The sequence below is a fragment of the Nipponia nippon genome, unplaced genomic scaffold (assembly GCF_047370975.1).
Source record: "Nipponia nippon isolate SJK-2023a ecotype South Korea unplaced genomic scaffold, ASM4737097v1 scaffold_1, whole genome shotgun sequence".
Lineage (NCBI taxonomy): Eukaryota > Metazoa > Chordata > Aves > Pelecaniformes > Threskiornithidae > Nipponia > Nipponia nippon.
The window spans coordinates 122,564,353-123,717,785 of record NW_028262290.1 but is presented as its reverse complement, the minus strand read 5'-3'; the positions used below and the strand labels follow the sequence as shown (position 1 = coordinate 123,717,785).

General features: G+C 40.1%; 3 protein-coding genes and 2 long non-coding RNA genes across 14 annotated transcripts; 4 read left to right on the top strand and 1 right to left on the bottom strand.

The window, feature by feature from the left end:
- The first annotated feature begins 171,187 nt into the window (after positions 1 to 171,187).
- Positions 171,188 to 231,870, top strand: CMC1 (C-X9-C motif containing 1). 3 transcript variants are annotated; one of them, XM_087770898.1, is made up of 6 exons: positions 171,188 to 171,320; positions 183,179 to 183,271; positions 215,408 to 215,498; positions 216,911 to 217,845; positions 230,979 to 231,085; positions 231,828 to 231,870. In XM_087770898.1, exons 1-4 carry the CDS (start codon positions 171,293 to 171,295, stop codon positions 217,023 to 217,025), a joined length of 327 nt encoding a protein of 108 aa, XP_087627024.1. In that variant the 5' UTR covers positions 171,188 to 171,292; the 3' UTR covers positions 217,026 to 217,845; positions 230,979 to 231,085; positions 231,828 to 231,870. The 3 variants fall into 3 exon arrangements, with proteins under 3 accessions (XP_087627024.1, XP_087627015.1, XP_087627026.1); XM_087770889.1 differs by lacking the exons at positions 230,979 to 231,085; positions 231,828 to 231,870 and adding an exon at positions 219,485 to 222,936; XM_087770900.1 differs by lacking the exons at positions 171,188 to 171,320; positions 230,979 to 231,085; positions 231,828 to 231,870 and adding exons at positions 171,737 to 171,882; positions 219,485 to 222,936.
- AZI2 (5-azacytidine induced 2) lies at positions 223,848 to 247,792 on the bottom strand. Of its 2 annotated transcripts, XR_015707656.1 has the most exons (9): positions 247,599 to 247,792; positions 239,435 to 239,664; positions 236,814 to 236,939; positions 236,381 to 236,480; positions 234,487 to 234,635; positions 231,869 to 231,930; positions 228,360 to 228,475; positions 224,755 to 225,329; positions 223,848 to 224,518 (listed from the first exon to the last, which is right to left on the bottom strand). XR_015707656.1 is itself a non-coding variant. In XM_087770883.1 (8 exons), the coding sequence occupies exons 2-8, from the start codon at positions 239,657 to 239,659 to the stop codon at positions 224,941 to 224,943; spliced, it is 1,167 nt and encodes a 388-aa protein (XP_087627009.1). In that variant the 5' UTR covers positions 239,660 to 239,664; positions 247,599 to 247,792; the 3' UTR covers positions 223,848 to 224,940. The 2 variants fall into 2 exon arrangements, 1 of the variants encoding a protein (XP_087627009.1); XM_087770883.1 differs by having other exon boundaries at positions 223,848 to 225,329.
- Positions 247,793 to 247,952: 160 nt separating this feature from the next.
- Positions 247,953 to 249,400, top strand: LOC148057600 (uncharacterized). Its single transcript, XR_015700981.1, has 3 exons — positions 247,953 to 248,122; positions 248,385 to 248,498; positions 248,613 to 249,400. It is a non-coding gene; the product is annotated as an uncharacterized LOC148057600 (long non-coding RNA).
- Positions 249,401 to 313,012: 63,612 nt separating this feature from the next.
- RBMS3 (RNA binding motif single stranded interacting protein 3) lies at positions 313,013 to 1,033,337 on the top strand. 7 transcript variants are annotated; one of them, XM_087770865.1, is made up of 17 exons: positions 313,013 to 313,136; positions 313,796 to 313,986; positions 419,481 to 419,549; positions 529,395 to 529,568; positions 675,003 to 675,172; positions 701,963 to 702,021; positions 765,449 to 765,540; positions 875,324 to 875,481; positions 886,348 to 886,427; positions 940,229 to 940,335; positions 952,482 to 952,528; positions 960,011 to 960,107; positions 964,679 to 964,729; positions 995,722 to 995,832; positions 1,022,412 to 1,022,492; positions 1,025,016 to 1,025,143; positions 1,029,015 to 1,033,337. In XM_087770865.1, exons 2-17 carry the CDS (start codon positions 313,807 to 313,809, stop codon positions 1,029,019 to 1,029,021), a joined length of 1,611 nt encoding a protein of 536 aa, XP_087626991.1. In that variant the 5' UTR covers positions 313,013 to 313,136; positions 313,796 to 313,806; the 3' UTR covers positions 1,029,022 to 1,033,337. The 7 variants fall into 7 exon arrangements, with proteins under 7 accessions (XP_087626991.1, XP_087626980.1, XP_087626971.1 ...); XM_087770854.1 differs by lacking the exon at positions 313,013 to 313,136 and adding an exon at positions 313,250 to 313,387 and having other exon boundaries at positions 675,006 to 675,172; XM_087770845.1 differs by lacking the exon at positions 313,013 to 313,136 and adding an exon at positions 313,250 to 313,387.
- Positions 1,033,338 to 1,055,219: 21,882 nt separating this feature from the next.
- LOC148057599 (uncharacterized) lies at positions 1,055,220 to 1,085,777 on the top strand. The gene is made up of 3 exons (XR_015707634.1): positions 1,055,220 to 1,055,293; positions 1,056,227 to 1,056,312; positions 1,085,691 to 1,085,777. It is a non-coding gene; the product is annotated as an uncharacterized LOC148057599 (long non-coding RNA).
- The last annotated feature ends 67,656 nt before the right edge of the window (positions 1,085,778 to 1,153,433 follow it).

Here is a 1,153,433-nt window from a genome sequence, read left to right as displayed (position 1 = left end):
TCAGTCTGGGGCAGTGATGAAACCTGCCGTTTCTTTGCCAATGGACAACTAAGACCAGATCCTGCTTGCAGCAAAACCAGATTAAACTACTGTTAATGAAAACGTATCCTGACACCACTTCTAAACAAATAATAATAATCTAGCTTTTTTCATACCTGGCATAATTTTATTGATCACAACATCACCCCATTGGGATTTGCTCATTACTACCACATATTTTGAAGTACATGGCGCAGGCACACCATGCTCAAGTAAATCAGGACAATTAGAATTTAATTAAACAGGGTGATTTAAAGCAGAATTAAAATGAAATGACACAAATTGTGACGGGTTTATGCCCAGACCTACTGCCAATGGAGCCACCAGGATTATTACGCCTCAATTTATTTGCAGAACAAATAATTAAAAGAAAAGCAGGTTCTGACTTGCTTAGACATGTCTGGAAATAATGAAACATTGTTAATCACGCAGGAAACTTGTTATATTTTGGTGTATTTGATTTTTGAATACCAGGCTTGGTTTCTTGCTTCCCAGAGTCTCCATAGCCCTGCCATCACCACTAGTTGCAAGGGAGGCAGCTTCGCAGGCAGTGGCACTCCCCTGCAGAGGCTGTAACACCACACTGCCCAGAGGCATGGCGTGTTGATTGAAGCATGGTCTCTATGTGTCATGTGTCAAGGATGATATGTCACCAAATCATCCTTGCGTCTCTACGCAAGGTGCAGGAGATAACACTATCAAATCATAGTCTCATGATGGTTTTTTAGTATCTAATATAACAAATCACTATAAGCTCACTCAGTATTAATGTCGGTGGCATAGATGTTTACTAATGCATATCAAAGCTGGGATCAATGCAAGGAAAGGATGTCAAGTATAGGTTTACAATGAAGTAGAGACACAGAGCTGACTTCCCCCCTCCAGCACAAATTACAAGTGAGTTTACACTACATTGTGCAAAGGCAGAGTGCAATATTTGTGATATATTATTAAGAAAACAAAGCTTCCCTTCTTTCTTTCTATGAAGGAACAACTTAATTTTGACTATACTGGTTTGCTACTTGCAACTGTTGGATAAATCATGTTGTGAGCAAAATGTGAGCTCTGGCTTGTCAGTTGACTGGTTACCACGTGTACTTACAACTCACTCTGGCTGACCTGACATAATCCAACTGGACATCATGTTTTTTCACTCCTCTTTTTTTCATGTTCCACAATTGGACCTGTCTTCCCAGACCCTTCAAGATGGTCCATGACCACGTCCAGTGCTAGTGCAGCAGACGTGACAGCGTGGCACTGTCCATGCTCGCAGAAACTCCTACCCTTTCCCACCTGGTTCCCCCCATGCAGCTGATGTTTCACAGGGGACAATGGTTCAGAAGTGAACAGCAAACAATGCCGATTTGAAGGCAGCATGCTGTTACTTTCAGTTTTAATGTTTTGCCATTGCTGCTTTGAATAGCTTTGTAAGCTTGCCTTAATAGAGTGTTTTTCTTTGTCAAATGGCAATATTTATTTTAACAAAGGTGTTTGGGGCAGATAGGTTAAAGGGTGATTCCCCCACTTTTAATTCCTGTTTCCTGGAGGGATGGAGGAGATGCCTGCTTCTGCGTTGGTGCCTAACCTCCGCACAGGTCATTCCTGACCTGCTGGACACCACAACCTGCTGTGCTGGGTCGCCAGCCCACTCCTCGCTAGGCAGCAGCACTGTGGAGTGTTTCATGGGGCCAAGGCATACGAGAGAAAAAGGACAGAGGCAATCCTCTTCCTTCTTCATGCACCCTCTCTGCAGCTGGGCAGTACGTGCCTCTGCACTGCCATGTGCTGGAGGTGACCCCGGGATCCCCTGGCCCAGCAGCGCTGGGCGGCAGTTCTGATGTACGCCATGCCAGGCTGCACACCGGTGAGCTGCTGTCTAAGTCTCACACGTGTTTGTAGGAAGGTGAGCATTAGCGTGTCACTTCAGCCTCATCCCAGATATGTGTTTGTGCACGTGTGTATTTTCACAGCCTTACAAACAACAAAAAAATATGGTTCTTTCAAGCAGTGATAGTCTCACAAGGAAGTGGCAGACTTAGGACGTCAACACTACAGCTCCAGTCTGAATATCAGCCTGGGAAACCCCTGCCCCTTTGCATCACTACATCCAGCTATCCCTGCAGGCACATTCCACTCCCCACTTCGGTGCTGCCAGTTGCAGCAAGGCCAGGAAAATCTGTGCAAGCTGGACTGCTGGGAGTTCTGGACACCTGAGGCACGCTGGCGGTTGTAGGTGTTACTGCCCCTGCCTTTCTGCCCTCACCCCAAAAAGCGTGCAGCAGGATGCTGGCTTGCACCTTGCTGGTTCCCAGGTTACAGCCACTGAGGACAGAGAAAACCAGCTTGCAGAAAGGGGCCGGACTGTGAACTGTGGCTGTAGATGCTGGTCTCTCACAGTGCTGCTGTGGCCGAGGAGCCACCCTGAGCAGCAGAGCAGGGCAGCAGCAGCCTGTGCGACATTGCACGCAGCTGTGGGCAGCGTTCTGAGTGCCTGTCTCTCAACCCAGTGTCAGAGCTGCGTTTGAAGCAAGCTTCAGGCAGGTTTAAAGTAAGATAGTGTAGCAAAGACTGAAGGTCCTGGCTAGCGGTGCAACCACACGCTGCTCTGAGCCATCACCTGGCCTGGTCAGGCTTCCTTGCCTGTTGCTGAATAATGCAGGGTTACTCCTGCCACAGCCCCACACCTTGGTGTCCCCACCTGCAACCCAGAGCCCACAAACTTCCCTTCCTTTGCAAGGCATTGCAAAACATTTTGACCCAAAGCTCTAGCTAAGAGCCAGTATTACTTCTGTTGGGCTGACGATGCTGAAGGCAAAACGGCAACAGCCCTGGGCTTAGGGGAAGGAGAAGGGAAAGAAAACCTCTTGTGTGGACCTGTGAAGCAGCACTACAGATGAATTCATAAATGAAAGAGATCTTAATTTTGGAAAGGATGGGTGCATTGAGGGCACCATAAGGTAAAGCAAAATAATGGAGCTGTGACTGGTACTCTGGCAGCCATGAATTCCCCACCCGCAGCAAAGCGCCGCTCACCGAGAGGCACCAGTTGCTAAACGGCCTTGAAAGAATCCAAGAAACAATTTTCAAGCTGATACCCAGGCACCTTTGCTGCCAGTCAACGAGTGACACAGGAGGAGCTGATGTCCGACGGGTGCAGCCGCTGGGTGCCTCCGCGCTGCAGCAAGGGGAGGGCAGCGCAAGAGTCCTGGTCTGTGGGAATCTCCACAATTAGAAATGACTGCTTGTCCAAAGTATTAAGATTACCACTTTAGCTGCTCCTCTCTGATATATCGTGGTTTCCTTTTCCAGCACCTAAGCAAACCAAGCAGAGAGAGCACCAGAGGCTACGTGATGTTTTTATCTATTAATCTGTCTTTGCAGCACTCCTGGGTAAGTCAGAGAAAGCAACTAACCTTTCGATTTCCAACACAACCAGCAGCTTGTAATCCAAGACTGCCCAAATCAGAAGAGTACAAAACTTTAGCTTCAACCCCCCACTTTAATTTCCTTCAGCAATTTATCACCTCTTTGCAGCTCACACATACAGAGCAACCAGGAAAATTTCTTAACACCCCTTTGGCAAGCCACATGGAAGCAACTGCCACAGTATTTTTTTTTATTATTGTTTTCAGGGCCTATGGCAAAGCAGACCTAAAAAAAAAGAGCACCCAAAATCAAACTAAACTAGGGAAAAAAAAAAATTAAGTACCTACCTTCCACAGGCAAGACACATGCAAAGAGCATGAGAATCCACTTGAGAGGGCAAAAGAATTTTTCTTTCAAACAGAATTACCCTGGAAAACTTATTGAGAACAGTGTAATCTCCAAATATATATTTACACTACCTACACACACACATGTCTTTGTATGTGCATATGTTATATATTTATACAAATCATTTTAAACACATTAGAGTGTTGCTCGAAGTTTCACATAGGAGCAGGAAAATTGGAAGTAAAATTCACTCCCTGCTCCAAGTCCATTGGCACTGCACATTCATTTAATGATTTTCCTATTCTGTTGCTCTCCTTTTCCATTAAACCATCTAGCCCAAGCTCAGGCATCCCCTTGTTATTTCCCATTCATACGGCAACTGATTCTCTAATGAAGTGAATACTCGGGGCTGCTCAGTTCTTTGCTGCTCCATAGCCTACATTCTCATTTTATAGCAGCGTGAAGTGACAGTAAAGCGATGCCTTACTAATTGGTAGTATTTTACACCCACTAACCAAACTCTTGGAAGTGGCGTTAATGATTATGCAGAGTATAAAGCCAGAAGAATCAGATCTTAGGGGTTTACGACTAGGAGAGGTGACAGCTCACTGGACTTGCAGCGCTGCAGCCTTGCCGTGCAGGTGCTTGTGCAGCTCGTTTAGTGCTCTACCTGACCTGCTTGTAGCCATGCAGACATGCAGCCTTCTTCAGACTAGGGCTGTAGCTATGCTTTCTCTAATTTGCAGTGTCATTGACAGGTTTCGTGGCCAGGTTTTTATGTCAAAGGCGATGGCTCTTATTCCAGAGTCATCTTCCCTCCCCATGCCCAGCACAAGGGCACATTTAAGCCACGTTAAATGCCAGAAACACGTCCAGCCCAGATTTGAGACTGCCACATGACAGACATGTCACCTCCTGCCCTGGGGCTCATAACCCAGTCACCACTGAGATTCGTGCCTTTTGTCCCGCATGAGTGTGACCAGCTTAATTAATTCCCCAGCACTCACCCTTAACATTCTTAACTCTGTGCTTTGAGGAGATGCATTTCCACAAAGCTACAGCAAAGAGCAACAATTTAATTTGCAACCCACATTTCTTCATTAGATGGGTAGGCAGCCAAAGCGCTGAACAGAAATGCCCCACCGTTTCTGTCCGGTTGGCATACCTGGGTCTCTGTTCAGAGCTTCTTGTCCAGCTGTCAGACGGTGAGCTCACTGAAATGAGGAGTGTCTTTCTGCTGGGCATCTATCAGTCTGCTGGTATAGTGGAGTCCTGACCTGTGAGCAGGACAGACCCATCTTTCATCTCTCATACAGAGAATATGTAGAAAAAGAGAATTCTGCCCAAATCCTTTCAACTAGTCTTCTCTGAAGTGTTTTGTTATGCTACAGGGCAAACATTTCACATGGGGCAGGTAACTGTTCCCATTATCCTTTGCTCTTGAGACTCTTTTTTCATGCAACATGTCTACTGCAGAGGAGAAAAGTATTCGTGTAGCTGCATTTTGCTCTCACAGCCTCTCAGTAGGACGCAAAATCCTCTCTCTTCTATCTCTGTCCTTGATGGGCTTGCAAAGCCCACTGAGAAGAGCCTGACATGCAATCTGCTAAGTGCCAGCATTGCGGTTCCCTGCTGTGCCCTATCTCCTGCATGCGCAGTAGACGTTTGCCTGCTCAGGGGCACTGGTGCATTGGCACAGGGGTATCAATTTGCCCTTTCAGAAATGGGAAATATAACAGTCATGGTTTTTTTCTTCCTGGGACCACCTACCTATTGGTAGTCCTACAACGTTGTTAATGCAGGATCCAAACACTGACAAATTTGCTTACAGAAGAGTTTTCCTTTTATGCCCTGTGCGCTTCATACAAGATATATATAAGTGTGTGAGTTTCTGTTGCTCATACCAGAGGCACAAGTGAGTGTGCGTGTGTACAGATTCATGGTGCTTGCATAGTAAACCCTATACAATCCATAGCAGATTATGGTATCAGTTATCGTGTTTCTCTTGATTTGTCCTTTTTTTTCTTGTACTACATACAGTGCACTTCCAGGAGTTCTTCCATTGCACACAGGATTTCCTTGGAGAAGGAAGAGGATGCATCTACTTGATGTCAGGCATCTTATTGAGACTTCTAAGCTGCCTGCCTGAAGCCCTCTTCACAGCCATGGGAGAGAGGCGAGGTTTCACCCCATCACAAGAGGCATTATTTTGCTCCACTGAGGGCAGTGGCTTTCAATTGTCTCTAAATGTCTAAGATGCAGCTTGATGCTACAGCTAAGCTGATCCAAGAGCTGCCAAAACTCCTGCCCACGCACCCTCTCCTTCCCCGTGCAGGGGATCTAGCAGTCCCACGGTCGCTGTGGACCCCGTTCAGTGCACTCATCCGGGCCAGGGTGGGGGAAAGGAGGCTTCCCTTTCAGCAGCACCACACAGGTAGAATTAAGGACAAACTGCGCACCAGCACTTAGGTGAAAGGAATTTTACCTTTACTCCTACTTTCCTACTCTATTTAGTTATTTTTAAGTATCCCCAAGATCTGCCTCTTCTCTCTGTTTTCTTCTCCTCTCTCTATCACATTCCTCCCTCCCCGCCCCACCACCCCAATCCCTTACTGCAGTTTTTCTTCCCTCTACTTCATGTAGAGTAATGTATTAGGAAGACAGACAGACAAAACATTTCTAAATGTGGGACAGGGCACAGCCATTAACACAACCATGCATCTCTCTGGAAATGGGTTCGCAGCAGAACTCTAACCTTTATTTAAACTCTAGATGGACTTAGAGTTCAGTCTAGGTAAATCAGAAGACAGTTTGCTACACTATGGCTGAAAGCAGCAAACTATCTTATTTTTTTATTTTTTAAACTGTTAAAATTTCTGATTTGAAGATTATAAAAGGAGACTTGGATCCAATTTTTGAACCGTTTCTGAGCAACACTATACCTGTCCAAAACCAAAGATCAAGGCTGTCTGAGGCTTAGGGATGGGGCTGAACTATAATTTGTTAAGACTAAGGAAGTCCTCTGGGAAAGGATCAATACAGACTTTCCCCAGTCTCATGTTCTTCTCTGGGCATCTTCTGCTGGGTAGATGGGAAACTGGCCTGGATGGAGCCTTAAGCTGACCTAGAACACATAGTTTGTTATCGGCACTTCCCAGAAACACCTATACAGGGTTCTCCATCGGCATCTATTATCACTGAAAAAGTAATTCTTTGGTAAGGGAAAAGAACTGAAAATTCAGCATAATGAGAGTTTTGCCAGCTGTAGATCCAGCCTTTGCAGCTGAGGCTGCATGGGCACACACTAAATGAAATGACGCAATGAAGTCAGGTATTCGCACCATTCTTTTAATTCAAGTACTCACGTAGCTCAGAAATCATGCAGCCTACCCCTTATTTATTCAATAAATTACTCCTAACTTCTCTGTTTACTTTTGTCTTACTTTTGACTCCGGTCTGATCTCAGAGTAACTATTATACCTGAGTTTAGCCAAGTTACCAACAGAGTGGAAAACCAAGCAATACAATTTTGCTGCAAGGCCAGCTCAGACTAACTGACCCCCTGGGGCAGGCTTAGTGAGGGATTTGATCCTGTCCACCCAGGGAAGAGGGATGCTGCCATGTGGTCGAGCAGCAGTAGTCGCGAGCTGAGGCATGGAGAGGCAAGCGGCCATCCTCACCACCTCCCTGCGCTCGGACCATACCAGAGCACTGCTGTTGGCAGGGAGGGTCACAGGAATTAACAGTGGTTTGGGAAGAGACAAGTCCTTACAGCCACCCATGGAAATTCATGCAAAAATAGCTTATAATGGAAAATTCAGCTGGAAAGAGTGGATAAATCTGTGCTGAAAGAACTCCAGGCAACGTTGACTGGTGTACCTATGCCCTCCACATGAAGAGCTGCTTCTGCCTACAGCACCAGGCTTTTGACAACACAGCTTACACAGATACCCCAAACTAAATAACCTATACTGGCCAAAGCTTTTACTTTTCCCTTAGCGTAACCATACCCACACAGGGCTTTTGGTAGTACAGAAATGCTGTTAAAAAAGTCACACTTCTAATCAAGAGTATTTTTCTGGTAAAAGTTGCTAGAGTGTGATCTTAAAGCACTTTACACTTGTGATTCTTCTCTGTCGTGCTTATACCACACCACGGCACTGCAGGAATCAGGAGCACTCAACACAACATCAGTAGGCGATCTTCCCTGGTCACAGCATGTGCCCAAACTGTATATTAAATACCCATCAATATTTGGCATGAAAAACTATTCGCCATCACACAAAGACATTTCAGCCTTAAAGCTGTACCTGTACAGCTTTAAATGAAACCTGCCGGGGACTGCTCTGGGCCACTGAGGCCAGCCAGCACAGGGTGGCCTGTGTCTATGCTACCAGCTGCTCTGCTCTTCCAAAACCATGTGGCTGCCTGCGATCTGGTCACTGGGAACGGCCCACGCTGGCGCCCAAGCACTGCCTGCAACCTGCTGGGAGGGCTGCTGCCTGCTTGGACTGGGTACCAGCACAGATGACCGAGTTCCCGTCCCAGGGATTTTCCCTGCCACTGTTTTTTGACTCAGATGGACGCAGACAAGGTGTCTGCACAGGCTGCAACATGCATTGAAGATCTTTGCTTAGGTTATTGCACAGAAGGATTAGGTCTCTATAGGCTCAGGTCAGCAAACAGTCATCACAAAGAACAGTTCAGCAAAGCATTTACACATACACTTAGCTATAAATCAGCTGAAATCTGTGATAAATAAGCCTTGTTTCTGTGCTTTGCCATAGCAAAGTGGAAGACTAGTAGGAAATGCAGGTCCCCTGGATGCCTCCAGCAGCCTTGCAGCATACGCACAGTACATGTCATGGTGGCTGCACAGCATATAACCAGAACCTGCTCCACTTTGACCATGAAGGTCATGCAGGTCTGTCATATCCCCACAGTGGCTTGACATATCTCCCAGTGACTTGACAACTCTTCAGAGCCGAGGAAATGGAGAAACCACAAAAGAATGCAACAGCCACAGCTACTGTAAGCAAGGAAAGCTCTGCAGGGACAAGTCATGATTTTTACTAGACGAATTAAGACAGCTGGCAATAACGGACTTAAAAAAAAATTGATACACCCAAAAGCTTATCCCTTTTTTTCTGACTATCATTTGAGCTAGTAACAGGTATTGCCTCCCCCTTGTTATTTTCCTTAGACCAGCCCAGCTCTTACTGTTAAAATTACTCTTGCATCAGCTCTCTGCAGAGGAGTGGATCACCTAAAAGAACCAAACATGCTGCTTCTAGACAAGACGCAACTTCTTCATACCAGTGTCAGAACAATCTGCCTCCTTTTCCATGGCATAATCCCTGAAGCCAGAAAGCAAGGACTAACCAACAGAGCTATCAAAAGACACATGGCTAAAGCAGGGAGTAACTTCCCAAGCCATTGTGTGAGCATCATGTTTGCAGATAGCATAATGAAGTGCTACTGGCTGGACAGACATTAGATTAGATTAGATCAGATCAAATCAGATTTGATTAGATCAGAATTAATTCAAGATGGGTGCCTTATTATCTCTTGACAGGGCTTTTGCTCTCACACTGGGAATTTAGGAAGCCCTGAAACATCTTGAATGGTTAGAAAACATACATATATTTGTATCCTGCCCACAATTTGTGATTTTGTTATTGTTAAAGATTTAAGAAGTGACTGAGGTGTGAAACCAAATTGTAATCCTGTTCATGACAGATGTACTGTATTACCAACACTGTTGGAAGTGCTAAATGACAATGTCACATGGACAATTTTTAGCTGGGAAGGAGAGATGCACTCACAGTTTAAAGGATAAATAAACACTGCATGTTTAAAGATTCTCACAGTAAAAAATAAATACCTTCTGAACACAATGATTCCTCTCTCAGAATACGGTTACCTGTTTGCACCATACAAAACCAACAGCAGCATAATGTTCCCAACCCAAAATAGCTGCTACACTTCTGTTCTGAAGGTTGTGAGACACGATTTTTGCATATCCTGAAAGTCTGAATGCACCAGTGAACAACAGCTAGCATCTCTTATATTTAGCGTTGCGCAGGCAAAGTGCTGAGTTCTTACTTATTCGATAACAGGATTCCTCAGCCTCCTCTTACCCTAATTTTTTCTGCTGAAATAAGGGCTCAAGTCCAGACACCTTAGGTTCTCACTCCCCTCTGTGCATGCGAGGGGAAATGCCACACTCCTCTTCTGGTTTATGCATGGAAACATTCAAGGAAGAGTTCAGGGAAATGGCAAACTGGACACATTTCTTCTTATTAGGGGAAGCAGGAACACTGAGCTTTCCCAAGGAAATATACTTTATACACTTACACAGCTGGAAAGATTCAGTTGCCATATATACATGTGTAATAGCTTCATTCTTGTGTTCCCCCTGTCTCCTCATCCCTCTGAAGTTTCTCCAGAGTTAAATAGAGAATGGCTCCAGTGTTCATCCACAAACAATTGCTTGTACCAGAGGAGGTGGCCATTAGATGCATGTGCAGAAAAGCAGAACGAAGGACTGGGTTGGAAGGTCTCCCAAAATTTCTTAGGCTCCCCACTGTCTACCTTGTGAGAGGGTATTACAAAATCAACTTAGGCATGACTTAAAAGGTAAAAGCAAAATAAATTGTCCAAACATCACTGATGTACAGTGACGGAGCCATTCAATCAAGTCATCAGTGGCCACAGGTTTATCCCGAAGGCAGATCAGTTCCAATCAGCTTCCTAACTACTATTTCTTTTTCCAGATTTCTTACAGGAACCAGAAGAATTAGGCCATGTTGATGCTGAGGCTTCTCTTCTTTTGGGGGGTGCCTCTCTCTTCTGTTGTTTGGAAAGTTAACTGCATGGTACAAGAGGTTTCTCTGTGTTCTTGGAAACCTATGGTCTCAATCACATATTTAACTGAGTTTTAAATGCAAGGGCACATCCACATTTTTGTGCTAAGAATAATCAGTTAGACTTAACAACAACAAAAAAAATTGAGTCCAATTTAAGGTATTCCTTGGTTTTTAGCTGCCTCTACACTTTAATTGTTTTACTGTTTGCAGTGCTCCTTCACTGTTTATTGATATTGGAGTGGATGAGACAGATCGCATCATCACTCAACCACATTTGAGAGGAGAAGTCACCACAGGGGTGGCACACCTGAAAACATCCCTCCTTGGGCTGCCTCTTCAAATCTACTGCAGAACCACACGTGTGGCTTTTATGCCATTCTAGACAATTTATCCTCTCATGAAAAAGAGATGGAAGAGGGATACAAAAGCTGACACCATTCAGGACACTATGTACCAGGCTTGTGAGCGATGTCAAGAAACTTCCTTTGGATTCTGTCCCCATAACCTCCTACTCTGCACAGCTTGGTTCACATCCGTCAAACACAACCCACATACAGCTATGTCATCTATGTCTCATTTTTACTGAGGCTAGTCATATTTTTTAGGAATTGGGTATTAACCACCATTTCTATGGGTTTAACCTTTGTCTGCAACTCTCACATTGTCTTGGATAAAAGGAGAAATATCTCCTGAGCTGTATTTAACTGTTTTCACATGTCCTGGTGAAATACTGCTGTCAGATGCTCCCCTCCGTCTCTTCTGTATACAGGCCCAGAGGCACTGAAGAACAGCAGCAACGACAGAAGTGCAGATACAGAGATAAAATATGGTCATCTTGAAATTTGGCATAACTATTGTCTATCAAAACCACAGAGGTTCCTTCCGGTGAGTGTGCTTCTGGCAGAGGATTTCAGATATGACATTTAAAAAGCACAAGCGAGAAGCTTTAAACTATAACGTGTTACTAACACTGCTAAAGCAGTCCGACAGCCCCTAGCAGACATGAGGCAGCCTAGGTGCTCTGTCTCAGCCACTTTCCTTGGTCTCTGCCTGACAGCAGCAGCCTCTGAGCCTCGGTAGGCACAGACACATCTTCTCCCAGGAGATGTTATTGAGAACAGTTTTTGCTTCTATCATAGAATCGTTAAGGTTGGAAAAGACCTCCAAGATCATCCAGTCCAACCATTAACCTAACTGCCAGGTCCACCACTAAACCATGTCCCTAAGCACCACATCCACACGTTTTTTGAACACTTTCTGGGACTGTGATTGCACCACTTCCCTGGGCAGTCTGTTCCAATGCCTCACCACTCTCTCCATGAAGAAATTTTTCCTAATATTTAATCTAAATCTCCCCTGGCACAACTTGAGGCCATTTCCTCTCATCCTATCACTTGTTACTTGGGAGAAGAAACTGACCCCCGCCTCACTACAACCTCCTTTCAGGTAGTTGTAGAGAGCAATAAGGTCTCCCCTCAGCCTCCTCTTCTCCAGGCTAAACAACCCCAGCTCCCTCAGCTGCTCCTCATAAGACTTGTGCTCTAGACCCTTCACCAGCTTCATTGCACTCCTCTGGACACGCTCCAGCACCTCAATGTCCTTCTTGTAGTGAGGGGCCCAAAACTGAACACGGTATTTGAGGTGCAGCCTCACCAGTGCCGAGTACAGGGGCACTATCACCTCCCTGGTCCTGCTGGCCACACTATTCCTGATACAAGCCAGGATGCCATTGGCCCTCTTGGCCACCTGAGCACACTGCTGGCTCATGTTCAGGTGGCTGTCAACCAACACCCCCAGGTCCTTTTCCACCAGGCAGCTCTCCAGCTGCTCTTCCCCAAGCCTGTAGCGTTGCCTGGGGTTGTTGTGACTGAAGTGCAGGACCCAGCACTTAGCCTTGTTGAACCTCATACAGTTGGCCCTGGCCCAACAATCCAGCCTGTCCAGGTCCCTCTGTAGGGCCTTCCTACCTTCAGGCAGATCAACAATTCCACCCAACTTGGTGTCATCTGCAGACTTACTGAGGGTGCACTCAATCCCCTCATCCAGATCATCAATGAAGATATTGAACAGGACTGGCCCCAACGTTGAGCCCTGGGGAACACCACTTGTGACAGGCTGCCAACTGGATTCAACTCCATTCACCACCACTCTCTGGGCTTGGCCATTCAGATAGGTTTTTACCCAGTGGCAAGTGCACTTATCCAAGCCGTGAGCGGCCAGCTTCTCCAGGAGAATGCTGTGGGAGACAGTGTCAAAGGCTTTACTAAAGTCCAGGTAGACAACATTCACAGCCTTCCCCTCATCCACCAAGTGGGTCACCTTGTCATAGAAGGAGATCAGGTTGGTCAAGCAGGACCTGCCCTTCATGAACCCATGCTGGCTGAGCCTGATCCCCCGATTGTCCCGCACATGCCGTGTGATGGCACTCAAGATGATCTGCTCCATGACCTTCCCTGGCACCAAGGTCAGGCTGACAGGCCTGTAGTTCCCTGGATCCTCCTTCCGACCCTTCTTGTAGATGGGTGTCACATTTGCTAACTTCCAGCCATCAGGGACCTCCCCGGTTGACCAGGACTGCTGGTAAATGATGCAAAGTGACTTGGCAAGCTCCTCTGCCAGCTCCCTCGGTATCCTCAGGTGGATCCGATCTGGCCCCATAGACTTGTGGGCATCTAGGTGGAGTAGCACGTTGCTAACTGTTACCTCTTGGATTATTGGGGCTTTATTCTGCTTCCCATCTCCATCTCCCAGCTCAGGGGGCTGAATACCCTGAGAATAACTAGTCTGACTATTAAACACTAAGGCAAAGAAGGCATTAAGTACCTCAGCCTTCTCCTCATCCTTTGTGGCAATGTTTCGCTCTGCATCCAATAAAGGATGGAGATTGTCCTTGGCCCTTCTTTTGTTGCTGGTATATTTGTAAAAACATTTTTTGTTATCTTTAACTGCACTGGCCAGTTTAAATTCTAGCTGGGCTTTTGCCTTTCTAATTTTCTCTCTGCATAACCTATCAATATCCTTGTAGTCTTCCTGAGTTGCCTGCCCCTTCTTCCAAAGATAGTAAACTTTTTTTTTCCCAAGTTCCAGCCAAAGCTCTCTGTTCAGCCAGGCCAATCTTCTTCCCCACCTGGTCATCTTTCAGCACATGGGAACAGCCTGCTCCTGAGCCTTTAAGACTTCCTTCTTGAAAAATGTCCAGCCTTCCTAGACTCCTTTGCCCTTCAGGACTGCCTCCCAAGGGACTCTCTCAACCAGACTCCTAAACAATCCAAAGCCTGCCTTTCTGAAGTCCAGAGTAGTGGTTTTGCTGACCCTCCTCCTTACTTCTCCAAGAATTGAAAACTCTATCATGTCATGGTCACTGTGCCCAAGACAGCCTCTGACCACCACATCACCCACCAGGCCCTCTCTGTTCATAAACAGCAAGTCCAGCGGGGCACCTCCCCTGGTTGGCTCCCTCACCAGCTGCATCAGGAAGTTATCTTCCACACACTCCAGGAACCTCCTGGACTGTTTCCTCTCTGCTGTGTTGTATTCCCAGCAGATGTCTGGTAAGTTGAAGTCTCCCAGGAGAACAAGGGCTAGAGATTGTGAGACTTCAGCCAGCCGCTTGTAGAATGCTTCATCTGTTTCTTCATCTTGGTTGGGTGGTCTATGACAGACTCGCAGCAGGATATCTGCCTTGTTGGCCTTCCCCCTGATCTTTACCCATAAGCACTCAACCTTCTCATTACCATCATTGAGCTCTATACAGTGAGAACACTCTCTAACACATAGAGCTACCCCACCACCTCTCCTTCCCTGCCTTATCCCTGCTTCAAGATAAATGTTTTGCCTTAAGCATCCATGGTGGCAGGAGGCAGGTTTCCCTTTATTTTGCCTCAGGTGAGGATACCAACTACTAGGTTTCAGAGGCAGCGGATCAGTGATGTGAGTCACCACAACAGCACTTGTTTAGGCTATTTTGTCACGACTGTGCTTTTGAACTCTGGTGGCATAGCTAAAGCACAAGAGCCACAGCAGCCTGGCCCTAAGTAAATGAAGTGACTACGAAAGGCAAATTCATTGCCCTTCGGCACTGGCAAGCTGGAATAGGACCATAGCAGAGCTAAACTCTAAACTGATGGTGCTACCTTAGGGAGTTTGCATTTAAGAAAATACATCCTGAAACTGACCCTGTGCTATGCTCTCACATAGTTTTAATAGAAGTTATTTCATGTTTTTTTGAAGCCATTTTGTTACAAGGATGCACAATCTAGGGAAAAAGAAAGTAAAACCCGACAGAAAAATGACCAGGGTCTAGAGACCGATGGCAACATGTAGATCAGCAGCTGGTTCCCACTCAGCTGTCCATGTGGCCAGGTCTTATCCCAGTTCCTCTGAAGCCTGGTCTAAACCTGGAAGCGGTAACAATGCTGGAGAGGAGTCTGGTTTTTCACAGACAGATATATCGGGAAGATTGCATATGCAAATGCAGCTACAGTGATATAAACACACCTTGCACTGTAAATGTTATTTCCCCTCCTCAACCGGAGTCACTACAAAATTTCTGCAACCTTTGTTCTGACCTGAGTCTCGGCAGGGGGGCATATTACTTTAGCTAGACAAACTGACCTTATTATACTCAATAGACTTCAGCAGCTTAAGCACCTTGTCAACTAGATTTTTAGCAGCAGAGGGCTCTTTAATTTAGTTTGCAAAGGCACAACACCATGCTACAGCTAAGAGCTGAGGGAAGGTGCTCTTGGCTAATACCACTGAGCAAGACTGGATTACCAATGTCTGCTTTCACAGTATGCTTTGTTGCTAATTTATCATAGTTTTAAGAGCCCTCTGGCCACATGCTCCCCTCTGTCCCCTGGCTAGAGTTGTGGGTGGAGTGTAGGGTCTAAATCAGATCTGCCCATGGAGGAACTTTCTACTTCAACCCCAGCTGGTCTGGTAGAGGCAGATCCCACTGCAACACTGAGAATATGTTTGTTGAAGAAGCCTTAAGAAAAACAATTGCCAATTTGCAGGTAATGACTGAGGAGGTTCATCCTCCTCATCGACAGCGAATGTGAAGTGCCATGAGCCTAACACTGCTCTAACTTGCTCCTTCAGAAGGAGCTAGACAGCTGAAGTGCAACTTTCCCTGCTTTAGATCCCTCTCAGCCTCTCCGGACTAATTTCTGAACATGACTTCTAACCCAGAGCTCAGCACAAAGCTGAAGCGTGTTTGAAGACTGGACAAAATTACCTGCAGAGAGCTCAGAAACTGAACTACCGCAGCAATGTGTGTGGGGTGGCACGGAGGGATTTTCATACAGCAGGATTTTTCAGAGGTTAAGTTATTGGTTTCAGTCAAAAGGTTACAAGTGGGTGTAGACGTTAGATTTAAGAAAGTCTGTCTTTTTCCTTGTCTTGCATTATTCAGACTAGTAATAACCAGTAGGAATATATTGCTTTATAGAAGATTCTGAAACTTGTAAGAACTTTACATCTATAAAAGAGTAGTAATGGAAAAAGACCAGCAATGAAGTGGAGGCGAAACACAAGGACAGTTTTCAGCCCTCCTTTCTCTTTGAGATATCTTGCCGTGGGCTCTGCTCTGGCTCATTTCTCTGCATAGGTCCCAGCCATTCTCCTTTGCTCCTCCCCACCTTCCCATTGCAACCTCTGAACTCCCTTACAAAATAAAGCACTTTCTGATGGCATCAAGCACAGTGATAGGTTTCTACAATAGAAAGCATTTAGTTATTTCAAAAGCCATCTTCCCAGGTCCCATGACTTCTCGTTGAGCTGCTTTGTACAAGTTTCCTCAGTTATGTCCCAAAAGTGAACTTCTCATCAAAAGAAAACAAAGCTTTTATGGCATTGCAAAAGCTCTTCAGAGCTATGGGTATCTTCAATCACCAGTCCCTCCTCAGAGATACAAGGTTGCACAGAAAACACATCCAGGCAAAATGAAACATGATGACAGACTGAAAGGATAGCAGGACTAGCATTAAATTAGAATCTGGATTCAAAAATAAGGGCTAGGAATTAGCTGTTCCCACAAGCTTTCAGGCTCAAAAGGCAGTAAAACCAGTGAAGCAGTTGCCTTGGAAAACAGAAACGTAACATCAAAATAATTTCAGTCAAGATGAAGCCTGTATCTCGAGGAAAATTTGCAAAATTATTGTTTGGTTTTTGTTTTTTTTTTTGATCTGCATTTAAACCAGAATCAAAACCACAGTAAAAAAAAATTAGTTTTCAGCTCCCAGAAGCTTCAAAACATGACCCAAACAGATGTGGAAACAGAATTAAACCAGCAAAAAACCCATTGTCAGTCTTTTTAATTTAAACTGATCCCTTGCCTAAAGGATTCTAAACCAAAGTAGATTCTTAGTATTCCTAAAGTGTTTGAAGGTTTCCAAACCAGTTTTCCACTTTCTCATAGAGACAATGCTTAGAAATACGAAGAAGTTCAGAGCACTGGTTCTCATTTTGTCTCTTTGTCCAGTTAAAATACAGACCATGACAAAAGTCTGACTTTTTCCACAACAAAATTAGAAACAAAAAACCCCACAGATTTTTAAAGTAACTTTAAAGTAATTAGATTCTGTTGTATAAGTTAGAATATAAGATTATCAGTAATAGTATCACAGATTTTTTCCCCAGATCCATTCTGCTTTATCACCACTTATACATCTTTTGGCTTTTTGTCTGTAGAGAAAGGGAAAAAAAAAAAAACAAAAAAAAAGAAAAAAAAAGACTGTATTGGACTTCACATCTCTTTGATGCTTGCAAACTACAGGATCACTGGGAAATGAACGGAACCAGACACACGCATGAGGCAAAGGACTTAATGATTGTTTTCTGAATAAGAAATGTCATAAGAACATTATAAAGCCTGTCCCGGGTTAGACTGCATTTAGACAATATCATGTAGACAGTTAGGAAAGTGCAGAAGAAGAGGAAAAAGCAGGTATTGATATTTCCTGAGACTATTCTCCCAATGATTTGAAGTTCAGGGAATTTTAAGCCAGAAGATGGGACTTTATGTTTAACAGCCCCATTTGGGTTTATATGCTATGAATTTGCCTACTCCCCTTTCAAACCCATGTGAAAAAGAACATCTCCTCAGGTTTGCACACAATAAACTCTATCAGTAATATAAACAGACGCTTACTGTGTTCGCACAATAGTCTCATCACTGAGTTACAACAAAATAGCACTCGATACCGTAGTGCAGGTTAACAGCTTCAAAATAATTTATAGTGAGTGCAAAATGGTGTGTGAAAAATATCTCTGAATATGGTTTGATCTGATAGTTAATACTGCACATATATTCTAACAGTGTTTTGAAACCACAGCATTCCATGTATTCCAACAGTTGCTATTATTATTCTTTTATCTTTTAATTTTATTTGAGTCTGTTAAAAATAAACAGAGTTAAATTACAAACCTAGTGTTACTTGAGATCAGTTAATTCATTAACATACTCTATGAAATGTATAGCTTTTTTCTGTATCTATAGAGAATGCCTGGAGGGTTTTTAAATTTAAAAAAAAATATGTAAAGGAAGGCAATAAGGCTTCTTATTGTTTTTTGCATTAAAAACACACTTTTTCTAGTCCTAGAGGCTAAAAAATCACTAACATTCATCACAAGAGGCACAGGAGAAGGGAGACACCTGACTCATGTGGACAAGACCTTAATTAGAAAGTCTACAATCTAGCATGTTTTTATTTTTAATACTTATATAGCTTTAATGCTAGATTTGCACTTCAGAGAAGAGATATCTTTCTTAGAAATGCATCAATCTTAACACTTTAATTATGGTGAGAAAGATCACAGTACAACATGCTTTTAAGTAACAACAGAGCACCCTCAGTGTTTCTAAGGAGAAAAAGGCAATGGGAAAATAGGGAAAACTGCAAGTCATCTTAATGTATCACAGAACAGTGACACAAAGACCACATAGCTCAAATCTTCACAGTTAATTTTTAAGGGCTGGAGATCAGCACAAAAAGAAAAACAAAACAAAACAAACAAAAAAAAAAAAAAAAAAAAAAGAAGTGAGTTCTAGGGCAGGAAAATTAAGTTCAAAAGGGATTTCCAAGTGCTGCAGATGATGGGCATCAAACCTGTTACTTCCCGATACCTCTGAATTAGATTTGGTCTTTGTGACCAGGTGATGTGAACAGGACCAGGCACCCACATTCCCTGAATTAACAGAGCGGTACCCGAGACCCTGTTCAATTGGCAAGTCAGCAATGCTCCTCGTGCCTTTAATACAGACTAAAAGCCACAGGGGCTGGGTGCTGGCTGAGGGCTGTACCATTCTGTACCAAACAGGCAAAGCAAAACCAAGGGCAGGGGGGAAGAAAAAAATCATTAAATCAAAACACAAACCATTTATACATCAATATGCTAAAAATCCCAGCATTAAAAGGAGCAGACGGCTGACGGAAACCACATCTCTCTAAATTGGCAGCGTATCAAAATGTTTTTAAAAATAATCAGAGGTGCAAACCACCTCGGGACCCTGCTGCTTGCAAACTGGAAAGCGGCTTGTACTTCTCAAGATGTGACTGATTTCGACCCTCTCACGTGTCAGCACGCTTCCCGTGCAAGCCCAAGATAGCAGCCTCTGCCAATTGATACAGCCAGGACCAGCGACCAGCCCCTACAGCCGCCCGATTGCAACAGGGTCCGCAGTGACAAGTGCAGCGATCCAGCGTGAGCTTTCAACCACGTGGTGCCCGGCAGCTCTCCTCCTTGTCAGGGATGACGTGATGTTCAGGAGATGGCTTTTTTGGGCTGTGGATGGTGACCTCAGCACCCCTCACGTTTCAGGCAGGGCTGGCACCCTGTGGACATGCAGCAGGACAGCACGGTCCCACAGCAGGCCGACGGCATCGGTGCATGCTGTTTGGGCCATATGGAAGTGTTGGCTTTTCCCATGGTAGCCCTTTTCTTCCCCAAAAGTTGTTCCCAGCAGCAATGTGTCCTTTTTCTGGGCATAAAGCCAGGGAGGGGCAAAGCCACTGTAAAGGCTCAGCCCTGACAGGTGACCCCGAGCTGGGTCTCAGCTTCACCTCCCGCAGCTGCGATTTCATAGTATGAAGTATGTGGTGGTAACGCTGGGGTGGAGAGGCTGCTGCTCCTCTGCCACCCTCGCAGCTCCAGGGGCAGCTCGGGCTCATCTGCACCCAGCTGGCATGGTCCTCCCCTGCCCTTCCCCAGCAACCTCCCAGCAAGACAGTTTGGAGGGAAGAAGCCAGCCCCGGCTGCAGAGCAGTGTTTTGGCAGATGGCGCGGCCATCGCCCCAACTCCCCTTGGTCCAGGCACACCCCTGGGCTTCGGATGCGCGGGGAAAAGGGACCCGTGACTGGCTTGGCCTCCTTCCGCAGGTTCCCACGCACACTAGCGAGGCCTGACGAACAACAGAGGATGCTCTGCTAGGGCTGTCAGAAACAAACAGCACAATTACCCTCTGCAGGATTGCTTCAAGTTGCAAACAAAAGATGACAAACAAAACACACAACAGATCCCCGCTCCAGGCCCGCAGGGCAATCAAGAGGAGGCTGACAATGGCAGGGCCCCTCCAGCCCCGTGCCAAGGACACTCACCCCCAAGGACAAGCACACGCTGCTGCCTTGCAGAGCCCCTGGCCACCCGCCAGCCCTTTTGTCTAGCACGTATGGAGCCCATCCTTGCTTGCAGACCGCTCTAGCTATGCCAAAGCTGCATCTACTACCGGCCTCCTTGCCAAGACTTCAGCGCCTCTCCCTGCTGCAATCTCAGACCTCTGGTGCCAGCTCCTGCCTGTGCACCTCCACCTCCTCCTCCTCCTTCTTCCCGGGGAGCGGCAACGTCTGCCTGAACTGGATGCGACCTGGGGGTTAACACCCGGTACCCAGAAATGAGTCAGCTAGTCCCTTGCCCCCGCAGTCGCTGCCTGGTTTCCAGAAACGCTGACCGTTTCCAGATCACCCCAGCGTCTGATGAATACATCAAAAACACAACTCCGAGCCTCAAAAGCGGAAGACCACACAGCTAAAAGCCTGCACTGCGCTCCCCAGGCCAACACCTCAGAGAGGTATGGTGGAACCCGAAATCACTTTCTGTCCAACGCTAATTTGAAAACCGAAGGTCTTTGGTTGGACACTGTTACATCCATGCAATTAGTGACGCTCATTCACTGTAAACCGCTGCCATAAACATACTGAAAAGTGCAATGCAAACCTCACTGTTTGCATTTGTTTCTGAGGCTTGCAGTCCCCATCCTATCTCCCTTCCCTGCCAGCACCTCTTTTAAAAAAAAAAAAAAAAAAAAAAAAGAAGCACAAGGACACCAAGTTTTTTACTACATAGCAAAAACATTTGCTTTTCTCTCACCTAACTACGAAGATGTGACAGCCAGGGCTGACAGGATTAGGAGGTTAAGGTTGGTCTGGCTGAGTGCTGGGGTACTTGGGCACTTGTCCAAAGGGCTGCCCCAATCTCTCACAGCTTCTAAGCAACACATGAAGACCAAAGAGAACACGATTTCTGTGAGCTGTTGCTGTGATAGAGGCAGGAAACACCACGAGAACAGGTTTTCTCTGCATACATCAATGTTTCCACTTCCAGGCCAGGAGGAAGTCCTCCACACAAAGGCTTTAAATCTAAATGCTCAGTCAGTACACAAGTTCATCAACATTTTTAGGACTTCAAGGAACACAGCTAACAGCCCCTGCAGTATGGGCTTCAGATAAGGGATAGTGTGTTTTTCACTTGATTATGAACTGTTAGAAATAAACGTGTACACTACTGTGATTTCCAAGAAATCTAAGCACTGTTTTAGAGACAAATGTAAATATGAGTACTCTGATAAAGAACCTAAACTTGGAAATCAGCATTCTGGTTCATTAGGATCTACATATCACAATCAACGCTTGCTGACTTTTGGCATTGATTGTCAGCCTGTACAGATTATCATGTCTCATGAATGCAGCACCTCTCCTGAAGTCCTACATCATAAAATCATGTTGCTTGAGAACAAACTCAGTTTTTGTGCGTTTTTTTGTTGTTTTTGGTTTTGTTTGGGTTGGGGGGGGGGAAGAAAAGCAAATCAAGCAAATCCACATTCACTCATGCTAATCAAACAGTCCACCCACAACTTTTATAACACAGTCAATGTAGTGCTTGAACCTTGGCTTCCGAGACTTTCATTTTACAAAATATTATCAAGAGCAAAAAGCCAAAACTGATTGGAAAAATAATTGAGATTCAAGGGGGAATAAAAAAAAAAAATCTGAAGTTGTTTTGTTTCAAAGATCTTTAACAGTCTTTCTCTTCATCATGTATGTATTTTAACTTTTTATTCAAAGGAATATTGATTATTATTACAATCTTTATTCATGTAAATATGTACAAAGAAAAGACATGGTGCCTTTTACATGAACATAAAGGAATAATTCCTCAAAAAGCACTGTATGTTTCTGTGCAAGTTTTTTACTGATTTTTTTTAATGCATTCTTTTTGCTGTTGAATTCTTTTTTTCCTCAGTTTGTCCAGTTCTCCTTGTCAACTCTCATTCCGAGAACTAGTCACCCACATTACATCTGATCATTTAACATAACCTGGCTTACAGCCATTCAGATTTAAATTTTGCTTATTAAAACTGATTCCAAATGACCATTTTCACTTTGGCTCACCCATTCACATAAATTTCATTTCTGCAATATTAAGTTCAAACAGTCCCCATTTGCAACTCGTGAGTAATTCTTAATTTACTTTTACCACCAATAAAAAAAAAAAAGCCCACTAGTTTATTCAACCAAGTCTCCATTAGTCATCATGAACCACGTAACTAACAAACACGGTTTTCATTTCATATACTCATTGGCTGTTCAGGGTGAGGGTGGAGGTATGTGGGCTACGAGTGGAAGAAAAGAGGTTACTGAGGTTAAAAAGAGGAACATATGACTGTGTACGCCCCTGGTACCTCCACTGCTTATTCCCTCTTTGCTTTTCGTCTTGCAGTGGTAGGCACACAGCCTGCACTCTCGCCCAAAGATCAGTTACTTCAGTAGCAATTTCTTCTGCACATTTTAGCTAGTGGATGTGGTTGTGCACGTGGTTTTGTTTCAGCATGTGCAAGTCCAATACAACATAAAGTTTGGCACATGCCTGTATTTTCCCCACAATATTTAGCTAACATGCTTAGTTATATAATGGGACATGCGTTATTAGAGGTTCCCTTAAATTTGTGTTGAATTCATTGATGCCTAATACACATGCACAAAGGCAAACACACCCAAATACATGTATATACCTGTATTAAAGAGATGGATCTTCCCCTGCATGTTCTCTCCTGAACATCATCAGTATGGAGAGCTCTGCACAGCTGAGAAGTCACACTGGCACCAGAGACTTAACACTCCAGAAAAAAAAAAAAGCAAGGCAATTCAGGGCATGCTCAAAGTCATCCTCCCAGTTCTGTCATCTTCCTACAATAAAGTGGTCACAGTTTTCAATCCGCTGCGTGCCTCCGCCACTACCCCAAAGCCCTGGTCTCACTTTTGTGGAAATTCCCTGGGCAAGATACTCATTGCCCTCCTGCAACCCAGCCTCAGTGTCACTCACTGAAGATATTCCAGCTGTCAATGGGGACACTATGATCTGCATTAGGTGCCTTCTTCAGAGCCTTTGCATGAAGGGGCTCCATATAATGGTGAGCTGCTCCTCTCTTCCAGGCAGATCAGATGGTGGCTGCAGCTGCATAAGCCAAGGGAGATGCAGGTCAAGGCTGTCTCTCACAGCAGGGTCAACCAACTTGTGTAGGCTGGAGGGATGATTTTATTCCAAGATCATCCGACATATTCACCCAGCACTATCTCTGACCAGCACTGGCAGGTGTCTCCGGGCACCATCCCACCCTAAAACACACAAACAGCAATGCCTACACAGGATCAGCCCAGGGACTGGTTAGCACTCCCAGAGAAACCTGTGGGAGGCACCGAGCTGGAAGGGCTGCCCCCATGGAAGTCTCCACCTCTGCTGGAAAGAAGGGGCAGCGGCTGTTGTTTCCTCTTCTCCCCTTCCTGCTAGTGAATTTTGTTCATTCCCTATTTATAATTAGAAAGTGGAAAGCACTTACTGCCTTCCTGGTTGTTCATACTCTAAAGCAACATTTAAAAAAAGGAGAAACAGCTGAAACCTAGGCCATTTCAAAAACAAATTAAACATCAGCCCTAGTTACTACACCTGTCCCTGAATCCCCCCTAATAATGTTTGTGGTTTTGTATCACATTTTCCTACGTTAAAAAAATATATTAAAATTATCTCTTTTGTTGCCAGTTGAAGAACCTGCAAACAAATGGGCAAATCTGACTAACTGGTTAAGCAGAGAAAACAATGGAAATGTGTATGCACCAAAGGCTGTCAACAGACCCACAGAAAGAATTAGAAAGACAGAAAAAAATTCTTTAAGCTCTTGTAACAACAAAATGTCAAAAACAAACAAATAACAGACAGAAGTGGGAGCTAAGTGTTGACTGTGCCTGGTTTAGCAAACAAAGCAGTCCCAGCCTTCCCCAGTCCAGCCCTGGGACTATCCTGCTGCTTTCAGGGAGTTTGCTCCGGCAATCCACCCGCCAGCAAAACTGTGACTGATTTCAGAGATCTCCCGAGTAAGGTACCAGATGCTGCATGGTGTTTTAGGATGGCTACTGGGAATCCTTCCTCCTGCCCCGCCCCCCCCCCCCCTTCAATTATTGTTAATACAATTTGACTAAAATTCTGTCCTGACGTTCAGATACTGGTATTTGTAGTGCCTCTTTATTTTTCTTCCTTTTTTAATTCCCTTTTTATGCTGTAACCTAGAATAGGTTATGAATTTCCTGGCTTCTGTGGGTTAGGTAGGAAACTCAATGTTACTATTTTGATACAGAATGCGGACATTTTTGTGGTCATACTTATCATAGCTGAGCTAAACTCAACAGGAAATGGCATTTATATTTGCCTGGTGGCTCAGGGCACACATCCCACAACTACAGGGTAGAAATAACTGATAGGAAACCGATGGAGGCCAATTTAGACAGAAGGAACTGGCAGGTGATATCCCAGTGGTGCAGGTGTAAACCATACCAAGAAAATACACTGCTGCTTTGTGTTCAGACGTTTGTATGAAATCAGGACCAGCTACAAAGTCTTTGTTACCAAACTGGGGTTGTTTTTATGCTCAAGGAGGGAGGGAGGCTTCAGAAGGGAGACCTCCACAAGGAAGCTTAGAGCTTGCCCTCTCTTTCACTTTTTTCTTCTCAAGTAACTGTCACAGCTAACAGTTTTTTTGTCATAGTCATTCTAAGATTAAGACATAGTTGCTGGAGATCCATGGGGAGAAGAATTTGACCTAGGGAGTCAGAAAATACCCATTTACACATTTGTTTTCTGGCAAAACTCACACGTCCATGCGCAGCAAGGTTTAGTACAAGATACCTGTGGGACTGCTGCAGCTCGGAAGTTGGAAAGGACAGAAGACTTCAGGTAGCACCACAGGTTCCTTCTGTCCCTCAGATCAGGAGACTGTGGCAAGGATACTAAAAAATAGCTATGGTTTGGGTGGGTATGGAGCTGGGTCTCAAGCTGCAACACTTTGAGGAGAATCTGTGGGAAATGGTGCTTCCCACCTTGCACTGAGCTCTGACCCCAGTGAGGTACCAGCCTCTTAAAAAGGGAATGTTTCTCTGAGTTTGTCCTCTATGGCCTCTAGCATCATGATTAAACTCAAAGATGCATATAACCTGACACAACACCCTTGGGGGTTTATCTCTTACTCTGTTCAGCCACAATTCACTCATTCTTCCTCTGATATACTATGGTTCTGGGACCTCAGGGACTGCCTGTCCCACCTACCCGAGCAAGGAAAGGGGTGCAAGGGGCACCTGGGGCTGTGATGGAGTAATGCTCCTCATTCATGCCTTTCTGAGCTAAAACTCCCTTTTCTGAATTTGGAAGTCTTGTTCAGTATGAGGCTCTTGGGAGGCTCTGTGCAGCCCTTTTTAGGTTTTATCTGGGTTGATATCTTGTGTTGACAAGGTCAAAGGACTTGCCAGGGCCACATACTTCCTCTGTGATCTCAACCTAACCTGCTTGAAAAAAAAGTGCCGTGAAACTCAAAGCTCATTTCCTATAAGGAAAGTCTATTTCTAGCAATAGAAGGTAATACCGAATATTAGCCTCAGCAGGGGGGACTGTTAGAAGCGAGGTTTCCATTTGTGCGTGCCATGCATCTGGCAGCACTTTGTGTACCATCAATTTCAGTTCCCCCACCCCAGCAGCTCCGTCAGCTTTGCCCACCATTCGTGTGGCTTCACACAGCAATAGGGGAGAAAAAAATATATTAAAAATAGGAAAATGTGACTGTCAAACTCCCAACCTTGACAGGTGAAACTCAGAAGGTAAAAGCAATCTCCAAGACCACATAAAACTCAATTTTGCAATGACTGTCTTCTAAATCTTCCTTTTCCCCATACAATCCCTCTGTTAAAGGAAACCTGGGATATCCCAGGAGTGTTTCATGTCCTAACCAATTAGTGCTATTTGATAGCCACATCATGACCACAGTTAAAAGGACCCCCAGGGAACAGATTCCTCCCTGAGAACGATGACAGACATTAGGCAGCAAATTTAACTTGAATAGCCAGGGCTGGTTTTGCTCGCAGTAGTCCACTCTACATCAGCATTTGCTGATCTCCTCAAAATACAGCCATCTGATCCACTTGTGAGCTAGCTCCTGAAGCGCCATTTTGGCCTATTAAAGTAGCTGCACATCAGCTTTGGTTGGCCTGAATATACTGGGTGGCACTGCTGCTAGATGAGGGGGAAAAAAAATAAATCAGATATTCCCAGGTAGATGCAGAAACATCCACTAGAAACACGAGGTACGTGGCTGGGAGAAGTAATTACTTTAGGCAAAGGCTAGAAACTCAGAAATACTGCTCCATGGCTCTCCTCAGCCACTTGAACTGACATACTCTTTGCGCAAACTGATCCCACAGAAAAAAAACATGCTGTATCATCTGTATTGGGACCTTATCCACGTAACTGAGTTCCTGCACACAAAACCGTACCAGCACAATCCCAAGCATGGCGCAGGAGTGGCAATGAGGTGTTGGAGGTGGGGACAGCTTCGATGTCCCTGTTGCTAAAGGTGCAGGCTGCCCTTGGCAACACCGCTAGACACTGCAGCAGCTTCACTGTGCCCTGAAGCAGTGCAAACGGATCAGAAAATGCAACAAACATTTTAAAACCCAGAAAAGAGAGCCAGTCAGGAATTTTTTTTAGAAAACACCTCTTACCACAGGATGCCAGTTCAGGGACACTAAACTTTTTGTGGAGATCTGCTGGGTTGGTGAAACTTTCTACGCTATCGTTGCTCAAAAGTCTTCGGCAATTTCTATTACAAGCAGGTGTATATCCATTAGCTGTAAATTAATTTAAGTTAAGCAGATTCTGCTTGCCTTATTGCAAAGATCAATCTTATTATTATTCTAACTTATCTTTTCCATTTCACCCTAGTGGTGGCTACTGTGGAAAAGTCATTAACTTCTGTGTTGGCGATTTTAAGTCTTTGATGCCATTTTGTGTCTGAAGAAAGAAATCCATCTGCTCGTTTTGATCCTGAGCTTACCTTTGTTTCTCACATTTCCTGTCTTTGTAAATCTGCTTATTAACACTTTCACTATATTGCCCTATATTCAACACTCAGTCACACTTCTGCTGAAAGTCTTATTCACACTTTTGTCTTCTCCAGGCTTGATTATTGTAATTTTCCATCTCCATGGCCTTTGCCAGGAGTTTGCTTTCTTTAGAAGGCACAAGAATGGTCATAAAATAAGAACAACTCACACTTCGTGTTGTACAGAACAGGAAGAATAAGACGATTAAGAAGTTACAAACACAAGTCCTCAGCTTGCACTAAGGGCCCGTACCGTCAGCTCCTCAAGGCACAGCAGTAGGTAGTGCCGCAGCCAAGATAAGCAGCGTACTCTCACTTCTATTTTGAGCTACTCCCTGGAAACAAAGTTTGTCCATTTCTCACTGCCTAGCTCAAACACCTGACCCTTATTCATCATGACATGCCTTTTGTGTTGATTGATACACCAGTAGCAGTGGGTAAGACCATGGTGCAGATGAAGCTGAAGTATTTCGATCGCTAACATTTCTGAGACGGAGTATATTTCCTAATCTGCCTAAAATGATGGTGGAGGCCAGACACTTGATACACAGTTAGCATCCTGAGCAATACCGTGCCTATGGGGATGCGGGTCCACATACAGCTATGTGCACTGTGATGCCCCAGGTTATAATGACACATTCCTGTCAGAGCAGAAGGCAATCCCCAGGTGTCACTGTGAGCACAGTGACCAGGAATAGGTCTGTACACTGGCATAGCAAATTGTAATACAGCTGTCAATCAAACAGATTAAATGTCAATTCCCACATCTACCCTAATACTCATAGGGTCTTCAGTCACAGCTACACGAACAGAACCATGCTAAATCTCTGTCTTTTGCCAGAGTTGATCCAGCAGTTTCCACGCAGTAGGTAAGAACTTAGACTCAGTTGTGGCAGAACTGCAGAGGGACATGGGCCAAATCCCACTCTGAAGTAAACGTACTCATGAGGCTTTTTCACACAGATATAATCAAACTGGCTTATGCCTGTCTGCACACAGTCCCGCACTGTGCAAAAGTTAGTATGAGGCTATTCATCCAGCTGACAAGTATTCGCTATAGATTATTTATAGATTTTAAGGCTATCGTATCACACAAACTGATTTTCTGTATAACATTACTCAGACTTACAGTGTTACACCTAAATTGACCCCAGGAACATGCATTTGACTAAACAAGTCTTCTAAAGAGACATTTGGCCTTGGCATGAAGACACCTAGAAACTTCAAGTCCACAACCGCTGCTGGTGGTTTCCACCAATCGTTTATCCTCTTCACAATTCAACCAACCAACCAACGCATCTTATTTCTAGAGCGAAGATACTTCGCTTTCCTTTTCAGTCACCGAATCTTTTATTTGTTTGATTGTTAAAGACTTCTATATATACACACTATAACAAAGTGGCTCTTGATTTTTCTTTTGTTAAAATATTGATTTAAAAGTGTTTCACTGGAAGATGCCTTCTCCAGCCTCCTTTGTATTCTCCCCACGTAGGCAGTGGAATGATGCACAGTATTCTAGTGGTGTATTTGGAGGTAAAGTTGCTTCTCACCAACTTCCACCAAAATAAAATAGCCCTTCCTGAAGGTAGGGTCTGTACAGCTTTTCACATCTTTTTAACTACATCTGTTAAAATTTATATCTTGATTTAAAACAGAATAATTCCCACTGAATACAAACCTTTGACATATAGACACATAAATAACACATCGTGATATACAGGACATGGACATATGAAATAGTGAGCCCATACTACAGTGTGGACTTAAAGTTCATCAGCTAGTCCACACCAGCTGTATATGTCCATGCCCTTACCCCGCAGGGTAAATTCAAAGGATGCTGGGGTACGTGGTACACTGGTGCAAGTGGTGGCTGTGATTCCACACCAGCCACGACATGACAGACAACACCAGATCTGGCATAAAGCCTGCCAGGATGAAGTTACCATCGCCACTTTTTTTGATTAAATTAAACCTTGCAGAGTGCGCACAACACATGGATCTCATACTAGGAGCCCTATGACTGGATTTATTGTCCTTTGGAATCAAAGTCCAATAAAGGCAGACTCATTAACAGGCTTTGATTAACACAGTTCTCAAGAAAAAGCCCAAAAATCCAGTTCACACCTGTCAGAGAAACCATATCAGAAGAATGTTTAGACATAATACGAACCAAGATAAATCAGCTTTACCGACAGAGGACCACAAGGAGTTAGATTACACCATTCAGAGTCCCTGGGGACTCCAGAGGTTTTCCTCTTGGTCTTTTGTATCTTAAATTAATCAAAGCACTGACATGACACTCTTTTCACTAGATGAATCATGTGGCAATGTTTGCAGAGTAATTTTTTTTTCCTTTGTATGTTTCTCATGTCTTTAGTATAACCATTTGGATTTACCCTTTTTGTTGTTGTACTGTCCTGGGGGGCAGAAGATGCTTTAGGTCATTAAGGACACAATTCAGGGTTTTCATTGGGTGTTATTCATGTATTTTGGTTGCAGAACTAAATAAGTTTAGTGCTCCATTGTTGACCCTCACACAACCCCATCAACACATAGAAACCTCTGACCTGAGCTTAGCTGTATTTTTGATGTTTCCACCTAGCAGTGACACTCAAGAACTTAAAGCTTGCTTTTATTTTCCCCACTCAAGCTAGCAACCTGCTCACTTTGCAGTAAAGCTGCCCGCTAACCCACTGGAATGCTAACAGTCCTCCAGCGCCTTCCCACAACTTTCCCCACGCGTCAACACCGGCATGTTTTACGGCAGTTTGTTAGCAAAGTCTCCCAGAGCAGACCAGGTTCCTGCAGGGCCACAAAGCACAGGATGAGCCCTGCAGGGCCAAACAGGTCCCTTGCAACACCAGAGAGGAGAGAATTGTTTGTCTGGGTTTTCAAGTGTGATTGCTCATGTATGAGGATTGTTCAGCCCAGTGGCCAGATTAAGGCCTCAGCTGCCCATGGTTAGCTCCACTATGAAGCTACACTTGGGACAATGGGGAGACTGTTCATAGATAAATAAAAACCATACTGTTTAGAAATATTATCTAGGATCTGGAAAAGGGGTTTCAGTTAATATTACCAGTAAATTACTCCTGATAAGGATGCACTTAAAGACGCATTTGAAGGGCTATTTCTTTTCAGCCTGGGCTGAAACAAAAATATAGGCTGCATGAAGTGCTACTGCCTAGAGGGATTAGGAGTAGAGAAAAGTCATTGGAGCCAAGATGTTTTAGCCTGCCTCTTATTTCGTAGTATCAATACAGAGATGAGCTTGCTGTCTTTATTTGCTGTTGTTCTGATCATCAGCATTTGTTAGAAAAATCTCTGTTTAATAAGAGAGAAGCTTCTGTGTATTAAACATAAAATGGAATTGTGTTGGAATTGTGCTATTTTACTAACTCTTGTCATAGCTAACATGTAAAGCTACTGTCATTGGAAATATATTATACATGTAAGTATATTGAGTACTGCTCAGTTTTCACTCTCCTTCCCCCCCCGCCCCCCCCCCCCCCCCCATTTATTTGCTTTCTGCTTTTCCTTACATTTTTTTGTGTGATCAGTTCACCTTTCTGAGAAACAATCTTAAAATATTTTAGGTCTCCCTCATCATGACTTTTCTCCATTTACAAGGAGCTTTCATAATTAATATCGTTATTTCCATAGCAAGCTAATTTCTTCTTTTGTTTTGCATAGGGATCTCACACAGCAATGAGACCAATCTAATGGAAGATGAAAATCACATCAAGGGCTACACCAAGATGTAATACTGTAATACCATTATTTTTTCTTTTGATGGAATGGCTACGCACTACTGAAAGCAATCCACGTGTACCCACAGTGATTCAGAGCCATTTTTAACGCCTATTTCAAAATGCCACAAAGTGAAAATGAAATTAAATGCTTTTGATAGCAGATAGACTGTAGTTTAGCTAAAACCATTATAAGAAAAACAAACAAACAAGAAGTGGGAATTATTGACACTAGACTACCTTGAAACCAAGACAGTTCTACAGAACACAGTAGAGGCGTGAGACAGTGCATAGCATACAGCTCCATTTCTTTTTTCCCTTCTCATATTGGTAACATCAGGTCAAATCCTCTCTCTCACTGTTATGTTTTTCCTGCCACCCTATTTTTGTTAGCAATTAATGAATTTTAAAGCAGCTTCACACAAACAACAATTCCCAACTTGTAATAGAATATTTTAGGATTGGGGGGGGGGGGGGGCGAGAATCAAATATTTCAAGGTCTTTTCCTTCACTTGCCTAGAATCCTGAGTTCAGAATATTTCTTGGCTGGGATTTGACAAAAAAATCCAAGTATAACAGTGATTTAAACTATCAAAAAGGAAATAATACCATTGACGTCTAAGCCAAGATTATGGCATTTAACACCACTACTCTGTGGCAAAGAATGTTTCTGAGGAAAAAAAAGAATTACGCGATGAAAAATTAAATGGTATAGCAAAGTACTTACGTAACTTCAAGCACCTCATTGAAGCTCTATGTATATTTAACAGAGAGATACATGCTCCTGCAGTGCTAGTGATTTAGATGTTAGGGGAAATGATTCCTTCCATCATTCACAGAGCGTCCCTACTGCAACTAAGTTCTTTAGTCTTCTCTCTAAAGTCAGGTGAGCTGAAGCCTACCCTTAGTGAACAAAAAATAATGCACACACTGAATTGAGTTAGGCTCTGTTCCTGGTTTTATCCCAAGTTGCCAGGTGATTTGAGTTTGAATGTAGCCTGTGCTTCAGTTCCACCTGTTCATTAAGTGAGGATGTTGCTTTCCCTTTCTACACCTTGACAGGTATTGTAAGGCTAAGCTACAGCTATTACAATGATAAGGCTTGTATTAGTACCTAGAAAAAACTGTTCCAGGGACTGCAGGAGAAGCATAAATGAGCCAGCCTTTGCAAAAACTGGATATATTTGCTGATCAGTTTGGAATTACTCTGCCTCCTGTGTTTCCTCATCTGTTTCAGGATGGATTCCTTTCTGTGGAAGTTCTCCTTTTTCTTGAGAGACTTTGTACTGAGGGCTTGGGACAAATTACACCATTAGGCTGTCACCAGCTGATCGAAAGCAGATCTATAGCCAGAATTCTACAAAAGCACATACAAGTTTATCAAATCTCTCTAAGGATATTAGGATGTATTATTTGTAAAATAACTGTGCCACGTGTAACAGGTACACATAGGTTAAGAGGCAAGTCCAGCCCAGAAGATATTTTAGTCCAAATGAAGTGTTCCACTCTTTTGCATAAAGAGAAAACTGAAGTACAAAGATGTAAGTGACTTGCCCAAAGACAAGAAACCTCTGGGAGATCAAGAAAGTGAACTCAGATCTTCTGAGCTGGTCCTTGTTGAGTGTTATAACCACAAAGCTCTCCTTCCTCCCCATTTTGTTGCTCAGTCTAGTTTCTCTTTTGTTTCTTTGCAGATTTAGTCCTTCCCTCTCTTACAAGAAGTCACTATTTAAAAAATGGCGAAGTGTAAAGATGATTGTACCCCTGTTCTCAACAAACCATATCTACACGATTACCTACTTCTTAATTACATTCTATACCATAAAAGATGTATCTTAAATCCCTTTTCTCTGCTTTATACGTCCCTGCTCTTCCTGGTTTGTTATTGGGTTATAAACTAATGTGATTGATAGTCTGAATGCTCCTGGAACAGCTTTTCTTCTCAGATTATTCTAAGAAACCCATACGTTAGTGCAAGGGAAATGGCAATTCTCCATGAGAGAAGCAATTCCTTAGAGGTCACCCTACACAGTGGAAACTGTTCTCGTTGCAGGACTAGCAATTGGTCATCTTTAATTCAATGAAGGTTGTGCACACAACTGAAATATAAAGAATACTAGATTTTTTCCTCGGTGTTTGGGGACCTGACTGTAACTCTTAGTCACACTGATGAATACTGAGTCACCCAAGGACCCCTTCTAGTCAGACAAGGTATTACTCACACAGATGTTCCCCAACATGAGTAAGGACTGGAAATTTGTACCTTAAGTGTTAATTACTAGGAACTAGCCTAACCATGGTTCTACCATACTTTGGATCAGTCCTAAAAAACCTTATGCATGAAACTCTTCTTTCAAAGTGCTTATTCTTTTTAACTTTATTTCTTTTGAGGTCTGTGTGGGTTAAGTGAAAACATATACAGTAATAAGAAAAATCCTCCTAGGTTATTCCTCAACAAATGCTGTCATAGGTGAACTCCAACCTATGTGACAGCAGCTGACTGAAGAAACCAAGTTTCTTGGCTTGTCTGGGCCTTTTTTCCATTTGCTTTATTAAGTTGCTCTCACTGAACTGCTTTACTTCTTAAGTCTCATACGTAAAAATACATCTTACAGTGCAGAGAAAACTGCACTGTAGATGGGAGTGAGCTTGAAGGAACATTTTCAAGTAGGAGAAGAAAAGAGTTCACTTCAGCAGAGCTCATTTCAGCAGTGGAGCTACCACATTACTCAGTTCAAAGGAGAGTCACGTCAGTGGCACATGCTACAAGCTTTCACAGCCATGCCTGTGTGCTTAATTGTGCATATGTGCTTAATTGCTTAAACTCCAGCCCATAGCCAGTCACTGTGAGCTGGAAAAATGGAAAATATGATTATAAGACCATGACAACAGCTAGCATGTTGGCAGGTTTTCTTTTGGATTTGGTTGAGATTGTCCCTATGGGAAGAGGAAGATGGGAAGCAATCTTCCACTGTAAGAAACCAGCTACATACAAGATCATTTGTTTTTGAAGCGTGGTTTGTGTACAGTATCAGAGGGATTAGTGGTCCCTGTACAGAACCTCGTGTATCTGCTTCATTCCTCCCCCTTCCACTTATCTCCCCTAAAAATACTCTTGGTAACTGACACTATTTGGTTTCTCTGTTAGCAAAGTCAACAGACAAGCTGACAATTAGATTGAATAGAATTACTTTCTGTTTACGCTAGATAAACTAGCCAGTGCTAACAACAGGTGGCCGCAGTACCTGTAGATGGGGAAAAGCTTGTGCTGGAGCACAACCCCAAGAAGCTGTGCTAAACCCCATTGTTTCCAACGTGCAGCCTAGGCAGGAGCTGGCATGGTCAAACTGGCGTTAGCCGAACGTGACTAACCTCAGGAGCAGCAGGACAAGACTGTTCACTTGTGCTAGTCACCCTGAGACAAAATGTAAGAAAGGTCTTATCAGCTCTACCTGAGTCCACTGAGTCCAGTGTCCCACCCTCCGACGGTGGCGGTGGTTACCTAAGGCAGTGTATAAGCATCACAAAACAGCCATCCTTTCTCCAGCAATGCACGGTGCAGGTACTCTCTGAGCCAGAGGGGGTGTCTTTGAATTTAAGTAAAGTGCCATTTGCAGGTAGAGGTAATGCACTACATGTATTTGAATGCAAACTAGACAATTTGGGGATGCAAGCAGAGAAAAGGGCAAGCTATTGTGGTAAAAATCTAGTATTATCATATATAGTTTCTCTCAGACAGCATCCAGATGCTAGCTTAGATGTGCTGTTTTGTAGAAATGCAGATGGACAGGCTGACCAGAAAGAGAGCACTTATGGGACAGGCAAAGTAAGTGGGGTAGAGATCTTATCTGTCCATCTGGTTATTTAAAGACAACTAATGAATTTCAGTCTCCTAAACTGTCTACCTAGGCATTTGTAACACACTGACACTGATGGTATCTGACTGCAATTCAGGGAATTCACAAGCTACAGTGCAGGTGTTATGGGCCGGCATTTTCCTTGCTCAACACATCTTTTCCCCTCTCCACCTTAGATCCCAGTACTGCTGGGCTCAGTTCAGCACTCACAAGGAGCTGCCTCAGTTTGGTCCCCAGCAAGTCCACAGAGCTGGGGACTGACTAGGGCCCAGCTCCCTGACCTTGTGCCACTTGCTATCAGTTCATGCTCAGAGTAGCATGATTCTTTTCTCCCTAACACTTCGGTGACGCTTGCGTAGCTTGCCGTGCCAATAAAGCCTCGTTTTAACTGAGCTGCAATCTCACTAACAAGACGCGGAGGAAGAAGTTAGCAGTACCTATAGCAATGAGTCTTCGGAAGGAAAGACAGAGAGAGGAAGAAATTCACTCTTCAGAATTATACATTACACCTAATTGCATGAAAATGTTAACTACCACTTCTTGCAGGGGTACAGCTGTGAGCCTAATGACAAGCGTTATGCGGGTACAAATTCAACATGGGATAAAATAAAACTAGGTCTATAAGAATGAAAAAAAAAAAAAAGGTAGAAACGAGAGCAAGAGTACAAGCATTGACAAAGCCAGCGGTGGACCACCAGCCTTAAGGAGCACTTGACTTGTGATTCCAGTATTTAGATAGCTTAAATCTGAAACCTCCTCCTCCACGAAGACATGCCAGGGCTTGTAGCTGTACCAATTAAATATGGTAGGTGAAGGTTTCTGATATGATAATCAACAACGAAACGGCAGCTTTAGCATTTAAACCATCTTAATGAGGTGTTAGAACCGAAGCCCTTTGAGGTGAATGGGGAAAGTTTATACACACTGCTATTGTTCCAGCCCGTCTGGCTCTCCTCTCGAAACAACACTGCATTTTACCCGTGATTACCTTAACAGCCAGGTGGATAAGAAGTTGAATTCCTGGGCTGTTTTTTTTCTTTACACCTTCTTAATTTTCAAATGCTAGGACATGTAAAGACAATGAGAAAAATAGTCCGACGTTGGAGGTACTGGGAGAGGGAAAAGCACTCCTTAAGTCACCAATTTATGCACCTTTGGTTTTGCCCAGAAGTTATTTGAAGCTTCAGTCTATTTAGGCACTGGGGGAGTAAACGGATAGTGTGTTTTTAATAGCTCCTCATTACCGTTTCTTTTGTACAGAACAAAACGCTTTCTTTTCAAAACGACGGCCTATCAGGCGCTCATCAGTGTGATTAATCAGCCCGTATTTGCACGGGACTTTGAAGACGGAGGAGGCTGTAGAAGTGCTGCGGGTTATTACCGCCAATGTAAAACTCCCCGAATTCCACTTCCCCGCGAAGCCAGCCTTGCAAACAGCCGCCACTAAACAAACAATGGAAGACACAAGTACATCACTTCATTCCCCTCAAAGAAATATGAACTTCAAAGCCAAGTTAGGACCATTTAAATGCAAGTGACTCTCAAAGGAGCAGGAGGCTGAGCAGGAAGCCATGGGACAGTCACACACGAAGGCACTGCGGTGTGCAAGCGCCGGCCACGGCACCATGCCCAAGTTGTTCTTCCATCAGCAGCACCGAGAGCAGACTTCTCTTCCCGTGCAGTTCCGCAGCGCTAAACACGGGGAGAGTTTCAGGGGAATAAAGACTTTTTTCCATGAGATCCCCTCATCCTGCTCTGAAAGGCAAACGCCCGACCCCGTTTAAGGCAAAGCTGCTGCCCCTGTTCTCCAGGTGTTCTCCTGCACCACTTTTGATTGTAGCCAAAGGCCAACATCCCCACCCAAAGACTTTTAACTGTCTAGCAAATTTGGGGCCCCACCTGAAGTCCGCGGGAGATTCTGAATAACTTCATTTGCAACCGAGATAGAACCGATATTTGGCCTTCTTTTAGTTGTGCAATCGATTTGGTTGTGCTATTAATCTATTTGTTGTACAATTTGCCATCAATCAAAACACAAAGGACAATTCTGCCGTATGGCTAGCCCTCACAGAGAAATAAATGCTTTGATGTTAGACATAAATTTTGTTCGGCATTAGTAAAAGATATTTACTGGTGTCCTTTGCCCAGCCAATGTGTGGGTGTCAGACCATGGAAAATGTTAAGGGTACCTCCCAGAATAATTGTTCCCTTTACGTGTGCTGTTGTTTGAGGTTTTTTTGTTTTGTTTTTGTTTTTAAAATGAATTGACTGGCTTAAAGCAAGCAGTTGAGTACCAAAAAAGGGTTTAAGTGCTGTCCTTAGAAAGGAAGAAAAGGAGCTCATACTGATTTATTTAGACCACTGAAGGCCTCGGTAAAGGACCTCTTGCTTGTTTTGTGCAAGCAAGAGACCAGCCCATTCACAGGCTTACCTGTATCCTTTAGAAATTTCTCCCGGGGGGAAGCTTTGTTGAACCCTTTGGTCCTTATCTTATGTTTAATATTATGAAACCAGATCTCTGTACCCATACATGGTCTAACTGAAGTCATCAAGGCTGTACATAATTCTCTGTCAGATACAGAGGACTCTGGGATCTGTTTTCAGTGTGAAGAATCTCCTCTCTCATCTGACCCTAACTTTAGATTTCTCTCTACAGTCACCCATTCTGCAAGACTCAAACGAAAACAATAGTACTGGGGCTAAATCCCTCAGAAAGGCCTCCAGCAGAGTTGAAGTATTGCTTAAGTCCTGAAAACAGCACACTTAATTTCCAGGCTCTGGTGAAAATACTAATACTAATAACCAGAACCGCACAATTACTTGCATAGGTTTGGTACTAATATAATTGTACTATGTCTGACTTGCCGGACAGAGTGGGAGAGATTAGGCTCATTATCTTTTTGTAAGTAGATATATTTAATATGACAAATGTGAAAAAAATGGAAGAAATAAGAATAACTGACGTGATGTAGACAGTGAATAGTTTTATTTCAAAAGCATTTTCCTCCCTAATTTTCCTACCTGATAGGAATGTCAATTTGCCAGGCTGCAGACACAGCCCTGCCAAGAAACAGAGGCTGAAGGCAAGAATGCCAGTTAGAGAGTGAACGCTTCACGTCTGCCTTCCCAAAGGAAAACTTCCAGTGAGAGCTGGTGAAGGCATCTGGGTGAGTACTTCTCAAGCAACTTGTCGTGATTGACTGGAAGGAGAGGGGAAATGGGGTGCTGTTGTCTACCCTTGCTCGTGCCTCCAGGGGGAGAGGTGCTGTGCCTCCATGGCAGTTCTGCACCACAGTTTGCTCTGCTACCAGGGCTCCAGCCCCAGTTGCTGTTAACCGCACTTGTTCCAGAAGAAGGGTTTGCTGGAGAAAGCGTGCACAGCTAAGGATGTGCTTCATCCCAACCATGAGGTCTGATGGGCCCTTGGGAGGACAACATCCACCTCCTTGCACTTCCTATCTCCTTCCTCCTTGTGGTTTTCCAGACCTCTAAGGCAAAGAAAAACCTATCACAGAGTCAACTAGACAGCCATCTATCTAGCCCAGGCAATCCTAGAAGGCTCCAGAAGCTGAGTTGAGAAAAACAAAACAAAAGAAAGGAAAGCTTTTTCCTTCAACTTTACAAATTATTTTTTTCTTTTTGGCTAAATTTGAAGAGCATGGAAGAAAGATGAAGGATGTTTCGCTTGTTTTTTTTCAATGTGACAAAATATCCCCTCATTTTTCTCCCTATTACTGGGAGAAAATGAGTGGTTAGCTCATTACACTGACATCAAAGACAATATTTTTGGTCTACTGATTTATAGCTTCCATCTTTTCTTATTTACAGACCCTTGCTTCTAAAAAGGTCTAGCTGAGGAGGTAGCTATGGCCCTTTACATCACACATCTAGCCAGGGGAGTGTGAGACACAAGGTGTTCACAGCCAGCAGGCCCAAGACCTGAAGCAAAACTGTACCTGCTCCTATTCCCACTCACCTGTACATCCATCAGTTGAGGATGTTCAGTGAAGAGGAATATGCTTATCTAAGGAAAACATGTATTTTAACGCCTTTATGGAAGCCAGTGCTGATGCTGTCAGAAGAGGCAGGAGCAGTGAGTAATTTTCAGGCTGACAAAAAGCCCCGAACCGAGGCATCAACCATCCAGCTACAACCAAAGGGAGTTGCCGGGGGCTGCTGGTGAGGTGAAGAGGGGGAACGTGGGAGTTTGTTCAGTTTTGACAAAGGTGGGCTTGAATTACCCTGGAAATCATGACTCAGATGTTTTCGTGACCCCAGCTTGCATTACTCCCAGGAAACTCTCTGATGCCAACATCACCGTTTAGTTACATCGATGAGTCAGAAGTGTGAAGATTCATATTTTAGCACTTGGCGATCAGAGGCAGCATTAAACCATTTAAAAATGAATGCTGATGAAAATGAGGAACTTACAAGTGCTGCTGACCATGGGTGTGCATTAGGATCCTAAATTGAGATGAATGGTTTAATTCTCTGTCATTTATTTTGGTTAATAGTTCAGGGATAAAATGGGCCTACTGCTATATGAAAGATATTTGTTTAATCCTGTCAGGAGAACCTACATTAATTTTCACTTTGCCTTATGTGCCAGTACATAACTGAAAGAGAAATCTTACCTGTGAACACGCCTGTACCCTGGACTGCCTTTCTTGAGCTAATAGAGAGCTCAATGATGAGCTTAAATGATGCCATAGATAACATTTTCTACCTTTTTTAGGAGAATCTTTTTAAGCAGCAACAACCCTCTTCTATATTTCTATAGCATCCAACACAAATGAGGTCTGCCCTGACTGCCTTTCAAAATGAAAACGTAAACATTATTTGTATTATCAGCGTTGCCAAACCTTTCAATTTTATCATAGCTGTCGTATTACTGGCTGATTTTAAAAGTTATTTGTTAAGTACTGATTTGTCAAGTCTTGTGATTAAATGGAGATTTTGTCCTCTTGTGCTCTTTTCAATGAAATAACTTTTCTAGCTTTTGTAAGGATAGCTTGAAAAGGTGAATGTGAAAGGCTTAAAAAAACCCAAGGAAAACACTCTTTCTAGGTTTGTAAATATGTGTCTGTGTTTGTGTGTGTGTGTGTGTGTGGAATACATCTGCCTGTACATTTGCAAAATGTCATGATTTTTAACTGAATATCCACCTTTGTTGATTATTTTTGAGCAAGTGGCTGAAAGCATTGAATAACAACAAAAAATATTTAAACTGTTTTTTCAGTGGCTCCTTAGTGTGAACTAAGTTAAAGCAATCAGCATTTATGCAGAACTATCCATTTACCTGGTGTCTTGAAATAGATAAAGCATGACCCATAAGACTCATCTTCTTGCTCTGAGGCATTAAGACCTAACGCATTTTATTAACCGAGAGAATGTAGCACAAAGTGGCGTATGGCCTTTTAGCTGGGATGATTTATGGTGACACACTCCAAAGGAGCAAAGAGAGCTTCAGGTTTCCCTATGACTATCATAGCTTTTCTGAATTGGGCATAGGAAGCTGAATGGAATAAACCCGTCTCTAATTTGCAGTGACAGAAGTGAGATGAATTCTCAATAAAGGTGGTGATGCTGAACGAGAGCAGTGGACCCACTTGTTCTGCTGGTGGCTGTGCCGGAGTGAGAGATGAAAAAAGAACCAAAAATGCCTTTCTTTAAAATGGGGGCCATTTCCATCACCCCCTCCTAATGCTGCATGTCCCATTAGAGATTAAAATCTCTGTACAAGAAAAACACTGGCAGCTTTTTCAGAGCCACTGTGTTTTGCTTTAGTTTCGGCAAGACAAGATACACTAAGATCAATGAGGAAGTAAGTGCAATGTGCAAGATCCTGCTTTACTGCCTTTAGTTACCGCACTCAGCCTGCTCTCTAGTTTTCACTGTGCTGTGCTCGGCACCACAAGTGCCGAGACAAACCAGCAGCGTAAAATAAGCTGCAGTCTCACTGGCAAGGATGTATTTTGTCTTTTCCTCACAGAGCTGCCTGCCTGATGCATGGGGAGGTCCGGGTGGCCCTTGCCTGGGGAGCAAGCCTGAGGGGCCATACCTGCTGCCAGGTACTTGGGTACCAGGGCAGTGAAGCCACTGAGTGAGCATTCAAGTGTCGGGGAGGGTGAGTAAACAAAGCTCCCCTCATCAAATGGGGGCTGTGGGGGGAAGCACGGGCTGAGGCCTGGTGAGGCCATAGCCTGTGTGGCTGCATGCCCAGTGGTGCTGGTGGAACAGTCTGACCCTGCTGCTGCCTCCCTGCTCCCCTGTGCTGGCTGGGGCGTGTGGGGAGCTGTGTGGGGTGAGTGACCTGGGCTAGGATGACCCCTCCTCTCCAGAAGTGTCCCTGCCTCTGGTGTTGCACCGTGCCAGAGAGATACCCCTCTGCCTCCTATACAAACCTCCCTGGAGCACGGGAAGATGCTGAGCCACATGCATCAGTGGCCAGGGCAGAGATGCTTGCTCTGGTGCTTGCTCTCCATGGGTCACTACCGGAGACAGGAGTCTTGGCCATGGGCCTATCTGCTCCTACATGCGTGAGCCTCTGTTTCAGATCCCACACAGGTCCCCTGTTTTTCACAGCACGAGGCTTTGCATAGTAACTTCAAAGTAGGCAATGCCCAAACCTGAGCTGCAACCCTACGAGGCAGTGACGACCCTGCAGTGGCCATAGCAGTAACACCGTTGCTCACGATGGAGGTGATGCTGTAAGCCTGACAGAAGCAGGAGCTATACCAGAAAGGGTCTGGCAGCCCATGGGTCCTTGTATTCACAGAAAGAGAGCAAAGGAGCAACGGATCCAAGGTCCACTTTCTCAGATTGGGTAAGATGGGCTTGCTGTTGGGGATGGCCGAGCAAAACACTCCTATGCAATAATTTCCAGGGCTAGGGTTGCAAGCCCCAGAGTCAAGGAGATCACAGTGGCACTTGCAATGACAGGCTTTCCCCGATACCGTGCATTCTCACAAGACCATGCCTGCAGCATGAAGCTGGCGGAAGATGATCCCACCCACATCCAACCCCACTCCTAATGACGTATTGCCACCTTCATGCCGCAGTTCACCACCTATCACACACGCTTTATCACTGTTTAGGGGGCTGCGTTGCAAAGTAGATCAGTACAATCATCCCGACTAAAAATAAAAGTGTGTGTTTTTTTTCCACCCGGATCTTAAAGGAGTGTTGCAGCACAGGAGAGGGATAACTGAAGTACAAAGACAGGAATAGGCTCTGGGAACCAGAAGGAGTTGGAACTTTTAAAGCTGGTTATGCCACCAAAAATAGCATCTTGTGAAACCACAGCCAGGATCTACACAAAGGGTCTGTATTTGCATCTTTACAAATTTCCATAACATAGGAAAGCCCTTGATGTCAGCTCTGTTATCGGCAATAATGAGTGCTTTGTGCCAGACCTGCACGTGCCACTTCAGAAATGTATGCCTAAGAAGGGAAGTTCTTAATTTGATTATTCAAGCAGGCTTGAGACTGGTTTGCAGTCTCTTGCATCAAGATCCCAAACATCTCCTGTCAGAACAGATATCCTCACTTATGCCCCATAGCTACTGCCAACAGGATCAGAAATGCTGTTTTTAATTAAAAATGTTATTTCTAAATACAGTTTGCAGTGTATATTCTTGGTGAGAAGTGCTTCTCACCTTGTGAACTTTCAGACTGCTGTACTGTTAATCAAAAGATTGCAACCCTTTCTCTCTCTTGTCTCTTTCCTTGTCTACATGGGCTAAGGGAATGTGTTTTGGTTTCCACTGAAAGGTTTTGCTGGTGTAGCTGTGCTGGCTCCGCGTTGAAAAACCCATGCTGGCAAAAAGCTAGAAAACAAAAGGGCAGACTCCCAACCTTTTGCCATCATAGCTTATTTAATTTAATGTGGGCACCTACAATCACAGAGGTACTCTCTTGCAAATATTACTACACTTTATCTATAATCTTCTGTATTAGAAAACTGCCAGTCACACCCCGCACTCCCAACCCCTACTGTGCTTATAGGAGAAACCTAGTAGCAGATTCTTTCACGGCCTCACAGCAAATGATTTTAATTGACCAGGATGGGTCATTACTCAGGTCCCCAGACCAAACTCATTCTTACTGTTGTATGTGTAAGACTGAACTCTCACAAAAAGGCTGTTTTGTAAAGGAGCTCTTTTGCTGAGTTTCCACTGCGGGCTTATTGTACACTTCTAGCAATTAATGTTTTCAAGGGTAGACTAGCTCAGAGTCTTGACAGATGTCATGGCTTGGACCTAATAACAACCAGGCTGGTTTTCCCTTGTCCTGCATCTTGTACAGTCACTTACACCTGTTACACCTGTGGGTGTGAAATGCTACCACATGACAGCAGTCCTGGCTTACACCCTCCTTCACTTACTTGTCATAGGTGTAAATAACCGTATTTGTTTCAGGATGATAGAGGTTCAGACCCAATGTGCTCTGGACCAAAACAAACAGATGAAGGTACTTCCTTGTACAGCTAGGTTCAAAGTACTCTTTCAAGTCCAATCAACCAAGGTTTTTCTCTGTAAATTTCCCACCATTCTGCTACTTATACAGTAATCCCCCAACAGAGATGATGCATAAATGAAGTGTAAAATATGGTCACCAGCATTTCTTCCGAAGCACGTATCTCAGCTGCGGAATTAACTCATGCTCTCTGATTTGGTGTGTGTCCCCGCAAGACAGCTCCTACCGTGTTACACTTGGGGTAGTTCAGTCCAGCCTCCCTGGCCTGCCTTAGGGTGTGAACTCCCGAGTGAAACCTTTAGTGAGGGGGCTCTTAACCCCCTCGCTCTGCAGTGGTTGTGAACACAAAGCTGTTCAATGTGGCCAGTAGCCCTCCAACATCTTCCACAACTCTCTCTGGTGAGATAGGAAGGAAAGAGAAATCCTTTCACAACAGACTAGGAAAGGATCACAGAGCACTTCAGTTTACCACACTCATAAATTTCAGGGGACAAGTCCTCAGAAGCCCTCACAGTGCACACAGTGCCTGTGCCTGGTTTTGCACTGTGACTGCTCATCCCCTACGACAGCTTAAGCTCAGATGTTCATCCACATTAATGCTGCAGCGAATCCATTCCCATATTGACAGGCAGTAAGGCAACAGAGGCAACACTAGCTACACCATGCCTGGCTAGTCTAGCTGTCCTCTCTGGGGTCAGAGCAGAGATGATATGACAGAGGAATGAAAGGTTTAGATATGCAAGGCCTTAGAGAGCAAGCAAAACACAAGTGTAACAGAGTCTTCTTATCCATAAGAAGCCAAGTCATCATAATAAAAATGGTTTCAGTGTTTGTGACTTTACTGCAACACTTCTCACATTTGATCATTTTGTAAAAGGCCACACTCTCAATTTTCTTCTTGAAAAAGCTGAAGGAACAGCTTTCATGTAAGAAATACAAAAAGTATCCCTGTGGTTGCAGGGCAAACCGTGAGAACACAACCCACAGCAGTTAAAAAAACAGAAAGCAAATCACAACAGCATATCGTTGCCTGAAAAAGCCACACAGTATTATAATAGTCTCATGACTCTGGGAGGCAAAACTTAGTGTCTTTTGAGTGCTTGGCACTGGCACTACACTGGTTCCACTGCAACTTTGCTTCACAGTGTGAACTTGCCTGTGGTCCTTACTTCTGAGCATGTGTGTCACTAGCAACATATAATTCCTGACATTGCCAAACACCTTTTCCCTTTTCCACAATGCTGCTTTTCTTAGCATTTCCAGTCAGCTTGCAACTTCGAGCAGACAATAAGATGCTGATAAGCACTGTAGACCTTTCCCAAGAGCAGGCTATCAATTTGCATGAAAGCAAAAAAAGCAGAAGGACTCATCAAATTGTCATCGCATCTGTACAAAGCTTTAAAAAAAATACTGGTTGTTTTTTTTTTCCTTTTCTTTCCCTTCCTTCTATTTTTCATGGAGGTTTTCCCTGAAGCCTCAGCTCTCATGCACTGTTCAGCTGCTGCTGTGTTTCTGACAGAGGCCCTGTGGATTACAGGGGTCCCTTTCTTGCTGAGCCTCTCTGATACTGCTAAAAAGAGAGAAAGCTTCCAAATGTTACTGCATGCTGCATTATTTTTCTTTTCTCATCTCTCATGTGTTTTCAGTTATGTGTGCATGTTGCTGTTTTTTTGAGACTCTTCTAAAAGCTTTTAACTTCTCAAGCTTTCAGTCAAGCGCAGAGCTGAACATTGTACAGACTCCCATTCTGACAGATCCCGAAGAAAAGGGACAGAGCCATTTGTAGCAACCAGGAGCCCACGTGCGTGGGCATGCACACAGACACACACACAGGGCTATGGGGAGCTTTGCAGGAGGAAAGACTGCAGGATGGACCCACACAGTCTTAAAATTTTTGCAAACATACTATGCCTTTCCTGCAACGTTTGTTTCACAGTTTGTCACTCCTAATACTAGTAAGTGACCAGAAGAAAACAGAATGGCAACCAACATGTTTGAGAAGAGAATATTTGGATTTCTGTGCACATATCATAAGAAACTAATCCACATGAATCCCAGCCCTTTTCTATGGGAGTAGGCACTGCTGTCCGTCAAATGAACTGTGGTGTATGCTTATTGTAGTATCATCGTATTTTTCTGCCAGCAGCCTGTCATTTCTTTTTCTTCCGACTTTGCAGACAGCTAGTACAGAAATCTGCAATTCAGAGTCTGTCCTAGATCCATCCACTGCTGCACTGTTAAATCACACGTTTGATGGAAAAAGACAGTCTAAACGTTCAGTTCAGTTATGAAGACTCAAACATGAGGTCCAGCTGTTTTCATGCAGCACGTTTTGATAGATGATACAGGCTTCAGACAAAGAAATACTCCAGCTCCCAGTGCTGCAGTGCATTTGACTAGAAACCTTTTTAAAAGCATAACTTTTTAATTAAAGAAGTTACCCAGAATTTTAAAATATGAAACTTGCCTTACAAGATATGGGAAGTGTCTCCCCTCTTCTGCAGACCAGGGATGAACCATATGTGCCCATCTTCTTTTGTTGCTAGCAGTAGTTTAAGGTCTCATCCAAACAGCAGCTTTCATGGAGCAGCTCACACTCCTCACTGTTGCGAGGAGATTGGGGCTACACTGTGTATCTCTTAGAACTATTCTGAAATAAACACCGTGAAAATTAACACCTCTGTAACCTTTTCTAAAGCTTATTTTCCCAAGTTATAAATGCCTCTATCTTTTCCTTCTATCGCAATCAGCCACTGTTCCTCCCAAGCTACAGAAACACTGCAGGTGCAGGGAAAACAAAGTGTCTGCGCAGGCCTTGCCACTACAACTCTTGTTTCACTGGGGCAAGAGATGGTACAACAAATTTCCAAATTAGAGCCTTAGTTAACCACATACGTGTTTGATCTGGAATGACTTGGAGAGGGCGTCCAATTAGCAGTTTAGAAATGGCAACAAATCTTTTGTAGTAAATAGCATTTTTTTCTCCCTCTGAGCCAGTTTGGGAAGTGCCTCAAGTGAAAAGTTGCTGAAACCCTTTTACGAGCAGCGTTCCCAACCTGGCAAGAAAGGCCCAAATGGATGATGCTGATTTGATCAACTCAGTCATTAAGGGTGTTACTGCCAGCAGGGATATTGCACCCTCGCCTGCCCTGAAAGAATCGATAGCCAAAACAGCTCTAAGGGAGACGCCAATTAAACTCCCTCTTATCTTCCTGAGGAGTCAGAAGCTCCAGGTCCTCACTGCTGCTTTGACTCCCAGTTTCCTCTGAGTTTCTCCCCTGAGTGGATTTTAAATTCCCATTTGCAGCACCAGCTGCAGGACCGGCCTGCTCAATAAACTGGCTGGTGCAGCAGCCTTCAAACACTGCCGCGGCAGAGGTGAGTCCAGAGGAGCCTGACCCTGCCTGACAGCGAACCCCAGGAGCACTCAGTGCCATAATAAATAATGCAGGACAAGTATAGAGAAGGCATGAGACGTGGGAAATGTGATATCTCAGTTCTGAAACCCAGGTGGACCAAGTTGGCAGTCTTGGATAGAAACAGAATAAGTGTGAGAAATCACTCATCCTTAATAAATACTAGTTTCATAGGCCTTGCTGGTTGTGAGAAGCATTCAGCTTCAGCAAGTCATTGAAAACAAAATGTGCATTTTTTCACTTCAGAGGATTTAGGATTTGATTAAGTACAAAAAGAGGGAGCTCAGTGAGTAAAAGGACTAAACTCTCACTTCAGGGAATTCAGGTCGAGCCCTCTGTGAAATGAGTTCACGTCTCAGCTCGGCATCTCCAGCAGATACTAGCTCACATCACAAAACCACTGTAAAGGATTTGGCACAGTATGGCATGTCTGAGGATCCCTGCTCAGAAAGGGAGAAGGGAGGGGGGAGGCTTAGCCTGCATTAGTGCAGGACTGTATCCTCCCTTAGCTGCAGAAAGCAAGCCTGGGGACATCTGGACAGGAAGGGCTGGATCATCTTTAACCTGGAATCATATCTGCCAAGTGGAGACCATTGGAGTTTTATTTCACACTTGAAATCAAATCCTTTCCCTCCTCTCTGGAGATGGCAGCATTGAAGAAGAGGACTGAGGTGCCCTGCGCAGGGCCCTCTCTCAGAGAAGAGGAAAGGAGGTATACACACAAGGGAAAGCAAAATGTGGGTGAATCTGTAGGCACATTGACGTGTTGTGGGCTGTGTCCAACTAACCTCCAGCCAGTTGTGTCCAGGTCCTCCTGCTGCGGTGTGGCTCAGAGACCACTCTGCATCTCCCAGATGAGCTCCCCAGGGTTCATAATACCTAGCACACCGTGGTGAAGCCACAGCTACATGCAGTACTTGGAAAAGCAAAGGCAAATCAACAAAACCTGTGAAGTGAGAGCACCTAAATTAAAATATGTAAATGATGTAACTCTTTAGTTCTCGGGAAGAGTTAAAGCATAGCAAAAAAGGCCACTGTATTAGAGAGTGAGAATGCTCTCCTGACTTCCTTTAGCATCTCTATATAGATGAATTCCAGGCATATTCATGGGGGACCTGGACAAGCCCAGTTCCTCCCTCTCTTTCTCAAAGGCCATTTTCTCTCCCTCAACCCATTTGCTCCACGGTGAAAATAAGCAAACATCCATTTTTTTAAATGAAATATTAATTTTCTCAAACCTTATACCTTGGTCACCTTCAGGGCTTAATACACCATCTTAAGCTTTGCTGATTAATGCATCTCAGTGTGTTCTTCTTTTGAGGACACAAAGCAGAGCGATGTCTTCAGTAAACAAAGTTCATATGCATCAGGCTCTGAGCTCCAGTACCTTATAACTTTAGCTGTAAATTCCTCACTGATTTTTTGCAATTATGAACAGGTTTACATTACAGTTGTGAGAACGTGTAGATGCCCTCTAGTGGTATATCTCTCTTAAATTTCTGCTACTGTGTCCTAAAGGTGCTCCCAAGCGGAAGACCATGTGCCCTCCTCTGCAGTGCTCTGCATAAGGGAGCCAAACCACAGTGCAGCTGGAAGAGAGAGAGAATAGGACATATAACTTCAGCTCTGTGTAAAGCCAGGCTGAGGCATGACACTGAATAAGACAGCCCTGTTCCAGACTTGCTGACCTTTCAAACCAGTAGGCCTCATGATATAAAAAGCACCTCCAACTTGACCAAATCTGACATCATCTCCAGATCTCAGAAAAGGATGCATTTTCCTGTCAGTCTCAGTCTTCCTTGACAAACATTTGCCCTCTTCACCTACGCGTTCCCTTACAACATTGACCTCTTTCCCCAAACAGGTTCTCCATAAGAAGCAATCTCCAACAATTAGCTGTCAGAGCGTGTTGACTTTGCCAAGAATTGGGAACAAGCCATTCTGTGAAAAAGACAAGTCTCAAGAGATCTTCAACAATACCAACCAGCCAAAACACCATCAATGAAAAAGATGGGATCTTGATGGAAAATTTTCAACAGGTCCTTGTTACAGCTCTGCTCCTGGGTGGGATAACCGTCTGGCCCTGTTTTCCTTAGAGCAGCTGGAAAATGGTATAACCAAAGCTAAGAACAGGGAATGTATTTATCTGCTCCAAGCAGTATAGAGCAGACTGTAGTTTACTGTATCTACAATTCTAGCCACAGAGGCATATATAGACCAATCTGATGCGTTCATCCAGTGTTTCGCTTGTTACCACTCCATGATAGTGGATAGAAAGCCAAAAATCCCACCCGCCTCACTTCACCTACTGCAGGCAGGTGCCACTGACCAGGGCACGTTCAGGAAGCAGCTTTTCCTCCCCTTACAGGGGAACTACTTTAGACTCTTGGAAGACATTAATTACTAGTTTTAGCAACCGCAGCCAAAAACCAAGGACAAAACCACCAGTCTTTCTGTGGCTGTTTCTGATCCTGTCTTGTCTATCTCAACCGTAGTGAGATGTTCTCTTGCAAGTATAGCTGCAGCAGTTTAAGAAGTTACTGGGGATGGAGGCTCTTCAAATGAACCTGACTCAGCTGACACTGTGAAACAGAAGAGGAATGTTAGTGCAGTTGCTTATTCAAACTGCGCACAGGGTTTTAATGAAAAGATGGGGTGGTGATGCCTTATACTACATTAGGTAGCCTTGCAATAGGACCCTTAACTAGAACTTTTTTAGTCTTAGACTAAAAACTTTATCAAATCTTGGAAGATATAGCTAGATTGGCAGTTTAGATTACATTTTTAGCTGAGGCTGGTTGTTCCCAATATATTTGAAAGAGTTAGACACTGCACTTTTTTTCTCCCAGAACACAATAATTTCTGGAGCACTTACAGTAAATGTAAAGAGAGCCAGTAACACTCAAATCCTGGAATGACGATCAATGGTCTGTCCAGCCTAGCACATTGTTACATTATCAGTTAATCAGCCAAGCCATTTAAATTAGGAATGTAAAATCTTTTCTAGATAAACCCTAAAGGTTTGTGCAGCACCTAGCAAAATGATTGGGGCCACCAGAGTTATCAAACTATGAATAAGAATTATAGCAGAAGGGAGCAGTCACAAGACTCTGTGTGAGGTAGTATCAATGCCCAAAGTCCACCTCTGAGGAGCTTTTTGGCAGGGTGGGGCTGTAGAATCAAAATTAACAATACAATTACATTGCAAATGATGTTTCCATTGAAAACACCATCTGAGTCCTAATGAGACCTGAAGAAATGCTGTGTTCCTGATATCCTCAAGTCTTAAATTCCACGTCCTTGGCAATTTGTTGCAGCATACCAAAAGGATATGGATAACATGGGGAGGGAGAGGAACCTACATGGATTTAAGAGTTGCTCCATGTCTTTCAAGGAATGAATCATTACTGATGACCAACACATGGAGGGGGGTGGCCAAGGGCCCCCGAGGTCGTCTGACACTCAAGGAACAGCATTATGAAAGCAGACATCTTATAAATAATGATAAAAAAAATCTGTTCCATTCTTTTGCACGGACCCCAGATGGGCAAGCCAGCCCCTTAAAGATGGTCTTTCTCTGCTCAGTCAAAAACGGTACGAAAATGAAGCATTTGACAAAGAATCTGTGTGCATGTGCAAAATACATTTTTCAAGCCCATCCCAAAGTAGCTGCTTGATAAAATCTTTGTGTATCTAAGCTTCAAGCGACTTGCTAGCAATTACCATTACACAGAAAGGTCATTAGTTCTTCTTTTATATTTTGCCTTTTACAACTATTTCTGAAGTAACTGATTTTTGAGAAAGGAGCAAAAGAGAAAACCACACAGTGCTAATTACAGCAGGGCAAGAAGCTTTGCTATTAACAGACTCTTAACAGTAGTTGTGACTTCTACCAAACAGCCTGTGCTTGTGTACGTCACATTGGAAGATCCAACTTTCAGTGTTTAAGGTATAATTTCAAAAAAATGTTCAGTACGTCTCTGTCTCACTGCCAAAGAGAGACATCAAGGCTACGTATTACGCAAAAGGATGAGCATTCTCTTGGGGAAAATGGGTATCCCGATCATGTACCTACTTGGTGTTAAAAGTACCTACTCCAATGCTTTATTTTGGTATTTTGCTTAGCTTTATAAAGGTGTTTTTGCCTGTACACCCTTTTTCTCTTCTGCATCCCTAAGCAGACTTTCTCCAGCTGCCTCTCACACATGTCTTATGCCCTTTCTGCACGTACCAGCCTCACTGAATGGAATTGAATCCAGGCCAAGAAATTCTTGCCTCTTCCTGGGTCCCATGCCACTACCCATGGGGCAGTGCTGCATACCCTCTAAGAAATAAAAATACGGGATTTGCAACCACGGTGTGCCCTGTCTTGAAGCATAAATGCAGCACTGTTTGGCTCTAGCTGCATGGGAGCAGTCTGCAGAACAGTGGCCTTGGGGACACAAGTCAGGGCTGGTTAATAGCAAATAGGATTTTTATCTGCTTCAGAATAGGCTCTTGGGCTCTGAGACGAGAGAAGACACTGAACTTGCAGAAACGCAGACAAGTTATTTTAAGCAGTTCCTATTCTTTGGTCTCCCACTGGATATAGCTACAAGCAAAATGCAGAGTTATGTAGAGATAGCTGTGCTGCATTTAAACATGTTAAGTCAGGCACCAGTAGCTGTGTAAGCACAGCAGCATGCAGCTCAGTGCAGGGCTAATTTGCCCTGCTGCTTGTTTAACACCAGCTTGTATAATTCCACCGTGATTTGCAGTAGCCATACCCAATTTCCACATCAGTCGCAGCTGGGTATAGCCTTCTCTCCTGTAATTGAGTTACATACCTTCCTTGTGCACTTGCAGCTTTAATGGCTCTGATCTATGGCAATGGCTCATGCTGGATGGGGAAGGGGATTAAAATTTGTGTTCTTGGGGCAGTCTAGGAACTGCCAATAAGGGAGAGATAAATCATCAACATTAATCTAATTAGCAAGTAAAGCTGTTGTGTCAGTTACTAAAGCGCAGGCCTGTGTTTAATTCTGTGCCAGTGTGGATCTATCTGCAGTATTCAGTCCTGAGACCAGAGAGTTTAGTCCTGCAAAGTGCTGTGTACCATTCCCCTCCCACGCCGGAGCAGCAGAAGTAAGGGCACACAGCACCCACCGAGCATTTCCTTCCTCTGGCCTTGCTAGCAAGTAAAGCCTCTTCAGGAGTCAAATCCTTAAATCTTTCTTGCTTTACTTCCACAAAAAAACCCCCCCCCCAACTTCAACATCCATATCCTTACTCCCGTGTGTAGTTTCTTCAAGTTCCTCAGACAAGAAAGAGCTGTAAGAACTGTGCTTTAAGTTACAAAGTGAAGGAAAAAACCACAGTAATTCTGTCTATCAATCAGACAAGCTCAGGAACACAACACTGGGAAAGACTGTGCCCCTCAGTAGGCTGAGTCTGCTGTTTACAGTATTGCTCCTAACCGCACCCAGCCGTAGGAATAGAAAAGGCTGGGAGGGAAGGACAATATCTCCTAAAGGGAACGGTCACTACAAAAATAATTAAGAAGTGCAAACTGACTTAAATTGAAAAGTCAAAACGAGGCAGCATTCAGAAGGGCAGAGCCACCGCAGAGCCCCATCAAGCGACTAATGCAACCACATGTCAGAGCCAGAGGCAACTCCATGGCCACCAACACAACCGACCGCCTCAGGACTCACAGAAGGAGCCAGATGCTCTGTCTGGGAACCATTCTTCCACAGGTCGGCATCAAGATCCCAGGACTGTCATCTTGAGAAGAGGAAGAGCAAGTACAACATGGTGACATAAAACAAAGGTTGAACTGGACTATATTTGGTTTTGTTTGGTTGTCTTTTAATGATGCACTGAGTTATAAATTTCTGACATACTTCTACTTTGCTGCATGACTGGCTTTGCTTATAAAAAGAAAAAGAAAAGCCGATATCCTCTTTATGAATATTAAGAATGGGCCCCAGTTACACGTTTCCCAGCACTATTGCCTCAGGCTTGGGAACCCAAGGAAACCAGCCCCACATGCTGCTTTGCAAAACAAACCCTCAGATCATGGGCTGATTAGGCAAACAAACCCCTCCCTGTCCTGCTGTGGAGATAGGCCAAGAGAAGAAACATTTACCTAGGTCTCCGCCCTGCGCTTTTTAGATAAGAGTCTGAGCCATTCTTGATTTCAGTAATCAAGAACTCAGCCAATGACAATTGCAAAATCTAACTCAAAGGCAATATCCATCCTTGGCAATATCCATCTGGGAAAAAGAAACTTTGAACAGTCAAGTTCAAAATGCCAGCTTGTTTGCCACCAAACAAAAACATAACAGAATGACCCACTCCAATTCTCTTGCCCTGGTATTTTCACAGGATCACAACTGAAAGGAGAGAGCTTGAAAGTTTGACCTTACCAATTACTCATTTTCAAACAGGCATGTCCCCACAATCTTTTCTGTCTGCCATTGTAAAGTGCACAACACTTGATGCACTCCCAGGGATGAAGTCTGCACCAAAAATTAGGAAATTTAGGCCACTGACAATTTAGTCTATAAATATCTAAGATTCAATATTGGGAAGCAGCTGCGGTGTGTTGGCTTCAGCTCTGTTGGTCATTTTTGCCTTAGTAGCGTTGTGCTGCTGCTGCTGTGGCTCAGCATTCCAGCACAGTGGGAAGAAATGCAGGATATCTTGCAAGAATGCAGGAGACATCATGTGTCTGGCATTTGGGCAAAATTTATTCATGTGCTACACCTGGGTTAAAAAGAGTGCTTCCTCAATAATGGAGCGACCTGGCCAGCTTTCTTTGCATGAAGTAAAATGTTGCTTTCCCATAATTTCACCTAGTATTTTGTTGTTTTGTGGGACACATCTGGTGCATATATTTTATACCAGACTGTAAGCAGAACTGCGCAAAAGGGGATTTGGGGAGATTATACCCTCCAGCAGCTCCATCCAGCAGGTGGTACAACTGGCAGTCTTTGCTCCGAATCCCACAAGAGGAAAGGAGAGATCCCTGTGTCCAAAATAGAAATATTCATCCTAGAAGCAAAAAGTGCTTTTGCTTTGGTATCCCCACAAGGATCCTCTCAAGTGACTCTGTAGCAGCAGGCTGAATCAGACTAGATCAGAGCTGATGTGGCAGCAGCGACAGCGCTGCCTGCTCAGTGACTCCCGGAGCTGACTTCCCAGGGCCAGCCGCAGCGGGATGGAAGCTGCCGAGCTGGACTATGTGGCTGCATATTGAAACGGGGGCTGGCATGGTTGAATGTTTTGCACCCGAGCAGACAGACAGAGGGGAAACCTCCTTGACCACCGCTGAATTTAACTGGATCTATGGGTGTGCTTGAAGGGAGTGGGGACTGTCAGCTTTTCTAGACCATAACAATGACTGGACACACAGACCGGCGTCTATGGGAGAGCTCATATTCCTAACAGACTGACTGGGTTTTGCTCATCTTGCTTTTTGGAAACATTTATCATGTTGGTTTTAATTTTTTTCCCCCATTTCCCTGAGACTCCTGGGGTTCCATATTCTGAAGGCCTCTGTTGTGTAGGGGGATGCAATTCTCCTGGAAAAGAGGCTAAAAAGCTTAGTGTTGAGTTTCCCTGAGCCAGAGCTGGAGTGTAGCTTTACACGTAAGCTCAAGCCATTGTGCCACTTCGTGTCATGAGAACTTAGGGAAGGTTACACCCACACCCCCACCCCCCTCCGTGTACGTCTGTCTGCGCACAGGGAATTTCTCTATGAAGGCTGTCATGTAGAAAAGCCCATGACCATTTGGCCCTCTGCCCAGACAAAGAAATGGAGACCTTCTCCCACATTTCTAATGACAACAATTAATGGTACAACTTAGTGGCGTACCTGTCATTTTAAACATTAGGCAAAACTGACAGTGTCTTTGTCCCCACTGTTATAATCTAAGTTACTGAAGACAAGGCAAATAGCATATGAACCTGGGATCAGCAAAAAGATAGGGAAGCTGCATGAGGAGAAAAATCCCAGTGAAAGTTTAGAATAGAAAATGAAGAGGGAATTCACTGATAGATCAAATTTTTTGTTGTCATTACATGGAGTGTACATTGATATAAATACTGTGAGTTCAGGCAGGCCGTGTGATTCATATATCTTGTTGTTGCACTGTACTATTTAGAGTAACTGTTAGTGGAGTTAATTGTTAAGACTATTATGCTGTATGTATGTAGCTACTTTTTACTATTCAGACATAATTACGAAATAATTCTGTTTTCTATAGATTCAAAAATATTCAGCAAATTGTTTACCTAAAGAATTAGGAAACTAAGAGATGACAGAACTGCCCTCCTGCCTACAGAAAAAAGAAAATCATTTGATGTAAAATAATGAGAGCTTTAAAAAGCAAAATCAAGAAAACTCAAAGCAACTACAACAGTCAAGTTGAAAAATGGTGGAAGAGAAGAAATGACTGGCAAATACTATGTGTCAATTCATCTTAACATGGAATCATTTTTATGACTATAATCACAATGACAGAGGTAATGATCATCTTTTCTGTTGATATGCCTTGTAATGTCCTTCAAACCAATAGATTCTCCAGAACTCTTGGAATTGCAAAACCACACAATTTACATCTCCACACAAAGATGAAGCAGGACCGTTGTGAGGTTGATCTTAACGTGAACCTGCAATGAACCACCTACACAAACTCCTTCTAACATGCTGTGTCCTGGTTCTTAAAAACGAAACTCGATCACCAATTCTGGTTTAAATGTCAAATACAGCTTCAAAAACTCCAGACAGGTGCTCTGACATTTAGGGGTTTTTTTCTTTCACTCATCACTTTACCTACAGTAAATCTCCATGAAAACTGCATCTTTCATTGCATTCACATCCCCCTCATTTAAGTGATGCCTTCAGAATATTCATACATGCCATCAAATGCGTAGGAAACATCATAGGACCTAGATCCATGTTCTATACATACTTTTTACATGTGCACTTAAAGATATTTTAAGAAGGCCTCTCTCTCATGCTGAGTTTACCTATCATATACATATAAGAATAAATGTGTGTGTATTTTGAACCCATGACCCTTTCAATACTGTTTTATGCAGAACCAATCAGGTTTAAAAGGGTCATTTCAGAACAGCAAGACTGAGAAGAAATCACAGTAATAAAACATCAGTCCTAGAGTGTGGGAAGTGTCAACACACCGACAGTAGAGGGTTGATACTAGCAAAGAAGCTGCTTTATCTGTTCTAAGTTCGCTATGTTAAATAGTCATATCTAATGACTCAAATCAGCTTGAACCTGTTTGTGTGGGTGTCACAGAGGACTATTTGAATACACCAATCCATAGATGCAGAGAGTTTGCCTGCAACAGCATCATTTTTCCCCATTACGGATGTGTGGAATGATCTGTGTTTGCAGAGTGTCGGGGGAGAGAGAGTGCTCCATCTAAAGGGCAGAGGCCCAAAGGGTTTTGTCTCCATCTCCGGTGGATCAGCTACCACAGTTATTGCACCCCATTGCCCACGTGCCTCTCCTGTCAGAGGTCATAGCCCCCCTCGCATGGGTGCCAGCCATTTGCACTGCCACTTAAGAACAAGTGCTGTAATATTTATGTAATCCACCCTTGGTTTTGCTTTAGGTTAACACACCAGGCTGTGAATTCGCCTGAGGAGCAAGTCCTGTTGCGCTATTCCTGCTTTGAGCCATGATCTCCAGCAGATGGATAGGAAGGCAAAGGTAACAACACTTTCACCCATGACAACTGACTCACCTTGGGGGTGTCAAGCTGGGTCTTTAGCACTATATGAGGGGGCCATTTACACCACAGGAGTTTTACTGATAATGACGGTCTATTCAGGTAAGTATCTTACCTGGGGTAGCAGTTTATAAACTGCTTATCCTGGCCTCAGTTGTATTGCTATATACAAAGATCAGCTAACCAGTGGAGTTCCTCTAGCCTCAACACAGTCCAAATGAGTGGCCACAAAGCAATACATGGGGTCCCAGGGCATCCAGTATTAACTAAGTCCTGCATGTCCATGAATAGCATAAAGATAAAGTCCACATCTTGCACTCCAGTTAATTCAACCCAAGAGTGAGAGTGCCTGATCCAGCACTGTCAGGTGATTGCTCAGCATTAATGAACAGAGAAATACATGCTTTGCACCAAGGCTGTTAAAACATGGTTATGTATTTCTGCTGGAAGTAACTGCACCACAAGCAGACACAGCTATGCTAAACAGCAGCAGTGAAGCTGACAATCTGCCCTGAAACAGACACGTGTCGTCTTTGCGCTTTCCTAGCATGATGTATATGCTAACTCATTCTACAGTCACGTCTCTATTATTTGCTTTGTGGACATTTTGCTCAGTGAGCAGGAAGAACCTAAATCATTCCTTCAGGATTTAAACACAGAACTCTCCACTTTCAAGAGATAAATGTTTCTAAGATGTCCTGGAAGTTGGGCACCTTTCATTAAGACATTTAAAGACCACAACTTGCAATTGTGAACCCTTCCTTTAATGATCAAGACTCTCAGAGTCCCACTTTCACACTGAATCAGCCACAAGATATATTTGAAATGTCAAGGTGGAGTTTGGTTTAAGATTCCATCATCAGAAGGAATGTGCTTAGCTGGACAGCACAGCAAATACTTATTAAAAATAAACAGAACTGGGAAAATCAAATTTGCTGTCAATTCATAAATGGTAAAAGGGCTAAATTTATGACGGTAAATTATTAGGAGTAAGTTGAGCATGATCTTCAGAAAGCCAATTCTATGAAGTACAAATCATTCAATAATTTTAAGTTGAGCACCATTGTCAATTCAAAGAAATATTTGATTCTTTTCTTTACTCCCCACTTCGTGTTCCCTTGGCACTTTGCCAAAGTCAATTCTACTATTTTAATGATGTTCATTTGTGCTACTTGTTATGGATTTAACACAAAGCTCACTCTGCCTGGTGTTCTGTCTATATATTGAATTCCCAGTGTCAAGTGATCATCTGGGAACCTCAATATTCTTTTATCTGGAAAAAAAATAAAACGAGAACACTTCCACCCTTCAACACTGTGATAAAAAAGTCTGAAACAGAAACCAAGTCTTGTCATTGCCCTAAAAAGTACTCAAGATTTACTGTTACTTAAAATCTAATGATTTGGGGACCCTCACTCATGCCTTTTGAATGCTGGGAACCATAAAAATGTACTTTGCTGTTTTAAACATTTTAGATAGATAGCCCAGAATAACTGCTCCATCTCTGAGCGATGTGGATTCTCTTCTGCCTCTAGCATCATTCATGGAAGATCCATAACTTCCTCCTTGTGTTTTCTATACAGTTATTGTGTCTCTATTCTTGTTTCCTAGGTCAAGGATATTACTTGTCTAGGGCTCCCAGTTCAACCTAATGAAGGTGATGAAGGCCTTTGGAGGAAGGAGAAGTCTTTAGAGAGAATTTTTTTATACTGATGGTTAATTTTAAGAAAAAAATACTTGTTAAAGTCTTTTAGAGATATTGAAAGCTAAATTAGATCCAAAGCAAACGAAGCCATGTAAGTGAAGTGGATAAAGGTGGGCTACATTTTGGTTTTTGTTTGTTTTTTTTTTTTTTCTTTTTCTTTCAAATTTATCCCAACCACTGATGTAGTTTGTACCTAGAGTTATACAGGGCATGAAACCAGCCTCATTAAAATCAGTAGGAGCTTTTAGACTTCAATGGAACCAGGATTTAATCCAGAAAGTTTTACTTCTCCAACTTTACAGCATTAGAGCATTCAGTTAGAACACATCCTATATGCAGTAGGACATGACGTAAGTCTCACAAAATCAGGGGAGGTAATCCTATAGGATTGCAATGGGCCATGTTTAATACCCACTATATTTGCTCTAGCCCCCAATGACTGCATTAGCTTTCATTGACTTCTCTGGATCAGAATCACACTAAAACATGCCCGATTAATTTCTTTAAAGACTCAGCAGTCAATGAGTAAGTGACATAAAACTATTCATTATCTGAGCTATTGTTTAATTAGCTCACATTCCCATCCATCATTTTAAAAGGATGATACAGCCACATCACTTGCATTTTTCACATCTTGAATATTCTTAACTTTTAATGATGAAAGCTGGAAAATTTCCCTGTAATCACCGGGCTTAATTATGTCACTGATGGGCTGCATCCCTGACTTGTGCCAAAATATAACATAGCTCTCAAATCCAGGCAAAGGTATTCAGTTACATGTTGGAGGTGGGCAGAGGAGAGTTTAGAAAACAAGCTGCGGAGAGCAGAAAATATAATAAAGGACAAAAAGGAGACAAGTATTTTGTGCAGGAGACAAACTGCCTGCAAACCATGGATGGGTGTTAAATCCTGAACTTTAGTGAGCAGGCGATGAGCTGGGTTCATCTAACACCAACAAACATGATATAGCTACAGGGCATTTCACCCTGGTTAAATACCAGATGAATTAAAGGCTGTTGCCAGCAGCTGTGATGAATGTCACGGGGATGCCATCTGATTGCTCTCTGAGTTTTATGAGTGAAGTATGTCGCCTCCTTCTTTGTTAAGGTCAACATGTATTTCTAATGGTTCATCTGCAGGGCTTTGCTGAAGGCACCAGTGAGAACACAGGTGCTGGAAAATGTCTCTTTCATGCAGCATGGACTGGAACAAGCACGACTGAATAGTGTCAGGAGGAACTTTTGCATCAACATGTTTGCAATGTGGAAACTGGACTCACAGCTCGGGACATAAACTGACAGGCATTTGTGGATAGGACAGACTTACTGCCAAACAATAGGCATTTTTATTTAACTTGCATAAACAAATAATTTTCCTTGAGTTATCTGCTTCTGAAATTCAGAGAGACTTGCACAACTTTTATATAAAAGATGTTTAAAAAAAATCTCAGACTTAGAAAGGACCAAGGTTTGCCTGTTTTCAAGGCTTGCAAGGTTGGGGTTTGAGCCAGTGATTCAGAGAAGGGGTTATGAGCTTTTTAACCCTCCTCATCCATTCTGGATGATTACCTAAATTAATCTCGGTGCTCCTATTCCTCTGTTCTTCTTTTGTACAGGATAAAGTGAAGCTTGGCTTTCACAGCAATGTGAAATTCCAGGTCACTCACTTTCCCACTCATTCGCAGCTCTTCCTCCTTCAGTCTGTCTCTACAGGCTACTGGCAGAGGAATAATTCCTAAATTTTTGTTGTGGTCAGCAGTTGTATAACAAAATAGGCACCCTACTGCATCTTATTGTTCCTCCATGAATAAATAGCTAGATGTGTTCCTCCCCTTGGAATTTTCATTCACTTTTTAAAAAATTATTTTTTAAGGAACATTTGATCATTATTACCAACAAGCCAAATCATCTAGCTGTCCCAATGCCAGAAAAACATGTTCCATCTAATTCCCCCAACTTGCTAACCAACTGCATCCTAACCATCTCTTGAGGTAAGAGGATAACTAAGACTTTGTCTATACCCAAGAGTAACCCTAACTGTGGATGTTGATAACAGGTACAGATAAATATAGTCAAACTGAAGCTTGCATTGACTAAATGAACTCACTTATACCTGCCAACATCTATCACGAACAAAGCGATGGGAATCTGACTACATCCAGCAGAGACCTACTAGGCAAGCTCTGTTGATTAGCTCGTTAAGACTAACACTTTTCTGGATTCACTTGGCTTTCCATGAATCAGCCTTGCTGCATGCATGCATGGACTCTGACACTCTCACACATGGTCTTCATGCTCAGATCACTCTACTCCACGTGTGCTGTGAATCCCCAGTCTCTGGGACATGTTGAAAAGCCACGGATGCTTTTCTGCATGTATGCAGTGATCACTTGTCTGGCCAGCTGGCAATTGATTACTGCCAAAAGTGTGCCCTGACCTCTCTACAAGATGGTTAATGTTGCCATTTGGACATTAGAAACATCAGTGTAAGTACCTTTGTCTTCCTTTTGTCCTAGCACTAAGTCTCTCTAATGCCAGAAGATCTAAGGAGGACAGAATGGATGTTTATTTGGAGCTTCTTGAGGCATAGGTAGCTAAGTTGACACAATATCATTAACTCTCTCTTCCTGAGATAAAAGGAAGGTTGACTCAGACACTTGGGAAAAAAAACCCACCATTTAAAATAATCCACATAATTTCAATGATATCTATAGGAGGACACACTCTCACAGCTTGGTTTTACAAGACAGGTATGACTTTGTACCTGCTATTCTGCACATCAGATCCAGTTTGATGTGAGCCAGTCTAATTCACTAAAATGGGAAAAAAAAAAATCAGGAAAAAAACCGCAGGACAGTTTTCCGTTGTTTCAGTGAATTAAATTGGCTCATGGGAGAGCACAATGACTGCTAGAGCTGGAATAAGGGAAGGTGCATGGACCAAGAGAAGTAGTGAGGGAAGATCAGGGAAGGTCTAGGTACTCTATCATGGCAGTTGTCGGTGGCTTCAGCATCATACTGAAAAGTACCATACTGAATATGTGGCAGGAGGTGACCAGTTCAAACCAAATCAACACAGTTTGAAGTAACAATATAGAAGGTTGTTGCAAAACCTGTCTTGTCATCTTTCTACCAAACATTTACTCACTTAAAAAAAAAAAGCTCCAATTATGAACACGTTTTGTAAGCTTAAACAAATGAGAAAAATGCGTAATGGAAGATATTCCACCCTGAGCAAATACATAACTAGGGAAACCTCACTTAGCACGAGTACTCTCTCCCACACAATGTCTCCTGCTGCAGGTGCCCTCTTCGTCCCCTTCTCTGTTCTTCCTTCCCACCATGAAATAAAGGTGAAAGCTTCACAGCCCTGCCACTTCACCATGGCTGGCATTGCAGTAAAAACAGAACTCAAGGTAAAGACAGACAAGTCTTAATAAAAAAATTACTGTCCTTAATTCTGCAAGATTCCCATGTGACCAATATCACTAGGGTCAATCAAAGCATATTGGGATTTTTACAATGGTGTGAAGTTAGATATGTTACCCAAACCAGGACTGGGCTCAAGAAGCCAGTTCCCACCTTCCTAACTCCAGTAAAACTTCCACCAAAACTCAGTGAACAGATAGTGAACCGTCTGGTTCAGGAGGGTATAAAGCTCATGCCACTGGACTCGGTTTCAGGTGCTTCTCTTGCAGAACCATTTCCGTGACAGTTTACAGTCCTTGTGAGACTCTTGCCATGCTTCTACAGCCATAAGGGCCAGAACTGGGGCTGACAGTCACTGCAGCAACTGTCCTGCTTCCCAGGCACACCAGTTTTCCCTTGCTGTAAGGTTGGCACTTACTCAACGCAATAGAAACCACCACCAAGTTGTTTCCTTACCAGCAGAGGTTGATAACAATCCAGGAGATCTGTGTGGGACTGACTCAGCTACCTTTAAAACCAGATTGTGCTGAAGTGAAAGAATAATGCTGTGTTACAGGACTTGGCCTTTCATTTAATACTCTCTGTTAAACTGCTCATTTACACTTTGAAGAATATTAACCCTGAATGCTGAAAGAAAATTACTAAGCACACATTTTTCTTCATTTTCACAGCACAAAATTGTTCTATTTCATTTCTGACAGATGTAAGACAGTACTGATTTAAATTACTTTCCTTCATACCTCTCACCTCTCTCTCAATCTTCCCCTATTCTTTCCCATTTGCTCTCTTACCAGAAGAGGTGGGCTGGCAGTCATACGCTGAAATGACGCCCAGGAGAGCTGACATACAAGCAAGAGCTCCTTTCTGGCACCTACAAATGGAGATACAAACACCAGCCAAAGAGCAGAATAGGTGTTTGGGTCAATAGTGTCTTAAATCACCTTAAACAAATCCCTCAGAGCCCACCTCTCAAAAGGTCTCAAGCTTTCCCCATATCCTCTCTTTTCTTAACCGCTTCACTGGCTTCAAGTTATGCTACTTTCAATTTTTGTTTCTTAGCAAAGGCCATCACTGACAGTAAATGCAACCAAATTTTATTTTAAATGCTTGTCTGGTTATGATAAGCAAATCCCTTTAATAGTTTCTGTGACATTGTAAACATTTGATTTCTTTCTCAGCATGTAAAATGTGTTTTTCCAGTTGGGTCTGATAGCACCCTGAAAAACACGGCACAGTCAAGGTTCACATTTTCACAAGTGATTTCTAATTTTCAATGCCTAAATTTTTGCACGCCCAGGTGTGGAAACTGAGACTGGTTTCTCAAAGCTGCTCATGCACTGTAGCTCTGAGAAGAACCACAAGCTACACAAATCCTGTAGCCCGGCATGTCCCACTTTTAGTCCAGACATTCACCCAGAATGAAGCCCTCAGCCTACACATATATAACAAGTATGTTATTAACACACATGATTAAGGACAGGGCTTCTTGGATCAGAAGCAGCGTTCATTGATTTGCAGAATGAAACTCTCACTGTGCCAAGCACATGCATGCATATTTTGCAGTATAGCGCTTTCTCAAAGCAGCAATTAAGTGTCTGCTTTTTGCGTGCCTAAGCTGAGGGGACCCTCTAACTGTGAGTCACACAAACAGAAGGACAGCTCATGGGGCTAACTACAGGGGTACTATGAAGTACCTGAAATGATTTGGGAAGAGGGTATATGGGGTTTGTGAGCTACCAGAGATTTCTTTTTAAATGATCCAATATAAGAAGCTCCAGGCTTGTCTTCCTCCTGCGAGCTCTCTTTTGTACAAAAGTATTCTTGCATTAAAAGCAAACCAATGTTGCAGTGTAAAACTTGCAATCGATTTCCATCATGCTAGTGTTTCATTTATCTTCGTTCCTTTGCCTTCAATGTGCAAAAAAGATGAAAAGGAATTACTGAAGGAAAAAAAAAGGGAAAGGAGAGAAACAATGAACTCCTGTACTATGCAAATATCTACAAGTACCAAAGTTTTGAATTGGGTGACACCACAGTAGAATCTAAAGTTAAAAAATTCCAAAAACTCCTGAGAAGGCAACAGAGCTGTTTTGCTTTCCCATGAGATGCCTCACAGGACTCTGGAATCAAACGGTGGAAGATATTGAGCTTCTCTGAGTCAGGAACCTACACGAGTTATTTTACCATGCGTTATGCCATGCCATAGACAGAGGCTAAAGCACAAACATGGAAGAGTAATGCAAATGCACTGGCACTGCAAAGCAGTACAATGCTGGTGCAAGAGAGGCTGGAAAACCAAAATGTATTTGAACTGGTGAAAGCAAAGAGAGGGAAATTTCTTTCTGAGCTGAACACTCCCCTCACACTGTAACACGACTTCACTGTCTGATGGTTGTCTCTTCCTGGAAGCCGTCCGCAGAAATGGGGGTGGGAGGAGAGGCACAGAAAAACGACAGTGAAAATACAAAAGATACAGGATTGGATTTTGCAGCGTACCCATTGTTGGTGTGATTTTGTCCCACTAAAACTAATTATAAAATCTTCATTAATTCAGCAGAGCAAAGCTGTAACAGAACTTCGTACTTCTGAAAATGTGATTCTTAAAAGAAATTCCACTTAGAGACTGCCAGGTCAGTAGGAATCCCCAACCAAACAGCAAGGAAAAACACCCTCTTTTCTTATTGACAGTAAAGAACTGAACTTTTCTTACTTCTGAAGAAGAACTAATGCTCTGAAGTAAGTAATGGCAGTGAATCAGCACATTTGCTAGACAAGGCAAAAAAAGAGGACCTTCGCCTTTGCTGTCTGACTCTCTAAATTCTTGAGACAATTACTGCAGTTTGCTGTTTGTATAGAGAAAGTGTGGCTAGGAAGAAAAAGACTTCCTTTCCTGAGGACACCTGTTCTGAGAAGCTCTGATAAATTGAATATGCATAGCACAGGAGAGGCACTTGCAAAGTGTTAAGTAAATCACCTAACAAGTAACAAGGGAGGTGGGAAGAGGGAGAACGGAAGGATACAAGTCAGACAGACTATAGGATAGATTAAAGCATACACAGAATGCCATAATGAATATGTACATCAATATTAAGCTATTTGAATTTTTTTTCCATTAGAAGTATGTATTTCTTTCACAGTTTCCACATGCAAATGGTGATTTTGATTAATTTTCCCACCTTTCCAACTCGATTGATTGAAATGAGAAAATGCTGTCAGCCTTAAATTTAATTTCTATTTTAAGATCAGATCACTTCATTTCAAATCCAAAATGTTTACATTCCCCACTTTTTCACATTTGTGACTTTTCAGAATTTATTCCTTAAATTTCAGTATCTCATTCTGATTATCTTACATCCATGCAGGAGTCATTCAAAAATGGCAAGCTTTTCAGTTAAATAAAAATTCAACTTGTTGAACAACTCAAATATCTTTCCACTGGCAGCTGCATTTGGTGCCCAAGACCTATGAAAAAGTAAGAACACCCATAATATAGCCTAGGTTTATTGTATTATCATAAAATTTTATGCGTACCTCCCTGATTTTGTGACTGACAAAATTGCACGTTGAAATAAGATTTGAACAGAATTACATACAAGATTGCTGAAAATGTGGGCAAAACTTACGTCTGAGATGCTGTAATAACTTGCCATCACCCGAAAGGAGAGATCTGCTTCCCCCTTGCTCCACCACTACTGGTGTGTCCCACCCCCATATCACCTCTTCCAGCCTTACACTCCCACTCTGTGGCAGCAGGTCTGGAGCTAATTTGATTCACAAATTCAGCAATAAACTATTGATACTTTTGCTGCATAATGTTTTGTTGGTTCAGTGAGTTCAGCCACTGCAGTATGGGATCAGAAGCCCACCAGAGCTAGTGCAGGGTGGAAAGGGTGCCAATAGGTCAGCTTCAGTGGTATTAGATAACTTAAAATTAGGTGCCCTTTTCAAGCTCTTTCTTACTATCTTTAACATACGTCTTTAATATATATTTTTATTGTCTTTAATTGTTAAGAGAGAACTCGGCCCTAGAGCTGTTTTTCTTTTGTTCAATGTACTCAACACCTTCTTCTCCTGCTAGTCTCAGTGGGAGCAGAGGGAAGTCAGTCCTAGTAAGGCTGGGCTCTCCGCGATCACATATACAAAATGTCTGTCCTGACAGCTAACAGGGAAGCCACTACTCAGTGCCTTCTAAGCCCATCTAAGTGTTATTTGTCCCACACTTGTATATGCGTCACATTTCCTTGTTGTTTAAAAAAATAATATCCGCGCTCATCTCAAGCGTAGATATGATTTGTTTTTGTTGGTAACATGTTTGTGCTTTGCTAGACGAACCTTAGCCCAACTGAGGCTTATCGTTGACTTCTCTTAAGCCCAGCAGGTAGGCCAAAATTTTCACACATAACACCTATATTTAGCACCAAATTGACATGGAGGACTACATGACAGCAGGACTGCAGTAGAAACTTTTGCTGGTAAAGCAGCGTGTAGCACAGAGTTGGTTAGAGGTGTGATTTTAGTGCAGCACTGCTAATGTCAGCAAGAGTGCTAGCACAGACACAGTTAAAAAACTACTTCTTGCCTGTAAAATGTTATTTCATTCTGGGAACTGATACAAAATGTAGCAAAAAAAAGGTGTTTTGCTGATAGAAGTTAGGGTAGACATCAATAGTGATCTAAACCAAGTGGATGCACAGCTGTGATCACATCGTGTCACGCAGGCGCACGTCTTGGACTGGTTCATAGCACAGGGGAAGGGACTGGAGGGACAAAGCGTCGTTAGTCCTGCTGGCAAAGCTACTCCTGCTAAAAGCTGCATCTCCTAGGGAGGAAGGCAGCAGTAGGACTACACCAGAACCAGGTTTACGCAGGAAGGTGGGCCTCAGGTTGATGTCTTGCTATCACCAGAACTCCACAGAGCTCAGGTAGTGGAGCATTTGTGAAAATTTTAGATGCTAAAACGTGAATATTTTGTGGCAAGTTTTAGGCACCCAAGCTTGATAAATATGTTCCAAATAGCTGGAGTCCTAAGTTTGTCCACAGAGATAGTTTGAGACACTTAAAGTATCTTCATGACATCTCAAGAAATAAATAGGATGAAGGCTGAACCCTACTCTGTGTGTGTGAGAGAGAGAGCGAAAAAAAGATGCTTTTCCTCGTAAGTGTGAAGGAAAGCTACCAACATACCACTTCACATAAACATCACGTTAAACCCTACTTCTGTCAGGGCTAATTGAAATTTACAGGATCGGTACTTGCAGTATTAACCCAGGAACTGTCAAGCTTCATTATTTACAGTGAAGTCTGACAGTCTTGTCTTAACATTATGAAGTGTCAGTCTCTTTTCCCTTGATGACAAAGAAATAACATCTGCATTTCCCCACCCTGTAAGGCTAAAAGGGTATGAAAACTACTGTTATGGTCAGTATTTCAGTGTTCTCAGGATCATGATGGTCCAGTCACTGCTGTTGTCACAAATACAAAAGAAAAAAAAAAGTAATTCTCTTTATTATTGCTATCTTTCCCTGTTAGGCCAAATGAATACTAGAATTTCCCCTTAGAAACGGTGCTACAGTTAACACTTTTGTTGAAAAGAGTATCTAGAAAAGTCCATTCTTCCTTTGTTTACAACTGCCTGAAAGGACTGAGGTTAGCAAAAGGCAGACAGAGCACAGCAGCATTTCATCTTCAGAGATCCGTGTTCAACTAAAAGCTTGGGCATGCAAGGCCAGGCTGGATGGGCCTTTGAGCAACCTGGTCTAGAGGAAGGTGTCCCTGCCCATGGCACAGGGGTTGGAACTAGATGATCTTTAAGGTCCCTTCCAACCCAAACCATTCTGTGATTCTATGATTCGATGAAGTGGAGGTTGTCTCCAGTACAAGCCTTCTCTATTATATCAGGTTCTGAAGTGTTGTCCACAGGGATGAATTTAATGTCTTACAAAAAAGAAAAAAAACACTATATTAACATGAGCTGAAGCCTACTACAAACTCCCCCCCATGGATCTTTAACCAAACTCTATTAAACCCACTACTGGTCTTTCCATCGGCATCAGTCATACCCCTAGCTTGCTGAGATGTTTATAGGGGCAGATGTTCCTTGGTAAAAAGGGGTGAAGATATATCTATGTAAGAAAAAAAAAAAAAAAAAAAAGAAAACCTAGGACTATTTAAATTTAAGCACTTGCGGACTAACTTTCTGACATTTCACTCAAAATTACACTGGCAGTTAGCAGCTCCAGATGGGCTGAGGAGGGACTCTGGGGCCAGCATGGATGGACAAATCCATCTTCCCCAGAAGGAAATAATTGGAGGTAGCATTATACATGCAAACTAACTTTATAACAGTTACCACAAAATCTTGTTACAGGAGTCATGGAAATTTATCTAAAATTAAAGAAGTAGCAGCCCTATTTTCTCCGTTCAAATCCAAGTGCTAAACTTTTGCTCCTAAAAGCCTGTGCACAGATCTGACCCGTAGGACAGCCACTTGAAAAAACAAAATTCCACTTCTCACTAGTGATGCATGCAACATAGGAAGCCAGAGAGTGCAGCAGTATACATAGTAACAGTGCAAACCAGTTAAGCCAAAATAAAGTAAAACCTACCAAATCTGAACAAGTTGCCCTCTGCAAACAGTCTGAGCCTGGCTGTTTCATCACAGCTGTTCCCTTCTCTCATTTTTCCTCCTGCTGTTACTTGTCTCAGCTCCTTTTTCCCCTAATGTCAAATTGTAGTTGAGTGGGTCAACATAAAAACAGTGCAGGACTTAGATTCAGCCTAATAGTCAGCTGGCAAGTAATGCTTATCTGTTACCTAGGCCATGACAAGGCAGTGCCAGATCCTCACAAGACAAGAGGGGACCAAGAGACTTGGGCCTATTGCACTGCTTTGCATAATATCTGTTACAGAATGAACGTTACCACCCAGAGATTTACGAAACACAGAAATCTCCAATGTACCTGTCTATACATGTGTGGAAAACATTATAAACCAGTGGATCAATTTACCATCACTCCATCAGATTACCTGAGATAATTGTTAGCTGCGAGCTATTCATTTTTATTGTTACTACGCTCAATGCTCCAGAGCCTAATTAAGGAATTAATTGGAACATACATAGGCTAGCATCTATTCATCACATTCAATAGGTAAGTGGCTAAAAGAATTAAAATCACTTATGTGATCATAAGTACAACAGACCTTACATCTCTCTTCATAAACATTCAGAACTTGCATGTTCTCAAACGCTCAAAACTTTCTGAACAAAAAATGGATAGAGGTTCAATGAGGACAAAAGATCATAAATAGGTGAATGAAGCTGAGAGGAAGAACATATTTCTTGGTCCTCTCCCATTTCAGTTCTTTCAACTCAAATAAAAGCACAAAAGCAAAGGTCAATGATCACCATTCTAGGTCCTGTTGACATAAACTCTTTGTTGTAGTTACAGAGTAATTGATAAAAAAAGGCTAATTGATAAAATCTTAAGTAAATTCTCTGATTAGAATCACAGAAACAACCACGACACACTCAGCCTAATCCATTCATCCTCCTTACCTGCAGAGACACAATATTCTGAAGTACAAGGAACTATCTATTTGACATTCGGGTCCTTGTGACTGGAGAAAACAGGAAAAGACAAAAATAAAAGTGGAAGTATATTAAAAAAAAGCATAGTACAGGAAAGTTCCACTTTACAAGGAAAAGATGAACATTCATTTACATAGGAAGATATTAAAAGTTAAAAAAATTCAAGGGAATTTTTTTTCCACACAAGGTCTGGCTGGACTGTAGAACTGTCGCGGGAAGCCAAGGAAGCAAGAACACAAGAAGATGCAATAGGGGTTTTGACTTTATTACACAGATATCAAAAGAATCTAGATAAATCATAACTAATTATAAAAATCTTGAAGGGATGCTAAACATGGTCCACCAGAACTTAATGATAAGAGGGTAAGTCATACCTTAGTGTCATTCACTGTCAGATACTGGATGTTGTGCTCTAATTGTAGGTCTGATCTAGGAAAGCAATTTCTGTATTTCTTATTTGGCTGAAAGATTCAACCTCATTCACGCATTTTCTCATATGCCTATCCTTTTGATAATAATAATTTACAGCATTTGAAAACCATCCATAAGTCAGGCTTTACTGGCACATACCTAATACCACGTTTGGCATCTGTTGCAAATATTTTTCAGGATATGAATGATTAACAGTACAATTACAGATTTCATATTGGCTAATAGCTTTAATTCTGGGCAGATATTAATATTGTAGATTTCACAGCATTTAGCAGTATTTAGCTTTGAAACAGATTGCAGTGTTATGAGTATTAGCTAATAATTAATAGCTGTTATGTTCATTGTAAACTACAGTGTTTAATAAACAAACAAAAAAAAAAAGAAGCAAAATACATGATTAAACAGTATTTCCTGAGTATCTTTGAGCATCTCTGTAATGCTTACCTATCATTTTTTTCTCCTATTTATATAACTTATATAAAGTTATATACCATGGTAAATGCTGATATATCAGGAGGTTATAGGGGAAAAAACCCCACATGTTTAGGCTGGCAATTTCATTTTGTGAAAAATAAGAAGTCCAGGCAGAGGATGAAGACTATTTGCACTTGAAATAACAGAACAATTGGTTTGGAAAACAGAGCTTAATGTGTGAGCTGGCAGCTGTCCAAGTATCCCAGAAAGATGTTCATTTTCTTTGCTCAAAGGCTTCCCAGTCTCTTCCTGAACTCCTGGTTTATTGAGACAGCAGAAAGCTGCACAATCTAACCTCTCACCAGATTTGGTGATCCTTTGTAGGAAACAATTCCCACCTGAAGGGCCAGAAATAAGGGAATGTTGTTTTGATTCCATAAAACATAATTCTTAATTGTGGGAATAAATTGGCTGTGAGATATATCTTCACAGACTGTTTTTTTTTGTGTACTTTCTTTCAGCTACCATTCTCCATTTTGCTTTCATCCTCTTTCTTTCTTCGCCCACATTCAAATGCTGACACTCCAATGCATCCCTGTTTTCTGACACTTGATAAGAATTTAGGCCAAACACTGTTTATAGTTTTCCTCAGCAGTGAATCTGATGGATTTCCTAATGGCTATTCCTATGATTTATACTTTATTCTATCTGCATATTATTGACATTCTGAAATATTACTATTTGTCATACACAAACTCACACATTTTCTGTTCACACATCGATCTCCAATACCACACCGATTTTTGCCCTCTCCTGAAAGCCATGTATTAAGCTGAAAAATGAACAGACATCTTCATTCTTGTGCAGCTCAACTCACAGGGAATCAGTTGCCAATAAAAGTAGAGAAAAAAACTGCTTAAAAGTGTTAAAGATGCTAATTGAGTTCCAGTTAACTTGGCCTGGCTGGAAGCCAGCATATCTAGTATGGCACTGACAGGGAGCAAAGATCTATGTGCTGCTTATATACTGCATATGTTTTTCCTAATTACAAAGAATGGTTTGGAAGAGGAGCAGTAGCAACATGTGCTAAGCATTTTTTTCTCCTATTATATCACTTTGCCTAATGCTTTATTGTCTTCTTATGATTAAATCATTATTATCATTCAATGACCATGATTTAAAAGGGAAGAATGAGTAGAAAAGGATACACATGATAGGCAAGACTTTGCTCTAGCTGTGGAACTTCTTTAAGTACTATTTGCATTTCCATACCTAAAAAAGACAGAGCAAAGTTAGAGAAAGTACAGAGAATAGCAAATAAAATAACTAAGTAGAGGGAGCTACTCCTTTGTGAGAGACTGAATGGGCTTAGAAGCTGATGATGGCAGTGGACAAGGTAAGTGGTTATTCAACAAGTCCCACACTATTTGAACGAGGGGGCACGCAACAAATAGGAGACCCGCCTAAAAAGGATTTTTTAAGTACTACTTTTGTTTTTAAACAACAGGAATTAACTTCTGGGATCCATTGCCACAGGAGGTTGCGGAGGCAGAAGGTATCAACAGGTTCAAAGAGGACTGGATAAATTAATGGACAACAGGTCCATAAGCAGACATTAAAATAAATAGGCAGGGATGCACTCTCTAACATCCCTTATCCAGCAGTTGTGAATGGTAGGAAAATACAAGGGGGAAGGACCACAGAGAGTAGCTAGGGTTGCATGCTGTTCCCAAATAGCATCTGCTATTGTCACTGTGGGGGACAATACATCGGATAGGAAAACGAGATCAAAAAATTGCCATGTTGGGTTAGACCATCACTAACACCATCACCGCATCCTATATGCTCATCCTATATCCTGATTTCTATATGCTTGTGGCATTCCCAGCACAACAGGGACCTCTCTGTGCCAAAGACTCAAAAAATCAAAATAAACATTAAGAAGGTACACACAGGTCTACAGAAACTACATAACATGCTTGCTGAAAGCATGATGTAGTTCCTAATTATTTGACAACATAATTTCTTCCAATTTTCCCCCCTCTTTAAAAAAAACCAACATTGCATCTAAAACTTATAATAATGCATGTATTCTACCAATGAGGCATGTCTAGTTAGATGTGATTAGAGGTGATAATGCCCTATTAACCTCAGGTTAGACTTAAAAAGGTAAAGCAAATACATCCCAACAGAAAACCAGTGTTCGTTTAATAACTTACCTTTATTTTTCTCTGCTGGAAATCAATACATTGCTATGGTAATTCACCTATTTTATCCTCAAACCATAATAACATACAGATCCAAGGAAAGAAAATTACCCTCTATATAAAAGTATAAAATTAGCAGCACGTGTCCTTACTATGATAATCAGAAGTACTTAAAGTTGACCTCAAAGCAAAAGTAATTGGGTCTCCGCTCTTTTGTGTCTCTTAATTATCTCTGGAGGGGATACAAAAAATTGTCTTTTGTTTTTTTTCCACATTAGAAATGCAGATGTTTTCTGCCTTGGAAGACTTGAGACCTGAGACTTCACAAGAGTCAAAAACCTGGAACTGACTTGCAGAAAAGGGAAGGATTCTTATGTTTCTTTGGCCTTGAATCTCACGTACAACCAAATATACAGAGTACTAGAATAAATGGTCACACAAAAAAGCAGTATGCATGTTTGTCACTATATACAAGGCAGATAAATTCACTTGCTTGATATATATGAGAAACAGATGCATTTTGGATTGTTCAACTGAGAAATGGGTGAGTTAGTTACATTTATATGCATTTATCCTCATGTAAGTCATGGATTTACCACTCACCTATGCACTCTACAGAGTCCATACAATTCTTCCAAATTATTTTGGTAGATCTGGCTCCTCAATTAATTCTGCTAATAATGCAAGTATTTTTATTGGCCCTTGTCACCAGATTATGGCACGTGCCACTGGAAGGCTTGCTGCTTGATGTACGTTCATGAGCATGTGTTTTTCTAATGAACACACAGCATTCCTCAAGAAAAGGAGGAAATGAAAGAAAACTTTCCCACCCTTTTGAGCAGAATTGTGCTATAGGAGCATTACGTGTTTAAAAAAAAACCAACAACAACAAAAAAGAAGTGGTTTGTTTTCTGAAAGAATTTGCATTTAATCCAGGAAAAAATGGATGTTCCCTATCTGGTTTTTGTCTCTCTAGCATAGTCTGCAGTAGAAAACTACAAGCTTGTTGCATTTTTGATTTGTTGTTAGCTAGAAATTTTTATTATTTTCTACTTTTTCCAATAGAAAAAAAATATGCTATTTTCTATTATTTTCAATTCTCTTGCAAATAATTGTAACATGGCCTTCAGATTCTTACACCAGGGCACCATAATAGTACCTTAATGCCATTCTTTCATCAGTGACCATTTCTTGATAAAGACCTGCAGTTTGTAACAAAATCTATTGAGAAACCTAAACCTAGACTTACCAAATGAAATATTAGCCAGTATTCGCAAACCAGCTAATTTCTGGAGATAGTTCTTCCCCAGGAATAGCAAAAATCCTTTCTTCTCATTCCAAAAATAAGGGAAGAATTAGATCTTTACCCAGCTAAGCATTTTCAGCACAAGTTTAACCATAAGCCTGAATAGCACCTTTTAAAAAAAACTCCTGAAATTTAATCAGGAACTTAGTGAGAAACATAGTTTTATTGCCATTGTACAATTCACATTTTCAAAAAATCATGTTTCTCTCCCCCCCTGCTTACGTGTCATTTTTCAGTTCTTATACTAACCCCCAATGAAATACCAGATTACACAAAGACCAGTAACACCTCTATGCCCAGTCCTTCTCCAGCAGGAGATTGTTAAAACATTCCCTGAAAGATCTACTGACACGATGTTCCCCAACTATCCAAACATAACACCATGCCAGCACTGCAGCCTTGTGCTAGCGAACGCTCCCACCAACCCACCTCCGAACAATACCTCCATCCTATCAGGCAGGAGGCTCTGGGGTGACCGTTGAGTGCACTCTGATTTTACAAACTGTCATATGGCGAGATAGTGGTGAGTTTCAATGCCGTCACCTATTCAGTCAGCCCAGATGAACTAGAATCACCATTTCAGTTATATCATAGCTCGGGGCGAGAACATGTCACCCTCTTTATTTCCAGCTCGGAACAAGCTGCTTAGGCAGATGCTAACTGTGGTCCTCCCTGCCATGTTCTGTAGAGTGGCCTTTGTCTGGGTTAATTGAGCCCCCACTCCATTTAATAGGCTGTTGAAGTCTTATTGAAACAGAGCTAGTGCCGCAGGTTAAATACATTGCAGTGCTCTTGTTAATCCCCTCATTAACGGAGCTGTAAAGCTTGTTGAGAGCTGTGAGTTTGCATATATTATCAGAGAGTTCTTCACTCAAGTGCTATCAATAAAATGACAAAGCCAGTTTGCAAATACTGAAATCAACAGTGACACAAAGCTAGATACCTTAAAAAAATAAACAAGTTAATAACTGATAAATCTAATTTTCACACTTGGAGGATAAAAAAAAACAGGTTGAAGAATCTCCTTTTTTATTGGAAGAACTTAAAACATGAATTATACAAACACAATTACTTTCCTTGAGCAGAGAGAGCAAGCAAGAAAAATACCACTTCTTCAACAGCAGCTTCTGGCTGAGGTTTGGCTGTAGTTGTTTAGAAGTAACTTAATGAGCCATGCACAGACTAGCTGCACTTAGCAAACCCAAAGAAAACAAATGAATTAATAATACAAAATAAGAAGTGAACTTAGATATAAAATACAATGGAGCATATTAAGAAAGCCTCGTATGGTCTCCAAAGGAAAAGAAAGCAGAGTAGGCCCTGGAAAAAAGAAGTGGGTGGTTAAGAGGAGCATTTAGCAAATCAAGGCGCTCTCACACTGCCAGGAGGGGGAGCAGGAGAAAGTCCTCCCCCAACACATGCACAGTGGGAGATGGCTGACTGTCAAACAGCAAAGAAATAGGAAGACAGGACTGTGTGGATGATGTTCACCAGGACACAAGAGAAGGAGTCTGAGCGGGAGAGGCAGCCACTAAAAGCAGGATGCGAGCAGAGCTGTCTGGAGGCCAAACTATGTGGTGCTGATGTCCAAGGGCACTTTGCAATGACCTGCTGGGGCCATCCAGCAGCCTCTTGAGTTCATGTTTTTCCTAATGCTGATCTGAAGCAATAATCTTCCTTGTAATAAGGAAGACAGAACTATCTGAAAATATCTTTCTGTGCGTATTCATCTTTATCTTTTATCTGCATTGTAGGCATGATCCTTGGCAGATCAGAATGCCATAGAGAAGCACATGAGTGAAAACAATGACTAACACCATCAAAACTGAACTGTTGGAGCTACGATGTTGATGTAGTGCTGATTTCAAATTCCCCCTCTCTATCTCTGACCAATGAATGCATATGATTTAGAAAAGCCCAGTGCGGTAATTTCAGAAACATGACAGGCACAGCTGAGTCCTTTACAGATACTCTCAGAAGTTCTTATCTAAAACATAACATGAATGCCTCTGGTTGCCCCTTATTTTCCACCTCTTGCTCTGACTTGCTGGCCTATAAGAAAATCTGATTCGCGTTCTTTTCTTAACAGCTTCACCTGCATAAATAGTTAGTTATAATTCTGATCGGGGCCTTTTTTTAAACCCTGGAATAAGCCTGGGCAAAGTTTGCCCATCTATGCTAAAAGCCTACACTACTGCATGTGCACCAGTGACTGGACAGGACAGTGACTTTAGTACAGGCAACTCTTCACAGTATAATAAGAACCATGTCTTCTTGGGCACTTTCAAAACTCGACTCAATGCTTTCTTCAGAGAATGAATCCTATGCCCATCCTGAACACTTTTTTTAGCTAAATGAGGGCTATATACTACCATTTTTTTCTACTGTGGTTTGATGTTCTTCTTTTTTAAATTTGTAAACAACCAGATAGTGGGGTTTTTGACTCTTTGTTTGGGGGTTTGGGGTTTTTTGACTCTTTCTTTACCTGCAAGTACTATCTCTATAAACTATATATAGCTTGAGGTAGATGCAAACTCTTTCTTTTCCAAATTCCCAGAATGCTACATTTGCACAAAAAAAAATCTGAGAAAAATCGGACAAGAGTTGGCAATATGCGTTTGCAGCCCAGAAAGCCAACCATATCCTGGACTGCATCAAAAGAAGCATGGCCAGCAGGTTAGAGGGAGGTGATTCTCCTCCTCTACCCTCCTCTCGTGAGACCCCACCTGGAGTACTGCCTCCAGCTCCGGGGTCCACAGCACAAGACAGACATGGACCTGTTGGAGCAGGTCCAGAGAAGGGCCACAAAAATGATGAGAGGGCTGGAACACCTCTCTTCTGAAGAATGGCTGAGGGAGTTGGGGTTGTTCCACCTGGGGAAGAGAAGGCTCTGGGGAGACCTTATTGTGGCCTTTCAAGGGGGCTTATAAGAAAGATGAAGAGAGAATTTTTACCAAGGCCTGTAGTGATAGGACAAGTGGCCACAGTTTTAAACTTAAAGATGGTAGATTTAGATCAGATATAAAGAAGAAATGTTTTATGGTGAGGATGGTAAGACACTGGAACAGGCTGCCCAGAGAAGTTGTGGATGCCCTATCATTGGATGTGTTCAAGGTCAGGTTGAACAGTGCTTTGAGCAACTCGATCTAGTGAAAGATGTTCCTGCCCATGGCAGGGGGTTGGACTAGATGATCTTTAAAGGTCCCTTCCAACCCAAACCATTCTATGATTTTATGATTCTAGAGAAATAATATAAAATTGGCAAAGGTTGGTCACTTTGTTTTACCCCAGAGCTTAAAAAAAATTCATTTTCTTTGGTAATATTTTTACTTTAATCATAGCAGTAATAGAAATGGTAATTTTGTCCACCACAATTGGCTTTTTGTTAAAAGTTTAATCGCTGTCATCATGGGTTTTTTGCCGCATCTTAAAATTTAGACTGTAAGTTTTGAGGGACAACCTGCAGCAATTATGACTCTTTTGAGAGCAACAATAGATAACACAAATATGTTGTTATGTGTCCCCTGTTCAGCAAGGCCTGGCACCTGACCAAGGTCTCATAAGCCAATTTTTAACATCAAACATACAGTGCTTATATCTTGCACTCCTTTTTTTAGTTAGAAGTGGTGGTGGGAGAAAAGGTAGCAGCCATGGTCAGGAAGCCTAACATAGTCCTTGAGAGTTGGCAGGTCTGCAAGTGTATCTTGCAACAAATTATGTTAGGTTTTGTGAGTCTATATGCTATTTAACATCAAGGGTGCTATATTTAACATCAAAACCACAATGACTGTTTCTTACTGGTTGAATTACTATTCACCTAACTGCAGGTAGTGATAACCACAGCTTCAGGTTCAGCACTTCAGCTATGGCTTGCCTTGCCATACTGGAGACTTACTGTCATTTACATGGAGATGCCTTTACTAAGCTTAAGCAGCATAAAATGTATGTATGCCCATGCTCCTGCATAGACTACGGAAAAATAAGCAGCCTGCTATTGCAAACTACATTAGTCACTTGATCATTTCTGTGAGTCTGCAGACAAGAGGATCACTTCAGTACATGCACAGTATACTCACAGTAACTCACAGAATTTCTGCAGCATTTTTCCACAGCAAAAGGCATTCCTCTTCACTGCCAAGTCAGCCTGGTTGACTGTTTTTCACTAGACCTAGCAAAGTACACTTTGAAATGCTGGCATCTTTCACATAAATTTTCATTATTTATATAAATGAAAACTTTCATATACCCTCCTCTCCATTCTCTAGGTCATCTGTAAAATATAAAAAAGGAAGTGAAGACCTAAGTGGAGAAAAGGGTCCCTCACTACTTCACATATTGGATAGGAGTTGCCAGTTTCCATTCCAATTTATACAACTGCTGTCAGCAGAAGGAACTCCCCTCTTTTCCATGAGAAGTATACAGTTTAATAGTATTTCTATTAATAATTAAAGCCTTTGGGTAGCATCAAGTGACTCCCCAGAACACTTGCCAGAACTTGCAGTTCTTGATCAAAATGGGACTGTTAGTGAATGCAAGCCAACAATTTTAAATGGAATTTCCTCTGCTTCCTCCTCCTATTTGCCTCTCATGAAAATATTCCACCAGAAACATTTTTCACTGGCTCTTTCAAATATTGAGCCTGTAGGCAGGCAGTGGCTGAATAAATATTCTACTGCTAGCAAGGGTCCAATGAATGACTGTCCATCTGTACAAAGCTTGCTTTGCTCCCCATGGATCTAAAATGGCACCTGTTAAGCAACACACAGATGGGTTTTATGTTTGCCAGTTGATCTAAATAGGGACAGTCGTCTTATTGATGGTGATCCTTGGCTGGCCATAATGCTCAAAAAAAAAGGGAAAATCTTGGCATAGGAACACTATTAATTTAGTTTTAAAAATATTTATTTAGCTAGATTTGAGTAAAATGGCTTTTTATTTAAATTTTGCTTACTACCAGGCAAAGCAAACTGGGATTTTATCTGAGGTGAATATCTAGCATTAATCAATAACTCAGCTTGTGAGTATTTCAGTAAAATCTCTTCTACCAGTGACTTCCCTCTGAGGCTACAACAAGGAAAGAGCATTGTTTGACTTTATCTAACCTACATTGCCTTTCCAGTCTAGGGAAGCCCATGTGATATGATACCTCTTCAGTGTTGTGTTCTACTGTCATACACCAATGCTTTATTGTTCAGAATCTACTCACTCAACCAGTTAACATCCAGTCTTCCATTGCACAGTTTCCGTAATCTTACAACATGCAAACGTTGTCCTCCCAATTCAGTGCTATGCTTTAGCTAAGCAACAGGGATTTGAAGGCAATGGCAACGTGATCCCTTTTCCTTTCAGTCAGTAAAAAGGAGCCTTTACTAGGAAGAATTTGACTGATGGAAGAATAAATAATGTCTTTATTCCACAGCTTTTTAGTGTAAACTTTTCTAAGTCTTTATTTCATTTCTTGTGTAGCTCCCCAGTTGCTGGCAGTAAATTTTCATGGTAATAATGCAGGACATCAGTTTCATGTAGTATCCCTGCTTCACAGTAGCGACCCTTATCTCTCGCTATCAAAATCTCTAGTAAATACTAATTTCCTCACTTGCTTACAACTGGAGAAGGCAAATGTTTTTCCACACTTGGCCTAAGAAGCATATGCTGAAGTGTGCTAATTGGAAATAATCTTTGCAAAAGATGGGTATTTTTTGGTAAGGTTTTTTTTTGTTTTGAGATCCCTGTAGCTAAAACTCTTTTTATTTCTACACACAGTTGAAGAAAGAGACTTCTTCAGACCACATTCAACCATATAATCCAGAGAATTAGGATTACCTTTCTGTGTAGCCTGGAGTTTCATTTGTGGATGAGCAGTTCACCTTCTATAGCTTGGCGGGGCGGGTTGTCATTTTTTAAGATCATGTGGTCAGAAGAGTGCTCCAAATACTTCTTGTATGTTCTTCAGGAACACTACAAAACCCAAGGCCATGTAATAATGAGCTTCAAACAGCTGCTTTTGCATATTAGAAACAGAAGAATTCCTGGGTTGTACTGAACTTACATCTACCACGCATTAAAAAAAAAAGAAAGAACAGGCAAACAGCAATATTTACAGAAAATCGCCATGGAATAATGTTCAAATGAACTAGGAAATACTGATGTTAAAGTTATTTCAGCACCTTTGTCCCTACAGAGGGAAAATAACTCAGTGAACTTTTCAGAACACTGGAACACCACAGTCTCTCTGCTAAGCTCTTTCCCTCAAGGAAAAAATGTTCTGATGACATTGGCTGCATGTAGACTGCAGTTTTTAAGAAAGCCTTAAGAGTGATTTAAACATTTACTTCCATGTACTTGGGTGTTGAATACCCTATGGGCACTTTGAAATTCCCATGCATGATGATGGATGAATTTGCCTAGATAGTCCTCAGGATTAAGTGTTTTGTTTCCAAAAGCATTCGAGTTATCTCAGATAACTCAACTGAGAAATCAAACACTGCCTCCTGTATGATACGAAAAGAACATGTTTCTAAAAATGTGATTTTCTTTTTAAGTCTTCTCCCTCAACAGCTTTAAAGAAGGAAACCCACAAGTTAGGTTAGGACAGCCTTTTTTTGGCATAAACTCCTCAAGATCTTTCAAAAATGCAGAGGGGAAGTTCACGAGGAGAGTCATCCACTAACACTTGGACCCACTGTACACTTAGAGCAAGGATGAGCCGTCTAGTAACATACTGTGCACTCAGACCAAGAATCCCTTGCTAGTCATCTCTCCATAAAGTCAGCAAAGAGATTTCTTTGACTAAATACTTGACTAAATATTGAAAAAAGAACAGCTGGAAAAAACATGAAGGAAAGTGAATTAATGAAGTACCAGGTCTTCACTTTTGATATGCTAGTTCCTGACTCTGTAATGAAATGTGTGTTGACCACTTGTACAGGAGGAGCTCACTGCAAATAATTTGTCTTGTCATATACTGTGGAAGCCACAAAATTATCCGTATTAGCTGCAGTGCACAAAAATAGGGACAACAAAGTTTTAATTGTTCCTAGCCAGGTACTGCCCAGACCTCAGGGCCCCAGCAGAGCCTGTTGCATCCACTCAGCACAGAAAATGACAAGGCCTTGACTCTTCATCTCTCTGTTTCACTTGAGCAAATGTGTTAATAGATCTAATGCCATCTTATTTTCTCACTTTGGTTCGACAGAAGGTGACCAGACAACAAGTGTGAGGTCATTTTGGAAAAAGGAGGACTGATGAGGTAAGGGTCATTGAAGAGGCAAGGTGCAAGAGTTCAGGATCTTGCCTCCTGGGAAAACTAAAGTTTGCACTCTGATTTCTACATTTTTACAAATTCCTTGCCATGGCTTATATCTCCACCTTTTTAGCCCATTTACCTTCCTTGCTAGAGATCATCTCTGCTAGTTTGGTGGATAGGGAGAAACATCCAAAATTTGCAAAAAGACATGCAGTTGTGCTTAGAGAGATGTAGGTGGAACACATCACCATTACTGCCCATAATTGTCATATATAATTGCAGCGCCTTCTTCAGAGCCTAGTTCACTTTCTTCTGCGGAATAGAGAGGCTCAAAGTTGCTGTAACCTGTGCTAACTGCTTACAGCTGCAAATCAAAGAGCTGCTGCTGCAGCTGGACGGTCATAGGGGACAATGTAAAGAGCTATGTTTCTATGCTCCTAGACAGAGGTTGCAATTAGAGTTGCATGGGAGCTGTCACAGCAGTTGCCTCTCTGACAGGATCCTCCAGGAGGATGAATCTGCTTATTCTAGAGTCACTTTTCAACAGCAGATTTGGGTCAGCTAGTAATTTACCATCAGATCAAAACATGCAAAGCTGAGCAATCCCCAGCTGTCTGCAACAAATTCTTCTTAGTTTTACTCCTTGTTTTGCTTACTGCACACTCCCAACATCTTTGCTCATTCTGAGCTCCAGTATATCTAGGTGTGTGCCCAGAAGAGAAAGCTCGACAGCTTCATTTCCAGATGCAGTGGAAAAGTCAAGTTAGATTCTTTCACTGAAAGGGGCAGACTGGGTCAGTGTGTGCTACCTGAGCATCTGAGACTCTCTGTTCTAAATCCAAAACAACCTTGCAGAAAAGGAAAGATTTCTGAGTGCAGCCGTCATCCTCCATGTGCAAATACTCACCATCCCATGAGCAGCAGAGTAAGACTGGCCATTTTGTGAGAGTGCCAAAAAGACAGAAGGCCATCTGGTGCTATAGACTAATCTAACAGCACTGAAGTCAATACAGCCTGGTTAGTATACAGTACATAAGGCTCTCTTACAGACAGATTAGTCCCCGTAGTCAGGAGAGACTGGACATTACATTATCTGTGCTAGAGAAGCAAACACTGACAAGCTGTAAGAGACAAGCTGGCACAGTGGCCCTCAGAAAGAGCAGAGAGTAGGAAGCTGATCATCGATAGATTTGTTCAGGATTACAAATTTTGGAAAAGAAAGTGGCTGAATGTATTGGACTCAGCTGCAAATTAGTGTGTGTAAATTCCTGCCTGGCATAACGTAAGATGTGTTATCATTTGTACAGGTAGTTTGCAAGAGCGTAAGGTTGTTATGAAGATAATATGGAAAGAAAGGGAGGAAACTGTGAGATTCAAATGGAAAGAGTAAAAGGTTAGTGCCAACACATGCAATCACACTGGCATAACCCAACGTCTCAGTGGTCTGCAGTGTTCGTTGCATTAAATGCGGTAGTACCATATGCTTATACAAACATACAGTATTGAAAGATAATACCATTTATACACAAAATATGTTGCTTTCCTGAGGGGGAGAGCAGGACCAACTACCATACTTGAGGGCTGAAGGACAGTCAGTGTTGGACATGCAGTTAGGTAGAAGTATACGCAGTCATCCAGTGAATTGTAGGCCAATAGTTTACTTTCAAGAGCTGGTAAATTATTTGCATTGGTGAATATAAAATACTTAAAATATAATGGGATCTATACACTATGAGCTCTGCAAAGGAGATGATCTGTTAAAATTCTTTGAGTGAGTCAGTAGTATAGTAGGTAAAAGAGAAGGTTGACATAATTTATAAAGGTCTCAGAATACTTTTGTCCAAACTCTGCATAAAGAGCAACTAAAGAAGCTAAGTAGGCAAAGAGGAGAAGGAGGAGGAAGAGGAGACAAAGTAGTTGCACAGATCAAAAATGGTGAAGTAATAAGAAACAAAAAGAAAGAAAAAGGGTTGCTATGGCATGAGGTTATCCGTGATGTGCCACAAGGTTTCATCGTCGGGCATCTGTTGTTTATCAACTATCTGGAAAGTGTTTTGCTGACATTCCAAAATTATTTAAGTTGATCAAGACCAGAGAAACTGTGAAAAACTTTGGAGGCCTTAAGCAAGTTGAGTGAATAGAAAATATGATGGCAGATGAAACCAAATGCTGGCAACTGTCTTTAGCACACTTTAAAGGAAATCACTGGAACTGCTCACTTTCCTGGGTTCTAAGCTGACTGTATCTCAGAAAAAGACTCAACAAACACTGTACATAGATCAAAAAAGACCATTACTCATGAAGAAATGGTGGTGGAAAAAGTAAGCAGTTACTGGGCTATGCACAAAATAGAATGGTAATAGAACAGAAATATAATAATATATGTCTATGTATTGTAATTTAGTTAACTAAATAAATCACTTGTCAGCTGGAACACTGTGCACAATTTTTATTACCCCTATCAAAAAGGGGACAGAAGAATTAACTGAGATAAAAATTAGTAGAAACACACTGAAAGACTCTCCTGTATTTGTCTTAAACAGAAGGCAAGTAAGTGGGGACACAAGAAAAGAATCACAATAATAAATAACATGCTCTCAGTACAAGAACAAGGGAGCATTCGCTGAAACCGAAATTCAGTGGCAATTTCAAAGTGACAATAGGAAACTTTTTTTCACACAAAGCAAAATTATATATAATTATAATGTTAAATATTAAACAACAGATAGTTATTTCAGGGACATATATCAGCCAGCAATTAGACCTTTTGGAAGCACACCCTTCTATACAGACAACTAACTCCCTAGCAATATACTGCCAGGCTTCTTGCATTTTCTTTGATGTATCTAGTACTAGCTACTGTTCAAGGTAGGACAATATGCCTTGGATCTGATTTACTCTGGACACTTCTATGGATAATTATGGGAATAAAAATTATTACTACTGTATAGAGTACATATTGTCATTGAAGCTATATCTGTTGAATGGTTTTATTTTAAAACATTGCTGCTTGATCTGTTTCCACCTATTTTTAACTGGCAATAAAAAGCAAGGAAACCAGCAGCATAGAACCCTTTTCTGCCTCATTGTATTTCTAATTTGTTGTAGAAGTAGTGTTGTAAATTCCCTTTTCCCTGACAAGGGTTTGAGTGGGGGAGATGCAGATCATAATGAATATTTCTTTGACCATTAAGTCATTATTATTGATAGCTGGTAGCTATTCATGTAACACATTCACTTACTTACTCACTCACACACGCACTCATAGTTACCAGTCAGAGCAATAGTTGGGAGACCAGCTTCACTGTGTACTCGGAAGCAGAGGATCATGCTGAAGCAGCAAGGGCTTCTAGGTAGTTGTTCATAAAGTCCTTCAGGGAGTCCTTTGTTTCACAAGGTGTGCATATAATCCTGTAGTCTGTTCACACAGCAGCCACTGCCTCCCAGGATGTGGTCCAAGTTACACAACCCACTGTTGATGCCAGTGTGTGCTAGTAGCCTTGTATCAATTCCGCAGACTCTAGGTGCCCTGAGTTTATTAGTTCTTGCAAATTCAACATGACTACTTATCTCCAGATCTTATCCTAAGGAAACTTTAACAAACTACCTTCTCAGCACTTACTTTTCCCCTCCTTGGTTTGTAGATGGTTAGTATCTAGAGTTAACACAGGTTTATGAGAAGGTATTGATTCAATCAATCCTGCCTTGAATTTTGTGCCAAGGCTTATGAGCAGAGGCAGTGCAAAGACACCTCTGTTTATCAACTTCTTGTTCCTGTGCAGGGGAACTTGCTCTCCCCATATGCGTTACTGAAGTGTGGATATAAGCTAGAGTAGAAAAGGATCAGCTGAAATGGCAGGACGGGATGGATCTATTGTAAGCTTTTTTTGCAGGAGAAGCGTCCAAGTTTTCTCTGGGAAGTTGTGTTCATGTCATGTCTTTAAAGTCTGTGGTATTAACACTTAACCAAAACAGCCTGTTGTACAGCATATCCTATGCCCCAACTTCTTGTAGTCACATCTTCAGGGCACTCTTCTGTGAAATAGCGTATAAATGGATATTGGTCATACCACATAGGCCCGTGTAGCACATTCAGCAGTTCTGGTCCTTGCTCCACAAATGCAGTGCAAAATAATAACAGATATACCAAAATATATTCACACTACTAATCTTTGGCAACAGCTTGGGTTTTATGTTGTGCCCTGCTTTAAATATCACTGCATTCATTGAGACCTGCAAATAGGGGAAAGTCTTGGTTAAATTTTACATAAAATCATGGAATACTTTAGGTTGCCTAAGGACCAACCTAAAGGTTGCCTAAAGGATCAACACTTAAATCAGACTTGACTTGTAAGTTAGACCAGGTTGCTCAGCGCTTTGATCAGTCATGTTCTGAATATCACCAAGGATGGAGATTCCATGATCAGTCTGAGCCCCTGTTCCAGTGTTTGCCCACCCTCACTATGATCTTCCCAATAGCGTTCTACAACATATGCTTCTCTAATCATCTTTCTGACCCTCCACTGGATTTGCTCCTGCATGTCACAGAATCACAGCATGGCTGAGGTTGGAAGTGACCTCTGAAGGTCATCTGGTCCAACGCTCCTCCTCAAGCAGGGCCACCTAGAGCTGGTTGCCTAGGACTATGTCCAGATGGCTTTTGAATATCTCCGAGGATGGAGACACCACAGTCTCTCTGGGCAACCCGTGTTAGTGCTCAGTCACCCTTACAGCAAAAAAATGATTCCTTATGTTCAGAGGGACCCTCCTGTGTTTCAGTAGGTGCCCACTGCCTCTTTTCCTGTCACTGGATATCACTGGAAAGAGCCTGGCTTTGTCCTTGTGCACCTTCCCTTCCGGTATTTGTATACATTGGTAAGATCCCCCATATACATTGGTAAAATGCATATCTTACCAAAGTAGAGACCCCCATATGTCAATATTTTTCTTGTACCACAGTGCCTCAAACTGGACATAGAGTTCCAGAAGTGATATCACAGGTAACAAATAGTGGGGAATGGTCATTTTCCTCAACCTGCTGCCCACCATTTTACTAATGTATGTGGTTAGCCTTCATCAGCACACTGTTGACTCATGGCTAAGGACCAGAATGTCATATGAACACTTATATATATGACCACTTAGACACTCATAACATGGTGAGAACACCCAAATCTTCCCATTAGCCCACATCCATCTACTGAGAAATTCCCTGGAGTTGTCTCAAAGAACTATAGCACATATGCAAAATATGTAACCATCACACATGCAGATGAATATCAAACATAATACTTGCAGTTTTTCTCTTCTTTGGATTGCAGTGGATGACCTGCAAAAATGGCGATCATGACTCATGACAAATTCTGAAAAAAAAAAAAGCCTGAAAACAGTAATGCTTTACAATGTACTAGGAGGTATTTAAAAAAAAAACAAACGCAAAGTTGGCTGTGGATTAACAGACTAACCACTGGTACCTTCTTTCAGCACTGTGTGATGTTACATGTGCTTCCATCTGAAGTTTCCTCTTCAGAATGAGATCTGGGCAGTATCTGTCCTTGAGTGACATGCAGGGATTTAGTGAAGCATCTGCCTTGGTGGATAAAGAAGGAAGAAGCTAGCTCTGCTGATGGTGCCTTTTAGGAAATCATCTACAGGTAGAGTCGAGAATCAGGCCTGTAAATTTGCAAGCTGAAGAAGGATATACTTGCCGAAGTTGCAGAAGCAGAGAGACTGGAGCTAAGCCCGCAGGGGAGACAGATGGTTCCTGTATGGTCCTGCAGAAGGAGAAGGTAGCAAGACTTGTCGATGCTGCAGGAGGAGAAGATGTAAAGAGAGGAACTGTATCTGACATCTGTATATATCCCCAATGTTTGGGTTCCAGAGCAGAGATCGCCAAAAACCTGATGTTCTTTCTGTGATGTATTTATTAATTGGCTTTATATGCAAATCTACTCCACAGCAGGAAGGAGGAAGGTACAAGACAAAAATGTGGTCAGGATTCTGACAGGAGGGAAGGGGGAATGGTGTGACGAAAAAGAAGACACTATTAAAACAAATATATACTCAACAAATATATCCTATGCTATGTGCAAGTTTGAAGAGGTATGCAAATCAGGCAAGAAGACAAAACTTTTTTTAAGGTATTCCAAATGGTGGTGTTTTGTGTAAACATGACCCCATAGATGTACACAAAAGAAGAGGGCATTTCATCTCTCTGATCTTTTCTGTATTCTTTTAGTTATTAAGTCAATAGATACATAACATTTTCTTCCAGCATGCGTAATAAATCCTGGTTCCCAGTTCTTTAATTTTTACCAAGAAACTGAAGTGCATACTTCATCATACCATCATACCAGTGGCGATGTTAATCAGTCATAATCAGTAATAGAAAGAGATAAAAAAGAACAGCAACCTAGTCAAAAATATGGATAAATATTTTTAAGAGTAAAACTTTTTCTGTAACTGCTATCAAATACAATGGTCAGCAAGATGACATCCCTGAGTGACGCTCATTTTAACTGAAATTAATCTCATTATATTTATTTTCATTTCTATTTTCTATGTTTGAAATTGGACTTCCAGAACATAAAAATACAGGCATCCGTGTGTTTTTTGCTTCACAGATTTAATACACTCCCTGTGCAGGTCACTTCAAATATGGGCAAAATTCAAGGAGTGAAAAAATGTCACATTTAATTAGGACTACCAAGATAGCAGTGGTGAGGTACACTCCTCCGAAGTTGTTGAGACAAAATTATATGCATTTCATATTGCTTAAAAAAGGCTATATTCTGAGCTAGACTGGTATGAATCCAGAGCATTCCACTGCAGTTATGCTGGTGTAAACCTGGAGAGACTGAAATCCAGGTCTGTCCCAAAGCATGCCTTTCATTCTGTAATTTTCTGGAGAGTAGGTTCTCAAAGTTCTCAAACAATATACACTGGAATAAACAAGAAAATAACTCCAGCACCATCAGTAGAGTTATTTGTGATATATAACTACAGGAATGAAACCAGAATCCTGTCCTCAGAATTACAAATATTCCTGCTGAGTCTCTTTTCTTGGGATGGAAACAGATGGTTGATGCATCAAGGCCAGATTTTAATCTCAGCTGCAATCATGTAAGTCTGAAGCTGTTTTGCTGAAGTCTTTGCAGGGGCTTGTTTTCACAATAGAAAGTGGTCAGTGGCTTAAGGTATTCCCAGTCTCTGGCTTGTTTTCATTGGCATGCTGTCCCCTTGGGGATTCGGGTTAAAATAAAACAATTAATAAAACATGACTTTTTCAACTTGGATCAATTCCCTGATTTAATCCACAAAACTGACTCCCAACCACTTGCACCAGAAAAACTTGGAGGGTGATGTCCCATGACAAACACCAGAGCAACTGGGACAGGAACACTGGGACAGTCAACAAACATGAAACTGCAGCCTCGGGAAGTTACTCATGATCTGAGAATTAACACAGTGATGTAAAGCAAGAACTCAGGCTAGGAAAGGGAGAGAACAAGTTAGAGGTTACTTTGATAAGTTAGAGGTTTCTAAATGGTATACACCTGATGAAATTTGCTATGGCCTAGAGCTCATAGGGAACTGGAGAAAGTAATTTAAAGCTATTAGCAATTATTTTTTATAAGCTCAAGGATGCAAGAGGTTCTAAAAGGTTGGAAATAGGTAACCACTATGCTGGTTTGCACAGGGAGAAAGAGGAGCTGATAATAATTTTAACCCAACATGTGTGTAGGTAGTCAATGGGCAGGGCAGTCACACTGTCCCACACATCTGGCCATCTCCCTAGTGTTAGCACTGGCATTTTTGCAGCTGTGTGGTAAGCCAGGTCAAGGAACCAATTTGTCTGGAAACTCTTCCCACCTCCCTCTCTACCCCTCTCCTCCCAGCTGGGTTAGCCCTGCTGGATCAAATCCTTAATTTTACTTGGTGTGTGGCTGTGTGGACACCAATGCCACACAAGGAAAAAGGAACAAGCAAATGACGTGAAGGAGGAAAACAGCCGACCCCAAGCTTATTTTGGTGACATAACCACATGATCATACCCAGCAGCTGGTCAGCCTAACTCAGCTCAAGAAATAATCACATAAGATATTTATAAGCCCAGGGTCTAATAAAGAGAAAAGCAACAGCTAGGATACATTTGTTAAGATTAAATCAGGTCAGGCCAACCTAATTTCCATCTATGGCAAGTAACAGGCCTCTTAGCAAGGAATGAAGTAGCATCCGTGCTATAATTAAACGTCACTTACATTCTGCCACTATTTTCTGTGACAATCATCTTGTAAGTCAGGTAGGGTAACATAGCCTGGACAGCTAACTGCTAGACAGGCATGCTTAGATGTTAGCTCTCTGTGATCAAAGCTGGAACATAAAACAATGAATTTACATGTGAAATATGAACAAAGTCAAATGAAAATACCACCATCAACACAGCAGAGATAACCATTTCAACATTATCATATGGGAGCGATATTTCAATATAGTCAGGAGCTAGAAACAACAGACTTTCTTTATACTACTTTCATTTGTGACAGAGACATAATGACTAACAAACTGACAGAGTTATACTTCCTCTGCTTGGCCAACTGGCATCTCTTTTTTCTTGGCTTATAATTCAACTGTCTTAGAACTGTGCCCTTTCTGGTACTGCTTCCTTGTCACTGGAATTGTATCAATCACATCCCAAGGGAATCCAGTAGGAAAGAACCAGAAAGAGCCAACATAGAAGTAGGACTTCTGTTTCTTCCACAATAAGTTAAACTTCGTGTTTTAAGCAATAACTGAACTGACATACCCACTGGAGTCTACTTCTCTTAAAAGCAGCTATATACTCGCTTATATAGAAAAGTACTTATATTTTATGGTTTAAATAAGACTTTTTAACTATTCTGCTATTTTTAAGTATTTTAACACATTTTGCCTTTCATACAAATAGGCAGTTTTTTCCTATTTTAATTTAAAAGAGCCATTGTGATTGGTATATATGTATGGCTGGTGTATTTCTCCATACAGAGATTTAGTTCTTTTCATCACATTTCTAAAATTTCTGAAGAAATTTTATATAAATGTTAAGTAATACCATCCATTTAAGCCTAGAGTGAACTTAAAGTTTATTTTTCTGATTGCTACATTAAAACCCCTTGTCTCTGGAAATGCAGAATATCTTCCGGAGTTGGCATGTATGTTCCAAATCTGTGATACGAGTTTGATTATCTCTCCTTTTTATATTTCTCAAAGGAATGTCAAAGAATGTCTGTTCTTGTAGCACGTTTCTTTCTCTCAAATAATTCTCCATAGCCTTTCTGTATCAGCATAATTAAAGCTCAGGTTATTTTTGTTTGTTTCCTTGTTAAATCATCCCTTAAATTCCAATTTCTTTAACATGGGATTGGTCAGTCAGTCATTTTTGTTCCGTGTCTTCTGATCAGTCTTGACTATTAGGTAGCATATAGGTCATATTTGACTTCAGCACTATTTAAAGCTGTGCAGCTATTTGATCTGAATCATTTGTGAGCCCACCTACATTTAAGCATTTTGCATATTAAATACAGCTACATTTAAGGGTTTTTTTAACATAAATATCCCTACAGTAACAGTTGAATATTCTAAGCCCCACTGTACATTAAAAACCAGAAAAGATGATCTAAGCCCCCCTGAATATCACACTTTGTTAAACCCATCAGAAATTCAGTGTTCTAGCTACTTTCCCCTTTGGTTCCTCCGATAAATGCAGTAATCTGCCAGGGTATTACCATGACACAAACCAGTTGGGAGCTATAATTACTGTGGTTAAGAAAAAGATCCCCACAAAGCTTCCAGAAATGGTAGAAGGACAAGCAGATCTAATGTAAACTTACATATTAACAGCTGAATACATGTATTCTTGTACTGTTGTGTTAATCTTCAAGTGGGACAAGCTACGAGATAACAAAGGTAACTTAGCTGAAGAGATTTCCACCAGCTTTGTAAATGTGCTGCTAAATATCTCCCAGATACATAAAAACTTTGCAAAATAATATGTTTTTATATTGTACACATGCTATACTCAGTAGAGAGACTGAGTGACAGCATATCCCATTAGTCACATGAGATGTATTCAAACTGCTTTCTCTATAAAATCAGTATGTCCCTGCCAGCTCATCATTTACCAAGCAGCCTGCTCACTGGGGTTGCTTTCTTAGGTCTGAGTCATTTATTGTGGGTGAAGTTTTGCATATGAAAGTACCTCCAATATCAGAAAAAATGTCTCCAACATGAAACCCACAAATAAGTAATATGTACCATTCCTTTCAAAATACCCATTTGTTAACTTTTTACTGGTGCACACTACTCTGTGTGATATAAACCAAATTAATACAAGGCCTGGCAATTCCATAGTGATTTTGTACTGTGAAATGATACTCACTTTCAGTTATACCGGCTATATGAAAATAGCTTTTCTTTACTGTTCGATTTCACACTGGTGTGTGTGGATGAGGAACCAAGTCTTTTTCGAGTATCATTTCATATCACCTCTTTCTGCCCTGCACATCCTCATGAGCTGAAACCTAAAAAAAGCTTTGGAGAACAGAGCAACTATGGTAATAAAACTCCATGTCTGTCTGTCTCCACAATGCACAGAGCCTGCAACTCCTTCCCGTGGCACAGCAGTGAGTATCGTCTGCAAACCCCTTCCATTTCCACGGATCAGAATCCACGCAGGAGACCCACGGGAGAGCAAGCTCTGACTTTCTCACAGCACATGAGCTCTGTCACAGCTGCATAGCAGGGAAACGGAGAGATGACACATGGAGCTGATACAAGATGGGTGTTGATTCCAGGTAAAAAGCACAGTTCCGTGTTGTTTAAATGTTCCCCAGCCACAGCCACAACAAAGCACGATTCTCACAAAGATGCCTAACTGCGTTCATGGTGTCTACTTTTCCAAGGGCAAAAAACCCAGGGTGAAACCCAGCTCCTGCTGAAGTCAGCTGGAGCTTTGGCACTGACTTAACAGAGTCAGCATTTCACCCTAGGACATCTTCTCTGTTGCAGGTTAGCAAGGAGGACTGGGAGCTTTAAGCCTCTGTCATCTCTCCAGACTTCATTCGGCAAGAAGTTAGACTCAGCCTCATGAAGAACTGCAGCTGCAGCATGCAGCTGCCACTCACACACTGCAATTTCTCACTCCGTTCCACTGACAATCTAAAGGGATCAATTCAGTAAAACATTACTCACCAATTACACTGGTTTCTAAGGAATTTACTTGGAAAATGCACGAACTGTACCACCACTCCATCAAGCCACTGGCTCTTCTGCTCACAAAGCTCTCTCTTTCCCTGTACCAGTGTTGCCTCATTCTGTGTTGCATTAGTAAAAGAAAAACAATCTTCTGAACAGTTTTCTAACCATGAACCTGCCTTGCATCCTTTCACTTTAACTGATGCCAGCAGAACTGGTAGTTCCCATTTGCAAGGTAATATGAAGTTTACTGATAAACATTTTACCTTAAAATATTACACAAATCTCCCATGAAATACTGTGTTTTAGTAGAGTCGTGTTTCAGAATGTCAGGATTTCTCTCCCACACCTTTTTTTCCCTGTTAACTGGCCTATACAATACAGTATTTTTTTTTAATCCTGTGATTTCTGGTGTCTCCTGCAGATGAAGAGTGTGAGCACACTGCTGTTTTTATGTTGCCTGAAGCCACATCAAAATAATTAACAATTATGTTGCACTCAGCAATTATACTGCACCGTATACTTTTCAAGGGCTGTGCAAATATTAATTCAGGCTTCATGAATCTCAGTTTTTACAACTTAAATCAGGTCATGCCTGGTTAGTACTCTGAATGTAGACCTTCCCTCCTGCCCCCCGCAAATCCCAGGAGTTCGGAACAGAATTATTTGAGAGATCCAATGGGTGGTGCTATCCAGAAAAAGAGGAAACAGTTTCAGAATGCAAACTTTCAGAAGATTAAAAAGGCTCTCATTTTCACAGAGTTACACTGAGCTAGTTTTGTCAATGCCATTTTTAAAAGCTTCTTGAAACAGTAAGAAAACCATGTTTTCATATGGGAAACCAACAACAAACATTAACAAACATAATACAAGCAATTTTGGGGTGAGGGGGAGGGAAGGCAATTTATTTCACGGACTATTTTGTTTTTCAGTCTACAGTTATTCTTGTAACAATTCATGATGGCGTCACTTCCTGAGCACCATTGACAAGTTGGAGATGCTGATACCAGCACCACCAGGTGGCCTCTTTCACGTGACGTAAAAAACCAACATCTGAACCACTACTGAGTTCCCTCAACATTTTGGATAGTGGTATCGATGGAAGTAGTAACATTAATTACTAATAAGTTTTGTTTTCCACCTGAGTTCTACCATTCAAAATGATACAAACAGAAGGACGGGAAAAATGCAGTGCTGTTCCTAAAAACCTAAAAACCTACAAAACCAACCCAATGGATTTAAAAGAAACATACTTTTAAAGTTATCACAGGAAATGTCAGGTTTTGTTTTAATTAGCAATTCAGACTGCTGGTAATTTATCTCTCCAGGTACTCATGTTTACTGCATAGAGCAACCTGTGCCAATCTCCATACACCTAATGTCATACACTTTGATCAAAAATGAACTGGCTAATAAAGTGGGCAGTTAAGTTACTGTCATTAGATCTCCAAGTTGATACTCCATTGAGATTAATGGGATATTTCTGACCTCTCAGAGATGCAATTGCAAGCTTGCAGAAGGGTAAAGGAGCTTCATTACCACACTTGGTATTTGGTTTCTGTTTGTGCCTCCAGATGACTCCATACAGCTCTAGAACTACAGATTTTAAACTGATGAGGATCACATACAAACTGGAAAAGAAGAGGATGGAATTTCAGAGTTTTTCTTTGTAACTATACGATCAGGTTCTCAGTTATTCTATGGGGTTTTAATGTGAATGAGATTGAAATCCTTACAGCTGATTTTTGCTTTAATGAAAACCTAAATTCTGGAGCACAGATGGCAGTTGAAAAAAAAGGAGAAAAAGAAACAGCATGACAACCTACTGTAAGGCAACTCACTCCAGTCCTTGGATACAGTCATTTTAAAGTGTTTTCCAACACTGCTATATATTACTAACAGTTCCACTGTACCAGCAAATGTGATGAGACTAATAAACAGCTTTTATGTGAAGTGAGTACTTTTCAAACTGCCCCTTAGAATGAAGATTTCTATGCAGATGCAATTTGTTATGGTTTCTGGGGTATATTGTATGGCTCATTTAATTCCATCCATATAGTTTTATACTGTCATATATTTTATTTTATTAAAAACAAAGCTGAGTTAAAACACCAGGCACATTATTTTGCCTCTTTTGAAAATCTGAAATAAGAGGTGTGAAATTCTGCCATTCTTACTCAGTTGTTACACTTTCAAACTTTCAGAATCCAGTTTTTGCTTTGCTGCAAAAGCCAGACTTGTCCAAATCACTTGCAATCACGAAGTTTTCCAGACACACAGGTTGGAAAACTAAAGTGCTTTTAACAGCTGTGTCCCAAGTTCAGAATGTAGGTCTCTGCATGCTTTGTTAGCCCTGAGGAGGGAAGCAGGGACTTCAACATTTTGGCTATGTCTTCCACTGTTTGCCTTTCACTGTCACAGCGGCTGCTGCTGCTGCTGCTAAGGATGACATCTGATGTTGACATCAGACATTGGGGAGATAGAACAGACTTTCAATATCTGTGCTCAGTCACTGGGAGAAAAAGCCTTGACAAGAGCCATCGCAAAAGGAGATAATCTCCTCCTCCTCCTCCTCCACCTTCCATCGCCCCCTCTTCCAAACACCGGAAAGCTTCAGAGGAAGGCAGGCTAATGCGTCACCCCTGAGCCCCACTTTTAATTCATTTATGCTCTACCTTAGGGGAGTCTCTCCACAAGCACAACTGATAGTGTAAATAAATAATTTCTGTTTTGCAAAAAAGTCATACTTATTGGAGTCATTCTAAATATTGTAAGCAAGCAACCACATACTGACATTTCTCATTCTTTCCGACCGAAAAGCTGCCTACATCAAAGGAAGAAAACATTAACAGAAAGAGATAGTGGTAGCCCTGTAACCCACTTTAGTTTTAACAAGTTAAAGCGAAAACTACCACATGATTATCTTTACTGCTCTACACTTATTATGTGAAAATGCATTGAATACACGACTTCCTGAGGCATAGAAGTTTTCAGAGCGCTTGATGCTGCAATCCTTATGTCTGTTATACAGAATCTACCTACACGAGTCACCTACCTGCAATGAATCAAGTAATTTGTACCAATGAGTGTTGTTCAACATAGGTGCTGCTGGAGTCTGATCAAGTTTTAATTTCTTCATTACTAAACTTAATTAAAAACTAAAAAAGCAACCACTGTAAAATGGTTGAATTTGCTAATGTTAACTCTTGTTTAACCACATTCAATGTTAATATGATACAAAGTCTATCTCAGTTGGAAGGCTTCCTAGCATTTCTGTAAAATATAAAACACTAAACGCTTCAGCAACATAACAATGCTCGTTCTAATAAGAATTAACTGACTTAGGCACATGAAGGAGTAAAAAAAGGACTTTCTGCAGCAGTATGGTAAGCATCTGCTCCATCCTCTCCAAAAAGTCATTGTGCAAGCTATTTGGTGGGGCAGGCTGCTGGATTTGGTGTTGATGGATGCAACAGATTTATTGTCTTTCAAATTTATGTCAGCTGCAGCAAAACAAAGAAATATGTCAGTATTTTAAATTATCCATCTTTTTCCATTCTCAAAAAGTGTTTCAGCACTAGTCAAAGTTTCAAGTCCTCTGAGATTTTTTATACCTCTCAATTCATCTATCCCTGTTCAGTACTCACACATGTATTTCCAGCCGGGACAGGTACACAGTTCTGCTGCACATCATTCAGTCTAAAAATTCAACATTTGGTGATAAGACAAAGAGATTTTTTTTTTTTTTTCAGAGGGAACTCTGTAGTTTTCTTTTCAGAGAGAATAGGAATGAAAGGGGAATCCCAGAAATTCCCCTCCCATTAGCTCTGTGCTTGAAGTATTATTAACACTTTCACTTTCTCACTCCTACTCTCACCATTTGAATCTGGGTCATAACAGCATGCCTACCCTTCAGTACCCTGAGTGGGTGGTTGTTTTGGCTGGCGCTAAGGCATATTTGCTTTGTGACACAGAGTGCCCTTATGGTGACACATACCTGTCCTTTTCAGTTGCATTTTATACTTTTTTTTATCAACTCGCTTATTATAAAAGACAGACTAGAGAGTGGAATTTGTGTTATTCAGTATTCATATTGTTTTAACAATGTGTGACAGGAAAACCCACAAAATATTTTAGTCTATTCTTTTCACAACACTGGATTATTCCCTATAGCATCTTTTTTTTCCCTTTCCAAATACCTTTTCTTTACTAAAATACTGTAATACATGCCCTACCCTCAAATACTACAATGTATGCCTGAAGTCTCAGGTTGAGCCTCTAGTACTAGAATCTTCAAATTCCAAATGAAGAATTTTAAGAGCTAGAATTAAATTACAGTAGAAAATAAATTCAGTTAGTGCCAGGCTGCCTATCTAAAGAAAGTGTCAGACCTATAAGAACTCCTGTATGAAAAGAAAAAAGGGACCAAACAAATATGTGAAAGAAGCCCGATCCTCAAAGTTCCCTGTTAGCAGAACAACAAAATCAAGAGTCCAATGCAGGAAAGGTTCCAGTGATGTGCAGCAGAATGGGAATGAATGACACCTGTAGATTTATGCTTTTCCCAACAAGTGAAGTCTCTTATTGACTCTTTGTGTATGCAGTCATGATGCTTCTTTCAGTCCTCTTTGAGGGGTGGAAAGAGTCCGTAAGCAAATAATTCGTGACTTTTAGAAAAGGAGCAGAAAGATGAGATGCTATTTTCCCAAACTAAAACACCTACCTTTCTGAGTACGATTCTAACAAAGATAAAGAAGAGAGATTATTCTACATGGTTCTGTTCTACCTTCCCAGTTATTTGAAACGGTCATTAACTAATTGGCAAATCTTCTAAACAGCTGTTATTTTAAAATTTCTCTAAAATCAGTACCAACAACCTGTTCAAAGTAGTTCGCACCTGAACATAGCTGACATACCAAGTAGAGGCAAATTATTGCTCGTGTAGTTATTATATACAATATTAAAACATAATTGTAAAATTATATAAATATATGCATACTGTTTGCTTTTACTACTATTGTCACAAAGCAAATGCAACATTTGTAACCTGGGTAATTAGCACCAGCGCTGTTCTTTCTAAATTGCAAGTGAGTATCTCTGTGCCATCCTTTTTCTTTGCATCCAATTAAGGCTAATGCATACTGCCCTACAAGAATTTGCAAGCTGTACCGAGAAATAATGCAGTGTTAGTTTTGTAATTTAGTGCACAGGGCACATTTGTGCTAAATCTCTGTAAACTGGGCCCATGGTCAAAAGGAGCAATTAGCACTTTGTTAGTATGCAATGATGTACTAATCTACACAGTCCCCAAAAGCAATTGTCTGTTCCTTTTGCCCTCATGTACAAATTTCCTACAGTATGCACCACTTTGCCCCTAAAATAGCCCATCACAGCACCATTGCTGTAAAACAGGTTTCCTGTGATTAGAATCTATGTATCAATTAGAATTTATTTACTGGAAAAAGATCATGTTGCACCATTAATCCCTTTTAATGTATTGAGACAGTTGCATAGTTCTCTGAAAGCGTTAAACAACTGTAACTGTTCTATTAAAGAGTAAAAGGGGGTCAAATTTAGGTGACAGAATATTTCCATCTGAACCCCCTCCAAAGGTTGCTCTTAACTAAAAATAGATTGTTGCAAGTTGTGATCTCCAGGAAAATAAGCCTGGTGCTAAAAGTGGCCGGATGGTAAAAATCACAGAAGCTATCAATAACACCGACAACTGTCAGAAACAGTGGACTAAAACCACTGTTCAGTGAGTATTCCACATCCCCCTCTTGTGGCTGATATGTAAAGGATGTGAATCTATCACAGGTACCAGCTAAATTATCTTTTAATATAGATGAGCTTTGTGATAGTCACCAGAGATGCTCCACAGTGAGGGCTGCAAAAATCAAGGAGGAATACAAGGCAGCATATTGCCAAGCATCTGAGAGTGACTAGTGCTTCTTGTTAAAGGACTGGTTTCAAAGGCTATTTTCCAAAAATCAGGCTCATTATAAGGTATCTCAGCTGGGGCACCCACCAGCCAAAACACCTTCAGCCACTAACCATTTTGGAAAATCTTGGCAGTGCAATATGTACCTACCCGTTAAGGGGGTACACGCTAAGCATCCTCTCCTCCCTGTATCGGTTGCCTAGAAGCAAGCTAAGACTACAGTGTCATATTTACCCAGCAAAACCTTCAAGGCTGACAGCATCTACCACAGGGTTACAGTTTCCAAAAGGAGTATGGAAAACCAGGATGTTAGCTCCCTCAGAAGAAAGGTGAGGCATATTAAGGAGGCATAGCACCTCCATAATAGCAGAATGCTACACAATTAGGATGAGTTGAACATCACTATCCAGCTAGGTGATGTGGAAGTTCAATCCTCAGGTTAAAGGAGAAAATAAAAAAGAAAGCTCTATAAATTGACAGCACAGCCACTAACTTTGACAGAATGATCCTTCATGGGGACCTCTAAAAAAAAGATACCCTTCATAGTCACTGCCCACATACCTGTCTCTGATCTTATGCAAAAGAGCTCTTTGGCTCTTCAGACTAGGAGAACAGGAGGCACACTCTGGGCTTTGAAGGAAGAAAGGGCAGAAGAATGAAAAGGAGGTTTATGTAGTTGTAGGAAGCTGACAGAGCTTTTCTCCTTTCTCATTTCTTTCCTATTGCATCTGTCATTGGTATGAATTCAGTTCAAAGAGCTTCTGGTTTCCATTTTCCCTTTATTTCTTCCTTCTCTTTGTTTCCAGTGGGAAAGAAAGGAAGAAAAGAGGAATATTAATGAGGAAATGATAAAGTGAAAATCTCACTGCAAAAGATTTTTCTATATTCAATTTTTTGGGGGTAAAAATTAATTAACATTTGTGTCAGAAATGTCTAATAATTCCCTCTCCCCTCCCCCCCCAACCCCTTTGAACAGTTTAGATTGGCTGTTCTCTTGATAAATATTATATTCACTTAATGGGGACATAGTCAACCATTCCATTGCTTCTGACAAGAAAACTTCACCTCCACAGAACTGGCTCCATGATATTCCTGATAAACCTGTCAATACCCACCAAGCAGCCACGGTCATCTTTAGAATGGGAGGGCAATAAGACAGTAACAGACCTGAAAGTGTGCTTGTTTCTCCAAATTTGAAGGAAACTACTGAACACAAGAACAAGGCCTGTGAGAGCGGTATTTTTCTCTTAATTAGGGGACTTAAATGTTAGCTTCTCAGTATTTGTCATTTTGGTATCATCAAAAGCAAAAGTAATTTGAAGAAGTATTATAAATATCATTACGTTCGTTACTTGCAACACTGTATAAACTAACATATTCCTTCTAATCTTCTTTCCCTTTAACAAGTTAGGAGTCATAGTATCCCTCAGGGAGATGAAAGAAAGAAATTAGAGATGATGGTTAAGGAGATGGAATCTCTTGTGACTTGGGATGAGACTATTTAGATCAACTGTTAACGTATAGAATACTCTATCATATCATGTAATTTATTAATGGGTGTGTTACATAGCAATATGGATCTAGTAAGGTCATATCAACTACTTGTCCTCCTCATTCACTTCCATGTGCAAGCAGCAGTACCTGATTCATTTGATTTCCTCCATCTGTCTTTCTGTTTTCCCAGTTCACCTCTCCAGGACACCGCCTTTTGCAAAGAATGCTTTAAATTTGCTCTGGAAAGAAAATATAGTTGCTTGGATGTTATCCAACGTGGCCAGGCATAAAGAAGATTTCAGAGGTTCTTTGCTTGGTTTGCATTTAAGCTGCAGAAAGGTTTATGCAGCTGTCTGAAATATTTGTTACAGTACTGAATTAGTTTTCGGTTAGTTCATTTAACTTTCATTGTCAATGAGTTTTGTAACAGAGCAGTGGTAGGTGAGGAGTAGATAATATGTTAACAAGAAGGCTGTTCCTGTCTCTACTTAGTGTCAGCACCTGCCATTTGGGATTCTCTCCAAAATTTGTGTTCTGTTTGTGAGAATACTGAAAAACAATGAAGACAGTTACTGAGAATTCTAGTTCTGCTTGTCTACACTTACATTTCTGGACTTAGCAAATTAATAAAGAAAAAGAAATGAGCATATGCTACTGTAAGTTTTCAGATATGTTATCCAGAGTAGAGAGAAATAAGATCCTGCCAAATTTTTAGCATTTGAACAGATTGTTTAATATTCATGCAGGAAAATTTAAACTGATTATGTTCCAAAAATATTTTTTTAAAATATGACTTTGTTGAAAATTGTGAATCGCTCATCTGCTTAAACTTTTTTTTTTAGAATAAAATAACATATTTTAATATATGTTGCTATCATGCTGTTATAAATATCAGAAATGATTAACACGGGAAGAGTATTAAAAATTTAAACTGTTTCACCATCTGTGCTGTTTGTTTATTTTTCACATTCCATTCAACTTGGACAGTGAAAATAGATTCATTTGTTTTTCTCTTTCACTCTCGTGCACTAGCATAATGATTCAGTGTTTCTGCTACAAATACTGCAAGAGTATATTTATCTCCAAACTACCATATCCAAAAATGCTGTTTTCATATAGTTAGAAAAGGATATACGTATATATAAACGCAAACACAAATAACTTGACTTTATTAAAATGACTACATGATTGGTCCATTGTTTCAGTTTTTTATGTTGATTACTTTTCCCAACATACTACAGGCATACCTGGGCTTACATAGCTAGTGTATATCTATCTGTTATACTAGATAAAATTCTTTTGCAAAAAGAGGTTGTCAGCTAACCAGGACAAAGGATGCCTGAAGTGTGATGGTAAGGTGCACTTGTCTTTGGTAATGCACTCTATGTTATTTTTACGTGATGAATGGAAGACAAGTGTGAATATTTTATAGGCCCACCTTCATTCAGAATGTCTTGCCCACCTGATTGTCACAATTTAAAAGCACTAGACTCTTCAGCTGCAAAATAACTGAAGATGGAATCAACTTTCAAGATCCAGATTTACCACAGAAAAGAGTGCATCCAGCTCTGCTATCCTGCTACAATTTTGTTGCTGAGTTGGAATATCTCAGGGTCATTCTTCTTCCATATTAAAATGAAGAAATATCTGAAACAACTGAATCCTGAGCTGATGTTCCCCCTCACAAAGAGAGGTCACATCCCAAGGCCATTTAATCCCTCAAAATCTGACAGAGGAGCAACTCCCTGTTGAATCACTTAAATTACAGCATGAAAACCAAAGATAAATCTGTTTGATTAGCAGTAACAGACATCTTCTTTGTTCCATGTTCACAGGCACAATGGCTAAAGATCAGTGTCATCTCTAAGTTGGAGTAGATTCCATGCATTCCTCATAAAATATTTTCTGAATCATGCCACAATCGCCCCACATTTGTTGATTCCAAGCCTGGATTCAGTGGCAAAGATCTAAGCCTGAGATCTTTGTGTTTTCTCAAAGTAAAACAAAATAAAACCAATTTCATATAATGCAAAAACTTCACTTAAGATTGTTAGCTTTCTCTACTTACCTCTTGGTTACACTTCTGGACAATTTCCAGCAATCATTCCACTGTAATCCACTCATTAGCTGCAATGTTCTGAATTTTCAGTAAACTTTTTAAGTCTACGGTGAAAGAGGTGGATAAAAAGAGAAAAGTTAAGGTTAAAACCTCTTCTAAATTAATCTTGTTTTCTTGGCAATTTGCTCTGTGTGGACCACACAGTGACCAGAGGAAACACTCCCCCCCCAATACCATCACAGTGAATCAGGATAACAACAAAGGCTTGAGAAATTAAAAAAAAAAAACCAAAAAAAACCACACACAAAAAAAAGAGAAGTGTGACATAGAAGGAACATTTAAAAACCTTTACAAATGACAAGTTTATGAATGCGATATAGAAATGAAGAACAGGTATAAACAAATTGGACTTGTCTAACAAATTAACTTGACCAGATATATTTGTTTTATCCTTTCATTTGCCCTTGAATTTTGACAAGAATTCCCTTGCATGCCAATTGCTTGGGATTTGAAAGGTCTAACACACAATGTTCATAGTAGTCAGCTTCACTAATAGTTCTCCACTCTTGTTTTTCAAGAAAAAAAAAATCACACTTTTTTGAGACATAATTTCCTTATTCATTTTCTCAGGGGGGATTAAAATGTTAAGTCCTTTATTCCTTACCTTTGATGAGTCTGGAATGGATTGTGAATGTGATACTGCAAATTGGCAGAAAGATCTTATTTCGTCTGAATTTTTGAATCAGCCTCTCTCAAAGAGTCTAATCAAACCTGTCACCCTTATAAAGACTGACGTGGCCAACAAGTGTGCTGCTGAACTGCAACCTGCCAGACTTAGCAACTCCTGCCATAAACGCATTTGAAAATCTGGATTTTCTATTGATCCCAACTTGGTTTTGCTATACAGTGACTTCTGTGGCTGGACCACATCGATATTTCTGTCAGAAGGGTTACAGTGCATGTGTTGATCATGTCCAATTTACAAAATGTTGAAGCGACAATAATGGGGTTATTTGAACATTTATTGTTCAATAGTGAGAAACAATGTATTTGCTGATGTCAAGGAAGACTCTATATGTGCTCAGACACCAGCAAGCACAGAAGTAATTTATCTATCCTTCCACAAGCCTTTGGGAAGGGCTTTTTCATTCTTAGCTCAAAAGAGCCTTAGGCTCAAAAAAAAGGGTACATACTCTTTTGGAAACTGATATTCAGAACTAAACCACGCTTTACTACTGTGGAAATTCGTACTACAAAATGAGTGATTTTTATTTTCTTCCTCTCCATAGGGATGGCTCACAAACACATATTCCCCTGTTCTCTCTCCTCTCTCTATGAATGTTGCACATTTCCTGCTGCATTCAGCAGCATAGCTTGCACTCGGATCACAGCTGGTCATTTTAGGGCTCTGAGAAGATTCTCAGTCCTCCACCCAAAACTAAAGGTTAGATTTTTAAAAGAAATATGAGAATTAGGTAAGCAGGTGTCACTGAGTTCAGGGGGGCTTGAACAGCTAACTCGCTTCACCTCCAGTAGAAACCAAAGACTGGAATTCAGGAAATTTTCCTCAGGCAACACCCAGTAGGGAGTTTTGCCTGAATATGGATGTCAGGACTGCATCTTTACAATACCATCCTTTACCAAATCTGAATGGTATCAGACCTGGTCCAAGGGTTTGTTTGCTACATTATATTTCCTGAATGTAAGTAAACAAGAACAAAGGAGGCTGTATAAAGTGGACAGAATAAACATGTTCAAAAAGAACAGTGGCTTAGGAAGTATCTGTGGGTATGAGGGCTATAATAATATTAAAAAGCTAAATGTTTTCAAATCGATCCAGTCAAGTGCCTATAAAAAAAAAGGAAAAAAAGAAAAAAAGAAAAAGCTCTCTTTTTTCCCTCAGCTGTGGTGGTGCAGCACCTGCCATTAGCTGTGGTGGTTCCTATTTTCATATTGTCTGACAGTAGCAGTTGGACTGAGCCAGAGCCAGTGAGGCCGAGAGGCAGACTCCCTGCTTCCACAAAGCTGAATTTAATAAGATGAGAACAGTATGCCAAGATGGTGAACTCCCTCCCTAGCACTTATCATGACACTAGTCACTCAGCAGGGCCCTTATTGCAGCAGTAATCTGGGTGAGCCTGGCAGAGCGTCCTGCTTACAAGTTCAATATAATAGAACAGCAGGGCACTGGAGGCCTGGCAGAAAAGCTTAGCAAAGTTAAAGCCTATTACGCTATGCTTGAAAAAAATGGCTCTCAAAATATTATATGCCGAGCAAAAACCTGGACATGCCAAGTGCAGTGACATACTAAGCCTCTTCCATAATGGTGCACTCATTAGTCTATAGACACAAGCAACATGGATTTAAAAGTCCATAACTTGAATGGAAATGGATATGCAAATTCGTCCTTTTCTTCTGCTCGGCTTGAATTTAATAGGCAACACTACAGCATAATATATAGATAGTGAAAACAATACTTGAATCTGCTCTGAGCTGCATTAAGTTGTTGAAGTTAGAAAATCCCCGCTCTGCATTTTATTTCCCTCATATTTTCATAAATAACAAAAATCAGTTGGAAGTAATAACCCACCTCACTGGTATACACTGGTATGTGAACATGAAATCAACCTTGACAAGACCTGTGGCAGGGAAGCTCTATCAGACACATCCTTAATATAGCGACATACAACGCAAGTGCATCAGCATTTAAATTAAAGCAGAATAAAGATTTTGTTGCGAGCTGTCCACAACAATATCATAAGTCAGACTGTTTTTCATTGGATTATTACTTATTTGATTGAACATTTTAAAGTCTATTTTACTCCTGTCCCTATTTTTAGCTTCAGTGGTGTCTATTATAGTATGCACTTGAAATTCATCAAGAATATGCTGATCCAATCTTGAAACATGGTCCCTAGTTTGAATGGCATTTTGGAAAGAGAATTTTCCTTGTTAGGAATTGCCAGAAAAGTCTTTCCATCTGGTCAAAACACCGTAATGATAAACTCTCCTGAAACGAATTCTAAAACAATAAAGCAGCTAAAAAGAGATGGAAAAAGAAGAGGCGGGCCTATACTCCTCTGCATATACTTCACTGGTGATGGGAAGATCTGTGTGTCACCTGGCCACTTTGCGAAGTCAAGCAGGCTTTTGTTTGTCTAAACATAACCCCTTAAAGCCATCTGATATGCCCTTAGGTTTTCCATAGAGCCCATATTGATCATTCCAGAAGAGCTAGAGTCTCTTGTGGTTTCTGCACCATGTATGTCCCACATACAATAGAATTGCATATCCTTCCAGCTGGAAAAAACCTCAAGAGGTCTCCAGTCCAACACCCTGCACAAAGGAGGATCGACACTGCATTCAGATGAGGTTGCTCTGGGCTTTGTCCACTTGAGACTTGAAAACCTCCAAGGATGGAGATTCCATAATTTCTTTAGGTCCCTGCTCCAATGTTTAATTATCCTCACAGTGGAACATTTTTTTCCTTATTTCCAGCTATAACTTTCCCTGTTTCAATTTATGGCTCTCATTCTCCCACTGTGCTCCTTAATAAAGAAACTGTCTCTGTCTTCCTAGAAACCTCCTCTTAGGTATCAGAAAGCTGCTATTAGGTGCCCCATACCTTCACTAAACAATATTGCTCTCTAAAGAAGCACAGTTCCTTCAGATTCTCCTGACAGGGCATGTGCTCGAGCCTCCTGACCATCTTGGTAGCTCTCTGCTAGACTTGCTTGAGTTTACCAGCATCTTCCTTGTACTGGGGAGCCCAAAACTGAAGGCAGTATTCCAGATGCAGTCTTACAAGTGGCAAACAGGGGAATAATCACTCTTTGATCTATTGGCTACACTCCTGTTGGTATCTCCAGTATGCTTAGTCTACTGCCCACCAGGACCCCCAGGTCCTTTTCAGCAGAATCTTCTAATGCTAGGGTGGCAATCCATAAGAACCAGGGTCAGTGATCTGGTGACTTCCTTGAGCTGCTTAAAGAAAACCTCATCCATTTCCTAATATTGACCACATCATTTGTAACAGATTCCCACTACAATGTTGCTCTTACCAGCCTCTCCTCTGATCATGACCCACAAGCCCTCAGTCACTCTACCTTGTGTTCCACAAGAGCTCCATCCATCCCGGCTGCTCCCTCGCATAGATAGCGCCCTCCTTCCTTGTCTTCCCTGCCTGTCATTCCTAAAGAGCCTGTATGCTTTTTACAGTGCAGAGCTCCTGCCGCATCTCACTTATTCTCATGATGTCTTACATCTGCGCCCACACACAGAGCTCTAGCTCCTCCTGTTTGCTTCCCAGACTGTGTGCGTTTGTGCACAAACACTTGAGGCAAACCTTCTTTTAACCTGTCTTATCCTTCCTGAGGGCTCTCTTTCTCCTGTCACCCTGTCCCATGTATTTACTGCCCCGACTTCTGTTCCCTCACTTATCTGCAAGCTGTCATCACCATTCCCTGACGTACCTGGTTTAAAGCCTGTTGGCAAAGATCATATGTGTGGATATCTTGGATACTCTAGGGCACCTCAAATGGAAAGTACTTGTGTTTAGACAGTTAAATCCCGCCTTTAGTGTCTGAGTCCAAGACTTACAACTGCTTCTGTCTGGTCTTGTCTATTTCTTATCCCATCTTTCCAGTCTGTACCATTTTATTGATCATTCAAACAGAGGAATAGACCATTATATTCTTAGGTGTTCTTTATAAATGCACAGAAAGAGTATTCGGGATGTAGATTTTAGAGGTTTTTTGAGGAAAAGCCTTCCAGTGTGAAAGAAATTAGCTTCTTTTAATATCATCCAACAGAATGTAGCTAAGAAGTGCTTGAGCTACAGCAGAAATGTAGTAAAACCAGCTAAAATATTCCTACCCTAGCACAAGGATCAACAGTATTTGGCAGATGTGATAAACACAGCAGGTAGCGAAATTTTAGGTAGCGCATAGCACTTAGTCAGGGCCTTAATGGCCCTGACCTGCCTCAGCTGGGGCCTCCACCCACGCCCTTAAGCTTAAGGTCAGCCCTGTACCTTCATTTGTTTCCTAAACTACTCTGGAGGAACACTGGTTTTCAGGTCAGCTATGCCCTGCCTGGCAATGTGTCCAGTTGACCCTGGCCCCTGTGGACTGACTTCCCAGCTTGACCTGAGGTCTGCCTGGCAATTGCTGGACCCGACTCTGACCTGCAGACTGGCTTCCTGGCTTGACCTCAGACCTGCTTCATCACCATGAACTTGCTTGGTGATTTCAGCTCTTGGTGGGACCTGGCTACCATCTCTGGGCCTGCCCTGCTCAGGTGCTGTGGGGTGGTCCCTGGCCAATGAGACCCCTGCCCTGCTGGCCAGGTCATTACCCTTGGCTCCATACCCCTTAGGGACACTCTGGCCCTTGCTGCTCCCTGATGAAAACTGTAAAAATGGTTAACGCATGGTACTGAGGGCTAAGCATGTAGTTAAAGCATTATTGTGAATACAGCAGAGGCGGCACTTTGAATTTTACTGCAAAAGAGAAGCTTTTGAAAACATCACCTGTTTCCGTTTCAAGTTTTTTCCTACTGTTCTAGACTGCTGACTAACCTTAATATGTACTGATCTATTACCTTTGAAACCCTCTATTTAAGTACTACTTTTCTTCCTTCATACCCTCTCTGCAGCGCCTGGTTATTCTGCCACATTGTTGTGATAAGTGATAGTCCCCTAACTGAAGAACTTTAATTTAGTATTGGCAGACTAGATGGTTTCCCCCTTGGAAAGGGACACCTTGTGGCTTTTGTGGAAAATGTTAATAGTTCACTTAACCCAGAGAAGAAACTTTGTATAGTAAATTACAACCCATCAGCACTCCTCAGTTTCGTGGAACTTCTGTGTCCACAACAGAACTGAAAGTAATATTTGATTTGCTCTGCATCCTGTCTCCCCCGTGAGCACAATGGGGAGCTGAGAACATGCATGGTGCCTTATAACACCTGAACACTGAAGACCAAACATGGTGCATACACCTTCCATACTTGCAGTTCATCTGAAAGGATTCCAGGTTTAATATAAGGTAAAAAAAACCCAAACAACAAAACCAAAGAAAACAGCTTATGAAACCAACAACCTTAACTCTGCCCTGCAGCATGTTTCAGGATAACCATTAAATTAAGTTCTTTGGATATCTGTAGTTGTAAATTACATGGAATTTATTTGTAAAGATGCTGGAGTTGGGATTACTTATTATTGATTGATAAGCCACACCAGCAGAAAAATTCCTGGCTAGGATTGGATGACTTCATGTAAATAAGCCGAAGAGCCTTAGAGAACAGCCGTGTCCCAGAATACTTTCCAGGGCCTGTGAACATAACTTGCATGAACCTGAGCAGCTAAGCCTTTAATTTCAACAGAATCTGAGTGAAAAGGCACTGTAAGAAGCCCTTGCTTTGCTTTGTGGTAAAGCCTCTGGTGTTAGAAAGCAAGGATACTACTGATGTCCTCCTGTGCGTATCCTAAACCCTGAGCAAGATGAACAGAAACAGAGCACTGCTGAATCTTACCAAAGAAGACTTTGCTGCTATTTTAGGTCTCACTTTGGGTGACTAGTTTTAGTTTTATCACCTGTCATCTAGTGGTGAAATATTTCCAGGCAAATGGTGTGTTCAGGACAGAGCAATATTAAATGCTCTTCATAGATTTCAGATATCTTGTCAATATTAGGTTGGTATTCAGCCATTTCAGTGTCATATAAAGGACAGATACAGCAGTAGTATCTTCAAATTATTTTGTTGCTGAAGCCAAAATTAGTAACAGTAAGCTTTTCAAATAATCTTTTAATATTATGAGACATGAGGAGTACTGCAGAAACCATTAGCAATACAGTTTCATGAAAAAAGAAATTCCTTTGAATATTCTAACTGATGGGACCAGTGTACTTGTTGTAGAGAAGGGAATGAGTGAAAGGAACCCTGTAACAGGAAGTACAATGTAGGTAGTGTTATATAAAGCTGAGTGTGCCACTTGGCTTGTGCTATAGCAGCTGTTATTCAAAACCATATGGGAATTTCTGAAGACAACTTCTATTCTGAACTTCCTCATCTGACTTAGCAGAGACAAATACATAGTAATGAGTATGTATACTCTTGATGAAATTCCAAGGAAAAGGTGTTCCAACATTCTGAAAGCAAAATCTTAGTGCCTTTGCATCTTGGTAATCTCTTAACTTAGATACTTAAGACAAATCAAATAAATGTTTTATTTTGTGGGACCAGATGGCTAACACCTCACAGGCTAAAATGCCAGCTGCCAATTTGTTTGTTGGTGTTTGGCTTTAAGTTACTGCACGCACTGGGAGGTAAAGAATAAACTTCTAAGTTCTGTCACATTTATTATTTCATAGTTTGAATTCTAGTTAAGTTCACATTGAGTGAAGCAACAAGCTAAGGCAAATCCTTGCCCTTTTCTCTTAGGAGATATTTTCCTACACGTACTTATGCTACCATTTTGATGTGAAAGATGGGCAGTTATGCTCAAAAGATCCAGTTCTCCTTGAGTTCCAAAGATCAATGTTAGATGAGTAGCTGATTGTAATTTACTTTGGTGATGGATTCTGCTTTTCTTCTGTTGATATGTATTTCCAGCAACTACTCCAGTTATGCATGCAATACATTGTACCTGATCTTCCATATTCCATCAGATATGTCCGATGACATAAAAGGCCAAGATTCATTATTATTTATTTGTATTGCAATAGTCCAAAGATACTATAGTATAGCTTATGCTAATATCATGCTTGAAGAAATCTCAAAATTATTTTCTTGTCCAAGAGAAAATATATATATTCTGCTTGAACAGAATTTTGAAATATCATAGAATCATAGAATAGTTTGGGTTGGAAGGGACCTCTAAAGGCCATCTAGTCCAACCCCCCTGCAATGAGCAGGGACATCTTCAACTAGATCAGGTTGCTCAGAGCCCCATCCAACCTGACCTTGAGTGTTTCCAGGGATGGGGCATCTACCACCTCTCTGGGCAACCTGTTCCAGTGCTTCACCACCCTCATTGTAAAAAATTTCTTCATTATATCTAGTCTAAATCTACCCTCTTTTAGTTTAAAACCATTACCCCTTGTCCTATACCTACTGGCCCTGCTAAAAAGTTTGTCCCCATCTTTCTTATAAGCCCCCTTTAAGTATTGAAAGGCGGCAATAAGGTCTCCCCGCAGCCTTCTCTTCTCCAGGCTGAATAACCCCAACTCTCTCAGCCTTTCTTCATAGTAGAGGCGTTCCAACCCTCTCATCATTTTTGTGGCCCTCCTCTGGACCTGCTCCAGCGGGTCCATGTCTTTCCTGTGCTGAGGGCTCCAGAGCTGGACAGAGTACTCCAGGTGGGGTCTCACCAGAGCAGAGTAAAGGGGGGCAGAATCACCTCCCTTGACCTGCTAGCCACAGTTCTTTTGATGCAGCCCAGGATATGGTTGGCCTTCTGGGCTGCAAGAGCACATTGTTTGCTCATGTCCAGCTTTTCATACACCAGTACCCCCCCAAGTCCTTCTCCACAGGACTGCTCTCAACCCCTTCATCCTCCAGCCTGTATTGATACCAGGGGTTGCGCCGACCCAGGTGCAGCACCCTGCACTTGGCCTTGTTGAACCTCATGAAGTTCACACAGGCCTACTTCTTCAGCTTGCCCAGCTCCCTCTGGATGGCATGCCATCCCTCAGGTGTGTCAACCACACCACTCAGCTTGGTGTCGTCTGCAAACTTGCTGAGCGTGCACTTGATCCCACTGTCTATGTCATTGATGAAGGTACTAAACAGTACTGGTCCCAATCTGGACCCCTGAGGGACACCACTTGTCACTGATCTCCATCTGGACATTGAACTGTTGACGACTACCCTTGGGATGTGACCATCCAACCAGTTCCTCATCCACTGAACAGTCCGCCCATCAAATTCATATCCTTCCAATTTAGAGAGAAGGATGCTGAGGGTGACTGTGTCAAAGACCTTACAGAAATCCAGACAGATGACATCTGTAGCTCTTCCCTTGTCCACTGATGCAGTCACTCCATCGTAGAAGGCTTCGTCAGGCAGGACTTGCCCTTGGTGAAGCCATGCTGGCTGTCTCGAATCACCTCCCTGTCCTCCATGTGTCTTAGCATAGCTTCTAGGAGGATCTGTTCCATGATTTTCCCAGGCACAGAGGTGAGGCTAACAGGTTGGTAGTTCCCAGATTCCTCATTTCTACCCTTTTAAAAAATGAGTGAAATGTTTCCCTTTTTCCAGTCACCAGGGACTTCACCTGACTGCCATGACTTTAATTATGCATTGGACAGACTGGATGTGGTGCATACTAAGCCAATAATTCCAACTGACTCTAAACCCCTTTTTTATCAGACCTTAGCATTGAAAGCTTAAGGTATCATTGTTATCCGTACTCAGAGCTAGTTTGGATATGGGGGACTAATTCATCCTGATTTAACAAATAATTGAAGTGCTTTTTGCATGGCTTATGTAAAAATTAGCTTCTTGGTATATCATATGATTAAAAGCTATTTCAAAGAAATTTTCATATATTTTATAGTGTCTGATAATAACTACAGAACTGCTAGCACAAAAGAGTAATCTATGCTAGTATAATAGTATATAATACAATTCTAGTAGGCCACTAATAGTGAAAACAGGGTAGTCAAAGTCAGATATTTTATAACCACAAAACAGATTCTGTTAATCAGGAATAAACTGATGTGCTGAACTGCACTGTTGGGTAAACAATGTGAGGAAGAAAACTAGTTGTTTGCCTTGAGTGTTAAATTTAGAAAACAAACCAAAGTGTGGGTATACCCAAAAAGGAATTTTTATTTTTTTATTATTCTGTGATCATCATATATTTAAATTCCTCTTAAAACATGACAATTAATTCAGAAAAGAAATTACTTCAAAATTGAAACATTAATAACCCCAGTTCTAAAGATTAAAAAAAAAAGAGATCAATGGGATTTTTTTGCAGGAAAAAGGGATCTTCAATTCTTCTTGGCCAAGACTGGTTGTGAATCTGCAACTGAGGCCTTTGTAGGACAAAACCAAATTGTAAAGTAGCTACACATCAAAAGTTATATATTTAAATTTTTTTTAGGTTCAGTCACTGGTTTTATTTTATTCAGGAATGAAAGCCAAGTCATCAATGTTAAGTTTACTTTTCTCCCTATCTGGGAGACATCCATAACTTAGTCCTGTGACTCATGAACATTAAAATAATCACCAGTAGTCCTATACTGTTAGATTCCTGTAAACAAAAATATATAAATCCAGTGTTGCCAGCTGTAATGGGGCCTGGTAATATGATTCAAGGGAATTCAATTAGCATTTTTCAGGTTTTCTTTATCCTATATTTTAGTATTCAAACAAACACTGAATATCATTTCTCATCATAGAATAGAAGCAATGACTATTTTTCAGATTTTAGAATGTACTGAATATGTCATTACATGTTTTCCCTCTAGTAGCATTCTCCATAAGATATTAGACCACCTCTAGTTCCATCTCCTGTTTTTCCTTTGGTTAGCTGGCTATTTTAAAGTCTTACTTTTGTCTTAGGAGCTAAACTGGTCCCTCCCAATATGGAAAGGCTTTTCATTGAAAGAGCTACTTAATGTTTGTTTATTCTGAAAGCAAAAGGATGGCACTAAATGCAAATGTGCATGTATATTTGATTCCAATGTTGCACAGAGCAGATGAGAAGTGAGACAAGTGAGCAATGTTCAAACATACATATTCTGCTGTCTGGGGGTAGTGGGATGGATCTGTATGGACTTATATAGTTAGTATAAATTACAGCTGATCTGACCTGCAGTCACTTCCATGCCTGTCTGTGCTTTGTGGTACTGATAAGGAGCTGCTCAACTGTTGTAAGCCCTTGACCTTTCACTTGTCTAAAGTGGTAAGTGTGAAATTTGCGACCAGCTATACTTTGGTGTAATTTCAGAGCACATCAAGATCATGGCAGGACATGGATAAATTGAACTGGATAGCGTAAGAGCCAACACTGCAAACTGAAATTCTGATATAAGATCCTTGGAGAGAGGTTCATCTTTATTTTATACAGCATTGATATTGTTCAATGCTTGCTACTATAAGAAAATTATACCCATAAAGAGGATTCCACTTCCAAATGTTGCTATTTTATTCTAAAAGGAGAATTTAACAAAAAGACATTCACCAAATAAAAACAACGTACCAATTTATCCTCTCTACAACTTCCTTTGTGGTCAGGAAGTTAAAATTGGTATGAACTTGTGAATGACAGCTCAGCTTTATATATTTACAAAGCTGTTATTGTCTCTGTTTATCTTAATGATTTTACATTATGAGAACAAAGTGATCATAATCTCAAAGTATGCCAATACGAAGAAAGATTCAAATCTCCATATTAATTTTCTAGTGGGATGACACTTACTATTTTCCACTCCTTGCTGCAGATGGATAGAAGGCTACAGGTCAACAATCCATTGAGGATGGTACACCAGAGTCTTTTGGTTTTTGAAAAAAAAATGTGTACTACTCAACAGCATTCAAAATGTATTTTACAAGCCAATCAATAGTTATATATGAAAATATATCAATATAGTTATATATGAAAGTATATCAATTCTGTACTCAGCAGCCAGAAGAGTGTGAGGTGATTATCATTGCAAGTTATTAATACCTCAGCTATTAAAACATCATGCAGGGTTACATCTGTGTGCCAGTGTTTTAGTAAGCAGCACTGGTTTCTCATTTCTTGTTATGATCTGTAGGTGATTCCCTTGCCTTTAGTCTACTTCAGTCCCTTGCAGCAGCTATTAATTTCCTTCTCAAGGCTGATGTTTGATCAGAAACCTCTATTCCTTTACTGTATCCTGAATCTTCTCCATTCACTGTGCATCATGCCTGTCTGTTACAGATTCCAGACTTCTGCAATGCATCACACTACCCTTGAGCATTACAGGCCTCCAGTGTTGCTCTCCCGCTATCTTTCACTGTTGCCTGATAAATCTCCAGCTCTGTAAGTAATAGCAACAGCAAATGAGAAAGGTCAAGTACCCCTCTACCCTGATGGAGTAATCCTCAGGGTAGATGCACTAAGATAAACAGGTGAGAGGCCTGAGAAGCAAATGCAGCCTTGCTCAAGAGGAAGATATGGCTGACCAGGGGCTTAGGGGAACCTGCCTCCTGTATCTAGCTAGATTTCAGCTCATCTGAAACTAGGAGCTTCATAGTTAACTTCTGTATAGGTGCGCTTCAACATGTTAGGGCCCTCAGAGCACTAGTAGGACTTAATGGCCCTGACCTCCCTCAGCTGATGCCTCCACCTTAACCCATAGCCCAGGAGCTCTATTTAAGCTCAGCTTGGGGCCTTCACTCATTGCTTGAGCTTGACCTCAGACCTGTCTTCTCAGCATGAACTTGTCTGGCAATCTCAACTCTTGGATGGACCTGACCATCATCTCTGGGTCTGCCCTGCTCCATCGCTGGGAGCAGTGGGATAGGCCCTGGCTGACGAGGCCCTTGCTTTGCTGGCCTGCAGTGCCCTGGCCACTGATGTACCCTGACAGCTGGAACTTGGTATCATTGAAGTTTTAAAACCCCAATCAAATTAGTGAATAATTAGTTAATGAGAAAATTTAATTTCTGATTCAGTGGACCAGTGGCAGGATTTCTTAATAAATTCTAAGAGGGGAAAAATGTAGCCACACTAGTGTTAAAAAAGCTTTATTGAAGACTTCTTCTGTTCATATACTTTGAATTTGGAAAATGAAATTTGGCAATGAGGTAATTTGGAAGTTCACCAGCTACTTTATGCTGTACTATTAAACTACTCTGATATACATTAAGGCTTCAAAATTCATTACTCATATCCTTGCAAAAGATAGTAGCGTTGCTAATTCTAACTGGACAGCGTACATGAGTTCTGCAATAAACGTAGGTGGAATTATAACCAAGTCACATCCTTGTTTAGCAGTCTTTTGTTTCAAAGATGATAATTAGCACACTACTGACTGCTCCTAAAAGTCGCACTAGTATGATATCTGAGAGATAACTAGAGGAAATCAGAAGGCAAATTTTCAAATTGATGTGTAATATCCTCACCAAAATTAGCCACTGTGCACTTAAATAAAGGTCAAGTATGACTCAAACTTAGGAATCAATATTATGTTGCCACTGTAGTGTCTTAATGTTATGACTGAGTTTTTCTACACTTCTAAATGTCTATGTTGGATTCCAATATGAATACTGGAGTGGCTGTCATTCAACAGAATATATGAAATGTATAGATCCGACTGACCCAGACAGCCAATGGCTTTGAATCACGAATGTTCATGAGTAGATTGGACTAATGCAACTGCTTGGACTAATGTACCCATTTATTCACTCTTCTACATTATGTAAAAAGAACACTTGCATGTAAGCTCAAATTAGAAAGAAAATGCTACTTAAAAATTTCCTTCCATATCGACTCAGTTTTTTATATATCAGAAAGACTGATGAGTATGAAAAGCTTAGTTTTGACAATCTGGAAAAAAACAAGGTTAAATGCAAACCCGAATATGATTTAGCACAGAAGTTTATTACAATTGTAAAAAATATGCTTTTAAAAGAAAAATACTGAATATTTAATACTGCAAATAAGTAGTATGTAGAATTATGCCTGAGGGGTCTTTTGCTATGTTCAGTGGATTTAATTTAATTTAGAAGGGTTGAAAAAATAGTATACAGTACACACTTTTCCAATCTACCAACTTTTTGTTATTGTTGTAGGAAGGCAGAAAGGAAGCTCCATAACTAATATAAAAAAATCTCTAAATAGGAGCAGAGTTATACAATGTCCACCTTGCAAATAGCATAGCAGAGAAAACTGCTACACTGGCAGTAGAAGGGAATTCACTCACACAATTTTTTTACTGACACAAGAGAGAAGATATCATTATCATCAAGCCTGCTTTTACTGAGGTACCTGTGAAACAAATAATATTAAAATAACTTTTCATTTAACTTGTAAACAAATTCAAAATACTTCGCTATACTGGAAATGAACACTCAGAATGTAGAACTGTAGACTTACAACAAACAAGCAAAAAACCCCAAACCCCAAAACAAACAAACAAAAAACCCAAACCAAAACCCCTTAATGAAGAAGCTTTGTAGAAGTCATGTGTTTTGGTCAAGGTTTGTCATTTTTAGTGGTCTGATGCTTCAACTTGGTACCGATGTTGTAATGTTATCTCCATGTCAGTGGAGTATTTAAAAAAACCTCATAAGCTATAGAAAGCTGGAAACAATTTAGCAAATAGTTTCTGCAACAATTGGCACCAAACAAAAAACCCACCTTATTTATACTCTGTAGATTATTGCTTATACAATCACATCTTCCACAAATCTAAAATGTTATGCTTGTACAAACAGAGGAGGCAGATCAAGTCATTTGTTGGGAATATTGAAAAAGTACAACTCTGAGAAGAGGTATACCGCTTTGCATTCTGCTATGCATGTCTACAGCCAATCTGAATAGCTGAACTGCATCACCACTACTTATTGGTTTCACCCAGGCTTACTCTATGTAATGTATATGTTGTTAAATACATTCAATAAATAATGGCTGGTCACCCACTTAACCTGTATTTGCTTTACTCATGCAACAGAACTGGAAGGACTGGACATACCCAAAATGATATTGTGCAACATAACATCTACAGCACTTTGGAAATACACAAAACTATGTACATCCTTTTAATAAAATTTGAAGGACTTCACAGAATACACAGATGTACCGGTGTATCCAGTCAATCCTTTGGAATGTATATTAATAGTTATGTCTTATATTTCTTTTGCCACCATAACCAGATAAAGGTTATTGATTACTCTCTATTTTTATCCTAGCATTCTTAACAAGGTAATACTAGCATTTTTCTTCAGCATGCTTTGAAAGTCAAATATTCTGACACTTCAGAAGTTCTAAAATACCTTTTATTACTAAGGTATTAATTAGTTCATTGCTTCATCACATATAACTAGCTATTTGCACAATTATAGACAAACATCTAAGTCTTGATTCATAAATAAAAGGATTATATGCCCACCAGTGAAATGCTGTATGTATCCTGCTATTGTGTAGTGTAACCCCTTGGGCATTTTCCTTTATATTCACAGTCAGATTTTGTTGTAGAAGTGAACTGCATATATGATTCAAATGGGCTCCAGGCAGATGCTCAGATTTTTCCTGAAAACATATAAAGGCTTCAGGGAAACATCTTCCCTTGGTGATCATAAAAGCACCACTTGCATGTTTCCATATGGAATATCCTTAGAACCTTGTTCACAAATACAGAGAGAACTGAGAAGCAAAGCTGAGTGGTTCTGGCACCCTAAGGATTTCTGAGATAATAACCATGAGGAGAAGGTTCTTGTGTACATAGCAATGTGTTACAAATAATGGAAGATAACTTACTATTCTTAAATGCTTGGCAGTGCTCTGCTCTGGGGCTTCACTCCGGTCCGTTATAAAGCCAGATATTAATTTCAGACTTGATTGATGTTTCCATAATTCAGAATCACCTGTAATTACAAGTTAGAAATGCTTTGGACTAAAAGCATCTATTTAGAAACAAACAAAATACTGCATATTTATTCATAAAGTAATAGTAGTAGTATTAGGTGTAATGGATGGTAGCACTTCTTAATTAGAAACAGCTTGTGATTTCATAGCTGCTTTATGGGAGAAATGCTGCACTTCGTGACATTATACTAACAAGTTAATCTTAACATCACATCATAAACCACTACTAAATAAAAGTGGGTTATGTTTATTTAAATTGTCATTTAGATAATAGTGATGGTAAGCTAAGGATGGGAGAAAGTCCTTTTTAAACCAGTATTTAAAACCATTGGTAAATGGAGCTGCATTCAAGTATCATTTTCCATCTAGATCCAAGGTCAATGTAACTGGAAGACAAACTTTTATTTATTTGTATTGCTGAAGTTTTTTTTTTTTTGTTTTTTTTTTTGTAACTTTGCAGGGTGTCTCTCCTATATAATTTGGTTATACTCGGCCATCTCTTTCTGTCCATCCCCTGGCTTGTTACTTCCAGGGTGGTCTGCATTTCAGATTTTCTGATGGGATTTTATTTTGGTTTCCTTCTTTTCCCTTTTTCTCCCTCACTACTTCTATTCTCTTCAGAAGCAGAGAATCCATCATACTTTCATGTATTCATGTACAAGGTGCTTCACCTGTCAGTAAATTCTAGTTTAGAGGCCTAATTCAGGTCTTCATTGAGCTTTCTATCACGTTGCCCCCTATGCAGCAAAGCAATTTCAACGCCTGTAAATACACTCTAGTACCTGCATCCACCACGTGACACTCAGGACAACCCTTCTCTCGGAATATTATTACTTTTAAAAAAGGACTTTCTTTGTCAGACCTCTTATGTGTGTCATTTAATCATACCTTTTCTATGACTCCTAACTACTGCGACAGAAGTTCTCTCTTCTGATTTTCTCTCTTAACCTTTTCTGTAGGTGTGTTACATATTTCAGTCCTTAATATTATTTCCCCTTGTCTACCCATCTGCTTATTTTAGCTGCTTCTTCCTCTCTGCTGGATTCTGTACAGACTTCCCATCCCCCTGTCCACTCCTTTAAACTCTCCCCCATAGCTCTGTCTATCCTCTCAGTCGGTGCATTTGTGACCCTTCTGTTCAGATGGAACCTGTCCCACCTATATAGGCTCCATCTGTTCGAAAATGTCCCACAAACCTAAAAGGGGACGGAGGAAGTTCTCCTCTACAGAATTGACGTCACTAGGTGGAATTCTCCTGGGGTTCTGGCCCCGGAGCATCAGTAGCATTTACAAACAATAAAAAGGCTTCTTGCTGAAAGGAATTCCTGCAAACAATGTTACCACAATACCTACCTATTTGCACGTATACTTCTCAGGACTTGATCCAAAGCCTAAGTCACTGGGGATTTTCCACTGATCTCAGTGGACTTTGGATCAAGCCTTCATTTCGCAAATACATGTGTTCAAAGAACAGGTTTAAAAAATAGCAACTTCTGCCAAGACAAGGGTGTTTAATAACTCCAAAGCAATTCTCTTTACTCAAAAAAATACGGCAACTAAGAAAATAAAACATTACAGAGACACTTCTTTGGGAAACCATTATTAACCATGTCTCTATGTATACTGGGACCTAGTGAAATTAAATCTTGTAGGTATGATGCAACCTTTTGTCAGGGAAGTGATTTTTTTGGTCATTCTCCAAATGTTGCTCAATATCTGCAGTATGTAAAGTATTAAAATCTCCTTGTGATCTGCTTCAAGGGGCAAGAAAAGCTGGAAGCAGATAAAAGCAAAAAACTTCCTAAAATGGAACCTGCTTTCAGCAGTAGTAAAATCTCTAGTGATTTTTTTCTTTATAGCCTAAGGAGAAAAGCTGTATTAGTCTATTGCATGAAGCAATTCTTTTGCTGTTCAAAATAAATAAGGACTGAAATCTGAAATTTACATTTATACATCCCACTGAACAAATGTAAAGATGGGGAGGAAAGGCTGAAATTAATTCTTGGCAATTATTACTCTACTCAGTTGCTGAGATGCACTTTAAAATTGCCAAAAGACAAGAACCAGAACTGCTCTATATTTTTGAATAACGTTCCTTGCAATGATGGTCTCTCCCAGCTTTTTGCAAGGTACAGTAGCTGCAGCTTTGTTTATCTGGCCCCTACACAATATTGTCAGGATGCATTTCCATTTTCCAAGTGACTGCTGCCACTGTGCCACAATCTGTGCTCATTTCTCGAGCAGCTAAACCCTTTGACACTGTGGTTTTTAATTAAAATTACATTAAACTTAATCAGCCAGAAAGAGGCTGCTGTAGAAGGCAGGTTTGATTGCAACCTGCAAAGGGCGCTGGGGCTGCCAACTCGCTAAAGATGTGCCGGCAGATGCCAAGCTGCTTGTGTGAGCCCCATGGTCACAAAAATGCTATGAGAGGTCAGTTCTGTCTTCACTTTTTTCTAGCACTGTCATCAAACTATAATGCGTGACAACTCTTGATAAAGCTCAAGGAAGAGAAAGAAATACATTGCTAATACAGCCGATGTACTTTTATTCATTTCTCAAATAATTGAGAGTCACAGAAAAGATGTATTTGACAAATGCTGTTATTTGGTGAATCCTGCAAATGATAGCCCTGTAGGTCTACCTGCATATTTAAGAACCAAAACACGTGCAAGGGGTTACGAGATTGAGCCCTGTGATATAAATAGTCCCTCATCTCCTCAAGATTTTCCCTGGAGTTTCTTTATTTTTTGTTCTTGTTTGGCTTTGAATGGAGTAATGAATGAATGAGCAGGCCTAAGAGTGTTAGATTGTCAGTACTTCTTTGTAGAGCTAAGACTGATTTCACTGCACAAATTAATAGTTTTTAGCTGAAAATGAAAGTAAAGGTTAAAGTAGAGGTTTGGAATAGCATTCATAATCTTTTAAAATATTCTTCAGTAGCAGCCCAAAACAGCTGTAGGGTTCCTCGAGCTTGGTAGGATATTGGTATCTTCTAATCACTTCCCCACATGTTGGCCATTGGACGGGAATTATATATATGAGTATTAGCATTTATATTTATATTCATACTGAAGAAACTTAAACCAGCTCTCTCTGTGATCCCCTCCCTACCCTCCGCTCCCCCGCGCCTTTATGTCTATTGTTTAGATGTGAAGAAACTCGCAATGAACTGGAAAGGTACCAGTTTACAATATCTACCCCAGATTTGCTAGGACTAAGATGTCTCTCTGAAATCTATTCCCATCTTCTTGAGTTCTGGATTTTAGACTCATAATCTAGAGGGGCATGGTGGTTATAACAACCATGTTTCATGCTTGAAACTGTTAAATCTTAAGAGAACTCATTGCTTTGAGATCCCTTTTGCATTCTGTACAGGAAGAGGAAAAAAAAAGCACAGGAGCCTTTTGGCTTCTATTATATGTTATGAAAACCACTAACGAGGCTTCTGAAAGCTTCTGGGCAAGATTTTGATGTTTAACTCCATTTTATATTTCCTCACGTGGGCTGTTTCATCCTTCTACCTACAATAGTGATACTGGAATCACTTGATTTTTGCTGTGAGAATTTGATTTATTTTATGTGTTCAAGGGAACAGATAACTACTGTGACTATACAAGCTAACCAGAATATAATGCTTCACATAGTTTGCAGTTGTGTATGCCTGGAAATGTGTTTACAGAAACCTGGAAAATCAGGAACAAATTGGGCAAAGTAATGAGAGAAATGCAGAACAGTTGGATGGGAGAGGTAATGAAATCTAAGAGTCTAGTAGGTTTATAATTAGCGAGGGGAGGCATCTGAAAAGGAAACCGAAAGAGAACAGTAAGAAATGTTTCTCAGTGACTGAAGTGGTAGGATAGCAAAGTTATCTTCTTACTACATAATCAGACATATTAATTACAGCAGATGGCAATTACTGTGTTAAGATCTATTATAAACTCTATCAGAAGATAAATACATTAACACTCTCATAAATTAGGAATAACACTAATTAAGTCAATGGAATCAGACTGTTCTAGGAGAAAAAGGAATGTTGTTTTCTTCAACTGTTCACTCGCTGAGAAAAGAAAACAAAAGAACAAAGCACTTCATGCTTGCTAATTACATTTGGTGTAGGAAGCAATACAATATATCAGAAAAATTAAACTTGCATGACACAAAAGCATAAAATAGTGGTGATGGAAGTAAGAAGTAGTTTTTAAAAGTTTGGACTTCTTTTTTCTGGATATAGGTATTTAGGAAAAAGTAGAGAATTAATCAATGACAGTTTCATCCTCTTATGTCTTAAATTACTCCGAATCCTTTTCTTCCTTGTTCTTGCAATCTCCACTGCATTTTCAATTTTTTCCACATTATCTTTATGTATACAGTTCTTACTTTTTGAGTGTTTGTTTTGTGACTTGGAAGTATTCCTGCAACTCCAGCTTTGCTAACCATTCCTGTGACTGAGCTTTAGCCCTGAAATGAAGAGATGAAATGTGGAAAGCATTACACAGCAAACTTCCCTCTTAATTGTTTGGGTAAAATAGGCATTAGCAGTAAATATGAACCAAACAGTTTTAAGCCTTACTACATGGAGTTTTTTTACTGTATCAACTAGACCTTGTAATGCATCAAGTGTGCCCAGCGTAGAGCAAGATGCATGGCAAGAAACACTGTTATTCTGTATGTGGAGCTTGGCCAGTTACTTAAAAGGATTACACAGTGTGATCTCCACGGTTAGCAGGGGATGGACCCAGTAGTCAAATATTTCTTTCTAGTACAATGTCCTTAACAAGGAAGGATAAAAAAGCAGATGAAATATTCTTTCACATTTTAGGCTTCATCTTTTAAGCTACTTTCTATGTAATGAAGTCTACAGTAAAGCTAGGGATAATACTCTTTACTGATCACCCACACAGCTTTATTTGGAATAGTAAGATATGTTACTTATACAAAAAATAATGGGTAATTCCATGAAAAGTAGAACTGATGTCTCCTGGTTTGTCTTGGTTTTGTGTTTTATCAGTAATTAAAGCTTCTTCTGTGATAGGCCTTTCTAAATATCTTCCCCTGTGTGGATTGTCTGGGATCTAATCTTCGTTGAATCTACACTGCAATCATTCTCTTGTGGATCATGGTCTATCACACCGCTCAGATGCCTTGTTTCAGGCAACTTGATGAACTTTACAGTTTGAGACCTCTCTGTCAGATTTGGTTGAAGCTGGTTAGTAGGTTCAGGGAAAGGAGGCAAACATATACACATATTCCCTGGGAAATTGCCCAAGTCTTGTTTCCTCAGAAAATGAGGCTAAAAGAGATATGTAAAAGCCAAATCCGAATATTTATAGATTGTCTATTTACCTCATTTCTTGATGTACAGTTGTGAGTTTGTGTTAATAAATTTCAAAGGAGGGATGGACAGAGAGCTCTATAGTTAGAGCAACGTACAGTGCATGCGCACAAATTCTGCTGGCCCGTGGAATGGCACAAGCCTCACTACCCCCAGGAGAAACGAGGGAGTTCAGAATGATGTGTGCTACGTGATGGGATAAAGATGGCATACATGGCAAAGGGCAAGTTGATACGGGGAATTTCTACCTCTTGTATAATTGAGAAACCTTAGAGGTGTGACTGAATGAAGGCAAGGGTGATGGATACAAAAATGATGGCTTCTTAAACTAATGTGTAGGGAACCCTGCCAGGAATGGTTCATGTCTAGATCTGGTTAACCAATGATCAGGCAGTAGGAGCAAATTAGAGTTGAGCCCCTGGGGGTCAAGTGACCATAATCTGATTAAATTTATTATAATGCAGAAACCAAAACCAATTAAAACAAATATAAAAAGTATGACTTCCGACTGGCCACTCTGATGCCTCATGGAAGAAAGGGACCTTGGTAGTGCATGTACACTGGGGAGGGCAGGACGCAGCTCTTGGGCAGCTCTCGTGTTCAGAGTATGCAAGACAAACCTAGGATTAGTTCTGTTTAAAGCTTGACATTTCAAAAGGAGAATAATTCTATTCCTCCTAGAAAATACCCACTCTACCAGTTGTACCAGTTACATTTAAAGTGGTGATTTCTTCTGAATCAGAAAAAACACAATTTAAACTCAGGATTAATATGCATATTTTTAGCACTCTAAAGACAAGATGCACCTTTTTAAGAGGCTACAGTTAACATGGATATTAATATTATGATATCACTTATTTGCATCATTAGTATGTCTCCAAGCCAACCACTGCAAACAGCCATATGGCAAGGAACCATGTATCTCATCGACCTGCACCTGTAAAGCAGGGTCTTTTAAGCAAAACAGACAGTGAAACACAAGAACAATTACTCCCTTGTAGGTGGGATACCCAGTTTTTATTTGGTACCTGCGCTGCATTTTGTAGGGGATGAGCACACACCTACACAATGTGGCAACTGACCTGCAGCCGGTGAGTACTCAAGTGTGTATTCCCAGCTGCCATGCTCCTCAGCTGTTTCTAGGCAGGCTAAAACTTCTTATGCATGTGTATATGGAGCTATAAGATACCAAAAAGATCACAGGCAGGAAACTGGGTAGTATAGCTCCTCCAGGGTTTGGGTAAGCACTCAAAGTCCAAACTGATCAACTGTCCACACAGGAGAAAACTTCAGATTCATGATGCCTTTTAGTTTGGGTCCAAGCACACGTAAGCCTGAAGTGTAGGCAGGTGGCACACGACATATCACCTACCAGACTGGCAACTAGTATTTGTAGGAAGCCTCAGCTCAGGTTGCAGTCATACAGTGAGAATGCTAGAAACAATGTGGGTGCATAGAATGAGGTTGAGAAACAGCCTGTTCCAGCCTCAGTTAATACAGTGCCATGTGATCAAAGGAGGACTGATTGGTGCTTTGAAAGAAGGATTTTTTAAATTAAAAGTTAAAAAGCCTCCCACGCTACAGAACGGATGTGCACTGCTGTGTAATGCACAGCTCGAGTCTCTCTCTCTGTCCTCCCTACGATTTTCAGCATTCCTCTTTCAAAGACAATGCCATATCCACTACTGTATCGGCTCATGTTCAAAGGCAACACACAAAGCCTACAATGTCTCATGACTGCATATCTCAGGAGAACTCTTGCCTTCTAGCTCTGCTCTCTGCCCTGGCCTGAAGAATCAGCACTTGGCTCTCTTAATAGTTCTGATGGGGAGTGTTGATTTTGATTAAGCCTGTGTAACACATCTAACATCCAAGAGTCAACAACATAGCTTATGAGTTACTGCTTTCTAAGTTTATCGGACTTGGTGCTAAACCATGAAAAAAACTGAAACAAATTATGAAATGGCAAATGTAATTTTTTATCCATTAATGCAACAGTGTGAGGTGCCTCAAGGCAATTGAGATGCTTTCTGGTAGCCAAATATACATTATTTGTAGGACACCCATCATAAACAACAGAATTAGTCATCACGCTGTAAAATATAGATAAATACCTCTATGTCAGTGAAGACAAAACCTTTGTTAAATAACTATACCATCTATATATCTTCTGACTGGTACCATATTTTATGAGTAACCCCAGTAATTTCAGTAAAATTAGACAAGAGGTAAAGTCCTACGTAATGTAAGTACAAAGGAGATTCTAGTCTTTACTAAACTGGGAGGGCAGTACTAACCTCCCAGAATGGACAATTTTCACTTTAAACATCCTCTAAGACAACAAAAGTAAAGTCTTGAATGTCTTTTTCTGCACACATAAATTGATACAGATCTTTACATCTTTTTACCACAGGAAAAACACTGATTTAGAAGACAACCTCTTGACAACTGAAATATTCTACCTGGAAATTAGAAGAAAGATGCCACAGAAAAAGAAAGTAGAGAAAATACATCTTATAGGACTGGAAATTTTTTACAAAGTGTAACTTATTATTCATAAGTTTATTCCCACTTGACATAATAGCTTTGATATTTTTCAGTGAAATTTAGTAATGTCCATGATGTGAAAATAAGTACAGGAAAGAACTAAGCTGGAGATAACTCAGCACATTCACTCTTCAGGAAACTATCTGGAGAAAACAGTAAAAGTCCAATAAAATCAATGAAAAAAAAAAGCATCAACTCAGTTCCAAGCAAAATTCCTGAGGTTTTTTTTCACTTTACATTGTTCTAATTTCTTTCCTGACGGCTCTTTTGCTTTATATTTTTCATGCGTTTTTAAGCCACTGTAGCTGTACACTTAAAATTTTGTGTTTAACCTTTTAAATGCCCAGAGTCATCTTTCCATCCAACAAAGGAACAGAAACAGACCTATGACTCGTCTGGACCTATGACTGTACTTTATACATCACTGCTGATTAGGAAGCGTGAGGGTCTATCATACCAGGCATGTCCCTGGCAGCACTGGGTCATTGGACTCAAGGAGTTAACTGATGGCATTTAATATACTTATCTGGGGGTAAAGAGGTTCAAGGCTGGAAAATACTTCCCCTCGTATTACCACTTGGTCAGTTAGCAACCTTTAGGCCAGAGCTATGCGTTCATACCCTCTTGTTAACCTGTCAGGACTCCTTACTCATTCACCAGTAATAGAGTCCTGTGACTAAAACCTTTTTTGGCCAGGGTAGCTGAAAGACCAGCTTCTGATTCCTCACAGAAACTCTCCTATAGGCAATAAAACAGCAGTTATATCACAACTGCTCAAATGGCAAATGTGAAGTGACTGTTCAAGTATAAGATGCTGCCTGAAAAAAAGGAGATGGGGGTAGCTCATTTGACAGAGCTGTTCACACTTTTTCTGCACAGCTGAGAGACATTAGCTTGATTTCCCAAGATTGGTGTGTTTTCCAGCACAGCGAGTTAGAAAACCCAGCAGCCTCAGAGAGAAGCTGAGTCTGATCATACATGTTTCAAAGCTCAGGCACCAAAAGCCACTCCAAAAAAAAAGCCTCATAGAAAGCTGAATATTTTTGCAAGGTCAATAGTTCAAATAAAGTAAACAGAAGAAGAAAAAAACCTATAGTGAACTGTCTCTAGATGATCTTTCCCACAATGGTACCCTATCTAGCTCAGAATTCTGTACTTTCTTTTGTAGATACTTGGGCAAAATTCACCTCTTCTTGTCAAAAAAGAACAAATTGTCTATGTTCACAGGGACTGGAGACGACTGGTAACAACTCTCCATTATTTTAGTCTGAACTTTGAAAACCTGACACTTTAGTTCAATTAAAATACATTACCCTGGTGTTCTACATTAATTTAAAAACAAGACATATTTTTGAGGCAGACTTGCCACAGAAGCCCTCACCAACAAGTCCTCCAAACTTTTTCAGAAGAAAACAGAAGCTGATGAGATGTAAAAACTGGATGCCTTACTGGAATGTTCTAAAAGACGGGTATGCAAGATGTGCAACAAAAACCTATGCAGAGTCAATATGAGACCCATACTTTGATAGATTTCAGGTGCTTGTTTAAAACCAGTGTTTGTCACGGTGAGAAATTCTGTGGTGAATGTCGAGACAAAAATCAGAATAACAGCGGTGATTACAGCTGGAAGTAAGTTTGAAAAAGAAACAACAATAAAAAATCCACTCTCTAAATCGATACAACTAATAATGTAGACCTATACCTTTTTCATATTGACTGAAAGCTGACCTAGGTCTGAACCCACTGCCATGCCATCTATATGTATCATGTGCTCTGAAAACTAATTGGTTGATGGACTTACGCATGGAGGCGTGAAAAACTTTGTAATGCTCAGTCACAGCAGGATAAGACCAGAAGAAGACATTAACAGGGACTGAAGAGGAAGATGACACGGTAACAAGAGTGAAGTAAAGCATGTCCTTGTAGACATAAAGGACTAGGAAGATTAAGTAAGCTAGAGACATTTTTCCTTTTTCACTGTCAAGAAACAATCCTCACAGATATTTTCCTAGCTTTTGCCAAAACCAGGCTCCATTTTTTTATTTATTACATGTAACAGAGAACACAGTAATAGACAGATGAATGCAATATAAATGCCTAAAGTGTAGTCACTTTTCCTTCCATATTTTATTCAAATTTTCTTTTGTTTTACACTGACTAAAGACGGAAGAGCGATTTTTGCTCTTGTTTTAAAGAACCAACAACATGGTTTACCATGATTTTCACTTTAAACAGTAATAACTTTACTAAATTACATTTGCTGTCGGTTAATTTCAGCATGTGCCCAAATTCTTTCTAAAAATATCCTTTTGTTAAGATTTTGTAGCTATTGCACAGATTGCTGCTCTTACTACTACTTCCTTCATTACCACAGTTCCTCTCATTCAGCTGGGGCATTCAGTTAAGGACGAAGTGGAATATTTCTGTAGTTACTCCATTTTTTTTAGAAACATCTTATAAACATTACTGTCATAAAGAAACCACTATCCGTACAACCACACAATTCCTGACTTGCATTCTACAATTGACAAGCTTGGTATGTATGTAGTTTAGCAAGCTAACACTAACTTTTTGCATAGCAGTTTTTTGAACAATAACTTCAGTCGGCTCGGTGACTTCTCCATCCTGATAAACCATGATCTGCTCTCCAAAATTACGTCTGTCATGTGGTTGTTAGACTGCTAGAGCAATACTATAAACCATGCATAACATAACCAATACAAAACACTGCAGTGTGTCTTCTCAGCAACCGTCTATCAATCAGGTGCATCAAACCTATCCTCCACACCTTGTTCTGGTTTGCCACTGAATTTCAAAAGTTAGGGCAGAGCACCGGGCTTCTTGTGCACCGGGCAGAGCATGGGAAGCTGAAAAGTCCTTGATTGGTGTAAACACTATTCTGCAACAACCAAAACATCAGTGTGTTCTCAACATTATTCTCATCCTGAATCCGAAACACAGCACTCTACCAGCTACTAAGAAGAAAATTAACTCTCCCAGCTGAAACCAGGACAGCTTCCTAATATAACCTTTTCAAAATAAAGCCACTTTATTGAACACACTGCTGCCTCTCTGGAGTCCAAGAACAAACACGACAGACATTAGTCATCTGTATACTGCTTAACACACTGATGGAAGACACATGGATACAATGGTAAAAACTATGAAGAAGAGAACAGAATACTTCAGTACGGATATAATTGACTGGAAGTGCATTAGCATTGTAGAATGTAACAACAGAGAAACCTCTGTAAAGATTAGCTGTCTGTAAAGTACTATCAGTCATTGAAATTAAAAGCACTCATAGTTCCCGTAAAGCACGTGGTCTCAGTACTGAATCATTATAAATACCACAGTACAATATATGCTACTTTTGCAAAACAAATGTGAATTATTTTGGAAACTGTTAAAATAGTTAAAATCTGCAGCAAACACATTTTTTTTTTTAAGTTTACATTTAAAAGCAAATGAGAACTATGAGCTAGAAGATGCTAAAAAATCTAAAAAATAAGTCAATAAAAATGAAGATTATTAGTGTTTTCCTACAGATTTCAAAGCCTCCTGGAAGAACAGTGAATATTGAAGCTCTGGCAGTACTGAAGATGGACAGCACAAACCAGAGAACTCCAAGCAGGGGCAGCAGTGAAAACAAAACACTGCAAGGCATGCAGATGGACATTGATGTTCCAGCTGATAGCCACAGTTTGCACGTATTGTAGGAACTGCTATTCCCACCTTAAAATTTTGCTTCCTAAGACAAAGGCTGTTTCTTTTACATTTTGATAAACTGGAATGTTAAGTCCATTGAGCATCATATGTACCTAACTGATTTAACCTTGAGATGGGCTGCAGGACTGCAAAATCCTTAACAACCATGCGTATCAGCACAGATGAGGAGGTTTACACAGGCTTGGGATGGATCATCTTGCACTGTGCAGCAATGAATCCTGAGACTTTGAGGAATTCCCATCCAAATTCCCCTCCACTAAAGAAAATGGAGATTGTAGCAACATAAAAGAGGAGGAGAAATAAAATATCAGAGGTGCTAGAAGGAAATCTTCAGATACTGTTGGTAAAGTGGCTGTTTTAATACTCACAAAGCTCACACTTCAGGAGGAGAGAGACAGGCACCCAAGTGCGTAGGGTAGGAGGAATGTTAAAAGACTTCCCACTGGCTCAACCATTTCCAGTTTGCAAGATGGTTTTTGTTTTGTTTTAACACCACAGTTCTGCTGGCAGCCATTTCGACAGCTTGTCTTTGGCTGTGAGATAGACAGCTTCTCTTTCCGTAGCATCAAAAGATATAAAAAGAACAACCAAGCATACTGTAAAGTACAGCTGATACAGTATGTAACAACCAACATACTGTAAAATACAGCATTATTAAATTAAAACAATAACTGATCCCCAGAAAGCTGGGGATCCTTCCTTCCCCTATGTGAAGGAAGAAATTCCTTTTGAATTTTGTAGCTAAGTGCACTACTAGAGAAAGATATTCTTCCAAAGAAGGGGAAAAACCAATAAAATATTTACACACAGCATATAAATCCTCAATAAGCTTTGTCCTTATTTTGTTGAATGAGAAGGAGGTTGCTATGCTTTTTTTTCATTTTGAAATGCCTTTTAGTAGTTCTATCATCATTTTTATTAGCTGCAGAATAGGTTAAGAGAAGATATTTTATTTATTGTTTCTCTTTGCAGTAATGCTGCAAGAGGAGAATTCCATTTCTTTTCACCCAACTACTTCAGTATTGTTATTTTTAAAGAAATGTGGTACTGCTATCCAAAACCAGTGTGCAGAGCTTTAATTTCACAATATCAAACATAGCTTTCCAAACTAGCAAATACACCTAGGCTACCAATGTCTCTGTAATTTGATATGCTGACACATTTTTATTTTCTGTCTCAGTAATGTTTCATTTCAGTAACTCATTGCCATAGGCTACAAACAACTCTCACTCCCTGAAATGTCATACATAATTAATATATGGTAAATTTTAAAAGAGAAAGTTCTTCAGACCCATTCAGCAGGGCATCTCTTTCACTTTCTGTCCTACAGTATTGTGTAATGTTGATGCAAATCATTCTGTTTTCAAAGTAGCCATATTTGGATGGTCAGTGAAAACCTCCTATGCCAAAATGATGATATTCTCAAATCTGTGGTTGTATAAACATAAGCATAAAAGTTCAGCTAAATATGTTGGCCTAATTTACATGGTGATTCACTGACTGCAAGTGCAACTTACATAGTATATAAATGTATGTATACTTTTGGCCCTATAATGTTTGTAAGTTCGTGCACTAAACAATTAAAAAAAATCTAGCCCATACATTTTGTAAATATTTTTAGTATCTGTAGACAAATGCAGCACTATATACTCGGAAGATACATTATGTAGTGCTATACCTAGGAGCTATGCCTCCTGGAGACTTCAAGCCAAATGCCATTCAAAAAAAAGTTTATGTTCCCCTTGGTTTTGCTTCACTTACTACAAATGCTGTGCAGCTATTCATATGATACCTCTGGTCCAACAGCATGTGTATATGGATACACTTTGTTTCCACCAATTACATTTACTCACACAATTATTTGCAGATTTAGCAGCACAGTCTGTTAAAAGAAAAGCAGTCCTAGCTCTGAATACCTCTTCCCATCCAACTTTTTTCAGAAGCAGAGACTCAACCAAAATGATGAATAAAACCTTGCAGTACCGGTGGAAAGAGAGCTGCAAAGTCTTTGTTTTCATTTTGCTTTGCCACCCTCAGTTTTAGCTTTGATCTTTCATTTTTGCTTTCCTATTATTTCCTACTATTTATTGTAGTCCTTTAACACCAACTAAAATGTGAAACTTAGGTCTAAAAATTCTGCTTACATTAGATAAGGATAGTTATCAAACCTGCATGTGTCTTGCCAGATAGATGCTAATGATATTATACAGGCTATACCATTTAGATCATTTTAGTACAAAAAAATGGAATGAAGCAGACTCATCTCCGAATACAATTTTGTAATTGTTAACACACAATATATTTAGATTTTCTTTATGGCTGGACACAACGAATCTGTTCCAGCGTACCATTGTAAACATGTTGCACCACCAAGAAAAAGGTGGCTAGTAATCCCCCATCTTTTTGGTGCATTTTATAGACATGCTCTTGGTTGCCAGGTTCAAGCTCCCAAAGCCAAATGGCTAAAGCCCATTGTCTCCACATTGTCATCCCATGTTCATTCACAACTGATGCCTGTTGCATTCAACTCACTTTAACAGGTTTGTTGGGCTCATCTGTTTTTGCACTGGCCTTTCCAGGATTAAACATAAGTGATTCTTGTGCATTTCACACATCTTACAATCTCACAGCACACTCTGTGAGAGTCTCCCTGGCACGTCAGTTCTTGATTGGCTCAGTCAGGACTGAATTCCCTGCACAAGCATAGTGCATGACAGAGCTGATGAAGTCTGGGATGTGAATAAGCAGCTTCAGGGTGATTTGGCTCCCCTGCCTTGAAGCCTACATCCCTGGAGTTACAGGACCTAGCATTTCTTTGCTCTTTACTCTAATTGTGCTAGCTCTAGGTACAGGCCCAGCAAAGAGGACACTTCCACATTTGTCTAGATCTAGATAGACTCCTGAGACTTGCACGATAGACCTCAGAGGGCCTATGACAGATTTTCTGAACTGCCTCTTCAAGTTTTAAGTGAACCACAAAGGTCTGAGCAACTATTACATACGCTCTGCATCTCCAGTTGAAGCTTTCTTGTCTGGAAGCCGGTTGTTTTGCACCGAAGGAGAGACTTAATGTGAGCCAACAGTGGGTACTTATGGGATCTGGAATCAAATATGTGAGCTTGCAATCTGAGTTACCATGAGACCGCCGAGTGCAGTGCTAAGCATAGTCTAGTTCTTACTCTCAGAGAACTTCTGGTTTTTTCCATGACTGGGTTTCATTAACTGGGTTACAGCCAAGAATCAAACCAAGCCTCCAGCAAGGCCACTTTCGTCTCTCATCCTTTCAACTGTATATCATCATTTTTCCTTGTGAACATATTAAAGAAATAGTTAGGCAGCCTGCTTTAAACATCATCTTCAGCATACATTTTAATATCATATATCCTGCACATTTTCCACAACAAGAATCACCACTAAAAATGCATTATAGTCCATGTAATTTTTCTACAGATCATACATGAATTGTAAAAGCCAAGACTCAGCTAGTGGCTAACTGGGGGAGAGAGGCAGGGGGCAGAAGCAGCAATTTCAAGTAGCAACTAAAAGAGTTTTAACTCATTTTATCTGTCATCAAACTTGCACTTAAGGAGACTATGTTAATCCAATTAATACAAATTCATAATATTAGATAATTTTAGACCTACCACAAACTGGCATTTATCTTCTTACATGAATACTGTTTTACCCAAATGACTGCCCTATTAAAATACTGTATCTTAATGCTTTACAGTAATTCATAAATCATTTAATTGACAATACTCTAAACATCCAATGATAACGTATCATAATGCCTAATGTTTTGAGTCTCAGTGTTTCACTGTTGACTATCTGTGTGTTACTTATTGAATGGAATAAGTCAAAGTGTTTCTTTTTCACATTGTTTTTGAGACTGGCATTTAAGAATCTCAGATAGCATCATCGGTTAGATGCTTAAAGCCTCCTGATAGACCAAGCCCAGCACATATTCTTCTCCAGGAGAAGGTTTTTAACAGAATTAACATAATATGGTTTTTACAACTGCACTTCAAAAAAACTTTTTATTTTTCTAGGGTGAAACAGGAGAGAATTGCACCATTCTACTAATGTTTGATGATACATTTGTTGCTGGAAACGAACTATTTTGGGAAATTATTCATTTTCTGTGACCAATTTTTTCACCACAGACACACATCTGACAAGTTTTACCATGTTTTTAGAGGTCCATTTCTAATTACAGAGCCACTTGGCATCGTAATTAGAAGAGACATTTTTCTGCTTTGAACTAGATAAATTTGCTCTGGTTTTGACCTGGGTAAAAAGATGATCATTTATAGTCCAGCTTGTTTATATGAATGGTAAATAAAATGAAAGTTGTCCCTCTCCTTCTTATAATAAAATGTTTACTCTCATAATAATTTATTTTCTGTCTGGATTGTCTAATCACAGAAGGCCACTTTGTGTCACATAATCACTATATAGTAGGAAATTCCCTCTGTGGTAGAGCACATCCCCTGGTGCCTCCTGAACCAGCTGCCCTGTATTTACCCCAAGTAGAAAGATGTCAGAGAAGTTCCAGCACTGGTGACGTGGTCAGGTGTGATAACAAGGCAGCACAGTAACCGGGCTCCTTTACAGAGCAGGAGCTCTTACAGACCTCGCTTTACCTCCTGGTAGAAACTAGAACAAAAGGCTGCTTATGCTCGGACCTACCATTCTACACCAACTCCAGCTGACATTTAGATATAGGGGAGAATGAAGGTCTGTATCACAAGTTTTCAAATTCCTCTGTGTGACAAGCATCCAAATACCCTGACTGCTGCCACCATGTTCCATATATATATATTATTGCATCTAGCCAAATATTTCTTTAAAGCCAATTCAGTGTATCTTTTTATTAGTTTTTCTGTTTTTCACCTTTTCAGTATTAAATGGTGTGAAAACAAGAGTCAACGGAAAGCTTTCCAACCATCACAGAAGTGTTTGTGTTCAGCAAGCAGTAAAGATAAAGCAAAGCGCATATTATGGCAAAATAATGGATCTCGGGCACACTAAGAAGCACAAATTGGTTTTCTAAAAGTCACATGCAATGGGTAGGATCACGCTGTCACTAAGATGTATTCATAATTCAACTGGAAACACAAGCAGATCTTTTCGCTTCCAAAAAGTTCAGAGCTGAGAATAATTCATTTAATATTTGTATGTTGTTTATTGAAAGTAATTTGTCAGTGTTTCTTTTTCTCAGATATCCCCAAAGCACCCTTCAGCTCACTAAATCATGATATCTAGTGCATTCACTGTGTTCATATCTGCCATATACAGTTTCCAATTAAGTAATGTACTTTACTGAACTGGGCCTTTATCTAAGAAAACATAGTCAAATGTGCATAAGCTTGTCAGTATTTCTGAGGAAATTGTTCCTACTAATCTTAGAGTCTTAAAGTCTGAGATGATTTAGCATTGTTTTTCCTCAACTAGAGACTGAAAGATTGTTTCACCTGAGCATACAAAAAAAATTGTGGAGGTGAAGAAAATTACTCAGAGTGCCAAAGATTTGAAATATAATGAAAGCAACATAGCTGAGATGAGGAAGTGTCAGCTTCCCAGAATGCCAAAGTAAAAGTTTAGTCTTCCAACATATATTCAGGGAAAGGGAAAGCCTAATATAGAATACAGAACAGCTTCACTATTTTGCACAAAATCACACCAACAGACCCTAAACAGAGCTATTTCAAGCGGCCAAAATAAGATGGCATTATCAAAATCACAAAGATTAATAAACAGAAAAATACGAAATGCAATGCCATCTCCTCCTACATTTTCTTCTGTACAGAGAAACAGAAATCACAATCCCAAAGGTCCTTTTTTTTTTCCTTGTTTGGGTGAAATTCCAAATGAGCACACCATGGAAACCCAAGGGAGAAGTCCTTTCAAAAGAATGTAGGCACTGAGTTGTAGTAATTCAAACATGGATGACACTGCTTTACTGAGGTAGGAGGGCAGCTGAGAGTACAGTCTTTTAAGGTGAACTTGGGACGGGTTTTGCTGAGGTGAGGTAGAGATGACTAGCTATGATTGGCGCTTTTAAGAAAATAAATATGAGGAAGAAGCCCCACATTTCAAAATCAGAGAGTAGTAATTCATTATATGCAGTTTTTCCAGCCAAAGTTTATATAATGCCTAAATAAAAAATAAAACTACTATTGCCATCACAATGACTCATTTTTGTTTATTTTTAGACAACTGAGTGATCACGGCTAGGAAAATAAGATTAAAAAATTAACAGATTATTTTCTTCCTTTTTAACTTACATTGGAAGCCATCGGAAAGTAAGTTGAGTAGTTTTCCATATAAACTGAATAGTTTTGAATATTAAGGTGATAATACAATTCCAGTTGTTGCCTCTCCTTTAATGACAGCAGCCATCTAAGCAAAAATGCTATGTGCTTTTATCTATTTATTTGACATGTGCTGTTATCCTGATCTATACTAGGTATTAGTAATTTGTTCGCACGAAGGAAGTGAACAAAACATGCTATGATGCAATACGTGTAAACATGTAAGATGACATAAACCACAGTGGATAGATCACAGTTGTCAGCAGGCGCAATGTCTGAAAAAGCCCATTTAAAGTTCACTGAGAAATGCTCAAGTAATTGACTACATATGTATTTCAGAATGTCTTTGTTGCACAACTCACAGCTCCATTTCCACACTTCAGAAAAGTCACATTACTAATATTCTAAAATAAAGTCTTATTGATGAAAAACAATATGCACTGGCAGAAAGATAGGAATAAAAATTTTTTGTATTCCATTACCTTAGAAAGAAAGGCTCCAAAATAATAACTGATCTCAGTCCAGCCTTCTGTAATCCCTTTAGTCAAGAAATACACCAACAAACACAGTATTTCAACCAAAGAGGAATTTAACACAATTTGCACAAAAAAACAAATTTGGCCCACACAAATTATAAAAGGAAAAGAAATGAGCAACTAAATTACTTAGTTTATTATCAACACGCCTTTTTGTCCCTTTCTTAATTCAATTACATTTAACAGAGGTACAACATTTAACAGTCTCCCCATTTAATTATTCCTCAAGATCAATCAGCATCATCCACTCAATCCACATTTTTCCCTTTTGTCTCAGAGAACCAGCATTCACCTAGGGCTTCTCCTGTCTACAACACAACATGCATATAGATTGTTGAGGTGGGATTCAATCTCACTACATAACTTCTGTAACACGTTGACGAAAAAAAGCCAAGAGAGAGGTGTTTTATCCCACCATTGAAAACATAAATCTTACTTCTCAGTAGCTCCACTGACTAGCTTTGATCAAACTTATGTAGGTTACAAGGAATAAGAGAATTAGCTCTGCATATACAATTTTCACAGTTCAAAAGCATCTTATGTTTAAGACACTATTTGAGTCTATGAAGTCTGCAGTTTGTGGGAATTGTGGTTATTTAGCTAATTGAACTCAAAGATATGTGAGAAAAATGTGCAAAATGTCAGTAAGAGACCATTTATACATATTTCCTCTGCTACAGTCAGTAAATATTTTTCTTAATATGTGATAAACAAAATTCAAGTGTGCTCTAAAGAGTTACTGTGTTATTCAGAGACTGAACTCAATCTTTAATGTGTGAAACAGAAGGCTTATAATTTTTCTTTAAAAGCAAGTATCAACAGAATTTAATTATGGAATTACTTCTGATGCTTCACTGATACTGAGTGTGCCATATAAATCAAAATAAAAGACTGTCTCACAAGTAAAGAACATTATTAATCTCTCTAGCTTGAATCTAGCACAAAAATACTTTCACCATCTCTTACGCAGCTGTTGCTGTTTATTACTCTTTATGCAGAAGATATCATCTATCATAATATCTGTGCTCTCAAAAACTCATAAAACATAAGTTTTATGAGTGATGGTTCAGGAAAACCCCTGATACAAGGAAAATCATTGACACAAAGAAAACAACCCAACATTCATATTAATTCATCTTTGCTATTTAGTAAATCAAATTGTAAAGTATAATAAATAAACCTGAATTATTGTATGAGATATATCAAACCATTTGGTATTATCCCTGTTATATTTGTTCATTGTTGACCCAGAATTTGGGAAATGCTGCGGCAAGTCACATAAAAGGGCCAATGGCTATCAGCCACACAGGTAGCCTGCTGTGAAAAGTTACTGCCAAAAGATTACTCTCCTGTGTGTAGGACACCTGTGGGTGAATCCTCTATCACACCAAAAGCTGCTAGCTGGCAATCAAGTTCAAACACCTGATCACTAGATACATGTGTATTTTGCTGGTCCATCTGCGGCACAGAACATGTGCCAGAAGTTTCACTAAAGGTGAATATGAAAGGAGCGGTGTAAAGTGTATCCTATGTTTAGGAAACACTTTGTTCATAAATCTGCACTAAGTAAGGCAGTGACAACATCAGATTTTCAGTTATGGCCAGAGGGATTTACAAGCTGCTATTATTATTATTATTATTATTATTATTATTATTATTATTATTATTATTATTATTATTATTATTATATTTTGGGGACTACTGTTGTTGTACTGTAATCTTTTCTCAAAGCCCTTAAAATTTCACATTAAGAGAAACTTCTGAAAAAACAAAGTTATAGTAAATAATTCCCTGACTGATTCATAAATACCAAATCTGTCAGAACATGTTCAAAAATCATATCACTGGTACTAAATGCAAACTTCCTGGTACACATGGGTGAAAGGAGATCTAATGCATGATGGGATAAAGAACTGCCAGTCTTGTTAAAAACGGGGATTAATCTAAACCTCCCTGAAGCTAATGGTACTTTCCATTAACTTCTACAGTCTTTGGATCAGGTCCTATAGTTTATTTTTCTCTGTCCTTTTATCTTCTCTCCCTTTCAGATTTGTTTTTCTCCTTTATGTGTAAGAGCAGTACTGAGAGCTGAAATGGACAATGCTTAGCTGGCAGTCTTTCTCTGGTAATTAGACTGAGTCTCAAACACCTGACCTGCACATCTATGGATATCAAGCACGTCTGAGTGCCCAATTACCCAGGAGTATTAAGAAATAGGTTTGGAGGATGGGCAAATGATTTGATTCTTAAACTCTTCTCTAGTTGATGCTGTACATGCTTCTTCTTTAGCACAGCCTAGAAGACCCAAAGTGAGACTGGAGGCCAAATCCTGTCTGAACCATCATATACTGTGAACAATTTCTTCATACTGTTTAGGATCTTTGACCTTTAGAAAGTCTACAGCATTCATAATTATATCTAAAGCAGCTTTGATGGTGTCTTCCTCTATAATGGATTCACAGACATGAATAATACTCCTTAATTTTCAAGTATTTCTTTTTCAAATTAATATTTCAAAGAGAAAAACCCTTATCTTGTTAAGAAGATGAGTTTTTAGGGTTGTAGCTCTTGCATAGGATGATACAGTTTGGTGGCCTCTCTTGTTAAAAATGTTCTAGTGCCCATCTAATGCCCACTTATTTATGGATTTTAGACTAAAAGCCCTTTTTTGCCAGTTTTCTTCACAAGCACTTATCTCAACATCCTCATTAGACGGTTTTTCTCTTTTCTTTTTTTCAAGGCCTATCCATGCCCTTGATACTTTCTTTTGTTCCATTCTGCAAAAGGAATGGCTTTAAAGGATCTCTCTCCACCAGTTTCAACTTTTTTCCTTTGTAATTAGCCTTATTTGAGGAGCAGAAAAGTAGAAGACCAGAGAGAAATAATAATAATAAAAAACCCTGGTGAACAAAGCAGATGATGTTCTTTACTTCAATCATATGCTGTATAGCCTGAGTCAAAGAACTTGCACATATTTCTTTTTCTTTTTTTTTTTTTTACGTCTGACTCATATGGTACACGTGAACCAACTGAGAGAAAATTTCAAAGCTAAAGAAGAGGAATGTTTTATTCAGCTGGTTATTGTTATTACCAAGAGCTTATTTAAAAGTTATAATTAAAGAAACCCTTTGTCGATAGTAATTTGGAAAGGAAAGATATATTTGCCATCATCTGCTGAGAAGGAATATATTGATAGTATTAATACACAAGTGTGTGAATAAGAAAGAATATATTTATGATGTTAATGGGCAAATATGCATATTTGAAAAATAAGCAGTGAAAGAATACATCTGAACTAAAATGGAACTTGAATATGAATTACTGTAGAATAAAGTCTAGAACTACTCGTATCATAGCTAAATCTGGTGTTAGCCTTTATTCAAGAAGTCGGGGAGAAGAATTTCTTTGGTATTGTCTTTCAAACTGAAAGGAATACCCAATACATACTGGCAGTCCTGATAAATCTCAAAACTCTAGAAAGTATTTCAGCATACAAAACATCAGTGGAAATATAGAAATCTGAATTTGTAGTGTTTCTGAAACTCCCTTGTGAATGGTTCAGAAGAGCTATGAACAAGAAAAAAAAGGGTGCCTTTACTTATAAAGACAGTGAATAGATTTGTATTCTAAGTTTTTTTCAAACTCTTCTTTAAAAAATAAAGAACATTTGTATCTTGAATATCAGGTCTTGACTTCCGAGGTTTTGTTTGCTCTTTTTGTCTTTTTCCCTTCTTGGTATACAGTTCTTGCAAGACTAGATATGTAAATGAAGGAACATTTACCACCTGGAACAAAAGGATATTTGAAACTTTAAAAGACAGAACTCTCCTCCAAAAAATCTTCCAAGCATTTCAATTAAGAAGATGTATAGAACATCTTTTACTATCAGAAGTCTACAGCTGTGAAACTCTTACTATTTTTTTTTATATTTGTGAATTACATAGGTATTTTTATTATTAATATCACTCTGAATACATACATACATGAAATTTACTTTGACTGCCACCAAAAAGTAATTTTTATCTACTTGAAGATGACTAAATTTGTCTTGTGTTGACTGTCTTGATTTTATGTTCACTCTGAAATAAGTTCAGCTAAAGCTAGTAGTAATTTCCACAGATGCTATAAGATCATCTGATATTTACTATAAAAGAAGCAACATACATGTAAAGCCTTGATTATCTAATTTTTGTTTATATGTCTAACTTTTAATAATTTTAGAGTTATCCAAGTTAAACTAATTTTGATGGGTACACAGTTCAGTTAAACTTTTATACAACTGGGATACTTCTGTGAATTTTACTAATGCTACAAGATCTTTTGGAATCTGCAAAACTGAACAGAAAGAGACATTCCAGCAAGATGATAGGTCATTTGTTCTGCTGCTTACGTCAGAACCACCCCCTTTTTTGCCACTTATTCTTTTTAGTTCTAGACAGATGTCTAGTGAAAATAAAACAGTATGTATCATTTGAGAATGATGACTATTTGCTTTTGAACCTCAAAAATTATTTAAGTTTAGTTTGAATTTTGGACAAAGAGTTCAGGCATTTGTTATCTAAATAGGATCACTCTTCCTCATTTTGCATATCAGGAACCCAGTCAATCTACTGCCATTCTATATATCAAGATGCGTAGGTTCACACTTGCAAAATGGGGGACAATTCATCAGTTTGCATACTGCTACAACCTGAAAGTCTGAAGTGGTTAAATCTCTCATTATTTTATCTCTGTACCTAAGCAGGTATCTTCCTGTGGTCTCTGCTCATTTACAGAATTGTCTCAGCTAATGCAAATGCATTATGTAATCCATGCTCATGATGGAACTATCAGATTTAGCGTTTGTGGCCTGCATTGTTTAAAGAATTATGTCTGTTTCTGTTAGTAATTTACCATACTGCATGCTTAAGACATCTACATGCACTATATTTTATCAAGAAAAGCACTTTCTTTTTTGTAAAGGGAAGTGTACTTCTACTTTTTATTTCATATTCTGTATGTTGCCGTTTATATTTCCAGTTACAAGTTGACATTTTTAATCGATCCTCTAGTTGAACCCAGCTATAGCCTAGATATGCACAGGAAAGGCAGACAAGGATCACAGACTTTCCAAAATCTATAAATGTGCAAATACCTGTGGTGCTTCACCTGCATGAAGTTTGGCACAGAAAACATCTGTGCTCAGGCTAAGGGCAAGTGAAGAGATTTAGAGAAGGGATTTAGATCTCCTTTCCTTAATAAGCTCAACCTAATGTGCTGAGAAGAACATCCCATGAATGAAGTCATTTTAACTACATCCTGATAGTATAAGCATAATTAGATGCAACTGATTTTTTCAAAATCTATTTGGTTACATTGCACAATTAAATTTCATTTAGCAGTATGTTGCATAGATTAAATATGTTGAATACAAAGTATTTTTAATATTTTCCTTTTCATTGGTAGGGAACTTACCTACCTATGAGTGGTAACTTTGTCTGGCAGTAGGCATTTTAAGGGCAAGAGATCACTTTCACACAGGAAATGACTCCTTCCTACTTTTTAAAGTAATCAGACAGAAACAAAAAGCCTGAGAGGCAGTTTTCTCAATCTTAACTTATACCCATGCATGCAGTATTTAGAATGCTAATGACAGACATTAGGAAAGACTTCTTTAGCAGCAGGGCACTGTAGCTCTGCAACAAGTTACTCAGAGAAGCTATGTATCTCCATCCTTGGATATTTTCAAGGCTTAACTTGACAACACCACAGCTGACCTGCTCTAGCATTGACAATCATCCCACTTTGAGCAGGATGCTGGAGTAGGTGACCTCCACAGGTTCCTTCCAAACAACATTTCTAGCACCCTGTGATTAAACTGAACGAATCCATACTTTCATAAGGTACAATCAACTTCTGACTTCATTATTCATTTATAAAAGAGAGATCAATATTAAGCTGTTACTTAAACCCCATATTTTTCATAAAATCTTTCTTCAAATACCAGAAGCAAAGGCATGTCTGAGGGTTCTGAATGCCATTTAAACAGAATGACTATGTTTTTGTTGCCTGACCAAATATTCTTAATCAGCAGCCTATCCCCTTGATTATGGGTTTTCATATTAACCAGAGAAAAAAACCTGCTCTGTGCTGACAGACCTAAGGACAGTAGAATTGCTCCATTCCTGCTGTGCAGAACTTGTTCCTTTGTGAAAATGTATTTATATAGGGATCACAAATGTTGTGGGTCTACCATTTAGTTAGCTCAGCTGAAATGGGTTCCCCAAAACAGAAGATTTGGAAGAAACTGGTAACATAGATCTCAGAAGTGTCTTCCTATGTTACTCATGACTCATGTCCGACTCCTTCTGTTGAAGGCAGCTGGGCCCTGTAATCCTGTTCATGAACTGATGAAATGTCATCTTTAAATCAACCCAGTTTGTGTTCTCCATTAATATTTTAAAGAGGTTGTTCTAGAGCTCAGTCCTCTTAAAAACCTTTTAATTTCCAGTGGTGTGCATGCCCAGATTGAATCCCATTTATTGTGCCAACTCAGATAGCTCTTTTGCCACACTCTTCCTCACAGAGATCTTCTACCTGCTACCAAGGGTTGGACACTGGTAAGACAATTTGCTTCTTGATATAAAATGAAAGCAAGTTTACTTTTATTTGCAAATAAACAATAAACAAGAAATGCTTTGCCACAAGTTCTGTCTGTCCCGTCAAATACCGAAAAGACAAAAGCAAACTATATGCGTGGTACCTCTTCAAACCAGTAGCACCACAGCAAGGCTTTGCACAGCACCTCTTTCTTTGGATTTAGTATGTCAAACAAGATTGTTGTGAACCACAGAGCAGCAGGAAAGAAAGAAGCCTACTTCTGAGTTGTGGGTGGATCAGCATCTACAGGACTCGGCCTCAGCCATGCATACTAGCTTCCATGTCATCAACACTAATGTTACAAAGGCACTCTTAATGCTCATAGTATTGCCAGTACCCTGAAACCACACACACAGTAAACCTGAAGCAGTAAGGCCTGAGATGAAGGCATCCACTGCGATTCTGTTCTCACCATACTTTACAAATCTTGCAGACACCTAAAAGGGTTATCTCAAGTCCTCCTCACAGTAAATAAAATATTCTTTAAAAGGCTTTTGGGGATCCTCAGGGCATTCCAGTATTGCCAGGAAGATGCTTTACCCTACCTAGTAGAGAAATACATAACAATGTGCTTTAAAAATTAAAAATTTAGAAGAATCTGAATAATTACTTCCTGTCAATTTTCTAGGTTGGCATCATGTAATTCAAGAGTGAACCATCTCAACAAATTAATTTGGAAATGTCTGTCTAGCCTGTGGAAAAGCTATGTAAAACTGTGTACAGAGCACAATACATAATGAAGTTTACACTTGCTTTGGGTTTGTCCTGAGGAACATAGAGCAATTCTGACATGGTATCTGTCAGTGTTACTAGTTACAAGATGCAGCCTAGTAGCAGAGGAGTCTATTTCCTGTTCAAAGGCAAAACCAAAAACTTAAATAAATATTTACAAGTCAATTGCCTCAAAATATTAGCATTTGGTTCTCCTTAAAAATAAATAAGTAACTGCATTATCAGAATAAATGAAAAACAAAGTTATTATGTAGATATTCAAACAACAGGTCAGGACAAAAAATCCATAATGAAATCAGTGTTTTCCAATCTGCTTTTTTAGGTATGCGCATGCTATAGTCTCAGAGCACTCCCTTTTGACCTGATTATAAGAATCAATCAAAGCTAAATTGGTCAGGGTCTTGTACTCCGATTTGCTCAAATAATTGCATTGTGTTTTCTGCATCAAAGAGATGTGTGCATAACCAGGGGTGAATATATCCCACAGGCAGAAAGCCTCCAGTTTATTTCAGTACCTTTGTGGTTCTTGAAAATAGAACATGCAGGAAAAAGTAAAATGGTAAGACATATTTGTTTAAAGTATACATTCCCTAGACGCATGCACCAACTGAAATGCCATCAGTCTTGAACAGATTTGCACATAGTAAAATCTCTAAAAATAGCAAAGTGCTGTTGGAAAACATTAAGGCAGCAGAATTTCTCAGCAAAGCAGCAGTTAAGCAAACAAATACACAGTGAAAACAACATATTTCCCCCCAGTTTTTCTCCAGAAAACAGATGGATTTTATTTGTTTTGCTGCTTTTTTAAAAAAGTTAGCCTCAAAGCAAACTCCAACCAGGAAGAATTTCAAACTGCATGGCTTCCTGTATCTCAAACCTAGAGGCATATCAGGCCATCCTAACTGTAAGCATATTACACTGTGACAAGAACAGTGCGCACAACACAAGGGAACTTCTCCTATAACTGTAATATAAATAACTTTTGTATTAACCTGGGTAAATGTTAAAGACTAAAGAAAGAATATTTTGCCTAAATACCATGTAGAAAAGTGAAAAATTACATATTTGAGATAGGAGTACAATTAGATATTCTCAAGAGTTAGGCATTCTAGGTTAATAGTTGGACGTGATGATCTTAAAGGTCTTTTCCAACCTAAACGATTCTATCATTCTTGCAGATCCACTGCTGCTTCCAACAGTGTTGTCAAGGTCTCTCGATTTAGATGGGTAATGAATCTTTTACAGATTATACACACATTCCACTAGTTTCACGCATTTATATGCATATTTTGAAGGAATCATTTTGACTACTGTGGCTAACTTCCTGAGCAAAGAAGACTACAGTTCCTGTTTGAGCTACAGGATATGCAGCAAGAAAATAAACATTTTGATTGGAATAGTGACTGATACTGAATCCATTACTTACCTTGTTAAAAACTGAACCATACTGCTCGTTTTCATTTGTCTTGCTTTCGTTTCTAGCCTCTGAATCTTGTAATGTATCTCTCTAATGGCTGCATACAGCATGAATCATCATATATTTTCTCCCAATATTCTACTGCATGCTGGTGAGGACCAATCCTCACCTTAGTCTTCTTTTTCTGATAAGCTAAATATATCAAGGTATTTATAACTATCACTATAAACCAGGCATTGTTAATATCAAATATGCATATAACTTTTAAAATTCCTTTCCAATTCTGAACAATAAAAAATCCTGACAACTAAAATGGACACAAACTATTTTGATTCTCCATCACATTTTCTCTTTGCTCCCTCCCTATCTTCAACCTAGCTTCCTGTTTTTTTTTTTTGCAGCAATACCACAAGCAATGCCATGAACAAAAATGATGCTACCCCTGCAATAATTCAGTATTTCTCTGTGTATGTACATTATCCAGCTACTAGAATGGCCAACAGTGTTGCACTGAATAGCTATATTCAAGAATTGTGGTAGATATCCAGCTAATATATTTTAAAATTCATAATTAGGACTAGAGGATTTAACCAAATGCACTTAAAAATACTTGGCAGATCTTGGCCTTAGCTGTTAATCCTATTTTCAGTGAAACCAGGGAAATACAACTAAAGAAAATCCTTCCATCCTAGATCCTGATAATATGTTAATATATGAAATCTATTGATTTCAAACTTTTATTTTATTTCATTTCTGCCTGGCAATACTTTTACCAGACAATGAGCAGGAGGAGATTTCCCAGAAGTCAGCTGAAGTCTGACTAGAGGTCAAAATTTCCCCACAGATATTCATGCACAATCTGGCTGTACAATGTATGCCTCATTCAGAAACAAAACTTTTTAGAAGCTATTCTACCTCTTAATATGCTTTGACCTAAAAAATTAGAAACAACACTTGTGAATCAATATGAATATTATGAAGAGTTTAAAAATAGGATATAAAAATTCTTGAAATTGTAAGGGTAAAAGGTTTTGAATAAGCCATATTTTTAAAGCAATATTCAACTCTCAACTTTGGTATCTTGGATACCACTATTTACATGACACAGATCAGTTTCAGGTAAAGAGAAGTTCAAATGAAAAGAAAGAAAACAAAGAGGAAGAGAGAACTGCTCTTCACTGACGAAACCACTTTCTCTTCATTTGCAGGAAGAGCGTAGTGAAAGTTCGAGAGCGCTGCCTTTAGGGGATCAGAGAGGCAAAATGCTGTTTTCATCTTTTCCCATTGCTCTCCCAGGGCATACTGCTCCTGGCTTCAAGGTAACATCAGCAGCATTCAATTACAAGCCTAGCAAGAACACCTGTTAGCTATACTCAAGACAGTATTATTGAGACCTTTCTCTAAGTTCTATGTACTATCTCAGTTTAAAATTATAGTTCTGATTATTGATCAAACAAAAAATTTCCACTAGAGCAGTCCTGCCAGAAAGCCAGGAGATTTCCTGCACAGAAGCACAGTCCTCCCATACGGGTAGCCCATATACTAAGGCTCCCTCTTCAGTTTTGTATCTTGACAGCTATGCCCCTGGGTGCCTTGTGATTTGCCTGAAGTACTTCTCTACCATCTATCTACTCTTTATTGGCTCTTCATCCCAACACTAAACAACAGCCTCACACTGATCCTCTTCAGCTTGCCACAGAGCATTCCCCAGCTGCAAGGTGCCATCAGCAGGTCTTGGGATAATGGTCCATCTTTACACATTTGCAGAAAATGCTTCTGAGAAATCATGAACCCTGAATTTATGATTTTCCCCTGATCCACCTGAACCCCAACTTTAGTCAAGTTTAATGACAAAAGAATTACTAAGCAAGTATTAAATTTAGACTTTTAGTTCAAGAATGGAAACCCTGAACTCCTACTTATATCCTAAGCCTGGTTGCTCAGCCAAAAAGACTCTAATCTTTCTATCTGTAACCTCTACCTTTTTTATATTTTGCTGTTAGTTTTGGGACACAAAAGCAAATACTCTAAGTGCTCCAGCATAGTATGGATAATTATACTGTTCTCGCTGATGCGGGAACTATGGTCATATAGTGAAAACCATCTCTTACAAGGGATGCTTTTTAAACTGCAGACTACATCCACCACCAGCAAGGCCAGAAATTGATGAACTGAAATAAAGTAACAAGTAAATTTATATAAGATTTGCTTTTATGGAATACAATATGAAACATAGGCTTAAGTATACTCTTTGAATAACCTGAAACCCGTTACTTTAATTTATTAGGCATTTGGAATTGCACACAGAAAAAAAAAGGAAGAAAAAAAAAAAGAAAAAAAAAGAAAAAAAAAGAAAAAAAGGTGATACTTCTTCCTGAACTAACATAAAGTAAAGTTGTTAATGTCTAATTTTGAACTCCACCTTTGTGCTTTAGCAGATCTGAAGACAGAGCTTGACAAACTGGAGTATTTATCCAGACAAAAATAGCCACTCAGCTGTGCTTTAGTGCCATTTTCTGTCACACCAGCATGACAGCACTAAGTGTTTAGTTCAAATAAGTGGTTCCACGTCCTCTGATAATACAACATGGTTCCAGCATTCTGTTCACTACAATTTCAGCTCCATCAGGGGTGGCACAAGACAGCTCAGTATTCCCAGAGATTTTCAAACTGTGGTGCATGTGTTCTATTATGCACTCAACCCGTCTGGTCCATTTGGACTGGATTCATCAGGGAATACAATTAGCTGGCCATTTTATTTACACCACCCAGCCTGCTGATTTGTCTGGAGCTTCAGTTATTTTAATTTTTCTCTTCCTTGCAGTTTTGAATTATTTCTGATGTGGTAACTATCTGTAGCACAGATTCTTCTTCCACTGGGCATTAGTATGTAAGGCAACCAACTGTTGGGGACTCATCTTGGGACAGTTAGGATCTTCTTAGGATTAGAAGAAGTAGTTATTTCCTCAACAAACAAGTACATTGTTCTTTTAAATGAACCACTAGATAAGACTTCTTTCTAACCTGCTGCCAAACACATCATGGAGAATATAAAGGAACAGCAACAGAAAAGCAAACACACAGCAGCAAATTCTGCTCCCTGCTGCATGACTGACCGGTGGTCCCAAAGCAGGGCGCTATTGTTGCATGGAAGACCAGAATTCGACACAGGCTATTCAGTATTTTAGGAAAACAGGCAAATATTCAAAAAATGAGATGAGAAATTATCTTACCCAAAGGGCACAGAGCTTATGTAATTTCAGCAAGCCTCACAGAACCACCATTGTCACTGGATTTTGGGTACACTTTCTGAAGTTCAGATAGCACATATACAACACAAATATGTCATGCCAGAAAATAAGACCAGACATAACCAGATAAATATAAAAAGTCACTGCCATTCAAATGCAAACATTTGAATTGGTAAACCTATGAAAACACTGTGTGCTTATTCAAACTAGGAGGTTCATCTATTACTGATTTTATGATGCCAAATATTATTTTCTGCCAATGTCTTCACTATTCTTTCCTTCCTGTTTCTCTGCCTCTCTCCTCCTGTACCAAAGAAAAATCTCTCAGCATCCTACATTTTTATCTTGAGGCAACACAAACCCAAAATGTTTCATACAATTAAAAGGAAACTTAGTAAGAAGAAAAACTGTGCCACCTTTCATCAGACACTGTTTTTTCATGTGCTGCTACTCAACACAAATAGCCTGTCTTACTTACAATTTTCCTAATTACCCTAATTATCTTTTTTCCAAAAACATGCTACCTCTGGACAAACCCATAAAATATGTCCTAAGCTACCCTCTTGCCAAAAGCTTTTCCCACAAGCTTTGCTAATCAGCTTCATGTAACTTATTCATTTTTGTAACAATTTATAATTAAACTTTGTTAGGAAGCCCAGATACTTTGGCCATTTAACTATAAAGAATTAAAATTGCTAAAAATTAAAGTTATAGTATACATTGCAAACACAAAATGACTGATGCGATTACATAACATCTCTCATGACTCTGAAAGTTTCCATCACTTTAAGTCTTTCAGTGAGTAATACTGAGTCAAACTGAAACTACCACCAAAATCCAGTTAAACTAGAAAAAAATATCAGTGCATGCATGCTGACAGATAGCCACGGTCTAAACTCACCAGAGTGCATGAAATGTTCACTCTCTTTACCAATACAGCTTGTTCTTACGTTAAGAGGCTTGAGAGTAAAAACCAGAACCTTTATCTGAGTACTTATCTCAAGTGTCCCTTATTCCTCAGGCCAGTCCACTGTCTCCTGGAATGTCTTCCCAAAGCACTGCGGGTTACTAGCCCTCCTCTCAGGGAAGTAGAAAGTCCACTTCTCTCCATTCTGTAACTTCATATTGCATATTTGTTTGGTGGACTGACATAGCAGATAGAACAAATACTCCTGTTGTTCTTGATGCATGCTGGGTTTAGAGCATCTGTGAAGCAACAGGAGGACAGGGGGACACATTGTCAGAGCAAACTGAGTCCAAACTGAGTGGTTGCCTGGTCATTCTGGCAGAGCACACTGAGGTGCTGAACTGTGAGAGGGAGGTCTTAAAAGCATTGACAACATGCCATAGTCAAGCAATACATCACTTCATATTAGTTTTTGCAGCTTCATCAATACACTGGCCTTAGCATGTTCTAGAGCCTTGATTAATTGCTGGTAAATTTTACAAATCTAGCGGGGGATACTAGATTTTGGGTTTCAGAGGGGTTTTTTGCAAAACAAACTGAACATATCATTGCTTTCACAAAATAAGACACTTCAGCAATAAACAGGAACACTTCCAGGAGACATTTAACAGCCTACAAGAACAACCGAATGCTAATGCTTGGATCAGGACAGCAATTGTCTTTGTTCTCCCCTCCAGCTGAGTAGAAGGCCTAATACACTGCCTTGCTGGAGTGGGATGGGTGGAAAAACCTGTGCTCCTACACCAAAAACCACAGCTGTCTGGCCACTGTAATTACTGCTGGATTATAGATTCCACATGATTTCTTCAAAGTGATTGGTAGTAGCCCTTTTAGTTATCTCAAGAGCTGTGTGATATCCTGGTGATCTTATAAGTCATTTATTGCTCTTCTTCGTTCCTTGCTGAACATGCTTCCTCTGTTCTTCTTTCTTGTGCTCTAGACTCACAATTTTAAGAAGATTACAGAACCCATCTTCATAGGGCCATTTTTATCTCCTGCTGAAGAAGGACAATTCCTTGGCAAATATGGAACAGGGGCATTAGAAAGATGACATTAAAAAACGGGCAGCTATTGTTAAAAGATAGTATAGCATAAAAGGAAACTATGTCAAAAAACTGCCCAGAATGTTCCAATTTAGATTTTTAGAAAACTCTGAAATAATCGTATCTGCTCTTAAGCCACTTGCCTCAGGACAGCTGCACAGATCAAGCACAGTGAGTACTCAGGGACACTTTTCAAAGCCTGTGACTGTGAAGAGTAGACCACTGGGTACTACAGGTCACAGGCATGAGGCAAATGTCTGTCCCTGCTTAAGAGGAAATGAAAGAATCTAAGGAAGACAGCTGCTAAAGGTAGGCAGAGTTTACCCTGCTGTTGGACTTTTTAAAGCAATGATGTTGTCAGAGCTCCTTCCCAAGCAATCCAGAAAGGTGCCTTAACATGACAACAGAATCAATTCAACCACATAAAGATGGCTTACAGAGTATCTGATTGGTAACTTTATCCCATTTCTATGGGACAAAGGGAACACTGGGCCAAGGTAAACCGATATGGCACAAGTGGAGAAAGTTTGCTCCTGTAGTCCAGAACCAGCCAATTCAAAGCCAAGCTCAGGAAGTCAGTAAGAATGTGTCCATTTCTCTCTCCATACCTGAATGTAATTGTTGAAGTATTTTCTCTTCTTCCTGAACTTCAGACTGGAAATTCAACTGCACCTCATATGCAGACTTCAGACAAAAACCTAGTTCCTAGATTGCTTACAAGGATTTCTTTTTTAATTTATACATACAAGTATTGGGTTTACTTTTTCCTTTTGCAATACACTAATTTATGCTTAGAAGAAATAGTACGTGCCTGTCCCACCAAATGCATGTGCACATTTGGAAATGTTTGGGGTTGCTTAAGGTATTCTTAGTTTTGCTTGCATTTGCAAGGACAGAAGGTTAATTTAAGAACTTGTTTGAAAGGCAGTTATCTGGTCACACACTTTCTGCTGCAGTCTCCAGACAGTGGAAGTGAAGAGAGGGGGGAAAAAAGTGTCATTAATAAACATACCCACTTTATTCTGTGGTTTGTATTCTTAAGTTTCACGGGAAGGGTTGAGCAGTTTCAAGGGATCTGAATCTTCTGAGATCCTCTCCTCAAAGAGACTGCTGTTGGTCTGCACTTCTGGATGTTGCAAAATATGCAGTGCTACTTGACAGGGAGAAGATAGTTTTCCCAGTCAAAATGGTATTCAGTTTTATAAGTTCTATCAATAAATTTTCCTGGTAATATTAAAATATCAACAATTTTAATATGAAAAATATAAGATCTTTCCTTTCAAATGTGGGTCAGAATTAATTTTAACTTTTACAATAAGATCTGGACAGAAATTCATACATTTCTAGCTAAAAGTCTGGCAACATTCTTAAAAGTTTTTATATTTCAGACAGATTATACAAATCTTAAATAAAACACCATTTAATTCCTACACACCTTAATAGTTTTACATATCTCCCCATGGACATTTTGTCATCATTCATCATCATTTTTGCAAGAAAATAACTCACTCTCTCTTAATCTCAATTTTTTTCTCTGAGATGGGTAACACTAATATTAACATTCCAGGAATGAGCCTAATTCTTATAAAATAGAAAAGAAGAAGTCCTTTGTTGAGTTTTTTCTGGAAATGCCAAAAGCAAAGAAAAATACCCACACCAACAAAACAATTATACAAATGGACTTTCTAAACATATTTGAACAACGTTGAGATTTGTTGGTTGAAAACACGAGAGCGTTTCTGGTTCTCTGGTAATTTTAATGGTAAAATGACCTAGGCGTGCCCCCATACAACCCAAATACTGGATTCTTCATCACCAATACCAACACAAGAGGAGACCTAAAACGTGACATTGACACATACAATATCTGGTAGTCCAGAAATCAATAAGAGCGGTGACCTGCTTTCAAATTAAAAGCAGCAATAATCTCTCCCAAAGGCCCAAATGTCTATATGGCCTTGTAACTAACCACCAAAATACAACAAAAATGTAGAAGCTTCATACACGACTACGGAATGGACAGAAGTAAAAAAACCACTTGTTTTACGCAAGTATCATTCATGTTTATACACACTACAAGTTGGGTTTTTTTACTGCAGAAGTCAGAAATGGTCTGAAGTAAATGACAGAGGAGAGAGAAACTGAACGAAGAAGTGCTAAGAAGAGTTTATGGCAAAACCACTTTGCTGGAACAGCACGGCACTTACAGAACTACAGTAGTCTTCTGACTGATAGTGTGTGAAAAGCTAGGAGGGTATTTCTGATGTACATCAAACACAGTAAAAGCTGAAGTGAGACCACAAAGCTCTTTCTTTTTTCTGAAACAGGATATGAATTTAAGTCTGCAGAAATGGAACTGATGTGTGCATATCTTCTTCTGAGGAGGGTCTTGCAGATGCTTCCTAGAAAAACTGTTGTTTTACTGTAGCGCAGTTTCTAATTCCAATCAGTTAGAAGTATGTTAGTGCTTGCTACTCTCCCTTCACTGCAGACTCCAGCTCCTCCCTGAGTCAGACTGAACACACCTCTTTAAAAAAACAACTATTCTGACAATATGTTCATCCTTTCTCAGGGTTTATTGCCAATTTCCAGAGCCTAATTGCTGTTGTGAACTGTAAGGAATATACTTTATCCAAACTGTATCTGGAATGAAAAACTATCTTTTCCCCCACTCTGTTCTCTCCCAATTTCAGCAGCAGATTTTCTCCCTTGTTAATGCAAGTATCTGTTGTGGAGGATTTTTCCTTCACAATAAAACCAGAAGTGTCTCTTGGTTTCCAGCGTGATTGTTACAAATCAGCACCGATTCTGACTTCATATTTGACATTAACATTGTGCTTTAAAGCAAATTTGATTGTTTCTCAGCAGTAGCATCACTTTTCTTTAATGCTTATTGACGGGTAGGTCAGTAGCCAGTGACTTTCTTTTTAATGACTGTATTCTTTTGTTCTCTTTGCAGTACCCACAAGGACTTGAATGACAGAAAGTTCATTTTTCTCCGAATGAACATCTGATTAGAGTAGCCCATGCTTTACCCCCCTTTGGGAGACATGCTGTCAGCCAGCAAAGCCATGGTGGTCGTGGTAACTGTCACTGCATATCCAACAGCTGCTCCGTTACACATTCCCGAACCTGGCAAGAACAGCGCTGCTGAGATTCTGCCGCTTTCCCCCACCCTGGCTCTGTGCTGCCATAGCCCCGTACCTCCAGCAGGCAGGCTGGCGAGCAGCTCTCACCGCAGCTGCTTCTCACCCTCCTGGTGTTGGTTCACCACTACCAGGAGGTCTCCCTAAGGTGCCTTCTGTGGCCTCGACCCTGGAGACTGAGTGTCACCGCTGTCAAGGAACCAGAGCTCCTCCGCTGCAAGCCTGCAGGGGCCTAATCTGGTTGGTACTCAGAATTTGCAGATGGTGGTAGACTGTGGGGTTTTTGCTATACCAACGGAATGAAATTATGAGGAAAAAACTATGTTGAAGTGGACATTTTGAATTCTTTAGTTTCAAAGCAGAACATGGCTTGCTGAATAGAAAGTCAATAAAATAGCTAACATATGTTCCCCCAATATCAAAAGAATTATGTCTGTGCAGTTGTTGTGTTCTAGCTGAGCTTTAGCTCAGGCAGAACTTGGACTACGTAAGACAGAATTCAATACAAATTGTGTTCAATAGATGGATGTCCTAATCATCATCTGGACAGTCATTTTAGTTTAATGCTAAATTGTTCAAAACGATCTTTTAATTATATAAAGCTAGGTACTGTAATATTTCCTTTGGAAGAATCCTTTATTTTTGTTGAAGACGCGATAAGAACACGAATGGAGCTTAAGCTGCCACCACAACTGGTTACACCTTCCTAGAGGTCCTTTGCTTGCACTTATGCCAGATGGTGCTAGTCTCGTACATGTGAGTAGCTCTGTCTTCCACAATGAAATCTACAACTGCAATCAATGTGAGACATTCTTAAACATCATACTATTCTAGAAGGTTAAAGATACAGCAAACTGCTTCATTTTTTTTTTAATTAACAAATATTCCTGCTTGTGTAAACCATACATGAGCTTAAAAAAATTAAATTAAAAATTTCCCCTATTTTTTTTACTAACAAGACTTAATTTCAAGTCAATTCAAAGAATATGAGAGCTGAACTACAAAGGTATTTATTTGCTTTCAGTTACAGCATTAATAGCTACCATCACTATTGTAAAAGTGCAAATGCATGTCAAAACTTCAAAATGGTAGCATCTGTGCATATGCAGTATTTTTAATTACTTGACGTTCCCGGTTAGGGATTGCTTTTTATGGTAAAAAGCAAGTTAACGTGTAAATGGCTCAGCAAGAAGCAGATGAATATGAAGGGACTGTAAAAGTGCATCTGCAGAAACTCCCGTTCAGCCACACACCTGATTTGCATTAGTACATCTGTCAATACTGGTACGGATCAGGTGCCACTCACCAACGAAACCTTTATATTTAAAAAAGTAAACAAAAACTTTAATGGACAACAAAGAATGGCAAGAAAGAATTCATATGACAAATTTGGAGATGAACTGTGGTAAAAACTGAATTATATTAATGAACTGGAGGATACTGGATGACAGCATAACTGGCATACCAAGGCTTTGAAACTGGAACCATAACAAGAATACCATTTGCCAGAGATGGTAGATAAAGTTTTGGAACATACTGCTGCTTCTCCTGCTAAAACTGACAAAAAGGGATCCTTATGCAAGGCCACGCTGTCACACTTGTAATAGAAAGTGAAAGAATTACAAATATTTTTCTATGCATGAAACAGCAATGGAAGAAAAGATATAATATTAAGATGTGATACTTACAATATATATTTCCGGAATGAAAAAAATCAAGAAGCATAACAAGAAGGTGTAAGAAGCACTTGTTAAGAACCCAATAAAAACACACTAAAAAAAATTATAAAATTGTGATTCTCTAAAGGTGCTATGACTTCTCCAGCTAACTTGGCTGTCTCCATTTTGCTAAGATTTCTTAGCTGAGGAAATAAATACCAAACTATGCAAATTTCCTCATCTTAAAAACCTTCTTTTCTAAAGAGGGAGAAAGGACCCTCAGAACAAACAGAACTTTTATTTCTATAAATGCTAGCAACAGTATATAGCATAGCCAAGTGAAAAGGAGTTATTCTGAAATTCCAAATGCAATGTTTTAGGAGACGGGTTAAAATCTTGCTGTTACTCATAATCTGCTGTTCCATATCAGACAATGATGAAATTCAAACTTCAGCTTCCCCTTTCTACGGCTTATCCCAGCATGGGAACTGATTCATCACACTCTGCAATCAACTTTTTGGTACTTAACTGAATACAAATTATGATACTGAAGGAGATTTACATGTTTGTGTCATAGAACACAATGCTCAGGAAAAAAAAAGTTGATTTAGTTACATTTCCAAATTCCCATTCAAAGTAAAACACAGAAAGACTGGGAGGATGGGTGTTTTAATTGTTTTCTATACTTTTCTACTTCTGTATGCTAATTTATGTAATTGCTAATTTTTAAAAGAATAATTTTCTGTTTGTTTCAAGCTTGGACTTACCACAAGTATCAAATTTGCTCTCCCATAATTTTGTTGTAGAAGTTCTGGGAAATCTCAGAGATGTTATGAACCTTACTGAAAGTTTAGAGCACTGACTATCCTTTTCTCTAAAATGTGAATTAGTCACTGAAATTAAATAAAAGGTGCTATAAAAAGTGAGGTACAAAAAACTCCAAGAAACAATGAATTCAAAATAGCCTGACCAAAAATCCCTGCTTTTCCGAGTTGGTTAACACTTAGCCCTAGTTATGTAAAAACATGATGGCAAGTTAAACCTTAGTTACACTTTCTTTTACACATCACTGTTCAATCATGTCTTCTTTGGTGCTATGCTCTGTCCTAATTCTATAGGAAGGCAGGAAAGAGAATTAAATACCTATACCTATATAATACATATACTACATTCCACATATATCACATATATATAATGATAACAGATACGCAGCAGATGTGTTCATACCAAATACGACATTTGTAATGTCTTCTTGCTCTCTTTGCCCTTATTAAATTCTGCCTGTTATGTCATTTCAATTGTTTATATTATGAGATTTTTGGAACAGATATGCAGATGCCTGCAAGAAACAGACCCCAATCCCTGATGCTGATGTTAATAATGCACGATGATCAGAATAATGCAGGAGATGATAGGCAAATAATAGAAATATTTATGTAAAATCTATAATCCCAAATTGCAGCTTGTTAGGAAAAGTCAAGAAATATAGGCCACACCTTAAACACATTTAATTGAAGAGCAAAGAGATTGACTGTGAAATCCTGCATCATAGTATCTGTATTCAACTGCCAGCTTCAACTGCCTAACTTAAAATTGTTACCATTGTCACTGAAATTTCAGAACTGTCTAGCACTTCCAAGATCTTGTAGGATTTGTTTTACTAACTTTGGTAAGGTGTTGTGGTTTAACCCAGCAGGCAGCTAAACACCACACAGTCGTTTGCTCATTCCCCCGCAGTAGGATGGGGGAGAGAATCGGAAAAAAGAGGTAAAATGCATGGGTTGAGATAAAGACAATTTAATAGGACAGAAGAGAAAGGGAAACTAACAATAATGATAAAAGAATATACAAAACAAGTGATGCACAATGCAATTGCTCACCACCCGCTGACTGATGCCCAGCCAGTTCTCGAGCAGCAGCCACACCTCTCCAGCCAACTCCCCCCAGTTTTTTGCTCAGCATGATGTCATATGGTATGGAATATGCCTTTGGCCAGTTTGGGTCAGCTGTCCTGGCTGTGTCCCCTCCCAGCTTCTTGTGCACCTCCAGCTTCCTCGCTGGCAGGGCAGTATGAGAAGCTGAAAAGCCCTTGACTAGCGTAAGCACTGCTCAGCAACAACTAGAACACCACTGTGTTATCAACATTATTCTCATGCCAAATCCAAAACACAGGACTGTACCAGCTATTAGGAAGAAAATTAACTCTATCACAGCCAAAACCAGGACAGTATGCACCCTTTATTCTATACCATCTATGGCATGCCCAGGTCCCACACTTTCCAATACATTCCATTTAATCACTACCACTTTTCCTGTCCTTTGATATATATACACAGATATCATTCCATTAGTCAATGGGCCATCCCTCTAAAGAGTCTGTTGAGTTCATTTAGTCCATGACTTTGGGCTCCATCTGTCATAACAGTTTTTCAGGGCAGGAGAGATGGTGTGTGGTGTTGGATTGGTGCATGCTGAAGTCAGTTCTGGTTCCATCACTGCTGCACTTTGCTCGGTTTCATCAAAGTTCATTCTTCACTAATCTGGGTGATTCTTACTGTAATACCATTGATATCGTATGTAGCAACTATAGTAGTGATAACATACAGTATTACGTAGCAATTAACATCATACAATTCAAATCATTGGCTATTCTCTCCCAAAATCAAATCCCATTGAGGAACACATCAGAATTCCCCACCCTTCCACATTACCCACCGAGTACACCCAGGTCCTTGAGCAAAAGCGATCCCAGGAATGGGTTTGCCTTTGCCTGAGGCGGGAGTAACCCAGACTGCCTTCCCCAGCACATTTTTTATGTGCACTACAGGGATTTTATCCGCTTCTACAGTACGTAAAAGTTTTGATTGGGCAGGGCCAGCTCAATTGGCAGATCCCCTACTGTTGACTAACTAGGTGGCCTTTGCTAAATGTGTATCCCAATGTGTGAATGTCCCAACACCCATTGCTCTCAGTGTAGTCTTTAACAGTCCATTGTATCGTTCAGTTTTCCCAGAGGCTGGTGCATGATGGGGGATGTGGTACCCATTCAATGCCATGCTCTTTGGCCCAGGTGTCTATGAGGTTGTTTCAGAAATGAGTCCTGTTATCTGACTCAGTTCTTTCTGGGGTGCCATGTGGCCATAGGACTTGCTTTTCAAGACCCAGGATAGTGTTCTGGGTGGTGGCATGGGGCACGGGATATGTTTCCAGCCATCCGGTGGTTGCTTCCACCATTGTAAGCACTTGGCGCTTGCCCCAGCAGGTTTATGGGAGTGTGATATAACCAATCTGCCAGGCCTCCCCACATTTATATTTCAGCCATGGTCCTCCATACCAGAGAGGCTTTAACTGCTTGGCTTGCTTGATTGCAGCACGTTTCGCATTCATGGATAACCTGTGCAATAGTGTCCATGGTCAAGTCCACCCCTCAATCACAAGCCCATCTGTATGTTGCATCTCTTCCTTGATGGCCTGAGGTGTCATGGGCCCACCGAGCTAGAAATAATTCACCCTTATGTTGCCAGTCCAGATCCACCTGAGCCACTTCAATCTTAGCAGCCTGATCCACCTGCTGATTGTTTTGATGTTCTTTAGTGGCCTGACTCTTGGGTCCGTGAGCATCTACGTGACATACTTTTACAACCAGGTTCTCTACCGGGGCAGCAATATCTTGCTGCAATGCGGCAGCCCAGATGGGTTTGCCTCTGCACTGCCAGTTGCTCTGCTTCTGTTGTTGTAACCACCCCCATAGGGCATTTGCCATCATCCATGAGTCAGTATGGAAACAGAGCACTGGCCGCTTTTCTTGGTCAGCCATGTCTGAAGCTAGCTGGATGGCCTTCACTGCTGCAAATTGGCTAAATTCACCTTCTCCTTCAGCAGTTTCTGCGACTTATCGTATAGGACTCCATACAGCAGCTTTCCACCTCCAACGTTTTCCTACAATACGACAGGATCCATCAGTGAACAGGGTATATTGTTTCTCATTTTCTGGTAGTTTGTTATACAGTGGGGCCTCTTCAGCCTGTGTCACCTCCTCCTCTGGTGATATTCTGAAATCTTTGCCTTCTGGCCTGTCTATGATCACTTCCAAGATTCCTGGGCAACTGGGGTTTCCTATTTGCGCCCGTTGTGCGATCAGTGTGACCCACTTACTCCACATAGCACCAGTTGCACGTTGCGTAGAGGGGATCCTCTGAACATCCAGCCCAGCACTGGCAGTTGGGTTGCCAGGAGGAGCTGCGCTTCGGTACCAACCACTTCCAAAGCAGCTCAAACCCCTTCATATGCTGCCCATATCTCTTTTCTTCAGTTGGAGTACAGCGAGCCTTAGGTCCTCTGTATCCTCTGTATCCCTGACTCCAAAACCCTAAGCGTCGACCTCGAGTCTCCCCTGGTGCTTTCTGCCAGAGGCTCCAGGTAGGGCCATTCTCCCCAGCTGCGGTGTATAGCACATTTTTTACATCTTGTCCTGCCTGTTCTGGCCCAAGGGCTGCTGCATGAACTATCTCCTGTTTAATTTGTTCAAAGGCTTGTTGTTGCTCAGGGTCCCATTTGAAACTGTTCTTCTTCTGGGTCACTTGATATAGAAGGCTTACAATCAGACTGTAATTTGGAATATGCATTCTCCAAAAACCCACAATGCCTAAGAAAGCTTGTGCTTCCTTTTTGCTAGTTGGTGGGGACATAGCTGTTATTTTGTTGATCGCATCCATTGGGATCTGACGACATCTGTCTTGCCATTTTATTCCTAAAAACTGGATCTCCTATGCAGGTCCCTTGACCTTACTTTGTTGTATGGCAAAACCGGCCTCCAGAAGGATTTGGACTATTTTCTTCCCTTTCTCAAAAACCTCTTCTGCTGTGTTGCCCCACACAATGATGTCATCAATGTATTGCAGATGTTCCGGAGCTTCACCCTGTTCCAGTGCAGCCTGGATCAGTCCATGGCAAATGGTGGGGCTGTGTTTCCACCCCTGGGGCAGTCATTTCCAAGTATACTGGACATCTCTCCAAGTGAAAGCAAATTGTGGCCTGCACGCTGCCGCCAAAGGGATTGAGAAGAACACATTAGTGATATCAGTTGCGGCATACCACTTGGCTGCCTTTGACTCCAGTTGATGTTGAAGTCCTAGCATGTGCGGCACGGCAGCATTCAGCGGCGCTATGACTTCATTCAGGCCGCGATAGTCTGCTGTTAATCTCCACTCTCCATTAGACTTTTGCACTGGCCATATGGGACTGTTAAAGGGCGAGTAAGTCTTGCTGATCACTCCTTGGCTCTCCAGTCAACAAATCAGCTTACGGATGGGAATCAGGGAGTCTCGGTTGGTGTGATATTGCCGCTGGTGCACCATTGTGGTAGCGATCGGCACCCCTTGTTCTTCGACCCTCAGCAACCCCACAACAGAAGGGTCCTCTGAGAGACCAGGCAGGGTAGAGGGCTGTTTAATTTCCTCCGTCTCCAAGGCAGCTATACCAAAAGCCCACCGGTACCTTTTTGGGTCCTTGAAATACCCTCTTCCTGAGGTAGTCTATGCCAAGGATGCATGGGGCCTCTGGGCCAGTCACAATGGGGTGCTTTTGCCCGTCATTCCCAATTAGCATCACTTTGGCCTCCAATACAGTTAGCTGTTGGGGTCTGCCTGTCACTCCAGAAATACAGATGGGTTCTGCCCCTTTGTAGCTTGATGGCATTCGGGTACACTGTGCACTGGTGTCCACTAGAGCCTTATACTCCTGTGGGTCTGATGTGCCAGGCCATCGAATCCGCACAGTCCAGTAAACCCGGTTGTCCCCTTCCTCCACTTAGCTGTAGGCAGGGCCCCTCTAGTCCTGGTCATAGTACTTGTTACTCACTTCTTGTAAATACAAATCAGAAGTCCCTTTATTAAGATCGGAAGTAGGGTCAGCCCTTCTGCTCCATCTGGGGGACTGCCCACTGAAAACTGGAGCAGCAGTTTTCCTGGAAGAACACCCTTTTGTGATTGTTTTTCCTTGCAACTCACGTACCCATGCCTCTAGGGTCAAGGTGGATTTTCCATCCCACTTCCTCATGTTCTCTCCACGGTCACGCAGGTAAAACCATAGGGTGCCCATGGTGTGTACCCTGTATATCCTCCCTCTTGAGCAGAGGAACACTTACTCCTAATAGCTGAGATACTGGTCTGTACAGGTGGGGAGTAGGACCTATCCTCATTGAGCTGCTGGACCTCCCAGGATGGTTTCTCCACAGCTGACACGCAGGCCCACAGGAAGGAAGAGAGACTTTCTTTGTATTGCCAGAGTTGGCCAGCCAATTCACCCACCATTTGTCCCTCTCTGTCTCTCCAGGTCATTACGGCCAATGAACTGGCACATGATGATGGTGCGCTCCATACAAACTTCCACCACATGGGTCGTGTGCACTGGACTTCATCTGGATCTTTGGATAACTGCTTGTTGTCCAGGTCACCATAAATCACCTCCAGCACAGCTAATTCCCTCAGGTACTGGATACCTGTCTCCGTGGTGGTCCACTCGCCTGGTGACATATAACATCTTCCTTGAAGGGATATCTTTCTTCATACTTGACAGGAGTCGACTCCAGAGGCTGAGGGTTTGTGCCTGTTTTCCAAACGCTTTGTCACTGCCCTCTTCCCTAGAAAGGGATCCCAGCTGCTTGGCTTCCCTGCTCTCTAATTCCAGGTTACTGGCCCCATTATCCCAGCATTGGAGCAACCAGGTGACAAGGTGCTCTCCTGGACAATGGCTGAAACCTTTTCGCATATCTTGCAGCTCACTCAGGGATAGGGATTGGGTGGCTACCACCTAATTTACGAGTTCTGCCTCTTCCTCCTCCTCTCATTATGGCCCTCCTTCAGAGTAGCCTGCCTTGTCCACTTCTTCCTCCTTCCCCTTCTTATTAGGAGTTTCTTCCCTTACTAAATGAGCTGACTTTTGCATCCACTGTTTCTTCTTGTCTATAGGGGCAACTGATATGGGCACGGGTTGGTTCTCTGGTTCAGCTGCAGTGCCTGTCGCGAGGGTTGGAGTAGCCACAGTGCCTGTTGCGGGGGTTGGAGTAGCCGCAGTGCCTGTCATTTTTTCGTCAGACCCAGAGACCTTCTCTTCCCCTTGAGGGTACTAAATAATGTTGAATAAGGCTCAGTAGGCATGGGCCAGGCCCCAGCACATTGCAGTGATTTGTGTCTCTCTGGAATTGCCAGAGTGACAGCATACTTCTTCCAAATATTTTACTAGTTTTTCAGGATTCTGCACTTCTTCAGGGGTGAAGTTCCAAAACACTGGATGTGCCCACTGTCCTTGGTACTTGCCCATACTATCCCACACACCCTGCCACTCATAACTGTCCAGCCTCGGGACAGATCTCCAGGTGGTATTCTTAAATAGCTGTTTAACCTTAAACAAGACCTGAAACACATTCAGAAGACACAGCAATAGGAACATGTTGGTTTGAACATCCCAAGGATATTCACAATTCTCAAGAGCTATTGTAACTAGCCTGGAGGAGAAGGGAAAGGGGAAGGAGCAGAGGAAAGTGTCCCCCCTTGTCTCCCCCATAGACTGGCTCTCCAAGGAGAAAATGTGAAGAGTGTAATTATTAATAGTTTCTGAGAGGCGGTTCCCAAAGTACGGAGATGACAGCAATGCTGAGTACAAATACCAAAAAAAACCCCTCAGTAATTTTATCATATCATAAGCCAGTGTTACACAGTACAGCAAAATTATAACTTTAATCCAGCCCCCAGAGGTGATAAACAGCACAACAGGGAACATATACAGCAAGTAAGGTGTTACATAACTCTGAAAACAAGCACAACAACTCTGAGAGCAAATAAATCGGCATTGTGACCAGTGACTATTAACCTAATATAATGAATGATTATAACAAATTTGTTATAACACGCTCTGGTCAGATCTGTTATTATCTCAAGCCTTCGAGCCCGACGATGGGCACCAAAAGGACTGTTGTGGTTTAACCCGGCAGGCAGCTAAACACCACACAGTCGTTTGCTCATTCCCCCGCAGTAGGATGGGGGAGAGAATCGGAAAAAAGAGGTAAAATGCATGGGTTGAGATAAAGACAATTTAATAGGACAGAAGAGAAAGGGAAACTAACAATAATGATAAAAGAATATACAAAACAAGTGATGCACAATGCAATTGCTCACCACCCGCTGACTGATGCCCAGCCAGTTCTCGAGCAGCAGCCACACCTCTCCAGCCAACTCCCCCCAGTTTTTTGCTCAGCATGATGTCATATGGTATGGAATATGCCTTTGGCCAGTTTGGGTCAGCTGTCCTGGCTGTGTCCCCTCCCAGCTTCTTGTGCACCTCCAGCTTCCTCGCTGGCAGGGCAGTATGAGAAGCTGAAAAGCCCTTGACTAGCATAAGCACTGCTCAGCAACAACTAGAACACCACTGTGTTATCAACATTATTCTCATGCCAAATCCAAAACACAGGACTGTACCAGCTATTAGGAAGAAAATTAACTCTATCACAGCCAAAACCAGGACACAAGGGTTTCCATTAAATATCCATTTTTTGTATCCAGCTTCATTACATTACATATCCTCAAATACTTTTCAGTTTTGAATCAAGGTTGAACATTGGTTGTAAAGCAAAGCAGATGGTTAATTACATGCTTTGCAGCAAAAAATTTGCATGTAGAAGTCGTCAGGCTCCTACGACCTTCTAAACACAACTGGAATCAACGGGATAAATCTTTTGAGTTTTCATTTGGATTCTATGTGTTATAACATGTCACATTAATCAGTCTGAAAAATATCTCAGGATTCTACAGACAATACTATGGTTTGCCACATCAACAGCAACTAATCCTTGCCATACCCCCACCAACCAGCCACCAGAACTGGAGTTGCACAAAACCTGTGTTACTTAAGGATGTAAATATCCCAGTAAGGTAGATAATTAGGAACATACAGGAATAATATTGCTGGGAAATACATGTCGTGAGCTGAGTTTTCAAAGCAGATCTCCCTTCCCTGCATTCAGTGCTCCCTTAACACTGAAATGAATGTCAGCAGATGAAAGTACAGCAGCTATAAAACCATACTCAGCAACATCAAAAAGATGTGAAAGGGAGACAGGTATAGAAATCACATTTGTTTGCAGCTACAATGAGAATTTATGTCTCAGCTCAAAAATATGTGACATGATAATTTCACTGCCTTCAACAATAAGACTACAAACAGGCAAGTGCTTAACTGCACAACATAGATAAGATACTAGGATCTAAGAAGTTGATTTCCAAAGCAATGGATGAACACAAAGAAGCATGTAAGACTTCCCCTTACTGAACTTCAGGTTATGGTGTTTTGTGACTGCCAATACTACCTCTTGATAACATCCGTATCTCAGTAAGTATAACCACAGAATCAGTGCTGGTCAGTTGAGGCTCCACAGCAGAGTAGTGTTAAATTTAAAGTCAGATTGAATTTTCCAGACTGGTGAATACGGAGAAGCTAAGTGTTCAGCATTATTATTGTTGCATCTCTCTTATATACCTAAAAACTAAAAGGGCAGGGGGAAGCTTTGAAAAAAACCCCATGTTTTGATCATATCTGTCATGGCAGGAAAAACATGTTCCTCTAGTCACATCCTGTTTATCAGTCTTTAAGTGTCAAGTTTGAATTTGAAACAAGTGACAGTGTAGTGAATATATTTAATTATTGTAAGTTTGAAGGAATATAAATCCCAGTATCTCAGATTGCTTTTTATATTTTATGGAGAAGGAGACAACCAACTACAGGCTTCTCAACAATGTAAACTAAGCAGGTATGCAAACATAACATTGTAGATAATTATAATAATAACACTATCCTACTGTACATTTGGGTACAGATAGGTATGAAGATTTACTATAAGCTAAATATTGAGAGTTTGATGCATGAAAAAAGAAGCTATCTGCTGACAGAAAGATTTTTTAGACAGTATCAGGATCACATTCAGCAATGAAATTTTTTTCTCATTCATTTCTGCATCCTTCTTTACATACGTTAATAAGTAGCTTTTGTTTCATTGCCTTTGCCTTCTGCCCCGATGACTCAGGTCTTACTATTTCCAATGACACCAATCCAAATGCAGAAGTATGGATTGTACTTAGGCCTAACTTCCTGAACTATGAGTAGTGTTACAATCTTATGTCATCTCAATGGACTATAAATTGAGGAGCTTAATCTTCAGATCTCTACTCTACAACTGGAATTCTTCCACGAAGTCAGGGAAACTGCTTGAGCTCTTTGTACTGTTGTTTCCCTATCTATAAGGCTTTTTCAGGTTTAGAGATGAAAAAAGCAACTACTACAGTTGAACTTCAAGGCGGAATGGTGATCCTACATTACAGTCCTATAAGAAGCAAACATTTCCAGAACTGAAGAAACAGACAATGATTCTTAAGAGAATCAACCAGCAGTTAAGAGGATTTGTGTCTCTAAGCAGAGATTTATTACATAAAAAGAGTATGTACAAACAAGATTAGTGCTCAAACAGGACTGACCACATAGTGTGTTTCAGTTATTAATGGCCTAACTCTCTTTCTTTTCCTATACTTGTAATAACTCCTGACACCAAGGATGGAGCTGTAACACCTATCTACATTAAGGAATGGATTGGAAAGTATCTTAGAACTTCAGAGCTTGCCTCCATAGAGACGTTTCTACTGTGGCACAAAAAACCCAAAAAATTAAAACCAGACCAAAGAGTGATTAGTAAATGTCCAGGCCAGTACTAATGGAAAGACAGCGGGATGGCTCTACTGTCAGCTCACATGCCCAGAGGACTGAACCACACAGTGGTGACTGTAGCCTAGAAGCCACACTGAACATCGAACCATTTCCTTTTAAACATTTATGATCAGGGACTAGCCCTTCTCTGTATGGCATTTAAAAAAAATGGGAAAGGATAAAGCAGGAGCATGGCTAAGTACCTGTTGAAAGAAAATCAGAAACAGAAAGAAAACTTGTGACTGCATGCAGAACCAGAAGGAGGGAAAACGAAAATCCAAAGCTTTGGTAATGGCTGAAATAAGTTTCCAAATAAAACCTCCAATGCAAATGAGAGTCACCCTACAATTGTTGTGAATGTATTCAGACTAGAAAACATTCTGACCGTAGCCTGAGAAGTAATTGTTCTTGTAAGCAGGGTAAGTCAAACAATGAAAGTTTATAGATTGGTTTGCTTTGGTGGTGGACCTTCCCTTCCTTTTACATCGCTGAACTACTATTACTTGAAAATCTTGATGCTGGTCAAGTCATCTACATCTGATTTATAGTTTCTAACTTTGGGGTAAATCTGAATCCATTGAGATAAAAGAAATTTTAAGGAAACAAAAGCCAGTGAAAGATTGTGCTGCTGTGTGTGAACTTTGGAAAAGGAAGGGAACTGAAGTGTTTTTTACTCTGCCAATCAGATCTAGTAGTGAGTGGCAAATATAATTATTATTTGATGCAATTTTTCTAGTTGAGCAGATGGCCAGCTCCCTAGGTACTACTTCAGTGACTTCTTGCTAGAAAGACAACAAAAAAATTACAGTAGTCACCATGATCAGATACTTCCAACTCTCCTGAAACATGAGTGGAAAGGCCTGGCCCATGAAGGGAAAGGTTTTGTTCTTGGTGAAGTGGTAAGAGACAGCCCACAGGACTCGACATAGGCACTGCCACCACAGAGCGTGCCACGTAGCGACATGCCAGTTGCGGTTCTTCTAGAGGAAGAGAGTAGCCAAGGCATCACAGCTCTAGTGCTTCCACTGTGAAGGTACTGCAAAAGTCTCAACGTTAGCTCTGTGAGACTTGACAGGCTGCAGGTTCAGAGGTCTGCAAGCTACTAGTATCCACTTGTTGGAACAAGCAGAACTATAGATTAATAAGACAGGACAGAAATAGTTCAACATGCCTAGTGCTTTCTCTTCCTACAATAGCAGATTCTGCTGTAAAAACCTCTGATCCTTAAATGTTTAGAAAACAGACATATGGATGGGTTTAATTTTATATGGGGGAATAACTACAAAATGTTGCAACTTTCACCACAAAAAGACACTACAAACTCCTCTTTCATCTTTTTTTTCCCCTCTTCTGGAAGACATGGCTCCAGTCAGTGAAAATCTCAGATGCCAATTGCAAATAAGGCCCTGAACAACTTTATAGTGGCTTCAGTAAAAGTATGCTCCCTTAAGAAGAGAAGAAAATGTTTCTTTGAGTCTAAATGTTAATTCTCATTTAAAGCTCCCCCACATCTCTCACCTATGAGTGAATGTATTTCACACGGGTAAGCTCAACAAAGAATCACAGCCTTTTACTGGAAGTTATATTTCATGAAACAAGATCAAAAACATCAACAGCAAACATGCTGAAGAAGTGCCATTTGAAAATACTCCTTTGAACTCATTTGACCAAGGCTATTGTTTGGAGTTTAAAAAAAAATCACACCTGTGTGCAGACAGATAGGCTGTCTTTATCTGGTAAGAACAAGGTGCGGAGACTTGTGCGATACATAATTAATCTCTATTGCTATCTATAGTTTCATTGTTAACACTGTCTTGGTTGAAGTGTGAAAATATGTTCACACTTTTGAAAATGGGCGATTAACTAATCAAATGACAATATGAATCTTAGGAACACAGAAATGACTGCAACCCAGCACTACTTATGACTGTATTTTTAGGTTTGATTTCATAAGAAAAACATTGACTCAAGCATCCTTCAAGACTATAAGGGAAGTTACCGGATTTTCCCCACTGTAATAATCAGTGCAGAAAATTGTGACCACCATCACCAGTCTATTTTCACTACAGCACCCAACATTTTACCCTCAGGGAATTAATTGCAGGGAAAATTTTCCTTGTATAGACAAGTTCCAGAACACTGTAACAGACAGATGACATAAGCAGCACTGAATAACCAGTGGCAGATACTGTTGAGCAGTAGCCACTGTCCCGTTAATGCGCTGTTAAGTAACAGTTGTGTGTATTAAGTACTACTAGTCTTACATCAATGCCCTGGGAGATGTCCCAGTTAAGCAAGTTTTCTGGATAAGTATGCCAGTTAAAAAAAGCATATGGTACTAACTTGTATTGAAGCCCTACACTGCAAAAGCCCCACACATCTCAGCATAACTTCACAGGGCTGCTGAACTTGTGCAAGATTCATATTAAAAAAGATTTGACTAAACACAAATTACATACTCCAGATGTCATTTCAAAACTCTCTCTTGGGATAAGATGCAAGTTAGACCTCATGTTTAAGGGAGACCCACTGAGCACTTTTTTTCTTTCTTTTTTTCCTTTTTTTTTAATGAAACCATCCCTTTATACCCTTGGATGCTCCTACAGGTGCAGTTCACTTAACAGGCACTTCCATGTGAATGAAGGAAGTAAATCTATCTTTTCTCTCTCTATAGGCTGATGATCTAATTGACATCTAGACTGCATATAAAAGCATGCAGAACATGTATTTACAAAGTGTTTAGCTTTTTTATCTATGCTACTAAAATTCTTGATACACCTCTTAACACTTCACATCTCTAACACAGTAACCTCCTCCTTTCTGGTTGTGAAAATTGTTCTGCTTACATTCATTCAAACTGCTATAAGAAAATAATTTTCTTGCGTCACTGTACCGCCTCCTGGAATCACTGCACTGACTCTCAAGTCAGACACAAGCTATTTATCTTAATTTAAAGCCCTTTGTGGACAGCTGCTGTCTTACTGTCTTACTTGTGCCATTCCTGCTCCACATAATGCCAGTCTCATTTACTTATCTGTCAAGACAACACTTTCTCTGATACTTTCTCATTTCCAATACTTTCTAATAGACCCAATTAGCATAAGACTATTATCAGACCCACATCTGCATATTCTCTCACTCAAAAACTATTTCTGCCCCTCAAATCTCCAGAACAAAGTTGTTCTATCCATTTTTTCCTTTGCTTTTTTTTATTTCCCCAAGACGTTTCTTACTCCCTTGCAGTTCTTAGCATTCTTCATTCTTGTCTGTTACACATGAAAATAAGACCTGCAGAAAAATCCTGTTTCTGCTTTCCAGGCCTGTTACTAGAAGAAGAAGCAGGAGAGGACAACTTCCCTGAGTTACAAAGTTGTAGGACTTTTCCTTTTGTATTTACTGTCTTCATCAAAGAACAGAAATACTACTTCAAAGCAAAGTTCTGTTTAGCCTAGTATCCTGTCCCTGAAAACGATCTAATTAACTCAATACACAGAGTTGCCATTGAAGTTCAAAGACCTTCATCTTAAGTAAAAGAAATCTTCACAGTTCTGATTCTGCAAGGCATATATAAATATCAGTAGCCAAGAGTTTAAGAGCAGCAGCAAAAAATACTAACTTCAATTATTTTTTTTTAACTCAACTTACTGTTGTAAGTGTACATTCTCCTTTTTGGTTCTCATGCTGAAAGCTCCTTTTTGTATCACGTGTTTTCTTGTATTTTCTCATTGCACATATATAATAAACTCTTCACAGATTGGCTGGTATCTTTTTTTTTTAACAACATTCATTGCAGAAGTGGCATAGTCCAAAACCCCTTAATAAAACAAATACAAAAAAATTGGTATGTTGCATTTTCACAGCCCTGTTCAATTAAAATTCTCAGCCAGTGTATAAACATTTACTGAAGTGGTATAGTTTAAAATTACAGAAACCAACTCTAATACCCACATTGTACTCTAAGGAATGAGATCAAACTTGTGGATTAAGAAAAAAAAAAGCATAAAGACACTAAATGCTCTGTAACAGAAATGCTCTAGATCAGTAAGGCCAAAAGCATTCATGTGGAAGATTTTGCCTACATCATGCTCTACTAATTTCTGTGAACGTATCAGCACGAAGAACTTGCCTCTTAGTGTGGCCTCAAGTTGAAACAATCCATTTTCAAATAAAGGGACTGAATTTTCATATGGGGAAAATAATGTAAATCTGGAAAAAAACTGTGGACTTGAAACTCATACCTTTAATGAAAATTCATTTTAAGGATAAATAACACAGTAATTGTGATCAAAATTCTTCCTAGTGATTTTTTTCTAGACTGTTTATTGTTATCTTCCAGAGGCATACAAGGTCTGTATGGTGTTTGGGATAGACTTCTGGACTTCTTACTTCCCTGAGAATGTAATATTTAAAGCTCAGTTCCTTTCCATTGAACAGGACGTAACAATGCAGGATTATAGAGGAAATGCTATATTTGGAAGGATTTTTGCAGCCTCGTGTAAGAGGCTATTACATAAACCGACTGATTTTCCATACCACCTGTCAGTCTAAAATGTTGAAGAGGCTGGTAGGAAGAGAGAGTGAGCTCTTTGAAAACTCTGGATTGTAGTTGTTAAAACAAATCCTGACTTTCAGCTCTTACTACGTGTCCTTGTTTTTAATTTCTCTTAATTTCTGGGGAATCATGTTCTCAGGTTTTTGAATGCATGGTACTTTCTCACAGGTTTTTTTTTTTATTTTATGTTTTATTTCTGGAAGTGGCCAGCCTTGCCTTATGCTGCTAATAACTAAAGAAAGACTGGTCAGTTAAATATACTACAGACTCATAAATAAAAGATATCAGAATTACTCCTCTGTCATTGAAGTATACTTCACATGTCTCAATGCTGACTTACACAGGCAGACCAAACGGACACACAGATAAATCAGTCATTTTTAACAGTATCAAACTTTTAGTGACACTATCCAAAAAAAGCATTTTGTATTCTTTCTACAGACCTCCTCATTTGTGTAGAAGTTTTTCATGCGCAACCGCCCTGTTCTTCAAATTTCGTCTTAAAACCTGCATCTTTTTAATAACCAGGCAGCTGGTAGGCCATATTCATTCCTCTACAGCGTATCAAAAGCATCTGTTTGAGCTTTTGATTGCTAGCATTTATTATGCAATGTTTTACATGGCAAGGTCCTTTTCTTACTTATAACATGCGTGAAAAAAATGACAGGATGCTGACACAACACAAAATGGAGATACTTGAAATCCTTGATGCTGAACTGCACAAACAGAAATGTAAGCTCTAAGTAACTGAGGTGTGGAGTAACCCAGCTGCCGCATTTTGCTAGGCTGAACGTGATGCCAACAGGAATTTCAAAGATCGTATTTTGCCCGAGTTTCTGGCGGGACACTAAATTCCCCAATTCCTCCATCACCTGAACACCCGTGGCAGGAACGTGGTCCCGGAGCCTGTTTACACAGACAGGAGAGTCTCTTGCCCATACACCACGAAGCCCTTTTTAAAGGCCACAAACAAACTGATCGATAAAAGTGGCCACCATCGTCATTCTCATCTTCCACTTCAAGCCCTTGTTGCGGAAGCCTCAGGCCTGTCAGGGGCTGCACCCACACACAAGTCTGCGTGGGGCTGCAGGAGAAGATGGCGGTCTCCGCAGCCGGACCTGCGGGGACCCCTCAGTGACCCCCAGAGACCGAGCCCGCCTGCCCACGCTCCCTCAGCCGCGGTCACCGCACCGTGCCCCGCCGGCGGGAGCAGGGCGCGCAAGGGCGGGAGGGCGGCGGCTGCCGCCCCTGTCACGGCGCCTCACCGCCCCCCGCCCGCCTGCCCTGCCCTGCCCTGCCCTGCCCTGCCCTGCCCTGCCCTGCCCTGCCCTGCCCTGCCCTGCCCACCACAGGGCGCATGCGCCCGCGCCTGCTGGTACCGCCGGTGCCCGCCCGATGCGGGGAAGAGGGGGTGGGGCTCGGCTGCGCCGCGCCTGCGCGGTGGGGCCAGGGCCTGGCTGCGCGCTGTGCGCAGCTGCCGCCGTAGCGCGGAGCCGCAGATGGAGCCTCCCCCCGCCGCCGCCGCAGGTAGGGGCGGCCGCCGCGTGCGGCGGTTCGTACGTGCAGCGAGGGGGAGGGCGGCGGCGCGCTCCCTCTCCTCCCCCCGTGTCTCCCCCGCCGCCGCCTCGGCCCGCCGCCGCCCGCCTCGCCAGGGCTTCCTGTGGGAAATCCCCGCCGCTTTCCGCTGCCCGCTCACACACGCCGGCGAGGAGAGCGGAGCGGGCCCGCCCCGGGCAGCACCGCTGGCGGGTTCTGGGAAGGGCCACCCTGAGGGGCGCGGCCCGCAGCCGGCTCCTGGCGCCCTCCGGGCAGCGCTTTCCCCGCCGCGTCCTCCCTCCCGCCCTCCGGCCGCGGCCGTGACCTCCAACGGCAAGACGCGGGGCGCGGCGCACGCCGCGCCGAGGTGTCGAGGTGCCCGCCGGGCCTTGCCGCCAGCCGGCCTGCTGTACTCTCCCTGCCTGGGGAACAAATGTAAAGGCAAAATACCAAGGTTACGTCGTCCTCGGCTTCGTGTTACCAAGGTCTCGTCCGAACAGTTTACAGCCACGTCTCCCCAGAAGTGAATTTAGGCCCCTGTCCTTACACCCAGGTACTGTCCACTCATCTGCCCTGTTCCTGAGGCAGGTGCCTGCGGCTGGGTACGCCGGTGTTAAAGGACCGATCCCCTGGCAGAACGAACCCAGCGAGGCGGTGGTATGCTTCAGCTAGCGCAAGGTGTTGAGACACCTGTAGTTGGCGGTGAACTGCAGCGGTTGTGACTGTGCGCCTCAGTCTGTGCGGCCTGTGGCCGCCGCCTTAAAGAGCTGAAGGCTGCCAGCCAAGGCCAAGCTCTTGATTTCTGATGGAAACCTGTCCTGGGCCTGGCTCTCCAGACCCTCCGAACAAGGCATTGGTAGGGTCATCAAGTTCTGTTTTGTTGATCGTATCGTTTAGGCATTGATGTGTAATTAAATTAAGAAAATGTTATAAAACTTACTGCTGCATTTCAGGTGGTAGTTGTTCATCTACAGTGTAATTTTGTTCCCAGTTGTCCTTTGGAAAAAGTCTAGCTATTGCACTAGCTCAATTCAAGCTGTCGCGCGTTAGTGTATAGCAAAAAGGATGTCTCCAAACGCTGAAGTTCCATCAGTGTTCTGCTTCCCTAATTATGTCTATAATGACATTAGATGTTCCTCCTAATCCATGTGGTAGTTGTATATTAGCTGTGGTAGGACTACTGAGGATGTACTTTGGGTACATGCTACGTGACACCAGTACTGAGATTCATCTGCTGAGCAGTAGCATTGCTTACTGACACCTCTCGAAATCTGCTACCTTGTTATCCAGTATCTTTTGCTTGCCTCCCTGCCACTATCAGTCCCTGGCTGTTACGGCTCTGTTGAAAACCTCAGAATGTGAGCAGAGATGTCTAAGTGAGGCTGTAGAGAAACTGGAACAATAGCTGCAAGAGGTGTGAGCTGCCCTGTTCATATCAGTAAGGTGTTAACTCGGATACCTCGGTGCGGTAGTTTTTAATGTCATCACTGTTAACTGCTTCTTGGCTCACATACGAGAGAAAAAAGAGGGAGAATCACAGTTTAGTAAATTGTTAACTGTGACTGATGCTTCGTTTTTGTGGTCACAAAAGACACAAATATTCTCATGGCTTTGCCAGGAAGTAGGGAGCGACTCTCAAGGAGTCCTCTGAAGCTTAGAATGTAGAACCTGTGAATTAGGTCGTGATTTGTCTGGGAGGAGTTTTTTGAGAGCCACAGTTTGGGAAGGAATTGTGGCTGTGTCATTAGGTGATTGCATCCAGTAAATAAATTGGTAGATAAATCTGTTGACAAGATTTTATGTTATGCTATTTTGTTTTATCCTTCTTTGGAATGAATGTGCTGCAGTTCAGCATTGAAGTTGATTTTTGTATGCAGCACTTCCAAAACTCTGTAGGCTGCCATTTTCAGTAGTAGAGGTCATAGGTTATTAGAAAGCTCATTTTCTTTTTAATGTGCACTAGCTGTCATTTTCAGATGGTGATGTCTGGCTCCCTAGTTGAAGATTGACAAATGTGTAAAGAGAAAGGTAGCGTTATTGACAGTAGCTTAGATACACAATACAGGTTTTGGTACCTATCCTGGGCTTTTTTGGGGTCTTTAAAACAGAAGAGTTGAAGACTGATTTAATAATTTTTCTAAGCTACTTAAAATGTCTGTTTCTTACTGTCGTGTGGAAATCTAAGTTGTTAAATACAGCAGCAGTATATCAGTGGAAGGAGAGAATTGGGCTTGCAGAATGGTTGTGACTTGTTTCAAAGTGGCATGGGCAGTAAGAAAGAGCTAGAAGAATATACTGAAAAGAGTGAAATTGTAGCTTCAAAAGATAGAAAGGAAAAAATAATCGAAGATAAAGCAATGTTGAATTTGAAGGGCAAATATATATCAGTAGAAGTAAGAACAGTTTCAGCTTTTAATTAAACTTCTTTTAGATAATACTTGTGATTAAGACCATAAGTTGCCACCATCAAGAAGGGATTGAATGAGAATGATCTTTTTAATATTTCTTGTGTCTTTGACCTGTGTTGGGAACATGAAGGAAAAAGAAAACTGTGATTTCCTGAAGTCGTTTGACACCACATTTTAGAGAACTGTTCTGGGAAAAAAACTAAAAAATGAAAGATGTATTGGGACGCTCCAATGAGTTTTATAGTACTGAGTGGTTCGAAAGGATTCTTTAGAGTTTAAAATCGAGAATAACATCTGCAGTCCTTGTGTTAACGTAACTAAAAGGCTTTTGGCCTTCTCTTCGTGTCAAAACACCTCATGCTCTGCAACTTTTCAAAAAAACACTGGTGTGTTTTGATCATAGCCATGATGTTAGTTTCTAAGGTCTTCCTTCATTGGTATTATACACACTGATTGTTCATTAAACACATAGATATAGAAATCAAAGGTAGGCATTGTTTTTTCTTGTCTCTTAATCCTTACTTCCAGTTAAAAAAAAATATGAGGAAGAATGGTATTTGGTCCTGTTATTCAAAAGCCTTGCTCTTAATTTGTGTGTGGTGTTCGTTATTTGGAATGAAAGGTGTAAATTGCATCTTGAAAGGAGCGGTTAAAGAGCTAAATATTCAAGTCCTCAAGGAGTTTGGGCAGATTTTTTTAAACGAAACTTTTATTTGTAATTTACACTGTGTTTCTTTATGCCTCATCACACAATTCTGAAAATTGGCAAAGAGGAATATATGTAGGGCTGGAGCCACCAGCGTTACTGGGCACGGTGGGAAATCTTAGGTGGTTAGCATCTCCTCTTGTAATAATTGGGGGCTTTTGTTGGTTGTTAGATTTTCCTGCATCCCTTCATCCAGATGCTGGGTACTTCACTCTTTCTATGTAGGGTTTTACCTGTTACTCATCTCTTGTTTCTGATGCAAATTATTGCACAGCTCTTGAGGTCACTGCTTCGCTCTATTTTATGTGGTCTGTTTGGTTTATATACTTAAGATAGTTTGTGATTTCTGTGGGACCTTTCTCTGTTTCTTGCTCCAGGTGGAAGTAAGCAGTAAATTCATGGACAACATCCACTGTTAGTTAGAAATGGCATAGAAGAAATAGGGATTGTACACTTCGGACCGGTTTCAGACAAGAGGTGCTTGAAAGTTTGGGTTTCACTTAAAAAGTGTGAAACCCTGCACGTAGGAATTCAGTTGTATCTGTGCTGTTACTATATTTTTGCTGTCCCAGAAAAAAACCAAAATGTGTATTTCATTGCTGAAATATTGCTGCATGGTGTCTTTGTTTAAGTGACAGAAAGTTGTGCTGAGGATTTTAAATCAGTTACTAAGTGAAGCATTCAGAAGCTTTACAATGGCGGAATTAAGGCTGTCTGTGCTACTTTAGTCATTGGCCAGTCCATGGCCCTAGTTGTTCCTGACTTTGTGTTTTGTATGCATTGCTGGAATCCTCATCTACAGTTGTCAGAAGGGATTTGAGGTGGAGTGGGATGTTGCTCTTATAGGTAGCTCACACCCTAAGTTTTCCTAACTGGCAGGTCTGTCATACTCGAACAATAGTTCAGGCTAGGTGTTAATGAACCTGCATTATTTTCAGTAGTAAATATTAAGCCCTGATTTGTAATTAATTCTTTGGGCCCTGTAACTGGCTTTGCTGTGTGATCAAGAGTGCAAAAAAAATCTCCTTGTGTCAAAAATCTTCACAAGCAACTTCAGGCTTGGCTTTACTTATTACTCACTAGATGTATGAGCATTTGCAATCCGCATGTAATTAACAAATAAGTGTGCTTTGTCAGGTCTGCTTTTCCTTTTCTTTCTAGATATTACAGACTTGCTGTAATATAACCATTGTTCATTTTTAGCAAACAGGCTTGTCAGTATTCTCATAATCCCGTACTGCCATATTGCAAGAATACGAGCCCCAGAGCAAAATGTAAGATAACAAATTCAGCCAGTGAAAAAGGTGAAAATTGACTTTGAGGTGATGATAGAATGGTGAGAAGTTAAAGCTTTGGAAATTTTCCCTGGTGTTGTCATCCCTGTACTCCATCTTAATTTAAAATGATGTCAGTATTAGATAGATCTCAAAATCTGTAACTTTTTAAATACAAAGAAATCTATTCATATACATTTAAAGAAAAGAAAAGTTGCTGCATAGAGAAGCTGCGCTGATCAGCCTCTTTTACTTTTAAATCAGGGTTTCAGGATATCACGTATGTTATTTCACTTGGATTATAACACTTCTGTCACTTCATGTTGTCTTTCTATACTTTAAAACCTTAGTAGAGAGCGAAGTACTTAAGACTCTAGTTCCTATGCAAACACCTATGTGCAAATGAAATTGCCAAACTCAGTAGCATTTCACCTATGCATAAAGATGTTTGGTCCTAGTCCATCATTAGTCGGTTCACACGGGATGTTTTTGACTGATAAAATCCCTTACCTTTAACAGGATCCTGAATGTGTTTGTGAGACCGAGGTTACAAAGCAGTATGCTGAAAGTATTTGTCACTTTGGCCCCATGGACCTCTTGGCCGTAAGGGCACAGGAGCCCTCTCACAGGCTACAGGATTGGGTACTTAAAGTATTAATTAGATTGATATGTAAAATTACAATTGTAGGAAAAAAACCTTGGATTTTAGAAACATGTTTTTTTCCTCCTATGACTTTAATGGCTCCATCTCTAAATTAATTTGTTCCAATGTGTGACTTAGTGCTTTAGGATAGAGGTTTTAAGTAGTTGATAATATATTCAATTATACAGACTTTTTTGATAACTGTTTTTATGACACACATGCGCAAATGAGTTCGCATGAATTAACGTAAAGTTGGCAACTTTTATTTAATACAAAATGGATAAGCTAGGCAGAATAAAGGCGATGAAAATTTTGAGTTGAATGCATTCTTCTCCTGGAGGAGGAGTAAGCTATAATTATCTTTTCCCATTCAAAACACTGTTACAAGTACACTAAAATAAATCTGAAAAGGTTTTTGAAAAAATTGAGCCTGTAGAGCCAAAATTCTGATTGATGAAAGGAACGTTTGCCAATAAGCATGCAATTCACGCTGTGCTGCTACTTCTCTTATTAATAGAAGTGTACTTTTTCAGTGTAGTTTTATAATTAGCTCATAGGCAAGTGTTTTAAAACTTCGGATGAAACAGAGTATTTACAGCATAGAAATAATTTTTACCAAGTGATAAGAAAAAGAACTGAATCCCCCAAATTAAGGCACTTAGGTAACTTAGCCATAAACTTGTTGTTCATTCTCCAGCCCATCTTAACTTTAAGTGTTGTTTATACTATAGATCTGCATATGGAGAAAATGAGAGAATGTCTGGTAAACTCAGGTTTAATAGGCTCATCACAGATGATGACAAGACCTTCCCTTCCAGGAAAGGAGCTGTGTTACATTTCTTTAGAGTGAAGATTTTCTTTAAATGTGGTGTAAGTTAAAGAATGGGAATTCTGCATGCATGTTCTCTTTTTCTTCACTGTAATAACTCTATTATTTCTGCTGCTGAATTTTTCGTTAATACTTTTCAAGTTCTATTTCTTAGCTTAAAAAAGAAAGGCATTTTTGAAATCTATCCACTGACAACTGCTTATCTTTGATGGCAGCTGGTAGGAAAAAAATAGGAAGGTGTAGTTAAAAAAAAAGTCCCTTTTGTGGCGCCACATTTCTGAACCAAGCCCCCAAAGTAATGAAAGCGATTGTTTGAAAATGTTTATATTTTGAAGAGTGTTATATTTTTTAACTTGGGTTCTTGAATCTTGACTGAACTTTCTACAGCATTTTTGCTAGTAAATAACATAATTGATGTCTAAAAGTTAACTGGGACTTCAAGGAAAAAATCAGGTATAACAGTTGCTATTGAAAATGTAAAAAAACTTACTAAAACTTTCTCTGTTCATATATACTGTGGTTCTTACTGAAATAGCTGTAATATTTAAGGTACTACTTTGAGCTGTTTTTTTTAAATGTGCATAGATACACTGAACCAAGAAAATCCAAATTACAGGTTGTATAATGAGAAATGCATGTTTCAAAAACTGTTACTGGAATCGCTTGACTCGCTTCCTCTTGGATGCAGCAGGTGTGAGGCTTCTGTAAATATCTGGGTAGAAGAGTTTTCAACTTTTTCTCAACTTTTCTGAGTAATCTGTGTCCCTGCTACCTGAAGTCATGAGAGAGATGAAAGCAGAGCTGTAAAATAGCAGCAGGACATCGTGACAAAAGGCTGAATTAGTCAGTTACCGACTGTGCTGAATGAAGAGGGGAGATGGTACGACTTTTCTCAGGAAAACTTTTTTTCTAGGAAAACTTTTTTTCTAGGAAAACTTTTGTCTTTGTATCCCCTTTTTGTAAGTCTTCTAATTAATATGACAAGCCGCTACTGTCCCTTTCGCTATTAGGGCTGTAAAGCAGCTTTGTATTTCATTCTCCTCTTGTCCTCTTAAAGGTCTGCACAGGTCGACACCCTGGTCCTCTTTTTCTCAAGGCCTTCCTGGATCCTGTGGTCAGAGGCTAGGAAGCCAGGAGAGTATTCATCATCTGTTTTCCCAGCTACCGTATGGAGTGAATTTGATGCGTATTCTGTGCTGGCCTAGTGGTTGTGACACTCTTGTTCCTTTTGTTGCATTTATTTCCTGATTTTTTTTTTTGTCATTTTTACAAAAATAATGAAAACCGTTAAACCAAATGGCTGTGGTCCTTGGCCTTCCATGGTATTAAATAGCTTTTGCAGCTGAGGGTCTTGATCAACCACAGAAAACTACTACAATTGTAGTCTTGTGCCCTGCATATAGTATGTAACCAGGGAACCGTTTCAAGCATTGAGATTTGCCAAAACCCACAGATTTTATTCGTTAAAAAAAAAAAAAAAAAGTCTTAAGTGTGTTCTTAGTGTTTTGCTGAATAGGGATATCTCCCAGTTTAGTAATCTCTTTCTCCTTCGTTTAGTTCTTTACACTGGGTTGAGGTGGTAGAGAAAACAATTTCACGGAGATATCCCCTTTTCCGTAGTTTTCTCCCCTTCTGTCTTTTTTTTTCTGTCAACTGCAAGCTTATATACCTGTTCTTTATCCTTTCCTCTGTTCCTTGTCCCCACCAGGAGCGGCAGCATTCTGGAATGTGCTGATCTCTATCTTTAGGAAACATTCAGTAATTTCACCACACAGGTTCCTTGGCTGTAGCCTTATTCACCTTTTCAAGGAGCTAGTGACTTAGATGCTGTAACACCTGCAAGCCTGCATTTGGTTTTAATTCTGGCTTAACTTCTGTGTATATTTCTACAAAATACTTAGTTTTTACTGTTAATTGCATTTAGCCTGCTTTTTGTAACCTTTACTTAATTAGCTCGTGTTCATCCATCTCTCCCTTGTAATGTTTGATGGTATTGGCAAATTTCAACAGAATGTAAGGTTAAGGTAAAGGTAGAATCTCAGAGTATGAAGTTGCTCTAACAAATGTGCCCGAGTTTTGGCTGGCAGGAGGAGAAGGAAAAGCCACTGCTAACATTTGTCTGGCCCTCTGAAAGCTGAGAGGTAGCGTGTTCTTGTTGGTTCTCTTTGCAGCCAAAGGCCATGATCATCTCAAACAGCCTACCCAGAAGACCAGGCAAAGTGTGTGGAGGATGTGGGTGGGAACCAAAGGTATCAGCTTGCAAATGCAGAAGGCAAACTGTAGGAAAACATATTTCTTGCTTGTCTGGGGATAATTTTATTGATGTTTTGAAGATAAAGCTGTAGTAGGTCTGTTATAATGCAGATTCTTCTGTAGGGACTAGGCTGCAGCAAATCTGGTATTAGAATAAGCATTATCTTTCTTAGTGCAGGATAGTGAACTTTCAAAAGGGAAAAAAAGTACTTATTATTCTAGAAACCGTAATACAGTTGAAAAAAGGCAAAAGGAATTGATGGTTTCACATCATGGCTGTCTCATGTTTTTTGATGAAGTCAGCTTCTGAGGTGTTGTTTCTTTGAAAGTTCTTGCCATGTATGTTACTGCAGAGCTGATTAGGTTGGATTGATGATGATCTCCTTGCAAGTGCTTATACACTGGTATCAGGAATGCAGTTACTCTGCACGTAAACATATTTTTCTAGCTGGTATCCGGTATCGTTAATATTTGTGCCTTACTTTTCTTCAATATTTTATATAAATGCTAGGGGTACCAACTTCGGTAAAGTGTTTTAAGATCCTTGAAGAAAAATCGCTGTAATTGTAATGCAGTGGATAGTTTCAAATTAAGGAGGAATATTAAAATACTTTAAGATGTTACAATTGAAACTCATGAGTAGATACACTATTGCCCAAACTGAACTGCATTTGAGCTGTTCCGAGAGATGGTTGCACCCAGATGCATAAAACTACCTCCTAGACATTATAAGATGATTTGAATTGCTTGTGCTTTTCTTTTCACGGTTGAAAAATTGATACCTACCAACAAACTTCCTTTTAAAAACTGTAGATGAGATAATAAGTAGTCTTTATTCCTGTTTCCTTTATACCGTTGAATAATAACCTTTGAATTACTGTTGTAGCTCTTTTCTGATTCTTTGTACTGGACGCTGCCCTGTGTCCTGATGTGCCCTCTCCTTCCTGCGCTTTCAGCCTCTGCAGGTTTGACGACGTGGGACAAAAATAAGGGAATTTGCCTGGAGCACAGCTCTGTTGTGATTCTGGTTGAGCTGGTGTTAACACCAGTACAGCTACTTCTTGCTATCAGTCTTATGCCTCTTTCCTTTCAAATAGTCAAACAGAAAATGGGGTGCTTAAGCTAAGATAAAACCCGAAAATCCTTTTTGACTGTTCCGGGCTAACAGGGAGGCCTCCTTTTCTTTTTTTTTTTTTTTTTTTTTGAGGATGTCCTTGTCCTGTTCCCCTTCGAGCCTTTGGTTGCGTTCCTGTCCGCGTCTCCTCTTTGTCAGTAGCGCGTGTCTGATCCTGCTGTTGGAGCCCTGTGCTTTGTTGTTGTGGGAACCGAGGATGCTTCTAGGCACCTCTGCCAGCTGGGGAAGCCCAGCCGTCCTTCCCAGGCCCTAAGGACTTCTGTGCTATCTGCTACATTTCCATGTGTGCTGGGGTAGATACTGATGTGTAAAAAATTAAATAAAGTAATTATTAGAACTCTGATAAGTAGAACTAGTTACTCCAAAGCGTAAACCAGCTGAGAAGCACTTTTTTGCATGTATTTGAGTTAGTTTTCTGTATTGAACTGGTCACTCACTGTGTGGTTAGGTGTGTAATATTGCTCATGTGATGGGGGTGTATGTGGGCAATGGGCAACTATTAAAACTTCCTTTGTGGTGGCAGCTAGCAACCCACTTGCTTATCTGTATTCACATTCATAAATCAGCTTAGTTTCTGCCTATTCTAAGCACTGGTATAACCAATTTAAAAAAAAAGGGGGGGGGGGGGAAGCTTAGGCCATCATTTGAGCCAGTGGTGCTCATGACAGTTCAGTCTTAACTTCTTGTCCTAGTCTTATGCAGTTCCTCTCATGGGCCGTTTATGCAGTTACACGGTGAACTGGATCAGAGAATTTATCTAGCTGAAAAATTACCTGACAAGAAATTTATTTACCTTTAAACCAAATTAACTTCCCCTTTCCGTTCACCACAGGGCTGCAGAGCACATCTGTGTGGGCAGAGGGGAAAGAGCGTCATAGGGATTGGGAGAGGCAGGACTGCAGTAATGCCAGCTTGCTTTGACTGAAGTTGTTCAAAATAGAGCTGAGGCATGTAGCTTGGTGGTGCTGTTTCCTGCCGTATCGTTCAGCTGAACTGATTTGTCCTGCTTTTTAAAAAACATGAGTAAAATTTTATGACAGCTTTGTACTGTCTGTCTGTGACATAATAAATGCTCGGTATAGTAATTGTACTGATATTCTGCAGAAAGTTAAAATGAAGGATATTTAATTGTAATTATTTTATCTCAGGCATGAAAATCAGAGCATAGAAGCAAATCTAAGTCGTGAGCTATTTGTTTGGCATTTTTGTTTTATTTACAGAAGACGCTTTGTTTTCTTTCTTTTGCTGTAGGAATTTAAGCAAGAAATTTTTGAGGAGAAAGATAAGTCTATAGTTCAGATTCTGTATATTGCTCATTGTAATGCTCTGTTTTGTTACCTGATTCCCCTAGTAATATCACAGATTCAATACTGTGGAACCTCATAATGTAACCTCATAGCATTAGTAAACTTTAAAACATGATGAGTTAGAAATGACTAGAGAAATGTTAGTCTCTGTTGCCTTTTGATCTAGAAGTAACTGCAGATGCTCTGAAAAATAGATAGTGTTTGAAAGAGGTAGGTGACTTAAATTCTGCTTCTTTCCTTAATTTCAATACATCACACTTTTAATTTATTTAATCTAAATTTTTTTATAAACAATTTTTAAATGAAATGATTGTCACTCAAAATAACAGTGTATCGGACAGTAGAGTTTTCATAATGTGAGCATCACAGCTGGTGCTATTCTGAAGCATAATATCAACATCAAAGGGTGAATAAATAGTGTGTTCAAGGAGGAAAACCAGGTGCTTGATGTAACTGTGTTGGACTATACAATGTTCTGAACAAATATCCTTTAAAGGGTTTTTAACTCAGAAGCTAAGAAGTTAAAAGCTGTGCTTGATAAATTCTCATCCCTTTGTTTTGAAGAAAGCGAATTTGGAAATGCAGTATTTTTTTTCTAAATGGTCTGTGTTGTTTAACTATTCAAAATCACTAGCTGTACTCAGAGGACTGAATGCTGTTTTGAGACAACTGAAAGCAAACTGCAACTGTACGCTTAAGCACGGAATTCAGACAGCCGCATTTGTTCTTGTTAAGTTGAATTTCTCAATGAAAAAACTCCTAGATCCTCCATTTAAGAGGCTGTTCAGGTTTTTTTTAAGAACTGAAGTCTTCATGTAGCACTACAAATTTCAGGTTGTGCTCTAATATGTGCTGTATTTCTCAGCTTTATGCCAGTGAGTAAAAAAGCCGGTTTGTGCAGATAATGTACATAGAAAAATACTGGTATCCTGAAATAAAAGTAATTCTCAACCTTTGTGCAGTCTGTATGCAGACCTTCTATTTAGTAACGCAGAAGTTAGAATGTGCTGCCAGAATTTTCTCCGTTATTTTTGGTTCATTGTGCACATTGAGCAGAACAGAAATATTCAGGATAGTGCTCATATTTGTATCTGAGCAGTTTTAAATCTTGGATTTTCCTGCCTTTTGGTCTGTGTGGTCCTTCCATGGTACTTTCTGCTGCTAGTTCGTGACAGTTTTGGTATACTAGTGTGTTATATAAACAATGCTGTGTTATTTCTGTAGATTGACTTTCTCTGATGTATAGATAAAAAAAATCTTTTTTTTTTCCTTTTTTTTTCTTCCTCTCTTGCAGAAAATTCTAAGCTGAGACATGTAGAAAAAGATGTTTTGATTCCACAAATAATGAGAGACCGAGCCAAGGAGCTGTGTTCAGATAAAGTGCAAGGTAAGAGTCAAATATTCATTGGGAGATCGGATGTATTCACTTTTGTGCCCTGAATATAAAACTTGTTTTTGAAGTCAAGTAGTCAGAGAATTAATATGTATGATCTGCATCTTATCTGTTCTCTGTGAAACCAGTAGTAAAGCATATAAATTTGCTGCGTTGGCTTTGGTTGCTTGGTGATGTGGACTATTTTCCAAAATGACTTGTTCTCAAGGGCTGTGGAATTCAGTGTGATTGATACAGAACTTTCCACGTCTCGGTCTAGACTATGTGATGACAGAGCAACACAAGAGTTACTATATTCCTGTACATAATATTTGGTACTTATATAAATGGAATTGCCTCATGTGAGCTTTCAGTTAGGGCCTCCTTCATTATGATAAATATATTTAAATATTTCCAACTAACTGCATCCCTTCCCTGCCTCAATAGTTTAATGATACATGCGCGGAAACACACACGTGTTATTAGACAGATGTTGAAATAGGATGATGCAGTCCACTTCTGCATGTTTTCATTTTCTTTTGAAGAGTACTGGACAGTAACTCTTTAACGTTGGGTATCACCACTTCTTCTGACACCCAACTGTTTATATATTCCTGGAAGAAATCTGGAACTTTTTGAAGTACCAGAAAGATAGAGCTACTTATGCACAGGTTAGCTGAGAATGTTGCTGTAAGAGGGATGTAAGAATGGGAAAAAAAAAAGTTAGTCCACAGAATTATTCTATACAAGTGGGATGCTTTCAATAGAGGGCACTTGCCTTCTGTCATCTAGAGCTGTGCTCTCTAAACTTTTTTGATTGCTCACCTCATCAGTAAAAAATTTCTGAGCGCAGAATCCCAATATATGTGTATTTATAAATTATATACATGTACCACTACTGGTATATTATGTACATTGTAAAATACAAAACCAGAAATGAAAAAAGGATGAGATAAAGATGAAATAAACAGTACTTTAAAATAATTTTTATGTTATTTATCAATAGTACAAAACCATTTTTTCTCTAAAAATATTACTATTAATAACAACATTTTTATAGAGAGCTAAATGATTGAATATGCTTCATTATTTTTTAAAATCTTTGTTTAACACTTTGTGATTGTTACGGTTTAACCCCAGCCAGCAACTAAGCACCACACAGCCACTCGTTCACTCCCCCCACCCCAGTGGGATGGGGGAGAGAATTGGAAGGATGAACATCAGAAAACTCGTGGGTTGAGATAAGAACAGTTTAATAGTTGAAGTAAAATGAAATAGGATAGTAGTAATAGTAGTAGTAGTAGTAGTAGTAGTAGTAATAATAATAATAAATAGTACAATAATAATATACAAAGCAAGTGATACACTATTCAATTGCACACCACCCACTGACCGATGCCCAGCATGTCCCCAAGCAGCGATTGCTGCCCCCCAGCCAACTCCCCCCAGTTTATATACTGAGCATGACGCCATACGATATGGAATAGCCCTTTGGCCAGTTTGGGTCAGCTGTCCTGGCTGTGCCTCCTCCCAGCTTCTTGTGCACCGGGCAGAGCATGGGAAGCTGAAAAGTCTTTGTCTGGTGTAAGCACTGCTTAGCAACAGCTACAGCGTCAGTCTGTTATCAACATTATTCTCATCCTAAATCCAAAACACAGCACTATACCAGCTACTAGGAAGAAAAATCAACTCTATCCCAGCTGAAACCAGGACAGTGATATAGCAATTTGAAGGTCTGGTTTATTTCACTATTTCGTTTTAATGAGTGTTATAGCTGAAAAAAATACCTCACAAAGATGCATAGATCGCAGTGGGAAAAGTGCATCGTTGCCTGCACTTATTAAATCATGATGCTTATTTTTCAATCCTATCCACAAGTTTTGTGAACGTTTTTCTTAAAATTGGGCTAGTAAATGACCATCTTCCCTGATGTCAATCATTTATTCTTCCAAACTAATTGGAAGGTGTTGCATGTTTATATTTTTAACAAATAGGCTCAAAACCCACTGAAATCCTCATTTGGAAGATTTTTAAATAGGTTAGAAAATTCTGTTTCTATCCTTTTAAAGTGCACAGATACGAGAGGTTTTTATAAGTGACACACTCACATTGTGTTCAGCAACAAAACCGAAACAAAAATCACATAATGATGGAAACATTTCCAAACATCCATTTTCAAAATGCACTCTCCATAGCACGAGTTTCTTTTGAAAAGCAGTTCCTTTCTCGCTCTTTGTTAAAACGTCACCTTCACCTTGAAGGGAGACACTAAGTGTGTTTATTTTTTGGAAATATCTGCTAGGTAGCAAACTACTCACAGCCACCTGTCATCGCTGAAAAGGTCAGCACATTTGGAACGCTTGTCTTTTTGTAAAAGAAAAATGAGTAAAGTTTGACAACTCTTTCAAGCACTGTGCCACAAGGTAGCCAGCGAACCTCTGTGTGGTGCAAGAGATTTTCATGGTCCCTCCCCATTTCATCACAAAGTCTGGTAAAGATGCTACTGTTTGAAGGGCGCTTGTTTTTATGAAGTTAACCACATCGATGTCATCCTGTATCACTTTGTGCGCTCCTGGCTCCAACTTCTTTGCTGCAAGAGCTCGCCTATGAGTGATGCAGTGAAGGAGTCCCATGTGCGGTGCTATCTCTGTAACCTTACCCTGGAATCCCTTTTTTATTCCAGTCAAAGCAGCTACTCCATCAGTGGTTACACTTGCACAGTTTTTCCGTAAAACATTGGTTTTTATTAAAGAAGCCATTTCCTGTTGAGAATAAGTTTTCTCCAGTACATCTCTCCTTTAGCGGCTCACAAGGAAAAAAAAAAAAAAAGTTCTTCATGCATTTTGTTATTGAAATGCAAATACCATAAGCTGAGAGAAGTTAGAAACATCTGTACTTTCATCTGGCTGCACAGCAAACCTCCCACACTGTGTAACTTGTTCTAATACTTGTTTCTTCAAATCTTCAGCAGTGTCTTCTATGCATCTTCCAACTGTATTTGCTGACAAAGGAGTGCATTTTACTTTGTTGACATATTGTTTTGCGCATATTATTTCAGTAATTTTTTACCATGGCAAGAAGAACAGTTGTTTCCCCAATGGTATGTGGCTTTTTGTCTTTCACTATTACCTAAGAAACTAAAAACAGGCTTCTAGACATTTATCACTAGCTTTAGAGTCAAGTCTAGTTAAAGTGGACCAGTGTGTTTTCAAGCAGCTGCGTTTAGGGGTTCCCTAAAAGACATAAAGGAGTAGTGTTACAACAATTTTGAAAGGAGTAAGTGGGAAAAGTGTTGGGAATATCTGCCAAAGGGAAGTGTCATCACATGACAGGTAACTTCCAGTGCTGCCAGAAGGACATAATACACCTTTTTTCATTTAAATGATAGTTGAGTCATTTTTACTTTAAACTCTATACCTGTTGGGGAAAAAAATGAAGAGGAAAAGCAATTACAGTAATGTGGGTCATTGAAAGAGGATGTCAGTTAAAAATATTCTGAGGGCATGCTATTTGTATAATTTTCTTTGGGGGCAGATCACACACTGTGTGTGTTTTTCTCTTCTGAAATTACTCTGTGTAAGATGAGGACTTTGGTTTCAGCACCTTAGTTTTCTGTGACAGCAACCAATATTGGAGATTCTTGAGCTGTGAGTTGTGGACCATTACCTTGCAGCTTCTCTATGTTTTTGCCTCCACAGATTTTAAAGCAAAATGGTATCTTTTTTTTTTCTATGTTAGGCAAAGGGATAATTTTTTTCTTCTTTCTCCTGAATAGCATTCAGTTGTGTATCTGTCTTTAGGAAAATGAGGTTTATGGATGCATCTGTCTCCCCCTCACTCCTCTGTCACCTGTAAGCCAGCTTTGATCAGGTTATGTGGCAGTTAGAGGTGGAAACTGAATATTTCTGATGCAATTTTTATGATCAAATAGACAAGCAAACCCTACATTCATATACCGATTAAAAAAAGGTGGTAGCATCACTTCAGCTATTTTGTTGTACCCCTTTTAATCTGGATGGAGGGATAGAGACCAAACCACGGGAAATGAAGCTTAAGCAGTTTTGTGAACAGGAGAATTTATCATCTCTTAAATTCATTGTGAAATTATTCCTGGAATAAACTTGTCTTGTTAGTACACAGGGATAGGTGTTAATCAGAGTAAATAGGCTATGGTTTTTATGCTGTAAACAATTATAAGCTATGAACATAAGCTGTATAATTAAGTAATCAAAACTCCTGTGATCCAGTTTGTGTGCTACAGAGTGCACACATGTGCATGAAATTGTGCTGTTCTCATTAAGTGGCATAGCTACTCATTTAACTTGCTCTCAGTGTAGGATTTTTCTGCTGTATGTTAATTTTGTTTGAACAACTCCTATTAATATACCTTTGTTTCATTTTGTCCTTAGGAAATTGTGGTAAGTGCATCGGTAGTATAGGAAACAAAGCTATTGTACAAGTACGGGCTTTTTACAATTTACTTGATCACTCTAGATTCATATCTGTCCCTATGGGGAGCCCCTATACATTCAATAGTGCTCTGCATGAGCATGGGGGTCCATCTGTATACAGTCCGTTACCTTAGCCTGCAGCTATACCACCTAGAGCTGTGTGCTTATCAGAGCTAATAATGCAAGCAGTGACAGCCTGTCCAGCACGTGTTCAGGAGCCATCCAGGGAAAAGAAACCCTAAGGGTTAAAAATATAAATAAAAAATAAAGGTTTTGTTAACTTAAGAGGCGATCCTGCTACCCTAGCGTGGTTAAATGAGTGACCCATTGCTGTGCTTCGGTGTTAGCGTACCAGAGTAGCTTAGGGATCAAATAACCACGAAAATGTGTCCATCTGATAATTTTTAAGAACAATTAAGTATTGTGTCTGGTCATGTTTCATTTGACTTAGATTACTTAAATTTAGTTTGAACTTTTTTCAGATTGTTCCAGTATAGTTCTTGTGTGTGCTGTATGTTTCTCAAGAATTTAGTACATCTTAGTTGCAGAATAATTTCTGAGTGTTTAAGATTTTCAAGCACTTTCTCAGTGAAAATGGATAGATTTGTAATTTTGTTAAGAGGGTAAACATGCTTTCTGCAAAACACTAGTTAATTTTACATGACCATTATGTAAATATGCTTTACTGTGTTAATATCTGTGCACTGTATGTATGTGAAGTTGTGGGCTATTATAAGGAGTATCAAAAGTGTTGTATACCCCAAGCAAAAAAAAAAACCCAAAACAACAACATTATCATACAGGAACCTTTCACTGTATTTGTACAAACTGTGGCATGAGTTTGTCCAAAATAATATTAAATCTATGCATTTCTGTATCAGTGTGTCCTTGGCGTATAAAAATACGTGCTTCCAAACTGAAGTAGCTAAAAGGAGTGTTTATTTGCCATTGCCTCATCCATTGCTTTTATGAAATAATTTCTTAAGTGAACTCTTTCTCTTTCAAATTGTCAAGTTTTTGGCTTTAATTTCCAGTTACAAAATTTGCACTTGAGTAAACTTCTTTAAAGCAAAATCATAGCAAATTTCAGGACCCTGAAGTTAGCATTTTTCATCAGACAGGTTATCTTTAGCTTATCAAAACTTCTGTAGTTTCATCTGGTCATGCTGTACTTTCCATGACTCCTCTGTGCTCTTAAACAAGGGACATGCACCAAAAAACCTGCAAGAGCTTTTGTTGATCTTGATCGTGTCTACAGAAATGTCTGTTCCATTTCTTGACAGCACTTATTCTGCTGTTCAGAGTTACCGATTCTGAAATTTTTAACTTGATGGGTTTAGGTAGAGAAGAACCATTGAGGACAGAAATACGCAAACAGTAGTACTTTGAGGCTTGTACACTCAGTTCAGTTTGATTTGGGTTACTTGGCTTGGAAAATAAAAGCAGAAACAGTTGGCTACTTTGACAGGTTGTGGGTTTGGCCTCTGAAGAACTTGAGATCCCAAAAAGAAAGTACTGGATCATTGAGTCAGTCATGAGACCATAATTTTGTGTTATATTTGTTGTATATGTTTTGTCTGTCTGTTGTATTATAAAGCAATTCTCCCCACTTTCCAAAAACCTACAATCTTTTTTTCTGAGAGAAAAGCAATCTTGCTCCACAAACAAGGGGTTTTAGTTCTAAACTTTTTTCTTCTAAATCTTGGTGTCTACTACTGATATGTGGTTTGGGTTTGGGCCTTTGAAGGTCACCAAGAGTGACTTGCAGATGTCTTCTGTAATTGTAACTCATTTGTAAGGCTCCTGAGATCGTATAGGAAACTGAGGTACACACTTTTCAGGGTGAATACAGGGATGGATAGTTCAGATCAACCTGGTTCTGCCACTAGGAAGGCGGTGAAGTAAAGGGAACAATTTGGATGATAGCAGACCTGATCCTGCCTGTGACTCTGCCAATAAGAATGTGCCCATTTTTCATTTGAAGCTTGTTGTGAGAGATTTGGCCAAGACGACAAGTTGTTCTGTTGCTTTTTTTTAATGGGAGGGAAACAAAAGGGAGATGTTTCCTCCTGTGCCGAGTTGAGGACCTTCTCTGGAGCAAACTGTTGTGTTGGTTCTTTTGTCTGTATGAAGTGTGTAATTAGGGCAACTGGATTTACATTGCTGAAAAAACTCTTAAGATACTTGGCAAGGCTTTAAAAAATGGTTTGGAAAGTGTGGCTGGAAAAGGACATTTCCAAGCAGCCACCCTCCTCCCATTCTCCAGTTTCCCCATTAGCCCTCTCCTCCTCAGGGCTTGTGTTGATACTTAGTGAAAATGATGGGATGCAACACTACTGCAGGCTTCTCTACAGTAGAGCATGACCAGTGTCAACCAGAGTTTCGTTAATGTGCAGTTACTCAACAGTCCTGTCACTGACGACATCTCTGTCCCCGTAGGGGCCACCTGCTCTAGACCATGACCCTTACACCTGACATATCAAGGCCCATAAAACCAAAGAAATTTCTGATTGAACTACATGTGATGCTGTACATTTAAATGCCCAAGCACACCTTTAGATATTCCTTCTTCAAAAAAAAGTCTTGTTATATATACTGTCTTATCAGAAATGCAGATAATGAAATGTGGGATATACTTAGCAAATTTCAGCTTGATGCTACTCAATGGTATTGCTCACTTTCCTTTGTATTGCAGGCCAAGTTCTGTTAATTGATGCAAACCCTTGCTGAATAGTGGGGGAGGATTAACCTGTTAGTACCTACAGTCATGGGTCTGAGGTTGACACTGGCAGATGCTAAGACTGATAGTAGTGGGAAATTACATGGCAGCTCACATTTAAAAATTTTGGTGAGTCTTATTTTCTTGAAGCAAATTAAAACTAAAATCACCATTTATGACTGAACTTTGCTCATCTGCTTTGCCTCATTGTGAAAATATAGTCCTTAAAATATTTTTTCTAAATTCATGTATTTTAGGAGTATCTGGGAATGCAGTGATCTTCTAATTGACCAAAGCAAAAAGATCAAGTAACTGATAAAAATCAATGAGTTAACATGGCAACTCCTGGTAACTCTTCCTTAATGGAGCTGCTATGACCAGAAATTGCTTAAATGTGCTTGTGTACATATTGTTCAGAGTTTGATGGAAAGCCTGAGAGGTTACGTGGAAGGAATCATAGGTTTTATGGCTGGAATAATCCTCTTTTATGAGAGTTAAAGGAGAACGCTGCCTTATTACCTGCAACTTCATTTTTGTGAGGGGAAGGTTAATATAGTTTGAGAACATAGATTCAGACAGAACTGCAGGTGGAGAAAGGGAGAAGAATGTTATCCTCTGTTGCTGTATTTATTAGCTAAATATTAAAGTACATTACATTAATACTGTGTGTGACCCCATGACCGTATATGAAGCTATTGAGATTACTGTTGTACATGTTGTGCAGTTGTCAGTTACTTAAATTATTTTAGATGTTTTAATACTGTACAGCTATATTCAGTACTGGTAATAAGTTACTAGGTGTTTTTCCCTGCTTAGGGTTTCTCAAGAGTAAGGTGCTGAATTTTTATATGATGTTCTTGTTTGTGCACAATAGCTTTTATTTTGGAAAAATGATTCAGCTTTATATATTTCCAAAGAAAACTTGCTCTTATCACATTTAACTATGTGAATTAATACAATCTCTAGAGGGATTATGGTATATTGAGCTTTGCTCCAACAAACTGGACAGAGAAAACAGCTATATGTAAATTACAGTTTGAAGAAATGAGATCCTAGATCTCATGGTCTTTTTTTTAATGATACTTACAGCATTAACTACTCTTCAGCTAATTTAGGGGATTTTATAGAAAAGAAATATGAAAGCATATTGTGATGCTTGGTGATGGAAATTTAAGTATTCTAACTAGTTTTAGGGCTTTGAGGAAAATGTTCAGGGAGGGAACTTACCCTATTTGACTTTTAATTTTTTTCTTCCCCCCTCCATGTCATTTCAACCCAGCTGATGACAAGAAATGGGTCAGACTGCTAGCTTTACCGCTGCAACTTAGTTGTGTGTTTTTTTTTTTTTTTTTTTTTTATTAGGGAATGGAACAGCTTTTACAGGGACAAAGAGAAATGAAATCACTTTCAATGAAAGAAAGAGGCCTCATTATAGCCACCAACAGCAGTTATTGACAGCTACACTTCCTATTAACAAGGAGCATTTAAGAGTTTGGCTGTTGGATCTTTGGACTTGATCTAATTTGCTAGCATTAATTAGTTTCTTTTGAGCACAGACACTTGGTGCTCACAGCTATAGATTTGGAGGACTAATTAGGACAGAAAATTGAACAGAATGGGGTAAGGCATTAACCTTCAACCATTACCAGCTGGGGCTCTGATAAAGACCACAGAGTCCAAATGCTCCTATTCATGCAAAGAGTACTCTAATGAATATCAATTTCAGCCAGGTTGCCATATCCTACAAGCACTGTCTTAATTTTGATTCTCTTACCTGGTAGAGATTTTTATGTATAGATATTAAAGTGATACTGGTAGTTCAGAGCTCATAGATGACAACCTTCATAGGTTACCTATGTTTTGTCCAGTCTTTCAATTTGGTTTTCTGAAGTTATGAGATTTATCGGGTTTTGGTTAGGATCCTGAATTTCCAATTGTTTTCCTTGTCCGGCATAAATATATTAAGATAGCATAAATTAATTACATGATGTTAACAAATGCTGGTTTAAATACAAGAGACCTGCACGGTTTTGGATTATTGTAGTACATGGCAGTAATATCCGTGACAGGAGCACTGATCAAGCTAACTGCTGAAGATTGAACAATATTATTGCTTCTTTTGCAGCTGTTATGATGAGATACAAGTATTATATTGTGGTGTTAAGTTGGTGATCCAGTTTTAGGAGGAAAACTGTTCTTTCAGACTGTGGATTGATAGCATTTTAATGTCTGCAGAATGGAAGGACTTTTAACTGTGTATAAAGAAAGAAGAAAAAGGATTGTCTTTGTCTTTTTGTACCATTTCCTGGATCACTGGAAGTGTTGGACTTGGAATTAAAGTCCAAATCCTCTTCATCAGTTGTTTCTCCCCTTTAGTCATATCACGTCCCTGACAAACTCCCCATCAAATCTGGATTATTGCTTCTCTTTCCATGTGACTTCTGTACCTGGAAATTCCTTGCCCAGTAATGAGAACGTGTCAAGTCTCTTCTTTGATATCCTTTCTTAAAACTTGTTTCTTTCAGGAAGGACACTAGCATTAATGTATATCCTGTGACTTTTGAAGAACTGAATATGTCTGGATTATGTCTGGTGATGAGCTTTGTTGAAGCTAAGATTGCCTTTTATGTGCTCTAATTTTTTTCCAGTTCTCCACTGGTAAACTCTATACTGTTAGGTCGAATAGCTGGTTCCATGTCTTAGGATCCTGGTGAGGTCGGTTTGGTGCAAGCTGTAAAAACAGAGGAATACAAACTTGCATGTAGCTACTGATCTTGAGGTATTTCATGGTATTTAGGTAAGTCTGTAGAGAACAGCTTTTGCTGGCTGACTGTGAGGTGAGCGTCCATAGGGCAGCAGCCAGTGGATAGGGGAGACATAGTCAAGTTCTCCTCCCCACCAAAGGGGCAGCCTAGAATAGTTACTGTTGCAGCCTCTTACCAAGACCAGGTTTGTGTCTTTTCCTAGATGCGATATACAGTATTTGCTGATTCTCATAGTTTTCTTTCCCAGTTGACATGCTTTGATTCTTCTGTGTCAGTCGTTCTTATTGCCAGCAAGTAAGGGCATACTTGGGATTCTGTAGGGTTTTTTGTTCTCCATTCGTTGATGGTGGTGATAACCTACAGATACCATAGCTTATGTATTAGAGTATTGCAGTATTACATGACACACATTATAGTTGCACATAGCAATGCATTGTTAATGGCAGCGCACGTGACTTATGGTAACTGTTACTTTAACTGCGTGTCCTTAAAGATGTATTAAGTACTTGCTTTGCAGTTCTGGATTATAAACCCCTCTTAGATACGACATTCAACAGTAACACAGTTAGCACTTTGTGTAAATAAATCTAATACTTCTAAGAGGTCATGCTATATTCCCTTTGCATGTGTATAAATATTTATATTGTATATGAATTATGAATACTACCCTGGGGTTACTTTCACACAGAAAATAGGTTATTTTTCAGCTGTTGAAGTCAGAATGTGTTGTGTAGATACCATTAGGTTCAGTAGCGGAAAACAGAACTTAGTTTCATTAAAAAGTAGCTACTGTGTATTCAGAAATACGGTAAAAAGTGAGCTTTCAGATAGCCTACAAGCAGTGTATTGACCTTGTAAAGAACGTATGATATTCAGGGTAAGGTAATAGGGGAAAAATTCTGTCTACCATTCTTCTGTAGAAAGTGCATGAAGTTGGCACGTGTATTTGCCAAAGAAAATTGCTCATCCAAATCACAAAAATTGAAATGAAGTATTAATTCCAGTTGAGCTAAACAGGAATCAGAATAATAGTTGCAGGTTCATCTAATAGGCTTTGATTTTATGAGGCAGTGCATTATGAGAGCTGTAGTTTTGATCTCCATTATTTCCTGTAGACTGGAGAGCTATACCTGTTGTACATATCTTTGCGTGGAATATTACGAGTCAGCAGAGCCAGTCAAAAGAAAGGGCTGGAAACACAGGCCTTATCAGGCAATGCAAGTTAAAGTTGAAATACAGTTTGGCAAATAAACACACTTTCAACAAGATGTGGTGGTCTAAGTGTTCTTCATGCTTTTTGGTGTTCTGGAAACATCAGTGTGTGTTTAATGAAATCTCAGATTTTCATCCTGTTTTGGGATGAAAACATTTTAAACTTGTTTTTCCATGTGGAACAGTATTTCTAAAGATTGCTTAGCTTAAATTGAGTGAGTTGTCCCTCCGGCACTTATTCTTTGATACAGAAGTTAATGGATCCTGTGGTAACAACACTGGCAACGCACAACTCTTTTAAAGTAGAAACAATGTTGTCTGTTGCTGAGTAAAACCACATTCACGTATACTATTGTTCAGGTCCTTTTAATAACAGCAACAAAAAATAATCCCCCTCTTTCCCACTCCCAAATTTAGTTTTGTTGCTATTGTAATTGTTTTCCAATAGTTGTCTCTGTGGTGCTGGATAGAAGAAGAGTAGGAAGATCTATGCTGTGAAGTGTTCTACTTATGGGTCTGATGCTTGAGAAGGGAGTGAAGGCTGCAGTAATAAAAGGTCATAAAACACTTCTGCTCTGTTGTCATCCCTCTGAATTTTATTTTTACCAGTTTATCACCCACAAAAATAAGAAGAAAGGAACCTTGCAGAAAAGAGTGCCTGGAATGTGTGCTGCCTAAGATGAGGATAAATACCTGTACATGAAGTGTAAGCATATGACAGAAGGCGAGAAGTATTTTGCATGGGGAATCAAGAGCTGCAGAGCTGGTCAGAGGATGTGAAAGGGGATGGGCAAGGAATACTAGAGCTGTACAGAGCATCGGAGGTATGGATGAGGCTTTAAATTTATGATCAGGGAGCAAGAAAAACAATTTAGCTGCTGTATTCTAGATTTGAGAGGGATACTAGTAAAGGATTTGAAGGGAATCATGTAAGAGATGGAAGGTAATCATTCTGATGGGATAATGAGTAGGAAAGGAACTTAAATTAGGGATTTTGAAGAAGATAATGTAGAAGAGCAGTGCATGAAAATTTCCCTTGGATGAACAGATTCTTCTCTTGATATCCACTGTATTGGGAAGGAGTTGAAATAGTTGTAGGAAACTTTGGACTTTAATTATTGTATTAAGGGATCTGTCGTCTTACCTTTTTCCTAAAATGAGTTCAAAGAAAGGTTTCTTGAAGTCTGAAATGCCTTTTTTCACTTCTAATAGTCAAGTTCAGGATTTCCTTGCATGCATTTTATCACATATAATATCTTACACTTATAGCCTTCTTTCGTGCTGTCTATGATCCACAATCTCTCAAGGAAGTATCTAGTCATTCTTCTTTCCCCCCCCTCTTCAATATAAACTAAATATGCCCTCCAAGCCTCCAGATCAACAACATATTTTAAAGATATTTAAATAGTCCTTTTTAGAACACTTAATCATACAGTCTCCTTATGTGTATAAATTCATCGTTGCACTTGCATACCAGGCTTGATAAAGGTCTTGCTTTATTTCTTGGTGACAGAAGTATCCTATATGCTTTGCTGTAATGGTAATTAGTAATGTAAATGGTAATTTGCTCATGGAGTTGGTGAAAAAGCACTGCAAAGGTGTGGCTTGAGATATGATCTCACCTGTGGCTGTAGACTGTCAATCTAATCTTTTAAAAATTACTTTATGGAGACACAGTTTATTTTGGCAAAAAGGACTTCTGAATGCTATTGTAATATGTGGGAAGTGTATGGGAAGTGTATAATGTGGAAGCACATAGGAGACAGCTGAAAGCAGGACTTCTTGATGCAATCTAGACTGGTCTAACTGTGCTTTAATAGCATTAGCTTCAATTCTATAAAGAGATTGTCAAGCCTGAGTGCTCTAGAAAATTACCTCCGCATTGGAGGGCACATTTATCAAGCATAAGAGGAATGGAGGGGAGGAAAGGACTTTTAGGAGACACTTTGGGCTATCATCTTCCCTCGTGGCTATATCTAGTATGCCTGTGTTTGTCCTGTAATCTGGTTAATGTTGCAGCTTCTATAGACAGGCTGTTCCAATGCTTAGTTATTTTTAACTGTTCAAAGAATGTATTTTGATGTTCTAAGTTTTGGGGTTTTTTTAATGTCTAAACTAACTTTTCTTTGCGTATCAAGCCATTTATATTCTCAGACATTGGGCAGATTCCTGGTAGCGGTCTGAATAAAAGCAGCACTTTGAACGAAAGAAACAGGACAATCTGTTTTATCTAAAAAAGGCAAAAAGGGGAAAAAGAAAAGGGAAAATAAAAGGCTTGTTCAGTAACCATCCTGGAAAACTCTTTCTACTTCTGAGTCCCTGAGATTGCTTAGGGAAGGTGTTGGACCCTGAGATTCCAGAGTTGTTCTCAGAAGCATGGTGAATTTAAAACAAAAAACCCAAAAAACCTTAATGTCATGATGTAAAAACTGTCTTTTAAATTTACAGGGAGAACTAGTGCTTTCAGGTAGAAGAAAATGATATCTAGTAAACAAGAGTGACCACAGTCTGCAACTTCTAATGTTATACTTCATTGCCCGTTACTTTTTTTTCTGCCTTTGGGGTGGCAATTTTCTACAGTGAATCTGACAGCCTAGTCAAAATAATTCATAAGGCCAGTGATGAAAAGTACTCTTTATTTTTTTCTGGTGTAAATAATCTTTGTCATTCCTCATCTGTCCTGATTTCCTCCTCTTATGTCTTTGCTTTGTGTTTTCTGAGTGTTTTTTAGTGTTCCTTCTTAATGTATATAAACTCTCCAACTTACAGTGTGCTTTCTGTTCATTGTTTAAGAAGCATAACAAAAGTATAGTCTAAACATTGCTGTAGAAATCGAGCTCCTAAATATGGAAGACCCGTGTGTTACAGGTTTTGCACAAGCATTAATTTGGCCACGATACCCATCCTAGATATGGCTATAGAATAGTAACCTGGAGAAGATGGTGCCTGTCTTGTGTGCCGTCCCATCTCCTACCCCAGCAATGCAGCTTGCACACAGCTCGGGTGTGCAGGAAACCTCCTTTCCATTTCTTTCCAGGTTGCGGAGCACCTCAGTGAGGGAGATATTTGAAAGCAAGTCAACACGGTTGAAGAAGCATGGCATGCTGAGTGAGACCCAGTACAGCAGGGCAAGCACATAGGCTGTCAGGGATTCAAATGGGCATATTCCTTCTGCCTGCCGGGAAGTTCAGGATAAAATTCTGCCAGGCCATAATGTTTACATTCTTATATTACTTTAAGGCACTGTTCTGCATCATTACCTTAATGTAGACTTTGACATGTATCTAGTTAATGAACAGAAACCTACCATTGCTTTCCATATAATATGGACGAGAAGAATATAAAAGAATATACACTGTTTGGGGCTTTATAACCAAAGATTTAATTACTAATTAATTAATTAGTAATTAACTAATTAATCTTTAACAGGGTACTGACAGAGCTCAGAGCTTCTGTGGTGTCTTCAATGACTTCTATCCGATGGTCCTATGTTTAAAATATTTTATATTATCTACATCTAATGATGCTTCATTACCGTTGAGCAATAGTACTAATGGTTCTCCAGCTTTCTCTTTGTAATAGAGGTGTTCTTATCTTGTACTTTTGAAAACTATTCCTGATTTAACTAGTTGGAAAATAAAAAGCATATACATGTATATGTGATGGAATTTTTTTATTTTATACATTTAAAACAGCTTGAGAAAGTTTTAAGTCCTTTGTGGGCAATGAGAATAGTGTGGAAAAGAATCCTCTTGCTTCAGCAAGGCTGTTGCATAAGTTCACGTTCATATGCTTCATCTGTTGAGTAACTATGAAGCTTCAGCAGTTTTAAAACAGAATATTGTTTGGGGAATCTGTCCTTTTCACTCTGCCATGAAATTCATGTAAATACTAGTTACTGACTGTACATAAACTTTTGAGAAACGTTCATTGTTGGGCAGAGAATACTTATGTAAATTATCAGCCCCAAAAAATAACTTTTGCACTCTGTGAAGGAAGATACTGAACAGTGTTGGCAACTTTTGCTTTAGCTGCATTCTCCCAACAGACTAGTCATTCAGATCAATAGTTCTGGTCTCATCTTTTTTCTCTTTTGGTCTTGCCATTTAAATATCAATTCAGGAAAACATGGCATGTGATTAATTTTTTTTTTTTTTTGCCTAAGTTAAATATGCTAGTTCCATTCTCTTCTAGATAACTACTTACGTATTCAAATATGCATTTATGTACCTGAATTTAATTAGTTCTCATTACCGCTATTGTTAATGAACAGTAGGATTCCATGTTGGATTTTTATATGCAAAAATGTATTATCGTCTCTGGCATGATTACAGAATGAAGTTCTCTTCTAAATGATAACTAGTTTCGCTTAGGAAACCGATGCAGCATTTCACAGGCAGTTCCATTAGTGCAGCCTAATTCTGATCTCATGGTCTTACCCAAGGCTTGGAGTTCACAAAGGTATTTTCGCTCTGAGGCATAAGCAGTGCTCTCAGTGCAGTGCTGTTTGTTCCAGACCTGATGTTACTTATCTCCATTGCCCTAGTGTTCGAGTTGCAGTGACCTGACTTGCCTGAAAGCTAATTCAGCCACTCTAATAAGGAGGAGAAAAAGTCACCTCTGTGAGTGCGTTAAAAGTACTTAAAGGTAATTTAGTGTTTGAATTACTGTATTTCAGGTCCACCTAGATGCATTTCACATAAAGGGTAAATTGTAAGTGACTATAATTGCTTTCTGTGAAGCAGGTGGAATTCCTTAGTTTCTAATGCAATATAGTCAATGTCTGAAGTTTGATTACAAGGTTGGTATACTGAAGTTTAGGTTCCCATGTGGTATGGGCATCCGTATAAAGAGAGGCAGTAGTAACCAGTGTTTTGTGTGTCCAAACCCTAACTGATTGCACAGTAACTTCTTACATGGGCAGGTTTTGTACTAACAGTTCTCCAGTGCTCAAGTCTCTAAGCCCTGGCTGAACTTGGGGCAAAAAGTCGGAATGATCACTTAAAGCTTGTTCTATTTCAAGCAATCAGAGGGAATGAATCTGAATAAGAAACAGTGTCTAGCCCTCCTCCTTTCTGCAGTCTGTCAAAGCTCCAGTGGGCCAGCAGTTACTTCATACTGTTCTGCAGTGTTCAGAGAGGAGACCCTTGTGAGTGGAGCACTAGCCTTGGAGACTTACGCCAGACATTTCATCCCAGTTCTAGTAATCTGAAAGTTAGGTCTAGTCTAAATCAGTCATCCTGTTTAAATCTCTTAGGTGGGACCTAACTGCATTCTGGAAGTACCTTGCACTCGCTCTCTGTTTTGTGTCAAGGCAACAATAAGGAGAGCAAGGTACTTCCAGAACCAGCTTTAGGTGAGACATGTACATTTTAGGTGGCTAAAATTAGGTAAAGTGAATTCCACTGGTAGTCATTTTTAGTTCGCACATGTAAATGAGGATAAGACCATATATGAAGGAGAACTGTCATGGTCAATGCATATGTGGTGTTGCATTGGTATGCATAAAGCAAGGATGGCTATGCTATGAATTTTTGTTAAGGTATGTGGTCTCCTGCAAAAGCCATGTAGAAACCATTGGGCTTTGTGAGCGTTTACTAAGGATTCCTTTGAGCTGGTTTTTTCCTCCCTATCTCAGGTTGCTTCCACATTGCTTGGAAGTCCCATTGATTTGTTTGTGCCTCCTTTAACATTAAACATCAGTGTGTCTGCAGGTTCTGTGCAGTTGTGGACTGGCAGTATAGTACATGCCTTTCAGCTCCCATCAAGATCTGGTGCAAAGTAAGGGAAAGACAGTTGATGCCTGCTACTTCATTACAAACAAATCTCAGCTGGACACTGGAGTTACTAATTTTAAAATTTGGGGAGAACACTTGGAATCGAATAAAGGTTTTTTTACTTTTATGGCCCCAATTACTTCCAGTTTTTTTTTCTTTCACCACTAGCAGCAGGCCTGGGCTCTAGTTGAAGACTGAAGAATAAATGAAACTATTTTCCGTAACTAATTTGACATCTTATTTCCTGTTTTGTCACTTTTTTTTTGTCCCCAGATACTTATGATATGTAAGGCTGAAATCATAGTATGTAGGGAAGAACAGGCAAATAATCCCAACAGTATAAACTTAAATTCATAAATCTGAGACTTGCAACCAGCCTGCTGTACAAGAAAACAGATGCCATGCAATAAATTAATACTAAGCTGAATAATAAACAAGATGTATTGTTAAAGGTCTTTAATGCAAAGAAAGTGATTTCAGACTTTCATATGCTTGTTTCTGTCTTTGTTTAAATGAGGCCCTTGCATGTGTTTCCTTTATTGTTCTCTTTTGCACACATTTGAGCTTTGTTGGGTTGAGAACTCAATCTCTGGTTGGGCACTGGTGATTAACTTACACTAAATAGGCAGCAGTAATGTGATTTGAGAATGAAAAGGATTCATTTCTTTTAAATGAGGGGAAAAAAAACAAGGTTGAAGGAAATAGTTTACATAATCTGTAAACTAGTTAAGGAGCTGAATATTTATGCAGGTTGAAATTGAAGCTTAGTTGCCCTCTAGGGGTTTTACATTAATACAGCATATGCTAGCTTTTGGGCAGGTTTTTTTTCTTTCAGAATAAAGGTGAGAGAAGTCTTTGGAAAAACTTACTTGCTGACAAATCTGTGGTGGTGGAGGCATGTGTACATCTGCATTCAGTGAGTAAAGCTCATTTAGTTCAGAACCCAGAAAACGGAGGAAAGGTTTTTAGCCAGATGATGTTCCTGTAATTTCAGTCTGCCAGTGGAAAAGGTACTCAGGGTCATGCAGTCATGGTGCTGAGAGGTTCCAACCAGGAATGGTCCTTATATAGAAGCTGGGATGCACCCCAAAGAGCTTTCAGTCCTGAGTAGACATGGAAAACAAAAGGTTACACAGGGAGGTAGTGGTGCTGCTGAGAAGGCCACGGTAATGGCAGCATTAAGACCCTCAGTCAGTTTCTGCTTGTGCCCTAGCACTGAATGCTGCTATGAATTCTTAGTGTCCTCAGCCGCCACTGGCTAGCGTGCAGGGGTCTTGTGTCACACCTTCCCTTGAGGAGCTTGAGCCCTGTTTATGGATCCTGTGACTGAACTTGTTAGAAACGGACTTTGTCTCCTTGTTTGGAAAGCAGTTAAAAACTGAGTAGTTCTTGTTTGTTTGGGTGGCATGTGGTATTTCATAAGAAGTATCCGCATGCCATGGGAAAAAAGTGTGACTAAAATGGCTTCTAAACTAAAGCCACATACATATATCTCCTGGTCTAAACTTTTAATGTTTCCTTTGCCAATGATTTTGTAGCAGATGCATTGCTAATATTTGTTTGAAGAATTGCCACATAAATCTTTTAAAGTGCAGTTGTTTTTTCTAAATATGGAAACCACATTTACATGATCATTTTTGCTGTTTCATTCATAAGTGTTGAGACTGTATCAGTCAAATCTTTTTGCATGAGAAACAAGATACTTGGAGCAGGCGGAATAGACGCAGTTAAACAAGCACCTCCTGCCAAACTTCAGTACAGGCGTGCGTACAGCTTGAGGAACACAGTGCGGTCGACTGTCAGAAGTTAGAGCAGTGTCCCCGAGGCTTCATTATACCAAACTAACTCTGGATTAGTGCCAGTAAAGTCTATGGTGTTATACAGATTTTTATGCCATTTGCCCATTAAGCCTTACGCTGAAGAACAGTTCCTCTTTTTTGAGGGACTTTCATAGCTGACAAAGAGTTCCTGGTGCATTTTGGTTTGCTTTGTGGATTTGTCAAAGGCTTGTTTGTAAATCCTCTGTCTACAAGTATTTCATTTTACTGTCTTCAAAATTATAACCTTTGCTATGGAGAAATGGCCACATATCTTATTTTCTCTATATAATCAGGTTTATTAATAGAACCCCTTCTACACGTAGAGTTCTTTGGCCTGGTTCTGTTTGGTTCCGACTGTCAGTAGCATCACAGAAGCACCTGCTTGGTTGTATCTGCTGTATGCGTGGCCATGACGTCACGGCTTCAGCCTTGTGCTTCCTTGTCAGAACCAATGACTACCAGCAGAGCTGTTGTGTCATCAGTTCTGCCTTCTCCTGCTCTCTGATGCTTGATGTCCACGCCCAGTCTGCCTGGGCAGTAAATGATTTCTGGAAGCTGTGCATCAGCCCAGAGGACATGGTAGGTTAGAGGGGAGGGTGGGCTGCTGGTTTTTAGGATTTTTTTTCCTGCCTGCCATGATCAGTTTCCCTCTGTGAGTAGAAGCACCTGAGCTGCGTGCCATCTTCATGCAAGCTTTTAGTTCAGAACGATACTGCTCTGTTAAGTATGGTTGTAGTAAGCTGTCGGTCTTGGGTTGTTCTGAATAGCCCTGGCCTCGTCTGTTCAGTTTAATGTCTCTGAAGAGTTTGAAGAAAGCATGTATTGCTAGCTTGGGGAGGGTGTGGGGTTCCTGGCCAAGGGGAGAGCCGTAATCGCCCTGTTCCTGCAGGGCAGCATGCAGTGCTCACAGCTCATGGAGAGTTTTCCAGGATCTGAACAAAATACTGAGTTGTAGTGCTGTCTCATTTGAAAAAGCTTTTGTGCAACAGTTTCAAAGATACAGGAAGAGTATGGTGGCTAGATTATTTGCTGTCTGCTATTGAGGCCTTTTTAGTTATCTGGTTATCACAGTCATTTATTTAAAACAAGTACTGATTTACAGAAGACGGAAGATAAATGTTACACTGTTACTACCAAATTTCAAGACCTTGCAAAGGTTTGGTAGCGTGCTTTCTTGTCACGTCGTTAAAATTAATCTCTTCAAAAGCATGAAATGAACAGGGTGGTCTGAAATTCTGACTGCCTACGTAGTCAGTGACGCACTTTCTTTTGAAAAAGTAATTATACATATTTTATCACACTGTGGCCACTATTGCAAAGTGTCAAGCTACTCTTCAGTATACAGTTCAGAGTGTAGACACAGCACTTTTTTTTTTCTCTCCTGAAAAATTGCACTTCTGGTTCTGTCATGTGTACAGCCACTGAGTGGTACCTCATGCAGCAGCAATTCTTACCACACCTCCACACCAGCATATGATGAAGGCTAGTAATTTTTGAAAAGAGAGGCTAAACGTATTCTGCAAAGCAAGGTAAGTACATGGTAGCCTGTTTTGGAAATGTTGGAATGATGGTTGGGAAGGAATATAGGATGAATTGTGACCTGTAAGGGAAAGTCACTTCCACTTTTAAAAGAGAGCAGGTGTGTTAATCTTTAATATTGTATCCTTGTTGGAGTGCGCAGAAGGCCTGAAATTTTGACCCTATTCTGTACGCCCCATCCCAGCCCCACCCTCCAGCTGGAACCCTGAAATCAGTTTCATTTTGCTTAGAGGATATTTTGTTTCATTCAGAGGAGGGAGAAATAATAATAATAGTAATAGTAATAATAACAACAACAACAACTACCTTCGGTATTGGAACTTCGAGTTAAAATTATACTTTTGGAAATACAGTAAATGGAACTGGGGGATGGGTGGGTGGGAATATCCCCAAAGCAACATGCTATAAATTAGAGCTAGTGTCATGGTGGAATAGCTGTGTAATTGCTTCTTCAGGAGTTAGATAAATGACCTGCTCTATCTCCACCGTGTGGTACAAGGACATTACTGCTATTTCTGCCACTCCGTGAATCTCTGTCTTACATAAATAGATTTATTTTTTTAACTTTGGAGTTCATGTAAGGAGTCAGTCACTATGGGACAGGGGGAGGGGGATGTTGTTTCTTTTAATCATCTGTTATGCTAACTTCTCAGCTGTCCCTGGGTGGCTCAGCAGCTCCCGAAGGAGGTGGGAGGATAAGCAGCAGCGAGGCTACTCTGCGCAGCTCAAGTTGGATACGCTTGTTTATATAGAAGGAGGCAGTGACAGACAGTAGCCATGGGGGAACTTGCATTTGTTCCAGTTCTGCCTCTTCCAGCGCCTGGTATGGTAATGCTTGATGTCAGGGATACTTACTGCAGGGTGGGAGGAAAATTAGATCAAGTCAGTCTTAAAGGAAGCAGTTGTTTAAAAACAGTGCAGTTTAACTAGGCGGCTGTGCTGGTTGGGTGTGCTTTACCTGGAACCTTGTATAGAAGGCAGTGCCTGTACTTGACAAGAACATTCCTAAAGCAAATGTCTTTAGTAGACAAATCATGATTTACCCAAGTAAACTGTTTAACGGCAATGTGTTTACTTTGCTTAAAAGGATTTTTTTTTTTTTTGTAATTTCAATGGGCAGCAAAGGAGGTCTGCTTTTCTTGACAAATCTGCCTGAATAGCCCAGCAGATTGTCATCTTTGAGCACTTAAATCCGCCTTGCCTGACAAAGTACAGTCACTGCAAAGCCTTATACATAATAGTTGTGCCCTTACTGTTTCCCCTCTGTTTTCTGATGACACAGCCCTCTTTTTGTGCTGCTGTGCTCCGGGTGTCTTGCTTAGTCAGGGGCAGGAGGACTTGTCTCTTGGCTCTTAAAGAGCTGGGTTGCTGGAACTTCGTAAATGTGACAATGTACTATATTTCTGTGTGTTTGGGGTAAAACACACACATGTGTGTATACACATGCATACAAAAAATGCTGACAAATCTGGAAATCCAGGATGGGAGATCAGATCAGGTCAAGCTTGTGCCCCCTAGACTAAAGCTAACTAAATCTAACAAGTATATATTTCTCTGCATCATCTGTGCCAAAGCTCCATTTGCTGTTGAAGTCCAAGTTCTGTTGAAATTCCAGTGACTAAAAGCATATTACTAATAAATTGTGTCTACGACAGCGTTTCATCAGCATTCAGCAATAGTTAGGAAAATACTATCTGACATTTCAAGGTGTATGTTTTTTAAAAATCATCTTTTCTGGCTCTGTGATTACTTAGGAAAACATTTTCCCTAGTCAAGTTTAATGTGTGCATTCAGAATTCTTATCAAACTGAAAACTAACTTTAGTCTTTCTGCCCCTCGTACCCCAGAAGTAATTTTGATCAGATCTCATGTGTGTGGTACTGATACAGAAAGGTAGAATGAGGAGAGCTTGACCTATCCTCGTCCAAGTGGCAGAACTATGAGCTGACCATGAAATTGCATGTGTGTATTTTTTTTCAGAATTCCATTTTTTAACTCTAATTACTTCAATCTGGTCCATTTTTGTTACCTGTTTGAAGTATTTGTCTATTTTTTGCTAGTTGTAGTGATTGGGTTGGCTTGAATTACTGTGTTTGGCTGTTTTCCTCAGTCTTTTTTTTTTTTTTTTAAATGAAACAATTTTTCTCTTTCTTAAACTTGCTGCTTTTCAGTTTCATTCACTGTCTCTTAGTGCTTCTTATGAAATTAGGGAGAAAAGGTCCAACAATGTGCTGTGGACAAGTGTGGGTTAATTGGGACAGACAGAAGTACTTCCCTGCTGTTGCCTGGGGCTGTGCCTTGCTTCGGGGTTTCTGGATGTATCTCCGACAAACACCCACAATTCTCAGTCCGAATGGGAGCGAATTTTAGACTGCAGAGCATGTACAGTGAGTCCGGTGAGAGAGGTTCCCCTGGTGTGACCCTCTGCATCCTACAGGAATGGGACTGTGTCTCCATCGTTCATGGCTTTCTTGGATTTATTTGTCATTCTTTGGTGCCAGTTTCTTAAAATCCTCTTCTTTTTCCCCAGAAATTCAGTCTTTAATGATTGTTGGGTTTGAAAGCAACAGAAACCCTGTGAATGTTTCTGTAATAAAAAGTAGATCAACAGCTGAGCAATGACTTCTGTTTTGAATTAAGTGATGTTGGAGAAGGCCTACATGCCTTACATGTGTTTTCAGAAATGGTGTGGTATTGTGGTTTCTAAAAAAACCCAACAAACAACACAAACAAAAAAACCAATAATTTTTTGGTAACTTCTGAAATAGAAAGTTTAAATAAACCATTAATTTCCTATATTCATTTGAAAAGCCTCTTCTAAGCCTTAATTTCAGAAAAGAAATGCTCTTGCCAGGTGTGAGCAGTTGACGAAAACCAGAAACTTGTAATACATATGCATTTAAGAGATGAAAACTTTGAAGACTGTTGCTTCTAAGTGAAGGTAGATGGCATTTACAGGGCAAGTAACTGGATTGTTCTGAAAAAAAGAAACAAACCAAAATCCAACAAATGCAACAAAAAACAACCCCTAAACATTTTTGATCTGTGCAGAATGCCTTTCCTCCCTACTGCTTTGGCCTATTCTGCATCCAGCTGAGGGATACTTTGAGACCAATTAATTTTTGCAGCAGGATTTTGAAAACTTGCTAATGAAAAAGGCATCCATGGTATGACACAAGTAACCACAATTGCAATAGTTGGGACTTCAGCGGGACTTAAGCAAGGCGGGGCAGATAGAGGTTGAAGGAATTCAGGCTAGCATATGCCTTTCTGGTATTGGGGTGGGTGTTTCCCTCTTTCTTCCTCCTCTTCTCTCGGAGGCTTGTCAGTTTAGACCCACCGTGCAAGTGATAGTAGGTGTTTAGAAAGGCATGCGAGAACTTTTTGCTTCAAGGTATAAGCCAAGCTTACAGTTGATAAGGGTCAGGGAGAAACTTCACTTGAGAAAATGTTTTTCCATAGTGTAGACTTTCTGGTACCTTTTTCTGCGGCAACTATTACTGGCTTCTGAGAAAGATGGTATATGGGACAAATGGGCCCTTTGTCTGATTTAGTATGTTATTGTCTCATCTCTAATTGTAAATGTCCCATAAAGCAAAAATCTTCAGATTTGTTTCTAGGGTATTGATAACACATATTCTTTACCCCAAGGCAATGTGTTTAGAGAAACAGTTTCTGGTTTTTTTTGGAAATACTCTTCCTCAGCAGATCACAGTTGTGCTATCTGCCTTCCTGACGATTCTCTCCTGCTGTGCATTCACCTCTCAATCACGAGACAAGTGACTTCTCAGCATTTCATACTGGAGTGCAGGAGACGCTGTACTCTACTGGAGGATCCTGTGTTTGCATTGTATACTTTAAGACCAAGCTGGTTTTCTCTACTGAGAGCACCCTGGAAAAGATTGGGCAGGGGGAGAGATCTTGAACACGGTGAATATCCCTTCCTTAAAATTCCTGGAATCATCTCTCCTCCCCAGTCCTGCGTTGTGTGCTACTACGTATTGATCATCTGCCGCAGGACAGATGCCCCCAGCAGTATGTTGGAGCTACAAAAGCTGAAATGGAGCAGCTTTTTGGGGGATGGTGATGGGCAGGGGAATGGAAAGTATATGATTATTTTTATGTTATAGCAAATGAATATTAGTGGAGACAAAGTATTTGATCTGATAACAGAGGTTCACTTGAAAGAATCAAGGTTATTTTATGTCAATTTTCTCTTTGCCCTATATAAGATGCATTTAATTATTTCGTGCTATCTCCCTCTATTCAAATTAATCTGTCTTATATATATTGTTGCTCAAATTAGAATAATTCTTTAATCAGCTGTGTTATGCATGCCATAGTAGACTAGAATAGGAAAGCTACTTCTGGCATACTGACGATGCATGTATTTTATTTGTTATTGTAATTTAAAAGTAAAATCAGAAATATTGATTTCTACTTGACTGGAGAGATGATTTAGTTTGAATATCAGACTGATCTTAATCAGGTGAGAATTAATTGAGTTGGAGGTATTAGATATTCAGTGATGTTAACTGAACCATGATCAATCTACAGAGAAGCTTTCTTTTGTACTGTGTTGGAAATATCAAATAGCTTGTACTCTACAATGTAAAACAATCTTCTCATGTTCATCCTACTACTTCCTCTGGCTCATTAAATGCACCAGTAATCTGTTCTGTGCATACTGAGTAATCTTCAAAGTAACAAACTAATAAATCACGATTTAATACAAAATTAAAAGCATAATAACTTTGCCATAAAGGTTGCTGATAATGTTTTTGTGCACATTTTACAAACATAGATTGTAAAATCTTGTCCTTGGTTACATTTTAAAGGGAACAGTTTCCTCCTCCTTCCACCATCGCCCCCCAAATCCACATTGTTACTTGGGCATCTTTTCTCCACCCAGTGGTAGACCTCAAGGAATGACCCCAATGTTGAACAAAACTATTTCCGTTTTTGTGCAAAGAGGAAAACCTACCCCAGGAATAGAACATGAGCCTGGTCTGGATCATGATACAAGCTTTTTTTTTTATTTTAAGAGTGTGATAGCAGTATCATAAGTGTTGAGAAAATATAAATGGTGAGATAACACCTCTGTAGGACTTTCTTTTAAGTAGTAAAATTGTAAAGTCTTTAAATAAACTGGAGCCAGACCTGAGAGGATCAATTTATCTTGATAATGGGGAATATTTCATTTGTTTTGTGTACAAGAACATCTGCAAAATAGATGCATAATTACGATTGATAGAACTACAGTTCTAATATTACATGAATTGCATGACACTTTGCAATATGAGTCAATAGGAAAGTACCAAGTATTGTTATAATCTGAATCTGCAAAAAATGAACTTTCAGAAATAGCCTTCCTGCTACATCCAGTTCGTGCACTGAAAATAATAATGATGATCCCTTGGCACGGTGATATCCACACAGCTTGCACCTGGTTATCTGGAGATAAGTCCCAAACACTTTTTGTTCTTCTCTTGCTTTGCACATGGAAAGACTTTCATATTTGCTGAAAGAAATAATTATATAATATTTTTAAATATTTAAAGTAAAAAAATTACCTTTAAAAATCCCCTACAAATATAATCTGTTTGCTGGTTGTTGCCCTTTATTAAATAACAAAAAAATAAAAACTTTCTGATTATTTTTAATGCTTGGGGCAGAGCGTTACAGTTTTTAGCATGAAGTCTTTCCTTTATATAGAGGTAACTGAAACTTTTGCAGTCCGACACACAGATTCTGCCATTTCATTTTGAATGCAGCCCAGTGAAGAGACCAGCCTACCTCTACTTGGGGGAGGAGGGGTGTTGCAGGCTACATAAAGAACAATTGCATCTTAAATATTGTGTATTGTTTTTCTTGTCCACTGTTTGTAGGTCTGCAGACACTGAGATTAAGAATGTTAAATTTAACCTTGTCTGGTTTAATGGTGTGGAAGAAAATCACGATCTTTATGCAACAGAGCTGTGGCTCTGTGTTATGCCAGATCTTGGTTTGTCCCTTTGAGTCAAAAACCTACAAGTTTTTAGTTTCATCACAGAGGAGCAAATACTTCTTTAAACTATGAATATGATCTAAGATAAAAATGGGCAGTACCCTGGCTTTTTATTCCCCCCCCCCCCCTTTTTTTTTTTAATTAAGAAGTATATGTACCAGGACATCTGTTAATAAGCCCCCACCAGCTTTGCTGTAACTAACATTCTGGTAATGTAACTGATCTTTTAAAGTTTGAAAATCAGCACTTTAATGTGGTGATTGTTGCACAGGCCTCTCTGACTGCTTGGATAGACGGGACAATCATATATCCAGTCTTTATTCTAAGTGAACAGTTACCCAGTTTCTCTCCAGTTTCTATCTGCTTCCCGTATTATCTTGTAGTAAAGTTATAAAACGGAGTTGGGGGAAAAAGCTATTAAGAATACTGAAGAAAAACATTCTTCTTAGATACTGACTATTTTTCAGCAAAGAAAGATTTATGTGGACTGTCAAGATCTTTGTAAAAAAAGTTCTTTACAGTGTCAACCTTCTACTTCATTATCAAAGAAATGTTAATAAAAAGAGTGCTCTGTGACTTAAAGCAGTTCTTAATCAACCATCAAATACACTAAATAACAGTCAGACATTAAAAAATAATTCTTGATACTTCCAACATTATTTGTGTAATTCTGTATCTTGAACAGAATTATGCAAAGACTCGGAATAGAATTTTTATAAAAAATAAAACCATGCATGTCCAGACAGCTTTAGAAATAATTTTAGAAGGCTTTAAAAGCTCTTTCTTTTGTTGTTCTGTGATCTTACATGTGCCAGGATCTACAAAAGCAGCTGGTTTTCCCCTTGTTCTCCGTGTCCTGCTTTCTCAAGTAGATAAGTTGAGATAGGGAGACCCAGTGAAATACTGATCTTGGATCCTGGGCAGCTGGAGATCTGGAGGTGCCGGGGACCAAACTCAGCAGCTTCCCCAAGGTACCGAGGGCCCAAGATGGTCCCTGCTGAAGAGTCAGCCCGTGGAAGGGCTCATCGCTGGCCTCGGCCACAAAGCCCTCACGTCTGTCCCTGAAAATCGTAGGAGCTACGTGGTCTTCCCATCGTAGGCAGATCACCTCTCTGTTCCTGCATGCCGTACGTAGTTAGCAGGTGAGAACTGGCAAAACTGAGTTGCTCTGTATTCAAATATGCTTGTTCAGCTTTTGTTCAGTTGGAAGCAGACCTTCGTCTTGGCAAAGATACCATTTGGTCTTACATACTTGGTTGATTTAGAGAAGGTACTAAATTGTAATCTTGCTTTAGCAGTTAAAATTTCTGTATGTGGCTGTGATGGCCAAAAAGTAATGAGACTTAAAATTCTCAGAACTGTGCCCAAAACGTATGTTGGATTTGCCTTACAAGAGAAGCACAAAGCTTTCTCGTGAGAGGGAGGAAGAAGACAAAATCTGGCCTTGCATCAGTGATGAACTGTGCAGTGAACTGTATCCTCGAGCGGAGTTCTTTGCTCAGTGTGCGTTCCCTTAGACACAGCCTATGGCACGGAGAAGAGCCTGTGGGGCTAACCTATGTCAGATATGACGTCATGAACCGTAACTGCTGCAGGTGAAAGAGGGGTCCATAGCCAGTTTCCATGGTAACTGGTAGGCACCTGCAGCTCTTTGACGCAGTACTGGATCTGTCCTTAGCTGTGCATGGAGCATTCAGTGATGGACATATGTAGCTGTCCTGGCAAAGCCTCATCGGGGCTCATTTTGTGGAGGGCAAGCTTTTTTTCCCTTTCTAATAACAACAACTCCTGTTGTGTGCAGCTCCATCCCTCATTTTATTTATAAATATTGGGGTTAACCTTTATTGTTTGTTTGAAACATTTCTTTCTGTTTTGTTACAATCGGCACTGAATTTGCAGACTCACCCAAATTTGCATCTAGTTTTGCTGCTGCCGGAGGTTCTGTTTTGGTAGTGTGCTGCTTGCAAGGAGAGAGGATATGAATCATAGAATCATAGAATCATTAAGAGAAAACATTATATGAGCTTGTAAAGTCACGGAAAGCCATTTGCTGAAGTCATAAAGGTTGGATGATGCACAAGATTTTTCTAAAAGATCGATTCTGCTCTGAAAGAGCAATTGTTCTTTGTATCACGTGCAGTATCAGGAAGCAGGTTCCTCTGAGTGTGAGACCGGGTTCCCTAGCGTTCTCATTACCACTCGTAGCTGTTAAAGTGTTAAACTACAATGGCTTTGTAATCAGATCCTGCGTATCCGCTCCTTTTGTGGTATTTTGCTATGCACCCTGAAGCTTTGTGCTACAATGCAGATATTGCTTGAGTGAGGAATGAGTGGCGATTGTCAAGATTACGGAGATAGAGATTAATTCTTGGTGTGAGATTATATCTGGAACTATTGTGCGCTATTTGTGAGATTATTCTCCAAACCAGTAGTTTTAACACTCTTTGTGCTGCTGAACCTTGAGATGTTTTGTTTCACAAAAGGGTTGTGAGCAAGACAGAGCATAATTAAAAATAAAACAATATTCTCCAGGCTCCTGTGAGGTTTTTGGTGAATGTTTATAACTAAACCTATCTTGCACCACACTCCTTGGGTGACTGCCAAAGGGATTTTAAAGTGCTGGAAGTAAGAGGAGAGAGGGATAATCAAATTTTGTGTGCTCATATGAGGATGCCTGATACGCTTTAACCTGCTCCTTTTTTTCCCCTCTGCTGTTAAGCATCAGCAACGTTAAAGCTCGATAGCTGGAAGCAGTTTTATCACTTTGCAACAGTGCCTGGCCGTGTACCGCAAGCAGGGCCTTCTGAAGCCAGGGAATGCTTGCAATTGCAGTTCAGGTTGTGTTCACTGGGACATCACGCCTTGATCCAATCAAGACTGGTGAGTTAACAAGTGAGAGGGACCTCCTGTTGGCTTCAGCAGTTTTTTTACTTCACAGTTTCCAGAAGGAATGATTGCTATGAAAAAACCCAGCACATCACTTAAGGAAGTGCCTGTAGAGAGTAGAAATCAAAGTGGTCACTAGACAAACCATAAGCTTTCACAGGCTTCTGATGTTTTTCCCAGAAAAAACAAAGGACATTTTTAGAAATGCGATAATAGGTATGATTTTTCTGAGATGCTCATGTAGGGACATTCAATGTAAACAGTCCAGGAAACAGGAGAAGAAACATCAGATTCACCTTTAAAAGCCAAAGAAACATTTTGATCATCTAATAGCACACTTCTGCTGTTCTTCTGAGCTTACACTGCTTCGTAAACTTCAGCTATTCAGAAGTATCCTCAGAGTTGCATTTGTGTATCTGGATTGTATGTGGATTGTATGTGTTCTAGGTCTAAACTAAAAAACATACCAAACAAGATCTTAGAAATTGAGCATGCTTGCTAAAAGATACCTTTGAGCACAGGTTACAATGTCTTCCAAACTAGTAATTAACTCGTTCATTTAAAGCCATTTTTTGCATACTTTCATCTGGTACATTTTCAAGCGGCGTATGGGGATGTTACCAGTGTATGCTGTGAGGTGCTGGGCTGAAGCACGGTTTAAGTGGTGTTCAATAATATGTTCAAAGTAGGTAAGACATCAGTTCTTTGCAACGTTTTGCAAAGACATACGTAAGTTTGGCAGTGTGAGGACACTTAAGACTGTCATCAACACTTTGAGCAATCAATAATTTTTTTGTAAGTTATTTTATCAAAAGTTAAATTAATAGAGCCATAGGCAAGCAGATTAGCCTCACCTAGGGGTTGCTCACAGCTGTTGGATCACTGTCTCCTTAAAGTCTTGCTAGTAGTGTCCAGGATACTAGAAGGTGGATTTTGTCCCACTGTGGTCCGCGATTGCTTAATGCCCATTTCAGTGGGCATCTGCTGTGAGCAAAGGATAGGTTTCCATCTTGCTGCTTTTATAGGCACAAATCTCTGTTTTCTTATTTAAATTTAGATGGAATGGAAGTTACATCATTGTACGGGATCAACAGTGACTTAGTAGGCAGATCTGAAACTTCAGCTAAATGTCTTGAAAACATACAAGGACAGGTACAGGACTACGCTGCAATGGGTATGGTTAACAGTCGTGCCCATATTTTCACATGGTCAATAACTTGCAGGTGTTCGAGGTGCCTTTCTGATTCCCAGCATGACTTCAGAAGGTATATCTGTACAGTCAGCTTAAGGAATGGAAGTGATACAAAAATTGCCGCTTCCGTAAATATTACGTATCTGATCACTGTGTATAAAGCGTGGAAGATTCTGGTGTGAGTACATGAAGTACAAGTTTTTGGACAAAACAGAATAAGAGCAATGCATTGAGCATATATATATGTATAGACATATGATATTCAATGTGCATATACTGAATGTACGTAAACATACTCAATGTACGTATGCGTTGAGTATAGATATCGTGATTTACCCTTTGTATGATGTAGTGTCATCAAGTTTTGATGTTTCTGGATTAGCTGTAGGTTTTGCTAAAGATGTTCAAGAATATAACGATTTCTGTATGCCCTAAATTTGCTGGATATTAAATCACTTCCAGGACAAGCTCAGAAGAGGAGAAATGGGTGGAACTCTGGAAGGGGACACAGTAGATTTGACTTGGTACTTGACCTGGCTACTGGGTTGATCTTGGACATTTGGCTTTCTCTCCCCCCCGCCCCGTTAAATGCAGATGATTACTAACTCAGACCCCTTACAACAAAGCAGTCTGAAATCTCCTTATAGGAATAACAGCTAATTCTTAACCTACTTTATTATTTAGTGAAACACCTGTACAGGGTGCTGGTAACAATGAGACATAATTTTCGTTACTCCCAGATAAAAACCACACCCTTAACGATTATTTTGCTTCCCCTCCAGCCCCCAAAGCTATTCCTTTTTCAGCATCTCACTGACTTGTTTTTAAGTCTCGAGACCCTTAAGACTGACCGGGTACTCTCACTTCATTGAGCAAATGGATGCAAGATTGTTTCTCTTGGGAAGAGACAGATCATTGTCTCTCCTTCCTTTGACATTCCCTTGCTCTTAAATGCCAGAGATCATGATCCCAGAAATGTTGATGATCATCAGTATTTTTGGGGGCGATGCTCTTCACCAGCCGTTTGGACTTCAGAGAAACTCCATATTGAAGAACAGCTACAGGCCACTACACAAGGCAGAGAAGGTAGAGAGAAGATAGCAGTCCCTCTCGGAGTGCTGTAGTGCCATGGAGTACCACCTGGCACTCCCAGCTGATAAACTGCTGGCTTTCTCCTTGCACTCTGAGAAGGGATTTTTGGAAATGCCAGGAAAGAACCATGACCTCACAGGTTTCTTATCTCCTGCCCGAGGGAACCTTCACAGGAGGCGATTGCCAGTGGCATTTCTTTGAGATCGTAGTTGATGTCAACATTACTGCCCTCTTCATTTGTAGATACAAACATACTTCAGTAATTTCAAAAGCTCTCGTTGTAGAGGAAACGCTACCAACCCTGGCTTACCTAGTTTTTCGTGCTTCCTTTTGTTCTGCTGTGATAGTCCTGGGTAGTCAGTATGAAAAGCAGGCGCAAGAATCATGGATTTGCTGCAAGAATAACTTCAGAAATTTGTTGGTATTAGCAACAGCGGTATGTGTGTGAATGTGTTACATGATATGAGAGGAGAATCCCAATTAAAATCTTGTTGCTAAACAAGTGACAAAGACCTTACAAACAGTATGAGACTCCGGGCCAGCTATGGTTATATTAATAATAATAAAATATCAGATCTGCTCTGTGAGGGTTTTTGTATATGGAATATTATACACATAGGAGCATTTTTTTACCAATTGTCATTCTTTTAACTTTAATTTAGTTTGTGGGGTTTTTTTCTTTTTTTCCCAGCGTTTACTAAATGCTGTCAAGAAACTGGTCTTCTCATGGTGGTGAAGTGTCGGCAGGAGAACACAGCACTGAAAGATTGTCTCGTTGGCTAGTAAGTCCCTTGTGAGGTTTTGTTGTTTTTTTGTTGTATGGCCTATACTAACCTAGAAATGAGTAGAAATCTTAAATCTTCCCAAAAGGATTTTGCAAGGTTGGTGACTTTGATTATGTTCTGAAAATTGCATCTTCATTTGGGGAAAAAACGTGCTGGTCAGGGTCCTACCTGACAAGATTTTATTTCCTTAATAAAGCTGTCCTGTGGCTATCAAGATTCTCGTCTTCATTTAAATAGTGACGGATCTAGATTTTCAGCCCAGAACAACATGTAGCCCTGTATTCGCTACGCTGAATTACATATGTGGGGAATGGGGGTGAGCGCAGAAGCACCTTCACGCTCTGTTAGTGACACAGGATAAGTTTGTTTTGCTTTTGCATCTTGAACTGTTTTTTAAGATTTAGTCTTTGTCCTGAAACTGTCCTGCTGTTGTGAACAGCAGCCGCAATGGGAAATTGTTAGATACTAAAGAGGTCAACTTCATGCCATGGTGGACTGAAACGTCTCTTTTGGAAGCCCTAATTTGTCCCCGGTGCCATCAGGCTGAGGTGTTAGATTTTTGAATTTCCCAGCGTGAGGGTTGGGGATTTTTTGAATTTGACTGGGAGGAGAAGGGGATTGTTTTGGTTTTTGGTGGAATGTGTGTCCTGCCCTGTTAAACCAGAGATTAAAATTAAATGCCTTTAAAATAGTGACGGTTATTCTCAGGTATTTGGGAATTGATGAAAACACGTGTGCAGCCAGGCAAGCGTTCAAGCCTAACTGCAGTGAGAACTTGCTGGAGCTATTCGGTTTTATTTGTCTATACCTCCATGCATTAAGTTTTGCCTTTAAAAAAAAAAGGTTAAAAAAAAAAAAAAAGGCAACATCCGAGCCAAATGCACACTGCTGAAAAAAATGTTTAGTGCTTGAATAATTATACTTAAAATCAAAATTATGAGAAAAATGAATTTAATGATCAAGGATGTACATGTTTACCATTCAAGACATACAGTTGAACCTGTTCCCAGTAGTTGCTTGAGTGCATAAATACAAGTGTACTCCGGCAGATTCCCATGCTGAGGACGCTAACTGCGAATAATAACAAATTATTTCGCTGAACTGAAATACCAAATGTCTTTCCCGTTTTCTACCTTTCCTCTTCATGGCTTCACTGTAGAGGCTTGAAAAGGACTACGCCTCCAGAGAGAGCACGATCATGAGAGAATGCAGACCAACTCAGTATTTAAGAGTTTATGAAGATAACTCTTAACTGCTTATGTACTTTATTAAAAAAAGGTATTTTATTATTGTATGCAGGCAAATGTTCTTTGGGTGTGAAAGGAAGATCAGTTATGAGTGTTATTCATGCAATATCTGTTCCATGTTCCAAGATGAAAACCCGTATTATGTATTTGTCTGTCTTGTAGCTATTCCGATCCATTATTCTATGAGGAATGCAAAACAGAATATTTGAAGCAAAGAGAAGAATACAGAGCAACTGGAATTAAGAAAAAAAGACAGAAGCTTACTTCAAATGTGTAGTTAAAACTTAAAATGAACTTTTCAAAATTTATATCCAACTTTGATTTGACTTGATTTAAACAGACTTAAGTCATCTGTACCCCTCTGTGGAATTTAACTGAAATAATACACAAAATGAGATGAATGGAGAATAAAATAATCTCTGAACTTAGAATTCATTTTTTTTTTATTTTCTGTGATTAAAGATACAAAGCATGCTGTCACAGTTTGCAAGAGAAGTTGCAAAGGTTTGTTCCTCTGTCTGGACCCGAGGTCCTGAAACCAATTTACAAATGGTCTTTTGGAATTTAAGGCTTGTCTAGTTATGTGTGGCAGGCTACATAAAAACTTAAGGGTGAATAATTTAAGTTGTATTAACTGATCACAAATTGGGTATACATTAAAATTGGTCTATTTGTCATCTGAAGCTGAGGGTGTATGGAGATGCTCTTGATGCTCTTACTAGAAGAGAAGGGTGGCAAACGCAGAAGAGAAGAGCTTCTTGGACCGATTTGATTTCTCTTTTTCTTGAAAATGTTGAGTCATATGAGAACCTGACAGTACTTTTTGCCTACGCTGTGACTCATTTTTAAGTCTACGTTGTCAGAAGAGGTGGACGCCCCCTGCCCATGCGTGGCCCAGGCTGACTGTTTTGACTCTAGAGGAAAAAGTCATCTGATCGAGACCTTCCCTGAGAAGGGGACAAGGCACGCTGAAGGCAGCATCGAGAGCAGTATCCTCCCCTGCTTTCCTCTTTCAGAATGAAGATGATTGCTTGTATAAGCTTCCACGCTTCAGGAGTGAGCAAGTGACCACACTTGCAAAATTACTACGGGTAGAGGTGAGTAAGAACAACTTCACTAGGTATGTAAGATGCAGGTCACTTCTTGCAGAAACTAAGTGTAAGCAAGTCCCTGTTTAAAAAGGGGCACACAAAGGATCTTTTGTAGGCTGATACTTGAAGCTGCTTAATTGTAGAACTCTCAGATGCATAAATGGCTTCACTAGAGATAGTGAGTAAAACCTTGTATTACTCTCTTGGGGTATCTTTTGAAGCATTTTGAAAAAAAAAATTCTTTACAAGTGAGGGAAGGCTGCACTTAGAAAACTTACATGGTAATTTTAATGCCTTGATTTTACAAAAAAAGATTTTTGCCTGAATAAGTAAGTAGTAAGATTTGTTCGTTTTCCATCAGAACGTGCAAAATGTGACTTATTTTACTACTGTTTCACCACAAAGCCAGTACTGTTCTAAAGCTATTCAAGTAGGAAAATCACATCAGACTTTGAGACACATTGTATGTGAAGTACCTAATGTTGCAGGTTAGTCCTTGCTCTTTATTCTGTGCCTTTTACTGGAATAATCAATAATAATGTTGCTTCTGCTGTTACACAGCAAGATTGGCTGGAGGATTAGGGAACGCTTGTGAGTGAGAAGCTGAAAAGATGTGTAGCATTCAGCCTTGTTGGGCAAACTTAAGTGGCCCTCAGCTCTAAAACGAACCACCTTAAAATAGCTTCTGTGGAATAACGTGTCCTACACCTGTACTTGCTCTTGACTCCTCAGATCAAGTGTTTTGGAAAACAAAACTATGCCACATTAGTTAGTGGAAAATCAGTTGTTTCCCTGTATGTATTTAAAAAAGAGGAAACTTAAGGTAGATGGTGAAATGTTTTTTAAGGACAGCGACTGTTCTGTTGTCCCACTGTGAAAATCTGCTACATTTTCAACTTCTGGAAAGCGAGCCTGGCTGGTTTTAATTTTTGTCAAAAGCACTTCCCAAGGGGATTTGGGCTGAGGTGCGCATTCTCTTAGAGGGAAGTGCTGTGTGCTGCCAGCGGTACGTGCCTGCACCGAGGGCTCACCTGGGTCTTACTGAGGTTCACACTACAGCCGGTGAATACAGACAGCGGCACCAGCAATGGGTTTCTTCTTTTCTGGCTTAGCAGAAAGTACGTTCAGCAGGTGAGGGGGAACCCCAGGGCACTGACTGGTGCTGCTGGGAAGGAACTAATGCCTGTAGTGGAACACGGCCCAGTTTAACCTGCAGGTATTACTCCCCCCCCATCTTATACATGCTTCACGTGAAGGACCGATAACCAGGCTCTACTGTCAAGGCTGAAATTGCATGTACTGAATTATGCTGTCAGCCCTTCATTTCTGTTGACCTACACTATTCTGTGCGTAAGGAAGGAGTGGGTTATTGCAGCTCCTCCCTTGTTTACCGTGGCACTTAGAGCTGGGCTTTGCCCTTGGCTCTGGCATCAGCTTCCTCTGCAACACACCCATGGCCTTAATGTGATGTTTCCTAGTTTTAAATTCTTGATTTCATACCTTTTCCTTTCTTAATGTCTTGTGCAGTATCCTGTATTTTAATTGCATTTACATCTTTTATTTAAAGTTTAAATGAAAGAATGAGTTCTATGAAGAAGTGACAAACTCATACTAGTAAATGGCTTTGGTTTTGGTTTTGTCTCAGCCGCAACCTGTCCTTCCTGCTCAGGTTAATGGGAAACGGCCCTAGATGCTAACCAATGCAAGAAGACAGCAACAATATGGACAAGGCCTTCAGCAGTGAACCGGAAGCATTTTTGCTATGTGTTGAGTATTTTTAAAAAAGCACTTCTGTTTGGTCAGAAGTTATTAATGAATGATGAGAGGGTATAGCTCTGGAAGCCTGGCTGTCTTCCCCCCTCAGCCCCTCCGCCTCCCAGCAAAACATGTAGCTGCCGGTACTCACCGAGAGTAGCCAGCTACAGGTGATGAGGAAGGCAGCTGACATCAGTGCAGACACGCAGTACTTCACCTGGCCATCTTCATCTAAACCAGGGATTGCAACTCTAATTAATGGTCCCTAGATGTTTCTTCATATGTCTTTTCATTTTGAAATCAAATCTGCAGGGTTCTTACACATTATTATTCTGCATAGGAGTAGACAATTGGTGGAATTAGTCTAGGTGTATCTCCCGTGTTTTCAAGTTAGCCTATTAAGATAAAAAGATTACTAAAGTGCAGAGGCAGGGACTAACTCGAGTAGGTCAGCCAAAGTCTGAAGTGCCGCTAGCCCATCGTAGCTAGTATTTGCGTAAGTGCCTGATGTTTTCTAACACATGACCTCCTTAAAAATTAAGGTGGCATTACCGAGTGTTTGCAGTTCCAATTTTAAGACTGCCCGTTCCAATTTTTGCCTGTTCCAATTTTAAGACTAACAAGAAGCTTTCACAAAGTTGTGCGGCTTTCACCGTAGCCGTGCCGCTAGCCCGCACCCGGTGCTTACCCCCTTGAACGGGAACCGTGTGCTCAGCCAGTTTAAAACCATCCACTGTGTGGCACTATTGATTGACATTGGTGGAATTGGGTCTTAAAGCCAGGAGACGGACTTGTCACCTAGCACCCTCGCGCAGTGCAGCGAGGCGTCTGTCACAGCTTCTGCAGCGTAGGGGCCCATCTTTTCCTCTTCATACCACTTGGGAGAAGTTGACAAGCAGCCAGGATGCCCCCATTTTTCAGTTCAGTGTACCAAAGCTCTCTTCAAACTCCTGAGAGAAGCCCCCTACAAATGTGAAATCTAAAAGGAAGGAGGAAAAGGGCGTCATAGACTTACTTAAAAAGTTTGCCTTCATAGAGTAAAATGAAAACTCTGAGGAAAGAGGAGTTGCATTCTGTAAGGCACAGGGTTTTCAAAGAGGAGTGGAACTACCTACCGGTGCAGTCTCCGAGTCCTCACCCAGCAATTAATCTGTAAGCCAGAAACCCATTCTGCCTCATATTTAGTACAGCCATGCTCCTCCTCAAGTAATTCCTGCAAGCTTGTGTTCTCTCGTTACTCTGCTGGTCCAAAAATGGTCAAATACAGTTGAAACATTAAGTGTTCCATCTAGTTAAAAATCAGTTCGGTAACAATAAGCAGCACCTGGTTCTTTCTTTCATGCTTTTCCCCTACATCAACCATCCGTACTCAAACACTATCATCTTACCACTTAATTACTGTATCTTGATGTTTGAACCACTTTCTCTCTTCCATCTTAAAATAGGATGAAATGAATTCTGCTGGACACTGATCTCGGTTCACATCACAGCGCATTTACTACAGAGAACAGATTTTTTTTTGTTAAAAACCAGTTCAACTGCTTATCAGGCTTGGGATTTTCCAACTCGATTAAAATTAGGGTTTACCTTTAGTGCTGATAATAAAAAAAAAAAGAAATACTTTGTCCACTGTCCTATGTTCGTACAATTGCAAGTAGCACACCACCCCTCCCACCCAGAAAGGGGCAAAAGGCTGGCCCTTATAAAACAAAGCAATACAAACACCCCCCCAAAACCCACCTGCCTTTTTGTATTCATCTGCACAGAGCAACAGGGAGACACCTTACTGCTCTGCGAGCACTTGTCTTCACAGGGCCTGTCTGAGCACCAGAAGGAAGCGCAGGCGAGTCCGTCAGGTACCGGAGCTTTTCACTCTTCCTTTACCAGGCCACAGCGTCATTAAAAATACAGGTGCCTGAGCGTAGGCGTCTCAAAGTCTACTGCAAGTAGTTTTTGAAATAAAATGAGATCTGTTTTACATCACCAGTGTAGTTCATATTATACTTGCATGGGCCTGTGTTACATTATTTGGACTGGGTGTTGTCTTACTGCAACTCCCCCATATGTCCAGTACTGCTCTCGTCTTTTTCCAGCTGTAAAAATTTGACACTGCATCACAGCTAATTTGGGAGTTTGCTTTCTTCAATATGGCTAGTTCACATAAGAGGAAAACTAATCAGCTGTAAAGCCACAAAACCGGCAGGGAGACTCAAAATGGTCAGATTTTAAAAATACTTAAAATGAACCAAACAGTGGAAGTTTACATATGAGTTATTAGAATTTAGTCCAGCTCTTCAAATATCCAAATACATATTCATCAGCCTGCCATATGCTCACTTAAATGTGCAAAGCAACAACCTTCTCCTGCCCCAAAAGCTGTCTTCCATTTCTGTTAAAAGGAATTAGTGCTTTCTTAAATTCAAAATTGTCCAGTCAGTGGTTGGGTAAAGTTTTGAAATGTTCCAAGTTTGCATTCAAGTGAATTTTCTTTCGGCATCATTTGAAAACTTTGGTCCTTACTTTATGCAATTTTATGGTTTTCTGTAACAAACGCACGTGCGCACACAAAACAGCAGAACCTCCTCGCTACAGCTACTTCTGCATGTAATTTGCTGTCACTGCGATGAAAAGCTTTCACTTCTGAAAATGGAAAAAGCACTGTAAGCCACTAGCGGCATGGATTTAAATGACTTTTCCATCCTGAGTCAAAATTTGATTGTATGCTTCAGACCAACAGATGCTTCACGAGCCAGCAAGCTCCCAAGTGACTTCAAGTCTGGGGACTTTTTTCAAATGTCACGGTGCGGCCACAGCAACGAGCGAGCGGATGGGAAATGCTGCCTACAGCAAGCTCGCCGTCAGCCTGCCCTCCTCTCTCGGGTAGCAGCAGTTCTTCTGAAGTCCCTCTCGGCAAGCATCGCTGCTCCCTTCTCCGGCCCGGGAAGCAGCACAGAGATAAACCAAGAGTCAAAGGCAAAGCCCAGAAAGTCTCAGGCGCCGCACAGAGCAGCTTCATTTTCAGTTTCCCTGTCACACGGGACAGGCCGAGCAGGAACCTTTTGCCACAAGTCGTCTAACCCCAGGAACGCGCCGTAGCTTAAGGCGTAACTAAGCTCTTCAGGTTTCAACATCTAAGAGAATACGTCGAAACAGTCTGCAGCGGATGTTTGGTTTTTTCCTGGATGGAGGAGGATGAGCTGAGGCTCAATTGTTTGTGTTTGGAATGACCTCCCTCCACAATCAAGAAATTAAAACTTGGTAAAAAAATTTTGTGCCAAATACCGAAAGGAGATTTGTAAGTGAAACCAATTTCAAACAAAAATAAATTTATTTAAAATCTTACACAGTAGAATTCCTTCATTGCACAAACCAAAGTCTTAATCATGTTGATGTCTGTTGGATAATACATTACTTAATAAAAATCCTCTGTACTGTGGAAGTGGGGAACCCCCAAAAGTAAGCTACATTAGAACTAGATACCACATAGCTTATGCAGCCACATGAGAAATGGTTTCTGCTGCTTTGTTATTACACAGGTAGTTGGTTCTATCAGCTAAAGCCTAGTGACTTGGATTTGTTTTATGCATATTGGGTTTTGTTCTATTACTTTCCCAGAGATTGTACTCCCCTGAGTCAGCTGTGTTCATTGGTCAGAATAAATTCCAGCATCTGACACCATTTCCATTAATCACAGACAAGCCAGTATACGTGAGCAAGATAATAGAAAGATAAAAACAATATCTGGTGAATGGGAAACATTATTTATGTATGCTGTTCACTAATACAGTAGAAGGTAGCCGGAAGGCATTTTTTCACCTCTGATAGAGAGCCTGAAAGAGGAGAAGACAACAGGCATCATAGGAAGTACATCCTCCACAGGGGAGGAAGTATCTGGAACCACACAGGTCATGGAGCACCTTGGTAGCACTTTTACAGCCCATCACTGTGCTACAGTCATCGCTTCCTCATGGATTTGCAAGCAATTTTAAGATCATTTGCTGCTAAAAAGCTGAGAAATTGATTTTTATTACGCTGATCTTAAGTTGGACCTGTGAAGTTGAATACTTCACCCACCCGCCCACTCATGTGTAAGTAACATATTTAGTATTAAGTGTCTTCCCACCCATTACAAGTTAGATATCGTGATTCTAAAATACAAAGCATTTTTCTTCAACGCATCGAGCAGTCAAAGGCATTTCACTTAACCCGGTTGTATTAAGCCAGACATGAAGCAGAGCAGTTTTTTTTAAAAAAAAAAAAAAAAAAAAAAAAAAAAGGCATAAATTGTATTTGTCTAAAAACAGTTCTTGGCCTTAAGAGAAAAAAAAAAATAGTACTTAGACACCCATAATGGATAAAGCAGGCAGCTGCAATTCAAATAACTCTAGTTCTTAGTGGCATACTAAAGATACCACAACAATACTTATGTATATCAACAATGCTACAACACATAGTCTGATTAAATTAAGGCTTTGTTTCTTTAATAAAAGAAAAGTTAGTAGCCTTCACCACCACACAAATACAAAGTCACGGTTCTGGTGCTGTGCAAAGGAGGCACGACGAGGATCGCTGCACCGCGAAGGGGATGGTTCTGTGGCAGGCAGCGCTGTGCGCAGACGTAGGTCTCTGTCCTGCAGCGGCAGCTGAGGGAAACGAGCTGAACATCCAGGATTCAGTGTTCAGCAGCATTACTTATGATCCTTTATCATTCACAATAAGGCCCAAAATGGTGCAATCTCAACAGGGTAGCCTAGGAGTGATTTTTCTCTTGCCACTATCTAATATAAATCAAGATTTTGACAAGAAAATCTCACCTTTCTTAGTTAAAAATTACATAAAAAAGCATTTTGAAACCAGAGGAATCAGAAAGTTAATTGAAAGGAGGAAGGCAGAGATAATCCGATTTTTCATTTTATGTCTTACTCTGAAAAAAAAAACCAAAAACACACTGTCAAAAGTAAGCTCAGAGCTGGTACAAGTTTTAACACAGGATACCAAGTATTTTCTTGATAACATATAAATAGCAAACAAATACAGACTGGGTTTCTTAGTTTTATTCCAAGAACTCACTTTTCAGTGTAGTCTTTTGCAAATGTATGCCATTTGCAGTACAAGACTGTCTAGGCCCCACGCTAGATTTCTTTGTTATTTACATTATACCTGCACAGCTTTAACTTGAAGGAACTTGCTCCTGATTTACAGCAGAGGAAGACCAGGCTTTCTGTTTCGGAACTAGAATTAAAAATACAGAAAGAACAGTTCAGGCAATTTGTTTTCCCTCTCAAGCGTTAAGGTGCCTATTTCAGAACCATTCTAAAAAAGCCTCAGTTCATTCTAAAAATTGTTTTAACTCTTGTGCAGACAGTTTTGATTACACTGATCCAGGTAGTCTGCTGGACAGTTTAACAAGGTGGTTTTATTTTTCATTTCCCAAAACACATTCTCATTAGGCTTTGGAGGACTTGGGAATACCCAGGAATTATCTTCCAGAGAGCTCTTCCCGTACGAATGGTGTTCCTGAAACGTTTTGCCATCGACTGGAATGGGTCTCTCATCTGTCCATGCTTGTAGAGTCACCCTTTCAGGTGGGATTTTTACATCTCTCGGCAGAGGGGGAGACACAGCATTGCAGAGTACGTTATTGTTTTGGGAGAGTTTTTTATAGGCTACCCCAGATGTAAAATTCCGCTTTGAAATGTTCAAGTCAACACATTGTACTGGTGCGGCAGAGGCAGCTGAAGAAAGAAGATAAAAAAGATTTTAAAATGACATTATCTAATGCATATTTCTCATACTCCAAATGTACTACAGTATAGCTGCTGTGTTAAACCCAGTGTTTTCAAGCTACGCATTTTCAGACCGTATTTTACTTCAGTAACTACTTAAAAGTTACAAACTGAACATACTAACCTCCGCAGACTGATTTTGCAAGATGAACCAGAGATCCGGAAATCGCAATGTCTAAAATAGACCCAACACCAAGGAAACATTCCTGTTCCCACTTGAACACAAACAAACTGATGACCTTTTTGACAAGACTGGAATGAATGCTGAAACAGAGGATTTTCATACACTTGGAGAAATCAACCAGATTCAGAACACTGCTTACACATAGCGTGCTTCTTCCCGCTCTACCGATTCTTTTAACAAGTTGTGTTCTTGGGCTGCCAAGAACCTGAAGTCTAGGGAAGTTTAGGTTGGATATTAGGAAAAACTTCTTCACCAAAAGGGCAGTCAGGCATTGGAACAGGCTGCCCAGGGAAGTGGTTGAGTCTCCATCCCTGGAGGTATTTAAAAGAAGGGTAGACGTGGTGCTCGAGGACACGGTTTAGTGGTGGACTTGGCAGTGACAGGTTAATGGTTGGACTTGATGATCTTAAGGGTCTTTTCCAACCTTAACGATTCTATGATTCTGTGAATTCTCACTGTCCATGAAGCAGTAAGAGGGAAATGCATGGTGTTCACGGGTGCTCTATGCCTCACTACTGTCCGACTTCTGAAAGTAAAGCGACAGACAGCCATCTGAAATTCCAGGAGTTTTAAACCGTGCTAGGAAGGGGAGGATTTTGAAACAGAACAGCATCTACCTGAAACGGAAGAGCTGCACCTTCAACGCACATCTGAACAGATGGCCGATAATTTACATAAACATGTCATGATTCTTGCAGTTAAAGAAACTCGTGTCTCTACAAGTAGTTTTATAGAATAGCTATGAATCTTGAATACTAACTGTGATTTGTAACTTTAGTTCTTCACTGACAGAAAGAGGAGCCAGTATCTTGGTCAAAGAATACAACTTCCATTTGTCACTAAGAACTAAGAGGTGGTACCCAGTTTGCAAACGTCAGCCAAAAGCACCGGCATCGTGCCTGAAAGATGCTAAGGAACTGGATTTGGCCTCTTCATGCTGACAGGCGTCAAAAGCAATTTGAGGTCTCCAGACCTTTAGAAGTTCAAGAAAAATAGAATATACTGAAAATGGATTGAAAATGTAAAAAAAACAAACCAAAACAAACCAGCCCACCCCGTAAGTGGACACACGTTTTTTGAAAATGCCTCCATACATAAATGACAGCTAAGGAGAATCCGTGTGTTAACTCATACTGTTAGCATGACCCACGCAGCAATGAATACATTGTGTTCTGTAGACGTTAGGCACCTCTCGTACCATATACAAACTAGTTGCTGCTATAATAGCTAGTGCTGCAGGTATAGGAAGTAGAAGTTTTAAGTCATTCTACCCATATTTTGCATAAGCCAAGATTCTTCTATAAATATAAGCAGAGATGTATCTGCATTGCGTTTGTAAGTGTGGCTGACAAGGTAAAAAAAAAAAAAAGAAGTTTTAATTTCTGCCAAACCCGTCCATTCTTACTTCTGAAAAAATTACTGAAAAAAGCCTACAGAGCAAAAAGCGAAAATGCATTGTTTCCCAGTTAATCCATACTGCCTTTTAAAGCTGTGGATGGACAACTGCATTAGCAACTGCAGACAATCGGACTGTTCACCAAGCAGGAGAAGAGAAAAATCAGTACGTGTGTAGTGGCAAGACAGATAACTCCAAATTAAAAATAAGGACACAAAGATACAATGTGATCGCATCAGACCTTGACAGACTTAAGGATTAAAAACCTCATTCAGTTCCCAGTTTGTCTCCTGAAGTTATTTGACAACTGTGTCTTAGAATTGCAGGAACCCGGACTCACCTGGTAACAATATGACCGAGTCTACAAAACGCATGGATAATTTCTCAGCCAAGTACCAGAGAGATCATTAATCACTGCTGGCCACAGACAAAGGCAGCGATTGACCTGGAGGTGAATCCTACCGTTAATCTCACCAAGCCAATCCAAGCTGTTTAGAAACAAATTGTCTTGGTCTTGTAATGGACGGGGACATCAGAGACTGTCACCAATATATTGTAACCAAGTTCACCGTCTTTCACCAGCATCTTCTGTATTCTGAACACAGTAAATACCACAACTGAAGCGAGCAGAAAACAAAGGAAATAAACACTGCGATAAATGGTCAGACTGATAGTCTGGCCCCACCAAAGTAAGAATGCTCTCTCGTAAAGCATTTGGCTTGAGAGAAACATACATATGAAATAGAAGAACCACCTGATGAACTGCTCACAGAAATTATACGTACTTTCTGTGGAAATTGTTTTCCCCTTAATTATTTGCAGTGTAGCAGCAGAAATAAGGCAGTTTCACAGCCTCAGTATTTGACATTCAGAAAATGTCACCTTGCGTAGCATTTTGCTAGAAAGACAACTTTTCTGAATGCCAACATAAAGAAATATGCAACCATAAGGGAATTTCAGTCCATTAAAGTCTGATTTTAAAATGTTGCCAAATTAATACTTTATATATACTATACTGGGAAAATAAGACCGCGTTTGCAAAAAGATTTTTTTTCCCCCCTAATATGAAGTAGTTGTGGTAAAAGGTCAAATACAAGTAAACTTAACACCTCAGCCTTGTGCACATAAGCAACACTTGACTGAGAAAAAAGCCACAAGGGGAACAGAATACAGTACTGAAGAAAAAACACATCAGCAACACCTTTATGTGTGAAGTTGACCACTATGAGACAGAAGCAAAAGCAGAAAATGGGTAGGCTGGAACCATAATGTAGTCTAGCTTATCAACTTCAATTGATGAGATTCTGATAAGATATGATAGCTAGTTTCTTTCTAAAATGGTACAGCTTGAATCAATGGTTTGTGTTTGTAAGGTCTGTTACTGCAAACACTGACTTGCCTTTCTTGGTCGCCGTTGGGTTTGTTTTCAGTTTTCGTAGAACCTCAGCTTGCACGTCAGTCACTAGACGCAAATTAGACATTTCTCTCTTCAGTTCCCAATATGCTTGTTGCACACTTTCAAAACAAAATGTTTTTAAAAGTTAAATAATTGCTACCTCTAAAGCACCCTCATGCCTATTAACATGCTTATCGAACATTAACTGTTAATAAATTGTTTTTGCCTGACATACACTTCAAATTTTGCTAGAGTACCATAATTCAAAATGAATTGAGCAGTACTGATAATTGTCTTAAACTGATGGACCTTTGTGTATTACATATTGTAATATGCAAGAGTCAAATAAAACATACTATATATTAACATACTAGAGGATACCAATAATTTCAAGTTCCCCGAATGGAAAGAAATATGAAGCATATTCTCCAATTTCATTATTTGAAACTAGCTGTCTTCCCATAAAATTAGGAATCTCAAAGGAATACTTTTTAAAAAATATATATTAAATGGACACTAGACTGCAAACAAGGTAGAATATTAGCTTTGAACGGCTTCTGAGAAATGACCATGCAGACATCTTATGATCCTAGTAATGTTAATTGATCATAATGTCAGTCAAAAAACCAGTATTTGGGTCTTTACACCATTCACTTTGCTACAATGAATTCAGACTGGATACCTGAGATCCAAACTGAGCACGCCCACACAGACCGAACTAAAAACATAAAACATACTGTTTCATATTCAAGTCATCTAATTTATGTTAATACACTGCCTTATCAGACAGTGTAAAAAATAGTAACCCAATTCATTCTCTGATAAGATAGCATATTGCGGGAAACATATTTAGCAACAGCAGCACTGTTCCAACATTGAAGTTTCAGGTTATTAGCTAGTAAAAAAATCAAGGGGAAAAAAAATAAATCAGAAAAGTCAGCATCGCCGTACGTTTCTTGGTAAAATTTCGAGCAACGGCTTGCAGAACACCACGTTTATGTTGATTAATAATTAACTCAGTGTTCAAATACATAAGGATGCAGTTACTTCAACTTAAACATGAAATCAATGATTTAATGTTTTTTTTAATGCTTAACATTCTACCAAAACACATTTATTGAGGACAAGTATCACGGATGGGAGTTTTCAGAATAATTCTTTCTTCCTCACTATATTCACCTCAAAGATGTTTGTTTCGAAACAGTTCAGTACCTGAAACTATTGTTGAGATGACTTACAACTATTAAGCTGTAGAACAACTGTATTTTCAAACATGCATATACAGAGATTTCTGTCCCTCTGAAATAGCAACCTAGGATCACTCCTGTGTGAAATTTATCAGACATGAATGTGTTCAAAAGCACTGTGAGAAACAGCTATTATTCTGTTCTGCAAGTTAACGCCAAAAGAGATCCCTTAAAACAAAAGTTAAACCTTCTTCTATGCACAGAAATATTTCCCTGGAATACAAAAATTCAGATTCAAAAGCTCTGTAAAAGAACAGAGGAAGCTGATATTTTAATAGGTAATGTATTAGCTATCAGCAATTCTGATAAATAAAAAGTTAACATTTTCAGAACTGATATTTCAAGAAGTTCAGCTGAACCTGTGGCCTTCTTACTGCAGAATCCATTTGGCTCTTTGAAATTTTAAGACATGACAATTTTAAAATTAAAGTTAATGTGGCAACCATACTTCATTTATTCATGTGTTTTGGTCTCGAAAATAAGGTCAAACAAACTTTAGTTATATCAAAACAGAACTGTCCAATATTTAATATAGAAGTGGTAAATAGAAGAACAGCTCCCTGGCTGCCACCAACCAGAAGGAAAGTGCTTAGATAAATTTTGTAACATGCATTTAGCGCTTTTAAAAGCGTCTTGCAAAGGGATGCAGGTACCAGAATTCCACTTAAATCACACATTACATTTTAATTGCTTTTGTGGATACTGACCTAGAATCCCATTGCAAAGCCTAATTTTCAGTGAATTTGCAATTGAAGACCAAGGATTCCACATGCTTGGAAGTTTACCCTATACTGCCTTCTAACATATAACATAAACCTTGAATATGATAGCCTATCTAAATCGACAGCAAAGTAGATTTGCAGAACAAGAATGGAAAGTCAGATTTGCAAGCTGCTGACAAATGTGAAGTAATTACTTTCCAAAAAGGTAACTAACTGCAAATGCCTCCATCTCCCATAAACAGCAGGACTGCTTGCTACAAATGGTTCACACAGGAGGTTTTTCAATTTTTCCACAGACCTTTGGATGGGCTTACATATTCAGTACACATTACACATTCATTATTTATGTCATATTACAATAAACGCTATACTGTATATACACTAATTCAGACGGTTGCCACCTGAACGTCACTTTGTGGAATAAATCTGCTCTGGAAGATCAAAGAGAGAACCGCTTTACCTTGAAATAACACCTTTTTTCAGGCGTGTAAGACTGACTATGAAACTCCAGCAGAAACCACAAGAAAAAGTGTTAGCTAGCTGTTTCAGTCAAGGTGAAAGGTGAAAGTGTAATGCGTGTATAGTGTGTAAAACATTACCATCACAACACCAGAGAACATATGAAAACAAATATCTGTGCTGTTCTCTTTCAGTGACTGATTTCCTTTGCCATCTCTTCAATACCCAAGTAAGCAACAAGGTATTACGCTAAACAATCTGTCATTATGAAGGACCACTCTTCCCTCTTGTGGAAAATTGTGTAAGTACACGAACAGGCATAACTGGGTGTAAGAGATGCAGTTAGTATTTCATTTCTGCCAGACAGAACATTTGGGAAGTTTCATCCATTCATGAATTGTTCTTTTGCGTAGAGAATTAAAGGATATATATACTTTCTAATACAGCACACATACTCGAGACAGGATAAAATAGGAGTTTAGTTCATAAGCACAATTATTATTTGAACGGCTGCAAAATGGGAACAAATGCTTTCTGATGTGTTAGCGTTTTTCTGGAAGATTGATATTTCTTTTTGAATACGTCACACGATGGCTCCTCAATATTAAAAAAAAACCCCACCTTTAAAATGTCTTCTAGTAGAAATATTATTGCACTACGCTAAGTAAGAATGTATGTTCAACACTAAGCAGGAGATTTGAAGCCATCACCTATGCAAACGCAGAAACCTCCCCATATGCAGAATGAAGATATTCTATAGCTGGGATGAGACTTGGAAATTTACCTACCGCCTCCTCAAGTCAAGTAATGATTAAAAAGCTGTTTTTTAAATATAAGATAATTTAACTTTCCTTTTCATTACAATAATCTGAAGATCTAAATGTTTTCTTATCATCATCATCCTGGACTACCAACATAAAGAAAAAAAAATTACAATGATCTTGCTAAATCAGTATACCTAGACTTGAAATTAGATGAGGATTGAAATAACACATTTGAACAGGCTGCAAGAATATTTACTTGTCCAAATAACTGTCCCTCAGGAAACTAAAAATAAGACATGAAAGCCACTTGATTTTTATACCTCTGGATGTCTTGCCTTTGAAGGAGGTCTCCAGTTAATGGATTTTCATCTTGAGCCTGGTCCTGCATAACAGAGCGAGGGGAAGATAGAGAAGGAATGAACGTATGATTTCAGATCTTCTATCTGAAAATACTGCAGTGAAACTACAAGTTTGCTAAAATTAAAATTCAGAAGTAAAGCAGTCTTCATTTGCGTTGGCTGCAGTGGTTTTCAAAATGGATGTAAAGACTTCTATTAAGAATTTTTACTTAAAAATGCTTAAATTACCTACTTAAATGAAAGCACTGCTCAGCTGCTACCACATTATCTCTCCTTTCTCTTTCTTATTTTTTTAAAACAGCTGAGCTCTCGGAATTTGTGATTCTTTGAAAAGCAAAAATTGAGAAAGGCTTTTGACTTCTATTAAAAAAAACAAAAAAAGTAATCCGTCTTCTCTTGTTCTTTCCCTGCCCCAGTATAGAAAGACCTTTAAATTAAACTGTTTCAGTTACTTCCACAAGTTAATTTTATGATAGAACATAATTTATCACTTGAGTCTGAAAGACTGCTTTAAATCGTGCATACAAGCAGCCTCACTGAAGTTAACAGGAGAGTTTAAACAAATGAAACATTGGGCTCACTCCGTTAGTCCTGTTTCCATTAGACCCTCACCTGAGACGAGTTCCCATTCATCTCTCTTCTCTTCATGCTCCCTTCCTACTAGCATTCCCTCTAGCCAAAGCTGTTATGAATTTGAGACCTGTTACTGTGGCTTCATGATGGCCTATATACATTTCAAGCAACTTGCCAATACAATATAAACACTGCATCAACTACAATGCAAAACCTGAATATCTAAAAATAGAAAAAAAATAGAAAGTATACTTGCCTAAGATAGAGAACATCTGAAAATTCTCACTAATGTAATTAAAAACAGTAATAACGAAAATACCAGCTGGGTTTGAAACAATGCTGACTTGTCATTGCCCATTCATCACATTTCCCTGTATTTCACCTGACAATTTATCCCCTCCTGAAGACCTTCCCACCACCACCCATCAGAGACTCAATTTCACAGGAAAAAAAACCCCAAACCAAACCAAACAGTTACACTATATTACCCCACATTTGAAAACTTGTATCTTTTTATTTCCTATATTAAGCAGTTACCAGGATCAAAAAGAAATGATACTAAAAAAAAAGGAAAAAAAGCTGTTGCTTATATTTGTTCTTTGCAACAAAAGTTGCTGACATAAGCATTATTTAAAGTGTCATGTCTAGTATTCCTTACAACTGCTATTTTAGTCTGTTCTTTCTAGCAACATTCATTCTCACAATACGATCTGCAATCTTCCATTATTTATATAGCTGTTACTCTGTGCTATAGAGCTACCCGAAGACACTAGAACTGCATACGAGTTACAGTGTGCCTTCGGAATTGACAAGTTATTGAAAACGCCTGGGAGAATTCCAGATACAAGCAAAACCCAACAACCAACAGTAACAGAAGTTAACCAACACCTCACAGGCCTTCCAGGTTACGTGCTTTATCCCCACCTAGTGGAAAAAACACAGACTAAACCTGAGACAAGGCGATCCACGTACGCCTGTCCTACGTAAGCTAGGAGCGTGGCGTGAGAACAGCAGATCTGTAGAGACACATTCAGTGCTGAGAGCCCAGCACCCCACCTATATATATGCTTTCAGGCCAGCAGGGGAGAAGGACTTGACTTCAGGCTAGCTCTAGTCTGGTCCCCGAATGCCCAGGACAGGTGGAGTCTTACATACCCTGAATATCGGCTCACTCAAATATTATGTGACTCAAGATTACATAATCATAATCAATAATGACCATAAGGAACCTAAAATCGTCTGCCTCTTCAAAATAAATCACATTTAAATCTTTTAAATTTATTGTGTAACTTCCATGTGACTGCAGAGTCCTAGCAACTGCCACTGCAGCTTTTATCATGTAAAGCAGCACGCATGCACTAGACATTTTTTTTTTTAAACTTTAATGCATCTTATTACTCTTAAGATAGCTTAATTTCCGTTTTGAGATCCTAAGCACATCTACGTTACACAATGAGTCTCCCACAACAGACACTTGCCCCAGATATGTCAGGGAAGGGCACTAAGAGGTATAGCAAGATTCTGGAAACCTTGTTAAAAAAATCCACTTGCCTGACAAGCTTCACACGACTACCCTGCTGTGCTGGAGCTCCTTCAGCAAAGTTCATGGTATGTTTTAACATAAGCATTCTATTGTTTTAAAAGAAAAACAAGAAACCTCAAACAAACCAGGTCTTTCCCAAACTTCCTAAGTCCAGCCCAAGACAAATACCAGCATGGAACACTTTGATCTGATCGGCTACTTATAAGAAATTGTAAAGCTTTATTTTCTGTTGTTATATGGGCAACAGCTGAGAAATCTCACCTACGTAAGTGTACGATTCCCAAGAAACAAGCCAGACTACAAGAATATTTAAGGTTAATTTTACTAGGATGTTAATCTTTCACTCAATTATGTACTTTATATATCTTTGTTTACCCTTGATTTTGCTTGAACAAGGGATTTAAAATAATGCTATAACACAGAAAAATCTGTTAATACAAATAGTCCTTAAAAATAAGGGTACCTTCTGCTTGGATTTTTGCAACTCCTTTCTGAGATTGTTGCACTCTTGCTTGAGCTTTTCTAGATCCTGTTCCAGACTATACACTTTCAGGTCACTGCTCAGCTTCTCTATTTCCCAGCTCGACTGAGTACAATTCAGATTTTTCATCACTGTAAGAAGACAAGCAAGACAATCAGATTTCAGTTTCGGCTCAAGAAATGTAACTCAATGTGTAAGGTTTCACTTTAACCAGCCCATGCCCTACAAAAAATGATCCTGTACATTCTGAAGAAACTGCTGTTTATGACAACAGAGAAGTAATAACACTGGTAAAGTTGTTGGCAGAGAAGTAGTCTATTTTCTGAGGTTAAAGTACGGAGCCCTACTTTCCAAGAACGCACTGGAGATTTTACGTGAAGGAAAAGGAAGGAACAGCATAAAAAGGCACCAAAAATACAAAAATCTGTTAATGGCAAACACGCATGATGTATACACCAACTTGCATACTTCTCACACACTTTGAAAACACGAGGCTTTTCCTTCCTCAGATTTATATCGTTACATAATTTACCCTAAGTTTTTCCCAAGTTTAATATCAAGAAGTTCCAAACAGAACTACAAAAGATACAATAAAAACAAAAGGGTAAAGTCTAGAAGTTACACAAGTCGTCTTATTAGACAGAACAAATTCACATGGTGTCTATCAAGAAGCAACCTAAGATGATCCTAGCATCAGATCAGCAGTAGGAGGCTAGTTAGACAGCAAGAAAAGAACGAACGAACGAACATGACAGGAAGAAAACCCCCAAGTCTTCAACTGCATGGTACACTCACTTCCAGATTTAACAATTTAAACAAGCTTAAGCTACACTGATTTTTCTTAAACGAGGTACTCAGAGCCCACTTATAAGTAAAATTGATTACTAAATAAGGCTTGAAGTTTGCAGAGCTCTTTATGAACTCTGCACTTCTTACCTCCTTAAACCATAATGTCCTCAACAATGATACTACTACTACATGTGGTTTGTTCTTCTAGGTTTAAAAACTTGTGCAATTGAAGTAGTGAATTACATGCTTGAGGTCCTCTTGGAAAGTAATCCAATTCAAGCACAGCAATACTTACAAGCACCCTTCAAATGACTGCATTTGTACAGAATATGAAGTCCAGTCCATATCTCTAACTTTACATAGATGGGATTTTCTTCTTCTCTCTTCTTATAACAGTACATCAATAAAGATTATTTTTTAATTCCATAGTGTTTTATTTTACATACCTGTCATCTACACAGCACTCTCTACCATGGCAGTAACAGAAGCTGGATTTGGGCTTTTTGAATTGCCAGGGTACACTGTTTCTCTTCCCTCTTTCCACCGGGCTCTCCACAACCAGCATCTTTCTACCTTTCCTTACCTCCCAGCCCTTTAAATAGCTGTTGTTGACTGTAGCTATTGCTATACAGCATCCTCTTGTACCTGTCATGTCCCAAGAGTGAAACAAAGCGATATACCAGATCATCTGCAGGTACCAGAGAAAGTGGTATTGACTGGAGAGTGTTTGATACTTGAACAAGTATGCCCCTGCCCCACTGTGAGGAAAAGATGGTGGGGTCCAGAGATGTGCAAGACTAGCCTATTAAACTGTCAGGTTGTGCATTTCTCCAATTATTAAATAACCTACAGTGGAAGAACATGACAGCCTCAGATCTTTACCATGGAGCTCCTCATCTATGATAATAAAACATGCCTGTCACCATTTACAAGAAAGAACACATACACAAGCTCAAGGTATCTCACTGCAGCATGCTCCTCTCTTACCTAGCCACTGTATAGGGTTAAACATCTTCATGCCCTGAGATCATAACATAACCACTAAGACTAGTCAACATACATTAAGATGAAGTAACCAAATGCATACCTTGTTGAGTTTCCACTTCAGTTCTTAGTTGCAACAGCTCTACTTCTTTAGACTGCAACTGTTCATTCAAGCTTTTCAAGGATTCCGCACTTTCTTTCATCTATTTTCAGGAGGGGGGAGCGGGAGGAAGCCATTTGTGAAACTCTTCTATCATATCTGACAATTCAACTTTTTTTTTTAAAAAACAAGCCAAAACAAAACAAGAAAACTACTGCTTTGATTTTTTTAGCATTAGCCTAGCCCAGTAATAAAATCGAGATACTCAAAATTGTTATTCCTACATAAAGTATCGTCATGTACTTTAAAAACCTAAAGGAGTGATAAAACAAACACCACATATCTTCAGCAAATAAAATTAATTCTACAGTAAACATTTACTAACTATGCAGTACTTATATAAAATGCATTTAAGTCATTACTTAAAAAGGCATACCATTTTATCCAGTTTGCTTTTCAGATTATCTCTGTCAATGCAGGCCTCTCGATAGGCTTGGTATGCCTTATTTACTTGTTCACGTCCAACTGAACTGCATTCCTCTTCCAGTCGGGAGCCAAGCAGCTAAAAGGTTAACAAACATGAGAAATAAGAAGTTTCATATGTTATACTGAGAACTGCAAAATTTAAAAAGTGCAATAGTACAGTCTGCAACATTAAACTAACACAATTTTTTATTTTCGTTGTAGCTTAGAAAATAAATTAATCAAATACATTGATATGGACCAAAATGTTTTACAAAAATGCAACAAAGGGCATCTACAAATTCTGCAATCTCTAACCATACTTAATGCTTGCTGTTTTACTGCTATGAGTATTTAAAAACGATCCACAAGTCATGATTACTCACACTGACAAGCCCTTAATCATATTTTTCCAGGCTCTGAAGAAGTAGAAACCACTTTTTGGAAAAAGAGTTTTAAGCATATAAAAGACACAACATACAGAAAATTAAGAGGAAAATGAACATAATTTTTTTAATGACTCATAATTTATACAAAGATTTTTTTCAGTGTATTTATGTGAGAAAAGCCAAAGCAGAATTATTTTACAAATAACTATTAACTTCCAGGTCATCACTCTCTCATTGCCTGCTAAGTCAAGAGACAAGCAAGGGGGAATAAACACTACCAACTAGATTGTCAGAAAGAGGGGAGCAGAGTTAAAATATATTCAGTATTTTTTACATGACAGCAAGAAGAGAAGTCTTACATCAAATTACATCTGTCCGTATAGAAGGTTCTTATTTTGACTAAGTATTGCATTATACTTTTCATTCTGTTTATCCTGCACACTTGATTTAAATTGTTGAGGTATTTAAACACATTCAGCGTACCTAATGTAGATATTTGTGACAGATTTATATGTATTTTCTTAAAAATTAAGAGCCACGCAAAAAAAAAAAAAAAAAAAAAAGAAAAGAGGTGACAGAACGTATCTACCTTAAATACCTCCTCTTTTAGGTGTTTGCTCAAAAGAACATTCAGGAAGCAAGCCATAAAAACAGGAAGCTTCTGCCCCTTGTTTTTTGTACTGACCCGCAAAGTAAGTGTAATACTCATGTTAAGTTTTGTCCTTTGCATTCTGCCTCCCTCCCCAAATAAAGCCATTCAGAAAGAACATAAGCCTTACCAACCTATCTGGAAGTTTCCATACACTTTGAAGTTTAAAACTCGAAAGGGGTAACACCCCATGTATTTTTTATCATATAAGTATACTAGCCATTAACAAAGACTGAAAGTTCTGTTACTTAACACCCTAGGCCTTCTCAATGCCCCTCTCTCATAGAAACATTTTTATGGTATTCACATACTACACCAGAAGTTTTCTCTGCGGAAAACTACATATCATCTTCAAGACAATTAAGCTGAAGCAGGCCAAACTGAGAGACACAAGACTAAAAGAGACTGTCAGGGCCATCAAGTCCTGTTTGTTGCGGTTTTGAGTAACCACGTAAAAGATGTTACACGCAGCATGGTTCAGAGAGTAGACAAGTCTAGAGCTCTATTCCTATCCCCCCCAACCCCCTACCTACCCCAGGATCTCATATAAAGAAAGTGCTCAGAAAGTTTTGCCTTTTGGCAGAAACTCAATTCTGTCAAACTAGTCACCAAGAATTCCGGAATAAGCGTTTCAAAACTGTACCGAGTGTGGCTCAACCTCTTCATTCCAATGCCACAAAATAATACATACTTTGTAAACTTTTAAGAGTCAGCAGCGCATATTTAGGACTAAGTCCTAATAAATGCCTCGGCTCTAACTCTAGGATCTATCTTTCTGTCTTATATTAATAAGAAAGCAATCTATCAAAGTCAAGACCTTCTGCACTACAAACACACTACTGAACGATGCTATACACTCAACAGCAGCGTTCTTTACTCGAGGAGAAAAGCCTGCATCATGGTCAATTTTTAGCTTTAATGAACTTCACTAGACTAAGGCCATGAGAAACTGCATATAAAACAAACTCCTAGATTTCTTTACGTTTTAGAATTACTGCATCAAAAAATAGCCAGCCAACACCTCTAATGCTAAGCATTGTAACTTTGTATTTCACGTTTGAGACTGCTACTAGCTAGACCTAGCCAGACATTCTTAACAACCAATTTTTCCTTATCATTTCAGTACGCTGAGCCCAAGAGATTCTTTTGATAGACAGTTCCTGGATTCTGACAGTTTATAGACTTGGCACCTCACTATTCAACAGTACTAAGTCACACGTGCCCAAGTTAATAAACACCATAAAGAGGCAGATGAAATACAGTAATGATCCAGTGCAACTACTCGTCTTTCTGAATCAAAGCTAGTGTTGTTGCAGGGCGCTACTCCATTGCATCACATACATGCCCAGTAAGAATCAAAAATCCCAGTATGACGCAACTAGGCTACCAGAGGAACAAACGGTGTTTCACTTCAACAAATAAAACATTTACCAAAACTTTTTATCTTGGAAAGTATTTTAAGTACATATTTTAAATACTTAGCCATCTGCTCCACCATCCAGCCAGGAGCAAAAAAGTAGCTGCTACCAGAAGGTGGTAAATTGACTTTTTTCTTACCTTCTCTTCTAGAATTCTAACTCTTTTTTTTAAGAAGGAGTTCTCCTTCTCTGTCTCCTTTAGTCGTTTCTTGATATCTTCATATGCAGTGACAAGTGCGAAGTGTGAGGCAACAGACTCATCTCCACTGTAAGATGAAACAGGAATCTCCCCGTCTCTCTTATGAGCGTTGTCTGCTTTTTCATGGTTCAAAATACAGATGTCATCCTCTACCAACTCCTCCATGACAGCTGTTAAAAAGACAGATAGGAGTGCAAAATTTTCACAAAGACAAATTCATCAGGAGTCTCAAGTCTGAAAACCTTCCAAAATAATACTGCAGGGTGTTTCTGTCTAAGTGTGACAAGACTGAATAATCAGGAAATACCTTAATCTTGCAGAAAAATCTTGAAACCCATTTTACATTGAAAATACGCTGGTTCGAAAAGAAGCATCTCTCACTGCCACTTGATAAAAATATTTTGAGTACATATCAGATTTAGGAACCCCCAAATTCATTTTTATTAAGGCTTAACACCACCCTAGAATTTGGCTGGTACCAAATATTTGAACTCCAAGGGAGTATCGTATTAGAGGTTTTTGCAAGTCAGCACTGAGCAGTAAAAGAGATTATACTTGCAAGAAACAGACTAACTACTGTGGTTCCTGAGCATGAGCGCCAAATTTCCTTCATTCTTGAATGCAAATACTTACACGTTTCCCAAACTTTACAATGGAATCCTAAGGTACGCTTGCGTTAGTCTTAAAGAACAGCTACTCATACAGCCTGTTTAACTTTGTCACAGTAGAAAACATCCTGCTGAACAACAATTACAGCAATTCTTGACTGCAAATATGGTGAGAATGAAAACATACTCAATAACACGATCTGCCTCAACATGCATGGATAAAACTGACAATAATCTGACCGTAAGAAAAGTATCACCCTAAAATATTAGGCAAATCCACCTGAATGACAAATGCAAAGTAACCATTAGATTGAGTTTTCATTATAACACACATCATTTAGACACAGCAAAACATTCAGTAAGAAAACAGCATCTTTAAAAAACTCCATATACTTTCTTAAACTCCAGGTCTTAAGGGAAAAGCCCCAACAGCATTTTCCTTACTGTTACTAGGTACCAAGAACAAGTTCAGGGGTTTGATACAAAAACAAACCAACCCCCCAAAAAACCCCAAACCAACCAAACAACAAAAGACACAGCTCATTCTTATTTAGTTATGAAGATCAAAATTCCTTGCCTTTATATGCAGTACTAACAAATGCTATACAGTACCTGATAACATTTCTCCCCCTCCCCTTAATCAAACTACCAATGCTACTTCTATCAAAAGCATATTTTTATTTTTTCCTCTTGAACAAATCCTTAGGTTCCTGATGATTAGCTAATGAACCAACAGAAATGCCGGAATGAAAGAAATGAGCATAATGAAGACAGTTTGTATTGTAGGGAAAAGTTATTTCAACAGAAAACCGACCTGATCAGCAGAACTTCACAGGAAAGACAGGCGTCAATGGGGGAAAAACCCACAGCCACAATCGCTGCCTCTACTGTGTATTTGCTATTTCAATTCAAGCCAGACTTCCATTTGTTTAGTGATACTAAGAGGTAAAGGGATCAACTGCCCTGGAGCTTATCTATGTGGTCAAATTCCTCTCAACGTGCTAGCAATGGAAAAGCTACATGGACCGCGGCATTTAGAAGAGCTGTAGTACAGCTACAGCTGAACAATGGTGCTGTTATCACATTTGTCTCAATTTGCTCCAAGCCAGTTAGACAACATGATAAAAAACTGTGACAGCTCGTTTATACTAAATAGACAGCAATGGACTTGCAACAGTGAAAAAAGACAAGAAAACTACAAACCAAAACTGAAGTCCTTTTAATGGTTATCTTCAGGAGGCGAACAGATGCCTTGCATACTGTTTAATGTATTCTAACAAAACAGGTAGCCTACGCTTCCTTTGCCTGTTGCTCTGCCTCATGCTTAAGTAGAAAGAACCTTGCAAAAAAGGTTTGCTTCCTTTTCATTGCAAGAATAATATCACTCCATGCACAAGGTGACCTTGACGAAAAGCACTGCATCATTCAAACTGCATTAACTGACTGAAGGAATTGCTCATTTTGCCCTCTAAGATGAGCATAAAACGCTAGCTTTTCCTCCCCCGTTTTACTTTACCTGCAAGTCTTCTCGCTCATCTCATCAAATTCCAAGAGCTTGCCTTCTCAAGGCAACACATCTCCTTTTCTCTGAACACTAGGCTCAAATGTCATTAAAGAAGTGTCACAGCTTATCATTACCTCTTAAAGAAAGCAGCAGATTGTGTGACCTTGTACATAAAATACATCTTTATCCCCACACTCTCCTATAGCTCCTGAACTTGAGCATCGTGCATTCCCTATTTCTTGCACACATCAGTTCCACCAGGAGATGGCAATAAGGGAAAACAGGAGACAACACCAGAAGAGGAGACCATATTTATTCTCTGTTTTGCTAACCAACGCTTACTGCCTTTATGAGCTTCCAAAAGAGCAAGACCTTCCAAATAAGACTCAGCGTACACAAATACTATTTTATAAATTCAGGTACACACTTAACCTGCACCTCCTAAGAGGACTAGTTACACTAACATTTTTTTACTTGAAAGATCTCATTTACTTTACAGGATTATTCAACTCTGGTTTTCTGATGCTACTCTCTAATCCAGCACTGGATGCTATTTAGAAGACAAGCATATAAATCCACATAATTCAAAGGGGCTTGTAATACACATTTTTCTAGAATTTCTACACACAAGATAACTCTTTCAGAAAGATCTGATATACCCATTTTTGACTAATCTTACTGCAACTAAGTGAGGACAAACTGCCTACAAAAGTCTGCTTCTCCTGAGAGACAGGTACCCAAATAAGACACCTTCCTCTCAGCTCATCCCTTTAAAGAACAAATCTGATGATGTAACACTTTGGAGGGGAAAGTGGCAACACACCTTACAAAGGCTTAAACGAAGTAAGTGGGATATGAAGAAGAAATTGTGCTATTTTTAAACTTTTTGCTTCAATTATTAAAAATAAATAAAATTATCATGAAACATGCTTTGCTGTACTGGAAGCTCAGCAGCCTGTCAAGAAGAGAAAATCACCACAATATTCACATTGTATATACTTTATTTTTATCTTTCATTATCTCTATTAACATAAAGTATTAATAACATCCACACACTGTTATTACACTGCGACGACCACAAAAAAGTGCAGTTGTTTCAGGTTTGCAAGAAACATGATTCAAATCACCATTGTCATCATGCCCAACAACATGGAAATAAAACTGAGACTTCAGACAGACATCACTTTCAAATAAATGAACAGATTTCAATAAGCTGAAATTTAAATGCCACTGAACACCAATTTATCCAGGATTTTAGAGCATCACATGAAGGAAATATGATAATAAAATATTTACATTACTTCAAAAAGACATAGCATACACGCTCAGGAAACAAAAAGCTGTTGGTATTTTGAGATTTCCCTCTACCTCTTAAAGGACATTTCTGCTTTCAGAAAGGAGCACTACTCTTGAAACTGAAAGCACCTTTTCTTCACAGAATAAACAAGCCACTATGATTTCTAAGAGATTTGTTGATGCTATTGCCAGTCAATCTGAAAGGAAAACTCTTTACATATTTTATTCTAAAAAGCTCCCCATTTTCTCTCATAATAGTTAACTTCTAACAACCTGCAAAAATTTTTTAAAATTTACAGAAGAGGGAAAAAAAAAGAAGAAAAAAATGCATTTATCAAATCTCAGGTATGAGTTGATACAAAATAATTTTAACAGTTAACTATTAGTAAATATCAGTCTGTTGCCTGTGCTTACTGAATATTCCTGTTATTGCATACTTCAAAAAGTTTCAAATCTCAGAGTCGACAGAACTATAAGATAGACATTTCCTAAGAAAAAAAAAAAGTGCTATGAACCCTGTATTAGGTAGGTGCATGATGACTCAAAAGTAAGTTATAATATATGCACCACTAGCTGCAGTATACATTAGATGACCATGAGGAAAAAGTCACATGAGAAAAATTAGAGCAGCATTGCTAAATATATCTAAATAAATCAAAACAACCTAAAAAAATAAAACAAAAACTCCACACGGTATATGGAGTATATGACACATGATAAAACAAGCAAGACTTCCAGTCTCTTTAAGCATCTATCATTTTGCATCTCTCCCTCAGAAATCTTAGGTTCTCTTGGATTCCAGTCATGAACAGTCTGTTCTATAGCGAGACACACTGCTTTTTACAGATACTTGCTCCATTTTTAGAGAAAAAAAATCTGTATACACGCATCTCAGTAGCTGCTAGCTTTGGCCACGGCTTATCCTTCTGTATGGACAAAGTCCACAGCCCCAAAGCACTCCCCAAGAGCCCGTGCATACAAGGGCGCAGCCGTGCAGCCTCAGCATACTTGGTGCTCTTTCAGAAACACGTCAGCACATCAGCTAAATCAGACCTCCAAATCGCTTTTGCTTTGCTGCCTCCAGGAAATGGAAAGTTACTGTCTCTAAGCTCACAAACCAGATCACTGTAGTTCATCTACTGTGAACATCGGGGTAAGCTAGAGGAGCCAAGAAAAATCTCCTTAGGTAGAACAGGCAATTTTTTCAATCTCAAGCTTTTTATAATAAATAATCTACTCTCACAAGAACTAGAAAAGTACTAAAAAGCCCATTTTATGACAACAGTCCTTGATAAATTTTACTTTCTCCGAACAGCGTCATACTCCAGTATCTTCATTGCTAATTTGCAAACCTTATGCATCCTCATCATAATGTATTCCATTTGCCTTTCTGCGGATGCTGTCACAACAACCACTTTCCCTGACAACTATCATCAGAAGAGGAAAGGGGGGGGGGGGGGGGAGGGAATCCAAAAGTTGGAGTCAATTACATATTGTACTCTCAACATCATATAATCCTGTTTATTAAACTATTAAATTTAATCTTGAAACTAATTAGAAGCAATACTGCCAAAGAAACACAAGTAGGAGCAAGATGGCTTCTGGCTGTTAAACCTTTCTAGCACCAAACAGAAGCATACTCAAGGTTACTGAAAAACCCATATGTTCTCATACTAACACTGAATATTATTTTAATAGACACTTTTTTGGTGTTCATTCCTTCCCATTTCAAAACGTTTATAAAGAAGAACAATTTACGAAAGGTAGGAGGGCTTGTTTTGGGTTTTTTTTAATCTTCTTTTGTAAAACAAACAGTAGGTCCTGCCTCCCAGTTGTAAGTTTGCTCCCACTCAACTCCACTGTCAGATTAATTGCCGTTCAATAACTTCACAAGTTCAGTGATAAGGTATTATGAAAGCCTTGTATAATTGCATTAACTTTTAATTCAACTAGAAATACACCTCACCTGTCACAGGTATTAAAAGGCAGGTTAAACCGAGTCACACTGATGGCCCTTAGTCATCCTGCAATTCACTACAACAACATCTGGAGGTTTTCAAGCCACGACTGGACAGGGTGCTGGATAATCTTGTCGAGGTTCCCTTTTCCACAAAAAGGTTGCACCAGATGATCTTTCCAGGTCCTTTCAAACCTGGGCTGTTCTACAGTTCTATGATTCTATATTCAGGTTTACATCTCATTATTTCAGGCAAACCTGGTCATTTGAACATAAGTTCCTGCTGGCAGCTTGAAAGTGGATGATTTTAAATGTTCACTTTACTTACTCTTCACTTCCCTTCTCAAACTTCATTTCTTTTCCCCAAATGTATTGTCAAATTTTAGTAGCATCTACCATTTTATACACTAAGAACTCCACATAAAAATATTATATAATCATGTAAACAATAGTTAATTAATGTAATTATAGTATCAACATGCAGCAAAAACGTAAGACTGATTGCAAGGTTGACTGTAGATAAATCACATACGTATGGAGCCTCTAAAAGTCCCCGTCAGCAGAACCCACCATTGACTTCTACCAAGCTAGTTACGAGCCGGACTCTTGTATTAATCCTGTCATCGCCATTTTAACAAACTGGATCTCGTTGCCATTGTAAATGTTTTATTGAAAACGGACTATCTATCTAAACTTCCTCTGTTTAGAAAATACCTGTGAAAGAGTGAAAACATATCTCAAAAGGTAAATTCACGCTGCATTTTATCCCATTTACTTCTACCTTTTCACTTATTTTCTTCAAAATCTATTCTAAAGAAATCACATATTGATAGCACATGCAGTAACAGGTCTGCACTTTTTCCAGGGTAGTTTTCATTTTCCTAAGTAGACATCCCTCATTTAATATTTTCCAGTCATAATGCACAATCCCCAATTCAGTGCTTCTATTGATATCATAAGAACAAATGCTATGGAATTTGCAAGTTCATGTATAGTTTTTCCAACATTGTGAGATGAACTTACTCTATTTCTCTACCCTGAGTATACTAAGTACAGTTTGTTCATATATTTGACCTGATAATGTCATACTTTCTCCCCCTTTTAACTAGCATATAGAAAACAGACATACAGAAAACCAAATCAGAATATTCGCTGAAATTTAGGCAATCTTAATATTATCTCTAATTTATTACCCATTTTTGCTGCACAAAGATGTCACTTCATCCCCTCTGCTCTTTTAAAGACTTTTTACTATTTAATTTTCATTGTAAAACATAACCTAGCTTATATCCTGGCAATTGTCACTTTATGCTTTTCTGAGCTGTAAACTGTAGCATACAAGGGCTGGGGGAAAAAAAAAAAAGGCAGTTTTACAAAAAATGTGGGGGTTTTTGGGGGGGAGATGGCTAAAATCCTCATATAATCTAATCTAGAGTTCACTTAACCAGTGTTTTCTGCCTTCACTCTTTGAGTGAGTTTTCACACTTTGAGTCGTTGGCTCAAAAACTGTGCTTAGGATTTGGGGTAATAATCGCCTACTTGTCATAGTGCAATCATCTGATCAACACTTACTTCTATCGCAAGTTCTTTTATAAAATACCAATTGTTCAAAGAGCAAAACGTAGTAGTAATCTTAAATTTGTTTTGGTTTCTATGATAAAAATTCCAGGATACACATGCCAACAGATAACTGGTATTATTATTAGCAGCAGCATTTGATCACACACCAATATCCAGGAAATTAAACGCTTCCCGTAGTCCACAATAACACTTCTCAGAAAACGCGGTCTCAGAAGAGCTCGCGACCTTTGGAACCCCGAGCAGACTTGACTTACGACAATAATCCTCCCCTCACTCCGCTTTTTCCAGCGCTGGCTTCCAGTATGCTGATTTTACTGCATACACACAGTGTAAGACAGCAGGGGAATTAAAGGATTCCTCGAGAAATGCAAAAGCTCCTAAAACCACTCACTGGAACAGGTTACAACCCAACCCACTGACTTGTAAGGTGCTGGGGGACAGATTTATTTAAGGAGATCAGAGTAATTTCCCTACCAGGTGAAACACGAGCATTTAAAGCTGTAATTTCTTAAAAGGTGAAAGCATCACTAGCATATAAGGCTATCGCAACAGTCATCTGCACTCCCTTCTTCCAAACCAACGCAGCCTGCAACACCCGTATTCCAGTCTCCTCCAGTATTTCGTCATGTTTCTGTTCTCACATCCCGTGCCAATAATCCTACTTCGTTCATTTCCTTTGCCAGATTCCCCGGTACTAATGCACAAATTGCTGCTCTAAGAACTCACCCAGTTTTTCAGCCTAATTAGGTGCAGCTTTTTGGCTAGTTTTACTGCCTACCCGAGACCCACTCCCAGCTCGTTCGCAGCACCTTTAAACTACGCTCACCGCCCCTCAACAGGGATGCCCCTCTTGACACTTCGCCTGTACAGCAAAAGCAGGCAGGGACACGACACAAGACTCTGCCAACCTGCTCCTTCCCGAAGGACGGCTGTATTTTCAAAAGAGAAACTAAACACCGGCCGGAACCGCCTCTGTCCCGGGGAGGAACCGCTCCTGTTCCACCGGGCAACGGGGCACGGAGCTCCTCAGCACCCCCAGGGACCCCTCGCCAGAGGCAGGCCGCGGGGCGCCGGGGCCGCCCACAGGCGGCGAGCCCCCGGCAGCCCCCGCCGGCCCCCTGCGCCCGCCCGGGGCCCCACCGCCGCGCCAGGACCAACCTCTCCGGGCCTTGCTCGGGCCAGGCGGGTCAGTAACGGGCCGTCACCTCGGCGGAGAGGCAGCGCCGGCCGTCGCGGTCTCCGCTCGGGCCCCCTCGGGCTCCCATCGCCTCCGCCCCGCCGGCCCGGCCGCTGTATCGGCCTCCGCCACCGCGGGAAATTCCGGGGACGCCAGCCCCGCCCCCCGCCTTTCGAGGAAGTCAACAAACGCCTCACGTGACGCACGTCCTCCTCCCCCGCCAACGGGCGCCCGCTGCTCCCGGAAGGAGAGAGGCGGCACCGCCGCCCGCCCGGGGAGGACTACAAATCCCGGCATGCAAGCGGCTGCGCCCGGTGCGGGGGGCGGCTGCTGCCGCCGCCGGCCGGGAGCGCCCTCCACCCGCCTCCTGCGGGGGAGGCGTGAGGAGACGGGCGCAGCGCTCGAGGCCGGGGTTGGCGCCGCTAACGCTCCTCGGAGGAGGGTGCGGATCCCCGGCCCGTCAGCGCCCGCTCTTCGCGAGCAGCGCCACCACGGGGCATCGCCGGTAGGCGACAGCGGTGTAAAATAAGTTCCCCCCTTTCGAGGTGCACCGAATTCCCCACCCCCCTACAAAACAAGACCCTAATCCAGCAGTACAGGTCAGCGCCTTTGACGGGGAGCTGCCCCCAGTCAACAAGCGCCTACGGTGGGAAAAGCGTTTCCCAGCAGACGGAGCGCACAGCTCGCTCCGAGCGCCCCCGAGCAGAGTGGCTTTCGGTTTGTTTGGGGTTTTTTTTTCCCTTTTACACTCTTTAAACTATTTCCAGCTTCTTGGGAAGTTGACGCGTGTGCACACCTGAAGTGCTAGCGAGCCACCGTGTAACGTCGTGCCACCGTGTAACGTCGTACCTCCGTGCTCCCTTTTTTTGCAGCAAGCGGCGGTAAGCGCGAGGGCAGAGGCGAAGGGCAGTGGGCAGTTTGTTGCTGCACCGGGGTGACGAGATCACTGTACGTAACCTCATCTGATGAAAACGCATCTGGTCTTTTCTCCTCAGCCAAGTTCAAAGCGAGGCAAGAATAAATCGAAATCGCAGTTCAGGACCTCTGTTGTAGCGACAAAACCAAGCTGATTCAACAAGTCCAATGCAGATCTACAGGGGAGAGCAGCTGTACAGCTCCAAGACTGATTTAAAACTATCAGGAGTTCCCTTTCGTGCTAAAAAAACCAAGCCGTTTGCTTTTATGTTATGAGAGTTCTCCAGCCGAGTCCCAAAGGGCCTTTTGCAACTGTGCTACAAAGTCAGCTGGAGCAAGGGAAGTGGATTAGCCTGTCAAACTGATCTGTATATGGAAGAATATTGCAATATTGTGTACTCCTTAAATACTTACAGACCAAAGGGAAACAGGACCTCACAATCCGCTGTGGGTAGGGAACCATTGTTTGGACAGTAATGTCATTTTAAAAAAAAACAACCAAAACCCAAACACAAGATCTCCATTAATCATGTTTATAGATATCAAACCAACTTCTTAAAGTTCTCAGCATACTACCGTTATTAAGATTTTCACCAGAAGTTCAGGTTAGATATCAACTTTGCTTTTTTATGAGCCCAAATAGTACAGTGCTCTGTTTTCAGCTGTATTTAAAATCCGTCTTACCAAAAGCAGTGTCCTTCTTTTAAAGTCCAAAAAATACCATTTCCAGGTTAACACCTCTTCATGATAATTAATATGGCATGGGTACAAATGTGTTTGTATGTCATCAAGTTAGAGAACAGAGGTTTTATTACATAAATTAGCATTGATTTGAAATAGCGCCATTATGAAATCCAGAGGAAAAGCATATAAGGATTTGGGCTGTCCAATATGTCCACTATTTTTGTGAATAGCATTAATAGATTAATTATCACATTTATTTTTATCCATGTATTTAATTTCTAGTCTTTTTCCCATTAAAAATTATAGGTGGGATCATATATGCAGAGCAGTTAAAAAAAACAACACAAGCAATGGCCAATATTGTAAAACCTGGTGGTACACATCTAAAACCAGCTTAAAGACAGTAATGTTAAAATTAATGTCAGAACTTATGCCCGTAGTACAGATCCTGTTTTTTTTTCTTTGAAATGTTGAATATTTAAGCGGACAACAGTTCATGGTGTCAGTCATCTTTTCTAAAAAAACAGATACTTTAATTTCTGAAGAAAGAAAAACTAATTTATTATCACCCCATTTATACAGAAAGTACTAGATCAGGGTATGGATTAAAAAGCTAATTATAAAGTGTAAAACCATATAGTTCAGCTGCACATACAATGTTTCTGTTGAACAACTATGCAATTAAAAAAAAACCAAAAGAATGAAATGTACCGTTAGATTGACAGATTTTTCTTAAAACACCATCATGTTGCTACATAGCTTTTTGTAAGCTGTCCAGCCTACATCTTGCAAGCTACCAAGCATTATTATCTAACTAGTGTGACATTTCTCTGTACGTCAGTTTGACATCCTAATTCCAACATATGTTAAGCACATATAGTGAAATATATTGCCAGGCACACACATAAGCCTGCAGAACCAGAATACTGGACTTCTAAAACAAAACAAGAAAACCCCACTAAACCCAACTCTTTTCAAACTTTTGCAAATAATTCAACACAACAAATGGCCACAGGGATGTGGGCCAGAACATCCCGTGTCAAAACAGGTATCTTTAACTGACACCAGTAACTTTTCAGTACTAAATACATTCCTGTTTGATGACCCACCAGAGAGGTATGTCCCTTAAAGAAACTGATTCCATAGCTTATGTTTCAGATTTACAGAAAGAGTATGTGTTTTATTACAAAACAGAAAAATTAAAAATTCTATCATGGGAAAAACACTGATCAGCAATAAAATATAGTTGTTTAGTATAAGCTATATTAAACCAAACCACATCAGATTTTCCTCTAGAAAATTGTAAACAGAAGATTCAGAAATGTTAAGGCCCCAGACGACAACTAAATAACTCTGATGCATTAGAAGTATGCACCTAGAACAGCTTACTCCCTGTACTCTGTAGAATTCTCTTGACTATTCCTATTATGTGTGATTTAAATAATGTGTAATTACAGTGATACAAAATTTTTATTGTATATAATTAGAATAAAATGAAGATGATATAAAAATCAGCATGCTATAAAACATCTTAAGTCAGATTCACTGTGGCAGATGCATAAGCTACTTTAAACACTCCTACATATTCATTTAGATTAGCTTAGCCTCCAAAATAAATGTGAGTAATCGTAAGTTTTACTCTCTCCTCATACAGTGCAAATTCTTGCAAATGCAAAAATAAGTCATAGCTGCTCTCCTCAGATCCTTTCCTGTACTTGACATTGTACAGAAGCAGCGCAAAGGTCATAAAACATGTTCTGCGCAAAGGTAGTGCCTTAGTAGTCTTTACACTCTCTTTGCAATCCTTCTGTACCCATCAAGGTAGGACACAAAGCTGTGTTACAATAAAAACTTGGAAGTACTAAATACTAATGTATGCAATTAAAATCCTTGCCATGAATTTCTCTAGACTGTTGATAAAACACAAGTAACATTTAAATACAAAGGGCATTTGCTGAGTATTAGCTATAGGTTAACCCTTCTGTATTATATTAAGCATAAATTATTTTACAAGAGTCACTTCTTTTTCAAGAGATATCACTCAAACTGAAGCACTGAATATATTTTTCAAAGTTACTGCATACCTTTTTCTTCAACCACCCATTACATTGAAGCTATTTCTACAATATTAAGTTTCATCAACTCATCAAGGATCTTCAGACTACTCACAATAGAAATTCGTAACAAATGAACTAAAGTCCTTCAGAGAGAAACAGCAGATACACAGACCTATGCAAAACAGGAGACCGTTCCATTAATCCTTTGGACACCATAAGAGTGGAAGTGCAGAATTTTCCCGTCTGCAGAGTACGTCTTCCGGAGCGATAGATGGAAACATAGCTCTACACCCATAAAGTGTGGTAAGCAGAATCAGGACTTCAACCAGTATGGGTTTGTTCAAGGTCAGTAGCTAGCTGTAGAGGTAGAAAAAAGCAAAAAAAACAAACCAAAAAACCCCCAAAAAACCCAAAAACACTTTACAGCATGATTTCTGCAGTCCATTGTTTATGGATTTCTAATAAAACCAAGACCTTTATTAGATGTGGGAAAAAAAAAAAAAGTCCAAGCAGTAACGCTCCCTGGAAAACTCTGGGCTATGCAAAAACATAAGAACGATGCAAGCTTTGCCAAAATTGCTAAACACTGTAAGATGACTCGGCTGTTATTTTTTACCTGGCTATCTTGGCAGACAGCAGAACATGCTGGAAGGTAAATCTCCATGTTTTTGGTGACTCAGTCAGGCAGGTGGAGCTTGTTCTGTCCTGGCTATTGTTACGGGGCCTCTTTATGAAGGCTATGAAAGGAAGGATTTGATAACACAAAAAAATAATTTTTATATATATATATAAAAAAGATAGGTCTCTCTTAGGGAAATAATTTAGGATATGTTTATACTTCATTACTTTATTAGGATTTTTGTTAAGAATTAAAATGCAGAAGCATAACTGGGTAATTTTATGACTGGCAAAGAGTAAGTGAAGACTAAGAACAAAAGAAAAGCCAAGCCCACCTTTATTTTCTTATCAAAGCTGGTATGTTTCCCACAGTTAATTCCGAGGTATTTGCAGTCCCTTAAGAAAACCATGACTGAAAAAAACCCCATACATGTTCAGTACTGCGTGAGGGACAGATGTGGCTGGCACTTTTAACGACCCAAGCTGTCAATAAAAACGAAGAGTTTCCAGACTGCAAAAGAAAGAGAGCATCTTTCTTTTGAACCTCACAGTATGTATTAGGAATTCTATTCCTATTGCAGTAGCAAAAAAACTGGGAGAATAATTTCTAAAGGTTTAGGAAAAAAGGATTTGAGAAAGAGGCGTAAAACTAGTTTTTACTAGGCGGGGCTTGCTGACTTGGGCGCCAGCGGGTCCTGCGGTGGAAGAGGATCTGAAGACATCTTTCTGTCTAATAACTGTCTTACCCAGCTGCCACCGAAGAAGATGAAGCTGGAAGTTAAAAGGCTGACAGGCTCTGAGACTACCGACCGGACCAACAGCCGAACCGAGGCACCGCGGGCCGCCTTTCCCCTCACAAGTCGCCGCCGCCACCACCACCGACGGCCGGGCGCTGCCTGAGGGGAGCAGCCAGCCCGTTAACAGCTTAAGAAATTCCCCACAGAATCCGGGGAAAAGCTCGAGAGATCGGGTCCCGGGTCGGAGAGAGCCGGCGAGCCCCGCGGCGCTGCCGTGCCCCGCTGCCGCCGGCGGGGCGGCCGCCCAGCCCAGCACGCGCCTGCCGCGGCTTTTGGCGGGAAATTCTGTTCGGAGCGCGAGGCCCCGGCGGGCGGGGGGCGCCGCTGCGCCCTTTTCCCTCAGCCTGGGCTGCGCGCAGCTGAGGCGCTTGTGAAGGGCGGTTCGCCGCGGCGGCGGCGACGGGACCGGCTTGTTTAAAGGCTCCGTTGGCCGGCTACGCGGGGAGGAGAGGTGGCGATGCAGGTTAGCGGTGCCCGGTTTGCCTGTGAGCTGCGCGGCTCGAGGGCGTCGGCCGCGGAAAGGAAGGGTCGCAACGCCGCGACTCACTCACCTCCCTTCAAACGCCTGCGGCCACGTCCGTACCCCTTTGCTGCTCGGGTGCGGTTTTCCTCGAGGTGATGGGTGCTGCTGAAATACCGCAGGTACCGCCCCCGCTTCGGTTCCCTCCGACAGCAGCGGCTCGCCCCAGCGCGGGGCAGCCCGTAGCCGGGCGGGCAGGACGGGGCCTGTGCCCCAGCGCGGGCGCCGCCGGTCCCGCACCTCCCCGCGCTCCCTCCCAGCCCTGAGGCGAGCGGGCGCGCCAGCGGTTCGGAAAGGCTCTGGTTTCGTCGCGAAAACCTCCCTTCTTTTCCCTCATCCAGAACCGTAACAGGTTGAAGGAAGAAGTGGTTGCAGATAAAGAGCTTAGTGTTTCGTTTTGGGTTTTGCTTGTTTGGTTGGTTTTTTCCCTTCTGCCTAAAAAGCCCTTCTAGAAGTTTACTAGCCGTGATAGCAAGCTCCTCAGAGGATCTCGGAGCTGAAGAATATTTTTAATCACAATAGATCCATGTATCATGCTTAGTTTTAATGCTGCTGCCTTGGAATTCATGTTTCTTGAAATGGTGAATCCTTGCAGAGAATGGATGCTTTGGCAGATGAAAAAGGAGTTCCTCTTAGGAAGAAAGTACTTTAAAGACGCTAAAAATATAAAATATTGAAGTTTGAACTTTCATTGTCAGCTATAGTTTAAGTAGTTGCGGTTTTTTTTTGTTGAAAAATCAGTGGCAAACCTTCCACTGAATTCAGCTGAGCTAAATTTCTTTTGTTGTCCCCTTAATGCCTATAGATTTTGAAATGCTGAATTGTTTTGTACATTAAACATTTCTTGTTTGTGCTTAGATGAATATTATTTGTAGATATTTCTACTTTGTCCCTTCTCTGTTTTGAGATTTAAAACAAAAATTAGCCCCTATTTGCATTCAGGAAATATCACTAACTTTTCTTTCTGTGTGGCTAAAATACTTAGGTCTATCAAGCTTGTTCTATGTATCGGAGTAGGCTAGAAAGAACCATCTGTTTGAAGCTTTGTACAATTTTACAAATGACTTGAAAAGATTTTCAGAAGTCATATTTTTACTTTTGTTTGATGTTGCCAGGAGGTAAATATGCGTGTGCATGAGAAGAGAAAGGAAATGGAAAGAGGTCTGTCCAGAACTAATTTGGTGGTAAACACTGTGCTTTAGAATGGGCAGTCATTTTTATGAAGGAAATACTGTTCTGAAAGAGAATGTAGTCAGCAAAATGCATAAACTTCAAGGCACTACGCCATTGCCATTCCAAATACGGCAATTTACAAACTTCTGTTACAATTTTTAGAGAAATAGGTTTTGGATTATAAAGAAATCGGGGATGGGGGGAGGAACCTTGAAGTATCACTTCAATTTTGCCACTGGCTTAGTAAGTATGGAATCAAGCTAATTAAACATTTCTTCTTCTTTTAACTGACATTTATCTATTTTTACCTTTTTTTACCTGTTTCATGTATGCATTCATTTTTGTTCTGCAGTACAATTAGGATATGGCACAAATGGGCCAGAGGAAACACAGTCAGATATTTTCAGTCTAATGAAGAAACACATATAATTATTAGTGTTATGAAATTCATAAGCTGAGTACATAATATTTTTATTATCAAGGTAGTGGTTAGCTTTGGCTTAACTTGTCTGTCAGATGTCTCCTAAATTAAAGCCATGGTCTGTCTGCTGTTACCTTCAAGGATTACAGAAGAAGGTAGTAAGAGCTAATGATACCCCCAGAAAATTCCAGTGTGCTATGACAGCTTCCCGTAGCAAATTGTTCTTGTTGTTTGCTTGACTCCACAGTCAGAGTTCTTACAGCTAATTATGTTTTCTTTCCTTGTGGAATACTTTTACTGTCTTATTTAACTCTTTATTTAAATTACCATGTAGGTTAGTGGCTTATGGATAAGTAGCCTAGCATCTTCTGTCATGTTATTCATATGCCTTCTTATAGTAAGTGTTTACATTGTATAAGTATTATTGTTAGTTCCAGTAACAAACTGTTATTCTGTTAAAATACAAGGTAGAAATGTTCAGAACCTGTAGAGCTCTGAAAACATTAAATTACCTGAATTCACAAACTACCATGTCCTGAGCCATTAGCACTGTCTTCACTTGTGGAATGCTCTGTATTAGTTGGTGCCTAATATTTTGTTATTCTTTAGCAGTATATAATCAAGGTATATGAGCCAGAGAGATCTGTCGACTGTCAGGCCAATGTGGTCTGGTAGCCTTCCAGCTAAGGGAAGAGAACAGGGTCTGATCCTGAGCACACTAACTCGTTCTCATTAGTTGCAACAAGTTTGAACTTCCATATGCTAGTAAGATAAAAGCAGTTAAAATTCCATTACCCTTTTCTGACTAAGTTTTCTAATTTTATTTTGGTGTTAATCCCAAACTGCTCATCTTTTGAATATTTAGAATTGGGAATTTAGCTACTTTTGTAGCTGAAGGTCTTAAGAACTTGCTCAAATGTAGAGTTTCCTACTGTCTGGCCATTTCTTTATTGATTTCTTGTACAAAATTTAGTGAAGTACATTAAGAAAGCATAGGGAAGGGAGAAGTTGTGGGGTTTTTTTTTGTGTTTGGGTTTTTTTTGGGGGGGGGGGGGCGCAGAGGGAAGAGGTGTTTTGTGGGGAGGAAGACTATAGGAAAGAAATGTTTGTACTCATTCCCAGAAGTTATGAAGTGGTACTGTGATAAATAGCTGATTTGGTACTATAAGAGGAATGAGTCATTTTCTGCTCAGATAGTTATGTTAATTAGAGACTGGCTTAATAAGTCTCTGGTTCAGTGATACACACTGTAAATGCTTTGTATTCTCAAGTCTTCCCTAATCAATGGAACTCTTTTTTCAGTGGCTTCAATGTTTTAAATATCTTAGCTGATTCAAGAAAACTCTTACTTCTCAGCTTAGGAAAACTGAATGAATTTCTTGGGGCTTTCTGTTGGTATAACATGAGCATCGTCCTACTCGTAAGGGATAGATCTCCTTCATGAACCAGGAAGGTCCTTTGGCATATTTTTCCACTACTGTTTTATACCACTAAATACTGCTGAACCACTCAAGTTCTAAGCCAACAGTTTCAAAGCCATAAGGCGGTAAGTGTGAAAAGAAATGTGTAGAGATGTCCTGGTCTGCTCCTTGATGGATCTGCAGCATGTTCCAGGAGGCCAAGAAAGAGAATTAATTTTGTTAATTTTAGGGGAGTAATCACAGTTCAAGATAGGTTGATGTACTCCCCAGAAAAGCAGCATTTTCCTGGGGGCTCTTTTTTCCATCTTTTTTGAACCATGAGAAGAGAGAGAGTTATAGATAGGTATACTGTAGTGAAGGTAGGCTCCATGTTCTTCGTGCTTCTCATCTTCTTCCTCTCTGCTCTTCTACTGGGCTGTTGTATGAGAATTCATTTTTGGATGTCTTTCCTGATAGTCTTGAGTGTATCTGACAGAAAAAGAATAGAGTCTGGACCAGGAACTTCATCCTGGTATCAGTATATGTTGTTGAGTTTGACACTTTTTTTTTTTTTTTTTCCTTGCATACATGTACCAACAATGTCACATTCTGCAGTTAAACCACTTAAAACAGTCCTGGGTTTAAGTGCTGCCTAACATGTTCTCTAATCACTGCACTGACATGGTAATGTGGACAAGGGCTTTTGCTGTCATACTTGATCTCATTTTCAAGCATCAAAGCAATTAATTTTTAAGAGGACTCCGTTCCTCCCTTTGTGCAGTATTCTGATTTAACAAAATTAAAAGCAAAAAAATGCATTAAGCTATAGTCATGCTTCTGTGATAAAAGAAAACAGAGCTGGTTTTGTAAATTACAAAATGAGTGAAAATAGGAGGTTACATTATGATTTTGTTGTTGAAATGTCATTAATGTGCATATAATTAATTATGCATCTTAAATATCTGATACTCTTTTGGATGTAAGAATTATGCAGAAATGGAGATCTTGGGAGACTGCATTGATAAATATATTTTGCATGGTCCTACTTTTTCTCCACAACATTTCTTGGCCTTTTTTTTTTTTTTTTTCTTCTACCTTCTTCACGAGGATAGAGAAGTAAGTAGCTGAAGTAATCTGTTACATATCCACTGATGGACAGTTTGTTGTTATCCTTGTTGAGTGTTAAGATGAAATGCTTTTGTTACAAGATGTTACTTTTAGATCATAAAAAGACTGAAAAATAACTTTACTGGTAAGTAAATCTTCCTTGATAAAAAATGTGTTGTACTAGTTGTTACAAATCTGTTTGGTTTTCTTTTGTTTCAATTTAGAATAAAATGGCTTGATGCTTTTTTTTTTACTTTCCTATGGCTGAAAGAAATGAAAATTTTACCTAGCTGAAGTGCGGGTTCAGAATGAAGATGGAAAATCTTTAAAAGAGGGACTGTTTTCAAGCGGTGATGCTATATAAGTTAATAAAAATTAGCCGTGCTATTGCGATGTGGATACTCATCCATGATTTAATAAGTGTTTGATTTCCAACAAGTATTTTCCTGAAGAGTCTGAGCTCCATAAAAGTGGAAGTAAGTATATCTCTCCAGAGCTTCCCCTAGGAAGTAGTTCTGGGAAAAGTGTGCGGATGACCAAGACAAGATTACAGGTCTTGTAATCTTAATTTTTTAGTCGTCGTCTTTTTTCTTGAGACATGTACATACTTACTTTATATTATGTGCATAAATATTTTAGATGTGCTCTTTTTCTCAGTTGTGCTTTAGTATGAAAAAATAAAAATGAGTTGTAAGAAACCACTTAAAATTATCTCAATCACTGTTGAATCTATGCTTGGTTGTTGAGGTAAGATGATTTATATCTAATTTTGAGCACCAGTGCTATATATTTTTTTTTATTAGATTGTACTTCATGTGGTCTCCATTGATACCTATTTAACTTTTTACTGACTAATGTTTTGTAAGAAGTCTTTGATAAAGATTTCCGGTTTCTAGTACCGGTTGCCTTTGAGCAAAGATGACTTTTCTAATGATCTAAGACTTGTTTTTAGGTATATAGAAACATGCAAGGCAATCTTATCCTTTCAGCAGGCCAAAATATGACCTGACCTCCCCACCCCATCCCTGCATTTTTCAAAGCTTTCCATTCCTTGGGGCTTTCTATTCATTTTACTCTTAGAAACCATGCCATTATCTTGCCCACAAATGAATATGTTGAACTCTTCCAAACCTTTGTCTGATGCTCTAACAGACAACTGTTCTTCTGTCCATTTCTCTGGAGAACCTCACACCAAGCACTACCCTCCCTTACGCAGTGCCTACAGCACTGCTTTTTATAGTGCTCACAGACAGTCATATGCCCTGGCTTACAGTTTCCAAGCCTGTTTGCATTGATTCTAAACAGCTGCGGCACTTCTTGGAGGAAAGGTTAGCTCTTGCTTGCCAGTTGTAGCCTTGACAGGATGCATAGGCCTTTGCTGTGGAACAGGAAAGCTTTCTAATTCCTTTTGTGAATGTTGCTTTTATAACAACGTTAAGAATGTAGAAGTTACAAAACATGCATCTTGAGTGCTATTCCAGTGGCAGTTCTTTCTATTGAAGTTTTACAATCATTACTTATTTTGGGATCAGATGATATTAAGATGATCCCTAATTGAGCAAAATTGCACAACTGTGATATTTGTGTCATAGTACTATTGGATTTTAGTATTGACAGGTCTTTCAAATCCATGGTAAGAATTTCTGAGTGTCTATAAAGACAATCACAATCAGAAATTTGATCATTGAAGGATCTTCTAAGCTTTATGTCTGCATTTTCTGTGTTTTTAAATTATAATAAGCAAATCCATAAAGTCAAAAAATGAACAGCTAGTGTGTCCTGCTGCTGCAGGAATATCAATGAAATGGGAAACTAAATTTGTTATGTGTATCAGATTGGACTTGTTCTCTGTTGATACAGAGGTTTATCACAAATTTCAGATGAAGTCAACATGGGTATTATAATTGTTCATCTTTAGAGAGCTTTCAAAGTAAGACAACTACTTTATTTCTTCCTCCTAATGCATTCCATGCAGTAACAGAGATGTGGATACATCTCCCAAATAGACTTTCTTTCAGTTACTTTTTAGGGTGGCCTGACGCACTTTGTTCCAATCCTGTTAATGGACAGTGCATGATGTATGATTTAGGTGGCTTTGTTTAAAGCTGTCATGGTGAATTCCTGGTTAGTCATTATTCCAGAGCTTGGGTTGCAGCAAAACATTAACATTTATTCCAAACTCCTTGAGGATTGGGAAAATAATTACATTATACACAAATGACTGATAGAATATTTTCAGATATGAGTTACTGTATATAGTCATGCTTAAAGGTAGTTGGAAATTGATTTTGCATATTATGTAAGTATTAATAAACATAAGAACAATGTGCTAATTATTTAGAGATTTTGGAGATGTTTTGACTGTCAAGTCAAAAGTTGAAAAGTTAAATGATATTTTAGAAGTGGATTAAAAGATTCTATTCAAAAGTAGAATTTAAATACAAAGTAAATTTAAAAATGAAAGTTATGTATACTTTCAGATAGACGATGTGCTTATCTACAGCAGTTGTTGTATGAAAAACACATAGTGTAACCAAGGCTGTAGGTTCATTTTGGAAAAAAGAAGGTGCAGAAATATGATTGAAGTTTCTATGATCACGAAGGCAGTAGATAAAAGGAACATGGAACTGTTACTTGCCAAATCTCACAGTACTAAAAGTGGATGGCACTCAATTAAGGTAGTAGGAGGTGAATTTAAAACAGATGAAGTGCTGCTTTATGCAATGGGCATTGAACTTCTGGAATTGACTGGAGACTGTAGAGTCAGATAGTGTAAGTAGGTTCAAAAAGGAATTGTTGTCATAATTAAAATGAAGACTTAGTAAGAAAAGGAGTAGGCAAGTAAGTGCCTTCTAGCATGCCTAACCCAATGTTTGTAGGTGCTGTGGGAGTGTGCTGGGAGAAACTGGCTGGACATGCATGTTCTCCCTAAATAGCATTTCCTTTTGCTACTCTGAAGTACTGCACCAGGTGCACCTTTCATCTGACTTAGCAGGACAAAGTTCTTAATATAAAACCTTCTATTTTTCTCCCAAAAATATTTTTCCAGTAGCACTTGCTGGCAACCTCATAGGAACTTACAACTGATACGAAAAAGGAAGAGCACTTCCTTCCTAAATTACTTGTATTTTTGTGTGTGTGTGTTCATCTTTGCTTTGTATAGGCATTCAGAACATCAGTATGCATTTCTTGCCTGTGTATACTAATGAAAATGTCAGATATTTACCATAAAATAAAACTATCTTATGACTGTTGCTTTGACTGTTTTTGAGTGCTTGCCAGAGATTAGACTGTGGGTATAATTTTCTTTTAATAACTTCATGTTGGGTAGCCGTGCACTCCAGTTTACCCAGATTTGTGCCAGAACAAATCAAATATGAAATCTATGTCTTATTTATTTTGGAATTCTGAATGTAAACTAGCTTATGGGTATTTTAAGAGAGTATGTTCTGTGTGCTGTCATCAACTATAATCCTCTTTTCCTCCAGTTATTCAGTGTATTAGCACTTGTTCCTCAGTGGCATGCATGTTTTTCTGGAAGATGTTACTACTTACATCCCACTTACAGAAATACAAAACAGATAGCTCAAAAGTGCTATCTTTTTTGTTTAATATTATCTGAGCCATTTTTCAGATGTCCTTAATTTTCAATAAATCAATAATGCATTGCATGCTACTTGCTATATTACCCATAGCCAGGGCTTATTTTATACAGATAGGAATAGCAGAATGCTAATATATTTACACAGGAGTCTGTAACTCTCAATATTCACTTACTTGGGCCAGAAAGTGTTGAAGTACTGTCATTTTTGAGTGTTCAGGCACAGCACAGCTTTATATCTGTGGATATATACCCGTGCATACATGCATACCAATAAATTGGAATTTTGAATGTTGGAATTAAAAAGAAATTGCTTTTAAATAAATAAAAGTAGTCCTTAGAGATGTAATATTTTGTGCAGAAAGGAGTCTTGGATAATTTTTTAAAAACATTCTGTACATTACCATGAATTTTCTTATTTATGTGTAACTTTACCAACCTAAGTATGAATGTCCTTTTTATTGTTTTTATTTAGTTTTAGGCTACCATTCTAAGAGGAAAAATCTGAAAATGTGTATTGGGTTTGCATGCCAAGGTTTTGGTAGTGGGGGGGGCTACAGGAGTGGCTTCTGTGAGAAGCTGCTAGAAGCTTCCCCCTGTCCAACAGAGCCAATGCCAGCCGGCTTCAAGACAGAACCGCTGCTGGCCAAGGCTGAGCCCATCAGTGATGGTGGTAGCACCTCTGTGATAACATATTTAGGAATGATGGGAAAAAAAACTGCTGCGAAAAAGCAGCTGGAGAGAGGAGTGAGAATATGTGAGAGGAACAACTCTGGAGACATCAAGGTCAGTGAAGAAGGACGGCGAGGAAGTGCTCCGGGCGCTGGAGCAGAGATTCCCTTGCAGCCTGTGGTGAAGACCATGGTGAGGCAGGCTGTCCCCCTGCAGCCCATGGAGGTCCATGGTGGAGCAGATATCCACCTGCAGCCCATGGAGGACCCCACACCAGAGCAGGTGGATGCCTGAAGGAGGCTGTGACCCCGTGGGAAGCCCATGTTGGAGCAGGCTCCTGGCAGGACCTGTGGACCCATGGAGAGAGAGGAGCCCAGGCTGGAGCAGGTTTGCTGGCAGGACTTGTGACCCTACAGGGGACCCACACTGGAGCAGTCTGTTCCTGAAGGACTGCACCCCATGGAAGGGAGCCACGCTGGAGCAGTTCTTGAAGAACTGCAGCCCATGGGAAGGACTCACGTTGGAGAAGTTCATGGAGGACTGTCTTCCATGGGAGGGACCCCATGCTGGAGCAGGGAAAGAGTGTGAGGAGTCCTTCCCCTGAGGAGGAAGGAGCGACAGAGATGATGTGCGATGAACTGATCGCAACCCCCATTCCCCGTCCCCCTGTGCCGCTGTGGGGGAGGAGGTAGAGAAATCAGGAGTGAAGTTGAGCCCAGGAAGAAGGGAGGGGTGGGGGGAAGGTGTTTTTAAGATTTGGGTTTATTTCTTATTACCCTACTCTGATTTGATTGGTAATAAATTAAATTAATTGCCCCAAGTTGAGTCTGTTTTGCCTGTTATGGTAATTGCTGAGTGATCTCCCTGTCCTTATCTTGACCCATGAGCCTTTCATTGTATTTTTTTCTCCCCCTGTCCAGTTGAGGAAGGGGAGTGATGGAGAGGCTTGGTGGGCACCTGGCGTCCAGCCAAGGTCAACTCACCACAAAAGGCCATCTGTCCTTTTATGTCTGAGAAGTGTTTGAGTGGTTTCTTTTGGAAAGATAGCATGTTATCACTGATCTTTAGAACCTCCAACAGATTATTAAAAAGTTAAGGTGTAGAGTGTGGACAGTTATGTCCTCAAGCAGAGTTGACAATTTAAATGGTTTCCAGTTTGTCTTAGATTGGGTGAAAGAGTTTTTTATGTGTGTGGAGACAAGCTGAATCTTTGGCCTTTATGCTGGACTGAAAGTATTTGCCAGGTGCACGATATGACTTCTGCTTAGTTCACCCAACTCATTCATGTATTTCTTAATCCACCCATTTCTGTTATTTTCAGACACTTCAGTTCTTTTTCTCAATAAAGATGTGCCCATTCTCGTAAAGGAAAAAAAATCTTTCTTAAAGGAATTACTGTGTTCTTGCCTTCGGCTGAAGCGTATCTCACAGTTAAGATTGTGAGGAAGCTTGCTATGCCACTCTGCAAGAGAAGCAAGATTGCACCTGAGATTAATCGTCCTGTTGACTTCTTTCATAGACTTTTTCCGAATACCTGTCTGAGAGGGTGATTACCTACAGCACTGATTGGCAGCAAAATTAATTCCAAATGGGTACTATACATGAGGTCTGTGGAGCATTCTTCCAAAAGTCCTCAGAACCATCTGCTAGTTAGAACTCCAAGATAATATGCTTCAGGACTTTATTTCAATTTTCACATCCATCTGTTCTGATCATTAGACACATCTGATCTCCCTGTTGGAGAGGCTGTCTCTGACTGAGAGAGGGGTGGGGTGGGCAATGCAGCTTTATGTAAGTGTTCCAGAACTCTGACCCCTCTCCTTCTGTCCTCCCTCAAAACTGAGCAAGAGGTGCGTCTTTCAGCAGCTAACACAAATAAGAAAGCTGTATTTTAATGAACATAAAGGAGGATATTTATTTTCATTATAGTAGCACTTTGAGACTGGTACCTGGCTTTTCAGGTACATCTGATGCTAGCTTTGCCAAGTGGATGTAAAACTCTGCCAGCAGGACTCAACTACAAGTTTCAAGATTTCATGAGTGCTGGTTAGGTTGTGGTATTGCGCTAGGCTTGCTATTCAGGAGGTGCAATGATCTACCTGTAGGTAAATTGTGACCTAATGGATAGGAAGTCGTCTCAGTTTTTGCTGTCAAATGTGAGTGGATGGAAATTTGATCATGAATAGTTTTGTGTTGGATTTATTGTTGTGAGTTTCTGCCAATTCCAGTAGTAATCAGAGAGATACACTGTGAACCGCATTGTATCATAATGACTTCTTCTATACAGATCTGACAGTAGTGGTATAGGCATTTTCTCACCTCTTGTACCAATATCTCCTTCCCATATGGCTAATTCAGAAAAGCTTGTCTGATCCTTAGCTTTACGTCATGGCTTAGTTCATATAACACTGAATATAACTGACTTCATATGTAAGTCAAGATGCTATCTAGAAATGTGTATACTACACAATATTATACTTGGGAGGAAATACTTATTTGTAGCAGAGGAGTGTAGTCCCCTTCATTCTGTTTCTATCTAGTCCCATTGTTTATTTATTGTGTTAGATATTTCTAGTTTCTCTGGGCCTCTTATTTGGGTACTTCTGCTTTGCCTGTGAACTTACCTTATGCCTTGATTAGGAGTCTTCTGAAAGGTCTTAGTAATACTTCAATCCTTGTCATAAAAGTCTTTCTGTTACGTGACCTCATCCTATTGCTGAGAATTAGATTTTTCTTTCTGAAATGTTCAGCATGCTCTTTGCTTATGTTGCTGAAGACAGCATTTTTATTACTTTTATTAAAAAAAGGAATAGGAGACTTTAATCCTCACGTTGCCATATTCCACGAGAGTATTCCACAAGAATATATTTCATTCTCATATAGGAAAAGCAGACCTGCAACTTAAATGCCAACTTAAATACATATGCTCATTTTATTTAGTTAATATTAAATTCTTGTTAAGACTAGAAGTTGCTTAAAAAGTTGGTTAATGTGATTTGCGACACTACTGAGCTCTTGTCATATATAAAGATTTTTTAAACTGTCAGACTAAATACTGATTGAGACTTTGGGAGAAGAAAATCCCCTTGAACAAATAAGAGAAAAGTTTTGTAGGACTGTTTAAAAGCGTACACTATTTTGTGGTTATCGTAAGTGAATAAAACAGGAGAGATTCAGCAAAGCCAGACAATGTAGTAGCTTCAGGAGAAAACACGTCCCAAGAGTGATTGTCAGGACCAAAGCTTATATATACATATATATATATATACATACATATATATATATATATATAGGCTGTCCCTACAAGGCAAACTTCTGCTTTTCTCAGAGGAGCATTCACCACTTAAAATACGGACTGTAGAGAGTGAATGAGGGTGATTGCAAAAATCCAGCTATTCTTCCACTTGCATGGTTCGCTAACTTCCTCACTTAAAAATAAGTCTTTGGATAAAGAAATATGCCTTTCTTCTGACATCTTTAGACAGAGACATCTCAGATATGAGTATGCATTAGGTACATTTATGTATTTAATTTATTCTTTAGACTATCAACAATAAAGTTCTGTCATTGGTTCCATTAATTTATATTTGCATTACTAATTTTAAATAAACTATTAACCTGTAAGGAAAGACAATTCAGCAGTTTATTTTTAACTACAAGTGTTGGAAATGCAGAGAATGAATTAGAGCTGGGGAATAGAAACAGCTTATTTTACTACAAACCTTTCTTGTTCTGCTACTATCACTGCAGAAGATACCTGTATCAATATGCAAGTTAAATTAAAAAGTCTGTTAAATCAACTTCCGTGTAGAAATATTATCTAAATGATTGTAAGCAGGTAAAATGGTTTTTAAAAACACCTCCTGTCACTTTATCCATATCTTGTTCAAGAAAGATTGTTTTTCTGATTTAATATTTCTGTCAACTAGAATGATTTATTTTTTTTTTAGATTCATTGGAAATTCGCATTTGAATAGGTATCTCAGTGAAGGTGTTATCCAATATATTTACACTTCAGTGTTAATTATATGATAATATTTACTTTTAAAATGAAATATTCAATCACTTCACAAACCTGAAAGTAGGTAAATGAAAGTATCTGTAATAGTTGAAAGCTTGTACTATAGTTGTGAAAAATTCTATATACCCCTTTCTTTTAAGGATCTAAAAATAAAATTATTAGTATTGCTTTTGCTGTGCTGAGCTGCATGGCTCTTAAAAGGTGCACAGAGCCAAAACAAGGGATGGGAGGAGGTTGTGTTCCAGAAGGGTTTCCGAATGAACAGATATGTTTTGTGTCCCACGCATGGGTCTTTAAGATTCCATGTGTCCTCATGTCTGCTCAAACCAAACCATATGTATGCACCGTAACTCAAATCCAATTCCATTCACAGCTGAGGGAGCATTATCAGGTCATCTACGATTTTAGGGTTCAGATTAGGCTCAAAATTTAGTCTATTTTTCTCAGTAATTGAAGTCGTATTTAACAGTGTTAATGAAAGTATGTCTGTTTTAATGGTAGAACAGCATTTAAGTCAACTATTTTTTTCTTTCATATATCACTCTAGAACTCGACACTTTAAAACCTGCTATCTAACAGGCCCTCCTAATAACCCCTCTTCTTAAGTTTTGGAAAAATAACCATATATATAGAGAATATAAGTAGTGTATATTCCTGATTTTATTCTGTCCCCCCATCACTGATCATGACTGCAGGGTCTCTGCTTTTAATATCCAAAGCAAAACTAAAGGCGCTTTACAGCATTGTATTCTTTAATGCATTTACACTGTCTGACCACTAGATGTCACACAGCTATCTGTGAATGTGTAACATAGCTAACACTATTGATTACTTTTTTTTATCATGTATTTGTAAAGATTTTTTTTTTCTCCCCCCCCCCCCCCCCCCGAACTCTAATATTGTCTTCGGAGAAGTGTTTGTTTCTTAATGGCAAATATTTCTGTATTCAGCTACCTTTATCATTTGCTCTCCATTTGCTAACTTAGTAGTCAAAATACTTCTGTTTTGTGACAAATGTTCATTCGGACTTTCTTCACAGCTTTACTATTTTGCTTTCTCTTTTAAGTAATGTTTTTTCCCTTTTGTTGTTGTTTCAGATGTTTATTTTTGTGAGGACATAGTAAAATAGGAAATAAAAATTAAAAAAACCCATAGGAATTCTGGAAGTCTCTTGATTCTCTTTTGAGTGTGGCAAATCTCTGAAAGTGCTGTCACCTTACTAATATTCCTGCCAGTAAGTGAGTTCTTCAGAGGCCTTTCAGTAGTCTTCAGGCCAGAATTCTCTTGCTGGACACAGAATTCTATTTCTAAACCTTTATTGCAAAAAAAAAAAAAAAAAAAAATCTGATCCACCTCCCCCAGTGGTTTTTCTCTACTGTCAGTTTATTTTGTCATTTCTTGAAAGGTACTCTTAATATATTACTGTTTTGTGGTTTTGGTGTTTGTTTTTGTTTTTTTTTTTTTTCCTTCTTTCCTCATCTTGCATAATATATGAACTTTTTATTTCCTTATTACAAAATCTTCATTTTTCTTGTCTTCATATTCTTCCTCTAAACAGCTTGACATGTTCTCCTTCTGAAAGGAGACTATGCTATATGTACAAAACTACCAGAAAGTGTGGGTTTGGGGAAGTGGTGAAAATGAACATACATAACACAAAATTATAAGAATAGTTCTAGCAAGTCAGACTGTTGGTCCACCTAGCCCACCATCCCTTCTCTGATCAGTCAATACAGAATGTCCAGCAAAGAGTATATATACAATGCCAACATGTAGTAGTACTTCTCTAAGATGCGCTCCCAGCCTCCAACAGTTTGTACTTGTAGGGCCTTCCTTTACAAGCAAAGGTCTTTGTGGTTTGTTCTTTTCTTTTCCAGAAATTGTTCTGTTGCTTTTGGAACCACATAAACTTTTATATGATGTGACAAGGAGTTCTTCGGTTGTATGAAGTACCTTCTTTTGTTAGTTTAGAGCCTACAGCGCACAAAAGTTGTTTGATGCCACTTAGTTCTCATGCTAAAAGAGACAGTGGAAATCATTCCCTATTCACTTTCTCTGTGCTAGTCAAGATTTATAGATCTCTGTTTTACCACCTTGTCAGCCATCCCTTTTCTAAGCAAAAGAATTTTACCTTATGTAGTGGTACTTGAAAGTCATTCTATACCTTGATTCCTTGTTGCCTCTCTCTGCCTTTTTTTGTTTTATGTTGTTCTTGTGATTGTGGAACAAAAACGCATGCAGCCTGTAAGATTTGAGAGCATTGTGGAATCACACAGTGGCATGGTGATGTTTTCCTCTGTTCCATCTTTAATAATTCCTAACACTTGATTTACTTTTTTGATTGCTACTGAGCATTGAACCAATGTTTTCATAGAGCTGTCATAACTTCAAGGTCACGTTTAAGTGTCAATTTTCAATTTGGAGCCTGTCATGTTTGTAAAACTAAGATTTCTTTCACATATTCATCACTTCTTGGTTTTAATTTATGCTGGATTTCATCTGCCATTTTACTGCTCAGTCAGGACTAGAAGGTTGTGTGGGGTTTTTCTTCTTTAGGTTTTATTTGGTTTGTTTCAGTTTCTTGTCCTCATGCCTTTCATCTTTCTGGAACAAGTTAGTATCATCATCGGAAGGTATTTAGAGATTCGTCTCAGTCTTTACTCCCTTTTCCAGATAATTTATGAACATGTTGCCCAGCAAAGGCCATTTTGGGATTCTATTAGTGAAATGGCATTACTGAGAAAACAGACCAAATATCCTTTTACCCATTTTTTTTTTTTTTGCCATTGGCTTAGTCATTTGAGGACCCATATTCTATGGCATTCTTACTTGTTTTAAGAGCTTATGGTAAGAAACTAAGTGCTTTTTGGAAATCCAAGATGATTTTATTAACCTGATTTCTTTGTCCAGAAACTTGCAGACTACTTCAGGGAGTTCGAGTGGAAGTAATAATCTTTCTGTCTATATTAATTCTCTGCAGTAAGCTGTGATTCAGTATTCCCAACAGTGGTTTCTTTGAAGAACAGTGGTTCTTCAAAGCAGCGATTCAGCAGCACCGTATACATCTGTTTTCTCCACGTTAGCACCACACATTGCAGCACTGTATCCTAAAACTCATCTGGTACAGCCTTTACACTATCGTTATGGATGTTTCCTCAGCCATGGCATTATCTATCCCAGTTACACAACTTTAGTGTTAAGAAAAAGCAAGAGAATAGGAAGATTATTCTTTGGTGCGAGTTCTTTTGAAAGGAAAAATGGCACTACTTATACTATGACATTCTGCTCTATGCTGCCACCCTGTGGTCTGAAAATTTCAGTCTTCCACGCAGCGGAAAATCTGCGATCAGAACATAATCTGAGTAAAAAAGGAAGTCCTTTGTCTTGTAGATAGATAGTTAGGTGGGGGCTTTGTTCTTGTTGTTTTTTTGTGTTTCTTTTTTTTTTTTTTTTTTTTTTGGAGCCTTGTTTGAAGCCAAAAACTTACAGGCATTCACTTTCTTTTCTTGTCAAAAGGTGGGAAGCATGATCCCCAAACCTATCTACTCTGATCTTTCATGGAAACTTTTTTGATCGACTACCTAAGATTCAGTTCAGTACTCTTCTATTACTACAGAGAATTTCAGATAGGCTTCTTTAAAGCTGCTAAACGAGAAATCTCAAAAGGACATGAGATTTGAACAGAAGCCGTAAAGTAGATTTTGAAACTATAGATCTTTTATTTTTGTATACCTGTTCAAGCAGATTACATGTATAGATTTTATTATTGTTTTATTAATGTAACATGTTATATTGAAGACTTTATGCTTAATACACAATAGTATCGCGACTTGTATCAAATTTAGAAAGAGCTACTAAACAGGTTAATTTCTAATTAAATTCTGTTTTGCACTTAAAATTTTTCAGATTCAAAATCACTTTTCATAAGTAACATCTTATTAATTCAGAAATTGTAGGAAAGTAATCTGCATTTTAGCTTAGGTAATGTCGTAGCATGCAAGTCACCCTACCTGCTGAAACTTTATAGTTAGTCAGAGGCCTAATGCTTCCCGAATGATTACATTATGCGAGTTCAACAGCGTTGATAGTGGAAGATAGAGAACTACACTGGATTTCTTACAGATGCCCAGAGAATATTCACATTTTGTTAGCTATATAGAAAATTACAGCAGTGTTCAATTCAATTTGTTTTGATGATGTGTTCAAGTAATGGCTTCTAAACATGTTCAGTATTTGTGAAAGTTTCATTTCTTGATTTATACTGTCAACTTCCACACAATATCAAACAACTGTCATCTGGAGGTAGATACTATAAATAGGCAGCTGTGCTCAGTGATTGCTGCTGGACTAGAATCAAGGCTGGAAACGAAGTTAAGGTAAGCCAAAGTTGAAATAGAAATTAGGAGTAGCACAGAGAATCTTAAAAAAAAAAAAAAAATTCATACTTGGAAATCAGACTTGGAATGAGAAAGCCACAGAATCATAATTATACTAAATTGAAGGACAGGATAAGAGTTTATTTCAAGAAGCAGTAAGCCGGCAGGCAGACTAGTCAGGAGTGGAAAGCAGAATTAAGCATTTATTAACTGGGTGTGAGAAACAAGCCATAGGAATGGAGTTGCAACCGATCACAAATAACTGAGAGCTCACTTGGATGGCATCTCAGGGTTTGACGAAGCCAACGTTCAGACACACAAGCTGGTCCTTAACTGTTCAAACTGTTCAGATGTATTAGGCCTCGCTGGAAAAATTCCTCTCCCTTCAGCAGAACTCCAGATTAAAAGGTGCCACCAGCAACGTGACCTCTTTGTTGCTGCTGTTTATTCTCCTTGTGGTTGCTTTGCTCATACTTGCTTTGGCGGTAGCTTCTCCAACTCATCTGCCTTTAAAGGGGGGGAAAAACCTAAAACAAAACTGGAAGTTTCAACCTCTTTGCAGAGCAAGATAATTCAGTTACCTCCCTGTTCTTTGCCTTTGTTCCAGCAGTTCCTGGTCCTGCTATTTAAAAAAACAAAAAAACCCAATACCCCTTCGATACTGAACCTGATAGCTTTGTTGAGAAACTGGTACTACTGGAAAACTCTTTTACTTGAAGCAGCACCTGCAGGATAGTGATAGAAACATTTTCTTTTTTAACAGTAGCTGTGAGAAAACAAGGGTGAAGAATGTGAATTTTATATGAATATAATCATTTAGTGATCATCTAGACCAGTGGTCTGCAAAGTGGGGTGCGCACACACCAGGAGGTACACAAGATGATCCATTGGCATGTGGGGAAAACAATGTTATAACTTGTAGTTATTTTCTATCAAAAAAAAAAAAGAAATTAAGTTTTACTAATATTTAATACACGAATCGATGCTGGCACCCTCACTCGTTCTGTATCAGATGCTCACATCAGATATGGTACATGAGGTATCCTGGGGGAGGAGTGGGTGTTCCACAAGGCAGAGGGGTTGACAGTGGCGTTCTCACTTGCTTGTTTTCAGTGTATTGCAATGTACTGCAGTGTACACGTGCCCGCTTAAGTGGATTTACAGATTATATTGTCTACTTTTAACTACATTAACCCTCACAAAATGGACAAGTGGCTTAAAAAGATTCCTGCAAAGAAACCATGATTGAAGCTAATACTGAGCACAAGCAATCAACAAGAAAACGGCAGAGCTGACACTTTTCCTGTTCCTACTACAAGCTCTTTGTCAGCCATGTGAGATTAAAACTAATGGTGATCTGATCAGATCTGAAAATAAGTTGATCAAAAACATTAAAAATTATCAAGACTGTTTGAAATATGGATTGACATCCACTGTTGTTAATGATGAACTTCGCTCTAAGTTTGCATTGTGTCTTGAGATATTAGCTAATGGTAGCATGAAGCCACTATGATTACCAAGATGTTTAGAAACTAAGCACTCAGAACATGAAGACAAACCTTCACGCTTTTTTAGGAATGTTTCAAGTCCTGATGCTCAATCCAGTACTTTGCAAAACTTAATGATAAATATCTAGAAGTTTCTTAGGTAATAGCAAAAGACCACACACCATTGGGGAAACAACTGTTCCTCCTGCCATGGTAAAAATAGCTGAAACAGTACGTGCGAAATCATATGCCAACAAAGTAAAATTCACTCCTTTGTCAGCAAATACAGTTGGAAGATGCATAGAAGACACTGCTGAAGATTTGAAGAAACAAGTATTAGAACAAGTTACACAGTGTGGGAGGTTTGCTGTGCAGTTGGATGAAAGTACAGATGTTTCTAACTTCTCTCAGCTTATGGTATTTGCATTTCAATAACAAAATGCATGAAGAACTTTTTTTTCCTTGTGAGCCGCTAAAGGAGAGATGTACTGGAGAAAACATATTCTCAACAGGAAATGGCTTCTTTAATAAAAACCAATGTTTTACAGAAAAACTGTGCAAGTGTAACCACTGATGGAGTAGCTGCTTTGACTGGAATAAAAAAGGGATTCCAGGGTAAGGTTACAGAGATAGCACCGCACATGGGACTCTTTCACTGCATCACTCATAGGCAAGCTCTTGCAGCAAAGAAGTTGGAGCCAGGAGCGCACAAAGTGCTACAGGATGACATTGATGTGGTTAACTTCATAAAAACAAGCGCCCTTCGAACAGTAGCATCTTTACCAGACTTTGTGATGAGACGGGGAGGGACCATGAAAATCTCTTGCACCACACAGAAGTTCGCTGGCTACCTTGTGGCACAGTGCTTGAAAGAGTTGTCAAACTTTACTCATTTTTCTTTTACAAAAAGACAAGCGTTCCAAATGTGCTGACCTTTTCAGCGATGACAGGTGGCTGTGAGTAGTTTGCTACCTAGCAGATATTTCCAAAAAATAAACACACTTAGTGTGTCCCTTCAAGGTGAAGGTGACGTTTTAACAAAGAGCGAGAAAGGAACTGCTTTTCAAAAGAAACTCGTGCTATGGAGAGTGCATTTTGAAAATGGATGTTTGGAAATGTTCCCCTTGTTACGTGATTTTTTTTGTTTGTTTGGTTTTTGTTTGGTGTTTTTTTTTGTTGTTGCTGAACACAATGTGAGTGTGTCACTTATAAAATCCTCTCGTATCTGTGCACTTTAAAAGGATAGAAACAGAATTTTCTAACCTATTTAAAAATCTTCCAAATAAGAGCTTCAGTGGGTTTTGAGCCTATTTGTTAAAAATATAAATGTGCAACACCTTCCAATTAGTTTCAAAGAACAACCTTATTTACTAGACCAATTTCAAGAAAAACCTTTGCATAATTGGTGGATGGGATTGAATAATGAATATCATGGTTTTAGCAAGTGCAGGCAATGATGCACTTCTTCCATTGGGATGTACGCATCTTTGTGAGGTATTTTTTTCAGCTATGACAGCCATTAACAGCAAGTATCGAAATAAACTGAACTTAGAACCAGACCTTTGAATTGCTATATCACAAAGTGTTAAACAAAGATATAAAAGAAAATAATGAAGCATATTCAATCACATAGCTCTCACTAAAATATTAATATATATTAATTTATACATATACATATGTGCTACTGTACTAATATGTACATTATAAAACATACACAAATTTAAAAAAGGATGAGATGAAGAAAAACACAAAATTTTTTTTTATTTTCTGTTATATATTAACTGTGTGTTACTTACTATTTATTAAAACCAATATTAATAGTAACAGAGACCGCTGATCTACACATCTAAAAAGGTAGCCATGTGAAAATCAAGCTGAAATTTTTTGATACTATTCTTTAGTGTGACATAATAAGTAATTACAACAGCTATGTTAATATTTCAACAGGTAAGGAATACATTTATATCATGAATAACCAGTATAACATAATTTATTTTGTTTGTCAGAAATATTTGGCTTCTGCTTACATTGGTTTTGAAATGTTTTTTGGCAGTACTAGAGGATCAAGCAGGTGGTAATGACGCAGTATTGCTGAAGAGAAGAGTGAGACATTTTATAAAACTTGTTATAAAATATAAATTTCTAATGTTCTGATTAAAACTGATGATAAGCATAGTATTAGGTTCATATTTTTAAATTGCCATATCCATGTTTTTTTCTGTCAGCCACTTCTAGACTTTGAGCTTTTAAGCTACTTTGAAAAAACAACTGGAAAAAAAACACAATTCTGGTGCTCTTTATGCCAGAATAGACTTTAACTTTTTTTTTTTTTAAAGCATATCTAGAAGACTGTAATAATGTCTGTTAAGATGTGATAAAAGCAATTGTATTTATAAATATTATTTGAGTTTTGCATATGATAAAAGCAATTGTATTTATACATATTTGCGTTTTGAATTTCTTTCATATTACTATTTTTTGCTTATGTTTTTCAAATTTTTCACATGCGCTTTTGTGTGTATTTTCTGTATTTTAAAAGCAGCTATTTCAAGTGTACTGCTGTAGAACTGTGGGGCACAAAGGGGGCATCCTTTGAGGGGGAAGAAAGCAATATCAAGTCTAAAATCTGAAAACTTGGTTAGTATTTTTTGGTGTGTTAGACGTAGTTCAGGCTTGTATGGTCACATATGAATGTGATTTAACAAGTGGCATGTAAAATATCTTGTTTGTGTGGTTATGTCCAACAGCATAATTCAGCTAACCCTTAAACTATATGTCTCAATTAAATTTCTTAGAAGTTCTTTAAAGCGGTAACAAAACATTTTTCTAGTAACTAATTATCAATCTGCACCAAGTTGTTAGAAAAATAAATCCCTAAGTCACTATTTTATTGCAAAGAATGTGAAAACAAACAAACAAACAAAGCAATGCACATTCATGCCTCCCAACATGGACCTCCAAAGGAGCTGCTACAGTACAACTCATTGGTATGGAAAGTAAGAGCTTATAATGTATGGTTAAATATAAATGGTTTGCTGCAGGTTGGTATGCTTCAACCCTCTATAGTTTGTCAAGTTTCTTATGCAAAACAGTGAGCTCTAACCATGTTCAAAACTTGCATCAAGGATTTTGGAGGGTGCCTCTTTTTTTTTTTTTTTTTTTTTTAAACATTAAACTCCCATTTAACATATATGAAAACAGATTGCCTACATTTTGGCTTTTTTTGTTTGTTTTGTGATTTTTTTTTTAAAATTTATTTATTTATTTATTTATTTATTTATGCATACTTTGCCTTTTTGGAATCTAATCAATGGCTTTAGACACCTAAACTGGTGGACATATTTCCAAAAATCTTGGAGTACCAAGCTGGTACTGAGTACCAAGCTCTCTCAAAGATCAGGTCACAAGTATGGTAGTGAGTCCCAGGGTGTACAAGGCATGTCTGAAAGTCTCATACCACGTATAGGGGATTAATTCTTTGAAAAAAGCTGTCTGAATAGTGTTGGAATTTTAGAGAAATGACACTCGGCCTGAAGTTTCTTTTAACTTTACTAGTAAATACTACTATGGGTAGCTTTTCCAGATGTCATAATATTCGTTTGTACAAGTGATACAATTCTTTATTTGTTAGTTTACCAATCTGGACCTCCTGGAAAATCAATTGTTTTTTAAAACACACTACACTCCAACACAATAAAATGTGTATCTATTGTCAAAAATATGGAACAATTGTTAAATATGGGATTGAAAAAGAATTTCTAAAGTACTAGTAGATAGCCAGTTGCTCTACTGTAAGAACTGGTTATGCTTTTGTCCTTTAACTGGAACTGCTTTTGTGATAGTTAAAAGCCTTCTGATTTCCAGCCTGAAGTGATTTGTGATAGATTGATAACCATTTTCTTCGAGCTTGTGTTGTCCCTGTGTTTAAACAGTTATGTTCCTTCTTGGTGTTGCCATTCAACATGTATTTATTAACAAACAATGATCTCCGCTTGCACCATAAATTGGCATTGCTATTCTTACCTCAGCTTCAGGCCTTATTTTCTGTGTGCCAGCATAGACTTACATGCTCAGAAAATAAACCCCATCAGGAAACTGATGATCGAAAGCTTTCTTAATGACTAATTAGTTCCTTGACCCAGTTCACTGCATAGCTGCATGAGTATTTGGGTTGGTAGAAGAGGGCAGGTGATGCTGAGGCAGAAACAATTGTGGAATTGGGGGTAAGGAAAAAATGTAGTGTGACATCACTTTATGCAGGCCTAAGTTCTTTTACTTGATTCTTATAAAACAGGGAATTTTCAGTCTGATCATCCCAGTAACATTTCTCTGCATGTGTCCCAGTTTAAATCCATCTTTCTTTAATATAAGTTGCCAGAATTCTGCATAGCCTTATACATAGGGGCTCATTAGTGCAATGTAAAACAGCATAAAGACTTCTCTTACTCTACTGAAATGATCTTTTCTGATTTAAGGTCATGTTTGCCTTGTACGGTTGCATCACATTGGTGGCTCAGTTGTCCTGAGATTGACTAATATGTTATGATCTTCATTTCCCTAATAGGTTTTCAGTGTATTAGTTTCTGAGGAACTGTCACAGAACTAGATTTAGGCATAAATAGTTGTGTATGGTGACAGACTGATGTGTCTGCAAAATCATCATGGTACAGAATTGCTCCCATAGCTCATCCTCTCTTAGCAGCTCAGGGTGCCAAGATCACGCAACCATTAATTTCATGTGGCTGCTGCTATGCTGGCTGTGTACTCCGGCCCTTCTGCCCACACCTCTTCCCCAGCCCTGTCAACTCAGCTACTAGAGGGGTAACAAAATAAAAAGCAGTTCATTTCAGCATGGGGGAGTAGAAAATGGATTTAAGGGCTTAAAGCTGGCCCCTACTTTTAGCAGGGCTGGGTGTTTTTAGGTTTTGCAGTGTCGTGGCTTAATCTCAGCTGGCAACTGAGCATCACGCAGCCACTCGCTCACTCCCACCACAGTGGGAATGGGGAGAGAATCGGAAGAGTAAAAATGAGAAAACTTGTGGGTTGAGATAAAGACAGTTTAATAAGTAAAGCAAAAGCCACGTGCAAGCAAAGCAAAACAAGGAATTCATTCGCTACTTCCCATCAGCAGGCAGGTGTTCAGCCATCTCCAGGAAAGCAGGGCTCCATCACACGTAATGGTTACTTGGGAAGACAAAATGCCATCGCTCTGAACATCCCCCCCTTCCTTCTTCCCCCAGCTTTTTTTGCTGAGCATGATGTCATACGGTACGGAACAGCCCTTTGGTCAGTTGGGGTCAGCTGTCCTGGCTGTGTCCCCTCCCAGCTTCTTGTGCACCCCCAGCCTACTCACTGGTGGGGTGGTGTGAGAAGCAGAAAAGGCCTTGCCTCTGTAAGCACTGACCAACAATAATGAAAACATCTCTGTATTATCAACACTGTTTTCATCACAAATCCAAAACATAGCCCCATATTAGCTACTGTGAAGAAAACTAGCCCAGCCAAAACCAGCACACATAGCCACGTATTACTGGGACTAGGGAGTTTTACTCAGTTCTGCTTTTCTCCCCTCCTCTTAATTTCTCCAGATTGGAGGCAACATAGTGTCCTAGGAGGATTTGGCTGTTGACAGAGGTGAGCACAGAGCAGCCTAGGGGATATTGGCTATCTGATGCTGGAACTGGAAGTTCTTTTGACCTGGGATGTGCCTGTCTCACCTCTCTGCCACAGCCAGGAGCGTTCCGTTGTCCTCTTTGGGCAGGGTGCACGGACCCAGCCCGGAGTCAGAGGGTGGTTTGTGCAGAAGGCAGTGGGACTCTGGCCATCTGTTATTGGTGGTAGGGATGTTGCTTAGCTCAGCAACACACAAACTTCTCAGGGAAGATGTTCCTGTCGTAGTTCCTCTGTCATCACCATGAAATATAGTTTTGATGCCTGTTCATGCTGAGAAAATAAGTAATTTTATCCTCTCCTTGAGGGCATCAAAATCCAATTTGGTATACACTGCTAAGAAGCCTTGAGCACTGAGCCTGTGTCCCAACCTCATACTTTGTATTATTAAATGTCATGACACTTCTATTACTCCAGTCCCCTAGTCACCCGGTTTTTCCTTTATCATAGTTCAGTTCTCTGTATTGACACATGGTTAGGAGGCATTGACATCACTCCTTCTTTTTATGCCAGGCAGTTTTAAAAATATTTAATAAGATTGTTCCCAAAGATGATCTTTGAGGAACTCCACTACTAACCTCACTCTAGGGCAGAGGTCTAGCACACAGGAGTTGACATCTCCTCTATAGCCACTTTCTTGCTTCTTACAATTGTAGCATTAATCCCCATTTTATGTAAAACTTCTTTGTAGTGTATTACAGACGTCTGGATAAATCCTACCCTGCTTTTTCTTTGTCCATAAAATTTGCTCTTTTATCAAAGACATCCAGTCATTCTAACAGGATTACTTTGGTAGTCATGTCATTTTATCTCATTTTCCGTTCACCCTCATATATTTAACGGTTTATTTTCTTCAGAAGTTGTTTTAGATCTTTTGTACTCTAAGATCAGAGTAATGTGTTTAGGTGTGTAGATCACTGTTGTCTTACTGTTTGCTGACACAGAAATGGTATAGCAATAGAGAAGTAGGACAACATTAGCTAATGGCATAAGGTAGACTATTCCTGTAATATTATTTTCAGTTATGGTTGTTATATTTCAAAAAGGAAAAATTATTGAAAAAGTGTTCAGAAATAGCTATAAGAATGTTTGTGGGCTTCTTGTAATGTGAGTTATAATGAGAGGCTTAGAAAGCTCAATCTGTTCAATATGTTTGAGTGAGGATTCAGATGTAATTTGATCAGAGTCCACAAATAGGTGCATGAAAATGAGATTTCTAGTATTTGATGGCCTTAAAACAGTAAAGAGTATAATAAGGTCCAGAAGCTCGGAACTGAAGGTGGACAAATTCAGACTAATAAATAAGGTGCATGTCTTTTAACGATGAGGGTAACTAACCTTTGGAACACATGATTTAGGTTGTCATTACTTGGAATCTTTACAAAGACATTTAGTTTTGATTTAATAGCAGGAGATTCTTTGACCCATATAGGAAGTGTGGTCATGCTAATTTAGTTATAGTCCCTTTTGGCCTTGATATTTTTTTACTTCTCTGTTAAAATTCTGAAATAGCAAACAAGTCCCTCCAAAAAGCGAAAGAAAGGAAATAGCATTAACCTTTATTTTCTGTTTGCCACATACAATGTATGTGTTTTCATTTTCTATACTCAGGAGGAAAACACCTCACAGAATGAAATCTGCTTGCCTTCCTGTCTTGATAATCTGCAAAAGATGGTATTTTATAATCATAAACTGTTGAAAATGCTATCTTATTTTTATAGTACCGCAAAGTTTGTCATTTAGTCAAGATTATTTGAGCTTGAATTAATTCCTAGTCAGTCTTTTTCAAATAAGCATTGCTTTCTTTGTGCTGTGACAACTATAAAAATAAAATATCATTTGTAAAAATACCGGTAGGCACTTAAAAGGCAAAATGCTGCACTTCTGTTATATGTGCAAATCCAGTTGCAGACTATACAGGGAAGCGTTGGGATTTTTTGAGCCAAGTTTTAAGGAGATGGACAAAAGTTCACTGAGAAATATGGGCAGACATAAAGAATAGCAGTGGTGCTGATTTTATCAGCCACACAAAGTGTAGGAGTAGATGGGCCAGTTCTTGAAGTTACCCTGGCATGGGAATCTCGGGGGTTTTCTTAACAAAAGAATTTATGCTATCAATTTATTTATGCTATTATTTATTATTATTTATGCTATTATTATCAATTTACTTATGCTATTATGCTATGCTTCATACTTAACCATTCAATGTAAAAAAGGAAAATTATTTAACCTTCTGTATGTCTGCAGACTTCATTAGTGAATAATTAAGGAAGAAATTTTTATTAAACTATTAGAAGGAATAGGAAATAAAAATGAGCAAGCTTAAAAATATTGCATCGTAAAATATTTCATTCTATCACTTTCTTTTTCTGTTTTCCCATGTCATATCAGTTGTTTGTGTGTTACTTGAACAATTTAAAAGTTATCATCGCTTGAGGAAAAAGAAGCATGAACGGAGAGATAAACATAAGTTTTTAAATTTAGGAACATTTTCACTTTAAAAACACAGAACTGCTGATTAGTGTGGTAACATTCCTTGACATTGTGCAAAACGTAAAAGTCAGAGGACTGAATTAACTGTGACCTTTTAAGAGAAATCTTAACCTAGATGAGAGAATTAAAAATGGATGAGCAGTCTTTGACAGATGGATCAATGGACTGTCGTCTAGTACACTTTTAATACCAAAATTGTTTAATTAGTGCTTTCTTTTGAGACAAATAAATTAACAACGTCACTAGCAGAAAGTTGAAACTGATGCAATGTCATGAATCTGATCAAAAATCTTGAGGATCTAAGGACAGGAAGTCAACTGTTTCTTATAGGACTGCATAAATAGAATGCAATATTCTTAGGTGTTCACCAACAATTATACTTGTTTTTTGCTTGACACCAGATTGAAGAACATAAAAAATATGTTACAGAATCTTACTGAAGAAGCCTACCTTTGCCTCCTAAGTGATGAAGTAATGAAAGCTAAGTGGGCACTACGGTACTTAATCTTTGCCTGGAATTCTGTGATATGTTTATCTGGAGTACTTTTGGTACAGAATACTTGTGATAATTTATTTGAACATAAATGGGGTTTAGGAAACACTTTAGAAATGTGGTGAGGCTAAACATAATAGTATACCATTACATAATTTCATTCTGTAAGGGCAAAATTTGAAGCAGAAAGTACAAAGTTCATCTGGATTTGTCAATTAGAGCAGATGTCCAGGATGAACGCTTGCATTATTTTAGTCATTAAACAGGAGATTTAGAAAGGTTCATGTTTTGAGTTGCACTGGGTAGAGTTATAAGAAAGAAATTTATTTTAATGCTGAAGATAATGTAAGTGAGCTCTTCTGTGTAATTTACCTTATATAATATTCTTTTAAAGTTGTAATATTGTTGCTATTCCATTCACAGCAGGTTTTATGTGTCATGTTAAATCACGCCAAATCGGTGTTTTTTACAATGATCCCCTAGAGGATACAGGAATACTATCTATTCTATTTTTAAATGTTGAACTTGCTAAATAGTAGCATATTGCTTCAGCAGGTTTTCAGTGCAGCATTTTGCCCTATAGAAAAAAGTTTAGGGAAAATCTACAGCAGCTAGGACTAAAGCATCATGTTAATTGAGCTGAAGTATATTCTCAGTGGAGATGTTTCAAAAATAATTGACATATTGGTATCATACTTCTTAGATATGCTTTCTTGTTAAAAAATACACAATTTATTAGAACAAAGCTCAACCCAAACGTGGAATTTACTGTAGCAGTTTCTGCTGCTCTTAAAAATGCTTGTTCTTCATACAGCATCATTTTATGAAAATCACTTATTAAACAGAAGTGCAGGACTTTACATGCTACTGTTTAGGCACTCAGCACTTGTTTGCTTGAACTTACAGAGAGTTCAAATAGACTGTAAAAAAAGAGTGTTAAAAAGGCATAAAATTAGTATCACCTTAAAAATAAGTTAAATTTACATGTTGAAAACATTTAAATTGCTGTTTGTTCAAACTACACATGAACACAAAAGCTGAGGTTGTTGAATACGTTGTTACTGGTAAGTAAGAGGTTTGCAGATAGGCTACGCTCACAATAGAACCTAATAGAACAATATTGTAGGACGGGGTATGGAGAATCAGATAAATGATAATGAGATGTAATTCATACTCTTCTAACTATATAATTGTTAGTATTATAAGGAGGGAAAGTAATAATTATTGCTATAACCAGTAACATTGGTGTGACTGAAGACTTGCAATAAACAGACGTGGAGAACCGTAATGCATTTTTATTTGATTGCATTTCAAAGTAGCAACTTCAGGACTTCTTGTCCTTCTAGGCATTAGAAAAACAAGTATGGGTGACTACCGATTTTCTCTTGTGAGTGACTACAAATGCCCAAAGACATTTTTGACAAGGTGGATAGCATCTGAAATTCATAAGATTCAGGAAATGAGAGAGAAAGGCTTGAGGAAGGAAAAGGAACATTACTGTCTTATGTATAAGAAAAAGGGATGAGACACAATTAAATTATAAGTTTTCTTAAAACAGAGACTTTCTGAGAACTACATGTAATATTTATGTAAATACAGGTAAAAGTCACAGACCATAGGTTTTTATTTGTTTGCACAGAAGTAGTCACAGGGCTTACATTACGGTCCCAGAAACAGTTACAAAGACAAATCTTGGCTGTGCAAAGCGGTTCAAGATTTGGTGTGAGCAGGAACTCCTTAAGCTGGCTTCAATGCACAGGCTGACAAATCAAGAAGTAGCTTTAGATTTTAAGTGTTAGCACAAGCAGCACTTGAAAAGAAAGCTATTTATTGTTTGGTTGATTTGTGCTTCTGAACTGATTGTGAACCATTAGTATTTTTTAATGATTACTTACTTGCCATTTATTGGAAATATCACAATAAATTTACCTGTTTTTCTTAGTGTATACGAATTTAGAAAATCTTAATAAACAATAGTAAATTTTTATTATATGTATTAAGTGCATTAAAAAGCGTACTCCATGGGACACTGTAGAAATACACTGAAAGGTAATCCTTTCCAAATACTTCAACATGTGTATAAACAGAGCCGACATAATCAGAAGGAAGATAGAGACTCAAAAAAATGAAACATCTTACCCAATATTTCAGAACAGGTCAGTGGCAGAGTCAGAGGTGAGACCCACATCACCAGACTGTACTAACCAAATGACCAGAGTTTACTTTTCTTATAGTATCATGAAACTTTAACAAGCAATTCTAAGGAAAACGGGTGATGAAGAGCAGTTTATTATCTTAAATAGGTTTTGTTTCCTTTGGCGATAAGTCTAATCTTTTGGTCAAGAGTCCATTAACATGGTTTTCTTTACCTTCCCTTTTTGGTATTTATACACAAAAAACCCCACTATGTTTCAGACGATGTATCAAGGCTGGGGTCTTAACTGTACTAGCAAAATTCTCAAATGTTGACTTTTTACACATACAAGCTTGGTGTAGCATTTAATTTACTTTTTAATCGGAAAAACTTCTATAATGATAAATTTCAGTGTATATTGAAGTTAATTTTGTAGCCAAATTTATTAACATACAATATAAATAAATAAAGCGTTACAGCTAATTGTCACTCAAATACCAGAATTTATTTTTACTCTCTTAGGGAGAACAAACTCATGAAAATAGATATGGACTTGGACAAAAGAGAAGGTTTTGGAGTAGGCTTTTAGAAATGTTTTAATGTAATCTAATAAACCGCATAAACTAATAACTCTTCATTATTTGATAACACTGTGACTAACGTAGAATAACTTACTGAGTTATTTCTGCATTCTTCAGCTAGTCATTATGTATCTGTGGTTCGTGTGGATACCAGTGTGCTTTTAGTGTATTTCAGTGAGGAGTGAGTAAGGGCAAATAGAAACCCTGTTCTGGGATACAATCACTATTTCTTAGCGATAAATTCAGATCGCTGTTGAAAGGAAGAAGCTCCCTGTGGTTGCAGGTTCCCTGTAACAAAGAATTCTGAAGGACAAGACATGAGTAAGGTAATAGTTAAAAATTTTAAGGATTACTAAAGTGTAAACATAAAATTATTTTTTAATCAGAAGTTAGAAACACTGTTAAGTAAGAATTCCTTTTCCCAAATTCACATCTGCTCACCTTGCTAAATAACTTCTTGCTACTTCTAACGAGTTAGATTTTCATTGTGGTTTTTATCAGGCTTTGATTTTTGGTGCAAACTATGTCAATGAAAACAACAGCAGATGCAATACTTGTTGGGTAACAGCATAGACCATTTATACCTTGAAATGTCTCATTTATCAGTGAAATTAAGTACTTAAAGATCTATATAACTTAGATTAGTTTGTGAGATATTTAGGCAACAGAGTTTTGCCTCATTGCTCATAGACAGGAAAGCTGTTTTTCAGAATGTGGAAATCATTGCCCTGTTAGCTTGTTCTGCTGCAACTTACTAAGTACTACAATTATTGCTAAATGGTGAAAGAGTCTTTTTTCACAGTTGAAGTCTAGCCACTAACTTTTATGCAATGATATGGCTGGAGCTCATATTTCAGCTTTTTGAAATTGTGGGTCTTAAGGATATTTAATGACATTTCACAAAATGATACAATCTTTTTTAAAGGAAAGGTGTGCTAAGATGCTCTGTTGAACAGTTGTTGTGGCTATGTAAGATACATAGAAGTCTTTTACTTATGAGGGTCATCTTATCAGAAATTACTTACACACAACTAGCATACAATACCTGTGAAATATTAAATAATTTCTCTAAGAGGAGAAAAAAGACTAACTGAAATAACCCTGCAGTGTAATACTACCAATATACTAGAGGCTAAATGGTAACTATTTGTTTTATTCCATTGTTTTCTTGTCTGGCATTCCAAACAGGCTAGCTGTGGTCCAGTTTGAAAAGCCCTTGAAATTACTGTATAGTATTTTGTGTCAATCACAGTCTTTGCAGTCAATCAGACAAAAAGAAAATGAAGTCAGGTCCCCCAAAAGGAAACAAGACAAAACATCCTAAAATAATAAAAGCAGAATTCAAAAATTCTTCCTCTTTTGCTTTTCAGATTTCTTGCTGACCACTCTTAGTAATGACATTGAAAGTGATTAATAGTACTAAGTTTTAGGATATATAATTGTTTTGTGCAACTGTGTTTCCTTAGCTACAGCTTTGAAGGACACAGTTTCACAAATATTCTTAATACTCTGAAACAGCCTGAGTATAGGCTGCAATAAATGCAAAAAAGTGAACTTTTGACATTTCATGTATTTTTAAAATACTTCTCCCTGTTACTTTGTATGTAAGTTTTCTTCTAAAAGAGGCATTTTTATCAATAAGGAAGAAATAAATAATACATAAAGTAACCATTTGGTATTCTGGTACCTATTTTCACATAAACAGCAAGAAGCTGCTGTAAATTAAATGTTTCCTGCTGATCCACTTCCTTTTAAAACACAGTAGGAGGGGCATTAGTTAACATTAAGGCAAACACAATTATCTGCTGACTACATTGTATTAAAAATAGCTAACAGCAATAATTCTTTGGCTTCTTCCATCATTGCAGGTATGTTATAAAATTAGTTCATGTAAACATGTTGAACAGCAGTAAAATACTTCTTAATGATTTCCTGTATGCCAGTGTGATCCTTGGCCACAGAAGTAATTTTTAGTTGTGAAGAAACATATTAACCATGTTCAGTATGACCAGTTTTAAAATTATCTTATTTTCAGTGGGCATAATGAAAAAGTATTTGCGGTAAACATGAAATAACCCCCCTTTTTTTTTTTACACATATACCTATATATAAATGATGTATTTTCCTCTTATACTTGTCTTATATCCTTATAAAGAAACATGAAAGATGGCCATGTATGGTCCTTTGCCCCCAGAATCCTGTTGTCTCCAGGTAGAACTCCCGCAGCTACTCTAATGCTGTATCTGAGAGAAAGATGGGGAAAAACCAAACAAACAAAAAATCCATGGCCCTTTCCAGAGAGTTCAACCTCAGGAACGTTATTTTCTCATGTGGTGGTTTGTAATCATTCTTCTAGAGTGTTCTGCCCCAAAAGGTGAAGATGTCTGTTTTGATTTGTGTATATTAAAAAAATATTTGTCTTAAGTATTTGCTTTTAATGATGTTTCTACTGATGTCAGTTATACTATTTACCCAATAATTTCATATTCAGATACAATTATTTGAATATTATTCACTTATTTCAAATAAGTGAAAACTCTGGAATAAGTTATGTCCTAACATAAAGCAAAGATAGTTAATCTGTGCTCACATCAGTATCAATGAGAGCGGTTTGGTTTTTTTTTTATTCTATATGCTTTGACAATGTGAAACTCATTTCTTATGGTTAAAATCATAATTTTTCTTACAAATAGCATCCTTCTGAACCGCTATTTTAAATGATCAAATAATAGAAATAATATTGCATAAAAGAATAATGTATATGCTAGCTAAATTTTGTTTTTTAGTTATCTCTGAGACAGCAATTATTTTAAAAGATCTGGAACTAATTCTGAGGCATGTTGCAGAGCTGTTGTTTTAAAACAGCTTGTGAGTCATGTAGCAAGAGAAAGAAGAGATACAAGGAAAAAAGGCACAAAGTATACAATTTTTGCTGATAACTGATGACTAGAGGCATTTTTGCATTTTGGAAGTATATTTATTTGTAATTCTAAAATGCAATTTTAAAATTAATTTGCAATTAATAAAAACTATTTCTAAAAACAAGTTATGTTGCTGAGAACTCAAAGCATTACATATATGATAAATAATTCCTTCTATGAGGAACTCCATGTATTTTCAATACTAAAATTTGAGTCTCTTCTTGTTGGTCTACAGAAATTCCAGGTCTGTTAAGGGGTGCAGTACTACTCATTCTGAAGTAACTTACTTGACTCATCTGTAAAAAGGAAGACAACTCTTGGCCCAGTTTAGTTCTTATATACATACTATATTAGCCACAACTGCTACTCTGTCCACTTGTCCAGTTAAGTAGTTATATTTTATTGTAACTCATTTGATCAGTGAGAGTAGATTGCTTTAATCACTCTGACATGGATCAAGTCCAGAGCGTTGCAATTCCAAAGGGCTGCATCCTGTCTCTGTTCTTCTGTTCTTTTTTGAGAGACTTTTTTTTTTTTTTTTTTTTTTGCATCCAGTGTATCAAGGAGAGTCATATATGCACAGATTGGAATGCTAGTGTGTTTGTTTTCTGTAAGCCTTCAACTGGGTGATCATGTTCTTAATGGAGGTTTTGGGTGTACTTCTAAGCTCAGACCTTTAGAAAAAAAGTCAGAGCTACTCCCTTCTGCCTCTTTGTCTGGCCGAATCATAGAATCATAGAATTGTTAAGGTTGGAAAAGACCCCTAAGATCATCGAGTCCAACTGTTAACCTGTCACTGCCAAGTCCACCACTAAACCATGTCCTCAAGCACCACATCTACCCATCTTTTAAATATCTCCGGGGATGGAGACTCAACCACTTCCCTGGGCAGCCTGTTCCAATGTCTGACTACCCTATCGGTGAAGAAGTTTTTCCTAATATCCAACCTAAACTTCCCCTGGCGCAGCTTGAGGCCGTTTCCTCTCGTCCTATCACTTGTTACTTGGGAGAAGAGGCGGACCCCCACCTCGCTACAACCTCCTTTCAGGTAGTTGTAGAGAGCAATAAGGTCTCCCCTGAGCCTCCTCTTCTCCAGACTAAACAACCCCAGCTCCCTCAGCTGCTCCTTATAAGACTTGTGCTCTAGTCCCTTCACCAGCTTCGTTGCCCTTCTTTGGACACACTCCAGCACCTCGATGTCCTTCTTGTAGTGAGGGGCCCAAAACTGAACACAGTACTCGAGGTACGGCCTCACCAGTGCTGAGTACAGGGGCACTATCACCTCCCTGGGCCTGCTGGCCACACTATTCCTGATACAAGCCAGGATGCCACTGGCCCTCTTGGCCACCTGAGCACACTGCTGGCTCATGTTCAGGCGGCTGTCAACCAACACCCCCAGGTCCTTTTCCACCAGGCAGCTCTCCAGCCACTCTTCCCCAAGCCTGTAGCGTTGCATGGGGTTGTTGTGACCAAAGTGCAGGACCCGGCACTGAGCCTTGTTGAACCTCATACAGTTGGCCCCAACCCAACGATCCAGCCTGTCCAGGTCCCTCTGCAGGGTCTTCCTACCGTCCAGCGGCTCAACACTTCCACCCAACTTGGTGTCATCTGCAAACTGACTGAGGAGGGTGCACTCAATCCCCTCATCCAGATCATTGATGAAGATGTTGAACAGGACCAGCCCAGCACTGAGCCCTGGGAAACACCACTTGTGACCAGCTGCCAACTGGATTTGGCTCCATTCACCACCACTCTCTGGGCTCGGCCGTCCAGCCAGTTTTTAACCCAGCGCAGAGTGCACCCATCCAAGCCGTGAGCAGCCAGCTTCTCCAGGAGAATGCTGTGGGAGACAGTGTCAAAGGCCTTACTAAAGTCCAGGCAGACAACATCCACAGCCTTCCCCTCATCCACTAAGCGGGTCACCTTGTCATAGAAGGAGACCAGGCTAGTGAAGCAGGACCTCCCTTTCATAAACCCATGCTGGCTGAGCCTGATCCCCTGGTTGTCCCGCACGTGCTATGTGATGGCACTCAAGATGATCTGCTCCATGGCCTTTCCCGGCACCGAGGTCAGGCTGACAGGCCTGTAGTTCCCCAGATTACCCCTGAGATCTGCCTTTCGAAGTCATAACTGGATTCAATACAAGCTCTGTCTTGTGAACAGGAAATTAATTTAAATAACTGTAGAGAATAATGATAACTTATATAGTCTTACCATATATGGTGGTATGTAGAAATTAGGAACTGTAAGAGTCAAATGAGAATGACAATCTCACAGCAAACTTTTTTGATTACACAGACCTGGTGTTCCAATGGTAGTTATAAACTTATCAATGAGTAGCACACACTGGAATTTGAACACAAATACAACACTTGTAATGGAAAAGATGATGCCTGAGTAGGTCCCCCCTTTGTGTGTGTGCTTTAACCCTCTGATTGCCACGGAAATTTGCTATTAAATGTTGGGAATCTGTAGGGGTGTATATTTGGCTGCCTTTTTTATGCAATATATTTCTAATTGATTTTGAAGAAAGAAATTTCCATGTCTCCTGAAGATGTCTCAGCCTATTGCAGCATATTTTAAAATAGAGCATTATAATTCAGTATTTGTTATTATTTGTTATTCCATATACTTTCTTTTATTTGAAAAAGAAATATTTTGGATAATATTCAAATGTCAAATTAACTTTTTTCAGAAAAATGATGCTTGTAACTTGGGACACTTTTTAGACTCATGTTCTGTTCCTTTCACAGCCCTTGAAACATTAGCGGTCTGCATTGTCTTTGGACATGAGAGTACATTTCTTTTGCTGTTCCCTTCTAGGAGCAGTATCCCAGGGAATCCCAGGGTTTGTTATATCTTACGCTAGGCTGTTTGGTTCCCATTATATTATTTATTATAGGAAGGCCTTCGAAGAGAAATGCTTTTCACATACTTGAGCTCTCTCAGCTCTCTTCTGTTTCTTGTCTTTATTTTCTCATCATGATTCTTTAGGTCAGACCCAGTAACACGACGTTTGTATAATCTACATGTATTAGCATCGAAAAGCATCCTCATGTGCACTGCTTGTAGAGCCTCTTGGGCATGTTTTGGAAGTTATTTGTTTTACCTGTGTTGTAGAGGCCGTTTTTAAGTCAAAGTATAGTATGGTGTGAAAGGGATAGGCACTTCCTGCCCCCTCCCCGCCCCTGGAAAGGGGTCATGAATTCATGTGTTTTTTTCTTCTACAGATGTACATCTACTTAAAAAAGTGACTGGGGAGGGCTGTACAGTGTTTAAGTATTCTGCATGATCTGAAAGCTTTGTTTCTTTGTTTCTTTGTTTGATTCTTTTGACAGGGTGGTTTTGTATTTATGTGCAGAGGGAGATCAGATTAAAATTAATACCATTTATAAGGCAATGGGTCATAATCTTTTCTTTAAGAGAAACATTAGACTTGTGCATTGTCTATTAGTGCAGTGTGCTTTGAGGACAACCATATTGGCCTAAGGCATTTCTTCAACTGAAACTTATTATATATCTTTTCCAAAATGCGCAAAACCAAAAGTTCTCTTTTGAGGTATCAAATAGCACATATTTGACTAAGTTGAATGCAATAACTATGTTTTCACATAGTTGAAGTCAGTTGTCCTGAAGGCATTTGACCTAAGGCATCATCCAGCACGTGGGGACGGAATTCAGAAAAGAAAGTCCAGAACTGATTGCCTTTTGGCTTTACCTACTCATACGTTAGGTACAGAGATTATGTTAGGATTCTGAATTTCTGACAGAGGAAAACTGTAACAGCGATTGAGTTGTAATAAACTAAAATGATGGTAATGGTGTATCCTGTGTTAGTAAGGAAGAAAATTTTTGTTCCTTCATTATTTCTCAGTATAAATAAACTTTCTCCAAATGTTAAAAGCAAAATGGGATAAAATACTAACTTTGTTATTTATTACTTACATTATCTCCTGTGAAAAAGTTGGTTTCTTCCAATGTTTCCTGAAAGGCCTTCTAACAATTACAAAATTTTCATTGTTATCTTTTGTCTTTTGGATGATTTTGCTATGGTGTTACATTCTTTAGAACATAATCTCCTGATTACTTTATCTCTCAAATTTTTAAAACAATTCTGGAAAGAATAATTGCACTGTAATTTGTTATTTAAAGATTCATATATCAGACTTTTATCATATTTCTTGAAAGTGAGCATATATATGCAAAAAATTAGGGATAAATTTTCTAAAATTTGTTTAGAAAATTGACCTCTTCCCACAAACCCTTTTAAAGAAAATAGCAGGAGCAGCAGTACCAGAAAGGACTGTACTCTTATATTTGGTACCCAGCTGACCACAGTCAAATAATCTTCAAGTGAAAAATTATGTATGTAGTTACCAGTATAGTTTAGCGACCTTCATAAGGCACAGAATGCTGTTCAGTGTCATGAGTGTGCTGCATTCACAGGGTGTTACCTCTCTTATTTCTACACAGTTTTCAACCTCCAAGAGTATTTTATTTCAACATATTCCTGCTGCAGTTCTTCAGTATCAGATCTTTATAACTACAAATGCTTTGAAAGGCTTTTATATTTCAGGACACATCCGAGATGCAGGAAAATCTGGACAAAAACTATGTGCTTTTGTACCATGCATTGTTTTGCCTTTGCTAGTGTCAAAATAACTCCATCATGACAGGATTATCACAGAATGGTTGAGGTGGCAAGGGATCTCTGGAGTTCATCTTGTCCAACTCCCCTGCTCAAGCAGGGTCATCTAGAGCTGGTTGCCCAGGACCATGTCCAGACGGCTTTTGAATAGCTCCAAGGATCGAGACTCTGCAACCTCCCTGGGCAACCTGTGCTGGTGTTCAGAGGGAACCTCCCGTATTTCAGTTTGTGCCCATTGCCTCTTGCCCTGTTACTGAGCACCACTGAAAAGAGTCTGGCTCTGTCCTATTTGCACCCTGCCTTCAGGTGTTTATATGCATTGATAAGATCTCTTCATCAGTCTTCTCTAGGTGGAACAGTCCCAGCTCTCCCAGCCTTTCCTCATAGGAGAGATGTTCCAGTCCCTTAATAGTTTTCATGGCCCTTCATTGGACTCTCTCTAGTACGCCCATGTCTCTCTTGTACTGGGGAGCCCAGAACTGGACACAGTACTCCAGGTGCGGCCTCACTAGTGCTGAGTAGAGGGGAAGGATCACTTGCCTCCACCTGCTGGCAGTGCTTTGCCTAATGCAGCCCAGGATACCATTAGCCTTCTTTGTGACAAGAGCACATTGCTGGCTCATTATCACTAATGGGAAAGCATTTTGAAGCTGGAGATGCACTAAATACTGTCTCCTACCACGGTTCTCTTCAGAAGCATATGCTATATAAGCAGCTGGTTTTTTTACTCTGTTTTCTTGGTACCATCTTCAGAACCATGGTACTTCAGCTTTGAAGAGTACTCTGGAATCTGGTAATGGGAAAAATACTGTAGAGCCACGCAGTCTTATGAGATATAATTAACCATATTTGGAATTCCGTTGTTTTGCACAGTGCAAAATAACATTGTGGTCCTTTATGGGATACATAAGAATTCACAGGATTCTTGGTAAATGTTGGAGTGGTTTTTTTTGCATATGATTTTTTTCTGCTAAGATGGTACCAAGATAATGACAGAATATAAGAGATGTTGCTTTATTAGGTTTATTTTTTCATAGAATTGTAGAATGGTTTGGGTTGGAAGGAACCTTTAAAGTTCATCTAGACCAAGCCCCCTGTCACGGGCAGGGGCATCTTTCACTAGGTCAGGTTGCTCAAAGCCTTTGCATTTACTTTAAAACGTATCTTGGGATTCAGCCATCGAAGAATCAGGCAACCTGTATCACTACTGCTATCACTACACCCCCGCTGAAGTACTCCGATATTGTCCACTTTCGCACATACTCATTGATTCTTAATGAAGTAGTTTGAATTATTCAAAGGAATAATTATTTTAACTGAGCATTACGTGACATGATGCAATTGTTAACAAGCTTGATGTACGTTCAAGTTTAAGGCTGAAAACTGAATTTGTATTTATTTTTTTCAGAGAGAATATTTTTATTGAGATTTTACAAAATTTTAGGTAACTGAAATATGACTGCTTAGATAACTGTTAAAATAATAACAGACAAGCTGCTCTGATTCTAAACACTTCTTGAATTCTCAATGCATTCTAGCAAAACGCTGGATCTTTATATGTTTGGAACTGATTTACACAAATCTTTCAGCAATTAGAAACTACATTTCAACTGTATAATCTTGACTGCATTCCTTTTTTCAATATTAAACAATAATGGGATTTCATTGTCCTTTGATCCTCATATATAATCCCTTTTGGGTAACATTAGGTTTAAATTCAGTACCGGAAAATTCAGCTTTGCAAACTCCAAGTTGTCTCTAAGAGTTTTTTCACTTCAAAAATAGTGTGTTTGTCCGGAGAAGTATTAGCTGCTACACAGCTTTTAGATATGTTTGAGAACATCCAAAGTATGCTCATTTCACTGTCCTACAACTAAAATTATACTTAAAAAAGAAAAACCTACAAAATATAATAAAGATCAAAGCACATCTCTTTCCTCCCACCCCCAGGAGTAGGGAAGGAAACGAGAAACAGAACAAAGTGGATAAAAATGGAATTAAGAAAGAGGCAGAAAGAGACAGATAAAATATTAATATTAAATGTGAAGACTTTCACTTTGCTATTCTACAGGATAAATGGTCGTCACCCCCCCACGAATTTTTCAATGAAAAGTCTTTTAAAATTATTTCATGCTACTTTTGCAATAATTAAAAGTAATTCTTTTAAAAAATAAAAGTATTACTGAAATGATTCTCAAAACATTTATATTTCTGACAACTGTTGTTACTGAAGTTTTTTTAAGTTTCAGATAATTACATATTAATGTTAAGAAATGTTTTAAGTAATACATCACCTCATTTAGGCCAGTCATCTTATAGTAATTTTTATGGCCTCAAGCAAACATAAGTTATCTTTGAAAATACTTCTTTGCTACATTTTGCTTGTGACTGAAAGACAAAAGAATGCTAAGAACAAAAAAGTAACATAAAATGTGAAACTATAAAAATCTATACATTCTTTAAAGTGAAAAAATTCCATGTTTGAAAAGTGTGTAGCACTGTTCCCATCACAGTCTGGCAAACTTCAGTATTAGAAAAACTGATAGGGTATAATTAAGGACAAAGTAATGAAACGCTTGGATAAATATATGCTGATAAGATCAAACCAGCCTGGTTGCCACAAGAGTAAATCATGCATTCTTGACCTCCTAAATTCTTTGAGTTAACAGTACAGTGTATAAAGGGCATCTTGAGAACGTAATTTACTTTGATTTTTCAAACAGATTTCTGATCAAATCTGTCACAAGAAACAAGTAAGAAAAATAAAGTAGCCATGAGGTAAGCCCAAAATTCTGAGAAGGATTAAAAGTGAGTAAGGCAAAATAAACAAGGTTTTAATAAATAGCTTCTTCACAAAGTAGGGAGGAATTCTTAACAAGCAATATGAAACAAAATAAGGTTTTATGGTTTTACCCAATAGCTAATAGTTTACCCTGTTCTAGTAATTATGCTACCTAGATTGGTGGTTTCCAGGAAATCTCTCATGATTGCCTTTTCATCACAGTTTGCTATGAAAGGACCACTGATGTGTTTTAGGTACCATTTGATTTTAACCACACTGTTTTCTAATATTGTAGCTGCAAAGCATCAAATTGACATTGCTGCAGTCCTGTCCTTCTGACTTCGGTGCTTTGTTTTTGTCAGTGTCACTTGATGCAGCTCAAGTATTTGTGTGGGTGTTTAGTAAATTAGATCAGAAAACCAATCTTGGGCAAAATTAATCCCATATCCCTTCCAGCAAAGAGTTAGTGTTTTGCCAGGTTACTTTGCTGATCCAGTTCACCACGTAGCCACATAAATATATCTGATGACATGAGAGAGGGAATAGAGCAAGGGCAGGAATAATGGCTGCAAGGGATTCCGTCTTTTGATGACAGTTCCTGTTTATGCTTGCTTCATGTTATTTTTGAAGCCGTGGCTAGCTCTGAATAGAACACATAGTGAAATGAATTCTCTCCAGTTCAAACTTGAACTCTAGTAATTGCTAGCACAGATGTCAATGCAAATGGTGAGAGATTTGTGATAAATGCAATGATGAGAGAGATTCTAAAAGTGCCGTAATAAAGTATGATATGCCTTTTGTGAAAATCAATGTAGAGCTCAGGCAGTTGTACTGGGATCCATTTTACTTTACCTAAGCTTAACAGACAGTCAAATGGGTGATCGTTAAAAAAAATATTGAGCTGGCAGAGTTTTGTCTGCATTATGATTAGAAATACTGAAAAATGTAACCAAACTCTATAGAATGCTTGAATGTTTACAAAACAAAATAGAAGCATGCATGATGTACTTTATTAAACATGCATATTAATATAATATTTCACATGTATTTAAAAAAAATCTTCAGTCTTTTTTTCAAATGGTTATTAGTAATAGAGACAGGGAAAGCTGATTAGTTAGGTTAAATGCTAGTCTGGGAGTTATCTGTCTCACAGAGGCCTCAACAAAGCAGTGAATCTTTAACCATTCAAATAAATAAGTGAATAAATAGCTTAACTAACATATTTAGATTTTTGCCAAAAGAAATGTAGAGGTGACAAAAACGTAACAGAAAATTCCCCGTTTCTTTGGTATCTTGATTACACCTGAACATTTTGACCGAAGATAGTAATGGGTATTGGAGAGAAGTAATCTCTGAGTTTTTCACTATTCAGCTCCTAGTAGTAGATGATTGACAGCCAAAGCATTATGAGCAGTATGGGTGTAGTACCCTTTCTGGCTACCTTGCAAGAAGATATACAGCACATCATCTTGTGTCAGCTGGCCCTCGGTGTTGGACAGAAGCAGCATGCATAGCAGTATTTTAGCATGCACGGAAGTGGTCTAGGTTAGAGTTAATAGATTGATTGTGGCTGGAAAGGGCACACTTTCTTCAGCGCAGTGGATTTATAAAGTCTCTAGCTACATCTACAATCTGAATCTTCTACTTAAATTTAGTGAAACTTGTGTTTGTGAACTTTTTGAGAATAGCGTAGAAGTGGTTTTTGTTGATGGAAGATCAGAGAGGTGCCACTTCCTCGGAACACAGTATGCTCCCCAGGCAATCTGTGCCACCATTTATTCAGATCGATCTTTAGGGAAACAGATTTCTTCAGGTTGCATGTTGCAAATAGTAATTGGGAATGCAAGAAAGGAAGATGCACAATTTCTTAAACATGTCTTATTTAACACCATTATTTATAATCTGAAAGGGGGGGGGGTGTTAAAAAGAAGATAGCAGGTTTCACAGATGATGCTAAATTAGGAGGTGTTGCAAATATTAGTGAAAACAGAGCTAATACAGAGGAGCGAAAGGAGGTTACAAATACGGGAAGGAAATAAGTAAAACGAGGAAAGTTTTGCTTAGAAAATTCAAAGCTAATTATATATAGAAAAATAATATGGAAGAAGTTCAGTATTAGAAATACAGAAAGTAGTAACACTTAAGAAGCTACAGGGACAATAATTGAACTGCAAATTGTATATGAATGTGAACTGGAACATGGAAGAAAACAAGCAATTTGATTTGGGAGTCAAGCTGCCTTCTTCAGCTCTCTGATCTGCAGAGCACATAAATAAATGGTATCATCTTCCAGGATAGTGCATCTTGTTCTCTCAAGTTTACCTCTCCAGTTTTGTGAGCTGGTTGCAAAAGAGGGTGTATCACCACAATGCAGCATTTTTATCATGTGCAAAGTTAATGTACAATGTGAGCTACATTACTATAAGCAGAGAAATTATAATCCCTCACTGTATCTTTGAGGCCAGAGGTAGATGCAGTACAGCTGTTAATGGCGGGGGGGGGGGGGGGTGCTGCATCCCATTTTCGTTGCTTCAGGTCATTCCCTGCAGACTGGGTCATACGGTGGGGCATGCTGCCAACCTAAGAGCTGCAAAGCATATTTTTCGCACTCATATTTTCAGGTGCTGCACAGCACTGCAGTTTCTCTTCAGCACTGGAGGAGCTAGAAAAAAACTGCAGTGCTCCGCTCAAGTCAAGACAGAACAAGTGAGTTGCTGGTGCTGTGGTGGACAATGAGAGAGGAGGTAGAACACTGTGATAATAATACTGTCAGTACTTAATATCCTTATTAGCTATAAGCATCTCAGAGCTTTCTTTTCTCTGCAAGGAAGAGTTGAAATGAAAAAACTTTTTGATACTGGTAGGGTTGGCTTGTGGAAAAGAGTAAAAGAACTAGACATATGTTCATGAATATGATTATGTCTACATTGCACCTTAGGGGCTGGACCACGGAGCTCACTAAAGCTGCTGTGCCCCTTGATGTGTCTCAGTGCTTTGCATGGTCAAATATAGGACACCTGTAGCGTACCCTACAGGCTTAGAAAGGCTTCTGGAGCTCAAACAACCTACAAATCCATCTGCCCTTGTATTTCACAACATTGGGACCCTCCTAGGAAGAGTCACATAGCTGACTTGTCATTGGCCATGTTATGTCACTGCAAGGCAGCTGATGCTTGGCCAATGTATAATTCAGAGAAAAGCATACTCAAGCTTGCTAGGACTTGATCGAAGTTTTCAGTCTGCAGCATGCCCCAGATCTATCTCACTTAAAGTTCACAACAAACACATCATTCATATCCAAACAGTGTGGGCCTGAGACAACTATGGGCCTTAAAAATGGGCTTTAAACATAGACTCCACAAAACCAGAGTTGAAGCCTATACAATATGTCTAACAGCTAACTGAAGAGAACTCAATAAGCATTCTCTAATAAAATATATACTATACAATAAAATGGAAATTGGCATATGAAAGAGTACCTGTAGAATTTAACAGGAGTAATAGTAAATGAGAAGACAATGTTACGATGTTAATATCTGCTAACTCTTAAGAGACCTTGGCTATATGCTCTGCATGCCAAAGCATGCTGAATGTACTGGGAATCTCCATTGCTATTGTCACTAGAATATTCTACAGTTGCATGTCATTTTGTTGTGCACATATACCCGAACATAGAAAGTTTGTACAGCTATCATCTTCCAAGGGTGCTGCCAGGTTTGAACAGCTTTATTTTATGCCATGATTGCATTCATCCTTTCTGGCTGCAGGTATCGTAGGAAACAGTGGTTCATTCTGTCTCCTTAGGCACTGTGTGTCCTTCATACCTTCCTCAGAATTGCACTTGACATTTCAATATCCAAAACTTAGTATATGTGATATGTCGTGTTGATTTCCACACTTGAGTTGGGCATCAGGAAGAGTTCAGTGTTCCTGCCCCAAAGAAACAAAATATTTCAAAGGACTGAGTCTTAAAAAAATTTTTGAAAACAGGAGACACGAGACAGAACAAACAATTTAAAGAACAGTGCAATATAAATATTTTGTAAAAGAAATACATATGCAGTGCACTATTGATAAACTTGGCAACAGACAGCAACCCTATCACAAAAAAAAAAAGTTCTAAAAGAGTAGAAAAATGTTAACAGTTGGCCAGCTGTTAGGGAGCAATCTTATCCAAGTTCTAAAAAGTAAGCTGCAAAGAAGCAAGGATCTTACTGTATCTGCAGCTGGGAAGCTGAGCATGAACATGGAGTCAGTGCCAGTGGCATGTTCTCTCAGGGCAGGGCCCCGTTTTATCATCTAAGCACTAACCTGAAGCAGTGTGAGTACAAATGTGGCAAGTGGATGTACCTATTTTTGTCAGCCTTTCTCCAGCTAGACTAAGTCAAACCTTAGACTAATTCAGTTACTCTGAGATTAATACTGGCAGAAGTGGAAAGTACAGTGCTACTGGTCTCAGACTATTTCCATTGGTACTTCCTTAGACATTTCTTTTTGTCCTACCTAGATTAAAAGCCTTAATTTATACAGCATGGTCTCTAATGTCAAAATTTATCTTTTTATAAAGCATTAATGCCTACTAATGCTTATAGTAATGCCTAACTGCCTATTAAAATCTGCTAGCATTATTACACCCCCCCCAGTCTTCTTTTTTGTATGTGTTCTTTGCAGTAGGAGGCATCTGTGTTCTCTTTTTTGGTACAGCGCCTAGCACAATGGGGCCCTGATCTGAGATTGATTTTCTTAAGTAAAAAAGTTCTAGAGGAGATGTATTCGGAGGAAAAGTTTCAAAATAGATCTATGGCATCTGAGCTTCTGTGCTTCACTGCATGACTCCCATTTTGATGACAGGGTCAGATTCAGGAGGAAAATAGTTGGAAAGATAAAAGGGGGGCTACGTGAGACTTCTGCCAAAAATAAGATCCTCCATCTATAGTCCTGCAGTCTCTGAGACTGACCCGTTATGTTGTGAAATCACGTACCTTGTGCCAGCCTTCATTTGTGTGATGAGAAAACACAAGGACAGAAGGTTACAACTCTTTCCACCAAAAAAAGTTTAATACTAAAAATATGGAAGTGTCATGCGAAGCTTTGATAATTGCTTAAATAATTATTTGATTGACTGAGATACCTGATCATGTACTCAACAACATTTCAGTCAGAAAGTGTAAATTCCAAAACATGTGAATCATGTATTATTCAGTCAGATAATATAAACTGAAAGAGTGACTATGTGAGACTGAGAAATGATTAACAAGAAATAGTTTACCAATATTAACATAATTTTTAAATTTCATTTTTCTTGATCATAAAAGGAGTTTTTAAGGGACCTCATTTATTAAAGAACAGGGAAGTATTATGGAGTCACATAAAGTGCTTGCTGATAAGCAATCCTTTGAATCTTTGAAAATCTTGTTTCTTTAATAATTATACCAACTGCTACCCGCAGCCACAAAGCAACGCTTAACTGGCCCAGTGACTTGAGAAATGCAGCAGTTGTCTAGGGAGGCTGAACAATGTAGTATTCTGCATTTATTTTAATAGATATTTACATGCATACACAATTTGTAAATGCACATACTTTCATACATATAAGCAATAAGAATAAAGAGACCTCAGCAGATGATACTGTTGATGATTTAAGATTCCATAATCCCCTTTATAGCCCCCTAATAGGTATTACATGCAGCAAAAACAAAAAAGGAAATTTTCCATTTTAACCAGGCCTTTTAATCCTGAGAAGTATTTAATCTTTTGGAAACGCCAGAGTGGCACATTGCTGATGGCATGCAATAAAGGTAGTTGACCTGTCCCCTGTGGAGCAAACCCAAGGCAATCTGCCTAATCTCATCCTGGGAAACACATCCAGTATCACTGCAACTGGAGAAATCACATGGGTATTTTTTCAGATGCCTTGCAAATGCATACACAAAAATTATTAAAACAAGCTTTGTTCAGTTCACGGTTTAGCCTCTTTGAAGTATCTCCCATGCCCTTGAAGAGCAAAGAAGCCAGCTCTAGTTAAATTCTGTTTTTAAGATTGTCTGCAAAATGACTCTTATCCCCTCGAGAGGAAATAACTTGATCCCCACAATGCCAGGTTTCAGAGGAAATACTGGTACAGTCAAAATCTAAAATAAACACATTATTGGCAGAATAAGAAATCCCTATATTTAAGCCATTGTCTTTTCCTATTATTAAGTGTCTTAAGATATAATACAATTTTGCTGAATTTTAAATACTCAAGTTGAAGTTTTCTATGGCAGGTGTCTGCCTCAGGCTGAAATACATGTAGTTTACTTGTTTTGGAAGGCTTAAGCAAGCAGAGCGCATCTATGCCTCACAATAGGTTTCACAGGAAAATATTTTTGCCCCTATGAAAAATGTTTACAGTTACCAAGGAAACTGTATTATCTTCATGTTCTGGAGCAGCGGCCTAAAATTTGGCATGAGCTATCCTGTGAAAATGTGCCTACATTTGGCTTGCATTTGTAACCTGCTGGGAAAAAAAAAAAGAAAAACCTTCCATGCTTTTAGCCATTAGGGTTTGGCAGCTGTCTTGTCCAAAGCTTCATCTTCGTTGGGTCTGCTCGTTGCCTGGACTGAAGAGGCTGAGTGGGACTTTGTGCAATTTCTCCTCTCTTTGACAGTATTGTGGTTTGGAGAACAAAGCTTGTAGCAGGAGATTATCTCTCTTTTAGAGTCAAAGAACCCCTGCTGATGCCAGAGCAATAAAAGGAAAACTGCCTAAGTGGAGCATTAGGAGCTGGATCTGAGTGTTGCAAGGACAGGGAAAACGAGGGAGCACAGGAGAAGAGAGAGTAAGTGAAATCATTAGCCAAAAGATGTGAAGACAGAGAAAAGTGGAGTTAAAATGTAAAAAATAATAGAGAGGAGTGGGAACAGTCTGGATCTCAGGAAGAAATTATTTGACTGGGAAGGCCAGCAGGGAATCTATGACTGTAATATGGATGTACTGGAAATAGCACCAGTGGAGGATTTATGTTTGGAAAATGATAGATAGGTATATACCTTTGCCTGTCTTCTAGAACCAGTCTTTTGCTCCTGTCAGGTAATAATTCTGTAGGCCAGATGAAATGCATGTCTCGGCTGCCTCTTGTGGCTGATTCGCAGAAGAGTGGCAGTTTCTCACTACTCAAATACTTTTCTAGATTGCATGTCAGAGGTCTGTGCTGCACCTAAAAGCTCTAACCAGTTGAGAGTACGTGCATGTGATGTAACTTCTGTTTATAATTTTTGCTTTTTTAAAAGCTAGGAAGTTGCACTGACTTTCCAACATAGTCTTACTGTTCCTTAGGCTTCTATGCTTAACATATATTTACTTCATCGAAAATTCATAATGGCAAGTTTTTCACCAAAACCGATAAGAATCAGTCATTCTTAGAATACCCTTAGAGTCTACATGCTTTGTGTTTCTGTCATCACATGTCTCTGAGGAGGAAAATTCTAAATCAGAATATCCAAGGAAAGAGAATATTTGAGACATATTCAAACTCATAGAGCTTAAAAGACAGGGATATATGTGTAAGCTCAAAATGCAGCTGCCTGGAAAATGTTCAGTGATGAGAAATTTGCAAGGCCTAAGGAAGAAACTCAGTCAATTTCTCTCTGGTCATTCAGCTATGCTGCCCAAGTTCCCAGAGCTCTGGAGACAAGAATTGACCCACTCCCACACACCATGTGGTGATCTGTACTTACAAACTTTGATTGTGTTGGTAAACATTGAGGAGTTTTCTTTGCCTTTGTGCTGCAGCACTAACTGGGCTATTTTGCAACCTTAATACCTTTTTTACTATTTACTATTTCTTGCTTGCTGTCATTCTAAATAGCACTGATATTTTCTTCCACATAAAATTAGAAATGAAGTTTTGCAATGAAATAGAAAAGAATATTTTGACTACAGTTCTGCTAAGTACACGGTGCTTTGTCACAGCAAATGCTTCCCACAGATATCATGTCTTATGACCACTGTTGCTTAGAATTAAGAAAAAAACAAACGTCCAAGCGATAAAGTCTGTGGCAAGATCGGTGGAATGTACTGAAACACCACTCCAGCTAGGAAAATTGAGTCACTGCCACGACGAAGAGAAATGAGATGACTTACCCATAAATTCCTACCAATCTTCACCTCTCGGACATCATAGCTAATGAATAACCATTTGTTTACAAATAGGCTATATCATCCTCTGGCAGCTGGAAGTCTGTAATGCTAGATCGTATTTACCTCTTTCTGAAGCCTTCCAATAAAGCTTCTACAAGGTTTCCTTTTGACTATCTTATGTCTATAAAAATTGAATCCAACTTAATCCCTTTGGATATCGTATTAGGTACAACTTTTCTCAAACTATGCGAAAATCTTGAAATATCACTGTGAGGATTTTTTTAAGATGGTTTAATTGTATGCCAGCTTAAGTGATGTAATGTAGCTGCATTTCCTTTAACCTTTAATTGTAATTAACAGGTTAATTATCTTTTGCCGTTAGGATGAACAAATTTCCTAAAACTTAGAGCTACCAGACAACTGAAAAGTTTTCAAGATAATAAACAATGTGGAGTGCGTCCTGGTTATTAGAAATGTTAAACGATGAGAAGTAAAACCAAAATTTCATTACCAATGGGCACCTGAACATTAAGAGGAAACTGTTTTTTCCAAATGGTTGATTTAAAGAGAAATTTTAGAAACTTCTTTCCTCTTTGAACTATTTTTCGGTGTAGAGAAAACGTTTATTGATAATTCCTTCTGAAGAAGACCAGATTTCACTCATCTAACCACCACCATCAGTTGTAAAGGCTGTCCTTTTTTACTTTTTCCCTACATCACATTCCTTTCAGTTGCCTCCTGAAGACAAATCTTTAGTCAAGTATTAGTGAGATAACAAGGAGCTGTATTTTAAGTAGTACAGGTAACTTGGTTGCTGTACCAAAAATTCAAGTTTTCATTTTTGAAAATTACTCCAATTTTTTCCCCATAACTCTTTAAACTGTACACCAGGACTAAATCAGCACCCTTTCATGGATTCACGTAAAGACCCGAGCTGTGAAATTTCAGCTCAAGAAATTCAGAATTTTTTGTACTGTGACAAGTAATACATACTAAACTTGTTTCCCAGAACTGGCCAGATGAGATCTTCCAATATAACAGTATCTTTTTAGTAAAATCAACACCTGTGATTTTAACTTTCCAGATTTTCTGAATTTCCCCTTGAGGGCATGTATGGCCGATATGGTCCTACATCCTTTCAATTTATCTCTCTTCTGTCTGCTATTCATGAATCATAAACTTGTTCTTCAGCCAGTCTGCTGCATCCATTTCATTTAAACTTAGCCTTGGCTCTCTGAATCAGGCTACTATTCTTTTAATACTTGTCCGTAATCACCTATACCAGTTAGCGAGTTTCTGCTCAGATTAATTTCTTTATCTGACATCATAGAATTGTTTCAGCAATCAAGATTTTATTCTACTTTTCCTCTGGAGACTGCTTTCAATTCTCCTTTGTGTTTGAAGAGAATTTTCCAATTTCCATTGATAAACACTTTTTTTTTTTTTTTTTTAGAATATTACTTTTTCCCAATGCCATAGCGTTTCTTGCTTGTAAATGCTTTTCTAGTTCATCCTGAAACATGGCAAATGGGACTGAGCTAAGAAGCAGGGATGTATTTGTTTGCCATCTACTCTCTGTTCCTTTTCAGATATGGGCATGGAGGTGTGTCTGTATAATATGGAAATACATGCTTTATATATGTTTGTGCTTTATATACTGATATATACCCATATGTTTAAATGCACACATACACAGGGCCATCTGAGTGGATTTTTTTAATGAAACATAGAGATTAGCTTTAATATTTTCTCGTCCTCTTTGTTTTTGTGTACACTGCAGGTACACTTGAAATATATTAAGTATTTCCTAAACAGAGAATAAGAAATTTCTCAACTTGGCATTCTTGGAGTTAGTTTGTTGAGAAAGAATGACCGAAAAGCAGTATTATGTGCTTGTACCTATTTAACCCTCCCATCCCTCTGAATCATGTCCCAGAATAGAGGTTTCTTTAGGAGGCAAATCTTAAACAAGAGCTTGAATGTTCTCCTTAAATAGATTGTTATGTTGTTATGACAGATGAAAAAAATAAATCAGCTATGAGATGTCACAGGACTGTAGAATCACCAGATTGTTTAGAACTTTAGTCTGACTGATAGCACTGCACTGGAAGATGCAGCTGTAGAAATCAAAATGCACATCTAAACAACACTGAGTCATTAGCCATGTTTGAAAAAGTAATGTCTACTGATTTGCATTTACTTTGCTGTACCTTATTTTGGATTTTTAAAAAGCCTTATAAGATTCTTAGAGTATTAGGCCTTTATGTGGGTAAAGAGAACATCAACAGTTACAGGAGCTACAGTAAGAAATGTTTTTACGCTGTAGATAAAATTTGTTATTTTTGGAATAAATTAATGACAGCATGGTGGGAATCAAGAGGAAATGTCTAGTACAGACTAGTTATTGCATATGTATTCAATACTTTTGCCTGCTTACTTTCCTTTGAAGAGCATTTGGCACTGGACACTGTCCGGGTGTTGGAGCAGGAGGCCTGTTGGTCTTATCTAGGATGTCAATTCCTAATTTTCTTCTAATTTGCTTTAGAAAAGACAGAAGTGCTTAATATAGTAAGCACACAAATTATTCCAGGGCAGTTATTGTAGGGTTAGCAAAACAGATAACTTGACATGCTTATAAAATCTGTATAAATATAGCCAAGTATGTAAACTGTAATGTTTCTGATTAGAAAGTAATAGAAATGCAAATTGATTTCACGGAAGGCACACAAAACAGGTTTTTTCTGCAAAATTGTTTTGTTATTGTGAGACATCAGTGTGATAATGCCACGAGAAACAGCAGGCATCTTGCTGTTGCTTAGTTCTAAGAAGACAGGGGTTTTCCCAGGACCAGACCTGCTCAGGTTAATATACAGCACTGTTATTTCTAATAATAGCTGTTTAGCTCTTTGACCATCTTCCAGACAAAGCTCTTGCATTAAACCAGAAAACATTCACTAGATCTACTTCACATAGGCTCTGTCTTCACAGACATACCCTCTAGCTCTCAAACCTGAATTCCATTTTTAAGTATACTAAATTCTGCTTTGGTGGAATACCGTTTACCGTTCAGCTGTGAACTGACTTTCATGCAAACACAAGGTAATTTAAGAGCTATTACTGCTCAGGGCTTGAATCCTGACTACTTTTACGTGTACACAGAATGATGTGAGGACTCAGGTTTCACATGCTGGCACAGTGCTCCCAGAGGGCCAGAGCCTAAACTCTGGAAACCAAATTTCAGTCGAGGTGAGTACAGGTAGATCAAAGGGAAGTACCTTTTGGAGTCTGAGAATAGATTAAGTGGCTGAGGAAGAAGTAAAAATATAATCTCTCAGATTGCTATTGGACTCTGACTTCAACTATTTTCTGCAGCTGAGGGTTCTGCTGGTGCTCATATGAAGTGAGACGAATAGCTGAACAGGTAAGCTCACAGACTACGAGTGAATGTGATTTATTGTTTGAGGGATAACATTGTCTCTTAGAGGCAAGTGCAAGAGTTAAACTGGACAGTAAACAGCTTAGCGGTCCAGTTCTTTTCCCTGGCAGTTGAGTCTTGTGTTTCAGAATCTAAGCATTCACTCTAAATAAATTTTCTCTAGCTGTTGCTACAATATCCTGTCAAACACAAATAAACAATGAAATAATATATTTTAAAGGCAAATAGACAGATAGCTGGAATGGCTGGGACTGTGCTGATGCAGAATTCAGTGAAGGACCTAGCTCAGTGCTGCAGATGGCATAGGGAGACATTAGCTGACTAACTCAGCCTCACACCTGTCCCGATCCAGGAATTTTACTTCTGGTTACGTGACTGGCACCACTGTAAAGTACAGACATGCCACAAGTCTTCACGGCAGGATCAAACAGAGTACTAAGAGTTATGAATTGTGCCTACTTCTAGCAAAGGAGTAGTAACTTCTCTGAAGTTAACTGACCCCTATCGACTGTCAAAATTATGAACTACTTCACTGTCAATTAAAGGGCACAAGAAAGGAAATAGACAAATACACTCTAACATCTGCATGAAGTCTGGCATCTTGTTTGATCTTAAATTGTGTTATCTTATTTTGGTGTCATTGCTGGAAATAGATTAGATTGTTATCTGCAGCATTGTATTGGGGTTTTTTGCTTTTGCTGAGTACTACTCAGAACGAGATTTTCGAAATATGACATCTATTTTTCAGGTACAATTTTGAGCACTGCTTTTTCTGCAAGCAAATGATAAAATACACAGATATGCATACAAACCTCAGCTCTATGTGCTAACTGAATACAAACTAAGCACAAATGGGCTTTTACAGATGTAAATTCTATCATTTGCTTGTACAAGTGACAGTGATAAACAACCACACACAGCAGTGATTTGCATGCACGAAGTTGAAGTTTAGCCCTGAGTGCTTTTTGAGACCTTAAATGTCATACTCTGTTGACAGCATATTTGACCTGAGAACATCAGCTTTTTAATCAAAACATTTCCTTGCAACTTCAGTTTATTTTCTTTATATCCATTACCATGTCTATTTATTTTTTATCTGTCATCAAAACATCTATCTTTGAATGTTTAGGCTGACTGTTGTCTTTTGCTGAACTATTGCTAATATGCTGGCAGGCATTGCTATTCATGTACGTTTGCTTAATTTTGGGACTAATCCTACTCATTTTGAGATTGCTGGACATCTTTCCATTGGCTTTTCAATTGTGCACTCCTTGGGGCAGGGACGTGTCTTCCATTGTTTTTTGTGAGTGCAGTACCAGCGATGGTGTCCAAGAAATACAAGTAGACAATAACGTATTCTTTCAAGGAACAAAAGGATGTTCTTTTTGATGCATTCATCTTCCATCTCTCTTGAGTTTGCCATTCAAAGTCAGAAAACTGTTTGCAGGGTTTTTCACTTTCATCAGTTTTTGCCTCTTATAGTCTTCTCATGTGTCCTCATTAATTTGTTTCATACTCAGTTGTTCAAATGTCTGTTTTTAACTCTACAATTGTGGGTAGAAAAATTAAACAAAAATAAATTTCTTATGTTGCTTTTGGAAAATGTATGATATCCCACTCAGCAAATGTTTCTTTAAAATTTTTACTAGTTTTCTTTTTTCCTAGAGCATCCTGCAAAAGCATAAATAGTGAAAATGTGGCCTTTACAATTAAGGAGATATTGCTAGCTCCAAAGTACACAGATACTGAAATTATTTATGGAATTTAAAATTCTTTTGGAAAGGGAAAGCTCAGGATTTTGTGTTTCTCCTTCAAAGCCCCGTCCTTCATTCCGCCTTGTAGTTGTAGTATTGACCTCAAAACAAGTTTATCCTAGGCAAAGACAGCAAAGTCAGAGTCTTTCCTAAAGATTAATTACAGTGGTGAAGACTATACTGTTTAAATATGTACTCTCTGACTCACTGGATTCAGCCAGTTGCAGATTGAGACCTGAATATAGTGGGCAAAACTGTAAAACCCTAAACTCAAGTCGCAGCAGTTGAACAGAAGAGTAATTGATAATGTACAGATTTGTTATCAATTTTTAGTTTTAAGAAGGTGTAATGAATTGTGTTTGGGTTTATTTATGCTTAAACATACTTTGTTTCTTTAATTCATGCTTAACGCACTTTTTTTTTTAGTCTAAGAAATTTGGTGAATTTTAATGTATTTCCAAACTGCAGAAGGAGCAAGGAGAGAATGGGACATATCTCAGCAGGGCCAGAGAGCTAGTGAAAGTTGGAAGAAGTAGTCAAATTGAGCAGTATGCCTTAATTTAAAAATTAAAAGCAGAAACGTTTTAAGAAAGTGGTTTTGTGCATATTGTTTACACAGATACTACCAAATGGATTACTCATCTATTTTCATCATCAAGAAAATTCTCCAGACTTCAGTTTTGACAGTTTTAAACAAAACCCATCACCCCAGCTCAAAACTACATTTGCATATGTATATATGCAGTCTGCTACAAAAAAAGAAGATGCTATTAGCACATTGAGCCCTTATGCTTCTCTCTACTACAAGGGAGAGAAGCAGAGAGAAGAGATTGGGAGCGCAAAAAAAAAAAAAAAAGGCAAGGAAGAAAGGGATCAGTGGAGCTAAACACCTAACCGTTCTGGGTATTCTTACCCCGTGGCATGTTCCAGCTCTGAGGATGTTTCTCTAGGATCCCACTGGGCCTATCAGAAATAAAGGCACGCAGGAACACTCCATAGCATGGCAAATCACAGGACTTAGTGCTCCTAAGACCTGCGCTAATTCCTACACGAATCTCCTCTGCACTTCACACAGCAGAGCTGTGCGCTGTGTGTGGGCTTCAGGTCAGCTGGTGAAGCAGAAATGCCCGAGGGCTAAACCCACGCATATTCTTCTTGTCTCTGTCTCTCCCTGTTAGTGGGACTCTGAACTTCAGTGGACCAGTCCTTGCACACTGACCCTTGGCTGCCACTGGAGATGTTGTATGCCTTGTAGAGCATTCTCATGCCTTTGTCTGCTCCTGAAAGTTTAATCTCTGGAAATGAAGATTTGGCATCCGTTAAGAAATAATATAGACCAATTCTTTTTCCCTTGTTTTAATGCATGTACCTTTTGTTTATTTGTTTCTAAAAAATGATTATTATGACAAATTACTCTTTTCCCCATTTTCAAAGTTAAGTGAACTCAGTGGATGTTTTCCTTTCCAAAAAAATGAAAACTAGGTCAAATTTTTCAGTTTGGCACAGATCCAGGCTTACCACAGGAACTGAGAAGACTGCAGCATCACCCAGTGAAATACAGATGTTTTCAGATTGTGTAAAACAAATGTCTGTGTGGATGTGCTGCCCGCCCATTTGCTTCAGAGCTGCGTTTCCTTTCTTTGAGTCTGCGAGGTTAGGCCTTCTGTCCCACCCACTGATGTCTTGACTAACTATGAGCCCAGGCCAACTCCCAGACAAGTCAGCAGAAATAGCTGCTGCTTCTTCCACCTCACACAGCAATTTTGAGGGGAATAAAGCCTTCCATACACCCTGCAGAATAGATACGTGCTCAAATCATGACACTGCTTTGGAAAGTGACCGTAGGGTCTTCATGGCCATTGCTCTTTTGCAATGTCTTGGGCAAGGAAGGATGAAGCGCTGGCTATGGCCAGAATAGTTTTGTTTGTCAGTTATGCAGAATAGAAACTGCAAGGAGCTATGTTCATGTTTAAAAGTCGTGAAGTCTATCAATTCTATTTTGATGGCTTTCTAGAAAAGGAGCTCTAGGAGCACAGGAGACCTCCCAAGGGTTACAGGATTTTTTGATCCAAAAAAGGAACAGAGATAAGTCTTTAAAAGGCACAAAAAATGTCACTCAAGGCTTGAGTTGTGCAGCCATTCTTTGTGTTTTCAGTACTTGTGAGCAAAAATGTTAGAATGCAGAGGAGAACTGATACTATCGAAATTGTGGGTGGAAAGCTAGAAGACAAGATGCTTTTGAAAATGCAGCTTGTAATGTATCCCTTTTCATATCGGACTGTGTTGAGAATGGTGGAATTCAAATAGTATTTTCAGCTTTCACTCACTAAGAATATCCACAGCATGTCTTTATATCCCTGTGCAACATAATTCTTTTAGGATAGCATTTATTAAGCATAGACAATTATAGACTTTCCGAGACAGAAAATACCTGCATAGATAGATCTCGAAAGTTACAGCAGCCTCCAGGTTACTGAATGTTTGCATACTTGCAATAAAGCACCTTAGAGAACAGAAGCAGGCATCGATGGGTGGGAAAATGACTCAATGAACATCTGTGTCAGCCACTTTGAAATGTATAGTACAGAGGGAATTAGCGATAAGGTCAGAGTCTTCATGAGAAAGCAACTCTGTTTGCAACTCTCAAGCAAGAAATGAAATAGCCTAGGATGCAAGTTGACAGATACAGTGTTGAGTGAGGCCCCAAGGAGCTTGTGTTGACACCAGGAAACCTTTGATTTGAATTGTCTAAGGGTGGTAAAAGGTCAAAATTATTCAAATGTTGAACGCAGTGGGTAGGTGAATCCTGAACCAACAGATATGTGAGGCAGCAGAAGCCGAACGCTGTGTCTCTCATACAATGATAGCTACATTTTTATAAAGATCGCTTATATCCCTCTAAGTTGTAATCGCCATTTTTGTGCATTTGACATGCAACATCTTCAGTTTATCCACATTAACAAAAATATAAATGTGCTTGAGAAAGACCTGAAAATGTCTTTGAACAAGAATTGTTATGTAAGTCAACATCAATAAATGACTCCGTTTCTGAGCAGTTATCTTAAAACTATTCATAAGAAAAAGTGACAAATTGCTAAATGAAACAAATGACTGAAAGAAGAGACCATGGAAAGGGCATAAATGTTCTGTTTAATCTGCCACTGAACTACTTTATGATCTTAGGCAAATCGTTTAATTTGTGTATGTCTTCCCACCATTTATAGCCTTATTAATTAGGACTACAGAGGATTCCCCTGCCATGTGGCTTGCACAGTATGTTGTACTATCATCTGATCATAACCAAGAATAAGAATGCAAAAATGACACTCTTTTCTACAAGAAGCGATCTTTGACCCTTTCCATCAAATTGTTCTGATACTTGACCTGTAATTAAATTCATAGTCTCATCGGTCCCTCATTTTAATTTTTTGAGACATGAAGAACACAGTTGGTCTTGCAAGGTTTTCCTTTTGCATTTTAGAACATCAGTGCCTCTGGAATCTATTTAGTCACCTACACCTGTTTTACAGCACAACCCACAAGTGCAAAATATGCAGGAGCAGGGACCATGTGTTAATGAGTTGTAGTATTGATTTTGCCAGCAATATTTTAATGCCGTTTCTCTTGAAAAATGAACAATAGATCCGGGCTCAGAAATTCTTAATGCATGGTGTGTATGCTAATAGACAGTCCACATTCAGTAATGTACTTTATTATTCTATATAGAAGCTAAATTATATACTGTTGTACCACAGTGAACATGCGTGAAGGATCCATGCTAATTTTTTTCGATCTGTCAGCACATCTGGAAAGCATTCAACACAACGTTGGTCTCTTACGAACACAGCCTTCCTGGTGTGGATTGACTTGCCCTCCAGTGAGACTCCCTGGTTTCTGCTTCTCCATGCATTGTCTTCCAAGACAGCTGCCAGATACAGGATTCTGGCTCCCCATTCTTCCACCTCAGCTCCACATACTATTCTGTGGGCTTTGAGTTCGACATATGTACCAAGTTAGCTGAAGGTACCGAAAACTTTTCATTACACAATACTGATCAACTGTTCAGCTCTGTAGCTTGGTGCATTATTACAGTCTGTAGTCCCGCTCTACTCTCAAAGCTTACCAAAAATAATTCAGGGTAAAAGCTCACATCCTTCTGCCTGGACCTGAGGAACCCAATGCTTGTCAGAAGGACCACTTAGGAGACTGGAAGGAGGTTATATTTCTTATCTCCTCAGCCTGCTGGTTCAGATTTCATTTTCTTGTCCAGTTTGTTAGTGCTCCTAGATTTGTATTTACTGTTTGTATCTCAGAGTAGGTTTGGCCCGAAGACCATTATTTCTCTCACAGAAGTTTGCGATGATTATTCAGACCTTTACCTTAACCTGACAAAATATGTTCTACTTAGGATTCTCTTGAAATCCATTGAATGACAGCATCCGGGCAGAAACCTGGTTTGTGCAGAGAACAACTGGGAGCACGCTGTTGTGATGAATTATTTGTAATAATTTTAGTTTTGCAATAGTATGGTAAATCTTTTGCAGCACAAAAAGGAAAGATGGGGAAAAGAAAGGAAGGGAAATTTGAAATTCAGCAGCCAAGGACAAATCTTTGTACTGGCTTTCATATAGTGTAGGGCCTGCCCTTCTCTTCTTAGGTATGATCATGTTCACTCAAACCACCTAAGAAGTTTCTATTGGTTTTGGGGGTTAAACTCTCTAGGATTAGGAGCAGAGCTTTCTGAGTCAACGGCCCCCACCTCTGGAATTAGTTTTCCTTGGTTCTCCGCCAATGTCCAGCTCCAGTAAGCTTCAGAGCACATGGTGAAATGTTTGTATTCGGGTTAGCTTTTCTCTATTTTTAGATGGTTTGGTTCTGCTTTGAATTTTACTTTACAGATCTGGAGATGATAGATTGGGAATTGTTATTTTCTAACAGCATTGTTTAATATTACCCACCATGGGAAGGTTTCTATGTCATTTATCAGTAATTTTGTAAGTATGCGCTCCAGTGCCTGAATGAACGATATTTGTATTTTCACTTTTATCTTGCTATTTTCCAACCTGTGTTACTGGAAGTACTTTGACCCAAACTGGAAAAGCTCTTGAGCGCAGAATTCTGTTCCTTGCGTCCTTTGTTGTCTGTGGAGGGAGGCGGTGACTGTGCAGGTGGACTGACAGGGGGGTGGCTTGTCATCTATGCAGGCTTATTGCTTTGCTCTGGGCAATTCGGCAGCAAAGTCCACCTCTGCACGTGTTCTGCGGCCATCGTGGCTATGCAAACGGATCCCCCCAAAAGTGCCTGTCTGCAGTTAGTACTGCTTTTTGCTAATGAGGCTAAAACCGTATGAGTATCCAGAATGTTTAAATCCTTCCACCCCAAAATGTAGACTATATTTAAATGATTATAAATAAATGATTGTAAGTAGTCTAAAGTATTTGATTATAAACTCTAATATTCTGGGCTTGATCGTCTTATTATGTACCTCAATTTTAAACATTGATACTGGTAGTTTCAATAGAAATGCTCCTTATTTGCACTAATCTGAGAAGACAGCATGGCCCGCAAATACTTGACATGCTTTGAGAATAATAGTAAAGGATCTTTAGAGACGTGTATTTTTAAAATACAGCTTGGGTTTGTGACAAAGACTTTTTTTTGTCTATTGTGAGATTAGCCCGTGCCCTTTGTCCAAGTATATTGTTGCAGTAAGATCTGTTGAGGTTCCCGCAGTAACAATCCTGTTGGGGAGTAACGGAACCCAAGGCGTGGAATAAAAGGGCATCACGTAATACCTGATAGTCACCCGCTTCCCGAAATACCCTGGGACAGGTTCTCCCCTGGCGTAAAACAGACCAGCTCCTGAGGACGTGGCCCTGTATCTCTGCGGAGCGGGTAGTTGGTGTTGGAGAGGTCAGTGCCTGCATCAGGCAGATCAGGTATGGATCAGTTACGTATCCTGACACTGCAGGCTCTCGGTGGATGTTCCCAGTTAACTTTCAAAGCAGCTGCTCCCCAGGACAATGTGGTGTTATATTTAGACGTGCAGGCTGGTCACCTGACGGTGTCCTGATTTAAGAACGGTCGGGTCCACGCTCACCATTCATCTCTTCAAAATGAAAAGGGGAACAGCTGAAGAGTTGGCTTGGCTCCGGCGCCACTAAGGAAATTCTTGTTTTGGTATAAAACACTCTTAATGAGATTGCATTTTTCCCTACCATGTCTAACTTAAGTCTGAGAAGGAAGCTAACACGAGGAATAAAACAAGGGTGTGCGCACTGCAGTCACGACTGATTTAGCAGCTTACACGCGATTTTTTTTTCCTTTCTCTTCTTGTATTTGTGTTGATAAAATCGGAGAGCTGGTGGCTGGTACTGATTTAGATTTCCAGCCTGGATTTGCTCTTGTTTTTCTCCTTACTCCAGTTCTCCTTGTGCAATGCTGCGTGGCGCTGGCAGCCTGAGAGAGAGGGAGCTCCAGTCACACACATACACTCAGACCACGGAGAGGAGATTAACATCAAGGAGCCCACATTTGCAAGAGCGGGTGGCGCTGGGGGGGAGGCCAGGGGAAAATAAAATAAAAGCAACAATCGGGTAAATGCTCGTCTCTTCTCGCCACCAGCACCTTGCACAGGTCTGAAATCGCTTGTTTTGCTTTGCTGTATTGCGCTTGCCTGGGCTGTGGGGAGGGGAGGGGGAGGGGAGGAAGGGGGAGGTTTAACTTTTACTTGACATTACCGGGTTATTGTCAGTTCCCCCGTGTGAAACCCCGGTGGTTTCCCCTCGCCCCCACCCCCTCCCCGGGCTCGGCTCCCTCCAGTTAACTTTGTTCCAAGGGCTGCAGCCAGAAGGGCTTGTCCGGGCCTGGGACATGGATAGCGTAAAGTAAATAACCACCACAATTAGACTGGGGCCGGGAGTTGATCTTCGTGGCGAGAGATCTGCTTAGTTAGCGTTTGCTGTTTCGGGGCGATTGAAGGCCATCGTACCAAGGACACGCACGCACACGCACACGCACACACACACTCTTGCACACACACACACACACACACACACACACCCGCTGGATACAAAAGTCTGGAGGACCTAGGGGAGAATTGCAGCCGCCGGATCGGTGCAGCAGCGGCGGCCAGAGCCATGCGTGTCACGGCCTCCTGAGAGGGGAAAAAAGGAAGGAAGGAAGGGGGGGAAAAGGGAAAGAAAGAAGGAAAAACAGAAAAGAGAGAGAAGGGAAAGCACAAGAAAGACGCGGGGTGGTGGAAAGTGTTTGCCTGCTTTTGTCTCGCAATACAGTGAACTGGAAGATGGAGATGGATGTTAAGGGAGTTTCTCCGTGCCCGGAGCCCATCCCCCCGGCGGCGGGGTCTGGCGGCTGCCCGCACCAGCGCCCGCACCACCGCGATGGGCAGCCCGCGGAGCCGGCCCCCGCCGCCGACAGCGGCCACCCGGAGCGGAGGCACGGCGGCGAGAAAGAGGACAAAAAGGTAGGTCCGCTCCGCCGCCGGCCGGCCGGCGCCGCGCCCGCCGGAGGGGCCGGCAGCCCGGGGCCGCGCTCGGCGGGGCGGGCGGGCGGAGGGGCGGCGGGCCCGCTCCCGCTCCCGCCCGGGGCCGCGGCCGCGCCGCCGCGGGCAGCCCCGCGCCGCCCTTTGTCAGCGCGGCGGCGGGAGGCGGGGGGCCGGCGGCGGAGGTTGTCTGAGGACACGGGGGCGGCGGGGCGGAGAGGGGAGGCGCGGGGCCGCCGCCGCCGCCGCCGCGGGGCCCGGGGCGCCGGGCATTGTTCCGCCCGCCCTGCGGGAGCGGCGCCGCGGGCGGCGGCCCAGGTGCCGCCGCGAAAGTTTACCTCACTTCGAGGGGGCAGCGCCGGCAGGGCCGCCGCCGCCCTCCCCTCGGCTCGGTTTTCACCCGGCGGCGAGGGGCGAGTCACCTGGGGGAAGGAGCCCGGGCGCCGTGCCCCTCCAGCCCTGCTGTGTCATTGTGGACCGGGGGACGGCTGCTCGCTGCCGAGTGCAAACCTGTGGGTGACGGAGTTCAGCGAGAAATGGGTCAGATCGCATCCTTTAGTGCGGATATGTCTGCTGCTGGAAGAATCGGAAAGTAGGGAGGATGGGATGGGAAAAGGTTGCCATTAAGATAATGTCAGCGGAGTGCATTGATCAGTGCTTTTGTCTGTGGGCACTGTCTTCATTTCCATTCATTTTTCTCGGCGTGGGTTTGCCAAACTGAAGCCGATGAATTCTGCTGTGTCTGTAGGTCTGTAATAAGCAGAGACCGATAAATGTGTAAGTTTCATCGTAATACGGCGATTGTTGCAAGGAGTGATCCGTGTGTGCTAGACTGTAAAAAACATCCGTTCATATTTTTTTGAAATCCGAATACTTCTCTGAATGGACAGATACCCCAAAACAGAATATAATCCTAGCATAAATGAAAAAAAGAAATGTTGCCATGCACTGGATCTGAGCTGTGTTTCTTCAACTAGTTTTACCATAGTTTGGTTTTGTTAGAAATGTGTAAGAGAACAGTTACACAATGAAGGAATGTAAACCAGCAATGCAATAAATTAATGCAACGACCATGTCACACCATGTCTTTGCATGACTAGAGTTGCAATTATCATGAGAAATACAAGGTATTTTGAAAAAACGGTATCCCTAACTGGAGACCCCGAGTTTGTAGTGTTTACCTCCTAGACTTTTAGGTTTGTTACGGTTTGGTAAAACCTGTCCTATTGTTTTAATTAAAAGAGAGTATCAACGACTGATCATTTTAACAGGGCCTGTACAGCTTAATAAGGTGGATGCAAGGGCTTTATTTTTAAAAAGATAACTGGTGTTTCACGTATTGTGATAGAGGAATGCAGAATTTCATTTCTCTTGCGTTCATGAATATTTCATTCTGTCGTGACTGCATGTTACTGTACATAGCTAAATGATTTGCGTGTGTGATTGTTTCTAGGATCCCTTTTCTTGCATTGTGTTACTTACTGGAACTTAAAATGCTTTTATGTAAAAATAATTAAAATGTAGACCCAAGGTTGCCATTTACACGAGTTGGTTGTGTCAGTGCCTCGAGCATTTAAAAACCCTGCCATCAGCAGAAATCCATGCTCAGTAGTTACTTTCTGATGTGCCACACAGTCTGTCTAATGTCTGTCCAATCGTGGACATGAGGAAGGCAAACAAGGTATGACTGAAGGTGAATGAACACTAGAGAAGGCCTGATTCTCTATGGTGTGGCTAATTAACGTGTTTAGATAACTCTCCATTGCACTGTTTTATTCTGTATTTGCCAGCATTTTCTGGACACAGAAACAGAATTACTACCTTTTTTTGTCCTAGTTGTAGCCGTGCTAAAGTACTGTGATATATTCCTTTTTTTAATCCCCTATCAGCTTTTCCATGCTCGCCATTGCCAAGGTGGTTGCGATGACTAGCTTGTATTTTTGGGAAGTGCTGTGATATTTCAAACCTCCCTAAATGTATGTATCTTTTCTGGATGCTGTCCTAGGACAACCAGTACTACTTATTAGTGCAGTAGTATTTCAGATATCTGGTGAAATAGTGGCACCAGAAATGTGATGAGAAGGGGAAAACCCGTTAAAGTGATAGTAAAATCCAACACTGTTGTGAAAAAAACATTCCAACCACAAAACAAAACCCAAGTATTGCTGGAAGCGTCATCTAAATGGATTGAAATAACCGTACCATTGTTTATTTGACCCTTAAACAAATGTCAGAGGCACACTGATACATCCTAGAAGTGTAAGCACTCTATGTGAAAATTGTAAGGGATGTTAGAACCTGGCTTCCTGACACATGCGTACTTATGAATAGCTAAATATTAAGATTTTACAACATCTCACGATTGCACTGTCAGGACTTGCTTTTGGGGATCATGCTTCAATTATAAAAAAATCTTCTATTTTATCATTGAGCTCCATTTCCACTGGAGGTAAAAACAGTTTTGCTTCCGTCTGAATGGAGCCGGGTGAAATTTTTGCTGTAATAAAGCTATTTTTCATTACTGCCTTCAAAAGGAACATTGCTGAATTAACCAAAGAAAGTATTTTCCTAATTCTGTGGAATTTCAGTAGAAGGTACTACCATAGTGTCAATTACATGGATATTGGAGGTTTTTTCCACTGTATGTTTATTTTTTATTTGCCTTTGAACTTCAATAAAATTGTGAAACACGTGCATAACTTGAAATATATCCCACTGTCTTCATCTGGGATGCTGATGTGCTGAAGTGTATGCTTAAGTGCTTTGTTGGAGGAAGACCTAGGTTACCTCCCATATATCTTTCTGTGTTGAAACCATCTCTGACCAATGTATAAGAAGAGAAATTATAAAGATTGATTTCATAATTTATTAAGGATACAGTACTTGGTGCTTCAAAGCCTAGTTGCCATTTAGGTGGGAGAAAATTAAGCAGAAATAGTAATGTGTAAGATTTAGAAGATGGTTGACTCTATAAGGATGCTAGTTTTTCTCTTAAAGCAAAACACATCAGAAGATATTTTTCAACACTCCTACAGTGTTTTCTGTTATTTTAGTTAAAAGCATGTAGGTCTAACCCTATATACAGCAGCATGTTGACATTCTTCAGTATGGCAAAGTGGGTGAGTGGGGGGAGAGAACAACATGCAATCCTGGCTGCTTATTCCCAGCCGGAGGTGCAGCTGAAGCCTGCGACAGGTTGTGTGGGTGGGTCGTCACACCGCCTTGCCACTCCGTGACTTGGTGCAAGGGGATGCAGGCCTATAAATTTTACCGAGGATTCTTTCCAGCTTATATTGGAGTGATAGCGTCTTTGCAAGGATCGGTGTAGGGAGCACTTTGAGAGTTAGCGGCAACTCTGCAATTCCTTTGCAGATTGGTGACTACAGGTGACATTTGCCGTAGCTGACATTATGACCAGAATTTTCCCAGGGGTGGTATCCTGAGTTAGGACTTTCAAGCCCTTAGCTATAGCCAATGTGTTACAGTGTTTCCATTTTCCAAAGTATTGTGTAGCTTCCGAGTCCTCCAAAAGTTGGTCCTAGGTATGAATTTGATAATGTAACGTTGCACATCCAAATAAGAGCATTTTATTTTGTTTTCCGCTGAGGAAAACCTCTGTATATCTGAGGTTTGCACAAATCATTTAGCACAAATGATTTACAAGCACACCCAGAGCTTTCACTTTATACTTACGTTCCAGATAGATACAAAACCCCCTGTGAAATAGCTCGGAGGTGAAGAACCTTCTGTGTATTTACATGGAAATGAGCACACCAAGGTTACAGCAAAAGCAAGCCTATCTGGGCTGGGTACGTTGTATTCTGGTTCAAAAACAATTTGCCAGTGTTTGATATAAGAGTTCTGAAGTGTTTCGTGGGCTTATTTGTATGTCATTTCCCAGAATTCTCGCCTGTGATATCGCTGTGTGAGAGTGGTACCCAGGTGTGAGCTTCTGGAGGGGAAAAGCTGAGTGCTTTGGGGAAAGACACTTGATATTAACTTGGGAATTCTGTTCTGCTGTACACGTGATCTGATCTAATCGTCAGTCTCTGAAAGCCTTCCGCTAGTGCGTTTAGAGGACTACTGCGATCAACAATACGGTGGTTGTTCAGTCATCCTCCACAAGTGGTAGGTCAGGAAGAGTGGAAGACTCTTCAGGAGCAATTCTTTTTTAATAATTTCTTTTATGTATTTAGTTTTGTTTGGTTTGAAAAGCCGTATGTTACTATGTGTTTACATTTAGCGAAGAGGAGGCCTAAGAAATGCAGTTTATGCTTGAAGCAGATGGTGGGAAGTTTCTTCTTGGGCGTGGATCACTCCAGTCTCAGGTCAGATGTGCTTATCTTACCTTAGGCAGTTCCGTTGTGCACAGGAGAGTAGTTGTCAACCACTGTCTTTTTCCTGGAGGTTTAGGTGTTTTTTCAGATAACCCAGACCCAGCCCATTGAGCAACTTGAAGTTAAGATCCAAAAGCTAAAACAGAAATCAGTAGTGGATAAGAGGAACAAGTCTGGAGTGTGTGGGACAGAGAAAGCAGAGATAGATAGACAACACTACCAGTTGCTGATGGTAGCAGCTTCTCCTGATAATCGTATAAAATGCAACACCGAGTATTAGCTGGATTTTCCAAGTACTGAAGGCTTTGTGCCAGGTGTGTCATGGGCTATGGTCCTGCCAAGATGTAATACAGGCATGAATAGTCAAGGTCAGGCCATTGTCTGCCTGGATGGACAAGTTCTTAGCCACCCAGAGATGGCAGAAAATTTTACTTGCAGCTGTTACTATTCTAAGAGTTTGATGTCAGACAGAAATTCCAGTGCATCTTTAAAGTGTGGACAAAGCTGGAGAATAATGGGTCTTTCTGTAACTCATTGCTAAGGATGTTTCAGAAATCATTCCTCAGCCCAGAGGCATCAACTCTGTCTTTTTCAGGTCCGTTTTTAAGCACCTATTCTTCATTCTTAAGCTGCTCCTTGCCGTGCTGTGGGCCATCATGATATTGGTATTGATCTGCATAGTTCAGTGTGTTCCTGATGAAACGGTCTGAAAAGCAGCTTATTGTGTGCTAGCACCCTGTTCTTCCAGAGTTCCCAGAGCCTGGTGGCTGTCTGGGTGGTGAGCCTGTCCCAAAGCCACAGACTCAGGAGATGCTGCGTCCCTTATATTCCGGTCTTTGTCCTGCAGATTCCCAGGTCACAGCTCCGGGACAAGCTCTAATTCATGGCAGCGTGGGGAGGCTCCCAGACACCTCTGCCTGGAACGGCTGCCCAGAGCCACAGCGCCTGGCAGATGCCTCTGGAAGGGAGGTTTTGGTCCTTTCTGTTGCTGCTGTAGGCAGCAAAGCTATTGACCATGCCATGAACCTGTTTCAGTGAGCAAGGCCCTGGGGCCATCTGCTTTGAGGAGAATTAAAAAAAAACCAGATTAAAAAAATCAAGAGGAGTAAATTCACTGTGAACTGAGAGCCTTGCTTTGCAGGCAGGTCCTCTTCTGCATTTCCATGCATTTGATGTACTCTGCCTCTCACTTCCTTTGCCTTCTAGTGAGAGAATCCTTAGGTGAACCTAGGATTGCGCCTTTATCACAAAAAAAAAGCAGATGAGAGGAATAGAGAGAACGACAGAAACTGTTAGTACCTCAACTGAAGGCAAGACTAATAAACTCATTTTATTAGACACCAGAGAATCCACAAGGAGAAGCGCTATGGGGAATCAGGCCTCGTAATTTTCATAGCTCCAAAATCACTTTTTATCTCATATTCTGAGAAGTCCTTTTATTGATATGGGAAAGAATCTTACCTTAAGTAGAATAAATACACATGTAAAATGTATTTTCGGGTGGCATATGGAGAATCTGGAATGTGGAGAATGAGCTCTAGCACTGGTTTTATGTTAGAGTTAAAGCATAAATTTGGAGAGGGAGGAACTGACTTCTGGGCTTTGCCTGTGTCTGTACTAAAACAACATACATGATAGTGCATATGAATGATTCTTTAAAATCTTACCCAATACTGAAACTTCTGAAAGAAGGATATGCTATTTAAAATAGTCCTCCCCCTAAATAAATTGCATGAGAAATGTTTTGGCGAAGAGCGAACAGCTGTTTAAATTTTTCAACCAACTGATCAATAAGTGGATGAAGCTTGAAAAGCTGATCACACTCTGACTGGTTCCTGGGGTAAACAGAGAAATATTCATTGTAATGCAGAAATTTTGTGAAAAGTAAGTACTACTTATAGTTATTACAAAGTGAAGTTAAGTGCATATGTAGTTGATTAGGTAACAAATCCAGGGACATAAACAATGAACATCATGGGTGGGAACTAAACAACACTCTTGAGGCATTGGAAACACAACCACAAATTTTGTATGCAGAAGACACAGAACTGGCTCTCTGGCTACAGGCAAATTCGTCTTGGCTGCAGAAGGGTTGCGAGGATTCCTACTCGGAGGAAGATGCAGCACTGAAAAGGGCATTGTTATCTCCTCTTGAGCAGTTGGGACATTGCCCTGACTCGGATGCAGTGTATGTGTTCGTGCCTATGTGCTGAGACTGGAAAGCAGTCCTATTCAGGACTGCACATGACAGCCCGGAGCTTGGCCAGCGCATGGCATATCCTTCTCACTAATGTAGAGCTTGTTCTCAAAAGCCCAGTATTCACAGGAATTCCTGTCCAAGGTTTGAGTGCCAGCTTGTAACGAATCTGAGGCTTCAAACAATGGATAATCAATGAAGCTAGAAAAGCACAATACCCATGTTGTTGCATGCTATTCCCAGTGTTTTGCTAGATGCTTACAGTGTTTTTAGACCATCTCTATCTGTGATAAAAGCTTACTGTGTCGTACTGCACCCTTATGGCACAGTAATTCTTACTATACTGAGGTTAAGGTTTACTTAATTGCTTGGAGCTAAGAGGGAAGTATAGTTACTGATGTGTGAAGTGGTTCAGTTTCTGTTTGGTTCCATATTTGGTTGTTCTCTGCCTGGCTGTAGCCGTGCCACTCACATAGTGGCTGGGATTATTTCCCAGCAGCTTGTGCTAGGTGGATTTCTGTACTGACTAGCTGCCAGTAGTAATTATCCAGTAAGGGTATAAAAAGTTGCACAGTCCCAGTAGAGTTATTAGTTTCTAACAACTTGCCTCAGAAAATACCCAAATAGTGAAGCAAATGGGACTGCAGCTGTAAATAGGAAAAGTGACAACAGGAGCACTGATGATAATTTCTGTGAAAGCAGCGCTCAGATCAGGTTCTAATGTGATGTTTAAACATGTAGAAGAAAAAAGAGCAGACCTGAAAGATATTACAGATATTAAGTATTCTACAGTAGTTTCTTTCCTTCCTCACTCCTCATACTTTCTCCATGGCTCTGGAATTCTCCTCTGTCTATAATGAAAACTTCTGTTTTGTTTCATTTCCCCACATTGAATTCTGAGCTGTAAGGGGAATATGAATTGTTCCAGGAACTATAGTAACCAGTGCATCTTAACTGGGATAAAACAAGACACAATTTGGCTCATAGTATGGACAAGGACAGTCATGTATAAAATTTGTTAGACAGCCCTGATTTACTAGAAAAAGAGTAATTGTTCCATGCCTAATGGCTTCTGCCATGTGTTTAAATACAGCTGTTATTTTCATTATACATTCTATTAAGTGAAGACCAATCTTGTTATAGAAGCAGAATAGAAATAGTTTCCTTGACTGAAAAACAAGTGTTGGGTGAATAAAAATTACAGACTCAAGCCCCAAAGCTTGGTTAATATACTTACTGTTCCCGCGCTTCTGAGTTCATTCCATTGAGCACCTTGGCCTATAGTTGCAGAGTTTATTCTTTCTGAAAAGATATTCTACACAAGTTGTTCAAAGTGATAATGTGATCAACAACTGAAAATACTGCAGGGAGATAAAATGAGTATGTCCCCATTTAGTCCTAGACCATCTGCAAAGGATTGTTATCGTTGACTGGAGAACGGAAATAAAATGGCGTGGAACCTATGCCTGTTCTGTTAGCATAGGGTCCGTGTTAATTGAATTCAACAAGTGCCTCAAGCACCACTGACAGCTCTTCTTCGCTATTAACTAATGATGGTTGTCTCACTGAGGTTATTACTGAGTCTATGCTCATTTCCAGGAGCCCATAGCAGAAAATCTCTTTTTGGATTCAAACTAACATGCTCAAGATAAGTCTTTGGGGAAAGGGAGTTAAAGGGCTAGTCTCTACCAAAGATAATTGTTGTAGCTGTTATATTTAGTAGTAATTTGATATTAGCTACAGTGTAATAAATATGCGTCATGCTTTGCTGAGAATTCAAAGAGTACGTTATTGCCTTGAGGTAGTTACCATGTGAATCAGACATAACACGGGAAGGATAACTACAAGTCCTCACAGAGGGGCAGGTGAGCATATTATGTGGGGGTGGGATGTAAATAACTTCTGCTCTTAAGGTGAATTAAGAGTGAAAGGGAGTGGCACGGAGGGCAGAGAGGGAGTCCTTGCTGGAAAGCTAATTGAAAACAGCAACTTTTGAGTAGGACTGGAAGGAAGGAGTTTGTAAGGTTAGTATTTTGAGACGAAAGAACTTTATGAAGTGTGTATTGGGTCCATGTGGAGTTAAGGAAGCACACGACAGAATCTCGCAGAGTTCGCAAAATGCCTATCTAGGCTTCACAGACATTATACAGTGCCCTGGTTAGCCTTGTTAACTTTATTGAGTGTGCTTCGAGGACATGCAGGCTTTCAAAGTATGTGAAAGCCACTTTTAATAATTAATTGGCTCGCTCTCTCCCACCTATTGCTTCATATCTAATAAAAGGCAACAGCGAGCCTTTGCCAAAGCCGACAGATACAATAATATTTAGGTTAGTTGGGTTTGAGATATGACAGGCTAGAAAGGATATCCCCACAGATCTGAGAAGTGAAACAATCCCCATTTTTTGTCCTGTCTTATTTCTCCCGTGACTCCCGTATGATGTGCTCTTAGACTAAATTTTCCCTGATCTAATAAGCGATCTCAGGAAGATCAGTCCAGTTTTAGAGAACAAGAAGTGTGTGTGTGTGCATCTGTTTGAACTGATTTATAACTAGAAGCGTGTTTCAACTTTACCATGTCAGGGGGACATGCTGAAATTTCCAAGTGATAAACTGACTTCTGCCTTAGGCAGAGCAGCCACCGTCCACACTATCATCTACATCCATGCACGCGCAGCGTGACACGGGAAATGACACGCCGTTATCAGATGGCTGTTAAGATGGATGCAGGGAAATGGTGAGCTTGCTGGCATGACCTCAAAGACAGACATCCTCCAGATGTTCTGTAGTCACTTAAGTGTGTGCAGTTAAAGTGTGCCCATTGTGCACTTGGGGATGTTTTTGTTCAAACAGAGACCACTGAAGTTTGGAGGAGGCCATGAATATGTTTCCAGAGGGAGAAGGGAGGAAACCAGCAAGCTGAATGGGAAGGAAAGCCATATAGGTTTTCAAGAGGCCAAGAGGAGCAAGGCAGTAACAAAGGGTCGGACATTCATCCGGAACCTGACTTTCTCTGCCTCCCACAGTAGGGCAGTGGCTAATGCAGTGGAAGCTTACTGTCACCTGCTATTGTGGTATTATGCAAAGCATAGCCTTGTTAGGCCTTAAAATGGGGACCAAATGTGCCACTTCTTGAACTTGTCAAGAGGACACACCCTGTGCAGAAGATAAATAAATGATGAATCAGTTCTAAGAGAAGCCATGTGGAAGCTAGAGAGTCAGAGGCGATCAAGGTCAGTGTAGCTCAGGGAATCTTTATGAGAAAGGTCATACCACAGGACCCTCATGACATCAGCAGCCAGATCTACATCAGAACTGAAATCAGCCAAGGCTGGGAAATGTTGCTCAGGGCCAGAACAAGGTTCTGGCTTCTCTGTCTGGTCTAGCCTCTGCTGCGCATGTTCTGCCTGTTGATAAGACTCACCAACTTTCTCTCTTTAGGCAGCATTTCATAGTCATGTCCTTTCGCATGCTGTTGCATGCGGAACAGTTACTAAGGTCTTTCTTACTAACTGGTCAAGTAATGCAGTCACAATTGTACCTAACTGCTATTGTTTTAGAGTTAGACTTACAGCCTCACAACAGGCTGTCTGTGAGATCACGCTGTCCCCTGGACTGTGGCTTTATTCCTGGTAGCTCAGAACTATCCATAACGCCCATGTTGTCTGCAGGTACAAGCAAAGCCCAGGAAAACATGTCATTCTGCAATGCCAGTCTGCGTTTCGCAAGTGTCTGTGCACGTTACCTATGATCATATCGTGACACCTCTTAGTTATACATGCACATCTGATGGTAATAACTGGAAGAGACCAGAGCCATTAAAATTAGATAACCATGGATAACAGGCGCTTATGTATTATGTACTGTATGTTATTATTATTAAGAACTAGGAGCAGGAAGACACAGTGATACAACAGGTAACAGGTGCCTAAAGCGTTACTCTCTTATTTGCTGATACAGGTGTCTTACTTCTCACCTACGCAAAGGAAAATTAGAGATGAATCTGTCGTAGGTAGAACTTTTGCCATTTTTAAGATGCAGGTCAGAGCAGTTGCACCTGTTGACACAGAGTTCTGTGGTATCAATAGTCTCAGCATGCAGTGTGGTCCTTGCTTTGTCGTACCTCACGGTTTCACTTCTAAAGCTGCGGCAGAGACTGGCACAGCTAGCCGGAAGACTGTGAGGAGGAGGAGTACAGGACTTCATCAGTCAGGGTCAGGACCTCTGAAAGGTGGTGTGGAGATCACTGCGGAGAATTTAAAGGGTGAGGTACCAAATGATAAGTACAGAAATGCACCGTGCAGCAAGCTACTCTGTGCACAAACAGAAGTACGTGCGTCGTGTAGAGGAGAGGCAGAAAATACTAAGTTCTGCTTCCAACCAAGATACATTGTATTATAATGGTGGGCAAAAGTAGTGGGGAAAAAGCACACATGCAACAGGCGAGAATAATAAAACTCACATTTAAAAGCCAAAAGAATAGAAAATGCATAAATGCAGCAATGGGATAAATGTGATCTAGTGATAAATTTTAAGTGCAAAGTTAAGGAAAAGAGGAACAAGGTAATTTATCCATCTTCCTCTGTTGTTAGCAAGTGTGAGGGAATGGGACCTGCTTGTATGGCAGGCCATTGCTTGCTCTGAAGTATCTGGGGGCACATGCACCATAGGTAAAGTAGTCTTTGGGTAATCTGTCTGTCCAGGTGATACTGGATGCCAGTGCAGTACTGGCGTTAGTGTGGGACAAAGTGTCACCTCTGATCTGTAGTCTGTTACTGTCCCCTTTCCCGATCTCCTTCCAAACCTGTGCCAGCATGTGCTAGCAATGCTCCTGTGGACTCAGGAACAGAAGGCAGAGACCGCACGCTTGATAGGAGTATTGCCTTCTCTCTCTCACAGCAGCTTTAGCACTTCAGCATCAGCCCAGATGTGCAAGGGTCAAAAGGACTAATAAGTTAATACATTTAAAAAACACAGAGTTTGGAAAAGTGCTTCTAAAATGCTAACAACATTTTTAAAGCTGAGATCTAATTTTTTATTTCATAGTAGGCTAAGGACAAATTTTGTGTCCTGCTGGCAAAGGAAGTTCACCACTTTTTCACATGTTAGAGAGCATGTTATATTTTACCTTCTTGAAATGATTTATGAGCAAGTAAAACTTGTTATGAGTAGAAACTGTGCAAAAGGGAGTGCGGAGGTACAGATTGTTAAAAATAATCCAGAAATAGGCTCAGATGAGGTAGTCGGATATGCATTGTCAGTGCGCTAGCAGTTTAAAGGGTTCTTATATTTACACACCTGGCAGAAGGACATGCTATAGCATGAATGGGAAATTGAAACTCCCTTCTGTGCATTAAGCTCTTCCAGGTTGTAAAAGAACTGTTTTGCCCAGTATAATTTTGGGAATAATTTTCACGTTTGGAGAAAAAGGAGGGAACATGGACAGGTCACAGTTTGAAATAAAACTGGGGGTTTAAAGTTTGTTAAAATAACAACTTTACTGAACATGCATAGTCCAAATCTTACTCTGTTCCACACAAAAGACAGAAACACCCTTGATGAGATTTTGTTTGGGATTTGAAATGATCCTGCCTTGGAGCAGGAGAATGTCATACATCTTCCACTTCGTTCTTGTATAATTCTGTGCCAGAAAATGCTTTGATGCTTTTTAGAATGAAACTGCATCTACACAGAGTTTTCAGATGCACTCAAACTCCAAAAGTTGATATGAATTACCTGACAATTGTATAAAATGAATGCAACGTAAATAAAGTTCCTCACTTCAGTCTCACAGTCAGGTGTGCACACTTGGCAGGATCAGATCTTGCAATTTCAAGCTTTTGAGGGGGAAGTACCAGCTCTCTTTATGTATTTAGACATTGCTGCTACAATGAAACCTATATACTTATATGTTCATGTAGCACTAAGTATAATATTTCAACAGTGTCAAATTGTATCTCCTACTATATCAAGAACAGTCTTGGAGCTCAGTAAAACAAGTGTGCTGCGGAAGTGATATCCTAAAAGACTGTATCTAACCCGAATCTATTTTTGGTACTAGATAGTTCATACAAAGTGCTGGTGTAATAACTGAGCAATGGTTTGAAGCACCTTAAAAAGAAAATACATTTAAATTCTGAAACCATCAGCAAACTGGCGTTTTCCTAGGGTGATACGTTTAAAGAGGTATTTCATTATAATGTGATATTTCAAATTCCAACTAGTCTGTTTTTTTCCATGTAGAAGGGATGCGTAACAACGTCAAATGTTGCTGTTGATAATAGAGCCTGCACAACAGATTTATAAGAGCAAAATGCTTTGTCCTCTCACTCCTGCAGGAGCATCAGTTTGAAGAGTAACACATCTGTAATAGATTCAGGTTGCTTTTTTATCAGCAGCCGATGGTGACACTCTTAAGAAAGGGCCGAATTCTCATACCTACAAATACATTTGTCAACAAAATATGAGCATGCGAGACAAGAGTTCAGTCACATTTTGCTTTCATTTTTCCTCTTTTGTGCTAGGGCGTAACTTCCAACTGTCAGCTCTTTCAGCTGAGTGTCAGCCTTTTTATAATTGCTGCAGCATGTCAACCCCTTTAAAATTACCATATGTCAGCTGTTTACCATATCCACTGAAAGCATGCGTATTGGGTTTTTCCCCTTTGCCCTACCTGTGTTGCTCTTGGTGACAGCCAGGTGATTATTTTAGCTGGCAGGAATGCCCCAGGTGTATTTGATGTGGCTCTGCTGAGGCCGGGAAAGGCAGTCAGTCGCAGAACGCTGGATGGCGGATGGGCTTGGCAGGCTGGCTAGTGAGCAGGCAGACTTACGGGCCTAATGCCTTCCTTCCTTGCCTGCACGTTTAGACAACCAGGAGACAATTACGCTGTAGGTTGTGTGATCTCCGTGGGAATTTGCTCCTGAGAAGACCTGGTTACAGAAACAGGAGAATCTGTTAGTCCTCGTGTCTGCCTGCGTTTTTGAGTAATGCCATCATTATAGGATGTTAGCACCTTGCAAATATTTAAAAATATTGCAATAACCCTATTTTTCCCCGTCCTTGCTGACAAAAAGATGAATGGCAAAGGGCTTACTCATGGCAAACCTTGTGTTAATGGTAATGTGCCAGTGTGTGTCTGGTTTTGGACTGTGTCCGGTGACTGGTTCCTGACTGTGAACCAGAGCTTTTGCTGGCATTTTTCTGTGTCTGACATCCAATTTGGACCTGTACTGCAGAGGGAAACAGTAGTAAGCTAGTAACAGAGTGCCAGATAGTAAGAGGATGACAAGTCTTTTCCAGTCTTGTGTGAATGTTACTGAATGAGCAGTCAGTGTGCTAGGGGCCAGCGAGCCAACAAATGTGTTCAGCGTTCCCACAAAATAGTCTTCAGAATAGTAGGAGGTGTGATTACGAAGGGGAGGCATTTGAAAGCTATAGATAGTGGAGTTAGGCAGGGGAAGTGAGCTGGCAGGAAGGCGCTTTGAAGCTGAACGGGGCGCTGCGCAAGCCTTGCCCACAGCAGCTCTGCCCATCCCGCCAGCACGTCCTGCTGGCAGGGAGCAGCCGAGGGCGGGAGGCTGCCGGCATCTTTCCCTGGGGGAAAAGAGGAATGAGGGTTATAGGAAAGTGTCAAGGGGGCACACATGAGGTGGACGCAAAGAAATCTGAACAAGGGGCATCTCTGCCAGGACCGCAGCGGTAGCAGTGACCAGGACTGGCTGTGCGTAATCAGCTGCTTTCACCAAGTCTCTGCATACGGTGAAAGTGAGGCCTCTGAGGCTGAATTGTCTGACATTCTCTCCTTTTATATTAGCCGTATTATTTAACAATTTCGAAAATGATTCAGTAGGGGATAACTAGTGTTCTGAGATCATGATGGGTCTAGTCAGCTTTCCAGAGAGTACAGCAATTACCGTGTGAATAGAGGTGAACGTGACAGACAGGCCGGGTGGCTGCTCTCTCTAACCTAAGCATTAGGCTTCTTGTGTTTGTGTGCACACCTCTTCTCTGTGATTAGCCTCAATGGAAACACCATCGTGAGGGTCCTGTTGGCAGAAACAAGTTAATAGGCAAAATGGAGGGGGGGAGGTATTCTTTTTCATTTTTAATTAAATAAGGCAAAAGACACAATAAGCGAAGACTGATTTGCATGAAAATTTGTGTGCATGTATAGTAGATCTTAATGTTAACGTGGGAAATTACTTTCTTTCAACTCAGTGGCCTGTATATTTGATTTTTAGAATTATTTGCTTCTTTGTAACTTTCAGTAAGTTTCTGTTGCAAAATAGTGTCTCTAAATTCCTTGTGAAATACTCAAGCACTTTGTAGTCTAGTAGATAAGGACATTGCCTTCTGTTGGAAAGTACTTTTTATTAAAATCCATTGGCAGCTTTTCGATAAATTCTTTTTTTTCTCTGTCAAATGTATTATTATGAGTATAACAATGAATGCTATCATTAAGAAATACCATGCATTTAATAGCCATAATTTAAAACTTTTATTCCACGAGCAAAAGTGTGTGTGTGTCTGTGTCTGTAAAAGCCAGTTTTCATTGGATTTTTGAATGCAGCTAAGTCTTGGAATGAACTAGCAAATATCCTTTGTTTAAACTTAACAATGCTTGTATTTGATATTTTCAGAATTAATTTTTATGGCAGATTTCATTATATCTCTCTTGTGTTCTGGGTACAATAGGGCAGCTCACTTGCAGCTGAATTAAAATCCGTGGTTTAATAGCAGTTTGACTTGCCTAGGCGATAAACTATCTCCTGTAAATGGAGGTGCTATCAAGATAAAACATGTTATGTTAATTCTGTAACAAATCCCCATGTTGCTGATTGATGATAGAAAATATTCCAGAAGAACTACTCCCTGCTATGCATGGGGGCTTCATGAATTTCAGGATAATGGAGATTACTATCTCTGAGGGGTCTGCTGAAATATACCCTTTCCCAAAGCACTGTCTGAATTCTTCTTGGAAGTCCTTGTGGATCAGAAACTGACTATGGCAAAACTACACTTTTGTTTGCTCTGCTTTAACAGAAGGTGTGATTTTAAACCGACTTTAGGAATTTAGTGAAAAATCCTGTGTGGATACACTTAATTCAGTTAAACCTAGCTAATACAAATTTAATATGCATGGGTAATTTATAAGTATAAGCTAAGCTAACAGAGTAAGTTTTTAACTGCTTACCTAAATCAGTTTTTAAACAGACAAGGAAAAACTTTCATATAATGCAAGATTGAGAAGATTGGGACTGTTTACCTTGGAGAGGAAACGAATCAGAAGTGAGATGATAAAAGGTTACAGACAATGAAGGCATAGGCTCTACAGAGCAAGAAATGCTATTCTACCATCAGGGAAGAACAAGGAGCATTCAGTGAAGCTTAAAAGTGGCAAAGTCAAAAGTAAGGAAAAAGAAATGCTCTGCCATGCAGTGAACCAACTGCTGACGGAACTCCTTGTCACTAGATATCTCTGAGGGCAAGAGTTTAACAGGACTCCAGAGGAACAGGGAGTTACGTGCAGGGTAGGCTTAGTCTTGACTTAACTGAGGGGGGAGGTTTGAGCAAAGAAGAAGGAAAGAGCTCTGCAGCTTGATGGTGCAAGAGCATGCTGACGCTTAGAATGCTCAGCACTAATGTATACGCTCACCTGTTTATGTAGATAACAAGGGTATCCAATTGCAATGGTAGGGATTAAAAAACAAAAAGAATGGTGGAAAAGGTAAATGCCTGTTTGGATCAAGCTGGTCTGCTATTAATGAGGTCAAAAGGACTTTTTTCCAATGTCTTTCCTATGCCGCAGCTGCCTATACAATCTTTTGGTTGCAGGATTCTGGCTGGGTAGATCTCCAGTACCAATTTCTTGTTCCTGTACAGATCACCACAGTTATACCCATTTCCTTCCAAAAGCTCATCATGTCTGGTTACGTCTTCAAAGTTACAGCAAACTCTGTTGCAGTCTCATTAGGAGTTTGAATCACTGCATTTCAGTGTTTCTAAGGAGCAAATGCCGCAAATTTGTCTGTAAAGGTGACTGACTGTCACTCCCACACACTTGGATAATAGAAAATATCTTTGTCTGGTTACCAGAGCATGAAATAGGACAGGCCTGGAAAACTTTCAGTGTTGCTTAATGCTTGGTCCTTGGGAAAGGAAGTGCGTGATAGGGCTAGGTGGTTTGTTCATGGTTGTAGCGGCTAATCAAATGAACTGGGGTCCCTTGGTAAATAAATAGCCACAGAGCTGGAAGCCAAAGATGACCTGTTCTCATCTCGCTGCCTCACCCTGGTAACTTTAGTCTCTTAGACATACAAAGACACCTCTTGGACACAGTTTCTAGAGATTAAAGAGGACTAGATTTTGCTGATCAAAGCAGGAAAGCCTGGAATCAGGCTCCTAAGTTGGATTTGTGGAGGCAATGGGAAAGACCGCAGTGCAGAGTTAACCAGCACTTCTGGCTTGGTCTCAGTTCAGTCTGGAGAGCTGTGTGCCACAAGTAAGAGAGGTCTGGAAAGTGACTTCTTTTTCATGTGGGTTCTTGCCTTTTTGTTGCTTACTGCTCTGCAGCAGACACTGAGGGTGTCTGTGCTGCCTCTTTGCTCTCCTTAGTCAGCAGCTGCTGCTTTGTTATCTGTGGAAGAAGCCTAATCATCTCCCCAGATAGGCAGCTAGGTTCTTCTGCAACCCAGCTGCTACCTGGATCTTCTGTGTTGCTGCTGCAGACTGCACATTGTGGCAGCCCAAGAATGTGTGCAATATGCTATTTCTTTTGTATAACGTGCTCAGCTAACCCTGCCAGGTTGTTTGATCCACACACAACTTCCCTCGCTGTTTGCTGTTTATGATGGAATGAGGTCACAAGTTAAGTCTACGGCCATTTAATCATTCACTTTGTCCCTATCATCTACCCTCACATCCCGCCATCCTTAGTCATGCCTACGGTATCAGTAGACCAATTGCGCTATGGTGGAAAGACCTGACATGCAAATCTGCCATTGCTCATTATTGCGGCCTGGTTTGCGCACCAAGTCTTCTGACTGTCTCTCATGAACTGTGTACTCCACAGGGTTACAGGCTGTTGACAGAGGGTGTACAGAGGATGTATTTTTCTTTTGTTTTGTTATTATTCTATTGTTCTTCATTAATGTAAGTGAGAGAGAGACACAGGACAAGAGAGAGTCAAAATTAACTTTTTTCCTACTACTTCTTCCCTCCTCCATTTCTTCCAGTCCTTCTTTGTGGATCTCTGAGGACACAGCTTCATTAGACCCAGTGAACTGGAGGTGGAGTTGATGGGTAGATGGGGGAGGAGAGCTGGTCAAAAGATTTTTCCAAAATATTTCATTGGAAACACTTCAGATTTGATCTGATTTCAGTAAATCAAAGACAGGTGCTCACAGTTGCATCTGGACTCACGGCAGGCCGAAGGGGAGTGTGTTACTTGAAGATACTCCTTGCAGAAAAGCCTGATATACCCTTGCATTTCCACGCTTGGTGGTATGGAGCCAAGACTTTGAAAACTGTGGAAGTCCCAGCAGTAAATGGTGCTTACCTTTTAGGTCCTCAGCAAAAAGCCTAGGTATTTCAAAAGCTCACGTAGCTCTGGAGAGGCAGCTGGACCAAAGGTCTGGAAGCTCTGGTTTCCCAGCTCACGTCGGTGTGGCTGTGGGATGGTGCTCAGCCCTTCTGGAGCCCTGGGCCTAGGAGGCCTGGCAGCTGCTTGGAGATAATGCCATGTTCCTCAGGCTCATGGCTACTGCTAGCACAAATACCAGTTTCCCTCAGCCCCAGAGAAGTGGTGGGGGCCACCACTCTCCCAAAGCCGCAGCCTGCAGACTGTCCCAGCTCTATGGTGGTGGCAGCTTTTAAAACTTTATTCAGTTTGTTAAAATATTGCTTCAATCTAAAGGAAAATGAAAGCAAACAGAAAGTAATTCCTGGTGAACATGAACTGCTGTCTTCTGGCTGGCTCCAAAGGGGAGCCTGAGAACAGCTTGCCAGCTGCACTGGGGAGCAACTTCTTCTGTTGAAGAGATATGGCAATGCATTTCTCTTCCCAGCTGGCATTCACTGCAGCTCATGTGTATGGCTCTTCCCAGTGGAAGTAAAGCTCTCCAGAGGACTCCTGGCTAATAGCACAGCCTAATGGAAGAGCCCCTGTGCTGGGTGGTGCTGAGGATGGGAGCATGAGCCTTACAACTTGCATTAAAAAGTCAAGCCCTGTAACTAAAAGCTGTAATGATTCATTTCCTTTGTGGACGGACTGTAGAGAGGCATGCTTAACAGTGATGAGTGCTAGGACGCTAGTAAAACCAATATAAAAGAAAATCGTGCCAGTAAAAGGACCACTAAAAATATGTCAGCGAAGAAATAAAACTAAGGTGATACATGGCTCGTTCTACGGCCAGGAAGTTTTTGTCAGTCTTTCTTATGGGAATATCAGTTGTAATTCTGAGATAAGTAATGTTAATACTGAAATAAGACTTTTGTGCGTGTATACAAATACAGCTTTTAGAGGGGGGTGGTAGTTCTAGAAAAGCCCTTTTCTGATGCATACCTATTGCACTTTTTTGAAATATTATATGCACACTAAAATAGACTGCAAGTGTGAGTGTATGTCTTGTATTTAGATCTAATGTTACGATGGCTATAAAATCATCCATTTAGAATAATATGCAATTGGACTCCGTTAATTTTGTGTGTTAGCCTAAAATTTCTGCTGTAGCGAGGTTATTTTTATGTAAATAGAGAAGTTTGGATTGTAAAGTAAATAATTTCCATTCCGTGTTCAGCGACTGAACTATATTTCTTTTTGACACTTTTGCAAAATGTGTTACACAGAATTAGTAAAAAAATCACTCACTAGAGCTTTTATATTTAATTTCACATGGTTGTGCTAACTGAAAGGGGCAGTACTGTGTAAGAAATACAATGTTTTCTTTGTTTGGAGAGGAGGATGTTACCTATGATTTGCGTACTTGTGGTTATTGGTTGTTATTGGGAGCGCTAATATTTTGGAGCTGAAATTAATAAAGTTGAGATCCATTAAGTAGAAAAAAAATACAAAAGAGAAAAATGCGTGTTCCTGTGAAAAATCCCTTTGTAGGTACTAGTATAGCTATGTGTCATTTTTTAGCTACTGAAATGTAAAGTAGGTAATTGGAAAATGCCTACGTTTTCCAGCTCCCTAGGATACTAATAAGCATACTTCTGATACAAACACTGCATGTAACGGTTTTACCAACTCAGCCTGCCGCTGATGTGATACCGGTACCACCAAATCAGAGGCCATACCAAATGTGGTTAGGTACTGCCACAGTACATTTAACCCTCATCTGTTAGGGAAAGCGTCCAGGTGAAAGGTCACTTCCAACATCAAAGTGGCCATTTAATGCTTTTATTTCCTCTAATTGGAAATGATAATCAATGAGAATCATTTATAAAACTTGTCCAGAGTAGTAATTCTCTACTTAAAATGACATCTTCTGCCTAAGGCACTGTAATTGCAATCACGTTTATGCCATATGATCATAATGGGATTCAGAACTTAATGATGTATATGGTTAACTTGTTTGCAGTACTTGGCAAATAGACCTGAGTAGGTTATTTCTCCGATAGGAACTTCATCGCGTTTGACCTTTTGTTAGCCAAGGATTTGTGTAAAGCATTACCTTCTCTGGAATTAGGTGCTTGACTAAAACATTTCACGGGCCTGCTTAACAGTTCATCTGTGCTACAATAGCAATTAATGTCTGTGTAAGTAAACTTTCTATTTGAAAGGTCATTAATTTTCTTTACACAATATAGCTCAGAGAGCCTGGTACTAAAATAATAGGGAGCTAGAGGTATTGATTTATGAGGGAGGATTAAAAACACTAAAAATCTAAAGATTAGCTAAGTGATGACTAGGAAAGGGTGTGATGTAAGTCTGCCTCTTGGTATTTTCGTTCGTATTGTGTATCTGGGTGAAGTTCCTTGGCTTTTGTATCAAGAGAGTCAAACTAGATGTTCTAGTCATCCTTTCTGGTCTTAAAGCCCATACATCCTAATTATCTGATTCTTTAAAACTCGAGTAGGAACACAGTTCTTCTTTACACGAAGAAATATTTTACGCTACAGACAAACCAACTGGGCCAGTTCTGCTGTAAGACCTGTGGGTGTAAAGGATGCTCCCGTGGTGGTGGTGTGCCACTACATTGTTTTCCTGCGTCGGGGTGGAGCCTGTGTCAGGCAGCTCTTGTTCCACGCAGAGGCTGCTTTGCAATGGTGTTACACCACCGTGTTAGGAGATTGCTTTTTGCTCTGATGGAAAATGTTCTTAGTCCTGGCTCTCCTTTACGCCAGTTCTGACTCAGTTTAATTTGAGCCACCTGTATGGGAGTTACTTTGGCTTTACAGCTGTGTTAGGGGCAGGCTGCGTTTCATTAACTTTATGAAGACGATGCTAATGTGAACAAGGGTTTGTAGGACTGAAGCATTTCTCACTGATGAGATTGATTCAACAGTAATTCCTCTTACAGATCTGTCTTGGATTTGGCTCCTTCAGTTGGCAGCCCAATTAGTCCTGTAGCATCTGGAAAATGGTTGTGCATCATAGATGATTACCATCATAAGAATCCTTATAGTATATTATTTATCTGTTAGCAGTGCCCACCATTTACTGGGGCTTTCCAAAACGTAAGAAGATCTTTATTCTGAAGTAATCACAAACTAAATAGTCAGTAGCTTACCAAAATTTAGAAACTAACCATTCTTGCCAACTAGATCCGTAGAGAGTATTTGATGGCATGGCTCATAGTACATCAATTAAGAATTGCTGATGAGAATCCAACACAGTAAGTAACAAAATTAATGGAAGGGCAAGCAGTGGAGCTTCTTGCAGTATTTCAGTGTTACAAAGCTCCATTTCTAAATTAGGAGAGCGCACGTTACCAGACTTTCAACTTGTTACTGATCCAAGACTGAATGTTGCCCATTAAACACTATGGGACAGTGTCATCTTTGTGAGGAAACCACGTGATGTACTGTGCAGGCGAAAGCAACGTTTTCTTTGGCAATTAAAAAATAGGTATCTGTTTGAACCTGCGCAGAAGCTGAAGTGTGAGAAAGGCAGAGGGAAACTGGTCAAAAGTAAAGGAGAATAACCGGAGCTGAGCCGCAGTAAAAATGGGCTGAGGACTCCAATGCCTGGCTTCTATGCCTTTACTTTTGGTGGTCTTGTGGGGCTGAAGCTGCTTGTGTGTGTGCAGACATACTTAAGACTGAGATCCTTAGTCTCGCACTCCCAAGCAGCAACAATAGTTAATAATTTTGCATCATATTTTTCTAGAAACTTATCAGTGCTCTGAATTGTAAGAAACAAATTCACAAAGAAAACAGAGCTGCAGAATTCTATTGTTTAACCTATATTTTGCAGTATACAGGCTTTCCTTTCACTTTTTTTAAGCAAAGAAGAGTTTAAAGCATCATGTGAGGCACATCTTCTGTTGGATTTGTTTTAGTTTTGCGTAAGATATTTCTGTCAATGAATGTGAGTTCTCTTCCCCTTAAGACTTCTGTTGACTGGCAGAAACCATCTGTTTAGATGTTTTTATGTCTGTTTAATTGATAATCAAGACTGAATCCTGTTGTTTAGCAAATCTGACTTGCCTGTTAGTAAACTCCATTCCCACATTAAACTCTGAAGTATAGAGTACACAGAGAAACAAATTCCTGACCTGTAATAAAACTGGCAACCTGTACCTTCTGCTAGTGTCTGTAAGTACAGCCTCTTTAATCATGGTCTAATTGAGGCTTTGGTATTAGAAAGGAAGAGGAGACTGTTAGAGCTTGACGGGACAGTTTATCTTAAAATGCCAAGAAAACTTCCAGGGCTCCCTAGCACACAGAGTAAAATGAGTTATGTTCACCTGTCAGGAAGGGAAATTCAGCAGTTCTGCTAGGCTTCGCAGTTCAAATCATGAATCAGGATCCCAATGATGACTATGGCTTAGGACTGATGAGTGATTTACGAATGACTTCTGCTTTTTAGCTTCTGGAGGAATCTTCTTTTTCAAGCTTTTTCTTATGCTCTGCCCACCACCTTTCTTTAAGGGAAATTTACAAGTGTAACAGAATACCTTGATTATTTGAACTGAAGGTTTAGGGGGAAAACCTAAATACTGTAAAAGTAGGAATTTGATCATGAGAGTTAGTAGGAATGTAGGGGAAAGACAAGTTTTCTTTCTGCAATGGACATGCCTCGGGAGTTGTAGATTGTGAGGCTTCAGGAATTTGAACACACCAGTGGCTGGTCACAGCTGTCTACTGGTGTTGTGCTACTAAAGCAGTAACTTTCAACGTAGTTTGCAGCCTCCCAGGTTTCTGTTGATAGCTTTTGCAGGTGGGCATTGCTTTCTCTCTACCACAAAAGGTTAACTAAAACCATGTAAAAGGCTATAAAGTTATAAGGGAGCCTCCATCTACCCTGAAAAAGTTGGAATCTGAAAGCAGGGGTAGGTGAGTGGGTGGTTGAATAAAATTGACCCAGAAAATTGCCAAGTAATTAAAAGAGGAATCTACGATCTAGTCCACAGTGAGTGCAGTTGTCCTGGAAATGCATCTGTACATAGAAGTATGCATGAGGAAATCCTTGGAACTGTAAGCAAAATTCAAATGATTGCCTCCACTATTTGTTTGAGTTAAGGGATCTGCGTTATTCCTTATACCTGCATGCAAGCTACGTGGCAGGTTTCACTCTCCCAGACTGGAAGCTGTGATAAGTAATCACACAGCTTCTTCTAGTTGTTCTGCTGCAATCAGTAAGGTTTAGATTGCAGCTAAGCATTATTCTCGCAAGGCTTAATGTTGAAAGACAGGTCTTTCCAACCGCTACAGCATGAGTACCAACATTCCTGTTTGAAATGGATTACGTTTGTGCATGTAAGAATTTTATCTATGGCTGTTGTCTGAAGTGTTGCATCTTATGCTTTGTCTTCACAAACGTGGTGCACGTGTTTCAGGGCTGAAGTGTATATTTCTAAGGGTGAGAGTGGTTTCAGTTGGCCATGAACACACTGCGAGTGGCTTGGTTATGTGGAAGGAGTTTTTGTAAAACACGACTAGGATTTGAATTTAGAGTGTAGTAGCACTGTGCCAAATGGGTGATTCTGCCCCCCAAATGCCTCTGTAGTTCACATTAGGTGGCAAAAAGGGGCCTTAGTGCAGAGTAAGAGGGCCCAGGTGAGAGTTAATGTAGAATAGCTATAACTTTCTCCTTCCCCAAGTAGACAAACCCGAGAGAAATTTACTCTTTAGCCATCAGGCCAACAGAGACTCTCTTTCCTTGGATTCCTCCTTATATTACAAACCCTTTGTAAATATTTCCTTTGGCTTTAAATGCAACATTTCATAGTCTTAGAATTTTTTTTTCCATAATGTAAATGTACACTTTCTTGTAGCTTAAATGGAACCAGTCATGATGCTGGCTTGTTTGCTTGCTTTGTATAGGGAATTTGGTATGAGACCTTTTCCTCATTGTGGTATGTTACTTTCTGTTTTTAGTATCATATTTTTTTTAAATTTCATTTTAAAGTCAGTGAGCATGGAGCAGAATATGTTCTCTTGAAACCCTGGTAGACTTGATGAGCAGTTTTTCTACTTAATCCTCAAAGCTCCAGTGCCACTTCTCCCCCGCCTTCATGATTTCAGTCCCAGTCTGGCCCACTGCATAACAAAAAGAAGCTCGAAGGATGCTGTAAGTTATATTGGCATGTGTGCTCCCATGAGAGATAATGCGCTGCTTCATCCACGTCCCAGGGTACCCTGACACCCATCTGCCAGGGAACTCCTCATCTGCCTAATGTGGGATTAGATGCTGTATGAAGCACTTGCTTTTTCTTCCTTTTTAATACATTTTCTGAATACTAAATATCCCTTTCTACACCCACATAGCTTACCTCTTTCATGTTGTTTTATAATAAGTATCCATTATTAGCATAATAACTGCTCAAAGTGACATCTTACATTGTATTGTCAAAGATCCATGTATTAATATTTCCACAGTTCTGATGCTATGATACACTGTAGTACTGTAATTTTACCAGAGATTATTATTTTTATGTCAAAGATCTGCCTATTCCATTTATATACCATACAGTGACACCAAAGGTACTGATAGTGGGCTGTTATGAAGCTTCTGTAAAGCAACGTGTCAAAAAAAGTATGTAAAAGCATACCAAACCTCAGAATGCTTTGATTGCTTCTTGAATTGCTTAAAAAAGGAGAGTGAGGAAATTCATTCATGCAACATTTCCCTCTTGCGTATGTATTTGTTTATCTTAAAATTGTTTAGGCCTGTCTTATATCCTGTCTTCTAAGCAATGTGCGTTGGCAAAGGCCAGCACGCCAGTCTTAGCTCTATTTTATTATTTATCAAAAAGCCTTTGTATAAAGATTAACTGTGTTTGCTCTCTATTTGCTATTATTTCCCCCCACTGTTCAGTAAGTACCCCAAGCAGTGTGATAAGATGACAGAAAGGTTGTCTGGTTTCATTGTTGCTCCTCTCAGAATCTCTTGTATCCTCTGGCGAAATGTTATCTTGTACTTTGTTATAGTAATAGTCCTCAGCGATTCAAAACAGGTATTCTTTTGTCTCCTACACTAACAATGCACGTAGGGGAGACCGTTTGTTCTCTTTCACCAGCTCACTGCTGTTAACAAAAGCAATACTGGATCAGAAGAGCGTCTGTCTTTACACCCAGTATCAATAGATCGCCCTCCTCCTCCTGCATGATGATAAGCCGGGGGGTGGGGGCGCCGCGAACGAGCAAAATCATCTTGACTCTTTCCTCACTCTGTAGGCTACAGACTTCCTTTTCCCTCTCTGCTACAAGGCATGTTTCAGCGCGTGGTTAGAGAAGATAACAGTGGCACTTGCATATACGCGTGCAGTTGCGAGCTGTCCTTCTTGAGGTGCCCCAGTTCTAAGCCAGAGTCTATAAAATAGTTTTAAAAATATTTATTTGAGATGATGATTTCCTTTGACAATAGCATACTTAGAAGGTTTACGTGAGTAGAACTGCTAAATCCATACTCTCTCTTTACACATAAAATTTTGAAACTAGGAAAATATTTCATCAAGCCACTCCTTTTTTTACCATTCACTGCTGCTTGAAAGTGATCTGACTGCCACCACATTTTCCAATGTATAATGAATGCTGAATCCGTGGATAATGCTGTTTTAGCCCTCTTTGCTTCTTTTAGGGCGGCAAGGAGGAGGGGTTTGGGAGAGGAGTTTGTTCTGTTTTTTCCTGGGAAACTTGGGAGAATACGTTTTACAGAAATCACTTATGCGTAACAAATAGACTCAGCCCTAAGGAAACCCACTTCATCTTGAGGTTTTCTAAAGAAAACCAAAGGATTGAAGGTACAGGTGGCAAGGGGAGAGAAGAAAGAAGGAAACAGTGCTTGTTGCACCCCACCACTGGAGATCCCAGAGACCTGGTCTGGATTGTGCTTGGTCTCGGCTCAGATCTTCACTTTGTGCAAAACTACTTCTCGCCCTGTTTTGGGAATGCTGTCGCTACAGAGCTATAGGTTCTCCTGGGATGCTCTATTATCCTGAAGCTCTTCCATCATGAAAACAATAATGCTAATGGTCATAGGGCCAGAAAGAGAGTGAGAGTGACTTGGAAGTTTTCTGATTTTGGCTTCCATGATTGTTCTCTATAAAGTGACGCAAGCCCAGGTAGAAATAGTGAAGAAAAATCTACCTCAGAATAGCTTCCAACCTAATGATGAGGTCTGTCTCCTCAGAAGTGAAAGGCCTGGGTTAATGTTCCTTCCCTACCTAAGAGCAGCAACTTAAAATGAGGACTCTGTCTCTCTGTTTGTCATAAATACTAGCACACCATAAACATGTGATTGTCACTGTAGAAATCATAACTTATAAAGACTATATTCCAAGGTCTTTCAATATTTGAGGGGTTTGGGTTGTTTTATTGAGCCACAGTTATTTGCCAAATATTACATGAATTTCTCATGAGCAATATTAAGATCACAGTGAAGCGAAAAGGCATGCAATAAAACCAATGTCCTCATCACCTAAGCAGACTTTGACCCAGCCCTGATTGCAGTCTCTGCTAAGAGAGAAAAAAATTTGAAATGGTATTTTGGTGCACTGCAGCACCTACACGGTGGAGTTTGCCTTTGCATCCTCTGATCTAGTCAGGGATGGCAGGTTCTTAGTTTAAGAACTACAGGATCCATAGAAATGAAACCCTAAATAAGAGAGAGGAGGATCAGTACATTCTGTAGTTATTGTAATGTATTTATTTGAGCTTGTTTACTTAAATAATTTATGGCTTTAAATATTTTGGTGTGATTTCCATCTGTATGGTGTTAATCATTTCAAAGGGTCAATGAAAAGTACAATATTTTCTGTACTTATTTCCATTCTGACTAACGAGACTTCTTGTGGTATTTAGCTATGCAACAACATCCTGCAAGATAGGAAGAGACTGTGTTCATGAAGATCTGGAGGGACCTCCCAGACAGGCAGTTTCTCTAATATGCCTGTTGGTTCTCTGGTGAGATTTTTGTTGTAATGTGCATTTATGATGAAAATTATAACTTCTGTACATCTGCAGTAACTCTAGCAAACTGCCGTGTTGAGAGTGGCTTGTTCCACAGAATTAAAATGTAAATGAGCTCATTTATTTCTAATCGAATAGGTGTTGTACTCCGTAATTCTCGCAATACCTGGCTGAACTCTTTCGTACACAAACACAACTCTCATTGATTTCTGCAGAAATTTTGCTGGCACATCATGGACTAGGACCATGCACAGGAGTGTTCTTGTGCTGACTTACCTGCTGGTGAATACTGACTCACCAATTAACTTCAAAGGCAAAGAAATGAACACCTTCACATTTTGTTTCTCTGCTCAATAATAAATTCAAAGTGGTAGGCTGGACCAGTGGTAGGTAGGATAGGACTGTGATACTGATGCTGGTTGTATTTATTAAGACTATGTTATGGTGTAACACGGTCAATTTATGTTTTGCCTTTAACAATTCTAAAGTGGTTGGAAACAGTAGGTTACTGTGTTCTGTTGATGTAAATCTGAGTGGCTTCAGGGAAACTGCTTCCCTCTCTCTCATCTGTGTAGATAACTGATTTATTTATTTGGGATTCTGGACTTGGAATTGATTTTGTTTATGTGCTTTAAGCTCCTGTGAAACAGTGACAAACACGGTGATGTCTCAGTAACTCTGCAGATCTGATTATCTGAAGTCATTGAAATTTTGTAACCTCACACTTTCCAAATCTTGAATATTGGTATCTGTTCTAAGAAGGTTTCAAAGAGCAGCTCCGAAAGGAAGCTGAACTGCCCCCAAAGTGAAGTGTTGTCAGAATTTGGGGGAGGGGGAAAATATTAGTTCACTTTTTCCCTAAATGTTTATATCATCTTCATTATACTGGCTAAAATGAGAAGAAGGTAAAAAGGCTCTGCATGCTCTTTCCAACCAGCTTTGGGAAACGCTGTATTTGATGTGCTGCTTAAGACTGTAACAGAACAAGCTAAAAAGCCGTGGATATCAGCTTGTCCCAGGTTTACTGAAAAATACAGTTTAATGAGAATTTTTGCTTTAATAATAAATAAGGCTCTTCTCCTTGAGTCACAGACTAATCAAGTGGCATTTCCAATAGTACTGCTCCATTGGGCTTCTGATTAGTAGGAGCCTCAGTTAATCTGAAAGGATATGCTGCATCTTCAGATGCTCGACTGCTGTGAAGTACAGAAGTGGTACGTCTGTTTTCAGGCAGTGTTAATCACCTATGCGTTAAGGCCATTTGTGCATGGATTAATGCAGCAAGAGCCAGGGTAGAATTAGATCGTGAAAATACTTAGGCCTAATTATCTGTTTATTAATTCATGCCTTTATTGACTCTCAGGGGACTTGATTACACATACGGGCAGCTAGGATCAGGACCTAAACATGCTGGGAGACTGCATTTGGGGGTGGAGAGGAGAAACCCTATATGGAGCAGTAAAAGGGGAATGGAGCTAAGTTTTCTTCTTGAGATTGTTACTTTAAAAAGTGAGTAACGTTGAAAGCTACCCTGAGCGAGTTACTGCTGTCTGCCCCCCTCCTAGCCCCAAGCGTCAGAATTGTCACAGCCAGCTGCTGGCTGGCCCTGGGGTGCGCCTCTGGAAGGCCGCTGCTACAGAGCTTTTTTCAAATGTGTAACATGTTGTTTTTTCAATAACTTATTATATCTAATATTTAATATTTTATTCAAGCAAATTTTATTTTAAGAAAAAATACTACGGAAGAGAGGCTGTAAAACTGGATCTTTTCAGCTGTTCTTCCTGAATTTTCCCTATCTCATCAGCTCCTCCAGTAAATGATTCTTATGCAAAATTTTAGGGGAAAAAAAACCCAACTCATTAAGTTAGCTCACTGCCTCCCCCCTTGCAGTTTAGATGCATCTTTTTTTTTCTTTTCTTTTTTCAATATTTTATTCACAATCTGCTCAGAGTGATCATGTCTCTGCCCTGCTTTAGTTCAGGCTAAAGGAAGCCTGAGCAAGATGACTATCAACACTTTCCCAAATGCCTGTTCACACCTGAACTTGCTCCTTAGCAGGAGGTGTAGGTTGAAAACTGGGAAGGACCGACATGAAATGGGAAAGCACCAGGCTCTGTCTAGTAAGTTCCCGTGCCCTTCTCAGCAAAGCCGTGAAGACTAAGCCCAGCCCCATCTAATGGTGTTTGCTTTGGAACTTGGCTGTAGCAGGTTTCACAGTCTTGGATACCGGCTCATGGCCGTAGACAGCTCTTTACTCCAGCCATAATCCAAGCCCCTTTTTCTTTCTGTCTACTCTTTAATAGTCAGCACATCTTCCATATGTTCCCCACCTCACAGGTGTTTTCAATTTTGCACAATCCTTTTACTTGACCTGCTCTATATTCTGAAGCTTTTCCTCCTCTGGTAAATATTAGTTATATTGAATTTGGAGCAAACCCGTTGTCTCAGCGCTGTCTGTATCTCAGGCTGAGATCCTGAGCTTGCTGCTTTTAAAATGGAGCCTCTAAAATGGCTATCATAAAGGTGAAGATGGTTTTCTGGCTTGGAGGTTTAAGGTTTTTTCCTTTTTTTTTTTCCCTTGGTTCCTTGAGGTGTTGGTGATCTTGAGTAACTTGTAGCTACGTAAAACTGTCTTCACAGCATGGATTATTTGCTACAATAACCTCAGCTGCTGCTGGCTAATAGATGTGAAAGGGGTGCTTTTTAAACCCAGTGGAAATCTTTGGAGTAGTTGTGGCAGTCAGCAGACACAACCCAAACACAAATTCCTGTAATCTCAACAGACAGCAGCACTGAATCACTTCCAGCAGTCTCTTGCCAGTGTAGCCCTGTGTGTTTCGGAGGCGGGGGTATCTTGGAGCCCCGCAAATCCTCACGATGCTGGGCACTGCTGAGTAGCCTGGCATCACGTAAGCAAGGCCCTCAGCCCCTCAGTCCCGAGGGAGCCAGAAGAAGGAGGTGAATCTCAGCTGATGCTTCTCAGTGTGTCCTTAGCAGAAAGGGAGAGGAAACAGAGAGGCCTGCAACTGAAAGAAGTAATCCCGGCATCAGGGTCACAACTGACAGTTTAGACAAGGAGCTTGATCTTTGTTGACCTGGACTTTTGTAATGACCCATGAGAGCAGAGTGAGCCTGTTTCATGCCCATGCTGCTGTAAAATAGCACAGTATAACAGGCACCGACCAGAAATTCTCTGCGTCCACTGGCAGCATTTTTCTGTCCATTTTACAGAGGTGTACGTGACTGCAAAGCAATGGAAAAAATTGACTTTGCTACACATCATTGTAAATGTCTTCTGTCTCTGCCCAGGTCATAGAAGGGAGGAGGAGGAGAGGATTTTAAATTTGGATTTTTTTTTTTCCCAGAGAGCCTAGAAGATCAATGTTTTGTGCTATTTATATTTAGCCTAAGAAAACTTCTCACACTCTTATTAGTTATTTTAAAAGCCTTTCTGATTTTGAGTACCAACCAGTAGAAAACTTGCAGCTACTTTTAATAGTTGCTTTATTGTAGTTTGTCCCTGTTTGGAAGCTGAATGCCACATGTTTCAAGGTGATTTCTGTATGAACTTCTGGCTAGCATAAACATGGGTTCAGTTGTTAAGCTTGTGTTCGGCGTATTAAAGAATTCAGTCTGTACCCCTTTTCATATCTCTTAATTAGTATGTACCCAACATTTTCATATTCTGTTACTTGTTACATAGACATGTCAGGCAGTGAGTTTCAAGACAGCCAGGCAATGATCATTGGATTCATGTGTTTAAGACCTGATGGGGTGGAAGTCTTGGTGGTTTCTGCATAGTGATTTGGTAGTATTGAATATAATAGTAGAGAGATTTTCTTTTTGCTAGTCCTGAACTTCCATTTCAAAGGTGGGAATCAGCAAGTAATATCTCCTAGTCCTGTCTTCAGTGGACTATTGCATGCTGAAGGTTACACCCTTAGATGTTGCTGTGGTTGAGCCGGGGTTGCTAGGCACTTCTGAGAAGTAGGCTACTTCTTCTTCCTTACTTAAAAAAAAATGGTAGAAGAAAAATATGTGTATAATGGTGATTTCAGGAATAAATATATAATACTTCAAATAATCTCACTGCTGTTTATATTCCTCAAACCCTAGGATAGAATTAGCAGTGGGAGGCAGGCACTCCTGGGCTCTCCTTCTGCAGGGGGTCGGGTGCTGACTGGCCAAACCCCTCTGCGCTGGCTTTCCAGTAACACTCCCGGGCACCAGTTTCATGCTCCATGTGCATCAGTACCAATCCAAGGAAAACGGTTTGTCCTTGTGGCAGAAAGCATTCTTGAGAGGCTCTTCACCACCTAGGCCTTCATGCTTTTGTTTTGACAGCATCTCTTCTCACACTGTCATGTTCTCAAGTCCTTCTCGGCTTCAAGACTCTTATGTAAGGAGTGTGGAACTGAAATAAATGTGGAGGGCCAAACTGGTCCCGGCTTGATCAGTCACAGAAACACATCCTGGTCTTGCAAGGAAGGCTTGTCTGAGAAGGGCCTTTTTTGCTTCCCTGGGTAAGGGGATGCAAGGTTGAGTATGTTGACACCCCCTTTTGTACACATGCCTGGCAGTGCTGGCTGGGAGCAAGAACAGGCCCCTGGCATATCATCTCCTGCGGTGAAGTGTCCTGGATACAGAGGAGCAGGAAGAGGGATTGTTTTACAAAGGTACAAGCTATTCTGACCCTCTTGGGGCTGGGTGACTTCCCACTGCACTTTCCTTGAGGCTGTGATGAAATGCCATAGTCTAGCCCACATGCTTTTGCTTGGAAATCTGAACCTCCAGGCGTGAATAACTTACTGGAATTAATCTTCAACCGTTGTCATCCAGTATTCAAATATTAATGTGGCTGATCAGAGTGAGGCAGTGCAACCATGGTGGTCTTGCAAAATAGCGCATCGCACAAGTGATATTTCCCAACATGAGTCAATGTTGGTCTTCTGTAAAAGGCATTCTAACATTTTTCTTCAAACTGCCGGGCTAAATGGCTTGTGCCAGCCCAATCCCTGTGCAACAAACAGCGCATCTGTGCTGAACGGCAAATATTAAGAAGCAGCATCTGAAGGGAGAAGGAGGAGTAATGGAAACACAAGAACCTCCCCTGGAGATGATCAAACTTCTGAGATACTACAGGTTTAGCAAGAACTGTCTTTCCCTTTGTCAGCCATGTAACCAACATAGCACTGGGAAGGAAACGGTGCCGGGGTCTGAATGAAGTGATCCTTCCAGGAAACAAATGACCTGGTAGTTCTCAGAGCGGCAGGTGAGGCAGGGTCATGTTTCCAGATATTCCAGATTTACTTTGTGCTTTGAACTGGAAAGTTTTGTGCAAGTTTATGAAATATGACAGTGATCGAGTTTTTTTTCAGCCCTTGCACTGAAGGGCAAGTGTCACCATGAACTAAATAATCTTGGATCTGCGTTTTTTGTTCCCATACAGGTGGCTTGGGCCACAGGAGGTTATGTTGCACTGCTCTTCTCTTCCAGCTCACCTCCTGGGTTGCATGGGGACCTGGGACAAATACTCTTCTCTTGGGTCTCTTTTTCTCATCTGTAAAGAAGCTTACAGATTTTATTTAGCAAAGTTTTTTTAAGTAATTGATGGAAAGTGCCATGCAAAACTTGAAATGACTATGTTTTAAAGAAATTCATGAGCAAATCCCAGAACAATACTGTCTGTGCTCGTTCATGAGAAGGAATGCTGTCCTAAGTCAATGAGGCTGCTCAGATCAGCTTTTACCTTAGTGCGCAAGTGATCATCTTGTATGATATTAGGATTAAAAATCTCTTTGAGGGGAAGGAGGCTGTACTGTTAAATATGGCCGTAACTATTTCTCAAGCACATAAAATGTCCCTTTTCTCATCTCCTCCACAGTGCAATAACTTTATGCAAGGGCAACATGCACATTTCCCAGCAAGTGAAAGACAACAGAATTTCCTAACTCTCTGAGCTTCAAGTAAAGGTAGATCAGTACAGGGTGAGGCACCATAGAGATGGGTCCAGCTGTAGGTAACCAAATCTAATCTTTTAAAGTAAACCTACATGAATGGAGCAGGGGATGTGAGAGGCACAAGGGAAAATGTTGCTCTCTGCCAACTCACTTTTTACAAAAAACAAATTAATGATATGGTGTGAAACATGCACCTCTGTGAATCATTGGACAGACTGCAGCTCTTCCTGTCCACCACACCGAGCAGGGCCACTTGGGCTAGTGGAGTAACTGGTGGCCACCAAACATCATTCCCACAGGCTGGCATGAAGAAGCATCAATCTGCTTTATGATTCACTTCACAGATATTTGACAGAAATCTCAGTCTTTGGCTCAGCCACACAAAGTCCCCTGATCATAGATTTTCTTCCGATCTGTCTCTGCTTGGACTTTGGTATTTTCTGCCATGTTGGTTTGTTCCCACTGAACCTCAGGCCTGAGCTGCTTTCCAAAGATACCTCAGCCAATTCATACCCCTTGGACATAGACTCAGCATTTCTTCTGCATTCAAGATCATCAGAGCTGTGACTCTCACCCACTTTTCCACACCATATTGACTCCTTGCCATGGTTTTCTTTGCCAAATTTCAGTGCCAGACTTGTGAATGATCTCAGTCTCCTTGACTCTCAGATCCCGTTTCTCATCCATTCCTATTTCAGCCTCTCCAGGGCAGTCGTTCGGAGCTTCGTGAGACATTTCCCCACCTGCATACTTTGTCCCCCTCTATTTCTCCCTAAACTTTGCAAGCCCAACACTTTTGTCCCTACTACGTTTGGTTCTGAAAACTCTTCCATGTTCCCTGGACCAAAGAGGGGATGTTGGCTGGGAAAACACTGATGGGGGAAGAGGGTATCCACGCTTTTGTTTTAGAGGTCTGGATCTGGCAGCTTTCAGCACACTGAAATTGCGGTTCCAAGGAAAGTCCCGCTCAGCCCCAGGCTGGAGCCAACCTCCCGGGTTGGGAGCCTTGAGGGAATGGCTGAAATTGTCTAAGCAGCTTAGCGGCTAAAACAGCTAAAAATCGAATACATCTTTATTGACAGTTTTTGAACTGGAGTTTTTCTTTTCTGTTCTGTTTGAGGACTTACACCTTGTCCAAATTCAGGTAGGTTTTTGTTTAGACACATTCTTAACACAAAGGGCAAATTTTTGATGTGTCATATTTATTGTCAGACCTGAAACAGGGAGGTAGCGGGGAACCTTTTTTGAAAAAGAGCTTTCTCCCTCCACACCTTTCCCTGTAACCTCTTTCTCAAAACTGCCTACAATATTATGTCTAGAAACCTTTTCCTCAACCCCAAATCAGGCTGCAGCACATATTCAATGCGTTTCCACCCTGGATTCCCACTCAAGGGGGTCAAAATTTTGCAGTTATTGGCAACTGAAAAAGAAATTTTATGTGGGGAAGTATCAAGTAACCTTGGTAACAAGCAGAGCTGTGCCCCGTGGTACTCCGAGCTGCCACCCCCCACCTCCCGCCCGCCTTTTCTTGTTGCTTCATTTAGCTCAAGGTTTCTTATGATTGAGCCAGTTCCTGTTCCCAGCTGAAGTCAGTGACAAACTTCTTGCTGGCTTTGGGGCCGGAGAGTTCATTGCCTGATAAAATGGGAGCACACTCAAGGGATCACTCAGAGGGTCACAGAGCCCAGCTGGCTGAGGCCACAGCAGGATGTTGTCCTGCTGAAAAATACAGAACAGGGTTGGGTGTGCTGTTCTGTTTTGTTTTAGCTTTGTAAACATCAGGCCATTTTTAAATAGTCTGCCTTTTTTTTTTTTTCTTTGAGAAGAAAACTATTGCTGGAGGTGTTGTAAGCAGGAAGAAGAAAAGTTGTTTGATGCCGCACATGGCACAAAGCTTGGGGTAATGAAGGAATGGGTATGTTTCGGGTCAGCGTGAGTTCAGGCAGTGAGGACTAAATAGCTGCTGGAATGGCACAATTTATCATTTTGTGAGAGAGAAGGTTTTGGTTGTTAGACCAGTTTGTCTATGATCTATGTACCTTTTGAAATCACAGTACTTTATTTACCTTAGCAGAATAGAGGTTTAGATATAAACTTAAATATATTCTTTTTAGTACACTAAGATTTTGAGAGTGTCCAGATATTACGATAGTATTATCTTAAAGTGTGAAAGTGTGGAAACACTGTAAAACAAGGTAAAATATCTGAGACTAAAGTAATGCCTGTGTGTAATTCTTACCTGTTACTATTTCCTTGTGTTGTTGGAGTGGGATAGAACCATATGGCATTCTTTCCTTGAGGCGAGTCTTTTTTTAAGTTAATGTGAATTATCCTGCATTTGCTGTAGGCCAAAAAAAAATATACATGTGGCCGGTTGATGTGAGTCAACAGATGTGTAGCAACTGATTTGTAAGTCTAAGCCCGTACTACAGTCACATGTTGTCCTATCATTGGCTACTGGCAATGGGCTAATATGTAGGTTTTGGATTAAATCAGTTAAAGACTATAATTCATTGAATGTGCAAAAATACGGTGAGTTGGTATACTTCAGGATACAGACTAGGTGAGCTTTTTGACAGATTTAACTATGTATGTAACTCTACATCTGCAAAGAAAAAGGGGGGAAAGTACAGCTGTTGACATTAGACTGTAGGCTTCTTTTTTGATAATGATTTGTGTCATCTGAAGTCATCACAAGGTAAAATTGAAGCACTTTCCCTATCGCATTTAATAGCAGAGAAATTAAAGATGGGGGGGGAGTGATTAACATAGCAGAATAAAGGAGGGTTTAAACATATAGAATAGTTAACAGAAGAGAATATACTTGCATGAACAATGATGAAAGAGGAGTGATGGAGGGCAGAAGGTAGGAGTTAAAGTTGCATGGCTGCAGAGACAGCTGATCATGATGAAAAGCTAGAAAAGAATGCCATTGGTAGTGGTTTTGGTGTTTGGGTTTGTTTTTAATATGTGCTTTCAAAATAAACTTTTAGCAATGTTGCAGGATTATCTTATTGCTGTCATTCGTATGCACTATTCAGCTGCAGCTTTCCATATGTGCTGGAACTGTGTGAGCTGGGACTGGGGATGGCACACAGGAGATTCCTACAGCATTCAAGAGGAGAGGAGACTAGAGGCTTGAATGACTACTGTGGCTGAGAAGAAGGAAAATGTATCAGCACGTTTGGGAAGTATTCCAGATGGGGAGAAAAACTCTTCCCTCTGTGTTGGTGTCTGCCCAATGTCAAAACAGATCTGACTCAAAGGCTTGAGGCTGGAAGAGGGGAGGGGGTACGCTGCTATATAACTGTGGGTGCTTCTCTGAGAAATTTCTGGAAAGCTTAGGGGGTATGCCAGGTTTATTTAGTAAAAAAGACATGAGTAAGGAGGGAGGAGTGCTGCAACACAGAGAATTTTTCAAAAAGTCCATAATTTTGATTACTGAATGCCTGCCCTGAAATCCTACCCGGAGCAATATTTTGTGTTGGATAATGAAGTGTGTCAAAGTTGTTAGGGGAGAAAAGATATTCTTACACTACTGTAAAAGGTAAATCAGTAAAACTACACTATATAGCAGAATTTCTAAGTTAAATCAATAACGCTACACACTAAAGTAGTGCTTTGTAAGCTAAAACTGCTCTACACATCATACTAATCCTTTGAGAGTGTAGGGAGTTTAGGAGATTGGTTATACCATCTGCAATATCAGTAAAATACAGTATTAGGTTACATATGCCTACTAAGGCAGGCGTCAGTAAATAAGTATGTGGTATTAAAAATTTGACACTTCTAAGTTGTTCTTTGATAGTGGAATGTGTGTATTGGTATGTTGCATTTACCTTTCTGTGTATGTGATCTGAGTGAAAATCAGTCCTTTGGTAGAGCTAACAGGCCGCTTTAAGCATTTACCGGTGTGTGGATGAACCTTGAAGATTAACGCTGTAATAGGAACAGGAGTTGGAGGGCTGACATTAGTTTCCAGAGGTCTCTGGGGTGACTTATCTGCAGCTAGAGAGGCTGCATTTGCCATTAATTTTTAAACGGTGAATGAGCTGGGCTGAATCCACTCCCTGCTCCCTGCTGCACTGCATCCTAGGGAAGCAATGTGTGCTGCAGGAGGTGCAGTCCTGGCCAGGCTGGAGGGGGCTGACTGCTCTCTTCCCACAGTGTTTATGTCCTTGAAAAGGGGAGATTGGGGTTTCCACCAGGTGCCCTGAGGAAATCTAGAGGGGGCGTGTGTGTAATGAATAAGTGCATCCTTTAACTCTGGTGTTGACCAGTCATCAGATTAGTCTCCTTGGAAGAGAAAGTACCAGCTACTTCTGTGCTGGAAGGTTGCAATGGGCAGAGCTCTGCTGGAGAAGCCAAAATCAGAATCTTAGCAATGTCTATTTTCTTCAAGTTTTACTTTTTTGACTCTTTATTGCTTAGGAGCAATTACCTACTGCTTCTGGTGCAGTACCTTGCTCAAGGGCCATGCAGGGCCTGAGCGGACACCTTTCCATCCACAGCACTGCACTGCAAAGACCATCCAGCCATGTCAGGGCTGGTGTGTGCCATGGGCCCCTACTTAACGTGGCAGAGGTCCTGTTCCTAGAGAAGCTCCATGTTGTAGCACAGCCATCGCCCCATGTGTTGTCCTAGTGATCCTGGAGTTGTGCTTGGCTGAGGTTGGATTGCTGTCTGAAACTTGCAGTTCTTTTGTTTTTGTACTTTGCCATACCTGTGCGTTTTGTTTGCTGATTCAGGGTAGCCAGCTTTATCCAAATAATTTGAATTAAAATTCTCATATTGGGTTTCTGTAGTTAAAGTGCATGCATGCAATAAGAATTGCCTCCTTTATTATTCGTAAAGGTACTTACCATCTCTAGTCCCCGAAAGGTTATTGGCATTATATTTGAGTCAATTATTTTTATTTAGAAGATTATACTTATTCATCTACTGTAATATTAAGTAAGTAACCAGGGTTGATGTTTTTCTCCTCCTCTAGCCTACATTTGCTGAGCTAGATCTGGGAACATATGTATCACATTCCTTTTTATTTGGTGGGCCTCAGAGTCTAAATTGGGACTTTTGAGCTGCTCTTGAACACAGGGAAACCATATGTGGCATTGCGTTGTTTGAATGACATTCAAAACCAGAGGGTTTGTGTAAACATGTCATTGAAAATATAGCTCAGTCAGTGTAAGAACATGTACCATTGTTCAACCTATGCATATGTACAAGAAGGCTGAGAATGGGAGAGAAGAGCTGCAGCTTTTCTAAAATCAGAAAGAACAAGAGAGAAGTCTTTCCAGATGGACTCTACAGAAAAGATCTGCAGAGCTGGTGTCTCCTACTACATACCTTGGCTTAATGGTCCTGGAAGGAATGAGGCATTTGCAGCCCATAACTGCTGGTAATCCCAAGGGTCTGGAATGGGCCCTCCTGTTTAGCAGTTCACTGTGATTAAAGAAAGCATGGTGAGAAAAGCCCTCTTCAAAGGCAAGGGACAGATTCCCCACAGAGGGGGTAGCTCCCGTGGCTGGGGAGAAGTTGTTGCAGGGTATAGATAACATGCGCTGTTATTTTAAGAAGAAGCTAAAAGCTTGGTATGTGAAGGATAAGAGTTGCTTTAAAGAAGGATTGGACAGTAGCAAAGATTTTTGGGCTTCAGAATGTTTGTGCTTTTGTTATAATCAAATAAACAAATTATCTAAGGGTTTTTTTTATGTATACCTCTTCAAAAACTTTTTATGAAATCAAGCTGCCGTGGGATAAGGGGCAAGGTCCTTACATGGATTAACAATAATTTCAGTTTACGAAATAAAGGTTAGGGAAAAAGTGGCCAGCTTTTAAAAAAGTGATGGAGTGACCAGTGAGATCTCTACTGAGTCTGGTGCTGTTCAGCATAGTCCTGAAAGAGATGGAGAACGAGACAAAGAAGTCTCCTGATGATACCAAGTCAGGCAGGATGGCTGGGGTGAAGGGGGTACTAGAGGACCACAGAACGGTCCTCTAGTGACTGAAGGGCGATCTGGCCATAGAAATTCTATGCTGATGAATATAGAATAGTGCAGAGGAGGAGAAACAGTCCTAAATTGCGATGGAATCTAAATTATCCCTTGGGAAGAAACCTTGGGTTATAATAATTGTATAAAAATGTCTGCTGAATGTGCAGTAGGAATAAGAAAAGAAAAGAAAAAGAACTGAATACTAGGAGTTATTGGTAAAGGAATTGTGAACAAAAAGGAAGATGTTAATGCTACAGTATAAATGCGTGGCACACTTGAATATTGCATCCGTGCTCCCTGATTTTAGAAAGGATGCAGGAGAAGGGGAGAAGATACAGGAAATGTTGATAAAGATGTGGAGTGACTCCCATATGGAAAACAACTTAACACTTGGGGATTTTCAACCTCCTATCTGAGCAGGACGAAAACAAAGGTCTATCAACTCTCAGTGGCATGGAGAAAGCAAGTAGAAAATGACTATTCACTGACTACTCACTCTCCTTATACCATGGGAGTGAAGCAGCCGCAAGTGAATAGTTAGGTGTCAATTTTAAAACTAGCAAAAAGGACTTCCTATAGCTGTGGAATTGCCCTGCGATATTGTAGATGCCAAAAGTTCCCATGCTGACAGTGGTGTTTGGACATACCCTTTAAGTAAACTCTTCCAGGGGCTATTGTACGCAAAAATGCTGTTCTGGTTTAGGGAATCACCTCACCAGAGATTGCTGGGAGCTGGGGAGGCCCAGAGGCTGCGAGGCTGGGACGGGGGTCTGTGACTTTTTGCACTTGCCCAAGGAGGAAAAAGTTGTGAGCATGCTAGGACGCTTGACTTCCTCAGTCTCTGAGCCGATCCTGTCTGGCTACTCTTGTGTAATTAGACCCACCTTGTGCCAGGGTATCGTTTAAACACATGACAAAAGAAGCTCCTGCCCTTAAAAATCAATTTGAGCTTTTGTGGAAGGATTTCAGTGAGTGTCCTTGCAGAAGAGAGAGGCAGAAGAATATGAAAAAAGACAAGGCTGAGATGAATGAAAATGTGTACTGGGTGAAGTCCTAATTTCCAAAGATATTTTAATACCTTTGGAGGGTCTTTTTGTCTTAATAGGTATACATAGTATGTTAGTATGTCACCCACATGTGAATAACAGTGATGTTGACGTCTGGTGATAATCTCCAAATTGTGAATGTCTTTGTATCCAGGCACTTGCTGTAGCTTTTCAGAGAGACTGAAATGCAGCTGACCTGAATAAAACCTGCGTATTGCAACACCTGATTTTCTTTGCTTTGAGGGTATTGTAATGTGTGCAGTGTATGTGTTAAATACGTTGCTTTCTAGTTGGCTCTCCATGTAATGTTGGATTGCAACAGACTGCTCTCTGTCACACCTGATGACTAAACCTGTCTCACCCACGCCATGGGAAAGTACTGGTGCATTGAGCCTTCTTAGAATCAAGCTTTAGGTTGTCCTCAGATTTCAAATCTCCTGTGCACTTTTTTTAATATGGCCTCTAACTCAAGAGATACAAGCACAAAAGGATTCCAGGCAACAATTAATCAGATAAGTATTTATTTATTTAACTCAACCTATAGAATTACGCTGGCAATAGTTTTTCAGAGTTAGACTTTCATTGAGCAAAAGACTGTCTTTTAAAGACTCTCTTCTCTTTTTCAGGCATCTGCACTGAAACATTCTGGATTTCATTGGGCATGGTAAGAAATTCCCTCTTAATTACAGAAAAAGAGTCAGTTAAGAGTTGGCTGTTTTGTTTACCTCCTGATATGTTCAAAGTGGAAGTACCGCTGTGGAAACTGATATATTTGATTTATGTTGTGTATTTTAAAACAGGAGGGAAAGACATAACTAAAGCAAACATACATTGCAACCATGTGGGACAGTATTTACTGCCGCAATACCAAGAAGTGGGTTAGAGTTGGCTGTAAGCTGGGGCTGAGGGCCCAGCAGAAATTGTGGAACGTCTGTCTGCATGATGGAGAGAAATTTTTTTTAAACTCTATATAATAAACACCTTTTAAACGGTCTTAGTGAGCATGCAGTTGCATACTTGATACTGTAAAGGCTGCATAGCAGACTCATGGTTACCAGAGTATGGGCAGGAAGCAAGACGAAGCCAGGCAATTGGGGAGGATGCACTGTGCTGTGAGGGGAAAAGCCTGTAAGTGTTGCTGAAATATGAAGTAGTTCAATGAAGTAGTTCAGTCTCATTGAGATGAGGGCTTTAGTCTTGCTGGCACAGCTGTGTCAGAAAGGGATTTATTATATTTTTGTCATCACTGCTATGCTAGCAAAAGCCTTAGTATATATATGAAGTTACACTGGGAAAAAAAAAAGGATTTTTTTTCTTGGACAACTTAATTTGCTCATGGAAATGATGTAAAACTGTACCTGCAAAAGGCTTTTTCGCTAGTGTAAATTGTCTATGCTTGTATAACTATACCAATGAACCATTACAAGAGTCTACAAGGACTTGCTGAAAAGAAATAATCTATCTGAAGCTAAAGACAACAAATTATCCTCAGTATAAATTGGCTAATTCATACAACTGGACATGGTATGTAAAAAGTATATACCAAATGCAGAAATGCCACAAGTTTTTTGGGGGTTTGTTTTTAGGTGGTTTTGGGTTTTTTTTAACCATCCCTCTCAACATGCAGTCACTTTTTGCCTAAAGTTCAAGCTGAGAAAAATTCAAGACAGTATCACGCAGATGTTTTTTCCTCCCTGGGTATTTATTGTCTCTGAGGGATTAGGTAGTACTGGTGGGGCTTGAGACAGCGAATCCCAGAAAGCCTTGCTTCTGGACCGTGAGAAGTACCACTTTCTTGGGCAGCGCTGAGACAGTCTCTTTGAAGACTCCCTCCCACATCTGTATACTGGGCTTGAAGCCAAGCCTCTCTTCTGTAAGGAAACCTTGCTAAAATTTCTCATTTCATGCCCCTTTATGGAGAGAGAGAGAGAAAGTGCAAGGGGGAGAGAGAAGGAGGTACGTGCCAAGCGTATTGAGAGAGCATAGCAGAGTAGGCTCTTGATTTTGTGTGTTTGGGGACAAGGGGGCAGCAAGGAAGGAGAAGGCTTTATATTACTTAGCACCATATTTGCTATCCCTTCCTCCCACCTCAAAAGTGATAAATTCTCCTCCTTTTCCTCTCCAAAACACATCTATATTTTTTTTTGACAACTGTTTATGTTTGAGTCCTTTGAACTAGCAGAGGCACTTGAAATAAATGCACTTATAAATGTGCCTCCTGCCAGCCTATGTCTAGTCTGCATATGGACACTTAAAAGAGTTGAAGAATATGTCTTATATATCTCAGAAATATGCTAAGTTCACAGTGGTGGCACCTGAAATAGCTTTATTCTTCCCTCCCCCGTAGAGTACAGTGGAATTGCTAGTGTATTATTTAATAAACAATTACCAATTAGTCGTTCCAATCCTTGCTAATTCAGCAGCTGCCCTCCAGAGCCTCCAGGCAGCTTGTGTGCCAGTTCATGTGCTCGCCCCAGGTAGCTCTGAACTGAAGGAGTTTCCATAATTGTTTTTACTGTTGTGTCTGTTTAAACGGTTTTACTGCTCCTTTCGGTGAGCTAGGTGATGTATTACAAATGCACGCTTGCTGTCTTACCTTTCTCCAGTGTGCGTTTAACAGCATGAGTAACATAATCCCAAAATGTAATGCTATGTCCTACTGGTACCTCTGCACAGGTGGGCAGAAACACCCACTTAGTGCACCAAATAGAGGGTGGCCTTGCTGGATGTGGACGATAAGGGTGATGCTGCTTCACTTTCTCAATCTTTTATAGGTTGGGGTACTGATGGGTGTCTTCATGGATAGCCCTGCTGCCCCTGCTGTACACCTAGATCACAGATAAATCAGATCTCATTCATCTGCTGATCATAGAGCGGTGCAGGACAGGGAGACGAATTAGTCATCCTTGTTGATAGATGTTAAAGATTCTTGCAAATTCTGTTGAGCAGCAAGCTATGGATGGGTAAGTGTCTCTCTGCTAACACTTGTTCCTTATTCTTTTGTCTTACAGGTGCCTGGCAATGACTACGAAATCTGCTGCTGAAGCAAATTCTAAAGGAGGTGGCAGACCTATGGTTGTGGATTCTTTGCACATATTACTGTTATTGTGTGTGTCTGTTTGACCGTGGTAGGATATTTAATGTATCACAGAAACAAGTTTTGTACCTCCAGACTCAGTCTCACTCTCAACATAGATCCTTCCTTCCAAATGTATTTTCCCTCATTTGAGCCTTTAAAAAAAAGAAAAAAAAACCCTTGAAAAAATGTAACTTTCTATGAAAAATATACCCTATTTTCATCTTATGGGGAAAAAGGGAACTTTACTGTATCCACTGTTGTTTTAAGTGAACTATGGTGTACAGCATGCTAAGTAACTGCTTAGTCAAATGTCAGTGTGAACCCAGAAATCCTCAGTAGAGGAAAAAAATAAATATTTTTATTTTCTCTAAAAGCTTCCCTGTAAAATTCTTCTAAAGATTTTCTTCGTGAGACAACACAAAGCAAGCAGATGGGTGCCTCTTCACTTCTAGCCTGGTGGCAGGGTTGTTGGGACTTCTGGCCAAGTGCTCTGGAAATAATCTAAGTCTCCACAAAGATGAAGCCCATGTTGTTCATCAGGGATATGCCTCATCTGTGGTGAGCAGGAGACTTCAGTATTAGATGTTTCTATTTTAAGTCACACTGTTACCCCTTTATCAGTACCTCCAAAGAAACTGCCAAGACAACTGATGTGAACCTTCTCTGCTTACAAGGTCTGGGCGGAAAGTTGGGCAAAGCTATTCAGCTACAGTAATTACTTTTTTTCTTTCCTTTCCTTTCCTGTGCAGTGACATCCTGCCTTTTGAAGTATATGTCTCTTTTTTTCCACGTTACACTGCCTATGCTACAGCATTTTCATTCTGATTTGTATAATTTTTCTTTTATAACACTCTTAATTTTCAAACATATTTGCTTTCTTTCAGTCCTTCAAATGGGTTGTTTGGCCTCCACATACATAATCTTCTAGACTTGTATTGAAGATTGTAGGGAAGAGCTGATAGCACAGCATAGTATTTGCAGTACGGTGCGTCATCATGTAACCAGACTAAATAGCAAGGCATTATTCACAAGGAGGTGAAGTTCCATTTGCTGCTGCTGAGTTCTTAGCTGTTCAGTTTTAACACTGGATGCCTGGGTTTCTTTTTATGGAGTGCCTGTTTACTCTTGTATATTTTTATAGAGTAAAAGGCTGGTGGGGAGAATGAGAGTGTTATGTGCAGTAACATTATAAATAACGTTGGCTCTCAGATTATTTGCATTATATCCACTTGCCTGAATGCATAAAGTTAAACAAAAGTCTTAAAAAAAAAAAAAAAGGCAGAACAATGCCATGGATAAGAGGTCTAAAGGAAATGCTGTGGAATATATTTATTGGTGAGTATTCCCTACCTAGCTAATAAGACAGACAGAAAATTGCTTACTCCTCCCACAGCCTCAAACAGATCAAACAGAATATTAAAGCCTTAAAGGTGCTGGTATAAGGAAGAAGGAGGGTTACTCAGCACCCATCACGCTGAACTGACAGGCAAATGGGGAGCATGCTGGGAGCAGAGCTACATTACCAACCCAGAGACGGTGGCTGTGGGGTGGATGACATGATGAAATGCAGCTGTGATGGAGAAGGGGAAGCACACATATAGGGTTTGATGTTGTTCTTGCCCTTTTGCTCTGTGCACTGTATACTTTAGGTTAAATAAACAAGAAATGCTTACTTTTGAGCTGCATTTCAATCAGTGTCGTGGTATTTAGTTCGATAATGAGACATTCAATAACGTTGCAAGCTGCAGAACAACAAGGTGCGGAACAGGGATCCGGGGGAAGGCAGCTGCAGTTCCTCCCACTGACCGTGTGTGAACACTCGCATGGGACAAAGATGCCAAGGTCCTAGTCCTGCGGCTGCTGAAGCTGGAAAGGAGGCAGACTGATTTCAAGCAAGGAAGGACTGAGCCCCAAGGAAGCAACGCTGTCATTGTGAGGGCTGACAGATTTCAGAGTATGTCTATACCTGTGATTTTTTTCAGTGCTGGAATTTAATTTCTAAAGTGTAATAACACCAGTGCATCCTTGTAATTGTATTGTATTTTTTATTATGGCTATCATTTACAATAACCCTGCTGTCATATTGGCCTCAGGTATGGTTTCAGTAGTCTCCGACTCCCCTTCCAAGATGATGGAAGTGAAGTTGCACCATTTCATACACACTAGGTTTTCTTTCTTCCTCTTTCCTTCTTCCCAAATGCTGGTTGAGTCAGTGGGATTCTTCTGGCTTGTTCTTTCCTAGCGTTCATCTTCAAAGTTAGACAGCATCCAGGTGACCTATCCTCAGAGTAGAAGGATTAAGTAAAAACCCTTGACAGAGCTGCCTCCTTGGCACAGCAGAGATCATGGAAGACACTGTGTCCTGCTCATTTTTCCTGTCCTTCCTGGATTCCCAATTCCCATTCCATATCAAAATCTTGAATTCCTGCATGGCAGCTGGGCCTGGCCATTGCTTTCCTTGAAGAAGGGAACTCAAATTCTGGAGGGCTTTGAGGCAAGAGGAGCCCTTGAAGGACTTCTAGAATAGCAGGGCACGTTCTGGACCCAGAAGTAATACAGAAACACCAGTGAATCTGCACGGGTGCACGGCAGATCTGCAAAGGAGAGCAGGGCAATACTGGAGCTAGCAAAGCCCTGTGAGAACAAATGGTTTGGCTGTGAGCATGCTGTGCGCACGCACTGCAGAGTGTTCCAGCAGCAAACCTCTGCTAGACCGATTGGTCCCATATGCCAGAGGACTTTGATTTGTGGCTGGGTTTAGCAGTGATCTTAGGCTTGCGTCTCTTCTATAAATTCTGCTGAAAACAGAGCTTCGGCTGTGAATCAGTTACAGGCATAGTTAGTTAATTCAGTGATATATTTAAGTAACGCTTTACATCTGGACTTGGCAACCAGCTTGAAATCCTCATTTAAGGACAATAGTAAAGTACCAGAGAGATTATGGCATGATGTAGTCCACGAGCACTTTGTTTTACAACGAGAGCTGATGTTTCAGTGATCTCTTAGCATGGAGAATGTGTTGGAGAAATCACGAGTAATTGGAAACAAAATGCTGTGAGTGACAGGTCTTCGACAAAGCTCTGAACAAAAGATTACAGAAATGGCAGTGTTGTGGAGTGACAGGGAAAATACTGTTATGGCTGAAAGCTGGGGAGGAGAGGAAAAGCAGAGGGTTAGGCTAACCTGCTGGGATAGAAAGAGACCGAAGTTGGGCTTTGGACATCTGCAAATTAACTAACATTCCTGTTGTTAACACATTTATTGCTGGTATTGAGAGAGGGCTGGAGTCATAAAGTTGCAAAATCTGTAGTGGAAATACTTACGTAGTCTGTTTGGGAGCAGTAAGAACTATGAATACCTTCAGAGAACTGTAAAGTTTTCCACCAAGTGGGCAGAACAGCGCTGGATAAAGATCAGTAGTGAATAAAGAAAGTAAGACTGAGTGTGAACAGTCAGTCCTGCGGGATCCAGAAGAGCCGAGTCGGAGAGATCCGTGGGGACACTTGCTCAAATTACAACCACAGTCAAAAACCAACTGTGATATTAGGTTGCATATCATACAAGACTACTAAGAAATTGAGTAACTGAGAGAGTATTATACAGCCTTTTGTACAAAGCTGTGCCTGTGGTCTCAGCCAGAACACTCTGCAATTTTGGCCTCCTGAGCTCAGAAAGGACGTGGCTGAAATAGGGGGATTGGGAAAAGGGTGACAAGCACATTCAAGAGCCTGGGAAAACTGTAAAGGAACCAAAACTTCAGCCTTAGAAGGTAGAGAAGAGGAGAAATCATACAAGTATGGAGGATACTGATTATGTTGGAGACGAGAGGTCAGGAACTTACTCCCTTCTCATCCCACAGCATAGGCCCACAGGGGCGCGGGATGAAAAGTCACAGTTGTTCAAAAAGGTACTCGTTATGACTAATTGGTATTTACAGTTCAGGCTTCATGTCGTACACTCAACTTGAAGATTTTAAGAGGGGGAAAGGATAGGCAAGAGCCGCAGTCCTACAAAAGCCAAACTCCTCACAAATGTGCCTCTTCAGAGGGATTGTTACTTAGTTACTTCATGCTCCAGTTTTCAAACTGTTATTTAATTTTTCCTGATTCATCCCTCTTCTGAAATCCTGTTTACATTCTGGAAGGGGAGTTAATAATTCAGTGTACTGTGCTCGTTTTAAAAAAAAAAGCCTTCGATAGAGATGTCTAGTGCTTGTGCTGTTACAGTGTCATTCAGCTACTGTGCAACTTTAAAATGTCTTTTCTAATACGTAATGTCTCATGATTCTAGTATGTGCACTTTAGAAAAAAATGGTGCATTTAGTTGCTTGATCAGCTGGCCTAAAGCCACTTACTGAGGTGTATATGAAACAAATATGTGTGTATGGGTGTTTGTGCGCATGCACAAATGAATTTATAGTGAAACACGATAGGGGATTGCTCAGTAGGATGCAAATAAGAATAACACAAGGGGTTTTTTCTGGTGGCTTTCATGACCTCCTTCTTTCAGGGCTGTACGCAGGTGGCTCTTTCCCCAGTGGGTCCTAGGTCCCTTCACAGTGTCAGAAGGATGGCTGCTGCTTTGAGAGATTGTTCCTTGAAGCAGAGTCATCATTTTTCCTTTCCTTTCCCTTTCCCAAATATTCTGCTGCTGCTCTTGGTCTACACATTCCTTGTGCCGTGGCAGCGCACGAGTTAAATTTTCCTAGAGGCATGATGCAGCTCTAAAGTAGCGTGTCTGTTGATGATAAACTTGCTGGAGAGCATAGAAGCTAATGCATGGCCTTAGATATTTTTGCCCTTCTTGGAACACAGATATTAATCTAAACATCCATGTGCCCATTGTATTGATTTGAAGTATATGGAGACATTGAACAGCTGATCTCAGAAAAGATCTGTCATACAGAGCCTTCCCTCTGTTTAGCTTGCTCTGAACAGCTCTCAAGAAATGACATATTGTTTTAAATAAGACGAACAAAAATTCTGAAGCCTCAGTCTTCCCTCTGACAGAAAGATTTTTTTTCATAAAGAAACATGAATAAGTTGATTAGGTTTTTTAATATCAATATTGTTAAGGACCCTCTGAGGCTTGTAAAGACAGAAGTCTTTATTTTAGAATGGTATATTTTTCCAGATAGAGATCAATTACTAAATTATTCATTTTTCCCCTTTCTCCATTTTATTGCAGCTTTGATTTCTAGGTGGCTGGAATGATTAATGGGATGTGCTGGGTTAATGCCTTGTGTTTGGGTACTCAAATGATAGAAGCAGCTTTGTGCAAAGCTTTTAGTGGGGGTGCAAGATTGGAAGATATTTTGAAGGCAACGGATTGGCCATGGCACTTCCACTTCCCTCAATTTAGCCATAAATCAATTGTGAATGATTTTCCCACAGTAATTTTTCATACAGTTTGAACTTGGGTAATGACCATCCCTGTCCTGGAGTGAAACTGTGATTTTTCTAGATCTTGTTGAAGACATGATCAAGATTTATGAAGGGTGACGATGTAAACCCATTACATTTGCCTCTCTCTTGTTTGCCTCTCCACCTCTTCTCTTCACCTCTTCCTTCCTTCCTTCCTTCCTTCCTTCCTTCCTTCCCTCCTTCTTTCCTTCCCTCCTTCCCTCCTTTCTTCCTTCCTTCCCTCCTTCCTTCCTTCCTTCCTCCCTTCCTCCCTTCCTCCCTCCCTTCTTTCCCCCTACCTCCCAACCCAAGGAACTTTAAATTACGCACATTGCATGACAGTGGCTCTTCCTGCATGAACAGTCATTTATCAGTGACAGCAGGAAACAGCAATAACCTAGATGGATATGAGATAGTTCAGATCAAGTAACAGTAGGATGTAAGCAACTTGCTACAGTTCTGAACATTTTTTTTCCCTCTTAATCTATTGCATTCGCTTTTAACATTGCTTGATATCAAAGCACAGTTCTGCTTAAAAAGGAACTTTGTAGAAATGACATTGTGAAGTCTTTTATTCATTTTGTCTCCTCCTCAGTTTCTGTATCAAATGCTCAGTTTGAAAGCGAAAGGATACTTGTTTGTTTGTTTGTTTGTTTTTGTTCCGGGCAGTCCCCAAATCTTTTCTGGACTCTGGTGCTCAAGGTAGAGTAATTTCTTCTCTCTCCCCCCGTCCCTCCCCATCTTTGCCATTGACTAAAGTGAAGCTGCCGGTACTGAGTAACCTCTCTGTCTGCTCGTGGTGCCCTTTGTACCAACACGGCAAACCCACTTGACAATCACATTGGAATACTGCATTTATGTATTGTGTAATATTCTGCAATATTGTATTTCTGTCTTGCTTGGCTGGTAGCTGTAATGTTGAGTTGCAATTTATTAGATCTGGGGCAGAGACCCTTTACTTGAGAAGGACCAGCTAGGTCTCTCAGAGACATTTGGCAAGTCATATGTTAATAAGCGCCTTTGTTATTCATCCAGTAATAAATACACACGCATGCAAACTCATTTGGCTGCAGTCTGCCTGATATTTAGTTGCAGATTGCATCTGGCCCTTGGGCCAGGAATTCCTTGTTCCTGTATTAGACAGTGTCTAATAGTAGTTGAAAGAGAAAATTTTTAGAAATCATTTCGCAAGCGACTCTGGAGAGACAATGAATGTAAATCCTTGCAGACTTAAAAAGACTGCAGTCAGAATACTGAGTGAAACTCAAAGTGCACCATAGCGGTTCCTCCCTACATCACAGGCTTCAAAGATTCAGTATTCAAAAGAATGTGGGAAATTGGGTCATTTCTGTACAGTTTAGAAAAGATCTGAGGTTACCAACTCTCTTGCTTTAGCCATGCAGAAACTCTGAGTCTGGATTAGCAGGAAATCTGAACAGGATTTTCCTCTGCATTTAACACGAAAATCAAATAAATTTCATTGAACTCAGCAAGTGAAATTCTGCCACCATTGAAATGGATGTCAAAATTTCCATTCGCTTTTGTGGGAATAGGATATCGCCATATAAATATAAAAACAAAGTAGAACCTCTAGGTCTTAAATGCAATTATTTCTGTCAGGATATACTTATTGTAAGACCTTTTGAATATCTTCTTTTAAGAAAAGCAATTTAGCTTTCTTACTCAGAAGTAAATTTGATGCCTTTTAAAAATGGCTAAAATTTACTTTTCAGTAATTATCACTTAGAGTGACACCTTAAAAGATCTGAAGGTAACAAGGAGGGGGAGCTAATCACCATCAAATAAATACATATTTGCTGTCCTTCCTGCAAGAAGTTTGAATTTTTATTACTCTTCCCCTCCTTTATTTTTGGTGAGCAATACAAAAGGGAGTTGCTGTAACGCTTTTATAGTCCCCAAATAGTTTTCAGAGTTTATGGGATAGTATTTTATAACTACATTCTGTAAGCAGTGGTGTCTTTTGGAATGGCCATGAAATGTTATAGTACAGATTTCAAAAAGACGGGGGTCTTGGCATAGGTTTCTGCAGGGAGAAAAAATTACTTTAGACTGGTTTTGAGCATGTCTCATGCCAGGGATGGCCCCAGGGCTGCCTGGTTTTGTAGGCTGATGAGTCTGTTTCATCAAGTAGGAATTACTAGATGTAAGAATGGCCAGAAATAGGTCAGAGTGAAATTCCAGGTTGCCCATGCCTGTCTCCAGCACTAGGAAGTAGCGGATGTCTTGGTGAGCTTACATTGATGCCTTGCCCTTATACATTCCTAGATTTGGGAACTTCCTAAGCCAGAGGGTACAATAATAGAGTAGCAGTGAGGCGGGGGGAAGCAACATCTGGTTTCTCTTTCTCTGTGACAAGGCTCTGAAGGAAGTCGTCCTTTATCCATTATTTCACAACACCTGTGTCTCAGCAATTACCCTGCTAGAAATTAGTGGAACCTGGCACTATTTTTACACAGAGCATGAAAGTAGTTAATATGTAAGTTAAATGCAAAAAAATCTGACTGTGAGGAGGTTGAACGAAAAGCAGAGGGTTGAAGAGGGTGTAAGATAAAGGGATGCATGGCTTTTTACTGTATTTTGTTCTTAATTACTCTTCCTGATACTTCCCCTTCCAGCATCTCAACATGCAAGGTAAATCTATTTTGTCCTGCGTGAATGCCTACTAAGTTTGATGTTTGTTTCTCTTCTATATACACCTGTTTCTTCAAACAAACCCAGGCCCACGTTTTGTGTTATTCTAGAATTTGCCCAGGAAAATAAAGTAAGCTTTGGCAAAAGAAAAAAAAAATCTAACGATATAATAGCAGTGTAAGTTTAAAGGCATACGTTGATGGTTCACATAAAGATTGTAAGACATTTTGGTTGCAGGCTGCTAACCATGCTACGAGTACATTACAGAAGTCTAGCTTGCAGTTGTCAGCATTCCAGAGTTTCACCCACTAAGTCATTAATTTGTTCTCATGTCTGGAAGATTTAGCATGCTACTGTAGTTTCTTGCATATTAATTTTTAATATATTTAAAAAAATGGTAACTAAAATGTTTTTTGATAATAGAACCCCCAGATACCTGAGACGCCATTTCTTCTGTTGAATCCAAACCCAATTATAGTATTATTTGTATGTTCAGCTGGCTGAAAAAGTAAAAATTACATCCAGATTTGAAAGTCTGATGAAAAATCACACTGAAAAATATCACACATTGAAAAATACAGGCATCTCTTTTTCTGTGCATGTCTGAAACTGAATATAAAACAAAGTATTGCTGATTGTCATCTGAAAAGATGGACTCTGCTATATTATCTCATAAAACATATTTTCCTGTTTCTAAGAGGAACAGATTAAGACATTTGAACACCTCAGCTAGACTTCTTAGAGGTTGGCTGGAAGTTACCGAACATACAGTGTTTTGGGTAAACAGAGAGCCACTAAGAAGCTATTTGAAATCTTTTGGAATATATACACCAATCAAATTCCCACTGGGATCTGACACTGTTGCACGGAGCTCAGATCATGTAGCCGCTGCTTAACCAGATCTAAAAAAGGAAGCAACTAGCCTGAGCTAATTCTCTGGGTTCCCTCTACAGTCAAGGAGTTAAAGAGGTAAATTCATTGCACTTAACTTAGAAAGCCTGTGTTGGCATTAAATGGATCTTCAGCTGCCTGTGTCCTCACTGATTATAACGGGAATTAGCTGGCTAGCCTAGGATACATGCCCTAACTCTGAAATAAAGTAAGTTAGGTGAGATTAATCCTGTCCCAAACATATTACTTTCCTGCAGCGTGGTCCGGGTGGAGTTGTAGTCAAACAAACCAGCAAACGTAAACTGCACAGAAAAACGTTCAGGACAAGGGGTATCCAAAATACAGGACGGGGAATGGATTCGGATGTTTTTTCAGGGAGCTGTGGGATTGCAGCATCTGAAAACTGCTGGAGAAGTTTGCGTGGTTAGATTTGCCAGATAGCAATTAAGCCTAGCAACATGGGCTGTTTGCTGTCGAGACTGAAACATATGAGTTGAGTACACCCTGTTCTAGAGGGAAGTTCATGGGCTGGCTGTTTTGCTTTTGTTGAAAAAAAACCCAAGATGAAGGAAATACCCAGAGTTTGCTCTTTCCTTTCTCCACAGTGATTGTCACTAAGGCAAGGGTTCGGAGGGACTAGGATTTCACTTGAAGTGGTGTAAGGGCAGGCTGATCTTTGCTATAAGGCTGTGTCAGCAGCAGTGACCGGCGCTAGGCCTATTAAAGCGGTAGTCTTATTGACTTTAGTGGAAGCAGATTTAGGCCTGTATTGAAGTTTGCTGTTGACAGAAATTGAGACGACAGTAATGGATGTTCTGTTTGTCCTGTGTCTTCTGAAAGACAGGATTTGGGGAGGAGGAGGGAACCTGAACTATCCTGGACAAACAGAAATCAGCAATATTTAGCATACCTTGTGCTTTCCCCCCTTCAAAACTAGCTGTTTCTAACAGTGACCTACATGCAGGAGTTCTTCAGATAGAAGGATAAATGCTTGTGGGTTTTAAAACCCTCTGTTATCAATAGGCTGACAGTAAAACAAAGTTCTCATTTAAAACAATTGGTATGCACTGCATCCATACAGGCACAAAGGCAATGTATCAAATGAAATTATTTTTCTATGCCCCCCTTTCTGTCGTTTTAGACCTGTTTTAAAGCTCTGCTACATCATATTGTGCGAAAAGAAACAGGACCTTGGCTTGTTGCTTTCCTTCCCTCCAGTTTAGCAGATGCTGGTGTATCTGCACTGAAACGGTGGAACATGTCACTGCTCAGGCACAAGGAGCTGCTCTGAGGTGGATTAGGTACCAATGGCCTCTGGTCAACAGTTGCTGTACGCAAGTCACCTGATTTCCGCAACTAAGACGAAGATCTGGAGTGTATCCATAGCATGCTTACCTATGATCATGACACATGATGGATCTTCAGAATCTCATAGTACACCATTTTAAGGTTTTTACGTGTACCATGCTTCTGTGTCTGCCACCAAACTCATCCCTTAACCTGAGAGGAAGATAAGATGATAAATTCATAAGGACTGTCTGGCCTTCAGAATTTGATGCATATCAGCTCTTTGGAGAGGATTTATGAGAGAGGAAGAAGCTGGGGAAAAAAATAGCTGATATACCTCAGATTGTGAAGAGTGTCTAAAAAGTCTTTCCATTACATACGTAATGTAAAATATTTTTTTTTATTTATCACCTTCCCTGAAAACTTAATAATCCAATCAGCACTAAAAGTTTTTTTGATGTCATTGGTTTGGCAAGCTAACACACTGCCTAATTTCTTGTTTCTTTCTGGGATGACTGAGAAAATGGCAAAAAGCCAACCTCAGAAGCAACCGATCTTGGCCAATATGTTAGACCCTCTCAATTGGACTTTGGACCAGAATACAGCAGAGATTACTTTTGTGTTGCTGATGGATGATTTCTTAGTCATAGCTCATAGACAGATTTATTTCTGGCCTGTCTAGAATATTTGACATTGTGAATAACGCATTGCAGCTGATATGCCTTGAAGATCTTGCAAAGATGTAAGCAAATGATATGGATTCAATCCAGCTTCAGTGACTGAACTGTAATGCATAACTGCAACTCTTCTCCCAGTATTCTTCTTTGTAAAAAAGCCTGCAAAATGCTAGCCTCTCTCCTGTCTTGGTATGAGCCCTATGAGAAAATTAAGTGCGCCTTAGCATGTATAAGCATCTGTCCTTTGCATCCAACTCAGAAAATACAAAACTCCTGACTATTTCTGTAACTAAGTTGAAAAAAAAATATTTTGCTGAAATGTTTTAGGCTAAAACCAGACTCTGGCAAAATAAAAGGAACAGAGAGGAAAAGCTAACATTTTGAAGACTAGGTAATACATAACATCATTGGTTGCCCATGAAGCTACTCCAAATATCATGTAGTCTTCAAATGGCATCTTCACTTTTTTTTTTTTTCATTAGGTCATGGATAATCAATTAGTGATGACTCCCAAAATGTTTCCTCCCTTCTCTTTGCAGATTTTCTGTGAACAGATAATATTTTGATAATGTTCCAATACATCTTTAGCTCAGGTTATATTCTGTTTTCAAATTGAAAATCTGGTCTCCAGGATGTCAAACTACCTGTTTAAGTTCCCTGGGTAAAAGTTGGCCATCAATATTATGCTCCACTCACCTTCTTGGTTTCTGTTAAATATGGGATTAGGTGGTGAATCAAGCTTTATAGGGTTATGGTGAAGAATCTATCATTCTTTTTGTTACCAAAACCTACTGTGGCATCAAGCATTCATCCACTGGGAGAAACTAATTTGGAGACAAAATATTCAGCTCCCAGTTTTATAATTGTCTCTTAGAGATCAGGCTTACTGTAAATCATTTTGAAACTGATTTGAATAATCCACCTATCCTTAACAATAATTCCCCTAGTAAGAGCCCAAAGTTGTCCTTAGCTGAATAACAGAGGAAGAGACTGACTCGTGGAGCTGGAAGTGTGGGCTGATATGCAGATTTCTGGGACAGGTGATAAATGTTACTCCTGCAAAGATATTGCACAGACTCTGGGTGGTATCACTTCATTATCCTGCATGGGCTGTAAGGCTTTTTGTCCTGTTCTCATCCTCCTCTTTCAGAACTAGCCACTTAGCTACGTGTTATTTATTGCCCTCAGAAAAAATGTAGATAACAGTATCTGGATAGGTCAGAAAAAATGTAGATAGCGGTATCTGGGTAGGGTAAAATTCCAAACAGCAGCAAAATTGTTGTTGACTTCACCAGAGCTAAGACTGCACATGAAATCACAGCTTTACCCTATGGATCACTTTTTCCATTCCTTCATAACATTTCAGAAGATGGTATACTCCAAGGAACTTTGTTTTACCTGTTGCCTAAATGCATTTTACACGGTAAAGATCAAAAGAGCATGTAAAGGCGTGGTTGGAGTTTATAACGATTTTTTATTAATGCTGTCATTCATATTATATATTTCCTTGCCATACCCTTATGGTATAGAGTGATGTCATCAAAGCTTAGCAGATTCAACTAGGCAAACATTTTAAATACATTTGGGTGATTGTAAAAGCTAACTGCATGATTATAGTCTGAATCCCAAGTGAGACTGAGACTGAAACCCTTGACAGAGATTAATCGAGGTGCTTACCTTCCCCCCTCACCCCCCACTTATGTGCCCTATAGTTAAGTGTTGGTCTGGTATAAAAAGGCAAACATTGAAAAGCATAAAAAACCAATAAACTAGATTATGTTAATTTTAAACCATAATGGAACAAAAGCATACAAGAGATGGTTCAAAATTGTGTTAATTTTGTGAATGAGCTTAACTGGAAGGTAGTTTATTTTTTCGCCCCCTCTGGCATGAATTCATTGTAAACAAACAAGGGATTTACTAGGGAACTAAAATAAGATGTCCCTCATGTAGCAGTGTAGCAGTTATATTTCCTTTTCGCTCTTGTATGATCTTTGCCCTACATTGTTCCTCTTGTTGCAACATACATTTCCCAGGAGCAATGTGTGAAGTTTCCCTCCTCTTGCAAAAAAACTAAGCATTTTTTCAATAATCTTGAGTTATTATCCAGTGATACATAAGGAATGATTTCTATTACCACCAAATCTTAGAAGAGATCCATTGTGAAAAGCTGTTCAAAGCCCAGGGTGAGCTTTTCAAAGGCATGTGCTTTTATAGGGAGTTGGATTCCTGTCATCCCATGATATGTCTTTGAAACTCTCCCCCATGTGACTAAGACCATGTGTGCGACTGTGTGCCTAATTTGTGAGTAGTCATAATGATCATACAGTAATAGGCATGCAACTGAGTCTGCGTTTTGTTCATAACTCCAAGTGCCTTTAGCTGAATTTTCAAAGAGGCTGAATTCTCACATCTCCTGCTACTTCAGTGGAGCTGTAGGTGCTCCAGGACTGAAAATCAAGCTACTGACATACTGAAAAATTAAAGCTGAGGTATGAATGAGTCAATCACATATCTACTGTTCATTCGTAAGTCAGACTTACGAACTGGGTCTTTCTGAGTTTAATGGAGGCTGCTGACATAGTCTTTCAAGAGATTTTCAGTTCGAGAATTTCCTCTTTTTGTCACCTTATCACCCAAACTTTAGCCTTACGTAACTGGTATTTTCTATTCATAGGCCACTGCCTCCATTTTATTTATTGATTTAGGCATCTGGTAACTCTAGAGCTCGGTGGATGTTCTATTTTTTTTTTCATCATAGTGCATGTATGCACGCAACACTTCCGATACAGGTTTTGGATGGTCTATAGGCTGAGCCATGGTTACATCCTCAGGGCTGATACTCACTGTTAATACATAGAAACAAAAATGAATAAAACTTTCTATCCAGCCTGAGTCATCAAAAAGTGCTTTTTCCACTAATGTTTGTCACATATTGTGAATATTCGTTCCTGTGAACAGTTCCATTAACTTGTTGGGAATACTGGTATGTACAGTTAAACAGGTATCTTCATGCTTGCAGGAAAAGGCACTTTCTTTGTATTTTTTTCTCCAGTTCCAACCTTTATAAATCATGTTATACTTCAAAAACATCATGATGTTGGCTGAAGAAAATATGGGGCTTTAAAACAAAATGTGCATTCTTTTTATTTGCCTTCTGGTTTTTGATCTTTTATCTTCAGCTTAGTGATGTTTTCAAAACTCCTCTTTTCAATAACGAAGGCTAAGAGCATCTGGGTTTTTATTTTAAAGCAAAAAATGAAATCCTTACATAAACATATCATTGAAGGAGCTGGGCTTCAAGAAAAACACCAAATCAAAAGACACAAAATAAAATTATGAGCTAGAGGTAGAGGAGCCTTAGACAGAGACCAAACTAAAAGCATAATAGAATATCTTTTTAGCAGTTCAAAGCTTAGAGGCACTGAAGTAAAGACCCTTGAAACCATGTGACTTTTTAAGACAATGTAGTTTCCGGAGTCTCTCAGCCTTGCAATGCTTAATTTAGACCCACTATCAAACAGGGCTGAACTTCACTTGAACAAGAGCTTAATGTCTGGATTCTTGCAGGCACTAAAGGATTATTGATGAGTAGATGGAGGAATTTTGTCTTGTTTGGTTATATATGTTGGCATTTTTCACTGCAATAGCTGTAGCTGTTTGCAATGCTGTCTGCAACCACCTCACTGGAGGATGAATTTTCCTGCCCTGCATTTGCCTTTGATTCTCGTAGAGCACCCATTGACTGTGAAGAAAACAGCAGTGCTTAAGCATAGTCTATTCAAGTATATTCAAAATACGTTATTTTTAGCATTATTGTTAATATGAAATGTTCCACCAACCAGCTGGAATTATGCAAATCCTAGCACATGCGTTCCTCACTAATCTGCGCTCTTGGATGTACTCTTTACATTCATTTCGTTTTATGAATGTCTTTCCAGCATACTTCCCTACAATAGGAGATTGAAAAGCCTGCAATTTTCTTCTTGCCTGATTCTCCCATTGGGTTTTGTTAGTATCTGAAAAAATAAATTGATGTCTTTTTTTTTTTCAGTCCAGATTGAGGAGAAAATCAACCTGCCAGCACAGATGAGTGGGGAGAAAAAGGAAGGCTCACAAACTGCAAAATCTGAGTTCTTTAGGCGGTTCTTTGGTGACTCACTGTTTGCAGTACAGGTAATTAGGGCAGTCTTGGAAGGAGCTCTGAAGTTTTTCAATAGCTTGGTCTCGAGCCAAAAGCTTGTAAGCTCTGTCACCTTCACTGATACCGCCAAATTATCATGTGTTTTGGGACAATTTCTAGATGAGCGGAAAAGGAAGAAGTGATGGCTCTGCAGTGTTGGCCTGTCTTACATGGGTCTGTTTGTGGATTGAGAGAACAAAGACATGGCCTTTTGTCATCGTCCTCGTCAACCAATGTTCTTGCTGTGGAGATAACGTGCAACCTCTCTTACACATTTCTCCTTCCCACTAAGGGCACTTGACATGTTCTAGGAAGCTTGTGTGTGTGTCCTGGTCCTCATGTGGTTTTGCATCCCTGTAGATCTATGGGAGCAGGCTTTCAGTGCCTTCTGGCATCTTCATAGGCACGGCTGTGGGAAGGGTTTTTGTGTGGCCGTGGTCCACCTGCTGCTAGAAGAGTTCTTAGTTTCTTGCTTTCTGGCATTTTCCCTGGGGAACTGGAGGATTTGTCCCAGAGGTGAGCAGCCTTGTTCTCCAGTTTGAATTCCCGTGGTTAAATGACATTCTAAATCTTTGTTTTATCTTCACCTTGTATGTTTTAAAGCTTTCTTAGAAAACTCATTCCATTTTAAAAACTTATTTACACCTCCAGTTCACCTTGTCTCCCTATAAAGGTCTTTTCAAACCTGGTAACTTCAATAATTTGTTGTGTTTCTTCATTTTTGCTGAACTTGTGATTTCCAAATTGAATTGGTACAAGGTTTATTTGCTGCTGCTGTTTTAGTTTTCTGCAGTGGAAGATAAAACACACAGCAAGATAGGATTTTTCAAGCTTTTTCTGACTAAAATAATAAACCAGCTCCGATATTGCTGCTAATGAAAAGCTGGCAATACATTTCACATTAAGCCTTCTGGGACAGAAGTGATCCACCCTGTGTGTACTCATACACTGCCTAGCACCTTCAGGTCCTACCCCCAAAGCCTGGTGGACGCTGGGATTTTTCACTGCAAGATTCTTGCCTTGCCTGAGGCCATCTCTCTCTTTGAGCAAGAAAGGGACATTCAGAGGTGTTATCACTGTGCACAGGAGGTTTCTCACTTCTCTGACAAACACAGACTTGCAGAACTGGTGGGCTAGATACATGGTCTTCCATATTGACCTAGAGCTCCAAGGAGTGATAGGGATGTATTTCTTAATTGCTCCAGTCACTCCTGCCTCCTAACTACTCTAGTTTCTGCTAAGTTTTTATCCACTTATGACCTGATTCTGCTGTGTGTTTACTAGCACTGGTTTTGTAAACAAATGAAGCTTTCATTGAGCTACTGTTCAAAGAATGTGTAAAGACAGGGAAGATCACTCTGTTGCTAGTTTGAAAACTTCCCTAAAACTGACCTCTATTTTGCTAGTTTTGTATTTATCAATCTTTTGTAAACATTAGGTATCAGCAGCTCAGTGTTAGCTAATTCAAATGAGATTGTTCGATTGAGACTTACTGCTGAGTTGTATCTTGACCAGAGCACATTTGAATGCTGATTTTTAAGTATTCTGGCACTGGAACTATTTCCTCTGGTGTAATGGTTAACCATAACTGTTAACCCCATATGCTAATAGTATAATACCATGATTGCTTTACAACCACAACTAATTTTTTCTATTCATTCCTTCTACCAATGAGTTTGTGTTGTAAAACAATCTGTCCTGCCTCATTTGATACGGTTTCTGGCTTCCTGATGTTTTGATAGAGTTGCAAAATGCTCTTGTTTAGAATTGTTGCTGTCCACATGACCTCTATTTCGTACTGAATCTCTCTTGATATAAGTGATGTTGCTCTGAATAACTTTCAGACTTGCGTAAACCAAAAGGTTAACTAATTATACCCTAAATTTGTGAAGGGAGGAGAGCATAATTAGGTCTGTCAAACTCCTTTTGAGTTGTGCAAAACAAAAAAAAGATGTATCAGATGATTTTTAGACTGTAGAAACTTAAGCATTCAGAACTGAGTAAAGTGAATGGAAGAATGACAATTTACACTTTGAAGAATATATTTTTGGGTTTAGATAGATTTCTAAAACAGTTCTTCCTCCCTTTGGTCAATCTTCTGCTTTGGATCCCTTCATCAAATTCTGTAGGAAAGAAAGAATCGTTCGCCTGTGTCCATTTAATGGCTGGTACAGTGGAGTCCAGATTATTGATTAGAACTTCTATGTGGTATCACTACACAAACGATAAATACCTTGCACAGGCCATGGACAAGAGGCATTGGAAATAGTGTAAAACTGGCAGTAGTACCTCTTTGCTGGCATTGATGCAATATTATACACCCTCTTTTCACAAAGACACCTCCTGAGAGCTGTTTTAAATAATTTTAATAGGCAACTCAAAAATCTGCAAGATTAATACCTTAGCATTGACCAATCAGGGCTTTAACTTTTCACTCAACTGGCAAGGGATTTCCACTCAACTGGTATGGGATTTCTGGTTTTGCTGGGTGTGTTCCAGTCTTAGTGATTTCCTCTGCGAGGTTTATATCCTCCTTGTGGTAAACACTGAGGCTCCAAAAGCATATGCTTTTCAAAATGGGAATACAGGCATGTTCAGCATAAGGCAATACATTTATTACAATCAGGTTTCTCATGTTTCTGAATTACAAACAAAGAATTGCTTTTTCCTTTGTTGTCTTGCCATGAATCATCCAAAATTGACGTCAAAGGAGTCATTCAAGGATTAATTTGATTGTATACATACATGCATACAGAGAGAGAGAGAGAGAGAGAGAGAGAGAGAGAGATGTTTATCCTTAAACAGCTTTTTCTGTCTGCCTTCACTGACAGCGGGTAATACTGGATCATTCAAACAGGAGCGGAAGACTTTCCCAAAATAATCCTCATTTTTGAAAGATGGAAAGCTCTTCTCTTCCAAACATGAAGTCAACATATGCCCTGAAGCGGATGTATTAATTACACTTAAAAAATTATAAACCGTAGGTTCAGCAAGATTCCTACCTGGTGTAGTTTCCCTACATGTAGAAAAATACAGGAAAATTTCACCTCATATAAGAATCTTTTTCTGCAAAGTATCATTTTTTTTATGCAATGGGTGAAATAGGTGCATAGTTCTTTTAGGAAACTTCCTAATCCAAGGAGCTGAGTTGCCACAGACTAATTATATACCATATAAAAATGTTTCCTATTGTCTTGTTCTGTCTATAAAATATAAGCACAGCCTTAACAAGAATCAGCAGCAAATGGTGCTCTTTAGAAGTCAAAACAGTTCCAGCAAATGTGACAATAGCACTGGAGAGATGAAATATGTTTCTAAAACATATTTTCCTGCTGGTGAGAGAGTGTCAGAAAGCGGGGAGAGGTGGGTCAGAGTAAAATGGTGAAAAGAAATATTAAAGAGAAGAGGAAAGAAGGAGACTGAGGAGGGATCCTCTTCGAAACATCCCACGTTTCACTTTGAATAGTAACACACACATCCCTTTTCCTGATCCCCTTTGCTATGTCTGGGCTCTGAAGCAGAGGAGACACGTGGCTTTACCCTTACACGCTGCCTGCAGCTTGAGGGAACTAAGGGGCTGAATTACCCCTGCACTCCTCTGGTCCGCGTGCCTTCCCCCGGAGACTTGGCATGTCCTGCAGGCCCAGGTCTCGCTCTGACGGGGAGCTGGCGGGCGCTGGGGGGATGCAGGGCTCCACACCTCTGCAGAGCACGCACACCTTTCTGGACTCGCTCTCTTACTACACCGTTTTTTGTTGCTGCTGTTGTTCTTGTACATAGCAGAAGTATCAAAGGCTTTAGGTGCCCTTAAAATGCACTTTAAATACTCTTTAAAAGGAAGTCTGGTACAATCGTGGACTAGAATTGAAATCCATTTCAATGGATGAGACTCTTGGCAACTACCGATTCGGTTTCGATACAAAGCAAATGGATGCTGAGAAGGAATTTAAAGGCAGTGAAAGAAAGCAATACAATATTGCCATGGAGTCAAGTAGAAATAAAACTGTTTGCCTCTGTCTTAAGGAATGTTGACAGATTTCAACACCCCGAGGGAAGGAGTGGTAGACGATGGATATAGCACAGAAAAACTTGTCTTAAGCAATGAGTTGGAGCCCACCAAAAAGTGTTTGTCTAGTGATGGGCGCTTCGTGAGATCGAACAAAATTGTGCCGGGAACTTTAGAAGTGGATCGATGCTGTCTCCAAAGAGAGGAGGTTTTCAGTTCCAGGCAGCCTTTTACAATGTGTCTGTCTGTGAGCGGACTAACGTTTGGAGATGGAGGGCCAACTTCACACCAGCAGATACTCATCCAAATCCACACAGCACTGGAAGATGTGAATAACTTTGTTTCTAAAAGGGTCTACTTGTATTTTGACACTTGTGTTTTTGATGGATCCCTGGTGCCTAGCATTTGTTACAGTCCTTTACCTGTGCAAATTATTTCTATCTTTTCCCTGCCACAGCTGTGCTGGTTGGCACAGGTTCTTACTTAGAAAGTGGAAAAATGGCTGGGTCCGTGGCTCAACCCGTTCCTTCAGTTCCTTGATTCCCCCACGTGGGAGCAGAGGCAAAGTTAAATTGCAGAGCATCAGAATTGCTGAAGAGCAAAGTGATAAGGAAAGATTATAATTGATACAGAGCAAAGTTACCGTATGGTGGAGTGATGTTATGCTAAATATTTTTGCAGCATTTCTAGAAGTGGGAGCATAACTTCTCAAACAACTAGGAAGTGCTTACAAATTGCCTGATGTGAATTGCTTTTCTTCATTTAGCAGTATTTAGGAGAACTGAATGGTTTTGCTCGATTATAGCAGTTAATTTGATCTGATGCAATTGATGTAAATCATGTAGTTAGCCTGATTTATGTCAATTGTGCCAGCAAAAATTTGTTTATAAACCAAGCCCGGAGTGTCTTTCTTAACACCAAAAGTATTTTTGTGACAACTGCTGCTGTGAAGTAGAATACATAGTGCCAGGCAAACAACATTTCAATTGTATTTTTGATTTCTTTATGGGTTTGGGTAGGGAAAAGACTTGAATTATTAATTACAGAAATGTGACATTTTGTGGTAATTTCTTAGCAGATTTGGGAATTTCATTTTCAGAAAAAAAAAAAGCTATTATGTTCAAAAGACATTTGGAGAAATAGAATGGTGTTTTCTCACTAACGCATTTCCAGTAAACATGGAGATTTAATGTTTTTCAGAGATCTATAATTGTATGTTGACAGTTCCTCCACTGAGGGAAGACCACTCTGCTGAGGAACAATTGTCCCACATGTGGATGATTCCGGATTCCTTCTGCAGGGGATTTTGTGGCTTCTGTGGGCATTTATTATGGCATTTTAAAATATCATGTACCAGTCTTAAGGCAGTGATGTTCGCTGGCTGCTTCTTCTCTCTCAGGATTCTCTTCCATTGAATCTGTAGCAATTTCTTAGGGATCAATGAAATTACACCGGTATAAAACTGCTGTGAGAGGAAGACCTGATTAGATGCATGCAGGTATTTTTACCTTATGCCTCTGGATTATCATCAGTAAAGGCACGTTATATAGTTATATGTTTTAAGTATTTAAAAAGAATGGATTATTTTTGGATCTAGAATGCTTTGAATAATACATCTAGTAATTGTTAGTTTAAGAATCTTTGAAAACCAGCATACGAACAAACAGCTTAGGTTTCCTGTTACCTACTGCGTGTATATAGGTCTTTTGAGGGGCTTCAATAGCAACAACATGCAGTGTGCTCCCAGTCACACCTCTTCTTTCCATGTGCACAAAACTGCCATATGTTTCTTCAGTTTCTCTGTCAGCTTCACTGTTCTCGTTCCTGTTAAATGCAGAGCCTGGAAGGTAGATGTGAATTGCCTCCGGAGCAGGGCAGAAGTAGTAAATGTGATCCTCTGGGAGGGAAATTCATTATGTGCAAATGCTGCCCAGTGGCATAAATCATCCCCCGTGGAGTCTGGGAGGGGTGTTTCACCCTCTCGAATCTCTGCCAGTGCTAGTTAAGCTGAGAGTCAGTTACAACATATCGTATACACTCTCTTCCTAAATAAATGTGGGGTTTTTTTCCAAGTTGACTGTGTCCCTTCCCATTGAATAGACCAGATCCCGATCTGCTATACGGACAAATTGAGTAATCTGGTTTCATGCATTCTTGAGACTCTGTCTTCTTGCTGTGCTGCCTGAGCGCCGTTCTCGGGGGGACTGTCACAAAGCTCCAGCTAATGCAAGTTAGGAAAGCAAAGTTGCTGGCAGGGCTAGTTGCTAGGATTGTTGCTATCCCCAAAATCTGACTCTGTCCAAAATCCTGATGATGCTGGCTCAGGGCAAATACACACTTTGTTATACATAACACAGACATGATTACATTTTCCATTTGGTAAAGTCATAGCGTAGCTTCAAGTCCTCTAAAAATAGAGACATGATTCAAGTTGCAAACAAGATGGAAGGATTTCAAATGGCTGCATTACACATAGAGCAAGCAAAGTGAAATTAATAGGAAAAATCTGGTTTGGGGACTAGAGCTGTGCTCTCTTTTTCTAAGCAAATGCTTAACCATGAAACTGTGTAAACCAACAGTTCCACTGTTGCAAGTAGAAAGAGTCTGGTTTACTTAAAATGCAGGCTGTTGCAGGCTTTACCCTCCTGAAATGACAGAGCAAAGAAACAATTTTTCTTAACTCACTGACCCATTTGTTTACCTGCTGAGTTGCCAAATACGCATTTACAAAAGACATTTGCATTGGCTAGAAAATCAGTATGTATATGTACGGTATCCTCCTGCACCTTTTATTAGGAGAGACTGAGGCTATTTTAATTGCTAGTTTTGCACATTCTGTCTCCTGTTACCCACAGCAGCCTCACTGACCTCTGCGAAAGCCAGTTTGAAATTTAATTGCAATTATTATTGTTTAGGCTACAAGCAGGTTAATAGGGTGTTCTTCTCGGCTCCGGGTGCAAGGTCCACTATGCCAAATAGCATTTAATAGATAAATAGGAACTGCATCTGTCAGGCCAGGATATCAAAGCCTTTTAAAAGGATGGCAACATTAATTTTACAGGGAGAATTATTGGGGAGAGACGTGGCAGTTTGTCCAAGACTCCAAAACAACACCTGAAGCAGAACCATGAGGGGAAGTCCCAGGCTCATTAAAGGAGGAGAGATGCTCCTTCAAAACACTCCTGGTTTATACGTTCAGGAGTTAGGGCAGTAGACTCTTGGGGCTCTGGACTTCCAAATCCCATTTAGGGATCGGTCTGGGCTCCTTGTGTGATCTCAGGTGAGTGAGTCATTCTGAGCCTCACATCTCTCAAACAGGGGTATTAGCAATTCCCTAGTCTAGAGGTCTGGGGAGGTTAAATTCATGTAGGAAAGAGAAAGGAGATGTTTAGGTGTCGTTATGGAGATGGAGCCAGAATACAGGCTTGGTGGGCTGTTTGCTCCAGAAGGTCCTTACTTTCTGCATAAGGGTTTGGAGGTTTTAGACTAAACTGGCCAGAGACCTGGCATTTTCCAAGGACTGAGAAGGAGAAGGTTCCCTCCTCCTCCTCCTGTCTCCGGTGTTTTGAAGATCTGCATCACTGTTGCCATCTCCCTTAAGGAACTGCAGATCCTGTGGAGGGAAAGGATACACTTAAAGGAAAATGCACCTTATGTAAAGAGTAGTTTGTAAAATAGCATATTTATATAGAGGTAATTAATGTATCCTATAATTAACAGCAAACATTATGGTCTCTGCGTAATAAATATTTTAAAATAAGGAACGTATTTCTATAGTACCAAATATTTGATTTTTCAGAAAGGTAAAATCCTATGGAAAGATTTGAAGCTTACTTCAAAATAATATTCATACATGCTGCTCTACCTAAGCATTCAAATATCAGTGTGCTTTTTGGAGGTGTTACGTGTTTTTTTTAATTTCTTCTCTCAGTTCACAGTGTTTTCGGTGTTAAAACAATAAGAAAAGCAAAAATGTAAATATTCCAGTTAAGATATTTGTTGTTTATTTCCTTACTGATGCACATGAATAAAAGCTATATGAACAGAAAGGGTATGACATAAAAGGAGGAAAAAACCTCCAAACCCATAGAGCAATGTACTGCAGCACACACAAGGATTCTCACTGTAACTTTAACGAGGTTTGTTAGGTTTCTGATTTGTGCCAAGGCTGAGGTTATGACCAAACCTGACTCCTCAGTGTTCCTGTGGACCAGCACTGCTCAGTCTGCCCATCTAATTATCCATTTTTTTCTGTTCAACTCATCCTTGTGGCAACTCGGCTCCTGAGAGCCCCGAGCTACCTGGAGTGTGATGCCTCGCTCTTTTGGTCTCACCTGCCTGCACAGGGTTTTTTTCCTGAGCACGGTCACCGTGGCAGAGGCCTGCCCGGGCCCTCCACCAGGCATCCCCACATGCTTGTAACGCAGGCAGTCAAGAGTCAAACTAATCAACCTTCTCAGAGGTTAGACCTGGGTGTTAGTGGGTGTTCGGCTCAAGGACACCAACCAGACCACGTAACTATGGGGAGGGTCCCACCGGTTTGAAACTGGACGTATTCGGACGGGTGCCAAGAGTTCAGTGGTTTGCAGGGCTGCGCTTCTTCATTCCCAAAGAACCCGCAGGACAGCACTGGCGATCTTGCAGAGCCTTCACCTTACCATGTGCTGGCTTTGGAGTTTGAATTGCTCATTGACTTATCAGGACATTGCAAATCCAGATTAAAAAAAACACCAAGTGTCGCTCCGTTTTGTCTTGTCATTTCCCATCGCTAACTGCAGATAATGATGGAATAATTTGTTACTATATTAGAGCTCTGGAGTATTGGAAATTCTCCTAATCTAGCTTAGCCCATAGGTAGTTCATGGGAAAAGGACAAGAAATTTTCCAATAACTCTCTCTTTTCTCTTTTGTAAAGAATGTTGAACCTGTTTCTGGGCTTGAAAGCAATTAGTTTTGAGGCCGTTAAGAATAAATTGCTGATACCCTAGAATCCTCTTAATTGCTATCCTGATCAATGACACGCCTGCTTAATTGGGATGATTGGCAGGCAACTAATCCTGTGCAATGCATTTCAATTACTCTAAACAATATATTAATGGCCTACCTGTGTTTAAATGGCACATCTTCTATTGTCTTCTGCCGCCGCAAGCTTTTCGTAAGAGCTATAAAGAGAGCTGAAAGCTTGAGAGGAGACATGTCCTACTTATGCAGCCCCCTGCTTTCTTCGTGTTGTTCTCCTGCTTCTACATCACTTATCTTTATCCCAAATATTTAATACAAAATTATTGCACGTCCACATTCATGAACTACAGCAGAGTACTTCCCCTCACTATGGGTTCCCCTGGTCCCCTGTACCTGGAAGAATCACTTAATTGGTTGGTTTCTGTTTACATTGGGTTCTTTGTGCTAACCAGAGTGTGCCATTACATGTAGCCTGTTCCTACAGTAGCTTCACGCTTCATTTTCTGGTAGTATAAAAATGTGTAATTGGACAAGCCCGTGGTCTTACTATTAGAAAAGAATACTAATAATGGATATTAATATTCTCTTGTTATTAGGGGAGCTTGTTTAAAAAATGTCACTGTTTTAATGATGAAGGAGACAGTTGTCTAGAAAAAAAAAAAGTAATGCATTTCATTTTAATTAGCTCTAATTAGAAGATTAATAGATTTTAAGGACAGAAGGAGTCATTGTGATCTTTAGGGCTAGCTCCACAGGACGTAGTCACATAAAACAAAACAGATCGAGCCTCTGATGGTACATCAATATGTATGCAGCAGATATCTACTTCTTACTGGCCATTTAGGCCCATTCTGCTGTCAAGAGGGAGAATGTGATTCTTCCCTCTTAAGACAGACATCTAAAACAGCTTAAATCAACCGTGTCCTAAAGACACTTAGACTAAAAAGGTCAATAGACTAAAAAGGGAATTGAGAGTGACTAGGTCAGTATGGTGGACATCAAAATATAGATCAGATGAATCCCACTGTGTCTCATATATCCCACAAAATGGTGAAATAAAGAATCCTTCAACAGTCACTGCCTTAGCTTGGAGGTGTCTGAACTTACAAACTGTTTTGGCCCTGAGACTTCCCCATGCTGCAGTTCTGTCTGGTGGTGCGGCCAGAGCTGCCCTCGTCTGACTGAGCATTTCCAAACCGAGACAGCGAAAAGACTTCAGTGTGGGAAGGACCCTGACTGCGTGCAGGTCCCATGCCTGGCTGCCCCAGGTCGTTTGGAGGGAAGCCGAGTGAGCAGGCGATCTGGGAGTACATGCTGGTAGCTCCTCTGGGTGAGCAGGAACTGGGATTATAGGGAGCACCATGAAACATTCAGTCTCCACAGGTAAGACACAGCTTCTTGACTCAGCTTTTGCCTAAGCTGTGCTGAGATTAATCAGAGTGCTCCCAGACCTCTTGTTGGCCACCACCTCGTAGGTACGCTGAGCCCCCTGAACATGTGCTAGTCGGACTTGGTCCTTCCTTAGGAGGCAGATACAGCTGTTGTCTTTTTAACTTGCCAGAGAAAGAAAGGGAGCTGTTTTCTGTACAAATGCATATTGATCAGGAACACTTTCAAACTTTTTTTTTTCCAGTAGGAAAACTGAAGTCAATTCCTGTCTCAGTCCGAGTTCATTCAAATCCCACCGTCCTGCATCTGAGAATACTGCCCTAACCCCAAGGCTATTGTAAAAAAGGTCTCTGTGCAACTGGTATTTGAAAATTCATCCCTGTTTTTCTCCTTCTCTGGTGTTACAAATCCTGAACTACACAGTAGTTGGGTTTGAGCTTCCCCTGGCATCCATCCAGTTCAGGAGGGGAGCCCGTCTCTGGCTCTTCCAGTTCTTACGTGTTCACAGGAAGGACAGTGTCAGCATCGCATCCTTCTTTTTAGCGTTGCTTTGTTGCTTGCTCTAGATATACGTTCAGTGTATGGATTTTTTGGACTGCCTCTTTGAAGTGTGTATTTCTTCCCATGAACAGGGATCCTGTACATAAATCTGGTCTTTGGATTCAATCTGGCAGAAGGAAGGGACATCAGGTTTAGGTTTTGCATATCCTAATAGCAAAGTCCTCATGTCTTCCTGTTTTTCATCACATCCTTAGTCTAATGTTCCATCATGATTCTTGACAAACTTGTAGCTAAGTTATCTGTGCCACGCTTCCAGGTTTTGCTTACCTAACTCTGTCTTTGCTGTATGGCCCTGAATTTGGCATAGGCCATTTTTGCTTGGTTACATCCTGCTTTTAGAAATAGTCTCCATCCTGTGTATTTACTGATGTACTACGTAAGTACATAAAGCAATGATCAGGTAACTACTTAGCTTTTCTTTGATAAGTAATAGACCACATCCCTCAGATCTTCAGCTTTATAGTAATAGATAATAACTCTGGTATATATTGTTAATAAATACAATTTCAAAAAATTCCAAATAGAAAAAAAATAGGTCGATCCTTTCTTAAGATGTTAATTTCTGTGCATCTATTTCATGCATATTTGTTTCTGTTTATCCTCTTACTGATGCATTTCTTGAGATGTGTGGTAGTGTAATTTGTGATGAACAGGCAAATGAATTGTTTTCACAGCACTTACTTACATATGTGTAAAACTGGCTCTTTTATGCTCTATGTTAAACCTCTAGAGAATTGTAAAGACGGACTTTAAGATTCCTACCTTTGCTACACAGCTTTGCAGCTTTCAGTCTTATTATTGTCTTTATATGTATAATCACTACCCTAGGGACAACCTTCCTTCCACGTAACAGTGTGTAGTTGCTGAATCTGTATTTTTAAAGAAATCTTTCTTTTCCTGACAGTTACTCCAGAGAGCAAAGAGAAAAGGACAACTGTTTTCTCAGATGTTGGTTTGGTGACAAGGGCAGGAGACTGAGTAGACTGGAGTATGAATGTGCTTTTTTAGGGGAACAGAGGAGAAAAGGGAATAGTGATATGTAAGAGGAGTCAAAAATACAGAAAGAAATTGTGTAGCTGTGTAGAAGATAGGACAAAAGGGACAGGGATGAAGATGAGTTTGCAGTGATGCTGCAGGGAAGTAGACAATGGGAGCCAATGGTGGCTTGCCTGGGGCAAGCATCACGGCACAGCGAAGGCTGGGGTCCGGGAGCAGCCGGGGCTCCTCGGGGTGGCAGGGCAGGACCTGGCAGCCAGGGCCTGTCCCACCCACCCTGGTCAGGAGCAGGGCAGCTGGGGGGCACCAGGGGCAGCCCCAGCCCTGGGCATCAGGCTCCTCCCTGGGGACAGGGACAGGACAAGGCTGGGACAGGATGGGCCATTGCCTGGGGTATACATGCCGTACCCATAGGAGAGGCAGGAGAGTAAAGCAAACCGTGTGTGAAAATGAGTTTGTATTTGCCTGTCCATCTTGGTGAGCGTGACAGCAGGAGAGGTGCAGCATGACCATCGGCCAAAGCCAGTGCTACGCTGGGGAATGCATGGAGACTGCAGAGCGGGTTGCTCCCAAGGTGGACACTGACCACTGTTGGGACAGAAGGGCACTGAGACAAACTTCTGTGTGATGGAGCAATAGGGTGAGCAGGCCCAAAATCTTTGGATTCACCTTTTTCCCTGTGGTGTTACAGTCACAAAAGCAGCCATTTCTTTTGCTTAAACTGCTGAATAGCAGTTTAATGAATAGCATTAGGTCGTGTGGGCTGGGTATGTAAAATAAGTGTAAGCCACCAGGATTGTAATTTATGTGCAACAGAAGGTGCTTCTAGTAGGAAAGAAAAGTGAAAGTGCGTAGGGAGAAGGAATGGGGGCCTGTGGACTTTGCATGCGTGTATGGATGTGGCGTGTCTACCTAATGCACAAGGGAGGGTAATGTTCGGCTATGTCTTTTGATTTTCTTCCCTCTGAGGAACGGGACGGCCCTTCAAGTAGACTTTTGATGGCTGTCTTCATGAATAATGCTAATTTCGTCATAATACAAAAAGTTTAAAACTTTAGCTTTTGTACAGTGTGAAATGAATGAACAGTGCATCAGAAACATCTGTCAGGTTATAGAATAAAGGCTTAATTAGCATTTTTGTGTGGTGTGGAATAATTCATGCTGGGACATCAAAATTTGTCTTCTCAAATGTATGGGAAAAACACATTTTCTGGTCTTTCTTGTTGCTCTCAATAGACTGGTTCAGGCTGGGGGGAGGGAGAAAGCAGTTGTACCATGTTAGCACCAATGAAAATCTGCAGGGTGCAATGCAGTACTATAAGCATCTTCAAAGCGCCTTACAAATAGGAATTAATACATTGATGTTGCACAGGGATTCTGTGGCCAGGATAATGCTGCAGTCCTATCGAGAGTTCAAGGGTGTGATTTTCAAAAGCACTTAAATGACTTTGTAGCACAAATTCAAATCAGTGGCACTTACAATTCTGTTACCTAAACCCTGTGCTGAGTTGTGGTGTATGTTGGCACTGAAATGAAGATAGCAGCAAAAAGGGAAGAGATGAGGAAAGACCTCTATGAATGATCTGAGTTCTGGAAAATCTGTCTCACTATCATATTGCAAATTCCATGTGTTTTAATTATTACAGTGTTGTATGTACGGTTATAGAGAAAGTAGCTGCCTATTTAGCCTAGCAAATGAGGTATATTGCCAAAGACAATACTTGGAAGGAACAGCTATCAGTAGGAGGAGGATCTCGAGCAGTTCAGAAGTTGGGGTAGGTATTTATTCTCCTAGTCTGCTTTTAGCTCTTTCAGGCATCTCGTTTAGATGCTGTGACTCAATACGCTAGAGCTGACTGCCTGTCTCTTTTCATTGACTAGGCAGGGAACTCGAGTCCTTCACTTTGATCTGTTGAATCATTCCTAAGCTAGATACCTAACAAACATGGGCATGCATATATGGTGTGAAAACCTGCCAGAATGTATATTTTTATCAGTGAGGCTATGTTACAAAATTGGAACAAATAACTGGAAATCCCTAAATGAAGGCTGGAGACTTAAAAAAAAAACCTCATCCAGAAACTGTTAGCTTTATAAAGGAATCCCTGAGTGAAATCTTACGGGCTTGTGTCATGCGAGTAGTCATATTAGAAGAACAAAATGGTCCCTTTGGCCTTCAAATGAATGTGAAAATCATTGCAAGCTGCTCTCAAGTCTCTTGTGTTCCCTGGACAGTGCATCCTGGGCTGTAGGGTCTAAGGAGCAGAATGCAGCATATTCACGCTGCGTCTTGGCTCCGTTGTGGCAGAGAAATTTAAGACTATATAAACAATCAGGAGTTTATTAACCCCTTGATCTCAGTTTTATTCTCCCTCCCATTTATACACTATAGACACACAGAACGTTTTAATTGACTCAATTATAAGTATGATGGGATGAGTTAATAGGATTTATATGCTTTGTATATACTTCATAAATTCTGAAGCACTATAATGCATTGGAGTTACAGATAAATTATATGAAGAAGCTGGTGAATTGAATAATAGAAAGAATAATAGGAAAACAGTAATTGAAAAACCTATAAACTCCATTAATGCTTGCCCTTCCTTTATTAATTTGTAATAATAATGTAGTGGATAAATCAATCAAGGTTATTACAACAATAGGTGACTTAAAATGTTCTCTTCTAACGAGATTTCTTGCAATTTTATTCTAATTCCACACACTGAGTGAATTAAGGATTGAGTCAATCAGATACCGTTCCGTGTTATGCTGGACTGATTTTGAGAGGAGCCATATTAGTGTAATTGGGAGCAGAATTTGGCCCTGAGCTCTCACTTGCCATGCAAGAAAGAAGAGGGGAGAGAGAGACGCTCCCCAGATTCGTCTGTAGTTTTCTAATTTGAGACTTGTGCAGAATGAAACCCTGAACCCAAGCGCCTCTGTATCAACGGCTGCATACATACATAATGCATAAGCTATTAAGCGTTATGAAGGGTGCTCTGCTTGTTGGGTAGCTGCAGAATAACATGGCTAACAGATGTGCTTCTAAAGCAGTTGAACTCCTGAGCGTGCTTTTATCTTCTGATCTGCAGCATACCGTGGCTCCCTCACTAGTGCGCACACAAGGCAGACAGATTAGCGTTAATTAGAGAGAGGCTTTGCTCATTTTTCATTGCCAGTTTCAATTTTGGGGAAAGTAAATGTTTCTCTCCGTTATGACTTCAAATAAGGGCATTTTAGTATATGTATGTGTGTGGGGGGGGGATTAGGCATTAATCAGTGATGCTTATGCTTAAATTGGCGGGTTCAGATCTGGAAGTCAAGTGTCGAAGTCCCGAAGTGGACGAAGGCTGGTGGGGAGGACAGGGAGGGCACGGCCAGGCTTGGTGCTGGCTGTAGGACAGGGGTCCTAAGAGGAAAGCCAGAGGAGCCAAGGAGCCACGACATTTTGCAGCATGGGTTCATGAGGAGAAGCATTAGCTGATTATTCCTTCTAGGACATTACTGAGCTTTATTAAAGCATTTTGCATTGCTGCTTGTAATGAGAAAGGAAAGGGAGCTCTCTCCACCTTCTGACCCCCCTCCCTCAAGCACCAATGCAAGGGAGGATTTATTGCTTCATTAGCAGCGTGATCGCGCTTCACAATGAGTATTAAAATATTGGCTTACTGGGTTATTTAGAGAATGACTCTTCCCCCAGCTATCCCCCTCCCACCGCCACTGCACACCCACTTTATTTCATAAGCTTTTGCCATTTACCCATCACGATCAAAATATCACTGTTTCCCTTTCTGTAGTGATAGGACACTGGCAACAGAAGAAATATTTTTAGGTTGACAGTATGTTATAAAATTGTAATGTGGGCAGGCTAAATTGAAATCAAAGCAGAACCAAATTCCACTCATTCTTCAGATTCCCAGGCAGACTGAGATATCTTTTGCAGTTCATTGATCTTTTAACATGGGCTTAGAGATCATTCCCAGACAAGGGGAGTAAGTTCCCAGATGGTGAAGGCTATGCTCTCTGTTCCAGTTGTACTTGGTTTTTTTCCCCCACACTCTCTATTTGCTGTTGTGAGAATATGGCAGGGCCTCTGCAGTGCCTGCATTTACCTACCCCCTTCTTAATACAATGGTATTTTATCAAATGGCATAGATCCACTTTATCTAATGTCTTCCTGAGTATATCAGGGATAGAAAAGAACTTTTGCTTTTTTGCAAAGCAGTAATTGTGGCAGTCTTGTGAGTGTTGCTTTCTTCTATCATTAATTTCAATTATGTCCTGTTAGATTTCCGCAGCAGCTGTCCAGCGGTGAGGCTCTGTAGGCCACCATGCCTTGGCACTTCAAATTGTGGTTATGTTTAGAAAAGTGAATTCTTATTCAGCCTGTCTACTGCCTGTGTGCTTTGAGTCATATTTGCTTACTTTACTGACACAAACGCATTTTTATTAATTACTGCCACTATCACAGTGCCAATATACCTCCAAGCTGCAGGGTGACCTGTAATCTGCTCCATCTCATGTAGCCTCAACAACATTGTCAGCAATGCTTTAATTGTAGATGATATTTTGGCCCTAATGCTTGGAACAGACTCAGCTTGGCCTCCATCCACAAAAAAATTTGTGATGGTGTATTTTTTTTCTTTATATGTTAGGAAGCAATTCACTACTTGATACTTGTTGGTTTTGTCACGAGTGAACAGTCTTTGATGCTACCAGAGCAGCTGTCAGAGAAGCTAGGGTTCAAGACACTTCTCTGGTTAACCTCAGGGGTGTTCAGCAGATGCATATGTTCACTCTCTGAAGTGTCTTCAGAGGCAACATCCTTGTTGGACTTGCTCCGTTTGTATGAGCTGAATACTCTGAGCCGCCTACCTATTTCCCTTTTTTTTTGTTTTGGACTCTTAAGACTGCTCTGCACACAGAATTTTACTATCAAAAGGTATGATGCTTGTTTTGGCTCTGTAGCTGATACTTGTTTTGGCTCTGTAGTAATGAATGGAATTATTTTTAGCATTAAGCCAGGCTAATTTGACAGTGCTATTGCAGTTTAACAAATTAACACTTCAATTTGTCATTTCTACCATCTCTCAGGGGAGGGGTTGTTCTGAAGGGTACTGCAGTTAGCAGTGGCAGCAGGTACCACCATCATCAGCAGCAACAGTTCCTGACTTCTTGAGACTTTGAAATGGTGCAAGCATCACTACTGGCATGTTTTTCATGGTATGGGAACACTTGCCTTACAAGCACTCATGCCAGGATGCATTCTTACTGTGGAGGAAGGAATAGCCAGGGCACTACAGAACATTTCTGCTACTAATATTTGTACTGAAGATGAGTACTATTCTTATCTGTATTTCACCACTGATAACATGGCTGCCTCTCTCTTTGCTTTTTAGGACACCTGTTCTGCACCTACGTCTATATACTAAAGAAATAAGATGTGCCAAAGACTCTTTGCTGCCACTGAAGCCAAGGAGCGTGGCACAGTGTGTGTGCACACTGCTGAACTCTCTTGCCCTTCAAAACTTGGTGACCTAATTCAAACATCCTGTGGGGAACATGAGGCCAGGGACTAAGGTAACACCCAGAATGGCCAATGGCATGCAAGTGCTGGAGCCCATGACCTGGCCTTGTTGTTTTAGCAGCATAGATGTAGTCCTTGAGGACAAATAACTTGCTTGTCTCTAGTATCATGACCTCTATCTGGTGTATATCAAGACAGCCCTTGCTCTGAATACTAAACAGAAAACTTTAGGACCAACATGGTTTTTGCAGTGGTCTTTATTGTGTTCCTTCACTGAATCTTGATGATGCCTCTCCAACATGTGTCCCCATTTCTTGTCCATGGTATGGTGTCTCTTGGTTCAGTGCTTTTGGGAAGGTCCAAAAAGTCCTCCAAAACCTGTGTACACAAATAGAAAATCCAAGAAAGAGTTTTTCCCTTCCTCTCTTCCTTTCCCACACTAGGCTCTCTCCAAGGGGATGGCATCCAAATCCCTCTGTATCATCTTGGGAAATGGTAAAAGGATCTCATGGGGCTTGCTGGAGAGTCCTGGCCTGGCAGTCATGGTACAGAGGGTGCTGAGTCCTGTTCCATGTAGGTACACGTGTGATTGAGCTTGTAGGGGCTGTTTACTGCTTTGTCTGCTCCAGTGGGACAGATATAGGCAGGGCCCTGGCAAAACGGTGGTCCTCAGGCTACATTTGCCCACCTCCTCCCCACTTCTTTAACTACAAAATTATGCAAGTTGGTAGGTTTGGGGCTGGCGTGGTTGGCCATGGGGCAGCAGATGAGCTGGGCCTGGGCTAAGTGCTAGGAGGATCTGCGGGAGTCTGTAGGATGCATATAATGAAAACACATATGCAATGTGTGAAAACACATTGCAATCATGCAATCACAATTTTTGTTGTTTCTGTGGTTGAGAACACTTGGCTTTGATTTAGCTAGGCCCCGAGCACAAGCTTATCATTAATAATCAGGAAACTCTTTTACTCTGTGTTTAGTTAAAAGGAAATTTCTCCACTATTTACCACATAACCACATCCTTTACCATCACAGTTTTATTTTCTGGCAATTCAAAACTTTGAGAGGTGAATACCGCTGAGCTCAGGCATAGGATGGGATAAATGTCCCGTTTTTAGTGGCAATGGTTGGCATAGATACTCATAATTAATATTTAATTAAAGACATACTAGATCAGGCCTCAGAATAACTTGAACATAAAGGATGCTGTCAGATTTTGGCAAACCAGAAAGTAAGTACCTGTTGCAGGAATGAAAACAAATCAGTATCAGCACATTGTCAGTCACAATGTTTATTTTGTTCTTTTTTTTTTTTCCATAACCTTGTTTTATGGATTTTCAGCTTCTGACATTTTTTCTCACCATGTGAATGATACATTGGGATTAAGGCATTAACTCTTAAGACAAGGCTTTCCAGTTTCTAAGTTACCTCACTTGATGATTACTATACATTAAGTTTCATATTACAGCTCTTCAATTTGCAGAGTCTCCTAACTTGATCCTCTTACAGAAGAGGGTTTTCCACGGGTTACAGCTGCATCCAGCTCTGCTTTAGTTTCTGCCTTTAACAAACATTTGAAAAACTAAGGCATGAATCTTAGAGAGAAAAGCAGTTGTTAAAAGCAATCCAATCATGTCCTTGTAACATCTCCTCCCAAATACCAGTTTATTTTGTAGTTTGCTAGTTAATCTGTCAGGTTGAAAAATATTTTTTAAATATTTTAAGATACCAATCTGTTAACATGTGGTAAATTTTCTCTGACCTTTGATGAATTATAATTTTGGATACATAAATTTCTTTTCATTGGCATTTTATGGTAAGGATCATGATTGCTTTACATTTTCAAGGCAGAACACCTGAGATACTTTACTTCTCACTGGCTAAAGAAGGAGTCAGGCAGTGCTCTCAGGGTCTTTTAATGGTTTGTCAAATTTCACATTGGCCAGAGCTCAATGGCAAGCCTCCTTTTTGATGTAAGGTGAACCTCAGCTGTTCCATAGCTGTTGGGGTTTGTCCGCACAGCCCAATGTCATTCCTGCAGTATCTTTCCTCTCTTATGCCCAGGCAAGAAGATGACAGAGTTATCAGCAATACTTCCAGGTAGGAGGCTCTTTGGGCAATATAAAACTTTATTATGCCCAAGAGCTGTGATAGGAAGGGCAAGAAATGGGAGCTCTGTCCTCAGTGAAGGATTTTGATTTTTCTTCCTAAGCATTCAGCAAGAAGTCTGGCTCAGGATTTGCCACTCGGTTAACACCCACATTAACTCCATTGCAGAAAACTATCCCTGATTCTCCAGAAAGAAAACTATATCATCAAATCTGTTTTTTTGGTTAATATGAAACTGCTCTCTTTTCGCAAAGTCCAGCAAACTGCAATCCAGTAATGCATTTGTATAGACAGACGAATTTATGTTTTCCTTTTTCTTTCTTCCTTTTCAGTAGCCTGAAGGGCATGGATTTTTTTTTTTTTTTTTTGTAGAAACAATCCACAGTAATCAGCTGGTTCTTGTAATCTTTGTGCCCTTTCCTGAGCCATTCCCTGATTACTACAATGTAATTTCATTTGCTTTTATTAATTACTTCTTTTTGCTTGTACTGTCAGATTAGTTCTGAAATATTTCCATTGTAGGAGCTATTTAAACCTTCCTCCTTTAGATCCATACCAGATAATCAGGGCAATTTGATTAAGCTGGGAGGCTGACTTTTGATTCATGTTTCTTTTTCTAAGATGAGGGAAGAAAGTTCAGGTCATCTTTGAACCACACATAATGCTAGTAAAAAAACGGTATGATAATCCTGACTCCAGTGGTCTTCATCTCAGTCGGAACTTATCTACATGTAATTTCTATTCAAAATTTGAATTTAAACAGTGCAATTAAAAAAATTACCACTGCTCACACAAAATGCAGAGACAATCATGCTGAAGAATCTGTAGAGACATAAATCTTCTGCCAGGCCAGCAGAAATAAAATGTGTCCATAGTTCTCATTGAGAAAAGAGAATGAACACTGAGATAGCAAAATGTGCAGAGGACATAGTGCTATTTAGATGGGAGAATTTCAGAAGGTACTTAAAAATTCTAGGTGGGTGATCAGCACAGCGGCCAGGAAATTTTTGTCCTGAAAAACGCAGATTAAGGCATGGTCAAAGGCAGATTGCTTCTTTCTAACAGTAACCACTCGGGAAACAGAGTTGGACATGACTGCAGGGAGTTCTGCATGCAGAAATGGTCGAAAGGCAAACAAATACTTGCTTTGGTAGCTTTCTTCCTGTCCCTGGAACTTGTGACATTTTTCTCAATCTGTATTGAAGCTTTTGGGTTTTACGTTTTCATAAAACTGAAGTTATTTTGAAGGACAGTCAGCTCCTGCAGGTAGTAACTAGACTGATTTTTTAATCTTAATGTATTTTCTTCAACGCATTATCAAAGCAACTGATAGGCGTCTGAAAAGGTGACTGACTTCTGCTTCTGAGTATTTGTGCATGTGTAAAATATATTTCTTTGGTATTATTTTAATTGTGCATGGTCCTATGTAATCAAGACAAATGACAGTAATAATAAGTACAGGTCAGCTTTTCAGAATTATGTTTATATATTCATTTTAGTTATAGTACAATTCAGAAGAGGACTACTGTGATGCTGTTTCTCTTCAGTTTCTATTTGGGAAAGATCTGCTAGCTTACCAATATATGTTGAATGGCTACCTTCACAGAAAAGGGTAGAGGATCGTTGGGTTTGTCGTAGTGTAGTATCAGATGCTGTCAGAGACTGCAAAAGGGAGACTTTCCTAATTGCCATCTCATGACACTGGAGTAGTTACCTGATACATAGTATTACTTGTATTACCCATTTTCAGGAGTTTTTGAGAAGCTTTCAGTGCTCTGGGAGTGACTGACCCTACGTCCCCAGAGCAGCGCAGCGCATGGCTGTGCCTGTCCGTGTTCAGCAGAGCAGTTAAATGCATTCTCAAGTTTAAATATCTGAGTAAAGTCAAGTATGTGCTTCACTGCTTTGTAAAAAGTTATGGCAGTCTCAGTCTTGGCCAGTAAAGACTAGTTTGCTGACATCTGGGCAAGCTGCAAAGGCCTGTCCAGCTGTGAGTTGCCATCTGCTTTCTGCTCCTGATTCAGAGGCATCTTCAAGAGGTCATTGTGGTTGAGGGACTGCCTCAGAGCGCTGCAGGTTACAGCTTTCCCTAGCAATGCCTGCGTTTTCTCCATTATACCTGGCAAAAACAATCAAATAAATGCAAACCAGAGAAGCAAAATAAATCAGACAGAAGCCTCAGAGGTACATGAAGAACCTTTGTTTTCCATTTAAACCTGCTGGATGTAGTAGTCTGTATGCCAGACCTTGGATCTCTTGAAAATGACTTATTCCCAGCATAATTTGCCACCTACATTAGACTGAATGAAAATCCATCAGCGACTGGCTTCCAGGTAGAGACTCTGCAACATTTGGATTTAGTTCCAAATTTCAAAGGTCGTTTAGAAAATCCAGGTCAGGATTCAGAGCTGAATTTCAAATGTCCCTGAAGTTCATGTTTGTTCAGACCTAAGCCTACAAATCTGAACCAACATGATAATGCAGATTTAAAACAAGAACTTCTAGGTTTATGCAGCATCGTTTATTCATTTTCTCTATGGTATTATTTACCGGTCAGAAGGGCATGTAAAATAACTACTTAATAATTATGAACCACTCATTATGCATTGAAAATGTGTAAGCGCAAATTCTCTAAATGATGTGGAAGTTGGACTATCGGGAACATTCAGATTGTACATTATCAAAGTGTAGGCTACTCTCTAGTACATTTGTCTGATATACAAGACAATTTCATCTCAACTTGGATGAGATACAGAAGCGTGGGCTCTGTGGAATATGAAGTGGGCTTGGTGGAGCAGAGGGAAACTCATGTTATGTTCAATGTGCCTAGTAAATAATGAGATATTAAATTATAATGTGTTCCAGGAGTTTTCAACTGTATTTTCTCTTTAATCATTTCATTACTCAGAGTCCTTTGTTTCTGACTTGTGTCTTTCATTAGAATTCTAGGACTCAAGTATGTGTGTGGGGAGCTCTGTGAAGGTCCCTGTGGCACCTCCACTGTATTAATTCCTTCAAATAAGAAGGAGATTTGTCCGCACTAGAGTCCCTGTTTCTTGAGCTACAGATTTCTGCTACGGGCACGAGCTCCTGACCAAGCCCGTGAAGACGGGCTTTATCCGCAGCAGCCACCATGTATAGCTGGAGCTTCCTTGGACCGTATCTCACTTCCATGGCAGCATACTTCGACTGAGCAGATGTGAACCCTTTTTCAGTGAGACTTGCGGCAGAAGTGACGTGGTGTGACTGCAGGGGTGGAAGCAAAGGAAAGGACTCTTGTAGCCTTATGTGAGCTAGCATTATCCTGCTCAGTGTTCCCGTCCTTTGGCATCGCTGTGTGAGCGTTGGACCAGCAAGCAGGATTGGTGCTTTCAAACAGATGGGCCTGAGCACAGTCTGAGCCAAGGGAAACATGTATGTGAATCACTTGTGGGTGTTAAGGGCAGGATTCCCATTTGATATTCTCAGCATCACAGCAGGTATAAGGGTCCAAATATTTAAACAGCATAAAGCACTTGAGCCTCTTAAAAATGCACGTTAGAGAGTTAAATTCCTGTTAGTGGGAAGGGGAAGGAAGCTTTTGCAGGTAGGCTCACCAGGCAGCAGAGCATTTAGGGCTGTGCAGTCTCGTTAGTTACCAATGAGTCAAAGAAGCCCTGGCATGTGTATTTGGGACCAGAAAGGTAAATAGGCTTCTACTGCATGGGCTTAGTGAAACCCAAGGACAGACTTTTCAGCTATTTCCCTTTGATTACCAGGTGGTACAGTGTCTATTACAGGAAAGCAAGGAAAGTGCTTTAATTATGTTTCCATAAACTAGATCCTGATTTCCTGGACTGAAGCCTCAGGGAGCATTATAATGTGGCAATTGGTATGGGTGGGTGTACTGGTTGTTTTGTTTTATCTTGTGCTATTCAGAGGAGCCTAAAGGTGTTTGATCCCTGGTCGCTCATGACTTTTTTATGTTTCTTTGAAAATCTCCTCTTTAATGTTCACTGTAAAATAAACCCTGTTGACATGGGCTACGTTTATAGTAGCAGGCTGCAAGAGCTCTCCTTTCCGTGCTTCCTGGCCTGGGCACACAGACTAGCCATGCTTTATTTCCACGTGGGATAAGACTTTGCAATGCAAGTACGCTGTTCTCCCAGACCTAGGGTTTTAAGGAAAGGAAACATGCCTGGGTAGGAGCAAAGACGTGCTCCAAGAGACGTCCTGCTGGACTAGGCGAGCAGGAATACAAGTCAGACATTAACGTACCCCACTGGTAAATCCATACATTGACACAGGCATTACTTTGTATCTTAGTACTTTTTATACACACAGAATTTATCCAAATATGGTGCTTACTGAATACTCTGCCATATTATTTGTGAAAACACTTATTTAGGTACACAGTTATTTCACTTGCATGCACATGCCTTTTTTTTTTTTTTAATGTGAGTGAATGGACTGGCATACATGTATAGTTGTCAAGGCCATAAGTGGAACAACTTAACCTAAACAAAAAGCCAGAAAATCTTTGCAGTCTTGGATAAGGCTGCACTTTCAGTGTGGGTGCAGGGTCGACGGCAATTAAACTTATATAATTGCAGTAAGAGAACATTAAGGTTGCAAAGACCGCACTCCAGAATTAGAAATTTTGGAGCATGTATTGGCTGAATTCTTTGGTGCATAGTGGTATTGTTTTTAACAATACATAGGCGCACATACACTCCCATTATCAGCTGATGGCAAATGTACCCATAGATGGCACTCCGAAAAATGTAAGAGTGTTTATGGCTTTTGCAGGATCAATAAAGTTTATTGTTGTGCAGTCCAATTAGCTCCCTTTGGCGCAGCTCTCTTTATGGTAGCTTTGAACAACAAAGCCCTTGTTGGAGGGTTCTGAGAAATGATAATGTAGTTTCAAATATACTCACATAATATATATATTTTACTAAATTGAAGCATTTGATAAATAATACAAAGCCAACAGGAAATATTAAATGCATTTTAATTTGGCTGCTGGTATATTGCAGTGTGCTCTCAAATAAACAGGCACTTTTATTTTAGAAGATCAGTATTGCTTTGCTTTGCTGGTAAGAAAATACGCAGCGCTGATCTGAAATGTGACTTGACACTTGAAAATATAACCTAGAACTAGCAAAAGGAGTAAAAGAAAACATGCTGGCCTGCCAGCCTGTTAGCTTAGCACCTGACTTACAGTTGCCCTACATTCAAAACTTTTTTTTTTTTTAAATGCAGACTCATGGATGTATTTATTTCATGATTGTCTCTGTGTCTTCCTCCACATTCAGGTCCCTTTGTGAACAACTGCTAACTGTGCTCTTGCATACTATAAGCTGGCTTGAATCTTTCATAATAAGCACCTTCAAAACCTGATTATATGAAGTTATCTGGGAGCACTGAAACCTTCAGAGAGGCAGTGGTATTGATCTTATATAGGAGTAAGGACTCCTCTGCTTCGCAGAGGTTCTTTAGCGCATTGGTTGCCCTACATCCACCCCAAATCTGCAAGCTGGTGTTAGTGTGCTGTGTACAACCTGTGTAGATGGACTGTATTATCCAGATTCAGTGCACTGCTTGTATGACCCTGCATCTTTTGCAGAGAATGGGGAGGGAGTTTCCCAAAGAAGTGATGTTGATGGATGGGCTGGGCAAGTGTTAGTACCTCTTCCTTGGCACATCAAACACAGCGTGCACTGGGCCGCATGTGCTAAGAGGAGGTGTTACGGTCACCCTTGCCTGCAGTTTCGGGTGGATGACAAATTCTCTCCGAACACTTTGTGCTGTAATACTCCATCCTGTTTCAATATGGCAAGGAGTCAGATTTGTACATGCTTACATCTAAATACAAATGAATATAAATAATCGGTGAATATTTTTATTTGATATTCTGTTCAGTGAAAGAATCAGTCAATTGATTAACCTGTTATTCAGTCCATTATTCAGGGTTGTATCACAATGAAGTCACAATTATTTATGGAACTTTGATTAATTTAAAATCTGCTCTTGGCTTTAGGCCATCAATTAAACTATATAAAATTAGTCACTTTACCTTTTAAGAATTTTTCATTTAAGTTCATACAAAGATTCATTTCTATCTTGAAAAGACTATAGCCGTATGCCACTGTGTTTGTCTCTCTTAGGTCTGTTATTTCACCTACTGTTTTCATTTAATTCCAAAAATTTGCTGAAAGCTGTGAGTACTCAGCACCTTCCCAAACTGGGTTACTTCGGTTTCATCGCCTAAGTATGCATTCAGGCATTAGCTTTAGGTAGAAGTGTTTTGAAATGCTGGGCAGTGGTTTCTAGCAGGAATGTTAATCTTTACGAGCACCACCACTGAGATTTCAGTCTTTGAGGGTTACCCCTTGCGGTAATGAAAAAGCCTGTGTTTCAATGATCCTATCATCTCTGCTGGCTGGAGTTTTAACTCCTGGTAGGGCCACTTAAGTCTAACAGGTCAAAGAGGCCAGATGAAATGAAGTTCACTGTTTTGCCAGACAGGCAGATGACTGATAGTTCTATAACTTGTACTCATTAGCAAAATAAAGTCAAGCATCAAATATACACTAAGGTAGTCACGCTAGCAAGGTAATGCACTTCACAATTTTTGAGAGTCTTGATGTGAATCACTGGTAAAGCGAAGCCTCTATGACAGTCTTTTCTGAAGTTAAGTATGTAAGTAAATTTCTAGACCGTTAGAACAATAGTTGCAATAATAAAAGTTGATAGCGGTAATGAAAGAAATGGAGAAATGCAAGCCCTAAATCCTTGGAGTGCGCAAACACCAGTGCTGACAAAAAGCAGTTTAAAAATGAAAAAATCTGTAATTTATCCAAGGATGCAAGATAGTTACTATTCAGCGAGCATAACGTTAATTCAGGAGCAGCATCATCACTCATAGGCTAAGAGCCAGTTATGACTGTGGAGTTACTCACCAGCATGCTCTGACTGACAACATTTCTAGGCCGGTATCTTTGTGATAATGGCAATAAGAAAAGTTGGTGTGGTCAAAATGTATTGGAGAAAGCAATGAGCAAGCACAATCCCTGTATTTTAGATCAGCATGAGGAAAAAAAATGATAATCTGTGCTCAGTGTCAGAGTGAGCAGAAAACATTGTCAAATGCGGATGTCTATCAGTCATGGGAGTCATCCAAATGGAGTCACCGGGAATTGGTTTAATTGGTTTAACTGTTCCTAAAATGAAATTTAGATCAGGTTTTTAAGACATGAGTTGGTATTAGAAGTTACCAGAGTTTTTGTTCAGTAAGACTGAAGAACACATTCATCAAAAATAAGCACCCCTTTTTGTGATGCTGCTGCAAAACATGAGAGTGACACTTTGGGATGTTTTAACTTTTTTGTCAGAGGCAGGAAAAGTGCTCTGCTCCTCTTGGAACTGGTGTAGCTGCAGTTGAAATATGGTTTTGGGAGTCGGACTTAAGAGTAGACAGACCGGATAGAGCCCAGAGGAGGGCAACAGGAAAAGAGGATTAGAAAACGTGCTTATGGAAACAAGGTGAAGGAACCGATTTGTCTAATTTAGCAAAAAGAGGCCTGAGGGGAAACTTCATCTGCCAAAACATGCATGAACGATAGGAAGGAATAGTGAGCAATTGTTCCAACACTGGGACAGTTGTTCAGGGCTTCTCATTAGAGGCTTTTAAAAAGTGGTTAAAGGAAACTCTGCCAGGGATAGTCTACAACCGCTTGATCCCAACTTAATGCAGAGAGTGGGGCCAAAACAGCCTTGGAATTCTTTTTCAACTCTTCTTTTTTACGATCCTAAAAAAAGCATAAGGAAAAGGCTAATCAAGACGCAACAACACAAATTTCCAGTTGTACCGATGAAAGGAGTCTACGTGTGTCGAGGCTTAGATCCTGTACAAGTCAGCACTGGTGTGCCATTGTCTTTTTTGAATGATCATATCGTAGATGCTACAACAGCTGTTATTGATTTTCAGAGAAGTGTCTCTGAAGTCTGCATAGCTGAGGGACAGAAAAGAAACAAGCCAAAAAAAAGCATTAACTCCTCAGAAATACTCTGAAAAAAGAGCCGAGAGAAGTTGTAAAACAAACGACAGAGCAGTACAATGCAGCATGAATAGAAATGAAGGGACAACAAGAATAATTTCATCAAGAAGTTGAAACGGTTTGTTAAGGGGATTGCAGTAAAGTATTCTACTAGCTCAACTACTGAACTTGAGTAAGACTTTGACCATTCTGAAATTGCTATTATGGCACTTGCTGCCCAGGTACAGTAGAAAGATATGATAAGCATTCATAAACTTAAGAAAACCACAGGGAAATGCTTGTGAGAATGAGATGGCTGACAAATTACTCTTCAGCAAAGCAAGGAACTAGGAAAATCTCACAGAATAATGGGGAATGCAGCATTATAGCCAAAATACCAAAGAACGGAGATGTAAGCAATCATAGCAGTTAGAAAACTAAGCAACTGCGACTGTTATACTTCTTCCAATGACACGCAAGCTCTTCCACATTGCCATATAAAACAAAATGAAAGAAGTGGTTGAGTTGAAGCCTGGATTTCAACCTGGAAAATTAACCTGTCAACTGATTTTTCACATGAGGGTTAATCATTCAAGAGAACATCAAATGGCTTAAAAAAACCTTCATACTTCTTCTGAAATCACGTGACAGATTTCTTTATAAATTACTCTGAAACATCTTGATGTGTCACAGTATGCCAATAAAAATAATTTCATCAAGGTGCAGTGTGCACAGCTAAATCAATGTAAACTTGAGCGAATGATTTGATAATAGATAAATGTCAAGCATGGTTGTATTATCTCACCTCTGGTATTTAACTGGCCATTATGCTGAAAAATGTAGATGGATACAACACAGGCATTGTATGACTCAGAAGCTGTACATTGGAATTAGTTAGATTTTGCTGGTTGCAGAAGTCTTCCAAGTGGCAAAAATCTGCCCCCCCCCCCCCCCCCCCCTAGTTCAAGGCTGTTCAGCATCAAAAACATGAGCTGGTTATCAATCAGGTGTGTGTAAACAATGGATATTTCAGCAAGAACCCCCCAGGTCCCAGCTCACACATTATTTTAGGAGGCAGAGCATACAAGCGGTAATGCACATCCTTTGCAGTAGATCATGGGTCAGTACAGATGTATAAAAGGAAATGCTGTCCAATAGCCAAAATGTGCTTCCACTTAAAAGAGATTTGATTTTCAAGGGTCTACAACTGGAGGGCTAACTGACAAATCTTCAACTCCAGTTATTTATGATAAAGAAAGCACCCTAAAAAGACTGGGCATTAAGTGGAATTGATTTATAACAAGTACCAGAAGTCATCAGAGTTTTAAAACAATTATGCTTTATCATTAAAGCTATTCAGAAAGGAAAATGGGAAATATTTGCTGGGAGTTGTGAATCAAGGCAGGACATCAGTCATGACAGCTCTGCCATGGGGCAGTTGGAGGAGCACAAGAAAAAGGCCCACAAAAAGAATCTCCCTAATTGAACTTTATGCAGTGTGGGAAATAGTGCAATATTTAACAATTCTGGGAATATGTAGAAAGCTGTCCAAATCCAAAAAAAACCTGGCAAGGCCTCGTTCTGGCCCTAAGCTACTTTGGATGGCAGAGGAAAGAATCATCCTGGAGTTTAAGGATCTCTTGTGTTTCTATAGTCCTTACAGCTATAAAAGGTTTTTGTATGGAATATAACTATTTCATCACTGAGTAATATATTACAGGGGGTAACTAGCTATTACCAGTTCATTTAAGAAAATACTTTCAAAAGGCACTGTGTGCCAAAATCGCAAGACTAAATTTATTCTATTGTAAAAAAAGGCATTAATGATTGCTTCCTGGAGATAAGCATTATAGGTTTCAATTTGTAGCTACAAAGCAATGAAATTTTCAGTACACTCAGAAAATTGTACACTGTATATTAAGTGAATTGAAGACTTTGAAAATGGATACGGGTGTTCAATTTTTATATCCACACAACTGTGGAGGAACTAGGGAAAAACACCTGCTTTGACTTGACTCCTGAAGGAAAATGCTGATGCAAAATTGCTGATTAAAAGCAAAACAAACAAAAAAAAAATCACACATATACCCCCCAAGTTGCTCAGATGTGTTCAGCACAGAATTCTTATAAGTTACCAGAATTGCTGAAGTACTTGTAAAAACGAATAGAAAACTTCACTAGCTTTAAATCAGTGCAGGCTGGGCAATCACAGTCTCCCTTATCACTTCCAAAAATGACCTGCTTAGAGTAAATTGGAGCGCTTTGATAGTTCAGATAGCTGTACAATTCACATGTTCAGAGTGATGATCACCTTCAAATTTAAGCACTTAATTTAAGAGCTTCAATAATTTTAAATTGCTATGTGCCACCGAGTGGCAGACAGAGACTCGAGTGCTACAGTATTTTAAAAACACTTTGGTGTTCTCCTTAATATTTTTATTTCAGGGACTTCAGAGGTGGTTTCTCTAGTCAAGCGTGGAAAATGGAACAGATTTCAAGATTAATGTAGAAAAGTAAGAGACTTCATGTTTTTTAAAAATTAGAGCAGAGGAGGTCTTCTCTGGGGAACGTACAGCTCCTAAGCCCGCGCTTGGCCTTTTCTCTGACCTGTTTGACCGACATCCTTGTGTGGGCTGTGGCAGAAGGTAGAAAGAGAGGTAATGGCGTTTACATGGGCATCAAGAGACTTTTCTGTCTGCTTACTCTCCCGAAAAAGCCTGCCCAGGTTAGGTTTGTTTCCATGAGGCATTTCTGCTTAACACCTACTTCCACAGAAGCAGCTAGGAATGAAAGCTTTACTGTTACTTGAATGCTTCCCCACTCGTGGGTTCAGATATTTTTACCTGGCTGTGGGTTTGTTCATTTGTTATTTTGGTTTTACTAAGCTTCAATTTGATGTCAGGATAAATCCTTCCCCTGTGCTTTTAACTAGCCCCGTACAACATTTATTGATTAAATGCTTTGCTGAAGACTGAGCTGAACTGTAAGTAGCTACCATGGACTTGGTCTCAGCAGGTAGGAGAGATGCAGAGCATACCACAAAGACCCTCATAGCCCCATAACTCTGTCTGGCTCCAGATGTGGGGAGCAGGATTTTTGAGTGAAATGGGAAAGTCAGACTTCAGAGACGGTTATTCACGCCCACTTGGGAGGAGGTGCAAGTCTTTGGACTAGGAAGGCATCACTCCAGCCTCCTGCAGCCTGGCTGACAACAGGTACCGCTCTTCAGGCTGGAAGGGGAACGGAGCAGGGAGCAGCAAACTGCAGCCTCCAGAAAGTTTGCAAATGAAATGCCAAGAATTAAATCTTACCTGAAGACCCTAGGAGCAATTCACTAGAGTTGATACCTTGTGACCTCTCATTTAGCGGTACGAGACCAAAACTGGGCTCCTGAGAGGTAAATGTGAATAGTGTCTTTCACTTCCAGAAAACTAGAACCTGGCTCACAGAGATTTTATTATTGAGGGTGCCACTTTAAATGCTAATCACTATTTGCAGGCTCATTATAGCTTCAGACTGGCCTCTTCAAAGGAATGAAGGGGTATTATGTGTTCATCTGCCAGTGAAATTCAAACTCCTTTGAAAATCCCAGCTTGAAGGTACAAGGACACAGGCCAAATGTGGGTTCAGTGATTGTTTTGCCAAGGCCTCTTTCAGTATCCATGTCTGTAAGTACAGTCCCAGCCTATACAATGATCTTGTGTTGGCATACCTAAGTTGGACCTAACGGCTGTTACGAAATCTGACATCAGACCAACGTCACACAGCTGGAAGAGAAGTGGCTTTTTCTCTGAGGGAGCTGCAATAAGCTGTGCTGGCCGAGCACAGAATCATTCCCCAGTGCAGTGTGCCGAAACACTCACTGGTTAAAATGGGAATTTAGAAGTCGTATTAATGCAGCCAGTGTATATACATCATACTGGATACGACTTTTATGTTATAAGGAAAGCTGGCCTGCTTCAACTGCAGATTATATTTCTACTAGCCAAGTACCCTGACACAGGACTTGACTTAACACACCGCTGGTATTATGCAGCTGAAACTTTTCTGTACACCTGGTGAAGGACTCGTTGGGGCTCCACTGGATCTCTGCCCTTGTTCGATGATTTTTTTGGTTGAACTTAAGCAGGTTGTGTAGGTTGAATTGTGGTTTTTCTGCCTGAAATCTGAACAGCCAGATTAAATTTTAAACTAATCTCTCCCTGCCCCATTCTGGACTACTCGAATGGATTTATACTGTGTTTAAGTACGATAAAGCTGTGTTGTGCAATTTCTTCCATTTTTAATGAATATCAGCTCACTTTCTTTCTTGTTTTTTTTCCAAGAGCGTACATTTTTTATGACACATCCCAGGAAGAACTGTTTTTCCTCTATATTTCAGATCTTACTACGATATTCCATACAAGTTGTAGTTTGGGTCTGTGAGTGTGAGCTTTTATCTTCCACACGCCTGACTTCCTGAAATCCAGTGCTAAGGCCTTTAGATCTCCTTGTCTTACTCAAGAGTTGCATCTGCTGACTGAAGCTTACCTTTAAGGTTGTGAAGAGTTTCATACTCCGCCTTCCAAAGTGTTCAGGTGTTGAAAGCAGGCTGTGAACGTTTTGTGAACGGCCATGCTGATGCTTGCAGAGAGGTCTGCAAGCGATGCGAAAATTGACTTAGCTTTTGCAGGTGGGTGAGCCTGGTGGTCAGCCTAGGTTTGCCACTTGTCTTTGATGTGACAAGAAGGTGTTGTTAGAAATCACCTAGGGAGTTTCTGCCCAGAATAGTTGCAGAGACCTGGAGATATGCTCTGAAGCATCAAGTTTTATATATTTCTATTTTTTGGGGGGTAAAATCTAAAGTAATTCTGAGCAGAGGTAATGAGGTTACATCAACATGCTATTTGAGAGGTTTGGGTATTTAGGGAGGGGTGTTGTTCGTCTTCCCCCATTTTCTGGTTAGAAGTCTGAAGGTGAGTATCTGAGAGGACTGTGAAGCTTGCAGATTTTGGAATAATGGTGTTGCTATGTTCTTGATGGCTTTTGCCTAGAAAAAGTAGACAGGCAAATTCAAGCTGTATTTCTTTGAGTGAATTTATCAGCCAGTGCTTGGGAGACAGTTAGGTTGCTTTCTTGTTTTTATTTAAGGAAAGATCGGTAATCTTTGTCTGGTCCCTGAATTTATGCTGGCTTCCTCTAATGTTTCAATAAGAATTTGTATTTTATCCCATTACAAACTTTCATTTCTTGTGTTCTTTCTCTATTAATAAACTTCCATGTGTTCATTTACCTGTTCAAATTCTTTTTACTGACAGTTGCTGTCTGTAGAAGAGTTCTTACTACTCAAGTTATTTACTTTATGAAGTCCTGAATGGACTCTGTAGGCTGCAATTATGAATTGTCACTGAACAAAGTAATTTGTACACGAATATGATAATAACTGTTATAAGTGGTATCAGACAGTTACTTCACAGTTCACTTTTGATGCCATATCTGTAATGCTGAAGGACAGTGGGCATACCTGACTAGCCCTCTTACCAGCCTGGGCCTGAAAGAAGTGGAAAGACTTGCATGTGATGGGAGAAAAGACCAGTAATTTTTTTTTTAAAAAAGGCTTATAATGCATTCCACAAAACCTATTTCTTCTATTATTTTTCCAAGTCTGTTAGCCTTGTCTTTTACAAGAAGTATGCTGCGACTATCTTGTAGAGCAGCTTTTTAATTTTAGGATCCTTGTTTGAGTTTCTCAATAACTCGCAACAGGTGCACAGCTGTCAGGACAGAATTGTACCTCTGTACATCCACGGCTCTGTCCTCCCACGGCTGGAAGAAGTATTTGGGGTTTTCCCAGGGATGTGACTTTGTCGTGGAAACTGCACTCCTTACCAGTAAAATTGTGAACATTTTTAATTTTCTCATGGGAAGAAGGAGAACAAAATTCATTCCAAAGCTGAAAATGTTGAATGGCATTCCCAGACTCACCAGTGGTTTATATAACGGAATCTGTCACTTCAGAAAATTCATAACCCAATCTCTCTTCATAGTACAAGCAATCTTATAATTTAACAGCGTAAGAAAATTCAAGAATGCCAATGTGGACACCCCTGTGTTTCACCGCAGGAAAGAATTACAGCACAGTTCTCAGGAATTCTGTTGTGCAAGAACTAGCAATAGCATATAAAATGCTGGTATTCAACTAATATGCCTTTCTTTTACACTGTGTCTCAATTGAATGAAGGAAAAATACTCAAACAAAACTGTACTGTATTTTGATTATTACAGATTCATGGTTATGTTTTCCATCAAAATCATTTTAGTAAGCGTATACCACAAAATCACAGAAAATACTGCTCCTATAAATAAAGATAGCAGCACAAGAGGTGGCTGAGTCAGTGTGAAGAATAACAGGGTTTTACTGGCAAAAGGGTGATATTTTGAATACTCATAATTTATTTACTCTATCTATCTTAAAATTTCAGCCCATCAATTATACATGAAACTGAATACCATAGTATAGGAGGGGACTAAAAGGCAAGTATTCATTTCCAGCTCTAACATCTCAGTCTTTAAACAAGACCTGCTCCTTAGCATGCTGGTAAGACAGATGGATAAGTGTTGGTAGATATGAGATTTATAGTTTGGCGTTATTTAACTTCTCCACAATTTGCTTGTACTAGTGCCCTTGAGACACATTTTTTTAGAAAGTCTGATTTTTCTACATTTATTCTAGTAATGGTATATTGAGAGTTGTTAAGGAAATTAAAGTCCCATTTCAGGCCCCAGTTCAACAAAGCATTTAAGTAATGCTTAACTTAAAGTACATCTTAAACCAAATCCTATTTAACAAAGGCAAAAAAAAAAAAAAAAAAAGAGAAGCCTTCAGAGGGACTTCCCCACATGCTTAAAGTTAAGAGTGTGGGTTTTTTGTTAAAGTGAACTTGGAAATGCTGCCTGTATCACAGGCTCAAGAGACTTTCTGTGGAAAGGGACGTTTGAAGAAGATATTACCTGTTGTCCATGAAGCCTGTGTGATGTGGTGAAGGAGGCAGGGAACTCGATTCACGTTTTGGAGCAGAGTATAAAATGAACTGGATTTATCATGCTTAGGGGAAGTGCTTTGAGACCAAAAAAAAAGGTGTTTTGCAATGAAAAAGAGCCATATCTCAGCCCACGAGCTTATTGGGCAGTTAAGCGTGTTCCGCCGAGATATCATGACATTGGAGGCTTTGCTGAAAAGCTAGAAAAGAGACTTTGTCTAAGGATGAATGGAGAGACTTCCATCAAGCTGGCAGTTAAATCCCTTGTATCTTTCTGTCACTAGTAATCCTTCCTCATTTAGTAGCATCGTCTCTGCTCCCTGTTCTGGACCAACTTTAGGGGGCTATATTGACAGTTAATGACTGTTTTAAAAAGTTTGCCTAGTACAGTCCCAGGTCCCATTAAAGGACTTGAAAAATTTTGATAGATAAGTATCGAGTTTGGTATTGTGGAACATAATCTGTATTTCTGGTTCTGCTTGGCAGATTCCATGATACACCTTTCAGTTTTCAAAGTAAAAGGCCACTAAAAATATTTATGTCCTCCTCACCTTCCCTAATAAATTGGAAGCTGTTATGTACAGTAGTAAACCCAGATACAGTTATTTTCTTCAGACAGGTCATGTTCCTTATGAAAATTCATTCATATTCACCAGGAAAGTACCTGGTGGCCTTGTGTTTTGCCACCTGGTGTGATGCAAGATAAAAATCCACAGTTTTCCCTGTGAAGACACTCAGATGACCAATAGTGAGGAAGAGAAAAGTAAAACTTTCTGGCTAAGTAACCTCAGTTTCCTAGTTGTTCATGAAAGATTTAAGGAAAAGAAATTAAAAATAGCCATCTAGTATAAAACACCAATCATGATGACAAACACATTTTTCCACTCACTATTTTGGATCATTAGGGAGATCAAAATATATCTAAATCTCAAGTTTTGTTAGACAAAAGAAGCAAGTTTATCGTGTTTAATGAAAATTCCCGTGTGATAGAAATTCAGCACTGCAAAATGGGTTATTTTTCCATATGACAGTATAGAGAAAGCTCAGACTCAATAGCTTTCTTAATTAATTCTCTGTATTTCAGCATATGAATGAAAGTTTTAACAGACTTATAGAAAATGTATGAATGGATCTGTAGTGAGTCTAAACAAACACACATTAATATGTAGCTAATGACAAGAAGTGCTTTTCTTTATGTAGCAGCAAATTGTTATTAAGCAGAAGAAAGTTGATATTATGTTGACATTGCACTGCACAGTTCATTTCACAACATTTTTATTTTAACTTCAAGACACTTAGAACTTCTTCTGGGTTTCTTTTATTAAGTTTGTCTGAAGAGGGCAGCCTTTCCTAATGCACTTGGAATTTTCTTAATTTGGCAAGGTTACTGTATGCTGAACAAATTGACAAAGGACATGCTCACTGTCCCAGGTTTGCCTCTCATTATTGCCTGTGTTTTCCTTGAAGTCTCTTTCCACGTATATTTATCGACCAACTCCAAAGAATATTATTATTTTAAATATTTGACCTCTCTGCTAAAATACAGTCCAATTTCTCTTACTGTCTATGCTAAATGAATGGAGACTTGCTGTGAGATTTCTAGAAAGAAGTTTAAAGGGAAAGTTATTAGGAAATTTCTGAAAATATGGGTGTTGTTTATTCATGCTGCAGTCTAGAAATAAGTGTCTTAAGTGCTAAGAATGCATGTGAATAGAGCAGGGAAATAGTCATCCCTTTCTGTTGACAATTTTTCTTATCTTTCATTTTTTCAATCCTGAACTCCTCTCCAGGCTTCTAAAAGAAGTATTAGCCTGAAAGTAGACAGAGCGATGTTACTTTTGCTTTTATTTTATACTTCAATCATAAGGAAACATTAAAAAAAAAATCTTACAGCAAATTCATGCATTGCAATGTTACCAGGAAAGATGAATGGCTACTCCACATTTAGCAATTAGTGTGATAGATTTAAGGGCTCTTAGAAGAATTTATTGCTGTGGTGTGCCTCGATCCCAGTGGAGGGAGGGGCATTTGAAGAAGCTGGAATGATATATTTTCGCAGTTATTGCTGCCACTATGTCGCATCTCTCCTCTTGCAGTGACAGCCAAATTTGAATGCCTTTCTCACCTTCTGTGGTGTTGGGAGATAGATTGCGTGATAGGCCTGGGGGAGAAGGAGCGTGAGCTGAACGCAGGGAGCAAGCACAGGGGTTTTGAACAAGGAGGAGAACCTAAAGGCTCATCCTGGTAGAAGAGGAAGGTAGGTGGAGACAATAGGTGTAGGATTTCACAGCCTTTAGATAAACGAGCGTACTGTTTGCCAAAGAGTATCATCTGGATTACTAGAATCTCTATATAAAAATCATGTCCAACATATTGCTTGGGCAGTAACAGTGGTGGTGTGGATCCTGTGCAAAACAGTCAGCTAACTGTATTCTCAGTAATTCTCTGCAGAAATGTCTGCAACAAAATGAGAGTACTTTATGTACCCAGGAGCCCGGCAAGTTTGCTGCGGTGGTTGACAGGTAGTAAACCTTGTACTGCTTCGCAGTCATAGCAGCTGTCACCCATGCTAGTTATACTATGCTAGCACTGACTACAGTCAAACTGCAGTACGATGTCACCCCTTCGGTTTGTCAGCTCCTTGTCTCAGCTGATGATTAAGCAGTATCAGTGCTAATCTAATGAAATGATCGCTTTTTTTACTTTGGTGACTCTTTAGGTTTTTTTTAGGAAAATGAGAGTATAAAGACAAATTTCCCCACTGTCACTAGGGTCAAAGTAGCAAATAATTGAATTTCTTCCTCCCACAAACTTGTACTATTATTTAATGCTGCTAGGTATTTAAGCTACCAAACTCATTGCAACCTCATGTCATTGCCTGACAGAAGGCTTGCTCAAAATCTTATCATTACACAGCTATTTACCTGGTTTTATATTCCTTGAATTTTTCTTGCTATGTTCATTGATCTGAAAACACCCTTTTCTTCCTATGTTGTCTTTCTTACAGCAGCCTATTGCTCAGAAGTCGAGGCAGATTGCTTCAGTTCCTTCCAACCCCAGATTCTCCCCATGACTAGACCGCTCTGAAAAGTATGGGCCTTCTTCCTCTTTCCACTTTAGCATGCGTTGGATTGCTATGAAATAGAGCAGAAATTGTCTCCCTACTTAGAAAGCACTCAACTTTCTACGTATCAGACAAACAGCTGCATGCTTGTGCTATGGTCTTCTAAGATGTCAGATGCTCTCCCTGCAGACCGAAGACCCACTAGCATATTCTTCCTAAATCCTCTAAGAAATTACACCTTAATTGTGTTTATATCAGCATTTTCTCTTGAGACAAGATCTAACTGAAATTGATTGCTTGCTTTCATTTTTTGTGACTAATCTTGGGAGGGAACATCATGCTCTTTGCCAGACACCAATACTCAGTGTCTCTCACCGTTTCCTCTGTTTAATGAGTATGTGTCTGTAAAAGGTATGGAGGATGGATTTTTGAGGTTGTAGTGAGACGAAATGTACAAATAATTCTTACATTTCCAATACATCCCTATTTTGAAATTGGAAATGTGACTTTCCACTCCTTGGGAATGTTTTCAAAATTAGGTTGTAAAAAAATTGACCTTATTGTGTCCTGGTCTTAATAATTTAGCAGGAATTGCAAGCATTTTTCCTGAATGTCTAATTGCCTTTTGAATACTTTAAAAATTTGATTCTTCTGCGAATGACTCATTTATCTAGAAAATAGCCTTTTGTTGTTCAGTTTTATCTGTCTCACCATTAAAGAGATCATTAGAGTACCTCCTCCACCTTTCTATGATTGCATTGTTTGCAAATAAAGATTTTTATTTTTGTACTTTCCTGAACCTTCATGATTCATGTCCTTGCCTCCCAGTACTGAAATACATGTAAAATACTCTGATTAGTATATCTACTGTATACCATCTTTTACTTCAATTTCTGCAGTATTGTCTTTTGCATTGTCTTATCAAGGCTTTTCTCTGTTCTGGCTTTATTATCATCTTCAATGTAAGCATAATTCTGCATTCTTATTATCTTTGGTGAACATTAATAAAAGAAGGAAGGATCCCCCCACACCTTTATGAAAGCATCCATTGTTTTTATATTTGCATTTGTTCCTCTAAGGATTTTTAATACTCTCTAAAGTGTATCTCTGAAGGTCTCCTCCTCAATGTCAGTATTCTGTGTGGTCACTTTGTTATCTTTTAACACCTCAGACCTGTTATTACTCAAAGATTCTGGGTCACTTTTCATATTTCTTGTCTGATTTTTTAATGGGACAGATACGTTTCTCAGAATAGCTGCTGGAAGAGAACAGCTTTCACTACAATGAAATTCTTTTACATTCCCGGTGTTATTCCTTTGTCTCAAATCAATATATATCTGTTAATTCCATTTTTGCAGACCTGTGCAAACTTCTGAAGAAAGCCACATCTTTCAGTCCCACAAAACTAACCCCATTCCACTGTCTGCCGTAACCAAGACTGTCTTTTTTATAGTTAGTTCCCTACACCTCCTTGTGCCCCAGCATTTCATTTACTGGGGAAAATGGTGAGAGTCCAAAGGGCATAAAAGATGTCATATGTTCCAAGTTCTTCTGATAATGCATCTTATATTTCATTGTGCATTCTTTCAATAGGAGTAGATGTCCTGGTAATGTCAGTACTGTTGTGTTCCCTGACTGATTGTTTAAAGTTACAGATTGCTGATAATGTAACATCACTCAACATAATACTATACTTACTTCCTACCTTGTAGTCTTTTTTCCACAGAAGCAGCTGCTAACTTTTAAAAATCCACTTTCTGACTATATTATCTGTCATATGGCTGTGATGTGCTCCCCTGCCTTCTCTGTAGTGCTTGGGAGAGTTCTTGACCTCAAAGCGTCGAATGTTTCCATATTCTCGTTTTTCTTTTTTTCACTCCAGCTGAGATGATTTCTCCTCCTTATCTTATTGCGTGTTTTCAAGTCTTGTGACTTTCTTACAATTTCTTAATTGTACATATTATGGGATAAGGATGCCAACTTTATGTCAAGTCCATCTGGAAGACTTGAAGGTTGTTCCTCGATCTCTTTGCAGCTTATCTTCAAACTCATGGCTTTGGGAGAAAGTGCTGACTGCACAGCAAATCATGGTGTATGTAGCATCTCCACAGAGATGAGAAGTTCTTTCACCATATTAGAATTCCTAAGAAAGAAGTTGTTGCATGTCACCAACAGTAACAGTTTTTCAGCTTGTTTGTGATTCAAGTACGCTGCACTTTCATTGGCCAATACAAATGGGAATGGAGGAGGAATTAATGTCTACAGCATTGTTGGCTTGAGCTTGACCAGCCAGTTCTGCTAAGGTAGATGTGGTTTGAGATGGGTAGTGCAATCTCTAATATCAGTTCTTACTCGGTTTGTGAGATATAAAAGGCTTGTGGACTTCATCCCCATTTAAAGATATACTTTGAAATTTCAAATACATTCATTAATAGTTTTAACAATCAAGTAGGATACGGGAAGTCACGAAGTGAAGGTTTTTTTGTTTAACACAAAACTCCTGATTGGTAAGTGTAAAGAGAGTTTCTGAAGAGAGGACATTTTCATCCCTGGCTTTGTCCAGAATTTTTTCCTTCCAGGGTGCCAAAATACCTGTATTAAATTGGTGAGCAGGAGTGGACAAAGAGAAAAAAGAGGGGGAATCATAGTGTCATGACAAGCCCTACACCATGGTTCAAAGCCCATGTCAAATTGCATGGAATCCACTGTTGGGGTGAGTAATAGATATACTACTTTTGGCAATTTCACCTCAAAAATTATGAGTTACTATGTTGATGACCAAGAGTAGACAGCGGATATAAAATGCAAGGGAGTACTTTGAGTGAGTGCCTGTGTTCCTATAAAAATGTCTACTGTATGCATTTGCTTCATCAAAGCCCAAACCCACAGGTTCAGAGAGATGTACTCCTATGGTTGACAGCTCAGTCAATATCTCTCCTGCTCTGTCTCTTCCTGTCATAACACTGATTTCTGTAAGCTAGAGGAAGTAATCCCTGATGACATTGCACAACAATCTTAAGCAAAGTTTGTTTTCCCACTGCACACTTTTTCATACACAACTTATAAATGTATTTAATTTACAGCTTACTTACTTACAAACTTTACCTCTCATAATTCTGTTACATTTTATGTCCTGACCACTGCATCCAGATCAGCTGCTTTTTTAATGCTTTCTGCTTGATTCTACACTTTTATGGGCCAACATTCTTGATGATTCTCCTGCATCATCTCATCACTGCAAAACAATAATGTCACTTTGACATATGCTATTCACTCAGCTGCCAAGCTAGCTGAAGAATGCATCATGTGCCCTTTGCATGGAAGAGAAGACCATTCTGTCGTGCCACGTACCATCTTTCCACTGCTGTCAACACCACTACATTTCATTTTGTGTCCTAATCCCGTGATCAGCAATGTCTGCCATTGAGTGGTAAAGACTGCTGCATAGCTGTAATGAAATGATGTTCCTGTTATTAATCTAATTATCAACCTTTTCTGTCCTCATTTTTCTGACCAAAAAAAAAAAAAGTCCATCTCTCTGGAATTCCGTAGTGCTAGTCTCACTAGAAAGCAGGTAGTTTTCCAGGCAGTTCTAGAGGATTTTTAACTATGAGGAATGAGAACCTGAAAACTAACTTTAATTGTATGGTATTGAAGAAACCATGGATCTTTAAAGTATTTGCAGTTTCTTTTGTCTTATGTCCTGAGTGGCACTAGCTATGAATTTCCAGCATAGTATTGGTTTTGTTGAAAAATGGGGCAAGGTTTCGAAGGGAGCAAGGAATCTTATATATTTATGGCACAGGAATGAAAATGGCTTCATGGGTGAGCGGCACATCTGTAATGAGCAGGCTTCAGTGGGGTTTTTCTCCCCATGGAGCCAGGTGCGATACCAGATTGGAAGCACAGAGACACCCTTTCCACTGAGCTGACTCCTCTGATCAGTTGGGATGATGTTTGTGAGGAAGAGGCTGTGAAGGATTTAATATCACTAAGTGTGCAAGGCCTTACCCCACACAGAGAATGAACAAGGCTTAAGAGCGTCTGGAGCCAGATCAGAGGCAGGGATGGATTGATATGTAGGCAAGAAGTCTGTGTTGTTTCAAGAGATATTACTGGTTCAAATTTCAGACTCTGTAATTCCTCGAAGCACTATCTTTGATCAGACAGAATCAGATAAGTTGTCACCTTTTCTATTTAACTTGTATACAGAAATTAATAACTTGTCATTTTCTATACTGCACTGTTGTGGAATAAGCTCAATAAGTAAAAAGAAATGAAACTCAATACTTCAAAAACCAGTCCCCGCCCCGCTATGGTTAATGGCAAAAGGACTTCACCCACTGTTTGTTTCCGGAGAGTCATAAAGAACATTATAACCTTTTATAGTATGAGAAGTTAAAACTTTATTTTTCACTTGTGTTTGTCTTTGTAAACTCCTGGTGTGAAATAAAATGGAATAAACAAGTGAACCCAAAAGCCTGTATCTGTCCATAAGGAGCCATTGAATATTGTTCCTTTTTAACATAACAAACATAACAAAACTCCATGAAAAAAAAAAAGCAAGCAAACTTCAAAGAAAGAAAGAACTTCAGTGCCTTAACATCTTACAGTGTTGTCAGATGTCACTGTTACTTTGTTCAGCAAATGAACTTTTGAATTTAAAGAAAAGTCAGGAAAATTCCATAGCAAATAATAGGAAAAAAGTAATCTAGATATTGGACAGTGCAAAATATATCCTGAGTTTGATGTCAGCCTTTGTATAAACAGCTGAACTCTATACTCTTCAAACAAGCAACATCTCCAGTAAAACTGATGAGCAAGATACCTGCTGAATGCCAGCAAGGTTTTAGGCCAGGAAACTGAAGAGCCCAGGAACTGGCAGTATATCATCTAACTATAACTGTATTCTCAAAGAACTACAGGTATAAGTCTAAGTAGCTTTTTCTCTGAAAAAAATGGTTTTGATATATTAAATGTTTAGTACTATCTTCCATTTACTTTCATATTATTTTTGTCTATTTATAAGTAAAAATCTTTTCTCCCCTTCTTGCCCAGCCCAAAAATTCTAAGTCCTGAAAGTCAAGATAGTACTTCACGTCTTTACCAGCGAGCCGCGTTTGAAAGATTAACACAGTTTATAGGAGTTCACAAGGCAGTTCAAAAGTACCCCGATTACATAGCAAATTTGCTACCATAATAACCCTTTAAACCCTAGAAGAGGACAAATTGCCTAGGTCCCTTGGTAGGAAGGAGAACAGGGAGTGTGGGTAGATTTAATTTCACCTAACATTAGCCATCTAAAGTTAGATGTCTCAAGAGGCTGCTTAGCCTCTCTCTCCAGTGAGTGGATGGAAAGAGACAGGTACTTCCAGACAGTAATTCATCGTATCTTAAGATACTTTTCCAAGCTAATGGGATGAATTGCCATGCCCATCAGAAGGCTTTGTAAGTTTATTTGGCTGTAGAACAAGTTATAAACTTTGGCTTTGTTATCCGAATATATCCCCTTTTTTGCTTTTAGAAATATTGTCAGAGTAACAACGTGTAACTTCCTCTGTGCTCTGTTTTTCTTTCCTAATTTTGAAGTGTGGCCTTACGTTGAAGCTCTCCTTGACCGAATGAGAAATTACTTATGGACAGTATATGATCTTGGCTTGTATTGTGTACAGTCATTAATAGCCTTAGCCCAAGAATGCAATAGTAACGTATCTTTTCATGAGCTATCCTGTTGAGCCATACTCAGATTTCCATGTATTCTCCTGAAGGATTTTTTCTGGCTTCTTGCTATGTTATCTACTGCATTCAGTAGTAGGAATCTTCTGAGAAAACAGTTTTACTGCAAACCACATATGAAACAGCAGCTTTGCATGTACACTGCATCATTTGCTCTTCTTTTATCTGTGCCACTTTATTGCTATGAAAAGCACTTTTTTCCTGCTCTCACTGGGATTTGGAGGCAGCCTGATGTTTCATCAGCATTCCTGATGGTCAGGCTTGGGTCTGGCCATGTGCTTGGAGCACGTGTTGCACCTGGACCTACATGAGATTTTCTTCTCTCATACTGACTGTTGTCTGGGCAGTGGTGTGCAGACCACCAGCTTTCCTCTCTCTCTCTCTTCTTTTGTTCCATAACTTCCAGCTCAGATACCAAAAACCACATGTCCAATTGGCAGTTTTATTACCTTCAGAAGTACAGTCTGCTGTGAAAATTGTTTTACCTTTCTAAAGTTTTCAGCAGAAGTTCATTGGTCTTTTAAAGTGACTGGTGGTCACCTGCAGCTGTGTGAGTTTAACCTCTCTTCACAGGTGGGGGGAATGAGGAGGAGGGGCAAGGACAAAAGGAACAGCTTGGGCAAGCAGGTAATTAGAACAGTCAGTCCTAATTAGTTTTTAATAGCTGGGGAGGGCTTTTTGTACCTACATATGGCTGAGAGACATCTTGCAGGGAGCAGAAATGAGCTGGGAAGGTAGAAGGGCTGAGTATAATGCTAGCTAAGAGTGGGGGCTTGCTGGAGGCCCTCGGAGAGTTGAGAGCTACTTGGTTTAGATGTTTCAAATGATGCTATCAGGGAGCTCTACAAGACCAGAGAGGGGGTTTATGTCCAGGGCTTGTGCTCAAGTGCTAATTGTGCCAGAGGGAGAGTTCCTTAAATGTTCTGTGTATGTGCTCCTTCTCTCTCAAAAGGGAGAGTGATGAGGAAGGTGATTTTACCTGAAGAAGGGGATGTAGCTGAAGGGGCTAAATGCAGCCCAGGTTCTCCCTGGTAAAATACCTAGTGAAAATTGAACACCTTGAGGTCTCCTTTGTGGTGCAAGCTATGTGCAAAAGCTATTCATCCAGTAGAGAGTGTGGTCTACCTTGTGATCTTGGCTGTGAGGTGTCATACTCCTAAAGGTAGGTGGTTGTCCAATTTCTACTGTTTGCAGTGAAATAGGAGTGAGAGTGTGCATGTGTGTGTTTGGAGTTTGTTCATGCATGGTTTTTTAAGTCACCTGCCTCAAATATTTTAACTGCTGAGACAAGCAGAGGATGTGGTCTAGTCTTCAGGTTTTTTCCTGTTGCTCCTTAGCACTTGGAGAGATGCTCAGATGGAAGTATTTTCCACATCTTTCAGAATCTGCTCCAAATGATCTGATATAGAAGCTCCTGTATGTGAGCAGTGTAAGCCTTTGCTCTATAACCTAATATTTTGATTGCCTTGGAACATGCAAGTGATCCTACTCATTGATCTGTGAATGGACAAAAAAAAAGTGCTGAGAGGAGAGGGGAAATAAATGCTGATCTTAGACCTCTTATACTATTATTTTTACAATTTTTTTTTTAAAGTGCCTACCTCTTAATCAAATTAGAAGATGGAGGTCAGATTCTAAATACTTCTGAGGCTCTGGTCCTTTCTTGTTTGTAAAGTTAGACAAAAAATGATCTTCTGCTTTTGTCTGTGGAGCTATTTGTCTGCTGGCTGCCTGGCCTGGAAAGGGTTCCCTTGTTTCTCTGTAATATTGCAGTACTGTTTCCCTGCGGGATATCTTTGGGATGTCCTTGAAACTGAGGTGGAAGAATTCAAAAGAGCGATTGCTGTAGAGGAAATGTACCTACTAGAGGTAACAGGTGTTGGAGTAAATCATGAAATCAAAGACTGCTATTTATGTATTTAGACAGGAGGAATAAGTAGCTTTTATTGGATAATACCAAGGGCAGATATACTTTTTATATATATATATATATATATTAGTGAACAAAGGTGTGTAGTGCTTGTGGAAAGGTATCTTGCTGGAAAGCAACTTCTAGATGCTTCTAGAAAAACTCTAGCTATCTTGTTATTCAACTTGTTATTCATAGATTGACCAGTCTTTCTTCTGAAGCCACTGGGCATAGTTTTCATAAGGTTTTATAGAGCTGAAATCAACATTGTATGCAGTTTGTCTTTTCTGAAGCTTCCATCAAAATAAAGTGTTATTCTGTTGCATGGTCTATGTTTTTATTAAAAAATGCCTATCCTTCCAAGGGTGTCCAGTAGAAGCTAAATACACTATACAGTAATGCTAATAATTAAATTTGTAAAATAACTGCTTTTTGATAGACTAACACAAAAGCACAATTACAGCAGTGACTGTTTCTCATTAGTGGGGATGACATGCCAGCTTTAGAATATGTAATGATGTATAAGCCCTAGTGGTTATAATTGGCATAGAAATGTACTAGATCCTTGGGTGTTAAAAGCCATAAGCTATTTATTTTCATACTTACAAAGAGTATACTACATTGTGGTATAAATCTCACATGGATTGTCTTTCTTGCATTTTTTGTATAATTTATGTCCATATGGTTCAAATATGAATCTGTCCCCCCTATTAGCATCCTGCTGGTGACACAATGTACTGATAAATTAATATCTCATGTCTGGAAAGCCTGTTTGAATTTGGACCTCATGGGTAGGTAACTCAAATCTACCTGATCTTCCTGATACAGACAGCCTTGTTGTCACAAGGTTTCTGTAATACCTGAGCTTACACAATGTAGTAGTGGTATACTTGCAAGATATTTGGCTACTAGCTGTGGTGTGTGGTGTTTAGAGGCTTTTTTAGAAGCACCAAATATACATAAGTGAGGGATGGATTTGGAGGACCTCTGTGTTACACTAGGCTCTCACCTAAACTAGGAGTAAATAGTGTAGAAGTTCATGGTATAAAATAATTTTGGAACTGGGGATAACATGTATTAAAATAATTGGTGGTGTTCTACTAGACACCATATTAAATTGATTCTTCTGCAATATCAAAGGCGGTTTGATTATAAGGTCTATATGTGACACACATGATATGGATTTGAATGACCATAGTCTTTTTTTTCTTAGTGCTTCAGGAAAAAAATATAGGGAAGTGGATGAAAGAAGTATAGGCATAAATCGTAAAGACTGTGGTTTTTCTTCAAAAAGAAGTTGGTGAATAACTAATCTCTTTTATTATCTATTCCAAAAAATATTCAAGTTTCATTTTTGAGTAAGGTGAAGTGATTCTAAAAGAACAAGTTTGCTTTATTCTCTGAGTTAAGAACAGCTTCTATAAAACTAGTATGAAGTATGGAATGAAGCATCACTATGAGTTAGGGAAAAATACAGATATAACTTCTCAAAACATGCAGACAAACCCCTTTAATGATGCCTTTCTGGAACAAATGTGAATTTAGAGCATGTTTGCTTAATCTGAGTGAATTATCTGTCTGAAGGGTAGTGCTTTGCAGCCCCAGTTTAGGTTAGGGCTCAGCATTTAAATTTGCAATCTAGGTGATACACAGAAGTTGAGGTGAAAATGGAGGTTCTGAGGTTGAAAGCTGAACAGAGCATTAGTAGCAAATTCAGCAAACTTCATCTCCGTGATTTTAATGCTACTGTATCATATTTATGGTTTCTTGGGGTTTCTGTTTGGGTTTTCTTTTTGCTATGGGAGTTTACATGGCTGAGATTGGTGAAGCTGACTGTGTATGATGGAGATGTTGGTGAATATTGGACATGTCTGTCTTTTTATTTTGCAGAGAACTACAGCCAACAAGACTTCTGGTGCTCCTTCCTACAGCAGATGGTCCAGTTCACAGCCACATCAGGTAATATGCCCTTGTCAAAAAGGATATGAAGCTCAGGTTGACGCATGCTTCCTTTTAAAATGAATCTGTGAGGGGATCCGAGAGTGTTATTTACCTGCATTAGCCCAACTAGGTTGTGCTGATCTCTGAGATTGTTGTAGGATATCCTGTAGCAAACTGTTCGATGCAGTTGCTGCTCATGGAGGGGCTTGCACAGCTGTGGCTCCTCTAATGCAGTGGTGCCTCTCTGTGGGTTGTGAGCGATGATTCTTATGGCTGGATCCCCCTATCCTTTGCATCTTGTCACTTAAGCTAGAAGTGTGTTTGATTAATATTCTGTGGTAATGTGTGAAGTCATGTTCTCCCATGCTGCCCCCCCCAGTATCTTGTTGCACTTAAAACAACGGAGTTGTGAAGTGGTTACAATGGCCAAAACTTTCTGGAAAACTTGTTATAAACCTAGACTAAAACTGGAAAGCTGTTCAGTGATAGCCAAGAAGCAATATTGTTGTTAATGATTTTTTTAATAAGAATTTGAATGTTATTCATGGTTTCTGTTACTTTATCAAAACCAAGAGACTTTTTTTGGCTATAGACAAGGACATGGCTTGCTTTGTAATCGAAGAACAATGTATTTCCACTAAAGCAACTTCCTCTTTAAAAACTCTTCAAGTGTTCAGTATTGATCATATTAACATTGCTTTCCCCCAATCTCTACTTTTGCTTCTTTCTGACCTCTTTCTACCTTCACTTCCTCTTAAAAAAAAAAACAAAAAAACAAAAAAAACAACAAAAAAAGCAACCAAAAAAACCCCAAATCCAAAACAACCCCCTGTCCTGCCTTGACACAATGAAATATTTAAGTTATCCTGGTAAGCAAATCCTCAATCTGACATGCTAGATTTCTGGTTTTTTTATGAAGGACATGTATACACTAAGAGAGGAAACTTCCAATACATTGAGATTTGGCATTGAAAACTAAAGCTGAGGAAACTATGAATTTCATTTGTATTCAAATTAGGATGGGAAAGAAGGTGGCTAAATGCTTCATGGGCTGTTAGCTACCTATTTCACCATCCTTCCAGTCTTAATAGTTCTGCTTTCACAAAGTATTTTAAGAGTCTTGTGCCTCCTCTCCATATAAAAGTATGTTCTTTTTGCTTGCAAAGGTTTCCATGTTTTCTTTTTCTTTCACTTTTTGAACATTGAATTTTCACTGTTGGGGGGTAAAAATGAAGAATATATAGGCAGAAGGTTAATTCTTTTCAGTGGTAATTTCTTGCCCCATCCTAGGGGATCAGATAGTGAGCGAGAAAAAGTTCATGGAGTACCACTAATATGTACAAGGCTGAAACAGCAATGACTGTTCCCCTCTTTCTGTGTGTCTGCGGTTGCCCATTAATGTTAATGGGAGATGCATTCCTAAGCCAGGAGGAGATCATCCTAACAAATCATATGAAATGCACTTTATACTCTGCACACTTGATTTCCTTTTTGAGGAGGGAGGGGAAGATAAGTACATAATAAAGATGGTTTGTAGTGTTACAACCCTGTCAAATCACTAGCAAACTTGAGGGATTAACTACCAGGAATGTTGTTTGAAAGTATGTCTAGACCATCCAGCATCTGCAGGGAAAAAAATCATTGTACTGTATTAAAGCATGCCTGTGATAATTCTCCTCCACCTATGTTGTACCCTATGTGTTTTAATCTCATCTTCCTTTGTCATTTACACTCTAATCTTCTCTTTTTCGTCCTTGTTTATTGTAAGCTTTTGCCTTCTGTGTTTTGGGTTTAATAAGCTTATAAACTTGCCTCACAGATACTACAAATACCGGTACCAACTGTGAGGATGTACAGCCATGCCGTGGTTCAGTTTGGGAGACCTGAGTACTGCTGTGCACTCGTGAGCTGAGAGTGGCAAAATATTTGTATTGGATCAGATTGTATTCAGCCTTGCGACTTGCCAGCATCTATATATAGTTTATTTAAACATTTTTTTGAAGATGGCTTTCCAGGAAAGAAAAAGATTAAAGTTCAAATTCATATTGTCTGCATTTTCTTCAGTCTCATGCAGTGAACCCAGCAAAGGCTTTTCCACATACATCTTACAAGAATCCACGCAGAAACCTAATAGAACTACATGACTGAGACCTTTGATGCATCTAAGAAATGTTAAAAGTTAAATTGATTTCCTCCTTCCCTCCCCCAAGCTTTCTTTTTTCATTTCCTCTATCTGTGTGAAGTTTGAAGGTCCGTTGGGTGAGAGATTTGAAAGGGTTCTGCAGGTGGGGTCAATGAGTCACTGAAAATAACACATTTTTCACTGACTTATTTTGCTTTGTGCTACCCAGACATGCTTATATCTTGTATTGGGTAAGCTGAAGCATGTTTATCTATCTCAAATACACTATCTAGGGAAGGTTTTTAATAAGTTCCTATTAACTCATCGCTCTCATGGACATGTGGAATTTGTGTGCTCAGGTTTTTTGATGTGAAGCTGTTCAGAGAATGGTGTTTTGTTTTTTTTTTTTTTTTCCCTGCCCCTTGAGCCTGGGAAAGTGTCTTGCCACAGGGGAGGCGTCTTTAAAACTTGATTAAGAGGTTCCTTCTGACTGCCCTGGGAAAGAAGCATTACTACCTGCTTCAAGCTAGCTTTTTTCAAGCATTCCACTTTCTCAATGTCAGAATAAGAAGCCAATAGTCTAAAAGGTTGATCTTTTTTGGAGCCAAGGAATTAATCTGTTTAATTAGAGAATTGGGGGGTGGGCAGGGAAGCCAAACCAAGCCTCAGCTTATGAACTGGCATCCGCAGAGCTGTGTTGGACCTTACTGCCTTCAGATGCATTAAACTGGTTTGAGGGATGGAATCAAGGAGAAGATACAAACTGATGCTAATGAGCTGAAATTGCCTACACTGCTGTTCTTAGCTAGTGGCATCACTTGATGTGTGAAGAAGTCTGCAGCAATTTTGTGAGAAGCTCTGAAGTGAACTTAGTCCTTCTGTGATGCTCTGAAGACTGTGTGTGCACATCCTGAAGTGCAACTGGCTCTTACTGCTGATGGACATGAAGGAGAAAGTGGCACTTTATCAGGCATGATGATATAGCTGATTTCTAACATGATGCCGCTTTTGCCGAGTGGGATGGCAGCCAAGGCAGAGTGTCTTACAGTGATGGCATATCTGTGTGTGGGGCAGTCTGTCTTTCATTAGGAATCATAGGTACACAAGACACTTGGTATTGCAGCTCAGCTGTCCCTAGAAGCAGTGTTAACATTACCAATTCACTTATTACTAGTAATGACTTGAGAGCTAAGTGCTAGGAACTACTGGAGTGGTATAACCAAAGTAGATGTAAAAATGAAGAAAAAAAATAAATTGATTTGTTCCTTAGAAGAAATGCAGTTATTTCAGATGCCAGCTTAAGGTTGAGGCATTGCAAGTATTTAGAACCTGGTATCATTCCGTAAGTGAAGTGTCCTAAAAGAAAGAAGAATGGGACAACAACCTTCCTAACTTGCTTATGTCCCTACTGTCGATGAGAGGCAGAAAGCGGGTAGCACTTAACAGATCTTGCAAATAAATCCGCTTCATAGTCAAGCAGAAGACAGTGATACCTTCCCTCTGAATGACTGTGAGAGAGCCTGTCTTTTCTTGCTTGTGGCCTTACTAGGGAGTTGGTCAAGTCAGAACATTCATTTGGTCCCCACTGTTGGCTGGCACCTTCATGACAATACTCCAGGTCTATTGCACAGGAATTGTTAGCAGGAGTATCTTTAGAGATGCTTTGATTATATTACTTCTAGAAATATATGAATGCGCCTTTAGTATTAGGTGCTAAATGAGCCTGCAGAATAATTGGTGTGTCTTAAATGCAATTACAAATAATATAGAACACTTCAGCATCTTTCCCCTCCCCAATATCTATTAGCAAGACATTAGCTTATGAGCTAATGAAGTAAAAATGCAGAAAGTGAAACGGTGTCCAATGGGCCATGGGACAGGAGGACTCTCAGCTAGACTTCCATAATGTTCTGCTGTCTGCCTCCCCTGCTGCTGGCTTTCTGGTGTTGGCAACACAAGCTTCTTGCTTTCTTGCAGATAGTCAAAGTTTGTCCATTGCTGAACTTGGCATTGGTGCCTTAATTCAGGTCAGAATGTGTTTTTTTTCTTCAATATCCTGCTCTTTAAACCTAGAGATAAGTACTATATTTTACTGTGCAGTGGTTCGCAGTTTTCTTAGAGGAATCAGAACAGATAGTGGATGCTGACAAACATTCAGTGTAGGATCTAAATTTTAAGTAGGCTGACTCTTCTACTACTCCATGTGATAGTATATTGTACAGCATCTTCATGATTGAGATGATGGAAATACCAGTCAAGAAGACGGAAGCTAGGAAGGGTGATATTCCAGTTTTACTGTGGCAGCTGTTTCACTGAATTCCAGGTCAGAGATTTCAGTGTATGTAATTTTGCTCTCTTGCTTGGTCCCTGTTGTATATGTGTGTGTGTCCCTGCTTTCCCCTTGCCTTGTTTTTGCCCTTGTATTCTTCCTGTATATGTGTTGATAAGCAGATAATTACACATAGTTGTCAGTTCAGTAGTCTCTTTCACAGTGCATGAGGTCAAAATGAACCTTGTGATCAATCATTCAGTATGAAAGCAGAGTGTTTGTTTAGTTTTAAGAAGCCATTCCAGGTATGGCTGCTGGTAGTAGTTGGGATGATTCAACCAGTAGTAGTTGGGATTGTTGCAGCCTGCTTGTATCCAGATTAACAGGGCCCTGCAGGTGGAATTCATCACTTGTTAGAGCAGGGAGATGGGTAATGGTGAGCTTCCTCTATGGGATCTGGCATGTTACCTGAACATAAAGGTTATCGCAGTACTTGTTAGCAGTGGCTCAGAAGATCTATTCCTGTGAAGTGACTTTCCTTTTAAACTAGTGGAAGATGCCAGGTTCTAAATACTAGAAAGATTCCTCTATTCCGCTGTTTTCAATCTTCTTTGTTTTTTTTTCTTCAGTGCCTCAAATCTGACTTGGAAAAAGTCAGTATTGAGAAAGTCACTGTCTCCCTGATGACTCAGCTGTTTGCCTTTCTGCTGAGCACTGCAAACTGTGGCAGTAAACTTTAGGTTAAGTGCCTGTCCACTAGCAAATGTACTGAGAACACCAACAATTTTCCCAGAAGCCGCTGAACAGCTGTCCAATGGCAACAACATTTCTTCACTGTTGACCTAGGTTTGAGCTGCACCAGTCTGCTCATCTAAATAAGAGTGACTTAGTCCAACTACTAGGGTTAAACCTTATTATAAAGGTCAAATGAGATCTGGCAACTATCCAAAAGCAGACTAGACGACCCAAGCCACAGAAATATGTTACTGCCTCCTGGCACTTGGCGTATAACCAAAGAACTGTAGCAAAATTCAGTGGGCTTAATCGGAGTTAATGAGGGAAATTTGTCAGTTTTGCAATAAATTGAGTATAAAATCCCTAAATACCTCCTTCCCATAATACATCTTTTCAGAACTATACATACCTCTACATCATACATCATAGTAGTTTTACAACATTTGAACTTGGTTGTCATTGTACTTTGATCCTAGTTACATTTGTTTTTAAATCATCTTTGGATAAGCACACGGAATAAAATCAAATATGGAATGAAAAAACCCTGAATTCTTATTAAAGTTTTTTGACATATTGTCAAATGGAGTCACTGAATTTCAACAAGCCTCTGTTAAGCTTACCTCAGATGATTCATTAAACTTGAGTTTGAGGTGGAAGCAGTGCCTTGCAGAAGCAAGTTTAGTTCATGAAATAATTGTTGCAAGGCATGATGTACAAAAGTGTTATTACACTTCTAAGTTCACTGAAGGACTGAAAAGTCAAGTATCTGTGGTCAGTACTCCCAAGTTTGCTGCTTGTGTTGCATCCATAGTATATGCCATGTTATGCACATTATAGTTTTGTGGGATTTTGTCTACTATTAATAAAGACAGACCCTTGTAGTAGGTAGGTAAGTCAAGTACAACCCTGACTAATAGGCTCTGTTTTTCTTGTGTCTCACCTCTCATAGCTCTTGCTCATTTCTGCTGTTAGAGGTTGCTGGTTTCTTCCAGTCAACTGGAAACCTGATGTTAAAGGCTCTGCTTGACTCCAGAGTTTGATGCTTCCTCAGTAAAATCTGTGTGCCACTGCTTCTAGCATGATGCTTTTGGTTAGCCATCCTAAGGGAATGCTGAACCTGGCACCTGTTTTTTAAAGCAATGGGAATCGGTAGCCTGAGCTGACAAACCCAGCTTCACTAAGGTCGTTGGCAAGGGCAGAGCAGACCTGTTAATCTCTGACTGCTCTGCAAGTAACAAGAGATGGTGGCACACTGGATTGCCTACTCAGTTAAATGCATAGGTATGGCAAGATGCGTAAGCTATTTTTATTGTATGAAGATAACTCAGCCAAATGAGACTCAGGAGCTGTTGTATCTGTTGCCAAGCAAAGTACAACATAAACTTAGCTTTGAAAAGCTCAGGAGTTTTTAAGCAAAATAAGAAGCAGGGAACTGAAAAAGGAAAGTGATTGCTTATGGTCAGTGGCGGAGTACGAGTAAATGTACATAGTGTTATTCAAAGGTTGCTCATCTATGTATGCTACCTGTTGTGTTGGCAAATTACCAGGCAGCCTGCTGAATTGAATGTAAAGCTGTCTCCTGTGCTGCAAGCAGGGTGAGACCCCGTGCCTGGAGGGAAGCAATAGCAGTAGGTAAGGTCTAACCCCATGCTGTCTCTTACTGCTTGTGGAGAAACACTTTGTATCTGATTGCATCAGTAGTCTTCATCCTGTGGTACTATGTTAGCTGTTGTGCATCTTTAGAAATAAACTGGAACTTACATTTAAAAGCAGGGCTTATGAACTTCATGGGTTAGTGTAAATGACAATGCAGATTAACTGTCCTTTGCAATCCGTACAACTGGTCCCTCTAGACCACTCTCTGGATTGGATATATATATACATACCTTGCCAAACATGGATTTGGGCATTAGTTCCCATTACACAACAACTACATGAGTCTAGTATTGCGATACTTGAAATTCCGGAGAGTGCATGCTTTGCAGAAGTTATGATGACCTAAGTCTTGGTAAACTAATTATATTAAATTTCTCAAGCCCTTTTTATCTAATGTATTCTTACAACATTTTTTTAAACCAGGTGCCTCTTTGTCTAATTGGTCTGTTCAATGATTCTTTTTTTTTTCCCTTCTACCCCAGTTTCCTGTATGTATGCTATATCAGCACTGACCTGACGATTCAAAGACTAGAACTTTCTCCTGATTATGATATTTAAACCTGAAACTTTAGGTGTAATGGTTATGGAAACATAAGAGGACTCTTTTAAGATGCAGTATTGTGTTTTCTCTTCAAGTGTGAGAGGAAAATATAACAGGTTTCCCTTCTCATCATTACTCAGTCAGAGATACCATTGGTATTTTCTTGCACTTTCAAGTTGAGGTTCAGAAGATTCCATCTATAGCCTGGCTAATCTTAAAATCAGCACGCAGGGAAAAAAGCTTTTGTTCAAAAAGATGTTTCTAAAAAGCTGCCATAATAGGATTTTTTCTAGACTAGCTAGCTTTTTTACTGTTTACTTGTTATGTAATTATTTTTGATGACAAATACTAAATGAGTGTATTATGCTAAGTGTTTGCTCAGTGTGCTCAAGTTTGCCTGGAGAAGTGTGTGTGCTGGGGATGAAGGGGAAGGAACAGCCTTTGTGATGACTTCCATAGACATGAAACGTTTCCAAAAAGTGTCTGTCAGCTGCACTTATTTTGTCACTCAGAACTATTTTTCTTTTTTAGAAGGAGAATTTTGAGATTTAAAAAGACTGAAACCAATAAGGTTCTACTAATTTTAAACCAATAAAGTCAAAATTTTCCCTGTGTCACATTTTGTGTTGTCACTGAAAGCTGCCCTACCTCTTTTGGAAACCTCACTTCAAAACCCCAGAGAGTCAATTTGAGAACTTCCTGGAATGTTCCTCCTGTAACTCTTTCACCTGTTTTGCTTGGCGAATGAAGCTTTTTTGATATTTTATCTGTGAATGCTGACTGCTCCCTGTAGCTTGGCCTGTTTTGGCTGAGTTTGGTGAAGAAAGGGAAAGGTGCAAGTTTCTTGAACCTTCCAGAGATATGAAGTTGCTATGTGAATTTTAAGAGCACAGCAGAGGAGAGAGGCTGGTAATGCCACACCAAAGGGAAGCAGGAGATCACCCTTCACTAGCTGTCAGGCAATTTGTGGGGGAGAATGATGGTATGGATTTCCTAACAATGGGGCAAAAGACTCGGTTGTTGGTGTCTGTGTTTTTTCAAGAATGTGGCTAAACTTTCTCTCCTGTGCAGATCTTCTGTGAGCTCTGATGAGCTCACCCCAGAGCTTAAGGAATAATTAAATGAAAGTCAATCAGCTGCAAGACACATGTGCATTTACTATCAGGCTTAATTAGTTTTGTTGTTCAGACAGCTACACAGTTGAATTCTAACAAAATTCTATATTGGATTGATTGAATTCAGAACTCTTTAAATCTGTGAGTCTTTTAAGAAAACTATCTCCTTGCTGCATCTAGCAACATGATTCCTGACTCTTCTGAAGGTTCAGATCTTGTCAGATAAACTTCAGATAATATTGTTTGAAGCAGCACATAATCTTACAGTGGGGTCTTTCCATTACACTGTCTGTAGTATCCCTGATGTGTGCATGTTGACTAATAGCAAAGATTGACAAAGGATTTTACACACGAACATCTTGCTTCATGTTCTATTAAATGTGTCATTTGATATCTTCTATTGTAGACTTCTTGGTTTTGACTTTGCTATGACATCTTCTTAAAAGAAAAAGAAGCTGCCAGCAGATGATGTTTTAACACTTGTCAGCAATTCGTCGTGATTCTTCTTACTTTAGATTTAATTGTTCTTGGAATGAACCGTTTGTAGAGATTTTTTAAAAATTCTGCTTTCTGGTTAATGCAATCACTTTGATGCAAAAGATAATTAGTATGACAAGTTGCAGCCTACATGCGTACTACTGTGTCTCCCCCACGTTCTTCAGTGTTCCAGTGTTTTTAAAGATGGAAGATAGGTGGGAGCAGAAGAGTTTAAGTTATTTTTAGGAGACTTTTCCCCTCTGTCCTATTATTTAAAAGTAACAGATGGACTCTGCTCTTTGTGCCTCTCATCTTTCATACTCCCGAAGCCTTAAACCTAGAAAGGAAATGCAACCAAGAGACCATGGCTGGATCCACTGTCAGCTGCACTAACAAAGGGGTTGATGATTTTCCAGAGCAAACATTAGCTGAGGGGTAGGGCTAACCTTCAGAGGAGGAACAGCTGGCATCGAGCTGTGTCCAGGGGCAGGTCTGGGGTTGAGAGCATGTCTAGGGAAGATGGTCAGACCAGGGCTGGTGGCATAGAACTGTTTCTCTGCCTTTCTAAACAAGCTCTTGACAAAAAGTTCTCTAAAACCTTTCACCTTTCTTACCTTTCATAAGAAAGAGAACAAAGCTGGCCGATGGATTGTTTTAATAATCTAAATGATGATCATTCTTCTTGGTAATGAACCATGCCAATCTGAAAGAAACAATTGGTGGATCAACAAAAACAGATCTGCAGGCTACATTTGGGTGAATAGCTGATAAAGCTAGTTTGGTTATAAAGATAGGTTATGCTTTGTAATGAGAAACGACAAAGCATTTTGCTGCAACTGTCATGGCAACTCTAGAGCTTCTTTATATAGTCTAATTTAAAATGTATTTACCCTGTAGCAATGAAATTGCAATCTATGTATGAATCATAAAAGCTGGAGATGGAAAATACCTCTTGAACATATGGACCAGTTCTTCAACAGATACAATTCAGTTTAACTCAAAGTCGGTGAACAGATATTCTCTGTCTTCAAATTTGATCTGTTTGTCCCAGGTTGTTTTCTGAATGCGGACTCTTTCTAGAGTCTCTTTAATCTTGGAGGTGGTCTTGGCTAAGAATCTTTCATTAGAGACCTCAGTATTTCAGTTTTACTTCAGCAGTTTGTGAGCTCTGTCTACTACATGGCTCTACACAAGCTTGAATACTTGCTGAACACTGATAAAATTCAGTTATATCAGGATGCTTACTGGTCCTTGTGTTTCAGGGTACAGATTTGTTGCGAAGATCTTTATTGTATGAGTGCTCCTTTTTTGTTCAGTCAAGCTATGTTGATATTTGAAATCAAGCTACTTCTATGGAAATGCCAACTTTTTTTGCCATTCTGTACTAACAGTGAATCAGTTACTCACTGGTTAATGCTAAGCATTGGTGGAAGTTACCTGAAACACATGAATGTGGTGCTATAAAGAAAATGAGTCTTTTATACTGGCAGTTGAATTCAATGTGAGGTTCAGGGTGCTGGTTCTCTCAGCATATCTAAAGATCCTGTGTCATCCTAATGACCAGCTTTTAGACCTAGAGGGAAATTCTTTGATAATTTCTTCATGTGTTCTTAGCAGAAACTAGTTAGCTTCCCCAAATTCCCCAAAGCTTGCATTACTCTTATCCATAGTTTGGTATCTGAAGAGTTCTGTTTCCAAGGTCGATGATGATTATCTTTAATACCCTGCAGTTCTGCCAGTGCCCGAGAACATTCTGTAGCATGATCATCACCCTGTCTGTGAAGTGGGCTATCAGCTTTGACTGGGATTGTTTTAAAAAGCACCAATGTTTCATGTGTTTGGGGGATGGGATTGTTAAAAAAAGCCAAGGGCCTACAAATAACTTACAGTAATACCCCAAAGTTCACTGATGTTGGAGGCCAGGACCCGAATTCCAGTCTAAATGAAATATTCAGCTCTCTCTAAGAAAGAAGCTGAAATAGGGATAATGTAGGCAAAGAATGGAATAATGCAGTTCTGTATAAGCTTGGCTTAGATCTTGTCATAAATCCACTGTATTTCTTGTTTCAGCTGCAGTGGTTGTGAAAGATAATTATTAATGTGGCGGGGAAAATTTGCACAGGAGTACAAACTTGAATTAAGCCTTTAAAAATGAAGGAAAACCACAAACAAGCTCTTGAAAAGGCTGAAGTAGAGAAAACAGAAATCCTATAGGCTTCAGTCGAAACATAAAATTGTGATCAACAACATAAGAACTTGACTCTAACAAAATGAGCAGTTTTGTTGGTTTTGGGTGGTTTTTTTTGCTATTAAAGGTGAGTGGTGCTCAAATGGGGAAAGCATCTCAGCTGCAATGAGTGAGTGACAGTGCCTCAATGGCTGAGATTAATTTGAATCCCTCTTCATGCACAGGTTAAAATGCAAATCTTGTTTGGATAGTTGCAAAATTAAGAAGGGAAAACTAGAACATTGTATGCAGGTTGCTAACATACCCATCGAAAACTTGTGGAGGAAAGCGATAATCTGGTAGAGTGTAATAATGTGTCTTAGACTTCAGGCACACAGACTTTCTTTTCATGGCTTACATTTGTGGGCAGTGAAAATAGTGAGCAAAATCATGCTATGTGCCTCTGTAACCATGGCTGCCTGTAAGGAGGGGGGGGGGGGGAAATGTTGTTAATCCTCCCAGTGACTTTTAGATGGGTCTCCAAAGACTAGACAAAACTCTAAGCCACTTAGAACAACTGAGCTCTATTGTCTCCTGTAGCACACTGCTTGCTTATCCTGTTAAAGATCAAGCTCTGCTTGTATCCATCTAATAGGAATATATTGAACCTTGCATGGAGTGCAAGCAGGACTTTGATCAATATTGCACGCACTTTATTTGAGGACCTACAGCAGAGGCCCTACACTTAGAAAAACAATTGAAGTAGGTCTTGGGAACACTTGACAGAATACATAAACAGATGATGTTATGGTCTCAGTGGAAATCTAGCTGTATTGAACTGAAAATAGACCATACAAGGAGAAAATTGAAGAATACTTAGTCCTTGTAGTAGGACACCCTATGCAGTAGGCCAGCAAGCTCTGTTTGGATTCCTTTGGAAAATCAAACTACAAGAAAACTATCTCCCTCAAAGCATGTGGTACACTTCCACATACTACCCTGTGAACTTCTGAAGGAGGAGTTTCTCTGTCTTACTGAGTGAAGCATAGTATGGTTATCTGATAGTAGAAATTAAAAGCATGAATTGGCCAGAAGAGGACATTGCAGGAGTTGTTCATGAGATCTTGCACTTCTCTGGGGGGAAGCATGAATCCTACTGTTAGTTTACAGTTTGGCAAAATAAATAAATTACCCCTGAGCTTCAATCACTCGTGTTCCCTGTTCTCCTGTGTGACAGGACAATGCAAGTATCAAATTACTACATATTGACAAACTGGGTTGTGAAGCATTATCTGAGCTGGATGTCATCTGATGTTTGTTTGTATGACTTTCTACATGCTGATTTTTATCTAAGAATGTTGTGCCAAAACACTTATTTTGGAAAAGTTAGTATGGAAAATTAAGTGAAAATAGCATTAAGTTCTGATTTAGGCCAACATAAACAGCCAGTTCAGAATGAAAGGCTTTCCATGCCCTTTGGCTACTTGTTTTCAGTTCTAGCCACCAGGCCCAAGTCTTTCATCGAGTACAATAGTCTGGCATCCTTTGATTTCAGTCTGTTATTCAAATAACTAAACTGCATTCTAAAGTAGATAATTATTTTATCTTAAGCTTCGCTCTTTTTAAAATCAGGAGTCTTCTCCTAACTTCTCCTTAGTCTTGTTTCTTCTGTGATGTTATTTTTCCAAATGTAGGATCCGAGAAGTTTTATAGTTACTAAGCAATAGTGGCTGTACTAGTCTTTGCAGCACAAGTATTAATATGAAATCCTGCCTATAGTAATGGCTGCAAAACTGTTAATATAGCTGCATTAAGCAGCATAAGAAATAAATTGTAAAAGGCCATGTGTTTTGACTGGTATGAGAAGTGTCCATGAACTGGAGTGTTCTCATGTCACAGTTAAGTGGTTACTCTCATGCCAGAACTGTTTCAGAGTTCCTCACTTTTAAAGTTGCAGCGATTATTTTTTTTTTCTTCAGTGAGAAAGCTTTTATTTAGGGACTCTACAGTCTGTACTATTTTTTTTAATTCCTTATGTACTTTGCCCCATTACAGTATAGAAGCACCTGCAGAAAGAATTTTGAGTCTTTCAATCTCTTGCCCATATTGCCCTTGATACAATCTTTCTCAAGAACCACTCCATTTTCATCCCTGAATAAAACTAGTGCTATTGGTTGGGCTTGCTTAAGAAGCAGAGGTAAACTAACCCACCAAACTTCCAACTCTGGCTTACACTTTGTCACTTATCTTGGAGATGTTGAATATGATGCCAATCTCCCAAAATGGTGCTGGGATCATATATATATCAAACCTGCAACCAGCAAGGAAACTGGTTAAAAACACTTCTGCAATTTAGAAGTGACATGAGGGCATCTTCTGAGGGAAGGTGAGCATGTGCCTGAACTCTGTGTAGGAACTGACAAACCCCTAGGGAAAAGTGGTATGGGTCCTGCAACGTATTTGGGTTTCAACATTAATACAGTCTGCCTGGAGTCCTTCACTGAAGGTGCCTAAAACAAATTGAAAAAAATCACTAAATCCTCATAAGATGAGGAAAGGTGGTTCTGTGGATTAATAAGATGTTGAAAGTGTAGGAAAATTATCTTTTTTTTCACAGTAGGGGAAAGTTGCCATTGGGATGCAATTTGAATTGGTTCTTGTGCCCATGATCAGTACGTTCATAAATGATCTGAAAAAGTGGAATAGCAGTGAGATGACAGTTCTAGCAAATTAAAAGTGCTTGGGCAGAGTAGGCTGAAAGTTCAGTTGCTCTGAGGAAAGTTTAAGGGAGTCTGAATTACGGCAGGGTGTATAGAATCTCAGTTATTTGGAAAAAACTAAGAATCCAACTCCTGCTCTGTGTTTCTCAGGAGCCTGCAAGGGAGCGATCAGGCAGTCTGTTCCAGAACAAAAGGAAGATTGTTCTCATGGAAGGAATAAAAAAACATAGGGGGCTCACTGCCATGTGGTATTGTGGATGCCGAAAGTATGGATAGGTTCACCGCTATTAAACAAGACCTGACAAAAAAGCCTGCTGAGGTATTTTGAGCACAATGATGCATATCTAACACTTGGAAAGCTGCTGATTTAGTAGGGGTCAGAAGACAGGATTACCCTCTCTGGAGAAGTCCCACTCCAGGCTTGCGCTGGTTCTTGTACCTTTTCCTGATGCAGTTGCTACCCTTCAGGACTGGAGGAGTATGGGACCCACTTGGACCTTTACTCTGAATTGCTACAGCTGTTCTGTTACTTAAATGTGTGTTGTGTGATATATCCCAAAAGTGAAGGCTGTGTTAGGTTATAGAGAATAACTTTCACATGTAGGGCAGGCCAGCTCTTCCAGCCTCTACTGCAGTGTGACAATAATCCATCGCCATGGCATATTGTATTTGTGGCAACATAGCAAAAAAAAAAAGTAAGCATCACACAGGCCAACTCTGAAGCTACTTAAGGCTTTCCACATCAAAGCCACCAATTCCCACACAATAGTTATGAAGGGTAAGTGAGGTAAAGTCAGCATTCAGAAAGTGCTGGAGAACTTTGGGCCTAGCTTGCGGAGGGCTCCGGATGAGTACTGGCATGCTGCTCAGCTTCACTTTCCCTCCAGCTGGTGCCTGTGGAGATTTGCTGAAGAGCCACAAACTCAGGAATATGTGGGGGAACACCTAAAACTTTCCAGTGAGTTTTTTCTCGCTTCTTTTTGTCCTGCAACTTCTTGTGGTTTCTCACTCGGTTAAAAAAATTAACTGTAAGCTGCTTTCCGATGATTTTTATAGGAGAGCTAATGCTCCTGTGTTTTTCAGAGCTGACAGATGCATTTGCAGCTGAACTAGCTCTTGAGGGAGGCTTATTCCAATGTCTGCCACAAGGAGGCGGCAGAATTAAATCTTAAAATACTTTTAAACCAGGTCCTTGATATGTGTCTCAGTTTATTAAAACCATGCTTTGGAGTATCTATAGCTGCTTCTGATGTATACAGATGACTGGGGAGAGGGAGATTTTGCAGGGGAGATTTCAAAGCATCAAACAAGTTTGTGCATAGTGGGGTTTTACTTGGTGTTTTGCAAGGTGTTAAAAATTGTTATAAAAAACATATCACCACCAGTTAAAACAAAGAGCCCACTGGTACCCATCGTGACGGTTTCCCACCCCTTGCATTTCATAGTTATCACTTTTGGTCACTTCCCCTTTGTAAAGGCAACTCTAAAGTCCAGATCAGTGACACATTAACATCGCAGTAATTGTATTTTCAAACATGCCTGGCTTCCTGTTCAGCTAATATGTTGCTTACTCAGCTGCTTGCGGTAATTTAGAAACGCAGTGTGGCATATTCGTGTTTCTGGACTACCTTCTTGGTGAGGATGTGGTCTGATTGCACTGTGATAATTCTCTTAGAGGAAAGCTATAGAGAATTCTAAAAAGCGTGAGTGGTTTAATTGAGTCTGATCCCTGCACAGCGCTACTGAACGCGAATGAAATCCCACTTGCGTCCCAGTGAACAGAGTCTTGAAAGCTTGATGGTGCTTTATTGCATATGCTTTTTGTACTTGGTAATGCACATGAAAGAAATGGAGAAGGGGAGACAAAATTCAAAGTGAAAGCTGGTATTTTGTCCTTAATTTGGCCTGCTTTGCTTAAGTGTCAAAGCACATATGGCAGAAAGGTCACTTGGTTATCTGAAACAACTGCACCTCAGTACAAACCTGGGCATAATGGAATTTCTTTAAGAACATGGTATCATCCGTAATGTCAGATGCCCTAGCTGTTACCATCTGTGTCAGACTTCATCTAGCTGGCTGTAAATACAGATCCTCTGCCGCTTGCTTTAGACTGCTAATCTCTGTTAATGTAAGTTAGTTCATGTGCTGAAATCCACTTAAAAGAGAAATTTCTTCCTGACTAAAAGTGTGTGCGTGTAAGGGAAACCTCTTCTGCCTGTAAAGGGATGTTGCAGTCTATTGTATAAAGATGTATTACAGGTTTAAATTACAGATTATGACACTTCAAAGGTGCTTTCTGGTACTCTTGCAGCAATCAGACATACAGTCATGATGTTTCTGTGGCTTAGTGGCTTACAACTAAAAAGGAAGGAAAAAGGCATTTGATAGCAGATCTGCATTTCTGTAAAACAGCATATTGTTTCGTTAGCATCCTGTATGGAACCACAAATGCATATTGCTGAGAGCAGGCTTGCACTCCCCCACTGCTGCTGCAGCACACGAGCAGAGTAGTGGAGATCAGGGAATGCAGTGTGCTGTGCTACGTGGGGCTTGTGTAACCTTCCCATGCTACAAGGACTGGCTTTGTATTTCGGCAGCATGTTGAGGGCATGTCTTTACACAGCCCAAGGCTTGAATTTGGGATCACATCATCTAGCTTTTGCTCCAATTAGTTATTAAGTATACTGGACATTTTCATGTGTTAATATCCAGTGAGCGTGTATACAAGGTGGTGAGTAAATAAAGCATCAATATATATACATTCTTTCATAGGTATGGTATATATTAAGGGCTGGTTATACCTACTTTTAAATGGGGAGGTTTTTGATTTTGTTTCAAGCTTTATGGAAGCTTTGGATTGAAAATAATCATACACTTCTAATCAAAGAGCTTCAATAAAGTCCAGTTTCTGACCTAAAATTATTTTCTTCTTCTCACCTTTTCAGATTAAATGCAGCTCTGTGTTTTTATTTCCGTTTTCATTTTTTGTTGTTAAATGTTAAAAGGGAGATAGCCAAAACAGTTTAATATCTAGGCTCTCTCCTTTGCTTTGTACTTTCTCATGCTTTCATCAAGTGCTTCCAGAAAAAAATAATCTATGCTATGTGTTGTTCTGCCATAGGCCTTACATATTGGTAAACCTGTCTCCTGTGAGAGATCTCTGTCAAAAACACTACGAGGAGCATAAGATAAATGCTTTATATACATGAGCTGTTTAATGTACTGTTACAACCAATAAGATCTATGTTGTCCTATTAATGCAAGTAATCACTTAACCTTTTTGGCAACTGACCTTTCTTCTGCTGAATTTGGGAGGGTTGTTCTTGCGCATCTCAAAGCTACCCAAACCATTGTGCGTGTTTGGCAGATGGCAGAGTACATGTCTTCCTGTCACACAGGAGCTGCCTTACGCTTGCTTCTTCGGGTGTTGCAGTATTTTATCAGCTTCTTCAGTTACAAATGGCCTGCCACACGTTTTCTTTCTCATCTTGAATAGCCATAACAATTTTAACTGCTATTCAGTTTTGCCATTTGACTGACTTCTGTGTTATGGAAATGATGTGTGATATGCCTGACTTCCCATTCCCAGGTAAATCACACAAAGACAAGGGAGCGCAGTTTACTGTAATGATACTTCACATTTTCAGATATGGCTGAGCAAATGGTCCATTGCCTTGATTGCAGTGGTCACTGAGGTAATGTCTGACAGGTTTTTTTAGTTCCCAGGTGTATAGATAATAGTCTGTGATAACAATGTTACTGTGTGCTTTTTGTAGTGAAACAGGTGATTCCTACTATGCTTGAAAATCTGCTGTGTGTTTCAGCATGGCTGTAGCCTGTTGCTCAGTCTGGATATCCCAACGTGCATCACAGCTCTGCATCGGGTCTTGAACAGTTGTGGCCCTGCGGAGAATGCACTGTATCTGTAGAGCCTCCTGAGAAATGTTTCTATTTGAGTGACTCCCACATACTTCTGAGAAACTTTTTTTAAAAGTATTTTATAGTACACAGCCAAAGTGTTTTGTCTTGCTGTGTGTAATGCTGAAGTATTTTTCAAATCACCTTGAGAGTTAAAATGTTCTTGAGTGTCAAGTTTTTTTCTGAAGCGTCTGACTATGCAAGTGGAATTGATATAAGTTTTGCCTTGTATATTTTTTTTCGTAGCTGTTACCTTGAAGTGGTCTGAAACTGGTTTGGTTTAACAGTTCATGTTCTCATTCAGATGCTATGCTTTTCTGTTGCAAGACTGCCTTACAGAAGTCAGCCATATCCCTTGATCATTTTTTTTTCCTTGTAGTTGTGCTAGCAGTGACCTTACTTTAAAGTCTTCTCTGTCTGTTGGTGATACTTCCTGTGCACAACTTCCCACTCTTGGAAATTATTACAATGGTATGGTGTGAGTTTAAGTATTTGTCAGATTCCGCCCCCCCCCCCCCCCACACACACCCCCCCGCCACCATATGGGTGATCGTTTGTTCCCTCAGTGAAGAAGTGACCCTGGCACAAAAGCTCTGGACACTGGGAGCTACAGGAGTGTGGGCTGAAAGGTCCACTTTTCCTCACTGAAGAATTTCAGGACTGGGATGGCTTTTAGCACAGTTTCACTGAGACACAACTCTTTCTGACTACTAGATAACTGCAGCACAGTTTGCAGAGTTGAAAACTTCCGAAGATGTTTTTACAGCTTATAAAGCTAAATAACCTTTGAATTTACTTAATTTTTTTAGGGAAAGATGTGTGTCATAATGCTCATACCTCTTCAGCTAACAGTGTAAGTTTTGAGTGGACAACAAGCATATGGGCCGGTACGTAGTTCTACTCTCAACTAGAGATTGATATTGTTTTTCTTTTATCTTGTGTTTTACTTCCCTGGCTGTTTCTAGCAAAGAGGTGAAGATGTAATTCTGATCTCCCTTGCTGTCTCTGGAGCCATTTACTTGTGTTATCTGTTTTGTGCCTGCTACATGCAAACATGTCCTTGGTGTTGATAGTAGTCTGTGATTTTAAAACTGCTCTCATTCTTCTTAGTTTTGTCATGTGCGTAAAATATCTTATCTTCTGGGACTGACTGCTTTCTTGCTGCTATGTGCTTTCCCTTGGTTTGCAAGGATAGGTATAATTTTCTTGTCATAGTTATTAGATTTGATTCTATATGCGAAGTCTTCCCTGTGAACTTTGTCATGGCTTTTCTCTACTGTACTTACTTGTTGCATTTCTGTTTAACTTTTTAACCTTGTATCTTGTGCAAACTCCATATTTTTCCTTCTTTTTTACACTTTTCCTGTTCTACTCAGTGAATTATTTGTATGCCTGCTTACCGAGCTTCCTGGAGTCCAGAGCGAACTTGTTTGCTGACATTTTGCATGTCTATAATTCTTGGTGGAGTTACTGTAGTCTCTGCTGAGTTCTGTCTTCCCAACTATGTATATCTGTCCTTATTGTCAGTCAGAAATTATTTTTCCTGAAGTGTTTGTTACGATATGTTTTTACTGAGCTGTAGTTAGGCAGGAGCCCTGAAAGCCAGAAGATGCTCCCCTTAGCCACTATGTGTACAACCCGCCTCCTACACGTACTATAGGCAGTGCCCTTCTCGCTTCAGTTCCTCTCAGCCTGTGGCATAAGTCATTCAGCTGTGCTTCCTCTTCTTTGACTCTGGGTACAGCTCTGTCTTCTAGTAACCTTCTGTATTTGGACATCTGGGAGGTTCCCTCTTCAGAGTCCCCTCCTACCACTCCTGGAAACAAAGCTCAATGTGTTTGTTTAACGTGTGTCGCCATTGTATGGCTCTGGTATTCCTGGCAGATTTCTAATGTGGTGTTATGTGTGGCAATTACTACTTAAAGTCATGTGGATGCTCTCATTGCCTGTATTACTTGGGAGGAGAGTGCAATTCCAGGTAGGCATTTAAATCTTGCACTAATAAGGTTGGTAGCATTGCCTCCAGGACTATTTCAGGAAAACCTCTAAGGCCGTCATCCTTGGAAGGGTGATTGATTCTTCTTCTACTTCCTACTCACCATTTAGAGGTCACTTATTCCATCATGACTGGAGCAGCTGAGGGAACTGGAGGTTGTTTAGCCTGGAGAAAAGGAGGCTCAGGGAAGACTGTATCGCTCTCTAAAACTACCTGAAAGGAGTTTGTAGCGAGGTGGGGGTCGGTCTCTTTTTTTTTTTTCCCAAGTAACAAGCAATAGGATGAGAGGAAATGGCCTCAAGTTACACCAGGGGAGGCTTAGGTTGGATATTAGGAAAAATTTCTTCACCAAAAGGGTTGTGAAGCTTTGGAACAGGCTGCCCAGGGAAGTGGTTGAGTCACTATTCCTGGAGGTATTTAAAACACAGGTAGATGTGGTGCTTAGGGACATGGTTTAGTGGTGGACTTGGCAGTGCTAGGTTAACAGTTGGACTTGATGATCTTAAAGGTCTTTTCCAACTTAAATGATTCTATGACCTCAAGCAAGAGATGAAACCACTGTGATGCCAGTTTTGATGCTTGACCAAGGTGACCAGTGAGCAAGAGAAATGTGCTGAAGCTTTGTGGAAATTCCCGATTCCTGCACCCTTCACAGAAGGAGGTGGGTTCTCTAATGAAGGCACTATAATGTTTTGGAGTTTTTTCAGACCTGCTCCTTATGATGACTAGAACAAGACTAAGTTTAAAATGGAGGCAGAGAGATTAGGAATTTTTTTGAGACCATGTGCAGGCTTTTCTCCTGCCAGCCCTTCATTTCCTCCTTGAGACATGCTGAAATGAAGCCTCAAATTCTGATACTCATAACCCACTTACTCAGTCTAAACCACAGGATAAGATGAGGCCGCCTAAGTAAAGGGAGCACCAGACATCTCTTTCTGGAGGCTTTTTCTGACAGATCTGCTATATTCAAGTAGAATTACAGAAAAATTTGCAAAGTGTTCCTCCACAACAATTTGCCACTGGGGGCTCCCGGTAATCAAAAAGGCTCACAAGAGGAATAGTGAATGGGCTGGAGTCTTAAGAACGGTCCAATTTCCTTTTTTTCCCTACTTCTCCCTCACTCTACTAGCAGTAGGCATGAAAGTGCCTGCCTGCCTTTCTGTCCTCGCTGGGAATTACCCATGGATAATTCTTGAGCATGCACAAGGTTTTTATGCTTATAAAAGCTCATGTTTCTTCCTCATGTCTCAGTTCCCCATTAGGCACCTGCTACTGCTGACCTTGCGAAGGGCCTGAGAATCCTTCCCCTCTCCCTCTTTCATCTTTGCCTGCTACTAGTAAATCCTGTTCATGGTATGAGCTGAGCCTAAAACGTGCCAGGAACAAACTGTACAAAATTGTCTTTGACCCGAAGAGAGGCTGTCTTCAGTGGAGAAAACAACTGAGCTGGTATCTCCACTCAGAAGTACTTTCTTCAGCCTCAGCTTCATTAAGGCACTGCTGCTAAGCTGTGTTTCTGCCATTTGGTGGAATCTGGCTGCGGCAGCCCATCTGTGAGGAGCAGTTGAGAAACATGAGATTCTTTGAGGTGATACTAATTTTCCTTTGATCTCTTAGACCTTTATGGTCTAACAGTAGTTTGAACTGTAGAGTGGATGAATCAGCCAAAAAGTGCTTTTGCTAGGGAACTGTGAGTACATGGATACCCTCTGAAAAGAAATTCAACACTCTTCTACTCATACAACTTCATATCTCAAGTTGTGTGACCTTAAGTAGTGTTGCTCCTGTAATACACTTACCTGCTTGTCTTCTGAGGGGAGAAAGGGGTCTTCCAGTTCCACCACGATAACAGTATTGTTAGCAAATACCAACTGACACTTGTGTTTCAGGTTTCCTTGTGTGATGATGTATGATGTTTGTAGACAAACACTGTTAGTCCTTCACCTTCCTTAAGAAGTTCTAGTCCAAAATAAAAATAAATATTTTCAGCACAGACACTGACAAAGTCCTTGCAAAGAATACCTGTTCTAGTTGCAAGTGAAGATGTACTTGGGAAGAGCAGCTCTTGGCCCTTTTGCTCTCCAGGCAAGGATTGTGTTTCTGTTGGATTTGGGGAGATGAATTTTTTGGGGGCTAATATTTGTATATGATTCTGCCATCGCATGCACTTTGGAAACATTATTCTCCAGAATATCTGAGAAGACATATATGTTGAGTGATGTACTTGCATAGGGTTTCTAGGAATTACTGGTCCTCCTCTCTACTGTTAAAATGTGCAGATGGTTTTGACAGGTTTTGACAAGCTCCTTATGACTAAGAGTGGGGCTACTTTTATTGTCCCTTGTATCCATCCCTTTAACAATTTAAAAGACTTGAAGGATTTTTTTCTTTTCTGATCAAAAGATATTCTGCTGATGAACGTATCTGCATATACATCAATCTGCTCTAACACAGATCTTGTGTGACATCAGTTGTTGTGTTTTATTGGATGTTTGCAGCTTTTTCAGAACTCTTAATTTCTAACTTCTAGTGTGCCTGTAGGAGCTGCCTTGGCTTTTCCTCCCATTTTATGTTTAACATGTGTTAGAGGCAAGACAGTGAAATGTTCTTTTTTATCTCTTCCCATATGTGTTTTGTGGTCCCTTTTCAAATACCTTCTGAAAGTACAGTTCCTGGAAAACTACAGTTTCCCCTGTTAAAAATCTGGTTTGTCTTCATTCATCTGATTCTGGTGATTGTAAATGTAGGTCTTTATTGGGTTTTTTCCTGTTTTATTGCTTTTTTTTGTCCTTGTTATATATGAGGTAGTAGGCTGTGTACATACAAGAATGGATGTGTCTTCTGGCCTATTTCTGATGCCCAACTTGTTTTGGCTTTTTTTTTACTATGTGAGATGTCAGCTTAGCACCCCAACAATATGTGAATGTGCTACATTGATCTCTCTGTGGCTGAGATGTGAAGGTCTGCTCTTGCAAGTATTTAGATATATATTTAACCTTAGGGTCCTGAGCAGACTTACAGGCTTAATGGACATTACTGGCAAACATTAAAGTCAGGGCTCTTTCCTGCATATATTCCTGTTGAACACAACCTCTTCCCCCCCGCCCCATACTGACTCGATTGCTATTTCTAACATAGGATACATGCTAAGGTACAGACCACTCACTAGTTAAATAGTCTGGCTTTTTAAAGTAGACCAATTTAACTTGAGAACAAAAATCATGGCCCTTCCATATGATCTAATTAAGAGTTTGCTGACTTGGAAGGCAATATTTGCCACATAATTTGTTGTTTGTCATATAGTAACCTTGAAGTTAGTGGGATTACATTGACAGCTGGAGCAACAAGAAGAAAGCACAGTACCCTACACTGTTCTTTTGATATCATAGTAAGCTGCATTAGTCATAAATGCTGATACTTAAAATTAGTATTTATTCACAAGCCTCTCAGTTGCTCTTAAGTATTTACTTTTTGGGTATTATTGGCTTCAAGAAGCATTAACAAAACGATGATTATCTGTTGGTTTAAAGGCTATGAATGTTTAGTACTTCAAGCAGAAAGACTTAGATTTATACTTGAAATCACTGGTAGTAAATGGGAACATGCACACTTAAAGATCTGCTCTTACTGATGTTTTCCTTGTAGCTCAGTTGGAGGCAGAATTTTTCTATGGTTGTGCATTTCTAGGGGTCTCGAGTGTAAACTAGTTGCAAGGCTCCACCCAAGCTTCGTGTGCACAGATCAGAAAGACAATGTTTTACCAGGTTTTGTTCTTTATTGAAGATAGGTGATAATATGAAATGACACAAGTGTTTTGAGTTTGGACTATTGTGCAAAGAACAGAGCAGTGGGAATACCTTGAATAGTGGCTTACTTCTGTTCTTAGTACCTGCTGGCCTAGTCCATTGGACTACTGTTATGAGTGTTGAATTGATACAATAAAAGAAAAAAAAGCTATATGTTTCCAGAACTTTTTTACAACCAAACAATGTATTTCTGGGCATATGAAAGGAAAAAAAAGGGTGACTGGGGAAACGGCGTGGATTTACCAAGAGTAAAGCATTCCTGACCAACCTTTTGTGATTAAATGACTAGGTCTGTGGACAAGGGAGGAACAGGGGGTGTCGTTTACCTTGACTTTAGCAACACTTCTGACGTGGTCTCCTGAAATATTCTTGTATCCAAGTTAGAGGTGGGTGATTAACTAGATGCATTAAAAAAAAAAAAAACCAGCTGAATGATCGGGCCTAGAAGGTAGATCCAGGTAGAGCTGTACTGTGCCTAAGCTGAATGAGTGGAGTAGTACAGGGGTCTGTACTGGGCCCTGTCCTGTTTAACATATTAGTGACTTGGAGAACGTGATGAAGGGCACTCATGTTTGCAGATGATGCCAAATTGGAGAGAATGGCTCAATAAGCTTGAGAGCAGGACCACCACCTAGAGGGACCTAGATGGGCTGGAGGAGTGCCCTGGAAGGAACCTTATGAAAGTCAATGAGGGCAAATGCAAAGTCCTGCACCTGGGAAGGAAGGAGCCTTGAAATTATACTGGCTAGGGCTGCCTGGCTGGGAAGTGGCTCTGGGAAGAAGGCACTGGTGGACATGGCAGCAGTCAGGCAGCAGAGCAGGTTGCCAAGATTGTGCAGTGTCCATCCATGAATATTTTCAAGACCCAACTGAATAAAGCCCTGTGCGACCTGGTCTGAGTTCACAGATGGCCCTTCTTTGAGCAGGGGTTGGATTAAAAACCTCCTGTGGTCATTCTGACCTGAATTTTCCTATGATTCCTATGACTTTTTGCAATGAAATCAAGGTCCATGTGAAATATTATTTACTTTCCTGTAGAATATTTTGGAAAATGCTCTTGTTTATTTAGGAGCCTGCCATATTTTGATTTAAGATTCAGGAAGAGTTATCTAATCTCTCCAAAGTAGTTATGGATATAAATTTCAAATTCAGTAAGCCTGGAGTTTAGTATATTGATGAGTGCAATAAACAGAAAAGTGAATTTAATAACCTGATAGTAATCTGGCCAGTAACACAGTAAGATGTGCATTATAATTCATTCAGGTTCTTCTACAGTACTCGTCATCACACTGCAAACTGTACTTAAAGCGTGCACACAAGCTCAGAAAGAGCATCCAAGGTTACCTACTTTCTTATGAGCTTAGAAGTTGACAACTGCTTTTGTGACTTCCACTACATCTGCCATTTATCACCTTTTGCAAAATGGTCCCTGCCGTTAGGGTTAGGTTGCTGATGGGGTGTCTTAACTGTTAACCAAGAGCATGCGTTGTCTTGGTTAATGCATTTACCTCGTCATAGATCTAGGCTTTCATGTTTTAGATCAATCCTCTTGCAGATTTCACTTAAAGTAGTAAAAATTAGAGACATATCAATGAATTTGATGTGAAATAAATCAAAACTTGCCACTTCTTAGCAGGAAGCTCCTAAAATGCCATGTTGGGTGATGAAATGCAAGAGCCTCATTCTTGAAAAATCTATGGCGACCTGCTTTTTAAAGTAAGTTTACTGACAGTACAGTGAAAAAGCTTTAACCTCAGTATCCTCTTATGGCTTCCCTTAGAAGTGTTAACACTTGCTGTCTTAGCAGTAGGCCTGCTGCTAATTATATCAGCCTTGCAGTGAACTGGACTATTAGCCTAGCTAAGGTTCTGATGGCTAAATCTGAAATGACTCTTGACCATGAGCCTGTTTTCAGGACATTGGTCATTATCCAGTGTGAGCTAACTGGGTCTTAAGGGCATGACAGTGGTGAAAATGATACTCATCAGAAGGGCATAATTCAGTTGCTCATAGCTGCTTTCCATTTTTACAGGTGATTGTGCTAGTCTTACCTGGCAATTTGGTATAGGAAATTTCCTATAAGCCTTCATCCTGATCTGAATATATTTACCAAGGGGGTTCTGCCCCCAGCGTTTCTGCCTGTCTGTTCTGGGTTAGAAATTCTACATCTCCCATGGGAAGTTGTTTGCTTCTTACCCATAAACAATGTCAACTTTTTTGGTTGCCCATGTATCCCAGAAGGTACTATACAGTGTAGGAATGACAACTTAGTATAGCATCAGCCTGAGTTGTTAGGGGAAATAGCATTAAAATATCTTAATGTTGGAAGAGAGTTGATTATCTCCTTTAGCCACTTTGATACATTTGTGCAAAAAAATTGACAGCCTGTAGCACTAACTCATAAATTTAGAAGCAGGGATTTTTTGTTTTGGTTTGTTCACTGCATAAATCAAACAGAGCCTTTAAGGAAGTGTAACAAATAATGATGCTCCCACTGTTATAAATTTTCTGCTGCTGAATAAAAGGAGAGAAACTAGATATGAAACCTATGAAAATAGAAAATGATAAAAGCAGGTATTTGGCTTTAGAAATTGCTCCCAGTTATTCCCAGCACTGGGGATTTATTCCTAGGTTATATTTCACCCTTAAGTGTGTGGCTGCTGTTTTTCTTGAAACTGAGATCTGCCCACTGTCATCTGAGGGATGATTTTGTCCCTCTTGGATTTGAGTAAGTGTATGGTGCTGTTGTAGCTGAATTTTACATGGCTTCCTGTGATAAGCATTACAGGCTCCTGTGAGAAGAGATACTGTGAATGAGACTTGAGCAGCTGAAGTTTGGCAGGCCCCAATGGATCCTGTTAGAGATCAGAGGAGTAACCCACAAGCAAGGACATGGAGTAAACAGCGATACATCTGTCAGCAGACAGCCGATGAAATCCGTGCTCTCAGTATGGTTGGGGATGAAAGAAAATATTCACATCACTATTTCGCCTACCTTGCACCTCACAGCCTCTAGTAAAAGAATGGCCATGCTGTTGAATATAGGCTGCTCTGTTAATGAGATCATGCTATGAGCAAATCTATGGTATGGATATTAGCACATTGGGTTGCAGTGTGTCTACTTTGGCAGTCTCTGGAAGAAATGGGACCAATGCTGTCTTCGTTCAGTTAAGTTTTCTGTACTAGAATAAAGCCAAAGTCAAGAAATAGAATTGTTCAATGAAAAGTGCAGTAAAAGAGCTCAGTTTTCACTAGTAAGACATTGAAACTTTTGTTTTAAAAAGGAAAAGTATATAAATTGTTCTGAGAGGATGGAAAAACACATGATTAACACTTATTTTACTAACTAGTCTCACTTATTCTTTTTTATTTAAGAAATTGGAATTATGTCTGCTTTTTTAATTGAGCAGTGAAAATAGGAAAATAGACCTGAGAGACTTTATACATATATAATTATTTTTTATGTTAATATTTAGTCAAGGACCAATACAGTAAATAAACAAAACTTGAGAATTGGCATTTCATTCTAGGTATTGCATCATGTGTGAATGTAATTTCTTTTTATGATGATTTCTTTAGACTATTCTAACTCAAAGTGCTCCAAAGAGAACAGAACTGAACATGGAAAACAAGTAACTGGTCCTGCTGCTAGCTGGAGGAAGGGAGCAGAGATCCTGGCACATGGATGCCTCTTGGTAGGCTATACTACTGAAAGAGGGTAGGGTGCTGCTCAGTTATACTCCTACAGCCAGGAGCACTTTTTTTCTGCTGAGCTGAGCGGACATCAAGTGCATGCTAATTTGGTGCTTGATAAACAGGTTAATTGTTTCAGGGCTAGTTTTAACCTTCTTTGTAAATGGGAAAATTCATAAGACTGCGCCTAGAAGCATTTCTGGTGGAAATTACTTTTCCTTCTGACATTAGTCTTAGGTCTGAACTGCTTGGAAAAAGATTTGTTCCAACTGCAGTTGAATGCAGAGCGTATCCCACGTTGCACTTATGTTAGCATTTTTGTGCAGAGCAGTAGTGCAGCTCTGCAGCAAGTCTGCTAAACCTCCCTGCTTACAAGGCACTGGCTTGATTCACAGTGTGACTTTGGAGCACATGGATTAGATCCTGTTGAGGGCAAAATAAGCTTGGATGTCCACATTATGTGTTCAAGCATGCTTACTAAAAATTTAACAGGGATATAAACATCTGAACCAGAGAGTGGTAGTGCATGCAGCTTGAATAAAATTCTGATCCCACAAGTGAGGTCTCTAGTAGCCTTCTCTGATTGACAGCAGGCCTAGAGGCCAAACAGATGAAGTTATGAAACTGATATGGCCACACCAGGAGGTGGGACAAAGCAAGACCCCAGTGTCCTACTAGTTGTCTTCCGTGGAAATACTGAAGCATAACTTACTAGCTGGCTGCCTGTTCCACGTAGGGAACAGCATACCACTGTAGTCTTAAAGCTCTTCAGTTGTGAAAGCAGTAGTTGCTGCATAAAAATGTAAATGCAAAATGTTCATCATAGCGCAGATGGATGAATGGCACTGTTTACACTTTCCTGTTTAGTATCTGTGTATTTAGATCATTTTACAGATGATCCAGTCCTTTAGCAAGAGCCCCTAAGGGTGTTGGAGGATCAGAAAGGTGAGGGAAAGCCCTCAGTCGTATGACTGCTTGGAAGAGCCTGTGCAGAGATGTGTGATGCGCTGCGGATAGAAATGGCACAAAGACTTGGTATGCCCCTCCTCCTGGTTTTTGGCCAGCTCCTTTGGTGGTGGTGCAGAAAATCCCACTTTGGCTGCGCTTGTGCTTAATGGAGTTGATGGGGTTTGGTAGCTTCTGCTTTTTCATTGTCTGAAGAAAGCTATTTACTTCTGGGAGAGGGGCTGGGTTCATGTGGTGCTGCAGTTCAGCCATCAAGAACTGGAGGTGCAAATTAGTTCTGCGCATAGGTATAGGGGTGTGCTTAAACCTGAACCCTGGCTAATCTGCAGCCTGGCTAAACTGTTTATGGAGAGTAGAAGTCATCAGACTTGGGTTTTAGTGTGGTTCTTCACATCTTCATGGATCTTCAGAACATGCTGAATGTAGCTTAGTTACTTTTACCAGTGTAATGTGGTTGGGTTAGGAAAACGTTTAAAAAAAAAGTAATTGAAACCTCAATTTATGTGAGATAAGCTTTCAAAAATAACTAAGAAATGTGTTGTAGTTAAAGCTATAAACAAGATTCTATTGTTTTTATTCCCAAATATTAATGTCTGAAAAATTTCTAGAGACTAATGTTCTGCAGGATATTATACATGAGATCTAACAGTAATAACAATGAAGAAATTACTGAGTTTTTCTTTAATGGGAAACAAGGCTGTAAAGACGTTATTTTTAAGTTGAGTTACATTTGCATGGCTTCTGCCTTTAAAAGGAGAGGTAGCTTGTGCAAAAGCTTGAATGCAGTGTGTAGTCTTGTAGGTAATGTGTAGACATGCGACTTCAGTCCTAGCTGCTTATGCACTGGCAAATAAAATACAGTAACCATTCTTTTTTTTAAAAAAAAACACATTTTGAATTTTGGTTTTGGCCTTAATTGTCTGTGACTGAGATCTTTCATTCAAGGTTTTGATCTTCTCTGCTCACTGCTTTTTTCAGCTTAATCAGGAGCAGCAAATGGTATGCATTACTTTATTGAGATGCCATGAAATCCAGAGTATGATGTGGACAAGGAAACCTACATTTCTTGAATGATGCTTTTCTGTAATCTAAATTCAGAAGACCTGACCATGAACTTCACTGTTTCATACATTTGATGACATCAAAACATGAAGAGTGGAGCCTAAGGTGTTAATGAGGCTTTCACCCATCAGTAGCCTGCTGGAGCCCAGCTCCATGCAGTCATGACCAGCAGATCCAGCCCTCTACCAGCTGGCTGAGCAATGGATGGGCTGTGTGGGTGGGTGCTGAACATAAAACTGGTGGTGTCTGTCTAGGCACTTTCAAAATGGGTGCCTGCCTCCTAGGAAAGAAAAGAACCACAGCTGGCATTAAATGAGCTTCCATTTTGGAAGTTTAATTGGAGAAAGTGCCAAATCAGTCTAGACACTGAAAAAACTACGAGAGAAAACACTGGTGGGTCAGTGTGATGCAGTTAGTGGCAATGCTGTCTGTGGGGATATGCTTCACTCTCCAGGAGTGTGAATAGAAGTTGCTGAGTCTTTTAAAGGAATCCTGTAAACATTTAGTGAAGAGGAAGGTTGTTGCTGATAATGCTGATATGGGTAAGGAGTTGGCTGGCCAGGTGGCCATCTGACACTAAAAGGCAACTGTGTCTCTTTGAGAGTGCCTATGCGCCTGTAAGATAGCTGCAAAGAAGGACTGAAGATTTTGCTTTTTATATGCCCACCTGAAACCACCTGAGAATGTCAGTTTTCATAGTTTCTCTTATTAATTAAAAAATATCTTCTAGCACACACATAGTAATTAGTTTGCAAAGCTGGTGCAATGAGTGCAGAAAGGTGCCAGACTATGTCTGTTCAGTTAAAGAATCTTAATATTTTGATGCAAGCTCAGTGTGTCCAAACATGGATTTGGTAGACCAGCAGCAGAGTGAGGCTAGAGACAAATTCCCTTGCCATGAGTGCCCCGTGTCCAGAGGGCTTTTAGGAAAAAGACAGTCTTTAAGTAGCAAGGATTTCAAATGACATGGGATTTATAAGCTAAAACCTATGTTTTGAGTTATGCTTGAAAATGAACTGATAGCCAGTGCATTTTAAGACTATGCTTTCCTCTCTGCGAAGGGCTGTGCAATGCTGACATAGCACATCCTGAAACAATTAGCTATAGCTGTGCTAATTGCATTCCTGTACTGTGGGGGAACACAATACAGGAATGCAATCCTGTAAATTATGCCCCACAATTTATAAAGGATGTTAAAGTGTTTGAACACCTCCAGAGGAGGGCAACAAAGGTGGTGAAGGGGCTGGAATGAGAGTCCTCTGAGGAGCGGCTGAGGACACCGGGTTTGTCTAGTTTGGAGAGAAGGAGGCTTGAGGGGTGACCTCATTGCTCTCTACAGCTTCCTGAGGAGGGGAAGTGGAGAGGGAGGTGCTGATCCCTTCTCCCTGGCAGCTCCAGTGCCAGGATGTGTGGGAATGGCTCAAAGCTGCATCCGTCAGGGGAGGTTCAGACTTGATATGAGGAAAAATTTCTTCACCAAGAGCGTGGTCAGATCCTGGAATGGGCTTCTTGGAGAGGTGATTGATGCTTCATGCCTGTCAGTGTTTAAAAGGCATTTAGACAATGCCCTTAATACTATGCTTCAACTTGTAGTCAGCCCCGAAGTGGTCAGGCAGTTGGACTAGATGATCATTGTAGGTCCCTTCCAACTGAATTGTTCTATTCTTTTCCTCCTACCTCCTCCTTTGCCTAGCAGTACGTGCTGAGGAAATCTCCGATGACACTTCTTACCAGCCCTGCACTAGCAGAAGGCATTGAATGGGTAATCATGTCCCAGCCTAGGAACTGGCTCTGTCGCTTTGTGGGAAGGAGGCATGTACCTTCTCATGGGGGTGAGAGCTGTGGATTGTCTTTAGGTAACTTGACCATCTGAATAAATTTGCAAAAAGTATGTATGAAGTACAATTTTTGAAAGTTGTCTATATTCATCCAGTTTAGCTGGGTTTCCATAGGGTGGCAAAACTCCCACATCTTTGACACTAGCAAGGCTCAAAGGTCAAGCCCTCAGTCTGAAGCAGGACATGCTCCTGAACTAAATGGTTGCAAATCTTTTTGATGTGAGCAATACCTGTTCATTTCCCCATGGACTTTTTTTTTCTCCTTGTACTCATTTTCAGAAATGCCTGAGCTGTTTCCCTTGGAAAAACATAATAAAATAAGAGCCTGAGAACAACAGTACTCTATCAGAGTGAAGGTCCATCTTGCTCAATACTCTTGTCTCCAAAGTGGCTAACCATAAATGTCTAAAGGAGAGCATGTGAGCTGTGCAGATCTACTTCTGTCAGGGTCCTGTGGGTGCTCATAGGCCTCAATGGCTGGGACCGGCCTCCCCTGGGGCCCTCACCCACAGCATCTCCTTCCAAGGGCCCAGGGGATGTGTCTCAGCTCAGCCTGGGGCCTTCAGTCCCTGCCTGAGTGATGTTGTAGGTGTGTATCTCTGACCCTGTCTCCTGGATGGACCTGGGACCTGCACTGCAGAGAGGTGCTCTCCTGGATGGACCCCTCAGACCTAGGTCATAGCTTGTCATGCAGAACTCAAGGTGTAACATAGGGAATGGAATAGAATACTATAGTTATGCTATGTTCCCCATGAGTCGAATAATGATGAGACTGATATTTGCATGAAATGCCAGGGATTTTTCAGCACCAAAACCACTTTCAAGGATGCATATCACAAAGGTTACAAGTGGAAACAGGATTTGATTTTACTTTATTTTTCTGAATCTGCTTCAGAGCCAATGCTCGCAAGCATTAACACAATGTATATGCATAGCCAGGAGCAGGCTGATGCATTCTTCAGTTTCGCTTGAAAAAATATTTTTTGCAGTCTGGCAAAGGCAAGTGACAGAGCTACAGAAAGTAGCAGCAGGAACATAGGCCAAGCAGTTGCTGTTTCCTGAAGAGTGAGAATGTGAAGAATGAGGTTCAGGACTGACCACACACAAAAGAAAAGGACGTGTGTGGTACCGTGGGGTATTGTCAAAAGTACAATGCGTATTGATGATAAGCATAACTTTTGCCTTCAGAAACTTGCTCTGCTGTGCTTCTTGGCCAGTGATGTATGAAAAGCATTCTTGAGCCTGCCCTGGGCTTGTATTGCATGCAGGGAGAGCTGAAAAGTGGCAGCTCCTGATGATGCAGCAAGCCCGGAGCCCTTCCAAGCACAGGCTGTTTTGCACAAGCAAGAAGGAGAAATGGAGCCAAGGGAAGAGCAGAGCCCGCTCCTGCTACGCACTTGCAACGGGAGAGAGAGACAGGGCATGAGTGGTGCCTTGGTGCTCCTCCAGAAGGCCTTCCCTGGGTCTTGCCACTGGAGTTGGTTCTTCTCATCTCCTGAGGCATCCTCCTGCTGGAGGATGCCTCCTTTGTCCTGCCCTGGGACATTGTGACTGCTGCATTGCTGGGTGGTAGCACTGTGACATGGGGGTGACGGGGCCCCCCACAGTCCTGTCTGTCCTGTCTGTTGCCCTTCTGCTGAAGAAAGTGCATGATGTTTTCTGCCAGCACTGATCAGGACAGACCAGGCTCCAGCTGCGTGGGAGACAGAGCTGTGTCTGCACAGCCTTCCCCATCCACATTAGGGTCCCTGATCCCCAAAAAAATAGAGAGGACTGCCTATCTTTTGAGACCTTTTTTTTTCCCCTCCTAGTGAGCTCTTTCAGCAATGTGCAAGACTTAAATCACCCCATAACCCACCCCAATCTTTCCTGTTTCCTTTGAAAAATGAACAGCAGGTGCCCAGCTGTCATTGCTGATTATGTCTCCCATGATCGTGCATGCACACACCCGTACCTTCTAGTACCGGGAAAAGTTATAAAAACATTGGAGCTGATGGGAACTGGATTTTTCCATTTCATACAAAGTTTTGGGACAAATAAAAAAATCCTCTTCCAAACAGACTAAGAACAAAACTTCAAAATCTCATATGAAAGATCTACTTCTTTTTCTCCCCCCTTCAGGAAAAAAAAAACAAACCATTTGGTTTCGAATGTCCATTTTTTTGCTTCAAATAAGACAACACGAAAGCTACAAATTGCATTCTGAAAAGGTCAAAGTTGTTCAGCTTTGTGGGAATGTTTTGTTTTGTTTTTCCTGAATGAAATAGTGTTTTCATAAGTGCAGTTTTTAACAAAGAGGAGCTTTCCCATGGAAATGTTATTTTGGAAAACATTGGATTTATCAACAACTCATATAACTGTTGCTCCCTGCCTTAAATAGTTGGACTTTTTCCTTAAGTTGTGTTACAAAAGTCCTTTATAATCTGGAAGTTTTACTCATTAGCAAGCTTTGCCAGTGAAAAATTAAATGCAAATCACAGGAGAAAACTAATCCATTATCTTTATTTTGACTAAAAATATCCTTTCAACTCAGTCTAACAGGTCGTTTTGTTGTTGTGCTCTTGGGAATGATCTTTTCTTGCTGTTGTTTGTTTTATGCTATGGGTTTAGATAATATCAGGATAATGTACCATGTAAGTTAAGGAAATAATCTTCTGTCTGGAATATGACAAGTGTTTCTAATTGTAATTAATAACTCATATATTAAACACTCAAATTAGCTTTGATTGTTTAAGCTAGAAACCGGTTTCATATCAATGACATGAAATAGTTAGGCAGTCTGAGGATCAGATCTGCCATTAGGCTCTCATTTCTTTAGTCAGATTATTTTCACAAAATTTCTCCCTGTATGCATGATTAAATCCCACTGAATTTCTTGTCATCTTGAATTTGATTTCTTAGGCAACATTAGAATTTTAGCAAGATTTTAATGTCTAGCTAAAATGTTTTAGTGTTTTAATCCATTATTTCACGATACTTTCTATTGTATAGCGTCAGCTACATGCATTGCAGTTTCGAATATATATGTCTGGCCCAGAATCTTGAAAGCCCTTGGTTTGCAAGTGTCTGAACTTCCTCAGCTAGCATAGACTTACATCTTTGTATGTAAGTTCTCTGGTTTAAGAGCAAGCAAACCCTCTGCCTTGCCTCCCACTTCTCCCCGGGGCCCTATCGCGCAGCCGTGGTGCAGGCTGTGTCTGCATGTAGCGCGAGTTAAATGGAGCTCAGCAGTGCCTCACTTTTTTTTTTGGGGGTGGTTTAGCACAAGACTTGCTCTTGAGCAGAAGTCTGTTCTTTTCTAAAAGGCTTAACTGATGTCCGTGTCATTTATATGAAAATACAGTTACTGACTGGCACGCACCCTTCCAGAGAGATGCTGTAAAGTTTAAATTATGGAGCAGGCTGGCAGCCCCATCTATTTTTCATTTCCTTTGTTTTGGTATGGGTGTTAGCAGCTCTTCTTGTAGAAATATTTTTTTTCTTTCTCCTATTGCAAAATTTTGATTTATTTTAATTTTTTTTTTCTAAATATATTTAAAGTCTCTCTCTTCTGACCAGCTGTGGGGATGTTACTGGGAAATTTCTGAGTGGCAGCTTAGTGCATTTCCAGTTGTATTCCACATAACAAAAGCTCCTTTACCCCCAAACTGTGCCACGCTAAATGGCAGCGTTGCTGCTGGGTCGGAATCTTCTGTGGCTGGCTGTGGATGGGCTTGTTCGATTGCCCCAGAACTAAATTTATAAACGGAGATGCTCTTCTGTATGCTATGATAGACCCTGCTAATGAAGGGCTTGGGTGAGGTGCCTTCCGCTCTGTGGCTTGCGGCAAGTGCTATATGAGAAGGGGAAGCAGGAGAAAATGAGGAAAAGCTTGCTGCAACTAATGTTTTGCTGTGAGCATGTTTGCAGTATTAAAGCAAATTCATTTTTATAGCCTTGTTAGTTTTAAGTTTATCGTCTCCAATTCAATTCATAAACTTAGAATGTCTTATGTAAATGCAAAACTAAAAATGCCAGTAGTGAAGAATTGGCAAAATAGAGAGTTATCTGTATAATTTATTGAAAGAATGTAAACAAAGATGAATGAATAGACAGACTGCTCTCATGGGACAAGGGGAAAGCAATGTCAAAAAATGTACACTGCGTGAAGCCATGAAAAGTTAATACAGCATAATGCAACAAGGTCTGCAGAATATTGGGTGAAGCCAATTACTGCTTTTAGCCCTACGTGTTTAATAGATTCCGTGTTCTTCTCCTGTCCTCTCAACTAATTCACTTGGGACAACACAGACAGAGTCTTAAAGTAGCTACAAGATGTGACTTTCCTCAGACAATTTCTCCATGCTATTATCAGTTAAGATGTTTGCATTAAGATCGTGAAACTTGGAACTAATGTTTAAAAAATTCCACAGAACAGATTTACTAGAGGTTGTAACCAAAGCAGAGAGACCCTGATGCTTCAGTGGATGCCTTGGCCAAGTTTGTCTGCTTCGCTTAGATCTGTGTAATCCTTAGAAGTTGTGTCCACAAAAGCTATGGGGTGGAGGGATGGGGGGGGATTTTTTCAGTAACTATTAATGTCATACCTGGTGCTTTCCCAGCTTGCTTTGAACGTGTTCCTTCCCCTTGACTTACACAGAGCTGAAGCAGCACTGCAATTTTCTGTATCTCCTGTGCTGTTAGTCCTAACACAACTGTAGTTCACGATGGAAACCCACACTCGGAACTGAGCAGGTATAGGGTCAATGCTGGTGTTTAAGAAGCGCGAGTCCATGCGGTTGTAAGTAGATGAGGCTGAGCTTGTTAGGTCCCTCGCTAGCCACAGATAAGCCAGTTGTGGGGTGGAAGTAGTTCAGCTGCACAAATGTGGTGCTATGCTATAAAATCTGCCTCTTGCTCCTGTGGGGCTTCTGCAAAGTGATCCTGCTCTCTCCAGCTTTGTGCGGTGGGCATGGGGTATGAATAGCAGGAAGAGAGAGAAAACTATGCAAGTCTTTCAACGCTGAGCTTTTCATTAAATACATTTCACACATTCTTTAATCCATCTTATATATTTTTTGCTGTAATTTTCATGGCTACCTAGATAAGGCACTATGGTGATAGCATGGTAGGAAGGAATAGCTGCTCTTTTCCCAGGAAAATCATTAGAAGTTGGAAGAGCTGAACTCTGTCCCATAAGCTAGGGAAAAAAATACAGCCAGTCTGCAGTTTTGGTTTTAGCTTACAGGCTTTATCCACCGGACTGATAATAAAGACCATGTCCTTACCCCCCTTTGGTTCCCTTTGTCTGTAACATTGGTATAGGGTGTAGCAATACAGCCTTCTCCTGCGCTGATGTGAAAATGAACTTGGAAAGAGTCTACATAGGGCTAGATACACGCTTCAGGTTGTGTGGGTTTAAAGTGTTTTGCTGGAATGATTCAAAGCGTTTAGTGGTTTGTAATGCTGGGGGCATTTATGGCTAAGTGCAGCGCATCGCCAGTATTCATGAGAGGACAGCAGCCTCATCGTGGGACAGCGTAACAATAAAATGGTTTTTATTACGGCTTTATAGCTCTCTTGAGATAAAGACCTGGTTACAGAATTTGTGACCGTTCCCTCAAGCATGTGCACGAGGACATTTTGTTTCTGCTGTTTAATTTCAAGCACCCCTGTGAATCTTCAGTTTACAGTGTGTAAAGATTTTCACGGATGTGGGTAAATAAACAAACGCCTCTGTGTTCAGTAAAATGGGCAGCAAGTCCTACTCTTTTAACACAGGTGTGTTAGAGCTTTCATGGCTGCTGTAACTTTGGTAGGAAGCCTGAGGACAAAATTCCCCCCCAACTTCAGCATAAACTGGTTCCATGGATGCCTTCTCTAAGAGAAGGTCCACTCTGAAAGGGGATCTTTTACTACTAGCTCCACAGATGCAGCAAGGTGTGTAGAAACAGCATGTGTTGTAGTCAGGTGGAGGAAAACATACATCAGCATTTTAATGTTTTCAATGTATGTATTGTATATAGCTCAGAATTTATAGTTAGGTCACCATAAAGCTATAACTTTGTAAAGGTTCAACCTCACCATTTAAAATGTGGAACTTCTCTTTAATGACAGCCAAATGAGCAATACAGCACAAGAGCCTTTGCCATAACACAATAAAACTTTTAGCAAAAATAGGAAAATAAAAAGTCAACTCAACCTCTTAGCTAATTTTGTTAAAGGATACTTTTTAAACAATGCAGATTAAAAAAAGAAAAAAATCGGTGTGTGTGGGGAGAGTCCTGGTTGACGTAGAAATTGCCTGCTAGCAAAATTTTGGGAGATAGAAGCAGAAAAATGGACAAGAAGGGCATGCAAGTAAATGCTCATACATGCGTAGTGTTACCTCCTGCTACTCTAAAAACCACAGAAAAATGCTGGAGCCGCTAGACTTGACATGCTTATGGAGTTTGAGTTTTTTAATATGCACAGATGCAGCGGTGGGATTCTTGCAAGATAGCGTGTTCTGTATTATTCCCAGCAGTTGCTTAGCATGGAAATTAAGAGCATCTACTTAGTCAGCAAACCTGCCACAGTGGTGCAAAATGGAAATCTTGATCCTTGTGTTTCTCTTGGATGGCGAAATAACTCCTTCAGCAACCTGAATGAGTGCTGCTTGTACTGTCACTGTAATGCAGATGAACGTGTGAAGGAGGTTGTGTTCTGTGTAGCATGTTGCCACGATCATATAGAAACGATAATGTGGTAAGTAGCAGATGACTGATTTAGCAATAAAAAACAATAAATAAATAAAAAGAAGATCCTGTATAGTTTATTGCAATTTTCTCAAACAAGAAAAGATATTGAATTTCTTTCAAGAAGGATCTCAAGAGCCTTCCTTAATGCACAACCAAGGCCAAGCTCTTGAAAGCCCCATGTATTGTATAATATGGCTAACAAAGGAAACACTGTGCAACAAAGCAGGGGAGGGGCTCGTATTGACTGAATGTGGACAGACTGTGATTGATAGTGTTGCCTTTTTTCCCCTTTGTGCGCTGTGCACAATAATTACTGTAGGCAGAACCTCATGTTTTAATATATTGTACAATAGCCTCTCTTTTGATTGAAATTCATGTTCATTTGATCTTGACAGCAATGCAAAGTTAGTTTTTTCCGGTAACATTTTTAATAATTAAACAAGCTATTTAAAGCTTGGCATTTTCATTATATTTGCACCAGTGCTATCCATTATTCTGACGATCCAGTGATTCTTTATTAAAACAAAAAATATTACATTCAAATATTAAATGTCAGGCATAATTCATAAATGTAATGAAAGTCATATCTGGCTTGGAGATGCGATCCCCTCATGCATCTCAGTGGCCAGAGATTGCAGCATCCTTTTGTGCTGGGCCACCTGGGTGACGATGGATGCACTCCTAAGCCTGGTGTCTGTTAACCCTGGCCTTCTCCTTCTGGAGAAGATTTCTCTATTGCTTTTTAAAGTATTATTTCTGTGTGTGGAAACTAATCAGCAACGCTGCATCACAGTATTGTTGAAGTTGAAATACCTTAATTGTGATAGTCTGGGCCTGTTATCCTGGAGGGGCAAAAATGAAAAATGAAAAACCTATTTAATCACACTGTGATTTAGGTGAGACTGTGATATACCTTCTGTAAAATGCCATCATTCCAAGGGTTACATGACGTAGAAATATCACAGTTTAAGTTCAGAGCTTAGACTTAGCTTAACTTTACCCACTTCATATCCTCACCCTTGGAAAACACCTAAAAATGTTTTCTATAACAAAGGTAAGGAGTCAGAGAATATTCCTTTCTTATTGAGCAAGGAATATTGGTAAAACAGGCTGTTCTGTCTGCTTCTCTTCTGAGCAGTATGTGCTTTCTGTAGAAAATGTCCATCTGCCTGGTATCCTGCTGTAGTTCAGGAAATGTTACACCATCCTGTGCATCGGTCCCTATGCGGCACGGTCTCTCTGACTGACATCCTGACAGCTAGTGAATTAGAAATACGGATGAGCCGTGGGCCTCTTCGTTGTCCTGATGTGTTCATGTGGCTGTAAAGGGTTTTGTCCAGCTGATTCACGTCAGAGACACAATCCTAGTTCGGTATGTTTGTGACTGTTTGCCATCTTTATCCCCTGTCATTAAGGGGATGGCATACTCATTACAGCTGATCAGGGTGATGTCGCTACTCCAGCCGAATCTCCTCCTGTGCTCTCTGATTGCTTGCTGAGAGATGGGATCTGGTTGAGGGAAATATAGCATTTTCCCCTCATTTGCTTTTCACAAAACACTGCTTTTGCCTGAGTTGGACCAGTCAAAAAGAAAATGCCAAACCTTGACTTCGCTGTGAAGAAAGTTGCGCCAGATGGAAGCTCACCTGGGAGTGGGGCAAGGGGTGACCTCGTGGGAAGGTAATACACGCTTTGCCGGCAGCGGAGGTGTCATTGCTCCTTCTCCACGTTGTTTCTTTGCCAAGAGGAAGGAAGGGTTGGAATTAATGTGGTTTCAACCTATATGGAGTCCCAAAAGACTGGAATCGGAGTGGCGGCATCATCTGGTATTATTTACAAAGGGCAGCAGCTCTTGGGCCATTTCCTTACCTCCCCCAAAATATTTAATCTCTTCTGGTCTACAGAAATGACATGAAATGGCAGCTGTCTAAAACTCCAGAGCATAACTTAAAATCGAGAGTAGGTACTAATAGATACTACAGGCCAACTATATGTGTAGATTATTTAAATAATTTTTGAGAATTTAGTTTTGTTCAGCAGCAATTTGTGGTCCTCCTTTCCAGCCTGTTTTTCTGCAGACAGCCGAAAATATACAGAGAGAAATCTGGGGAGAATTGTGTCTAAACGCTCCATCTGAGACATGGTGCTTCCCGGGACTCCCCAGCTCTGATCTGCTTTTACGCTCAACTGCGTGCTCAAAGCGCTGCCCAGAGTGGCAGCCTTCCCTTTAGTATCTGGCGTGCCGGCTTGGACACTGTTTGGAAGCCTGTGCCTGCGGATCAGACCGTGTGCGCTTCTTCAGAGTCGCAGGAAAGCTGAACCTCTGGAGCATTTCCAGAGGGGGCTTAAAAAGGGAACAAGGTTCTCTTTTTAGTACATGGTCCTTCTTGTTGCTTTTTATCATCGTTCTGTTATTTCATTTAAAAGGACCCCCAAAGTTTTGTTATGTTTTTGTTTAATATGGGTAAAGCCATTAAGACAGTATTCTGGGATATTATTTCAGTATCAATGTTGTTGAAGCGCATTTTTCAATTTAGTCTGACTTTGAAGCCATGGGAGCAACTTTGCATTTGAATCCAATCAAGGAACTCTTGATGTAATAAATGAAACACCAGGGAAAAATCAAGGGTAACAATTGTATTTTCCCCTTTTGACTTTGGATTTTTAATGGGAAGAATCATTTCTGAACATTTTGAGAAATATTAAGTCTTTCCAGGCGAGCGTGCTTTTGCCTATTTGTTTTTTATGTATTCTTGCCACATAACAGCGGGAGATTTTTAACATACAGCTGAGACTGAAATATAAGCTCCCCTAATGAGTAAGATACATTGTCAGTGTCAAGTCAAATACAATAAAAAATGAGTGAATAATATGTGTACAAAAATGTACCATATGCCATTTCATGATGATTTTTATTATCATATTTATTCTTAAACTCATGCCACAGGCAGGCAAGCACTTTGTACCTTGTGAGGTTTTTCTTTGAGATCTGTGTGTGTATTTTTATTTAGCTAATGCTAACCTGCTTCTAGTTCAATAACGTATATACGTCTGTGTGTGTCTATAATGATATGTACATACATATGTGTGTGTGTTGTGAAATTCATATGACTATAATATTGCTTGGTGACAGTGAGTCTCTTTTTTTTTTTTTCTCCTTCCAGCCCATGTACTCAGGTTGAAATGCAATCCGTAGCCCAGGCACAGGCCAAAGGCTCAGTACCTTACTGGGTGGCTATGCCAGGCTCCAGGCTTGCTTACTCACTACAAGACACTTCATGCCCCTGTACTAGGAACTGAGAGTTAGTGAAATTAGCATCTGAGCCCTTACTTGGTTTTACTGGCAAAGCTCTTATTGTCATTGATGGGAACTGCATCATGTGTTTAAAAAAAGTAATAAACTCTGGTTTTGGCCTAGTTTTGTAACTTCATTAAACTTTCTGGTGCTCAGAATCTCATTTCAATCGTATGCAGCTTTTACCCTGACTTTTTCTTTAGCTAAAAGCTACTGATCTTTGCTGGTTGAGCAGGGCTGTGATTTATTATCCATTTTTCCCACCCCACCTACTTCTTCCCTCCTCTCTTCTACCCTTCCCACATATGGTCCTTCTCTTCAGGTCTTCTCCCCCAGTTTGTTTATTTTCTTTCCAGTATGCTTATATGCTTTATTGGCTGTTTTAGTCTTTAGAAACTTAACTGAGGGGCCTTATTTGAGTGCCAAATGCAAGATGCTTTAAGAAGTTTCAGTTTTGGGAAGCTATTGTGATCTTTGGAAAGGAGCTCTGTAAAGACATTGTAAACAGGGTACCCCAAGGTACCCTGAACTTCTAGTCACTTTAACACCACTTTTTCAGTTTAGTCAGTTTCAGATTAAGTACATTAAGATACCATGACCAAAATAATTTCAAGTGATTTTTACTTATGTTGAGTTCAAAATATTGAAGAACCTCACTCTAATAATTCCTCTATTTACACCTACTGTGTGAGGATCAGATGGGAAAAAATTCCACCTAATGAGAACTTTAAGGTTCAAGAATATATGAAAATCTGACTGGGGGAAAAAAATGTAGATTTAACTAGATATTTCTGAAATGCTTTAAAATTACTATTGAGTGGAGTGACACTATTGCTTTTTTTCCTTTCTTAACGTAGATCTGTGTTATGTGCACATACAAAACTTAATTTTCTCTCTTTGAATAATGGCTCTTTAAAACCTACAAAATGAGTCCTGAGTTGAAACCATGATTAGAGGATAGTGGGTCTGGTTCCCTGTCCCAAGGCCAAATCATAATCAAACCATATTTTGTTCTTGACTTCTTCAAGGTTGTGTTATCAGCCACAGGTTTCTTTATAAATGAAGGGATACCTCTATTCTAATGAGGCTGGATCCAAATGAAACTCCATTTTCTATTTCAGTTATCCAAGTGACACGCTTAGGGTAGCATTCAGTGTATGTAACTAAATATAAACCTCAGGAGATGTCAGAAAATTCCATAATATGGCCTTGAATAAAGCAGTAAAAAGTCATATGATGTGCATCCTCCTTCTACATATAAATAAGTAATGGGTCCTGTTACCAGGTGTGAGGCTTCATTGTGCTGCAGTTACTGACTTTTCCTGGCCAGGGTGGGGAAATAAAAAGGATGCAGCTACAGACAAAAAAAATGATGGGAACATGTGTGAATTATGTATGGAGGTTTCTAAGAGTTCTGCACTGTCCTGGGTTAGTGTAGCTGTTCCTTCCCTTCTTGTGGAAATGATGATTCATGCAGGGGCTGCAAGTTGAGAAACAAAATCGTTTGAAGTATATTAATGGAATATTTGTAACAGTTGTGAAATATGGGTGGAAGGGTGCAAGAATGAAACAACGAACAAAATTATTAAATAAAAGTGTAAAAATACGTAATGATCTGCCATTTTTACAGCATTCCCAGGGATTCTGCTCAAGTCACTTGCTATGAGAGATTAACTGTTATGACGCTAGGGCCTGATTCTGTAAGTGTTATATTGCTGGCATAATCCCACTGACTGCACTGGCATCACTTTGTGGAAATCTTTTCAACACCTGGTGCTTAGTATCCCAATTCTGAAATGTTAAAGTAATATTAAAAAATGACTGTAAATGCTATTTAGAGCATTCAAAAAACCAACTATCTAACTGGGGAGGCTGAAAATGTCTTTTTAGAAGAATAACATAGCAGTAGTGGGATTTTTAATGATAAAGACTGCGTTAGAATGCAACCTGCTGTTGCAATATGTTATGTATTCTATCAGCAGCAATGAAAATTTCACTATACGCTTCCTGTGATATAGAGGATAAACTGTCCTTTATATTGCATATGAGGTTTGTGCATACCTCTGACCCTTTAAGTCTTGCTAATCAATTCTTATCCATCAGGGTATCCACAAATTGCTGTATGACTTGCTAGAGAGGGGAAATTCTCTTGTCATTATACACAGTACAAAAGGTTTGTCTCCCCCTGAAGCATGAAGGTACTGCTGGAGGCAGGTTACTGAACTAGATGTACAAATGGACTTGATCTGTTTTGGCACGTGCTATAACACCAGCACGAAGACACTGAGAGAGTCATTGTTGGGTTCCAGTGTTATGTTAGGCCACAACAATGAGTGGTGCCTAATTTGACAATTCTGCAAGTCTTGGTGTCAGAGCAGTTGTGTGCTGGGAAAATTTGTGGAAGTCAGGGGAGCTATACCAGTCAAAAGCTAGAAAAAGCCAACGGTGAATTATATCCATTGAAAAGTATTTTATTTGGCAGGGGATGAATGCCTGTCTCTAAGTGCAGGATACCTCTTGGCACCCATGGGAGTGGTAGAAGTCCAGGAACTGCAATAATCCGGCTGTGGGAATCTGACTTTGCAAAGTGCTGTATGTCCCTGTAGGGTGAAAGGTACCTATGTAATAGTAATGGGATGTGATGTTAGGAGAAATTCAGGATTTTACAGGAGTCTGCTTTTAATATGATGTCCATTGCGTGATACTCAGAGCTTTGACTTCAATGGCCTGTGTTGCTCTTGCATGGCATGCTTCATTTGGGAGGAAATAAACCTCATCCCTAAAACAAAGTAACTCCCCAATCCTGCAAGTTCCTAGTGCATAATCAATCTGAATCCAAGTAAAAAGCAGCTTTTTCCCCAAGAAGAATTCCTAGATCAGTTCGTTCACAATTTTTGCAGATGTTTATTTGAGTGCAAGCATCACAGTGTAATGAAACAAATGAGTTGGAAGTGTCAGAATGCCCAATTATACAACTCACTGCCTGTCTGTGAGGCTGAACAATGGAAACTACTAGGCATGCTTTACTCATTTAACTTCGTTTAAACTATTCTTGGCATCCAAGTTGCATTAATGCAATAACTTCTGTGTGGCAATTAACAAACTGTAGCAATCGGAGACATTCATAGGGCGTGCTGAGGGAGGGTTGCAGGGTGGGCAGTTAGCTCTTTGGCTAATTTCCTGGTGGACCTGAAAGGAGGGAGGAAAAGATTCAATTCTGGTTTTCTTCTCTCAAATCTGAACAGGAAAAAAGAAAAAAAATCACCATAAAATCTGAATAGGAGTTACTGTTGCTTCTCCCAAAAGGACCTAAATTCTTTTCTTTGCTAGTTTATTCCTTTAGCCACTGTTATAATTTCCTCTCCTTACTTGCTCTCAAGTCCTGTGTCATAAGAATGATGGACAAGGGGAGGAGGATGCTCTTGTCAGGAAAGAGGGTGGAAGTGAACAGGGGGCAGGTGAGAATCAACTAGAAAAAGGCAGAAAAACTCATTACATTTAGGAAAAGGACAGCTGGAGTAGTAACTGCAGCTGGACCATCAGGGGAATGGAGAACTTGAAGGTGAAAGAGCCGGTCCTGAGCTGCACACTAAAGGAATTTTTGAAAAAATAAACTTGATCTTGTACTCTGAAGGCAGCCAGGCAGGGCCTGTTTTCACAGACATCATTCTCATTGACTTGTATTTAAGTTTCTTTGAACAGAGACCACAGATTTGAACCCATCTTGTTCAAATAGGTGAATCTTTTATATATGCAAAATGTCACTTGTCTGTAAATTATTTCGGTCTACGCTTTCTCCACTGTCTAAGTGGTGGAATATAAAGTGGACTGAGGCACGCATTATGCAGAATTCTGTATGATTGTTAATAATAGCTGCCCGGCCGCTCTCCTACAATTTTATGGCTTAAAAATAACACTCAGCTGTTCTGGAACAAGAGGCCACTGGAAAGGGGTGAGGGCAGAATCGTTCATAACCTCCGAGTGGAAACAGTAGCCGCTGATCTGTTGGCACAGGAATTACCCAAGCCTATTATTATTCTATAAAAAGTAAATTGTTATTACCATATGTACAGACCTCCGTTTGGCGGTGCAGCATCAGAACGGCTATTTCCTGACAGCCCGTGCTTGTTGTAGCTGCGTTGCATGTGTCATACAAAGGAGCTTCTTGGGGATGGAGGATAACAAAAACCACTCATGAAAGGGTGACCACCTACCGTGCATAACTAGAAGGGCTCTTCCAGGGGATGTGACCTCTAAAATTCCTCTTGGCAGTAAAACGGCATCTTTCTTACTTTTTTGTAGTGGAGAGCAATACATAACCATGCTTGGTGGAAGCATGCTTTTAGTGGCCAAGCCCACAGTCCTCACTCCTGTTTAGTAACATGTATACACGTAGGAAGTAAGAGCAAATGAAGGAGTACAGAGCTGAGCTCTCTCTAGACAGTTGGGGCATTTGACTTTTCTAGCTTCAGGAGAATGTTAAATGCCTTTTTCATAATAAAGCTTCGTGAGTGTGTAGTTTTGGTTAACTTGAGGCTGAAAACCCAAACCCAGGTCTGTGCTAAAGCAACAGCAGTTGTCTCCATATAGGCTAATAGCATGACTTGGCAATTTCTGTGGCAGATCACCGAATGCTTTTTTTTTGTTAAACTGACTTCCAGAGAACAGTTTGCAGGAGTAGTTACTAGTAACAAGTAAGGCTTGCAAGATTGGATCTTAAGTCACCTGACAAATTCAGACTGTTTCGTCTTTGTAAACTGTGCTCAAATTTTCTAGAGGTATTTCTGGAAGCTGTAAAGTGTAATATATGCACGGCAGCACAAAGGTAAAAGCATGCAGTGCCTGCAGTCTGCTTTTGAATAGCATTGCGGGAATATCAGTTTGTGCAGGGGTGTCACAGCTTTCCTGCAGAATTTGTATGTCGCACTAGATCATGGATGCATAAGAGTAATTGCTTAATTCTGCAACTTGTCCTTATACTGGCATGGGGTGGGTTCGCTCCACTGGGTTCTCAAATCAAATATATTTTAAATGTGAGGAAATGGCTCTTTATGTTCACATACTGTATGAAGTACTTAATCATTCATAGCTGAAAATTAGCTGAGTGTGATTATTCACCAAGGTACATTAACAGCAGCTGGTGTTTTACTGCACTCCCACAAGAGAGCAAAATACTGGTCCAAAATGCATGCAGAGCTTTTATAGTCTTCTGGGTAAATACCTAGTGGAAAATGGACCAAGTCTTTCTGCCTGCACATTTACTGACAGAGAAGGTCTTGTTTTCAAAGCTGCTGTGCTAAACGGAAGGATGAAAATGTTTCTTGGGCAGTGTGGCACAGAGGCCAGCTCCCACCCCTTCTATGGTCTCCCTGCCTCTGTTTCTGGGCTGGGATGGTGGAGGCCAAACACTGCATACCTGCTCCTTGGGGAGGAAGAGAGCTTGAGTTTGTCACATTGTCTCCTCTTTATTACAGAGTAGAAGCCAATTATTGTTGCAAACCGTACTCGGGTCTGCCTGTGAGTTCTGCTGTGCTCCCCTCTGCTGCCTTGGTCCATGTACCAAAGCTCAGAGGTGACGCTGTGAAGACACCAAGCCCTGGTCTAGTGAGTGCTGATACATTTTCAAAGAGAGCGCTGGTCTGCCAGAAACTCAAACATGTTAATATTCCAATCACACTTATTTTTCATAGGTACAGTGAAAGTTGGAAGAAAAGAAGGCTGTAAAGGAGAGGTCATTCAGTCCATCCACCTGCCCCAAGACAGTAGAGATACAACCGATATGTTTCAGACAAAAGTCTATATAGCTGTTCTTAAAAGGCTTAAATAATGACAATCACAGGATCTCTGCAGGCCAACTCTTCCAGGGTTTAACTATCCTTACCATTAGAAAGTGCTTCCTAAAGTCTAACCTCAGTCTCCCTTGCTGCCGTTTCAGCCTATTTCTACATGTCCTACCCTTAGCAAACATGGAAAAGGGCTTATTTCCTTTTTCTAGCAGCCTTTTTCTATATTTGAATTTCTATTCGCGCCTCCCTTCAGACATCTTTATTTTTAGACTAAACAACTCTGCTTCTCCCCGACTTTCCTCCGAGGATAGGTTTCAAGACCTCTGGTGATACTTTTTTTCATCTGAACTCCTTCCAGTTGGCCTGTGTTGTTCTTGCATTAGATACAGCGCCCAAACCCAGCTGCAGTACTCCAGCTGCGGGAGCCTTACCACTTCTTAGCAAAGCAGAAGGTTTACTTCAGCTGTCTTATGAACCGCACTCCTGTTTATATATCCCCCTTTGATATTTGCTTTCTCTCAAAAGCAAAATATTCTTGACTTGTGTTCAGTTTGTGATCTATTATGATTCCCAAATCCTTTTCTGAAGACCTGCTGCCTCTCCAGTTGTTTCCTGTCTTATGTCTTTTGTCAGCTGCACAGATGTATGTATGTGTATGCGGTTGGCACATTTCATAGTCTGCTGCTTCATACTTGTTGAAGTGCATCCTCATTTTCTGAGACACTTTTTCCTCTTTCTCAAGATTGCTTTGAGCCCTAAATCTCTCCTCTAAAGGATCTGTTGTACTTTCCCAGCTCGATACTCTCTTCAGACCTGGTGTTTTCTCTTTCACCATACCAAATTATTAATGAAAATATTGAAAAGTCCCCGAATGAAAACCAGTTCTTTCACTCAGTTCAGCTTTCCTATTTGGCAGTGAAGCACTGCTTGTGCAATTTTTAAAATAGTCATGAACCAAACTGAACAGTGTCCCATAAACCTTAGGTGATTGTCTTGTTTATGATAAATTTGTGAACGAGTATCAAAATCCTTACTAAAGTCAAGACCTAGTACACCCTTTGCTTTTTCATTCTCCGTAAGACCCATCCTGTCACGGAATAAAATTGCTTTGTTGGATATGTTATGTACGTGAGTAATTTATGTTTGTTTATAACTTTCCTTGTCTGCTGAATTACTGCTTGCAAATAATTTAATTTTGTTCGATATCTTTCTGGATTTGAAGTTACATTGATTAACCTGTAAGCCTACTCAAGGTATTTGCAAAAGTGAAATACATTTTGTCAAGGTTTCCTTCACATGGTTATCTGGATACACACGTGCATTTGTCTGCCCACGTGCCTGCATTTTGTTGTGGATATGCTTGTCAACAGCAGGATCTGTGCTTAACATATACTCGATTTCCAGTCCCAAATGTCAAGGGACTTGTCAGCTAGCTATAAAATTTGTACTGGCTGCATGGCCTCCATCTCTGGCTGCCTCTTGAACCTGGTTTATTCAGGTCACAGGGGATGATTTCATTTTTCGGTGCTTTGGGATACGAGGCTTCTCCTCCTCAATTAGGCAAGAGAACTTCTGTTTAGCCTAACTAGGATGAGAAATGGTACGTAGTTACAGCAAGCGGGTTTATGCTTAGGCTTGTGAATCTGTGATACATATTCTGCCTTGGTTTTGCACTTTATAAATGTATGGGAGCGACTGAATGACTGAAGCTTTTAAATCTACCTCTTGTTTTTTTCAAGGTCCCTAATGTGTCAGGACCTAGCTATGGCAGAGGTTTGTTCCTGCAGCCTTGTTCTCGTGGCAATATAGCTGTCACTTTGACAACACTTTGACTTCTAGAATTTTTTCACTGTCTTCCTCCGGTGTCCTTAGTTGTACTAAGTGATTACATTCTGCCTTTAGTGATGAGCAGAGTTTAGATGTAATTCCTATTAAAACCCAGCCTCTGTCTCTGCCCTTCGCACCGCTTCAAAATCACAAGAGCAAAACAGCAACGCTGTAGCAAACTCAGCTTTCCAGTTCTAATCAGGAGCAGTGCCTGTGTGAGATGAGCGGCTCTTGGTTTTAACAGATTCGTTCAGAAGCTTTTCCTTTCTTTGTTGGGTTTGTGTATTTTTTCCAGATTAACTGATTTATCTTCCACATTTTGTAGGGGGAGTCACTAGCAGTGACTACTTTTAAGCTGCTTAAAGCTTTCCATTACAGAAGATGCTTGCAGCCTTTCCTTTGAGAAGTTCCTGTCTTTCTTCTGTTTGCAGTGAGTCATTGATATGCAGCATGAAGGATGACCTTTGGCTAAGGAAATGCCCCTTTTTGTTGTTATTTTTTCTTCTATTCTGTAGAATGACATCCACCTTGTCCTGAGATATCAAATATTAAAAATTGCCACCTCACTTTGTTGCCTTGTGTGCTCCAAGAAATGCTGGCAGCCCACCGAAATCTGGCAGTTTAAAGCCAGGCTCTCACTTGTGCCACAAATGCAAAGGTGGAGAAAGGACTATGAGTCCCAGAAGGGTGGTGGCTTAGTTATAGCTAAGTGGTTGAAAACAACTTCTTGCTTTCCAGGGAGCAGGGAGAAACTGTCTCTCCCAACGCAGGTCTCAAGCAGCCTGTTGCTGATCCTCCTCCAATGTACCACTTGAGGGCTAGAGCTTCTTGAGATGTTGGTGAGAGGACCTGGCTCCTCCAACCGTTCCTCGTCTTGGGGAAAAACCATACCAAGCAAGAATATCCAAAACTTCATCACATGTTCAGCCCATGCACTCTGAAAGAGAAGGTGCAGTGGCATAGCAGGCGATGGTCTGTATTGTCATAGAGGTGGCTGAACGCAGTGGTGCACCAGACCACTGTAAAGCCAAGCACTGGAGATGTTGGACAGACCACCCTTACAAGCTGAGTAACCGTTTCCTGAATGCAGCAGAGTATGGTGGCTGGGCGGTTAGATGTTTTGAACCTGATCCATGTTACTGAAGCAAGTGGATCTTTGCTGCTCTCCCCAATAGGCACTGGCCCTCTGCAGCTGCTCAAAATGACCTTTTGAGTCATTTGGTGCCTCATGTGCCCCCAGAAGCCAGCCCGTCCCTTCTGTGCATCACCTGCTAAGTCTAGTCTGGTGCTCCTACCTGAGCAAAAGCTGCTGCTAATTTTAGCAGAGGCCCTGACTAAAACCTATTGCTATATGTTATTGCAGAGTCAGGGTTTTCTGGTGATTACTCTTGCCTTTTGATACTATCCTGTGTGCAAGGTGATATGCACTTCACTTCCAGTACACGTTCACATACGTAAACCTTACGCCAGCGAGTCTCCAAGTAGTTCAACCAAAGTTCAACTCTGAATCCAACCAGGTAGTTCAACTCTGAAGATAATGGTTGCAGAATCAACCTCTTCATCATCAGATCTTCCATTGTGTCAAGTGCAGCAAAAAAGTGTTCCCATTTAACTTTTCCTTCCATCTGGGATGGGAACAAACAACCCACAGTGCATTCTGTCTCCTTCCACTCTCTCTCCATTCCCCAGGTATGACTTTCCTTTTGTTGTTGGAGGGAAGGAAAAAAAGCCCCAACATGTTGAAATTGCCACACTTCAAGGCAGGATGTTTTTAGAAACTTCTGGAACGAGAAGAGGTACCGCCAGTCTCCAAGCCCTGTCTCACTGCACAGCTGGAGAGGACCATCAGGGCTTAAGAAGCTGCCACCTGTGCAATTTGAGGGCAAAAAAGGGCTTAAAAATGTTAATAACATTCTTTAAAATGTCTTTAATGTGGAAAACTTCAGAGCTCTGTCATTTGTAAATTTTAACCGTGGGAATATCCTGCAGAAGAAAAATCTGAGTCTTAACCTGATGTATTGGTTAAATATGTATTCTCTGGCACAAGCGACAGTTTTTCAATGTTTGCACTGCCCTGCTACGGGTTAAGAAATACAACAGCAATTAACATAGATGCACTCTGATAACTTGCTTGTGCATCAGTGCTATTAATATCCATCTATCTTTCTGGCTAGTTTCGAACAGGAGACCGGACTAATCCCCCACAAAATGCTGAGGCAATACCTTGCGTCATAAGCTCCTATAACTGCAATGAAATCAGACTTACACCACTTTATTTTATGAAATCTGTTTCGTCAAGCTCTTGACAACACCCCTCTGTTATGGGGGGGGGGGGGGGGGGCAGGTACCATGTGTCTTGCAGTGTAACGCCGCCGTTGCCACTTGTGTCTCAACTTGTCCAGCATTCCCACGTCTTTGAATTTCCTGGCACTTTAACTTAAACGATAAATGTAGCTTTCTTTTCTTCTTGAATCAGGCGCAGCTATTTCCCAACGACGATAAACCTGAAGAAACATCCTAAAAGCTAGATATATACATCTCTTTCACATTTATTGTGGATGTAAAATATTCTGCAAAGAATATAAGCTGCTGCCAGGCATGTAGCCACAAGATGGGTGTTTTTCTCACATATGTATCCATTTCTTTTAATAATGAATAATGGACTTTATATTTAAAAGTGACGTTTCTATGAATGTGCTAGATTGTGCTATATTTCTTTCACATGAGTATATTCCCATCATGGCAAACTTCTCACAGAGCTTGCCTTGGGGGGTTTTGTTTAAAGTAATGTACTTTAATGAAAAAGAGCTGCCGAAATTTGTCAGCTTCTTCCAGCGTGATTGCGCTTTGGTGGTGGTTTAAAAAAAATCTTTACCCACTTTATGATCTTCACGCTTATTCCAAAATCCCTCTTCATTTATAAAAGTAAAAAGATATATGTACACACATATTATCAAAAGCCCTAAAACTGCCTTGGACCTTTTGCATGAATAGTCTCATTGAAGTCAATGAGTAATAGGGGTAGACTTCAGCTGCGTGCAATTTTCAAGCTCAGGCTGTAGGGTAGATTTCAAATATTACAAACAATTTGCAGATACACACTTTGCATGGAGTTTTCAAAGCCAGCGATACGTTTTAAAGACTTAATATCTAATGACAAATGGATGACTTTGATACGGTGTTGCCAGTAGATGGTTTTGGAAATTATCAGCCTTGACTCAATGAAGTACCGACATCTTTGTAAGAGTATGGGCAACTGAATGAAGTACCTGGTACTTGTAAGAGTAATGAATGGCAAGTGAGTGCGCAAGTTCTTGTAGGTTTTTTGTTTCTTGTGTTTTCCTTGGGAGAAGTTAAAGTCCTCTGGCACTGGGCAGATGGGCATGGCAAACCGTATGGCCGCAGTGGTCTGTGACACGCAGGTTCTTGGTTATTCATTTCCAGTTCTCCAGGGGGCTGTAGAGGAGAATAACTCTTAATTCCTGTAAGGTCAGCTCTCCTTTACCAGAGGCAGTAAGGGGCTGAGCGGCTGAGTATATATAAAGAAAGAGAAAGAAAGAGGAAATCGAGCCTGAAGAAAATACACTGAGGAAAAAGGGCTGAAAAGTGAGGAAATATTTAAAGAAGGCAGCTCAGCCCTGGTGTGGCTGCTGCCAAGGCAGACATAGTAAGCCCTGCTGGAGGCAAGGTGGCCTCTGGGGTGCTGCTAAGATGTGTTGGAGCTGGTCTGGGGGAGACATACCATCCTGTGGGGCAGCAGCTATGCTCCTGCAGCCCAGGCTGCAGAAGCGCGCTCATATGAAGCATGTACGAAAGGAACTGTCTGCTTGGGCAGGAGCTCGGCTCTGTGCCAAGCCAGCAGTGGTGGCAAAGATGACCTGCGGCACAGGGATCTGGGAGCAGCTGGTACATAACTTGCAGGTGACAAGTGCAGGGTGTGCCACACTTTGTCCTGGAAAAAGCTTCCTAGCTGCAGGCAATGCACTGGATTTACAGACAATTGGTTTCTGTGGTTTGGAGGAGCTAGTGGACACTACCAAGTATTCAGGTCATTTTCAAATCAGACTGGCTGCTCCTGTCTTCTAAGTATCTTGATGAATCCTAACAGATATAAGGTCAATAAGGTCTTCAGGAATGATAATTTTTGAAAGTGTATGTTCATTTATGAATGCTGATGGAAATCTGAAACTAGAAAGATATACATAACACCCACCCCCCAGAGAAAGAAATACAAAGTGAAAATATTCCCTCAGAGACTTACTAAGCCAAACGTTTCAGGCTACATCAGATTGGCCCCTGCGAGAGGGTTGCTGTGTGAGCCTCGCCAGCAAGGACCCACAGATTCAATGATCCTTCCTGGTACAGAGGCAACAAAAATGAAGATACTGATCCTCAGCATGGCCTGACCATCTGATCACTCACTTTTCCATACCAAAGATCAGCATCTGTTTTCCAATGGCAGGCCTTGGATTATTGCCCAACAACTGTCTCGGTTATTTGGCAATATCATAGTCTGTCCCTAATGGCTGGCTGCAAAACTGACATTTGGCCTCCCTTTCTTACTCCATCCTGTTCTAGACAAGCAAGCATTTCCTCCGGAGCCTGGACTCATTTCTCTGTAGAACTGCCCACAATTTCAACAAGCAACCATAGACGGTCTCAATCGAATGGTTCAGCAAGGAAACATGTTTCAGAGGTTATTAGGTAAAGATGAAACCTGTAGGAGCTCTTTAATCTATGTAAATTCCTCTTCAGTAGGAGGAAAATTCTTTCAGCATAAGAGTGGGATTTTTCCAAATCAATACTTCCCTCTTCCCTAATAAATCTTTAAGATTTTTTTTTTTTAAAATATGAAAATTTCAAAACAAAATTTCAGCTCCCATCAGAACATGCCGTGAAAGGGTAAATGACTTCAGAAAGGGCCAACATTTTTGCTATTGATTTGTATCAGATACTACAGTGATGGATAGCAGTAAATTAAGTGGTGCATGGTCTTCGGTGGCATCTGTGCCTCTTTCTCATTGCTTTATGTTGTTTGAGCTTGCTATTAGCTCTTCAGAGACATTCTCAGCTTGTTGAGAAAATACTTTGTTACAGAATGATTTCTTTTTTTCCTCCTGCAGCGTGATGTCCATTGCAGCTTATTCCCCTACCCATTTTGGAGTGTTTTAAGGTGGCCAAAATTGCTGCTGTTACTTCATATGAGGACCAGTCAGGCAAATACTTCCCACACAAAACCATTTCTAGACTAGCCAGTTTTGTAACTCACATGTACATGTCTGGTGGACCTCTCTGGAATTTTTTGAATTGCAAGTAATATAAAAACTGAGGTATTTTGTAGTTGAAGTGTGACTAATACTTGTTTTACATAGTTCAAGTTGATGATTACAAAGTTTGAAGCTTGGATGAATAGAATTTAGTACCTAATACTCTGCAGAGCTTGTTTTCATTTTACATTTAATGAATTGATTTTTCTTTTAATGGATTCTCTTTGAAATTTTATGTTTGTACCTATGTGTAGATTTCACTATTGCTACGTTGTGTTACCAATGGCAATATGAGTTTAAATCACTTTATGATAAAACTTTGCATAATCTGCTCATACAAACTAATTAAATGTCAGGTCATTGTAATACAGAGCTCATATTATCACCATGGGTCACTAGAAACAGCAATTAGTAATTCATGTGTAATCCAGTTAAATTCAAATTTAAAAAAAAATGTCAAGTCAGAGTTTTGTTCCTGATTCCTAGTTTTTATAATTTTGTACAGGTTTATGGGGGCACCACTTAAAAACACAGCTTCAGAATTGCTTTTTAATTTAATTTAATTTGATTTATACTGCTCAAGCATGGCTCTTAGGTTGTTCTAACCAATGGTCATATGAGTGACTTGTACATAGAAATTAATTAACTTTAGAACATATACATATTTTGAATATGTTAATCTTTCACTAACTATGCTGTTATTTTATTGATGGATATTTTATGGTATGAAGGACCTCTGTATTCAGCTTTCGCAAGCAGAAACAAGAGGTAGCTGGTTGTTAGGTGAACTATGCAATTCATACTGTAGTAAGCCATAAAAAATGAAAGAGTGCAACAGTAGAAAGACATGGAGGTTGCTGCACCCTGCCTTGTGCTAGGTAAAGGCAAGTGAGAAGACAGGAGGGTATTTTCTTCCACGGCTAGTTCTGGCCTGGCGGTGCAAGGGCTTTGCACTGGGGAAGCATCAGCTGGCGCTCTGTCATGCGGGACATCCAGCTCATCCCCTGGTTTGTATTGCCTGGCGCCTGAGGGAAAAGGTACTGCAGGATGCCTTGTCTTACCCTGCCACGTGTGATCCTGTTCCTGCAGCCAAGGACTTACCAGCTGCAGTCAGCGTGCCCTTACTGTAGTACTCAGTCTTGCTGTAAATGTACTTCAGCCAGAGCAAAATCTCTACTGCTATAGTCCTCCTGCTATTGCTTTTTTTGTTAGAGCTCTAGATAAGAAGGGCGTGCTCAACATATTAGGTACCATCAGCCTGCTCTCTCTATAGTCTTTATAGGCTTTTCCCGTTAATTTTCCTAGATACATTTGGATTCAGGCTTCTTAACATTTGCCTTTCTTTGGTTAAAACCTCATTAGGCTCCTATCATATTTCAAACTAAATAGAATATCCTGACTAAAATGTCAGTGACATTCTTATAATGGCCATGTCTGCAAGAAGCTAAAGTACCGGTTGTAATTTATTTATATAGCATGCAAAGGTCGTAGGTGATTTAGAGAGAAGTCTAAAGACAAACAATCATTCTGATCATGCAATGGTATATCTCAGATTGTCTCAGCTTCATCAGAAGACTTCTAGTTGGTGTGAGCAGTGTCAGAGCTGGATTAAAATTCATAGCATGAAGATACATGGTCTCTCTCTACAACTACCTGAAAGGAGGTTGTAGCGAGGTGGGGGTCGGTCTCTTCTCCCAGGTAGCAAGCAACAGAATGAGAGGAAATGGCCTCAAGTTGTGCCAGGGGAGATTTACATTAGATATTGGGAAAAATTTCTTCATGGAGGGAATGGGTAGGCATTGGAACAGACTGCCCAGGGAAATGGTGCAATCCCAGTCCCAGAAGGCGTTCGAAAAGCGTGTGAATGTGGTGGTTAGGGACATGGTTTAGAGATGGACCTGGCAGTTAGGTTAACAGGTTGGACTCGATGATCTTGGAGGTCTTTTCCAACCTTAATGATTCTATGATACCTACCGTTGCCAGTCCTGCTCTTGAGTACTCATCAGATCTGCACAAAAACGATCACTGGTTTCACTGGGTGTCTTATGAGACCTGTTGTGCATTGCTTTCTCAGTAAGGGGGTCTATTCAAATCACTTTGAAATCCATTAAAGATGAAAGGAGCAGCATATTTCAGGGCACTTTTATTTTGATGAGGCTCAAATTTAACTATCTAACTTCAGTTGCCAGGTTTAAGAGAGTTGGCCTTCTTTTTTCCCGTAACAAAGTGAACATTTGAATTCTAAATCACAACCAGCCAAGCCCATGACTGCCAAATTAGGGATGACAGGTATACCCCGCTGTGCATAGTTTGAGAGATGTTTTCAGATATGAATTTAGCTTTCAACAAAGGCATGATTTCTTTGTAACTTTCCTGTCACATTCACTTTGTAATACAGTAATTACCAAGCATTCACAAATAAGTGGTTACCCCAAAATACTGCTTGCGCTCAGTTTATTAGTGTGTGCAATACAGCTGTGTGCTGGTAACCTGTAATATTGCAACATACTGAAACGTGAACTGCAGAATCAAGTAAACATAGAGATTAATCAAGTGCTGTGCTAATCAATTTTTCATATTTAATTAAAGAAAGTGTTTTGCTTTGGAAAGTTGCCGCGAGAGCTGCAGATTTCCATTCCCATCCCAGCAGACCGATACTGAACCCAATGAACCACACTGCATGATACAGGGGGCTGGTGGGCATCAGAGGGAGCTGGGCAGCTGCAACAACTGAGTATGGAGCATGGAGAAGGCTCATCTTCTCTGGACTGATGACTTAGTAAATATCACATGATGCTGCGTCATTTTACATCAGCTGAGGTCCTGGCCTTGTATTTTGGAGAAAAAAGAGTGTTTTGAAAAGAGGGAGAGACAGAGTTCTGCAGGACCTGGAGATGGGAAGCTGGCACGCTGCCAGAGCAGCCCTTGCTTAAGTAGAGCTGTATTTAAGCACTGCTGTGCTCTTTGCCATTGTTTCACAAAGGCAGTTATGCCGAGTTCATTAAGACGACATCAAAGGCAGAGAGCTCCCACCATCTATTGTACAGCCGCTACAGCGAGTATGCAAATGTGCTGTTCATATGCATAGAGAAATGGTAGTGGGTATTTTGTTTTCCTTCCTTAGAGCCTAAATTCAACATAATTTATAAACAATGAAGTCAATGAGAAATTTGAAGAATGTCTCTGAAAATAAGCCTGCTTTAGAATAATTATGTCTCAGTGTAGTTAAAGGTTAGTTTGGACAGTACCGCGTTTACAGAATCCCAAATGGGAAAGTTTACTGTCTTTATGTACAGTACAGACCATGGCATCAACTCCCTTCCCGCTGATGTTGGCAGAAGACTCTGTCTGGTTTTGAATGCTCTGGGTTTGGTTTCTAAATATAGTCTTAGCTCATGCCTGCCCTGCAGCGGTACCAGGAGTTCCCGTTTACCTCGCCTTATTAGCCTAGGTACTGTACAGCGAAGCTGCAACCGCGCGCAAGTTGGCCCAGGCAGTGAAAATGCTGGTTGCCCTTCTGAGGAAAGACAGCCACAGCAATCGGAAATCCCACGGCTGTCCACCTCCCCTCAAAATCTCACAAAGCTGTTTAATTTTAAGATAAATATATTTTATGTTTGCTTGTGACTTAAAAAAAGAGTTTTTTTCATACAATTGCGTGGTGCTGGAGTATGACCTTTTCTTAAGCAAAGACATCAAATGCTAAAAGAAGTAGGTAGAAGTTATCACTATCTAAAGTGGGCATCATCTGAAAGAAGGCATGTTTTCTCATGGGCATTTAAATGTTTGGAAATCTTTAGTTATGAAAGAAGTCCTGTCAAAGGATGCATATTGGAGTGACTTGGCCTACATATGAATGTGAATGAGGATAAATTTAAAATCGAATTAGCTGCGAAACTAGGATGCTTTCATCACTGGCAATGGATGAGTCAAAATAAAGTACAAATGTACTTAAGATCTGATAGGTTAAGTTTGGCTTGACCTCTAAGTGTAACAGTGCAGAAGCAGCCTCATCTCACTTGCGTTGCACGAGCTAATGGAAATGCCAGGATTAATTGCCTGTGCACTCATATGATGACATGAAGCTGCTTGTATACACTTAGCAAACAAAAGCAACACAGATGTTTCTTCTACAAAAGCAGTACATGTCATTGTACCGTCTTACACAGCGAGAAGAACAAGGCCATTGATCTTGGTTTCTGGAGATGTTACAACAGCCACATCACCAGTGAACTCCCTTAATGTCCCCCCCCCAATATGATATTTGCAAAAGCTGTATGCCATATGTTGTGGTCTATGTGGGTGCATTTAGAAAGCAAGCACTCACAACCATGCAAAAATAAATCACAAACTGGTCTTTTCTGAGCATGTGTCTGTATGAATTTATCACTACATGCTGCCTTTCAAATGTTTTTTTGGGGGAAGGTCTGTATAGCTATATATGGAGACACTAGCGAATACTACTCCATTAGTGTAATAATACTGATTGATAGAAATATCCATTGCCTTTTGTGGACAGCCAGAGGAGTTGCCTTTGTGCAGACCAGAGCTACCTCTGTGCCCATGGAAACAGCAGCCATTGAAAAGCAAAACTGCAAAATTCTTGTACGCATTAGCAGGAACATAGAGGGAATGAGATCGTGGTTGAAATAAATCCCTTACCTTTTTACATTCCTTCCATTCACTTTGGTAACTGCAGAACCAAGAACTCTGCATTCAACTTAATTCTACATCTGTTCCCTTCTTTCTGCCCCTGTAGCTTTGAGGCATTGGGCTCAAATGTTTCCCAGAGCTCCTGCTAGGATACTGCATTTCCAAATATACTTTAATGCAAGCTTTCTTTATAACCACAAGACTCTACATGTCGGCTGGTGGACTCTGGGAATGTAGACTGCCCCAGCATAGGAAACTTTACATTGCTTAGGTCCGAGAAGTGAAGCCATGTCACGTGCAAAAAAGATACTGAAAATGCTTCCTTTCATGGCAAGCAGCATCATTGCTTGTGTTTGCTTCTAGAAAAGCAGTTCATTTACACTGTCCTGCTTTGTTTTCATAAATGTAATCTATAGAAGTAATGATAAGCCAAGCAAGCTCTAAGGGTCCTGGCACTGTCACGCTCTTTAGAATTCATTGTAGCAGGGGAGAACATCTGTGGTCTGAAACCTTGGGAGTTTGGAACGAAAGGCTCTTCTGTGTGTTTAACCTGCAATGAACTGTTTTTAAATGCCTCTCTTATTTGTTAACACTGAGTAATGACAATAAAAAGGTAAACATGGGGTAAACATGGTCTTATATAGCTTCAGAAGAGACTAGGCCATTTCTCTGAAATTCTTCTTTCTTCAGCTATGGCTGAAGGCTTCCCTCATCCCGGAGTGGGTCTTGTTGATGGCTATGACATTTCTAGCAGTCTGGATATATTCTTGCACTAAGGTCCAAAGTCCTGAATGTGTGCTGAAATTATTTGAGATTCAGAGAAGCTCATCATCGTGCTGTCTGCCTTAAGTATGTGGTGGTGGGCAACCTTTCATTATATGTTCCACCAGGGAAAAGTCATGCATCCCCTCCCAGTGACTGACAAGAGGCAGTGAAACCTCATCGCTTTCTGCTCTCCATCACCCTGCCTCAGCCCATCAGCTAACTGACAGATAGTACACAGTCCTGATGTATAGGTACTGGGAGATGAAAGAACAACTCTACTACAAAATAAACCCACAGGACACAAGTAGCTTTTAAAATGACCTCAGGAGACGTGTCAGTCAGCACACAGTATGGGATTTTCTCAGGTAAGAATTGCATTTACGGATTGTGTGTGGTGTTTAAACTATAAAACGCCCTACTGCCAACCATTTGCCTAGCTGTTTCTTCCTGAGATGGAGGAGGGAGCTGGATCTAGGGCTCCCTGTGTCCATAAACAGAGATTATAGATCTATATCTACAGTTATCTATCTATCTATCTACCTGTCTATGCCAAATGTCTCTTTTTAAAATGACACTGGCTAAGTTTTGTGTAAAGCCAAGCAGAATTCTCCTGTGATGTTGATTACAACACACGCTGTGCACATTTCTTATTTGCAGGGGACAATGACTTAAAAAGTTGTCGAAGCAGAGAGAAGCACACAGGCCTTGGTATAGTTTAATGGCAAATCACATTTGTCAAAAGTACAGATAAGGGAGCTTCGCTCCGAGCAATTTCTATAACAAAAAAATGGAACAAAACTTGACCCTGGACTGCGCATGCTGATCTCAGTGTGGGAGTTTTGCTTGCAGGAGAGTGGTGGGATCAGTCGTTTATTATGAAGGGCTTTGTCACGGTCTGCCTTTCGTGCCCTTACCCCCCCACCCAAGGGGGAGAATTTTAGCCTAGAATTTCTTTTTTTTCTGTGGAGATGAGTGGTTTGGGTTTTGTGAGCTTTTAAAAACCTGAAGCAGAAGCCCTCCGTAGCTTAGTAGTGAATTGTGCCGTGGCGAGGCACTGAACTGGTGTGTATGCAGCTTGCTGGTGTGCAGGAAACCGGCAAAGTGTTTCATGTGGACAGTTTCCTTAACTGGCATTAAATTAAGGAACGTTTCTCTTAATTTGAGGATGGCTGATTTGTTGTACCACTGAAGTATATAGATATTTTGGGGGAACAAGTCTTTCACGGGAGGGCTGTTTCTTTGTTCCTTACATGCCAAATTATTTGTGAGACCACAGCTTTGTGTGAGATACAGGCCTCAAGCAAGAGATGTTTGACTACATTCAGTACAGGTTGGGGGGGAGAAGAGAGTTGAAATCAATGTGTTCACAGGTGAAATCTCAGGTGTTCACAGGGTATTGCACAAAGCTTATCTGTGTGCTTGGCTTAAAACCAAACAAGCACTTTGATTGCTCTGGAGTGATTTACTTTCAAGAGGAAAACCTGACTAGTTTTTCAACTATGAAAGGTAGTAAAGACTCCTTTAGAACTTCCCATTTTAAATTTGGATTTTTTTTGGTCTCTTTAATTACCTATATACTCGTAGACTGTATAGCACAAGGCAGTTGTGAATGGTGAGAGAAAGAGGAAAAGAGCTTTTGCAGCGGCTGGAGCCACTGAAGAAGCAGAGACAGACTTCTCTTTAGTTACAGCAGGAAAAGCTGGAGAAGCTCTGCTGAGGAAATTAAAAATCAACCAAGCCCAGTGTTTCAGTCTTGATCCTTCAGTCAAAGCAGCCATTCTTCTGGTGTCAGATCTCTAAGAATGGCTGAAGCACCTTCAGGGAATCCACACCTTCTCTGAGAGCGATGGGAGACAACCAGTTGCCCCTCAGGTCACTTCGTGAGAGGGGCAGTGCCCTGGCTGAGCAATGCTCCCTTGCAGCCTCCAGGCCCTTCTTGCCAAGATGTGGCTGCCCTGGACTGTGGAAAAGAGAAGGTGTCAGGACAGGGACACCCTTATGCTGCAATCTGGTTACCATCTGCTTCTCTTGTGTAGGAACCAAGACCTTGACTTTGGTCTAAGCAACACTGGCAAATTTATAAGCAACTGAAAGCACTCTGGAAAGGAAATATATGTGATTTCATCTACCATGACATTCTGTAGAGGGCTGAATTATTAAAATGCATGAGAGTTTCTCTTGAGGCAAATCAGGAGCTGCAACTCTTCTCTGATCTGAGGCCTGGCAGTACGTCAGATTTTTGCTTTCAGTGTACAGTAAGTACAAGGCTTTGCTCCACCTGCTTTCCCTTGGTTTTCTGAGATGAAGACTTGCCAGGTGCCTTCTCTTTGTGGCTGCCTGTAAGTGCTGTGGTCACGCAGGCTGCAGCCTGAGACAACTCCACATGGCTCAGCAGGAGTGGTGCCCAGGGGCCGTTCCTGCTGGAAGAGTGGTTGGAAAGTGAGCTTGGGCAATTTTCACTGCAGTTTTTAGGCATGGGAAAACAGACTGAAACGTCTCCTCTTTCCCAGACTGTGCTGGCTACTAGTGAAGAGCAAATAATGCAGAAGATGACCGGTAAAGCTGCCATGATTCGTACCTCAGAGTAGAAGGTGCCTTTATGGTACCCTTCAGGTTTTACCATTGTGTAAAAACGCAGTTGTGACTTAAGCTAAGTCGAGACCAGATCTCGTCCCTTAGGAAACGACCTGAAGAAGCTGCTCAGTGATGAAGCTGTATTTCCTGGGGTTTTCATCAGGTTCCTCTTACTAAGCAAGTGTTCTCTTGCTGAATGGATGGGTGTTGGGTTCCAACAGAGCCATGAGGAAATGAACAAAAACCATAGGAGGGCCAAGACCACTGGCATGAAGGGCTTGTGCTCCTGGCAGGCTCAGAGATGTTTTGTCCTTATGTAAACACTCTGCTCTCCCCCAGTACTCCTCATTCCAGTTTCCTGGCAGTAAAAGGCCCATAAAATTGTGCTGGTAAACAAGGCATCCTCGAGTACTGCCTTGGTGGCCATGTGTGACTATGAGAGACTTCATGTGTGGTCACCACGTGAAAACATATCATTTCAAAGAACTGCGAGTATAAAACTTTCACTGTAGCTGGAGGTTTGACAATTTACTGGAGAACCTCACACTTGGCTCCTGCAAGCTTCTTTGAGAAATGCCGCCCCAGGCACCTCTCATCTGGCTCTTAATTTCCTCCTTGGGAGACAAGGTGTGCGTGTGTGTGAGAGGAGATGTCAGGACGGCCAGTTTAAAACTTCAGCGTAATCATGAGCTGGGTGAAGCTTTCAGCAGGTTCCCACAGAGTGCATGTGGGGAAGGAGCGTGAAGCATACCCAGGCACACGCGTACCCTCGGTGGGCAGAGCAGCCTCCGAGACTTGAGGGACCAGCAGAGCATCTGGAGGCAGGAGGAGCCTGCCCAGCCCTCAGCGTGAAGCCTGCCTAGGTGGTTCGGGGAAGCTGATGCAGGTTGTGACTCTGTGCATAATTTATGCTGCATATGGAAATGCCCCTCCCTCCAAAATTAGAGGTGTGTGCTCTCAGGCAGCGTGGGGTATCACCAGGGCTTCTGTCTTTGCATGTTATTTCTGAGACATAGAAAAATAATTGGAAAGAGGGAGTTTTAAAAATCTTTAAAGGTGCTTTTTTTGCAATTTTGTATTGAGGATTTTGAAACAAAACTGAAGCCTTTCCTGTCGCATTGTTGTGTTCCCAGAAGTGGTGATTAGCAACCAAGATAAGTAGCTAAGGCTTTTCTGCAGAGATGGTGTTCTTGGATGCAAGGCACAGCGATTCCCACAGCAGCGCTGCCTGCTCAGTCCCTGCTGCCTGGTGCTGGAGCTGAGACACCATTTTCGTTGTGTCTTTCCTAGCAAATCAGAACTGGGAAGCTGGATGGTTTTATTCTGTAACCTGTATATAAGAAGTAACTTCTTCCTTTTGGCATTAAGATATTTGCCTTTATTCAGCATAAAGCACTTCAGTGGGCTGCTGAATTACTATTAGCTCCCACTGGAGAGTACATGAAGTATATTCCTTGTGAAGCAAAGTTGTAACATGCTGTAAGCTCCAAAGCACTGATGCAATATTTATATTGTTCCACGTTCTACTGGCAGATTTAAGCATAATATTGTAGACTGGCAGGAGGCTGTTATGATCTAAACTCCTCGATTATGTCAGTGTTTAATTTTAAGTTCTGTTGCACACAGCAATGTATCCAGTTACGTTTTTTTGTATGATTCTCCTTCTAGGAAGCAGAGCTATCAGTGGTAGTGACCTAGGCTGAAAGGCATAGAGTTTTCTTTTCATTCAGAGTAAACCATGCATGCTTTGGGCTCTATGATCTGAGTCATTTATCCAGAAGACATGTTTTTCAGTGCAACGGCAGGTGGCATATCTCTCGCTGGTGCTGTGTTATCTGTAAGTCCCACACTGAGGTCCCATTATCCCATTTAATTTGGAAGCATGTGCAAGTACTGTAAGGACGATGCAAATGTAAAAGACCTTTCCTCACGATGCCTTCAGTTTTATGCCAGACTAATTTTTGATTTGCATTATGCTTGCAGAACAGAGTGGCTGCTTCCCCCCAGTTCCCTTGTCTTCCCCTTGAGAAAGGTCTGTCAGAACTAACATGCGCTGCCTGTGTCAGTCCTGTCTCCTAATAATTTGTTCATTTTTGCATTTAATGCAGGGTGATCTATGCTTGCCTTCCTCAGCCCACAGTCTTAAGACTGTAAGCTTTACAGGTGATCAGCACTTACGAAACCATTAATTTTTGTGAAGCACTCAGCTCCCACTTAAGCAAGAAAGCATCTTTGATTTGAAAAGTTGGGTACCCACCATGTGTAGCAATTAGAAGGAATTTCAAGGGTAGTTTCGGTTTCAAAACTGAATTTTTTGAAAACTGTGAGGCTTGCTGACCTAAGCCTTTAGGTGCTACTGAAAATAGGGAAGTGAACAGTTGCCTGTTCCTGTTGATGGTAGCTGTGAGACTGATGGCTGTTTTGTATGCCTGAAGGTTATTTGCCTGGTATCTAAAAGTAGGTTGTCCCAAATGGTTGGCCTCATCCTATAAACTGATGAATTCCTGTAGAAGACATTTTATCTTGGTTCCATCAGTAGAGATTGCATGTAAGAGAACTTGGGTTGTACACCTTTTTCCATTGCACGGGATGCTCATATAAGTAGCGCAGCCACAGCTTCGGTCAGAAAGTGCACTTAAGTTTTTAACTTCAAGGTCAAGTAGAAATTTTTGCTTCAATTCTTAATGCTAAGAACATCCTTGAAAACTTAATTGCATTTGTGATAATGTAAGTCCACTCCATAGAAGGCATTTTATCATTTTAGTTCGCTATAAACACAAATTTGTTCTTGGCAGTTAAATATTGAGGCTGAAATTTATCCCGGCTAACTGAGGAACCGTAGCTTCCCTGTGTGGCCAAGGAGGAGAGGTCTACCTAATCATGTCTTAAGTGGGCTGTAGCACCTTTGCAAGCATCTCTCTCTCCACTGATTTCATCAGCTACTCTCCTAACTTAAGTACTTCGGTCCTTAAAGTTAAGGATGAACGTAGGCCTGAGGAAAGCTCTATTTTTTGTTGATGAACAGAGGTAAAATGCTTACAGTCCAACCAAATACTTCTCATTCCTCTATTTGTTGCTGTGGCTGTCTGTGAATGTCTCTCTTCCTTTCTGTTAATGAATACAGATGTGCAACTGCCTGCACCCATCTGGCTTTGTTCAATAAATGTGCAGGCACAGACGTTTAAATCAAATATTGATAAATACAGCCTTTAATATGTAAATTTGTCTTGTGAACAAAACTATGTCTGCCTTTTTTTTTCATGGAGAGGCATTTCTGCCATGGTGATACTTTTTTGATTGCCATTGTATTCTGTCTACAGCAGCACATGCATTGATGCTTGAGAGTCAGAGGGTAGGAACAGTGTCTGAAATGTATTTGGGGAGAGGAGTAAAAAAGGTAGAAGGAATTCTTTGGAGATAATAATTCTCCTTCTGTTTCGATAGCAACTTCTTCCTTCTCCAAATATCTTTTCAGCAATCAGAGACTCAATGTGCAAGGTGCACTAGAGAAGTCCTAAATGGTCCCAAATAACATCTGCGGGAGTGCCAGACAGAAGAGCATTAAAAGGTGCACCTATGTGTGTACACGCAAAAAAAAAGTGAGTAATAATAACCCCTAGCTTTCAGAATTTATGACACTGGAAGTAGTGAACTAAGACCCTGCTAATACGTTTGACAGGTGCTTAACGGAGCTATAAAAGACCTTAAGGGGAGTCGCAGTAGGGGAGACCCTAGCCAAAGGTTGTGAGCTGTCATTTCTCTCTCAGGGTAGTTTGTGATCAATTATCACATTTGCTGTTAATTCCAAGATCTTCAGGAGCTGCAATTCCAAGGGACTTTTCTCTTTCTTTTCCCCCCTCTTTTTTTTTTTTTTTTTTTCAAGAAGTTGTTAATCAGAAAAAGTCTACTGGAAAAGCAGGAAGGAGTCGGCTTTGATATTTTCACGGGGGAAAGTTGCAACTAAGTATGGCTTTAAAGGAGACAACTGTTGTATGGGTGTTCAAGGAGCACATGGTGAACTAACTGCACGGCTGTGCATGCCTTTCTCCCCTTCTGACTGCTCCAAATGTATTCTATTTTGGCCTTTTCAGAAAATCAGGTATTAAATGCATCTTACTGTAGAGAAGTGTGCTAGTAAAAGCATATATTTTTTTCCACAAGTTCATAAATGTACTTTTAATTGCATTTTTTTGTTTTTCTTCGGTTTGCAAAAGTTTGTCCTGATTTGGCCTGCTCAGGATGGAAAGAACTCTCTGTTATCTTGAAGTACAGGATATTTACGTTCCCCTCCCCACTTTCCTTGGGTTTTTTTTTGCTCTGGAAGCCGGATGTAATGAATTATCAGGTTTGCAACTTGCTTCCAGATTATTTGATGCCCTTTGCTACATAGGAAAGGCTTCTCCGTCTAGTCTTCTTTACTGGACAATCAATTGAAATTGCAACTTTTGTGGCACATCAAGTTGAAGACTTTAGTCATGGGAAGAGAACAAGAAGGGAGGCATTTTTTTAATTTATGGTATAGTCTCAGCATAGTTTATTTGGGGCCAAAAGGAGTAGAAGTAGCTCCTGCGTGCTCCAGCACCTCTACCCCGTGACTTGCTGCCTGCTGTGCTTGCTGTACAGGTACTGTCATCTGTGAAGTTGCCCTCTAAAAAGGAAGAGGCACGTCCCCAGGAACCATGACTGATGGGTTTCTGTCAGGGCTCTCAGGACCAGCCTTGCCACTGTAGACATATAGCATTTATTATGCTGCTAAGGAGAGTTTTAAGAGGAATTAAGGTGGGGATGTAAAACTGCAGGGTATGTATGGTTACTCAGTGTCATAAAATGCAAACTTAAGCTATTCAGTCTGTTAAAATATTTTGGTTTCCTCATCTGACCTCAGTACTTTCTATGGAGAATACTTGCATGTCACTGATGGCTTTTTTAGTATCTCCAGAAATGTCAGAAACTCTGTTAGTTTTTCCAGAGACACATATGCAGAAATAGATGGCATTATTTCAGTGGCTTATAGAAAGATTGCTGGATTAAACTACCTTTTTGTCTAGACAGACTCCAGCAGTTGCACTGTGGTACAAAAGTAAAATTGGAAATGTATTAAAAATCAACATTTTATTTAACGCTGTAAATTGTACTTCAAAACAATTTAAATGACATTGCCATTATGTATGCAAACGCAAGGAGCAATGTCAATAAGTAGGAAGCTCTGTGGGTTGTATTTTATGCTTTGTACTGCAGTAAAGGAATGTATCAAAGAAACCTCTCAAATATACACATATGTTGTAAAAAGTAACACTATAAAACATCAGGATTTGAAATGCTTGCAGTAAGTGCTCTGTGGGATTATGCTGCCTTCATAAAAAGGTTGTCAGCACAAAGAGACTAATTCCAGCCTTAAATTAACCAGCTCAGGGGAGCATGTTTTGGTACCGCGTGGCAGGGCTTGTGAATCACTCCTGGAACATTTGCCCTGTGGATGGAGGAAGAACATGGTCCATAAAGTTCACAATGGGTCTGAAAAGCAGAAATGTGTGTTGGAATCCTATTGCGTTCGTTGGCTAAACTCAGCGGCGGGGAGCCTGTGGTTCATCAGCTCTGCCTTCGTTTAGAAAAAAAGGAAAAAAAAAAAACCAGGGGGAAGTTCCTCTCTTCCTGAGCCCTTTTTTCTTCTATTTTCTCACAGGTTTTATTGTTGTCCTGGGCAGAGTCATAAGCTTTGAATTTTACGTAAATGTTTTCGAAAGAGCGGTGCCCAGATAGAATGGGATGAGGAGTGCGTTTCAGCCCTCAGGTTCAATGTATTCCAGATGCCAGAGCCCGCACCCAGCACTCTGCAGGCTCCCAGTACCTCCGGGTGGGAATGGCATCTCCTCCCTTCCTCCTCCCCACCGCGTGTATTATGGCTTGGTTAAGCTATTCCCAAGTCTTTGGAGGAGACTGTTCCTCCAGGTCCTTCCCTCAGAAAGCACAGCTCTGGTGAAGACCTGCTGCTCCCACCAGCACTTCCCAAAGTGCACTGTAGGAACGAGAAATGTGAAACTTCCTCCCATAATACGTCAGAGCTTTTTCCTAATTTCCTTAAAAAGTTAGATCGCTCTTGCATGTAGGGAATAGGAGAACAGTATTTGACCAATGTTATTTTGTTTAAAAAAACAAAACAAAACAAAAAAGACAAAAGACTCTCCTGGAAAGCCATTTTCATTCTACCCTTCGTCCTGGGAAATAAACACCTACCTTTACTGTGTCGTTTTAACACTGCTTTTAACAACTTTTGCACATGCAAATACATATTAAGCAATACGATGCCTGTTAACTAGGTGTTCATGAGCTGTGATAGATTACTTTTAATGGCTGGTATTTACCTACTCCATCAAACCTTCTTTGACAGGCTGCTGCTACGGGAGAGATGGAGCTGAACTTCATGGGTGCAGAAAGCCTAGCGCCCGCCCTGAGGAGCTGGAGATCTCGGCCAGATTATTAAGAGCGCCGGACTCTGGGCCTCTTGCGCTTTCTGTCTCTATCTGGCTGGCCTATTGCCATTTTCATGCCAGTCTCCATGGTAACTTCTTTAGGGATAAAATAACAGAAATGTGAGTTAGCTGCCTGCCCACAGGAAAGCTGCCACAGTCCCGGTGCCAGAGCCCCGGTCCCGGTGCCAGAGCCCCAGCGAGACGCGGCCCCGGCATGTGCATTCCAGCGGGGTTAGGCAGGTTACGACAGCTGCTTCCAGTTAAAGGTGAAATCTCTCCTTCCCCACTAGCCTTGCTGGGGAATGTCTCCTCAGCCCTTCTCTCTCGTGTTTGGAAACATCCCTGCGTAATTCTTACATGGATTACTCTTTCCCTCCTGTTTGCAGGTTTGCGTGATTCATGTTACATTTTAAATGGCTTTGTCAATAAAAGCTTCAGTTTTTAAATGAAACATTAGTTGGTAACTGGGGAAATGCTACAGGAAAATGTTTACTAACAGTTGTTAGTAAATTAACGAGTTTGCTGTGCCGCAGTGTACATAGGAAATGGCAATATAAAAAATGATTTAGAGAGCCAGGCAGTTTATTAGGAATAAAGCACCTGAGTTCTGTCCTTCCCTTGGCTGTTTGAGTTGTTGTGTGACCTTGTGCAAAGTCACTGTCAAGTCCTTTGCCTTTCTTTCCCTAAATGTGAAAAAAGCAAATGGTTATCCACGCTCTTAAATGATTCTGAAGATTGTGAGTGAACTGCTGTCTAAGTGAGGGTCACGCTGGTACCATTTGGGGTCCTCAAAAACAGATGTTCATTTTTTTGGTACTACATTAGGTCCATTACTACATCACTACTACTATTGAGTCCCCACATACTCAGTTGTAGCAGGAAGCAGTAAAAGTAGATGCTCTAGATGTTTAAAATACATTTTTTTCTACAAAGTTCTTGTAGATTTCTTGCAAGTGTATTGCTTGCATTGCCCTTTCTTCACAAGAAGTGTCAGTAGAAATCACAACTTGTCTTCCAAGCTCCATACCCAAACCTCAAGAGAGATTTCCATGAACCGCTCAGTCTAATTAGACAAGACAGAGGCATGTTAGGAAATGTTATTATCCCATTCTGGAATGGCCTGTGTGACACATGTGAAATGTGATAGACCTGGAAGGTGAATGTTAGGGTCCTGAGACCCTCCAACTGAAAAATAACCCCCTCTTTTGAGGTTGTTGGGAGTTGGGGGGCTGCTGGAGACAACAAGGGTTGTCATCTCATTTTGTTTCATATGAAATCTGTGCCTTTAAAAATGCCTGTTTTCCTCTTTGCATTTAGGGCTGGAATTCTTCTCCAACAGCTACCCCTACCTCCTCCCCCAACATGAACTGAAGTTACACAGATCCTCCAGCAAAGTCAATGAATTAGGTAGCTAGTTTGAAAATGTTATTGTCTCGAGAGCCTTTTGTTGTGGTATACAGAAATGATTCATGAGTGGAGGGATCTAGGTGCCTTTTGTCCTTCTTTCTTGAAGTGTCATATGGAAAAGGCGGCAGCGCTTGACGTTTGCACATCCTTGGCTGGGTACCCTAACCCTTGCACAGCCTGGGTGTGCAGCCTCGGCAGCCCCTGCGTCTGGCGTTGGACAAAAGGGCGTGTAACAGGTTATCATAATTCCACTCCTCATCCCGAGTGCCCTTCATAGCAGCTATTAGCAAAATGAGGAAAAGAGGCAGTGAAGTGGTCCTTCACGATCCCTCTCGTATGCCTTCTTTCCCACAAGATAGGAAGCAAAGCCTTTGAAGTGACCCTGACAAATGGGAGCATGCACAAACTCCTGTAGGGAACTTAAGGAGCCTTTCTGACAACCACTGTCCTCTTTTTTCTTGGGATGCTTTCTGCTAAATCTCATCAGAACTGGGAAGTATTTCCAATAGGGATGGTATAATAAATCTGGTGGTTTAGCAGATGCTGGCCTTACGCACTCTTCCCCCTCGTGCTGAGTGGTGGGCATTTATTTAAAATGTTGGTGAGGCGTGTGGTATTATTTCATTTCAGTGATATAATACATGGTATCATTAATTGTGGGTTGTTGACAAGTTTTTTGTGGAAGCAGCGGAGAGCTACGTTCTGCTGTGTGGAAAAATTTAATGTATAAATAGAAAACAGAGCAAGTGGAGGCTTTCATTTTGGCACTCATGCAAACAGGTGAAAACAGATTTTGAATGCAAATATGTATAAAAATAAGGTGTTCTGAATGAATAATTTAGCTTCCTGTGGGAGTGTATGAAATTGATCATTTGCTCAGCATCCCCAGTTTGGAAATTGAAGCTGCGTGTTGTATCAGCCTGACAACAACATCGCATGCTCCTCTTACATTGGCGTTAAGAGGCAATTGTCGGTCAGAGGTCATTAATATTCACATGTGCAGACCAGAATGTAGCATTTTCTTTTTGAATTGGCTTCTTCATGGTAACTCTGGCCAGATTATCTCTGCTCAGGGTGAACCACGCAGAAGGGAGTCGTGGCAGGGGGAATCTCTCCACTCTCCATGTTGCCCATTAGGGAAGTCAGGTTTGTTCGATAGCAAGAAGCTGGACCCGCTCCCAAAGCTGCCGCTCCCGCAGAAGGGCCGTCTCCCTGCAGTTACTCTGCTCTCCTGCTGTGATAGCTTAATTTGTCTTTTACGAGAGCCCTTCCCCTTGAGTTGTACCTTGGAAATGCAGTGTGGCTCTATTCTGGCAGGTCTCTATGGAGCCCAGGCAGACGAGTAACGTCTCTGGGCTTGGCCTTTCATGGCTTAGTTCTCGCCGTAGCGTGTCCGGACCACCAGACCGCTGAGTCTTGAAGGGATCTGTTAGTTACTGACAGAAAAGTACTGATGACATTGTTGTAAACACAGCTGTCTCCCCACGCTCTGGGTAGGAGTCCCTTTCTTGCAGGTTTCTGAAACAGGGTGATTATTTGTTAATTTAAAAACATAAACAAAATTGATACTGCTATCAACGATAGTGATAAGAAAATAAATAAAAAGCCCTGCAAGAGCTAAAACTCATGCTATTGTCCTTCATATTAAAGACAGTTGGCCTCTTGTAAACACAGAGCAGGGGTTTTAATGTTCATTTGCTTGTTTCATAGACATCTTTTACATCTGTGCTGAAAGTAATAAAGTCCTCTGTTTCTCAGAATACTTGCTTTTGATCAAGTGTACATGTTAGGCAGCCAAATTTATTGATGAGCTAAATGTTTCAGGCAGTGTTAAGGTTCCTGTCTGAGCATTTTGTACCTCTCTCCTGTGAAGCCTCCTTTTGCTGGAGAGAAGTGTTCTGGCGCTGTTGTGTTCTGCTTCTCCCAAGTATCCTCCTTGGAGGTACACTCTTGTTTCGCCTTGCCCGTACAGTACTGTTTGCAAAATAAAAGAACTCTGAGTTTACCTTACCAGTTATTTACTGTCACCCAGTTGCTTTACTTCATTATCCATTTTGCCAAGTAATGTCTGTGGGTGTGATCATGTGGAAAAACCTACTTGTCACCTTTTTAAGGTTGGTGTGTGAATCCCTGTGCATAACGGTCGCTTGTCCTGGTCCTGCAGCTTATAAATAAGCCACTGGACACAGGAGAAAAATGGGTACACCCTGTTGGGATGTCATCCCTGAGAGAAGAGCCAGCTGGGGACTGCTGCTGAAACTTTCTGCTGAACACGGCTAATCCAACTTCCATTTCTGCTTTCCTGTTGCTGATGCTTCTGCTACTATGGAAGATGTTGCTGCTTTCTGCTGCTTTATACTTCAGGGCCTGCCTTACTGTCTTGGGCCCATTCAAGGATGCTCGGCAGCCCCCCTGCAGGCAAATAAGTAAATAAAAGGAATAAAACTGATTCCCTTCCTCTGTGACATGGAACTGTTTGGTTAAAATAGCAGCATGTGACACCGTTCTCTATCATCTCCAGAGCGACTGAGGGATCTGCTGAGAAGATATTGGTGTAGAGCAGGACCTCTATTAACTTGTTTGGCTGCTCTAAGTGAGAGATGAGGAGATTCAACAAAGATCTCCAAAGATCTAAGAGGCAAATGGTAACACCACTGCATCCTATATGTAAGTGGCCAAAGGTTGCCTGGTTTGTATATTTGTCTTCATGCCAACTGCATAACCTAAAGAGTAAGGCACTGGGAAGCACTGTAGTCTGAGCTTAGATTTGGGCCTCGGGGGTTGAGGATTAGGTCCTGTTCTCCCTCAAGGTCACGCAGCTCCATAACAAGTTGCTCAAACTTGCTCTGCCCCCATTTCCCCACTGTAAAATGAGGATGGCTGGGCAAAATATAGCTCATGCTCATCAGATCTTCTAAAACTACAGTGTGTCTTTGCTTAATGTAAATATTTCTGTTTGTATTCACATTGTGGAGTTTCTTAATGCATATTCAGGACTGACTTAATCTTTTGAAAATAATTTCAAATAGATAGGAGCTCTACATGAAAAAGGATTTGCACACAACTCTCAAATCTCTATTGCAAATGATAGAATATGGGATTTTAGAAATTTGAGATAGTGGAGATTTCATACCTGATTCAGTACAGTACCCTGATAGTGAGGAATATTTGTCTGCAAAACAAGTTTGCAGGGGATGATGTGTTTTGCCTAGACTGTGGTCATTCAGTTTGCCAGCATCATTTAATGCTTCTGCACAATCTCAATTTTGATTTTAACCCAGGTGCTTTTTGTTGAGAGGAGTCTGCATGCCACTATTTACATCCAACAGGACTTGAATAGTTTCGTAAGATTTCACAATGGCATTTGACAAATGTGGCACTAAAATTCAAATCTGTTATGTCTGCCGAGTTCCCGTCATCACATTTTGGAGGCGGGGGGGGGGGGGGAAGAAGATCTGTCAAATATAAGAGTGATTGTTATGATTTCTTCCTCAGTGCTGCAGCTGCCTGGAGTTGTCAGTTATTTTCCTTCATAATTTTAGGGTGGTTTTCTTTCCCTTTTCTGACTATTCTCTGCATTGTTTTATAAAGAAATTACTTTAGACTTGCAAATGTGTGTTTCATAAATATCATCTGATTAATTGTCATTTGCTTTACTTTGTTCCTTTGGCATATCCTCATGACTTTATAACTGGAGTAATCTTTGATGCATTCTCAAAATGCATTTGCTCCAGTTGACTTAAATATAAGTAGATGCTTTAAAGGCTTTGCTGCAGCAAGATCTCAGTCACCAATGGCTTGAGAGATTCATTAGTTAAGTTCTTTAAATACCATAAAATGCATGTCAGAAAGCCTATCCATAATCTGTGGTTTGGCTAGGAGAAGGTTTTTGCTTTCAGTTTGAGGAGATTTTTTTTATTTTCCTTTCTCCTCTTTACTTCTTTGAAAATGCTTGGTATTTCTAAATGGAGCACAGTCCTAAAAATTCCACCGTCCTTGAAAGGAATTTTCTGAATTCCGCTGTGTTTCCATAGCATAGACGCCCCCTTTATTGCTGGTTAGGTGGCACTTCAAAGCTCTGGTTTGCGAAATTGCTGGTTGGAAGTCACACAAGAATTTTTGTTTTAAGTTAATGGGAGTCAGAATCAGATTTGGTTTTTGTCAGATTTTAAAATTAAAAAAACCCACACCAGCAAGACCACAAACACTTGTTTCATGCCAGCCTGTTTTATGATGATGTTTCATCTTTTAGTTAGAGAGTGGGGATATGATCTGCCACCCTATAAGCAGCTACGCAGTAAAATCCAAGAAACCAGTATTTCCTCTCTTCAGTGCTCTGCTCTTACTTACATCCCTGCTCCCCGCACTAACTTTAACAGGAGTTTTAATGGGGCAAAAGATTCATGATTTGACTCACTGACTTTTAATAATATTGTTTGAAAGAGAAGTACTGAATTTTCTCACAGCTGGGATTGTCCCATACTCTTTGTGATGAAGAATAAACTTTTTTGAAGCATCTCTGTAAAATTAACGTTGTGGTAGTATTTCTCATCCTAAGCAGATCTACCTTCCTCCGAAGAAAACCATGCATTTGAATGGCTTTGTGGTCAACGGCATTAGAAAAACAGGTTGTCTTGGAAAAATACGTTTGCCAGTGTTATGCATTGGAAAGTGATTTTTCCATCCTACCACTCATATTCCAGTACTGATGAAAATTACAGCTATTAAGTTAGTCTGCTTTGTCTCAGCCCAACTAGCATTTTACTGCTAGTTTGTCACTGGATCAGGATGAATACTTCTGCTTGTCTTTTTTTCAAGGAAAAATACAAGCAGAATCTATTGACATTTTGCTGTAACAAGAAGCAAGGATGCTCTTCCTTTAAAAGTGATCTTTGCATGTTGCTATGTAGTCAACCGTAATTTCCTCAAAAATGAACATATTTTGGAAGCCAAATATCGGTTTCCTTCTACCTCCTTGCATTGTCTGGAGAAATCACCGTTGTTGCAAGTCGGGTAGAGAAACCACTGTAGCCAGGAAAGCGAATCGGTCTTTATTTGGGGGGGGAGGGTGTTAAGAAATGCTACATTTCCCAGGTTTGCATAATGTAAGCAAGACAAAGCATGTGAAAGCAAAAGAACTGTAAGAATGTTAATATGGCTCCAATTGCTGAAACATATGGAGCCAATCATTGGCACTGCCTCAACACAACTGGGAATGGAAATTAGCATTTTTCTCTGAAAAATATGGGATATTTTTTCCTACAGTTCCTCTAATTTTTGTGGCATTTTTGTTGTATAAAAGCAGGGATATTTTCAAGAGCAAGGCAAGGTATTTTCCCTTCAATATTGCTTTCTGGTCTTGTTTTTAATGCCTTAAAAATAGGAGAATTCTGTGAAAAGAAAAACACGAAGAGGACTTGGTATGCAGTTGAGCATGTTCTCTAACATTGACACGTTCTTGCTGATCCTACCGTGGTGCACACTGAGGGAGGAACTGCTAATAGTTTTGCAAAAAAACACGCTGATCTCTGTAAGGTGGTACCCCGACAACCTGCAAGTTTAAATTATATTTGGTTGCGATGCATCTTCTTTGATCTTTAACTGTATTTCAGTTCACTGAGGTGATGAGTCACTTTAAAAATAAGACTTTTTAAAAATAAGATTTAAAAGCTTTTAAAATCTAGATTTTGATCTTAAGAAGCCTTTAATATTAACAAAAATGATGTGGTAGCTTCAAAAATAACTTTGCTCCAAAGAAGTGATTGCTTGATTTGTGCTCTGAGGTGAACTTTCCTCGTTCTACCTCCTTCATTCCTTCTCCTCTGAAATTATTAGAATTACAATTGTTCCAAGTGGAGAGAGGAGGGCTTTTTTCCCCTGTGGCATCTGTAATTTTTAAAGGAGACTTTTTGCTGTTTTCTTTTCCCTTTGTAAAGAACTTTTCCTAAAACTTTACTTTGTTTTTATTGCTATAATCTTTATTATTATTATTATTATTCCCTAATGGATCAAACAAGTACATATTCAAGTTTATGCATGGTGACATAAACATACATAGAGCTGCTTGCTGGAATATCACGATGTGTAAGCACCAGCAGTTTAAGGACCTTTTTTTTTTTCTTTTAAATATGGTTAGTATTTCTCGAAGCCTTTGCCTTTAGTCGGCAAGCTCCCTCTGTTTCTAATAAAGCAGGTCATCCCTGTCATGGCTGACAACAGCACTGGAAATAGTACTTAAACTACTTTGTATAAAACGATGAAAGGGAATTCATTTATGGTATATTTTCTTTCTTCTGGCGTGTTTGTTTTGCCATTGTGTCAGAGGGGAAAATTAAGGCAAGGGAAGAGGATGACTTCCATTTTTTAGTAATTTGGATTCAATTTCTTATAAAAATCTATTTAAATAAAGGCTATACATTCCGTCTTGGTATTTAAAATTATCAACTCAAAATGCAATGCGTTTGGTAAGCAGCAGACATAATTGAGAGCTCACCTTATACACAGCTCCCATACACGCAGCGACCCAGTGGGCAGCTTCCTTTATGAACTCTGCAGTACCTTCATTGGTTTGACTGGAACATTTCCAGGTTTAAAGCAGCTCAGAAGAAAATTGCTGCTGGGTTTCCGCTTACGTGGAGTGTAAGAACTGGTTGGATTTTCTTATTTATTTATTTTCCCTAGGTGGAAAGAGCCAGTTTTGTCAAAACCAAAGCGTTTATGGGAACACACCTTTTTTGATGAAATTTTGCTGGGAAAGGGCCAGGTAGAATTTCTCATGGAAATACAGTGCTATTGCACGTATAAACTTGAATATGTATTGAACATGAAAAGCACTGGTCAAGAGCAGTCCTGCTGTGCTGCTTACTTGCCAGGTTCCTGGCAATAAATGGCTCAAAGGCTCTGAGATAAAAGGTTGCATCCGGGCTATTAGCCTTCACAGTGACCACTGGATCTGTCCTCTGTGATCCATTTTGAAGCTGTGGATACCAAAGCATCTGGTGACTAAGCTGCACAGCTTAACTGGGCATTTCCTGAAAAAGCTCTTTCTTCTGTTGGCTTTAAGTCTACTGAGTAGCTTCTTTGGGCAGCTCCTCATCCTTGTATTCCTTGCCACTCCCCCACATCACTGGTATTTTCTTTAATAGACCTTTATTGCCCTGTTCTCCAGGTGTTGTCTCTTTCCCAAGGTGGAAGCCATTTCACACCTCTGATCTATTTTGTTGCCTCCTCCTGTAACTTCTCTAGTTCACGTATATGGTTGTTATGAGATAAGGTTCCCAAACAGCCATGCACTATTTCAGATGTGGTTGCAGCAGAGCATAACAGGGCCCTTTCTGTTTGTTTAATATCCTTTCTTAAATAATTTGTAATGTTCTGTCACTCTGGAGGCCATCTCTCTTTCTAGCTCAGGGCTCAGCCCCTCCACCCTTGGGACCCCTGTGCCACTGAGCTCTGAAAGGATGATCCCAAGGTGCCACTATTTGCCAGGGACAGAATTGTGGTTTGGTGTGAAATAGCCACCCACTTTCCTGTAGCGGAGCTCGTTAAAAGCTGTAGATTTGCAATCTCACATTCCTCCCTTTTCTATGTATCCTTTACACTAATAATCCTGATGATAATCTGAGCCTTTCTGAAGTGTGAAGTGTTGCTGATACTGATTTCTTTATTTCTTCCCCAAAACCAGACACTTCTCAACAGCACCTGGCTTTTGATGACATATAAGAAGGGAAACAATTCCCATTTAATGCCACATAAAAATCCAGATTTTGAATAGAAAAAATAGGTTTTGGTTTTGTGTTTGTTTGGGTTTTTTTCCATTTTGTTTTGTTTAAACATGGATGATCCTGACCACTGAGCGGCTGTGTCCTGCCTCCCCTTCTACACTCTTCCCGGTACCAACAAAGTATCTGATTTTCCTGTGGGGAGATAACAGCTCCACTCATCCAAATCACTGTATCAGTTGGAGTGAAAATGAGAGAGTCAAACTTGTTGGGTTCTTCAGCATGTCTCTGCATTTTATAGCACATTAACATAAATTAAGGCAATGTTTTTGTTACCCGAAGAGTCCTCTCATGGTTCTATGAGGTTTAGATTTGACTAATATAATTTCAGACTATTTTTCTGCCTGTAATGAAAGGCTTTGTTCCAATCTGGTTCTATTGTTGCATTTTGTCTCTTGACAAAGTACAATGCTGAAGAAGTGTTTTCATTTTATAAAAAGATTACTAAATGTGAAACATTTCTTTCCCCGCAAAATTGGCAATAAGTACAGGCAATTTTATTGAAGGAAACCCCAGAAATTAATTTGAAAATTAATATTTTTAATATTGGTAGGTTGTTCCACAAATAATGGCAGGGAAATAAGTAGAGGTAACAAAAATGAAGAAAACTAACCTCTAAATTACTGTTTAAATTCAAATTCTCGGCTTGAGTAAATCAAAACTGCTGTGCTGAAGTGATATGATCTATTTTCACTTAAAACTATTCTATCTAAATCAGCAGAAATATGCTATTTGCACAAGCTGGCTACCAGGGTATTACGGAGATTTTCCTGAGAAAAAACAGCTACCTTTTTGATTTGACAATGGGGCTTAAATACTTGAAAACTAAAATTAGCCAAATAGGTGATGTTATAGATGCCCAATTTATTCCTGCTTGCAGTGAAGAATGACAAATTGGAGAAGGACTGGCAAAATCTGGATCCAGACTTCTAAATTTCAGTATGTTGGCTGCAGAGCTCTGGATTGGAATGATGAGTAGTTTTCTTTCTGTTGAAAGCGTGTTGAAGCTATTTCCTGCAAAAGGAGGAGAAGGATGATGGAACCCTCTGAAGTTCTCTTGCAAGTGGCATCTGACCTTCACGTGGGAACTTCAGTGGGTCGGTTGTTGGTTCAAATGGAGAGGAGCTTTCCAATCTGCTGTAAATAAACAACAAAGCATCAAAGGACTCGAGCTACGCCAATACAAACTGCGTGCCCTGTACCTCTTGTATTGATTACATTGTTCTCTAAACCTGTGGACATTTGACACCTCAATCAGCTTTCCCAAGTTGTACATGAATTTTTTTTTTGTCATAACAACTCAACTTCCAGCATAGATACAGTAAAAATATAGAAAGATGCTTCAGCAATAGTACTAGAAAGGCTTTACAATTTACTTTTGGGGCAAGGGTCACTAACTTCTTTGATATATTTCTTTTCTTCTTTCTGCATGGTTCATTAAATTCCCTGAAAGGACGTTGTATGTTGTGCACATAAATGAAATAGCGATAACAAGGTCCCATCACTTAGGTCTAGTAACTAGTTAAAAAAACAAAACAAAAAAAAAAAAAAAAACCAAAACAAACCCAAACCCCTCCACTATTGAATGGGGTTGTTTTCAGCTGAGGAAGAGCACAAGGAGTGTCACAAGTGCTTTTAAGTCTTTGTAAGTCAAACCCATAAGAATATATTGCACTAGTGAGTTGCAAAGAACTTTATTAGATAATTAGTGTATTTATTATTCATTAATAATAATTGCTAGGTAATGTAGGTCACATTGTTACGTATTGATATATCTAGTGTTTAGTCCCCATTGTATTCATGGTACAAAGTGAGCTGCAAGCAAGGAGTTTTTCTGCTCTTAATGGACAGTTGCTGCAGCTGGCAAGAAGAGGAATTGGAGAGCAGCCTGATGAATTCAGCATCTGTGACCCAGAGGCTTTACCAAGACTACTAGTTACTATACAGTTTATAAAGCAGAAATTATAAATTCACATTATGTGTGTCCACATCTCAAATCACATTATTTAATTCAAATTAATGTAGAAATACCATTTTGCTAAACATGACAATAATTTCGGTTTTATAGTTGCAACTTGTTTGGGGTTTTTTTTGCATTTTGTAGAATTTTTCATGTTTTTTACTATGAGGACTCTCAATAACATTATTGTTATTATTATTATTAAAAATATTGAAAAGATAAGTATCATTATAAATACTTAATAAAGAAGTGATTTTTTTTTATCAACAATTACTGCAAAAATCCATTTTTAGAAAGAAGGCTGGTTTGTAAATAAAATTTTTTAATTAAAATTTGTCACATCGAGCTAATATTGATGTCATTAATGGTATACCGTTGTTTTTATACCAGCTCTCAATTACAATGTCATGCTTTTTCGAAGTCATATTGTATTTGCCATCTCTCCTTTCCTTGCTTCTCAGGCCTTGAAGGAAGTAGGACTAACCCAGGAAGATTAGCAAGGTCACTAAATCTGAACTTGGGAGGGATCAGAGCCAATGCAGTCTGTGTTTATTCCTTCCCTTCAGGATTGCCAGATGCTCCTTTTGCAGCTAGACTTCATAGGACAGGGGAACTGATAAAGATGGGAAAGATGGAACAATTGAGCAATTCTTGCTGCAGTAACATAATTCCTAAGAAAATCCTTAATGATATCAACGTGCTTTAAAAACAACTTGTTTTCTCACTGCCCGATATGGTCCTTACGTAATATTATCACATTGTGCTCCAGCCGCTTACTGCCTAGAAATCACAGGATGAGTCAGTGCAAGCATCAGGAAAAGTCATCGAGTCTTGTTCTCCTCTCTAGTCTTACATGGTGATCTCTAAAACATGACCTTGGAATTTGTCTGAGTGTAAATAAATGAAACTGGATAAATAATGCTGGTAATGCAAGTCCAGTTTAGTTCAATTTTCTGCAGTAAAAAAAGACTTTGAGGTCTGCTGCCTTGAAAAACACTTCAAGGTGAAGTAGATTATCTAGTGAAAATGCTTGACTCAAGGAAAGAGCAAGAAAGGGGAGGAACTATCTTAATTCAGAAGTGAAAACATTTTTTCTTGTTTCCCATTCCTGCAGTCCAAATTTATTTTCATTCTGTTCCTCTTGCTGTTTCTTCCAACTAAATTTCTTCTTTCATGTTTTATTTTTTTAAAAAAATTCTCTTCCTTCCTTATACTCATTGTGTTTTCTTTATTTGATAATTGATAGCTAAAACATGAGATGAGTTGAGCTGGACAAGGAATAAAAAAATAAGCGTGTGTAAGAGGGTTGAAGGAGGAAAGGCCTTCAAGCAATTTTACTAATAAATATTCATTTTTATTTGTATTACATTCAGGATAAAGGAAAAGGAGAACTAAAGAATTCTGCATTTGGTGTTTGCCAAGAAAAAAATGTGTGTTCTGAGGCATTGCTTGCTATTAGTGAGTGCTTAGTTTTGTCTGTCTTCTTGCATATTGATAATATTTATGAAAATAATAGCCTTTTCTTCATTGTCCCTCCTGCTCCAAATAGTATTTTGGCCAGGTGGTTGGTATTGGTGTTGATTTGGTAGCTTTAGAAATCAACAAAATTATCTGCTAGTTTATTTAATGTGATATTTATATATGAATCCCTTAGTTCACGCAGGTTTTATTTTGGTAATGATAAATGAGTCTGGTTTTCAGCTGTCTTGCTGGCTGCATAGTTCGCTGGTTGTCCTCTGCTGTGTCTGAAGGTTTGAGGATGTCTTCTGTACCCTGGTGTGACCCCTTGGCAGGGAGGTGCTCTCAGAAGTAACTTCCCTTGGGTGTATTTCCCTTAAATGACAGTCTGCTTGGAACCTAATGAAATGTAGAATTGATAGCCAGAATTGATCTATGTAATGCTGGCTCCGTAATCCAAGCGTAATCTAATGAGCTGATTAATTAGCACTTTTTGAGCATCTCTGCTGTTGGGGTGAATTGAATGAAATGGACATGCTCGCTGAAATGTTTGCCTTCAGAGTCAAAAGAGGTACCTGCCTCACTCCTGCTAAGTTTTCTACAGAGCAATTTTCAGATTTGAATTTCAGGCGGTGTAGAACTTGCAATGATGGCTCACAAGCATCCGTACCTGAAAGAGATGGCCACAGAGATATCAGCTTATTTGGTTTACTCCATTAGATGTTTCCATTACCTATTTCTTCCTGAATTATGGAGCTTCTTGCTCAGTAGCCATACCTGGCAGGTTGTTTCTGACAAACCCAGTGGCAGCTGTTGAAGACTGGCAGTAGTAACATCCAAACGTGCAGCCCTAGGATTTGACAGAGCAAAGTCAGAAGGATACCAAGGCCAGTGGCTTTATCACCCTGGCAAACCTTGATTGATGGAAACCCCATTTCAGCAGTGTTAGCTGGGATACACGCTGCGATCGGGAATAATCAAAGTACATGTTTTCTTTTGCTGCCTTGGCTACTAGTTCCTCGTTATGGTTAGTTTTCTGTCTCGGGACTTGAGCAAGCAAACAAGATCTTTTCCTGTTATAACTGTGCATTAATTCTGCTACGGATCAAGCAGGTAAGAAGACTTGTAATTATATGTTGCAGAGGAGTCATACAGAGATGGTCCTTTCAATTTTTATTGTGTCAGCCAGTCTTAATATAAGAGATTAAGCAGCAGGGATAGGCTAGTTATGTTGTTTAGGCTCTTGGATAAGAAATGCAGCATGGAAAATTACCAAGTCTGGCTGCTTATGGACATGAACTCTGACTGGCCACATTTACGTGAAAACAAGGTACAATGGACTCTGGGGGTTTTTAAGGCACTGAATAGAGGGTTGCACTTGATTATAAGAAAGGAGGATGTTCATATGAAAGGATTTTTCTTTTCTTTATATGAGCATGGGTAGCGATGCTCTGAAACCCATGAGACTCAAAGATACTTGTTGAAGAGAGCTGAATGTGTAGAATGAACAGATGAAGTGACCAAAGGTATGCTTCCTTTACAATATTTTTTTTAAGGTAGGATCTCTAATCAAGAGCTGTATCAATTGAGGATGGCAGAGTGAGAATTGTAGACTTCCTTGATAGAGATTGTAAGAGTAAATGAAGTTGAATTTCTCCTTTGTTAAAAAAAGTCTAGAGGAATAGTTATGGGCCATTTCCTCTACATCTAATATCAAATAAAGATTATATTAATAATCTTTCCGTGAAGAATAATATGTAGTGCTTACCAAATATTTGGAATTGTGTCTGCCTGTGGAATGAAGCCAGGTTAGCCCAAGCGATCTGGTGGAAGTGGTAAGAGTAATGTCAGTTTGCCAAGACTTCTGTCAATATTTGATTATCTAGAACAATATTAGTCTGTATGATTGACAGACTTTTGAATTCTTTTTTCTTGCTCAGAAGTATACTTGTATTGTTTTTCAAAATGAATTAGGCAATTTTCTCTATTTCAAGAACTAATGGAGTCTATGAATTGTTGAAGACCCTGGCAGCCTTCAGATGACAATCTTTTGCTAAAACTGTCCAATGCAGGGCATGTGCCATTTGCATGTTACTAACAGCTTTTTGATGCTTTCATTTTGAATTGCAACTTTTTCAGTTATCTATAGAATATCTAGAACATCTAAAACAAGTGGGTTTATTATAGTAGGAGCCACTAAGTTGAGTATTTTTTTACAGGACCTTAACATTTATGTGCTTATGTGTATGGTCACGCATCTTACATGATGCGAGATGCATCCAAAAAATCTTCTGGCTTTATTTGAAGATGGTCTTGATCCGTTTATTCCAGGGTCCTTGTTTTCCTTCTGATTCCTTCAGATTCTTTTTCTTTTTTGTACCTCCAGTACCTTCCATTAATCTGTTTGGGTCGGGAGGCTTACAGGTCTTTTCAGCTCAGAAAACTGACCTTTAACAATGGTTTCTGGTACTTCCTCCTTGTTTATTCTCTGCAAATTAGCTGGTGGAGAAATGAGAATTTTTTACAGTTGACCTCTTTGGTGTATTCATTATTCTAATTGGTTGGAATCATTCTATGTTAATTGTTCTTGAGATTATCATATAAGTGCTTCCAAAAAGAGTGCATGATACATGAAATGGTCCATGTCAGTAAATGGTTGTTCAGTGCGTGGTGGGAAACAGTGGAACATTTCACAAAGACAGTCTTTAGCATGACTTCATTCTCTGCATTGCCCAGGGCAAGCCTATGTCTATTCATTGGCTCTGGTGGGAACACAGTCTCACTAGATTAAACTCTGCTTTTGTAAATACCCCCTCAGCGTACAGACCACTTTCATTAAATCAATCGGAATCAGTCAGTTGTGCATCGACAAGTTTCTTAAACATTTGCAAGTCAGCTTTCTCCTGTGTCTCTTAGGGGAGTCCTTATGCTCCTATTTCAAGAGGAACTATTTAGTAATCTCCTGTGAAGTCATTGTGTGGTTTTGGCACCTTGCAGGGGTGCACAAAGCTCACTTGTTAGGAAGCTTTTTGGGGCCGGAGTGGGAACTATCTCTAGTGAGGGCTTCAGATTTGACGACATGAACCCACCCTTGCTGTTAGATATGCAGGCAGAATCCTGGTGCCTGGGAGCTGGGGTTTGGGGAAAATATCTGAAAATTCTGGTGCCTGGCCCAGCTATGGCACTTTCAATTGCTGCTTTTTCTAATTTTTTTTAATCAGCATTTCTCTTATTAGAATCAGTCAGCTGCAGTTTTTCTCCTCCTCCTCCTGTTTCCCACTGCTCTGTGAATGAATGTGTGGAATGAATGTAGGGATTGCAGGGAGCAGCTAACAGAGCAGTCAAGAAAATTCTTTGTGTTATTAAGAAATGGGATGATGGCTTTTTTGCTTGAAGGTAAAACTAAATTTGAGCAGCAGGGGGCATGGAGAGCGTTTGTGAGAGTAACTGCGGGCTGAAAAGCTAATGTCTTCTCTCTTCTGCACCTTGTTCGGGAGGGCCAGAGGGGAGTTTGAAAGTCAGCTTCAAGTGTGCTGGATTGCTCTTTTCTAAATCTCCCAACTCTTGGGGGTCTGACTTTTCAATGAGAAGTGGGCAGTGCTAGGATGAAATACCCATTCACTACCTTTTTGTGAGTCACAATGTCATGTGCTTTAAAAGAACTATTCCTTTAATTATACCTATATCCAGGTGTTGTTGAGACCCTTTAGCCTAGTAGCCTAGAGCTCTGCATGCAGCTCAGCCTGTGCTCTTGGGGGAGGACGGTGCCCTTAGGAGGGGGACTCGCACCTCCTCTTACCATCCCACTCTCCAGCATCCTTTTGTACTCCTAATATTTTTGAATTGCTGTTGCCCCAAACAGAGGCTTGTAGAAAGGATTTTAACCCAAGCGGCTTCTGGCCGATTATTTCCTCCTTTGTCCCCCCCCAAAGGATGGGATCCCTTAATCTCCTGACTCGTTTGGAGCCAGCCTCCCTGCTGCTGAGGGAGGGATGTGAAGCTTTTCTGCCACCATCCCTTTCAGGTACACTGCTGGAAGTGCCACTACCCATGAGGAAGAATTTCCCCTTCCTGCCAGCTGTTGCTCGATGTTCCTTGGTTTATCCTGGGTTGTGCTTCTGGCTGGTATCATTGTGGCCTTTGATTTGGAGCTGTGCCTTCATTTCCTTGTGTCTGGAGGCAGTTTTGGAAATAACCCTGTTCTGCCCTGCCTCCATTATCTCGGCAAGGCATGTGGCGCTGCCTGTAGTCTGTCACCAATTTGTCTGCTGCCAGAGCTCCTGGTTCTTCCTTTGTTTCTACAAACACCTGAACCACATGTTGCAAAATGGGGGTTCACTGGAAGGCCCTGTATCTTCCTCTGCTTCACTGTTGGACACTGATGTAGCTTCGTCATCTGTGGGTTGCTGAAGATGTGAATCCGCGGCCCCAGCACAGTATTTTTTGTATTTGTTCTTACTTCCTTTTTCTAGCCGGGATCTGAGTTCCTGAGTTTACTCTCTAGCTATAGGAAGGCAGCAAAGCACAGTTGTGTTGTAGACATGCAACTTCAGTCACAAACATGCTGTGTGTCCCTTCAGGCTTGCATCATGAACACAAGAGGACAAATAATTCAGGGTTAGAATCATAGAATCGGTTAGGTTGGAAAAGACCTTTAAGATCATCAAGGCCAACCATTAACCTAGCTCTGCCAAGTCCACCACTAAACCATGTCCTTAAGCACCAAATCTACATGTCTTTTAAATATTTCCAGGGACAGGGACTCAACCACTTCCCTGGGCAGCCTGTTCCAGTGCCTGACAACCCTTTTGGTGAAGAAATTTTTCCTAATATCCAATCTAAACCTCCCCTGATGCAACTTGAGGCCATTTCGTCTTGTCCTATCGCTCGGTACTGGGGTTTCCCATAGAGGGCTAATATGCTGCAACCAGATCTCTGAGGCACAGTCACAGCTGATTTTTACCCATTTGTGCCTTCATCCCTGGAAGAAGCGGCACCTTCTGTCCTTGACAGCAGGCCCCAGGAAGCCTAGTTTGGGACCGTAAGCATTTTTCTTTAAGTTCGATGTGATAAGCACGACAAAGTGCTCAAGTCAGTTTTGGGATATTTTTTTTAGATACAAATTAATGTTACATGCTTGAAATGCTGGCCTGCCAACTCCATGCACTACCCTGTAACATCCTGCAGGCATGAACGGTGATCTGGGGAGCTGGCAGAGATGTGACTCCTCACTCTTTCTCCATTGGACCCGGTCACCTAGGAGTCAAAACTCCATCATAGCATCTGACCAGTCTGTGGTTTTTTTACCCACAATGCTCCTAGGGTTATTACAGATATGTGCTGGGCAATTTCAGAATGGCTGCAGTGGTAAAACCATTTTTTGTCTAAATAAGTCCTCCTACGTGTAGTGTTGCGTGTGAATGTTATTAGGTAAGCAGCTACTTTAAAATAAGTCAAGTTCAAATTTAGCAGTCTTCTCAAACATACCACGTGCAGCGTTCTGGTGAGGTGAAATGAGAAGATCGGGTATTTAAATTGCACAGCAATGTCACAGCTCTTTACAGTACGAGAGGACCAATATTTCCAGTATGATAATGAATTTTCAATTATTCCTTGTTGCTTAGAAGTGGTGAAACAGTAATCCAAGGCTTTTCATCTTTCCTCTGTATTTTATTTCAAGGAATAGGATCATTTCAATTGCTATGGAATTTGCTTACTGTAAGTAGTATTGAATGCAGCTAAGTTATGTCATCTGCTCCATGCTGTACCAACCTTTTGACATGGTTTTATTACTGCCTCATAAACAGTAAGATTTGCTACTTACTTGTGTGTGGCAACCAGAGTTTCCTTCTATTTGGCAGACTTTATTAAAATCTCAGGACTACCAGGACCATAGTAAATTAAGTGTGTATAAAGGGAATTTGTACAAAGATACATAACCCTATATGTTATTAACTACTCATATAACTTAATTAATTACTTAATTAACTACTAATATAACTCTTGGATCTCCAAACTGTGATTTGTCAGTGGTGGTCAGTTTGCACAGGACTCCAGGGTTCAGCTATAGTGAGGACTTTCAATGAGGAGTGTGAAGATATGGCACATTATGGAAGGCCCTGAAGTTGCCTTGCCTCTTCTGAGCTGACCGGAGGTTTCATGGCAGCCTTCCGTGAAGCACAGATTATTTATTATACATCCTTGCTGAGAAGTGGAATTCAGGATTTCACATCTGTTTATAGCATTGTATAGATGTACCGACATTTCAGTTAAATGTTTGGTATCATTTCATGGCGGTCAGTGATCAGTGGTGAAGACCGTCAGCAGACCATTGGCACAAAAGTTTGGGACTTAGTGATCCAAAAGCCATTGTGCTAAACACAGCCTTGTTCTGAACGAATGTCAGAAATGCAGATTGCGGTGAGGGAACAGAAAATGTTGCCTAGAAGCCAATTAAATATCATGTAACTCTTCAGAATTTTCCTTTTTACATATTTATCCCATGAATGTACACTTCAATTTCTGTCCACTGTTGAGAATAAAAAATTGCTTGAGGCAACTCTTTAGTGAAATTTTATTTCTCAGCTTTGGAATTTCTGGAGCCTGTATGTTTAAATAAGAAACTGTGTTTCATAAAGGTATATGGTTACTATACATAGGCAAATTATGTATGATTTCCTGTCCTGTACTTGGCTTAAATTTTGTGTGTTATACCTGCAGATCTTCCTATTTTAGGATCCATTCAGAAAGAAAACTCTTTGAATTGAGAATTTCCAGTCTTTCAGGGGGGACCCAAGAGACTTAAGTAAAATTGGTGTCTTTGTTGATGACGTTGTTTTCGAGGATTTGCAGACAGAAGTCTGTTGTTTAACCTTACTCAAATTTAAACAAGTGCTTCCCGACAGATTTCTAGCAGGAACTGTTGGACCACTATATCACAACAGCTGTCAGATGCTCTGTAAAGATAATTACCCCCACCTACTCTGTTGACCCTGTAAATTAGATTTGGGTACACCTTTGAAATATAATTGGCCACACTATAGTTAACTTTTTCTCCGGTAAAATGTCATGTTTTTGCCAGGTGCAGGGCAGGGGAGGAAGCAATAAGAGGGGGGTAATGGGGAGAATGGAATTGATTATAACTGGTATAAATTTCAGATGATGTAAAGCATCAGCTCTTTGCACAGGGAAACCAGTGATTAAAGACCTGGATAGTTCTACACAATTGACTTATACTCTAGAGTGGTGTTCTCCAAATTACAAAACCAATCAACCACCCTAATTGCCTTCATTCAAAACCAGTCACCAATTTGATTCTTTTACCAGCCAAATAAGACAGCATAAATCAGGCAGTATGAGTGTTGGGGAATGCACGTTTGGGACCTGGCCAGATCTTATGTAAACCTAACAATAACGTATTGAATCCACAGCCAGGAGAGACTTGCAATTCTCATTTTGGTACAGCATCTCCTTTCGGCTTTCTGCAACGCGGTGAGCGTAGGACTGAAATGCTCCAGGTCTGAATGCGGACCCCAGCTACGATGGTGTGACTTTACAATGGCTGTGGCGTAAGCGAGGGCTGAACGGGGCCTTTACTTTGTAGTGTCTGCTTTTATTAGGATTTTTCTATAAAAGGCTCTAATGGGATTTACTTTGCTCCCATTGAATCAAACTGTTACTGACATTAGTGAGAGCAAGTTCAGGCCCTAGTCAGCTTTTCACTGTTGTTGTAAAAGCAGTTGTTGGTTTTTTTTAGTGGAGTGGAGCTAATTCATTTTTGTTTTCGACACGCTTTCTCTTCGTCTGCTTTTGTGTGCATGTTCTATTTTTGGGGGAAAAAAAAATAATTTCCTTATTTTAAAATCTGACCCTTTTTCAGCATGCCTGTCAGCCACTAGTATAAATGGGAAACGGAGTTGTATGGCAGCTTCTGGATCTTGGACACATTGAATGACTATGGAAACAATTAAAGATTGCACTGTGCCTGAGGAGTCTTTCCTTGGAAAGAGGACTAAACTGCTCTCTAGCTCCCGGTAGGACTGAATGCCCATTAAAGATTCTCCAAGCCCAATTTGACTGTCAGTTTAGGAGGTGCAGTCAGAGATAGGCAATAAAAGATCTTGCTGGGCAAACAGCAGTAGTTTAAAAGCAAATAGATTAACTAGATGCTTGAAGCAGAAGAATAGAGAATATGTCTGCCACTGGTGGCGCCTTGTAAGAAGTCTCATAATAAATTTTGACAACTATACACATGAATCTAATGTAAAGAGTCACGATTGAATTTTCTAATATGAAAAAAGGAGGGAAATTTCAAGAATTTAGAGAAATTCCATTTCTTTCAAATGTGAACAAGAGGACAGTATAGATGACTGACAAAATGACAGGCTAAACCTGGAAAGGAGGTATCAAACATTTCATTGATACATGAAAAACTATGAATGCCATGCTGAAGACTTGACCTGTTCCTCTTCTAATTCTGCCACTAATAAAAGAACACGGACATCTGATTTCTGATAAAATGTAAAAGCATTCCATAAAAATAATACTTTATGCAGAAAATATTGAGCCTGTGATACTTCTGCAGGAGAATACTAGCTGTGGCCACATTGTGGTTATTCTGCCTTTACAAAGATTTAAATATAAAAATAATTCATTCTTAGGTTTCAAGATATAAATCCATCTGAAAAAGAATCCTCTGCTGATGAATAGCATTACCCAGCTTTCCAGATGTTTAATACCAATTGTTTTCCAAGTCCTCTAATAGATTACCTCTAAGCTGGTGAACAGGATGCCAGATTATAAAACAATGGCAAACATTTACCATAAATGTCTGAAAAAATATATTTCCTGTTGCTGAATGTTTTCTGAAATAGCTGGAAGATACACTCTCTGACTTCCTTTGGCTGTTAAGTGGAGGTAAAATGCACCATTCTAAAATAGTAAAGAATTGAAGACACAAGGACACTTGCAACCATTTTCAAGTACAGGGACATTGTCATAACCTGTGAATTCCGGTTAATTTTATGAAATTGCTGTATCATTCACAGCTTCATATCTAGAGGTATGACATTCCTTAGCTTGGACAGGGGAGAGAAACAGAGAGGCATGCTTGTGTTGGACACGATTGCATATGCAGGACCTGATCCAGGAGGAAGGAAACTGGCTACAAAGCCGAGGTTATGCATGATTTGGTAGAGAAGTCAAAGGAAGGGCAATAAGGACTTTTTTTAAGAAGGTCTGACCTAAGCATAGACAACATTTGAGGCTGTTTAGAAAACTAAAAAAATTTCTTGGCTGTCTGTACAGTCCCTTCTCAAGCTTGTGGGCCTGCCTGCTGACCACCGAGGAGACAAACTGTGAATATGATAACTAAAACTCTGAGGAGGAGATATCTTCATGCTGTTAGAGGGTGAGCAGGAGGGAAGTTGGCCCACTGGAAGCTGGTGGTGATTGGAGAATGTAGAAACACTGAGGTGCTATTTCTGTAAAGAAACATAGAGCTGCTGGGCTGAAAGTGAGGTGAGGAAGCCAAGGAAGGAAACTGGAGCCTCTTCTCCCAAGGGTATGGTGAGTGCCTGCACAGAAAGCCCCTAGGGCTGGGGTCGGCTCTGCTCAAGTACAAGTATCCCATTCACTCCTGCAAGTTTCTCATCCGAAACCCAAAATGTGGTGATCTAATGGAAGAACCTGGAAAAGAGCAGTGGAGCCTGACAGGGATGAAGAAGCCCTTCCCCCACTCACCCTCCCCCTTCATACGCCAAGGGGACTGTGGAGAATTTCTTCTGAAAAGTGGTATTGTAAGCTGTACAGAGGAAGGAATTGAGTGCTTCCCCGCATGAAATCTAATTGCATAGTAAATACTTTTTCTTTCTCTTTTCACTTGTCCCTTTTCCGTTATTTTCTCTTCCCATCTCCTGATTTTCGTTCCTTCGTAGTCTCTCACTTCTCTTCCATTCTGATTTCATCTGTCATTTCATCGTTCTGTCTTCTTTTGCTCTGATTTTGGAAACATATCTAAATCATTTTGCTAAATATACTAATGCTCTAGTCTCTGTGCCTTTCTCCTCTAAACGCCCATAGTCTGGACCCGCCTGATCCACGTACCCCATCTAGCCGTGCAGAGGTGACTCCTTCCCTCCCCACACCCCCAGAAGTGAAGAGCACTGAAGTCTGATATGTGGGGTTTAAAGAAAAAAGCCATAGATGTACATATTCATTTCCTTCCTGCATCAGGCAACCGATTCTGTGGAAGCAATGTTAACACGAATAAGATTGTGTCCTGCCAAACCTCGAGACGGTCTCAACTACTTCTCTTTTTAGAGGGAGGAACATATGCAACATATTGATCTTCCTCACCCCTCAGAAAAATCCCTTCATTTTTACGGTGACTGATCTGAAAGATCTGGTTTTGCAGGATGCGAGCAAAGAATCCCAGATTTCAGTCTGCAGGCAGATGGACCTTTAAACAAAACTCCCTGCACAGCAGGGACATCTGTTACAATCTGTGATCCACAAACTTTAAGGATACTCAAAATTCAGCTATGGGGCTCAATCCGTAGCTAGACCCAGCAGGAGAAGTAAAAGGCAAAGTCTGTGTGCTGTGAGATTTACTAAGAGCTGAAATAGTTCCTGGAGCAAACTGGAACTATGTGAATTTAACCTCATGTCAGCCAGAGCATGGGTTGGACATCTTTTCTTCCACTTCTTTATCCTAGAAGACCTGACTAAGGAGGTGGGGACAGTGACAAGCAGCTTGGTGAAGCCATTAGAGAGGTACCTTAGGATGATATATTTTAAAATAAGTCATTCCCGAAACTGTGCCAATGGCGATTTTTCATTCACCCTGTGGAAGCAGGAGCCAGCCCAGTTGATTGCATTTGCAGTCAATCCCTTCTGCATCTTCTGTTGGGAGTTAAATGGTACCAAATAACTTTTGTCACTGGAGTCCAGCGTTGGAGACTGTAGAGCTGTTTCTGCCCTACTTTAAAACAGGCTCATTAGCTGGTGAATGATACGTATTTAGGCCAAACGTAATTTTCTATTAAGTACCAGGAACTCATTTACTCAATACATCTTCTCTTCAACAGTTTTCAAGGTTTTCTGGAAAAATTACGTGACGCTTTTGATTGCAGTGGTCACTTCTGATGGTGCTGCTAGCATTTGTGCAGACATTAGATCGCGTTTTAAAATGTTAATTATTAGTTTGGATTTTTTTCCATGAATGGTTAGTACCAATATGGGATAAGGGTCATTTAAGACAGGACTGAAGTACTTTGCCTTATTTGTCACTCATTAAGTGTGTATGCTTTCTTTTCATCAATTTAATTCTTTTGGCAAATACTTCTTCATCTGCATTCCTTGCAAACATTAAGCAAGGGATTTAAGGAGCTTTGGTTAGATGCTCACAATGTGTTTTGCTTGGACAGATAGGACAAACATAAAATTCGTAGGACTGTGTTGCTGGCACACCACATGCTATATTTTAAAAGAACTCTATCTTTAGCCTCCCTGTTCCTGGTACTTTTAGACATGAATTAGTATTATGTTTATAGAAGTTCTGAACTAATGTCTGTGAATATTTTCCCCAAAATCCAGAAGGTGCAAACTTAAAGGCAAGCAGAGCCAAAGCAATTTCTACTTCTTATTTCGGTGAATATTGAGGAGAAATATTTAGATATTTTCAGTTCTGCTCGACAAGTTTCTCTTAATATCTCAGACTCTGCTATCCCTAATTGCTGGTGTCACAGCTTTTCTGCAGTAGTGCTCATGCCAGCAAAGGCTTGGAAAAGCCGTCTGTAATTTAAAACTTTATTTTGAAATTCATTTCACAGGGTATACCTGGCAAGAAGTCAAAGTGCTTCATTGTGTGATCTTTCCACTCTCTGCACTACACAACATGGCTGTAGCTCTCCTAGCTCTCCTTTCAGTGGTTGGCTTCCCCCCCCAGATCTGTCTCCACATGATCTGACCTTTTTCATTGCGGGGGAGACATGTGGAACTACAGCATGAATATTAATTTAGCAATTGACCTGTGTTCTCCAGCTACAACCTTCTCTCTCAGATACAACAGGCAACAGGAATTCACATCTGCTGGCATCAGACTGATAATTCATTGCACCCCCTCGGAAGAAAAAGTAAAAAAGTAGATCTTCTAGTTAGCTCCTCCTATTTCTTCCTAGTTTGGGGTAACATTAAAAGGGAGAAACTTGTATATTGTTGATAACACACCCAGAGTGACTTGGCCATTTTTTGACCTTTAGGGAACATTCATTGAAGAAGCTTACTGGTTTTCACAGTGGCCTATAGTGGGTTTTATCTATTGAATAGTTAACGTTAGGTGGAATGTCCAATGATTGTATAGCTCTCAGTATTGCTTAATGTTATTTGTAGATATATCATTAAGCAACAACAGTGTTTCTCTCTTTGTATTCTTTCCATAACAAAGTCCCCGTGGAAGTGTTCCCAGCTGTTTTCCTGTAATTTTCAAAATTTCACCGAGGTTTAGTCATCTGTGGATTTTTTTCAGATTGTCACCTCTTTCTGCACTGATACTTGACAAAATGGTGACAAACACATGTTGCTCTTTGTAGACTTTAAATTGTACTGGGAAGAAGGAATATCCTAGATTGTGCATTCATCAGGAAAGCTGTCAATTATTAAGTGGAAGGAGGGCTACCCCTGGGTGTTTCTATTTGCCAAATTGCAGTAAGAGGTCTTTTTCTAAGGAAACACTAAACTCTTATAAGATGCTAATACAGCGTGCTTACAAGAACATGTTTGAGAGTAAGCAGCAGCACGTCTGGGTTTTGTAGTGACAATGAAGCATGTAACGGTGCATTGCAGATGGCTTTCCCTTTGAAACCCTTTTCACAGTGCTGCTGCTCAATTTGGGACTTTAGCATGAATTCTGGTTGCCCAGTTAACTTCCCCCATCCTTCCAAACGGGACAATCTTGTGACTGTTTTGCTTTCCTTTTAAAAATAATAATAATAATAATAACAATAACAACAACAACAATACAAAGTGAACCTTAGAGAAACTACTTTTCAACCTATACATTCAAGTTGTAGTAGTAAAAAAGTCCACAGTTTCTCTTCTCAGGAATGTTATAAATTTATGGATATCTATCTCTGCATCACTCACTCAGAAGAGTGAGAAAAAAAAAAAAAGAAAAAAAGAAAAAAAGAAAAAAAGAAAAGTTTATATCAGCTCTTAAAATCAGTGGAGATGTCTGTGATCCATATTGGAGGCGATTAATAAAAGTAGATTCCTTCATGTCAGGCATTTGGGTACTGAAGCTTTGGTGGCCATTATAAACCTCAAACTCTTTTATTACCCTTTTAATCTTGTAATTTAAATTGTTGTTTGTTTCCTGAGAGTCAAATTATAAGGCTACAAATTTTCAGGTGGGGATTCTTCATATATTGACCTAACTTTAAACTGTTAACAATATCGAAAGAAAGAGAAGTGAAAAAACTTTCACAAGTGTGTGCAAATAAGTGAAGAGAGCAATGGAAGAGACATGGGTACACTGAAATAGATATCCAAGATTTTAAGGAATAGCCTGAAGCTGGTCATAATTTCAAATCTAGATGCAAGTTGCCTACTTACACCTACTTTGTCTGCAAATTTTTGAGTTTTTAAACGTGAATGTAAGTGTTCAAGTACAAATTACACAACCATTTCTCTTCTGTTTGGTCATCCTTTTTCATGCAAAAATGTGGATTTTTGTAAAGGTACTGTGGCTGACTCATCTTTTGAACGATTTAGCCCGAATAGAAAGTAAGTAGAAGTAAGAAGAATGCTTGTGTAGAAGAATATTGAAGGAAAAAGCAAGACAGTGAAATACTGCAGTTGTTTGTTCCTGTTGTTGAGCCTTCTGTCTCTAGACCTCAGCTGCACCAGTATTTCCTCCAGGAAGTAGGAGACATAATGAATGTGTGTGTTTTTTCCAAAAATGAGTTTATTAAAAGAAAAAGGTCAATAGGGCTTCTCACAATTTGCAACCCCGATACGCACAGAGGCAGTGTTCTGCCAAGCACTTCCAAACACTATTGACTTCCCTTAAGTTCAGAAATTTTGCATAATGGCTGTATTGATTGATTTATTTATTTTTAAGTAAAGAAATACACAGGGGAGAGAAATGTATAATCTGACGATATGTTTTAGAGATTAGCATAGTGGAATTCTCTTGTAAAGATCAAATAGGGCCATATGCATCCTCTGGTTTTGATTGCTGTATCACAGTGATCGATGCAGCAAGGCCATATCAGACCATTAAACATCTCTTGTTCCATGAGCCATTGCTAAATGCTTCAGAACAAGGTGCAAGATATCCTGTAGATAATAAGAGTGGAATATGCTGCCCAGAGAGTATTAATCTTCCTAGCCTTCTTTTATAGCCTGCATCATGAAGATTTATATCCTTTTAAAACAAACAACAAAGTCACTCCTTTCCTATCTAAGTCTTCATCCTTTTGTTCTTGCAAAGAATTAAAATTTTTGTCTGCAGCGCAGGATCAATTCCGTTAGATATTTAAGCCTTTCAGATGAAAATCTGTGTATGATTCTAGTACTATAACAAATCCTCTGGGCTTCAGTACGCTTCCCCCTATGCTTACAGCTATGCAGATGCATAAGGATCTTGATGCACTGGGACCTTAGCATCTAGAACAAAATTGGCGTCCAGCACCCGAATGGCATTTCCTAACGTTACCAAATTTTTGCAGATGAATGGTTAGCAGAATCTTGTCAAACTGTAGGATTCTGATGTTAAAGAAACAAGTAAACAGTATATCTGCTGCTTCATCTAACAAGTTTGTTATCCTTTGATCAGCTAGATGTGATCCATGAAATCAAATGATTACTTAAAATTTGTCTTACCATAACTGACTTCTACTGTATTTATAGCAACTATATTCCTGTGTATTTTTTCTTAAATTTGAGGATACAATAAAATATTTATTTTTTAGAGTAAAATGTTCTGCTGCTTAAAAATAAGGATTTTTTAAAAGAAAAATAGTTTTGCATAAACAAATTGTTTTGCATTAACTAATTTCTCTAGAGAGTTTGTTATTAATTAAAATGTTTCTGAATCAAATTAGAATTTTAGGCAATAGGAAAAAAGATCTATGCATGTTCTATCAATTTGATCTATCTATCTAAGTTAACAATTCTTATTCGGAAAGTCTACTTAGGAAATACACTTTTTTCTGTATCATGGCCAAAATAAGAGAGAGCTGTAAAAACAGTTGGTAACCTCAAATCTTGGTGTTACTAGCATCTATTCAGTGTCCATTTAATAATTTTAATTTTGTTAACAGGTTCACAATGCTGTCAAATATTTCAGCAGTTTATCTCTGACTATTCCATTGTGCAGCAGCATCTGCAAACAATTTGGGTATAATGACAGTCTACAACAGATATTTCTAAAATTAGAGGAGTTAGGGGTATAAATATATTTAGTTTTTAGAATATGAGATAAATTTTTTCTTCCATATTTGAGCTGTAGAACATAATCTTTTTTCCTGTGCCTTTCTTCATCCATGTTACATAAAATCTTAACAGCAGTCAGTTAAAAAAAAAAAAATAAAAATTACCTTTTCCTCTGAAATAAGTGTTTCTAGATATTTCTTTTAAAATATAAAATTTAAAACAAATAGTCAAAAAGTTGTAACAAGGTCTGTTTTTAATCTCTATGAATTAAAGAATAGTTTCACAACATTTCCCCCCATGTAATATATACATACATGTATAAATGTAAATATACTTAGATAAATGAGATGGAGCAAAAGCTCTATTATTATGATTCAGCTTCTCAAATCTACTTTCCTCTGTCTTTGCTTTTGTATGTGCTTTAGCTTTCTTAAATCCACCTAATTCATGGTTTTGCTATTAGCTTCCTTAAAAAATTACTCTGCCCATAGATTTAAATGTCATTGGAAATATCCTCTGTATTCTGCCTGTGTTCTTCTTTATTTCACTTAATTATGCTTACGTATATGTATGTGAATTACTGGAAGTCCCTCTGTGTCATTTATGTTTATTCCCAATTATAGTAGCTTTCATACTCATTATATAACTGAAAATTGACCAAAAAGATTGATTTGGTGATTAGGTGATTGGTGATTGATTTGGTGATTTGGGATATTGCTGTTCTATATGAATGGACAGAAGATGTCATACCATCTCCCAAAGGGTGCAAAAGAGGAAGCAGTAAAATCTCTGTTATAGAGACCAGGAAAGTGTTGTGGAAAGTTTGAGTCACAGAAGCAGCCTGATTCAGAGCTAATGGTGATTTTTGATGTTCCCAATCGTAGCTTTCCTCTTTAGGTGAAAGACCATCCTTTTTTTCCAAGTATAGTAGGCGAGATTCTTTTCTTTTACATCTATACCCATTAACTTTCTTTCTTCGTATCTACATAACAGTTCACTAGATACTAAAAGTTGTGCTGGAATAATAATGAAGCTACATATAGGTGATTGGAGATTTTAAAATATATTTTAAACTGAACAAATAATGCATCTCTAAAAATATCTTTCAGCAACCTTCAAAGATATTCCCACCAGTCATTCTGAACTGTTTTGGTAGATAACAGGGTAACTAATGTTGTAAGCTTCTGTACAAATCTTGTTGATATTACTGTTTTTTCCTGTTTCTGCTATAAGGTTATGACACCCACACGTGTCAGGAAATACAATGTACGACTGAATATGCTATATGGCAAATTTTCCTGAAATGTATATTCTAAGCACAGAGCTGCAGAGACCATCTACTGACATAGAAAGACGACATTAAAAATATACCTTTTAAAGTAATTTCTATAGTAACCATATTAGTTTAACTTGTTGTTAATCCTCCAGCATTTTTAGACCGTTGTCCTTATAGAGTGGTAAGAAATTCTGTCCATCCTCAGGCTTTGGAAATGCAGTCATCAACTCTAGAAAGGATTTGACTGGAGAAGCGGAGGTTTTAAACCAACCGGGAACACTGTGACAGAACTCTCCATCTGCGTTCATTCCATGTCTAAGGCCTTTGAGAAGTAGGCTCAGAAACACAAAACAGAAAACACAGATGAGACAGAGTAGCATCTGTTTATCCTCGGAGCCTCCTGCTGTGGTTTCTGGTCATCTTCTCTCTTGTCCTCAGTCTCGGTTCCTCATCTTTCATCTGGTTCTTGCAGCCTGGACATGACTGCTGTACTTACATTTTAAAATCTAAGATTGTAACATTTTAACAAACATTTGGGGATAGGAAAGGGGGCTCTGGTTACAGCAGGGAGAAACACAAAAGCAGAGCTTTCCTTCATTTTTTCCCCTCCTTTTGCCTGTCAAGTTTCTGATGTTGAAGTTCAATAGGAATGATCTGAATCTTCTTCATACCATTGGGCACTGGGGCAGAAAAATCCCTTAGGCTGAGCTGCACTGAGTTATTCCCCTAGCTGTCAGTATTTCCTAAGCAAAGAAGTGCAGCTCCACATGCCAGGCTCTGAGGAGCATCAGCTGGATTTCCTCTCTCCAAGGTCAATGACTTCTCTTATTTGAGCACCCTCCAACAGGATTCAAAAGATCTCTGCTTCCACTTTGAGCCCGTCAATGTGTAATGTGTTGGGGTTATTTTTTCTCAGCAGTGTAATTTCATGAAAGCTGAAGCTATTTCCAGACCTGTGTGAGTTTTCCTTACTGCAGTAACCTTACTAAAATGTAAGTTATCGGAGTTTTGTTGTTGTTATTTTGGTTTATTTACCAATTCATAGAGTATAAAATGCCAATCTGAAACACTTGTGGCATGGCCAAAATGCAAGTCAGCCCATAAAACTCTTGATCGTTAGCTGACAAGAATAAAAGGAGGGGTTTATATTTTGAAGGAAAGGTACTATGGGGAGAAGGTGGCTTATTTGCATTCATGTCGATACTTGAAAGTAAAAGTGGTTTTATATATTGAAAAACATTTGATTGACATTATCTAGAGGGAAGTTTTCTTTATGATCTGGCCACATGATAGCGCTTTATGCGCAGTAGACAAATATTCAGGAGAGAACCATGTTTAACTTATGGAGTAGTTTCTACAAAGCTTTGTCAGGGATCTGTTTGCTTATACTCATGGTTTACTTTAAGGTCATGAGTAGTCCCATTATTTTAAACGCTGTGTTGACCAAGGCCAGAGAAGCTTTGCACGGTCAAACCTTTAGCATGTGTTACCTCATGCTGCTTTATTCCTTCATTTAAGATATTCACTAAGTATTTCATTGACTTAATAGTATTTTTGTTTGTTGGTGCCCATGTTTCCTTCCCACTAGTTTAGACTACAGGATTGTCAATAATCTGCAGAATTATTTGGATTTTAATAGCCTTTCATTGTTTTTGTTTTTTTTTTTCCCAGGGGAATAAAACCAAAACAAAGCAAAATCCCATAAGCTCTTGTGCCTTAACACTGTATCTCTTAGGTATTTGTGTTGTCTTTTATGTTGGGAATTTTAATGCCATTTTTCATTGAGATTTACTTATTTTTTAAGGCAATCTGTAACCTTGTATTGATGTATCCTGGAAAACCAGTCTTTGCTACGCTGAATTCAAATAGCTTATAGTCAACTTCCCAGTCATTATTTGCTCATCCCTTTTAATAAATTAATGATCTCTCTCTTCTCCAGCATGAGTGCCCAAAGCTTAAAGGAAGAAAAAGCAGCTTTTCTAGGCAATTCTGTAGCCCTGTGTGCATGTTCCGCTGTTCTGTATTTGATACTCGACAGATATCTGGGGCAGTTGAAATTGATTTTCAGTACCCTGAGAGCTGGTCTTGGATATGTCTTACTTCTTATTTTCTTCTTCTCTTTGTAGTTCATTCTGCTTTCTCTTTTATTTTTTATATCTCCTACTGAAGTCACAGAATGGTTAAACTGACTATTACATTTCTAATGGATTAGTTGAGAACTGGAAAAGCCAGAGGATATTAGCCTTTTCACATTCAAATGTGTCATATACAATATATGTGGCTCTATGAATATTTAATTGGAGTGAGAGGCCTGTCTGAGTACTATTTCACTGAGAAAGAAATCGCTTTTCATTTCTGGATTTCCTGGATATCCAGTTTGCTTTCTTGCTTTTTAAAATGTTCATTGAACACTTTCAGCCAAACTGAAACCTTTGGCAAATCCTGATCCCAGTAACAAAATTCATATTGAGCTTCTGTTTTCATTTTAAAGGAGAATTTTGTCTGTTCAGTTTATTTGACATTTGCTTCCTCCTCCTGTGTTCCCTCAGTTGGATCTTTAGGGGTCTGTGTCGTCTGTAATGTCCCTCAAGCGATCAGACACGTTGGTACTTAACAGATAATGAGAGTTCAGGCATGATATTGAAAAAAAATAAGCTATAATTTTCCCTATATTACTTAATTCCATAAGAAATGGTGCTGAGCTTGAGATGGTTATGCTGGAAATTATAACCCTGTGGTCAGAGAAAGCAAGCTGTTTTATTGTCAAGGGAGCAGGAGCCTGTTCCCCAATCAGCAGTAAAACAATTTATGGGAGGAGTATTTGTTTCTCCAGCACAAAATAAAAACTGTTTGCAGGGTATTGTAGCTAATGACAGGTTGGATAAATCATGCACCTGCAGAACTCTTGGTATACAATAGATATAACATTGCAGGAAAGAAATCATAGCTTTGATAAATGTCCTAATCCCACAGTGAGGTTTGCAAAAGCATGCAGGTCCATCCACAGGAGTTAGCTGTAGAGTGGTACGTTGGGTAGCTTTGCAGGATTTATAGAATTCTTCCCAGTGGCCAAATTCATTTCATAACTGCATTGAATTTGGTAAAGTAAGCGTTTTGTGGATGCGTAGACTTGTAATATGCATGTCATGCTGGAATCAACGCTTTGCCTACTGCAGCTGAGGAAAGAAATCTGACTACTTCTCATTTGGTAGAATTACAGAAGTGATATTAGGCCACAGACATTTTTTTGGTTGTTCATAAGCATCCCTCTTCTCTGGTATGTGAGTCTGGATTGCACTCACTGGTTAATGTTGCAGACTTGTTTAAATTGTCAGCCAGCTGTTACTCTTGGGATTGTCTAAAAAAAGTTGTACATTGCAGATCTAGTGTGAGGAAAATCATTTTGTATCCAAGACAGTGGTTGATTTATTGTTCCAGGAGTAATTCAATATACATGTAGTAAACAGATACATCAGGAAAAACATTAAGATACTGCAGAACATAGTGAAACATACCTTTGGGTACTGTAAAAGGGGAAGGAATTCAAGTGTTAACGAAATAATTATTTTTCTCCCCAAACGATCAAAAAATAATGAGTTTCACAAAAGATGTTAACTGTCTGTAAAAAGTCCCAATTTAGCAGACAGGTAAATGCTAAAATCAGTCATTAATCGGTAAAGCTCCTGAACTTGTGTTTCAGTCAGTGGTACATAGGTCCACATGAAAAATAAGATGTAGGTAAAAGTGGTTTGGTGACTTAGAGCCAAACTAGTACAAGAGCCCTCTGTACCTGGGAATGTGATCCCAGGAAATGCACTTATTACATGTTAAATTTTTTTTCAATTTTTGCAGCATCCCTTTGTGTCCCGTATTTTACCAAGGGAATGCTCCAAGTCCCAAGTACTGCTGTGTAGTTTGCAGAAAAGACTTCAAGAGTGGCAAGTGTCATACATGAGAGAAGAATTCTTACACCTTGTAAAAATACTACTCCAGAGATCTGCCAAGATCAGAAACTTAATATGGTATGTTTTGTATGTAATCAACAACTTTCCTTAAGATTAGTGTTCACCATTAGACTTTCTTATCTGGCACAAATCCTCCCCTTCAAGTTCTTTGCCTCTGTGACTTGCGTGCTCTCCAGCTCCTGGTGGAAGAACATCCTTTTCTCCAGTCACTCTGTACAGATGAACTGTATGTGCATTCACAGGAGTATTGGATTGAGTGATTATTTCATATGGGTGACTTCTTTAGAAATCAGAACTATGCAGCACATACAGGTCATCTGTGGCAGGGTCTTAACTAGTGCTATCTTGCCAAAATTTACTGGAAACACTCAGATTATGCTCACCTTGGGTTAACATAATGCTTCACTACTTTAAATTGCAACCTTGGTGTTGTAAAAAAGGCTGGAGTAAATTTAACAGATGCCAGTGTTTTTTATTTTCAGAAAATAATTACTTAATGACCTACCATTACAGGGTCACCATACTCAATGTCCTTCTGAGGTTGTTACGACTTTAATTTCTCACAATAGATTGACTAAATAATATTCTGAACAGAGGAAACTTTGTAATTTTCTATGCCCTTACTCATTTCAAAGTGAAGGAGGAGGGAAGAGGAGGGGACTTGGAGTCAAGATATTCACTAAGTTCAAAACTAAATTAAAGGTTTAAACTAGACCAATAAGAATCCCATCTAAGAACACACCTTTTAATCCCAGTTTACTTTTTACAAGTAACCTGATGAAGATAAAGAAAAAAATAGTGTCTCCCTTCACTTTTCCTTCTGTGGAAGGAAGACATACACATGAGCAGTCCAGGAGCATTCCCTATGGCTGGGTACAACATAGGTAATAAACGCAGTGCAAGTTTCTCTTATGCATGCAAAATTCCTTTTCTTATTCTGGAGAAACCAGTTTGAAGCACAGGAGCATTTCTTGTGGCTTTTACTTGGCCTTTGCACTGAGCTTGCCTGCTGAGATACTGGTGGTGGTAATGGTTTTCGGGAGGTGCATGGGTGCAGAAGTTGACTGAAACCCAGCAGCCTCTTGCCTAGAGACCCATCAGGTAACAGCAACTTTTGATTACACCCAGGTCTTCCAGACAGGTTGCCAAGAGACTTTAAGGCTTTAATCTGAATTGTCACTGGCCTGTCTCATGTTACTAATTCTTTGCCCCTTGGCACTGACATGGATAAGATGGTAGAAAACCAGGCTCTTCATGGCCTGTTCCTCAAACCATGAAGGCCTTCATTTTTCAGCTCCCCTGCTCACTGTCTGCAACTACAAGAGAAGAGCAATGTTTCATACTTTGCCCAGGAAAAAAATGCTCTTAGGATTCCAGTAACAGTTAGAAGTACAACATGAATTACAGTGTTGAGTCACTGGAAATTACAGCAATTCTAACCAGAAAAGTGTGAAAACCATATATACTTTGTTTTCAAGGCATAACTCTGGGGAAGAATAACAATGAATGTCGGACACTTTTTCTAGAATACATTCCTCAAGAGTTATTTAGATAATTTGGGTCCTATCCTAAGAAGTCTCTCAGCTTTGCATTCCTGTTGGGCCCCAGCTCTAAGTGGTTCAGCGGTGCTGGTTGTGTCCTTCGTCCTGTTTGCGGGGAGCCTGGTGAGCACAGGTAGCCCATAGAGACCATTCCCCTCCCACCTACCGGGAGGGGGCAGATGGGCTGCACACCCTGGGTTTTAGCATGATGTGGGCTAGTGCTCGGCACTCTTGGATCCACTGGATGAGCTATAGCCTTACATCTATGCCGAGATATGAAATATAGCCTCATCATTTCTCTATGGTTTCAGTGGAATGCCATTTCTTTTAGTTTATCCTGTTTTTCCAGGTACAGCAAATTGAGTTTCAATCCCATGTCTGGAAAAACAATGTTTCTCTTAAATTTGGTCATGCCTCTGAAGTTTTTTCATAAAGGTTATGAGACAAACTTGATAAACTCGAAATCTGCAGTGGCCAAATATTAAGAGCTCAGTTCTTACTGGAGCAGATGGAATCTGGTTCTAGACTGTAAAAGATTTGCAAGCTACAGTGAAAGATTATGGTGGGAAGAGTAGCAGCACAAAATTCCTCTTTTCTGCTGTTAAAAAAAAAATCTGCAATATCTTCCATGTTCAGTTTTCGTAACAACCCAAAAAGAAAAAAAACACCCTCACTCTTCAGTTTCACAGTTGCCACAATCTTTAGGGTCTCTCAGGTGGATTTTGTCATGAAGTAACTTCAGATTTGGTTTACCAGTTTCATATTTTCTCTGAGCAAGAAAACAAATGCATCATTTTAGCTCATGCAATAATGTTCCAGGGCAGCTATTTTCATTTCTGACTTTTCCAGGTTATAGGAAAACTTTGATTTCTATGGGAACGGTAGTATTTTGTAAAGCATCCAAACTTTTAAGAGCATAGGACTGTGCTTTGCATCATGGTCTGATCCAAATACAGGCATATAGAGTTCCTGCAAGCAGTATCTCCAGAATGGCAGTTTCTCTACTTGGCCTTTCCCAACTCCTGTAATCATTTTGACATCCAAAATAAGGGATGTCACATCCCTTGAAGGGATAGGGGGGAGAGGGTAGACACCCTTTCAAACACAATTCCTTTCGCAAAAAAACCCCAGAAGATGAAGCTGAAGACAGAACCATTCTGTAATCAAAATCCAAGGGACTGGAGACAGCTCAAATTGTGTGGGCTAAGCAAATGACATCATAGCTCTGTGAAGCTGCTTTTAAAAGATGAGGTAGTGGGAGGCTGAATTCAGATGTTATTTACACCTCTTTAATCCCACTTGTCTTTTTTTTTTTTTTTTTCCTTTAAGTCAATGCAAGTAGAGAGGTAACATAGAGCAGAATATTTGAGCCTCTCTCATCTTTTGGAGTATCAAAGCCAATAATAATCACAGCATTTTGGAATAGTTGGCAGAAGGGTGTCTGATAGATGTAGTCAGTCTTGCGTTTGACGTGATGTAGAATTTCAGAATTAGCACATATTTTTCGTATTAGTTTACTGCATGATGACGCCGTATTGCAAAAGAGTGGAGATTGCGGGTGTGATTACATGAAGACTAAGTCTACATCAGAACTATTTATGTTGCTTAATGTCCTAGTCAAATGGTGTGCTTTATTCACATACAGATAGGAAGGAGTGACTGCTAATTCTTACATCTACTATAAACTGCTTTGAAAGTTGGAAGTGTTGCACCACTCAAAAATTTTGCCACCGTTTAACATTTACACAGTGCTTTGAAGATAAAAAGTGCTCCATAAATACTATGTTCTATTTTTTCCACTGTTAGACTTCACACATCAGCTATTAAAAGAACTGAGAACTGAAAGCAGTTAAGCTCAAGAAATAGTAATAGTACTAATAGTACTTTGCACTTCACTCATGCTTATGTCCAAAAATGTTCAAAACTTTTACAAACACGAGGAAAAGGTTAGCCTAGAAGTTTTAAAATAAGATTATCCATACTTATAAGCCAGAGAAATTAAGGCACAGAAAAAAAAAGTGTAATATTTTAAAATATGCTTAGGCATTTAAATTTTGCTGGTCTCAATTTTAGATTGCATCAGACCATTAGGATATAAAGGTACAGGAGTGACTTATTCAGGGAAAAGAAAATTCTCCCCAGCTTTGTAATATTTGTTGTTTCTGGCAAAACAAAGCAAGGAGAGCAACAGTTCTTTTTTGTTGTAATCTGATAATTTTCTGCAGAAGTTTTCTGAGAAAAGCTGATCAGGTTGTCCCAGGAGTGGCAGCAGTGGTCTACCATTGACAACCTAAGAGATATAAATAAGACAGGGTTATAGGGAGAGATGATACCTTTTATTGGAGTAATCACTAGAGTTAGGGGGAAATTGATGCACTTTCAGATCCTGAATAAAAGCTTGTGTGCCACAAGACCTGCCTGTTTGTGGTGGGTTGACCTTTGCTGGCTGCCAGACACCCACCCCGCCGCTCTTTCTTTCCCCCATGTCAAAAAAATGGGGGCAGAAAATAAGACGGAAAAGCTCGCGGGTCAAGATAAAGACAGGGAGATCACAGGCAAAAACAGACTCAACTTGGGGAAAATTAGTTTATTGCTAGTTAAAATAAGTTTGGATAGTGAGAAGCGAGGACAAATTAAGACAATACCCCCCACCCCCCTTTTTCCCAGGCTCAGCTTCAATCCTCCATTCCTGACACTCTGCCCGCTCCCCACCCCGGCTGGCATAGGGGGATGGGGAATAACAGCTCCTCTCTCCTGCTCCTCATGCCTTTCCCCTGCTCCAGCATGGGCCACAGTTCCTTCAGGACATACCCATGTCCTCCAGCATGGGATCCTCCAGGGATCCTGTCGTGGAGTACCTGCTCCAGGCAGGCTCTCCAGGGGCTACAGGGGAGCCTCCTCACCCTCCTTCTGCTCTCCCCTGAGTGCTCGCAGTGATGTTTCTCACTTTTTTCCTCACTCCCAGGCAGTGTTTTGCCCTTTCTTAAATATGTTTTCCCAGAGGCACCACCATCTTGGCTGAGGGGCTCAGCAGTGCCCTGTGATGGGTTGGTTGGAATTGGCTGGAACCACCCATGTCTGGCATGGGACAGCCCTGGCCTCTCCTCCCAGAGGCCGCCCAGTACCCCACGCTGCCAGTACCTGGGCACCTGCCCCCAGTGCGCTATTTTTCCCTCCCAGTTCTACCAGTTGGCCCAGCGTCTTTCCCATAGGTGCCTCTGTGCTGAGCTGGGAAGGCTGCAGAGGTGTGCAGCGTTTTTTTGTTCAGAGGACACCTTGAATTGAACACGTCGACTTTTTGGGTCCCTGATCTCATGTTTTAGCTCCCCACCTACCCTAGGTTAGAGCCGCGAGGTGACTGGGCTGTCCCGGGACTTGGTGGCTGGCGGTGCAGATGTCTCTTCTCTGGCTGACAACCTGGATAGCTTCAGGGTTTCAAAGCCAATTATCCTGGGAGTGTCTTCGTGTATTGACTTTTGTTTTGTTTTGTTTTGTTTTTTCTGGAGATAAGCCAGCAGAAAGGGAGAAGCTTTTATCTGGTCGGAAATAGCAGCCCCCCTACAAAGCCGTTCAAAGCAGAAGGCTCTCCTCACAGGGACCTCCCTCCCACGGCTGCCCGGCCACCCCGAGAGGGAGTGGGGTACGTGGAGTCTTGCGGGAAGCATCCTGAGTGACCTGCATGGGTAGGACACCCTCGATGGTCTGAACGGCTTACCGTGTCTAATGCATCCCCCGTGAGGTGGAAGCTGGGTGGAGGAGCAGAAGGGGGGCAGAGGGGCTCGTCTCTGTGCCTGGATTTAGCGCCAGGGCTGAACCGTGCCTCCAGCACAGTGGCAGATACGGGAAGGTGTTTTGTGTAGCACACAAGTACGAAACAAAAGTCAGTCAACAAGCAGAAGGTTGTTCAGCATCTGAGGCAGGCTGTTGGAAAAACAGGCTTATTTTTGCTCCTGTTCTCTAATACAGGAACAGGTATTGTGCACATCTGTAGAGTGCTAATAGCACACCTCTCCTTACCGTCGTGGAGTTTGCTGCCATAGTGAAAATAATCAGTTAACAATTATCGCAGCTGACAATGCATCTTCACATCCCATCAGCCACAGGTATTTTCCATTGGTCCATACAATGCAGACCCACCAGAAATAATAGGAAGGAGTGAAGCTATTGTTAGGATACAGCAGCTCAGTATTCACAGAATATTTGGATGGGGATGAACTCCTCAAGAGGAGTTAATAAGCAGCCACGCTTGAATACCTGATGTTTATAAAGGGGAGAAACGTACACGGAGTACATTATGGCTAAAAACCTACTTGATCTGTCCGAAACAAAACATAGCCTTCATCTCTCATGTAGAAGCAAGTCTGCCAGGGCCCAGAAAGAGATTTGTCTTTGAGGAGCAATCTGAAAGATAAGTAATACGTCAAAGGAAAGAAAATGCAGTTTCTGCTCCTTGGGGAAGGAGGGTAAAAGGGGAAGGGGAAAAAAAAAAAAAGAAAAAAAGAAAAAAAAAAACACCATTAAAACCCTTCAGGTTTTTTCTAGCTGTAGCCATAGCCTCTTTCCTTTGATTTGTCATGATTTAAATTCATACAAAAAGATTTATTTCAAATAAGCCCCTTTAACTGTAGGGGCAGATTTTTTTTCCCCAAAGCCTTTTGTAAGAACAAAGTAACCACTTGTCACACACAGTGACTAATGAGAGTTTAGTGTGGGTTTTAGTGTTCATTCATACGCTTTGTGTTCAGCTAGTCGTAAGTTAAATCTTTAGAAATCACACCGCAGGAATCCTTCGCTTAGGGGTGGGGGCGGGAGGCAAATCTGTCGAGATATTGAGGACTGGTGAGCGGAAACTGCTCTTTTCAGGCTTCCTAATCGGCGGCGCAGGAAATAAACACATGCAGGAAGTCGTTTGGCCTTTTCTTGAACTTAAAGTTTATACAGCAATTGATAACCGAGGCAAGCTTCGTGTACTTAAACTTTTGAAAATTAAATGAAATAAAGAGGGCGTGTCCAGCCAATGCCAGCGTGGCCTGTAGTTTCTACAACCAGCTCATCTAAATACAGTATTAAAAATTGGGAAGTTTATACAGGGTATATATTTTTGTAGCTAGAATGTGTCCTTGAAACCTTTTTGTATGTCTTATCTCTGTCCCCTTTTCCTTCCATTTCACTAATCCTCTCCCAGTGAAACTGAGCTGAAGCATTGAAATGAAACTGAAAGTCATGTTTACGAAGCTGTTTTCTTTGCTTCTGCATCAGACTCTGTTCTTTCATCCTTTCGCTGACCTTCTCATCTATCTTGTGAGCGCTTCAGGGTAAGGATGGTCTTGGACCGTGTGAAACACCTTGTTCAATGGTGGCCCATATTGATATTTGGTTAATGCTACGTATATGGTGTATAAAAGTTGTCTTTGAAAGGGGGTAAAAATAAATGAAGCTTCATTCTTGAATATAGCTTTTGAAATTGATAGCATCAATTTGCTAACAGGGACATTTATAAGCATTTCGAAGAAGTATTATTTGGGCTCGTATTTCTCAAACTTTCACTGTATTACTAAGGTCTCTGTGAATTCAATGATTTGAAAAGAACAGTTTCAGGTTTATAATAATTGCAATTAGTTGGTGTAAATTTGTATGGGATATTGAGAACACCTTTGCCAATAACAAGAAAGCAAGCAAAACCCAAATGCAGAACAGAATATGGAGGAAAAAGTACATTTGCATGTCTTTGAAGACCAACCTAAATATCTGCTAAAGATGCATCCACTTCTAATGCGTCTTCTACTCTTTTTGAAAATGGATTTTTTTTTCCTGCCCTAATAAACCACCCCTATCAGTGCAAGCATTTATTAGGAATATTTCTTACAAAGTGAGGACCAGAAGCAGAAAGCTGCAGTTAAAATAAAGTAAAATGAGAGAAAGCCAGAAAGAATGAGAGTGAATTATACATCCATAGTCTGGGTTACTTTCAGATGAAGTTATTGTATTAACTTAAAAAAAAAAATTAAGACTTCTTTTTTTTCCTTCTGCATTTTAAGTAATTAAAAAATGTCATGAAGTTTCACAGTCTGTTTAGAAGGTTACATATTTGAAATGTAGAGGTAGCTTTGTGATGGCTTGGCCTTACCTGGACACTAGACAGGATTTCAAGACTTCAAGAAATATATCTAAACATTGGCCCCATACAGCCACTTACTGTAAAATGGACATAGCTGATCAGGAGCTCAATAAATGTCAATATTTAGTTCATTATAATAAATAAATGTGGAAGTTTCAACTATTAATCTTGCAGGATTGCACCCTCTACACATTTTCAGAACATCCCCTTATCTCAATCACTTATCCATTGCCCATTTGATTTACATCCCAGCCTGATGTCTAACAGTCATCAGTCTTTCTTTTGGGCATTACAGTGACATAGCTGTTTCACTGACATCTTTGAAGGAATCAATTTTTTGCTTTTCCTGGTTCCTTACAGGAAATATTCAAGTTTGTTCCAGACCGTGTGGCAGTATGTATGTGCATAATGATGATATGTAGCTGCATTGTTTGTATTCTACCCTAAAAGCTATTTTTACGTTGCATTTCTTTCTTTTTTGATAGTCCAGCTCCACAGTGAGAACGTACCAAAACAGTAAATCGAGAGTGACCATGAGCCCTGGCTTTAGCTCCCAGTGGAATAGCAGCCAACCTGCTTGGAATACATACACCTTTCCAAGAGCAAGCTTGCACTACCAGTCTCATGCTAGCTACACCTACTGTGCTGGACATCCTGCTGTAAGTAATTATAACCTTTTCTGCAGTTACCTGAATGAGCTATATGATGTGGAGGCACTCAGGGGCTGACAGTTCAGCACACTTCACCAGCGCTCTTTGTGTCCCATGGCAGTCAGGACAGCTCATGTGTACTAACCGTAACTCTAGAAAATATTAGAATGAGTCTAAGACGTAAACAAATGTGAAAGTTTCATGGCTCAGTAGAAATACATATATTTTTGTACATTTAGCAGTCCTTCTCTTTGCATGAAATTACTGTTGTGTGCCTGGGTTTCAGTGTCAGGGATGTGGGCTGGAAAGCAGTATTACTGATAGCTTCTTTTCTGTTTCTAGTGAGACTGTTAGAGGAATGAATTATTCTTTCTATTTCAGAGATTTTAAATTGTATGGATGAGTCAGTGAAGGAGGGCATCTCTTCTCATCATTAGATTCGTTAATATTCACTACTTTATCATTAATGTGATCAGTAGTGAACATGCAGTCTTGTTGCTAAGCAAAGACTACTGGTCTTCTGTAATTTGCATGAACTGGTGGCCAGAAAGAATGGGGAGGGGGGCTCACTGTTGTTGTGTGTTTTAATTTGACAGCCATGAAAGGGTCACAGCTGAAGGCTGATGGTCGTTTTTGTCATATTGGTGTAGCACACCGCTTATAGCAGAGCCCTTTCATTCTTTTAGTTTCTGATTTTGAAAGACTCTGAGAGAGTTAACTGGGGAAGACCTCATTAGTATAAGCAATCTTCCTTTTTTCCCACTCTACGCTTTGTTGTTTTAATGTTTGGATTTGAACTTAGCTTTGGATATTGTTAGAACTTCTTACAGGACGTACTATCTTAACATCCTGTCATGTGTATGTAATAAAGTTTTGCCATCCTATAGTAAATTCCAGTAGGAAAATAGGGGAAAGTGCAGCTTTTACTTCAGAGGGGAAATTGTGCTATGCCATCTTACTGCAGGATCTTTGTGATTTGATTTAGATCTGCTATCTTACTTGCCAACAGACTTTTGGCTAGAAGTTTGGGTTAGGAATTGTCTCAAGCATTAACATGGTAATTGAAATAAAGGAGGGGAATAAATTTGTAAAATCTTATCTCTTTTCTGAGGTGGTGAGATCTCAGAATGAATTAAACATCTCCATGGATTCTGCTGTTTGCTCAATTCCATTACAGTGTCATTGAAAATGATAAAAACTGTTGTGAAGGGAAAAACGGTGTTTGGCATCAGAAGGGCACAGATATTTTCCTCCTTTAGAATGATGGCTCAAAAAGAGTCCCTGTACAGCTTAATTGAACTTAAACTGTGGGTATTCAAGTCACTAACTGCTTCTTAACTTTGATCATTTAGAATAAACACTGCCCTCTCTCTGAGTCAAGCTTTGACTCTACTAAGCAAAAGAGCCTACAAGAAGAATGCTGTACTTCCTGTAAGATGGTTTAAAAATGGAGATATCTTTGCATCCGTATGAATTAAAATGTCAGTCAAGGCACGGGAGTCTTTTTTAGGTTAATTCCACAGTTGTTCTTTCCTTTGTTTAGACTAAAGCAGATGCTACCTCAACTAGAATTGCTTTACCTGTACAATATTTGTTTTCATTGAGCACCTTAATATGCAGTTGTTGGAAACGATACTTCAATCTGGAAGTTGATTTAGCTGATTACTGGCAAGTAGAGATTTCAGAATAGCCAGAGTGGTATAAACCTTTGTGCAGATGAGAAATGCCAAAACCAAGATAAATAACTAAATTGTTTGATTAGCCCTGCCCTCAGTGTCCCTGTGTTCAACTGTTTAGAAAACTTGGCACGTTTCTTGGCTCCTGCTCAGCTGAGGAGCTCTGCTGTGGTGCTACTCAGCAGATAACTGGACTGATTTCCTAGGCTGGTGCTAGGAAGCTGTAACAGGTTAGCTGCCATTGCAGTGCCCTACCACCGTGATCGCATGCTTTTTCCATACCTGCCCTACTTCTGCATGCTCTGAGGGTGAGGCCATAAGCGGGGCCTGGGCAAGGCACTCCAGCAAATTCAGCTCCTCCCTCCTGCAGCATCAGATGAGGGTCAAGTTTTCCAAGAGAAAACAATGCCTTAATATTTGCTGGAATATCTGTTGCAGTATATATGATAAAGTTAGAATTAGTCTGGTTCCTGTTTCTACCTTAGATTTGTTTAATCTGGGCTCAAACCAACACTTCTACGGCAATGACAACAATAAAAGCTGGATACGGAGGAACTCCTTTATTTGTGAATGTTCCCAGTGTAACATGCTCAACTGGCTATCTACTATGCTTCAGAGGATTTTATTTGTTCTTATCCGACACAGGTTCACCAGAACAAGCTGTAGGTTTTACTGCTGTATGAAGCAGTTTCTGCAAAACCTCCCACATGGAATATGTCTAGAGATCATTGTCGTTTCTTAATGCTTTGGAGGCTAACAAACTTACGAGCGCTTTGCAAGTTCAAGGCAGACAAATGTCAGGGAGTTGGATCTGGCCTTGAAGTACTTGAAGATATTAGTCCCCGGGGAGAGAGCCAAGAGAAAAGCTTTGGATTTCTCTACTGTTTGGAGAAAAGCTGAAGGAGATGAAAAAGATTCATGTTAATTGGGCCAAATGTAACTAAAAAAAAAAATAAATCCTGTAATTCATTTTTTTTCTAAATGAAAGAAAAAATATCATACAAAGTGCAGCGTTAAGAGACCCTTATGACTCTGGCTGGTCCTGAGAAATATGTCTGAGCCAAAGGTGGGGTTTTTATTTTATTTTATTTTAGCTGAGAGTACACTCTGCGTCTCTCTTCCATAGTGCCGCAATCATTGATTAAAAGCAGTCTTTTCACCCTAGGAAAGAAAAGAACAGGAAGTTTGTTTAAACAGAGTAATTTTTCAGCTCTTGGAGTTATCTACGGGAAAAAAAGACTGCATATCATCACCGTCAACAGTGCAATGCTGGTTTTGAACAAACAAGAAGATGCTAACTTCTCCTAGCTATACTGGGAGGCAGGATACCCTGTAGGATCTGTGTACACTAATATGAGTGATAATGTGGTAGATGGCCCTTACAAAGTATATGATGACTTGTTTTTTATATTAGGGGCTAGAAATTCCCCTGGCATTCACATGCAGAGGCTTGCAGACAGAGAAATACAGCATGTAGTGCTCAGAATAGGAGGAGACACATGGCCATCTAACATGCTTTTCTCTTGAACTTTCTTCACAGAAGGAAGATAAAAAGGAAGATAAAAAAATAGTCAAGGTAATTCTGATTATCCCCACTGGGCAAGATAGGAACAGTCCTTTGAGCACTTTCGAATCTGTGCAGGTTTCCTACCCATGCTTTTTGCAGTGTCTCAAAGACTCACTTAATTTCCCTTTCTCCACATTTTGCTGGAAGGACGATAGAATTTCAGCAGATCTTAGGAAATCTTGTCCAGTGAATTAACTCTAAAAATTGACTACTTACATTGTGCTGTAATTTTAAGAAGTGCATGTGTATAGTGGGCAAACAAAACACAGAACTCATCTGCTTTGGACTGTTTCAGTTGAAATTGTAAGGGAGTCTCTTATGCCTTTTTTGAATATTCATGTAGCAGTCACAGATATCTGCCACACTCACTCATGTAGAAGTCAGTCCTTACTTATGAAGGAATTTGTCAGTGTGATAGTCTTTGATGAAGCACACAGTGCTGTCGCAGACTGAGTTACCCTGCAGGGTTTGAAACCTTTGTTGTAGGCCCATGGGACGATGAATTTACTTGCATGTATTAATTTCTTCATGTGCATACATCTCTGTAGCATATGTGATGTCTTCGCATTCCTTATCTAGATATGCAACTCAGCATATGTAAGACTTTCCGCTAGAATCTATTCTGTACTCTAACGGGATTTGGTCATGCTCCACTAGATCAGTGACAGCCTTCAAAGCATGATTGGTTAAATCTGTAAAGTTATTATTTGGAGCTCTACAGATAATGTTTACAAGCTGTTACATCTGAGATGTCATATGTGGATCAGACAATCAGTTTGCTTAGCAGTACTTCTGTCCCCATTCCAACAGTCTGTCCCCAGACTTCTTTCTGCTAACTTCTTTAAATGCGTGATTGCTTCTGAAATTATGCTGTTAGTGGGAATGTGCAAAGCAGAATTCAAAAAAAAGCGACACAGAGCTCTGTGAGACACTACTGGCTTTCTTTCACTCACTTCTCTGAGCCCTAGTAGGATCTCAAATCTTTAGTCTTAGGAATCTTAAGACCCAGTAGAAGGAGCTATAGCTCCCTTTACACTTTCTCGCTGACAATCCTTGGACAGAAAAGCAGAAAAGGAGCAAGGTTGTCACTGTGGGCAACGCTAATGGAAGGTCCTACTCACTGTCAGTATGACAGTGCAAAGGCCATCGGAAAAATTTCCAGTGGCAGGTAGGTAACCCTCGTTGCTGATGACAGAACTGCAGGACTGCAATATTGCACAGTTGTAATACTTTATGTAAACTGACTGTTTTGATCATTACCACACAAATTGGATTAACATCGGTACTGAGCTCTCAGTGATTGACTTTTTTAACAACTTATGTTGTATACATTTATAAAATTAGAAAACCTGCCATGTTTATGTGATTAGATAATACAATGTTTAGGGACCACCTTGGGAAGGTGAGATGCAATTATTAATTTGTATGTATAAATATATAGCTAACAGCTAAATTATTAGTTTGTATACGTATATTTATGTACACAGATGAAGTTTTTGGCTAAAATCCTTGCAGAATGACATAGGAAGGTTCTCAATGCAGGGCTGGTCTTGGGTGCCAATCTCTAGTCTTCTGATGTGATCCTGTCATCTGAAATGTAAACCTAGTTAGGGAACACATTCTTGTAAGTATAATATCCTACTCAAAATTGGTTCTATAGCACAGAGATAATACTGACAGAAGCAATACACTGATACATGCCAAATTCTTAAGATAGACCATAAATAATGTGACCATACACTATAAGGCAAAGATAATGTTTTAAGAAGCAATTTTTTTTAAATCCAGGGAGTGTTCAATACATATAACGTGGGTGTCCTGTTCAAAACAGGCCTTTGTTTCTCTAGAAATATAAGTAGAACAGAACAGCACTCCAAATTATTATTTTTTTCATACCAAGCTCTTTCCAGTGAGTAATTCTGTTGCACCTCTTTTTAGAGAATGAGACAGTGCTAAGAGTTAAATGCTTATGCAGTATAATACTGTCCTCTATCATCACTAATTTCCAAGATATCTGTTTAAACAGAAGCTGTCACTTTCTCATCTGGCTTGAGCCTCCTGCCTGATTCATTTTCTAATGTCACGAACAGTGGATTGTGGATTCATGGAATATAGAGCTAGTCTGATAAGAGATGAAGAAACTTCCTTTTACACATGCACATCCTTATAATCAGCAATGATGGGAAAGGGAATAAATAGTACAGTAGGCATGAATTGGAAATGTCTCTCTAAGAACCTCTCAATTTCACTTGAAGTTCTGACATCTTGGTTTTTTTGTCCTTAGCGTTAACCCTTTCTTACCTTCAAGGGCCTTTCATGTGAGATTGATCCCTGCCATTCTGCACCCAGTATTTCTTTGGTGCTGCTGGCTGTTGTTATTATAATAGCCACAGGTAAAAAAAAAAAAAAAATGGAAAAGGGTCCAAAGAATCACAGACTGTTGAAGGACCATTGAGCAAAATGTCTGCTACATGACCCTTTGGTCACAGTCTTACAGCATATAAAGTGTAAGCGATGTATTTTGATCCTCTAAAGACGGTGATCACTTTACAGAGCACTGTCATAGCCCCAGCTTCAGACGCCCATTAGATAATCTGGGGAAGACTCAAGTGTGGGCTGGAGAGAGGCGGGAAAGAGAGTTCCCAACCAGGAGGAAAAAAGAGTTTATCACCAGAAGCTATTTTTTGTAATTGCTGATATGTTCCTTATGAAATACTGCAAGAAGAAGTGAGGGAGCAAATGAAAGAGGCAGTCATTAAAGTGAGAATGAAAAGGATGACATCTCTGTTGCTGGGTGTCAGTTGTGGTATAAGAGAAAAGCTGTGCTGGGTAGGAGGAAAGTAAATGAAGAACTGTGGAGAAAGGAATATTTTTAATTGACAAGATGTTGTAGCTATCAGGTGCAATGAGTAGCTTAGTGATCAAGGGCAAATCCATATGCTAACTGCTGACATAAATTATTTATTCTGTTTATCTATTACCTCCATCTACAGGAACAGAGCCTCAAAAACATGAACTTATTAGGCCGCAAACGTAAAACACATTTTCACTGTGGCTCAGCTTCTTTGGGGAAGAGAGGGTGGAAATTTCAAACCCCCAAACAAATATGTCTCTTAATTAACTTTTCTCACCATCTGTGCTTACTTATAGCTGAGGCAAGCGGTACCAGTGACTTGTGAGATTGCTTTCAATGCTGCCTCTTTAGGCCAGCTTTTCAAAGCAGCAATCACATGCAGTTAATTCTGATCAGATCGGCTTATCAGCTCAGTTCATTGTAGCGCTTTCATAATCATTCATGTGTGACAGCCCATTAAAACTTGGCCAGGCCTTTAAAAAAAATCACAAAATCCACGAATGTGTTTTACATTCAGCCTTTGAGGTATCCAGTGTATTTGTTTTGTGTATTAACCTTTGAAATTGAACTTCTGTGAAGGGTTGTAGGGAAAAGTCATGGGTAATATATGACTTTAGCCAAAGTAGTTTACTGTATTTTACCTCAAAGAGTAGTTTTATTTAAAAATATATATATGATGCTGTGATAGTTGTGTTAAATGCTGTCTGTGGCTCCGCTTGGCTCCTGAAAAGGTACAGTGCTGCGGGTGCAGCCCGCCAGACCCGGGAGGGCTAATGTGGAGTGTGTGAAAGGCCACTGCCCATGGGTGGTTCCGGTTGACCAAGTGAGGTTTTCCTTTCTGGATGGCTTTTGGTGGATGGCAGTTACGGTTTGAAGTTGATACCCCTGGTCAGAAATAACAGGGCCTCTCAGAGTGGACAGCACTGATAACGCAAAATGTTTCAACTGACTTAAAACAAATATTTTTCAAAAAGTCTGAGGAAATGGAGAAGTTCCACCTAAATTTGAGTTTGGAGATGTTTGGTTTCAGAATTCTGATTCTTATGTGTGAATGTTGTGTTAATATTTTTTTTCCTGTATCCACTACTCATTTATACATCACATGTATTATGTCTTGTTATTCTTTGTCAACAGATTAATTAGAGAATGTTGTGGATTGATATTTGTTGATGTATTTTATAGATTTGTCTCTAGCTTGTTTTTTAAGAGAAAAAAATTAAAAATTTCCACAGAAACCACAGCACAAAATACTTTTTCCTGAACTATTAGTATTAACAAGATTGGAAAAATCCCCTATATGTAACTCTTGTGCACTTATTTTCAATAAGAAAGATTTCTTTGTGGAAAATATAATTGAAATCTTTGAAATGAGCAAAAAATACATATAGATATATATCCACAGTATTGGTAAAATATGGACTGCTGAAAAGTTCTCACCACCTCCTAGTGCTAATAAAGTCAACTGGTTTGGAGACGGGAGCTTTTCGTTTACAAACAGACTCTATAGGAATTTTCTTGCTGATTCTACAATTTTATTCTTGTGTACTGAAGTGGCAGATACACGCAGAAAGAAGGTATTTTTGAGTAAACTTGAAAAATACAAACCAGATGCTGCCTTTTTTCTTTTTTTCCTTTTTTTTTTTTTGAAAGAAGGGAAGGAAATTATCTAAATTTAGACTTTAAAATAGACTTGTAGGAGGCAGTAAATACAGATCTCAGTAAATGTCTATAATTTACAGCTACAGATATATATCTACCTATACATATCTCTACATTTATTTGTGTCTGTCTTCATATATGTGTGTGTGTCTATATATATATACATATGTGCTTTTAATGTTTATTTTGGCTTTGGTTTTCTGCTTTAATTTAGCAAATAGGAGGTCCGTGGTTCTAATTTAGCTTCTCCATCTCATTTTCAGTGAGCCAGACAGGTTGTCTTTAGGATTTGTTAGTAAAGGTGATGAGTTCCTCCAGGCTCCAGAGAAAATCCTGGTATTAGGACTTGAGAGTAGATGCTACAAACTGCCAACCTGTTACATGTTTTGGAGACACCTGACACTTTTTTGAAAGATTGATTATTTCAAAAGGCCAGCAACTGTGTTGCTTCCATTTTAAATAATTAACATGCTCAGGAGACTTCCTTGTGGTATTGCAGCCCCCAAGGGTGAAGAGTTTTGGACTAGTCTGAACAAATACTGCTTCAAATAATTTTGCTGATGGAGTCTTTATCTTCTCTCTTAATTTTAATTGGAGGCATTGATTTAATATAAACCCACCCAATTTAGCGAAGGCATAGCGGATGAAAATTTTCCTTTTGCACTTAGACCTACCTCCTTGCCTTGAAGTTTTATTTACACCAGTCTTGCAAAAGGGATTGTATTCAACAGTGCAGTAAACAGTAACTTCTGTTTACAAAGGGAGATGGAAGAAATGCATGTCTGTGGGAAATACTGATTTGTCAAAATTGAAATGTTCTTTTGATGAAATTTCAGGGTTTTTACCCTTAACAAATTTCAAATGTTGTTGCTTTGCTGGAAACCCAAATGCTGACGAAAGATTGTTTGTCCCTTGCTGTTTTCTGGCATGTGTTCCACCAGTGATTTAGACACTTTGTTGAGAGCACATGACCTAAAAAAGACCAAAACCCTAGAGTTCCTTGCATGGCTATGATTAAGCTGCTGAGCAATCTGAATTTTGATCTTTATCACCACCTAATAAAAGCTGTTGCTTTTATTAGCTGGGTTTCCTTTAAAAGAAACACCTTGGGAGATAATGTGATCTGTGTGTCTGTCTTGGGCCTGCTTTCCAGTCATTTCTCTACTTTTGGCCAGTTTCAAGACGAAGGTTACTGTGGCAGGACTTACTTTAGGTTGGGGAGACTGGAAGCATTGTGTGGAAGGTATTCCCACAGGATGCATGAAGGAGGCAGCTGGAGTTTTTGAGAAGGGAAAATAGAAATCGACAAGAAACCAGGCTTTATTTTTTTCTGCTACTCAGGGAACAGCTCATCACCGTGCTGTCTTGACTCTTTCCTGGATAAGGCCTCTATTGACTTCAGAACTGTACCGACATACCATAAAAGAAGGTCCCTGTCCCACAGCATGTAACTAGGTGGGACAGAAAGTAGGAAGAGAAGCAGGGGCTGTGAGAGAAGGGATCCTACCCAAGGTCATGCAGCTGTTGAAGGAAAAGAATGGCAGTAAGCTTTGGTTTTCTTTAATTCCAAGTTGGTGCCTTATCTGTTAAACCAGGCAGTTTTTCTGTATTTTTCCAAGTATATAACTAGACAGTGTTTAATTCTGTTCTAAACCCTGTAACTATAAGGTGATGGAGGTGTTTCCTGAAGACCAAAACTTCCAGCTGAAAGCAGGTATGGTTAGTTATGTTCTTTGCTTTTAATCAGTGTCTCTCTTCTGTGCTATATCAGGTTCTCACTGAGGATGTTAAATACTGACATTTGCGCTTTTGGGAACAAGAGACATGCTTCCTGCAAGGGCACCTCCCCCCATGCATCACTCCTTTGTTTCTTTGCTTTTATTTTATTTGGGGGCTGTCAATATTTTATTATAGTTTTCCACGGTATTCCTCTTTATAGCTGCAAGATGGACCACCTGGATTTTGCCAAATAGATTACCTTTAGGTTCCACAAGGAGCAGAATAGTTTCCATTTGGTCCACTCATGTGCAAATACCTACCTTCCTTGGATGTACAGGCAGCTCCCATGCAAGAGGAAAAAATTTGAAAGGGCCTGGAAATATTGCAAAGATCTTTGCAGAGATTCTCTATGGTATTTTCACCTTTCGTGCTTTTTTCTCATCTTTTTAAGCATTAGCCCTTTGGCATGGTCAGGTGCTAGGAATCTCCTGGCACCAAAGGCAAATGCTCTGTTGAGACTCTGTCCTTCTGCCCTGGTGACCTTTCCTTGGATGTCTGCCAGCATGGCTGTGATGAAACCAGAGCTGCTGCAGATCTCTCTGCCAAGCACTTGCAGTCAGTAAGAGCAAAGCTCAGCCTTTATGTTCAGCATGGTCACAAACTCTCTACGGTTGGACTCAATGATCTTAAAGGTCTTTTCCAACCTAAATGATTCTGTGATTCTATGCAACAGTGTGAAGGTTGTCAGGAGATCTAGGTTGCGGTCTGTTCCAGCATATTCACTTCTGCTCTATGCTAGGTTCTACTACTGCGTCTCTGTGTGGTCTTGGAAAAGCCATGCGGCTTTATTTGTTCCCCCATCTTACTTTATTTCTTCATTTGTATCATGTAAATGAGAAAGTTTGCCCACAAACACTTAGATGTGCAGCTGGTTTTTTTTGTATTGTCAAGGATTTATTTTAAAAGTAGGCTCTTTTAAACTTCTAGAAAGCACCTCAATTTTTGCTTTGTTATCAGGGTAGTCTTTCTTTGATTGAAAGCTTCCCTTTCTTCAGAAGCTGCAGTAGTAAAAATCCTCATATTGTATACAGCTGGATGAAAGGTTGGATTGAGTTGTTTTCCTACCAAACCATAAAGTGATTTTCTTTTAAAAACTTTCTTTCCATTTGGCCGCTACTTAATGTCTTTTGTCTGCTTAAGGAGGACAGGTGCAATTATTCACCTTTGAGTCCTGGGAAAGAAATTGTAATTCAGCGTGGTCTCTTAGAAAGGAATGTAATTCACTGCCCCACATATGGTACATTATGCAGGTCAAACAGAATTGTGAAAGCTGTAGCATCGTCAAGGAGAGCATAGGATGAACAATGCTTGGTACCAAATCAGGCTGTTTATCTTAATACTTTATTTGGGAGTAGAAAAGAAAAAGAATTAATTATAGATTGAAGCTCGATAGAATTGTCTTTTCAGTCTTTTAAGGACAAAAATCTCTTGGCACTGCTACGTGAGGAAAAGGATGTGTGAAGGTTCTCCGACTGGTTCATTGGGATGTAGATGTTAAAGCAGTGGTAGTAGATCTGTCATTATTTAGACCATTTAACCTTTTTTTTTTTCTTTTACCTTGATGAAAATGGAGGCCGAGACTTAAAAAATGTAGCACAGAATTTGTTTCTGAAGAGAGGAAGTTCTCACCCTTTCCTTAAAGAGCAACCCTGCCCACCACTGAGTTAAGATACTCTATCTGACTACATAGAGGTTTCAGCACAGAGTAAATATATTCAATAGATATTTAATAGATTAATGATGGAAGAGATCTGTTTACAGAACAATATTTTGCACTGGGTAGACTAACAGAGTTTCTAGCTGTGGTCACTTACAACTGCAGAGCAGCTGTGTCCCAGCGTACTTGTTGCTTGAGAATTACACAAAATGAACAGATTTAATTTAAAGATATTTAGTTCATGTTTCAAGACCTTTTTTCTCACCTGTGTGGAAAATAAGTCAGGTTACTGTTTGGTGCGTCATGGCTACGTCTTTTCATTGCAGTCCCTATTTTTACTTGCTGATAAGTTTATGACACTTGCACCTTTCTGGGAGAAACCTATGAGGTGTGTTGCCACGAAATTTTGAATAGAGTCCTTTTTGCTGCTTTATAGTCGAAGAAGTCAGATGCACATTTCCCACCTTTGTTGAAATAAATAATTTAATCGTCAAATCTTTTCGTCCCCCTAAATGCAATACAATGATTTATAGAATAGATACCAGTCTTTTCAGGTAGTTAAATGGTCATGCTTCCCCCTCTTCCTACACATGATCAGATAATTCAGGAGCCGAGAGATAAACTTGATGCTTTCCAGCAGAGGGTGTCTGAAGCAGATGTTTGGTCATTTTGATTTTTCTGAAATGCAAAATGGAGTAATTTTGTGATTCTCTGCCATGGCTTTTTTGTCCTCTTTTCTTGCACCAAAGGAGTTAATTCAAGGTAAAAAGGGCAATAGAAAGAGGACAAAGCATTCAATTTGTTTTTCTTACAGCCAAGTATTGTACAATAGGCAAACTGAATATGGAAACTATATCTGCTTATAGTAAGATGTGTAATTCCCTTCAGAGAAAATACAGATTGCTGTGTTGATCTAAAAAATGCTCAGAGTCTGGGAATAAACAGCTGTGCTGCTGTTCCAGGACTGAGTGTACCACATGACAATCACTTTGTTTCTCTTGAAATGTTAGTGAAGTAGAAAAAAAAAAATCACGTAACATTAATAAAAGAAAGCCAAGCATGTTAGCGCTTTTGTGAAGGCCAAGTTGCATGGCTTCGTGAATAACTTGGTTTTAAAGGGCAACCAGCACTGAAATCTTGTTAACTGACTAAAAAGAAATTAATTGATTTGAAGGACTGTATCTGATTGTGGTATTTTACTCTAAGATGTTCCATGTGAACAAACCCTTTTTCTAGTCTTGTTAACAACATTAGGGGTGTTCGTGTTGGTGGTGGTCTCTCTGGGTAGAGTAACTTGCATGATTAAAATATTTTTCCTTATTTGAGGAGGGAAAAAAAAGGGAAGGGGAGAGGAAAGATTTTTTCCTCTGAAGAAGGAACGATAAACCCACACAGAAGGAAAAGTGCCAATTAAATTATGGTCTTGGGGAAACAGTTAAACTGTCTCTAAATAACCTGTCAAATATAAAGAAGGAGGGAAAAAATCCCAAATATAATCTCTTTCAGCAAAAGTGAACTTAGATTGTTACCTGTAACGTTCTTAAGGAATTTTGTTTTCACCATATTTAAGTTAGTCCTAAAAAACCCAACACATTACCCACCCACCCACCCCCAAAAAAAAAAACCAAACCAACTCAAACCAACCAACAAAAAACCAGACCCAACAAGAGATGTCATTCCTACTCAAGGAATGCCCAGTGATGGCTGTGGTATCAGCAGATCCGCAGCTGTATATGAGACTCCTTGCTGATATATTGGACATTTATAATGCGTCTTCCAGTCTGAAGAGGGGATGGCATGTGTCGCTGCGCACAATGTCGCCCACAGATATTTCACTTTTGCTTTTCCCTCTAAAAAAAGCCCAAAGTATACACTTGCTCTTTGTGTGTAGAGAATACAATCGGCCAAGCTTTCCGATGACCAGAGGTGATGAAGTCCCATTGGCCTCAACCGAGACATTCCTGTTCGCATTCATTGATAGTCTGATGAGCAAAAGTAGCCGAAGGGTGTGTCTGACTCTGACCTGGACTTCTTTGTCATGTACTTCAGTCTGTATCATCTATTGCATTGATACACTGAAACAAGCCTGGTTCCTGTGGTTCGAAAAAGAGGCAGATCTGCTCTCTGAGTTTTGCCCTGACCATGTTGCTTTAATCACATATATATATATACTGTTTTGTTCTGTCCCCTTCTGGCTTTTCTTGAGATCAGGAGAGAAGGGAAAATACCTTTTTCATATGAGGCAAAGAGGTTTTTTGGGGTTTTTTCCACTATTTTCTTTCCTATGTTTTGTTCTTTCACAAGTGAAGTGCGTCCCCCACCTACCTGTGGGGATTTTAAGAAAATAATCTTTTAATGTGGAAGTGTTTATGTTCTCATTAAGGAGTGAACATAACATTGATTTCCTCTACCCTCACCCAAAACCTAATTGCAAACTGTAGTGGCTGGAGATAAGTCTGCTCACCAGGTTTAATGGTGTTTTACTAGTTTAATTAGGCTTTGGGTTTAAGGTGTTGCACAAGAAGAAAAGGGCTTCTCAATAGTTGGGTTAAAAAGGCAGGGAGAAACAACAGCCGTAAGGGCACTTTCCCATGTACTCGAGCGTGATTAAATGTAGCAGGGGGTTCTTCCTTCACTGAGTAAATTGCCTTTGTCCCACGTGTATATTGATATAAACTTTAAACATTTGGCTTTGCAATATATCTCAGGCTGCTTCTCTCGCTGCTAAGGGTCAAGAGAGAAATTCATGAATGCTGACAGGAAATCTCTTTCTAAGTGTAAGGAATAGGTGTCCAGTTTCTCAGATAAACAGAAGATTAAAATTGTCAAATTCTTTGTGTGTTTACTTTTAAACAACGCACACGGCAAATGAAGGAAACCTTTCACTAGATGTATATTAGTAATTCAGATCCCACATCATTTCTCTAGTGTCATACATACAAAATCCCTCAAAAAATCTGCCTCCCTGCACAGTTTGTTTCAGCCTGGTACGGTGATTCAGGAAAGTGTTGGTTTAGGTTATTTGTTACTCTTTTAGAAGCCAAAAGATCTGAGCCTTCAAGAAATTCTACCTGACATTGCCAGATGCTACTGAAGTGATAGTTATATCAGAGTGCCACAGGGTTTTGATAGGAGGATTGTGTGTTTCTTTTACAGTGTAGGAAATGGAGAGCAGTTCATAAACTTTTCCATTTTCTCTCCTACTCTCCCATCTCTATCCATCTTAAAATATTTTTCTTCTCTGTAGCATTATGATAGATTTAAGACCAAAGCTGAAACATAAGGAATAAATAAATGAATACATGATCTTTTTAATCCAAATGTAATTCGTTAAAATCTGATCAAAATCTTGTCTAATAGGCTAACCTATATTTCAGAATTCTTCAAATCTTATCCCTTGTCTCTGGAATTACATGAAACCATTTGGGACTGCTAAATGTTGGATATTTATTACACAGAGTATCAGTATATTTACATTTTTACATTTTAATTTACTAATATTGAACCAAATGCAAAGTTTCCTTAAAGTTTAATATTAAGATGGCAAAAACTTGTGATGTGCTTTACAGTCAAGCTGAAGACATTTTCTTGGATCCTGTTTTTATAACAACATGACTAACAGTTAAAAAGAAAATAAAATTGTTCAAACCAGGGTGCATAAATTTTTAGGTACAAAAATGGGACCAAACCAACTCTAACAAAACGATTCTGGACACATTCACTCGGTCTATGCTTTAGGCACTGTGCTTCCCATGGGCTTATTCCTTCTGAATTTGGGGTACGCAGCCTTCTCTAGGGAGGCAAGAGCGAGGTGGGATTTAGGCCCATGAGGCTGTGCCATCTGCTGACAATTGACCCCATGGAAGTCACTGACTGCTAGGGACTTTCATGCCACCACCGGTCTACGTTGGCTCCTGAAATATCTTAAATGACATTTGCTCAACAGCAAGCTTTTTATCTGAGTTTCTAACTGAGAAGTACTTCAATGAATATCCTTGTTCATTAACTACATACTAGTTTTAAGCGTTTGCTCCATTTTAGCCCCTCTTTAAGCATGCTATTTCTAGCTCTTGCTCTGATTGCACTATTTAATAATGATGGTGGGCAAAATAACTTTAGTCATATCACTAATAATCATCTTAACCAGTCTATTGTGCTGCTGAACAGATCAGGTTAATGCAGAAAGCGGAGGGGTTTGGAAGCAGTTTCCCTATCGTAAAAATATAAGACCATTCACTTGTACATTGACTCAGATTTGAAAAAAGCAAATTGCTGATCTGAACAGAAATATATGCCAGTCAGAACAAATATTGGCCTCAATGAGAGTTATTTTGTTGGCGAAGGGGATTTGATATTCAGGAGACTCTTTAGCTGTGGTAGTTGTTGAGTATTGCTTATTCAGGCAGTAGAATTGTTGGGCTGAAGCAGGGAAAGTTTATTAGCCCTGCCTTGGGCACCAAACTATTAGATTTCATGTAATTTCAGCAGGTTTATAGGAAATATTTTACACCTTCATGAGTAAATGTGAAACTTTGGGCATCAGGAAACTCTATGAGCATTGTATTTTTTTATACTATTTTCTAGATAATGCTTGGTTCTTTGAGACCATATTGTTTTTATTACGATAAGCATTATTTGTCCCTCTGTACTGTTGGTGCTCATTTTCTTTTTTAAGGAGAATATAAAGAGGAGTCCTGATATAAGGTACTGCATAAATTTGTTAAAAAAAAGGGGGGTGGGTGGAGAGCTGCCTCAGATAAAAAATACCTAGTGTGTCAAGGAAAATATATTCCCCAGTGTCATTTCATGCTCCGCAGGGGTCTGTTTTCTTGAGTCCAGTGCAAATGCATACTCTCAAGAAAGCCATTTTCTGCTTAATGTGGAAAAGAAGAATAAAGCAATTTTTTATTCCACTTTTATACAATCTTGTCAAGAAGGAGAGGTGGATGAAGAATTACAATCTTCAGAGATGCCATCAAGACTCCCTAAACACAAACCTTATCAACCCTAGTCTGTAATCATGTCAAATTTCACACATTAAGCGAGACTGGATTCTGCTTTGGACACCTCCAAGGAAAACCCATGATACAATAAGAACTAGCATGTGCAATTCCTTAAGCAGATCTCTTTTTCCTCTGAGTGAACAGTGATGAGATGAATATGGAGAAAGTATGCAAGCCCTCCCTTCCGTTCCCTGGAAGAGGTTCTCCACCACCCTCCTCACCCCGACAAAATTAAAGCTTGCTCTGACCTATTTTCATATTTCGTATTCCCTGCGCTGTGTGCAGGAGCGCAGGCACGGAGCAGCACTGAGAGTTCACGCGCCCGCCTGCAAAGAGAGGGAATACGATGCAAGAACAAGCTAAGACAGGAGAATTGATCTCTTCAATATCCCAGTGGCAAACATGTAGTGTTCAGTTCCTAAATGAGTCTAAACAAAAGTTCCCTGTGCCGTTTGAAATGTCGTAGAGGTTATCCTTCCTTGCCTACAGCTCCTGCTCTGGAGGGCCGCAGGCATCCCATAGGTTTTGTGTGATACCTGCCAGGCCTCTGTGGTTGCCGAAGGTACTCTAGGGCATCTCAAATGGCACCAGGCAGCTATAATTAGGCAACTTAATCAAGCCCTTAGTTCCTAGGACTCCTTTGCCAAATACCTAATTTTAGCTGTCAATGATGCAGTGAGTGGACATTTCAGATGCTGCAGAAAATGAGAATTGTCACCATATGACCCACCAGATCTGCCAACCTGAATGAAGTGCTCAGTAAACTGTGAAAAATTCAAAGACCAGCACCTGTAAATAGGAGTGTTTACCCGAAAATGAACTTATTTTTGGCTAGTCGCTTTGCTTCCACTGGAATTTATGCATCGGAGGGGACACTGCTGTGCAGTAGTAACAGCAAATGAACCCGAGGAGAAAAAAGTATTAAGCCTTCCTGAGATTATTTAGTGTAGACATTAACACCATTGAATATTTTGATGAATCCTTAAAAGTCTCCAAATCTCATAAAATGAAATCCTACAAAGGATTTGCTTTCCTTATAGGTCAATTTAAACCTAAAAATGTAGAGAAAAATGTTCTTTATCTTGGTAGTATTTTATTAAATAAAGTCTATAAATAAAATTGTAACATAGGAATAATGGAGTACTGCATGGTAATAAACTAACTTTCTACCATGGGTGGGGAGAGAGGTAGTAACACTATTCATTTTAATAAGCTGCCTTGATAATTCTCTGCTGCATCATTTCCAGAATGCGTAAGTAGTAATGTTTGGAATATTTCTGAATGCAATTAGGAAATGCACCTTTCATTTCTATATCTGCTCTTAAATAATGTGAATATAAAAATAACAGTATTCCTGCAATTGGTAAAGGAGACAAATGCATAGTCACTAGGGAATGGCATCTATGAGAATGCTTCCACGAAAACCCTCCTGCTCTTCCTATTGATGCAACAGTTAAAATATTTTCATGTTATGTTCCATCCCCATATGGTTTTCTTCAGTGTTGTTTTCTCAGTTGATGGAGGGAAATTCCCTAGACACATTTTACATAATAGCTTGTATGGTTGCTGTTGCTCACATTTGTTCTGTCAATTGTGGATAGGTCTTATTTCCAACTATTTTGTTAGAAGTGTTCAGAATGCTTAAAAATGCTGGAATAAAGTATATTTAACACAACCACCCACTTGCAGAGCTCTACAAAGCTGGAATTCATCCCTCAACTCTTCTTCTCTCAGCACCTAGCTCTGTCTTATGGAAATAACTTCGCTGTTTTCTTTTGCTTACTTCAACACTTTTTTGAATTTATTTTTGTTAATTTTTAGAAATTATTTTGGTAGTTGTGGAAGATATATTTTCACCACTGTTTTTACTTGCACATTGCTTTTGCCCCCTTTGAGGCAATGTGGGTTGTTGAAAGAAGCCCAGGTTCTAGAGCCAGGAATTGTGAGGTTCCCTTGCATGCTGGTTGACGATGATTTTCAGATTAATTAATAAAAGGATTCTGTAGCATCCTACAAGTATCGGCAGTTATCCTCAGTATTTCAACGGGGGAACATTTCCTTTATAGCTTAGGAGAACTGATGTACAGTGAAATTAGATGAGGAGCATTACTGAGATTGGAACTCATGTTTCTTATTACTTACCACCTTGCTAAATGTACCAGAAGGTATTACTCACTCCTTTTTTTCTGTAGCATTTTTCCCCATAGCAGAATGATGCGGTAATACTTGCCATTAGCCATCCTGATGTTTTGAAACTAACATCAGTTCTGAGACAGCAGTAAGCCCGTGTGCATAGATGCGATTGCCTGAGGTAGGAATGAAGGTGGGCTCCCCACATGGTTCTTCCTGCAGCATTTGGGATATTTTTTCCCCAACGTGTTTGATCTCTCACTTTGAAAGTTGAAGTACAAAGTCAAACGAAATCTGACCTGGTCAAGTAAAGTATTTTTTTCAATAGACTTGTAGAAGCCTCCACAAATTGGATCTATCATTTAGAGAAGTTACATAGGTTTTGAGTTTTGTTTGTTTGGTTGTTTTTTTGGTTTTTTAATTCTGAAAGAGTGTGCTGTTGGACATATTAGAGGTGACATGAGGGTGAACGCTTCTGAAGCATATGCTCTGCAAAGACCTATCCGATCCATTAATCTTTAAAAACCCAAGTATCTTGTCTTGTAATAAAATAAGATGACAAATCTCATAAGGCAAGTTGTTGTATTTGGGCTTTCTTCGTTTACTGAAAAATGACTTGGGAAAAACTACCTGAGAGTCAAACCAAACGCAATAGATTGTGCCTGTAAGAAATCATAAAGTTCGTAATGTACACAAAAACGTGGCAAAGGAGGGGAGCTGAATTTTTAGAGCACTGGATGAAAATTAAAATAATCCTGGATAAGTAATATGTTGCAAAGTGATAGTTCAGTATGTTTGAAACTTATTTGAATTCAGCACTGATGTTAAGTGAGATCTTAACAGAATATTTTAGAGTGGCTTTTCAAGTCTGTAATCTGTAGGACAGAAAGATTTTTATTTGATACTGCATAAAGCAAACAAAAAAGTTTTTGGCTTTCTTTTTATAGGATGAATTTAGAATACTTGTCCAGTTTTATATGTTCCCATAATAACCCTTCACTGGGGAAACTGTCAATTATTCCCGCTTTTCATTTCAGATTTTTACATTCTGCTTTTAACACAAAGAAGGTGAGAAGCAAAACTAATTTCCCAAGTGCTTTTGTTTTTCTTCATAATGAGAAATGTAATTTGTAATGTTTCAGATGATGTAGAAATCAGCTATAGATTTAAATGGCAAATTTCCACTCTCCATTAATATGACAGTTCATTCCAGCTGAAGAGCCACCTTTCCCCGCGCATGTGGACATCCTGCCATCAGTCACAGAAGCAGGAGGTGCTGCACTTGGCAGGGTTGTGGGGGTTTTTTTGTTTGGATTTGTTTTTTAAACTACTTATAATGAGCCATAGACATCTATCAGGATTAATTTTAGGGTACAGAAGGAGAAACACTTCCCATTTGAGCTCTATTTGCTGTAAATAAATAACAAGCCGAGAGAGTTACATAAACCGGCCACCAGCACAACTGTAGTTGAAAATCTAAATAAGCATATAAAGGGAATAGCCCTGAGAATTTGATGCTGAGTTGTGATCTGATGCCACAGGAAGTTTAGGGTATTGCTAAATGTTTTTGACAATAGTTTACCATCTGAAAAAAAAAACAAGTTATCTGCCTGAATATCTATAAGACACAGGACACTGAAAAAATGAAGAATGTTTACTTGCTGAAGGAGAGTTCAGCAAAGTAACCTTAGCTTTGCCTGCTGTTCACTAGTAATTTCATGACAGATTAACAATTTTAATCAGTTTGTTAAACATTATTCTCTAATTTAACTCCTCAAATACATACATTAGCATTTTTTCTAGCCTTCATTCTCATGCAAGTAGTATGGATTTGCCAGTTCACGCTTCAGATTTCTTTCCATTTTGAGGCATTTTCCCATGATGTTCTCCAAAGAGCAGAGCTAAGGGCGTGCAGGTTTGGCTCGGGTAACCTGGACAGGATTGGAAGTTTCTGCCAGCGAAGTGGCAGGAACAACTCTCTTGCTGACGAGGTGGCTTCGCTTGTTATTCCCCGTGCTTGGACTCCCCAGTTTTCTTGAAAAGTTTGAGGGTTGCGAAGAAGATTGTGGCTGTATCTCAAAATATTAGCTCAAAGATAGCCTGATTATCTGGTAAGAAATTACCCTGTAGCTGCTGTTATGTTTTGTTTTCATAAATTCAGGGCCTGGGGCCCCAGTGCACACAGCAAGCCCCTGCCAGGCTGCCTCTGAACTGGAAAAGAGCAAAAAAAGGCCATCCTTGCCACAAACAAGTTATGGGCTGGCACGAGAGACAGCAAGCAGATAGAAAAAGACGGACTAGTGCAAAGAAGCCGTGCAATGGTGTTGGTTGAGGTTACAGGCAACTGGTGATGTGGGAATGTAAGATGAGCAAAACAAAGGTCTGTCTAACCCAGTTACCTCTTTTCACCAGTGGCAAGACAGATGACTAAGACCTGGTATGGGAGCAGGGCAAATGCCCAGTGCCGGACACTGCTGCTCTCCCAGCCTCCGAGAGCTTGTGGCTGAGGCGCTTTCTGAGCCAGAAGCGTTGGGTTTTTTTAATTACCAACATTTTTGGAGGCATCGCAGCAATTCTAAGGAAAGAGGGGAAGAACAATTGTTCTCAAAGATTTTTATGGAGAAGTCCTCCTGTAGGCAGTTCCTTGTGAGGGACAGCCTGAGGGAAACATGTATTTTTGACAATTTAATACATGGTTAGTGGGGACCGAGACTAAAGTTGCAAGTAGGAGCTGACTTACTGGTACGAAATGAGAAAGAATACAAAATTGTTGCATGTGAGAGTGAGGGTCTCCTTAGAAAGAGAGATTGCTGTTGTTTCTGGTGGAAGTGAAATGATTCACTTGCCTGTATTGAGATGTCTCTCTTCCCTGTAGTGTTTGAAGCGGAAGAGACGCTGCGCCAAACAGTAACGGCTGTAATAGCCTGTTAGTTCTACCGAAACTGAAATCAAGCTACCTGTGGGCTGAAGGGTTAGGAACTGAATAGCTCAGATGGTAGAAGGACTTGCATGCCTTCTGAGGTTTTACTTAAGCTGCTGCCAACTGACTCGATCCCTCTCATCTGAACAAACGCTTGAACTGAAAATATTTCTCTTTTCCCAGCGAAGTGTTTCATTAGTCATCAATAACTCTTGGGTGTATGTATGACCACCTTCAGGAACAAGTGTAACAAATAGCTTGAAATCTGAGGAGAAATATTTTTTAAAAAATCATAGAATTTAATAGTTTTTTTAAAAAACAGCTTATCCCCATGATACTTTTATGAATAAAATTGAAGCATAACAAAGTCTTTGTTTTTAGGACAAAAAGTTACGTTCAATTTTAACTGTCATCAGAATCCCTGGACTGCATTGTCAAAATATGAAGACTATCAATATATATGGAGCAGTGTTACATTAAGTAAACATTTCCCAGTACATCTGTTATTTTCCTCCTCTTTCTTTTTGGAGTAATATAATATTCAGTGAGGTAGAGAACTGTCCATGCTGGCAGGTATGCGAAGGAAAAGAATTCACTTTTTAATTTAAATTTGAGGGAAAATAATTAAATAAAATGCACAATTAAAATTAGATATAAAATAAATAATACACAAAGTGTATATTAATTATAAACTATAGTTATTCTGTATAGGCCAGATTTTGGCTAAATCACTTTGCAAAACAGGCCCTATATTCTGATCAGAATTTTGGTCCTTGGCAGATAATAATCTTTCCTTCCTAGCAGGCCACCGACAAATTCCATATTTCCATCAGTTCCAAAATGTTTACTGTTTACTGCTGTATCAGTTAGCTCTCTTCTCAGTTTGAAATGCGTATACCCAGACATCCTGGGGCTTCAGGAGAGAGCGAGGTAAAGTCAACCATAATGTCCCAATCCAGGTGCCTTGGAGAGTGGCGGAGAGAAGTTCTCAGCCATGCCTGTGGATATGCAGGAGCACCCAGACAGGCCCAGGCCAGCCCAGAGGTAAAAGAACAAGCTGTTAATAGGACCTCTGTAGTGATCTTTCCACTAATAGAGTTTTCAACCTTTGGCAGTGTATGACTTCCTTATCCCAGTTACATGTAAACCATAGTATTTTGTAACTTCTGACGGCCTTAAGATTTTTCAACCTTTCCATGCTTTTGGTCTATTCACTATCTTCTAGCAATGGGTTCCACGGTTTATTTATGCTTGTTGAGAAGAAATATTTAATTAATATTTTCATAGAATCATAGAATGCTTTGGGATGGAAGGGACCTTTAAAGGTCATCTAGTCTATCCCCTCTGCAGTTGCCGGGGACATCTACCACTAGATCAGGTTGCTCAGAGCCCCATCCAGCCTGGCCTTGAATGTTTCCAAGGATGGGGCATTTACCACCTCTCTGGGCAACCCGTTCCAGTGTTTCACCACCCTCATTGTAAAAAAATTTCTTCCTTATATCTAGTCTGAATCTACCCTCTTTTAGTTTAAAACCATTACCCCTTCTCCTATCAATACTGGCCCTGCTAAAAAGTTTGTCCCCATCTTTCTTATAAGCCCCCTTTAAGTATTGAAAGGCTGCAATAAGGTCTCCCCACACCCTTCTCTTCTTCAGGCTGAACAACCCCAACTCTCTCAGCCTTTCCTCGTAAGAGAGGTGCTCCATCGCTCTGATCATCTTCGTGGCCCTCCTCTGGACCCACTCCAACAGGTCTATGTCCTTCTTGTACTGAGGGCCCCAGAGCTGGACACAGTACTCCAGGTGGGGTCTCACCAGAGCAGAGTAGAGGGGCAGAATCACCTCCCTTGACCTGCTGGCCATGCTGCTTTTGATGCAGCCCAGGATACGGTTGGCTTTCTGGGCTGCGAGAGCACGTTGTTGGCTCATGTCCAGCTTTTCGTCTATCACTTCCCAGGGCCTTGGATCAGACTTTAGAAGATTTTAAAAAATATTTCACTAGAATAATATCAGGATCATTTATTTTTAGCATGGAGTGTAGCTAGTGCATTTATTTTGAGATACTATTTATAGACTGTTTAATTTTTTTGTGTGAGACCCAGCGTGAATTTACACTCTTATTGCTCTTTAGGAATAATGAAAATTTGTTTTGTATAAGCTTAGCTATATAATCAGCTAAAAGAAGCAATGAATTTCTATAGCCTCTGAAGTTTGCAAATTGTTTCTTTTGGTTAGTGCCTGTCTGCTATTAAATCACTTCAAAACTTTGGTATGATCCTTAGGTGTGGCAAATACAGGATCATTTTTAAAAGAAGTTGTTTGGAGTGTAGTAAGAATGTTGACTTTACAGAAATATAGCTTGGGTGAAATTTGTGCTAAAACAAAATCAATTACACTCTTCCTCTTGAGGAAAGCGTTACTCTTGGTGGTCAATTTAAATGACCATTTCTAAGGAACCTATTCTTTATTAAATTTCTTAGGGACAAGAGCAACAGGAGTAGTTGAGGAATGTGAAATGAGTACCTCTAAGAAAAACTGGTTACTTAACTAGCTAACTAGGAAGAAAGATGGGAACTATGTGTTCATTTGGCCCAATACAATTTCTGAATAAGTTCTGAAGTTGATCAAGTTTCTGTGAATTTATTGGTTTAGACTGTGGAATGAGGAGATGGGGGTTTACCTTACGGAGGTTCCCCAAAATGGAAGTTAGTTTTTTTTTTAATACAAATCAAAAGCACGTACAAGTTCTCAGTTCTGCCATATTAATCTGAGTGTTAAGAGAATCCTTTTTTCGAGGAAATTTTTCTGCAGTATATCTGGCCTTACATTTGAGCAATGTCTTATCCATGCATGAGGCAGGAGTCAGTCACTGTCAATCAGCTGGTTTGCACTTTCTTACTGCTGTGCAAGGCAGCCAGCAGGAATTCAACAAGATCTGGCTGCTCAGCATCCTACTTGCCCTTATGTGAGGTAGGCTTGTAGGATTTCAGTGCAAGTTCCAGCTCCTGCTATCTCACTCAGCACTTAAAAGTGGGTTGGGAGGGAGAGGGTTTGGAGAGCAATGATCATGAGTTGGGAAATCAGACAGGGATCTGATGGGAGAGCAGAGGAGGATGCAGGAAGGCCGAGTTTCTCTTTTTTCGGGGTATAAGCATGTTGAGGTCTCCTTGAATTCAAGGTCATACTTGCCCTCTTAAAAAAGACGTGTACACATGCAAATAAATAAAAATCATGGCCTCCTTATATTCAGGTAAAAATAGTAATTTTACTTTTATATAAATTTGAAGCAGCTCTTCTGCTTTTGATGGAGTAGCTCTATATTAATACATCTGAATTTAGAATTTGACCCTAGCACTATAATGAAATGATCTTTCTATTGAAGCATGGCAAACATCACTGCCTGGAGATTCCTGACTTTTGGTGAGAAGGAAATTGGGCTAGCACTGTGCCTGCAGTGAGAGGGATGCTGGTCTGGCTGACCCAATACTGATTCAGTCTTTTCAACCTTAGCTTCTATGGTACCTTGAAATCTTTGCAGAATTTCCAGGCTTTGTTTCCTATTTGTAATCCTTAGGACAGCTGTTGTTATGTGCCAGCTTAAGGGATAAGAAAGCAAATCTAACTTCCAGCGTCTTATCTTTGCCTGTGTTCCACAAAACCTGCAGTCGTTGTTCTGCAGAAAGGCACGCATGCAGAGTCATTATTTCCATACTTGAAAGATGAACTACATATTACTGCCTGATGGAGCTGCTTTTTTCCTTCTTACTTTTCAGTTCACATACACAACTTGGGTTTTGATCAGCTTGACAAGTTCAAACTCAGCCTGCATGGTGATGTTTATTGCAGATTTGACTAGAACAGAGTGCTTATGACTGGCAATATTCTCATATTACATGCATATTCAAACTTTTTACCTGACTCAGGTGCTTATTGCTTTTATAGGCTTTCTGGCCAGCCATCACAAGCGCCTGGTAATTTCATATGTTCCTTTTCTACATCATTCAGGTAATCCTCCATTGCTGCACAAATGTCAACACTTATTGACGAAGGTGACTTGCGGAAAAGTAACTTAAAATGCAATCAGAAAGGGGCTTTCTGTGGAAGCAGTCATGGCTGTAGCATCATACCTACCCAGTGGTCCAATTACCTTGTCAATGAGTGAAATACACTCTGAAAAAAGAAGTAGAGATTAATATACACAGCCAGCATCTGAAGATCAATATAGTCTTGGACCCATCTCAGATTTATTAAATGCGTGGATAGCACTATGGATGTAAAAGGAGTTTTATAGATAGATAGATGTATCCATATTTTCAAAACTGATAAGCAAATTTGATCTTCAGTGCTTAACGAGAAGCAATTCAAAATGGGTTGATTTTCTAAAAGTGCCAAGATACCAAACATTAAAGATTTGCTCTCTTTTGGGAATTTCTAATTCCACATTTCTCCATAATGGAGGAAGAACCAAAATAAGTCAATTTTTATTTCCTAGTAAAGTTCTTGGTCTCCGGAGCATCCACATTATATATGATGTCAAGAAATAATCGAGAACTATCAGCTGAGGGTAAAGTAAAACAGACCACAAAATTGCACAATTGCAGGCCTGTGTATTTTTGCCAGACGTGTGTTGGTGGTATGGAAAATAGTCATCTAATAGCGGTTGCCACCCCGACTCAGGTATCCTATCCATACCCTGAGATAAATGAACATGAAAATATTTCAGATGCTGTTGTTAATACAATACTGTGTGCTCTGCCTTTCACGCTGTCCCTTGGTTTTTTATATAGTTCAGCGTAATGAAAACACCAGCAAAGCAGTATGTGTTGGCTGTCCAGTGCGAAAACACAGTTGACACCTTAGTCAGACACCTCACAAAGGAAAACCAGCCCTGAAGGTTTAGCAAGAATCTCAGAAGATGTCACTGCTAATTCACACAAGGCAAAACAGCGAGAAAATGCCTTCCTCGGGGAAGGTGTCCCAGTGTTGTCCCAAGACAACAGTGGAGAATCTGTTGTCTTTGAAAAACAGATGTTACGCAGGGAAGATGAAAGACAACTGGGAAAGCTGACCAGACTGAAAGATTGTGCAACCATACATTGCTGCAAGATGGAAGTCAAATGCATTTGCTTTTTCTTGCTAACGGAAAAAGCTTTACAGTATACAGGAAAGTCACAGAAAGGGGTAAGAAGCACAGGTTTCTTCCTTGGTAATTCTGTGCATTAGGCAGAGCAGACTATTCCACTGCTTGCACTGGGAAAAAGGAGGACAGCAAGGGCAGTCCAGTCACAGTAGATTGCTGATTTGTGCAGGGTTGCAAAAATAATGGCAAGTCTGAAACTGAGCTGGAATTTGTGTGGCTTGAATTCATCTCTAGTTTCAGTCAACAGGGACTGTGCCCTTCTCGGCATCATTCAGCGGCTAAGCCTGCAGTGATTCCAAGTCGGTGTTATTTTCCTCTCTCTGTCTTTTTAGGATTTTGCAACCATAGTTCTGTTCTGTGCTAATGTTCATTAACCCCCCTCTTGGATAATATGAGTTCTCAAAAGGTGAAGCTAGGCATATCCTAACTACTGATTAACACACTTGTGTACTCTAGAAGTCTGTCACATTGCAAACATACTGCAGGCTGTATAATCTGCTTTCTGACTGAGAGAGAAGTAATGGCTCTCTCCCCCACCCCTCCATCCTCTGCCTGTGTTATTTACCAGACATCTTAAATTTCTTTTAAGGTAAGACTGATGACTGCCCTTAGCCCTGGGAGAGTGCAGGATCCTGCAAAAAGGCTAGCATGAAGAAACAGTCAGGAAAATTTGGTACATTTTCACTCTCCAGCACTTTGCCTTTTCAGGTCAACATAGACTAAAATTGAGTCAAAACCACTGCAGATCTGTCTCTTTCCAAAACAGCTCCTTGCCAACATCTCCATTTGAACCATTAAGCATTGGCTCTGTATTTCTTCCTGATCACTATCGTGTTAGGTAGGAGAATTAAACACCCTTCTCCACTCAATTCGAGAAACTGCTTCTTCAAAACTGCCCCTGGTAGGTTTTGCCGGAGGCTGTCTTTCCTCTCTTGCCCTAATAGGAAAGTAACTGTCTTATGTTTTTATGCTTCAACATGCAACATCTGCAATTTCTCTACAAAACTAGAATCCTTCTCCATAGTTTGTTTGTGGAATTGTATTGCAAAGTATAAGTTCTTCACAGTATGCTAACAAAACCAAGATAAAATAGGAAAACCTGGCATGTTTGGAAATGTTCAGTTTTTCTGAAGTGTTATAAAGCGTTGTTAATTTTTTTTTCAACAAGTCCTAAGCAGGAAGGGTACAGTGTATTAGCTACTCCGTGTTGCTGTTGGGTAGGGAATGGATGCATTTCAAATCCACCTCAATGCTTGAGGTGGTTGTCATCCCATCCCCCCCAGTATGACAATTTTCCCACTAAAAGCAGCAAGGTACTATATTGTTTCTAACGTCACATATTTCTGTCCTAAAGGCTGCCAACTGCTGTGTATAATGTTATCTGGTGCTATGTAAAGGTGCTATATAGCTAATAAAAGTGATTGCCTCCTCGTAATTCTCTCTGAAATACTATTTTGTATCCTGCTTATTGCAGCAATGAGGGAAAGTCTGGCTGCTTTACCCTCTCACTGAGAAGAAAGAGAACTGCACCCAAGTTTGAGGGTTGCTCCTGGTGTTGCCTGCAGCAGCTGTTGCTCCAGAAGAGTCTCCCTCTGTGGGTATCTAGGAAATGTTTTGCACTGTGCCTATGCTCTTTCAAAGAAAACATTGAAAGAGTTTCCTTGATCTCCAAATGGTTATGCAATATTTTTTGTCATTACTGTAATCATTAGAAATGTGTTGGGAAGTCAGGTAGGCTTTGGCATATAAGTGTGAAAGGGCTTAAATCAGCCAGATTAGATGCCAGTGATTGAAGACATGCAGTTGCCCAAAATCTAGACAGATGTACCCTGGAGTGGGTGTCCAGGTGCTTTTTGAAAATCCTACTGAACTGTCATGTATCTTTTTAAGAAACTGAAGACCCTTACGATTCTGGCACCCAATATACACAGCTTCTCTTAGCAGGCTTAAAGTGAAGTTACAGATGAAGTAATGTATTTCCATTCAAGTGAACTATAAAAATTTTGGTAAGTTTACCAAAGCTAAGTTACCAAAGTAACCAAGTATAGTTACCAGTTTTGATAACTGTAGTCCCTCAAATTTCTTGATTTCAAGGCTATTTTGCTTACCTGGCCTTGATTTTTGTATATGATGGAGACTAGGAGCACTCCTTGCAGGGAATCCTATTTATTGCAAAACCAAAGGACTACCGTAGCTGTAACTGCGTGTAGATGATGACTTGCCCAACAATACAAGATGAATGGCACTATTGTTTGTGCTGGATGTTGACTGTTGTGGTATGTGTTCCAGCAGTGAGATCACAGCTGACCTCGCTGAAATATTAAGCTCAGCTTGCTCTAATTTATGCACAAGGAAGTCACCTAAACCAAAAGCAAATATAAGTCGGTTTAGTCTGGTCAGTGTCCAGAACTGTGACAAGCGCAAAGAACGTGCATCACTTTTCTTTGAGAGAGGCGGGATTTCTTGAGCTCTTTGCTAGTCAGCCTAGCTGTCTTTCTGGTATAATGTGGCCTCAAAATGCAAGGCAAAAAGTGGGCCTTGGGCTTCTGATGTCTGAATACAAGTGTTTCTCCTTAATATCATACAATACATGAAAGGAAGCATCAGGAAGGAAATATACCCTGTAGCATCATTCTCAAGGGAAGGTATACTTCCACAAAATGAAAATAAATGAGTTGGTATTACGATAGTCTGATACTGTGATGTTATGTACAACAGATGCATTTTTTTCTGCTAAGAGTTTAATCCCTTCAGGCCCATTAAGCAAGGGGAAAAGTTTAGAAGGGATGCTGTTAAAAGAAGACATTAATGCACCTTTAAAAGAAAGTAGTTGGAGCACAAATCACAGGAGAAATGCAGTACAAAATAGTGAATGAAATATTTATACTTTCCACTGAAGCTGAGTTTATGCACTTGAGGGAGAAGCCCTGTTGAGATGGGTCTTCCCCTTTGTTCTGTATCTATTTTTCCAGTTGCTCAGACACAGCTGTTGGTTTCACAGTCACTCTGAGGCTGATTAGATTAGAAATCATAGGCCTGCCTGCTCAGCATGGCTGATGACGCACAGAAAGTTTGGATGTATTCTAAGCATGTCGTCTGGGTACAGGAGATTTCTCTTCCTGTGCTTCAAGACATATATTGGTTCTTCAAAATTTAGTGGGACTGGATCAACTTTCCTGTCTTATTCCAAACGAGCAAGTTAATACACAGTATAAGGCTTGTATACATTCATGGGAAATCATACTTGAGGGCCAAATATGCAGCTAGAATAACTTGGCATAGGTTCACTGACTTATCCAAGGCTGATGACTTTCACATTTATGTACCATTATTTTTAATTATATTTGTTCAACATGAAGCAAAACTGCATAATAAAAAAGCTGTGAAAGCTTTTAGGGGAAGACTTTCCAAAGCAGATGGTGGAGGAAGGTGCCTGGCTTGAGAGTAAATTTTGTGCCTTTTGGAACCCTCTATTTCTTTTTGGACTTTGACACTGCGATTGCTTATACAGGACCATTGTCCTTTTAAAACAATTATTTATGGTTACTAGAAGAACATTATTTATTTTGAAATAGCTTCTAAAAGAAGAGCAAAATTCAAAAGCAATTTTGTGCCTTGTATTCTGCAAAAGGGTTCTCATGTTTTCTCTACACGGCTCATTTCTTCCTTGAGGGTCTTTCCAAACGCCACCCTCCTATTCAGTCTCATTTATACTAGCTACTGGCGTTCAGCTACCTACATCCCTCACCACAACTACAGCAATTGCCTAAATGGAGAAAGTGAAGAAAAAGTGTTGTTTGGGTTGTTGTTTTGTTTTTTTTTTTTTGTCGGTTGGTTGGTTTGTTTTTTTTTTAACCTTAATTTACTGCAATTTCCAATTTGATATTTGATATAAAGGGCAAAACAATCTTGGCAAGGTGTCCCTCTTGCGATTCCGTTTCCTGAATTGTTTTTAAGCTCACAGTTTTATGATCTGATATAACGCCTTCACCTGCCTTTTTCATAGCTTTTCATTAAAACACACGGATCTCTTGGGCTTTCACATTAGCTCTTTCATACAGAACATTTAATACTCTTGTTTTTTTGCTTATGAGTGGCCTTTGTTTTTCAGGTTTTTTAGATTTATTTTAATAAATAGATTTAGATTTTTTAGATTTTTAGATAAATCTGAAGGTGCAGAGGTGCAAGGCATATTTCACAGTCCCTGAAATGAGTAAGCATCTAAACTAATTGTCCTCAAATAATTTTACAGGGAGTAGCAGTAAGATGCTTTGTGCATGCCTATTTCTTAAGTATATGACTAAGCTGGACTGGACATTAAAGAAGATAATTTGCACAGAAAGTCTTAATATTGTAGCCCTCAGGAATGGTTTGGGAACATGGTCAGGGGTCCGCTGAATAACGTTTTTATTTGTAGTGTCAAATCAAGAGCATATGTAACAGTGAAAACCATTCCTTGAGAACTGTCAAATCTAATCTTTCTTTGTTTTGCTGCATTAATGAGTAATCGATATATAAAGAAAGGAAAGGTAGTAATTCCCCCTTGAAAAGATCTTCTGCTCACTATTTCAATAATATCTAATGCTTATAGAGCCTTTTTCTTCCTCAAAATGTGTTAAAGATGTGAACTTATTTAGTCTATCCATATTAATTTATTTAATCCATCCAACACTTCACTGAGACTGGTAGCTATATACTACTGTTTCTGTCCGAGAGGGAGGAGAGGGCAGATGACTTAGGTTGCTTCATTAACTTTTTTGTGGACAGGAAAAAGGGGCACAGTTGGATCCCATTTTAGAACTGAGGATTTCCTGATTTTCAGTCTTCTGTTTACACAACTGCATTGTGCTGCTCTGATTTGAACTAAGTATTCCCCGGCTTAGGGGACCGAGGTGTTGTAGATGTAATCAAGATGTCCAAGTCTGTGTATCTGCAGTAGGCACACTGGTACTTTGTTAGCTGTTACATGAAGCTTCCTGAAAATCATTTGGTGTTGTCCAAATGGATCTCGTAGTCATGGATCCATTGCCTACCGGTTAATTTAGGACATTGTATTTTCTCCGTGATTTTAAATCAAAATGCCGTAAGATGCTGAACTTCGGTATTTCTTTTAACTGTTTTGAACGGAAAGGTGCTTTGAGACGTTTACAAACAATGCATTGTAAGGACAAGGTAGTATTTTTCTTGTTTACTTCTTCTTAGAACTTCTTCCTTTCTAATATTAAGGATGCTTTTTCAGGGTGGAACAGAGGGAATTTATTGTATAACACCTGTTTAACAAAAGAGGGACTTGATTAATTTCCCACTCATGGTGCTGAGAATGTTCCTCTTTGTTGTCATTTTCTCAGGGTTATTACTCATTACCCTTATTCATTCTGCTTTGATAGAGGTAAATAGCTTTTAATTCCCCCTGCCCCCAAACCTTCTTAAAGTTTCCTTTGACAGCTTGTTGTAATTATGCCCCTCATTGAAGACACAGTCATTATTCTCTGCTGCCCTGAACAAGATTATTTAAGGCTCATTTTGCATTTACTCTGTGCTTGTATGTTAAATGTATTTCCCTGAAAAATAGAAAATAGCAATATAGGGGCAGTGCGAGACAGTGGTAAATGTGATACTGATCACAGCTTGTATGTAGTTGGAGGTATTTCAGTGAACATGAGCAATGCCCTTGTCATTACAGTACACACAAAAAAAAAAAAAGTGAATGCCAAAAGGATACAAGCAAGAAACTATCGAAGCTTGCTGTAAAACCTGTTATTGAGTAATTGTTACATACAGTTTACTGTTGAGCTGTCACTGTATCCTCAGCTTTAATAAAATATGAGCCAATTTTTTTTTTTTTTTTGCTGTATCAGTAGTCTTCTTTTGGAAGGTATCCGATGGCATTATGAATGTTATTCATAATGCTATAATATTGCATTGCGACATTATTGCATCCTCATTTTCTCTACTGCAGCTCCCCAGACATAACTTACTTGCCAAAATTAACAAGTTCTTGGGAGTGTCAAGATTCTCGCTTTGCTACAGGCCTTATTGTTACTGAGACATCCAGTGCCGAGGCATTTAACAAATAGCTCAGACTGTTCCTGAGAGGCAAGGAAAGAGGGCACTGGTTCTTCATTTCATGTCTTCTCTCCTTTCCCTTACAAAAGGGTGCTGCTTGGTAAGGCTCTGTTCCTAATTGCTAAGGCTGTGATTCTCCGACAGGCCAGACAGCAGGGTTAGTTCCAGAAACATACCTTTGCCCTTACATGAACTTGAATCCACTTCAGTAACTACAATGCACTAGGGCTCCCATCCAGGAAAAAAAAAACAAAACCAAAAAAACCCAAAAAAAACAAACAACAAACCCTAACACAGTAGTTATGTACTTGCTTTTTTAATATATATAAGTGATCACGTTTGGATTATCAGCTCTTACAGAAGCTGCAGTCACAGGTTTTCTAGCTGCATTGCATCTCGTCTAAACAGATACTTTTCATTTGGAGACAGCAGGTACCTTTTGCTTACGTGCTTAGTTTTGTCTTCTTGCCTTCTCCCTTTTATGTTAGAAATTGATAATGTTTTGGTATTCTAACAATCTTAGGCTATTTAGTAGTAGTCTGATTCATTAAGGTATTGGCATTTCTAGTTATTTGAAGACAGTAACATGATGCAAGGAATGCTATAGAGATTTAAGCGAAGCAATAGTTACTTTACAAATGAATAATGAACACTAGGTCCTAGCTTATCATCAAGAGTATCTTCAGTTACACTTTCGTGTTACAAAACTCTTTGCTTTATGCCAACCATGTTCCTGATGGGGTGCATTGTCAAATACAGACACCATTTTGCCTGTAAATAATCCATACAGAAATGACTGCACGTGCATAGCTTTTTAACGAGATATATTAAGTTAAAACAAAAAAGATGAAGTTTCTATAATGACATATCCCAGGTAAGGCACATCTACCTTGGAAAGCGGGTAGCTATATTTTTACAAAATCTGTGTTAGACATAGGTGATAGGTGCAGACAATAGATATGTACTTACAAAATGTACTTGCATAATTTACTTATTCCTTTTACTTTTTGCTTTATCTAAGCCACAGAAGGTCAAAACCTGTGTAAAGGTATATGTTGGAGGAGATCATCCTTGTTGAAAAGGAAGAGGCTGACTAGGGGTCGAGAAACAAAACTGGGAGTATTATGGTGGTCTAACCTTGACACAGTTTGTGTTTGCTGGCTAATCCCAGGGTCCGTGGTGTACTGCACTTGCTGCCCGCCTGGTGTAGACCTGATGCAAGCAGCAGTTGTTTACCTGGGATTTCTGGATGTCTGTAGCAAAGGCTGCCAGGGCAACAACAAACCTCCTGAAGCAGCAAAGCAGCAGCTTGTACCACAAATGGTGAGATACCACCCTAGCTAGCAGATTTGGCAGATCTGCATTTGCTCTAGGACCACCCTTTCTGTAGAAGTTTACTTGTGAACGGTGTAGCTACATGCATTGTGTGTGTAGAGACGTGTAACTTCCAGATGTACATATGAGCCTGTGATTTACGGTAGGGTCTGCGTGAATAATTACAACTGTTGTGCATGCACACAGATTTTTACAGGATGGTTCCAAGAATTTTGAACAAAATGGACACAGAGCCAGTGCATATTTCAAAGTTATCATCATCTATATGTGTGTTTCTCCTTGCTTCCTACAGTCTGACATCCTATAATTGGGAACAATCCCAGTCCGAGAAAGAAAATGAGAAATAGTGCAAATAATGCACTCTTTTTTACCGTAATGGTCTGCACATGCCGAATTTAAATGTGCACACAGATGCCACTGAAATTGAGATAGATCCAAATCCATCTCATGCCTTTAGCCTAGCAAACACTTTCCCATTTCCCAAGAGAACATGAAATTCCTCACTGAATATGAGAGACTGTACCTTAAAAATTATTTCAAGTGATTATATTTATAGGCTGTACATGAGCATATAAATGAAATTAGCCTCACAAGAGGCGTTTATCCAAGGACACACAGGATGTCTGCAGCAGAGCCAGGAACCAGAAGATATCTTCCAAGTTTAGTCCAGTATCTTAACCACAATGCTATTTTTGCTTACTTGAGTCCCACTGTACTCCGTTAGCGACCAGAAATCTTCAAGTGGAGAACTCTGCTCTGTCTTTCCAAACAAAATCATGTGTGGCTTGTCTGTTCCTCTGCATTATATTAAGACATTTCAACAAGAATATGCGCCTGTGTCATCAGTCAAGATCACTACTTCTAAATGACTGTAGCAAATAGCAAAAGAAAACAAAAGGCATATGTAAAGTAAGATATTGCAGATCTTTTTAAAAATAGTATCTCATGCTTCTGCTATAAAGAAATATCCTATTCAGAGAAATCCATTACCCAATTTAGTGTGGAGGGGATAATCTACTGTGGATGCTAATCCTTTGGAGTCTATTTTAGCTCTCTATTTCGTAAAATTATTGCTTCATTCTCTGATAATTTTACAATTCAGTATCATTAATTTATATATAGAAAGGGATTGATGGAACTGCTTATTGTTAAGGTTTCCCATCCTTTCCCATTAAAAATCCTTCTTTTCAGTTGCTGTAAGAGTAGGATTAAGTTTACCGAGCAAGAAGGGTGAGATAAGCATGCGGGTGCAAGGCTTGGAGCAGCACCCACCTGCCAAGGCTCAGCAGGTCTCTCTGCTGCCAGGATATCCATGGGGCTCGCTGCTGCAGGTCGGTGGGCTGACCCTACAGGGGAGGAGAGGAAGGTCTTGTTGCTACCGGTCACTCCGTTAGCTTCATGGCCAAGGCCTGTTTGAGAAGGAGCTGCAGGTTTTGATGTTGCGGAGGAGCCACGGCAGGGATGAAGCCCCCAGTTTACGTACAAGTTGGGACCAATGAGCCCACGTCTGCTGGCTGGACTTTGAGCAGGACTGTGCTATGTGACGCACAGTATTCTGAAAATGTATATAAAGCAACTGAGGTGGAAATTTAGAAGCTCTATCAGGCTAATGTAGAAATCCTAGTATCATATTCCAGAAATCCCAGGCTTGGTATGACACCTCTTCCCCGGCCAAAAGGAACTGGTATTCATGCTGGCAGACGTGCAACAACCGCCAGCTCCAAGGAGGAGGCCAGAGCTGGGGACTGAGCACTGAAGGAATACCGGAGCCACACACTGAGCAGAGCCACAGGCGTTGTGGCTCCTAGGGGAAGACGGAGCGAGTGGCAGGCTGTGCAGCTTGCAAAGTCCGCTGCTGGAAGTGGTTTTTAATAGCTGGTTCAGGAAACGGTTGCGATGTTTAAGAGACAGTTCTGCTGAACCAGGTCAAACTGCTTCCAGACAGTCCTGTGGGACCGAAGTGTGCCATGGCACACTGTCATCTACCGGCCTACTTGGATCATGGGTTACGTGTGTCTAAGTGTTTGTATATAGAAAGCCGTCCGTCATTTCAGTTCAGAAACGGTCTTTTTCCAAGCGGCACACTGGAATTTAGAGTCTCTGTTTTCATTCATATTTATAGGAGTTACACAACTAAGTATCCATGCGTCACCTGATTTTTTTTTTGCCTTGCTGATCCCTGCTGTTACAAGGCTCCTGTTGAATTAGGTGTTACAGTGTTTCCTTCATGTAAGGAGAAGGCAACTAAATTATTGCATAAAATTAGAGATATAAGTACTGTGAGGTTCATATACTGCTCTTTATAATGTTGAAGAACAAGTGAATGACTTGGTGTGACACTGAGAGCATGGGATCTCTGTCACCTTCCTCTTATAGCCAAGAACTTAATTATAGAAAAGACCAATTCAGAGAGTCATGCAGAAGAGGGTCTTTCATTTGCCCTGTCGTTTTTCACTACTGTTTCCTCCTACTCGATCTCTCACTTTACACCTAAGACATGTTTCTCTTGCTGTTTGAAGAGTGCTGAGTAGAGATTGGCTCTTACCTAATATTATTTAGTGTTAACTCCCCTTTTCCACTCAGACTGCAATGACTGCTTCAGGGTCACGTGGGTGGAAATGAGAACATGTTCTCCACAGGTAGTAGAGTCACTGAGCTGGTCCCCAAAAGTATCTGCTCTTTACGGCAAACAGTTTTTTTCTTTTATTGCAGATAGAAATCTCAGCTGCCAAGAGAACCACCTGCATATAAGCATGCAGGTAGTATAGTGAAGATTAGTACACAGTACACATTAGGATTCCAGTCTGAACGATGCAGATGTGTCGAGACTTGCAGTGGCTTTAAGGTGACCCAGAGTTGCTAGAGTGACAAGGAGTCAGGACAGTCCTATGGGGCATTTATTAATATTACGATACTTGGGGAGCAAGAGCTAAGAACTTGCTAAGAGCTGACATTTGCAGCTAAAATATGTAACGCCTGAAGAAATGCAAAAGCAACCCTTATTAATATTGGCTTTACCTAGCAGTAAACTTGAAATATGATGATAGTCTGCAAGTGTGCAATGCCTCTTTCCAATTTAAAAAATGTGCCTCGTACCATGTCTAAGCAGGGGTCCAGCAGTGAAGGACAGCGTGTACAACTAAAGTAATCGGCAGTGTCAGATGAAAAGGAATCAAGAGAATGGTTGATGCCATGCTCTTGGCCACAACCCTAACTGAACCATTAAATATTTAATTGTGTCCTGAAGCCTCATTAACTTGGGTTTGGTTGTTAGACCAATGGGAGAAACAAGCTGCAGAATCAAGAAATTTTGACAGAACTGTCATAAACGCAGAGGCTTTAAAGCAGACAAACCAAGCCCAAGAGCTTGTAGCGTGGTCCCAGCTGTTGAGATAGGAATTATGAATGTGCGGAGAGGAAACAACCAAATGCATCCCTCTCTGTCTCCTGGCTGTTGCTCAGTGAGGTAATCACTCGCCTCTTCTCATACCCAGTACTAAAATTTGTTTGAAAGAGATCAAGGAAATATGAAGACTGCAGATGGTGTCTGGAGATTGTTATATATCATTACACAGGCAAAAACAATGATAAAAAAGCATTAAGGTTGCAAAGTCAAGTGTTCAAAAGGTATAAAATTACAGAGTAATGGTTGTCTACGCAGTTGTAATGGGCTTCTCTGTGAACACTCATTATCTTTTTATTATTCATTATAATTATCCCATTACTCATTAACCTTAAATGTGGGATCACATGGAATTTTCCCCCTTGTTCTTTTAATTTAATTTATATGTGAAAAAGGTTTTAGCTTTTAAAAAAAGAACCTGAAAATGCCATCCCATGGCATATTGACAAATGGATTGTCAGCAAGGTTGAAATCTTTCTATTTATCACAGAGACATGGCAAGAGTCTGGGGCTGGATCACTTTGCAGCTAGGCGTAGATGATTTTTGTTGACAACAGAGGAGTGGTCAACATCAGGAATTTGGGGTTTACGGCCAGGATGCAGAGGGGAAGGGCTGTCCTCTTCTGTCCTCGTACGTGTCTCTGCCCCTTCCATTCTCACCCATCTTGTCCTGTCTAGCCCCCCAAATCAATCTGGCTCTTCTTAACTACCTGGTTGCCATCGCTGCTGCTTTTCAGTTTTTAATTTTACTCGATTCTTAATCTCATGTCCTGTTTTGCACAGGTATTTCCAGCTCGCCATTTGATTATTCTTCACTCTAGACTGTAACACTCACTCACCCTGGGCTCCTTTTGCAACACCAGTGCCTTGATGTGTTGTCCTTGTCTCCCCCTATAACCTAGGCGTATCCCCCTTTTACTCTTTGGTTGCCTTTTGTGCTCCCTCCTCCACAGCTCCTCATCTCAGTAAGTGATGGGCAATACCCCAACACCGCAGCGGTATCATAATTGCAAAAATAATGTAATACTCCACGGTACTACCAGAGTTAGGTGCCAGCATCTCCTGCCGTATCTGTGATCCATGCCTCACGCTGTTCTGTTCAGGTGAGACCAGCGCTGCTCTGCACAGCTCCTCTTTCTGTGCGCCCACTTCCCCACAGCTAAGAGGGAGGTAGATGCTGTTGCCTGTCTGTCTGCATAGGTGTATGGGAGCTGGGAGGGAAGCGGGTATAGAAACTCCAGGGAGGTATTTGCTGAGCATGCAGGGACTATGTGATTTCAAATGTTTCTCATATGGCTGAATCTGGAAAGTTTTCACAAGAAAGGCAAAAGGCACATCCCTAGCAGAAAGAGTCACCCATTTGGCCAAATTTCAGGTCCCTCTTCTGCATATGGTAAGAAACCTTGCCTTCCTTTGGGCTCCTTCCAGCCACTATCCAAGGAGAAGAAGCTGGATGAACTTGGACGTTTTTGCCTACATTTGACACCACTTTATTCCAACATAGGAAAAAAAACCTCATATCTTTCTGGAGAAACAAGAAAAGGACAAAACGGTTTGACTGAAATTTCTCACCATGAATTCAAGGGGAGGATGTGATCTACAGGATGGAAATCCTCAGCTGAAATGGTAGAGATTTGACAAACCAGTCGTTCACTCAAATGGAGGTCTGATACAACGGGAAATGTCAAACACCCATAGTGACAGAACGCTACTTGTCCTTCTGATAAAACATTCAAAATTGATGACTAGCACAAAGAAATATTTATTGCTAAAATACAACTCCCAAATTAAATGAAATTAAGTTGGTTTTTTTTTTCTCCTACAACCTCTTCACAGTACAGAAACATCTACCTTTGCTTGGTGGGAATGTACCAAATGGCCAAACCGCAAATTATCTGCAAGCTGAACTTGTGTCAGTATTTTAGCTGGAAAACTGTGTCAAAAGACTAATATTTCACTTCTGCTTGCTTTTAGTGTTTTCTCCTTGTCATTCTTACCCTGTTGTATGTGAGGTGAGAAATCTTTGGCAAAGACTGTTTTAATGTTTTTAAGCTGATATATTTTGCTGCCATAGGAGCCTAAAAAGACAAGCGTGTTGATGGCAGGGGTGTGCAACTTGCAGTTGTGAGGAGAAGGGAAGCTGTGTACATCTCTACAGAAACTTCTTTAAATCCCTCTATTGAAAAGAAGTCAGTAAGAGGTGAGACTGATTGGATTCTCAGTTTAGGAGACCCAATTCTTCCCCTATTAATGAACTTAATGTCCTCACCTTCTACTATGTTTTAAACGCCCTAACGATGTCCCCAACCCCACTGAGACACCTCAGCTGACATGAATTTAGATGTTTATGGCATGCAGTGCTTTCTCCTCCCATCTAGCAGGACGGACTTCTGAGTTAAAAAGAACAGTTCAGTTCTATCTATTTCCCCCTGTGAATATTTTGGTTCTACATTCAAAGAACTGCAGCCTAAGTAAGAAAATATCAGTGGAGCCTAAATCATCTGTGACTGAAGAATCAGGGCAACAAAAAAAATGGAGAAAAGGTTAAGAAAAGGAAGGTACTTGTGCTGGCAAGATAGGGGTTAGGTGGGGACAGGAATGAAGAAGAGACAAAACGGATGAAGGATTACAGAGTTAAAACGATTTGGGAATAGAATGTTGGGAGAGGTGGATAGGGTAGAACAATAGGGAAGAGCGTTTGCTGAATGTGAATAGAAATCATTATAAATTTCCCACCATCTCCTAATAAAAATACAGTAGCCTTGAGTCCCTGTGCTTTATTAAAAACTGCAGCTGGAATATATAAAAGAAGGCAGGCAAATTATTCTCAAAACAGATAACTTTTAGATGAAGGAGAATGCAGAGATTTGATGAGATTTTTTGAAGGCAAAAGATATATTCAAGACTGAAGAAAAGATGCACCGGGGAGGGGAGGAAGGAAAAGAAAAAAAAATGGTAGAGAAAAAAAAGAGGGAAGATTTGAGCTATATTTAGCATTTGTCTCTTTGCAGGAAATAAATGATCTCTTACCCAAAGAATTTCTCTGGTACAGGAAAGTGGCAGTCCTCACTCTGTTTTTGTTAGATGTCAGGTATCACCCTCCCTTTTGTTCTGGAAAGTTGACAAGTATAGGATTGGGAGGTTAAACATTTCTACAGTGTGCTCTGTTCAGAATGGGCTTGGTACTGTTTAATGGACAATGATCTATACTGCAGCTGACAAAATACAGATTTCCTGAACCAAATATATTCAGTTCAATACATTTTCTTTGGTTATGACGGACCGTAATCTGGCGTGACATAAGGTTTGATTTTGCACAGCAGGTTGCATTGGTTCTGTGGTAAATGGAAGCTGTCCATTACAAAAAATGCCATTATTCCTATAAAAGAGTGAACTGATTTGAAAAACGGAGAATTGGTTTGAGTCTCCGGTTTGCCTGCACGTGGAACTTTTTACCCAACTCCCAGTACTGTACTTCTCCATTTGCTGTGCATTTTCTCCCTATCTGGGTGAGACAGAATTTGAGAGCCGGAAATTCCCCCTCTGTTGGGAATCGTCTACGCACAATCTTTTGATTCCATATTTAGTGGACACTTATAATTTTTCTTGTAATGTCACGGGGAAGCTTTACATGTTGATAACAAGGCACTAGAGGTCCTAGTAAGTGTTTTTATGTGCTTTCCACTTCACCTCCCGACTGTGTTTAGGTGAGATGGAGAAGAATAGCATTTTGTTATGGCCAAAGATTACAGTTTCTCATAACCTATGTTTTTTCTTTATTTATAAAATACTTTGGACTGAATAGACTCTGAATTATTGTAGGGCTTACTGGGGCAAGCTAAAGTGCAGATTGCTTTTCCCAGTCATGAATTTCAATTAAAAGCAAACAACTGAAGAACACATTTCCCTAGAGACTGATTTAAATAGTGGTACTTCATCTGTATAATTCCTAAACAATATTTTCCTACATGGGTAGAGAAAAAAGAGAATTTTTGCTTAAGATATTTTTGAAAACATGATAGAGGTTTTTTTTAGACTTCGATTTTTCCTTTTTCAGAGGGACCAAGTAGAGAATTTTTTATTGCAGTTGGGCCAAGGCAGAATGTGTATGAAAAAAATAAAATAAAAAATCAAAATTTGAGCTAAACTGAAAAACAGGTCATAGTTTGAGATTTCATCAAAACCATAAAATTTGCAATAGTCGTAATGAAAAATTATTTTTACAAACACTTTTGAATGAAGTTTTGGGCTGAATTGCAAGGGTAGTGCCATAATTGTACTGCATTTTAGAAGGGGGTCTATAAGCAGATGAAATAGAAATTATTAGCAAAGGCTCCTTCAGGCCTTATTTACAGCCAGGATTAGATGCGGAGTTATTTAGTGGGCAAATAAGCCTGCCAGATATGAAAGAGACAAGAAGAAATGTGTCTTGGCATGCTAGGGAGGATAAGTATGGAGAAAGCAGAAAGTATTATATTTGATAGCGATGGAATGTAGCCTGAGATGACCCTCTATTCTTGCCTATTGTTAACTTTTTCCCATGCGAAAAAATGCCACAGCCTGTGAGTTCTCTAACAGCAGCTGTCTGGATGGTGGAAGAACAAGCTGTTTACGTACGTTATTACAGATTTCTGATGATGTGGTGTTTTGGTGCCCTAACAAAATCGAGGTTCCCCTGTGGTACTATAAAAACATAGAGATTGTTCTCGCCACAAAGAGCTTCCAGTCGAAGCTCGTGAGCCGCGCCAGAAGGGAGGGAGAAGGAGAAATGGTTTCTCCAAGGTCACGGCATAGGTCAAGGACAGCACCAGCAGGAAAACAGGACCCGGACCTCTAGTCTTTCTGGGCTTACATAAATAGGGGCATTTACCAGCGTAATCGCTCCCGCGTAAGAATGCCCACAGGAGGCATTATGCGGGTATAACTCTAGCTGTCGAGGATGCTGGTGCAATTATGTTAGTAAACTTTCCCAGGCAGACGAGCCCCTGCTCCTGGGCTTTAAGCGCAATAGCCCCGTTGCAAGGAGACTTTCTGCCAAGGAGTGTTGTTGGAAATTTAGCAAGAGGAAGGAAAGAAAAAACAAAACAGAACAGCCCTCACTTCAATTAGAGGAAAAGATAATTCCTTTCAAGTTGAGAGGCTCAACTCCTGCTGGCCTTTGTTCTTAAGCTTACCCTCGCTGTAATTTCATAGAGCAACTTGAATAATGCCAGTTTGTTCTGTGATTACTCTCAGCTGGAGCACAAAATTAATATCTCACTAAGTAATTCAGTACATGATGGGTGAACATTTAGTTAATCATGCCCTAAAAAGCTAGGATTTTCCATGTTCACTGGAACTCTCTCAGTGACAATTAATTGCCTGTGTTCTTATGTGTTTATGAGCCTCAGTAAACAGGCGGCATATTTACGTCTCCCCATTACCTTCAGAAATAAACTTCCTTAAGAAAAAAAATCTCATGTTCCCTGATTACAGTCTGATTTTAAGTAAACAGAGGGTGGGGAAAGTGACTAGTAAGCAGGACTTTGGAGGGAGGAAGGTGGGAAGTGGAGAATTTTCTCCCTCTGAAATCGTACCACATCTAATGCTGGTAGTATTAAGTTAATACGCTGCAAGAGTGAAATGGCCTTGGTTAGTCCTCTTACTGTTTGGGGGTTTGTTTGCCCTTTTTATCCTAAGAGTTTAGACTCAAGAACAGATGCAGTATTTACTAACTTGCGATGTGGAGCTGCCATAGAAAATATCAGCTTTGAAAGGCATGTCTTCTAACCTGTGCAAAATCCTGCTGTTTTCTAAAAGCCCTAAATTATTGATGTGGGATCCTATATAAGGGTACAGCAGCGATACGCTACAGCCAGTGTTCCTCTCCCGTTTCTTCATGTTGCATTTCTCTGCCATTGCACCACCTTCTCTCCTGGTGAACCACCAGAACGGAAAGGAAGTACCAGTCCTTCTCCCCATCAGTCGTGTTTGCTTCGGCCTTTACCATGCGACGAGGGCTTGTGAGGAGAGAGGAACCCACCGTTCTTTGCGACAACTGGGGCGTCTCTTCCACTTAATTCCCTCCCACATCACAGAATGAATTAATACTTGCAAAGCATTCCGAGATGCGTAGGCAACAGACTGTAGACAAAAGAATAAGATAATATTATTTACTTTGGTTGTATCCATTAGCATCTGCAGAAAGAGGACTTTAATGCACAACTTTGGGCTGTCTGTAAAACTGGCTGCTAGTTTCATTTGCTTGTGCAGGTAAGAGATTGTATCAGATGGAAAACACAAACAATTTGGTAGCAGTGAATGTTCACCGTTGCTCGCTTTTTCCCAAATTTTTTCATTCTGCTGATGTCTGAAGATTTCCTTTAGGATTGGGCCTTTATGTAAAAGTAGACCAACGGAAATACCTGAGCCATAGCATTAAGAAATAAGAAGATAAAGTGAAAAATGATGAAACCTCATGATAGGCAGATGGCAAGCCTTTGCTGTTGTCCAAAATCTCATACGTTAACTCTTTCAGATTTACTCTGGGCCATCTGCAGCTCTGCCTAATTCTAGACTTTGTGGTGTTGCGATGGTTAGTGCTGAAGTGTGGAGGGCAAAGCTGGCCCATTTTTCATGCAGGCGGGAGGTGTGCGTGTGTGGGGAAAGCCACCCTCGGTGGTGTCTGGTCTCTCGTGAGAGGAGGACATGTGAAAATGGTGGCATCCCCCACCGCAGAGAGGTTTTGTTGATCCCAGACACTTAATGCTGTTATTGTTAAGCTAAGTGTTTCGTTCTTCTGTGTCTTTTTCCCCCTACCTCCTCCACGGTTATCACATGCTTTTACTGATGGTTGCACCAGGATGTATCGCTTGTTAGAAATTCAGTTAGCTATCCTTAGGCAAATCAGCTTGATTAATGAACTATTAAATAGCAAGATTCTGTGTTCATCAATATAGTTTTAAGGTACCTGGACTGAAGGAGCTGACAGATCTAGAAATAAAATCAGTATTCTTCTTGTAACCCATTGTAAACAAGCTGTCAAGCATCACTATGGTCTCCTTTGAAACAGCTTTAATGAGTAAACAGAATAAAAGCAGAAAGACAATGTCAAAAATATAAGCTCAAGATAATTGTTGTTCTTTTTTTTTCCTTTAACCTATTCTATTGCTTTAGGTGGTGGCAGCTGTATTTCCACCGCCCAGCAAGCAAATTTTCCCTAGTCCTGACTTAGGCAATTTTAACATAATTTTGTCAAAGTTTAATAGTTCTAGGATACGTATTGCTGCTTTTCAAGGGCAAGGACCTAGAAAATGTTTGAATTGCACCTTGATTCTGATACCTGTGACTTTAGAAGGCTTTCATAGGGTAGGTAAAAAGCTTATTTAAAAAATAGAAAACGAAAAAAGTACATGTAGAACTGTATTTTAGCAAAGAAGAGCCCCTGAATTACGATCTCCTACTAAGCTTCTACTTTTGTCTTTTAATTCACTTTTTGTGAATGAAGAAAAATCTGCATTTTATGAAAGGTAAAAATACATCCAAACATATGTAATTTCTGTACTTCAGGCTGCCAAGAGAAGCATTCTCTTTTTTTTCTCCTGTCAGTTAACTCCGGGTTTCTTATCCACGGCTTTGGTTGTTGCCGAGTTAATATCCTTTGGCGCCTACCTTTGAATGTATTTCGCTGTCTGGTTTACAGTTGATATGTTCCCATTTGTTTTATTTCATTTCTAAATTTCCCATTGAAGTGATCCTTATTGCTCGGCTGTCTTGTGAATCTCCCGCTCGGTGACACGGGTGGCAGCAGCGCCTTCGGCGGTGCGCTGGGGTTCGGCTCGCTCGCTGGATTCCCGCGAGTGGGCCTGGCTGGGGCTCGATAATAGGAGGAAAAAAAAGTTGTGAAGTTTGCTCACTGTTGCTCACTGGGATCGAACAGCTTGTCTTTTCTTTGGAGGAACATTTAAACTTAACACTCGGTAGGCAAACTGCTATTTCAGTTTGCAAGTGGATTCGGTTATTCAAATGCACAGGCCAGAAAACGAAGGGGATTCTATTTAAACAGTGTGCTCCCGAGTCACAGATGATCTTTTTGATGTCTGTATTTTGCAAATGGAAATTTTCCATTTTCCAGCGCTAGCATTTGTTCAGAGGCCGTGTGCTATCTAAATCTGCTTTGTGGCTGTTCATTTGCATTTTTGCTACGCTATATTGCCTCCTGTCTTCTCCTCTTGGCCCCCCACTCTTTTATATTGAATTCCTATTTTTACTGCCTCCGCTCTATCTTGCATCTTTGAAAGCTCAATCGTGCAAGGTGCTGAGCACTTGGAACAAACAGCAGAGACTTGCTCAGCAGCAGAGACTTGCTCAGCACCACATCAGGATTACAGGTGAAACGGGAAATCCAAACCATCTGCATATTTAAGACTTTTGCTGCGAGAGAGCAGGAGGAAGGTGGAACTGTTAACCACTCAGGTCACGGTCCAGCTTCTCCTGCAGCTCCTGACCTTTTCCTAGTTGCGAGAACTGCTGGCGCTACTGGCCAGTGGATGTGATGGGTGAGGTGTGGAAATCTTGCGTTGAAATGTTATGGCATGACGTGAAATACTCACAATAGTCAGGTGACATAGCCAAAATGGTCCTTCCTGGACTTAAAATGATGGCCACAGCAAACCTTGCATGTTCAGTAGATCTCTTGGTCAGAATGCGCAGTTTTCTACTTCCTTAGTATTTCTTTTTTATTTCACCCTGTACACATAGGTTCTTTCTTCCCCCAAATCTGGTTACATCCACTTCTACAAGCAAACCGCTTAGAAAGAAAAACTGCGTTAATATCCTGAGGGAAAAGTGAGAAGGTGGGGAGAGAAGCACAACAACTTAATTCTGGCAGTTGAAAGAACAATCTGAAAGTTGTCAGGCTCAAAGTATCATCACCTACCGTCAAGTAATCACTATTCACTTCTGCAGATACCAACCCTCAAATAGCCTATTTCACCCTCGGGGAAAGCGGGGGGGGGAGGGGGGAGAAAAAAGAGCGCAAGCAAGAGTATCACTGGAGTATCACACACCACCATGGGAGGCAGCGTATTTAAAGCTGAGCAGCAATATAAACCACAGGGCTGGGAGCCGGCAATTGCAGGCTTCTCCTCCCGTTCCGTCTTTTTTCTTCATTCACCTGTGGTCTGAGCTTCCGAGGGAGCACACGGTCCTGGCCAGCTTAGCCTTCAGTGGGAATTGAAAATGCTCAGTAGTTTACCCAACCTGGCCTTTCTTCTGAATCCGTTTTGGGACGTTTGGAAGCTGGGGCAGTGGCAGTGCTCCACAGTGCTCCTCTGGATGGGTGAGAGCGCCAGGTTAATACCCGCCCAGTGCTCTGGGACCAGAGCACTCATTTTGCAAAAGTTTTTCTCCTGAAACACGGGGCAGATACTTGTGTAAGAGTGGCACCTTGTTCCTACCGTGTGACACAGGACTGGTACCTAAATGCCAATAATTATCAACGCCTGGTGATGAAAGCACAGTTTATCTGTCTAGTATACGCAGATGTATAGGCAGTATTTTGAGCACGTGTATAGCTTCCCGCACTGCCTGTTTCCCTCAGCTGCTTTCTTTTGCTCGTGAACTAACCAGCTATGGGGCAGTTACAGGAATCCATAACAAAACCCGCTGCTTACGAGAACAGCAAACTGCCAGAGTAAAGCGTGATATTTCCATGTTCCTGTCATGTGCAAGCACGTGCCCACGAACCAAAACACAGCTGGCAAGTCTAATTTTAGCTCTACCAGCCTTGAGAAGTGTCCCTTTAAAGAAATTCTTTTTATAATTCTTTTTTTTTTCTGAAGCAATTTGGTTGATAATACAGCAGCTGACAATCCTGCTGCCATACTACCGATGATTTAAATAAAAACAAAAAGAAACTGCTGCCCCACATTCCCCCCCCCCCCCCCCCCCCCCAATTTATAAATAGGCAAAGCCACTGTAGAAAGGCCCAGGAATCTGATGACGTGTTAAAGGAATAAGTGATTTAAAAAAAGGAGAAACGCTGGGATTCGTGTACCAGAGGAAACGTTTTGTTATTCACGCACTTTCTTGGTGGTGATTTATAGTCCTGTTGCAAGACATACTCTTCCTTCCCGTCTTTCGGAGGATAAATATTTGGGACCGCTGTGCCGACCAGGGGTCCAGCCCGGCTGGGATGTGCGGCAGGTGTGGGGCTGCCCGCCGGCTGCGGGTGCGCACCTGGCCCTCACCTGGGCCCGGGCGGCTGCGGGCGGGGGCGGCGGGGCCTGCGGCGGCCGGGGGAGCCCGCCCGTTTTGGGGGGGGGGGGGGCGGGGGGGGGAACGGAGCGGCGGGTAAGTTTTGTTGTGGCACGGTGGTATGTTCACACGTCTGGCTGAAGGCACCCGTAAGTCAGGCCGGGCGAGTTTCCTCTTCACCCTCTTCCTCCATTTTGTTCCAACTTTAAATAAACCCGAGTCTTATATAAGCGGTCTCACAAAGTATGTATTTAATATGTCTGGCCCCGGGTCGCCTCTCCGCGAAGTGCCGGATGACGGCACGGAGTAGTTTTCTGAGGAGGCCGGGGGGGGGACGACGACGACTTCCCCGCGCGGCGATCGGGCTCCGTGACCTTCCCCTGCCTGTTTCTTACAAAAAAAAGAAAAAAAACGAAAAAGAAAAAAACCAAACCCGCCTTGCGGGGCTTCTCTCCCTCCTCCCCCGCCCCCCCAGCGTTAGGATTTCCCGAGTCCCACGGCCGCTTCTCGGCGCCTCCTGCCCGGGCGGGGGCCGGGGCCGGGGCCGGGGCCGGGGCGGCGGCGGGGCGCGGGGAGGGGGGAGGCGCGGGCGCGGCGGCGGGGGCGGGCGGAGGCGGCCGCGCGGCCTGCGCCGGCCTCCCGGGGGAGCGGCGCGCCGAGGTCCCTCCCACCGGCGGCGCGGCGCGGAGGGGGTTTGAATGAAAGACAGGACGAGGCCCGAGCACCCTGTCACACCGGGAGGGAGGCAGCGGCAACTAGGCTGGGCAAGGCTCTTCCCTCCCCCTCCCTTTTTTTTTCTGTTCTTTTTATTTTTTTTTTATTTTTTCTTTTTTTTTCTTTTTTTTTTTTTTTTTTTTTGTGGGAAGGGGGGTGGGTGGGGAGCGAGAGGGGAGGGCTCGAGAGCGGGGCGAGCCGAGGAGAGGACGGGGAGAGCGAGCGGCTCTGCGGAGGTTTGGAGTTACACTGTCTTCCCGGCTCCTCTCGCAGGACGTTTCCCTCCCGAGGCGGGCAGCGGGCAGCGCCGGAGGCACGCTGCTGCCAGCGGGGGAGGCGGGCTGCTCCGCCGCGGGCCGCCGGGCAGGGGGCTTCCACCCACCCAGCCCCACGCACACGCACACGCACCCCGCTCCTCACACACACATATATGTGCGTGCGTGCGCGGTGTTGGCTGCGCTGGAAGTAGCGGGCGGTAGACGGCGAGGAAGTCTCGGCAGCCTCCTCCGTCGCCCGGCGCTGTCAGGAATAGCGGCGTGAGAGGAAGAAAGGGCCTGGGGCACTACACCCTGCCAACGAGTTCCCTGCACCAGCCAGAAGGACTCCAGCTACATGGGCAAACGCCTGGACCAGCAGCCAATGTACCCCCAGTACACCTACTACTACCCCCACTATCTCCAAACCAAGGTAGGGGACGGCGGGGCCGGGCGCTTGGCGGGTGATGGAGAGCGGAGCGGCGCAAATTGCGGGCTCGCCTCTTCTGGCTGGCGATTTTTTTTTTTTTTTTTTTTTTTTTCTTTTCCTTTTTCCGTCGCCTCCTCGGGTTCGGTGTCGCGCAGAGCCGAGCTGGTAGGCAGAAAGCGGGCGTGAGGGAGGCAGGAAGGTTACTGTCTGCCCTCCCCTTCGTTTCTTTATTTAATTTTTTTTTTTTTTTCCCCCTCAAGGGCTGCTGGCGTCGGCTAATTCCTTTTATTGTTTGGGGAGACCGGTGTGGTTAACGCCATCGTAACACCGGGCAGGTAGCGTGTTTATTATGGTATGGGATAAAGATTGCTCTGGACAGCATCAGGCACGGAACACTGTTTTGGTGGCTCATCCAGTGATTCTGCTGTTTATTCGGAGCTTAAAAGCATTTCGCCGTTAGAAAAGCTGTCTGTGGCAACTCAAACTTTTAATCAGCTGAGGAGGAGATGCTGTGGAGCTCGGAGGAGAGCTCGGAGCTAACCGACTGCAAATCTGGTGGAGTTTGTTTCAGTGCATTGCGCTGCTTTTAGTATTTCATTAAATATTGAGGGTGATACGTCTGCACTCTGTTGCATTTAAAAGGTCTAGAAACAGAGGGTAGCTACTTTCAGAGAGCGTATCCAAGCGCACACGCTTCCTTTTTCTTTCTTTTTTTCTTAATAATTTTTAAAATGCCAGCAGGCTGGAAAGCAGGCCTGCATCTCCTAGAGAGGCTGAGTGAAGTCGGTGCTACCTGGCCACGAGTTAGTTAATTAAAGCTTTATTTTTCTAATGCTATTGTATAATAGTCTGCTGTCTGAAAAGATTTCCTGTGCGACCAAGGGACAGTAACAAAAGAAATCCCTAAACCGAAAGTTTGCAAACCCTGTTAGGACACTGTATTTAAAAAGGAAAAAAAAGGAGGGGGGGGAAAAAAATACTGTTCTCAAGTATGACCTCACAGCCACAGATTAACAGTTTCAGTCAATAAACTAACGTCCTTCAGGGGTAAAAGAATTAGGCAGGGCACACACACAGGCGTATGGCACTGCATGCACATATACACACTGTGCTTCTCTGGCAAATCTAACACATGGGACGTTTGACGTGTGCGTCTGTGTGTGGTGAAGTGCCATGGGGGAGGCTGACTTCTCCAGACTTTTGGTTTGAAGCATGTTGATCTGGCTGCAGTTCTGAAAGGATAAGTCATATTTCCTTGTTAATAAAATTTCTTTACTCTTAACCTTTATAGCCTGACTACTGCATCATATAAATTAACTAATTGTCAAAACTGTGATTCAGGCTGGTTGGAGTTGCGATGACACCAGAACCACTCAATATGATTACAGCCTTGTAATTCACGGCAGGGTTACCTCTCGCTTCTTTGCTCTCCTGTTTCTTTCACTGTATCGTGCAATTTTTTTCTGGTATAAAATTTAGCCTTTTTTAATTTTGTATTTAGGAGTGATTTTTGGCTTTTTTTTTCTTTCTTTCTTATTTCCTTTCAAGGTCGATCTAAATTGCATTTTACCTTTGTGACCATTTAGGGTGTATTGTTGCTCTTGCAGCAGCAGCCGGTCGCTAGCTTGACTGCAATATTGCCTATAGCTTTAACTGTTTGGGGGATTGGGGGACATAGACTGATGCTATTCCTCAAAACCTGGCAAGCCAAGGACATGAAACAATTGATGGTGTTTTTTTGAAAGAACAATAGCCTCGAGTATTGGAGGAGAAATATTGGACATTCCGTGCCTTTTACTCACGTAGCTTACGTTTTGCCAGTAGTCCTTTTTTTTTTTTTTCTTTTTTGCTCATTTTTTTAACTTTTGTAAAATAAGCTTTTTGAGGCGTTTAAGCCTGTATTTGAGCTTAAAATAGTAATAATAGCTTTTCTGTACCGTGGCTTTTTTTTTTACCCAATGCTTTAAAAAAATAAATTAAATGCACTTTTATAGCCGGTATATAAAATTATCAACCCCGTGAAAAGTCATGTGCGTCTGTCATTGCACACATGCACTGTTACTGTAAGGACAGGTAAAATTTCAAATTGGTGATACATTTTATATGGCATTAATTTTTCTTTTTTCCCTTGCTCTACAGTTAAGAGCATATGTAAAACCTAAATAATAAACGCATATACACACGCATATATATATACACACGTGTACAAGTATTTCTCTTCTATAGACCTTACGAGTTTAGAGCAGTGCAGACGGGCAGCATCTGGATTTTGTTACCTTAAAGCTAGTCATCAGCTTCTGGGACATTTTAAAGCAGTTAGATCCATTGTATGTCTAAAGCTAATAGTCGGGTAATCAAATAACATTGTGGTGGAGAGCTGTATCTTTTATCATGCCTATTAGAGCAACACATATTAATAAACCCCTGTATGATTCCAGCTGTCCTGTGAGCTCCAGCTTTTTATTTTCCAAAAACCGCTCTTTGTACCGAGCATGGTAGGATTCAGCTCTCCAGAAAGAATGTGTTTTTATGCTCATAGTCATGCACGCAGAGGGGGCGTGCATTCATTTGTAATTAAGAAAGAAATTCTAGGCTTTCTTATGGCATTTGCGTACGGCCTCTGAAACGCAGACGGGCAGCGCGTTCAGCAGGCAAAGTTTGGAAATTTGTGTTCCCTGGCGCGTTTGGGTGAAGCGCTGCTTTTGCTTCGCTTGTTTGGTGAAGTTGTCTCGGCTCTTCTTTGAGAAGTACCGCGTTACTGTACATCACGTCCTTCTCACGGGGGAGCACGGAGCTGCGCAAGATCTCAGTCTGCACTCTGTGTTTGTGTCTTGTAATGTAGCTAGCGTGTTGTTGTGCAGAAATGGTGTAAATGAATAGCTATATGGGTAATGGGATTATAAATAGAAAAAATGGATTCCATATGTTTGTCTGATTGCTTTAAGTTTTTAGTGTTTTGTAGCCTTTTGTGGAACATGAAGCACGCACTCTTATTATTCAATTTACTTGTGCTCCTTCATTATCAGATGCCACCGCTGAAGCTAAAACTTTAATTACAGGTTTAGACAAACCCGTTGTCATCCAAAAATGAAAAGAGGGGGGAGGGGAAGGTCAATTTTTACGAGACAATTGCAAGGAATTTAATATGTCTCTTAAGGACAAGCACTGAGTTTGAGGAAAGACATAACCTGATTTTTCTCATTTTGGCATGACGCTGTCTGACAACTGCAGTTCGAAAGTATAGTGTTAGAACTTCTTTTGGCAGATCTTGAGAGCGGAGTCCAGTTGTCCTAGGAGTTTATTTCAGAATAAACATTTTTTGGTTACTGTTCTAAGCGAAGGATAGTCTTGCGTTCTTGCTGCAAAGAATATTGCACGGAGGTGGTTCAGCTCGTGTGTATCTGATGAGAATCTATAGTAGTTTTTTATTTTATTTTGAGACGTTAAATAAATGTCCTTAGTTGCACCCTTGCTGATGGTGTAACTACTCAAACAACTGGTTTACAGGAGTCTGTTGTAAATTGTCACATATGAAATGGTAATGATGCCAAATCTTGCATTGTGGTCTGAATTTATTTCTTCAGTTTCTTGCTTGCCAAAGCAAATTCTCTTCTCTTTGCCATTTTGCCCAGTGAAAAACAAAACTAAGCACTATGAAATATCATGTAATGATGTGAAAAAGCGGGAAAAATATTAACCGAACTATTTGAGTATATCTGAAAGAGCCTCTTTAATTGAGTAGACACTGTGTTTTATCTTTGTCCTCTGCAGCTTATGATTAGACCTAGAGCTGGGGTAAGCTTTCTCTGCAAGCAGTCTACTGAAAAAAACCTGAATCACTTGGGTAGAAAGGAGGAGGTGCCACAGTTACCTGCTGACAGGAGTTGTTTGGTTTACGATCTCTGTACCTGCATTTGGGGTAAAAAATATGCCAGTTTAGCAGCTATTGCCGTGCAGTTTGCTTTCATGCATTCTCCAGATATTTCCTATCTATTAGTCGTGGTTCGGGTTTGGTAGTTTAATTCTCACGGTGTTGACTCTTTCAGCCTTCTGACTGGGCAGCATACCCCAAGTGAAGAGGTGGCGCTTACTGTACCCACGATACCTCTTCATCTCTATATGCCTGATGCACATGTGAACACATGCAAAAGGAAGAAGTGTGATTTCCCAACACATAATGTGAATAAAATCCTGTCTCTATGGATGTGAAAAGCGTGCAGACTGGGCTGCAGGCAAGAGTGGCTTAATGAGCATGTCTTTGAAGTGACAGATATGCGCCCCAGCTGAGGAAAAAACAATTGGGAAAATTCAAACAGGTGTACTCAGAAGAGTTTAAGCTCGATAAAGTCATTTTACAGGTACACATTTGGGTGTGTGTATGTGTCTTGTTTCCTTTTTGCCATTTTTAGGGCATCCTTTGGCACGAAGGAATCGGGGACCTCTTTCAGTTGCGTGCCATGAGCACGCCTCGCTCCATCAGCCTCTTTTAGAAGGTGTATTTTTGGAATTGGCGCAAAGCTCTTGCCTCTCTTCACCTTGTACCTACAAATCCCGTGCTTTTTTTTCACTCACGTTTCTGTTTAGTGGGTTTACCGCATTCCCCATGTTTGGCCATCTGGCCATACAGAAGGCCTTGAAGAAAGTGTTCCAGATACAGAGATGCCTGACAGGGCTTCTCTGGCTGGTAGTGTTCAGATTGTGTTTGGTGCCTGGTGTGAAGCAGGGGTCAGGTGTAAGGAGTAATTCATCAACCACACACTGATTTCAGGCTGCATTTCCAACCATCTGCAGCTTGGATTGCTGCCAGAGCTCAAAAGTCTAGCTGGAGCCCATGTGATCGTGCCAAAGTAAAGGCAAACACTTGCAAATAGAGAAATGCATTTCTAGGAATGAAGTTCGTTCGCACTTAGCCCCTGTTTGATTCAGTACATTGCAGCGTGTTTTAAATGCCTCCAAGAGCTGCCCGAAAGAAATATGAATTCGTTTAAATGCCATTTAAAAATATTTAAGCCTGGCTGTAATTTTGATGGTAATAAAAATATCTAACTCTAGTATTTTGCCGGTTGCTTTAAACAATAAGGAAGATAAAAGTTATGTTCTTCTGAAAAATGCAGAAATATATGAACTGGTTTGTTTTCCATTTCTGTTTGCCATTTATCCTTACATGCCTGCATAAAAATACTTTTTCTGCTGTAAGGGACACCATGATATATATTAAAATAATGTGGAATCTTTTAGTTGATCTTCCTTTCATGTGTTGTCTTAATGCAAGTCTGTTTAGATTTAAAAAAACAAAAACAACAACAACAAGAAAAAAAAACCAAAAACCCCCAACAACTATGGGAAAGGAAAGTTTAAATTTTTACTCTTTGGAATATTTGTGTATTACTGTATGCTACGGAGATTTATTTTGCAAGCATATATTTTACTTCCATAACAGAAGATGGGAGTTACAAGCATTTGCCAGATTAGGCTACATAGATCTTGCTGAGGCGAATGCTGTGTGTTAACAGTTACAACTTAGAATGCCTTATACAAGGTGCCCCTTCAAAAGTAAAGTACAATGCTTCAGAACTGGTCTGGTTTGGTTTTTAATGCATGGGGGCCTTTCAAAGTAAGCCTGATGGTATATTCGCACTTTAATTCAGGTATCTTGGTAAAAATCATCAGACTCTCAGTTCTTAAATTTCCATGAATTAAAAACCAGATAAGAAAAGATGTGTTCCACGTAGGATGCCTGAGTTCATTTCAGGTCTTGCTGTAAGTAGCCTGGATAGTGTTCCCTTTGCATATAATTGCAAGCAGGGTTTTGTAATTTTTTATTTTTTTTTGGTGTGGGGGAAGTGGGTTTGTCACTATCTATACTCCAGGCAGGGACTTTGAGTTCACTTGCAAACAAGCCCATTCCGGAGTGTCCAGGAAGAGAAGCAGATTTAAAAAAAAAAATGAGTGGGCTGTCTTTATTATTATTATTTTTCTGTTTTGCTTTTCTTGAAGAAAAGTCTTTTAATGTTAGAAATTTTATGTAGAGGAAAATGGTTGATGTGTCTCCAGAACTTGCTTCCAGTGCTGCATTAAAACTGTGTTTTGTAACAGTCTCATCAGCTACAGCTGTATGTGATTAAATAGTGTAATATCAAAAGCATGTGTGAATAAGAGCTTTTATGATATAGTTGTTCCATACCAAAGACTGCAGATGGGCAGAGAAGGGAGACGGAGAACAGCGATTTACTCAGATATTGTCACAGCCTATGTTGTGAGTGTTTGTGTAGTGATGTTTTGCAATTGCTTTCCCACTTGTATGGGCAAGATTGAGTGATGGAGGGAAGTTTAGAAGTAAACACTTTCACACAGAGAGCTACTCTAAATGTGCGAGGTATCAGCCTGAAAATGGTGTCTACTGATGCAGAATGACATACCAATATTTTAAGTAGCTGATTAACAATAATATTATTGACTAGAAGTAATAGCAAGAGGGATCTGTTCTGCTTCCATTGAGAAATCAATGAAAGAGCTTCCGTTGTCTTCAGTAAGACAGAATCAGGCCCACAAAGCACATACTGTTCTCCATGGCAAAACCAGGACAGCTGAACAATATGCAGGTTTTTAAAAAAAATAATACAGATTACAAAAGAAACAAGAACTGTCTAAAGAAACAAGAACTGTCTATCAAAATGATTCTACATCGTACGAGTGGGTGAAGACATACCTCACCTGATATTTAACAGCATTTTGAGTTTTCTATGGCTATAATTTCTATTTAATGTTATTTATTCGGCTTTATAATTTTAGAGAATGAGCAGCAAAAACCAGATGCTCTGTCTTTCTGTCCGTTTCTTTCTCTGCCACAGTTGAGATTTATGATTTATATGTAGTGGAAGTCTGATTGCCATAGGAGATGTCTTGCGTGGAGCCCAGTGCCTATAATGAAGATCAGCAATTTCTGTGAGAGAGTAAGCGTGGTTAATCCACAAAAAGTAAAGGATAGAGCAGAGAGCTGGGTTTGCTTTTATTTATATAATTCTTAAGATAAAAATACTGTGTAGCCTCTTTGAAATTTGAAACAAGTTAGTTTTCTGTGTAGGTCTTTTCCGAGGTCGGTGTTTCTAAACGGAGAAGTGAAGCAAAAGTTGCTTGTCCTATCTGTAGCTGCAGATTGGAGGCTCCTGTTGAATTCCTCAGCCATACTGTCTTTTTGATTTTGTTGCTTTACAGCAAAGTCTAATCTCTTCTCCTAGAAGTTTTTATTAGCTGAAAAATTTTTCAGGCCTGACACTGTCAAATAAGAGAAAAAGATTATTTTTCCTACTTACGCATGCAAAGACTTTTTTTTTTTTTTCTTTCTTTCTTCGTCTTCCTTGTTTGTTTCTGTGCTTGCTTGCTTGCAACCATGGTGGGAATAAATTCCCTCCCTGCTTATTTGTTGTAAAGTCAACTTCAGTATCAAATGTGGTCATTTATTTAAAAAGTAAATATTTACATTTTTAAGTGTTTCATTTGTGGTAAATTTATGCAGATGAAATTGTTTGGACAGATTTTCTATAAGGGTTCCTCTGTTAATTGTATTGACTTCATTCAGATGTAAGCAAATGAAATAAACCACCTGACTTATATAGATCATAGTAGAAGCCTGAAGACGCATAAGAGTGCATGTTTACGATGTAAAGCTCTCTGATACTTTGTTCCTTGTCGGTGTCTCCATGACACATGTTTTATGGATGGTACCATGTGGTTGATGATGATTTATGGGCTGTCATGTAGTGGAAGTGATGTCACTCCTCTGTGATTCAAATTTATTCAAGAAGAAAAGTTGTTGAACAGATTCATATCCCCCCTCCCCAAGTATAAATCAAGCAGCAGTTTGTGCTTATTCTGTGGGTGCATTAACAGACTAAATGCTGAAGCTGCACTTAAATACTCCGATTACTCCACTGCAGAGCGTGGCCGAGAAGAGCGGGAGAGTCTTACGGGTGGACCGGCGTGATGTTGTTTTATTTAACTGATTGCTCATTTGGCTTCTGTCCCGCTCCCTTCCCCACCCCCTTTCACAGCCCTTCCTCTGCCCAGCTATATTTAGAGACCAGCCAGGCTGAGCCATTCCAAGTTCAGTATCGATGCTGCGCGGGAGCCTGACCTTTCCGCATGCGGCCTCGCGCCGACGAGAGGCAGCAGGGCTGGATCAACCACCGACTCCCGTTTGACTTCCCTGTGAGAAGCTCTTTGGTTATTTGAAACAACATGCAATGCGATCTAGTTGCCTTCCCGGGTGAGAAGCTGGCAACCCTCACCCCAGGGCTAGCGGAGGGTGAGAAGCGGATTGAAGATGCAGTGGATAGGGCAGGGGGCTGTTTTGGATGCACGGTGCCAGAGCTGGCAAAACCTTGAGGTGGTGCATTGGTGACCTGCGAGATAAAGGGAGATTAGGGGACTTCAGATGGAGGTGTTCCTCCAGCAGAGGAGATAAGGGAGCCTGATGTACCGCTACATCGCAAAAGGTTTTTAAAGCTAGGTATCCATAGTTACAGCAGGAGAGTTAAAATCTAGATCTCGGGGACTCACCTGGTGTTATGTCCTCCTTCCCTTTAAAGAAGAAAGTATTTGGCAGTTCTTAAAGCTGGAATGATGTGCCTGTGTGAATTCCCTGGTGCTCGGAGAACTGCCTGTTTAAAGTTTGCTCTATTTTCCCCTCTCGTTCTAATTTTTCCGGCTGCGGAAAAAAAATGGCATTGCAGTTCTTAGCCATATAAGGGACTTGTTAGTTTCTTTATGTGGTTGGGAATTGTTTCTCCTTTTGGTCTTCAAAGGCTGTTGCTGCTGAGTTTGCTTTAAAGGGAAGGGACTACTTCTTGCTTAGACAAAGGCTGCAATCCTTATTTCTTCTCTTTCTCACATCTCTCTGACCTTTTATTTGGGGACATGCATATAAATAAATTCTGCTTGTTGGTATCGTGCAAGTTGATGGATGCTCTTAGGAAGAGAGAAGCATAATGGGCGATGCAGTCTTCATTTCTGTTCTCTCATGTTATAGTGATGAATTTGGTTTGGTGCCAGTTAGTAAGTACATGACCTTTTCCCTACATCTTTTGATTCATGACAGGGGGTGTCAGAGCTGTGTTAGCGGTCTCTCGTTTCAGCTTTTAACAAACTATGAAATATTAAAAATGAATTAGGTCACTTGGAGCTCGGCTAATACGTCTGTGATGCAGGAGGGTGATTTCATATTAATGAAGCACGACACACAAAATTCAGATTTTTGTGAAAACACAAACAGCAGGGATGTATCACTCGTAAGTCAGAATATTTTTATCTTGAAAATGTTGTCTTTTTAAGACAAACCAAGCAAGATATTTTGCAAAGATGGTGTTATCGGCAGCATTCGTTTAGTGTTCATTCCAGAAAATCGTATCTGCCTTTCAGCCTAATTAGAGCTAAGTTTTTCAGGGTATTTACTTTAAGATCAAAACTGCCAACAAGACTTCTTTTAGTATCAGCTGAGATGTGTCTACACAGCTGTCAATGTTCTGCTTAGCTGATACACACAAACCGATAATCTACCATATGTAACTGAAAGGTATAATATATACCGGTTTCTTGTGCAAATGACACTTCTGAAATTGTTTAGCGGAGGGGAGACTGGTGATGAAAAGAGCTGTGAACAGTACAATGAATAAGGTAAAGAATAGAACCGATAGCTCTTATACAAGTCCCTGCCTGGTTTTGCATTCATGAAAACTACCTTTAATACCGCTCTATACCTGAAAGACATCAGAAAAAAGTCAGAAGCACTGCAGTCCTTCAGATGTTTGACAAAGCGTGCAGTAGGACTTGGTAAACTGAATGCTTTACCTAGGCTGTATTAAGATGACGTTTACTGTGTCAAGGTAGAGCTGTGCTAAGTACTGTTAAACAGTCGTTCGTGCAAACAAGCATAAAGCAGACGTATTGCTGTGGCCTTTAGCAAAGCAGCTGGGAGCTTTCTGCCTGGGAGAGCATCGCACTCATCGGATTTCGTGTTTGTGCTCTTTGTATCTCTTTGGAGCTTTTGCATCCTGAAGAAACATGGGGCTTAATCCAAATATTTCCAGTATAAGTGTCCTTTTCAGTGGTGCTTTTACTATGGGTGCTGGCTGGTGGTGTAAGATAGGATAATAATAAATCTGGCTGATGTATGGTGACTTCAGGGTGGCAGTAGTGGTATACGCTGATCCCACCTGTCTGTCGCTGTCTCACAGATACAGGTGTGCAATGCACTGAGTCATCTTGAATTCTGAGATTACAGCTATAATTCCCGTCTCTAGAAGCAGCCGTGAGAAAGCTGTAGACTACTGGCCCGCCAGGACGTACTTGTTATCTGTATGATTTAGAAGCCTTGCCGGCCACTCAGTTTCTGCTTTATATCTCTGCCATTTTACAAAATCACTGTAATTGTATACAGTTGTCCTTGCTCAACGTGCAATTTCCTGTAGTTTGAAAAGCTTTCAGCATAAGATTGTCTAAACTTAATAGCATAAACATTAATTTACTGTGTTAGATGGGTTATTGGGTGTTTTTAGCATGCATAAGTCTGGCAGTAATTGTGCTGGACAGAAGAAATAAGTTTTGTTTCCTTCACTTTCTGCCCTGCTTTTACTTAAATGGATCCCTGGTGATGGTAATACTTAGCATGTAGCAGTCATTTCAGTTTTCAGTGGGCTGTATAAACATTAACTAATCTTCAGAGCCCATTCTGAGAGGTGCCTTAAACACCTTATTTGCTCATGTAATGGCTGCGTGCAAATAATGGCCTCAGCCTCCAGAAGCCTGTACGGATTATCGAGTGTTTCGGGATAGACTTGTGTAGCATCTACACCTTTTCTGTTCAGGCAGAACCTGGAGGTGGGGAATGTTGTTGCTGGTTTATGAGCAAATGCAGTGTGTGAGTGATGTAAGAGTGGAGGCAAAGCTGGGAAAATAAAAGGAAAACATTTGCAGAAGGTGGTGGGTTAATCTCTGGTTATCCAGAAGTGCTGAGTACCCACAACTCTAAGAGATGGAGGTCTCAAAAACATTTGAAGCCAGACCCAGTATGGCTCCTAGATAGGGCATCCAGAATTACAGAGCACTTTGAAAAAATCACTTTCCTGAAGTGAGCACCTGAACCAGCCTAGCTGGTTCAACATTATGCCTTCCAGCCCTTGAGCCTTTCTGTTGGGGAAGAGGAGAAATGGAGCAGGGTAAAAGGAGGTGCTTTCTGGAGGAGAGGAATTCCCTGTTGTTTCAGTGTTGGGGAGGGTGGTTGTCTGCAGTCCTACTAAGGTGCCCAGGTGAAAAGGACATTCGTGGTGTGTGACCAGTGATGTGAGGGGCAGATCAGGGCCCAGCTTGCACTGTTGTAGAGATTCAAACAGTGCTTGGCCCAGATTTTTCCAAAAGACATGAAAAACTTAGCAGACACCTAGATAAGGATGCAAAGGGCTACTTCATCCTTCCACGTAACAGAGGGAAAAACCCTTTCAAAGAGTGCCCGCGCACAGCCCTCAGCCTTGCTGGCCCTTGCGGAGCCTCCTGTCAGGCGCTGATGGGAAGGGTATTTGAAATGATTGCCACAATTTGATCAACATCATGTAAGGACTGGTCTGTGTTTGAATCCTTCAGGGTCATTTTTCCAATCTGCAGCACCCTGTTAATCATCAAGGGAATAGCAAAGAAGTTATTTACGGGTAGGTGTTAGCTAAATAGTAGTTGATAGATACAGATTCATCAGAGCCAACTGGCTTTGGTTTTCTCGTGCCCGACGTTGTGTGTCTTGCCAGCACTTATTTTAAATTTTTTTGTTGTCATTACTTTTTTATTCCTCTCATCTTGGCTTGTAACATGATCATATGTGCTTCCCTTACTGTTGTGTTGGAAGTAGCTGCATTTTTAAAAATTACAGCTTGTTTGACTCAAAGGTATGTTGTGGGTGGGAGAGAAATGGGTGATATTCCTGATGCTGATAACTTCTTGTGTCCCAAGGGTGTTGTTTTAAATATGTGAAAACACTACAAACAAGGGTGGATTATTGGTGTTTTTAAAGCAGAACAAGAAACTGTGCCAATGGCCACAAAGATGTAGATTGTGATTTTACAATAGGACTTGAGGAATGAAGTATGACTGCCATGCTCCAACAACAGCCAATGAAGAAGACTGCATTTATGCTTCATCTCTCCTGGTCTTTTAGCAAGGGAGTAAATTATTAGTTGTTTATTATTTCTTAACCTTCAGTGGGTGACTTCCTTTCTGTGCTAGTCAGCTATTCTGGGGTAGAGATATGTGAATTTTATTTCCTTCCTCCTCTTTCCCACATTCTGATTTGCTCTCAGGAGAGATTGTCAGGTAAGTTCGTGCTTTCTTTTTAACCAGCCTGAGTGGCATAGAGGCAATCGGATGCTTAGGTGACAAGGACAGACCTTGAAAAGGCTGAGGCATGAGGTGTGGGCACCATTAGCATGAAAAGAATGGCAGGAAAGCCAGAAGCCTTATTTTTATTCTATGATTTGTCCATCTTCTGTGTTTTAGCAAATCTACCTCTTTACCATTTTCTCTTCATTTTGGATTTTTCCCCCCTTATTTTGTTTTTTTTTTCTCATCCTTTTAAAAGCTCTTCTGGTTCTCATTTTTCTTTCACCTGGTGCTTATGTGTATGTCATGGTGCTTGTTCTGCCATTTGACCATCACAATTCTTTTTTTTTTTTTTTTTTAATATAGATATTGCAATTGTAATTCCTAAGCCAGTGATGCTCTTCCCCTCTTTATTTTTTTTTGATGGTGTTTTACTGTTTGCAGACTGCCTCTGACTGTGCAGTTCTGTTGTGCTGAGCTGCATACAAAACCAGGGTAAGAGATAGTCCCTGTCTGCAAGAGTTTATGAGCAATGTAAATAAGGCAGGCTCACAAAGGTGGGTAGGAGCAGAAGCAAAGTGAAGTGCCTAGTGGGAGGTTGCACTGCAGAGCAGTGCCAGGACCTGGATGGTAGACGGTAACTGGTGTCTGTTGTTTACCCATATACTGTGTGCTACTCCATCACCTTGGGAATGAGTCACTCTGCTTTCCCAGTTCATGCATTGCTAATTTTTTTTTAATTTTCTTTCCTAATATTTAGGGTTGCAGTTGCACACATTTAGTTCACAACTACCTTTATGCTTCCCTGGGCTTTGTCTGGGCTTTGATTTCTCCATCCTTGCTGTTTGGTGGCTGTTGTCCCATGCGTTGCTGTCTGGCAGATTTTGGGAGTTCGCACTGAAGCGAAGGAAGCTGCGGTGCTCTGGAGGTGCCTGTGTCGGCATGCTGGCGCTTCAAAAATAAAGCCTTAGATGATGTTGCTGGCTGGCTTCGTGGGGAACGAAATGGAACTGGACAAAAGAGCAAAGCAGCCGAGGTCAGTGTGAGACAGCAAGTCTATTCCCAGCAGATGAGAGCTCTAGAAATATCATGGTGTGCAATGGCTGGGGGCTCGTGCTCAGTGAGGATTAGAGTTGGTATTTTTTCATACTTGCTTCCCATTTCTCTGGGGCTGTAACATTGCAGGAGAGCCATGTTTCCCACAACTGTTCAGTGCTTTTAAAAAGTAAATACTGTGGGGAAAGGGATGCATATGTCTTGCACATCAGCAAGTAGGCTGAAATTTCAAAGGGACAGTGCTTTGTACAGTAGCTTGGGGCCTCAGAGTCAGAAATGCTGGTCACCTGCAGCTCCTATTAACTTCAACTAGAACCGTATGTACTTTGCACTTTTGAAGGCCAGGAGCTCCTTAGGGCTTAAATGTTACCTTTTTTTAATAGCAGTTACAAGCTGACAGGGAAATCTTCTCTCACTTTTACTGTTTTTTTCATAGGGGGGAAAGAAAGGGGGCTGGGAGACCAAGGGAGGAATTTTTTTTTACAGCAGTGGTAGAATGTATTTCTAAAAGCAAATGCTTCTATATCTCTTACAGGTAACACTTCATATTGTTAGCAGCATAATGTTAATTATTTAAATAACTTTATTGTTTGTTTGCCTTTGGCAACTTGGATAATGAAGATGGACATAATTTCTTCCCATATATCTTTTTAATTTTTAAAAATCTTGTAGTGTTTGGGATGCAAGGGCTATCAGAAAATGATTATTTGCTTAGACGAGGAGAAATGTGACAGAAGCTTCTCTAGCAGTTATGTGGAGTTTATGAAACATGCATTTTGAAAAAATACACACTACTATGGTCTGTTACCAGCTCTCATATTAAGTGGCAGGAATTTATTATTCCTAAAGGTACATTAGTTCAAAAGGATCTAAATTTTCAGTATGTGTGTTTTGTATATGTACCGATTTTTATCTCCCTCTAGATTGCAGAGGAAAGCTTGAATGTCTGACCCGGGTATACCTGTAAGCCTCAAAAGTCACACCAAAAAAGCAGAATGCAGTCTTCTGGAAAGCTTGGGATGTATCAACCAGCCTCACCAGGGCTCCCTAGGTTTAGATGTAGGTTGCAGTCCTGAGTATTTCTTGAGTTTATAGACTGAGGTTTGCAGGTTAACACTCAGCTGATGATCATTTACTTTTTTTTTTAATTAGACATGTATTTTGAAATTCTGGGTTTGTTTTTCACATTGCTGCTGAGTGCTGCTGTATCTGTTGCTTACTCAGCATTAACAGTGGGAAAATCCAAAGCAGACTATCTAGAGGAAAAACCCGTGCCTGATTTCTTTAATTGTATTAACTTTCTTCCCATTGTTGTTGGTAGGAGTGATTTACTGACAAATGGGGTGCCCATGTCAGGAGACTGACAACTTGTGAGGAGCTCTCCCTTTGGGCCCCATCCTGCCGTCCGGGTGTGCTCGCAGCAGAACGTCACTCTGTGAGCAGCTCTGCTGAAACCGCGGCACTGCATACGCAATGAGGAATTATTCAGCGGGAAGAGGACTGGCAGAATTTGGCCTTTAGGAAAGAAATTTCATTTTGTGAGTGTATTACAAACAATAGAGAGTTAAGAGATGAAAAACTGCCACTACATAGAAAAATAATACTGTTTCAATTTAAGCCTTGGTTTGGTAAGTTTTCCTGGAAAGAAACTTGTTCCTGAGGGCATTTTATCTATTTTTCTCTCTCTCTCTTAGGGTTTTATACTGCTGCCCATCACTGTGGCATCTGAATGCTTTTCTATGCAGAGATTGATAGCAACTTTGAAGTCCCTGGTGAACTCTGCAATCTTTGGCACATCTTTAGGGGGTTGAGAAAGTATGTTGGGTGGGATTTTTCAGGTAAAATATCAGTCTTATTTAATTTTACATTATAATAGTAAAGTAGTTTTTTTAAATTATTGCTTTGGGAGATGTTATTAAAGTTTTTCATTTTTCTTTCTTCTCCTTTTTATGATTTTACTGAGGTTCTAGGCTACAAGGAGCACCATTGTTCAAGTCAGAATAGATTACTGACTTTTAAAAATGTGTTTTCCTAAATGTCACATCAAGCAGATAAGGGACAAGTTATCAAATATCTAATGTTACAAAGGTTTTCTTTTTTGTTCAATGTTATCTAGATTGTTTGAAAAACATTCAAATAATATTTACATTTTTACAGGTGATGCATGCCAGTTCTGTATCAGCTCATGAGAATTGTTAGATGCAGTCTTTTATCTTTTAAAACGATTCAAGTAAATGTGTAAATTAGTAGATAGGAATAAATTCTTAAAACTAGCAAGATTACAGTGAGAGGATTTACTAACTGGCTTGGATATTCAGTTCTGAACCATTTCAATATTAGTCTTGTGTGGCTAATCTATCTATCCAGCTATGTAATCTGTCTGTTTAAACAAGGTACTTAGCTCTTCTCAAATAATTTCAAAGAGAAATAAAAATAACATCATTGTTTTCTCTGTCTTTTTTGCCAGTCTGTCAGAGAAATACCTTGATTAGTTTATACTCGGTTTATATGCATGGGTACCTTCCTTGGATGCGAACAGTGAGAAATTCTTGAAGAAGTTCAAGTTATAGCAATGAGTCCTGTGGTTAATTCAGAAGACGACTGGTCCTGTTGTTGTTCCTTTGTTGTCGTTTTTCTTTTTTAATCTCGTGTGATTGTGAGCTCCAGATATTAGAGCAAACTTGTAGACCTGTCCTGCTGCCAACATTTATGAGTGCCTCCCCATTGCTTCCTAGTGAAGAGAGATGTCTCTGGTAAATTTTGACTGAGGAAGGGTGCTGGTGGTAGCTAGAGAGAGTTGAAGGTAAACCACTGAATATTTAAGGCAGGGGTTTGAACTAGACTTCATTTAGTGGGCAATTTGTGGAGAAGGAGGAATTCTGGTAGAGTCCACGAGAAATGGGGAGAGCAGGGAAGGATAATCTTGCAGTGAGAAGTTTGTTTTATTTCCTCGATGGTCTTGATAGTATTTTGTTAGAAGGTTTACAGTATCAGAAGAGACCTCAAGAAGTCATCCAGACCATCCTCCCTTCCTCAGAGGTGCAATCAAGTGCATTTACAGTATCTCTACCAGGCATTCCTCAGTCAGTGGCTTGTATTGTAATGAGACATGAGGAATTCCTACCTCATGGTGAGAGGCGTGGCTGAGGAAGCTGCTGAAGCCCTCACCCTCTGGTTAAAGAGGTTCTGCTACCTCCCCAGGTACCTCATCCAGTGTGCTAATAATTTTATAGTGGGGGGGGGGGGAAGGCAAATTTGTCTGGTTCTTTTGTTTTTGTCCATTAAGGAGGGCCTGCTGTCCCTCCCCTGTAAAGACACTTCATTCTGCATAGAATATATGGAGGTGAAGGAGCACGGTGAACTCAGGAGTGACAGCTCCATCTGAAATGTCTTTAACTATTATTTTTTTATAATACACTTTTTTTTCTGCAGCTGTTGTTTTAACTTCACATACTTTTCAAAGGTGTTAAACATGTATTATCACATGTTGAAGTCACAGTTTTTAGCAGTGTGCTCAAGAAGCCAGCTTGTCTATTCTTGTTTCAAAAGCTGTGTAGCCTTATCTTATTTTTACTATTGAGTGCCCATTAGATTTGGTGAGAGCGACTGGGTGCGTAATATTTTTGGAAATCAGGCCATCGAAGTATACTTTGGTTATAAATAACTGTGAGCTAATTAGGTTTTAAAATGATAACGATTCACAACCGAAGTGCATCTTTCTTGCCTTTCACTAGTAAAGAGACTGGGTCAACTTGGATGAATTCCTCGCTGGCATGGATGGCGTACCCGCATCTCAGTACGTTCTTTGAGCAAGTTTCTTTTTTGAGGGCTGTGAGTCAGCAGGGTTTTGAAGTGGATGAGTCATAGACAAACTAGCTGAATGATGGTTACCAAGTGGATGGGGAAAGCAAGGATTTTATTCCGGGAAGGTGTAAAAGCAGACAGAGGCCAAGTCTGGAGGTGAAAGAGGCCGCAGGATGAAAGGCGTTAACTGATAGGAAGCACTGAACCGGTGTTTGATGCTGGCTGCTCTTCGTGGTTCGCTGCAGCGATGCGCTTCCTCGTGGCTCCGTTTGATGCTCCTGTGAGAAGGCTGTGCCTTTCCTGGGGAACAGACTTCCCAAATGAACAGCAGCTAATCCTGACAGATAATAGAGGAACATAACTTTGCTGGGAGCCAGCTGTTTCTATCCAGGAGTTAGATTTCTGACCAAAAGAGAAATGGGGCTAGTCTATGCTTCAGCCCTTTCATTCATATGGAGTGTAAAACTTTAACATCTCTCTGGCTGGGACAGGCAGCATCAAGCGTTCTAGTGCAGAACGGATTAGCGTGCCAACATCTGAAATCAGAAACAACAGTATTGTCTGATGAATCTTCTTGTAGGGCTTAGAAACAAGAAAGCAAACCACATGAAAACATCCAGTTCTGGATAGTCCCATTTACTGGTTGGTAGAAGACCAGAACGCTGCTCCGGAGCATCCCTTTGTGTGTTTCTCACGCGTTCCTGCAACTCCTCAATTTGTAACAGAGTTTGAAATGAGATTTCCCTTGAGGTGTGGGGATTTTTTATTACACAATATTTTGTAGTTCAACAGGAAACCAGAAAATAGGACTGTATATCATTGCCACCAGAGTTACTGCTGACCACGTACCTCTGTTTATTAGGAGATAGTGACAAAATCTGAATTTTTGGGATACACGCAACATTTTTGTGTGTGATGGAGTGTCTTCTCAGAGTGGAATAGCAGAAAAGCTGTCAGTCAGAGACCTTTGGAAGGGACTGAAGAGTGGTGGCTTAACAATCAAGCTACTTGCAACCCTGGCTCTCTTTCCCTTCATCCCAGTACATTCAGATAGCCTAGCAGAGAGAGTAAAGTAAACTTCAACTGATAGTATCCTGGAGTGTTCAGAAACGGAAGAAGGAAGCTGTGGTCACCAGATTCCAGCTGTCCTGTTTCCTCTTCCAAACGAAAAGGCTTTTATTGGGATAGCATATATAAATATTTTTCAGTGCATGCTCAACTCATTCTAAAACTATTTTGATTACAATGTTTGTATTCTCTTGATTTCGGATCTAGAAAATGTGAGACACTGAACTGAAGGCTGAGAGGCAATCCGATATACCCTCTATAAGAAATACAGAAAGAAATTTATCCAGCCTAGTATAACAAAGAAAGAGCCAATGGCTGAAAGTTGAAGCCCGTAGAATTCAAGAGATGATACGGTGCATGTTTTGAAAGGTAATGGTAATTTACTGCTGGAACAGATTGCAGAGGGATGCAGCCGATTTCCCTATCGCTTCAAGTCTTTAAATCAATATTGGGTGTCTTTTTCATTCATCCTCAACTTGCTGTGTTCAATCCAGGGGTTACTGGGTGATATTTGATGGCTTCTGTTACGCAGAAGGTCAAGCTAGATTATCATAATGTTCCTCCTGGCCCGAAAATGAGGGTCTGTGAGCTGCGGCTTCTTGTGTTGTGTGAGTAGCAAATTCAATTGCTAGTTGTAATGGAGGACATGCAAAGCCAAATCTCAGATTGAATCTATGTGATGAGGAGAGTAGATGTGCCTGTGAGAGACACCTGGCTTCCCTAGCTTCTGTGTTACATCAACTTCGATTTCCTTACAATCATGCTCACTTACCTACACCCTGCCTCTCACTTGACCCATTGCATCTCAGGGATTCTCGATGGCATAAATCACAGACTGAAACGCTAAAAGGAGGGAGGATTCAGGACAGATTAAAAAAGAGAACAATATGTAGGAAAGCATGACTTTAAGTGCCTTCGACTTTGGGGCCTTACAGCGTTTCTGACTCTTTGGCATATAAATGACATCAATTTAGAGTCCCTCATGCATCAATAGATTGGGTAGAACAAGTTCTGAGGGAATCTGAGTGAGCATAAGTGGGTATAAATTACATTACCTTACAGATTGCCTCTGAATTTGGCCCAGATTCTTTCCTTTATTTTCATTATGTCAACTTTGTGCATTGGCATTATGGTCTCTTCAACAACTGGCCTGACAGCTAATGAGTTCTTTCTACCAACAGTAAATCAACCAAGTCAGAAAATGCTGCTCCGTGTAAATACTTCCCTTTATGTTCAGAGTATTCAGAATCCCATTAAATTTAGAACAGTGTGCTAGTAGAAATGTGTGTAAAGAAGTACTGTAAAAAGTGATAATTATTCATAAGCCACCTGATTTCTTCTTTGCTCCCCAGCTAACCATGTTCCAAGTCTTGGGGAGAATTAGAAGGGGGCCAGACAACATGATAATGCTGAAATATAAACTGCTGTGTTGAAAACAATTAAGTTCAAATGGCTTTAGGAAGTTCTTTCGATTTATGCTTGTTTGTACTCCCTGAAATTCCTGCAACAAATAAGGTTAAAAGAAGAAGTCAAAGAATAAACTAGTAACACTTCCATTTTTGGAGAACTGAAACAAAGGAGACTTTAGTTCATTAGGAAATAGAATAGAGTTTTCCTTTTATTATTGAATGGAAGAAAAATTGTATTTGTATGTTAATTAAGTTACAGTAGAGTTTACTTTAGGAATAAATTACATACGTGCTATGCAACTTATTTCGTCTCTCGGTTCAGAGTATATTGCTAAAAGGCTAAACTCTACCCCAGATTGCATTGTTGATAAATATTTCTGTGCCCCATTTCATTATGTTTTTGAGAATTTTTTCTGACGTAGGTACTTCAGCATTTAAGAAGCCATAGGGTAGGTAGAGCAAGGAATTTCTAACTGGTTTCTTCTGCCTTTTACCCTGCTGTATGAACTGAAGCAAAAGTCGCTATTTTGTGTCTTCCTTTTCTGATCTGTGGTCGGTAAGAAGCCTATAGAATCTTATGAAAGATGTTCAGAGATGCAGTTGATGTGTCTTTTTTTTTTTTTTTTTTAAATATTCTCAGGTGGTGGGAGCTATATAAATGCAAACTACCCATATTATTTCATATCATATAAGATTTTCTATCGTGCTTCTCCTCCAGAATCCCTGTGTTCTCTTGAATGATGAAATTGCAAATGTTCCATAAATGTCAGTGCAATTTATTATCATCTTTCATTCAGAGCATTACAAAATGATTTGCAGATGCAGGTGTTGCTAATGATTTTCAGCCACCCTCCTTAAAGACTGGAGAACATAATTGTCCCTGTTTCTATAACAAGGATGAAACTTGTTAACTAAAATGAAAAGGCCAGTTTTGAAGGTGAGTCTGGGTTGCTACCACATCTTCTTGTGGTTCTTTTTATACTTTCTTCTTCTACTTTTTTCAGCTATTTTTGCTTAGTGGAATCCATTGGCCGCAAAGGAGCTGGAAAATTGTTTTACATGCAGGAGGATGCTTTAGATGAAAAGGAGAGGGTAAAGGAGGAAAAAAAAAATGCTGCTTGGCAGGGCTAAAAAAGTATGTTGCAGTACTTCAGTGTGGACGTTGAGGCTCTTTCTTTGTCATCTAAAGACTCTTAAACCTCTGTTTACTCCTAAAATCTACTTCAACAGCTTCACTTGCGATATCTTCCAGATTGCCTCTGATTTTGGTTCTAAAAAGTCTTTAGTTAATGGAGGCATTATATATGACTCTTATCATGGAAGGTTTGAAGGGGATGTGTGGAGAAACATTTCTGGCCATATCTCAGACATTACTTTGTTAAACTTCCTGGTGAGGAAGTTGCCTAAGAAATCAAAGCTGTAAATGGAGGCATACTAGAGGCACTAAATGTTTGAGCATATATACGTCTATAGACTTGACCCCTTGTTGGTGAGGATGTTGGATCAAAGATCCTGGTCATAGGAATGACTATATCGGTAGAAAAAGGACAAAATTCCTTCTCTCTGCAGGACTGAACAGGTGTAGTTGGTCCTGGTTTTATAGAGATGCACAGATTTAGTGGTTTTTTTGTCCCTGCAGCCTCTAACAGAGAAAGTACTGTAGAGCACTACGTGCAAATTAAAGCTTTCTTCCATTGGAAAAAACCCTGGGGGAAAGGTTGGTGGAGTCATGTCATCTCTCTCTTGGGGCAAGTCCTCTTAGGCGTTACTGTATAAGGGGATGCAATTTGCAGCCACGTGCCAGTGGGAATAAGTCCAGTAGGATGGCTAACATGGCTAATGTCAAATGTATTTTAGTACAGATGTGGCTCTGAGGTTGTTGTTGTTGTCTTTTATAGTGAAGCTGTACATATTTTGCTTGTGGCAGCTCTCTGAAGGTGCACTGGCTCACTTTTTATTTGATTTTGATTAAAATCGATGTTTCTGCCAGCCTTAGTGATCTCGTGAGTGAGATATCTGAGTTTAATTCCTGGATTTGATCTTTTACTGCGTTGTATGGTGCAGGGAATCCCTGTGTCCCTTTAGGAGGAAGGCAGAGCTTCAGATCTCTGTGCAGCATCCCTATTAGGGGTGGGGTGGCTTTGATGGGCTCTGCAGGAGGTGCCCTTTACCACTAATTGGCTGCGGATATGTGCCAGGTAGGCATTCCCAGCAACCTAAGCTTCCCAAATGCACAACAGGCATGGTCAGTGCAAGTCTCTCCTCCCTCCTCAACAATCTGATTTAATGTTCGTATGGAAAGATCAGGTCTTGAGGACACAGAGTACCCTGTTACCCACGGTTCATATACACCTTTGTGTTTCTCCGGAGGCTGAGAGCAAGGGGTGCCAGGTAGTCCTCTTCTCCACCCAGCAGGGATGAAGATGGCAGGTTGTGAAGTTGACATTTGTTGTCATGAAATTAGGCTGGGATCCGAACAGCACATTGCTACTAAAGTATGTTCTTTATTAAGAAAGCTGAGGCAGGCTTAATGGCTTAGATAAACCATCCAAAGGTTGGTGAAGTAATTATTAAGTGTGCACTGTCAGACCAACTAACTTGTTTAATCTTGAACAGGCATTGTTTATAGATATTTAAATCATCTTAAGAAGTGGCTGCCCAGAGTCATGGCAGGATCGTGATCTACACAGTGCTGCAGACAAGCAGACCCATTCCCTTCCTTCGCTGCAGCACCACTGAGCTCTGTAGAAAGCGAGTGCAGTCCTACCACGCTGCCGTTTCATGGTTATTTAATCCAGTCCTAGTGCTAGAGGTAATTCTGTCCTTGCTGGCAGCTGCTCCTTCCCTACTGCAGTCACTTGCTTTTGTGTGGCTGCCAGGTGAATCAGGCTAGGGAGCAGATCTGGCTGAAAGCTAAGGCATTCTGCTTTTTTTTTTTTTTTTAAATTCATTTATTTTATTTTATTTTTTTTTTTGTCTTTGGGCTCCCTGAGCCAGCTCAGCACATGGCCAAACAAGCACTAGTGCTGGCACCCAAGAGGGAGTGGGAGAACACCCAGCCAAGGGAGGTGGCGAGGGCAGGACTCCGCTGTCAGAGACAACTTGCACTTTGGGCAGCTTAAGTTGGTAACAAAGCTACAAACCTGAGTTTACGTGCCTGTTTGTGTAAATTGAATAGTTTACTGATTTCTGGCAGGAGTTGTGTTTGGGTTCTCCAGGGTCCAGGGACAAAAATGTCAGAAGCTTCACTATAGTGACTGAGTCTTTCAGCTTCCTGTGTGGTTCTTTGCCAAATTAAATAGAGCCAGAAATCTCAGCACCAGCAGCTGTAGGGAGTTAATCCCACCCAGATCCAGATTAGCCATGGCACATTCTTGTAACGATAGGCACGACAGCTTAGTGTAGACAGCTGTTCTGATAAACCGATCTGGGAATCCTGCCCTCATAGGAATGTTTGATGTGATTTGGTCACAGAAGTTGTTTGCAAAGTTATGGCGAGACAAACTGGTAGCCTTGATAGCAGTTGCATGTTATTGTCACTGTTGTGATGGAGATACCACATGGTTACCAAAAATTACATGAACAGTTTTTCTTTAGAAGTGGAATGAATTTGTATCTCTACCTGAGTTATACAGATGCAATGCCATTACTCATATCTGTGTGTTGTGAGGGTGTGATGCCTATTTGCTTGTACGCTAGAGCCTTCACAGAGGGAGGCAACAGGTGTAGAGACGGACAGCTTGCTTCCTACCCTGAGCAATGTTATTTTTGCAAAGAGGATTTTCTTCCCTGCCAGTTTTGCTCTTGCGGCCTGTGTTGGCATCATTCTTGATCATGCTGGCTGAATATGTGGTGGAAGGGGAGAACAGGGATCATTAGAAATTAAGGGAAAGTGGTGATCGTAGACAAGGACAACTTTTGACTGGGTGAATGGAGGTAAAACCTTAAGATTGTTTGGAGTCATAAAGACGGATCTGCTTAGATGGCTGCACGGGTTGAGCACTACGCTTTGAATCTTGAGAGTTGGGGATTTGAGCACTGTCTAAGGAAGAATGCGTGCTTTTGCCACAGTGTATTTGGGATGCTAAAAGTTCACCTGGGTTCAAAATGAGAATGGGTAATTTCATTGCATAGAAATCAGCTGAGGATGCTAGATACATAGGAATTGCCTCCAGAAGACCCTGTGAAGTGCCAAACCCTCAAGTTGCTGAAGGCTGGAGTGCGCTTCAAGGGTGGTATCTCTGTATGTTTCCTCCATTCCCGTGCTCTTCTCTTGGCGTCTGCTTCTGGTTATTGTTGAAGACAGGATTTGGGGCTAGGTGGACTTCTGCTCTGACCCAGTATAGCCTCTTTTGTGACTTGAAGGAAGAATAATGTTAGAAGTAGCAGTGTCCAGTAGGTAGAGTATTGTAGCCATAGGCATGACAGCTTGGTGTAGACGGCTGTTCTGATAAACCGTTCTGGGAATCCTGTCCTCATAGGAGTGTTTGGTGTGTATTGGTCACAGAAGTTATTTGCAAAGTTCTAGTGAGACAAACTGGTAGCTTTGATAGAGTAGGTAGTCTGGAAGGAAATCCATTATATTTTAAGCTTTGCCATTAGTGTGCTGTTCAACTGGGGAAAAGTTATTTCATCTGTCTGACTCGACTCTCCCATTCTCCTGGCACGCACCCTTTATCCATGTTGCCATTTCAGTTGTCAGCTCTGTCAGTTGAGGACTTTCTTAGGCCATGTTTGCGCAGTCGCAAGTGAGGCAGTGCATTGCAAGGAATTACCTCTGCGCTGCTGGAAGTTCTGCGCCTCAGCTGAAATTTGGTAGCTGACTGTGGGTGCTTTAATTTCACTGGAGATGTAAATTAAAGCAGGTTAAATTAAACTATCCTGAAGCATTGCCACGAAAATGCTTTACACTAACTTTGAAATTGTAATAGGTCAGGAGCAGACATGTATGAGGTAAGATGGGGTGGTGTCCCAGGGTGTACTAACTCACTGGCTTCCCACTGTGCCAGCGTGTCCCCTATGTTCTGCACAGTGCTTTGCTCAAAGGAGCTCCGAGTCCATTTTATGTCACTACTCACTATTCTAGTAATAATAATGGTAAATCTGAATAGCAAAATAATTCTGCTCAGACGTTCAACCTCTGCTGCTCCTTTGATTAAGGAAAGATTTAATGCTTTAATTTGAGACATGTTTTGTTAAAGAATAGAGGGCTTTGGTTCACATGTTTATAAAGGGGTGCACTTCCTGAGCAGAATGGAAAACATTCTCTGCTGCTGAAGGATGTTGAAAGTACAGGCACTCCCTGTAGCTGATGGATTTGTTCTGGATTCGTATTTATCAGTACACGTCAACAGAAAAGAAAAATGTTGAGGTATTGTTCCACAAACAAGGTAAATGATATTCTTTCCCACCCTTTTGCTGAGATGGGTGCAAAACCTGCTACTCCGTATGAGTCATTTCTTGACATGAGGACACCTTTGTGGCAGGATTTCTTTCTTGTTTTTCTCTTCTCTTGATGTTCATTCTTTTCCTTCATATTTTTGTCAAGTGACTGTATCGAACTTCAGCAAGTGTTTTAAAATGATATTTGTATGGCAAATAATATGCACCTTAAATGAAATTAAATTTTACTGTATTAGAAGATAATTTGAATTGCAAATATAAAACTCCCCAAACAAACACTAACAAACTCCCTAATGACTTGACTTCCTGGTCTTTTTTGAAAGTCTGGTGACTGATTCTGATAGCGAAGACAAAGAAGAGCCCTTTCTCCATTTTTTTTCTGAGGGAATAAAAGTTAAGTGCCTGTTGTATAGTAGAGAAAGAACATTTATTAGGTAAACTATTGGTCTTCTAGCTACAGTTTGACATTCTGATTTTTATCAGCACTGTCGAGTGTCACTAATATGACCCAGAGCTTAAACTTGCTACTGTCACTGTAACATGTGTTTCTTCTAAAACTATTATTGTCAGCCAGCTACTGCAAGTCCAATTCCACATTCTAGCATCCTCTCTGAGAACAGCTAGGCTTAGCTTATCATCCTCTTGGCACAGAAAGGGATGTGGTTTTGAGCTCTGTAGGGTGCAATCAGAGCTGAGCGCCATTCTCCAGGAGCAGCACGTAATAAGTACTGAGTTTCAATCTGCTTTCTCTTCAAAACCAACATGAGCACCCCTGGCTTGGCCAAAACTCAAAGCTAAGAATTTTCAGGGTTCTTAAAAGTAGGGATGAGGTTACTCCAATTTGAAAGATCTGGAGACCACTGTGGCTTGAGCAGAAGGAAAGCGTTCAGTTGTTCTGTAAAAGACTGGCCGTTATTGCCCCTTTTGAGAAGGTGCAGCATGCCTGTCCTTTTCCCTTGTGCAAGGCAAGCTGATTGCTACAGGAGTAACAAGCCATAACCCTTCTCAAGTGCTTTTGAGAGTCTAGCACTGGCCTACACTCCATAAATTGGAAGGCTGTGAATCCTGGCTGGCCCTGCAGAAAATACATTGTGTATTGTAGGCTCTTTGTCATCTTCTCGCCTTTGCACACCTTCCTAGAGCCAGACACAATCCAGCCCATTATCTGTATGTGAGAGTTTTCACTATTACAGACTTGTAAAAGTTGCTATTAGCAATTCTGATTTGGAAAGGACAACTGGAGGCTGAAAGAATGGCAAATGCAACCCGGATATAACTTTTTGATCCCAGAACCCAATTAAATTTGTGGTTTTAAAGTGCGTGTGACTCGTGAGTTCAGCTCTAATACTAGATTTATATTATTTCCTGGAATGAAAGTCACTGCACACAATTTCCAGAGGAGCATAATAATGATCCAGTGAAAAATGAATCCAGCTTTTGATTTTTATTTTTTTCCCCAACAGAAATAAGACAGAGAACCAATTTAGTTTTATATTGGCTATTCTTTTAATGCTCAGTAACTTTCCTACCATCAGTGACTTTTTTTTTTCCCAGATATCTCCTCATTAGTGCTGCTGTTGCTACAGTGTTAGTGTGCATTTGTCTTGACATGGCTAATTCTATAGTACTATGATGTATTTGGAGAGAAGGAAAAAAAAACCAGAATATTGTTTGAAGGGAAACCTTTCTTATCAAATAACCTATTCATAAGTTCAATTTTCATGAATAATTAGTATTCTGTGAGCCATGTGTTTGTTTCTTTCATCATGTCAAGGTCCTCTTCCTAAAATGATGCTTCAGCCTGATCAGTTAAGGGGAAGCTTTAGACAGCAGTAACCATGAATGCTCTGTGATGAGCTGCTGTCTGGCTCAAAACAGCCTTGATGCTCCTGAGTTATTATTATTAGAGACACTTAGGTTTCGGACTAGCAGTACTGTAGCTGTGTCTCGTTCCTAGTTACATCACAGGGAAGCTTTTGTCTCACAAGGAGACTGTTATCTTAATTCTGCTGCTTCTTAGAGTTTGTGACACCTTTTGTTCTTACAGACCTCTAGGAAAGAGAGCTGAGATAGGCCAAAGATGAAAGCAAGTGGCCTTGCCCTCCTCTTCACTCCCCTTACCGAGCTCTTTGCTGGGGAGCTTGGCAGGTTCTGTGGGTAGTATGAGGTTTCTGGTCTGTAAAGTGGTATACTTGAGAGCTTTGGGGAAAACCGTAAGTTGTTCTTAGGGAGAAAGAGGCTTTAAATTCTGTTTTCCATGGAAAGAAACTAAGGTGGTGTGAGAAGTCTTGCTTCTATGGAATTGAGCTCTTTTTTTCCTACCTTTGCTGCCTGGCTCTTAGTTTTGGGGGGCACTGACTACCTGTAACATTTATCATAATGAAATTTTTGTCCAGCAAGGCTGTACTCTGAAAATGAGCAAGAATCAGAAGTGCAGATGTGCTCCCTTGCCGTTACTGGTGGACTTGCATGGACATCAATGAAGCTGTTTTTTTCAGCTACCTGAGGTTGGAGCAGTGCAACCCATTTGGCATCCTCTTTCTAACTCCACATGACTTGGGAACAAGCTGACTAAAGCTCTGTCTGACATATATCTAGGTAAGTTCCAAAAATAGGTGCATCTTCATAGTCTCTCTTTAGTTTGAATATGAATTGCAGCTTTGTTTTCTGCCTGTGGTTGCTACTGTTAGAATGCTTTCGCAGATAAAGCTAATATAGTTGTGAAGTAGAAGCATATTCACTTTTACTTCTTCCTGTACTTTTTTCCCCTGCCTGATCTTGGCTCTGTCCAGAGACAGAGCTGAGGGAAACGTACATGGTAATGTAGTTCCTGGATTATCCTGGATTTGCGATAACCATGGACACAGCGGGATGAATGCTGTCAAGAACAAGTTTCAGCTCCGACGAATGTTAACTGAAGATGAAAATTGCTATGGAGAAAAAGAACTGTTGCTGCAAAATCAAAACAACACACCCTGTTTGAAGCCTTTGGGAAAGCCCTTCTTGCACAAAAAAAATCTTCTGTGAATCAAAAAGTTATCCATTAATTCCTGTTATCCCTTCCCCATTTCACATTAGAAGATACCTTGGCTATGATGATCATCATCTTTTATTCTTTCCCTGCTGTCTTGACTGAATGAGGAGTATGACTCTGGTGATGTGGTCAGTTTGATCCTCATTTCAGATGCTGAGAGGAGAGGTACTTATTGCTGTCCAAAATCAAAAAGCAAAACATCCATCCACCTGAACTTAGTGATTCGCTGATATCTCAGAGCAATGCTTTTTCTGCAAGCAGCTAGCTTACTCAAACTGAGGCTGATTTACTGAGGAAAGCTGTCCTGGATGATACAAAGCTTATTGTGTATCTCAGCATTGCCTAATAGAGGAAAAACTCAGCAGAATGAAGACTTGACCCCTAGATCTATCTTCTTTTTTTTTCTCCCCACCCCGCCTTCACTCTAAGCCAGTTTGGTACTTGACCACTTTGCACCGTGAACGACCAGTAATGTACCCTGTGGCCTCGCCATTCGGAGTGAAGGATGAATCACAAAACTGGGTTGTATCTCTTCGTCTAGTTTTTTCAGACTCCAGAGAACAGCATTATGCTATCAGTGCTGGTTTTGAGCTGAAGTTCCTATCTGGATAACATATCCCTGGATATGGTATGTTGAGCTTGCAGAGTTGGTCTGCTGCAATGAAATCCAGGACCAGATGAGTTGAAATGGATACTTGAATGAAATCATTATTACTCTCACAGACGCAGAAAAGTAGATGTACAGTAATGGCTTAGACAAAATGCATTGTTTAAAGACCATGTTAAATGAATTCCTCCAGGAGAGCTTGCATTTTTATGGAGAATGCTGTCCAAGCAAGAAAGATCTGTTCTTCCTTAGTCCTACAGAGTAATTGAGTACGATTTTAAAACGTCAGTCTGCTTCATGTGTTACTGTCCGGGTCAAATACCTGCAAAAATAAATATTATACTGCTTTTTTCCATTAAGATAGACGTGCTTAGAGGCCCTGTTTCTAATCAGATAGTTTTCGAAGCCTAATATTATACTCTGAAATCGGAGTAGTATTCTTCTCAGCTGATTCACAATTTTTTTCCAAAGTAAATTTAAGAGATTTTCTTTCTTCTGTTAAACTTCAAAATGTAGTCCTGGAGAACTTCTAGGCTCTCAAGGCGGAGCAGTCACTTTGCCTGGAGTGACATAGGCCAACTGGCCTCGGGGCTAGCGATACAGAAATTCACCCATTGTGCTTCTTTGTCATCAGTCTGCTACCAGTTCTGTGGGTGTGTGTCTAAAAGTCTTCTCTGTGCATTGGTGCTTATTGAGAGAAAACCATATACAACTTGTCTCATTCTGGATATTTATTTTCTAAGGAATGCGTCTCAGAGGAAGAGGTGGAAATTTTCTTTGCAAAGGATCTTTGATCCCTAGGATCATGATTGATAGGGGAAAAACGTATCTGTGTTTGCTTTAAAATCCTCTTTCTTTGAACAAGAAGATCCAGAAGCACAACTTTGCTAGAGATAAACAAATCAGGGAGGAGAGAGAAAATGGCTTGGTCGTTATTACTGAGAATGCATCCTGTGCATTTCATATATTCAGAATGTATGTTATAATAATTTTAAAAGTTGCTTAGGAGCTTTTCTGCAGCTTATACTTGGAAATCGGTGTGTGTTTCTGTGTGTAGGAAATGACCAAGAAGTAGAGTATCCCCTTTAAATGTTTTGTAAACAAGTAACTAACATCCTTTAATTGTGGTTTCATACAAGACGCTGAATGTTTCTCTCATTTGCATGTGCACGCGCGCAGAGGCACAGATGGACACACGCGCATTCATTGCTTGTCAGGTCGTCCATTTGTAGCGATGAAAGGTGTCTTTATGTCTACAGTCTATGATGTGCCTTAACCTCTTTATTACCAAGAAGTAGTTATAAATAAGGTATCAAATTTCCTGTTTGCCATTTTATTTTCTCGAAATGTGAGCAAGTCTACATTAGTTCTGATTTGTAGGTTTTCTTACATGTAGAAGTGATTTTTGGCAAGACTGCATTTCTCTCCAGGGTTCTAATAATATAATAATACATTATTTTGCATTACGCAGAAGTGTTTATTTTTAAACTCTGGTTTTGCTGCTCAGAATGTGATAGGTATTCAGTGAACTATTTGCGCCTGAGAAGGGTATGCTCAACACGGTATTTAAAGGTTTAGTTACATTTTTGAGGGGTTGCAGTCTGAGCAGTGGCTGTGTTGTGTGATACTGAAGATGTGCCTGATGTGAACCTTAGTTTTCCTCTGAGAGTTTGATGCTGTTGGGTAAGTAGTGTAGCACATCAGCACAACTGCCTCTTGCCATGCTAGAGTGGTATTCCAATGGTAGCTTAGCCTTAACTGATCTTAAATCTTCATCGTGTCTTCAGTGCAAAGGTACTATATAAATAGGCACAGCTGAATGGCATGAGGAAGGTTGAGTTGCAGTCCCCATGGTTGAATCCCATTACAATGGTTAAGAATTGTCATGAGAGTAAAAACTTGAGGTTCAAAAGGCGATATGTTTGTAGGCCTGGTAAAAAATGATGTGTCATCACTGACCTGATATCTTGTTTACTCGCGTCTCATTGTGCTGGAGAGGAAAGCCTTCATATCCCATTAGCCATCTCCTGAATACTGTTCTCTTCCTTCCCCTTGCCCATTGCCAGTGGTCCTTATGAAAAGATACAAGGCTAGGTTGTGGGGTTTTTTGTTGTTTGTTTTTTTTTTTTTTCCCCATGGGATCCGAAAAGAGTATGGTATCCAGCTCCTGTTTGAGCCTCACTGGAAAATGACTGATTTCCATTCCAACATAATACATCACGAATATTAAAACTCCTAAAATATGCAGCTGTGTGCACATTTCTGCAAGTGCTACAAAAGCAGAGCAGAAATTTGCTGAGCTCTAAACAACGTACCTTCTTCCTTAGGAGATATTTCAGACTACAGGTATCACGAACAGGTGGGGGCAAGGGTTCCCTAGCTTGATACTGCTGTTGGTGGTGCTGGTGCTGGGAGGTGATGCTGACACTGGGAGCAGCACTCAGACATGCAGAAGAGGAGATGTTTGGGCAGCAGTTGCATACCGCTCTGCAGAACCAGTGCAACAGTTTGGAAAAATCTTGATTCCTTTTTGAGTAAAGATGCAGTGGTTTCAAATACCCAACCATTTGCTAAGGGCCTCTGTGCTCGTTTTGGGTGGTAAGTTGCATTTGAGCCAAACATAGAAACCTAGCAGTTTCTGTAGAAGTGCCTGTGGAGTGGGATGCCACACAAGTAGCCCCAGCAAAATCTGGCCTTCATTGCTAGGAACAGAACCAGGAACAAATGTTAAACTTTTAGTTTTCTACATGCATCTTCATCTATTAGTAAACAAAAACACAGACATGGAAATTTGTATGTCTTCCTTGTGAAATCTCTGCTTTTATAACTGTTTAGTCGTACTGTAGAGCAAAGCTAACAAAAAAAGGTGGTTTTATGAGGCAAACAGTGACAATGTTTTTCCTATTTAGCTTTCTGAAAGCAAACCTGAAATAAATAGTTGTGCAGCCAGAGTATGATTTGCAAGCAGTATTAGAATAAAGATAATAAAGAAGAATGACATTTCATTATAAGAACTCAGTTTAGTTACATCAATCTTAATGCAGTGTTACCTTTTCTGCATTTATAAAAGTAAAGGAATAAAGTGATAGTGGCCTTAAAACCTAGATATTGCAATGTAGACAGCTGCCAGCAGAATCCAGTCTTCATTAAGAAAACAACTTCTAGTATTGCAATAAATTATTTTTTAATTAAGACTTTTCTGTGTCTTTATCCTTCTTGGTCCCAAGGAATTGCTAAGTCAGTGGTTCTGAAATGCAGGGCATATGAATAATGCGGCTTTACAAATAAGAAATGTGTGCAAGAAAAATCATTAGATTCCAGTATCAGTCTGTTACTGAATGTTGATTTAAACAAGTGGATGCTGTTCCATCTATTTGTTTTGAATTCCTATTGTTTTAGTTTGTAAACTTTTTGGAGCAGGGACATCTTACTTTGAGCTTGTGCAGGGAGCAGAGTGTTGGCTTGGACTTGTCAGTGCTGCTAGGAAAAAAAAAAGCCCACAAACCTGCCGGACCCCACCCCCCCCCCCCCGCACCAAAAAAAAAAAAACTCAAAAAACCAACAAACCCAAAATATGTTTTTGAAGGGAGGGGGAATCACCAAAAGTGTGACAAGTAATGCAGATTTGAAGTGGAACTTGAACATACCACATTTCAAATCCTGTTGGGACTTTGGTCCATCCAGCTCAAATGGTAGGTGGAAACTGTAGTGAAAAACAGCTAAGAAGAAATTTTATGAACTTTTCCTAAGCACATTATAAAGATACAAATACAATGAGAATACAGTAAAGATTTTCAAGTATACTTGTAAGAAGTAATCAAATGGCGTTACTCAATGCTGGTATTAAACAACCATTAGTAGTCAGTAGCTATGCGTAGGTATGAATTATGGTATCGTTCTTAATCACCTACCAGTATAATTTGATCAAGAGTTTTTTACTGTGTGTGCTCATATGATTTAATTAAAAGTTCTGATATAATATCAAAATACTTGTAATTTAGGCAGGGAATTGTTCTTTTTATTGGGGAAAAAAAAAGATAAAGAAAAGCCTGTTGATTTGCTAAAGTAAACTTGGATGTTATTTTCAATCAATGCCTCTTAAAGAATCTTTTAATCAATTCTTGTGGAATCTAAAAGTTCAGTAATATATATTGTTTCTCATGTTTTAGGGCTAAGTTTTCCTTTCCTGAGGCTTCCTTGTAGAAGAAAAATAGTTAATAGGGGATGACATCTCTTCTGTGTGTTTCTGCAGCAGGAACAGAATTCCTGCCTTACCCTGTTGTGGTCTTTCCACTGCCTTCAAAGGGATTTGGATCAGACCCATAAATCTCTGCTCGCTTCTGTAGGCTATTTGAAGGCATTGCTGTAGAATCAGGTTTCTTCCATTCCTATTCAATTCGTAGGATTCACGATATTTGACTGAAGAAAATGTTGAGCGATACCTTCTGGCAAGCTCATTCACCCAGGGGGTCGTTGTCTGCTTCTCATTATTGGAGAGGGCAGGGGAGGAAGAGTTGTGAGCATCAGCGGTGGTACCCAGAGTGAAGCTATTTACTCCTTTTCTGTGACTGTGGAAGGCGGCGTCGATTCCAGGTGCCCTGCCCCAAACCAGGAGCCCCTGTGCTTGTAAAAGGCAGGAATGTTTCTCTCCATCACTGCCATATCCTTGAAACTTTGTCTCTGCCAGAGCATCCAGCTCCACGTTAGGCATGACTAAGCTCGTCGGGTCAAAGGGCAGGATTACCAAACATGTTAATACTCAGGTCCATTTTCCAACTTTTGGAAGTTCTTTCCTTATCAGTGCCTCGTTTTTCCTTCACGTGTTCCTTTGGTAATAGAGAAGTTGTGGTCTGAAAGCGAAGTAATCTGACCCTCTTCATATCAGGTTGTTTTTTCTGTCTCTTTTTGCTAATGTGTCCTTTTTCAAGGCAAGTGAGAGAGAAAGATGACTTTGCCGTTGTATGCATGGTTTTAAAACGGTTCAATAAAATTCTGTCTCAATTCTAAAAATATATTGCTGACTCTTTACGTAATACACTGTCTTTAACCGTGATTCTTACCTGGGCCTCAAAGTATGAGGAGCTAGATTTTCAAAATCGGAGGTGCCCGACTGGCATTCCTCACACTGGCCAGTACCTGATCACAAGTAGTACCTTGTGCAACAGGTGTATTAGATACAGCTGCCCAGAGATACCAGGGAGGTCAGAGGTGTATATGTTTAGGATTTAAGAAATGCATTAGTGCGTGGCCCAGTTGTCAGCATCTGGCTTTAATTCTCCTGTAGGAACTGTTCTGCTGTCCTAATAAAGAGGAACTGAAGAGAGAATGGAGCTAGTATTTAAAAACTGACTTTAGATTGGCTGCTGAGTGGAAGAAATATCCATGTGTGTTTAATAAAATTTAAGGGAAACATTATCAAAGGTTTTTAAAATGACGGTACATTTTCCTCCCCTCTAGTCCCATCAAACAATAACTAGGAAAGATTCTGTTTGGAGTGAACGCGGGTTCCTATTCCACGAGAATTGCAGGGGGTGGAGGGGTACTTTTCCCTCCTGTAACACTTCCCCTCTTATCACCTTCAATTATTCTTTTTGTATCTGTACAACGGTGGGAAAGGATTTTCCTTACATTAAAGTAGGGCTCTTTCTTTAACTCTTCGCTCCCACTGATGCTTCGTCCTGTGAGGTTTTATTTCTAACCATCAGTGGCGATGTTGTGCAGTTCTTTGAGAGTATTTTGTGAGGGCTGCCTTAAAACACAGGTTGATGCTGTTTGGAAATGTTGTGGACACATGTGGTTTCGGTTATATATCACATAACTGAAGCTATAACGAGGTTTGACCATGGATAAATGAAGGCTTCTGTGGTCTCTTGTAATTTGTGAATTTGTCTAATCGGTGTTGCAAACATCTTACTCGTGATGGGTCTACAGCACAGTTTAGTGAAATATTAATAGCCCTAGAAAAGAAAAATTTCATCATTTCTTCTTCCAAATATCAAACAATTTGTCTCCTGATTACGTTTTTTTTTTTTCCTAATTTGTTTTGTGTTTTTTAAACCATGAGACTACACAGGTGCAGGGAACTGTTTTTCTTGTAGCCTCATTGTAAAAGCAGTTTTATGGGAAAGGAACATTACATTCTCCAATGTAGTCAGTTTGGGGAAAAGTTTCAAGGTAGCATGTGGGTGACAAGTGTGCAAATCACATTATTTGTTTACAGAATTGTAAAAGCTGAATAAGAAATTAGTTCAATATGGTGTGTTGTGACTTTTGAAGCGTTGGTCTGTGACGTCAGACAGCACAAAATCAGCATTCTTAAACTAATTCCGAAATTGTTTAGATTTGTAGTGGAGTAGGCATAGAAAATATGCATATAGTGACTCACTGGAAGGAGTAGGAGCCTTTGTCTTTCAAATTTGAATTTAATGTCCACAATTGTGGGTAATACATAAGCTGGAGAGACCTAAAGCTTTTTATTTTTTTAACACCTTTTGATTGAGAATGTGAGGTGCCACAATACCTGTTACCTTCCTATAATTGCTCCTTTTACACATCTAACAAATAAGTCCCATCAGATTTGATTTTTCATATACATACTGTGTCCTCTCTTGTGAAATTCCTTTGAGTTTAGGTACGTAACTGGGACTGCACTGGGGTAAAGTGGAGGACAACAAAGCCCAAGGTCCCCCTGACTGATAGGTCTGACTTGAAATCTCTTTGCTTGTGGTGATTTCTGTCTTTCCTGGCGAACTGTTCTGTTCTTTGAGCTGCTGCTGTTCTTATTAAAATCCCTTGATGATGAATATACTGGATGCTGAACTTGAAGCTCAAGTTCCCCTTGGCTGTGTTTTCCTTCCTGGATGGTCTGTTACCAAAGGCTTAAGCAAAGTGTGCGTGTGCAGGTTGCTGGTCTCGCAGCATCAAGTGGTGTCTGGATGTGAGCTGTCAGCATGTGAATAACGGATGCTGTTCAGCCAGTGCCACACAAATAATCAGCGACTGACTTTGTCCTGCATCCAGCCCAGCCAGAAGTTCTCCTCATCTTCCTTGGGTCTCTACCAGGAGGAGGAGGGCTTTCTAACCCTTGTTGAGCCTGATCATGTCACACCCTAAAGCAAATGGTGTGGAGGTAGGTGATAGCTTTGCATTGCTTCAGCTCAGGCCTCAGACTAATTGCAAAGGGGTTACTAAAATGCTGCGCTGGGTAGGATTAGCTAGGTCCTTGCCGCATGTGAGTGTGAGAGTTCGGCTTGAAATTCTACAGTAATACAGGGATGTCCTTAAATAGCGCTGCGGAGCCTTATAAATTAAGGATTTGTTTAGTCTTTCATTGTTCTAAGGAATCTGCAATTATACCATTGGTTTGTGCATGCATGTATATTATTAAACCAGTTTTAAAAAATGCATAATGCTTGGAGAGCGGTGTTTTGCAAAATTGAAACTTGGCATTATAAATTCATTCTTTAGCATTTGAGTGAAACATGAGGAAAGAGTGCAAGTCTGTCAGAAATTAACTCCTCATGGTCCTCCTTTCAGCTAAGTAATGGGGTGCTCTCCTTTCCTTCTGTGGTAACTTAAAGTATTTTATTGCTTTAAAGGTTTTGTTAAAATCCTCAGGACACCCCTTCCAAGCAATCAGTCCATCCCCAAGTCCCTGGACAGCATCAAGTACAAACTCCTAACAGATCCACTTCGTGCTGAAGTTTGCAGGCACCTCATAAATGCTAAGCCAGAGCCAATATGAAGTCCTCCATCTCTTGGGATTAATGAGCCCTCTTCAAGGGGGGGGAGAAAGAGAAAGAAAAAAGGAGCCCAAACTACTCTTCAAGCTTGCCTCGTACACCTTTGCTTTTTGAACAGTTCTTATTATAAGTAAATTTTTCATTTAAGTTCAAGGTAAATTTTCTAGCTAGTCACGTTGTTTTTAGAAAAAAATTTCCTAATCGTAGTGGAAAGGAGTCTGATTCCTTAAAATGATGATACGTAAAGTACACGTTTTGCTTTGAATTTTTGAGACATCGCTGTACATTTGGTTCCTGTTCCCAGGCTTTTATGTACAACGTGAGGGCTGGAAGTATGCTTTAGGAAGTGAAAGCTGACATTCTTAGATGATCATTTGTTTGGAGGAGCTGGGGTCTTAAATAAAACATCAAATATGAGAAAATCAGAAGAACTGTCAATGTTGTCATTACCTGAATGCAGTTCAGATCAGCGGTGTTGAAAAGTTGTCATCTGATGGTTACAAGATGGCCTGTGACACAGAGCAGTTTTCTCAGAGGCAGGTGTATATTAGGTTGATGTAACAAAATTGCTACCTGCAGAAAGATAGGCAGTGCTGTACTTTCATTCCTCATATTAACTTCACCTGCGATGAGGCTAGGAGACCATGCTAATTGTGAGGGTAAGAAACACTGAGCTATTACTCTGGGGAGAAAAGAGTCTGCATGTACTGAGAACAAAACAAGCTAATAATTGCTCTGGATTTTAGCATTGTTATAAACTAAAAACACATACAAGTGTGGTTTTGCTAGTCTCCTTCGGAGGTTTCATTCCTACCTCGGTTCCATCAGAAAATGTAACTCCAGCTTTTTTTTTTCTTAATTTATTTTTTATTTTTTGTTTGTGTTGTGTGCATTGGTTGGAAGAAACAAACTTGACCTGCCAGTGTGAGTCAGAAGAAGTTTTGATGTATGCTTAGGCTGAAGGATGTCTAGCACTTGGCTGAGGCTGACTTGACAGAAGAGCTTTTAATCCCTGTGCAAGTATATGGAGACCTGGCACCTGCTTCCGAGGGCAGCTGGGGTCAGTGTTACCACACGCATGCTCACAGATTGTTCCTCTCCTGTAGCACAGGAATACTCGCCATCTGTTCAAAACTTACCAATTTTTGCTTTTAATTGGAGAATGCGCCCCGGGATGTGTATGCTCCTAAACCCTGTTCCTGTTGTAGGTAAGTGCCTCATAAAAGCATAGGGAGTGCAACTAATCCCCGTTGGAAGTGACAGGCAGGGTGGGTGAAGCGTCTCGGATCCCACAGTCAGCCTGGCAGAATCCTGAATTTGAACTCAAAACTCATGAGATTCAGTCTGGAGCTTCAGTCAAAGAACTGTTACTTTTGTCCCTTGCAGTCCTTCATTTTCAAAGGTGTTCCTGTTTAAATGTGTCTTGACTAGGTACAGGTGACCTCTGAGGAGCAGAAAATAATCAGAAAGCCTTGAGATGCTCTGTTATGCTTTATTTCAAAGCCCTGACCTGTGCAGGGTGCCTTCTGAATGTCTCTGACCATCTCCTCTCATTTCTGAGCCCTCTATGGCAGATCTTTTGTCACGGGTTTCTGTAAGTGAGAGCAGAGAGGCTGTTGGCAAACCTTATGCCCTTTTAATATCTGCTTGAACACATCTAAAGCAAATCAGGGAAATAATATTTATGTAGCGTGGTCATGAAATCATTAGCAAGCTGGCTGGCAAATTAGAATTTTTAAAAAAGGGAAATTTAATTAAGTAATGACATAGTTGTAGTGCAGTTTCATATCCTCCTCCTAGACAAGCATTCGTTATGAGCTTGAGTAAATATTAGATATTTATCACATAGGGTGTTAAATATTTAAATTTTCCTGTAACAGATATATATTCCTACCTGGTTGGCTGCTGCTCAATGTTGAATCAGAAGGACAAGTTTCTCTTAAGTTGTTTTCTTGCTTGGGTGTCAACTTGTAATGTACAAGCATTGAACTCATTGAAAGTAAGATTTTGGTATTGTAATTTCGTAGTTAAGTGGCTACTCTGGGCACTAAGGCTTTTATTTCAAAAGAATCTGCTAACAGCCTGGTCCTGAAGAGTCTGGTCAGTGGCAACCAGCACCTCCAGCTGGTACTGTAGGGTAAAGGCACAGAAATTGTTCTGTTGGCTTTCATGGGACATCTCCCATATTGGCATTTGGCATAAGGGCTTTTCTGGAGCAGGATGTTAATCAAGCATGCTGCGAGCTCTCCTTGGCCAAACCAGCCGTGGTCTTTCTCGTGAGTATATGTACATCCCAGCTGCCATGGTGTTACATGTCAAGCTTATACAATGACTACTTGGGTGACAGATGCAGGTCCAGCTCTGGTCTGGGAGTACATTTTGCTTGGGTAAATGTTGTAAGGCTCCAGATGTGTTGTCTTTCCCTCTGTTTATGTTACATTATGCCTCTCATCATTTTGTAGTCTCTAGGGAAGAAGCTGCAGGTGGTTCCTACAGTTCTTAGCCATGAAGCAGTTGGTCTAGGGGAGCTGGAGTCATCGCATTGCTCCTTGATTAGCAGATCTTGGTAGAAACTTAGATCTAGAGTCTTGTGACTACAAGTGTGCTTGGGACAGCAAAAGACCGTGGAGCCAGAAGGAAATTTATTATTAGACCTTGTGTCTGGTTTGTAACTGTGCCACCAGCTGGAAGGGAGTTTGAGGTATGCAGCATGAGAAACGGCTTATGCTAAAACCAGACTGGCAAAGTAGAATCAATTGTGTTACACTGATGTCTTCAGCAAAGGTATTCTCATGTTGTCTCCCTGTTATCTTCATTTTTTTTATTTCGGAAGACATACACCAATTATTTGTAATTTTGAATGCATTAGGAAGCAGTCAAAACAGTGACAGCTAGGTCAGAAAAACAGATGCGTTCCTCCATCGTAATTGCATATGATAATCCTCTCCATTGTTGTTATTTTAAAGGAAATTATACTGATTTTAAATTAGTCTTTGATTTGTCTTCTGTGCCAGAACCACAGCCGAATTATCTTTGCCTTAGAATTGACAAAACTGCACTGTTTGTCATTCAGTCATTTAGTAGCAACCCAGCAAATGCAATGCTGTTCTGCAGCATAACTGTATAAATCAAAAACTAATATTTGCTACCACCTTTTAAAAAAGTCGCTGACATATTAGAGAGATGCTAAATGAGCCTTATTGATGTTTCATCCTAATTAAATACAAGGTAAATGCTTGGTAATTGCGCCTTTCATTAAAATGTGAATGTGTGATTTGCAAGCTTCCCGGCGCTGCCCTTTAAAAATCAACTGAAATATTTTGGTCTGGTGGCATTAAGTCACTATAGCTTAGCAATGTATTGGTAACTTAATAAGCTGCTGGCATTTGTTTTGGAGAAATTGTCCTTTGTATGCAAAGCTGTCAGACTGCTTGACTATATAATTCTTCTTCATGTGAAATAATACAATAAGGTTTTCGGTATCAAATTGAATGCTTTACTGTGACCAGTGCTTGGGAACTTTGTGCGTGGACTGGCATTGCTTCAGAGCAGAAGTACTGTTTGTCACCAAACACGCTGATTTCTTTACATCCATCTATCTCATTCACAAGGTAGACCACCTACTTTCTGCTGTGCACTTAGGTCTGAGCAGTTGCATGTTGCGAAATGGAGCTGGCACCCTGGTTATTTTTGACATTGAAATGAATAAATGTTGAGCTTGCGCTATCAATACTGCAGGTGTGTTTATGCCTCCTACGAAAGCCCGACACATGCTGTTTTGTGAGAGAAGATAGGGAAAACTTACATTCTTGCTTGCTTTAAATTAGGATCTGTATTAACGATTTAGACTATCGTGTTATGAGAGCATCGATTTCATCTGTTCCAATGATTCCTTTTAATGAAATTGTTCAAGGCTCAGTTCACCACAGAGGAGAGGCTGCTCTCTGCATTATTGGAGCCAAGTTAAGGTCACAGATCTTGGCTCTTCCATCATGAGAATCGTTCAATAGAAAACATAGATGGGCCAGAGAACAATTTTCAGCTAATTCCATGATTGCTTTGAAAGCAGTGGTGAAAAGCACAGGAGTTAATGAGTCTCTCCATTACTTACCCATTCCACCTAACTCAGCAAGCCAAATGAAAAAACCCCCTGATTTTCAACTGGAGCTGTTTTGTTTTCTTTAACTGTCCCCAAAATAGACCTGTTTCAGCTGAGGAGGAGGTCTGCCTCTAGTGAGAGGAAAGATCAAATGGTTGCAAGACTGACTCTCCTGCTTTCTGTTCTCCTGTCTGTCAGTGGCCTTGAGGAAGTCACTTCATCTTTATTTCTGTCTTATCATCTGAAAAGATAATATTTTCCCACTTTGTGAGGCTTCTGACTTCTCAGTGTTTGAGGTGCCTAAGAAAATACAAGTGCAATTAACTGCAAAGTATTCCTGTTGGCTAGCACAATTAAAATAGTGTTTCCTGTTCCTTAATGTACTTGTTATATGTTTAAAAAAAAAAAAAAAAAAAAGCACCAAACCACCACCGCCAAAAGCCACGAAAAACCCAACCATACAAAAAAAAGTCAGTCCAGATCTTCTCTGTTTCTTCATATGATGTGTCTGGCGTAGGGTCCTTTAAAAAGAAAGCTAGGCAGTCAGAGAAGAGCTACGCAAGTACATGAGTTATATTGAAAACCAGTATCTAAAATGTTAAAGAAATAATTTTCATCCTGTTATGCATATGTGTGTATTTAATTGGAAATGTGTTGCTATATACAATATAATAATTATATATGTAACATGTTTTGCTAATGAATGGATATAAATATTTATTTAATGTAATCAGTATCTGCAACAACTATAAAAAAGATGTAAGCATGTGTTTGCTTCTGTACTAATACATAGATAAAATTTAGTAGATAGAATAATAATTGGATGGGTACAATAATATATTTCAGGATGCCCTTGAGCAACACTTGCCACTTGAAAGGTGTTCTTGTAGGTTACTGCCTTGTAAGTGTCTTTATGGTGGCAAACTCAGAAAGCCCGCCTTCTAGGGCATCCTTTGTGCATTCCCTAGATAGCACTGACAGAAAGCTAATTTCCTTGTTTTCATGTAAACAAGGAAAGCTGCAATTCAGAGTGTTTTGTCTGGCACAGAAGAGACAAATGATAGTAATAATACTTACCTCTTATATAGCACATCTCAAACCATTTGGCCTAACTAGGAGTCATGCGCTATCAGGGAATACCAATTCCTTATGTGTAATCATGGCCTGAGTCCTGAATGCTCCCCGGGTCTTGGAGTACTGCTGCATTGTGGCCAAGGATGAAAACAGAGGCACTCAAAATTTAGGGTTTGCATTATTAAGGTGGAAAAGACAAGAAAATAATCCAGGATTATATACTTTGAGAAACATGCTTTCAGCAGATGTGATTCATTCCCGAACGCACCTGAGTTACGTTCTCACTTCATTGTGCTACAGACATGGGTAGTTGAAAGATCCCTTTCTGCGTAGCAGAGCTGGGCTGTAATCCTGACTCACATCTCCAGTCACAGCCCTGGCAGGAGAACGGGCAGCGGTAGCTGTTCTGGCTCGGTGCTTGTGGCTGGGGCACGGGAGCTCAGGTGGGCTCGTCCGACGGTCCTGTCTTCTCTGTAAAATCAGCTAGCACCTGAATGGCATCAGGCAACTAAAAGGGAGAAAACAATTATACATAAGATCAAACCCAGTGTTTCTGCAGTAGCTTACCACTTCCTTACCATTTGTTTGTCTTTTGCCCTATTCTGATGAGAAAACGGTCTCTACAAAAATTCCTCTGGGAAATACACCGAAATGTTGGGAAAGCCCAAAAAAAGAAATCTGCATTTTTAAACTGTGGCTTGTGCTCAACTCTGAGGATTTGAAGTGATCATACCCTTGCACTCTGCGCTTTCAGGAATGTGCAGCTTTAACAGTTATGTGGGAATGACTGGAGGGAAGAAATGCCAGGAAGGAGGGAGAGAACTCCTGGACCAGATTTTGTAGCTTAACTGCAGCATCACTGATGTGAATGTGATTTCTAGTCTCCTCGTCTGGTCTTTGTAAGAGATCTATGACTTCTGCTTAGGCTGCTCTGCATTTTTTCCCTTGATGCTTCCAGACTCTGAGATGCAAAGAGGTCAGCTCTGCAAGGAGGAGCTGACATGATGAGATGCAAGTCCTGAAAATCCTTTTTAGTGATAGTGGCCAGGAAAAAAAAAAGTTTAATGAGGGTCAAGGTGTAAGACTAGGACTCGAGTATATGGCGGTTCATGATTACTGAGTGGCCCTTAGAAATAACTCAAGTGCAGTGTGGGGAAAATGAAGCCTTGCCAGTCTGGATTGCCATTCACCTCCCTACCTTAAGCTTGGCTTGTGGAAGTAGGTCAAAAAGACTACTTAAACTTTGTGGATGATCATACATGCCTGCCTGTATAGTCCTGTGTTTGAGTCAGCCTAAAACGTTAGTGAATGAGCCAGGCAAATACACAGAATAACATATTTTGCAGAATTTGCAGGTAACAAAGTCTTTAGTTCTTGATGCATGGCCATAAAGAGCTGAATGCTGTGTACTTGTTTTAATCAGACCTGCTGAACTGCAAGAAGTGGTTTACTGCTCTCTAGTTTTTGAAGAAAGTTACCCTACATCATCATAGTTGTTTTCCTTATACCACAGTTTGTCAACCAGCACTATGCACACATCAGAACATTCTCTAGATACCAATGGAGACAGACAGAATGATAAAGGTCTGTGAGTGTCTGCATATGAATTTCTGTATTAAATATATAAGGAACACTTTGCTTAGGAGTGCTGAATATTAAGATAAATATGACCACAGGATTGATACTTACTCTCACTATTGGTGATTGAGTTTTTAATAGTGGTAATCAGACTTACGCTAATTCACACCCTGATTCTTGGAAGTCACTCTTCCCTGTGGTGCCGAATGGCTGTAGCTCCCCCTAATTTAGAGAGCATCTAGAAGATGCTCAGTTTGGCTAACTTGGGTTCCAGATGCGCTGTGGACTTACTCCTGGTAAAGTGTAGTGTAAATAAGTTGACTCCGAATAACCTAGATATCTAATTCAGAGATTGCTGCTTTGTTTTTCTTTTTTTTTTTTTCCCCTGTTTATTTGATTTTTTGTTTTAAATACATTACTTTTATGACATCAGACTGGCAAGTTTCATAATGCTAAATTCTCTGAGGAGAAAAATAATTACAGGACAAAGAAAGTGCCCAGTGATACTGGAAATGGGGGGGAAACCCCAAACAATGGAGTTTAAGGGGCAAGCAAAGCGTGCCTGATAATTGAGAAGTAATCATCTCAGTAGAATTTTGCACTGTGGAAATGCATCAATAGTTGCTTTGTTAAAAGCTAGTAACTGTAACTCATTCAATTAAGCTATTCCGTATACTTTTGTGTACGCACATGCGTAGATATGATGGGAAGCACAAAATGCAGTAGTCTACAGTGTGCATCTGCACACATGCACGTTTTGGACAGGACAACCACGGCTGGGCAGAAACCAATTTCTGAAAGTTTTTTCCAGTGAAGTATTTTTTTGGATCTGATTTCTCAGGTCCTGTTCTTAGTTAAAAGCTACTTCCAGGTGCTAGTACATGGCCACTTGGTTTTTGTACATGTCTGTCTTCTTATTTGCATGAAGATTGTGGCATGCAGAGAGACTTGGAGAAGGATTTCTGAGGTGGAAATAAATTTCTAATGAAATTGGCTCTATTTTCATATTTCCAAGCAAAGAAATGAAGTTTTTCAACTTGCCCTCTGTATCTGGTGCTTCTCAAGTGGGAAGGGAAACACCCTAATATAAGTGTATAGATCTTTGTTGTCTTACATTGCCTTGCTGAGACCCAAATTTTAACTTGAAATATATGTTTTAGAATTACTACAGCTGCATGAAATAGTAAACTATTTTAGTTTTCTCTTAGTAGGTAAATACTTAATTCTTCCTAAATACACGAAGAGGTAATGTATGGAGAATGAAATCATGTGAATGTGACTTATATGATCATCAAAGACAAACTTTTTTTTTGTTAAAATCCTGATTTATTAGAAACTATCTTGCATTGAATAAACTGTTTAATGATGCATATCTTTAATTTCCTTTTTCAATCTTGTATTTATTGGTTTTCCTGTGCTGGCCTGTGTTATGCTCTCAGCAATGCTGCTTGCTCATTGTACTCTTTTGGTGTTCTTCCACCAGCTCTAAAAATCATATAGTTCATCCAAAATGGTAATTAGGAAAGAAAAGGCTGCGATCAGCATTACTTGAACATGAGATGTTAAAATTAGAAATGGCACAAAAGTCTTCTGATTCATTATATCAGGTGGCTTTTTTTCTCCTGTTGTTGAGAGGGGAGAGAAGTCAACCCTCTTTATTTCAGTGCCCAGTCTGGCTAACTCCAGCATTTGCATGTGAAGGACATTTCAAAGAAGAAACCAATCCTGGCAATTACTACGGGGAAAAAGAATATATTGGCCTTATGGAATAGAGGCCAATGAAACTTTGCAGTAAAGGAAGGCAAAATGGAAATGGAAGGGATACGTAGGCTGTTGCTGGGGTTTATGTTCCATAAAAGAAAGATGCAATGGAAATCCATAATGGGAAAGTGGTTTGATGACATAAAAAGCAAGAGTCGTTTTCTTTGAGGGGGACTGTCAGCTGAGTAAAATAGATTTATTCAGAACTGCCTGATTTAAACCAGGACGGGACCTGTCCTTTGAACTTGTATCTGTAATCTTAAGGGAAAAATTATTTTCCATCACTGAAAGAAACAAACCAGAAATCTAACTATATTATGGGGAAAGTCAAAAGACTTTAATATTTTGCTGGCAAACATTTTAGCAATGTTTGTAAACTATATATAGATTCTTGAGTCATATTTCTTAAATAATTGCTAGGCACAATTGCAGTCTACAAGAACTTATAAAAGATATTATGAAATTGGAGTAGAGGTGAATTCCTTGCAGATGAAGTTGCCAAAATAGTGCTTAAACCATTTTACTATATGCATTTAAATTAAAATTTCACCTTAGAACCTTGCCGTAAAGCACAGTGTAGCATCATTCATAAAATAATGTTGTTTGATAACAAGCTTTTAAGAATATATCTTATAAATCTGTTGGATTACACCAGTAATGTTTATGTAGAAAATATGTTCCAATATAGCCCAGATTTTTAGGAGACGCAATTTGTCTGCGTGTTACTTTGCGTGGGTAATGCTTTGACTTCATTATTAGCTGGCTGATGATATGGATGTTCTCAAACTGCTAAATAGATTCAGTGCATTATAAAAAGCCTTCCTGTGGGATATTCAAAGGACTTGGATCCAGCCTTGATTATTGTTTTCACTGCTTACTCTATGAATGAAAATAGACATTGCAGATCTGTGTAAAAGTTGTAGAAATCCCTAGAGTTTGATCTTATGTATAATTGTTTTCTCCCTTTTAGTTGCCTGATGCCATTCAGGTGCTAGCTGATTTTACATACCAGCATTGTCAAGCATCAGATATTATGTTAAATATGTCATCAGAAATTTGGTGACAAAAATGAGCTGCCTCTTGCTTTACAAACCTCAAATGCTTGATATTTTAGCAAGAAAACTGCTCTCTGTATGGCAGGCTGTCCTTTCCTGTGCGTGTTATTTTTAATTCTTAAGCAGCTGTAATATGGAGCAAAATACTGTACAATAGCAAATGGAACCTGTTTTTTAAGCTCCGATGAGGTGGAGCTTCTTGTATGGGTTTGGTATAGAGGGCTTTCCCAGCGCCCGGGGAAACCTCACCTGCCCCCTGGCAGCCTAGGCAGGCCAGGGCAAATCCGCACCCAGCTCCATCAGGAATGCTAGCGTGCTGTACTAGTTGTTACTGATAGCCGATGAGCAGGAACTACCTTGAGGAATGCCCTGCCAGGGGAGTATTGCATACTGAGACCAGGAGAATAGTTAAGGCATTTGGGAAGCAGCATTTTTATAACGTAACTTTCTTATGATCCTGTATAGAATCTAACCAATAGGGCTACAGCCCTATTTTATGTCTTCCTGCAGGATGAATACGTACATTGCGTTGCCAAATAGCTAATTCATGATGGTTCTACTTGCTTTCCTTGCTTCCTGGCACCTGCCACCCCCCCCCACCACCACCACCCTGCCCCAGATAAAAAACTTCCAAGGGAATATTCCAACAAATAAAACACCACCACCCAACTCTGACATAATAATAATGGTTAATAATAGTACTGGTTTTATATTTAATGACCAAAAACCTGATCTTGGTGTATATGCTGCAGGTTGGCATGTTGGTAAGAGCTAGTACTGCGCCTTGGCCCTCGTGTGTGGAAACCAAGTAACTCGCAGTGAGTCTCAGGGCGTCTCGCTGAGTAATGGTTTGTTCTGGGTGGTACTGGTGAAGCACATCACTTGAGTAACATCAGCATTGCAATGGAGCAGCGACAATGACAGCATCAAGTATAGGAGGGAGTGTCGTGCCTTTTCCTTCTGCTCTCTTAGTTGATCTTTCTGCTTCATTTTCTCGCACATCTCTGCCCATTGCTTTTTAGTGTCTGCTGACAGATTTGTTGTCCGGTAGTTTCTTATCCCTTTTACAACCTGCTCATGCCTCCTGCCACCCTGGCCTCTGGGGGCAGCAGATTCCAGCAGATTGCCACTGTAGCGTGAAGTTCTCTCTCTTACGTTTTAAACTGATTATTTGCCAATTTCAACTATTGTTTGCTGGTTTGTAGCATGACGGGATTTGGGGAGTAGCAGTTCTGCATTCACCTCTTCCATTGCCCACACAGTTTTTGTAAACCTCGTTCTTATTCCTGCCCACCCCCTTGCCAGCCATCCCCTCTCCAGATTCAAATATCTCAGCCTTTTTAACCTCTCATCGTAAGGGGCAAGCTGCTTGGGCAAACTTTGGGCAAAAAGTCTGACTTAAGGATGTTCTGTTTTAAACCGGCTGTGTAAAATTAGGCATCCCAAGCTCTGGTCCTAAGGGACTCAAATAAGTGGCCTGTTTTTCAAACTGCTAACACCCCAGTAGTTCCTGTGCAATGATTAGAAACTGCTGAATCTTCAGCAATTTTGAAAATTAGGCCAAGGATTTAGTTGCCCGAGGGTGGTATTTTCAAAAGAGTACAGGTTAGGCCAACACAAAGTGCTTGTAAGCACCTTGCTTCAGTGGCAGATTTAAGCATGTGACTTTACAAAAGCTAATACTTTTCTTAAAAGGATAGTTATTTAGTCGCGTAGAGGGGCGGATGGGATTAATGGAAGCTGAAGTGGGAAAGAAAATGCGAGGTATGCGTACTTTCAGGTGCTGTATTGTTAGAAATGTTAGCTTTTGAGAAATATTTCTGAGAGAACGTGGAGAACGGCCAGTCTGGGAGGTTAATAACATGTTTTTGATCTGTAAACGTTATTATGCCATGGTTAAAAGGTAACTATATTTTTCTTGCCCAGTAATCACTACTGGCTTAACTGCAGTCTATTTCCTTTCAGGACTGTGTGGTTGGTTATAGCAGAAGTGAGCTATTGACTGGAATCTTATCATTTATCTAGACTTCTTTTGGTTATTTGAAATGTGCCTGAGAGGTAATAGGTGGCAATTTGCATTCTTTTGTTCTGTGAATTTTACCTGACAGTCTTGTCTACAGGCTCTTTTGTAAGGTTTAAAGGAACACCAGGGATGGGAGAAAAAAAGCTGAGCAAAATCCTGACCTTACCGGTAGATATTTTTGTTGCGTCAGAATTCTGCCAATTTAAAAGGTTTCGCTGCAGCAAATGCAGAAACAGGAAGGAGCACAGCTCATCACAAAGAGGAAAAAGGAAAGGAGTAAATTCTCACAGTGAGGGTTTTTGGTTGTCTTCCTTCTCTGCTGTACTTCCATTTAAAACGATTTTTTTTTCCCCTGTTACTTTCATGAGAATTCGAATGAAGGACAAAAATTCCTGTCTTCCTGAGACAGGACTTCCAGGAAGTTTTGGGTTTGGTTTTGTTTGTTTGTTTGTTTTCATGTACCTATGAAAATTCAGAGTGTGTTCTTTAATTTAAAGTCCATACGAAGATCTGCTTACAGTGGAATCTCCTAACATGTAGTTTAGCTATTTAAAAGGGTATTGGGTAAAAAAATGTATGGCAACAGGATCTCATTAACCAAACAGATTTGATTTGAAGCCCTGATGCAGCTGTTGACAGCATAATTAAAATGATTAATTTGGAGTAGAAGGAGTACTTTGAACTAATTTGAAAAAATGGCTATGATCTTGACCATACATCTGACCGCTGTTAGGCAGGTACATAGAAATACTGAAAGGAAAAAAAAACCCCAAACCTGAAGAAGTGTTTTAGCTGAAGAAGGGAAGGCTTTGTCTCAGATTCCTGTTTTTTTCAGACATCAAATATTTTCTAACAAAAAAGTGAAGAAGTAAAAAGAATGAAACAAAACCCGACGTGAACATATGAACAAAAGCAATTATATATGATTTCTTTCCTAAACCTCCAGGGATTTCTACATGTGCCATTTTGTCACAAAGAATCATATTTAAAATCATAATTAAGGCACTAAATATTCTTTGCATTTGCTTTCATCTACTTTCCTCATCTGAAATGCAATTGACTACATGTTGTTCGATGAATATATATGTATTTTTATATATATATATATACACACATTATATACATCTAAAAAAAAAAAAAAATCTGTTTCTTTTTCTCCCTGTCTGGATCATGGTGGGAATTTCAGTTAATGCCTGGGGCAAAGTGCCCTGCAAGGATGTTTGGAATTCCTTTGCTCCCCATAAAGGAGATCTTTGGAATCTGTAAGAGGGTTAGAAAATACGTGGTTGTTCTATAACAATTGGCTTAACTTCTATTAGTTTCTTTTATTTTCCTGTTATTAAATATATTTCATATGCTTCAATTATATCCTAAAATAAGAGCTGGGCTGCACTTTCTAGTTCTTAAACCGGCTGAGTTAGCCTGTCCCCCTGTTAATGTCAGCTATGGCACATGCTGTATTCTGATGGATGCTATTATATATGTGCGTTTAAGCTTATATATATAAGCTTTCGTTTTGATTGGAGGTTTTATATCTCAGCATTTAATTGCTGAAATCTTTAACATGGGTGATATTAATTGTTCACACAAACTGGGGTTTGCAGTTTATGTGGTATTAACCTAGCCAAGCATTTATTTTTATACTGCTTCACACCTTCGTGCAGGCAGGGTTTATAGGGCTGTAAGGTGCAGAGAGAAAATTACAACTGGGCAGAAGTTTAGCTACAGAAAGTGTTCAATTCCATAGTCTCTTAGTTTTTGTATATTAAAAGTGCATGTATGTTTAGAGTAGATGTTTAATGTTAGAATGACAGTTTTGTTTGAAATTTGGAGCTTGAGGACTAGCTTGTCATTTTTATTTCTCTCCTCTGGGCTTCTAGCTTCATAATTGCTTTTCCTTACTTCTTATGGTAAAGATAAAACGTTTTTATTGTAGGGGAACCAAATGTTTTGCTTTGTAAACACAAAACCACACACACACTCCTCCTGTTGAGTATTCTCAACACCGGCGCTCGTCCCATCTGCATGGGTGTCAAGGCACGACTGGTCCATATGTGCAACATCCTTTTCTTTTAAAATGTGCGAAGAAGTTGCCAAAGCAAATGTGCGATGCTGTGTTGCATGCTCCCAGTTTTCCTAGTCCTTCTGCCTGAAATTGAGGCCCAATGTACTCTGTATGCAAGCAGTTTTCTTTGGTAACGATTCTGCAGCCTAGATCTATTGTGTGATACCACCTTAGCAATGGTAACCTATGTATTTTCTGACAGGCTAAATGCCTGCCTAAAACACGTTAGTTCTGCTTTACACATTTAAGAAAAAAACCCAAAAAGCGAAACCCCACCACCAACAAAAAAACCCAACCCCAAACCACCCAGATTTCTTGAACAAATGATCTGCTTTTTCTAATCTTGGACTGACCTTTGGAGTTAAGCCTCTCTGTGGTATATAAATAAGTGGTGACCAATTACTCTTGGGAAGAAGGAAGTTTGATGAATCACAGGAAATAGTAAATTATGTGGATTCCACATTATTCCCAAGGTTGAAACAACTTTTTTTTTTTCTCTTTCCCCCCTTGCACAGGGGCCCTAAAATGTCACCGTTTTGATGGGATGGTAGGCTCCGGTTACTTCTGGAGGGCACGGTGGGGGGAGTGAGAAGGGAAAGTAGAAGATTTCACAGTTTTTATCACACTGTGTGGGTTAAATTTGCTCTCTTTGTTTCCTCCCTGAAGGGTGGAGAAAAACAATCGTGGTGTGCTAAAATTGTTCAAAAGCGTACCAGCTATTTAGGGACAGCAAGCAATGAAAGTGGGGCCTTTAAAGAAAAAAAAAAAAAAGTGTGTGAGGCATGGCTGCGGTGCTGGTAACCTATTAAGTTTTACTCTGCTGGTCTCCCATGATTTAAAGTTTCAACATACCCATGAAGTGGTAGTAATATAAATAGTTAGGGTGGGGAAGGCTAAAATACTGATAGCAAATAGACTCCAGGATGTGAGAGCAAATGTGGAAACGGAGCCTTGTCCTGATCTACTCTGTCTCTGTCTCTTTGCTGCTATTCTCTCTGCTTCCTTGTCAATTAAACTAATTGGTGCTGAAGATATTTCCCTAAAGGAGATCTCATACTAGGGCATTTCAGGCAAAATCATTTGCAAGACTTTTAATCTAGTCAGGATATATTAATAGTATGCAGGTTTTTTTATGCGTGAAGGGAATGCTCTGAAATGGCTACATTGTTCATGGTCCATATAGCTAGACAAAACACTCGGCACTTACTGTCTCCAGAAAATGAAAGTTAATTTATACAGCGTAGCAACATGCTTTGTTGTGGAGCCACATTAATATAATATAGTTTGAGTTGCAGGGATTTCTACCATTTGATTTGGTCTTTTTCATAACAAAAGTAACTTTTAATGTAAAAGAAAGAATTTCCTTTCCATTTCCTCTCCCTCTTTTTTTCGGTTTGCTGTTTGTACGTGTTATATCAGGAGGTCTGCGACCTTCATTTTACTCAAATGTCTGATATCTGCATTGTGCCACTAAAGGTTTTCATTCTGCATTTGCTCTACGATAGAATTTATTTGTGGTGTATGGTAATAAAGTATGTTAGAAAGAGAGTGTGAGAATGGTACTAAAACTGGTGTATCCAGCTGGAATTTAACACACCTTTGAGGGAGTTAATTTAAAAACAAAACAAAACAAAACAAAAAAAACCCACACCACACACAAAAAAACCCAAAACCAACCAAACAAAAAAAAAACAAACACAAACCCCAAACCCTCTAAATTAAATTACAAGCAGTTAATTTTTTAGGTGAACCTTTGTGAAGTTGATTTGGTCACAAAATTTCATTGTTTGTTTATCTTCAAAGACATAAATGGCTATTTTCTAATAATAGCATTAGCTTACAAATATAACTCTGCTTGCCAGAGGTGAAGTCTGCTCAGAAAGGCCTCTGCGCCTGAGAGTGCCTCACTGTGATCAAAGACAAATGTAGGACAAATACCATTGCTTAATTTTAAATGGTTCTTGCTGTTGGTGTGTGTTCCTCAGTACCAAGGATGCATGTGATGCTTTATAAAACAGCAAGATGGTATTCATATTCTGCAGAGCGTACCGTGGCTGTGCTTGTGCAAAGCTGTCATGTGCTTGCTGTCAGGCTTACCTACGTGAAGAGCCCCAGTAAATGCTTCCAGCATTGACTGTGTGGTTAGAAGCTGGATAAGTGGGTTTTAGTCGCTGCGTGAGCCGTGTTGTGAGAGCAGGGCAGCTTTCCACAGGGTAAATGCCTGGGGCAAATGTGGTACTTGCAGTAGCCTTAAAACTGTTCTCAGTTCAGGCATCTTTGCGGTGTCTTCCACAGGTCAGCTGCAAGGCTTTCATGCTATCGCACCTCTGGGATGCAGCGGAAAGGAGCTGATGTGGAGACTGGAGTCTTGGTCTAAAATGTGAAAAACTCCACAACTTTAACCCACTCGCAGGAGCTGGGTTTCAGACTGTTTGAACATGGCTCTCAGGGGAAAATTGCAATTCCCACCTGGGTGACTTCCCAAGAGCACTGGAGTGCTGACCTGACCACACAGCGCTTTTCCTTTTAGGTGAGGTACTTGGGTTAGGTGCCTCCTGGTTGAGGCACACTGAAGCCACTCTGTCCTGGGCACTCACCCATTGCAAGTCACCAGTCAGAAACTGGAGCAGTTGAAGTCGAGGAAACGACAGGGAGGTAGGATTGCCACAATTACCCACTGGCTTTTCAGAAGCTCATTTCTACTTCAGTGCTACCACCACTTGGGGACATCCACTCCAAGTCATTTAGAAAGTGACCCAAAGGAGAGCTGGAGGAGTGGGCTAAGGAGTGAGATGTGTTACCTGCGGAGCTGGATGTATACAGGGCTTTCAAATCTGTCCATTTGAAAAATTGGCTGAAAAATTGATTTGCAGTGAACCAAATAAATTTAAAGCTTTCCATCCTAGTTAATGATTCTTTGTCCTTTAATGTAAAGATGCTTAGATCAAAAAACCCCACCTTTTCTTCTTGGAACATCCTATGTGTTGCTCAATTCTGGATTTGTTTGGGTTTTTAATACTTAAACAATGTCAACTTCAAGTGAACTGTTGAAAAGTTTAGTGAAAAATGTGGAGAAGAACCTTACCATTTAATACGTGAAATATTTCAGTTAATACAGCAGCTGAAACCTTTCCTTCACTGAAATTGTTACCTGCGTTTGAACCATGGATTGTTTCTGTTTGTATTACAAAATACATTTTCCAGTGTATTTAGTATTGATTTTCTCCCCCTTCCCTGATCTAGCTGAAAGTGTTATGTGCTTATTTTTATTTGGACTTGCAGGTACATGATTAGCTTTCTACAAACCATGACTCAACTTTAATCCAAGGTCAGATCAGTTTTCAGTCTTGCTGGGGCTCTCAGCGGGCATTTAAACCAATTTTCACTGCGACTGACCACTTGGAGAGAGTTGCAGGCAAAGCTGGGCAGGAAGTTACAGAATACCTCTTCTTCCAAACTTAAGCTTTTCCCACACAAGCACCTACCAATTTCAACAAAACTCCTTACGTAAACATTTCTGAGATGCATGGTGAGTTTTCAGTTGAGAGAAAGGAAGACTGTCCTCCGCATAGCCACTAACACCTTTTTCGGCGTAGTCACCTGCAGAGAGGACAATCACAGTGCAGTTTCCAGGCGCTTTCCAAGTTGGATGCGGGCCCTAGTTTCTGGGTTTCCTGCACCCAAAACTACCGTGTTTTCCATCTCTTAGATTGGTTCCATTTTGTAGAATTAAATATAAAACCATTCAAGAGGGACTGGCTCTCTGACTGTGTGGATCAGGTACTTACCATGGCACACTCAGCAGAACAACCTCTGTTGAATCCTTCCATTCATTTGAGGAGTCTGGAAAACAGCTTTATTCCAGGGTGGAACGTCTGGTTACTGACTGAGAGGGAAAAGGATCTGGTGGAGGAACGGCATGAGTTATAGTTTTGTGCTAAAACTCCCCCCAAAGCACAGACATGTATTAGCAATGCCTCTTTTATTTAATGTGATAGAAAGGATATCTATAAAATGTTGAGGATGGGGGGGAGAGAGAAGAGCTGGAGGCAGAGAGGCAGGCAGCTCAGCACGGACGCCTCCCAGCTGCTGCCCTGCAATGGGGCAGCCACCGAGATGCAGACCTGGCACGCAGAGATCTCTGAGCCAGACTTTGCTCCACTTCTGAATGCTCTTGGGTACCAGCCGTTCACAAATGCTCTCCATACGGCCATCTTCTGCTCCTCAGGAAGATCCGTTGTGCTGGCCATGCGTGAGCAGCGCTCATTGATAACACCGGTGAACTCTCTCTCAGGCCAGGCAGCATGTTTTTACTAAAGAGTGTTCTTGATAGCCTATTTTCTTTGAAATCTTAAGATTTTGCCCTGTAAAGGAACAAGATCGGTTGTGAGAAGGGAAGTGCATATATATATACACAAGTAAGGGAACTTTTCTTTTTGTTCCCCAGAAAAATATTTGCTGCAAATACTTTCCCCTGTTTCTTCATCTCTAGAGGCTGTTGTCTCATGAAACTTGAGGTTTCAGAAGCCTCCCAGTAGAATGAGAGTTGGAAAAGAAATTCTGTTTTATTGTATCTTCTTGTTGTAATGGGAAAATGTGTGGTTGCCAGCAGACAATTTCTTGGTGTCATCTATTCTAATCAAAGTGTTCTATCATTGGGCTGCTTTCACAAGGAGTCTCATTTGGCTCTCTTTCTCCTCTTGGAGTAATGACAGCATCCTTTCATTCCCAAATGACACCCAGAAGTCCCCTGCTATTGAGAGTCAGACAGCAGTGTAATGCCTGTGACTTTCACACAATCTGATAAGTATTCATAAGTCTCAGGTTGTTTCTGCTTAGCTGGCGCGTATGAAAAGTGGCCACTTATGGCGGTGAACTGACAAAATGTCTTTGTAACGAGAATCTCGCAGTCAGTTTCGGGGCGGGGGGGGGGAATAGTGAATGTTCTTGTCAAATGGTTTAACATGATCTCCACTTCCGGGCATGCCTCGCTAAACAGAAGTCATGCGGTGAAGGGGAAGAGAGCACTTTTGATGTATGTATTATCTAGTCTTCAGCTATGGTGTGAGAAACGCTTTAGCCAGCTTGTCTGTTTACCCAGCTAAAAAGCAAATCAAGGTTACCCATAATTAGAGATGGTTGAAGAAGAGGGTGTTCAGATCTGAGCCTGGATTACAGGCAAGCTGCAGTTCGTGTTTGAGGCTGAATGATCTTGTCTGGCTTCAAGGGCACTGAAACTGGAGATGTGCAATTCTCAGGAGCGTTTTGGCCTCAAATGGCAGAAATGCACAGTGTGTTGTTTATAACTTTCTCGTGAGTAGAAGAGAAATTTTTGACTCAGAGTTAGCCCCTGGTAGCTGATCTAGAGAATTTTACGCTCCTGTCCTCTCTATAAAGCCATTGTTTAATATTTATTGTCATGATGCATCAACTCTGAGGAGGCAATGAAGTGCCTTTTATGAAAAGGAGCAGAGAGCTGTTGCACCAACCCTGATCTTTTGTTATCTATGGGGAGATCCTGTGGAAAAAAAAATTATGTGGCTTTATTGGAACTCTGTTTTCTGCCACTGGCTCTCTTCATTCTCTGCTACTGGATGATTTATGTGGATTATGGGAATGTTTCTTCTCTATTCTTGCCTCCTCAAAGAACTAGGATTTCATCAGTAAGGAGAGCAGATATAAACATCCATTTACAATGTGAGTGAATCAGATCTCTTTACTAGATTTCCGAAAATCTAATGCTGGGATCATTCGTTAGGTTCGTGAGTTACCAACATCACAGCAATAGGACAGAAGATCTGTCATGAACGTGCAGTTTAGGTCTCGAGAGTAAAGGAGAAGAGCATGAAGACTTCCTGCCTCCCCCCTACCCCCCTGCCCCAGCTATTTGGATGATTACATCTTCACATCTAAATATGTGAGCATGGTCTTGGAATGCTAGAAGTGGATTCTTTTCAGGTTTATAGATTAATCTAACAAAGAGGGGTTAACAGTCAAATAGATTTGATGGTATCTATCTAAATGCCTTTTTACATAATTTATACTTTGCTAGCTATAAAAAGATGCTTTGGAAATGATTCAGAAAGTCCTTCAGGAATAGTCCCAATCTCTGCAGCCTTATTAAATGCATACAGGCATGTCTCCCAGTGAGAATCTCAAGCTGTGAAAGTCATTAGAATAATAAATTAAACTTCTATGTATACAGGCATCTTAAACTTCAGGTGAAAATTCCTTACATGCCATGTTCTAATTTTCAACTCAAGGGCTAAAGAAACGAGACTTTGGAACCGATGAGTGATCTTCTGCAAAGTTTTACATGCATAATGAGTCACTGGGCTGCTCTGGCTCCTGAAACACATTGCAGAGCTTGAGATGTTAATGCTATGAAAGGTTCTTTTCCTTTCTTGACTCCTAGTGCTGCAACAGCTAAAAATCTAATTAAGGGGAATAGACTATTTAATGGTGGAGACTACACAGCTAATAACAAAGTGCATGTTACTATTTTGGATTGGTTCCTGTCATCACTTTCTATTAATATTTTAGTCGATATTATATTGTAAAATGGACTCCCTGCATACATTGTGTAATCAGGATGACAAAAAGAAATCATCAGGTTTTGCAACCGGAGAAACATCACTTAGAAGAATAACTCAAAGAATCCAAAAGTCAAGGAGCCAGTGGAAACAATTCTTTCATGGAAAATCTCTGAGACTAGTGCCTGCACAAGTCTGCAGTCGACTCTGGATGAAAGGCTAACTTTGCCTTTTAGTATTGATTTTCCAAAAACATCTTGCTCACGTTAAATTGCTTCATTTGATGAGTGTATTTGCTTAGATGTTCCAAGGTACTTATCAGCCAGTTTATGAAGTGGGAAGAATGAAAGGACATACTTCATGTTCTGTCAAAACCTGATGTTTCTAGAACCACTAGAATTAGCTACTGGACCTGAAAGATTTCATCTTTAGCCATTCTGAATCATTGAATGCATTTCAGAATATTCGCCAATGCCATGCATGTAGGGGAAGGGGGGGAGCACAACATACATGAGAGAACACAAATACATGAGGAAAACAGTAGAAGAGTTGGAGAGAGGTTTGTAAGAGGCCATAATCGTCATCTTCCAGTTAAGAATTTGATTTGTACCTTGACTAATTGATGCGGAGTGCTCCCTCATAAATTTCACTGAAGTTACTTTGACTTTACTAGAGAGAAAAAGGTATTTGTGTTTAGACAAAAGTTGCAACTTCCTCCGTGTCCAAAATTTTGATTTTGTCGTAATGGGAGAATTCAATTCACGAAATTGATCATTGTGAGTTGAAGGACACTGCCTAAAAGCTAGGGAGTGGAAAAATTAGAATTTCTTGCTTGATTGTGTGTTTTTTAAATGTCTGGAGGTTATGATTATAGAGGATGGATCCTGTGATGGATCTCTGATTAGAAATCTCTGTCTTCATTGATACCTTAGGCTATGATTGCCAAATAAAATTATTTAGTCAGAAATAGTCTGACAAATAAAAATTAGAGAGGGATACAACTTTAACTGAAATCAAATGTGTCTTATTGGCTTCAGCCACAGCCAGAATGATATCTTCACAATGTGAGTGTGGCCTCTCACTATGCTTGGGTTGAGGAACTTAATGAAGAACATTTTGATTCTCTCTCACAGAAATTGCAGGAACTGTTAGGAAAAAAACCTACATGCATGAGAGTGTTTTGGTTTTTTTTTTTTAATGAAAAAAAAAAGATTAAATACTTTCCAAATAATAACATTGAATCCAACTCCTGCTCATGCTGCAGCAAAGTATTCTGTGGCAACAGCTGCTGCTCAAACAGCTAAAAACACTGAAGCATCTATTTCAACACAAATAAAAATAGACCTAAAAATGCTTAGTCTGAACCTAATTCGAAAGTAATCCAAAACAAGTGTATTCTGGGAATTGGTTGTATTCAACAACTGATCATTTTTAGCATTTCATCAAGCTATAGCGTGAACGAAATATCTACTATAGAAGTACTGAAGAACCTAGTCAATCACAGAGCAAAATCCCAAGGTGGATGGAACGAATGGTAACGAGTAGTAGTGTTTCCACCGATTTCAGTGGACTCTGAACTCATCGAATGGTGACTATTTGCCCAGATTCCTGGGCTTTTTTTGGCCTGAGTGAGCAATAGCAATAATAGCCTTAACATGCGTTTGTTTTCCCTGATGTAGATCTTTCAGGATTTATATATGTAGCCTTTTTCACACCGTCTTCAAGTCTGGATGAAAACCAGCCTCAGTGGAGCTCCATTCTTCTTCCTCAAAGTCTTTGGGAAACATCCCTCTTTTAGGATACCTTCCAAGAACAATAGGGGCCACTTGCACATGGACTAATTGCACCATCAGCAATTGAACAAAAAGGCATAACGTGCTTTCAGCCAATTTCTGAGTTCCAGATGTGTACAAATCTAGTTCCTCAGGCTTTTCAAGGTGGGAGGGAAAATTCTACCGCTTTCTTCTTTCCTCTTCCTGCTGCTTCTTTCCTTCTGGGAAGAGGACTCGACATATTTCTCAAAGAATACTTTTTGAGTCTCCAATTAAGAATATACACAAAAATAGTGGATGTGAATGCCTGTAAGAAGAAAAACAGCATCCCATTTCACATTGCTGTTTTGATTGTATCATGGTCTTCTGACATGAAGAGGCAGGGAGAACATTTTTCCCAGACATGCGTTTCTTGAAAGATCTGCTTTGGTTATCCTCATCTGGGCCTGCAGAACTTAGATTGCTAGCCCCGAGACTGCCCTTCCAGTCTGAAATTCGAACTCTAAAAGTCAGTTGCAAAGTCAAGGGATGATGTCCATGCCTTCAAACTCCACCAACCTGGGCAAAGTTGCAACAGGAATGAATACTGCAAAGTTTGTATTGCATATTTTCATAGAATTTGTGTCCTGCTTCATGTGGTTCCTTGTTTTTTGGATGTCAGAGTGCAATGCCCTGTTGGCATTATCTATTTTACAGAAAGGGAAATGGAAATTCTGGGTCACGTTCATTGTCTCTTTTATACCATCTATGCCAGAGTTAGGGCTTAAATACGCACAGCCTTTCTGATTTGTGCTCCTTTGCTGTGCATCTTAGAGCATGTTGCTTTGGCTGCCATGTTGGAGTTGGAAGTCAGGGGAAGCGCACTGAAGACTTGATCTCGGTTTCTGTCTGCGAGGAATTCAAAACGCAAAGGGAACGTTCTTCCATGAAGCAACACGCTGAAGCCACAAAACAAGTGTCTGCCCAGCGTGGCCTCACATGGCTTCAAAATGCCATTCCACAACTAATTAGAAAAGCTGCAGGGTGGCCTGCATTGATGCTTGGTCCAAACCTGTGGGCAGCAGTTTACTGGAGGAAGGTGTCGGAAACACTACAGTGGCTGCACTCAGAAGCTGTGCTAAGCCCCACTCCTCTCTTCAGGTGAAAGTCTCCTCTCCCTGCCTGTCAGCCGCTCTTTGAGAGAAAGACAGAGAACAGAAGGCGATTTTTGTAAAGCTGTTTAACGGCATGAAATAATGTTTTCCCCAAATAACTGGAACCACTCCTTAAATAAGAGAGAACCTGCAGATGGAGGAAGAGCCCCTGCATTCTTTCTGTATTTCAAAAAGAGGACAGAGACAGGCTTTTGACAGGTAGTAGGCAAAGTTTGATTAATTGACTTATCTATGGGAGATAGAAAGAACTGTAGCAGTCAGCAGTCTGCTGGCTTATACCTCACTAATATAGTTCTTTGCAGAACAGAGCAGTCAAATCATGACCATGTTTCCTCCCCCCCCCCCCCCTTTATAATGAGTTTTTGCTGAGCCTGTAGATCTACTGGGGACATACTCCTGGTTTGATAATTGATACGCAGAGTCTAACCTTCCCTGGGACAGATATGCAAAAAAATGGTTTACAAGCAGTCTTAGTGTTTTTGTCACATGTAGCATCCCTTCTGAATTGTGGACTCTTTATTGCTACTATTATGGTTGAGAGCTCTTCCCATATTTCTGTCCTTTGGTTGCCTTTAGTGCAAAATAGGTAAATTTTAGAATCCAAGTTTAACATGTGAGTGGCCTGAAAACTTAACTGCTGCTTAATCATGAAATAAATCTAGCTCCTCCTCTTGTGTGACTAACAGATGGATGCATCCACTATGTCATGCTAAAGAAATAATTAAAAGCTTTGTTCACGTGCAATATGAAATGACCAGAAGTGGTTGTACCCTGCTTCAAGATGTGCTGTTAATTTGTACTGTTACTTTGGATTGTTTTGGTTTTCTAAAAATAATAAATGACCCTCCAAATAGTGGTTGGCCAGAGGCATACAAGAAGCAATCCATAGTATATGGATTTGTTCAATGGCATTTAAAGGACCTTGATTAAAATTCAGCCCAGGCTGGAGTGATGAGAAGACTGTTTACTGAGGGTTGTTTGAAGTCGTACGTTGCACTGCAGACAGACCAGAGGGATGCACAGATTGAAATGTTTTACCTTGCCTGTCTGAATCCGGCTGTCAGGAGCCGATGGCACTCTGCAAGAGAGGTATCAACATTCTTGAGCAGTTTGACTGCTGCTGCTTAGGAGTTTTAATTTTCATTGTTTTCAAGTCAGTGTCTGCATGAGCTCAGCGTCAGAGATCATGGCAATAACAACAGTCTTGTTAGCTGGATCCACGTTTTTTGTTGACTGCTACAGATGCTACGTTTAGATACTTCATTTTAAAGTAGTATGCATTTGAAAGTTTGTGCTGTAAAACAGACATCACTTTTATTCCTCTTTTCCCTTAGCCCCATTCAAGCACATCTCCATGCGTCTCTGAAGAAAGATGAAAGTATTATTCTCTTACTTCTCTGTCTCCCTCTCTGCCTAGAGTACATAAGTACCATAGACAAAAAAAACCCCACCATAAAACCCCACAAAAAAAAACCCCACCAGGCAAGCACTGTGTCCAACCTCCCGATTGTTTTATATTGTGGGTTTTTTTTTTTTCAAATGGAGAACTTTTTTTTTTTTTTTTTTTTTAAAACTAAAAATCTGAGTTGAACATATGATATAAAAAAAATAGATTCTTTCATTTTATTTTCTCTTGGTTCTGGCTTTTGATTAGGTTTCAGGGTAACAACTGTAAAATGACTTTTCTTGTTCTATTTCTATAGGTATGCTTTGCCACAAGCTGTGTAACCTTGGGAAAGAGAGATGCAGGTGGTACAAAAGGGTTTGAAAAAGTTTGAAGAGTAAGGTTTCCCTTCCAGAATGAATCCTAAATAAAAGGAATGTAAGCAGGGTACATCCTTCACTGTTAACACAGGCAAAATTTGCACTATCTTCAAAATACTCTCTGCAGTACTTACCCACTACCTTCTTTATGAGTCCATGGAAATGTCTATTTGGTATATAGGTGGCACTGGTTAATGGAAATGATGAGAGTCAAACCGTCATTAATAAATAAAGTAGAATGCCATGCTGTTCAGGATAAAAGGAAAGAGGAAACAAAAAAATTCTAGATAATAAAGGAAATATTTTTAAAGGGTGTTGATGAAGACTTTGAAACACCTGACTTTGTATTTTATCACTCAGGGTAATTCTGCTGGCCTGTGGTGCCGAGAGCTTTGCTGCTGCTGCTCCCTCTCGCTGCAGTGTGAACTGACAGTTTCGCTGTTGTGATCAGCTCAGATGCCTCTGCTGGAAGTTTTCTGGAAGTTTTCCCTTTTGCAGGTTGTCAGACATTTGGATGTTTTGTCAACATCCCGAGTGTGTTATCAGGCTCTGGTTTGGCTAATCAGTTTCTGAGTGTGCTGGGACAAATCATGTTTGATTTGGGGTATTTTTGTTGTTGTTGTTGTTTCCTGTCTTGAATGGGTTTGTGCAGCTAACAGGTGAGTGTAGGAGCAGGGAAGCCACACAAGTGTGGTCATGCGGATGTGTAATAGACAATTAATTAATTAAGACATGATAAATCATTATGTGATACTGATGTCTTCCAGTATCTGCTGGAAGTACGTTTGGCAGACTGAGCTCAATTATTGAAAAGGGGTAGGAGTTGCTTTTAGAAAAGATGGGGCTCTGAGAGCTTATTCATCCTGGTTTGTGTGTGTGTGTGTGTGTATCTCTCTCTCTCTCTCTCTCTCTCTTAAATGTAAGCAGGTATTCTGAACTAACATGGTCTCATCCATCATTAATTGCCATTCCTGGATCTAGGCTATTGGGAAAAATTTATCTGACATACCAATATTCCTCTCTCAGCTTCAGGGAGGATCCTTGTTACAGGGTAGGCATTTTCAGTAAACTTCTAGCTGTGTGTATGTTGTGAATAATAGTGATTTACTGAAGTAAATTATGCGGGAAATGGAACACACTGAGATAATTATCTATGAAGTTGGGAAAAATAAGTAAAGCTTGGTCCTAGTTTTGAGAGAAGTCATTGGTATCAGTTTAAAACTCTTAATTGCTGCTTGTAAATGGTTATCGGTAGTTATTACCCATTTAGAAAGAGTAGGACTGCTAACATCTGAAATGGAGCAAAAAGTGGCAAGTAATTGAGCTTTGAGGGACTCCTTGTCACTTCGGGAAGTGTAGTTGATGTCCATATTGCAGTTTACGGACGCCTGCCTGTAATGAATGCACTTATGGTTAATTATTTTTTGTCTAACATTTGCCGAGCTATAATCAAAACTCAAACGGAAGTATAAATGATGATGAAATGTGAAGCACTGATGAGCTAAAATAGTTCATGATGCTGCTCAACTAGTAGTGAGCATCTGAGTTGCAGTCTTGTGAGCTCTGGTCTCTACATGGGAAACCAGGTTGAGGTATTCCTTTACTGTGTAATACAGAAAGCTTCTGGGTGAAGGCTTATTCTTCAGCGGCCTACTAGTGCAGCTAGCTAGTTTGATAACTTTAGTCCAAGAACTTGGCACAAATGCAAGCAGAACTGGCTTAATGCTTTTTAAGGAAGTTGAAGCATCAGTCTCAAACAGTAGTTTAGAAATTAGTAAAACAACCAAAAAAGATACAGGTATTCACCTGATCTCGGTGGGGGTGGGGGTGCGGAGGTAGCAACACAGTTAAAAGTATTTTTTCTTTTTTCCCCAAGGATGCAAAATATAATGTCTTATATTCTGTGCATCTGGTAGTTTCTTAGATGTCCTGGCTAACATTTGAAGTATGTGCTGATAAAAAATTTTTGCTGTGTTGCTGGCAAGCTTTAAAATTTTAATTAATTCAGTGGAACGTCAAGTGACTAGAAAGTGACAGCAGAGAACGGTTGGACAAACAGTTGAACAAATGCATTGTGCAATGTAGACTGAGTTAAAAAAATCAACGTTATTTGCACTTGGGGTGGGGGGGAATGGACCAAGAGGGAGTGAGATGTGGAGGAGATCGAGATAGATGGCAAACAAGAACAGAGTAAGTAGTTCTGGTGAAAACTGAAGCAGCTTCATCCAGTGGCAGTAACTGTGCATTTAGCTTTCCATGGGTTATGTGACCTAACGTACCGAGGAGCCATTTCCCAAAATGCTGTTGCAGACAATAAGGAGCACTGTGTCACTTGACAGCTAATTAGGAAGCAGAAAAACCTCCTCCTCCCTCTGATGTTCTTGTCTATTAAGTCATCAGCTGTACAGTGGAAACACTTCTGAATGGTACAGATTCACGATACTTTTGCACTGCAGTGTTCATGGTAGTGTCAACTGCTTGATGCTAATAAGATAAATATGGATACAATGTCTTCAGACTCTCTTACAAAATGTGAATTAGCTTTCTCTAAGGTCTTCGTTAGTTTTCAGGCAAGCGTGATTTGTAAGGCCTTTGCTCATACCCTATGTCATAGAAACCTTTTAAAGAAATTTGTGCTTCATTTTTAAACATTGTGCTGTCTAGACTTTTTTTTTCTACGTGAAAAGAATAAAGCCAAAAGGCGTTTCCACAAACTTGCATGTCAGATTAGCCCCTTTGCATTCCTAATCTTGTGTGCCTCAAGTGTGAAGGCCAGTAGAGGTTTACTTATTATTCCTTGTCCAGATCCCTCTGACGCATTTTTTTTGTGGCAGCTCTTTCCCCTTGTGTTCCCTTGACTCCCAGTTTTGTTACCAGGTCCCCATCCCCATCTCTTCCATGAGAATCAATGGTCTCTCTAGGTAGTTAACACAGCATTACCTTTGGACAGGTGTCTTTATTCCTTGTTGTTATGATTAATCCTTGCTAAGTTGAAGGCCACGATGTGGTTTGATTGATCATACGAGCGCATGTTGGGTGCACATCAATGCATAGCTCCCAACAAAGCTCCAGAGCCAGGGACTCGCGAGGCAGTTCCTGCTCCCTGTGAGCTGGTACTGCCTTCCCTTGCTGTGGATCAGTCAACCCCTAAGTCATGTCAATGGGAGTCAAACTGCACCTGTAAGCTATTTGAAATGCAGCATAACTCTGTTTCACAAGGTAAAAAAATTAGATTTTCAGGGGCAATCTGAGTAGAGGACATACACAAGTATGCTTATCGCATTCCTCTAGAAGGCTGGTAGTTAATCATGCACGCAACATCTGGCCTGCTAGGACACAGTCTGCATGTTGCATGTGGCCTGTGATTTCACTTCGTATGGTCTAACGCAACATGACTTGTATCTCCACGTGGGTACTGCTAAGGTCTAGCCTAGTGTGTGGCTTCTAGTGGTGTTTGGAAGTCATGTTTGGCCTGAAATAAGCAAAAATTTTCATATCCCTTTGCCAGACCAATGTATGCTAATCCTGTAAAAATTACCCTGTACTAGAACAAGTAATTCATCTGGGGACAATATAAGAATTCTTTTAAGATATAGAATTTTGGGCAAAGGAATACAGTATCTTCTGCTCTAGTTTCTGTTCCTGTATAGATATATGTTCACTTGTGTCTCAGAGATCTTGTAAAGTTTATAGAGAACATTGAAGTAGTTGAGGGAAAAGTGATGTGGTATTGAAGTCGTGCTTGCTGAGTACGTGATCTGTGATGCAAGAGAGCTGTTGAATGAAGCTGATCAGTGAGGTGTTTGGCCTAAGTACAAATGAACATCATCTACAGTATGTCTGTCCCTTAACAAAGGTACATTTTTTTTTTTTTTTGAAATTAGTGTTGTGTAAGAAATCGTAGTAAATGGTAAACCTTTGAGCGTGCTCCTGTTCTGTGTGTGATTTTTGAAATGTAGTTTTTGAGTCTCTCGTAACCCTAACCAGGGTCCCATATGCTCCCATCAACAAAGCTGGTTTCACTGGGAGAGCTGGATCAGGTCCTACAGGGTAACAGCAGGGCAAAAGGTTGTTCCTGTGTGTGTGACCTTACTGCCATGACCATCTTGTAAAATTGATCTGTAGAGGGGGATTCCTCTTTCTCTGTGCGCAGATTTTAAAAATCAATGCAGGTTATGACTTAAATGCTCTCTGGTTCAGCACTTCAAATGAGATGTAGAGTGTGGGGACAGAGACTAACAGAGGCAGGAATGGGTAACAGCTTTTAGAAAATGTGATATGGTCCTCAGTGAACCTACTACCAAATGTAAGCTAGATGGAAAGTATGGGGGGAGGAAGAAAGCAGCTCTGCTGACGCTTTGTAAAAAGCAACAGCTTCTCATGCTGGTAAGATTTACTAAAGGGAGAGTTTGTTCAGACGCAGTTTGATCTGGCAGGATTTGGGGCAGCTGGTAAAACCCACACCCTTCAGTTGTACTTGGGTCTAGCCCAGAATTATTCACCTGACAGCCAGTGTTGGTTTTTACTATGGAGTAGCTGCGTACCATTGCAAGGTATGATAGCATCACTGCAGTGAGTGGCTGTATGGGTGCTGTGAGTGGGATTCTGCCTGCGTACCGGTGGCTGGAAGAAGGGCGTGTGAAGGGCTGCTCCTCTCCCAGCTGCTCTGAGCTCTGAAACCGATACCAAGCACTTCTTGCTGCTCCCAAGGCCACTTTGAGTGAAACTTGTGCTCACACGTGTTGTCAGGAGTCTTCAGCACTGTTAGCAAAAAAAAAAAAAAAAAAAATTAAAAAAAAAAAGGAAAGAATGGCTTTCTAGTTAGCTCAAATTACCTTGTTCTGAGTAAATGAAGATTTAAAAAAAAAAAAAAAAAAAAAGGCGGGGGGGGTGGAGAAAAAAGCCTGCATCCTCCTTGTGTTGACAGGTCTGGCTGTCAAAGCCCGATCTGTTGCAGTGCTGGCCGTCAAGGCAGCTGCAAAGTCACCTGGGTTGTTTGGCTGCTTTGCTAACAAAATAAGTGTTGCGAGAGCCTTGCAACGCTTGCTCAGGTAATTAATGTTTCAAACAGGCCACCAGTGACAGCAAGGACAGCAGCCCCAAAATACTCCATTAAAAAAAGTGCTCCTCTTAGATTTTCCAGCTGTAGTGGTAGAGGGATGTGGGCAAGGGGGAGGGAATATAGCTCCTTGGGCTCTAGACAGCAGCATATATAAATGCTATATAATGCATAGTTGCACTTGCTCTTTGCTCTTGGGGAATTAGGAGGTGACCGGGAGAGCAGGGCTTCCCAGGTGAGGCCCCGACCGTTTTGGCCGTGAGATCTGCATTAGTGTTTCCGTGAGGGGCGGCGAGGGCTGAAGGGTGGTGTGTGCTTGTGGAAAGGGAGTGGGTCGGTAAGTGGAAGCACATGGTGCTGGCTGGCATTGCTGCTCCCTGTGTTTGTAGTAGGATAGAGTTTCTAAAGGATTAGATAACACGCCCGAGCTCCACGGCGTGCAGTTTTTAAACTGTGTTTACAGTTCAGGAGGTACTGTGAGTAGAGATGATTATGTCCTTTAAGTGCTGTTTTTGTTGCAGCTTCTGTGATAAAAGGAGGCTCTGGTGAAGACATTTTCGCTGGCAGATATATATGCTGTGAGCGGTGGCTGTGCAAACTTTTGGGGGATGGGAGCAACGTACAGAGATACCTCAGTACTTCCCTTTAATAAAGACACATCATTAAGCCATTTCCTGCACATCTGAGAGGCTGTTGGAAAAGCAAGATGGTATTGAAATGAAATTAAAGAACTGCTTGATTTTTTTTAAAGTATTATTTAATTTAATCTTTTTGGAGTATTACTGTTTCTGGGGAAAAATAATATAATGAAGACAGCAGAATTACATTGGCTCTGTGGTCTGAGTAACTAGAGGGAGAAATTCCAGTCTCTTCTCTGCTTTCGCCTTCTCAAAATATAAAATATGGAAGGCAGTACAAATTGCAAAATTGTTTTACCGTATCAGCTATTAATGTGACCGATGCAATCTCTGTTTCCAATATAAAGAGGCCTTTTGCTGATGTGTGTTCTCTGCTGTGTGTGTGTGTATATATATATATGTTGTATACATTATGTAGGCAGAAATATACATGTCTGTATCTATATAATGTTATAATGTATACATGATATTCTTATATAATGTGCTATAACATAGCATAATGGAAATAAAACAGAGGGCAGGGAAACCAAGAGGCCCGTTCAGGCCAAGTAAACCTCTCTGGGTCCAGTGATGGGTGCTGGGTACTAGGCAGCAGCATGTGAACAGGGCAGGTGCTGGGTGGATGTCAGGACTCGCCGGATGGGCAGGGTGGGTGTCCCAGGACGCTGCTTTCAGTACAGCTGGCCATCACCACCGACTGCAGTGGGGACGGGTGGGTAGGGACATCTCTGGTAACAAGCACACCCCGTGGAGAAGAGATCTCGGCAGTATCCCCTTGTCTGTTCTTGAGGCAAGAACACCACCTCTGTCTCTCCACTGCTAGAGGCAATTGCGGAGAGCTCTTCTGGCTATTTTGAGCAGAACAGCTAGTATGGTTTTGATGGTAAAGATGAAACAAATTTTTTAAATTTTTGGTGATGTTTGGAATTGGAAGGTCTTATTCACCATCATGGCATTTCTGTTGCTTTGTGAAGAACCCAAAACTCGTGGTGGAAAGATATATATATATATAAAAAAAATAACTCAGAAGATGCAGAGTTAGCCATACAGCTTAGAGTATTCAAGAGAGTCCTTGCATGACCTTTATTCAGCAAGGAGGTGGTCTTGCAGCACTTTACTGCAATAGCTCTTTGCAGCATATTGCTCAATATCATAATGGCTGCAGAAGAGCCAAAACATCATGCTCTTTCTGTCGTCTTTAATATTTTTTCCAGAGTTCTGAGCCAGCTGCATCTAGCTGGCTCGCTCTTTTTTTTGTAAAGGAGCTGACAATCCCACTGACTTCCGTAACAATGAGTTATCCTCAGTTCGTTTGTGTATGAAAACTACACAGCAAAGGCAAGTCATGTCTTTGTAAGTCAATACTGAGATATGGATGAAATTATTATTTGGCATTCTAAGGATATGAGAGGTTTTTTTTCATTGCTGGTCTTTGAATTGAAATGTTTAAAATATCTTTTTATATGTGAATGTGGACATGGTATGTGCTGGATTTTTATCTGTCACACTGCATTTTACTGCTTTCCTCAGAGAAGATGAACCTTTAAAAACGCTTCAGCTAAGAAAAGGTATTATTATTTTCTCACATAAAAGCCTTACACTTTGAATAAATATTAATGCTTCATGTTCAAAACCCTGTGTTAGTATATGCTGTGCTCTGTTTACAATTTATGTATGTTTAACCTCCAAAGTGTGGGTATTTTTTAGACTAATTGGTAAATGCATGGTTAAGGCAAATTGCTGGAAGTATAAAATCAGAAGAAATGAGTCTGGGCTCAATCGTCTAGTTCTTTGTCTCCCACGTACTTGTTTGGATCACAAATCGGAGCGAATGGCTTTTTGAGTTATTGATCCCAAAGCGGCTCTGTGCTTTCGCTGGTGTTGAGCTGAAAGGATGGGTCAGAATTAGCTTAACATCATCACAGCTTTCCATCAGAGGGCTGGTTTGGTTCCAGGTGCCAGATGGAGCAGACTAAAAGTTGCTGCAATTTATACCTCGCTGGTGTCACCCTGCTGATGATGCTCAGGATTTGCTATGAGGCACCTATGCTGTCTGGCTGCGGGGAATCATAACCAAGGGGATGGTAATGTGTCTTAGTAATAAATGCTGCTTGGGAAAAGCAAGGGTGAAAGAATTCTCAAAAATAGTAAGAACCACCAGAATACATACAGTAGTGAGAGGGTTTGTCTTAACTTCGTATCTTAAATTACTGAAGTCTCAGTGTAGTCTGAAACCACAGCTTTTGCATCAGAAAAATGTCCCGATGAATAATCATGTTAAATTAAGTGTGTCTGCACCTTTGGAGGGAAGACTGTCATCATAGCACAACACCACATCCCATACAAAATGTAAAGAACTCAGCAAAACCAAATCCATGTTCTTTACTGGTATATCGAATCATTGCAGTTAATCTGTAGAATTGAAAGAAGTGTATGTTTTAAGGGAAAACAGGTTTCTTGGCAAACACCAACTTGCTGGTAGGAACCTCCTAAAGGAGGTTTTCAGAAGTCAATGTGTTTCCTCATAGCGTAATGATTTAGTGTGTCAGGACAAGCATTAAGTTAAAGGATGAAGTAAATTTTGAGAAGTTTCCCATCTCTGTAATCTTTCTGGGTCAAAGAAAGCTTTACTTCTGTTTTCCTCCAGTTTAAGGAATGACAGCCAGATCTGACAAGTGGCTCTGGTAAAACTGCTGAAAACCAAACATAAAAGATATTATGGGAATCTTGTTTACAGTTGTTTGGTGTTTTGTAATTATTGCTGATTTTTTTTAAATAGATTTATTGATGGGTTGTCTTACAAATTCACCGTGAAAAGTTAAGGCAACCTTTTTTCTAGCTTGCCTTCAGTAACATAATTAATATTCCTGTTGATGACATACATGGTGAAAAAAGCCTTGCTGCTTTCCTTATGTCAGGAATGGAAGAAAACAATGTTTTTTAACTTGGAGTGAAACATTAGTGACTTCACAAATGCAAAATGAACAGACAACTAATGAAGCAGGTGCTATTTTTACTTATTCCCTTTTTCTTTTGGCCAAAAGAAGAGTATAATGGGCTCTGTATAATTGTGGTTCAAATGTTTTATAAGCTGTTCCAATATCTGAAACAAAAAAATAACTGCTGAAAAGCATACCTGCCTATACATACAAGATTGTGCATATGAAAGAAGACTTGGGAGGGGAATCTCAAGAAACAAAAGCAGTTAAATAAAAAATGAATGCAAAAGTGCTCGTTATTGGGGGCTGATCCAAAGATGCCTACTTCTGTGTTTTAGTGAAATGTGTATTATACTTTTCCCACATTTTGTGTACTTTATCCTTTATTTGCCATATCTAAAATAGATATAATGGAATAGATTTTTGTAATGACACTTAGCATTTATTATTTTGGATCCCCTACTATATACTCCCTTTTTAGTTTTTAAATATATTTTTTTCTAATGGGGCTAGATATAAAAACATAAAAAAGAAGAAAAGAAAAAGTGAAGGTATACTCTATCATTCAGAAACTTCATAAGAAAGGACTGATCCTGCTCCCCCTGTCAGCTGCCATGCTGTTGATGAGTGCTGATAAAACAAAAATGACGCGGCCAAAAATGGAAACGTGAATTTTCAATTTTAATGAAACTTAAGGATTCAGATTTATGTTAATTTGATTTCAGATCTTTTTAAAAGTAGTGAGCGTTTATTGCCTCTGCCTCAAAGAAAACGCCAGGACCTGAACTTCAGCTCTCTTCCCTCCTTGCTAAAAGTACGCTCTCTTTTGCTTTCCCCCCTTCTCCCTTTCTTTGCTTAAGGCTATGGTTACAGTAGTTAATTTTTAAAACAGGAAAATAGAGAATTAAATAGAATTAGAGAAAGACGCCTTTGTACTAGGTACTGTACAGTATAGTGTTTAAAAAGTCAGAAAATATGTTAGCAGAAAATGCCTAGACTGTAATTTAGATAACAACCCAGACAATGAGCTAGCTTGTTAATTGTAAAGGCTGGTGGAGAGCTGCCAGTTAGAGAACTTGTCTTTTTATATCCCACTGCTCCTCGCAGCTCTCCTAGATTGGAGGGTGACAGGACACGAACTTTTTTAGTTTAGGCTGGGCTTTTTTTATTATTCTTTTTCTTGCCTTTATTTCTACCCAAAAAAATAGTCCATGTATCAGAACAGTCATTAGCTGAACTTTTATAAGAGTAAGTAATAATCAATACTGTGAGGAAGCAGGCAGGATGGGTGGTCTGGAAAGCAGGGTAAACGGAGTCCTATGGGCTGAACGTTGGTGCTGTAGACATCATTGTAAGTGCTTTTTAGACCAAGTATGCAGTTTGCAAACAGTGAATCTTGCCAAATTACTCATCTGAAAACTGTTCCTGAAATAGCGGTGGTGAGGTATGCAAAGTTATAGGCTGACAGCCATCACATCCTTTTTTTCAGCCGCCTTAGAGTAACTGCAATGATGGAGAGGCAAAATAGGAGTGCCTCTTCGGTCAGGCCGCTCAACGGGTTTGTGTGTTGTCTCTGGTAGCTCTTGGTGTGAGTCTGGGAGAGATGAGCCTTGCAGCACTCCAGCCCTCCCCATTGTATTTCTCAGCGGGCACGGGATGAGAAGAAGACCTGGCAGGCTGGTCCCCAACCCATCGATCCTCAGCCTGCCTCGGTGCTTGTAGATGACAGGTTTTGAGGAGCAGAGGTATTAAACCTGGTGCAGAGGTATACAAAACAGTAATATCTGAGGTCCCAGCAAAGAATTTAAGCATAACTTTATCCATCAACACCTGAGTAACCCTACTGCTCCTCTGCAAAATATTAAGCATGTGGTTAAAATATTCTGTTAAACGAGCAGCGGTAAGAAAGGAGCAATAGCTCTGGTAGAGATGTGAGCTGCCTGATTTATCTCTAAGGGGTCTTGGTGTGATTGCTTCCCGCTCACAGTTTAGGCTAGGATTTCCTGAGGAATTTGAGGGAATTAAGCACAGGACTGTCACTGCATTTCAGTGGGGTTTGGTGTCTGATGCTGCAAGGGCTAAGCTTATGCAGAATGATACTAGTCCGACTAAAGGTGTGATTTCAAACTGATGTAGTTAAACTGATGCAAAAGACTGTATGCATAAGCCTAAGTCAACATTCACTTGGCTTTATAGCAGTTTGGTTTAAATTAATTAGGACAAAGGTTTAAACTAAGGTAAAGTAAGTCACTCTTAAACTGAACTGTGAGTATATTTGATAAAATGTAATGCAGGCAGGCATACTGTAGGTGCGTAGGCATGGGTTTGCATTTTCTGGTCAGACCAGCTTAAACTGCCTGGGTTTTCTTTGCCAGAACAGCATTAGTTCCACAGAAAACCCTCTATTGGGATGTTTCCACAAGCTGTTTAATTTATTTTGTAGTTTCCTTTAAAGATTGATGGAAGTAAATTTTGTCTTTCATTTACCTTTCTATTTAGGGAGTCCAACCATTGGGCCTAGACACACTGTAAGGTAATAGACAGGACAGCCACTTTTGTCTTTAGAGAAAACTGAACCGTCAGATGGGCTGGAGCTTTGTGGTTGTATTTTATTCTCTTCTTGACTCTTTGTATTAACTCATCTTAAAGTTTCATAACACTTTTTAAAATTTACACTTAAAGTTTTAGAAGGTAAGTGGAAAAGTCAAGATTTGTCTTCCCCCACTGTAGTGCAGATTTTGATGGAGAGTGTGTGTGTGTGTGTGTGTGCACGTGCTAGTGCCAGGCTGGCTACTTGTGGAATGAATTTATTTGGAAAGGGATCTCTTCAGCAGCTGGTGGTTTCCTCTTTTGACCTGTGCTGCTTCCAAAGAGGACTCGAGATGGTTTAGTGGTGATGAATTGGCAGACTTGTCACTAAGCTGTAAATCTTGAACCTGCCTTGCTGTGTTGAGCTGTGAACCCAAGATCTAAAGGAGGTCAGTGTTTTGGACCGCTGCTGTCTATATAAAACTCTTAAACCTACTTTAGTGAAGGAAGTACCGTTAATAATTTTTCTACTTTTACAGTCTCTTTGCTATTCAGAAATTATCTGATTGACATCATATTATCAAGTAAGTGCAACTGAGTTAAAAAAACAAAAAACTGAAACAAACCACCCAAACAAACAAACAAACAAAAAAAAGGCAAAACCAAAAACCACCAAAGTAAAGCCCTGAATAATTTTGTTCTGGTTTGACTTTAATTTCTTCTAGTTCCAGGACAGATATACAAGAAACAGGAAATCTCCCTTTTTTTTAAATGTCACTTGTAAAATAATGCTAACGCTGTTGAGTGTTATTCTGATGTTTCCATTAGGAAGACAGGTTTCTGCACAGGCTCCAGATTTTTAGACGTTTGATATTGTTGGCCTGCATATTCTTGCTACATAAAAAAATACCATTTTCTATACTCTGTATGCTTTTTCAAACTGTCCGAGAAACTGTCTGCCTGGCATAATGCAACCTTAAATTAAATTACATCAACTCACTTTGAATAAGCTGCTGAGTCTGTACTTAATACTGCAGAGCAACCAACTCAAGTGCAAAAACCGGTTTAACTCTAGTGTTAAGCTTAGCCTTTTTGTGACTAAGCCTTAGCCTTACTACTTCTGGCTCTGCTATACTGGCCTTTTTGCTACTGGTTGTGCAGTCTGTGTCTAGAAAAGATGAAATGAGAAAGGGCTGAAATGCTGTGTTGTGTTGGTTAACACGTTTAAAAAAAAGTTGTTCAACTTATTTATTAGAAGGTGACCACAAAATTTTCACTTAATTTGTAGAAATTCGGTGACTTAGACCTTGAGTGGATTATATATTTCTACTATCCTTGAAAGTCTTAAAATTAAGCCATGTGAAAGAGTATTTAAAAAAACCTGTCATTAGCTACTAAGTAGATAGGTGCATACTTCTATGTAATTGAACTGAATGAGGAATTTTAAAGTGACTTGCCTATTTGTCACACAGAGTGGGAATCCTCTTTTCGCGATAAAAGTCTGGCAGATGAAAATCAGCTGGAAGAAAGGGTGACTCTCAGCAAGCAAGAAGATTTGACAAGAGTATCGGCAGGATTTCACCATAGAAGGCTTTGCTCACATGCAGTCCCGTTATTTCTAGTACAATCTACTCCAGCTAAAATTAGCATATATAATTGAATAGTGCCAAAGGCTGAAATAATTTACGCTTAAGCTCGTAACATTTTTTGTAACACTAAACAAACAAGTATACACATAACCCAAGCAAAAACACCCTCTGGGCTTTGTGCCTCTCCACCCCTTCTAATTAAACATTCTTCAGAACCGGGCCTGAGATATTACAATGACTGAAGATAACTCATCTGGAAATCCTGCAGCGCTTTAACACTTAAAGTGTTGACCTCTGTCTTTGGCCTAGATTTGCGGATAGCTGTTAGGTAGGTCTTTTGTGCACTACTTTTGGATCTGATTTTGAATAACCATGGAAGCGGTAGAACAGTATCGCTGACAATAATAATGTTCATTTTACAGAGCTTTTCTATCCAAAGATCTCAGGAGTCCCTAAGATCAAATTATTGTTCTTATTTTGCTTAGAAGAAAGGGAAGTCCCTAGTGACAGCTTAGTCAAAATCACCCAGCAAACTAATGACAAAATGGGAAATAGCACCAAGGTAGCTGCGCTCCAAACCAGGACCTACCTTCTTGGTCCTCTGCACATTCTCATGATAGATGTTTGCTCAACATGAGCAAGGGGGCCATAAACAGATCGTGGATCTGCACACCCTTCTTTGCCAAGGATCTCTAGTGTCTAGTAGCATCACATATGAGTGTATTCATTCAGTGTTGAAGTAGTATGGCTCAACTGGGTTAAATTCTGAGCCTTTTTGGCATGGTTTTTGTTGTTGTCAAAGATACTGTTTGACACTTTCCAGTGTACGTTTTATACTGCTGTGTGCAGAATTTGGTTGCCAGAGCTGAAGCTTTCCTCAGGGAAGCCTCTGTTTGCATGCTTAATTTTTAATCTGATCTCTAGTAAATGTTAAAAAATGAGTTTAAACAGTGGCCCTCCAACGTGCATTACAGGCAAGCTGAAAGGAATAAGTCTGCGAAGAAGGCATGGCAACAAAATTTCAGCTGATTTGAAGGGGCTGGTTATTGTGCAAGGCGCGGTTGAGCGCCGCTTTTCAATGACACCTTATTGCCTGGTAGCTGAGTTATTCTAATGTGACTTAGAGCTGAATCTGGCCAGGAGGTTGTGGTGATTGCCAGGCAAATATGAAGTATGTGTGCTTTTCCCTGGAGTGAGTGAGAGCTGCAACAACTCAGAAAGTAATACAGCCACCCTCAGGGCTTGACCTTATATTTCACATTAGGCTGTAAATTTTTGTTGTGAGTCCAATTTGAATTTTTTGTTCTTCTCGTTAATTTGTTAAGATGCAGCCATGTGTGAGGTGCTAGGAGATATGAAAGAAAATCTGGACTCAGGCCTGAGAAAGCTTAGCCTTAGGCTTAGCTCTTGTACAGCGTGGCAGCTGCTGGGCTCTCGTACCTGCGTGGGGCTCTAGTGGTGTTACTTTGGACTCCGTTCAGGCACAGGAATTGGCTCCACGTGCTTCTCTTAGTTGGCTTGGGACCAAAATAGATTACTAATATAGGCAGGCTTTGGGACACTCCAACAATGTTTTGCTTTTAAAAGAGAAAAGAAACTAGCTATTAATTATCTGGGCAGTGTTTTTGTTCTTTCATTTTGCAAGAAAATTGTCTTGTTGCTTCAGCCCGTTCCCAGGAGCAGGGACTTGCTGCCTCAGAACCAGCTTCCAGTGAGGCTGCTTGCTTCTTTTTCTCTTCTTTTCTTCCCCCCGCCGGCAGGGTAAAATAGCAAGCAGTAAGAAGTGATATTGTATACAAGGCTATTACACTTTTGTCTTGGCCTGCTTAATGTCCTTGACACCTACCCATTTCACCCAGCGACAGCCAGTATGCAAATTGGCTAAAAGCTCCATTAGGTTGTTCAAGGCTGGGGAAACCCATCTGTCAGTGTGTGACACAGCCGGGCTGGAGTCTCACGTGGAAATCTGTCCTTGAGATACCCAGGCAGCTGAGTTTCTTCTAGCCTCTAGTGTTCCCAGAATCAAAGGAAATTGTTGTACACTCTTCTTCTTGCTGCAGTTTGTATTTTTATCATTCCTTTTCTCCCCTGATCTCTTCTCAGAAAAGCACAGGCATAGACTGTGAATTAACAGGGAAAGATGTGTTTTACTTTTTTTTTTAGTTGCTTTCCCAGAAGTCAACAATTATGCGTATTACTTGTGGAAAAAAAAGAACAGTAATATTTGTTGTCCTAGAAGAAGAACAGCTTTATAACCCTTTTCCATATTTTCCTGTGTGATCTGCTGATGACAGGCATGAGGTGGGTAGTTAAAAAAGACTTGCTGGGGATCAGCTGTAGTTGATATGTTCTCTGTGAGTGGACCAGAAGTGCATGATAACCTAACAAAATATCAACGAATGCACCCGTAAAAGGCTTTGGATGTGGGGCCTGGGACTGAGAGTTGCGCCTGCAGAGGCAGAGAAGCACAGCTCCTGCACGCAGCTTTGGGAGCAGGCTCGAGTCTCCTCCGCTTGGCAGCCCCAGGGGAAAAGTTCCCGTGACAGCAACAGCACTTACTGTGCATCCATTGAGGGAAGCCACTTACTTGCTTTTTCTGCTGGATGGAGGTAAGGCTGCAGAGTAGTAATCTTGCTGTTTTTTGCTCTCTTTCTGAAATCTCCAAGACCCCCATTAAAACACTTAACCAGCACAGCACGCCAAGATGGATGGTACAGAAGTAGTTGTTAACCTGTGAGTGCTACGGTTAGCAATGTTACAGCGTTTTGTAATACGAGACAGTGACAGCAAAATAGTTCCGATTTTTATCACGTTAGAGCAAGAAGACTAGGCATATACTATCGAAAGTAGAGCCTTTTCCAAGTATGTAATGTCTGTATTGACAGGCCTCGCAAACTCTTGATTATTTCCTGCTGGTGTCATGTAAGAGCCCTGCACACAGAGTTATCTGGCAAAGTAGCTAGTGTAACTTCAATGCCCAGCAGTGTTCAGATGCATGAGATAATTATAGCCTCCTCCGTAGCAGATGCTCTGTTCTCCGGTTTGGCACTTTCCTCCTTCAGTGTCCAAATAATTTTCTCTACCTAAGCTGATGGCCATTTTGATGATGCAGATATAATTTTTTTCACCGAAAAGGTCAGCAATTTTGGTTTTTATGGGAATGCTTATCTAGCTAAGAGAGTGGGATTTCCCTTTATCATCCTGTTGAGGAAGAAGAAAAGCCCTTTTGATACTACTGTGTGGAGACTGATCAGATTAAGAGTTAATGTGTTGGTATAGTCAGGATCAGAATAAACTTTATCTTTCCAGAAATAGTAGTCAGCAATTCAGCAGTTATCCCTCATATTGCTAAGTGCAACTTATTGAAATCATGATATATTCTGCTTTTTGTGTTTCGAACCTAGTCACGTAATAAGGAGGCTTTTAGATTAGCATATTAGTTTAAATTTCAGACATACAATTTTAGTTCTCTCTCTTATGCTCCCAATATTTCTTTTTTTTTTTTTTTCCTGTCTCTTGAGGTAATATAGACCTTGCCATGGCATGTAGCTCCAACTAAAAAAATTAAAAATCGGAGCAAGATATCGTACATACAGTTTTCTAGAAGTTAGCTGTGTCTGGATTTACACAACCTTTGCTCTCACAGTTGAGTATATCTTCACATCTCCCCAATTATTTCAGTGCCTGTGTGAGTAGCTCGGATTTGCCAAGGGGAGCAGAGGGCTTGCAATCTTGCTCAAAGCCATTTCTGCATTTATGTTTTTCTGGCTGTCTGGTCAGACTGCCACATTCTAATGGGAGATAAAACGTAATTAAACATTGGTGAGTTGAACAGCTTGCTTTGAAAAGAGGTGGACTCTGCTCCATGTGACAGTGAATCAGCCCTTTTAAAAAAACTAAAAATGATAGGACATAAATATTTGGCCTTGCCTGTGCAAGGAGTGCCTGCGCATAGGCAAAGCAGAAGATGAACCGGGGTTTTCACATGCATTTAAGGAAATTGGATGCACAAAGCTATTGGGAACAAAGAACCCGCTTTGTCCTTACAAAAATTTTGGTTTTAAGGAATGAAGTTCCTAAGTTTGAGGAACGAATGGCCCTTGGGGCAAACTCTTCCTGAGACTGGCCCTGTATGCAAGAGGGCTGAGTACACGTCGCAAGGAATATCTGCTTTGGCAGAGGAGGAGGGAAGTGCAGAACCTTTCTCAGAGCAGGTCAAGGGTACAAGGGCCACTGCAAAGCATAGGCTGTAACATTTTCTGAATGGATGGAGATGATGTTGGGACCATAAAACAAACAAACAAACAAACAAACAACTAAAAACCAAACAACACTCAGACTTGCTAAGTTTTTGTGGCCTATTTACGAATGCCTGAGAAATGGATTTTAATTTTAGTGAATACTCACAAGCCCGTCAGTGGAGCAGCACAGGGGGACACCGTTCTAAAATAGCTCTAGCAGATGCCACAATAATACGAGTTTTCCCTACATCTCTCATTTATTTCTTGCTGTGTGCAGTTTCTTACTAAATCTGTTCCCTTGATAAATGCAAGGATGTTCTTGCCATTGGATAGAATAGCTAAGTGCAATTGTCACAAACAGTAACTAGCTTAACCTTCTCGTTGCATAGCTACTGCTGCTGTTAAATATTTCCTGGGCTAACGGACATCTTCAAAATGAGTTTTTAAGGGTTTTCTTTTTGTATACACAGACCATGGCTGTTAAACAATGGCAGTTTGAATGGATGCTATTTTAATGATAACAACAATAGTGTCAGTTACTTGGATAAACTGTCAGCTTAGAGAGGGAGACCAGCTATCAGTGGATCACTGCAAGGAGCTCAGAAAATAGAGAAAACCAACCTGCTAGCATAAGCAATGCCACCAGATCTTCAGAAAGGATAATTATCCTGCTACCTCGCTTCGGGCACAAGTGTTAACATAGGTACTAGATGTCAAGAGACCTTCTATCCTGCCAACTTTACCTTCCCTGAAGAAAGGTTCTCCTTTCATATTCTTAATTGCTTTAAATTCAAAATATGGTGAGTTGATACTGATTTATGAGGCATCTTGGTAATCAGTTATCAGCCTTGTCACACGACCGGTGGTATTTACTGTAAAATTTATTAATTGATACAAAGTGGCAGCCCCATTGTCCACATTTATTTCTGAGAGTCTCTGCTACAGCGCAAAGTGAAGGATGTGAAGAAAGTATTGGGTGCTGTTGCAAGGCAGCGGGCTTCAGCCGAGCGATGCTGCGCTGAGATCCCGGTGGTCTGCATCCCCTTCTTGATGGGGCACTTGTGTGCATCTCTTGCCTAGTCCACCCCTGCTTACCAGCCTCGCCTGCCCTTGGCAAGTGTGTTGGTCCTTGTGCGTCCCTCCTTGGTGACAACGAAAGCGTGACCGAGGCCTTGGACCATAACCTCGTGGGAGGGGTGTCTGTCTCTTAGGGTGCACGGGATGGGGAACAGAGCTGATGTTGTGCGCACCTCCTAACTGATGCCACCCTGTAGCTGATAATACAGCTGAGGCACTCTTAAGCCCTTGGCTGCTGAAGGCAAATATTGTGAGCTTAGTTTGGATAAAGTGTTCAGAGTTTTTTGTTGGTGGCTTTTTGTTTTGTAGGGTTTTTTTTTTGCTTTTTTTTTTTCAAGGCAGCTGAGCTCATTTTAAAAGTCTGTAAATAGGAATGATAGGATCACGGGGAGTGAAAGTAAGCTAATTTGGATGTTTGTTTAAGATCAGCTACTATTTATGAAGATGAAAGTGGTTTGTCCTGTCCTGATTTCATTAATCAATGTTGTATATATTTAAAAAAGCTCTGATAAATAATGAAATATTTCAAGAACCACTTGAAATTCAAAGTTATGAAATTAATCAGAAACAGCCACGTAATTTTGTTAGTACTTTTGTTAGTAATTTTTCAGTGCAGCAAAGAAAACCCTGGTGCCTGGATTGTTGACAAAAAAAAAATATAAAAAACCTTAAACCCATCTATTGTCTGTGAGCATTTCTTCCTTAATTTTCAACTTCCTTTTTCTTTATTGTTCTGTTCCTAACGAAGCTGGGCCTTATTTTTGTTGCCAGTAGTTTGATGAATGGCTTGAAAGGAATCGATGGTGATGGCCCTGTTTGCTCCCTAGCCATTGTGGCAGGGGAAGAGGTTTTGTGCGTGTTTGTTTTTAATTCCCTTTTGTTGGCATAAATGGTTCTTATTAAACATAAGGGTCAGTTCACAAACTTGGGATGTTGGGTGAGAACTGCTAATCCAGAGGCCTCTTTTTTTTTAAAGATGTCTTTAAATTGAGACTCAAGTTTAAACTGTCAGAAATGTTATTGTGTTCAAGTGAGTAGCTGATAAACACTATTTTAGCAAGTAGGCTGCTAGCCTGTGGAGTTGCCTGCTGCCAGGGCATCTTCAAGTAAAATGCTGTGGCTAATTTTAAAAAAGCTCAGAACGTTTTAGGACCAAAAATAGCGATGTTTGTAATTAGGGATACTAAAATAGAAGCAGTCAGATCCCTGGGGATTTGCAGAAAAATCTCTGCCTCTCCCTGCCTCAGGTCTGCTGAAATCACTGTGGCTTCAGCACATCCAGGACGCTGCCTTGGGAATTTGTGGCCAAGCCAGAGCCTTGTTTCAGGGAGAAGTTATCCCTTTTCCTCAGCCACAGGCACGCTGCTGCAGCAAGAGTAGATGAGATAGTCGAGCTGAGCTAGAACTGAGCCAGTGAGGTGATGATAAGCTTAGAAGCAGGTTGTCAGAGCATTGTGTAAGTTGAATTGTATTAGCTATACGTGCTCCTGTTGTATGCTATGGCATGTTACGCAACACTGCAATGTACATCTGGGTTTTTGTGTATGTGCAAAGGACTGCTCCTGCTTCCTTTATGCAAGAGAAATAAAGGTCCTAAATGAGTCGATAATTTGACTATGCTTTCTTTTTGTGGGCAGACTGCGATGCAATTTCAGCAGGTTTAATTCTACCTTTCACTGTGTTTGACTTAGCAAATTGACTTAAATACACCTGATTTTTATGTGTGCCCTCTGGACAAGGTTTTAGAAAAAGAAGGGCCGTGGCTGCTTTGCATGGCTGTTAGGGACTGCACGGCGCTGTTTTGGGGGGGAAGAGAAATATGACCTGGTGTTTTGTCTTCCAAGTCCTGCCATCCAGCCTGCAATCAGCTGCCCCTCAGTAGTGCAGGAGGGAGGGATATGGCCTGCGAAGGAGTTTGTGATACTCCTGGGTGAAATGTAGAGTAACAGTTATCAATGAGATGGAGCCACTGAAAGGTTTGTGTTATCTCTGCAGAAGGGTGCTAGAATAAATAGGCATCTGGTAACATAGTGGTGCCTAATAAAACAATTTGTCTGTAGCATAGACATGAAGTAATTTGATTCAGGCCAGACTGGGTTGTAAAGGAGCATACTTAGAGGTGGACTTCTTTTTATGCAGAAAGCGAAGTATAACGCTAGTAACAGATGACATATCACGAGAAGCTGCTTGTATAAGTGTCCTTTAATTCTAAACTGTTATGGAGATGAACGTATTCAGACTCCACCTTTAGCAACATATTGTATTTCCCTATTTATGTTTGTTTCCTATCATGTGATGAGGTGCGAGGGAAGGTGTTGCTTGCTAATTTTAGCCTTGCAGACTGTCACTGCAGAAATCTGGCAGTTAACGCTTCTGGAGGGTAGTGCTTTAAGGAAAACCAGGCTATACTGTGTGTCATCCTACTCGATGGCTTGGGGGGCGTGTATTTCGAAGTCTTGCTTTCCTGGCTTGTGTTAATGTGCTAGTTAGCTTCCTGCAGAAGAATTACCAAAGATCATAAAAAGCATTAATGAGAAAAGAAAAACTCTTTCTTTGCTGAAGAAATGTATGATATGGAGACAGAAAAGTGTAACGAATGCATGTGTGTAACTTCATAGCCATTGCCCTTTTTTTCAGAGCTATGTTACTAATTGCAGGAATCACTCTGCATATTGACCCTCACCTCTACTTGCCTGTTTCACCATCAGAGCCTGAACAACTCTTGTCCTTCCAGGTGCTCTGAGGCATCTTTATGCAGCTGCTGATGTTTGGACAGGGGAAGGAGGAGAAACGGGGGAGGATGCCAGGAGGTCACTTGTGGCTCAGAAACCCTCAGTATACAGCCCACAACGGAACTTTTAAATTGTGGTCATCCTCGCCAGACCGGTGGGTTGTCAAAGGTCTGCTGGCTACAGAGGCTCATCCAGATGTGTTGAGAGTGGAGCGAGGTCTTGCATGTGGGGAGCCAGAGACAGGGCAGGGAGAGCCGGGCTCTGTATGGCAACAGAAAGCTATGGCGGGGTCCATCCCAGGGATGCCATGCTTCTGCATGTGTTTCCTCCTTTGCAGCACAGTTTCATCTGTTGAGGGTTGTAGGATGAGGGAATAGTGATGATAAATGGACCTCAGCGAAATATATAACAACGTGATAGCAGGTTATTTCCTTCATGGAGGGACTTTTTACCCTGCAAGAACTGCATTAGCCCACATACAAGAAAAGAAATCTAATGGCAAGCCATAGCAAACAAAATATTAGGCATGTGAGGGATAACACAGGTATTTAACACCAGTAGAGTTAAAAGACTATCTATGTATTTTTAGACTAGGATTCCCTTTTTCTTCTTTTCCTTTTAGGAGGAATCCCTAAGAATAAATATTTTTTAATATAGACATTTGTTTTTCAAAGTGTGCTAAAAACATCTAGCACTTTTAATAATCTGGCTCTGTATTTTGGCACATGCATCACCATGTTAACGATGTTTCTATTTACTTGCAGAAAGATGTGATAGCAATCCCCCTGACTGGGTGGCTGCCACCTCCTTATGTTTTTTGGGGATTATCCATGCAAGACATGGGATACAGTATGATAAGAGTTTCACATAAAATGTTCTGGATGGTAGGAAGAAGGTGGAAAAAGAACCACTGAAAAATTTTCCTTGTAAAACAAGAATGGGGGGAAGCAGCACTAATAAAATTTTTTTTGGTGGTAGATTTAAAATAAAAGGATTTTTAATTGTTTTCGTTAATATCAAATTGAATTCTAAAACTGGTTCCCACAAAGAGTTTTTTAAAGGGCTCAAGTCTAAATGGGTCAGATCATAGAAGAGGCTGGAACTTTGGTACGCGTTAGGTTGATGGTCCACGTGCAGCCTCTGGTTGGGAAGTCCCAAAGTGAAAGGTGTACTGGGAGTAATTACTATCTGCTTGCATGTCTCATGCCATTTCCTAAAACACCTGTTATTAGGCACTCCCAAATGTAAAGCTCTCTGCGAGGTGGGCTATTTGTTTTCTCCAAAAGTGGCATTTCTCATGTAAAGTAACTGTCAGCTTCTGTTATCAGACTGTTAATTATGTTAAAAGAAGTTAGGGTTATACAGTCAAGGAGTCAGAAGTTAGGAAATGTTGGACTTCGTGAGTCTGTGCAGTCTGAATTTGGATCCTATGCGAGTAGTCACTACCACGTGATCATTTAAATACTTGTTTAGATATGTTCTGCTTTCCACAAGACCCCAGCCTTTGCAGAGGTATTCAGTGATAGTTTAGTTCCTTGTGTTATAAGTAGGATTCAGTCCTGCAGCTGTCCTCAGACACACCTTGGAGTCCTGCAGTATATCTACTGATGTCTTTTAGTATACCGTTGCAGTTTTAAGATCACTGAAGAAGTTGGTTTTCAAGTTTTTTGGGCTAAATTGCCAAAAATTGAGGCTTGAGTTGTAATTACCACTTTAGATCTGTTGTACGCGACATTTTATGTCTGAGATTGTGCCTAGATACTCTGAGTACCTGGTCTGAGTATGCTGCCCATTGAAAGCTATTCCTTGATATGATGGGAGAGGTGTGAGGTTGCCTTCTCTATTTCAAGAAGTAGGAAAAAAAAAGGTAAAATCTATTTATTATAACTAGGGTTGCATTTAATTCAAAATCTTACCAAAATTGAACTTTGATTATCTGATGGCAGCTGGCAGTGGCAGTAATTGTGTAACTTTTAGTCTCAGAGATCTTCAAAGACCTGCCCATTTATTTCACTTCAAATGATTGAGAACCAGACTGCCTTTAAAATGGTACTGTTTTTTCTTAGACAGTGTTTTCTTAGACTACACTGTAGATCTTCAAAGAAGCTGAGGAACAGGATTTTCAGCATTTCTAATTCCTTTAAGCCAAGGATATTGCATTAATGTAAATACTACTGCTGCTGAAATTTATGTGGAACATTGTTGTTTAATAATGACTTTAGCAAATGAACTAAACTTGAGGTCAAAGCATAGCAAAGGAATAAAGTTCAGATGTCTCAGTTTTAGTAAATCCTTTGTGTGCAGTTGAATTAGATTATAGGATGTATCTGCACCTGCAGAAATCACTTAGTAGACATTTGTTCTGTAAGTAAACTTGGAGGGTTTTTAACATACATAATGCATGAGGTGAAAGAGTTTTGTGTTAAGCAGTTCTTTCTTATAGCATTGGACATACTGATGATAATATTTTGAGACAGCCCTTTCCTCCAGTCAGTGAACTGCTCCCCCCAGCTTGGTGCTATCTGCAGTCTCAGTCAGGGTGTACTCCCTCCCCTTGTCTGGCTTGTTGGTTGTGGTACCACATGGCCGGCTGCAGTATCAATCTTCTGGTTGTGCCTTGCTTCTGGTTAGGCTTCGAACCACTGACAGCTCCCCTTCGAGCCCAACCTCTCAGCCAGTTTTGTATCCTCCTTGTCATCACTCCAGCTCATGCCTTCCTCAGTTGGACTGCAAGGATGCTGTGGAGGACCATGTTGCAAACCTTGCTGAAGTCAAGGTAAACAACATCCACTCCTCTCTCCTGGCCTTTAGAGCCAGCTGTTTCAACACAGAAGGCAAGCAAGTTGGCCAAGTGTTATTTGCCCTTGCCTATCCACGCTGGCTGGTTTTAGTCACCTTCTTGTCCCTCAGGAGCTTAGACACAGCTCCCAGGAGGCCTTGCTCTTTAGTTTTTGCCAGGCTGTGGCCAGCCTGCAGTTCCTCAGATCCCCTCTCTTTTGAAGACAGGTATAACGTTTGCCTTTTTTCCAGTCATCAGGAACATCCTGATGCCTCAAGTTGCCACACTATTCAGCAGTGGACAAATGTTCTCCTTAGTCTTCCTTTTGCTTCCAACATGCCCATAGACAACCTTATTCCCCTGGTGTTCCTAACCAATCTCTGCTCCAGCTAGTAACATGGTATGTTACTGTTACGATTTGATGACTGTTCTGTTAGAAGCGATTGTAGTTGTCACTCTTCTCTGTGGTGGTTTATGATTTAAATTATTTTTAATTTTAGATTTAAATTTCCTTTTTTTGCTCAACATTTCATGCACATGACTCTAAGATAGTAGTATTAAGAGCTATTAAAACTTTTAGAATATTTCTGTGTATCTAATTTGAAATATAAAGCTTATTGTTACATGCTAATGTCCTTCAAGCTTCTGTTCTTAAGCTTGGTACAACATTTATTAAGGAAATGTATTAAGGAGACTTTCTTTCTTATTTTAGATATCCTGATTTAACATTTGAAATTACTTCAAATACGTATTCTTTCCAGAGAAAAAAATGCAGACTTAAAAAATGAATCAGCTTGAATGAAGATTATTAACAGGTCAAAAAGCCAGAAAGCTAGCAGAAAAGATTGCTGTGCAGAAGGAAATTTAAGCTCTTGTTTATCAAGAAATATATAATTTGGATGAAAAACATAGTAAATACAGATGAATGTGTTAGAATCTCTCTTTTTTTGAAACTTTCTGGTTTGTTTCAGGAATTTTAACGTATGTATTCTGTTGCACTGAATTCCTGTTGCTTGCAACAGGAGTACCTCATTATCCCAGTTTGTGTCCCCTTGCATTTTAGACAGATGCATAACAAAGCAGCTGAGTCCCCACATTGCAAGGTTCTTCATCTCTGAGCAGCAAGTTCAGGTTCTTTGTATTGTTATGCACAGTATGGAAAAAATGCGTGGTACAAACCCCAAAAATGGTTTGGTTGAAAAGTCTTCATCTGAATCTGTGTATGTTAGCAAGATACTTGGTTCATCATCCCACAATGTTTAGCAGAAAATAATGAGGATTTTAGGGAACTGAGAAAAGGAAGCTGTCACAATGAAATTAAATGTCTCCACTGGTTATGAGCTATTCTAAGTATACCAGGAAAAAAAGGTTAGGTTACTTTTACCAAACTGCAATTTAGTTTTGTTATGGGTATTTTAATTGAGTCAGCATTTCTGAGCACATGAGTCAAATGACATTTGAAACTTTGGACAAGCACAGAATCACAATCTGTTGTTGGAGAAATGGGAAGAGACTGAGAACTTATACCATAGTAAATTTAGACTTTCCCCCCCCCCCCCCCCCGCTCTGAGAAGTGCTAAAAACCAGAGGTGTTGGAAACATTGAAGAAAGAAGCAGGACTTGCTGAATAATACTGGATTACAGTGTAGAAATGATAGGTCTTTTGTATATCTAACCAGCAGGGCACGGTTATGCATATTCAGATTCACTGATTTTGAAGCAAAGCAGACTTCCTGAAGTTTTTTTAGATTTTGAAAAAGCTCGTGATGTCATTTATATTGTAACGGAAACAGATGTCAAAATCTCACTAGCTGCCGAAGATATAGTTGTCATCTTCCAGTGACTTTAAGTATTATAAAATTTAGGAGGAGACTTTTGTCATTCAGTAGTCCTGTGGGCATTCCCAGGACCTCCAGTCATGACAGCAAAGTGCGTGGTAGGCAGTAACTGCTATGACATCTAGTTACACAGGTGGTGACATACCCCTGAGGGTGGGCTGATCACTTTGGACCTTTGCTTCAATCTGCATTTGGCGTGAATATAGGATGTATCTTGAGGATTTAGTGCTCAGGCCTCGGTTCAGTCTAAGGTACGTATGATTTCCTAAGGAGAGGAGTATGAATGGAAACAAAATAGGAAACTATTTTATTTCATACATTCAAAAAGATAGCAGTGTTGGGGTTTTTACACATTCAAAGCATGCTTGAGTAAATTCGTCCTCAAAACCAATATCATTTATAGAAAGTTGATTTTTAAGGAAAAATGTAGAAATAACTGTAAATAAATTGAGTGTAATTCTGAAAATTCCAAAAATAAGATAGAGGTTCTCTATTTTTGCATTAATTATTTAGTTTATTTAGTAAATTTTGCCTCAAGTGGATTTGATTGATGTCTGGAAGATAATTTAAACATAAATTATAGTAGATGCTTGTTAAAGAAAATTAAATAGCATTTCCCATGCTACCTCGCATGTCTGACACACGAAATCTAGAGAAAATGGAGATTTTATAAGACATCAGAGTCTACAGGAACTAAGTGGAGAGTCTTTATCTGTATTCAGCTTCCTTAGCATATGAATATAAGCACTTAGTGACACTAGCTGAGAAGGGAAGTGCTTAAATCCCAAAATGTGTCATGGTGAATCTTGCTCACCTTCCCAGGCACCTAATGTTTTGTGTGCTCCTAGGATCTCAGTAGTGGGTGCTCAAAGCTGCCTTTGTCCTGATGAAGGTCTGCAACTCATCTCATTACCAATTTCCTTTAAGGCTTGCAGACCCATTCCTTCACTTCAGTCTTTACGTGGACCCAAACAGTTTTAGTCATGTGTAATGATGACTTCATTGTAAAACTCACTCTTTCACACAGACAACTCGTTTTAAGGACGTAGAGAAGTAAGGAGAATGGGACAGAGAGGTTCCTAACGGGGGGGGGGGGGTTCAGACCCAGCTGCCTCCTGCAGCGCGTTGCCTGCAGTGAGCCCCACGTGTGGCCACCCCGGCTTCCCTGCTTCCCTCAGTCTTTTGTGGTGCAGGATTCAGGGCTGTCACAAGCGTGAAGGTGCCCAGCACCACCTTGGCCAACCACCCCCAGAGGCTGACACCTAAATCCTAAGTGCTACTGTCAGATCCTTGTCCCAGCTGTATCAGCTTACTGTCAGAGGACTTTCTAGCTGTCCTTTAAATGACATTACAGGCATCAGTCTTGTGAGATTGGTTCCTTCCTAGGCAAGGAATTAGGTATCAACTGTAATGAATTGCATGGGCATTTTTTTTTTTATTTGCTATCATGAACTTGTTAGAAGAGTTTGCACTGGAAGCAAAAAATGTACTGAGGTTTGTGACGGCTCATGTTTTCTGTGGGCATCCTCTGGCCTGGGAGCAGTGCGTTGCTGTAGCCCAAGGGGCCCCGAAGAAAACATGAACTCCGGCTATTGTGGAATGCCCCAAATTCTGTCCTGATGGTGTCACACTGTTATCTTTGGGAGAAATCTTTCGCAAACTCTGTGTTCTGTGGATTCCTTTAGCCGCAGGAGGGGAGGCACAGCTCATCTTTATATAGTACTGAGTGGAGGAGGCAGAGGTTCCCCGTACACATCTACAAAAGATTGTTGTGGTAACATGGGGAGATGATGGGGGCCATTCCTGGGGAGCTCTGCCACCCCTGTTTCCTTCGTCCCACCAGTGCTCATGTCAACGGTGGCAGATTTCCCACTTCATTCTTTTGTAAGAAAGACAAACTGAGGAAGCTTGGCTTGGATTTTGAAAAACCTTTTTGGTTGGGCTTTCATTCTGCAGAACGAAAACACATCTGCTTCTGATCTCTGCTCATGAAATTCTCAAGTGGAGAGGAAAGAGATGATATCAATGTTTTGGTTTTGTTCTGTGCTTTAAGTTCGGTTTTATGTAATGGGCTTTTATTATACTCAGGTTCTCGCACCAGTGTTTATGCTGTGGTACGTGTGGACTGTATGCAGAAAAGCAATGCAATGAAGCGCATGCCTCCTGCATCTCATTTCCAAGATGCTTTTATTCTGCCACATGTAAACAAATACCCAGAGAGTAAATTTAGTTTCTCAGAACCAAAAACGTGTTTGTTTTTGCAAACATTTGGAAAGTTAAGTATCAGCCTTTCGATCTGCATTTTTATTCTTAACCTTCAAATGGACTGACAACTCATCATTGTAGCCCAAAAATTGGCTACATGGAAATGTAAACACAAATCATAATTTCTGCTTGTTTGTTATCTCCCCCCCCCCTCATTTTTTTACCACAAAGTTGTATCACGGGCAGTAATTGCTGTTGCATTTTGATCTGTGCTCTAAAATATTCTTATTAGGGGAATTGCAATGTTTTATCGTCCAGATTGCCCAGATTTAGTATTTTTAAGATCTAGATTCTGTTCACATTTAGTCTCAGTACATCAATAAAATATGAATAGATGGGATAATGAAGCAATAACACTAATTTATGTCAAAGAACATAGGTTATTGTTTACGAGTTTGCCAAAGTGCCAAAGTACTTTATCTATAGAAAGAATTCTTCTTTTCCCTTGCTGAGAAATAAATAATGCCACAGGAATGGTCTGTCACGGGAGCCGCCTGCCATGAAATAAACGGGTGGAGACAAGGCTGTGAAAGTTATTTTCCGCTCTGGAAAATATTTGTTTGGTGACACAGCGCTTATTCCTAGTCTTTGGCTTTTTAGTGCTAAGGACTAAATTGTACCCTCCTGTCTGGATGCGAGAAGCCCTAAATTCAGGGAAGCTACCATAGTTTAGTCCAGAGCAACAGGCAGTCCATGGATAAACAGAAAATTGCTTAGGAGGGATGAGTAGTTTTATCTTTGGTGTAGCAACATGTAGGGAGGAGAGGGCGAAGAGCTGAAGCTGGCAGCTCAGCATCTTACATCTATTTTAGTGACCAAAACCCAGGGGGACAGCAATGGCCAGGGCATTCTCAGTCTGCAAATGATGCTCTTCATCTATGTGCTGTTCCCTTGTCTTGGACTGGTTTTTGCTGCGACCTGCTCATCCTCAGGCGAGATGACCATCAGTCTGTTCTAATGATATGTGCTCTAATCCACTTTGTTATTTAAACTTCTTCATACTTAAAAATAAGCCACTTTCCACCTGACCAATTTGCTTTTGAAGTTTCCCATTAGTAATGGTGGGAAATGGAGTGATGTACGTATTGATATGTTTCAGTCACTCTTAGGGGAAGTATAAGGTACTGTGATCAGTGAGAAAATTTTCAGGCTTCTGGTGTACGTCACCCTGGCCAATGACTGCTAAACTCTCAGTGCTCTTAAAGATAGCCAAGAAGAGTGAATTGCTGTTGTTTTTTGTTTGCTTGGTTGATTTTGATGCAGTAAATTGTATAAAATGAGACATACTTTGCAGGTACTGTCCAATAAAGGACTTCTTCCTCTTCCCGTGGATGCTTCGCTTCCTATGTATTGTCTACCTGTAGGTGCTTATAAAACGCTAAAAGCTAGGTAGTCGTGATTTGGAAGAGAAGTATTTTAGAATAGAGAAAATTGAGCCAAATTGTTCCTGAGCTTATGCTTTATGGAGCTCTTGTGCTTTGTGCCTGGTTCAAGGGAATTGTAAACCACAGGAGTATTTAGCCTACTAATTTCACCAGCTTTGTGTGTGAAACACAGATCTCAAAGTATCTTATCAACCCATCAAATGCCAATTTTAATCTGACTGTTGAATAACTACTGTGCCTATTGGAGGACTAGGGTGTTTTTTCTTTTTTCCCCATCATTGTCATTTTTCACAAGTGATCTTTTTTGTGTGTGAAAAGAAAGGGTAAGGAAAACACAATGACACCTTTTTTCCTATGGACTAAAGATATTGTTTGGAATAGAATGAAACAAAAAAAAAAGTTCAGTGTATACAAGAAGCATGAGCAAGAGAGCACTGTGATTGAATAATTCTGAGTTTTAAAAATAAAAAAATACTTTTAATGAGAAAGCTAATTGGATTTGCATTCTGTTTAAACTTTAAAATTATTTTGTTCATTCAGTTTAGGTACAGGGTAGCAAAACCAAGTTAAATTTTAATAATATTTTCCCCATCTTTAAGTAATATTGCGATCCTCAACAGCGTCTTTTATCCAGGAATCACAGAGCATTATATAAGCCTTGAAAAGGTGAGGATGAATCATTACAGATTGGTAAACTGAGACATAAGGAATCTAAATGACTTGCTTGGGGTAGCACAGTGATATAGTGGCAGTACAGAGAGCGTAACCCAGCAGCTCTGACTTACCAGTCGTCTTGTATCCAGCAAATCACTTTTAAAGGCCTTGGAAGGGATTCAGAGAAATCAAAATCCTCTTGAGGTGTGTTCTGGTTTTCCTGATTGAAAGGACTGTGATGGAGCAGACTTTGAACCTCACTGTCTGTCTTCATCTTTTGAGTTTACTTACATTTTTCTCATGCCATTCCTTTACAAATGGAAAACGTTGTCAAGCGGTGGGTTGTTGCTTCCACAGAAACAGTCCAGGAAGCTTTGTCACTGTGCAGAGAGGTTAGAAACTATGTCCGCTATTACATCTGTTTGTTTTCTGTTAGATGTCTAGGGAAAGGTCTGCCTATGTAGGGGAGCGTCCAAGAAGAGCACTGTCTTCCAGGTCTTTGTTGGCCAGGTGGGAGCTAGACAACAGTCATGGCTGGATTCTGCAAGACCAGCGAATGCCCTACAAACTCAGGAAGAAAATTTATGACTCGAGCTCCCCTGACTGCAACCTTTCTAAAACACACAAGGTTTCTGTGTTACCAGTTCAATGTCCATCTTTTAGTCACTTTTCTGTTCCACCTGGCTATGGATGAGAAATACAGCTTACCTCACTAAGGAAGCTAACCAAAGGCAGAAGAATTGCTGTGGCTTTTATCTAATTCTTTTTCTCATATTTGCCTTATGTCTCTGTTTTCACTTCAACTGTGATGATTGTCTTTTGCTTAATATGAGATTTGCCGTTCAGTCAGCTCCAAAATCCTATCGACAGGCCGATAAGTTGGTGGCATCCTCTCATCATTACTATAATTGGCCAGTAAGAACCCTCCAGCTCTCAAAAATTACTCTGTTGTACAGTAGGGTGTAAAGAGAACAGTGTTTTCCTAGTGCGAGCTGTAAACTGATATTTGCACAATTTATTTGTATTTACTTTGCCTTATTTTATCCTCTCAATCAGGAGCTAAGGGAATTGTGTAGCAATTGGGCTCTAAGTGAGATGAATCTAGCAGCTGGAAAACACTCCGTTCAGAGCAAAATGGATAATAGTGTATGTTCACAGCTGCTTAAATAACGCATGTTTTAATGCAGGGCTGTGTCTCATACTCATTTTTTTATATAAAATATGCGCTACAATATGAGAAGTCAACATATCAGTGTTAATGGGGAATCTTTCCAAGACCTTACTTTCAAGCGGATAAAAGAGTACAAATTTGGGATAGCCAAAGGTGAGTACAAACAAATTGGCTAGTCCATTAGCATAGCTGTCCAGCTGCATCCTAGGCTCTGAGGCCACTCCAAAACCACAAGCCCGACTGCCTCAGAAGCCTGCCAAGGAGCCAGCTGCTGCTAATAAAGCAGACTCTACAACTTGGCATCTGGGGCCTGTGATTCCCATCCAAAAGGAATTGTATGTGAAAAATATTTGAAATTTGTCTTTTTAAGTAATGCTTTGCTTTGGAAGAAAAATGCTTTACACTAAACTTGCAACAAGTGAAAAACTACATAAGAGTACTGTGGTTGCCATGGGAAGAGAAATACCATTCTTGTGTAAGGAGGGTGGATGTTGGAAGGAGGAGTATTGTTCATTTAGTAACCAAGAGGCTTCTGGGTCAGCATTTCTGGGTTATTGAGTAAGAAAGACCAAGGTATCTCATTATTCATGCTTAGCTGTGTGCACTTGCATGGGACACTTTGTTTTAGAGAGCTCAACAGTAGGGTTTAAGCAAAAGGGTGCGTTCCTGAGACTGGATAAGAATTAAGCACATTAATTTCTCAATTTTAAATAAGGAGAAAAGAGAAATTTCATTCATTTTTCAAAGATGAAAACAAATCCTATTAGCTAGCCATGCTAAATTAATAAGCTGCTTGGAATGATCTACAAACCAGTTCATTTCCCCCATGCTCCCCATTGAATAATGAAGCATGAGAATTGAAAAATGAGTTGGTTGCATTGGTTATTTGAAAAATTAACGGCAAAGCCAGCTCTGAATTCCAGCTCCCTTTTGAAGTAAAAAATGTAGATTTTGCCTAATACTTTTTCTTAGCGCTGCCGGTCCTGTGCTCGGCTGTGTTGGCAAAAGGTCTTTCCCAGATTTCTACAGCTGGTGACAGGGTGTTTTGAGCCATTCTGGAAGGCGGTGCTCCTCATGGCTCTTGTGGCAGAGAAGTTAAGTGCATTGCCCCCAGCCACGGAGGGGGCCGACACCAGAACAAGGCCCAAATTTCCTGCCGTCGGGTGTGCGTGCCACTCCCCAGGCAGTGCCCCCCTTCGGCATTGTCCGGCATCCTGTAACAAGTGGTCCATATCTGGGATCATCATCAGGTTGCCATTCATTTCTTTCACTCCAGTTATTACATGGAGATTAATGAACCAGACCCTTTGCTCGTTTGGAGGCAAAACGCATACTTCTGCCATCAGTCATAGACTCATTGGCTCAGGAAACAAGAATTCAAAGCTTTCTTCTGACCTGAAGCTTTTAGTCTGGCAACAGGCCAGAAGATGTCATCAGCCCTAGTACAGGCAATTTTGTAATCTTTCCACAGACAGTATTCTGGGATATTGGATATGCATGGAAATTACTGTGGGCTGCAGTGGCTGAGATTTATTACTGAAGAGGGTTTGGAGTGTATCAGTGCTTGCTGGTCTGAGAAGGTCAGCATCTTCCAAAGTGGAGTGTGGCTGCCTCTCTGCCCACCCTTAAAGCATCTCTATGGATGCTGCTGTGAACCTGGGCATCTGTGTGTGCCTATTGTCTGAGCAGTTCTTGCTTGAGAGACCACCTACCCCATGGCCCAATTCTCTGGGTATACTGAGGACTTTTGTTTGTTTGTTTGTTTGTTTGTTTTTTTGTAGCTGTGGCCTTAAAATCAGTGTAAATGTAATTCATGTTCACTGCTAGGTCCCCTTTCAGCTGGCCAAGTGGGATGAAATGTCTTAAGCTTAAATTAGAATTAGGCCCCCGGTGCTTTGTCTGTGTGAGGGTAAAGATCTTATAATAGAATGAAAATTGCTGTTTGTATTTCAAAGGTATACTTCCACTTGTTTGTTGGTTTTTTTTTTTTTTCTTGCTTGTTAGGTTGGTGCGACAATAGGCTATTTACTCATTATCCTCTGCTAAGACATATAATAATAACAATTAATAATTAAAGTACATAGCATTTTATTGGCTTACAGAAAACTCTGTCCTAGCCTTACGTCATTTACATGCATTCAATGTGTATGGTAAACTTGGAGGTGTGCAGTAAAGCAGTAATAATGTTACCTTGACTTTTTTTTTTTTTAATTTTATATTACCAATGCTCACACAGTGCTACACATAGTCACATCTACCTCTGCCATGGCCTTGGAGTGCCAGAGATTTAAATGGGCTTTCAGCCAGGATGTTTTAAGATGCATGCGTCTTGTGTATTCGTTGGAGGTTACTGTTGTCTGCAGTTTTACCCACCTGTGCCATGGCAGTTGTGGAGCTGATTTCCAGAATGTGCCCATGGCACTGGGGCTCAGTCAAGGCAGTTCTCCGTGCTGGTACTCAGGGCTGCTGCTTCAACTATCCATGTCTGGGAATGACATTGAAGCTTGGGTGGGTGGGGATTACCCAGTGATAAAATGTGTGTGCAGAGAAATATGATCCGTATGCATTAAGTGCTTTTGATTGTCAGCAAAAGTATCTACGCAGGTACTCGGGGAAGGAAGCTCATTGCCCTTTTACTGCAGAAGAGAGCAAATGTCATTACTTGCTAGCATGGCGATTGCACTATTAAACTGGTTTTTCCTTTTAATGGGTCCTACTTGAGTCACATTACAACCAGGCTAGATTGCAGAGGAATTCTGATGTCCTGACACTTGACGGTGTGTTCCCACTCTCCTGGTTTAAATGGGAGAAACTGAGAAGAAGGAAGGAGAAGGCAGCAGGAAAGGCATCTCTGCAAGTGTGGTGCTTTATCTATTTCATCAAACCCTCTGAGCTTCACCTATCACTGATGCTTCCCTTACGTTCCCCAACTTTTTTTGGTTGTTCTACGTAAAGGAACTTGTTTGGAAGAGTTTAGAGCTACTAATTTAAAAATATCCGTCTACCAAGGCTTTGATTTAGTGTGCACGTAATTATAAGCACTAAAGTACGGCCACTGAAATGAAAGGGGCAGTTGATTAGTGTGATCAGAAATACTCAGAGACTTAAATACTTTCTCTGTTCAAGGCCTAAATGCAGAACGAGTGTATTAGATGTCACTAAAGTTTCATTGCTACTATAATGAACATTGCGTATGTTTTGCTTTTATTAGTCCAGTAGCGCATCATGGGTAACTTAGCATTGGCCCGACATTTACCTGCAGTTGTAACCATGCGTACTGCTAGCAGGATAAGCTGATTGGCTTGCAGAAACCAGATTTTCCTCCTCTCAGCAGGCGGTTACGTTCCTGGAGCTCTGACTCTGGTTCCCCCAGCTGCCCAGCCGGAGCCTCGGCCCGCAGCATCCCCCAGCTTCTCCCTTAGATCTCAGCTTTTCTGCATAGGTCACAGTGGTGACAGGACATGGCCTCCTCCTTCCAACCACTCCTCCGTTCTCCTGGCAAGCACTCTGTGCTGCAAATAAATATGCTGATGGTCAGAGAGCCCGGGATGGTTGCAGCAGCTTGAATTCCCTGTTGTTGCCCCAGATCGGAGGTGCTTAGCTAACTTTTATAGCATGTGTGTGTCTTCTTTCATAGCCTGTATTTACGAGGGAGTTACGGGAGAGTGTTGTTTTCCCTGTGAGAATGCCTCCCTTTTTAAGTGATATTTCTCAGTTGTGTGTGGTTTGTGGTTGTTCAGAAGTGGGTAAGGTTTTGAGAGCGGGAGGTCCTAGCCTGATCATCTTTTCCAAACCCTGTTTCTCTGTTGTGAAAGACATCCCTAATGACAGAGTCTTTTCAGGCTGCTTTGGATTTTTCCTCCTCTCAGGATAGCTAACTCTGCCACCTGACTGTGCGTGCACCGGATGATCCTCATGTTTAGAAAAGGCTAGGCTTCTGGCATCAGCTCCCATACCTTTGGCTCGATACTCTTATTTTTGTCTTAGAATATTCTTAAAGCAGATTGTGTTTAATTTCTTTAGTACCAGTTACTCCCGAGTATCTGTCATTTCAGAGCTTTATTTTGTGATCTAGGTAAAATAGGCTCGTAACGTAGTAATTCCAGATTAAAAAGTAAAGTAAAATAATGCGCTTCATAGGCATGGCTAAACCCAAAATCTCGGCCTTGTTTTGTGTTCTGGAAGGTGGTGTTGGCTTGGGGTGAGTGCACGCACTGCGGGAGTGGGCAGCCGGAGGTGGGCAGGGAGGGCAGGACAAGCATGCCCTCAGTGCCTGGCTCTAGAGTTAACCTGGGTAGAAGCACATGAGTCTGCTATGCTTTCTTTTCGCAGTAACAGCCTTTTTTTTTTTTTTTTGTTTCCAGCAGTCCTATGCACCAGCTCCCCACCCCATGGCTCCTCCCAGCCCCAGCACAAACAGCAGCAACAACAGCAGCAACAACAGCAGCGGAGAGCAGTTGAGTAAAACCAACCTGTACATTCGAGGCCTTCCACCCGGCACCACTGACCAGGACCTTATCAAGCTGTGCCAGCCGTAAGTGCACTTAAAATACTCAGTGTCTTTGGATAGGAAAATGTCAAAGCTAGCCTTTCAGTTTACACTTATATACGTCCACAAAAAGACATCAGAAGCGTCCTGAGCTTGAAGGTTAACTGGTATTTCTTCAGTTTGAACAGCTAATTAATGCCTGTTAAAAGTCTTCTGGTAATGAGTTTTGGGGGGATAGAGGGGTGAGGGCCTTCACATTGACTTCTGTTTCTTTTAATCTGGTTTCTTTCCTATGTTAAAAGGAGAATTTGCATGGCAAGAAGACCTCCCTAATGACAGATTTTATGGTCACAATGATCTGTGAATCAAAACCTGGCGCACAAAAAACCATGGGTGTTCCCACCTCAATCATTTATCACATCTTTTGATTGGTCTGTCACACATTGCCAGGCTCAAAGAATGAGAATTATGAAACCCACTGAAGGTGGCCTTGTAGCAAGCATCTAATTAACTGCAGTTCCACTGAAAACTGATGATGTAGAAAGTAGCACCTTCTACCTCCCTGTTTATCTTGAGAGTCGTGTTTGCAGATTGTACTGATAGATATCAGTTTTATTGTGTTTTATTCCTGTTGAAACTGGAAGGGCAGCAGAAGGGAGCTCTTTGCTCCTCATGCATCAACACAACAACTGTTTCCTAAGATGTTGCACCCTGTTACCCCTCCTCATGTAGTGGCTAATATGAGTAGAAATGAGAACCTGATTGGATTTCCAGAGTCTTGATTATTATTGATGACATGTGGGAGGGGAATAATCCAGTTGGAGATTCCAACCAGAGATGACCTGGGTGGAATTTAGGATAATACATTTTTTGTGTTGAAATAAGAACATGGAGAGATTTGAAAAATAAAAATCCACCCCTGTGATTATACAGAACTGCAGTGCTTTTGCTGTAGAATGTTCTATTCCAAAAGACAACAGCATCTCTGATATTTTTCATCACAAATCAGCCTTTCAAATAGGGATCAATAAATGAAGTCTGGTAAAGTAAGGAACAGTCTAGGGCTGATCGGCTGACTTGGATCCATCCAATTGGCTGTTGTTTTGAAGCTTGAAATAGGAGTAACAATTTAATGGGATGTTATAATTTTATGTCATTCTGCATTTCCTGATTTTGACCAAAAATGCCGAGAGACTTCCCTAAGTATGTTTTATATGGACATGGCTGGCCAGGACTGGAACTAGCAGTCTTACTGAAGTGATATCTGAACTTCAGCAAAATTACATGAGCTTGAAACTCTTCCCTGTGACTTTCTCCTGCTAAAGCCGCTACAGGTAGAAGTGGCTCACTGTTCACAGGAGTATAGCAGGCTGGTGATTTTTCATATTCCATGCAAGCTGAATTGCGAGTGTACCTGTCTGACATTTGTACAAACTACATTCATTGACACTTCCCGCTTGTGACAGTCACAGATAATCCCAGTTCAAAGGGCCAGATCCTCAGTAGGTATAAATTGACTGTAGTCTGCTGATGTTCAAAAACTATTTTGCTATACATCTTCTTGCAGTCTGACCCTTTCCAAGTTCAGACAAATCCTTTCAGCTGAGAAGCTGATCGGGAATGAACTAACTATTCCTAGAGGAGCCTCACGGCTTTGGCGCTTACTGCTGCAGTCATAGTGTGAGATACAAGTTGGCTGTGGTATGAGCAGTGTTACCTGAATCATGAAGTTCAGAGAGCATGTCCCTACCCCTTGTCTGCGTATGGGAAGTGCACATTAAGTATCTGAGAGCTTCCTTTCGGCACTGTGGCAAAATTTTTAATGTGCTCCACTAAACTTGATCTGGTCTATGATTAGAGGGCTTTGTCGTGCTATCATGGAGTTCCTGTGTGAACAGATGCTTTTTAAGGAAAATGCTGACATTCATTTTGCTGATTTTTCTGTCCTGTGGCTAAATGGAAGTGAGGAGAAACCAGATAGTTGTTCTGTCTTTTTTTCAGAATATTAAAAGTATTTATCAAAGCAAGAATGAAAGACGATGCAGGGAAACATAAGCATCTGAAGTACAAGAATTTGTCATGGCAGCATGTAGATTTTTAAAGTAATATATTGCAAGATATTTTCTTTACCTTTGCAGATGGTTACATAGTACAGGTGGATAAAGGTCCAAATCCCTTCTCTTCATGCCCCCCCCCACCCCCCTATGCAGTCTGTATAGCAGCAATCTGCTGCTATGTGAGCAAGACGTACATTTATCTCTTCAGAAATAGTTGTCTTCTATAGAGCTCTCTCTCAGCTTATGTGGCTGGGGTCTCATCACATGCTAAAGACTTCATGTGAACAGGTATTCACAAAACAGCAAAGGTGCTGGCTCTTAGGCTTCTTGCATAGAAGTATTAGCGTAATTTGCTACAAGATGGGAGGTGAAAACCTGAAGTCCAATCCATAAACCGTATTATTATTTTGCAGTACAAGATTTTTGGAGAGCTGCATTTTAAGGGAGGTATTCACCAAAGCTAGCTTACGCCCAGGACAGTGGTTCCCCAAGGCTAGCTGCCAGTGCCTAAAATGAGCCCTTCTGAACCTATTTCCTCCACTCTAGCATGTGACAAGGCTGCCAGCAATACAACTGTCACTTGCAATGTCTGACACTTGGCAGGTCTGAGGAATAATGTTTTAAACCCACAATATTTTATCTCTCAGAACTACAGGGAAAGCTGGAAATGCCGGTGGCTATGTACATTTATCATAGCCCATCCCATTTCCAGGTTTATTCCAGCAAGGAGGCCACCCTCTAAGTGACGTGTAACATTTTTTATTTAATTGCATTTTGCCACGTGGGTTATGGAAGAGAAATCCTTTAATCAGAATTGTTTGATAAAGTATGGGGCTGTTTTGGTGAATCCTGCCTGCTTTTCTGTATTTCTGCTGTGTCTTTTTAGGTGGCGTGTAGCGCACACTAAACAGAAAACAGCAGACTGGAGTACCATTGATGCTTGAAGTGCAGAGTCCATTACACATGATGTCAGACATTTCTGACAAATGTTCCGACACTATCAAACCTTTTATCAATTTAAGAGTAACCTTGTCACAGTAATCTGTCAAACTGTTCATATAACTAAAGGAAAACAAGTCATCATAGGCTGTACAGTAACTGAGTAAATAAAAAAAAAATTGCTACTGGAAGATTTTCTTTTTGTGTGGTTCTAATCCTCAGTATTTGGTTTAACATGTGTCCAGCAAAGTTGCATCAAATTCTCTTCTGCAGCAGGGAGCTGTTAGGTTGCACTGTGTCTTTTGGGACTTTATCCGATGACTCTGTCAAAGGTTACATTGAAAAAGAGTGAATAGCAATGTTTAGCAAGCAAGAGTATTTTGTTTTCTGGATTTTCGTAAACACTGAGGAAAGGAACTTCCAGAAATGGATGTTGGCCTCTCTTAACCGTTCTTGAGGTTTTTAAAAAAGAGGCTTTATACCCATCTGTGATCACATTGAGCATCAGAACTTATTATTTTAAAATTTTGATTTTTAAATATTTCATGAAAATAATAGTAAATATCACATCATTAGCATTTATTTCTCTGAGGTACCCAGTTTCTACTGGTGCAGTGGTACACACCATTGTACATGTATCTTCCCAGTCAAAATATGCTCTTCATCAAAAAGAAAGATACTCAACCTTAAGAAGTAAAATTATAGATTATAGACAAAAAAATGTGCATGATGTATTACTGTACAAGCAAAATATAAATTATCATCTTTGAAATAGTCATAGTCTTTCACTCTAATTTTCATGCATGGTGTTGTATTTCATCCAGAAGAATTCCAAAATTCTCTTAAAAATGTACATAGGTGGCTTAGTCCCCTGTTGGTATACTGGACACATCCCATTCTTACTAACTACATCCCAGTGGAGATAAATTGAAGAAAATCTCATGCACAAATTAAACGTTTGAGCTTTATTACTTTGAAACATTTTTAATTTCAAAAACTCAGAGTCTGTCTCTCAGGATTTTTGGTCTTTCTGTCTGTCTTTTCTTGCATGTTGGCACTGAAGAAGACTTAGACCCAAAACTTTTTTAAAAGATAAAATAAGTTCTGGAGAAGAGAATGGGAATTTGGGAAAAGAGATATAAACTACCTCCACCCCTCCCTCAATTTGAAAAGAAAAGTTGGCTTAAAAAGAACAACATTTGACTTTTAAAAAGCCTTGTGCATTGCACTATTAAGACATTGACATGTATTCAAAAGATAATCCCTGTCCATCTTGATTCAGTCATGAATTTTTCATGGCCAGTCTATAGTTTGAAAGAAAGCTACTTCAAACTACTTGTGTCTGATAGCTCAAATTTACATATGTTTTTGTCTTGATTTAGTCCTCCCCCCTTGTGCCTATAATGTACCTTCAGAAATCTTCTGTTTCCATCTGCTTTGTTCTTCTTGTTTGGATTAGCTATCTCATCACACTTCAACAAGTTTTGACTTCTTTGTGGTCCAGGGTTAAAATTAAAGGACTTAATTAAAACAACAATAGTAAAAATATCTAAACCTGAAGAGGAGCAAGTCTGTCTGCTGCTCAGGTGCATATAGTTTCTAGATCCATGTTTTGTGCCGATTACTCAAGGTTTTGGGTTGTTTGTGTTGGTTTTTTTTTTTCTGAAGGTATGATGATTGTCTCCTTGACAAGTCATCAAGTGTGAGATTTTAGCCTCTCATTCCATTCTGAACGTCCTTGGTTTTGTCCCTGTGGAATGTCTGAATAAATATTCAGGCTGCCACTGTTTGGATTCTACTAATGGGCTAGCCCCAAGGATAATGTAACTGAGGTTATTAATTGGAAATACACGCATTACTTAAATCCTAGACTATTTTTGAAATGAACTGTGTGCATTCCTTTTGCCCCCACAGAAAACTGCTGAGTTCATCGAGGTTTCAGAGAGGTTCAAGGTGCCTTTCAGGACAGGATCTCTTGTTAATAGCTGCAACAAGTACAATGTTTTCAATTAGGCCAAGCTTTATAGCAAGTTCATGATGGCCATTTCTGCCATGTGTTAAGACACAAGAGTTTGAAGCTCCTGCCTATTTTTATTTTCCTTTTGTGAAGATAAGTAGTACATGTTACATGAGAACTGATGAAATGAAGGTGTGGGGAAAGTAAGTTCCCTTCCTTTCTTTTTTTCCTGCCTTAAAATGTAAATTAAAAATAATTACGGTGAATTATAAATAAAATAAAGGTTAACCGAAATAAAATCCCCATAGTGAGTTCCAAACCAAAAAGACCAAAATAATTCCTGAAGTAAATCCTGAAGTCAGACCAAATTTGTACCCAGTGCAAACTGGTGTTCTTATCCAGGCCCTGGTGAAGACAAAACCCAAACTATCTTTGACTTACCCAGCAGCAGAGTGTTAGTCTGTGTCTGCTTTTGTATTTTTAAGAAGTAATCTTTGGAGATATAAAGGAATTTACTGCGTTCTGTAACCTTGTGTATGTTAAAGGAAGGTGTACTGTGGCTTCAGTATTAATTCAAACAGAACCACATAATCTACATCTCTCCTGTAATTAATATCAGCTGACAGCGTTGTTCTGTGATATAGCAGAGACTGAAAGGGCATGAAGGTGAGAGTGCTCGTTCGGTGGGATTAGCTCATATAGGAACCATGTGGCATCATATAGAGTAGTTCCTGCTTAAATCTTTGTGGATGTTTTGGTTTGGTGTACCCTGGTAATGTGAGAACTGTGAATGGCTCTGAAGTCTGCTGCAGAGATCAGTCTTCATGGGAACCAAATAAATGCCCACACTTGGGGGGAATAAAAAAACCCTCCAAAACCCCCTAGATTTGCATTGTTATTCCAAGTTAAATTGGGAAAGCAAAGCCCCAAGAAGGGTGTACTGTTGGGCCAAGCACAGCAAAGGTGTCCTGCTGTACTTAATACGCTGATTCAAAGCAATGAAGGAATTACATGAGTTTGTTCCTCTCATTTGTTAATGTGTCTGTTCAGACCAGAGAAAAACACACTGATGGGTTAGCTTGGAGAAATCTGTATTCTTCTCAAGTTCATTGTATCAGGGACTTTTCCTAAAAGTTTATTGAGAGAGGCAGGAAAGGGAAAAAAAAAATTAATTTCAGGTTAATACTTTTAAGTCAAAATGCCTTTGATTGGGAACCAAATGATGAACATTCGGGATGCATAAAGTAGACATAAAAGCAGAAGAACTTAATGCTGTGAACATGATTTTTATTTCTAGCATTGAAGACATCTTCATAGTGATGGTCCTTATTAATGCTGTTAGAAACATTATGGTGTTGCTCTCTGGGTCTGAATTGGTACAAGGTAGTGAACTTGTATTTCATGTGAGTGAGATCTTGGTTTCTGAAATCAGTTGATTTGCAGTTTTGCACTCAGCTATATAAACATTACATCTTTGCAGTGTGTAAATGTGGACATGGATGTGCACAGGTTTTTTTTTCTCCTTTACCTGATATCATTAAAAAAATATTTGTATATTCATTCCTCATTAAAATAATTTCCAAATGTCTTCCATAGTTAAAAACAAACATTTAAGTTGCCCCAGTAGGCAATGAACTGATCCTTTTCTTACCTAGTGTCTTCCATCAGGGAAAAGAAAACTCTAGGTCAGCAAATGCCCACAGCACTACAGAGAGCTCCATCTGGGATGTGAACGTTCCCATTGTCAGGAAGAAAGGCAGAAAAATAATCTGCGTAAAGTAATAAATGAGCACCTGCACTCTTCCCTGTTTTGAATGTGCCCGTCTTTTCACTGGAGTGTGACAGAGTGTCAGTGAGAGTTTCTCATCTCCTTTCAAGTTGGATGAACCTGATTTAATGGAAGATAGGGGAGGAGGCAGTGTTCTCAGACACTGCTGCTGAAAACATTTCTTCTGATGAATTTTAATTAAAGTCCTTGGGGGGGGGGGGGAACCACAACAAACCGGAGAGCTCATAACAGAAATATTGAGTCTTCTGTGTAGTGATGTGAAGGGCATGACTGAAACAGCCACTTGTTTTGCTTACTGTGCAGGAGGGGTGTTGAGATAGAAAGAGGGCAAACGCACTTAATGAGCTACTTCTGACCTGTTCCGAGATGTGCGTGTTTCCAGTCTTTCCTTGTCCTCTTTCTTTCTCCACTTCTCTAGCATACTTTGTGTGCAGCCAGTCAACCGTGGCATCACCATCCGTCCACGAGGCTATCGTCCCCTTATTGATGTAAGCATTTAAGAGTCTGAAAAAGCTCATGGCCAAAAACTGTCCAAAGGACAGACAGGCTCTGTACAGTGCACGTCTGTCAGACAAATGCCTGGTTTTGTAATGTGGGTGTTGCTCTGTGAAAGGGCCTTCACGACCATGGGACTCGACAGTATGAATTTTCCAGCCCCTCAAGGTGTTCTGTAAAACTGTGATGCTCAGTTTCTGCTTTCCAGTGGGGAGGCTGATTGATAGGCTGATGGTTTGACAAAGGTTCCTTCACTGCTGTCCTTTGAGTCATTGTGGGTTTTTTTAATCGGAATAGTGACAATGAAAGTTCTGTTTATGTTTGGTTCTTCTGTTTTGAAGCTCATCCATGTCTTTTAGATTTGTTTGCATTTTTGATACCTGCTCTCCTAAATTCTGTGGTGTCAAGTTCAGTGGGTCTTTCTGATCTCTTGTCCTTTGACAATTGATGGCAGCAGTGGGAGAGCAGAATCAATGGCTGCATTACATGCGCGGAGAGCAGAGAAGAAAGTAGGATATTGTCCGGCCAGGATATGGTTTATACTCAAGAGTCACTGACTTTTGGAAGAGGATGGAGACACACTGTTCATGTTCTGACATTTGTGTAGCAGAAATGTTTCTGTAAGCTTTCTCTAGAAGGTATGACGCAGATAATGTTCTGATCTGTTTGAGAAATACATTGTCCTAAAGCTTTGTTGGAAGGAAACAATACCAGCTATGCTTAATAACACCCCCCCACCCCTGAAACAGGAATAACCTGGGCACTGCTTCCAGCTAATGGCAAGAACCTTAGAGCATGCCTGTAATTTCTATACAAGAGGAAGTGGCAGGCCAGCTTTGGTGGCAAAGCTATTGAATATTATCAGCACGAAAACAAAAATGTCATTGTGTTCAGCTGCTAGACTTTCCCATACCGTTCCAAACAAGCATCGACAAGAGCTCTGTGCTATGCAGCATGCAATGTTCTTCATTCCAAGTATTTGGTAACTTCCCAGAATTATTTGTGCGACAAGCGCTGCTGCTAGATTTGTGTTAAAAACTAAAAAGTCTTTATTTTTTTAAATGATGTTTGCTAGAGAAGGAATTTCTTAGAATTTTTGCAACTACGTCAGAAGTTTTGTCTGCCTGATTGTAAAATAGAGACAGGAAAGATGGAACGTTTTCAGCCTAATCTTTAAAAGATGTTGATCTGACAGAGATCTAAAAAGGCTTTCTCTTTCTTTGGGCATGTATTTTCTGTGCCCCCATCATGAGCTCTAGGGAGAGTGGCGACCTCTGGATTCTGATTCTCTTGGAAAGTACCTAGCCACATCTCTGGGGGCAACCCCAAATAAAATAATGAAGGTAACAGCAATGTGGAAATATAGGTCCTATTCTGAAATAAGCTCTCTGCCAGCAGACACCCGGCCTCATATAAGCTTCATGGAAGCACAGCAGTCTGTTCAAATAGCAGTTATTGCAGGATCACAGCCATGTTATTGTTTCAGTGTAATACAGGTAATAAGTGCAGCATTTATGGCTATTACTGCCTGGTGATCACATAAAAAAAAAAACAACCAAAAAAAAACCAAAACCAAAACACCAACCAGACACGCTTTCCTTACTTCAGCTTCACAGTTCAGCATTTCCATATACTCACGGGGTTATAATCCAATTATGAAACTTCAATTATTTTCTGTAATTCACTGATTCAGGAAGAACACTAACTTTTTAGCTTCTTTATAGTAGGGAACTAGTAATTAAAAGGGATAAAATAATTCACAGATTGATAAAATTTAAGATCCAGAAGAGACCAAGGGATGGTCTATTGTTATTTTCTGGTTGATTCAGGTCCTTAAATTTCCCTTATTTTCTCCTGGACTGAATATAGCAATTTATTTTGATGTAAAGAATGCGTTCCAGAAAAAGCACGCACTCTGGATCTGAAGATATGAAAGCAACAGCAAACCTACTGCTGTTGCTAATAGTTTGTTCCTGTTAACTGCGTTCCCTGGTCAGAATTTCTGACTGACTTCCAAATCAACTTTCTGGTGTTGATTTTTACCTGTTGGTTCTTGGTGTAATCAGATTAAGGACCCTTCAGATTCTCTCCTTCTCTCCCCATCCTCCTCCCAGATGTACTTACGGACTATAATCAAGTCACTTTTCAGACTTTTTTCTTTGATAATCAAAATAGATGGAGCTGTTTAAGTTTCTGATTATAGACAGTTTTCTCCAGCCTTTGGATAATTTCATCAAGGACTGCAGGGGTCATTTAAATGTTTTTAAAACTAATTATTTGAGGTTAGAAGTAATTTCCTTTTCATGGTTATGGAGATTTGTTATTACATATATAGTTTATGTAGCCATATCTGTTTGTGTGTGTCCTGAAGTGGATGAAATGTATCACTGCATCAATGTTCTTAAGCAGGAGAAATGATGCTCAAAAGCATCCATGGTGTCCTAGCAGGAGTGTAAGGAGGTGCAGTGTGTGCTCTGTGAGGATCACAGTGCACTGGCACTATGTCAGAAACAGAAGCTCATCTCTCCACCTCTGAGGTTTTAATTACCTTTAATTGTAAATCAGATGTCTGTCCATCCTTGCTTTGAGTAACAAATCCCCATATGATGAGAAAACTGCAGCACCCTTGAAGCTTTATTTTAAAAAGTAAGGAATTAGGATCTAAGCCACACCTAACTTAATTTTGTAGAACTTAATTTCTCTACTCATCTTTAATGCTTCTTGTCCCCGCTGCTTTACTTAAATGAACACCAGATTTAGGATTGTCATTGAAATGGAGTATGGCTGTGAAGTTTTTCAATTACTCTACAATAATTTAGTGCAAATATTTCAATACAAAGTTTATTAAGTACCTTATGAACTGCATCACAAATGAATTCTTGTCACATATACAAACATACAGCCAGTTCAAGGAGCTGAAGGATTCATATAGGGCAATCTCTTGACTCTCAGCATAAAATGAACTCAAAGCAATTGCTTCTAAATGGAAAGGGAAACTGATGGCTACAGTGGAACAAAGTGGAATATGACCAAGTCATTGGTGGCGTTTAAATCAAAGCAGGGCAGTATATTCATGCCAAGATTTTGCTCGTTGCCTAACATAAGAATTGGACTAAAGATGTGATTGATTGCAGGTCTTAGAGATGTGGGAGACAAGCTATAATGATACAGCTATTAAATACTATCAGTACTTTTAGGACTTCTAGTTGTTTCATCTCTATTTTTCAGTGAGTGGTAAGAAAAACCTGGCTTTGTTGTAAGATGGATTTGCAATTATTAGTTCATGTTAGGTTCCTGCATTTGTTTGTTGGTTCTTACTACACTTAGATATAGAGAAACAAGAATCTCTCTGAATCACAAGACCATATTGCTTGTCCCTGCTGTGTCCCTGCCATGCTGTTCCTATGGTACACTGGGGACATGGGGCTGCTGTTAGGTGAGCGCTAGCAGCTGAATCTCCCACTGGTGCTGGGTAAGTATAGCTCTACCAGCCAGCATGAGGCATTTCATGGTGAGGAAGAGGTGGGTCAGAGTGGCAAGAAGAGTGACTAGAATACATTGCAACTCCTTGGATGATGTTGTCTCTCAGTACAGTTTAGTGTGTACTGAGCCAACTACGTGGAACAGACTTAAATTTCTTGTCCTCCCTCATTCTTTTTTCCATTCACCCCCACCCTGTTTTCTTCCCTAATGCAATCCTCCTCTAAAGAGGGATATTTCTGCACAGTAGTCAGGCTCATCATTTGCTTAGTAGGTGCTGGTTAGCAGTGCAAGGATATTGATGAGAAAGCTTGTGTTAAATCTCCCTTCGGAGGCCGCCCTAGAATTGTTACAACTCATGTACACGTGGCATTTTAATCTCTCCGCAAAGACTCCTGAAAGGGATTTGTAAAGGACTGCACCACTAGTTAGTAGCTGTCACCAGTGTGTGAGGCACGCTCTCAGCGGAGAATTTAGCAGCCCTCTATTGCACCTGGAGTCGAAATGTCGCCAAGCAAATACATCTCTATCTTTTCAGACTGCCAAGTCACGGCAGCACTGCATAGGACCTGGGATGTTGAGCTCATGAGAGGGATCTCGGCACTGTCAGCAGACTCCCAAGGCTGGGCACTTTTTTCAGCCAGGGGACCTGCTGTGGCAGGCTGTCTGGTGGGGACATCGAGGCAAGCTCAACATGCTGCAGGCTCGCAGGATGCAGGCTGTGTGCCAGCAGTAAAGTGCTCGTTGCCTTCTAACAAGGTAGCCCTCCAGTCCTGCTATCAGGAGGTCTGCAGCTGGTCTGCTTAATGGTATTTAGTAACAGTATGTGCAGTAAAGCATGCTCTCCTATTACACAGAAATCCACTAATGCTGGCATCAAGAGCGGCGGGTAATTCAATCACACCAACAAAAATGATATTAACATAACATTAAAGAGCTGTGTAGACTAGCAAAAGACAGGAAATTATGGACTTCAGGCTTGAAACTTTATCCTTAACTCACCCATATTGTGCCGAGGTATTTGGAAATTTCCATAGAGCGTGTGATTTTTATGGAACCTACAGTGGGGTGGATTGTCCTGTTTGTCTGCGGAGGATTTCCTCGGCTAACATCAGCCAACATTAGTGAGACTTATATAAAGAAATCCTGGCACAAGTTACAGAGCGTAGCTGAACAATGTGAGCTTTAAATATGAATTTCTTGGCTTGGGCAGTTTACCCATCCCAGCATTTCTGAAGTGCTGCATCAGGCATTAACTGTGTTGACTTTTTTCAGACGAAGTTGCAGTTCGGTAGCTAAGTCCCTCTCCCAGTTTCAGAATTAATTTTTAGGTTGGTTTTTTTTTTTTTCTGTTCAATAGTCACTAAAAAGATTTTGTTTTGTTTTAAATTTACCTTTTGATTTAAAGACACCGCTCCTATTGATTTGAGGTAAAGTCTCTGGAACTAAGCTGAATTACACTGGAGGAAAAAAAAAAAAAAAAGCCCTATGCCCATCTTTGGGCCTTGGTAATATTTTTCCTCATTTTTGGTCCTGCTGAAACTAGTAATGCAACTCAGTAAAGATGATTAGCTTCATCACATAAAAATCCTTAGTTGGAAATGGAAGAAAGGGTGTTGACTACCCCATCTTCTTCCTCGTAGCTTCCAGTCCTCCATTGTATCTCCCTGTACCAGCAGGGAAAAGGTGAATTTCTTGCAGGGACCCCTTGGGTCAAGGAGGAGCAGGGAGTCCATTTACAGTCTATGCACAAAATGTTTATAGAGAAGGCTTAAGCTGCTTTGTGAGTACAATTGCTTTATTTTATCTATTGGCATCAGAGCCAAGCAAGAGCTAAGGGAAGAATTGTCTGTCACTCCAAGGATGGGACTTCACTGCAATCAAATATGAGATTGCAGATCTCCCAGAGATGGTGAAGCCAGCAGGTTGCCTGCTTGCAAAGTAGCTAAAACAGCAAAAAGTGCAGCAGCCAGATATTTTCTTACATCTTCAGGCAGGTTTTGCAGGCTGTGCTGAAATGCATTCTGTCCTTGAATACCTTGAGACCAGTGCCCAAGTAAAACCAACACGACCTCAAGTCACATCTGATTTAGAGTTCATTCCCATGTGGCTCTGGGAGAGAGGGAACTACATGATGGTCATTGTTGGGGAGAGATTTAAAAATTTTAGTCTAGTGCGGTGGAAGTAAAGAGTGACAGAAGCCAGCAAGAATTATGTTGCTCTCATAATAGCTCATTTGGAGATTTTATATGGTATTTTCTGGAGATGATGAGCTCTTGGTATGGTTAAGCTCTGAGGTTGTTCTGATTTTCCCCCTGTGTGCTTTCTGTGCTAAGGAGCTGGGGAGGAGTGCCACCGTGTCTGTCTCTGTGGTGAACAGGATGGTCGTTAATGACCATGCATAGAACAGTAGGATGGCTGTATCCTAGGGGAAATCAATTTTCTGCAGAGAGCCGAGCTTGTAAAGAGTAGAAAATTTCCACTGAAGAGGAGGTGGGGGGAAGGGGATACAAAATTGGCAGAGCAGGGATTAAAAAAATACAAAAGCTTCAAAAGTGAGGGAAGACTCAAAAGGCTTTCTGTTCATAGGTGGATTTCCCCCTCCCCCCTGTCAAAATTGAGAAAGTCTTGAACGTGCTAATCTTAGAGATGGGAGAGAGAATGGCCTTCTGGAGAAGCTCTGGGATGGGGCACATGGGGAGGTTGGGGAGAAGACTGCCTGGGGTTTGGACAAATGGTGATTCTTTTTTAAAGTGCATTTTTCTTTTAGATGGAGAACAAACATGCAGAACTGCATCAGTACTGTGCATTCAACTTCCTGAAGGAGCATCTATATTGTGGATGCTTCTGGGTTTTAGAGCCATGCAGTGAAACCTGGGACTAGGTTAAAGCTAGCTGAGGTAGCTCCATGCTCTCATGCAGAACTGGTGTGACTGTGGCGTGGACAGGTCCTTGGGTTCCTCACCGTGTACGGGTGTAGTTGGGAATTCAGGCTAGGGTCATTCTCTTCTGCCATTCTCCACTCTTACATGTTTCTGTGTCTTCTCTGAATCACAGAATTTCACTGTGACACTGTCTCTCTCAACTTTGGGTGGCCCAGTGGCTATGAAAGTGTGTGTGTCCCCCGTCGCCCCCCGTAATGGTTTGCTTCCCTCTCTTCTTTTCTGCTGATTTTCTGCTGCTTAAACCTTGCTGCTCCAACCTTGCTGCTTCCTTGCAGACAGGGTGGAGAAAGCTTGCCTTCCCTAGGATGCTGTCATTTTACTCTCATAACAGATTTTGAAAAAAATACTTCACAGGGGAGATAAGGGAACTAAATTGTAACTGGTGTTAAATATCGTCATTCAGATAACAGCTCTAATAGGAGTAAATTTGCTTAGACTTTGTAAGTATGTTTGTATGTTTATGTATCTTAAAAATGTAAGCAGATATAAATCTTTAAATCTCAAACAAGAGGATGATTCTTTTCTGACTCAGCTCAATGTGACAGGCTAAACCAGAGATAAGATAACATTCCCATAAACATGGAAGCTTGAACAAAGGAGCTGTTGTCCTGAGAATGTGGGAATCAAAAAGAAACTGAAGTCTGAACTTAGGAAATTGTCTTACAAAACGAAATGTTGCATGTAGAGTAACATTTAACGGCTCTCAGAAATTGTGGAACGGGAAATCCATAGGTCTTTCTCTTGGTCTCAGTGGTCTCTGGAGCAAGCCCAAAGAAAGCGAAGGGCAGAGGGATCTGGGAAATTAATAGCTGGAGCAGACCTTTTCTTTTGCTTTGGCTTCTTATTCAAGATGTTGGTCTTTTGAGAACTTACTTTCTTGAACAGCAGAAAGGGAAAGGGTCAGAAACTCTCATGGTCTGAGTAAGTGGGAGGAAAGGGTGCAAATGCTGTTGATGAACAAGATGTTTCAGGGATGCGTAAATACATAGCCTAATACTACAAGTGCTTGGTTTATGAGAATTGGCCATTGGGTGTATTGAGGACTGTCCAGAGTATGAATTCAGTTGTTCATAGTTGCAAAAATTTGCAGACTATAACTCTGTTTCTTGTAGAATGTGTCTTTGACTCCATGAAGACTGACTGTGTCCTTTTTACATTGGTTTTGTGCTTTCATTGCTTCTGATGGGATGTTCAAAAAGCAGTCTGCTTGTTGCTAGAGGTGATCATTGTAATTTTTGTGTAACTAATTTTTTAAACCCAGCACATTTGGCAGATTATATTTTGGCTGCTGGAATATAATTTATCTATATAGGATATACTTGCCATTTATGTGTATGATAGCAGTAGTAAAGTGAGGGGTGTCAGTACGGGGATTTTCATGAGTCTTTAAATCCAGCTCTTTATATAAAGCTGGGAATAGAACACAGAGTGGATTTGTTCATTGTTGTTATTTTTTTTTTCTTTGCGAGGTTGTTTTCTGGGACCCAAAACATGCAACTGCCAAGCAGTGTTTTTTCCCTAGCAGAGGATGTTCACTAATATTTGATGAAGATGTTGCCCTTGGTGTTGCCAACCCTCAGAAGTTTATTGCGAGGTTCACAATATTTGTTTCTTAAACCTTTAGATCCTGAGGCATGTGATAAGATGGGAATCTCAGCTTTCAGTTGTTAAAAAAAATGTAGGTTTCTCTCCTTTATGGCTGTAAAGAGAGGCATGAAAATACAACCTGAGTCTATCACAAAGGCTCAAAATATATAACCAAAATAAAAGGATATCTCAAACATACTTATTTTCTAGTTATTTTTTAATACCAAAAGTTAATTTCGTCACTTTTTGGTGTATTAATGAGCAACAGGAATTGTCAGTATTGTACTCCTTGGCCCGTTACAGGAAGAATTGTGGGTTTGTCCCAGTGAATCACAGTTCTCTCTCTCTCTCAAAGTATGCCTGGTACTCAGAATGAGGTCTCGGTTTTTCCACTGGTTTGAGGATCGTATCTTATTTAATTAGTTTATTTGAAGGCACCTGAAGCCAGCAATATACAAAAGACTCTTCTTGAGGGCTCCCAAACTACTGAAGCTAATTTGCTTCCAAATCCAGTGTTACTGATCAGATTTCAAGATGTGCTCACTGTGTTTTTCAATGAGTCTTTCATTCCTGGGGTAAAATTTCTCAGCAGAAACATAAAATATTTAAATTCTTGCTCCTTCCTCCAGATCTGCCCATGTACATTTCAGAAAAGACGGGTTACATAGCACATCTTTTTTCATAGCTCTCCATCGAGGGTTCTGCCTGGCAGGACCAACCAAGTGTCCTTTTAAGGACAGAAGACACTGAGTATATAAACTGTGTATTTATTTAGTGAATCCTGTGGCTTATCTAACCCCTGCCTGGTCCACGTTGGCTGTGTCTGGGTGCAAGCTGAACCACAGCAGAGCACAGCAATTGCCAACGTTGGCTTTTCTTCTGTAGGAGACTCACGGCCAAGGTGTCCAGAGAGAGCACCTGGCACAAAGCCTGAGTGAGGAGTTTTTGTTTGACTAAGATTTTGTTTGTCTTAGGCTCATAGGTTCGCAGAAGTGCTGACTGATGAGCGGAGAGTTACAAGACGTGCTAATTATGCCATATTCCCTGCCCCTTGATGTTATCTTAAAGTGTAACTTCAGTGCTCAAAGACAGAAAATAATGAGGCAGCTGCTCCGTTGGTGTAAATTGGGACAGCCCATTGGAGCCAGGAGGAGGGCACTGCGTTTTTGGAAACCAAGAGCGTGATCCAAAGTGCAGTTTTTAATAAGCCCTGCCTCTCCAAAGATATTTACCAGTCTGACAGAGTGAGGCTAATATGTTGAATAATGTCTGCCTTTCTTTGGGACAATAAAGAACGAGGAATTATTTACATGAGAGACAAGGGCTCTAAACTAAATATCTTTTTAAACCTGTAAATGTGTTTTTGTAAAAGGTGACTTTTCATTTAATGCTATATTTACTTGCAGGTTTTTAAAGCATTTTGAAAAAATAAAAAAATTAACACACTATTCATAAATTATTTATCTATATTGCATGCCGGGCAGCTTCACCTAGTTTGAATTTTATTGTTGACAAAGGTACCACTTAAGAGAAGGTTTTGGAGAATACCTGTTTTGGGACCCTGGCCTGGGAGTTGTGGTGAGTTACCAGCAAGAACAGATTTGTCCTCTTAAAACTAATTACTGTAGTAGTTACAGGCTTTGCACTGAGGAAAGCAAAGCACTCGCTGACTGGAAGCATGCACTTGCGTGTCCTGTGTAAGTCTGTTTACTGTATTGGGGCTGTAGGGATGACTTCCCACACCAAGCAAGCACATTAATTTATGAGCCTACAAAGATGCTTGAGGACCTTGAGAAATGTAGATCGTCCTGTTTAAGTTCAACTGGGCTTCTTAACATGCCTGAAGTTGTACACGTGCATGAGTATTTAAAAATATCGTGGACGTGTATCTTATTGAATCCATTTCCACACCCTCTCCTGAGACTGTTTTTATGTTACAGAGTTGAGCAAATAAATGGACTAAAAAAATCTTTGCTTTTAAAAATATATTTGGTGGAGTTAAATAAAATTCAAAGAAACTCAAAACCAAAAGTATTCTGTCCCAGTACTGGGCAAGCAGCATGAGTTTTTGTCCATGTAATTATAAAAGTCGAAATCCATGCTCTTGTTGTTTCTCTTTGAAAATTTCAGGCAGAGAAAAATGTGCTCCTCTGCCCCACTTTTGTCAAAGTTCGGCCTTTGGAAAATGAATGCAACTGTGACATTCCAGCTCTGGAAATAAAAGGATTAAAATAAATATATTGAAGAAAAAGAAGCAATTCTGTGATGTAGTTCCTGAAATACGCATTTTGCAATGTAAAAATCTTAAGAAACAGTTCCTCTCAAAACTACGTTGTTTCCAAAGACATCCCAAGTACCTGGATTTTTCTAATTTGTAAATACTGAAATGGGAGCTCTGTGAACTCAAGAAGTCTCACTCACACGTTTGATTCAAATGGCCACTGTGTGAACTCTATAAAATGCTCTAGCTTTAAATTATCAGTTTGAGTTCACGGTCCCTGGTGGTAGCTGGAGTTCTTGCTTTTTTCTTTAATTCCTTTTCTTTTTAATTCCTTTTCTTTTCTTGGCTGTTACTGGAGAGGAACCATCCGATTGAGACATATATATGTGTATATATTTTACAATATGTTGCAGTCATTGAATTCTTTTAAGAGTAAATTGTTGTAGTGAAATGTCAGAAAATCTGCACAAACCGAATGCTCAGAGTTCCCTTGAATAATGAGGCTATTGTTAAATGATGGAATACTTTAGAGATTAATATCGTGGTATGCTGGCATGCTGGTTCATACCAACTGTAATTTAACAATGAATCCTCCGTAAGTAAGCAAGACTCTGAATGAGAAATCGGATACAAGACAGCACAGCATGCAAGAACATACAAGGTAAATAAATTCTACACACAGGAATGATATGTTGGGGAGGGTTATTTCCACAGTATCTGAGGTAATTGAATTGTTGGGTAGAGGAGATTCTTCAAGTTTGAAGATCTGCTTCATTTTTGCTTCCAGTGTTGATGAGCAATGTCTTTATAGTAGAAAAGGTAGGTTTGGGATTTTTTTTTTTTTTTTTTTTAACCTCCCAACCCCCTTCTTTGAAAATTAGAGTATGCCTGGCATTATCATTTGTTTCAGGCTACAGTAAACCACATCTCATTCTGTGAAGGGTTTCAGATCCCTAAGCTGTCTTCCCAATAATGCATCCTATCATTATACAGAAAATTTAGTGGCACTGCTGAGTGTCTGCAAACAAAAGTTGCATTTTATTTTTTTAAGACATCTGAATTCTTGCAAATATGGAATAATTAGTAGTTGAAGATTTAATGATGGCCCTGAAGAAGGACTGAAGTGTTCTGCATGAAATCATAGTTATTAATTTGTGCATGAATTTAGTTTTCCATACTTAATTTAGCAACTGTAGAATATTTTGCTAATTAATTATTAACACTGGTTATTTGTCATGGCAGAACTGTGAGGGGAAAAACATAGCTTTCTAGCAAAGCAAAAATATAAATGTCAGAATTTTAATTTAAATATGATATACAATAATGTAATCATGTTTTACATAGTCTTAAACAGCTTCAATATTCAAACATATGGTGTAATATGAATATAACATATAGCACTAATTCAGAATAAGCCGCGTTTAGAATAAAAACTGCAGCTAAGAGCCAAGTGTCTTACTTGCAGCAAACTGGGAAAAGACACTGTAAAATGTCAGGCTTTTATGGGGAGTGCCACTTTAGTAAGTGGTATTTTATTCTGTCTTGGGTATCAAGAGTGTGACAAATCTGTAGCCTTATTATAAGTGCTGTGAATAGGATTTGAGCTTGTACCTACTGAAGGCAATGAAAAAACTTCCTTTGATTTCTGCAAGTGTTGGATCAAGCCACTTAATTTCATTTACATGCAGACAAAGAATCTTTCTTTTATTTTGGCAAGGAAAGGAACAAGGCTACAGGAAAAGTTACCTTTGAACTACTGAAGTGATATACTACTTACAGGTCTGAAAGTTCAAGTTCTTTGTATTTCCAGAAATTTAGTATCTGTGTAAATTTCATTTACTTTAACTTCTGTTTTACCTGGCTTAATTTCCCAAGTACTGAAAACAATTACAGTAAGTCTCCAGAGCCTGTACGCTTTCAAATGGGACTATTTTTCCAGAAGTGAATGTGCATATAATGTTTAAGTATATGAATGCAGATTAGTTTGAATAGGAAATATTGCGCTCTCTTTCTTGGTAAATATCTGCATTGTCTTGTAAATATATTTCTAACTTGAATGTGAGACGCTTCTGTCGTTTTAATGAAGATGAAGGCGAGATGCATTCCTGTGCTTTAATAGCAGTAGATTTTAGGGACACTGGAAAGGAAAGCAAGCATTTTAACAGCAGAGGGATTTTTTTGGTTGTAGGTGTTTCTACACACATTTTAAGGGGTTTATTTACAGTGTTCTCTACCCTAGGTTGTTGAAATTTTACAAGAAGCAAACTTCACTAAAACTACCAAGTTTTCCATATTCTTCAATAAAAGAGCACCAAAGGATCTAATACAGCTGCTCCATGACTGTATTAGAGCCCCATGATTTGAACTATATGGTGCTTGCGTCTTCTGAAAAGCAGGATTTCTGAGTATGATCTGTAAATGCAGTGTAAAGTAAATGGCATGATCCATAATCTGAAATAGCCTTTTAGGTTCTTTCCTCCTAACGTAGTGCTATTCAAGTTACGATCTTGGGTTTTATTTGTCTAATGCACTAATAGTGTTCATAGGCATGTGTATATAGTTATTTTATGTTTTTTGTAGCTTTTTTCTCATACTTCTGAAAAGTATGTTTTCAGTGGACATGACGTTATGGTGAATAACAGGCCCATGTATGAGTCAAATCACTACACCCTTAGTAGGAAATATCTGTACCAGAAGATATTGTTGAATATGCATACATTCTTTCAGTAGTTCATCAGCTTGCATTCTCTTGAAAATTTGCTTCTCATAGATGCTACAGTATTCATTACTCTGCTTAAAACTGGGCTCCTGACTGCATTGCTAGGAACAGAAATACATGGTCTGAGTTTCAAAATTGCTGAGCAATACCTGCCCTTACAGAATTCAGTACTAATGGCTCAGGAGCCCTTCTGAAAGTCCAGGGCTGTTTTAGATGTACGACTGAAGGATTTAAGAGGCCCCCCTCCCTTTTTCTGTGGTGTTTTTGCAACTCTTGGACAAATTGTTACTCTGAATTGCTGTACTAACTTGTATTACATTTAACAAAGGAATGATTTTTGTAAACTTGACAGCCAGACTGAAGTAAGTAGAGAAGACAGAGGAGCTGAATGTTAAACTCTTCCAGAAGTACGGTCTTGTTAAGCCAGTACACTGTAGGTTCCCTGCAACTACCTCCTTCTGTTTGTTCCCCAAGCCACACACTGGTCTGTGAAAATAAAAGGTGCTCTGAATGGCATGAATTTTGTTGTTGTATTTTTATGTGAATAAAAGAGTTTAATCTTAACTTTTCCTTTTTTTAATATACAGAGAAAGAACAACAAAGCAGCTCAATCTTTGTTAATGGATAGAATAGTAATGTGTTGTATTTTTGAGAAAAAATTATGTAAAAAGTAGATTAAATGCTCAGAAATGATCATACAAATCAGAACTTTCTTTCTGAGTGAATTTCCCTTTTCTGTGTATTTGGATGTCTTCGGTTCGGTGGGAGTGTATTACAGGAATAGCATCTCTCCAAGAAACGCAGCAGCGGTTCCTTCTGTACTTCAGGCTTTCATAATGTAGGCTTCCCCCCCCCCCCCCCCAATCCATGATTTTCCTAATAGAGTCTGCTTTAAACAAAGTAAACCCAGTTATGCTATTTATATATTAATTCACAAGAATGAAAGAGCCTCAGAGTTGCTTATCTAAATCCAATTACTGTTGGTCAAATTCATCCCAGTACAAAAGTTCCCGAGATAAAAGCATATATTACCTAAATGCCCAGAAACGCAGACTGTTTTCAGTTGGGTGAATTGTGCTCTGAGCAATGCGTGAGGCCTTGAGTGAACCCTAATGCTGGGGATGTAATTATTAAGCTCTTAACTTGGAAATTGCATGGTAACTCCATTGGTTTAACTAAGCAAGGAAGAATTCTGCACCCCGGTTACTTGGGTTTAAATCACAAGTTTCATGTTTATTTAAAACATACAAGCAGTAACTGGGCTTGGGCAAAAGCTGTGTTTTGTACAAGTCTGTGCACCTATCACCTTGTAGATGAGGATAGCAGCGTGCGTGTAGCACCGAGTCAGGCGAGTGGTGAGAGACTTGGCCTGTCCGGTCCGATGGCTGTTTTGCATTACAGGACTAGCTGCGGCCAGCCCAAAGGCTGGCTTGAAGGACAGAATAAGATGTAACTATCGCAGAGGCTTTTGTTTTCTGTAATGCCGTGGAAAAGCTGAAAAGTTTGAGTGGCCCTGACCAGACTGGTCTCCCAGCAAACCCCTTCTTTGACCCAGCGGCTCTTGGTGGTGGCCGTCCCTCAGCACGGTTCTCACCGTGGCGTATTGCCTGCCAGCGGTGGGGTGGGTCGTGCCCGGTTCCTCTGCCTTGAGCTAGTCCCCGGCTGAATCTCTGTTCCCTCATAACCCTGGTCACCCACTTGCCTTCCCCTGCACCCCCAGCTTGCCTCAGGCAGAAGCAGAAATTGCTCGAATCCTTTGTGTGCTGTGAGACGGCAAATTCCCGTCAATTTGGGGTCGGTGTGGGCTGTGGGAAAGGTTCCCGCATCTTGCAAGTGGTGTCACTTGCAGCTGAAGTGCTTCCTTCAGGAGCTATCTCCATTTTAACAGCAGTTATCAAATAACTTCCCGGGAACGACTGGGTCGAGCTTTGTCTGCAGTAAGTGCTGATCGACCGCCTGCCTGCAAGCTCTTGAAATGATCTATTGATACTGCAACTTTGATGTACGTTAAGGGTTTATTCTGCATTGCTTGCATCTTTTCTCAGTCTGCTGAGTAGTCAGAAAATGTGGGGTGCGATGGGACGGGGCTCTTGAGAGTGTTTTTTGACATACCTCTGTAGCCGGGGCTAAGCAGGGAGATTGTTTATCTATGCACAGCACCGTGAGGTCTTCCCTTAGTCCTGCCCTCCGTGTGACACGGTGTGTGTTCCCACCATTTTATGTGAGGTGTTTTTAAGTGACCTTTGTAATTTTAATAGTGGATATCAGATGACTTGATCAGTTTCACCCCAAACCGATACAGACAAGAGAAGGTAGAAATGTTTATGATTGTAAAGAAGGTATTTCTGCTCCCAAATTTATGTTCTCTTGGAATGTAAGAATGGCTGGGCTGGGTCAGACAGGAATTTGTTTCGGCAGCTGATGTGCCTGATGTTAAAACAGGGACAACGTGCGATGATACTACTCTGGTATCCTCTCCCAGTTTCTGTCAGTATGTGACTTCCAGGGCCACAAATGTGTCTTTGCTTTTAATTTTGTGACAGATTTTCCATCCTAGAAGTTGTCTAATAGTTTTTTGTAGAGATGCGCTCTGTGGGGAATCAGCGCAGGCTGTGGCAATGAGTTCCACAAGTAGCTCTCCGTTCTGGGGAAGTACCGCTTTCTGCAGTTTTTAAACCTTATAATATTCTTGGCAGTCTTTATGTATTAAGAGAAACAATGAAGACAACTCGTCACCGTCTAACTGCACGGGTCCTTCTTTAATGAGCTGAAATCCTACTCTGTGTAGCTGCTCCTGGCATGGAAGCTCTTTCAAATATCTGACCACCTGGTTTTAAATGAAAATTATTACAAGGAAAAACATTAAAAGCATAATTGAATATAAGGGATTAAAAGGATTTTTAAAAAGCCTGTAAATAATTTTATTTGTGCTTACTATGCATTTAGATAACACTTTGAGAAGAATGTAATGACAAACAACACGTTGTGTGTCTGGAGATCTTTAGAATAGTGGTTTCATTTCAGATGTTCAGTAGACACATTCTTGACGTAGCCATCTCACAGATTCATTGCATCTATCCCCTTGGATACTGCGATGCAGTAATGATACAGTCATTATGTTGAAGGGTTGGTAATAAGGCATTGAGATGAACTCAATTCCACAATTATCTTTTTCTGACCGGAATTTTTTATTCAAAATCTTAGGAAGAATACCTCTGTGCACCATAACTCAGGAGGAAATTAAACAGTGCTCATGTTTTCTCATGACAAACAAACCATACTTAGTATTTTTTACATTAATGATATCAGTAGTTTGTAGAACAGAGGTGTGCAGGCTGTTGAATTTTGTAGTAGTTTCCATTTAAATACAAGAAAACAAGAGGCCCACTCTTGTGATGCACTTTATCCTTATTTCCGTGGGCGTTTCCATTGACAAATACATTTTTGGTACTTCTGAGTGGGTCAAATCACAATTAAAGGTCACACAAACAGAAAGCCAAACAACTTTGGAGAGGAGACATAACTTGATACTGCTCTCCACACGTGCAAGAAAGAAATAAGACTACATTTGTAGAAACAAAATACCTTCCTGATTTCATGCAGCACACAAGCTAACATTCTTCATCAGAACTGATGTTCTGATGACTGTAAAATAATTACTTGAAATATTTAGGAAAACAGTGTCCAAATTAATTCCAATTACTTTCTTGTGGTAGTGCTCGAGGTTTATAGCAGTAGACTAAATCGCCTGCATATGGCTAATTGCCTATAACAATGTTTGTTGTTGTGGAGCCTCTTACCGCTCTGATGTCTGTTTTTGCAAATGTGAAGGTGTTCACGTAACTTTACGTGCTGGAGGAAACCTTTTCTGAACTGAACAGAATTACTTCTGTGTGTAAAATCTCTAGTGTAACTAAGTGTTTGCAGGATCACAGTATGTAGCAAATAACTCTGGGAAATCTGTAATAAAAGCAGTGGAACCACAAATGCCTGTCTCTGCTGGCAAGAAATGTTAACTTTTAGCTCTCACGTGACTTGAATGAAACAACATATCAATTCATTAGGAGTGGCTGGGCTGAAATGGAGGCTGGGTGTTAGTTTTTGTTGGCGGAAGTTTAGGTAGGGGTTGTGTTTTATTTGAGGTTGTTGTGGGTTAGCCGCTGATTTTTGTTGGATTCTTTTTCCATATATCTGTCAGAGGCCCTTTACAGTACGAGATAGGCATGTTTTTACATGTTTTTCATGCATTATACTTTAAATAAATGAAGATGCACCACATGGGCCAAATTTCCTGCTGGGTAAGTTGGCCCACTGTACAACCATAAATCACACTGGCAGAGAATTTGGCTTTGCCTTCTTAAGATGTCTTCAAGGCCAAAGTCAACTTCAGGTATTACCATGAAGAATTATAAAATTAAGTGGAACATAAGTGAGTATAAAGGTCCCAATTCTGGAAACACCTGAGGTTAGAAAAGCATGTGATCTCATGGTTAAAGTTAAATTTGTTACGTATATGTGTTTGGAGTGGAGCCAGCTATGGCAAAAGAGACCCACATCTACCTGCCCATGTACCCATCATGGTGAGCATACAATGGATTACGCCTGCCTTCAGAGCACAAAATCCTGCCTGTCTGCAGAGCCAGCAAGAAAAAGAGGATGTGTGGAGGGGAGGAAGGCTTGTGCGATTTTTTTTTTTGTTGTTGTTGTTTGGTTGGTTTTTTGTTCCTAAAAGATGGCTGAATTGGGGCTCAACTTAGATTCCACAAACTGTTAACGCCTTCAGGTCAGTTTGCCCTCCTTCTGACTGGTTTCAGTCAGAAATAAAACAAAACAAAGCATGTTTTTCCTCCCCAAAGTGAAAGTCAAATGGAAACAAATGCTTTTGTGGGTTCTTAGGGAAAGGAAAAACAGTGAAAATGGAAAGTCTCACTTTGCATCAGTCATGAAAACAGAGTAAAGAGAGATGGAGAGACAGTGGCCTTTAGATAAAGCTGAGTGGTTGCATGTCACTCACAGTGTGGAAACTTCAGCTCAGAACTTCTTCAGGTACAGAATTGCCTCAGATCTTCTTTGCTGGTACCAAAGGATATATGTAGGTAGTCTGTTCCCGGTCTTTCCTGTTGGTGCTGCTCCCCCTTCATGAGGTATTTAAGTGTCTTCTGGGTCCCAGACTGAAACCCAAAGGTCCCTTTTTCCCTGTGAGTGGTAGTACCATTCCCTCTTCGGCTCCCTGTCTTTTTTTTTTGTCTTTTTGTCTTTTTTTCACTATTTTTTTCTGGTTTACTGGGTATGTTTACATGTCCTACCCATGTCTGGTAGGACAGAGAAGAGCATGGCCTTGAATATATAGTACAGTGCTCTAGCTGCCCTTAGCTTACAGTCCTTTTCTGTATAGTAGGAGACATGGGTTTTCTCCTGAGGCAGAGAAGGAAATTGCAGCAAGGTCTTCCACATCCTGGTTTCTGGACTTCAAGTAGAAGTCACTGACACCAAATGTATATCGTTGTTAATAAAGATCAACCAAATAAAAATTGGTCTGCCATACATTTCAATGGTTTCTAATGGATGAACTGTTGTTTATTTTCCATGGGTATTGCTTTGCCATTAGAAGATAGAATTTTATTATAATCTTTTATAGTAATAAGTCCTTCATTGATGGCAAAGTTTGTGTTCCACGGAAAAGCCTACCAAATGAAAGCCCAATCTATCAGAGTACCAGTAATGCTTTTTTAAAAAGTCTGGAAAAGGACATTTTAGAGGAAGTTCTCTTCAGTGAAGCAGAGACCAAGACATATCAGTGACTTGAGAAATAAAATTATTTTCCTTATTCTCCTGAAGTCTTATATGCAGCCATAAATGGCCGTCTTCTGTGATCTTTCACCGGATTTTTGCAATACTTACTATTAAGTCTGCATTTTTAGTCTTAACCTCTGTGAGGTAAAGACAGATACCTGTTTTACAGTCTAGTTGCTTAATGCACCAATTTGTAGCTGCCCAAATTCCCTCTTCATCATACTAAGTCTAGCAAGTTGCGGTGCAGTGCTGTGCTATCTATGGGAGGCAACATAAATTCAACTAAGTATTAACATTCATCTTGGAAAGAGCTAGGAGATGCACCTAAACCTCAAAGCTTCTGTTTACCTAAACCAGAAGTTTAGAGTGTATATGCACAGGCGTGGATGCACACATGAGCACAGTTGTGTGTGCATGCATATATAAAAATGACCATACCTCCTGCATTTTTGTGAATCCTGGAGGAAGCTGGTCCATCTGTATTAAAGCAAACCTTGTTTGGCAGCTAAAAATGAAAAAAATATTTGTAAGCAAATCTATTTAATTTAACCAAAAAACCTCTTTACTAGTGCTGATGTCCTAAAATTCTTACTAGAATCAGCATTTATGCTGGCAGTGCAGCACAGTGACCAGAGGTGGCCAGGGTGTGTCAAACGACCAGTGCTTTTCAGGTGAACTCAAAAGGTGTTTGTTGAACTGCAGTGGCAGCGGGAACCTCTCCAGGAAGATCAGGAAAACATTTTGTAAGAGCACTAGATCTCTTCCTAGTATATGTGTTATATGTGTGCAAGAATAACTATGTACATTATTAAAATATAATAACATATATTTCTGTTTTTTGTTTTCTCCATAGGTATGGGAAAATTGTATCCACAAAGGCAATTCTTGACAAAAACACAAATCAATGCAAAGGTACGTGCAAAATGTCCACCCTGTGAGAGTTCATTGTCTGTTTGAATGATTGACTGGTGGCTTGACTGCTAAGGCTTTGGCTCCAACTGTGCAATCAACATAATGTACGGTATATTACAAACATATTTAATAATGCCAAAGCTTTGAGTTGTGTTTCCAGTAACATTGCTCATTAATTTTTTTCATTAACAAACAAAATGAAAATCACAAATCAGAACAAGTATCAAATTGCTTCGGCAGAAAAGTAAATTACCTTCTAACCACATAGTGCTGTCTGATTTGAATGATATCATCAGTGATGCAAATTGATTTCCTATATAAAAATGAGAAACCTTTGGGAAAAGTTTCCCAAGCAAAACCTGGTTTAATTCTTCTATTTTTGTGAAGTCTTGGCCTATACTATTGGAAGAAGAAAATATTCTTTGGCACAAATAGATCCACAAGTTGTGATACCAAGATATAAAAATGATTCCTCTTCCAGTTTTGCGTTCTTAATTTGTCTGCTAATGTACGAAAACATTTTTTCAGTGAAATACAGCATGTTTCATGTATCTGTGTATAGCTATATTTGCCGACATAAATATTGACTAACATGTCTAGTAGTATCTCAGGACTAGAACTGTTATTCATTTAGTAGTCTGAAGAGCCATCAAGTCTATGGGGGAGAAGCTCTGCTTTGAAATGACTGTAACTTTACACTAGTGGTATACAGAATCCTTTTGGAGTAATAAGATCTAGAGTGGGTTCTTCTGGTAAGAAGCACATTCTGGGCAGCATATCTATATGAGTTGGTAAAAAGAAAAAACACTGCAGTACAGGAATATCACATGTGTGGCCAGATAGGGTATGAAGAGAAGGAGCAGAGGAAGACATGTGGGGAAATTATGAGATGGGGCAAAATCCTGCTATCTGTACCAAAGATGTTCTTGCTGTTTGTAGAAGTGTGTGCCTTTACTTATTGCCTGCCACAACAGCATTCGTTAGCCATTCGAAAGAAAAGTAAGCTGGAAGACTGCAGTTCTAGTCTTAGAAAACTCCACCAACCTGATCGGTCGTGGGCCATCATCAGAAGTGGCACTGCCATGCATTTGTTTTCGCCTGGACGTGCTTTCCCTTTCTTTGGAGCACTCTTCCAGCAGACTTCTGATAACATGGCTCTGTCTGTATTTCTTTGAATATTACACCAGGAGCAAAACCTGTTTAGTTTGGGGGTTTTTGTTTTGTTTTGTTTGGTTTGTTTTTTTTTTTTTTATTGTATTATGAAGGAATACCCTCGAAGGAAGACGGGCTGGGCCAAGTTGAGAAAGCCCTGGCAGGGTGGCTGGGGGTGCACAGAGGTGAGTGCTGCAGTTTCAAAGCCAGGAGGTGATGGACGTGCCTGACGCTGGCTGCTGCATGGCCAGGAGATTTGAGTTTCGGAGGCAAGGTGTAGGGTGGGGAGCTGTACGGAGAGGGGAACTTGCAGCACGATGGGGCTACAAAGGGGCTGAGCAGATTGAATGGGCTCTGAACTGGTTTAACAAGGAGGAGGAGGAGTGCTGCGATGGGATAAGAAGGGCTTTGGGGTAGGAGCACTTGGGGATAGGGCTCTGGGGCAGGAAGGAGTTGGGGCTTAGGCCTTGGAGAGGTGGAGGGGTCTGAGCTGCTGATGTGAGGGATGAGGAATAGGAAGTCTGTGATCAGGTAGGCTGGGGTTACCCTGGGGCCACTCTTCACTATCTTACACTCCAACTAAGACTTTCCTTTGGTGACAGGGACATGTAGGTCCTTGTCTCCTTTCCCACTACCATACAAGACTTGAGGGGTTTTCTGTTCTCTCATGTGTCAACTCCATCCTTTTTTCATCTTTTTTCTGAAATTTGTGCATCTGAAACGGCAACACAAATCAAGCAGATGGAGTTGGATTTGAACTGGGCTGTATATTGACTAATGAGATGAAGTCCATGGGAGAGAGAAATATATTTTTTCTCTGCTGATCTTGGTTGTCTGAGACCACTGTGTTGTCAGTGTAGATGCTTCAGCTGAGTGCCTAAAGGTTGGTGGAGAGAATCTGGGGGAAGCGTGCTCGATGATTGTTCTTAACTTTTTGTTTTGTTTTTAAATGCATATTTGATGGGTAACCACTCCACAAATGTCATGCCATGTGATGAGGATTTTGTTCCCATTGCCAGCGGTAAACAAGGAAAGGAGTGAACCTGTTTGCGAGACACAAAATGTGAAGTGAAAAGATTGTAAAGAATATGAATGGTCAAATTTTGAGAAAGAAAAACATCTAGATTTGGTGTTCTTTATGTTGTAGTTAGCTTTGAGATTATTGCAGTGGGGGCCATATAACAGTGATTTGGAATTTTGTAAAAGTTTGCTTTCACGCTGTTGTATTACACTGTAGGGCAGAGATATTTATTTGTATTTTCAAAGATGGATCTTTATGACATAAGTGGTGCCATTAAAAGATCGTAAACATAATTGGATTTATTAACAGTATGCTTCGTGGCATAAAAATAATAGACGTTTTGCTGGTTTAAATGCTGGGTACAATTTCCTTCCTCTTCAGTAAAGCTGCCAAAAAAAAAAAAAAAAAAAAAAAGCTTCCCAGGAATCAGAGGTGGAAGAGACCTGAAGAGGTCAGCTGGTCCATTCCTCTGCCTTGGGGCAGGATCAGCTCTAACCCGGTGCTGAGGGATGTTTCTGTAACCTGCACTCAAAGGCCTCCAGCGGTAGAGATTCCTCAAGCTCCTCAGGCAATCTGTGATACTGCTCCCTCTCCTCACTATAATGAAGCGTTTTCTAATGTCTAACCCAAATCTCCCTTGATGCAATTTAAGCCTATTGCTTCTTTTCTTATCCCCAGTGGACATGCAGAACAGTTTATTCCTTTCGTCTTTGCAGCAAACATATATATTTGAAGACTGCTATATGTCTGTCATCTTTTCCTTAGTCGAAACACTCGTCCTTTCACTTTTTCCTTAAAGGCAATTTATTTTAAGTTTCTGATTATATTGTACTTCACTGGTCTCTCTCTAATTAGCTCACTTCTTACTTGAAGTCCTTAGAGCCGGGCAGAGGATGTCAGACGGCCTAAATCTTACCATTTTCAATAATGTGGAGAGGTTATTTAATTTGTCTTTGTGATGACGACTCTCCTCTTTGTTGATATATCCATGTAAATAACTATTTGTATTTAAAATATAGATACATTTCTGAGGCACAGGGTGGTGCATGAGAACAGCAGTGCTGATTTATGCTGAGAGATTCTCTGCAGCCCCCAGTTCTGTTACTCTTTTCTCCAGCACTGCTGCCAGCCAGGCATTCCGTATTGTGAGCTTTGCTCTGTGCTGTTGATTATTCCCTCCTGAGGCTAGAACTTTTCATTTGTCTGTATTGAATTTTATCCTATTTTTTTCCCGGCTACTCCTTAATTTGCTAAGATTATTCTCAAATCTTAACTCTCCACAGTGCTTGCAGCACTTACCTCTTTAGTATCCTCTTCACAGTTAATAAATGATTTCTCTAATCCACTGGACAAGATAATTTGGAAAAGACTGAATAATAACAAACCCGGGGAAGACTTTTGAGGAAACCCTCTCACTACACCAGATAGTGCAACACTGAGCTGTTGAGAACTTCTTTTTTAAATTGGATCTGCTAATCAGTTTGGCACCTACATCACAGCAGTTTTAGCTAGATCATATTTCTCCCATCTGCTCCAGTTACGAGAGACAACCAAGGTTTAACTAAAATATATAGTACTTTCCTATCTATAAGTCTAGTTACCTACTTCTAGATGGAAGTATGATGTGATATTATTTATTCTTGCTAAATCCATGCTGCATGGTACTAATCACCTGTTACCTTTCAGGGTCTGTGATTGGATTTATATGGCTATTTGCTCTAAGATTTTTCCAGAAATATAAAGTCTCTCTAATACACTGGGGCCTACATCCATTCCTTTTTAAAAACAAAACCAAAAAACCTAACAACAGCAAAAAGCAAAAAAACCCAGGCAATTTGTTTGCTCCTTTCCAGTCTTCTGGATCTCACTAGAAGGTATCTTGTTAAACGAACACATCGTCCTGTGATGTGTATCCAATGCAGTAGGGTGGATTAAATTGACGGAGATGATAGAAGAAGTTACCACATGATTGGAGATTTCAGAATCTATTTCGGCATCATTTGTGTGTTGACCAAGATATAGAGTAGAGCTGAAAGTGGAAAATAGTTAATGTAGTAAAGAACTTATTTCAAATACCCCATGTAAGAGCAGATCTGTTAAACTAGGTTACTGCTTAGCAAGCAGTGTTAGGTTTCCTCTTGGAAAAATGAGGAAAACACTCTGCAAGGGACTTTAAGTCATTCTCCAGTATTCCTCAGATTTTTAGAAGGATACCCACTACATTCCTGTAGTGCTAAGGAACAGTGTTATCTGAGGGTTTCTCCCTGGTATGAATTAAGCAGTCGGGTCTGAAGTAATCATATATGCTGCAAGGGAGTTCACTAGGGAAACCTTTTGACGTAACCTCTCATTTTCAGATTGCTCTTTGTTGGTGGCATAACTGCTAAGTGAGGCAGAGGAGAAGCAACAGTCACCCTGTAATAGAACAATATATAAAACAAAATAAGCACAGTCATGACAAAATGGCCAGAAATCACTGAACAAAGCAGGGAACAATCACATATGGAGAATAATGAAAACCAGACACATGATTCATTCAGATGTTCAAACACAAAAACCCTAATGAACAAGTCGGAGAGTTTTGGCTGCTTTTGTTTTTTCCCTTTCCCTCCCCTCTTTCCCTCTCCCCCTTGCGCATTTCCCTTCTGGGTCTACTGTATTTGCTAATTTAAAAAGTAGGGGAAATGAAATAAAAGAAACCATTCAAGAGAAGCGTTGATCTGAAACGTGTAGACTCTTCTCTTTCCAGCCCTCACCCCCCGCCCTCTCCAGACTGGCTTGCCTTTGATAGACCTACGTGCTTAGAGCCGAGGGAATGAGTAATGGGTGTTTCACAGTACAGTTTCCATACCTCATAGCAATGGAATACAGAACAGTTAATCTGCCAAATACACAAGCCCATTTCTTAGCGTATGAATTACTGTCATCTGCATCTGCCCTTGCAGACACTTTAATTGCATGCATGCAGATTTACTTCCTAGTTTAATCAGGAGCTCATATGATTTTGAGCATTTTGCTAGGACCTTAGAAGATAAGCACAGGAGAATGACTTAAAGTCCAAAATCCCACCTGTGGGAGTTTTTTTTTAATAAATAAAACCTATGAATCACAGTAACGTGTAGGAGACAAACACTTCAACTGCATATTCTTCATTTTATGTATATTTTTTCAAACCATGTGTGACTTGATTTGTTGAATAGCAGTGTTTGTCTTAGGAGAGAAATGTGCCTAACATGATGAGAGGAACTATAGAGACTCTATTTATAATGTTAATATTTCATTATGACATTTTCCTTGTTGAGAAATGTTAGCAATGATCTATTAATTTTTAAAAGACAAAAACTGGGGATGCAGATATGCAGTCATTAGGATTGTGGTGCGTTTATGGTAAAAAAATGCCATGAGGTCATCCCTGTTAACCCACCATATATCACATACAATTTTATTTCTCCAGTTGCCTTGCTGTTTTTAGACCAGGAATTAAAATTTACCATGACCTATTTTATAAATTGAGAGTTTATTTGTGTAACAAAAATGGGATAACTGGAGGCTCACTATAAGTGTTGGAGATAATTGGAATGGCATGATAAAGTGGTGCTTCCTATCTCCCAAAAGGAGTCTGTCCTGCCTTGTGTCAGTGGTGCTACTCATCTGCTTAAGTTCACCAGCATCCCTAAGTACCCTCATGCATTGGAGCTTAATGAGCTGGAGGCTTCTGCTCTGGTGTTCTGATAAATAAAGCTTATAAGCATATAGTAGATATACCTTGGTGTGTATGTTAGACAAAATACTTTCGTAACTTTAAATTTTAGAAAGTAATTTTTTTTGCACATATTCTATGAAGACTAAAGGTTATTTGTGATCATATGAAATTACACATTTTCACTTTATTAATTCCTATTCCTATTATACTTGAGATGGCACAATTTGGTTGTGACTAGCAACACGAAGCAAGTCTATGTAAAATAACAAGCTACTGAAGAAAGAGCTAAGCTGCATAGAAAGCCATTTAGTTAATAAATTTTATTTATTGGGAATAAGCTCAAATTGCAATAACTGTGCTGTGTTATTTATGATTCTCAGAATTGCCGTTTTGAGAGAGAAAAAAAGTCCAGCCAAGTAGGTCTGTGCCTGATCACAGACTGTAAACTGTTCACACTAGGAGGGCATGCACAGTGTGCTTCAAGGGAAAATGGATCTTGTAGAAAGTAAATAATTTGTAAAACAGACTTATTTAATTTTGAAACTCTAGACTTGTGTAACAAATAAATCAATCCTATTTTCGATGCCGGGATAGACAATAGATGTGGTGATTTTTTGTGCATTAGTTTTGTTTGTTTGCATTTCTTTTTTTTTTTTCTGTCTTTTTTTAATCCATTCCGAAGTTTTATGTAATCAGTGGCATAGTAGTTCACAAGTTATTGAAAGTGTAGCAATATGGAATATTTTAATTCGGTAGGTTTTCTGACAGTGAGACGTTTGTGAAGGCTGGGGAGATGCTGAGTGTGGGCAGGCGCTTGGCAAGTTTTGTCTCTGGCTCTGCAACCTCTGTGAGGTTGTTCACTCACCAACGAAGTGTTGTAAGTTCACACCCTACCTTATCAAATGAAAGCTCGTTTGATCTGCAGGCTCATGAACTTCGATGCTCTGTAAATCTGCCCGTTTTAAGAAGTCACCAGAAACTAGATGGCAGGGGGGAGAAGTGCATGTGTATTTTTAAAAACATATCTGTAGCTATCCCCTTGAACTTACAGATGATGTGTTTATGGATGTCTAGGTAACATAAAGAACCAATGGCGCTCAGTGGGCGTGTGTGATGCCGTTGGGTGTACTATTTTCCTGGCACCTGTTGGGTTGGCCAGCAGGCATTATATGTGTCTTGGCAAACGTGTGTTTCGCGAAATCTCAGTTTAACTTGGAGGTAGAGATTCTCCTGTTTGTATGTTTTTGAATGCTTTCCACATCTGCTGAAGTGAAATAGGAAAGGGTTTGATGAGTGGTGCCAAGCAAGTCATCATAGCTGGAGTGTGCCAGCACTGGCCGCTGCCCTGCCGTGGTGAGGACTCGGAGACATACCTGCCTCCATGTCTGCAAAATGTTGTTGCACCTCAGGAAACATTCTTGACTGCATCTAAATAGTGCTCTGTCTCAAGCAAGTCCTCTAAAAATTGCTTATTGAGTTTAAAGCCAGGTCCTCTACAGAGGAAACTCCTTTCTAATTAGTTCCCCAGACACTTCCTTAAACTGCTTCTTTGCAATTAAGGAAAATATTTCCTGGGTCATTATCTTTTCATAAATGAACTCATGGCCTAGCAAATATTTTTTGTAAGGAGACCCAAGATGCTCAAGTATTCTGTGACATACCTAATCTGTGATTATTCTTAATTTACTGCTTCCAAAATTTGCAGGCCCATATCGCTGGCAAATAATTGGTTTAATTTTGTTTCCTGCCAGAGAAATAAAAAGGTAAAAATTTCCATTTATACACAGTGATTAATGTTTTGATTCATTGGTCTGTATAAAACTTTGCCAATAGCTTGGCATGTGTTTGAAGTGTATTTTGGGACTGGGTAATGTTAGTAGGCTCTTAGTGGTCTCAGCAGACTTGGAAATATCTATTTCATATCACAGAAGTGAGCAAAAGAGAAATTTTTTTTCTCTTTGAACAGTGGCTTGTAATGAGCTTTGTTGAAAGCTTACTTGCAATCCATTGGCTTTTTCAGCTGTCTTGCAGAGTCACTTTGCTTCAACTTTTTTCCTCTGATGCCACAGAATCATGATACAGCATCTCATATATCAGTATTTCTGTTTCGCCTCTGGTTGCTCGAAGGCAGGTCATCTCTCCCAAAAGCGGTGGTACTCCAAGAAGTTGGTTTCTCAAAAGTCTCAAGACCTTCAGCACAAGGGCAGACCTGTGGAAACCCCCAGGAAGAGGAGGACAGTGTCCAGCTTCTTAGTTTTGCTAGAGCTGACTCCATTACACTCTCTCAGAGCATACAGCATACGCAAAACAAATGCTTACTTGATATAGTGACAATTTGATAATAAATCCAATTGACAGACTCTTATTGAACACAGGTACTCAACAGGAACCATTCTGAATCAGATCTCTTAATTATAGCGTGTCTTCACTTCTGCAGTATGCCAGCAATCAGAGAAGTCACCGTTCTCATTTTCCCCTATTAGTGCACGTCCCTGGCTTTTGTTTAGAAGAGTAGAACTCTCTTACCCAAGTGAATTAAGTAAATGTTCTTTCTTGGTAGATAATACACTGTGAAAGTAAAACACTAATAGACCGTGCCATCATTTTTATTAAATCTTTCTGGGTATTTGAGGGCTGCCTGTCTGGAGATGGCATAGGATTGCTAGAGTAGGAATATATGTGCAACACAGGAGAAAAATCATAACCTCGGGCAATAAAGATGTAGTGCTCTCAACGCTGAACAAAAAAACCCACCCGGAACAGTTCTGGGGAAGGAACTGGTGGGCATTATTAATATTATTCCATCTATTTAGGTTATGGTAGCCATACAGCAGTAAAGCTCTAGATGTTAATCGAGAGTACAGAAAACAATTGTACTGTACAAAAATGAATTAAGATGACCTTGTCCTATGGACTTTGCAGCCCAGGGCTTTGAAAAAGAGCAGTGTCCACAATTAATTTTAGGTATTGTGAGTAATCTTATGACTTTGACTGGAGTTAAATCACATTTTTTTAAATACTGAATTCTTCAAAAAAGAAAACTCCAAACCAGTCTTTCAGCTGTCCTGAGAATAGTCATACAGTTGGATAACATTTAGTGAGTTTTTTTCAACCCAGAATGTTTTGAGGAGAGCTAAATTTATATATGAGAAAAGGAGGAGGCCATGTTAGGGGAGGTAGAAACAACTCTCCTACTTGGTGAAATAGTTTTTGTCTGACTGGGTCTTCCTCAGGACCAATGATCGGCTGATGTTTTCTTCCATTAGATGGCAGTGGTGTGATATGTGGTTTCTCTGGACCCCCAAATTACAAGTTTGATTAAAAAATTACAAATAGTTCAATTTTTCTTTCTTTTAAAAGTTTTGTTTATATTTTCAGAGTCTCCAAGCTTTCAACTTTTTATTCACATAGAATTTTACAACTTATTGGCCAGTTTCAAGCAAATGTGCCAGAGGACTGGGACTTTCAAATACAACAGAGTTAAAAAATTTTCAGAAAATGGGCAGTTATGTAGAGTAGAGACTCGGTGCTCCCGCAGAAGGAAATGCAGGGTGGGTTTAATTTTACTCCACCTAAAGTAACCGCAGTAAATCACCACTTGCTCATCTATGATGGAGCCAGAGCTTGTGCTGGTAGTGCTGAACAAGGAATTTGGGAGGGAGGTATGGGTATTGGAGGGGAGGGTGGAAGCAGTAAGGAACACTCAGGGTGGGGGATTTGAGTTACTGCAGCAAGTTGTAGCATCACAGTTGGGATAGGACATGGGCAGAGACAGGAAAGATGGGGCTCATGTATAAGATGACAGGCTTTGTTCACTTCATTGCTCGTAGAATAATCTGTTTTATTCTAAACAAAGGAGAAAACCAGAAATTTAATTTTTTTTTATATGATCTCTATAAAGATCTTTCAGCCACATGCCCTCGTTGCTTGAGGTATTAGTCGTGGCATTGTTGTTTATTAACTTATTAAATATGGAGCAGTAAACACCATTTATTTTTAAATGAATTAATATGGACTTGTTGCCCTTCATGGCTTTTTTATTAATTGAATATTTTTGCTAAGCTGTCTGCTTTCAGAGCAAAGGTTGCTGCCAGGAGATGGGGGTCAATGGGACCGCCATTTAAATGCATGGTATCTCTATGTTAATTGCCTGAATATTTAACCAACGAAGCATATCATTCTGCAGAAAGTAAAGGTTTTTGCGGTCAACCTTTAATCATGAAACAGCAAGAAAAAGTCATGAGTGACCCTGTTTGCCTGAGGTATCTTGGTTACTCTTGTCAGTCACTTCAGCTCACAGTAAATTGCAGGGTAAATTCCACATAATGGATGGAACGTATCTTTAAAAAAAGCCCCAAAACTGAGGAGAAATCAGTGTTCAAAATTCTAGCATTTAATTTTTGTTTTTGTTGCACATTATCCTAGTACTTATTTCCTTTTTAATAAAACCAGATTTTATTGCTAGTATAGATAGTTATTAGAGAAGAAACTCACAGAACAGACATTAAGTATGCCTTGAGTTTTGGAGACAGATACATATTTATCAGGTTGGTGAATGTGAGTTCTTACATCAGAAAGAATTGCGTAGCTACTGCTTGCCATGCTCTGCTTTCTTGGGCTGTTACTGTAGAAGTGTTAAAATAGTTACACTTAAAGCAGAGGGTGTATGCCATGCAACAAGTCCTTCTGAGGCTGCCCCTGTTTTGTGACCCTGCTGTGTTTTCTCTAGTGTCTAGTCATCAGATTGAGTTTTTGGAACTGAAAGTATTTCGGATTGCTACCTCTGTTAAATTTCTTTGAATAGAGTCAGTTGGTTCAAAAGTTATGGGGAAGGAGGGGCTGCCTTATGTAGATATTTCTGCAATACATTTATATTCTTTGCCTTGCTTTTTACTCCTTTTCTAATGATTCCTAGAATTCAGTTTGCTCTTTTGAGCAAATACAGAGCTGACATTTTTATGGACAGCTCAAAGGACATCATTTTATAATGTGAAACTGGCATTGTTTTCTCCCATGTGCATCACTATGTTTATCTACATTTAATTTCTTCTGTTGGTTTATTACCCAGTCGTTAGTTTAATAAGGTCCTTCTGCAGTTCTTCACACTTGCCCCCCTCCCTGTTTTTTCGCCTGAATAATCTTGTCACCTCCCTCCTTAGCCTCTTCTCATCATTTAGAAACAGGTTGTGCAGCATGGGTCCCGGCAAAGCTCCACATGGAAGTCCATTGGTGCCATTCCCCTCTTGTAACAAAGACCATGCCCTCCACCCTCTGTTTTTATCTTTTAAGCAATTGTTTATCCAAGAACTTTCCCTCTTAAGCCACGGCTGCTTAGTTTCCTAAGAAATCTTTTGTGGGGACCTTGTCAAATGCCTTTTGGAGATCCAAGCAGACTATATTAGCCAGATCACCCTTATCCACAGGCTTGTTGACCTTTTCAAAGAACTCCAATACGTCTGTGAGGCAAACCTATGAAAGCCAGGTTAACTCTTTCTACGTTCTGTATTTCCATTGATTTTACTCTGCTTCTGTAATTTCTGGTAATTTGACGCCAGGTTTACAGACCTGTAGGTACCCGGATCTCTCCTGGGATCTTTTCAGAATACTGCTACTACCTGTGCCACCTCCCGGTCCTCAGGTACGAAGTTGGTTTTAGAAAAGAAGCTGCACACCACTTACAAGTGTGTGTAGTCAGCTATTGTGTCCTGGAGCTCTTTTCAAAGGGGGAGTGTGAATACCATCTGCTGTTGCAATTTGTTAGTGTTCACTTTTGTCAATTTGTCCCATAACCTCCTCTGTGGTCATTTCAAATTAAGAGTTGCACCTGTTCTTCTGGGCTTCCTAAGCAGCTGCTCTCTGAAACAGCACCTAAAAATGTGCTCTTTGCATTAGATTCCATTTTGCCCAATCTGTGTAGGGATAGTTAAAGTCCCCAGCGAGCACTCCACTCTCTTCCTGCCCTTACTGCTTTTCTGCATCTTCGTCTGCACATTGCAGTTGGTGTTGCCATCCTGGCGGGGCAGGCAGGAGGACAGAGGTAGCTCTCCAATAATGCAGAATTACCGTTCTTCATCTTTAGGGCTGGGATTTCAGTTCTTGCAGCGTCTGCGTTACTTGCTGCCTTGCTTAACCTGATCATGTCTCCACCACCAGCACAGTCTACTCTCTGTGCCATGAATGTTGTATCTTAGTGTTACGGTGGTCCACTCATTGCCTTACTCTCACAGTCTTTCTAATACATGAGTGTTTTCTTACTGTAGTGTGTATTCCAGTTCACCCATCTTATCTCTTAGGCTTAAAACATTTAGGGAGCTACTAGTGTTCCGGTTGTGTTGTCAGCTCCATATTTGAGTGACTCTGTGGTTACTTTCCATCCCAGTGTGACCACTTAAATTCTCTGGCCTGTTTTGTTTGCAAGAGGGGATAGATCTAGTGATCACCCTCTAATTTTCTCCGAGGTTACCAATTCCCCCATCTATTTGCCTGATGAGAGAGACTGCCATCACTCCAACCTGCTCCTTCCTTCTGGTTAGCTCCAAGTTCCAGAGGGACGCTTCCAATGACAGAAGATGCAAAGTCAGCAGCTCTCAGTAGGGAAGATCCAGCACTGGCTCACATCCTGCGTCACCACCTGAATGCTGCCTTGAGCTGGCGGCTGCCCTAATGGACTTGGGTCTGCTGTATGACACTGCTGAAATATCCTCTGTGAACCTCTTCCTCTTCTCCTTAGCAGGATTTGGCTCGATTGCTTGAATCATAGAATCGTTAAGGTTGGAAAAGACCCTTAAGGTCATCGAGTCCAACCGTTAACCTGTCACTGCCAAGTCCACCACTAAACCATATCCTCGAGCACCATGTCTACCCTTCTTTTAAATACCTCCAGGGATGGAGACTCAACCACTTCCCTGGGCAGCCTGTTCCAATGCCTGACTACCCTTTTGGTGAAGAAGTTTTTTCTAATATCCAACCTAAACTTCCCCTGGTGCAGCTTGAGGCCATTTCCTCTCATCCTATCGCTTGTTACTTGGAAGTGATGTCCCTGAATGTTCAGCTGCTGCATTTCTCTGTCTTAATCCAGTCCCTCCCATTTTGCTGTCCTGCTCTCAGGAGCCAGAATCTCCTGCTGAAGACCATAAGTTGTTTGCACAGCACACTCAGGTGTGCAGCTCTCTCATGAGGAAGACATAGAAACAACAGTTGGCGTAGCAAATTGAGTAATTCCTACCTTAATTTCTTCTCCCTGAGTATTTCATAGAACCATAGAATCATCAAGGTTGGAAAAGACCCTTAAGATCATCGAGTCCAACCGTTAACCTATCACTGCCAAGTCCATCTCTACCGTGTCTTCAAGCACCGTATCTATCCGTTCTTTAAATACCTCCAGGGATGGAGACTCAACCACTTCCCTGGGCAGCCTGTTCCAATGCTTGACCACCCTCTCAGTGAAGAAGTTTTTCCTAATGTCTAACCTAAACCTCCCCTGGCACAGCTTGAGGCCATTTCCTCTCGTTCTATCGCTTGTTACTAGGGAGAAGAGACTGACCCCCACCTTGCTACAACCTTTCAGATAGTTGTAGAGAGCAATAAGGTCTCCCCTCAGCCTCCTCTTCTCCAGGCTAAACAACCCCAGTTCCCTCAGCTGCTCCTCATAAGACTTGTGCTCTAGACCCTTCACCAGCTTCGTTGCCCTCCTCTGGACACGCTCCAGCACCTCGATGTCCTTCTTGGAGTGAGGGGCCCAAAACTGAACACAGTACTCGAGGTGCGGCCTCACCAGTGCCGAGTACAGGGGCACTATCACCTCCCTGGTCCTGCTGGCCACACTATTCCTGATACAGGCCAGGATGCCATTGGCCCTCTTGGCCACCTGAGCACACTGCTGGCTCATGTTCAGCTGGCTGTCAACCAACACCCCCAGGTCCTTTTCTGCCAGGCAGCTCTCCAGCCACTCCTCCCCCAGCCTGTAGCGTTGCATGGGGTTGTTGTGACCGAAGTGCAGGAATAACCCCATTTGATGGGGTTATTCCTTCAGCTGCTTTCTATCCAGGTAACCTGTTTGACCTCCTCTCTGGTTGCTGCCCTAAGGACAAAAGCTAGAGTTGTCTCCTCCTTCCATGCAGTCAAACTCATGCTTTTATGGTCTCAGCTTAGTTCTTGGAAATGTTAGGGCTCTTCTTATTCAAAAGAGTCTGAGGAGAGATTGGTGGGGAATGGAAGACATCACATTTAAGAGAACATTTACAAAAACAAAACAAAATAGGAAAGGCACTGACTATGAAGAAATCAGTGTCTGGTATTAGGCAGGGATAAAAAAAAATGCGTGCACAGTGCTGGCAGCAAGAATAAGTGAGGGTAAACAGGCTGTGATTAAATTACGGGTGAAATATGGGTGAGAGATTCTGACCACCAAAGCAGCAAAGTTTTGGTACAGGAGGTAGAGCAAGCTTAGTTTTTATGACAGGAGTTGTGGCATGAGGCTGTTTGAGAGTGGGGTGAGGGTTCAATGACCAGCTTCTTGTCCAAACGTATGCACTTACCTCATAGAGTTCTCCCGATGTTGTGAGTTCAGAGCCGGGCAAATATGGTCAGATGTTCCTTTTTAGTGCATAATTTCATTCAGCTGCTACAATAATCTCAATAGCTGCACCTTCTCAAGGAGCACTGGGGGGGGGGGGGGAGCAGGGAAAGGTACTCTCCTTATGGCTGCTGTCTCTGGGGCCATTGCAGCCAGGGGGGGAGCTGGGCTCTGTTGGATGCTGGCTCAGGGCTTTTGGGGCTGGGGCACTCTGCCACCCTTTTAAACAAGCCTGTCCTTGGAGGATGCCTCCTGATACAGGTCCTGGCTCTCGGGCTGAAGAGGGGGCCAGCAATCTCTCCTGCCCTTAGCCAGGCTGACTGACTGCGTTGGGGTGCATGGGTGCGTGTGGGGGGGACCTGCGGTGGTTTGCTGAAATGCTGGGGAGCAGGAGGCAGAGGAGCAAAGTGTGGCTGCGTTATGGTTCATCTGCTTGCAAATTATGAGCATGTTTGCCAGCGTGAGGCCTAGGAAATGTCTGTAGGCTTGCACGTTAAAGAAAATAAAATAATTCCAAAATGGGTTTTGTCAAATTAACCTTTGAAAGCCAAGCAAGGTGAGCTCGCTGTGTTTTGGGAGTGAGGATAAGGCAGAGGAATGGCTATGAAATGCTCCCCTGTTATTTTAACTGAAAGTCGAGACTATCACTCAGTCATTTCATATTAATAAAGCTTATAAGAAAATGGGATTTTCAGATTATGATTTTAAAGCCCCGTGTTCCCACTGTGTTTTAGGGAAGAGTGGAAGCACATGTCACCCACAGGACTAAGTGAAACCAGAAATTTCATTTCAGTTCAGACAGTCTTTACTGACACTCTGCTCCTGGGTTCGGCATTCCTGGGAGGGAGAAGAGAAGTGGAATGTAAAAGGAGAGAAACTTTCCAGTCAACATTTGGTTTGAATTTACATATAACTTTAGAAAAGAAAGGAAAAAAGAAAAAAGTACCTTTATAATTCCAGTGTTGGTCCACTTTAACCTCAGAAACATTAGCAGTTCTGTAAACCTCCCATACACCATTCATTCTATGTGCTGCATCAATGTGTCTGCATTGTTATTTTGTCCTGATAAATAAGGATTTACATAGAGGAAACTTGGAAATAGAGGAATGTTTGGATTGGTATCTAGAAAAGTGTCCTTCTTTATTTATTTTACTTATTTATTTTATAAATTAGATAGCTCCCCACATTCCTTCAGAAAACAGAAATTAGATCTAATATTACAGCTTATCTTCTCTCTAGTAGAGGTCCACACTGTAGACTGCAGATCTAGTCTGTGCTGTTCAAGGCATGGTAAGAAAATCTCTGAGTTAGGGTGAAAAAGGCCTTCAATTTTAATACCTCAGTTGCCCGGTGCAGAGCAGTGTTATCAAGGAGCTTGTGAGATCGATCGATCTATCTGTCTATAGATATAGGTATATAATATGTGTGTACGTGTGGTGAACTACTTTATTAGAAGTTGATGTATCGGTCCATCTCATATAATACCTTGCATCATTATGATGCAAGAATTGACAATTGTGAGCATTTCAATGTTAGTTATACAAGTCGCAATTCATAAATAATAACTAAAAGTATAATTTTGGTCTAGTGATAAACTTTCCTAGAAAGAGCAATTTCATTATCAATCACAAGATAGGCATTGACATTTGAAGTTGACAGTACGGTTCAACTCATGAACGTTTCCATTTTGCATGTGTCCTTTATTCTGCTTTCTGAATTTTCTGAATATAGGCAGGGCCACCTTAGGATGTGTATACTTAGCATCAGATGTGTGCTGAAGCACAGTACTGAAGAAGGCCTTGAGTTACACTGAAATCAATCTTCTTCATAAAACTTGTGTCAGCTCTGATGCAACCTTATGCTTCAAAGTTCGTTTTAGGAGAAGGGACGCGTAAGCTCGCTGTTACAGGACCCACAAATGCTGCTATTTATACTGAGCCCTACACCTCAGTATTTTGTTTTATAATACTGTTGGAAACATCACAAGCCTGAGGATATATTTGAAAAGCTTCCTCTCTCTTTTGTGATGATGTGAAGGTAGTGTTCCCAGGTCTGCCGAGCTTGGAATTAATTTGGTCATTATGGCTAGGCTGCGTGTCAAAAATGTTATCTCCATTACTTCAGTGAAACCCTGACTCATGCTTAAGATGGTAGCCTCAAGGAGTAGGTATAGCACTCACTTGGAGAGGATGTTATGCTCTTGATATTTATGTTGGCTGGCCTGTATGCTTGTTTTCAACATATCCTATTTGGATCTTTTGGATCACTTTTCAGATTTGGGGCTCAATCTTCAAATATTTGTCAACTGCTCTCAAAAGTGAGACACGGAGGCGTGCAATGTATTATGCTTACGTGCCTCAAAACCTGTGGTACTTTTGGGAAAACAATACCTTGCTCTTCTTGATAAATGCTTACTTGTTCTGCTTGCACTACTACACCTGAAGCTGCACATGGATCACTCTCTGCGATTTGAGTACATTTAGTGGATTATTTTGATGCGCATTTCTGCAAACTCTTACTTCTATGCTTATGAGCACGAATACCTCCTTTAATTATGAAATGGGACTGCAAGATGAGTAAGAATTTCTGGAAAGCTCAGAGTTCAGAGTTAATGCAGAAGAGGAGAGGACCTTTTGCTTTGCAAGCTTCTGGGAGGAAAGAAGGTATTTTACACCAACTGGCAAAGAGCTTACAGGGCACACTTCCAAACCTTCAGAAAAAGTTTCCCACAAAGACTTTTTTTTTTTTTTTTTTTTTTTTTTTAAAGTCATGCTGCAGGAATTAAGTTGGAGATATCACTGACCGAAAGGACATTTTTTCTGAATGAGCCGAGAACCAAAGGAAATGACTCCGGGGTTTGAAATCCTTTTATTTCCTCTGTGGAAGATATCTGTGCAGCTGAAACGAACCCTTCTGGCTGGCTCCAAGCCAAACTTTATGGGAACTGAGATTAGGAAGTTCTATGGTCAAAATAGCCATTGAACAAAATGCTTCCAGTTTAAAGCCTCAAATTTCCTGATAAAGCTACAGCGTTTAACCCTTCCTTTTTTTTTTCACTTGAGTGAATGACCTGCCCGTTATTAGGCACAAACTGTTTATCTAGTTGTGGTCCCTGCAGTGCTCTCAGAATTGCCTGCAAAGCATTTGCTGATTTTTACTTTTATGTGAGATAGGCAGAGCAAAACCCAGAAAAATGTTGGAACAGGTTTGGATGATGTTTCCCACTTCAAATAGCAGGAAAACTGCTATAAACAAGAAATCAGATTGCCAACTGCAGTGTGGCATTTTTGTCTTGCAGCCCTTTTTGAAGGGATGCCTTGTTTTGTTTTATGGTGGGGTTAGCTGGCTTGCTTGGCCTTTGTGAACTAAATGAAGAGGCAGCAGCAATAGCAACCGTGCCTCTGAACTGCTGTATTTACTTCAGAAAGTGCTAAAAAACAGTGTGCTGTGACTAGAGCACCAAGCCTGGCCTCTGAATGCTGTGGCATGGGCTAGCTAATCTCCAAAGTAACAAAATACTTTAATTAGAACAATGAAATTCTACATTTTTGTTCATGGATTTCTTTCCCTGTTGCCTTCAAACTGTTTTGCCTGTGGTAGGTAAGGGCATGCTAGGGAAGGCCTGGAAGGGTGGCAAAGTCAGTCAGTGCTGGGATTGGCAGTGACGTTCGGGTGTGCTGATGTATCCTTACCCTGCCGTGCTTGGGACTACATTGAGCCAACCACTTCTGCCACCTACCTACCTGTGTGCCCGTCCCCTGGTGCACATGCCCATCTCTTTTCCACGTGGGCAGTGCTTCAAAGCAGAGTGTGTCCGAGGTGGATGTAGGCTGTGTTTTGGGCAGTTCTTGAGGAGGATGTCGGTGATTGTACTGCAGTCATCGAGATGTGACAGGATGTGGCCGCATCCGCTCTTTCTGTCCCCACCAGCACTGTTTTATTCCCCAAAGTGTATATGCCTTTGTGCGTACTTTGTGTATCATGCATTAATGCCTTTGCGCAACCTAAATTTAAAAGTCCTAAATATTAGGCAGGTGTTTCCATCATTTCACCTGAGAGACTAATTCCCAAAATAATAAAACTCATTATTAGTAAGGTTTTTTCTTTATGCTCAGCCTAAATTTTGCTTTTCCTAATTTAATCCCACTACTCTTCATTATCCCTCCTCCCCTACCTCTGGGCACCACACTAATTAATTCATCTCCCTCTTTGGTTTTTGCTTTTTACCCTTCAATATTATAGTTCAATGTTAAAATGCATTCCTCTCTTCTTGTATTTACTCAGCCCAACAGATATATTTTAGCTCCAGCAATCTTTCCTTGTAAAACTGTTCCTGCTGACTTCTATTCAGTGTTATTGTTCATCAGTGAACAAACCCTCTGGTATGTTTACAAATTGCTGGTATCAAAGTGATCAGAACAAGATACATTACCCCAGGTAAGTGTGTGAGTGACATTAAAACTGGAAATTTATATATCAGTGCCCTTAAACCATTTTTGTTTGCTTTCTCTTGGGCTTTTTTTTTTTTTTTTAGAGGGTGATTGCTTGTAGGTTTTATGATCAGATTTTAAATCAAACCAGAGTCTGACACTTCCTAAATGTACTTAGGAAGTCCTATTTAATAAACATATAGGGCATAGGTGATTTTAATAATTTGATAATTTTTGAAATGTGTTATATATGTGGGTGACCTGGCATGAACCTTTCAAAAGTCTCAGTTTGCATGTCTCTCCTTTTCAATCAGCACTATTTCTGGAATGATTTCTAAACATTGTGAAGGCCGTTCTTCCCTATTCTAAACTTTGTGGGTAATGTGAATAATCAACTTCTCTGTTATTTAATGATATTCTCCCATCTATTTGTAGACAGCTATCACATTTGCCCTCCCTCATTATTTTTTCCTTTTATTATCCTCTGTGGCCTAGACATAATATGCCAATGCAGGTAAACTTAAGCAAGTCACTAATGAAACAAATGCCGAATCTGCCATTTGTTATCTGAATCTTGACCAAACCATCATTTTTTCTCTTTCCTCTTCCAAAAAAGGCATCTAGGATATTTTTTTCCTTTTAAAGGTCTGCCCCCCAGTTACAAAGGGAGCATAGTACCATCATGTATTACCAGTCATCTTAAAAATAAACAAAAAAATCCAAGCAAAAAACCCAAGCCCAAGTCCCAGATGGTGAGCAAGTAAAGGCTGGAAAGAGCATGTCCTTGTCATCTGGCAAATATGGTATATACCCAAAAAGTAGAAATGATGTGAACTTTGCCTGGAAAAAACAAGTCACTTATTAGAGACTATGTCTGTTAGGATATGTTGGCCAACTCCTTCTGCAAAAAGTCCTGTAATTATCATTTAAAATTTCCACAGGCCTTTATTTTTCTGTTAATCATTCTATCAAAATATTATCTGTGGTTTTCTGTCACCTTACAAAGAGGAAATCCTCTCTGGACCATGTTCCCATGAAAGACTGATTTGGAGGAAAGGCCAAGCTGTGTGAAAGCAGTGATGATACTACTTGGCCTGAGGAAAATTGCTGTAAGCCAATAATAAATGGTAAGCAGAAGAATTAAGAATAAGGAGTACTCTAAAAGGGTGCTCTGAAGTAATGCATTTTTAGTCCTTACCTGAGAGATGATGGAAGACTCCAGATTCATGCAACAAGAGCAACTAGTAAGCTCAAACTGGAGAGCTGTCATGAATAATGGACTACTGTTAGCTTGAGAGGTTCTAGTTAATGGGCATGTGAAGCGATTTTGCAGTGTCTGTATTTAAATGCATTAGCAATAGGACCAAATTATCAATAGTCAGAACTTTTATTCCTTAAATTAATTTAATGAATTTAAGATCTCCTCACAGGAGATCTATTAGTCTATTTTGAGATCCTTTCATGGAAACTCAACCTACAGAAGGAGGGGGGGAGAGGTTGTCTTTTATCCACAGTCACAGAGGGGAGTGTTGCTAAAGCCAGGATTAAACCTTCTGAGATTTCCTTGCTGTCCCATGTGCATTTTACAAAACTCTTTGCAAGTGGAGGAGCAGAGTATTCCATCACCATTTGCTATCAGAAAGCAGAAGCCTGGTCACAGTACTTTGATGTTTTAAATTTAAACTTGATGAGCTCAGCACTTTGTTTTTTCTAGAGAGAATCAGATGAACTGCTGAATGTAATGTTACGCAATGACAGGTTTTTGATAGTTTAAAAAAAAAAAAAACCCAGACAATGTATTTCCTTTTTAAATGATTGACTGGAATGCCTATGTTGTTCCTCGGAAAGCTTAAATACAGATGTATATGTGATGTAAGAACATACATAAAACTTGATATTTAAGTAGGCTGCTTTCTTGCCTAATCATATCATTGAGTTCAAAATAGTGTTGTCATAACAAATTGCTATACGTTATTAATATTATAAACACATGATTTTTACAGCTCCCCTTATTTTTTTAAAAAATGTGTTGTTTTGAACTGGACATTTCTGGAGGGCTGAGCTTGAAGAAATTCGTAAAAAACATTCTGGTGAAATATTGGTGCTTATTCATTTACAGATATGGCAATACATTTTTCTGATTCGTAAACGCTTTTGAAAAATCTTGAGTTTTCATTTGAACATTTGGTAGTAAAAACAAGCATTCTGTAAAGTGTTGATTTCCTGCGTGGTTTAAATCACCACGCGTGACTGTTTTTGCACATGGGAAATACTATAGCTGTGTAACTGTTGTGATTGAATGAGGGAGGTATAAACTCTCTTAACCTACGAGTATCTTCTTATCGGACCTATCTTTTCAAAAGTGCAGAGTTTGCAGCAGTTCCCATCAGTCTAACTTTAGTTTCTCCCTCCTTCTCCCTCCTCCTCTTTTTTTTTTTTTTTTTTTTGTAACTCTCAATCTGATTTCCTAATCTATTGTTGCAAGCAAAGCTAACACACACAAATCCCACAGGCATCTCTCTCCCCACATTTACAGCTTCTAAATTGCTATTCCTTGACTGATAACTCTTCTTGAAACCACCCAGGCAGAGGTATTGCCAGTGGAAATCAAGAGTCATTCTTCCAATGTCATTAGTTAGTACATTGCCATGAAACTTGTTATGTAGCAGTGAGCCCCTCGGTGCTTGGAGGTGTAAGATCCTGCAGAAGGATCGAGTAGAGCTGGTGCTGCCACCTTTCATAGTAAAGGATTAGAAGTGACAGCCAGCTCTTCCCTTGACTGACTTAAACAATCACTATCAAAATGAGTACAGTCATGCTGCATTCAGTCATGTTGTGAGGTAATATATGCTAACACCAGTAATGGGATAGAGGAGATGGTGCTTTATATTCATTGGGCTATGTAATTGGGAATCTGCTTGTCACGTGTCTCCTATGCTGTTATTTCCAGTAATATTCTTTATGTCGAAGCTTGTTCCTAATGTCTGAAGTACTGGGGAAAGGGGGATGAAATTCTCTTCACGGCACTCTCCACATTTTTTTTTTTTTTTTTTTTGAGTGACAGGTTGCTTAACTTCTCTCTGCTTCAGTGTTTCCCCATCTGGTATAAATGAGGATTATCTGTCTATCTTGGATTCTTCCATGGCTTGCATCGCTCAAGTACCAGAGTGCCTCACAGTTGTGCATGCATTTGATCTCTCAACACCCCAGGCTGTGGGGGAAGTACCATTAATCCCATTTTACAGAATTTTAAAGAAAGCGTGTGGTAGAGCAGATTTTCCAGGTCAATGTTTGCCATGAGACATTCTTCCCTCTGGTTGACCATATATAATACCCAGAGAAGGTGGAGGATCTTGAAAGTAACATTTGCTTTTTTTTATCCTCCTGGGTGAATGTGTCAGTTGAGTAGTTGAATTGGTTAACTCCGAACCTATTGCCTATCTTAGCCCAGGCAGGCCCTACGTACATTATAATCGGGTCAGTCTTTCAGGAAACAGGCAATGACCCTGACCACACCAATGGTGTTCCTCAATGAACTGTAGATATTCCTAATCTGATGAGAGCTGGGTGGCCAAAGGCGCTATTTGCACAGTAGCCTAGCCACTGCATTTCCTGGACTAAAGAAGACCAAGACCAGAGAATGAACATAACTTTCCTTTTTGTCAGAGGGATGGTGCCCAGTGTAAAGATGGGAAGTGTCTCCATAAATGACCAGATTTTGGTAATGTTTAAAATATACTCAATCTTGTGTTTAACATGAATTTAATAATTAATAATGTAAACCACGTGTAGGATAAAGTATGTGTCTTGAATTTGGCATACAACACTGACTTATTCTACAGCACCAGAGGGGCTCACATTAGTATTACAAACTTACAGGAGAGATTGCTGTCTTTGCACTTGGAGTTGATGCCTTTTTTTCCCAAACAGATTATCTTGGGGAAAGTGTACGGGAATGAACTTGCCCTGATTCTGGTAGCAAGCTGTGAAGGAGCTGGGGGGAAGGAGCCCCAAGGAAGGCGAGGACTGTCCTGAGAAGTGCTAGAGATGCTCACAGTTCTGCAGGGAAACAGAATGTGGACTTGAGCTCAGCCTTGCAGCACTCTTTTTTCCTTTAACCAGCAGATTACCAGGGTAAACACATTTGCTTCTGGGACACTGCAATACAGGACAAAGCCGCAGTACAAGTTTTGATCAGATGATTTCCCAAACTCTCTGTACAAAACTGTTGTTAGGAAGCACAGGTCCTGATTCAGTATCACCAGTGTCTTCTATTTCCTAATGTTTGGGGATGATTCAGGACAATAACACTCCACACTTGTTCCTCCCCTCTGTCAGCTCTCTCAGCAGGCAACAGGTGCTATGACTTGCTCTGTCTTTTGTTTCAAGACCTTCATGGCTTATGGGACATGTGTCTTTGGAAGATACCTGTACTTTCTTGGCACTCTTCAGATTTCCCCACAAAACTGAAATGAGAGAAATCTATTTGGCTGCTTAGTGTATGCTTGCATTTCCAGGGGCTATTTGCTCTGTGTTAATGCAGAACATTCTGGTATATGCGTTTGTATAGACAGATTTATTTTGGTTTTTATAAAGCCTAAGAGAGATTTTGGAATTGCCCAGGATATAGTACTGGGGCTTACGCCTGTTACTGGTGCATTGCCCAAAGTGCATCCTAAAGAAGGTGCTCTACTTCAGGGATCGTTATTTTTGTCCTTGCTTAGGGTGATGCACACACACATCTGGGTCTCCTCTGGTGTCTGCAGGGGTGATCCCAGGGCACGGAAGGATGAGTGTTTTCAAGGCCCCAATTTACTCCGAAGGCTTTTCAGTGTGTGTGCTGTGAGCTGGTGGTCAGCCTTCATTTCCTCCCTCCTGCTAGAGCCAAGGACAAACTCCTCTCTCTCAATACATTAAACCTGTCAATGTTTGACATAAGCAACCAAAAGATTGATGAATGGAATGCGAAGCAGCTGGGTTTGGGGGTGTGTTATTTTGTTATTGATAGGCCACCATTTTTTTAACAACAATACCTGTTTCAAAGATGTCTTTTCAGTGATTATTTAAGGTTTTTTAAAAGAGAAAAACAAGTTCTGTCATGAACACCCATAGTGACTCGTCCTGTGGGTCACCATTTCTGTGAGAACCTATAGATCTCCATCATTAATGACTTCTAATGAAGGTGCTAGAAGGGAGTTTGATACAGGCATTTACAGTAGTTTTATAAAAAAATTTTTTTAGGCAGTGGTAGGGCATTTTGAGGTCAGGGATCCTGTGTTCTGCTTTGAAGCATGAGAAGACCCCTGTCAGTGTTTACCTAGGATTACAGCCAGAGCTCTGGGAGTGGAAGGATCATCCTGAGATGCAGTAGGGATTCTCTGTTGATCTGGATCTTACTCCTTGCTCTGCAGAAGTGAATACTTGGCTACTTCCAATGGTGTAGGGTATGCAACTGGTTCCCCTCTCCCTAACTCGCTCCCTCACTGTCCCTTCCTCTCTGCTCCAGTAACCTCTGCCTGCTTTTACCGAGAAGGCAGTTGACTTCAGCTGAAATTCTGCAAAATCTCCTTTCCCCCAGAAAGGCCTTCATAAATCACAGCCAAGTATTTTATACCTGGAACGGTGTTTTCAGCCATCTGCCTTTGTATAAGCCTTATATTTTCTAATGATTTTATGGTACATTTTTGTCAGAAATGGTGTGAAGGGCTGAAATTGTGGGACTGCTGATGAACATATCAGAGTAGGCTGTTCTTGCCTATCGAATAGCTTTAAATATCCTCTCTTACTAGTGGCAATAATTAATAATTAGGAAGGGGAAAATCTATTTTCTAATTATTTATTTGGCAGGAAGCTTTTTCTAGGAAGATAAGTAAATACCAAAGGAACAGTGGGTTGAAAAATATTGTGCAAAGTTTATGTAAACAAATTATGCAAAGATAAACAAAAAATCCAGAGTGTGGGCTTTTGGCTCTTGATTAATGAGCTTTTCCGGTGTTTTGCTGGACAGGATCTCTTGGTTACACCATGCTGTGTACAAAACCCTTCTAAGGCTTTGTGCATCTGTTTCTGGAAATCTCTCACCCAAGATATGTTTTTATTTAAAAGTCCTGATGTGTATCAGTAAGTGCAGTGGGCAAGTAGGTCTTGGCGTAACTTTGAGGTCATTGGAATCATACCAGAGGAGACTTTGGTCCCAGCATCTCTTCTCTTGCAGATGGCCACCCAAGTGCAGTAGCAGTGTATTCATGAGCATGGATGTTTGTTTTCATCTATTTTTTAGGGTAAGCTGGACACTTGTTGAACTCCTATTGCTGTTGTGCGACAGACTGGGGCAAACGCTCCTTATTCAAAGGCGGTGTAGGCAATGAAGAGTGATCACATCCTGTGTTCATAACAGGGCAAACCAATTCCTGTCCTCTTTAACATTTCAAGAGAAAAGGATTTTTTTTTTTTTTTTTTAAAAGCTCCAGGGCTATCATCTGAAACTTACACATTCTTGTGGCCCTTAGGATCCTCGGACACGGAGTTCAGATGGAAGGATTTCTGTTTAGCTTTTGTTTTAAACCACAGACTTTTATTTTGTCTCTAGATTCTAGAGTGCAATGAGAACCCACATTGTGTCACAAGTAAACAGGATTAAACCTAAAGGAAAGAAGAGGCTCCAGTGACTAAATCAGGATGTTATAATTACATATGGCGAATACATATGTTTAGTAGGTTTTTGGGTTTGGAATCCAGAATCTGGTGGCAAGGATAACGTAGTGGTTATTTATCAGTGCTAGCCCCAAATGCTCTGTTATACTTACATCCCACATTAAAGTAACTTGTGGATTTGCATTTTCGGCATGTTTTGCATGTTTGTTTCAGTTCTTTAACAGAGCAGTGATTCAGCTATCCTGAAATAACACATGGATAACAGCTGTAGGAAATCATACAAAAATTTTATTAAGCACTAGACTCTGAAATTGCCTCTTTCCACTACAAATGCACTGACATCTGGGTCATATCTTCTGCTTAATTCCAATGTGCCTGACAGCATAACACGAACAAACAAGAGGGAAAACAACACAAAACGCACAAAAGAAGGAAATAGAAAATCAGTGTTCCATGTGTTTCAGGCACTGTACTCCAGAATATCTTTCAAACTTTCCTAATAAATCTGTCTGAAGGTCTGAGTTCTAGAGGGGATGACTACGGAAAGTCAGTATGATAGAGCTGGCTACTGCTATCATGAAGTTTTGAGGTTTATTATTTTCTGCCAATCAAATTAAAATTGCAGAAAGTTATATCCAGAAGGTAGAAACAGGTGTCCTCCATGGGTCTTGTTACTGGGCACCGAAAATAAAAGGGATCAGAAACCATTCTCAAGTTTTCTGAAAGCTTTTACAGTGCGAGATGAACGTAATTTCAAACAGATTGTAACAGACAAAGCAACAGAAGTGTCAGCTGTGTAATGACTGGCTGTCTGAATAGCCTAAAATTTATATCTATGCAATTTTTTTTTGATAAAATTGAGATTTGTAGGTCCACTTCATACATAAGCTTTCGAACACTAATCTGTCTTTTAATTTACAGAGGTTAACATGAGAAAAATGTGGGTGTCCTTAGAAGTGAAAAAATACTGCAATGAAATATGTGGTCTTTCTTCAGCTAGTAGTTAGCTTAATATGTATAACGTTTCATGAGTTACGAAACATATTTATTACAGGCTTCAAATTATCAATGACAGCTAGGTAGTATAAACCTGTTGTTGTGAGAGCGATTCAGTGTAATATTAGTGTAAATTCTGGAGTTTCAAGTGAGATTAAAATGGGGCTTTATAAAAATAATACTTACAGAAAATAGGGCTGGTAAGAATTTATGTAGTCCATCCACCTGACCTTAAGGCAGGCTTAACAATATTTGATTTATTTCCTACAGTTATTCCTACATCCTATCCCCCAAAAGTTCCATGATTGGGATTCCTGAACATTCCCAGGCAATGTATGCTATGCTTACCCACAGTTTTTTTCTGACATCTAATCTATTTTCCTTGCTGTGTTTTAGGCTACTGTTCCCAATGAACATGGTAAAATAGTTTTACCTTTACACATTGCAGCAACTGTTAATTTGCCAGAAGACTCTTATCCTGTCTCTCCTCTGCCTTCTCTAGTAACTGACCCCAATTATTTCAGTCTTTCCTCTTAGCTCATACTACCTAGGCTTGTAATTATTTTTCTGTTCTACTTTGGGCTTAACCAGTTGGTCATGAAATGTGGCCTTCATAAATGGGCACAAACCTCCAAAGTGAATAGTGGAAGGTTTATTTTAGTTGGGTTCTGCACCACTTTCCTGTTCACACATTGCAGTGAGATCTGCTCTTTGGTGCTCCTATGGCATTGTTCAGTTTGCTAGCACTAAGAACTCCAGCGTGTGTTTTTCAAAGCTGTTGCCAGGTGGTCGTTCCCCTTCTTAGTTAAAAGTATGCCCCCAGTATGACCTAAGCGTCATATGGGATTTCTTTTGTTGCAAAATCTCTTCTTAGCACTTTTTATTCTTGCTATTTATATGACAAAGTCAACAAAGGAAGGAGGGAGGGGGAGTGAAGGCTCATATGAGCAAGTTACCCTAAGGCGGCAAGTTCTTGCATGCTCCTCAGCGACTGTTCAGGTCCACGCACCACCCAGTATGTTGGGGTAAATGCGAGTTATTTACGAGAGAGGTTACCTTCAGCAAAGGAGCAGCAAGCTGCTTTGCAGTTTTCATGGAGTGAGAACTTGCAAAGGGGGTAGCCAAACAGATGATGGATGGTAATTTGTTCCTGTATTGCTACTTTGGTGTCATCTGGAACTGTAAGGAAAACTACTTGACCATGTTTTAAATACAAAGGCCTTTATAAGCCTACCATATAATGTAGTGGGAGAGGTTTCTCATCAAAATTAAAAATTATAATGAGGAATTTGAAATTGTGAATTATTTTTATTCTTTCTATTTATTAGTGGTACTTTTTGAGCCAACTGACTTCAGGGCACTCGGAAATTTTCTGGCGGTAAGGAAAAAGAATCTTTCTATTTTTAATAATTCAGTTGAAATTTTTAGTCATCCAGTTAAAATTACTTGGAGAGGAATCCACAGTCCTGTTTTAGAAAGTCATATTCAAGCTCTGAGTCTCATTTTAAGGATATTTTTTCCTTATGTGCAAAAGAAATTCAGAAGCTTTTTTAAAAGGGGGGGGGAAGAGAGAGACATCCGAGCAAAGCTGTGTACAGTAAAGTTGCAGGGACGGCTACAGACAGATCTTCCCACGCAAGAGACGTTTACATGTTCTCTGTACGTATAAAGCAAGTGAGGTAAGTGATTTGGCTTTGTGGTTAAGCAGCTAGTTTTGAAACACCTGTTGTGATATCTGAAGAGCCTTCATATGTCTGCCCGAAGTCCCACTTTGGAGATTTTTCAGTGAGCAAACATCTTTTGGCACTGGCGATGCCACTTGGTTTAGCTGCCTGGAAGCTTCTGCTTCTCACAACAGTTAACTCAGAAGTGCTTTGAAACTAGTTGGGTCTACACGTACTTAGTACTTAGTGTCAGTGCACACACAGACATTCTGGAAATGCAATTATTTTCTATCCATGTGTGGGTTTAATGGGATTTCTGAATAGTTCAAGAGCTCATTTTTTCCGAGATGCTGAGAGAAACATGAACTCGTTTACACAGCGCCTCTGGATTGCTTTACCTAAACCTTTTGCGTTGGATCACCATCTATTGATGTGCAGTATGAAGCAGTGGACAGTATCTAAGGAGAAAATAAGAATATCCTTTAATCGAGTAAAAAGTCAATAAAACACATTTTTAAAATGAGCCTGAAGGCATGAGCTGTTTTTCATAAGCTCGGCTCTTTCTTTTTCGGTCCTCTTTTCTCTCCAGTCAGGTTTTGTTATTAAGCACTGTGGCTTTTTAATCAAGGCCCACAGTTACCCGGAGTACATTTTTATGCTGGCTCTGGCCCAGGCGCAGGCTGCCGAGGCTGCACATCAACAGAGAGCCCAGAGAAGCGTTCCTCAACTTGGACCTTTTGTCCCAGCTTGCTTCCTGTTGACCGGCGAGTGGCCCTTCGCCTGGCTTCTTGTCAGGTTCTTCACGCAGAAGAGAGTTCAGCGTTTCTAAGGGCAGTGAAATCTTGAAGCAGATTAAAAGTAGTATGTGATGCTCTTGGAGCAAGAATGCCAGCTTTTTTTTTTCTTTTTTTTTTTTTTCTCCCCCCCCCCCCCCCCCCCCCTTTGTGGGTTTGCTAAAGGACAAAGGTCGCAAGGACGAGATAGAGCGGTTTAGTGTGCCGGGGTGTAATTACACTCCTGCTAGGGAAGAACGGCATGAGCTATTTACTGGCTGACTGTTCTCTTTAATGGCAGGGTTGAATCCCTGACCATGTGTAAAGCCTCGTGAAAATGTACTGTTACTTGTCAGAATATAATTTTAATACAGTTGCTACAGCGCTGTTGCAATATGTCCAGTGTAACCACTGCATTTAGTAGCTGGAGGAAAAACTGTATTTGGACATGTCCTTTAATGCAAAGCCTGTGGTACGATGTATTCATCATGTTATCTGTAAAATCTCATTGTCTGGCTCTTTTTCTCGGCTGCATATACGTATGCATCACACATATATGCAGCAGAGAAATATGTGCATCACACATATATGCACATATGAATACGCATAATCATTTCAGTGTTTGTCATAGGAGTAGAAATACAGTTATAGCTGCAGCAGTGTGATGATGATACAGGAAGCCCTGAAAAAGTCATTTGTGCCCCAGAGCTTTTCTCTTCTCTTCCAGCTATGTGAGCTGGACTAGAGAAAGTCACTGCTACTCCCTACAAACATTATAGGCTTTCCCTCGCTTTTTTAGTGCTTATGCCAGAGAGGAAAAGTATTGTAGTGGAAACCTCTCTGCTCAGTTAATCCCGTGTGCACCGTTCTCCTGACGCACAGGTATTTTACTGCTGTCCTGAGCTACTAGGGATTGATATGAATAGGAGGTTCCTTAACTACCCTGCCTGGAGGATGAGTCAGGAGAGTAAGACGAAGGCTTACAGGATTAAATGAAAAGGAAGACGAGGCTGAACATCCCAAGCCCACTTCCTGAGAGCAGGTTTGTGGCACAGCCTGCCGAGGGCAGTGGCAGGAGCCCTGCTGTTGGGAGTCACCTCTCTGAAGGCGGCAGGGCATGGGGCACAAACGCCTGTATATACAGGCAGGGGTGGCAGGGCTCGGCCCGCTGAACAAAGATGGATGTAGGTCCAAGAACTGTTGAAGGGCTTTTTGTATATGTGTGTGTCTGATTTCAGTGATTGAAAGCTTAGATTTTTCAAGAATTTCCTAGGATGCATCCAGGTAAAATTCAGTAGGAAGAAGCGTGCTTGTGCGAGGTTTTAATAGGAAGCAGGCTCACAGCAATACAGAAGTAGGTTATGAGTCCTAGTGCGTCTGTCTGTCTCATTCCTCATTTTTCTGTTTTCCTGAGGGACTCCTTCATATCATGAAGCCCATTTGACTTATGACCTAAGACAAATTTTTTTTCTAGCTCAGCAGAGGTGAAAGGCTAGGGCAGTATTCCACAACCAACCTAGCTTCCACATTTTTTCCCAATCTTAAACGCTTCGGTACTTGCAGATAATTTTCCACGGTCAAGATATCTACTTCCAGTGGCTGGAGGATAAGGGGAAATTATGGGGTTAATTAAACATTTTCAAAAAGTCTGCACAGGAAATCATAAATAGTTCTTAATACTAAACGTTTTTTAAAAATTAAGGGGAAAAATTGCTGGTCACTTTTCTAATTGGAGAATGCCATTAGTTGTTCCTATTGTTTATCAATATAATTTAATTTATTGCTGGCATTTTTTCCCCTCTATACATTTCTGGTATCATTGTATTTTTAATATCATGGCTATCAAATTATTGTAAAGGGAGAGAACTAATGCTTTATGCTTATGGGAACAAACAGTATTAAATATGGAAAATTAAAATGTCTGATTTTTTCCTTTTTGTTGGATCTGGGTTTTTTAGTTGCTATTTGTTCCACACTACTTTTCCCTTTGTAAAATACTTTTATATTAATAAATAGCTGAGCTTATTATACATGGAAAATGATTGCTCCCCCAGATGTTAGGACTCAAGAACCATCTTCTTTGGAGCCAGACCACCTATCCACACAGTTATTTCTCCGATTTTCATGTCATCTTTATGGTTTTGGCATGGGCAGCCAGACAAATTAGCCCCCATTAGTCCATTTTTTGCCTCAGCTGTCAAGGTTTTAGGTGCCTGAGAATCACTGTGAAACCTAAATCTTGGTCTGTAAAGTTGTGCAGCTAATAGATCACGTATAGTAAAAAGGAAAGGGCTAAATTGCTCTAGAAATACCTGGAGGTAAAAAAAAGAGGGGATTGGATTGTGAAAAGGAGGGCGAGAGAAGGCAATATATGTGTTTGCTGGAAATGGTTTTTTTGGTCTTCGGGCAAGACCAGTGGGCACCAGTGGTGCCTGCAAGCTGAGAACACAGCGGGTCTTTTCAAAGTTTGAGTATTAGAGGGCTGCTTCAAAGTTTGTCCATTTTGAAGGACTGCAAAGGAAGCACTATGATATCAGAAGTGAATGCAGTTAAGAGGAAGCCTTCAATCCGTCCCCAGTGGTCATAATACTGAAAGGTTGGTATGAAATGGATGAGGAAAGCGTAGGGACACCAATGGCACGAAGGACACCAAGAGCACAAAGCTGCTGGCTCCCAAATGGCTGAAAGGATAAACGCTCAATTTGCGCACACAAAGAAAATGTTTCTTTGACAAGGCATGTTGAATTGCACCCAGGGAAAATTCCACACACCCTTAAAAAAAGATAAAAAAATCAATATACTGTTTTACAAATATATTTTTATTCCCTTGTTTCAGTGACTTGTGTAAGCTGCGTGTCTGATGCCCAGCTTCCAGGTCCAAGCAGCAATGATATATTAAATAGCTGTGTTTTTTAAAAAACAATCTGTTTTCTTTTTGACATAAAGTGAAATATTGAAGCATCTACTGGCAAGCTTGTTAAATTAGTTGCTTTTTATTGAATGCCATTGGTGAAAGAAGAAATACGCACTACAGATGTGTGCTTGAATGCTCAGGGAAACAACTTTAAGGTGGTAGGATGTTGATCACACTGCTTGGCCTTTTGGGCCAGTTCAAAACATCTGCGCAGCTCAGCTGAGCTATGTTTTTACTGGTTGGATGGCAAAGCCGATGTGTCAATACCGAGTTTGAACTAACAGAAGGACTGTTTTCTTGGCTATCATTAAAAAGCTAGGAATGCAGACCATTCCCAAACATAAATGTTCTTGTCTGTAAATATTTCAATTATAAGTAGGTGTAGTTACAGATATCCATCTTAAACAGAAGACCCTCAGACTCAAACCCCAAAATCTCTGCACAATTTTTTGGGGTCCAAATTCACTCTTTTTTTACCAGTTATTTTATTTTCGGAAGATGCATATGAGCAAACAGTGTCAGCTGGAACAACGCTTCCGTGAATTATTTTAAATTAGAAAGAAGTTTTTTCCTAGTACTTTCCTATGTCCATTTGGAGTGCTGTTTCAGTCGCTTTTTTATCCTTCGAGTCCAACTTCTCTGTCAGCTGCAGTCAGCAGTGAATTAATACTCTTGGATGAAACAGGGCAAAAAATGGGTTTCCCATCTGTTAAGTTTTTTTGAGGATTTCTTCACCTATTCTGTATTGGGGTGAACCCAAGATTTTTGGAAATGGAGGCAGGGCAGAAGGCGGGGGGGGGGGGGGGCGGATGACACCAGTCTGCTGCTTTTTGAAATCTGAAGAAAAGCTTGTGTGTGCAAAAGTATCTTTTCCAACCATCTGTTGATGTAGTAGAAGATATATGTGTACCTGCTTCCCTCCTGTCCTTAGCTTGGCACTGTTACAGTGTCGTAACCACCAGAAAGAAACACCCCTTCCAAACAGCTGGCCGAGGAGTGGAAAACTCAGGTTGCAGCTCTGGGTCTGAATGAGTGCCCAGCCTGACCTCTTCCACCCCCCCGAAGGGTGTTCTGACCCTCAGGCTCCTCTGCCGCCCTTAGCCCTGTTGCAACTTTGACTAGAATTTACAATGTGGAGGGGAAAGGTCTGTGGAAACCACTACATTGTTTTGTGTTAATTTAAATGGATTGGGGTATTTTTCAGAGGAAAACTATTTGTCTGGCAGCTTCCCAGTCCATTGCGCTGTTGAGCTTGCAATATTTGTGTCTGCCTTAGGAACAAGTTGCAGCAAAATGATGAATGCCTTGGAGAGTCAGAGCATTGGATTATATGGCCCAAGAGAGCAAACATGCCTGGGTGCAGGGCTGCTCGCAGGCTGCGCTCTGTCTGAGGAAAGCCCGAAGCAGGGTGGAGTAGTCTGCACCAGCACTAAGAAAGTAAGACTAGAAGGAATTAGAGCAAACCAGTAAGAAGTTCACTAGTCTTGACGAGAAGTTTAATTTAATGAGAAGAAGTAGGCATCCAGCTTTTAGATGTGAATTGACCACCAACACACAGCAAGTTGTGACCCTGACCACTTGAAATTGTGGGGCATTAAAAGATAGATACTGGCTCCACTGGGAAGCAGGAGAAGTCAAAAGCTTGTGGCCAGGTGCACCTAGCAAGAGGTCATAGTAAGATGTGGGAAAGCCTTTGATTTCGAAATTAAATAGCTACAGTAACTAGTCTAAACACTGTAAGACAGAAGGTTTGTGACTGATAAGAGGATTAAAACATTGGTCTGCCATTAGATGTTGGGCACCTCCCATCCTCCTCCCTCAGATTAAAGTCCCGCTTTAAGCCGAGACATTTTGGTAGTTACCAGTTGAACATTAAGAGGAGCATGCTGTCAAATGTTAACTCTAAATTAAGATGTTTGTTATATTAAGTGATTATCTCTTTAGGCGTATGCCCCCAAATGAATATCCATAGAGAATCTTTTATAAATAATTCTTTCAGAAAATATAATGATAAAGTGACTTGTTAAGGAAGACAGGACAAGGACTCATTCCCTTCAGTGATGCCTTGTTTATTCTGAAGCGTATAAACAAATGGTGCGATAATTCCTTCTCTAGAATACAAAGGCTACCTTCTAAATACAGATTTGACCAGGCTTTTCTTTCTTTCTGGTTTTGCTAAGCCTATGTAAAAAGTGTGCTAATTCTTCCCTTTTATCTAGAGAAATCATCGCAATATCATAGTTAAAGCTGTATGTAAACTCATCATTAACTGGGGATTCCAGAGACTTGATTTTTTTTTTTTAAATTTTATTCTTATTTTTCTTTCCTTTCACATTCTTCTGCGCAAAGCAGAATGCTGTGCTGTGATTGATCTGTTCCTATAAACTAGTGCATCTTGTATAATACATCTGCTTGCTTTGGATCTAAGTCATTAGGCTTTCTGAGGATACCTTAGGTGAAATGTTGAAGGGAAGCCATGCACTTAGCTTCACATGGCCAGCAACATATAAATGCAACATATTTTCTTGGGGCGAACACCTAGGTAGTGGAATAGCAGTCATTATCACTCGATATCCATTCCACTAGTCCTCTCAACATTGATCCAGTGCAATACCTTGTGCCAATGCTGTCTGTCAGAGACACCTCCTTTCTGATACAGGAGAGCTATCAAAGGTCTCCTGTATGATTTCTAGCCTGACGTTTGATGGCCACAAGATCCTGTGAAGTTTCACTGTTTCATTTCATTTTCCTTAAATAAGTGGGAAGATAAAGATCTTCTTAAAACTGACATCAAGCTAGTTTTTCTAACAACATCTCAGATGTACGTGGTTTATCACAACCCCTGATTTTCTAGAACTGAAGACGCAAAACTTCAGAATCCAATGTTAGCTATGCCACTGTGAATTGTTGGTGGATAAGGGAAGAGCAACTGATGTCATCTGCCTGGACTTGTGCAAAGCATTTGACACTGTCCTGCACGACATCCTGGTCTCTAAATTGGAGAGACATGGATTTGATGGATGGACCACTGGGTGGATAAGGAGTTGGCTGGATGATTGCACTCAAAGACTTGCAGTCAATGGCTCGATGTGCAAGAGAAGATCGTTGATGAGTGGCATTCCTTAGGGGTCAGTATTGGGATCAGCACTGTTCAACATCTTTGTTCAATACTCTCAGCAAGTTTGCCGACGACACCAAGATGTGTGGTGCGGTCGATAGGCTGGAGGGTAGGGATGTCATCCAGAGAGACCTTGACAGGCTTGGGAGGTGGGCCTGTGTGAACCTCATGAAGTTCAGCAAGGCAAAGTGCAAGGTCCTGCACATGGATCGGGGCAATCCCAGGCACAAATACAGGCTGGGCGGAGAATGGATAGAGAGCAGCCCTGAGGAGAAGGACTTGGGGGTGTTGGTTGATGAGAAGCTCAACATGACCCGGCAGTGTGTGCTTGCAGCCCAGTAAGCCAACGGTATCCTGGGCCGCATCAAATGAAGCGTGACCAGCAGGCTGAGGGAGGCGAGTCTCCCTCTACTCCGCTCTCGTGAGGCCCCACGTGGAGTACTGCGTTCAGCTCTGGGGTCCCCAGCATAAGAAGGACATGGACCTGTTGGAGCGAGTCCAGAGGGGGGCCGTGAAGATGATCAGTGGGCTGGAGCGCCTCTCCTCTGAGGACAGTCTGAGAGAGTTGGGGTTGTTCAGCCTGGAGAAGAGAAGGCTCCAGGGAGACCTTATAGCAGCCTTCCAGTACGTGAAGGGGCCCTCCAAGAAAGCTGGAGAGGGACTTTTTACAAGGGGTAAAAGGTGGTAGGACAGGGCGTAATGGCTGGAAGAGGGTAGATTTAGATTAGATAGAAGGAAGAAGTTGTTTACTGGGAGGGTGGTGAGGCACTGGAACAGGTTGCCCAAAGAAGTTGTGGATGCCCCCTCCCTGGAAGTGTTCAAGGCCAGGTTGGGGCCAGGTTGGATGGGGCGACCTGATCTATTGGAAGGTGTCCCTGCCCATGGCAGGGGCGTTGGAACTAGATGATCTTTAAGGTCCCTCCCAACCCAAACTGTTCTATGATGTGATTCTATGAAATCAGAATAATCTCTCATATCTTCAGTGTTCTCCAGGTATACATTGAGATCAGAGTCTGGTCAGTAGATTTCAATTTCAAATTTTCAGTGTGGTGACAAATTAATTACAAGTAGATAAGCTCTGATTACCCATCAAGCTTCAAGTATAGCTCCACAGTTTTCATCACTTTCGCTAACGTATCTGCTGACACAACATGTCGTTGTCTAGACTCAGTGAACAGTTTTAACAAGAATAACATGTTAATTAATGCTGTTAGAAAAAAAAGAAGGGGGGACGAATTTGCTGCCTGAAATGAAAATAATTTAAAGGGAGTAAGAAGGCAAAACTATCATCAAACCCAAACAAAAATGTAACCACAGCAGTTGTGTGTTTTGATAACCATAGTTAACAGCAACTGCAAAGCTGAACTTGGGAGGTGAATGTGGTCTATTTAAATGGTAGAATAACGTAATATTTTAAATGTACAGTTGATGGTAATGTATGATTTTCAGCAATTTCCAGAATGCTTTTTATGATCAGAAAATGTGTTTTGCCTGTCTTACTAGTTGCACAAGATGACTTTAAAGTGCTTCTAGCCTGGTGCAATAACATTAGTCCTTTGTGTAGCGCAGTGTCCTACAGTGTGCGTAATGACAGTGTAGTTATCATAGCTGTTAACAAATGGGGCTTAATGTTTGCTTCAGTCTTTATGACTCAGGCGAGACCCTTTAAAAATTGTACTGTAAACTCATTAGATGTAATTTGAATTGGAAGTTCTAGAAATAGATGCTAGCTGATAGACTTTGTTGATGGTCATAGAGCAAAACAATTAATCCCTAGTTTATTTATCCTGGTAGCTTGGGTTTGTGTTTGTTGATACCTCACTTGTTCTTGTTTCTTTCTCTGAAGACCCGTTAGGGCTTATTTTTTTTTTCATAAGGGAGGTGGAAAAAAAAATCTGTTTTGTTTGCTTGTATTCAGGTTTTGAGGAACTTAAACCACCTGGTTTTCAGTTCTGCTCACTGCCAGCCCTCAACTGTCCTGGTTAAGCTGTGCTTTTTCACGGATGTGAGGCAGACTGGTATAAACAGCTGTCCCCCCAGTAAAAAATCGAAGCATTAGATCAGCGTTGATGTAATTTTTCTTTATTTTTTTCCTTGAATGCTAGTAGATAGTGGCTGAAGTTCATGTGAACAAGGATGTTTAGAACAGTATGTTTTGGCTGCTTGACTCCCAACATGAGGCAATGTGTAATTCACATGAACCTTCTGCAGAAGTTTCTGGATCGCATACCAAATGCAGCGCTGGCCTCGTAGCACAGAGACCCTGATTGAAGTCCAGCTTGCAGTTCCACACAGATTCATTTTTTCCAGGACAGAGCTCTTTCCAAGGCACAGAGCACAAGTGAGTACTTAGATGATGTTTGGCTCATCAGCTGTTCAGTCTTATGGTAGAGAAATAGCTCCCTTCCAGCATTCACCGTTCTTCTGAAAGAAGGTGCTTGGCAGAGTCACCCAGCTTTGGTAACAACCAAAAGCATCCCCTGGCCAAGGCCATTAAAGCATTTTTTGCAAGGTATGCAGAGTATCGCCTGGATGAGCCAGGGTGCAAGCACGTGAGCCAGGGGGTGGGTGTGAGCCACTAATTAGGCAAAACAAAATCAACCTCGGATTTGGAGCGCTGTATGGGTCAGAGCCAGCAATGTCTCCTGCTCCCACAGTGATTTATGACACTTCCTCAAATATGAAACATCTGGGGAGAAAGGTCGGCGAAGTCCCTTTGAGAAAGTGCACGCAACAGGGTGGCAGAGGAAGGCAAGGCATTTGAAAACTGCCAATATGTTGTATAACTCTTTGTAGCATTAAAAAAGCAAGCAAATAAATAAATAAATGTTGCTTCCTCCCTCCTTAGCGAAACATAGTGTCATGCTCCTGATGGATAATGTCATTATTTTATTTTTGCCGGATAATGAGGTCTCATTTGGATTAATCCTATGGCAAAGCAACCCACCAAATTAGAGACCCAGCTCCTTCCTGCTCTGTTATGTCATTATTTCTGCACACCCATTGTTTTACCACATAGTACATTTTATTTGGTGTAGTGAACTTTTCTGTTATGATACTTGCTGATATGGAACATATGATATTGTGACTAGTCCACGTTTTCTGTCATATTTCGCTAGCATAACCTTGCAAGTGGTATGAAAGGCTTTTACACCTGTCAGAAAGGCTTACTTAACTCATATGTTAGAGCTACTGCAAAACCGGCTTGCTGAAATGAGCTGCAAATTCAAAGCAGCATATTGAATTTTGTAATTTATTTGTTCACAGCACAGGTCAATTAATTTATTTCACAGTGATGTAATATTTAATATTTGAAAAAAATAGATAAAGCATGGCTGAGAAGCTGTTCTCTGTTCAGCTGAGCAAAACAGCAAATGTTTCTCCTGTTTGCAGCAAATACAATGCATGTCATATGAATAATACTATCCAGTGAATAATGGGCATGCTTGCTGAAATGGTTTGGACTGTATTGTTTTTCCTGTCAACGGAAGATTCCTTAACATTCCTTATTAAAAGGCACAGTACAATTAAACAAACAAATAACTCTTTCCCAGACAGGAAAAATAAATAACCTTTCTGGGCCTCCCAAGCTTAAATTGTCACGCATATTTTATCCATAGTTCTTTGAGGCATGAAATGTATCTCCCTTTTTGGTTTCTACAAGACTTTGCAATGTGGGGCCCAAGCTTATTGTAAGCCTTTCTTCTACCCTATAACGCAAATAATCAGTGATTACTGCCGCATCCTATTTTTTTAATCATCTTTTAAAATAGCACTCGAAGAGGTAGCGTTACGTGCTTAGTCAGGTTTGTTTATTCCAATTCCTCAAGCTTCATCTTTTGCCAAACCCAAACATTAAAAAAAAACCCAAACAACAACAACAAATCAAAACTTATTAGGGGAACAAACTTTTGAGTTTGACTTTTAGGTAAGTCACCAATACCAAGAAATCTCAGATGAAAGAGCTGCCAACAGTAGAAACCCAGTATTTTTTTAATAGCAAGAAAAAAAAAAAAAAACAAACCAGAAATGCTTGTAGGTTCCGTGGTATATCCTGTGGAGTATAGACAATAAATAGAATAAATATAGACAATAATAGAATAAGGACAATAAATGTATATAAATTATGTATTATAACTGGAATACATCCTGTAATCTCAAATAGTAGCTCGCTCTTGTACACATGTTGACACCTCTGGCCTGGTCTTGGTGCATTCTCTCTATCAGGTCTCACATCTTACCCCTCTCTGAAGAAAAGCCAGTGTAGAGACTCCCTTACATGTTCCCCAGCTGCCTGGCGGTGCTACCAAGATAGATGGTAAGGCTTTGTTCTTAACAAATGAACTAGGTATTTTCTTTCTATTTTTAAGGTAAATTACAGAGATGAAATACAACAAATACATCTTTCAAGGGCATTTGTCTATACCAGTTTGTTAAGGTGGAGAGTACTTGTATTGCAGTCTTAAGTGTTGATTTTCACGGCCAGATTTTGTTTTTGTTTGAATGACTAGATGCTTAACAGTTTACCGATAGGTCTTTATGAATAACATTCATGCCAGTGCCAACATATATGAATTCTGTCTTGTTTCTGTTTCTTTACTTTCCAAATTCATTTGTGATTTTTTTTTTTTTAACTTATCATTAACAGCATCTTGTTCGTGTTATCATTAGTGTGTGTGAAGTTTTGAAGCATCCCTGTGTGAGAGTTGAACTGCGACTTTGCTATTTTGGCATTGAATGCCAAACCTGAGTCTCCTGCTAGAGGGCCAAGATGATGTTTAGGTAGTATCCATTTATCCATTCTTCATATCAAAATCCATGGCAGTGTCCTGTAGAAGACAAACAACATATTTTGCTCCCATGCATTTATTTCATTACTTCACTTTGATAGCTCATATTAAGGCTTGTCATTATTTTTAATAGGAACCCATGGCATATAAAGATGCAGAGTTGCTACAAGTGGGAGAAGTAAACAGCAGCCCGGACCAAAACGACGGTGGGCTGGCTGTGTACGTTGCCCGTGGCAGAGCCCTGGGAACCCACATTTTTTGCTGCTGTGGCCAACAAGGTGTTGGAATGAGCAAGAGGATGGCTACTACAGGGACAGGAGGAGGGGGTAACAGGGCTCTTTCCACATTGTCTTTCAAGACAGTAAAACCAACAGTTTATGCTGTTCTCCTCCTGCAACAGGAACAACCCAGCCATGGCCCCTCCTGTCTGCGACAGCAAAGGTCTGTTTTGCTCCTGATCAACCTTCAGATGCCTCTGTTAGTGTTTGAGTGAGCAGTGATGGAGGCTGTCAGATGCTATCAAAAACTGATTAAGTTAATGAGCTTGTTTTGCCACTTGATGTGCTTCTCAGTAACTGTTCTGAAGGTGAAAATCTGGTAGGTACATGATCATCTGGACTGTGAAATCCAGTCCGCTCTTCCCTTAGATATGCTAATATGAGTCATCTATTTTCCCTGTCACCGATAACCAGAGTCATTTAGATCACCTTTGATTTACACACTATGTATTCCTGCCTTTTTCTTTGAGGACGTGTTTTTTAGGAATTGACATTTCGTTTGACTTGTTCTCTTTCTTGTGCTGGTATCCTCACTTATCCAGGCTTTCAGATGAGCCTCCCTGAAAACTATTTGCAGCTGTAGCTGCTGCATTGCCTTTCATTTGTCATATAGACAAAATTGTGGTGTGTCAATAGTGACTTCCTGAGATCTGAACTAAGCCTAAGAACACTGAAGCTTGCTCTTTAGTTCAGCTTAGATTCCTCTAGTGCTATCAAACCTTCTGTTAGATCCTCCAGCATTCTGCGATTGCTTTTCCTAACACTGTGAGAGCGCCAGGTTTTCCTGAGCTTGATTTATAGTTTTACTAATCAGAAATTAGATCGCTCATCATGTTAATTCCTTTGATATACTGGGGAGGTGATCTAATACGTAGATACATTTCAAGTGATATCATGGGTACAGATGTGGGGAAACAGTGCTCTGCCAGTCAGGTTGGCCTTTTGGTGAGCAGACAGTGGTTACCGGTGTCTGACTTGCCTGATGTTTTCTCTGCTGGGTTGTCAGCATCCCCAACACTACACTGAAGTTTCCCATTCTAATTCTTGGGAATTTGCCAATAAAAAAAAATGTAGAATTAATCTTTGATTTCATCATCATAGTCATCTTTTAGTTAGTAACATTATATGATTCTCATTTTCACGTGTTTTGAAACCTATCTTGGAGCAATCAGTTGCTAATAAGTTCCTACAAGATGAGAAATCTTCTTTTAGAAGTACTAATTAACGATGCTTCCTGTGAGTGGTAACCATCTTGTCTCTTCGAGTAAATTGTGTTTTTATTTTGCTTTTTCGGTGGCTTTCTGTCTGCTTCTCATTATTAACTATTGCTTATTCCAGGAAGAGTAGTTACTCCAGGATGAGATTCTATTTGTTGACTCCTTTCATAACCTTTTTTGGCTTTTGCTGCTGCAGCCATGGTCCAAATGTTTCAAAAATCTCTTTCAGAAGTTGTACATCCTCAGAGATTTTGTTACTTTTCAGCTTTCAACAAAAGCCCATGCTTGCCAGTATAGAGTCTGTTACTTCAGTACATTCTGTGCCACGCATCCATCTTTCTGCGTCACTGGCTAGCATAACTTTTCTTAGACAGACAGAAAGGTCCTTTTTAATCCGAATCTACCCCTTATCCCTCCATAATTCAAGTGTCGTGAATAGGAGTAAAAGCCTAGTAGAGTCTTAAAAAAAGCCTAGTAGAGTCTTAAAAATCTTTCTGCAACATCAAGGTACAAGCCCCATGGAAAACATTTGTTTAAATGAAATATATATGATACATAAATGTATGTTTGTATGTTTATATATGCATATACTTAGCTGAAACAAACTCTACGCAAATGTGGGGTTTAGAGATGAGTTAAATCAAGAGGATTTTTGGCCATGAATATTCTAACATATCGGTGTTTTGGGAGGGAAAAACCTTTTCATTTTCTTATGTCGGGGAGCTTTTTTATTGTGAGTCTGATTAACCAAAGCACCTAAATGCTGGTTTTACTCTAAGCGTGTGCTTAAGGACTTCTGCTTTTGGGAATCCTGGCTCCATGGAAAAAAGCTGATCAGACACTATTTTGAGCCACAAGGAGCTTTCTGTGAAATAAGCTGACAACAGCTCCTTAACCAGTTGAAGACTGGAAGCACAAGTCTGCATAATCAGCAATGGTCCTGCTTTTATTACAATGAAACTGCTGCCAATAAGTGAGACTGAATATTAAATCTGCCAGCTGGCATCTTCCCTTCCCCTCTGAATTTTGATTATTTTTACAACAATAACTATAAAACTTTGTGTTACTATAATGCTTTGCATCTGAGGAGCTTACAGTGCTTTACTGCACCATAACTGGTTAATTGGATTATTTAGTCTAATTGCCAAAAGGTAAATATAAATGTATTATTCCCATTTTACAGAAGAAGAAATTGAGGCAGCAAGAGGTTAAGTTATAGGAACGTCTGCAGACTGTTTAGCATTAGTATAGTGAAGGGAATAAAAAGGATAAGCTTGACTGATAAATAGAAAGGGAGATAAAATAAGTAACATTCCCTCTTTTCTGATCTAGGACAATGACTGAGAAGTGTATCTTTCATTTCACCCTTCAGTTTGTAGCCCGGTGAGCTGGACAAACTTGTCCGTCTTTTCTGAGAGGAAAGAGTAACTCCCCCAAAGGGGAAGCTGAGATAGAAATACTTTAGAGATTTTTTAGCATTATTATTTTTGCTAGGAAGATGGATGTAGCTGGTAAAGTTATGATGTGAGTGGAGCCAAAAGAATCAAAAAAAGTCCTACTTAGGCTGTGCGAGAAGTGAGAATACTTGCAAGGCACTTTCTGTGCTAACCTGGGTCTGCACTGACCACTTTCCCTGGGCCCTGTAGCTATATTGCTTCCAGCACCCTGGCTGGCTTGTTTGGAGCTCTTTCAGGGATCTCTGCACATTTCTGCCCTGTGACATGTATATACACCGTCAGGCTCCGTTGTACTGAGGGCACTAGTGACCTGCAGCAGCAAGACAGCAAACCTGGTGCCAGCATCCCTGTGACTGTAATGCAGTCAGCTGTTATTGATCCCCTGCTAGGAAACAGGCTTTGCACATGTGAGGTTACTGTCGTCGTCCTTTTCTCAATTTACTGCCCTTGCCTGGCACGGAGAGATTTGGAAATTTATGTGTGTTGTGCATGAAGCAGGTTATTGTATTTTAGATTAAAAACAGTGGAACTGTCCTTGAAAGGGTACAGCCTGGGGAAGTAACAATGCAAATGGTCTTCAATTATTTTAGTTAAAAAGAGATTAAGGAAAAGGCTTTGATCTCCCATGGTAATGATGAACTTCAGCAGATGTACCTGAAGTCTGTAATTCTTTCTTCCACTTTCTGTCAGTTAAGTGAAAGACCACCAAAATCTACAACACTTGGTTTCTGCATTTTTATTTCAAAGAGAATCTCATTGAGGGTGAGTGAAATGCTTATTAAATTGAGCCAGCTTTGTAGATACAGAGTTGTTTCCACTAGCGAGCTCATCTGTTGGGCATCAGCCATGATCAGAATGATTACATCTGCATCTATGCAGTGAGTTGTTTGTTCCTTGGTGTGTCTGTATCAATCCGCATTTGGATTTGAGTGATAGTACAGATGTATTATGCAAATTTAAGAAGGCACTTCAGGATTTAGTAGGGTTCTGAATACTAGGGGAGGGTTATGTAGTCAATATGGTAAATTACACCAACTGAGAACTTGACCTTCTATTTTTATTTAAAATAGAAGTATATTTATGTATACTATGCATACATATAATCTGTGCATGATTGTATACTCCGCCTACTTTATAATGAAAAAAAAAAAGCTAAAGAAGAAAGCATTAATTGTTTTTAATTCATTCAGCTTCTTAAAATACACATTGCTTTAAAAAGAGCAAAAGAATTTGAGGCAAAAAAGTTTGTGCTTTCCAGCTAATAGTTGCTTTTCATTGTATCAGCTCACTGTGGTTTGCCTGCATGACCCAGCTGCGATGAATGGAACCGAGCAAGAGCTGTTTGCCTGAGTCTTTCCTATGTGCTAACAGGAAGAAGTAGTGGTGACAGTCGTAGCCTTCAGCATCACTGGGAGAGAACAGGGAGGGGAGGGAAAGAAAGACCGAGAGCAAATGAGAACAATATTTGGCCCAAATTAGTTTTCCTGACCAAACACTTTGTATTTTTGTTCCAAAGGCCCCTGGCTCACAATGAAAATGAGCTAATCCCTATTAGGAAGTCTTTCTGGATTTTGACTGGGAAGTGTTTGGTGTTGAATGAACGAGCTTTCAGAGAAGCTTTTGTCCACGTTGTGTTCTCATTAGCAGTGTTCTCATTAGCGGAGCCTTGTGATAAAAATGGGTGCATTGCCCTAGTTTTTATTTACTAGAACTAAAATCCAATGTGCAAGTATCCCTGATTTTTTTTTTTCTTTTCTTATCCACCTATGCTGTGCCTTGCATGAGTGCCTTGGTGCCCTGTCCCTTCCTCTGTGTACAATCCCAGCGTGAGAGTCTCGCCCTCCTTCCCCTTCCTTTCTTCTCCCTTTGGCACATGCCATGAGCTGGCTCTTGCCCCACACTGTAAGCTTGATAAAGGCTGAATAGTGACACTTGCAGAGGGAAGTGTTCACCCTGCCCAGTTTTAGAAACAAACACACAAGTCTCAGTTTAAGAGCTGGTTTCTCTAGACTCTGTATATAATCTGCAGAGAGAAGCTCCTTTAGAACGTGGTTCAGAAAATGAATCTAGCTTTGGTGCTCTGAAATGTCCTATGGAGGAGCTGCCTCTCCATTTCCACTGACATATGAGGAACCTGGGGTTCCCGCCTTCCTAAATTAGTCAACATAACCTGAAGCTTGGCAGAACTGAGGTTTGGAAGCTGAGCTATCTTCATCTGTGCCCTGGTGAACACGTTTCCTCCTGTAGCAACCATATTTGAGAAGCAAAATAATAACCTTCTGATACATGTTCCTTGGATAAAAGTTAGTTATTTTAAGTGTGTTCAAAAACTTTCCAAGGTCCCAATTCCATCTTGAATGTTTTCTAGCTGTGTTTATGGGACAGAAGCAAGTGCCTGTGAAGCAAGTTGCAGCAGGGAATCATTTCAGCAGGCAACTGAAGGCTGTGACACCAGCAGAGGCTTTCTCAGGCTGCCCTAGAAATGTGCTGCAACCCTAAACTTCAGCATCCATCAAGATAAGGTTTCAGTTTCGTTGTTCTGTGCCCATGGCCCTTCAGCTAGGACCAGGCTGTCCTTTGTGTTGGGTGGTGTTGATAGCAAAGCCCCCCCTGAGGCAGCTAGACTGAATCTTACAAAGCTGGTTAAAATGTTGGTGTGTTAAAAAGACAGCACTTCATAGGCTTGGTCTTGGTTGGGACATGGGGCTGGACTCTTTCATGAAATAAATTTTCCATATAAATACCTTTCTGTTTCCGATTTATGTAGAAATTCTGGCATTTTTTTCTGTCTAAATGTCTCATTAGTAGGAAGACTCTAATGATACTTTGGCAAGTCTACTCCTAATTTTGGATAAAACCCATAAGTACAGAAATGTATTGGACAAGAAAAATAATGGATGTAGTATACTAACTTTTTTTTTTCCTAGCTGAAAAATGCTTCCATTCCAAGCAAAGATTTGGCTTAGTTTTTCACTTTATTTGTTCCCTAATTGCTTCCTTTGTTGCACTATCATTTCAAAACAGACCTTTCTGCTAACTTTTCACCTTTTTTCAAAGCCCTCGTATTCTGTACTGGACTCCTAAGGCATCTGTTGCCTCTGTAGTTTTCCTGTTTCAACTTTAGAAGCTGGTTTGGTTTTTTTGAGAACTACTGTTTCCATCTTAATAGCTGAAATTAGCAGACAAGGGAAATTGTGGGCTGGAGAGGCTAGAAAAACAGGCTAGGAAAGAGGAGATGATGGAAGAAAATGGCAGAAATACATAAAATGCAGTAAAGGAAAGATCTGTTTAAAACATAGCAAGAAGTATGGGGAAAACAGAAAGTGTGGAGAGAAAAAGCAAACAAACAGAAAAGAATTGTATTGCCAGAGCATGAGGTCTTCACTTGCTCCTTGCCTTCCATTGGTATGATTATGTAGTTGCTGGAAGCATAGAGGGTTTTATGGAAACATCTTCCCTATTGTCATCCCTGGATAGAATGATTCCTTTGAAATGACTTACGGGAATGGAAAAGTCATTAATCAAGCCACCTTCCTAGCCTATGCATGAGTCTTTCTCTTTTTAAGTCACCTTAGAGAGGAGCAGGGAGAGGAGGAGCTGGAAAGTGAAGAATAGGAGTGGTCATCTCAGGGCTGGAAAGAAAGTGGACAAGGCTGTCTGGAAAAAAGAAACAAAAAGAACAGCCTACAACAGAGCTTCCTAATACCAATATATCTCTAAAAAAAGGGAGAATATGGTTATGTGTGATTTGCTAGAGGAAGTAGAGGAAGGCCAATTAAAAAAAAAAAAAAGGCTAGTGACTTTTAAAATTATTATTTTCTACTTTATTTTATATATATAAAAATAAAGTGAAAACTTAGATGAAACACTCAACTTTATTTGTGTTTGTTTGGATGGTACGGTGGCCAGGAATTGTTTGTTTCAAGGGGGTCTGCTTCACCTCTTTGTTCCACTATGGGAACAAGTCTCTCACACTGTTTGTGTCTCAAGAGCCACGCCAGAAGTCTGCAGTTCTTGTCTTCCTGCTCAGAACCGTTTTGCTTGGCCGTGAGCATAAAAGCTCTAGGGAGGCACTGTCTATTAAGGCTAATTCTGTTTCAGTCTTATCCAATGCTTTTTGTCTTTTGTGTGGCTCTCTTGCACTGTGTAGTTTGGCTGTAGTTATAATCCATGTGCCTCTGGCTTATGAAATGTTGTGCTGGTTCAGTTGCTTTCCAGTGGCCGTGTTCCATATGCTCATTCTCAGCAGCTCACAGAGTTTAAATGTATGCACCGATCTAATCTGACCTACTGCACAGAACCGACTACAGAATTTTGTGCAGCCATCCCTGAGCAATCCCAGTAAATCCAAGTTGCATCTGAGCATGGCTGGTCCTGACTGTGGAGCGTGGCAGCTGGGAACAGTGGAGATCTCAAAGCAGGTTGTGTAGGAACTGGGGTTATGAAAAGCTCCTGAGCATCTAGAACACACAGCACAGTGCTGTACTGAGTAGACCTCTCCAAGGTAGCACTGAATGCAGTGGCACTCTGCTAGGTCTTTTTATAGTTAACAAGAAACAGACCTAAATATCCTGGAAGGACCGTACTGTTAATGCACTGCTCTGTGCCCTGTAGACGTACTACCTTGTTCAATGCTGGTGGGGAGGTCTCCAGTGGATGCTGGTGTGATGCGCTGTGGATGTGCCTGTTGAGTTTCAGGAGCAAAAAGTCCCATTGACTTCCAGTGGCACTTCTAGAAGTGCTGCTGATTTATTGGAGTGTTTCTGATAATCCTCCTCTAATAGGCTTCTTTTGTGGTCCATGTGGGTTGTTGCTGTTGCCACTGCTGCAGAATGGTGATTTGTGTCATGGGAGGTCCTGGAGGTCCTGAAGAAAACCAAAGCACTGTGGTTCTGCACACTCTCCACGCTTGTTGTAAAAACCAGGCCTTGCCCCAAGATCTTACTGCAACAGGCACTTTTTTGTGATGTTCTGCAGAGAAACAGCATATATTGGAGGAAGAATTTTATTCAAATTCTTAAGAGGATACAGTGATGAAGAACTTTGGTGCTACACGCAGTATCTGGGATGATATCCAAAAAGCCCAGATGTTTAGTCTTCAGTGGCTTCATTTTAAGCTATTAAATGTGGAGTTTATTTTTTGGTTGGAAGCTGACTTTTTCTCAATTTTCCTAGTGTACACTGAAATGTTGACTTTCCTGAGGGAAGCTTGATTCTGTTGGTTAGCCCATTAAACAAGTGCAATACACTTGTGCCACATGTATGTGTTAGCATTGGAATCACATGATTTGCTGGGGATTTTTTTTAAAAGGATTCTCATTTTCACTCTCTGGGACAAAAATGCCTTGATGCAATAAATGCAAATTTCCTCAGTGACAAAGTGCCTGATAGGAAGGTGCAATGGGCATGCCAAGTTAGATGTAGTTGCAATGTAGACTAAGGGAGGGAAAGGCTGCCAAGTACTGTAGCCTGTCTCCCATCATGTCACACCTTCATGTTTTGCATGAGGTCCTTCATCTGCCACATCTGCTTGTTTCTAGATAAAGGCAAAGAAAGGCTACTTCTTTTTCATGGGCAATATTTGTCCCAGTCATCCATGGAGAAAAAAAGAAAAAAAACAATAAAATGAGAGAACAGGATGGTATGATTTCTAGAAGGCTAGAAGATTTCCTCTTTCCAAATGTCTCTCATGTCTGTTGCTGAAACCTCATTGTCTGCAAAGGCAGGAGAGAGTGCTTAGGGAGGGTGAGGCTCTTGCTCCCTTTGACAAGGTATGGCAGTGGCAATCCCTGTTTCCTTCAAAGGCTCCAAGCCCAGCATATGAGGGAATCTGCACCTCTGGGGAATGATTACTTTAATGAGACACCCTGAGGGGTAAGAACGTGACGACTGTTTTTTCCTTTCCCAGCCAGATATAGTGAGCAGGTCCATGTCCCCTTCACCCCCATCCTTTAGCAGTGAAAAATACACCTGCTCTCAGGGTCATGTAAGACAAAAATCATCTCTATGTAATAGAAATACCCAGTACAGGATCTTCTGATCGCATTGTATGCAGAAATACACGGATATGCTATCTCCTGATTCATGTACCACCTGCCTGTGTCACCTGATGGAAGCTCTGGAAGGAAGAGTCCCAGATCTGCCCCAGAAATACACAATAGTGACTAGGAAGGTGTAACGTTAGAGTAGCAAGCTGCTGCCAAGGCTGCCATCTCTGCATAATGGAAATGAGATGGATTGCCTCTTGTGGACACCCTTTTGGTCATGGGCCCTGAGTAACTCTGTGTGTTTTCACTTAATTTTTTCAGCCAACTGGTACCTCATCATCTTCCTCCCCGCGCGCCTCACTGCTTCCGCAGTTTAGTGGGAGTATGGGAAGTTGCTTCACTTTGCATTTGGTCACAAAAATGGCTTTGAGAGCAACAGGCCAGGGATAAAACAAGCAGTCTGCAAATTTTGTAGTACGATATTTAAGAAAGCACAACCATGCATGCCAGCTATTCGTCTGGCTAATTCTTGCTGTTGATAGGGAGCAGACATTCAGTCTCAAAACATTTACACATCTCCACATTGACAACACCAACAATGTATTTGGTGTCTGCATAAGAGATGCGCTGCAGTCCCTTTGACTATTAGCTCTCTTGCCTGCCATAGCAAACGTAGGCCAAGTGACTGACCAAGAACCTACACACACAAGTATGTGAGATTCAGCACCGTTTCTTGAAATACTAAAAAATAATTTTAGGTTGCTGGTTCTTTATTTCTTTGATATGGTGTATGAGGATGCTGCTGGGTGTTTAAAATGTCTTTTTCTCTTTATAGGCATTTTGGCTTCCTTGACAAAGTATGTCTGCTGGGTTTGTGTGTCCTGGCAAAAGTCCTCCCTGCTTTCTTTCATTTTGGTTTGTTTGATGTACTAAGCTGATACAGAACCACTCTTTGCAAACGAACTCAGATAGATCCTAATACAGACTTGGGCATCTCTCAGTCATTTTCTGTATCATTTCAGAAAAATTCTGGGATTTTTAAAAATAAAATATCCCTCGTAAATAAGAGAATGTTATTATATCTGAATTGTCCTCACTTTCATTTTTAAACAGAATATTTTAGCACATAAATTCCCCCTCCCTCCTATTTATCTTCTATTATTAAGCATTGAAATGCATACCTTTCTCTAAACTGGTTTTATGGGGTGAAGGTTGTTCTCCGTTGTATATTTGGCCTTTCACTGGCAATATATGTCAATGAGTTTGCTCTTTAGTTAAACCCACAAGGTTCTCCAGAGACCCTAAACAAAATGTTTTTACGTTCAGAAGGTGCCTGAACATCTAGGAAGAGCTGCTGAGGATAGTCACTACTGATGTAGCTCCTTGCTGATGATATGATCTGGCTGCAGCCTTGGACATGACAGTCAGCATCATTGACAACGCCCACCTACCTCTCTCTTTTTAAGGCATACACCAGATTTCCCGTCTCATCTTTAATGATATTGCAACCAAAACTCCCTCGATACCTACTCGTTACACAAAGTTGGGAAGCATTAGGCAATTACACAGAAAGGTAGTTAGATGTTCCCGAAGATTGGATTGTGAGAAACAGGGAACAAATCTAATAGTAAAATCATCTACTTAGGAAGTAATAGGAAAAACTCTGCATGGGAAGTTGGAAGCTTATCTATGGTGAATAAAGGAAAAGGATGACAGAAGTATTAGATGATCTTGTAACTGTCCAAGCCAAAAATGGGCACAGCTGTGAAGGCAACAAATATGGTACAAGGATGTATCAGGTGAGATCCTTCCAGTAGGTAAAGGGTAATGTTAGAGAAATTATGTGATTCCCTGGTGTGACTCCATGTGGTCATCTAGTGTAAGGTTATAGTCATCCACTTTCCACGAAGACCCAGGATGCCTCTTCCAGTCCCATATTTGTGCCTTCTCTCTCTACAAGCTGTGTGGAGGCTTGCTGCGGACATGAATTTCAGTGTGCAAGACGCTTCCTACACGTTGGCAATTGTGCACAGAGGATTGTCCTTCTGCTGGTTTGACCTCCTGGTGCCTCACAGTTACCATCCAGGCGGCTTCAATACCGCCTTCAGATAGCATCCTTCATCATGCCTTTGTGGTGTGTGACTGCCACGTACTGTACCAGCAGGTGATTTTAAATGCAAGCTGACAGTCAAAATAACACTAAATAGCTACCTTAAATCACAGAAAGAAAGAAAGAAAGGTGTTCACTTAAGATTAAAACATTATATTATTCACTTGATTCTTTTTCATATATTTATGTGATTCGTAATGATAGGAAAACTACAGGTTCAGAAATTCAGATTAGATTAAAAGCCACCATTTCAATCACTTTATCTGCATCTTCCACTTAGCTAGATTGTAGAACTATCTCAAATCTAAAAAATGGATTGGAGATCTTAAAAAGAGATCTTCTGATGTGATTTATTCTCCATTCTTTTTTTTTTTCCTTCCTCAGCCTGGAAAACTAATAGCTGTTTCTGGGGTACCATAATAATAGCATTTTTGAACTCCAGGCTACAGATAAATGTGGTAGATGTACGATGAGAGGCTCAGAAGGTGCAACTGGTATTTAACCACGAAAGGATCTATTGCAAAAGAAAAAGAACACCCTATAAACAGTGATAGGCAATACAGCTATAGCAGTTTAGGGATACTTAAATTCTGATTTTCTAAAATACCGTGTAAGACCAAAGCCATGGGGCACTGAGTCTACACGGTATCTTTAACATGGGTTTTGTTCTGACCTGTGTGTTGTGGCTTTTCCTGCTCTGTGCTGCCCATCCCTGCTGTGCTTCCCCTCCATAGCACAGGTGTATCATTGGTTGTGATCACCACCCATTTCTTGAAAGCATACTACCCTCTTGCTCAAAAGGTCGTTAATATTTTAGCATTATGGTGATGATGGTATCAGGATCCTTTTCTTATTATCAAAATCATGAAATATTCAGAAGGCATTGCTCATCTCTGCCTAAAACTCCAAGACATCATGAGTGTTGATGGGTTGGAATAGGAGCTCTTTGCATGTTATCCAAAATGTTTATCATAGCAAAGGTTGACATGCCAGAATTGGCCAACTGGCAGGAAAAAAACATTTCACTTCTTGGGAAAGTGCTATCGCTTTGCTGCCTTTTAGAAACTGTAGTTGTTTTCTGAATTACAAGTGGTTTGCATAAAGAACATAAATTGCTGTGCTCTTTATCACTGCTTACTGTATGACAAATACACAGTCCAATTTTTCAAGTGTGGTGTCTTGAAAATGAATGTGTATTTGAAATGAAAACCATTTCAGTACTTGAGCATCCTCCCTCTGGAACAGGATGGATAATAACATGTTCATCACCTTGGGTTATTTTAATATTTCCTGAAGCCTGCACAAGATGCTTTCTATTTTCTTGTCAAAACATGCTGAAATGAAAATTATTTTTAATAAAGTACAGTAATCACAGTGTGATCACCAAGTGCATCTTCTCTTGTCAGATTGTTTCTTCCTACTCGCGAGTATTTGCAGTTACTTAATGTTATGATTGCTGAGCAATCCAGTGTTGGGAGGAAGAGAATGGAATATTTCACTTCTGACAAAGAGCACTGGGTGATACAGAACATTCTCTTTTGCCTCCTAGAATAGTATCATTGTTTAAACCTAATGCTGAAAGAGTTGACTGCTGAAAGACTTCATTCCCGCCCCCCCCCTCCCCCCCGTATTTTATTGCTCTCTTCCATAGGTACTGTGCTTGGAAAGCAGAGCTCCCATTGAACCTCTGTTTTTTCCATGTCTGCCCACAAATGCCTGCTGGAGTGCCATGCTAGATACCATGCCTGAAAGGTGCTTAGCATGACAATATTAACGTTTGTTTCTAACTAGTCCATGGGAGCGCTGGAGTTAGTCTCATAGCTGCTTAGGTTACATGCTCTTTTCAGCAGCTGGTGGATAACTTGCTTAGCTTCGGGTAGACTGAGCTCCAGTATTTAGAAGAGAAAATTGTTTGTCTACACAGGCGCTGGGAGCTTTTGGAGATAATGGCTGAATGATTTTTTTTTTTTTCTAAACTGTTTCTGTACACCAGGTTTTTTACTCAAGTCACTCAGCTCTAAAATAAGTGATGAACAACTCTCAAGAGATTTGGTTTCATATCTTACCCAAACATTATCCAAGCTAAGTAAAGCTCTGGAGTCTGCATAACTGAGCATGAAACCTCAGAAGAACAGACTTTCTCATGAGAGTGTCAGTGTTTCCTGCCGGCTGGAAATACCAAGAAAATAGTCTTTCTTGTGGTATTTTGGAACTTCAGCATCTGGACGTCGCTGTGATTAGAGAGGAAAGTGAATATGAAAAATAATTGTTTAAAAAGTGAACCCTTTTTCAATTTTGGGTGTAAGGTTCCTTTCTGGTTTTTCAGTGAAGGTATTAATTGATATCGTAACTCTGTATCTGAAAGTAGGAGATCGTAATCTGAAGCTGCAAGTTCTGGGTATTGCAAAATATTATCACTTGTGAGTCACCGAGTATTTCTTCAGTCAAGGGAAGAAACTGCTATTGTATCCTTCCCTCCCTTCTGTGTAAATATGTAACTAAGCACTGCTCTTGGAGTACTTGTTTTTTGGGAGAACATTCTGCTTTCTTCAGTCACTGCTTCAAGTGTGAAATTTAGCTCAGCTGCAGAGCCATAATGAATGTCTTATGCTAAACAAGTCTAGTAAAAATAATCTTAATGATTACATTATAAAACTAATACACCAGTAAGAAGTGTTGTGGTGCTAAATAATTGTAATACGAAATCACACATTGGTTTATATGGAAAATGTAGATGTGAGCTATTCCTGTATTTAAAAATAGAATTAACCTTCAGTTTGAATTTTTGACAGTCATCAATGGGACTTGCAGAGAGAGTAACTTCAAAAGTTAAAGATGGAAAAGTGTGTTTATCTCTTGTCCTTCTGCCACTGCAAGATTTACAATATGTTCCCTTCTTTATTCAGTCCATATTTAGTAACTCAAGCAATGAGTTTTCCATCATTGGCTTTGTATGATTACTCCAAGTTCGCGCTGTTAACAGAATACGAGGAAATACTTCTCAACTTCCCTCTCGGTTTATTTTCACCAACGTTTTCGTTCTTTGACAGGTCCTCACGAAGTCTTACATCTCACTGTTTATGCTGGTCATGTGTTGCCATTTGGTTGCCTATAGGTACTCACTCACATCTAGGTTCACTTTTAAGGCCCCAAACACTTGGCGTATTGTTAGGGGTAATCAAATAAAGTTCTGCTATTTGCACAATCCAAATTTTTATGTTTGTGCTCTGTCCAGAATTTTCTCCAGTTTGCCAGTCTTTGTGGTTCTGAATTGCCAGGAATGCAGTGTAAATGTTGAGGGAGGGTAGTCAAGTGCAATATCATTTTCCTCATAGGTATATTTGCTAAATTTGTACTGCTCACCCTTCTTCCCCTTGCTGTTGTTATTGCAACCATATTTCACAAAGAGCTTTTGTCAGTTTTGAGGTCTGCTTCTGTTCTTTCAGAGAGTATGTTTTTGGAAGGATTACCTTCCAGAAAAATACACATACATATGCATATACATATAGTCATTTATTTATTGTGTAAGTAGTTCTTTCCCACATACCAAAATTGTATAGATTTCTTTGTACTATTACCTTTAGTTATTGGAGACTGCAAAAATGTTTCAATTTAGTAACATTTTGAAACATAAGAAAAGATCATCACGAGTTCCATACTTCGGTTTTGCATGTAAATATTATCATTAATTAGTTGTGCAATTAATAATAACCTGCATTCATATGCACTCTGTTTAAATCAAAGTAATTGAATGTTCTTATTAAGAATGTGTTTGCAAACAAATGTCTAAAAATTGTTTGTTAGTTACCTACAGTGCTGTTTTTCTCTGGTTCTGTTGTTATAAAGGGGATTCAAATAATGCAAGAGGCAAAAGAAATCACTGCAGGAACATAATCAAAGTGACAGTTTTGTGCCGTATTTCCATATCAAGCTAAAGCGAACAAAAAATTTCAGCTGTATATGCATACTTAACAATGTAGGTGTGTCTCTGGGGAGTGATCTGAAATGAAGGGACTATCTTTTCTTTCTCGCATTTAAGAGACTCAATTTCCAATTATTTTTCTAACTATATATTAGCTGTTTTAATTAAAAGGTGATGATTCACCACTTTCTAGCCACTGAGAACATTTTTATAAAGTAGAGGTTTAAAAATAGTAATAATGTAGAATATTTTACTATTACTCTGAGCATTCGGAGCTGTAGGAATATTTCAGCACAATTTGAACAATGAAAGAAAAAGCTGTTTTCAGTAATTTTGTGTTCAAGGGTGATTCAGCCTCTTTGCTTGCTAACTCTAATTTTCCAAGGCTTATAAGACTTTAATTTGATTCTTTATCTGAGCATAAAACAATGTCTGAAAATTGCATAGTAAATTACTGGATAATCACTTTTTTGTGGACTACCTGATTGTCAGAATGAATACTGCCTTTTAAGAGGCACTTTAAATAAGTGCTGGACAAAAGTGAACTTTACAACTAAAATTGAGTTAGGTTCTCATGAAATCCAAGTGGTTTCATCTAAGTGTGAAGGAGAAGTGCCCACTGATTGTTATATATTTCCTTAATTGTGTGTATATATAGGTGTTTGTGTAGAAACTTTGTGCTGGTGTCTTCAAATGTATACAGATATGTATGGCGGTGACATCATAAAGTTAAAAAAAAAAATTGTGATAAATGTATTTTATTTCATCGTTTCCCAATTCAACAAGTAGTTTTGACTGCTGCCGCTTCCCTAGGCTGGTATTCCTCTCTTTTGTCACAGCCCCTTTTGGGAGTGATTTAAATTGCCCAGGAAACTACAGGCCAGCCAGCCTCACCTCCATCCCTGGAAAGGTGATGGAACGGCTCATTCTGGATGTCATCTCTAAGCATGTGGAGGAAAAGAAGGTTATCAGGAGTGGTCAACATGGATTCACTAAGGGGAGATCATGCTTGACCAATCTGATAACCTTCTATGATGGCATGACTGGCTGGGTAGATGAGGGGAGCGCCGTGGATGTTGCCTACCTTGACTTCAGCAAGGCTTTTGACACTGTCCCCCGTGACATCCTCATAGGTAAGCTCAGGAAATGTGGGTTAGAGGAGTGGACAGTGAGATGGGTTGAGAACTGGCTGAATGGCAGAGCTCAGAGGATTGTGATCAGCGACGCAGAGTCTAGTTGGAGGCCTGCAGCTAGCGGTGTTCCCCAGGGGTCAGTACTTGGTCCAGTCTTGTTCAACTTATTCATCAATGACCTGGATGAAGGGACAGAGTGTAGCCTCAGCAAGTTTGCTGATGATGATACAAGACTGGGAGGAGTGGCTGATACACCAGAAGGCTCTGCTGCCATGCAGCGAGACCTGGACAGGCTAGAGAGTTGGGCAGAGAGGAACCTAATGAAGTTCAACAAAGGCAAGTGTAGGGTCCTGCACCTAAGGAGGAATAACCCCATGCAGGACTACAGGTTAAGGGTTGACCTGCTGGAAAACAGCTCTGCAGAGAAGGACCTAGGAGTCCTGGTGGACTCCAGTGACTAGGAGGATTGGGGCATCTCTCTATGAGGAAAGGCTGAGAGACCTGGGTCTGTTTAGCCTGGAGATGAGATCTTATCAACGCTTACAAATACCTTGAGGGCGGGTGTCAGGAAGATGGGGCCAGACTCTTTCTAGTGGTGCCCAGTGGCAGGATAAGGGGCAACGGGCACAAACTGAAACACAAGAAATTCCATCTGAATATGAGGGAAAACTTCTTTACTTTGAGGGTGACAGAGCACTGGGACAGGCTGCCCAGAGAGGTTGTAGTCTCCTTCTCTGGAGATACTCAAAACCCACCTGGACATGTTTCTGTGCCACCTGCTCTGGCTGAATCTGCTTTAGCAGTGGGGTTGGACTAGATGATCTCCAGAGGTCCCTTCCAATCCCAACCATTCTGTGACTCTGTGAACTGAGAGCAAAGTTAACAAAAACACCAAGGAAAAAAAGCAAGCGCTGTCTTAAAATGACTGTATCCTCCTTTTTGTCCAAACAGCCTATACCTCTTGAAGACCCAACATGAATGATAGTCTTGTCTGTTCTGGATTTCAGATCTGACATATTGAGTTCTAGATGGCCAGAAACAAGGACTGGGAACTTTTACATTTAAAAGACATTGTATCCCAGTGAGAAGCAGAGTTCCAAGTGGTCTGGTATATCAGACCTAGAAAAACAGTTTTGGGTGTAACAGAATTGTTGTAATCACACATAAGCAAATTGAGGTTTATCTTTAAAAATAAAATTCTCCATAAAATTTTATGCAAAATTTACACAAATTTTATGTTGTCAAAAATGTCTACCTGCCAAAGTGAAACACTCCAAGGTAGGAGAATGGCAGAGCTGGAGTCCCCCCTTTGCTGTAGCTTCCCTCAAACTCCTGTGTCAGCTGCCAAGTCCAGAGGGACCTGCAGGAATGAAGGTTGCGTGGGACAGCCATAAGTCAGCGTTTCCCATCTGTCAGGCTGGATGTGTTCTCCTGTCGATACAAAGATGTTAGCTTACAGAACCAAAGCATTAAAACTTTTGATGAAGTAAGTTTGTTGACATCAGTGGAACCAGAAGAGCTCCCCAGTATGTATGAGCTCCCCATCAGTGTACTTAGGTTTCTTTTTTTTTTTTTTTTTTTTTAAATAACAACATTAGTTACCTGGGCACATTAGTTGAATTAACATACAGACTCCATGCCAGTCTCCTGGCTGGGTGCATCAGTTGTCCTGTCTCCTATCTCTGTGTGTGTAGGTGGGGTTGCAAAATGTGGAGTTCTAGTTGACTTGAATTCAAGTGATTTCAAAGAGCACCTGGTCAGAGGTCAGATGTGATGTTTGGCCTTGTGGCAGGATGAAGCTGAGAGTTCACCAGCCCCAGCTTATCCTCCCTTGTTCATCATGGCTTCTCCTTTCTCAGCCCCCCACAGGAGGTTGCTGCCTTTGCAGAGCTCCAGCTCAGCAGCATGCCAAGGTGCTCCGCTCCTTGCTTCTGGGAAAGAACACTTCTGCTGTTTGTTTTTTCTTTTATTTTCATCTGGGTCATCAGGACAGAGCTGGGATGGGTGCAGAGCTGTGGCTGGCTGTGTGGTGGCCCCTTCACACCCCTCGGTGGTCACGGGGCCGTGGGTGAGCCAGTTCACGGGGCAGCGCCAGCAGGAAGGAGAGAACCGCTGTGAGGACCTGGGGCGTGCGGTCAGGACAGGAAGGTGGGCAGAGCCTGGTCGGCACGGGTGCAGATTAGTTCAGCAGCCGTGACAGCTCCCTTTCCAATGGCGTCAACAATGACGTCTGCCAACGGAGAGTCTTCCATGCGAACAAGCGGCGTGGTGCGCTAGCTCTAAGTACTAATTGGGGGACCAAAATTCCAGGATACCCTGAAACCTCTGTTCCCATTCGCTGCCAGTAACTAATACCACTTTCAGCAGCGGCAGAGGAGCTGCCTCAATTCTCCAAAAAGGCAGCCAGGCCCTTGCTCCCATCACTACGCAAGTGGAGCTCCCGGGAGGCGGGCTGTGAAGCCCACGTGCGCCAGTGGGAGCTTGCCTTTGCCATGTGCCACCGCTCCAGCACTTCGTGATAATTGTGGGAACTGTAAGTGGCAGGCAGTCCCTTAAATTATTTGGCATTACCCTTAAGTACCCGATCAGTCAGGGCAATTCAGAGTTTGATGTCTAAGAGCTCTACACACCTGCAATTACTTAAATCCACAAAATTGCACCCATAGGTATTTGCAGGCACAAAAATGTTGGCATAAAATTAGAGGCCATTTCCTAAAACCTGTGCCTAAATTTTGATGATATACTATATGAGGGGTTGTTATTTTGAAATGGATTTGCGGAAAGCAATTGAAAATCTCCAGGCATCCCATCTGTGTTTAAAGTAACAACAATAACAAAACTTTAAATTAGCATAGGAGATTTAAGACATTTCAGGAAAACATTGATTAAATCTGCCAATGAAATGAATGTGTTTGGCGAGTGACCTAATTAGTGTATACTTGGTTCTTTTTCACTGCACTGCTTACCACTAATTGCTGTTCTGCTGGTCTTCTCCTGACAAGTAAGAAAAAACAAGGATGAGGGATTTGTTGAGGAAATAGTGACATTCAGTTTTAATTCATTTGAACCTGCTGCCAAGCTTAATTATGGAACTGAGAAACTGAGACCGGGAGGCCCCCAGCCGTTTAGGTTATAGGAGACGGAGATGTTTAGTGTCTGCCAGTGTATTTGGGTAGCACTTATTGCAGCTAGCTATAAACTTGTGCTTGCTGATGCTTAGCTGTTTTCTTTCCCCCACAGGTACAAAAACACTGGTTTTATTCCTTAAATTTAATTATTTAGCTCTAATGGCATCAGGCCAAAAGAAAATTACAGGCATTTTATTTCTTAGAGGAAAGGTTTAACAATTAATCTAGATAGTCTTGTCTTGGGGTTTTTTGTGTGTGTGTTTGCATGTACAAACTAGTAATACGTCATTTACACAAAAACCTCGGGATCCTGGAATACTCACTGTAGCATCGGAGTGCCGAAGTCACCCTCAGTGTAAGTACGCTTGAGCTGAGGGGCTCATGTTAGTGATAAATTCAATTCCCGTCTCTCGAAGCAGCAGGGGATAACGCAGCTTTCCCTATTTGCGTTTGGAGCTCTTAAAGGAAAAGGGCAGGATGCTTCATGAAAAAAGGGGAAATAGTTTTGGTTTTGGTTTCCTGTGGTGGTGGTGGATTCTTGTGAGCAGAGTCTGAAGGTCCTGGTTTAGAATCCAAGTGCGTTTTTCATTATGTTCTGCACAAAAACTGGGGGGGGAAAAAAGTATAATCCATTGACCAAAATGTTTACGAGGCAGTGAACACACAAAAAAAAGGAAGGGGGGGGGGGGGGGGAAGCTGTGGAATTTAGGCTAGCAGAGGGTGGGGCTGGTGGGGCTTGCACTTGTTTTTAAAAGAGGAAAAAGAAATGTAGACGTTTTCTTAGAGCAGCAGCATCCCACTGGCAGACCCTGGTCTGAATCCCTCCCATGGGACGCTTCCAGCCAGCCTTTTCCCAAAAGGAGCCAGGGAATAATTATCTGAGCAGGGATGGGGGCCTGAGCAGCCAAACCCGCCCGTGCTGTACCTGCCAGGGGCAGCCACAGCAGCCCGGCTCTGCCGGCGGGGAGCACAGTCTGCGCCCGCTCCCGCCACAGCCTGGGCAGGAGGGAAGGACTCTTGGCACAGGGCGTTTGGGGATTCATTTATGCTATGGGGAGAGCTGGAGGGGATGTTCCAAGACCCAGCTTTAGCTTCTATGGGGACTAAACTTGATCTACCCTGAAAAGTATATAAAACAAAAGAAAAAAACCCCAAACAAACAAAAACTCCCAAAACCCAAACAAAAAAGCCAGCACTACTTTGTTAGTGCCCGAGACCCAAAAAATGAAGTGAGATTATAAACAAATGAAATATGTTAGTGTAGGTCACCAACACAGGCTATAAACATCTACATGGAAGAACATAAACTGTACAAAAAGGCAGCATGCCTGGTTTTCTGTTATATAGCATTGCAGGGTTCTTGTAAGGATACTTGAATGCTGAAACAGCCTGGGAACTTGGCTTCCCTTGCGGCAGATTGATGTTCTTTGGATGAGTTTTCAGCCATGGAGTGATTTTGTCCTGATGTTCTGTGTGTGGTGGAGAGATGTGTCGGGAGGGGGGGAGGGCCAGAAAAAGATACTTGGAATGAAAATGAACTTGAGGGAAGGAAAAAGAGCAGCTTTGCAGTGAGGCTGGGAGTAGTAATACTAGAATGCATAACAGGCAGCTAAAGATGCAAGGTTTTCTTGTCTCGAGACTCTCACTGGATCTCCGATATAGTTATAGAGCCCCTTGTGCCCATGCAATAAATGTTTAGAAGATATTCATGGCTTTAGATACTATGGACTGATGTTAATCTTCAATAATTCATTATGTTAGATATACCTGATCTCTATAATACAACACCAGAATATTCTTACACATTCTGATTTATATTTACAAGCAATACTATCTTAGATGTGAATACTTACCGTGCTGTCTAGAAAGTCATATTAAAACTAATTTCTCTTCTATTCATGCATACATGAATCCTGCACTGTACGCTGATGATAAATATAAAAATCTAACTGTATTATGCGTTTTTAATCCCAATATTAAAACTTATTTTTGCACTTTCACCTCCTATTTTTTGGGCATGAACATGGTGAGAAATAAAAAAGAAATATAGTCTCCTGAGAAGAACACCTTGCTATCCTAAAAAATAATTTGCTCTGTGTTGATGCCAAGCTATCCCATGACTTCTCGGGGTGTTTCAGGTTTCCCACTTAGCAGCTCTGGCTTCTTCTCAGGATCTCTCATCTAGCAAGATGGAAGCTGCATTTAATTGTATCTCCTTCCTCCCAGAAGCTGCTCTCCCGAAGGGCAAAGGCATTGGAGAAATCCAGGGAGGACTCTTGCTCTCTTGTAGCATGTTTTTTGGTTCAAAGCAGCATCAGCTTCACTGCTGCTCTGCAGGAAGAGGCAGCTTGGATAACACTGCAAAGCAAAATGCAGTGTAGAACAAGCTGATTTAAAAATGGCATTCTCAGTAGCAATAAAAAGGGAAGAATCACATGGGGGAATCTGAGCAGGTAAAACACCCCCCACCTCCCCAAGCTGACCAAACTCCAGTGCACTTCGTCGTGGTGGTGTTTATTAGATCTGCTGTTCCAGTGTACAGTTGTTCTAGGCTTTCCCTCCATTTATAGTAATGACCTACCAAAAAAATTCACCCAAAACCAAAAAAAAAGAAACAGAAAACTGAGGGAAGAACAGAAATGTTTAAGTCTTGACTTTATTATCCAAATAGTGCTTTTCATACTCTCTAAGTAAGTCAGCAGTTTCTTTAACAATTTTGTCTGTTTCTCTTATTTCTTTTTCATTTTCTTAAAACTTTGCGAATGAGATCTAAGCCAAGAAAACAAAAAAGTCCATGTGCACAGAATTCTTTCATCATTGGACTAACCCCTGCATCAAGTAATGCATGCATACCAAAAGAATAATAAGAGATGTTGGTAACTTGGGGGGCAAGGTGATCACAAGCACAGACTCTTATACCTAGATTTGGTGCAGAGAGGAAAGCAATAAGGCCTCCCAGGAGCAGGAAGAAAGGCTGGCAACAGAAATAAAAATGGATACGGCAGGAAAGCATATCTGTGGTTGCCTCCTGTATGATGTGTATTGACCTAGTAAATGGAGATGTCTGCAAAGGAGCTGTTATGCTATAAATATGCTTATGCTAATATTATTAAAGCTTTCAGGCAGTTCAGTTTCGTCCATATGGCTTCCCAGGCAGATGCCAAAGAGGTGGCCCCTGGCCACAGCTTGTCCGAGCAGCACGTGCCTACCTGTCCTGTAATTGCTTAATAAGATGTAGGCTGGGGTTTTTCCTGGATGGATTGTGAAATATATGCAGCTGCCTAAATAGGTGCTTGGCAAGATTTTTAAGTCTTCCTAACTCTGTTGAAATATTTATGAGCAAGACATTTGAATGCTGTTGAGGATCAGAGATAGCTCAGTGCTTAGAAGTTGTAAAAGTCCATTCCTGGTCCTCTTTGCCCTCCTTTGTATCCTTAGGAAAATAAAAATACTGCTAGAGTTGTTGATATCCAGTAGGGGCTTAACAGCACTGGTCTTTGCTTGAACATACCAGTCTTGCTGGTTAAGGAAGAGAAAACGGAGAGGGAAGAAGAGAAGATAGAAGGTGACTGGCTGATTAATAAACTAAACTAATGCAAATACTGGGAATAGGAAAGCCACTTAAAAGCAGATGATTATCCCTTGCCAATCCCTAAGATCTCACCTCACTAAGCTGCTGTTGAGATGATACCCTGAAGCAGCTCCTGGTAGGGACCTGGCCCTTGTTCCAGCAGAGAGAGTGGCGAGATGAAAGGGATGTGACTTAACCAGGATGCGACTTTATTATCTTACCACCTTCTAGAGCTATCTGGCAGTCACTTGTAGAGTGCAGGTTGTGATTTCTCCCTTAATTGCTCCCACATGCTGGAAGACTGCACTCCCTGCCCCTACACAGATGGCCCCAGCCTGCTGCAGAGACCTGCTACCCTCCTCTTCTGAAGGTTAATCCTCGTATGGGTTCAAGGGACAGGGAAAGGGTGGTGTTTTCTCAAAAAAACAGCCATTGCAAGCTGTAGCTTTGTATCCCAGGAAGGGCCATACTGCTGCCTCCTCTTATGGAAGAGATGCAGCAAGACTGCAGAGCACCAGAGCTCCACAAGCGTGTGCCTTCCTGCTGCCAGGGACCTTTTATCTGTTAGGAAAGGCAATGAGCTACCTTCTCTCCCCCTCTGCTGTGTACCTTCCTGCACTTTGAAGCTTCAGGTCATTACATTTCCTTAAACCTCACTAGGTTCAGGAGGAAAGGTGTGAGAAATAGAAGTGTGGTGGTGGTAGTGCTACTGGAAGACTATGAGACAATGTGAGAAAATGGAAAGGGTTTCCTTCTTTATAAAAATAAAATCTTCATCTATGCACATGCACATGGATAATAATGAAAGCGCCTATTCATCTGTTTATTTTGCAGGTTACGGTTTTGTGGATTTTGACAGTCCGGCAGCAGCACAGAAAGCAGTAGCATCTCTCAAAGCAAATGGCGTGCAGGCGCAGATGGCAAAGGTAAGAGCAACCATGTTATTACAGGATTATCTGAGCTGTTGGGTTAAATTTCCAAGTTTGTTTTGCTCCTGTTTTTCTTAAGGTTTCAGATTGCTTACTCCAATGTTTTTTTTCATCCTTTGGCCCCAGCACCTTATTCATCCTATGGTTTGTCTGTGTTCTTGAGAGCCGTGTCTCATGTGATGGGTTCTGCTCTGATACTCTCTCTCTGCCCCTCTCTTTGGAGAGGGTTGTAAGCGCTGGAGTGGCAGAGCGGTTGGAAACGACTTTGTGCTGACTGCAGTGTGAGAGTTGCCTTTTCTTTGCCTCGGAGTTGTCTTCATTTGGTTCCTTTGCCTTGGAATAGTTATTCTTTTCTGACGTGCCTGGTGGGCTTCTCTGAAGGAGTGATTGACTGAACATAAGGAAAGGTTGTTTGATCTGCCTTGGTTTGGCTTCTCCTGTCTTTTTATTTTGAGGACGTAAATGGAAGTGTAGCAGGTTGCTGAAAGAATAGTTGCTGGAGGTTGTCTGGAGGTGACTGGTGTCTGTTTTTCAGAGAGGCTGCAGGAGCCATGCTGTACATCTCATAGCAAGCTCAGTGAGCTCAGATACTCTGCTCCTGGAACAGTCCTTTGTCCCCAAGCAAAGGGCTGAAACGGAGATGGGGTTTATAGTAAATGACCGTCATGTGCTCCGGCTGTTGCCTTTCTGAAGGCATAATCATGTGTCTTTGGGCTCTAGACTGTGTTGGCCACCAGAAATAGCTGTTGCTTTGTACTTTAAAAATGCCTTGCCCTAGAATCACAAAAGTCTCTTAATATTGCCTGATTTAGTCTCTGCAGAGATGATGCTGGCCTAGAATCTCAAGCAGTAAAAACAAACAGGTAATTACAAAAACAGAGGCAAATCAACTAATAAGCAATCACTGCATTTGAAGATTCCCATTTAAAGGAATGCTTTGTTTTTCAACAATATCATACTAAAAACGTATTTTTTTTAAATGAAAAAGAAAAAAATCCTTGGTGGTAAGTGAGGCTCTTTTGCCTTCAACTGAATTACACTCACTCTCCTTAAAGTAACTGGATGTCATCCGTGTATTCCTTTTTAACAGTGCCCCACAATGCAAGCTATGCTGTTTTATTGGCTTTTAGGTTTTATTGACATGTGGTGATAAAAAACATTTGCTTCAAATGGGTAAAAGATGGCAAGCTGAAGAATGTGAACACCTACTAAGGACTGTACTATTCTATTTCTCAGATATATTGCATCTCCTGGTTAAAATACAGGCAATTTGACGCATTAGTCAAGCTGTGAAAAAGAAGCCAAAGACAGGAGATATGTTTTATCCTACTGGTTGATATCAAATAGCCATTTCTGGGGAGGAGTAAATCTCTAACTACATAAATCTGTAAAGTTGTAGATTTAAAATTAGAGACTTAAAGATAGGATCGAAAGATAAATCTATATTTGGTATTCTCATGATTCAGAACAATGAACAAGTTCAGCACTTGAATGTGTGGAAATACCAAAACAGAAGGTGACTTAAAGTACTGTGTTGGATCGTCCAGTAGTTTGGGGGCTAAAAGCAGTCTGATGCTTTCAGAGTGGGAAGGTCTGTACCAACCACTGAGGTTTGTTTTCTGGGGGATCTGTGGCACGAGTAGTTTTTTGCCCTCCATGATTTTGAGGAGGCTGGTGTGTACACATTTGTTTGCATAAGGCTGACTGTATTTTTATTATTTAGCCATGGTGCCTGGAATCCCAGATAGGTTCTTTTTAGTGCGTTTGAATGTTCAAGATAAATATACAACTGACTTTTCCTATCTCTGAAAAAAATCAAAGTAGAAAAATGGGGATTGAAAGGAAATTGAGACGATTCTACACAAGTACCTCACATTGCTGAGAAGGCAGGAGCCTGGGAAAGCAAATCTATCTGGAGAAACATGTTAATTCTTGCACATGTTGGAAGCCAAGTTGCATAACAGAACTGAAAGACATTACCTGCCAGTGTCTGAATTAACAGTGAGGGCTCCGAAGAGGTTAGAAGAAAGAGGCAGAAGAAGAATTTAGTCTCCGCTTCTGGAAGTTTATCCAGAACAGTGTTCTTTCAAGAACTGCTTTAATTAGTGGTGAATGGTGGCTATCAAATGAAATTAAAGAAAAAAGAGTAAGTGTGAAGAAATTACCTAAACCTTTTGCGTGCCATACCTTTAAAAAATACAGTCAGTGTCCTGGATCTTTTGTTCTGCATTGCAAAGCAGTGAAACTGCCCCCTGTAGAGGCCCGGGAGAAGACTGTAACCTGTGTTCAGTGAATGTCAGAAATCTCAGTCCAGTCATGGATGCTTTTGAATAAAGGTGAAAGAGGCGTCTGCCAGCTTTTGCTATGCACTGGCCTTCTCCAATAGCGAGAGAAAGTATGCTGAAGTGTCGGTATAGTCTGTGATGTTTTCCTGGAGAGAAATCTTGCTCGGAAAGAGAAGTTCTTTCTCAGTTTTAACACAATATAATTTTTCTCACAGAAATCCAGGAATCTTCTTTGAAAAACAAAAAGCAGAACTGAACCCCCACCCATGTTGGCTAGCAGAAGTATCTTGTGGATACTTGAGTAAAATATAGTCATTTTATCGATGCTTAAATACAGCCACCTCCCTCATTTTTATAGCATTTGGACACCTTTTTGGCTGATTTTGTTTCAGAGTGCTGCCTCTGGAAGAAGCTTAAACTCTGGTGGATCAATGCTCCAAGTCCCATCACTGCTGGAAAACTTGTTCTGTCGAGACTAATACACCCCATAACCCTGTGCAGGGAAAAACATCATTAAATGTGTCTGAATCTCTTTTTGTTCTCTTGGATGCTGTTCAGCCTGGTGTGAAGTAGTCAAGAGAGGATTCGGCTGAGGGAGAGGAACAGCACTATTATGCCTGCAGAGGTAGAGGTGGCAGCTGGGAGGTGAGGTCTCATGGTGTGGTACTCATTTTGCAACACATGGGCCAACGGACGGCTGCCCGCTTGGTGGGACAAGGACCCTCACAGGCTCCCACCCACGTGAGATCTGTGTGAGGCTCCTGTACACGTGTTGTCACCTTGCCTCTTTAGCCTTTCCCTCACACAGGTACCTGAAGCAGAAGTTTTGACTACTGCCACTGTCCTATGTCCAATTAAGTTCATCTAAGTTGTCCATCATTTTCAAAAGTGCTAATTAACGATTTCATTTATTGAAAAGAATTAACGCTATGGAGCTGCTGAGTGATGGTTTCTCAGCTGGCCTGGCTTATTTTACTATGTGCTTCCTGCTTGTCTTTGGAAATAACTCAGACGTGCAGATTTGTTTGTAGTGCCTGCTTGTCCAGGCTCGTAGAGTCCAGGTGGTGTTTTGTTTCCGTTTTCCTACTAAAAATGGCACAACTGATATGCCATCGGATAATCTCACAGGAATTATTGATTTGTTTGTCTCTTTGTGCTAGGGACTACACAAACACAACACAGAAAAGACAATGCTTATGTGCGCGGTTTATGTATCAGTTTGGGGTTTTCCATCTGCTCCTTTCCTGCATTTTCTAGAAAAATGTTATAGACAGAACATGGAAAATTAATAAGGAGAATCTTAATAATACGGGAGTTGGCTCAGACAAGTAGGCAAGGAAGCTAGTACACATGAAAAACATATCAATGTTATAATAAAATCTGTAGCCACATCTATTCTTGGGATTTACAATAGTCCTTCACCCAGAATTACATATTCATGAGGACACTTCTTAATCTGCTTTATATGTGAGCTTTTAATGATGCCGAGGAGTCTAAATCACCTGAAGGATCAATAGAATTCTGCTGTCTAAATAAATCTTGAGTGTCTGAACTTGTGTCAGCCTGAAGTTGGTGGACTGTGCAATCAGTTTATAGCTTCATGGACGTTTTGTGGTCCTCTACCATCTTTCATTTCCAGTTCTAGTCTGCTGTAAGATTGCGTAAAGTGGAAGTTCAGGCAAAGGTAGGTTCTTGCAGAGAGTATATAATAGCTTCTTTAATATCTAGCAGCCCATCAAGAGTGTTGAAACAAACACATTTACCCAGGAGGTGTTTTCAATCCTGCTGTTATTCCAAGTGCATTTATAAGGATTAAAAAATGTATTTGATGATGCGTGTCTTCTCTGGGTTTTCCTTTTGTATGTGTAATGCATTTAGATGTCCTCAGCACCTGTGTGAGAAATGTGGACATGGAAGAACTATTTACTTAGCGCTGGCAGTTGTCTAAGTCCAAGGACCATTTCTCAACTACTCTGCTGCAGTAATTGCCATCCAGAGGGTACACTGAAGGAGCTGATTCTCAAAAAGAACTGTGCCAATAGGCTCTGATGTGTTTTGCTCGACAAGGGAATTACAGGATGTGATTTTGCTTCTTGTGTGATATTTTTCTCATCTCTCCATCATGCAGAAGCTTAAATACAGGGAGTAATCACCATCTAGGTGAAACATAAAAGGGAGCTGTGTCCCAAAGAACAGAGCCAAGCATAAGAGCTTCTGAGGAGGAGCAGAGAGCTGGTTGCTCTATAGTTAAATAGACAGTTTTTCTCCAAGGACCAAGGAAAAGGAAATCCCACAGAAGAATCTTAATTATTTTCCAGGCTTTTGCGTAGGTTTCAGGAATTGCTCTGGAATGAGTCAGCTGACCAAATAAGTCCATTTTGCCTGCTCATTTTTCAGCTTCATTTTCTCTTCTTTTTAAATTGCTTCCCTTTTTTCTCTGTCATATACCAATACTCTAAAGGGTTGTTCCTTAAAATGGAAACTGCAGAAAATGGAAAGACTCTCCAGTGAAAGCCCTTCTTCCTAATATTTTTTTAATCTAGATTTTTAATGGAAAATTTTAATTCTGTCTTTTGCAGTTTAAACGTTTATGAAAATATTTAATAAAAATTCTATCCTTACAAAATATGAAATATGGCCTATACACTGAACATCTGATACACTGAATCCCACAAGGGGTTTCTTAATTCATGATTGAAATGTCTGTAAATTTTAGCTAACCAGGATACTGGTTGTTTGCATTTTTGGACAATATTTGTGGATAACAGCCTTATTGACTGAGTTAACTTTCATTCAGATACCAAAGCAGGACACTAGGATTTTTAGAGTTCAAGATTGAAATTGTCAGGCTTCATTTTAATCCCATTCTTTAATTATCTGATTCTGCCCCCCCAGCAAACTGTTCTATGAAGTCAAATATTTGTATTGGCTCTTTAAAATTATTTTCTTCATTTGCTGCTAGAGGCAGAGTTGGTGACTCTGGAAACCCCGGCGTGCTCAGCAACGTAGAGGAAGCTGAGAACTGGGCTGTGCTGATGCTGGCCACCTTCCATGCTGTTTCTGAACGAATTGCACAGCCAGGCATGGGCTGCTGCTTCACCAGTTGTCAGAGACGTTTGTCACAACTGTGTGTAACTGTGTGGAGCACTCTGCAGTGAACACTTCTTATCTTCCTAAAATATTAACTCTCTCTCCCTGTGTTTACACACAGTACATACTGACTGACCAATACTGACCTGAATCGGTAACGATCCTGGGTTAAATGACAATGAAAAGTTATAGCTGGGAGGAAGTGAAAGGTTGTTCGGTTTAGGTTTGTGAATACAGGTGCCAGTGTCTCTCTCCTTTGATTTAAATTCCTTTGATATTTGATCTCTAAATTGGAGAAACATGGATTCAACAGATGGACCACTCGGTGGATAAGGAACTGGCTGGCTGGTTGCACTCAAAGAGTTACAGTCAACGGCTCGATGTCCAAGTGGAGACCAGTGACGAGTGTCATTCCTCAGGGGTTGGTATTGGGACCAGCACTGTTCAACATCTTTGTCGGCAACATGGACAGTGGGATTGAGTGCACTCTCAGCAAGTTTGCCGATGACACCAAGATGTGTGGTGCGGTCGATAGGCTGGAGGGTAGGGGTGCCACCCAGAGAGACCTTGACAGGCTGGAGATGTGGGTCTGTGTGAACCTCATGAAGTTCAACAAGGCAAAGTGCAAGGTCCTGCACATGGATCGGGGCAATCCCAGGCACAAATACAGGCTGGGCGGAGAATGGATAGAGAGCAGCCCTGAGGAGAAGGACTTGGGGGTGTTGGTTGATGAGAAGCTCAACATGACCCGGCAGTGTGTGCTTGCAGCCCAGTAAGCCAACGGTATCCTGGGCCGCATCAAATGAAGCGTGACCAGCAGGCTGAGGGAGGCGAGTCTCCCTCTACTCCGCTCTCGTGAGGCCCCACGTGGAGTACTGCGTTCAGCTCTGGGGTCCCCAGCATAAGAAGGACATGGACCTGTTGGAGCGAGTCCAGAGGGGGGCCGTGAAGATGATCAGTGGGCTGGAGCGCCTCTCCTCTGAGGACAGTCTGAGAGAGTTGGGGTTGTTCAGCCTGGAGAAGAGAAGGCTCCAGGGAGACCTTATAGCAGCCTTCCAGTACGTGAAGGGGCCCTCCAAGAAAGCTGGAGAGGGACTTTTTACAAGGGGTAAAAGGTGGTAGGACAGGGCGTAATGGCTGGAAGAGGGTAGATTTAGATTAGATAGAAGGAAGAAGTTGTTTACTGGGAGGGTGGTGAGGCACTGGAACAGGTTGCCCAAAGAAGTTGTGGATGCCCCCTCCCTGGAAGTGTTCAAGGCCAGGTTGGATGGGGCGACCTGATCTATTGGAAGGTGTCCCTGCCCATGGCAGGGGCGTTGAAACAAGATGATCTTTAAGGTCCCTTCCAACCCATCCATTCTATGATTCTATGATTTCAGTTCAACCATACCAAAGGAGTCCTGCAGAAGCAATAACCACAAGCCCAACAGTTTCATATAGTGCCGCTTATGAAAGCGAAGCCCTCCTCATCCTTTCTCGCCTGTTTACCTGTGTTGTTTTGCATAAACTGTCTTTCACTCTTGTAATGGGGGATTGTAGTTTCCCATCTGGAGCTGGCCCTTAAATGCAGGTTTTGTAAATACAGGGTATTTTTTCATTCCTTAAAGGATAGTGATTGATGAAGTAAAGGCGTTGAAGAGATGGTAAATTATTTCTTTGTATCAGGTTTTATCACAAAATATATTAGGAAGACGTGCCTTTCCAAACCTGGAAGTTTTTTTACCAGATGAAACACTCTCTAAATTCAGGATTCGAATCACAGATGTGCTATAGCAAAGTGCTAACTTTAAATTTCAGAAGATCTACAGTAGCAGATGATTGTGTCTTATGAGCTTCCCAGACAATCAAGACTAAAGCAGTGAGCAGCTTTGTAAGAAACAGCTAATGTGGTGGATTGGGGTGATAGCGAAGATATATGATCCTAATGGAAGGACTTCATAGCCTCATCTAGCCTGGAAAATTTCATGCTTCTACCTGAGAACTATATGGTAGCCAATGTGAAATGAGCTTATGATCCTGTTCCTGCTTTTAGATGCACGTTCACAAGCCAACATAGAATGCATTAGCTGGAGACATTCTCTAAAGAAGAACATCAAGTAATCCTGGGGATATTAAAATCCAACTGTCCTTTCACACTTGCATGTATTGCTCCTAAAAACATGTAGGTCAGTATGAAAGGGGGCGTGCATTGGCAGTGCTTGTACCACACCTGCCAAATTCATACACAAAAATTTCTTTAGGGGTCTTCAGAAGTGCTTAAGTTAGCATAATTCTGCTCTCTAGAAGTGAATGAGACTTTACTGTTGATTAATGGAGAGGAATTAGGTCAGTGCTATGTTCCTTTGTTCCCAAAAATCTTAGCTCAGCACCTTTCTTAACCACTAAGTTAGCTTAGAAAATCTTACGGCACATACAATCATGTTTATTCTCTAGCTATCACCTCAAGTAGACCTCGCCACGGTATTTTACTTCCCTTTTCAAGCGCTGCTTTAGTTTCTAGATTGACTTGATTTTTTTCATGCTGTGACTTCATCTAAGATGAAAACATTCTCTGCCTTTGAAAATTGCAACGTAAATAATCAGTAAATATATCCACCTCCATGCTACTGATGCCGTGCACCACGGAACAGATGCTGATACGTGAAAGATGTAGCCAACTTTTAAGCTGGAGAATAGTGGAATTACTGGGTTCTTTTCGGGTTATGAACTTCAGCCAAACAAGAATTGGCCTTTTTTCATAAATACACATTGTTCTTGACTTTCCTCTGACTTGGAACACATTTGAATTGGTAATAATACAGCTGAAATCCACAGAGCTTTGGCAATTTAAGCCAGAAAGAAGAATGGAGCTCCCTATCTTTAGCACTCACATAGCTATACATCTTGGAAGCTCTTACGCACTCTTTGCAAACCCTTTATGTTTGCAGAACAGGAAATCTGAGTCCTGCAAATGAGTTAAACACTGGAGTCAGATTAATTCTTTTTTCCCTCCATACTCAGGAAACTCCAAACGCCCCACGGAGGAGTTATCCGACCACAACTATGCAGCTTGGGAATCTGCAGCTCAGTCTGAGAGAAACTATGTTCTAAATTCAGTAAGCACATCTTTACTCACCAGGAAAAACCCAGTGCACTCTGAAATGATCAAAAAACTGTGGTTTTAGAAAATATTACTGTGGTAGAAAATGGACGTAGCCTTTCTTTCAGTGACATATCATTTAATCATGTTCTTCTGTAGCTCAGCATGAGGACGATGCTTTTGTAAGGTGAAAAACAAAAAACCATTGTATCTAGCATGCTTCCTCAGGAGGAGGAGGACGTGATTCACATGACCACCAGCGGGAGGATATGTGCATGCTTTTTTGGGTACCACTTAGCTGGATGGAGACACAGATTCAACAAAGCAATGCGATTTGTGCGAAAATCGGGCCACTTGCAGGATATTTTGTTTGGATTGATTGGGAAAGCAGGTGTGCAAACTTCAGTAGCATTTCTTCTGAGTTGATGTGAGTGCCTGTGTAACAGCTCATCAGCCTGGAAATACACAGGTGCGTATTCTGCCAGTAAACACAAATCTACTAGTAATATGCATAGATATTCCCTGTGCACATATGCATCCCCTTCTGAATATCTAAGTATTACTGTATTAGTGAATACTCTGCTTGTTATTTCCTTATTAATGAATGTCTCCCATTCAGCCGACATGTCTGAGTGGTTTGGCTGTAATCTAAATACATTTAGGTTTAGATGCAATTTTGTTCACTAATGAATGATAATTTTTGTCGCTGGAAAAAAACCCTCTATTTTTCCATTGTATAAAATTATCAGATTAGGCTCTCCTCATGATACATGCAACAAACTGAGTCATGATGGCAGCTCATTGAATTTTTTAGTCCTTGGTTTTTCCCTTTATGTATTTGTGCTCAGAAAGGGAGGTTATGATGATGTGAAGGGTTCAATTCTATTTGCAGTCACATTAGACTAACTTTAATGTGATCAAAATAAATGTAAGTAAGTGATATAAGAATGTAAATCTGGCCATATTGGGCCAGAACAAAGGTCTCCCTGACATCAGACTCTCTTTCTGATAGTGCGCTATAGCACTTGCCAACAGAGGAGTACAAGAACCAGGCAAGCGTCTGAGGATACTTCCCCAGAGTGCTCTCCTAACCTCCAGCAATTTGCAGTTTGGGGTTTCCTGAGCTTGTATTGCATAGCCTTCTGTAGAACTGCCTCCCCGCCCCCAAATAAAGAATTTATTCTGCCTTTTTTGCATTTAAAATTTTGGCAGCATAACATCCAGCCATAAGAAATTCTCCCGTTTAACTATATGTTCTTCGAAGACCCATCTCCTTTGCTTGTTCTAGACCTGCAATGTTCATTTCAATGATTGCCTGCTAATTCTTGTATTGGAAGAGACAGAAGGCCCTTGTTCCCAATGAATCTTCTTCATGCCACTTACAATTTTATAAAATGCAATCATAGCTTCCCTGAATCCCTGTTGTTTTTCCACTTTTAAGATAGATATGCCAGGATGTGCATGCGTAAATAGGGATGTGGTTCTTAGAAGCAAGGAGCAGTTACTAAGTAATGAGCATGAAGCATGGGAAAGTGTTTTTTTAATATGAGAGTACAGCTGATAGGAAGCTTAGAGGGTCATTCTATATCAATATGCTGGACATGAGTTGAGTATTGCTAATGCTGTGTAGTGCTGCAGCCTGGGAAACAGCAAAATGGACACACAGAGGACGGGTACATTTGGCTGATATCGGCTGTTTTGTAAGGTGTACCTAATTTTGTACAAGGATAAATGCGCATAGCTGATTAAACCTAGGAAGATCAATTTTTTAAATAAGAACTGTCAGCTTTAGAAAAATGTACCCCAGAAATAATTGAAGTGTTAAAAAAAAGTAACATAACTATTCCTTTAAAGCAGCAAGTGAAGAAAGTACAACCCCAGGTATGAGGACATATTTTAATGTTGTGTCAAAAGGAAATATACCCCTCCAAAAAACCCACATCTGTGTATAAATAAGGTGTTGTAAGTGCCTGCCTTAAATTCTGAGATTGTTTGATCTCAGCTTTCCTTAAATCTTAAATCAAATTAATGTCTGTCATATTGCTGAACAATACCTGAAACTAATGTCACCAGTGGATCAATGTCTGGCCAATTCTGTCAGCAGACATTACCTTTGCCAGGGACTACTGTAACTACCCCTGTGCTTTTTGTCTTGCACTCGCTGCTTGGGCATGATATTACCAGCAACACTGCAGCATGTTCCTTCATATCTAAACGGAGGAAAGGACTGCAGCAGATCTCATGCTGTGCAGATGAATCCTTATTTAGGAAGGACATATATTAATGCTGTTCTGCTTTCCCGAGTGCTCATGGAGGAAAATTACCCTTTTATGAGCCATAGTCCAAAATGGTGGACACATGGGAGAACCTAGGGACCCTAAATTGCCAGTTTCTCTAGCTGTGTAGGCAGAAGGAGTCTTTGTGTGATTCCCAAGGAACCTTTACAAGGGTATGTCCTGGGTGCCTCTGGGACATTTACATCTACTAAAGACACCCCTTACACTGCAGTAATGAAGGTACACCAGTTATTTCCTGCACTACGCCTCATAACTTTGCTGTCTGAAAAACTATGGAGAACAATGAAAACTTCGATGATAGCAGCTGTAAATGCATTTTTGTAGTTGGAAAAGTTGGGCCTCCCCAGGGTGCACACAGAATCAGAATGGGTATAATGTTTGATAGGAGGTATATTTTTTCCCATGTTGGACTGGATGTAGCTTTGCTTATGCGGGTGCCAGTAAGTAACAAAGCTGGGTGTGTTCAATAATTACCACTCGTCAGTCATCTGCAATCTTGGTATTTTTATCAAGATTCAAAAAGGAAAAGAAATAGTGAAGAAAGGGAGTATGAGATGTTTCATTTCTAAAGGCAGAAAATTTTGGAGTTGGGATAGTTAAGGCTTGGTGCTGGAAAGCTTGACTTTGAATTCCTCAGAACAAGTGAACATATCTTTCTGAGAGTTGTCACTGAAGTCTGTGCCTCAGACGTCATTTCTTCATGCAGTTAAATCATTCTTGGTTCTTAAATCCAGCTGATAGACAGGTAAAGAAAGGGAAGATGCCTTGAAGAAAGGCTTCCCCCATCTTCAAAGGTATCTTTGCCACTTTACTGCCCACTCAGTTAATACATGATGCTGTTGCAGTGCAGTATCACAGTTCTGTCTCTCTGTACATGGACATATGGTTTTTTAGTATGTGCATGCATAGCTGATAAGTATCCAAGTAACTATATTTATATGAATGTACGCACACATTTAGAGATGACCATTTAGAAATATTCTTGAGAAAATTTTGTAATGTAATGCAGTTCTCATAAGTAGCAAAAAGTATTACAGTGGTATTTTTATAGTATGTACTGTTGGAGTGTGACTATTTACTAGTAATTCTTTTAAGCACTGGGAATAAAATGCTGTATGTTTTTTAGGAATATGCTGTGGAAATAGGAGGTAAATTAAATCTTGGCCACATTCAGCCAGTATTTTTTCCATCTGTCAGCAAAAACTGGCAAAAACCAAAACAACAACAGAATTGTAAAATCTGAGATGAGATTTAGTGATTTACTGTCTGCTTTAACCGTGCCTATGGCTTGAAGTAGAGCTACAGAGCCTCAGGGTTTCCCAGATATCTCCATAACTTATTTGTCCATTTTGCATAAAAAGGTTATGATCCCACCATTTATCTAAACATTTTCCTAGTCACCTACTCCAATTATAGCTTGTTATGGAAAACCAGAACTATCGTTTATACGGCTGTGTTGCTTTATTATAGCTACGCAGAGTAAAGCAGCATGTGGAGTCAGCGCAGGGAGGCTCTTTGCAGTGTCTTAACTTCCAGAACATCTTCTCCCTTGCTTAAAAACTGTTCATCAGTGAAAGGTCACCTATTGCTAATAGCGTGACCTAATTCACATCAGACCACCTTCTTACTGTACAGCACATCTCAAATAGTAACATTGTGGGTTTGGTAAAGGAGCTAGAACTGCTCCAAACCAGGTGGAAATCTGGCTGTAATGGGGTTGCAGGGGTCTCACTGCCTTTCCCTCTCTCCTGGGGCTGCTGGGCCTACGGTAATGGAAATGTTTCCCCTTCAGAATAAAAATTTGATTAGCTGGAATACGTAATGGCTTACTTTTTGTACGATCAATCTTCTAATTCTTCTTTAACTCAGGCTTTCTATGTGAAAAACGAGTGTTGGATACAGACTCTGCTTTGCTTTGCTTGGAGTTCAAATAAATAGTTTCATCTTGCATGATTGCAAGATGATTCTCTTGAGTATATAAGTAATTTCCAGATTGGCTTATGGGAGTACATTGAAGAGGCTGGACATTTTATAACAGTCAGCAATTAGGTTAGTTACCAGGAAACCTCTCTGCACTCCTGTAAGTGACTATTGTGCTGGCTCTCTTTGATCACAAGACATCTGGGAAGCCTGGTACAGGCTTATCTAAAGGACACGATCTGACAAAGTAGCAACTTAGGCACTTTCCTCCTGAGAGCATCATCTAGTACCTTATCCTTTATACTGGATTTTACTAAAGGTTTCTCCGTTTCTTTGGTCAGAGGTCTTTTGAATTTGTAGTAGCTGAGACCTGAAACACTTTATACTGTGACAAAAACTTCGCACAAAACACAGCCCTCTTATGTCAGCTGGTCTTAATGGTCCATAGATCAGCTCAGGCATTGAGTGATACCTGTCAATACTATTTATTGCCTGTTTGATGGTATTTCTTTGATAACCCTTTATGAGTTAGTCTTTCGGTTAATATTTTGGAAATTTTTCATAGTGATCTTACCCTTCACAAATGTCTTTCCTTCTGTAATGTCCCCCTTTGTTCCCAGGCGAATGCAGTCCTTTCACTTTAGTCTTTTCCACCTCTGTCAATCCACATGAAGCATTTGTAAAGCAGAATGATATCCCATTTGCATCCTTCCTTTTGCTATTGTAAGTACACCACATTCTTTTTAGGGTATTCCTACACACTTAGCGCCATCCTGTTGCAGTTACATGAATTTTGGATCTGAGCTGGCTGGATGTTGCACAAGGCAGGCAAAGTCTCTCTTCTAGGAGAGACCAGTTCTTCTTGTGATACTCCACTGATCAATAGCCCTTTTCTATACCTTTTCCACTTCCAATCCATCTTTCTTGAATGTGGTTGAGCAGAGCTGTACACTGTTTTTCAGAGAGGATCTTTGCAGTGCTGTAGTACCATCTCTCAGTTGGGCAGTACCTTGCCTAATATGTATTTTTTACTACTTTTTAGTCAATTGATGAGCACCCTAGATTTTGCAGCAGAAATTCCTATTTTTAGCAAGTGTATAAACTGCATTATTTTGCATGTTGAACTGTTAAATTTCATTTGCTCTCTTAAAGTTAAATCTCAGAATGCTTTACCAGGTTTTGAGTCAAATGCAGTTGTTATATTTTATAAGTGCAAGTTTTAAAATGACCATCCAAGTGTTTGCAAATGTTCACAGCTAAAGTTCTGTTGTTTGGCTTGTCTTCAGTGATGATATCAACTGGTTGGCTGTTGTTTCACACTATAAATGTCACAGCTCAGTATCTTGAGTTGTGCTAGAAAAGTCTCGCCCAGTGTCCTAGAGCTTAATTTCTAGCTGTGTATAATTCCAAAAATATAGTAAGCTAAATAGGTGATATAGAAAGTAAGTTAAATTTGTGTAAAATGCTGCATTTCACAAAGAAAAGTGGAAATGAAAAAATGCCAGTAGATGGTAGATGAGTTTCTAACATATTAAACCTTGGTATTTTTGCTCTAAGGAACATTTACCTAAGTCATGATAAAAATCTCACATGCTTTAAGAAGCAAGGATTATGTTCCATGGGGTTGGCAGATTTTTATTACCTTTAAGATTATTTAAAAAAACAACCCACCAACAACTTTGTATTATCTATGCAGATATTTCACTGCTAAAAAGTTTTAACATGAAGATAGAATGGTGAGAAATATAGGCCTGAGTTATAGATCTGTAAGAAGCAAATGGGTATTTTACTACTTCTCCTTTCATGTTTTTGGTTGTTTGGGATTTTTTTTGTTAGAATTACTGTTCACATAAATATTCTGTAGAGAAAAACCTTGAGACATGCAAAACATATTTGCTAAGAGAATGATCTACCCTGTTCAAATTGGCACTCTTGAGACATGCACTCTTGAGATAGATTTGTGTCTAATATTTGTTTCAGACAGCTATGAAATCTTGCTGTCCCAATATAAATATCCAGATGACAGATACATGTACAAATATTTTACAGGGAGTCAAGTTCAGGTGTTCTAAGACAGAACTCGATTTTTGTGAGCAGGAGCTCAAATCTGGAAATTTGGATGATTTAGAAGACCCTCAGCCTTGTTGGTACTACCACTTCTAATCATGTGTAAAAATAAAATTGCTCAGAGCTACAGCGCAGTGATTTGTGGTTCTGAAGTTTGCTGGTTTAGAATACAGACCTATATTTTGGACCCAAAGTTAACAGATGCACTCAGCATGCAATACTGGAATACAAAGTCTTCTGTTAGGAAGATGTGCTGGATTGTTTCAAGATTTTGGCATCCTGATTCCCTAGCTGATATTCCACCTATGTAAAATATTTTGCTGCCTCATCTCTGCTTATTGTTGTCTTTTGCAGCAGAAATGGAATATATTGGGGTTTTTTGATCAACAAATGATCTCTGTTGATCTTTTAATTTTAATTCCATTAGCACTTGTTCTTAATTTTTGTTTTTAAAAAAAAAAAAAAATCCAAGGCAGTATGTATTTTGCCAAAAAACCTCAAATCTTTGATATTGTTCTGCTTGGTCATCAATAATGTAATCACCCCCACTTAACATCTTGGTTTAAAAAAAAAAACACAAAACCAACAATTTTTTTTCTTTAAAAACAAATAACGAACATTGGTTTTGTATAGACCTTGTTTTTATTTTTCACCCTTAGTGGTGCAGCGCAAGATTTTATTCTGGAAGAATTTAAGAATGTGGGGTCAGATTTGCCTTTAAAACTCAAGTCCCAGCTAGATGAAAAGATCCTTATTAAATGATTCCACAAAATTCTTGTGTCTGTCAGTGGGGGCCCTGCATGCCCACTGTGGATAGTTTGAAGCCCAAAGGCAAAGCTGAGATAACAGAATCGCACTGAGGTGTCAACTTGGCCCATCAAGCTGGAACCAAAATCTAAGAGTCTGGCCTTCTGGGCAACTCTCAAATTATCAGCCATGGTCGGTGATGTGCACTTTGGCCTGCTGAATCCATGAACCGTCTCCTCCCTCACAAATCTGAAGAGTTGAAAGGAGGTGCAACTGAGGCATGTTGGGACCTAAATCCTAGGTAAGGTTCCAGCAGTTTCTTCAAGAACCACTTTTGAAAGAGGATTGCATCTGATTTGTATAACTGTACATTAAGGCAAATATTTCAGCTGTTTTAAGCTAGCTTAGAGTTTCCATAAACAGTCTTAACAAAGCAGAAATCCTCAATTAATCTGCTTGCTGCAAATTAGAGGTCGATAGCCTCTTACAGACTGCAGAGTTTAAAAAAGAAGCCTTGTTAACCAAAGCTGGCCATCCTGCGCCCTGTCAGACCGTTACTGTGTGATAAGTCTCGTGTTGTTCAAACTGAAGCAGTAGCACCAAGAACGTTATTAACTTCTACCGCTCCCTTTGAGTGGAAAGATTTTATTTCTAGGTGGTGAATGACAGATTGGATCAGGGAGCAACTGTGAAAATGTGTAAAGGTTCTGACACATCAACAAATTATTTCCAAGTAATAAATTGGTGATTTATCCTTCCTTTACTGAAGGATAAACTACCTCAAATTGCTGCATGTATTTTCAGAGAAAAATATGCCTGTAGATGGTTTCTGAAAAGTGGCTGATATGCAATAACCTGTTCTTCGGCCAAAGTCCTGCAATATGCACAGATTTAATTTTAGTGGTCTGTGATGAGTAGGCTACGTCCTGGCCAAATACTGTGAATTAGTAAATAAGTAATTTAGTAAATAAGTGATTTAGGTTTAAACGTATTGCATTTATTTAACAAATGTATTTTCTATTCTCCATTACTTCAGCACCAACTCTGTGCATAGCTCTGCAGATGGTACAAATTAAAATCCAGTGCTTGCAGTGAATAAAATACTTACCATAGGAGAAAATATTGGGATGCCTTGGCCAGAAGTTGATGGCAGACATGATGTGTCGTTTCTGCTCATGTGCATGTGCTCCCTTGCCTGTCTTGCACACGTGCATTCAGGGAGAGAGCGATGAAAAGGTCAGGTGCCAGTTATGGATATGATCTTTGTTCATCTTGCTGTGCTGATGAAGTTTTGTTGATTGAATGTAAATATGCCTTAACTCTTCCACAGCATGTACATCAAAGAGAACATCATTATAGAGAAGACAGGCATTTGACAGTACAGTGGAAGTAATACTGGATGTGCAATACTGTTTGGAGGTGGTGCATGGTGGTGTCTGGATATATTTGCATCTAAATGAGCTGAGCATTTCTTTTCATACAGCTTTGATTTACCTCGATTGCTACAGGTTTTTATTCCTCCTGGGATTTGGGGAACCGTATTCCCATTATGCACTCATCTTCCCTTCACATACTGTCTGCCACCTTCAGTCAGTGCCGCCAGATAAGTATATATAATAAAGATTTTTTACATCAGAGCTGGTTACTATGCTGTCAAGCCAGTTACTGTGTTCTGGGCCTCAGGAGGAGCAATGAGCGATGAGTACAGCATTTATTTAAGTACTACTTCTTTTTTATGTTAAGTATTGACTGTATCTGAACCTGCTTCAGCATTATTAATGTTTATGAGAATGACTGGATGATAATGCGTAGTTCCAAATTTTTGTTTTAGAATTGTTTTTTGAGAGCATTGATTTTCCTTTTATCTTTTGACTCCAAAGAGCCTCAGTAGCCCATTAAGCGGCTTCCTAAAGATCTGTGTCAGGCTCCCTCACTCAGTGAGTTTGTAGATGGCTGTTGGATAGTTCACATACGGCCAGATGCTCCATTTGCTACGTGTCACTTAGTGTGGGTCATCTTAGCAAAAACACTTCTTGGCCTAGCTCTTGGTTGCACTAAGTTGCACTTTAAATTGAAGTCACAGTAAATCAATTTAAATCTCAGTATAGTGCCGATGTGTCTTGCAGGGTAGTCAGAGCTTTAGCACTCTAGGAAAATAATGTAGAAAAACATTTGGGAAGCAAAATTCAAAATACAAAAGCATGGGTGGGCCTCTTGTGCTGCACATTATAAGCTTTTGCTTTGAATTAGTACAAGATCATTTTCAAATCCTCCTTTGTATCACATAGTCATTCACTGAAGTTTTCTTTCCTATATTCTGCAAACTCTAGAAAACTTTCTGAAATATTTCAGCATTGGAAAAGAGGAAGCTATCATTTGTTGGTCATTGTTATTTAAATTGCAGTACCTTCCAAGGAGCACTAGACACTTACCAGAGACAGAGGAAGGTTGATCCCATCCCCTAAGGACAGTATGATTTAAGAAGGCAAAGGCAAATACACAATAAGGTAGTAGCAGAGTACTTTGTGTGCTCTTCTAATGAGAAGCAGAATTCTCCCTGCTGTCTTTGCTTTTTCATTCCCTTTTCTCATTTCAGTGAGGGATTTCTTGTTTCAATTCTTACCTGTTTACCCAGATTTTGTATGTTTGAGTCCTACGATGTTAAGTACATTTCCTTTCAGTGGAGCATCTCCAATATTTCCTTTTTCCTTCCCTCACCAATTCACTGGGACAATCTTCTCCTTCTGACATACCTAATGGGATTTGTCAAGTCCTTGGTGTAGCCGTGTTTTATTTCCATGAGTAATGACATACTGTGGTAGGGCATCTTGTCCTGCCCTAAACAAGACATGCCAAGCCAAACATGAAATGGAATGCCAAACATTATGTCCTATATGTTTGTCAAGTACGTGATCTATTTTTTAGAGACCCAACTCAGTACACTGAAATATTTTACTACTTGTGAACTTTAGCTTCTGCTAATATGATTGAAGCAAGTGGAAATGGAAATTGTCAGGGCAATTTAACAAAGAGAGCCCGTAAAACTCATTACATCCCAGGTAGTAAAATCACTTTAGAAGGCACATTCTTCAAACTTGAGTTTTATTCAGTAAACTGCATTGGTGCCTGACCTTTTAAGAGCTTTCTCTTTCTTGGGAGGGAGGAGGGGAAAAGGCCCTGTTGTTCAGAGCTACCTATCTTAAATTATAAACAGCAGCCAGACTTGACTCTGTGCTTTAGATCACACGGGATGACAGAGTGTGCAACTGCTCCAGACAGACAGCTAAATGGCCAGCTATTTAGATGAGTTTGATGTGTATTTCATGTAATTGTATACTCCATAAAGCAGTAAAAAGCCAATGTTGTGTGCTGGCTGTATTTTAGCACAAAGTAAATCAAAGTACCAATCACAAGTTTGTAATTCAACTTAATCTTTTCAAGACCTGATGCTTTTAAGAAGCTTTAGATTGATACTACTTAGTGGATGTGCAAGGGTTAAAGTTACTTTTGGGAAAAGAATTCCTGTTAGGTCTATATCTGATTTTCTTAGCAAGTTAAATTAGCTTGTGGAGAACTCTCCAGGACCATGGCTGGGTTTCTCCTCTGCTGCAGTGTAATCATGCCCCTAAGTGTGCCTCCCTCTGCACTGTCTCCAGGCTGGTGTAAACGACTGGCTTTTCCTGCTAAGGCTGTGAATGAGCTGTCAATCCGCTCTAGACAGCAAACTTAAGTATAATTTTTTCTAGTTGTAAATCTTTTATTCTTCCAATCATGTGTCACAAATTTTGATTAGCAGAATACATGAAAAGCAAATGTGTCATGGGCTGTGTCTCGACCACTTCATTATTTCTGTGGTTTTCCATTTTCCAGCATCTAAACAATTACAAGCTGTAGAGATTGCATTTCCTCGTAGCTATCCTCTGCCTGGCTCATGGGCACAAGTCAGGTTGCTCATTAGTGAGCCCACACACCCAGAGTTTAGTCCAGCAATCTTTGAAGTAGATGGAAAGCCTCCCACGTATTTATTAGGTGTCAGATCGGACATTTAGCGCACATTGTAGCATTACAAGATTTTGTTTAATTACATGATGATAAGGCTTTTGCCTTATCTCTGCAGTTTGTGAGATAGTATTACTTATGGGAAGTATGTTAGAGCTGAGTGTGGGAAACTTTGAAAAGAGAGAGCGTTTGCCTTCTCTGCAATTTTCATGTTGTTTCATGTATTTTTTTGCCTTTGGTGCTATGCATTTTTTATTTCTCCTAGATCTGTCACCATCTTATCTAGAGGTTTCCTGAACATGTTTACTGGAAAGTCTATAAAAGATGTAAGTGAAAATAAAAGAAGGTTAAGAAAGGATTGAGAGTGAGGAATAGGAATTTAAGAAAAGGAAACTTTTGCAAAGAAGAACTGATCTAAAAAAGAAATAAATACTTTTTCTTTTTGGTTTACTATAGGCAGAAGAACTTTCAAATGCATAAATAGTACTGAGTGCTTCATGCAGAGAGAATAGTCAGGTCCTTAGGTGACAGATAAAAAGCTATGTAAATTCACAGCACTCTCAGTAAGATTCCCCCTTGTGTACGTACAAAAGTTTGCCAGCGTAAAGAAATGGTGGGAGATGGTTGTGCATATAGGTAATTGAACTCTGCAGTACGTTTTTTTCCACCAAGTACTGATCTTTGTGTATAAATTGTTTCACATCGAGTGGAAGCTGGTAATAGCCCAGATGTAGAGCCTAAGATGATTCCTCTTTGAAAATCTGGCCTTTTGTCATCCAGGAAAGAAATGGTCCTTGCTTTCCAACAGGTGAAATTTATTCCATTATTCCTACACATCTGCAGCATTTCCTCTTCCCTGCGTAAATTCCCATTTCCAGTGTGTGGCAGCGCCTTAGGATTGTAGCATAGAAAAGAGAGCAATTATAGAAGAAACATTAATCTTTCTGAAGGTGCTAGGATGTAAATGATCCACTGTCCTGTGGAACAGGAATGCAGATTAACCTTTGATTATAGGTATACGTGGCATGTGTTATGATTTTCTTTCATAAATACTCTTTCTCTTTTGCAGAAAACAGAAATAGGGGTAGTTGGGAATATGCTCTGTTCCACTAATCAACTTGCAAACTGTCTGCTGTAACAATACTGCCTTAATATCTTTCTTTAGTGCCTGGGTGTTATGGCCAGCATTTAAAAAAATACTTACAACACAGTGAGTTTACTGTCCATAGCCAAGTAACCAATAGCTATTACTGAGGTAGGAAGTAGTTTTGAAAGTTGACATTTCTGTAAGGAAGACTGATGTTCAGTCAAGGGATTTTATTTGATGATGAAAGTAAGTATTTAAATAGATGGCTTGCCTTAATTTATTAGGGTTGTTTATTTCATATAAAGAAGAGTTTTCCAAAAGTCTTACTTTAGAACCAGCTACAAACTACCTGTGATTTCTGCAAACTCCACTCATAAAAATAATCATGAATTGTTTTACCTTAGTCAAACATTTTTAACCAGCAGCGTTTGTCCTGTCATTTCTGAAATGTCTGATTTTAAGGCTAATTATTTCATCTTTGAGAATAACAGTTAATGCTGTGTAAATACTCGTTTCAGCAATCACTCTCTCCCTGCATGCTCATTTACTTGAAATGCAGGTCAAATGTTGAAGAGAAGAAGGGGAAAAAAGAAGAAAAGATTGCAGTTTGGAAACACCACTGTGATTGAACATTAAATCTCATTCTCTATTTATATACTTTGTCACTGTTTCCTCAGCTTTTGCAATGCTATGGTTACATTTTAATTTCTGGTCTTTTTTTGTCCATTTGCATTATTTTACATGTGCTGTCTTCAGTATCATCTTCTGCTTAAATGCTTTATTGTTGGTAGCAACTGAATTATGAGTCATTTACAAGACATGTCTGAATGGGCTTAGCAAGAAAAGCCTTCATCTTTTTAAGAAGTTCTATGAGAAATTGAAATTCAAGCCTAGTTCAGCAAAATATTTTAAAATATGCTGCAATTGTAGTATTGTAATTGATCATATTTTTGTTCAGGGGAAGTTGAGCTTAACTATGTTTAAAATGAAGTCTGTGAACTGCTCAGCAAGCTTTTGTGTCTCTAGCTAAACCCTCTTCTAACTGCAGCTCTCTGATTTTCAGTTCACTCAGAGCACGGAGAGAACGAGTTCCTGGGGAAATCCCTACAAAATTACCCTATAAACACAGCCCCCTTGCTAACGAAAAGGACTGAGGCTGCCCTTGGAGCGCGGAGTCATATGCAGTGAGCTTAGTCAGTGCACTGGATATCAGGTTTCCAATAAGCTGTGTTAGCTTAAGTAGCAGTTTTGGATGGTGACTTCTAGTTCATTACGTGTAAGGAAGAGCTGGTCACAGCCTTGCCCATGTGTTTAGAGTGCCTGTTGTTCCTCCACAACTTGGGTGAGAGAAAATGTACTAGATTGTATTTGGTTTAACTACCTGGAGTAACAGGAAAAGATATATTTTAGAAAGAGGGTGAGGAAATCGCATTCACCCAAGGCATCTAGTGCCCAGCATAAAGTAAAATGGCACAAACCATCATTCTTGGAAAATTTTTCCCAGGTAGATGGTAGGAATGTTTAAAGGCATAAGACTCAGACCTGTTTGTCTTCAAATGGCATGACTGCACGTATTGGAAGGCAGATGCTGGTGTTTGACATATACACCATTTTGCTGGTAATCTGAAACTATCAGTAGCAAACTGAAATTATGCATAGATTTATTGTGTAAATGATAAGCAGTCACAAGGAGAATACCTACAGTGACTCCCTGACGTGATTTCCCTTCATAGATTTCATCAAAAAAAAAAAAAAAAAAAAAAGATATTGGCAGAAAGCATGATCCCCTGTTAAGCTATTTGGTTTTATTAACAAATCACTCATGTTTTTATGTTAGTCACTGAGTGTATTTCTTTTGTCCTAGTGCTTATTCTTCCAAGTCACGGAGCAATTCCAGGATATGATTAATTGCCAGTAATTCTCACCAATTTTAGTGGGATTTGAAAGCTTTCAGTTCTTTGCAAGATACTGAGTGAAAATATCTGTCCTCTGTATATGTATGTGTATATGGGACGCCAGAGCTGTATTAGATAGAAGCAAACATTATTGAGCACATTATGTATAATTCAGTTGAATATAAATCTGTTTTCTGCACCACACTTCTATTTGAATTACTCTTTTTTTTCTCAATATTGCTTGTATGTTTTTTGTGAAATTAGGTAAAAACCTGAGCATCAAGAAAGACACATTGAGAAAGTATAACAACTAGGTGCATTTTTGTAGGCCTCTGTCTTGTTTTCATGCAGTGGTATGTAAAGGATTTGTTTATGTTTTAAGCTACACAAAGATGAAGAATTCAACACAGAGAAAAGACATTCAGGAAGCCTCACAGCAAACACGGTGACACCTAGAAAGCTTACTGGTGCTTTCTAGGGACTTGGAGAAAAGAAAATATATTTTGCCTCATTGCAATAGCAAGCAGTGACACTCTTCTCATTTCCTACAAAAATGCTAAATTTCCCCCAAAATATTTTCAATAACAGAGAGAAGGTACTTAATAAATAATCTTTGCTTGATGTTACAATTAATTGATCCGGTAATTATTTCTGGAGTAGCAGTATTTTGAATAAAATGTTGATCAGCATTAAGGCAGCTTAACTGGCTACATGGTGTATCTGCATCATGCTCGCTACTTTCTGATGGAGGTTTCCCTCTCTAGAACATTGCAGTGTTAGGGTTTGAGTAAGCCCCAGGAGTTTCTGCCCGGTAGGGTATACTTGATATAAACAGGCACTGTGCAAAGCGGGCTTGCCATAGTGCTGACTTAAAATATTCAGCCTGTAGTTTTCTGGGGAAAATTTCCAAACTGGTAACTGCGTCATATTTTCTCTCAAAACACTATTTGTTTTCTGTAAACAAAGAGCAGCTTTTGTATAGGTAGTTGAAAGTACAAAGGGGTCTCTTGGCAAATCATTAATCTTGCTTATAATTGCTAGTCAGCATTGTAGTTCTTTTCCACAAATTAAAAGAGGAGAGTTAGCCAAACATCTCCTGTTTCCTGTGGCAGGGAGCGAGACGAGTGCTGATTGTCAGGGGCAAGGACCCCATCTGATACTTGTATTAATGTATAAAACCTTATGCATTACTTAATAGTGGGGAAGGGAAGGGCAGAGACAGATGAAAAGGACAAGAATTAACTCGGTTTGTTCATTAGAAAGGTGGAAGACAGGCTTAACTCCTCCCCAGCTTCCATAGGTTAAACGGTTACCGCTTCCCTTCTGCTCATCAGTAATGGTATCAACACCCGTCTTTCCCTCATGCTGCGTTTCTTGTGACCATGTGTACATGCACACATGTCGATTGGAAAGTGAGCGGCCTCGGTCTCTCACCACAGGGTGGTCATTCACATTGGGGGCTGGCAGGGCAAGGACCGTGAGGAGCGAAGCTCTGGCCCGATCCAGAGGAGATCTTCTATAAATGTCACTACTAAAAAAGGGCGGCTGATCTCTCTCCTCCTCCTTGAGGATGTTCATCTAATCATTATTTTCTCAGGGGCACGACTGTGTCACCAAGGTGCAGCTCATGGTATGGGGTGGAAGCTAAGGGACCTTCAGAGAGAGGACTCTCTTCTTATTCCTCCCTGTGTCTGGATGCAGAACTGTTATTTTATTCATTCAGAGGGAGTGTCTGAGTTTTCCCAGTCTGACAGTACATATGGGGAAGGAGGAGACTGCCACCCTCCTTGCCCCGCTTATTCAAGGGCAGGCTGCTTGCTCGCGGGCTCAGAGTGGGTACAGAGCAACCGCTGGGCTCCCCACACCCTGCTGCCCTACAAGGATCGTGCAGGCGGAGGGCTGAACTTTTGTGTCCCCCCGTCCTGCCTTGTTGTACCTCTGTAGTTTGTGCCTAACTTTTCATAACAGAAAGCTCTTAATTAGCCGCCTTCTAAGGGCTCTGAGTCTGACTCTGCTACTCATGAAGAGCTCTTTAGCTATGTCAAGTGTGGGGTGTTCTTCTCTTCTCCGTTATAACACAGCTTGTCAGCTTAGAGATTTCACACACCGGTATGGCAAATACTTTTCTTTCTATGTATCCCAGGACTATTACTCTTACAAAGTGCTTTAAATGTATTTTAAGAAAACAAAAGGCAAAATGCTTGTCCAGAAGAGCTTGCACAGTGCTGGTGCTTGTGAATTAAATATGTACAGCATGCAGCTATACTGTGCAGCGGCTTTTAATACTGAAGCATTGAGCACTCTCCCGTGATAAAAGCTGGCGTATTGCCTGCTTCCTTACACGTTTTTCTGCATAGGGCATGATGATATTGAGGATGTGACCAAGAAAGCAGGCAGCTCCGAACAATCACGCTGTTGCTTCGCATGCCAAGCAATAAGGTGTTCTTGACGTGAGGTTTTTCCCCAACCTTTATCTGCCTTGCCTAGACCAAAACCTATTCTGGCAATTTCCTTATGTTTTATTTTTAAACTGTCTGTCGAAGTCCAATGCTTAATTACCATAATAGAAAAAATAAACAGCAGCAGTTACTCTCAAAAATTAATGGACTTTGTACTGAAAGTTGCATATGCAAATTTCTAGTGTTACTCGGACCTTTTAATACACTATACAAAATTCCTCTTTAGCAAAAAAGCAAAAAGTGTTTCTCATGCCACCTGCCTTCTGGATAGTAGCACTATTACATTCCTGTACAGTAGAATTTCCCAAGCTCTCCTCCGGTTGAATGCCTGTGCAAAGATGTATGCAGCATGGGTACTGCAAAACGGTACCCCAAAATTCCTGAAAGCATGGGAGGCCACGTTTTGTGTAGGAGCAGAAATGCTAATGATCTTATCCCCTTGATAACCTCCTCAAGGGCCACTAAAGTGGCAATCCTCCACCCCAGTTTGAAAACTGCTGCTCTCCAGGCTAGGGATTAGCTCCAGCTTCCCGGTGTACGAAATAAAGGTACTAGTCATCTTTAGTTCCTACATACTATAGAAACCTGATTGCATGAAGACAAGTATAAAGGCAACGTTTGTTGACAGAGGAGTTAATGTCCTAAATAATATTAATAGAAGCATAAAAAACAGAAAAACATGAACGTGGAATGGAAGGGAAGTCAGTACTTGGAAAATGCCATTTGCATACAGCTCAGATCACTGGTGTTATTTCTGTTCATGTACGTTCCCGAATTCTCCTTCCCATTTTATTCTGTTTTGTTCTTTGCTTGGATTTTGCTGGTTAGTTTTCAAGATGAAGTATGGGAAGAAGGACCAGATGGTTATAGAATCAGGGTCGGTGGCAGAGATAGAACGAATCGTTTTATAACATGAACAAACTTCAGGTCCTAGCTTGTTTGTTCCTAGATTGGAGAGCCCTCCATTAAATTTCTGTTTCCCATATGGGTACTCATAGGCTGAGATCAAGTCACCTCTAAACCATCTCTTTGATGAGTTAAATAAATTGATCATCTTGCATCTCACACTGTGAAGCAAATGCTTTGATCCTTTCATCATTCTTCTTGCCTTTTCCCCTGCAACCTCTCTGGTTTTTCCAAGTCCTTCTTAGTGTGGAAACGAGAACTTGGACCTCACAGTTCCTGTATTGTGAGCACTAGAGCCAAAGGCAGAGACAGTGTTGTACTTGCCCATCCTGTAGCTATGTTACACTAGGTATTCATGTTCATCTCATCATTTAGCATGACCTTGAGACTTTGTTAGAGGCAAAGCTCAGGGTTGAGTTCACCACCTAGAAAAATGCCCTTTATTTCTTATTCCTAGATGAAAGCCTGTATGCTTTTTAAATAGCACATTGTTTGGTTATGTTGATGCACAAGAGAGCACGCTGATGTCAGCTTTTAAATCAGTTTGATCTGGACCTCTAGTGAGAATAAATAGTTTTGCTATTTCCACTGAAACCAAGGAGTAACGATATATCTGGAAAAAAAGAGAAACACTTTGAGATGCAGGTGAAATGGGAAAAGGATCATGCATAGGATTGGTTTGGTTTTGTGTGGGTTTTTTTAAACCAATCCATTAGTTCTAATAGCCTAACTTGGAATATTAGTTTCAAAAGTCAGAGTTTTGGCATTATTTAAGATAGTTGTTTTGTGTTCCCGTGTTTATATAACAGACCTCATGTAACTGAGTATAGAGGGGGGGAAAGAAAATCCTTTGATCCTTCAGCAAAATGTTTTTATGTAAGTAGCCTTCTCCTGGTGAGCTCTGGAAGTCTGGACAGATCATTGTCCATCTGTTTTTACAACTTTCTGTGATCACCATCCAGCAAATGCTGTTTAATCTACAGAGAATAAACACTTCCAGAGTTGACAATGTGCTTCCCAGGTGCCGAGGGGGAGGGTCACGCAGCCAGGCCGTTTGCTGAAATGTAGGAAAATAGTCATCCAGAGAAAACAAATATCCACTGAGACTTTAGGGAAGAATCCCATCTCTTTCATTTTCCTTTCTTTTTAGAAACCAGAGGCTCTTTTGGAAGGAAATCTAAAGGTATTGGTAACTCCTGTTGTGCTGGATGAGCCAATGCAGAAGGAGGGAGAGATGCCAATGACCTTTAGAATTGGTAGCTCCTTTTTTAAGATTAAAGGAGTGCAAAGGAAATGTGTAAATGTTTGTGCAGAAGGCTAATGAAACGAATTTCTATAGCTGTGTTTCCATTTGGAGCACTCTTGATTGCTGGAAGAGGGAATCGGAGGCCCAGCGCTGCAGCACGGAAATGAGACGCTGGTGTCTGGATCATGTCATGGCAAGGAGGCGTAGTAACGCTGAGCCGCTGCCCTCATTCATGCTGTAACCTAACATCCCCTCCAAAAAGTTATGCAGCCAGCAGATAACTAGCCCTCATTTTCATCCCAAGTACTGTGCCTGTCTAGGCCACATTCAGATTAGAAATTCTGTACTGATTTTCTCACCCCAGGATAAGCTTGCAGGGCTTAGGCTCCCTTGCGCAGGGTGGAAGTATTGTACGTATGTTTTTATGTTACGGTAACAAAAAGACATATGCCACTGGTGCTGGTGCTGGCCAAACTACAGCATTGCTAGCTTCTTTGTATTTCGCTCTCAGCTGTACATTTTCTACGCCTTTGTGAGTGTTTATGTTTCTATTCACAGGATTTTCCTTCATGGAAATCCAAAGGGCATTACAGAACTGATGCACCAAACTTCCTGCGGTGTAATACCCTGCTTCAAATACTCTGTGCTTCTGAAATACCAAGTTAGTTTGAATATCCAGGATTCTTTCCTTATCTTTCTTAACAGTTACTCACTCTGAAGTATACAGGACCCTTTATTCCTAGAGAGTTTATGCCCAAAAATGTTCAGGAGACCTCAGTCCCAGGCCTTTTTTGTGAAATTCTTGGGGGAGTCTTTCTCTAAGTAAATGGTTAGGAAGATAAATAATATGTGTATGAGCCTACCTTCAGCGCCAAACTAGCTTCTCTGTCTCCCTGACATCCTTCCAGCAAAAGCATCATCTGTGCATGGTAGGGTTTATGAAGGGGCAACGTGAGAGGGAGTGAAGTGATTTGGCTTCTCGACTGCTTTGTGAGCTTTTTGGAAGGAGTGTGACAGGGCTCTACTCTTGATCGGTCCTCAAGTACATAAGAATAAATCTTGTCCAAACACACGCCTTTCTCTGGCTGCGGTTGTTTCAAAAGCAAGCTGCCCTCCGAGCTGGGATTCCTTCTGTGTTTTCTCATCCCATATTTAAGGCTTGGCGGTTTTAAAATGTAAGTAAACATTTCCCATCTTTGCCTCTAATCCATAAATATCACGTATCATCTAGGCTCCTGAAATTAATCAGTGTAGTGAAGAAACCACATACACACCCCAACTGGCCTTCTTTTATGGCTGGACTAGGCCAACAGCACTGCCTGCCAGCAGTATCCATCACTGCCAAATGCAAGTCTACTGGATGAGCAGCAGTAGGTTCATGAAGTATTTTGCCACTACAGGTCAAGCAACTGAATATGAATATTGGCAGGATCACATTGCAAGGGCGTTGTTTGATGAGAGCTGCTCCTTCTTAGAAAATGACTTTTAAAATTTTAAAATGGACTGTGGAGCTAGCTCAGGACTGAAGGATCTTGTGTATCTGACTGAAAGGCTGGATAAACTAACGACAGCCAACATGAAATGTAAAAGCTGGGAAAACTCCATCCCCTGAAGGTGGCTGAGTCAAGTTCAGGGTCAGCACACCCTGGACAAGAAAAGTCATACCCGTTCCTTGCCACCTGGGAACACCAAACAACTGAGATTACTGGGGTTTGGTTTGGCTTGCTAATCAAAGTGGGAGAGATAACTACTTTTTGTTTATCGTGCCTTAGGCTACTTAGAACTGCATCAGCTGTTTCCATCTTGCCAATTATCTGTAGTAAGGAAGGATAATGAAAATTTAAAAATAATTCCTGCTGTCATTTTGTTACCGTATGTATTTTTCTAGCCTTTCATGATTTTCTGTTAATGTAGAGGATATTTGCTATTCACCACTATGAAGTTTAAAAGCAGTAATGAACAAAGATAATTTGTGAATTACATCACTTCAGAACAGACATTTGAGGTTTAACTGTGAGGCCAAAGTCACAAGGCACTGCTTTTGACACAAGGTGCTTTATCATCTGCAGAGCTTAAGTTCTGTTTCTTCTTTGAAAGCCAGGAGATGCCTGCTGAGAACTGGTTTATGTCAGGTTGACCTTACCAGCAAGAGACACTGTGAGCAAAGGTCTTTAAAAGGGGTGCTGATGAAACACTTATTTATTTACCACTCCGTTACTGATAGTACTGTGAGACATAATCTCCTTGCAGAACCTCATTAGGTTTATATAAGGGTAAAGGAAAGCATAGAGGAAAACTACTTTGTCTTTTCAAGATGTATGATTTAGATTTAATGTCTAAATACATACATATATGTATACGTATATACACAGAGCTCTAGAAAGACAGAGGACTCTCTAACCGTTTTTTTGCTAAATAATTTTAAATGGTAAAATGCTTGCCAGGATTCAGGGCTCTGGCATGGGATATGTTGCCTCAAAAATACTCTGAAGCATGGAAGGTAATGTTGAGTATAGAAACAATATCTACATCTGCTACTTCAGATTTTGGTCCTTCTCTCTGAGCTGCTGGGGCATGGATGACGCAGTGGGTAGTACCGACCCCCTAGGTTAAGAGGCTGCATAGCCTACAGGACTCAAATTTGGGATAGCGTGGATGTTGTTCCACACTCTGTTGCTGGTCTGCTGTGTGGCACTGGTCAACTCATTTCTTCTCACCATCTTTGTTACTCCCTCTAGTTTTTTTTCACATTTGATAATTTTCACTTTTGGACACTTACTTTCTGTCTGTGCAGAACATAGCACAGAGCAGCACTGTTCTTGGCTTCAGTTACCGCAACATAAATAGTAGTGAAATGGAAGAGAGAAGCACTTCTCTGGTTATTACTCAGTGCTGTTTCCGTTGCACTCTAGTGGCCAGGTTGACATGAAATTTGGAAATGGATGGAAGGAAAAAGAAAAAGGGCTTTTCTCAAAGTGATCCCCCTGCTCCCTCGGCATGGCGTAGATCCTGCTGTTGGGAAGCTGGACGTTAGCTTCCTGCGTGTGATGGAGCTGGTGGCTCTGCTGGTAATACACCTGCTTAAGTGCTTTTTGCTGGATCGCAGCCCGAACAAATTGTGAATTCCTTATCCTCTCGTATCTACATTACTGCATGCTTCAGAGCTGTAGCAAGGCATTTTAGTGTCCAGGATAACACCTTGTACTTGGCAGCTCTCCTGCTCCCCCTGCGTGGTCTCCAGAGTGTCAGCACCTGGGATGGGGGAGGCTCAGGAAGCGAGTACCAGCCGCAAGGCAAGCTGCTGCAGCCCACCTGCACGGCTGCCTGGCTCCTGGCCCCGCTGCCGCTGCGCTGTTCTCCCCTCCGTCTTCATTTGGAGATAAACACAAATGGTCATGGAGGGCATTGCTTTTGCTGTTTAAAAGGGACTACTCTCGCTCCCTATGTGAAAAGGTTTGGGCACCGGCCAGAGGCAGGCAGCCGGGACACTCCAACTGCCCAGTCTGGATGCTTCTTCTGTCCCTGGCCCTGCCTTCCCCCCGGAGGCTTCCCTGCCCTGCCCCAAGCCGTGCTTCTGTCAGTGTCAAAAACTTGCAATCTGCCTGTATGCAGTCCCTACTTCTGAAGAGGAAGTTTTATGTGGCATGATCTTATTTACTTAGACTGGTCCCAAATCCACCATTACCATTGATCCATTTGTACAGCAGCCCTGTAACTCCTATAGTTTTGACAGTAAGCCCTTGTAGGTATGTCTACCTCCAGGAAAACCTTTGAGATGATTGAAATGTAATTAAAAAGTGAAGACCAGATGTTTTTTCCCAGATCATGTTTTCAAGATCACAACAGTCGTTTCAAAAGGGAGGAGAGGGAAGAGAAACGAGAAAACCTCTAGTGCTCTGCTTTAACAGGGGAATTTCCTAAAGAATATACAAGAAAAATCTGGATTTTGTTCATTCTTTTTTTTTTTTTGTCTTCCACACTGAAGTTTATAAGCGACTTGAAATGGTAATAAAACAAAGTGGACTTTCCGTTCCATTGTGCAAAGCCAGCAGATGTGTTTTTCCCCAGTGCACCTGCTTTGTTGCTCAGCCTTTCCAGAAAGAGAGAGAGAAAAAAAAAAAAAAGCTGAATTTTTTGCTGGAACAGTGCTTTACTAGGTTTTTTTTTTTCTGTAATTTACCGCAATGAAAATGTTTTCTTGGATATAGTTTTGAAAATCCTTCATTCCATTCTATGAAGGCAAATAGACATGTGGAGGAGTTGGGGGAGAGAACCCACATAGATCAAAAGCAAAAGAGAATGTTTGAATAGGTGCAAATCCTTTATAGTAAAACTGCCAGGAAACACACAACATTAATGTAATTATGGCGTGCAACTGGCAAATTAGACAAGATATGCTCCTGCCATCTTTAAACAAGCCACTTCCCATACAGACAGAAGGATGTCTTGATAGGTTGAGGTTTCTTCTAAGTGTTTAATTTTATTCTGTGGTCTGTGGTTTATGTTGTCCTTGTACAGTCTTTGACAAGAAAAAACCCTGTGGAAAAGAGGGTTTTTTCCAGCAGGGTGTGATGATGCTTTGTGTCTTGTAGACAGTAAATATATGGACAAACTTTACGGGTATTTGCTTACTATCTTTATAAAAGGTTAGGTACAGATGTGTTATTTATCTTACCAATTTAAGCTGACTTCTAAAATTCAAGTGCTACTAAATGTCCTAAAAACCAGTTCAGGACAAACTTAAGTCTACTTTATGTCCAATGAGTATGTTTTCATTACTCTAGGCAGCACATGTTTCCATGACCATGAAGGAAAGAGATCTTGATAAATGGTCACTAGGACCACGTTGCTATAAGTTCTGTTTCAAAATGGGACCTACAATAATTTTTTTTTCATGGTTTTGGTACTTTTCAGGACACGTTCATTGTGAAAACTATTGTGTCCTTATTAATAAAACCAGACTGGGTTGTTCCTTTTCTTTTTTTTTTCTTTTTTTTTTTCCCCTTTTTTTTTCCTTTCCTTTTTTTTTTTTTTTTAAATAAAAGGAGATGATGATTAACCAATCCAATTTCAGACTAGCAGAAGAGTATAAATACTTGAGTAAGTTTTCTCTGGAAGTAGCACGAGTACTCCCACAGAAATCATGAAGGAATTTTTAGCAACCAGACCAGTGTGATGTTTTCTTAAACTAGTGCTCCAAAGCATTCAGCATTTCTGTCCAGGTCTGGGCAGCAGTGAGCAGTTGACCTTTCTATCCTTAACTCGACTGAGTGAGGACTGAAAGGTGTTGTATGTTACCTTCTTGGGCATTGCTGCTAAGAACAATGCTGGAGTGAGGCAAGGGGACCAAAATGATTTCTGATTCCCGACTCGCTTCATCTTTAGATCAGCGTAATCCTGTTAAATTCATTAACAGAGAGAAAAATGGGTCTGTTGTTTTCAGCTGGGCAATGTTTGCTGAGCTGAGAACTGTAGGGCTTTGCCCAAGTCCAGCATTCAGGTTATGTCTACAGTAAGCAGTATGGACTAATGGGAGCAGACGTGGGCAGAGGAATAGTGCTGCAGAGCTGCCATCCACATTGTGGATTTCAGTGGAGTTTTATTTCACACTAGTGTTTGTCAGGCCCCGAAGCTTGCATGCCTGGTAGGAGTGGAAACACATCAAATATAGTCCTGGACTGAATCTGAAAAGACCTGAGTTCCTGTGCTCCGCAACCACTCTGCGATGTGAACCAGCACAGGGCAAGTGGGAATAATTAGGAAATTTGCATCAAAGACACATTCCTGATTCACACTAAAATGCAAATGTAGATGCAACCTCAGTGAGCTTCATGCCTGTTTATACTCAGGCTACTTTGCACCTCTTGGAAAAGGCGAAGAAAACAAGTGAAAGCAGATTAGGCTATGGGAATAATTGCACACTGGGTAAATGAGAATCAAGGCTAGTAATTGCCTTAATTTATGTTGTAAATAACTTCATACAGCCATTATAGGAAAAAGAGCTTAATAGAGCAAGTAGATTGTTTTATAAGGTTAGAAGGAAATACTGGATTGTCTTTTTCCTTTATCGTTATCTGTTCATTACAGTGCAGACTCTGTTTTTTAGTTACGTGAGCCCTTGATCCATGATGGCCCTTTGGAACAAAATTCCTCCTCAATATATCCTTAGAACACCGCAGCATGTACTGTCTGGAGTAGCAGTTATCAAAAAGCATGGGGAAGAAAAAATGTAACCTACACTTTGAATTCCTTGTAAGGTATCACTTCAGTGATTTATGCATGACTAATATTATCATGGAGATAATGGTTTTTTTCCTTATAGTGTCTGCCACTGTGTCTCATAGAGTAGGGTCTGGGCTGAGGACCCACAGAGTTCAAAGCATGGTGTGGCAGACAGCCTGAGCTGAGGTGCTAAGTGCTCATGCTGCATAGGGTTGCAGGCTCCTGGACTCAGGCACACAGGTGGATTTAATGTGCGTTTGCTAGAAGATTGCTTGTAATGGTTTTGTACCTTACGTTTGAAGGATTTGGGGAGCTCTGTGAAGATGGGTATGTCCAGGTACTCAAAGGCTAGATCATGAACTGTAGTTAGGAGTCCTGTGTGGTGCCAGAGCTGGTCAGTGGCAGAGAAGTAAGCAGAGTTAAGATGCCTTTTTCCCCTGGCCTCTTTTCTTAAGTAGACTAAAATTCTTTTGCAAATTGTAGCTATTTATAAGGGATTCTCATCTGGGCTGTCTCTCCTTAGATTTGCTATCATGGCAGTCCCCTGGCTCCCAAAAACTGTGCTCTGATCAACCTCATTGACACCTCTATAATTAAACGGGGAGACAGGAGGCTGAAGAAGTGGAAAAGATGATAAAGTAACAAAAGACGACTTCAAAACAGAGCTCAGAAGTCTCTGGAGCCGCTTCTGACAGAAGAAGATTGGCAGTTCCTGAGTTCTTAGGATTTCAAAAAAAAATTAGGAGGAAAAAAAAATCAGATATTTTCTTGTTTTATAATGGTTGGCTGCTATATGCATTCTTCCCCCGGTATTTAGTATCGGTGCTGTAGATTACCGTGGCAGAGAGTATCGCCATAGACCTCCGTGTCATCTGGAGCTTCACAGTCCTATCTTAGAATGTAAAATATGTTGAAATGTACAAAACCAGTCTGAACCTCCTCCTCCCTCTCAACTCAGGTTGTTTCTGCTCTACCTCCTTATCTCTCCTTCCCCAGCCTCTTTTAGTCCCAGGCGCTAAAATACCTGCTAAACAAATTTTGATTATGGTTTGGAAAAGAAATGTTTTGCAAATTGTTGAGGGAGAGAAGAAGGGGTGCCCTCTGCTAAATTTCTGGCTGATTAGAGAAATGACCAGTCCCAAATGCTTAATGGAAAAAACCTGAGAGCTTTCAAACCTCCTCAGCGCCACCAGTTTCACTGTATGTGTCAGTGCCGGTGTGCGTGTGCGTTTTCACCGTACTAGATGTGTTAACCCTGCAGAAAGAAACCTAAAATAAATCAGAGTTGTAAGAAGATCAGCATCTGCCTTAGCATCAATACCTTATTTATTTGTAGTAGATCACTCAGAGGGAGGCTCTCGGTTCCTCTTTGTGCAAAACACATTAGATGGTAGAGGACAAAGGGCATTGCGGGAGGGCCGGTGGGTGCTAGTCCTCCTCCGGCCGTGCTGAGGGAGCCCATGGTGGGCACGTGTTGCTGTGGTTTCTTATCTCTTGCTTCCCCTGGGGCTGCAGTGCCCTGGAGGAGCTGGGACAGCTGCACCTCCCTTCCCTGTGCCACCGTCCACCTCCAGTGGGGCTGCCCGTAGGACAGCAGCTCTCCTTCGTGGCAGCTTCGTGGCAGCGTATTCTGGCTTCAAAATCCTTCACTGGAACCATATGGAAAAACAGGATTGTGCCTGTCTGGCCTGTTTTGTTTGTTGTTTTTTGTTTTGTTTTGTTTTGTTTTGTTTTTAATGCTTTTGCTGCAAATTGGAGGAGACATCCTCAGAAGCCCTTCTGCAAGCATGCTGCCAGAGAAGGGCATGGGTGCATGTATACAGAGCCACGATGCCAGGACCACTTGGCTTCCCAGCCACTCCTGAGCGGCTTTTAGGTGCAACTCCAGCTATTTCTACCAGCGTAACCCTGTAGCCTGTCCTCCCGGGCCAGGGATACTCACTTTTGCCGCCGGGGCTGGGCCTTGTTTGCTTCTCTCACCCAAAGTCTGCTGCAACTTCATTTGCGTGGATATATAGGCGCTATCTTCCTGTCCTTGCCTGAAAGTTTATATGGGTATTTAGGACATGAGGATTTGTTCTCTAATTTTAAAATCAGGATTTTTTAATAGTCTGTGGCACAGGTTGATGTTTGTTGCTTCCTGGTTTTCCCAGTATCCTTTTCAGCCTTCAGCCTCCTGGTTACTGGTTGTCTGGGGACAGGGTTGTGCAATTTTTCCATATTTGGATTTTAATACCCCAAGCAGGAACACATGTTGGTGATTGTCTCAGCGGGACAGTTTGGACTCAGCACCTGCAACTGTCTGCCCTCTGGGAGCACCATAAACAGTGACTGTCATAAATGGCAAAAACCTTGCTTAAACCCAAGTAATATTCCCTGACTACCAAAATACTGAAGAAAGCACAGATCTAAACAAAAAGTGCATGAACTTGCCTTCCCCTTTAAGTTTTAGGAGAAGGCCAAATTCCTCCAGATTTTTCTGTGGTCTGTGACATGTGTCGTCTTGGACGGCACCTGGAAATGGCTTCCTGCTGCCTCTCCCCTTCCTACCAAATTTTTTTAACTGCTATTTTCCTTCTCAATCTCTACACTTTCAGCACTGGCTCGTGCGAACTTGTGCTTGCACTGGAGATGAGAAACAAGCCCCTCAAAGCTGGTCACTCCCTCCCTTGTATCTTGAGGTGTCTGGTCTGAACCCTGACTTGTGTTAAGCTAAATCAAGGCAGTCAGGAGGTACCTTTGAATCATTTAATGTGATTTTACGGTCATCACTGCCCTTGTTACGTGTGCTGTTCACAGCATTATTCCCCAGCATCTCTGTGCCCGCCGTGGACCCAAGACTTTGCCTCCCGGAGCTGCCTGCTAATTAGCAGGTTTTTTTCTGATGGGACCCACATAGCATCGATCTGGGCTTGGCCGGTGATGAGGTTAGTGATTGCCAGCCGGAGAGCTGCCAAAGGAGACTGTAAAATGAGCGTAGCCTAATGAATGTACAGCTCTTCTGCAGCCTGTGGTAGGATTTTCGGTGTGCTGAAACACAGAAGATATGTTATTTATCTTCATGTGCTCTGTTCATTACCTGTGTAAGATTGCTCACGAAGCACTTCTAAGAGCTTTCAGAGAAGTAAATTTTGCCAGAACAATGACTCAAAGCTTTAGTCTGCTAAGAAACTTTAATGAGTGTATATTTGTTTACTGTGTTAAATTATTATTCAGTAATGGAAGAAAATAGGAAATGACTCAGACTGCAATAAAAAGTATTTTTTTCCCAATCGCAGCAAATGCATTGCATAGCATTTTGTGGTTTATAAGTAAATAAATAATGAAAGATGCTATTCCAAATAAACCTGCTTTGTTTCATGCTGTTTTCAAAATGTCAGCGCAGGATATGTCTCGATAGGTAGAAGTAAAGGGAGAGACCTTACAGAGGTGAAACACAGGCAAGCTTTGATGATCTCAATTTTTTTTTCTGTTTTTTAATTTTCTTCCTATGTTTTGTGGTTTGCCCCTTTCAGAGTTCTTATCCATTCTCCTTGTTTATGGGGGGATTTTTTTTTTGTTTGATTCCCCTGTGCTTGCCTGCAAAACATTAGCAGTAAGCAGAAACTAATTGTCTGCACTGTACAGCTCTCTTGGGACTTCGAGCTACTCAAGGCTCCAAGCTCCACTTGGCTATATTGCTGGTTTTCTTTCCATTTTCAGAAAATTTGACTGTGATTGAAAAGGATTTGTGTAGTAGCCATAATGCATTTTATATGACAACCAGAATATTAAGATCCCAAAGCAATGGAAATGACTAAATGCTTGCAAGGGACAATGAGCGGCTACTTTCTGAGATGAAAGATATGAGTATTATGACAAATAACATATGCTGATGTATTAGCAATTATCTCTGACTTCAGCGTAACAGAAGATACTCAGCCTGCTTGATTTATTTTGCAGTGTGTTGTGTGAACAAATTATCCTTATCCTGATCGTATATATTAATCTACAGTATCACCTCACTGGTTGCTGTATTCTTTGTTGAAATATGTTAGGTGAATTTATTTTTCATGAAGAAATTCTATTTATCAAGACCCTAAACATTCTAATAGTTCAATTCACTGCTGAAGTCCTTCCAAGTGCAATTTGCTGAATGCGGAATCAATGAAACTTCAATTTATGTAGGCTGTTTATCAGTTTTCAATATTTCTACCTTCTTTCTGCTGGACTTTAAAAACTTGTTTTACATCTCTCTTATATCAGTGTAGGACCCTTTAGCATGGATCTCACTGGACCACCTAACCTTACTTTGCTTTGCCGCTTACAAAGGTAGATAAATACGGTGGGGAAAATGGTGAGGTTTTTTTGACCTTACAAAAAAAAAAAAAAAAAAAAGCTGTAGCAGTGTATTCAGACAAAAAAACCTAGAGCTTCCAAAATGAATTTTAATAGTGAAAGAATCTCTTTTCTTCTTTTCTTCAGAACAGTTAATAATTCAGAGCTTAAAGAACTCATTTAGGTTTTGGTGGCTTGGCTTCAGTCCTGTGTCAGTCTAATTTGAAGCAGGGGCTCTAAGGAGAGTCTCTTACATGCCAGGTGATTGCCCCGCATCAAATTATTGGCTGTCTTGAAAGAAGCCTCTCTCATTCTCTCTCACCCAGACCTTTCCCACCTTGTATGAATAATTGAATAATTATTGGGGCAGTGCAAGAGACTAAAGCTATAGCCTGCTAGGTAGCAGGGATGTAGGGCCTTGAACCCAGAGCTCCTGCATCCTGCTGGAGGAAGCCGGAGTCCCTGTGGGACCTTGTGCTGTCGGATAGTGTGCTACGCTTTAATGTTCTTTTCTGGTTTGGGCAAAGGCAGGATAATCCGCCAGCTATTCTTACTGACCTGCATTCTCATCGCTCCTTCAAAGAGACAATACAATGGGCTGCGTAGCCATCTCTGTATAGGTTTTCTTACTAATATTCTGTGGGCTGTAAGACATACTACTTAATCCACAGAGATACCCTGTTGCACTCCTGGCTCTCAGGCTTCCTTTTGTACAAAGCAAAAAATAGTTTATTCCCATTGTAAACAATGCCTGTTGCTTATCAGTAGCTTTGATTGTCTGAGACTGTGCAAAAACCTACCATCAAGCCCATTTTGTTTATAACTAAACCTAAGCTCATCTGTGCCTTCTTCACTGACATTCACTTAACCAGTGTAGAGCGCAGATACGGAGGTTTCAGTAGATAAAACCCAGAAATGCTAGAGAGGGGTAATCTGTGTTCCCGTAATGAGAGGCAGGTGTCAGAGACCCAGCACAGACTTCTTGCTATTCAGCTTGTAATACCAGCTGTGGACCTTCTGGGTTAAGCGGTGGCTTCACTGAAGGTAATGGTAAAACTCTTGTACATTTTGCTCCTGTTTTCAGAAAAGCTGGCTCTGCACCATCTTGTGTCATTTGATCGTGACCTTAACATGGACACCATGGAGACTTTGTTATTGGTGTTAGAGTAATAATGGATCAGGCCCATGACTCCACTAGGTCCTGTACCAACCAGAAGAAAAGGGCAACCTTGGCCCAAGTAGTTGAAGAGATTCAGGTGGGAGACAGCAGTTGATGACAGACATGGGATAATACTCATCATGTGTTAGAGGTTGGCCATGTACCTGGGTGTTGTGGTGTCTTTGCTGCCGTCTCTGTCTGCAGAGAGAGAAGGTTGCACAAGCTTGAGGCCGTGCAAGGTTTAGGCAGGATTTTTCCCCCCACTTGAGGAAATGTTTTGCCTGGAGGTCACTACTGGAATAGGTTAGTAGGAAGAGAAAATCCTGGATTTTTAGGTGGTATTAACTAACACTTTCACATGACTGTGGCAAATTACTCAGCAAGCAGCAAAAATGTCAGTAGTTTGATGCTTGTTTACACAGCATGTTCCTGCCAACTCTGTTTCTTCCTATACATCCTTTAATAAATAAGTGCCCCTCAAAGCTGAGGACATGGTAGAGATCGAGCTTGTAAGAGAAAACCTGCCGATCTCAGCGCATTTTTATTCCAATCTGCCAGCTCTGTCCCATAGCTGGCAAGTGCACAGGACAAAATGTAAAATGAGAAAGTAAAGGGGGCTGTAAAAGAGGCATTGTCAGATCATACCTACTGCGGCGCTCCAGCTTGGATGCGTGCCTAAGTTCATTATACATCGAGATGCAGCTTCAAGTTGCAGAGTTGCGGTGGAGGCGGGTCTTGAGTGTGGCTGGGTCAGGCTGCCCTACACCATTTCCCTGAGCCCAGCCTAGTCCGGTCCTCCTTTTTTTCACATCAGGACAGCCTCACTATACTCATTTGTCCTTACATTACGGAAAGGGCTATTTATTACCATCAACTCAGGAAATGACCTAATGTGGCCTTGTAAGGCAGAATTAATTTGCAATGACTCCAGCTGAAAGTTGGTCGTCTTTTAACTTAATAACTGGAGAACTGTCAGCTTCCTTTGAAGTTAATAGCCGTTGTGATGTTGAAATAGAAATTTTCGTAGAGGAAAGCAAACTTGACTTGATTTGGGTTTGCAGTATGTAGCATTTTTCTCAGTGGAATAAAGGGAGAGGGGTGTTTAGCTGTAAACCAAAAAGCATTCCTTTTGTGTTTAAAGAGAACTTTTACTACGCCGTGCCTTTTGAATACAAACTTAGCAATGATGTTTTGCAGTGAATGTTCAAGCTGGAAATATTTAAAATGTGAGTGACTCTTGTAAGTTGTGTGTTTTTTCACAGTAGGGACCACACACTGCAAATAAATGCGAGCCTATTTTGGCTCTACCACATCTCACCCTGGGATGCAATTTTCTGCAAAGGTGTATGAAGCCCTGCTTTAATTAGTTTTTCCTTAATGATCAGAGGAACGGTTCAGCTGTAGGATGAATAAAGGATTTATTACTCTAGATGCAGAGATTGTTTATTATTATTTTTCCTCTTTAAGTTATGTAAACTTTAACAAATTGGTCATTTTAGGTTATCAGCGAATAGATCGTGTATATGCGTGTGAATGTGCAAAATGTAGCTGTTTCTAATTTAAACTAGAGTTTATTACTGCCACTGGATCTGCTTCATTGCTGCTAATGAGGTTTTAGGGATCCTCATAATGTAACAGCATGAATAACCTTTTGTTAAAATAAGGCCACCCAAAGTATGTGAAGTGGTGGATAGTATTCACATTATTGGTTTAGTGAGTGTAGTTCTCATGAAGGGACTGCATGATAGCCTTTCAAATTGAAGAGCGCTCACTCCCCAGCACACGTCAGAACAGGATTAAAACCCTCTTACTCCTACTATACTGGCTTTAATCATAATCCCACTCATTATTAGCCAAAATGTATTAACATCTGATAGTTGTTACACACTGTGAAAGGTGTCGGTGGTTTCCGTTCAGCTCATGTTGGACAGGTGTCCACATCAGAGAAGACCTCCATCGCGGTGAGCACAAACACACGTGCTCCTGAACGAGTCCAAGGATGAAAGCCCAGGGAAATGGAGTTCCCCTGCTGCCACTGCCAAGAAAGTTTTCCTTCAAACGGCATTATCAAAGCAGCCTTAAAGGGGGAAGACTTATAGTGCAATTAAAGAAAAGCAGAGTATTTCAAATTTCAGTCAAGGTTTTATGAGTGGGTGACTGCGCGTACATGTATCTATCCATCTGATAAACAGCATAGACAGGTGAATAATGTATTTGTACTTATGTCGGCATTAACTTTATATTAATCCATCTCTCACAAGTCATTTTCTGCCATTCCAATTCCCTGAGCAACCTTAAACAAATGCCATTTTGCTTCTGTCAAGTAGTCAAACACGTTTTTCCTTCCTTTCCTCAGATGAAGAATCGTTTATTAAAAGATGACTCCAAACCCCTTTCGGTTTTGATTTTAATCCCACCCCACTGAGTCGTGATTGGAACATGTTTGTACCCAGTAGCCCAGAATTATCCACCCAAGGCTCTTGCCCATCAGCAATTTTCTTACGCATAGTTTTGTAAGGAATGTCATAGCTCTGGGATCAGAATGGGTAAGGGTATGTGATAAATCATGCCCTCGGTGGATACAAATCACCCTGGCTCCATTGAAGTGAATGGAGATCTGAGGTTTTACACCAGTTCTCTGTTACGTGCTCATAGGCCCTAATTGTTGGGAAGTTCAGTTTTCTGTGGGAACTTAGTTTTCTGTAGCATTCAAAAGATATATGTAAACGCCAAGGTCTCTTCAAGGCACTATGTTGCTAATCTCATTGCTGGTTGACTCATAACATAAAGATAACAAGTTAGCATGTATTCACAAACAGAGTTAATAGAAATATCTGAGCATATATTCCCTTTTATTACACCTTAAGGATCTCAAAATACTTACCGTCCATCCCATTCTGTGAGATTGGAAAAAGTTAATTTGAACATTTTGGTCCAATTCTGATTCAAGAAACCTGTTATAATCCCTCTGCTGTTTTCCTTAGGTAGAGTGTCACTCACTTCTTATCCGAACTTGCTGTTTGATGTTGCTGGGCACTGTAAATCAGCCAGTTCATTTTCCTTTCAAGGTAGTTCTGTTTCAGCCATAAGTGAAAAAGACAAATGATTCTTATCTAGTTTTATAAAAGACAGAACCTGTGGGTGAAAAAAAAATGAATTCTCTAGATAAATATCTCCATATCGTTAACTTGATTAAGTTTGTTATTCTAACTATTGTTGCGAGTCCTTGGAACTATTATTCATATCAGATATGATAAATATACATTATTATTGTAAATACAAGCTATATAACAGTGGTTGGTTTCTTAACGTTAGCTTTTGCTCTGTACATTGATAGTTCACTGTTTTAGCTGCTTATCTGCTCTCTACTTCTTTGCCATTGTTGTTTATAACTCTACCCCTTCCCCATTTCATCAGAAAATAATCTCATATAAGTGCAAACTACTTTTACAGTTTAAAGTAAATTAAAAAATTTAAAAGTCATTAGAAGGCAAAAAAAAAAAAAGAAATGCAGATATAGCTTTACAGCTTCAAATGTTTTTGATATTCTGACATGCGTTATCAGAGGTGTTCCACCTTTTCTTTGGCTTCCATCTTCTCTTTCTTGTGCAAACTTCAAAAGATACATTTTTCATCACATTGCATAAATTTGCCAGTGAGCCAGTGAGACCAGATGTGCAGAAAACTTTACCTTTATTAACTAGCTGTGGAAAGACTCCAAATATGGCAGTATTGCATAATTTAAAGTGAGAAGGAAAAATATTGGAGTGTCTAAAACGTCAACTTCTGTGCTTTATTCCAAATAGCAGCCTTCTTGAAATCCACAGGAAAAAAAAACCAGTGATGCTGTGATAGCTAGTGGGTGCCTCAGTGGGGATAGCTGGTTTGCTGGCGGGACCGGGTTACAATGGGGCAGCAAAGCCCCGCTGTGTAAGGACCACCAAGGACCGTTCCTCTGTGCTGTTCAGGACGATGGGAGACTCCCCACTATTTTCAGCCAAATCAAGATTTTGACTCAGGTTTGGTCTGTGCCTGTTGCTATCTTTCAGAAGACTTTTTCCATCCAGTGATCACTTCAGGAAGAAACACCAAACTTACTGATCCTCTGAAGCTGATGACTGGTGTTTTACTCGTTTCCTCTTAGGTTTAAAACTTAGTCGGGAAAAACCTCCTGCCGAAGTCAGTGGATTTGCTGAATGAAGGCAAAGTTTTTACCTTCGATTGAGTTAGTGTTAATTGTTTCAGAATTAGAAGTGCTGCAGTATATTTTGCAATGTATTCAGGTTTTTGTTTGCACTAAAGTAAATTAACAAAGCAATTATTGCCAGCACTTCCAATTTTAGCACAAATCTTGTGTTTTACAGATGTTTGTTGAAAAGCCTCGGTGTAAAAATCTCAACTTTTATGTAAAGAGAAAAAGGGGCAGTACATTTCTAACCCTCATTGTTGCTGAGTAAAAATTGAAATTACAACATCATAAGGACTCACAGAATCAAAGTAGTCCATTTTAGATTTTATACTACTTGACATATATTTAAACTCTTGAAGTTTCAGTTCCTGTCCTGGTTTGGGTTTGTTTTGGTTTTATTTTTTAGCCAACCTCATGAGATTCAAATGTACAGGTTTGACAATAGTAACATTATTTATGTGTTTTGGGAACTAGTAATTCAACTTTCCAGTCTGGTCAGGTAACAGAATTAATGTCAAGCTCTGTCAAGCTCTTCAAGGAAAGAATAGAGCAACCCAATACCATAAATCTACCTGTTACTGTTTTAACAACATGTGGTGCAGTACCAGTTACGGGAATTCAGGAATATGAAAAGCTTTCACTTCCCACATTAAGCAAATGTGGAAGATCCAAACATACCTGCCAGCTCCTTTCTTGGACTGAACAGACCCCCAGAAGGAGCATGCAAATGAGAGACTTGTTTCTTGGTAAGCAGAACTTTGAGATGTTCCTTCTTTCCCCCTTTAAAGCATAATTTGATTTTGCCCTTCCATTAAGTAATTGGCCAGATGAGTGTTCAAAGCCTTGTGATTCCCATTTATCAAGTCAAATTAAATGTTTCTGACCAGGTTTATCAACTAGGTATGTTTTAATCAAATTTAATGACATTTTCAACGAAATAGTAAGTGCACTGGGCATTTTTCTTATTGGTCCAGTGAAGGTAGAAGAGGCATTTACATCCTTTGAACATGAAAAGCACTTGGTGTCAGTCCCTGTTTGTTATTGTGGTACATGACAGTTATCTGAAGAAAACCAGCAGAATTTAATCTGACAGCCCAGTAAGGGAAGAGTGCCACCAATCTAATTATCCAGTAATCTAGTCAGAATGGGAGTAATTCTAGGCCTTTCTCAGTCAGTTAATCACATTTCCCATGCATTAGCAACTGCACAGGCAGAGCTTTTAGGGATGAGCTCTTAGCCCAGTGTAGCCCATGGTAGACACAAGAGGAACATCATGTCATTGGTTTTGTTTGTTGTCGGGTTGTTTTTTCTAAATTATGCTGAAGTGTTTCTGTTCAAATTTGGTGTTGCTCTGTGAGAGAACCCTCTGTTGATAATTTCTCAGTTCATCCTCAGTCATTAACTACAAAAGACACTTTTTAATTTTGCGTGTCTCAAGATGAAGGAAAAGGGATACTGTCGTCTGCCATTGATAGTACCATCAAAAATTGTCCTTCCTCCACCCTTTTTTTCTTCTCCCTAATACCCACAATATGGTAAACTAAGGGGCATAATGAATAAAAAAACCCCAAACCCTGGTGTTTAGCCAAAGATTGCCAAGTTATCTTCAGGCCAGGTGTCAAACAACATGGCATACCTATTGTATAGAAGGTGGGTTGGAGGGATTATTCAGGGAGAGAAATTCATTTAGTTCGTGACAAAAGTTCAGAGGTTTGGGTTTTCTGCTTTTGTTGTTTTTTATTTAACAGTGCTTAAGGCTTGATTCTACTATTTGCTAGTTGTGTGACAGGCACATTTATCCCGCCTGTCATTTCTCCACCCCCACCCCCACCCCCATTTTATTGTCAAGCCGGGGGAGAAATTATTTCATAACTCTGTCCTCAGAGGTATAACTTGCCAGCCTGAAATATCTACTTTGGATTGTAAGTAGTTGGGGGGAAAAATTGCTGATCCCTGAATGTTTCATCATTTTTTGCTAGGGCAGCAGACCTGGTGCTGTCATATATTTATTTATTTCTGTGGTCCAACCCACTGTTCTCATAAGTGGGCAAGATATGTCTTATTTCAGTAGAAGAAGAAAGATATATTCTAAGTGTGTGCCTTTCCTACACTCGGTATTTGAAAGAGGATTCTTAGGTGCTGCCAGAAGATATTTAAGTGCTTGCTTCTCAGCTTGCCTTGTGACAGAGGAGGGTTTGAACTCCCTGAAAGTTTAAATATCACCAAGCACTTTGTGGCTTTGTTAATTCCCTGTGGGACTGCAACGGTTTGCCTCTGAACAGCATCATGGTACATGCACAAGATACCCATACGTAAAGCAGAAATAGATTTCAATTAGAAAAAGAAAAAAAGAAAGAAAAGAAAAATGCACAGTCAGATCCATTCCCTAAGCCTTGCTTAATTGGAAGAGCGCTAATGCACCTGACTTGCCTACAAGACTGCTCGTTCTTGAGCCAGGCCAGAAACGTCAATGCTGCCTGGAAAGCCAGGAATGGGATCTCCTCCTATCTCTGGAAAAGGCCTGATTAGTAAAGTAGTTGAAGTTTGGTAGTCTTCCCATGCAGTGGACTTTAAATTGGGTTTCAGCTCAGTCCTGAAACTCCCTGTATCTCCCTCCAAGAGTGACATAAGAAGAACACTTCAGATCCAGATGTTGCAGTTCAACTTGATTTCTGCTTTATTTGAATTCCTTTCATCTTTCTCACCTTGTTTGGATTAAAGTGGTTGAACTGAGTGAAGACAGTTTCTGCAGCAGCAGTCCATACAGACTGGTCATGCGTTTTTTCAGCTTTCTTGTTACTTGTGTAACTGGGTGTTGTCACTGTCGGCAGGAGCTGATTTAAATGGAAGAGCTGGTTGTTTTCCATTTCAGTTTGACAGGGAGGTGGTGGAGGTCAGAAACGGAGGAGCTGGCATCAGTGATGTGGATTTTTCAGAAGGTCAAATGGCCCCAATTAAAAATAACAATAATTCCTTGAAAAGAGATACCAGTGTCTCTTTTGAAACCCTAGTGACTAAACAGAAGTCAACAAGGAGGCATTACGCACCAGAAGGGAGAATGGGAAGAAATGACCCTGCTAGATGAATCAAGCTAAAATTCATGCCAAGTGAGTACCAGATCTGAGCTGATCTTCAAAAACGCATTTGCAAAGATTGAAAACAAAGTATGTAAAAGCTGCCTTTTTTAATTTTAACTTTGTGGAAACAGCAGTTGTGCAGCACCTCTAAGAACTGAAGGCACTACCATTGCATACCGGGATCTTGTAGAGTCATATAAGCAATTGTTAATATGCCCAAAGTATTTATATTTTTATAGTGACTAGCAATGAATAGCAACGTATTTAATATGCAAATATGGTTCTTGTAAACATTATTTCATATTCAGGAGCCTCAGATCCTCCCTTTCTGGTTTATTTTTTCCTGGTCACAAGTCATCTGTAACCTTTAGAAATATTAGTGAGAATCCCCTTCTGAACTTCTTCAGGAACTCTCTTTCATTGTTATTCTTTAACAAAGTACAAATAAATTAAATTCCTACTCTTGGATGTGCTACCTATGTGCACAATTTACTTATGTGATTGACTTTTTGAGACCGTGAAACCAGTATATTGAAAGACGCAGGACTTGTTATGGCTTTTAGGGATTTGTGCTTTGTTTTGAGTATTCCCTACATGGATAAATAAGATACACATGCTTTGCTTGACTTTTTTCTTAAAAGAACTTTTGTAAGTAAAATTACCTCAATCTGCAGATAGGGGCCTGTGGAACCAACCTCATTAAGTAGAAAAAAGCATCTTCAACCTTCAGCTCCAGGAGAGATGGGAGAAGTGAAAGGCTTCCTTGTCTTTTGAGGTCCATTTTAATTGGTTATTTAAATTGTGATTAATGAGTGAGATGTTGAGACTCAGAGCATCAGTTTTAAAACTCCTGCTTAACAGTGCAGCAGCAATGCATAGGTATGTACAAATCTGAAGGTCCTTTCACTGCTTTATGCCTTGGGTTTTACGTTTCTCCAGTGATGTTGAGCTGTTTGTCAGCAGACACTTTGATTTCAGTGTTCAAATTAATATCTGCTGAATGAGCAGTGCTTTGCAGAAGTTGAGCTTTGTGTCTTGTTCGTTCTTAACAAGAGGGCCTGCTGCTGTCTAAGGAATTTCCCAGTGACAAGAAGGGCTTTGTGGAAGGAGTAAAGGGAAAAAAAGACCTTAACTGACGTAAGGGGATTATCGGTCTGCCTTTCTGTACAAGGAAATAACTGTGGACTTTGAACTCTGGAAAATGATCATGGGGTTATCATTTCAAATCTTGATGTAATGTATAGGGTCTTCCATTTTTATCCAATTTTTAACTTGTTTGTTTCACTTTGCTTTTTCATATTAATAATCTGTGGTCACAGTCCTGACTGATATAATACATGTAGTTGCTATAGTCTTTCAATCTGTTTTCCCCCATCAAGTGGAAATACTTTGGGTTGGAACTACAACATTTCTATTTAACCAAACCACGAATTCCAGCCTCATTTATTAGTTTAGTTTTTGTCAGACTTGCTCAATGCCAGACCATAAATACCAACGCCACCAATAGTATTGCTGTGTGTGAAAACATTCACTTTCCCTTCTTCAAGATCAGCAGTGGGCCACTATTTGGCTGTCTGTGTGTACCTAAAGTGGAATGGCATGAGCAGGCAATGTGAAGAGACAAAAGGGTTTGTGGTCTGTATAGTATTTATAGGACCATAGGAGGAGAAAGAGGCCCAAAGAACTTAAAGCACTTGGTCGAGGCCATTATGTCAGAGCTTGGCATTATAACCCAAGTCTTTTGGCTCCCAGTGTAATACTCAGGTGCCATACCAGTCACAGGCTTACACCTTTGCTATGTCAACGCTTAAGCTTTTGGTGTCCTAAGAGATGCAGTGTATAAAGGTGTTTATTCCAGGCAGCTTTTCAACACAACACTGAGGCTACCTACCCCAGTAAGCCTCAGAGGTTAGCTCTGAGGAGAAGGTCTTATGCCCGTATCCAGAGCTGAAGCTGGAAATGCTCTGAAGGGTTATTTTTCTTGGTTTTTCTTTTTGTTCTGTGTGTGGGTTTATTTTTACTAGAGTTATACCTAACAGGACATTAAATCATTGATTCAAAATGTTTAAAGAAAAATATTGAAGTAAAAGAAAATACTACAGTAGGCAAACCTAAAAGGTCAGCACATACCACAGAATATGCTGTGAGTATTGGAAATGTGTGGCAAAGTCAAACTTACGCAATGGATGGAAAGAATGACCTTTTAAGGGTGCGCTTCCTCTGCACTCTGTGTTCTCCATTTGACATCTGCAGCCTCGTCTTCAGGCTGTCCTCTGCCTATGGTTTCATCTGATATTTATATTATTTTTCATTCTTTTGAAAGGACTTAAATTTCTTTCCTTCCTGTTTCATAATATGTTTTTGTTAACCATTACTCCATTTATTTTTGCTTTTTCTCCCTTCTTCATTTCCAGTTTTTAAGAAATAGCTTTCTCCCTAGTGTTTCTAAGTTTTCAACATCTGTGATCAACTTTTTTCCTTCCGTTCATTTCACTCTACTACCTATAAGCATACTTATTTGCTTCTGTTATTGTCCTATCTTTACCCATTCTGAATCTAGAATGAAGGTCATGCTCATATTAAAATGCAAATAATGAAAATTTATGAAGTTGAGAGATTGAGAAAATGAATTGGCAACTAAACCTTCCAAAGGTGAATGAATAAAGAGCTAAGAATTTAGATATTCAGTACTCCTAGGCTGGTAGAAAATGACTTTGCTAAACGTATCTGTCTATGCAGTCCTCTTTTATAAGCCTATGTATTTTAGTCTGTCAGTTTTCCATTGGTTGTCTACTATTACATTATTTTAAATGTGTAAAATCTGTGGAGTGCAAAGCTGTCATGTTGTGTTTGTGAGGCAAAATATTTTATCCTGGTCAAAAACTCTGTAAAAGAAGTTGGGAAGTCAGTTTAAAGAACCTGAATCTCTCGGAGATGTGAAATCCTTGACGTCAAAACTTGACAAATGAACAGACCTCAGTAAAAATGCGGTGATGTAAAAATGTGTATCTATTGGTCTTCTGTGAATAACAAGGGAACAGATATGGAGGGGTGAAATAAGTATTTTTTTTCCTTGAACGTAATATATTCTTTATTCTTATGTGAATCATTCAAATATGCTAAACAAATAATACAAACAGAATTATTAATACCAATGGTTATCACCCCAGGTTAGCTATATTACATAAATACCACTGTTAATACAATCTGAGGTGGACTGACAATATCGCACAGCCTGTATTTTGGGGGAAATGCTGTTGATGTTAGCCAAACCTTTCTGGCAGCTCTTTGTGAACTAACAACCGAAGCTCATGTCACATCCTTTCGGCAGACACTCTTGAGGTGGGGAAGAGTTCAGGCCCTTGCTGGAAAGTGCCCCGGCTCTCCCTCCTGCTTGCTTTCCTCTCAGAGAGCTCCTTCATCAGATTGCAAGAAACTGATGTGATAAGCTGAAGCCTGATATTCCCATGGGACAGTAATAATAATGTAGCTTGCGAGGAAGAAGGATGGAAAACGTCTTGACCCTTGAGACTGTCCTGAATACATCAGTGGTCAAAATAAATGGAGCATTTCCTATTAAGGATTAAGCATTGTAAATGTGATGAAAGACTAGATGTGGGTCATAAAGGCAAACAATGACTGTGATCTGACTTAATCATCCTTATTTCACAAGACAGTCAGTCGCCCATGCTGCTCTTCGAGCTCCCAGGGCGTATGAAACTCCTGGCGTTACCTGGTGAATCCAGGCAAGAGAAGGAGGTGTATGTTGTTACTGTGGCTCTTCTGCCGTTTACTCATCTGGCAGTCCCCAGCAGGTTGCTAAAATGTCAGAGATCTTTGGGCATCTGTGAATAAAAAAAAAAGGGGGGGGGGCGGGGGAAGAAAGGAAGGAAGGTCTGGGGTTAGGAAGTACATAAGAGACTTTTCTGCTCATCTGACATCTTGCATGCTGCAGCCTCTGAGATCTGCTTTGACCTCTTCTTGCTCATCACAAGAAAGGTGATGCCCTGCGACCCTAAATACATTCATGGGAGCACGCGGTTCCCTTTGTCTCTGATCAGACAGCTTGCCAAATGGGTAGAGATGCAGTTTGCATAATAATGCCCCCTCAAACCAGCTCCTTAACTTTGGTTTCTCCTCCAACTCATCTGTGTTGCTTATCCAGCACTTGAAATCCATCTTCTGCCCTGTAAAGAACAGTGAATAACTGTGCTTCAGCCTTCTGCCAGGCTGGCAGGTAGGAGTCCTCTTGAAGACATTTCTGTACCTCCACTGGCCTTCCTGCCACCATTTTCATGTGCATGCTCATTACTGGGCACCTGTGTGCTGGGTACGGAGGTAAAAGTTGCCCTTCCACAGCATTCTTTAATTATAGGACTTGACAAAAAATACAAATATTTATTACCAAGCTGTTTTTAATTGAATATATGTCTGTAATATTGAATTGAATATACTGGACCTCTCAGCGTCCTTGTTTAAAACAGAAAGGAGGCATCTTGATTTCTGTTTGAAAATTATTATTACTGCGTCAAAGAAAGTGTTATCAATCTGTCAAACTCATTCAGTAACAACTTACTTGGATCAGGTACAAATGTTTCCTTTGCCACAGATTTATTTCCAAAGTCAGACTAGGCAAAGAGTGAGACTTTTTTTTTTTGCTGCCATCATTAGCACAGCCTCCTTCAGGGCAAATTGATTTCATATGTGGAACACTAGGGTTGTACTCCTTTTGGAGATATTTAACTGCCTTCAGAGAATGCAGGGCTATCTGAAAGCAGACACGATGGAGCAGTATGTACAAACGCATCGTCTGCTCTCATTGCACTGCAAGGCATGCCTTCCACAGACAAATTTTTTCATTACTTGCATGGATGCCGACTTTTCCCAGGGAGCCGTCTCTTGGAACACATTAGTGGAATGTGTTAAACTACACCATAAATAGAGTTAGCACACAGTCACATCCAAGTGATAGTTTTCTTAGAACTGAAGAGAGAGATCTGTATTTGCAGGCAAAGCACATGAAAATATTTTTATTCCAAGCTTTGTCAACTCTCCCATCTAATTAAAAAGCATACCTCTCTAGGTATAGAAATTTAAATATTTTTAGTTCTTTTTTTTCCTCTGAATGTCATCAGCATTCAAATAGTAATTTACAGCCCAGTTCTTCCAGCAGATGTCTTTTTCCTGCAGATCTCATTTAAGAAAGTGTTCTGCTGGAGGAGATCTAATGGGACCCAGTTCTAATACAAGGATTTAATTGCTCTTGCTTTCAAAGTGATGAGTTGGCTGATTAAGTTATGGAGGCTAGATGGGAGAAAATGGGATGCTATTGGCCAGAATTTTAAATTTATTTTAGCCATCTAAAGATGCAAATAGGCTTGCAGGGAGATTTTAAGAAGCAGATAGGTACCTAACTCCTAAGCATAGAAATTCCATAAAAAACTGACCCAGAGTGCTTTTTTGGAAAGTCTTGGGCTAATGGTATGTTCTGAATTTCTCTCTCAGACAATTAAGCCTCCTGTGGGAGGAAAAGGTGTTCGAAACTGCAAGTTTTAGTTGTCTTTCTTGGCTCTGTTACTATAGCTGTGGGGGTTTTGTCAGGTTCTTAACACCCTTAAGAGCAATATCTAATCTTGTGCAAGATTTATAAGGTGCATATGTATGCTTTCAGGCCCCGTCCAGGCTATCTTTACTGTTGTGGCTTTATAGAGGAATTACTAGCCCTTAATCCAGCCCTGAACTATTGAAAACCAGTTTTTTATGTAAGCCTACTGTTATCTGCACCTGTGTTTGAAATAATTTTCCCAAGAGGAGTCTAAAGGCAAAATTGAAATCCACAGGAGGTATTTTTATACTAAGAGTTTAATATTCATTTTTACGTGTGTTTCAAACACCTTGTCTCAAGGTAGTTGTTTAGATAAGAGGTAAACAGGTTAATTTCAAAAATAGTTTTAATTCATTTTAATTCATTTTTTAATTAAAAAAGTTAAAGAACAGGTTAATTTTTTCAAAGCTTAATCTGCAAGAAGGCTCAGAGACATGGTGATAGAGCGGTGTTTCTGAGTTTTGTTCTCTTTGGGGCATTTGGGTGTTTATTTTTTTCATCAGTGGTACCTCCCTAGCACTCTAGCTGTGAGTTTTGGAAAAGGAATATCAGGCTAACAGTTTGCAAAGCCTTCTTAACATCTGTGGGGGCATCCCAGGATGTAACTGCTGGCAAGGATGAGCCTTAGGCTGTAAGATGCTTGGGCAAAAACCCCATCTGATTGATTTAATAGCAATGTCTAGTGATTCAGAGGAGGAAGGGTAACCTGTGATTTACAATTTTATTTTAATTTAATTTTTGTTTTATTTTATTTTTTATTTAGCCCTGAGCAAGGGAAGCTAGAGCTGCTTCATCCATGCAGAAAGAAGACTGTTTGGCTCTGAAGGCAGCACTTGGAATGGGTCTGGGACGTTCAGCCTCAGAGTAGCGCTGTGGAGTGAGAAACTAAAGGCTTATTGTTTGCTTTTCCTCCCTTTTGGCCCCAGTGGGCTACCACACTCTTGGCACAATCTGAGCATTGCATTATTTTTCCTGACATGAAGGCACATTGCTCAGCCTCTTTGCCTTTGGTCAGATATCAGCAACACAAAATGATGTCTTTGTGTAGCAGTTTTGTGAGGAGGAGTAGCCCTGGTCAGTATTTCATAGATTCACTTTATTAGTCAAGATTTAAAACCTTCCCTTTCTTCTCCCATATGAGGGAGGGATGCTGGTTCCACAAAAGACTGGTTCTCACAGGACAGTGGGACATTTATTTAAAACCCAAATTTGAACCTTTGAGAACTTTTCTTCCTTCCTTGTTTTGTCTGGGACTGGAAACAAAAGGAGCAAAATTCCCCCCCCCAGAAACAAGTACAGAGACTTTGTAGTGCTGGCCATACCTCTCTTGAAAGCTTTCCATTTCAAACTGCATCTCAGATTTTCCTTACATCCATGGAAACCTTGCTGTCTTTCCATGGCTGTGAAATAATGCCGTTCAGAAAGAATGGGCTTAGTGCTGATAATACAGAGCCCTTACACTGGCACAGTGACTTCTTCAGCATTTTTACTTTCCGGCGAGATTGTTTCATGCAGTCTGTATGATCTTCCTATCTGCAACGCTTCAGAATTACATCTGGGCAGGCTGCTGACCCACTCTCTCCAAACTAGAGTATCGGAAAACTTTTGTGAACTAGTCTCTTCTCAGCATTTCTCCAATCCTCTTCCAAAAAGATCTGGAGAAGTTATACAAAGATTTGGGAAAGTGTTGAAATTTTGGATGCTTCTCTCACACGCTGCTTTTTACATTACCCAGCAGTAAGAGGGGATTTATCAAACAGGGCACCCAGAAGCCATTCCATGATCTGGACTGAAACGTTGTCTGGGGTTGACACGTGCATCAGCTTGATTCACTGGACTCTATAGTAATTCAGGCTTTTAAACAATGAAGCTGGGTTTATTATCAGTTCTGCTACCTGCCACCTGTGGTTTACCAGCTCTGAAGTTAAAAGCCTGCTCTCTTCTGCTTTGGTTGTGTTGTCTGTGACACAGGGTAGATTGGAAGACAGAGGGGATGATAGTGCCTAGCCAAGAACAGGATACTGTAGAGGTGTGCGTAGAAAAAATGGAAAGGAGAATATGAGCGGAAAATAGAAAGAAGGAAATGAATGAAGCCCAGACAGGCTCAAAATGTCCAGGTGAGGAGGGAGTTGGAGCCTGGAAAAAAGAACCATTCAGTATCAGCTGCTGCTTGATATCAATTGCTTTGAGTCCGGAGAAATACAGGGATTAGCCAGAATGCAGAGGATGAAAATAAGGTCTCTGGCAATGAATTTGAGCAACTACTCTTCTGAATACCATTTAAGATACCAAGAAGGATGTAAATTGTGAATGTGGAACTAACAGTGTGTAATTGTTGTTGTTGGATTTTAAATTCTCTTTCCAGACCAGTGTATCTAAATAAATTCCCACCCAGGCAGAATGGGTTGAAAACATTTGACTAAACCAGATGTGGCTGCAGTAGATAGCATCGGAATAGTTATTTGTAGCTAAAAGAAATTGCCCATAATGCTGCATAAACATTTGCTGGTCTCTCTTATAATTTGGAGAGGATAGCAGTTGGTCTACAACAGGCCTTTCTCTGCAGTTTTGTTTTCATATTCCAAGTTAAAATCGATGTATTTTCTGTGCTGGTCATGGTACATAGTGGATTTGTAGGAATTCCACAAGTTTTGGCCCAAATCCACTTATGAGCTTTCAGAGGAACAGTACTGGGTAAACCTGGGTTTTTTTCAATGAAACTTAGAGGATTAATTTCTGTCTCCACTGAAGCCAAGAGAAGTTTTGCCACTAGTGTCAAAAGGGCTTGACATTTCCTCAAAATCAGCAAATTTATTCTGTATCAGGGAGCTGAGTGGCTTCAGACTTCCTACCCTGTAAGGTACCAGATTGCTGTAGCCGATATATGCAAAGGTACTCAAGTATAACAGAAATCACTTGCTATTAGGTATTCTCTTTAAGAGCTGATTTCTTCTGCCTGTCTCCTACTTTGCTTCTCAGTCCTCTAAAGCAGACTTTTAGGAGTCTCTTTTAGGAGATATTTAGGAGTATTGCAGAGGAAACAACTGTTACATACAAAATGGGCACGGGCAAAACAGAGACTTAAGTTTAATCTTTTTACTCATTTGCTGATTTTTTTCCTCATACAATTGCAAGCAGACAAAAGCTGCTGCGCATTCGGAGATGCTCATTTTGGTGGATTTTCTAAGTAATTTTCAGAGAAACCGAGGACCTTAGATAAGGTACTACTGTCATTTTACAAATTTTTACCCAACGGAATGAAAAATTAGCACTGAGATGGTAAAATACAAAGGAAGATTTTTCCAAGTTTTGAATTCAGAGCTGGTCACTGGCCAGATGACGTGATGTGCCAGCCCTAACACCAAGTGGGCTGTCTGCGCTGCTTGGTGAGAGACTCCCCCAGTCTGGTCTGGGCTCTCCCCATGAGAGGATGCCAACCATCTTTGCACTTGACCAGCATCTTTCATTCACGAGTGTGAGTTTATAGATATGAAGATCTTGGGCCACTCGTCTTCATGGATTGAGGTACTGGGATCTATTCCGCTAGCACAGTCTTTGTAGAGCAAATGACCTAACTTAAAACAGATAATGGAGAAGCATTGAAAGATGTTGACAGCCATCAGCAATGAAATGACACTAGGAAGAAAGCTGGGTTTTTTTCTGGCTTTTGGGACTTTGCAGCATGCCTAGAAGTCCATCTGCAAATGCGTCTGAGAGAATTTTTGCCTATCTTTGCTCTGGCTGCCAACCTCCATGACACCCTGGGGCTCCAAAGTAGATCCACATAGTAGCAAGCTTTCCGTTGTTGTGTACCGGTGAAATCACAGTCCTGCTGAGGTCATTACAAGTTTACCCATTGATTTCAAGTAATTCCTGACTTTATGCTGTTGCCAACATTTGGATCCGTTAGAACAGTAGTGGAATTAATCACCAGCTGATCTGACTTCATGTATGTTCGTTTTAAGGGAAGATGAGGGCTCTTGAGGGAGATGCTGGTCAACTTGTGGATTTGGTGAAGGAAGGTGTGTTAAGAAACTAAAGCTGTAAAGGCTGATTAAGTGAGAAAAAAGGGTCAGTAATATGGTAAAGCTCTGAAAGTATTGTATGAGCTTCCTCTAATGCTGCAGGACCTCAGATCACTCTGTACAGTTTTACATGAATCTCTGCGTTGGTGACATGCATCCATCTTTGTACAGGTACAAACATGGTTTTCAAGGCACAGCAGTACCACTCAGTGCTTTAGGCAGGTGGAAAACAGTACTCAAACGTAAGGCGTGCAGGGATCCAAACTATGAAAACTGGAATTTAGCCATGAGATCAGCTTAGACAGATGCCTGCTTCTCAGAAAATTATCTTTGGAACATCAGTGGCACGGTGTGAACTTGGCTTTCCAAGTCTCAACATTGCACTTGCAGCTTTCAACTCTGCTTAGATGGAAAGATAAGACAAGATCACAACCTGGGGGTTCAAATCTATGATTTTTTAATTTTTTTTTTTTCAAGGTAGACAAGGAACTCAACCACCCAGGCAACAACAGGGTAGTGATTATAGAGAAAACCAGAAAGAATAAGGCACTGTAATATGCAAGCAGGAAAGAGGAGCAGCGCTGAGAACCGAGCAGTGCATCTGCTGCGGTGTGCCGGCAGCAGGCTTGCCGTGCTGAGGGAGCGCTTAAAGGCGATCTGCCTTCCTGGTGGGGAAGGTGCGCAGGGACAGTGGGAGCCGTGGTTAAGTATAACAAAGATGGAAATGAGGAGGAAATTCCTTTTTAGCACATTTAGCATGCTCAGCCACCTTGCAAGGTAGGACTGCCGGAGACAATAGCTGGATATTAATAGGTGACATTAAATAATTGCCAAATGTAAATGCAATTGAATGCCTCGCTCTGCAGCTATCTAAATGTTCATTATGCCATAAAAAGTAGTTGTTTTCCCCCCTCTGTGGGTAGAAAGGGCTCACAGTAGCAAAATTCAATTTACATGAAAGATAAGAAAAGATGAAATAATCTTTAAGTCATTTTTATTCTGTGTAATTTTATTGTGAACAGATAAACTGTGTATATCGTATTGGTTTTGTCCAAGTTTACACTAGATGTTAGATTATTTCAGAAGATGAAAGAGTCAAGGGTAATAATGCAAGTCCCTGTTTATAAATCTGTTTTGCTGAAGTCTCTGACATAAATACATGAAAGTGAAAAATCAGAAAATGAAGGAAACAGCACAGACATTCTCATAATAATTGTGGTTCACATAAAAATTAATCACTGAAGCATCTAGCTTGGTCACTGACTGCATTCAAAGTTAAGTACAGCCTGTAGCTTGTCTGTAAAAATCAAATGCTCTTTTCCAGAGTGTTAATGGGAATCTGTTACTCATGGCTGAGGGTGCACAAGTGATGCTTGTAAATAAGCTTCAGCTTTTCTTCTTAGAGTTGTTTGGGATTTTGAGAAAGCAAAGCACTCGTTCCTGTTTGATAATACTCTAGTTCGGTGAGAGGCATCCTTGGGGCCTCAGCAGCAAATTTATTCTGAAAAGCGAAGTTAGTGCATAAATTAGTCTGTTTAAATATCTAAAAAAGGTTTTGATTTTCTGACTCCCACATGAGATGTGATTTCTGGCTTTACCCAATTCTCTCTCCACGGCAGACTTTTTTCCCCCAGCAGCCTGTGTCATTAGCTCATCAAAAAACCTAAGGGAAGGTTAGGGGTATTAACAAAGAATAATGGATAGCCTTTGAGGTAACTTCTTACTTGTCTGACATATTTTGTTGTGTCCATTCTTAGAGTAATGTTGACTGCTTCTGGGTTTCCAGTGGAATAATTAATCTGGGTCAGTGCTTTAGCAGCATTTTGCTTCTCTTGTGTCTTAATGCCTGGAAATTTCTGGAGTCTTTGACACATATTGTTTCATGTATACTGGGATATTACTTAGAACAATCTCATTTGTACTTGAAATAAGATTTCAAGGTTTTAATCCATCCCGAGCTTAAATATTCACCCTCGTTTAAAGTGAATTTAATTTATGTCTTATCTGAAACAGGAGAAGCAGTTTCAGATGCTTTTGTCAAGAGACTGATATATGAAGAAAGATTCAGCGTAAATGGCTGGGTTTCCTTATTTTCCAACAACATGATAGCTCAGCTCTGACTACTTTCGGTTTGGCACAGATTGTATTAGGGTTCCATCCATTCTTGCTTCTTCCTCAATTTATTAAACTGAGTAAAAGTCTTGTACAAATTCAGTGGGTTTGTCTGGAGTGTGATAGGGAAAACCAAGAGAAAGCTGGACGAAATGAAAGGAAGTACTGGAGTTAATCATCTCTGATCAGCAAGTTAAAGAGACTGGGTGCATTTGAAAGTAGAATGGACTGGGAACGAGCCAAATATCTGTACTGTTTGGTACATTTGTTATGTGCACCTTCTTTTACCAGCATAAATTGTCTTACTCTGTCTGCTAGTATGGAGCTGAAGACAACCATTAGGAAGAAACCAGCAGTAAATGCGGCAGTGGAGGAGGTGGGCTTGGCAGCCCCGGGGACATACCTGCTCAGAGCAGGTCTGAGCTGTGCCTCCTCATGGAGCTCAGCAGCCCTCCTTGCCTGTGCCCAGAGCGTCTACGCAGAATATAAGTAAACTGTTTACAGAGCCTTTTTTTGACAAGGAAGGAGAAGCAGGCAGTGGTCGCACAGAGGGATGGAGGCCACGTGAGAGAGGCCAAGGACTGCAGACATCATCCCACCACCCCTGCAGGCAAAGGCAAGGCTTACTGCTTGGGGTAACAGCCTTTGGGTGACTTTGGGTTAGCAGCCGTGTGTTTGATGGGAGCATTGCTTTACTCAGTTGCCATTCAAACTGTCTCACGGACACGGGGCCATAGGAGGGTGAGAGGGCTGGGAACTGCAGGCTTGTTCCCCTGCCTGGGTCTGGGCTACACTCAGGAGCTGCAAAATTTCCCCAGGGAAAAATTATTATAGTCAAGCTGGAGAGTCCAACAACACAGAGTTTACATTTAACAAATGTTTAGTTTGTTGGGTCAGATGATTATCATGAAAACTTCCATAACTGTATTCAAATTATTTAAAGTATTTAATATCTTAACCTCTGAAAGAAAGTTTCTCAAGGTTTCTCAGAAATTGCTATGTGATTCTTCAGGCACTGACATCTTACTCTATTGCTACCATTTTGGCCTAGTTTTAGAGACGGTAAAGGGCACACAGCAACCAAGTGGCCCATATGTTTCCATCATATTTGTAGCGTTCTTCTGTGCTGATAGTCTGATCCTTTCCAGAGAGGCATTTTTCAGGGTCAAGCTTGGAAGGGCATTTTAAAACTTATGGGTGATTTTGATCTGTTGCTACCTGTATTATAGATGTTCCGCGATGAGATTATCTTTGATCTGGAAGCCACTACATGAGCTGGTAGCCCTTATGCGTCACCTGCCGCCGTAGGTGTCCACCAGTGGTGACTGACAGGCCAAGTCTACCCAGAGGAGTTTTGCTACCCTTTCTCTGCTGTCCACTGAGGTTTTGTGCTTCCTTGGAAAAAGGCCTGAGGTTGGTTGGCAGGTTGAATTTGAAACTCTTGATGGAGTTGCCGTAAGAGGTATCACAGCAGGTCTGATCTGTAAACCACAATGTTGGGACCAGCATATCTTCACAGGGAGAGAGCGTATGTGAAGTGCCTGTATGTCCATTGAAATTACAGGCAGGGAATCCCCACTTAATCCTCTGCCCAGTGGCCTCACAACATGTTTCTGGGTCAAAGATATGAACTGTTGGCTTCACGTTCTCCTGTCTTGAGCTTCATGCAGTCAGTTACCTCTGCAAGATCCCAGGAGGAGCTCCCCATCCTTCCCTTGGGTTCTGAGGTAGGTGAGGAGGAGGAGAAGGAGGAGGAGGAAGACTGTTGCGCTCCCTCCTTACCAGCTGGCAGAAGGAGGCGGCACAGCCACAGGCACACACTATGCCTTATAATGCCAGCAGGGAGCCCTTGCTGGGCCATGCCGTCCCGTGTCCCACACAGCTGGGGACAGTGCCAGCAGGGCGCCTGCTGCAGAGGCTCCTCTGCTGCCCCGTGCTTCCCGCGCCTCTGCACCCTCAGCGCTGGCACACGGCAGTCAGGCTTTCCAGGCTTCCCTCTGCCTGCCTTTTCTCCCGTCGTTCCTTTTATTATCCAACTTTCTCTTACTTATGTGCCTTGTTAAAAGCCGATTTATTCATTTTAAAATCACTGTCTTTTCTTTGTCCCAGCCTTCATTTATTAGCGAACCTCTTCCATCTTTTTTTCTACCTGACATAAAGTATTTGTAAAAGCCTTTCTTACTCCCCTTAATCCCCTTGGCTAGCGTGAACTCCCCTTGCCTTTCTGTTACTCTTACTTTCCCTTCAAGTCTTAACTGATTCTCTGTAGTCTTGTGTGGATCCTCTCTGTTTCCAGTATACCCACTTTTTTTAAACCCTCAGAATAGTCCCTTGTGAAGCCCCACTGGCTGCTGCTTCTTTTTCTTTGAATTTTTCTGTATCACAGGGACTACAACAGACTGCATTTTCATTAGAGTGCCTGTCAGGATTTTTCTGCTGCCTTCTGCACTCACGACTGCTCAGAAAGGGAGTAGGATTTTAAGCACCCCTTTGGGAGGGACAAGCTACATCCCTCCTGCCCACAGCTCCCCCTTTCAATTTGCAAATGAAAACTAGTAATAAGGGACAGATTAAACAGCATCATGCCTGGGTACACCGATGCGAGAGGCTTTTGATGTGCTTGTGTCTTTTTTCTGAGGCACGTAAGGGTACGATACGCAAATACAGACATACACATAACGAGGTCCCAGAGCTGGATTGCTCCACACAGATTCGACCTTTTTTCCATCCTTATCACTTTGTGAATGCACACATCGAACATGTCCTGTGGCCGCAAGTTCCACAGTTTAATTAAATTCTGTGTAATTGTTTTAGACCTGTTGCCTGATAGTTTCATGTGATGTTCTCTACTTCTTTAGAGAGAAACAGGGCACTGCCCTTCTGTAGTCACCTCCTCTATGCTGTTTAAGTTTGAATTGGATTTTATACACTAGCAGGTCATTCAGTCTGACTATTTTAAATGCATACTTGGTATCTTAAAAAAAACCAACAGTGTGGGGTAGTTTGGTGTGTGCACATTTTACCTTTAAGCACTTTATAAGGCAGGCTAGCAACATTCCTGTCTTTAATTAATGGATATCAGATGTTAGAGGTGTGTGGTATATATGGAAAGATACATAGAGATATATTTTCCTTCTGATCGCAACAGATATTTTACAAAAAAGAAGGGCATCTTCTGTCTAACGCTGCAAGTGAAAAACACATTCAGCATTAACTTGGCCTGCATCCACGAGAACATCTACTGCAAATGAAGTAATAGGTGACTATTTCAGTGACCCATGGTGATGAGTAATTCAGTATCCACCCAGTAATGTAGCAATATAAAGGTATGTGAATGAGGCATGAGGCTGTGTCCAGCGCTGGAGTGTCTGTAAGCCCTAGAGCAATGCAGAAGAACAGTTGGGAAACCAGAAACACGTTCCAAAAAGAACACGTGTCAGGCCCAGGGTCCCAGCCCCAGAGAAGGATTCCAGATGACTTTCAAAAATGTGATTGCATAAGTGCATAAAATGAGATGCCTGCAAATGCATGTGGTCACCAGAGCCTTGCAGCCGGTCATTTTGTATCCGTCCCCTGCTAGAGGCAGAGTGCCGCTTCTAAAAGCCTTTTACCTCACTGTAATTTTAAGTGGCAAGTAAGCAGAGTCGAGTCACGCTCTGGATTCCGGTCATAAAGAAGCGAAGCATCGCGACCTGTGTTCCCTTTTTATTCCCTCTTGTTCCGAAACCCCCATGAGTTTATTAGCAGTGCTGTTCAGAAGGGAAAGCGAGCACCAGGATCAAAACTGCCTTGTCATGTCCTTGTACGTGGTGGGAGCCGGGCTCTGCCGAGGGCTTGACAACGAGAGCTGCTGAACTGCAGTGGTGCCTGTTAGGCTGCAAGCGTGTTAAGGTACTGGTAGCATCAAGTGGCTTGTTGAAATTCCTCCTTTTCTCCACGTGAGGTACTCGCTATGCACATGAGGGAATAATTCGTGCGCAAGACTTTTTGGCATAGATATTACTATCATGGTATTAAGAAAGAGAGAATATGTAGGTGGAGGCACTGGGGTAATAAAAGAGTTTTACAAAAAAGGAGGAGGAACGGGAATCCTTGCATGGATGTAATTTGTTAAAAGCCCAGAAATACTGTACGCAAGATAGCAATATTAGTGGCATGCAGGGGAGCTGGCTCAAGTGCAAGCAGTGCAGCTACAGTCCTGGTACTATCTGGAAAGGAAAGAAAACACTTCTGGCTGCAAACGGAGTTGAAAATGCTTAGTGGGTAAAAATTCTAAGCATAAATAAAAATAGGCTTACGTTCAGACTTTTAGTAATAATGATATTAAAATGACACAATTCATTAAATAATGCAATACATTCACATCTCTAAATACACAGCAGCTGTTCACTTCTATCAAACACGATTCCTTTAGGGACTGAATAGAGAAGACTAACATGCTGGCTTGCATGGTAATGTCCTGACGAGCACCGGGCTGCAGCCTGCCCCCAACATTCATTAACAAAGGGTGTTTCTCTGCCAGCGCCGGATCCTGAAGGTGCCCCTCCGGCTGGGCAGGAGGTGCCAGCTGGGCAGGGTAGGAAAGGAGTGGGTACAACACAGGCATAAGAATTGTCCTTCTCGGGCTTTGTAGAAACTGAGTTTTAAAAGATGTTTCAGCCTAAGGCTATAAGCAGATGAATTTGGCAGGCTGTGATATGCTGGAGTTGAAGCTCATAGGAATATTTTATTTTAAAATAACAAAACAAAGCAAAAAAAAGAGCTGTGAAAAAAACTTGCCAGGTGGTGGCTAGTTGAGAGAGGGAATTGTCTGAACATAGTGTCATCTTTCTCCAGCCTTTGGTTATGGAAGTCATACATCCCTCCTGCTGCCAAGCTTCTAATACATAATAATTGATGTCAAAAAATTATTGATGCACCAGTTAACCAGCCAGTAGTTGCATTTCCTGTTGCTTTCTAAACAGAGGACCTTTTCCTTCACACCAAAACTGAGGTAATGTTCAGACTGCGTAGAAAATAGGAGTGTCTTACCAGCAAATGATAGGCACCTGTGAAGAGCCCAGCTGCGAGCAGAATTTGAGTTGTTGCTGTTATTGTCGTCACCTGGTTACTTACAGAACATGGTGAGCTGCATGTCTCCCTTACATTACCACGCTTCCTTTAGAGACACCCCTGGGCATCAAGAAGTATAATTTGGGCCTTAGTTTCTAATCACGGTGAGAAAATCTTTGCATGTTCTACCAGTCTTTATTAAATTCAAGTGATTCTACAGAAATAAAATCTATTTACGATAGAATACTGATCCTGAAGGTATTATCGTTGACTTCTGGGTCTTACCCTTTCAGTCATCTAAACTTACATACGAGGCCCAGGATTTGGCACACCAGCATTTATACGTGACATTTTACTTTTACTTGTGCCAAACTTAAATTTCAGATTATATTGAGTCCAGTATTGGGAGGCTCATAGTCCCTCATTTATGCAAGAAGAGAATTTGGGGTTAAAGTTGGCTCTTGAAGCCTCTCTGTGCCAGCATCTGTAGAGAAAATAGCAATAATCTTCAAAATTAGAAGCCAGAGCTTGTAATTATTTTTGTGAGTTCTTCTTCCTTTTTTCCTTTTCTATCACTATACTTGTATAAATAGATCATGGTAACTTATTTTTCTTTGCTGGAGATGGATCTGGAGTGTTTGTCACCTGTGCTGTAAAATGATTTGTTGTGATATACTGAAGGTTTCTATCTTGGTAAGGATTTTTCTCTCTTGCTCTTTGTTTGGGATTTCTTTTCCCCTCTTCATTGTGGTATTATTCAGGCACTAGCTTTTTATTCAGGATCATAACACGGGTTTGATAAGAACACTCTAGAGAATGAAATTCTGACATGAGAAGAAGCTTTAAAAAGAAAACCACACTTTTATTAACTTGTAGATGGAATTGTGTGGCGCAACATTTGAAGTTTAAAATAGTTCTGTGTATTGGTGAAATGGTGCATAAGCACATGTATATGGCATTGACAGACTTCTTATTTGGGTAATATATCATTATCCGCTGCTGCTTTATACCAAACAGGTGAGCTTACCCACTCCTTATATCCCCTGCATGCTGACTAACCAGTATTCAGAACCTTCACCTTTCAGCTTACATTCCCAAGACTCAGTCGTCTCGTCTTTGGAGACAAGAATAGGCAGATACAACATTACTACAGCTTGCCAAGAGTTAGCATCTCCCCTCTTTTAAGTCTTAATATAATCTATGTGTTCTTTTCTTGGTCTTTTATTTATCTGGCTGCTTTGTGCCTTTACCTCACACTGAGCTCACAGTGTAACGTGTAGGTGAAATTGCACTTAAGTGCACCTAAATAAATGCACGGCTTTTAAATTCTTCTCCTTTCTACTACATAAAGCCAGGCCTCTGGAATGCAGTGGGAAAAAAAAAGAGAATCCATCTACAGGTGTTTTCTGGCTTAAAGGGGAGGGGAAAAAAACAGGGCATCTGCAATCCCTTTGTTTTATCCTCTCAGGATCACAGAGGTTGTCTTTTCTCTTTTGGTGAGATTAAGCATTTCCAGAGGTTACAGGAGTAAGGATGCTGCAGGTTATATATTAGCATATTTCATGTCCGACAGAGAGCTGGCCTTGCAGTAAGACTTTAACTCTTTCTTTTCTAGAGCCACTGATAAACATTGTGTGAATTTTTTAGCCTCTATATTTACCAATATTTTCTACACATTATGCCAGCAGTAAACTGGTAGCACAATAATTAAAAATAAAGGATTAACACTTAATTAGTTCCACTCAGTTTTGTCGTGAAGGGTTTATTTTAATTTTTGTTATCTCCTGCCTCTTTCTGTTCATCTAGTTTCCACTGCTTTTCCCCACATTCTTTTTGCACAGAAAGTGGTACAGTGCTGCTCTCCACACTCAGAGGGCTCCGGACCTTCCTCTCTGACTAAGGAGGTACTTTACCGCCTGCCATCTCATGTCTGTCTTCACAGGTGGAAAAAAAACCCCAAACCTCCAGAGAATAGCTCAAGTTGTGGGATACTTTTTCAGTAGGTAATACAATGCTGTGCAGTAAAGGCTGAGTAGCTACATTCAAGCACCTTCGCTGAAAATGTCCCATCTAGCATCTTTCCTGCTAGAAGAGTGACAGCCCTTCACATTTCCCTCTCAATTTGTACCCTTTGGTTGACTATGGTATTGATTTGTGCATTAAGGATGATTTAATCTTTCTTCCACCCTCTTATTAAGAGGGTTTGAAACCCCACCTGGAGTCTTTATTAGCTTTTGACATCACAAAGGGAAATGTCAACACATAATGACATAAATTTCAACATCACAGAAGACTGGAATACAACTTTCACGAAAGATGGATATAGGCAACACTTACCAAAATGAAAAAAAAGACAGAAGCCTTCCTTTTCAGCATCCATCCATCTTTCTGTTTGTCCGTTGGTGCATTATAGTATTTATTAGAGTTTGTCTTGCTATACAATGGATTGCCAGAATCATGATTAAGAAGCTTATTCAAATGAATTAAAAATGTGTAAATGAAAAAGACCCGGAGAAGTAATTGCCAAAATTTAATCAAGGATTTAATTTGTAGCACAGACCAGCCAAATGGATTTTGCCGTTTTCACTGCACTGTTTGTACAAGGAAATTAAAAAGTATAAAGAGTCAAAGACTCAGCAGTGTAACCCTTTAAGAATATTGCAGCGTGCTCACTTATTCTCATTAGCCGTATTATATCAAACTTGCTCCTCAGGGCTTGCAGTTTGCAAAGCCAGACCACAGACGGTGGAAAAAAAGATGATAGCATTTTTTCCAATGTCATAAATTACTGCCAGCACACATTAGACGATTTCTCCACGCATTGCTGTAAGCATTTCAATGGTAGGTTAAATATCCCCCTTCTTAATGCCACTTAGTAATAAATGCCCTCATTTTAGCATGTCATCTTTAGCTGAACTGAAATAACTGAGACTAAGGAGCTGTCGGGGTTTGAAACAGAAACGTTTCGCTTGCATTTACTGCCGAGAAATACATACATGGCACCATTATGCTGTCTCTGTTGCATTGATGATAATAAGGTATCATCAAGCCTGGCATATCTGTTTGAACATGTTTTGCAGAAGTCTAATCATTAAGTAATATGTATCCCATTTCATCCATCATTTCCACACAAAGAGCCGTACAATGCAATTGACAGAACAATACTTTATGAGCCATGAATAGCTGGAGCAATGATAACTTCCAAGTAGCGTATAACAGACCCAGAATTGTGCTCTAAATTACAGCGCGGAAGGGGTAGGAGGAGAGATGAGAAGTCCTTGCTTGTGAGGAGGAGGCTGAGATCAAGCGCACATTTCTTTCCGATTAGTTGTAGTTGAGTTAAACATTCAGCAGAGTGCCAAATGCTCAGCCTCTTTTACAGGCAGACAGCAAAGATGCTACTGCGGCGGCACGCTACTTTGCGGAGCCTACAGCAGCAGTCAGGATGGCCCTCACCGAGGGGTGAAAGGGGGTACCGGGTAGTTCAGTAGCTGTGAACTCCCTTTCTTCTGAAACTGCTGACAAGGATGTCAAAAGAAGCAAAACAAAGAAAACATGTGAACCACAAATTGCCAAATTGCGAATGGCTTCTAGCTAGCCCAAAAGAGTTACAGGTTCTCCCCTAAGCCGAAAATAACATTAATGGTTTGAAAAATGGGAAGAAAGAATAAAGCTTCACGTTTAGTACAAACCTGAGGTGAATCGTGCCAACTGTAATAGCACAAAATGGCAGATAAGCGTGTAAGACCGGGGGCAGGGTGCAGTGCTGCAAGACTATTCCCTTACCACAGGGGAAAGGATTTGGGGCTCGTTTACAAGTCAAGTTTAAAGGCAATTGCGTGAAGTCAGTGGTTCTCACCCCTATGTCCTTCAGAGAGACGAAGGTGATGTTTACTATTTCTTCTTCTTTTCTCACTCCTGTAGCACCTAGTGAGTATTAGTTTTATAGCAGAGAGGTGGGCTCAGTCTGTCCCCACAAGAGGATTAGTATCTGACACAATGAGACATTTTCTAAAAGGAAGGAGCCTTTCTGTGAGCAGAAGCAAGAACCAGCTGTGGCTTCATCTGTCTCTCTGCCCCTGCAGTCCCTGGGAAGTCCTGCTCCCTTCTTTTCTCGTGTCCTGCACTTTGGAAAAGTAAGGGGGTAAAGCTTTTGGAGAATTAAAACTTTTTCCTCTTGAGATCCTTGAGCTCGTGAGCTTACTTAACTTGCTTCTTCTGCTCGTGGTCATTTTTGATTTGCATGTTGCTTTTACAGTTGTTCTCTTCTCAGAGCGCTTTTAATTTAGGGCATCTCTTGCTTGCTCAGTTACGTGGTTATAATTTTATTTGCACAACAAAAGAGTTGCTGATAAACAAAGTTAAGACTTTGGAAAAGGAAGGAGCCCAAAATCCAGTGGTTGAGTTCCAAATATTTGAATTTAATTCCTTAATCCAACCTTCTGAGCCTTTTAAAGATTGTGGCAGTGTAAGTTATGCAGCTGCTTTTCCATTTTTTCTAAGTGGAACTTAAAAAGGTCATTTTGTTATATGAAATTTGAGTAAAATTCATGCACGCTTTTACTTCTTTTCTCCCTTTTAGAGACTTACATTTTTATAAACTGTGGTTACTATGCAATGTAAAGTCCTCGCATTTAAAGGAACAAATAAATTCTTTTGAACAGATAAGGGCAAAAACATTATAGTGTGAGATATCAGTGGATATTATCATTTCACATCTGTAACATTATTTTCACAATTTATTCCAAAACCAGTTTTATTTGCCATTGCATTTCACCCACACAGATCTTAACATTTATATTGTAGAATTGGCTGTATGTTGATACTGTTTCCAGTTGATGGAGCCCAACTCAGTTTGCCTGCTTTCCTTGGTCATAAAGAAAAGCGACTTAGGTCACTTTTAGATTGTACCTAAACCTGAAGAACAGCCACATTTTTCCTTTAATCTTTTTACTGCTTGAGTGAGTTGTAAAACTAGTAGATGATACAGGTTTTTTTTTTTATTCCTGGTGGCTTTTTGGAAATCTCTGCTTTACTAGGATGTTTCAGGAATGCAGTTATTTGTCCAGGATTATTCTGAATGCTTGGTTTTGAAAATGAGAATGAATAAATTTGTCCCATACTTCTTCACAGGATTTCCTGAGCAGAAATATCTGTGCATGAGCCATTCAGCCTGTGTGTTGTGGGTTTGAGACATCGAGGAAAATCTTGGACAAATGGCTTTTTTTGTTTGGTTTTTTTTCTCCCTAGACAAAATTTCCACCAGAAAAAAAAGGCAAGTCCAGAGAAATAGGAATCCAGGGTACTCCTGGTCATTGTACTCTTAGCATGAGAGTCATGCAAGAAGAGAACGTGGTGACTTCTGTGTGAATTGTGTATCCCCCAAATACCATTATTTTCACTGGTTATTATAGAGGTAAATAAAAAGATGCAGGCTTTGAAAAACAGGGTTTGGTTTTTTTCTGGTGACATTATAACAGAACAGTGCTGTGCAAAACCGTCTCATCTGTAGCATGGCTTTAGCTTCTTAAGGGGCCTTGGTCAGGACGCTGCTGGGTTCCCGTCCCTGCCAGTTCCCCGGCAGGAAATAAAAGAGGGAGTTGCTGCCTTGATCCAAATAGACTTGCACAGCATTTCATCAGGGAAACAGAGCTGAAGAGGAATGTTTAGACTGATAAGCTTTTAGAAAATATTTCTGGGAGTGCACTTTTTGAACTGGTGAGCAGAGACAGTCTGTCTGTATCGGGCACTTCTCCTCCTCCTTATCATGGAATTTACTATTAAAAAAAAAACCCACCGCCACCTCCTTGAGCGCAGAGGGAACCTTTCACAATGCAGTTCCTCGGCAGCTGACACTCTGGAGTCGTGCTGGAGGTAGTAAATGAATAAAGCCGTTTTAAAAAAAAAAGTGAATAAAGCTATAGCATCTCAACTATGTTAGAGAATCAATCATAGGCTTGAGCTCATTTGTTCCACTAGACTGTAGTCTTATAAGAAGAGAACTGCTTGTTCCAGAAAAAAGTGTGAATAATGTGATAAAACAAAATGAACTGCAGAATATATTCTAGCCAGCAGCCAAGAAATTATTCACACTGACAGATATTACAGGTACAGTACATTTTCTGTCTGGAATACCACCTTCTAGTTTCTCTTAGCATATGCATTATGGTTGCTGTTTTCCTACTTTCAGTGTAGAAATGCACCCGTTTGTATATATATGTTTGTGATAACACTTTCTTTTTTTGTATATCATATGTGGTAGTCAAAACAATCATTCTTTAGTTAGAGCAACTGCCCTTGCTTATACAATTACTCAAAAATATTTGGCTGTTTTGAAACTTTAAATATTTAGGATTGAAATAGGAGCATTGTTTCTCTTCTGTTTTTACTTTGAGCTGATGCATATACATGCACATTTATGTTTACAGAAAGATTAATAGACACTCAGGCCAAAAGAGTAGACTTACTATAGTCTGAAGTGATAATTGTGTGGACTGCAGTTTTGCTTTAGCTGTGTTAAGGAACTCACTTGTGGTTTTCTGCCCCATTGCTTGGGGCAATTTCTACTGTATCCCTGTATATGGCACACAGCATAATGTGGGTCTAGGTAAAAAAATCCCTGTATTTCTTTAATCCTCATCTTGCATTTCTTTAATTTGTCATCATAGAGTTTTTATATAAAGTAGTTGTGCTGATGTCAAGTTAGCTTAATCAGGTATTGCAGCCTTTACTACCAACTCATGAATATCGATGTGTGCAAGACTTGCCTAAGTTACGTAGGTTGCATGAAATAGCAGCAGTACAGCCCACAACAATAGGCAAAAAAAATGACCTGGGAGGAAGGGGGACAAGAAGGAGTTTGAAAGGAAGAAAAAAATAGCCTGAAAATGGACAGACCTAGGGGAAGAAGTTAAAGGCAGGGGGAGAAAGATAATTAGTGATATACACATGTGACTGTACTCTTCCACTTATGGGTGCTGTGTTTGAAAAATATCACATTCCTTCTACTTCCTTCTCGTATTGTATTTACAATTTCATTCATATGATTATTTGATATGTGGTAGGTGTTTTGCTCTTGACACAAGGACCCTCTGTTTTTCTTCCTATTGAGATTTTTTGTGTATCCTATGGAATATATGTATTACACGTAAACACCTGCTAATCATTCATGAAAATACATTCGAAGCCATATGTGAAAAACTAGGGAGTTTGTCTAAACCTGTAAGAGTCGAACTGATGATATGAGTCTGTTAGAAAAACACTACAAATCACGTATTTTTTATTTTAAGTCATGGACATGATTAGTACCAGCACCCCCAATCAGTGATCAGGTTTGAATGACTGTATGTTTCTAAGTCAATTCTTTGCTTTTACCCCAAGTGTACTGTGATGGCAAAATCTTTCAGGATGCTGGGAAAATGGATTTATTCCTTTACTAAGTGGACAGAAACATTGTTACATCGATTACACATTTGCAATTTGCCTTTCACTCTTGAAAGTGAACCAGCAGACACTGGTTTCATGTTTCACTCCACAAAATGTTTTGTTTGGGTCTGTTTCCCTTTGAGAGCCTGACTGGGGAAGAATGAGGTCATGCATTTTGAAAGCACATCACTGTGTGAGGATTTTCTTTATGCATAGCTTCTTTCTGAGTCAGAAGCTTATTCTGGCGTGTGTAGCTGCTTATGCCATGTCCTATAAACTGTGTCAACTGAGGACATACCTTCAAGTAGTGGAAAGCAGAGAGAGCGTAGTAACAAAGGACCACAGCAGGTTTAGCTTAGCGTATGGGTAAGCCTCCATTTAATCTTTGAAGCCTACAAAAAAACCAAACCTCTGCCTTAACTCATTGATATTCGATGCGTGTGAAAATCAGGTTCTTCAAAGTTACTGATAGACAGCCAATACGTGTTGTGCCATTGACTTTATACCGGCAGAGAGAGGCGAACACGTTCAGCAGTGTTATCCGCAGGGCTCTCACTTCAGCCCAGTCCTTCTGATCAGACCTGAGCTGCATGGGAGTTCGCTTCTAAATGGCAAGGTAGTTGACATATTGTGTCTCAATTTAAGCCCCATTACCATTCATTAGACATGCTCCTAGTTAATTATTTTAAAAAATAAATGTAAATAACAAGTGTTAATTATACCCTCAAGGCCGTTGATGTGTACCACGTTGGCATTTCATGTTAGGCAGGCTGCCTGAAATTAGAATAAAGAGCAGTATAATGCAAGGAGGAGGTTTCAGGAAATATTATTGCTAACATAATATTTTATAATAGCAATTTCATCAATTATAAGTCTTAATATTTAAATAATGCTCTATTCAGAATCCGTTATGAAAAGCATTTAGGTCATTTGTTGGCTGTTATATTCCCCCGTGCATTTGAAAGGCTTATTTTGTTAAAAATGGTTTTCAACCAGCTATAGCAGCACACAGTGTTTCTGGGGCAGTCTCTGTACGTATTCACTTGTGGGTTTGTGTCCTGTCACTTTTGAACATCGACAACTTTCTAGAGAAAGGTTATCATATTCTGTACCTCTCCGGTGTTATTCCTTCTTGCTGTCTCCTCCGTGACTTCACTGGATTCCTCAAGAAGCTTTTTAAACTCTTACCCAAAAATTTCTTCTTGCCTCACTGTGTAGTCAAATAAAGTGGTTTTTGTATGGCCATTTTTTGGCACGGGATGTCTGAACCAAAAAATAAACCAAAGGGAAGCTACATAAGCTGTGTGTTTCGGGTACATTTGTCTGTCTAAAGCCATGTACTATATGATGTGTGTTGGATTTCATTCCTTTTCCTTAGAAAAAACAATCTTCTTCGTAGGGCCTGTAGCGATAATCAGATGTACACTTTCAGATTCTCCTCATGAAATTACATTTAGGACCTGTTATGAGGGAGAGCCAAGGCAGACTTTTCTTGGATGCAAAACTTTGTAATGTGGAAGAATAAAATTCCGCACCTAGATCTGACTCAAGATCAAAGGAGCGGTTGTGTTTGCTCCAGAGTTCTCCTGGTGATAACTGCTGGATCCAAGCCCCCGACCTGTTGCTCCTTCCCAGGATTCCTCAGCCATGCTGCCAATCGGGCTGTCGACCGATGTTGCCCATGGGTGATACATGTCTGTCTCAACACCGAGAAAGTCTCCAGCCAGGCAGCCTTCTGCTCTAGGGAGTCTCCAGCCAGTCTGCACTGTGGCAACATTTTTTACGAAGTCAAGAGACAGTTAGGTATTCACAACTGACTGCTTTACACAGGGAATCCCTCACGGTACTGGGCAGTTGCACTGTCGATACCCAGGAGTCACTGGCATCAGGACTTTCTGTTTGTGGAAACTTCTGCTCCTGCCTGCAAGCAAGGGTAAAAGAAAGTGAAAATGAATGTCTGTTCCTAGAGGACACAGAGATGAAAGAAAGAGTGAGAAGGAGAGAGGGAGAAAGAGAGAAGGAAGGAAAGAAAGAAGGAAAAGCTTTTTCATGTGCTTGAGGTGGGCATAGAGGCTTTTCTTGCAGCTTCTGCAATCCTCTCCTGATGACACACAGTCCTGCAACAATACATTGATGCCTTCCCATGATGTCCCTACTTTGCCAGAAGGCTTCAGTACCTGCCTACCTCATGCTAACCTGGAAACTGGGCAGACTGCAGCGCGATTCAGAGCCCCCTTTGTGGAGCTGCGTAGCTTGTGCTGAATATCATCCCTGATGCTTCCAAGCTCTTGTGGATAAATATGAGGTGTCACGTCCCTTGCAGATGCCACTAGCAGCAGCTTGCCTACCCTTGGTGCCTGCCAGGCTCCGTGCGCAACCTGCCGCCTCCTTCCGCCTCTTCCTCAGCCTTGCTTTTACATTCAGACCTGGCAAAAAACTCGTGAAGAGTTGCGAGGCTGTCCTCTGCGACTCGGCAGGGGTCTAGCATCTTTCGATTCTTGGGGTGAATGCGAGGACCCCCTTCTCCCAGTGACTGCAGGTGATGCATCCTTTATCTTCTGAACCTATCCACATCATGTCGCAGGCTGTCTTGGCTTTCTTGAGAAAGAAAAAAAAAAATCTTCCCCTTCAGATCACATTGTGGCTTTCCATTGCTTATTCTGTGCATAGGGCTGCAGCGATGCCGATCGATACCTCGGTGAAATACGCAGAGGCCGAGTCTGGGTGCTGCGGGGCCGAGTCTGGGTGCTGCCAATAGTTCTTTGCTCTCTCTGGGTATGCTGAGAGCCAGGCGGCGTGCCAGAGCATCTCGTACAGGAAAGTAAAGACGTGAACTTCTCTTGGATTTTGTGACCAGGGTAATGACATGATAAATTGTATGCTGAGGGGATTGTGTGTAAACTACGTGGAAATGCATTTTTCTAACCGGCTGGTCAGATTTTATATCGTCCTGTGATCTTTCCATGAAAAATAATCACAGGTCACCTTGTCTGACTCCTGACAGTGTTATTGTTTGTCCTATATTCAGTAATAATATAAGGAAATTCCAAGTAATTTTATCTTGTGTTTGTAAGGAAGGGAATGTGGGGGCTGCTCTAGAAATTTGAAGCGTTATATAAACTGCTTCAGGCGTTTAAATACATTCCTTTTGCTGCCTGGGGCATTCTTTAGCCCTAAAATACCCTAAAATTAACAATTTGAGGAGGGGGGTATAAAGATTTCCCCCATCACTACTTCTGCTGGTTTTCTCTGTGTTAAGGTTGAGATGGAAATTATTTAGTTTTTAAATCTATTTAAAAACATGCACAAATGAACTTATGAGAAAATGTTGCCCTAAGCGTAATTTTATGACCCATACATTTTGAATATTTAAAGCAGTACTAATAAAAATAAAGCAGTGAATATTCTCAGGGGTTTAATTTTGCTGGTGTGTGTTGATCTGATGGTTTGTGAGTTTTACTACATTTCATTAGGGAAATTTTACCAGAGAAATGGAGTTGAATATACAAAATAGTTTATCTTAAATTGGCAGTATGAATCCTCAGTAGAGCTTGTTTACAAGTACTGATTCACTTGAACACTTACTTTATGAAGAAACATTGTGGAAATAATTTTATTGCCTGTAGTACTTAAGCAAGAAAGATAGAAAAAAGACACACTGAAGCAATCTTCTTTTGGATGGGAGTCCTTCAGATCCTTACAAATGCTCTGTACGTTTGTTTACGTGTTGGACATTACTTTCCTATCCATCAATATAGCTCGAGATAAGTTCAATAAGCCCATTTTCAGATATCTCCACTGAATTTTTATTAATATTGAAGTTTGAAATCATATAAATTCTGTGAAGGCAACAGCACTGAAATTTTACTAGATCTCAGCCTCAAAGGGGAAGACTCTCCCAAGATTAAAATCATTGAAGGCAAGCACGCTCCTTCCTGCAAAACTTGAAAGCTTGACTAGACACACCTCTCTGAAACGAAACCCCCTTAGTATCACCTAATATTCCGTTCATAATGCCGCAAGCTAGTATTCTAGCTAGAGAAAAAGCCCACACATACACTTTCAAAATGCTCTGAGACAAATAATAGATGCAGTGTTTTTAGGAGAAAATTGTCCTAATGCTGAAAACAGTAAGGAGAAAAGTGTCTTTTCTTTCAAAAGCAATTTGCCTTATCACTGGATTTGTAATTTATGCTTTTTTTAAAAAAAAATTATTTTCATTTTATTTGGGGCTGGTTTTGGTGTTTGCTGAATGCTCTCTCCCGCAACCCACACTCTGAAATTCAGCAGCAAGTTAGATTACTGTTTACTCTCCCTTGGAGAATACTTGGTTCATATTTCCTTTTTAAGATAATGGAGGAACTCTTTGAAGTGAAGCATTTCATTGGAATTAAGTATTCTGTGGGGTGACAGAGTGATTTCAGCCAGTGAGAGGTGAAAAGGAAAAAACATGGTTCTTTTTATTCAAACTGTATTTTTTTTTCCTTGATATTCGCGGTCTTTTTTCTTGGTATTTGAAGCCTGACTGCAAACAGGTATTGGAGAAAAACATTTCTGTGTTCGCACAAGACTTCTCTTCTTGATTCCAAGTCCAAAGAGATTTGGATAGACGTTTAAACAACTCCAGACATTTCAGGGCTGACTTAGCTTTAATACTTCTGTCACGTTTCTCTACCTCTTCTGTTGTGTTGGCTGGTATTTAAACTGTGTTATTAGAAGGTGTTATGCACTGCGCTCTAGCAGCCATGTTTTACAAGTTTAATGAAGACCAGGCAGGATAAATTTCTAACATGGCCTGTTGCGTTGAATGGAAGCTTCAGTTTCTCCGTAAGTCCCAACATGAGATAGCTTTACAATGTGCTGAAACTAAGAGGTGCTTGCTGATGTTGGACCTGCTCCTCACAACGCCCAAGTGAGCTACAAAGCAATGCCAGTTTGTCATCTTTTACAATCTGTTCCTTTTCTTTTATTAGAGTTTAGTTGCTAGTAAAGAGAGCCATTTCCAGTTTCTTATTTGATAAAGGGATTTGATAAGTAAGGAAAAAATAGCAGTTAGGTAAAAATTTGGATTAATATAAACAGGAAAAGAACAGCAGAAAAGAACAGAATTATTTAAACAAGTATAATTTATACGAGTATACTTTAGAGTATAATACCAGCTACCAGTAAAGGAAAGTAAGGGAAAATAAATGTACAAAAATAAAGTATTGAGTATACCAGCTTGTGCACAAGATGAATTTTGGACATTTTGACCTGCATATTCCTCTAGTTCGTCTTTCCTGGGATTTGTTTTTCATATTTGAAACTTTGAACAGCATAAAGCACACATCGCTTTGGTTATCTGAAAAGGAGATGGTACTCTCTCTGCTGTGATCTCATTTTCACTTTAAAAAGGATGGAAGTTGCAATTTTGGACTGGACTGTTGTCCACTACAAAGTCAGAGCAGTTGCACTGAACCTGGCGAAATGCAGTGCCTCATCAGGGTGGCTGTTAGCAGATGCTTAAGGAAGAGGCATAAGCATTGTGAAAGCATAGTCGGATATGTCTCTGAACAGCATAATAATACACCTTTTGGTAGCTAGGAGGGGAATTTTATTTCTGTAAAATGAGAAGAGAAACACCGAACATCTCAATGACCTAAGATTTGGGTTTCTCCCTGAATCACTTTAGACTTTTAAATCCTAATATTATTGCTGCAGAAAAACAATTCTCTGTAAAACTTTAAAACATCTTTAATTGTTCTTTTTCTCTGCTCTCCTTTTGGTGGACACTTTTTAACAAGGAAAGCTTATCCGCACAGGAAACCAGTGAGTAGTAACAAAACAGATAATATGATTGTTGGAAACACTAACACATTCCTAAAAGAGCCACCCCCTATTTATGATGCTAAAGTCTACATCCTCACACATGCTCTGAATGTAAGGGGAACACTAAATGAGAGGGAGCCTTCCACAAAGACTATGTGGAAAAATGTGTATGTTTGTGAGCAGCTACCTCTCTTCATATGAGGTCTTTCTAAAAGTAACGGGCATCCATAGTGTTCATAGGTATTGGTGCAACAGATAGATAGCTTTTTGCACAAAACCAGCCTTAGAACCTCATCTAATTGATCTGCATCAACCCTGAAACATCTGACTGAGTGTAGGATTTGACTTACCCATGGCAGGTGATGGAGTAAGAGGAAACTATATCACTGACGTGCAAAGGAGGGCTGCTAATATTAGCAAATACAGTCTGCAACCCAGCAGTCTGTTTCAAAATGTGCGTCAAGTAAAATAATGTTTTGCATTTGAGTGTAATTATCTTGAGGACACATTTGTTTTCCCTAAAGTTTTCATATTGAACTTGAAATTATGATCATTAATGGTAGCGCCTACAGTGCATCAGGCACTTTCAGATACAGTGCCCTGAAGTCGTCACGCGTGCGCCACCGTTATGAAGTCTAGCGTTATCAATATTGCTGTTTGAAACAGTGCTTCTTCATAACCAATAGCTATGGGAATTGAAGTGAAGCGATAATGTTTCATTAGGCTTTGAGCCATGGAAACAGTGACTATCAATATTCTTTGTAGCATTTCCCCCCTGCTAACAACAGTGGAAGCTGGGTAAAGACAGTGCATTGGACTCTTCAGGTCTCAGCACTCTTAAAATCACACCTTCCTCAGCTGTGATGTTGCTCATTTTTCAACTTCATATTTGCATGTGGAGGGGTGCTACAAATAAATTGTTCAGCTAGTCTGCTGTTGGTGGGATGACCAATTTGTGCCCACTTACGAATGGGCAAATATAAGGCAGGTGCATTTTTTTTTGGAAGTACACTGAAAGCAATGATGTTGTTTAAGCTCTGAAAACAAGAAGTTTCCATGGCTTCTCAGAAGACGATGGGGGTAGCCTGGTGCTACTCTCACTCAGCTGCTGGCTTTGTGGAAGGATTAGAGCTTTATTCTACTTTAAGGGAGACAGTGCTCTTTTCTTTAGAAAAATGTACCATGTCTACTTGCATTATTCTGTCTTTCATCTTAGAGGGGAAAATCCTCCTATAAAACATTGTTATAGAGGAGATGACTAAATAGCATTTATTTTTTTTAACATTGTAGCCGATGACTGAAAAAGTGGTATAATACTGGTGAACGGTTAGTCTCTTATTCCTCCCCAAAAGATGGATAAAGATGACCACAGTACTTGAGATAAAAAGAATATGGCCAAAAGAATGAACATTAATTCTTAGATGGCTGGTTATATTTATTTTGCTGAGTTTTTAGTCTGTCCTTGTTATATCTGGATAATACAAGAGACTGTTTAAGGTAAGAATTGCTCTTTTCTGTTTTCATCAGCTAAAATAATATTGTGTTTCATTATGCTATATCCTTTTTATATGAAGTTGGGCTGCATTGCCCATTTCAGATAATATTAGAAATGTTCTGAACCCTCATTCATTCTTTTGGAACCCAACCAGCCACAGACACGCTAGAAATTTGGCTGGTAACCATTCAAATTATAACTCCAATTTTGTACTTTTCTGTATTTTCTTGGGCAACAGCAGGGCCCTCGCTTCCTTTCTGAGCAATTCTGGGGTTTTTGTCTGCTGTCCCCTCAGGAGATTTGGAGGAGGCAGCTGTAAGCACCAGTAATAATACAGTGTAGTCGGGAACACTGCTTTGACGATACTCAAGAAAGTCTACAGTCTTGAAAAGATTTTTGGAGAGAGGGAGTTGCTAGATGAAGACACATCAGAGCTAGGGGATGGGTGAAACTGGCATAGGCAGACCTCAGCTGTGGTGGCCAATTTGGTGGTGGGGAATTAGATAAATATTAGTTTAATAGGCCATACAAATATAATTCATATATCCGTATCACATTATTTCTGATGTATGCCTGTCATACTTTCCATGCTCTAAGTGCCGTAACCAGAACTGGAGTGAGGAGGTGGAGTGGTATGTGCTTTTATTGGAAGACCACAAATAAGAGTAAACAATGTCTAAAGCAAGTGTTAGGCCTTAGTGATCTGTAGGAGACAGAGAAGACGACAGCGCATACTCTGTTTATTGAAAGCAATCAACCGGAATAGTTTAACGTGTAATGAAATTGATTTACTTGAATGTCATCTTCCATCTGAGAACCCGGGTATTTGACTGTGTCAAAAAAGGAAGTATAAGTTTAGTGAACAACGGCTGCAGAATTATGAATCAAATGAGACAGATCTATTCTAAAATATTCAGAGGTTTATGCAAACATTTTATGTATTCTACATGTAAAGCATATTTTATGGCCAAAAGCACCGAGCAGCAAGATGGATCTTTTTTTTCCTAAGTCAAAATGGAGCACCGGGTCAATTTAGAGAACAAAAATGTTGCACAACTGCAGCAAATACAATGATGTGCTCTGTGATGTTATTTCTTAAATACATTGTTCATGCTACTAGACAGGAATAATTTCTTTTTTCTTGTTTAGATGAATATTCTCCATTCTAATTTTCCTAGTCTATCTTTATTTGCACTTCCAATTAGTGTAGCCATTGCCATTAAAAAGACCCAAAAAAGGGCATTTATTTTATTTTTCTGTTTTATAATGAGTTTACAGGTTGATATAATGTATAAGTTTGTATAAAAGAGTATAGCCTTCATCTGTTCCTAGCTCTTTTTCTCTCAAATGAAATGTAAAGTGTGGCCGAGTTTGTTTTAAACACACTGGAGAAAAGAAGAGGGACCTGAGAGGTTTTGGTGGAGCACTCAGCAGCAACTGTTGCAAGAGTATCCGATGGAACGTTTCTTGTTGATCACTATGATGCTATAAAATGTAATACAAATTCCTTGTCATTATAGCAAGCTGGCCTCCTGAATTCACAGCATTATATTGGGAAGCTTAAGTGCCACTATTCCACATGCATGCTTTGGTTCCTCCGCCACTGCCTTTTATTAGTGTTCATTGAGTACTACACTTTAAGGGTTGCCTTTCTTGCTGGGATGGGGAAAAAATGAGGTACGTTAGCCTGTAGGAGAGGCCTCTTTTCTTTTCCTTTCCTTTAAACAAAGGAGACACTAGTAAACGCAGTAGAGGAGCCTGTCAAAGAAGTTCTTGCTGCCTTTTAGCACCTCATTTTTCAGAAGTGTATAGAGATGGTGTGAGATTCTGGGGCCCTGGGTTTGTCCCTACATGATGGTGGTGTGAGGAGGCAGAGGGAGAGATCAGCAGCCATGGCTGTACTCTCCCCACAAAACAGGTACAACTTGTGATTCCAGAGTTTGGACTCTCCCCTACCCCTTGTCTTAAACTCCAGCCTCATAAAATTGCCCCCACATTGATGCATGGGGTGGTGGGGTGTTTTGGTTTGGTTTTTTTTTTCTTCTTTAGCCTGTCCTTTAAGGCTGCCCTAAAAAAGAAGCTAATTGCAATGGCAACCTTCCCGATGAAATCTTCATTAGGGAATGGGTTGAGGCCATCCATCATTTTGTGGGAATAACTGAAATGGTGTCTGGCAGCAGCAGCGCTGGCTCTCTGGAGCTGGACTGAAACTACAGCCTCAGGGAAAAATGTACTTTCATCCTTTTTACTCAACAGCTCCTCCAGCCCCCCGATTTCCACATAGCTCTATCAAGCAGCCGATTCACACACTGAGGGGAGTGGATGGTTTATGTGTAGTTGAACGGCAACTCTCCCAGGGCTCTTTAGCATTTAACTCATTTTTTTCTTTGGGAAGAAAGAAAAGAAAGGCTCCAGATGTTTTGAGTTTACTTTTCTGGAACTGGCGCATTGCAGACAGCTCCTGTGCCTCCCTGGGAAACAGGTAACCACCCAAGCAGTCCTCCTGCTCATGCAATGGTCAACCCTTGATAAGCGAGGTGTAGAGGGGAGTTTCATAAAAGGAGCGTAACCCACTTTTTCACATTAATGTCTTTCTTCTCCAAATGGAATTGTCTGGGGAGATTTTCAAGGCTTTTTATTTGGGCAGTATATGGGACCGTTGTTACACTCAACTCCACTTTCACTGCCAACTGTCTTAGGGATCCCTGGGGCAACTCTGTAGGCTGTAGCCGTGTCCACAGTGTGCAGATGTTGTGCGGTGTGGTTGGAGTCACTGCTCATGCATGCTACGCTGTGTCGCAATGCACAGTAAATCCAAAGCATCGAGCCATGAATGTGTCACCCAGATGATTTGTGCAAAACAATAAATTCAGCATTTATTGTGTTGGGATTTACATGCAGACATGTCAACGCTTTGTAAAGAACATATAGAGTATCATGTTCCTAAACAGAGTTTATCAAGTATGTGCAATAGTTACGGGCATAGATTTCTCTCCAAAAACTTCCTGGATAAAAATTGTTGGAGTCCACACAGGAGGATAAGTTCATAAGGCGTGGGTAGAAGAAGTAGTGTTAATGTCATTGATGTCATGCACTGGGTCTCCTTTTTTGATGTAATTTTCTTTAGGTTTAATTTAAATTATTGATTTTTGCATCAACAGCTCAAAGAATAGTTGTCTTTCAAGACTAAATACTCACTCCAGCACCAAAAATTTTCTTTAGGTAAAGCTGCTGCTTCATGGGAAGCATATTCATTTGGAGTAGACTATTTTTTTTTCTTGAAAGAAGTGACTTGCTGTAGTGCATTTTTATACATTGTCTATAATTGTTTTCAGTTGCAGATAGCACATTTTCCACAGCATAAAATATTTGATCATACCTGCGGAAAACATTTGAGGTGTTTTCCTCAAAATTAATAACTAATAAAAATGACAAAAGAAAAATCCCATGCCATTAGAGTTTGTTACGTAGCCTTCATGAAGGAAAGACACATTCTGGCTTTGCCTGAATTCCTGTGAAATTAAAGCTGTTTCATTGGACATAGCAATTACTCTAATTACAGCGCTGGGGATTTGGATAGAAGCTGGTCTGCAGGGCTCTGCCTCACACCCAGCATTATCTATGTGTGCTAGCTTCAGCTGAGGATACTCACAGCCAGAGAGAAACTCTGCATCTCTAAAGTGACCTTCCTTGTGATAAATGCTTGTCCTCTGGGAGAAAAGAGTTGGGCGGAAGAAGAAGGGAAGGCAAGGAAGACTGGGAAATGTTACTCCCTGTCTAGCCTAGACGTAGCGAGGAGGATTGTGCCTGGTGCTGAACCATCCCTGCACTTTTCCATGCTCGGCATCCAGGCAACCGTCCTTTGCTTCTCTTCCAGCTCACCTTGCTGCATGCTGGCAAGGTGGCAAGGGGAGCTGCAGCAACAGGAAAGAAAGGGCGCCTACGCAAATTGGCAGCAGTACCACTGGCGTTGTGTTCAGCTACCCCCTATTTTGCCATGTTAGGCATCTCATTCCTGTTCGTTTTGGCAGGTAAAGGAGGAAAATGAACTCCTCATTTTCTGACTGGTGCCTACATTGAATGGGCGCTGTGCGTGCCTGCCACTCATCCCTACCTTGCTCAGGCATGGAAATAGAAAGTGAGGGTGTCAGTACTGGTAAACCAGGACTCCAAACAGTCCAAACTGGATACCACAAAGTCATAAGAAATGTTTATGACTGGTATTCAAAATGAAGTTTTAGATTAAATTGACTTTTCCTTTCTTTTTTTTTAATTGTAGAAAAGGGAAAGGCAGGTCTAAAAGCTATGCTTTTTCCCTGAGTTCAAGCCTAACATGGGGAAGTCTTTTTTTTTTTTTTTTTTTTTTTTTTTTTAATTATTACTTTTTCCTGGTAATAAGGTACGCACATTCGCTGTGAGTGCACACCTTTCCGATCTAGGAGTGACAGCAGCTCCACTTGTCTCCAAAGACAAGGTCCTAATTTCTTAGAGACAAGCTAAACCCATCCTTCAGAAATACAGAGCAGATGCGACTGTGAGAGCTGCACAGCTGTGTTGTCACCTGGTGAATCGCCACGTTGCCCCACCATGCTGAGCCCCTCTTTGCAGTGCAGGGAGGGGGAAAGAGAGTGCTTGTCCCTACAGCAAATTCAGAGTGGGTAATGCCAGAAGCAGCAAACGAGGCTGGCGGTCTGCTGTGGCGGGCTGCACTTGAAATCTCTGGGATGTAATGTGCCAGTGTTCCTGTGTTATAAGGAATCCAGAAAATGGGACATTTGGAGGGTGAATTGCTGTTGTTACTGCTGTTGGCTTCCTGAAGTAGCAGCAGGTGTGTTAGTGAGAGCTCTGCCTTCTTCCCCATCGTCTGGTGTCATTTGTATCTGGCTGGACGGTAGTACTGAGCTATGGATGTGCCCAGGACCTGGTGGCACGGGCGCCAGGCTGCCAGGTTGTTGTGACAGCACGATTATGAGCGTGTGCAACTGTGGCGAGTGGCATCAATTCTGTGGTTTCTGCCACTGGATGTCAGGAACAGAAAATTGCATGAAAACCGTAGTATGATTAAAATTGCCAGGAACATTTAAATTACAGAATCACTGTGCTCCCAGGCTGTAAAATTAAATGTTACTGCTCACTGGAGTAATTGAGTTGAAATGGCTTGCAAGAAGGCACTCAAGTAATTGTCATTTGGAGAAAGTATTGTCTGCGTTCAAGTTTCCATATTCACTTTCTGGACGGGGAAGCCGGTACAGGGCTTCTGGGACATCCATCAGGAGTGACGCATCAGCCAGGCTAGAGCGCCGAGCCTAACCTCACCTAAGACATGCCGCAGTTGATGGGAGAGAGGAATGCAAGGATGAACAATTTCACGTGCAGAAGCCCTGTGTGTAAATGAAGTTCAGCATTTTGCAGCGTCGGTGCAGGTCAATGGGGATGCAAATACAGAGGTAACTCGGGCAAACTGAATGTTCCTGTAACCCAGCCACCCATGGTGCAGGCGTATCAGAGAGGGGAGCCAAGAAGGGATGCTGCACGGTTAGCTGCAGTGGTATTGTTAACACATCATTTCCTGAGCACCAGAACTAGCAAAGCGTAGTTTCCTGCAGATTTCTGTTGGAAAGTTGATTAATGGGGTGTTTCAGAAGCTCACAAGATCTGAGTGAAACTTTTTCATGATGAAGGCATTTATAAGGCATCTTTCCTACGTTGATACTCTGCTGTCTAACAAAATGTGAATACGTACTACTTTTTTTCTTACAGCTGTGGGAACTTGCTTGGTCTCTCATCTCCCTTTATGGCAAAAGACATGTAGAACTATAGTTTTATCTTTGAAAACCATAGCTTTCTGTTGGGTTTGGCAGTAAGCTGCCATTATGTCAAGAAATTATGAACACAGGCAAAGAGCATGTTTGCCTCATTTCCCTAGGAACTAGGATAAAACAGCCACTGTTTGCTGATAGGAGATGGGAATGAAGTCTACTTTTGTTTTTCTAGTCATCTTCCAAACATGGCAGGGTAAAAGAAGACAACTGGAAGTGAATGAGCATGTGTGTATGTGTGCACACGCAGAGTGGAGCACATGTTGATGAGGGAGGCTATTCCCATGGAGCTATTCCCCCATTCTTTCTGGCATTCAGGTAGAAGAAAATGCTTGCTCTGAGCTGCAAGCTGTCTTCCACTAGAAAAAAAATCTGGGAAATTAGTAGTTGTGATTCCTAAGAGCTTAGCCGACAGGAGCAATTGGTCCATCCAATTGAGAAATGAAGCAATAATTAGGTGAAAAAAGCACAACGTAGGGCACAGTTAATTGCTCAGCTAACCATGCTGCAGTGCAATGCATGAAGAGAGGAAGCCTTGAACGGACATGAGACTGAAAGCAAGTGAAAGAAGCATTGCAGTCACCTTGTGGAAGATACCACACTTCCCCTTACGTTGCATTAGCTAGGCAGGGGGGTTTTGAGAGCGGTATTTTTCTTCCTATTTCATATCTGCCCAAAGTGCTTATCTGTCTTTATCTCTGTGTATTGATTTCTCTGTGCTCCGAGCCCTAAGTAACAGTGAATCTGCCCTTCTAACTTTTGTTGAAGCATTGTATTGGGAACTGTCTAAAATCAGGTTAGAAAATGACGCATATTAGTTTAAACAGTTTTCTCCCATCAGTGACACTGATGAGACTGAAATGTTCTTGCTAGCCAAAGGAGAGTAAAGTGAGCAAATTCTACTGCAAAATTGTTTGTAGAGATTTTTTCTGCTGTCTTTTATTCCTCTTAACTAGATGGCTGTGCTGTCTCAGTTAAGCAGCAGTCACTGATGGAGAAGAAAAACTTTTTTCTTTTTTGGTAAAGAAAAGTGCCTTGAAAGAGCATGGGTTAGGTTCAAATGCGAGCTGCTTTATGCTGCTCCAGTGATGTAAAGCAGCTGCTAACTCACTGTAACCGTTCGACTGAACTGGATTTACAATGCTTTGCATTGCTGTGATGATGCAAGGCAGCTGGAAAAGACCAGTGAATCTGTTCCTTTAAATGAAATACAATACTTTGATAATTAAAAGTACAATGCTACTTTTATCTCTGTTTGACATTTGTTTTTTCTTCAACTCCCTGTTTATAAAGACCAGATTGTGCCCATGATTGCCATAATCTGAAATTAAAGGGAATGTTTATGGAAAAGAGTACTCCTCAAACTGAGGAAGGGCAACAGAATTCAGCTGTGGGAGGCACGTGAGGAATAGCAGCCTTAAAGTGACAAACCTTTTTGAATTAGGATGAAAACCCATTTAACTCTTGTCACAGGCCAAGTACACCCCTATTAAATGGGTATTCTGTTCATACTGTCTCTCAGCCAGCAGTTGATCCCATTTGTTATCATTACAATCCTTTTTTTTTTTCACCAAATCCGTGCAACTCTTATTGGTAGCCAGCATTAAGGGCCTAATCCTGCCATATTTACTTGGAGCGCATTGCATCTCCTCCTGTGCAGGTACAGAGCACTGCGGTTGCTTTCCTCTGGAGTCGCCTTGTAGGATCTGTCCCCGCAGGACATCAGGGCCTGTCCAAGTTGAACCATGGCTTTCTAAGTCATCTGTTATACCAAAATAACTGTCACACCTTTCGGTGAGAAAGTTTCTCTCTCTTTTGATTTTTTAATTTTATTTTCTTTTAACTGTACATTCTTCTTAGCAAGACAAATGTGCTGCATTTTGGGAGGTTTTGCAGTTGAGGGAGAGGTAAATAAATTTCTCCCCCTGTACTTATACAACCTGTTTAGTTACTGTAAAAAAGCAGCAAACAAGTTAAGGCAAGCCAACATCATATTTCATATGGTTATGAATGACTGAAAACATAAACTTTTTTCCTTTTTTTAAAAAAAAAACAATAATCCTGTTTGCGAGTGAGGAATGGTGGTGGTGGAACGCCCAGTGAGGATGTATCAGGAAAGACAGGCCAAAGTGAGCTGCCATTTAATAGAAAAACCTAAAAAAAATGCCAAAAGGGGAAGTAGTCACGTCGTGGAGCTGCACAAAGGGGCTTGTGTCATGTTGTTTTGTTTTCCCGCTGGCATGTTTTTGCCCCTTGGTTTGTCTGAGAGGCGAGCTGGAATGCACCGTGATGAGCTGCCCTCCGCGCGGGCGGCGCGGCGCAAGAGGGCCTAGCAGCAGGTCTGGCGTACAGTGATTGATCCCTCCATTTAGGAGGCATAATGCCTTCTGAAGCAAAGAGCAGATCAAAGACTTTAATGATTGACAGCAATTTATGCCGCTTTTGTTTTTAATTCCTTGACTCCTGACACTTTAAGACGGGACTTTATAAAAGAAGGATGCCGTATCCTAGGGTTACGCCTCCTTTCATAACAGGGAAAGCTGAAGGAGCTGTGGAGACTGATACCCAGATTTCAGATATATTAGTTTTTATTTAAATCTGAGGTTCAGAGGTTTGTGGGCATGCTGTTTCTGTTATTAAATCATTATGCACCTACCTGGGGGGAAAAAAAGCCAACAATCTTACCAGGCGTGCCTCTATAAACATTTCTTACTCTCCGTAGTGTAAGGCTGATATATTAAAAATTCTTCGAATAGCTGACCTCGACAGGTGTTTTATTTGAGCAAACAAAACAATAAATAGTAATATAATCCCTGTGGAGCTGGCATTAGGCTTTGTGGGAAATGCAGAATTTCCTTTACTAAATGTAGGAAGCTGCACAAATTTAATTTCTTCATTTTTGTCATTAATACCAAATCATCCTGGAGCTCTTTTCTCCTCGGGGCTGAGGTCCAAAGCCTGTTCCACACATCTACATGGAGGGTTTTTCTGTGGTTTGTGTTATGTTTTTCTCTTCTTCGTTGGTGCAAACGCTCTCCAGGGTATCTGCCAGCCGGGGCACAGCATGGAGGAGAGCAGCCCAGCAGCCCTTTTGCCCTGGGAGCGGGTGTTACGCCATCGCGCTCGCAGGAAAACGGCGAGCCATCTCTTTTCTGAGTGGTGCTGGATATGCTGCAGCGCTGTGCTCGCAGCTGGCTCCGCTGTCAGTCCCTGCAGTACAGTATAAAGCAATTATTGTACTTTTGGCTCCTTGCTTCTGGAAGGCCTCATAATTTAAGGGCTGGTTTTGTTTGTTTGTTACAGTTTTAGTGGCTGTATTTGACATGTTCTGGAAGGATGATGTCAACTTAAAAGACACGCTTTGCTGAAAACATTTTACCATTCCTCTGTGGCAGAAGCCATGGTGTTGTCCTGGGGTCTCCAGAGAGGGGGATGGTGCATTTCCTGAATTGTTGCCACTGCCATGCCGGGCAAGACGGGGACCAGGCAGGACCCAGTGTCACGATGTACGTATGGCCTTGGAAGTTCCTAACCCAACCTTCCATTTTAATGGCAAACAAAGAGCAATCCTGAAGAAACTTTAGCTCTGAAATGTAAGTTAGTTTAGGCTATTTTGTATGTACTGCATAAAGCAGGGATGACTCTTGTATTTTCATTTTCCCTTATATATAAGTAAACTCCACTGTTACGTTAGTAAAAGTTGCTGCTGCTCTTGCATTGCGATGACAAAACTGGTACTAAAGGGATGCAGTTGCTGGGTTAGGTGGACCAGCAGCCTCACCCAGGATGGCAAATGCTGCCTTTTTACGCTTAGTATAAAGCCTGAGGTCCTACCTATTAAGAGATGATGGCTGAACTGTGGAAGCCATTAGAAAAGCCCATCACTATATTTTATTGTTCTCATAAAGTTCATGAATTAAGATCCGCATTTTAAGCATCATTTACTGTTAACTTCTCTATTAACTATTTATGTATCTTCAGAAAGAAAGTGGTCTTGTAGTGGTTCTCAGGGGGTTTGAACTATGCTTAAATTCTAACTTGCAAATTCTGTTTGGCTTGCTAGGAACAGAAATCTTTCTTAGCTTTGAACATGTTTTCGTAAGAAGATTTCAACTAAGCTCAGTGCTCTTTGTGTTGGCAAACTAAAGAATTTGGTTAAAACCATGTGAACATGGGAGTCCGGTAGCCCAAGTATAGCTTGAAGTTTGACAGTATTAAAAAACGGAAAAAAAAAATAATTCATGTTTCTTTATAATACAGTGGGCCCCAATGCAAAACCAGAGGGCTATATTTTCAAAAGTAATTCAAAACAGCATTTGGTACATGCTTTCCCAATGTTGGTTAAGAATGTTCCTTACTTTTAGGTATTCTTTAGGAGCTTATGAGATTAGTGATGTGCGCTCTTTTATTGTTTCTATAGCCTTTCATCCTGGGATTTACAAACAAGTATTGTGCTTTAGCTTGTACATAACCCATCCTGTTCAGCGTAATTTGGTGTTGAACCTGCTTGGCCAAGTTAATATTTACTCTTTATTTGGTTTTTATTGTCAGTTGAAGCTTGGATAATTGACAAACTGCTTCAGTGAAGTTGGACCAAAGCTTGGCTACTTTGTATCACAAATGTAAGAAGTCCTTCATTTCCAGATTTACTTATACGTACTGTATTTAGAGCAAAAGATTAGGAAAGGTATTCCTTTACAGCTTAATTTTGGTCCTGTTGGTGGCAGAGGTTTTCAAATAGCTAGTGTAAGTTAGATCAGCAAAATGGTCAGCTGATTAAGACATCATTGATTTATATACCTGAAACAACTGAAACGGAAATCCATTTACACATTTACATTTTCTTCTTTTTTTTTTTTTTTTCCTGGTTTCTTTTGCTTTTTTGTTTTCTGCTTACTGTCTGGTTTAGAAATACAGGTTATGGTGTTGCATATATTTTTCAGGCCATATCTGCACATCAGGGGTTGCTCGTGAAAATGAGCTGTTCATCTGCCTCACCCTGAGCTTTGCATTATCCCTTTAACATCATCTGGCAAGGAAAGGCCAGATGCTCAAAACAACAGGGGATTGCAGGGGATAATAATTGAGACCTGTCTGAGGATGAGGTCTGAAGGGACAGTACCACTTTCAGCTTCATACGGCTTCTAGGATCAAACTGGAACTTAGGAGTGAAAGCAAACATAACCCAAACTTGTAGCCAAAAATTCTTGGGCTGACTTTAGATAGCAAAGGTAAATTTAGTCAAATTGTTTAGAGCACCTCCTTCCTCTCATTTACATCTCTAAAAGGTTAAGCATAGCAGTGTGAATGAAAAGCTTTCAAAATCAGACAGAATCCTTAGGCTGGGGTCTGCAATCCACGCAGTCCTCTTTGCCTCTTCACATGGACTTTAGCACCAGGTGCAGGTAGTGGTGCAGAGCAGTTTTGGATTGGCATATTTGAGTTCCCTTATGACAACAGCTTAAGCTAAAACAGATCTTAAATGTCTCTGACATATGCTGGAGGGAAACTATATACGATGAGGTACCTACTCCCAGCTCTTCTTTCTGCCACTGTGTCCGAGTGCAACAACGAGAGAAGGTGAAAGGGCCATCATCTCCTGCATGGCCAGAGGGGCTTGCTCTCCTGCACTCTCCTGCACCCAAATCATGCACAGAAATATTCACATTTCTGTTGTGAGCCTCAAAGTTCAGTAAACCCTTTTCTTTTCACAGTGCGCAGTCTGGACAACGCCTGTAAAATATTCAGGTTTTCTTTTTTCTTTTTGGAAAGCACAGTCCATATTAATGGCCAAAGCATAATTAATAATTAAAGTGGATAATTCAAACTGTTCTTAGAAGTTAGTTTGAAAAATAGAAAATATGTTATGCTTGAAGGCACTGTGTTTAAAATCAGGGAAGTCTCTTTTTCCCTTTCCTTGACGAGCCAGACTGGGATATGAAAAGCCAGGTGCATAGTACCCATCCAAACCTCCGTGATGTGGGCGTGCAGGTGTTTAAGCACATACCTCTGCCTTTGTGTGCAGTTCAGTCATTAGCAAGTAGCTTTAAGTGCAGCCATGTGCCTTCAGCTCCAAATGCCCAGCAGTATTCAAGTGCAGTGATACAGTTTTTAATGCAATGATTTGGGGTGCAAAATGGAAAGTTTTAATTTTTATTTTTAAAAGGATCCTGAGAAAATCCCTGCAAGCCATGTCTTCTCTTCAGACTGGTACTTATTGTGTAAAAATACTGACCCATTCTCTAGAATAAATAAGAGATGCTTAGTTGCACTGCTTGCACATAAGCACGGTTGTGTTATTTTCCAAGAGAACAAAAGCTTAGGTTAAATAAATTCAGATTGTTTTTAAGATTGTGTTAGAAAGTTATCGTTCAATTTAAAGTGTTCACAAAATGCAAGATGGCAGAAGTTCACTCACTTTAAATTATAGGATGAGGAAAGCCCTGAGCTGTCTGTAAAAGACAGCTTTTGCAGCATGACTTGAAGGTGAAAGGTGTTGAGCTCTGTTGGACTCAGCAAGGGGGATGAATTCAATAGTGAACCCTTCCCTGAAAAACTCTTGTCGCATCCCCTCTTATTTGTATCTTAAAGCTGTCAGCTTGGACACCCTAGTTTGTTGTAACGAAATGATCCGATAGAAGGAGTAAGACGGTTTCAGGAAGGAAACCCAAACAACTTAAAGGATGAAATGCTGTTAAAAACATTTCTTTTTCTTCTGGGGAGTGTTTTCCTGATCAGATGGCAAAATCTTCTAACAAAGTTATGTACTGAAGAGCTTAGAGGGCTCCCTTCCTTCTTTTTATTGTCTCCATGCAAATATCAATCAATTCTAAACCCTAAACAACTGGCCAGCTGAAACTGGTACAGCCCTTTTCTTACTGGGCCTGTTTTCAGGGAAGAAGTTGGGATTTGCCCCTGCTGTGTCGCTTGCAGTGTTTGACAGAGGCAGACATCTCCTTTGCCTATGCTGCCGATGGCCACACACCAGCGGTGGCTGCTCCCAAGCCTCTCTCTGTGACTGGGAAGCAGTTGAGAAATGTGATCACGGTGCGGGGGTGTGGGTGTGCACGTGTGTGCGCTCCTGCAGTGGTCAGCAGGCAGGTTTTCCTGCTCTCCTTGCTTGGCATGGGTTGGGCATTCCCAACTGAAAATACGGAGTCAGAATCATGTGCCAAAATAGTTGGATTTCAAGAGCAATCATATTGTGTTTTGTCAAGAGCTATAGGGCTTGAGTAGTACTCTTCAGCTAAGCTTTGGAAGCTACATTTTGCTTGTCTGTAACAAAACCACCTCAGTTTGTACACTATCAAAGCATCTTTTGCTTTAACCACATGCCTTGTTTTTGTCATACTCTAATCTTCCCTCATAATGTTGCTTTCTTTGAGTTTGTTTGATGTAGATGGGAACACCCACGCAGAACCCCACCCCCTTTTTTTTCTGTAATTAATTCTGTAATCTTTATGTGAATATCTCTTTTTGAATCTTTCAAGCTCACTTCTGAAATACATGATCTTCTTCACCAGTTTGGCATGGCACTTTCCTCCATTCCTTTCAAAAATGTTTAGAGGAGGAAAGGGAATAATTTCCCCCTCTCAGGGACACAATCCACTCATTGCTTTGGGGAATAGTTTGGAATAACCAGATAGAGCTTGCACATAGAATGTAACAAGCTAAATAATAGTCCCAAGACTGTTTCTTTCAGTTTTGTTCAGCACCAAGCTTATGATGATGAATCTTGTGAAATCTCTGGAGTAGTCACTATTCCCATAGTTCTTACTCACACTTAATTTTTGGTCAGTTACTGGATTCTTTTCCTTCTGTTTTTCAAATACCAAAGGAAGCCTGGTAGGTGGCCCAGTGGAAATTTACTTAGAAACAAATCCTTCAGCTGGAGAAATCAGACTGGTGTACACTAGTGTTGATAAGACTTAGGCTTCTTCGCCTGGGGGTTGGTGAGACCTGTAGTTATTAGAGGTGCGGCTGTGACCCTCCTGACTGAGGAGGAGGCAGAACATGCTGTTACCAGATCAAAGAGAAGGATTGTTTTTAAGTGCCATTTGCAATCGCTTCGTATGCAAAGTGGCTGGCTTCTAGCTGAGAAGGGTTGAGCACTGGTTATCCTGATGCAGTTGGAGAAAGATGCAGTTTTGCTGAATCTTGGAAAGGTACTGTCTTCTGACTGTCAGGACCAGCACCATGCGTCTGCTAGAAGATGTGTAGGAAACATATATGGGGCATCCACAGGTTTGCCTGGGACTCGGGCTGCTTGTTGTGGTGCCACTTTGCAGACAGAAAATCCAACCCCTGAGTGAACAGGGCGGAAGGGCGTTTTCGGCACATGGAGTGACCGTATGCAATCAGCATTGACAAAACCACCCACCAAAATGCTGAATCCTGTGCTTTGGGTCCAGAAAAATGACACCCAAGGAAGCAAAGTCTGCTTGGACATAGTTTGGTGGGTGGCTTGGGAGCAAAACATGGATTATTTTCTGCCTCTGAAGGTGTTTTGTTTGGTGTTGATGGAGGAAATTGAATTATATTCTAACAAACTAGCAGCAATAGCTGAGGGTTTTGTGCTGGGGGAGGGATAGTACAGTATGCTCATACATTTTGCTTTTCTGTTCAGAATATTAGTGTTGTTGTGGCTTTTTGTTTCTCCCTTTCAAAGGAGGAGGTTGACGGAGAGGTTAGATACCAGTTCTGCCTCAGTGATTCATTAAAGCAGAGCTGGAGGAACGGAAGTCGCCCCGTTCAAAGGTGTGGGGAGTGTTTTATTGTTCTGCACGGTGCTGTGAATGCCAACGATTTTGCAGCTGTGAAAAGGGCTCTTAATGAGTTTCAGCATTTTAATGTACTTCAAGTTCCCAATTGTACAAATTTAAGAAGCTTAGCAATTCAGTATCTCCTGAATAATAGCATTTATTTTATACTCTAAATACACTCGGGGAAGTCTCAACAATATTGCAGGAAGTCTTGCTAATATTGCGGCTCCTTCCCGATGTAATAGCTTTAGAGGACCTAATTGACTTGAACAGTGGAATTGGTCCTTTAAAAAACATGCACACACAATTTTTGATTAATGAGCCCCATAATAAATCATTAATCTTTTTTGGTTCAAAAAATTATCTGAATAGTTTTCAAAGTAGAAGATGTTGTGTATGTTTTCCTAAACTGTCTTCATGATACAGCACTTGCATTTCAAATCTTACCATCTTAAATTTACAGAAAAAATAACCTAACCTAATTTAATTTTTAGAAGAACAAGTCCAAAACTCTGAACTACTTGGTTACTAAGAGGCATGTGAAGAAACATCTAGATAGGAGTACTTCCTCTTAGAATAATAAAAGCACTGTAAAATGAGCATGTAATAAGTGTCCTTCTTCCTGAAGGATCCCAAAGTGCTTTTACACATTTTCTATAGTCAATGTGGGTCATTCACCCATCACTTGAATGAAACCAGTCTTTACTGGCTACACTAAACAACACTTTTTATAGGAAGGAAATCACAAATAACTCTTGCATTTGAAACTCTGGGGAGAATTTGAGGTAGGCAGATTGTAATTGCCCAACTTGGAACTGGGCCAGAAGACTGTGATTAATATACCCAGGCTGCACTTTAATTGTCCCAAAGTAGTCAGGGCCTTGGTTTCAAGTGTGCTTTGTCTCTGAATAGTATTTCTTTTTCTTCATGTTAATTTTGGAGCTTGTAGCATGGGTGGCAGGTTTAGCAGAACTGAAAAGCAGGGAAATTTTTTACTTACATGGGGATCAGCAACATCGGGACAGCGCAACACAATTTTCTATGTGTATCTAAAGTGACAGAAGCTGGTTGTATATTTTGGTTTTTCTTCCTATTTCACTGCATGACCTTCTGATTTGATTGGCTCCCTCAAAATATTTTCCCCACACTTCACTATTCTGAACTTTTCAAATATTATTATTTTAGGTCTTAAAATTAATAGCAGAGTAAATGCAAATGGCTCTACTCCTTAATTTTTCACTTTCTCTGGGAATTGCTTGGTCTTTCGAAACAGTGTAATATCTCAAAAACCTGTGAAAGGCAGCCTAGCAGGTTAAGTTTGATTGATCTATAGAAATAGGGTCACAGAACTTGAAACTTTTTCCCTTAAAAAGCAAACAAGCTGCAGAGGCTGTTGATGCTTTTCTCAGCCTCATCATCTCCCTGGCAGGGCAAAGCTGGGAAGCCTCCGAATGTCAAATCCCATCCTGAGGCTGTTGGATGTGCGTCTGTCTGTGACAGTCACTGATCTGCAGATCCACAACTGAGTCAACATCAGGCTGAGACATTACTCAGTGGGATCTAGGGGATATTTATTTTTCTCCTGGGGAACCTGAGAGTTTTTTAGGGATTTTGTGTAGATATGACCAGCTTCCATATTTAGAACATAGGGGTGTTTTCTGTTTTTTTTTTTGGAGGGGGTTGTGCCCAAAGAATACATATAACATTAGCTTGGTCTGTTGAGCAAAGTTGAGCTGAGCACAAATTTCTCAGGACTTTAAACTATCAAGTTTGGTTCCTTAGGTTTAAAGTGTTTACATGGCTTGTGAAAAATGTACACACATCCACAGCTGTAAGCATTTTACCATGAGCCACCAGAAAATGTTACAGTCATGATGGGAACTTCATAACCAAACTCCGGAATTTCATAGGCATCCACTTACAGGCGTTGTACGTGGTACTTTTCAGTCCTACCTCCTTTAGGAACAACTGCATTTTATCTCCTCAAAAAATGGTTGAAATTGTTTCCTGCCTATTTTCTCAGGTGATTTTCTGCTTATGTCATCAACTGCTGATATCAGTATCAGCAAGAATAAGCACTGGCATAAGGAGTGTGCCTCTGATAAAACACTCCTAATTTACATGATAAAGTGGCTCTCTCTCATTCCAGTTCTTTGGCCTCGTGGTGCAATATTAGATAGCTGAGAGTTTAAGATGTTAAGCTTTTCTTTTCACTAAAACTGGTTTGAAAACAAGTTGAGAACACAGCACCTGGGAGAGGTAATCTAGAAGCCTAAAGTGTTCAGCAGTTCAAGTTCCTTTCTTTAATACTGTCTTTTTAGCTATAAAAAAAGATTCTAAAGCTGGAGCAAAATGACTCAGACCATTTGAGGACCAATGCAAGAGCCAGGTCCAGCTTTCAGCATCCTAGCAGGGGACCCACACCACTTCCTTTACACCCAGCTTGCAGATTCTCCTTTGCCGTTAATTCCCAACCATCCACTACGTCCCAAATGCCTTCTTTGTAATTCCTTTCCAGTCTGGGACTCGAGGAATGCCTTGGTATCTTGTCTCATAGTTTTATTACTGCAGTAAGTTGTTAGAGTTGCTTATGATTTATAAATGAGAAAGAGGATAATAGCATCCTTCATTTTTTGGATTGATACAGCCATCACTTTTTATATGAATGGCTTATACACATATACAAATAAATGTAAAATATGATTACATGGAGATATATTTAATCACACACAAGCATGCTACCAGCTAAGCACATTAAGTGGCTCTGTATGGGGATACCTCCTTTGCATACACAGTCACTCACACATATGTATGCATAATTGCAAATGTGCCTCCTTTTTTGGAAGTCTAGGTATAGTCCTGTATATCTTTACACATAGACATCTGTTTACCCAGATCTTCAGAACTGAAAGCATTCATAAACTGGAATGCACTTTTATGTGTATAATATATTTTGTTGTTACATACGTAATATAGAGCTGTATTTAAATACATCATTCCCATGCATATACAGACACACGGGCACACGCATATACATATATGCATGAGCCACAGCTGAAATACTGTCTAGACATAAGAAGAACAGATAAGCATGAGCCATGGAGAGCTCAATATTGGAACGCTAGTGCATTTTCTCACAGACCAGCTTAGTACAACACAGCAAATCATTGACAAACGAGCAGTCACAGCCAGTTGTGTGCTAGGCAGGGTGACCAAGTCCAGATTTCTGGAAACAGAAAGAAAGAGAGAGTTACAGGGCTTGGAGCATTTCCTTCTTCCTTTCCTCCTCCTTACAGGGACTGGTCACGTGTACTCGGGTTCAAGCATTGTGCTCTGTCTTGAATTTCAACTTGTAGTAGCTTTCAGTCTCTGCTATACTGTTCTCTTATATCATCTTGTGCCATTCCTGTACGCTTTTGCCTCCTGGTCTCTTGATTAGAAAGGAGCTGAACTGCATGAGCTTTTGCAGGTAGGCACCCTTCATGCAGCAACACCTCTCAGCTTGTCCTCGCTGTTCTGTGAACTGCTCTGTGCTGCAGAGCTGCTGTCCGGCCACCCCAGTTCTGCTGCATCTCACCAGCTGACTGCAGACAACTGCATCCATTATTTCATTTCAGATGCCAGACATCTTTGCTTATTGGCCGCCTCAAAGCTCTTCGTTTCTGCCAAGAACAGCACATGTGCCCTTTCACAGCAGTTTTGTGAGCAGAGGGAAACTTCTTTCTCTCCACAGTAGGACCATGTTATGGCTCCTCATGGCTCAACAAAATTTGCCTGTAGCTCTGTCTTGATCCTTAGTAGGTGGACAGAACTGGCCACATTGTCCACCTTGCCATACCTATTCTAATTTCTGAGTGGGCTTCTGCTTCCTTCTGCAGAAAATTGTTGACTTTGTCTTTTCTATGTGAATATGCAATTGGAAACATTCATTGGCTTGGAAAACTTGAGTCAGCATTCACTGCTTAGAAAACTGCACTCTTCTATCTGATATGAGAAGCAGAAGGAACTAATGAAAGGTTTGTAGGAAAACTCTCATGAAGAACTCACACTTTCCTTGGGTTTGGAAAGTAAGAGTTCATAGACTCCTTTCTGCTTCGTTGCCCTGCATCTTGTGGAGAGGCTATGTTCTTTGTAGATGGCAAAACACAATAAAATTCTCTCTCCACTCTGCTTTCATCAACTGGCAAGAGAAGAACCATGTTTCTCTTACTGCCCTCTCTATCCTTGGTTTTCCCCCAATATTGTACAGTAGTAGGAGTGTCTAATACTCTCATCTGACTTTCTCTAAAACTCTAGCTGATGCATTGGGTCACTCAGATCCCAAGTTTCTGTGTACACAAAGCGTAATATACCCTTAAATAATGCTTTCTTCCCCAGTGGTGCTGGGTTTTTTGTGTCAGGGAATGGAAACTTTGATGCTTTGCTTGTCTCCCGCTTCTGAAAGGGCTGTGAGGAATGACAGATGCCTGGCCTCTGTTCCCTGTGTCGTCCATCTGGAGACTGATGTGGTATCTCCTCTTCTGCTGCTTGTCCAGTGGCTGCCATGGGTTATTGATTTCCCTCACTGTACTGGGTTTGTCTGGCAAGGTTTTGGTAGCAGGGGGGCTACAGGGGTGGCTTCTCTGAGAAGCTGCTAGAAGGTTCCCCTGCATCTGATAGAGCCAATGCCAGCCAACTCCAAGATGGACCTGCCACTGGCCAGGGCCGAGCTCATCAGCGATGATGGTAGCACCTCTGTGATAACGTATTTAAGAAGGGGAAAAAAGCTGCTGTGCAAAAGGAGCAGCAGAGACAATGTGTGATGAACTGACCACAACCCCCATTCCCTGTCCCACTGTGCTGCTTGAGGGGAGGAGGTAGAGAAAATCGGGAGTGAAATTGAGCCCAGGAAGAAGGGAGGGGTGGGGGGAAGGTGTTTTTAAGATTTGGGTTTATTTCTTATTACCCTACTCTGATTTGATGGGTAATAAATTAATTTCCCCAAGTCGAGTCTGTTTTGCCCATGATGGTAATTGTTGAGTGATCTCCCTGTCCTTATCTCAACCCACGAGCCTTTCGTCATATTTTTCTCCCCCTGTCCAGCTGAGGAGGGGAGTGATAGAGTGGCTTGGTGGGCACCTGGCGCCCAGTCAAGGTCAACCCACCACACTCACCTCATGTCATTGCTGTGCTTTTCTCATTTATTAGTTGTAGCCTCTGCTGCTCTGCTGGAGCTGGGCATAGCCCCAGGTTAGCTGAGGCCAGAGCAGGAAAGGAGGTGGTCACACACCTCCCAGTCCCCCTTTGCGGGCTACTTGCTCTCTAGGCTCTGCTTTTCGACATGGACTGCAGCTGTGGGCCAGTGGACTTCTCTGTCAGCAAAAACATGGTGGGACAGTGCCAGCGCTGCTGAGACTGCAGCCTGGAGAGCATGGGACCGTGCCTGCTTGATTTGGCAAAGAGGTAGGACTTTAGCCCCATCATTAACCCTTTTTCTGTGCTTTCCTGCCGTTGGCTCCTAATCTCAACTTCATTTACCGGGGCAATCTCATCACATGGAGCAAGAGTTGCTCCGATGGGTGCTGAGGAGAGCGCAGACAGCTCAGCTGCTCTGTGCAAGGGGGTTCAGCAGTGATAATCACAGTAATTCAACCCTGCCTTTTTGTTCTATTTTAATAGCTTATTTTTTAAATAAGGCAAAGTTTCCATTTCTTCATTTACTAATAATATTTCCTCATTTTCATCTGTGAGGGTGGAAGCTGAGTATTTCAAGGCCATTTTGCTAACCCTCCACTGGGACTTGCTGACTCAGCACTGGGAATTCCACACACAGGGAAAATGTGGTATTGCTGTGTCTGTCGTGCTTCTGAGCCATAACCATCACTTGTCACATTTGAAACATGACTTGGTTGCCTTTTTATATCTGATGCTTTTAGGAAAAATGTAAGTATTTCTGCAGTGTATTTGTGAGTTGTGCCTGATCTTAAATGGGAACGGTATTTTTGTCTGTGTTAAATACAGATTTCTCAAAATAAAACTGTCAAGGCTGAGTTTTATGGTGGATTTTGTTTTCCTTAAGCAGTATCTATGTAGATTTTTTTCTTAAGTTTCTGTAGTAGTTAAAAGAATCCAGACTCCCTGAAAATTGATGCATCCTCAAGGACTAGTAGGTTTCCATTTCTGGCATGTGCATCAAGATGAATAACTGTTCTCTAGCAGTTTGTATGGACTCAGGCTAAGTAGACCTCAACCTTTATCCCAACAGGAATTCCTAGACAAGAAAATTCTGACTTCATTTATGGTTTATAGGAAGTAACGTAAAACATGACAAATGAAAGTGTTCGGTTTTCTTCACAAGCAATCACATGGGATCTGTGTGCTGCTTGAATTCGCCTTTGGGTCAATAGGTCAAATATTAAAAAGCATTATACTGTCCCAAAAAGTCCTCTTAAAGCTTCTAATGCTTTCCTAGTGCTGATAATTTACTACCATTAATAGCTACGGCCTTTTTTCCAGTGCAAGTGTAGACAGTTAAATGCTAAGGCTTTGAATTTTACATGAAGAAATCTGAGTTTCCTGACTTAGCCCCAATCTAGAGGAGCTTCTGAAGAGAGACACGTAAGTTCCTATTGATCTACAGATAGATGTAATATTGATAATAATTTAACCCTGTGTGCATACGTAGCATTTCAAATCTGTGTTGTCTTCATTTTGCTGGTAGCTTTGAAAGCAAATACTGAAGGAAAACAATAAATGCATGATAATAATCAGAAGAGATGCATCCACTTGGTTTTTTGCATCTTTATTAATCTGAATATAGTTTTGAAAGTATTTTCCAAGAACAGATCCTGATACTGCCAAGTAAGGCCAGTGAAAATTTTGCTGTAGAACTCAGTTAGACAGGATCAAGCCATGACAGAGCAAATACTCTGTCCTTGGGGAGAACAGCTGCTAGAAATTGCAGACAGAAAGTCCTAAAGCCACGCTGGCCAAGTATGGGTTATGGGTGCATGAAAACATCTGTAGCTTGTGCTTCTGCTGCTTCATTATAACGTCCTATGGCCACTGGAAGATCAGACAGCAAAGCCCTCCCCTTTGTCACACTCCTGTCATTTAGAAAGTCCCATCGCTTCTTTTTTTGAGCTTGAGGAGCAACATGCAACCTCTGCTTTAACACCTGGCAGTCTCCACAAAGTACATAGGAGGGGTTAATCCATAGGTTGATAGAAACGCTTTAAATCTACAGTTTGGGGAACCCACGTTTGTCCTCTACAATGCCAGATTCTGTCTGCACTGAGCGAGTGGTATTATTGTATCCTGAGATAGATTAGGGACAAAACCATTTATTTCCACGACCATTTGTAATCCTTTTGGTCCAGTGTTACTGTCGCGAGAACAGAGACATTCTGCTTGAAACTTTGAGGTAAGAAAGTAGCACAGCCCAGTCAGCTCCAGGAGTCACCAGGCCATGGCTTGAGAGTTGCCACCTGGACAAATGTAGACTAAAAAAGTGGGATCTAGAAATTCTGTAGTAATTTTAACCCTTTACTCTAGAATCTCCATTGCTTTGTACACAAATCCAGCTTTTTGGGATCTGTTACCATAACTTTCCAGAGTTCAGCTTATGCAAAGGAGAACTGTAGAATTCTTGAAGTTCTGTCTTGAAACTCTTTGTGTTTATGTCAGGTGTTTGGGAGTATTATGATTTTAAGTAGAGCAAAAGTAATTGTAATTTTCTCTATTACATATTAATACAATTAGACATGTTTGCACTGAACGTTTTAAATATTAAAAAAAATGCTTTTCAACTAATCAGTATCACTAACACTGCAGATCTTTTTTAAAGAACTGAAGTAAGCAGTGTTACTAAATACTTACTATTTGTGTGTATCATGTTTTTCAAAATGCCAAATGATCACAAGAATGCGTCATAATGGGATGTTTTTTGTGCATATTTCTAAGATCTCTTTTTAAGAGCAGTTTAAGTTAAGCTGTTAATTTAATTTTATTGTTTTAATGCATACAGCATTTTAGCTCAAATTAGTTTTCTTTCCTCCATTATTGATAACAAAACTTTATACTGTGGCCTGATTTCATGCTATGTCCTCTGTAAAGCAAATAATCTCTTTTGTGACCTCTTCCTTCTCTGTTTGTATAAGTATATACATGCACATGTAGAAATGCACCCTTTCTGTGGGACTGTATCATGTAAAACACAATTCAGTGAGAATGTGAATAGTAGGATAAATTGCAAGTTTCGTTGACTCCATGCTGGGGCAAAGGATTTAACTCCTGTCTAAATATCGTCAAGAAAATCCTGGAAAATATACATCAATCAGCATGTCATTAACCCAGTGTAGTATAAAGCAAATAAATATACTCGATGCAGTATTATCTAATATGCAATAGGACACTGTGTCTTAAGTTCACTAGGACACAGTTGGTGACAAATCAAAATAAATAGGTAAGGTGTTTGACTTAACTTGACTTATCTTAGCTCATCTGGCAAATCAACCTTTTGCTTCCAGAGGTCATCAGTGAGTTTCTAATTTAGGGTTCATGGCTAGGAGAATATATAGCATTTTCAGAAATTTTTATAGACAGGCTTCAGGTAATCTGAGGTGATTAATTGATTCTTACTTAACAGCAATATAAATAGCAAAGTGGTCATTGAAACAGTGTGAAAGAGAATACGGAGGCAACTGAACACCTTTAAAGCTAGAGTGTCACAATAATTTTTGGAGAGGTTGAGCTGCCTTTTTGGCTGCAGTGCACTGTGCAAGTTGGAAACTGGGGAAATTTGTTTCTAGGAAAACTGAGAAGGAAGAAGTTCTAAAAATCTCACTTCATAATGGCAGAAGTATGAAAAATAGGTTTTTATATCTGCCTGTGATAGTTCTGGTTATGATCTTATTTTGTGGAAATAAAAGGAGGTACCATGTATCTTTTACAATACTTTAAGGCAGTGACCATAGTGACTCAAGTCCATATTTGCCACACAAGACGAAGGGCAAATCAAATCACCATTGGCAGATGAAATGTATGATGGAAGGTTCTGCAGCTGCTCTGCGCTGGACAGACCAATAACAATTTGGTTCCAGCAATATTTAGCTTTAGCAAATGCTGTGCTGTCCATGAACAAACTTAATTAAAAGAAAGCTGAGTCCAGCTTACACAGCACGGCACAGCACTCTGATAGTTTGCACAGTGAGAAGAAATCCTGGGTATATATAAACTGTGAACTCTTTTTAAAGTTCATGGTTTTAATTAAAACAGTACTTATAAATAATACTTCACTGTAGAGCTGATACAGGTATTTGCAACAAATAATTTCCTACAATACTTTTCCTCTTTTTCTCTTCAAAGGTCATGATTTTTAGGAATTTACTTGTTTGCAATTTTTTGACAAAATATGGTAGAAAAAATTCTAGCCTGTGCCTTGTTTAAGAAGTAACTGCAAAGAGTGTTTCAGTGGTGGCAGAGTAAGGCTGGCTGCCTGCGTCATATATCTCTTTTCTGATTAGATGATCCTAGGCAAAGGATTTCTAATGGCAGGAGTTCTTTCCTTAGGTCATTATAAAGCTCAGAAGTGCTTAAATTTACTTATGCAAATAACAATAAAATACTTGTGAAAATCATTGGGGAAATGCTTTTCTTCAAAATAGCACTCAGTGGTTTCTGTGTTTATATGCAGAACCACTATGTCTTTTCAAAAAGTGTCCTTGTCATTGTTTACAGGCTTTTGACATGACTTGTTGACAATCAAGCTTATCCAGAAAATGCATGCTGCAGGTTCAGCTTTAGATATGTTTATAATGTTTGATGGATTGGGCTTAATTATTGCTGTACAACAGTTGCATAATTATGCTGAAGCCAAATCTCCTGCAGCGCTGTGGAAAAAACATATTGCTAATAAATTTTGAACTGTCATAGTGTAAAAGTCGTGTAGGGTTGGGTACGGAAGAAAGACAATTTATGAAACATGTAGTCAGCACTCAGTCTAAAAAGGTACAGTGACTACCGTGATGTAGGTGTATCAGGGTGAAAGAGGATGTTAACATCTCAGGATGTTAAATCTTGACATATTGGAGTCTTTGGAAGGCCATCAAACAAGACACAGATTCTTTTGAAGGTACCTAAGACAAAATAAGCTTCTTTGAATACCCCAATGTCTTCTGCTCTGCAGTACTTTCCCTGCAAAACCTTCAGTGTTTAGACACAGTCTTGGTTGAGGAGATAGCTAGTGCTTCTGGCAGTGCCTGCTGCAAAGAGCTTTGGAAGGACTCTAGACAAGGCAGCCAGTATTACTTTTGCCAGTTTCCTTCCACTGTATCTGTTGGATTATTGATACTTAATGCACTAATAAAATCCATGTAAAGTTTAGGCTTTCTGTATAGTCTTGTAAGCCTTTTGATGTGCTGCTCAACGAGAGAGTGAAACCAGTCAGGGATCAATAGTTAACTGGCCATCGATTTAGCTGTCTACACTGTTAAAAATGTGCCCACACAAAGGGAAGCAAATAAGCCAGGAGAAAGTCAGAGGGAACCCTGGCAGCTGCACTTGATTCATTCTGTTCACCTCGTGTTACTGCAATGATGGCTAAAAATATGTCATCAGCAATTCTGAAAGGCTATATGGTCTGGACCGTTGCTATAGTAAGTGTTTCATGTGGGTTTGTTAGTTTGTTTATTCCTTCTTTTTAGAAAAGAAACCATAATGTGAAAAGTCTTTGACAACAAGGCTGCTATCACTTAATTCAAGTCAGTGTATATTCATTGATTTGCAGGCGCCATGCAGACATACGCGGGCAAGATCCCAGTCCCCAACCACTGTACAGAACTCCTTCCTCCTCCGCCTTCTCTGATACCAGGGGGTGGTGGAGTTTGGAGTGACTTTCTTTTAATTTTCACACCACCAGCCTACATTCATCCTATCTAACTGTGCTAAGTTAGGAGCATCCTGCCATGCTTGGGTAGGTCAGTGAAGAGAGAACCTCTCCAAATGTTACTTGCAGATGTTAGGTATTAGATCTGTAGCTAAACACCTGAATTATAAATTCAGTGGCTTACTCTAATTTGAAAACCAGACATCTTTTACATATGTGGAAAAATATGCCACATTAACTCTAATGTGAAAAAGCAGCAGGAATAAATGGGGAAACAATAGAAAACTGTGGAAAAAAATCCTTTAATTCAGATTTTTGGTGTGTGAATCCAATCAAATGCATATCAAGTCAGCTTTGAAATGAATGTCTCTTTCAGATGTCCTGGAAAGTTCTCATGATCTGCAGTATTAAAAAAGTAAATATTAAATAATAAAACAACAAGAGGAGGTATTGAATATGAATCTACTGAAAGAAAGTATTACATGCTTCCTCTAAATTTCATTTAAGCTCAGTGACTTGTATAGAATCCAGTTTAGAAATAATCTAATAAACTGAAGATCAGACTAATGCTACCGTATGACTACAGTTTTCAAAATACTGAGCAAACACTGGAAAATTTATGAAATGGCATATAAATGTTTCCATAGAAATGATCTGGTTTCATATAAATGGTTCCACATAAATGGCTTTTTCCATAAAGCATAACAATTTTTATGTTAAGGGGAGACAGAAATTCAACTCAGATCTTTAAAGAAGGGAAGAAGTTACATACATAGCCTGAAGATCTGGGCAGTGGCCATTAGGCAGAGATGAACTAGTTTTGGGAAACTACTAATTGAGGGTGATTTGAACCTGGGTCTAAAATGTTCAGAAAGACCTGACCATACTTCTGAAGGTGAGCTGTGATATTGACCTGTGTCAATGTTAATATGATGAAGTCTCAATTTATTAAAGAAAAGCATATGATCTATTAATATAAATATTGATTATATCTTTAAAAAGAGGAGTTCAGAATCTCATACCGATCCACATACAAAGTTATGTTCCCAGAATAAGTTTGGAAGATGGAAAAAGGAATCGTTTGAACTAATAATCAGCGCTTAGCTTCCCAGAGCAAGCTGCTCTAAGGAGAAATAATTTAGGTTGAATAAAAAGAATTGGTACATAGGGTTCCCAAATAAACCAAATACGCTCGGTTTCCAGCCCTACTGAGATTACAGGAGGTTTGAGTTCCTTTTGGGAAAAAATAACGTAGCCAAAAACTGCCCGCCCCTCCCTACACATGTCTCTAAAGAATGCATTACTAAATGTACTACGTAAAGAGGCTCAGCCTCTTCTTGCACTAGCAGGAGTTGTTCTTTCAGCTTTCCATGCTTTGCTTCCAAAGATTATCTCAAGATGGGAGGGAAAATCCCATCTGAGCATTGTCCTTTCTTTCAAGAGTGGCTGGGAGGGTCCAGCAAAGCAAACAGCAAACTTTGAGTTGCAGCACGCCCTCCACTGGGTTTTATCTGTTTCAAAATGCTGTTGTTGTAGTGCGTTTCAAATCCTCTGCATTATAAACTTCTGCGTCCTTGGCACAGGCCTTGGGAGCTGAGTGACTGGCCCAGTTCTTGCTAAAAGGCAGTGACAAAATTTCTGGCTGTTTCCCCAGTACAACTGCTCCTGACTGCTGAACTCCAGAGCCGTGCAGCAGGACGCCTGCTGCTGAATGCTGGAAATGCTCTAAGCTAATCGAAAACTTGGTTTTGACCTACTGTTAGTTTGCAGTATTCACAATTTTAAACCTTCCTAGCTGTGGTTTTGGCCAGTTTGGGAGTGTCTGTCATGCACACCCCCCAACCAGAATGGCCCAACTACAATGGATGCATGCAGCTAATGCCCCTGGAGCCCACAGGCCACAGCAACTGAGGTATTTGGGATACAATGGTGGTGAAACAGGCTGGGGTGGGAGCAGAGAGAGTTGCAAAAAGCCCGCACTTGTCTGGAGAGGAGCTTCAATTGGCTTAATTTCTTTTTTTTTGTTGTTGGCCCATTCTGTGGCACTCAGTGTACCCACGCAGACGGGCACACACCAGGACCCCGGAATAAGCTCAGTCTAAGGTGTGAGGCTGTGTCAGGGATGCAGAGGGTTGGATCTGACTGGATGAGTTCACCCCTGTTTCTCTGGGGCTGCGGCACAAGTCCAAGCTGTACTTGGAAAATGTGACCCTCCTTAGACTGTCAAATGGGAGATTTGGGGTAAAACGAACTTCAGCAAGGACAGCCAGGAGCAGGCTTTTGATGGTGCCTTGAGACATGCAAGTTTGCATGCCTTGAGCATGATGCTTTCGCAGCTGGCACACACAGCAGGCTCCACAGCTGCCTTCCGTTCAAGAAGCAGCAACGTGGCCTGGTCTTGCACCCATTAATTAGCTGCATTTGGCACACGGGGGCTGGGAAAGACAGAGGAGCCATGCCTCCACACTGCAGCTAGCCCTCCGCCGCTCCCGGCAGCCCCCTCCTCCTCCAAGCCCCCGGAGCAGCAGCCAGCTGCAGCGGCCAGTCCTGGACTCACGGGGGGCCCTTCTCACACATGGGGGATTAAACCTGAGAGGCCGCTGTGCTTTGGGAAGACTGTGTCAACAGGCATGGCGTTCCCCTGCAGTGCGGGACGAGCCTGGTGTCTCTGGTGTGGTCTGGAGGGGGAAAGCGGGACAGGGACCACAAAGCCCAGGTGGCAGTGGGGGCTCTGCTTGGCTGGTGGCCCTGCTGCGGTGGCTCTAAGTCGGCAGCTGCGGAGCAGCCGAGGCACGGTGCTCTTGGAGGTGTTTGCGGGGAGTGTGTGGCTTTGAGTTGCCTTGACCCCTTCTGGTCCTTGTCCAAAATACTGGGGACATAAGAGAACACAGTTCTGAAGTGACTGTGAGTATCACACGAATGACTTTTAGCTCTCTTACTGATGACGGGTTAGTTTGGGATGGGACACAATAATAAATGGGATTTTAGCATCCCAAGGTGGTAAATAGCATTTTTTAATGTCTAGTGAAAAGCTGTAGAAAGAATTAAATGAACCAGAGAGGGCCTGGGCCACACTGTGTAGATCCCGATGCCACAGTCACCACCATTCCTGGAGCCTTGGGATGTGATCCTTCACTGAAGGCAGAAACCTGACTGTCAACTAGTTGGGATTATGAAAGGCTAGTAGTTTGTGGGGTGCTTGGACTTATGGTTCTGGTTAGGCTTACCTTGTCAACAAATAGGCACATTTTGAACAGTAGGACGCCTGCCTTTTGAACTGAAAAGCTCGGCAGTTACACTGGGGCTAGGGAAGTGAATACGTCACGCAGGAGCTTGGCGAATCTGGGATGAAAAGGCTCAGGCAAAATGAGGAGCATGTGTCATCACCTCCACACTGCACAGGGGATCTCTGCACAACTGAAAAATATCATGAGCCCCAGTGCCAGAGGCTGGGAGCGGGGGCCAAGCCTGAGAAACGGGGGCTTGTGAGGGTAGGTGGCCATGAGGTCTGGCTTCATGGTGGCCGGGCAGCCCTGCTCCGCACCCCTCCTGTAATGCCTGCTCGGCTCCAGGCTTCGTTGCTGCGAAGGCATTTCATCTTGTTTCAGTTTGTGGTGTGAGATATGGCTTCTGTGGGGTGATATTTCTCTGTAAAGGAAAAGGATATTTCTCTAACTGTTATATTTATAGAGTAAGGAAAAATAACATGAGTTTTTTTCCTTTCTTAGAAAACACTGTTGCATTGTGGAGGTAGTATGAGTGGCCTCATCCATCTCTCCCTGATTGCAGCTCTTGTTTATCATGTTGATAAAAGATAGGCTTGGTAAATCCTTGTGAGAGAGTGACTATGGCCTGCTAGTCTTTCATTCATCCTCTGAGTGTAGCTAAAATTTCCATGGATATTTAAAACAACGGCATTTAATCTCTTAACACAGTTAAAAGGCTTATGTGTTCCTACTCCAGAAGTGAGACACATTGGCGGTGGTTCTTATTTATTTTATTTGTTTGCCCCAGCTTGAAAACTGAGTAGTCAAAAGAAAAGTTCTCATTTTAATATTCTGCAGGACTGAATTGCTTCAGTGAAAGCAAAGGCTGTTGTGCAGTTACTGATGCATAACTGCTTTTTTCATATTAGTCTGTCCTTTGGCTATGGGAATCTCATCTGCATAAGACTGTTAGATTTTTTTCTAAATATTGACAAGGGATGTCAGTCCCTGAGCACTGATTGGTTGATTAATCAAAGTCCTTAACCAATCAATGGCTAGAGGTTTGCATAACAATGTAATTATTTCTGAAAAACTGTGCCTATTGGAATTGCAAACCTTTCTACTTTGATTTGCTTCTATAATGCCTCTGCTTTAACTGCCTCCGTTGCTCACATTTCAAAGTACTTAGTAACAATGAAGGTGCTTCCTAATCTCCTGTATCTTTCTTTTTTTTCTGTGGCCTGCATGGGGAAAAAAAAAAAGTAACAAGCAATAAAACTTAAATAGCTTCCACACAGAAAAGGGGAAAAATGTGGAAAAAAATAAAGGAGAAAGAAAATGTTTCAGGTTTTTGTTTGTTTGTTTTTCCCAAAGCTAAAAGTGTGATCTGAAGCTCATATTCCTCTCTTTTCTTGCCTACCTTCCCTCCAGGACTGTGTGCATGATTTTCCTCGCATTGTCGATACTGTACCAGTTCTGACCCCTTACTAATATCTTTTGGTTATTGGAGAGGAACTAGCTTTCGGATCTGTATGAATGTAAACTGAAGCAAGAGAAAGGAAGATGACTGCAGGGAAAGATGACTGGAAAGGGAAAGAATCTTTTTCTAGATTTGGGGTTTGTAACTTCAGTTCAATTTGCAGTAAGTTTGCTGTTCGTGTGTGTGTGGTTTTCCTTTCCTCTGCCCCTTACTATAAGGTGTGGTAATAACTGGGTGTATTTTTATGGACAGCAGCTCGAAAATGTGCCTACTTTGTTCTTTTTATTTCTGTTTTGTAAAATAATGGGGAATTCAGCCTGCCTGGTAATGTGTTGTTTCGTGGGGTGATGGGTCTGGAGATGCAAAGCTAGAATGCAGTAGGCATTAAGCAGCTATGTCCGAAGGCAAGTGTTCACAGCTCTTAGGTCAGAATCCAAATTATGCAGTAAAACAGTATTACACGCCTCCTGATTTTAGACCCTTTGGGGTATCCATTTGCAGCTTTTCTTCTCATCCAAAAGGGCTAAAATTTCCCTTGAGCCTCGGATAAGGGAAGCTGAAAACTTTCTTTGGCTTTTAGCTAAGCTAGACTTTGTTTAGTCATTCTTGTCCCTGTAAAGATGGGGTGTGTGAATCACAGCTTGAAATTATTTCTGCTTCCATTTTCGAGGCCTTCAATGTGCAAGGCAGTGATGGAGCAGACATCTTGGTTCTGTCCTGTCTTCATACATCTTCTAGAAATAAGACATGTGATTCTTTGTGTTTGACAAGACACATCTGCACTGATTTTAATGGAGTGTAATTTGAAACTAGTTTAGTTAAACCAGGGCAGATGGCTGCAGGGCTGTGTGTAATTTCTTCAGTGTAAGGTTGTGGTGCTGCTGCAAGATTATTAATCTGGTTTTAGGACACCTCATAGCAAAAAAAGATAATACTGTTGTCATATAAATCTCAGTGTTGAACAAGTACAAATTAATTCTGCCCATTAAAATGTGTAATGAAAAAGAATCAAAAAATCTGTCTCAGAAGACTTTGTCAGGTAAGGTATTGTCTGGCTTACTGCACAGCATAAAGATTGTATCTTATATTTTTGGTTATTAAGCGTTAGCTAAAATTATGTAGTCATGCCTGATCCCAATCAAGGCTTGTACTGACAGGTGATCAGGTACTATGTAAAACTTGTATCAATGAAAATGGAACCAGAGCCATGAAAATTTGCAAGGGCTTAACTAAATTGATTTAATGTAATCAAGACCTGGTTGTCTGTAGGCAAGGTTTTTATTTACTGCTTTAATACACTTATTTTACATACGGCATCTATGCCTCTTTCACATTTCTTTGCAGTAGTTTGGCAAGTAAGAACAGAAATTGGAATGGTTGCCAAAATGGAAAGTTTAGCCTAAAAATCAAAAATAGAATGAGAAAGCTGTCTTCAAATTTGTTGTCTCGATTATTCATACTGCAAGCTTTATTTTGTAAGATATTTTAATTCAGTCTGAGCATAAACATGTGACCTATCTCACCAGGACCTTAGACTGAACTGCAGAACTCTCCCCGCCTAGTTAGCTCTTGTTGCACATTATCAACCAAGACATTTCTGATGGGTAAAATAAAGAAAAGATACTATGGAAAGTATTCTGTGTTTTCAACCAACCTTGCTCATGATGAACAGGTTGAATGGGAAATCTGCAGGCTGGAAAGCACATCTGCTTAAAACATGTGTTGAGTTTTCTTTTTTTATTTATGTTAACAGTGAGCACATTTGTGGAAATCATGTTTTCTTCACAATCTGTTTGCTAAATTAGGACACAAACCCAAGAACACTTGTGCATGAGAGTAATTTTCTATAAATGAGTAGTGTCACTGAGTTCAGTAAGAGCAGTCACGCACAGAATTAAGCACATGCATGAGATTTTGCAGAAATTTGGCAAATATGTTGTCGTTGTGAACAGATTGCCCAGCTTTGCTTCCAATGCAGCTATAAGTTCTTGGCTTGGTCCTATTTTGAGTAGCCTTCATTGTATGAGCCATAAGCTATTCTATTGTGCTAAGCCTAACTGAGGATATTTCTCTTATTTTGTCATAGCAACAAGAGCAAGATCCCACAAATCTATACATCTCAAATTTACCTGTTTCCATGGATGAGCAGGAACTGGAGAATATGCTGAAACCCTTTGGACATGTCATTTCCACCAGAATATTAAGGGATGCTAATGGAGTCAGCAGAGGAGTCGGCTTTGCCAGGTGAAACCTTTACTGTTTTTTGATTCGTGCACATTTTTTGGCTTTGATCCTTTGCAAATGCTGTCTCTTACGTAACTCTGAAGCCTCATAGCTATGGAAAATGCCGAGCAGCACCTTGTATCAGGTTGTGTGTCTGTTCTTTCCACCAAGCTGAGGAATACCAATGCAGAAAGATGTTCATTTCATTGCTCTAAAAAGTAGTTCATTGTATGTGTGTGTATGTAAATAACAATCGCTAGGAATAGTGAGCTATCGTATCAAGTCTGGATAATAATAAATGTCCTACAGCCAAAAGCATACACTTGGTGAAGAAACTGTTTAAATGTTTACCAAAGATTTCGCAACAGGAAAAAGTAAATTTAGCAGTTGGAAGAGCAAAGGAGAGGAACTATAGCTGAAGAAACGTGGCTTCCTTGAAAGCTGCAGGGAACTCAAGCCTGTGAGAAGAGCTTAAGAAGAAATATTTGCATATAACAAGCCCTGTCAGAATAGTCAGATATTTTAGACAGAATGGGCAACATATTATTACCATGTAGTTCATTATCAGTACAGATAGACAAGTTTCCATGTTTACTGTCAGGGAATATTTACATGGTATCTCTTCAACTTGAAACATTCTTAAATCAAATAGTTTTCTTTTGAAAAGCCAATGAATAGAGAGCTATATATAGAAAGGTATTGAAAAAGCGAAGAAGAGAAATTTGCAATTGTGCTGTAAATCAGTCTTCTGCTTCAAAAGAACAGGAAAAAAAAATCCCAAATCATTGTTTCTACAGAATATTCATAACGCTGTGCTTTGTAGAAGAGGTGAAATGACTTAGTCATCTTGTGAATTTCTTTGAAATATACCATATCTTGATATATCATGGCACTTCTGTCGGCATCATAACACCACTGAGCGAAATCAGGTGCTGTATGATAAAAAGGTAGCTTGCAAGATAAGTGACATTGTAGTGTTACCCTTGTCCTTGATGTGAAAGATCATCATGCGCTAAGAATGTTAAGATAATATTGTCTGAATTCAAATGGAAAAAAGGCAAAACGTTTAGGCTGAAAGATGACACACTGTTCCTTAGGATTTCTTGCAGATAATAACGTGAATTTTTCTAGCTCACTAATTATAGATTAGTGTAACTCATGGATAAATTTGCATTTTAAAAAATAGACTTTGTTTGTGGAAATGTATTTAATTATGTAACATATTTCAAGAAACCTTTAGTGATCTAACATGAAGGTTGTGTACTGCACCATGCAAATGACAGAGGGGTAAAATGTTTGCTCCATCGAAGTATACAGCAGATCTCCCATTGACTTGAATAAGGCCAGAGTTAATCCAGGAATTTAGAACTGCAGTTGAATGCTGATTCTTGTCTTTGCAGAATTATCAAGACAAGCTTTAATTACATGACCACCTGACCTTCTTTTTGTAATAAAGTGCTATTCGGTATCTTTTACCTGCATGTCAATCCAAATAGATGAATTTGTTTAGCTTTACTTGTAGTCATGAAAGTTTCGTTCTAGTTTACCTACAGTGTGAGAACACGCTGAGCAGGTATAAATACAGTCCAGCTAGGGGATGGCAGCTGTATTTCAGTCCAGATAAGATTTCAGAAGTTCACATCAGCAACCCGTGTGGTGATCCTGGCTATTATACCTTCTGACCTGGGGCCTTTTATCACAGTATGTCTTGCCTGCTTGTGGAAATGCCCCATGCTGTTTAGCATAGCTCTTAACCAAGTTACAAAAGCACAGGACAAAAAGTTAACTTTGCATACACTAAAATGAAGCAGCATCCAGCAATTTTGAAATTTGATATTGCAAAGTTATTAATTAAGCTCTGTGATGATTAAAAATCACTTTGTGATTCTGCCCAATTATGTGAATAGTCAATCTCAAAATAAGTATATTCAAAAAGCAATCGGAAGTGAAGACTTATGGTAGACAGCTATTGTCAGATTTTCCTCCTAAATGGGTATGATTAGCAGTTTCACAGTACTGCAGGTGGCTACTTAATCATTTATAACCCCAGTAACTTCAAATGTTCTTGGGTCAAAATTATCTTGAGTAGTGTCTAGCCACATTAGAGTTCAGCGTTTTTTTAAAGTATGCGCGTACAAAGCTAGCTCTCTTTTTTAAGCTGTGAAAATATTTCCTCTCTTTTGCGTCCCTCAAAAGCAACTGAACAGATTTTCCCAAAACTTTCCAGAGCATTTCACTGTGGCTTGAACCCAATTGTGCCTAGGTACGCCCCAGGGGAGATTTTGGGGAGGAGAATTATGAGCAAGGGGCCGGGGAAGGGAAGCTTTAGACTCCAACTGTGGCTCTACAGAAGTCCATCCAGTTGAAAGGGAATTGCCGTAACCTCTGGATACCCACCTCTGCCTCGCCCCTTGCCTGTGCTTTGTACTTCAAAGCTGGTGCTACCTGGCTCCAGGCTCTCTGTGGGAGCTGGCGTTCTGCAGGGCTCCTGTTGCTGTTGTCTTTTGGCAGCATGGGTTTCTGCTGACACCGGCAAGCAGAAGCTGGGACTAAACACAGCCTATCGTATAGCAGAGAGAGAAATTAGGAGGAGGAGGAGGGGGAAGAAATACTTACTAGAAGTGAGGAATTGGAAAAAGGAGACAGTGCGGATGAGAAGCTTTGAGTTCAGCCTGTCATAAGATTGCATGTCGAAAGAGGGAATGACGCAGTTTTGCTCTCACACAGGGTTTCATCCTAAGACTTAAAATTGTAGGTGTTTCTCTTAAATCCCTGTTGCTGAGAGTCATCTAATGACTTCAGCATCTGATCTTTCATTTAAAAAGTGTAAGTGGATTCCTCAGAGCTTAGAATAAAAGCATAGTCCTTCATCCTCAAAAAAAAAAAAAAAAGGCAAAGGAAAAAAAGCCACAGAAACTGGATTTGAAGACTTTTTTCAAAATATAATTTTAAAGCTGATTTCTTATGATTTGAGTTTTGCAAGCAGGACATTACCAGTGTTGTGGGTGAGAGTAAAAAGCAGATCAGAGGTAGTGAGTAAGTGAGAAGGTCTTCAAGGGAGGCTGGAATTACTCGGTAGGAGAAGGTACTGAGAGCATGAAGGGAAATATTTAACTTCATCGTGGAGATGCGTTGTCACTTATGAAGAGGTAACTGTATGTGCTGGAAGAACCTGGCTTTCCACAGGCCCGTAAAGGGTGAGTTCCAGATGTTAAGTTGGGAGAAGGTAAAGAAGTAACGCAATCAAAGTGGAGCCAAAGCAGCTGTGCTGTTTTGCTAAACGAAAGGGAGATATTTAGAGGGAGATATCTGAGGATCACTGATGATGCTACTTTGGAGGCAAAGAAGTGTCAGAAGTACCAGGGAACAGAGAACATCCAGGCAGTTCAAGGATGCATTTGTGAAGAGGGGAAATGCTTTGTTCTTCCTTAATCAAGGGTTTAATTGAAGGGAGTTGAAAAGGTGCTATAAATTCAGCTTGAGCAAATCCATCATCTGGGACAGCAGTGCAGGCTAAGATACTATGAGGATCATTCCTACTTTCAGTCGAAAGAATGATCTGTCACATCCTACATCTTACACAGGAAATCACTTTATAATTGGATATCTCAGATGAAACTGGAAATCGCAAACCTGCCCCAAAGACTTTGTGTGATACCTGTAAAATATTCCAATGCCTGTGGTGATAAATTTCCATTGAAAGGCTGCCCTGGAAGGGGCTCACAGCATCACAGCAGGGTGCTGGGGAGGTCTGTGGGAGAATGTATCTCTGAGACCCTCATATTTCCATCTGGCGTTGCAATCTGGACCAAATTTTGGTAGACTCAGTACATTCCTAAGAAAATTCCCAGGCATGGAGCTGCACTTTCAGGGAGAAGCAAACTCCAGAGAGGGACAGGTGGGGCAGGATCCCAGGACAAATACCAGTGGGACTCCATAGCATGAAAATGGATATGAAGCCCTTAAAGGTGAAGAGGGAGGAATAAGAAAAGTTAGGAGCCATCAGATAATTTCGCTGAGCAATTTTCATAATCCAAGCCCGAGGTACTGTGAGTTTAATTGAAGAACTCCTTGGGACATGAAAAAGGGGGCAAGGAGGCATTGGGATATACCCTGGGGAGTGACTTACTGATAGCACTGAATCAATGAAATAAAAATTGCATTTTATAGCCCCACAGTAAAATACCATTCAAGTATTATTTAAGTATCCTCCCTATGGAGATAGTAATATTAATAATACCATACATACGTGTACCACACTGAGCTGAAAAGTGGAGCAAGTGTTTTATAGGTCCTTTTAAATGATAAAGTGCAAAGAAAGAGTTAGAAACCACTAACTTTTTTATTTTGTTTGCTGTCTTGTAACTTAAAACGACCTTGCAAGATTCACCCCCTGAGCGACATTTTACAACGAAGTCATAAGCCTCTGAAAACAGAAATTTATGATGGAAATGCTGACAGTCAGACAGTCAAGTATTGCACTGCTGGCGGGCACCAGTATAATACTTAACCTGAGACTGTGAAGACAGTAGCATAAATCAGCCTGGGTCTAGGTGGAAATGACTGTGTGTTCATACTATTCTTTTCCAGTAACATGAGAAAATTTGTCCAACACAAACTGTCATAAAAGAATGTTATGATTCTGTTCCCAGCAAACGACCAAAGTCAAGAGATTCTCAATTAGCTGCTTCTGTCATCTCAGAGCAAAAGGATATAGCAAGGACATACTTCCATCCCTTTGTGACAGAGCTGGGGGGTCTGTAGTGGGACATTTACCCGTTCTGTTGTTGGGAGTTTGGGCTTCATCCTTGTCTTTTCCCTACCTTGTTCTTCTGGAAGACCTTTCAACGGGATGCTTTTCTCTGCCTCCATATGTTTCTTATTAAACTTATCTCCTGCTTGTCTGTGTTTTACATGTCTTAAATTTAGTCTTTGGAAACAGTATTTGTCTCAGCAACTGAAAGGGAGCAACAGAAAATGGGAAACAAGATTTTGAGCCCCCACAGGATCATTATTCTATTTATAGAAGTTTTGCATGGATTTTAGTAGACATGGATGTGCTCTGGTTTCCACTGAGGCAACACGAGAGTGCCAAGCCTTTAATTTGTATGTTCTTTTCCTCAAAGGAAGCTGTGCATCTTTCAGGGTTTTTCAGGATAACGTAGGTGTCATTTAGTTATATTGGATTTCTTCTGAAACAAAGAGATTTCTCTATGGAAAGCACTGTAGCTCTGTGCAGAGATATTCACTCAGGCAGCTCAAAACAGTCACCTTGGCATAATGGGTTGTACTGTGAGGTGTAGTATGGACAATACGGACAATATGGACAATATTGCCAGGGAATAGGAGCCTATTCTGGCCTCACTGGCGTGGCTTCTACAGATTTTGTATATTCATCTGAGATAGTAAACAACCTCCTGTTGCTCATGCAAACAGGACTGAACATGAAGAATATACAGGCAAGGCACGTCGGGAAAAGATACAATTTATGAGCGATGAGGAGAATTTGTCAAAATTTGTCTAGGCTGTAAATGACAAAGGGAACAGTTTTTCCAGCATAAAATGGATTCAAACCAAAACACACAAACATCTTGAAGCAATCTCTTACCAGATGAAAAGTTAGGGACATAAGATACCTAAGTCAGTTACAAGAGAGAAGAAAATTACAGGTTGCAGTCATATCAGGGTCTTAGAATGCCTGGAATGAATTTAGCAAAATAAATTAAAGAAATTAGTGAACATGTTGCCATAGAAGGATGAAGAGTAGAACATAAGGAGGTGCTAAGAAACGTCATACTTTTCAAACCTATCTTGTAGCTATAGAGTATTTAAGACCTGCAGATCATTTTCCCTGACCTCTTTTATATCACGGGCAGTTGAAGTACTCCCGATTACCTAATATTGAGATAATACTTGTCTTTTGCTAAAATACAACTTTCAGAAGTGATTTGAAGACATCAACCAGAAAAAAAAAGCCACCTCTTTTCTATCTAATGCATGCCAGTGGATCATCTTCCTTGCAGTTAAATGTTTCTGCCTAATTTCTCTTTCAAGTTTATCTGGTTCTTGTCACAACTCCATTATGTATTCTAACTAGGGCCGCAGTTCTTTGGACTCCTCCAGTGTATAATATTGCTACTACCTACCTACTTCTATCTTTGCAAAATGCCTTAAATAGTAAAGAAACATTGCCCCCCACAATTTATTATTCCTGCTTCTATAAATATAAGAACAATATTTATATGCTTATCATAACATAAATATGGTAGTAACAATTTAATCTTTAAATATTTACTCTGGATATGAAAAAATATAGTCCTGATTCTCATTTACATTATTATTATTAAGTAAAGTGACTATAGGGTATATGTAATCCAAACCCACATTTTACCACTAACTAGTAATTACATGGTACTGAATATTTCTCATGTAATAATTATGTAATCATCATGTTATTCCTTGTATATAAATTTTATTAAGTTGTTTCTCGACACTGCATCAATCTTTATAATAAGCATGTGTACGAGCTTTAGTTTTAAAAAAAAATAATCCTTTTCCTTTTTTTGTTCATGGTAAACGTTCCCTATTACTTGTAACAACACATAATGACTACTTTGGAGCCACTATGGTCTATAGAGAGAGTAATACACATTTTTTAAATGATATAAAATAAATACTTAACAGCAAGACATGAACATGAAATTATTTGGTTGTGATACTTGCTCAAGCACTCCCAGTTTTGTTGTTCTTCTACTAATCATATTGAAAGATCTTAAATTTATGAACTATGGCTAGGAAAAAAAATCATAAAAACAGTTTTCCTTTTCAGATTATTTTAAATTCACTTCCTTTCCAATTAAATAGAATACAGATAGTCTAGTTACTCGTATTGTATTTGGGAACTTTACAACTTAGTTTCCAGAACCTGGAGATACATAGGCACAGGTGAAAATAAATTCCCATAGTTTTGTTAGTTTCTTTGTTTTAGATCATTATCTAAAATCATAGAATCATTTAGGTTGGAAAAAACCTTTAAGATCATCAAGCCCAACCGTTAACCTAGCACTGCCAGTCCACCACTAAACCATGTCCTTAAGCACCACGTCTACCCGTCTTTTAAATATCTCCGGGGATGGAGACTCAACCACTTCCCTGGGCAGCCTGTTCCAGTGCCTGACTACCCTTTTGGTGAAGAAGTTTTTCCTAATATCCAACCTAAACTTCCCCTGGTGCAGCTTGAGACCATTTCCGCTTGTCCTATCGCTTGTTATTTGGGAGAAGAGACTGACGCCCACCTCACTACAACCTCCTTTCAGGTAGTTGTAGAGAGCGATAAGGTCTCCCCTCAGCATCCTCTTCTCCAGACCAAACAACCCCAGTTCCCTCACCTGCTCCTCACAGGACTTGTGCTCTAGACACCAGCTTCATTGCCCTTCTTTGGACACGCTCCAGCACCTCAATGTCTTTCCGGTAGTGAGGGACTCAAAACTGAACACAGTATTCGAGGTGCGGCCTCACCAGTGCCGAGTTCAGGGGGACGATCACCTCCCTGGTCCTGCTGGCCACACTACTTCTGATACCGTACCTTTAAAAATACTATAAGAATCTGACCTATGGCTTTGATAATTTTTTTTCTGCAGTGCATTTCCTGATTCAAAATAATACTCAGATGCATTATAGTTATCTCCAAATTGCATTTAAACATAAATTATTATCTGAGATCCTCTTAGGATCAGCACCAAAAACATACTGTTGAAGGGAATTTGAAAATGATACTTTGTGAATGATCTGATCAGAACCAAATTTCTATTACCGTGTGAAGCTGATGTCCTCCCCTTTCCAGCAGGAGAGTTGAATATCTGTATCTTTCAATAGAAGGTTTTGAAGCATCTAAGATCTTTATATTTTCTCCAGAATATTATCATTTGCCACGTTTTTGTTCTATCAATTATGAAAAAAAACCCAACACTAAAAAAATGGATTTAAGAGTGCTCTTCCCCCAAGTTTACCTGTGCTCCAGTGACATTCTTTTGTAGAAAACCTGTCCCCTGGAGGCTAACTTTTAACATGTAACATTCCTGTTAATGATATTTTTATTAAATACCGGTCTCAATCAATGTTCTGAAACATTTCTATCTTAGACAAGAAGAATAAATTCATGACAAAAAGCCATCTCCCCCGCGTTTCCAAACACATTCCATACAATGTATACAATCTATACAATTCTATTCTATACAATAGAATACATTCTATACAATAGAGGAGTGCCACAGCTTTTTGAAGAAAAAGTAGGTAGAATTTATTAGTGTGGACCTAAGAAAAGCATGTTATTATTGTGCCTCTTCCCAGATATGGCTAGTCTTTATGGCTAAAACAAGTAAGAAGAGAAAGAGGAATGTCTGAATCGATGGTGGTAGATGCCTCATCCTTGGAAACATTCAAGGCCAGGCTGGATGGGGCTCTGAGCAACCTGATCTAGTTGTCGATGTCCCTGCCAATTGCCGGGGGGACGGACTAGATGACCTTTAAAGGTCCCTTCCATCCCAAAGCATTCTGTGATTCTATGATGTCTGCAGATAGGTTCAGCTTATGGGTAGGTGCTCACCATAGGAATTGCCACCCAAGTGGTTGCTGTTGATCAGAGTTTTAACTAAACTGAAACTGGGGTCCTGTGATGGTAAGTATCCGCCAATTTTAGTAATATATCTGGTTGCTCTGCACCCCAAATTCTCAGTCAGTCAGTGAGCTAACCAGCCTGAAGAAGACAATTTGAAAGGGTTATTTCTAAAACAACCAGGTATTGCGGACAAGTGAAAATTAGAATTCCTACCTAGGTGGCCCTGGGATAGATGCAGGCCTGATTAGTTAGCGGCTGCTGGGCCTGCCTCGGCATGGCCGGGAGGAAGGTCTGCCCCACAGGCAGGCGTTGCAGAAAGCACGCGGGGACTCAGGTAGGGGAGGCGAGGGATGGGTGCAGTTGTTACTCAGCAACACAGCTGAAGGGAACGTGTATAGACGGCTTTGTCTATTGTGCTGCCTTTTCAAACTGAGTCAATAATACCAGCGTCGGTTTCAAGCGAAGCGTGTGCCAGATTACAGATAGCTAGCAATGGCATTTGAGAGCTGTTAATTGTGAAACTTGAGAAGAAAATGTGCACATTCTTTTTCAGAGTGCTATTCGAATGATGGCCTTTTTATCCCAGAACACTGTGGGTTTCACTTTTATTCTCTTCCCACATAAAATGCATGAAGTGCGCTGAGTCTCTTTCACTTGGCAGCTTATATATTGCATTCTTTGCAGGGACTGCTTTGGCTTGTTAAAATGTACCCCATGTATTAAAATGAAATTGTCACTGCTGTGTGGTGCAACATAACATGGTTTGACACTAAGCGCCTGCAGCTACAGAAAACAGACTTTTATTGCATTTATTCTTTCAGAGACAAGAGTCTCTAAAGGCTCAGTGCAGACATTCGCTTAGTTAAATCTGAATGAAGCCAAAGTGAACAATCTAAGTTGCTGTCTTTGTGCTTGTAGAAGTGGCCCAGCCCACACGATATGCAGTGATACAACCTGGAAGGAACAATTTTTAATGATTCCACCTGAAACAAATTGACAAAAGACTTTGACTTGCACAGAGAATTAATCAGGCAATCACGATTTTTTTTTAATTTCGTCTTTTTTTTTCTTTTTTTTTTTCTTTTTTTTTTTTTTGCTGATGGCAGGGTGGTCCTTAAGACTTTGGCACATTTGTACCCCAGGAAACAAACTGCTGCTCTAAACTCTATGTGAGCCACGCAGAATGCATGTTACTCTTTCCCAAAACCATGTGACAGGAAGGGTGGTGGAAAAATTCATTTTAAAAAGATCTAGACTGGTGAGAAGTAAGCAATATTTATGTCAGTGGAGTTATTTTGCAGAGAGTACCTGGGGGTAAGCACTGGTGTACTGAAGGAGCATTGAACATGGTTTTTAAACACAATTTTTCTAAGAAAAACAAAAGCAGTATGATTTTTCTTTTTGCTTGCTTATTAGCTTTCCATTTCTCTCTTTCCTCTCTTCAAAGTTTCTATGCCCACTCTGTAGCAAAGTCACCTGTTCTCTGGGCTAGTGTGCAGTCGATTTATAAGACCTTAAAGAACGGTGAATTCCCAGATGGGGTATAACCATGGTTTGGGATTTGACTAGTAGCTTTGTATTCTTTACAGTTCCTTCAATAATATATGTACCAGTTCACTGATAATGCCTTAATGTCTCAATGCTTAAAGTTATCTTGAGGTCATGAGATGAGCAGTAAGGCATTTCATCTACCAGTATTACATGTAAATTACTCTCTTCACACAAAATTTGTCTTTATGTTGTAATAGGCATTGTCTTTGGTTTTGCTGTACAATCTGTCTTTGCAGGTTGTTTTTTTAACATTGTAATCCTTAATAATCGTTGCTTATTCCTCTGGGTTCTTATCCAAATCCTGTTGGGTTTTTTTTTTCATGCCATTTGAAGTTATTTTGGATGCACAAGGAATCTAGAAACCCGTCCTTTGCCTTTCTGAGCAGCACGTGAGAGCATAAAGAATGTCCTTGTTCAGGGTGATCCCTGGAGCCAAAAGAGGACTATTCATTGACACTGCTGCGGCTCACACACAGCCGGGAGCGCAGCTGCAGGCTTTGAGGGTGGCAGGTCCTCCTTGCAAGCCACACCGTACCATAATGAGCTCAACCAGTTTCTCTGCAGAAATCAGCAAGAACAGCTTTGAAGATTTCTCTCAGCATCTGTGCTTGTCCTTTTTTTTCTCCTTTTGCTTTTTGTTTTTGCTGACTGAGCACTTTCATAACAGTCTAGTAACACGTATTGCCTCTTCCCCCATCCCACCCTCTTCTCTTTTCCAGAATGGAGTCTACAGAAAAATGTGAAGTAGTAATTCAACATTTTAATGGCAAATATCTGAAAACCCCGCCCGGTCTACCAGGTAAGTCTAGCCATAATTATGAAATTTAAAATTCACCGAAGAGCTTAGAATATAGAAATGCTGGAATTTATGTTGAGAATGGCTTGTATTACTGGCCCTGCTAAGAGGGTGTACGGCTTTCCTGGTTGAAGCCTATCCTTTATGACCCATAACAACTTCTTCCTTGCCCGAGTTAGTATTATTAAAGCATCTCTGTTTGACAGTAGTAAATTCAAGTACGTATAAATATCATGTTGTCTTACTGCATTTTTTTTTCCTTTTTAATGCATATATTATGTGTGTGGGTTTTTTCCAATTAGAGCAAAGGCCACACAAGTAAATGCCAGTGCTTTTCTAACAATGTAGGAATATAACTAGATTAGCAACTGCATTATAGGTTAAAAAATAGCCAGGATTTCATGTTGTAATAGCTTTGTATTCTTTACAGTATTACTAGTTAGTGTTACTAGGTTACTAGTGTTACTAACCGAGGATATTTCAAATATGAAGTGATATTATAGCATTTGTACTTGCCATAACTTAATGGAATCCTGCCATTTTCTGACGGTACCCATAGAATACATTCAGTGGTGTGCCTGTGCCACATCAAAAACCCAGTTCCAGCCAGTATCTTGCTTTTGAAATCCTCAGCTGTCATCTATGTGGTCATCAGCTGTGCAAAGTTTAGTGATCAGTTACCTGATTCTTAGTGCTTGACAAGACCTCCCCAAGGCCACAAATCTGCAAAGATTTCTCCCTCAGATTATTGAAAGAGCTACCTTCAATGAGCAGGAAATCCTTGCAAGAATTGTGTCCTAAGTTATTCTCTTTTTTTTTTTTCTTTTTGATTTCCATTAAACTATTTCCTTTTTTGGGTACTTTCATTAAGTTCCTCCTTATTCATTGCCTGGTTCTTTATGCAGAAGATGCACTAAATACTCTAATTAAAAGAGAGCCATCTGCACAGCTACTGTGTACAGTAATTAAATGCTGCAATGTACATATAAATTTTAGTCAGATCACCTTCATGAAAGAGTATAAAACTTTTAGTACAAGCTGGAAGACTCCATTTTATGGACTTCTTTTTCAAAAGTAGTCACAATTTTTCTCAACACCAGCTAATGAAGTACAGCACCAACTTTTTGAAGTACAACAGACTGGGGCTGCATAGAACAATGGGCAAAGCAACATAGGCAGAGACCTTAAACCTTTGGCATGCCTTTCTGTATGCATACATTGAGTCCCAGTAGTAATCTGTTCAATATCGTAGCAACACCCAATGGAAAGAGTGTGAATAGCAAGGAATCAGTAAGTGCAGCTTCATCATTATAACTCTGCATGCTCCATGGTCACGTTCCCAGTTGTCTCAGAGAGGATACATCTTTTGAGCCAGAAATAAAGCAGAATATTCTTACAGTGTCTGCTTGAGACAAAAAGGCTACATGGTAAAGAATGAAAGCTAGAAGTTGAAAATAATTTTCTTTTTTTTTTTAATTTTTAAATTAGTCAGGAATATACTGGATATTCAACATGAACAGTGTGGGACATCAAAATAGGAGTCTTGATAAGACAGCATGATTACTTATTTTTGTTCTAACAGATATACTAAAATTGTATTTTAATGGTTATAACTTCTGCTGTTTTCTCAATTAAAGGGCATGAACCAGCTCTTAGTTTCCTGAAGAAGGTGTACCTGTGGGAAGATTTTCTACTATGTTTCTCTTGCGATTGTTGTGATCAGATGGCATTTAGTTGCAAGGATGTGCTGGGAAGTGACTGTTTTAAAAGTTCCCATTTACCTGAGTACCATTCAGATGCAGATAACACATAATGCAGCTTGGGGCGAAGCCACTGAACCAGTAACTGGACTCACTCAACTATGCAGTAGATATCTGTAAGATCCCATTTTGTCCTTCATTTTTGGAGGACAGATTTTGTAGCTCCAAACACAGATAATTAGAAATTATTGTAGGGTATTTGATCTACATAAAAGAGAATATTTGTGCCTCGTTATTAGAGTAAGGCTCTCTTCAAATCCATATTTAAAAGATTTTTTGTATTCATTCCTCTTCTTCTTAAGAAGCCAGAGGACAAACATGATCACTTGAGCAGTTGGGTCAATTCAAGTGATACTAGCCACTCATATTCATTTACCTTTGATCCAGTGCGAAAAAACACTCAGTCCTAGTTTCTTCTTCTTGACGTAGTTTCCTGTTAGAGCTTCTACTCAGTTTATACATCTGTGTTATGAACCTGTATTTAAACCTCTCAGCAAAGATAGAAGCGTCTTGCTTTATCCTTCTCCAGGCAGTTGCTTATCTTCCTGCACGGAGGAGGAAGGAAAATCAAGTCTCCTAGTGTACTTGGAAAATCACAGTCAGAGTCTGAAAATTATCCTCCCACCATCTCAGTAATTGGCATAGAAAGAAAATCATCTCTAGTTATTGCTGTGACCTCTTTATAGATTTCAGTTAAAAGATGAGGAACCGGAGAACATTAGCGGAAGTATGCAACACTATCTGTTATTAACCTCTACTGCTCAAAGACATGATCTTACTGCAAGAGAAAATTAATCAATCCTTTTAGGGTTAAATGAAATTGATTTAGGATTTTCAGCTGGATTTCTTTCAGGTCTAGCAGTGAACTGGAAAGGGTTTACATTTTTGTCCACATCTCCTCTGATATTCTAGTTCAGGCTTGCCAGCTAATAGAAGGTTGCATGAGACCCATCAGGAAGGAAATCAGCCTGGCTGCAGGCCATTTTGTACTACCCTGGTTCCTGAGGCAGTGGGATTATGGACCAGACAAACCGTTTTGGCAGCTAGCTTCCATCCATGCTGTCTTCCCTAGTTGTGTTCCTTGAGATGTGATCCTGGTGACATGGTGGGCTGTATGTGTCTGGGAATACCATGTCTGTAGGATAAGATGTTCACATATGGTGGGGGCAGTTGTGCCTGGTTACCAAGTCATGATGGAAGAAGGAATGGAGTAGGTAGCTTCCATGTGATGCTGAACAGCCCATCAGAAAGACTGGGCACCATGGTTCTGGCTTTCACAATGAATAAACCATGAACCATGACTTAGTTATATCCTCCCAAAGAGGCCTCTCAAACATTCATTTGGAATACAGAGCTCTTTCCCAACTAGTGTTTCCTTGGCAAATGAGATGTAAATGTAATTGGATTTATTTTTTTGTTGGAAATAAGATAGAAATTACAGGATAGTCACTGTTGTGTACCTGGATGTTTGAGCCCTGCCAGGAGTCACACGTCAAAACTGACCCAGGCCAACAATATGGCAGGAAAGGGTAAAGCAGTGTTGCGTCTGCAAGGAAAGGAGGGCACACAAGGCACTCCGGAGGCTCTGTATTCTGTATGTTCCCCAGGCAAAAATATATCATTCCTTGTTTGACTTTCTGACTTCAACTACTGTCTGTTGTCTCTTAAAAATTGTAGAGCTGAGCACTTGCAGCTCCAGACCACTCTGCTTCAACCCAGCAAAAATGTAAAGGTTATTTTCTGGCACTTGAAACATTTTACTGGTCAGATATGTAGTGCCTAGGTAAATTGAGCAGTATTGTGTCTATGTTAGTGAATTATTCTCGTTAAGGGTGCTTCTCTGTCCAACTCCTTGGCTTCATTCCATTCCAAAGGGAATTGCTCCACTGTCCTGCTTGCTCAACTAATAAGCATTTCATGATGTTCAGTCTTAGATATACGGTACAAAATAATTGGTTGTCCCATAAATAATTAGTTAATATCTTTGCATTTCTTTCAGACTGAGAAAGTACAGTTGTCTCCAGAAATCTGCAAACTCTCAGTGCTTGGCAGGTTCCATGTGAACTTCATAAATATTCTGAGTAGCTTTGAGTGATTATTTTTTTAGTGGGTTTTTTTGTGTTTGTTTTTGTTTTCCCTTTATCAGCACTGCTTTTCTGAGATAAATAGACCAGGGCCTACTGGGTATATTTTCTTCCTATAGAGAGTGCACCCCACATGAAACTAATTGTGTAGGCCCCGTATTGCCACTCTGAAAGAGAAGTCAACAAATGAATGCATCAGACTACAGCGCTGTATGTCTTCATCAAAATGTGAAGGGCGCTATTAATGATGAAGGTAGCTCACCCTCAGTCTTTCAGTGTTGCATCTCTTTCTGTTGGTGAATAGGGGACTTATGTAATCCTGCTAATCTATCACATTTTGCAATCACTGAATTCAAGTAAAAATTCCTAGCTTTTCTGTCAGTAACAAATTGATTTCTCTTCGGATGGGCAAGCTTAGGGTGCGAGAGTTTTTGTTCAGCTCCCAGTATCCTTGGATGTCTTTTAAAAACTTAATTTTCTCTTTTTGAATAAATGCAAAGACTTAACGAGTTCTTACTTTTCTCTCTAGAATTTCACAGGAACATGCCTCAATTGCAGTAATTATCCTCTGCTGTTACATCCATTATGCTCCCTCACAGCATTTTCTAATTATTATAGTACTTCCTAAATTTCGTTTGCTTTGTAAATACTTTTGATTGTCAGAGGACATTGGGCCAATTTCTGCCTCAAGGAAAAATTCAAGGTAGTGAGATACATGAGTGCTACAATGCATGGTCAAGAATCTTCTTCTTTCATAGTAGCTCTGTGTGGCTGTTATTGCTAATTTTAATGCCAGGTTACAAATATCTGACAAAAAGAAAGGAGAAGGAAGTGCTGTTCTTGTGTAGGTTAAGAACCGCACAAGTAAAAGAGACTGTGGCATTTTGGGACTGACTTTTACTAGAGCAGAAACTCTTAAATAGAAAGAAATTATCTGCAGCAATCCAGATGTATTTGCAAATAACTCATATCTTGCTTTAATCATTATTTGCCACGCATTTTTCTCTTGAAAAGGGCCCTAGCACTGCATTTTTACAGACTCATTTCACCAGAATGAATGGATATTTTCTGCCTCTCTCCTTAGTTTAAATATTTCTCTTAGTTCATCTCTTAGATTCTCCAACTATGGAGAGTAAATTCAAATACTTAATCTTTGCTGCACAGAAGTAGACTTAGAACATGGAATAATGTATTTAGAGTGTTTTCTAGGAGATTGTGGCTAAAATGGCAGCGAGAAAACAGTATTCGAGTTGAGGATTAACTGTGCAATGGATAGCAGCACCATTTTACACTGGTTTTCTTTCTCTCTTAGTGGATGAACAAACGATATCTTGTTTGTCATTAGTGATGCTGTAAATTGTTTTGCTGAATGAATGAACTTCAAATGTTTTGTTTCATAACTTTTTAGCCCCTTTCTCTTAGTTTGGTGCTTTATCTTTTTATTTCATTGTCTCTTCATTTGTATGCACAAAACACTGAAAAACTCTTCCAAAACTATATTCTTGGGGAGTTTACCTCGCTTTGTCAAGGTAAGTAATACATTACTATAAATATCCATGTCTTTCTATCTCACTTTCCATATGTATGTATATATATCTGACATTTTAAACAAGACAAAACAGCAGCCAAAGGTAGAAACTAGATATTGGTTTATAGTTAGCTTAAAACATCTGTTGAGTGCTACAGAGAACTTAAACAGAATCAAGGACATTCTGCTAGGTTTGGTACTGGTAATATTTGGTGGAGCTAGTTTAAAAATGGTTTTTTCTTTTACATATTGTTATCCTCAGAAATGATCTTTATTCAAAAAACCAAGATTTCCTCACTTGTATCCTCAGTTCCTTTAACGTATATGATGTTAATGTTATCTGAATCTTTTATATTGTCTACCTTCTAAGAATTCAGTTTTGTAAATATTTTCATTGTTATCTGCTGACTGCAGTACATAAATCCTTCCCTACTGTATCAGAAAATACGATCCATGTAAAGACCTTTGTAAAAAATAACTGTTTAACAAATTTTCTATTTCTTTATCCTGTTTCCAATTCCTGGCTGTCGCTTTTTATGGAATCGCTGTTATCTTTTGCTTTCTGTGCTCCACGAATGCAGGTGCTCAGCTCATTCTTAGCAGAAATTTTTTACATCTCAAACCTTCTAAACATCCTTCTAACTTCTGTCAGTTCCCAGCCTCCATTTTTGACAGACAGTTAAAATCTTTAATTCCTTCTGTTACTGTCCTGCCTGAGTCCTGGTGGTGACCATGAGGCCAGTGTAACTCCTCCTGCTTTGGACCACGGGTGCTTCCCACATCCTCAGCAGTGTGCAGACAGCAGTCCCCAGCTCAGGTCTCTCTGCCAAACTGCTCAGTGTAGAACGGGCTCTGTGGACCCGTTGCCTGGGTCGTGTTGGATGTTAGGAGGTGCCTCGGTGGTATACGCAGCTGTCAGAAGAGAGTGTCCCTAGGGAAATAGAGTTGCATTCTTTGGACATCACAAAATGGTTAAGATCACATAGACTTTGCAGGAGAAGGCCATAAAGATTGACTTTCTAACCAAGAAACTACAGGATGGGTACTGAATTAGTAGAAAATACAAAACCTTTTGCTTCAAAAGCAGTTCCCAGGTTATGTCTCTGTGGCTTTGTTTTGTGGCTGATGCAGGTTTCTGTGCTGTGGGCAGCCTCGTCAGAGCTGCATGTTCTGCTCTCCCTTTTGGAGCCGTGGCTGTCACACACCACCAGGAGTGGAGCAGAGGCTCCTGGCTTTGCCCCACTTCTGGTACTCGGCCAAGTATTGCTTGTAGTTAATCCAGCCTGCACCGAGTCTTCAGCCATAGATCTCCAATAGGTTGTGGTTTCAACTGAAATCAAGTCTGACTTTAAAAAGTCAGACGATACTTGTGTTGCTTCCTGGCATTCTTGAGAATTTCAAATGTGAAGTGTGTCCTTTTTGATCACCGAACAATACAGGTTTTTCCATCTTTAGCTCCTTTTTTTTTTTTTTCTCCAGAATTATGTTTATGTAACCTTCAGTTGTCCTTGCTGTGCTGACATTTGTGTAGGCGCTTCTGGTTTCATAGCACACATTCCATGTCTTGCTGCAAAGATCCATTCCAAATTTTCTAGATTTCTTGGAATTTGAAGATTGTTTATTCTTTAAAGATAAGGGATACTTTCTAGGAAAAAAGAATTTCCCCTGTCTACTGAAGACTTGATCTCATTTCCATTTAGCTCAAACAAAGACTCCCTTTAACTAGCAGGATACAGAATGAGATGTTTACCCAGTAAACCCCAGTAGCTGATATACACTTATTTCTTGGAGGAGCATGAGTTGGGTTAATTTGTATTTCAGATATTAGGATGTGTGTATCAGTGCTAAATCACATAGTTTGGGCTCTTCAGGGAATTTGTGTGAGAGAAGACAGAGTGCTGACGTTGTCTAAGGCCTGCTTTTCCAGAAATAGATAGTGATGGGAAATGGTCTCAAAGATCTGAGGTGCTAAATATTCATGTCTGTTTTATTTGAGCTTGTACTGTTCTGTAAGTTCTTCGGAAAAGAACCATATCTTTTTGTATTCTAAATAACCGTATTATGAAATACTGACTTTTGTAATCTGGCTTTATTATTAATGAGAAATTATTTCACAGATTTTTTTATTACTTTGTAACTGGAAGTAATAAAAAACGCATAAGATCAGTTTGTTTGTGGTATTGCAGTAATTCAGGTTGTGATGTATAAAACAGCATTACTGCAGTTTGGATTAAGATCTTTCACTTGGTTTGTAAGATTGAAGTTAGAGAACAATACGGCATATAAATGAGAAAAGATCATTCCTTGTTTCTTTCTGTCGCAGTATCACCTGTCATATCTTTCCTAAGATTTCCAGAAGTCTGCAGCATAAATGGAGAATTGCATTCCTTTCTCATTCGTAATATCTAGGGGTAATGAACTGTGTCACAGTTTATCTAAACTAATTTTAATATATACATTTTTTTTCTTTTAACTCAAAGTGCGTTTTTGCTTTGAAGAGTGACTTTGTAAATCTTCTAATTCAACATATCCATTCCCTTTATATGCAAAGGCAGATGTATTTGCTTATGAACAAAAAAGCCTCTTCTATATGTGACTGCTGCATAGCCAGCACAGCTGAGAGCACGTGCACTGAATTCTGTCGTGCCTCATACATCAGCAGGCGAAGTGTCGACAAGTTTCTGGTCCAGGGACAGTGCGGTTCCTTGGATGCGCTTGTAAAATCCAAGACGAGACAGACAAGTTGCGCAGGTGTTATGGCAGGCAAAATTTATGAGCCAGAAAGATTCACAGCTTGAATTTCAGATTGTTCAGGTCTAAAGGGCTGGCAATTTAAAACAAAGCAAAACAAACAAACAAAAACATGCAAATCAGAGCATGAAGCAATGTGGAACATTGTAAAGTCATTTGTACATCATTCAGATTTCAGGCAGGAATTCTGCTTTTGCATCAACTGTGGCCAGCAGTGGCACAACTCCTCCTGTTTCTTCCTCTCCTGCATTACTTTATTAGTCCCTTCAGGACACTTTAAATGATGGAGTACATCTGCTTTGCAGGCCCTACTGCTGCAGTATGGTGTTGTCACACCTGAGCCAGCTAGTTTAAAACTCATTTAAAAAGCTAACTTGAGCAAGAGTATCAATCTAGCTGAGCACAGACTAACCACTTGAGTTCATGGTGTGTTATGCTCAATAATATCCAGCAAGCAGTTTACATGGTCTTTTTTTTTTTTTTAAGCAAAGGGAATTGTTTCCCTTTCAGCTCTTTCATAGGAAAATTCTTCCTTTCCTCCTCCTTCCTCCCTCCCTCACACTTTTCCGCTTGCTTTCACATTAAACATTTTTAAATTCAAAGTATAGAGAGGTTTAAGTCAGAAGTTTCAGTCTGAACCTTTGCCCCATAAATTCAAGCTAACCTGAACAAAGAAGCTTTATTGAAGCTTAACAATGTACAAATAGATACTTTTTGACACACTCCTTTGGACATCCATATTTCAGCCAGAAGTGGAGGCATCTGGAACTGGCCTTTTCAGATATCCCAATAAAATTGGAGCATTGATTTTTCACACATTTTGGAACGCCGCTGTAAATCAGTAAGTGTCCAGGTGACGTGCGCCTGGTCCGTGCTGCCTGCAGGGCTCAACAGGGACACGGCAGCTGCTGCCTTTGAGCACGCTTGGGTGGCAGACAGCCTTACGGTGGGTTTGCTCCATCAGGGCTGGTATGGAGGGTTTTCTCCAAATGCATTTTTACTGGCAGAGCTTGCGAAGAATTAGGTGGCTTGAAAGAGAGGATATGTATCTGAACTTCTGAGTGTTTTTGTGAACAGAAGTCAGCCTGCAGGTGCTCGGTGTGTCCTTAAGCATTTTAGGAGAACTTTGGTGCTGGTGCTTTTAGGAAGGACTGTGTAGCGAGGAAGGGAGTGTAATGAGAGAGGGAAGGCGCATATAATGAGAAAGGAGTATACGGGGCCTGTCCTCCCTTCCTGGTCTTGCCTTTCTGCCACTTTTGTTCCCTCCCTCCCTCCAAAAGTAAACCTTTCCCTGCCACCAGAGGAGCATTGAGAGCTCTTCTGCGAGGCTCCTCCCTGAGAGCGTGAAGTGGCATGAAGTGTCTGAAGTAGCGTGTGAAGATCGTTCCCTTTGTGATTCATCCAGGTAAAATAAGATGAACGGTATCACAACAGCAGTTTCCATATGTTTTGAATACCAGGAGCCTCTTGCGTAATTGAAGTCTCTCTCTCCCCATTCTCCTTCTCAAATGGTACTGCATAACAGAGAAAAAGCAATTCAGCCTGAAAGCACTGGGAAAGCAGGACGCTAACATTTTATTTGATTTTTTTTTTTTTTTGTCACAACAACAATGTCATTATGCTGGTCAGCAGTCCTTAGCAGCTGTAAAAGCCCCATTTCTTGGCCATTTCTGTTAGTCTTTCTTGTTTGAATGGCAGCATTTGATCACAAGATCATAGAGAGGTCTTTCCCACCAAGTTCAATCACAAGAACTTGAAAGAGGGGCAAAATAGCCTACCATTTTACTAGGACTGCCTTAGTGTCTATGATGTGTCTGCAATTTACCTTCTACAATGTAAGAGACATCAAGAGGGAGGGGAAAGGTGCTGGATGTCTGATTCTACATTTATCCTTTTTTTAAAGCTCATTAAAACAGCATTTTATATGTAGCATTTCACCTACCACCCTGTATATAATCCTTGAGTATATTCCAGGATTGCTGCTGTTCAGCAAAGAAAAATGAGAGAAGAGGGGGAAGGAGTAATTTAACTTTTTGATTGCACAGATATGGTATGAGAAAATACTTTTCAAAGGCCAAGTTTTACAAGCCTTACTTTACATAAGACTTTCCATTTAAAAAAATGCAAATTTTAAGTAAAAAAAAAAAAACAACACTAACAAAAGATGTTCCAATTGTCATGGGTGGCTCTTCAGTTACAGTATTACATTACTGAATACAATCAGCATCTTCCTCAATTAGATTACTGATTACACTGTGAATTCACTGTTTCTGAGCCTTTTTTTCCTCTGGCTTTTTCCTTCCCTTTCCCTTTCCCTTTCCCTGTCCCTTTCCCTTTCCCTGTCCCTTTCCCTTTCCCTTTCCCTGTCCCTTTCTTACCTTCCCTCCTTTTCCCTTTTCCTTTTTCCCTTTTCCCCACTTCCCCTTCCATTCCCCTCCTTCTCTCCCCCCCTACTTCAGTAAATACCATAACTTTGTGATTGAGTGTAAAGTTTTGTAGTTCAGAACTGTCACTATAAAGTTTTGAAGTATATATTCAAATTAAGAAAATATGACCCAGCAGCCTACTGGCTGTATTGTTGTCTGGATTTCCCCCTCCAAGCTCACCCACTGTAACAGCACCATGAGTGAGCACCTGCCCTCCAAAGCGCTCTCCTTCAAGAAATTCTCCATCAGCTCAGTTTTACATTACAGTGTAATGAATGCCTTAGCATTTGGGATTTTCAAAAGAAGCCTGGTAGCATAGGAGTAAATGCATTGTGAGAGTCTGTCTTTCACTGATGCAGGAGTTGATGTCATTGGTTATTTTCATCTCTAATTTATCATATTTCAGACTAGCCCCAAGGGTGGCTCTAATAGAAACCAGGGAAAAGTGAGCTGGATTCTCTAGAAGCAGAGAGTATTCTCCCTGTGCGTGAGCGGCAGCGCTAAGAAACTTGCCTTTGCCTTAGGAGGCTGTGATTCCAGCAGGCATGGTGTGTGGTGGATGCAAGTTCAGGTTAAGCAGTTTTTCCTTTTCCGTGGGAGTTATCTGTGTTTCAGCATACCGCATATAATGTAAGAAAGAATAGTCATTAAAAATCCTAAGTGCAGTTTTTCGTGATTGAGGTGTTGGTCGGCAGTTTGTCATTTATGTAAGTATATGTTTTCTCTGCCTGTAGTTTCAACCAAATACAGTCCTTTTGTGCATCTCATGACCCAGGTTGCTGGTTTTAGCATTGGGTACTAGGCATTTCATCCAAAGTGGGATTTAATTTCAGTACTAAGAAGATAAAAGATGTAGATGGGACAGTAATAGTTCAATATCGAAAATAGTGAAGATATTGGAGTATGTCTAAGTTTAAAATTAAAGTTTTTTCCCAAGATGTTGCTTGTTTGCTGGCTTTGGAAAAGTAAAAAATGTTCAGCACCCCTAAAAATGTACATAATGAGAGGACTGGCTCAGGATTCTTCTCTTCTGACCATTTTGTGTGATCTTTGATTCCAGAAGGTATTTCTGGATGTCAGAGTAGTGACATACAGGAGGCTTATTTTGTAAGTAGGCTCCATGCTACTCCTCCGGTATCTGTTGCTAATTTAACATCCTTGGCATTTTTTTAAGTAGTTTGAGTGAGAGGTACGTCATTTCCATTTAATTGCATGGATACTTAGGTATTGAAGTCTTTTAGGCTTAATTGAAACTATTGACCATTAATCAACATTAATATAACCAAGTGTATGAAAATTCATAGATGGAGCCAGACTGTCAGACCTGGGAAATAAAACTGGTTCTTTATCCAACAAAAGCGACTTGGAAGCTGAAAGCTTCTATTTGTCACACAAGAAAGATCAGCTCAGGATCAGGAAAAAGATCCACCCTTCCTTTAAGCTGAGAATTTCAAAAAGATGCTAATTACATTGATTTTGATAGTGGGTTTTGTTCAGCAGATGTTTTTCTCCTAGGAAATACATGAGGACCACCAACATCCTTCAAACAGACCCCAAAAAAAGAGCAGTTGCCACATAATGGTTTTCAGTCACCACTGGCGGGTCTGAATCAATGGCTAATTTGTTATCTCATTACCATTTCTCATGCATCAGATCCTGTACCTAGCAGTGAACATGAAAACCTTTCCGCCTGATTGCTGCACATCTTCTAATAACAAACACAAACTTAATTCTATTTATTTTAATGTTCCTAACCTTCTGCAGGGGAGGAGCAATACAGGCAGAGACTAGCGATAACTGCTGTGCAAAATTGCCATTGTAATCTAGCCCTTTTTCAGGAACACCATGAATCCCAAGCAGTCCAGTCTCAATCTGAAACATGTAATAGAGCCCTAAGTAGCCATCGTGAAAGGCTTTAGCCAGCAAAAGTGCATTTAATAAAATTAAATGTGACTGTCAGAACTTACAAATGCTAGTTAAGAAATCCAAATAACGCAGATATCTAACACAGCTGACGGATTCCAGCTGTGAGTCTATGGTTTATGTACACCATCTGAGGGGGATGTGGCAGAGGAAGATCAGTCAAGGGAAGAGATGACACCAGGTTAATTAGGAAGTCAGTTCTTCCACCAGACCCATGAGCAGACAGATCTTTTTTAGGTACCACAGCGGAAACTCCGCAGTGCATGCTTTCTGTGAGAGAGCTGCAGCTGTTAGAAATACTGTAGATTTGCTCTTTGTTTTAATCCTCATTTTGTTACTTTTTTAGTGTTTCTTAATGGGCTACTTTCTTGGTAAGAACAAGCTTAACCTGCATGAGCAACTACTTGAAGAACAACTGACTGCATCTCACTTCCTTGCTGCTGAGCACTTTCGAAGAGTACCTTGATTAATAAAATGGCTATCCATCACTCTTTCGTGTTCCCAGCAGGCTTAGTGCAGTGTGTCTTCCCTGCAGCTAGCGTTGCCTTGCTGTCACCGTCTCTTTTATGCCAGCATTTCAAAAATGTCCTCCATGGGTTTTGAGCAGCCTCAGCTGCACTGAACTTCGTGTAAACACAGTCCTGCATCTGCATGTCCTGTGCCTGCAGCACTGGATCAGACGCCGTCTGCATCTTGTCACTTATCCGCTCCTGAAGGAAGGGTTTTGCTGGCTGATGACACGGCACAGATTCCTCCACTCATGGTAGGCAGACTGGGTGCCAATGGCTTGGACCTAGAGCCGACTCGCTGCTGTCCTTTTCTCAATGCAGAGTCAGAATTGCTTAATGTTTTACGTTGTGACAGATTAGACAGGAGAAACCTTCTGTCATCCGATAACCCCGTTTGATAACAAGTTTGTATCATTGGAGCTAAATCCGTATGACAGCTACTCGTCTTGCTTTGTCTGTTTTGCTTGGGCTTTTTGAGCTCTGATATGTGTGAAAGATGTTGACTGAATATGCCTTGCATTGTTGATTTTTGTAGATGAAGATACAGCCTACCAATCTGGGAAAACTTGAGTTGTGGTCCCACCTGTCATGCCAGAATTGTTGGCAAGCCCATTTTTCATCAAAGCAGATTCTCATAGGATTGTGTGTGTGTGTATAAATATACATATATATATATATATATATGTTTGGGGTTTTTTTCCCCCCTGAAATGTCATTGATGACCTTGATTGAGAAGGGTTTCTTAGCACATACTTAAATAACCCTTACTCAAATTTTAAGAACATGCTTGATTTTTGTCCTGAACAGCAGTGGTCACCCAAGTCTGAACCTTCTGTTTAAAAAGTAAGAGAGCAGCTGAGTGAGAGAGCAAAGTTCATTTTCTAACATCTGCCGAGGTTTTGAAAGGTGGTTTTGAATCTTTTTCTTAAAGACAAATGAAAGTTAATCATTTAGGATAGATCAAAATCAATTTATCCAAATTGTTTGAACAAGCTAAGAACTCCTCTGAATCACCAAATTTATAGAGGCATATTGACGTCCAGTTACATTAAAAAACAGTTCTGTTCTTTTTATACTTTGGATGCTTTGGACATTTTTGTTTGTTCAATATGCATCTCTTCCCATTCCATTCAATGCCCCTAATGCTTGACCATCTCACAAGTGAATTAACTCACAGGGTAATATACTGAGTAATCTTTGGCCATTCTTTATGACAGGGAAGGTGAGACCAAAGAAGGGAAGATTTGCTTGATATCATGTAGGAAGTCTGGAGTGCTAAGTTAATAAAAGACTTTTGGAGTGCTAAGTACTTTTGGAGTGCTAAGTATAATAAAAATAATTAATGCATAGCTTTTCCATATACTTTTTCACTAGCAGATCTCAAAGAAATCTGGGTTTTAATCCTACATCTTAGTTCAAGCTCATTAACTCTTCTTAAAGTCAGACTGTGTTTGTTTTGATGGTTTTGATGGGGTTTATTTTGGTTTTAGAGATTATAAATGTGTTTTCCTAGGTAATGGTTTTTAAGAAATTTGGTTTCCTGATATTTTACCATTGTGTGCCGATTTTTGAGACCATTGCTGCCTGCATCTTCCATCTGGATACTGCTTTTAATTTGTTGGCATGTGCTTTTGTGCTGAAATACCTGCCTCTTGGAATTAGATCTCAGCTGAGCTGGATGGGGAATTGAGCCATGAATGTTAACATTCACATGCATCAGTTCATTTTTACGGGCTTCTGCAACTGAGCTTAGCTCTTAGGAAAGAACTTGTGTTCCTTTCAAAGAGGATATCCTTTTGCTCTTGTGGCACTTTCAAGGTCTATCCCTAATATCTGCCAAAACCAAAATAACAATTCCTTAGGTATTTCCTGTTTTCTCATGTTAAGAACTCTAAAGCATCTATCAACTTAAAACAGTTCCTCCTCTTCTGTGCTAGCTTTTAAAAGTTGCGTCAGTGTTAAAAACAGCCAGTTCTCAGCACATTCCCTTGCATTTGACATCCTGATAGATTTTTCTTTTGCTATTTTGTCTTAAATTTCATTCTTTTTTCTGTGTGTTGAAATTTTTTCACTGCTTGTTGCCTGTTTGGAACTCTCAAAGCTCTATTCCAGACAAAAGGACAGTCTTTAAGATGCTGAGTCTCCTCCTTTGCCAAAATTAGAAACACGCTTAAGGCTTTTGTTAGATCCTGGTTTTAATTTCCTGGTTAAAAGACTTCCCTTCCTTTTTTTCTAATGCCTTCCCTCCCCCTCCCCTTATTTGCGTTAAAATTGGTTGCTCATTTCCATGCGCAGTGAGATGACAGTTCTGAGAATGTCTCTGGGCTTGTGAGCTCACAGGAAGAGGATGCTGGGGAACAGGCACTTAACGGCATCATCACTGCTTTCCCATGGCTCTTATTGCCTGGTTGAGAGAGAAGATTCTAATCTACTCTATTTATGTTCTTTGTTATGATTATTGTTTTTTTCATTGTATAAAAAATAAAAAGGGCCAAGTATGGAGTCTCTGTGGACCAGATTGTAAGTAGTATAATTTTAACAGCCCACAGAAGACATTTTTTCTCCTGAGACTCTTTCTGATTGTCAGAGTCCAATACTCCCTGACCAGGTTCCTTCAGATATTTCACATGAGAAAGGTTCACTGTTTTAATACAAGATTTACTTATTTAAAGGTATTTGACATTATGTGGAATTGTGGTTTAAAAGAGCAATACAGTAACATGCTGAAACTACAACACAAGCATGATACAGCAACTGTTATATACAGTGGAGTCACAACAGAAATGCTATTCCCAGGGCCGGTCTCTATATGCTTCACCATCATGACGCTGAGCATTCCCAGTCGCTGGTAGGGAATACGTGGCTTGAAGCCAGCTCAAACCTATTGCTCTTTTCCAAGTTTGTTGTATTAGTTGTCCCGTTTTTATACTTTATGTGGGCCTGAGGCTTATAGACACTTTGTCCATGCTGGTCTGGCCGGCTCAGGAGGACATTCACACATTTTGGATTAACTCAGGGAGGTCCATTTACACAAACTGGTGATCCACTCAACTGATAGTGCTGTTCATCTAAACCAAGGGCCACTTTACGGTGCCCTTTGTGTTGAGCTCAGTTCAGCTTTCTTTACAAGGCTGTGGTCAACCCCTGCGTTCTTCCATGAGCTTCATGAGCACATACCTCACCAGTGCCCATCTCCTCTGAGCCTTCTTCCAAGGAGGAGGAAGTGTTGGCCAGTGAATTTCTACCCCAATCTCAGACCAGTGGTAGCGATCACTGGTGTTGCACAGTGAGCGTAATGTATTCATCACATGAATGACCAACCCTCTTGCCTGGGCACAGTGAGGGTGAGAACATATGCCTATAGGGAATGCCAGTGGGCTCACCTCCATGGGTTCAACTCTCGCTTTGCTCCATGGGGTCCACCCCATCATCATTTACACAAGCAGTGGTGATGACTTATGTGCCAAAGATGTTGTCCCACATGTCCCTCTTCTTAATCCAAGCAGAATGATTCAGTCCATGGTTCAGTGAAGTGCCTCTTGGGCACGCCACCCAAAGGACAGCAGCCTCTGCTTGTCTGGGTCCTGCTTGCTCCAGGTCTCCTTCAAAAGACTGCTCCGATGGCCATTATGATGGTGGCCCATGCGCATGGCCATCAAAGTGGCCTCTTGATATCATGAGCCACCTTACTGCCTTACTTCCTGGACCCCTTAGAAACAGAGACCGCTGCTGCTGGGCCACAACTCACTGACCTTCTCATCCCTGTAGCGCCAAGGAGACTTGGCGTCTGCCAGTCCTGACCTACAGGCTGTGGTCTATCCAACGTGCCTGAGGCAGCAGGAGGGTTTAATGTTTTAATACCAAATTTACATATTTGAAGGTATTTGAGGTTATGTGGGATTTTGATTTAGAAGAGTGATATAGCGGTATATGGAAATCACAACACCAGCATGATACAGCAATTGTAATACACAATTGTAATACTGAATCACAATACAAACCTGATTCCCAACACCAGTGTCTATATGCTCCACCCTCACAAAGAGCGAGGTTTTGTCCTAATTAGAGAGGTCCCATGCGTGGACTGAATAAAAAGTAATCTGGAAATCTTTAGATTGCCTGCATAGAGAGGCATTCTTACTATTTGTTTCCTAATAGTTTGCATTCTGCTGCTTAATTTGTGAGAATGAACGTTGTATTTTTTTTTCCATCTTAAGTCACGGCTCTTATTTTAGCCAATACTTCTGAAGGACGAATCTTGTGCTTCACTAAAATCAAGTCCTGAAAGTTGCCAGGGAAAGGGGAGAGCCTGCATAATGTTGAGAGTTATTTGGAGATTCAGAGTCGAGGACTCTAGGGTAATTGTGCGTGACATTTCAGATCTGAGATCTGTCTGCATCAGGAAGGGGGACAGCTCACTTGAAACATTTCCCAGGATCAAGGCTTTTTCTGGCTCCATCAGGAATTTCAGGTTTAAATGGCAATTCAGTCAGATGTATCTTGTGCCATCAGCATGTGGATGCCAGCTCAGCCGTGCAGGGACAGGGTGGCTTCATGGGCGCTGATGGGAAGTTACACCAGGATGTAAGGCTGCATGTGGTTAATATAGTATAAAATACTATTGCTGTTGATTTTCTAGGCATTATGACTGAAGTGAGGCAAAAGCAAAGCCACTGCAGTTAATTTTCAATTTTCCATGCTAAAAAAAGGGAGGGAGGGAGCTGCCTAGATAAGATGTGAATAATGCAAACCATGTATACATGAAGCTTATCCTAACCTTTGATATACTTGTAAACAATTTCTGTAGAGAGCAGGGGCAGCTTCTAAGAAGGAGCAGCCAAAATGTGGAGAGCAGTGGGCATTGTGCATCCCATTTTCTGTGCCATGGTGCTGGAGCCAGGGGTGTCTGATGAAATCTCGTAATGAAACATTTGAATGCTTTGAGCAGTTGAACACAGTTCAGCAAAGCAGAGCTGAACTAATGTGGACTGTCTGTTTGCCAGTAAACAGATAATTGAATTTTCATGAAACTAAAATATACTTTGGTAAAGTCCACCATGAAAATGTGTTCTGCTTGTGGATCCTGTTTATAGGGGATCAAGATATTGGGGGGAGGGAGTCTATCAGATACACAGTTTGAGGTTAAATCATTATAAAAATAATACAGTTTCCACATGTTATGCAATTTAGATGTTTTTACCCAGAAGGTTTTTCATTGCTGCTGCTGTTATTGGTAGTGATCTGTTCATAGATGGATTAGAGTCAGGGAACATTATTAGGCCACAAAAAGTTCTTTTGTTTTTGCAGAACAACCTTGCAGCTGTATCATTCATACGTGGTTAGTTTGCATTTCTTGGCTACCAGCCATTCTAAATGGTAAAGAGCATAGTACTGGACAATGTGAGGTTTTTGTGTTGTGTTTTTGTTTTGGTTTGGTTCTTTTTTAAAGGCAAATCAAAGAATCCTTCTGATTCATGTTCTTTCTCACGAGGCTATCATTTCAAAGGCTCGGCATGCAAGTTATGTCATCATAACCTCCTCTGTTCTTCTTTACTTGCTTCACGAGCAATTTTCTCATGGAGGAGAGGCTGGATATTCTCAAGAACGTTCTTACTCTTTGAAAATAATAAAAATTTTCTGATTCCCTGAGGCGCTGTGGGCAAGGTTAATAATTCCTGTTTGTTGCTTCGTTCACAATCACTTTCCATTGGGCATTACAACCTCATTCTTATTTACAATTCTAGGATTTGACCTCGGGCTAGGGAATCAGAGGCTTAGTACTTGCTTTTTCTCTATATGCTGTACAGGCTGCAGAGGAGGATCAAGCATACGTATGTGACTCCCTCATAGCTCTTGCCAATGAAAGCTGAAGAGCCTAGGCAGAGAATCTCGTTTGGTTTTCAGATGTCCTTTTGGTTTAGATGCCTAAATTTAAACACCTGAAGGTAGTTTTCAAAGGTAAAGACCACCCAAAGTTCCACTGCTTAACAGAAACCTCAGAAAATCTTGCTCTAGATAAGAAAATAGGTACTTTTAAGAACTGAAGTACGAGATGGAGGGATTCTCATAATTGTCTAATTCCTTCGTTTGGTTAAATACCTGCAAGGATGGTGATTAAATGTTAACGGTGTTTCTAGAATTTTTTCTGTCTCTATTTGGTATAGGTAAAAGCAGTGGTCCAGAATTTTTTTGCACCAAAGGAGAGCCTTGGTCTTCTGTCAGCCTTCAGAAGTTTTTGAAGATTATCGTATCACCACCTTTTTAATTAGAAACACTGTCCCCTAAGTTTGCTGTGAAGACTTTGTTCTCTGGCCTCATGGTCCACACGTGGTGTTATACCATGGTTCAGAAACACACTGTCTGTAAGGCATTCTTAAAATGTCTAGAGTAATATAATGGTTGTTCATAGAGTCCTGATTCAGATGCCAGCAGCATATTTTCTTTAAGAAAACCTGTCCTTGTAAGGAAGTAATCCATCCCCCAAGTCAATTTTAAAGTTTCTTGTTCACTTTAAATATTTCATTACATTAATTTTTCAAAACAACAAAACAAACATTCATCAAGTGAAACTAAGCATGTCACCCTTGAATCTGTACATCTGTTGCTCTCCTGCTGCTTTCCTGCATAATTCATTTTAATACATTTAAAGTGTACATCCCATTAAAATTCCTTACACACATTTATATATACAGTTTGCATTAAAAAGGATAAAAGGGGGGAAAGGGATTTATGGCAATGAGGTTCATTAGCATGACCGTTTCTCTTTTTTCCCTTAGTTTTTTATGGATTGAATGTATACCTGTGGTCTGCCTTTAGCCACCTACCTCAGCATACACTGTCATCTGAGTCTCTGAGTTTCTCTGAGTCATCTCTTTAATGCCATTAGAAATTTCCTTCAGGGTATTTGCTCTTACTCTTGATGTCTTTGTTCCTCTTTAAGTACATAGATCCTCTTTTACTCACTTCACATAATTTAGATACACAATGTATTCTGCACATCAGTCCCATTATCAGCCAAGACAATATCCATCATTTGCTCAGATGCCCTGAAGAGTTCTTGTGGGCTGGCTGCAGTGCTGGAAGGGGGGTTGATTTTCAAATTTTATTCAGTTTGTGGTTTCTTTTCCTCTGTTAGTACTTTCAGTGATTGGAGTGTTTGGTTTGGTTTCATTTCTTTTAGCATTGTGGAGTTGTTTGTGTTTCTTAAACCAGCTGTAGAAAACAAGTCAGTCTGGTAGCTTGAAGTGGCAATCTTTTAAAGTTGGTCACTTCTTATTTTGGTGACTGATGAAATTTGTTCTCTGAAATCCCTCATAGGTGTTTAGGATTATGTGTGATTATTAAAAGCAATCATAAAGTGTTACCATAACTCTTGATGAATCATAAGAAAAGCTTCTAACTTCAGAAGAAAACTCAAAATGCTTTAAGAGGAAAGGGAGGTCCATATTTGAAAAGAAAAAAAATATAAAATGGTAATTTAAGGAATTATCTTCAAGAATCATTCTTGAGGAATAAACAACATTTTATTTAAGGTGGTATATGGTTGTGTCTACCTGGTTTCTTTGGACTTTCATATTTAGCTTTTGACATGTATCACTTAGAAACCTCATGAAAGATATATGATAAATGAAATTGAAAAGTGAAAAACATAGCAGTTGTCTACTTGACTAACCTTTTTCCTTCTTAGAAATAGGAGTTGAAATACACTTTCTGGAAAAGTTTATTCAGAGTTGACATGGGAAACTCCTCTTTGTTTCCTGCATATGATACAATGTTAGTCAGCGAGGAAGAGATTGAAAGCCATATATGAGCCCTTTAAAAAGATCAGGTCAGGTGCATTCAGTCACTTTGGCATCCTTGAAATTGAGTAACAGAAAAGGCAGCTGTGAAAGGAAAATTGAGAGACTTTCCTTCTGAGCAAAAGTTATTTCACTTTATTCAGATTACCTAGTTCCAAATAAGCAGCATAGGTTTAAACTCAGCAGTGTGCAGCACTGTCGAACATAGGTTATGAACTATGGGAAATGAGCTCAGCCCTAGGAGGTTGTGGGTCTGGAGGCAGCTGAGCTCACCTGCACTGGAAGTCCTCCCCTCACACTTCAGTGCGAGTTTGGCCTCTTCAGTAGCAGGTAAGCACAATTTTCAGGTGCAGACTGTTGTGGGATTAATTCATCCATGTTCAACGTTGAAAGAAGAGATTCACGTGGACATATGCATCTGGCTTGTATCAGAAATAGTGTGGCCAGCAGCACCAGATAGTGCCCCTGTACTGGGCACTGGTGAGGCCGCACCTCAAATACTGTGTTCAGTTTTGGGCCCCTCACTACAAGAAAGACATTGAGGTGCTGGAGCGTGTCCAAAGAAGGGCAGCGAAGCTGGTGAAGGGTCTAGAGCACAAGTCTTACGAGGAGCGGCTGAGGGAGCTGGGGTTGTTTAGTTTGGAGAAGAGGAGGCTGAGGGGAGACCTTATCGCTCTCTACAACTACCTGAAAGGAGGTTGTAGCGAGGTGGGCACTGGTCTCTTCTCCCAGGTAGCAAGCAACAGGATGAGAGGAAATGGCCTCAAGTTGTGCCAGGGGAGATTTAGATTAGATATTAGGAAAAATTTCTTCACGGAGAGATTGGTTAGGCATTGGAACAGACTGCCTAGGGAAGTGGTGCAATCATGGTACGTGGAAGTGTTCAAAAAACGTGTGGATGTGTTGCTTAGGGACATGGTTTAGAGGTGGACCTGGCAGTTAGGTTAACGGTTGGACTGGATGATCTTGGAGGTCTTTTCCAACCTTAATTATTCTATGATTCTATGTTATCTGTGACTGCAACAATTTATCTTCAAAAGGTCTTAGCAGTAGGAATAACTGATGTGAAATTCCTTGTTTGTGCTTTTCCTTTGCAGTCAAATGTGCAGCAGAGTTTTGCATGAAGGGTGAGAACCATACAATTTGTTTCAAGGCATTTCAGCTACCAGAAAAATGTGAAATTTAGAAAAGCAGAGTTAGATTCACAGGCTGATTTTTCCCAAGTAGTGCCAGGTAATTTCAAACGTATTCCAGTGAGATTAATGAGTGAGAATCCTGCAATATATCTTAAGAGACTCAGAATGACAAGGCAAATAATGTTTTCTTACAGGCCGTTTATTTCACAGATGTCTACAGTTTGCTTTCTTGAACTTTCTTTTAATATATCAGATACAGAGCATCGTCTGGGGCAGACTAGCCATCGGTCTGATCAGGTGGTTTATGGTTTGCTGCAACTAGCACTAACTTCTGTCTGGCTGCCATGTTCCCCCTTGCTGTTCTTTTTTGGCTTGCATGGCACTGTATAAAATGAAATTGGGACAAAAGCTACCAAAACTCTTTCTTATTATTTTTATAAGCTAGGAAAAAAAAAATGTTTCTTATTCAGAACTACTAATTGAACATCTAATTAGTCTATGAACTCAAGTGATTTTGTGCTTTTCACCATCTCGCTACTCATACTTCCATTTGTTCAGTTGCACCACCTTTACTTAATTTCATCTGAAGTTATCTAATACTTTAATCTCTTGATGTCAGAGACTGGATTTGTCTATGGTTTGGAAAGCTCCCAGAAAAATGAGGCTGGGAACCATCAAGTGCTATACTGCAGTGCAAGAAATGGTTGATTAGGCTACGGTTAGGTCCGTGGCTTACTCCTGATCAAGAGAGAATTTCATGTCCCCCCATCTTAAACTTCAATGATGTGTAACATTCTTTAGTCAATAAATAGCATTTTGCTGTTTATGCCCATTGGAAATAACACATGATGCTGCGAGTATTGATCAAAGAGCTCTACTCTGTTAATCCCTCTGCTTGTAGCAACGTTAAATATTTACGGATTCTCCCTTAGTATCCTGAAGAGTGTTTTAGCCCTGCAGAGGATGCTCAACCTTTCTGCTTTATGCATGTTTTACAAGTGTTTTCTTCTTTTTTCCTCTTTTTTTCAAGCACACATGCGTGACATAAAGCGTTATACCGTGTTCATGCCAGTTATAAAGCTTTACTGCATTAGCATGTTGTGAATGTATACATTGATTGGGATGTTGTAGTAATTCAGAATTAAAGAGGAGAGTGCCTTAGAGATAAAATCCGTCAGTGTCTCGTCTCCAAGTGGCTGACTTACAGTAAGGACAAGGAGAAGCTAACACTCTGCAGCATGTTGCTGTATTGTTAGATGGCAGATAACAAAGATGACATGTTCGTATCAGGTTTATTTATCCAGATGTTCATGGAATTATCTGAAAATTATCAGACTACTAAAAAATGAGTTATTTCCCTCCTAACTGCTTATTTATTATATCTGTATTCTCATCAAGAAGTCTTAGAGGTTTGTAGCAGAAGATACAATGAATCATGTAGGCTTTCTGTCTCCTGTACTTGCTCATTGACCTCATGTAAATGTAATCATTTATCCTCAATTTTTTATACTAATGTATCGAAGGCAGACTTGATATTGTCAGACATGCAATGGAATACGCTCCAGGAAACCTTCTTTCCAGTGGTGAGGTGACAAATGAAAAAGAAAATAAAAATGGATTTTGCAATTTAAAACATAGTGTGCTCAGGGAAGAATGCATAGCCAGCTATTATGTGATATGATTCATTTCTATATATGCAGGGAAGAATTTTACACAAAAGCTTTATGGGAGATGTACAGGATATTTAAAGTAACATGAAGACTATTCTACATAATGGTGCTTGCTTTATCTATCACGAGCTAGAAGAAAGGTTTAAATACTTGTGTTTGCCCTCTTATATTTCAGTAAGATGTCACATATGCCTCATTCCATTACCTATTTAATCATCCTTTAGACCTGCTTATGTGTTTAGAGGGGAAGGTTGGCAGAGAGAGTAAAACAAAATGCACACATGCTTCTCTCACTAAATCCCTGAACATCTTGTTCATACTATGTAAAAAAATTACTTTTTAGGTATCTACAAAGCTGGTGCAAAAGAAGTCAGTGCTTTAAGTTGAAAATTTTACATGACTTTGAAGGATTTCCTCTTCTTCCATGTGATCAATGGCAAGTGGATTTTAATAGTTTGAGCTGCTGTCATGCTCACTAAAGATTTGGGGCATGTTTTGTTCAGTTCAGGTTTCATCTGAGCACAAACATAAATATCCAATGTTCCAGATCCTTAAAGTGTACAGTCTTAAATGTCAGCATGGGTGTTAGAAGAGACAGAGCACTTCTAAAAACCTCATCTTCATCTAGGTGATTTTGTGGGCTGGAACTGTATGAAAATCTAGCCATTACTGGAGACAGGGCTTGGGCGAGTTCAGTGGCGGATGGTGCCACAGAGTGGCAAACAACGACTGCAGCTGTTCCTTTCTTTCCTCATGCCTGAGGATACAAAGTTGTTCATGTTTAGGATGAGCCCAGGGACGCCATCTTCTTTTCTCTGTCAGATCCTCTCAACAGATTAAGAAATCTGGTTTCTTTCAGCAGTATGCAAGGTAAAGTTTTCCAAATACTAATTATTTTAGCTTCCTTCAGTTTCTGTATGTGAGGGAAACATCCCAGTTTCCCCAGTAAAGAGACTGAGGCATAGATACAGTGAGGTGATGGGTAGGAGTGCTTGGTACCTTTTGTACTCAGCATCCTGCTCAGATGAGTTGACTTGGCCTTCCAAAATCTCCTGCTCTTTCTGTGAAATGCACGGGGAACAGAAGTCCCTATATTTTGCCCACTGAATTGCAGAGACAGTTGCTGTGTAGTCAGTGTGAAAACCTCCCAACATGATTCTTTGAGGCCTAGACAGAAACAGAACCCATATCTCCAGGTTTCTAAACCTGGGCCGTAATTTTGAGACCATAACAAATCTTTGTAATCCTCCTAATTTCTACTGACTGGCCCTCAAAATAGACTGTAAGTCTTGGGATTAGTGAGAACTGATTTTAGTCTAAGTGGTTGGGTCCTATGCTTTTTGGAGCATTTCTGTTTAAAATGTATTTCACTGATATATATTGGGGTGTTTTTATTCATGGCAGACAGCTATATCTGGATATATGATTTATTGTTTTGTATTACATTTTCAAGCTGATTTTTCATCATCTATATGTAAATAAATTGCGCTGCCAAAGTTGGGAATTGAACTCCCAAGGTTTGCCTAGCAGTCATGACCAGATGTATCCTCAGGTGAGTTGACTGAATCATTAAGACTAATGACTCCGCACTTCCCATGCAGGATGGTAGGTTCACACTAACAGGAGATAAAACCACCTCTTGTATCCTCCATAACTGCTCATGGGCATACATCAGCCAAGATGGGCATCCACGAGTGAGGAAGGCTTTCTCTGCTCTGCATATAATGATGAGTTTTGCTATGCAAATGATTGGCAAAGGATTTCAAGCTTGACATTTTTCCTGAAATGTTTCCTAATACTCCAGACCGTGACGCGAGGAAGTGGCCTCTGCCATCCCCTGCTGCAGGTTCCAGGTTTCCATGTTTCATGCATTATATGCTCAAATGACAAAGTGCTGGTTGCTGCGCTAGTAACCTGGATGGGATAGAGTTATAGCACAAGCCTTACACTCAGCTAAATGTGTTCTTTAAAGTACCTGTGTAAATGCATTTAGTTGCGTTGTTTGGTTGATACATTTTCTATGTTTCAGCAGTTTGCCAGTAACATGCGATTACTCTTAGGATTTAGTGGACTGCTGAAACAGTTGCAAACTGGTGCCCTGTGGTGAAACTGAATTGATAACAGAGAAGGCCCTTTAGTGGATGGCAGCTGGCATACTTTATCAGGAACAAAACATGCAGTGATTCCTCATTCTAGAGGGAGAAGATTACTTTAAGAAAAAGAAAAAAATTATTAACTTAATGTAAGAGGTGCGCTAAATCATAAAACTAAGAAAAAACAGAGCTGAGTGGTTGTACACTCCAGTGGAATGGACTTACAATATGTGGAAGCGTGCTGCCGAGCGTAAAATACAAGGGTGTATCATTTTTTAGTTTGGGAATACTTGTATGATCAGAACTGTGTGATAAAGAGCTTTAACTTTTGTAGGTGAATGTTTAGCAGAGTGTATTTGCTGGAATATCTGTCCTTCACAGCAAAAAGCTCTTTTGTACCTTGTAAGCCCATGTGGCCTGACAGAGGTAGTTTTATGTCGATGCTGAGTGATTGCATGCTTTCTGGGTCATTCATGTTAACATTTTGATTATAGTGGTGAGTTACAGGGGATGAGCTGCAGACATTGTGATGTTACACTGGAATGTACTAACCCAGACGAAGAAAAAAAGCGTTTATCTAGCTACAAAGCTTTGTGGCAAAGTGAATCACATAAACAGATAATCTTTAAAGCAAACTTTCTACTCTGTGTTCTGCTGGTGTTGTCGGCCGATGGCCTGATCTTGGTGTCCTTCAGAGTTTTCTGTGGTTTATAGCAGCTGTGATCCAGGGAAGTCTGTATGAAATACTAGGATGGGCTCAGTGATGATAAGGTATGAACCCCTATGAGAGCTCAGTTTCCCTGGTCATTCTGTCGTGTGTTGGGAAAATATTCTTGATCCTGGAGAGCACACAAATGGAAATTGTGAGGAAGAGAGAGGGGCGTAATCCTGCATGGATGAAAGCACTTTGCATTATAACCAGCTCTGTTCTGCCACTTCACCACCACCAGGAGACAAAAGACAAGAGTAAGTACTCTGCTGTTAAGCCTAAGTGTTATGTCTTGATTCTTTTTTGCCAAAAATGCTTCAGACTAAGTGCACAGCTATACCTTAGGCTTGAGACTCCCACTTGATTTGGAATTTTTACACCTCAGTGCATCTATATGCTGACTCTGTATCTGTGCTGGATGACAATAGTTGCTGCTCTTTGTTGGACAGTGTGCAGAACTGCATGATCTGCCTCTAAATACAGTTACTTCAGTGTTCCTTTAAAAAGCAACAACAACAAGTAAAACCCCAGACCTGTCTTCGGCTTTCAGTGAATTGTATAAAGCCTGAAATAAATCTTCAACCAGTCACACAGGGCAAACTCACCTTCCTTGAACTTGATTTTTAAGACTTATCTAGCCCAGGGATCTCTGTTGCTCATTCCCTGCCCCTTCTATGCATAGAAGTCTCATTGATCTCAACAGGATTTCTGTGCATGAGGCACCATCAGGATATACAGCAGAGACCTGTGGTGCAGATAAGAGATGCGCAGTACCGATTGGAAAGAAAATATGCATGAGAAGATTGCCCACCAAGAACATGTAGTTAGCTTTTTACATGGAGAGTGGCACTGAGCTGAATTTATGTACAGTGTAATTTATGTTTCATACCATTTTCAAGCTTCATGCTTGAAATGCCTCTGTGAATGCTCCAGGTCCCCCTCTGCTTCCTTCAGGTATAGAGTCCATGTTTAACAGTTGCTGAGATAAGTATCTGTGGCTATGAAGCATATATGTATACCGTACAGTGTATGAAATTGGATGTGGAGGAGGAAAGGGGCGTTCTGTATGTGTTTTAATAGCTAGAGAAGCATTTCTTTTCTAGGGGGACTATATTCTGAAGGTAACATCAGGTGCTGGATTGACCTGCAGCTACTGTGTACTCTTGCATTGTCCCAGTACTGCTGCATGGAAGCTTGGAGGGTTAGCTTTGCAGCAGTGCAAGTAGGGAGGCATTATTATAAGCATAAAGAAATAAGAATAGGGCTGTCTAGTTTGTAAAATGAAGAAGAATAAATGACACTCTGCTATTACTTCAGCCAAATAGTTCCTCTTGTACTCTGCCATGCCTGAAGTGTTTTCACCTGATTATTTTACCTTGGGGGGTCAAATTTAGGGGAGAAGCCATTCTCCTTCTGTTGTCCTTGTCCACATACACAAAATGTTAATAAAGCAAGGTCAGAGGAGCTGTTAGGGATCTCTTCCTTGTTTTGGTGTTAGTCTCCCACTCTTCTCTCATATAGACTTTAGCTCTCATTAGGCTCTTTTTTTTTAATTCAAATTGGTTTTATCTCATGTTGCCAACAAATCAATCAGAGGAGCGATCCTTATGAATACAGAACATCCATGGAGGCCAACATTGATTTCTCCTCAGCTGCTTCTTATTATAAAGTTCCCTGGTGTGAGGAAGACGCTAAATAGAAACTAATAGACATTACATCTCACATGCATTTTCACATTCTGACAAATACAGTTTGGGGATTTTTTTTTTTTTTTTTTTAGTCATTAAGAATTTAGCTGTTCTTTCCTGAAAAATGTTAAAAATACATTTCTCTTATTTTCTTTTCCAACGCTGTAGAGTAGAAACTTGCACAGGTATTGGGAGTCATTATTCACCGTGATCAGCAGAGTGTGGTTGCCTTGCAATGATCGCTTGCATGGTAGAAATATTTATATTTCCTGCTGTGTTAATTGGTGTTACTAGTAAAGTCTGGAAGACAGGTATTTCTCAGCTACCAAGAAGTCACTTGCTAGCCAGTCTGATTAGTAAAGAGAGTGAAAGCCAGTCAAATTATTTTAATAGGATTTTTAGCTTTTCCAGAAAGAAAAAAAAAAAAAAAAGACTGCAGAAACAAAAATAGACCACTTAAAAACCTGCCAGTTTTCCCTATTAACACCTTGCTGTCTGTTGTGCATAAATGTGTGAACTACCATGAGATCAATGGCCAGTGTTGTGAAAGGCAGCTGCATGAAGATAAGGAAACCCAAGATAAGATAAGTAGACTTGAGGTCCCCTTGCTGACAGCGAAGGTGGACTACTCCTCTTATGTCATTGTAAAAAGGCGTCCCAAGTCAAACTTCAAAAAAGCCAGCTTACCCCTTTCCCCAAGGAGCACTCCAGGAGCACTTGGTTGGGTGTTCTGCATATGGTGATTGTTACCAGTGGTTGTAGTGGTTAAGCATCTCCTTCCACTCTCACAGATATACTTTCCCCTCGCCTCTTCTGACAGCTGGATGCCAGAGATCCCCATTGTGACAGAAGAGTCCCAATGGGCGCTGCTGTAGCTCCTAGTTCAAATTTTGCAGAAAGAGGAAAAAAACCCTGTCCTCCATGGAGGAGAGCCGTTGACTCACAACCTTTGCCCACTGCAGCTGAAATTCTTGCTGTAACTTGCTCTCCAGCATCTCCTTTAATTCAAACAAGGGTTAGAATAGGCTTGTGAACGCATCAGGAGCATGTGAAAACAGCTTTCAAACAGTTTTCTTCACTTTTGTTCCTCTCTCAGCTCTTACGCTGAAGGTAATTGGTTGCGTTGGTTAGACACCAGGATCGGGCTTTCTGGGTCCAAAAATCTGTTTGGAAGTTTTAAAAGGGTTTTTCTTCTTGTTTTCTTTTTTTATCCCGCCTTAATGCTACCAAGTGGCTACTTCTCTAAATAGACTGTATGTAGGCTGTTGGCTTCTTTTAATCACTGTATACATTGATTTGCCATGATTAAGTCAACCTAAGCATTCTTCAGATGTCTGCAGCTTTGGAATTTAAACGTAAATTGCTTCTAGGAGAAACAACTCAAATTTGCATTGCAGACCTACCAAAAGTATATTAATATATATTAACCTGAAAGTTCTTGGTGGAATAAATTGAGAGCTTCAGCCGTGCTTCTTTCAGCAGTGCCATATCCAGAGACATTTAAATTAATTTTGATTTTAAATGGAGTTTCTTTCCAAATTCAAGGCCAGACCAGCAGTCATCTCTATTTCTCAGCATTTTTAATGAAAGCATCTGCTGTGCTGGACTGATGCGATATAAGTGAATGGCTAAAAGAAGTAAGGGACTGACTATTCTGAAGAAGATAAGAACTGGACCCGGGATGTGGATCAAATGTGAATGTCTTCTGTAGGTAGAGAAAACTGGACAATGGTGATTTCTGTCATTATTTTTGTCTTTCACCCATCCATATGGTGAGGACAGTTTCCACAGACAAGTCAAAAAGAGAGAGACACTGGAGTCTTAATCAAACTCTCTGTAATTAGATTCCCTTTTTTGTTTTCCACAACAAAAAAGGCTGAAGGAAATCCTTTACCCTGAACTCTCATTCACATTCGTCCATCACCGTGTCAGAAATAAGACTTGTTAAGCTAAAGGATAAATTAATCTAACAGTAGCATAACCCAAATGAAGAAGAGAATGTCCTCATGCATAAGCAGCTTCACTTGATACTAAAGAGAGCTGATACACATACATACACACGCTCACCAACGTACAGATACACACGTAAACACATACATTTAATGTGCAAGATCAAGATTAATGTTCATTTTCCTTTTGGCTTTGGAAGATTAATTCTGTTTACAGTATGGCCAGTTGACATAATACTGGCAGCATAAGGTGCCCTTTGCATTGATATACATCAATGACATTAACTCCTGCCGTGTCATCAGCAAGCAGCCCACAAACTCAGATTTTCCTGTTCAGAATCACTAACATCCACATGTAAAGCACTATTGCTTACTTTCTTGCCTGATTTTATGATTTAACTGTCCGTTTCTTCTTTTCTACCTATTTTTGACATGATCAGTATATTAAGTATATTGGTGTCTTTATAGTGTTGACAGCCAGAAAGATTAGAAAAGATCAAATCTCACTCCATTTTGGTAAGCACCTCTATGAGTAACAATTCTAATCTTCAGGCTCAAGAGACTGAATTTAGTCACCAGAAGCTGAATGTAGAAACTTACATCCCACTACATCACCTGGTCTGCTCTCACAGTTAACAGAAAGAAATAGGCATTTTCAGTTTGTGTTGCATCTTGTCCTAAAGTTGGTTCTATGTCTGAAGTCATAAGTCTGCTCTTTTATTTCTCAGTTGATTATAGAGGAATCTCAGGAGGACCAGCTCACATGTAGAGGTCTGTAATGCCCATGTCTGTTTTAAGGTGAAACAAGTCTTCCATTAAAGTAGAAGTTCAGTACCGTGAGGGGATCTTGCTTAGTAACCATAGAGCTGATGTCAAAGGGCATCTTCATTCTTGGTGTGGTTCCACCGTTTGCTCCGTGTATGCTTAGTTCCTTCTGCTGCATTTTCCCTGCCTCTGCAGAGAGGACACCTACTCTAAGCAGGGTTTTCACCTAGCGAGTGTGTATATAAACTTCATAGGAAACATGATATTACTAGGTGCAAAATATAGCAGTTGTCCCTAGTGAAACCTAGTTTCTTTTATTTGGGCAGACTCTGGCAGAAGCGGGTAGCCATTATCTCTGTAGCATTAGGTGTTGCTTAGAGAAATCATCCTGAGAAGCCTGCCCTGTGCACTCTGCTTCATAGAAAAAGAACTCATTGTTTGTACCTACACTAAGTATTGGGCTGGTGGTCTAAGCGTGTTTCTCTTCAACAAAAATTTGGTTCTGATTGCACAGAGCAAGGGGAATAGCAGCGTTGGTTTTGCCAGGTCTCTTAAAAAGTGGTTTGGAAAGGTGCTAACCTGTCAATGAGAGGGAAAAGTAACTTGTTCAATGTTAAGGCTGAATACTGAATGCAGTAGAATATGAGAAATTACTTGAACTGCGGATGGTGTGGCACAATCTTTTATTATGGGCTTAGCTGTAATGACTCTCTCTTATAGTTCATTTTGGCAGAGAGATGAGACTCCCCCATTTCCTCCCTCAGAAAGCCAGTGCGCAGATGAGCACACTGAGCATGGTTGAGTATCACAAGTTATAATAAAATATGCGATAACACAGCGTGCTTGGCTTGAGGTTGGTAGTTTTTCAGCAATAAGCATTATTTACTTTGTGCAGTGAACACAAAAACCTTGGACCGAGTTGTAATGTAGTGCTGTGGTAATAGTGATTGATTCAGCAGATGTCGTACTGTAGGTAGCGCCTGTTACCAGTATCAAATCAAAAAGTACTGGGTTAGCACACGTACAGAAGGTGGAGTAGAGAGTAAGGAATATCCAGGGTTATTATTACATATGCAAGTTTTCTTAATTAAAGTAGAAAACCAAAAAAGTATTTAGCAGCATGGCTTAAAATACAAAAGACAAGAGCAGCTCTCAGCCTCGTTTTTAAAGAAACTGATTTTTTAACTACTAACAGGTAAAACAATACAGTAAATGTATGGACTTCAGAGAAATCTGGATCTGGCCCAGCCTCATTGTTCTCTCACAGTTCCCAAATGCATGCTACAAGCAGAAATAAACACCTAGGTAGAATTTCCCGGTGTTAATGTCTTTGCAAATTTAGCAGTCGTGCTGCCGTGTGGTAAGATGTGTCAATTCAGAGGAGTTAACAAAAAAAGAGCAAGAAATGTTTATATGGAATATGTGTTATTTTCAATTCATTTATGTGCAAATGTGCTATTCAAAGGCTGTATGCATTTCTCATTATATTATATTGTCTCCCTAATTTAGATTGTACTCTTTGTGGCATAGATATTATCTTGGTATTTTCCAAGGCAGTATGCACGCACTGCTACCACCGCTTCTACTTCTAGTAATAACTGAATAATCACCTACTGAGTCTTTTCTTATTTCTGTGATTCTTACTGTACAGATGTGACACAATTAGTAGCTGACTGTTGAATCATTCTGAATGTTGGTGGTGTTAGGATATATGGACATAGGGTTTAAATTCTTGAACATGGGTGCAATACTTTGCTTTTGTTGTTTTCAGAAAAACACAGGGAAAGGCAGACAGTTCTTTGTTCAAATTTAATGTTAGAGTTAATTCCAAAGTGCCAAAAAATGGAAACACCATTCTGTGAAATGTTTCATAACTTAAGAATTTTGTTTCGTAAGGTGGGCTAAAACACAATTTCAGTATTTTCATATCCAAGAAACTCTAAAGCACAATATATGTCAGATACATAAAAATGAAATGTTTTAATGAAAAAACACTGAGAATAGCTAAAAGAAATATCTTAGGTGAAAATGGTGAGCAAAAGGACTCACAAAGAAAGTGTCAACAACAGCAATGTTGAACTTCAGCTTCTTTGATCTAATTTTCATTTTGTCACTCAGAACAGGAGAAGTTGGAGTCAAAGTTAGATATCTCTAGACAAGGGAACATGTTACAGAACTCAGAAAGAGCTGACAACCTCTAAAAGAAGTGCTCATTTTTTTCCCATTTAAAATTGAGAAGGAAACTTTTAAGTTGAAATAACAAAGAAAACTGAGAACAAGGACAGAAAATCTGAAAACAAACAGAAAACTTGGAACCAGACAAAAGTGCAGTATTTTATTTTATTCCCAAGTATTTATTTTTCTGTCCAAAGTAATGTGATTTCACAGCATTTCTCTCCTGAATGAAAATCACAAAAGGTTCCTGCATTATGACCGAGCAGTGAAACCTCAGATATTTCAGTGGTCCTGAATATGAGTTTGAACTAACTTTCATTTGAGCTGTAACGCCTTTTTCTTCGTCCATCTCTACTGTAAAATGTGCAATCTTTTTCTGTATTGTATGTATCTGGAATGCAGAAGCATCTGTAAGTCTCCATCACAGTTCTCCTCATCCATCTTCATAACTCTATTTGTGATGACACTACCAGAAAATGGGCATAAGTTATATTATTTGTGCATAAAGAACAGTGCCAGATATTGTGTTATATATTGTGTTATATTTCTGTTGTTTCTTGTTTCTTACTTCAGTGGTAAACGCTTTGTTTGTTGCTTGTAGGGTACATAATACAATAGCCTCCCTTGCACTCCAGTAATTCAAACCCATAATAATGGTGAGGGTGAGGATAAGACGTTCAGCCCAGTGTGCCACAGTATTATAGGAATAAAATGGTCCATTTATGCCTTTAGGGTTTGTTGGTTTTTTTTTTTTTTAGAGGGGGGGTGTCTTTGCGTTATTCTGTAAATGAAATCATTGGGTTACTGAAACATGAAGCGATTTTTAACATGAAGCGATTTTTAGTCAAGATTTTTGCTTTTGATTTATTGAGTGCTGTTAGACTCAAGTCAACCAATTAGCTAGTCAAGAAATAAGTGTAACGGAAAATAAGATGTCACCAAATATGGAGTCATTCAGTGCAATAGGGAAAGCTGGATTGGTAGGAAATTAAATCAGAAGGAAATTACCAAGTGAGAGCTGATATGAAATGGGCTGGAGCACAGGGTTGTTTGGATGAAGGACCATTTTGTTAACTTGCCATGTGATAGAGTACTGAAGAGCCCAGAATCTTCAAATACCCTACTCGGGAGAACTGGAGGAGGAAGTCAGCAGAGAGTATTGAGGTGAATATTTTCATTTTTGGTTTTATGCTTTGAGTTTTGTAAAACATATGCATTTTCATGGTACTCCAAAAATAGGAACTTTTATTGTATCTAGCTCTGCATATATGTTCTGGCTATATGAAAAAATAAATGAAATACGCACATTTCAGAGAGCATGTGCTTTGGAAATGAGACCAGTACTGGCAAATATCCTAAACTGTATTCTTGTTGTCTTGCTTATTCTCAGTCCTGTATTTGCATCCTTACTAAACAAAGAGGAAAAAAATTGAAATGGCAACTGTTTTAAATGAGGACTAGTGAAACTGCTGTACAAATTACCTCACACACACTTCATTTTTGAAATACAAATTGTAAGAGGAGTAGCAGATGCCATTATGTAAATTCATTCTTCTAACAGTGATTTCAACCAAGTAAAGAAAATATGGTCAGAACTGTGCGTGGTGGATTTGCATAATTGCACGTCTGAAAGACTTAAGTGGTAATAACCATTGTTAAATTACTTTTGTAATATGATTTTTTTAAATTCAAACTAAAGTTTCAACAATTACTAATTGAAGGGAATTAACTAGGCATGACTGTTAAAAACAAACACAAGCCATTGTCAATCTGATCTTACAACTGAAATTGTATGATTTTCCTTGTTTAGCTTTGCTGGCTTCTCGCTTGTTGACCTTACCTTATTTAGTTCCTGGGGCCAATGTTCGCATGTTCATATTGATCTCCAGAAAAGCCACATAAACTCTGATATGAAGATCTGATGAGATCCAGCTTTCAGAAAATAATTTTTAGCCATGTGTTGTGATGGGATTGGAAATGAAGATTGCATTGTAGTGATCTTAAAGCATGGCTGCTATTAGCAAACTGAATCAAACCATAGGACTCTCTCACATAGACTGGGTGGGAACACTTTCCATCATGTGACAGTACCATACATTTGAACATATATTTTATTCAGTATGCTTCCTTAATTTTGAAGTGACTGGGAAGACTGCAGAAAAACCGAAGGTAGGGTTAGCGGAAGGAGCCATGCATGGTGTCCCCATGCCTGAATCAGCTGTCAGACGCCTGGCACAGTAAATTGGAACACCCTCCCCTGGGGTAGACCCTATGTCATTTTCCTTTTTTTGTTTCTTACAATAATGCAAGAGAGGCAAATACCGAGAATGTTTCTGCTGGTGGGTCATTGAAATCCTGGTCATGAAAGTCCATTCATATAAATGAATGCAGTCCACTGCGAATGATAGTGTTCAGATAGGTCAGAAACCATAGCAATTGCATTATGTACGAGGAGGCCTTACAGGCAAATAAATCTCCTGCATGTCATATGCTAACAAAGGTAGCAGATGTTGGATTTGGAAAAGAGAGGACTAAGAGGCAGAAGATTAATAATGGAAAAAAACAGCTGGATAAATTTTAACCTACTTGAAAAGCACATTTGCAGCAGGATTTTCTTTCCTTTCTCAAAATTTTTTCATGCAGAATCTTTAGTTTTCTTTCTGACAGGAGGGTGGTTGTTTTTTTTTTTTTCTGAGTATAACTTGCATCTGTATAGAATGGTCCACACAGACAGTAGAGAAGGAGAGCTTTAGCCATCCCAGCATGTGGCAAAAATTTGCATTTTGATTCCTTCAGAGTGCATACAAAAGAGCGGAAATCATTGCATATCCTCTTACCAGCATTTATTATTTTTAAAAGATGAGTGTCTGAAGGTAAAGCAGAAGGTGGCAAAAGTTGTAGAACAAAAAGTGCCATGTTGAGATGGGTGCTCTGCATGGTTCTAAGTAATTATTCTGATCACGTAGCGTAGGTGATTATGAAATATCGCGGGCAGACATGCCAGTTCAGTTACACCCATTAACGATGAATCTTGCAAGAATCCCTACAGCTTCCCATCACTCAGTATCAGGCATTAAGATTGAATATAGGCATCAACATAGAAGATTACAGTCTCTGTAGAACCGACACTGGAGAACAGAGACAGGCAAGTCATCATCAGGCACAGAATTCTTCTGCTCAGAATAATTGCCTATTTGCTCTGCATTCCAGCTCTATTCCTTGGGCTTAGATCTCCTGCACATCTAGTTAGAACTTGCAGAATTAATATCAGGTTTCCTGTCACCTCACTCATTACTTCTGTCAGGGGAATTCAAGGAGGAAAGTCAAAAACATGTTTTTTAGAGGCTATTTCTTAAGGACTTCTCTTTTTTCTTTTTTGTTTAAATAGAAACCTGTCTGTTAGCATGTCAGGTTATTTCTTTAGGCTACACTGGAAAGGACATCTGAATAAATTGCGATTTTACAATACAGGTATTGTTGCTTGAAGATCATTATTGCGTTATCCTTTCTACCCACAGCCACACCTTCAAAAAAAAAGAGACTTTAGAATGGAAAAAAATAGGTTGAATAGCAGATTGGATGTGTTCTCTTTAGACTTCTCTTTCAGAAGACTTCTGTTCTTAGAGCATGGGAGCAATGCTTTGAATAATGTAGCAGTACAAAAACGTGCTTAATTTGTTTAATGTAGTGCTAGGAAATCTCGGTAGGCCTTCGTGTAAAGAATGATGATATACAGGTGGCATATTGAGAATCTTCACTGGAAAAAAAAAATTATGTCTCACTCCTAGTCATATAGGATTCTGTCAAAGAAAAAAAAAGGGCCAATGATCCTTTAAACTTTTAAGTAGTTTTCTTTAGAAAGCTGACCTGCATTTTTATGCATTTATGAATGGAGTGGTACATGGACATGGAGTGCCAGAAGACCAATAATCACATGGTCCCACTGACTTTAACAGAGTTATACTCACTGAGGAAGACCAAAAAAAGCAGTTTAATTCTTCATGCAGAGGAAATTTGAGTAAATGTATACAGTCCCAAAGATACACTCAGAACAATTGCTACTACAACCTGCTTTGTTCCAAAGAGTGTAGATGCCGTTATGGAAAATAAATTACTGGACTTTGTGAGTCGCTGCCACTGAAATGAGTGAGTGTACTGGAATACTTACTCACTACTTCTCTTAACGTTGAGGTTTTTTTCATTGTTTTATGCACACTCATATATGTCCCTCAAGTTCTAGCCATTATTTCCTCTCTGTGTTATAAAAATGTAAAGGATGTAATTTTCGTTTCTTAATGATTATCACCATGATCTGCCTAATCGTTAATTAGCTAATAAATCCTTGCAATATAGTAACAATGCCAGCCAGTATTTGACAGAAAAATATGTGTATTCTTATGCTGAACTGTCTTCTTTTGTCCTCACTCAACTGTTTTCATGTGGCAGATTTATTTTAAAGGTTCACATACACAAAATAATTATGAGTTTCCAACATAATTTTGGAACCATCTTGGAGAGAGTGTGTGTGAAGCAGTTCAACATGAAAGAGAAAAGTTAAAAATATGAGTTGATTTCCCTTCTCTGCTGTCATTGATCATAGAATCACAGAATGGTTTGGGTTGGAAGATCTTGGCTTTGTTGTTGTTTTAAAATATCATTCTGTATATTATTAAAGTGAGGGAGCTTCAGATCACACAAAAATTTTCTGGAACATAGATTTTATATCAGAATTGGAAATGAAATGAAAAGTAATGAGAAAAGAAATTAGGTTAAAAGGCCGGAAAACCCATTAGAAACTGTATGTTTATGTATTATCTAGCAAATCAAATGTCAGGGGAAGACATTTGTGAAATAATTATCAATCATTTAAAACAAAAAGGAAGCAAACAACAGAAGCCTACATTTTTATATTTCAGGGGCCAAATCTGGGCTGCTAAATCCATCAATAAAGCAATTGCATGGCATTATTCTGATTTTAAGAGGTGTTGAACAGTCACAGCTTCCATCGTGGTCGCACCATCAGCAGCTCTGCTGCAAAGCTTCACTCCCCAGACATCATTTTCTGTTCAGAGGTAGCACATTGTTGTTGAAGTGAGGGGTTTCACATCACACACGGAAGAGAGGAGACCATTGAAATCACATTCACCAGAGTTGTCGGAGCCATCATCTGCAAGCTGAACAATGTTGACAGTAAATGTGGAGTGAGACCTGGGGATGGACGTGGGCCTTGCCAACAGGAAACTGGGTTTACAAAAAATAAAGAATATTGATTGCGAAGCACCAAGGCAGTAAATGCAGGGAAGAAAATGACTGTTCTGTTTTCCCTTCAAGTTTCTCTTGTGCAGGCATTCAGATTTGTGCATGCTGTTCTCTAAGGCCTCAGTGTCTTGAACTGCCTCTTTACTTGTGCCTAAGACTGTTCGACATAGGGATGTGGTAGGAAAATCTCAGAGGTTTGCGAAGGTAGGTAAATTTTGGATAATCAGCTGTACTTTGCTATTCTTGAAATCAGGCTGCAAAACTTCTTGAAAGTAAACAGGGACAAGTCTATATTTAGCTAAACTAAATTTTATTAAGTACAGATGTATTTCTGTCTGTCTTCGCAATAGCATCATCCTTGGCTTTATATGAAGATGACAGTAATGTGAGTACAACCTATTAGGTGACATTGCCCTCCAGGGATATAGGAGTGTGAGCTTGGAATAGCTAAATATTACAGTAAACAATACAGGTTTGTTTGAAGCTTTAGATAGCTGCACTTTGACTGTTCTGATGTTCTGTATTTGATAACTTTCCACAGATACCTGGTAACATGCACATATATAGATATGTGTAAGTATATATGTTATGTGCAGAGACACAACACACACAGAGAAATGTATATATGTACACCTATAACGGCATCCAATCCTTATTATCATTACAAGCTCAATTTTCATGGGCGCACTGTAGATCGAGCTGTCTTCTGATGAAGCATTGTAGTGAGTTGATTGTGGCATTGGAAACCTGGATCGGTGAAAGAGATCTTTCCTCAAATGGAGTGAAGTGGGAAATGAGGCTGAGAAAATAGGGCACCTAGGCAGAGCTCTTTCAGGAGGGTTATCTTGTGAATAAATACTGTACAAGAACTCACGAGATCTGTACTCAGTGACTGTGTGACACTGGACAACTTGCATTATCCCTGTGCTACAGCTCATCTCTTTGTGAAAGAAAATACTTCACTACCTACTGGGAGAATGAATTCATTAGTGCTTGTGAGGTGTTTGCAAACAAAGTCTGTGATAAGCACCATAAAAAAAAACGCACCTTATTAAGTATACAAAAAGTGGCAGCAGAAGTTACCTTGAAGGAGCATGGCATGACACAGCTTGAGAACTACATAAGCATGCTTGTACCCTAATCCTGCAATAGTAGTACATGTTGCATAATGTAAATATGAATAGTTGAGTTAGTATGAGAAGACTCTCCTACAACGGAATTATAAAGCAGGAATAAGAGATACAGGATTAATCCTGGAATAACTCTGTTCATTTTATATGTTATGTAAACACAGTAAAAACTGATAATAAAAGTTTGGTCCAAGCCAACCATTTCAAATAAGTATATTTTTTCTTCTAGTACTGTAAAGCAAGTCTTCTTGGTACAAATGTGCAATATTATTCTGGTTTGGCACAAAGGCACCCTCAACCAAGAGTTTTTGCCCAAATGCACTTTCATCTTTGCTTATCTAGGGGCAAAAGCAGCCCAGTGCGAACAGACTGGACTGAGCCCTGAGTCACCGTGATTGCATCCGATGTCACATGTGCTTGTATTTCTGTCCAGGAATTATGTTCTGTCCAGGCTAGTTAAAAACCCAGTGCACATACCATGTAGCCAACCAGTAAGTTTCCAGGAAATCTCATATGACTCTGTCCCACTGAATGCACAATTTGATAGATGCACGTTAATTATATGGCACATGTCCAAGTAGTCCAGTTCTCTGGGCACCTCAGACAGAGGTGCAGGCAAAGAATCTTAGATTTTTCATCTCCAACTCCACCAGCAAGTCCATGCTGGCCTATTCAATAAAGCTTCTCTTGGCATGGTGTCTTAGTATCACTGGTTATCTTATCTCCAGTATTAGAAGTTCTTCCTTCTCAATTCAGAGCTGAGTTTTAGAGCCTGAGGCTCTGTCCTCCCCACTGGTAACAGCCCAAGAAGTGGAACTGTACTGCATAGGAATAACAAATGGCAGCATTTTTAACCATTTGTTGTGGCTCCTTTTAGGATCAACAATCAGCTAGAATCCTGATTCTGAATAAAATCTATGTTTCCATTATTCCCCTCCTCAACAGTGCTATTAAAACTATAAATAAACTGCTTTCTACCATGTTTTAGAGTTATAATCAAGTCTCATAAGGCAGTACAGTATTCTGTTGTGTTAATTGTGTAGCATTAATACTGACATCAGTGTGTTGTGGTTCATTATTATCTCGATTATTCATTATTATCTCAATTCTGGAGATTTTATTTGTGTGCAGATCCTAGCTGAAGTGTTTGGAGAACTTTTTTAAAAATGTGAGTAGTATTCATGCTTTTGTTACTCAGTTTTTACCTTACCCTTCATTTAAACTTCATTGTTCCTCTTCTGACCATCCTCAGGACTGTGGGATTTTTCTTCCATCTCTAGATCTGTAGCAGAAAATGTTCTAGAAAAGGTTTTCTCCCTCTTACTTCAGTCTGTTTGTCTCTCACCAGGTTGCAAAGTTCACTACTGAGCTGGCCTTCTCATGGCAGGAGAAAGCCATGAGGTCCCTGCTAGGCCTGCCACATTCCTCAAAGTAGAATAGTTGCAGCCCTTTAATTCTTACTCTACTGTGTTGTCTTCACGTTTTATTAGCAGCATGGAGTAGACTTTGTTCTTTGTCTCCAGGGAAATACTACATTGTAAGCAATAAAGTTGGCAAAAAGAAAAAAAAAAAAGAAAGGAAGGAAACTGAGAGCCAGATTAGCATCTCTGTTAACAGCAGAGTGAAAAATACGATCACATTTGCAATGGACTCTTATTAAGCTGGTGGAAATTGCAACCCAGAGGTCATACACTTAGTCACTGGCAGCAGAATGTTGTCACTCCCTGCTGGCTGATTCATGAAACCATTTGCTCTGAAGAAAATTGCTGCTTCACATCAGTTGGAGACAGCTTTTGTCAGGCCAGACTCTGATATTGCTGTTTGGTTGTAATCATGCTTTGAATAGAGTTGCACACAGACTCATCATGTCTACATGGCTGTATCTACAGGCCTGCAAACCAAGGAAGGATCCCACCCAAATGGGGACAAAGCCTTAAAGAATGGTTGGATTTTGGTGTCAGAGCCTGCTACTGTTTCTCATAACATAATTTATCTGGCAGAGAGATTCTTGCTTTTTCATCTTTCATGTAGTCATCTCTAATTTTATCTCCTGTGGCACAGAAGTTTTGGGTCATCTATAGAGTTTTGAGATAAGCTTTTAAACTGACTTTGATAACAGAGCCTTGGTGGTTTTGTGTACAGAAGACTCTACAATCTCCTTAGTTTCATTCATGGTTTGAAGCCATACAATTACTCTGAGACCATCTACAGTCTTAGAGGGTTCCTCATAGTGCAACAGAACAGGTCTTCAGTCTCTGTTTTCAGATAAAACCACAATTTTTATAAACTGCTGTCATTCTGTTTGCTATAGGCAGTGACATTTAGCCCATCCATTTGCTTTTTCAGTTATAGTGTTTTCTTGCTGCAATCTTTGTACTTGTGAAGGCCTCTGTTGTAATCCAGAAATGGATAAGGACATGAGTTGCATTTGTTCTTGTGTGAAGCTAGAACATTTTCAAGGGCAATTTAGAAGTATCCCGCTTCCTACTCTTCCTGGTTTTTCCTTCATTTTCTTTAGGTGTTTTTCTTCGCCTATTTCTATACCTTTTTTTTGTTTTTCAGCTATTCTTCCTTGTTGTGCTTGGCTTGCTCCTGTTCTTATTATTCCAGTATTTTTAACGGAAAGAGTACAGGAAGGATTGATTTTTACTTTTCCAAGCTTAGCATTGAAGTCACATTCCTTTCGTATTTTTGGACCCATGGCGAAGCAGGATCTAGCATGACCTTCATACAACCTCTGAGACATGTATTACACAGAGCTAAAGAAGATTAGGCTATCACTCAGTCTCTAATATGTAAGTTTGCTTCCTTCTCTACCCTCAGCTGACAGCTCTGCACTTGAAAATTTGAGAAGGGTTTCGTATTATCTATTTAATATTCTAAGATATTGTCTCAGATGGTAATGAAGGATTTTTAAGCTGTTAGAATTTTCCTTATGTCATAGCGTATTAGATTTAGTGTTGGGATCATCAACACATTTTGAAAAGAGCTAAGAAGTATGAGTAAGGTCTTCCATTGTCTTGGGAAAAGATGATAATTTCACTTTTTTTTCTTTGCCTTGGATAAAGTATTGTCATAAATAGGTGACTTACTGGAAAATTCCCAGTGAAGCCACTGTGCAGTTTTCTGTCATGGAAATCACAGGTACAGTTGTGCCTTGAAGGCAGGGACTTTAAGCTGGTGCAAAGCCTCCATGTCCTGGCAGGAGCTCCAGGTGGTGATCGCTTGAAGGGCTTGTTGCCACCTTGCCCTTCAAGGAAATGGAGTCAACTGAGCAATTTTTTTTTCCAAGGCCTTTTCTTCCTTTCCCGGCACATACGTGCCAGTGCCACATTTGCTTCCTACCTGCAGGCACTTGGCGAGGGGAGCAGTGACGTTCAATTGAGTAGCACCCAGAAAGCCTGTCTTGCAGACTCAGGGCTTGGAAGTTGCTGTGAGGAGCAGCCAATGCACCAAATTGGAGCTGCAGGGGGTTTTGGTGTGTCCTGTGGTGCTGCCTAGTCAGCAGTCCATGTTCTGAGCTGCTGCTCGCCCCTTCTGCCAGGGAGAAAAAAGGAAAGGGTATCAGTGTCCTTTACTTATATGTTGTTTTTGAAGTACTCCCTCCCTCCCTTTGGGCCTGTTTACAGGAGAAGATGGTAGAGCACACAGTGAGGTTTTGTGGTACACAGTAATTATCCTGTCCATGGTGTTTAGCGTGATTTGGATATTCTCTACTACAGCAAAATGAACTCCTGCCTTTAAGAATCAGTCAGTCACCATCTCGTAAATGCTTTCTGCTGTGTAACCTATACCCAGCCACGGTTCTGACACAGTCAGGGTCAAATCCACTTTTTAAAGGTGTTCCTGCATTTAGGTGAGGAAGTTGGCGATGCTGTGTGTTAGCTACTAGCAAACTCCCTCGTTTTAGGGCATACGCATTATATCTTCCAGTGAATGCAGAAGAATAAAATGAAAGAAGGGCAATAACAATGAAAAAAAGAATTTTCCCTTCAGATTTTCCTTCTTTCTCACAGTAGTGGCAAAATTATATTGCTCAGCTATGTTATAGATTATAAGTGATTGAAGTTTTTGCTGCTGCACCCAGTAGTCGTTGGAATGTGTGTTAATTAGAACTGATTTAAATAAAAGGATTTTCATTAGGCAGTCTGAGAAAAATAAATCTGAATATTTCGGAATATTTTTGAACTGTTGAACAGATGGATAGCTGGTTAAAAATGGAGTTTATTTTTTCATTTACACAGGAATATTTCATGCATCCCCACTCATCAGTGCTTCTAGGAATATGCTGTTTCAGCTCTGATATCAAGAAGGTTATGTTACTGCTTTGACCATGCACAGGGCATCTTGACCCAAACCAAATCTTTTTTCCTATTATAAGAATTTTCTACTGCTACTTCTTCACAGGCTATGAGTAGAGCTGCAGATAATGTTAGCATTATATATATGCCCACTTTTTTATTGCAGTGACCATTCACAAAGACAGAACAAATGTGTCTTTCCCCACAATCAGTAAACAAGATGTAGTATTTAAACATGTATGTCTGAATTAAATAAGCTAATGGTCCTAACTGAAGCATTCTTTCCTCACACAGTTTAACACTGGATTGCATAAGCTCTTCTGGACATTAATGGTATACATATGTTGGAGTGTGAGCAGCGAATGCCAAGACTGAACCTTAATTAGTCAAAAATAAATGTCTGTGTACAGCAATTATCATTATGCTGGTGGAAAGAAATCATTGTATTGACATAAGACATTTGGCCAGGTTTCCTTGTTTATAGTGAAAACATATGTTTGAAAAGAATTGTCTTTTTTCCGTAACGTTAGTTCTAGCAGTGTCACACAGACAAGGAATGATGTGATGGTTATGGTCTGTTTTATCTAAATAAATACTAGTAAAAAGTAAGAAATACTTTAATAAAATTAAATTTAAAATAAATCAATTCAATACTAAATAATAAAGACATAGTTAAACAGCTACATGAAATAACCTGTTATTAGCAGAGCAGAATTAATTCTTTGTACTGCATAAATTCCAATCATTTTGTCTCTGGACTGTCAGTACAACTAAGTTTTTCTTAGTGGGATAATAGCAAGTCTCTGTGATCAATAACATTAGTTTATGAGAATAGTAAAAATAGATTTTATAGCAGAACCGTAGAGCTATTGTTTTGAGAAGCAGCTTCAGATAAAAGCTTTGCATTTGCTCTTTTCTCCCGAGACTACTAAAGAGAACACTAAAAAGTAAAATGGGTGACCACAGAAGCAAGTAGGGTCACCCATTACCAGGGATTCATTTTATTTCCATTAGAGGGGAACTAGAAGGCATCTCACACTATTTGTACCTGATTTTCCATTATAAATTACAGTACATGAGATCACTTAAAAATTGCTGAGCCTTTCAGATGAAGCTGATTCTGTTGCTGTTCCTTAATAATTGAACAGTAAGAAATACAAGATCTCCATTTTCATCCAAACAAAATAACTTCTGAGATTATGGGAGAGGGCAAAAAGGTATATGAAGTACAATCTTCCTAGAAGCTCGTAGGGCAGTCTCAGAGGGGATTTAAAGAGTGGGTTTGGGTTCACATTTAGAGGATGAGGTTTTTTCAGTCGACTTTTACCTGCAGATTGGAGTCCTGGGACCACACACTCAGCTGGTGTATGTTGGTACAGGAGCATTCAAGTGGTACATCCGTATGAAGTAAATGCACTAAAGTCAGGGTGCTACTTGTTTAAGACCATGATCCAGCTCAGACCTGTCCTCTAGTTCACTGCTGCAACATATGAACTTTCAGCTTTAATGCTTATCTGGGATGAGAGGCCATACAGTGAGACAGCAGAACCTCACTCTAGTTTTTTGCAGAAAACTAGTTCCTGATGACACGCTGGCAGTTGTCTTGACTTTCTGTACATGTTGTTACTAATAAGACGGGATTGCAGCTTTCAGTTTAAAGACCCAATAAAATATTAGCACCTGTAATTTCCGAGTGGTGGCACTGAAAGAAAAATGCTGGGAGATAAAACAAAGTTCGTAAGAGAGACTCCAACATAACTGCTGCCATATTTACTTCCAGTTCAAGTCATAGGCTAGGAGCCTGTGCTAAAACCTATTGAAGGTATTGAAAGTGTTCTCATCAACTTCACTGGATCTTGGGATCTTGGATTGGATATTATTCACCTGATCCATCCTAGTTCCTTGTCACACATGGCAGAACCATGTGCCAGTGTGGCAAGTCACAGTCTAGGAATTCACAGTGAAAAGCAGTAAAATGTTTACAATGCTTTCAGGAATATTTGTTAAGTTTAGCATTTTTTTGCATTTCACTTGAAGGAATCAACTCCTGCCCAAACATGTGTAGTATAATAAGCCTCTGTAGCAGTAATTGTACAAGAAGCCAATGGCATAAAAATGGTAAAAGCAACCTCTCTTTTTATTTTTATTTTTTTTTAAATAAATCATGGAAGTCAGAATCCTAGATGGTAATTAGCATTTGTAAAATCTACAAAAAAACACAAAAATATATATTTTTTTGTTCGTTGAAAACTGTTCACACTTGTCAGCTATTGTCAACGGGGAGAAACTCTTGATAGGGGACCATTGCATTGTCATATCTTTATTCTACTAATTACTTGCATAGTTTCCAGAAAGACTATGTAGACTCTTCTTTCTTTTTGCTTAGTTACTCTGGCATGAGAGAAATACAGGGGAGCTGGGGCACATAAATGCCACACAAAAATTCTTCAAGCATGGAAAGGTGGGTTGGTTTCTTAAACATTCACTTTTTAACGGTGCTGGTTGAGCAAGTGTGGGGCTTTGCTCTTTTAACAAAATAGCATTTTATATCTACTTGTTTCAGTGTGTATTTATCATGTCTCACAGATAATATGTGAAGTGCTTTGAATTACTTGTAACCAATACTCCTCTTCAAAATATGATACTGTCTCAATTTTTTGGTACATGGCTCTTCCAGTAAGGCAGGAATCCAAGGGAGTCTATCAAAGTGTTTTTTGCAGGAGGTATTAACCCAGCCAAATTCTGTGGTTTGTTATTAGAATTGGCACATTAAAACAATGTGCCCCAAATTTCAGTTGGTTGTGGGTCCTGTGTGAAAGTCATGGAAAATATGGATCTAAGGACAGATGCGTGAAATGATTTCTGCAAACTGATGCACATACTTAGTTGGTTTCGTTGCACAGACATTCGATAAAAGGACCTCCTCTTTTGTTGTAAAGGCTCTTCGAGAAATTTAAAAACTGCAAAACAAATTGCTCCTCAAAGACCCCACTTCCTTTTCATCCCGTAGTTTAAGGTTGTGAAGAGCTGTCATAGCACTGTGCGCAAAGGATGAACTCCAGCTGATATTTTTCAGCTTTACACCAGGGACCTCCAATGGGGCAGAACTTTGCTGTATCATCAAGTTGGAGAAGCTGCTTTCTCTGGCAAAAATCACAGGCCTGACTGCTCTTGCTCACAGCTACCTCAGATTTAAAATTGGCTTCAGTAGAGTGGCTTTGGATTCACTGAGAATCCCTCTCTAACTTCTGTGACCTCTAATTCAGGCCTTATGAGTAAAATAGAGGCAGAATCCAACATTAAAGTACACTGTATTATTTAATTAGTTATTAGTTAATAAAGTAATTAACTCCTTAATTCTGTTCAGGATTTGCTCCTCATCTATTCGTGTTCTCCTACGGAGACCAGCACTAGAGCTAGTAGAGAAGCCGAGTTTGTTAAAATAAAAATATGCCATCGTGTTACAACATTTCAGCACTGTTTTAATACTGCATTTCAGCTTTGCTATTTTGATTGATTTTATTTAAGTTTGCATACCATATCTAAGCATCTGTTTCTATACATTATCTCCATAAAATAATGTATTGAGTTAATGCTGTCTGTTATAACAGTTTCTCCTTACCAACAACATTGGAATGGAGCATTTTAATAGGCCTGAATCAGGCGCTCTCAATCTGCTCTGCTGTTGAAAATTTAAAAGCAAAAATAGTTTTTTAAACAAAAACCAACTGTAAAATGAATGTTGCAGTTACTCATAGAAAGGAGATTCTAGTTTCTTATCCACTCTAACAAATCTTTATGAGTGCTTCTGTGACGATATGATTAAGTATAACTTTTCTGTGTAGTATCTGGAGTGTTTGCATTGATAGCAACAAGATCTGGACCACACTTCACAGGTGGCGTGCTGTTTCTCCAACATATGCATATGGTTAGCTGTTCTACCTGCTCTAAGTAATTTCCGTTTCACAGAACAAAAACACTAACTTTATGCTTGACACACTGTTTCTCCTCTGGGATTTATTTTCCTTTTCTAATATATTCTTGCTCTTTAGAAATAATTATTATACAAAAAGATGAAAGGATTGCTCCCCATTTCTTAAGACAAAGGGGTGAGCTAGAGATAATTACTTAAGCTGTAATACTGTTTATCAAAAGTAAATCACTTTTTTTTTCCTTGCTAGCCAAACAGATGTTTGCTTTTTAATTGTTTCTTTGGGCTAATTTTTTGTTATGTAAAGCTGTTTCCCAAATTTCTATAATTATATTGTGAAAGTGGTATGTTGTAGAAACTAAAATGCGATGTTAACTCACTGTTTTGCTTTCATAATCAGCTGTACAAGTCCACTGAATATCATGTAGTTAACTGTAAACCTACTGGACAAATATGCTGTATATTGTTTGGCCTGTGTAAAAGCACCGGCTCTTGCAAAAACACTGAGCAGCAAGGAATCATCTGAACATGTAATAGCGTGCTTTCATTATACTTCTATGTATATATGTTAGGGTCTGTCCTGTGACATCACATCCAGTATCAGGGACTTCTGGGACAAAATGTATTACTACACCAAATTATCAACTCTGTCCTTCAACAAGTCAAGCATTCCATGTGGGATAGGATGATGTGTTTATTTGCTTCATTACCACAGTTTCCTTAGTAGGCTAACGCGTTGTCCTTACATGTCCTTTTGTCCTTTCATGTCATGTACCATCTTTTGTAATTCTTCATCTTCATTTTCCAAGAGCAGAATGGGTATGATTGTGTTTTCTAATCTTCCTTGAAGTTTGTGTTTTGCTTATTTATGACTTTGGGATGAATAAGTACTGTGTGACAGAACTTTCCTAGAAGTCAGTGGACTCACTAGAGCAGAGTGTCTCTCTGTTGGTGGGGTCCTGAAACTTTTACAATTTTAAAGCTTACAACAGCAAAATTCATTTTGTAAATAAACTCTGTGGGTTTTGTAAAGACCATAATCCTGCTGGGTACATCCATCTGAGCTCAGGTATAGAATCAGAACCTTAACTTGCTCTGTCCTGCTTTGCTTCTAGAGCTTTTGTGTCTCTCATGTCTTCCTCTGAAATACTGTATGAGTAAACAGGTCTCCTTAAAAAGTGGCTTTGATGTTCCTGTAGGGTGAAGTTTTTCTTAAAGACCAAAAATGATTGATCTGTGGCAGACAAAGGGGTTGGTTCTTGCAGGGATGTTTCAATCAGGTATTCTGTGTGATTTGCACATGAAAATGTTATCAAAATACTTAAAATTTGGAAGGGAGTTAAGAAGAAAAATAGTTATCAAAGCTTGATCAGTTTGGATGCTTGGTGTAATTGTGAACTCAATTATTTCTCTGCTCCTTTTTTATTGTGGAGGAGGATTTGCCAAGGCTGAAAAATAAATTCATCCAACTTTCTCATAAAAACATACTTTGAAAAAGATCATTGACTGTGCATTGACCATTCATTGATGTACCAATGACTTTCTCATCACTTTTCTTCACATTAACAAAATGAAGGTATTTAAAGATCCACATGAATGTTCACAATGCACTTGTTGCTAGGATATCTACTGGAAATGTTACTTTCATTTTTGCACAAGACGAGAAGAAGAGATTAAACTCTTCCTGACATGCTTGAAAATATTCTGTCTTCACAAATATTCATAGTGAAAGCAGTTAAAATACATAAATATGTTCTTGTTATTACTTTTTTATATATGTAATTCCTGCCATTGCTGGACAGATGATGCTATATGACTGAATCGGAAGTTGTGGAGGACAAGCTTTTCTCAGTAACTCTTAAGATAGAAAAAGTTTCCAAGCACCTGAAATAACGAAAAAGATTCACTGAATGCAAATGACAGCTTTCATCTTCCTTTATGAAGCACATGCTCATGAATATATACATTTTTGCATATGTAGAAGCTGAAGTGTATCTGCCTTCCGATGAATGAAAGGATAAGGAAATTATGTATTCAGAACTAGTTAGAAGTTTGCTTTTTTTGTTGAATTCTCCCATTTAATTTAAGTTGCTTTCCTGAGACGGCACATTTCTAAGAGGCTGCCAGATTCAAGAAGGGGGCACTGTTATCCCCATCTCCTTCCATCTAAAGGTTTTGTCCTATTTTAAAAACCAGTGTTGCTTTGGGTAATATAACAGCCTTCTGGCAGTTCAGTGCTGTCTGTCTGCACCGTCTGTCCATCTAAAGCAGCCGAGCATGAGAAGCTGATCTCCTAAGGGAATTCCAACAATATCGACAGGCTTGACTGACATAAGACCAGTCTCTCTCACTTTCACCTCCACTGAACTCTTAGAGTAAATTCAGGGCCTGATTGAAGAGAGATAGGGCTTCAGCCATTGACTTCCATGGGAACAGAATTTGAACACTAGCAACTACTGCCCTCTCCTAAAGCAGCCCTGAATATCTTGGCAAATGCTCTTTAGAAGCACTATCAATTTGATCCCGCTTCCTTCTCAGGACTGAAAGCCAAGTTCAGGGCTATTTATGTCTTATTAACTAGAGCAGGCTTTGGATGGGAACTACCGCAAGCATTTAAATCTTCTCCTTGAAGAATGGGTTATGGCTTAATGAACCTTGTTCAGGTTAAAGCTGTTATTTATTCTTGATATTTCTATTTGTTACTGTCAGGTAGAAGTCAAAGAAAGAGCAGTGCCTCCTACCTTGAAGAGTTTATCAAGATGGAATAGCCTGAAATTTGTCTCAAGTGAATCAATTCTCACTTTTCTGACAGGAAAATACCAACCGTAGATTTTCCAGATATGCTTCAAAATACCACACATGCTCAAAACTTTGAGGATGTCAAGAATGATACAAAAAGATGTGCTTATCACTTCAGAATATGAACATCTACAGATATCCAAATTACATTTTCTAATAAGTCAGCAGTGCAAAAGGTGAGAGAAGAGGCAGGGACACAGGCATTTATTTTCAGCCAGTGTGTTCATACAGAGGAAAAGGAGAAAAGTAAAAATTCAGTCCATAAATTGAAGAGTGTCTGTCTGGAATGGAAGAGAGCAAAAGCAGAAAAAGTTTAAAAGATTCCCCTTTTTTCTTCCTCCCCTTCTGAAGTATTTGGGGGTAAAATATCCCACTTCTGCTGCAATCCTTCAATATTATTCACATAACGTTGATATTGTTTGAATAGTTCCTAAATATTTTCTTTTTTAATTGATAACCATACTACCTAATTGTGAATTTTTTTCTTGTCTGAAGTAAATTTATTATTTTTAAAGCACTTCTGACATTTCATGAAACCATTAAAAGAGAATTATACTTAGAAATAGTTTTGCTGATATAGTGGAATAGGATATGCTCTTTCCGGTATCTTCTGTTGTTACCTATTTGATTAGTAAGAGTAAGTACTAATGTCAAATACTCATGGGCATCTGATCTTGCAAAGCCTAGAGAACCTTTCTTACAAGGGATGTCAAGAGGGCTGAAGTAAACCAGAGATGTGAGTTCTAATGTGTACTTAGAGCAACATGTTTGAACTCCTAAGACTCTTTTATACTCTACCTTATGTCCTGACAGAAGACAGATTATTAATTTGATTTCTTTATGTTTTGAGGTTGGTTACCATAGTTGTTTCCAGATGTAAACCATTAAGACCTACACCACTTCAGAGCTAATAAGTTAATTTTCTGTCTTTCTGGTTGTAATGTGCTATGTGCCTGTGTTTTAAAAAAAAAAAAAAAACAAACCAAAACCAACCCCAAACCATCTTATCTGGACTCTGTCTTCCCATCAGAACATTTTCTTTTGATCTTTTTGCTTATGTTCATGTTGATCAACACAGATCGACTTTTTTCCCCAGAATTCCCCTCAATTTGCTGTACAGGAATATAACCTCCCATGCAGAAACTTGCCTGTGAAGGGCATGGTACCGTTGTCCTTTTCCATCTTCTTCCCTACCTCCTGAAAAGTCTGTACAATGTTTTTCACATTTTTTCTAGATGGAGGGGAGTAAAGTTGTTTGGCAGTTCTGTTCAATCTCAGTTAACTTTAGGAAGCCCCAAGTTAACAAATAAGAGGTCGTCAGATGGTAATGCTGGATATCGGGAATTGCAGAAATGGCAACAGCTTCCTATTTGTGGTTGGCTAATATAAAGAGAGGATATGTAGTAAACCATATGATTTCCTAGCTTGCTCAACCGCATCATAGTATATGGGCTAATACCACATGTGTACATTAGCAGATGATCATGGCATGTGTAAATATCCAATGTGCAAATTGTTTTTACATGCTCCTCCTAATGGTATTGTATGCTGCTTGATAGTTGTTCAGTGCCTAAAACAAAAAGCTTTTGAAGTTTCAGATGTGATGTTTAATAGGTCTTTCTCTAATGCTGGCTTAGCACCTGCTCCTCCCTCACAGTCACATCAAAGTGAATTGTAAGTAACCACTCTGAAATCATGCAGCATCGCACTGTGGAGCAAAACTGGTGAAAGTGCAGGGCAATCAGCCCTGTAAAATCTTCCCATCTGCAGAAAGAATCTCCATGGCCACCTGGATGCTTTTAAACCTTCATTATTTTAAATTTAAAATGGTTGGCTGAGCATTGCTTCTACCAAAATCTGATACAATAATCGAAGTCAGAGGTGGGGAAGGACCTCTGGGGTCACACAGTCGAGCTTTCTGCCAATAATGGATTGTTCCCTGCAGTTCAGTTTCTAGTGACCTTGGAAATTACTAGCCTGGTAAAATGGTAATGAAAAAACAAAGCTGTTAAAGCTTCAGAAGTAGCCAAAGCGATGCTGTCCCAATGAGAAATTGTGGTTTTGATGTGAGATTCCCTATGTGCATTGCTCCTTGGTTGCAGTTTTCAAGTGATCACAGTTTTAATCTACACTTTCTGACCCAGTTTGAGCTGTCTGTAACTAAGAGGTTGGGAGAGGTGAGCTTGTTTTAATATTATATGAACTTATCTCATCCTTTAACCAGATCATAATTTTTATTACAAATAAATAAGTCAGCAACTTGTCTAACCCCTCTGCCACAACATTTCCTTTGTGTCCCTGAACTTCTATTCTTTCAACATTTCTAGCCTCCCAGAAACAGGACACAAGGAGGAAAAAACAGATTTCTTGCTTTTTTTCCATCAAAACCCCTGGTTAATTAGTTACAGCCTCTACTTGTCATGCCTGGGAATCAAAAAATTCCTGCAAAAATTCATATGTGACACATCATTTTTAGATTTCTTTCAACCAAGCCAATATTGGTTTACTTCTCTGTTGATGTAGGCAATAAAGGATAATCCTGACATACATCTAATGAAGTGGGTAGAATTTGGCCCCTCTTTTAAGAAGGAGGCAGCAAAGGCAAGCTCCCACCAGCAAGCTAATTACAGTTTTGGCTGAAAATGGTTTGGGAGGTTGTTAAACGCTGGGTAGATGGGGAAAGATCCCAAGACAGAAAGTTCCCTTTCTGTTGTACCCATTTGATGTGTGGTAATTTTGTCACTGGGGGGCCCTATTGTGAGCTGCCTTTTGGGGTGTGCAGCTCTGAAATTCCTTTCTTGCCAGGGCTCCGGCCCCCCTGACTATTGTATTCACACACACCAGATCTCAGTTGGAGAGGAAAGGGGTTTTCTCAGCTGCCAACTTGCTTAAAAGAGGAGTTAAGAGGAAAAGAAAGCTAATTGGACTGTGCTTGGCAGAAGTCTCTATTTTATTCTGTTTATTCAGATTTTTAAAGGATTGGGTGCCGAGAAACACAAAAATAGTGAGAACACTTATTCCTTAAACAGTCTTGCAAAGTTTTTACAATAAAAACAGAAAGCTGCTTTAGTGAAGCAGTGTTTATCCTTGCACTAATGCTGGTCATGAATACATGTCTAACTTAGCTGGAACTAATGCCTGACTCTACTATTCCACTACAGCAACTTAACATTCTGCATAGGCTGATTATTTTTTCAACAATATTTGCTAAATTCTTTTAAGGGCTGCCAGTATATATTTTTTGAAGCTTAGTTAGTAAGAACAGCTGCCAGTGGAGTCGAGGCTAAAAGAGGCAAAAAATATCTGCAGAAGGCAAGATTTTACTTCAAAAGATCAGTATTACAAAGCACTACTGTTGCTGGTATAATCACTTTCTTTGGGGGGGATGCTAATATAGACTGGATTTCTTGTCTTCACAGCCCCCACCGAGCCTTTGCTGTGCAAATTTGCTGACGGAGGGCAAAAGAAGCGCCAGAATCAAAGCAAATACACACAGAATGGAAGGCCGTGGCCCAGAGAAGGAGAGGTAAGTGCCACGCGGCAATTATTTTCCCGGGGTTTGGCAGAAGTCGGCTGCAGACCTGGAGGTCTACCTTTCAGGGCTACGAAGAAATCAGATTGCACACAAAACACAATAGTTTCACACAGAAAAAGGTACATAGCAGGGGGGGAGAGGGAGGCTTATAACAATGTGGGGGGTGTAAACTTACAGGAAAAGACGATTTCAGAGCTTGATATGGAGCTGTGCGTAGCCTTGTCCCACCGCGAGCGCTCTGTCTGCAGCCGGACCTGAGCCCAGTATTCTCTTTACTGGTGTGCCATCAGCAGCTGTAGTGTACCTTTTACAAACCCCAAATCAATTTACTCTTAAGCAACTCAACAATGTTATTTCTTCTATATAGTTCCTGGTGATAAAACATCATCAGGGAATAGGTGGGCTGTTGGAAACGGGAAAGATGCACTTGCACATTCAAATGTATGGTCCACAGAAAAGTTTCTCAAAACCTTATCCGAGCTGGGCTCTTCATTCTGTCCAAGACAAAACAGTTTACAGTAGCCTTGGCTCCATCATGTGCACAAAGTTAAAAAAAAATCTAGTGGTTGCTTTCTGCTCTGCTGCAAACAGTCTGTTACTGGAGTTTCCTTTCTGTGTTCTCGTACATGAAGTGACTACAAATGTGGGTGAATTAAGAAAGGAATTTATTTGACTCTTCAAGAGTTTGTTTACTCTTCCTGAATGTTATTATAGGATAAAGACACTTGAATAAATGAGGTAGATCTGGTCATAGTACCTTCTTATGCATGATGATAGCTACAAAGGCTAAGGACTTACAAGTATTTCCATCCTAAACACCTATTCTTTGTGTTTATGATTGAGACTTCAAGGAAAAAAAAAGGATGTTGCTCAGTTGTAACCCACTAGAATACAAGTTGGGGTTTGTTGTTGTTGTTGTTGGGGTTTTTTTGGTGGGTTTTGCTACATTTACTTCAATTTTACAAAGCAAATAAATAAGAAAGCTGTTTGGTATAAGTTACCTGTTTCTAGAGGTTTTCTGCTTTTTTGTAACTACTCGATTTCGCTAGCTGATACTTTTCGGACCATTAGCTTATGACATATATACCCCAGCACGATTAGTGAGCTCCTCAAACAAACATAAAGGCCTCTTGAAAGCATAGAAATTTCTCCCTCCAGCAAGGTGGTTATTTTACACTGTTCCAACAGCAATGCTCCAAAATATTTTTAGCTTTGTGGGATGAAAGTGCCAGTGTGGCAGCCACATTTGCTACAAGAGATTGCAGAAGTCTCCAGAGGGTCATTGCAGTCTCTTATGTCATATGTCTCAAAAAATGAAGACGTCTTCTTAGGAACCATTATGGTTTGTCATGTTAAGGGTCTACTGAGGAACAAGTGCCCAAGAAGTAGTTCAAGCGGTAGACTCATGACGTCATATACAGAGCTTGAAAAACAAAGGTCTATTTATATAGGAGACAATAATAAACCCTCAATAAGGTCAACAATCCATATTTTAAAGACTTCTAAATCCCTGTTTAAATAGTAAATGCCATTGTAGCTATTATCTCCACTGTTCTATACTTCCTTCAGTTCAAATCAATAAACAAGAGAATAGAAAGTTAAAGCCAACAAGTCACCATTATGCCTGTGGCCTCAGGGCATCAGCTTATTACATCGTACTTAGTTCATTTGCTGCTAGTGGAGTGGCTCGTATTAAGCACAGTGATACCCCAGTGACCTAGAGGCAGGGTGTGGTTGGTGTGTTTATAGTATGAACATTTAAAAACTAATTTTCACTGCTGGGAGACATCATTCCTTATTGTTGTTCACAGTCAACTGTTGTCATGGTATAATCTACAAATGTGGAAAGATTGTAAATATACAAACTCAGAAATATTTCAGGCTAGGAATGTGCTCTGTTTTCTTAGATTTTCTTAGATTTTTGCTGTTTACTAACATCTGGTTAATACCTTACTGCACATTGGATATTTACTACTCAAAGCATCGAAGACAAGAATGCATGTTCTCTTTTAAGGTGACTCATTTGTTGGATTTCTTCCCCACCGTTGTTAGTTTTCTTATTTCCAATGTAAAATCCTTGTGTAATTACTCTTATATTTTATATGCAATAGGGTTTTTCTGACTCTTTGTCCTTCAATGATCTTACTCAAATCACGATGTACCATTCAGTTGTTCTCTGTGTAGCAGCACTCGGGTAACCTTCCTACAATTACTCCTGTCAACTTTAATTTCTTTAAAAAAGAACAGGCAGTCAGTAGTGAGGAATAATTGATATATGACAAGTGTCATAGTTCTGATTACAAATGGGATCTGGAAATACTCCCTGAACCTCTGCTTTTTCTTGGTTTCTTCCCCAAAGAAAAGCATTGAAATAGTGTCCAAGAGATTACTCCCTGGCCAAATCCTGTGGTATCTAGACCAAGATGTATTTGGCTCTTGTTCAGATAAGCCTTTGCATTCTTGAATACGTATGCGAAGGGCTTCTGAGGTTTAACCAACATTAACACTGAGCGTGCGTGAGGATTATTGCTTGGAAGGACAGACCCCAGAGAAATGGCACTAACAGTTCTGTAACTGGCCTCAAATTTGAGTATGCGAAGCAGAGACAGGCAGCAGTGCCCAATACTCTGCTGCAGGGGGGAAATGGCAGGAGATTTAGTGAGAAGGAGCAGGTTTTACCTCTCCGGCCATGCTGTTCTCAGAGGTTTTGCTCTCTTTTATGGAGACCTTCCGGGGAATTTTATAAGAGACGATTACTTTTTTTGGTAAAGTTTTCAGGCCATACTGCAGAATGTAATAGAAAATCTTACTCCTATCATCCATTTTTGCAGATTGCTTCATAACCATATAGAAGTACTTTAGTTGACTGTTAAATTGGCTTACCTTTTAAAGTCAGGTCTTTAGGAATACAGTGAATTCCTCTAGGGCTTTTCAGGGGGTTTTTTTGGTACTTGGTTACTTGGCCAATTGTAACCAGGGAATAATGCCTGACCTTGAATAGCACTTTCTCGTCCTTACCCTTCCACTCTTGTCTGAAGCCTCAGGAAATACTCAGGAGATTTACTGAGGCATTTTGACTCAGGATTTGTGATGGCTGACCAGTTCTGGACTAAGGGGCCAAGAGCTTAGATTGCTGATGGCTTTGTAAAAGACTGTCAAATTAGGCATCTAACATACAGGTGCAATTAATGTACAGTGAAACCTGCAAATGTTGGAAATCTTTGCAGTGAAATTCTGACCTAATAACTGAGTTATTAGTTTAATTTTTTTTATTTCAAGATAGTTTTTTCTGAGTCACACTGGTTTAATTCAGCACTCTGTTTTGAAACTTTGCCTGACAAGATCGTGTTGAGATGGTGATAGAGGGTAATCATATTCAATTTCTGTCTGTAAAATATTTGATTTAATTTACCTCCAAATTGCGATTGACAAGTGTAGAGGTGGGTGACATTTCTCCAAAAAATGTTCATTAGCTGAAAATGCATCTGGGGAGTCAAAAGTAGTTACAAATTGAGATTAGATTGGATTAAAAACTGCAACTTAAATTTTACAACATAATCTTTTATTGCAGATTTACTGAAACTTTGTTTTGGTTATTCAGAAATAAAATCTTTTGAGATGTGTATTTAAGAGGGGGTTTATTTGAAATTTATCTGGTAGAAAGGGAGAAATCTCACATAAATGGAAAACAAAAGAAATGCTTTGCATCAGCCCGAAGTTTATTACTGTTTACATTCTTCTAGAAAGAACAGCTCTGGAAATGGTAGCCTTTCTATATCTGGTCAGCCCAAACTGATTAAGGTTTTTTTTACAGTCACAATATTTTGAAACCTTTGATACTTCATTTGCAAGTTTCTGTAAAATTTAGAACATTTAAATATTTGCGTTGTCTTTCTTGCAAGAAAATATCACCATTACAGTATTGGTGCATATATCACAACAGCAACATGCACTGTTGAATGCAACCCCCTTGTCATTGAATTTGGTCTGAGGTCTATAATGATATTTAATAATCGCCACCAGTAATTCTTCTATTGATGGCTTTCTTGCTTCTGTAATCTGGGTTACATTTTTGTTTCTCAATAGCCAAGAGGTTAGCCTCCATTTCCTCCCCTTCACTCTCTTCCTCCTTTCCCCCCTTCTCTTTTGTTTTCTTTCAAGATCAGTTGGTGAAATGTCTAAAGAATTAAACATGTTTTTAATTCTTTCTTAAAAAAATAAGATGACCTAGTAGTTTGGGAATGTTGCTTTTGTTAACAGTTTCTCTTTTTATCTGCTACTCATTACAATTTTGTCTAATATAAACAGTAATTTAGAGAGAAAAACATACAATAGGTAATTTGAGAGACTTCCTGATTTTTTTCTAAAGTCAGTACCAGTGAAGGGCTGAAGCAGTTGATCCTCGGTGCCAGGCGTCCCTTCTTTACCAGCAGCAGGCATTTAGAAATGATTAGTAGGTCTGTTCCAGGCCCATTTATAACTCAGACATAGATTTCTTTTTATACTTCTAAGGAGATAGGTACAACTTAGTTGTGTTCCATAACCCTCAGTGTCTAGGGCTGATGTGGTTTATACCTAGACAAATAATTTTTCCTTTTCTGTGGGAGACAATTTCCAGGCCTTTCCAGATATGCAGTAGTACCCTCATATGCAAACCATGCACAAAGACATTTACTATATATTTAGCGTGCATGTAAGTTAGACATTGGTCAGTATTTTGCATGCTTATTTTCAGCAAAAGCTTAGTTTAGCAATGAGAGGCACTGAACCTGAAGAGAAGCCTATACAGAGGGAGAAAGTAGAAAGGCAAATGGTAACTGGCAAATAAGTGAAAAGATACAGAGCAACGAGTTAAAAATTCTTCATGACACAAGACACTGTCATTGTGGGCAATGTTTTGAAAAGGTCCCTAAGTGGCACAAATACCAAAGCCCAGTTTAAATGGTTGGATTTTGAGCTTCTAAAGCAGATAAAAATATTTTAAAATAATGACCTATATGAAACCACTGTACCTGAAATCAGGATTTTAAAAGGGATCACTTTTACTCATAATAAGAGCCATGGTTTGGTTAAAGCAGAATCAGGACTCTCTGAGATTAGTTTTCTTAGTTTTCATTTTGGCTTTGGATTTCCTTCTGTGGTGAAAAATGTCATAGAATCATAGAATCGTCAAGGTTGGAAAAGACCTTTAAGATCATCGAGTCCAGCCGTCAACCTATCACTGCCAAGTCCATGTCTTCAAGCACCGTATCTATCCGTTCTTTAAATACCTCCAGGGATGGAGACTCAACCACTTCCCTGGGCAGCCTGTTCCAATGCTTGACCACCCTCTCAGTGAAGAAGTTTTTCCTAATATCTAACCTAAACCTCCCCTGGCACAGCTTGAGGCCGTTTCCTCTCGTTCTATTGCTTGTTACTAGGGAGAAGAGACCGACCCCCACCTCGCTACAACCTCCTTTCAGGTAGTTGTAGAGAGCAATGAGGTCTCCCCTCAGCCTCCTCTTCTCCAGGCTAAACAACCCCAGTTCCTTCAGCCGCTCCTTAGAGGACTTGTGCTCTAGACCCTTCACCAACTTCGTTGCCCTTCTCTGGACACGCTCCAGCACCTCGATGTCCTTCTTGGAGTGAGGGGCCCAAAACTGAACACAGTACTCGAGGTGTGGCCTCACCAGTGCCGAGTACAGGGGCACTATCACCTCCCTGGTCCTGCTGGCCACACTGTTCTTGATACAGGCCAGGATGCCATTGGCCCTCTTGGCCACCTGAGCACACTGCTGGCTCATGTTCAGGCGGCTGTCAGCCAACACCCCCAGGTCCTTTTCCACCAGGCAGCTCTCCAGCCACTCCTCCCTGTAGTCTGTAGCATTGCATGGAGTTGTTGTGACCGAAGTGCAGGACCCGGCACTTAGCCTTATTGAACCTCATACAGTTGGCCCTGGCCCATCAGTCCAGCCTGTCCATGTCATGCCATTTGCCCCAAAAATTTTCTTGCAGTTGAGTTTTCCTCCGAATTCTGCTGCTGCAATAGTGTTTCTTACACAGAATAAACAGATATTGGAGACAGGGGAAAAGGACGTATCTTTTTCTGCACTCTGCTGTATCCCCGACAGATATTTGGTGGGCTGTCATTTTCTGTAGTGCTGCAAGCCATCCCTGGAAGTCTTCCCAACTCACTGTAACACACACATCTAGTGTGCAGATGTGACTGTAATCCACAGCTGATTTAACACTGGATCAGACAGGTGTGCCCGATCCCCAAAAGCAGATGGTTCATAGACTTGAAGATGGGAAGGTTAAATACATCAGTTGACTGTGGAAACAGAATAATTATACTGTATTATATATGTCTCTATGAGGAGGATATTATCTTCTTTTTTTTTTTCTTTTTGACTTTTGTAAACTTGAGCATTTAGCTTTTAACTCATCAGATAAATTGAAGTGGAAACAAAGTGACTCAACACAGAGAACAGGAGCTGTGTAGTTTAGATTCTAGTCCAGTTCTCTAGGGCAAAAAGGGTTTCTTGCCATTCATTTGGATATCTGAACTTGTCATTGTGTTTATCAGCTCAACCTCTGACCTTCTGAGGTTTATGAATCACTTCCCAAGTTTGACCTCAATATGATATATTTTTCTCTTCACGACCACTTTTTTCCTCAGAACTTGCAGCTGCTTAAGGAGCACACATCACTGGGAAATGCTCCATTTCTTTCATATGCATCTATATATTTAAGAAGTGTCACATTTACATTCTAGATTTCTCTTTCTCTAAAAAAAGAAAGGTGTTTTTTATTCAGAATTAAATTCAGAAATATTTCTAATAATGTGGAATGTTTCTGACAGAACTGTTTAAGCAAAGGAAGGATCTCTGCCAAGTTAACTTTACTGCTGACTGAGCTTATTTTATTAAATCAGTGTTCTAAACGAATCTCATTTGGGTTGTTGGTTTCTTCCCCCTCCTCTCTCTTCTATCTTCAAAGTGTTTCAGTCAGAGTATCTGCCGCCAGGGCACAAGAGATCCTTGTGCTGCGTTGCCTGGCAGATATTAGCAGTAGTAACAAAACAAGTACAGGAATTTCGGTGTTGAAATTTCAATTGATTCCACTGTAGCAGCCAAGAGCACACCCATTCCCTTGGGACGGCAGTCCTCCATCCTGCAAGGATGAGGGGATGAGTCAGAGGAGATGGGGAAGAGAGACTTATCTTCTGGTCTAACTCCCACATTGGTTCATGGCAGAAATCCCTTGAGTCCTAGGGTACAACCTTATTTTTCCAAATGTCACCTTAAGGAGGAGAAACCCAGGGAGCCTCCTGCTTGGAAAACCCACCACATCAGTGGATTTCACCCCTTTTTAGTTTGTAGGCTTTTACAACATTTTTCCAGGGGGACTGTGGCCTCCTCCACAATAAGAAATCCTGTGGCGACAGCAGCCTTGCTTTGCGCAGGTGCTCCAGCACTAGGCGTAGGCTGGCCAGAGCAGGTTTGAGGAGATATGTGGAAGATTCACCTCTGAGGAAGAGGCGTGGGACATCTCTAGTAGGTCAATATTGCGGTGAATTTTTGCACACAGTGAGGAAAAGAGGCATACACTGAGAGTAGGTGATGATATGTTGGTAAAGTTGTTTATGGAAGCAGCTTCCCAGCAGCAAAGAAGATATCATGCAACCTAAAATTTGGTCATTTATGGATACTTCTGTGTGCTGGAAGACAGGTACTGGGCTGATAAAGGTTGTTCTTGTGAGAGTTCAGAGAGATTTGGAAGAGAAATAATAAACCCACCTTATTTCACGTGATATTGAAGATGTGATCATTTTTTAAATAATCACTCCACAACTTAATCATTTCTTTGAGAGATTTACAGATCCAATTTACATAAGCAATGCAAATGTGATGGTCTAAGAGTCTTTTTAATGAGGCAAATGTGCTCATTTATGTTCAAATCATAACAAAGAAAGGGAAAACAACAGAAACAGAACACCTTGTCTTTGCCCATGGAAAATTTTTCACAATAGAGTGTTGAACAAAGGCCTTCAAACTTCCTGGGAGAACCCTTGCCTTCCAGAGGCTTTCTGTTATTTCCTGCACTTTATTGAAGGAAAGAGCTTAAATTTAAAGAAAGGTGCAGACTGGGTCTCTTGTTATTAGAATCTCTTTGTTCACTGATGTCAATAATGAGAAAACAGCAGCAACAAAATAGCAAAAATCTTCATTCCTTTGTCTTAAGTTCAGACACTTTGGTAAAAATAAGTGATAAGTAAACACATGGCTTAAATAGTCTTCTTAAAAAATCAGTATTTTAAATGAGATGGATTTATTTCTGTGACACTTGTGACATTCTGAACACACCAGTCAAGTAATCATTGAGAATGGTCTTTATTTATTATCATGTGTGGGTCTGATAGCAGATATCCCTTTTTTTGATTGCTTTAAGGAATTGCATGTTGAAATGTTGAGGTGCAGGATTTTCATTCAGTAGCTGAGTATGTGGCCATTATCTGGCTGAGCGGCATAAAAATTCTGTGGTTCAGTTGTTCCTTCATAGAAGATTTATCTGACAAATAGTTTCCTAAAGTGACGTTCCATCATCAGTGCCACTCTCTCAGGTGGCATTTCACCAGGAAGTGTCACTATCAGAAGAAGGAATAAGACCCTGTCCTTCCACTGAAACATGAGCAAAACAGTGGATGAAAAGACCTGGAAGAAAATACTCTTCAGCACAACTGAGGACTGCTACAGAGGCATCAGCCAGTGCCTCGGTATAGTTAATACTGTATTAAGCACAGTGACAACTATATTCAGTGCTGTTTTTGACAGAATAAGCTGGACCTCTATCACATGGAAGTCTGAGGCCAACCCTAATATTCTGTATTTGGTATTTTTGGAATTCCTGTTTGTGTGCTATGGAGGAAAGTGCAGACAATTTTCCAGTAAGTTATTATTGCTCATCAGTTTTTATTCCTGATGAATGAGGATGCTTCAGACCATAAATCTTTCACTGGTCCAGGCTAACTCTTGCCTCTCCCGGGCTTCCAGCCAGCATATTTTTGTAGGGAGGAATTACACAACTTGATGAGAAAGAAGTAAATAGTCCTCTGTTAGCAGCTATTTGAAATAGCAGCTGTTTAAGGCCATTCAGCAATGGAGGATATTAGCAATATTACTGGGCAAACTGTAGGTGGTGTACCATATGCACATATTGCCACACGCTGTGTCGTATTTGTCTTATGTGAAACTTTCATTTACCGGCAAATGTGATAGTGATATTTATAGTGGTCACTGCTGAAGTACTTGAACAGATTCTGGTAATCTGTCACCATGCAGTATGGATACGGAGCATGGATAAGGCAATGAGTGTCTAGCCTTTCATATTTTGTACTCGCCAGGCCCACAACAGTGTCCCTTGTTCCTAGTACCACTAATATATAATGGACATGGTGCTAATATATAGAGAGTGGAGTATGTGCAGTTTGTCTGCACACAGCCACACGCAGGTCTGGGCTGTGATGGCATTGGAGGGCAAGCTGAGGGTCTGTGCACGACCGTGTGCTCTAATATCAACTGAAAGTGGCGTAAACATGTGTTTGCAGGTCTGGTCTGGACACTGAGCGTTGTTAGGGCTCCAGTGAAAGCGCTGCTGCAATTTATCCTTTCTGCACCCTCATACTTACTTATGTCAGAGAAACTAAAATAAGAGCCCTCCCTCCCTTGTTGCCACTTTGTCCCCAGGTCACACTAATGCGAGCTGTGGTATATAGTGGGCTCTCTTCCAGACAACTCTTAAGGACCATTAGATCTAGAAACTCCCTTATTTAGAAAGCTTGGATCTCTCATTTCCCAAGGGATTATAAGGGGTTTTTTTCTTAGTCTTGAGTAGATGCGTGATGAGATGTTAAAATGTCAACACCTTGATTTATAGAGAATATCTTAAGTTATTTTTAAGTTTTTTAAAAAATTGTTAGAACTAATTTTTCTGTCCCTCTAGGGCTTGTACATACTATTTAAGTTGTCTTTACCAGTGCAGGAATATAAAAAGAGAGCAATAACAAATTTTACAAGTGTTGAAAAGAGAAAGGAAAATAAGAGAGGATTTTTTTCTCTAAAATGTATTGCAGACAAAAAATGGTTATGATATTAAAGTTTTATTAGCTCTCTTTTGGGATGAACGGTATATATTTCCATTAGTAATTAATGCAGCCTTACCAAACAATATAATATGCTGAGAATGTATAAGGCATAAGAATATACAAACAAGTAGATCATCCCTTCTGATTTTCTAAGCTAACTTATTTTTTACATTAAAATTAGCAGTGGTTGGGGTCACACTAAATTGGTTCTTTGACATTCTAAACATGCAGAAATAGCCATTTTTATTTTTCGTTGTATGAAATGAATGCATTTTAAAAAAATAGCCATGCATTCTTGGCCTTAGTCTCCTGAATTATCCTTTGCTTTGGAGATGGTACGTATTTTCTTAAAACAATGGCATTTTCCATAAGCAAAGCATTTGCCCTAGCAGCTGCTTAAAAGAATAATGAGAAAAATATACAAATTTAATAATGACACGAACATTTTTTTGGCTACAAAAGGTAGCGTGAAGCCTATGCTTTCAGATCAGAAATTATTTTTGGCCTCTGGAAACCTGGACCATCTCCTCTTAGACCGATGTGCAGCTGCCAGGCTAACCTGGCTCTTCCAGGAGTGCTGCCTGCTCTCTGCCTGCTCATCACCAGAGCACCCTGGCTGCTCACCTGCCTGCATGGGAGCCAGCCAAGCCCGAACGCTTTCCTGACCTGTCTGAGCAGCCATCTGGAAGGGGGCAGATGCCATTATTCGAAAGTACTTTGGTAGATGGGTCCAGAGGCATTAAAAGCTCCCACCAGGAGCGTGGACCCTGCTGCAGAGTTAGTAAAGCACCTGTCCTTGAAGCAAACGCTTCTGTCTCCTGTCTCAGGCAGTGAGCATATGGTCCATATGACAAGTGGAGAGAAATGCAGTGCCTTGGGGTGGGAGGGTGCCATGGCCATTTTTCAGCTTCTCCCAAAGGGAGAGGAGCATCTTGAGTAACGCAGGCCCTCTCCTCTCTCCTCCTACCCCTGCACAAAGGAAAGCATCTGCCTGTCTCCTGGTAGTGTCTTATATTGGAAAGTATTTCATGAAGGGAGGAAAAAAATAATAGGGAAGACAAACAGTCAAAGCAAATGCAGTGTGTGGGAGGAGAGATTATCAGCCCAATATCTTAAACTGGATGCTGGGGAAAAAGCTGGTCCTTCCCACACAGCCCCAACTGCCGTCTTGGAGCATAAGGTGGAGCGGGAAATTCAGTCTCCAGTCCTGCTCTCTCCCTGCCTTTCCCGCGGTACCTGTGGGCATGTCTGCTAATGGTGGCGGCGGTGACGGTTGTTAACTGGACGCTGTTTTGACACTGCCAAATCCTTTCGCACAGGTCGACATCTGCTTGGTGGTGAACAGCAGTTGAAAGGCTCTGTGTAGCCCAGTAAAAAATTCTTTTGCTGTCCAGATTTCTGGAGTATTTTAAAAGCCCTGTTTAGAAGCTCGAGCACTTCTTTTGTTTTTTTTTGTTTGGACTTTTCTGCTTCACAGCCCACTTTTTGTTTCTTGTCTTATGGTAATGAATTAACTGTAAATAGGAGTGACAGCCCAAGGAAAAGGTAGACTGGGGTCATGCAGGGTGTGGCCTTTGTAGGAATGATGAGACTCCTTCATGAGAAGCTCTCGTGAAGCTGGCTTTAGAATATTTACCAGCTACCTGTCTCACAGGCAACAGCAGGATTTGGCCCTGTCTTTACAGCATGCAATCGGATGTAAATGCATTGATCTCAGTGGAGTTATTAACTGCTACTGGTGCAACAAAAACACTGTTTGGCCTAAATGTTATGGAGAGATGACAACCAACATACTGATCAAATCTGTTTCTCTGAGATCTCTCAGGCAGAGGAGGTAGCCAATCTGTCTGTGCTGCTTTGGGCCATCTGAGCTTCCCTGGAGAATTCAGATTTCCATTTAAGTTGCATTCAGTTTTTATTCATATTGGCTTAGAATATGTTTAACGTCTTTTTTTTGTCTTTTTTTTTCTGCAGTAATAGTAAAAATCTGTTTTTCTTCCCTAACTATGTGCAGGCTGGCATGGCTTTGACTTATGATCCAACAGCTGCTATACAGAATGGGTAAGGAATGCACGTTTTCTTATGCTTTTTTAAAAATTAGTTTGAATGCCATCTTCTGTTTTCTCTTTCTGTGGTGAAACTTACTCAGAAGCAAATTCACTCAGTCGTATTTTGTCTGAAGCATGTAATGCTGTATTGTCAAGTTCTTCTTTTAGTTTCCCTTTTGTTTTTATGCCCTCTTGTTTGTAATATCCATTTGAATGGGAAGTTGTTTTTCCTAATATTTTCCATCTCTATTTGGCAAATGCTGATGAATGTTTTTCTAAGCTCGCTCTGTTATGAAATGGAAACTAGTAAAGTTTCCCTTTACTGACGTTGCTTTTGTTAAAATAATCATTGAAGATTCCAGCATATTTTGGATAATAGAGCTGTTACTTCATGTGGGGTTCTCTCTACAGGCTGGCTGGCTTCCATAGCATTGTCTGACTAGAAATGCCTAATAGAGAGAAAGCCTTAAATTAGCGTGTAAGCAGATGGGATTTAGGGGTAAAATTCTGAGCAACACTCTTCTTCATTTCTCAACTATGGTTTGCCAACACAAAGAATTGTAACTTTTTTTTCAAATTTAGCAGAGAAGCTACATCATCGTATTATTTACCTGCATGATTATATTTCCAATTATTTCATGAGCTAGAAAAACAGAGCCTTGAAATCTAGCTGTCCTTTCAGAGAGGTTAACAACAGTTTGAAGAGAAGCAGGAGGTTCGGCCCTGAACTCTTTGACAGTCACTCTTTGATCAGAGAGATGTTTGATATGATTATCGAATTCCATGCATATTCTCATCTGCATTCTCCAGCCGAAGGAGAGAATGTATTGATATAGGCGAGAATTGGTTTATTTGTTAAATATTTGTTAGGGCACTGCTCCTTGAAGCATTTAGGAAAACACTAACATTCCCAGTAGTTTTTTAAAAAAAATCAATAATAGTTAGTATATTTTGCTTAATTGCCCTTTACAAGCAGTAGCTTTGTAGGACTCATGATATTCCCATGTTGTGGAGGAAGTGGCCAAACCAGAGCAACTTAGAAAAAAGAGGGTTTTTGCATAGTTGTGATTTCGGAATCCTCTGGTTCTGTTACCCTGTTCTGACCTCCCAAACGAGTCTTTCTCCTCTGTTGTCATACTTTTCAGTTGGTAACACATTATAGGCTATAAACAAAACCGTCACTAGTTCATAATCCACCAGTGTTTCATCCAGACAACTGGCTTTTATTTCAAAGGAATTGCTGCGTATCAGTTGTGTGAATGTTTTGGAAACTGTAATTTGAATGATCCTTTGAGATTAATATCATTTTACTTCAAGAATATATTTTTTTTTTTTTAATTATGAAAGTTATCTCAGAATCAGACATTATTTGTATCAGAGAGTACCCACGCTGCTCAGGTGTTCAGGCTGCTCAGATGGTTTGGTCACTCAATTGTTTGAACATGCTGTCACTGATCATTGGGAAAAGAAATAGTACTCAATGGAGAGTTTCAGCTCTGCAGTTTTTAAACTGTTCTTTTATTTGTAAAGCATGAAATAAACTACAACACTGGATATCTCTCTGAGAGTGACAATTAATTACCACTTTGACATATCTCTTCTTTCTAGAGTGTCAAAATATTTTCAATTTCATCGGGACAAAACCATCTCATTCAGAATGCTCTTATGGTGAGATCTTGATTGCATGCAGTATCATAAGAAGAAGCTCTTACTATGTGGAAAAATCAATTTGTCCACCAAAAGTTACACAACTACTGTTCCATCCTTTGGTTGCATCTTTAAAATGCTGTCACCTGAGGACCACCAGGACCCTTTGATTGCACAGTTTCTTTTCAGCTCCCCAGGCACTCACTTAATAGTCTCTACATATCCTGGAGTTATAAATTTTTACTCTTTTTTATAAGCCTCTTTGCTTGCAAGTACAATAGAAATCTAGCTCATGGGTTTTATTTTAGCTAAGTCCGGGAGCACCTCGATGCTTTGCTTGTAAAATGTGCAAATGCGATTTGTTGCTCGCTGACACAAGACATGGGTACCGCAGCAGGTATGTGGCCATTGTGAAAGACAGTTAAAGGCTCTTAAGCACTATGAAGTAAAACAGGTTAACCGAATCGTCGGTGAAGGGGCGTTAGGCATACACATTGCTCTTCCTCACAGTGCGGACAGTCTGGAAGTGAGCACAAAGCTGCTGCTTTCAGCCCCCTTGTGTTGATGGTGTGCCTGTACCCTCCCTGTGGGTAAAATGCTGCATTATACTTTGGCAGCAAGGTGGACCAAGCCGTTAAAGTTTGCATGGAGCAATGTTACCCAAAGGTCTGTAAAAAAAAGACTGATTCCTTGTAGCAGGCTTGTTCGGTGCAGCGGTCAGGTTAAGCGAGCGTTGACCCTGCACACAGCTCAGGACTTGTTGATGTGCTGTGATAAGCATCAGTCGCTCAGTCCTTTGGATGCTCAGTAGCGTGGAGCTTAGTGAACTGAGGCTGGAGATGGAAAACCCAAGCCAAGGTGAAGATTCAGGTGAGGTATGAATTATCAATAAAACTTAAAAAGAAAGATTGACTGCATATGCTGACATCTATTAGAGTCCTTTATAGGGTTGATAAATGCATTTTGATGCATGCAAGTTGCTAAGTCCACACAGAATTTTACGGAGGATGGAAGCCATCCAGACATACCTGTCTCCGCTGGTGTCATGGGGTGGTATTTAAAATTCAGAATTCCTTAAGAGGTGTGGATTGTATTAGGTTTTGGGTTGGGGCATAACCAAACCTCAGGGAAGAATTTGGACTCTTGTATATTGTCCAGATGAAAAGGTGGGTTCTCATTGCTCATGGTGTAGTACTATCACTTTTATTACTGTATAACTATGTATTTGCCTTGAAAATCTATAGCAGGAATAAAAGAAAAGAGAGTGAGAGAGAGGCTTTCACTAAAAATAGCTAAGATTTTTTCCCCACAAAGGAATAGATAATTTTCTTCTGAGTCTATTACGTTGTAAAGCTTGATTCTCCATTTCATTATATTGTTTTTATGCCCATGTAACTCTGTTTAAGCATCCAGTGGAGTTACATCAGCGTAAAACTGGTATAATGGAGTGGAGAATCCGGCCCGTAGTGTACCATAGCATTGCAGTATGAGTTACTGAAGATGCGGTAACCACACACTTCAGTAGATAAGCTCTTTTCCCCTGCCAGTCTCTCTGTGCCTTTTTTGTTATATAATCAGCCTTTTCTGAATTGCATTTACAAAGGTACTCAGGTTTTATTTTGGGGAGTAGTGTGCCTGTTGTAATATGCTATTGATTTTTCAATTTGTGGTATTAATATTGTTTTAGTGGTTTAATGCACTCATACAAAGAACAAAATAGAGCACTTGTACTTGCACTGTAAGGATGCTCATTTAAAATGTTCCTGAGGCTTGAGTCCTCCTGGCCATTTGACTAAGACTGCAAAGTACTGTATTAGTTTAATATCTGATATCTGGGGGACGATACCGCACATTTGCTGGCCAATGGGCTCAGTATTCAGATAGGTCTTTTTCATCTCAAACATCTGACTCTGTGGCTTATTGCAACAGAAAATTGCTGCCTTGATAATGCTTGGTAATACTCTTATATTATGTGAGCCCCAGGATACTATTTATGAATCTAACTTTTTCAGTACTGCCTGCAGGCATGAGGCATGAGCAAATGGTGTTTATTGCAGTGCAAATGGGGTCTTGCTCTTGTGCAGATTCTGTGTGGAAGCTTGCACGTTCCCCCATAGGATGGGAACCATATGGATTTTTTTTTTCTATTTTTTGGCAGGGAAATAGCGACCAGACGCTACAGATAATGCAGTCCCCAAATGCGGAGGGAGGGTTGATGTAGGAGGGGAGTATGTGCTTTGTCTGTTAAGCAACAGAAACTGTTCTTAAAGCATTGCCTGTGTGTGCCTGATGATGTACTGGGAACGTGGTTCTTTTTAACGTCTCTTAAAAACATTTTCTTTTGAGCCCTGTATAAACCCCGCTTTGTGAACATCCAGGAACATCTTTTTACCTCCTAGTGATGAGTTTTCCCTGTGCTTATGGAATCTGGGCATGCTGAAAAGGTCTATTTTTAATACAAGGGCAATGTCCATTTTGCCTCATCCCAGCCACCTGCCTTTCTACGCTTTTGCTTTTAGCATCACAATTGCAGATGAGGAGCAGGGACACTGACTCGCGCCTGCAAAAAACTGTATGGGCCAATGTAAGGATGTAAACTGCATTTGCAGAAAATGCAGCTGAGCCTTTTGGAGAGCTCTCCTTAGAGCCCACAGGTCAACTACCACAAAGCCTACAGCTCTCGAAGTGCCATACCAGATACTGTACATTTTAATGCCAGGAAACTTGGGGGCATAATTGAACAGTATATCTAAAATGAGTCAAAGCCAGTATAATTCATATCTCTTTCCAGTCCTCTTTCTGATATACATATTCTGATGACTGAGAATCCTGTATTGGCTTGGACTTACTTACAACATGCATCTTCCACCTCATTTCACCTCTCCCTGAGCCTAAAGAAAAAAAAAAAAGGAAAGCCTAAGATCGAACATGGCAAGGTCAGCAGCTGCAGATCTTGTTGGGATGCTGTAGGGTTTACACCTGAGCAGGCCACTCTTGCATTTGTGCTCCTCCTGTCTTATTTTAGGTTCCCAGCATGTCACTTATGCCATTTACATATTAGGACATTAGCCTATTTGTATGTAAAGGGAATCTGGGGAGATGTCTCCATGTCCCATGGGTGAGAGCAGCGTGAGCCCTCTTTGTGAGCAGGTCCTGACAGCGTGGTACATGGCTGTAGCACTGTGGCAGATTGAGCATCCCATGCCTCAGGAAGGCTCCACTTGAGCCTTTCCCTGGCAGGGACACCCTTGTCCTCACCATACCACTGTACCTCATGCATGGTAGAGAGGCCTTCAGAATATACTTGTTCAGTTCTTGCTCTGTTGAATTCCTTCAGGCAATATCGGAATCCTTTTTGTAGATCCCTTTGGGCACAGGGGATGCTGTGGCAGGAAGATAAACCTTTGTCTCTGGGTATAAGGGATTCCTGATTGCAAAATGTTTGATCTACACCCTGTCACAGTGACTCGGATTGTTAAATTTGATTTATTATTATTGAAATTGAAATATATGAACTAGATTTTCTCACGTTGTCATTTGCTGTGTCAGATTTCCATTGTTTCTCTTCTTTGATGCTTTGGTGCATGCATTTTCACAATATAGCTGGGTGTCCTGATAGTATGTTTTATTTGATGCTTATTTGAGAGCATTCCAAACTGTGACAGATAAATGGTATTGGCAGGGGTGTTGGAAGGGTTGTATTTTTCACATTACCAGAGTATATATTCTACAAGCTTATGTACTATTCAGATAACTGCATCTCTAAGCTGAAACTGAAATGGTTAGCTGTCTGTCAAGTTCTTGGCTTAGCACGCGTTTTCTGTAAATTTGGTAGCATTTGCTAGGATTTATTGGAGAGTTTATTCCAAAGAGTCAGCATTACTTCCAAATGGAAAGTTGTTTGTCCCCTGCACTCATCTTTGTCCGAGCAGTTCATACGCGGTATGAGTGCAGCATCAGTGCCAGGCTGATAGACAGAATGAGAACAGAATGAACAAAAATATGTTGTTTTCTCAAAAGACTTTTGTTTTTATACTGTCCTTCAGTTCGAGAGGTTTATATGTATTTCTATTATACATTTTACCTATAGAGAGAATTCTGTCAGTCTGCCATTGACTGTTTTCGTTTGCTACACGCAGCATTTCTTAGTTCATCCACTTAGCAACAGCATAGCCAAAGTGATTCCTGGTTACCCTTGATCTGAGAGAAGACCCCCATAACAGGACATAGATAACATGTGTCATGCCATAGATTAACCCTGCTAGTGCTGTAAAAATCCTTTCCCCTGCAATGTTGTATGACCTTAATGTTTGATACAAGCGGTGGGATACAAATGCCTGTAAGTTCTCATAATAGGATATATATAAAATGGGGCAAAGGCACAGTTTTAAAATAGTCTCTGTGCGAGCATTGTAAGGGCAGACAAATGTTCCTAAAATAGCAATATATTTCTATTAAACAAAAAATCCCTCAGACGCCACCTGCTGCTTTTGGCATTTTAAAATCTTATTTGGAATAGAGAGAACAAATGATTGCTTCTCTGTCTCCCTCTCCCCTCCTAACTTCGAATGTTTCCGCCCAACCTTCAAAGACAGCAGCCTGTTTTTCTGAGGCTATTGGTTGGATGAAGCTGGTGGTTATTTAAGCCTGCATCCAGAATGAATGCATCCAGTCTGAACTAGACTGATTAGTACTAAATCTGGGATGCCAGGGCAATCAGGAAATAGAGCACTTGTTTAAACACCAGTAATGATTTTTTTGTTGCATGGCTCTCGTGGAAAGCTACTGTTGATTGCCTCAGCGTAGGAGAAAAAACCCAAAAAGACAGGGAGTGTAATCCACTTCACTGTTACAGAGAGAGTATATGTGCAAAATCTTCTGTTACTCATAAGATTGGTGCACTCTACATGAGAAGGATTTGCATGGGGTTTAAATCGGACAAGACAACACTGGACAGGAGTGTTTCTCTCTCTCGGAGTCCAAAATATCAGCATTTTGACAGCTGTAAGACCACAAATGTTCTTTTTTTAAGCAATTTTATTTTTCTGGCTTACAGTTACAACTGAAAAAAGGGCAAATACAAAAATCTTTACGAGCACACATATATTAAGTACTTACACAATCCACCAGTAGCGATATTTTCCAAGTGATAATTTTATCAATAATTATTAACGCACAGGGAAGGAGAAGAAATATACCGTTTATTACTATCAAGCAAGAGATAGTGCAACTTTTGTTCATAGCATGCAACAGTGGAAATAAAAACAACTAAACCTGAGATTTTCAGTGCTGCCTGGGGCATTTAGACTCATAATTCGTGATACATTTCAGCAGAAGGTAGGTTTTTTGCTCTCTGCCTAGATGAATATGAAAATTTCAGCCAGAGTTTTTGTAGCTATCCCTTAATAAAATAATTCAGGCATCTATATGGAATGTGTTATTCTCATCACTGAAGCATTAAGATCTGAAAAGAAAATGGTATCGCATGTAAAAATGAAATCAGTAATATTGTCTTCAATATCACGTAAGAAATTTCCTTTCACTAGCTAGCACTCTGGAAAATCAGCTGCCTTTGCATTTCAGATAATTACTTCTTGTATTGTGAAGTTCTATATTTGTGCTAGTTGAAGTGAAAAAAATATGCTTTGTGTAAATATTCCTCCTCCTTTCCATTTTCAAGATCTGTTCAGTGGAGCCATCACATCTTCTTTATTGTGGTTTTGGAAATAGATGGACATAATTACCTGTGTAGACTCTTTTTGTCTTTGCCTGGGAGGCAGTGAATGAGTTAGTCAGAGCCTAGCAGTCGAAAGGTTCAAAAATTCTTGCTTTTGTTCTTTGTTTGCAGATTTTATTCCTCACCGTACAGTATTCCAACAAACCGCATGATTCCACAGACATCAATCACGCCATTCATTGCTGCTTCCCCTGTCTCTACATATCAGGTACGTCAGATTTGCGCTTGTCTACTGTGTTTCCCAGTTAATTATGTTTTGGATGTGGATGAAGGCAGAGAGTATACCACAGAAAATTGTGTGAGTGCTTGCGCTCTTGAGTCACACTTGAAACAAAAGGCTTTCTAGTAGTATTCAGGTATCATTTGGTGTAGGGTTTGAAGTGTTTCCTGTATTCTTTACACTAGCAATGAAAGCCACTGTAATTTTTTCTTATTTCGATCAGCTTCTCTAGTAAACAGCATTTTGCTTCATTTCCAGTTGACAACAGCAGAAGCTTATCATTCTTATTGAAATGTTTTGTCATTTTGGCTCCCCTTCATTAGCCAAAAGTATTTTTAAATGTGTTGTTTTATAGTTTATGTTGACTGCATCGTATCTTGACCTTTTGACCTCAGCTGTATTTGCTCCAGTAACAGCATCCTTTAAAAGTGCTCATTTTTATCCAATAATCCCTGACAAAGCAAGATACTTGAGGATAACTGTCCTCATATCCTTCTTTAGTCTACCCATTTTTTGTCGTTCAGAATTTCTCTTTTCAGCATATCCCTCACAGATCTCCACTGGGAAATTATTGCCATGCTCTGGCTTTCTGAGAGGGAAGTCAAAACCAGGTTGTAAAGTTTTATTATTAGCCATTCTCTGGAAACATATCATTTCACTCTGAAGCTGGTCATTGGCTATACATTTTCCCATTTCAGTTATTTCTGTCCTATAGCATCAGTGTTCTTCCAATCCTGAGTCCTACCTGAGATAAGCTACCCAGACCTGCAGAGCTGCATGGTGGGTTGTTCTTAATGTTAGGGTTGCTTTGTTGGGGTTTTTTGGGGTGTTGTTTTTTTTTTTTTGAGATGGTATGCTACTGCTTACAGGTAATTCTGGGAGGCTGTGCTTTTACTTACTGTGTTTTAAACTTGATCTTCAAAGATAAATGGTTCTTGTAATTTTCTTTGACTTTTGTGTTGTTTAATTTTAGATAGCTATGTAACACTTGCCAAACAAAAGTTGTTTTGGTGAGGTACATTCAGTAAATTTCAGTAAATGGCAACACCAAAGAAATGTCAGTGCCAGAGACATACAAGTGCAGCTCACATGCACTTTTCTCAGTAGCAAAGCTGGCTTAAGAGTCATACCTCCTCCCTCTTATTCAGGCCACTGAATTCAGGCCACCCAGCCACTTATTCCCGTCACTGCTCCACAGTTCACAGTTGCTCCCTTCTCCCATCCTGACTTGAACCATTGCATCGATTCATGGTTTGATGCATTTGCATGGTTTGATGCATTTACACCAAAACCATTGATTTTTATTTTTTTTTAACCCATATCATTCTCCGTGGATAGTTTGTGGTGTAAGCCCAAAGGCATTTACCCTGACATAGAGGAGGAATTGCAAGGGTGCAAGAGTGGGAGCAATGAACAGCAGCAAGCTGTGGCAGCTCTAATATATTCTAATTAGTGGGGATTCACAACAGAAAATTTTGTAGTAGAGGTGTCTTTGCATGTGTGTGTGCTGGTTTTGGATCTAAAGATGTTTCACTGAACTTGCTTTTCAACAAAAAATCTACTTTGGTAAACTTCAACAAGTGTTGAGGCACACAATTATACAATTAATTCTCACCACTTGCTTCATGAACAAAATCACAGGGCATCTGGAGAATTGGGACCTTGTAGTTTTCTCCTGGTCATCCCTGCTCATGCTTAGTCTGAGATGCCACATGCCCATCTCTGTGAGCTCGGGGATAGCTAGTGAGTTGCCAAGCTGTATTTTTATGTACTTCCTGTGTGTTGTGGTGCCCAGACCGATGCAAAAGGAAACTGGGATACACAGTGCTTGGGGTTGAGTCTGAGTTATGATAGCATGTGGGCCATTCACACTTAGCACAAGAGGGAGTTACGGCTCAGAGATGCCACCACAAATGCGCAAGAACGCTGTAATGCATCTAATTGTTAGTAAAATTGGTATATCCATGGTATCTGTTACATGTCAGTCATAAGGCAGAACAACAAAGAAGGACTTCAGAAAGCATTTAGAGTTCTGGTGGAACGGACCCCACGATGCTCAAGGTAAGAGCTGATCCTGGGGGGCAGGGACATCTTAAGCCAGCTTTGCCATGGAAGCTTTCAATTAGAATAAGCTTCAAAAACTCTGAATTAGATCTGCAAGTCTTACTGAAAGTGGAATAAATCATTCTGGGATCTCTGAAAATGTTATACCTTGGAAAGTTCATACAGGTACTTTTGAAAATAAACTTCCAACATCTTATGTTAGTGGCCAGTGGAAGCAAGGTCAGGCGACATGGGACGACTACAGAGGTGCTGTTCACCACTGTAGGGACAAAATTCGCATGACCAAAGCTCAATTAGAGCTGAAGCTGGCCAGTAATGTGAGGGACAATAAAAAGGGCTTTTTAAAATATGTTAATAGCAAAAGGCAGGCCAGAAATAACACTGGCCCGTTAACTTGATGAGCATGGTCACCTCACAAACAGGGACATAGACAAAGCAGAAACATTTAATGCTTTCTTCGCCTCGGTCTTCAACACCGATGATGGGCACTGGGACCCCCAGAGGTCTGGAAAGCCATGACTGTGAGAATGACAAACTCACAACCAACCCTGAACTTGTGCAGGACTTGCTGCTTCAGCTGGATCCCTATAAGTCAATGGGGCCCAATGGGATTCATCCAAGGGCACTTAAAGAGCTGGTTGATGTCATAGCGAGACTTCTTGCAATGATTTTTCATTGGGGAGGTCCCAGTTGACTGGAAGCTGGCAAACATTGTCCCAATCTTCAAGAAGGGCAACAGGGATGACCCTAGTAACTACAGGCCTGTCAGTCTCACCTCTGTGCCTGGCAAAATTGTTGAGAATATTATTCTGGGAGTTGCTGAAAAACACCTGAAAGACAACGCAGTCACTGGTCCCAGACAGCATGGGTTCACGAGGGGAAAGTCCTGCTTGACAAACTTGATTTCTTTCTATGACAAGGTTACCTGCCTAGTTGACCAAGGGAAGCTAGTCAATGTAACCTTTTTGGATTTCAGTAAAGCTTGTGATACTGTCTCTCACAGTATCCTCCTGGACAAAATGTCCAGCACACAGCTGGATAAACACATAATGCAATGGGTGAGCAATTGGCTGACGGGTCGGGCTCAAAGGGTTATAGTAAATGGGGTTACATCGGGCTGGCAACCAGTCACTCGCGGGGTTCTGCAGGGACCCATCTTAGGACCAGTGCTCTTCAATATCTTCATAAATGACTTGGATGCAGGACTTGGAGGATTACTATCTAAGTTTGCTGATGACACCAGATTGGGAGGAGCTGTTGACACTCTCAAGGGCAGAGAGGCCCTGCAGAGAGATCTCTACAAATTAGAGAGCTGTGCAATCACTAACCGTATGAAGTTTAACAAGGGCAAGTGCTGGATTTTGCACCTGGGACGTGGCAACCCTGGATGTGCATACAGACTGGGAAACAAGAGGCTGGAGAGCAGCCCCGCGGAGAGGGATCTTGGGGTTCTGGTCGATGGCAAGTTGAACATGAGCCAACAGTATGCCCTGGCAGCCAAGAGGGCCAACCATGTCCTGGGGTGCATCAAGCACTGTATTGCTAGCCGGTCGAGGGAGGTGACTGTCCCGCTCTACTCTGCACTGGTGCAGCCTCATCTTGAGTACTGTGTGCAGTTTTGGGTGCCACACTACAAAAAGGATATGAAGCTACTAGAGAGTACCCAGAGGAGAGCCACAAAGATGGTGAAGGGTTTAGAGGAGAAGCTGTATGAGGAGCGGCTGAAGTCACTTGGTCTGTTCAGCCTGGAGAAGAGGAGAGTGAGGGGAGACCTCATCGCGGTCTACAGCTTCCTCACAAGTGGAAGAGGAGGGGCAGGCGCTGATCTCTTCTCCCTGGTGACCAATGATAGGACCCAAGGGAACGGCAGGAGGGGACGCCAGGGGAGGTTTAGGTTGGACATTAGGAAAAGGCTCTTCACCCAGAGGGTGGTGGAGCACTGGAACAGGCTCCCCGGGGAGGCAGTCACGGTGCCAAGCCTGACAACATTCAAGAAACATTTGGACGATGCCCTCAGACATATGGTGTGAATTTTGGGGTTGTCCTATGCAGGGAGAGGAGTTGGACTTGATGATCCTTGTGGGTCCCTTCCAACTCAGGACATTCTATGATTCTATGATTCTATGTCTCCTGCACTGTCGCTTGGATGACATGTTTATGATTATATTGATGGATGAAAGCAGACAATACAAATGAAAAAATAGGACAACATGGAATATTGAAGACTCCTTTATGAGATAAAACAGTGTGGATCAGAGAAGTGGTGCAATCACTCAGACTTCTGACTTTGGTAGAAAACATTATCAAATGAAACCTGAAAGTTTTTTTCTTTGTCAATAACTTTATGAAGCACAAATGAATTTTGCGTTGAGTTACGTGACTTAAGTCTTTTGCCAAAATTAGCTCTGTAGCTGTAACAGAAAGAATATTTTCAAGTGAATCTTTGAGTTCTGTTTTAAACTTTTCTGTGCTAATTAAAAGTATTTGATATGCAGGTCCAGAGTACTTCATGGATGCCTCATCCGCCATATGTTATGCAACCAACAGTAAGTGGATACTTGCTTATATCCAGCTAAAAGTGCTTACACTGTAGCCTCGCTCTGCTTGCCAGCCACATTCAGGTCCTAGGTCATGTAAAAGCAGCCAGCTGCTCCCTTTGACAAGAGCCCTCTGCTAAAAAGATTCTGCTTCTTTAAGGAGCACCATTTGATTTAGTGAAAAAGGGAGGATGGGTGATATGTTATCTAATTGCATTGATTATAAGAGAATAACAAGCTCAGAAGTGTTGCTTATGAAGCTTTGCTTCAGGGACTGCAAGATAACTGCATTCCTGCATACTTTGAATTGCCAGGATCAACACGTTACCCCTCCCTTATATGCTTATCCATCAAAAAAGTCCTTTGTAGTTGTATATACTTTAAAGGATCCTCAATATCTCAGTAATGCATTTCAAGTACTGGAAAAGGGTAAAGTGCAGCTGTCTTACAGAGTCATTGCCAAATCTGAATCTGCTTTATAATTTGACCAGTCAACTCTTTTTTTTTTTCCCCAGTAAATTGTCACCTTTCATCAATTTATAACTACCACTTAAAGCCGCATTACATTTCTACCAACATTCATTAGAAGCAGCACAGATGATTTTTTGTTTACCTCACAGAAGAGTTTTGATGCACTTTGCCTAAATATTAGCAGTATACCAGAAGGAAACAACATGCTGAATCCCACTATGTACAGATTGCTTTAGTTTCATTTCCTATCTTTGATGAGTTTCTCAGGTATGGATCCACTTAACGGTGTCATTAATCAAAATTCAAATGTGTACTTCACATAAGCATCAATACATTGATTTATATGAGGAGGGTAAAATTAAAATGAAGGTGTATAGTTTAGGATTGTTTGTTATTCACATTTGTGTTCAAATATTTTGACTTCATTATAGAGTAACCGCTGGTGAGAGTTAGCTATACAACAACATGGATATAATTAGACTACATACCCATTTAGTAGCACAAGACTCTCACTCCAATTTGAAACCCCCTTCCACATCCCTCAACTCTTTAGAGACAAGTTCTACCAACTCTTTAGAGACAAGTTCTTCAGTTTTTTCTCACCAGGCAATGACCGTAGTGTGGGTGGAAGCCCAGTTCCCACCACTGCGGTGCTGTGCCTCTGTCCAGACCCTGGTAGAAGTTCCCATCTCAATGGAGTAAAGCTGCTGCTGCGTTCCTTGTAGGGAGACAAGCTGTATCGAACAAACTCACAGTTAAAATCAGTCCTGTATTCTAACATTTGGATTTAATTGCAGACCACAAGAAATCTTAGATGTGTGTATATGATGAGTTATCAGACTCGTGGAAGCCAAAGGATCTCTGATCCTTGCAGAAAGACTCCTTTTCTAAAAGGAGAACCTAAGCACTTTACCAATGCCAGTTTTTGTGTATACGTATGTTTGAGGTTTATTTGACAATGTTTAGCAAAGCATTTTTCTGCAATGCTGGAAGCGGTGAGTATTTTGGTGTGGTAATTGGATGTATTTACCCCTTGGTAAGGGTCTGTGAAGAGAAAAATAACTGTTATAGTGAGTGGCAGCCTCAATATGCTGAGTTAAATTTGTGTTAGTTGCCAGCCAGAGTTGTGTCAATGAAAGGATGTCTGCCTGTATGAGGAAAAGCAGAGGGACAGTGGATAAGTGGTGCAACGTTTCAGTTCCAGTGTCGTTGCCATTGCAGGTTACCTCCATGTGCTGTCTGTAGCAATTCCAGTCTCTTCACTGAAAGATTTTTCCCATGTGTTTCCCAAGATTATGTTCTTAAATAAATGGACATGAGGCATTTAGTACTGAAGACGCATAAAAGCGAAAAGGCAGAACTGCCATTCCCCGGGTTTCATTCAGAGATGAATTCTTTATTAGAAATGTCTGAAAAGTTGTCAGAGAATTACAACACAGAGGACTCATGAGGCATCGGAATTAATGGCCTGTTTTGAAAGAAAATAAAGAGTCTGTGCCCATTGTAAGTTTGCTGTAGTTTCATGGCTAACTATAGACTCTATTCTAGGCACCTCCATAGCTTAAAAAAAGTGAAGACAAGATTATGATAAAGTTGGCAGAATTTAAGACGTGAGTTTTGGTAACTCTGTGAACTGATGAAACTGGGAACTTTCTAATTTGGTTAGCTTTTTGTTTCTTCTTCTAACTTAGTTTGCCATGTTATTATGTAAATTGCCACCACTTTACCTCATAATATTTTATGAGATGATTGATTGCGGTGTGTGATGTCCCACTGGAAACCAGTGCAGGTAAATATTGCATTCCCCTTGCCCTAGGAAAGAGAACATTTTGTTAAGCCTCTATTATTCTTTGTGAGTAGAGAAGAACTCTTACAGAAAGGACAGTTTGAATTGCTCAAATGCTGGTGGTTAATTCTTTGTTTTGATTATAAGTATCCACTAAATCATGTTACTGGATGATTAGCTTTTCATTTCCGACAGAAAATCCTACTTGATATTTATATATAATTTAACACCACGTAGTGTCCTTCATGACAAAAAAACAGGCAGGACTGAGCTGTAGAGGAGACAAAGGAGGTTTTTCATTCAGCGTGCTGCGCACAGACAGGACAGCTTCCGCCCAGGCTAGCAAGCTTAACGACAGGAGGGAAGAGCTGTGCCGCACGCTGCTACCACCCTGCGTCTGCCTGCCTCTGCTCTGCCTGCCCATCTCGTCTCCTTTGCCACCTGCCTGCCCACTCAGTTAAATACCATGCTCTTTCTTCAGTGATAATCCCCTGCAGTAGGTTGGCCTGCTGGAGATGTTGCTCCTTTATTTCCCTTTATATATCGATTTCAGCCACATTTTCCTGAAGTGTGCATGTGTGCGTTCTGTATTCATTTACTTGGTGGATTAAAAAAAACCACTATAGTAAAAGATTGTATCTCCAATTTCTTCCGTAGCTCTTGAACTACAGCCGGATAGATCTCTGACACTAACAGATAGCAATAACATATATATTAACTGGAAAATATTTGCATATATTGCTTTCCATTCCCCAGCCTTGTTTGTTTTCTTACTTTTGTGATCTCCTTAAAAGCAGATAACAACCAAAATGACATTCTGTGAGAAAAAACAGTCAACAATTTTTTTTCCTAATGGGAGAAAGTCAGATGGGCAGTGAAGGACTCTGCAGGTGTATCATAATTTACTCATGATTTTCCCTGTAACTTTTAACCTTCATATCGTAGGTTGATGCCAATGAGCAGCTGCAAATACAGTTTTAAAAGGGGTTTTATTTTTTTGTTATCAGTGATTTTTGCTAGCCTTATACTAAGAGCCGTGGAAAATTAATATCAAATAGGTTGAGGTAGCATTGGTATTTCAGAATAAATAGTATTAAAAATATTCTTCTGTTGGCATAGTAGGGTCACATGTGAAAACCTCCCACATCTTTGTGCTTGCACAACCTCCAGGGTTTTGGGAAACAGGATTCCCGAATCATGTGAACGTGATGAAAAATTTACCTTGAGGCTCATGTGTGACTCAGACACTTTTGAAAAATGTACCATTTCTAAATGGAGCCTTCACCACTTTTTGACCATATTGACTGCACTGTGTCCGAGTAAGAATGCCTCAGATTTGCCAGTTTTGTTGCTTTGCCACGTGCCCTGGTCCCTATCACTAGCTGTAGTGGGAGACAAGCTCCAGAAGAGTTATGGCCATGTGGGGTTGGACTCGTATAGGCATAACATTTAATGCACTGATGGCAGTCTGGGCTCCGTTTAGTTAACTATAGTTTTCAAAGTACAGTGCTCACTCATCCCTACTTGAAACAAGTCTTGTATTTCATTACTGCCTCAGGATAAGGGTAGATGGATAGCGATGACAGAATCAAAACATAAATGGGATAAGAGTTATTCTGGGGATTTATAACATTTGCCATATTAGTGTGTTTTTCCTGTAGTCCCCGAAGGCTGTCTGACGGTTCAGGAAAAACTGAAAAATATGTTGTTTAAAGTCAATTCACATATAGATAATCTTCATTTTTATTAACGATGACATTTGTGTAAAACTTTTTTGATTCAAATCTTTACTGCAAATAATACATGTACTCTTCCTCTCTAAAGGCAGATTTTTTTAGTGAACCAACAGAAATTCTCTGCCCTAATGCTGTATGTGCACACTGGTTTTACACTTGCCCTCTTTTATTTGCAAGTAAAACTGTGTGACCATAAGTAATCGCTGTGTGTGCACAGATAGATGTTCTTGTCAGTCTGGAACAGTTTCTGCATAATAGCTGCAGAAGAAATATGCCAGTGGCAGCATGAAGGGTGCAAGCAGAGCAGCATATGGAAAAACCTACTATTGATAATGATAAAGTGCATTTGGGAGAACTTCTCTTCTGGACATTTCTCAAGCCCTTACAGCACTTTTAGAAAGGTCAATGTCTTAACAAACACCCTTATTATTTTTTTCTGTCTTCCTTCCTCTGGCCCATGGCTGAATGTCATCTGTCTGTCTTTAAAAGCAACAACAAAAACATTTCTTATTTCCTAAGCAGTGTAAAACCCCTACTTTGGTGAGAAGCGAGGCTGAGTAAGGACTCCAGATTCTTGTCTTTTGATTGTTGCGCATGAATGTAGCATAAAAAGTACAAACTGTCCAACTGAAATATATCAGTTTTCATTTTCTCACTAGCAACTCTGTTGTTTTGGATAATACCCAAAATACCACAGCAGTTTCAGTGTTTTGATTCCTATGCTCTGGAACAAAGAAGTTCCTTGTGCTGTGTTCAGTGTCCCTCTCCCGAGACAGCTTTCTCTACCTCCTGGTTGTTGCTCTACCTTTTTAGCAAATAGAGCCGGGAGTCCATCTTGTATTTGCCTGTTTGAGTGTAAGGGAACAAAGTATGTCCTCTACAGACAGTTGAGTCCTGCCTCCAAGGTGAAATGTGAGAGTTTGGCTAGCTGGTATGAAAAGTAAACAGGAAATAATCCTTAGAAATTGGAATCTCCAGCTAGTCTTTTAACTTTTAGCTGTGTATTTTTAAGAGACCCTTTGAACATGAACTTACTTGAACTTTTAAGGCTAAAGAGTTTAGAGGTTGAAATAACTAACCAAATACCAATGCCAAAGTTCTGCTGAACAATTTTAATTCCAGTGTTTCCCGAGGCAGAAAATCAAGGACTGCCAATTCTATAACTCTGATAATCAAGACAGTAATTGGCAATGTTCCTTTGGGACAGGCAGGCTCACATGAGGTCATTTCTGCCTGCCTCTCACCCAGCACCCACCGTATATAGATGTTGTCTCAGTGCTGCTAAATGGGTAATTTCAGACTCAGCTGAGCATGCGCTTACTGACCCTCTTTAGTGCCAGGTGCTGTTGTGTTGAGGAGAGTACCCAGGTCAGAAAAGCAGTGCCCAGGCTCAACCAGCTCATGCCTCTAAAAGGAAATAGGTGTAAACAATTCACCCAAGTTACATCTCGTACGCAAGTGTAGGGCTTTGTACATTTGATTATACAGCTCTTCTGGAATCATATCAAAGTATTGCTGCAGTCATTTCTTCTGCTGTTGTAGAAATTAATATGAATTAATGTGAATGGCAGAAAAAGATATATCGAATTTAGATTTACAACCCCTTTTGACACTCTGCTGGAGCCCCCTAGTGAAACTGGACATTTTTTTGTGATGGCAGCAAGACGCACCACATATGGATCCACTTAGAAAACATGGAAGGGAGAACCACAAGTGTTTCCAGTAGACAAGCCCTTGCATTTGAGGAACTTGTGCTTTGCTGTTTTATCCTCAAAAGGCTTAAGAGTGCTAGTGAAATTTTCTCTTCTTTCAAATACTCTACAGATAGTGTGAATACTAAATGGATAAACCTTCAGTATAAGATTTTTTTTTTAAAGAAGACATTTACATTAGTGGAAAAAACATATATATATATATTTCAAACAAATCTATAAACGTAAATGGAAAAGATATTTGGAAAAGAAGGCGGCTGACACTAAATTTGAAAGGTACCCCAGAGATCTTGAAGCCAGGAAACTCTGGTTGAGGTTATGGAATATTGATTTCTTTTTAACAGAAAAGATGCAACCTTAACCATCAGCCTTCATTGTCAAGAAAAATCTTAACACAACAGCTGTTAAAAGCAGTAAGTTTTATCAAAGGGAGCTATTTTTTTAAAAGATAGTTATTAATCAATAGACATTAGAGTACCTTCTGTGGAAGAATGTAGTGCATTTTAAAAAAAATCAGTCTCTAATTTTGTACAAAGCCTGCAGTCTGTTTTAACTTTTCCAACTTCATGTACATTAACTAAGACTGAAAATCACTAATACTTTATTTATTTCATATAATATATGTAATGTCTCTGGTTATATGTAGATTTGCATTTATGTCAAGTTTTAAATTTACACCAAATCAAAAACCTGAACAGAAACTGTAAGGTCCATATATCATGTTTGCCAATTTGAGCAAAAATGCCTCATTTGTTTAGCACTGGTCAACTTAGTTATTATCCAGGTGGTAGATTAATAAGTAGGCAGAACGTGATAGGATCAGGAGAGAGTGATGGACTGTGTAAGCACGTGGTATTAATTACAGGCCAAGAGTTAGATTAATGAGTGTGCAGAAAGTAATGGGCTCAGCAGAGTGAGTGAATTACCTAATTCAAGGTAAGCATGTGATATACATTTGTCAGATGATTTCTCAGTTTAGCTCACCATCAAATATTTTGCCATATGTATTGCATTATGGTTACGCATGCATATGTGTGCTGTGAACTAGAGAGGCACGTGATACATGTATATTACAGCCCTCTCAAATTTATCCTCCATCATGGACCATCTTTTATTTTTTGCCTGGTAATGTCCATTGTCTTGCAGTTGATGCTAATATTATCCAACCTCTGCAGTGAGAGCTCTGCTACGCTGGCTTAAGCAAATCAGACAATACGTATGTAGTAAGCAAGACACAAGCCCACTTGCAACAGAGATGGCCATATAGTGCAATTGCCGAACGTGCAAGTTCTGTGAGGGTGGGAGGGAAAGGCAACAATTTTCATCTGCCACAGGCAGCAAAAAGCTCTGAATAAGCTCTGTGCTCTGGGAGCAGAGATGGTGACAAGGCTGGGAATGATCTATGGTGGGTGCCTGCTGCACACAGTGGTGGGTCCCTTTCCTGTGATGGAGGTGTGGTTCTCGTTTCCGTAGTGCAGTTAAGGCTAGAGGATGTTGCTGCAAGACAGTTCTCCAGCAGAAAGGGACCTGGATCTCCTTTCGGCTTCCCAAACCCCATCCCTGCACCGCAGAAAATCAGCGTTTCCTTTACAGATGAGGCACTGGGCAGCTTTGGAGAAGGGAGCAGCCCTGTGAACCCAGAAGAGCATTATTGTGGAACAGTTGTGTTATACAACTAGAGTAATGCCGGGGCAGCACTGTAACTATGACAGCTCCAAAATACGATTTATAAGGACTGGCACAACAACCTTTCAACGTTGTAAATGTGAATTCCTGCTAGTGAAGGATCAAGTCAAGTTTTAGGCTATTGACAAGATGTCCTTTTATATACAACTGAGTAGGAAGGGGGTTATGTAAGAATCAAGGTGTAAACTGCAAAGTTAATTATTATATTATTATTTTTTAAAATACAGTATTCATATGGGGTTTTGTCCCAGAGGATTCAACTGTTATGGGAAGCAAATTCCAAATGGAAATCATGCATACTTGTTCAGCTATAAATGTAATATATAGCTGTATATATATATAATGCAATATATAATGTATATATTCATCTTTGCTGGAGCTCCTTTTTGACCTGAGCCTGCCTTTCCTCACACTGGTTTCAAAGGATGCACATAGGCTTAGAGAACTTAGTGACAGATATTTTTTCTTCTGCCACTGATCTGTTGTGTGACCTTGGAGGAAACCTCTTTCTTGGAGAAAACAGCCTCACTTTCTCATTTGTCTTTTTGTTAATCCCATCTATTTAGATTATAAAACTGTCATACCACTAAATAGCTTTTACTAGATGTTTGTTGAAAAGTCTGGTGGCACAAGGGCCTATCTTGACTGATGCCTCTAAACGCAGCTTCCCAATGATACTATTAACATTTAGTGGTTTCCTGTTAAATATTAAAATAAGCCTGTCCTAGCTACAAAGGGAAATACTGGTTCTGATTTTTACCAGTATAAATCAAGAGTTAACTTTGCTTAAGAAAACTGAATTGCATAGGTGTGAAACAGTGAGAATGAGAAGAGAATCACTCCTGCAACAGTAAGCTGATGAAGGAGACTCTGGCACCTTCCTAATCCTTACAACAAATGCACTTCCATAAATTACCGTTATGTTATGCAAGTGTTTTCAAGGACCAATTTACATAAGTAGGGGAAACTAGCTAATCTATATATTACTTATGATTACATCATGATTTATCTACTGCAGGAGTTGCGTAAAAATTATAGTAATGTACTCCAAGGACTTACTGACCAGTTTATAAGACTCAGGATTCCTGCTGTATCCAGGAACCATGCTATATAATCCCTTCCAAAACCTGATTAAATAGTTTGATTTTTTGCCTCTTGATAATCCTATCAGGAGGCTTGTTTCAGAGCACCTTTGCTCTGAGGCTTAGCACTGCATTTTTAATTTCCAACCTAAAGGTGCTCCTATTCATTTTACATCCATCTGTTCTTGGTCAAACATTCTCCCCTACCTTCAGTAACTCTTCTCCCTTCTGGATGTTCACCACATTAATTTATAGATAAAAATCTTACCTGCATCTCATTTTTTAGGCTAACTATGTCAACATCACTATACATTTGCAGTATCTTAGGGATTTTGTACCTCTGGCTGCAATGATGACCCTTCTTTGGATCTGTTCCACTTTGAATTCATTTTTCTGGGACAGCTGACGCTCACGGTATTCCAACCTTTTGTACAATAGCATTAATACTTCCTTCTCTTCGCTGGGTGTACTTTGCTGCATTGTAAAATAACATCTTTTTTCCCTTGCGCACATGACCTTAGTAATGCAGTCATCCTGTAATTCACTGATATACCTAGGTTTTCTCCTTCTTCCAGGTTTCCAGCAAATGCTCCTGTGTTATAAAGGAAACCACATATTAGCCTAATTGTCTTCGTGAATTTGCACCTTGCTCTGTTTAATCCTCTCCTTCCTGTATGGTAGCTCAATCTGCCACTTTATTGACTGTGCCTCACAACTTTGTAATTTCCCCAAATGTTATTATTCAAGGGCATTATTAAAAATATTGCATGAGAACAATCCTTATGGAGATTTTAGTACCCTCCCACTGAAGCAGTATAGCTTATCTTTTAGCACAACCTGTTGTCATTTCCTCTTTAGTTAATTCTTTATCATCCCCAAAGTTTAGTGATTTCTGGTGTAGCACTGCCTGAAATACTTTATTGACCTTCAGAGAGCTTAGATCTGCTGCATGTCCTTTGTCTAGAAAATAGAACATTTTATTTTAAAAAATGAGGTTAGGTAGTTCTATCTTTGGTTTATCTATGTTCTATCTTCATTAATATTCTTTAGTCCTGGCCACTGGACCTGTGCTTACGTGTACCAGCTCTTCCATTGCTCTGCAGTAGAGACGATCCAGTCCTGGTTCCTCATTTCACTTGCACCCGCACCTTGAATTCAGTGACTTCTCTAGGTTTTTCATCTCCTTTGACTGTATTCATTCCTCTGCCCAAACTCTCATTCTCAGAAAGTTGCCTCTGCTATCTGGTAGCTCATGTGGGAAATTGAGGCAGCGTCCTTATCCTGTTGGGCTACTTCTGAAGTACCGTTAATGTGTACCCCATCCTCACTGCATGGGGAGCCTAGCTCTGGATTCGGTCCTTGTTTTTCATTTATCTATGTGAAAAACTTTTTGTTAGGTGTTTGAATGTCGTTTGCAAACTCTCAGATGGACTTTTAGCAAATCTTACTTCTGGCCTCTAGATGTAGCTTTTTTTTGTCTTGTTTTTTTTTTTTTTTCCCTTCTGTTTTCATTCCTGATGTGCTTATTGAGGTGTCTGAGTAAGTGGCTGACTAATTAACACCTCCTCGACTGTAACTGATGAAGCATCTTAATAACATAATTATTTTTAAATTATTTTTGCAGAGACAGTGCTAACAGTTCTTTTATATCACCCTATAAATGTACACTGTGATTTGACATCCTGGAAGTTAGAAACATCCAAGATATCATAAGTAATAGCTTATTATTGAATGTAGTCAGGTCTGACAGTATTTGCCATTCATTTTCTACTCTATTAGATAAAATGCTTTCTTTTCAGTTCAAATGTCTTTATAAAAAATGTAATATTGACCTAAGCTTTGCAGTACAGAGGCAAATCTAGACCAAATCATGAGTATCTTTCCTAAACTGATTTCAGTCCCACTGAAGTGGAGTGATTGCTTAATTACAGTTTTCAGGTTGTAACCTTGTGGCCTTGTTTTCCTCTCAAACTGGGGCAAATTAGGAATAAATTCATTCTAAGTCCATGCATTCAACAGTGTGTGCTAAAAAGCTTCTTGTTACGAATCAGTGGTATTTGCAACATTGTTGAGAGCATGGTTTCAACCTCTTTCTTACATGATTGCAAAAACAAATAGTGAAATATAATAGTGTAAACACTGAACATTCTTGGGCTGTTTCATAGTGGATTGATGAAGAATGAGTTGTGTAACACAGTGACAGATCAACAGAGTCTGAAGAATTTTGAAGGAGTGCCGAGTTGTTATTTAGTCAAACCACTGAATGGTTATTTTTTGGACTACCTGACAAAGAGAGATGCGCTTCCAGCAGGGTAGGTTTTCTTATCAAATGGGCTATTGTTAAAAGGAAGGTGGAAATTAGGAGTTGAAATTTCACTTCTAACCATGGTTTAAATGCAGTTTGTTATTTCTTATTACTGACTACAGCCTTGAGCGTACCTAGTTAAAGGATGTCTGCTGAACAGCCTTCCCCACTCCATGCCTTTTAAATAAGTTACCTGGGAGGTTTTGTAACATCACTGCAGGCCTTGTTGCCCAGGAGAGCCCCTGTCTCTTAACATCCATCCCAAATCCCAGGTGTAGCCCTTCACCACTGTGCTTTTCAGAGCGAGCAATCGAGTGGAAGTTACCTTTTCTCTACACGCCCCAAACCACACACATCCCAAAGCAGGAAGACAATTGGGTTCCTCATTATCAGATGTCTACTTCTGCCTCCTAAAAAGCTGTATAACTCACAGAGAAAAAACATGTGCAGAGTCCTCATCCAGGGCTCAGTCCAAGATAACTTCAGTGATTTCTTCAGCTCTAAGCTGAGGGTCACGGGATTGACACCCTGCTACTGATCTCTGTGGTGGGACAAGAGGGCTGCATATGATTCACACAGCAAACAGCCTGCTTTCAAACAGCCTTTGTACTTTTCCAGTACAGTAATCTGTAAATCATTATGCACCCCCTCTTTGCCCAATCCACACAGGATGTGTGTCTGTGTCAGCTCCCAGCTTGATAGCCTTCCTCTTTAGCACAATCAATAAAAAACTCCTGCTTGCAGCTTTGGAAATTACTAGTCTATCGCCCGCCTCTAGCCAAGAGGGTGGGCGTCACATTCACAGATGTCCCACATCTGATGGGGTTGAGGCTAGAGGCATATTTTCCATTGGCAGGTAGGGGGAGAGACCTGCCATTGTAAAGCTGGTCCATCCACACTGCTGCAACCGCTCCTGGCTAACCCCGGGTTCCAGTGGGCCAGGAGCACCAGCAGTGTTTCGGGAAAAGCGTGGTTGTATGCACTCCACTACTGACATTTCTTCCTGCTGGCAGGCCATGTCATTTCTGTGGAAAGGAGAGGATTGCTCTAGGTGTACTTATTTTAAATGAGGATGAAGCGTCTGATGCAATGACTGTTTCCTGGTGCTTGTCACAGGTCTTACTTCAGGGAGAGGAGGGGGTGGACACTTGTCAGGAGCAGTTTGAGTGTTTCTGGTAGACAGGCAGATGCAGTGCCCTTTCTCCCTGATTCGTGTCTGTGGAAGTAGCAAAGCTGTATTAGCTCCCTCGCTAACTCCCGCTCCAAGTTCAGCAAGCAGAGCCACTCATCATGACAGCTAAAGCTGTGACAGGCCACGTCTTCCCCCAGGAACAGTGCAGGAATAACAAGAATTTGAAGGAAAAGACCTGTGCAATTCCCCTGGTTTCATGCTGCCTTCTACAGACAGTAACACCTAGTTCACATCTTCAACCTCTACTTGATATCTAATTTTATAACGTTTCAGCCTAAATCTTCACAGGTGTTCAACACCTTGGGCACGTTGGTTTTAACAGGAGGTGATTATAGAGCCAATTTTAGGCAGTTGCTTGGGGCAGGGTGATGAGGGAGGAAATGGTCTTTGAAAGGTAGTCTTGGTACTGTTGCTGCTGCTAAGAGAGAGTTCGGGCTCAGTGCTCAAATTTGGACTCACAACAGCAAACCTACCTTCAATCCATGCCAGTGTTCATGGTAAAGGCAGGTGTGACTTTCCTGGTGTAGCTCCCAGGACCTCCGTTCTAGTTTTGCCCTTTCCTTTGTTTTGCCTTCACTTTCCAAGGTAGCAAAGCCAGACCATTTATCCTTGGGTGACAAAGTTCAGTTTTGGCTATAACACTGAGAAACCTTTTGCTGGGACTGCATAGGTGATGTGCACATCTTTGAATTCTGGGCTTTGCACTTCAGTGGATAGTAACCACAGATGTTTCCATGGGGATAATACAAATAGATCAATATATGTAACTGCCACCCATTCAGAAAAAAAATAGTGGACGTGTTTGTGCTATAAGCTGGGTGAGCTCATTGTAAAGATTTTGGAATAGAGCTTGAGGAGTTTCGAGTACCATAATCTAAGAGAGCTTCCTCACATGGGGACTGGATGTTCAGGTGTGTTCATTTGTCATTCTTCCAGGAGTTTTACATGACATTCAAATCTGTCTTCCAGATAAAAATTAGTGATGCGGGTCATGGCTTTGAGAGTGTGGGCTATGGTGATTAGTCATGATATGTTTGTGACGATATCTGCTTGCCTCCCCAATACGCAATGTATTTGAATCCCCTCTGAGCCTCTTTTCATCATTTTGTTCAACAGACAAGTAAAGGAGTAAGCAGGAGCATGTCGTGAGTGCTGTTGTGTCAAGTGAAGTATGAGACTGTGCCTTGCTCTTTCCTTTCATCTTCTTGGCCAAGCTGGGGCAATATGTAGCCGAGTATTATGCCACATTTATTCTTCTTCTCACAGAAGAAAAAGCTATGTTAACTCTTTTGTGCTGGTAAAATTCTTGTGGATAAATACAAGTGACGGAACTCTTTGAAGTTAATAATTCCAATATCCAGTATAAGTCGTAGGCGCGTCGCAGGCATTGCTTTTGTGTGTTCTATGTGCTAAAGGACAATAGTTTCGCTCAAATGTGGTGGTTTCCCTCTGAGAAGTATTTTCTCTGTTTCAAAGAACCCTATCTATCATTATGACATGCTTCAAAGTGGAAGCCCAAGCCAAGCAAGCCAAGCAACAGCAGAATCAGCAGAAGATTAGAATGTGTGGCAGACAGACTTAAAATCCCAAAAGAGTCTTCTGTCAGGCACCCATTTTTACCCTAGATATCACCAGTTAATTAGTTGCTGTGAAGTCAGTGCATAGTAATGTGAAATTGTTCGGCTTTGCTGTGAGTGAGTCCCTTTTGCTTACCTCCGACTTGGGAACTGCAGTAAATGTCATGAGCCGCTGTTCAGGCCTTCTGCGGTGATGTGCTTAGACCTTGAAGCAGCTGACCCATAGGTATACCCAAATGGCAAGTTTATAGCAAATACACCTGATCAGAAGTGAGAAGATGAATCATCATCTCTAAAATATAGGACAGTTGCCAGCAAGTTTTAAAATTTTCTCTGCAGAGTTAAAGGACTTGGAATGCAACTTCCTAAAAGTGATGAATCAGTTCTGATGATTGATACAAGGCTCTAATTTTCCTGAAGGTTTTCAAAGGCTTCTGAAACGTTTCTGAAATATTCCAATAATTGGTGTTGTACAATATTAAAAATCCTGCCAAGCTGTCTAATTAAATACAGCCATAGTTGCTTCTCAAAACCCAAATTAACTACTTGGTTTGACATATTGTGAGCCCTCTTACACAGGTGGATAATTCAAGCTCCACAAGGAGCTTTGGTCACCTAGTTTCTCAGTTCAGTGGATCTGCAATTGAATCATTTCCTCTTAATGGGTGACTTGACTAAGTGGTTTCAAAGTAATTAGCAAACCCAGTGGATCTGATATTGAAGTGTATGATCAGCATCTTATCAGGAGCTACTTATTTCCTGTGGGAAACTGCGGTCGACTTCTCAACAAATTCAGAAAGCAACTTGTTGCTTCTTCTTCTAAGGAAGCTAATCAAGGAATGGTTGCACCATCCCAGGCATGTTTTGACTTGTGATGAAGTGATCCCAGCTGATTTTAAAGGCATTTTCAGAAAGTCTATTCTTTATTAGTATTGGATGTTTTATTTGGTCACTTTTAAGAAAGCAGTAATTGACTTCTTACAGACGCAGACTATTTTTTATCCACTAATACATTTTAATCTTGGTGCACAGCTATTAATGGGATATGCTTCCACTCCAGAGCAGTTCAGATTGATTTTGTTTCTACTTCAGAAATATATTACAGTAGACCCACAGTATATAAAAGCGCTCAGTGTGTTGAGATGAACTAGCCTCATGGTATTTGCAGCTTCTAATGGGAGCTCAGTACATTTAGAGAAGAAGTGGTGATTGATTGCCTGGTGCTTGGGCTAATTGATATGGCACTGAGTTAGTCAGAAGCTCTCAGCTCCATCAAAATCACACATGACATTGCTCCAGTGCCTCTTAATATTGACTGGGTGCAGCATGTTTTGGAGGAGACTTCCAGACCTGAGTGAATCTTCCTTCAGCATCAGTTACATTCTTTCCAGAAAGGCTTCCTGCCTGGAGTAGCATTACTCCTCCGCTGGAAATTTTTTAAAAGGATGTTCTCAGGTCTGTTTATTTTTTATGGGCTTGGATGCGGTCACTGAGATCCTGTGAGATCAGAAGAATGGAATGAAAGTGGCCACAGATGACACTTGAGCTATTTCCACAGCTGGATGCACACCAGCCAGAGTAGGCGGTCCTCTGCAGATGAATTAGTTCGTTGAAGTACATGATACAAAACATCTGTTACAATGAGAACAAACAAAAACAATGTGCCTTTGAAGACTGCGATTTGTTGGGAGCTGCTTGCAAGGGTGCTGAATGAGGCAAGGAAACATTTTCAGGCTTGCCCTTGTGTGAACTAAAGCAAAACTACACAGTAAAAATATCTAAATTCAATCAAGCAAAAGTCCTGCTTTTCCCAAATTCTCTTACTCTGATTCCTGATACGTCAACGGGGAGGGAGAGAGCCCTTCTGTACCAAATGTTTTTTATACCCTAAACCACTTTTAATACAATGGTATAATTCCAGCTGAGTGGCTGTAAAAACTTCGACGCTGCACTGGTACAGTAACTGTTATTCTGTCAGTCGTTCCCCACACTGCTTTATTACCAGCTGTCTTGAAGTGCAATAGACGTTTTTCATTGTCACTGCCACCTGATGACAAATAAAACCTTCAAAATGGTTTTGCTCTGAGGAGTAGCTCACAGCTCCTAGCCAGAAGTAGACCTTTCACGTTGCCTTAATGAGCAGAAGCGATCCAAACGTTCCCACCCTGTTTTACTCTTACGAGGCAGTTGCTTTTGGTTGCCTTTGATTTTTTTCTCGCAGCTGAGCTGATGAGGAAGGAGGAATACTAGATATTTCTGGAGTAAACAAACACACTGTGTGTATAAAGGCTGAAGACAAATCAATCAAAGCCAGGTATTTATTGGTTATTACAGGGCAGTATTGTTCTTGTAGACAGTTTAAAGAAAATGCAATACTCCTAACACAGTATTTTAGCCATGGTAAGGATTAATTAGATGCAGGTATATACCAAAGGACCGGTTCCTCTCTTTTTTTTTTCCTAAAATGAGCATACTAACCAGCACACAGATTTGATAGATGAGAACCGTATCCTGTATGCATAATAGGAAAAGGCTGCACTCCCAAAGCATGCTCCCAAAGAGGGTTGGTGCCCAGTCTCTGTGTGTACATAAGGTAGACAATAGTAAAAAATAAGTAAATAGAAGTTAATCCTTTAGATCAAGAAAGTAGCAGGGTTATGTGATTCTGGACCTGGAGATCCTTCTGTTCTTTCCCTGCTGATGGCCCGCTGTGTCTGCACAAGGCAGCTACATTTTTTTTTTAAAGGCTCAACAACTGAAACAGGAGCTCCCATGGGTCTCTGGGTGACAGATGGGCCATTGGGAGAGGGCATCTTTCCTGGCTTTGTACCTGTGATCCAGTGGTGGGTGTCAGGAGAGGTGAGAAGCTGCTGAGGAAGCAAAGTTAAACAAGATTCTTGTTTAGTTCAGTTGATTCTAGTTTATGCTTTCCTGATGAGCAGGGTGTCTGATTGTATACGTAGTCATAGTTTATTATAGCTGTACAAGACAATTATGTTTATCTTACTTTTATTTCCTAATACTCTTTGATCTCATACACATCAAAGATGTAAAATTTTAGTCTTGTTGGTAATTAGCTAGAAAGCAAATATGTTGCCTGTCAGTACAGAGGATACAAAGCATAAGAAATTGTCCCAGGGGAGTCTAGATTCTAGTCTAATTTTTTTTTCCCCTCATCAGATTTTTATTTCCCTTCCATCAGTTGCCTCAGCCATTAAATAAATGTACTGGAAGTAGACTTTGCCATTGTGAAATTCATTCAGCTTTTTAAACCACCTAGTCACTCAGTATGGATCCTCAATTGAGGAAAAGCAGTTTGGTACATCAAACAAAAATGTACATCAATGTTTCCCAAACTTGCAACAACCCCTTGTGGTCTGTATTGACAGAGGTTTCATGCTTGCTTGCTGTTCATTTTAAGCAGACCAGGGCTAATGCTGTGCACAGTTCTGATTTGATTCACCCATTATAGTCCAAAGGCTTTGATTCCTAACTTGTGATCAGTGCTCTGGTCAAGAACAGCAAATGAGTATATGCTAAATTATTTGGCTCTGCAGTTGCTCTTCAAAGCTATCTTTCTGGAAGGAGAAAAAGCACAGGGATTATTTTACAATTTCTGCAGCGAATCTCTGCATCAGTGCTTTATGCCTACAGCTGGTGGATTTATACGTTGCAATTTATTCTGGGGATTGACCCCTCCCCCCACTTTTGTTCATGAATTGCAAAGAGATCATTATCTTCATAAATTTGTTTACTGTCCAAAACTTTCATATGAATAATTTATGGCAACATTTCAGCCTAAGGATTGTGTTCAGTGCGCATAACAAGTATTTATTAGATGGTTTCATACTGGAAGTTGTTATTAGACTTGCTGCCTTCCTGTTCCCAGGTTGGTTGTCCTTATATTTATTAATTACTTCAGCTTCTAGACAAGATGACTGTCTTGCTATAAAATAAGATTTTGTTTCTTGATTAAACAAGTCTGCAGGCAGCCATAGGCTGCCTGTATGGCAAGTACTGCAGAAAATAAAAATAACACAAAATTTGAAATTAGGTTGTTGAAAAAAAAAATCACTGAATTATGGTCTGAATCTGAAAACAAGAACAAAATCATCTCTGCTTGGGATAATTAATTAATGACAATCTGTCTGTGGTATAAAAATCTTTTGGATACCTGCATAGTAATGTACAGTTTGGCATCTGTCTCTGAGGATTAAAGCAACGTGGAATCCTGGTAGCATTCAAGTCGGTGACAGAACTCTAATTGATTTCAGTGGGGCCAGGATTTCAGGCCAAATTTTTCAAATTCACTAAACTAAGATCTGTATGTTACTGTGATTGTTGGATTATGGAGGTTTTAACCGTTGAAATTGCAAACAGCTTCTGCTAAAAATTTGTCGTCATCTAGTTACGATTTTATGCTTCAAGCTTATGCATTTCTGCATTACTTCCCTGCATTTATAATCATTTGCAGTGACACAGGGCTGAAACACCACAAAACAGGGTCTTTCATGATACTGCAGTTCCTCGATAGTAGAAACAGTACCAGAAAATACCACAAGAAATACTACCAGAAAACCATTTCATGTACTTTTCAGTCCCACAAATGGATTTTCTGTGCGCCTGGAAAAGCCACTGCAGAACAGAAATATGGCTGCCAAGAGGTTGGTCTCTACTGGAGTTTATCAGAACATCTGCTCTTAGTTATGTTGTATCTTTTGATGTCAAAGACAAAACAAGGGTTGGGTTGGTTTTTGGAGGAAGGGGGTTCACATGGAATGAAGATTCACAAGCGTGCAGTGCACAGAGTCCAGCCCTCGAGTCCCCGTCACTCTGGAATTAATTAGGGCACTCTTTTTTCTGTCCACACAGCTCTCAAGAAAAGATGGGAGTATTACCCATTTGCCTATCATCTCGTTCCTATTTATCTTCCTTTGGATGTTTCTTGTTTCCTTTTCCTCTGAGGCTACCCTTTGCATCTGGCTAGGACTGACAAGACTATTACATATATAGTACTCTGTGAATAATAAAATTTGGCTTTGTGGGCAGAATCAAATAATAACTCTAAAACTTGTCTTGAAGTGAAAATGTGCAGAGGGAGAGAGTAGTGACATGGAAAAAGTTGTGAAAATGTTGTTTTGACTCCACTCCAGGAGAGAACTTAGGGAGTGGGGAGAGGGTGAGAAGAACAACAAAGACAAAGTATCTATAATCTCTCTGTTTTTATTTCTGGGTTATTGAACTAATTTTAAGCTTTTTTTTTTCCTTCAAATTTAGATAAATTCTGAAATGACATGTCATTTTGAAATATGGTGGAAACATTGCATTTTGACAGCTCCAATTTTTTCATTCTTTTGGTCACAATTATGTGCCAAGTGTGACCTGAATTCACAGGATGTTTTATTCTTCCTCAAAGTGTTTTTTCCATATGATTTACTGTTCATCTCAGCAATATGTGTATATCGTCCAGCTGGCCTTTTTTCTCTAGCTTATACTATGATTTATTCCTCCAAAGCATAGAGATCTTCTTACCTTCACGTAAAAGACGTCTCCCTGAACTCATGGCAGACTCAGCTGCCCAATCTGCGCTTCCCAGAAGGCTGATCGTCCACGTTGGCTCAAAGACTCACTCTGGTACATTTACCACAGTACTGGGCCACCTTTGACTTCAACATAAAATTCTGCAAATCAGACTGTGTGTGGAGCACACAAAGTCATAAAGGAGTAAAGAACATCTTCATCATATGTCAGGATCTGACTGCTGTGCATTCACATGGGCTTGTTGACAGTGACTGGTAAGAAATGGTGGTGCACCAAAAAGCTATAATAAATCAAAGCTTTTTATAGAGATTACTGCAGCATGTATGGATAAATGTGAACCAGAGAGACTTACCTAATTTACTCCAATAAATCCGTTCACATTAGAAAACTGAAGCAGCAAACTTCGACTTCATATGCCAATGTTTCTTTGGCTACTTTTTTGGCTACTCTGGTTTATGACGAAAGGCTGCACTCAAGCAGGCAGCCTGATTCTGAGAAATGCAGAACTCTCTGCATTCATCTGCTTATGCAAAAAATGACTACTGTTTTGGGGTAAGTTGAAATGGATTGTAATTTGATGCAAATAGCAAGAGGTTGCCAACTATCAGTGTAGAGAGAGGTAATAATAAAGTATTTGGTCATTCTAGGCATTACTGTAACTGGGAAGCTGAAAAGGTACTTTGTCATCTGCTTTCTGCCTTCATTTATCCAGTATCACCAGAATTCCTCTGAAACTGGTAGGGCGATGGGATGGATGTGGTCCATTCACTAATGTGGAAAATGGACCCTTTCAGGATCAGTCTTCAGTGGTTAACAACTTTCTGATAAAGTAGAGTGCCCTGAAAAGACACAGTAGTGGTAGGCTGGTGATGAACACTCTCCATAGACTGGGCAGCGTGCGGGGCAGTGACCATGCAAGCCTCTCCCCTCTGTGCCATCAGTGCTCTTCACCTTGGAGCTAACCTGCAGGGATGCAGCTGTGGGGAGGCATCCCCCCACCTTTCGCAATCCTTGGGAAGGCTGTTGGACATCACCAGTTGCAGTAATGTATTTTTGTGTTGGAGAGTTTCTCTGTGGGTAGCTGATGCCTGGACATAACTGAACAGCTGTAGCTTGATAATGACTTTCAGTCCCAGCAATGACCGAACCTGGTGACCCAGCATTGAGACTCCCTATTCTATTACCAGTCCTCTGAGCCACTCTGTTCCCACCATGTACTTTCAACATATTTAACATGTTACAGCTGTGCTCACTGCTATACAATAGTTAAGAGGGCTGCCAGCATTTCCAGTATGAACTCATATTTTAAGGATAATAACTCAGCTGTAAAAATGTGCTTCAGGCTGAAACTTTATAAGGAGGATCTCAGCCCAAGAGTGACTTTATCTGGACAAAAAAAGGGAAAATATATCAATTTAGTCATTCTTAATCAGTACATATATATTAAAAAGAAAGTAAGTAATCCTTGCCGGATCAGTTATTTACTTTTTCTTCTTTTTAGCTTAATAATAGCCAAGATCTACACCTTTTTGAACTTTTCATGTCTACTTTTTAGACTAGCTGGACCACTTGCACAATGAAGTTTTACTCACAAGGGTCAGTTTTAAAGTACTTTTCCTCAATATTTTCATCTTCTTTTAAAAGACAATAAAGTGTGGAGCAAAGTAGACTTCAGCTAGCCATTTTCTGTTATTTACTTCAGATCTGCTCAGCATGAATCAAGAGATAAAATGTTTCCTTTTCTTGATTAATTTGGACTGGAGTGTATGATCAAAACCACCTATTTTCTTCGGGCCTGCAATGGTGATGACCCACATTGTACCCCCAGTCTGAATGCTCGTGAATTTAGGAAAGTTCAGATGTAGATCCAGACCCATCCCAGAACCTGGACAACAGACAAGTTCATGAGTCCTCTGTATATCACACAGTTTGTAAAGCACTTAGCAGTCTTTGGTAGAAGGGAGACTTACAAATGTCACGCATTTGTTGTAATACACAAGCTGGTTTCACTGGAAGTACCTTAAAGTAAATGAGAACTTAAAGTATCACATTTTTAGCTATAAAATGTGTTCACCCTCTATAGACCCCTATTTTCTGACTATTGACACAAAACTGAGGGCTTGAATTTTATTTCATTTACCTCAGTTGTACCTTCACTGATGTAAATGTGGTTACCTTTGAAGTACATGCTCTGTGTGCTTACTGCCGTCGGCTTTACTAGCTTCTTGTGGTCTCATGCATCAGGGACAGAATTTTTAGGTAAGGACATTTCTGCAGCTGCAGTTTCTCCAGATTGTGCCTATATTATCAGTTGTTCAAAACAACGGAAAGCTGCACAGGTGTCACTGAGGGCATCATCCAAGGATGGTGGGAGTTGTCCAGATGCAGCAAAAGCCACATGTTGGTGGCAGTTGGCTTGTACAGAGTCGAGTCCAAGCAGCAATTGGTCTGGTTAGAGTCAGAAAAAACATAGTTAAAATTTCTAGGGGCGCGCTTGAAAAATCTGTGCCTCAGTCTTGATTTTGCGGTCTGTTACCAAGCTGGCACTGCTGGGTAGCTTTAACCAGTCAAAGGGTAAATGCCAACAGAGAACGGAGTGGATTTCACCCATAGCCTCCCCTGAGGGGTTACAAGTCCAGAAAATGAAATGCGATTTGGGATCTGGGGCAGGGCATTTAGGCCATGAAAACTTGTGGTTTTAAATGAGAGGAAGGGCAGGGCTGGAATAGTTCTCTTTCCATTACTGTGTGAGAAAGGGCTTTGTTTAACATAACAGATTACAAATCTAACAGAACATGACAGAGAGACAGATTTCCGTATTTGTCCTCTCTAATAAGGAGACATTTTAGATTTCAAGATCAGAATGAACCACTGTGATCTGGAACTGAATTGATACATAACATGAACTTTGGCTTAGTACAGGATTTCCCCCGTCTATCAACTTCAAGTCTAAAATCTATTGTTGAATGGAAGCATATCTTTAGAAAAACATCATTGCCCACTCAGGGTTTCATTTCTAGCATCTTCTGCTATCTGTCTTTCCTAACAGGCAGGATAAGAGGGATTCCTGAGAAGATTTTGTGAATATTACTGTCCCTCATCAGCCTTCCAGGACTTTTAAATTTGGAAAATGGGATGGGGAGGGAAAGGACATCATTTTCGCACCCTACATACCTTTAATCTTCCCTTGTGCAGGAGCTGCACAAAAAGGAGTTTAGACATAGGCAGCAGATGACAGTGCTCCACAGAGTGCTCTTACGGAGGATGGACGTTGGGTTTGTAGCTGAATTCGAGAGTGATGCAGCAACATCAGCCTCAGCATGTCAAGGTGGCTCTCTCCCCGCCCCATGCAGCTGGATACCTGGATTACGTGGCAGCCCCTGCATCAGCATGCTTCTGAGAGTGCAGCTCAGATTTGGGCCTAGCCTAGGAGTTAGCTCTGATGCTCAAGAGTTACCTTTGGCTCGACATTGCAAGGACCACCACGCAGTCCATGAGCAACTGTGTGAAGCATTCTCACTTCTATTGACCGTCACTAGTAAATTATGGCTTGCAAGAGCCTATCTGATCTTGGAGTTGCAGGGAGACGTCCTGGTATCTACCCATCCCTTGACCATTCTTCCCGTTGTCCTCTGAAGGATTAGGGATCTCACAGAGGAGGACCCTGCTGTCTGCCACCCTGGCACCTCAATATGTCTCCTTGGTGCTTCATTCAGTGGTACCACCTCACTTTTCTGAAAGCTGCAGATATTTTGGATATTTCCATCTAAGACTGGTTGTGGTTAGGTCCTTCTAGTGCTGTGGAGGTAACACCATGCACAGCCATACCATTTTCCTCTGGCTGTGGTTGTGTAGGATGTCATTTTGTCTTGCCTCTGGTGGATACATAGGGTTATAATACCCACCTGCTTTTCTGTTGTTTTTTTTTTTTCTCTTGTTGGTAGCCAGTTCCTCAGCATTTCTGATGTCTCCCAGTGTCAGTGTTTGTCCTTCTAATGAGTGAATCTTTTCTTCCAGCACAGCCGCTGGATTGCAGCTCACACAGCGCAAGTCCCTCCTGGTTTCGGGCAGGAAATGAAACACAGCACATTTGTTACAGATCACAGCTGCTGTCCTGTCACCGGCCGTTGTAATGTCGAGGCTAGAAGTGCACATAGAAGTAATGTCACAGACATTTCCTTCCCAAACCCAGTTAGCCACTCTCTGTGCCTGGCAAATGACCTATGTATTAAATCTCGCCAGAAAAGCAGAGATCAACAGCACAGTGTCTCAGACATTTGGTCTGATCAAATGTCTGTCGTCATGACTTCATGGAGACACACAGACAGACAGGGCTACCTCACCTTGCCCTGAAGGCTTGAGACCCAAGGAAAGCCAAGGTCCTACCATGGTAAACATGCCATACATGCTCTCATGCCACCAACCTGCTCTGCTCCTCTACATCCAAGCACAAGCTCTGAAGGCAAGTCTTTCTGTTTGGCATTTTTCTTGTATTTTGAGCATATTTCCCTGAGGAGAGTAAGTGTTCTCAGCTAGTAACAGAAGCTTTTTACTCAACTTTTATTAAATGTTGCACATAAATAAGAAGTTTAAAAACCTGCCACTGTTGCTTTTAGTTACTTTTTTCATAATAAATCCGGGACTGAGAGTTTCAAACATCAAAAAAATTATCCACATATTAAAAAAAACAGCATGGCCTGAGTAAGTGTAATAGAAATGGCAATATAACTTGTCATCCCATATGCAATTATAAGTGTGTATATATGTGTGTATATATATATATGTAAGATCAGACTAGTGAGGATGCAAATATGTCATTCTTTTTGAAAGTTTCATTTGAACCCACTAAGGCAGGGAAGTGAAAATTTAGGCTAAACACTGGTGCTGACTCATATTTTAATTGTGCTGCTTAATAATTTCCATTTTGCACCTTGTTAGAACTAGGATGTGCCGTCAAGTAGATTTTCACGCCTGGTTATAGATATGAAGGGAGGGAAAACAGCATAGCTGTTTGGAGAGGAAATATTATTTGGATTTGGCTTTAATAGATGAAACTCCATTCTAATGCTAGGAAAAACTATTTCACAGGGAAGAGTGTGATTCCCATTTATTAGGGTGGTACATCAGCCACTGGGAGACAGTGGATGAAGGAATTAGTCCACATCAGAAAATATCTATAAGAACATAAACAAAATGGCATTGCCAAGCACAACACTTTAGCATGCGTCACATACTAATTAGGTATAGATCAGGAGTTCTGTGCAGGAAATAAAGATTTGTTTTCACTAATAGTGTCGAGGTTTTGAGATCTGTGCTTATTTTGATATGGAATGAAAAGACCTTTGGATATTTTTTGTGAAATCTGATAGTGGGAAGGGCAGGAGAAGATTTGTTCTGTATATTCCAGTGGTTACGTCCCGGGCAAATCACAGCTTCGGTGTTTTCTCTTTGTCTTCTGGGGATGCTAAGCCTTAGATGAGCATTGTGAGGATGCTTTTGTTAGCGATGGCTGTTCTTGACAGAGCAAAAGTACTGTTATGTGGGTTGGATATATAAAGCCAGCATACGCCCAAGTGCACTTAAAAACTGAAGGGTAGGAAAAAACCAAAAGAAATGTGATTTCTTGTTCCCTTCTAGAATACGTCAGAAGAGGGAGCAAGAGCTGTCTGTGGCCCCACTGCGACAGGTCATTTCCGAACTGCTGTGGGCTTCTTCCTGTTAGCAGGCCCCAGCAAAGCTACTCCCATTTATTCAGGCACATAATACCAGTAATTTTATTTTATTCCTGGGTCAAGTTGGAGAAGGATATGAAAACTACCGTTTCTCTCACAGAGAGAGCACATGGGCTTGTGGTCCAGCCTGCATGTGCAGACAGTAAGGGCAAAGATACAGCGCGGGCCTCTCAAACTCTGCTGCAGAGTCTCTGTAGTATTTCAGGTATATTTTCCCTTCATAAATATTGTCCGTTTGCTCAATGGCCTTTCTCTTGAGGTCTTATTTTGGGTGGAAAGATTCAAGTCACCATGCAAAAGTCACTTTAGCCACTGAGTGACATGGGCAACTTTTTGTTTGCAACAGAAATGCTCTCTCTTTCTTTTTTTAAGTACTTTTAGATTAATAGCAGTGGTATGCTATGAAACTGACTGTTTTTTCAACCCTGGTAGGAGCATAAACTACTGACATAATATCACGGTGGTACTCCCTGACGTAATGCATTTATTAACCAGTACCAGTATAGTTGCAGGTATTGCTTTATTTGTGCACACAGTTACTGATATAAAACTCTTTCTATTGCATCAACTGCATTTTCTTTATCTCTTGATGTTCCCATTTCTATATCGTTTTAATCTGCATTTCTACATGTAGGCTAGTATCTGTATATTATCAAAAGCTGTATTTTAACCTAGGAGACAGGATATATAGTTAAAGGCAAGAAGGACAATGGGAAAGAAAACATCAAAAACCTTGGCTGTTGTTGTAGGAAAGGTGGTGCATACACAGGGGTCACCTTTGTTCTTTATTTACCGCACTATATTTGGATTCTTAATCCTTTAAGACCAGTCACTTCTGGGTAGTAACTCTCTTGGACCAATGACATATACTTTCAGCTGAGGAAAGAAGTTCACAAACATATGGAAAAAAAATGAGAAATGGAAAGCGAATGTGTCCATTGCTCCAAGGAGATTCAACTAAGGTATGAAGGTGATGTCAGAGAAGAATTTGAATTTATGCCCAAAATTAGAAATATTGCAGTACAAGGTTGTTGTTTAGTACTTGCCATAGAAGCAAGACTCAGAGTTGGTGCAGGTCTCTATCAGGTTTTGCCCATTCCAAAGTTAAAGCTGCTTTAATTTAGCGTAGGGTTTGGGCTTCCTGCTCACTTTACCCCATTTTTAGCAAGCTTTTAAATTCAACAATGTAATGAAATGAAACCAAATTCTAAGATTTGTAGAATATACATTACTAGCTGATGTCTGCTGATCTTCCTCAACATAATCAAATCATGATTTAATCTCTGATCAGCTAGTAAATGCCAAGGCAATTGGTAACTTTTCATTGAGAAAGGGAAAATAGGTTTTCTTTGATTATGAAATATAATCGTTTTTTATGGAATACCAACAAGTATCCCCAGCAGAGTTGCTGACAGAGGGCAGAGAGGACTTCACAGCTACCTTTAGTCTTCCTACTACAGTTGTGAAAGGTTGGCCACTTAACAGCCAGTTCAGAGCACTTCACCAGGCTCACTGCTCTGACAAGGGGACCCTATTTTTGCTGCTGCCTGCAAGAGGCAGCCCAAGAAGATGAGACAAGTCAATCTAGACAGAACAGTAAACCAATAGAAATATGATCGTCATTTATTCAGTATGCAGAGAGAGTACATTTATCTGCAAAAAAGTATGCATGTTGGGTTTTTTCATATTAATTCTTGATAGAAACGTCTGGTCTGATAAGTATAAGGAAAGTCATCCTTTCACTCAGTTTAATAAAACCTCAAGAAACAACATGTTCTCGATAACATAAAGACATTCACTTGGTAGTATGGTAATAACTTTTCAGATGGAATGACCTGGTGCTTATATGACTGCACAATGTGTCTGTAAACAAATTCGAAAAGTAAGTTTGCTGCTGTAATGTTTATTGGCTTTACATTGGCCAGTATTTACAAAGTAGAATTGGTTAAGCATGCTTAACTTGTTAAAACTTCCTAAATAAAGAAAAAGTAAACTGTGAAATAAGCAGATGCTTACTGTAAGCTTTAAAAACTATTTATTCAGCTGGGATTTGTGCCTTAAGTCCAATATCAGTATTAGAACACTGGAATAAAACAGAAGCCTTTAATACAGTCCATTATTCTAGAACCTGGGACTAACTAATCCTTCCTCCCGCTGGCCCCCAACTGCATCTCTCAACTAGTGAACTCTCTGTTCCTAAAGCCCCTTAATACACTTTTTATTTCTGGTGTCACTTTCCCACCCTTCAAGGTACATAAGGTGGCATGTGTTATCGCACTAACATAAGCTTCATTTCTGCTGATGCCTTTTGGTATTGGCAAATACTTAAAGATGGTTTACTTAATATAATAAACAGGCTGTATTTAGTGTCCTTCCTGTGATTTCAGCTTGTTGCCATACAGGGAGTGTACAGTGTTCGTAGCTGATAAAGTCAAGCTTCTTTCTTTGCAAGTGATAGACTAGAAAATATTCAGAAATAAATATATTCACTTTCTTATATGAAAGGTATGTCCGTAGAGCTTAGAGCATTTTAAAACAGTGAGGACTTTCAAATAAAGTGAAGAGGAATTAAAGTCTGTATGTCAATGAACTTATCTTGGGTTTATTGCGGTGTTGCAAAAATTGTGCATTTTCTTCTGTATCATTGATTCCTTACCATTTGCCCTGTTAGTTTATTATAAAGCTACTATAGCATCGACAAAATCCTATGACAAGTCATATGCCAAGAATATCTTGCCAAATTTAAAAGTCATTATAGTAACCAGTTTCTTGCAGGAATTATAAAAAAATTAATCATACTGAGGCAACAGGGCAGACCTAAATAATTGGCAGGCCAACTACTTGTTTTGGCAAAGACAGTGGCAAAAACCTCATCATAATTTCTCCTACAGGTTTTTTCAACAAAGCTGAGCCTTCAGTAGTAGTATCCATCCTAAGATGTCTCTCTGTACAGTTTACAAACTCACTAAAATCAGACATCCAAACAGATGAAGGTGAAAAATACGTTTGCTGTAGCCTTTGCCAGTCGCCAAGTGGATGTTTATCAGCAAATACCTATTACAGGCTGAAAAGAATCAAATTACTTTTAATATGGTGGCAACATCTGATGCAAGACATGGTTGTCTTCTACAGCTAAATAAGTTGAATGTGAATGGACTTGACAGCATATATTATGAAACACATTATGGTCTGGAGGCTGGGTGTCGCCCTAACAACCAGACGATATTTCCTTAATTAAGTATAATTTTTTCCCTACGTGATCACAAGAGGATTCTGCAAACTCTGGTGAATTAATGGTCTGGCAAATGCATGTAATTCGCTGCTCTAGGTAACTGTCAGCTTCAAACGCGTTAAGCTGTCTTAGGAAAGCTGCAACTACTTGATTTGTTTTCCCAACTTCTTTTCCTAACATATTAAACGGTGTATGTTTAGGGACTAGAATATATGTATTTTCTATTTAAAAATAATATGTTTACTGTCTCTGAGCAATTTTTTTGTCCTTGGTATATTTTCTTTCCAGTCCGTATTTTTTTTAAATAGTTTATTTGCAAAACCTGTCTTGCTTACTTATTTACTGAAAGACATTTGCTATCAGATTTTTCCACTGTGTGTCTGGCACTTGCGTTTGCTACACTAAATCATAAGACTTCCTTCACCGCTCCCCTTTCTTCATTTCCAGGTTCCTGAATTTATACACAGGAATAGCTATCAGTCTGTCACATCTGTAATCACAGCAAGTTCCTCCAACCATACCTTTGCAATAAACATCTTTGCAAAGAAAGCTAGGTATCTTAAGGCTTTGGGACATCCTAAATTAATTGCAGCCACTACTGCCGGGAGTGCGGGGCTACATGAAGCTGTAGTGCGGGTGTGACTTTCTGCTTACCCCGTCACGCATCACAAGTAGGAGCTCACCTTGTCTGTCACAGAAGGCCCTAAGGCAATTGTCCATCTCTAAGCCAAAGGAGAAAACTGCTCATAGAGGAAACTGAGAGCTGTTTATCAGTTGACAAATTTGGTTTGAGTGTTTATGGTTTGGTACAGTAAAAATGCTGGTATGTGGTGTGGATCATTCTGAGCATAAAGCTTATGATTTCTTACCATAACCAAAGAGTGTAGGTGGATGTCCAAACCCCAAGACCCCGTCCGGCTGCATGCTGCTCTACAGGAGCAGCCCCAGTGTCCCAGGCCACTGATTTTCAACATACAGCAAGAATTTCATTTTCCTTGGGCATGGTGCTACTTCAGATTCTTGCACTGAATCAATGCACCCCATTATGCAGGGACTACCGAATGGGCTGATGAGTGTATGCCCCGCAGATTTGCTTTCAGACTCTTTCAGCAACAGGGTAGATTTTTTTTCAGCAAAAACAGAGGAGCAGCATGAAAGAGAAGAATGTCATGCAAGGAAGAAAGAAGGGCTTTTTGAATAAAATATTAACTCTACTATGCTGAAAGGAATTTGAAAGAAATTTTGTGGTGAAAAATTTGTGACTATCTTGATTTGTAAGGACCCGTGCCAACAAGAAGGTTAGCACTCTGGTAGTTCATTGGAATAAGTTAATCAATGGGTTAATCTATGTAAACCAGTGCAAATTAATATAGCCAAGAAAGAGGCAAAAGTGTGCGCAAGTGTTGCAGGTTTGATACTTGCACTCTGATCAGCTCGTTTTATAAGCATTTATTTGGAATCACGACAGATATTCTGTGGAGGCTAGTTTCTGTAATTTGGCAAATTTCTCTAGAGACTCTTGTCAGTGCAGGAAACGTAATCCACTATGTGACATAAAACAAGCGCGTGCGTATTTCATATGCTGAGTGTATTACAAAAAGGACTGACCAAGCCGAGCCTGCCTCCTCTTTATCATTGCATGCAAGTAATGAGTTCACAGAGACTGCAGAACTGCAGCTTCTCAGAAAGGATGTGCATAGACAAAATATTGCTGGAAGGTGAGAAAAAATTGAATTGGTACTTCCCTGCATTTTTTACGTTTGTTTAGTTTTTATTTGCGACTGAAAATTTGACATCTTTTGCTTCTAATCAGATTCTTGAGAATGCAGTCACATAGCTCTACGTAAATGTGAGACACACTTAAGAACAGGTGTGCTGTGGGTTTCAGAACTAGTTTATTTTAAATTCCTCTTTATAGGTGGAAAAAACGTCAGTTTTCCTTTTTTTTTTCAACAAATAGATTCTTCCACATTTTCCACACTTTGTAGCAGATGTAATGTAATTGTGCATATTTATAATGTGTGCACACAAACATACATATGCACAAAGTAGAGCTATTTTTTCGTATGAAGAAATAGCTAGAAATACCTCCTTATTTAACTATCTGCAAGAGAAAGAGCAGCCCACTCTGTTTCTAACTGACTTTCTCTAACCAACACAGGAAGTAGCATTTTACACCATAGAACTGAAGAGAACCAACACTTCACTAAGGCATGAGGTTACCAACATGGCACCTTGGGGAGTGGGAGAGCAAAAAACCAAGGAATATGAATGGCAAAGAAGCTTTCTCCAAAGCTCCTCTGGCATGTCTTTTGTTTCATTTTTGTTCAAAGTCTTGTTCTTGCTTTAGTTCATATGCTCTTTGTTATTAATGTCTTTGTTTTTCATGGAGAAGAAAAATGCTTTTAAATGCTGTGTATGTGTTTTAAATGGGTGTCACTGCCAAACTTACTGTCAATAGCTAGTCTTACTTAATCAGTTGCAAAACGTCATGAGTAAGGGTTCTTAATTGAGACTGGAAAAATCCAAGAGAATTACCATAATAGGTTGAAGATCTCAGAGACTGAAGGTTTTGGAAGTCAGAAAATTGGGGACATATGTGTTCTCTCTGTAAGATTATTCTACATAGGATATGGAAAAATAGAAATGACAGGTATTTTGCAATACACAGTAGTATTCATCATAGAAAGACATATGCATTTGTTTGTCAGAAGCAATGAAGTAAAAAATGACACTTAATTGAAAGTGACATAAAATGGCCTCATTAGTAGTACAAATAATATATGTGTGTAGCTTGGTTGTCAATAGGAACAAAACATATTTCCTCTGACAGATATATTAGTCTCTTTTAAGTTTCATGTCAAGTTTGCAACCACGTTCACTCATTTAGAGAATGCTGCTTTTTTTTTTAAAGTGAAATGGTGACGTGTAAATGGTGTATGTTTGTAGGGTGCTGTGATAACACCAACAATGGACCACACTATGTCAATGCAGCCAGCGAGCATGATGGGCCCTCTGACCCAACAGATGAACCACCTTTCCTTGGGCACAACAGGAACGGTAAGATCATAGGTTATATTATTTACTTTTTATATTGCAAAACGTTTATTGCTTACTGAGTTTCTCAAGGTAATTTATTGCTCTTGGGTTTTCAGTGCTTCACCTTTTTGCAGTTTAACATTGCTATGGCTTACTTTGTTTTTTCTCCATGTCCAGAGATGTCTGGCCCTGTCCGGGCAAACATATCAAAGTGCCTTTCATCATGACCTAAACATGATGTACTACACAAACAATACCCTTATATCGCTACATCACGCAAACATGTATCCACAGATATGTTTCTAAAACCTTCATACAGTCAGCATTAGGTATTACAGAACAGAACTGACAAAGACGTATGAGTAGTAAAACAGTAGGTCAACAAAACCTGCTCTGTACTTAGCAGGAATTCTCTGTACTCATGTGAATATGGAAGTACTCCTCTATCAATTTGGTTTTTAATCAGAGATTGTTTGCTTCTCAGTCTAGAAAGTTTTATACCACTGGGAAATGGGAGTTCTGGCTTCGTGATAGGATCCAATACTCACTTCTAACCCATAGCAGCCAGCCGTACATAGTTTGCTCCAGGCTCAGAAATGTGATTTTGGGTCAAGGTCAGCTGTGTTTCCAGTATCTTATATTTAAACATGGACATTTCAACAATTATTTTCTCTTTAAGCTGTGTAAGTTAGACTCAATTCCCAGAGTCAGAGAAAGGCAAAAAATACTGTTAATAGGTATTATGAAAACTCTCTGAAATGTTCCTAAACTACAACAACCTACACACAATATATGGTGGTTTGATATGTGAACGTGTGCACACTGCATGTACGTGTATATTTTTACAAAAATGCAGGCATAAACATTACACTTGTATGTCTTTAGCAGACACGTGCTTTACATAATAATTACATGAAAGATCTATTATGCCTTTACAAAATTTTTTTCTGTTTCACCACTGTACTACTTGATACTAATCTATAGGAACAGTTTTCCAATTTTGGTTGGTTTTTTTTTCTTTTTTAATTGAATAATGTACTGAATAAAGTTACATCCTTACAAAGTTATTTAACTCACTGTATTGGGTCTTCTCTTCCTCCTCTCTTCTCTTCCTCTCCTTTTTTCTTATCTGTTGAATTTAATTCTAACTGTAGTGTCTTTTCCCTCTTTAAAAATAACTTTATTGAGATATGAGACTTCTGCATTTATTTGTGAGGAAACTCGAATATGGTAGTTCATTGTTTATTCCTGTTATTTTAAATGTTTCATTCAACAATCAAAAGAAGTAGGAATTAGATCTCAAAGTTAATAACAGCATTTTTCCCCTCTGAAGAGTTGAAACTGAAGGACTAGTGAGAATTTCTGCATGTGTAATTATTGTGATTCAAAAGTGTGTTTAAAAATTAAGGCAAGGAAATGGAAAATGAATTCCGGTTGTGCTGCTGGGCAGCTCCTATGGATTTTTCCGTCTGTCTGTCATTTTCATTTCCATGACTCTTACAGACGTTGTCTTCTGTGCTCATTTTCTCACAATCTTAATGCAAACTAGAAAATTCCCAGCTAATGTTCTCTTGAACTTGAGACCACTCTTACAATGCTTATAGTAACAAATCTGTAGTAACAAATCCATTTGGGGAGGCAGGGAAAGGAGTCTGAAAGGCAATGGGTGATCTAGTGGGTGATAATAAAATCCTGTATTTATTTTACTGCAACTGAAAGTAAAGAAAATCTTTCCTTCCTTTTCCTAGCTCTTTACACAGTCTTATCTTTCAAGGTCACAGCATTCCCTGATAACTTCAGAGGTATACCATATAGGTTTATGTTTACTATCTTTAAAACTCCTAACTCATTTGCAGAAAACTTAAAGAGCAAGAAAGAGTAAATGATTGATGGGTGTTAAAATATCCATAGGCTTTTCATATATCTTAAATGACACTATTTTATCGCATACAGGATTTCTCTTTGGTAAAAACACCATCAGCACCATATTCAGTTAAAGTCCTCATGCAAGCAGGATAATCATGGAGGTCATCAGGAATTCCTCCTGTCAGGAATTAAAGGGAGGACTTTAGGATTTGGGCTGCCAGTAGCAGTTTTATTGGCTGTATCCATCCTCACTTGAAATTGAATCTTCCTAACATGTTCTGTTACAGAAAAAAATGTGGGGAAAATGGACAACCTATTTAGAGATATGATTTATTTAGAGATATTTTTACTTCATTTACTCTGAAGTCTGAATTTCAGTCCAGAGAGAGGAGCATTCAGAGCATAAAGCCATGACGAATTGAGCCAAGTCCAAAACATGCTGCTGTGACTACCTCAGCAGGACTAAGTTTTACGGAAGATATAAGACATAAACTATACATTTCTGTTATGAACATATTTTTAAATTTTCTCCTTAAAACTGTGCAACAGGGTGCCATAAAGAGCCACCAGCTATCTTTCAAGAAACCAGCCAGATATTTTTAAGCGAACAAGCCAAAAAGTCACAAACCATTCTGCTCAGCATCGGCTGTAACTCTGTCCCAATTTAATTTAAAAGCTTGCAGTATGCAAAGTAGTTTTTATTAAAAGGCTTTCATACATTCACTTCCTTAGATAAACCATTTTGCTAATTAACATAACATATTTTTCAGCCAAAACAGACCTCTGTGGTCACTTAAGTGAGAGTTGACTTCAAACCCACTTCCAAACTTGCCCAATTCAGGATGAATGCTGGGTTTCTAAAATGTTGCTTCAACAGAAAATCTGTTCTCTAGCAAGCAAGCTAGAGAAATAGCGTAAAGGCCTTAGCATGCATCATATCTTGTGGGAATTACTCTGCCTATTGATGCTCTCTAAAAGACTAAAATACTCTGTCCAAACTAGAGCTGTTCCAGAGGGGAGACCCTTCACTCTTTAGCCCTTCAGTGACGTGTATTTCGTGAGTAAGAGCAGCTTCTGCTAATTCCTGCCTTGACACCAAAAATTGAATTTGAGTTTTGATCTCTCAGCCTTTAAGCACATATTAAGCCCCACGGGAATTCGGGGGGCAGCTGCCTGCATTCCTGCGTGCACTTGATTATTTAGTCACCAGGCCAGGGCTGGTGGCCATTTAGCCATTAGCCATTTAGCCATTTCTGGCTAAAATCTGGTGGGGCTGCTCACTTCTACCTGGGAGCATCCAATTCAGCAGCCAAAACAGAGCAGTTTTCTTACAGCCCCACTCACAGCCAGCTGCCTTCCCCTTGTGCTATGGGAAGCCTTCAGTTGCTGGCCCCAAAAAGCACAAAGAATTTTGTTTATGCCACCATTTGCCATGAATAGGAACAAGAAGTTTTCTTTCTCTCCAAAACCGCCAAAGAATGCATATTTAATTTTATTTTATTATCTTTTTTAACATTTTTATTTCTTATCTATTATTGAATTGTCTGCATAAAATCAGACATCTCTGCTATAATAAGCACTCCTCCTGCACACAGGAGGATGCACTAAGGCTATCAGGATGCCAGGCCAAGTGAAAAGCTGCAAATCCATCTTTACTTGGTCTCACTGCCCACCTCACAAAAACATACAGCTGCCGCATATATTCTATCCCAAAGGACAGTATAGGGCACGGGGGGAAGAGAGGAGGTAATGGTCTGCAGTTTGTGGTAACTCAACCCCGTGTTCATGTGCTATGAGAGAATTTCATACAGCATTTGCATCTCCCAGTTACTGTGCTTTGTGCTTAATCCACCAAGAATATAATTCCTTTCTGCCTTTATGAAAATCAAATTGATTTCTGCCAGTGAAAATACAGTTTACGTTACTGATGAATTGAGAGGCAAGTGTGCTGCTCTGATCACCTCCCCAAATCTGCCTGAAGTCTGGAGTTAAGCAGAGAATCTGCCAGAGGGGCGATTTCTGCCATATTTATATGTATTTTTCATACCTACCTCTTCACTCAAAAAGAGCAAAAAGCATGTAAATGGGTGCGCTGGCTGTGGGCAAATATGTAAAGAAAGCCTAAGCTTAAATTATGACAAGATTACAGCAAAAAGGCGATAACTCTGAATATTCTGATTAAGGCTGACAACCCAGCCTCAGCTCCTACAATTGTATTAAAATGAAATTTTAATGCCAGGAGGCATAATGTGAAGACAGACAACTGGTTTTAACCTTGAAATTTTTCTTTTGTTTACTAGTTTATTAGTATTTATTACAGTAAGTCTTGTTTTTCCTATGTAATATTCATCTACAATTAGGTCTGCTATTAAAAAAGGTACCATAGAGAGAGAATAGAGTGAGTGAGTCTGTAAGGGTAGCATTGAAAAAGCAGCATTAGTATGTGTTTAATAATGTATGGAGGCTGGAATTGTTCCATCATCAGCCTGTCATTCAAAGTGTTTCCGATACAGCCATTGATCTGACATCTGTTTCGTGGATTAATAAAGTTGTGATTGATGCCTGAGTGGATATAATATAAAAACCTTTAGAAATATAAAAACTGAGCAGTCTGATCACTGCTTTCAGGCCTGTTGCTCACCTCCCTTTTACTGCGGCGCTTCTATGTTTAGCCATCAGCAGCAATAATCCGCCTCTTCAGTGGGAAGAAGATTTGCTGTATTCTTTCTCCTCTGCTGCTCATTCCTGAAGGAAGTTTTCTGTTCTTCACTTTCTTGTCTGGATTTCTCTCCCGTCCCTGCTGTTAGCAGCCATTTTAGATACCACTTGGGTTCCAGTTTCATCCAACAAATTGAGGCAGCCTTTGTTAGTCCTCATTGGCAGAGGGGTAATTCCAGATTTTTTCTCCTTCTCTTTTGGAACTGCTTTACCGTAGGCTTGTTTCATCTTAAACCTTTGAGGCCTACACCAATGGGAGAGTGAGTAGAAGCCAGGTTTTTTACTAAAACTGCTAGCTCAACTGTGCTGCTTAATTGTTCTTCACACTTGCAGACAGTTCACTCAGCTTTCAGTTTCTAATTTAGAAATGTAATAAGCTCTCCATTACACTTTTTAAACAAACAAACAAACAAAAAACTAAAAAAAATTGTTTAATTGTTCCAGGTACCTCTCTATTAAAAATGCAGTCAGGTGGAAGAACTGCATTGACGTAATGTGGGGTTCTGTTGAAACTGCAAACCACCCTAACTCAGCTTTCCTGGTTTATAGTATCACCAGAAATCTCTCAGTGGAATAACAGGCTTGTTATGTGGGTACATCAGTCTTATCTTTCACTTTGTTAGTTCTTTTTGTTGCCAGCAGAGCTTGATCATATCTCCAGAACCCTTCAATGGAACAACAAGCTTGTTATAAGTTTTTTATCTTTTATTTCCTTTGGATACTCCATGGTCACTGGTGGTTTAAAATGTCACCTAAAGGCCTCAGCAGAATAACTGCTTTGTTAGATAGGGTTGTTCTTTTCCTGTTTAATCTGCAATTCTATTTGCACATACTACAGCTACATGGAGCTGAAACATCATCGCATTCCCCTGATGTTCAGATCCTTGTTCAAAAAGCACTCTCTGTTATTCTAATTGTATGTCGCAAGGTCCCTGGAGAGCTACAGGAGCAAAGTTTCTTTGCAGTCTTGTGCCTTTCATGCTATCAGGTGTTAATCTTAAAGCTCTTTTATTTTATTTAGTGACTGACTGTTTCAGTTACTGTTTGTGTGGAAAATACAGGGCTAAACCCATTGCAAATGAAATTAGCTTAGTTCAGGCTGAAATTAAGATCATCCTTGTTCATTTACTCAGTCAAGATCCAGGGCAAATGCAGGTGATTAACAACATGGAGCTGTCTGGGGCAGGAGATCCATTTAAGGAGAAATTATTCTGGTTGGAAAGGAGAAGAACAGCATAAGCTCTCTCGAGATTTATAAAAAAACAAATAACACCTCCTGCACCTTCCTACCCAAACAGCCTCTTGAAAGGCAGCTCCAGTTTGCCTGATACATAATGTGAGTTAAAAAAGGGGCACTCAGTGCAACTGAAAAGCACCAGATTCCAAGCAATCAATAAGGAACAAATAACTTTTGGATGAAGCATTTAATCAATTTGCAGAATTCACTGCCACTAAATATTATTGAGACAAAATAGGTTGGCAATCTTAAAAAAATAGATTCAACATTTCTATAAGGAAACATTGGCAGGTGCAACAGCAGGGTGAAAAAATTCTTAATTTGATAGTATAGGCCAAACACCTAGTCGGGTCAACAAGGAAAGATGTGATCTTTTCCCTTTTTGGACCATCTTGAAGTCCCACAGACTCTTGTAAGAATTGGGCTGATCAGACCTCATGTAGAGAAGGCTCTTTCTAATCAGCTGTCTCAGCATGGGTTCCACAGTCTATGTTTGACCATAGCTGTGGTTAGATGGTATTTTTGAATGAATAGAGTTTATAGAATCCCATTTCTGTAGTGCTCCCCCTTCTCTTCTGAACTCAGCTTTACTTTCCTACCATTTGTTGGTAGTGGCTTACTGTTTGCCTTTATGCGCAAGTGTGCCTACCTTCAAAGCCACTGCCTGCTATAGGCAGAGAAGGGGAATGTAAAAGGAGAATGAGAATAAACGCAGTTGGAGGGAATTCCATTTTCGGTTCAAGCAGCCCTTCATATGAGCCCAGCGTGTCAGTAGCTTTTATTCTGTGTTAAATTTTACCTTCACACAACACTTCCATAAACGAACAAGTGCTTTTGTTGAGGACTCCTTGCCTCTCTTTGAGGTATCAGCTACTGACTCAAAGCGACATTAGCCCAGATTCCCTTTCAGAGAAGGACTCAACTCCCTGATTGTGGTGATAAAAAGTTAAATCAACACAAAGCAACAGTGGTGGATCAGCAAAGCAAAAAGTATCAGCCAGAAGAGCCGTAACTAATATAACTTCATTTTCATCATCAGGCAAATGTCATTCATATAATTAATTTGCAGCTGACTTCACATATCTGTGAACTAGAATATTTAGAGGCTTTTCTGATATATTTTCTTACATATGACTGCCTCAGTTCTATTTTGTGATTTCTAGAAGTGCTACCTGGTGATACTTTGAAGGACAATGGGAATGTAGTTCAAAGCCACCTCTTCCAAAGCATGTTTGTTATTTAGTGATAGCCATGCACTGTGTATAAAATGATTTTTTTATTTTGCAAGAGTGAATAGAAACCAAAAGCTGTAAAACTTATAGTATCTGGCATATAACAAGTGGTCTGCAGCATGTCTTCCCCCAGAAGGCTCACCTTCAGTCATACTCCCAGAAATTTTTGTTCATGTCTGCTAGAGATGAACCAAGACTGTGAACTCATTTTGCTAGGTACTAGTAGATCATTGCCCTAAAAACTTCGAATGTTAAGAGGAAAGAAGTGTATATTCACACAAGTTCATGTGAAATTGTGCTGATGCCACAAATAACAGGGCAGGTTTTGGGGAGAGAAGGTTGGTTTAGTTTGATTTGGTTTGGCTTTAGTGATTTGTATAAGATTTAGATGAAAGACGCTCTTTATTTAACAGACAGGGAAGTAGAAAAGAGGAACAAATAATAGGCTAAAAAGAGCTGAAAATAATTCTACGTTTGAAACATCCTGCCACACCTACAGCTGACAAACTCAATAAAAGGTGGAAAATGAAAGTACTCTAAACGTCAGGTCTGTCATCTGTATTTTCTTGATGTGCTTCTCTTTTGTAAATGTGTTTTCCATCTTGTAATCAAGAACATAACTCTTTGCCTTATTAGAATGAAACTTGCTTTTATTGTCCTGCCTGTGTTTAAAGTAGACTCAGGTGATTCTGACAGAAACAATGAATATGGCTCTCCAGAGAAGTAATGAATCCAACTCATCAGTGGTGCAGACAAACTCTGTAATCCAAGACAAGTTTGAGGATCTTAGAGAGGTGATGGGTTTTTTGCCAAACTGTGATCATGTGAAAAGCAAGAAGTGTCTCCCAGAGGTGGTGCTTCCACAGCTCTTCTCTGCCAAGAGCTGGGAAACAGTCCTGTGGTTACGTCTCCACATGCTACAAGTGTGTGTAAGCACAGCAAGAAGTCCTGAAATCCTTGAAGGGGCTGTATCCTCAATGGAAAAGAACAACATGACAAATTATATGGAAGAACGACTGGTTTCTGCTAAGCACTGTTGCAGTCCTTCACACAATATCAGTTCTGTCTAAGGTGAAGTACTTGAATTGTATCAACTTCAATCACAAATGCTGTAAACTTTAGCTGAAAGAAAAGGACATGAAGGTGATAAACAGTAGCTTATAACACAACGTAGGTATGTGAAGGGCATCCATGGAAAGGAGGAGATGGTTTTAATGGTGCTAACAATATAAATAAGGATCAGAAAGTAAAAGAGGGAAAGCATAACTTGAATATCTTGCAGAAATTGGTAATATATTAAGAGCTAGACTAGTGTGTGAAATGAATCATGGAAAGGTCATTGTTCGGGACATCTAGAACTCATTTGGGCCAGACTCCTTAAGATCCACAGGAGGGACTTTCAGGTGTTGACACAAAAATGGAGCAGTGGTTTAACAGCCTTTTTTCATCTCCAACCTTTGTTTTTCATTGCAAAGAAACATTGTTATTTCAGTTCAAAACAAGCAATAATAATTTAATTTTTATTTTCTATTCATTTAAGTACTGAGAATTCAGGAAATTATAAAACCTTTAAAAAATGTTTACTGAGCATGATGTACCAAGACTCAGAAAAGAGCTGTACATCAAAATAACATATTATTTACAATGTCTCAAGTTTACAAGGTCAAAGAGTAAACTTATGTTGCAAGTGACCGTTCACAGTATTCACTTAGGAAAAAACATTTGGGACCAAGAGGTAAGACTGACTCATTTCAACATGTGTGGTGTGGATTAGTAAGTACACGGCTTGCTTTTGGCTTTTTTTTTTCAATGGGATGGGTACATTTTGTTAAGCAAAATGTTTCTACTCTGAGCAGCAACCTTTGAATTACATTCACAGTGTTTTCTCATAGGAAAAACTTCACTTCCAGGGGCACTGGGTCTTCACAGAAACACTAGATTATAGATGCTGCAGTGTTTCTGAAGGTGACACATTGCCACATTATTGAAAACACATACAATGGAGTTGGAAGTGAACTCAATTTGAAGGATGTTAAGTGTTTTTCATATTTTAATCACAGTGACAGAAATAACATAACCTGTGTGTTGGGCAAAGATGCTCGCAGAAATAATATTCCATTGAATTTCACTGCCTTTTCCCATAGCGCATCCCACTGAACTTCAGTGCACAGTGCATTTCACAGTTAATCCACATGGCTTATCAGATGGTTGGCAAGCTGGTAGCCCAAAGGTTTGAACTTCCTCTAAGACAAATTGCCAGTGCTTTTGAGGTATCTTTCTTATTTTCATCCGGAAAGAGCAGCCTGTTCAGGGTTCACTCATTTGTGAAGCAAGGTTAAATGAAGGAGGTAAAGGTACGCTTCATACACTGTGTAAGACACTGGGATCTTGTATATACAGTGATTTCAGCTTGAAGTTCTCAAAAAAGGGTGAGCTTTGTTCAAGTGATTTACAGTTCCATAGGGAGCTGCTGATGGCAATAACCTCTGTGCCCTCAGATGGTATTTTATTATTTGTGAGTTATGGGCAATTCTGTGTCAGTGCTATGGTGCTGTAGAATCCTCTTGCTTCTAAAAGACTCAATTTGGGAGGAGAGTTCTGCTATAACTAATATTTACTATGAAACAGCTCAGTCAGCACATTTCATTAAACTGTAACAAGGGGTTTGAGAGCAGCTGCATCGAGTGAATTTGGGAGTTTGCTGAATTGAGTTGTTTTTCTAGCAAGGTAAATGAACTGTTGAACACGGCAGATTTCTACTGTGTGGCAGATGAGAGCTGCACCACTTCGGGATGGGTCCAGGGAGCAATTGTATCTCAAAGAGGCCCATCCTTTTCCAGTCCCATGGAGGACTGCTCTGTCCTTTGGGATTTGATATGGCTTTCCAATGTGATAGGCACACCTCTATGCTTCTAATTTTGCCTTTTTAATTTTAGCAGTTGTAATACAGCAACAGCCAGTTTCTTAAGAGTTTAGTATCTAAATGTCCAAATTATTGTGCATTTGCCGGCCTCAACTCCCTGGATGCCTGTGCTGGATGTGTTTCCCTTGGGGGTTTCTCTCAAATCAGTATAATATTTCTATGATGCAAACTGATTTCACTGATGCAAAAACTTCATGCTGTTGGTGTTCTCTGGCCTGCCAACCACAGTTGTACACAGGGTTTGCAGTACAGAGCAAAGGTGCTATGATTTCCAAACTGACCTTTTTTTTTAACCACTAAGGCACCTGATTGTTACCTTCCTCCCATACTGTTTACCCTGATTCTGCTCTGCTGCCAGCCCTTCTGAACTAAAACACCCGCTTTGGGATAAAAAACGGGTTGTATTTGTTCTTTTTTCAATGACCATTTTTGGCAGTGCTAATAGGACTAACAAAAATATAATAACAAGGTAAAGTGAGTATTTGGCTATGACGGTATTCCCATGGATGCCCTTGCCTAGTCTATCCACAGAATCCGAATTGGTGCTCAAAATTTTAGTAGCCAACGGTAATTTTCTAGCAAAAACTATTTTGCTGCCTTTTTTCTAACATGCAGGTGCTCCTAACTAGCTATTAGTAAGGCTGATTCCTGTGAAGATAATGGACTTTTCTCAGAAACTTTAGTTTTCTGGTAATAAATGGCTGCTTCATCAAGGTGGCCATAATTTGATTAATTGTATTTTATTTTAATTCAGGTTTTCTACTTTGATGTAAGAAAAAGGATATCTTTTTTCCTTTACACCTTCTAGAAGGTTATTGTATTACACAAAGTTTATTAATAACTAAAAAATACAAGTAGCAACAACTTTGAAGTTCCTTGAAGTGTTCCCTATGCGGGACATAGGGAAATAGTTAGTAGAAACAAATTCCATTCAGTTTATGGACATTGATTGAATAAGGAGGTTTCCTTATTTAATTTGTATAGCTTGTACCTGAACTATTGAGAGCAGAAGACCACTGACCTTCCTGAAATTTCTGTTTGTTTGTTTAAAAGAAATTTATTTGTTTAAAAGTGAATATAACAGAGGTGGAAATCAGAAAATGATTGATGGAAAAATTTAAAGTAATTAACCTGCAACAGAAGGCAAAGAAAAGAATGATACATTTCAAGGCTTATAAATCCACTTTTCCTTTTCATTAATTTTCATACAAATGTCATGAGCAGTATTATATTTTCTTGTGTTTCAAAAGAGAAAAACATGGCTTAAGCATCATGGCATCACCTTGAGTTTATTTTTAATATTAGGATTTTTACTTTATTGCATACACTGTTGGATGTGTGTTCCAAGGAATGGTAATATATGATCGCAATTACAAGTCTGGCACAGAAGTGTAAAGGATTAGGGTCTCTGGCCTGTAATTATTCTATAGAGATCTTTGCAGGCAGGGTTGGGCCCATTGCAGACTAAGAAATTGCAGCACTTACTGTTAGTTTGAGGCACTTCTTTTTTTAGGCAGTTCAGTTTATGTAGCTGTGGAGTTTCTGTGGAAATACTTTAACTCCATCTGTACATATTATGCAGATTTCTGCCGAATGTTTCTTTTTTTTTTTCCAAAGTACAAGTGATACAGGAGGGAATCTATAGCATTTGCTATTCCTCCCGAACACAACAGGACTCCAGTCTTTTGAGAGACATCCTGAGGCAGAAAACAACTGAAAAATAACAACAGCAGCACCTATATTGCATTTTATATTCTCAAAGTGTTTTTAAAACATTAATTAAACCTTATAGCACTGCTTAAATAAATAGGCAAATTAATGCAAGACCTTTGATTTGCTTTGAGGAAAATGACCTCCATACAGTGTAGTCTTTCTTGTAGCATGGACAGCAACTCCTATTCCAAACCCAGGGATGGCTCAGCTGCACCGCTAATGGAAGCAGGACATTTGAGGCAAAGCCCAGATTCTCAGCGCAATGGACTCCCGTAAGCTGTTCCGGTCATGGCAGCTGAACTAATTGGCCCCTTCTTCCCAGTAAGAAAAGAGTAGATTTTACCCGTTCTGGTTAGACTTTGCTTTACTCCTTACCTCTTCAGTGTGCCTAGCACTGAAACTTATTTGCTTCTCACTGAACAATCTGTAATAATCTGTCCTCTATAATAATGAAAAAGATTGTGAACTAGAAGTTTGCAGTCAACTCAATGTTCTAAATTCCCATGCCAAAATACACCATGAATGTCAAATACATTTTGGCATTTATATTTCCTTGAGTTCACTAGCAGTGTGGACAGCTGTGTCTTGGTGGTTGTATTTAATGGTTTTAATCTCACTCTGTTTTCATCTTCACGCTCTGTGTAGTCTTTCTCATGATCCTTCACAACAAGCAAAAAGTTCCAGTCCTGAGGCTAGGATGACAGTTAAGCAGATGCTGTTTCATTTCACAATTACAGTTCCTTCAAGGCTATTAGGGGATATTGCGGCTGGACAGGCTGGCAGACCACCCCCACACACCCCCCTCCATCCTGAGATTAAATTCATTGTCCCTGACATCAGCCACTAAGTGAGAGGAATCTGCAAATAGCCTTATTCAGCTTCAGGAATAGCGAGTTTTACACTTTCTAAATGTTAATGATTTGTATTTTAGGAGTGAGGCTTGGGAGTTCAGTATAACACTCATATGTCAGCAGCGATCCTTCTTTTAAGGTGAATCATGCAAAGTCCTATGGTTTTGAAGGTGCTGATATAAATTTATTTGATGGAAAAATGGCCACTTTGTCATCTCTGTCATATTCTTGGACAAGAAAATCTGTCGTGCAGTTAGGACTTTCTCCATTGCAAATATTTGCACAGCACTTAATCTTTTTTTTTGAGTGTAAAAGGAAAGCAGAAAGGGAACATTTTGCTGATCCATGAGCGCCAATGCAAAATGAAGATGTCTGAGCTTTCCAGTCAGTCCATGTGCCAAAGCCAGAAGTGCATCAAAGAACCAGAAAGGACAACCTGGCCTAGAAACAGATACTCTGCAAGATCCTCCAGAGAAGAGCAATCCTCTGACTGGGCTGTGGTGTTTAGGAGAGGCCAGGCTGTTTTCCCCCATCCTGCTTACTTGCCTGTACAGGCTGAGGTGCGCTTGTGCAGCATTTGTTCCTTTTCGCATGAGTGGAGCAGAGGGATCAGGAAAGTTCACTGAAAATTCCTGTTAGGGCCCGTGTAGAATTTTTTTTAAATATGCACCTTTAAGAAGAGCTAAAGATGATTGAATTTCAGTTTGATAGCTGTAGATGGGCTTTCTCAGGTGTGATTCTTATTTTTTTCCAAATGTATGTGGCATCCATGCCTTGTGACCAATGATATTTAAGAGAATATGTTCTCTCAGCATTGCCTTCTGATGAAAGGAAGGGTTGAAGATGTTTTCCAAATTCACAGTCTTAGTGTTTCTTGGGACTATTCTTTTAAAGCAGATGGGGGAAAGTGTTACAGCCTTTTCTTCTGTTCCCGGGTGGATCTATCTGAAGCATTCGCAAGTATCTGTAAAGAAGCAATGGTGTCCCATAGAGGAAAGCCCTAATACAAATTTGGGAGAGTGCATGAGACTGTCTCTCCTGCTGGCCTTATCACTTGTTATAGTTTTGCCATCATTGACAGTAATATTCTGTTAATCTGTCACGTGGAATTCTGTTTGAGAGGATGTAGTATGTTAGAATTTTTGGCAGTTTTAATGCTCACCAGTCGTTTATAATATTCTGTGAACTTAATATATTATTAAAAATATGTCTACAGCTCTGACTATGCCTTATGACACATTCAGAAGATCTTGTCCTCTCTGAAAACACCCATCTCCAAGCGCTATTCATTTCATTTGCCATTTGGAGTATGTATCTTGCAGCATTTTCAAGCTATAACTATGCAGCTATTTAAAAAGGAGTGAAAAAATGTCTCTAAACTTTGTATTTCCACCAGGTATAATTCTATGCAATTAGGATTAAACATGTAGAAATTGCATATTGAAACATCTTAGTTGATATTCCAGAGTATCCTTCTGCAAATTCTGCAGTGCATCTCTTAGTACATTGTTTTGTTTGATCTTCTTTATAATGAATAGCTCATTGGTCTACATAATGTCCTTTCATTTGGTTGAAATGGTTTTTAAATGTGCACCACTGCAAAACTTTCCTTAAAGCCAGTCATGACTGGGACTTTTCTCTTTTCCATTTTGCCTTTTCCCAGCCTTGCCTTTCCTTATCTTGAATGTGCCTTTGGGCCAAGACTTACCCACATTTTCGAGGGTGCAACTGGATGCAGGTTTCACAACCCCTCACTTCCTTGGTCTGCTCCCACCCTAGGGAAGCACAGGTCAACGTGGTGGTACGGTAATGCTTCTGAGGGGCACGGTAATACATTGCCTGGCTGAGAGCTGACAGTGCTCCGAGAAATATGACAGTACCTCTGCCCTTGATCAGGCTTCCCATTTGAAAGTTTTCATTTTGGTAATTACATCCTTCCCAGATAGTAGCCGTAGTCATTGATCATACTAATATCATTATAACTGATTCCCGTAAGTCATCTTTTAAAGACACTTTCTATGGTTTCTTCCCCCTCTATATCTTCTTCCTCTGCAGTCACAGGATAAGACTTTTTCTGTCTACCCTTCATCTGATTGATTAGAAATGCCACATACTTCCTTTACGTATGGCCTGGTAATATACACATCACATTTCTTCCCTGGGGATCTTAATCAGAACAAGTAATGGCCTTTAGCTTTTCTCATTAGCAAAATGGAAAAGCACCATACCCAATCCATTAGAAATACAGCATTGTAATATGAGCTTATAGAAAAATGGCTGCATGCCAGCAGACATGGAGTGAGTTTACCTTAAAGGATTTTCAGAAAAGAAAGAAAAAGAAAAAATAAGTCATCGTTTCTGTCTGGCAAGCAAACGTTTTGAGCCATAACTTATCACTCCTGTCTGTCAAGCTTTTTGCTGTTGCTCCTTAAGTGCTGTTTGGACAGCTCTGTCATATAAAGGGCATTCATAAGGAGGAAATATGGGTGTTTGTACATGTATTAATGTCTTCCCCAATGTTGATTCCCTTCGTGGATTATTCTCCTCATATTCGCCTATCAGAATTAGAGAGAGGGGAGGAAGTTTGGAAGATTTTGTTACATTTTGCTTTGCTTTTAATTTTTCACAGAATGTGCTAACCTGAAAAAATGTAACAGGAACAACCGTTATGGCATACTCATCTATCAGGTGTTTACCTGAGACTGCTGCTATGCTTGTTTTAGCCCTGTCTAAAACTATTTACAATCAGTACACTGGGAGTGAGGACAAGACTGATTAGGAGGGTTTTTTTCCCCACTGAAGTGAATTGCTTTTCACTTAGCCTGGACTTCATTAGCCCTAAAAAATATTAAAATTCATACACCAGTATTTGTATTTATACTGTCCAGAACTGTAAGAGGGTGTTAAAGCACAAATCCATCCAGTTGGTAAATGTATATAATTTGAATGTATATGAGCTGACTCTGTCTCCATTGGAAAGCTAGCACTGAAGGAATACAAAGAACAGCCTTGGAATGCTGCTATTCTGCCAGCACTAAAACACATCTGTTTTACCAGCCCCTTCAAGCATTGCTGATGTTATTTCTGGGAAAATAAGTACTAAGCACACTCATAATGCTATATTAAATAATGTCTTATGGCAAATAGGTGCTTGCACTTTTTTTTTTTTTTTTTTTTTAAATACACCTGAGGTTTCCTAGGTCTTAAGTTGCTCACCTGTACAGAGATTCAGAGCTGAAGCATCAAGCTAGCACCCCAGCTGCTTCACTTATGGTTGATGAGCTGTGCTGATCACATTTTCCCAAAAAAACAGAGCATCCCAGTACAAGGTAAAGAAAATAGTACAATGAAATAGTGCGGAAGACCTGCAGTAGTAAAAAATGGGAGACATTCTAAAGGGACCTCTTTAGGACAGTTTAGGGGTGGAATTAGTGATTAGATAACAGAACAGGAAGGCTTAAGACAAGGAAGGATGACTGTTTTTTGAAGTATTGGGCATTTTTTTTCCTTCTTTCATTTCCTATTTTGTTCTTTTGCTGTTTTTTTTTTTTTTTACTTTTTATTATCTTTCCTCTTCCCCACCCTCCTCTCCTTGTCATTTGGATGAAATGATGACAAACTGGGAGAGGTTCTGTGTAATTTTTACCACAAAGTAAGTTTAGGAGTTCAACACTGTAAGCAACTCTTTACATGGTAGGTAAGGTCATGACATGGCGATATAGTTCAGTCCACTTAACCAGCACCCTGCTAAAAGGCAAAGTTTCTCCTTTGGTTATGCAGCCCTGGAGCTGATGTGGTCTGATGTGTCTCAGAGATCCTCCCACAGCTGATAATTAACATACTTAGGGGCAGACTCTGTAGTATTCTTACTCAGTCACACTCTTATCAGTAGGGCATTGACATTAATTTTAGGGGGACCTTTCTCCCCTAAGAATTTCAAGAGTTTGTGGAAAGTGGGAAAAAGGAAGCCCTCAGAAAAATGCTTACTATTTCCACCTTCCAGAGACGTGCCATGTGAGCAAAGCTAATGATCATGTAAATATATTTAAAGAAAGATTTTAACAGACCACTTTGTATACTAATGAGAAGCAATACTATGTACTGCGTTATTTTAAAACATAGTACTTTAAATGTATTGAAGTTGCCACCAGCCATTAAAGATTAGTGTTCTCCATTATCCCCACCCTTTCCAAATATGAACATGGCTGATCCTTTTGCCCAAGTTACAAATAGAAGAAGAGCTGGCTGAGCAACATCCATCGTTTCCAGTTTGTGGGAAATTCATCTTATGAAATTTGGTTTCATTCTGATTCATCTTTTAAAAACTCAAAACAAAACAGAAAGATTCTCCTATGAGCCAGAAATTCCAAACAAAAATCAATTTTCGGAAACAATGGCTCATGGTGTTTCCAATACAAAATATACTCCACAAGATCTTGACAGCTGCCAACTGGTTTACACATCCTTCTCAGTTGCTGTCCTGTTCCATGTCAGCTTTCAGGCAGCAGCTGCAAAGCACTCCCAAGATTTTGTGTTCCAGAGCAGCCCCACCATGTCCGATGCTTTGGGCAGGCTTCCAGATCTCCTAATGAGTCAGCTTACAGGTCTGCTTACTGAGGACCAGATTAGTGCTGGGAGCCAAGTCAGAAAACCCCAGGAATGTTGCTTTGGGTAGGCAGCTTGGTTCGATTGTCCTGGAAGAAAAGCAGGGCACCGGCTTGAAGACTGAACAGGGACTGCTGGGTGTGCAGGAAAAGGGAAGGACATCCCAGAGCTTCACCTGAGACCCAGATGGAAGTGGGGTTCTCGGGGCTTGCAAACTCCCAACTCAACCTTCCCAGCTCTGTGTTGAGCAGCCTGGAAGCCCTGAGTGTGTGTTTTGCAGGACGTTTGGCTACCTGCCTGACAGCAGGCTGATTTTCCTTGCATCCTCAGGCATAAGGGCCCAGCATTTCCCAGAGGGAATGCATTTCCCCCTGCCTAAACCTGGACTTGCATGTTCACCATCAATACAGGAAGGCCAGCTTTTAAGGCATCCCTAGTGCCACTGTTAGCTTCCAGTGTAAGCCCCAACAGGAACCACAGGTGATGCCTGCAAGGTATTTTGTGCTCACTGAATTAGCAAGTTCTCCTCCATCTCTAGATGCAGGGTACTTGTGGACAGCTGTTTTTTATGAAGTTTTGAGATGGTTTCTTTTCTTTTTTCTTTTTTTTTTTTTTTTTTTTTTTTTAAGGCAGTGATGTCCTTTATTACAGTTTGACAAATGTTTTGGATTCTAGGGATCTTTTAGAGACAAAGGATTGAGCAATACCATGCTTCAGCTGCTCTTAAGAACGTCCAAGGTATACTTTGGTGATGTAATGCTATTATCTTACTACCTTACATCTGTCAGGCATGACTGGATTTTCATGCAGGAGGTGATGAAATTCCTCCTGTTTCTAGGATAATTAGAAATAAAAATAGTCAGGTCACTTTTTGTGTGTTTCTACTGTGCTGTGTGTGTGATTGATGAGCAACTGTTATTTAACAAGTCTAAGCGGTTCTCCTGTTGTTTTAACAACAACTTCATCCATACAGTGTGGACATTTGCACACAGTACTCTGCTTCTCTTTAGACTCATCAAATTCATGGAGATTTAATAGCCTCTAGAAGACATGTTTACCTCTAGAAAGCAATTACTTGTTCATATAAATGGATATGTTATTAATAATAGCTTAATGTGCTCATGTGTTCAGAGTTTCACTGACACATTTATTTATTTACTTATGTTGAAAATATTAAAATGTACAAATCAGTCTTCCTTCATCTTACTAGCAGCCATTCATCAGGGACTAATTGAAAGAATTGTATTCAGATGGATATTCCTAAGAATTTCCAACCAAGAGGGTGCATAGGTAATTTTTATGTCAGAAGAAGCAGTTATAATTCTGCTGCATCATCCCTTTATTCTTCAGGATACAGGGTCTGAAAGAAGAATATAAATGTGACAGAACCTCAGTGATTACCAGCCCTGGCTGACCAAGACTGATGCAGTATACTCTTTTGTGTTATGATATGGTCACTGTACCCTGGTTTTATACAGGGTGCTGCAGACAGGACAGTCTGTAATAAATCACACACTAACCCATCCTCAGAAACCTGCCCCAGAGATCTCATAATGTACATTCACAGAACAGAAACATAAAGGGTATTAGAAAAAATAAAAAATACCCCTTTTGTAGAGAAATGAATAAGAAATGAAGAATTAAGAATTGAAAGTACAACAAAACACCAGAGTCTTGGTCTTTGTTTTACATGTAGGAGTAGTCTTGCTGCCTTGCAAATGTATCCATCATACCCACGGCATTATTAGATTTATGCAAAAAAGCAGTTTTCACATCTTGAGGCTATTCATACATGCAGTCATACATGCAGAAGCAGTCTACATTTCTGTACAGCCTCCACAGACGCCTGTCTACAGTGGAGGCTTTGTCACAAGGAAGAGAAGATTGGAAACATCATGGGCCAAGATACACTGACACAGGCTACAAGGATCTTTGGCACCCTCAGGTTGAGTTCCATAGCCATCTATAAACTGATAAACATAATATGAACAACTTGTTATTAAGAAGTATTGTTATAAGAAGTTTTGCTTGCCTTTAATGAAAGATACAATCAAAATGGGAACTTAATTTTCACATCCTGATGGGTTTTCCCCCATTTTCACCCTTTTCAGACATTGGTGAGGTATCTGAAAGCTATTTGAGACTTTTACCAAGTTCCTTTGTAATGCCAGCCTTTAGATTCTAAAAAGTGGTTAAAACGAATAAGCTGGTATTTTATTTATCTGTTTCTATAGACATTCCTGGAGTGCTGTTTGCATTTACCACAGTTTTTACAAACACAGGATTTTGTATGCTAGTGAGAGTGTGGTGCACAGCTGTATGTGGTGATCTGACTGTTCTCACATTTGTTTACTCTAAATAGTCTTTATCTGATTAGTCCTGTTTGCTCTGCTTTAGTAGCAGGCCTGAATTTCAGGAATAAAGAAAAGACCTGTTAGCTGTAGGGGGTGTAGCTCATCTGCACTGTTTCTTCTATACCTTTGTATTACTCTGACTTCCAAAGGTAGGGATTTGTGAAGGATGCTTAGAACTCCTGAAGAGAAAAGGAGATTAGTTTGTAAATATAGTTCTTGAAGTTATTATTCTCTCTACCTTCATTTAACTTGCTCGGAGAATTAGGTAACATCTCATTAGGAAGGCTGAAAGAGAAGTGATAGGCGGTGTTCCTAAATACGTTTGTATTACTGAGCAGCAGGGAAGGAAGGTTAAATCTTGTAAAGATTTCTATTCTCTGCCTGAACAATGAGTGCAGCGGCCCAGTGATGGGATTCTGTTGAATGACAGTGCTATTCTTGATAGGGCTATGGTAATTGTGTGGTAAAATAGCGTTATATTATTATATTTTAGGCCAGGCTGATAATTATTAGCAAAAATATTGTAATATATGCAAAAACTCCTTATCGTTTATTCTCACATTCTTTAATTGGGAAAAACTAAGATTAATAACAGCCATTGAATAATTACAGGATTGAGCTGGAAAATGAGAATGCTTCTGGGTAGCAAAAGATACTTGAAGTTTAAAGTAAAAACTGTGGTGGCTGGATATTATATTTCATTGAACTGTGACTGGCGCTGATGAACTAGATGGTCTTTTTCTCTTCCTGAGTTCCTACATCTCCATGCCAGACTATGGGATAAGAGGACACAGCAAGACAATGTTCTTTTTTATTGGAGAACAGGGTATTTTCAAATGAGAAGGTGGAACCAGCGACAAAAAAGCAGCAGTTTTATTCTGTATTTCATTAAAGTTATAACCACTTCACAATGGTCAAAGAGAGATGCAATTTTTGTTCTTTGCAGGGACAGAGATTTGAAAGTGGGAAGGCAGGTTTCCTTCATGGAAAAAAAAAAAAAAAAGATAAAAATAAATCCAGCCAACAGTCTCATTTTGTTCAGTTTTCCAGCAATGCAAATGTTTTCACATAATTCTGTTAGTGATGCAGTGTCTAGACTTCTCAGATGGTTTTAAAAAAACACAAACAAACCCTGGCATTAATTCTGAGAATCCTAAAAAGCTAAGTCATTATCACTGTGCTATAGCTCATGCAGTGATATGAAACCACAAATAGTCACTGAAGACCAGACTATGGAATCCTTGCTCATTTAAGACACATGGGTTAGCATTTACTCACATAAGATGTCCCATTTAATCTCCCTTCAGCAGGCTGCTGTGCTGTAAATGCTTACCAGCATATGCTGGTACAAGGATTCTGCAGTTTGGCTCTCACCTTGACTGAAAAGGCTCTGTGCCTTCTTAGGAGCACGGAGGCTGATGAAATAAGGAAAGCGATCTTTGATTCTTGCTACAGATATACATTCATATAAAAACAAAGCGAAACACCAAAAAGCAGCATTTGCACATTGATTTTATAAAAGACCTCTTCTTTAACGTTTATTCCTTGCTCATTGCCCCCTGTCCTTAGTAAGCCTACTAATTATGAGTAAGTGTTGTTCAAGGTTTCCAAATCTACTGCAAACTTATATGTTAATGTCTCATTTTGTAAACTCTTTCAGATTTTCTTCATACCAGGAATCTTATTTGACGTTGATTAGGTTATCAACTGTTGTCAGTCTGTAAAATCTCACAGTACCCGTAGTGGCCAAGAGGGTTAACGTATATCCAGTAGCCACCTTTTAATCACAGCTGTGTTATTTTATAGGCAGCTAGGCCTATAAATAGAACTGTACTTCAGGGTGGTTTCTTATACTTTCTGTTAACGATGACCTTCAGAATTTAAACAAAGTGTGTGGCCAGAGTCTTCTGGTGATGTAAATGAAATTGTTTGGTCTTGCAAGAGGCACTCTTTCAGGCACTGTCTCAGCTGAAATTCAGTAACTAATAGCCTGTGTAAGAGGTGCTTGCTGTGTATCTCAGCTGTTAGGCACTTGCCTGACTCTGCATTAACCTGGGCCCAAGAAAGGCAGGCCAGAGGTTTACTAGGGCAAATGAATAAATGGACATTACCTGTGCCATAGTCTCGATGTAAAAGCTCTTGCAGATTCCCTGCAGGACACTCAGTTCCACCTTTGATGAGTGAAACGTGTTATCCTACTGCAACATGCTCCCTCACTCTGCCTGGTGCAGGCAGCTGCCTTCCTCTTGTTTTTTTTCTTCCCAATGCTTGCCACTTTTATGGGTTTAGTGTTTGCTGCAGGCTCACCAGGAGTCTTGCTGGAGCCAGGCTGGAATACCCCACTGTTTGCAGATCTGTAAGAACTGATGTTGCTCTCTGAATTAAACATGATCCTTCTCACGGTTTCATTTTGTCCCCTCAACCCACCTCCGCATTCATGTTACCTCCTTTCATTTAACTCTGTGTAGTTATGGAGGGTAATATCTGAAAGGAGAGCAGAGGTGTAAGTGTATACTACTGTTCACTCATTTTCTAGCTATATATTTTTCCACATACTTAAGCAGTTTCAAAAAGGTAAAAACAAAAATCCCATTGGACAAGGTGTGAGCAGAATTGTTAATGTAGCATATAGGCCAAATTGGTGCCCTGGTAAGTGCAGCGTGAATTAAGCAGTCAGGCATTGTGAAGCATGCATTATATTATAATACTGCAGATCCTCAGTGCTGAGAACATGCATTCTTGTGTACTGTATGAAGAAAATAATAGTTTACAAATAAATTAAGAGCACAGTGCCACCAGCAATGTCTCTTTTGTCTTTCTGTAGTAGAAATTATCAGCTTTTAAAGGATCAGAGTGCCAAAAAAGCTCCCTTATACCCTCTAGATCCATCATCTGTGCCTGTAGAGTCACTATTCATTTTACTGTCAGAAATAAGCTGCTTCTACTTTTAGACCCACAAAGCCTGTACAGTTGTGGAAGAATGAACAATGTTTTCTTCTGCCTTGCACATACTTTGTTGAATGACGGATCACATTACAGCTCAGGAATCTTTAATCCTGATGGAAACATACGACAAAGAAATAATGGATTTGGATTTTTCAGATTGTCTCATTTCAGTGCTTACAATACTAATATTTAGTAGAATTAGCTGGGTGCTGCTAAGCTGAGCATGTGAGTCATGCTGTCTCTCTTTCACATGTACATGTGGATAAGGAACTTTAGTGAGTGTGGTTCATGGAGAAAATAAGTCTTGGTGATAGTGTTCTGACATAGATGTCTTCTTTTCTTGCCATCTGCCTACTTCCAAGTTACATTAGTTTCTTGAGGTAGATGGGGAGGCATATGCAGATTACAGGATCTGTGGTCCCCATGGAACTACATCACTAGAGAGTCCCTCAGTGAAGGGATGTCCTTAGAGCAGAATCTTCATCCTGGGTGGTCCTGAGCACGGTAGATATAAAATGTTTAACTTTTCTTCTGATTCTCACAATTTTTTATGAAGCTCTTTTCCACCTCCCAGCATGGGCAGCACGCACTCCAACCCATCCAGAGCACACTGTTTTACGGAATAGCTAGGTAAAGCGGCAGGGGAACCCAGGGAGAGACACAGACTCCAGTGGGCTCAGTGTGTGCTGGGTATGAAAGCTACTGAAAAGCAGCGTTCAGGAAGCTTTCTGCTAACAACCAACTGTAGATATTCATGACAAGAAATTCAACTCTTGCATTATCCAAGCCATTGATGTAAGTATTGACACTGACATTGTGCCTGAGCACTGTGTAATCTTTAGTGTATTTATCCTGTGAGATCAGAGAAATAGGATTATGTAGTTCATAAAGGAAAGAAATATATGTGAACTTGATTGAGCTAATGTCAGTTATAACAAAAATTAATCTGTCCTCCTTTTTCATTGTACTGTTAGTAAACAAAAAACTAAAGCAGCTTCTCAGTGCTAGCCTTCCCATGGTGAAACAGATCCAACAGAGCAGACACTCCTGAATTCATGTGGTCTCAGCTGGGACTCCCTGTGCATGTGAGGGGACTTTAGATAAGTACTGAAGACCAATTGTGTATCTCTGAGAATTAAGCCCGAGTTGTCCTTTATAGTTTTGTAAGGTTTTTTACAGAAGCCTCAATGAATCCTTAAGTGAGAGTTTGGAGACTGAGAATCAGTTCCAAGCCCCCATAACGTTCAATTGGTGACCCGGTTCTCTTTTCTGAAATGATGAGGGTTTCTTTACATTCATAAAGAAAAATACATTAAATACGTTTGGGTATTCCACTGAAGGGCACAATGTGTGTACCTGTAATACAGACAAGTCTGCTGCTGTGTGGTCAAGGGCCAGTTGTTAAGCAGCAGCTCAATCTGTAGGATTGAGCCTTGGCTAACTTTTACTAGGACCAAATTATTTGCCACAAAAACTGTGACTTCATTTATGCTATTGGTGGAACTAATTTGGCCCACATAATTTGTTTTAATTGTAGAGCTCTAAATGATTTAACCAAAAGGTTGAACCACCGTTACAGTGGACTTTCAGATAAGCAGAATATGATATATACAGGGGAGAAGTCACATTCCTACAGTTCTTCAGGGAGTCTGGCAAGTAACTAGAAGGCTTTGGTCTCCAGCACTGTAAATCACCTGCTGTTTGGCTGAATTCAGTTAAAATTCGTGCAAAAAAAATTAAACTGGGAGAGTATGGGGAGGTGTGAGTGTCTGGAAAGACTGCAAGCAGGGGTTGGCCAGGGCCACCAGTCACACTCAAGTCAACAGAAAAGTTTCTCCTAGAGATTGTGTAGCAGTGAAGGAAGCAATGTGAAGTAGTCTGGCAAGTAAGATCAGGATCTGCTTCAAGAGGAAAACAATAACAATAACAATAGAGGTAAGAAACTGCGCGACTACGGAGAGCACTGCTTGCAGAGCTAGCAAAGACACCAGTTAATTCCTGCACGGTTTCAATTGTTGTGCTACAGAACTCAATGCCAAAGGATTTTGCAAAAAGTAGAGTAGTCTGAATTAAAAGGCAGTTGAATAATTTTATATCTGTGTATTAAAACTCATATGTGTTTGTGTGTAAGGTAAGGAAGGGAATGGCAGACAACTGCATTGTACAAGAGTCTGAGCGCTGATCTTCTGCTAGGTTCTGGGAAGAACTCTGAGGAAGTCCAAGTTGAATGAGGCCACTTTATTCTTTAAATTAACAGTTTTAATTGAAATCTATATATTTTTATCTGAGTGAAGCTAGCCTGCGTAGGTATTTAAAACCCTTGTAGGTCTTTGCAGAACTGTAAGAATGAGTGCTTCAGGTTTATGTTAAATATTGACACATTTAGAACAATGCTACACAGCAGATGTCATCCCAACATGTGACGGCAACATTACAAAGCAGAATGAATGAAGCGGAAGCAGCTCTGGAACACCCTGCTGTAACATTCTCATCAGCTCCTAATCCGTAAGGCAGGAGAATAGCCCAACTGTACTGAGCACAAAAGGGATAGTTGGCCTAATGTCTTTGGTGGGTTAGCATTCATAAAAATCTATTGAATTCAATTCTCTTTCTGAAGAACAAGGAAAAGGAGCTGCAGAAAATCATGGCCTGATACAGGCACACAGACACTGGGGACATTCCCGTCTCTTTGCTCAAGTTAAGGAAAACACTGAATTTTAACAACAATATTGTAATGGCTTTCAATACAGTATGCTACTCATATTGCAAGTGTGCGTTCTATGTCACCTATGTTCCTCACTGATTTTTTTTCTATAGAAAACAATTTAACTGAAGTAATTTTTTTTCTTTTACTTGAATGAAGACTTCAGAATTTAGCTGCGGGATTCTTAAATATGCTGTTCTCATTCCCTAAGGCCTTTCTCCAGCATTGCTGCAGAGCCTGCACCCCACTATGCAATTCTGTAATGCATGTTTGTGACAGGCATATCAAACCATCCAGTTAGTTTAGAATTGAGGTGAGAGAGTGCTTTAAATGTAAATTTTACTATAAACAGTGGAATAAAATCTTGCAAGCACTTCCTAGCTCTGCCAGGAAGCCAAGCTATATTTAACTCATTTTAAAATTCATCAAATACATTCTGGGCTGATTCAGATCTTCGGTATGTCTTTGAAGATAACACGTAGTGGAAGTGTCATACAGTCAGTTGTGGGACTGGGCACATTCTGAGATTCTTGTCAGTAAAGACATGCAGTTAGGACTGGATTGTTGAAAGAAAAGTACATATAGATCTGACAACTTAATATTGATACTTTATTTGAAGATTTGAACAATATCTGTTGCATTCAGTTCAAGAGCTTTTTAAGAAGTGCTGTATATAAAGAGATTAGTGCCATACCAATGGCAAAATTTGCATGCACTCATGAATTTAAAAAAAAGATTGTCTTGTAGTGCTTGGGAGAGACAGTATTTTAGAGAAACTAACGCAAAGTGTTGCTATAATAATAATTTGCATAAGTTTCAAAATGCATAGAAAAGATCCCTGGATATTAAGAATAAGCCATAAGAATTTAGCTAGGGATTCTGTGTACAAAAGGAGAAGCTCCCAGGTATATCTTCCTCTTCCTTTAATTTTCCTGTCTCGGATTGCACCTCCCTACAGCTTTGTATCCCTGTAAACTCAATGGCTGTTATTGATAGGGTTAAATATAGACTGGAATAAACCTGTCAGATTTCATACTTCATTGTTTGTAGGCATCATTAGATAAGATCAATAAGATTCCAAAAGATTGTTTAGACTGTTTTTGTACCTGTAACCACTATATGTATGCTGCTATTGTGTCTCTACTGTTTTTTTTCATAAGTACAAATAGGAATCTCTCAGTTTTAGAAGCCATGTGAACAATCTGAATCTGTCAGCAAGATGTTTGCTATTGCGTATATTCAGATATGACCTGACTTTGAAGTTCAAGATTATGATTTTTAATAGCTAGGTAATTCCTACCATTGTCTAAAATCCTTAATTAAAAGAAATAATAGGCTATACACTAACCAACAAACTCTGAACAGGAAATTGAAAGTGTCATGCTTTTAATATGGTTTTATGCATCTTGATTGTGGTTTTCTAATGTTGATTTGCCTTTGATGTGTTCTAGTACATGACTGCTGCTGCACCTATGCAAGGGACCTACATTCCCCAGTACACTCCTGTGCCTCCAACAGCTGTCCCTATTGAAGTAAGTGTATCTCCATCCATGAAAGTAGAGTGAAGGGGTAGCAGAACTCTTACCTATTATGCCTTCTTGAACCTGTTGTTTGAAAGGGGCCTAAAGTTACTTTATGGAATGTGGCTGGAAGCTTCCAGCTTTTAAAAGTAGGACTGCACATTTCTTTCTCTTTTTCTTTTTTCTTTCTTTCTTTCTTTCTTCCTCCCTCCCCTCCCCCCTTTTATTATTTGTGAGGGCTCTTGTTTAGCATTTGTTTTGTTGTACAGCAGGACATGGAATAAAACATCAGTGATTATGACTATTTTTTCCCCATTTACTTGGGAGGGAGATGGGAAGAGACAGGAAAACAAACCCAGCAGGCAGACCACGAACCCAAAAGAGATTCCAAGAAGAGAAGATTGCAAGAGGGTTTGATGCGGTCCTTAGCAAGTATAGGTAATTGCTGAAACATTTAGCCACCAGAAAAAGTGATTGAGCAATGGAAACCTTCCTCTTGTATATACAGACGTGGAGGATGCTGCACTGACTGAGTGCTTTTCATCCTTGAGGAAGGATTCGCTCCCTCCCTCCTTGGGGCTGAGTCATGCTGATGACAGTCTAATGAGTAAGTATTTACTCAACCCTGTAGACCACAAGCTGCCGGGAGAGCGTCAGCTTGGCCTCCACTTCTGTGAAGCTTCTTAAGGGCCACTGAGCACAGCGCGAGGAGGGAGCCTTGGCATCCTCTTCCCTGTGTGCTTCTCTTTGGTGTACCCTCTTTTATTAATAACTTCTCCTCTACTCTGGGGTAATGCGAGGAGTGCCACGGTCTCCGTACTTCTGTCTTCGGCTGTGTGGACTTTGGAGTTTGTGCTGTTACTACTCTGTGCTTTGAGGATGCTGAGTTAGTGGTACTGTTGGCATGGCTCCACCAGCAGTCAAGTGGACTCATCCTGGTTTCTCCCAGTTCTTTGCAATTACTGAGATTCCCAAATGAGGTCCCACAGGAAACACTGCTACTGTTCTGTCACACTGATCTGGTCATGTTTTAGTCTTTTGTGCCTCGGGATGATTTTGCCCTAAACTTGTTTGTTTACAAACGGGCCATGGGTGCCTCTTTTCAGTTGCCATTCTTAGGTATTAAACTGGGCAGATACAAATCCAAATTAAAAGGAGATGGTGGGATGGAGAGTGGCTCATACAGCAGTACTGGCTGCATACTGTGCTGATGAGTGCGAATGAGAAATTAAGTTAATTCTTCCTGACCCCTCCTCCGCATCACCCACTGGTGATGCTAAAGTAACATGACGTCATAATTATCTACTATAATAATAAAAATATTATCTGAATATATAGTTTGTCTTGCTCTGATCCAGTGATGATTATTGTTAATGTTTATCTGTATTCATGTAGCATCATGAACCAGGACCCTACTATGCTGGATACTCTACAAGCAGAGACCAAAAAATACAGTCTCTGCCCCAGAGAGCTTACAATCTCAAGATGAAATGGACAAAAAGAGGAGGAGAAAGACAAGGAAGTAGATAGAAAAAGATAACACTGACAGACTGTTAAGCAATAGATAGGAAGAATTTCTGAAAAATGAAACTGACACTTTTAAGAGATAATTTAAAATAAACTACCTGTTGTTTACCCAGGACTCAAATGAAAACAAAGCAAGTGCTTTGTGCTCCCTCTTCTGGCTCTGTTGTGTGCAATACAGTAATAAAGCATGTTCCCTGAAGAGATCTGCTAGTGTTATTCATGTGACCAACGCAGCAAGCAAAGGAAAGAAAATATAGCTTACTTTGAAAGCATACAAAAATACTTAAAAAAAATATTATTCAGAACGTTTAAATAGGATAAGAAATAGTGCATAATTTTAAATTCATACGTATCATCTTTTGTGTGTTTACTTGTCTATTTTTTGCAAACCTATAAATAAATCAAAACTTCATTGGAGCTTTGACTTAACAGTTGAAAGTCTTCAATGTGAAGTAAATTTATTTTTGAAGGGAATATGCATAAAAGCAATGTGTAGAGGAGTGCAGTGTTTTTCTAAGGTAGCTAAAATTCTGTTGGATGTGTAGTAGAGCAGAGAGTGGTAGGCCTAGATTCTGCCTTTATAGCATTGCAAATCAAACAAAATAAATGTGAACTCACTGTGAAGTTGGGGTAGGTAAGTGAAAATCAAAAGAGCCATACACATGTTGTAAAAAAGACAAGAGGTAAAATCCAGACTCCACTGAAGTCAGAAGTTTTGCCTCTGACTTTGAATGGGCCGGGAACTGCCCTCAAAGGTGGAGGTATTTTCCACTGCAGCCTGTGAGAGCAAAGTACTACAGGGGCTGGTACGCTAAGGAAGCTTCTTGTTGCTGGATTAGCTCTCTAAAACTGATGGAGTTTGTTGTGTTAGCATGTGGTTCTGCTATCTCAAACTCTCTCGAACTCTAGAGAAATACAGCAATGGTGAGCTGGTGCTGAGCTCTTTTATGTAGTCCACTGCAGTGAGTAAAATTAGTAAGTTTTTCATGTTCTCGTTTGATTCCCTAGGGTGTTGTTGCTGATACTTCTCCACAGACAGTAGCATCTTCATCACAGGAAGCCAGTGGTCAACAGCAACAGATGACAGTGGAAACATCCAGTGAACATGCACCTGCATATTCTTACCAACAGTCTAAGTAAGTAGGCATACGCTTTGTAACCAGAAGGTTTTGTTTCTTGATTATAGTGGGCCAAATTCTGCTCCCTATTTCAGCAGTATAAATTCTGAGTAACTTCGTTAAGTTCAGATGAATTCTGCATATATAGCAGTGTAATTAGCAAAAGGTTTTGGCTGATGGCCTCACCTTGGCAAAATATCCTTGAGTTCCTGCCTGCAATGATATGCTCTCTAACTCTCTGCTGCTTTGCTGGACTCAGAAGGATCTCGACAACTGTATTAACAATCATCACGCTGGGCTAAAGCAGCATCTGGTGTCAGAGGTTAAAAAGAGGGCTTAGATTTTGCAGTGGTGAAAATATTGGCATGGTACACATGTAAAGGTTTCTTTCTGAAAGCGTAGCTAGTGAAGCAGTATAAATTGCCCCAAGGTGGTATTTGTGATTGTGCAAAATTGGTGCCATGCAGACACTGTGTGGGCAGGAACTGGCAATGGACAAAGAAGGCATAAGAAAGGGATGGGGAGTAGCACCGCTCTGTCTTTCTCCTGTCCTCTGCTCCCTTTGTTTGCTTCCCATAGAATACCTTGGAAAATTCAAAATTTATACACTGATAGCTGGATCTAGAACTCCTAAAGAGTCCCTTCATCTTCAGAATAATCCTCAAACACTCCTTCTCTTTGCCACAATAAAACTGGTCCTCACAAAGGGAAGGTTACGTAGCGACAGGGTGCTCACTGGGACCGATCAATGTTGGACAGATTCTAGGAAGGAGCCCAAACCCAGTCCTTGATTAATACATGTATATTAAGCACCAGCATCACTGTGAAAAGAGAATTACATGTGTTTTATCTTGGAGAAGGAAGTAGACAAATAGTCAGACAAGAAATAAGTTAGATATGTCAGTCAATGCATCATGACATAGTACTTATAGAGGCATAAGATATGAGCTCGTATAGGAAAGATTAGAATTATACCAATCTGTCAATTGCTTTACTTCATTTTTGACCTCTGGAAGTGGAAGATGCATTTATTTGTCTAACATATGAGTAACAAATGGTTTCAGATCACAGAATGCTCCTTTTTGACCGCCATAAAACATAAGACCTCACTATTTCTTATGTCATGCCCTTATTTGTCTATATGTACATATTACAAAAGCAATTGATCACACGCTTTTTGTTGATGCCCCCAATCGGAGACACAATGTATGCATGTGTATCCCTTCTAGCCATCAGTCTCTCTAATACCTGTAAATAAATGATGGCAAAATATTTATAGAATAAATAGAGCAAAAAGAATAGAGCAAAGAGAGAAATATATGTGACCGTACCGTCCTGTTAGCTTGCTTTAGTGACTGTGTTCTGGAGGAGCTTGGATCTGGGCATTCCCGTGTTCCAGTTCCCTTTCACTTAAGTCTCAAAGCAGAAGGACTTAGATTCAGAAGCCCTCATAAAGTAGCTGTGAGCAGCAGATACTGGCATTTTGCCACATAGGAGGAAAGTACGTTGCAATTCTTTGTTGAAATGGGTGCTGTGTTTCTTGCCAGTGTGGTGAATTCCCACCTTCTCTGAGAATGAGATCTCTCATCTTTCCTTGTCAGCTACTGCTTTGTTGCAATGACGGATACACTTCTAATGGCACTGGCACTTATATTCAGAGGAATTTCTTTTTTAATCACACAGGCAGATCCACTACAGATTTTTTATTATGATTATTTCAGTATTTTTTTCTGAAATGTGCCCTCTATTTATATCTGCCAGTTGCGGGCAGAAATGCAAAGTGTGAGAAGCTGCAGAAACAAACCAAAATATACACAATCTCTGTCTTAAAAAAACAACTTCTGCCAGAATATTTCAGTAACCTTTAATATAAAACCAAGTGAAGTTATTTTGTAATTAAAATGTAATTTTATTAATCTGGTCTTCGAAGGGCACATTTATTAATAGCAAGCATCATGCCCAATATACAACAGCTGTTTGCAAAGCGAGATGAGAGGAAGCAATTAACATGACCGAACAATGATTTTGTCAGATATAGGCAAAGAAAAAGGCAGACACTATAAAATGATTTCATAGGAGCTGATCAGTCAGGAGAAAAGTTATAACAGTGTATTTCATTATATTTATTTTCTTTGCAACAATCATGAAATTACAGGCAACGAAGGAGAGGCAATGTACTCAGAATGAACTGGGTGGTATAAGGACTCTGTACTCTCTTTGTAAGTAAAAATAAACCACGAGACTTAAAATTTAAGTTCCATATTTTAATCAGCCTACACGTTCTTCTATTTAATATGCTGGCTGCTGTACTTGAGGATCCCACCCATACATGTTCAGAAATGATAACTTCATGTCAAAAACCTGGCTACCTATTGTGTAGCAATGTAGGAGAAACAGCCCTTGGTTTCTGAGCAGAGGACTCGACTTTATGAGGAAATCACCTCTATTATTTTAGACCCATATTCCCTTTTTTCCTTGTGAATCTTTAATTTTGCACATAAAAGTGTGAAATCTGTGAAGCGGAGATAAATTGAGATCCTTCCCCCTGAAAAGTGCACTCTCTTACCTCTAAGCAAAACTCTGCTGGACAACGTACTCTGATGTTAAATGTGGAAAGAATTACATTTTTCTGGAGCCTTTTGTGGGCAAACTCAATGCCAGGTTAGATTAAAGAGTGTGTGCTGTGACCCTTCAGTGGAATTGGTCTTTCACACATATGGTGGCCTCTCAACCCAGAGGGCAGTAAAACCTCAGGACACGAGCATCCAACTGGAGCACTCCTACTGGAAGTTATGCATAGAAAACCCTAAGAAAATAATTCATCCTTGCTTTCCACATAGATCTGTTGTTACATTCAAAATATTAATCTTCAGGCTTCACACAATGGAAAAGTCCTTTGGTAAATTTAATATTTAAAATTGAAGTTAGTGTTATGTTTACCATCCCAGAGAAGTAGCTCTGTGGCAAATGTTATATCACAATTTAACTCCTAATATTATAATTAATTTAAAGCTAAGCAAGGCAAATGCATTAAAGCTTGCAAAAGGAAAGGTGCTGGATTTTCTTGTGTTGAACTTTGGTTGGAAAAGGATTTTTTCCATGCAAGTTTTGAGGACTGTAGGAGAAGTAATAGCTAACCCTTACTGATAGCCCTAGACATGAAACAGACACACATTCTATGTCTCCCCAAAGATCTCATATAGTCTTGCTAAGATAAGTTTGATGTGACATATCTTTAAATGACATGAAACCTCAAAACCACAAAATGAGAGTTATCTTCCGTAAGAAAAAGGCTGATAGTATAGCTTATTCCCTGTGCTAAATTTAGAAAGATTTGACACTATATGATCAAAAATTATGTTTTTCTAATTAATATTATCTTTAATGTGTCTACTAAGTTAGCCATAACCAGCTCATTAAGCAGACTGCTCCACAGTCTAACTGTTCTTGCCATCAGAAAATGTGTTCTTTTTAGCAAATTGGATGTATCCTTTTATTGAATTTTATCCTTCATTTTGATATTAGTGTCCAAAATAAACAGTGCCACTTATTATTATGAAAATACTCACTCTTTTATTGTATTACTCTTGAAATATTTACACAGTGTTAAGCCACGTATTCATCTCATTTCAGTGTAGTTAGACTGCCCATTAAGCGTAGCATTAACAAGAGTAAATTCGTCTGCTTCGGATGTGTTAACGTCCCCAAAGCAGGAGTTCCCTATTTCTGCCTGACTATTTTCAGCTTAGTGGCGGTATCATATTTAAACAGCTGCAAAGTTAGTTTAGCTTGGATAACTTTTAAAGGGAACTGGGTGGAAAAAAAGGAGAGGAGCCTCTTTCAAAGTTGTTTTGACTTAATGACCACTTTAATTCAATTGTTTTTACAGACAATAAACAGGACTGAAGAATGTCGGTCTGAAATCTTTGCCTTGAATGGAGAAACTTCACTGAACAAGAAGTTGGCTTCCAGTTTGCACAGGCGTCAAATGAATGCTTTTTTTTTTCTACCTTTCCCAACGAAAACAAAACAGTGTTTTTATGTGCTGTGCAAATGGTTCCGTCATGTAGTCTGACAATTTTATTTTTGCTATAATTTTTTTTTTTTTTAAACTAAAGAAAAAACCCAGAGGAAAAATGCTGGGTTGACATTTCATCTGGACGAACATTTGAATTCAGAATTTACCTGGAGGTGTAGCTAGATTTTTTTTCTTTTTTTTTAACAGAAAAACTGATGATGTCAAGAGGGAGCAAGTTGAGATGAAAACCAATTGTCTTCCTCAAAAATTAAGCTACTCTTTTTCTCTCATTTTATTTTTCTTCTTGTTTTAAATCTAGAGTGTTTTTTGGTTTTTTGGTTTTTGTTTTTTTTTAAAGAAATGTTTAGGTAAGGTTTATCTTGAATCTTAATTGCCTTAATTTTAAGGACGTCAAAGGCTCTCAAGGCAAGCTGTCAACGTCTTGTTAGAAAACCCGAGAATGAATTGAAACTGCTCACACCGGTGCTGGTGCAGAAGTTTAATAGACTGAGTTTTTGGGGTGAACAAAAAATAAACTGTACAGTTTAAAAGAAAATGATTTTCTTCTTTTGAAGAAAAGTTGATGATAAAGGAACTGTGGCAACTGAAAGGATTGGAAAAATGCTGGGACTTTTATGAACTTTGTCTTAAGTGTTGACAGAAAAAAATCTAGAAGGCTAAAGCGTTTTACAGTAAAGTTATTGAATTGAGAAAAAAACTTGCTGCATTATAGAGAATGCAGGGTTTTTTTCTTGCAGAATGCAGATTTTTTTATTTACAAAGCGTGATCGCTAGCAAAAGCATTAGTGCTTTTTATCTGCAGTCTTTTTTATGAGCTTTAAGAAGTTTTTAGTCTGCTTTGCTTGTCACATTGCAAAAACCTAGCTTAAGAGCATTAAAAAAAAACTTAAGTAGATAGGAGCTTATGGTCAAAAAAGTGCAAAAAAAGCAATAGATAGAAGAAATTGTTGACAATTTCTGTAGTCTTTCCTAGTTGTGAACAAATGCAGCCTATGGATGGCCTATTTTATACCAAAGATGAAGTGACACCCTAACGCAGTCCAGAAGATAGAGGTTTTTTCTTTTTTTATCTTTATTTGACCTACATGGCCGGACCAGTTCTTACTTTCTTGTTTGTTTAAACTATCTTCCACTGGTGTTTTACATACTACATATGTTTATAGTGGAAATTTCAGAATAGTTGGTATTAGAAGCTTGTTGATGGTGTGCTTTGGAGAACATCCCAAAGCAAGAGGAAGTGGGTTACCAACTAATCTGTCCAGGTGGGCTTTAATTTTGATGAGTTTTTCTGTTAAATTGCCTGATCTTTGGTATTTCTACTGAAACAACAGTCTTCCTTCTGAATTCCGACATACCGCAGGTTCATTTCTTCACCTCAGTCTTTGTCATCGTCCAGCATGCATAGCCACCTTAATTCTGCGTTTGTTTTTCAGTGGTGCGTTTGAACTGCCAGTTAGATGCAAGAGAAAGCAAACTTGATCTTTGTTCTCATTTTAGCTCTCCCATACAAGCAGAAATGTTGAAAATGACTTACTATTGCATGCAGGCAGGAAGTTAAAAATTAGTCTTCTCTGCTATGATTTCTGTTGTCTTAATATGTTGGCTGACAATCACTAATTAGTATGATTAGGCAAAAAAAGACACTAACTAAATTGAAACCTGTTTTAGGAATGATACCTATTTTCCATAGAGAAATCTTGATTATAGCCCTTACTTTTTTCCAAACAAACAAACAAAAAAGGTGAGAAGCAAGTCAAAAGATGATTTTTTTCCTTAAGGAGGCAGAAGAGAAGCAGCATTTAAATATATACATACATACACATATATCTATATGTAAAAATGAAACCAAACATTTTTAAACTTTCCTCCATCCAGAAGAGAGGGGAAGCTTCATCACATTTATTGTGGTGCATTAGAGACAGGGTATCCATTAAAAATAATGAAATTAAAACATATATCTTGGATCAATCTGATTCAGCTGTCCAATTCTAAAAAGAGATCTGTGTTTCCCTAACCTGACTTTTCTGGGGAAAAGAACACAATTATTTTTTTAAATTGATAAAACCAGATCGTATTTTTTAACATAGTGGGGGGGAGGGGGTTTCCCAAGTAAATGGCTGCTAGATATGCAACATAGAAAAGAGAGAAATGGGAGTTCACGTGGTTCTTCACCATAGGAAGAGGGCCTGATTTTCAGAAGTGGTAAAACTTCTGCTTTCTCCAGAGTAGTTGTTGATATTCAACGCTTCTGAAAACCAGATGATGCCAAAGTAAAAGAACAACAACATCCACAATATGTTTTCAATTCAGAAAAAAAAAAAATCTCTGTTTCACATGCTGTCTCATTACGTTTTGAGAGTGGCACTTGAATTTTGTCCTTGGATAAAGGTTCCCTCTTTCTTTGGAGGGCATTTGAGGGGAAAAAATTGATCTAGCCTTATTTTCTTCCTTTCTACACATACTCTCTTTCTGTCTCTCTCTGAATTCTTTGTACAAATAGAGATAACCCCAGGCACAAGTCAGTTAAATATGAAATAAACACATTTGTTTCTGTGTTAGTTCTAATGTGACACACAAAAAGTCTCATTTACTATCAACAATGAGGCTACAAGGTAGCTACCATGTGGCTGATGAATATGCTGAGGTACCTTCTTGTTTCTATTCAGAACTCTGCTGCTTTATTTATACATTCAGAAACATTTTTCTTATTTTTTTCAGCAAAGAGAGTTAAACAATCTCAGTGTTTTTTATTAAGCTAGACAGGCAACACGATATCATGATGCCTGTCACTTTAAAGTGTTTCAAGTGCATTCTGTATTAGAATTGTTCCTTTTTTTTTCCATGCTATAATGTTTAATAGTGTTTGAAATCAAAAGAAACAAAGCAAAGAAGTAGAGGAAGAAGAAGAGGAAGGAAAATGGATCCCTTAAATACAATTGATCATGCTACTGATCCCCAAAAAGACAGTGAACTGGTACTTGAAAGTCTAGGAATTATAAACAATGTGAGCCTTGAGTATAAACAGTCGTAGATCATAAGGTAAGAAAAAAACTTATTTGGAACATACAAAAAGCTCAGAAGGTGGTAACTTATTTGTAAAAGTTAAAGATGAGATAAAAGAGAACAGTGGAAGAGCAACACGCTGCATGGGTGTTGTCATAGGACAGGAATACTTGGTGGCCTCTGAAATCTAAAACTGGTTTTCTTTATGTTCTGGCTAATAAGATTTTTTGGATGGTTTATTATTATTATCTGTTTGAGTTTCTGTTTTGTTTTTCTTTTTTTTGAAAACCTGAATTTGTAAAGTCAATATCTATGTCTGTCTTACCAATTTAGCTTTAAATATCAGGAGAATTCCTGAAAGGTTGCAGAAACAACTCTAGAAGTCTAAGGCAATGGTGCCTGGCCCAGAGGTCTAGAAGTAACATCAAATCCATAAGCTGAACTGCGTATGTACTTTCCATCACACCTGAATTCTTGTAAATAGTCAAATCTGGATGTTCAGGTTTGGTATTTTTGTTTTTACCTTAAAAGATAAATACAGAAAGGGTGTCAGAAAAATATGAATTATGGCTAGAAAATTCTGAATACCTGGGCTTGTCGCTTAACATTGAGTAAAAAAATGGATACAGTGAAACTGAAGAGAGTATTATATTTGCAGGTGCTGACCCGAGCGTAGATCAGGGCACTGAATCTCACTGTTCCCAGTGAGATTGCTGAGGGACTCTTCTTCCTATCTGGCTCTACTGCTGGTTTTGTAAGCACTTTTCACCTGTGACAGTCAGGCCTCAAATTGTGAATGTCCTCTTATTGCCTTCCAGTGAAACAGACTCTTGAAATGTCCTTGTGCTTACTTGTATAGTTCTGTTTACCAAGAGACTGCCTTGGTTGTGTTGGTCAAGAAATCCACTGTAATGCAGAATGAGGCATATTTGAGAGCAATTGCATCACATTGTATCATCTTCTGCTATGGATGCATGCCCAACTGTGGAAGATAAAGGCTGGTGATTAGAGAAGTGAGGGCTTAAACTTTCAATGAGCAATGGGCTGAAGCATTCGAATGGATTTTTACTCAAGTAAAAATCAAAGGGAGGGTATTATTTATGTATGTATGTGTACCAAAACTCAGCAAATTTGAGGAAGCCTGCATTGTAATAAAGTTTATTTTTAATATGTCATAGTATTTGGATCTATATTATGTTGCTTATGGTACTGAAGGATGAGACTGATACTAAGTGTTTAACAAATTGCCATGCTTCATGATTTTAAGCTTGATGGTGCTCCTCATGCCACTTCGTTTTAATGCTGAGGTTGACATGAGCAAAACAGGTTTAGGCAGACTCACTGAACTCTACCTATAGCAAGAGTCATGCTAAAGAGTGATAATGTGCTTAAAGTAATGAATCAATCCATTTTTAGTGATGAGACCAAATGTGGTAGTTGAAGATAGTAATGTTTGATACATATATGGTCAACATTTCCTTTCAAAACTTTATTTAACATGAAATTGGTCCAGATATAAAAGAAGTGCCCTAGGGTAAGGGATTTTCCTGGTCTTTCTCAGTAGCCCACATGAACGAAGGAAACGGTCACGGTGTGATGGAAATGCAAAACAGAAAACAACAAAAATGCTGACATTTGGTGTATTAGTCTTTTCTGTTTAATGACAATTGACTCTAGTAATGACGATTCCTTTCATTTCTAATACGCATACACACAATCATGCACGCACACTTTCTCAGAAGGAGGGCTGAGTGAGCAGCAGACTTCTCCTCTCCCTCAGTGGAGCAGATTTCTAGCATCTCAGCAAGCAGCAAAGATGCAATGTAAGGAGAGTTATTTTCCCCTCAAAAAGAGCACGAACTTGTTCTATATTGCTCCTGTCACCCAAATAGGCTAGAGCGCTGTATGTACCCCAGAGATGTATTCACCTTTGTGCCTCAAAGCAGGCAGAAAAGACCCTTTCTTCTCCCCTTTATTAACATGCTCTTTGTTAAAATTAAACAGAAAACGATGAGAGAAAAGCTGTAAAAGAATAAATCCCAGTGTTGGTTTAGCTTTCCATGATGAGAAAAATTCTTGTGTTCATTTCAGTTGTTCATTTCAGTTGTTAATTCCCCAACAGTGACAGCTGAGTTCTTTCACCTTAATAAAAACGTGTAATGAAGTGAAAAATGTCAGCCTTTGACAGGTTCACAAATCCATTTTTCCTTGTAGGGCCAAAGCCTGCAAGGTGTAAGCACCTTCCAAGATCTGGATCTGTTGTCCTTAAGAGAATATCTGCCCAACATTAATTTTCTGCCTTTAAGTGTCTTTCTCTTGGATAATAATTTTATGAATTTGGCAAAATTTACAGTCAGTTATATTTTTAAAAGCCCAAAAATGCAGCCTAGAGAAGAGAACATGATGTTTATGTAACTAAAGTATTATTAAATATGCTGTATTCCAGAGTGGAAGAAAATTCTACTATCTTTTGGAGGCAAAATAATTTTATGTAAAACCAGGAAGCGTACAGAATTCATATAGGAATTTTAAATTGTTTTCCTTTTTAAAGGAGAATGAACAGATTCTGTCTGTAAGAAAAATCAAAGCAGCTTTGAAAGCAGATGAACTTCCTATCAAGAAAACATGCATCACACAAATGGGGCAGAGGTTCTTTAAAGCCCTTACAGACCTCACTGTAGCCAAAATGTAGAATACAGAACCTCTGTGATACATTAAATTATGAATCTTATTTATATGGGCATCTGTGTGCCGATGTCTCAGAATGTCTTTGAAAGATCTGTACTGCTATGATTTTTTTTTTTTTGATGTTTTCCATTTGTACCACAATCCTAATAGCTGCCATTTTCCCACTCCTGGGGCTTTCTGTAGATCAGTGGATGTTAGGTTTAAACTTCTGTTTTCTTTGATGAAGCTTTCAATAAAAAAATAAAGAAAGAAAAGAGCTGGGTGACTGTGTTCTTATGGCACCTTTCTGCAGAGGCTTCCCAAGGCCGTGGCTCTTGTGCTAAGCACAGAGGGAGCAGAAAGGCTTTGCAGCAAAGTCTGCCTCCTCCGCGTCTTCACCAAATGGAAGGAAAGAATCGGAAAGACAGGATGGCTCTGTTGCCCTGTCAGCAGCACAACCACCCATGTGTTAGGAGGTGAAATACAGGAGAAAGTGTTTAATACTAGCAGGTGTCTGCTGTCCGGGCTCTCAGCTGTGCTCACCTGCTAGAAGAACATTGCCTCTATTTCTGAGGCTTATTTTAAAGAGTGACTGCCGGACAAAAGTTGCCATGTGGAAGACAGAAAAACTTTATTTACGGAATAAGTACAGCCTAGGCAGTGGTGGTGCAAGCCATACTTCATCTTGAAAGGGAACTGGAAAGTCAATTGCCTCGTCGGCCACATCTCACAGGGAACGAGAAAGCTATTTGGCACACTTTCCCAATGACCGCTCCAGTCAGCGGCTCTCATGTTGCCATGTGCATTTCTTCCCATGAGGGCAGTTTCTGTGGTGAAGGCAAGGGTGGGCTGGAAGTGCCTAGTAACTCTCCCCCCCAGCCAAGAAGCTTTATTCACAGGTTGGAAATCAGTGAGTGCTCCTTTTTACCTACCAGGAATGTGGCTGTCTCCTTCAGCACTAAACGTGTTTTGTGGGATTGCCTGCGCAATTTCCTTTGCATTCTTTCTGCCCAATGAAATATCCATGGTTGAGCTTCTCACTCCCTTCAGCGTAATCAGGAAAGCCCAAAGAAATCTTTAGAAAATGGAGGAACAGGAGGAGGAAGCGAGTGAGAGGGGTTTTTGTCAACTGCACCTATGCTGTTGCTACTGGTCGTGAAGATGGTGAGAGAAGGAGGAAGGCAGGAGGCTGAAGCTACAGCCTGCCCGGCACTCTCAGTGGTAGCTGAGGAGCCTGGGGAGAGCAGCAGAAAGTGGGACACTTCATCCCACCAACACAGGTGGTGCCAAGGTGGTTTATAGCTGATGCTCTGGCATTCAGGTTCATCTTTGGTCACTTCCAGGATTGCTCCGTTTCCAAGATCATTCCACTTTGAACTCTACTAATGAAGGTATCACTAACAACTGTGGTGTTAGCGGTTTTGGTTTTGTTATCTGTCAGTTGGCTGTCCGTGTGCGTACGGAACCAGGCTGAGGGGGTTTTGCATCATCTTCTACAGAAGGGCAGGTAAGAAGGCTGTCTTCTCATCCTCCTGGTCCCACCATCAACGTCAAAAAAAAAAAGCTAATTGGTAAATGATAGATTGTATTTAACACTAAGGCCCCTATCTATACTATAGGATTAAAATAACAAGGACAAACGGGCCTTTGTAATGTGTGATGTGTGTTGCTTCTAGAGGGAGCCGGTTGTGTTTATCAGTAATCTGCATCTGGAATGGAAGTACATGACTTCCATGTGGAGAAAGCCATGTGCTCTGATTATCACTCCCTGACATTTTAAGCGGAGGGGAAGAAAAAAAACAAAACAGCAGCTGGTGTAGAATAAACTGAGGATAATTGCATGCTTACCACGTTTAAATACATTTTATTTGTTTTATTTTGGGTAACCAGCAATTGCAAATGGAGAGCAAGGTCTCAATGTGCCGATAATGATCAGCAAACACAGAAGCAAAGGTTCAGGAGCAGACAGGACTGCAGCAGAGGTTACTGAAAATGGCAAACAAACCAAGACACAAACCTAAGTGTCTGCCTGACTGCTGGTAAACTTGCTGTGGCCTTCCTCTGTGCCTTGGCTCCTTGCCCCACTGTTGTCGGTCTGGTCTCCGGGAGAAGACACTGTGCTATGCAAAAGTCTCCATTTGACTTAGCAGAGCACAAGCCACAGTGGTAACTAATGGCTGGCAGAAGTGGTCCTGAGGCTGCACGCAACAGGGGATGATTTTGCCAGGCAAACGGTAGGCCTGCCTGGCGGGGAGCGTGCTGCGCGGCACATCCAGACAGCAGGCTGCAACAGCCCGCTGCTGCACGCAAGGCAGTCGTGTTGATGGGAAGCAGGCAGGAGGCATGCAGCTCTCTACTTAAGCCCTCCCGGAGCCTGTCCATTCAGAGAAACACAGACGTGGTCAGCAAGGTTTGTTTACCAATGTTGCAATGTTCCTGAAGAAATCCACTTTGGGGGAAAGATGCTGTGCCCAACCCACTTCCTTCCTTTAAAAATTTGTACATATAAACCTCTGCCAAAGGCATGCTCACTTGGATCAGCTTGCTTTGCACTGGTAATCACTGAACTTCTCTGGAGGGACATAAATGATAACTAAATAATCTACTGGATATGGGCACCACTTTAAATGGAGGAATTGAAAGTTGATGTAGTTTAAATGATGTAGCTGTTTTTTAAAGTTGAACAGGCTTGGGTTTATAGTGTGGCTAGCTGAGGCCTCAAGCTCTGCTGTATTGAAATACTGCTGAAAAATAGAAGTGTCTGAGAAAAAGATAGAAAGCATGATTTACACCTATCATTTGACTTATTTCACTATTTGTTACCAGACAATATATTCTCTATCTTGGGTGGAATTCAGCCGTTGATACACAGCCAACTGAAAATTGTGTAAACTCCTTGAACATCATTCCTGTGGGATCTAATCCCGCATTTTTCACTCAGAAATCATTTCCTCTTTATTAACAGTTGTGCTACACCACACAGCAGCCCACTAGGATGCTCTTCCTCAGGCAGAGCGACCTCTACCCAGTGCCGAGCTCACATGAAATACTCTATAGTGGAACTTGGGCTCCTCTGAGCTTTCCACACGTGATCTGATTCTTTTCTAGTTAATCTTGGTAACATGTGAAGGAGGTGCTTGGCCACCATTGAATCCCTTTTTAGTACAGAGAAGAAGGCAGAAGCAGAGGAGTAGACAGATCTCATCAGTTGATATCAAGACACAGCAATCGTTAGCTGGAGAAAAACAAGAAAGAAGTTGTTTGTTTGAGGAAGGTAAAGCAACAGAGAAATCAGAGTTCTTTAAAACTTCCCTCCCTCTCTCTTTCTCTTGCTTGGGAGGCATGCACAGCCAGCCAACAGAATTAAAACTGTGTATATGCGGCCTCAGGTCCCATTGGCATAGCTAAACATACGCGTGTCATCCTGTTCATAGCCACCCGAACGCTCACCTGAGCCTTAACGTCCACTGCACAGTGAACAGGACTGCGTAAGCCATCGGGAGTGGAGATCTGATCCAATGCTTCCTTTCTCAGCTTGTGCTGCAAGTTCCAGCAGTGAACAGTTGTCTTCTTAACAACCACCCCAACAGTCTGGCTTTCTTGCTGTGGAGGTGAGTCTTCAAGAGACCCAAAAACCTACCACATTTTTTTTTTAAATAATTGTTTCATTTTTGCAGTGTCTCTTCCCCGTTCCTCAACCGTGTCTCTTCGGCATGATGTCCTGTGCATGATTCCAAATGAGCAAATAAATATTTATTAGAGTAACACACAGAGGCCCCAGTCTCCACTGGGTGCTGTGCAAACACAGAAAAAAGACATGTTCTGCTAGGCTTATGAGGTGAAGGAAAAATGATCTGCTTAATCCATTAAGTGATTCATATTTCTGCTAGACCCTCAGACACAGCTGAGTACAGTGAGCTTCAGCGTTACTGGTTACTTTTCACAGCAATAGCTGGCTATAGCACAGAGTTTGAGGACTGCTTTCCAAAATCCATTTCCCTTTTCACATATTGATTGTACTGTGAGGGCTTTGGGATGTAAACAGCTGTTTGCAGATGACAGTTTTTGGAGAATATCCAATTCTTTTTTTCCCCAAAAGAAAACGTGCTGAGAAGAAACATCTACTGCTGTTTAGAAAAATATAGTTACCCAGTAGTTTCAGTTGGTGAAAGTGCTGCCACCAAAATCATCTTGTGGTGTATGATTCATTCCCATGCAGACCCATGTGGCTTGGATGAGATATTTCTTCAATCCAAAAAAACTCACATTGCAGGCCTGACTGACCTTTAAATGGTGCTAAAGCTTTAAGCTTGCTCTGACTAGTGATGAATGTTGTCTATAGCAATGACTGAGATAGGATGCTCATGGCAGGGTTGTTTCTACTACGCAAGAGTTGAATTATCTTTGTAGAAGCGGGCCTCACCTAAACATAACCTAGATGGGAATCTTTTTTCTTTAAGGACTTGTGCAGCGAGCTAGCCATAAAACTGTCCCTTCTTTTGCCTTACTTTTGCATTGGGGGCAGGGGTTGCATTGGAGGTGTTTTCTGCAAATCATCTTTTCTCCTTGCTTTCCCTTTGAACACGACCCTTTCAGTGCTCACTGCATACTGACAACAGTGTCTGTGCTCCTAATGAGGAATCTGCCCCTGCACAGAGGCACGAGAGGCCCCCGGACAAAGAAGGTTTCCTTCCACATGAAGGACCTCTCTGGGCTGCAGCAATAGTCCTTCCATTTGCCAGCTCTGGCTGCGTGAAATACGTTTATTACTGTAATATGTTTCAGCTCTTGTAGCCAGCTCCTCCTGACAGAAAGTACGAGAGAACAAGTCCTCCCTGTCCCCTCTCCACCAAAAAAAAAAAAAAAAGTGTCAGAAACTTCCTACAGCTGTGGTGACCCAGGATCAGGGAATTGCGAAAGCAAAAACCTCTGCTCTTTAGCTAAATTTCAGTTTATTTTAAATTCCTTCTCCTCCCAATCCACTTCCAGCTCATTTATCTGTCCCATCCACATGTTGCATCCTGTCTGGCATACAGAGTGTGAGTTTTTTGAGGTGATTTCCATGACTTGCCTACACAGCACCTAAGGAGAAACCTTCAAAAAGTACCCAAGGCATAAGCGCCAAGCTATAACCACACTGGATTCTCTGCTGGGACTTCTTTGGTTATTTTTTCCCAAAGCATATGATTTTTTATTAGGCTTGGAAAGAATTCTCATAAAAAAATAGGGATTTGAGCATCAAAGTTCACTGTGGTAATGTAGACTGTTTACCTGAGAGCAGCAGTTCATCTGCTGAGTTGGAGTATTCAAGGCTGTAGCTAATTGGACCAAAAGGAGCGAAAATAGACAAGCTTCCCAAAAAGAAGAGGCACGAAATGACCTTCCCTAACTCGGAAGAGACTTTGCAGGCTAGTGAGGCTCTGCCCCATTTCGCCTCTCCTTGGAGGCAGCTACAGTTTAGGACGGTTGAGGTAGACCGAGCATGAGCTGCCTCGGCGAATGAATTAGCAAATAGTTTTGATTGATTCTGCGCACAGATAAAAGGGAAAGGGCTGAAGCAGGATGGATGGCTGAGGTACACACAGGCTGTGAGGGAAGAAGGAGACTTGAATGTCAGATAGAAGGACATCAACACCTGGCCCAGAAAATTGTCTCTTCCTCAACGTGGCACAGACAAGCATTCACTTTATCAGTAACAAGGGCTCAGAAACATGGGATAAAAAATTTTGTAGCGGGACTACTTTTCCCAGTAGTGATATCTACAATGATCCAAAATAAATGATTTACAAAATAAAGCCCCAGTCCCTTTTCTCTCTCAGGTACTCATTGCCTACCCCTGCCCCCAGCACACAGAGCCAGACATTTCATCAGCACAGCTACCGGACTACAGACATTAGTAGAAATGCAGAGAGAGAGACTGCTGTAGCCCTGAGTATTTCAGACTTGTTTCTCTAAACTTCCTTGGTATCATTCATATTTTAGGTTGCTGATTTTCTTTTCCAAGAAAGATGACATAGAGGTAACATGATTTAAAGTAATAAAGCTTAAATAAAAAAGACAAAATAAAACCATAAATTGAATTACTGTAGATGGTAAGGTAGAACTGCACCCTGAAATGGCTTACTTCCTAAATTAAAAAAGAAGAAGAAAAAAAGAATTATACACTCTTTAAGATTCACACTTGTGTGATAACTTTGTTTGTAGACGAAGTTACTGACCAGAAGCAAGAAAGATGGCTGCTTTTGGTCCTCTGCGAAGTTCTGCTTTTATAAAATGCCATTTAAGAGAGGCATTGTGCTGTGGATATCAATGTATGTACATGCATATAACAGACCCATGATAATTTTATGCAATAGAGACTCTGAGTAGCATTATCTTCAGTCTTCTTTAAACTATAACCCCTTCTCAGAATTCAAATGAAAAAGCAAACTGCACAGCCGACAACCTGTTTCTTTCTTCTCACAACACTTTCAGTAATAAAAACTTCTTGATAGCAAGACATATGTGTAAAACGTCCCTGTATATTCGATCCGCCTCACTGCACGCCGATGCAAACTTGGGCTTTTGTTGCCCTCATTTTTAATGGCTGCAGGTGCCATTTGGAACAACAGATACAGCAGAGAGATGTGGTCTATGGAGAATAAAAAATATGTGAATTCAAGTCTCTAGACTTGAATCTAGGAAAAACTATCTCTGTGCAGAGGTCAGAGAAAGACCTGCGTAGGGGAATCTTTTCACCATAATGAGCAACAAAAAACCTTCCTGGTCCTCTCCCATAGCTTTACTTAAGAAGACTCCAATCCTCCTTTCCTTGCAAAAGACTTCATTACTCCTTTTGTCTGCACGGGACCCCCTGCAGCACTGTCTCCGCTTGCCACCAAATGCAGATCTGTTCAAAATACTTGGTGTTCCTATAGGTATTGAGCACTCAAAACACAGAACACCAGCAACAGCTAAGTGTGTGCTAGCAGAGCTTGGTCCAACGAGGCACAATTCCACCCATGGCAGCTGGCTGCTCTAGTAAAACTCTCCTGGGCTTATGCAATAACTGACATGAAAGTGATGTTTGGAGCAAGAAACGGAACTCATTTTTCAATTGACATTAAAGAGGAAATCATTTTAGTGTCAATTGATACTGCCCAGGCACATTTTCAGCAATTAAGGCTCAGAGAAAGCAATGGAAATACCTATGAGGTGTGTTAAGAATGAAGCCAGAAGCAATGTGTGAGAGGTGCCAGCTGAATGCTACACGTAATGGGAAACCTTACGGAATTCAACCACAGAGGGAACAAGTAAAGAGCAGCCCAGAAGAATCATGCATGGAGGAGCCTAGATTATGCCTTTGAGTATGGTGCAAGGACACAGGAAAGACAGAGGTGATTTTGGAAGAAGAGTGATGCATGTGGGAGTGTAAGGCATTCTTGTGATTTTGAGGTACTGTGGAATAAATGCTACTGTATATCCTCTCTTGCCTCACCTTTGAAACATTTCTGAGCCTGTTCCCTCCCTCCCTGTTGGCTAATACAGCATCCATATGTGACTTGGTTCGGGTTTTGGTTTTTTCTTATTTTATATTCTTTCATGATATTAGATTCCACTTCTACATCCAGTTACAGGGCTTGGAGGTTTTCTCGAGAGTTTTGGTCTTACTTTTTCCATATTTTATTTTGCAACATTATAATCACTTTGGAGATACCTTCCATTATGCACAAAATCAGATGACATTCCTACATTTTTGCAACCAAAAACCACTGAAAGAGAAGTCAGCTTGACCCATAGGATAAGCCTATTTTTTAATATGGAACCCCCAAATCCCTGAAGGATTTTTCTTCTCTATCTCCCTGATATACATCTCCCTTGAGGCCCCAGGTGAAAATACAGTGGCTCCCCTTTGTTAGCCCTAGCCAGAGGTGGCTATCTAAACTTGAAAGGCAGATACTACCAAATGCCAAGGTGTATACTCTTTGCCACTGATTGCCTAAATACTTTCCAGATTACCAGACGCTACCAGCCCCTGCTTTCCGCACTCCAACTTTGTGCCACCACCTATGAGCACAGTTCATTGCTGAGTGGGGATGTGCAGCAGCACCCCAGAGAAAAGAGCGCACTGCAGCTGCAGGTGATAATGCTCCTTAGTGAACCGGCAAAGAAATCCCTGAGGCTGAAAAGCAACCCCCTTCCCTGCTCCCCAAAATTGTGACACCTTCCCATTTACCCTCAGCTTCTTCAATCAGACGTCAGTTCAGCTGAGTGTTCATAAACAAATTGTCTTCAGATGACTTTTTCAAGGTTTTATGAGGAAATGAATCAGCTCCCTTGTTAAATTCCAATTCTATTTTACGTTCTGGTTTTCTTATAGCCACTAAGAGCCCAGTCCCCCTCCCATCATAGAGAAGAGAAAACATTCCCAAGAACTTCAAAGGGAGCACGAGCATGTTCACAGTTTTGTAATGTGTTTGTTTATCTGTTAAGGTTTGCTTTTTATAAATGTTTGCTATTTTCCTGCTGTAGCTCTTCGTAGCAGAACACACTGCTCTCTTATTTATTCTTGACAGATCCTATATAAATTTGTGGTTCTGCATCAGTAATAAGAGTCATTAATCATAGTAACAATGCACATCACAGGGACTTCCAGGCATTCACTGCTGAACTTGCTGAGCTATCCTACAAATGAACCCCCTCACTCTCAGCAATTATTTCTGGGCTTACACACACGGAGCTTGGTTAGAAAAACTGGGAGAATATAGATAATTTTCTCCCAATGGATTTTAATGGTGGCAGTGAGGAAGAATCACAGTTGCAGGAAGGCAGAAAGGGTGAACTACAGTTATTGGAAAAGGGTTTAATTTCTGTAGTAAATGCAAGTTTGTTTTTGAACAACTCCTAGTCAGTCAAAACTATGGACAAAGATTTTGTTAAAAATGTACAAAAATTGTTCCCCAAAATAGCCATTGCTTTTGTTTAGTTTCCATTCTTCCAACAACCACATTAGCCAATAAGAACAACTTCCCTACATTCATCATTTATTTACGTAAAGGAAAGAAATAGCAGGAGGAAAGTAATCTAACGGATTAGAGCAATGGACAGTAAATCCAATTCTATACCCAGTAAAGTCGATAAGAATTATTCTGCTGAGTTCACTGGATACAAGGAGAAGCCTGTGATTCAGACATCATAATATAAGCAATGAGAAACAAAGGAACGCAAGAGCAAAAAGCAGGGATGGCAGAAATAAGGCAATGGCAGAAACAGACGTCATGCATTTTAACTCCTTTTTTTCTTTTGTTTTGATTGAGCTTTGAGAACACATTTTGACTACGTTAAGTTTTGGAGGGCAAGCAATAAATTAAATTTGCCAGCTATAAAGATGGCTTAACCACAACTCAAGTCCTAAAATCTTATCCAACATTTTGCTCCCTCTTTATCAAGAAAAACTGCCATTGGATTAGGATGTTATCTCAGCAGGGATGGGATTATTGTTTAGTCATATCACCCTTCTTCCCCACTGCCTTTCCATCTGCTTCATGGAGAGGGTTTGATGGCTGTCAGGGGGGTGGATGGAGCCTTCTAAGAGCCTGAGAAGGAAGGGGGGAAGTGACAGAGAACCACTGAATGGGCAAAGGGTGAAGAGAGCCTGCGGAAAGAAAAGGGAGGAAGAAGAAGTGTAGGTGACGCATTTGCCTCAGCTGCAGAAGCTAATTATCAGCTGGTACATGGACATGTATTTGTGCTTGTTCACCTATGTACTTACAGTCTCTGCTTTCCAGAGTATTTTCCTTGTGACACACTTTGACAAACTTTCCAGCCTTTTTTGAAACATCCCAGATCATCATTTGATAAACTGACTCATTTCAGGATTTTCATCTGAAAAGAAGAAAGCTGAAATAGGTCAAGCTACCTTTAAAAGAGTATGGGCAAGATATAATGTTGCCATTCTTAGTGATGAACTTTTCAACTTTTTTTTGTTTCTCTACAACACTCTGGCTTTGCTGCCTTTATTTCTGCCATGGAAGCCTTAACAATGTTATGCCTGATCCTTAGTCCTCAGTAGAACTGTAAATACACAGTTACAAGTATATAATGACTCTGTATAGAAGAATATTCCCAAATGACCAAATTTTGCATAACCTAGTGAAGAATTAGACCTTAGTCTTATTGGGCAGACTCCCTCAGGCCTTGGTTTGTTCTGATGTGAGTGCTGTCCTTGAAGATAAAAGCTTTCCCTCAGAAAGTAACTAGTCCATTTATACTTTTTTTTTAGTTCAAAAGCTAAAGGGATTTTGAGAAAGCCAGCCCAAATTCTTCAAATAAAACATGAAGACTGCCTTCCTCTGCCTATATGGCAAACATTACTCCCAAGTAATCTTTAAAATAAATGATCGCTTATTACTGTCTAGAAGCCCATTTCTATCCCACGAACTGCATCTACTGAGAGAAATGGAGACAACGCATGCCAGATGAACTTGACGGGGCATCAGAAAAAAATAATTGAGGTTGTATTCATGTAAATATTCACTCTTTGTAAAAAAGTTCACTATGAGATGTAGACATTGAAGATGCTGAAGATGTTTGCTGTTCCGGTAAATCTGAAAGACTCCAACCCATCTAACTCACACAGAATCAGGGGTGGAGACAGTTAGAAATGTCAGGGAGTCTTTAATTTTTTCATAACCCATGTAAGCTTTCTGTGGTTTTAAAAACTCATCGATGACTGCTGATCCATATCAATGAGTGTGACAGTCTGGGAGAGCCAAGGTAAGAAGTTTTAGGTTTTGAGACAGACTGGAACTGATTGGTTTTTGATGAACACTGCTGCTTCTATAAATCATATGGATGAGACCTTCCTTCTTTTGGGGTTTTATTCATTCTTTCCTTATTTTAAGGCTACCTTTAACATACCAGTACAGCTGCTGCTGACTTCTTTCCACCAGATGGCACCACAGACTGTAATCCATAGCCACTATCTATATGTGTGTGTGTATATATTTGTATAAATGTATGTACATATGAACATAGGCATAGGCATGTATTTGTTGGTGCAAACCTGAGAGTGCTAGGCATGTACAAACTTCACCAACTTTACTTGTCTCTTATCCTACCACAGAAGGAGGAGAAAGACCAACTGACACCTTGCATTGAGACCACGCTAGAAATAGTGCTTCTGTATTTGACACATTCATGGTACCAGCACTCTATACTATTTAAAATAAAGACGATTAAAGAGACAATGCATATTATGAACTTTTACTTTCTAGCACAATTTACGGTAGCCACTTTCTTCTAAATTGCAATACGTGCTGCGTGGTCCTTCTTAAATTCAGTTCAGTTGGAGGATTATTCCTTGGAATCCAAATTTGAAATCTTTTCACTCCAACCGTTCCACATTGCAATACAGGCTGTCTACCCAATGCTTTAGTAGGAAATGGAAAGGGAATGCTTTTTCTATCCTAACTGGTTACCTTCCTTATCTTAATTTGACTCTTTGATAGTTTGGTCAAACGCCTTCACTGTAAGAATACTATAGAGATCTGAAAGATGAGCAGAAATCAATAATGCACACAGAAAAATTGTTTTAAGAGAAATTGGCAAGTAACATTCATAAAAAGTTCATTATATTGTGGGTTATATAGTTAAAACAAACTTGACAAATTTGATTGTTACATAGTGTTCCCATTTTTCACTTAATTGATTCTCAGTTGTTTCAGTTTGCTTTAGAAACAAAACCTCTCCTCGATCTGAAGAGTCTTCAGCGGGATTTATCAGCTGACTCCTTAATGTCTGATGTCTTGCCTTCACAGACATGTGAAATAATGTTTTTGAGGACAACCATATTTAATTTTTACTGTAAAGTCCTTGCTGGAAAGGTGCTGTTTCGTGCTGCAGTGTAGATTAAAGTTATATGACTATCCTTTGCAAACAGATTATCAGATCCATAAAGTCTTTTTTGGTCTGTGATTCATTTCTAAGCTATTTTAATTTCTGACATTTTCATAATTCCTGATATTTTTCCCTCCATGCTTTAAAGAGCTATCTTAGCTTGTGTTATTGTCATGACTTTGTGGCAATTCTATCACAACAATAAGAGGCACAACAGAAATGATACAGTCTTAGGTTGTGTATATGGAAGAAAAAAAATAGTGTTTCTTGCATTTTTTCTTTATCTGCCCATTTCCATCTGTTCCTTCCCTCCCTCCTGATCAGGTGTCACAATGGTGAAACTGCCCTTTTCTCATCCTACGCCTTTAAAAGCATTAATTTCCGAACCTTTCCAAAATGGGCAGGTACCTGCTGCCTCCAGGTCCTGCTGAAGACATCTTCAGCCTGTCTTAGCCTCCAGTCTTAGCTGGGAGCCTAAGCAATCCTCAGTGTATTGAAAACTTGCATGGGAGCCACCAGGAAAAAAAATGCATTGCTAATTTATGATGGGGGTCCAGGAACCAGTAGCAAAGGAAAGGAGTAGTGATTGAGTTACTGGCAAACTCATAATGCCAAAAAGCAAGCCAAGAGTCTCCATTTAGGTACCCTCAATGGTAGCCTAGAGAGAGGGAGAAGAAACATAATTCCTGGGATCATTAAACCTGGACAAGGCTTTTATGTGACAGGAAAGCTGCTCTGCATTCAGAAGGCTGCAATTTTGGCTCGTAACACACCAATGTCTCTGCTCCACACGGTACTCTGCAAAACGGGCTCGCGGTGTGAGATCCTGAGCTTGGTATCCATGCTGCAGTTGTTAAGCTCCAGGCTGAGCCTGCCTCACATGACAGGCATGCTGTATAAGCTGCAGCATGAGTGGGAGACAATAAATCGTGCTCTTCGGAAATACTGCAATAATCAATGACCAGGAAAGATAGATAGTTGACCAGGGAGAGGTGTGGAAATAGGTCTTAGCTTGGTACAAGTGATGGACTGAAATGCTTGTTAATTGTTTTCTTCAGTCATGAATGTCATTTCTTAAAAGCATACTGTAAAGTACATTTTAATGCCTCATCCTTTAATTCTCTTCTGTTTCCCCTTCTTCACTCCCTGTAAATGCATTGGCTTGTGGGCTTGATGGTACTTAATTTGTACATTTTTGCTTAATTTGATGAGCTGTAAGTGCTCTTTTAGCCTACTGTGAGCGTTCAATAATCCAAAGTGGCTGTGAAGTATATAAGTCCTGTTGCTGCTTTATAGTGCCTGATTAAAACAGAAATAATGTATTATGAATCCCACTCAAATGTCTTTATTGGATCACAGCTATCCATCATAAGTCAGAACTAAAAACTGTCCTGGCTTGCTGGTCTATTTTTTTCCCCTCACTATCAGACTACATTAATAAGTGTGATGAAGTTAAAGCAGCAGCCTTCTCATCGTTCTTCGGGTGTTTTCTGTTAACATGCAATTTTACATTTCAGTTTAGTGGCAATGCCCCCTCCCTTCGCCTGTGCCTGGCAAGTCCAGAGCTCTGTCTCAAACTAACTTTTGGGAAAAGTTCCTCAGTTTCCCCATGTAGAAAAAGGGGAATAACAGTCTTTTCTCAGCACTGTTTGAGAGCATAATTGATCATGTTTGCAAAGTATTTTGGACCTTCAGATGCTTCTTTTTTTAGGGAAAAAAAACCCACTTTTTTTTTTTTTTAAAGGATGCAGCACAGATTATTTTCTAGATTTGTCTGTATGACTTGTAAGTGACAGTGTTTTCTCTGCCCTCTCCTCCTAAGTCTCCCTCCCTGCCCAATGCAGAAGCAGCACGGCTAGAGGGGTGACTGCTCAGACCTGCCACTCTCTGGCAAAAAAATGCACACTTGCAAACTGCCAAGCAGAGCATGATAACACCATCCTATACACTACACATCAGGAAGGATTTCTATGTGCATTACCTGCAAGGACATGCTTCCTAGATGAGGACTCCCTACTCCTCCTCCTTCCCCCCTCTATCCTTTTCTTTCTTTTTTTTTTCCCCTTTCACATGGTCCTTAATATTGGGATGCTCTAACCTACTTTTATTAAGAGGTTAAATGAAGCCAGAATGCTCCAGAACAGTGTTCTGTCTCATCGACCTCCCCTCCAGGCTGTGTTCTGTAATTTCTCCCGCTGTGCTGAATTGATGCTCCTCTCCGTGTGTGAAATAAGCAGGCGCTTCCTGAGAGGAGCCACGCTGCCTTCTGAAGTGCCCATTCAGCACCGCAGAGGACAAACTGTCTGGCAACAGGGGTGTGATTCAAGGGCTGCGCTATATGGAAAAGAACAAAAGGAGGGAGGGATAAGGGAAAGAGGCTGGAGAACAGGCTGCGATAAAGAGAAGAAATTGGGGAGAGACTTAGGTTAGGGAACAAAGGCTAGTGAGCTACGAATATTAAAATTGTTGGTATAGTGATGGAGCACCCAAAACATAGCAGGTTCTTTCAGACAGATAAAACATGCCAGATGGGCTTACTCATGCCAGGTAGCACTCTGCTGTGAAAATAAGTCCCCTGAAAGCAGTACGATATCACACTGCCGCATGTCTTTTATTTTAACTGAAGATTGATTCTACTGAATGATAGAAAAAAAAACAAAAACAGGAAGGTGGCCTTCCCTCCCTGTCTCCCCCAATGCATAGGAGATCTGAAGCTTTTCCCTGAAAGAATTGTTTTGATTCATTTCCATTTTATATAATATTACAACATATTAAATATAATTTTACAACATATTATTTTAAATATAAATTCCAGGTTTTCCTGGCCATTAAGATTAATGCCTAATACTCCTTTGCCAACCCATCTTTCTCACTCCACTAAGGAAAGCATTTTGGAGAGTCAGATTGTATCGATCATGCAGTTGGGGCATGTACAAGGGGACAGTACTTGGAGAGCCCATTGGAGTGCTGCACAGAAATTGGAACAGAAAGTCTGGAGAGACGGGAGAAGTTTGGTGTTATTACAAGTTACCATTTTCACATCAGAGTGACTGAAGAGCATGTGTCTGAGCACAGGAGCCAGCACAGGCAGTCCATGCCACCCGTGATCTGTGCGCACATGTCCAGTTAACTGCTGCAGTCGTGAGTAGCGCCATTTCGTACTGCATGACCTGTGTTGGCCAGAGGGGCCTACATCTTTTTTCCAGCACAGTTTCAGTAGCCTTGGCCTTTCACAACATAAATCCCATTGCCTTCTCTCCTCGCCAAGGTTAGTTTGCTTGGGCAGGAGCAGCTCTGGTCCTTGATACTTCTACTTTGATCTGCGTTAGCTCCCCTGTCTCAGCCCACTGATCTCTGATCCGAAGGTAGATCCTTTGCTGAGAGAATCAATTTCAAGTAGGGAACTGCTTTAAAAAGGGAGATTTTATGAACCAGTTGGGGACTTTTTTTTTTTTTACTTTAGGGGTGAAAAAACCCAAAGCCCTGGGCTTCTGTCTCCTCTACACAGCTTTTGGAATTGTGTCATTTGCAATAATTTATGGAAAGGAAAGCTGAGTTGTTAGGAAGTAAGATTAACCTCTGAAAAAGCCACCTATAAATTATGAAAAATGCCCACTGCAGTATCAGAAGCACAGTAACATTTGCCTGACTTTGAGATTTACTACCAAAACTAACACCTGAATGCCCTGCAAGCTATGCCATGCTGTAGGTAACAGCCGACCTCGCTGGCTGCTCATGGCCTCCCATCATCACCTTTCCCAGGCAGCGGGTGTCACCCAAGCAACCCCATGAGCTCAGCTTGAAAAAAATAATGCCCAGCGTTTGAGACCTTCTCTGGCTGCGTGACAGCCGGGCACGGCACCGTACGTGCTCAGCAGCAGCACTGAGCATGTTCAGCCATGGCCCCACCCCTTCCAGAAGGTTCTAGGTGATTCCCAGCCCAGCAGCTGCCTCCATTTCTGTCTTTCAGTGAATGCTTGGTGTACACAGTAAATCGCAGACAGGGAGGTGGCACCCACATGCGGTCCCTCATAGCGAGTTTGTGCTGTGTGTGAGCACCGCTGTGGGCACGAGGTGGGAAATGGCATGCAGCTCCACCCTTCAGGGTTGTGCAGAAATGGGGTGGCCATCTCTTGCTGTCAGGGCAGCTTCTGATGACCTCTCGTCTTGCTGGAAGAAGATAATCACCAGAGCTGGGCTGAATTTCACCCAGGTTTTGGGGATTAACGCATAGAGCAGAAAAAGCTGAGTCAATCCTAGCTGCATCTGCCTTTTCCAGAGGGCTAATTAGAACTGCTTGCACCTGATGAGTCACATATAAATGTGACTTCCTTTACTTCATCCTGGAGAGGTAAAGGCTGTGTGGTGCTCTGTTCTAGGGTTGTTGCTCAAGTCTAAGGAGTGCAGCAAGGCCACTGAGAAAGGAAACTGTAAGTAACAACTGCTGCTTTGGGGCCTAATGTGTGATCTGACTCATTTGGCCAGGTGGAATTAGGTTGTAATTCTTCAAAGATAGTTTGTTATCATAGTCAGCAGTTTCTTTAGTGTTCTTGACATGTGGTCTCATGTTTGCTATTGCTGTAACTTTCCTGATGGTTTTAGGCTCTGCATGTGCCCTTTATTTTGTTATGAAACACCTACTTCTAGCTCCTTTTATTTTAGACTTTGTCAGCATGGAGCTCTTGGGTTGCAAGGCACAGTTGTACCATGACTGCAGCCCATAGACATATGCAGTTGATAGCATGTGATATTTTCCCTTCATCTCCCAGGAGCTGCAGAGTAGCTTTGCTGTTCCTGCCCTTCTTCATTGCTTCTGAGCTCTGGAGTATTTCTGTAAGGAGCGGTTTACTGATGATGTCTGTGGATTTCAGTGTGAGCTAAAATCGTGGAGAAAATGATCAACAGACATCTGGGAAATCACAGCCCATCATCTTTGCGTGCTAGACTGCTTTGCGAATGCTAATACCAGTAAGCAACTCAGCCCAATAACTAGGGAATTTCTGTTAACCTCTGTTAAAATTCAGGATCCTTCTGTGCAAGGGTAGGAAACTTAGAACAGGAAGGACATGTTCTGTCTCTGTTGTTTGAGGGACTTCTTGTTATGTTTCTGTGACTTAAATTTCCCATTTCAAAAGCGGTTTGCATCTGTTGGTCTTGCTGTATGGTATTGGATTTATTCTGTAAAAAAAGCTTTGACTTTACATATATATTAAGAGCTTCCTTAGCAGACCTGCAAGCCAGCTGATCTGTGCAATTTGCACTGTATGTTTCCTTGGTGTGATTGCAGCCCTGGCCTTTTGCATGCAACTACTCGCACTGTGTAAGTACTCGCTAGACACGAGATGTTCAGAGCTTCTGCACAGCTCCTTTGAAAATGTAGCCCGCTGTGTTTTCCTTGAACGCTTCAAGACTCTTCTGTTGTTATTTCCTAAATGATGTGATGCTGCTTGGCCATTTGAAGTGGCAAAGTGCTTTCAAGCACAAAAGACCTTTCTGTTGATTTTTCTTTTGTTTTAACTAAATTCTTTGAGAAGAAGAACAGGAAGGAGGCAGCTTTGTGAGGTGAGTAAATGATAGCTAGCCCAGTTGTGGGCATGAGGAAATAAGGCTGTATGCACAAACACATGCAGGGTAATAGTCTGCTTCAACAGTAGGTTCCCTTGCTAATTTGGAAAGCCATTCCAGCTCTGGCTTGATTCCATTTCTACCTCAAGCTGTGAATAAGGAGGGCTTTTAAGTTGTCATTTTGTTAAAGCTGGCTTTTAAAATACAAGAGGAAGAGACATCAATTACCAAAGCAAACAAACCTATGGAAATAAAAGTCTTCTCCTTGATATGTAATTCAACACTGACAGTCAATGCTATGAGATTTTACTTTCCTTTTTTTGTTGTTGGTTTGTTGTTTGTTTGTCTTCTTGGTTTGGGGGTCATCTTTGTTTGTTTGTTTATTGCAGTTTTGGGGAGGGCTTAATGACCAGAAAGCTTGTTTTGGCAGGTGAACATGTTAAAACATGAGTATGCAGCAGGTGATTTGCTTTCAGGTAAAGTCAAAATGGAGGTAGTGAGTTAACTAACTGTAAAATGTAGTATTACTGGATTTGTATTTACGTTTTTCAGTACTTGAGGGAACCATTTCTGGGGCTAAAATAAGGTGTCATTTTGTCTTTTTTCATGGTATTTTCTCCAATCAGGAAATGAAATTGCATTAAGGCAGTGTATTTCAACCCAATGTATGACTCCCTGATGCATTAGAGAAGCCTGGGAGAAAAGCCAACCCCATTTTTAACCAAAAAAACTTAAAATCAAATGAAGGAAACTTCTGAATTGTGAAATGATTCTTTAGAATTTTCTCTTAAGATCTAAAAGACACAACTTGGAATGTGACTTTCTCAGAAATAACTGATAATGGATTATTCAATAAGTGTGTAGGGCAAGGCCAATAATTACTAATAACAAAACCATACCTTCAACTGGTATAAACTCCCATCATTTCATTAACAATAGCAGAAGTATGCCAGATCATCAGTTGAGATTCTTGGCATATAATTAGCTAAGCTATAGTTGCATGGTTATACTTTAGTATTTAATAATGAATTAACTGACAACTAAACACATACTATAAAACTATAGCCTAGGCTTTCCTTTCTGTTTCAGACAGAGCAGTGTTCTTTTCTGTCTGCTTTCCTGATTGTAGACTTCTAATGCTTCATTTGAATTTACACTGAAAACAGAGGTCCAGGCCTGCCCTTGTGTACTCACTGAAGTGAGTGGAAGCTGTACACCCATGTCTGAGGATAAATAATTCCTTGTGTTTACTTAATATATGTGTATTACATTGCAGTGTCAACCTATTCAATAGGATATGCTTCCTAGAAATAAAACACATGGTAAAACATGGTCAGTATGTATTCTGAAATGAAATTATGATATATGACTGCCTTGGAATCCCAAGGATGCTGCAATATTTTTATTGAGCTGTCATTTTAATAAAAATCAATTTTTATACAAAATAAATGGTGCACAATTGCCTGCCTACCTTAAAGCTATTAAGGAAGAGGAACATATTAACAAATTCATCCTCTTAACTAATATCTAGCACATCTTCCATGAAGATTAATTTACAGCCATCTTTTTTTTTCTTATGGGTGCAGCCATACAAAACTGTGTTGCATCAGAATTTGAAAGCATACGTAGACATCTCATTTTCACAGACCAATGTGAAGTAATAAGCATTAGCTCTCTACCCATCCCTCCCTCATAGTGTGTGTTTCTGAGGGTACTGTATAGGAGAACATGGAAGAGGGATGTTAGGTTTGTGTGTGTGATTGTGAAAAGCTTAATTTGTTGGTGTTGTACTTACTTTTATTGGAGTCTTTCCCATAGAAATAATGAGCAAACCGTGAAGAATAAATGAAGCTGTCTTTTGTAATTCTGAACAGGAATACTGAGAACAATAAATCAGTTGCGGCTGAGTTAATGAAGCCTGAGTTCCTATGGATTTGGATCTTGCATCCTCATTTCCCTACCTCCCCATCGGTCTCTTGTTGCAATACTTACATGTCTTCCTGTTTCCCCAGTTGTGCTCTTATTATCCCATTGTAAAACCTCTCTAATCTATCCCTGCTCAAGCCTGTCAGATCTGGAAGTCCATCATACTATGGCTGGGTCAGAGCTACATGTGGTCTGAATGGATGCCTGATAGATGGGTGCCAAATGGCAAGCCTGTCTAGGCTAAGTAGCCTTTTGGTGCTTCATTAGTGGTGTCTGTTTTCCTGTCTGAAACTCCCTTCTGCCCCTTTAATGGAGAAAAAAAGTCTATGAAAAAAATACACTGTTACTTTGAGACCTCTGTCTCGCTCTCAAATTTGGTCAAGTTAACCAACAGGTTCAGAAGTTACTAGCTGTGGTCTGTTAATCAACAGAAATATCTTATTTCCCTAAAAAATCTGAACAGGCAGAAAACAATAGAAAAAAGTAAAAATCCCTTTAGTTTACTTATTTTTTTCAGTCACTCTTCTTGTGATTTTTGGGGGTGAGGAGAGCTGGTGGTTGTTGTGTGGGTTTTGCTGTTTGTTTTCTCTGGTGTTTTGGGGTTACTTTGGTTGGGGGGTGTGTGGTTTGTTTGTGTTTTCCAAACTGAAAATGTTTGCTTACACCAGAGTGTAAGGAAGCAGCTCCTGCAAGTGCATGGTGTGTTCCTAGATGTATTTGTCTTTGTAGAAAAGTGAGGTTTTTCAAGAGGGTGGTACAATGAAGCCACTGAGAAGAGAGGGGACAAGGTATTGCTCTGAGGTGAAGGCGTTCAAATTGTGCTCACTGGTACTGTGGGAGGAGAGTGGGAAGATGGGGGCATCAGGGAACTTCCATCTTTAACTTAAAGCTCCTGTTCTTGTTTCAGCAGCCTGGTTAATACCAGAGAAGCAGTGTGGAATACCTGATTCAATCTGGCACATCCCTTTAATTTTGGGGAACTAGACTATGTTTACAGTGTAAGACACAGGAGCATGTCCTGGACGTTCCTGAGTGCATGGGTTGAACAGGAGTGTAATAGATGTTCCTCTGCTCCCTCAACTGATTCACTGGTGAGCAGGACTGTTGAGCACCCTTAATATACTTTGACTGCCATGTAGGCATAACCTGTGCACACTTGAACTTTGGGTATTGGGTATCCACTGGGGGAGGAAGGAGACAATGAGGGAACTCGTGGCATTTGAAGTAACCTTGGAGTGTGTCTCGGGGGCCATGAAAGCAGATCTTGAGAGATGCTTCAGTGCTACATGTGAAGTATAAAACGTGAACACTGGAACAGGCTGAAAGAGCCTCAGCATGTCAGGCTGAAGTGTGAGAAATGAGCAATAGTCATCAAAAAAGCATGTTATAGTGTTGATTACAACACTAGTCAATTACAGCTAGCCTAACTGTGTGGGGTATATGATTTAAAACTAAATAAACAACAAAAAAAACCCAACAAGAAACCCTACCAACAGAGTAAGACCCTCCATCAGATCAGTGCCTGTTATGACTCCAAGCCACTCTTAGGAACAGTTTGTAGATAAGAGCTAGGCATGTATCACAGGCTGCTTAGCTGCAGGCTCCTCTCTTTCAGTTATCAGTCTGTCTCCAGAGATTTATCTGGAAATTACAACTGGCATCATGCTAGGCAGGAGTTGAAGGATAAATAGCTTCTACAGGTAAAAAGTTACTGGTTCAAACTACCCCAGCTGCCACAAAAAGGGGGATGTGGTGGAGATGATCTGTCTGGACTGCATTAAGACACAGTGCATTGATTCACTTAAAATGTGTCCAAGTCATATATATAGTGAGGCAATCTGAAATGGACTTGTAAGATCATATCTAAACTGAAGTATGGTTTCTTAAGATCATATCTAAACTGAAGTATGGCTTCAGTCTTAAGTACAAGTCTAAATCAGAATCTCTTGAAGGTTCAGAAAGTTGAAATACATATTTGGGGGATAAAAACAGGTCTGGAAAAACTGATTCTTTTCTGTTTCAAGGTCCTGCTCTTGCAAACTCTTCCTTGTCTGCAGCAGCTCTGATTTGAAGTGGATCTTTAATCTTCTGGATTTCCTTCTAGTAGGAGGTAGAGTATAAGCTTAATGTGGTACTATGTTTTAATTGTCTGCTCAAGCAGACAATTGATGTAAAACATTGTACAATGAAATTGCACTGCAGCAGAAATACAAGGTGTGTGGTGATGGGGAATCGGGCTCTGAAAGTCTCAATCACTTCAGTGTGAAATTGCTTCAGCAGAGTGAAATAGCTTAGGACAGCATGGGAAGGATCAGAGCCTATGGTGGTGAGCATTTTCTCCCCTTTCCTCTCCCCCTGCCCAAGTAATTCATTGATTATAGCCATGGCGGTTTTTTTATTTCTCATTTCTGCTTGTATTTTTACCTGCAATTACCTTTTAAAAAGATGTTGCCGACAGCTTCATTATTTCAGTCCCCTAAGCACTGCAGAAGAACACAGAAAAAAGTCTTCCAGTGCATGCTGACTATTAATAAACTTTGCCAGGTCTGAAGACTAAGCAGTGCAAATAGCTGTCATTTATATAACCAACATATTCTTTCCTGGTGGAAATGTGGGATATGAATGCATGATCGCCTTTGACTGCTGGCTGTAGCATAGACACACATATAACTTGTGTATCTGAGTAAGATATTAAGCCATCTTTGCAAAAAAGCAAAAAGAATCAAAAATGCCTCTTCTTCTTTAAGTAACTCAGAGAATATTCATGACATCTTCAAAAAATAAAGGCAAAAACCTCTCATGTTTGCAACACTAACATTCATTTTTACTGAGTCAGTGACGAGTTGTACTGCCCTTCCATCTCACCTTTAGGATAGCAGTAAATCTTGCTTGGCTAGTGAGCCAATATTGTCTAAAAATAGCCTGTGTCTGAGTGGGAAATGCGTACAGCTCTGTTTTTGCAGCCTCCCAGTGAGACTTCTGTCACCCTGTATTAGATTCCAAATATTTGGGTAACTTCTGAAATGAAAATGTGAATGCCCTGGTTTATATTTGGGGTGTCTTTTTGTGGGGGCAGAAGTGGCCCAAGAGTTAATAAAGTAGACTTGGCCCAAAGCACAAGTGTTCTGAGCGATAGGCAAAGGAATCCATTTTGTGCTGAGATGATGCCATTAAGACAATTCACAAAGCAGATGTAGTGTGCAGGTATATCTAGGTCCTGCTTGAAATTTAATTGCACATTCCTCCTGCAATGCTATGAATTTCTTGAAAGAGTTGTCCTGCTCTATCTCTTTGTACTATTGATCTGTGTTTCCAGATTGCTAGTAAGGGATTTAACAAAAGAGCTGCTTGAAGATTTCCACCATGGGTCTTGATAGCATAGAAAAGGAGATTTAACCTAGCAATATCAGCTATTATACATCATTGGGTTGGTGTTATCCTTTACTGAAGAGGCAAATGCTAAGCTAGATTTTAGAGAAAGGCAGTGTGACTAGCAATTTTATCATGTGTAGCAGGTTACAGTAATCTTACCCACACTGTAGAAAAGTATTGTCAGTAATGCAGTGCTTGAACTTTTGAGTAACTTTTAAAATATGCTATGTCAATAGATATTTTTGGCTTTTTTTTGTAGCAAATGTACACATACTTTGGCCACTTCTGTATAACAGGTGTTTATACCATGTTCCTTTACTAAATTGCAATAGTACTTGTTTATCAGCTTTGCGAAAAGAAAAGGTGGAATAACCTGGGTATAGTGCTGCACAAATACAGCCAGATTATTCCTGTTATCTCTGCATCAAACATCAGCAAGCTGATGAATTTGCATGGGAGTGTGCTGTGCCATGTGAGTCTATGGGGTCTCTTGTTCTGGTTCAGGGCTCTATGGCTTGGTGCTGCATTGCCCAGTAGGTATGACTCCAGTAAGACCTGGAGTAATAACTTAACCTGTTTCAGCTGAAGAGGATGTTGTGACCCTGTACTGGTTTATGGAAACATGCAGAATATGTTGTTCTTCAATTTGGCATGAAAACAAATACTGAAATCCAAAAAAAAAAGTGAATGAAGTGTCATGCAGTAGCTAGCTCTAAGTGTTAAGCTAGTTCACAAGTGGAATGTGTGAGACGTAGAGGCAGAAGTCCTGGGCTTTTTTGAACCTATCAGAAGTAGGTTACTTGTTTTCTAAGCCACACTGTCTCTGAGTGCAGAAGGCATATTACTAATGTGTACTGCTATATCATATGCTGCTATAGTGATATACATTACTAATTAGCATTACTAATTAGAAACACAGAAAAGTCTATTACTTCTAAGCTAGGTGCTAAGCCATTGGGTGATGGTGCTTCCTAAGTTGCATTAAACTGTTGCAATGTTTCATAACAGTGCAAGTGTCTGTTCAATACTCTTTGCTGCTTGAAGAGTGGAAGTAGGTCAGTAATATTTCTTCTTACAATATGTTGTTAAGCAAGCACCTTCCTCTGACATTCGGAGAGACTTGATATTGTAAATCTGAAAGGACATTGCCAATTATCAAAAAGTCTATCTCTGATTTATCTTACATAATATAAATTCTAATCCTTTCCGAAGTATGGTATAGTTCAGCTTTTCATGCTCTAAGATGCAGATGACCCATTGATGAAAGTAGTGGCATATAAACTGGATGTCCTCAGTATAAATGTTACAAAACCAGGCCCTTTTTCCCACCACCCCCAATAGCTTTAGAAACTACAAAAATAAGACCTATTTTCCCCATATGTTGTGTTGTGGGTTTTTCACATTTTGTTTTGTAACTCTCCTATAATGTTGAAAATCCTGAAATAAAAATGGTTCTCTTAGGTTCTGTTTATGACTGTCATTGATGTACAGATGATCCAGACCTGCAAAACATTTAAATCAGGTTTAAATCAATCTCTATTCCGGAAAGCACTTAACCATAAGCTGAATTGTAATAGCAAACATAAATTCCATTTAAGTCAAACCAACCTTACACATTCTCCACAACTGAAGACATGCTTTTAATGATTGCAACTATTTTGCAAAGTTCATTCTGTGTGGAGAATTTGAGACTCTCTCTTCTGGTTCTCTTTGTGAACATAAGCACATTGAATTCCCTGGGTTTTTAGAATAAGCACAAATATATACATTTGGATGGGACTGGGTTTATTGGGTATTAAGGATGAAGCAAGTTTTTTCTATCATCTTTTGTAACTAGAGAGATGATGGAGATGCTTTTTCCAGAGCCATGCCCCTTATGACCCAGTGGGTGCAGGGTTCATGATTGCCACCCAAATCTGCATGTGTCAATAAGAAGTGGGTAGCTGCTGAACCAGACGACTACTACAATACCTCAGAATTCATTGGACTCTGCCGTTAGAAAGAGGAAAAAACTTATCTCAGCATTTCCACAGTCTCTTGCCTGTCTCAATTTTGTGAAACTTGGAGCCGATTAGATGATTAGCTGATAGAGGGGGAAATATGAATAGAAAATTTTCTTCTCCATCCCTGCCTCCCCCTCCTTTTCTGAAACAGTAAAATATATGCTGACTGGACTTTTGATCTTGAAAGCAAAACATTCATTCTGAGCCTTACTCTGAGAGGCTAGTGGCTCTTTAGATTAACAAGTAAAGCATGTAGCATTTAAGAATTCCAGTCCTAGTATGCTAGGGTACAAATCATCTACTCTACTTTAGCACCCCACATTAGAGATGGTTTGATTCTGAGCTAGTCTTCCTAAGTCTCTTCTAGGGAGGTGGACCTTATGGAAGCCAGTGCAGCTCATCCTGGACCAAGCTCTGAGAAAGGCCAGATAACTCACTCTGGAGGCACCTGTTTATGTCTTTTGATTATGAAAAGAGCCTTGGGAGACTACACTGCCTTTGGAAGTCCAGCTTGAGGTACCAAGACTTAGGTGAGATCCTGCCTTAAGGTAATCAGAGGAGGGACTGTTTCACTTTTGTATCTCAGAGTAAATGACAGGTTGTGAAACTACAAAGGGGTTTGCATTCTATCTGTATTTTAACTTCCAGAGTTTTTCTGTAAGCCCTCCCCAGCAGGTGATACTGGTATTCATTGCTACTTGGAGTTGGGGAAGGAAGTGCAGGCAGAACAACTCTACAGGGCAGTGACTTGGTTACTTTTCCTTATTGCTTTACATTCTAGATAGGGACCCATCAGTATTCTTGTTTCCTTATATTGATTTCATTTGGCCTTGGAGAATAATTGCATGCACAGTAAACTTTGTCTACAGTCATGAAACAATCAATTTGGATCCTGTGGACCAGACCAAGCATATAATGTTCCTACAAAGCCAATATAAGCAGGAGGGTCACTCAGATGAAGGGCAGTCCTGTTGGAGGTATTTGCTGAGTGCAGCTGTAGACCTTGCTCTCATTGCTTGTACATCTACAGGATGTAACTGAGAAACGATGTAGCTGGGGCCTTCCTATGACTTCATAACTTCCAGCCTGCTCTCCTGGGCCAAGGGAGCTCTTGCTAACCTGATCATGAGCTTTGGGCTGCTCTACTTTACGGCAGTCAGGAAAACTTACCCACAGTGAGCTTAAAAGCACAAATGTAGGAAAAATAGTATCTTTGGATTTCTTCTCATATTGCTCAGCATGCACCTGGGCAGGTCTCAGTGTCTTAATTGTGAGCTGATTTGTTTGCACTGTGCCTCTTCCATGTTTTTCTTCCAGAAAACAGATGATTTGAACCACCAGGGATCTTAGCCTAGCAGCTTTCATTGAGGGCAAAATCCATGTCCCTTGATTTGCCTGAAAAGGCAAAATTTCTTTTATTGAGGGTGGGGGGAGAGGAAAACCTTGTCAGTTTTTCAGATAAAATGAAGCCTCCAAAGTATTAGGGAATGAGGGCATTTATCTTTTAAAAAAAAAAAAAAAAAATTTTTTATTTTGCTTTTTTACCTTAGGGCACTTCTATAGTATAGAATATTAGCTTTGTATTTTAGCCACTAGGTGGAGAAAGCAAGCCTTCTGTAATTTAATAGTATTTGTAGTGTAATGCCATTCTGACCTAAATTCCGTAGATATTTTGGAGCAGAAGAGTTCCTTCTTTCCTGCAGTACTTCAGAAGGTAGAATAGCAATGAAAAGTGGAGAGTGGCTAGCTGAAACCTTGCTGGAATTAATTTTAAGAAAATATGGTAGAAGATCAGTCTTAAATATAAAAGCAAGTATACCACAGCTAGCCTCAGTCTTCTGAACTGGGATTCTGATCATCATTGCTTCTGATGCCTGTGTTACTAGAGTAATGAGTTGGGCTGCCACTGCAAAAAGATTATACATAGAGGATGGGCATCTTCTCTTAGAGACAGATCACTCACTTTATTAGGATAGTAAGAAAAAGAGTGGATGTCTACAGATAGCTTGTGATGGCACTCTCCTGTTTGAGGGTGACATAGGGGTCACTGTTTCAACACATGTCTGAGCACATATGTGAAGTTTACCAGTCTCTGCTGGGAAGGTTGGAAGAGATTCATTTCAGCACAGTTCAGCCAGCAGAGGCCTCTGAGTGAGGTTCTACCCCAAGCTGGTATGGGTGGAAGTTGACCCTAATTCTCTTGTCTTTCAGTGTCTTGACTATGAATGCACATATTAGGAGGGAGATAATGGCACTGCATCCTATTGCAAATGATGTCTGAAGAAATCAGAATGGTTTTGTTTCATATTTGTCAAAAGGGATCACTGCAGCATTTTTTCCTCTGTATGTATATATGTGTATGTACTGAATTTTATCCAAATAAGCTAATAATTCCCCCAACCTGCTGTCCCAATCTACTAAAACTGTTTTGTCTGTCTTTATTATGGAGACTTCCCTTGGTCTAATTATGAAAGGATTTCAGGTGTCTGTGGGACAGTGTGTATCCCTTTTACTCAGCATAAATATCCTTTAAAGAAAGTACAGTTGTTTCTACCACTGAACTTTCTGAAATCCCCCTCTGTGCAGCAGTGTGTTTCTGTGCTTGAGGATTGGTGGAATTCTTTTCCAATCAATCAAAGACACTATGAAAACATGACAAATCGGTGCCTTCCCTGTCCATCATAATCATATCCTGGTCATGCTGCTCAATTTGGGGAATGAGTTGACTGCCTACAGCATCATCTACTCCAGAAGAAGGAAAGTTTTTGGTATTTTATATGCTTACAACCCATTCTTTTGATGCCTTTGTCATAGCAAGCTAGTATTGTGGTTTGTGTTGGCTTCTGCAGGTAATAACTGTGGCCAACTGGCTTCCTAAACTGTGGTCATGGCTGCAGCACCTTGCACCTTGAATCACGAAGATATACTTAAGCTTGATCCTGGTCTAGACTCAACATTAGCTAGAATCAGTTTCTATTGAGCAGCCCTGTCCCATGTAGTAAAATGCTGCTAAGTGGTCCTAAACAGAATGCATGCATGATGCATCTTGACCAGAGAAGTAGCAGTCAGAACTATTTTTCCAAGTCATTTATAGTCTTTCCATCTATTTTGATCTTGCAATCCAGTTGAAATGAGATAATTGTCTTGTCTAAGATGCAGCTTAGGTAACTCATTTCACAGCATGCAGCATATGATGAATTCCTGCAGGTGAAAGATGACATTAAGATAATGAAATATATAGAGAGAATAAAATAAATTAACTAGTGCTGTGTTAATAAACAGCTTTCAAGCTAAGAAAAGGTCCTCTTTAGATGCTGTCAGCTTCATTGACCACTGCAGTTATTTGCTGGTTTCCATCCCAATTAAGTCCTTCCACCACAGAGTTGGATAAAAACATTTGAAATCATAAGGATCTTATTCTAAGATGTTCATTCATGTAGCTCAGCAAATGATGTCTGCAAACTGTTTAGCTTCAGTTTTCATGGTCACTATTAAATGACTTTTCTATTAGTTTGGTATTTGAGAATTTCATGTTACTTTTTTTAATTGGCCTCTGTACAGTTAAAGGGATGAGTTTGGTTTTTATGTGTATGATCAAGGTTAAAGCTGAGTTCCACTTTTCTTTTTTTAGATATCCTGCCTATGTCTGATCTTTGGTGGTCTTTCTGGCTTTTACATATTTTCTTATGAAGCAGGGGGAGAAAAAACCACAGACCACTGGTATTTCAATCAGTTCAAACTCTTTAAATCAAGTTAAGTTAGCTTTTTCTTAAATTACTTTCACTTTCAACCATAGGAAATACTGCACTGCTAGTTGTTAAACCTCGTTGCTAGATTACAATTGCGATAAGTAATTTTCTTGACTTCATGATTCAGAAAATACATGGATTCCGTAAACTAGGTTTTCTATCAACTGAACACTTTGTATACATGCTGCCAGACCAGCTGCTAACTAGATCCCCAAGGCGGTTTGATGGGTTGGTGGCTTGCTCTGAGCCTCACTGATAGAGGAACTGTGGTACTTCTGAAACACTGCCTGGAAAGAAAAGGGATGTTGAAATGTAACATAAAGAGCAAAGCCAGTGTGTGTCTGACCAAGGTTACTGCTTTGTCCTCATGGGTTATCTCAACTCTAAAGGGAATTACAGAATGCATGTGATCCTTTCTGAGAGAAGAATCTTGACTTTTCCATATCTTTCAGAATACCTGAAAAGCAAGCTGAACACACATGCTGCTGTGAATGGGATCTGATACAGTCCCTGTTGAAGGCAATGTGAAGAGTCCTACAAACTTTAAAACAAGACACATGGTGATCTAAATGCCTGTCAGATTTATGTGGATTCATGTTAAGTTTCCCACAGTAGCTACTATGTTATATAGGCAAACACATATGTTGGAAAGGGATGTGGTGAAATCGGCAGTCTTGAGATAGTGATTAGACACGTAGGATAAATGATCTAGGAAGATTAAGGCCATTTGACCAAAAGAGTGGGAGGATAAAAATGTAGCAGCCTTCAGATATCTAAAAAGGTGCTGAAGGAAGGAGTCTGCTTTGCTTTCCCTATTTGTGACAGACGAGACAAGAAGCGGTGGGCTTAGATTTCTGTGAGAGTGATTTCTTTTCCAAGAAAAGAAAATGATCTTTGAATGGATAAGGGTAGGGCAGGGTTGTATTTATCTAGGCTGGAGGAAAACCTGTTGCAAAAAGTGTGGTGGGAGATAAGAGAAACTTGGCTAGCATTTTAAGTAGGTGATCAGAATAGGGACTACCACATCTTAGGCTCTGCAGAGAGGAACTAATTATTGGTCATCCTTTTCAAAATGAGGTTCAAACGGATGTACTTTGAATATTAATAGGCACGTGCCCAATTTTAAATGTCTGCATTTTCAGTTCAGTCTTTTGGTACTTGTTTTTCTTTTCTCCTTTTAAATGGATGAAATCCAGGCTGTTGGCTAATAGTGGTAAAGGTTTCTACCTCAGTTGTGTTTGCAGTGGAGAGCATTCCAGCTAAATCCGTATCATTGTGTGGGAAATAGCAGCCAATGCGCTTGTCTAGATTACAAGCGTAGCTTTGTATTCCCACAAGATTGCAGGCTACCCTGGACAATCGGGCAGTGTTTCAGACTGGCTGGCAGTAGGCAGTCAGAATTCAGATTTTTGAAGCCTGCTTTCTTTCTTTACCCAGACTGGTTACTTTTTCAAGCCCTTTTGGGGGCTCTTTCCCAACAGGGCAATGTTATGCAAGGTTGCACAGAAATAAACTTCAGCACTGGCAATGCTGTCATCACCTGGATTCAGCAGAATCTCAGGGGAATGGCCTGGTAATGGAAGTCTGTGCACCAAAATCTGTTTCAATTAAAAAACCAGAGGCATACTCCTCATTTATTCAGACAAGGCATAGCATCCAAGATTATCAAGAGAGCCTTACACAGGCCAGATAGATTAAATTACCCTGCAAGCATTTCCTATTCTGCATGCATCGTCAGGGTGAACTAGGGTAGAGGGCTGTATATTTTGTACTACTACAGTAACTGGGGCAGTGCCAGTGCAGAGCTGGCCAGACTTTATGTTCCTGACAGGTGGGTGTAAAATGCTAGCTGTGGTGAATTTGTTTCAGATTTTACCTCTGTCTTCACTGGGAGTAAGCCTTACCTTTAAGGAGAGATTAATTTCTTAGATGAAATATCCTCCTCACAACAAACAGCTGCCACAGGGCTTGCTGGGCAGCAGTTGACAGTAGTTTATTGTTCTGTTCACAAGACCCTTTATTCTGAGGGCTTTTTTTTTTTTGAAGTACTTATCTACTTTGGGCCCCAGGAAGTATTTTACTGCAATCTCAAAGCTCGCATTAGTGATGGAATTGTTTAATTTAAGGAGGGGATGTAAATTAATTACAAACCCTATGCCAGAAGATCTACATTCCACCTTCCCCTTCTGGTGCCTCTCCCTTCAATAATTAGCCAAACTTAGAGGGCCATGGGAAGACGATATTTCTCATTCCTTCAATTGTCTAGTCAAGAGACTGCTGTTCCTGACTGGGTGACAGAGATTAAGTCGGTTGCAGACCATGCAGATTTGGTTTAGCCCCAGGTGAAAAGAGGATCTGGAGTTGAGCTTTACAAAAGATAGATATTGGAGATTATTTTCTAGGAGATCATGTTTGTGGTATACAGTTCATAGCTAGTTACCAAAGAATGACTTGGTGTCCATGAAGTTCAAGACAAGCTGAAGAAGCGCATCACAAATGCCATTTTAACTTCTCCCTCTGCCTACCTTTTCATTTCACTATTCAATGGGAGATTTCCTAGAATTAGGGCAAGTAGCGAGTTGACCAGTCACACATCAGTGGTGCCAGACTGGTTTATGTATGTGCCTTATGACACATGGATATCTCATTAGGGTTACTTCTAAAAAACCTGCTAATGTACAGGAATTGGGCAATCTGTCTTTAAAAAAAAAAGTAGAAGTCATTAAAAAATGAGGCATTGCTTCGTTAAACAATGTATTTTATTAAACTAGGTTTTGACCTTTGCTGGTGGTTGCTCTGGAGTGTCAAAGTGCTTGCTAGTAGTGCACTGAACTCCCACCACCTGCCAAAAGTGTAATGCTGTACCTTATATGCTGTTACCAAGATAAGCAAAACAGAAATGCAAACCAGAAACATGAATTTTATAAACATCATAGTTATATCAAGTTTCATGCTTTCTAGTAAACATATAAGTTGAAGCATAGAAGTGTTTGTGTGCCTTAATTCCTGTGGAGTCCTAGCACAGATATCTAAAAGGCACCAAAGAGAGTCAGTGTAAGGCTGTTCAGCTTTGAGCATATTTATATAAGAGCACTGTACCAAAACTTTCTTTGTCAATGTACAAATAATTTTTGGTCTAAGTTTAGGAGTATAGGGCTAGAAGGGACTTCAAAAAGTGTATGAGAAATTCATCTTCCCTGACGCAGGATGAGTATGCTTAGCAGTCCTTCATGAAGCTCTCTAAAAAAAATAAATTGTAGTGGAAGAGTTTTCTTAATCATTCCTTTTCCCTAAATAATATGTTGCAATTCTTGATTACACTCGGAAGCTCATAATTTTTCTTTGGCTACCTGCAGTAGTGTTTGATTTTTCTCCCTTCTGTATACTGGAAGACTGTTGTAATGTGTATTTTCTACTATACATCCTCTTCTTTCCAGAGAAGACTTATTCACCAAATCAATCTGCTTTTCTTCATTAGTTAGCTTTGTAGTACTCATATCATTCTTGTTGATATTTTCTACCCTTCTCCAATTTGTTATGCCCAAAACTGAACAGAGTGCACCAGACAAATTTCACCAGCATTACACAGTGCACCAGAAGTGATGCCATGCTCTGGCTTCAAAATATATTTATTACCTACTATAATTCCCCAGCTTCTCTTTTGCTCTAGACCAGTTTATGCATCTTAGCCCACCTCTTAAACTTCATCTGTCCTTCCAACATGTAGTGCTTTACATTTGTTTTTTATTTACTTGTGTTATTTCAACCGTATTCAGTTTTCAACACTGTGGTGAATCCTCCCCTTTGCAGCCCTCCCAGTTATTATTATTCCTGAATAGATAAGCATATTCTGTCATACCTCATCCAGGTCATCAAGAAAATATTAAGTGGAATCAGGCCTAGAACAGATCCCTTTAATAACCAATCTGGAAGCCAAAGCAATCACTTTTTCACCCACTGTATGATAATTTAATCTATACTTTATTTCATAGATTGCTGATGGAAATGCTGTATCAAATCAAGATAAATTGCATCTAATGTTTTTTTAACTTTCACTCCCCACCCCTGCTGTGAGGCAGTTACTGCAGCATAGGAGAAAATTTTGGTGATAGGATGTATTTTAACTGGACAAGTCTAGGTCCTTTAAATAGTTATACATTATTTAAAAGTATTTTTTTCTATAATGAAGATAATTCCACAATCTCAAGAACACAAGTCATTGCTACTTTTTTCATGATGACTTGTTGTGATTCAGAAGACTGTCTTCAGTGAGGTTTTTTAACTACATTTCTTTCATAAGCATGTTTCACTGGACTTCTAACTTCAGGAGCTTGTAACCAGTGGTTGAGATAACCCATGAGGTTTCTGCCCTAGTCCATGATATTTTGTTTTCTGGGACCCAGATTTAGCAAAGTCTTAATGCAAATGCCTTATTTTGAGGGCTGGAGAGTGATAAGTTAGAGAGCTGCAGGCTGCTAATAGGCTGTGTTGGTCTATAAGTCCTATAATGGTAGCTACTTGGCTGCACCATTGGGTCTGTTGCAGATTTGAGTTCCAGGAACACTTCAAAGTGCTTTTCCAGAATGAATTTATATTTAGTCAATGTTGTCTTAAGCAGTTGGTACTGAAAACCCAAAATAACACTAGAGGAGGTGTTATAGTACAAAAGATTCATGCTGGTTTTTATGAACTAGCATAATCCACAAGCTGTTGTTTACAGTGTGACTCCATAAAGTAGAAAAAGTGACACATTGCTTTGGGTAATGGAGCAGACCGTTGGTGATGAAACTGTTTCAGCCATTGCCAGTACCCTCTGCCCCTCCTAAGTACTGGACATGTCTACCCTACCTTTTTGCTGCAGCTATTTGTACCACTAGTTTTAGTATTTCATTAGTGCTTAAGAACATGCTCCATCAAATGCAGCACAACATGGAGCTCAAATTTCTTAGAATACATCAATGTAGCTAGTTCTGCCCTCATCTGGGAACCAAAGGGGGCTACTTGAGTTTATTGTAATCTTGCATGCATTCCTTCTATAGTTGTGTTCCTCTGAAATGAAAATCCATGAATGCAGAGGAGAATGCTATTGACCTTCACCGAGAGGTCAGGTGGGATGTTGTAAGTTGGTGCTGCATTTTGATTTCTACCCTGCTATCCATGCATGCTGAATGCTTTTGCATTTCCTTTACCATCTTTAGTAGCACAGTTTCTTTTTGCTGCAAATAATAAAGTCACAAGCCAGTAATGGAATTTTTCAAACTCATTGCACAATCTTTGATAATAATTAGGAGGAATCAAAGATGACTCCTCTCATTTTTAGTTGTTGTACTGTACACACTTGTGTGTGTGTCAAATACAATAGGATCTGTTGTCACGATACAATGGTGGATATATTTCCTTTTTCCAACAAAGTTCATATGCATGTTTTGATCGTTTTTTTTTTCTCGCGCGTTATTTTCCTCACCATCAAATGTTGTGTTTTAATAACTGGGGGAGGGAGCAGGGAGAAAAATATTCGTTGTCTGTTCCTAGCTCAGTTCTCTTAGCACTAAGAACACTGCTAGGATGGAAAATGAAATCAACTCTAGCAAGCTGTTTAATGAAAGGCTATTTTATTTACATGGCAAAGAAATATGTACTGAGTAGATAGTATGCACAAGTTCTGTCTATCATCACTTCCAGAATACATAAATAACTTCTAAATATAAATATCTCTCTTTGAAACCAATTGAGTTTGGGAACATCAAGGTGTATGTACGCTGTGTATGTACGCTGTTCAACAAAAGGGCACCAGATGATGCTCGAGCACTGGATCCTGGATTGTCATTATTAGCACCCTCCCCACCCCAACTCTGTTCTGGGCCACACAACTTGGCTCTCTAAGCCACTTGCATGGGTACAACTCTGAGAGAGCACACTCGAGGGACTACCCCTATAAAGCTCGGTGGATAAGGCTGTTATAGGTCTGGCTGTGTTTTCCCATATGATCTGTCAACATGATCCCAGCAGACTTTACCCCTTCAAGCATCCTCATAATGTGCTCATGCAACACACAACTTCAGCTTCATGCTACAAACTCTGATAGCTTACAGCACAGTCAGTAATCATATTGGTCAGACTGAAGAGTCTGAAATGAAACCACTAACTGGTAATTATGTCTTAGGGCCATGGAGGCACTAGGGGGGACTTGGGAAGAAATGCTATGTAGTTTGCACATAAGCAGTTTGCCACAGGGGAACTACATATAAGCAGGGTGGTTGTGTTCCACTTATCAGGTGTAAGGAATGGTCCCTGGCTATTTTTTTATTTCTAATTTTATTTTTGTAGTGTATTTATTTTTTATTTAACAACCTAGGGACATTCATAGATTTTTTTTTTTCTGTTAATTATGACTTTATCACACACTAGCAGATCTGAGTTGAGAAGCAACCTTTTATCTACTGGCATGCTACTGAAAATATACATCTTTCTGGTAAGGGGAAGGAGTCTTGTACGCTATTTCTTGTAGACATGGGATTGAGATGCAAGAGGTGTAGATACAGCCCTTGGCTCTGCTACATGTTTTCTGTGTGATTTTGAACTTATGTGCAATCAACACTCAGTTATCTGTGGGTGCTTTAACCAGTTTAAGGTTTAATCATACCAGAGATACTTGAGCTTTCCCCTTACCAAGCTAGCACTGGGCTGCTCAGACTTATTAGTTTAGGCCCACTGCCAGAAAGAGACAGCTGTACTGCCTTCCCAGCCAGCTTGGGTCTGTGAGCAGTTTAGCCACACTGTGTCTGCAGAACACAAACTAATAGCCCTAAAGACCCAGGCTCATTTTGTGGAGTCATCAGGAAGGCTTCAGTACTGCATTGCTATTTTCCACAAGGCCTGGGACTGCACAGAGCCAGTTCAGAGCCAGCCAGGCTTATTAAGTGCCACCTGAACATCTCTATACCACACAGGAGGTTCCAGGAAGATTTATTAGCTCAGGTTCAATGGCAGTCTAATAAATTCACTCATCGTCTTGTCAGCATGTCTGCTTGTATTGTGGCTAGAGTAAGCACCTTATTCAGCAAGAACTTTTTGAACTCAGCATGAAGTTTCTGGTGAAATCACAATTTAGCCTATGGTGTCTCTGTGCTTCAGATTCCAGCTTTCTGTTTTCTTTTCTTATGCTATGTGTGTGCACTGCAACAGGACACAGTGGGCTTTTAAATGGGATTTATCTTGCCAAGTTACTTGTAGGGACTGACAAATCACCCAGGTGGTGAAATAGAGCAAGTTACCAAGAGGCTGCATTACCTCTTGCTTGTTTGGTGCGAGCTCAGGGAATTTACACAGCATCAGCTAATCTGTGACAACCATTTTAGAGGATGCTTCTGCCCTCTGAGGTAGCTTGCCGCTGTTGCGTTAAAGGATAAGCCACCACCAATTGCCTCCTGTTTACTGTAGATCATACGGAGGGGCACTTATCATGGAGTAGCTCATAAGCTGTGAACTTGTGTCCTAGGTTCTTGGGTTTTTAGCCATAACCTAAGTATAAACTTGTTTTCTATGAAGTGAGGGGCAAGTGGCACTTTTTTGTATGATTGTTGGCAGAACATCTTAAGAATTTTGTAAGGAAATAATCATTAGTTATCTAAATTTTTTTGAATGCTTAGTGAGAAGAGAAAGAACGTAGTGGCTCCTCTAATGTTTGTCTGTTTGTTTTCCCAGTGCTTCCTGATTATATTTAGATCAATGATATTCTGCAAAGAACATCTCAGAAAAAAATTAAGGGAAAAGTCTACAATGGAGATTAATGAAACTATATTGAAGGACTCCCAGACATGATACAAGACTATCAAAGTAGTATCCATTTGCATTTTCAGGAATTAGTTGAAATAAGCAGACATGCTGCCCTATCCCAAAACCTCTATATGTTTATATTTGTAGGAAGAAAGAAAACATGCTATTCAACTAAGAATAAATGTCAGTTACAATGTATGCAGCTGATCAGAAACCTAGTAGAAAGCTGTGAAACTCAGGAATTTTGGCTCAGGCTCTTGAAGCCTGAAAGCTTCACTCATTGACTCTGGAACAAAAGCAAGTAGAACTCTATACGTTATAGATTGTCATGCCTCGTTCAACCAGATATAAACATGTAATAATAAACAAACATACTTAACATAGCATGAGCAAATGATGAAGAGAAAGTAACTCATTCAGATCTATGGGCAGGTCAGACTTATTTGTAGAAGATATTTGATTTACTTCCAGATGGGTCTATAGGAAGATTTATAGCTCCGTGATGAAACACGTGTGTCCTGAAAGCATTATAAACACACTGGTACACCTCTGAATCCACAGTAATTATCTCTATCTTGTAGCAAGCTGCACTGGTGTTATGACACTGCTTCCAATTCCTGAGTTTGCTGATTAGCTCTATGGCAGGGCGTTTAGCAATGTAGACATGTCCTAAGAGGACCATCTGCTGTGTTCCTCCACGGTGCTTGTTTGTGTTCTGCAGGAGACGCTATAGCCAAAATAGTCACAACCTACACTTACATTTCCAAATCCATTTTTTGGTTTTATTTAAGTTTCTAAATATAGTTTGAGGGTAGAATGGGATCTGTGCTCTTAGCTGAGGCAGGTCCTTTTGAAAATCCACTCCTAGAAAACTAATTGTCTGCCTTGAAATGTTGGATGCTCAAGCAGGGCCTGTTTAGCAAGACAGTGTGTGTTTGTTTTCCCAGGAAAAAAAAAAAAAAGAGAAATTTGTCTATCCCTTTGACTTGTTGAATTCAATCTAGGAAGAAATACTTGGTTGAGTTCAACACCGAGAAACTTGAAGTCATCAGTCTTGTTATCATTTGCTCATCCAATAAATGAATACAAATCAGTACTATATAGATTGTTATAGGAATTAAATATTTTTCTGCTTTACCCATGCTGAACAACTGTGATTTCATTTGTCTGTGCTTAATAAACCACAAAGGATGGGTACAAATAGCAGCTGCAAAGTACTGGGAAGGAAAAAAAAGAGGGGGGTGGGGAGCAGGGGTTGAGGCTAAAAGAGAGGAGAAAGGAAATACAGTGAAGAGATCTCTGAGATATTCTATAGGTGAAAGTGTGGAGGGAATGGAGGGTTGTGGGGTGTTGAGCCAGTGTCTCCTGTCATCTATGGAAGTCTTTCCATTGACTTAAACAGATACTGAACGAGGCCCTGCCAGAGTGAGTTTATGCCTCTATGAATGTCTGAAGCCAAAACAAAAATAATTACAGTACTGAATGGATTGCATTGGCTGACTTTAGTGTCTAATGTTCTTTGGCAATGCTTCATCCCGATTATTCCATCTGGAGATAATTGTGTGATATCATCCATAAAATTAAAGCATAAATCAATCCAACTAGTGATCAACCCCATGAGCTGCTATTTAAAAACACACATGGAAATCTTGCGGTCCCTGCCTTTTTAGTAGGATGTGCAAAAAAAAAAAAAAACAGCGAAGTGTCAGGACAAAATAAAATCATGAGCTAGTAGTCGAAACCTACAAATCTCTCATGAGCTATAACAGCTGTCACCACAATACATGGAACATAATAGAGGAACTCTTTATTTTTCCTTATACTTTAAGTAAACTTTTAACAATAGGTAACATTTGAACTTAAAAACACTTCCCGTATTTGTTGGCATAATGGCTTCAACTTTGTATGGCTGCAGTGCAGCAGTAAACTGCTGACTTAAAGCAAGTAATCAATTATTAGCAGCTCGGAAAAGGCACTCCTAATGGAAGAATAATTTGCTTCTATAGGGCTGATAAAGTAATACCCTTATACTAATAAAGTCCTTATGCCCCCTTTCTGCCAGGAAGGCCGTTAGATCACTTTATGTGATATTAACTTCTACCAAATAGTCTTTGAACCATGAAGAACTAATTCAACTTTTATCTTGCATTGTCTTGAAAAAAGATTATTAGCAACAAAGATTAATAACTATTCATTTTGGCTGTTAGCAATTGACTTCTGTTAGGAGAGATTCAAGGGGTTAACATAGGTCATATTGGAAAAGGCCATTTAGGAGATTGATTTATGCTTTATTTCTCTTGCCTAATTTTGAAAGTTGTAGGGAATGTTACAAATGGAATCACTCTGATAGTTTCCCGATCTCTAAAATAATTGTAGTATTCTAAACATGATATCACTTGATGCAAATTTTAGTCTTTTCTTTGTTATGCACACAAATGCTTATGGAAAGCATACTTAGCTCTCTTTTTGGGGAATATTTTACTTGCTTTCCCTATGGTAACAACTCTCGATCACATGAGACTTTGCAGAAAGCAAACAGAAGAATATTATGAATGAAGTAGTTATCCTCAAATGTTCAACTGAATCTTCACAGAAATTTGTACATGCAGTGCTCAGTCAGATGTTTATTGCAAGCCAGATGCTAATGCCTTGATTCATTCTGAATAGAAGTCTATTATGAAAGCAAAAAAAATTTACTCGAAGGTTCTTTGCAGGTAGATAAGGGGTAAGATATTGCTAACCTTGAATAAGAATTGTACAGTTTTACATCTTATCCATAAAAACAATGTATTATAAATAAAAGAGAAAATATACAACATAAATATTAAACTCCACTATATATTATTGAGTTCAATTTTTAATGCTCTACACATTGGTTTATCTAGATATTAGTCTGAGCCAAACTCACATTAATACTTTGTCAGTAGATACCAGTGTACAGAGCTTCTAGGAAAGCTAGTATGAAATGGGTTATAGTGTTTCCTCAGAAATACGTTTGCCATACCTGGAATGTGCTGTTCTTGGCTTCTTCCTTAAAAAAAAATCGAATTAGGAATCACATTTAATAATATGCATATTTGATATACATATCTATTTTTGTTGATACAGACTTTATATCTCTTTATATACATATGGGTATTCAGTATATTTATATATTGCCTTCATACTTTTTATATATATATGCACACTTGATTAATAATTTCATAGGATACTTATCTAAAGGGAAGTTGCAGATGATAAGATAATTTCATCTGGAAAAGAGAAGAAAGAATAGAACTTGATTCTTAAGTGATCCTGAAAGTCCTACAAGGCATCCTGCTTAATGTGGTGGAGGAAAAAAATAGAAGAAATGTCTTACTTATTCAAGTGAAAGGTTTAGATGCTTCTTTACCAATCTTCTCTGACTACCTTATGATTAGAATTGAAAGATTGATCTTTCCTTTGAAGGTAAGTGAAAAGATGGGAGGGAGATTGAGTCTGTCAATCCCAGAATAGATTTCCATAAAAACAGATAAGAGGCCAGGAGAACTGGTAGCTGGAGAAACAGCGCCGTCAGCTCAAATTGTTTGAAATTCATTTGATGTTTGCAGTTTTGATTAGAAGTCGGTATCTAATTGTCAATATTTCAATCATTTCCATCACTCTGGCAGCATATTGTCTGCATTGGGAGTTTGTTAATACAGAACTGAGAATATACACAGCATTCAGCTCAACAGGTAACTGCAGAAGAAAAAACTTGTGTTCTCTTAAGACTTAAATAGTGACTCAAGATTAGAAGATGTTGCAGTTCCTTTGAAATTAGACCTGGCAAAATCCATTATTACAGTAAGAGAAAGAAGAGTATTTGACATGAGATGGTATCTGCTTTTGGAGTTATTAGACCATACCCTGAGGAAAGAAAACAAAATAGGAGGGACAATATCTCATCATTTTGCCATGTGTCTTCATCACATTGCTCATTTTTCATTTCAAATTCGGCTCAGGTAGATCCTGGAATACAGAGGCAAATCCAATTGCTACATGCAATAATGCAGTTAAAATCTCTAGAGGCTATGATGCCGCCTGTGTAACTAACTAGCTGTACCGCAGATTTATTGAGCTATACCTTTGAGACTTGGCAGAAGGTAGCTGATGTATATGACTTCACTTCATTACATGTCTGGGCTGATGAGTCGTTTAGAAACAGGAAAATGAAGAAGGAAAAACAGCTCTGTGCCATCCACTTCATCCTCCTATGAATGCTAGCTTCCCCCTATAGAACATTATTTCTTGGAGTTTTGACCAGTTTCAATGCCCTGGCTAGTAAAACCACAATTTCCTACAGGGAACTTCACAGTTCTCTTTAAAAATGTTGTTTCATGTTCAGCCAGAACATCACACTGTTTAGCTTCATTCCTAGTTGTTTACTAGCTATAACCCCCCTTTGCTACTTAACTAGTTCTTTTTCTGATGCTTGTAGTTGCCAAATATTTATAGACTATCCAGCCCTCATCTCTCACCCTACCCTGGTAGGCAGGTACTAAGGTAGGATATGGTGCAGCACATGTCTAATGCTCCTGCCAGATTCATTCAGCCTTGTATTTTGGCAGTGGTTTCACTGTAGTTATAAAGTGCTTGATCCTAACCTATTAGGATAATTTGATTTCTATGGGCATCAAATGAGACTCATACCAAGGAACTTCTACCACCTTATTTTGTGCTTTCTGCAAGTCGTATTGTTATGGCCTTTGTTCGTGTTGTTGCTCACTTGAATTAGACGGAAGGGAAGTGGTCAAAAGATACAGCTTTGTGCTCTCCTCCCATAACATGCAATTATACTCTGCTAGCTGGCCACAAATTTATGCTTTATATTTATCTATCTGTGACTTGCATTAGAGTAGCTGAAAGCACCCCATTGAAAGTGGGAGGCATTCTATCTGGGGCTGTATGAGCATCTCAGAAGGGATCATGCTTACCTAAGACAGTCTCTGATATAAATGAATAGATTGAAGAGGAGTGGGGAAGAGAAGAAGTAAATGAAAGCCAGTGAGGAAACAAGACTTGCCTGATGTGCATGGCATTTTTAGTTATATTTAGTTAAAATGTATTTTGCCAAGTTTGTTTATGCCTTTTACTGAAGTCACGCATGTAACTTTTATGGAAGCAGAAAATTAGTTATGTAGTAAAAGCAAAAAAAAAAAAAATCCAGGAAGGATGTTAAGTTCCTAGTGAATGTAACTGTGCTACGTAACTGGATGAACTCTATCCGTTCCCCTCATGGATAAACCCTATCGTGGGGTGAGTAGAGCCTATTTCTCCTTGCTGTTGTCTCTGCCAAATTCTTGAAACTGAGCCTCCTTCAGGGGAATGGAGACAGCAGAAATGCTGACACCACAGCTTCCTCCTTGCATTCTCTATGTTCAGATGGAAATAACATTCTGTACTTTTAATAGCCCCATTACTTACTATGCAGTGTAACAAAGTAGGCTGGCAATTTGTTCACTGAATTTCAGTGTGTACATTTTTAGAAGTTTGAATAATCAGTGGGATCCTAGCCTAAAAATATCTGATTTTCTCACTGGTTCAACACTGCCCATCCTTTCATTGTTTTACAAATATACTTCAATTGAAACAGGCCACACCAGGGTGTGCATTAATGGGCTGCCGTTGTACTGCTTGGGTGGTAGAAGGTAATTGGTCTCTGGTCCAGTGCTTCACAGTGCTCCAAAGGCATGTGCCAAAGGTCTGTTAATGCACACCCTGTTGTGACACTGCTTAATTAAAATCTTAGGATATCAAAAGCAGAAAGGTCTAAGGAAGAAGTTTTTTTTCAAGCTGGTAAATACAACTGTATGACATATTAACCAGTATAATGTATGCTGGCTGGTTCTGGCCTGCAGAATGTTTAGTCAAATCAATTAATAGAAAAGGAGTGCATACTGGGGGAATGGATCCACCGTTACTGAAATGTGCAGTGCAATAACCAGACTTCTGCAGTCAGGTCCAAATAATTTTGTGCTTTTTCTATGGATCTATTTCTTGCCTGGTGAATTTAAGCTTTGTGGTATCAAATGATAATCAACTGCATTATGAGGTATTTTCTAATATTTTCCAGTAGATGGATTTTAAATCAAAAAAACAATTCAAATTTGGTTATGTAAAGATATCCTTTTCCCTCTCATCTTCATTTGGTAAAGTGAGATAAAGTACTTTATAAAGAAATTATTTTTCAAGATTTTCACCAGGAATGTTGGTTTGAGCACACCGTTCTTGCCACTGCATGTTATACACTTTCAGTAGTCTGACTGTCAGCTTATGATCGTAGCCGTGCCATCTACAAAATGAAATTAAAATGGGGGGGCCTTTTCATTATGCATTTTCAAAAAGAGAAATACAGGTTTTGTGGTTTTTGTTTTGTTTTTTAAAAAAAGACAAATGCAACCTGCTGAAGGTGTTCTTGTAAATATAAGAAGTGTGTTTTTATGAGCTGGCCCACCAGATGTGGATGTATTTCCACTAGGTATCAAAGGTATGAAAGAAACTAGTAATCTGCTTCTGATAGCATGACAGACGATATCCAGAAGGCTTTTGGAGTCACCAGTCTGCCTATTCTAAAGTGACCCTCAAGGATGCCCACCTGTTGCACTGATCCAGTCCATGGAGTCCATGAACACTACAGGTAGCTAGGTGTATGTGGCAATGCTGTGCGTACAGTCCTCCAGCTGCCTGTGCAGGCACAACCATGCTATGCATCCCAGAACATATGCTGCACTCAACCATATCAATAAAAGAATTAGTCTTGTTAATCCCTCTGTTTCCTCAGGAAGTCTGTATCTTATAGAATCATTCTCAAGGTACAGATTCCTGTCCATCTTCTCCTTTGTACATTCAGTTACACAGTCTAGCTGTCCTAAGTCCAAGGCAATGTTAAACCCTGCAGGGACAGCCTTCAGAAATGGAAGCCAAAACACAACATACAGAAGAACTCTGGAGCCCCAGACATATGTTTTAAACTGTCTTGAATGTTGACTTCATATAAACTTCCTGGTGAGGTACGTGCAATTCTTTATTCCCTTCCCTCAGGCAGCCAAAGAGTTAGAGTATCTTCTCAAAATTGTGCCAGGAAAACCGGTTTTGAACATTTGGCAGTTACAATAGGCCTGCATGGATGCTCCACTGTAGGGTAAGACAGAGACTGTACTGAACTTTATTCCGATATGGTTAAATTGTGTCTGGTACTGGGTAAGTCAGTTTAAATCCACTAGAAATCTTTTTAGCTTACAGTGTTCTTCAGCACAGATCTAGCTTAAGTAGCTCTTTAGGAAAAAAAATCTTTTTCAGATGGTTGTTTATAACATTTGTAAACAGATAACATCATTTCTGGAAGGATTATTAGCTATTATGTTTTTTTTAACAGGGAACTAATCTGTTTGGCCTTAAAGAACCTAAAATTGCTAAAACCTGAACAAGAATACCTGAGCAGATCCAGAGGAGAATGAAATGGAGGCTTCTTTTCAATCAGAGAAAAGGAAGGGACTTGTGGAATTTGTCTACTTTATTATTTGGGAGCATTATCTCTACCCTCTGCTGATATCTGCTTTCTTTCCTATGTAATTCAGTAACATGTAATGTGGCTTTAATCTCCTGTTCCCTCCTGTCTGTGTGCTGTGAAACAAGAGAGACAGATGAGCTCGGAAGTCAGGGGGCAGTGGAGCTGCAGCACACAGCTGTGTACCTGTCAAGTCTCCTCAGTCATCCATTTGATCATGCTGCTTTCAAGGCCTGTAGAGATCAAAAACAACCTGTACACACTGCAGGTCCTCAGGGAGACAGCAACTGAACCTAGTCAGAGAGATGTGCAACGGAAGAGAAGAGGTCTTCTGAGAAAAACGATTTTAGGCCTTCTGCTGGTGCAATAAGGTCTTATCTAATTTGAAGGGGTTTGCTGGTACAGTTATGCTGGTAGGCGTGCAACAGCAAATCCTGCTATGGGCATTATAGCTTATGCTAAAGGAATCTTAAAGCAGTTCTTAAATGGAGTGATCTGTCCTTTTGTGGTCCTGTAACTGTATTTATTCAACAGAATTTGCTGAGCCATATAGGTGTTCTGGCACATAAATTTAGATGTGGCATAAGCCTAAATAAATAGGGAAATGGATGTGCTATGGATGCACTATCTGTAAATGCAGAATTTTCCACGCAGAGTGCTCCTTCCTGCTGCCTTTTGTAGGCCCAGGCAACATGGAGACACTGGACAGATATACAGACTCAGGAAGGAAAGGGAAATTTCAGAGCTTTGTACCCTGGCCAGCTGAAGTGTAAGGATTGCCCTTTCCAGTCATAGTCTTATCCTGCAGCTAGATTGTTGCCTAAATGTACATTTTTCCCATCCTGTTTTTCTCCACAGCAGCAAAGCAAAAGCATGCTTTACGCCTTTAGGAAAAGGTGTACTCACTCTGTCCACGGGAGCTCTGCAGGATGCTATGTAAAGTGTGTGCCAGATCTCCTTCTGGTGCCACTTGAAATCTGCTGACATGGAGATGTACCACTTCACAGCTCCGCCTGGGCTTTTTGTTCCTCTTCTTTTCTCTCAGAGGAATTTTGTTCTTTAAAGTCACATTATATATCTGCTTTGGAGACATGGCGTCCTTCTTTCCTGCTTTTAGTGTTGTGAAGTGGTTTCCGTTAAATTGTACAGTGTTGGTTTTGATTGTCTAACTTTTCTTTTGTTTCTCTCTATGCTGTCCTGACCTTCCCTGAGCCCTTATCTTCATTTTTAAACTATACCCCAGTGAAAGATCTCCGAGACAAAATCCAACTTTCTAAATTCAGGGCTTGTGCGTGCTCGCATGTATACATACATACAGGCTGAGACATAAAACTAAAATAACTTTCTCTTCATTCTTTACAGCTTCTTCCAAAACTGTCTCACAAAGCTACAGCTCACACATATGGTCTTCTGGAGTTTCATGTTAGTCTTCACAAGCTAACAAGGAGTATGATCCTTTAACTTACAACAATGTAGAGTCCTTCTCCCCTGTTGATTCTATAAGCTCCTCATCCAGTTAAGAGCCACTAGTCCTTCTAAAAATAACTGGTTGTAGCATGCCATACTAAACTATTATCACCAGCTCCCAAAGGAGTAGTCTGAATTAGTACTTGGACAGAGGATGTTTAAAGATGATGTTGCAGTCACCCACCTAAAGTAGCGCTGAATCAGTAAGTAATTTTTTTAAGAGAGCCCACTATTTCTTAAACTGTTCCTGGTGAGGAAATTAATGTAGATAATATTGCTAATGGTAACTAAAGACCCACAGGGTACTTCATGTCAAACACGGTCATCTGCCCAAACTCTTGACTATATTCTGATTACTTACAGTCCTTCTGCAATTTCAGTTAGATTCAGCAGATCCAGTTGGATTTCTTCACAGACTATTTTGCATATTCCAGATGTGCCTGTGTTTCAGGGAAAGCATATGGAATGTCATCTCCACCTCACTGAGCTGATGCAAAGCAAAAGCTTATTTGTACAGTATTTGAGGCCTCCCAGTAGGAAAGGCTGTTGAACGACAGTTCCTCAAAATATGTGCATTGTCTGATTTGTCATGTTGCTTTTGTTACTTGGATATCTGCTTTGCTAAGTCCAGTGATAACTTCAGTTGTATCCACTTCGTGCAGGATTCAGTGCATTGCAGCAGGATAAATTTTCTGATGGTCATCAAGCCATCAGAAGCATACCCAGAACATACCTGGGGTGTCATCAGCTTTACTGTATTAATGGAGAAAGCTTTGGGAATGGTTACAATGCTCTGTTTTCCTTTAAGTGCTGGATTGTCCTTTGTAGCTATATTTTGGAAAGGTAAAGTTTGTAGATCAGTGTTGTTTAAGGCCCAGTGCTTTCAATGCAGAGACTTAGTTTGGAGGGGGAGAGGCATCTTCAGGGGGCTGTAGCCAGAGAAGCTTCTTTTTAAGTTGCCTTGTCTTGCATAGTGTCTTTATATCTGGATGTCACTAAGGCAACGTATTGCTGTTGTTTCAGTCTGGCTACAGGGCCTGTTCCTTGCACATGCTTCTTTAAATGAGAAGGGCAAAGTTTTATTTTGTTCTGAGTAACAGTAAGATTATTTCACTGTTGCTAGGACTATGTGTGTGGTACTTGATGAAATAAATATTGTCTGTTTTGGGACTGGGTTTTTTTATTCACTTCTCTGGGGTAGAGCTATCACTCCCACGTGTTTCATCTTCCCATGGTGCTTACCAGTCCTTCCCACAAATATGAAACCACGAAGGAACCTGTTATTGTTTCTTCCTCGCACTTCTCTTTTCACCCGTTTCATGTTTCTTGGTGTTGGTGAACTCTCATAATATCAGATCGGGCTTCTTGACTGCCTCAAGGAATAGATCCTTCAGGCCCCACGTCCCATACCAGCGAAACAGTTGCAGGAAACCACAGGGTATGTCAATGTCTCCAAGGCTTGGAGCTGCAGAGAGAAGTTGCTCATTCAGGTGCCTGCAGGGCCAAGCCTCTGGGGTTGGGCACTTGCTGTTTTGTCCTGTGGCACTGGCAAGTTCAGGCAGAGACAGGCATGGAAGAAGAGTGGAGAAGGCTTATAGTCCAAAGGTCTAGGTGGAACCACTGGCCCAGATTCCTTCTCCCCTGGTGTCTTGCCCTATTCCAGTTGCTGTGGAATGCTGCTGCTGGGCAAACTGGTACAGATCTGGTGGGTGGCGCCCAGTGTGTGTGCATGAGCTAAATAAATAATAGGCAAAAGGAAAGCCAAAGGCGTTGCCAGGGTGTTCAAGACCCAAAGGCAGTCTCCAGTGCTCTGGAGAAGCCTGAAAGCACTATTGGGTAGGTGTAGACAGGATGTTTTTGCCTGGGGTACCCTCTCTAGAGCCGTTTTCAAGAGTGATCTGGTAAAGCAATACAAGGTTGGCATCCTGTCTGGGAATCTGAGCGTTAATACGCAGAACTTGGCAAGAAGAGTAAAAACACATGGACCAAGTGCACTACACTTACCTGGTTTGTTTTGTGGTATTAAATAGCTTCTCTACTTGCATGTCAAAAATAATATTTTAGTGGTTTTTGTCGTATTATCAGAAACTTTGACTAGTACACTTGCACTCTTCTCCCAGCCTCCTCTGTTCTGCTTCATGTTCCCTTCCCCCACCATCTGAATATCACTGTCACTTGAACTCTGGGTTTTCTTTTGATAATATTTTTCTCTTGTTGCTGAAGCACACAATAGCTGCTATCTAGGCAGTGAAGGAACATAATGGGGTACACTTTCAGCACGGGCAATTATATGTGCAATTCTCATTAACAATAACGGGACTTGCACTGAGAATTTTCCTCTATAAATTTACCAGCACAAAGCCTTTCCCCTTATGAGCAACAGATGGGTTTTCCATAATGGCTCATTACCTCCTTGCTTTGTCATCCTGCCAGAAATGAAATACAAAGTTATTTATGGTTAGAAAAAGATGCGCAAGTCACTGTAGATCATTCCTTGCCATCTTTTATAGTTTATCTAGTTAGTACTTTAAATCTCCCAGGACTAGGAAGTTTCAGAAGATGACAGAGCACTGCCTGAGAATTAAGATGAGTGTCCTTCTGTCTGGTTATTTATCCTGATGGTCTTGCATCTCCAGGGTGATGCTATGGTCTCCACTGGGACTGATAATTTGGGTGTTTCAGTAGAAAAGAGGCCATTTCTCAAAAGAAATTTTGTCAGCCGTGACAACCCATTTCTGTGAAATTTGACTAGTAGGGGCAGAAGGCAGCACTGTTTTATTGTGCATCACAAATTTGAAAAGGTAAACAAGTTACTTGATAATATTCCTTATTTGACATTGGGAGGGGGGAAGGGGGTCATTGCTAGGCACATCAGTGAGAGATGTCATTCCTCTGACAACTGACAGTAGAGGCCAGGAAAGAAAGTTATTCTGATGTGGACAGTGCTTTTATTTATATATACATATGTACACACATTTTATGTATATATATATATATATGTTTGTTTTATTCATTTATACACATCTCGCATTATTAAACTCTGTTTATTGGAGTTTATACCCTGGACATACCCACAGATTCACTACTATCTCCAGAAATCCTTGCTGAAGACCTGCTCCTACTACAAATATGTTCATCTGTTACCTTTCATAAGTAATATATTTACAGTGACTAATATGGCATCACTGTTATTACTTAAGACAGAAGAGAAGCTGATGGTAAAATATAAGATATTGTTTTAACACTACGTTAAGATTTTTTTTCCCAGAAGGATCATCAAGTGAGTTGATCCCAGCACATCTGTGAGTCCTCTCTGAAGTGCGTAGGTCTCCCAGCACGTTGACGGATATGCTTACTTGGAGTTCCTCTTGCTTCCATTCAGGAGGGCATTTTAAATGTATTTAAATCTATTTAAGATCAGTCTGGCTTCAGCACATACTTAAGTATTTTCCTGAACATGGGTAGTCCTAACCACATGTTCCTGGACTAGAGCCTTAGACTATAGGCCAAAGATGTTGTTTATCTTTGAGCTCAGGTTTTACTCCTTGTTAAGGAACTATACAACCTGAGGAAGTTCAGTGAAGTAATCCCAGTGGCAGGAGAAGGAAAGCAGGACCTTTTGTGCTAAAGAGGTAATAAAAGTATATTGGGGATGCGATGATGTATGTGGGGCCTAGCAAGACTACGGTGGATCCCAAATGTGTAAATTTTCTACAGCTGAGCTTGCCTATTTCATAGATTGGCAAATTCAGTGACCTATTTATAGATTCAGTAAGAGACCTTTCTCTGATTGTAATCAAACATGCTTTCTGCACATGTTATTTTGAAATGCTATAGTACTGCTGGGTCCCAATCTGTGGGAAATGCCTTGTGCAGATCATATAATGTGTACTACATAGATGATCACAGGACAGTCTGTCTGTCTTAGTGCTGGTTAGCAAGCAACATAAATGGATGGACAGTTGGTAATGGAAATATGCTGTGGCTGAATACACTGAAGTAGCCTCTCTTCCTGTTATTTATACAAATGATCTCTTGAGGTTCACGGTATGCCCAAGAGTCTGGCCTATGGACAGACAGGTCTGTAAAACTAGATGCTATCTAAAGAGGGTGCTGTCTGTTCTCACATGACCCATCAAAAGCTGATCCATGATAACCTGTTTACCAGCTAACATTAGTGACAATGCAAAGTACTACTAAAATAAGTATGAAAGAAAGGAAAAAGCGATGATTGTAAAATCAAATTCTTGTTCCTTTATTGAAACTATGTAATCAGATATATTTCTGGAATCAAAATTTGTATTAGTTTTTAATGTCTATCATTGTCTTATTGTGAGTATGTTCTTTTTTCTTTATTACCTTTTCCTTGTATTTATTTTACTATTCCTTTAATCAATGTACTTTTTAGTTACAGATTCCTCCCCTGCCCGCCCCCCCCCCAAGTTTATAGCTTCTGAGAAACATGAACAAAAGGTTGATGCAAGATTTCATATTTTGTTGTTCTGGAAAAAATTAAGTTCCATGTAAAATTTTTTTTGATCATCAAAATTTAAACATTTGGGATCCACCATAGCCTTGCCAAGCTATCAAGGCTACCTTGTCTAAGCTTTTTATATGCCCAAGATAGATGACCTGCCTGAAAAGGCCATTTTCTTATTGTTGAAATATGTATTTTGTTCATTCCAGAGCACACTTTATCTTTACGCCTATTCCACAGTTTTACAGTTTTTGGAACTTATTCTTGTGGCAGCTTCCGCTGTGTTTAGCAAAGAAGAAAAAAGAAGGCATATCTTTGTTTCAACTTCTCCCAGTGTATTGGCTGCAACATTATTCAGTCTTACAGTTACCTTGTGTCACCGCAGCTTGGGAAGCACATTGAAGCATGATCAAAGCCTGCTTTGGCCTTTGGATTATACTTGCAATTCATTATATAAGACCATTTCACTGAGATTTAAACGCTGTTCCACACAGAAGGGAGACTATTTCTACGTTAATATATTCCCCCTCCTTCACTGTGGAATTATACTGACTTAGAAAATGCCAAGTTTATGTCTGTTTAACATTCAAAGCACATGTCAAACTGTTTTTTAAAAAAAAAAGTGTGTGCCTGCTCTGGTGAATATTTAAAGTTTTTGAAACTATCCCAAGAAAAGACCACTGATTTTTTTTTTTTCTTAGTTTTATTTCACAAAACCTGTTTATTAGCCACCTGGTGAGCATTACTGAACCTACAGCTTGACTTAATAAATCATTGACCATTTGGTGCTGCTGAGGCTACTCAACCTCAGGTTTGCAAGGCCTGCTTCCCTGAGCAAAATAAATGAAGGAAACGGCCAGGGGAGGCAGTTAATAATTGTGCATGGTATTTTAAAATCCAGATGCAGTAAAGTGGAAGCTTGTAATGCTGCCCCCATCCTTGCTGCTGCAGTTACTATAGCAGCAGCCAATGCTGACTTTCAATGACTTTGAAGTATTGAGTAATAAGGCAAAAAGTAAATGCTTAAGGAGGATTTTCTTGTAGGGAGTGGCATGATGCCTCAGTTTAGGACAAGGATAGTGTTGGCAGACCTGGTAAAATAAGTGTTTTTTCTAGGCTCACAGAGGTATAAAGATCACCTTGGGGGAAACTGCTTGATCCTGACTCTCGGAACTGAACCCAAGATTTTATCACACAAGCAAGAGTGGGCTCAAATAAAAGGCATGTCTATTAAGTAAAGGACAAGGGTATCAAGAAGGTGAGATTCAGTATGACAGTGTAAATGGACATAAATGCTGTTAAGAGTTGACTATAATACTGTACCCACCACCTGCTCCTGTTTCAGCGTGGGTGGTGGCAAGGGATTCAGTGAAGTTTTGTCCCGCATCAAGATCTCTGCAGAAGAGAGGCAAGCCATCACAGAGCTCATCACATCTTTTACCCATCAGTCTCCAGCTTGATGATCTTGTCTGGACGAATCAAGATAGTTCGCTTACAGAACACTGGCAACAGTTTTATGGAGGCTGAAGCCACTGCCCTGCCTTCATCCCTCCCCCTACTCTTTTATTTGAGTAGTGAGGTGAGCTATAACTCCATTAGCTTACTGGGAGGAAGGTGGGAATCAAAGCTGGATTAGTCTGGGAACAATTCCCTTAAGATAAAACTCTAGGGGGATTCAGCTTGAGAGGTAAATGCCTGGCCACAGATCATCTGCTTTCACATAGATAGTCATGTGAATAAGACAGACTAATATGAAACTATGTTTTCTAGTATTGATAGCAGATGTCCTGGGCAGGGGGTGGCTGAGGGAGGGTTGGCTTCAGAGGAAACCTCTGATACTACAGATGGATACTGCAAGGGGCCTTTCTGGCCAGGCAGACCCAGTTGTAAGGCTGAGGCTTAAATCTGGCAACATTTCACGTTTGGATTTGACGTGGCTAATGTCAAGTATCTGTTTTATGCATCACCATGTTTCTTTTGTATAGACTGAGACAAGACATCTTTGTTACAAAAATCTCTTTCACTTTGTGGCAGGTGGTGCCAGCTATAGTAGCTGTGTAGATACATACTCCTTGGGAGTTGTAACAAAGCAGGCCCTAAGCAGGGTTTATAGAAGAAAAAGGGCTGTTACAGCTGTCTGTACAGATCCACCATGCTCTGCATTTCCCTGCACACTGCTCTGATCTCACTGTTTCAGCCTCATTTGACCCTGTTCTCGTTGCTCAACCCTGCAAGTCCCATACTCCTTACAAACGGAGCCAGGTCACAAGAGATTACTTCAGCGTGAGATGCAGGTAGCCAGCACTTCTTAAAATTTGACAGTTGGGTAACTCATGCTATGCCTCAGGTCATAATATAGTTGCCTATTAGATGACTCTTCTCCCTCACTTCTACTAGGCACAACACTGCTGAACTGCAATACATTTGTAATAATAATGATACTGTCATAGCTATTGATCATTCCTCTAAGGATCTTGGAGGGTTTTATAAATTTGTAATGAGTCTCCTGACCTAGCGGAGCCATGCATTTAAAGATCCAGGATGCTGAAGGTGCTTGGGCTCATGTAACTGGTACAAAACTATATGGATTTGTTTTCTTTCCAGCCCAATGGGAAATAGTATTGGTGTGTAATGACTTGTGGGCAAGATCAGAAGAGCTACAGGCTGAACAGCATCAGCCCTCATAACTTAGCCATGTTTACTCCTGACATTACTGTTCAGCTCTGAAGCCAATTCAGCAGCATTAATTTAAAGCACAGGGTGAATTGATTTGATGGAGGGGGTGGGGAAAAGGTTTTTGAAGTATTTATTGAATAGTTTGTTGGGGATGATGGCCGATCAGCTGGAGCAAAACAAGAAGGATAAAAGCGGTAAACTCATTTTCACAAGCTACTGGGAGAAGGAGATGGAGAGTTCAGATTTTACATCCAACTAATTGCCTCTGTCTGGTCTTACCTTCAATATGAGGGTATGGTTAGTAGTATGGGCCTATTTCAGTAATATATCTGTGTATCCAAAAAGGAGGAAGTCTGTGCTACATTATGAGAATGGCTGGTTATAATGGTGAAGCTGGAAGAAAATAGAAGAGGAATGGGCTGTGTTTTTTTTCTTTTTTTTTCTTTTCATTTTTCTTCTTTATCTCTTTTTGAAACACTGTTATTTGCCACGGACTTCATGCCACACCCAGCAATGGTATTTAGGAAAGTGGGAGCAGAGGCTACAGTCCCCTTTATTTCTCTGGAAAATCGGCATGTGCCTGTGAACACATATTCCAGGCCCTATTTCATGCAATGTATTTTAGCTTTTGAAATATTTGAATTATATGTTTGTTTACGGTTTCCAAAGCATTTAAAGGGTGGTTATTTATCTTGTTTACAAAGCACGAAATAACCCCTCAAACAATCTGTACTATATATGTATAAAACTATAAAACCCTCTGAGCTCTTCCAAATACACAAATGTGATGGGAGCTTATATATTTATATGTACCCTTACATAAATTCCTTGCACATGTGGCTTAAATCCAAAGGTAATTTTTCTACATTATGTGAAGTAGATATCATAGTTTTCCTTTCATGTGTCAGTTTCTTTTTTTAACCCATTAAGAGAAAAAAACTCTCAAACACTTTGACAGAGAAGTTCCCTGAAATTGTTTGCCTTGGGTTGGTTGGTTAGTTACAGTGTAGGTGCCTTGCAATCCAAGAGTAAAACTACTGCATTAAGTCACGCAAACCTCAGGCTAGTATCTGATATTTTTCATTAATAATACATAACATGTAAAGTTACTTTAATCTGTAGGTCTCAGTATTATAAAAGAGGTTAAATTCTTTCAGTCACAGAGGTTAAGTGGAATGCTACAGTAGCATGGTTAGGAAATTGTGCTGTTTGGGATAGAATCCATATCCCTGACCCTAGTGTTCACCTGCAGGATTTTGGTGGCTGCCTTACAGTCATTCCTCAATTTAGGATTGTTTAGGTCAGCAGACCTTTCTTCACTGTTGGTTCTGTTACTTTGTTTGCTGACTTGTCTTGTTTGCTCTAAAATGCCTGAATTAGTACCTGCTTAACATTCTACATTTGAAGGAAATGAAAAACCGACTGTGTGTCTTGGGAAGTAGACCAAGAAGTTGAAAGGGGGTGGACACTGAGCTGTCTTTTCATAGCTGCGGATGGGCTACCCAGGTGAGGGTTGATTTGCTCAAAATCAGGAGCGGGGTGGCGGGGTGGGGGGAAGAAAGCAGCAAACTCTGCTTTTCCTTGCTTTCAAATTGTTCTCTAGCAGAAGGAGGTCAGCTTCTAGGACAGTCCCCTTGACTCTTTGCAGGTGTGCTAAATTTGCTTAAACACAAGTTAAAGGGAAAAAAATGCACTTTTAAAAATGTTGCCTTTTAAAAAGTGTAGACTACTTAACTTCCTTAGTTGCAGTCAAAGACTATACACCACCACTTGACCCCAGAGGTCTCAAAGCAGAGTTAATAATTTTTCTAACACTTTTTTGTCTCCTGTTTGGAAAAAGCAACTTTGTCGATTCAGAACCTTCTGTCAAAGCTTTCAACGACACTTCATTTTGGAAAATATCTACCTAGCGCTTACAATGGTGCTGACATTGCTGGGAATGAAATAATTTCATATTTCATTTCAAATCAGTATTTCAGTTTTTAATATAAATATTTCAAAGTTCACGCCAAAATGAAACTTTTTAAATAGGAAAGCAATGTTAGATCAGCACCCCATTTTTTCCAAGAAAACTCTATCCTGTTAGGAAAAATCTTCTTTTTTTGTGTGGTGGTTTTTTCCAAATGAAAATATAAGCAAATATTTAACTACTAAAATTTTTCCATAATAGAAGTTCTAAGGTCCTTTATAGCTCTAGCACAAAGTTGGATTTTAATCACATCGGTGCGTACTGACCATCGAGTCTGTTGTGCATTGGGGTAATACTCAGCTACTTCAATACAATGCTGTTATGCCAGCCACATTGAGTAGGGGCACTCTTTAAGTCTCCCAAGGATGGTTGTGACAGCAGCTGTGCGCTGCACATATCCTCCAATTATATGATTTTCTTATGATAGTATAAACAGTTTTCCAAGACAGGAAGTGAGCAGTGCATCCATTTGCACGTCCTGAGGCAGCTTAGCCCAATGGTTTCCACCATCCCAAACCTTTTGGAAGCTGGAGCACATAACTTTAACCGACATCTCAACTCCATTTAAAGATGCCAGACAATGGAGAATTCACCTCCATTGTTAAGTAAGGATTTGTTAGTTATTGTCAGTACTAAAATGTGTGCAGTATTTCCAACACAAACTGTCTGGCTTCAATTTTCACACTTTGGATTTGGTGCATCTTCATAATGAGAAATTTCTTGCCCATGTAGTATGAACCATGGACAAATAAATCCCTTTGTTCTGAAAAGCTGAGTTTCATTCTCCCATTGTATGGTTTATTTTCCATTCTGTGTGGCTATTTTCTGGACAATTTCCAATTTGCTAAAGGACACTAGCAAGCAGCGGGCAAAATTTGGTACTCGACATATGTTTACTTATTGCTATAGCACCCCACTACAGTAACATCAGGAGGTCAGTGGATCTCTCTTGATTGCAACTGAGCTATAATGTCCTGCACTATGTAAAGGATTTGGCCCTTTCCCTCTCTTCCCTACTTTTGCACCTAGCTCCATTCCCTGTGAGGTAAGTGTTCCTATGCATTTTGGCCAGACAGAAAGATGCCTTTCAGAATGATTCAGCACAGCTGTTCAGTCTAAGTCAGTCCTTAGCTAACCAGGTGCTGAGCAGAAAAGTTCTCCCTTGTGCTATTACATAGAAAATGACATGTAATAATAATCTACTTCCTCCATAACAAACCAAGTGCCTGAGTCAGAGAAACTAAGACTTCCCTTAACTCTGAGTAGCTCTCAGAGCTACTTCTGCAGGCCCTTTCATAGCCAGCTGTGAATTGTTTGGGCAGAAATTGGACAGGAACAGCTGCTGAAACACCTGCTACAAGGCCTTTGATCTTTCCTACTACAACAATAACTTTTGAGTCTTTGAAAGTTTGCCCATCTGGAGGAGAAGCTATGGTTGAAACTTCACTGCTATCAGGGCTGCTGCAAGGTGAATGTGTCGGAGTGGTGGCACAGTTTCCACGTGATTCGTTTATATAGGTGCATAAAATTAAGTTTCAAACTGTTTAGGGTTATGTGGAAGTAAATATCCCTGGATATTTTCCTGCAGTGAAATGTGGAGCGGCATGTAGTTGTCATATTCTGGGCATTATACGCTCTTCCAGCCTGGCCAGTACCACACTTCCAGTCTGCTTTGCTTTAAGGACACAGTTGGATAGTTGTTTTGCTCCTCCCCACGGTTAAACTGTGGTTACCACCAGGCCAGAGATTTGGAGGCACAGGGGGTTGTTGCTCTCCTGTTCTGCTGCTCAGGACTGATTGGGTTGTTGATTCTGCTTTAGATGATGTTTGGTGCTGTTTAAGTGATGCTGATTGGTAAGAGCTCTTAGTGCCTCTGTGCCATCTGAGCTTGCATTTGTTCTCTCTCAAACAAGCACTTCCATGGAAGTATGAGAAGGATGGTTATGATCCTCAGCAGGGAAGTTTAACAGCTGCTTTAACTCTCTTGAGCCTTATGAGGTGAATAGCTTGTCCAATTAATCTGATATAAACTGAGGAATTGTAGTGGGACACTAGATCCTGTGTGCAATTAATATTTCTATCATGTATTGGAGTCATCTCTTGCTTGATTTCTCCTAGTCTGGAACTAATGAAAATACTGATAAGACCATTTGCCATATGCACTACACAACCTCACGCCATTCTTCGTACATACATTTCTGCAGCACTGATGCCTTGAATCCTCTAGTTTTCGTTATTATCATGCAAGGGCTAGAATTTTAGGTTTTGTCATAATTGTAGTCCTAAAGATAGAAAGAAATGTTTTTAAAAGGGGAAGAATACTTCTAGACCAATAAACAAAAACTGGAACCAGTAGAACTTTTTGTGTTTTCATCTGTTCCTGAATAGCTTGGGATCTGAGATGGCAAAAAGAAGACAAGAATGACCGTGTAGCTTCTAGAACTGAAATACCCTATGGCTTTGCCCCTCTCTACTTATAAATAAATATATTATCAGCTAGTAATAAATCCTATCATTCCAACAGTAAATAACCTTTTAACAAAGCAATTAATTGTCATGAATAACTGAGATTACAATTATGTGAATCACAAATTGTTTTTATAACATGCAGCTGGGAGAAAGCAATTTTGGGGATGCTAATAATTTTTCTATTATAAACTTTGGAATTTCAAGAATGCTGGAGGTTTTCCTGCATTATCCTTAGTTGTTCAGTGAAGTTCAGGTCTACCTTGGACTAGAACCCTGTCAATGGAGAAACATATTAATTTTTGGAACCTACCTGATAAAGTTCAGTAACATCTCTAACATTCAAAACTATACAGCTTGCTTAGATAAATACTTCTAATTATTTACATAATTTTGAGATGGGATTCAGTAACTTAGTTGCTTGTGAAGAGTGATGTTATTACAGCTTGTTTTTTAAGTTTATTTGAAACTGATAGAAAAATGAGATTGGTTAATGTTATTTACCCTGTCACTGTTTCTCATTTACTCCCAAAGCAGATCTTTCTCAGAGCCTTTCAGCCATGTCGGCAAAATTGAATTTTGTTGCCGTAAAGATGAAGGGCAAAGTCCTTCCAGTCATAGCCAGGGACAGGGGATAAGATGAACTTGAGATACAGATTGGAAAAAAAACAGGTTTGTTGTTCCAGCTGTTGTTAGGGAAATGGAGTAAGAGGACTCACAAGTGCCAGTTGCTGCTATTGAGGTGGGATATCATCTCCCTGCAGTAACTGCTACCCCACTTATCCAAAAATCCTTTGGCAAAAGCAATAGCTTTATTTCTGCTTTATGTGATCCTGTCTAGGCAATGCAGAGGACAAGGCTTTTTCCATGGTGCTGCTTCTGTACCCAAGAAATCCTTTCAACCCTTCTCTAGCCTCACTGTGTAGCAGGCTACCTGCCTATTACTTAGTTATTTGTCTGTGCCTGGAACTATCTTTGCCAGGAGCAGGCAAAGTAGGGCTTTCATCAAGGGGAAAAACAGTAGTCCTAACAAGAAAACAAAACAGTAGTCCTAACACCTTGGTTAGGGCAGTAAGCCCTCTATCAGAAGTTGGTTGTAACAGAGAAGTATAGTCTTGTACCATCTTATCCCACTGACGTTTTCCATTAGTGTCATTCACCAGCAGGAAGTCTGTTACTAGCAACAACAAATAAAATCTGTTTGGCCTACTTAATTTTATAAATTGTGCTAAAACAATGCATTATCTGTTCTGGCAGCTATTGTGTGGCTCTAGGACCTTTCAGACTGTGCAAGGTTTGAGTATAGATTCGGAAGACATCTGACATGAATTCTTAGGCTTTGTCAGCATTTCTGAGGCTAATTTTTAAGGTTAAGGTCTGGTAAAGCTAAAGGATTTTACTGGTAGCTATGTCTGTAGAGCTGGAGACATCTGAAGAATGGAAGGGAATCACTAGGGACTCTGGAGAACTGCCATCCATTGACAGCTCTTAGGAGCAAGGTAGGAAACGCGTCTCAGGCCTAGTTAAGCACGCTTGACCTAGCCTTTGGGATATGATAAGATGCCTCTAAGATGCCTTCCAGTTCTAGCTGGAGTATCACAGGAATCTGAGTTCTTGGCTCAGTGTCCGTACAAAACTTTTCTAATCATTTTTGCAATGGTTTTTCCTGTCTGATGCTTTTATTGTAAACTGAACAATATCTGCATAGCACTGTCACAGTACTTTCTGCTAATCACAGGAAGGCTTTCTTCTGTGCTGCAACACTTCCCCCTACTCCTGTCAAGCCAACCACCCCCTGCAGTGTTTTTCTAAACCTTTAGTTGAGGCATACATTAACTTAATTTCAAAACTAAGAGTCATTTTGACCAAGGAAATAAACTGTTTCCTTTTCAAGATGTCAAAACAAGATGATAATTTTGCAACTGTGTAACACACTTCAAACTTGATCTTCCATTACAGAATTGACTTTCCCATGGCCTGTTTAATTTTGGTGATATTTTCTGATAAATAAAAAAAAACCCACAGAACATTCATTTCCTAATAAATAAATAAATAAACCCCAACCCACCGAAAATTCCCAACCAGCTCTAACAGTGGTATAAATGCCTGGAAGAGTGTGTGCTAGTATCTGGCAATGCCTAACACGAAGGAAAAAGAATGTAAAGGAAGATGAAAATGCAGTTGCATAGGGAGAGATGAGGATGAAATAGTTGTGTCAGATTGGTCTATGGCAAAAGAACGTATGAGTTTCTTAAATTGGTATTCAGCATATCTGTGTTAAGTCCCAATAGCGCGAATGCCAGGAACTCTTTGTGACATCGATATCTTGTATTGGCAGCTGCTTGAGGCACTGGGGAAAGAAAAGGATTTTCTTGTAAATCAACCAGTTTATTTTCAGCCTATGTTGCCAAGGAATTTGATGCCCCATTATGCTGAGCTCTTTACCTTTATACACACCAGCCTGGACATAGTAACAAAACTTTCCTTGCCAGACTAGTTTTCTTCAACATTGATTCACATTAGCTGAACATCTGGCACTTCATGTTTTTCACTAAACTGAGTCGTATTTTCCTAAGTGCTCAAAGTATTGGTACGTATAAGAAAATATTAATGAGTCATAACCAGAAGCAGGCAAACCTTTTTAACAAAACACAATGTAAGCAAGTTTATGACCATAGAAAGCAATGTAAGTAAGATCACATATAGCATGAAGACCATGGAAATCTTTTACTATACCTATAATCCAGATACCCCCAAAAGAGTTGAGTAGATTGTAATCTAGATGCCTGTTACAACTTGTTACTGCCTTATGAAAAAACCTTTTGGAGGACACCACATTTAAAAGACTTGGTGCTACTTGGCCACCTATGTTATGTGATAAGGTAAACTAGGTATGTCCATCATTATGTGACTTACTACGATACTGTCAGGGAAGGTAAGTTTTTCTATTCTTCTCACCGACAGAGTTTAAAAACATTAATTTCATTCTTTATTCGTATACAGTAGCATCTACAGGTCTCAAATAGGTTTTGAAGTCAAAATGGCTCTTTGTTTTGAAAGTAATACATCACATAGTTTCTGGACAAACATTTGTGCCTTAGAATTGTCTGTGATTAACCATATCATGTTAACTAACACCTTTGAAGGCTAGTTTGCTCAAGGATGTTGTAAACAACAGCTGTCATAAAACGCCCATGAGATGAGGAATCTATTTTGGTGTTATAGATGTAAAACAGCAACTGAGACTGCATATGTATTTGTACTTAGTCGGTTCTCTTTGCAGTAGAGAAAATACCTTTTCTAAAGTCAGTGGAACAATTCTGTGGTTCAGGAAGGAATGGCCAGGTCTTCTTCCTGCTAGCCCTATAACCTCTTGGCTATGCATCCCTACAAAAGACCTAACTTATATATTACCTTGCCAACTTTCCTTATTAAAGCTTTGTTATAAAGCTCACTTAACTACAAGGCAACCATGCTGGAAGTTGATTTTTTTATCTAGACTTTGAGATCTGCTTTTGAATAATCTAAAGACTTAAAGGAAGCTTTATGTATCATGTATACTGTATGCCTACTCAAATGCTATTAAAAGAAACTTCTCCACAAAACCAACAAAACTTTCCCAGCTTGCTGATAGGATAAATTGCAAACTTTCCTTCTTTTTTTTCTCTGATACTTTTTTAAAACAGGCACACGTGAATGAACTAATCAAATTTTTAATCTCATCTGACTCCCACTTCACTTAGCAAATGCAAGGTACTTGATATGCCTCACTTGTTGCATGGTAACCAACCCACTTTGAGAAATGTAACTATGCAAGCTGAGAATTAGGACTCATTATGCCTTTGCTGAGGGCTCATTAGGATTGCATGCTGAGGGTGCCATCTTAATTAGGGATGAACCTGACCACCTGAACGTAATTCACACTGGCAGCCAACTGTAGTATTTTCCAATTTCTGATTTGTCTGGCTTCCATCTGCCAGCTTTATCTTAGCAGTGACTCTTTCTGTTGACATCAACAATGATGTTTGTAATATCATGAATTGCATCCTGTCTCTTGGGTGCAATCAAGTTCGACAGTTGCCTTCACAGTATGATTCTGTGACGAGGGGGGCTGCTAGCTATGGGAGAGTCATGATCAAGGTGACAAAATTCGAAACATTGAGTATATGACAAGATATGCAGTAAATGACCTTGAAGTGTAAAAATCCAAAACAAAATCTCCTGCTTCTTCTAAGAAAAATTTAAATGAACAAAGCATGCCCTTGTACTTTCTGCTATCATTGCAAGTACACTGAACAGATGCATGAATGACACACAATGTTATACTTCACTATGCTTCCTAGGATCTATTGGTACCTATTTCAATAATATCTCAAAGAGTCTGTGTTGATGTAACCCACTAAGGAAGCAACTGGAACTTTAACTGGAGCTTTATTTTTATGCTTGTCGTATACCAGTGCAGTCTCAGGATAAAACAAAGGCAGATGGGTGCCGACGCTATGTAAATTATGTTTTGGTGACAGGGGAGTGATGTAAGCAAGTCTACATAAGAAAACCTACAGAGGTTCAGGAGTATGAACAAAAGTAAATGACTTAGATTCTGAATGAGATTCAAAAAGTCAAAAGGGATGGAAATTCCCTCCTTTATTTCAAATAGAACATAGGACCATAGGCATGCTGATAGTCTATCAAATATAGGAAAAAAAAAAAAGTTCATTTAAACCACAGTAAAATTCTTGTGATTGTCAGACTGTACTGCAGGCAGATGCATCCTCCTCACCAGCCAGGCTAACGAGGAGTGGAAATTGCAACATCTTGAACTCCACTGAGATTTGTTTAGTTTTAGCTCTGACACAATCATTTATTGCTTTCACGTAGCCATGTTTTTTGGAACTTAGGGATTAAAAATTGAGACAGCTTTTGCCATGTCATGTGAGGTTAATGGAATGGTTTTGCCAAGAGATCTTTTTTTTTTCCAATTGCTTCTGAAATTCCTATTGATAGGAGAATTTAGTATGCTATACTTCTTGTCTTGTTGATCATTCCTATTGAATAATAGTACTTTGTCAGGTATTTAATGTCTCATCTTTCACTCAGGGACTTCCAGCATGGTTTGCCTGCTCTCTGCATCTGGGGTGGAGCACAGTGGTGGTTTACAACATGAAGGTGAGAGTACTCGTAGAAAATATCTCCTCCAACTGAAAGAATAGAGATATTAAGTGGAAGAATGGCTATAGATAAAACTTGGTTAGATTTCTCTGTGTTCAGATCTGCAGAGAGGTTTTACAGCATTTCCACATGCTCAGTGTTTCTTGAGAATTGAAGCCTAGTCCTGAACAACAACAACAACAAAAAATCAGTGATGTTTAATTGTCACTGGGTATGTTGGCTTTACTAATGTTCTCAGGTTGGAGCCAGAAGGAGTAGAAACCTAAAATATTTATCACATCTTTTTGCATTCAGTGTCCCTTTCCAGCTGACACTGAAGCACTCAGTGCCCAGCTCATTTTGCACTGTGTTTATGGGGATGACTTATGGAAAGTAGGGGCACACCCCATTGAATGGCCACTATAGCCATTGCAGGTTCTGTACCTCCTAGGAGTTCCCAGATGACATTCACATCTCCACAGCAATCAACAGCCACTGCACCACAGACCTGGACAGGCATCTTTAGAGCCCCACCTCTTCTTCTCTATTTTGAGACAAAACACAAGTATTTCTCACTCCAGCTGCTAGGCTTGTGAACTGTTTCATGCAAAGATACCACACTTGGGAAATTCTGGCTTTCAAAGGTAAAATAGCTGTGTGACTGCTTACAGAAAGTGACGCAAAGCCATTTTCTTCACCATTCTCACATCTAGTGGTTGGTGCACTGTAGAAAAGACAAATAATTTAGGGGCATTTTATTCCCTGGCATGTGTATTTCATATTGGTAAAAGACAAACCCCAAGGCTAAGGAATTCAGCATAGAATAGTGTGGTTTAAGGTTGACAACATCTGTAGTCGGTGTTGTTTTTTCTGGGTTTGTTCTGAATTTGGATATGGTTAAAGTTCTAGTGCTGATCTTGTGTATACCAACAGATTCACTGAGTTTTTAATTGCTGATTTACTTAAAACAACAGCACGTATGTCATTTGTTAGTCTAAGCTATTTGCTCTGAATAGATAGGTTTTTCAATGTCTCCATGAGAAGTGCTCAGTTGACCATCATCATCTCTATGACCCACTCCTGTCTATTTTGATTAATTAACTTACATGCAATAGCCTATGCTGCTATTTATATCCCCCCCAAGTTGCACCTCATCTCTCTTTGAGTGGGATAAACAACAGAACAGTGCAGACAAATGTTTATATAGAGGGACTGAAGTTGGCTGGGATTCCTGACTCTTATGAAGAAAAATTCTTGCACATTATGTACTAGTGGAACAGAGCACACAAATACTGTATTTTGTTGAAAGAAAGCCAGTTATGAACAAGCATGAACAGTAATAATATAAAAGATCACCTCACTTAAGCTTCGAAATGAATACCATCTGCAAAACTGCTCACAAGCTGGAGTAGAAAACCACAAGTGACAGAAAAATCTCAAAAGAATATTCAATATTTGAACATGACTGTTTATGGTAAAAAGAATTAGAAAATGGCAGAGAAGGTTTCTAACATTTAAAAAAGAACTGAAAAACTTAAAGAACTGAAAGAATTCCTATCTATTTCTAATAAACTGGAGCATCCCAAGATTAACATAAATCAATAAGTAAGTATCAAGGTGCAAGGGATGAGGCAATTGTGGTTTACTGTTGGAAAAAAACTTAGGCAATCCTTTAAAATTCAGAACTTAAGAACCACAGACAAATCTTAAGAGAATTCTCCATAGTGGATCATTGCTTCTCCTTGCCCAGGATAAAATCAGTCAGCAAGTAATTATAAGGTTAATCCTGATACACAGATTTTGTTGTTATTTGTTGCCCAGTATGAGGGTCTAAAACTAGTTTTAAACAGCACAGGTTGAGAAGTCAAGCCCTCTTTTGTAATCAAGGAGGTATCTAAGGTAATGAGCCAAAGTCACTTTGATCTGTTGACTGATCTGATGACTGTTGGTGTTGCCCTGATGTGAGCTATTACATCCCTTTTTCCATGCACTTGAAATTTCTTGGGAAGTGAAAGCTGAACAAGGTGTAGACTGGAAAAGCAAGAGATCATCATGCTGAGAGTGTAAATGGCTATCTAGACAGTGATTCACTACTGGTAGATGCATCGCTATAGTCCTGGCAGTTTTAGTGCTAGAACTTCAGTACTACTGACCACGAGGGTGTGTTCTGCTAGGACATGAATGTCTTTCTGCTGCTAATCAGTTTGTTCATTTTGCTTTAATTCTTTCATCTACTGGCAGCTATATCATTTTTACAACTCAAGAGATGACACAAGATTTTTGGTTTGAATAATTTTGACATGTATAAGTGTAATGTTGTGTGGAAAAGAGGTTTATTCTCTATTGGGCTTGGGAAGGATTCTGGGAGATAGAATTTCTAAAGATTTTCCGTCTTCCTTTTGCAAAACAGTTGTTGGGAGTTGGGTTTTGTGTTGTTCTTTTCGCTGCTTCAGGTTCTAGCATTGTGCTGAGCCACTGACAGTGTGTCAGGAAGAACTATTGTAGCAATTTAGCCTGCTTAATATAAAAAGCTTATAAAATTTGCTAATACTAAATACATTGAAGTTGGTAGGCTGCCACTGAGGTCATTGTCTCTGTTAATGCAGTTGGCTCCAGATCAAAACGTGGGGTTGACCATTATATCCTTCCTTGGTCATGCTCATGTCTGTCTTCTCCTATTCTTGATGGCCTGTCCATAGAAATGTGTAGGAGTCCAGGAGCTGCAATCAATAGATGGTGAATGATGAGGAAGTGGGAAATGAAGCAGCTCCTGTTGTGTGAACGCTTCACTGGGATGATGCTCCCAGTCAGGCATGACTGTGAGAGCTGACTGCTATAGCAAACTCTAGCTGGGTCAATGTCAGCCACCACAGATTAGAGCAGCCTGAAGACTGTCATTTATCTTTGAGGGGAAGAGAAGTTATGGAGGAATAATCAAGCACAAAAAGTTAACAGAACTTTAAGGAAACAAGACTGAAACTCTCCCTTACACTAAGTCTTCCTTGGAAGAGCTCTCTCTTCTGCAAGGAGCTTTCTCAAACCTCAGATTGTCTTCAATATAGCTTAGATTGGGCATCCTAAAATGTCAGCATTGGTACGGCAGACAGTAACCAGAACAAGCAGTGCCCCGGCTGGCTGGTGGTTTTGCTCCTGTTCAGAATTGACACCTTTTTTAGCATTGCTTTAGTGAAATGCTCAGCTTGAAAAGAATGTAGATTATAACTAGAGCTCTCACTCGCACAGACCTTCAAGGTGCTATTCTTCTCGAGTAAAAGATCATTTTTTGTCTTTCACTAAAGCATTTCAGTTCCTTCTGGCTAAAGTTAGTCAAAATTTCCCCTTTGTTTCACCAAGATCGTTTGAATGTGCCTGCTGAAAAGCTTTTCAAGAGTCACGCATTGATGTCTGTTTAGGGTCAATTTTGGAAATCTCCAACAGTCAGCCAACGCTTTTTTATAATAACCTATGTAAGGCGGGAGAAAGTGACAAAATAATAATAGCTAGAATGATAAAACAATAAATGAGAAGCAAAATGGATCACCTTAGAGAGCAATGTGGAATTTCTTTCTGTTTCTTTAACTTTTCTTTTTATGAGGCTCCAGTGAGGTGTACACAATGCAATGGTTTTGCTAGGCAATATAGAAACCTTCTAAAGGCAGGATTAAATATTTAATTTCCATTTGGAAAAATTCAAGCCATAATTATTTAGTATTACAAAACCAGAAACCAAGAGTATTTGACAGTGTCTATTAGGCTCTGGACTAGAAAATAGTCTCTCACTAGCTTGGTACTTGTTTAGTGCCCTTCAAACTATACCCTGTTTTTCCTACTAAACCCAACAATTCATTTAAGCATCTTGAAAATGCTGCTCTTATGACAGCTGCAGAAAAGACAGCATGGTAACACCAAAATGGGTTAACTATTAGCAGCTGTTTTCTACGGAGAAAGCAACAAGCAATGCAATAGAGATTTGTGAAATACCCTCCTTGACATTCAGCTTTTAGATCTGAGAATAAGACCCATGTGAAGGCTCAATTTTTTTTTTTTTTGTGACTTGTACCTGCTCTTCTGAAGTCATAAAAAGGAAAATGGACCATTTCCCCCTTGTAATTCTGCCTGTTAGTGCCTGCACAAAGCTTACGTTGAAGTTGATGTGAAGTATTTAAATTCACATCTGAAGGCAGACTATGACTTCTACGACCATGTTATTTAAGTAATTGAAATATACAGGCTTTTTAGGGTACAAAATCATGGATTGTTTAATCTTGTCTCTTTCTGCCTCAAGCTATTGGTATAAACATAGGTTATTTCATCAAGTTCTCTTTTGGAAATTATAATTTTGGGGAGCATTATGAGTTTTTCAAAGTGGATTCTCCCTATCCCATTTCTGAATCAGGATTTGATCAAGTATAGAATTGTGTTTACTGAATATGAAGTGACGTGGAGATTCATAATCTGAAAAAAAAAAAAGCATCTATAAATTCATGAAATATTGTAAATCATATTTTTCCTGTTTTACAAGCTCAAAGCTTCTTTAAGCTCAAATTGTAAAAAATTCTTTTGAACGGCAGACAGTAGTGTGATTGTTCATGTGTTTTATAAATGTAATGTGTAAAAACTCATCTAAATCCTATTGACTTCATTGTTACAGAAGGCTTTGGAACTGAATTTCAGTTATAGAACCACACCTTAAACTGTTGCAGCCATTTTAAGTGGTCATTGGTTTTAACTTTTTGTTAGTAGTTCTGAAAATGCTAACACTTGAAATCTGCTTCAGTTTTTCTGTCCTATTCCTTTCTTTTTAAAAATTGGCTTAGTTAATTGATTTTTGCTTCCATAATATCAAAAAAGTGGGAGGATTAAGGAAGAGCTGATTATTCATAGTTCTAGGAGTACAGGGGAAGAGGAGTTTGGCAGCTCTCTTTTAGACCTCCCTGTCAGAGCACATATTGTAAAAGTAGTCTGAAATGTATCCAAAGAAGACAAACATAGGAACTGCAATTTTAACTCTTATTGGCAGTGACATTAGTAGACTCAACACAGACTCTGGGGTTTGGATATATTTTTCTTGTTTTTAACTACAGGGATAAAACAACTAATACAGCTTCAATTCCTTCGTGCTCTGTGGTATTCTGCTTTAGTGGTGGAATATTTTGCTCTCGCATCATAATTGAAAGACCTCTCTGATGTAAACGGAACTTGTACTTACTTTAAAAGAGTACAGTAAGTCCACAGCACTGCACAAACATGCACCTATGTATGTATTCTAGAGTGCACTCTCTACATTCAGTTATTAGGAACTCGAGAAACCTGTATGTGTTTATACCACACCACCTTTAGGAGGATGCTTAAATAAAACAATATATCTTCTCTTCAAAATTACTGTCTCAAGATCTCTTAAAACTGTTTACTTTGACTTCCAGATGGAATTGGTCATTTATTCTGTGCAGTGAATTTGTAAACAAGCAGGGAAAAATCAAGCAGTAAAATCTGTGAAAGCCATTATTATGCTACATATAGTTGCAGTTTGTGTTTCTGTGGCTTTCAATTTAATTCTGTCACAGAGGTTGTATGGCTGAGAAGTCAAATCTACCCTTTTATTTTCTTCCCAACCCTGCTGATCCCAAGATTGGTGTATTTTCCTTCTGGGCCATGAGAAGTAGCAACAAAGGCCAGGAGAGGGAAGGGAGCAGGACACACTACTGAGTGGGCAGCAGGAGATGGCTGAACAGCTGTAGTGGGTGGAATGGTGGCAGCGGTTAATGGAAGCAGAAAAAAAAGAAAGGGCCCAGCTGCCAAGAAGGTTTCAGCATGACAGAAGGGATTTGCATAGACCAGTGGTTCCTGTCTTTTCTGTGGCTGAGATGCACTTGAGAAATTTGGCATTGTGTTTCACTTCACTAAGCTCAGCTCCTCCTCTCTTCTCCACTTGGAAATTCCTGCAATCTCTGTGTCCCCAGCCCACCCTGTAGCTGCCATTGCTATCTTCAAAAAGGCCAGGAGGCACTGGACATGGCTCCGCATTGAGACAATGTAGTTCTGGCAAACTTTATTCCCTTGAACTCTGCTGCTTATCAATTCTATGTTGTTGCCTCAGCAAGGGGAACCACATATCTCATTGGGAGCTGCCAGGAGAGACCATTCTTTGTGGCTTTATCTTTCGTATTAGTAGATTCCTCTGTACTGGATGAAGATGGTGCTGGCTTCCTTTACCCAGGACATACACTGTTCAGAAGCCAAGTTGTCTCTTTTCACATCTCAAACACCAGACTCAGTCACAGAGAATGCGCTGCTACAAAAACTAGGTGTCTTACCACAGGCAGGTAATGACAGGCATCAAATATATCACAGCAGCCAATGTCAGAAAATTGAGCAACATATATGCAAACTGTGGGATGGCAATGACAAGCAGAGAGACAATTTTATCACTGCTGCTCCTAATGGCAGAGACACCGGCAACAAAATTCACTAGGCTCAGCCTGCCTCTCCTTCTCCATAGCTGTAGTTTTCTATAATTTCCCCATATCAGCTTTTTTGTTTCTCTCTCAAGAAACATAAACAGCTTCAGTGTGTGAGCTGAAACCCGGGGTTGCACTGTAATGGCATTTCCCTCAATTTACAAGCACTCACTCTGAGGACTTGACTTTACCACTAGCTTAAGCTAGAGGGTCTGCAGCTTCTTAGAACTTGATTTGATTTATATCTGTGTCACATTCCCTCATCTCCAGTCCACCTGCACCTCTTGTCCCTTGTTGTCTTCATTCTAAATCCTGCACTGATATTTCACACAGATTGTGTGTGCGGTATTATCACTGTTCACTCATAGTTTATTCCTTCAACACCCAGCAGTGTACAGCCTGGAGCTGTACATATTCTAGAGAAGTGTATCTGCCTTCCATAGCTGCAGCTGAAACTCAGTTAATAGTGAAGCTGTACTGATTTTTGTTTGGTCTCATAGAAATACTTTCATTTATCTTTGTCTCTTTTGATCTGACATAAAGGAGAATGCTATTTCTTGGGACATGTCATACTTTTGGTGTTTGGATTTTCACCCAGACTGCAGTTCTCGCTTGTAGTACACGATCTAGTCTTTTGTCAATCAGCCCCAGCCATCTGAATTGGATTAGACAAAATGATGGGCAACTTCTGTTCTTTGAAATCTGACATTTAACCTTCCTTTATCTCCATTTGAAAAAGCATGAGAACCTACTGACAGAAGAGGAGGGAGGGAAAGAAAAGTTGTTTGGCTCAGAGTTTTGCTCTTTCTCAGTCAAGCATTGAAAACTGTTGTCCAAAGTACGCCGAGAATTAGGGAACAGCAAATTTGTGCAATTGAAAACAGTTATGTAAATTGAAATGCCAAATTTCCTGTGCCAGATGCAATATGAATTCACTGTAGGGCAAGAACTATCATTAGAGCTCCCTAGGAAAGGAACTAGAATAGCAAAGTAATGATTTTAGGGTAATATGCTGATGTTATTTGAAAGCTGGGATTGGGATGCAAACATTTGTGCAGCATTTTGTTTTACGCAGTCCCTTGTTAATGCATCTGGTATTCATTTTAATACCGCTAATCCTAATGGATTCATTTAGTACTCATGTGGATGTCATATGCACTTCCTGTAGGTGTTGTGCTGTGATGAAGTACTGGTTACTGGACACTTAAAATAAAGTGTTGCCACATTTCCTTTGATTATGTAAATTTTTTCATAAGCTGTCACAATAAAATTCTTCCTGGTATGTGTTAGCAGAAGCAGCTGTATGTGGAGACCATTGTATCAGCAGTATTTGAATAATGTCATGGCTAGGGGGATTCAAGCCTAATAGATAAAACATTCAGTTATCCTGGCAGTAAGTGGAATTTGAAAGTGTTTTAGAAAAGCAATCTTGGTCGCACATAGGGATAGAGCAAATGGGCAGGTTTTGTCAAGGTGGCAATTTTTTTTTTTTTAAAAAAGGCAATCCGTCAGCATTCACTTTATCCAGAAGAAATTTGTTTTCTGGCTTTTGTGTGGAGCAAGGGATAGGAGTGGGGCAGTGGGGCACTGTGGTTTGTTCAGCTGGATGCTTGCTCATTCTCTCTTCAGAAATTGGTTTGCCTATCCTATATATTTGTGAAGTTTGTAATGGCATTTATTCAAGAATAAGCATTGTCTTGAAAGCTTTCCAAAAGCCTTACTTTATAACAAAATAAATAAGGCTTGCAAAGTGATTACCTTCAGGTTTCTTGGTGGGGTTTTGGGGTTTTTGTTTTGTGTTTTTTGTTGGTTTTGTTTGGGGGGGGGGTATTTTGGTTTTGTTTTTTTACAGTATGGCTTAGGAATGTCTGACAGAACTAGATCAGAATGGACTGGAACATTTGGTTATATGGTTTGAATTATTATTAGACTTAGAAAAGTACTTGTTTGCTAGAGCTGTAGCTTTTAATATGTGGGTTCGTCTCACATATCATGGCATGTGATACACAACATAGTACTTTAAAGTCAACCCTATTGAAATTCTGCTGCTCCTTATCCCCACTGCAATAATAACCCCTCCAAAAGAATGCTTCATAACCCTGTCCTTGTCTAACATGTCATTACTGTAATATCCAGTCTGACAAAAATTCTCACCAAGATCTACCACTAAATTGGAAGAGTAAGGCTTCAGATCAATATTGGGATAACACAGAATCAGGATATTGCATGTGGAGCTGGGTCTTAAACATTTTAATCCAATTCAGCTTCATTCAATTTTTCAAACTTACTCTTTGCATCCATCTCTTTCTGGTAGAAATGTAAGGGAGTTACTTTGTTAACATTGGTGGTGTAGAAAAGCCTCTTGAATGCTCACAGCAAAACAAAGTCCTCTAAAAGGGTCAAGAAAAGATAGAAGTCTGTGGTTCCTGCTCTCTATGTCTTCCAACAATTGCACTAGCTTGTGGAGGAGCCAGGGGCGGTTTTCAGAAGGGCTAGCATAAAGTAAATGTATTCTGGCATTGTATCCTTAGCCAGGACTGGAGAAAAATCATCTATCTCCAATGGCAGGAAAAATCATGGATGCACCTATGGCTACAGAGGAGGTTTTTGGGTGGCTTAGTTTGTCATGTAGAAGGTGGCATAGCTTTGCAGGCAGCAAAGCTCTTTGTCAGCAAGTGCCATGTGTCCAGCAGGAGTCTCCGAGAGAATAGCTGTGCGACTGTAACTAGAGCTATAGAAACCCTTGTAGCAAGATTGTAAGTGCCAGCAATGGAAATGCTCTTGAAAGCAGGACTTAAAAACCCACATACTGACAGGAGCAACCTGCAGCTTCTCAAGGCACAGTGTGTGTCAGGCAGATCAAATCACCATGAAAGACTCATTCCCTTTAAATGCCCACGATATTGCTGATATAAAATAATACTAAATGTGAATTCTACTGTTTTTGTCACTGTGTGACTGCTGAGAGCTGAACTAAGTTATCATTCATGCAGTCACTCATTTATCTGTTCAGAAAGGGGAGTTAAGTGGAGTCTTGCAGGACTGAAATGAGTAGTTCATGTTCTCTCTGGTCATGCCAGTCTTCTGAACTTATGTTGTTCCACAAGCTCATAGAAAGGTGGTCTTTCTAAAATTTAGGTCTCACCCTTGTACTTCCAAAGTCATAAAACTCAGACTGCCTTCTGTCGTGTCTTTTTTTCTGAAGTAAATCATGCTGTGAAAAAACATGTATAATAATGCAGATACAGCAGCTGATGACCAAACCAACCATATAATCCACAGCTAATTGATTCCTGTTGATTTGGGAATAATGGCTTTTCTTAATATGATTTGCCTTTCTTACAGAATTCCCCTTCAGCATAAAGGATAAGTTCCACTCATCATCTTCTATCTTTTCCTCCCCTCTCCAACTCCAGTTTTGTGTTAGTCTATGCTAAAATAACAGAAAGCAAATCTAATATAAACAAATATCTATGGGGGACATCTATGGTTTTGTATAACTATTCTATGAATGTAACCCCTACCACCTGCCTCTGCCCAAATAACTCCATGAATGAAGACTACAATGTGTATGGTTACATTTTCAGATGAAGCAATATGTTATTTCCCATGACACTGTACATTATTGTAGCATTCAGATAATGAGATATTATTGCCTGTTAAAAATCACTTTTTACCTCTAGGCTACTTTTCACCTTCTTGGACCCCTGGAAAATAGCTGAGGTTGTGGAGGGAATTTTGCATAGCTCATGCGGATTATACTGCCAGAAAGGAAACATTGGAATGTACTTTCTTTTTTTTTTTTTCTTTTTTTCCTGAGTTACAGCTTGGGTCACCTGTCAATGGGCTGTTGCCAAAATTACCTTTGACTTAAAATATGTGAAGTTAATGAAGTAATTTCTCACCACTGCGTTTTGTCAAAATGACTTTGAGAGAAGGGACCTGCCTGTGCCTCTTATGTCCTCCTTTCTGTTCCAATTCGTCTGTGAAAGTGATACCAAATAAAGGATCTTCCCCATCTTCATCTTCCCCATCTTCACTTACTTGAGAGCCCCTGAACAAAACATTATTTCCATAGAGGAATTCCCACAACCCAACATGGATCAGTTTCTATGTGTAAAGTCTCTCAGCTATTTTTGCCACCTTCAAGGCTTGTCATGTCATAAGAATGATGGGCCCTGACTAATAGGTTTTCTTTGCAGGGCTGTGTTTCAGTATTATGTTCCAATTCATGCAGACAGAAGCAAAACCGGTGTTGTCAATAAATCCTTTTCATTATAGAGTACCGCTTCCCACTTGAGGTATGTCACCCTTCCTTGGAAAACACATTACCAGATTCTCAGAGCTAAACAAAAATATGTTGTATTATATATTAAAAATGGTTATTAGCCAAATATATTCAGACCCCCCCAGTATCGTTCCTGTTTATAGCACCTCTAATGCTACCAATAAATTTCCATTCTTGGGGAAGTTAAAAATATATTACTTTTCTCATAGTATGTACTGCACTTAATTCTTGGTATTATGAACTCTTCTTACAATTTCAAAAGACCTCTTTGGATGCTCAGTTCAAAGCTCGTTGTGCTTGCTTCCACCACAAAGTTACCCAAGTAGGATGGAAAAAGTACATTATTAACTATCTGTAATACAGATTCATTACACGCTGTGATCTGGACCTGCAGTGTGGATCAAGTCTGATAGCTTTTTATTGCATATCTGTTTTCCAAGCATCTCTTTTACTTGTCTGGTCTTCATATCATTAAACACCAACACAAGTGATTGACAAGTGTCCAAACTTTGTCAGAAGAGAGAATCTTGGAGGAATTCTGGCTGCTTCAAAGCAGCAACTTTTACCACTTGCTGCATGTGATTCATGGAGTTTCCTTAAATGAGCGATTATGTAGTTCTTTAGGAAATACGATCAGTCACTGATCATCAAAAGGAAACCACAGGCAAAAGATCAGGCAAAGACTGGACAACTCCTTTGTGTTCTAGCTTTACTATGAAGATCATACCACATACATGTGTCTTTTGACTGATGTACCTTTTTTAGTACTTCAAACAGAATGTAGTATCTGTGTATCTATTTAATGAACTTAGGTGTCTGTTTAAGCTGTTATAATCTGTGACATATATTACATAACGCTTGTCTATAGATGGTCTTGGAAAAGCTTTTCTTAATCACAGGAAAAATCTTGATGTCCTTCAGAAAATGTTGTATTGTTACTGTTGCTTAATCTATTCAGGAGTATCAACCTTTGGCTTTATCTGTTAAATATGGCAGAAGTAGCTTCATTTCTCAAGGCAGAAAAACCTGTCAGAGTAGCAATCGGCAGCTGAACACTACTGCCCACATATCAACGGTTTGTACTAAACCAACTGAGAAAGGTAGAATTGAGACTCGTCTTGTGTATTCCTCTTCTGGTACTCAGATTTTCAGTTTCCATGATTGTTATCGTGGTCACAGCAAGATATAAATAGGTATGATGTCAAATAGCTATGAACTATCCAAGCAATTTTTCTTCCAAACATCATCCTAATCTTGCTGCTATCCATTCTGGTGGCATTAGGAGTTTCCTGGTTGTATTCACTGGGAAATAAGTTGAAAACTTTTTGAGCAGCATAATAATTGAATGCAACTTTCAAAAAGCTTTTAAATCTCTAGGATCTGAATTATATCTGACTATGGTGTGGACAGCATAACATAATGACATGTTCATCGTACCATTGATTGAACTGCTGTGTGACCAAGGCAGGACCTCACTCTTTCAGGTGGTTCATCTGGTAATTTTCACGTATTTGTCAGCCACTTCCAATGACATTTTGCATTTCTTTTTCTCTGTAGAAAGAATACACATACATGTGTGTGCATGCACACAGGCATTTCCAGTTTCACCTTCACAAAACATACTTCTTGCAAAGGTGGCCTCACAAACCTGGATTAAGAAGGGGTATTAAAAACTGGTGCTTTAAAGCTGGCTGCTCTCCTTCATTATGGGTCAATTGGGAAATTATAAGAACTGATTCATTGCAAACAGCTGTGTTTATGGAAAAAAAAAAAAAAGGCAAGCTATGTTGGCATTTATCCACTGTATGCCAGTAAAAGCATAAGCACATGCTAGTTGCCAGATCCGTAAGTCAAAAAATCATAGAATCATAGAATGGTGTGGGTTGGAAGGGACCTTAAAGATGATCTAGTTCCAACTCCCCTGCCATGGGCAAGGACACCTTTCACTAGACCAGATTGCTCATCCAACCAAAAATATAGTACTTTAATTAGCTCTGGGTTATACCCATGTTCCTAGTTTTAGGATGCTAGCGTTTCCTACAGGTTAGATACTTCAAAATTAGGAAGAAAGGTCTCAGCCCAAAAAATCAATATGGAATGTGAAAACAGATACTAATCTTATAAATGTAATCAATAATAGCTATTGCTGCTGTTAATGTAGTTGGTAGTCATAATTTGCTGAAAGAACCAAAAAACTTACATTGATCATTTTTCAGCCCTTAGTTGAGAAGATACAGATAATTAATATTTCACAAAGAAAGCTTTTCTTCCAGGACTTGCCAAGAATTTGAATTAAATAGGTGTTAATTTAAAATTTAAAGGGTAAGGCAGGAAAGAAAACAAGTATATGACCACGGCATAAGATACAGCATCATATGGAGGTTATTATAGTTGTACTGATACTGGGAGTAAGTAGCTGTTTCAGCCTTACTCTGAACTTGGCCTGATTGGATATTTTTAACCAATTAATTTGGATTGAGAATGAAACAGAAATAGCTGTGCTATTTAGACTCATGGTAAAATTTGGGTTCTAAGTGACCTCTGAAGATCGCAGACTCCAAAATTTTGCTCAGAGCAAGTCTAACTTCAGATTGCCCATGGCCTTGTTCAGTCAAATTTTGAAAATTTCGTTAGATTAGTTCAGAAAGGAAAAAAAGTATTTTAATGGAACCAACCTTATTCAGTAAAATTTGTTATTCCTTCTGAAACTGTCTGGTTTCTTTGATAATAAAAGAGAAAATTTGTAAGCATTAGCTTATCAGGAAAATATTTGCTTTTATTTTCTTCATGTTTTTATTTGAAAAGTGAAAAACAAAAACCTCAGAAAAAACCCAATATTTTGTACAAAAAACTGTTTTAATTTTACTATCTTAATTTAAATAGAACTACATTTCTCATTTTCCGGTTATTTTTCCTGCCATCTTGAGAACTGCCAAGTAAAACCACTACCAGAAAAAAATGTAGAAAGCTTTTATTTCAAAAACAAGAGTAAACACAGTACTTTAAATATCATAAAGAAGCAGCAAATAACTAGACACATTCTTTCTTTGCTTTCATTTGTAAAGAATGGTAAATTAAGTATAATGAAAGCACGAATGCTTTTCGGTAGCAGGGGTATGGTTTTTGAAGATAGACACATAATTCTGTTTTTGAGTAGACCTATATAGAACAGTCTGTACTTTGAATTAAGTGTTAATCTTTATTTTAGCATTGAAAATAATATACTTGCAGGCAAATTATCCTGGCAGATTGATATTAATCACAGGAGGTGGATACAGTTAAAGGGAAACAAAAACTTAGAAGCATTTTTATAAGCTTGCAGTTCTTTGCTGCTTGGAGGTGTGGGTGGAATGGTGCAATGCAGGCTTCCTAAAGGGCCCTCTTCCACAACAAATAGTAGGCTAGCATGTATTTGCTAATGCTAATTCACGGCATTGGAGGCAGAATTAAGAACCTGACAGACCTCCAAAGCTAACTTCCAGGCCAAAAACCCTTCCTGGCCCTCAGGGATTCTCAAGCTGGAATCCTTTTTGATGATTCCCTGTGATGGGAGTAGGGGTAAAAGCATACTCTATTCATTCTCCACTAACTCAGTTGACTCGTGTAAATGAAGACCAGATTTTGCTCTGCCTGGTTTCAAAACATACAAGGGCTATTTTAAATTTCTGTATTTGGGCACGTGGTCTCTGCACAATGGTATGTGTGTTGAACTTGTTGCTCTGTATTTGTGACACGTCCAGCTGCATCCTGTACTGTCATAGCACAGGTCACTGGTGACTGCCAATTAAAACACATCACTTGTGTTTACATACTGCACTGAAATGTGCTGGGGTAAGATACTGAAGGTTCTTCAGTCCTGAACTGTAAACTGTAAGGAATTAGTATGCAGAAAAGCAGGCAGAGTACACTTCTGAATGCTCAGGTATGTAAAGTTTTTTTCATAAGATACAGTGCTGCTGCAGCTCGCTGTCACAGCTTTCCTAAAGCACAGGGTCACTTGTTGAACTATGGAGAGGGCAGACATTTTCTACACTGGTTTCCCTGGAGTCGCCACTTTGCTTATACTTGCTTCTTTCCCATGTTGTACAAACATGCCTTGAACACACAAGCTCCCACTGCAGAAAGAGTCTAGAAAGTCTGCCACAATTTCTTCTGGTTTTCAGGAAAGTATTCTCCTCCTTTGAGTTTTAAGACCTGGTATTTAAGGTTCAGGAACTCACTTGTTATTTTTCCTTGTTTGACGTAAGTTAGTAGAATATCATTTTTCCTAGGAAAATTGCCTTGTCTTGGATGTGCTCCCTTGGAAAATAAACTTATGCTAGTATTTGGCAAAGTTGGAAATAGGATAGCTTTGTTCTGAGAACTTTTCATCCTCTGATATCAATAGAGATTTCTTTATTGGTTACCATTGAGCAGAAACTAGCGGTTATGCTTTCAGGCATTCTGTCATTTTTCTTAGAAACTTAAAAAGCTATGTCAGTTAAGCTGTTGCAAAAATTTGTTGGGTTTTGGTTTGGGTTTTTTGGTGGTTGGAGAGACTAATTTCTTCTTACATTGTTGTGAACATGGCTGGCCGAATTCTTCTCTGGCGTCTCTCCACTGAGACCAAACTCTCTCTTTTCTTCCCTCTGTTCCTTCTGGCAGGTCACACAGAATTATACCAGGCAGTAAGTTTATAGTGTTGTTTTCCCAGTTCAGGACATTTTGGACTTACTTAAAATAATCCTTTTCTCCATTTAGCCAACAAGCACAAGGTAAGATAATATACTGTCCTAGTTTGCAGGGCACTGGCTTCCTCACAGATTCTGTGACGGGATGATGGAGTTTGGAATTGTTCCTCCCTAGGAATCCATTACTATCCAGATGTGTCTCCTACTGCCAAGAACATTAACTGTCCTTTCTTATTAGATCACAGTAAATAGTAGGGCTGAAATGGAAAGGTGAGGAGGGAAGTAAAATAGCTATATGATTTTTTTTAGTACATAACTACAGCTGCATTTGTACCATTTCACTTCATATCAATAGCTTTTTTTTTGTCCGTTTTAGTAAGTGCAAGATACATGATGACAATTTTGACGCCTTTAAAGTAAAATGGAGATTTTGGGCTTCTGTGTTCTTCATGTTTTAGTCTTACTGGATGGATTGGAAATCTGTCTGTGATTCAAAGAGGACACCAAATCCTCTTATTTCATTGCCTTGGGAAGAGGCACATTTAGATTAATAACCATTAGCAAAGTAATTACCATTCCCACAATGTCATTTTATTTTAAAGTCCTCCTATTCAAATTCCATGTGAGTCAGATTTGTTTCTAATCCATTGCTCCAAAAAGCACATAGGAGAAAGGAGTGAAGGAAGCTAGACAAGAAATATTGGGCTTGAATATTATTATTTGAATCTAATTATTGTTCAAGGGGTGGCATAAAGTATGTTTGTATATCTCTGCATGCTAGATCTAATGTTTTATCCTAGCTGGTAGGTATTCCATGGGGAGGTTTAAGTTTTTCTCTACCTCAAGGAGGGAGGACATCGCTTTCTTTTTTAGACATAGTCACATATCTTGGCATCCATGACATCTTACCTGCAAAAATATCGCCTTTCTGCAGAGATGGCCTGGTGCCCCTCCACTGAAGGTATAACTTGCTTGTAAACCACAAATGCTATATTCAGAAGGTAAATTTGTTGCTGCAACACACAGTTATCGTCATCTTTCTTCTCTACAGATATTACAGAAATAAGAGTGGTGAGCATGGTTTGAAAAAACCTTGCCCATTTTAATAACAGCTGAGAAAAAAGCTCTGTGAGAGGGCTAGGAATATTTGACAACATTAGACCAGGAAGTATCTGCTCTGTGTAGTTCAAAGAATTATAGGCTTCTGTGCATAAACAGAAGAGGAGTGTAGATGTGTTTGCCAGATGAAAATTAATTTTGATAATTTAGCACTCATTTAATAGTTTTTTGATTAAGAAGTCATGATTATTGGTTTTTTAAAAATGTTTCATAAAAGTCTGCTAAGTTTCCCTTATGTCATGTGGATCAGCTGTCAAGTCCCTCTTGTTAACTTGTGAGTGTCAACACTATTCCCTCCAAGTTATCAGTTTATATAGTGAAAGTTCCCTTCTTTGTTTGCTCTCTCACACTACTCTGGCTCTAGTAATCTGAAAGATTTCCTTGATCAATGTTTACTCCTAGTAATAATTAGCTCTTTTATTATTTGTTGCGTACGTTGATATGATTTCTCTCTACTTAGAAAATCCTCCCCTTTTTGAACTGTTGCTTTTGCTTGTTAGCCAACCACTCCTTCTCAAAACAAGACTAATTAGCTTGTGTCTAATGACCATTTTCAAAACACTGCATAATAGCTTTCTTTGGTTCTTTTTGTATCATTACTTGATTAAAATGGAAATTTGATTACTACCAAAGCCTGACAAAACATCAGAGCTTTAAGTAAATCGTTATTAATTTTTCTCAGAAGTTCTTCAAAGATGTTGTCTTGCAAAGCAACAATTACTGGTACGCAACTGGACCAAAAGTACCTTTGAATAGACTACACGGGAAAATAACTAAACTGCTGTGTCCCATATTCTCCATGATGGAAACCATCTGAGAGTCTGCAGCAGATAACAGTATGAAGGATGTAACTGTATCTTTGCATGAAGTCGGAAGAGTGGGATATAACCACAGATAAAAGGCTTCTGCTAAAATTTAGTCCCACAGTGTTTCATGCGATTTATATGCATCTCTTCCCCTCTCAAAATCAGAAGATCAGGGGATTTGGATTGTATAATGCATAATGCTATAAGCAAGACAATCTACACCCCCTCCACAGCTCACACAAGGGTAGCCCTTCACATATGGCTGAGTCAGTATACATAGACCTAAGCAAAAAGATTTGACTCCCTTTGAAGAGGGAGCATTATAAACTCAAACATAAAATAGCAAGGCAACAAAAATCTCCCTCTAACACAATCTGAAGTTGACATGAGATTTTATAAATACTCATGTATTTAGTCCATGTCTTTTACACTGGAAATAAAGTGTCTGTCTTGATCCATGTCAAAAGTTGAGCTTGAAATGCTATTTACCCTTATCCATATTTTATTGGTTGGATGGGCAAAAATAAATTAAAATAAGTAAATAGAACTCCAAAGAAACACACTTTCTGTCTTCCTGTGTTTTGCTTTTTGTCTTTTTCATGTTGGCAGGTAAAGGGAATTCTTTTACAGATGTTGGCAATACAATAAGACATGGGTGATAAAACTAAATGTGGAAAATTGCTGCATAGCACAGAAAAAGTAAAATTGGAAATTGTTTCTATGACATTATGCTTCCAGTAGAGTAATTCTCCATATGAGCCTATTTGAAAGCTTTATGTTTATTGTGCAGCTTTTAAAAATGAATTACACAAAAAACCTTTTTGTTTAAGTGTTTGTTGTTGTGAGCAAACAAATGTGTGAACTAATTTTAAATTGCTTCACACTGGATGAAATTAATAAAAGTATTGGTGATGATCAGGATAAAAAGTGTAAAAGAATGAGAGAGAAAAAAACTGTCGGGAAAATTAGTTCATATAAGGCTTTGTTTTTTCTACTAGATATTGCAAAACATTTGACTGTTTTGAGATCTCTTAAGTAGGGTTTAATATGCATTAAGTTTAATATGCATTTTGACATTGATGCCACAATCCTCTCTAAGAGGCCATCAGCTCCACGCAGCTCTGAGAGACATGGGGAAATGATGCTTCATGCAAGGGCAATAGCTTTGTCTATACTAAGTTTTCACTCAAGTGATGGCTAAGGTGGCATCAGGGAATTCCAGAGAAAACTTTGTCTTACAACACCCATATCTTTGTCCTGAGCTTGTATATCATATAGCTGGATGCACTGTGATAGGCCTGGCACTCAATTTCCCCTCTTGGAAATGTCATAAAAGCAACCTTGGGCAGATAATATGGCCTTCCTGAAGGAGCCCAGATACCATCTGCTGAAAGGGCTGATGAGATGTACAGGCAGGAGTACAGCTGTATGCATGTGGTACATAGGGTAATTAAGAACGAGTGGCAGAATTACCTTCTGAACGTTACTGGTTGGCTATACATTGGCTCAGCTCTCTCCACCTTGTTAGACTACTGGTTGCTGAAGAAGAACATTTGACTGTTAGGGGACTTGGAGAGACAGTGGGTTTTCTTCACTTGCATAAGTGCTTTGCTCAGTTACAGCAGCACAGGAGCAGTTCTTGTGATGAACACAAACACTGATGCTGAGTAAAATGGTTTCACAGCCATACCTAGCTTCCAACACACCATTGCACTTCTGTGTGGAAACTGGGCCCTTCTGTGCTTGTCCCAGAGTGAGCTCTGTACACTTTGCATATAGAAAGAGCTTATAGACCCTGCTTGCGTTCTCATTTCCTGATGTCTGAGCAGTCTCATTTCACAGCCATGCTGTGGTTTTGTTTGTTTGCTTTATTATTATTTTTAATGTCCAGTATGCCAGTTTTTGTAAAGGAGCACCTCAGGGTTCTTCAAACCCCCATCCATGAATGCAGCTTTCGTGTCACTTAATACTGATGCTGACTGGCAGAACTGCCTCTTGGCATCATGGTGTCTGAAGTCATTCTTGGCAGAAGTTGTTTTAAACTCTTAAGTTTAAGTGAAAATGCAGCACCTAAGTTTCTGAGGAAGCACTAAAGATGTACTGAAAAATGTCCTGTACAGCTTAAAAGGGAGCTGTTGGTACGTGGGGTTGCACAAGTGAAACCACACTGGGAATTGCAAAGAAGAAACCATTGACAATATTATTGTGGAATCTGGCATGGTTGTTGCCTAAGGCTAAATATGAAACCCTTGAAAAAATAGGCTGGTGTTACAGAAATTATAAGACTATATGGGAATTATAAATATCAGAGGGAGAAAAAAAGAGTCTGTTTAGGAAGTAGAACAAAGCACCTCAGCTTCTGCAAAGACTCATGTTAAAAACTCAGCAGTCAGCGTGAAATTTGTAAGTCTTGTTTGATGGAATTGACATAGCAAATGAATCAGTGTTGGCTGTGTTCTTATTTTACTTTTTTCAATATTTACCTAAATAGTTCCCAAAACTATTACCTCATTACTTTCCAAATCTTCGATGAGATCTCTTTTTCGTGAGACAACTAAAGAAATACTGAAAGACAAATATGGAGAGATTTGAGGATAATTTTCATACAGAGCTGAAACTGCCGTGTGTAAAAGTTGAAAGGTGAGAGTGCAAGTCCTTGACTTAGAAACCTGGGCAGAGGATGCTGGAATGATTAATGTGGGATTGAAGTGGCAGTTCATAAGTGTGTGTACGAGAGAGTAGGTGTTTGCCAGAGATGTGTGGTGCCTTTCGTTTCACCCTTCACGCTTCATCATTATATGAGTTGTTGGGCGTGGTAGAATTTGTGAGGAAGCATGACTAGACTCTACTGCTGTTTTTTTTATACTGGTCTCCTATGTGTCTTTCGGCCAGTCACATCTTTTAAGCGTGTTTTAGTTTCACTATTCATTAACAATGTCACGCTCACAGCTTATCATTTGTTCTGATGTTTCATAGAATCATAGAATGATTTGGGTTGGCACTATCAAATCCGGCGAGCAAAATTAGATGGACACTATGCAACACTGAAGGATTTAGAGGAGTGTTGGTACAGGGAGCACAAGAAGTTACACTAGGATATCTGTAGCCATCACTTTGTGGTTAAAGTCACACTAATTTCTCACCGAAGGAGCTCCAAGAACTGAAACTTCACACATTGGCTCTATGGGAGACTCCATCATCACAGCTGAAGTAATGATATTTTTCTAAGGGAGTTTGTACTCTATCAATTAAAGTGTTATTGAAGCAATAAGAATTAGCCTTCATGTGTCTTGAGGCAGAGATTTTGTCTTCCTTTATAGTTGAACAGTGAATAGAATTTTTTGACAATTACTGTGAATAGCAGAAGTACTATCTTATATAAATTTGAATTAAACAAGGCTTGTGGGATTATAAGCAGATCACCCCCTATCTGCTGAATTTAGTTATTGTAACTGCTTCTCCCTTGACTATGGAAAGTGTCTATCTTTGACTGAGAGGCCTGAAACATTCATCATTCTCTTAACCCTAAGCTTTAGAGTCAATCTCTAGTACGCATTAATAGTAGAAATATGGTATGGATCTAGAAAAGTAATGAAGAATACTGGTAGTATTACAGCTGGATAAGTAATGGGAAGAGAAGAAGTGTTTCTAATATTTTATTTTAAAACCTTCAGGAGACTTTTTGAGATCATTCTAGAAGTGCTGCATTGGCAGCTAGGGTCATTGCAAAGACCACAGTAACACGGCCATAATGATATGATCCTGGTTTGTATGCTATGCGTTTGTTCTTCTTAAATGAGGTTAGTGGTGGACTGAAGACTACAGAGATTAACATTAAAATTTCTCCCCAGAGCAGCAAGAACAGGGGTGAGCATCAGTTACCTCTCAGTGCTCCACCAGTATAAGTCAGCTCCATTTTGAGGTTTTCTAATTCCATTCAGGACTCAAACATCTCTGAGGAGAATGCTTCCATTTCGCAGCAGTGTCTACTGATGCTAATACTGTTAATACTGCTGTTGATGGTTAAAAATAAGTGAGTGCTAACACAGCTCCCAGGGATTATGGGAATGGGAAATTTCAGAAGACGTATATTTGAGTGAACTTTTGATGCAAATTCAAAAACACATATGCTGTTCCAACGCTTATTTGAACTGTTCAGAACATTCAGATCTGATAAATTTGGTAATCTTTTGAGGACCTCCATTTAGTGCAGATGCTCTAGAAATACAAGTAGTTATCATGTATGTAGTTGTTTCCAGCTCTGCTGGTCCTTGCTTTAAGAAATACTCAGTCCCCTGAACACTTAAAAATATGGAAAAAATGATTGGCTGCATTGAAGAAACAGTTAAAGACTTTAAAAATGACCTTTCTTATGTAATGATGTGATGCTTTTTTTTGTTACATTGTATAAAATAGAACCTGGCCAGCACTGACAGCCACTTTTAATCTTTTCTAAGATGTAGTTCAACTGCTACAAAAAAGTAAAATATCCTTCCCCCCCCCCCCCAAATCTACGATGTCACTCAGGTCCCCAGGGTTACCGTTCTCACTAATGTGATGGTGTAAGAACAAACTTGGTAACATACAAGGATGGAGTCTGTCCTGGAAAAAGGGGCAGAAATCACTCTAGCTTTGCAGCATCCATTCCCCTAGAGGAACAACCTTTTATATGGTTCATAAAAAGAGAGAAGTACCATCCAAAGAGTGCTACTGCTCTTATGGAGATTTAAGGGGTTTCTGAAGTAGAGACAGGAAAGCAGGGAGAATTTAGAGCACAGAATGGGCAATTTTGAAGCAGCAACTCTTGATATAGCCAAGTTAGAGGAGAAGGCTTGGGCTGAACTTCATCTTATTGTAAATGTCTTCGTTCATGCATCCAAACCTCAGGAAAGAACTGAGGCCGGACTTAGCATGTTGACTATGTTTTAAAGAGGAAGTGAAAGGTAATTGCTCACAGATGGCATGGTGATCTGTGATAATTGGAACTGTAATACCAGCTTCAGGGAAGAAATTCTCAGCTCTCTGTAAATGTTAGGTTTCTGATAACTTACAGGGAACTAAATGCTTTCCAGAAGCAAACTAACTTTTTTAAAGGCTAGAATGCATGGTGTATTCCACATCACACTTCTTGTGATTGTTCGCTTCTGTTTAAGGCCTTAATTAAGCCCTTAGAAACAATCTTGGATAACACCACATGCTAATGCAACTCTAAGTCCACTATGATAGCTCATTTCAGGATGGAAGGGGAAGGAGATACGGGGATTCTTCTCTGGGAAATAAGGTTTCCTTGATGCTTTTTTCCTGAAGTTATTTTTAACCCAGGGCCTCAAAAGGGCCTACCTGCATGGCAAAATATACATTGTTTGGGGTGGTCAGATTTTGGAGGGCTAGTTTAAGTGACTCTTTGGCATACTGCTTTGAATAGTGTAGACAGTGATGATCCATGATCATGAAAGGATACATTCAGGTGTTATAACTTGTTGGTACTTCTGCCTTGCTGCCTCTCCAGCCGGCCCCCTCTCAGTGCTGGGGCATCTGACCCTGGTGTCTTTCAAAGCAACAGACACTGCACAAAATGTAGATGGTGCTGTCTACCCGTCCTGTGATATATAAAGTAAGAGCCTTGACTTAAAATTGTTACAGAAATAGTGATTTATAGCTGTAAGCACTTAATAATGCCAAAAACACTTTGTGAATTAGGTGGAACGAATAAACCAACAACTCCCATTTTGCGGAGTGGGCACAACAAATGACTTCAGAGCTTATTGAAAGAGAAAACTGCAACCTAATTAAAGGGACAGGCAAGTAGAGCGAAGAGTGGATGGGAAATAATGCCTCAGCTTATCTTCAAGCAAAACAAAGTGATAGTGAGAGCAAAAACCGAGTAAATAAACAAAATGCCATGAGAAGGGTCAGACTTTTCCTAAGTGACACCTACAAGTCATGTGTCTGACCTCTGTTCTGCATATCTGAATTAATGAATAAAATGTCCTAATTCAAAAATACTAAGCTAAAAAACAAACAACAAATAAAGTGTAGTTAGAATCCCACAAAAACACTGGATCAAAGAGAGGAGAAGAACATATCCCTCCAACTTTTAATATGCTTTTTCCTGTCTTCTTCGGCTCAACATACGCTCGCAAACCCGGAATACACATGCTGAGCTTTTAAAAAACACAGCTTAACCTATCCTGTGGTGAAACACATACTGCTGTGTGTTAACAGGAAAAATGCCTTCTATTAGGGTGAAATTGGCCTGAGCCAGAGAGCCTACACAAAATCTAAACGTTTCATCTGGTTTCTGACTGATGGGCAAGACCTCACTCAGATCTTTTTTAGCTGTTTTGGTTCTCTTTCTTCTGGATTTTTTTTTTTTCTTTTTTTGAGTAGCACCTCCTTGGTAGTTATGGGCCTGTCAACATGGGCCTTATAAATTTTTTCAGGGCTTTGTAGCTCATCTGTGTGAGAACTCGCATCGGTCCAAAACTTGACGCAATAAGTCTGAGCCTTTGGCTCTGCGCTGTCCTGCTGCAGATCTCATCATTTATTCACAGAGCCTTCTAGGTTCAGTTTACATCAAGGAGTTACAGTTTGCATTCAGTCTAGGTAGAAGAAGGAATTTTGTCAAAAATACACGTTGGTTTTAATAAACTGCTTTAGTGTTTTGCTAGATGTACTCACTTTTGAAGTTAGTGAATTTGCATGAATTTTCTCTCTAGGATCATTTTATTTAGGTCTGTCTTGTTTCTCTGAAGTGTTGAAATTTGTCTGCTTTTCTGAACAGTTAAAGTTATTTTATAGAATAGTACAAGAGTACAATAGGGTAAGAATAATTTGTTTCAGACATGTGCATATTTATAGTTTACAGTAACTTTTATTATCTGCACTAATGCATAAAGTCATTAAGATTTGAGGATATCATTTAGGGATCTCTCAGGAATTTCACACATTCAGATTTATATCATCATTGTCATTCTTTCAATTCCTAATTCAGTGTATGTTCCAGCTTTTTAATAGCACCTAGTATCACTGTCAGTGACTTAAGTTTTTAGGGGATTCAGAAAGTAATTTCTGTCTTGGCAATATTGCTTCTTGTTTTTTATATACCACTACTAGTGGGGGAAAAGGAATTATCTATTTTGATAGCAGCACAGCTTGTCCAGGCCATTTTTAGTTCAATGCACAGACCACTGTTGAAATTACAGCTTTAGAGATTCTTTATATACAAAAGCTTTGGATACATTTCATGTAGAACACTACAGTGATTTATGTTCTGGGCATGCAAAGTGATGTCCAGGCCCCCCTTACTAATCATTGCTAATTTGGTCAGTCTATTTGCCCTAGGAGAAACTGTATTTTAAACAAGGATGTGACATATAAGTCTGAAAGAAATGAAACTGATAAATGAGCTATCTCCTTCACTTTTAAAAAGATCTGGCATTTGACCACTGCAAAATTTGAGGCAACTGTATCCTGTTTCACTCCCTACTATTTCTAGGTTTTCAATTAGTTACATCTGGTTTTCCTGTGCCAGTGGATTCAGCAGGGTGGGGTGCCCAATTAAAAAGCATCACGAAGAAGTGGAGACAATGCCTGGCTCAGGGCAATGAATGCACACCCTCAGCTCTCTAGACCATGGGCTACAAAACAGGAAAGAGCTTTAACGTAAAGTACAAATAACGTAATAAATCACAGAGTAAAGCTGCTTAGAGTGGTATTCCTCACTCTATCTCATACTGGCTTGCTAGTTATCTGGAACCTCCTCCTGCTGTCGCTAACAAGAAGGAATTTTGCCAATGGCATTGATAGGAGACAATTTGCTTCCTTTCTGGTGTGGAAATCAGTCCAACAGTATCTTTTGTTTTATGTAATGCTTTGTCCTGAAAAAGCCCTCGAGCATTTCACAAATTATGAATTCAGTCATGGTTTTGCCACAGGCTTTGGGCAAAGCACAGCCCATTGTGTTTCTTCCTCCAGCACAAGGCAGGCTGAGAGTTACAAACTGGTGTTTTAGATTCCTTCTTGCACCCAGTAAACACTGGATGCCTCGAGACATTTAGGAACCAGAATGGTCAACAGGGAGTTGCATGGTTGGTCTAATAGCAGCAGTGCAAAGCACTGCTGTGTTAAATCCTGAATCCCACCCTCTCCAACCATACAACTCTACAAAAAAAAAATACTTCGTCCCTAGGAATTGCAGCCCCCAATACCTTCTTTTTAAGGTAGCTTTCCGGCAACCTGTCTGCCAAAAAAGAGAGTGAGTCATTGTTTTCATTCAAGCATAGGAAAGCAACTCTTGCGGTAGGACAATCTCATTGGCTAGAACACTGATCCAAGATGGAGGAGATAGTGGTTGATTCTTGTCTTCACCTGACTTTGTGAAGCCACCCACATCTCCCAAAAGTGAGCACTCCCTATGGCGGCCGGCCATTATCCTCTCCCTTTTGTTGAAGCTGTTCCACTTAATGGGAATTTGTTGCAGATTCACTGTCCCAGTGAGGGGGAATGTGATACTTAGTGTATTTTTTTGGACACTTATCAGGGAAAAGAAAAGGACTAGGTTTAAGTTACTGCTTTGAAGAGGGTTTGTGTTTTACGTAAAACAGCTATTGGATGAAGTACCTGTGCTGACTTTGGAGCAAGACCTGGAACTTGGAACTTTGTCTTGCCTCATTTATTGTAGCCATTAACTAAAGAAACAAAATTTTCTACTTTTCCTTCACAGGCAGCATCAAAATCATTGTTGTCTGCAGTGCATTATGTATTTGGGGTCTTCTGAGAATTAGCCTTTCTAGGAAGCCTGGCAGATGGGCCTGATGGAGATCATGGTTTTAAGGATTACAGTTTTGATGTGGCTGATCTTCAGGCATGAAACACCTCCTTTGAATGTGTATCTAAGCAAGTGATCCAACTTCACCAAAGAAATTTGATCTTCTCACTTCAGAACTCAAATCTAGATCTTTCAAGCCTCTGACCACTGTTGAAGCACGAGGTCACCCTTCCCCTCCTGCTGTTCCTATCCACTCTTGAAATATGTTATCTCCCCAGTAGGATATGGAGCTTTTTAGCTGTTAAGGCAAGACTATACAGAAGGCAGGATATTGTATCTGTTTGAAATGGCCTTAGGAATGCAACCATCATGGGTAATGAATGGGTGTGAAAAGCACCTTGGGGTGTCTGATCTTTAAAATGGTTGTGGTCTTAATTTTATGCCAAAATTCAAAAGACACTATCATAAAAAAAACCCAACAACAACAAATCAAAAACCGCACGCACACTCCTGCCCCCTCACATCGCGTTGGGCAGTGATTCAACACTGACTCAGACCTTTCTACTGAGACAGCCACGCTGTTTCCTGCAGCAGGAAAGAATCTCAGGAAACTGGAAACCTACAATTCCAAGCACAAAGTAGTGGCCTTGGGTCCCCTTTGTGCTTTCACAGAAGGTCCTATTAACATTAATCAGTATTAGGGACAGAGCAGCTAAGGAACAGTTTCACAGAGAATGCTAATTTACTGTTTAAGAATCTTTGTTGGTTTTGATGTCTTTTTTTTTTTTTTTCTTTCTTTTTGAGAGGAAACTGTGAGCTATTCCCAAAGGAAAGGGAAGGGATGATAGTGGTTGTAGATTAATCTGAAACATGAGCACCCATAAACCAGTCCCTGAGCTGCACAAGGAGGGGTATGAGGCTATGCGTCCATGGCTAGGGGATTCAGGTGAGTGTGGGCAGTCCTGGATTCTTCCTCCAGGACTTCCTTTCTCCACAGTTTAAACATACATACAGTCTTGGGAGGCAGGACAGCAACCTACCAGACCTCTGTGCTTCTCTCCCGGCCCTGGGATTGACATAAAACTGCATAGGGACACGGTGGCCACTGAAAGGGTGAAGTATGCCTTCCTATTTCACGTGCACTTTGATTAGGTGCTTTTCTAGGAACCCAAAAGATTTGTGTAAGTGCTATAATTACTAAATGAGGCTACTGTTTGAAATAGGAGAGCTGAAACTATTTATCTCTTTCAGCAGCTGCATCCTCAAAAGTGAGCCCTGCTCACCTGCTTTACAACGTTTTTTTAAGCATCAGGAGAGGATTTAATCCTGAAGAAGTTCAGGTATCTGCCTGAGCTCTGGTTCAAGGCCTTAAGCCTCAGAGAGATGCAGGATTTCAGATAGACTCTAGGTTTAGTGTTTCTTGCTATCTCTCTCTCGAAAGCTCCACTTGCATCTTGATGCCACTAGGTTATCATTCTGACTGCTGGTCATTTATAAGGGTCTCAGTACTCAAGCATGAGTTTGGTATATATTTTGAAGGGCACGCATGTAAGCATGAGATGCTGCAGATTTTTTACTTATGTGCTACTACGTCCCCTATTCTAGGTAACTCGATATATATGTTTAGAGTAGTTAAGTAGGGGATGGGACTTTTGCCCAATGATTTAATGTGTGACTTTGAGAACGCGTGACTTAAATCCTTTCAGTATCTCAGTCTGTCATCTGTTTTCTTGGATACCCTGCTGTTTATCATGCCTGGCTCCCACTTCAATTTTTTCAGTCTGGATTGCAAGCTGTTTTAGACAGAGACCATCTTTTCTGTGTTTTTCTTATGCTTGATACACAGTGAAGTTCTATCCTTGAATCACAGCTAGTAGCAGTGCTAATTCTCCACAGGCGGATGCTGAGGCCGCAAAAGTTGCTGGAGTTCAGGTCATTTGCCTTTAAAATTTTCTTTGATAGGAACTGAAAGCACTCTGCTTTTTGGAGGAACAAATTTACTTTTAGGATAGTAATCAATGTTAAAAAACATGTGTTGGCTGAGAAATAGCTGGAATCCCTGTTGCCAACAGTTATTATTAAGTTACTGGTCCCTGTTCTGGTTAGTATATGCAAATGCAGCACAGCACACTGCAGTTTCAGTGCCTCTCCTTGATTGCTTGTCATTTTATATAGCAAGTCAGTCTGGCTACTGCACTTTCTCTGCAGTCATACCTTTAAAGAGCTGGTGATGCCTCACCAGTGATAACCTCAGCATCGTTCCAGGGAAAAGCTGTCAAGATTTTGTTTTCACCAACTGCAACTTCAGGGAATTTTACAGAACTTTTGTGTTTATTTTCCTGATTAGCATCAGGGTTTACAGTGATGAATAAGTGAATCACTCAATAGCATAACCATTTAATAAGCTTTTCTGGGGTCTGCCTTAATGTGAGTCGGAAAAGTATGAGTGCGGTGTACCCTACAACTAAGAACTAGTCACCTTATCTGAGAAATGGTCACCTTATTCTTTCAGTAAAGGATTAGTTTTGATTTGTCTGTGCAAAACAAACATCTGCAGTACATATTTCGTGGCATTTGTGAGGTGGTTAAACTGAAATTTTACTACTTTCTTTCTGGTCAGCTTGCTTTGTTTTACTCTGTTTTACCAAAAAAAATAATAAGGCGGCTATCCGAAATTGAATAGTTTAAATATTCTACTGTGCTGTCTTCATGGTAAAGATATTTACTGTCTAGCTTTTCCTCTTGTCCAGTGCCTTCTAGACTTAACATCTTACGGCAGCTTTGCTTTATTTTCCCACTGTTCCAAATACCTCTGTGAAAGTATGTTGGGGGATTAATTCTTCATGCTCCTTAGATACTCCAATTTTGCCTAGAATACTCCCATTTTTTCAGACTAATGAATCTGTTTTCCATTGATCTCTTAATTATTTCTCTAATTTCTACTGTCTATGCTGTGAAAAGGTGGGTTTCTCTGAATAGAATTTAATGCACAGATCTGAGACAGAATGTGAGTGTAAATCTTACTGGCAAAGCTTCTACTCCCGTTAACCCAAATTTTTTCTAGGTAAGGAATGATAGATTAAAACCCTACATTGTGCCTAATCTGCTCCAATGTCATGTAAACTGACCTGTAGCTGTCATGTAAGGTTTTGACATAGTCTTGATTGTTTTACCTCACATTTATAAATAATGCAATTAAGTGCCAGTTATGGCAAAACTGAATAGTTGCACAGAAAACCAAAATAATGTCGTGCAGTGCAAACACACTGAAAAAGTAGCAAAAGAAAGACAATAAGGCTGTTGAGATGTGAACTGGACAGGTATTCAAAGACACAAAAGTCATGTAGCAGTTATGTAAATTGTAGTGGCTGTAAACATTGGCTCATCAAAGAGTGGCTGTTAGTGGACAAATATTTCTCATTATCTACGTATATTTTCTGAAGTCAGTATAAAGCAGTTACAAGAACTTGTTATGAGCAAGATTGTTTTGATAACAATTAAGAAATAGAAGGCTCTGTTAAATAGAATAGGAAGAAACCTGCTCCTTTAGTCCTATAAGCCAATAAAATGGTAGCTTATGGTTTTACTGCTGAAGAATGAAGTGTTCTGCAGATAAGCTGACGCAAATTTATTTCAGAAACCTTAGTTTCCAGTTCTGATTTCTTAAAAGGAAAACCTCGAGTTAAATAGCAATTAGTATAAAATGTTAATGGAAGAAGGCGAGCATGTAAGGGAGCAAACAGCAGCTTGCTCAAGTGGAAAGCAATCTTTGAGTTATTGAGCAAATGAGAAAGATGGGTTCTGTGCAGCTGGGCTTATCCTGTAGTTTGTCTGCCTTTTTTTACCTAGACTGAATCTTAATAATGTTAGCCATGTAATTTGCCAGAAAATAATAAACTTGGAATTGGAGCCTGCGATATTTTTAGCAATGCCTTACTTTTTCTTTCTGTTAATATCTCCCAGACTCTCCCCCACCTACATCCTCATTAGTCACTACTCCAAGAAAACGAATGGCAACTTGCATTTTGTGAATTTAGAGTTCCACACACTGTCTTGCACAGCTCACTTCACTCACTTCAGAATCGTCAAATGACTTCAGTCCAAGTGAATCTGCCACTTCTGTATTTATTTAACATTGGTTTTACTGAGTTGTGGGTGGGATGAATGGTATCAAAATGTTTAGCTTGTGGTGGTTGGAGGCATTTTCATCATATTTTCCTGTTGTTATGACACTCTTGTCTGTTTATTTTTTTGTGTTGCTTGCAGCAAGTGTGCATAGTTCTAAACTTCTGAGTTGTTTGTGAATTAAACAGTTGTTCCATTTTTAGTATGTTTAAGAATCATTTAGAAGCTTTTTAAAGTTTTAGTTATGTTTCAGGATTGGACAGAAATTAATTAACGGCTCGGAGAGAAATTAAGGACAGATTGAGGAAAGGACTGCTCTGCCATTTTAGTTAACCTTTCTTAGTATGTAGATTTTTTTTCTCCTTGCTTCATATTAGGTGAGGGCCAGTGCACAATGTAAACTGCAAAAGTACAGGAGCAATTACTCACATACCACGCAACAGTGAATTTCTTAGCTAGATATTCTTCATGAGGGCATAGTTGTGAATAGCTAACAAAGTAGCCAAGTCTAAATGGATGGCAATGCTACTCGTGAATTAACTCCCGAGGTAGTGTCAGTTCCCCACACAGCATCTTAAGGAAAATCATTGCACAAGAGTTTCTGCTTTGATGTAGCAGCGTAAGGAGGAGTGAACAGAGTGTGGTAGCCTCGGTAGCTGTCTCAAACTAAAACAATGCTGTTCATTAATCAGTGCTGTTAGAAGCACTATTATTCTGATAACGTGTTGGAGAAACAATAGATTAATCCCTGTTCTCCAAGAGGCCAGCCACTTGACTGGGACAAATCTTTTCAATCAGCATTCTTGTTGGTGATTAGGCCTTCTTAGAAAATCTTCTGACCAGCTCTGCTTATCAGGAAGCAAGGTGAAGAAAAGGAAATGTGTTCAAAATGGATGGGATCTGTGCGAATACCATCCTAATCAAGTTTTTTCCATGTTAGGTACATTGAGGCAGTACATCAAGGGTTCAGAAATGGAGAAAAAAATACCTATGAGCATGTAGACAGAACATTCTGCGTTGTTTTTGGGGGGGTGGGTTTCTTTTTTGTTTTTTTTGCCTTCAGAACACAGGTATTTAAAACTGACAAATGTCAGCTAGTTCTGTCTAACTTGCAGGTGGCCAGAGAAGAACACGGTGAGGAACTGCAGCAGGAACAGAAGAAGGAGAGCAGAGTCTCAAGACGAAAGAAATGGAAGAACCTTCCCTTAGATATTGGTAGGAGTGAGTTGCTCATCAGCAGGGAAGTGGACAGGGCAAGTGGCTTTTAGTCATGCAAATAATGAGGTAGGAGGGCTGTGCTGCAAGGCAGATCTGAGAGCAAGCCCCATTTAGAAGAGTGTGTGTCAGTGCTCAGTTAAGAGCTCTTTGATTATTAGAAAGGTGCAGACTGTGTCTGGAGTTTTCACTTCTGTCTTCAAAGGACATTCTTCTTGGCACAGAGGAACAAAAGGTTTATTTTCAAATCAAACCAAAACAGACTTTGTAGTAAAATGAACCACAATTTGCTTATTTACTAAGAAGGCACACACAAATCTACTTAGTTTGAAAATGGAGATAGCCTCTTGACTGTACTGTTACAGCCTACCAGTTGCTGTCTTCATTGCTGCTACCAGTTAGCTTAATTGGGAAATCAACTGTTGATTTACACAGTTAATATTCCAAATACATTTGCATACATAAACACACAGCCTTGATAGATTTTTTTATTTATTTATTTATTTATTTTTTAAAAGATGTCAGAAAAATTCCTAACCACTTTGTCTGGTGGTTTTGATTAACTCTCCAGAAAGAAAATTATCCTCTGCAAACAAAAAGTGGACTTGAACTGACTCATTAAAGATTACTTCAGACCATAGCACCAACAAACACAGGAAGAACTTATGTTTTCATAAGTCACCTAAACTGCCTTTTCATTGAGTACCTGTTACTGTTTTCAGGCTTGTCTTGTACGTTGCCTCCATGGTCCTTACCTGCTTCTTCCACTAGGTCAGGAATTTACTGCTACTCAGATTAAGACATCTACCCAGCTCAGCAATCTGACCATGTCCATGAAAAGTCCGCTAACGTTCCCTTCCAGATGTTGCTTTTCACCACCATTTTTCTATCAGATCAGGCTTCGCTTTAATAAATGGGTTTTATTTCTTACCAGTAATTTCTAAATTATTGGAGTATTGCTGCATGCTTGGAGGAAGCTGGACAGCACTTTGTGTAGTCCTGCTAAAGTACAAAACCACAGTATCAGTCCTTTGCCCATGCGCAAAAATAGTGTGTGCATGGGGAAAAAAACCAAGGACTGCTGGAAATGAAAGAGAAATATTTCCAGAGCCTGCATTTGAACAAGCTTTTTTTGTGTGTGAATTGCTGAAGCAGTGTAAATCAAAATGCTGGACTGGGGAAACATGCTTCAGGACTTTCATGTCCTGAAAGTGTGTAGGGGATTGGATGGGTTGTTCAGAGGACTGAAGTCTAGGTCAGAGAGGCTCAGGTAGTGGATTGCTATGCTGATACAAATGGGACAGTGTTGCCTGCTGTACTCTCAATGCTGAAAGAGCAAACTGGTCACTGAATTTGTGAACATGCGTCACTGATGCGTGAACATGGGGCAAGTTTGGGAATTGCTGACCGGTTTGAAGCGTGTGTTGAAAGGAAAATACTGGTCTCAGAAGCTTACATCTCAGCTACTTTGCTTTAATTGCACACAATTATATCACTTTTATGGAGGGTTTGATTGTAGTTCTAAAAACACTAGATTACTACACAAGAAAACTGGATTACGCATTTCCACAGTAGGAATCTTGCTGCTGAGACTGGTATTTGCTCAAGTCCATCATTATTCAATTGAAGAGCTTGATGCTCCTGAAGAGAGACGAATTATTGCTTTGAAGAGCTGTGCTGGCAATGAAGAAAATACCAATGATACTGCTGGCTAATTATTTTCAAGTCAATGGTAGGGCTATGTTATTACTGCAGAGACTGAAATGCAGTGTTGAAGATATTGCATTTACTGATGAGAAGCTCTTCATTCTGACAAAGAACTGGCTTGCTGGCAGGCAAACTTGTCCTGCTGCTAAAGGGAAATTGGTAGTGCTGAAAGATTGTTTTTGAGACCTTCAAGAGGGATAGAAAGCATTTTAGAGAGTTTCTCTAAGGCAAACTTGAAAAATAAAACCACAATAAAAAATCCTGCTCCATTGTAGCAACAATAAAACATCCCTATTCAAGCCCACTCTTTCAGGCTTTTTTTGAAAGGCAGAGACCCTTGAACACAAGTGGAAGTTTTGTATGTTTTTAGGGTTTATTCTTCAACCTTAAATTTGAGTTTGATCTATTTTCAGGAATGTTTGTTCTATAAGAGGACTGCAATATAACATTTTGTCTTACATATTATGAGAAGGGAAGACAAGAAAAGGAAAATGAGAATACCAAGAAAATAATATTGCAGGTAATGTTTTAAGGGGGATGCTGACAAGGGAGAAATAGGATGGAGAACAGAAAAAGACAATATGGATTAAAATGTTATATGATGAATGGTTTGCAGGTTGAAAAAGTCTGAGGTAAAAAGAGGGGAAGTAGCAGCACTTCAGAGCACTAGCAGTAAGCCAGAGAACAGTCACACCTGGAGAGGATCTGTTGTCATGTTGTGCATTAGCTTTGAACAGATTATTTTCTCCTAATGCACATTGAAACTTTTTGTCCACTATAATTTTAAGCATGCAGCTGTGGCTGCTTGTGGTTTTTTTGCTGAGCTTTCTGGGTGTACTGAAGCATGCACTAAAGAAATTTTCAAGGACATCTGCACAAGGATGGGTGTTTATTGTTATAACTCATGAAAACTGAAGTATGTAAAGGAGGGCAGATACTTTGCAAAACACCTTGTAGTAGTGATTATTCTGCCTCACAAATTACTCGCCAACTATCCCACTTCAACAAGAGTTTGCAGAGTGGGATACTTTGATTAAAGCACTGTGCCTTTATTAGAAGTCTTAAGTCTGTCACAATACCAGGGCTTCCAAGGGTATCCAGAGGAATACCTTACCAGTACAAAAACCTCAGAATTGCCCTCTGTTGAATTTTCGTTACTTTCTCTATTCTTTAAGCTTCACAGAATTTGAGCTGCCTTTAATGTCTAAATATGTCTCTAAACGTAATCAAACTTAGCCTGGTATAAAACAACTGCTGGAGAGCCGTAAATAAGTATGGTTTTCTTGGCTAATTCAGTGCAGTACGCCCTTTTTGTTTTGAACAATAGTATGTGAAGGAGTGGTACGCCTCCTTTAGTGGGAGAGAAAAAATTGGTTTGCCCGTGCTGGCACAGGCAGGTTGAGTATCTTTTGCTATTTCCCCAAGAGCTGTATTCATTCCGGTAGGTAATTCATTCCTGGATGAGATTGCTTTTATTATACCAACCCACATACCAGGATATCTTCTAGTGAGCCAAACAGTCCCTGTGATGGGGCTTGTTGCCCTTATTTGACTGATTGCTTAGACTAGAAAGGCTACTTATGACCTAAAATGAAAAATATATTTCCATGTATCATTGCCATTTTTTTATTGTCTTAAATGGTTGAGATTTAAAATAAACCTACACTTTTATTCTTCATACTTTACTCCTTAAAATTTGTGGTCATTTTATCAAGCTGTGTTGGCTTTAATACTTACATGCATTCTATTATATGGTTCTCCACTGCCAATGGCTAAGCTTCTAGATTAATTAGCCTATAAATTGATAAATAAATAGTACATTTCTGTGAATAAGTTGTTAGCCTGTGGCTTAGTTACATAATTCAAGTGTTCAAAATCTGAACTGATTCAAAGAGCATAATTTTTACAATCCATTTTCTAGACTGAGTAGTCAAATGGAAACTTTGCCTACCATTACTGCTACATTACTTTTCTACCATTATTTTCTTAAGTAGAATAATAAAAGTAGCAGAAATTACTTCATGAAGAATGCACTAAACTATTTATAGATTATCATTATTTTTTATTTCTTGCAGTTCTTAGTTAGTCCTAAGATGGACCAAGCAATAAACATATGTGGTTTCCTGTCATCTTAGTATCTATCTTCTATTCTGCATCAGGTTGATGGTTCCTACCCTGTGGCTTGCAGGCAGTGTGTTGCTTGTGAGATGTTCCAGTGTTGGTCACAGCAACAGGGGAATCAAAAGTTAAAATGGGAAAGCTTGATGCCCACCACACATCACATCCACATTATTGCTATTATTGGGTCCATCAAATACTCATGATTGCTTTAGCGAGCCATAAATTTACTACAAGTTTCAGTCACTAGAGGGCACTTGAACGGTTTTCCCTCGTACCATCCAGTACATGACAAAAACACGTCACAAGCCCTGTGGGAGTGCAGACTAGGCATATAAATATAGCTTATGATGCACCAAGCTTTATATAAAAAGGAGACTATACAGGAGAAAAGGAAGACCAGTGTATAAGAGAAATGAATAAAAAAATAAGTTCATTAAGAATGTAACAGGAAGGCTTTCCTGATTTCCTAGCTAAAAATGATGGAGAGAATTTTTTTTTTATTAAAACCATGAGACAGATTTATCTGTTTCTCTAAAGAGAGAGGTAGAGATAGGCTTTGTTTTATCTGCACATGAGGATTTTTAGTTTCTTGCCAGTCTACCTGTAAAGCTCATATTGTGTTTCCTCTCTGAATTACCTTTAGTAGTTTATGACCACCCGGCTCTGTGTTATGGAAGAAGTCTTCTTAAGTGGATTGAGGTTTCTTTCTTTTTTGAGCTAATTCCTGCTGAGAAATTTAATTGAGATCTTGAAAGTGACGTATACTTTTGTTTACAATTAAAAGACATGTTTACCTCTTCTTTTTCCTACTAATTCCTATTCCCTTTCACAGTGCATTTCAGTCACATGCCTTTATGCTAAAAGGCCTAGCCAAAATCATGGTTCTCTCACCTCTAATACTTATTTCTTTATCAGAAGTAGGATTTTAGTTTCTAATTTATTTTTGTTTGCCAGAATGCAGAAAAAAGTGTTTCCTTGTAACATATATGACTATGGATTTCTTTAACAAATTTAAAAAAAGGATCAGATTGTAGCCTTTAAGGTCAGTTCTGAGCAAAAGAGGCTCTAAAGTGCACTACGTCTCAGAAATACCGACTCCTGTCTATGTTTCTTGCTTCAGATTTGTTCTGGGTTGGTCTGTAATAGCAGTTAACCATAATGAAGACTCCAAACCACCTGAAATATGATAGCTAGTGAGGTTTGCTGCCTCTCTTGCCCACATGCTGCACAGTATAGGAGGCAAACACAGCCACACTGCCTGTGCGGGGTAGTTCTATACAAAGCTGAAAGCCGGAAGAAATCTTACTCCATCCTGCATGCAAGCAGTCCAACTCATCATCTAAAAATCCAAAAATTCTTTGTGAATGTCCCAGGATCAGAAACTGGCCCTTTAGATAATAGCCTAAAGCAATCTTTCTAAGGAGCAAAATCTTATAGAGTCATAGAATTATTTAGGTTGGAATAGATCTTTAAGATCATCGAGCCCAACTGTAGATCTTCCTAGACAGTGAACATTTTGGAGGTGCTACCCTTTTGCAACTCATGGAAAGCTGGAGCCCCCCAAACAAGCAAGAACTAGCATTCCTTTTGGCTAGACTTGATACAGGCAGACTTTTCAGTTTCGCTAGCAAAGAGACACTGGGTTGCTTTAGTTCCCTTTCTAAAATAATTTGCTCTCTATTGATTGAGTCCTAAAATAGTTCCAGATAATTACCTCAACTAAAACAGGTAAAGGAAAATAGAAACGTGTATCCTTTTTCCAGACTTTCATGTTTAACAAAACACAGTGGCAAAACAATTTTCAAAAGCAGAGTATCTAGAAAAGTGTCTCCACATATCTGTTGCTATTTGAGAGACCCCTGGAAAAAATGACCAGTGCTTTCCTGCTAAAGACCTTAAATGGGAAATAACAGTTGAACGTATTTGAAGTTATGCTGTATATAAATCAGTCATATGGCTTCAAGTGTTGTTGTACTTTTCCAATTATGCCTACCATCTAACATTCACTTTTTCCATTAGTGAAATGCTAAATATTCCCTTTGGCAGCTCTGCTTAAATCATTTGGGATTCACATTTCTATTTTCCTAGGGTGACACATTCTACTTCCAAGATTGATACGGAAGCTTGTTTTGCATCTCTAATTGTTGCCTTATTTATGCTGTAACCCCAGGATATAAAAGACTAGACACTGAGCTGATAGCATTGAGCAGAGTTGGAGTAACTCCACTGAATTTAGAGAGAACTCCCATCTCAGTGAAGTAAATGGGAGATTTGTCCTTGACTTGAGGAATGTCAGGATGCTACCCAGTGAATTTATTCAGACTGACAGCAGTGTAGATGAAATTAAAATATGGCTGGTTTGGGGCTGTGGAATAATAAAGAATGCACTGGGGTTACTAGTTTTACAAATCTTACCAGATGGATTGTGCAGGGTGGCAAGCTATATGAGCCGTCGGAGAACATGACAGTTTGGGGCCTCAGACTTTTCCAAGTAATTCTTGGATTGCTTTGCATTTTCTTGGAAAACATATCTTTCTCCAGTGGGAACTGGGATGTTAATGGTGCTTCCCAAATGAGCAAATTAGCTGCATTTGTTCTCATTGAACAGAAATTATAAAAAAAAAAAAAAATACTTAGGGCAGTACCAAGGCTGGACTTTTTGCTTTCTACGTTTGCAAGTTGCTGTTTCCAGAACACTGCGAAGTTAACTCGTGGAAGCTTTACTTGATTAAAATCCCTCTCTTTATCTATTGATTTGTTTCAGCCACAGGATTAACCGTAAATCTTGACTTCTAGTCACAGTTTGAGAAATTCAGGAATGTGAGTCTTACTTGTTGAAATCATTTCACCTTTATCCCTGGAACATCATCATATCCCAAGTAAAATGTAGGGAGAGACCTCAGGTTACGTTTCTGGTCTTTGGATCTGAAATCTGTTCACAAAATTTACTGAATTACTTTGAAACTTCAACAGAAAAGTATGTTTTGTGTTTTTACCTCACGCCTCCATTTAATTTGGCTTGCTCATTATGGAGAAAGATTTTAATCAGTGAAGTTAGCGAACTGGTTAATCTGTCATTATTTTGCTTTTCATTACCCTCCAAGATCATTCCTGTGCAGCTCCAGTATATTTAACTAAAATGAGGATTTAGCATTCTAAGGCATCAGCTTGTAATGATTCATTATTTCTAATATATTCAGTTCATACCAGATAATTTCAAAGTAAATCCTTTTAACTAGTTCCCTCCAGTGGTCCCTGTTTGAGCATTCTGCTCAGAAGGACTCCTGGAATCACTATCCATTACAACATCTCAGGGAACTGGAATTTAACCTTAAAAGGAAAAAGAAAATTAGTGCTGTTTAATGAGGCCTGCTCTAAGTTCATTGACTCACTGAGTTCCCAACAATATATAAGAACACTGTCAGTCCCTATATTTACTGCATATTCCTCCATGAAATGTCTTGTTTATTACTATGTAATGAGAATTTGTGCCTCTGGATTGCCTTTATTCAAATATGGAAATGAACTGGTAGAAAATAGGTGCATGGGTGTTTGATGCTCAAAAAAAAGTTAAAAATTTAAGTTAGAAATGTAGGAGCTAAGAGCAGATCCCTAATATTTCCATAATTTTCACAGATCTTTGGATTTGTGGGATTCTGGATGCAACAGGAGTTATCTGGCAAAACTCTAGAATGATAAAACAATTGGGCAAAGTCATCACCAGGTCACCCCTGTGCAATCAGATGGAATTTAAGGAGAACATGTGGCTCCAGTTTTCCTTCTCTTGGCTGCAGTAGAAAGGTTTGGCAATTCCAAAGGATTCAGAGGTAAAATTCATCTTCAAAAGAAACAAGAAAATATAATTTGGTTTTTCTTTAAGATGACATCATGGGAATTCTTAAAGATTTTTAGCTGGTTTTGATGTTTACTTAATGGGCATTTTCCAAAGTAGAAGTCTTTTGCTGAAAATAATTTCTGAGCAGCTCTACTTATTGAATGGAAAGGTAAGCTAGCTGCTAAAATAACTCTGTGAGCTCCTCAAACACTTTTAGAAGCAAATTTAAAACTTGCTTTTGAACCACAGGCTGTCAAGTAATATATAGTGTAAATATTAATTAGAGGAAAGAGAGTGTCTTTTAATTAACTGTAATTTAAAATGTTGAATGCAAAAATAATTTTATTAGTGCAGCTTCTTTTTTTGTTGTTTTTTAATTGTTACCTCTGGCCCTCTAAACTTCTCAGTAATCCAAATTAAATCTTTCCCAAAAGACCTAATTAGGCCTTTCCCAAAAAAACATAGCACAGAAATGTCAAGAATAACTTCTGCAATATGTTGGGTAAAGGACAAACACTCTTGTCAAAACAGGATACCTGGTCAGAACCACAGATCACTCAGCACTCTCCCTTCACACACATTGCTGCCCAGATTAGAGATAGCCAGGAAGCGCGTGTTGTTTACTTGGAAGCTGGCATGAGAACTGCACTGATGTTCCAGCTCTCCAGGATGGAGAGGGGACGTAATAAAGAATGCAGCAATCATCCACAACTTCCCCCTCTCATCCTCCACGACTTTTTGACCATTAGCTTAGTTTACGTTTAACAATGGGGGGAAAAAATAGTCATGTCGTCCTAATCTCTTCTTTTTAATGGGTTTCGGTTTAGCTGTGCTTGCTTGGGTGGGTTTTTGTTGGTTTGTTGTTTGGTTTTTTTTTTTTTTCCCTTATGTTAAGTTCAGTTTCTTTAGACTACTTTCCTCTGTCTTGTAAAATGTTGTTAGTTGGTGCTGCACGCTCAGGGGCCCGGCATCCTGTGTTTGGAGTTGGGTACAATGGCAGTGACAATGTGTGTCCTCTGTGACATGATGCCAAAATTCTATATGAATTGTTTCAGACATTCTCACACATGGGCTATGAGTTTACTCTGTAGAAAATGCTGCAGGCAGAGAAAAAACACAGCCTTACAATGGCCATTAAAATAATGTAATTTCTAGGGCTGAACACTAAAGATTTTAAAAGGCAAGAATGCCCTTGATGGTCACTGCTGTGTGGTCTGTTACTGGAAGCTCAAGGGGAACACAATATCCTGGATAAGCAGCCTTCACAAGTTTTTCAACACTACAGAATTAGACCTAGTAATACTGTGCTTTTATCTCCTTGTGCTTCTGGGTTCTGTCTTTTTGATGTGTCACCAAAATCACCCAAAACCAGGAATAAAAAAGTGTCGGGAACGTTTCTTTTGTTATTATTTTTGCATGGAATAAAGTGAACAATGAGCCACAACAGGTTTGAAGGTAGAGCTATATAAACACTTGGAGAGTTAGTAGTTTTCTACAGTGGCCACTTAAAAGGAGCCTTGTGAGAAAAGCCTGCCTCGTGTTAAAAGATAGAAAACACCAGTAACAACAGTTCGGTGGGCACAAATCCAGAAAGCACATTGATGAATGGCTAAAATTACTGAATCTTCTAGAAGCTGCCACAGAATGATGCAAATAACCTGATAACAGAGACCAATTTTCATCTCCGAGAGCTCTGACTGGAGCAAGGGAATGCTTTAAAAGCTTTCCCTCCACTGTTACGCTGACTGGGCTCCAGCAGGACTCGTGATGTGAAGTCCTAGGGTAAGAATTTCAAAAGTGTCTTAGTCCATTGATTTGTGGTGGCAATAGAAGATAGTTTGCTTTAGAAATCCCGTCATACTTCTACTTTGATCAGAGTTAAATGACAGAGAGAGTTGGTACAATGCTAGCTAATTCATTTCCGAGTTACTGACACTAGAGTTAAAGAACAATAATAAGGTACAAAACTCAGGGATGCAATGTGTTTAATGGGGCATATAAAGCTTCAGTACAAGACAACAGCTTGAACCCAGAATGTTCAAAACATAACTTTTTTTCTTTGTTTGAGGACTTTCAACCCAGACTATTCAAGTACTAACTCTTTCTTCCATTGAGGAATCTCAAGGAAAATATTAAGTGAATATCATCTTTGGGGCTATAATTCACAGGACCAAAATATATATCTAGAAGCTGGCTCACTTTGGGTGGAAAAATACTAATCTAAAAGCCATTAAGTCTATTAAAAAAGCATTTATAGCAAAAAAGTGCATTTATACCCTAAAATACTGCTCATGACAAAATGTACTCAAATCATGCTCTGTGAAGATAAAAAGTTTGAAATGCTTCATGTAGATACACTATATATTTCAGTTTGTGTGTTGTACTTTCTTGGTTAGGCAAGCAAGGTGCCCTGGCAGTTCAATGTTTATTAACGTGGAAATACTATAGAGGACAATCTCAATCTGTTTTAGCATCATCCAAAGTGAGGCCTTTGTGGGATTTCCCTGCTTTGAACTTGTACATCAAGGGACAGAAAGGAAAATTACCTAGAATTTACATGTTTTAACTATTGTGCAGGCAGTTCGAGTAAAACTGAAGATAGAATTTCAAAGACAACTCAAGTTGGTATAAGTGTGTCTACACAAGAGATTAATGTGCCTTAAAAGGGAATTCAGGTTAACTGTGAGAACAGAATCTGATTCCTAGACTGGTGATCTAACTGCTCACGCTTTGTACAGGAAACATGTAGTTACTTCCTTCAGTCTGTGATTAAAGTGATTCAATCAGTCAATCTGGCATACTAAAAATTGTTTCTATAACTGCTGACTTCTTCTAACAGCAGACTTGTAGACAAATTTCTGAAAGTTTCTTTAGAATTTTTCCGTTTTATTTTTGAAGAGGTTAAAGCAAATGTGATGTTTAATGTCCTCATCATTTGAAATGTACATGTTCTTGACTTTATTACCAAGTATAACCTACTCAGATTCTTCTTTGTACTTGAAGAGCTGCCAGGCATCATAATGCGTGGATAAAAGTTGGGTTTGCAGGTCCCAAGTTAGAAAACATCAATGTGCTGCTTTCTGTCTCCTCTTGATGAGATGATGGGAAAACATGTAACTCACTGCACTTGTGAGGCTATAGGCATCAAGCATCAGGATCACAAAATTATGAAGCCATCCTAAAGCCACATTTACTGACTGAGTATTGAATACTTTGTATAGTTTCTACTCAAATTCTGAAGTATTGTCGAGACAAGAAATCCTCCGACTCTTTTTTGAAATCGCCACAGAATTTTCTCTCCTAGGAAAGATACTAATGTCTGTCTTGGTTTTTTTGTTGGGTTTGGGTTTTGTTTGTTTTTTTCTTTTAGCTTAAAAGCAAAACAGAATGAAATACCACAGCGGTTTCCACACAAATACTGCTTTTAATTTTGTTTTATTCTGATCGCAAAGGTTTATTTTTCTATAAGAGCACTTTAAAGCTTCTTTTTAAAAAGCATGCGACTTCCCTCTAAATGAGTTCTTTTTGTAAATAACTTTAATACTGTGTAGGAAGGGGGTTGTTTTCGATAAATAAACCCAATAATTCTTCTAATAAAAAAATGTCTCTCTCCAAGCTATCAATATATTCTGCCTCAATACCAAATAACAATTCCCGGAACAAGGAACACTGATTCTCTTCTTATTTAATTAGAAGACTTGTTTCTCATGGGTACTCATGCTGATTTATGAATACCTATTGTTCTTAATTTAACTACACATTCAGTTTTGCACAATGGAAGACATATACACTCTGGCCTTGGTTCATTCAGAATATATATGAGACCCAAGCTTCTATGTGTTTTACTGTTAAGCACCTATTAGGTGCTTAATTCTAGAAACCCTTGGGCTACAGTAAATATAATTTTATCAAGCAATTAACCCAGGAATTCTTTGAAGAATGCAGGGGGAGGTCTTCTGTTCTTTAAGTTGGTGAATGCCACAAAGTCTAATAAAAAGAGGTTTTTGTTTCAAGTGCTTTAATGGGAGAAAATTTAAGTAAGCATCTAAAATTTCAGGGGCTGAATTCTTCTGTCATTAACAGTGATATAAATTTACTGAATTCAGAGCAAATATAATTATGGAACAGCATTTTTTCCCAGTATGATTTGAGCTTATTGGTACTTCTTTGGTCTGTGTCACTAAACTCAAAGTATTATGAAAGCAAAGATGAGGTACTGGGGTTAGGAGTGTTCTTTACCCCTTTCCTCTCCTCTTCTTCCTCCCCCCTATTCTCTTTTTCCCCTTTCTCTCCTCATCTCCCCTCACTGTTACTCTTCCTCTGGTCCATACAGGTGGAGGTATACAAAAATAAGAAGCCATTCTGAAGTAGAAAGTACAATTTGAATCTTAAAAACAGTGTTGTTTGTTTGCAGTTGAGGATGTTTTTCCAGTAAGGTTTTATAATTCTAGGTAATTGGTGTCAGGATCAGCTAATGCATGCCTACTTCTTCAGGGCCAGTATAGACACTTTTAAGCTATGAAGAAGGAGAAGAATAGCTGGAAGATGATTTTAAAATCTCACCTTAGTTTAAACCTTTGGTGTAGAGACTTTTGTCAGCTTAAGTTGTAAGAAGCAGCAAAGCAAAAATAATTTTGAAGGAGTATAGGCTTGGGTGCAGCATGTATGTCCACCCAGCTCTTTCCAATCAAAGTGTTTTTGATGCATCGTATACATGATCAAAGCCAGGTACGATTTGTCTGTTAAAACACTCTTTGACTGCATTTTGGTGTTTCTGTCAATGCAGCTTACTATGTTTGATCTCCTTGCGTATGAGATGGCTCTAGGTCATCATTTTCTATTTACCACCCTAGTTAGCTTTGAGCAAAACTAAGTGTCATCTTGATCAAATTCAAACTCATTCTCGCTGTTTTTGATTGTAACATCCACAACTGAAACTTACAGCCCTTCTGAGAGTAATGTCTGCTTCAGATTCCACACAGCATGTTGAGAAGTGACTTGCACATTGGGCATCTGATAGTTAGTGCCATTTGGTCCAGGTAGACCCTCCCCATCTTTGCCTGAGTGGAGAGTTAGATCAAGCTATGCGATTAAGCACAGTTTTCACGCTACCTCAGGAAAAATGAATACTGCAGGTATTTTTGTGAAATATTAAAGGAATGCAACTTATTTCAGAAGAATAGAATCAGAGGGTCCTACAGAAATCATCTAGCCATCTTCTTCTTCCAGTGTCATTCCTGATAGATGTATCTCATCACTGATGGGGAGGTGGTAGAGCTTCCTGCAACTTACAGCAGTGTTTTACTTTCCTGCTGTGAGAAAGCTCCTCCCAATACCCATCCTGAATCTTTCCTGCTGCACTTCAGGCTGTACTAGTCACAGGGAATGGATTTTCCTTTTTTTGCAGCAGCAGCATTCTGTGTATTTGAAAACTTATCAACCCTCCCCACCCCAGCACAGCTCATTCAATCTTTCCTTCAAGGCTGTGTTTCCAAAATCTGTGTTCCTTTTTCCCCCTCTCATTGTTCATGGTTCTTGAGTTGAAATTTGGACACAGGGCTACCACTTCACTCAGCACTCATATAGCATCAGCTGAAGGAAACTGGAGGATGGCTTCCTATATCTTGAAAATTGGTTTATATATGCATCCCAGTATCATATTTACCTTTTTCTTCCAAACAGCATGACACTATTAACTTGGCTTCTGAGTCACTATAAACCCCAAATTATTGCTAAAGAATTCCCATCTAATGAGCTGCCCTTCCTATTACGATTGTACAGTTATGCAGTTAATTATTCTTACCTAACTGTAGATCCTCAAATTTATTCTTAGAGGTGCATCCTATTTTTTTAGGTCGTTTCTCCAATTTGGCAGGATCATTTTGAATTCTCATCCTGCCCTCCAAGGTACTCACAATTCTTCCTAGCTCCATGCCACTTGCAAATTTAATAAGCGCATTCCTATAATACATATTGGTTACAAAAAACCCTGAAGATGTTCCATAATTGTAAGTCATTGCTGACTTAACTATTCATATGAATGCTGCTGGTTTTTCTTTAATTGCTGAAAGTTCACTAATAATGAAAATGTTACTAAACAGGATTTAATGTGAGTTGCATATTGGTCTAGAATTCTAGTAGTCCTGAAAAGCAAGTCCAGATTTTACATCAAGTTTTTGCGAAAGTCCTGTATGACAGATTCTCAAAAGGTGTAGCATTTTAGTTCTATTTTCTTTCTAATATCATTACTTGAGGCATTCAAAATTTAAACCAGTTTGAACTGAATCCTGTTCTTTTCCAGTTTTCAAATGGACATCAGTTTCTTTGCATGGAAACCAAGTGTAATAATTCCTATCCTCCACCAAGACACATTTTAAAGATCTACAGTATTGCAGTTTCAGCAGGGACTTCACTATTAAATGTAATATGGTATGGGAGTGATAACTGTTACTAGACAACACTGTAAAAATTCTTCTTGCATTTTGCTGATTATTCTTTCCAAAACAACAGCCTATCCATGAGTTATGATCCACTTCTCTGAGTGAATGCTGTTATTTGTTTTAGAAATCTACATCTATTTAAAACAAGCCTTAGCTCAGTTTGATTTACTGAGCATTTAAGCCCCAAAGGATGCATAGTCAATGCATTCCATTAAAGAATAGATACACAAATCTACTGACAGTTGCCAGAATTTGCTTATTGCTTGTTATATTTACAGCACAGGTCTGGGTATTTGGGCCTTTGGTTTCTGCTACTGACTGTGTGTGACTGTCAGTAAATTATTTAACCTTTCCATACTCAAGTTCCCTTAGCTGGGCATTTTACCAACCTCAGAGGGGTATTACAAGATTGAACTAAGAACTGGCCTTCTGAGTTCCTGAGGTAAAAAGTGTTGTCTAAGTGCCAAGCAGAGGGACCGTGCTGACGTTCAGGATGGGGTTCTCCTTTTCCTTACTGTTGAGCTTCACTGACTGATTATTTCTGCTATTCATTTGCAGACAGAAGAACCACATCCTTTATATTTTAAGGGGCAAGGAAGAACTGTTCTTCCAACAAGCACATTCTGCCAGCGGGTAAAAACTGGGCAAGCCTTTTCTATTTAGCTTTCCAGTGAGGAAGAAGCAGTTGTAATAAACTATATGTATATTCCAAACATATTCTTGTTTCATTTAAGAAATAATATCCATCTCGGAGCAGAGATGGGTCAGCAGAGTCAAGGGCAGGCCCTTCATTTTGCATACCAGTGCTTTTACTCCCCTGCATTACCTTGGGCTTAGGAATGATCTGCTGAGAAACAGATGCCAAGGGCAAATTCAGCTACAGTTGTGCATGACTTCTTGCTTTCGGCAGAGTCTTGTGCAGCAGAAGTGAGTGGCATTGCAGGATGTTTTCCTTCACAGCTCCGTGCTCTGATGGCTCTTTAGGAAACACACTCAGGAAGACAGTCAGATCACCCCTTGGCAATACTTGCAGCATTATCAGTTATAGCAAGTCAAGGCCTCATTTGAAATAAAATTACTAGTATTATCATGCTATTTCTGTATCTCTCAATGTACAGTGTTTTTTCTCTTCCAAGATCACATGCTTATTAACTTCAAGTTCCCAGTAAGGTTTCACTTCTCATCTTCCACACCAGGCTAAAGGTACTTTTTCTTTGAAGCTCTCTGTGATTCTTCCTTTATAGCTTCTCCGTTCTTCTTTTAGCTGTATACAAGTGTCTTGTAACTTCCCCCTGGAGTATTGTCCAGCCACATTCTAAAAGAACTTAGTTAAGCACTTGTAATGATAAGATTTGATAAAAGATTGCAAGGGTGTTTGGGGTTTTGTTTTGTTTTTTTAAAAAAAGTTTGAGAAGCAGTGTGTTGCCTTCAGCCCTTGGAACCTTTTGGTTAAATTTGTATTATTTTTAGGTTTTTATTAGTTCATTGTTCTTATGGTTCCATGATTTAAAAAAAAAAAAAAAAAGAAAACAAAAAAAAAACCAAACAAAAACAAACAAACAGAAAAACATGAAACTTGAGGTTTTATATTGGACTTCAGATTCCAGCAAATACTCAAATATTAACATTATAATCACTGATTTTGACAGTGCGCCCTTCTCCTTCTCAAACACTTCTCCAGTCAGAACATGAACCCTTTCTCATTTCACTGTACATCAAATCAGTTAACATTTTTTAACATTCTTTCAAACATACCTCTTAAAGCTATCGCATTTCTGCCTCACACATCCTCACACAAATATTGTTGTCTATATCCAAACTAGATCATAAGTTACTTGATTTCTTTATAAATGTATGTGATCTTGAAAGTGTTATTGGAATTTGGAAACAAGAACAGCAACAACATGCTTTCTTATGTACCAGCTATGAAGGAAGCTGGGGGTGGGGAAGGAGACAAATGTTTCCACCAATTAGAGAGGAATTTTTCAATAACTTACGTTCAGTTTAGCTGTAGAGATTTGTGTGTGTTATTTGATCCATCAAATGCTGGTGCCATTTCCTGTAGCTATTGAAATGTGTGATTTATTGGATCAAGGCTAATAATATGCTCATTTATATAAACATATATTCAGTATTGCAGTGGTTCATTTTTAAATGGTTCTGATTTAAACTAGGAGTTTTTTAGAGGCAATGAAATATATGGCTTACCTAAAGTATGCAGTCCTTCCAAAAAAGGTGACCAAAAATTCATGAAATTTGTTGTTTACAATGAGTTCTAAACAAAAATGTCAAATCAATCAAAATATCGTATCAATCAAATCAAAATTTTTAGCAGCTGACATTCACAGACTCAGAGTCATTATCACTGACAAACAGCTAAACATATTAAGTTTGAATTATAAAATAGCAAAGATTTTCTGTTCTTCACAGCTCCAACTAGACCAATCACAATTTAGTTTTTTCCAGGCAGATGCCATATACCATTTAACAATCTATGAAATAACTGCAGTATTCTTAAGGAATGCCAATATTATACACAACAGGTAATAATCATAAACGTTACCACTGACAGGATTCTTTATGTAAATTCTTTATTACTGGGACAAAATCTATGCATTGTTTAAACTGGCTGCATTTTCTACCTGTTTACTATGTACTTCCATGTTGTTCTGGGTGAAACTGCAACAACATCTGATCTTTTTGAAAACATAGTACTTGCCACAAAGAAATCAAAGTATTCTTACTTCATGTGGAAAATCTTCTTACTTCATATCAATACACACCAGTAAATTGAACTAATACAAATAATCTCAGTGTCCCTGCAGATTGCAAGATTACCAGACAGAAAAAAAATGTATTAACTCATCTCAGACTGATTTTTTTTAACCTCACCCCTCAAGCATTTCTCATCTCAAAAACTGCTAATAAAGGCAGGTAATGACCTTGCTTTAAATTAACAAACAGGGAGCCCTGATTGAGGAGTCTGGCTCATTTTTGTCATATGGAGACACCATCAGTCACTTGATTAGTCTTAGGTAAACCTTTTTAGGATTTAGAAAAGATGAACACGGTGATACAAAGGGAAAGCAGTCGAGTTAAACAGCAGCTCAAATGAGGGAACTGTAACAGCCAGTATTAGAGGAGACTGACTTTGCAGGCTTTGAGAAGGGCTTATGAAACTGCATCCACTGCACTGATTCTCCCATCCATTGAGCTGTGATTAACACAGTTCCATATGAAGCTGGGGAAAAAACAGGATTTAGTAATATCTTCAAAATGTATTGTTCTGAAGGAAAAATAGTGTAGTTTGGCTGGTGGGTCTAGAGTGGGTGCCAAGATAGCTAAATCATCAGCGCTCAAGCACTCCTGGGAAAGAGTGTGGAAAGTCCCCTGATTTTATACAGCGTGTTAAAATAGTCCTTTTGCTTGCATCATATTAAGGTTGAATAAGATACCATCTGTGCTGAGTTTTACATCTTATGACAGGAATAATGACCATAATTGGTCTGTTATCAGCTCCTGCTACTCATAAAAGAGATGCGAAGATGGGTACCACAGCAAAGCAAGCCTGGATGGGTACCCAGTTGTGGCTCTCTCCTGCAAAGATGCAAAAAACGTAAGAATCTGCATAGATTGGAGGCAAGAAGCAGTGCTCTCTAAGGATTAGCTCAAAATCAAAAGAATTAGGAAGACTTTGAGAATAGTAACACATTTGGGCTTTGTTCCCATGATAAGAAGATGTAAGTAGTCATAGATTATGTACATATGAGTAAATTAAATGTGCCCAGGATTGGATTTGACGCCAAATGGCATGGAAGAGCCTGTCCATACTGTTAAACTTTCTGACCCTCCAAATCAGGGTGGATGCATACAAATTGCCATTGGGACTGATCCCTGGCCAGTGTCAACTTCTGAACTCAGCCCAGGACTTGTTTGCAAGGTGGGCTGTCAGCCTTGGGCCAAAACTGTGCCTGGAAACATTATAACAGTTTAGCAATGCTGATGACTGAGACATGGTGTCCAGGACTGTTCCTGGCACCACTTCATTTACTGCTGTAGATAAAGTCTCTGTGTTCAGGTATATCTCTGCTTGTGTGTCGCCCATGTATGACATTCGAACCCCATCAATTTAAAATTTGACATAGAGGTAGAAATATTGACCACACCAAGTGCCATGAGGATAGTGAAAACAGGTACAATAAAGAGTGTTTAACTGAGGTAAACCCCACAGTGTGAGTTACACCTCATGTACATCCTAATATGCACGCTCGCTCAATCTCTCCCTCCCTCTCTCTCTCTGTGTCTTTCTAATTTGGGGTTTTCCATTATTATTGGCTGAACTGCTAAGACTGTTCTTGAACGTATATTTGTGGTTCAGAAGGTGCTTTCACAAACGCCAGAAAAAAATTAAATGAAAATCATACTCTCAGTGTACACCTTCGCCCAAAAAAATTTGTTACTACAAATATCTCACCCTGATCCTGGTTTTGAGTTCCCTGAGTACTTGCAAACCAAGTTTACTGAACTGTAGCTTAGCTCATGTATCAGTACATAGAAATCATGATGAGACAGCAGTAATAACCTCCAGTGTTCCTTTTGCTATTAGTAATTTGTTTGTGGTTTTTGTTAGTTTAAGTAGTTTAATTTCAGCAAATATCTGGTACATGGCTGAAAAGGGCAGGGTGATGTTAATCAGAGTCTGCTAGGGCCCTGGATAGAAAGCTATGTTCACATGGCTGAGGGCCCGGGGCCTTGCAGGCAGATGGTCCCAGTGGCTGAGCCGCCTCTGCTGTGGTCAGTGGGTAAGAAGGAGAAATGCAGTAGGCTTGGCTGGCTAGAAACAAGTAAAGGTGTCTGAAGACTGTTAGTGAAATAACTAGATGACTGGGTGGTTGTCTCAATCATGTAATACATAGGAAAACCTTGAGTGATGGAATCCTCATCTTACTGCTCTGTGTAGCAGAGAGGCAAAAACGGCTGTGGCAGTAAACTTGAGTGGCTGTAGGGAAGACACAGGCAACAGTGTGGGAGGGGAATCAGGTGATCCGGCAGCAAGACATTACTGCCTTATGTCAAGCAACAGGCATATAAGCTTTTACTGGTACTGGTCAGCTTTGCTTAAAATGAGATCTTCCTTAAAAAAATTACCCCGCGTTAGTTAGTGTTTCAAAGATATAGGAAAACGTTAGCAGAGTTACATCAGTGAACACATTCCTAAATAACTTTTGTGCTGGCAGATGCGTGATGCTGGAACTTTGAATATTTCAGAGAAATGAAGGACTGCCCCATCATAGCGTCCTGCCTCTTCTAAGTATATGAACAACCTGAACAGCAAAAGAGGAGTGCATTGTTCGAGAGGCAAAGATATGTCCCCTGCCAATGCAGACAGGAATCTTTCTGTTGTAGGTAATTCTGTGTAATTCCCAGACTACAGCAGTACCTGATCCATCTCAGTTCTGAATCCTTATACTTCTATTGGCACTCTTTTCCAGATGGGAGACAGGCACAGAAAGCCCATGATTTGCCTAAGTAGTATGGACCATCTGTACCTAAGCAGGAAATGAGCTGGGTCTCCAGAGCTCCAGAACAAGGCTGTCATCATAGGGTCATCTATTTTCCCTCTGTCATGATGCTTCTTGTGTAATAAAATGCCTTACTCTGCTCCCCTGGGAATCTAATTCTGTGTACTGAGTAAATAAAACAGCGAAAGCAGGAACAGGAATAATTTTCTTTCCCTTTTAAGCGTCTGCAGGCTAATTTATTCTGTGTTTGTATTTCACTTTTCCCTACCTACCTTCCATGTTTTCTGTATTTTCTGACATGTTTAAAACATGTTGTCTCTTTCATATGTCATTCTTTCTTAACAACATAATACTTGACATAATCTGCCCTCTGGATCCTTTCTGTGGTGTAATTATGTTATCTTTGTTGTTATTGATTTCTGTTGCTAGGGGATGAGGTCGTGCCACTTCTGGCCGGTTCTTCTTTGCAGTTCAGCTGTATTCTTTTAACTCTTAAAGATTTTCCTCCGGAGAACACTGAGTGCCAAGTTTTGAAGTCATACAAAAATGCCAGCAATCCCAGAGGACGATTTTGTCTGAGGAAAGATTGCAAGATTTAATTATAAAATAGGAGAACAGATAGCAATTGGGACAGATTCTGATCTTAGCTGTTCCTTTCTGAGAGCAGAATTTGGCCAATAAACTTTGATTTTTTTCTTCAGCTGTGCTATGTTATTGCTCAACAGTTTGAATGCTTCCAAGTCAAAATATTATAGGATTTCTTTATCGGTTGCACACTTCCAACTGAATACCTTTTTTTTTTTTTTTGAAAGGGGCATGTCCTTTTGAAATACACAAACTATTTTTGCTCCTCACCAAGTTTCTGTTTTTTTATTGAATCTACATTCCATTTTCTCTGCAGAAAAGAAATCTGGTTCCACAAAATGACGGGGCTGATGCACAACTTTTAAGATTTGAATAACAGTTGAAACCAAAGGGAAGGGTGAAATAGCTAAGGCAGGCTTCTTAAAACAAAATTGCTTCTTTCAACATAAACTGGGATTTGGTTTTGTCTGTCTCTTTGGTTGGTTGTTTTTTTAAGGGAACTTGGGACTGTTATGTGCTGTGCTCCTGGGTGAGATTTTCATATGCTCTTGGGGTAACGTCTATAGCTTCAGATTTCCTGATTAAACTCTCACAACCTTACTGCAGCATTTTACTAAGTACTTTGGCTTCTGTGTACCTCTCTGAGAGCCTACAGTATCACTCAAGGATTATGGAAGTTGGCAGCTTAGCTACTGTGGCCCACAAATGGTCGCTTGCTTATCTGTGAGGTGTCAGGTGGGAGCAGACAGGCCATGCCAGACCCTTGTCCCTGGTCTGCTTCAGCCTGCTCTGGGCTTTGCAGCAGGCTGAGCTGCTAAGCCCCAGCTGATATGCACTATGGTTGAAAAGGGCTGCCATAACGTCATGGCAGACTCTGCAGAGCACTGCGATGGTTCATCTGGCAGCTTCAGAAAAGAGCGAGATATAATAACAGACTATTTTAAAGGGTTTCTAACATACTGTTTTATTATATCTTGACTATCATTTGCTTTCCTTGCATGAGGCTGTCAGACAACACCCAGTATGCAGTAATTTAACACTTGAAATTGTATAAATAATTACAACTAATTTGATTTGTGGCAGAAGGTGGAAGATCTCTTTCAAATCTTCTTTTCTGTTTGCACTTAAAATTTTGTTGTTACAAAGGTGTATCTGGGAGAGATTCTCAGAATTATGTTCCCTTGTACACAATAAATGTCCAACTTGCAGTGAATCTGGTATGGGAATTTACATTTATATTTTGGTCTATATCCATGTTCCTGGCTTGAGCAGGGAGACATCTATTTCTTCCCCTTACCTAAGACCACTTTTCTTGTAAGAAATACTTTTGTGCTTTCTGTATTAGTATACCTTTCAGCCTGCTTTTCTCACTTTGGTAATGAATATGTAGGTGAAAACAGCAAATATATCTGCCATCAAATTGCATACAGGCAAGGGGGAGTAGTCTCAGAAAGTGACTTTTGAACTTTTAAACCCAAAGTGTTTGCACCAGATGCTTTTTCTTATTCTAGCCTAGCATGAAAAGTGTCCTAAGCTGAATGTACTTGTGCTAAGGCAAAATGCACTACTTACAGCTTGCATAGTTCTCAAATGAATCATGAGCATTGTTGTACAGTGCAGAGTCCTGCTCTGTGCATACATACACACATATACACACACTGCTTTCCTGTAAAGAAACACTGATTTCTGCACCAAGTCACAGTATGGCCCAGATTTGAAAGCTGGATAACCACGACATGGCTGGGTACGTAAAGGATAAGTGTATGAACACTATCATCACATTGCTGGCTACCCATAAACAGCAAGAAGCCAAATGGGCATACTTTTTTTGCCTCTGCGAGTTTTGCTGTTCCCAAAACCTTTCTGTCCTGTCTGCCTTAGGCGGTGTAAACCTCATGTCTGATCAGACAGCCAACAAGGGCGGTCGTATGTTCTAGATGCATGACCTTTTCCAGGTACGTGTATATGCTACATGTGGAAGAAGCAAACTATGACAGAAAACGATTCATGAAGCCATCTCCTAAGTTCATGGCACAAAAGAATTGGTTGGCAATTTTTATGTGAGCAAAAAGATCATGTTGTTAAAATGCTCGTGAGGGGAACAGGGGAAAGCAGAAGTGTCTGCAGAGGGCTCTGCCTTTTTCAAATGCAAACAGCTGCATAATAAATAGCATTTTTTTAAAACCTCATAAGGCTAAAGGCTCACTTTCTGTTAGAAGCTCCCAGTGGTAATACCAGCCATCCTTTACGAGCCCTGTAGGAACAACACCTTTAGTTACAGCTATCAGAGACAGGCTCTTCTCTGCCTCCTTCTCCTGCTGGCAGAGTTCCCAGATTGGACCCATTTGGCTGACAACTTGCTCACCTGTGTCAGCTGATGGTGCGCAAAGGCATCCCAGAGCACTTGGCTCTGATCTTCCTCGAGGTGAGAACAGCTCCGTGACAGACATGCTCAGCACGCGAAGTCTCTCAGCACCAGGGGATGCAGGTGTGAGATTCCCCTTCACACTAAGTGGAGTCACACACCAGTTCCTGACACAGCCTGCAATGAGGATGCGCTCCAGCTGCCTGATTAGTACTGGAGCCAGCCAAACCATTGAGTACCTACCTCAGCACTTTCTGTTCCTTATGAGTTTCATCTTAAGCAACTGAACATTTTTTCCTACATTTAATATAACAAATAAGTCATGCTAAGAAGTGACGTGCATGGGAGAAAATGGGGTGAAGCAGAACTGTTTGCATATTTGTACGAAGCAAGGATAGCTGGTTTAATCCGCTTAAGTTGCTTTCTTGTTTAGAAAGATCTTGTTTGTTTCAGATCAACCTGACAGTATAAATATAAATCTGCTTGCTGATGCTATTATCTGAGTCTTTAATCAAGCCCTTTGAAGCAGAACTTACACCCTGAGAACTCTTGGTTATATATCCGTTACCTCTTACAGCTTAATTTACACTCATAGTTTATACAGCAATAAGGAAGTTTTAAAATATGAAATCTACATCCTCGGGTAATCCACTAAAAACACTTATTTACAGCAAGAGCAACACAGAAGGCGATTACTAATAGCTTTCCTTTCCCAACTACTGCTGCAGGCAGCAAAACAATGGAATTAAATTTGGCTTTATGTGCAGTCTAATCAGTTGATTCCAGGATTACTGACTCTCTCTGGCTCCTATGGCTATGAATACATAAAACTGGTCAGTTCTGCAGTGTTGCACTTGTACTTCTGCCATTGAATTAGCTCAAGGCATGCTTGATGAGGTGGGAAGAAAAGGACTGGAAGGGAAGGAATTAGGAGAGTCAAGGGAAGGATGTTGGACAATTAGGCTTGATTGGGATTGGTGCAATTCCACTGGAGTCAATAAGACTGTCTGGGTGATGGCTCAATACAAAATTTGGCCATAACATTTAGATCCAAGAAAAATGCTCTCTCGGCCCTGTGGAGACTGAGCAGGGTCACTTATTGGTTACTTATTTGAGTGTTATCATTCTCTTTTTGATGGCTTTTGGGGGGAACTCTTGGCATGATACCATGTGTTAGAAGAACCAATCTGCTTTGTACAGGTTCCATACCTGTAGGTAAAAGCAGTCATTTGTTTCATTGTAATTGCATAGCTTGCATGGTGTACAGTAGTTTCAATGAAGGCTTTACAAAGCCAGTCTTGGACTTCACTGAATCAGGCAAAGAATTCGCTGAAGTAGGTGGTATAGGCATTTGGATTACATCCTTAGGCAATTGCTTTGCAGAATATATCTACAGTCTGATTTGGAACCCTGTGGCGTGCTCAGCATTGTAGAGGAGATGTATGCATACAGCCTTGTGCTTCACAGTGATTTTGAAGAGATGGGAATCTGTCAAAACTGTAAATGGTTTTATTTTAACTTTCTCAGTCACCTGGCTGCAACTGCCCAGCCCCAGTCTTGTTCCCATTTTGGAGGGGTTTTATCAGTTCTGTTGTAGAATACTGATTCTATAAGAAGTACTCAAGTCCTCCTGCCTGAGCTGGTAATGGGAAGTGCTAAGGGGTACAGGGTTTTTTTTGTACTCTCTGTTCTTTTGAGCATTGACCTAATGCACAGAAGGCATTGACCTAATCATCAAAGACCCAGTCTTCAAGCCCTTCCTTAATTTCTGCTCAGTACTTACTCAGGCAAGGATCCAGTTGACTTCCCCAAGTTCAGCCTCAGCAAAAAAACAAATTAAGGACTTGGCCTCAGGTCTGATGTCATACTCCATTTCCTTTCACTTTAACTCTTCATTTTACCAGGTAGTGAAACTGCACTAGAGGAGGTGGAGAGGGCTTGTGTTTTGATCATGGATTCTTCACGTTTTCAAGCATTCCTTTTCTTTTCCCACAACACAAAGTAGATGTGGGGGCTTGAGAGCTGTGAGGAAATGTTGGCAGTGACACTGGCACATAAGAACCGAGTGGGGAAAATGGTACTAGCTTCCCTAAATACACAGAATATAAACATTTATTTGAACAACTGAGTTCTCATAAAGACTCTGCAGCCCTCTTTAGAACTCTGTCTTATCTGCTGCAGGTCATGATGGCATTTCCTGGCTCAAAGAGGACCCCAAAATGCCACAGGATAAGTGCTGTTTCCTGCCCTGGCACACCCAAGAGCTGCCTGCCATGCCCCCAAGGGCAAGCAGACTTTGTCTCACTGTTCTTTGGAGATAGATATATATATATATATATGTATGTATGTTTTTTGCAGTGAACAAGAGATCACTTCTTTATCACTGTTGATTCAATTTATTCCCCATTTGAGAATGAAATTGTAATCCAAAGAAATGAATAATGTGGAGTGCCAATTCCATTTTCTCCCCTCTCTGTTGTCAGGGAGACTTTGTTGACTCCAAGCTCTCCATTTTGAGGTCAGAGGCTTAGACATGAGCAAAGCCTCCCTCAGGCTGTGCTCCGTTCTTGCATA

What these genes read in the sequence shown, in the direction of transcription:
- CMC1 (XM_087770898.1), top strand. Translation starts at nt 171,293, where the DNA reads ATGGAGCCTCCCCCCGCCGCCGCCGCAG. An exon ending in TCCCCCCGCCGCCGCCGCAG is followed by an intron (nt 171,321 to 183,178) that starts GTAGGGGCGGCC and finishes CCTCTCTTGCAG; the next exon opens with AAAATTCTAAGCTGAGACAT. An exon ending in AAAGATTGTCTCGTTGGCTA is followed by an intron (nt 215,499 to 216,910) that starts GTAAGTCCCTTG and finishes TCTGTCTTGTAG; the next exon opens with CTATTCCGATCCATTATTCT.
- AZI2 (XM_087770883.1), bottom strand. Translation starts at nt 239,659, where the DNA reads ATGGAGGAGTTGGTAGAGGATGACATCTGTATTTTGAACCATGAAAAA. An exon ending in TTAGAATTCTAGAAGAGAAG is followed by an intron (nt 236,940 to 239,434) that starts GTAAGAAAAAAG and finishes TTAACCTTTTAG; the next exon opens with CTGCTTGGCTCCCGACTGGA. An exon ending in TGAAGTGGAAACTCAACAAG is followed by an intron (nt 234,636 to 236,380) that starts GTATGCATTTGG and finishes GTCTTCTTACAG; the next exon opens with TGATGAAAAATCTGAATTGT.
- RBMS3 (XM_087770845.1), top strand. An exon ending in CGTGGCCCAGAGAAGGAGAG is followed by an intron (nt 940,336 to 952,481) that starts GTAAGTGCCACG and finishes AACTATGTGCAG; the next exon opens with GCTGGCATGGCTTTGACTTA. An exon ending in ACAGCTGCTATACAGAATGG is followed by an intron (nt 952,529 to 960,010) that starts GTAAGGAATGCA and finishes CTTTGTTTGCAG; the next exon opens with ATTTTATTCCTCACCGTACA.